The 1153433-nt window shown below is 38.6% G+C and overlaps 6 protein-coding genes and 2 long non-coding RNA genes across 23 annotated transcripts; 2 read left to right on the forward strand and 6 right to left on the reverse strand.

Annotated features, from left to right (window-relative positions):
- Positions 1 to 90030: 90030 nt before the first annotated feature.
- On the reverse strand, positions 90031 to 194797 carry MTCL1 (microtubule crosslinking factor 1). Of its 10 annotated transcripts, XM_058830495.1 has the most exons (17): positions 193699 to 194797; positions 182188 to 182412; positions 180450 to 180608; positions 138892 to 138951; positions 136781 to 136858; positions 131651 to 132976; positions 130539 to 130694; positions 122907 to 122999; positions 119860 to 120090; positions 118102 to 118290; positions 111851 to 112018; positions 107799 to 108053; positions 103385 to 103690; positions 101101 to 101132; positions 97922 to 99476; positions 94266 to 94323; positions 91158 to 91286 (listed from the first exon to the last, which is right to left on the reverse strand). In XM_058830495.1, exons 1-16 carry the CDS (start codon positions 194593 to 194595, stop codon positions 94285 to 94287), a joined length of 5769 nt encoding a protein of 1922 aa, XP_058686478.1. In that variant the 5' UTR covers positions 194596 to 194797; the 3' UTR covers positions 91158 to 91286; positions 94266 to 94284. The 10 variants fall into 10 exon arrangements, with proteins under 10 accessions (XP_058686474.1, XP_058686473.1, XP_058686475.1 ...); XM_058830491.1 differs by lacking the exon at positions 94266 to 94323 and having other exon boundaries at positions 90031 to 91286; positions 136781 to 136855; positions 193699 to 194796; XM_058830490.1 differs by lacking the exon at positions 94266 to 94323 and having other exon boundaries at positions 90031 to 91286; positions 193699 to 194796.
- A 15117-nt stretch (positions 194798 to 209914) lies between these two features.
- LOC131576226 (uncharacterized) lies at positions 209915 to 212060 on the reverse strand. The gene is made up of 3 exons (XR_009276944.1): positions 211561 to 212060; positions 210374 to 210475; positions 209915 to 210129 (listed from the first exon to the last, which is right to left on the reverse strand). It is a non-coding gene; the product is annotated as an uncharacterized LOC131576226 (long non-coding RNA).
- An 11018-nt stretch (positions 212061 to 223078) lies between these two features.
- RAB12 (RAB12, member RAS oncogene family) lies at positions 223079 to 246958 on the reverse strand. Its single transcript, XM_058831986.1, has 6 exons — positions 246508 to 246958; positions 234984 to 235044; positions 227130 to 227268; positions 226520 to 226609; positions 225485 to 225589; positions 223079 to 225204 (listed from the first exon to the last, which is right to left on the reverse strand). Exons 1-6 carry the CDS (start codon positions 246749 to 246751, stop codon positions 225091 to 225093), a joined length of 753 nt encoding a protein of 250 aa, XP_058687969.1. The 5' UTR covers positions 246752 to 246958; the 3' UTR covers positions 223079 to 225090.
- A 36512-nt stretch (positions 246959 to 283470) lies between these two features.
- Positions 283471 to 732686, reverse strand: PTPRM (protein tyrosine phosphatase receptor type M). 7 transcript variants are annotated; one of them, XM_058830649.1, is made up of 34 exons: positions 732258 to 732686; positions 632167 to 632289; positions 597897 to 598162; positions 584689 to 584767; positions 581684 to 581799; positions 565591 to 565765; positions 557313 to 557606; positions 496192 to 496500; positions 492978 to 493087; positions 490492 to 490693; positions 486689 to 486791; positions 460321 to 460594; positions 459128 to 459164; positions 453872 to 453946; positions 436307 to 436439; positions 429373 to 429402; positions 378111 to 378262; positions 375541 to 375615; positions 375287 to 375313; positions 370642 to 370829; positions 345680 to 345767; positions 339670 to 339746; positions 336832 to 336868; positions 317440 to 317537; positions 305140 to 305256; positions 300652 to 300806; positions 300185 to 300320; positions 299465 to 299614; positions 298830 to 299003; positions 295936 to 296067; positions 292764 to 292889; positions 290839 to 291002; positions 288631 to 288766; positions 283471 to 284368 (listed from the first exon to the last, which is right to left on the reverse strand). In XM_058830649.1, exons 1-34 carry the CDS (start codon positions 732328 to 732330, stop codon positions 284315 to 284317), a joined length of 4485 nt encoding a protein of 1494 aa, XP_058686632.1. In that variant the 5' UTR covers positions 732331 to 732686; the 3' UTR covers positions 283471 to 284314. The 7 variants fall into 7 exon arrangements, with proteins under 7 accessions (XP_058686632.1, XP_058686625.1, XP_058686626.1 ...); XM_058830642.1 differs by lacking the exon at positions 453872 to 453946 and having other exon boundaries at positions 732258 to 732685; XM_058830643.1 differs by lacking the exons at positions 375287 to 375313; positions 453872 to 453946 and having other exon boundaries at positions 732258 to 732685.
- A 3768-nt stretch (positions 732687 to 736454) lies between these two features.
- On the forward strand, positions 736455 to 764510 carry LOC131576518 (uncharacterized). Its single transcript, XR_009277000.1, has 3 exons — positions 736455 to 736664; positions 760542 to 760771; positions 764439 to 764510. It is a non-coding gene; the product is annotated as an uncharacterized LOC131576518 (long non-coding RNA).
- A 66335-nt stretch (positions 764511 to 830845) lies between these two features.
- LRRC30 (leucine rich repeat containing 30) lies at positions 830846 to 834382 on the reverse strand. The gene has a single exon (XM_058833642.1). The coding sequence runs from the start codon at positions 834295 to 834297 to the stop codon at positions 833269 to 833271; it is 1029 nt and encodes a 342-aa protein (XP_058689625.1). The 5' UTR covers positions 834298 to 834382; the 3' UTR covers positions 830846 to 833268.
- Positions 834383 to 857275: 22893 nt separating this feature from the next.
- Positions 857276 to 955686, forward strand: LAMA1 (laminin subunit alpha 1). Its single transcript, XM_058831910.1, has 63 exons — positions 857276 to 857372; positions 877537 to 877707; positions 878057 to 878169; positions 885023 to 885265; positions 890170 to 890349; positions 893117 to 893206; positions 893659 to 893776; positions 894836 to 895014; positions 896500 to 896605; positions 897100 to 897260; positions 900140 to 900280; positions 901211 to 901384; positions 902939 to 903040; positions 903781 to 903992; positions 905165 to 905276; positions 906163 to 906273; positions 907027 to 907154; positions 907755 to 907841; positions 908094 to 908305; positions 908809 to 908915; positions 909878 to 910058; positions 911372 to 911508; positions 914092 to 914328; positions 915396 to 915539; positions 915885 to 916064; positions 916695 to 916880; positions 917021 to 917148; positions 918148 to 918268; positions 918430 to 918567; positions 920280 to 920401; positions 921355 to 921441; positions 921687 to 921880; positions 923180 to 923322; positions 926142 to 926240; positions 927203 to 927314; positions 927482 to 927644; positions 929948 to 930158; positions 930390 to 930506; positions 930606 to 930769; positions 931392 to 931534; positions 932723 to 932812; positions 933966 to 934082; positions 935458 to 935640; positions 935933 to 936087; positions 937866 to 938009; positions 938649 to 938782; positions 938948 to 939098; positions 939625 to 939749; positions 941039 to 941189; positions 942423 to 942567; positions 943177 to 943318; positions 944452 to 944566; positions 944755 to 944925; positions 945344 to 945495; positions 945978 to 946163; positions 946610 to 946772; positions 947923 to 948035; positions 949105 to 949294; positions 951244 to 951402; positions 952488 to 952641; positions 953255 to 953388; positions 954456 to 954678; positions 955136 to 955686. Exons 1-63 carry the CDS (start codon positions 857285 to 857287, stop codon positions 955294 to 955296), a joined length of 9300 nt encoding a protein of 3099 aa, XP_058687893.1. The 5' UTR covers positions 857276 to 857284; the 3' UTR covers positions 955297 to 955686.
- A 1189-nt stretch (positions 955687 to 956875) lies between these two features.
- On the reverse strand, positions 956876 to 1033511 carry ARHGAP28 (Rho GTPase activating protein 28). Its single transcript, XM_058833459.1, has 15 exons — positions 1033380 to 1033511; positions 991966 to 992165; positions 987265 to 987482; positions 981649 to 981736; positions 979591 to 979748; positions 975885 to 976050; positions 975683 to 975774; positions 974259 to 974336; positions 970846 to 971008; positions 969627 to 969709; positions 966518 to 966715; positions 965671 to 965814; positions 963398 to 963552; positions 962588 to 962652; positions 956876 to 960773 (listed from the first exon to the last, which is right to left on the reverse strand). Exons 1-15 carry the CDS (start codon positions 1033508 to 1033510, stop codon positions 960682 to 960684), a joined length of 2031 nt encoding a protein of 676 aa, XP_058689442.1. The 5' UTR covers position 1033511; the 3' UTR covers positions 956876 to 960681.
- Between the last annotated feature and the right edge of the window lie 119922 nt (positions 1033512 to 1153433).

Here is a 1153433-nt window from a genome sequence, read left to right on the forward strand (position 1 = left end):
CCCACCCTGTAATCTACCATGGCTTTCAGTGGGGCAGCCTTAGTAATTTAATGAATTTCACAGTGAAAATTTATCCATGCATATTTTATTTTTACAAAAACTCTGATGATTTGCTGGTTGACACTGTGATTAACAATTACTTCTAGTAAATACACAGAACAAAAATTCTGCTTTCCTTATGGTGTTTTCCTTCATCCAAAGCATTAACTTACTTTTTTGTCTGCTTACTTACATTGAGAGACCCTCTTTTATTTTGTATAAACTTTCAAAAAGTCAGGATTAACTGCACTACACCAAACTGAATTTTATTAAAAAGATTTCATTATTATGGTACGAATTTGTACTGATGAAATGATCCATCAGGACACTTGTTGGGACAAAAGGCCAGGTTAGGGAGAACCACCATGGCCATTCTTATGTAGGTGCACCTGGAAAAGAAAGGTTTCCTGTAAAGAAACCCATGTGTACCAGGAGACAAGTGCCACGGTACATCTCAACAGATAGCTCTAGAGAAAACCCAGAACACAAAACATTGCACACATTAGGACATTTTAGGGTACTTATTACTCTTTCAGGTTTTTTATAATTGTATATATACTTTCAGGGATATGTGTATATGTGCACAGATATACTTGGGAGCTGTTATTGTAATTAATGTCCTTTTAACAGAATACTTTTAATTTGCAATGAGGATCAGGCAGGATGTGCTACTAGCTGTGATTAGATTACTGCCCTTTACATTTGGGTTCAGTGTAGTCAGTGGTGGTGTTCCTGCTGCTCATCATTTCCTCAATGCTGACAGATACTATCAGCATTTGTAATTTAAGTACTGCTACCAGTATTTGATATTTTAATTGGTTTGTTTTCACTGTTTACTTTCTCATAAACCTCATTTTTCTACTTGCAATCAAATAATTATTTTCTGTGTCATTGGATTTTTTTTATTAGTATGCATTATGCCAAATAATTGCTGTCAAGCTTTTGACTTAAATGGAAATAATAGTGGGGATGTTTAATGGGTGTTACATTACTCTCCATTTTGAAATACAAAAATAAACAAATCAACTTTCATTAATCTTTAATCCATTATTCATGTACACATGTACAGGCATTCATTGTATATTTTCTGACATTTAAAAGTAGTACTTTCAGCCATAGCAGCACAAGTAATATTGATCAATCATACATGAAAATGTTCAATTTTTATTATTTTAGAATTATAGCATCATAGCACGGTTAGAAGGGACCTTAAAGACCAGTTCTAACCCCTCTTCAATGAGCAGAAACACCTTTCACTAGGCCAGGTTGCTCAGAGCCCCATCCAACCTGGAACACCTCCATGGATGGGCCATACACAAATACGTGCTCTAACATTAAGTAATATAAATAGTGTGTAATTTTCAGTGTGGGCACTGTGAATGTTGGCAAGCCATTTGAAGAGATCCTTTTGAAAGCAAGTCATCTGGAGAGAACCTAAAATCTATCAAATGGTATCAAAAGCTTTTTATCCCATTAAAACACCTTCATCAGCTCTGTTGTCAAGTATGTAAAAGAGAAAAAATAAAGGCTATTAAGATCTCTCTGGTCTTTAAAAAAATATATATATTATGCATTAGCATGTTCATATATAACCAGTACAGAGACCTATTTTAGGAAGTGTGAAAGCACAGGGCATAAATACAAGAGATCATATTAAATAATTAAGACCATAAAACATTGAAAAACAAAATATTCTCAGTTGCAATCTTCATGTTGCAGCACTGTACAGAAAACTAATCTCTATCTGTATACCCAGGACTGTTTCAGATGAAAAGGTGTTGTTATCCATTTGATATATTAGCTTTAATTAATCAAAAAATTATACGTACTAAGAGCAAAATTAGCATAAAATATTACCTGAGACCCATTTCTGTAAGCAAAGTAAAGACAAAGCAGGCAATGAAGTAACTGCTTGTCTAACATACTCACTCAGGTACTGTAAAAATTAGAATGGGTATTTATCAGCATCACAGAAGAACTCCTCCAACAAAAGATGACTGTATGGGTAGTGTAGAGTTTGTACATGGAACCACTCCCACAGAACATTTTTCTTTAGAGAAATAACTACAAGAGACAGAGACTGAAAAGAAAATGAGAAGGCACATGGAACATGGAATTAAAATACCCCACAATTACTTTTGTTAACTATTTGCCCAAAGGTATTGTACACTTTTATAAGTCCTTTGATTTTATTTGGACTTTCTACAAATGCAGTTATTTCAATATGCTGTAGCAGTTTTTAACTTTTATGTGAAAGTACATTTCGTATTATATATGAAAGTGCAAATGCACTTAAAGTTTAAAAAGAATCCTAATTTAAGCTACTACTCAGTTTATTTAAAAATTTGTAATGATAACTTAAATGGTACGCATAAAGACAGTACTTATGCTGGGAATAAAATAATCATAGTATGTAATTAAAACTTTGTTACCCAAAGATGAAGATTTCTTTTAGAATGTGACTAGGAATTATTGAATTTATTTTATAGATAGAAGAATGTGAGGAAAATGTGTACTGACCCCCAGTAAGCCACTATAAGTCACCAAGAGCTGGAAAAGATCAAAAGCCCACCAATTCTGTGGGCATACGATTTTGTGGGTTGTGTTTTTTGCCTAATCTGAGAGAAATTCAGTTCATGGTGAGCAGGCATTCATAATCCCTGATTTGCAGCATAGGAAGGGCACTAGGAGCAAATTCTTAATGAATAGAGAGGGATGAGGAGGTAAATACATTCACACATTTAGCATTAGACACTTAAATGCCCTGGCTAGGGACCTGCACTCTTTCTGGAGTTAACTGACCCTTGTGCTCCCTATGTACAGAGCCTGCAGAGCTACTTTCCTAAATTAGTCTCCCAAGTCAGGTAGCAAAAGATGTAAGGAAGAACATCTTCCAAATAATGTACACAATTTAATTTTAATTCTTACATTGCTTCTGTATTCAGGCTAAATATTAATTTAAGTTGAAGAATGTTTTGATGTGTAAATAAACTGGTGTTACAGACACTCCTTCTCTCTTCAGCAAGGCTATGACAGGCTGGTGTGGCTTCCATTGGCATCTCCTCACTTTTTCATGTTAATAATCTGTGAAGTTCAAACACTATACAGAAAAGGGATCAGCCTCTTTTTTTCAGTAGCTTTGAACTTTCTTTATTCAAAAGGGCAACTAGAACTATAATTAGGTACAGCTAGCTGTCATTATTTAGCTCATTCATTATTTATATCTTCCTCCCACAGTGCCTGTGAACCTCATATCTTGTGTTGGCAGAGATAGAAGTCTGAATGTTGCTTTCAAAAGCTCCAAGTAACACAGTACTCCCTGTGGTATGGCCCTGGATTTGTAATCTGGGCTTCAGGGTGCTGGCCTAATGCAACCAATGATGTTACAGCCTGTAGCATCCCATGCTCAGAATTTGCTGAGGCAATCTCTCTCCACCTTTCAGGCAAGCAATCAGAGATGAACCCTCCTGCAGACAGCTACTCCCTGCATGTACTCTAATTCTTGTCAATCCCTCACTGAGATCTCTCTCCACCTCATGCAGGGTAAATTATTGTTTTGATGTTTCGTGAGTTATTGTATTACCAAGTTCTGAAAGTTTCTGGGAGATGGGAGAAGAGTTAACTATAATTTTCAGTGGAGACAAATGCAGGAAGACCATAATTGGATGGAAGTTTAGCAGTTTTCTTTTAAGCTCCTGATGGTCAGTAACACACTGTCTTATTACAAAAGCCCTGCCTGACCAGAATGGTCACAGCTCTGGTAACAAGTTGTATTGCTTTGTCATGGTCTTTAAGAACAAGTTTCCTCTTTTCTACAGTATGCAGATTAATCTTTCTGGGATGCCTTCTTCTCCAAATCCTTCTCTGTGAAGGACTAGCAGATGGAAAAGCAAGAACTTGAGAACAGCCTGGTGGGTATTGAGTGGGTGAGGTTAAAGTAAAATACAGTAGAATTGCCAAAATAGATTTGAAATTTCTGTGGAGCTTTTTCCCTGCCGACCCCCCCATATCCCCACCATTTAAAAAAGAATAAATAAATTGTTTTAGAAAGAGGGCAGTGCAGAAAAGGAAAACCAATGACCTACTTAAAGAGAAATTAAAATGCATTACACCTCTTGGGGTTGAGGTTACAAAAAATAGTAACAAAAAAATGCAACACAATGAATGTGTTTATGAAAGGAGACAACATCTTCATTTTGCCCCTAAAGGCAGCAAAATTCTACCAGGAATTAATTTGACTTCTGGTCAAATTGTTATTATGCAGTTTTTATTATTATGCAGTCTAAAAGGCTGGTTTTACTTTGCCTAGTAAGACTTTTAGGGCACTGACTTTCTAATGCATTAGTATCTTGTCGAAAAGCAAATGCTGCTCATTCTGTCAGGTATCCTAAGGCACAGAAAATTTCTGCCCTCCTTGTCTACTATCCTGTCTATTATAATAATTATACTGTATTTCAGTAACTTTTTCTCCTGAGTGATTACATAGACACCCTCCTAAATGACCAAAAGCTGTTTTTCATTTGTTCTTTAATCTTTGATCTGTTCACCTTGGATGGTCCTGGCAGGACTTTATGCTTCTGTTGGCATAGCTCTTGCTATCACCAGGTCAGATCTGCCTTTCCCTTGCATCAAAGTGGATCCTCAGGGAAGGAACCTATTTTATCTAATGTAAACCAAAACATGCATTCCTACTCAGAGCTACCTTCACAGCTCTACAGATAATAATTACAAATGCAGGAATTAAGTTTGTCTTATATCCAAAGCCTGGAGAGTAATTCAGTGTGTTTGGAACAGATGTGCTGATTTGATACCTTAGTGATTTGTTAGAATCCAGCTGTTCCACACTTCTGATACCTGTGGTGAAACAAATCTCTGCCAAGCTGACAGGAGCATCCTGGTGCACAGATCCTGCTTGCAACACGAGAGCCTCCCACAGCTGTGTTCCCTGCACACTCACACCTTTCTGGGAGCCAGCACCCAGCGCGGGTGCCAACAGCGTGACTGCCGGAGCCTGGGTCCCGCTTCCTCATGAAAGCTGACACAGTGATACATGCTCACACTGCAGAGCATGAGAAGAGACAGAGGAGAGCTCCAGACCCGAAAACACATATGCCCTTACTCATCTGCACCTTGCTATTCCTGCCACGATAGACACTGGAATTTTAAATTTGCCATTTGTCTTCCTCTTCTGACCGGGTTCCTAAGAACTTAATTTCATTCTCTTAATTTCTGTTGCACATTCATCACACTGTCTTTAATCATCATCAGCCCTTCTAAGTCACTCGTCTTTGGGTTGTCTTCTTCACAGATCCAGGCATGATTTAACCCCTCCCATCTTAAAATAGTGCCCTTGAACTCACCTGCCTTTCCTGTTTAGTGCTTTGTCATCCTTTCTCTTTATATCTCTCAGCATAAAGTTCCTATCTGAGGTTTCATCAAAAAGATTCCCACTTCAATGCAGCTTCTGCCCTTGTACTTTGCTGACTTCTAAGTCTATTATGTATTTCTGCCACTCTCAAACTCTTTTCTCTCTTCTGAACAAATGTCTAGTGATTTCAATCTTTCCCCATTCACAGCCATTCAGAATATTGCTGCAAACACTCCCTAAATTTGGCCACAAAATATGGGAAAGTTCTGACTTTCCTTTAGTCTCCAAAGGATTGTTTTTGCTTTCAAGACAAGCTGCATTTGGAACAGTTTCTTCTATTTAACCCCTATAATTATTTTGATTTAATTATACAACAGTTATTTTGAGTCAGAAACTGAGTGACATCATAAAATATGGGACCAGAAAAGATACCAGGTATCATTTTGCACCCTGGACCCTTCCTGAATGAATCCATGGTTCAATCTGCACTACACTTGCTAACTGTCAATCACTCCTCAAAGGTAAGCAAGGACTGACCTTGGCACTAACTCAACAGAAATTCCGTCTCCACTGCAGGTGCTGTCATACAGAGAATGCTCTTTCCATCTTGGACGCTGTCCTTGTGCAGTGACAAGAGATTGACTGGCTTCAAACTGCCAGCTCATGTTTGGCATCAGTTCAACCACCTGGGCTACAGAAGGGTGAGTCATGAAAAAAAACCAAGTGCATGGGATTTCCTGGGCAGGCCCTTGTGCAGGTCTGGTTGAGGTGGGTTCTGTGGAAAATCTATTACAATATGCATCGTCCAACTGTTTCATCTTTACCCTGTGCTGCCCACTAGGAAGAAATTTCCTGTGTGTATGAATATTTAATACAACTTTCAAATTCCTTGTTAAAGTTCCTCTTTGCTCTGATGACAACACTTAAGACTGCTGGAACTGATAGCAGAAACACTGGTGGGTACTGATGTGTCATTTTCTTGCATTTGCCCATCTGTCCTCTCCTGTTTCATGCCTTGATTGAACCTCCTGGAGGCAACATAGAACTTAAGAGAGGCTTTACTCAGAGGAACTGTTCCAATGACCAAACTAGTTCTAACGTAAAAAAGCTATATTGGAAATTACTGTAATGACTTGAGTGGAAGAGTGATGTAAAGGAAAGGAGAACCAAATCCCAGTTTTGGCAGATGCATTCTTCTCTCTCACAGTTTCTCCTCCATTTGTGGTGTGGATGATTCTAAACTGCCAAATGTAATATTTATTATCTCAAAATCTGCTCAAATTAGTAGATGTTCACTGCTTGGAATGCTGTCTTTCCCATTTTGCACAATCTAACTGTAATTGGTGTTAAGTTATTCTTATTTATTATGGAAATACAAAATGTGTTACTGTGCTCTTAATCTGCATAGACTGAAACCATCTGCTGTGGTTCACAGTTGAAGAACAGGAGATTATAAATTCCCTCTAGTATTTGTATCCAGCCCTCATTAAACAAGTAATCATTACTGCTACCAAGTTGTAAGTCAGAGAAGTGCACAATCATCATCTCAACATTTAAGCATATGAATGACCTATTCTTTTTTTGTAGAAAACCAAATATTTACATACACATTTACCTTTTTACTGATAGGAGAAGGCAGCTTACAGTGGCCCAGGTAGAGGAGGAGTAGAGCGTGTTCTCAGATGAGTCAGTGATTAGCTCCATGCTGAGTGAAAGGTGATTTGACAAAAAAAAAAGAAAAAGGAAAGTCATGATGTGCTCAGTTGCAGGATGACCTAGTTTACCTATAGAATGTCAGGAAGCAAGACTCAGTAGGGATAACTTTGCAGTGGGAAGACCTTTTTGAGAAATATATTTTGGGTTGTACCCAAATATGCTACAGGTCTGCTTGAGTTAAAGCAGAAACATCTCCTGCTTGCCTTGTACCCAGACATATCACAAGACTGTTTGACTTAGGAACTGCAATATCGTGTAACACCTGTTTGCTCAGCATAGTTATACAAAAATAGTAGAGCTGAGATAATTGTACCCAGACTGCAAAGACCTGAATCAGATGGTCAGCATGCAGTCTGCAAAACACCCACCTGGAGAGGCTGGGCTGGGCCTGCACACAGAAGGGTGTAAAATCTGTATGGCAGACAGAACAGACTGACTCTGACCTAGAAAAAGAGGAAGCAAACCTTTGGACCAGACTGGTCTTGATCTACAGGAAAGCTGTGTGTAAATGGAAGTGATACACAGTGGAGATTGGGGAAGGGAGAGTATGCCCCCTTTAGTTCTGGCTTCCCATGGAGAAGTTGGAGAGCTGTCAAACTCAGCCACCACTGCCTTGGAGGCTAAGAATTGTCAAATGATGTAACCATCAGAAACCACAATGCAGCAGCAGTGTCACAGTATTGTAGATCTAAGGCTTCATGTTTAGGTCTGTATGTTTAAACATTCCTTGATTTTTATTTGTTGACAGGAGGTTTGCCTAAAAGCTGAGCATAAACAGATGCCTTCTTGAAGTATTGACTGACTCAGCCTCTCAGATCTCTTCCATTACGGTGGTCCTTGGAGCTCAGTTGCAAAGTCAGAAAAAAGCAGATTCTGGTACCAACACCAGTTTACCAGGCCTTGCAGGATCTGAGAAGAAACTCCTGCCAGGGGATGTAGTACCACACAGAAGCTGAGGACAGGAACAGGATATCTGTGAGTCCAGTGACCAGGTCTCTTGTGCAAGTAAATACTGGAGTGTTTTTGTCCATGTATTGAACACTAAGAATTCTCACTAGTTTTGGATATTCAATATATGTAGATAGAATCATATCCTGCACTTTACCCATACCCACTCTGTGTCATCCTCTGGCAATCAACATACTGATTCAGCCTTGGTCTTAAATCCAGCTGAGTTAAACCAGAGGTGAATTTGGTTCTGTCTGATTGATAATTAGATTTTTCTTATGTTCTAAATTAAATAGAAAAAGAAATAAGAGCAGCAAGGTTAAATTTGTTAGAACAGATTTGAATCCTTATTTAGCTTTTTTCCGTGATGCAAGTCTTCCACTCACTATCTACCCTTATGTTTCCTAGAATATATTTTTGATGATGCTGCTGCACTCTTTCTGGAACTGTTTACTCAATGTATTTGTTGTATTTGCAGAACATTTTACAAACAAGGTAGGTCAAATTTTTTCCTTGTTGACATAATTCAACAGACTTTACATAGGTTAGCTGGAAGTAATGTGGTCCAGTTAGTTTTGTTTACAGATTTATTCAATATTAATTTTAAACGCTAGGTTTACACCTGGCTTTCTGTCTGACCTTAGGATGGGACAATGCCAAGGCCCATTTTTCACTTGTTAAAAATTACATCTGTGAATAAATGTAAGAAACTTCCAGGCCTTTATCATTAGATTTTAATTGTATTTTCTATAAAAAAAAACAACTTTCAACCACTGGTCTTTAAAGTGTTTTCCAAAGAAAAGTTCTTTTTCTTATCCGTTTAAGGGAGCAGGTTCACTCATAATTACCCTGGCCTGACTTCTAGAGGAAGCAATATACTAAGATCTAAGCTGTCAAAAGGAGGAACCACAGAGCTTCTTGATAGTCTAGAGTCAGTTCAAAGAGGCTGAACCTTTTGCTGACTTTAAATATACAACATTTATTTTGTATGATAGAAAAAATTTTAGAAAAAGGAGATGATACAAGGCAGTGCTGTGACCCTGTGAATGCCTCAGAGAGTTTTCAACAGCTTAAGTTAACAGGCAGAGCTCCTCAGGCACAGACACCCTCAGAACTGGGTAGGTGTAAAACTATCTTCACATCTAAAGATCTAGTAAGATGACTCAAGCATGGCACAGAATCTCACCTCAGTGCTTTATATCACCATACTTCTCATATGTCATTATGAATATAACACTTCTCCCTCAGTCTGGAAAGGCCTGAAATAATGAGCTTTATCCTCACAGCATCTTTATGCCTGGATAAACATTGTGCTAGTTTGTTTCTGAAGATCATAGCCTTTGTAGCCAAGCCTTATAGATGCTGTAGAGACCTGACTTCAGAGAAGATATAAAAATAATTGTGACTCCTTTTATCAAGTATGATGCAAATAGCGTACCTAAGTCGGTTTGGTTAGGCAGCCCTCTCATCTGATTTAAAACTGTCAAACTGCTCTCCTTGTGTCTAACACATACGTACATCCAGCAATATTCTTTTTGTTCAAAGTATACGGAAACAGACCCCTTCTCAAACAATGTGTACTTCAATGTGGAACATATTGCCATGCAGAGTATCCAAAGGCAGATTTTATGCATATTGAGAAGATGGAAACGGAACAAATCCATTATTTGTACCCCTACCAAATAAATAAAAAAGCCACCAAAACTATGAAGCACAAACATCACCTCTGTGTGAGTGCCTGAGCTCCAAGCTGCTAGGAATGGCAAGGATTTGTCATCAGTATTTGGTTGCTCCATTAAAATGTGACATACTGCTGGCCACTGCTGGACTGGATGGGTCGTCAATGTGACCTCCTGTGGCCAATTCCATGTTCACACACTATGTTTTTAACATACAAGTGGACAACAAAGGCCTATGCTGATACCATGTTTTAGAAGGCAAAATCATAAACAGTAAGTCCCTGTGAGGGTTCTTTCAGATATTCAGTTCACTTCAAGTAAGTTCACTTCACAGAAAAACCGAGAGCTTTTTAAAGGAAGGCTTTTTTTTTAAGATTAGCATTTGTTAAAAGATTAGGTTTGAGTCGTGAAGAATGCACCTAGTCTTAAAAGGTTGGCATTTGTGAGGCTGCACTGCTACACACTAACATGCTAAGTTTGCTTTTCTCTGTTTCATTATGGTGAGCACTGAATTCAACTAGGTTTGGTCAACAATTGCATTAGAGCTTCCTCGTGAAGGTTTGAGTGGTTGCTTTATTCTGACTTGTTATCATGAAACAAAAGGATGAATTAAAGGCCAGGATTTGTTATGAGAGATGGACAGTCGTGAGCAAAGCGCTGACTGCTCTTGGGGCAGTGCCTTGTTCTGCCGCAGCTGCTGGCTCCATCCTGTGATCCAATTGCACCAAGAGGAGTACAGGGCTGCACTTGCCAGTTGTAAAGGCCAAGCTGATGGAAAACATCCAGCTGTGGTTCAGAATACCGCGAGGAGTGCGGCAGCTCCGCCGGCAGCACCTGGTAGGCTTAGGGAGGATGCGGAGCCGGGCGCGCACACGGAGCTCGCTTCACGCCTGGTTATTGAGTGCCACCCAGTGGGGGCTGCCTTATCTGGGAATGGAGCTGGGAATACACAGATGCCTACAGGGTCAAAGCACACTGGGCTGGTAGAGCTTTTTTTCGTTGTTGTTTCAGTTTGGTTTTTTTGTTGTTGTTTTTGGAGGGGGGTTGCTAGTTAAAAAAAAACCTGAGGACTACCTATTTTCATATTAAATATATCAAATAAAGTGTCTGCTAGCTGTTACTGTGCAAAGATTCTGTTTGCATTCATTTGTGATTTTGTGCAGCTATTTCTATTTTTGGGTTCATTATGGCCTTGTAAACAGCCTTTTTAGTCTATGGGTAATAAAGTATTTCCATTTTAACTATGGTGGCATAAAGCGGCCACCCATGTGTAAGAGATATTGTTTGTATATTTTTAACAAATAAAGTGTATTGGAGCAGACAGTTCTGTTGTGTATTTTGCAATTTATTATATTACCCCTACATTTTTGTTAGGTAGCTACTAAATTAAATACTAGAGACAACCAAAGTCATTGCCTAACCTTTGAAAGAAAGTCTTGTAGAGGTTTCCTAGATCACAGTGCTTAATAGCTGAAAGAGTCACACTTGGAAGCTATGCGGGTTAGGTGTTTTCCTTCTCAAGATTGTGTCTGTGAAGTATGGCACTTGCCAAAATAAAAACTTGTGAACAATGCTGGTGTTCAGAAGGTGGCGCATAAACTCGCAAAGCATTGTGAATGTCAGAAGGGAGACATTACTGTACCCCCCAATCAATAGATGGCTCTATTCTCTGCCACTTGGAGCAGTGTTTTGAGAAGGACCTCCATTCAGGCTGTCCATTCCTCTGTACTTAGGAAAGATTGGTAAAAGGTGATAATTGTCACAATGCAAAAATCCACTTACATAAATTTTAGATCATGTCCTGACATGCAAAACACATGCCTGCAGTAGATAATGTGCAGTACTCCCAAGCTAGAGAACATAGGACACAGAGGAAAGATGGAGACTGAGGAAATGTTGTTCTTCACAAATCTGGAATACATCCTGGAAAATCCTTGTCTATAAATTTATGCTCTGATTACAACATGCAAGATAAAATGAAACAGATACCAGACACTCTATGCTTGATCTTGTGGCTCCCTTTGTCAGAATAATTTTCATTATTTAGAATGGTTCTTTTAATGGAAATGTTATTAAAAAAAAACTTACTGAAAAGTTAAGTGCTATTCACACAAGTTAAGTGTAGCCATGGAAATTAGCCTCCTTTTGATTAACCTATATCAAATGGAATGAGATAACTTTTTCTACAATCTGTAATAGCTGAAATATTGTGTAAATGGAGTATAAAAGCAGCCCTTGGAAATTAGAGCCCTGAAAAAGAGCTAAGACTATCACCAACAATTACAACCAAATTCATAACTTTAAAGAAAAATGTGTGCATGCTGCTCTGACCCTGCAAAGTTCTGGCACAAGATTTTTATGCTCAAGAAGAGCTTAGAGCAAAGTGTATGCTCTTATGCAAACTGGTCTGCTTAAGGAAATGTCGTGCCTCAAATACATGGCTGTTTGCAAAGCATGTTCTTTCCCTGCTGTTGTCTTGTGACCAGGAAGATAATTTATAGCAGTTCTTTTGAAAGAGCATGCCCTTCTTCACACTGTTTAGCCAACAAAAGGACAATCTGTGATTTTATGGGACAATTCCACTTTAGATACCTGAACAATCCAATGTGACTTTGGTGCCTCAGGGACTGCAATGATGCAGCAATATTTTCAGCCAGCATATGATGTTTGGCTGTCTTAGTTTCCCAAATATCCAGTAAATTTTTACCATTTTTATGAGCCTAAAGGAGATAACAGATCAGACAATATATTATTTATATTATATTAATTCATGTGAACTAATCTTTCTAGGAAACTGAGGCCTATAATTTGATACAAAGCATACTTACATTTTTAACCTTAGTAACAACAATTTTTGTGCAAATAACAGATACTAAAACATTCAGCTTCAAGGACAGCTTTGGGTTTTGCACACATAAGCACAGATGTACAGATACAGAGCTCCCCTTATTGAAAATGTGCTCCAGCTAATGCTCTGGTTTATATAGGAGCAAGAATTAAGAGGCACTAATTTGTATGTAAAATTCTAGGGATGTGCAGCTTCACGTAATAAAATTTTGAATCACACTAAATAATAGGAATATACTGTCTTCATGTGTAAGTCCTATATCACCATATTAATTCCTCATTAATTAATTAATTAATTAATTCCTAATTAATTAATTAATTAATTAATTAATTCCTCATTAATTAATTCTTCAGCATTGTAGCCTTCAGCATTGTTAATGTCTTCCATAATATCGGAATACACCCATACAACTTCAGACAACTTAATGATTTATAAATTTACAAAGATTCTTTTCTACTTGATTTTTATCTTTTGAAAAACAAAGTGTTGTCAGAAAACTGTAAAACCTGGCCAAGTAAGGAACTCAATGTTACCTGCAGCCACAATCTTTTATTAAGGATTATTATTGTTATTGTTATTATTATTGATAATCCTGTGTAGTCCATGGAAGAGCAGTCACTGGTGGGACAAGATCTCTGCATAGATGTTGAGTATCTGATTTTTCCAAATTACCTTGTCAACCAAGAACTGGAACTTGACTCGTTTCTTCAGTGCTGCATCCTGACTACTCTTGGAAGATGCCTCAGAGGAAGTACTGAAAGCAGACATTTTGTAAAACAAATGGAAGTATTTTAAGCAATTTTTCTATCTTCACAGCCCTTAGAGTTTCTGAAAAATCTGCAAGCAAAGCTAAGTAATTTTTTTCAGAGCTCAGCAATTCCTCTTATTTACATATGTGTGAGGACACCCTCTTAATCTTAAGAAATGTGAATGTAACCGAATCTTCATCCCCAACTGGCAAGGAAGAACAGTGCCTAAGTCAGCACACATTTTTATAAGCTAACCTTTGCAAGGCATTGATTTGTGAATAGCAATTTCTCATTTCCCCTGCTATGCTGCAATTTAGTCCTCTGGAAAGACATTTTAGGTAAATTTACCAAAGACAAATGTAATGATGATGATGATATATTAGGAGCTCCCAAGCTGGTTAATTTTCAGAGGCAATGGAAATTTATCGAGAGCAGTAGAACAGCCTGTGCTAGCCTCTGGTCACAAGATAGAAAGGGTCTATTTTCAAAAACACGAGTGAGGATTGAGCATCATAATCTATTTTCCACACTATTGCACCCAGGTCAAGGAACCTTTGGTGTTGCACAGGGAAAATGCAGCAGCCTGGATGCCAGTGCTCCCCAAACACCAACAGAGTTTCAGAGCCAGAACTGAAATAAAAATCCCCAGTAAGGTGAGCCAATGGGTTACTCTGAGATGCCTGTATTCAGAATTGTCATGTGGATACCATACCCACTGTTTACCAATCTCATTCCCTGGGGTATAACAGCTTAAGTGATAGAGAGTTTGTGTTTCACACACTTTTTTTATTAATAAATTTGTTTAAGGATTGTTTCCTCTGGGGAAGTTTTTAATCTATGTTAGTTTAATTACATCACTTACAGTGAGTTAATATTAGTCTTCTTGTGAACCTTTATGTGCTTTTAAGCTTGTTTTCATTTTGGCTTGGAGTGCTTTTGAAGAGACATATATAGAGCTGGAAAGATATATTCCAAATCATGAGACAAACTACCTACAGAAGCTGTCACAGTGTCAAAAGTATCAGCATAACTGTAACTGTGTTCCTATACCTATATAGATAATTTCATTTCACAGGCAAGTTTCTGCTCTGTAGCAGTGACTCTATATCCAAAAATACTCCCATTTTATTTTCCTGGGGTAGCAGTGGTCGGAAGCTCTGCTATGACTTGTGAGCCAGTTACAAGGTAGGGAGGGAGAAGAGTATTCATCCAGCACATAGTAGAAAGCTATGTTGGCTATATAACTAATTTCACTAATGGAACATAAATCTTCACTAATGGATTCCCACCAGAAATATTTTAATAGGTAACAGCTCTTTCATAATACACAATTTCTGGCTGTGAACAGTTGCAAATTACAGCGGGGCTGGATAATACGTCAGAGCAACTGATTCTCTTTCAGCTCAAAGATACCAAATGCAATTACTATACATAAAAAGACATGAAAATAGGTAGATTAAAATATAATCTACCTTTAGACAGAGCCTTTACTCCACCAGAGTGACATAAGCAGCCTGAGAGCAGGGAGGACGAAGTTCAGAGTAGCAATGGCTGCAGACAGAGAAAATTTGGAATTACTTGGGAAAGTACTAACAGTTGAGAAATAAAAAGATGTAACCCAGGAGTTGAACTCAAAACATTAAAAGAAGTAAAAATGGATGTATATTCTCATATTGTTGTAATGCTATTTGCCCATGAGGTAGATAACTCTAATAGATGTCACAACTGAGTGGATGAAAAAAGATCAGTATTTGATAAATGTAAATACTTCAGGAATTGTGAAAAAAACCTGAAAATTTGAAGCATTATGTTGTAAACATTAGTTTAATGCCAGAAATTACAGAAATTAAAAATATTTCATCAGAAAACTTGCAAGCATCACAATTTTTAAGCAGAGAGACAATCTCCTACACCAGACCTCTGCTAAGTTCAGAAAGAAAAGAAGTATCAGAAGAATGTGTCTGGAAAAAGGCTTATTTTACTTCCTCTGGTTTTTGATTGAGGATGCAATATATGCATATAAATACATGAAATAAGATGCAAATATACAAATATGCTTATTTATAAGTCCAGGATTATACTTTACAATCAAATAATAGCAACATCTAGACATGTTATTATTGAAACATCCAGCTTCAGTCACGGCTTTGGTATCTACAGATATAAATACATGTACATGGAGCTCTGTCTTCTGGAAATCTGGTGTTGACAAAATTCTTGGTCAGGTGGGAGTAAAAACAAGAGAGGCACTACTCTGCCTGTAAAATCCTAGAGAAGCGCAGCCTGTAATAACATTAATATGGACCGTATTGCAAACAACTGTAGTTGCAAAAATTAGGGTGACCACAGGCTACCAATACAGCTGTTTTCTATCACAACAAGGAGGTGGTTTCAAATTTAAACAATCCAGAGACTCTGTTGCTATGGCAGCATCAGCTCTCCAGAAGTCCAAATCAATGTGATGCCATCCAAGTCCTTCCTCATGTACCAATTTTATTTCATAATATGATGTTGGAGGGCCAGCATTTAACCAACTAACACAATCACTGTGGGTATTGCTCTTAGGAAATACATTTCAATGGCATTTAGCTTGATGACAAGAACCATGACTCATAAAACTGAGGAATGTTTTCATGGTTAATAATAGGCTGGAATTAATATTTTTCCTGAAAAACAGTTTCTGCTGTTACATAAGTCTCCAGATGATGATCTCAGGGACTACAATGATATTTTTATTCCAATCAGTCAGATGGTAGCATATTCTATAAAATGGAAGTGGGTGTTATTTATACTTACATGAGTCTTATTACTGGAGGTGCACCTTTCATCTTCAGGGTATTCATCCCCTCTCTGTTTCTGAGAGTCAGGACAATGTTAACTAAAAGCTCTTGTAAAATTGTGGATATTTCTAACCAACCTCGGACATATTTCTGCAAAACATTGATACATGTGACATGGCATTGATACATGTGACATACATGTATATATATTGGCTCAGCCAATATACAAAGACAAAAATTGTCTTTCTTTTTTCAGATTTTCACACTATTCACCTGTTTTCCTCTGTCAGGGAACTCACAGATATAGCTTGTAAGATATTTTTATGGAGGCCTGCAAGCTCCCTGGTTTACCAGTTTTCCATTTAGTGCTTTCAATCTTAGAGACTCCTGTGTTGTTTTCCTCTGAATGAGGACTACTCTCTACATGAGAGTACCCATACATAATTTGTACATCCTTACAAGCATCCTGGAAACATGTCTTAATTTCTCAATCAGTAACTCACCAGATCCTTTGCTTTTAGATCAGATTTTAGTATATATTTGGGTTTTTAACTTTATATAACAACATTTGCTGCCAGGACTTGGCAGGTCTTTGTAAATGAAGCAATGAAGACATGGGCTTCTCAGTATGTTGATGTTAAGACTGTACTGCACTTTATTCCTGTCAATTTCCATGAGAGAAAAATGGCATTTGGCTTCAGGTTCTAGGCTTGCAACCCTCTACCCAAGGAGGGTTTGGAATTGCTAAAGAGAAAAGAAATCTCCATATGCAGACTTTATTGAGAAAGTATTTATCTACCACATACAAGATTTGAGATGTAAGAGAAACTGGAGGCAAAGTAGAAGAGTCATGGAACCATAGAATGGTTCAGATTGGAAGGGACTTTCAAGATCATCTAGTTACACTCTCCCTGCCATAGACAAGGACACCTCCTGTCGCTCTATTAGGAACGGCTGGGAAGAGACGACACAGACTCTCTAGGAGTTAATCAGGAGAATTCCTCCTAGTTTATTGCTTCAGGTCTTTTTATAGACTGATACGTGGAAAGTACAGAAAGGAAACTCTTATTGGTTAGCAAACTACTACATTACCATCATTGGTCAGTGGGGCACACACCCCTTGACTTTCTCCTGCAAAGAAAACAAGGGACAGGAAAACAACACCTGCAAGGCTGTTTTCTGTCTCTGAGGATTGTTTTGAATCCTCCCCATGAATTCTCAGGCCACGTTCTCAGGCAAAACTGAGAAGCTATGCGGCCTGCAACTTTTACAGCTCTCTGTTTTAGAGTTAGCATCCACAACCTCCCATCAGACCAGGTCGCTCAAAGCTCCATTCGGCCTGGCCTCAAACACTTCCAGGGATGGGAAGCATTTTCTCTGCCTCATGACTCTAATATTAAAGAATTCTTCCTAATATTTCATCTAAACCTTTCCTGTTTCAGTTTAAAGCCACTTTCCCTTGTCCTATCCCTCTGTACTCTTGTAAAAAGTCCTTCTCCATCTTTCTTGTAGGCTCCCTTCATGTATTGGAAGGTTGCTATACGGTTTCCCTGGACTGACAGATTACTGAAATTACTGGTTTTAAAGTGTCCACTTGAACTGCTTTCCAGTCATGAGGTATATATTACTGATTAATTAATCATTTATATCTTTAATCCTAAACATTTATTTAAATTAATAAAAAGGGTAAGAAAGTTGCAGCAAGGATACTTGCAAGAATACAAGCAAGGACTTTCTTTATTCCATTAAAAATAAAAGCAAGTGCTTCAGCAGTCTTTAAAAAAGCTACAGAATTTGTTCCGAAGGCAGTAAATCTGACTTTGGTATCAAGCAAATTTGTAGGAACTATAAGAGAGAATAAAATCAGACAGTGGGCAAAGTGTAAATATGAGATACAGGGGAAACATCATCTCATATTTCTTTTTAGTTGCAATTTTATTAAAGTCTTTTGAAGGTGTCAATGAGAAGATGATTACAGTTGTTCATACATAAAGATTTTCAAAAATTTTTCAAAAATATTTCTTACCAAAGGCATGTAAAGCTATCATGAGATAAACCAGAAGACCTTTTTGGGATGAATAGCATATTGAAAAATAGGAAACAAATGTAGGACATTAACATTCTGTTTTCACAAATATATTTCATAGGTAATTAAATTCTTACCATTGATCTTGAAAGGGTCTTACTTGAGCTGGGAATGGTGCTGGTAAGAATAGCAACACTGATCTGCAAAATGGAGCTACTCCCACAGAAACAGAGTTAGTTATCTCAAGACCATCTACTTGGAAAACACACTGTGGGAGGGAAGGGGGAGAGATGTGTTAAAATTTATAATACCATAAATAATACAAAGAAGGGAGTTGAGGAATACGTGTTCACTATTTCCCACAGTATAAAAGCTACAGAATACTCAGTGAAATCATTTGATATCAGGTTTAAAAGCAAACAAAGAGAGAAGTCTGTGGTGAGACCTCATTGTGTTCTTCCAAAATTAATGGGGATTTAGATTATAAGAAAAATGGGGTCAGACTTTTCATCAGGGCCTGCAGTGATAAGGAGTAATGGTTTTAGGCTGAAAGAGGGTAGATGCAAACTAGATACAAGGATTATTTTATCTTTTTTTTTTTTAACCTTTGGGGTGGTAAAACCCTGGAACAGGTTGCTCAGAGAAGCGGTAGGTGCCTCATCCCTAAAAATGTTCAAGATAAGGTTGGATGGGATCAGCAACTTGATCTGGTTGAAGATGTCACTGCTCACTGCAGGGGAATTGGACTGGCTGACCTTTAAAGGTCCCTTGTGACATTTCTGTGATTCTAAGACACTGTCACTTTAGTGAACACCTGTAAGTAAGCAGACTCCAGCGATTTGCATTGCATGACAAATGTGAAGGCCCTTACAGACATTTTGAGTCATTATTTGTGTTTTATTGCTGTGAATAAGTAAATACATGCCTCTTGCTCAGCTTAATTCCACAGACATCTTTCCACACAGCTACATATGATACGTAGGATGGATTCCAGGTTTTGTTTTGTTGTGTGCATGCAACATTACAGATTAGCAAGTTCCTTTTGAGAGACTGAGAGCAGATGTCTTTATATGGCTGGAGACCCAAACGGAGTACAAGAATCACTCTGAAAGTTTGAAGCTAGGAATGTGGGTGAAAAGAAAGACAGGCTCTTTCATCTGCTCTGGCTCTGTTTTTCTTTCGTCCCTAAGCCAGTCCAAGGAGGTACTTTTACAGTTTATTCATTTGTAAGAACTATTAGCTCCTGAGGTGGAAAAAAGCTGTCCCTTGGAAGGCATTAAATTCCTGATTCATCCAGCTGAGCTGCTAATGCGATCAATCTCCCACAGTAAACAGTGCTGAGCTCAGAATCATTCTGCATTCAGTTTTATCAGACCGTTGAAGTTCAGTCCCTCTTGCAAATCCCCAGGGTAAAGGTATCATCTTATATTGGCAACATTCTCTCCTGTGTAGTGGGTCATATCTAAATGCATCCAAATGCACCATCTGGCTTTTGAGTTTAGCAGCAGGTATTGGCTTCCTCTGAAGAGAAAGAATTCAGTTAAAAAAACAGCCAGCCCTTTGCTTATTTTGGGTTAAAACTGAGTTAAGTCCGCAGATTTGTTAACCTAATGACCAAACTAGCTTTGGCAAATGAAAACAAGACAACAATGCTTTGAGTAAGATTAATCTATTTTGTGAAGTGTGTACATTAGGTCTCCAGAATGATACTTTAATAGGGTACTTTTCTTATATGCTTGTGAAGAGCAGATTGGTCACTTTAACTGATTTCCACCTGAACTCAGACTTTCTTACTCTTCTCCCTGCCAATTTTCAGTCTGGCTTTTCTCTCTTCCCGCAGAATCATGGTTTACTTTTTCTCATCTAAGCATCTATTCTTGACCTTATTTTTAATTCATACTCTTACCCATCTTATTTCATCTCACTAAAAGCAATTTCACATTCTAGATCTTATTAATTATTTTCTTTTGCAACTTCTTTCCTTTGCAACTCCTGGCTTGTGGAGCATTTGTCCGGCCCACTGCCTTCATTATTCCAAGTCTCACCTCAGAACTAGTGCTCCTTCATTATTCTCAGCCTGGTCTAGGGACATAGACTGAATTTTGTAATAGTTGGGATGTATACCCAAGTACAGGGGAAAGAGGAATAGAGAAGCATCCACACTTAGACTGCGAAGGCTGCTCCCAGAGCCAGGCATCACACTTATGGGCACAGCCACAACCTCCTAAAGTGCTAGCATCTGATGTATACCCCATGGTCCCAGGGTTTGTGGAAGGTCTTAGAGTGAGTTTGTGCTAAGGAACTACAGGGTGGTCAAATAAGATTTTTAACCACTGGGACAATTTCATTCAACTGGCACACGCTAAAATTGCTTAGAAGATGTCAAAAACACACATTGGGAAGCTCGTGGGATGTAGAGGTGGATCAGTATCCCTTTTAATGTTTGTTCATATAATTGTGAGTGGTATCAGTGAATGAGGAGTACTTTGTAAAGGCTGAAAACCTACCTGCTTTAATAACCTCTGAAATACTGAGCTTAACAACTAACACTTGGGGAAAGGGAGGGAAAGGAATCTTATTTTGCTTTGTAAATCAGAGTAAATGTAGAATCTACTGAAGAGTAGGTACTATAGAACATCAGTCTCTTTTTAGTTTTTGAATAAAGAGTCAAAAGTGACTCTTTTTATTCACTGCTTAGGGTGTCATTGACATTTTGAAGCCACTACATAACACTGTTGATTATAACAACTGTTAATTAAATCTGGTTTGTTTGATTTGGTTTTTTTTTTTGTTTGTTTGTTTTTCTTTTTCTTTTTCAGAAAATCACTTGTGTTTTTTTAAATGCATTCAAGTATTCATGACTCCACAGATGTTTTATTCCTTCTGCAGAGTGAGAGCATATGCAGACACAAGCAGAAATATCCTGAGTTCCCTGGAGAAGAGGTGGCCATACTTGTTTATCACCTGTGACCCAGAAAGAGAGAAGCCTGACTTCTGCACAGCTTGGAGCAGGGACAGACCTGGTCCCTGAGTGAACGTAGCAAATGTAGCTGTAAACACTGCTGCAGTGCAGAGATTACAGTCCTGCAGCCTGAATAACCATCATCACAACACGACATCAAATTGGGAATGAGAGACCTGACAGAGGAGGAAGAGGGAAGATGTCATTATTTGGGGATCAAAATTAGGATCCTAATCCTCCCCCTCAACTGTATCACTGCTTTTCTTCTCAAGGGGCTTTTAATGGTGAACATGTATTTGATGTAGTTGCTAGTGCTGAGAAATTAGCACAGGTGTTTGAACAGTCATGCTGTCCTTCAGGTATTATCTTACCTCGAAGATTTTAAAACAAAATTCCTTAGGTTTTTGTCTTGAACAAAGGTGACTCAGATGAGATCTTTACCCTTGGGCTGCAGATTACATTTCAGGCTGCCTGCCTGCAGGGAACATAAGAACTGATTATTCCTTTTACCAAAACAATTAAGACTAATGTGCAAGGTAAGAGCTGAAATGTCATCCTAAAGACAGGCTGTAAGTACAGCTATAATAGCTCCTTCCCCTTGAGCTATTAATCCATAGGGTAGATACCCAGCTAATCCCTTGGTCAATTATGCTAATCTCAGGATAGAGACTACACATATATTTCATAAAATCATAGAATCATAGTAAGACTTAAGCTGGAGGGGATCTCTAAGGGTCATCTAGTTCCAACGACCTGCCTTGGGCAAAGATGCCATTCTCTAGATCAGGTTGCTCCAAACCCTATCCATCCTGGCCTTGAACACTTACAGGGATGGGGTGGCCACAGTTTCTCTGGGCAACCTCTTCCAGTGTCTTACCACCCATAAAGTAAAGAATTTCTTCCTTATGACCAATCTAAGTCTATCCTCTTTCTGTTTAAAACCATTTCCCCTTGTTCTATCATGTAGGCCTCGGTAAAAAGTTGCCCCACTCCTCAAGTCTGTCAAGTTCCCTCTGGATGGCATCCCTTTCCTAAAGTGCATCAGTTTTAGCACTCAGCCTGGTGCTGTCTGCAAATTAGCTCAGAGTGCACTTAGTGTCACTGTCCATGTCATTGGTGAAGAGATTAAATAGCATTGGTCCCAGTATGGACCCCAGAGGAACACCACTTATCACAGGTTTTCACCCGGACATTCAGGCATTGCCTGGAACTCTGGACACAGCCATCCAGCCAAATCCTAACAGTCCATGCATCAAACCTGTACCTCTTCAATTCAGAGATAATAATGTTTGGGGGGACCATATCAAAGGCCTTACAGATGTCCAGGTAGGTGACATCTATAGCCCTTCCCTTGTCCCACTGATGCAGTCAGTCCACCAGAGAAGGCCATGAAGTTAGTCAGGCATGATTTGCCCTTGGAGAAATCATGTTGGCTGTCTTTAATTGACTCCCTGTCTTCCATATGTTTCAGCAAATCATCCACGAGGATTTGGTCCATGATCTTACCACACATGGGGGTGAGTCTGAATAGTCAGTAGTTTCCAGGGTCCTCCTTTCACCCATTGTTCCTGGGGACTTTTCTTGACTACCATGATTTCTGAAATGTGACAGAGAGTGGCTCAGCAGCTACATCAGTCAATTCCCTCAGTACCCTGGGATGCATCTCATCAGGTCCCATAGATTTAGGTACATTCAGGTTCTGCAAGTGCTGTTGAACCTGATTGTCACATAACCATAGGTTCCTAATCAGCATCAGGCCAAAACCCTAATTCTTTCTTACTCAGAAAATAGTTTTCTGAGTTTGATTTCCTATTTTCTGAGTATGCTTAAATCAGGTATTCTACAAAAATCTATGATCTGTTGAAATCTGAGAAGATAACTTCTTTCAATTTTCATATTTTTTAACTGCACTATATGTCTAAAAAAGTTAAATGACAGAAAACAGATAACAAATTCTTAAAAAGTCAATGTAAAAATACTTTTTCTCATAATTTTTTCATTGTCTTATTCCTGTATTTTTCAAAAAATAACTCCAGCTGAAATCTGGTTAAAATCAAGTATGTCAAATCAAGAAATACCAAGGAAATTGTAACATGCTTGCCCAATTTAGAATAAAGTCAGGTGCTTACTATAAAAATATGGCTATCAAAATGTATCATGCCTTTAAAAACAACAGAGGCTTGTTAGTCTCATAATTTAGCCATAGGGAAAAATATAAAGAGAGAATTATAAAGAGATTAGGTCACTTGATAGGGGGCAATCTTGTCTTTTTCTGGCCTCAATTCACTGAAAGGTTATGGCTGCAGTCTAAACCAATGAAAGCTAAAAAAACCCCCTGTAACTAACAAGCATAATTTTTCAATGGTAAACCTCAGTTTTCTCTCAGAGGGAAAATCTAAAAATCAAAATATAGTTTTCAGGGTGAAAAACCCCAGATGCAAACATGTCATCTTAAGCACCTCATGCAATGTGATTTCACCATACTCAGAACACTTTCACAGAACATACTGTTTATTTGTAATTCTCGTGTGATAAGAATGCATATTTTTTCCTCCTGCAGTTTTATTCTTTGTTCCACAGTGTCTTTTTAAGTACTTTCTGAACAGCTCTTCTTTCACTGGTATTTTTATCCTTTCTAGATGAGACTGTCAAAAACTCTCAAACTTGGCTTATTGCTGCTCTTACCAGAGTCAATACCCAAAGCACTCGGTGTTACAGTTTTTTGTCTCTTGAATCAAGTCAGTGGATGTGGCTGCCTGCCTGACAGGTGCAGTGGAAAATCTGCACTGTCCTTTTCAAATTCAACTTTGTGTGGAAATTTACAACTGCTCGCATTTCTGGCAAACTGAAGCATCAGAAAAAAAAGAAGCTCACACTTGGATGCAGAAAATTTACTGTGACCTTATTTTGGAATTTCAAATGAAATGACACAATCTTGGCCAAAAAAATTGCAACAGCCTGCATCTGCATTCCTTCCATACAGTTTCACAAGCAGCACATACATTCTTTCCCGCTGTGAGAGCAAGGCCAACATATAAACTCAGTAGAGTAATTATTACTCTCCTCCAGAATGCCACTGTTGATTTTCAGTCAGAACAATCCATCCCAATGCCATGCATAATTTAGCCATTTTAAAGGTTTTGAGAGAGCTCTAATAGATTCACTTCCATGTAAGTAGTTAGATTACTTCTATGCATTCTGAGTTCACCCCTCTCTGAACTCTGCCTGAGAGTTAAGCTATTAAGAATTAAGCCATTACCACAAAAATAATGATCTAGACTTCCAAGGAACCCACTCTCTGAGATGGGGACAGCTTGCTTTTTCACACTGGCTTCAAAAGTCTTATTTGTCTTGTTAAAAAGGAATTGTGTCTAAAATAGAGAGAATGTAGCAAATTTATACAAAACGTGTAATCCAAGCATCTGGTGCAATGAATATAAAGTACTTCATTCCCAGTGAACTGCTTAGTTCAATCAATGGTTTACTCCTATGACTAATACTCTGCACCTTTTTCTGTGTGCAAACTCAAAGCCTTCTCTTTAGAAAATCATACTAATTGAATGGATCCTTGCTAACAAAGCATGAAAATTCTTTGCTTCTTGTATTTCGAGTTTAAGTTCTTGACAAATGGAAAAAATACAGAATTTTACTTCTATGGCCATGAAGATGTATGTCTACCTTAGATTATCTCCAAAAATTCCCAGTTTCTGATCATTCAAAGAGGAACACAGATTTTTCCATCACTTCTGATACTGACCAAAATATTGGCCAGATACCAACAATCCCTTTTTATACTGTCTTCAGGAGGGAATGAGAAATCCATTACAATTGTCTGAACCAATAAATGATGTACAGTAGCTCTGAGGACACATAGACAATTCAAGGACTATGCTCTCCCAGAAATTTGGTGGCACTTGTTCCAGTGCTCACTTGATGACCCTCCTAAGCGCTTCCACTGTCCATTAGCAGTTTTGTATTCAAGTGCCACTTTTGGAGCACAGGTGCCTCTTTTGGAAGAGCCTCTTTTGGAAGTAAAGGAACAAGATATAAATCTCATGGTCCTGACTGAGTTTAGATCCCCTGCAGACTCTTCCCTCACCATCTCAGGGATTTAGTGATCTATGTGTTGAAGGCCAGCCCTGATGTGGTGTAACTGTGTATCCCAGGACCAGGATGCTGTGAAAATACTTCTGTGGGAAAGCCATGAGAAGCCTTGTCAAGAGCCTTCCTTTCCATGGCTCAAGAGTTGCATTAAAGCTCAGGCACTCACCCCTGGTCGTTGCCTGAGCTACGTTGTACGTCAGTGCCTGGTCATCTGCTAAAAGCAGGAACAAAAAAAGGCCCTGCTCGTGATGGCAGTCTGCACAAGGATCTCACTCCAGTCCTTTAAACTATTGCCAGGAGCACAGGGCAGAAGTCTGGCAATGAAATTTGTGGCAGCTGAAGCCTTTGTTTTGCTGGAAAGAAGCCTGTATTTTAAATATCCATGCTAGGAAGTTGTGTCAAAGCCAACGTTATTATACCCAGTTGTGTCTGGAAAAGGAGAGAAAGACAGATATGTACATAAGAAGCAGGAGCCATGAGCTAAGAAAGAAGACCCATAATGAGTTCAAATTATATTAAATTAAGGAAAGCAAAGTAATGCTTTGGAGAAAAAGAATCCTACCTATGCTTGTACAATGATAGGTTTTTAATTACCTATTACCACAACAGGAAAACACATCCTGCAGTCTCTGCATTTACCGCTTTTAAAACATTAGTGGAAAGCAAAAGGCAAATCTAATGACAGGATTTATTATGGAAGGAAGAACTAGTGAAACAGGAAGCATCATTATGCTCCACCATAAATCCATTAATAGTCTCTCTAAGAAGAGAGACTGTAACTAAAAAAAAAAAAAGAAAAAGAGAAAAAGGATTATTTTTTTCTTGAATTAGCCTTGGTATGGTAGCAAACAACTTACATTCTTTTTGTCAATGGCCTGGATATGCATTTTAGCTGTTTCAATCCCTTTGAAGCTGGCTTTCATAGCTGTGAGTTGCACTTCATGTTGAGTTTTCAGCATTTGGGCTCTTTGTCTCCAGGCCTTAGATAGTAATTTTTACAGTATTCTTAAGGCAATTCTTCCTAGACTGAGTTATGATTAGTACTAATTTTGGAAAAAGTAAATAAAACATGCAGCTGGAAAATGATTGAAACTGTCTGTGGCATGTCAGCTACATAAATAAATCTCCATTTTTCTTTTCTTTTACTAGCAAAACACTACCAGGATACAAACTCATCCTATTTAATGGGAAAATTTCCAAGCCCTTCTAGATAGCAAATATTTCTCAGAAACTCTCCTGAAGCAAGTAGGAAGCGTGCTTGCAAAACCAGCAAATATTGGAGTTGCAGCATCTGCAAAGTTTCTGCACCAGTACCATCTAATACTTAAAATAAGAAGCAGCAAGGCTAGTCATTTACCTGTCTGCAAGCTACTGTCTGGCCTGTTCCCACTTGTTAGAAAACTCAGCAGAAATACAATGCCTCTCTTGCCCGAGATGTATTTATGAGAAACAGCATCACACATGGCTGGAAAGCAAGATTAGCAGATAAAGCCAAATCTAGAATGGGGTTTTCCTCTCATATTTTCCCCCAAATACATTGACAGCACTTGGGCTCTCCAAATGCTGAGCGTTACCTACACAGACTTTTATGCCCTGTATGGGCACTCCCATGCAGAACAGACAAGGAGGCTGATTGAGTTACCAGGGATATGGAGCACAATTGCAACATAAACCTTTCTGGTTTATGGAATTTCTGATTTTATTGCAAGGCAAGTGTACTCAAACTAATGTACTTACGCACTTCATTAATATTTTAAGTAAATACAGACTAATAATAGTTGTTCCTTTTTTGACTAGATCTTTCTCATTCACCCAAATCAGGAATCTGATCTCATGTTTTTAAAACAGGGTAGGTTCTTTCTTTTAAAATTTAAGTTCATCCTGATTTATACAAGAGCAGCAGAAGCAAGAACTAAGCCTCACATTTCCAGCTGGAGACCTGTGTAATGAAGTTGTCATTCTATCTTTCTCTTTCCCTGTCTGTAAATTTACTCACAGCAGTTGCAATATTAGTCCTTATAAATGTTTTCACAGCACTGGGGAAGCTTCCAATAGTGAGCTACCAAGAAAAAGAAAAGCATATTCCATTTTTTTAATGTGCTACTTGTAACCTCTCCATTAAGCAGGTCAGATTTTTTCATCATCTGCTGTGCTCCAATGCATAGCAACTTGACAGAGAATTCTAGCAGCCAAGAATGGGTATCTCTGACTGTTAAAGCCAGGTAGATTTAAAAATAATCCAGGGAAAATATTCTGTGAAGACATTACTCTGGTATGTGTGATACCTGGCAGGTCGCAGATGGATCCTTTTTTATTTATCAGCCAGTGAGGTGCCTGTCTACATGTCCCCAGCGTTATAATCAGCATGCAGTAGTAATCAAAAAGCAGAGATACCTGTGAAATGGAAAGCAAACTAGATCTTTGTTTTTGGCTTTGCCAAGGCAAATGTTCATGGTATGTTAATATAATTCATACTTTGCTGGGACACTTAATCTATATTCAAGAGTACATCCCCTTCCTTTGGGGATGTCATCACTTAGCAAGATGCTAAAAATGTCTTGAGAGAGGATCTAGCATCACTACTGCACTATTTTTTCCTCTCTGTGTATGCATGTGTGAAAACTTTGGCAGCTGCCTTGGAAAATCCACTGTACATTTTTCCTCCAAATTATCTTCCCCCCCACACCCCTTTCCCCTAATTTATTGTACCAAGAGTTTCAGACAAAATTAGCTCCGCATAGGGCAATTGCTTTTGTGGGTTCAGGTGAAATAATACTGAGAAAACAGGGTTTTTCTGCTTATTTCTACTGGTACTAAAGGTGCCAAATTCTACTTCCTCTGCTACTCTTAGCTCAGCAAATGGCCCCAGGCATTTTCAGACATTGCAGGGGGTCACTAAATTTGACTTTGTGAATTAGAACAGTGCAAATCGGAAAGCATGCAAATCAATAGCAAAGACTGAGGGGCAGGACCCTCAAAAAGATTTAAACCTCATATTCAGATGTCAAAACAAGGTATTACTGGATATATATTAAAAAATATCCCCTGTGAATAAATGGTTTAGATGGGAATTCAGTTTTTATTCTTAGAGATGCTCTTACACAATGGAAGAGATACAGATTTAGGCCCAAAATAATTATACCATAGTTTTAGAAAAATCAAAGTACAATCAATCTAATGGAAAACCTTTTTTAAAACAGTAAATATATATTCCAAAAATTCAGTGAAAACTACTGTTCTAAAATCTCTGGCTTTTTGGAAAAAAAATTAAAAGGAGGTGGGGGTAAATAGGACAGATCTGAACTGTGAGAAGAACAGAAAAAGTATCTAAAAATAGCCAGCTGCTATTAGCAGTTGCCAAACATGCCTTGGAACTGTAATATAATTCTGCCTGGCCTGGAAAAGAACCCTTCCTGCAAATCACAGTCCCTGGGTGGCAAGGTAATAATGAGAAATGTTAGAAATTGTACAAAAATAAAAAAATCAGATGATACCATGGACACACTGAGCAGGTGCAGAATTAATGGCACTCGGAGGGCTCCATCTCAGGATACTCACTCCAGACCAGAGAACACTCTGAAACCTGTACCCAGTGAACCAGGTATTCACCACCTTTTATCCATTTTCAGGTAGATTTGATTGAATCAGTAAGGCAGGGAAAACTTGAGAATTCAGTAGCTGGAGAAGCTTACATGGGTTCTGGAAGAGATTTAGAAGTCATTAAAGAGATGGGAGTGGGGGAAAAAATTGAGGTCTCTGTTCTTTGTGTCACTGTGATCCTGGGTGTTGCAGGGAACTTGACATAGCAAATAGGAATCAAATCAGGGGCAGTTTCTCTAATGGTAGATTTGCTCAGCCACAAACAAACAAACAAACAAACAAACAAACAAACTTGTTATTCTCTCAATAATGAGATGTGTTTTAGTTACTGCCTGTAATTAAAGTAATTGTAACTTGTGGGTCTGGGTGGGATTCACCCAAGGGTACTGAGGGAGTTGGTGGAAGTGCTCACTGATTCACTTTCCCTCATTTGTAAGCAGTCCTGGCTTAACAGGGAGGTCCCAGCTAACTGGAGGTGAGCAAATGTGATGCCCATCTACCAGAAGGGTGGAAGGAGGATCCAGGAAACTGCAGTTCTGTCAGTCTGACCTTGGTGCCAGACAAGGTCCTGGAGCAGATCATCCTGAGTGCCATCATGTAACACATGCAGGACAGCCAGGGCATCAGGCCCAGCCAGCACAGGTTGCTGTTCTTTTAGAATGAGAGGGAGGTGCTGATCTCTGGTCTCTGCTGATAGGATGCATGGAAATGACTTGAATCATTAGGGGAAGTTAAGATTGACTATTAGGAATAGTTCCTCTGTGAGAGGGTGGTCAGTCACAGGAACAAGTGCCCCAGGGAAGAGGTCATGGCCCCAAACTTGGTGTTTGTAAAATGTTTGGACAACATTTTTAGATATATGGTTAACTTCTAGGCTGCCCTGTGTGGAGTCAGTAGTCAGAGTCAACGATCTCTGTGTATCTCTTCTTACTCTGTATATTCTGTGACTTGATTCTATGGTTAAATGCTTCTATTTCAGCATAGCTGGGGGAAGGAGCTGAGATTAGAGTGACACTGGTAGACATAAAGTAAGAGTACAGCCTGTAATCTGAAATGTTACAGCATGGCAGGCTCTGGGCAGAGCTGGAGGTGAAGATCCAAGATCAGGCTTGAATGATGAGCTGTCTACAGGGTGAGTATCAGTAGGTGAGTTTGGTGGTGAGGGTGCTATTATAACCAATGTGGGCTACTGCAGGATTCAGTTGCCTAAAAATGGGCTCCTGTAAGATGTCTCATCTCTGGAACATCCATGCAGTGTTTATATGACATGGGACCCTCAGGAGGCATTTAATCTTCTGGAACAGCAGCAGGACACCAGGCAAGATAAGATACTTCTAGTGTAAATGCATGACCAGTGTCTATGAATCCTCTCCATGTCTCCTGGGGAACCTGCCCCTGCAGTGGATAGATCTAGAGGATTACTGAATGGATGCCAGTGTGTGCATTCCCAGCTGAATTGACTAGAGCTGTGATCCATTTGCCTGGACAAGGACATACACATCATCATTTTATCACCCTCAAATATGTATCTTGTGCCAGTTGAGGTGGCCAGCATGCCTTGCCTACACAAGCATATTCATCTGTCATTTCAGATGGGCACATGTCCCCCAGATGTCCTCTGCCCTATCTCCTAGCCTTGTGCACACCTTGGACTTCCTAGAGCATCTCAAATGGCTGGATGCCCGTATGTGAGTGAGTAAACAGAGCCCCTAGCCCAAGGTCATCCTGCCTGGTCTCTAGCAGGATCTTTGCCCTGCAGCAGGACAAAAATTCCCTGTGAGCTTTCTGCAATAGCTACCCTTGAGAGTCTCAAATAGCACAGGACACCTATGATTTAGGAAGCTGAGCTGACCCTTCAACCTTCTCTATGTATAAAGATGCCACAGACAGCTGCCTCATCATAGACAGCTACACTGTTCGCACCTAAATTTAGGTGCCTGAATCACATTTTATAAATGGATTCTAATCCCATCACTAATGAATGTTACCTTCTTTAGTTAGAACACCTCACTGTTCCATCTCAGCTTCGGTAGCTGCGTAGCACCAGTGTTACATAAACCATGTTGAGCTCCACTTTGTCTCATTAGTCCAGCAGTCCTCATGGGACCTGTAAGAAGGCACACAGGGAGTACAAGAAGGAGTTTGGAAGAGAGTCTTAGAGCCAGTCTGTGAGTGTATGATTGGAAAGCTATCTGCAATCAAAGAAATTGAGGAAATATTTCTCCTTGCTAAAAAAAGGCAGCCTTTTCCTTGTATTGTCCCACACAGTTCATGAAACAAATGAATGGGAAGAGCTCTGTATGACTAACTTTCAGTGCAGTAACATGTTGAGATGTGAGTTGTTACATAAGATTCTTTGAATTTTTAGAAAGTGTTTTGAAGGTGCTTATTATGATTCAGGTGTGACAGAAGGATTTATCTAACCTGGCATGCTATGCTTCCTTCCTAAGGATGCCTAAGGATCTGTTGGACAGTCACATATTGAATCTCCCAGCTGCTCTCATTAGTGGGCAGCCTGTCACTGTGATGGCATATTTCAGTTTAAAGCTGTAGGTGGTGCTTTTGGGAAGCCCTGTTTCTGCTGCTGGAGGGACTCATTTCTCCCATGGGTGGGAAGGGCTCTTGTTGAGACACCAAGAACTTGCCTGCCATGGATTGAGGAGAAATTTGCCATACCACTTTCTGCACTTCAGGAAGTGTTAGCTTGCATAGCAACTCACTCCAACTGTCAGGAACATGAATTGGCAGAGAAATGATTAAATATTTATCATCATCACTACATGGTCAGATGTAGCTGCACATGGGACTGCTCAAGTATACCAGAACACTCCAACTTGGGCCCTGTGCTATGGGAGGTATCTTAGCCCTCCTAATACAGCAAGAGATTTCTTAGTACCCCAGCTCCCTTTCAAAGCAGAAGAATGAAGTTAGTCAATCTAATTAGCTTTAGAAGTGGCCAGGAGGACTTGGTCCAATAAAATACCTGCTTGGAATGACTCTCTTACCTTGGTGCCACCCTCCAGAGCTGGATGACTGACACAGGTGCAGTTCCTGGCAGCAGGTCTGACACTCCCAAAAGCTGGTGTGACTACAAGGAATGGCTGTGATGATGGGTATCTGGTACCATTCCCCTCACCTCCAGTGTGGAGCAGGAACTGTCCACTATCCAAAGCTGTGATTTCTGCAGTGCTGAGATAAAGGCACCTGTGAAGTTTTTATGGCAGTCTTGTGTTGATGAAGGGAGCAGAGGAAAGCTTTGTTGGGTGACAGAATCTGGCCCTTTCTGTTGACTTGTCCAGGTATAGTATGTAATGCTTCCCTAGTGAATGGATAGCATATTTATTTTCTCCTTAACCTGTCCCTTTTAGTGTTCTAAAGTATTCCTTAAAGGTAGGAGATCACAAATGTACACTGCCAAGATTTGTGAACATCTTCATAGAAATCCAGAATTTGTCTTACACTGAAATATCTGTGGTGAGTTCTGGAAAAAGCAGAATGATTTTGTCCCTATTGCTGCAGCTGTCTGTTACAGTAGTCTAAAGTAAAGTAAATTTATTGAAATTCTGTGCTTAAACATGAAAGACTTTTGGCTCAGCGGGTCTCAGAACTTTCCGACATTTTTTCATTAATTATATCTATTTATTGCTTTAAGACTCTAACTGCCAGTAGGACCTTTTTTATTATAAAATCATGGAGAAAATGTCTCTTCTCTGAAAAACTTACTGTTCAAATAAGTGAAGAAGACAAGTGTTGTATATTTTTTTCTGTATTTTCTCTAAATATATGATCTGTTGCAAATTTAGAACGACTCAGTAGATGGGGCTGGAATGATTTGCAGTTAAACTAAAAGCCCAGTCAGTCTCCATAAACCCAGTCAGCAATATCTTTGTGGGAAACTATTTTTAGAGGGATCTCACAAGAGATATTTGGAACTACTTGCTCTGTTGTGGAGATGATTCTGTCACAGAATACTGCTGGACTTTGGATTTTGGAAGATTTTTATCAGTGCTTGGACTCTGAGTGATTTCTGGATGATAAATGAGCAGAATAATATGATATATCATATGATATAACATGATATGAGTAATATTATCTGAATAATATGATGAAAGGACAACCTGCAGCTGTCCTGTTAGTACTTACATAACAGCTCATTCAGTCACTGTGCTGAATTGCACACAAAGTTAAATGATTCATGCGAAAGTGTGATTCTGAAAGTTTCATGTTCAATTAACATATTCATAACTTTAAAAAATTTCTCATAGAATAATTACTTTTGTAAAAATATTTATATTTATAAATTTTATTTATAAATTATATAATATTATTTATAAAAATATTTAAACAGAGCTACTCAGGAGCTGGATCATCCAGTTTGCAAATTTTTGGAATTTGCAGTTTAGTATAAAACATGGTACGTGTGCTGAATAAATGGAGCAGTTTCTTGCTTTTGAACAGAGAAAAAAAAAAGATCTGTAAATTCCATTATATCTAAGCTGGGATCATTTAACCATTTCTCAAAATTTTCATAATGCTTGCAATTTCTGCCTACCTCCTGTGTTTCTCAGCTGTTTCTGCGGCAGAGCCTTACAGGAGAAGAACTATTGTCTTCAGACTGTAGCCACCAGACTTACAGTTATTCTTATCCTTTTCCAGCTTTTTACACAGATTTATTATTGCCTTGCTGTTTTAAAAATATTTTAATTTTTTTTTTAGCAAACTGCTCTTTGTCATGCAAATGTAGAAGTAATGAGGTTAATATGTGGGTCAGATTCAACGCCGAAGAGGAAAGCTGTATACATTTCCTGACAGTATAAATTCCCAGGACCTCTGAACAGCTGGATGGAGCATGGCAGCAGCTCACCACAAAGAGAAATGGACAGGAATAAAGAGAGCAGGGACAAGGTCTGGTCACTGCTGTATCCCCTGGGAACAGTTTTGTACTCCCTGTGCACAAGTGCTGCCATTTTTGCCTAATGGCAGGGAGTTGGGGTACAGCTTGAAGGCACAGGCTTTAGGCTGAGTTTCCCAGGCTGAGGAGACCAAAAAATTGAGGCAAAATGAGGACATGACTCCTGTCTGCAGGAGGGTTTTGTTATGCATGAAGCCTGATGTGTGAGAAGACAGGACTACATTTTCTCTTTGCCATTTTTTATACGACTAAGAAACTCACCATAAGTAACTGGATTGTTAAAAAGAATCACACATCAAATAGAAAAGACACAACTGGATTTGTCTCATCATGACTAAAGACAGACTGAAGCAAGTGAACAAATGTTTTCCCAGACCTAGGCCTGTTCTCCCCTAATAAAATCCCTTTTAGGGCTCATTCTATGACTGCATCCCACAACCCCCCAAACAAACCCCAGAGCATGTTGCAATATAAGTTACAACGTGACTAATTATGAGCAACTTGCCTTTAAATTTTATATTTGCTTTTAAATGGATGTTTGCCAAAATTGGTAATGGGTATATGAAAGCCAGGAATCTTCCAAATAGGAGTGCTCATATGTACATTGAGATAAACACAGAGCAGTTATTAAAATGTGGTTTTGTCAGTTAGGGTTCTAAACCACGTTTCAATTACTACTGAAATAAAACCCAATGAAACAATGATGGGCCATAAATAGGACTTTTGGATAAACTTTTGGCATCAAGGATTACTTGATTTAGCCTCTAATTTCCAACATCTGCTTTAGATTATCAGCAAAGATATTCAATACTAATTATTTTGAGGTTTAGCAGCCATGCAAAACATATCTGTGAATCTTGATAATTTCATGACTCCTAGCCTTCAACTTCTGATCTGTTCATAACCACAAGGCATTTGGTTGACACTTGGTGCTTTATTAAGTTTAAAGCATATGCAGATTTGGGACAATCTTTTGATTTTCCTCCTGATTTCTTTCAACTGTATTGTTGTACAGTTTACATTATTTGACCCAGCAATGGGTAAATTTTTTTTGTGCTGGTGACCTGGATGAAAACGAACCTCAGAGAACTCTCTATGAAGCTGACATTGAATCCTCCTGGCAAAAATGACAATTGTACCTACAAGGGCACAGTGACCTTGGTGTCAATGACAGCATTCACCAAAGATTGGAGGCAAGGTAAAATGATAAGTTCTATGGCTTTTTGCCAGCTGCAAATGTAAGTTTTTGTAGGACTTAACTCCATGTGTATGAATGTGGAACTAAACACAGCAAAACAATTCCCCTCCTGGGTCTCAGCTAGAGGAGAGACAATATGTGATCAGTGTGATCAGTGCAAAAAGTGGCACTAGGAGATAAGAGTAGCAAAGTTCCTGGGCATGTCAGAACCCCCTGTTATAGCAAGTACTTCTCAAAGTAAAGAGAAGTATTGCCCTGTGTGGGTCACTTCCTGGTGAAGTATTGAGGACCAGACCCTCCCGTTCGCGCTCACGTGCAGCGACATATCTTGTTTCTAGTGATCATCTCCATATAGAAACTGCAGATACAAACTTGTAAATCCTATTTCTCAAAGACAGTCCTTGAACATGGAAGGGTTGTCACAACAGAAGCATTCTTGCGAACAAGAAGTCACATCCTTGTCCTCAGTATGGCTGGTGATGAAAGAAGCTATTTAGGACTTCCCCTGCAGTTGGAAGTGTTGTGGAATATGGATTAAAATTCTGCTTTCCATCTGACCTTGGGAGCTGTGCTTAAGAAACTCTTTAGCATCACTGCCTTTAAAATCATCAGAGATGGGTATGACAGAGATTGACTCCAGGTCAAGAGTCCTGAGAGCTGAGGGGGCTCAAAGTTCCTCTGTGAAAAACAATGTAAATTGCACTCTGAAGGGAAAGTGGTTGTACAGAAAAAACCTTTTTCTGGGTGAAGTAGTCGATGGTCCTCAAATACAAGCCCCATCACACATGAAGAAACTGCAGCTAGAGAGAAAAATAACCAGAAATAAGAAATTTAATGATTATACTATAATATAACAGTGACATTCAATAGAATATCACAAGTCCCCGCAGAAAATCATGTGTCTTCAGCCTGATTACAAAATTAAAAGAGAAAATGTTTTAACTCAACTGAAAGCCCTTTTATTTAGATATGTGTGTGTATATATATATATATTATTATTATTTTAAAATGCATCCTTGCTGATTAAGACTTTACTTTTCTCTTAAACATAGCAAAACCAGAGGGGAAGTATAAATAGATGTCATGGAGCTGTGATTGTTTCTAATTCATTGGACTGGGTAGCTGTCAGCAAAATAAATGACTCATCCATAGATAACTCATATTGTCATATTTATGTGAGTGGGATTGAAAAAAGAAAAGAAGTCAATAAAAATTAAATTGAAAAGGAAAATATTGCTGCAGTACAGTTGTCCAAATGTATGTGACAAGTGAAAATGAGATGTGATAAAAAGTGAAATATGAAATGTTTTAGGTTTCTTTACTATTGTTTATATGTTCTAATTCTTTATTGTTTATATGCCAAGCATTGGCTCAGCATACGGGCTCATGTATTTTATCTGTTTTTTACTAAAACATGAGATGAGATGAGTGACATGGGTACAAAATTGGTAGATTTTCCAAATAACTTTTACTAGCACTAGTAGCAATGGAAAAACAAGTTCAAATTGAAGCAAGGCACAGTCAGGAATTAATTTAGGCGTTTATACCAGGCATTCTGGGAAAAAAGAATCCCATCCCCTCAAGAGACTACATTATATTTAGCAAGTGGGAAGGTGACCCAGAGATGATTAAAGTATCAGACTGAGGGTTGTTGGGGAGAGAAGTTATGAACCAATCTGATCAGAAGGGAATAAATGTCCCATGCTTGAGCAACAGAAAATATCCCAACTTGCCTTTCCCTCCAGTGACTTGAAAGAAACACAGACAGGCCTTGTGCACTGCCACACTGGATACATTGTGTGTCAAATCTCTTTGATCAGTTTTCCTCTTTTTATTCTTGGCAATTTTGTTCTAACACCAAAGTAGAATCCTAATTTGAAAGGCTTGAGATGTTACAGCCACAAAAGAAACATCAATCAGATATTGGAAAATAACATCTCCTCTATTGTACGTTGCAGAGTGGATATTTGCGTTGAAGACTCAGGAACTCAGATGTCTGAAGTGTGGGATGTGATGTTCACAGACATGAAAAACACTGAACAAGCTCCAGATGTCCATCTCTCCATGCAAGTACTTCTGTAGCCCAGTAGCCACCTCATCAATGGTGCTGAGGCCAGAGGAAGCAGCAGGAGGGTGTTACGTTATGTTATAGTCCATCACACGTGAGCTCTGGAGGAGAGGGTGTAGAAAGTCTGAACACAAAACCCACCAGTCAGTGAAAGAACTTTAAACCATCCTGAGACCAACTTCCCTCTGTCTGGATAAAATCAGACAATTTTGTGAGGGGGAGGGGAACATCTAGTGGGTGGCCTTCCAAACCCCCAATATAATGCAGAATTAACTTGTTTAAAAATCATATATCTTTACATAAAGAGTACTGCCCGTTCTAAAAATAAGAGGCCTGACTTTGATCCCATTCATAGCTCAATGAATCAAGGACATTCCCAGCAAGATCCACAGAATTTCTTTAGTGCAGAACAAGTCAGTGACAGACTGCATTCTGGATGCATCCTGGGGGCTGAGCATGTGACCTATAGCTGAGTCTTTTTCTGTAATTGTAAATGGCTTTTTGAAATCCATTTAAGTCTATTAGTGCTCCCAGAAAATTGCGCACTTATTCATTTTTGTCAAAACAAATATCCTGGACTTAATGGAGTGTAGTGTCCTTTCACTACCAGTACTGAAGAACTCAAATTATGCATTATTAAGCTATTAAACTGAACTGAACAAGAAGATCTGGCACTTACTGGCAAGACCACTGTTCTAAAATGCTTGGTGATAAGCTATGGAAACATTAGCAAGTGGTTATAAAAGTGCCATCTCCTACCAGCTACTATAATTTTGTTTCCTCTAACAGTTAGAACATATTTATGAGCACATCTTATGCCCACACGTATCTGCACAGAGGAAGGCACATGCAGGGGTCTACCTGTGCTGTCACACACTGGGCTGGCAGGGGATTTCAACAAGCCAGCTCATGCTTGAACATGTTGCAAGCTGGTTCCTGCAGCATTTCTTTTATAAAGACAGTGCACCCCCTAAGCAGTCTCTAAAATGCCCTCTGAAATCAGAGAGCTTCACAGACATCAGGATGTAAAGTGAAAAACCTTTCCTGAACCCCCAGATAGCTAGTGACATATTTTGATGACAAATCAATAATTCCCTGAGCTTCTTTGTATTATTGTTCCATTTGCTATGCAGGGAATATGGAAAGGGGAAAAATCAGACATTGTAACAGATATTGTTACACTTTTGCTAGGTGATATGATCCATAAACTTGAGATTTTCAAATAAAAAGCAGATGGCAAAACTACAAGAGGCTTCAGGGGTGTGCAAATATCACAAATGATCATTTAATGCTTCATCTGTTTGAAAAATCTAGCAAAACCAAGTTATTTTTGACTTCAATGCTAACCTATTCAGTCACTTGTTCTATGCCTCTTACTTAGGGTGCTGTTCAAGACCCACAGACAACCTCCAGGACCTTTGCTTCACACTAGACTTATGGCAAAGCACTGCCTTCATTGCTTTGTCTGCAATGCTGACACCCATTATCACATATTTCATTTGTTTTATCACTCTCTCTATTTTTATTCTCTGACATCAATTTTATAGGTGACAAACATTCCCTTGAGTTATGACTGAGTTGCCTCCTTACTCTTTCCCTAGTGCTTGCATTAAAACCACATGTTTAGATCTGCTTGCTCAAAGAGTAAAAAGAGCAAATAAAAATGTTAATTAATTTTACAGAGCTGATGGTGCAGCTAAGCCAGAGCTGCTACCCCTCTCTACTTTTAGCAGGAGTTTTATCATCAATGAGCCCAAGAAGAAAATACATTCTCTTGAAAGGGTATAATAAAATACAAGTTTATACCATATAAAGTTGTAAGGAGTTCACAACAACTGTGCTGATTCCATCAATAAGTAGTAAGAGATTTATGACTGCAAATAAAGTTTTTCCACTCAGGGATGAGCTCAGCACCCATTTTATGAAACACTGGTATGGGCCATTATAGCTGAGTACAATGAACTAAAGCAGAATCCATTCACCTGGAGGATTGATGGAAAAGCACTGAACCCCTTCATGCACCATCATGCAAGGAATCTGGCTAGGGCTACAATTTCCAAAGCATCATCCCTAAGATTTGATATCTGAATTTCTGCTACATGCTTTAAATGCAAGTAGTCTGCTCACATATTTGCTGAGCGCTTATGGTCTCTTTGCCACCATTGAAATGACACATTGAAAAGCTGCCTTTGCTCATATTTGTTCAGGTATGTGGTCAGCATGTCTGAGTATATGTCTGAGGCTTCAGGCATTTGTTTGGTTGGTGCCACTCTGGAATAGGGTGGGAATACTGGTTTGTGAGGGGAGCATCAAGAAGACCCATCTGGGCTTCTTAACTTGTTCCAGCAGCCTTTTTTTTTTTTTTCTTTCCAAGCACAGAGTCATGAAATAAATTTGATACATTTCAATGCAGAAACTCATGATAATCACAACCAGAGTATCATGTAATAATGGAAATTATGTATTGGAGCAAGGCTAAATGCACGTTCACTGATTGAGGAATGTGGATTTATTGTTCCATTTTATCAGCCATTAACATTAGGAAAAGAGAAACCCTCTCCAAAGAGTCAAAAAATACAGATGTTCAAGTGAACTTTATATTTAATAGTTAGTTCAGCTGGAGGCAACCAGACATTTACTTTTAGATTGCAAATAATTCTGGGACATTATAAAATGATGTACATTTTTATTGTATACCTTGTACAAATAAGTACACTGCATTATTTATTGAGGTAATAAACTCCCCAAATCTGCTCATCAAGTTCTGATTAATTGATGTTTGACAAAGTGTTTAGTGTCATAGATGTTTGAAAATAAAGAACAGGAGAAGAAAGCTGAATGTCATGAACTGTCCTGAGGAGCATTTAAATGCATAGGAATTAAATGCTCAGGATTAGTTTATTATAAATATACTCTTCCACCTTCTGTGTATTTTTGTTCATCTTTTCCCAAACCTGCTTTGGCCTTCCCTTGGAGGGATGTAGGAGACAAATATATCCAAAGGTTAGTGGCATTAAAGAAATTCTTTTTTTGATATAACTTGTAAAAATGAGATAATGATGCTATAACTGAAGCGCATTTTCAGTCACATTAAAATAAGCCTCCACCTTTTCCGCGGGGTAATCATTTAGCCTTTCATCTTTAACGCTTTCCTCTTATAGATACTTCTGTACTTCTAAGTTTCTTATTTGCTCCATTTCATTTTAGTCCTTACAACATTTTTCCATTTAATAGGCATTTAATTCTGTACTCCAAGGGGTATTTTTCTCTGTTCTTTAGGACCAGAAGTCTACTTGGACTGGTTAACAACGTACCTTTTGATTCTCTGAGCTGCTTTTTTGCCCCCCAAGCACTTTTCAGAGTTCTGAGGAGAAATGCCCACTGGAGGATGATTAGTCTCCTGTGTAGCTTTTAACTCTGCTATCCCACTTCTTCAACTCTTCCTTTGTTTTTTGTACCTCCACTGAAGACCCCAGTACATTTCTACCTAGACTCTTGTGCAGATGCTTATGGTCTGAAAAAAAATGTTTTGCTTACAACAAACAAAAATTGCTGAGCAAAAAGTTTTTAGAAAAACATAACAAAACAGAACCGAACAGGTGCAAGAGGTGGAAAGAAACGCTCTCCTGTGAAAATGTTGCTCCTTATTATTATTTTAATGTTGCTGCTGGTGTTGTTGCACTTAAGAACTTGTTGGATATTGGACAATGCAGATCCTGCAGAGGTACCACAGAGCTCTCCTGACGGAGCTTCCATACTCTTGCTAGAGATTACAGGGAGTATGGAGCACAGTAGCCTGTCAGCTCCATGGGGTACCTGCATTTGTGTTCATCTCTTGGGCCATATTTTTGGGTTGAGTGAAAAGATGGAACTGTTTTCAGGAAAGTAGCCCTCCTCACAGCATAATCTCCATCCCTACACTTCTCCTGGTTCCATCTTCTGTCAAGCACTTTAGTCACACTCCTCTCTTTGGCCAGGTCTTTGGGAAATGGGAAAAGTGTATCATCAGAGGGTATCTAAAAAAAGCAGAGCTTGCCACTCAGACGGGGCAGCCTGCCTGCAGCCAGAGACCCCTCTGTGGGATCTGTCCCTGCTGCTGCTGCTGCTGCGGGATGCGGCTCTGCCCTTCCCTCCTGTGGAGCACCTCATTCCCTCTCAGCGCTCAGACCCGGCCCGACGCTCGCCCCACTGCCTTGCACTGCCTCATCCCTGTGTCCCTGTGTCCCTGTGTCCCTGTGTCCATGTGTCCCTGTGTCCCTGTGTCCTTGTGCCCCCGTGCCCCTATGTCCCTATGCCCCTGTGTCCCTATGTCCCCATGTCCTAGTGTCCCAGTGTCAGCGTTCAGGAATACACATAATCACAGAATGATTATATGAAACTTCTAACATAGTTTCTCATGATTTTTTAACAATAATTATATCTAATCACATCTAACAATTGTATCATTTATCATATACTGACTACACAGATGCAGTTTCACATGATCTTTAGCAAGCACAAGGCCTAACATTTCCTAGGGCCTACTTTTCCCAGGGCTTGCCAAGCCTAACTTTCTTTATAACTCCCCGAATTGTCTGTGATTTTAAAGCTTTTTACTATCACCAGTGTTCCTGTGTCCGATGTCCCCATGTCCCCGTGTCCCCGTGTCCCCGTGTCCCGGTCCCCATGCCGACACGCGATGGCGCCGCAGCCCCCGCGGTGTCTCCGGGCCGTGTGTGGCGGCTGTGGCCCGCGGAGGCTTTCCCGCTGGGAGAGATGCCAAAGCCAGGCGACACAAACATCCCCAGCTCTGAGTGACCGTCGGGCTGCTGGCAAAGGCGGGCACGAGCTCCTGGATGTCCTCCCCAGTGCTTCGTGCCCCTCAGCTGCTGCCGGAGCTCTCACACAGCAGCGGAGCCCACCAGCTCAGAGGGCTGTGCCGGCTGGGGAGGCAGGCTTGCAAAAAGAAGAGGGAAGGATGAGGTTTTTTTCCCCTTCCAGAGGCAAATTTCCATGTGTCTGGGCCTGCAGAAGGTGTTGGAGGAGTTTTGTGGTGGAAATATCTGTGGGTTACCTGCCTGTCTTGTCCTCTAGGGGCTCACCTGTAGAACAAGAGAGACCCTGGTGGAGAGATGGCACAAAGCTGTGTTAGCTGAAACGCGCTTGCTGGGCTGAAGCAGAATAAGAAGCAAGTCAGCATCTTGTGTGTATAGTACACACACATACACACACACATATATATATGTAATGTAGTCTAGGGACAAAATTGAGATTTAAATGCAGGGGGAAAAAAAGACTCAGCTTTTTTTTTTTTTTTTTTTTTTTTTTTTTTTTTTTTTTAACAAGCCTTCAACTTCATAAGCTTCCGTGCCTTCAAACACATGCAAAGTAAGGCCTAGCAAAATCTTTTGCTGCAAGCAAAAATCCAAGGAGCACTCTGAATGAACCTCTGCACTTCCCGGCTGTGTTCGCTTTTCTTAGCTGGGTTAGGTAAAATCTCAGCAGAATTTGCTGTTGTGTCTCTGTTTCTCCAAAATCTATTACCACTGTGGAAAGAGGGAAGGAGTGAAGGGGAGAAGGGGCTGTGTAATGCTTCATATGGCAAGAAATTCAGCAGGGGCAGTCTGGGGTGCAGGATGAAGGCAGCTGTGTCTTTATCTGAAGGATTTTGTAGTGCCCCTCAGACTGTTAGGAAGCAGGAGGCAGCAGTGCCCTGGATGTGAGCTGAGGAGGATCCACAGCAGGTTTCCTGCTGCTGAGTCTCTGCCCAGCCATGTCTGGCACTGGGAGCCGGGCACTAGGGCAGGAAGTGTATAAAAAACTCCAGTGACTCCATGGATGTGCACTGCTCTGATAACAGCATGGCTGAAGCTGTTGTCCTAAAGGCCTTATGCGAGCAGTGCCAGAGAATGGGGATTTGGGCATAGTCTGGAGATAAGAAATGCAGTATTTTGGTGGGGAAAGGTCACCATTAGCTGAAATTTGCCACAAGCAATTGCCATTTTCAGAAAGAGCCTGTTTGATGATATGGTACTTTTCCTCCCCACCCTTCCCTAAGTAAAAAAATATCCCATTCAGCTGTGCCAGTCTCCAAACTGAAGTCAAGCCTGGAGGAGCTGTGGGAGTTGCTGATATGTTCTCATTTGGCAAGGGTGGAGCAACATCTAGAGCTGGATTATTGTCAGTCAGGCTGACAAAGCAGAACAGAGCATCACCACAACAAAACCCTCTGACCCATGTTATGTAAAGCATTGTTTATTTGTGACTGCTGTGCTTCTGGTGAAGGGAAAATCCTAAGAGAAACTCAACGGTCCTTTAAGGGAGCTCTTAAGAGGTTTTTTTCAGCCCTGCAAATTATTTACATTAACAGGCTACTTGCTCATGTTGAAACTTGCTTAACAGTAAGTTATTACTTGTTATTGTTATATGTTGCTGAAAAAGGAGTATGTAAAGACCTACATTTTTAAAGGGATTGTGAGAGGCAGCTGGATATAGTTATGTGGGGCAGAATTATGCTAAATGACAAGACCAATTAGAATCTAAACAGTGAATGAAGCTAGATTTCATACGGAGCCTTGTGTCTGGGGTACTGCCAAGCAGCCCTCTTTTCAGCTCTCTCTTCCCCATGAGCTTCTGTTCCAGTCACAGGCAAAAACAGGGAAGAAAACCTTGGTCTTTTCTTTCAAGACTTCATCAAAGACTTTCACTACATTGCCAAAGGGGGGCAGTCTCAAGCAAAGCAAAAGGCTTAGAAAAGCAAACCCCTGTGAACCTCAGTGTTTATGGAAAATTCTGAGAAAGGTGCTTCATTTGATGCTGAGAAGTCCCTCTTGGTACAAGCCACAGTTACATTTTTCATAGCCACAGGATCGAAAGGGCTCTCCCCTCTGAGTGCTTTTATAGGAGATGGTGAAACAGCGATGCAAAATCATAATGATTGAAGTGCGATACATAGCAGACAGCAGGAATTAGCTGATAGTCTGGTGAAAAGGACAGTAAATAATAAACAAGAATATTGAGAAATATGAAAAACTTTGGCTATTCTGTAGCTAATAGATAACAATGACAGTACCCCGAGGATAAGGGTAGGAGAAAGCAATGAGTCTTTTCATAGCAGTATATCTTTTGTAGAATAAGAGGCAACAAAATTCAGTGAAAAGCCCTTAGAAGACAAGTTGTCTGTATGTGTTATTAATGCAGGAGGAAGAATTGAAAGTGTTTTTGGCCCCAGAGAGAGATGTGTGTGCATCACCCGTCTGCTTAGAATAAGGGCAAAAAGGCAAAGCACTGAATAGTGAAAGAAATTATGGATGATCACAAACCCCAGACATAAATCTGGTAGTAGGATGAGGTATGAGGCAGTAGTGGCAACTGGATAAAATTGAACCAGTGAATCTGAACATTAAATGCTTCTCTGGCACACCTTATTTGTTTCACTGGAAATACACAGGAGATGGAGCTGACAAGTGGTGTTTATTAATAAGCTAATACACTGGATTTGAAGACTGAGAGGGAAATAAAGAAAATGATTGACAGGACTGAACATTTTATCTTAATAGTTTCTGTAGGACACAGAGACATGGTATGTGCATCCCTCTCAGGCAGGTTGTTTAGGTCACCAAATGTTTCATGCAAAGAGGCAGAAAACCCATCCACTCCTCCAGCCTCAGCACAAATGTGTCTGACCTAGGGAGCAGTTGCTACAGCTGTGCCATATTTTTGGTGCCTGCTGCATTGTGCCACCCAATGACTACCTCAGTTTACAGTACAGTACCGCTAGGACCAGAAAATGTCAAACAATTTGAACATCACCAAATAAATGTTATATTGTGGGCAAGCTTTATTTATTCAGTTAGTGCTTCTATTGATACCAATGAATTTATGTTAAAATAAATGTTTTATTTAGGCTAGAGGAGAACCCTAATTAAAAAGAACAAAGTGCATGTATAGAAAGCAAAAAAGCCTGAGAAAACCCCCAAATGCAAGATGTTAAACTCTGTGACAGGAATTCAGATCTTTGTTTAAGAAAAATATGTGAATAGTCAAAGTCTGCAGTAGGTGTATACAGATGTCATATTGCCCAGTGAGGTGTCTCTCTTCTTGTATTGTTTCTGACAAAGATGACTTTCTGAGACATGACACCAAACAAAACCCTTTGTCACTGAGGGTGACTGATGTTCTTACAGCCACACCTGCTTGCAGAAGCCGTCAAAGCGGAATCTGTATTTTTTCTTTTGCAGGAACATAGAGCTGGCTGAGTACAGGTTGGTTTCCATTTTAAAAACTCCTCCAGACCTGAGTGATGCTTTTGTGTAGGGTGGTGATTCTGAGCTGTCTGAATGCAGAAGAGCTTTCATGACATTTTTCCCTCTCCCTCTGTGTCTCCTACCTGGTGAGTCAAAGTTTTCCGTCCTGGCTTCCACAGCACAAGAGGCCTAGAAAGCAGGGGCTGTAGGCAAGTCTCCAGCTATCTAGAGATACTGTCCCTCTGGAGTCCCTTTTTTTGTGTGTGTGTGAATAGCCCACTTTTTAGGTTTTAATTCTACCAGAAGCCTCAGGCTTTCATAAATATTTTGTCAGAGATCCAGCCAGAGCATGAGAACAGTTCCATAGCTGGATGTGCTTTCTGGATTCCTGACTTCCTCACACCACCCCAAGTGCCTGTCTATGCTCACTACTCATGTTCTGGCACTTCCAAAACATTTTCACAGTTTTCATACCTCTTGTCCAAACATTTAAGGTTTTTCCTCTGTCTTCTGGGCAGCTGCAACTGTTTGGATGGACATAACATTAAGTGTTAGTTCAGCTGGAGCTAAGCAGGCATTTACTTTCAGATTGCAAAAAATTTTGGGACATGATAAAATAATTTACATTTTTGTTATATTTTCTCAAACATGAGAGGCTGTTTTATCTGCAGCCGTTTTATCTCCCTGTATATGTGTGATCTGCGATATTTACAAGTATCTGAAACATGAAGGGGCCTAGAGGGTGCCTTAGGTTTGTTGTAACACCTTGAAATCAGTGGAGAGCTGAGAATCTTGACCATGATTCTATGCAACTATGCAACTATGATGCATTTTTGTACATTCATTCAGATGCTTATTATATCTGTGATGAAACAGAAGCACTTAATTAAATGGGTGAAAATGTGAATCTGCAGAACATAGGTACCACTCATAAATTCTGCTTAACCCTTGCTTTCTCCTTAAGAATACATCTTCTGAGCTCACTCTGAGTCCTTGTGTGCTTGTCCTCACAAAATGCCTCTGAGGGCACTGTGATTGTCCACATTCTACAGGATGTTCAGGAACAAGCAGATCAGGTGATGTACTTCATGACAACCAAGTCTTGTAAGTTCCAGTCCAGTGTGTGGACTTGGGGATCATTTTCTACACCAGATATTAATTGTTTTAATAAAGGGCCCATGGGATACAATTTCAGACTTCTTGAAGCTCAGTTATGAAGGAGGAGATCAAATAAATTTCTCCTGTCTCATTCCCCACTGATGGTGTGCCATGGGCCTTCTCTGTCTCTCAGGCTAGTTGTTATTTCACCTTAAATTCATTCTCCCACATCAGGCATCCGAGACAGTGATCTAATATGCTGACAAAGGAGAGTCCTGAGAGAAGCAGAGATCATAACTACTCATCATAACTACACATCATAACTACTCATGAAATTGGTTATCATCTCTATAATTACATTTTGTCCAAGCTGAACTCACTGAGGAACAGACTATCAAAAATTGATAAACTTATCTTAGGGACAAAATTTAAGGTATTGTTTTGAGAGAACAAAAATACAATCAAATATTATTTTAAATTTTTAAATTTTTTTTACAATGATAAGCAAGATGGCTCATTTCAGAATGATGCTGTGATTCTCCCATTTCCACTTTGCAGTGGAGTGTGAGTGAACATAGCCTGTACTATGTCTCATATTAGTAAAAGACTCGGTGAACCTTCCTTGAATCTTTTTCTATAAGTAGCCCATGTCAATATGAAAATTTTCTCAGAGAAGACCATTCATGCTTTTTCAGGTGTGTATGAATCCTTTTTTTTTTTTTTTTTATTTTTTGGTTGCTTTCTACATTGCCAAGGGTCCATTGCTGATTTCCTTCACAACTTGGGAAGAAATCGTGATAATTTATGGGAATTCTCTGTAAAATGCCCTTTTCCTGGAAAGTTTCAATTAAAAGAGAGTAGTCCCATCTCTTCAGAAGTGGGCTAGCTAGAACTCACGAGTGAAATTTTCAGTGGGAGAAGTAGGAATTTGCCCTGGTGGATTTTGTCTCTGAGTGAGGCCACCAGAGCAATCTGCAGTGCCGAGCTAGTCCCCTACTGTGGCAGGTTCTGCTTTTCCTGTGCAAGCACAGGGCAGGGCCTGGGCTGCCCCAGGGGGGGCTCCCTGGCTGGAATTCAGGTAGGTAATGGAGCCTTTTGAGTTTAGCACATCCTGCACAGAAAGGAAGCTTGATCTCAAGAGATACGGGGAACACAGGCACTTCAGAAGAGACTGAAATAAGTGAAAACTGATCTCTGGAAGTTCAGAAGGATGTGCATGTACCGTGAGAGGTCTTCTGAATAAATCTATAGAGTTGCATCTGAAAAATCTGGTGGGGAAATCGTGATGTTACCTTGTGAAAATTAGCTATTAATTAAACAGCACCGTGTCTCCTTACCTGTTCCCCATATAAGAATTACTGATTTCTAAACAGAGTAATTTATGATACTGGAAGGAAGAATTAGCAAGTGCCAGTCAGACAATTTATATTGGCGGGTTTCAACAGGCGAGCAGACAGTAAATTGTTGTGACTCGCTTCAGTGCTGTGAGTAGATATAAATTGTCAACCCACCAATACTTCAGAGCCATTAAGTGCCAACACTTATTGATTAGTATGTGCTTTTTCCTGCTAATGGCACCAATTTCTGAACAGCCAGGGTATGATTCTGACATTCATTGTACTTTCAGTGTCTTGAAGGGGACTCAGCTGCTTTTGCCCTTTACTTATGTAAAAATCCTGCCTGGTATCACTCACGTTCTGTAGACCTGAGTTACAAATACAGTGATGAGAAGCTAATATCAAGGCTGCTGCCAGCCATCAGACTGAAAACACCAGCAGCAGCAGTGTGTAATAAGCTGTGCATGTTTGTGTGTAGTTAGAGAGCTGGGTCAATAGCAAGGAAGAAAGAGGAACAAATGCTGATGAAAATTCTTTCTGCCCTGTCCTCTCCCAAACCCACACAAGTTTCATTTTATATACTCTCTTTTGTACTTAGCTGTCAGCCAGCATCTTACCCTGCAAAATCCTCAAAAAAGACATATTTCATCATTCTGTTCCTTGGGAAAGGACGCAATTGATTCTCTAGCACTAATGATTAACAGATTGAATATGCTAAAATACAGTCATACCTCCCTTCAAATCTGTTAGCTGAGATCAGAAAGAATCTCTCTGGGTCCTGCCAGCAACCAATCTTGTCCTGGGGTCAGCAACATCTCTTTTCCTGGCAGAGGATGGGCTTGCAGAAGCATATGCTGAGAGCAAAAAGGCCCAAAGGAAGTTTTGTCTCAGCTCCCAGGTGTTTTTATGCCAAGAGCTTAATCTGGAGGGCAGTGTCAGAGAAACCAACTAGGCAGAGCTATCTCTACAGAATGGGAGAACTATTTGGATGGGCAGGAAGCTGGTGAAATGAAGAGAAGCTAAGAAGTTCCTCCTGACTGCTCTAATGGGAATCCTAGGGGCTGCTGCATACAGAAGACAGGGGTTTCTTCAGGCCATGCCCTGGCCATGTGAGGCAGATTGTGAAGCGGTATAAGCCCATAGGTTTGGTCAGTGGAGAAAGGGGGAAACCTGTGCTAAGAAGGTTTTAAAGCACAATTGTTAAAAACAACAAATAACAGCCACCAGGTGCTAGACTATTTGAGCAGCTGATATAACACCTACATACATGGGAAACAGATAAGCAGTTCATCTTCTGGCACTTTAAAAATTATTCTATAAATATCAGGTAAATTTGTCACACACAGAGGTCAAACAGACCTCATTCTGTCATTTACTGCAGGCATCTTGTCAAACAGACAGGGTTTCTTTCAGAGTAAAGGGCTTCGTTCTCTCTTTACAAAAGTTCGAGTAAAACCAGAAGAAAAGAAAACATTTGTTCTCACTTGTCATCACTCAAGACTTGCATGAGCCTGAATATCCACTAACTTCCTCACCCCAACAAATATAAACAGAGAACTTTTTGTTTTGAAAGGAAGCAGAGTTTCTGGAGAGAACAGAGAAGAAAAGATTGGTTTTACTTTTGTGATTAACACTGTCACTCCTTTCCCAAAAGATTGTTCCTTTAAAATATGAGGGAATGGTGAGGCTACACAGTTCAGAGACAGATGAACAGCACAAGTGTGCTGTGAGACAAAGATCCAGAAATCTCATTTTGTCACAATCTGCAGTTTCACAAGGATATCTCACCATGATCCTAGTGGAGAGAAATGTTTTTTTTTTTTTTTTTTTTTAAATAATTATGCAACCCTGCCACAAACTTTGTAGAATGAGAACAGGAAGAAAGGAATAAGAATGCAGTTATGAGAGCAGACCTTAGAGCTTGCCGGCTAATGGCTGATACCAGCTCACAGAGAAGCTGAGTCTCCACAGGTGTTCAGAACTCAACTACATCTGCCACAAAGTACATGGGAAGAATGTAGTTCAGTTTTTGAATACACAAGGACATCTCCTTGGGGAAACAATGGCCTTAATGATGAAGGTTTGAAGGAGTGAAAAAAATTCATTAGTCATAAAGAAATCTTGGTGAGCCACCCAGTCACTCAGGAATTTAAGATGATTCTTGTTCCCAGTAAGAATGCATATGGCTTTCAAAAACATGTAAGAATGAAGTGTTGCAAGAATTGGATCTGAAGGAGTGAGTAAACAAAGGGAATTAATCTTTGGATTTTTAAAGTAAATCCAGTCCCCCATTTAACTAGAAATCTGACACCTGAATAGTATGACTAATCAATGTGTCTGCCTTTCAAAGGCTGTTCTCCATCTTCTTTTGGTTAGTCCCAAAGAAAGATGCAAACCAGACTATGCAAAACACTTCCCAAACTAAAGTGCAGTCTGGCCACAGGACCCGCTTGTCACACTGTGATTGCAGGATAATGTAGCTCACAAGTCACAATGCTGTGCCTGCTCCCATGTACACATTTTGTTCAGCTTTTGATTCATCTCTTTGTTCAGGCAACTTGAATTGCTCAGCACGTCTGTTTGGGCTTTTCACAACAGGCTGATTCCTTGCTGGAAGATAAATGGTGGATGTACAGTTTGAGGACATTCATTCTTAGTTTACCTTAATCAGAGCCAGCCAAACCCAGGAAAGTGTTCTTCAGAGAGACATGTAATTATTTTGACATTTGGATTTTTTCCAGTTTGAAATAAATTTTGTCAAAATTTCTAGAAGAAATTCTCTATGAAGAAATAAATCACACAACAATACCAACAACATGGTATTTTTGCAGTGCAATATGCCCTCTTAAGAGGTAGGCATGCAAAGCAATTTGTTAAACAAATGTGCAGATGGTGGTGATCCATACTTGACATAGTCTGGAATGATACCTTCCATGGATCCAAAAGACCATCTCATCTTGAACTGGGGCTCTGAAGGGTTTTGGGCCTCTCAGTTTATTGCTTCCAGGATGGAAAATGTGGAAGTGGTGATGGAGCAGTCCTGCTCCACTGTGGCACAGTGCTGCTGAGAGCTGTTTTGCCACACTGTTCACGAGACAGCTTCCTGATAGAAATTTGAATTTGATTTAGCTAAAGTCCTAGTGACAAAAAAAACACCACATCATGTCAAGAGTTTTATGAATCAAGATCATCTTACTAAATTTGGTCTAATAATTATTAGCCAGTAGCTGTGGTAATTGCTTTCTGTCTGTTTGCACAGAGACTCCTTTCACTTTGAACAGAGGCAGCAAATGGAAGTGTTCATTCTCCCTTCAGAGCAAAGCCAAAATTTGCATCACTTAGCAGCTCCCTACAGCCATGACATTAAGTTAGTTTCCTCATCCCATGCTGATCCCATCTGCTCTGTGTAAGAGGCCTCCAGATCTGAAACACACCTCTCCACGTAGGCCCACGGCTTCCTTTTGCTGAGTCTGGCTGTCGATAGGCAGCCTGGAGCACTGGGATGTGGGGCCTTTGAGTTTGGATGTGCAGCAGAGAGCAGCTCTCACACACTTCCCAAGGCAAATAAAACACAAATAAAAGGAAAGGGACTGATGTAAGGTTGTTTCAGGGCCAATTCTCTGCACAAGTTTTGATGATGGTCTTTTTGTTATTGTTGTTGATGTTGTTTTGTTTTTTTGGCAATTTTTCAAACCATATTCTGCAGTCAGAAGACTGTGGAAGTCAGAAGGAAGTTAGGAGAACTCAAAAACACTCTTTGCCTTTTTGGGATCATTTGTCAAACTGGCTTGGTAGTACAGAGTGAGATGAGTGTAATGTACCTTTGAAAATGCCTGCATTGCTTTTTCTAGAATATCCATGTCTAGACATTTATGGAATGTTCAGATTTCTCTTGGTTAGTATATTCTGCCAAATGCTGTTGTGTTATTTCAGAAATGGCCAGAATTTTTGCTGAAGTGATTTTCCTCCTCACTTGGGAAAAAAAATGTAACTTAGGAGGTAATAATTGTGTATGTGCTGTAATACTTGAATCCATATATAACTTACATCAAAACTTATGTAAGTTAGCCTTATGTTCTGGGTTATTATATTATTTTTTAGAGTGGGGAAGTTTTCTGGGGTGGAAGATTATATTGGTGTCTGTAGTCAAGAAGATATCAGTGTGAATTCAGACTTTATTTGGGAAGAGAGAAAAGGAAGGGTGAGGAGGAAGGTGATTTTCAGCACTGTGGTTTGCATAAAGCTACAACTTATGCTTCATTAGACACTAATGAATTTAAACCCTGCTCATAATTAAAGTGGCTTTGGATTTTTGAGAAGACACAAGGGAAAAGTTGCTATGAGTATGTTTTATATTACTTTAGGTAATGGATAAAGTGAAGTAAAGTGAAGTATATATATATATATAAAATATGTGAATTATACATATATAATGTAAATTATATATAATGTAAATTATATATATAATGTAAATTATATATATATATATAATGTAAATTATATATATATATTTAATGTAAATTATATATATAAATACAGGCACAGGCACAGGCACACATATATAGATGTATAACATGTAAACATTAATTTCCTGTATTATAGAAAAGAATATTAAGGGGAATGAATATCTGGCAGATTATTCACCCCATTTAGCAACACAGTGCATGGTGATGTTGGTCAGTAATACACAATGCACAGCAAACATAATGCTTTCACTGTTACTCTGTCCATTAGATACTTGAGTAATGAGATTTCAAAAGCTTTTTGAGGGCTTGGCGTTAACCTGGAAGATCTCCTATCCACTCTTTGTCTGCTGGAGATAGCACACTTCTTTTAATTTACAAAATGATTTAATGCACTGGGGCTTTGAAAGAGATGGACTAGCCATCAGTAATGCCAGGAAGAGCTGCAAACTGCAGATAGCAAGAAGCATTGAAAGCATTTCTGTTTCACAAATTTCCAGGCTTATTTTTTAAAACATTATTAATCAAACATACCACATTAGAAAAAATGTTTTGTAAATTTTCAATTTTAGGCAGCCACATGTCAAAAAACATTCAAAGTTTTCCAAATGCAAAAAGAAGAAGAAAAAGAGTATATTGCTATAATTTCATTTAACTTGCCAGTGTGGAAGAACCAAATAATGAGGAAGACACAGCACCCTTACATCCATTTCCAGTAGATCACCAGAAGCTACAGAAGGCACTTAACTCTCTCTGCTGTGACAGATAATGTCTGTGACCTTTCTGCAGTGTCTTGGGAGATTAGGGCTCACAGGTCTGCCCTGCCTGCCCTTCCATGGCAGATAGATGAATGTAAATAAAATACTGCTGATCCCTTCCTGCTGAGCCCAAATGGGATCCCCAAAATCTCACTTTGCAATGGAGGTGTGTAAATGGTCCAGTGGTTCTTTTGCTCTGAGGTGTTGTGAAGAAGCAAGAGGGTGATAAGATGAAAAGATCTCAAATAGTCTCAGTTCTTGATTGTTCCCATGATAAATGTCAGTCACTTGGAACCTTATGTTAGGCTCTGAATTTGGGTACAGGGCTGTTGTCATTTCCAGGGGAGCTAGTATAATATTCTAGGGTGAAACAGGACCATATGTCTACTCCAAGTTACACTTCTGTCTCCTTTCTCTCAGAGTGGTTGTTCTGATGTTTCCAGTCCTCATTTCCATCCTTTTCACGGTTACCTACCTGTTTAATCTCTTTGTTTCTCCAATATTATCACAACGCATATGGCTGACCCAGTAAGGTACAAATGAGATATTTAATATAGACTAAATTTGGACCTTTCCTCCCTCATCAGTATTTAACATTCAGGCCAGAATATTATTATTATTATTATTATTATTATTATTATTATTATTATTATTATTATTATTATTATTATTATTATTATTATCATTATTATTATTATTATTATTATTATTATTATTATTATTTTATTTTATTTTTTAGTTTTTATTTTTTCTAGGGTCTGTTTATCTTGGGGTATGGCCAAATGATTATGGGGTATTTAAAAACGCACTTCAGTTGCTGGGAGTTAATCTGTGCATTATTAGAACCAGGCAGACAGAAGAATGGGTTAAATTAGTCCTTGACTATTAGTTCAGTTTAAATTTGGTAAATATTCTGCTTCATTACAGTAATCATCTCAGAGAGGGATATTCAGAACTGGGTCTTTGTACAACAGGTAACAGCCTTGACTGAAGTCCAGGGGCAGGAACAATCTTACAGGGGCTTCTTCAGCAGCCATGCCTTGGGTCTGCCTTAAGAGAAACATTACTGGTGAACTATAAAGAAAGATGGTTAACAAAGTCTGAAAATAAATCAGGGTCTTTTGGGTTATTTGTGTCTGGAGAGATTAATGAGCAGCCATATAAGCAATTTATTATACAGTAAACATGGGAAATGGTGGACGTAAGGAAGTCTGGTTTTCTTTAAGTCCATGTTTAATTTCCAGCCTTGACCTCACTGCAATAATCACAGCTTTTTATGAGCATCCTGTCATTTCTGCAGCTCCTTCTCCACTTAATCTTAAGCCTCTTCACAGTATCTCCAGGCCCTTCCCCACCCACACCTAGCAGTGTGAAGGAGCCAGTAGCCAGCTGTGGCCAGCCCTGAACTGACACTTAAAATATGACAGATAAATGTTCAGTTTTACTCTGTGGCCATTAACTCAGCAGACAATGGATTTTCAAAAAACTTGTTGGGATTTAGGACAAGATTTTGGTGCCTAGACATTTATGTCACTGTCTGATGCTGGCTTCCTGCTCTAGAGACTTGCATATGGAACTGGAGCTAACATACAAAATCTATTCAAGACCTGCACGTCTCTGAAGCAGCAGATGGAGGATTCATGTAGACATCTAAAATAGCTCTAGATGTTTGTCTGAGCAATTGAATTGTCTCCCATTATCTATTAAAGCCTCTAAGTGTCAGATTTGATGTAAGTCAGACAAATATCGCTGGGTTGGACAAAGAGATAGACCTCCCAATGATACAGAATAGGCTTCATTTCCTCAGTAAATGGAGCTAAAAATGGTACTGAGTAGGCACTGAAAGTGAACATTTGTGCTACTGAAGTATATCATTGCTTTGTAATTAGTTAGTGAAGAATAGTAGCTGGCTCTGGAAGTCACTGTGAGCTTCTTCAAAAGCATAGTCGATTTGCAGTGAGGTACTTGAAAAGGATCCCTCTACCATTCTACATTTTTTCCACACTCCAACATAATATCTTTTCTCCCTGAGACTCATGACAAAATAAAGGTATGTTAAATAGTGTCTCCAAAAGGGACATGTCTCCAGACAGCTAGATGGGGAATGTAAGTATTCAGGGTGAAATAAAATCAAGATAACAACTTTTAGTCTTAAACTAAACAGAATCATAGAATCACAAAATGTTTTAGTTCGGAAGAGACCTTAAAGATCATTTAATTTTAGCCCTCCTACCATTGTGTGAGTTTGCTCAAACCTCTATCCAACTGGGCTTTCTCTTGAGCACTTCCAGGGATGAAGTAGCCATGACTTCTGAGGGCTACCTGTGCCAACGTCTCACCACCTTCACAGTAAAGAATTTCTTCCTAACATCCAATCTAAACCTGCCCTCTTTCAGTTTAAAGTCATTGCCCCATGTCCTATCACCTCCTGCCCTTGTAAAAAGCCCCTCTCCTGGTCTGTTGTAGGACCCCTTCAGGTACTGGAAGGCGGCTGTAAGATCTTCCCTGAGCCTTCTCTCCTCCAGGATGAGCAACCCAGCTCTCTTAGAAAGTGTCCATAGGAGAAGTGCTCCAGCCCTCTGAGCCTTTTCATGTCCTTTTCCTGGACGTACCCCAAGAGATCTATGTATGCACATACACATGCACATATATATATAAATGCATTAATACTTATTTGTGTGAGTATTTTCCACCTATTGCACTCCATTTGTTGGTATTGTGATGCTTCTCTCTTTTATAATCAGAAACAGCATCTGTCTTAATGCAACTGGAGTTCCAGAAGGCCTCTTAAGTTGTATGTCATCACAGACAATTTAAAAAAAACTGTCTGTAGTAGTGATTTGCCATAAGATAACATGGAGAAACGGAACATGTCCAAGCAATGAGGCTTTTCCCTTACTTCAGCAAGAGACTTGAAAGTATCTTTCTCTATTGGATAAGACATCACTACCATGACAAAGCATTTAGGGAATATTAGTATTCATAATAACTCATCTAAACGTAAAAAAAACCCCAAAAAACCAACCCCAAAAAAGCACCTTAAAATTCCCCCATTTTATTTGTTACAGGGCTCTCAAAAGAAAATATTTTGAGACAGAACATTCTGAAAAGCAGAGTGAATACTGCCCACTGAAATTTAGCAAATAAAAATACTGACAGCTGCTCGAAGATAAGCAATTTTCTAGGTTTCCATAAAGAATTCACTCGCCTAGGAGACTATGCTTCAGATATGACACTAGTTTAGAAGCACTGAACTGGAATGTCTGTACCATACAACTCTTTTGTGGTGGTAGGAAAAAAGTAATCTTTAAACCAAAACTGAATGGAGTTACTAGTGGGGCATTGATGTTCCAGCCATTACACTACATGTGTAAGACAGAAAAGAAGTCCAATTTAGGCTCTTAACCATGAACTATGACTCGAACTGGCTTTCAGTTTCTGGGATTCTTCACATGCATGGGGATTCAACCCTGCGTGGACACAGCGAAAGGTTTGACATTAAAACCAGCAAAGAACACCAAAAGAGATCAAGAGAAACACTCATGCCAGACCAAGATTCAATTTTACCTAAAATACCATTGTATCTGCCCACAACAGCTACAGCAGCAGCACCTCTCTACTTCCTACTGAGCAGATGCTGCCCAGTAGTATTTTTGACACAATTTTGCAATGGGTGAGAAGACAGTTAAAGATCTGATAAACTATCCCCATGCCATAATCACCTTCATATCATACCACAGAAACACAAGCCTGCTTCTGTGCCTTGTAGTGCATTCAGAAAATGCTACAGAATGCATAGTTTAGGCAGTGATCTGCTGCTTTTCAGCACCTTTCCTGGACAAGTGTGTCAGCAGTCTCTGTTCCTTCAGATGTCAGTGTGTTGCAAACACCCCAATGACTCCCACAGCAGACATGGAAAGGATCATAGATCCTGTAGCCTTCCTGTTCATATATGAAGTGATACAACAGTGAGAGCAACATAGTTGGGGATGCAGTAAGTCAAAGGAGGAGAGGACACATGCAATTATATTTTTTCCAGGGACCCCTGTTGTTAGCATTTAGCAATGGTCTGGTGTGAAAAATATTAGCTTTATTTAGAGAAGCCTGACTGGGTGTAACAGAATCTAGTAAATAAGATATTTCCTCTGCTCAAGTTTCCATCTGCATATCTACTTGGGATTTTACAATGTTGCTTACTCCAGTGTTGCTCACATTCTTGGAAAGAGTGAGGAAACCAACAGGATTTCAAGTCTGAATGAATGCAATAATGGTCAGCAGAGTCTTCTACCACCCCTAATGGCTGAGGGGGAAGCACTTTTTTCACTCAGATGTGGATCTCTTTACAGCTGCTTGTACCACTAAGAGACCCATGAAGCTTAAAGGGTTACTCTTGAATACGTGAGCCTTTCTGAGTGCTCACTAAGGCATGAGTTTGGTTTTAGCTCTAACGTGTATGTTTTGTGTGTTGCATTAGCTTAATGACTGAGATCATGAGGTGATTTCATCATGGTAGTGGCAGTCCTTGAAATGCTGCCTCATCTGGAAACCAGTTAATTGGAATAAATAGCCTTTTTCTGCTGCCACAGTAGAAAGCAGCAGAAACATTTGGGATTCAGAGTTCAGAATACAATTTTCTCATGGCTGTTCTAGCAAGAACATTTTAAATTGAAGACTACTGAATGGAACTTCTAGCAGAGAGCATAAGAAATTTTGTCTTATCTCAAGAGTAATAAATAAGTTCAGCTGAGCACAAATGGGATTTTATTTGCAAACCAAACAAATCCAGCCTAACTGGAAACATTAAAAAACCCCCAAACTTTAAAACATTTATATTTTTTATAGAAAGATGAAACTTCTTATAGGAAATGGATACAACATCTTTTTAATACATTGTACATGCTCAGCCACACTGTTATAGATGGTATATAATGTACTATTTGCTGCATGCTCCAGAAACTGCCAAATGTTTTCCATAACTCTTCTTTTTTATTAAAATATTTCATATACATCTGTACTGCACTAAATCCTATGCTGCTATTTGGCATGAACTGTATCTTCAGACTGTTCTGCAGAGTTAAACTGTGCCAAGACTGAAGTATTGATTGCTACTCATTGTACACAGCATACTAATAAATCCCAGCTTGGTGTCCTGGCCAGCCATCTAATATATACACAGCCCTGGAGGAATCACTTGAGCATTTTAATAGTGCTGTCCTAATGGAACAAGGCACTAACAAGTACCTTTCAGGATTCTGTGAAATGAAAGAATTGATCCAGATGAGCCATTAGCATACACAGAGTGAGCAAAAGCAACCGGCTGCCACGTCTTCAGTTTAGCTCATGCTGCTGGAACAGAGATGTCTCCACCTGGGCTGGAAGATACAACCAAGAGAAAGAGAGAAGCTTAAGCACACAGAGGTTAAATTTCTCCGTGGTCCTATACGAAGGACAGACTTTATGTTGCAGGGTTCACACTATCTTCTCATATAATTTTTTTATCCTATACTTTAGCATGCTCTGACTCCTTTTAACTCTCAGAGCATTATCGTTTTAAATGATCCTAAGCTTTCAGGGGTGATTCAAAAGAAGGGTTATTGCACACTAAATTCTAAATTTTACATATGTGCTTATTTGCAAATACAGAGACCATGGTGTTAGATCACCCTGTCTCTACGCAAATATTTGCAAATTTTGCAAATGCAAATGTCTCCATTCAAAAATTAATGCTAATTTTTAAAAATAAATAATATATTTGCTATTGGTTTTATTTTATATCTATATCTATGAATTAAAAAAATTCCTAAAAAATAAGACATGAAGATCTGGCACTTAGGAACATGGTTTAGTGGTGACCAGAGCAGTACCATGCTGATGATGTACCATTGATGATGTTGGAGGTCTTTTCTAGCCTAAATGATTCTGTGATTCTATGGTTTTATATGCATCCTGTACTTGAGCATGTACCAGCAAGAATTTGATAACATCTTCACATTTTCATATAGAAAGCCTTCCCAGCCATGGAGCAGCCTCTCTCAGTCTTTATCCTGGTATTAACTGACATATTTTCTGGTGGAAGTACCTGGAGTGGGTCTGCACAGTAGCTGTGGAAGAAAATGACCACATATTAGTGGGAAATTCATGTCAATTTTTCCCATTAAAAATCAGTGGTAAGGCTGATGTAAGTGATGAGGTGAAGGAAGCCCAGAGGATGATTCAGTAGATATAAAGGACTGTCTCTCAGAAAGCAGAGCAGAAGAGGAGTGAGTAGGAGTTATGAGGAAGAGAGACTTGTATTTGATGGAGGAAGACAAGGGAGAGATGAAATGGCAGAACCCAGACACATGGCTTTCAAGGGGGGAATGAATGGAAAGAGGAACATGAAATAATCAAGAATTGAGCTAAAACTCCCAGCTGGGGCCTTTCTACCTGTGCAAACATAGACAGAAGATGGGGCTCCTCTGGAAGTAGAAGTTCACAGTCTTGGTAGCTTAGGGTAATAAGGGAAATCAGGAGTACCATGCTGGTAAGAATAGAGTATTAACTGAATGTCACAAAATCTGCTTTGAAAAAAGCTTATACTGGGAGCTGTGTTCTTTCAGGCCTTGGAAAAAAGCCCTGAGAGAAATGTCACCTAAATACTAGAGCAACATACATGAAAACAAGATTGAGGAAGCCCATTTACATGCTGAATGTGAGGTAATTTTTCATGATCCTGTTGTATCTGTGCTTCTGTTGATTATTCCCCTGCATTATTTTTTCTGAAATGTCACCATAAACACAACCATAACAGCTCTTCTGGCTGTGGGAGGCTGTTTGGGATGCTCGACTCAGTAATATCTATAGTTACTCAGAGTATAAGCTACTTAATACTCAAATCTTTCTGGGAGAATGAGGATTGCATAAGGATGCATAAAATTGCATAAGGATTCTATTAATGGTATGGAAAACACAAAGTGGTGTTTTTGTGTAATGGGCTCTGAACTGAAGTGTCTTGCATCTCTTTGTGCACTGTAGCACTTCTATTCTGGGCTCACTAGTAATTAAGTCACAGTAAACAGAACAATGCCAGAGAACATTTCTTGTCAGTGAGATTTTGTCTTTTATGCTATTATAGATTTAAAATACTCCATATCATGGTGGTGATCCAGGTGAAATAGCATTTCCCACCCACCCCATTCCTAAGTATCTTTGGCAGGAACATTCCCAACAGGACTACCCTGCTTCAAGGGCACTCATCCTTCAAGTGTGTGGGTGCAGTCACTCCAGTTGCATTGCCAGAGGATGGTCCCAGGGACATGTCACTGCTCCTGCAGATGCATCCTGGCTGGAATAATCTTACCAGTTCATTTATTTCGGTGCACTGGCACTCCTTTAAAATTAAGACCATCTTAAATGTATGGATGATATTAGCAGTGATAATTCTAGTCCATTTGTTCATCTGAGCAGGTGTCAGACTCATTAAGGCCTCAGTGCACGTACTCACCACAATGCACACAGATGGATGTGGAAGGTACTCAGCAATTAGGCTAGTGCAGAATTAAATGCTTGACCGTTGTGTACATGAGGAGATAAAAGACAGTCCAAAATAGCTCTTGAATGTCCTATTCTTAATATTTTATTTCCATAAAGTGCCTAAAATTATTTTATTTAGGAGACCTGGTACCTTTGCGTAGGAAAAGTGAGCATTCAGAGCTATTAATAATAAAGCTCTGTATAGTGTGCATCTTAAAATGCTCTGCATGTGTCAGGTTGCTAAGCCCTGCCAAGCTGCTGAGAGGAAGGACTATTTCTGAGGAGTATTTCTAGATGCAGGCATCAAAGCTGAGAAGTCCCAAACAATTTAAAATTAGTAGTGAAGTTAAAGCCATTAGTCCTGACACTGAACCCACCAGAAAAGTAACCTTCTTTCACTTGGGAATCCTAATCCAGAATTTCTGCCTCTGATATGCAGTTTTGCAGGCAGGAGGATGGTAAAGTTTGTGCAAAGAGCTCTAATAAAAGTGGTTTGAGATAGTACAGGAGCAGATGTGGTTTTTTGGGTCAGAGCTTTACTGCAGATTTTTTTTGTTTTTATTTTTTTTCCTTCCTTTATCATGGGTATAATCTATTTTCAGGACCTGATAAATGCAGCAGCAGATTTTCTACATCACTACAATCAACAACAGAGCTGATTATTGATTATTAAGACTGTACTTTGGTTTGGGAGCGGTACATTTGGAAGTATTATGTGTTCATGCAAATCTTAGTCAAATAAGCATTCTGAAAAGATTAAACAGAAGCTATTTCATTTGAATTTTTATGTTGGAAATTGATTTTCTTAAAGGGTTTTCACAGGTTCTTGTCCTGGTATAAATTTCCAGCTTTGATCTTGACGAAAACATCATGCTTATTTTCAGGTACAGTGGGAGTGAGATCCTCAACAAAGTGCAGTCAGTGTAAGGAAAGACTAACAAAGGGATAGATAGATGAAGAGGCATTTTAAAAAAAAGTTATATAAGGCTTGTTCTGTGGATTTATCTTTTTTAATATTATACAATCCTGATAGCCCTGGGAAATGGTAATTCTCTCCAGAGCACCTGCACATTATGCAGTTGCTTCACTGATTTCAGGGTGCTGCTTACTCATCCAAAGGCCTTGTGTATTCAGAATGTGGATTATGGTCATTTTATCCAGGCTATGCAAAAATAATTGCAAGCAATGCTGGTGGGCAAATGTCCATTGCTAAGTGAATCCATTGGCTTTTTCCACCTTGGCAATGAACAGAAGGTCACCAGTTGCAGATCCATCCATCTATCCATCCTCAGATGGACGAGTGTTTGAAACAGAAATAACGAAGCTTAAAAAAGGCAGAAGAAAAGGTCAAAGGGTTATAAAGATACTGAGGGCTGCCCAGGCCAGGCCTGATCCTCAGAAGCACCTGGATGTTTGTGCTGTGGGCAGGGGAAAGGAGGGGTTGCTACTGAAAATAGAGCGAGTCTCCTGCATTTGAGATGACCAAATATTTTCTTCTGGCACTGTTGTCCTTGCAGACTACAGGAGGCCTGTCAGGGAGACCCTGGATGAAGTTACCTTCCAGAGTTCTTGATGTTTGTTCAGGAAAAGTTCTGAGATACTTCAAGGTCTTCTGTTCTGTTGACTTTGTGGCTGCTGAGGAGGAGAAAAGTTTTTAATAATTTGTGTGTAGGCAGGTGTGCCTGTTCTCTTGAAACTGCCTTGCTATGGAGATTATTACACATCTTACAAAAGTGGAACCTGAACTACCTTCTTACAATACCAGTTCACCAGCAGACACTCATGTGAGAGCTATATTTATGGCAAGTTTTATTCCTTTTTTGTTTCATGTGCAAACTGCATACATTTCTTTTACTTGCTTATAGAGATATGTAACATTCTCCATCCTAAAATCTCATCTTTTTGAGGTTTTGGGTGTGTCCTCCAGGCATATAATAAGACTTGTTTATTTACAAGTAGAAGAACACACAGTGTGATTTACCACGGCATTGTCTCCCAAGGAGTACAACATTACTTAGAGAAAAACCTTAGATAAGATTTTAAGAATCAAATTTAATCTTTAACAGGCTTTTTACGAAGGACCTTTTTCCACATGAGTGGTCCTTCCCTTAGCATCTTAGGCTATAGAAGAGGAAGGACCCTTCTGTTATTAAGCCTAGGCCCCCACTTCATTGTGCAAACTTGCCACATAATACCATGCCCAAAATTTAATCAAATAGTGCTTCTCATGCAAATAGCATCGAGTGCAGTTGGAACACACAGGAATATAGGACGGATCTGAGCCTTAATCTTTCCATGAGTGTTTAACATAACAAAAGCAAACTGGTTGAGTAAGCTGATGGAGAACCATGTGTTTAGTGAGAAGGGAGACAAAGAACAAAGTCTTTCAGCACACGGTGTGATTCTGCACCATTCAGCAGAATAGCTCCTGCTCATGAAGACCTCCTACTTGACAGAGTCTAAAACTGATTTTAAAAGACAATGCTTATAGTACATGCTTGTATTACATACAGAATGACTCTTATAGCAAAGGTCTAAAGCAGATTGATTGAAAAAGTAGCTTCAAGTTAAAGTTTATATTTGATTGGGGGAGGGAACAATTTTTTTTCTGAGAGATATTTCACTGAAAAGCATGAAATAGGGGTTTCTGATGCAGATAGATTAGTGTTTGAAGAAATTGCTCAGTGTACACAGGATTGAAATTGAGCTCTGGGAAGCTCAGGTAGAGGAGTATTTTAATTAGATCATGGTTTCATTTTTTTTTTTTTTAAATATTACATGTTGAGCTATAGGACCCAATTCACACTGAATGATACTGATATTGTACAAAAAACAGAGACATTTTTTGAGTGCCTTGTCTGTTCATTTTAGCAAAATAAAGTGCTTGCTGAGCCTGTATTGTTAAATTTGTTAAGCTATTACTGAATGCAATGACAGTGAACTTGAGAGGTTCCTGAACATGCTGGTTTAGCTCTGCATTTGTGTGTCACTAGAAATTATAAACCAGATTGTCCTTTGCAGTAAGGTCACTGACTTTTCCCACTGACTTGTGGGAATGCCCAGCTAGCACAAATATCTCTGCAAGACACTGTGCTGTGCCTTTTTAAAACAAGTTTATTAGCCTGGCCAAAGAGTTTTGCTTTCAGCTCTAAGCCAGTTCCCCATGCAGCAACTAACACGTACCTGCACTGTGCTGCTTTGTGCTGCATAAATATGCATCAAGCACAATTTGAACTGAAAACCAGACTAAAATCATGTTTTAAAAATCCATATAATCTTAAGGCCTATATAAACATATTTAGCTCAATTTTAAGTTTTCTTCTGCCGCTTTTGGATGTGTCTCTTGCTGAAGCAGTCTAAAGCAATGTAAAACAGTTTTAAAGCTAAACATGAGCATGCATACACACATACACACACACACTTTAAGATTTGCATTTTTTTTTCCTTAAAGTGTGTTTTTAAACCAGTTTAGTTAAATGGCTACAATCTTTGTGTTTTGACAGGCAGAGAGATCTTGGTGCTTTGAAGTTAGCTGGGCCTTTGCCAATGTAGTCAGGATTATTTAACATCTTTATGCTGTGCCAGGGCTTGGAAGTGCGATATAGAGAAAAGTTACAGTCTCAAAAGATTATCTGTAGACTGAAAGCAGGGTCTGAATGAACATTATCAACAAGCAACTTGTGTCTTTACCGTAATTAAAATCTGTAATAAAAGTGTGCTCTCATTTTGGAATTCACAAAGTAGTCAAACGCCTTCAAGTGCTGTTTCCCTGTGAGCATCTGATAAAAACAGTCCAAAATCCTAAAAGAGAACTAAAAAAATCTAAACCCCAAACCTCATGAAAATCAAAACAGTCAACCTTAATGGGAAAAAATCGGTCCAGAACAAAATAAGCCATCTGCCAGTAAATCATTGATCTGGACATGGATAAACCACAGGGCAAGAATAAAATATTCATAGTAATTAGTGGGATAGACAGAATAGAAACCTCTTCTTTGCACTTGCCGTTGTTATGGTGATTCTTCCTCCAAACACTCTCTCCTCCCCCCAAAATGACATTGGCTCTCTCCATGGCTTTCCATCTGGCTCTTGCTTTCTTGTTTATCCCAATGAAATTAGCTCGACTGCTCATTTGTCACCTCGGAGGTGTATTCGCTGTGAACATGTGCGGTGCGAGAACAGGACAAGCAGATGGTACTTGAGAAGAGATAAACAGACAGATGCATTAAAGAGACAGCAAAATTGTTGGTATGAAATAGTGTCTGTAAGATGATGAATTTGGTTTGTGTTTGGTAAGGCACGGCCAAGTCTCGCATGCAAAAAAGCATCGTTCCCTCATCCTTGTTTTCTTTTTTGGCTGCTGGCACATGCTGTGGGCTCTCCAAACTGCTGAAGCTCCTGGGTAAGAAGAATCAGGGATACCATGTTTCAGAGAGTACAATGAGGTTTCATGTGAATTGCTGGAAAATGTGACACATTTTCTTGTCTGCTTCTCCCTAACAAAATGAAAAACACAGCTCCATAAATCTGCACAAATAATTTAATGTCTGCTCTTTTCCTATAAACAGCTCAAATCAGAGTGCCATTTATATCTATGGTATCTTATGTCTAATAAGTGTGTGTGCAGGAAAAATGGTAATTTCATAATATATTCATGTAAGTGCATTAAATGCAGAGTTGGTCTGGATTTATGCCAGGGATCAAAATCTCTTGTCCAGAAAGGTACAATGAGAATTACCCTAGAAAATCAGTATCGAAATAAGGACAGCAGCAGAGGGACAGCCTAGGTGCAGATATAACAGGAAAATAAGAAGCATCATCTATAAAAATGTGACCTATTTGGACCTTTCTGGTAGGCCCAAACCAATCTTTTAGCCAAATGAGATTTTTAAAGATAATGAGTATGATAGGCTTATGTGTGTGACATGGGAAAAATGGAGACAAAAGCAGGATAATGTTTACTTTCAGAAATTAGCACTACATTTGTCTAGTTACTGAGGTCAAATTTCTGTTTCCTGTTGGGTACTAAGGCCCAACAGCTAACAAACTTTACCTCATGGAGATCTTCCAGCAAGGTTGCCAAGCTGCAGATGTCTAGACTTATTCACAAAGAATTACACTTTGTGATTGACGGCTTGTAGGACTTCCTAAACTACTGGAGAAAAGATGGGACTGGGGACCAGCTGGTAAAAGTCAGTCTTTTTACGACTAGCTCACAGAATGGGTAATGATAATCCCAGACTGCAAAGGAAGCAAGTGTTTTTGTTATTCCTCATACATGTATGCCCAGCCCCTCTGCATAAACAAAAAAATGCAGTCTAGAATCAGTAGCTGACAATACAAATAAAATATATCAGCAATATTTTTTCATTTTCAAGTAATTTCTTGCCTGTGAACATTGGCATAATTCATATGCTCTGAAAGCTCCAGGAAGTTCAGGAGTCTCAGAAGATGATGGGAGACTGTAGCTCACTCACTTCCCATGCTAAAACCAGAGTTTGTGTGTGCCATTCTCCAAGGGCTGGCACAGCAGTCAGCAAAGGGACAAGACCACAGCCAGGATAGAAGCACATTTTTGAAAAAAAAAATCTTGGTCTTGGTTTTTTTGCTCTTTGACACTGCCATGGCATGTCTGCCCAGAGCCAGGTTGCAGCAGCATCTGCATGTTCTCCAGACCCCAGAAGTTTTAGATGGGGGTTTTGTTTTCCTTGGGCTAGGAATGCTAATCCTGCACGCATTTTAAAACAACATGTGCTCAGGATACAAGTGAAATTCCACATGAATAGTCTCATTTAATCTTCATTTGTCATCTCAGGGATAAGTATATGCTGCTTCTCCGACCTCTAGTGTGACACAAAAAGTGCAGACTAAAGATAATTGAACTGCAGCTTTTATCTCCGTGACTGGTTTCTTTCCTGTCTTTGTTTCAGATTTCCAGGAACTAAGGTGAATTTGTCCATATTTGAGCCATACTAGTTTCTGTTTCCCCGTCACAAAATAGATTCCCTGTTGATTTTGAAGTGGAGATAAAAGATTTTGCTGCAGGAGGCATGCTTGCATTCATCTCACTTGCACAATGTATCTCCGTTTCATAGAACAAAAATAACTGATGGAGGCAGGAATTGGATAGATTTGATTTAGGTTTTAATCTATTGGTTCAGAGACAGCAGCTTAGTACCCTGGACACCTTGAGCATCAGGTGGGTTACTTTTGGTCTCATATCAGTGTTGTGTAATTCCATCAAGTCCTACTCACATCTTGAGGTATGAGCATACTCAAACTGATGTACCTCAGTCATTCATGCTATAAGGTGTGGGTTACCTCCCATGTTAGAACAGAATCTGCAAATGAAGGGCAGAGTCCAGCTTCCCACCATACCCCCTTGAGAGCTGGGTTAGGTACTGTCCTCCTCACCCTCTCTCTGTGCTTTGAAAAAGGAGCACAGCAAGTTCTGTCTCCTTGAGAGGCTCTGCTTTAGATCAAGGCTGGTGTTCTCACTAGCTCCTGACACCACCCTTGCCGAGGGGAGGAACTGAAGGGAATCTCCCACTCCTCTTCAGTTTTGCAGAGAAACTTTGTTCAGGCAAACATTTGAAGACCAAGTTAAGAGTTGCTGAGCTGAGAGTTTTGGTTTGCAGATGCATGAGAGCAAAGCTACCTCTGGGTAATCAGAAAAGGTATGTTTAAAACTCATAGGCCATAGCTGAATTGTTTGGGATTGTTTGAGATTGTAACTGAATGATGGGAGGCCAGTATGCTTCAGAAATCTGGCATGCAAAAGTAAAAAAAGAAGCTCAGTAAGTTAAATCCAAAGTTTGTTTTAAAACGCAAATGTAGTCAAGCTCTCTTGAAATTCCAGTTTGTCCTTTTCTTTTAAGGGAGTGGCATGCAGAGATGTTTTTCATACATTGCACACACTGATTTCCTTTGTAAAACAGAGATTAAAACAGAAAAAAGAACGCTGTATACTAAAGGGAATTGCGTATAACACAGCTGCCTAAGTGTGAGAGCAAAGTAAGCAAAGAGCAAGTAAGGTCACCTAGCACTCCTCAGGCAATCCAAAGCACTGGACAGCGGGTGCATCATGTTGATGCATTCCATTTCAGAAGTGAAATGATGGACTTGCATTTGTCATTTTTTTCTTAAGGAATCACAAGGACATAGTAAATGGGATGAAAAGGAGCAAGGAAATATTCAGGAAGAGCACTCCTTTGATCACAGTTTGCTGCAGGGTTTAAAATGATATCCAGGATTTCCAATATTCTGTCAGATCTTCCAGGAGAAAGAGACCTCATATTTTAGAATGAATTTCCATATTTGTATATAAATATATATTTCATACAAATACTCCTGGCTATGTCCAATACGTAAAGTGCACAAAATCCATTTCAGTATGAATTTAGAATCTTAGTCTCCAATAAACCAAAATTTACTATAGCTTCAATTAAAGAGATATTAACTGATGTTAGTAGCACATACCAAACTTTTAGGTCAGACCCATAACAGAAGTGTTAGTTACTTCATAAAAACAGGTAAAGCTTCATCAGGAGAAGGCAGATGAGGGGTTTCCCTTTACTCTGCTGAGGATCCTCAAGGACAGTGTAGCATCCTTACCATGGTGTGGTGGTCCTACTTCTTTATGCCAAACAGAACAAGAAACACTTTCAGTACAACTGAGGTGAGTCTTATTTTCTATATTTTACCTTAGGTAGTAGGATGTAGAGGACCAACATAATTATAAGCATGAGAAATGAAGCAATTTTTTATCCATCCCATTTTAGGAGGAAACAAACTCTTGCAAAACAAAATTCCTAGAGGAATATTGCCTACCCTGAGGAGTACTAGCATTCAAATAGCTAATGATTCAACTTTCAAATCAACAATTTTCATTGTAACAGGAAGTGCTCCAGGAAACTCATGCCTTATTCTCGTATCATGCTTGATCCCATACCAGGACGTAAATAAATTTACACAGTTAGTTGTCCACACACAGTTAGTGTGAGGTCAAAGAAAAGTCCATCAGTCAAGATTTAATCCAAGGTTTTGGACGTTCTGTTTCTCCCATAAAGGGAATGGTTTGCTGCAGTGTCTTTAACCTGGCTGAGCATGCGATGAAACCTACGATGGGAGGCCGTGTCCTGTGATGATTCTACTCCTCTTGATGTTAAACAGATTGTTTCATTCTCCTAATTGATGCAAAACTCAACGGCATTTGGAAAAAAAAAAGATATTTGGTTTAAAATCCTGACATTTAAGATCCTGACATTCCTCAGGTACAAGCTCATTCTTCTACTGGTATGTTACTTTTCCATAAATTGCATGCCAAGTTGAATTTGCTATGTGAGTGTGAAAGCCAAGAGGATGTGGAGAGCCATGTACTGGGGATAGCAGAGCCATGGGAACAGTCTAATGTCAACTGTCAGGCCCAGGGGTCAGAGTCACATCCTCTTATCATCCACAATTTGCATGTCTTCCTAGCCTTTTCATCTTCTGAAGAGAGAACTGACAACATCTGGCAATTGCTGGGGAACACAAATTTTGTCACACCAGATAAGAGAATTTATCTGTTTGCAACCAGCCAGTCTCTCTGCAGCACATATGTCAGCTCTTGAACAGTATCCCAGACCTCATGCATCAGGGGTTGGGAGTCTTCTGTAAGGGCCCTGTGGAATCTGATGAAATGGTGAGATCTTTATGGCATTGCTGGGAGGTGACAGACTCTCACAAACCAGCCCAATAATTTCAGCTGTTGAATAGCTGCTCACTGTTGTCAGAAAAACTTCCAGTTTCACATTTTTTGCTGGTTGCTGCTTGTTAAATCTTCCAGGTGAGTTTGTATAGTGGGGTTCTGACAGCTCTCTGTGGAAAAAGCAGAAAGAACAAAATGGACAATCCTGAAGCATATGAGTATTTTTAGATTGTTTGATCGAGGGCTTGCAGCAGCAGTTCCTTACAGCACTGCCAAGTCACCTAAAAGATGGGAATGGTATATTAAATGAGAAGTAACTTAGTCACAGTCTTTACATCTGTAGAAGATGATTTTAAGATGACTGCTCTTCTTAATGAATAGGTGTGATGCTAGAGCCTGAAGGTACTGTAAGAATTTAAAACCACAACAGTGAGTCCAAGACGAGAGAAAAATCTAATTGGCAGAATGAGGAAAGAGATTTAATTTCTGTCATGCCAAGGGCTTTCTTCTATGCAGAGTGGGAAGCTAGAATGAGGCCAAAGACTGTCTAGTCTTAGAACCTCTGTGTGAAGTGCCCTCACCTCTGGTCTTTGCACTATTACTGTTCAGTAAAACCACAATTTTATGAGTTACTGAGGCAGCATTTTCTTCTTGGATTTCTTTTCATCCAGTCAGCAGAGTAGGAATGAACGTGGGGCGAATTGAGATGAAGGCTAACATTAAACTGTCAGCCAAGTAGACTTGGCTAGGGGTAAGGTGCAGCAAAGTAAGGGAATTTTCTAAGCCCATTTTCACTAAATATATTTGCTCACTGTTTTGCAGTTTAAATGTTTTGCTGAACTGTCTGTTCTTGGTGAACACTTAGACATAAGGTGGGAACTAAATTGTTGATAGTGATTTCTATGCTTGACTAAATTGGACCCTTACAACTGTTGTTTTAGCCATCTTCAGGGTAGATTGCTGAAACACAGCCCTAGATGGAACTACTCCTGAAGGCTGTGAATGTCACCTGTTACCAGAGAAAACTAACCAAGGAGGAGCTATATACATTTACATGGATTTGGAGAGGAGTAGTTATTTTTAACCCTGGAGAACAATAGAATAAGAGATCTTTGCTGGTCACCATCTGATTTCCAGTTGATGGTTTTTAGGTATAATGATCTATAAATTTTTTTTTTACTTCTAGCTGTCCCAGAGAATATTCTTTCCTAGTGTAGTTTCACCAAAGTACTTGGAGGACTTCATCATTCTAATGCAAGGTGCATACTTCTTTTCAATGTTTCCTATGCTCTCATCTTCCACTGAATTTGACACTTGCCAGTCATGCCAATTACTTCTGTCATTTCCAGAGAAATTGGTTTGAAGGGCAGAGTAGGTAAATTTGAGAGTAGTTTGCAAAGCAGTTTATAACAATAGTGTGAGAATATGATAGTCTCTTAAATTGCATGTGTGCCCTTCAGCAAGAAATGAGATTTTTAAAGCACTCGAAATAGACAAATATGAAACCTTGGAAGCACTGGAGATGTGTACAGCTGCAGTCTGATGACTCACTATTAACAAGTAATTAATCATAGACTCAAGTCAAATAACCTTTTTGCTAAAGAAATTTTTTCTTTTTGGTGTATTTATTTTGAAGATTTCTTGGAGTATCTATAAGTTCTATCTACCTGAAGCATAAATGGGATTTTTCAAATTATTAACTTTTAAACTGGATGTATGTAGTATATTTATTCAGTTCAATTGGCACCTATATTATTGTGGTTATCTCTTCACTAGGTGAATCACCAACTTCTATGAATTTTAGATTAAATATAATTTAGAACCCATAACTATAAATCTGTTCTACTAATGGCTACCATTTTAATTCCAGGGAGTAATCAGACAGTGTTCAAATATTTGTGTCAAGACTTACAAAATATCTGTTTCGTAAAAGAGAAGACACTCAAAAAGTTAAGTAAAAAAGAATAAAAAAAAAATGTATAAATTTTCCTCTCCCACTTCTTTACCAAGATGTTTTAAATAAAAAGAAAAGGAACTCTGAAAAATATGAACCATAGAATAATTTAACTGGGAAAAGAACTTTAAGATCATTGTGTTGAACTATTAAGCCATCACTGCCAAGTCCACCACTAAACCATGTCCCTAAGTGCCACAACTGCATGTATTTTAAATGCTTCCAGGATGGTGATTTAACCACTTTCCTGGACAAGCTGTTCCAAATTTTTCATAATATCTGGTCAAAATCTCCACTGAAAGCGTGAAATAGGATTGGAACAACCCCTGAGATTTTCTCCTGGAAATAAATCTTCACAGGACAGTTATGTCCTTCCCTCTGAAAAAGTGTATTAACTACTTCACTGCATTTTTCAACTGCCTTTGTCCAAGAGATCACGAGAGTGGAGGAAGGGAATCTTAGGCAAAAGTACACATTAGTTTAGTCTAAAGTTCTTTCTCTTAGTTATTTCTGAACAGTTAATGGGGAAGGTCAGGTTGTTCTGCAGCCCAGACCAGTGTGGTAAACACATCACCTGAAATGAAAGGAGAAGAACTAGCCCGGCTTAGCCTGAGTCATCCAGGCTGAAAACCACACAGAGTGAAATGGAAAGAGAAAAATCCTCCCTTGTTTCTCACAGGGGAGAAGTGCACTGAGAAATCAGTGATGATTAATAAACATTATTCAGTCATGAGGTAGGAAAGCAACTAACTTTCCAAGTAACTCCCTTTAGTGCAGAAGCCAAGTGGAAAGCAAGCCAGGTCCTTTAATTAGGACATGATATCTTGCTCGCTTGTTACCTCATCATCCAGCTGCAACTTCTCACATCCTAGTTTATGAGCTCCTGAGGATAGAGAGCTTATTTCACAGGAGGCTGATGAAGTACATACTGCTACAGAACCTGCTCTATAACTGGAATTGGTAACACTCATACTACCACTGAACCCAGCAGGATAATATGATTCAGAGACAAATTTACCCCCAAGAAAATGTCTGTGTGTATGAAGCTAACAAATTAGCCTGATTATACATGAACTTTATAAAAAAGTAAATTCTAATAAAGACAGGATCAGGAGAAAATTTCTTTTTGTTTTAGTCTGTGTATGAGATGTGAGAATTGTCACATGAAAAATGTGTGAAAAAACCACCAGGCTCATGCGGGGTCATGCTTACCCACAGAGCTAATGAGAAAAAACTACCCAAACAAAAATAAAAATGATTTCTGGAATAGAAATGTTGTGTACATTGCACAGTGCACTTCCCTAATCTTTGAGACACATTATACATTATTTATTGTCCATGAATTATTTGCTAGAGCAGTCCCTATGCACCTTCTGTTATATAGGCAGCACTGCTGCTGCAAACATTTCACCACATAATGCTCATCCCCCCTGGGACATTTCCAGAAATGAGCAGGTCCTTGGTCTGTTAGAGAGTTGGGTGATCTTTTTCTTCCTCTTTCAACTCAGTAGAATGGATGGAATCCAAAATTATGTTCAACTGAAAATAAATATAGCTGTGCACAATTTTGCTAGTCTTTTGAAGTGATCTCTTTGCTCTGTGTGCCAGTCTGCAATTCTTGCCCCCTCCCTTATCCTTGTTCCAGAGATTTTGCTTTCAAAGTTGCATGAGAGAACCTTGACATGTTAAATCATTCTGGCATTCCTGATCAAATCACAAAGACCACCTGTCTTCATTCTGCAGGAAATAAATACATCAAGGAAACATTCTTGTAGCTCTTCACTTCTCATCAGGGCACCTCCTTCTAAGGTTGTAGTCATTCTTCCTCCATTTCCTTCCTTCAGTTTCTCTAGTCAGGGACTTGAAATTCTCATGGCTTCTGCATCATTCAGTTACCAACACTTTCCTTGGGACATGAGCTTTATTTGGTTCATCTGATGTGAGGGCTATAAGCTCTCCTAACCCCATTTTGAACAATTAATAATTTCTTATCCCTCTTGCAGATCCAAGATAACAAAACTTCCTAACCTGTATCCAAAATAGAAATAGTTTCACCTCTATTTCCATGGCTAGCAAATGGATGACTTATCCATCTGCACTTTATAATTTCAATTATTTCAGAGCTATTCTTACCACACAGTCTTTGAGACAGCTTGCAAGATACGTTTGTTTTCCAATAATGTCAGATACCCAGCTCTGTTTCAATCAACAACTAATGATGATGTTAAGCTGAGATGATTTTCATAAGACCAATTTGTAATTTGTGTCTGTCAACAGATCTCAGCACCTCTGCAAGTACCATTAATCTGACTGATTTAACATTATTTTAGGGCTGGACAGTGCCCCAGAACATCTGGGAAACAAGTGACCCAGTTGTCCACCTTTTGGGGACAAACTTATGCTCAACACACAGGCCCAGGCTTGAAAAAAGCATCCTGGAAGTGCATGGTGTTCTCAGCAACACAACAGAAAGGATCTGAGGTGACTTGCTATATCAGAGCCTTTGATAATTGCACCACAGAGAATGCAGCATCTTTCTCTTTGTGGTGAATCTGAAAACAGAATCAGAAGAGAGGGACTTGAAGTGAAAATCATGCAGTGGCAGGTTTCCTTGTGCAGAGTCCTGGACCTGAAGAGAATATGGCAGAGGGAGCATGATGACCTTCTTTAGAAGTTGGACTTAAAAACATACTGTGTATTATCTTCTACACTATTCCACATGCTCCTCTCTTCTGGGAGTACAGCAGAATTTTATGCAGTTATATTTGCCTGTCTGGTGGAAAGAGGACCTTAGAAGGTCCTACTAAAGTCCATTAAAAGCACCATCTTCTGTTCTAGCTGTAAAGGGGAAGCTATTAAAAAAAACATTCTGGGGAAGACCCTGCAGGAAACTCATGGTGTAAAGTAACAGGTAATTAAAAAAATGCTCCTAAATAATTCTGAAATCTTGAACTGCAAGGCAAGGGTCCAGACATCATTAATTAATGATGTAAGGTGTTGATATCTCTCTGGTGAGCAGATCCCTCTTTTCCTCTTATTTGTAAAAAGCCTTGAATTGTGTAATTTGAAATTAGTGTAGGCCATATGAATATAGTTATTTTCATTCCAGGTCTTTGCTTTCCGATCTTTGGTAAATGATGAATTTCCTATATGATGTGGACACCGATGAAGATAACTCTTGTCAGCACCATTAAGAAACACTTTCCATAGAAAGTGTAGGAACAGTGCTAAATATTAATTGTCCCAAAGTAAACCATCCCATCTCTACTGAAAGTGTTACCCCTCAATCTGAGTTGTGTTTTTTTGTTGTTGTTGGTTTTGGTTTTGTTTTTAAACTGCTATAAAATGTAAGCTCCAGGGGTTACTTTCTTAGGAGCTTACCAAATAAAACATATTATTGAAACAATATGCCAAAAGCTATTACCTGTATCTGATCCATGTAAAGTGAGATCAACGATAAACATATTGTTGCATCAGAGAAAGAACAAAATTGTATTTAAGGTGGGTATGATAACCACATTCATGCTTCAATCAAACACAAAAAAAGATTGTGATTCTTTGTAAGAGTTGGGAGAAGGAACTTCACCTTCATTGCTTGTAATCCATGTGGCCTCAGGCCAGTCAGAGTTTTTACAAGAAACATATTATGAGAAGGAGGAAGAGTGTGTGTCCTCATGGAGTTGTGTGAGTTCATCATGATAATCTAAAAATACAGGAAAGAACAAACAGGAATTTGTGATGCCCTGGAACTCACAAGTTCTGCTACAGAAAGCAGCAGAAATAAAGGCAAGCATTTGCTTCTTTAGATAAAATTCCCAAGAAGCCATAATTTTTAGTGAGCCTCATGTTATTTTTCTGGGAACTTCCTCAATGATATTGTAAACAAGGGACAAAAATCAGCAATCAGATTGCAGAATGTCTCTCTAGGGAATAAAAAAACCTCCTTTGTTTAAAAAAGCCCTTTTCATTTGCTCCTGAGCCTCTATTTGGGCTTGGAGGAGAAACACATCCCATGAACAGTGCCTGAAGTCATGGAATATACAAAGTCCAGCATCACAACGGCAAAAATTGCCAAGGTCAAGGTACAACATATCAATACCAGGTGTTTGGTCTGAGAAGAAAACTTGGCTGAGAGATTGGTTACAAGTACTGTAAACAAAAGTATGGAAGCATCCCTGCACTGAGCTCATGTGGAGAGATTTATGAGATCTTAGACTTTGTTTCTCATGCTTGAAGCAGGAGGGGTAGGGAAGGAACAGTGTTTCTTGCTCCCAGCCATGGCTCTTTTCCATGCTTTACCTATGGCATGTCTTAAACCTTTTGAGAAGCCAATCCCAGGGTCTGGTGAGGGCTCTTCAGAGAGTACCAGCCCTCTTTGCTCAGACATTGCACAGGTCATATGCAGTAGTTTGACATCTAACAGACAAATTTGTCTTAGACTTCCACCAGAGCCAATATTTTGGATTTAGTGTCTTTGAATTCAGTCTTCAGATACCTTTGAGCAGTGCTTCGGAAGGGGAAGTTTGGGCATTCTGGGGGTTTGTGCAGACCTATAAGGTGTCTCCACCAGCTGTTGCAAGTGTGGTTGGGGTGCTTGCTTGTTGACATGACTGCCTCTTACCTGGTAGTCCAAATCCCCATACCCCTCTTCTCTCCAGCATTTGTCATCCTTGTTTATGTCCTGGGATGCTGATTCCTCATTTCTGCCTGGACATACTGCAGCATTCAGGTGGCTGCTTCAGGATGGCACTGAGTTTCTTTCTCATTCATCTTTCCCTTCGCACCAGGCTTCCTGTGAAAATCCAAACTTCATTTAACAGCACCTGGAAAACAGGTTACAAGTGAAATTGGTGTTAGACATAATCCAAGCCTACTTGCAGAAGAAATTCTTCCTGGCTTCTTTGATGTGTCTCACCCAGGGGCCCTAAGGCATCTTTTAGCTTTGTATAGTCAAAGTGTCAAGGTCATTAAAGTTGTTTTCTTCTGTTGCTACACAGACCAGCTGGAGCTACTAAAACATTCCTGTTATTTTACTAGATAACTGTTGAACATATATTCTGTACAACTTTAATTCTCAGTTGGTTTTGCCAGCTCTTTACAGACCACACAAGATGTTATTAACTAGAAAATGGGTTGTGTTACTTTTCTGTGTTACAAGTTTATTAATGATGACTGAGATGAGGTCCCTTCTGGGAAGATACCTTTTCCACAATAGTTGACACAGCACAAATTGTTTTAAGATTGAAAGAGATAAGTTGAAGCTGCTGAGGGACTGACTGTAATTACATAAAGCAGAGCAATCCACATGTAAACAAACATTCAGGCTGTCAAGCCTCCCTTTCTAAAAATTTGGAATAAACTCATTTTGCATCTTGTATATGACTCAAATATTTACAGTTCTCATGTTGTATACTAAGGATTTGAAGCAAAGCCTACAGAAAACAGCTACACAATACACAATTCATTTTTTAGATGGGTCTGGCACTTACTTTTATGAGAACATATGGTGAATATTTAGAGAACAAATCTATGCAATTCAATTTCACCTCCAATATGCATATTTTCTGTGAGTGGCTTAAGGCCAAACAGGATAATACCCCTTGTGGGATCCCCTACACCACTCCCAATTGATTCAAGACAACAAATTTAATGGGGGCTGCCAGTCATTTGTGGATTCTGTACTTTGAATGCTTTCCCAGACATTAACCCCCATGGGTCTAAATGCTCTCCTCTTTCTGCTATGCAGGAGAAAGCTCCTATGATAGCTAGATGCATTTTTTTTTATATGATGATAATGTATAGGTTTGATATTCTCAGGTCATGGAGCCTCTGTGACATCTTAATATTTAAAAAATCCCTTTTTTTACAGCAGGAAACTGATAATATATTAACTCTTATCTAGTAGTAACAAAAATTGAAGAATTTTTGTTTTTAACTGTATTGTCCCCTGTAATTCTGTCTAGTTCTCTTAACTTGAAACCCCAGTGCTGTAATTGGATCAGGGTGAGTGAATGCCCATGAAAACTCTTACTTGGAAAAGCTGGTTGCAAAACCAGGATTGCTATTTACCACTGTTTAAGAGGTTTAGAACTGATACTGCACTTCAAAGCATTTTCTCAATTTTCCTTGATGGTAAGAATAGTTTGAACTATTTTGTTTTCCAGTGGAAGTTAAAATTCATTACCCTACTTAGTATAAAAGGGGGGAAATTGTGTCCTAGACAGAAAACCTTCCTTCCCCAAGGCAGCAAGTATTTATTGTTCTAATGGCCCAACCATAGAAGAAATGTTGCTGTTGCAGTACAGTGTATTATCATGTATCCTTACCATTATCTTAATTTTTATTGCTATCTGTAGTATAATGACTGGCACACTGCAAGGCTGTTACAACAGGAACAAGCTTTAAAAGTCAGAAAAGTTGATTCTAACTCTGGAATACCTCTCAGCAAAATCCAAGATTTTAAGTTTGATGAAAATCAGGGGAAGAATTGCACCTAGGGGTACATTTTGAAATGGAGTGGAAGAAAAGAGACCCTTGGACAATCTCTGCTCTCTGTCTATAAGGGGGCTGCTGCAGACATGGCTGGCAGGGCTCTGGTCTCTGTGCCTTCATTTTCCTTTTCACAGGGAGTGCAGAAATGGTACCAAGTCAAAGTATCTGGGTTGGGCTTTCTGCCTGAGTCATTTTGGTGACTCTCAGTGCAACTAGCAGAGTAATTTCTTCAAAGAGTCTCTCTCATCCATGGGCTATTTTACAGAGATGTAAATGTCTTCAGAAGTTGCCAGGAGGATCAAGCCTTGCAATATAGTTTTTGGCCAAAGTCTTAAAATCAGTAAAAATGTCTGGTGTGAGCGAGGGTCTTGGTCTGAATCTAAAACATTTGTGTTTTGGTAAAAAATGGGATAGAGCAACAACTGAAACTTTGGCTGGAAATAAGTAACTGCTTAGAGTGAAAGTCATTGATATTCTGTCAGAATGTGAGAGATGGATGCACATGTGGATGGACAGAGGGAGGTCTCTGGGACAAACTGATGCCTTGAGAGGCTACCTAGAACAGAGGCTAGACAGAGCTGAAGGAATAAAGTAGGTATTTATTAGAAAGGCCTTCAAAGGATACACCTTGGGCAGCACAAGAGCCCTGCCATGGCTACACCCAAGATGGACTCCAGATGGATGATGGGTCATGAGTTTTCACACTTTCATAAGTTTTGGTCCATTCACATAATTGGGGTTAATTGCAGCTTCAGGTTGTGAAGTCCCACCCTCCCAGTTTGCTCTCCTCAATTTGCTGCTGTTTATACCTTTTGGGGCCTGAAGCTGCAACAGTGTCCTTGGTTCTTGGGATGGAAAAGGATTGTTTTGTCTAACTACATTGTGAAGAGAACTTGCTAGCACTTTTCATGAAGTTCAGAGTCACACGCTAAGGCAGTACAGAATGTGGAAAATACGAAAGCTAAAACTTAAAGCATCAGAAGAGCAGGTGCCAATTAAGGTATCTGCTAAGTTCTTAGCTTCCTCAGCTGTTTGCACAGCCTGTGAAGGCAGAAGTACTCCTCCATCACCATAATCATTATGCTATTCATCTTTATCAAGTAATGCCAGTTAAGCTACAGGCTTCAGATGCACCCACACATAGGATGGTTCAGTTTTTATTTTTACCTGGACACTTAGCACAGCTTAAGAAGTCTTTCTTCTTTTCAAATGTAATGGAAAATGGAGTATGACACCTTTGATGAGTAGTTTGGATGCCAATCCCAAAGGCACCGTGAAATGCCATCCTTCAGGCCCAAGCAGCTTTGTGTCCTGCCCTTACACTGCTGCTCAGCAGGAGAGGGGAGTGGGTTCTGTTTCTGGGCTCTGGCACAGGGATTGATTTGCTGCGAAAGCCACAGAGCTGTAAATGCTGCCAGCTGGGGGCCCAGTGGGAGCCAATTTCTTTATACTCTGCATGCTGCCAGGGCTTGATCCCATATCCTCTTCCTTGCTAAATCCCTTCTGTACTTTATGTACATGGGGAATGGAGAACTGGGGCCCAAGACCATGGAAGAAAGGGAAGCCGACTTCTGTGAACAAATTACAGAATTACCGATAGTTCTAGAGCCCCAGCAGAGTAACTGGCCAGAATCACTGCACTGAATCACATGAGGAGAGGAAGATGCAATCTATAATATTCCATGCCTGCCCTGGTTTATATCTACAGTTTGAATGCTTAAGACTGGGATGAAGAATTATAAAGAAATATGAGGGTGATATTTGAGAGGAGTGGAGAAAATTCAACTATTAATAAACAGAGCAAAATTAATGATGAAAAAGTTCTAAACCCATGATCTTTCTACCCTTCTCAAATTTAAGGCAGAAAATAGGCTCCTCTTCTTCATGCTAAAGAAGAAAATGTTGGCCAAGCTGCTTGGCCATAAACATACCAAGATTACTTAGAATTCTTTGTATTTTAAAATTGTGCCCTGATCTTATTGAGAATGTGTGAAGGAATCATTTAATGCTTTGATACTGCTAAGAACAAACCTTACTTGTTTCCGAGAACAGCACTGGATTTCTCAGAACAGTTTTGCCACATTTGCCTCTAGAGGAATCCAGAGCCCAGAGAATCGATGCTGGAGTGGTTTCACAATGCTCAGCAGACAACAGGCACTACATGAATCCTCCTTTTACATGCCAGGCCCTTATGTAAGGACGGAGCTGGGAAGGAGGGCTCTGCAGGTACTAAGGGCTCTTTTAGAAGCTCAATAAAAGCCTATCCCAGCTTCTTTGCTATGCTAGTTCCCACCACAAAAGAGTATAAGCAAAGCTTCTGGGCACAGACAAACAGGCACAGATGAATACCTAGTGCTATCCACTGAGCTAAAAGTGACATTAAACAAAGCTGACCTTTTTGTTTTGTTCCTTCTTTTTGCTTTAAACTCAGGTCTAGTCCCACTCTTAATGCAGGAAGCATAAAGAAATGGTCCAAGGTGATACTGGATTTCATTTTCCCAATCTGCAGCACCGTACTTGCTGTAGGAACAGCTCCATACTATGTCCTGCTCCTTGACAAACTGGGCTTTAGTGGTGCTGAGTGGTGGCAGGAGGCCAGCACCACCTTTGAGACTGATGTCACTGCCAGTCTGACATGCCTGCAAGCAACATATTTTGTAAGGATCCATGCTCCTCACTCACCACTGAGACCAGTTCTTATTTGTGTTTCATTCCCTCTATACGGCAGAGTGACACCCACAACTCCCAGGAAATGCTGAAAAATGTCAGCTGAAATGAAAAGTATTTTTCATGATTGTTAGTTAAGTTAACATGCATATTTTACACTCTGAGTGCTAGAAAAATAGTCAAAATGTGATATTTATGATGCTGCTGTTTCGTGCTGTCCTTTTTGGCAAAAGCAGGAAACATAAATGGGGGGAGATCTGTGGATACAGCCACTTCAGCTGCCCTGCTTATCCTGCTTCACTCTGCCTTGTGTACCAAGCATGCAGCAGAGCAGCCTGGTGGGAGGCAGGCTCTCTCCTCTGCCTCTGTGGAGCTCGAGCAAGGCACCAGTGGAAAGCCCCTGGCCAGGATCCTTGCAGCCAGAGCTGCTCTCCTCATGGAGAGAGCCCAGCAGCACCCAGGGCTGGTCTCTGGACAGTTTAGCCATGAACAGGATGGTTCAGCCCAGAGGAATCCAGTCCAGGTCCACAGCAGCTAGAGGTCATGTCTGTGGCTGTAATATTCTGTCTGCTCTCACTGGTGAAGCTTTAGGCAGTATGAAATGAGGCTCAGTAACCTCCTTAAGGAACTTATCCACTAAGTTATTTGGAAATGCTAAGGCACCAGGTGCATAACACCAGAGTATGCTCTCCTCCTGCAGGCTCACCTTCTCTAGCCTGATGGACTCTTCTTGCTTCATGGAAAAACTCACAGGATCTGGAAACTTTTATTAAACTTTGTCATTAATCCACAAGAAAGGTAGCCTGGTGTACTCAATGCAGCCTAGTAAGGAAGAGGAACTGGGTCTTTTCCAAACCCTACTGCACCTCCTTAAATAAATTATTTAGCATCTAAATGCCTCAGTTTCACAGCTGGAAGAACAGCAACCATCACAGGAGGGCAAACAAACTTCCATGTGTTCCCAAGAGGCAAATGGCTGTGTAAGCACTACCAGACCTCATATAGAATCTGAGCAGGGGAGCCAGTATCAAAATTCAGATAGGTACATACAAAACAGGCTGATAGTCAGACACAGTCCTGCTGAGTTCTTCACCTTGGCCCCTGGAATTTGGATGAGCAGTTGTAGTTTCTTATGTCTGCTGTCACTTATTTTCTCTGTTTTACTGCCTGACCCCTCCTGCTCAGACTTGCTGAGCTCTCTGGGTTAGTACCATTTCCACTGCTGGATTTTCCATCCAAGTTAAAAAAATACAAATTCATCTTCACAGAGATCACACACATCTAGAAAAATGGGCAAGAGCATTCCTGTCTTCAGTCATGGGACAGCCAGCTAAAGGGCACCCAGCATGCATTATGACAATAACTAGAAGCTGATAATTTCTTGCATAGCATGGCTACTGCACTAATGTATTTTCTGAATGGCTATGGATATTCCCTATTCAAAGAGGCCAGGTTCCAAAAAGTTCCCTGTAAATATGTTTCTCTCACTGCCAAAAATAGAGAGACAAAGAAATTCTTCTCTCCTGCCTCTACTTGCTTAAATTTAATTACTACGACAATTTCTTCCTGTGCTAAGGAAATGGTTTCTTCTTCTCCAGGTCACTCCAGCACAACAGACACTACTATAAAAACAATTTCCCAGTAAAATTCTGTAATATAGAGAGAACGCCTCAAAACTAGTAAGAAATCCTGGTATATGATAATTGGTCAAGCTCTTTGGTTCCACGTTACCAGGTACTGTTTGTAGTAGCTACAGCTAAAACTCATGTAAGACTCCAAATTTTCTGTAAGCACTCAGTCATGCTGGTCACCAGGAGTGTCTGGTTGTTTATGCTGCTAAAGACAACGAACACCTTCCCAACACAGCTGTGGTATATTCAGGAGAAGGGTGATATGTGTCTGGGCAGTCCCTTCTGGGGGGTCCTCCTAAGCCGCGACCTCCCCGTACCTGCAGAGAGAGCCCCAGCACTCCCTGCCCGAGGTATGAGCCATGCTTGCTTTCATCTTGCCCTCTCTGACAAACTCACATGGACATGTGTGTGCTTGTGTAATTACGTATTTTTTGGTGTGTATGCATAAGGAAAGCAGTCTCCAGATGGGTCTTTCCTGAGGGAGAGGATGGGCAAATACCTTATGAGACAGATGTTACTCACTCTGCTTATTAAACCACGGCATAGTAGTGTTCAAGCATTGGAGTGGTAAGAATGGCAGGACTGAGAAGAAGAGGGAAAATTATTTTCAGGTGTCTGTTTCTAATAACAACATTTTCAGAGGAGGTGAGCATACAAATCCTCTTCGATTTCATTTGGGACATAATGTTCCATTCCCGTTTCTCCTTTGGAAAACACTGGGACAATTGAGGGCGGCTCTGCCTCAAGTGATACCTGCCTATGCAATGCAGTTCTTCCAATCAGGTGTCCCTTGAACTTTTCAAAACCTCCCAGTGAACACTAGTGCCTTCTTAATATAATTTTTATCTTGCTGCTAAAACTAGTTGCCAGAAAATCAGTCAATAATCTAAACTCCAGTTAACTTGGTTTAATCTGAGATTTATGCCCATTCCCTCTGCTTTCTAATCCATAAAGCACTGGGATGATTAATTGCTGTTTCTTATGGCTTTTGAATATACAGCTGAGGGCATAGGTGTTCCAGGGAAGGATTTGCAAAACATGTGCTCTGTGAAAGCAATGCCTGCCTGTTCTAAAGAGCCATCGTGCCATAGCCCTACAGAATTTGTCAGATGTTTTACATTTTTACAATCTGATGGCATGCTATAAACCATGTCTTTGGTGGGGAAGGATTTGCATGCTGTTTGATGTATGTGCCAGCTCGTGGCCTGCTGCTCCCTAAAGCAAAGGCTTGTTTGCATAAAACATGCATCCAGAGGAGGTTTGCTTGCATGGTAGTGCACTCAGATGCCTGCTGGAAAAAGGGAACTCACCATGATGGAGGTTGAAAGCTTAAGTATGCATCTTTTGATTGTGTTTGTATGCTCCATCTGATCAAACTGATACAGAAAAAAACCCCAACATTTATCAAAGTAAATTATTTGGAAAAAAAAGAGGAAAAAACAACACCAGCCATGGCTTACATGTTATTCCCCAGACAGCTCTTCAGTGACCATCTTGCCTAGTCCCTTATTAGCACAGAAAGAAATGCTAGACTTTAATCACAAAGACTTCCTAAGTAGATTAAAGGCCAATTTTCACTGTCCATTTAACTTATCTTTAAAGCTCTGTATTGTATTTCTCGTCTTAATCTATGCTGAGCTTTTGCACACAAATACTGTTCAAAAACAGCAGAACAAATACTATGTGGTGACTCTATTTCCAAAGACCAGGTTTGCAGCAGTCTGTGGTTAAAAGTTTTGTGATACTGATATGGGATAAAAGACTGGATAAAAGATGGGATAAGAGGGCTGGGAAAGTCTATTTGGTCTAAAGAACATTTCCTCCACCCTGTTGTGGAAAAGGCCACTTTGCAAAGGGTCTGTTGTTAGGGGTCTGGTGTTACCCCTGTATATATACATGCATTGCTAGATATAAAAAGATAAAAGAGGCTTTCTGTTTTAACAATAGAGACAGACAGAAAATCAATGCTTCTTTACCATCTTCCTTTAGGAGACTGTTTTCAATATATATATATATATATATATATATTTGTCTTATCTTCCGTGACTACATCAGCTGTTGGTCTTCAGCTGATGTACATTTAGAAAGATTTAATGCCCAGTGTGCTGCCTGATGTGTTTTACTTCTGCATAGTAGCTGTGGAGGTGCTGCCTCTAGGCAGCTGGCAATGAACCTTCTGCATGAAATACATTATTTTCTGTTTAAATGACTGCTTCTAGGCTGTAATTACTGTGTCTGCACTGCAATATGCACCAAGCCTAATCAGTTAATCTGTCAGTGTTGTCTGCTACCCTGACAAGAGACTAAAACCATTGAGGCCTCACCTAATACATGTCAAGGTTTAAAAATGTCCTACTGCCTCTTCAGATTGGCTGTTTCTGCTTCAGGTTTGATGGAGGCTTCAGAAAAGTGTGTGTGGATTTTTAAACTAGGTTTTACTGAGTGACCTGACTCCCACAGAAAAGAAGCATTTCCACATATCCAGAGCTGTCAGGTATGTAGGTCACAGTCAATTTAGTTAACTTGCTAAGTAGTTCAAATGATAATTTAATTTTGGTGTAGGGTGGTGTGTTTTCTTTTTTCCATTCAGGTCACAAGTGGCCTCAGGTAACAGTGGTCTAGTTCCTCACTCCATTCCCCATCCTGGCTCCATCTGAGTTTCAGAGTTGCCTCTGCCTAACCTGAAGAACCAGCACCAGAAGAATATTCTGTGCTTGCCTTGGGATGATTTCAGGGTAGCTAGCTCCTGTCAGAGAAACCAGAAACCCTGGCAGTGGGACTAGCTAAATAAAGCAGTTCTGGTTCTGGGAGCTGGCAGGGGCTAAGCGGTGCTTGTGAGACAGGGTCTATAGCGAGTGGAGGTTCTCCCAGTTCTTCATGGAGGATTGATGTTGGTCAGGGGGGCTGCTGGTCACCTGAACCAAACCTGTTGATTTCCATGACAAACCGAGAGCTCAGGCAGACTCTTCTAAGTGGGGGTATTCTAAGTGGTAAATTATGTAGCTCTGTGCTAGAAGATGCACTAATTATTTGCTGAGTAAAAGTAACCCATATACCTGAGGAGGTGTTATCCCATAGTGCTGCAGTTTCTGAATAATTTTGCTTCTGTTCTTGATGTGAAAAATATTGCATAATTCAGGGAATAGTGTTCCACCATGTCTCTTCCACTGTGTGTCACTGTGTTCTTCAGGACCCACAGCTTGGCAAGTCAGTCTGTCCTGCTGAAGACTGTGGGGCTTTTTGGGAAAAGCACAGCACAATGCAGCTCATCAGCTGGAGTCACTCAAATGTGGACTGCTGCTGAGAGATGCTGTCAGTGTTACAGACAGGCAAGGTTTGTCCCTTTGTGTGTCCTCCCATGAAAGTGACACCACTCAAGGTTTGCTAAAGGCAAGGCACAGGTCTGGGGCTGTTCCCCAGGAAAATGAGACTCATTGTTTACCAAACAAAGTTCAGGGTATTGGTTTCCAGGGGCTCTGTCTTTCCCAAGTTCTTATTGCTGTTTTCCTTCCAGCTATTTAATGGTCCTATTACTTAAAAAAAACCCCAAAATTATTTTGTTTAATATGAGTACACATCAGAACCTACTTGTATTACATCTAAGATGCCTGTGCAACATATTTAACTTAGATTTTTATCTGTACATAGTGAAGCAGAGGTGTTGTCAGAAGCATAGCAGACTAAGAGGAACACAGACAATTTGTGAAGCCAGGGCTTTGTTTTTTGTTTGAAATGTGATTTCCATGACAAACCACATTGACATTGTAGTAAGAAAACTCCCTCTCAAAAGTCTTTGGTTTTGTCATGGAAATAGCTGTGACAAAATCATGGCCTTTATTGTTCTTCCTCTCATTCATATATGCAAAGTGGATTTTTTTTTTCAGTCCTGCCAATGCAGAGTGCAGAAAATGCAATGAGCAACAACACAATACATGTCTTCTCCCAGACACCATCACCGATTGAGACTGTATTTTAAAGAGAAACACGCTGACGCTTTAGTCAGAGATTTGTGATAAAAGTTCCCCAAATGTCTTTAGTTGCGTAAGTCTCCTCCCAGTAAATCAATGAGATTTATGTTCTAAATTGCTAAGCACTGAACATTGCAATTCTTAATAGCTAAAATGTACGGACTGCTCATCTCCTATGTAAAAGCAGGAATTTTTTCAACCCCAGAATGATGCCCTATTCCATTATGGCAGGGATTGATATTTTTGAGTCAGGTTGGTTCCAGCCATCTCAGTGAGAAAGAGATGCCCGCTGAGCAAAGCCTGTGGGATGAGCCTATCCATTTGCACTCAGCTCTCTCCCCTGCAGACTAATCCAGAGGGATCACAGGGGGAGAGAGAAGCAGGAGGAGGATTAGGATAGTACCTGAGTCCATGACATTTTTGTGTGTAAAAGTATTCTAAAGTCTTACTGCTGAAATTAAAAAATTCAATTAAGGTACATAAAAAAACCCAAACCCCAAACAACCAACCTAGGGATTTAGAAGGACAAAACTAAATTTGCTATTTGCTATTGTTGAGATTTAATAAGATTCATATTTCATAGCCTAACAGCACTCTTCCCTTTTAGTGCAGTATCTGCTTACATTGCTCAGCCAGGCTTGTTGCCATCTAGAGACATATAAAACTCAATATCCAAACCACCTTCTTTCTTCTCCTCATTCAGATATCCATCTACTTACAGCTGCCAAGTACACTGATTTTTTCTTTCTTTATGACCTTCTCTCCTCTGATCTCAGTCTACCACTCTGGGCTCCCCTTCCCTGCTCCCAGAAAGGGAATATTCTGCCTCCCACCTCTTGACCTCCTGCAGCTCTAACCTGCAAGTGATGGCTGTCAAATCAGGGAACTTGGCTGCCAAGCCAGGGACTTCTGAGGAGCTACTTTGGGCTTGTGCTGTGGCCCCAGCCCCAGCTTTATCTTCAAACAGATACTCAATATGGAGCATCACTTTTCTTCAGGCCAGTTCAGGATGAGAGTCTGCACTGACTTTACTGAGCAGCCCGTTGATCCCTCCCTCATTGGTGAAATCCTGCCCAAATCACTAAGTGCTCTCAGGATTTCTCACGTATTTTTTTCAGAGGATGACAAGACTGGCCTCCAGAAAGTGTTTGTACACCAAAAAAAGAAGATTGAATAATGAGAGGAATCCTTGACCTGCTCCGATAGGGAATAAAAAGTGGTTTTCAGCAACATTTGCTAGACTTTTATTCTAGAGACATCTATAGCAAGGCAGTAACATCTTTCACCCAAACCTGAAGGCACAATGTCTCATACTCCCACATGAAGGATAAGAGGATGATAACAGGGAAGAGAAGCAGACTGCTCAAAGCTATTAAGCCTCTCTGCAAAGCAGGCTGGGCTGTGTGAATACTGAAGACATTAGCTGTCATTTTGTATGAAAATTATATGTACTCAGCAGCTTAATAATACTCCAGCAGGTTGCAATGATTTACATAAAACGAAGTCAAAACTGGGGAACAGAGAGTGAGCGAGAAATGGGAAACCTCCAAAGAGACCATGGAGAAGCTTGGTGGTTCAGATATTCAGGAGAGGAAGGGATCAAGGGAAAATGCATGCCTTGGGGTACTGAATGGTCATGGAGACTTCCTCTGTGCAGAGGAGGATGTGAAGGGAAAAGGGTAATGGGGAAGGATGGTGCAAGCCTGGTCATTTCCCAGGCACTGAGGCACAACACAGGTAGTCCTATTTTGGGTATTTCCTTGTGAGCTTGGGTCAGTGAGGTAAGAGGCCGTAGACCATTGCCACAAGTATATATCCATATCTCCCTGGCGTGGAAAGAGGAGGGCAGCATACTGTGGGCGGATGGCTGTGAAGAGGCAGGAAGTGGGAGAAAGGGGTGACTTCTTCTCCTCATGGTGCCCACATGGACACATCAGAGCTGTGACATGAGGGATAACCCATCACCCTGGGATGCTACAACTACCTCAAAAGTTGTCTGGACTGGGTGGTCTCAGTCCTGGTCCTGATCCCCTCTTGTATTGCAGGAGCAGGCGATACCCCAAGGCCATCGTCTCTGGCACCATAAACCCCTGGGTGAAATCCAACTATTTCAGCCTTAGCAAACAAAGCTGTGACAGATGTATTCACATCCCCCTACACCAACTTGTGTGCTAATCTGTGAGGCTTCTCCTGACCTGATTATTCATGAGGCAATAATTCAGATACCCCACAGACACTGAGATGCAGACTTTCTAAAAAGGCCTTTCATTTTCTCTCAGAAGATTTTGAAAGGACGTCAGATGGACTAGAGACTTGTCATTTGTTTTATGATTTATGTAAGTAATTATGGAGTATGATGGAATAATGTGAAGGTGGGTAGGAATGTCCCAAACCCACCAGCAGCTATACTGGAAGAGAAAAGCCCTGTGGTTTCCAAAGGGCCAGTAGAAACACAGGATATTTCTCGATGTCACTATATTCACTAATTGGACTAGAAAGAAGATTATGTTTAATTAATGTCATTCTTTTTAAGATTGCCCACAAAATCTCTCTTTGTGCTTAATCTTCTCCTTCTTGCTATTGCTTGCTCTCTCACTTTTGTTTCAGTGATTCCTGCTGTTTCAGAAGCACTTTACCTGTCAAGCCACATGCAGCTGCTTATCCTCAGGATCCTCAGATCTTCAGAATGGCCAGCAGCTGTTTCTGGAAACTGGTGTGTCCTTGACTTGAAAGGCAAATACCATCTCACAGCAACAAAGTAACAGATTAGTGCCCTAAATCTTCTGGTGCATCATTAAAAAAAAAAAAAAAAAAAAAAAAAATTACAGCTGTCACAAGAAACAGAACATAATTTTTACTTGCCGGTTATCAACATTACTTGCTCATTTGGAACTTCCAATTACTTCATTAAGGAGAAACTGCTTTTTAGGAAGCAGCAACCTCCCCCTTATCCCTGCAAAGCTACTACTGGCAATTTTTGAAATCAAATAAGGATTTTTCAGTTGTGGCTTAGTCTTCTCCAATAATCATTGTGGCTCTTCTGATCCACCTTCAAAACACTTCCTGCACATGCTCCTCCTTCCACTCCCAAACCAAAATTAGTGCAACAATTCAGAAACGTGTTGCAGGAGGAAGATTTTCAAGCAAACAGGGTGGCCACCACGGACAATTTTATGCATTCAGTCTTGGGGATTATACTTCATTCATGAAAATGGCTATCAGTGAGACTTTGAGACAGCTGGGAAGGCAGCTATCACTAACATGACTATTGCTGCTCCACACTGGCACTGGACACCCCTTGCTCTGACTGTGGCACCAGAGAGCCATCAGAGAACAGCGCTGTTCAGTCACTGCCCATTTGGTAAGTGGCCATTTTTGTAATGATGACCCACAGGTGGACATTTTGACTCCGGGTCAATAGCCATAGCACTACGTGATACAGGAGAAATCAGACCTAAATTGGCTGTGATTTGGGAGATAGGGAGTTTGTTCTTACCCAACCGCTGAATTAAACTTCCTAGAAAGTCAGCTGTGACACAGCAGGACAGGATGTGAAGGGCTTATTTCTTGACAGAGCAAACCAGGAAGGCTTCTAGGGAGCCCAGATGGTGCTCTTCAACAAATGAGCCTCAGAAAAACTCAGCTAAGGAAACAGAATGAGAAGGAGCCAGTTCAGCAATGGCATAACTAGTCAGAGCAGTTCTGGGGCTCCAGAGAAAGCATGTGGCCAAACAGATGGTCCTAGGTGAAATAGCTTGAGAGATTTCTTCCTCTCAGAACTGTGAATCCTTGCCTGCATTTACATCTCATTGTTAGCCTTCAGTTTTACAAAAGCCCTGTTTATTGGTCTCTGTGTGTAATGCAGATGGTACATAAGCTTAGATTAACACTGGACATGTCATACTTCTGGTGTTCCATTTAGCTGGCTGGTTTTCACTCTCATGGGTGAGAAAACAACAAGCCAAAGGGTCTCAGAGGAACTGAGAAGATGGGTCCCACAATCTGTGTGAGTAGAGGTTTTGTGGAGTTCAGGGACAGAATTTAGAAACCTTCCCACGGTCTGATCCAGCGTTCACAGGAGTCTGTGGAGCACAGCATAGTATTTGGTTTTGCTGTGATTTATTTCATATAAGGAAGCTTTTTTCCTTCCCTTATGAATAAAGGAGAAGTTTGGAGGCTTTTATTTCCCCCAGTTAAATGAACCACCATAAAAAACCAAAACATTATGAAGCACTCAAGCAGCTTGTAAATACTGAGGGTTTTATTTCCACTTCACATGGTCTCCAACAGACTCTTAAACAAGACCAGTTACAATTTAGTATGCCCAGAGATTTCCATGGTTTTTCCAAAACGGAGGAAGTTCTCAGTAAACGCTGTACATAGCCAGTTGAACTGCTAACAATAATTTAAAAACTCTTTTTTTTGTATAGTCAATGCAAGAATACCAACAATAAAAGTACAGTACAGGTAAATTCACAACAATATTACAGTGAAACAGATTGACTCACATTTATGTGATGGTACAGTAGCAGTATGTACATGCACTAAAGTGCGAGGACCCAGAGGCATGCAAGTCAAGTATTGTAGGTGTATTTTACAGCTAACTCTGTAAGACTTTCTGAGGCATTCTTTTCTTTTTTTTTTGTTACACATTTACTTGTGTTTACCTGTATTCCCCTCCATCTCAATTAATTACAAGTCTAGTGAACGAGCTTAATGGCTTTCTTCATTACTTAAAAGGTATCGCTTCAGACAGTTGAAGCATCTTTAAGAACCTTACCTTTAAAAACTGATAACACTGACATTAAAATAGAATAAAATTAACTTAAGACCCTAGTTTTACATGAAATTTAAAAAATAAAACCAACCCAAAAATACCCAAAACCAAAACTGAAAACGTAACAGTGCAAATATAACCAAAAGGCAGTCAGTATTTGGAGAGAGCGCGAGCATGTATTCAAATTCCCTTAGAACTTAATTTACATTTTATTTTAAATCTTACTTTATATCATTTTAACCCTTTTTTTTTTGTTTTTGTTAATATACTGTATGTAGAAAAGATGGAGACAAAAATAGTTTTCTCAGCTATGAAAAAAATTAAGTTATTACAGGCACATTAACTGTTTCATTCTAGAAACACCTCTGTTTCCCAGGTTGGACATTCAGCAGCTGTGTCTGAGAACATTCTTTGACCTCTCCAAGCGGACCTCCCTCCTTCGTGGCAGAGACGGCTGGCGGGCGACCTGGCGGAGGCGAGTGGTGGCCCGCCCTGTTCCCGTGCGGAGTCAGGCCGGCTCGCCTCCCTGGCTGGGGGTCTCTGCCAGCAGCTCCTTGCTTCCGCACTCCTCTGAGGAAGTCAGGTCTCCGGTGGACTGTGACTGTGAGGCAGTAGGGGAATGTGAGGCCCATCGTGACGGTGGGCGCCGGTTCGCTGGTCTCTCTGGCCGGGAGAAGCAGGGTTGGAGGGACGGGGCTAGTGCAGAACAAGGCAGTTCCTTGGCAGCCAAGAGAGCAAAACAGTGGTTAGTGACTGGCATTAGAGACCGTCGGGATGCGCGAAGAATTAAGAAGCAAAACCTTCAAACTGAAGCTAAGCACGTGTCATGGCGCGGGACAAAAGCAAGCAGTGAGCACCTGGCTGCATGTGGGCTCCAGGCATCTGCATGTGTGTCCATGATTTATGGAACAGGTAAGGAGACAATGAAAGAAAGAGAGTGAGTTGAAGTAGCTGACAAACTTTCAATTGCTATTTCTCCCCCTGCTAGAAAGAGAAGAGCTGAAAAGCACATTTGCATAATAATTCAGGAAAATCTACTATTCAACGCTTTAAATGCTGACCTGGCATAAAAAGGCCAGTATTGGAATTTGCAAGAGAGGTAAAAAATCAACCACTATCTCCCTTTTTTTCTCCTTTAGAATCCAGACTGACATGCAGGAGACTCCTTAGCACAGAATAATGACTACAGGGGTAGTTATGATCTCCAGCTGGGTTAAAGATGAGGCTTACCTACAGATTTCATTTTCTGGAACACCACTTCTAAATGCCAGCTGCTGAAGCCTGAATTACAGGATTCAGAGGTACTGTATGTTAAAGGCAACATTCACAGAAACAGAAGAAATTGGAAATTTTATTCCTTCAGCAAATTTCCACTGTTCTGGCTTGGTTAGCTTGTCTTTGCAATTAGCAACAATCTGCAGTTGTGATTTTTCACCCTGGCACTAAGTTGGTAACGCCTCTAATATTCATGGACTTTGGTGAAAGTACAGCTGTGCTTCCTGCCTTGCTCTGAATGCTCCCTACATCCAGATGAGTGACTGTGGAAGCAAGGCTGCCTCATAGGGCCAAAGCCAAACTTCTGAATTTCACTGCATACTTTGCAACTTATAAAAGCAAATCAGAGCAGTTTGCCAACCTCTAGCAATGTGTACACCAAGCAGCAGTCGCTGGAATGTACAGGAGAGTTTAATAAAAACCAAAGTCAGAATGCAAACAGGTGATAAATGAAGAGGGAGACCAAAAACGATACAATGCAAAGGAAAAGCTCTGGCATGGTAAGGTGCTGGGACACCAAGGCAGCAGGGAGGCCAGGATTCCACACTGTTTCACATGGAGAAGGAAATTAGTGACTAAGGGTGAAGGATATTGGAGCAGGTAACATGATGTGATTGACAGTGAACAAACAAGGTGATACGACATCGAACTTCTCAGTTGCAGTGGAAGACCAAACATGAACGTCATAGGACAGAAAGACCAATTTTGAAGACATAGAGCTGAGGTATGAGAAATGGAGCTGGTGACACCTGTTTTGGAGAGAGTGCATTGTCTGACATGGGAAAGCCTCAGTGAAGGGTCAACCCAGGTGCTTTTGGCAAGCATGCAACCAATGGGGTGATCTACAGCTGCACACCAGTGCTTGAGAAAGAGCCATGACCAGCTGCCCTCGGCACTCACAGAGCACCTCAGCCTGCACCCCTCCTCTCTGCGTCCTCACCTCCCATCCAATCTCTTATGTGCCATAAACTTCACAACCCTTGCTGAAACAGCAGTAAGGCTGAAATATCAATGGGTGCTAACAAAAAGATTGTGTGTCCTTATTTCACCTTATCCCATTGTGCCTGGGGCAGCATATGGTCTGTGAAAGCTGCCACTAGACTCCGATTTGTTAAGAGAAATCCATCTGCGCAGCAACGGTCACGGGCAGCACAACACGCTGCATTGAGGCTATGAGATTTGTGGGTTTTGTCTTAGCCTCTTTCAAAAAGGAGGCTTAAAATGATATCTTTATAGTGCTGCTTGCTTCTGGCTTCTTTATACTAGTTTCAGAGCAGTAAATCAGAGTTAGCACAGCGATAACAAAATTCATTTCCACTCCTGCCTCCCAGTTCAAAAGCCTCTCTCCAGCACGCCTGCAGATGTTGGTCAGCTTTTACCAAATAGCAAGGTTAAGCTCATCTCATCTGTGATGTACATATGCCCAGCACCACACAAGGCTGAGCTGGTGATGGATGTTGCTCCAGGGCCAAAAGTGACTGGCAGCATAATCTTATAAAGTGCTGGCTGCTGAGTCAGTCATCCCCATCTGCAGCATGGAAATCCAGCCATTACAAGGAAACTCTGCAAAATGGTTTGTGAAAACCTCTCCTCCCTTACGACATGTAGCTGTCATAGCTAGAAATGTTTTTTAAAAAAATAAATAACCTGTGGTAATTTAGTTTGGTAGTTGCTCAGGGGTGTGGGTGGACAGGCAGCACTTCTTAGCCTGAACACTGAAAATGGAAAAGATTATTTCAGCTTCAGTTTCTAGCTATTTCCTAAAACAGATTGTCAGCCACCATGGCTATGCCTATATTAATAAATAAAGAAAACAGTTTTGTCTTTTCTTGAGGCAGAATGGATGGTCAGAGCTTATGTCTGCACAGTGTCTTCCCTCTACTGTGGCAACCGCAGCCACTGGACAGAACTGGGCCCAGGACTGCTTAATAAGCAAAGGTGACTTTAGCCTTTAGCCACAGGCTGGTGCTGAAGCCCCTTCCCAGCCCCCTCCACCTGCTGCTGTAGCCAAAGCTGGAGGGAAGGCATTCCGTGGCAGCCAGAAGCCCTGCGCAGTGCTGTGCATTTGTAAAAAAAATATTAAAAAAAAAATCACCATAAACATGAATCTCTCCCCAACATTTTTGCATGCCTTTGTGCTGGTCTTAAATCTTATCAATTTTTTTAAAAGCTTAGCAAAAAACCCCAACAGCACAACTTTTGACTTAAGTGTGACCTCTTCACAGCCTGTGCTGCTGCAGGACACAGCAGATGAGCTCCTGTCCTGAGCTCTTCCTGACTGTCACATACAGAGGTCTCCTCAGGGATGTCAGGTATGTGCCGATACCTCTGGAGTTGTGGTCATTTATTTCCCTTTGTTAACCCACATGTCCAAGAATGACCGCTTTTGGAAAGCTCTGGAAACAAGGTAGAAAGGACTTACAGCAGTGAGGCAGGCAGGGTTAGAGTCCCCAGGGGGCAGTTAATAAGACAGTTTGGTTCTGGACAGAACAGACAGAAAAGAAAAAGAAAGCAAGTAGGTTGGAAAGAACTGTTTTAATTGATTATGTTTTTTTTAAGTGAAGTTTTCTTGTCAGCAAGGAAGAAGTCTCCCGATGTTACTACTCATTCAGATCATGTTACCGGTGTTATCACAGGGAAACTAATAACCAAAAATAAAAGATAAGCCACCAGCAGAAAAAGACTTAGAAAGGAAGCAAACAAACCAACCTTTTACAATCCTAGCACAGTTTCAGAAGTGGACATAGCAATAAACAAATCAAACATTGCTACTCAGCAAAGTAAGATATCTGTTATCCTTTTCCAACCTTGATTTGGGCTAGGGGAAAACCACATTACTATGAGAGGAATAAAGCTGTATTTTTTTTTTTTTCTCTTTGTTTGATTTCAAGGAAGAGTTCCTGCTTAGGAAATCTTTAATAAGCAAGAAAATGACTGTTATTTTGTGTTGCTCACACTTATGTTGCTCAGGTTGCACGACAACCCTTTGCCTCACCTTTCTTCCTCATTTCTCTTCTACAGTAATGCTGGATGGAAAACTCAAGCTTAACCAAAAGCCCTTTAGTTCTGACAACACCTTCCCTGATTGTCAGCATTCCCCCTCCCATGCTGAATGGTTCAGTGACAAGCCTGTGGCAATTGCTGTGCCCTGGTGAGCAGAGGATGCAGCACCTGCTCTCTCATCTGTGGGTCTTTGTGGATGGTCCTTTCACAGTGTTGTCTCCAGAAATGAGTCTGACTCCCAGTCCAGGACTGTTGTGTAACCTCCATGATTTACACCCTTGCTAGTCATAAAAGCAAAATGTTCATAAAACTCTTACATTGTTAGTTAGGTAATGCTAATCTGCATTTTTAATAGTAAAATATATAAATTCTATGATATGCAACTAAGATAGGGGTTTAGTGAATTAGCAGGATAAGACACTAGTAGGCCACACTATGTGGATCTGAATTTGCTTGTAAGCAGCTCTGGGCAAGTTAGAAAACACAAAAAGGTTTTGCAACTCTATATGTATATACTCTCACATGCAGATGAACGTGTACATAAATAGATAAATATATGAACTAGATTTCATATTTGCAGCAGGAATATAGAAGGAAATTATGTAACCAAACAACTTAGAAGCTCAAATTAAGGAAAAGTCACCAACAGGTGCTGTATGCAAGTTTAAAAGTCATTAATATGCCATGGCTGCAGAAACCAGAAGGTGTTTGGTAGTAGGAAGGGCACTTGACTTGGCCAGAAACCAACAGGTGAGAGGGAAGCAGAGCAGGAATCTACAGGAGGGTGGAAGTGTTGTGTCAGCACTGCCCCAAGCACAAATCTGCCTCCTTCAAGATCATAATTCCCTGAACAGCTGTGTCTGGCTTTGTACAAAATGTGCTAAGTGCAATTGGTACAAAGTGTAATTTGTGTGGTCAGGGTAATCCACAAATAACCCAAGGCACCTGCAGAGTCTAAACTTATTTGTGGATGGTTTTTTCAGCAGTGAACCCACACTTCCCTTGAGTACCTCTTCCAGAGCACCACCTCACTGAGGAAAAGCTAAGCTCATTGTGTGAGTGCCCACCAGTTTCCTTTTCAATACACATTCCCAAGAAATGCCAGGACCAGCCAAAGAACAAAACCTGTGCATCTAGACTACAGTCATAACAAGCATGTAGGAGCTGCAAGGAGAAACAAATCTTAGTTCTAGGGCTCATAACTCAAAAAATTAGGCAAAAGATGCAGAGAATTCACAAAAAGGAGCAATTTTCTCCTAGTTTGATGGTCAATGAGTTTTTCCTAAATAGCATTGACCCAAATCTCTCTGTGCATCAAACTCAGGTACTACCACTAGTTTGTGTTTTGCTAACAGTTTGTGATGATGTGGGATGACATCCATATTCAAAATCTTCTGAGACAATTAAAAGATACAGGAGGAAATCAAAAGTTTCCAGGGATACCTTGAAGGCAAAGCTGAACTGACCCTGTAAAAGTACCTTACACACACTTCCTAATAAGGACCAGTAGTATATTCCCAGTATTTCAAACTAAGGACAAAATACAGAGATGGGTGGAAAAAGTCAAATAAATGAGGCTGCTTCCCACCTTTATTCACTCTGTGGTTTGTGCACAAAGACCACTTTCACTCACTAGTATTTATAATGTGCATGTGGTTTCTTTTTTTTTTTATTTATTTAATGTAAAACTTCCCTGCTTATATCTGTTTAAACTGCACATAGGGAATATATTCTTAGCTTTGGATTGTCTCTTAGGCAAAAAATATCACATCCTCTGAGCAGTACCTATAAAAAAGGAACTGACTGTACATTGAGAAACACCTGCAAGGTGAACTGCAGACCAAAGGTTTCAGTGCTCAGGTCCCCAGAAATCCTGTTGATTTAGAAAATGATTTAGCAAATTTAAAAAAAAAAAAAGAAAGAAAAAATTTAAAGAAGATTTAGCAAATGTTGAGTTAGAAAATGGGGTTTGAACCTACCCTTTTGAGGTATCTGAGGCAGGGGTAGTAGGAGTCTTCCCAGTGAAGGCAAGGTGCATGTGTGGGGTGTGCAGGGGTCAAGGAGCTGCTTCCCTGGAGCCAGGGTTCACCACAAGACTAGGATACTAAAGGGACAGCTCAGGGCAGAGAGGATGAGGAGCACTTGCCTCTGCCCTGGGGACTGTTACCAACCAGAAGTACACACCCCTTTTCATAGCTGTACCAGAAAAGCAACATATGCATGTAAGAGCTGGGCACAATTCAGCTTTTCTAGGCTTCTTAAGACTCTCAAGTGCTCTCAAAGGTTCACCAGAAAGAGGAAGTTTAAATACTGGTAACTGAAAGCTTTCATCCATCATTACACCTTCTTTTTTTGTTGATTGCTGTTGTGCCTGAGACTGACCCCCAACATCTGGGCACACTTGCTGAGACAGACGGTGGCTGTTACACTGTTGATGACAAAATGCCAGGAAGGAGTTCTTAAACACTAAAGAGTTATGTGCCTAGATGTTGATTATATGTGTATTTTTTGCTTTTTGTTATTTTTGCGAGGCAGCAGCAGTCAGCACCAAACATCATGCCATTCAATCACATTCACAGACCTGAGCCAAACTTAATCAGATACATTCAGAAAAGATATGCTGACAGCCCTGAAGTTTTTCTCTAGGGTACTGTAGAGACTATTTTTCACACAAACTTGTTAGGATCCATTCTTGTGTAGGAGAAAGAATCTACCTTTCCATCCAGCATAAAATGTACTCAAACCTAGTGTCCCTAGAGCATCTGTAACATGTGGTGTATTTTGTGACAGAAAGCCTGTATCCCAGCCATTCTGGGAAGAACCATTTTATCCTTTATGGGATAAAACTCTTCTGATGCTTTCATGCCATATAAGCTGCCAGGATAGAAATTCAATTCTTTCATGCATTCTTCAGTGACTAATCCAAAGTTTCATGACAGGAAATTGCTGGTGGTACCAGGACAGGACTAGGATATTCACTGTAAATACTCACTAGGACTGCAAGAGATCTCATAATACATTTGCTCAAAGAAGAGTGCACTTAGCTATAGGAGGAAAAACAAGCAAACTCATTACCTCTATGGACCCTGGATCTACTTTGACAATTTCTCCTGTGCTGTTGTCATTGCTAAGGTTTGGTGGGCTGTGTGAAGATAGCCTTCTCTCTTCCTTTAAGGCATGCTCCAAAAGTTTCTTATTCAAGATCCTGGCAGCATGTTCTGCAAGTGTGTACCCTGGAGGAGCAGATAAGTCCTGCCTAATACTTGTCACCTCAGTTCCTTCTTCCTTTTGTGTCTCTGTCCCCAGACGGAGAGGACTGGGTGATCTGCCACGGGCATTTGTACATGGTTCCTGCAACGTACCCAGTTCTGGTCTGGGTTCTGCTGACCTGGACCGGCTGCCAGATCTGGGGCATTTTTGGAAGGTCTCATGAAAGATGGGGCTATGGTCAATGATGTTGAACAAACTGGACAGGCCGTCATTGATAGTGGTGTGGACAGGACTCTCCCGTGTGGTAGTTGATCGAGCCCAGGCGGACTCACTGAATCCTTTCTGAGGTGTGCCAGGCAAAGTCCGGTTATTTGGCTGGTCTGATTTGGGAAGGGCTTTTCTTTGCAGCTTTGGAGAGCCGTATTTGGGGGAGCAGCATGTGCGTTCAAACTTAGCCTGGACCTTTTCAATGACAGGGGTCACCTGCCTGCTTCTTAGGCTTCTGGATGGTGAAGAGACAGGCGTGGACCCCCCCTTTGGTGTCAGACACTTGTGTGGACTGCTGGTGATACTGCGCAGGGTTTCGGTCTGCAAGCCGACGCTGATGGTCTGGGTGGTCTGTGTCCCTGTTGTTCTCATGCCGTTGGTTTGGCACGCCGTGTCCTTGAACTGGGGCTCTGTGGAGTTGGAGCGTATTGCGTTCCGGACAGAGAAAGCAACCTCCTTCATGTCATCACTCATGTTCTTGGACATCTCCAAGCTGTGCAAGGGTGAGGCAAAGCCCACGGTAGTGCAAATAGGACGTTCAATGGGATGAAGACCGTTCTCCAGAAAATCTTTATGATGTTTGGCCAGGTCACAAGACCACCTTCCAAACATATCTGAGGAAGCACCTTTAGTCTCAGTGACATTCCCCATAGCTTTGGTCACAGAAAACAGGAAGTCTGGCTCAGCCTGACTTTTCCCTTCACTGCCAGCTATCACTGAGTTATCAAACCTACGAACGACTGGTGGGCTGTGAAATACCCGAACTCCCATTTTGTCAGTTACACTGTGACTCCTCGTTGGCTGCTTCTGGCAGTGCTCTGGGCTGGTCATGGTGTTGGTGGTCATAGTGACACTGGTGGTGAGGTACCATGAGGATGCCTGGAATGGATCTGTAGCAGGATCATTCCCGGTTTTTCCAATTTCTGTCCTTTCTGCCCAGCCCTCTGCAGGCTTCTCAGTTGCCCCACCATGGTTCCTAGTGTTACTGTAATCCCAGTTTTTGTTGAACTCCTCAATGTATTTCAGATCATCAGGAGACAAGGGAGGGGTTATATCATCTTTGCTGCCAGATGAAGGCAAATTCTTTTCTGGTAGAAATGGAGAAATATCCATCAGGCGCTGAAATTCAGACATGGAAGAAACGGACATTGCCCTGGAGAGAGGAACACAAGAGAGTCACTCATGGGCCTGGAAATTGTCAGAGTAGCTTATTTTCAGCAGCAAGCTGGAAACCCAACTTTCACTACCCGCTTACATATAGAACCACTTCAATCACTGAATCATAGACTGTCCAGGGTTGGAAGGGACCCACAAGGATCATCCAAGTCTGACATTTGGCCTTGCACAGGATACCCCAAAAATGACACCATGTGCCTGAGAGAATTCTTCAAACACCTCCTGAGTTCTGGCAGGCTTGATGCCATGACCACTTCCTTGGGGAGACTGTTCCAGTGCCCAAGTACCCGCTGCATGAAAAACCTTTTCCTAGTATTCCTTCCCTAAGCCCTTTCTTTCATTAAGTCCCCTCTTATTATATTTGAAATAGCTGTGAACACAAATATCTGTGATGTGCCATTAAAAGTACCAAATGGTTTACTAAAGGTTCTTAATTTACTGCTTTCTCATGGATTACTGCTTGGCAAATATCTGTAATGTGGAGCAGTAGGATGCATCTCAGAATTATACTATTCACAGGAAATGAGTGTTTGTGACAATACAAGGCACATTTTTCAAAGCAAGTGTAGAGTATTTCTGACCTGCTGGGAAATCATCAAGTCCACCCCCACTCCTGAGACTGCCCAGGCTGCACAGCTGGTGTGCAGTGATGTGGAACATCGAGCAGAAATGCTGCTACATTGAACTGGCTTGGTGAGTTGAGCTCATGCTCAAATTTGACCAAAGGGAATCTCTAAGTGATAATGCTGAATTCTTGGTTCTCATGCATTTCACTAATTCGTACAAATTACAGGCATTCAGATGAGTTATCCTACTGCTTTGTTTTAAGAAAAAAAGAAAATCAAAAATTTTGAATGGGACTAAATAAAAATACAGATGAGTGTAGTTATCAGAATTGGTTCAATGAGGTAACTCAAGCTGGAGGAGAAGTCAGCAAGCAGTGGTTTTCATGGATCAGTGATCCAGAGGACACAGCCAAGTCACATTGAGCTTTTGATCAAGAGCTCCCACTGCAGTTTGGGTGTGCCTCTGTTAGGGATTCAGGTGAGTATGGTTTCTAACTGGATCTCCTAGTCAGATTCTCTGGTTTGCATCAGAAGGGCAGTCTCAGAGAACATAGGCTTTATTCCTTTGGGATGAAAATTAGCTGGAAGATGCTCTCTGGAAGCATAACTAATGCATTCTAAGGTTAGGTGGTTATTCAACCAATGGGATAAGACCAGAACCAGTCCAAAGCAAAATATCCCTGACATACAGCAGCATATCAGGTCCTCAGCACCAAGTGTTTTCCTTTATATATTGATGTCTGCAGTGTGTACTGCAGTGCTTGCTAAGGCAGGCATAGATTTCACTGTAAGCTGCAGCTTCGTGCACTTTCATAGAGTTTGATCTTAGTGCATGACAGCTGAATGTGGCTCAAGTTAATCAGAGTAGAGCAGAAGCATATTGAGACAAATTAATCCCTGGGTAAATCAATTAATCTGGCTTGCAGGCTGTCTGGGAGGTGGCATGGCTATGTCCTGGGCCTGTGGCTTGGGTGCAGGAGTTACAGCTCCAGCAGATGAGTGTTTGCTGGGCTTTCCCCGGTAAGTTTTACTCACCTTTGAAGATTTCCTTTGTGCATTTCTTCCTCCTGAATGAAAAGAGAAGGAAGCAGGATAAGTTATTTCTATAAGCTGTTGGTGGCATCAGCTTATGGGTATTTTTGTCATTCACTTCCCATTAGTTGCACCAGGTATGTTTGTCTTTAAAAAGCGTCTGATTTTTCTCTCTGATACAGATTCTTAAAGTGCCAGTGGGAATATTCTTCACTTTGTACATAGGCAGGAGAGTGGGCAACCCCATCAGGATAACACACTGCACAGGTAAAGCCTGTATGCCAAATCTACAACAGCCTTGAACTTTTATATTCCCATGCAATCACAAATAGATGCAGGCCAAAAAAGGCTTGTTTTCCACAATATACTGTTCTGGATTATATATTTTTGAGTGACTTTTTTCTGTGGAGGTAATCTACTTTATGCTAAAGGCCTAACTGTGCTGAAACAAAAGATAGACTGAGTTTCTTTGACATAATATTTCATTATAAGTTTTCTAGGAACCAACAAGTGGCACCAGTTGAAATTCCTTAAGCCTGATATATTAAATGTGTGGGAAGAAGTCCTTGTTTCATAGACGGAATACCTACAGCTTGCTAACAGCATTAAGATGTTTTTATGGCACTTATTTCCCTGTGACAATTCCTATAATGAGTTTGGGTTTTAAATAGCTTCTTCTGAAGCTTTTGCTCTACAGCTATTCTAGCTGTTTATTTATATTTCTAGGAAACTACAGGGAGTGCAAAATAGGATCGGGGGAAAAAAAGAGCATTGGTACCATACATATTTTATTTGACCCCATGGAATCAAGAACATTACCAAAAGTGCATTTCAAATTGGGACTGTTTAAAAACAGCACTGCTTAACTCAGCAAATACCTTTCTGGTATTTGTCCTGGGTCAGGGGAAAAAAATAGTAGTAAACTGATCCTCCTTGCATTCGCTGTGGTATAATTCTGGAATAATGTCAGTGGCTTCAATGGAGTTACTGCAGAGTAAATCTGACCTAACTGAATGCATAATCAGGGTGAAGGCTGGATTGACTTCTACTGCAGTTAGTACCAATGAGAAAACACAGTGGAAGGTAGAGTCAGCAAGCTGCAGTTGCCACTGTGCATCCTCAGTTAAGTTACTCATTAAACTCCAATCAGTCTCGCTTCAGCAAACCCTCTGAGGGAAAATTACTTTGTCCAGGTTTCCCTAAAACATGCTTTGAAGGAAAGAAGCTATGCAAATATCACCAAGGACAAATTTTGCTGCCCACCCTTTTGTTAATGGTGGTAATATCTGAAGAACAGAAAAGGGAAGAGGAATTTTCTCTGAAAATCAGACTGAATTTGAAAGAATGGGAACAGCAATCAAAATTAAGCAGAAAACTTAGTCCCCTGATGGTGTTACAAACATTCTTCACTGAGCGCTTGGACATGTATGAAAAAAAGCTAAGAAATAATAAATATGGGATCCCACACTGCCAGCAATACACTTATGGCACCGAGGGAAGAAAATCTAACTGGAACACATAGCCATCTCCAGATATGTAAAAAGGACTGTCACATTTCTTGCCTCTCTTAATCTTTTTTTTTCATCCTCTCAGCTTGATTTCTCAACCCTTTAGTTTTGTACCAGCATCTGGGGACAGGGGCGCTTGGTTTTATTCAGAAACAATGTAAACAAACTGTGAAGACCTGGAACTGATGAAAATAAGCCTGCCATGGTGGAGGACACAGTCTTCATTCACCACTTCTCCCTGTCATCTTTTACCACTTTGTTTCATATCTTAAAAATTTTATGGTGTGACTTCAGGGTAGGTACTTTGCTGATGAATAACTTTATTTTTTTAACAGCTCATCTCACACATGCTGATCTGCTTAGAAGGCAACCACGGCAGAACAATCAGAAGTGTCTCTCTCTACAGCAACTTACTGCTTTACTAACAAAGTAAAGCCCATGTTTCTTCATAAATATGTATCTACTTACAACTGGAAAAGATTTAAGAGCTTCTAAGCCAATATGTTGTGTCAAATATAGTTCTCATACATAATATGAATGGCCACAAGATGAAGTAATCTTTGGGGACCGTCAGGCTGGCTCCCAGTTTCTCAGGTGACTGACACTTGTCTAATCAGCTCATAACAAGGAATGAAAACTTGTCCATACCAAATTTACTACTGGGTAACTGTGAAGCAGTGCCTGTGACACAATATCTCACTCCCTACAGCAGGGAAGCCGTACTGATTCTGACAGAAGAGATAACATGACAGCATGATAAAATGTAGGAGAGCTCATACTTCTGTTAGTCCAGTCAAGAATTTCTCCCGCTCCAGCTGCCGAGAGCGGTGCTCATCAGGCTCGTCGGGGGAGTCGAGAGACAGTGATTCCAGAAAGAGGTTTTCCGTGGCGCTGCACCGGTCGCTCTCCTTCAGCTTGGACAGCGACCGCTCGTCAAACTGAACGGTGTCGGAATCAGAGTAGGACCTGGACCCCATGGAGCGGGGCACACGGAGGTTCCCCTGGGGCGTAAACGGCCGACGGCTGCTCTCGTTCTGGTCACACACCAAACCACCTCCTCTCCGTGGGCTTGCTTCTTTCTGAAGCTGGAGACAAGGCAGATTAAAAGGAGCAGCAATTACTTCTGCCATGTGTGGCATTTGGCAGAACTCATTCTTCCCCAGGAGCGAGGCACTCATGCCCTCGGGATTACAGCCTTGCCCCAGGGGGGCACCTCCAAGGGACATTGGCCTTGCTCTACTGGTTGTTCCACAAAGGGAGACTTCTCTAGCACTTTGATGCTATTACTCATGGGATTTTGAGTGACTAAATGTGTGTATGTACAGTTTTGCTTATTTACATGTATATGTATACATATACACACGCTGAATATATATGTATATACAAAATAATGCATCTGTCTGTAATCTGTTTTTTAAAGAAACTAATCAACACAGATTGTTATTTAAAAGCAATCTTGATAGCAGTGCAAGTAGAAGCTGATGAAAGGGTGAGTGAATTAACTTCTCATCGAAACAAGCACATTTTTCTTCTGGTCAGCAACACAAAGATTGCACTTTTATGTATATCACTTGTTTCCAGAGGTGGAAAATTATGCTCAACAAAAAACAAAAGCTTTGTTTTATAAATGGCCTAGCCTGAATGCATGGCTAGAAAGTTTTTGGAGTATTTGTACAAAAGAGCATTGTCAAAGGGATGAAATAGGCATGCAGAACATATTCAAAGAAAATGTGTATTTATAGAAGGGGAATCAAAGACATTAACTCTACACTTTTCAAAAACTGGTGAAGACAGGGTGAACCATTAGAGAAATTGGCAATATTAAAATTAGATTATGTGATCAACTTCTCTTTCAATTGTAAATACAACAGGATGGATGAAGTAAGTGACAAGTTCAAACATGATAAACAACTGCAGTGATCTGGTAAGAACTCTGATGTTTTGCTAGAGCAGCATATTAAGATTAGTGACAATAAACTGAAAATGCAAGTCCTTCACTAGGGCTCTGGAAGCTAAAAACCTACAAAACATATTCATCTTGCTGCTTGTGTTTGGAAAAATAAGTATTTATTATAAGACATTGTATTGCTTAATTTAGATCAAACTATTTTAGGTCCCAAATGATTACATTTACACTTGAGCTGAAAACAGTGAGATTTTTTTCTTGATGCAGGACTACAAAAAGGGAAATGCACCTTCAGTGTTTTCCTCATGTTATACAAAATCTGAAACAGTTATATTAAAAGGAGGTATCCTTTAAAGGCAGGGGCTGGAAGATATCTATCCTGGAGGCCCCTTGAGATCATGGAGGCCATTCATGAGCATATGGGCAAGATTCAAAGGAATTAAAAATGGTAATTACATGCTTTCTTTATAGCTAATTCCAATTGCAAGCCCTTCACAGTTTCAGGGATCCTATAAGGAGAATGTTCTGGAAACCTTTATGAGAGAGCAGTACTGATACTGCCTTACTCTCTGAACCTCAGAGAGCTGACAGGAGAACTAAAGTGACAAATACTGCCCTAACTTTTCAAGAATGACTAATAATTTTGAGTCCCCATGTTTTTATACCTTTAAATACACAACTTTTCATTCAGGTGATCTTGTGGATTTAAATATTTGTCAGTGTGCTCTGTGCATAATTAGCTTTAGGAGCACAGGGGAGGGAGCTTCTCTAAGGGAAAACTAAGTGACAGAGTACTTGAAAAAACAACAACTTTGAGCTCTGAAGAAAGTAGGTCATCATGTTTTTTTTTCTATGCTAGCAGTATTCCCATCACCATCCAGAGTAAAGTATTTTATATATTTTATACATTGGTGTAACTTCCCCCTTATCATGCATGTATTATTCAGGAGCTGTGTGAAAGCAGACTGGCATAAAGCATTAGAATGAAATGTGGCACACACGCTTCTGCTATCTCTTAGACTTTGTTTCAAACATACACACTGTGTAGTCTCTTCATCCTCTGTGTATTGCCATACATGGAATACACACACCAAAACTCTGGGGAGTAGGACTTCAGAGATACACTAATTGTTTCCATATAAAGCAGGGCATGACTGCAATCTGAGAGGATATTCAGCTAAAAGCTTGCAAATATTTGGAAGCTTCCTGTCACACAGGGAAATGTTTGATTATAAGAAAAGATGGAGTTATGAAGTTTTGTAGGCAGGTAGCCAAGATTTCAAATGCTATTTCTGGTCATCTAGTCCTCTGAAATTAGCTTGATGCAATAGTTTTTATTTTCCCTATTCATTGTCAATTCTGTGTACAACTTTGTTGGCACAGTAAATATATAGTTAAAGCCCAGAGGTTTCAGAAATACAACAAAAGGAATCAGTTCCAGCACTAGCTAAGTGCTGTTTTGTAGGCTCTCCCAAGATGGCACTGAGATGTTATGTCAGGTTTTAAGACTATTAAAAGCTAGGTAACATTAATAGGGAATTCTCTGTGGCTTCCTTCAATGTGCCCCATTCCCAGGCAATGGAAAAAGCAGACTTTAAGCAGATTAAGTCCCTCAAGCTATTGAGTATATACCTAAAACCCCACAATTTATAAGGACAGGAAAACAAACATCCAAAGAGGCACCAGTGACTTCTCAAAGAAAAGTTTCTGTCTATGTGCATAGTATATTGGAAAATTTTCTGCGGGTTTTTTAATTCCCATTGTGCATGAAGAATCCATAGGAGGTAGTTTGGCCACTACAACCCAACAGTTAGAAACCAGCCCAGTCAAGCCATGGAGAGCTAACTAAGCACCTTCTGCCACTGAACCTTGCAAGCCAAAGGAACTTTGCATGATGAGCTTTGCTGTAAGGCTCACAGGCTCTGATGGACTTATCTTAGGAGATGCACTATTGTGTTGTATTATAAGGGCTAGCTCAAAAAGCTGCGTGAAGTACACACAAAACCCCTCAGATATACAGGAGATTAAAAAAATCCAGAATCTAGTTTGCTAAAAATTTGAGATTTAGAAGCTCAAAAATCACCTTTCTTGGTCTATAAAGCCTTCATGTTTGGCACTGCCCACTCAGACCTACACTTTTAGCATTGATTTTAGAAATACTCACATAAGCATTGGATTTTCCTAAGTCCTTCTCTGTGGGTTTAACAGCCACAGCTCAAACCAAGGTTTAGTCTTGTACTCATAATATTTACAGCCTGGTGTCTTTTCTTTAACTTCTTGTTGCAGCCCTGACATGGGAACATGCGACACAGGCAATGAATCCTTTTCAAAAATTGGTCATGAAGTTACACTGGGTTTTCATTGATTTAAACCTGTGAGGCCACTCTGTGCTTTGTTGAAGTATAATGCTCTTTAGAAAGTATGCACAAGTCTGACGTGGTTCCATTTCTGATGTTCTAAGGACAGAAAGCATTCACGTAGCTGAGGACCAGCTATATTATACCTACAATTTCAGTAGTTTCTCTTGCTTTTCCTGGAATGCATGACTCAGAGCTGAACAATATTCAGTCAAAAACAGTATTTTAAGTCTCCCTCATAAAACTTCATTTTTCGTGCAGCTTCCAGCCTGATAATCAGGTATTATTTGTCTCTAATACTAAGCAGATGAAAATACAGATAGGTGTGAAAACAAGAAGGTAGGTATGCATTTCTCAGATTTGCAAATGATAAAGAGGTTTGCACAAAATTCATGTGACCAATATTCTTCTGAATATTTAGTACTGATAACTGTGTTTGTTATCAGTCAGGGCTCTTCATGTTAACCCCTGTGTTCCTTTGCCAGAGAAAAAGAATTCAGTTGAGACTGAATAGTTGCAGCAGCTGCATCTTTGGTGGCTAATTCACAGATGAACAGTCTCTTTCAGCAGGAAGCTGTGTACCAAACCTTGAATAACTTTGTGAGTTGAGTGTTTTAGCACAGAGATGCGCTAAAGCTTCCAAACAGAATGTGACCATGCTTGTCCAGGATAACTGAAATGAGGAAATGACCTCTAACCTAGAGCTGATTTCTCATAAGTGGTCTTTTACAGGGATTATGAGCATTTTCCTTTTACACCCTTGTGTATATAAATTGTTGCATAACATGAGAAACATTGATGTAGCCAAGGAAGCAAAATCATTCCTGTGCTGCTTCTTAATGCTGTCCCTTGAGGTTGGCCTGAGTGTAGTAATGGTACAATGGCCTCATTCTTTCAGACAGGCACTGCTCACCCAAGATGACTCCTTACCTGCTCTATCCGCCTGAGCAGCTCCTTCTTTTGACGGTCCCATTCTCGCCGGTCTCTATCAAGCCTGTCCAAGAGCTCCACCTTTTCCCGGTTCCAGTTCTTCTCACTGTGCTGGATTTGCCAGCGGAGGTCCATCACCACACTGTGACTGTCAGCCAGAAGCTTCTTGTGCTCCTCTCTTTCCCTTTTAAAAGCACCCTTTGCGTCTGAACCGAGACCTGTTTCTCCAGAGGTGCTCTCACTCTTCCCTTCCAGCTGGCAATAAAGTCAAATGTTACTAGAAGGTTAAACTTTCTGCAATAAAAACTTGTGTCTGACAATGGATTAGAGTTGAAGACCCCACTTCACAAAGGTAATGGCAGAATAATAGCAATTCTTACATCTTAGGATCTCAATAAATTATCAAATACTTTCAGCGTGGAAAGAAGTTTTAAAACCAAGACAGTAAAAACTACAGGGAATAACTTCTCAAGCTCTACCACTTCATGCTCTTAAGGCACCAGTTATGATCCTTTTGATGGCAATATAGGTACCAGTAATGAAGGAACCATGGAGATAAACTTAACCTCATCATTACCTCTGAGACAATTTCCAGGACACTATCCTCAGCTACTGCTCTGCTTTTGTGCTCTTGCTAAGTTCACCTGAAACCTAAGGAGAGTGAATTCATCTTCTGAAAAGACTTATCCCACAACAATCCCTAGCAGTGGTGTTATCGTATGACCCTCCTGCCTTCCAACAAGAGAAGGTGTTAGCAGCAGCAGCAGAGGCACCAAGATCATTCAAGATTCCCCTCATCTCTGAGGTTCTCAAGTCAGAACTGATTTCAAGGGCAGTTATCTGATGCTCCCTTCCCTCCCTTCTTCAATTTCATGATCAGGGGTCAGCTTAAACAGATCAGAAGAGCTGGCCCAAGGTAATAGATTCAAAGGAAAATATAGGCTCAATGGGGTGTCAGGAAGTCTCTAGGTGAACCTTCTGCTTCCAGCATGGTATGCCCTGAGGTTAGAATGGGTTGTACAGGACTCTGTTCAGATGGATCCTGGAAAACCTCTAAGTGCAGAGATTGCACAACCTCTCTGGTCAAGCTGGGCCAGTGCTGGACTGTTGTCAGAGGGAAAAAGTGATCAAATGTTTTGTGTAAGTTCAAGTGAGTGAAAAATTTATCCTTGGAATCTGACCTTCTGTTGACAGCTCAGTAGATATGTGTGTATGACTCAGAATGGGATACATCTCCATCCCCTAGCTCTGCAGGTGAAATGGAGTGAAAAGCAGCAAAAACTCATTTCCACCTCTGGAGTTAACATTGTCCTCAAAAATAAGAGGCAGCTGGTCTGCTGGGATATTCCTGTAGCAATAGAGAAGGACAACACCTTCACCTTGTTCTTTATGGAAAATAAGCCCAAACTTTCTGAGTTTTCTGAAAGAAATTTCAGACTGGATTCAGGAGTGAGGCTTAGTAGTCTCTGGAACAGCCTCCCCAAACAATTGACTGAGAGATTATTGCTTGAGTTACTTAAATTGTACTGAGCTGCAGAGACTATCCTGTTACAGCCACTTGCAGTGACAGGGAAATCTTAAAAACACCAGCATCTTCTACTACTTATTTTCAGAGTCCAGCTGTTTTCTTTCAAATGACCAAACAACCAACCAAAAAAATCAATTCTCAAAGAGCAGCATCCTATTTTAACAAAGTCAACATGACATCATCTTTCTCACACCTGTGCACTGCATATTATGTTATGTTATGATGTCATGTTATGTTATATTTATTATGTTGTATTCTCCCCAGGCATCCTGAAGCTGGACTATTGATCAGAGTCCTAGTGAGGGACTCCCATATCCTTAATGGGTCCCATGTCCCTAATGCAAGTTCTCAAAGCATACTCAAGGTTTGGCCCCTAACACTAACACCCTGTTTCTTCCAAACTTTCCTCACTTTACAGGTTCCACAATACTGGGATTTTTTACTTGCTGAGCTGGAGACTGAAAATTACGGTGACTCTTTATTGCCTCAGCATTATCACAATTCCATATTTGGGAGAAATCTCATTATTTCCTATTTTAAAAACAATCCCCATGGATTCTTCTGCCAAATAAGATGCATACGCATTTCTGACAGACAAGATTTTATTTTTAATGATCTCTGCAGTGCTAAAACTCTAAAGCAGAAGATGACAGTATGTTGTCACCTCTGATATGCAGTGGTTTTATATCAGAAGAGTTTTCTTTCCTTTTTTATTTCTGTCCTATACAGAGATAGTTGAAACATCAAAAAGCAAAACTGTTGCCAGTGACTATTAATTAGGAGTTGACTCTCTCTCAGAAAATGCTTTAGTCAATTGACCTACTGCTTCATAAAAAAGGAGGAAAACAGCAGCAGTGAAGATAGTAGTGGAGACTAGGAAGACCTTGATCCTCTGTGGGCCTGTCAAGATGTAGGCAGCTCTATATGAAATCTGTGGTGGGAGGTAAGTTCATCAACACCTATCAACACAAACGAAAAGGCCTCATGAGAGATCCTTCTACACACATGAACCTGACAGACTTGGCTATTACTTGGTTAAAGCTGTGCTATATTTTTTCTTAGTTTCCTAGTTTTTACTGTAATAGAAATGTTGTGGGGAATTGGCTAAGAGAGAGTTTCATGTCTTAAATATTGGCCAGGTTCATTCTCTTCATTTGCTTGAAAAAACATAAAAAGTAACACCCATTGCCCAATAATTACCAAATGTTGTATATTATTTCCATTGGGGCAGTGAAGGTAGCAAAGAGCCTGGTAAAAGCCTCAGAAGGAAGGGTGGAAACCCCTGAGCAGGAATGGCAGCACCGTCTTGGTACCAAACACCAGCCAAAGTGGCAGCCTGGAAGTTTATTGCCCATGCAAAGGCAAAGCAGGAAAGCTCGGCAGTTCTGTGATCAGACTTTCTCTAAGTTTTGTTCTTTGTTGCTGCCTCGAGCTTAATGTAAATCTGTCACCAAGATATTTCAGAAGGAGCCAAAACAGGAACTGATTTTGTTTCCTTTTTCAAGTGATACATTGTTCAGAAATGCTTGTGCACTAAGAAGCAGCTGAACTAAGAATTTGAATATTTTGGGAGAGGATTGCTAAAAATGAAAGCTGCCTCCTTCTTTCTGGGAAAGCAGCCCACAGCACCTGGGCAGGAAAGGCAGTGCTCACATCTCAGCTCTGTGTGTCACAGTGAGCCTCTAAAATTTAGTAAATCCTTCTAAATGTACCACCCTCCCAACAGTGAATATTTTTATTATATTTTCCTTGTGAAGAGAAGCTCTATGATTTTTCTCAAGATCTGAATGTACTAATTCTCCCACCACTCCCCTCTTCAATGTGTAAAGTAAGAGCATTTATGCCATCAGCTTTGGAAATAAATTCTTGTGGGGTTTTTTTCTGATTTGTTTTCATGCTGCTTCAGAAACAGTATCTCTTCTGTGAACTGCCATACACGACACTGAAGCACATGGCACCAGGTTTTATACAAATACTTCTAACAGCATCCCATGGCAGGCAGCGAGAGCTCTCTCTTCATTGGGGTGCCATCCATCACTAGCCAGTAGCTTTGAATGGCTGGTTTAATACTAATATATTGATCTATCACTTCAGTGTTGTTGAATCACTCTTTTCTCTCCTATAAATCAAATACTGCAGTTATTACATAACAAGGCACAGTGATGAACTAATTGTGAGCATGCCAACCTCAAGTCATTTTTCTCTCCAGTAAATACAGACATCCACATCTTGTTACCACAGCTGATACATTACTGCCCAACTCCACTGAGAAAATACAGCAAGAGGTTCAGTTCCTTTGTTCTCACCTATGTAATGCAGTACCCACTGCAAGGGCCCTTGTACTGAGACAACTGGAAATCCAAAATGCAACTCAAGTGGCAAAGCTTTGATCAGGCTTCAGGTGAGGGCTTTCACACACCAGGATAAAATGCATGAATGAAGTCCCTTTTCAGTTTGTCATAAAATCCCTGTTTCACTAAGCACCTCAGCTGTTTTTAGAGTTGTTGGACTCGGGGCACGTTACCTGTTCGAGGCGACACTTCAGTTCAGTCATTTCCACCTCCCAGGCTGCCTTGTGCAGGGCATACTGCTGCTGGAGCCCCTGGCGCTCCCGCTCCTCATCCCGCAGCTCCGAGCGGAAGTCATCCAGCAAACCCTTCAGAGCGTTCAGCAGCTTCCGGTTTTCACTTGCCTGACACAACAAAGCAGACAAAATGCTGTCATTGGATGCTGGCTTTAATCCCCAGTTTCACTTTTTAGGAGGAAAAACGTCCACTGCATGGAAGTGAAAGAGCCTGGGCTAACTTTTGCATGAGAAAACTAAGAATAGCAATGTCTTCTCTGTCTACAGGCTGCTCAGGAAGTGGTTGAGTCACCATCCCTGGAGGTATTTAAAAGATGTGTGGATGTGACACTTTGGGATGAGATTTAGTGGTAGAATTGGCAGTTTTAGGTTTTTGCATGGTTGGACTCGATGATCTTAAAGGTCTTTTCCAACCTAAATGATTCTCTGATTCTGCTTCTCATTTAGCCCTAGTGCTGATGCTTCCTGAAAGCCAAGATACTGAACAAGGCACTAAGCATCTTTCTGGACTGAGGACATCATTCATAACTTTTATTTTTTTAATACTGCAAACCAAAGCTAGAGTATAATTCTTCAGGTTTGTTGGGTAGTTGCATGTCTGTCTCACACATACAGTCATTGCTCAGTATCAAGTCCCAAATATTTGTAAACTACATAAAAAGAAAGGGGATAACTTCTCAATGCTTTTGTATTATCAGATAAAATTGTTTTGGGAAATACTGTGAGGCTTTGAACTGAGTATCTCTGCTAAGGTGGTTCAGTAGTATTCCTGCTCCATGCCAGGTTAGTTTTGCAGCAGCACCCTTCTTGGTACCAAAGGCATGAAGGCCAGGGAGACCACTTTCCCTCCTGCAGGGGGGACCAAAGAGGAAACCCCCATTCATGTCTTGTTGAGAGTGTCATGGCCTTACTGAAAATGTTGTCAGAGATCTTGTGCTAGCCAGAAGCCAAGAATGGAGCTAAGCTAAAAGTCTAGCCCAGAGCTGACATCACATATTCTTACTCAAATCTTATTTCTTTTTTCCTTAGTTTTGGCATTTACCTTCTGCACACTCTCTGGGCACTTGCAAAACCTGCCATTTTTATGTTAAATATCAAAAAATGTTTTCTAAATATTCGTTCTGGATGAGTAAAGGAAAAGGTTTCCCTTTTTTTTTTTTTGGCAGTCATTGAATCAGAAAACAGAAGTATATGATTTATTTGTCCAGATTTTAAATCAAATATTCCCAATGAGCTTCTCAAACACCAGGGAGTAACCAGAGGTTACTGAGTATCTGACAAGTTATCCTGACTAGAAAATACTTTTATGAAAATCATACTTGACTAGCAGACACAGAAAGGTGCAGAAAAATGGGAAAGCTTACTCAAAAAATTCAGCATTTAATTACGTGGTTCTTAGGAATGCATTAACTCCTTTGGGAAGGCCAAACTCAAATTAGTTGTCTCCATCCCTTGCATGATAGTCTAATTGAATTTATTTTTTATTTGTTTTCCCAAGTGAAGGCTTCCTGCATTCCCTCTTATTCCCTCTTATCCCTGGTATTTCATGAAGAAATTACATGGGGGCTCCTTTGAAGACAAGTGAAGCAAACAGATGTATGCAAAAATCTAAGTAATTGTTGTGTGCTTTTTTCAATGGCAATACTTATAAAATTTTACACAGACAACTAAGCTGACTTCATATGCTTTTCAGATTTTTGGCATCACTGAACCCACCTCACCCATTTTTGTAATCACTAATCATACATACCAAGGTGCCTTTTTTCTTGTGGTCTACTTTTTCCAAGCCATTTGATGCATCAGCAAAAATATGCTAGATGTAGGGAAATGACTGCAGGTGCTCATTGACTGACCTATCTGTTTGGGCTAATGAAAAGTGACGGTGTACAAGATGGGGTTTTGCAAGAAACGCACCCACAGAAGCAGAATTAATTCCATTAACATTTAATGCCAATTAGCAGTTTCCTGCTATCCAGCAGCAGTCTCCATCATGCATATAAGATCACCTACTATTCAATATGCAATGAGATTTTATGTTTCCACCATGCATTTTCGTTCTACTACCTAATTAAGGCTAAATTCTCCAAACATTTCAAGCCCCTTGTGTAATAATCAGAATAGGAACTCCTTTGAAGTTTTGCCCTTAATGTCACAACAGAAGCTGCTGGGTATTGAAGGTATCAAAATCTGGTCTCATCCTCTTTGAAAACACTGACTCCAAATGTCTGTGAAGTGCTTTCATTCAAGAACCACATTCTGTGTTTTCTGGTGTGCTGTACAAACCTTTCTCTGGCAAAGCAGTCAAAATGCTACACAAGAGAAATGAGGCAGAAGAAAAATAAAACCAAATGACACTAAAGCAAGTTACATCTCTCCTTCCTGTGCATATATTTGATAATTTTGGAGTCCTATAAAATTTGGTTTGCAAAGAAAGAAGATATGGACTAGTACATAAAGGAGACAAAAGAGCCTCATTACAGGTTTATAGCCTACTGGGATGAGGGCATTTCTTATTTCTAGAGGCATTACATCAATGTCACTGTTATGAGACAAGTACCCCAGGTGCCCCCTGGCTTGCTGGGATTTTAATTACCTTGCCAATATAAATCCAATTTTGGTTACACACTTTGTACTCCTGTGGAGAAATCTCTTCTTCATGACTTTGTACTTACAGTCTGAAGTTGGAGAAGCCTGTGAAATTATTTTGCCAAACTGGAGTGGTTTTGGAGAACAGAGAAAGTATTTATGAGAGAATGTGCTCTGAAATACGTTTACAATTTTGCAAGTGCATTTTAGATTTTGTTGGCAAAACTGCCAAACAGCTTATTTATAAGACTAAGACCTGTAAATACACAAGTATTGTTGTAGCCTTCCCCTTCCTTTCAGGCATGTTGCACAGCAGAAATCGGGCACGGCTGTGATTCTCTGGACATGTCTTCCATGAAAGGAGATGGCTCTTTAGCACCTTAGCCGTTTCTAAAACTTAAAACTTAGAGGAATCTCACAGATTCACAACTGATCTAAGACAAGATAATTACAAAGGCTTTATAAAAGTTTCAAGACTTGTATCCACAGCTCTGGATTTCTAGAAAAAACAGCTGACAACAAACTAAACCTTTATGTAGCAAACTCCAATTAAATTCCAGGACATTGGAGCATTTACTAAGTTAACCACAGAAACAGAAGCATCCAGCTCTACAAAAGGTTTGGACAAGAGTATTTGTTTGCAGTTTGGTTTTGCTTTCAATCACAATTCATTTTTCTCTGAGAATTTCATTTGAGAATTTCACTGAAGACTTTAGCCACAACCTGGTATTCCAAGCAGTTTAGCAGAGCAGTCAATTAAAAATCACAGGGTCAGGAGTCTAAACAGCAAACTAGAATCTTCTATTTTTTCTGTCTAATCACAAATGTAGGCAAAACATAAACTGGATTTTGGTGCAACTCAGTATATTCAGGAATTAATGACTATTCCATTGGGCTTTTCTCCTAGCTAAGCTTTGAAAACAAACACGGTATGAGTGAAAAGAGATCTAACTGGGGATTTTCTTGACACCCCTCCCAGCAACAACACTACTGTATTGTTTTTCAATGCTTCTTCCACTGGACCACAGATGCTTAAAGTCTTTTCTCCTTATTCCCTTGTCTTACACCATCTAACAGGCATCTCACCCCTTATAGTCAACTGAAACAAAGCTCTTCCTTTATCCACAGGCTGTTCTCCCTGACCTCTTACCATACCCATAGAAATGCTGATTTACAGCAAGCCCTCCTCTGCTGTGCCACCAGTCCAACTTGCTTGATTTTCTCCTAAACATGATCAAACTTACAGCTCTTAACCTTGCCCAACACTTTATGCTGTGTCCCCAAGCTGCCAGACAAGGGACAATGCCATGCAGGGAAAGATGAACTGACCCCTCTCAGACCACTTATCTACCCTGCCTCTTATCAGCTTGCCTTTTTTCTCCCCTTTCCACTCTGTCTTGTCTATAATCCTCCTCACACTGTCACAATAAAAATCACAGACAAGCCAGACTGGTGTACTTTCCAGCCAGCAGGGTATCTCAAATCATAGTAATATAAAATTAAAAGCTGCATGTTGAAATTAAGGCCTCTGGGTTTATAACTGTTCTCAAAACAATTCCACTTCCCAGGCAGGGTAAGAAAGTCAGCAGCAAGAGTGCAGTCTGAAAATACAAGCCATTAAATATTAACATTAAATGTTAAAAATAAATATGGGTAACCTCAGGTTACCATAAGCCCTTTCTTTTGTCTGACCTAGTTATCTCAGCTACTCCTTGACTAACTAAAAGTTTCATTCCTGATGTGAAGTAAGTGCTGATGCACTTCATCTTGGAACTTGTCGGGCAGATCCAGCAACTTGGGGCTCTCCTGGGCAGGTGCAAACCTTGGAGACTTCCAGCTGCACCACTCATTCCAAAGTCCCTGTATAAACAGTGTTTTTTCCAGTTGTGGGCTTAAGGAACCTGAAGAAAACCCCTCAAAACTCAATGTGTTTTTCAGCACAGCAGTGCTTGCAAGAAAATGCCCTAGCATGGGCAAGCAAAACAAATAATAGTGCTTAAAGTGAGAAATATCTGGTAAACTCATTCATTCTTGCAGTGTTAAAATAACACTTTTTCCTGGTTGGGAAGCAAGGAATCTGTTTCATCTTGACAAATTAATTTGGATATCACTCACTATTTATCATCATGGAGCTGCGGTCAGTTCCTACAGATCAATTCTTTAAGCAAGATTAGCTAGAACTGCTGTGATGTATATAAAAATGAATTATAATCAATTTATTGCCCATTTCTGCCACCTTAATTGAGATTAATGTCTAAGCAATGATTATTTCAAAGAGCACATAATTCATTTGAATGTTCTTGGTTATTTTAAGAGTTCTATATGGAAAGTTAGTACATGATGGAGTTTGTACAGAAATAGCATCCTGGTATACATTTATTTAACTAGTTCCAGAATAAATCAGTCTACAGATGAAATGCAGTCAAATGATGTGCTCAAGAGCATCTCTTGCATGGCCTTCTACAGCCTTTTACCAGAGAAAATCTTGCTGAGAGGAAGACAGTGATGGGTCTGGGTGACCAGAAAAGTAAAACATTTCCAAATGCCAAACTGATCAAATGAATACTAACTTGGTAGCACACCTCACAGAAAAGAACAGCTAGAGAATATCCTTTTAATTGGACAGAGACTTCCTGTTGCCTGCTGCAATGCATAGGCAGTTAGCAAACAGATTGTCCATAATCATGGAAGTCTGAGGATTTCAAGGTGAAGAACTCAGATGCAAAGAGACACAATCCCCAGGCCCTGCAGTGACTCCAGCAGAGTATTGTGATCATAGGGAGTACATCTTTGTTTGAGAGCTGTCACTGTGGAGCAGGCTCCCAAGTCAAAAGCCTGGATAGAGAAGGAACATCAGGCATAAAGACTGAACATTTTTTTTCCCCCTGTATTTGTTTTTCACATACAATTCTTGCTCCATTCTATTGATGATTGTTAATAAACCCATATAACAGGATGGTCTCATATGAACGGTTTTCATTTAAAAAATATAGGAAATCTGTCTTCTTTGAATGTTTTCTATTTGTATTGTAAGGATAGTTAGTATATTAAATGTACAAAGGAAAAAGGATATATGGCAGTGCTCTGACACACAGTCAGGGTACAGGAGATTCCAGGGAAAAGTTAGCATGATTTGATTTGGGCTTTTAAAAACAAGCCCAGTGACAGGAAGAAACTTTTACATTGTTTTTCCATCATCTCTAAGGGAAACATTAAATACTTGTGCTAGTCTCTTAAATTATTTAAAGGAAATAAAATCACATGTTCTTGCTAAAAGCTTGACAGTAGAGCACAATAGATGTGCTCAGACAAGAGGAGCATGTAAATTCTGAAAACCATCACATACTGATAGATGTTTCTGGGCAAACCGCCACAAGAGGAAATAGGATTTTTCACCAATAGCATCTGTCAACAGAAGAACAGTAATCACGTGGCTCGTGATTAAATTTAAATATAAATATAATGGATGAAATCCACTGTAATTGCTGTGTAGCTAGAAGTGTTTACACAATAAGATTCTAGGTGATTTAACAGAGCAGCACAGAACTCTCTCGGAAGATCTACAGTTTCCATTCCCAGGGCAAGATATATAAATGGTGTAGTACCTGCTTCTGCTGCTGCAGTAATTCTGCAGTCTGCAGCTGTGGTCCATGATCAGTGCTCTCTGTGGTGGGACGCTGGGAGAAATCTGTCAATGCAAACACAACATCCTCTTCCTCCTCCTCTCGCTCTGCATCATTTACCTTCTGCTCAGACTGAATGCCGAAGTCTGGGAGGGCCTCAGGGTGCTCAGTCTAGAATGCAAGAGGGAACACAGGAACACACTTTTGCCATTTACCTCTGGGGCCAGAAATCTACTGAAGGACTAAGGGAAGGGACAGCATGTCTATGGTGGCATGTATTGACTTCAGCTCAGTCTACAGAAATGACCTTTGGGTCATATATCACATATGCATATGTGAACACAACACTGTGCAGGCCTGCAACACGGGATTTATGCAGCTGAGATGGGTGTAATGTCACATGATGGATATAATCCATCACACATTAATCAAGAACTATACAAGAGAGGGGTGTATTTTGTGATGAAATAATGGAGATTAGGAATTATCCAAATCTATCACTCTATTTTCTGTAAAGCGTGAGCAAAACATGACTCCAATAATGACTAGAGCTGGGCTGGTAATAGATTAACAAGTCAAAAAAATCCAAACAGTCAAGAAATGAAAGCTTTTTGGTATTAAAAGATGGGTTAGTTTACACAAAAGCAAATTAACTCTGCTGAAGTAAAGTAGAAGCAAATTATTCCTAAATAGCTACTCATCTCTTGTTTCTGACTCACATTACCACAGCAGATGAATCTAAAGATGTTCATCCACCCTCTATCTAAGAATACAAAACATTGGAGTATTCAACTTAAGCATACTCCAAACAGACCTGAAAGGTTACTTGTACTGCCAAATGCAGCAAACCTTGAAAAACACTAAGTACAAAAGGATCAGAAATACTGAGAAAAAATACTTTATTGCTTACCAAATGGCTTCAGAATTGTACGAACCTGCAAAAAAAACCCTATTGTTCTCAAGAATTTAGTACAGAATGCCAGAATGGGAAAACACTTCATTTTTATTTTTTTTTCTTTAGCTAAGAAGCAAATGGTAATTCTGGGTGTGCAACTCAACACTTCCTTCACAGTGCACATTGGCTGGCAACCACACCCCTGCTGAGATGTGTCAGCTTGGGGATTCCAGGTTGTTATGTACTTCTGAAATTCCTGATCTTGATTTAGCCTCTACTTAGAAAAGCACCATGATGACGACTGGTGTACTGCTGCTGACGGTGACAGACGTGAGTATGGAGAAGGGGAACAAATAAAGATGATTCACTGTAAGTTCCCACATGAAGCTGTATAATCCTCCTGCCAACACAGAAACAGAGCTTCCCTCCATCTGTATTGCTGAAGGCTTTGTAAGGAACACACTGTGCACAGGATGAGAAAAACACCACTCACTCCATCTAAACAGATTTGACTCCCTCACCTTGCTTATGTGCTTCTTTTCTTTCAAAAAGTTACTCAGGAGTCATATCTTTGCGACCTAATTAATTTTTCATTTACTATAAGAGAGTTTTTCGGGCCCAGCTGTTTGTACTAGTTAAGGGTTTCAGTTTAAAGATGGGTAATCTGTAGCATATTGTGCAGAATATACTTCAGCAAAAGCCAACTTCAGCTTTCATGCTTAATTTGAATCCCCTTTCAACACATGTGCAATTTGAAAGCTCCTGGTGCCACATCATGTTTCAAGTCTACACTAATAGAAGGGACATCCCAGTACTCATCTGGGTTATTAAGGTGGGACAGTTACCTCTAATGTGTCCTCCCCTTCCTCCTCCATTCGCTTGCCTTGCCGCCAGTGTTTCAGCAGCCACTTCAGTTTGACATACAGGAGAAAGGTGTCCTGCTTGAAATGCCTGAGTTCCTGCTGCAGCAGATTTTTCTCCTGACTCCAGGTCTTCTCCTCCAGTTTGTTCTGCAGAGTCAAGCTCTGCACTTCCAAGTCTTTTCTCCGCAGGGTCTGCATATGCTCCTCCTCCAGCTTTAATGGAATAAGAGGCAACATGTCAACAGGGTGGTTTCCTGGGGCAGTCTCCAGGACTTCATTGGGTGAGACAAACTGAAAGCTCTATTTTTCATCAGTAGTGAGTAGCTGTTGAGTTTGGCTCAGTAAGTTCCTCAGCAGTTATGACTGCTGAGGAAATTACAGGATAGCAGATGATAAGCTTTGCTTAGATAACCATATGAAAGTAACCTGCTGTGGAAGTGGATATTTACCTTAAAGATGCACAAGAGCTCTGGAGCTGGTTAAACATTTTACACCACTCATATTTTCCTCCCTATCTTGATTGTGTTTCTGCAGTAGGGTCCCAGCACAGCCACCAGCCCACACTGCTGTACATATCACACCTACTAAATGCATCTGCAGCCATTTGTACAAGGGGGGACCACAGCTGCCCTTCAGACAACCTGGAATATTTGCCTTGCAACTTCCCTCCACAGCCACAGATTCAATCTGTCCGCAGTTGTTATGTCTCCCTCTGCCTCTAGAAGGGCAACACGTCTGAAGAAAACCTCCAGTACCTCAGATACAACTACTGGTCCCTCACTTCTTGCAGTTCATACTTGAAGGCATCTGGATGATACCACAGTAAACAATCTCTCATTCTGGCATGACTATATCTGGGACACAAGCAGGAACTGAGGAGACAGGAACAGATTGCAACTCAGCATTCCACATGTCTCAGCCTTAGTACTAAAATCACTAACAAAAGATCATTCTTTAGAGGACATGTATAATTACACCTGTTTCAATGCAAGGCCACCTGAAACATCATTCTTTAAATGTGACTTCTCCCCCAATATATACAAATCAAACCATGGCATGACCTGCACCCAGCAGAACTTGCAGTTAGTTGTACAGTATATCATATTGCATTGATGAGAAAGTGTTTCCACTTCAACCAAGCTGTGGCTTCTTCACAGATGAAGAAAATGCAGATGGAAAATGAGTACAGAGTCATTGTTTACAGGTGCCAGTTTCTATTTTCCATTCTGCAGAACAACAGCCTCTCCTTTTCCTGACCAGCTCCATAGATGAAAACTATGAAAGCCACAGTACACTTATGACCACAACAATCCAAACCATTGGAACACACCCTGCAACAAACAATGTTCACATAAGAATAAAGAATATTTCAGGGACTAGGACTCCCTAGCAATAAATACTGCTAAGAAATATATGCTTTATTTTCATGGCAACATTCAGATGCTTCTGAAGCAGGCTACCAGACCATACAGGGTAGATACCTAAGGACTTGCCTGCCACCTGAATGATGTGCTCCAGCATAATGCAAATTTTTAACATCTATGCTACTATGCCATAAAAAGTTCCTGATTAAATTGAAATTATTTTCAGTAGTGGCTAGCTTAAACGTGTTTAAAATGAAGCCTAAAAGTAGTCTGGAACAAAATCAGCCATATTGGCCCAAAAAACATACGCACAACTCCTGATAACACTCATCAAGATTGTACACTACTAGCATACAACAATTTGATGTCATTAAACATTCCTAAAAATTACATAGTAAAAGAAGGGATGATTTTACATTTAATTTTTACAGGAAGAAAGAAGCATGTTTGATATTGATGATGATTCTTCTACCAAATGAAGTTGTGGCTAAATACAGCAAATATCTGAGTAATTTCCACCAGAAATCCTGGAAGGTGATAAAAACAGAACATTACCAACAGGATGGGCATCATCTGGGAAAAAAATGAAGAGCCCAGAAGATGCTTTTATTCTTCTATTTCTGCTGGCTATCAACATGAACAGCTAGCTTTGATTTTGGTGAATTTTTCGTAGTTTTGACAAGCTGTTATATTTCAAATCCCAGTGGTCATGAATTCTTGCAGAAGACCCTAGTGAAGGTAGATTCATGGAGTATTATGTTTTCAGTGGATAACAATTGCAAAAGAAAAGAACTTTAAGAGGCAGGCATAGCTTCCAAAAAGCTTTCACAGCTGAGGCAACTAGGAAGGAAATCAATTTACTGGTTGCCTTCAAAAGCTCCAGTGGAAAGCTCCTGTGGAGATCAACTGAAAATTAAAGCTAGTTATGAAAAAAATACAGAGATATCACTTTGGCATAAAGAGATTAGTTGGCACACGGAAAAATTCTTTACAGTATGCAACAATTATGGTGAATTTAGTCTATGGAGTAAATTTAAAAAGAAAACTTCAGTTAAGAGCCAAACAGCGTGCAGAAATTAGCAACAGATTTTTTTCCCTTTAGGAGCTAGAGATCACAAAATGACTGACTAATCTGTTCCAGCCTTCAAAAGAGCAAGGGGAGCTCGTGTAAAAAAATATGATTTATTCGCTAGTTATTAATATGAAGATTGGAAGCACTGAGTACTGAGAAATACAAGAATGAATGTCCTGATTTGTTTCTCAGCTATGTGTGTGTAACAACTTCTCTGACTTCAGAGAGGTGCTGGATTTTCTTTTGGCTAGGAGGAGTCAGAGAAAGGTATGGAGTTGAACTGAGCTTCCAGGGATCAAACACACCATTCCCCAGCTCATGGAGAGCTGAAGGGTGACAGAATTCTTCATGTCCCTACCACGACTTTCCCTGCACAGAGGACAAAATTTCTCTCCACCAAGCAGAGAAGCCAGATTCACAATGGCAAAATAGGCTTGAGTTTAGATTTCCCCAGATTCCAGATTCTTCATTTACTCAGATGAGGTCACACAGGCACAGCCATCAGGACACAAGTTCCCACAGTCCTGACAAACAAGGCTCATGTCACACATCAGGGTCACGCGTCTCTCCCAGCAGGTTGGTTTTGTATTTACCTGGATGATCCTTTCTGTAAACTTGTCTTGCTCCTCTCGGTGAAGTCTTGTCTCCTGCTCAAGCTGAGCCTGAAGCTCCTGTATCGATACATTCTGTACAGGTAAAACATGGGAACCCCTGAGCTGATCAGCAGGACAAAGGGATAGGTTTAGCAGAAAATGTGTCTCCGAGGTATAGTAAAAAGGAAAAAAGAAAAGAGCCGTAGGACAAACATCTGCACAACTCATGGTTATCAATAGTTAAAACCAAAGCACAGTGTGCAAATAAATAACAATGTCCTAAATCTGTGTGGGAATTTCCTGTGTGGCTTCTTCTGAAAACTAAAGCTGGGATGCTGATGTAACATACTGCATATTCCCTTCAGGCCTCTGCTCTGGGTTTGCACTGGAATAGCTGAGACTCCAGTTTGCAGGATTACATATTTGGTGGTGCATTTCTTCATCATAATCAAAGCTGTAAAATTTTCACATCTCTGCATAAGATTAATGCATGCATATTGAACTTAATTATTTATTCATTTGCAACAGTTTTGATAGGGCAGTTAATAGGATAGCATTTATTAAACCAAGTAAGTGTACATAGGATCCCTTTCTTCAGAAACAAGACAGCTCTTTGCACAAGTCAACTTCATTCTGTGATTTCTACTCAGAATAATGACTATAAAAATGTCACGGTGATAAACTGTGTGAGCCCGAGATCTGACCAAAATAATTTAGTATCCCCCCCTTTCAGGTCCAACAATGTTTTAATCCTAATACCTTCAATTTTATGTTCTCATTATGTTTGGCATCCCATCAACTTTACTCCTGAAAGTTACTTAACTCAAAAATAAAGACCCAAGAAGGCAGTCAGACCTCATTATTTATACTATGGTAATTAATCTTGTGGCACTTATATTCCTGATCAGAACTTTCCGTGCCCTTCACTTTGCATCTCTCACGTTGGTGCTAAAACTGATTTATCTGCACAAAAGTGATGCTTGGCTGGAAGCCATCCTCTTCATGTGTGCGACCACAGAAAACACTACAGCACCAAACTCCTACTTCCCAGAGCAAAAATGTACTTAAAGACAGGATTGCTTCAAGCTTCAAAGTGTAATCCCAAATTCTCAGCTGACCCATGTTCTGCATGCTCCAACCACAGCAGCTGCAAGGACATAACAAAGGTCGTGGGACCGCTCTCATGGGCTGTGTTGCCATTTCCCTGCCAGCATCAGCCCCGGCACACACCTCCATCCCAGGCACTCCTCCCACCTCCCAGAGCAAAGCCAGCAGCTGCTGTTGCTCAGGCCACACAGCCCTTGTTGGAACACTTTGGCTATTCAAAATGTATGTCTCCCTGGAACAGACACTCACCCCTCCTCTAGGGAAAAATGAAATAAGGCAAATGTAAGTATCCCAAAAACTACCTGCAGGACCACACTCCATGAAAACCACGAGTGGACCTACAAAGGCTTTCTGGGCCCTATCAGTTCCTTCTTTACTTGAGTCATTTATTGACTTGTGCATATCTGTTTTGTACCTGAAGAAATGACACTTCCATCCCTCTGAAAGGTACACATAAAGTGGCTAAGAGAACATTATCTGCCTTATCAATTTCATCTGTCTCTAATGTGTCTGCAGACATTTTGTAGTGCACAAGGTCAAAATTTGGTGTCACAAGTAATTTGAAAAGAACTACATGTGATGGGATTTGTCAGTTTTGCACAAACATTTGCAATTTGTTAATTTAATTCTTTCATGAAATAAAGGAAAAATTACTTTCATCAGGAATTTCTGCATCGTTTTATTCTGATCAGGCTTCTTTAGGAATATGGCAAACAAAAACCAATGTATCAGTTCACTAATGTATAATTTTAAAAAAAATAAATCTGTTCTTTCCCTTTATGAATTCAAAATTATTAGCACATCCAATTTTTTAATAAATATGTAGCCCATGCAAAGCCAAATTTCAGGAAACTTGGGTGCTAGTATTGATTGTGTGGTAACTGTTGGAATTACTGAAAAGAAATTAAATGTATCATAAAGGCAGTTGCAGACGTACACTAAGTCAAAATCACATCACAACTGCTTTGCCTCTTTAAGGACAACACATTTTTTTAAGCCCTCAAGTAGATTTAAGTTGAAAAGCTAGTGCATGAATGCAGAGCTGCACACCTTCTCTCTTCCAATGCAACCTGAGGACTCTTCATTGTCTATAATAATATATAATGGCATTTCTACCAGAAGCTTTGGGATATCTCCACTGCTCAAATCACGGAAGGCAAGGCTGCTTAAGTGCCTAATAGATTGCTGCTGAACAATCTATTAGGATTGTGAATGAATAATACTTATTAATGTATCATGTAATGTTTGTGCATGCTGTTCAGGTACCTGATACTGCACTGATGGATGTCTGGATGTTCGTATGTGGAAATCGGTCCCCTATCATACGACCGGCAGGGTGTAGTCTGTGGCACAACTGTGGTTTTGTTTTGTTTGGTAAAGCAACACTACTACAAAATGGACACAACAGTTGATAATCTGCTATATTCCATTCTTTGTTTCCTTTGTTCTCATTAAGGAATGGTGTTACACGAGGAACGAAAGACACTCCGAATACGACGGCCACTGCACAATGTACTGACATCACAGAACAGACACAAACTCACTACAGCCAGACATACAAACACAATACCATGGGAACTACGAGCTAGTGCTACTCTACCACAGCACCACAGAAACAGCTGCACTTCATCCGCAGCTCAACACCGACTAACAGTCTCCCATGGATCCCAGCTATTGCATTACCAGATACGCTTCCACTCCTGTCCCCTCGCACAGGCACTGCCAAATCCTTCTGCTCAGTCCTTTTATCTCACCTGTTGTCACTCCTGAACAAGCTAATCCATGCTGATGTCTTTACCTCAAGAGGATGCACAGAGAAAAGTCATCCACACCTGGGGACTTCACCACCGCTCCCTCACTGTACTGACCCCTTTCCCCCTCTCAGGGTGTTGACAGCTTTTCAGGTTTCTTTGCAGCTCACACAATCCCACATTTCTGCCATGACTTGTTTTTACAAGATTGCCATCCAAGACAAGGTATGGCTGGGTTTTACTTTTCTGTTTTCTCCATTTTACCATTGCTAATTGCAATCTCAATTCTCCTGCAAACTTAATCAATTTATATGCAACAACTGTGAACATGAAATTTCATGGAATCTTTCTCTTAAGCTTTTTTTGTGTTTTTTTTCCCCCTCAGAAATGATCAAACAAAATAAGGCCTGAGGAGGCAGGGTAGAATGATGCTCTCCAGCATTTGATTGCAATTCCAAGGAAGTCAAAAGATGAATATTTTATGCTGCTCTTCTAAAGCTACATTATAATACTTTGATATTTGGACCTTACATTTGAACACATAGTTTAAAAATTGCTTCTTTTTCACAGACTGACAGCTGGCCATTGCATGCAACAGGCTGAAAGAAAGTTCCAGTGCTTTTTGTTATAATTCTTACATGCAATTCACATCTAACTGAATTTGCAGAGCTTCTGAAATGTCCGCTTCTTCTCACCCCTTAAAAATAGATGACATATATTCCATTTGCTAGTGGCAAATAGGCAGCTGTGTGGTTATTTGTCTGTGCTTATATGAAAAGTCTCGGAGTTTGGGAAAACACAGAACACTCCAAGTCTTTAAAAATCCATCTCATTGTATGGATAGTACATAAAGTCCCACCAAGTTCAGTTAGGACTCAAATATCCAGATTTACATCATAAAGGGTCTTTTTAAGCCATTGTCAACCTCTACAGAATCTCACATAGCAAGAAAGAATACAATACATCAAAGTAAATTATTCTTGCTTCCCCTAATCTTGGTGGGAAGGAATAATCACAGCATCAGTTTATCTTTCTTCTTCCCACAGCTTTGCATTGGAGGAATAGTGGACATAAGACATACAATTTTCTATGTGGTCCTCGGTTCCTGTTGTTTCGTTTGCTTTTTTTACCAGGAGAAAAAAAGTCACAATGTGTAAAACCATTCACTGTTTCCTTTTTGGAAAAACAAAACCTTCAACCAGAGAAATGGACGTGTGAATTTTCAGCACATGGCTGGGAGCTGATGAAAAAACCATCCAGCTGAAAAACTTTCACATGGGATTAGGAAAATTGCACAGAAACAGCACCAGTTTAAACATAGAACGGTCAAAATGTAGATCAAAATTCTCATTATACATCCAAAATGGATCCATACAGAGGTTTTGATTCAAAGCAGGTGGTAAATTTACTTACCTAACTTGCACATCACTGTATCTGGTTGGTCCATGCTTAACCCAGTAACTAACTTAGAGTTATACATTCCTTATTGGCATGTTAAGTAAGGAAAATGGATAAACATATTAAAAATGTCTTAAAAGAAATTATTCTACAGTGCATGGTGTTCCTATTTAGTTACTAGACCTTGTGGAAAACTTGCTGTTTAAGACATGCTCTCACCTTCTCCAGCCTATCTGCTTTTATTTTAAATCTTGGTGGCAATTCACTCCTTTGACATGAATTCCATTCAGTGGTTTTTTTTTTTCTATAACCTGTGAGTGTCAGAGATTTTATGATATTTTTCTACTAAACCAAACTAACATGTATGAAAATAATCAAAATCTGAAATACAAAGTGCATTTTCCTTTGATATACACCTGCTCAGGAAAACTGAGATCCTCTGAAGGAAGAGAACTAGGAGATACAGCTCCAATGTACAGCATTAGGTATCAAACATAACAAACCATATCTGGTCATTTGAAAGAGTGAATTTTTTCTTCTTCAGAATGTCTTCTTGCTTCTGAATAAACAGGAGGAGATTGCTTGAGGAAACTGCCTTTTATTTATGGATATTCCGTTGGCACGAATCACCAGGTGAAAAATTATTTACTGTTTTTCCCACTGGTTTCCAATTGTTGCCATAAGATGTTTGCTCTATGTTACCTTGTTTTAGGTCTCCTGTTTGTTTTAGTCAGGGCAATTCTTACTAGTTCACCTGATTTTTCCTTGGATAGTAAAGAACGATTTCCCTGTTCCACAATAACAGAGCTCTGCTAAAATCATGAATAATGGATCGAACATCCACCCCAATGGGCTCCAGTCTCCCACAACAGCAGCTGAAAGGCTTGTTTCAGCAAGAAAACAAAGCCCTGTTCTTAAGGCAATTTCAAGATATAATTTCCCTTGTCTGGGACTCTAACCTACCTCTTTAACACGCAAATACATTCTAATAATCCTGTTGCACAAACAACTGCAGTGCAAAGCCCAAACAACAGATGTTTACAGTTAGGCCACAGGGTAGTTTTGAGCACATGTCTGTCTGCATTTATTGTATTTAATCAAACAATTATGCTCCCACGGTGCTCATTTTTAAAAATAGAAGAAATTGCTAAATGGAATCTGTTCGGCATTGCTTGTGAAAATTTTACTGTAAAATTCAGCTTGGAAAAAAATTAATTTAGATAAGTGGGCTTGCTTGAATAAAAAGAAAACATTTTCCTCAGTGAAATGAAGGGCCAGTGCAAATATTTTCACTTCTTAAGTCAAAGCAGATAAAGACTCATGTGTAGCCATACCCACTGTGGGCATTAAAAGGTTTGAATCTCCATTTGAAATTTCTGTGGTAATAAAAATACACCTTCAGTATTTGAATAGTATTCTTTCCTCCTCACTCATCTGGAACAAAAAAAAAATTAGCAGTTTTTTGCTAGTGCAGTGCATGTAATTTTAAAAAATGAAATTAAAATAAATTAAAATAATTAAATTGAATAATAAATTCAAATGGAACAATCAAATTAAAAATTATACATTCCTAAATTATTTTGAGAAATCTTCTCCTTCATTTGGGTTTGACTATTACAGATTTTAAGATTTTCACAGGCTGCCTACTCACTGAAAAGTTTTAGCATAAAGCACTGTAATATTCTGTGTTGCTTAAGTGATTGTGACTGTAAAAACACCTTAGTCCTCCACATTTTCTCAAGTTAGACTACTTGAGCCCCAGCCTTGTTCATACTTTGAGCACATCTGGTCCTAAACTGGTTATTCTCTACTCTTAATTATAATTACTGGTTTGTTCCTTGCCAGGAAAACTGTCCATCCTCTGTTCGAGCACAGTTTTCTGCACATATTTTATACCTCATCCCATCCTGGGAGAGGAAAAAAAAAGGTATTGTGCCAAAATACCTAGTCAAATCCTTAATCCTAACAGAGGGCATACACATATAGGCCTTAATATAATAACAACACGGATCTAAGATAATGGGGAGCCAATAAATATGACAGAATTTAAACATAAATATTGTAATATTGAAATATTGCTGGAGTAATTTTCTGACCCTATCTACCCTAACTGTCAAGCAATATCAATTTCTGATTGCAAAGGGATCCATGCTGAACAACAGGAGTTCTCTACCTCACTGGCTCCTTTCACAGCTGAGGAAGAATTACTTTACCCTTCAGTGAGAGGCTGATGGTGTCCTGGATTTATCAGATATCCTTCCTCAGGTCTATTATCACTGTTACAAGTGAAAAGTTGGAAGAGACACTGCTGAACAAATTTATTGTTCTAATCCTACCAAAGATCTGTGCTGTCAGGATATTTTAAACCAAACCAAACAAAACCAACAAAGAATTACCTGTGTTAAGATGAAGGGCCACCTTCCCCCTTTCATATTCACATCATCATGTTGTTTGGCTACCAGCTGCCCTGAAATTTTTCTTTTCCTACCCCTGCTTTCTAAGTTTTGCAGTTGCTTCCTCGTTAACCCAGCTGTCCTAGCCAGCAGTCCCCTTTTCCCAGACTGAGTTAGGGGTTTCAGATCTATTAAGTCTTCTTCGTGTGTCTATAGAATTAAAAGCATGTTAAAACTCATCCCTCACTAGAAGCTACTCTAACCATCACATTTTCGAGAATTGGCTTCCAAGTGGCCAGCAGAAAAGTTGTTCACTACTCCAATCCCACCTTTATGGAGACAGATTCGAAATTGTTTTCTTCATGACCAGTTGCATTGTCTGGACAATCTGTGTTCATGAGAAAGTAGCTAAGGAGATGTTTACTGAGGCAGATACGGCCTCTGCATGAATGAAGATTCAAATAAAAACTGATTGATGTTTTTGACAAATGGAAAAGCACTCAACAACCCAAACAATGGAGAACTATGTTTTAAATAAGTTTTTCTGGAAGCTGCAGGGTGCTGTAGTCCTGCATGGTGTTGAGAATCACCATGCACACCAACATCTACTGACAGGCAAAATGCAAAGCAATCTCTATCTGTAGACTTTCCAGATTCAAAATATCCAACAAGGTAAAATCTGGAAGCATGATCAAATATACATTACAGGCTCTTCTGGAGATCTTTCATTTCTCTACTCAGTTGTAATGGGTCCCTGAGCTGTACTTTCCCCTTTGGCAAAGCTACTGGGAGCAGGGTGATGGCTCCAAAGTTAGGACAAATCTGCTTTTCTGAAACTGCACGGGGCAAATGAGATCAACCACAAATTTCATGGCAGGGGTGCTGTGTCTGGTCTAATTTACTCCCCCAACCCCTGGCTTCTGTTACTCATCTCCTGGCTAAGGCAGCAGGAGGCAGTGAGTAAGACGGGCTGCTTTGCTGACCTCTAGACTGAAACAGCCCTTGTCTCCTGGCCTGTAGAGTTTAATGTCTCCATCAGCTCTGCGGTGTGGGTCGGTGGTGGCTCGCTGGTGGCGAATCTCTTGCTCCTCTCCACGATCTTGTTTGAGCTGCCACTCCATCTGATCCCTCAGTTTGGACTGTTAGATGCATGGGCGGTTTGTAACAAAAAAACAAAAGGACAGGAGGGAATAAAGAAAACAAAAATGGGTAAGGTAGACGACTGAAAAACTACAAGACAAAGAAAAGCGTGAACAGAAAAAACAACTTAAATACAGTGGCATAAGAAAGTGAAGAGAACAAAACCAAAATGAGGATGAGCAAAATGATGGGCTGAAACATCTGAAAAGCAAAAAAGAGAAAGAGAGGAAAAAAGAATGCAAACACTGGTTATGAGGCGCATGCAATGAGGATGCATGAGTCAAACCAACAGCAAGCATACAAGTCATGAAGGATATGGGACACAAGGCTCTTCCTTCCTTACTTGTGCGGTGCAGAAAAGCCATATCCAGTGTGGCAGTTGTGGCAGTTTAGACATGCGCCCATGGGCAACGCTTTAGGCAAGGCAGTCCTTCGCTGGCTACAGAGCTTCTCACTCGCTGCTCGGTTAGGGGAGTGAGCTGTAAGCAGGCTTTTCAAAACACATCACTTAGAAAACTGCATTTGGTTGGGTTCTTTTGGCAAGGCTTTTGAGAACATGCCTGACCCTTTTACAAGAGAGCATAATAAAAGACCTCCTCACATTTCTTAGCAAGGCTTCTAATTTACATTCATCAGATTTATTTTTTTTTTTTAATTAATCTCCTCTTTCACAGGGAAACACTGCTGTTACAGACAAAAAGAAGACAGATCTCTTTAACACCAATGGATTAGCCTTTTTGCCACGAGGAACCGCCTCTGAATCAAAGGAGTTGTGCAAATAAATAAATAAAAGGAAAAAAAGCTATAAAGTGTTTTTTTAACATTACACACTTAATACACTGCGGGTCTGAAATCATAACAAAGCAGCTGTGAGGAAAATTAGCTCTAGGGTAGCAATTGCCAGAAAGAAAGAGAAACGATAAAGAGAAAGAACGCAAATAAAAGGCTGACCTACCTGGAAGTCAGTGATTAATTCCTTCCCCAGGTTACCAATGGGAGAGTCTCGGGACATGGATGTCATTGTGGATAGGAAACTGGAAGATTCTGTGAGATGGGGAAGAGGGGAGAGGTCCTCCATCTGCTCCTTAAGGCCCTCTCCAAGGTGATCAACCTTTTCCAGGAAGGTCTGAAGCTCCTTCCGGAAAGCTTTCATCCTGGAGTTGACAGTGTCCAGAAGCTCTGGTTCATGCTTATCTTCTCCCCTTTCCTCACCACTTCTGAAATCCTGCTCGGTGGATGGGCTGCTGGTTACATGCACTTTTGCATCATAAATCAAGCTGTCAGTATCAGTGATAAGGCGCTCCACAGTCCTTTCAAGTCGCTCAGCCTCACGTTTGATGTTAATTAATGACTCGGTGTCCTCTTTCACTCTCATGAGCTCAGTGGAGCACAGGTCACTGACTTCTGATGGCTTCCCACTCCCAAAACCCGACGTCTTCTCATATACTTCTTCTGAGTCACTCTCGCCCCCAATGGGCCCCTCTCTCTTTGGCTGTGGTGGACGACCATCTTCGCTATCACTCTCTTTCTTCCCAGCATCGCTGTCGGCATCACTGTCCCTGGGGCTGGAAGTGCGCAGGCCCAGGTGAGAGGCAAGATCATAACGCTGGACATTGGACATCAGGACCCTGTTCTCATACTGGAGCTTCATCACCTTCCCACTCAGCTCATTGATTTGTGACCTGGCCGACTTCAGCTCCTCTTGCAAGGTCCCACCACCCTTGGATGCTGCGTCATCCAACCAGCCTGGCTCCTGGCCCGGCTCAAACTTGAATTTGTTCAGCTCATTCGTTAGCTGCTTGTTGTGATCCTCAATTTCAGAGATGGACCTCCTCAGCAGCTCTGCTTCCTCTTCCACAAACTGCAGGTGCCTGCGTAGCTCCGTGGCTGACTCCACAGAGTCTCCGTAGGGTGAGGTAGGAATGCTTGAAATGTGGTCCCTGCTGAGACACTCTTTTTCATACTGGCACCTCATATCCTCCATCTCAGCTTTAATCCCCCTGTTCTCCACCTCCAGTTCCACTATTTTTCTGCCCAGTATGTTGGCTTCCTCCTCCACCAACTTCAAACGAAGCTTCAGCTCAGCCTCCCTGGTGCTGGGTGGGCCCCCTGCCTCCCCAGTAGGCAGGGGACTGTCCACATCTCCGTAGATGGACTTGTACTTCTGGAGCTCCTGCTCCAGTTCATCCTTCTCCCTCCCCAGTTTGGCCATCTTCTTACGCATCAGCGCTGCCTCCTCTTTGGCAAACTGGAGCTGGCACTTCAAATCAGCACTGTCCTCCTGCCAAGAAAAATCACCCCCCCAAACCAAGATCATATTACAATAGAAGCACAACCAGCAGCTTATTTTCCAAAATATCCACCTCCCCATCCTCTGAGCAGTATCTGTTAAGTAAGCAAACAATTCACAGACAGAGCTGCACAAACCACACAGTTGACAAATTTCATGACTTGGTCTTTGGTTAAATTGGCAAAGCAGTTTGACCAGAGTTAAAGAGGGAGAAAAAAAATGTGTGCCTGTGCAAGTGTTCAGTGATGCAAGAGTGCCAGCACAATGTTTTTTTCTCAAATGCTGAGCAAACTTTGTGGAAAACAATGACTCAAATGAAAAGGTTCCATGATTTGCTGGCACTTTTTGTTCCATTTATTTTTTTGTTCCATTTACCTTTAATGACATGCTTGTTCCCCCTAAGCACCACAAAACAAAGAGTATTCAGATGAATTTGCTCATCATAATCTCAAATTCTGGGCTCCTTCAGCTAGAAAGCACAACAAAGGTGTGCTAAACTGCACGGTTGCCTTGAAAAGTGAAGACTTTAATTACTGTGATCTCACAATGCTGTGAAATAGATCAAGTTCCAGATTTGCTTTCCAAATAGGAAACACACTGTTGTCTCTACTGCTGTTATAATTAGGATAGAGCAGATTGTGATCTCTGTTTCTGAGATGAACAACTGTTCACAAGGGAGATCGGTGAAAACATGTGAAAAAGGGAAGAAAAATTCATTAGACCGTGTTTACATCCAAATCCATCCCATGTGAAAACCTGCATTTTTCAGGAAGTACCAGGGTATTGAATGACTGTTTGGGGTTTTTTGTGTGTGTTGGGCATTAAAAAGTACTGCATCTCATCTCAAATAAAAACTCCAGTGTGTATTGTGCTGAAATAAGAGACGAGGTTAAGTAAATTCTAAGCCGATGAACAATTTCTTTGCATGAATCACTTTCATGAATTGTCATGGAGATACAGGCACTTGGCCTCAAAAGAGACACATTTATCAGCATTAGCGGTATAATGGAAGGCAGGCTTTGAAAGATGATCTCCTGAGACAGCAGATTTTATCGTTGTTGGTAGGCCATGTGAACATATGTGCAATTATATATGGAAACTTCATTTCGGTCTCTGGAGCACTGTTATCTTTCACAAGCACCATTTTGTTATAATTCCTAATAATGGAAACCAAATTCAGAGGAAAATATGACTGACTTTAATTGTTCACCCAGATCAGACTATGAAAAAAAAAGAAAAATTACAAAACTAATTATGGCTCAGCAATCTGAGGAAATGATTTAATTTCTGCAGCACACATCCTAGCACATTAGTCTTCTGTGTTACCTAGATTAGTTTTGCCACATTCTATTTACATAAGTGCTAATTATGACTTAATTTCAGCTGTTAATAACTGAACAAACACAAAAGAGATCAATTGTATCTGAACCCAGTCAGGTTTCTGATTGATGCCGCCTGCTACAGGTTGTGACTTTAAGATGCTAAATAGAAAAGAAAGTTAACTTACATGTTAATAACATGATAGAGGTAAAAAAATAGTCAAACTTTATGTTAATATGTGGTTTTTATTGATAACCAAGAGCCAAACACAACTTCAATCAGCTCATTTGGTGATCATGTTTCTAGCATCAGAAATATAAGTTTTACATTAATTCAAGCAAGGTACTTAGGATTGATTAGAAGCAGAGCCTCTAGAAGATGGACTTTCTAGCCTCTCTGTTGTCTCCTTGCATTTCTTTTATACACATTTTTCTTTTTCACACATATATTTATAAATTGCTTTTCTCTTTATAACTCAAAAGTGCAAATTAAGAATCAAATAAAAACTTGGCAAAATCCTATGCAGCCTCTGCTGGAGTCACTCTGAATGTTGGTAGCTTTGGATGGATGAGGCTGTGTGATTAAAACATCATCTTTGTCCAGGGCTGTGCAACACATTACCTCTGGTTTTCCTCTCATGGTGAATCAGTTTATCCACAGAGCTCTAGGCTTTGCTTTTAGGGAAATACCAAGTTCAGAAGGAAAGTTACAGCCAGACCAGTGCTGCACATCAGAACCACAGGTGGGGTGATTACTCCTGGTTGTTTATTTATTTATCTGTTAATAGCTGGTCTGACATTTTCTTTATTCTGTCCTTGTAATCCTGCATTCTTTACCCGACTTCTTGTCTGCCTTTGGCCTCAAGAGCCCAGCTGTCAGTGGCAGTAGCTGGTGCCTTGCACCTCCCCGGCTGCAGGCAGCTGGAGCGATGCCCGAGGGAAGGGGCAGCCTGCCCCATCCCTCTGCTCTGCCTGGGAGCACCAGGGGCCCGCTCCCACCCTGGGGTCAGAGGCACCTCCAGCCAGGCACCCACTGCCTTTCAGACAGCACAAATAACAGCACTCAGGACAGCACACTCAGAGTTTTGAAGCTTTTGAAGAAAAAGGAAAGGCTTCAGTGGGTTTAGGGTTGGGGCCCCAATGCTTTTGCTCAGCATCACTGCACGTCTCAATGCATCTGTGGAGTTAATGTGTTATTATTGCAGGACAAAACCACTTTTAACCCCTTTAATGGCATTACTTTATTGCCAGGTTTTGTCTTAGCAATTATTATTCTTTTAAAAAGGATCAAATTTTCAAGTTTTGGTTTTTTTGCAAGAGCTGAAACAAGCAAGATTTTCTTTCATTAAACAAACACAAGCCTCATACAAAACAACAGAGCTGATGGATGTTAATATTGCCTACTAAATACAGATCCCATCTGGAAAGGTGAGAAAGCTCCAGATCTTCCTCGCTTCCCTGACAGGGAACATCCCAACCCCTGACAGCATTTTTTCCAAAGGAAAAGAATGGTCAGGAGAGATTTATCAGCCAGATCTAAGCATGCCAGAAGGGTAGGACTCCAACCTTCATGCATCTGTCCCTCTAAAACTTTGTGTACAGAAATATCACTGATTTCTTGATCAGTTGAAACCAAGCAGAAACAGTGAGATGGTGAGACACCCACACAGGCGAGCGGAGTTTTGACATATAAGGCAAACTAAAGAGAGGCCAAATCACTGAAATTAAGAATAGCTCATTATTAGTTAAATTGTGAATGAAAGGACAGGAAAAAAAAAAAAAAAAAAAAAAAAAAAAGAGGGAGAACATCCTTTCCATGGTTTTGGAGGAATGAGAGGCTCAAATCCCAGGGGTTGAATATGGGCAATGGCCTCCTGACTGTATTAAACATCCAGCATGTGGATGCTTTCCTAAAATGTGTACATAGGGAAAATCATCTAGAAAGAAAAGAGGGAACAGCAGTTCAAAGATGTGACAGTCACGGTGCTCGGTCATGGACTTTGAGAGATCATTAAGAATAAATGGGAGTTAATGATTAGCGATGGTGATAATTTGCATGCAATTGCACTGTGGCTCTGCATGGCACTTCAGAGGGATGTTAATGGGTAAAAAAAGCAGAAGGAAAAAACCCAGATCCATCTCTACAGAGTCTGCTGCCTAACTTAGACAAATGTAGAATGCGCAGATAAAGAAATTAAGTGTATAGGAAAGAAATTAACCTAATTACGCAATGTAAATGCATAATGTATGAGAGATGTGATCAGAATGAAGAGCTGATCAAAAATTCCCCAATACAATATTTCTTTTCTGGCAAGAAGACACAAAGCGAGATATAGGCCAACACCATCTCTACCACCACCACCAGCTCAAGGGAATTGCCAGGCAGAAGACTGGTAAGCAATTTTGGGGTTGCAAGTCTGACGACAAGGCAGTACAACCAGCACCCAAGCATCTGGCTGAGTGCCAGCACTCCTACCTTGCGCTGGAGAACCACTTTTCTTTGTGTTTTGCCTGGTGCCTGGTATTTTCCAAGAAGCTCCGTTTTGCAATTCTGCTGAATAAAAACTTTTTTTCTTCAATACTGCTAGAGGTGGGAGAGTGCTACTACGAGTTCTGCTTTTACACAACTTCAAGACAATCAACTTCATGGGTATTACCTATTCGGTGTGCCCTGTGGTGGGTGTGAAGTTTCAGCTAACTTTCATGACAAGCTCTCAGTGAAAACATCAGTCTTGCCATATGTTATACATATCTCTAAGCATCTGGATGCACAGAATCTAAGTTTGAGGCCTTCTCAGTCACAGAACATATAATGGGTGTTCAGTCTAGATATTTAGGGTATCTGTCCCAGAAGAGCAACATTTTGAACCTCCTGGGCTGTGTCTGTACCACCCCTTTTAGGCCATGCCCAAGACCTGGCAGCTGTTTGACCAGGTCAAGCATTTGCTGTGATGTGCCCTGATCTCAACCAGCAAATACATCTGAATGGACGCCTGGGTTTGGAGACACTATGGGTAATATCCTAGAGTTGGGAGGAAGCCGGGACATGTACATATAGGCTGGGTTATGTTAGTATATAAGGTTATTCCTCAGTCTTTTTACCCTAAAGAATTGGTGAAGAAAACTGAATGGCTACCTTGCAGAGTGCTGATGCAATGGTTTTCATTTCCAACCCCATCTCCTCTGCTTGCAAGACTCATGATGTGTGTGTAGAGGGTAAAAGTTTTTCTCTCCATATGGCTTCTGGGATCACTTCCCTTTGTATGAAGTGGTGCTGAGCTCCCACGTGGTTACTCAGTTAATTTTGTGAAGTCCTTTTTAAGGCTTTCTAAAGGAAACTATAGCTGCTCTTAATGCCTGGATTTGGGTGGAGGAAACAAGCACGAGAATCCATTCTCTTTGCACAGCTCTGTATCTCCAGGAATGAGGAAGGGAAGGACAGTGCTGCCCACAAACCCCAATGGACACAGCTGTGCCTTCATGTAGCTTCATCTGTAAATTGCCCAGTGTGTGGGCATGTGTATATATTTCATCCATACATTTTACATACTCACAGAAAAACAAACTCTGGCCTGACTGACAACTTAAATAATTCTCCATAGCAAGTGCCCCATTTTAAGGTATGATTAAGCCATGCTTGTGTCATCTTGGCGAGGACTCTCAGTCTGCTGTGTCCTGGGAAAGCAGGCTGAAGTGCCCTGGCCATGGGCCAGTCCTCCAGTATACCCACTCAGCTGCCTGCCTTACCCCCTCAAGTTCAACATATTGTAGTGATTTTTTATGGTTTCTCTTACAAATCAATGGATTTTAAGACTAGACAACCCATAAGTCTCAGCAGTGTACACTGAGCCTGCCAAGGGGGCAGCAGGGGAAGCATATCCCTTCTCTAATGAAGGCACAATGTCTCTCCTGGCTCCTTTCCCGGTGAGGTGAAATACTATCCCCATCTCTCTGGCTATAAACAGTAACTGTGCGGGTGCTGGGAAAAGCTTTAACTCCTATAGTCAGCACAGAAAGCAGAGGAAACCAGGCAGACTGCTTTCCTGGGAAGGACTGACCAACGAGATCCCAGTAAAACCTGTGTCCAAAGAGAGACTGAGCGGGCAGCTTAGGCCCTCTGTGGTACCTCAGCTTTGTGGTACCTCAGCTTTGGGGAGGACGAGTTCCTGCAACATCAGGGAGATGAAGCCCTGAGACACGAGAGCTCGCGAGGTGTCGTTGCAGTGTGTGAGCTGCATTGCTGCCAAGACACTCATTAGCACAAAATCTTTGGCACGGTGTATAAATTTAGTTAGTCCCTAAGCTGCAGTCCAATTATTTTGTGAGGCAAGGTGATTTGCTCTTCTTATAGAGAACCTGCAGCCTGAATCAATGGATACAAGCACAATGAACCCGAGAAGCTGCACAGTTTAGAGACTGCACTTTTGTCCTAAATTGCTTCTACATTATCTCTGGGAGGTCTCAGTAGATTAAGGCCTAATTGCACTCAAGTTAATATACCTGATGGTCCTGTCAAAACTCATAAAAATAAATTTTGAGTTGCATCATGTGATTTTGCTCAAAGTTGCATGTTCATGGAAACCATACCTGGGTAAATGTCTTTTTTTCTTTGTGGATTTCTCTGCTGCCTCTCCTCTTCAGGGAACTCTGCAACAGAAGCAACACTGTGTTATTGATAAGACAAATACAAAGCCTGCAAGTTTGGCAGGTTTCACCATTATACAATTAATTTAAGAGATAGAAAGAATATTCTCCTAAATATTCTGGGAATTTTTCATAATAATCCTTAAAGAACAAGATGATCAGGTCCTTGTCAGGGAATCTTTTAATGCCCAAAATTTCCCACCAAAACAAGGAATAAAATTAGTTAAAACTTCACAGAGGGGGGGAACATTCCCCCCTTTTCTTCTATGAGCCACCACAATTTTTGGCTAAACTTTCTTTTTGCATGGGTCAGTGATTCATGTTTGATTAAGCCAAGGCAGAAGTCCAAGAATCTTACTCACAGTTGATGTGAAACACATTGTGGAAACCTCAGAGGAAAGCAACCCCACAAAAGTAGGCAAGCACATGCATGTATGTGGCATAGCATTATTTGTTAATCCGTGCTAACAAACATACTGAGGAGCCCAGATAAAGACCAGATAATTCTCCAGGTATTTTTGAATTTACTTTATAAACCAGACTTGATTGGTTTTGCAAATCTTTATATCCCTTTTTAAGCAAATATTTTTAAGACGTGGATATGATGTCATCATCACTGCTTCACTGAGAAACCTCTCATTTCCCAAATGGAAAAGCATAGTTTTCCTGAGAAGTGAGAGCTAGAGCACCGTCAGGATGTTACCGAAGTTTATGTTTGTGTCAGGACTGGTTTCCAAAACAGTGTGAGCTGGGCCTATTTAGAAAAGGCATAAACTTGACACTTTTCAGATTGAGGTATCAGAGGGGATCAAAAGGTATCAAAGGAAAAAAAGCAGAAAGCTGGAAATTGTAGAATTTTAATTCAAAGCAGTCTGAGTTGCTCTGTCTGTGACCAGAGCCTGAAGGCCGATACCCCCCACATCACCCTGATCTTCTGACCTCTTTTATTTATTGCTCCTGTTTATACTTGCTCTGTGGGGGACAATTTCCAGCTGAGGTAAAGCCTGGGCTGTCATGGGTTGCCCGCAGTTGGCAACAGTGGTTGCCCTCCTCCTCTGGTCCATGTGATTGAGCAGTGTCCCTGGACCAGCTCCCATGTCAGGTGGGCTAAATCCCAGTCTCTGTAACCCACTCTAACCCAGCACTGCAAAACATGAGCCCAGCAAAGAGGAAGGGAAAGGAGGGAGAGGCATACTGTTAATCAGCCAAGTCCAGTCTTGTGGCCAACCATGAGCTGGCAGAAAATATGATGTGAGCTCGGGGACCAGCACACACACCACATACCAATCTGAACCAAAAGCTTTCCCTGGCTTTGTGGTTTCTGCCTGTTCAGCTATGCCGCTACTGCACATTATAATTATTGCACACTAAGACAAATCTCTCCTTCTACTCTTTGTTATACACAGATAAGTAGTTAAAACCCATTCATACGCAGCACCATATGCCCAAGACATACTACAGTTTATTTTTGCTAATCTGCTCTCAACTTTAATCCAGTGATTTCCTACAACTAATGAAGCTGAGTAAGAGAAATGTCTTTTTCTGGATACTGAAACAGTTCAATAAAAAAAGACCTTAAACACTAAAATCATTATATGAAAACCTGTTACACAAGCTTAGGCAGGATAAAGAGTTACCGTTCTCGCTCTCTTTTTGTTTCTTCTTTTTTTAAATGTGGTGTTATTCTGGAAGCAGATATGAAACTGAAAGTAATCACCAGTCAGCAGCATCACCCCCTGGCACGCAAGAGGGGTCATTCTGGTTGAAGAGAGATGGAGCATAGCCCTGGTCCTCACACTCACTTCTTTTTCATGTGACTTCAAGCAAGAACAACTTGAGTAAAATGAGGTTGCCTGGATACTGCATTTAATTTGTAAGCCCTTAGAGTCAGGGATGAGGCTATCAATTTCTGTAGAGGCCTCAATGCCCAGTTGTAGCAAATAGCTACTTATCATGCTAGAAATGAAAAGCCTTGATTTAGCCAAATGCTAAAAACCTCTTGCTCTTACCTGTAGGCAAAAGATTACACAGCTTGAGGAGCTAGGGGATACAAACACACAGACTGTGGTGTGCAAGATAAAGCAATAAAGACTCTGCTGTGTAGTACGGGATAATACTTGGAAAACAAGGGGAAGGGAATTAAAATGTAGGTAGCTGACATGGATCACCGGCTGAGATACACGTAGGTAGCAATCCAGCTTTGGAAACTGTAAGCTCCACTCCTCGCTGAAACAATGAATTTCACAGATCCAGACTAACAGGTTTGCAACATACTGCCCTAGATGAGGCCTCATTTTAAGCCTTTTCACACTGTCCCGTTTGGATTTGCATAAGAACAACTCTGTAATCAGTGCTCAAGTGGGAGACTGCTTTGTATTTCCATAAGGCAGAGACTCAACCTTAGGCTGAATCTGTCCTCAGTGTAAAAAAAGGGAATATTTGTTTTTGGGGACTGCCAGTGGATTACAGGGAGAAATTTCCTTCACATGTATCAGTGGAGGACTTGAACACAAACATGGCAACAAGGGACTGCCTGGCCATAACCCCTTAAGCCCGGTATAAAAACAAGGCAGGATCTCCATTTCAGCACTATGGGACCAGGCTGCACGTGTGTATAAAACACCAACCAATACAGCTGCTGTTTTAGCTGGACTAAGGGCAGAGACTGCTGCTACTAAAAGTAAGGAGATGTGCTACAGGCTTAAATTATTTAAAATGAAAAATGGTCCAACAAATGAGCATTTCTCTTTGATGTATAGGAGATTGGCATCAGAAGCTGATACGAATTAATGCTAGAATACTTCTATACTACTTTCTATACGCAAGAGACCAGACAGGGTTGGCTGTCTACCAAAAAGTCTTTCAATGATGGTTAAACAAGATTTTATTAGTCCTTTGGTTAACAGAGTCTCTTAAGAAAGTGATTACTTGTACAGACATTCCTACTTCCACAGCTGCACTGCAATTTGTTGATGGACCACTTGGCTACCAAGGAGAGCTAAAGTATGGAGGCCCCGTGTATTAAAAGTTAAACTTCCCAAAAGATTATTAGATGTAGGGATTACAGTATTAACAGTGGGAAGAGAAACAATTATTTTTACTTTCCCTAGGAGCCTAGCAGGGCTGGGAAGAGGCAATTTGCATCTTCTGATAAATTCAATTTTTAACAGGTCAAAGAAGAGTCCTGCAAACTGAGCATTGAAAGTGAAACCCACGTGGGGGACTGCAAGCAGAAGTCAATGCACAGGAATTGGAAGCTGAGCAAAATATGGACATAAACTTTGAGTTAAGAACAACTGTACATGTAAACACATGATAGACTGCAAGTTTTCATACTGAAGCAAGTGCAGAGTAGGATAAGAACAGAGCTGTGAACAGGCATAGGTAGAGAAGGATTTGAAAAATGAGAGAACCAAGAGTCCCTGAGAGCTGCCATCCTGTCACTTTATTCACTGCTGCTGAGAGGAGCAAGTAATTTGGGTGGCAGTCTGGCATCTGCAGGCAAGCGTGGGCTTGCTATCATATGTGCATCAAACTGAACCTGCAAAATCCAATAGTCACTCACTGAAGCGACAATGTCTGCAACTCAAAAATGGAGAGGCTGAATTGGAAAGTCCAGCCCTGAAGGCAGTTTCTATTACTGTGATGTGTGAGGAATTATGCACCAGCATCACTGACACTTATGAGCTGTATAAATAATGTTCTGTGCCAATGATGGGTTGCTACCGATTGCTTTGAAATGGATAATCACAATTTTCATTTGCATTCGTTAGAAGATACTGCCTGCGAGGGACCTGAAAGTATTTTGGAAAATTATGCACAAGTGACCGAATCCACTTGCTCCAAATCCAGCAGCAGGTGAAGCAGACCACTTGCAGATTACCGGTAACTGCAAGGCTAACAGCTTCAGAGCTGCACACTGGCATTTCATACCAACAGCTAAATTCTTGCTAGCTGTTGGGGCCTCTCATGTTCAAGAATGAACAAACCATCCAGAGACACATAATCGGTGCCCCACAGAATGTGACTCATCAAGAGATCCTGCCAATGGAGCAACTTTTTCATAGCACTTACTCTCCAAGAAACACCAGTGGTTTAAATGAAAGTAATTCTGCTTGGCATCTATGTGAATCAGAAGAAAACCAGATCCTCTTGTTAACAGATGGTCAGAGGGTGGATTTATCCTCAAGAGATGTAAACCAGTGTTCATTAACTGCACCACTAATCAGGAACGCTTCACTATGAGCGTTTTCTAGGCATTGTGCAGGACTGCATAAGAAGATTCTATCAGGAGATGAAAAGTGGGGATCTCCATGTTCTTTCTCCAGCAAACCCCATCCACACAAATTAAGCTCTGCTGGCCACTGCAGGCTGTTTCCTTCTTAAGTTTTTGCAGCTTTGGCCTTGCCAGACTCTGACACCGAGGATGTGCATGATTCTCCTTCATCTCACTGTTTTAGAGTTATCCCTGTTTGTCCAGTCTTCCAGATAAAGGCAAAAACGCTTTGTGCAGAGGTCTGCCACTCTTAAATCAGTGATTAATAAACTCTTCTAAGAAGAAAAGAATATGACCTGGATAATGACCAGGACCGGTTTCTTTAGAAGGGGCAGATTTCAGATGTCACACTGCACTGTCCTTTACTGTTACCTGGCTACTTGGGAAAAGGAAGTATTTCCCATTTCTGTAGCAATATCCCTTATTTAAGGCAGAACAGGGTGGCTTTCCATTCTTTCTTGAGGCCTGAAGTGTCTCTAAGTCCCAAGTATTTGACTGAAGTTTTGCTTTGCTGCCATCCTATTCTCCTGTATTTCAATGGCTGAGCAGTGAAAGTACAGCTTTTTCATTGTGAACTCTTGTACATATCTACAGGATGGTTAATAGAACTGGAAAGTACAATGAAACTCTAATTGCTTTTCAATTGCTGTAGGCCCTTGAAAAAGATATCTCACCAAGCCCTGATAAAACTGGGCTTGACGCAAGTGATCTGTATCTCCATTCATTCCCATGTGCGTTTCATTTACTAGAAACCTCTAAATACTGTGATATTCATCATTCACATGACCTAGCAAAGCAAGCTATGTCTGAAATATCATAAGCATTACAGTTCAGGATAAAAGGCATCCCTTGAGTAAAAGAGCAGCAAAGCACACTAGCTTTCAGCACCAGCTTAAATTTCCCTAACGCTGCATTACTCTATTGTGCTAAGCTTATGAACAGGAGCCTCTTTCTTCTGCCTCCCGCTATGAACACATCGCACTGTCTGTCTCATGTGGCTTCCTGGTGCCCTTCACATGCAGGCTGTGATATTAGCTGCCCTGGTGTTTACAAATAATGTGGTGTGACAGGTCTGGGAGTGTGCTGGGGAGGGGAGCAGCAGGGTTGCACCTGCTGTCTGCAGCCCTGGAAGGTTAGACAGCAGCTCTTGGGAGGATGGGAGACAGCTGGGTTGGCTCTGTGTTCAGCTCACAACACACCATTTCACTTATACAATATTTGGTCAGTGGAGGCTGATAAGGGGACCAGAAGCCGACATAGTAATTCTTATTAATAAAATAATTACTAAATAATTACGGAAATAATTGGTAAAGGATATAGCCCAGAGATACAATAATTGTTATCATATAATAAAATAAATCCTGCAACAGACAGCTGAGATCCTAACCACTAATGTGTATCACTGTCTTACACAGTTCTTTTGCCCAAACATTTCATAATACCTTGTTAAATTCATTAAAATATATTTTAAAGCCCCTGTTTGTCCCATTTTGTTAAGGTATAAAAGATCCAAATCACATTACATTTGTCACAATACATAAAGAAAATTGTAACACAACGAGACCAGACTTTTCTTTTTTCTGGGGGTCCTATTTCAGGTGAAGGAAATCAGAAAGAAGCCAGGCAGATGATTGCAGACAGTGCTGCTTTTTCCCCCTCCTGCTACACTAGGAGAGTGACACTGATGTGCCAGGAGCAAACACATCCCTCCAAGCCTTGTCACCCTTCTGCTTGCGCAGCCATTAAACGTGAGTTGTGCACACTGTGCCCGTTCCTTAACCTCACATCACAGGCACTTGTGCTAACCCTCTGCCCGGCCACCACCTGAGCCTGAGGAGGAAACCACTGCTGCTACATCCCTCACAATCCTGCCAGGCAGGAGCAGCATCCACGCCAACCACAGCACTGGGCTGCTGCCAGGCCTCTGCTGCTCCATCTCCCACCACATTATGCCTGCAATGCCCATGGTAACCATCGCTAGGACCACCCTCCCCACTGGCACAGGAGGCAGGAGCAGCACCCCAAATTCCTCCACATCAGCTTAGCTGCAGTGACCAAGCACCAGCCCGCACAAGGGAGCCATGTCAACCTGCACCCTCCCTCTGGGAAAGAACTTGTGGAAGAGTCAGGCTTAATCTGAGTGGTATGTGCTGTGCTGACACTGCCTGAGCCCTCTAATTACCTCGTTAGTGTAATCCCCTAGCAGACAGCCCGTGAAAAATGTGCTGGGCACTATGCACACACAGAAACAGACCTGTCCTGAAACAACTTGGCAACAGGAATGCTGCTCATCGTCAGCCACAAAACCCCACTGAAAGACACACGCGTGGTGTTCATAGCGCAGGAACACTTCAGCATGCCCAGAGGGAAACAGCATCTCTCACTGTGAGGGCAGGCACCCAGCCAGCCCCTTGGCCAGCAGCGGTGGTTTGGGCTCCCTTCTCCACCTCTCTGGACCAAACAAGAGTTGCAAAACTCGCTGAGAAGATGAAACAACTTGTAACACCTTTTTGAGGCCTTCTTCTTCTCTCTTGTGATGGCTCTTACTGCAGTAGCCTGAGCAAAATAGACAACTGCTGGAAAAAGCCACCCCTGATGTACCTGCCCTGCCATCCAGCATCCACCTGGCGCTGCTTGGCATCACCTGCATCACCCAGTGCTAAATGTAAACTGCCTGAAAACAGAGGCTGATTGTCCCTCCCTCCTGCTCTCAATGCAAAAATGCTTCCCCAGAATGCTTTACTGAATGGGACTGCAGGCCAGGTAGTGCTCAGAGATGGGATTGGGAGTTTGCATTCCCAAAGGAAAACAGAATAAGAGCCTTTATTGCTGGTCACTGCACATCCAGCATGGCATTTTCTGTAGCAGAGCCAACCTATTACAAGTATAAATATTGTTCGGGTTTTTTTTTTTTTGTTGTTTTGTTGGTTTTTTTTTTTTTTTTTCTAGAAGAAGAGTAAGTAAGCAGTATATACACAGGGAATAGACACCTGCTGTCCAGTCACAGAGGTCGAGTCTGCTAATTCTCTGCACCAAGACTTTTTAGAAAGTAATACTACGTAGCTGGCAGTCCCATTATCAGGACAGGCTTCAGAGGACTGGAGGAACAAACAGTTTGACAGTGATGGGACAAAATAGAGTTAGACATGATTTAGACAGTGCTGATAAAAGAGAGGAGAAAAGCCAAGTAAAACTGCAAGCCCATGCTAGGTTAGGAGGTTACTGCAACCGTAAGGAGAAAACACACAGCTCTGCAATCTCTGTACTGCTCAAGGTTTTGGGACTAAAGAGCAAATTTCCTAGAATCTAGAAAAAAGAAGAATTTTTGAAGTTTTTTTGCAGAGGAAGATATTCACAACTGCACAACATCTGTGCTGTCCACACTAATAGATCAACAGCCATAGAATTGTCTTTACACTGGGGATGGAAAAGAAAATTTTCCTTGAGTAGACAGCTATGGATGCAAGCATCTTCAATCTCCCCTGGATTTGAGCAACTTGCTGCTTCTATGAAGTATTAACTGAAATTCAAAAGAAGCAGAGAGATTAAAGGCCAACTTCAATGATCCCAAACAAACATGCCCCAGACAGTCTTTGTAATCCTCAGTTGACCATCTATTATTTCACAATTTTAAGGACATTGCACTCTGAAAAATGGGGATTATAAAAATAGAGCAAAAAGATAGCAAATTCACACTTGGATAGCTGGTGGCATTTTTGAACTTTGGATAGCTGCTACCTGTGATGCACTTTCCTATACATCATTCAATGCATACAACAATTTACTGCCAGGTAATGGGTCACCCCCAAGACATTTGTATTCAGCAAGCCATAGGAGTCACAGTTCAAGGCCAAATAAAGTTAGTTCTGCTACAATGAACAAGGCCGTCAATTATAGGAATGAAATTCAAGCCAGAGTGTAGCACTTGTAATCAAGAAACAGTGAAACCAGGGCAGGCACAAGTGACAAGAAGGGGACAGAGCTCCTCCAAGCATGTCAGTGCAGTGCCCACCCACTCTCCCAGTATATTCTGTGAAGGAAGAGTTGCCCTCATGGGAGATAAGTGCTAGGCTAGCTATGTGCCAAACTGCAGCTGGAAATAGACAGGAGGAAAAGAAATTCTAGGGGGGATATAATTGCAAAATTCGCATTTCCTTAGTAAAACCAGTCTACAAAGATGTGTCAGCAGCAACCCTGTAAATATCAAATTGAAAACTCTACATAATTGATATAGCTTCACAAAAATGTGCTTAGAAAGGAGTATGACAAGCCCAAGTGGGAACACAGTGCTTCAAACATTAAATTAAAAATGCACAGAACAATTATAAATATTCCACAAATGCTAACAGCAAAATAATCTGCTGTGAAGCATGAGTCTGAGGAGACCTCAACCTGTGCAGGTATTTGGGTTACCCTTAACTATTTTGCCTGCTCCTGGGGCTGGACTGTGATTGCCTGGGAATCTCTTCTGATTGCCTATGGGGAGCTGGGGTGGCTCTGTAAGTGTGCAGGGGCTGCACTCTCTCATGCTACTGCTGCTTTGAAGCCTAAAACGAGCTGCCTCAAGCTCCTTGCTGGGATTCTGAGTCTCTGCCTCTGGATACAGAAGGCTCCTCTGACTCTGTGGACAAAAGGACAAAATTAAAGACAAATTGTGCATTTCTGGGTATTATGTGGGGAAGCGAGACACAGGAGCAGGTCTCAAAGGTCTCAGCCCTCTGGGAGTGGCTCCTTGAGAGATGGGTGAAAGCAGCGTTTGGGATAATGCTTCTTGGTCTGCTCTGTTGCTCCTGGGAAGGACAGACAGCTTTTCCATGTTTTGACAGGGGAGCTGACTGCCCTGAGCCTCCCCATTGCACTGCCTCAGTGCTTCAAAGAGCTGGTTTCTGATGAGGCAGTGGTGCTCAGCACCTGCCCAAAGGAGAAATTCACAGCTTCTACTTTGCTGTATTCATCCCTCTCTAAATGCATCCTATTTGAGGCCTAAGTCCTGTACTTTGTTTTGATACAGATTTGTTACAAATTACAATGTTTTCTGTGTTTTCTTTTTCAGTGAAGAATAGAAGGAAAAAGAGGATGACCCATTTTTATTCCCTTAAATCAGGAAAATTATTAGTTTCCAGACTAACCTGAGAACTTACCCCACTGTTTTCTTCTCTGCTGTTCTTGCTAATATCAAAACAAGAACACGAAATCAAAAATAGTAACATGGACGCACTTTAAAAAAAACCCAACCAACCAACCAAAACAATAATCATTCCACACTTGCATGCTCTTGTGTGGGGTGAGCTCCAGTCACACAGCCAACAAACAGGGCTGGTTTCAGGAGCTGCTTCTGGATAAGAAGCCTTCTACCCTCCAGAAACTGTAGGATTCACCAGAGCAGTGCAAGGTCACCACAGCCATGACCAGTCCCAAGACAAGGGACTGACAAGTGAGCATGAAGGGACAATGTCTGCACTGTTAGGCAGCTTGGGAAGCTTGTACCATTCCTCTTCTTTTGGGGGAATGAATCTGTGGTACTTTTATTATGAAATAATTATGATAAGAAATGAAGAATGACAGCTAATGGGCCCAACCCCAAGTATAGAATAAAATACGAAAAAGGTGAGCAGCACTGTTGACTTCACCAGTCCCTGAAAAATTATGCCAGCCAATGTATCCTTGGTTGTAACTATACACCAAAACATGGGGGAAGAGCTTATGTATCCCTTTGCAGAGCTTGCTCTTGTTGCTGCCTAGGAAAGGAGGTTTCTGAAGATGATTTGCAAATCAGCTTCTGAAAAGGCATTTTTAGACAGTAACTCCAAAGACCTTCTAATCTCTGTGCACTTCTCATGCACTTCTCTACATCAGAGCAGGAACATCCTGATGTGCTTTGTATTTAATTTGCCTATTCCTAAGAACCGCTTCATATGTGGAAAGCTTTGCAGCTTTGCAAAGCATTCAGGTATAGCAAAGCAGCTCTTGCTGGGGACTGCAGGCTGGGAAAATAATCAGGGGAAATACCCTTTTTCATCCTTCTTGACCAAAACTTAAAGTAGCACTTTGATTTTCTTACTATAAATCAGCATATGAGGTACAGGGATTTTACCACATACAAATGGCTAAATATCGGGTACCAGAGTGGAATTTGATTCTGTGCCGAAATCATACCCATCTCCACCTTTTTAAACCCTTAAAAAAAAAGTCTCACATTTTCATTAACTTCAGTGAAGCTTGGACTAAGGCCTCAGGCAGTGTAAGGCTCTCATTGTCTCCACTGAAACAGGGGTTTATAGGAGACTGGGCATCATTCAGGGGTTGCTGCAGAGAGGTATCTAATTAAGAACAACTAATCCACGATTACTGTTGTTCTGCTGTGATTAAAAGAAAGGCAGCAGGGATGCCTGATGAAAGGAGGCGATCAGGTCACATCCTGAAACCCTACCAAGGTCTGGCAGGCAAGGATACAAATCTAGGATTATTATACAAAGCTTGAAGAAAAAGCAAGTGTAGATTTGGTAAGGGACTTGATAAATCTTCCCCTCTTTTCTCTGACTGGCAAAGCAAAGCAAAAAAGGAAAAGAAAAAGGGAAACTTCAAACTATGAGCTAAATATTCTTTCTCTGCCACTGGTCAATGCAAGAATTCACAAAAAGCTTTTACTCTCCCAGGAATAGCGAAATGGAAATGCCTGGGCTAGATCAGTGGAAGAGCTTTTGAACTGAAACATGGCAGCTAATAGCAGAATAGGCTTTATACAGCCTGGGTGCAGAAGATTAATGACTATGAATAATATGTATGCATTAGAGTGAATAATGACAGCCCTGAAGAAGGACTGGCAGAGACTGACAATTTTTTTTAGGTCATTATTTCTCAAATGACAGAAACTATTACAATGAGGAAATTCATGCACTTTTCATTTTTCTAATTAAAACATGAAAACTGTTTCTCTCTACCACTTAATTCATTGTTGGCTCTTTCTTTCTGTCTTCTTGGCCACCTGGAAAAAGCATCACCTCACAGGTAAGCTTTCTTTTAGCTTTTTTTCTTTTAGCTGAGGGCCCAACCTACCTCAAAGGTTGCTGCCATGTCAGTGCTTAATGCAAGGCCAAAAATAGTTATTTTAAGGATTTCCACAGCAAAAGAACTACATAATTTGAATTCTTGGTGGTCCTAAAGCAGGCATGTTAAGGTCACCACCTGGGTACATGCTCTGCTAATGACCAAGTAAGGGGAATAAAACTGCTTGTGGGACTTCTCATGTGCCTGCTCATTAACAGCACAAATGATTGTAGGTTTTATGGAGGATTTTGATAAAATGTTCAACTCTAGTCTGTTCTTATAAGTCTAAGTGTGGTGATTTTTTTGCTTGTTTGATAAACCTGAAGTCCCTGGATTTTATTGTAAGCTCTTTCCTAAGATTCTGCCAGTCTTGACACCTGAAATATTGGGAGGGACAGAGAAAATAAAACCACAGGCAATTAGCAGCTGGTCTCAACCAACACTTACTTTTCCTTCCCTGGCTGCCCAACCTTTCTAGGCTCCTGAAGGCAGCTCTGAGATAAACAGAAATGGAGAAGCACCCCTTTTTTCTGCCTGTAAATCCTCAAAGTGTGGCAAAGTCCAGGTCTCCCTCTCCAGACACTGACTCTCCCCTATCTTTGACAGTGTTTTGCCTCTAAATGCAAAGCAGGGGGTAGAGTATTCTTGTCCTGAGGGGGACATTGGACTTCACTTATTTGGATCAGCAAGTGAGGAGTGAAAGATCTCAGAGACCCACAGCAGCTCTTCAAAAAAGAGCCCAAAACCAGAAAAAAAAAAAAAAAAAAAAAAAAGAGAAAAAAAATATTTAAAAAACCCCAGAAAAAGGTAGGAGATAAATGAGGGAAAAGTTTGCAGCATACACAAAAAACAGCATGAAAAAATCTTGACTGTTCAATACTTGCACATCTTCAAATTCACTAAAGGGAACATGGAGTTAAATAAAAAAAACCCAAAAGGATCTCAGACAGGCACACAGCACTTTCCCTCTCCCATACACAAACATGTTCCTGCTACCTGGGTCACCTGTCAGTGCAGGAAAAGCTCTTTCTAGCCACGCCAAATGCCCTGAATGACACCCAATTTCCTAATCTGGCTTTGTTATTTTCTCCTTATTTTGCATATAACTAGAATATGAATTTATAACATTTCCATTTACATAGAAAAACTGGAGAAGGCAGTTTGTGCACCAGAAGGAGACAAAGAAACTTGAAGTAAACGTAGATCTAGAATTACGCAAAATAAAACTCTAATTGAGATAATTATTGTTAATGACTTGGAACTGCAACTCATTTGGATGAATCCTCCTCAGATTTTGCCTATTAATTTCCCTAACTGTCAACATCAAAATGGCAGGTTTTAGCCAAATAGTCTAGCCTTATAAGAAAACAGATTGGAAATTAAAGAAATAGAGTGAAAGTTTGTTGCAGCCTTAAATTCCAGGAGGAATGAAATATCACTTTTATTAGAAGGTATATACTTATCTGAAATCTCCTCCCCTCTTTTCAGATAATAATAAAACTACTTACACTTTAGGAATAGCAAATGATTGATTCTGACTGGTGCTTAAAGAAAATACTTCTGGTTTTTAACCTCACTTTTTGCCACTGGGCTCTCTACAGCATTATGTGCACTCTATCACTTGTTGCTATGATTGCAGCAGTGCCTCACAGACACTGCAAGATGAAAAAAGTAGTCTCTACATTCCTTCCAAATGGCTTAGCAGGGATTCTCAAAAATGAAACTTTTTGAACACCATTGGACAACACTGAGACATAAAAAGGGTTCTATCAACAAATGACAGAAAGATAGTATCAAAATAAAACTAAAACACCTGGTCCATCCACAACCAAAATTCAGTACCCATTTTAATTTCTGCAGAGTGAAGTGAACCTATAGAATTCCCTATAGCTCTTCACGCTCCAGAGTTGTGCTGCACGTATTGATGTGAGTGGTCCATTATTCCTCGTGCAAGGCATCCCACTGACCTCACTTCAGTAGGAACTGCACAATCACAGCCCTATTATGGGCAGGCCCAATATTTATGCACACTTGTCAGATTTCACACAGCTCCTCTGAATGGCATGCTCTCCTCTGGTCCTGCCTTTCTCCTCTTTCGGCGCTTCTTTCTCTCCTCTGCCCTCTAACTTCTGTGTGGCTTTTCATAGTAAGTGTGAATTTAGCAAGCTCACACATAGGACTGTTCAGTTCTCACAAGCAACTCTGGACATGTTCATTACCACCCCAGGCTGAAATATTCAGTCACACAATAAACCTGGGAGGGAGGGATGCTCGCCAGCCAACGCTAAGGAGCTGAGCCCAGGGTAAGGGCTGAGGGAGTGGAAGACTTTTAAAACTTCGCAATTACTGTCTGCAAATAGTCTGCAGAAAATACTCCAGGCCACCAACTGATTGTAGTTCCACTAAATATTTTAAAGAGCACCTTTGACAAGATTTCTTCTGAACTAACTGCTCTTCTTCCTAATTATTTTTTTCTGGAGACAGTATTCTCCATAGATGCCAGGGGGCTCTGATTTCCTTAAGAATAACAAGGCTTTAATAGCATAGGATTGGAGATTAGAAGGAGTGCCAGGTGTCCCTGCATGCTGCATGGAGGGAGCAATGTCCCCAGCGCTGCTGTTGCATTAACACATTCACAGCACAGAACAGCACTTCTGGATATATTTCACAGCAAGAAACTACATGGGGCCTAATGTGGGAATGATCTCCAAAAGCAGTATTTTCCTTTTGGCTGGATTTTAACAAAGAATGCAAATGCATATAGGCTTTTATAGTCTGAATGTTTCTGTTCAAATCTTTTGACTCAAAAACCTTTTTTTCTCAAACACTGGTCATGAAAGCAGAACCTAAAATCCAACCAGTCCTTTTCTGAATCAGTACTCTGGGTACAACAGTGCAATAATGTCACCTAAGGGGTTACAGTTTTTAAGAGCATTGCTAGCTCTTACATTGTTACTTGGTTATTTCAGTCCTTTAAAAATGAAAACAAAATAACCTCAACATCTGAAAATGCAGTTTTTAGGTGTTTCTTGGCAGTACTACTGACTTGGTAGCATACAGTCAGATGGCCGCTCCCACATTAAGGACAGAGTGGTATTTTCAGCTTTTCTGGAATTTTTTTATTGTTTTGTTTCCTTATGCTCTTTCTGTTGATTTACTGTCTGTCGGTGTTTCACCTCAGAGAGATTAATTTTGAATAATTGAAATTTCAGACTCCATTGAAGCCTCTTTGTCCTCTCCCACATGACACACTAGCTGAACATTGACGCACCCCAAGCAAAAAAGGGTAACTAGCAACAAAGTGGCCCTAGAGCCCACACTGCTGATGCAAATTTCTTTAAGTCATGAGCTTTAAACCTCATTATGCTTGGATGTTTGTGCAAATGTGCCTGGGTCTTTGTGCACAGTTGTAAAAAGCTGCTAAATGAAGAGAAGTGATATTGATTCTTCTCTCTTTTCCCACAATTGGATATTTATGATGCAAACAACCCCTAAAATATATAGACTTTCTTGAAGAGACTTGAAGAGGCTGCACAGTCAGCAGAATCCCAAAGTTCAGCTGCAAAGGTCAGCCAGACACATAGAAAAAGTAAGAAAAATGTCCTGGCACTACACCCACTTTGGAGGACAACAAGCAGTTTATTCTGCAAGAGAGGTCACAATTTTGATTTCTTTGCAGCCCCCCAAAGCAGCAGATGCAAACACGGATGTCGTAAACAAGAATGCTGAGATTTTGTTTAACACCAATTTCTTTACAGCCTAACTTCTAGAGTGCAGTTTGCTCATGTATGTACCTCACAGATTTTTTTTTGCAAGGATTAAATCTTTTCAAGGATTAATCTTTAAATCTGTGTTTTGAAAAGATCTGCATATCATATGTAGAATAACAGCTAGAGTTAAGGTCACTTGATAACTCGCCAGGCAATAGGAATTAAAAGATAAACTGTTGCGTAATTATCTTATGCTGCATTTAGAAAAATTGTCTCTTATCCTGGGATAAAATCTGAGTATAATTTGTCATGAATTATAAAGCACGCAAGTATTGAAAATAAATATACCTCAGTCAGTTCCACAGTTCTGCAAACAACAGTCACCACTTACTCTTCTATTCCATTTGATGTTCTACCACACTGCAAACACGTATGTCATTTCATGTTGTGCCAGTGTGACACAGGGGATCCTGGAAATGAGCCAAACTCAGCATCGGTGTTAAGGCACAACCTGGCACAAGCCAGGCCTGATCTCTGCAGCTGCTGCCACAGGGGTAGAGTTCATCCTGTTAAAGTGGGAATGTGCCAGGTTTACACCTTTCTGGTCAGTGTGTGCAGTTCTGCTCCTCTATCTAATTCATTACTGCTGTCTTCTTGAATGTAAAGCAGTAAATCAAAGAGAAAAGTAAAAAAGTGGCAGTACAGATAAGACATTTGTCACAAAACACAACTTTTTTATAGCTCTGAGAGGCTACTTCTCAGCTGTGGCTCTGAGGTCGGAACAGCTCAGCTCTCCCTGTTTTAAGCTCTGAAAAAAGACAAGAACCTTCAAAAAGAGCAGTGTGTTGAGGCCAGTAAAGAGGCAGGCACTGGTATGAGACTTAAGCAGAGAAAACAGGGATGCCACAGTGGAAAAGGAGCCTGTTCTCACTGGGAACTCTGTGCATCCTTGGTGACCTCCACTTTTCAATGTGAGACCATACAGGCTGCTTTGGGTGGAGGATTTTTCTTCAAGCCACTTCTTTTAGTTATTACCAATTGCTTCCCAACAGCTTGTAAGGTCCAAAAGGAAAATGTTCTTCACAGAGATAGTGGTTGACCCCTGGAACAAACTCCCCAGGGAAGTGGTCATGGCACCAAGCCTGTCAGAGATCAAGGAGCATCTGGATGATACTTCTAGTAATAAAATTTAGATTTAGGTGGTCCCGTGAGGAACTGGGAGTAGGACCTGGTGATCCTTATGGATCCCTTACAACTCAAGATATTCTATGATTCTAACAATTATTGCTAAAGGCTAAAGTCTGTCCCAGCTGCTGCTGATCTAGTCCATAACTAAATTCACTCTTCCATGTCCTACCAGTTCTTCCAAGCCACTTCTGGAAAAGTCAGAGAGTGTGTTAGTCAATCACATCATTTGGTAGGGAAATGCACAGTCCTGTCTGCCTGTAATCTCCACATCACAAGAATAGCAAAACACTCTTCCATCTTATCTGCAGGTCTGACATTAGTCCCATGCTGGCCTGGGTCCTCAAAGCTCTTGCTGGATTCCCAGGGGTTTTCTGCCAGAGAGATGATTGATTAATCCCCATCCATCTAACAGAAGGTCACCAGCTCACTCCATGCTCTCCTGAACACTGTGCAATCACAGGATTCAATTTAAAGTTTCTAAGGACAAGCAATAGGCTCCTCAGACACTGATCTTAGAAACAGTGGGGTGCTCAGCTACAGAATAAAGGAGAAGCAGGAGAGGGCATTTCAGGAGCCTATTGCTAATGAGTGAACCATCTGTCTGTCTTCTTTGTGAAAATTGGCTATTTATTCTGACATTTTCTTTTCCCCAAAGTTTTTCTGCTGATGACCTTATTATTTTAAAGTAATGTAATGTAATTTTAATGCTAGTACTTGTCAGAATTATTTTAAAATGCAGTAATGATAACTCTAACTACCTTAGTGAACAGAAAAATAAAAATGTATGATGCCTGTGAGAGAAAAGGTGCAAGTCTCACCACAAACAAGCCTGGCTGGTGATAATTATACTCATTATTCAAAAAAAAACCATGGCCAGCTGTGAAATGAGTGACCAACATTGAATTCTTCGTATGGGATCATTCTTCCATCACAAATGAAAAAATATGTTGAATAAAACAAAACAAAAACCACACAAAAAACCACACAAAAAAACAACCAACCAACCAACCAAAAAACCGGAACAAAAAAACCCCTCACTGTTGGCAAAAGCTTACCATAAATACATAAAGTGAGATGGACTCTCCCTGGTCTGCCTTATCCAATTTATGTCTCTCAAAGGAATGTGTCCATTTCAGGACCACAGACTGTCCTTGAATGCCTCTAAATGTGAACACTATTTTAGCAGAAATGTAAGAAGAGGATACAGAGACTAATCAAGTTGTCCATCCATTTTCCGGTATCACATCTCTGCTGCAGACACCACCAGCTGTTTCACAGAAATGGGCAAAAAGCCTGATGGTAAGTTAATAGGGATAGTCTTCCAGGATAGGAAGTCTCCTCCTTATTCTTACCAGCTATAGATTAGCTTCAGACCTCAGTTATGAAATTTTGTGTCCCTTTCAGGACTTTCCTTCATGGTTGTTTTTTGGGGCTTTTTGGCCTGTTTTCAACCAGTGCCATTACAATCCTAAATCTGAGCAGCTAAGCATTGCCTAGGCACTTCAAGTAAACAAGAGTATTCTAAAATGTAAAAAACCCTGAGTATACCAAATTTTAAAACAACATCTGAGCACGTGTGAGTGGTTATTTTCGGATCCACGCTCCCTTTGATGTCTTGTCTCAAATCAGCAAACGTGGGCCAATTGAGACCTCAAAAATGAAGTCACAGGGAAGGTAGTTTCTTTGGATGGGCAGGTAGAACTTGGTAGTATCTCTCCAATCACTTTTTGATATTAATTTTAATCACAGCTGACCCTGTATTTCTTTGTGCATGGTTTTATGCCAGGTAGTAAATGAAGAACACTGCATTTGGACTCATATTTGTACTTTTGGTGAGGCAAGCATTTACCCCAAATGGACACTTTGCCAAGGAGCTTTGTCAGCAGCAGCATTTTCTGATATTTAAACTGAAGTTTGCCAGACTTAGGGAGAGAAAGGAGAGATTTATTGAGCAAGGACTGGTACATCCTGCTTCCATGAAGGTCTTGCAAGAACACACAACTCATAATTACCTGTGACCCCTCTTTCTTCAGCCTGATGCCATTCCCATCAGCCTTTGATATGCCTCTGGCATACAACAAAAAGAGGGATAATGAGCCCTGAGCTAGTACTAACAAAACATCTTTGGGGTGCACACCAGCTGCCAGAGACAGCAACAACACAACAGAATGTCCAAATCAAGGTGGTACAACAGCTACATATCTTTTAACAATTTCTGCTTAATGAGTGCACTCCTAAGAGGAAGAAGCTGGTCATGGCTGGCTTGTACAATGTGCTGAAGAACTGCATAAAGTTAACAGCAAGCAAATCTTTTCTTTAATCAATCAACAGAAGACATACATAAAAGGAACTCTTAAGGGCAAACAAAGTGGAACAAACTTCTCTTCTGATGGTAATTGAGTGATTCCTGCTTATCTGGTGGTTTGTCTAAAGCACCTTGAGTATGTCCACTGGTCTCTAAAGGCACTGTGGACAAAGGGCTCCAAGCAAAGCTGCTTCACTGAAAGGGGACTTCAAAAATCATATTGTTAGCATTCATCTGTTCCTCATTATTCCAAGACAATATTAAATATGAACAGATCTGGAAAATTGTACCTCCTACACAGACATTTTTTCCTTCTTATTGACTCTCCAAGTCCTGAAAATGCAGCTGAAGGCGTGAACAGCTGCAATACTGGCAGCTACAGAAATGCTGCTTATGCAGTAGCAATGCTGGAATAACCAGAGCATGGTGCTACACTTTTTTTCAAGAGGAAGAGTTTCAAAAGTGAACTGGTAAAGCAGATCTTCCTGCTCTTCTAAGAAAAGTGACTGCTCCAGGGCCATGTGTTCATCAAACAACAGGACACATCTTTCTGGTTTTACAATCTACTAGAAGATGCTAAAGGCCTCAAACCTCCACAGTAACTCAGAGTATGTCTCAATGCCTCTATTGTGAGTTTTTTCCTTCCGGGAACATTAAAAACATGATCATTTGGTTTATTTTTATTTGCATTAAATGAAGAACCCAAGTATAATTGATGGCATTGTGACATGGGGAGGAAGATTTAAGACAGCCTAATGGCATTCACTGCCAGATTGCTCATTTTATTTGGCCTGAGAGTGACAGACCTGGGAATATAAATGCTATTGTAATAAAAAAAGTTACCCCTCAAAAGTAAACAATTAAGGAACAAAAAATAAGGGTACAAGGTTGTCTGACTAATTATCACAATTAGCAGAGACTTGGAGAGGATCAGAGGAATGACAGCGGGTGGAGGAACCCAAGTGACCAAATCAGTGAAATTAGAGCATGACAAAGGATATTATTAAACTGTTGTCCCTGGAGTGAAACCCAGACGAGCTGGGGGGAAGAAACTTTCTTCTTGGACTTCCATGCAAAATATGAGGGTTACTGCCTAAAGGGGCATAGGGCTACCTATGGAATGTAGGAGGAAGCAAATTTGGGAATGGTGTAAAGCTTATCCAATTGGCGGTTTGTCACTCTAGGAAATGCTGTATTTTGCAGATCTGCTTAAAGTAAACAGAGAAATAAAATTAGTGAGGGAAATGCAACTGGACAGTCCTTACATTTATTTTCTTTTTCTAGTTGGCATTGCTTATATATCTCCATGCATGTGCCCACAAAGTCATAAAGTACATAATGGCTGTATGTCCTATATACCATAAATGTGCATATTTTATTTATAAGGCTGAATAAAGCAGCACAGATGCTTTCACTTATTGATTACAGTCTTTACTAGCTGTGTTCAATTTCACTTCAGCATCTCCTTTTGACATTAATGGGCTGTAGTCAGGCTCACCTACTGCATGCTCATATTGAGCAAAAGACCTCACCATGTAAGTTTCCAGGAATAAGAATTAATTCAGAGAAAAAGGAGGAATGGGAATCACATGCCTGTTTCCAGAACTGGAAATCCCATTCTGAAGTTTCTGACGTTCTGGACAGGAACCCAACACCATCTTAGATTACTTCAAGCCACGAATGTCAGCTTACAGAGGGACTGTGAATCAAGAATTGCTCCAATGGGTTAAGAAAGTACACAGCTTCAAAGGACTAGTTGAATCCCTCTTTATATAATTCACCAGTATAGTCAGAACATGAAGAATCACAGGAACTTTACCCATTCCGGATTGAAATTACTCTTTCCATGCAGAGCACCAAGTGCAAATGGAAAATGTCTGGAACAACCTCTACCAGAATGTAAAAAGCAACTGAATAAAAGACAAAAAAAAAGGGGGGTTTTCTTTTTAGATCTCATCACCATTCTGCAGGAGATCAGCATGAAACTCCTTGGTTTGCACAGGTACATAATCATAACTAAATCAAGAGAGTCTTAAGAAGACCAATGCTGCAGCCATGTTACAGGAGAAAACTGGAAGTGAAGAGACTGCAAACGTTGCTTGTCTTTCCTCAGGTGGCAATATGTTCTCCTGACTCATGCATATGTAGGAGACCTGCCCACAGTCTAAGTCTATGCAGGAGATTTTCAGTAAGACTTTATTACAATCTCTTTCAGTGCATGCCCACAAACAAGTTTGTCTTCCCAGCATAAATCTTCTACATTATATTTATGCTCCACTGCATGTCTCAGGAAAACACTAGAGGGTTTATGAGTGCTAAAATTTCATATATACTACAGCCAATGATTCAGAAAATTACTCATTATCTTTTAAAACAGTTAACGCAAGCCTCATTTTTAAACTGTACATTCTTCATGACAGAGAACTTCTACCTTTTCTGTGAAGTATTTGGGATATTTTTGGGCCTCATAAAATTATAATAAAGCCCTCACAATCAAGGTAATGAAACTTAGCATTTTATAATGGTGTCTGTCATAGAAAGAATGTTTCAGAAAAATGTGGACATACCTGCCTCTAATAGGAGGTTTTAACTATAATCAAAAAATGTGTCTAGTTTGACGCATGTTGATTTCACCTCTTACTACTTTTAAACAGGTTTTTACTTTAAATCAGACTTTCAGAGGAAAAAGTTGCTTAGAGTTTAAATCTTCTAAGTCTTTGCTTTCAACTCTCCCTTATGACTAAAATACCATGGAAATAATGCAAATGTCAGCCTCCTTACCATAGGTCAGAACCAGAAAAATGTGAAAGTCTTCAGTTTTTATATAATACTCCTTCTGTCTGCTACATACATTAACATTTACGATGGAAAATGTTGAAGACCTCCCACCTCCAGTTGTTCAAGAATTTCTTGTCTAGTATCCACTGCAGATTATAACAGATTTGCTGGAATACACATCTCTGCATCCTCAGATGAATGCTCTGTGTGTTTGCAAAGGTCTATGAGATGGGCATGCCAGAAAGCCAAGCTTGTTAACAGCTCCAGACAGTTCTCACTGGAGGTTCTGTGTTCCTCTAATACTCACCTCAGTATTCACCCAGAGAAGACCACATGTAATTTCTCTGCACAGAGACAGAATCTGTGCAGTGGATCAGTGGTTGATATCAGTAATTTCCTGCTATTCAATACCCTTGAATACTGGCTCAAAGGAATAGCCTCCAAGGAAGTTCAAACCTTTAGACACACTGCCTTTCTCAACATTTTGGTAAAGAACTCCCCATATCACGTTTTGCATCTACCAGCTCAATCCCCACAGAACACAATGAACATGAGTCAGAAGTACACACACAAAGCATACCAAATTCCCGAGGAATAACAAAATTGCATCTCACCACTAACCTGATGAAACTTAGCAAATTAGTGATTAAACCTCCTTTGTCTGACTAGATTCAAATGGATTTGTGTGACAGGAGGGACATACTTTCTTCTCAGGTAGATTTCAACTTCCAGATCATTCATGGCATCACCTATCCTATGACATGTGCAAGGACTTCTAAATAAATCCTACCCCCAAAGATGGCCACAAGGCTAATTTCAAGACTGCCATTGTTCCCAAGTCCCCATCTACTACTGAGAAAAGTGATTCCTGCCTGGGCCTGGGGATGTTTTGGGTGCAAACAGCAATGCTGCTCCAAGTCTGGTGCTGCTAGGCTAACAGAGCAATCCTTCAGTAAGGGCAGCTTTAGAAGATGGATACAATGGATGCCACCTTTGCAGGGATGGGTGGATAGCTGCTTGCCAGGGGTGCCACAGTTTGGGCTCAGTGGTGGCTTTGGGTGAGCCACACGGTGACTCCCCGTTCCCAACCCACCAGGTGTGCAGTCCCACACAGGAACCATCTCAGTGAATGCAGGTGGGTGTCTCTGGCTCCCAGCAGGAGCAGGAACATGTGTGCAAGCACTGAGAGGTGAGAAAGTAGGTCAGTTGCATCTCCTGAATGCTACAAAACAAATTTTAAAAAATCTCCTGGGTTGAAGTTTCCCAGCAGTGCTGAGGTGGCATGGGATTAGTTCTTGTCCTCATCTCAGTTCCTCTGCAGTGGCACCAACCTGCACACACAGCACTTGGTCTGTCAAATTCCTTCCTTCCAATCCCCACCTGCATGAGAACAACTCCTGTGCCCTGGTCATACTTCCTGCTCCTGTTTTTTCTACAATGTATTGAAAAATGTAAAAGGGGGACCAATAGATTTTATGTAACTCCTGTCCAAAGGATGTGAAATCTTGGAGGACATTTTTTAACATGTTTCAGTGAACAAAGAAAAGGACTACACAAATTCCTGCATGGAGCTTGACCCCTTGCTAGATTCACCTTGTCCAATCCCAGCACAAAAAGCGATGCCCAATGGGCTGTGCTGAGCTCTGCCCCACTGTGTCTCTCCCTTCATGCCCTGGAGAAGGAAGCTGCCTGAGTCTGGCATGGAGTGGCAGCTCTTCCCCTGCACAAACCCAGAGCCCAACAATGCTGCAGCCCACAAGTGGCTACAGATCTGTTATGCAGCTGTTCCTCTCACATACCTGCCCACACAAATCCTGTTGCTCCAACTTTGCTGGGAAGGCACAGAGTACCACTAAATCCTATTTTATTACAGTCAGGATTTAGCTTACTCATCCATGATGGTAGTGTAAACCTTGCTAAAAAGACTTCTTAAAACAATGCACCAAACTGGACTCTCAGTTTTCTTAGAAAATCTGTAATATTTTCTTTCCTTCGCTTGCCTTTGGGAGAAAACATTAAAAGTAAAGGCCTTTCAGTTAAATTACTGACGAGATGTTGATCTGGCAATTCCCATTAAAAAAAAAATCCCATAAGTAAGCAGCAAGATGATATAGCCTACTGTAATTAATTTTGTCAGAGAAAAATTGCACAAGCAACTGCATTATTAGGATGGACTATTTTTAATTAAAGTTCCTGCGAAGAAGATAGACATCAGCTAAGAAAAGCCAGCCATGTCTGGAAGATGTATTGAGAATAAAAAAATGAAAAGCCAAAACACATACAGAAATGGACATTTGACATTTGAATGATGATTTCTAATAGCTTAGATGAAGGAAGAATATAAATCTGGAGTTTCAACTTAGGGTTGATTCAGATATAATCCTTTCAAACAGAGATTTGGTGCTGAGAAGCTTCTCAACTTCAACAAGTATGCTCTTAACAAAGTTATGTGTGTCAGACCAAAAGATACCTGCACGCTCCCTTTGGGAAGCAAGCTGGGGATGATCATTGACAGTGCCTGAAAGAAGAAGGTTCTGCAGGAAATCCCTTCAAGCTAATGGGACCCCAGGTAAATCTCAAATTCAATGTGTACTTAAATTCTAAATCAAGAGTTGCCTTCATTCCTAAAACTGGTTGTAATATTTGCACTTGTATGACAGGTCTGGTTGCTCACTTTACACAGATGCATGCCTAGTCTGCTTTGCGTCTTCCTAAATCCTTGCCCTTCAGTGATAATCATGTAGCAGTGAGATTCACAGGCTGGTGACTTGTTTATGCTGTCTACCCAACAAGTTATTCTGTAATAGCTTCTGCCTCCGGCAACTCTCTGTGCCAGTATAAAAGTCACTTTGTCTTAGACTGGGGGAGCAAAGTCAGCAGGAGAAGCACTTTTCCTACAGTAAACACCACGGAGAAGTGATGGGAGTTTAAAGATTGCTGTTCAGAGCTGTGATTTGGAGGGCAGCCAGTGAAAGGAACCCAACACAGACAGTAACTCTGTAAACACACACACACACACACACACACACACTTATCACAATTCTAATCAGAAAAACAAAATAAAATACAAAGCTATTTTCAAATATATCCCTGAACATACTACTGTAGTAGCAGTTAAAGAATAATAATTCGCTGCATAGTAGTTAGGCCTTGAAGCCCAATGGCTATCCTTACTCAAGAGATCAGGAATAAACAAACAGACAAAAAGTAGTATATGTTCCAAATAATCCTGTGCCTTGCTTTCTCCCACCAGTAGACCTGAGGTAAATCACGCAGATAAAATAACTCCATGATGTAATTTCCTGAAATTACAGTGAGGATCTCTGACTAAAAAAGCATTTAGATAGCCCCAAACACATTACTAAATGTCAGTAAACACTCTGAAATTTCTTCTTTTCATTTTTGTGATTATGAAAGAGCTAATAGTACTTGAAGCAGTTATACTGGCTAAAAATTTGTTTAAGATTACTCAAAATCCTTGCATATACAACAGCACATTCATGAATTTTTTTCTCAGGGAGTATTTTCTTTCTTGTATCTGTAATAGTAACCAGTGATACTTTTAATTAATTTTTAGCATAGTCTTTATTTATCTTTTCTCACTACTGTTTAAATCCCTCTAGAACTCAGTGGGGATTTAATGCCACCAGGCTTGGTGTCATTAGCAGTGAATCTGCCTTGCTTGAAACAAGTCTCAAGCTGACATTAGACAGGGCTCCCTGGATGTGGCTCACCAGCAGTTTGCATGTGGCTACTCCCTGCCACACCCAAATATGAAAACAAGGCATCAGTCACTGTTTACAGCACTGCTATAAATGCTGTAAACATAATGAGATCATCACAGGAAATTCACATAGTAAAAAACAGGGAATTAATGATACAAACAGAGGAATGCTTCCAAGCAAAAAGACTTCATGCAAAATAAAAAAGAAGAGGGACAATGTTTTCCAACCTCTGCCCCACCAAAGAAGATACCCCACTTGCAAATTAAAATCAGCTTGTATTTCATTAAGGTTAGAAAGGAAATTCTGTCTGCCCTCTCATAGCTGTTTGTGCCAGGAAAAGTGAATTTATGGCATAATTGAAATTACATTCTTTTTCTGATACTCACTTGCTTCTGATGAGCACCATTATGCTGAAGCAATTTATCGGGCTTTATATCTGAAAGAGCTGTTCTGTTTCCACAATCCTACCCTTTGTACCATCCCTCTCTAAAAATCTGGGCATTATAATTTTCTCCCTCCTTCTGTTTCCCTTTCATGAAAACTCTGCTGACAATTGTGAGACAAAATACAGAGCATGCAAGCAATCTCAGATAACTATTAAATCTTCTGAGAATTAAGACATACTGTCACAGGTGAATTTTCACTTTGAGTCTTTGGCTCCAATGTCCCTCATCCAGCAAATGCTCCAAAGAAGAGCAGAAGAGAGACAGCCACCTGCAGCAGGCAAGCAGCTGCCCCAGCTGCACAGCAGATCAGGTGACTGCTCTGTAAGAGGAATATTTGTACATGTAGCTTGGAAAAGAAAAGAAAGGTGACATGTTCTTTTCCATTCCTCCTGGCATATGAACGAATTATCCCCTCCAAAGGGCAGAAGCTGGTGGGTTGGCTGGAACCCTCAGATGTGCAGTTGCAAGAGGCTACCCCTGCTTGTCATAGCAGAGGACAGCCAACCCATGCCAAGGAATACAGTCTGTCAGCAGAACCTTTTTGTTACTGCTGTTTACAAGCAGACCTCATTCCATGCTGAGATTTCAGCGCTGGCAATCAAAAAATGCACTAAACAGATTTACTTTGAAGGTCTGCTTGAACAAACAGCAAGCCCCAGATGCTGCTTTAAACACCATTTGCAAGAACAGAAATAACTTTTAAACTTTTTAACTGCTCACCTAGGCCAGACTTTAGTTCATTACCTGTTGCCACAGTGCTGAACTGACACTCTGGAGTTGACAAAATGGTACTACATAAGGGAAACAGGGACTGTGTGGTTGCTGGATCCCACACCGTATGGGCAGGAGTAGGCACTCCACCACAAGACTCTAATCCAAGGATTTTTTAGCTAACTTTTGAGAAAGTATCTACAGTTGCAAAATACTTCATATTTTATTTGACTGCAGCCAAAATATTTCATTAAACCTCAGGCACTTGTTTGCTGTCGGACATCAAACCAAAATATTGGGTGCTTTGATCATATATATTAGTCTAAAGGATTAATTAGGTCTGCAATAATCAACAATTTGGGACAGGAAAAAGTCTCATTGCCTGGAAGTCTGCCTCTGGAGATAGCCACTGTTACCTGTGAAGGCTTGACTTGACCTCACCACACAGACAGCTTCTCTTTAAAAACCGCACACAGAAATCAAACCTTTGACTGCTTTCAAGGTTTAATTTCCCTACCTCCAATCCCTTGTAAATATATAAGTATTGTCATCAGTTTCTCCCATATTTCAAAATTCCTATGAACTGAATGCTAAACTCCTAGAAGGCTTAACATGGACATTTTTCCCTACCCAGGCAGTAATGGGATATTTTACTTTTCATTTCATCATCTCACTCCCCAAGACTGTGTTTGTAACACCCACTCAGTCATAATAATAATAAAAAAAAGTCTACAATTAAAGAATGAAAGCAAAGAGACAAAGTTATTACCCCATGAGGTATAAATAAAATAAATAAATAAAAAAGAACCACAGGTAGCCATGATCATTATGACATTCTGATATCTGCTCACTTCTGGTCAAATTCTCCATCTCCTATCAAAGAGGAAAAGATAAGTTGTCACTGCCATGCATGTCATACTGGCAGAGACTGACTACCTGGCTATAATAGTTAGGAGTGCTGTCAAAAAAATCCCAAATGCACAGTCACTAATGATTTCATTGTGGTACATCTTTCATTTGAAAATAATAGTCAGTACTTTAACAGAGAAAACAGAAGCTCAATAAATCCTTAATGATGCTGAGTCTCTTTTATGCTAGCAGTTCTACATGGCAAAAACAATTCTTGGAAATGTCAACCTGCCAATCTGGTTTAAGGGTTTAAACCTTTATGATGAATTTCAGAGGTAGACTATAAATATTTCTGTTAATGGCTTTGTTTGATATGTCTTGATTATGGATAATCAGGTATGAGCAGTAGATCCTTGCAACACAAGAAGCCCCTGAATATAAAATTAAAGCTAAATCAACATTTTCCCAAAGCTTTCTATTCCTCATTCCCCATCACAAGGTTCCAAGTGGTTACTGCCACATCCTCCTCACCCAGCAGGTCCTCATATGAAACAGGAGTAAAATGAGCCCTCAGTGGTGGGCGATTTATCTGAACTATTTCCTCTCCTGATTGCCCAAGAGGAAATCTCATATTCTTCCCCTTCTCGTCTCTGAGCTGCCAAGTAAAACCCAACTCCAGGACCTCAGAATAGAGCTAGAGGGTACAAGTGAGAAAACAAATCAGTTGCACACCAGGAAAGGGAAGAAAAAATGGCTTAGATTTTAAAGCCCAGATTATAATATGACATTCTGTGCATTCTAATTAGTGCTCCTGTCCCCTTCAATTATGTCGGCTGATGACCTGGAGTAAAGGTGCCAGGATGCAATCAACACCCACATTTAAAACCAGTTAACAGACTGTCAGGTTTAGTTGTGAAAATGCCTTTATTAGTAACTGGTTTTAGCAAATCCTGGAAAGCACTGTCAGTCTTTATACACAGAATTATATGCTGGTTGGTTGAGGAAACTGAAGCCTTCAAAACGGTTTTCTTTCTTCCCTCTCTTTTGGTTTGTATTCACAGTGAAAAATCATGTAGCAGCATGACAAAGATCTTTCAATACCAGAATCTTTGAAGAAGTATGGTACTTGTCGTGGATACCTGTGGTATACTGTATCTAAAGCCTTCCTCTGGCTCTTACTTTAAAGGAAAGTATCCGTGAAAACACAAAGCACGCGTGAAACGTCCATATCCAAATTGCTCAACCCCCAAAGGCTCCCTCTTCCTTCCCTTTGACTAAGAAAATTACTGTCAAATTTTCTCCTGACCATCTTGTAGCACAGAAACAACAGTGCTGAAGTTCTGCACAGTGTTTATTCATGCCAGCTCAGAAGAACAGCAATTCATGCAATGTTTCTGTTTTTTTCCAACAACCTGATAGCACAAAATCATTCTCAATGAAAGGCAGCTGCAAGAGTGCCAACAGTTCATCTTCCTGTGCAGAACCATAGGAACTCTTCCTAATTTTTACATTTTCCCCCCAAAGAATGCACCATTTCTTACATATGGTTATTTTTGCAGATGTGTCCAAGAGAAGCAAGACACATCTGTGAATTTATACTATTTAAACTACAGTCTCCTCTATGGCTGTGTGAACTGGTGGACTATTTACTCAAACAAAACTGAACAGATGCAAAACTTTACCCAAGAGTGAAATCAACACCATAGGATAAAAACCATCCTGACTTCAATATACACTGACATATTTTTTTCCATTTTGTTTGGTTTTTTGCACTTACTACAGTCAGGCCCAGAATGGAAGTGACAAATTATCCCACCATGGGAATGTTCTCACAGTATTTTCAGGGAGATTGAGAGCAGGTGGAACCATAAAGAGCAGAAAAAGCTTCCTGTTTAAAGATTTTTTTGTTGCTTGAAGTCCTGACCTAGGGGAGCAACTTCTGGCAGCAGCTGTAAAATAACTTTCCAAATAGTGTAGCTCAGCCCCCAGCACCAGAAAGTGCTGTCCCAAGGTGTTTCTGAAGTCCTGCACATCTCAGCTGCCTCTAACCTCAAGGGCTGGTTTGCATATACTGGAGAATTTCACATTCAACTTAGCATCCGTATCTGAAAAATGATGAGGAAAAACCTAAGGTGAAGAAGAAAAGGAAGGAACAGAAGATGAGAGAATCCCACCAAGGAGGGATCTGTAGAAGGGGAGAGAGGAAAGCTGACCTGTTTGTCCTCGGAGGAGATCAAGGACACCAAAAGGGAGGAGTGGTGTGCCAGCCATTTTAAAGATATAGTCTCACTAATTTTTCACCCTTTTTTCTAAAAAAAAAATAATTAAGTAAACAAACCCTAATTTCTTTTTCCTTTCTCTTGTGAAGATAATTCAGAAACTGTAGCCACATTCCCTGAGAGCTCACCACAACAGTGGAGAACATAATAGCTATCACTCTACAGTTTTGATACATAATGGTCAGTGTACAACAATCAGTGGTTTTAATACAACGGTCAAGTAAAGCTCCTTCCCACAAGTGATTCCCACCATTTCACATCCTTGTAAGTATTGTAGGACCTATGTTTCAGTTCCTCCCCAAACTATGATGGGAACCTTCCCCTATAATTGCCCATAGTTTATGATACCTGTCGCAGTGTGCACTACATCTTCTGGTTTGGGAATAATCAACAAATTAGTAAATTCATCCTAAAAGACACATGAGCATGGTAAGGGAAAAGCAGAAGGATTCCCTTAGAAAGGAGGACTTTGGGAATGACCAACCTTTCAGCCTCAGCTCTGTGCCTGGGAAGATCATGGAACAGATTCTCCTAGAAGCTGTGCTAAGGCATATGGTGGACAGGGAAGTGATTTGAGACATCCAGCACGGCTTCACCAAGGGCAAGTCCTGTCTGAGCAACCTGATGGTCTTCTGTGATGGAGTGATTCCATCAGTGGGCAAGGGAAGAGCTAACAGATGCCATCTGTACCTCTGTAAGGCCTTTGACATGGACCCCCACAACATCCTTGTCTCTGAAATGGAGAGATAGAGATTTGATGGGTGGACTGTTTCGTGGATGAGACACTGGCTGGATGGTCACAATCAGATGGTAGTGGTGAATGGCTCAATTCAGATGGAAGTGCACTGGACAGATCTTATGGCAGCCTTTTAAAAATAAACGGGTCTCATTAGAACAATGAGGATAGGCTTTTTAGTAAGGCCTGTTACAATAGGACAAGGTATAAAGGTTTTAAACTAGTAGAAGACAGATTCAGATTGTACATAAGGAAGAAATTTTTTATGATGAGGGTGGTGAAACACTGAAACAGATTGCCCAGTGTCCCAGGGTGATTTTATGATGCTTGTATCCACAATAATCTGTTCTGTTTATGCTGAATATTAACTTCGGCACCTTTTAGACTAGTTCTGAGAGTGAAGGAGAGGAAAGGAAGCACGCAGTTTGTTTTCAGAAACTGCACTTGCTCCCTCGCATTCCTTGTGTGTTGTCTGCAGCAAGGACAGCAGGAGAGAGCTCTCCTTTGCTTTCAGTTAGTTTTTTAGTTAGCTGAAGCCAGAAGTTTTTTTGGAACTGTTCAGCTATTGTTTGGTCCAGGAACAGCAGGATTATCGTCCAGGGCCCCCCCAAGCTGCATTGTGGCCGGGCCTGTGGACCCGAGACCTGGGGAGAGTGAGAGAAAGTCAGGGACACACCACAAAAGGGACTCCCTCTCTCTCTCTCTCTCTCCCCCATCCACAGAAGGACTCTTCTGAATTTGCCATCTTTTCAGAACAACAAGAGGTTCCATAGTTATAATAACATTGTAACAATATGAATATTGTTTGTTTTTTTCATGTTTGTGAGTACTTTGCTCGTTAAATAAACAGTTTTTTCCACTTTTCTCCAAGGATATCTTTCCCAAGCCGGTGAGGGAAGGAGCCACTTGAATTTGCTTTCTAGAGGGACTGGAGGTTTCCTCCCAAATTTGCCCTAAACCAGGACACCCAGAGAGGTGGTAGATGCCCCATTTCTAGAAACATTCAAGGTCAGACTGGGGTTCTGAACAACCTGATCTAGTTGAAGATGTCCCTGCTCATTCAACTAGATGACATTAAAGATCCCTCTATTCTATGAAGGATCAGACCTTTGAAAACTGAAAGAAGAGATGAACAAAACAAATGCTCAATTATTTTTCATAGAAAAGCATATATGATGAAAAATATCAATGAGAAAAACAATTTAGAGGTTTTCAGATTTGCATTTGCCTTAGAACTATTTTATCATATCATTTAATAACTTTATTCCTTCCTCCATCCCTTCTAAGTCTTTTGTTTTGACACCACTGAACTCAGGGATGGGAATTTATCCTGAACTCTGCACGCAGCGGAAATGAGGTGAGCTGCCTTCTCCAATCTCTGCACAAGACCCACTTTCTCTTGGCACAGCTGACTGAGGCAAGAGCACTCTGAAGAGATTGGACTGTAACTATTTTGGAGTGATCCCTGAGAAAGAGGCCTTAAATAGACCAATACGTACATCTGTCAGTCTCAGATGGATCGTTGTGCTCCTTCTGCCCACATAGGCATTATGCTGATGTCCCTAAATATCAGCACAGCTTACCCTCCCCAGCTCTGGCTACTATTGTTGGAGCAAGACCTAAAATTTGGGTTAGAATATCTTCATTTCAGCTAGAGCTTCCATCTTGTGACAAAATATACAGTAAAGAGAAAAGGAAACAGAGAAATCACAAGTAGTGTACCCATTAGGAGCAGACTGTGTCATTTTTCTAGAATGAAAGAACCACCATTATGGGTAATTAAAGGAACTTCAGGCTTTCTCACACCAAGGCACATCAAACCCAAAGCCAAATCAAGTGAAGGCTTTGCCATGCCTCCTCCCACAGAACAGATACTGTCTTCTCACTAGGCATTTTTTAGCAGGCTGAGTGTAGAAACAGGGTGAAAAAATATCTTAACCTTGTAGAGAGCTCCCAGCTGATATAACTTCTGGCAAAACCAATGGAGGTGTGGGGATCACTCTTGTGGGGATGAGAAAGAGGCTGAAATACTGCACACACCACTGCTTTGGCATGGATTGGGTTTGCAAAAAGTGCAAGATAGGTGAAAGTATCCTCATCTGTGGCCTGAAGAAACAGATTATTTACTGAGCAGAAAAATGTGCTGGTTAGAAGTTCTTTGAGGAGTCACAACTGCATAATTCCAACTCTTTACCACTTAAACCCCTTTCCTGACCTACTTGCACCAGCTGACTCCATTTTTCCCTTTCAGAGGAACGGGGAACTTCTTGACAGATCCAGGCAATGCGTGGCACTCTGCCAAGCTGAGCTGCCTTTCAGCCAGCAAGGCTTTGGGTAGTGGAGCCAGGCTTACCTGCACAGTGCCAGGCATAGAGAAGGGGGAAAGTCCAGTGCTGTAGCATGTGGCAGTGGAAAACTTGCCAAGACAGTCAGATCTTTGCCCCTCATTCATCCTCTGACAGCTTGAGTAGTACAATGTTAATTATTCATAAGTTATCTGTGCAATAAGTTACGTTATCCTTTTAAAAATAGAGCTAGAGTAGCAAGTCTAAATAATTTATTTCAGAAGAAAAATAATCAAGTAAGCCTTTCAAAGAAGGACAAAAATCAATAGCTCTGACTTTTTTTCACCTTGCTAAACATTTCCGGACAATACCTTCCCCAGGGACAACAAAGCTCCGGTGTGACACATATTCCTAAGTGCAGCATCATCACAACAAAAAACACAGGAAATCTGGAAAATTTGTTAAGAATCTATGCATCTTGCAAAGCTCTTCTTCTCACCCTGACAGACTGTCTCTCCCTCTTCTCCATCCCGCTACCCAGAGCTGCAGATGCCGGGATGAAATTACTGGTGATGTGAGATGAAAACAGTTGGCACCCGCTCACCGGGAGCCAGCCAAAGGGCGGCAGGGAAGATGTGCCTCCCAGGAGTGGTGCCACTGAGCTGGCCACTGATATCAGCTCTGCACAGAGAACCAGATGAAGGGAGCTTCTTTTACAGGTTTGCACACCGATTCTCCTTCAGCTGGAACTCCCAGAGATGCACAAGGCTGCGTTCACCTAGGATCTGTGCTGGTTCCTCTGAGCCCTGGGAGGAAAGCAGGGAAGGCAGGGCAGGAGCTGTCTCTGAAACTACAATGCCCTGGTATCCACCTCCACCCCAAACACCGCATGACACTTCCCACAGGAACAGTGGCCAGATGGTTGCTGATCTGAATTAGTTTCACCAGAGAGTGGAATGACAAGGGATGTACCTAATCAACTTCAGCATGCATTTAGCTGTGGACATTCCAGCTTTAAATCACAGCTTCTGTTCACAGAAACAGCAGCATGCTGTGACAGTTTACTTCTCCTGAAACAGTCTTGTCCACACCTTGGCAAGGAAAACAAAGTGTGCTATTACTGTCTTCACCTAGGACTTATGCCCCAATTGAAACACGATTTAGAATATGGAGAGCATACACTTATTTCCCTACCCACCCCCCACCCCCCAAGAACAGCACCTGAAGGATTTGCTACCAATACTTTGCGAGGGTTTGCGGAAGAAAACCTTTAATTATATTCAGACATATTAAGGGGAGGAATGAAAATACAAGAAGGTATTTTTCAAATGAAAATGTCACAGTGACTACAGTTTGTTTGCACCGTCACTGCTGAAGCCCATGTGACAGACAGCAGGATTATTTTTGGTAACTGGGTGGAGGATGGGGAGACTGATACACTATTTGAACTTCTCCATGCTGGTCTCTGCTATTGAAAAAGTTACCAAAAGACTTCTGCTATGTTGTAAGAAAATGCATGATCAATGGAGCACAGAGAAATTTAATTTATCATACAAAGAAGGTTTCCTTATAACTAAACAGTACCTAGACAGTCATGCAGCTATGGTAGGTCATTTTTCCTGCTGTAAATGCCATAACTTAAACAAAATTTCTCCTTGTGCGAAGGCCAGTTGTGGTCCTTCCAAGTATTTGGAAGTAATGAAGGGGATGAGTCAGCAGAAGCCCATGCCTGGGATGAGAAACTCAGGCTGAGAAACAGAAGAGCAGGGATTTTGCCTGAGACAGATCTCTGGATCTGATCAGCAGAGCCACTGTTACTTTATCTCAAAATCACTCACTTCAAAAATTATAATAGGACTTGGAAGTAGTGTCAGATGATTGCTGGCCAGTCTGGAAAAATGGCAAATAACTAGAAAATACAGACTAATTGGAGCTTGGCAGCAACTTATTTGGTAAATCATAAATCTTAATATCAGATGCAGACAGTGCTCAGGGAGTGGCATTTCTAACATAAGAGACCGGCACAAAATACTTTGAAAATTTGAAGGGTCCTTTGGTTTAAAGATATTTTTAAATTTCTAAAAAGAAATGTGGACAGTGCATTAGAAGATGTATATTATAATTACTTAAAAAAAAAAATCATGGTACTAAGTTTGCTTCCTAACTACTATGCTTTTGAGTCCAGAGAGATCCATTCCCACGGATTGCCTCCTACCAAGAAGGGGCAGACTATTCCACTCTCTGTACAGTTCCTGAAATGCCATAACAAGTATGAATCATTCACTGTGGGTAGGTACCAATTTATTATTTATCACAGTGAAAAAAAGATATTGGAGACAAAGTGGTGCTGCAGTAAAACTTTCATTCAGTTAATGGGTTTAGTTATGATTATTGCATAGGACTTCATTACTTAAAACTGTCACAAGCACTAAATTCTAAACAGGGTTATTGAGTCAATATAGTGTTCTTGTGTAGTCCTTTCAGTGTTACTTGGATCCTGTCCTGTTTCTCATAAATTTCCCTTCAGGTAAACTCACTGATAGCTAAAAAAAAAGGTAATGTATTACAAAAATCAAAGAATTTTCACTGCATATCCCTACTTCTGTGAGTAAATTTCATTTGAAAAATGTCTGAAAAACATTATGTGCCACTTTAATAAATATGTATAAATTCCTAGCTAATGAAAACATAGGGTAATGTTTTATACAAGCATGTTTTCACCAAAAATAATTTCTTTACCACTTGTCTACCACTTCATACCAGATCTGTGTATTTATATCAGAGCAAAAAGAGGGAAGTGTGATTTCAGATTGGAAAAATCACACTTTACACACATGCAGCATTGTGTTTTGCCCTACTTACAAGGTTCATGGCAATGAAAATCACTGTCACACTCAGCTCCAGATTTCACACACAGCAGCCTCCAGATTTCCTTTTGCTATATTGTGCTTATAGAGATGAATTATTCTATGAGCAAAATGCTCTCTCCTCTTTTGATGTTAAACGGAGCACTGCACTTGCACTTTGGAGCAAAACTTGCCTCAAAATAATACATCTGAAAGACTTTTCAACTTATTTTGTATATTTCTATAATTTTAATAAGCTTCTGAATGTAGTTTTTCACTCTGTTAAACAAACGTTTTTAACAGAAAATTTTCTTTGACCCTTAAAAGCAGCAGTTCTTGAACAGTGCCTCAAAAATCAGGTGCTGCAGGGGAGGAGCAGAGAATAAGCTTGGGCATTACACCATCCGAAATAAGTAAAGCTCTTGGATGAAAGAGCATTTATAGAAGTCATTGCCCTAAAAAGCTCACAGGTAACTTGTGAAAGCCCATTTACCGTAGGTACTGGTCCTCATATCAGTCTGTGTCCTAAAGAGACATGTTGGAGACATTACTAAGGGCCAGAGGAATTGTACTTCTCTCCTCTTAAGCAGAAATTAAATTAATTAATTAATTGATCCTGGAAACAGGATTTCTTGCCTGCTGCCTCTAGCCTTATTTGTGAAAACATCAGTGAACACGAGCTGCAGCCACAGCCCTCCATCAGCTGGAAGTGGTTTCCTGTGTGAAGATGCCCAGAGAACAGCACTTGGGTCTCTAAGGGTCCCAACTACCTGAAGAGCTTGAAGCATTTCAGCTGGAGTCAGGAGCTGACCAAGAAAACTTCAGTGACACACAGGAGGCTGCAGCTCTAGCAGAGCAAGACAGAAAGCAACACCTCTGGTTGCTCCCCCTCTGGTCCTTCTGCTTTCAGTGGCCGTAAGAAAGACTGTCACCTGCTCGGTATGGCCAACACACAACCAATAAATGCCCCTTTCTTCCCAGTTACACAATTCTCATTCATTTCTTGCTAACCCATTTCATAGTACTCACATCAAATCTTTCAGCAGCTGCTACCCCTGACCTTATTCCTCCCCTCTCTTTGTCTGGTCTGGAGGGGCTGTACTTCCCCAGCAGTGTCAGTGCTGACACAGCTCTGCCTCATCCTCTACCCTGGCTCACCATGCCAAACCCAGACAAAGGACATGGAAAAATACACGTTTAGCAGCTGCAAACAAGCAACCAATTCATTCTCCTCATGGGGAACAGGAGCTGGTCCTGTGCCATCTCAGTGCTTTTCTTCAATAAGTAGCAAAAATGTATTTTTTCTTCCCCAGGTATGGAGCTTTCAGAGACAGGATTTCTCTGAAAGGCATTACTTGCAGGGGAATTAATGATTGCTGTACATAAAGGCACCCAGCACTTGCCAAGCATGATTTCCTAGTTGTTTACACTTAGACTAAAAATAGATCATCCTTTTGTGAAGTATTTTTCCTGAGAAAATATAAAGAAGAAGTTCCTTAAAGATACCCTGGTGGCTTCAGGGAAATGATGTTTGGGGTGAGTTAGATGTTGAGTGGAGATGTTGAGTTCTCAGAGAAAATCCACTTGCTATTGTCAAGCCTTTGAGAGAAGTTCTGATGTGTAGATGCTCAGAAGAGAATTAGTAAGGGTTTTGCATTGGTACAAAGGAAAGGAAATTTTTGAAAAATGTGTTCTGAATGCTTTCTGGTTGATTGATTGAGAAAAATTGTTAATGCACATCAATCTTTCTCATGAGGTGCATTAGGATATTAGGAAGGGGGAAATGACAGTTGCAGGGATGTTGCTGAGGTAATTTGTTAGTGATGGAGTAATTTTTTTTCTCTCCTGGCAGCCTACTGACTCAAATGGCAATGTTAATAACCCAGACAACACAGGGAAAAAGCAAGCAAGCCTTGGCAGGGATATGTGTTCTTATCAAATCTGTGAGGGCACGCTGCCTTTCTTTACAAAGCTGTATGGAGGAAGCTTTGTTAAGTCTCAGAAAATCCTAGCAAATTCCTAGAAGGGGTGGTTCTCAGAAACATCCCAGGATATGCTGCAAAGAAGTGTTCACAGCAGTAGGAAAACTCTGCAGGTCTCATGGAGGATGCCACAGAAAAAGGTATCAGAGGGTGGTCCAAAACCAGTTGAAACGTTTGCAGTAAAAAAGACAGAAAGGGAAGATTTGAAAAATGAAAACTGAAAAAGTAGGTGAATGTAATAATGGAAAAAATCAATGAACCACAGCGCTTCAGCAGATAGAGAAGACTGACACAAAAAAAATACTTGCTACAGTCAGTAAAGTTAAAAAACATTCCGTGAGAAAACATTATTAGCCAGTGAAAGAAGTATCTTCAAAAGAATCAGTGAAAATATTTCAGGCAAGAGTAGCAGATGACGAACAGTGATGAAGGAGTAAAATCTGAAAAAAAATAGGAAGTATTATGGGAAAGAAAATAACTATATTATCTTTTGGCTAAGAGAACTGAAAGAAAAAAAGGAAGTGCAGTGGCATGAGTAAGCAAAGCGAATGCCAGGATACTGATGAAGACATTCAGAGAAGAATGATGCCTAACTGGAAGACATCAGAATTGGACAAAATTCACAAGAATTAGTTAAATATCCTTATCAACTCGTATCTTAGCTCAAAACACAGGAAATGCAGCAAGAAGCTGGAGGGATGGAGCACATTTATTAAAAAAAAAAAGAAAAAGACAAAGGGAAAAAAGGAAGTAATATTATCCTAAAAACCTGCAAGTGAGTCACCAGTTATCTGAGAGCTCCTTAATGAAACAATCAGTGAAAATCAGAATATTGTGTTGATGGGGAGCATTTGGCAGATACCAGAACAGAACAGGGGCCTAGATGCTGTTTTGATAGATTATGCAAAGGCTTCTGGAAGTGTTTAATGGAATGGGAATCCAGAAGCACCTGGGACTGGGGAGAGGAGAGGTTCGGAGAGGTTCGGAGAGGTTCGGAGAGGTTCGGAGAGGAGAGGTTCGGAGAGGTTCGGAGAAGTTCAGAGAGGAGAGGAGAAGTTCGGAGAGGTTCGGAGAGGAGAGGAGAGGTTCGGAGAGGAGAGGAGAGGTTCGGAGACTCGAGGAGAGGTTCGGAGACTCGAGGAGAGGTTTGGAGACTCGAGGAGAGGAGACTCGAGGAGAGGAGACTCGAGGAGAGGAGACTCGAGGAGACTCGAGGAGAGGAGACTCGAGGAGAGGAGACTCGAGGAGAGGAGAGGAGACTCGAGGAGAGGAGAGGAGAGGAGACTCGAGGAGAGGAGAGGAGAGGAGACTCGAGGAGAGGAGACTCGAGGAGAGGAGACTCGAGGAGAGGAGAGGAGACTCGAGGAGAGGAGAGGAGACTCGAGGAGAGGAGAGGAGAGGAGAGGAGAGGAGAGGAGAGGAGAGGAGAGGAGAGGAGAGGAGAGGAGAGGAGAGGAGAGGAGAGGAGAGGAGAGGAGAGGAGAGGAGAGGAGAGGAGAGGAGAGGAGAGGAGAGGAGAGGAGAGGAGAGGAGAGGAGAGGAGAGGAGAGGAGAGGAGAGGAGAGGAGAGGAGAGGAGAGGAGAGGAGAGGAGAGGAGAGGAGAGGAGAGGAGAGGAGAGGAGAGGAGAGGAGAGGAGAGGAGAGGAGAGGAGAGGAGAGGAGAGGAGAGGAGAGGAGAGGATTATTTTCACAGTAAGACACATAGAAATATTATTTAGTGACAAGAGAGGAAAATCTCTCTCATATGTGCTTAATACAACAAGTGGAAATTACATGGTCAGCAGGAGACAAAATATAATTTCCCAGTTAAAACTGTAAGGCTTGTTTCTTAAGGAAATAAAATTTTTATTTAGATAGAACAAGCCTATATACCCAAGAAGTCCTGTTGAAAATATCACAGGAGATCAAAACAGGTACTGGTGTAAAAAAATATATAACAGCACTAAACATGATAAATGTTAGAAATTCTTTAAGAGATTATGATAAACGCCAAAGGTGGCTTTAAAGAAAAAGTGTTTTCAGAGATATGTACAATTCCTAAAGGTATTTCAGCATGCAAAATACATTAAAGATAATCAACATATATGCCATCTACTGCAGTGGGAAACGGGACCCAAGGGAATTGTATGGCACACCAAAGCAGAAGCTAGCACTGAATTAAGCGATAAATATGAACACAGATATGAGGAAACCTTTCTGTTGATCCAATGACAGAGAATAGTCAAGGATAATACAGAGAATGAGCATATGGTTGCAGTAAGCTATATCAGAGAATGAATACTGTCTAACTGGATCTCAGGCAACGCTCCAGGACTGGATAGGAAAAGGCTCCTTCTAAGTGTCAGCCCCTAGATAGACAAGATGCAGAGTCAGGGTGGACTGGGAAGAAGCTACATGGCTTTGGGGTCACTTTTGTCCTGATATATAAAGCACCAGCTTTCCCACTGGCACGTCTATATTACATTCCTTGCAGTCATTAAATGTTCCTAAGGAGGCACTGCTTCTGGTAGTTATTTGAACACACCTTGAGTGAAGAATAATTTTTTTTTAGCAATGTCAACAACATTGCAAACATACAGTTATCTGACACATGCGTAGCTGTGTTTCTCTAGCCTTTGGTTCATCTCTCCTTGTGTGACCTGCCAAAGACTCCAACCTCATCTTCTCACCTCCTGTGACCTTGTGAAATTGTGACTGCCAGAGAAACCACAATTCATGGCGTGTGAAACCAGACTATCTCTACTACTACTACTACTACTACTACTACTGCATCTCATGATCCCTCTTACGCCCTGCTTTATCTCCAGATCAGCATGAATACATCCCATCATCCTACCTGCTATCTCTCCCTTTCCCTAGCTCCCCTCCAGCTTTTGCCTCTTACGGGGCAAGGAATGCTTACAAAGGGTGCATTCACTTCATCTTGCAGTCCAGCAGAGAGACAGCTGACTTAGCAGTGCTTCCCAGCACAGCTAGGCTGCAGCAACCTAAGCAGCAAAGTAATAAATGCAGCCTGGTTAGAGCTAGCTTCTATCTTCAGCACTGCTAGACCATTTTTTCCCTCACCTCTCCCCCATGGTTTAGTTTCTGCTTGAACCCCAAAACCATCAAGCAGTACCTGGTGGACCTGCATGTTAAACAACAGCAAGCATTAATTCGGTAGTGCGGATGAGATGGCATTTTTGTACAGAGCAGAGACTGCAGACCCTGTAACATGGTATCATGTCCACTTAACACAGCATTCACAACATTGAGAAAGGAGAAGAGTAGCTAAAACATCATGCATACTTTATCTTTTGTGTCAGGTTCACAGGTAATCTAAACACCACTGATATGTACACCAGCTGATGATCTGTTCTGTGAGGTACAAACACTCCAAAACTCCTGCACTGGACTAGTCGTCATTCTAACGCACAGAGAAATTAAATAGGGACTGTCCTTATAAAACTGAGCCAGGCTTTGTGCCAGTTGACTCACAAGTAATGTTGGAAAGATTAAAATAACACATAATTGCACCAGCTCTCTAAATCTGACCAGGGCTCAGAGGATAAATGCCTTACCTCATTATGTTTAAATGCTCTATCTCAATCTGGTTTAAAACAGAGCAGGGGCTGTGAGCTGCCAATCTGCTGTACTGTTAAGAGAACAGAAATACCGCTACAGATTGGGATGTAGGCTCCAGCAAAGAGCTGTGCTTAGTATTTGGCTTTCCTTTATGGTCCCCTACTCCTCAGCTCACTTGCTTCCAAGGATCATCACTTCAACCAGTATGACTGTGTGTCAGCACCAGTTGAAATGATTCCTTTTCTCAAGAGACAGCGATTCTGTGCCTGAAGTGTAATGTTATTTATACATTACAGACCACATTCTGGCTGCCCAGCTCATGCTGATGGCTCCACTGCCACCACTGAGCAGCACCAGCCAAAACAGCGGCTTGCCTATCTGAACCCTGCTCTCAGAGACAAGTCATGCACACCTCATTTGACTTTCAAGCAGGTGGAAGTCCCAGTCTGTGTAAAGAACAGCCAGAGTTAGCTGGAGTCAAATCAGAAAGAGTTTTGCTCCAGCAGGAAGAGAGTTTTTAAGCAGTTTAAAATGGGACAGAAGCCCTGTGAGAAGCCCCAGACAAAAAGTGGAGCATCACTCATCTACATCTCTATTGATTCTAAATTGCCGATGATGTATCTGGGACACATAACAAAGGAGACCTTTGGGGCAATTCTACAAGCAATATCAGCAAGCATTTAATATAAGAATTAGTCTAAAACACCTGTGTGCCAAATTTCCGTTCTAACCCAGCAGTGGTGCTCTTCGTGGCTTTTCTGACAATTGCTTACCTCTTTTAACTTGTCCAGCTCATTTTGCAGCGTCTGCTTGGATACTTCCACCTCAATGATTTGCTGCCGAAGGACTTCATTTTCATCTTCTGCTTTAACTCGCTTCTCCTCCACACTCTCCAGCTCATGGTGCAGTCTGACAGAAACATCTTTGGCTACCTGGTCAAAAGAGCACAAATGCATGAAGATCATCCATAAGGAGTAAAAATTACAGTATGTCTCCTACAGTAAAAAGCATATTACAGCCCTAGACAGCCAAGAGATTTTTAATTCAATTATGACACTGTTGATGGAACACTCCAAGCCTTCCAAGTACCAAAATGAATATTCATTTCTAATAAAGAAATCCAGAATGAAAATATATTTGATTACCCATCTCCAGCTCCCTCTCCACATTATGCTAAGGCAATGTCATGAGCAGCAGGAGGAAAAAAGCAGACACCAAAGCTGCCCATCAAAGTCCCAGCACATCACAAAGATAAAGCCAAAGACAAGGAATTGTGCTGTAAAGCTGATGGGCCATCGATCAAAGCAACGTGTGCAGCAGTCACAGCCACACAAACTTGCTGCTCTAGCAGCAATCACAACTAGGCAAGACTGATATGAAAGCACAGAAATATATGCTAGCTTAGGCTTTCTGAGTACAGCCTAACAAGAATAGATATTTACTACAAAAAACATTTGTAAAGGTGATACATCATACAACATGAGGAACTATGGAATTACAAGAAGTCAGTAAAACCAAAGCCAACTAGCTAAAACCACTCAATATCTCTTTCACTGAAATCTAGGTACAAGATTTTTACTGAGTAATGTACTATTGCTATTGTTATAAGGTTATTATTTGGTTTCCATCATAAAAGGAAAATTAGATCTGACATTTTAAAAGGTTTGATGACTTGATATGTTACTCTCATTTCCACTGCTGACAACAAATCATTCTGGTTTTAGAAGGTTTTATGTTTTGCATTTTTAAGTACAATATATTTAATAATTCTAGTTTCAAGCAGTCCCTCTCTACAGAAGATATTTTAAAAGCAGCTACAAGATAGCAATATCAAGAACGATGAGTAAAGCTAGATAAACATCATGTCTATATAATGTCTATATATAAATCTATATGTCTATGTGTCTATATCTATCTATATGTCTATATACCTATATAAATCTATATGTCTTGATGGAAGCATTTCTGAAAGATACAAAAACTGTTTCAGTATGAATATAATTTTTACAGGTATTTGTGTTTGTAGGGAAAGAGCATTTTTATTCTCTATCTGCCCTGCAAAAATATTATAACGGTCCGTTCCTGTTACAAGTAACTCACTAGACACTAAGAAATGCAACTTAGACTATTTTTTTTCCAGTTACTTGGCATAAGCAAGAAAGGAAAGAAACAGCATGAACTGGAAAAATCATATTAGGTTTTGTTTATACAGTATTGCAAAGTTAAGGTTTTCAGTAAAACCAGCAAAACAAGACACTTTAAATCTTTCAAATGCAGAAATGTAACTTGACTGTATTTCTTTCATTTTGAATCTGAACACATGTTTTTTTACTCTCTGACACATCTTTTTATGGTGATGAGCTGAATATTTGTTCTCCACCACAGCAGAAGGAAATTGGTCATGACGTTTGGAGAACTAATGCTTGTTTCATGTGTCACCCTCACTTCCATTGCAGAGAGCCACATCACAGTCTGCTCTCTTTTGCTGTGAATATGAATCTCTCAACCCACCTTTAAATCTTGTTCCAGGCTCCTAATGAGCTCTCCATCCACATGGCCTGTTTGTGCAACTTTCAAGCTTTTCTGTTCTGCTTTCCTGAGACGATATTGCAGAATGCGGCAATTCTTGTTTGCCCGGTCCAGCTCTCGCCGGAGCTCCTGCAGCTGGTAAACATCTTCCTCTAAATAGCTGTCACGCATTTCTTCCATTTCAGCCCGAAGTTCATCCAGCTCATCCTGTGAGAAGGCAAAACAGTGCTCCATCATACCTCTAAATCTCACCCATGGGAGCAAAATAGGAAACATGCTTGCTAGGATACCACATCAATGAAATTATACAGATTGCAGCACGCAGCTCCAGAAGTCACAGGAACAGAATTTTTAACCCAACATTGAGTAATTATGCTGAACTAAATTAATGAATACTTGTCATATTTTTTTCAACTGCTTTGATAATTAAAAACAAACCAGATGCTTCTGTCTCCTGAAACTGGTAACTTTCATTTTAGCATCTCAGATTAAAATTAAAACTGCACAATACCACTATTTGAACTGATTCCTTCCTTCACTTAGAGTACAGCAAACCTACTTAACCAAGTGCCTCAACATCTCTGTGTGGTGTGCCTTTTTAACAACCAACACTTCCTTTCAGGAAAAAAAAAAAGTGCTTTGCACAGAATACTGAACTGCTCCATACAGAAATGCTGTACCATCCAATCCTAACATTGTGCACAGGCTTAATGACACGTGGATTGTGTGCAGGAGAAAGTGGGGCTTTGTTGTGTGTATACACATCTCAATAACGGGACCACAGGAACAAAACAAAACCTGTGCCCATGGGAACAACCTGCTTGTTCTTTTCTGGGCATCATGAACTGTCCCAGTTCCACGTTGTATCATGAGTAGCACTTGCTCTCTAAAGTCAGATTACAGATTTACAGCTGAACAGGATAAGCTCTATCACTGCCATTTGTTTAATACGTGGATGACTAAAGCTCCAAGTTAGAAAGGTCTTCCAGGCAGAGGGGTACAAGGTATTAAACTACTGCATGAGAGAAAAACGTATGATTCTACAAACTGAACAAAGTTGAGGGGGAAAGAATCAAGAAAAAGAGGCAAGAGGAGAATATTTGAAACGGACTATTGATTTTTTAATTGGTTTCTTTAAAATTGCATTTGATATTATAAAGATCAGATTTTCTGTGGAAAACTTTGCTTGAATAAGAATCCAGGAGAATTTGTACTGGGGCTAGCTGCACTGTGACCTCACTTCAGGTCTGTAAATAACACTTGGAATACCAAGGATGGCTGGAAATTATTTCACACTTGAAATATCAAGGGCATTTCAAAATACCCAAAATACCAGAGAATATTTCACACTTATCTCAGGTGGAGAAGGCACTGCTATGAAGTCAGTACCCTTGACAAAGATGCCCCTGCCCCTGGCTGAACCATCCCTGTCCAGTCGCTGCATGAACACATCTGCCCACAGTCTCCTGGGAGTCCTCTCAACCATTTCCGTTCCCATGGCATAACCAGACTGACATATTCATCTGCTTCATTGGAACTTTGGAAACAAATGCAGGGCAGATCTTGTCCCTGAGCACAGTCCTGACCAAAGGAAGATGGGTAGATGGGTTCTTTAGCCTTGTCAGTTATGTCAGAATTACAGCGTTGTTCTTATCAAAATCCCATCCACGTATAAAAATTCCAGGATTTATACAGCTATGGTTTAATTTCAATTAGTTGAGTCAGCATAAATTTTGGGTACGCACAAGGCCTGTTATTTCCAAAATTACAGCTCTGGGCTCACCAGTGAGGCTTTGCTCCAGCAGTACCGCCCACCCAGGGCCCTACACTGTTCTCCCCAGATGCTCTGAAAAGGCAGAGAAGTTTTCTCATGAGCCCACTGTGTCACTGTACATTCTCAATATATTCAGATTTCTGCTGCAGGAGCATCCTGTCCCACAGTCTCTCTGGGACAGGTGCAGGAACAGGATATTTGTGTGGACGGATAAACTCGAGGGTTACTCCCCAGTGAGCTGGATTGTGCTCACACCATACGCTGAAAAGGAATAGTGTAAGCACAGTCATCGAGGTTACCCTTGCAGCAATAGCATCCTCAGAAGTTCCAAATACATTAATTAAGCACAAACATCTGACTTCAAGGAAGCAAATGAGCTCTGCAGACCAAACCCATCAGGATTATTTCAAAACAATTGAGGGTCCAGGCTCTATCTACTCCTCCTCAGGACACAGCCAAGTACTCTGGCCAGTTTACTCTGGCCGACGCACTGGTGAAGTTTTGATAGATGATGTGTATTTTTAAAAAAAGAAAAACACAGCAATGCATGCTTGACTGGATTGGGAATGAGACTGCTTTTCTTTTCTGTGTACACACTTACCACTACTTCACATTTATAGACACTTTCAAGTGGTAAAGTAAAAGTTTACACAGCAAAGATAAGAGATGCAGAAGAAAATGTCAAGGTTTTATAAACTGATTAGAGAGTAGTAGTGGCTTTTGAACCTAAGAAAAGGAGTACACTTGTGCATTATCAGTTTATTAATGAGGTATTTTGGTTAAGGCACTCATACCAAAAGTAGAGTCTTTACCAGTCAGAGCTAACACAGCCCCATGGAATGAAAAGGACCAGAGTTATTTCTCAAGGTTTGTCTGCAGACTTAGGTATTTAATTTACCACAACTAGATTTAAGTTCAATTAACTTTTTAATGTCATCTTCAGAATGCTAATGTTAGATTAGTAATTTGGTTGTAAATTAAAATTTTGAAACACAAATCCATAATAAAGAAAAACAACTACCATCAACAAATTAATGGGATCTGGTTTATAATCTGATATTTAGATTTAAGAACTAAGCAACAGCTTCCATGTATAATGTAGGCTGCAATTATAAGGTCATTGCTCATCTCTTAAACTTCCTTCTTATCTTCGTCAAGTTTTGTTGATAGTAAATTTGGTTGGTTTCTAAAGACAAATAATAAACAATATTTGATTTCAAAGCATTTATTGCAACCAAATTCGGAAAGTGAAACTCACAAAATTTTTAAACAAACCAATCCCTGAAACACTCATCCCATTGAAACTGAATCTTTTCACATCCCATCTGTGGGCAAGGGAGTTCTCCCAGATGGAAGAGTCACTCTGTCTCTATTGGAGACTTGAATCCAATGTCTTTCTTCACACCAAAAATGTTCCTCAGAGAGCTGCATGCACTGGCATGAGCCATGTTTCAGGAGACAGGACTGTTTTAAACCTCCAGGTAAACCAAAGTTTTCTCAATCTCCCTTATCAGCACAACTACAACTTTGTGGGGGTTTATTTTGTTTGATTGTTTTTGGTTGGCTGGTTTTTGTTTGTTTGTTTTTGGTGTTTCTTTGGTGGTGTTGGTTTTTTGTTTGGTTTTTTTTGTTGGGTTTTTTTGTTGGGGTTTTTTTTTTTGGTGCTATGCTTGCCTCTAGTTTTGGTTATAAATACAAAGTTTGTTTTTCTCTAGTGTAATTTTGCAGATAAATTAAAATTTAGAATACCATGAAGGAAGCTGTACTTTAAAATCTCACACAATTCTCCTCTCAGATATTTTTTTGACTGAACTTTCTTTTCCACAATTAATTTCTTTTCTACTCCCAAAATTTTCACACAGAAATCAAACTGTGTCCTGACTTCTTGTATTTAGAGATACAGCACCCTTTGGATGAGCATTTAAACAAGGCAACATGAGGCCACAAACAGTTTTGACTGTACAAGGAGCAGAAACCTCACTGTACAGGCTGCATGTAGCCTGAGCCCATTTTCTGCTGTATTGCCGCAGTGCTTGGGGCTTGAGCCTATGTAGTCTGTCCAGCCCAGAGAGGAAAAGAAACAGATTAAATCAGACACATTAAATCCTTTTGAACAGCAATATGAAGTCCTAGTTTTATATAATAAATATATAGAGAGGAACATATCACCTCTGGAAAATCTGGCCCAGATTTTATATGTCAGTCAGCACAGAATTATAGATACTGGGATAACCTTTAACTAAACCATAACAGTTTAGTTACAATAAAGACACAATCTTGCTTTCGATACAGCCCACAAGGCCAGTGACAAGGGTATTCTTAACAGCTTATTCTCCTCTGCAAGTACTTGTGATTCTGCTGCGGACACTGAAATTGTATGGTAACAGATCCTAAGTCAGAACTGTTGCAACTGCACCTGGAAAATCAGACCAGCTTAAAATCCTCTCCTAAAGTGATCTGTGCACAGAAATATAAGGAAACTAAGTTGAAGACCCGCAGAAGGGGACATTACAGCTGAAACCATGATGGTCCTACTTACTAAACTGGCAAACTACTGCTTTGAAGGAAAACATGTCAATTGTTTGTGAAATCACAGGTAAATGTAGCAAAGCCAAAATTCCCAGCGTGGTGGTTTGCAAAAAAGGGATGCTCTGACTGCAAGGCAGATGGAAATAACAGATAAGTCAAACCCTTGACTTAATTAAAATATATTGTTCTTACTACTCTTATTATTGTGAGTTAGAATTAAAGCTCTTTCTCTCAGGAGGTATTGAGCTTCATATTGTAGACTTTAATATTGTAAAACTGAAGAAAGAGAACAGAATAGGCACTTAAAAGTAATTAAAACAAACAGGCAAGAAAGCAGCCATCCCTCTTTGTTCATCTAAAAATGGAGAGCTGCTCCCTTCCTTAAACAGGGAGGACCTGCTCCAGCACCCCAAAGTGGCAATTGAAATTGGGAGGTTAAGTGCTGGCATCAGAAGCTTCACTTTGCTGTGCATTCCTGAAGGGGATGAAAGCCTCCTCTTGATCCCTTTTAATTTAATGGTAATGATGCTATTACTTTCAGTAAGAACAGCACGAGGCAGAGAGTCCTGCAAGAAGGAATATTGTTTAGGAAAAGCTAAACACTTTTCTTTCCCTATGTGTCACTCTGGTCATCAGGAAAAAAAAGAAAGAATGGAATTGTATTTTCTAACTGGCAGCTCTTTCCAAATTTGCAGTAGAAATCCAAGTTGCACCAGCTCCTGAGTCCTTCAGCTTATGGTTTCTCTTGGCCCAAATGACTTCCTAAAGCCCAGCTATGTGGGGTCTAATAGGAGCTACCCATCTGAGAGTCACAGGGTGGCTTTAAGGACACAGGGCCACACGCAAACAGCCGCTCTGTTTGCAGGAGTCCCCGAGACTGCAGCGCAAAAGCAACAGAATTAGGATTCCCTGTTTGCCTATCAGTGTGCCAAGCCAAGGTGAACCGGCTGAGAAGGGGAAAGCCTTGTGTGCAATTTCCATCACTGAGTAGCCCAAATACATACTGATAGGTCATTTTCTATCTGTACTGTGCAAATTGAACACTTGCCTGTCAGAAGAGAAGCCATTATCTTATTAATACCTTTACTGATGTCATGCTTGTTTATTACTGATTTAATTATAATGAAGTATAATTAAGAACAAATTACAGGAATATGCCTTGTTTATGATTCTTAAAAAAAAAAAAAAAAAAAAAAGAGAGAGAGAGAGCAAGAAAGAAAAGTTCAGGCCAGGCAGCTATTACACTGAGTAACCCATACTCATCTGAGTCACTCCCACTGAAATGACCAGGAATACTTGCATAACTTATGGGCTCTGTCTACCCAGCCAGTCTGGTTATGATCTGTAACAACATTTGAAAATAAATTTTCCAATCATCTCCACCAACTGCACACTCATTCTGTCCACAGAGCATGCAAGAAACGGATTCCTTCCAAAATAAAACAAGAGACCTACACTCCAAGTGTGCATCAAATGTGCTCCATTACTCAGGTCCTCTGGACAGCTTTAAGACCTATGCATGATGAGGATGTTTTGTTCAAGGGGTCAGAGTAAATGCAGTCCAAAGCAAGATGACTAAACCACGTGTAAATACAGAGAAAGGGTCATCTGCACCACTTGCATTTAGGTCAGCCTACTGATCTACCTTCACTGAGATGAATTACTGCCTAAAATAAAAAAGCTCCTATCTCAGAGCCTGAATAGAGACTAAATAGTGGAATGAGACCATGAGTCACAGAAAACTTGAAAATTATTATTAGGGAGAAATTACATGCAAAAAACCAGTATAAAAGATACATGGATACTGAACTCATTACTCTGTGAATACAGTTAAACACACTGGCAAAGTCTTCAGGCTCCAGCGAATTAGAACCCATCAGTGTCCAGAAGTGATATATTAAGTTGAAAATACTTACAAACTAGGAAGACAAAAACACACAAAATCAATATTTTGTATAGTATTTAAGAAAATGCAAATGAAGGAGGAAATTCAAACATCTATGTAAAGGATATGTTTATTAATCTACACAAAAGTCATATTTATAGATTTTGTCAGTACTATCTTCTAAAGAAAGTTATTTAATATACATTTAATCAAATGAGGGGAGAGTGGGGAAGGGAAGAAGAGTGGAAGTTAGAGTGGGTAGCTACTATTGCGCTGGCAAATCCAGAGCTTCTAGAAAGTCCTTGATAAATCTAAGATTCATGAACTGTGATTTTACATAAGCTCTGTTTTCATGTTTTAAATATCTCAAAATGTCTATATGTAGGAGATGCTGCTGCTGCTGCTAAGGAATAAACACATCCCCCATAGCACTTCACAGCAGAACTGCAGCAGGGATAAATATGCTCTGAAAGGCTTTGATTGGGAAGAAAGCAACAACCATTATTTTTGCCTCTTGCGAAATATGTTAATGAACCCGAAGCCCCTGGGCCCCTGATGTTATTACTTAGCTCTCAAATCAGATATTTTACAAGTCATGCACCAATCCAGCGTGATCTGAAGCTTGTGCACAAACCAAGATGGGAACTGAAAAGTCATAGGACCGTGAGCACCTGTTGACTTGAGGGCTGGTTTAACTTTGCAGGATCTGAGGGCAAGAGCAGCACCTGGCAGCTTTCCTGCCTCACTCGAGCATTAGCTACAGTATTGTTTCGGCACATAATCCTCGGCTGGGGCTCGTGAAGCTGTTCGAGCACTCATCAATGCCAACATCCATAGTGTTTCTTGAGGGCCACCCCAGCAAACTATTGCCGGGTGTGTCACACAGCTTGTCCCCTCCAGGCCGGGTAGGGGCTGACAGGGACTCATCTGGAGCTAACAGGGCACATGGGCTCGCTATTCTTCCCCCAAAGTGACATCTCCCTCTGCAGCTGGCAGTCCCTCCGGCTGAGCCCAGCCAGGCGGGGTCTGTGACCTTCCCTTCTCTCCGGGGCCACCGCTCTCCAGGTGGGAAAAGCAGCATCTCAAGCAGAGACGTGCGATGAGCTCTATTTTTACTCTGGTAACCCTCACTAAACGGAAAAAATCGGTGCCATCGCTTTTCATCATTTTTGCTCTGCAAAACCCTTCGACATCCACAAATCCCTGCAGGTTAATAAAAGAAGCGGTGGAATTACTCCTCCTGAGCACAGCCTACAACTCAAAGAGCTACAGTTTCAAGTGAGTAAAGAAATACAATGTAGCCTCATATGACACACATCGTGATTTTAAACAAAAATGAACATAGTTTAGATGCATCACAGCGGAATAAGGGGCCTGGAGCGGTTCTTACAGAAAGAAAAAAAGACAAAGCAAGACAAAAAAAGACAGTTCTAGTTATCTAGTAAATCCAAGACAGTATATTTCTGTGCTCATCCACACCATAGCAGCATTTCCAGCATACTGAACTTGTACCAATACAGGCACAAAGACAAGGCCAGGTAAAGAAAAGCACAGCAAGCACCAGTTTTATTTTAGGGGCTGTAGGAAGCATCATGCCTCATGTAGGAGGCTGCTTTCACATTATGGCCATGAAGGGTGCAAAGAGAAAAGGGGCGTGTGTTGTGACTAAAACACTGCTGCTGTTTCTGCTAGCACATTTATTTAATTAACACAGTCTAAATTAAAGTTTGCCTGAGACAAAGAAGAATTCCTCACCCTTCAGAGGGCTCTACACCACAAATGGCTTCTTTCCAAGTTTTCCAAGGACTCACATAGTGAATGACATTTCTCCAGGTGCTGGACACATTAAAGTAAACTTGAAAATCAACCACTTGTGTGGGCAGTATTTTGCTACTACTGACAGGACTAACTAGCAATAACTAAAACTTTATCTACTACCAGCAGTTACCAAGGATCTCCTGGTCCTGAAGAGTCAGGCACCATGACAAAATTTCTCTTTTTAGACATCAACAACGAAGTGATATCTTTTAAATGCTGCTGTAGTATTACAGTCTACCCCCACAGGTAGCTGAAATCAGGTCATGCAAGGAATACATGAAACTGAAATCAATGATGAAATTTCACAATGGTAGTAGAAGAGAGGCTTCTCAGTGTAAACATTTCTCCTCATGCACTTCACCTACAGGCTTAGCCTTGCAGCTAGTTAGCTACGGCTAGAGCCAAATTCTTATCTAGAGTAAAGTCCTGGAAATACGTAAGGTGGAAACTTGATACCAAGTTAAAATCCGGCTCATGGTATAAGACGTCTGAGATGTTGGCAGAAGTAGCAGCTTGCTCTGCATTCTGGGAGACTTTCTAGTACTTAGTATGTAGAAACAAAAACAAATTATTGTGTTTGTTTTGTTTTGTTTTTTCCTTTCTGGCAACACTTTAATCTCCAGTAATCTTTAGCACTAAGTCTGTGTGTGTGCGTGTCTGTGTGTGTGTGTGTGTGTATCTTCTATAACCTGTGTTACAGACACAAGAAAGATACATGAAAGACCTTCCTACCTGAAAGTTAAAATTCCCTGAAAAAGACTTTATTATGTACATTTAGGGCTGCACTCCAGCTGCAGGGAGGGATAAGGAGGAGTGAAAACCACAAAATTTGGCTTGTGGCCATGCTCAGGAAATTAGCAGTTTCTTCTGGGATTTATCTAATCATTTGTCTATTTACAGTTGACAGCATCCCTGTTATCCCTTAGCCCCCTCTGGAGAAACACAGCTCACTCCAATGCCAACCAAGAGAACTGCATTGTAAAAAACACACGGAACAAACCCACAAGTAAACAACTCAGACAGTGATGTGGTTTTAATTTGCAGACTTTCTGATAGGTTTTCCTAGGAAAGGCAAGTGAAGTTTGGGAATTCTCCTGATAATTTTTGCACCACTGGGCTGTTTCCAACCATTTTGAGAGAGGAGCAGAACTAAGACCTCACACACCCAGGTGGCCAAGCAAAGCAGACAGCATACTCATTTCCCTCAGAAGAGGCAATAGTGTTAGCTCATGGCTTTCCAGGCACCAGGACAATCCTACCGAGGAAACCAGTCTGTATTATCCTACCAGATAGACACAGAAATACTTTCAGCATGACAAAGTCACAATCTGAATTAAAAAAGTATCAGGACACAATTGCTGTAGATGATGAAGACATCAAGGTAAAAGACCTGAAGACATTGCACAGGGTGAAAAATTTGGAATGAAGCAGAATTAAGTTATTCGCCTAAGACTTCCATTGTCAGCTAGGTCCCATGATCACAGGGTTCCTCAGGTGGGACACAGTAACGGGGGTCTGTCCTAGACAATTCAGACACACTCTTTCTTTTTCAGTTTCCCAAAGTAAAAATCATTTTCAGTATAAAGAGAGCTTGACACACTTTGTAATGTGTTTAAGTATAAAGTACTCATATAGTTGTGCAAATCCTGTAATGCAAGGAGATGCTCCTGGACTTCATGACTTCTAGTGGCAGTGCCAGTTAGCTACTCCTTAAGCAATTCCCATTATCAATTCTGATTTCATCACATCTCCTCTTGCTTCTAGGTAGTCAAATAAAACATAAGCTTGTGATAAAGGTTCTCTGTGCTGCTTGTCTTTTTATAGACTATTACATTTCCCTACCACACTCGAGTTTCCCATCCAATGAATGCTATAAAAGCTTTTCTATGAGCCAATAATTTTTATTGGTCTGGTTTTGTATTATCCTTTTCTAGATGACCAGCAGTGCCCACAGTATTTTAGATACACTCACTGACCTGTGTAATAGCTACGGTTCTATAAAATATTGAAAATATTGCCAGATTTTCTTTGTCCCTGTTCAGTTCCCACTGTAATCTAACAATTTTTGCAGATTTTAATTTCTCCTTCTCTCATGATGCTCCTGAGTTAACACACCACACTTAAACAGAAGAGTGCATACTTTTTCCCTCCAAGTACTTAAGATTTTGAATGTAAAGACTTATTTACCGTCCTCTGACTTCCTTTTTCACACATTCCTCAGGGGTTAACTTTGTGATTAAGTTCTGTCTGATCTTTGCTAGACTTGACTTATGCTAGAAAAACTTAATGTCATCTGAGAATTTTGCTGTATCATTGCTCGCTCCTTTTTCCAGTTCACTAAGCAGCACCAGACCCAGCAAAGAACCTTGCAGCACCCCTGCTGTTACCCTTTTGCTATGCTGAATATTGTTTCTTGTACCTTAGCCAAAACCCTTTAACGAGCCTAGCCTGTATCTTTATCACCCTTATTTCCCAAGGTTATACACAAAACTCCAGTTCCTATTCGAGTAAGAATCCTAGATTTACATGGATTTTCATGGTTATTCTGCTTGACAACAGAGTGTTCCCAATAACAGGGAACAAAGATTGTGTTCACCAGAGGCAGAGTCAAACAGTGGCTGTGGTTACAGGATTATCTGTTTATCTTATTTATAGATCTTTATGGATGTAGCTCCTTTGCTCTGCCAAAAGATCAGATTGTAAGTACAAGTCCAACTAAAGGTTCCCACAGGTCAACTCAGCTCAGAGCTTGCCTGAATTTAACTTTCCTGTTTCTCCGAGGATGGATTCATACTGATGAACTTTTCTACCTGTACAAGGATGCAATGACTTTTTTTTTTCTTGCTGCTCTTGTTGTCCTATTAGTACTTTACTGTGAATGGCTCCACTTTCCAGTGATAAAGTAGCACAATAAGCAGAGCACTTAATGCTGCCATCCTTTCCACATCAAATGGGGGAACCTGTTCCTTGGCTTTTCCTAAAAGGGTGATACTGAGGAAAACAGTTCCTGGAAAGCAAAGTCCTGCTAACCATTGGAGCGTTTGCGGTGCTTTAGAAAGAGTCGGGCTTTGCTGAGCTACCACCACGTTAACCAAACGCAACATTGCCACGGTACATGTTGCATCGGACTGACGTTCATCCAGCGCCCACAGACCGGGCTTTGCAGGGAGCCGTGATCATACGCTTAAGTCCCTTAACTGTCCTTAAGCCGTGCCGCGGTCTCGCTTCGTGGGGGCTGGGGAGAAGGGGGCCGAGGCGCACGGCTGGTTCTCCCTGCCCCTATTTCTCTCCTGCGGGTAAAATTTGGCATTTGGTCCAGCGGGGGCGGGGGGGTCTCGCGGGAGGTAACTCCAGGCAGCGCGAATCTACTTCCCCCCTTCCAAGCGCTGTCCCCACATTCCCGGGCAGGAGGGGGCCGCGCTTCTCCCGCTGCCGCCTCCTGCCCTTCCCTTCCCCGCCGAGGCCGGGCTCCGCGGGCGATGCTCACCTTGAGGTACTCGTTCTCCGAGCGCAGCTCCTCCACCTCCCGCTGCAGCTCCTCCGGGGCCGCCGGCGGCGGCTCCCCGCGGCTCGGGGCTCGCCCCCCGCCCGTGGCCGCAGGTAGCGCATCCCCGCGGGAGCCGAGGGCCAGCGGAGCTCCGCGCCCGGGGCCAGGGCCGGGCCCATGGCCGGAGCGGGGCGGCTCGGCGGCGGGATGAGTGGCGGGATGAGCTGCGGGATGAGCGGCGGGAGGCTCCCGCTCGCGGTCGCTGGAGCCGGTGCCGGACTCGGCGTCGCTGCTGGCGGCCGGGGCCAGGCGCTGCTCGTCGGAGAGCGGCTCGGAGGGGCAGTCGGAGAGGTCGGAGCTGCTGTCCGTGTGGCCGACGCGAGCCAGCGCCGCCGCCGCATGGCCGCTGCCCGTCGCGGCTCCCCGCTTCGCCTTCCTGCCCTTGCCGGGCGGCGGGGCCGCCTCCCCGCCGGGCTGCCGCCCCGCGCCCCGGCCGCCGGGCCCCGGCTCCGGACCGCGGGCTGCCCGCTTGGCGCAGGGGGCGGCCTTGGCGCCCGCCCTGCCGACGGCGGTGACGGCGGCGGCGGCCGCCTTGCCCCCCGGGGCGGCGGGGCGGCGGGAGAGGCGGCCCGGCGCCGGCAAGAGCCCCGCGGAGGGCTGGTGGACGCCCGGGTGCGGCGACGAGGGCGCCCGAGCGGGGAGGCCGGGGGACTTGGGGGGCGCGGGCGGAGGCTTGGCGGCGGCGCGGGAGTGCAGGTCCTTGAGGAAGGGTCTGGCGGGCGACGGGGCGCGGTGCAGCCGCTTCTTCTCGGCGTGAGGGTGGTGGTGGCCGGGTGAAGGCGGCGGCGGCCGCAGCGCGTCCCCGGGCCCCGGGCCGGGGCCGTTCAGCGCCTCCATGGGCCGGGCCGGGGGCGGCGGGGCGGCAGCGGCGGCCGCGGGGGCGCCCGGCGGCGGCAGGAGCGGCGGTCCCCGCGGGGCGCGGCGACAGGACGGGCAGCCTCCTCCAGCCTCCCTGCTCGCTCTCTCATCACTTCTATTTCTCCCAGCCACAGCCCTCACACTTTTCTTTCTAGATCCCCCTCTTCCTGCCCCCCCACCCCCACCTTCTCCTCCTCCTCCTCCTCGCCGCTCTCTCCTGAGCACTGATTTGTTTGAATAAATCGAGCCCAAATCCTCCGGTGGCAGCCGTCTCCTCCTCCTTCTCCTCCTCCTCCTCCTCCTCCTTCTTCTTCCCCTCCCGCTCCTCTCTACGCCTGGCTCAGCTTGATGCTGCTCAAGTTGTGATGCAGCCCAAAAATCCTATCCTTTTCCCCTCGATCCGAGGCAAAGGCTTGTTTTCCCGACTGCCTTCGCCTCCGCTTGCAAGCCCCCCGCTCAGCCCACCGGCGCCGCTAACCCCATCACTGCCCCGGCCCCGGCTCCAGCTCCAGCTCCGGCTCCAGCCGCCGCCTCCGCCCGGCTCCTGAAATAGCCCCGCGGCTGCCGGGGCCGCTCCGACTCGGCGCTGCCCGCCCGTGCGCAGGATCCGCCCCCTCTGTCAACCAGCCAGGCTGCTCTCCTCCCGCCCGGCAAACTACTTTCCTCGCACGCTTTATTATAGGGACGCCTCTGCCAGCCTCTTCCTATCAGAAAGCCTCATTTAGGGAGAAATTTTGATTTCCCAGTCATGAGCTATATAGCGTTGACAGTTTTGGTTGTTTTGGTTTTTTTTCCCCCGGAGCTAAGACTTCATGGAAACGCTCTCTCCAGGGACTGGCAGCAGCAAAACAACAGCCACCGCATTATCTCCCTGCTCAAGGCAGATGCAGGTTCACCTAGAGGCAGAGCCGAGTATCCGAGATATCAGCAAGTTCCTGGCTCTGGCTGAGCTACAAAAGACATGGATCCGTCCTTTTTGGAGCACGGGGATATGAAATTGCAGCCCTTACATTTGCAAAGCACCGGAGAGCAAACGAAAGGAAGGAGAGGCTCAGGCGTGGGAAAGAGGCACAGCCTCAATGGGGAGAGCCGAGCAGCACCAGCCGGGATGTTTCCGATTCCTCCGCTGGGGCACAGCGGACCTTGGAGTAGCCGCGGTGGCTGCCTTATCTGTCAGACGAAAGTGGTAAATGCGTGCTTAGCTTCTGAAGTCCTTGGGAGGCTCGGATCATCCACGCCCGGACGTCAAGGACTGCAGCGTGCTCGGGGGAAGACAGCCCCGGCCGTTTTGGGGAGGATGGGAGGGTGGGCAGCATCCTGCGGCTCTCCAAGTCCCCCGCTCCGCTCATCTGGGCTCAAGGCATTACCCCGAAAGGCAAAAGCCCCAAGGTCTGCTGGAGCCTGAAGGCACCGGGCACCACGGGGCGTGTGGGCAAGGCGAGACCAGGCAGCTGTTTCTGGCAGTGCCAAACCGGGGCCGGGGCCAGGCCACGTTGCCCGGGAAAGAGCCAGGACGGCTCGGGCATCCCCGGGTCCTTTTCTCCTGGTAAAAGAGGGGAACACTGATTTATCCTGCTGAATAGCGCTGCCGCATGAGTATGCAACAGGTAGTCCTTACTTCGTAAAGGCTGCAAAGGTGAAAAAAACATTACATTCAAATCAGAGCTTATTTACAGGTCTCCAGGAATTGTGAGCAGCTCCCCGGGCAGCCGGCGTGGGCAGCGCCAGCCGGGAGAGCGGTGATGGGCGGGATGTCGGCGGGCCCGGGGGCCAGGGCGGTCCAGCCCCGGGGGAAAGCCAGGGCTTGGAGCGGCAGCGGAGGGGGAGGACGTGGCCAGGTCCGTCCCCTAGACCTCCTTGACAGGTCAGCGTGGTCCTTCCGTGAGCGGGCAGGCGATGAAAGAAAGCTCTGCTCCGGGCACCCAGCGGTGATGCCATGCTGTCTTGGGTGGTTTTTTTTAATCTCTTGAAAATTCCAGTTCCGTTAGTGCTCTTTATTTTCCACCCGTTGGCCTCGCTGCCAAGACGGCTGTGTTCCCGCATCCAAATGTGCCTTCCAGGTCACACGGCAAAGTACCTCTTGTGGCACAGATCGCACTGGCTGCAGCCGGTATGTACATCTCTGCTAGAGCTACCGGCAGGACTTCGTTGGGCCAAGCCCTTTAAAAATTATAGAAAACACTTTGAGAAGAGCCAAACACAACAAACCCACTCGCAGGTGTAAGTCCCCTTATTCTCCCTCCGTGTAAAACATTAGTAATTTACTTGTGTATAGAAGCAATATGAAGTGACTCAGTTGATCTAGAAAAATGGCTTATAAAATATAAACTACTGTTACATTTCAACAACATAGCATTGCTATCAGGCCATCACATATTATCAGTGTTCCATCAGGGCTGCTGTGCTGCTAGTTGTTATTTTAAATTATTATTTTAAATTTTTTTTTTTTTGGCAGTACACTGCTTGTCAGTTCAAGGAATTCTTCTTAATGGGAATGTGAAAGAGAGTGAAAGAGATGGCAACTGCTGTATTTTATAATGAGAAAGAGTAATTATTGGAAACAATATTATAGATCTTGCCCTACATGGGAGATATCAGAAAGGTTGTTTTGCACTACTGTGTCACCACTCTCACTTGGTTTTGGCTGTAAATTCCAAGAATAATGGGAATTCCAGCTTCACCTACTAGATTTGTGAAGTGTTTATGCCTGTGATGAAAGGAGAACTGCTCTGTGATAATTTATGAGTGCCATGTTTTGACTTTGCCCCGTGAACAGAATGGTTCAATTCAAAAGGAAAATGAAAGGAAAAGTATGGCTCAAGATAAGCCACTTTTCTACAAACAATAGCTGAGGGACACTGCCAGGCTTCTTTGCACTGGAGGGGAAAAGAATTAGGGATGTGAAGAAAGGAGCACATTCACAAAAGGCTGGGAATTGTCTGGGAGAATTAATCTGAGACACTTAAGTGCCTGACAGAGCCCAGTTTCTTGTGGTTACCTTGTAAATTTTATACTGCAAATACATGAATAAATATATATATTTTTTAATCTTACTTATCTTTTTTTCCCCCACTAAATACTTTGTTTCAACTGCTAAACACTTTATATTTAAGATGTCTTTTGTATTGCTGTGCATCACCAACCACAAACTCCTGCAGGCAAAGAGGACTAAAACTCATCCTGACTTCTGAGGAGGTGCCCTTGACAAATTGAGTCTCAGAATAATGAAAAAGCCCATGACAAGGCAGGGTGACCTCAGATTAGGAAGGAGACTGGAGAGTAGATACCTCTGTAAACTCTGTATCTTTGTGTTCTGTGCACCTTCTTCTCATTGAAACTTACAGTAATTTTCGCTGTCCTGGGCAGCACCAGTTCAACCAGGCACCTTAATAAAGTGATTTATTCACATTAATGCTCAAACAAAGTCGGGCTGAGGCACTGAGAACATGCTGCAGCAGAACAGGTTAGAGGGAGACGAATGATCAGCCACATCAGGATCCCTTTATGCTGTGCTGGCAGTATAAGGCATATAATGACAAAGAAACGCAGCCCCTGTAGCCCTCCCTGGGCATGTGCCTGGCTGGGTGCAGATGGCAGATTTGTGTGGTATGAGGTCAGCTGTAGGGTTTTGGCTGTGTTCCTCTGTCCTCTGCTGTGGTGCAATGCCTATTGGAGACCCCTAGGAGAATGGTGTAAACAGGCATGACGTGAATGAGGATAAGACCCTAATATGAAAGCTAAGTACATACCACAGAAATCTCCATTGGGCTAGGCAAATGCCTGGTAAGAATTACTGGTATCATATTACTTACTTATTTATATCAAAACTTTTTTTTTTTTCCTTTACTTAAAACTAATTATTGGTTCTTATAGGAATACACAGTCATAGACTACCACAAGCCCCCTAATTCTCCTCTCTCTTTTTATTTGCTTGTAATGTCCAATTGTTTTCTCTTATCATAAATTAGTCATGCACTCCCTCCTGGTGGAATGGTTTCTTATATGCTTGTGTAGCTCTTAACATAATAGGACATCTGGGTGTTGGTTGAATAATACAAATAATCAGACACAACACTTTTAAAACATGTTTATTTTGGCAATGCTGATATCCTTTGTCTGATTAATGCTGACATTTGATAACTGAGCTGTATTTGCACAAATAATTATGAAAAGTAGATGCTGAGCCTGACTATTTAGATTAGCTATCACACATCTTACCAAGCATAAGACAGTTTTTGGCAGTGCAGGAGTGCCTAAATTCTTTTCTTGGGTTGAGGCACGAGAGAGAGTTTACAATTACTTAGCGAAGATGTGAAGAGGCTCAATCTAAATGTAAATTTTCCCCCTCAGCCAGCCCATCTTACAGTAGTCTTAGTCTAAGCTGTTATTTTCTCCTATTTCAAATCCCTGTTTGGGATCTTCTTCAATGACACCATAAGAGCAGCCAACTTATAATGGCCAGGCTCAGAGTTATGAGGGAGCACTGATGTTTACAGAGCTGAATCAAAATAGTAAATGAAGACACAAATGCATCCATACAGGCCATATGTATGGATAACCCAGCATAAGTCTGGTTGAGTCTATCATTATTCCCCCTTTTTTATGTTGCAGATCATGAGCTGTAATTTCTTTGTGGCCACATTGTGCTCTGTGATTATACCATCCCAGAGGAATCCTAATCAGGGCCAGCAGGTGTTACAGTGACATGTTAACAACAGAAATGAGGCGTAGCTTCAACAGAAAAATGTGTGACATTTTCAAGTTCACAAATCCACAAATCTTTTTTTTTTCCCAAGCTCTCCCTCTACTGCTCTCTCTCCCTGAGGGATTCAAAGCCCTAAAGACCTTTCTTAAAGCTTTACTCCTGGTCCCAGGAGTTATATCTAGATTGTCACTTCTTGCTCTTTATTTGTACAAAACCCGATTATTAAAGGTCTCAGTTCTTCACCAGAGCTTCTGTCCCACAGTAATGATATTACTAATTGCCATAACTCAATCAGGGAATGGAAATAATTGCATGACTAGCTCCTGTAAGGGACTTTTGCAGTAGAAGAGAAGAGCACGAGGAGATGTCAGGCACATTCATCCAAAACTGTGACCCCCCCAAAACCCATTCAGCCAGCTGCACAGTCTCCAAACTCCATTAGTAAACAATTTTGGCCATAAAACTCCATGGACAACCAGAGCTTTTTCCTTGTCCATGCCTGCTCGTTCGGAGCCAGCAATGGAGCCCCCAGGCATTGTGCACTTATCACCAATGTTTTCTAAAGGGATTTTTGGCGTCCACACAAAACACAGAGGCAATCAGTTTTGATAAGAGAACAGTGGCCCCTCACCTTTTGCAGAGGTGGCCATGTGTCAGGGCAGCAAGTCAGAAGTCTGGCTTTGAAGCTTCCTCAGACTGCAGAGATTAAAGACCAAACCCTTAAATACCAAGGGGCTGATGGGGCTCACTGACTGCTGTCAGTAATTCCTGCTGATGCTGAGCCTTGTGTGTGTGTGTGTGTGTGTGTGTGAGAGAGAGAGAGAGAGAGAGAGAGAGAGAAACCTCATGGGATCAGGCTCAGGTTGGGAAGCAAACTTGGCTGTTGTATCCTTGCTGGGGAGGAGCTTGTGCCTCCCTCTGCAAGCAGCAGGTGGTTCCCATAGGTGAAACCATCCTTACTCTTCCCAAACCTGCAGCCACCTCCTCTCCCAGTTCTCCAGCTTTGGGTTAGTCACTGCTACCCAGGCTGAAATCTACAACCCTGTTAGAGGCGGGTGTTCCCAAGTGTGCACTGCTCCTCTTTCAATATCCAAGGAAATGTCAAAGAACCAGAATGTAAAGTCCTTTATGTCCAGCACCACAAAGGCAGAGTTTTTCCAGTCTGGTGCCTGCTTGAGAGTCACAAAAGCTCATGCTGAGGACTGACTTGGTCTTTTACCACAGTCCCATCTCTGCAGAGTACAGCCAGCTGTCATTTCCAGTGGGAAAATAACCTCCAAAAGGATATATCATGCTATTGTACCAAGGAGCACATACCCTGCTTTTAGAATTATTGCCTCTTTTAGAACTGAACAAAGAAAGTGTGGTTTCCATATTAATAAATTTGTACTTTTTCTCCTCACAAACTACCTGTGATGTCAGTAAACACCCACATGCACACTTAAAAATGTATCATCTGCTTTCCATTGTAGGCACAAGTTGTTGGGATCTGCTATTGTCTACACCACACCACTGTGTGCCACTCATTTTCCAGCTGCCTAACTTCCAAAGGATCACTTATGTTTGATGAGATGCAACAGGGAGAGACAAAAAAAGTCAAGAATCATTGAGAATCAAAGGCTGTCTCTAAGTATAGGCACCAGAAGAGGAACAGCCCATTTCGGGTCTTCCTCCATAGACAGCATGGAGCTGGCACAGAAAGGTAGCATTACTTTATCAGGTGTTCAATGAGAAAAAGAAAGAAGGGTCATATACTTGTTACTTACTAAAGATGGATGACATTCACAGTTCCTGGTTGTTGAAATTGATATGCATTACTGGATACACTGTTTGTAAGATACAGTTTGATAGAATCTCAACACCAGAAATATTTCACAGAATTATGAGACATTTTAAAAGCTGAGGAACCAGACTAATAAGATACCTGTTGGTTGGCAGTGTGATTAGTTTGGATATCCTGCAAGGAAAGTGTCACCTTACACTGAGCAAAATATCAGTCTTAGAATATTACAAATTATCCATTTCTGATGGTACAATCGGCTGAAGAAAGCTACAGAAAATATAATTCTGAGCACACACATACCTTTGATAAGTAACCAATATCCCAATATAGCAAACATTCAGTAGGATTAACATCCGAGATATATCTGTGCCAAATTTAGCAATTAGAGTCGGTATTTTTCCACAGTGCTTCATTCCCACTGTATTATTTCCTCCTACCCTTAGCACCTCTTCAATAATTTTTTTCTGACCATGACTAAGGAGGCTGTTCTCAGAAGAAACTAACCCCCAAATTTTCATTTATTCACATTTATTCCTCCTAAGATATATGGGCAGACATACTGTATTTTTTGTTTTACCCCTTTTCAGCAATTTCTAGAAATCTGCCTCCATTTTATCCCAAACATTTATGACCTCTGGCTTTAGTGCCAGTTCCCTTCAAAGCTGCAGCCATTTTTGATTTAAGACTGTTTTTTGAGACAGCTGCTCCTTAGTTTTTTTCCCGCCTCTGAAAATCCCAAACAATTGCTTCTTACAAATACTCTGACTGTGATGGTTTAGGAGTTCCTTTGTCCTCAGTGCATCTGCTGTTCTGTTAGGGCTCAGAAAAGCTGATTGCCAAAGTCTGCTTCACAATTCCTGCGTTTCCACATGTAGCTTCCTCTCCAACGCTCCCATCCAAATCTGGGGCATGTCATTGCTTTCCCATGAGACACACAAACTCCCAGTTACGAAGCACCTTTGAAGCAAGCACAGTTAGCTCCTGCAGTTTAGACTCAGCTGAGAAGGCTCTGCAACGAGTTGAGGAATCAGTGATTTTTAAGGAACATGCAAACAGTGTTTAAGGAACAAAATTAAAGGCTCAGAAGAAGCAGAGCCAATGAGCAGGAATGCATTATCCTGACATAAAGAGAAGTATTAGCAGGTAAGAATGATTTCCATTCACTGGAGGAATGTTTGGAAGACAGACCATTGATTGTGGGAGACGTGGAAGAACACAACACCTACGATCTCAGCACAATATAACACACCAGGAATGGTATTAGGGGTATGTTCAGGGTTCTATGTTTTTTCAATATATATGTCATTGACTATAGTTTTTGAATTTGGCTAGCAAGTCCCATTCAGAAGTCAAAGAAGCAGCTTTGCTTACTTTCTTGTTTTTTAGGGTATTACAGTTTGTTTCTTATCAGTAGCAGAATGGAGAATGGTGTTTCTCTTCACCTGTAACAGAAGGTTCAATAATAAAGATGTTCACTAGATCAGGGAGTTAATATTCACTGAAAAATATTTTCAGAACAGCAGACACTTGTAGCACATCCAAGAGGTGTCCTCAGCACTGAATTATTAGAATTTCAAAAAAGGCATAAAACTTTGTCATGATGTATCTTTAAAACACTTTAGGGGTTTTCTTTTTTGAGGTTAGATGAAAGCAATTCTTTATATCATTTAGTATCAGAAATACTGGTGTTTTATAAAGATAAGATACAATCTGACAACTAATTGATTTACTTCAATTCAGGTTGTAGAGTCAAGCCCTTTAGTGGTGTTGAAGTGTCTTGACAGGGCAGGAAAAACAAGGAAGAAGAAAAGTTTTCTATTTATCATACCTTGTAAGAAACTTAGAGTCTGTACTCCAGTTTCTGAGGGAAGAAATACCTTTTTGTCAACTTCTTGCCTGGCAATGAAATTACAGCTCTGCTAATCTTTATGTAAAATTGTGAAGTGACAGCATGGTGCTCTGACCGGCCTTGTGATGTTAAATGTATCTAAATGCCTCACCTGTGCAATAATTAGTCCAATAGTCATATGAAGATCTCTTCACATTAAAGAGAAGATAACCCAAAACCTCAGTTTATTGGATATGTGTCTTGGTCTGGGAGTGATTACAAGTTCACACTCCTGCTGCTTACATTGATGTTGCAACTTCCTAAATTATTTTTATCCTGACCTTTGTTAAGAACAGGCACCTGTTGGAGGGATGCCACAGCAGTGGGTGTCCCAGGAGTGTTGCTCACATCTGACCCCAGCCCTTCAGCCCTGTGCTGAGAGGAGACAGGCCCTGGGTTTGGTTTTCCACCCTTTCTCCCATCTGTGCAGCTGTGGGCTTGGCTCTCTGTCCCAAGGGCTCGTGTTCTCCATCCCCAGGGAGGGGCTGCTGAGCTGCCTGGTTTGCTCATCTCCAGGTAGCTGGGCCATAGGAATGGTCCAGGAGTGCAGGCTAGAGTGTGGGCTGGAGCCCTGCTCGTGCTACCTCTGCTGCTCGTTTCCCTGGAGAAAGCTAAATCCACTGACTGTGGCAGCACAGCTTGTGACTGCTTGGGTAAGACTAGATTAAACTCAGAGGAAAAAAAGAGTAGGAAGATATGCCTTCCAAAAGGAATGTCAGCACAGAAGTGGAATCACAAACCAGCTGCCGCTCTGTGTGAGTGCAGAAGATGATTCAGCACTGGATGCAACACAGACATTAATTAAAAATAATAAGATTATGCCATTGAGGCTTCCATAGAAATCTAACAGTCTTCTAAACACCTAGACCTTATGAAATGCATAATAAACCATTTATTTCCAAATTTTCTGAAGAGTTTTGATAAAATCTGATTTTGGAGGTTCTTGACAATTCATCTTGTAACAAGCTAACAATTTGCTGCAATGTGGAAAGTATGTAGGGATAACTGGAAAAAATGGAAAGCTGTTAATTGTTGAACTTATCAAGGAATATCACAATACAACTGGCATTTTCAACTTGTTCATTAGCAGTTTAGAAAATAAAGGGAATATCTTCATTCACCAAATTTGCTCATAGCAAAAGGCTATTCTCGTGGCTCAAGACTGTGACAGATTCTAGGAAAACCTTAATGAAATTACATAATAGACTATTTTGTGGTAAACTAAATTTAGATCCATGAAAGACTGGGAACTAGAGATGAGCAAGTAATTCTTTCTAAAATGCATTCAGCATACATAGCTTTTGCATGTGTTTGAGAAATGCTGAAGACATTTATGTGAATATGATGAAGAGAGGTCTCTGAAAGTTTAGAATTAGCTGAATTGAGTGATGCGAAAAAGAAATTTACAATAGAGTGGAAAATGTAACAGTAGGACACAGAACACGGATGAGCCTTTCTTCACCAGTTTTGTAAGAGAGGGAACTCCACAGGATTTTTAAATATAAGCAAAAACATTTACTCGGCATCATAGCAATAAGGAAAGCTAAGCTATCAAATATAAAATGAAGTTTAGAATAACAACAGGTGTAAATATAGAATGGAGGAGAAAAATTGTATTTTGAAGGAAAGTTGATAGAAGGTCAATAGAGAAGCTCAGAGAGTTTGTAGAACCAAAATGATCAGTTTGTTATCACAGGAACATCTTTAATGTTTTCTATTTATTAGGACAGTCAAGAAATACTTCTGTAAAACATAACTTTAGTTTGCTTTGAAAAGGATTTACTCCATGGGTTAAAAGTAAGAAATGTGTTAGTCAACATTATCTGAAGCCCCAGCATTGTAGCTGTGTGTGCTGAGAACAACTCAAGAGATGAGACTGGATTAACCTTCCATCATTTATGAAGATCTGTGCTGAGCTTCTCTTGGCACACCTTACAGATAACTAGCATCGGACTGTAAGTTACATTCCACACCCAGAATTCTGTAGATCTATCATCACACAGCAAAGTGGAAAATTTGGGGGGGAAGGAGACAAAAGATTGATGAGGAGAAAAGGGAAAGTTACAGATAAAATTACCTTCCAACAATTAATAAAATACTTCTAGGTCTAGGACATACTTCCCATTACAGTATATTTGGAAAACTATCCCAGTGCAGCCTGACAATGACTTGTACCTCTCACTCTTCCACTTGTCACACACCCTTTCCAAGTGGGTGAAGAATATGGAGGGTAGGGAAGAGGAAGGGACTGGTGGAGACTGGTGGCTGTGTACAACACCTGCTGGCTGTGCCTCCCTCTAACAAATCCACCCCACAGACCTTTTTTGAATGAGGATGTCCCTCTGTTTTCTGTGTTCAGTGGTGCAGAAGCCTCTCACCCCTCTGAGGGTGAGCAGCTTTGCTCTGAGGGGTCTCAGCATAACGTGGCAATTCATGAGGAATATGGCAGTGCAATTCCATTTCAACAACAAGTTCATGTTTGTGACGCCTCTCATTTTTAATTAATGAATGCATTAATTTTGTATCATTTGCATCATAAGTAGAGCCTTTCCTGCAAAGGAACACTAAGGATTCATTATTTTTATCTTTTTTCCCTGCTATTCTGCTTTGCTCTTAGTCACCTTCTCTACATGAATCAATATTATTTTTCCCAAATAACAAGCATGTAGGATTTATTCAGTCAAAGTGCTGATATTAAAACTGGGACAATTCCCTTAAGCAATAAACAGTGAACAATAATGTAAAACATTATGGTATGACAGCCATCACCTGAATGAAGAATACACACCTGACTCATCCTTTTTGCTGTCTGTCAACAGCAATACATTTGGATGAGTGCCTCTATATGCCACACAACAGGCTGTCTTCTTACATCTTTTGGACTAAAAATCTGTTTTCTCCACATTCCAGAGATGTTTATCTGTTTTCATAAAGCCCCTATTCTTCACTGAAGGCCAAGAAAGATTTGTAATATCTATTAAATTGGCATTGTTGCCGATTATTTTTAAGTTTATCACATTTTGCAACTTTAATACCCCCTTTAGTTGCTTTAATTTTGGGCTCTGTACGCCATCCTTTTTCCATTCAAGACAAGAGTTCACTATCTCAAAGCCATGTACTATTTTAACAGACTCCTGAAGAGATGAAAAAGTTATGAATGGATCCTGTGGTTGAGATGAATACCCATTGTGCTGATGCGACTGTATGAAACACAAAAAGAGGATAAAAAGGGAGGTTCACTTTTGGCATTTAGATTCTCTTCCTTTACTACACTTTCCCTGAAGCATGTCCCTGCCTTTGTTTATCTCCATCTCCTGCTTTGTCTTCTCTTCTAACTCCTGCTCATTCAGACTATTAAAATTCCTTTGTCCTTTGGGCCACATTACTCCTCTCTTGTTCTCCTTGTTGCCTGCAGCATAATTTTTAAGGTCTTATCCTCCCATCTTCATGGGGCTACCCGTGCTTCATGCTTTTTTCCAAGCATAAAATATAATCAGGGTAAGAAAGATGCCAGAGGCTTGCAGAGTTTGAAACCATTATGTTTAAGTCTGGTAGTAGGTCAAGGCAGAGATGCAGCTGCAGAGCTGCATTTTGGTTTTTTTTGCCTGATCTGTAGTAGAGGTGAGCTGTGTAAACTACCTGTTGAGACTTTTGTGTGATGGAAAATCACAGTGACAGTAAATATACCATCCAAAAGAGAACAGGGAAGGAGAGGGAAAAATATAACAGCTGCTCAGTGAACTCATTACTTCACTATGAGATTAAAGAAGGTGACCAGGAAGACCTAGTCATGGGTACTTGGCAGTGTTTCCCTGCCTCACCTCCTCAAGAGCAAGTAACACCCATCCACTGCAGGAACAGCAGTCACAGCCTTTCATGATAGATACAAAATATGGCTTCAATCTCTCTCTCTCTCTCTCTTTTTTTTATCCCCCCAAATGACACATTTATGGTGTTTACCCCTGCAGAACTTTCAAGTATATGTTCCAATTAATATGCATATTTGAAATTTTACATTGTATTAAATGAAGAATACAACCCAAGCAAAACTATCAAATATAAGGTTAAGAATTGAAATCTCTGTTGTTAACTCAAGGCTACCACACAGTAAAGAGAAAAGCCCTTTAAAGAATACCATACAATACATTACAGATTTAAGCTTTTCAAAGCAGGATATGCAGGATTAGGGCTACATTAAAATCCAAACATGATAAAAGGGAAAAACCAAATAGGCAAAACAGGACTACTTCACAGTGTTACATAAGAATCCACACAGGAAAGTAATTCAACCCCTGATTCTGTTTTGTAATGGTACCAGAAAGAAAAACATTATTTAAAAACTTTTTATTTTTTTAATTTGTCCTTATCTGATCTGATACCATAAATATCAAAATACTTTAATCCAAACTGTATGGCTGCTGCCATCACAGTGCAGAGCTCATTCTGTTTGTGAGCCTCAGCCCTGTATTTTCTGTTTCAGCACATATCAGTTTCTCTTCAGTACCCGCTCAGCTCTGACATTTTGGGAGTTTGGGGCCACTGACACACTCGGCTTTGTGACGCTTTTTCAAATAACCACAGCATTATCTACACTACGTTCTATTTTCAAGCTTGTGACAGATATTCTCAGCACTGACTCAATCTCGAAGTCCCTCGCATTTTCAGGAAAAACCGCTAAGATTACACTATCCTTTGGGACTATGCATACTGCCTACATAATACACGTCTATTTTGTAAGCAGCTTAGGGTAGGAACCGTGTATTATATAAAGTTGAGTGTATAGCTGATGCCCTTATTTAGTAATAACCCATGCTTCCACTCCTCCTGACTGCAGTGCCTGGTGGCAGACTGGGATTTGTTTGTGAGGAGATGAGTGGTAGCACAGTAACATCTACTAAAATGCACTTGTTATTCCTGCCTTTCACATTCAAAGATGAAGACGGCAAGCAGCCAGCGGCATAACCTCCTTGGTAATTGATATGCGTAGAGGCTCCTAGATCCTACCCATGCCATTCCAACTTCTACCTCCCCAGGAAGAAACACGGTGATGGAGATGGCAGTGTTATCCTCAGGAGGGTACCACTGCTCCCTTCCTTCCCTGTCTCCCTCACACTCTCCCCCGGGCTCTCAGAGAAATATGTTGCCTTTGAAACTCATGTGCCAGGATATTATTCAAAGATTTATGGTTCCTGATTCTCGCTACAGTCCCCTTGTGCGACTTTGTTTACTTGGCAGGGTGAGGGAGGGAGGAGGGAACTGGATTAGCCTCAAAACCCCGCAACAAAAGGCGGAAAAGCGCTGCTTTAGGCATTTAATAATCTGCATTTCTAGAGAATTACTGAATATGCCGGAATTATCTCTTGAAATCTACTGTATTTTAAGAGAGTTATTCACAGCACTTAACACTTCACATCAAAATACATTTGAAATCAACAGGAGTTTTGGTTCTGATCTGGTCACCACTGTCACATACCATAAGAAAAGAACAAAACAAACTGTTCTGGTTTACTTTACCTTTAGAAGCATAAACATTACATTGATAAAAAAAAAGAAAATCATAACCACTGGGATCCGAGCACTGGGAAAAAGGAAAGCAAACAATTCAGGTTTTTGGTCAAGTGAACAATTTTCTTCCCATTTGTAAAGACCTTTACAGCTGAGAGGGGACTACAGTATTTACCTGAACATTGTGTGGGGAGAGGACTGGAGTATTGGTTTTGGTGACTTTTTGTTTTTTAGGAGAGGAAGAATACTACCTGGTCTTTGTTCATGGTATTGGACAGATATCATGCAGTGGTTCAAAACGCTAATTTGCTTAATTGCATTAGCCCACTCTCCTCCTGTTATGGGAATTCAAGCTTCAATGGCAAATTCAACCTCCTAATGAGATTATGGTGCCGTTCCCAATATGAGGCTGTGGGGTGGCAAAGGAGCCACGCGTTTCCGTGGTGACTGGCTGAATGGTTAACCCTGGTAAGATGTGGTGGAGGGGAGAATCAGCCTGAGTGACAGTACTTCATCCTTTAAACTTCAGTTCATGGCTGAGCAAAGCAGAAATAGTGCCAAGCAATGACCGTGGGGAAATTACCCTTGTTTTAATCTTTGTCTCCTCCAGCTGATGTCAGTAGAAGGGGACAAGACAAAGGACCTCAAGCTGTGGAAAAGATCATTAAAATAGAAAAATATAAAGCCATGGACATGTCTGTGCCACCTATTAAATATTAATATCAGTTGAATGCAGATATTTTTCTTTGTTATGCAGTTTGATACTATCATTATTGTTATACCTTTAATCCATTTCATGTAGTTTTATTCCTTTTTTAAGCTCCTTTGTAATGAAGGTGCCTTTTAGTCAGCTCCACCAGCTAATCAGATTGCTTTCCCTTCATTACTCACATTGAGCTTTTAAAGCCTGAAGCCTAAGCTAACTGGAATATATGGTCACGATTTAGGTAATGTGAAAGAGCTGAAACTGTGCCAGAAACAGTGCACATAGCTACATTTTTATTGCCTTCATATTAAGAGCAGGTGAGATGCTCTTGAATCAGGGACTGTTCAATGAAAAACATGTCCAATTATTGTACAGGAGCATAACAGATGTGTTTATCACTCATATATTTCAGTGGAAAAAACTAATAGCCTTTTTTGCCATTTATCCAATAAATTTTGTGAAGACAAATACAGGGCAATGTTAAAGAGATCACATCTATGAATGGAGAACAACAATAATTTTTGGGAGTATATTATTTTTTTTCCCAAGGCAAACATATTTCTGAGTCAGAGGACAATGCTGCCCACATGCAATTAAGGAGTCTATAACCCACACACACAGATCCCCCGAGCCCAGTTTAGTTCACAGCAGTGCAAATCTAGAGAATTTCCACAGTGGTCAGTAAAGTTAAGTTGTTGTTGAAAACATGCATAAAGGCAAAATTGTTACCTCTTTCCACAAGCCAGTGTATGTGAGAAAAGACTGGAGGTGCAGGCCCATGGGCAAGCCTGAATGAAGGGATTCAAGGGCTAAATGAATTAAAAAGTGATAAAAAACTTACTTTGACCACCAAGCACCACTGGCGTGTGATTTTCCTCTCTGGTATGTGGCTGCTGCCTGGGAGCGTGGTGGTGGAGAACAGCAACCTGGAGCAAGGGCAAGAGGAAAAGGAGATACCATTACTACGTGACACCATCAGCAGCAACTCCTAATTCCTCTACGCTCTAATTTAGTACAGTTGAGAGTGTCATCAATTGCTGAAATCTTTTCACTATTTTTAAACCTCAGGGACCAAATGGAAATCACATTTTAAAGACGGAAATTTAATTAGGGTTTTTGAGTAGTCATTTACCAAAGGAGAAGCGACAAGGGCAGCTCTACATTCCTTACCTCTCCTCTGGGAAGGTTTCTGATGTCTGCTGCTGATCCACGCGGTGTTTCTTTTATTGTGGATTTGTCTGTGATGGCTCCCAGCAGATCAGTTTGATGTAGCTGGTCATCAGGGTTAAAATGGAAGAATCAATAAGTTTTTCAGTTTGCGTTTTTGTTTTCGTCAGCACTTTTAGGAAAGCCTGTAATTCTTATAATCACATCCTGACCTTGATTCCCAAGATCATCTATTTTTGAAGATACCTACACTGTAATCAAAGTGGCCATTACGGCACTGCTAGTTACATGTGTAGCTGCTTTCATCTAGCTAGACTCCGATTAAAGGTTCCTGCAACATTTAGGCTGCTGAAGCCAATGGCAGGAGGGCTGTTGCAGCAGTAGAGCCCTTACAGCCCCACAGGGGATGCTAGGCATCCACTTGAGAGGACCAAGAGCTTGGTGGCCCTTCCCATGACAGCTCCTGCCTCTAAGGCTCTGCTGGAGTCACACTTTTACCTCCTAGAAAAACCTTGTTAGCCTCATTACGATCAATTGTCTGCAGGTAGGTTTTTAAAACATGACCTTCTTCAGTCCTTCAGCCCAAGTATTTATTAAGTGCATGGACAATTTTTCTCATTAAATTCTCACAGCCCATGTGGGGTGAGAGCAGCAGCTAATATTGTGGCTGTGACACATATTTGCAGCTCCTCCTCTTCATCTCTGGATTTTTTCTTTTAACATTTTTTTTTGTCTTGGCTTTCTTCAAGTTTCTTTGTTGTTTTCTGTTGCTCTAGAGTTCAGAAGAACTGGCTCTGGTGTACTTCTGAAAGTTCAGCAGGATCAGTAATTTAAAATTTTAAGAGGCTGAGAGGCTGGGAAGAAGGCATGATAATCACAGCACCTTTACAAGATATTTTACACATAGTAAAATACAATCAAATGTTTTGATAAATAAATTAGGAGCCTAATCTCTCTTGGCTTTCCTAACAGTGACAGAGATGACTCGTCCTGATTCCACTTGTTGGAGGAACCTAATTTAAGCATCCAGATTTAGATGAGTTAGTATATGATGTGATGACTCCTTCCCACTCCTGTTCATTTTTCCACTGCTCACATGGGTAGGAAATTCAGATGTATGCTACAATTTTTTTTTTTTTTTTTTTTAGCTGTGTGATGTGACCCCTTATTGTTAATGAGAAGATACTAACCTTTTGAAATGCGAGGATGAAATTACACTCTTTTCAGGACTAGAGCCACAAGCTAATATAATAATGTAGAGCCTAGGAAAGAGCTATGGAGGCACCCAAATCTCAGATCTGAAATTTGTTCCTATAATGAGAAAACCAGAACACTTATTAAATGGTTATTTAAACAGGCTCAGGATCACAATCCCAACAAATTCTGCTCTGGCCAAGAGTAAAGAATAGTTAAGAGAGTAAGGATGCAAACCCAGACCTCCACCCACAGTTTCAGTGGGAGAAAGAAATCATCTTCCAGATGGGTTTTGCCATTGACTAATCCTGCAACAGCAGGAATTTTTATTAGCATTAAGAGACCTAGGAACTAAAAGGATCTCTTAAAATGCAGCCCCAACACTGTCTGGAACAGAATTTTGGGTGTGTAATATGCACTCACAACAGACTTTGGCTGTACTATGTTTTGTACACAGCTGCGAGCACTCATGTACTTATTCCCCCAGAAATATCCATCTTGGTTATGGAAATATTAGGAAATATGCTTCTGGAAATCCCTAGAAAATAACTACTAGTCATTATGAGAGATCACTCTCATCTGACCAGAAGAACTGTGGAATATAGGCAATATTATGTGGAAATTAGAAAAAAAAAAAAAGGGTATGAAGGCAAAGAAATACCTAGATATACCTTTGTTAAGCTGCATTACCATAAAATATAAACAAAAATGGGAGAAAATGCCCTCATGATTCCAATTAAGAATTTGAGGGATTTCTAAATTACAGCTCTGCCAGAGGTGAGGGGTCAAGGACACTGCCCTTCTCAATGCTAGCAACGTTTTCAGACTACCTGACATATGCTTAGGTGCTTGTGTATCCACAGGGGAGGAAGAAAAGGGTATAATGCAATGGGCATTAAGTAGGTTCATCCAATTGTTGTGGTTTACCCCCAGCTGATAACTAAGCGCCACACAGCTCCTCAGTCACTGCCCCAGCCCCCCTACCAGTGGGGTGGGGGAGAGAGTGGGAAGACTCAGACTCATGCGTTGTGATAAAGACAGTTTGATGGGACAGAAAAGGAAGAAAATAATAATAATAATGTTAAAAGAATTTGAATATGCAAATCAAGTGTTGCACAGTGGGATAGCTCACCACCAAATGGTACCAGTCAGTTCCTGAGCAGTGGTCCCCAGCCAGCTCCTCCCCCCAGGTCATATACAGAGCACGATGCCATATGGTATGGGATATCTCTTGGGTCAGTTGGGGTCAGCTGTCCGAGCCTTGTCCCCTCCCAGCTTGTGCCTCTCCAGCCTTCTCACTGTCAGGCCACAAGAAGCTGAAAAGTGCTGTAAATTGCTCAGCAACAGTTGGAAACATCAGTCTGTTTTCAATGTTACACTCATACTAAATCCAAAACAGAACACTGTACCAGTTAGTAGCAAGAAAATTAACTTTGTCCCAGCTGAAACCAGGACAGAAAATATTTACCTATATGCATCTCCTTTTTGGTTCTACTATCTTGCACATCACTTGGAATGTCATGTCAAATAATGCAATGCTAGAAAAAGAGGTTTTGATGACATAGTTTCAACAAAAGCTGAGGGCTGAAGTTTTCTATTGACCACTGAAGTAGCTTGATGTGTTGTACATTCCAGGAACAAAGTACATCCAGACCATTTCTAGTTGAAAGATGCTTCCACTCATATGCTAATGATTTTGTTGGCAAGATCTAGACTATGCTTTTTAATATTATCAACATTTGTTTCAGTTTCTCTCTTCCATTTCAGCCTGCCTGCTTCTTTCTTTCTTCCTTCTTTCCATTCCAATTCTTCTGCTCCCACTGCAGCAGCGCTCTGGAGGCTCCTGGCAGTCCTGTCCCATAGGTCCATGCGTGCATGAGATTTTCATGTGACAGCTCCTTGGATCCTGATCCAAGGGTCTGAGCCCTGCTTGCTGAGGCTGCCAGAGGGGTGCTGCTGTGCTGCTTGCACAGTGCTCAGCCAGCTCCCTTCTGACTGGCAAGAGGCTGCTTTGATGGCTCATCTGGGCACACCAGGAGCTCAGCTAGCGCTGACAAGGCAGGCACTTCCCCACTAAATCTGACAGCCTGACAATACAGGTTTCTTAATACTAAGGAGGACAATTTCCTCATTAATATTTGCTTGACTAGTCTCATGTCTTCTTTTTCTCTTCCACTTTCACTCTCCCATGTAAATCCAATCTACTTGTGACATACTCCCATCCATTTTCCATTTTCTCTGATTTCTCCACAAACAGTCCTGCAATTCTCTTCCCTAAAGTAGCAGTGGCCAGGCACACAGAGTGGTTGAAGCCCTAAGTGGTTACTGAGCCCCTGAGCCCCCACTAACACAGCTTTGTCTGGGGTAAAATGAGACAGAAGGGGACGATGGGTCATGCACTGAGGAGAGAGGTCAAGGCGCCAGCCATGGCTGAGACACTTTCTAGTGAGGAGCTTTTAAGGGAGATCAAAGATGAGGCTGTCCAGATGTGATATGGTTGCAGTGTGCCAGAAGAGGAAGGACACAGGCCCATTTTTGCTGAAGCTCCTCACAGGAGAGTGAGGGTATCGAAGGAAAGCATAAAGCACTGAATGGGCTCAAGCAAGGCAGGACAGATCTGACTCCCAGCCCAGTTACTACCTGATGTGCAGCATTTGAGACACGAGGTTTGGCTGTCCCACACACGTACCCACATTTGCATTCTACCTCTTATTAATGTTAATTACTCTTATGTTTTGCTATAAGAGGGAGATATGGACCTTAAAAGGCACACAGCTTTCAGAAAGCAGCATAACCTCCTCCTCTTCTCATGGCAGAGCTTGGACAAGTTAGACTTTCTCTGAAACCACTGACTAAAGTTTTTTTAAAATCTGAAGCCTACAAAACAGCTCCACATTAATTCAATAGGAATTCTGTTTCTAGATGGCAGCTGGTTAGAACTGGATGACTGATTCAATTGAAGAACCCTGATGCATCAATTGATCAAACTGATAATTGATGTACTGCAAAAACTGCTTTTTGACATATCCAGAGATGGGCAGGCACCTGAAGGCAAATGTCTAATTTTAGTTTAGACCCCTTCATCAGAAAAACCCTCTTTTTTGTTGTTTTTGTCTTTCAAACACTGATACTTACTTATGATGCCTACTTAGAGCTGTGCAGTGCATAGCAAAAGTTGGTCTTATTGCAGAAAAACTGAAGTTCATTTTTTATCACTGGCCAAATTGCATACTGTGTCCATAAGGGGGAAAAGAGAAGCTGAACTATTCAGAATACCTCTCTTCCAACCTCCTTTGAGTTTCATTATCAATGACATTTTTTATTTCAGCAGACACCTAAACTTTCCTTATGAGCTTCCAGCACAGCCTGGCACAACTGCTACTATTTAATTCCCTTCTATACATTTTATCCATAATTTTTATCTTACGACCCAGGAAGACACAAGACTCAATTTATTCATTAACCTTAGCTTTCTGAAACTGCAATTACTGCCCTGTGCACAGTCAGTAATTGAATTGAAAAGGGGTAGCACGCAAATGTCAGCCAGCACTAGCTACTGCTAAACAGATAATCCTGCATGCTCACTAAAATTGCATGTGGCACACGGACAGCAGGTAGAAAACCAGAGCATTGGGAAGGAAAATGCACGAAGTAGCATGTGCAGGGATTAAGGAGATGCAAAAGACCAGACTCACAGGAAACCACTCAGTGGGAAAAAACACATCATTGTATTAGTTTAGGTTTACGATTACAGCTAATAGCATGCAGTCATTACTTTTCCATTGAAAAGCATTTTCTGAGTGGATGGTTTCTCCACAGAATCAGATCTTTTCTCCCTGCCTTTTGTAATTCAAGATGTTGGCTAGGATTTCATATAGCCTAGTATCTCCTGCCCCAGCTATCATGAAAGAGATCAAGACATTACAAATAAGGACCGGCCTAAGAGAATGAGATTCAACTTGAAATGTGCTTGTCTTTCAACACTGCTACTTTCAATTTTTTTTCCTACCACTGAAGCATGAGTGTATGCTTACCCAGGCTTGCAGACAGTGTTTTTCCATTTTTCAGCTTGATCTATGTGTAGATGACCCTGGTCTCTTGCAGCTACATTTCATATCTTGTCATGCCACTTGCAGAAGTATCTCGCCGGTTGCCTGAGTGCATTTATCATGAAACCTCAGATCCCTCTCATATTTCACATGTTTTGCTTGGCTTCCTGGCTCCAGTCCTAATTTCTTAATTTCTTCCTTCACTACTGGGAAATGTTTCAGTAAGTCAAAAATGTCACTTAAAAGCTTGAATGGTTAATGGTTCTGAACTCATACACAGCATACTTACATTAGTATTTTCATTCAGATCAGGACCATTCTCTTTTGCTGCACTTTGGTTCATGTCACAAAACCGTGCTGGAGAACATGAAGAGGCTGTCTACTCAAGGAGTCCAAAGCAGAAGCCGTTCTTTAGGAGCACAGGTAGCAAATTCCAACTGCTATTGGCAGCCACTGCCCAAGGCCAGATTACAACAAGCCCAGAGCAATCCTCTCCCTAGCAGGGTCCAACACCAACTCATTTCAGCAGAACTGCTCATTTTGGATCACATCACTTGTTAAGATTGACATACCACCCATACCATAAGCAAACACAACCTTCTCCTGTTTTAAGTTGGTGGTGCTTTGCAAGAAGGCATCTATAGAGGATCTACAGCTATGTATAGAAAACAGTAAGTTATTTTGCTAATCTTTTTGTTTTAAGTGATGCCTCTTTAATCTGATGTTTATTACAGTAGTTACCTGGTTCTCTCCTTTGGCTGAACTTGTCTCAGCCTGACTGGTAACCTTGGTTTAGCTTGCTTAGTTGTAACATTTTTTTTTTTCCTAGTGATCAGATAGCTACTCCCCATTCCATGTACTTCTGCATATTTTAGTCACATGATGTAAGAGTTTTTATAGAGACAATGGTGGCAGCCGGTTATTCTACATAGAAAGATGTATTTAGGACTCACACATACAACAGCTAGTGCAGTTATATAGGAATGACAGCAAGGCCTTCAAAGTGGGAATAGTGGATGTGGTCTAGACAAATACAGGCCTGGGTTGATAAGAGGGGGCTTGGAATCACACTAAATACTCATAAATGGTAAATTCAAGATACAACTTGGAGCTGGGCAAAACTAGTGTTAGGAGCAAAAGAGAGCAGAAAGCATTATCCAACACATGTAAAATGCACTGTATATTGTAAATGAAGATGAGATATACTTGCAGACCAGTGAAAAGAAGAAAGGTCCACAGAAGTATCAGCAAACATGAAAATAGCCCCAAGTGGAACCTGAAGCGAGGAAGAAGTTGCCAACATCGCATTCCTTTTGGCAAGGAAGAAGAGGACACCCAGTTATCACCGCACCCCTCACAGTGTGAGGGCATGTGCTCATGTGCATTTCTCTGCAACAGTTTAAATTGATTATTTTTCATACAGTCAGAAGTGTAAATTTAGTTGGATAATAGGGAATGTGAAATTTAGTAACTAACTGCAGTAAAATCTTAGAAACTGTTTATTGCATTTTAAGTCTACTAAAATGTCAGTTACATGAACATTAAACTCTTGACTTCTCAAATAAGGCATGTCCCCATTTTTACTTATAATAAGATTTTGAGAATAACAAACTGATTTCAATTAAGATGTATTTTGTTGCCAATTTAAGTAACTCTTGCCTGGATGCACAGAGTTAAAAAAAAAAAACAACAAACCTGCAAAAGGAAGTTATTTTGATATAGATGTTAAATGTAACCAAGCTTAAACTTTTAAGTGTGTCAACGTGGAGATTTTCAAAGCTTTTGAACGGCTTTTAATCTGCACATAAGGTGACAGAAATAGTGTAACTTGTCTGTGCTTTCTTTGGAGTGGTGACTATACATGTCTTGTACAAAAACTAGCCGTTTTTTCTTCCCTCCCACATACGTTCCACTGAGGAGAATTCTCTAAGGGACATTGGAGTGACATTGACTTGGGATAGTTGATAGATACTGTAATCAAAGAATATAAGTCATGTAGAAAAATAATATTGGGCATCTAAGAATATCTGTTATATCCAGCATTCATAGACTGCATGAAAAGCGATTTAATTTACCTGGATTTATAAAAGCCATTCGACACATCTCTCACTAAAGGCTCTTAGAGATACTAAGATGCCATGGAACAAAAGTCCTCTTCTGGATAAATTGCAGATTAAATGATAAAAAGTTATTGTGTAAACTGATGCTGAAACCACATTTTTGAACGCAGTTCTGGCCCTCTTGGAAAGAGATGATAAAAGAAAAGATGTACAAAGGAGGGGTGTAAGGATGTTTAAAGGTATGACATGCCTTCAATAACAGGAACAACTGAAGATAACAGGACCTGCCAAGACTGCAAAGGATATGACTGATGGAAACACTTGATATAAGACCTTAAAATTATGGGAAGTTATTTTACCATAGAAATGGTAGAAAGGAAACAATTGTTCAACTGTTTCTTCCTGTAAAATAATGCTGGGGGATGAAACAAATTAGCAGATAATAAATTCAAAATTAAAAAAGCTCTTTTTTTCCCAAAGTCTATTTTTATGATGTAGCACTTACCACCACAGTATATTGAAGATGCCAATAACTCACATGGGTCTAAAAAAATGCAAACAATTGAACAAATCCTTGAGAAAAAAAAAATCCATTTTGCTATTATGATTCATCAGCTCAGGGACAGCAGAAGTTTACCATCAAGATTTCCTGCCCAGCAGGGGAAAAACTTAATTTTCTGTAAATCCTTGTCTATTTTAGGATTGCAGAGGGGAAAAAGCCTTCATTTTATGTCTGTCTATAACACAGGGGATTAAGTTAATGAGGCTTGAGCCCCTTCCATTTATCTGTTCTTAAAAATCAAAACTGCACTGGAGCAAAGAAAGCAATGCCCTTATCCAGAGGTTATCTCTGACTGCAAATGGATGTTCTGGTCTCCTCTTCCTTCCAGTGGTTATTGGAGCTCTTTGGATTTTGTCCTTCCCCTCCAACATGCCACTAAAACCCCATTAGGAGCAAGAAGGACTACAGTCAGAAGCCTAGAGCATAAAGTAATTTTATAATTTGGCAGTTAACACATTTTGGCTTCCTTCCCTCTACCGCCTTCCCTCTTTCCAGGCAAGCTTGGACAATTCCATAAAGCCTGTGTTTACATGGCTACTGTGAATCTGCATCACAATCCCTGAGGGAAAAACCTGACTTCTTTCTTCAGGGCTGGCCAGCTTCTAGGGACCCAAACTGTTACACCACCTAGGGAAGGTGTCTGTGGGATTGTTTGTATTAACACACTGAGATACACATGGCAGATTTTATAATCCCTAAATACAACATAAGGCAGCTTTAGAGAACATGATAAGCAACTCTGGGTTAGAAGAAAGCGTAACTTTAATCTAAACAAGCATCTTAATTCCTTCATCACAACAAAAATCATAGCCAGTGCTGACCAGGACTCCTCTTTTCTAAGAACTAAAATAATCTTCAGGAAATAAAAATGAAAACTTTCAACTAAAATAAAACTAAATATTTCAGAACTATCTGTTAGGATCTACAGGAAGCTGGATTCTTTTCTAAGGGCTGGCACATGGCCAGACTGACATAAAATTTTGTTTTAATAATATTGACCCTGTAATCCTCTGTGACACAACAGTATACTCCAGGAATAACTAACTGAAGCAGAACTCTGAAATACCTAGCATTAAAATAAAAAGTTTACCTTTACAATTTAAATGGAAAACACCCTTTACAAGAGACGGTTTACCTCTATTTTGGCCAGAGTTGGAAGGAAAAATAGTTTCACTCCAGACCATCTAATCAAGTACAGAGAACAGATTCCACAGGAAATTTAAAGAATAATAAAAATTATGAGTCCTGAGAAAAGCAAGGTAATAAATCACACTGAGGATGGGTTTGGCTTTTTGTTTTTTTTACATTTTGATTCATTTTTATTAGGAAATTAAGAAATCCCATCTGGATATTTACTGAATTTTGAATAAGTCACTGAAGGAGGTCACCAAGAAGTACAACTAAACAGCTTGTATCTATCATGCACATGCTTTTCTGTCAGAAAAGATACTTAGGAAAACAGTTTTGCAAACAGAAAATAAAGTGTCTTTCTAATACTTCAGTACTTCCTTCCTTGTACCAAAACAACACACCCGTGCATTTCTTTGGCTGTATTTTCAGTGCCCACAGCTAAGCCCCACTTCAAGCTGTTGCTTTGGAAAAAGCAGGAGTTTTGACGGAAGAGGCGTTCACCCGGGAGGAAGCAGCGAGAAGGAATTGCTCATCCAGCAGGGCAGGGAACAGACTCCTCCACTGGCGGAGCTCCACTGACCCCTAATGGACAATCCCCAGCAGTGCGCTGCCCTGGCAGGAATTTCCAACCCGGCCCGAAAACCCCACATTGACCAGCACTCCTCCTTTCAGCCCATTACCAACTCTGACGCCTCAGCTTTTCATTATTTACTGTGAACGCAGTTATTCCACCTTCGTATCTGACCGTCTGAGGGGTTCTAAGAAGCCAGAAAGGAGGGTGAACAGTGTTTAACGCGGCCATTTTGACACCTAGCTAGGACAGAGCAAATTCACATCTTTAAAAACTAAAGCAAACCGGTTTTACATCTTTCAACAAGAAATATAAAACGTTAAGGACTAGCATCTCTAACTGACCCATGTAAACTACTTTAAAAAGGAAGACGTGCCATCAGCACAGTCAAGAATCTGTATAAACGATGGTAATAATTCTAAAGGCACAGCCCAAGTATTTGTGCCTTTTCTCCCCAAGGAGTGCCTATACCTGCCATCAGGAGATAAATGAGATGTTTCCATTAGAGGAAAAGGACTCTGCTTGAGCAAAACCCCTGCTGCTTCCACTGAGTGAGAACCCACCAGCACCATGGCTCTGGAAGGAAGAATGAATCCATGCTGGTCGGGGCAGTTTCTTTTTGTTTTTCATAGACTGCAGAGATGAACTCATGGGAATGAACTCCTAGTACAGAAAAGTGACCAAGCTGGAAAGAGGCTGCATTTCCCATTCCCTGTCTAGAAAAGGGTTTTTGTTATTTTTTTACTAGTTTGGGTGCTCTGCTCCACTTTTCCTATGCACCTTTCCTACCCCAGAAATGTAGCTGCTATATGTCTTCCAAACTAGAGAGATTTTGACGTGCGGAAGTAATGGCATGGAACGAAAAGGATCCCAGAGCTAATGCCCATACTGACAGCCAGGAGAACAGCCCCATTTAGACAAACAGCACTAGTCTGTAAGAAAACTGCTGGCTTACAAAGTTAATTGGATTAACTAAAAATCCTTGCCCAAGTCAAAAAGATCCACCAGATTTCAAATCCTGCTTAAATCTAGCACTCAAAATAATGATCATTTTATGGTATCACTTTCACAAACAATGATAAAAGGCAAACCAGTTCAGGCAAACTCTTTGCTGCCAGAAACTCCTACCCTTTCAGTGTGGTGACGTAAATAACAGATTAAATTAAATTACATTAATTTCTGGTTAACAGAGTCCCTTGGGAGACAGTCTTGAAGGGTAAAGGACTCCAAGAAGGCTAGACATTCTTCCAGAACGAAATCCTGAAGCTGCAGTGGCACGCCATCGTCCCCTTATGCTGAAAGATGAGCTAGCAGGAAGAAAATTGGCCTGGCTGAACAGTTTTGGCTGAAACTCAGGAAAAAAAAGTTTATGATCTTTGGAAGAATGGGCAGGCAACTAAGGAGGACTACATGGATGTGTTGAGGTTATATAGAGATAAAATTAGAAGCAACAGGGCCCAGCTAGAACTTAATCTACCTATTGCCATACAAGACAATAAAAAAATGTTTCTGTAAGTACATCAGCAACAAAAGGAGGGCTAAGGAGAATTACCATGCTTTATAAGAGGCAGGGGTAAACATAGTGACAAAGGATGAGGAAAAGGCTGAGGGACTTAATGCCCTCATTGCCTTGGTCTTTAATAGTAAAGCCAGATGTCCTTTGGGTACCCAGCCCCTAAGATGGAAGACAGGGATGGGGAGCAGAATGAAGCCCTCACAATCCAAAGGGAAATAGTGTCCTGCTACACCAGTTAAGACACATGCAAGTCTATGGGGCTGGATGGGATCCAAGGGTCCTGAGGCAGCTGCTGATAGTGTTCAATAGGCCACTTTGTGTCATTTTGAATCCTGTGTTTGATTTCACAACAAAATAGACATTGAGGTGCTGAAGTGTCCAGGAACGGGCAATGTAGCTGGTGAAGGGTCTGGAGCACAAGGCTTATGAGGAGTGGCTGAGGGACCACTCACCTTCTCATCTTTCTTCAAAGAATCTTGACATTAGTTGTGTATCTCAAAATCTACTGAAAGGAAGATTTGACTGTCACTATTTCTCTAGCACACAGCACAACAGTGCATAATTCAAGATGTCCTGGTAAGCCAGTGGTTTCAGTTTTTTCTGTGCCGTGACTAATAGAAACAAGGCGAATTTCCTATTTTCTATTCACTTGTGAAGAAATGATCTGTTAACACACTGGTTGAATATCCATTGCGGTCAGGTTAAAAAGTTTAGGGACACCATCAAATATTGTTTTAGTCTCCTGACAGATATGAATTTTAGCTTTGGTAAAAGACACAGTGCTAACTGGATGCAATACAGTATCAGGAATTTACTGTATTAAATCTTCACTACATTGAAATCAGTGGCAAACCACCCTTCAATGACCACAATCTATCTAATAATTTCAGTATTTCATTATTTCTCTGATTCAAGAAAGTAAAAAAAACCCCATATTTCAGAGCAGATGATACTAACCAATTTCTGACACTCCTGAGATTTCTGCTTGCCATGCTTGCTCAAAGTGCTCTCACGTTTATTTTGTCCATCATGAAGAACCTGCCAGGGACTAAAAGCATTTTGGGCTCAGTGTTAGAAGGAAACAATCCCCACACACTCCCTGAAGAGTGGGGATGCCCCCTCCTCTAACCAGAGCTTCTAAAGAACAGGGATCTGCTAACACAGATGCCTCTGTGCCCATCTTCCCTTTTTTCTCCCATCCTATGATCCTCAATGATTGTGCAGACCATTCAAATAGTTCATCATTAGATGCTAACATAGGTTGGGCTGAGTGCTGAACTTCCATATGAGACAAAGGAGCAGCATGACTAACTTTTTTCCCCCTCCCCTCTTCCCACATCACACCACTAATGCCTGCTCTGGGTGGAGCAAGGGCATAAATAAACTGGTTTTGATTCATAGAACAGTTGTAGAGATAAAATCAGGAGACAAAACCCTCTTCATAGTATAATGGATGTAAAACAAACAGGTTTCCTGAAAATTTTATGATTTATAATGAATAATAAAACATTCAAGCACTCAAATAAATATGTCCTTCTTAAATGCAATAGTTTTTAATTTTTGGTACAAGAGACTGAGATCCCAATCTGCCTATATACAAACAGCACAGAATTACAAAAAGAAAGTTTATCTAAGTCAAATTTCTTGATTTTTATTAAATTCATAAACTGCAGGAAAAAATCACAAGTTTCTAAGTACAAATAAAAACAAATCAGCTAAAATAAAATGGTTGTCAAGTTAAAACCCACTTTCCATAATTTTCCCTTCCTTGCTATTGCCCACAGTATCTGAATTCCTAGAAGTGCTTTAGAAATTCACTTAATCTTACCAATAGGATAGTAAACTGTAAGTTTACTACTTAAAAAAGCAAACTGCTTAGGCACAAGGTGGCAGAAGACATAAGCACAAATATCAACCATGCTTTCCTTAATTTTTCAGTAGAAAGCCAGGTGTGCTACAGGCCTGCATGGCATTGAATTCAGAATGTCAGAGCTTATTCAGTGAAATAAGGGCTTTTTTTTTTTTTAGCCCCTGTGTGTGTTAACAGTTTGTTGTGTCTTTTTTTTCTCCCATAAAACAGAGAGAATCTGTTTAAGTCAGTGGTATACTTTACTGTTCAGTGCCAGTGCTCTGGCTAGAAGAGTGGCAAAAGTGACAAAATAGGTTCCAGCACCAGAGAATGCAAAGTAGAGAAGCTGTAGTGTGAAAAAGACTGGTTCATACTTGTGTTGTCAGTGTAATTAATAGTCTGGCGACCACCTGCTAAGACAGCATGACAAGCAGTCACATGCTATTTGAAGATATCAGCTGGGCCAGGTCATCAGCTGCTCTCCCAACAGAGCAGTGACCAAGGTGAACAGCTAACGTCTGCTGCTCTTCCAACTACACCTAAAGGAACTGTCAAACAGAAAATGAAATCATAACAAAATTAACACAAGTGTTGTTCCATATTCCAGATTCTACCTTTTACCCATCACTTGATACTTGTCATTCTAATAACAGGTGCAGTTCCACTGTCATTCATAAATACAAAATTTTATTTGCACTTCATTAGTTTAGAAAGACCACAATGTTTTTCAATACCACAACATTCAGGACACACCAAGTTATTCAAATATGCATCTACTGATTTACCACAGCTAAACTAAACAGTGCATTTAATAAAAGATATACCAAAGATATAATTCACAAGTTCATTATCAGACAAAATCCTAACACAGTATTTGCTTGATGGGAATAATTTCCACCATTAGGAAAGAAAATAATTTTACCTTAGGTTCCCTTCCCCCATCCCTACAGATGTCCAGACAAAAATACACATATATATTCCTTAACACAGGAAAATGTATCATCTTATTTTTTTTTTTTTTAATCAAGAATTTGTCTAGGACAGCAGCATTGCTTTTTTATACCTTCTTTTAGAACTTGATATATCTCCATTCCTTTATTGAAACTTAATGATTCTTGTAACCAAATTTACGTTTATGCAAAAAATTATATATGCTTTTTCAAAGTGCAATCTTAGATCTGCACCAGGTGTGATGTCTTAGTACACAAAGAAAGGGTGCAGCATTAAACAAAATAAATAAAAGACTGCCAAAAATTAAACTTAGCTTTTCAATAAATCCAGTCAGCAGAGGATGCTACAGCCAAAAATGTTTTCACTACATTAAAAGGAAACATAATGCTGATTATGGAAGCTTTGTACATAAAGTCCTCTGTTTTTAAAAAATTTGTCTTTAAAATAGTTAGCAAAGCACCATATACTTATCTTCATACCAGAAGAGCTTCTGCCTGCCTGTTTATAATAACAAAGAACTATTACAACATTTATGTCAAGAATAGGTATAGATTTAACTTCTCCTCCTCAACTGGATGTGTGGCAAACCCCCACCAACTGTACAGTATTTATAACACTGGGGCAATGAATGAAACATCATTGTGAGGGAGAAGGGTAATAATTAAATGTTATAGTTGAATCCTACATAGGATCGCATATTTGCATATTTACAAGTTAGTGTGTAGCTCTGACTCGAATAACAAAGTGCAACAAGAAACTGCCAAATGATTGTAGTGCAGAGTAGTACAGATTCTTTACCCTCCTGCTCATATTTTTCATTCTGGAGGAAGTAACAAGTCAACAGCAACGGACATGTGGCCTTGGAGGAGGCAGTTCTGGTGGGATTTCTGGCTCTGGTTGCAGGGACAGGATACTGTTGGACAACTCATTTCTTATAACATCCAGTGGCATCTTAAAGAAAAGAAAAATCACTTGTAACAGTCATCTGCATAGAAAGAACTCATTTCAAGAGTTCACTGACAGCTAAAGCTTCAATTTTGGGGTCTTTTGGGTCTTATTAATGAAATGCTGTAGTCAGCAGCCTGTGAACTGCATCATGCCCACTATGCATTATTCAAAAGTTTCACCTGACAATCTGTACTTGCTCTCTGTCCTCCCAAGCATGTGCAGTCATTATTTAAACATTGACCATTTGTGTGACCAGAGGAATACTACCACCTGAGTATTTTACCTTTTTCAGAATGTCATCAACAAGTTTTAGAAATATTTCATCCACATTAAAATTATCCTTGGCACTTGCTTCACAGAACCGCATCCCAGTTATTTGCTGTGCAAACTGATGGGAGAGAAAATAAAATAACTCCATGAAGATATGTGCAAACAGCCACAGACAGTGAGTATATTCGCCTCATAAAACCTTCAAAAAACCCCAAACACACAACTTTCCCCAAATCTGTGACTGAGGTCTAATTCAATAAATAATCCAGAATCTGCATGGTACAGCAAATATTGCAACATATACCTAATTTTTGCTTAAAACACATTTATTGGAAAAGTGCTTTACATTTTTTCCAGACTTAATTCATGTATTCAGTTGACACGTATTGCTGCAGACTGCCAAAAAGGAAGAACTTCTCAGAACAGCTAATTTCAGCTTTATTATTCAAAATGTAGAAAAGGGAAGTACAGATGCAAGAATCAGCTCCAAAATGACTCGAAAAGTTTGTAATAAGCCTTCACTTCCAAATGTTTGTGTATGCCCATACTGACATCATTCTGGTCAAGATGGTGCTGAGTATCACACTACAACAAACATACTCTCTTGGCAGTTTCCTTAACACTTTTGGGGTTGCAAGAGAAAAAAGGAACATGAAAACAGAGGTGAGCCAAGTAATCAACCAGGGCTGTTGCCTGTCCAAAAACAGTACTGAGAAGCAAACATCTGAAAGAAGGCCCACAAAGATTTCATGAGCAGAGATCTCAATTTGTTCTTCAAGTCTTCACTATGTCCCCCAAAGAGGAGTATCCCCTACACTACTGGTAGAGTGTAAGCCAACTTGTAGCTTACTCTTTCTTTAGACCTAAGATGCACTACTCCAACAGGAACACTTATAACTGCATAATATATACAAATAAACACCACATGGATTTTGAGACACCACCACCACTCTCAATATGCTCCCTTACGTCCAACAGTCCGAACAAGAGTAGCCACGGACCACCAGCAGCGATGTCACAACAGCTTTGGCTCTAAACCTGTCCTTACCTTCTCTCCCTGCTGCCGAGTAATCTCTCGATCAACTTCACAGTCCAGTTTATTTCCAACTAATAGAAGCTCTGCATCTTCTGAAGCATACTGCAATTAGAACATTTCTAATTAACTATGATTTTGTCATGCAAACACAACACAAAAAAGGGCAATTCCACTACTAAATGGAACCATACTGACACAGTTTATAGGTAAATGTTCTTCCCAAACATTATTTCAAAAAATCCCAATTTTTAAATTCCATTTTTAAAACATGACTTGAGAACTAGCTGCTCTAGTTTATCTAAGAATGAACACAATGACCTTATTTCACAGACAGGAAACAAACACCACCCCCACACCACCCACCACCCACAAAGGTAAGTGAGCAACATTAGAGATTTTCACTGACACTTCTAACTGGGGCAATTCTAGTTCAAGAAAGCAGAAATGGACAACCATTTTGCAACAAAAATACATCAATATTAAATTCTGGCTAAAAGTAATCAGTGAAAATTAGCTGACAGTAGTTTATTAATCCTAAACTGATGCCATAAATTTCTTTGAGGGGAAAAAAAATCCTTGTTAAAAAAAAAAAGCACATGAAAAGAAAATACTTAAGGCATACCTTATCAATCATTTTCATCCATTTTGGTAAATCATCAAATGTTTCCTTCTTGGTGATATCATACACCAAAATAATTCCCTTGGCACTTCTGTAATAAGCTGAGGTAATGCTGTTGAATCTCTCCTGACCTGCTGTGTCCCTAAGAAGCAGCAGCAAACAGTGGCACAAGTATTTCACCAATTTGCAAAGTACAGAATAACTTTGTTTACATTTTAATAATAACACTCCCACATTCATTAGAGACACTACATTTCCTTCCATATGTGTGAATTTAAGGAAAAAAAAAGGAGGAACAGTATATTCAATCATAAAAAGTTTTCATATTAAAACTATTTATCCCATACTAACTTCACCAAGAAAGGCCACCAAACATTTCTACATGTGTCTGAGTGAAGCTATCCAATGAAAATGTACCAGGAGATAAAGCCGGTTTTATGTTATTGGGGTTTGTTGTTTGTTTTGTGGACTTTTGGTTGGGTTCTTTAACAGCCCTGAAAAATTGAAAAAATAAATGGATACATGCTTATTAAACACATCCAACTATAAAATAAGCAATGTACTCATCATTATAATTTGAGCTTTCTGACTCTTTTTTGATCAACCATAGCACTTCAGCCATGGTTCTAGAACTACTACAAAACCTACTGGCACAGAAGTGAATGAAAAGAGTGAGAAGACACTAAGTGATACAACTTTTGCACTAGATATGTGGCTTTCCAGCTTGCATCTACTTATCTGAGGTGTGCAAGTAACATTTTTGTGCTCACTGTCAGCACTGTAGGCATTTCAGACAGGTTGCATTGACACTGGAGACAAATTTCCAGCAATGACACTAAGTTACCCATACTAGCTATGGCTTCTGTTCCAAAGCAGATGAGACAGAAGAGTTATTTTTTACTGAACCATGAAAACTTTTGAACTGCTTCTAATCACATCATCAAGCCTGCCTAGGGAAGATTTTTTGGCAGTTATACTAAAAAAATAGCTGGTGCATATCCTAAGTCTTAAAATGTGACTGGCATCTCAACTGGAAAGTAAGTTATATGGTGTTCCAAAGTAATCAAGCATTTGCTGCTTGAGTTCAGCCCCCAAAGTCAATTGATAATTTTGAAATTTCACTGTTAGAACAAATCAAAAGATGGATCAAAATTAAGAGTGGAGGGAGGAAAATTGTGTGCATGTACACTGGGACTCAACACTTCAAAATTAATCCTCTTCAACAGTCACATTTTAGACAAAAGGAGGAGGAGAATGAACTTGGGAATGAGACTAACAATGGAGACCTGAAACACTTGTTACCAAAAAAAAAAAAAAGAAAGTCATGTCCACAAAATGCCACATTGATTGTCCTAAAGTTTTAATCCTTTTAAGGTTCTATCCGCAACAAGCAGTAGAATAGACTCCCACAAGCCTATCTTACTCTGCATAAAATCTTTAGGAATTTCAAGCAAGTTTCAAAGTGAAGTATTTAACTTGCCCCTGAAATTACCACAAGTATACTTGATAGCAACAAATATTTGCTAGTGATCTTAAAAAGTAAAGCAGTGTCTACTAGAAAAATATCTGGAACCTCTGCTTCATAGCTTGCGGGAAAATAATGACTTATACTTTACTGCAAGCCAATGACACAGCAACAAGGGCCAGAAAAGAGCAAATTCCTACTACATCCATTTTTGTTTTATTTTTATTCAAACCCCACTCTCAGAACTTCAGAATTATATTCATATAAACCTCTGGCAACCTACAGAAAATGAAAATAGGTAGCCTGTTTCAATGAAGTCAAGCACCAGTAGTATTGCAGACCAGTTTTAGATAGTTAATTGGCTGTTTTCTTAACACTAATGAGGCATTTTTTGTAAGGCAATACAAGTTCTGGCAGCTGATATTGTATGTATATATATATATATATACATGTATATATATATATAATATTATTCAGAGCAAGTAACTCTACATTCTTTTTCATTACTTCTTAAGGTCAGATTCATACTTTGGAAGGTCCTTTGGATGTACAGTCTGTTAAAAATTTAATAATTTTAGTATGAACCGTTAATTTTCCACATATGGATAACATTGCTCTAGTGCTTATGAACAGAACTCTCAGAATTATGACCTTGCAGACCAGCCCCTGTCATGTGTTGCTAATCCAGCCTACTGATGAGGTCTACTAGGGATGGGAGTTCCATCATTCTGAGCACAAATAACTACATGGCAGGTGGAAGGGCATATCTCATGTGGGAGAATATACCAATTCTATCTTTGTTCAGAGTAATAGGAAATGTTGCTTTTTGGTTTTGTTTGTCTGTCAGTTTGTTTTGCTGGCCAGTCTTTTTCCTCTTTTCTGTGCCCTTAGTGTTACACAGAAATAAAGAGGGTATTTCAGAGTCACCTGTCTGTGCCTTCAGATGAGTGCTAAGGACCTTTAGTAACTCCATCACAGGGTACCAGATCACTGAGTACATAAATTATAAAAACAGAGGAGAAACAAATGTTCACTAATGTTCAGCCACCCTCCCTGAAGGCAGTCATCAGTGGATAAGTAGGCCATGAAGAGAACTATGCAACAGCACACAACACTCCCACTCCAGCTATCTCCAGCCCCCCATTTCCCCGGCTCTGCTGAGTACTCTGTCTCCAAGTCCACCTGGTACTATCAACTTCTCCTCTCTCCACAACACCCTCAGGCTCTTTAAAAGTTTATAGCATTCCTAGGAAGCTGCACCCTGCGCTCCTGTTCATGTAGGTCCTTCACCCAAATGTCACACAACCTGTAGTCTGGCTTGCTGACTGTTTGGGAAACACCACATGCTGTGGCCAGTTTAGAACACCCATGGACAGTCTGGCTGCTGACTACTTATAATAAATGGCCAGATGACCACTGACTGGCACCTGAGTCATGCCAATTACAGTGGATCATGGCTGACTTTCTTTGCCTTGACTCTCCCACACTTCATCTCTCCTGCAGCAGGTGGAAATGACAGCAGTCAGAAGGTTTCTGATTGTGAGCATGATATTCTAACCCTTATTTCATTTGAGAAGTTGAAGAAAAAAAGCTCAATTTTTTGTCTCAAACATTACCCTTACGTTGCACTAGTCTTCAAACTGTAAGGTGAAAGCTGGAAAACTATTTCTGCAATAAGTAAGTTTAAAATGCAACCCCAGGCTACCTAAGTAAACTGCAGTTTGAGTATCAAGTTGATCTTCAGCATGGAAAATCTTGTCTTCTACTAGGTGCCATCATATTTTTCATGAAAATGTGCAGCAAATTTATCCAGTGTTGAGGAAAAAAAAGACAACCCCTAATGCAGAGCTAACATTAAAAGCACATCCTACTTCAAATGCTTTCTTCTAATGTGCAGGGCTGGAGCAATTATTCTTGCTATACTATTTTCTTGTTGCACTCCTTGCAGCTGGAGTATTTTAGTAAGGATAGCTATTGAAGCACTAGTGGAAAGCTGGAAGAAGAGATGACCACTGTTTAACTGGGCTAGTAGTACATAGCTTCATGACTTTCAGAAGTGATACTAAGTGCTACTAGTTCTTTATTTGCTCTGGTCAGAATCAACACAATAGCAGAAGTCAGTTCAATTTAATTCCAATTAAATTAAACTCAAGAAGTTCAAATAAGAAGTTACTACAACTTAAATAATGACATGGCATAACTGAAAAACCCCATCAGATTACTTTTTTTTAATGCTAAAAGCAGTTTTCTAAATGAAAAGCATTGGTCTTTCTAATTTGTTATCAGAAACATACAGTGTATGACTCCTCAACCAGCTATAATCTACAATTAGAGAATCCAACTGCTTGATTGTTTTTACTTCCCAAACAGAAACTAGACATTGCTCCAAAAATACAAACACACATTACAACAAACAAAAGCAAATTAAAAAAATCACACAAAGGCCACTTTCAAGTGTTGACTTGTCATGTTCTATGGCAGACTGCATAAAACAGAATACAAATACAGTGAATTAAAATATCTTTGGATAATTTCTCTTTTATATAAATGTTCTCTGTGTCTACCTAAACCAGCTGAAACAAACACATGGACAGACTCAAAACTGTCTCTGGCTCTCTAGTTAAATTAACTTTTTATGAGTGGTGGTGCAAAGTGGTAATAGGAGTGAAAATATTTTGAAATTACATAAAAACTTAATACTAATTTAACACTTTCACATGCTCTATATACTTCTATGGAACCTACATGCAATATTGTTAAAAATGCTTTAAAGTATTTTTAGAGGCTAGTTCTACCTGTCAGATTTTTTTCCTCCCATAAACCACAAATATATTTAAGATTTTTTATTATATAAATAATTTATTTCAGAGGTACTGAACCAAAGAAACTACATTCTTATATATTCTAGAACTGGGACTTTCCAAGACAACTGTCTCTCAGAAAACAGAGCAGGCAGAATGTGAATTTTTTATGAGAATGCACCGGTTTAAAACACCTTCAGAAAAAGAACAAGCTTGTTTTGTTCCAAGTTGCTGGCTACCTTGAGCATTAAACCTGCTGAGGTATCAGAGAGCTCCCTTGGAGATCCAGTGAGGAACTGGGCACAGTGGCAGGGCAGCACTGCTTCCCACAGCCAGGTCCTTCCCTTCAGAGGGGAAGTTGCTGACTGCTGTGTCAGTGACTGCCCAGATTACTCAGGTGAGAGGGCACAGTTCCTGTCCTGCTTCAAAGCATCAGAGAGGGCTTCCTATTATTTGATCCAGTTTTCCAGCTTTGAAGAAGCACTGATTCACAGATGCTTTGATTTACCTGGACACTCACAATATCCAGCAGTTCTGGTTACTCTACCTCATGACTTGAGCTGCATGCAGGGATTACTTCTTACAGGACACAGGAGCTTGTGTCAGCCCAGGACCGCATGGCAGAAGCTGATTTACCGCATCCTACAACTTTTGGCAACCCAAGGGGCACTACTAAGTGTTCCTGGTGGCACAGAAAGGTGGATACTACTCTGTGTCTTCAGTGAAGCTCTATCATTGCATAATCTAAGGAGCAGCAGGTTGTTTACTGACTGGAAGTCAGGGAAATAGGGAAAGCAGGGACTAGATAGGAAGCTAGAGGCAAGAGCAGACACCTCTGTGATCCTCAGGGCACAGATCCCCATTATTGAAGGAACACAGGAGATAAATCCTTTTGTATTCTACTCTCCTAACAGCAGCAGGTGTGAAAGCTGCTTTCAAAAGGATGTCTTGCACACCTGATTGCTTGAAATATTCAACACTGTACTCTGTTCTAATGTATCTTTTGATAAACTCAAGTGGTAGAGTTTTGTGGAAAACACTCTGCTGATAGTGGTCAGGGGAGAGACAGGTCAAGTGACCATAAAAATACCAAAGTAAACTTTTTAAAAACCATTCTTGTTTGACTCTAGAAGTAGAATCTTCATATTACTAAAAAAAATAGGCAAAATTTCATGCTTTGAAATGTAACTTTAGTAATTTTAAGAAAACAGGTAAGTGTAAACTTCAGAAATTGTCTGTTCACTGAACAAAACAGGTCTTTTTGTAGTAAAGTTACCACAATCAATGTATATAAGACTACCAAGGAAGTATGAGGCAGCCTAAATTCTGTCACTGTGTAGGTATGAAAGGAGGCTGACTTACGATCAGCCATGCAATTGAAGTCTGCATTTCTAAACTTCCAAGTGTTTGACTTGGTAAATTGCTTTCCTCTTGAATCCAACAACTGGAGGTACAATAAGGAGTTGAGGCAGCTGGGGTTGTTTAGCCTGGAGAAGAGGAGGCCCAAGGGGAGACCTTGTCACTCTCTACAACTCCCTGAAAGGTGGCTGTAGCCAGGTGGGGGTCGGCCTCTTCTCCCAAGTAACAGGGGACAGAACAAGAGAAAACAGCCTCAAGTTCCACTAGGGGAGATTTAGATTGGCTCATAGGAAAAAAAAAATCTCTTTACCAAAAGGATTGTCAAGCACTGGAACAGGCTGCCCAAGGCAACCTTAACAGATATGCAGACATGACCCTTGGAGCCAGGGTTTAGTGGTGGACTTAGCAGCACTGGGTTAATGGTTGGACTCACTGATCTTAAGGGTCTTTTTAAACCTAAATTATTCTGTGGTAGTAAGAGTTTATATATTTAGGCCAAATAACAAGCACAACAGAATTCAGAATTAATTAGCAAAAGTTGTGCTTATCTAACTGCTTTTCTAAAAAACTGGAAGCATGCCAAGGCAATTTTAAAGATTAAGTATAAGAACAACATTTTAACAGCCACTGTTGGAGAGAAAGTGATACTTAGGAGCAGGATGCCATCTTTATGGATTTTATCATATTTTGAAGTATTATCTCTTAATATTGTGTTTTCCTTGCCATTTTAGTAAGGCTTCCCATAGGGGTAATTATCACATCTTAGCAGCCTATCAGCTTTGAATTCAATTTTTAACATTTCCTACATCCTACTAGCATATTCTCAATATGTGGAAAATAATGGTTTAAACATCTCTTTTCCAAAAAACTTCACTCCTGTAAAATATTTATTGAACATGAGAATTTTTTGTTATAGGCTTAGCACATTTCACAGTAAGAATGCATATTAGGCATACATTAGCATCTCCACATCAGAATTTTTTGTTACCTCTGTCAGCTCCAGCAGACCCTGGCTAACAATTGCTGGCTCAACTGCCAGTCTTGTGGTCATAGGTTTCCAAACATGGACAGATGAATGAAGACATGCCACTAACATTCAAGTATTAGGTGATGGATGAGACCAAAGATGAAGCAGCAGTTAACTCAGAGGGAAGCAAGACAGACACATGGTGTGACAGACAGAATTGATGGTGACCTGCCAAGAGGAGTTAGTAAACTGAATTCACTGCATCCATGTAGTTAATAATGAAAAACTACCAGAATATCCCAAAAGTGTAATAAAAAGAATATTTAGAGCTTCTCCCCCCTCTATGGATTGTTAAGAAGCTTTAACAGTTTAACTACAATGCCAATTATGCACCACACACTGTTAATAAACCAAAGCTAAGCTTCTACATAGTAGTATGTAAGATTAATGTATAGAACATAGCTGGTTTATTCTCTCATAATTATGTTTATGTATTGTACTACTCTGCAAAAGAAAGGAGTGTTTAGCTCAATAATTTCTAAACAATAAAAATTGTATCAATCACCAACATGGAGAACCATTACCAGAAATCATGTAGCCTGCTCCAGAAAGGAAGAGTTTAGCTCTTAGACACTGAGCTTTCTGTAGTAGGACATCAGTACCAGTTAAGGTACAGTCTTATTTGCATGGGATTGCTTTATTTTTCCATGCTGTTTAGAGTGGATATGATTTACTTAAGTCTTGAATGCCCTCCACTTTGAAGTTATTTAAAAACAGTGTTAAAGAAACAGCATTGCCTATACCAAGTTTTAGAAAAACAGTTTAGAAAATACTTCAGTTGCTTTATAATTGCTGCTACAATGAAGGTCAGTTTTAATCAGTCCAGAAAAATAAAGAAAACAAAATATACTTTCCCTAGTCTCTATTTAACACAGTCAACTTTTGTTGTTTGTAGAACTATTTCTTGTGTAGGTGATGTCATTCTTCCAGGAAAAGGGGCTCAAGGCCTCTGTGATGCATTAATATTTCAGTAATTACATTCATGCCCTACTTCTAACTTTATCTCTCCTTCTCCTCCTTTACCCTCACAAAAATTGAAGAGCTATTTGGTTTTGTTTAAGTCTTGTGGGAATGGAGGAGAGAAGTAATAGGGTAAGAGCTAAACCAGCTTATAACAGTTAATAGTAGTATTAGACAAGCATATTAATTCATGCTAGAACATAAAAATTAAAACATACTGCTGGTTGCATGTTTGTTTTACTTACCAGATTTGTAATCTAATTTTCTTTCCTCTTAGCTCTACTGTTTTGATTTTAAAATCAACACCTATAAATAAAATACAGTAAACAGAAAAGGAGGAATAAGAAGCAAAAGTAATGAGGGTGTAATTATTAATTTTTGATACTTTTTTTTTAGATCAACTTGTAACAGTCTGAACAAGCAGAAGGGTTTGCACCACTATGGTTAACTCAGAAACATCATGGGGACTTGACAACCACTATACAGCCTGTGAGCCAGGCAGCATCAAATCTGGCAGCATCACAACATAAACCTTCCACTTTGTGCAAAATTTCCAGCAGCAGGTAAACCCAACACAACAGTTAAACAACAGGCACAGTATGATTCTCTCCTATTCACCTCGACTGTCAAGGACAAGCCTGCTCTACTTCCATCTGGCACAGATGCCCCAGAGGCATGGAGCAGAACCAATCCCTCCGCATCAATTTTGCTGTTTGTGAAGCAGGAACTATACAGGTCTGGCTCCCAGGATGGATGCTTAGCATCTGTAAAGTGCTGTAGTAAAGTGCTGGAATTGAGGTTGGTTTATGAAGAAGTTTGTCAAGACTGTCATTGTTAAGTTCTGCAAATATTTATTAGCAAACTTCTTATATTCAAAGAGGTTATTTGATTTTTAAAATTTTGTTTTATACCTGTATGGTACTTTTATTCATTGTCTCAAAACCCCAGTCAAATTTTGAATGCATGCTAAATATCAAAGACAGAAACATGAAGACTTTGTTATACAGAAAGATTTAACTTCTATTAAAAAAATAATGCTGGCCAGCAACACATAAGACATATTGTGGTCAATAATAAGGTCGACAATACCTAGACACAACAGATTACCACCTTAACTATAAAAATGTGTCAGGAATAAATATCTTAGAATATCATAGATTTGCAGATTGTGAACCTGTTCATTTTAGGATACATTTGTATGAAGATTTTGCTTCAGTTCTTCCTTCTACACATCATCTCTCCTAACAGAGCTAAATTAAAAAGGGAGAAATAGAAAGACATGAGAACATGCTTCAGACCTGTACACTTAAAACTCACACAGAAGTGTAGAAGCATAATGTGTTGGAAACACTTCTGCTATTTCACATGCAATTGTAAACTAAGAACAAGGATGAAACTAAAGAGGAAAAATGGTTTTTATTTTCTCTAACAAAAATGACACATTTTCCCAAAGACTATCCATGGTAAAAGCTGAGTGTCCCTGCTGATATCAAGAACTGAGACTGAATTTAAACTTTGACAGAAGGGACTGAACTTGACCATTGTGTCCATATTTTTAGTTTGCAAAGCAGGTGGGCATTGTTCAGCCAAAATAAATAAATGGAACTATCACTGACCTTCATTCTCCTGAACAAATATCCCCGCTAACAGCTTGCATATTGCATATGATAAAAGTAATGGTCATCACACCATGACATTTTTCCTTGTTCTCCATGTCCTTAATAGTGTCTAGCACACTTAATCACCAATTCTTGGAGAGATATTCAGGACATATGATGCCTGTACTTACAAACACGTATCTCTTTCAAACCTCAGGAAGTAATGTGTTAAACTGATTTGTACTAAACAGTCTAAAACTTTCTTGGCAATTTTCAAGTATTCATATGCATATTGACAAAGATATTCGAATGATTAAAATTTCAAAGAACTTATTAATCCTAACTTCAAGAAATCTTTTTGCACACTTCTGAAAAGCAACTGTCTTAGTGCAATAGCAGAAGAGAAATGATCCAGCTATGTTCTAGTATCCAAAGTGTGTGAAATGAGAATTTTGTAATTGTGTTCTAATAGTATTTTTTAAAGAAACACATATCCATTTCGACTGTTATAAGACTTTTCTCTATATAAATGCATTTAAACTATAAAATGCAATTGTCTTAATAGTCACAACTTTGTCTACGAGACAGAACTTTACTTAATTAACCATAATTGCTTGACTCAAAGCTCTCCTGTCCTCAAAGAAGTTAGAATATAACTGCCCAGACACCTCAATCCCAATTCCCAACCCTGCCGTTCTGTCACACAACATACTCTATGATCTGCCATTCATCTGATGTTAAAAAAGTCTAAATCATCTCTGATCCCAAGCTGAGTGTTAAAACCAACACAGGGATTTCATGTAGGTTTCAGTAACTGCAAAAAGAAAATACTTTTATTTTTATGGAAGTGGTTTATACAAACCACTGCTGTCTTATAAAAACCAAAAAAATGAAAAGCTTTTGCTATATTTTTAAAAATTAAAATAATTAACTATGGAGAGATAATCCACCTGTTGTGATAAACCACATTTTCAACATGGGACTTCCTGGGACTAGAAGGCACAATATATGAATAAAATGAAGTAGAAAAAAGGCTACACATTGAAGAGATGGTTTCAAAATAAATAATATATCAACAGCATTCTTACTTTAAAGGCAGATCTTTCTACTGATCATCTGAAAGTCATACCATGAAATATTTCCCTACTGTGAAATTTTGGAAGGAATAATACAAGCAAGTAACAGTTTTGGAGAAGCAGACACAATCTTCTACGGAATTGTTTGAATCATTTAACACTTAAGTCAGACAGAGTGCCAGAACTCTGCAAAGGTTGCTCAACTACTTTTTATAATTAGTAATGCTCTGCAAGCATCAACACAATACCAGAAGCTGCATGTCTGCCAATACTGAAGGAAAAAAATCTGGCAGCTTTCCCTTTGCACACAAAGAAACAAATTCCTAAGCCTGTCAGGTTTCATTAGCATGTCTCACCATAGACTGCCAAAGCCAGTGCTTTGAGTTTACATACAAATTAGTAATTCAATTAAAACAACAACACAATAATTTGTTTTCCACTTCAATTTCAAATATTGCATTGAGTTAAGAAAAAGGTTAATGAGAGAAATTATTTAGCTTGACATACGTTAATGGAAATACCTAAATGGAAAGTTTTGCTATCCATACGATTACTCTGGCATGGTTTTATATATAGTTCAATATAACAGAAGAATCAACAATTACTGTTGACAACTACATTAAATCTGAATAACATGTCTTATACAAAGAAAGGATTTAAAAAAGCTCCCTTTAGCTGCTACAATACCAGCAAACTATCAGTGCTACCTAGCTTGCTACCTAGCATGCTACCTAGCTTGGATTTAAAGGTCTGCTGGCCAATTTATTGTCAGTGAATAACAGAATATACACATGCCAGGAAATCTGACAAGTACATGTGCTTATGACCATACTGAAGCATGCCATTTGACAGGTCACACTGATGTAAGAGGAACCAAAAGGCTTGTTACAATCTCCCATTAAAAAGTCAGCCTTGTCTCTATGTATCAGGCTTGCATGGACAACAGGCAATCAATAATTTTCCAAAATTATTACACTCAGACAACAAGTAAATCCAAATCACCATCTCTCTTTTTTTTATTTTTAATTTTATGGATTAAAATGTTATGTGTCTTGGATGTCACATTTTGACCTTCATTTTTTGCTGGAAAGGCCTTTTTCAGGAGTCCAAACAAACATCCTCCAAAAACTAATGAAAAAGGCACAAAAACACAGATCTCAGCCTCTTGCTTGGGTCTCTGATTTTGCATTTATTGAAGCATTTGAAAGTATACTGACTGAGTTTGCACTATGACTTAAATCTGCAAAGAAGCATCACCTCTCCCCACAGGGTAGATATATGTCAAATAAGGCATTAAGGACAGCAACACTAACCTGGTGTGTTTAAAGTAAGGATTTGGAACATTTTATTTAATGTGCACAGTTGTTGTTAGTAGCACATGAACTTTGGATGAAAAATATACTTCATGCAAAGAACATCTATCACAACATGGGCTCAACTGAACTGAACCTATGCCTCCTCCAGGAAAAACTAAGGGCTACCAGGATACAAGGGTTTAAAGTATATTAAACACACAGCCAAACAACCTGTCTGCACTCTGTTTAAAACTAAACAGCCTTAAAAGAAAGAGAACAGAGACTCAAAACAGAAGTGCATTAATGAAGTTCTAGATAAGGGCAAGTCACTGAGGATGACATCTCTTGTCAATGAACCAAACTTGAGATTGTTTCAAAGTTGAGACTGAAATCCTACAAAAATGAAGCCTAGCCCAGAACTGACTACAGTACATTAATTTCTCACCCCAAACAGGAACTAGAGGTTATTTGCTAAAGCACAAAATGGGATACACACAACTGGGTGCAGCCTTTCTTTTTAAAGCTTAAAGTATTTGTTTAGAAATAAAATAGTAAAGGAACTTCTTACAATGCATTTTATGCTTAAATTTGCAAGCTTTAATTTCCTCTCATAAGGGACAGAAAAAGAAAGTGGAAACAGTTTTGCTTAATGCAAACATAGTGACCTTTCAGTGGACAAGATTTCCTGGTAACAAAGTTAATGGAAGAGCTGGGAAAACAGACGCAAATAGAGCACAAAAAAACCCCTCTAACTAAAATCAATTCCAATGGATTCAATTTTCAGAGGCCTGTTAGTGATTTGCATCAAAGTAATTCAATCAGTGAAAGATAATAAGACCGTGCTTAAAGAAACACAATCAGTTTAAAAATTCAGAAGTTATATACCAATTAACCCTTAAAACAGATAATTTGAAGGCTATGACAGGTTATTGAATTTGGACATCTGACAGCATTATGCAGAAAAATTTTCTTACTTATCCTGCATTTGATAACTGATGTCACATGAACTTTTGAACTAACAACCATCTTTATTAGTCCTGGTTTGTAACTCAAACAATACTTACACCTATCCCCAAACTGACAAAGACAATGAAAAGAGCATGCCTTCTGATTTCTATGTCTTGCTTGAGGGGAGAAAGCAATCAACAACAAAAGGTACATACGGAGGACAGGAAAAGGTTATAGAAACTGTTACCAGGAAAAAATACCCTAAACCATTTTGTCTTCTTTTAATCTAATTTTGGTTGTTTTTAAAACACACCAAAGTAAAAATGCCTCTTTCAAACTGCACATTACAAATTAAAAAAAATTTGAAGAAGAGATTTGGAATCATTTAGTCCTAAATCAGATTTAAGTATGTCTGGGGATTATTTTAGAGGCAGGTAAAATACGTTGTCCATAGAGCTCCAAGTTTGTAATTCTAGAACGATTAACATGCAGACATTTGAGACTGCTTGCCTAAAATAAAAGTGTACCCATACCTCAACTGGCAACTGGGCTACAGACTAGAATGAAACAGATACCAATTTTCTTTTTTTTCTGTGTGATATACACAAGTGAGTATATGTTGAAGGTGTAGCCAAATTATTTTATGTTTTTTTTGAGCGTCCAATATACAGCTTCTAAACATTTCAGACACTTGGTGCTTCCCGATTCAGTGAGAAAGGAGGAAATTAACATTTCTTTACATTCTTGTGGACAGTAAAATCCTAAGACCCTCCAGAAAACCTAGGTTTTTGACGCTATTTAAGACACTAAGTTCAAAGCTTGTACCAAAATGCTGTCAAACAGAATGAGGTGGAAGAGGAAATTGGAAGGAAAAAGTCTCTCTGTAGCTTCATGAACAAGACCTCTTTTCAAATTTCTGATTATAAACCAGAAAAACACACTAAGCTACTGGTCAACAACTACTTGACCTGAAGGGAAAACTGAATGGAGAAAGAAAGGCTATTTCATGAGCAACAACATCGATTTTTAGAAGGCAGTACCTATAAGCATTTTGTTTTGGGTATCAAGTTTCCCTCTCCTTAGGATATCAGCAGAAATTAGTAGTAAAAGTGTTGCTAACCAACTCACAGAAGTCCTTGAGAATCATATGGCCCTATTTTCTTTTTTTTTCTTTGCTATGACACGCTCAGCTGTTCACAGCAGAGACTGAGTCTGACAGCTGCATTCCACTCTCCTGCAAACCTAACTTCCCATTTGACACTATTCAAGTGGCCTCTTCACTCTGCCTGTTGTTTTATTTGCGTATTCTCATATATGTCCTGACTAGGGACTACAAGGCTCTCTGACAGTCCTGTAGTGTTGATACAACCCAGTGCCTGAATATTTCTATCAGCTGAAGTTAACAAATGAAAAAAAAAACAAAGTTGAAATTTACTCTTCCTTGTAACTTCTTGTTAATTAAAATCTCAATACCTCCACAAAACCCTATTCCTAAACTCTAATAATTTATATTACCTACCTTTTCCCATTTGAAATTACAATTTTTCTCACTTATGAGGATTCAAATGATTATGCATAGCAAACCATTGCTGGCTATACCAAACACTGTAAAATACACTTAGTTGACACATCTGGGGCAAACAATGACTGGGCAGGTGTTTTCACTTGCTGGAGTTTCTATGTTGTCCATTACAAGTGACTACACTGTTCCGAAAGGTAAGAGGCAGCTCCCAGGGCACAGGCTTCTGTCATAATTTGCATCTCCAAAGACAAACAAGGTTCATACATGCTCCCTAATTATCTTAAGGTTTTGTGTAAGACAAAACTGTTTTTCTCTGCAAGTTTCCAGCCTCCTGCTCCTCTCTGTTTATAGTTTGGCAGGAAACTGCAGCACACCATTAATAATGTACTAGTATGGCTTATTTACACTATTCTGCACTAGTTAAAAAGCCAACACATAAAACCAGATGTATTAACACCCTGGATATGCAAAAGTAAGAACAGTCAGTTCTCTCAGAATTACTTATCCCTCATCAAAACTTCCTTCCTTTTAACAGCAGAAGAAATTTCTCACATTAAAAGCTATTTCTTGATTAAAGCAAGAACATCTTACTGTTACTTTGTCATGATATGGTAAACTAACAAAGATCTATTTCTACTCTTCCTCCCCTTCCCCACACCAAGTAAGCTTTCAGTGCAATCTTACTGAAGGTGGGGAAAAGCTTTAAAGAAAAATTAAAATGAATTATACTTGTCAGAGAGCCCATAGGCACACACAAGTGTATCAAAGAAAGGAATGCTTAGTTGACTCACAAATTTCTGAAAATTTTATACAGATTGTTCTTCATGTCAGATTGCATCAAATTACGAAATTTATTTTTAAGCCATAGTTTTGATTTACTGAAAACAAAAATCAAATTATTAGTAAGCCATGTACTATATTTACAATGCCTGTGAGAATTAGATAACTAAAAAGATTGAAGAGTAGTAACTTAAAGAGCAGTTCTGAAAAATTATACTTCAAAAGTGAGTACTCTGATACTTGTAAGTGAAAATCATTATGTTATATGACACGCTTACGGGAATGAAACCAAACATTCATGTTGCTAGCCCACGTTTTTTAAGGATAAAGAGAATGAAGACAGGTTTGAATTCTGACAGAAACCCCAAACATATGTATAGGTACATATAAAAAGGTATATATGTATATACTTGTATACCATACACAAATGTCTATATATTAAAGACAGAAGTTGCTTTATCTAAGAGCATTCTGATAGAAGATAAAGCTATTGTTTATTTGATGGACTCTAGGAATTTTGCACGGACATGGGTATTTTAAAAATAAATAATAAGAAAAATAACACTTGTAGTGAAAACCAATGGACCTCCATAAATCTCAGGAGTTTCTGACTTCCACACCATTTCACATGAAGGTGTAAGAAGGTCAAAGAGCATTTCTTTGAAGTCAAAGGAATCTTGCATTTACATGCCACTGATCTGGATCCCTCAGGCTACAATTAGCCCAGAACAGATCACAGGTCACTAAATTCCCATCCTGATCCACAACAAACCTTCCCCATTACAAACTCCACTATCATTTTGCTTGTAAACGAGGATGGAAGGAAGCTTTACTGTTTACTACAAGTGACACTTTGTTTTCCTATGAACAGCTGCTAAAACAGCCAGCAATGCAAAAGGCACATAAACTGCACTGGCATTATCAAGGCCAAGGCCTCTTTCCTGGGATGATTTTAGACCTGGTAGAAAAGAGCTGAAAGATAAGATGAGGTCTCAAGAGACTTTACATACTGAGCCAGCATGTAAAAAAAAAGCTGAGGAGCTCAACTTGATCTGAGGAACCAGGACAATCAGCATCCTAAGAGGTGAGTCAGTGCAGGGCGTCATGTTTGGGAGAGCAGGCACCTCAGGTTCAGAGAATAAAACCCAGAGAGAAGTGTAATGTCTGCAGAAAAATTAGATCAACAGGAAGTACTGCTGAGTACAGGAATTCTGTAGGTCTGTCATGGAAGAAAAACAGCAGGGAGATGGAGTGAACTAAGAATTGGTGGACTATGTAGGACATATAACTTTGAGACTAAGCAGTAGCTAGACCGACACTGGGAAGAGAACAGAGGCCATTGAATATTTAATAAAGGGACTCTGGTGAAAAAGATGCTGAGATAATACCATTTAAAAAAAAAAATAACATCACAACTATGGAGATCTGAATTAGGATGTATTTCTTTCAGGATAAGAACTAGTTGAGGTGTGATAAGGGGGTGGATGAATCAGAGGGAAACACTGTTTCTTCATCCCCACGCTTGAATCTTTTTACAAACGTGGCAATGAGTATTTAACCACTACCGTTGGAAAGATCACTCTTCTTCACACCATATTTGGTGCACATTTTTTTTAATTGTCAAGTCTGGAAAACCTACAAGTGATGGCTTTGGAATCTGCTTCTAAGTGAATAATGCAGACAACAAATAATAAATGGAGACCAAATTTTACTTTAAAAGAAAAAGTGTACATTTGTGCTTGTTGACAAAGCTAGTATGATCCCAGTATCAGCCCTGAGCAAGTTATTATTCCATTATGGAAAGACAGTGGATTTACTGGAATGGAGAAATTTTACATTTTTCAAAAATCAGTAAATATTTGAGCATATTGGGTAGTCTCAGTGCTATGTAAATAGCAGATTTAAAGAGACACAATATTCCATGCAACTAATTTTATGCCCAAAATAAATACATCAAAAGAATTTTAGATCAACAGCACACTGTGTGCTGTTATGAATAATGTGCTGAATTCTGCCAAGCTATTTTTGAACACTTTCAAAGAAGTTCCGTATCTGAGCTGAGACTGAAGACATGTTGATGTGTTTTCATTACAGAACTTTTTTTAACCTATCTGGCAATGTCTTCTTAAATTAGCATTTAAATACTGTATCTTTCTTAATTGAATCCACACCTTCCCTTTTCTGCAGAAATGCTCCACTTTTCAATAACATGGCACTATTATCAGCACTTGGGGACCAGAGACAGAAAACGTCTTTGGACATTTGCAATTCTGCCACTGCTGAAGGAAGTCCTCTGAGTAGCCTCTGCTTTCATACAAAAGCTTAAGGTAGTAAATATCCTTTTTGTCTTATACAGCCACAGGTTTTAGTATAAAAACATGAAAGTAAGGTTGAGACTATTAATGTCAAGGTAAGGAAGTAAATACATATTCTAGCATTTCATTTTAAATACAGCTTTGCTAATATAAGGTACATACAACAACATGCAGTTTTTTGGTTGGTTACACGGCCTTTTCAAATTTAATCTCAAGGTATATTTAGTTTACATAACTGGATCAGTTACAGCATTTTCACTGATGTTTCAAAACATCATTCTCCACTTGCAAATTCTTGAAAACCACTGCAGCTAAGTGATGGCAAAGGAAGAGCTTTGTGATTTCATCTGTGTATGAGAGGCTGAACTCAGGTTGTTTTGGAGTGTCAGTTGTTTTCTATCTATACGAAATGTAAATAGCAGAGGTTACTTTATAGCGCAAAAAAAAATCTAGAGAACAAGCTGACTGTGAAAAGCTCTTTCATACAGCAGTCAAAAGATCTGGGGGAATCTCAACAGCTCTCAAGTTTAGTCTGAGGACCTTGAAAGAATGGCATTACTATCAAGTCCTTCTACATGTATTTTGGCACAAGTTGATTTCCCTATGCTGCTTTATGTTGGCACATTTTGTACAACAAACATTACGTAACCTTCTGTCTAGCAGCATATCACTACTTATTTCCTGTTTCTTCCCTAAAATAAGGAAGCTTCTCTGCTTAAATCACTGTCTCAGTTATTTAGGAAATCAGTTTTGTTCAAAAGGCACCAGCCTGGAAGTCTGGACCGGTGTCTAGACCAACTCCCCTCACTTCCCAAGATTCACAGCAGGCAACTAACCCCAGTTACAGAGAGCAGACCAGGCTTCACAGCACCCTTAATGTGGGTCAGCCTGAGGAAGATGCAGGAGAATTAAAATCAATGTCCAGACTTGGAGAATTTATGAAGAATACATTCCTCTATTAACTGTACTTCAGTTGTACCATAAATTCAATGAATCTGTTTATCTAGGCAAGCCATCTACATTTCTTCATTACAACACATCCCTTGAGGATTAATGCCTCTGAAACTGTCTAACTTCTACAAGGTTAAGTTGCCAACTTAAAAAAATTTATCAACATAACAGTGCTAATCTGTACTACCAGATCTGGATTCTTAGCCTAGGAAAGAATTAAGTAACTGGCAAAACACACATTAAAACAAAAGTATGAGTAACTGCGCATCATTTTGTTATAGGAAGATAATTTTGGATAGTAATAACTCAGCTTCTAAAAGGCAATACAACCACTTTTCTTCAGATGCTATAAATTCCCCCACATTCCAAACTACAATTAAGCTAAGCATACATATTTTCCGGTGACACAGACTTTAACAATCACCTTGCTGCAATACTCAAGAGTTCAGCTCAAGGATAGGACTCTAATAACAACACAGACCAACTAGCTTGTTTTCCTCCCTTTACACACTTGTGTATTAAAAGACAGCAGGCGTTAAATTACCTCTGAGACTCGCACAGATGACTAAACCATGAATAAGACAGCACACTACAGAACTAGGAGCTTGCTCGCTAGTTAGTTGTATAAAGAGCCAAACACACAGCGTTCTCAAGAAACAAAACATTAACCTCGGATCTAACATCACCGGGGTGTTCTTCACGAAGCCATAGCAGCCATCTGGAGTTAATCTGACTACGGTCTGGAAGAGTAGTTGAATAATACATTGGAAGAGTACACAAAATGCACACTGCAACTTTTCAACTACTGAAATATTTCTGTCTCCTTACACGCAACATCTAAGACTTATGCACAAAAAACCTGCTTCACCAACCATGCCTAATTTTTTCTTTTAACTGTTTGCTAAACCTTAGCAAGGCTGGAACAGGACAACCAGCAGCTTCACAGTACTCGCAAAGGTAACTAGGACATCCACGATCTTTCCAAGAAGCGCTGCTGAAGTCCGGCACCAACCAATCCCCCTGAGCTTCCCACGGCCGAGGAACCCACCCGGGGAGACCCAACCCCGCAGTCCTGGGCGGGAAGGGGACGGGGACCACCGCGCGCCCCGGAGCGGGAAAGGTCTGGGAGGGAATGCCTGGCAAGGGGGGAGCGGGCCCGCACTCGGGGAGAGGCGGGACAGGGGCCGGGGAAGGGCGGCCGCCGCACCGAGCCCCGCGTTCCCACGGCCGGGCCCTGCGAGAAGCGCCCCCTCCCCCGGGACGGGACGGGACGCGCTCCCTTACCCACGGTGGACTTGCAGGCCTCGCAGAAGGTGTCGTCGGTGAATCGCTCCATGAGGCTGGTCTTGCCCACCCCCCTCGACCCGATGATGATCACCTGCAGCTTGAAGTCGGCCGGGCGCGGCGGCTGCTTCCTGCGGCGGGACTGTCCCCCCGAGAGCGCCGGGGACCCCGCCGCCGAGCCCGCCCCGAGGTCCAGCCCGCCGCCCCCCGCCCTGCGCTGCGGCAGCCCCGAGCCCGGCTCCATCAGCGATGCATGCGGCGGCGCCGCGCTCCCTCCCCGCCCTCCCCGCCACCGGCGCCGACCACTGCGAGGCACGGGGAGGAGGGGGCAGCGAGGACGAGACGCGGCCGCCGCCCGGCCCTGCCCGAGGGGAACGGGAACAGCCACAGGAACGGGAACTGCGCCGCCGCCGCCGGGAGCGGCGCGCCCAGGCCCGCGCCCGCCCGCGCAGCGCCCTCTGCTGCGCCGGAGCCGCGGCCGGGCCGCGCCGCAGTGCCGGGGGCGGGAGCGCCCGCCTGGCCCGCCCGGCCTGCCTGCCCTGCCCCGCCCCGGCCCTCCTCGGCCCGCCGCGGCCTTGCCGCTGGGCGCCCCGACAGCGGTGCGGGCAGTGTGGCCCGGGGGGCTCAGCCTTGCCCCGGCCGCCTGCCGAAGTGACCCGTGGTGCGCTCCGGCGCTGCACAGTCACATCTTGCTTCGAGCTCCCAGTGAGAGCTGCCTCTACCTCTGGCCGGGTCTCCATCCTCGTTTGAGGGATTGGAGCGTTACTCCTACGGGGAAAGGTTGAGAGAGTTGCGCTTGTTTAGCCTCAAGAAGAGACAACTAAGAGTGTATATAAATAGCTAGGAAGGGGTCCCAAGGAGATCAGGCTTTTCTCCGTGGTGCCGAGAAATAGGACAAGAGGCAGTGGGGGAAGAGAGTGCCCAGAAAATTCCATCGGAACATGAGGAAGAACTTTTTCACTGTGCAGTCCCGTGCACTGGAACAGGTGTCCCAGAGGGATGTGGAGCCTCCCTCACCGGAGATAATCAAGAGCCCTCTGGACACAATTCTGTGCACTGTGCTTTGGGATGACCCTGCTTGAACAGGGAGGTTGGGCCAGATGACCCACTGTGGACCTTCCCTACAAGACCTGTTCTGTAATTCTTGATTTAGTGATTGTCTAATTTTGTCTGATTTAAATTTACCTTCAGGTAGTCAAGCAGACCTCAGCCCTGGGTGGACTCCATATGTGTGGTAGCACTCACAAGGGTTGGGGTCATCCAGGGATGGACTTCACTGTCAGATTTCTGAACCTGGTACCCACTTGCTCCTGGGCACTGACCTTTTCATAACAACCACCTGTACCAGCTCAGTTGGTCAAATTCCAAGTGAAGGAAAATACGGGTATAGAGGAAGTAGTGTAATAAGTCATATGAGGGAAAAATGATTGGGATGGCTGTTGCTCATTGTAGTTTTTGAGGAAATTTCTATCTCTCCAACTCTGAGGACCTAGAGTTCATAGTATATGGATTTTTCAGACACAGCTAGCAGCAAAGGGTGCAGAATCATAGAATGGCCTGGGTTGGAAGGGACCTTCAAGATCCATCTAATTCCAGTCACACTGCTATGGGCAGGGACACCTTCTAGACCAAGTTGCTCAGAGCTCCATCTAACTTGGCTTCAAGCACTTTCTGGGCTGAGGCAACCACAGCTTCTCTTCCATACATAGGAGGGATTCATGGTATTAAGAGAATCTGAAATCTACATGTAGGATAAAGTAATATGAACATGAGAAGCATGGACAGCCAAAGCTGGTGGAGATGTGAGAACATTTGGTCCCGTTTTCTAGATTCTCACTACCATTTGTAAACTAAGAAAATTTGTCAAGGGAAATTGGGGGTACATTTAGGAAACCACTGCTATACAGGAACTGCTTTCTCAACAGCTCATTTTCTTGACCAAGTGAGGCTATTTGATAGTGAGGCCAAGTTTCCAAGAACAACAAACAAACAAACAAAAATAGGAAAAAAAAAACCAAACCAAAAACCCACAAATAAGCAAATAAAAAAAATCCTACAAACAAAATGAGAACTAGAACCAATTTAACATTTTTCTTAATTGTCACTTATTTTCATTACAAGAAAAACTGGCAGTTCTTCAGACAAATAAAATGGTCTAAACTTTAAAACAAACAAACAGAAAACATGTCAATCCCAACACTTCTGCATTGCATTCACCCCACTGTCTCCTTACTGATTATATATGTAATGCTGTAATTAGGTATTTGAAGGGGCAATTCATCACTGAGAGTGAATTAATCTAGCAAGTACAGCATCACGACAAGATAACCTTTTTGGTTTGAGTTGGGGTTTTTTTATCCATTAGGTCCATCCTCTAGAATTACAATGTTCTTCCAAATCTCTAACTCTGATAGATCCTCAAGACTGCTCTGCTCTTCCTAAAGGGTGCAGGCCACTAGGTATGTTGTAGACTGTTCCTGCACATTCATTATTGGTCATTAGAATAGCCACAGTTCCACTCGTTATTTTGTGTGCTACCAATTCACTTTCAAACGAGGTAAATGCCAACAAGCAAATCTATACGGACCACACTATTCCTGTACCTGCACACAAACATTCAGCAATAGTAATATTTTTAGTCCTTCATTACATGAACTGAACTGTGAATACCAGGCTTCAATTGCATAGCCTTGAGTGGTTTGCACCATTTGTTCAGCAGAAGAGCTTTTTCCTGATTAGTCCACAGCTGTGGAACCCACAAACATGAAATTAATTCCTTTGTGCCTCCAGTCTGTCACCAGCCATTGCCACTCTTCCTTTTTATCTCTTTGGCTATTTGGTGGGGTCATTTTGGTAAGCATGCATGTATTTTTCATGTTAACTAGTTCCCAGCATCCAAACCTTTCCTTCAGCATATGTTACCATTCACTGTGTAACTGCTCTTAGTTCTATAAAGAGATTTATATTGGTATGGTTCATACACTTTGCCTAAATGGGAGCCTGTATATATGAGGTACTAAGTGTATGTGCATCTTGCCAACATACATACATACATAAGAATATACTGATATTACTATATAAAAGGTTTTGGTAAAGCTGTACAACTTTTATGGATATCCTGGCCTGCACTTCAATACATTTATAAACAAATAAAAGATGAACAGGGGTATAAAAAGACAATCAAAAACTATCTCAAAAAACAGAGAAAGAGATGGGATTTTGATTTCCTTGTAATTGTTTGGTGAAAAAATAATTGATGTGCTAGTAGGTAGTGTATTCCGAGTTGCAATGTTTTCATTACAAATTAAATTGGTATTGGCCAGCAGAAGAAAGGTTGGAGCAGAACTCCAACAGGGTTGCTACAGCAGCAGGGATGAAATAGAAAAACAGCTTCTATCCTCTTGAAAAGCAAAGAAACAAAAGGGAAAAAAGGCTCCCAAACCCCAAACCTCTCATTTTATTAATAAGCATATGTATGGAAAAAAGGGCTATTTTAATACATGATTCAGCTGTGCTCTTAGGGCAAATTGTAGCTGAAATTTCCATTCATCCTCTGCATCCTAGACACTCTTGGGGCAGCCAACACATGTGTTTATGTTTAGAAATGTGAAGGGAGGCTTGCTTCAATGTGGGGAGCTGCTTGGAAATGTCACTTTGTGTCTGTACATTGAATTTCCACTGTACAGCCTTTAGCATATGTCCCCTATACGTCATCTGTCATGCCCCCAGCCTAAACTCTTTCTTTTCATGCAGGTTTTTTTTGCCTTCTGCTATGTCTTGTGCTCTTCTAGGTTTGATCCAGGTGGAATTTATTTCAAGAGAATTATTTAAAAGAAAATACATGAAGTATTCCTTTGGAGGGAGGGGGCACAGAGCAGGGCTGCTTGGATAGATCAGCTTCCCTGGCTGTCAAACCCAGTCTCCCTAAGCTTAAAAGATATTGATGGAATATTGACTGGCTGGTTACTGTTCCAGTGGAAGGAACTCTTGCTACTCAATTGACTACAAGAGTACAGTTAATTTGAATGTCTCTTTAATCAATCTTTCTCACAGGCTGTTCTGTGATACTTGTGCCATGACATCTGAGCTATGTTACTATTATATTTATCTTTTCAGTACACATCTAAAGGGATAATGTTATGCCCACATTACAGGTGGGAAACTAAGGCCTTGGAATTTTTGGCTGTGTCGTCTTTGAGACTGGTTGGAAAAATTTTAGATTATTATTTCATGCGTTAAGTCTTGAGGATTTCCTTCATAAACTGCTTGAAATATACTGTTTTGGAAAGGGTGGCAAGAAGATTTTTAAGACAATGGCAGTCAAAACGAACCCTAGACAGGGACTGGAAGTTTACAATGCCAGGGTAGTATAAAAATGGGATTCCAAAGGCTTCTGCTATAGTACATTGGAAAATTTATAGCACTTCAGAAGAGTGATCCAAGAAATAGAGTCTTGACCTACATTGGAAGAAATGCTAAGCACAGGGGTATAGCTAACATCTTTCTTTCCCTGAGAGCTCAAAGTTTTATAGAGCTTCTTCAAGGTGCATAGCAGAATGCAGATTCTCCCTCCCAGATTAATATCCTAAGACAATCTCTTATCAAATAAAAATTAAGTCAGTGGCTTTTGTTAGCTTCGTTGCTCCTCTTTTTACCACATGAGCTTGTGAAAAGATATCTATCTTCTTTTTTTACTCTTCTATATTTTTTCCAGAACGAACAATTACCTTTTCTATCCTGTTTTCAGAAACTTCATTAACTCTGAATATTTTTCCCTTGCAGTTCAGTGGTTAACTGTGATTGCCATGTGAATTTTATATGTAGTCTCTGAACAGGTTTTATTCTGAGCAAGAAATGTCTTTTTTAATGTTTGTTCTGTTCTAGACTTGAATATTTTATTTTCTGTGTGAATGAACTGAAGGAAACTTTTTCCAAGGCAAAGAACCCATTTTGATATTTGAAAAATAGCAATTTTGAGTGAAATCACACCCTGCTTTAGTTCCTTAGTATATTTCCTCCCTTATAATTCAATATTAGCCTTATTTCATCCATATTAGTCTCATTTTGGGGAAATTCCTTACATGTGTGGGATATTTATCATCCAGTGTCAACATGTCAAATTGAGTATGACTAAATCCAAGAAGAAATCAAAAATTAGAAAAAGTCCTACTGTAAACAACTTTGAAAATTCTTTATTGTACTATCAATTTTAAGCAGGTCTTATTGATTTCAGCATGGAGTTTGGCCTCCTGATTGTACATTTAAATTTGAACAAAGACAATGAAAGGATTTTATGTGAGGGAGGGACCTTATTACTAGCACTATTAGTGTGAGGGTTAATAGGCTGCCTTCTGATCACTGTCACTTCTGAGTAGGTTTTCCTTTGACACATCTTGCACACAGAGAACAGTTTCACACATGTAATCCATGCTTCAGGCAGGAGTGAACAGCTTCATCTTCTTGGAAACTGGATTAACTTCTACATATGCAGGGACTCTTGGGAGAACTGGAAGTAAGCAGGAGAAGCAGGCACTCACTTAGCCTTCATTTTTTAACGAATTTGGGGATGTAGACACCTAATACCCTTTAGCTCTTGCCATGGGTATGTGTGGTCTGTCTTGTGAAGGTAAGGAGCTCCCTATCCCCAGTGGAAGGCTGTCTTAGGACTATATTTTGCTGAATTCCTTAGTTCACAGAAAAATATTCATTGACATCTATGGAATCAAACTGGTGCATACTTTTTTTTTTTTTTTTTTTTTTTTTTTGTGGTTGAAATTTCCAATGAAGTTCTGAAGTACACTAAAAAATTTACAGAGCAATTTTCCTGATGCAAGCATATCTACCTCAGTCCTGTTTCTAGTAATGCTTCAAGTAAAATATATTTGCTATTGAAATGAGAAACTTGGTAGAGTGCAAAAAATAAATCCTGAAGATAAATGGACCTACAAACAAATTCTTAGATTAAAATTAAAGCTAATGATCCAATAATCTCTGACTACTGTAATATGATAAAATGTAAAACAAACCTTCAAAGTATGCAATCTTATGGAGCTCAGGTTGTTACAATAAGCTTGATTGATGGGGTTTTCTCCTTACTTTTAATTCTGCACTTTTCTTAGCGATTTCAGAGAGCTATTGTTGGATAGTTTTCAAATTTTGGATTCATTTAAAGAGAAATAAACTCTGAGGTTTGATATCAATATTGCTAACTATTGTGATTAACTTGAAGGCCTTGATTTAAATATGGAAGGATTATGATTAGATGAAGACATTAAAATACTTTGCTCACTGTAAGGAGTACTAGATTTTTTTATAAAACATGCAGTCTGTATATGGGTTGCCTTTATTGTAAGCAATGACTTTTAAAAAAACACAGGAGTTTTTTTCTTTCTTGTATTCGTCTGTGAAATACTAAAGGAAAAATTCACTAGATAAAGATCTAGATCCCAGCGAAAGCCAGAAATTACTGTTAAGAATGTGATCTGTTTATGCATTTCAAGACCACTAGGTGCTGCCTGTTCACTGCAGCAAATGTTACAGTTTCTTCTATAGTGAGTTAGAGGAATTATGTGAATTATTCATAGTATCAAACTGAATTTGAGGCCTTTTGCCCCCAATCCAAATAACTGAATAAAGCTAAAAATATGGTAGAGGGCTTATGTTGTGTAGTTAAGAGGAGCATTTCCTTGGCCACTTAGTTTTGAGCCCTCAATTACTGACATGGTGAATAATAGGTATCACGAAAATCCTGCAAAAAGCCTTTCCAGTGTTTTAAGAAAGGAGAACACAAAAAGGCCTCTTGTATTCTAGTCTGACTGGCATAGGAGGGATTTACTGTCAGGCAATTACTGAAAATTGAAAAATGTAATTAAGGTTCACTTAAAAGTTTATAATCTTACTTAGCTCTGATGCTCATTATCATCTTAAATGTGACAACTATTGTTGTATAAACAACATGGGAAGAGCTGGTTTCTTACAGTTAACAGTCAATCCTTCCTAATATATTTCATTACCTGCTAATTCTGTACATGCTACTGCAGATTAAGGACAGACAGGAGTAGAAGAATAGTTTGTTCTGCATGGTTATAATAAAAAAAAATACCAGTAGATCTCTGGCATTAAACAAGCCTGTCCAGGACAGTTGTAAATAATGTTTAAGAATGAAATGCCAATAGCAATCGTAGCATGTGAGTCACCTATCCACACACAAATGGAAGCTCATGGCTGGATCAAATTTCATGGAATCAGTTGTGGTTTTGTTGTGTTTTACAAGCCTGTATTTCTGTGTTCTACAAAATGGACTGCTGTATGAAGTTTAACACCAACCTTATGAAGTTAAACAAGGACAAGTGCTGGATTCTGCAGCTGGAGCAGGGCAACCCTGAATGAATGTACATGCCTGGGGAATGAGAGGCTGAAGAGCAGTGCCATGGAAAGGAACTTTGAATTCTTGGTCTTTGGCAAGCTGAACTCGAGTCTGCAGTGCTCTGGCAGCAAGGAGGGCCAGCCGTGTCCTTGGGTGGCACCACCAGCTGATCAAGGGAGGGGATTGTCCTGCTCTGCTCTGCTCTGCTCTGCTCTGCTCTGCTCTGCTCTGCTCTGCTCTGCTCTGCTCTGGGGTGGCTTCACCTCAAGTGCTTTATGCAGTGTTGGAAGCTACAATATAGGAAATACATTAAGCTCTTAGAGAGCATGCAAAGGAGGGTCAAAAGAATAGTGAAGGGCCTGGAGGGAAATCCATATGAGGAGCGGCTGAGGTCACTTGGTCTGTTCAGCCTGGAGAAAAAGAGGCTGAGGGGAGATCTCATAGCAGGTACAACTTCCTTGTTGTAGGAAGGGGAAGAGCAGGAGCAGGCACTGATCTCTGCTCTGTGCTGACCAGTGACAGGACCAAGGGAATGGCCTGAAGTTGTGTCAGAGGAGGTTTAGGTTGGATATCAGGAAAAATTCTTCACCCAGAGGGTGGCCGGGCACTGGAACAGGGAAGTGGTCACAGCACCAGCCTGACAGAGCTCAAGAGGCGTTTAGACAATGCTCTCAGGCACAAGAATGTGACTCTTGGGTTGTCTTATGCAGGGCCAGGAGCTGGACTTTGATGATCTCTGTGGGCCACTTCCAACTCAGAACATTCTGTGGTTCTATGACTTGTTTGGAAATAAATATGGGACAAGAAATAAAATTAAAGAGCATTGATACTTTTTCTATATTAGCATATTATGATAAATGAAAAATTGAAATTTGCAGTATGCAGAAAGCCGGGTTATTGTTACTATGCGTGTGTTTGATACCACTTTCTCTTTTCTAATGAAGAAGAGATGAAGTTTCATTTTTCTTTTGACTCGAGTAGACCATTTTTTTCAGTAGGGAGAATCATAAAGATGTGAAACTAATGTTGAAAAGCAGAACTAAGCATTATCAAAAGTTTTGGAGAGATTTAGATAAAAAATTGCTAAAGTCCAGTTATTCTCTTCATCTCAGTGAAATGACTAAGAATGAAGCTGTACCCACATTATTTTCGAGGTCTGGAAAAAGAAGTAATGCTTGAATAAACAATGCAATAAAGAAAATTAGTAGTCTAAGTGAAAAGAGTCATCACTTCTATAAAATATCTCTCTATTAATACTTCATTAAAGATTGTCTTAAGACAACATATATTTATGTGACAGAAAGCCCAAGAGACCAATGTCATGGTAAGAGCATGGGTAAGAGTCTGAAGCAAAGTTTAGAAACCATGAACCCCCTGCATGTTCAGCTTTTGCTTTCCCCTCTCTTTATTTGAAAGGTGCAAGTTACATATCCTAGGATGATGTTATGATCCAGAAAATGTAACAGGAATCAAAACACTCTCAGTGTTCTATTTTCCAGTGGTAAATCCCAAATCCATTTAAGCTAGTGGGAGGTTAGTTTTTTCCACCTGTAATTTCAGTACAGTGAAAATCCATTGGTGTTTCATTTTAACCACTGGCTGGGAAGTGCAGGTTGCTACCAGCTGTATGGAACAGGCATGATATTCCCATCCATGTTTCTGAAACCCTTGTTCTTTACAGCCCCTGCCAGGTTTGAGGCTGTCCAGTCAGTCTTCTCTGCTGATTTCCTCTCCTTTTTTAGAGCAAGAGACTTGGCATCCACTATTCATACTGACAGGACTGTGTAACATTCATTAAATAGAATAAATGTTACGTCCTGGAGGTGGGAAGCGTCAAGCTCATCTTGTCCATGTCACTACTTTGTAGTGCATGTTTTGTTTCTCAGCAGTAAAAATGATAATTATTTTGGGAACACTAATGGCTTGCATCATTCCCTTCTCTAATGATCTGCCAGAAAAACAGCTTTCAGTCATGTCTGGGGTATGAAAGAGACTGTTGCAGAGCCCACCCCCGTGAATATTGACTAGCTGTGTGGGGTCTAAGCTTTAAATTCTAAATTCTTGAAAACCATCAGTTATTTAATGGTGTTATTTTCACCTGTGTATGGCAAACCTGACCAAAGGACCTGCTCAGTGAGTGTCAGTGTTCAGAAATTTTTGTGTAAATAGCAGACTTGTGTCTGATCACACAGTACCCAAGTTACAAGGTAGAGACCTGCATTTGTAGGGAAGGTGTCTTCTTTATAACAATAATGACAAGATCACCACAGCAAACATCTCATTTTCAGGATGGGACAGAATATTTACTCTACCTAAGGAAGGTAGAAAGGAGAATATATGGTAGCATCTTTTAAAATGAAATATGTCAATAATTTATGTGCTGTTAAAGTTCTTCTTGAAATAATATTAAATAACACTGATTTTCAAATTAACTTGGAAACCAGAGGACATGTCAGTGGCAGTGAGGATGTCCAGCATTGTTTTATAGAAAGGGAAGGAAACCTGAGGATCTACTTGTTTGCTTAAATCTCACACAAAGTGAAAAAGAAGAAAAAAGAAAAAAGAAAAAAAGAAAAAAAAAGAAAAAAGAAAAAAGAAAAAAAGAAAAAATAATGATTAATTAAGTAATTGACAGTAAATAAACTGTCAATAAGTGTTATTTCATGGAAAGTAGAACTTTCCAAACAGCCGTGTTTTTTTCATAGTGATTTTCTGATCCATTTCTGATGGAACAAGACAGTTGTATTGATATGGCAGTGTTGGAATTCTCCAGTGGGTTTGATATAAAAAAGCACATTCGGGAAAAAAAAAAAAAGGTTATGATTCTCATTCTCATGGGGCAGGCAGTGTGCACACCATATAGAATTAAAGTTGGATGGAAGAGATCTTGAAATACTGCAGCTGATACCAGGCTGTCAGAGCTGGGTACCTTGTGCAGGTTCCAAAGGGGTCATTAAAGTACTTCAGTGCTCTTTTTAAAATCAGTGGTGTGTGATGATACAGAATCTTTGTCTGGATGGTTTAAAGATGATATAAAGATCGACCAGGGAGCATAATGAATACAAGTTGCTTTACAGAGAGGACCTCATTACCTAATTAAATGCAATTACAGAGTCCAAAGAACTGTGATTCAGAAGAGACACATCTATAACTAGGAGTCATTACAGTTCACAGCAAAGTCTGTCAGCACTGAGTAATCTTCAGCAGGGCTACATGGTCTTGGCATGTGGTTTTGGCTGTGCTGTCCACTGTGTTCTGATTAACTCTTTAGGGGCCATCTCAGTCATGTCTGAATTGGATTGGATCCAGCTGGTTCCAATTGGATTGGATCTTGCTCACTCTGTCCTGGTAGATGAGTGATGCAAAGGAAAGCTGAAAGTTCAGTGTAGGTGATCATCTCAAAATCAAACATTAAGTCTATGTTTTAGGAGGAAGGAGCAAAGGGAAACAAGGAAGCGACTTTATCAATAGGAGTACCATTACTAGAGTACTAGTCTTAATTTTTCATAGCTGTGCTATGAGAAGTATGTGGAGATATGATTGAAAGATGCAGAAAGGTACAATCATGCTGCAATGTCAGCATGAGGGCTGTAGATATCCCTGCTCAGTTTATTGACTCCTAACTCTTAGGAAATTTAAAAGAAAGGAGAATACCTTTCCAGCAGTAGCACCTGTGTTCATAGCTTCACCTCCAAGTTGATTACTGGCTTAGAGAAAGTCTAGGCTAAAAACATGCAGCATTGTGCTGAGACTCACACCTGCCCATTCTCCAGTCTGTGCACTGAAGCATTTTCTCTCATTAGATAGATAGACTAGGGGATCATTATAGGTCCCTTCCAAAGAAATATTCTAATCTAGTACAGACTATTCTGTTCTTCAAGATTAACCCTGTCATTGACCCTTTTTCCTTTGGCTTTCCCCCTTCCCCTCCCCCAGCTGATTTTTAAGTGGTCCATATCCTGTGACTTTTTTAAGTGAAAGCCTATTGGCCACCTGGAACAAATATCAGACAAGATGAGCAAAGGAGATTAACTAAATAAATCCTGCAGAGGCAATTGCATAATGCTGTGGGTTTTTTTTTTTTTTAAAGGTAAACCTGAATTATTTTAGAGAAGATGTTAATCATTATATGCTACTCTAAAGACCCTCTATAATTACCTTTTCATTTTCACTGACTTCACTGATAGCAGAGGGTGGACCACTAATGATCTTTGGCTACATGGTGCTTTTTTCCTTTCAATGAAAGGACAATAGATAATTACAGCTTATTAATGGACAAGAGAACAGTTATATATATATACAGGGAAAAAATGTTAGGGTCTCATTCTAAGCTGCAGGGGGAAATTTTCGATGCATAGAGGCATTCTGTTTTATCAAAGGACTTGTTTTTTTTCTTCCCTCCAAACACTGATTCTTTGGAAGCTCAGTGGTATTTTGCACACTGCATTATTTAGTTATGTAGCAGTGGGCAAGGATTTCCATCTTATGGAAGGAGGAATCTGCCAAAATTCCAAGATGTTTCATAATTTGGTTTATTGACTATAGTTCATTTCTGTTGATCCTTTTCAGTTAACTGCAGATTTGAAAATGGGAATTTGAAGTGTGATGTCAAAAGTCCCAGCCACTGGAAGATTGTAATCTGTCAGCATCCTGAATGACATTTCAACATGTACTTTTGCTATTATTAAAAATCAAAATTTTTTTATAACTTCAGTAACAACAAATGTTATTTGAATTTAAATTGTTTCCAGGATGCTTTATAAGTCTCATGGCTGAAAAAAAAAAAAAAAATCATGTATCTCATTAATAGAGCTAGACTACCTGCCTCCTGCTTTGATCAGTACATTGGGTGTTAGGAAGGGATAAAACTGTGCTGTAAATTGTAGCTATTTGCTTACACTCCAAACCCTTTTAATTCTTCTTCTTATTATTTTTTCTTTCTTTCTTTTTTTTTTTTTTTTTTATTTGAAGGAAGATAAATATGTCCTTTTCCCCAGTCCCTAACAAATACTGCTATGACTCAGAAGTGCAATTTGAGATTAGGTAATTCCCATTTCAAAAGGAGCTTTGGGGAGAGTGGATACATGGAAGATGCAAAACCACCGGAGTCTTTATAGACAACAATTTCTGAACTGTGATACACTGGGGTTTGTTTTTTTTACTTATTACTAATAAGATGCACCACAAGATGGCTCTCTAATAACAAAAATAGTCACGACATCCGGCGCTTGTTCTAAAAATAGTTGCTGAGCTCTGAGTGGGAGCAAATTCACCATCACAAACCTGTGTGTGGTGCTGTTGGAGCTGAGGAGAAACACTGACCACACGGACAATGCCACATGGATCCTTGTTTTTTTCCTGCAGGTTGTTATTTGCTTACAGGAAGCAAGTAGAATATAATAGCACTCTTAAAAGTTCAACAGCAAATAGCCATGGCTACCTGTGACAAATCAACAGTGTATTTGTTACATGGCTGCTGAGTGCAACAGCAGAACTCAATGGCATATTTAGATAAAGAACAATTTCAAAATAATTTAAACCAAATTTTGTGTGAAAAAGTGAAGTATTTGTTCTTAATTTGCAGAGTACTATTTTCCTACTCTACTATCCTATTAAAAGGTAGAAAAGCATGTTCCAAACTTCCATTTATTGAAAAAAGAATTATGTACAGAGCTATTATTTGGCTGACTTGCTTGCTGGAAACAAAAATTTGTATGTACGCATAAGTGAAGGGAGAAGATGTGCATGTGGCGAATGAATAGCAAATAAATGTATATCAATGGCAACTTGTGTGCAGTAATAGGCTTGAGCAGGTGCAGTCAGAAGTAACTACTGGGAAAGGCCATCTCCCAGTAAATATACATTGACTTTGTTGAAGACAAAGCACCAAAATTTTGTATTCTTGTCCTTCATCTCATAGGTTACCATCAAAAAGCTGAGTTTTCCTGCCTGTAGCAAAGGCTAAAACAAACTTTAGATTTTTTAAAGGCAGCATCTGTTTTTGGAGAGCCACTGAGTAGATGTAGACAGTCCCAGCACAGGACATTTCATGCCTCAGGCAATTAAAAGACAAAGACACTAGTCTAACAAGACTAGTTTAGTCCAGTCAAACTCTCCTTGGATCCTAAGTGCAAATTTCACAACCCAGTGGAAGAAACAGGGTTAGCGTCTTGCTGAGCAGATCAGAACACATGGAATCAAGATGAGAAAGTCAGAAGCTGTCCTTAGCTGCTCCTCATCTGTTAGTCATGGCCAACAGCTGCAACTCAGTAACTGCCCATGTGAGCACTTAGGAATTGTGCTAGGACAAAAATCAGCTTGAAGTCACCTGTTTGAATTTTCCCATAGATGGAGCAGAAGAGCCCCTGTAGTCAGTTACCAGCTCTCAGACAAGAGTTATACATTATCCAATTCATAGAAGGCAAAATAACAGATAAGTTTGAACTATCTTCAGCAGCTTGTTAAGATAACAGGTCCTGAAATGAAGTGCTTCCATAGTCAGGCACAGCAGAGATGTGATGCTAGAATATCTTTTACCTTCCTTTGCAGCTGCTAGCTGCTGTCTCAGACCCATACCTGGCTGTGGAAAGGCTTAGGGAGTACTAATAAATCAAAGGCAGGCACAGATTTAATGTGTTAGTGGGTTTGCTGTGACTGAACTTGGGATAGAGAGCTTAGCCACAACTCAGTGTTATTATGGTTCTGATAGAGACCACTTCACAGAGGCTTGTGGTGCTAGTAATGAAATATAAGAGGATTACTGTTTTGGACAGAGATTTATATCTAGTCTTTCTAGCTCTAATAAGAAATGGTCCTAAGCCACATAAAATGGGATTTAAGACTTTCTTAAAGTTTAGTTGTGCTCTGAATGGGGACTTTGGTTCAGGGGAAGTATTTATAAATGTATGGATCCTGGAATGTCTACTGTCTGAGACTCCCTTGCTCTCTCTATGGCTCCCTGTGGAGCAGTCCAGCAAAATTACTGTGATGAAAGTTCTGCCTTGCAATTCCTCAGTCCTAACCCTGTCCACATTTCTTATAAAGGGCTCTTGTTGCTGAGCTGGGCTCTTTGGTTACTGTCCTTCGGGTAACTTATCTTTCACAGGGGTGAGCTAAGGTCACAGACAATGCCAACAGAGTTCTCCTAATTTGTTATGATGTGACCATTGTTTGATTGCCCTTATGAAATCATGGGATATACTGTGTCTGTTGACTGGCACCAAGGGAGGTGATGTATTAGACACTGAAATGGCTGGATCAAACTGGAAGTCATGGCTGATTCTTTCCCTTATCCTGATCAATCTCTTCATTGGATGCATACCCTGCAGTTGCGATACAGTTGCAAAATTTTATCTGATGAAAACAACCCATTGTAGGTGGTAATGAAATAAAAAAGGATCCCTAAATATGCAGAATTGACCAGACAGATTATATCCATTGTTACAGAATCACAGAATGAATGAGGTTAGAAGGTACCATCCCAGGAAGTGTTCAAGGGGTCTGAGAAATCTGATCTCTTGAGTGACACCCCTACCATTGGTAGAGGGTTGGAACTAGATGATACTGAAAATCCCTTCAAACCCGAGCCACGCAATGATTCTATGACCTTCAACCCCACTGCTCACATATGTCTAGTGAGACCTTCAATTTCTCCACAGATGGAGTATCCACAGCCCTTTGTGGCAACCTGATCCAGTGTTAGGCCACCTTTACGGTAGAAATGTGTTTTACCATGTTCAGATGGAATTTCATGTAGTTTACTCTCCTTTGACTCTTCTCTATTCATTGGACACCACTGACATGAACCAGGCCCTGTCTTTTTCACTCGTTCTCATAAGATATTTATATAAATTGATAAGTTACCCCTGAAACTTATCCAGGCTGAGCAGTCCCATCCCTCTCAGCCTTTCCTCGTATGAGAGATGCCGCCATCCCTTCATCATCTTAGTGGCGCTTAGCTGAACTTGATCATCAAAATCTGTCTTCTACTGGTGAGCCTAGAACTGAACCCAGCATGCCAGGTGTGGTCCCCCCAGTGCTGAATACACAGGAGGAATCACTTAACTGCTGGCAAAATCCCTCCTGCTGCAGCCCAGGGCACCGTTGGCCTTTTTATTGCCACAGGGTTGCACTGCTGGCTCAGGGACAGCTTGTTATCCACCAGGAATCCAAGGTCTTCCTTGGCAAAGCCGCTTTCCAGACTCTTGCCCCCAGTGTGTGCTGCTGCCTGGAATTATTCCTCTCCGTGTGTGGGACTCTGTACTCTCCCTTCATGAGATTCATCTCTTCCCCGAAGTCCCTCAACAGTGGCACAACCATCTGGTCTATCAACCACTCCTCTCTTTTATATCATCTGTGAACTTGCAGAGATGGGGATTCTGCCCCAACACTGATATCATTAATGAAGGTGTTGAACAGTATTGGCCCCAGCATTAAGCCCCATGATGTGTATCCCTAGGGATTTGCCTCCAGCTGGACTTATGGCCACACATCACAAATCCTGGTCATTCAGCTACCTTCTAGTCCACATCACTGTCCACTTTTCTGATCTATATTTTGTCAGCTAGTCTATGATGATATTACAGGACTTGATCTCAAATTCTTTATTTAGGATAAACAGTGTCCACTGCTCTCCCCTTGTCCACTAGAGCAGTCATGAGTGTAGAAGGCTATCAGGTTGTCAAACATGTTCCTCCCTTTGTAAATTCTTGCTGACTACTCCCCATAACCTTCTTGTCCTTCTTATATTTGGAAATGCTTTCCAGGAAGGTTTTCTCCTAAACCTTCATAGAGACTAAGATAAGACTGAATGTTCTGTATTTCTCTAGATAGTTATTCTGGGCTTCTTGAAGATAGGAGTGATATTTTCTCTCTTTCAGTCTTCAATAATCTCTCCCAGTTGCCATGACCATTCAAAGGTAATCAAGATTGCCCTTGCAATATTAGCCAGCTCCCTCATCGTGAGTGCAGGCCGCAGCAGCTATGTACATCCACTTGGTTCTAGTGCTCCCTAAACTGCCCCTCTTCCACTAGGGTAAGTCTTCCTGGCCCCAGACCTTCCCTCCGGTCTTAAGTGCCTGGGATTCCTGAAGGGTGGTTTTCCTTGTAGAGACTAAAGCAAAAAAGGCACTGAGTACCTCAGCCTCTCCACATCATATGTCACCAGGTCCCTTGATCCATTCAGCAGCGGGGCCATGTTTTCCATGATGTTTATGAACTTGTAGAGCCCCTTCTGGTAGTCCTTCACATCCCTTGCCAGACCCAGCTCCAAGTTAGCCTGTATATATCAGACTATGCTCCTCCTGGGATGTCTTCCACCCTTCATACACTTACTTTCATGGCCATATACCTGCTGAAAATGCTTCAGCAGACATGGAGAAGAGCAACAAGATTCTTCATTCTCCACCAGCCCTTTGCAAGACAGGTTGTGCTGGGTTTGTCAGTTTCTCCTTTCATTTGCTTGCACCTCTGGGCTTAGCATGGCTTTCACACCTAAGTGCTGTCAGCAGATTCTGCCCCAGAGGGTGTAGCATCACTGGACTTTTTTGCCTTTCACAGTATATTTACAAGAGCAATGTAGTTTTAATACATAAAGGATAAGGGTAAAGAACATAGAAATACATTGTCTATGTTGTTTCATTTATTTCTGTTTAAAAATTTGTTATTGAAACTCAAAATGACAAAAGTGACTTGGCCAGTCAGAGTATGCAATCCATTGTACTGCTCTTTGGCAAGTGATGTTTTGGGATGCACAGGACACATTATCATTGCAGTTAGTGTACCATGGAGTCAGTTGGGAAAAGATACCAGACAGAAGAAATCTCTTGATCTTGTTCTAGGTTAGAATTCACAAATCTTTGTGGATTTAAATGTAGGAAAACCATATTTTTAATTAATTTTGGGTGGTTTTTTTTGTTTGTTTGTTTGTTTGTTTTAAGATTAAACTATTGAACATTAATAATGAAAACAATAACAATGCTTTGGAAATAGGTGTAACAGTATACTCTTCAATATATTCTCAGTCATTAGCAATTTAAATGAATTCAATACAAATGAAAATAAAACAAAATAAATTTCATCTGTGGTGTTCAAATGTTTCACTGGTGTCTTGTAAAATTTACATCTGTGACTCAAGTAATAATACTTGAAAGTCTTAAGTGATAAAACACGAAACAGTGGCTCATTTGGACACAGAAATCGTATCAACAGGCACTTAACAGGTACAGTTACAATGGGGAACAACAGAAAGGAAAATTATGGATATGCCATCATTGCTTTCAATGTGGGTATGGGAAGGCAAGGTCTGTTTGCAAAAATACTTAATTAAAAAAAATCTATTGACTTAGTCAGCAGCAAATAATCTTGGTGTACTAAAGCATCAACCACCATATTTCATCTTGTGAGAACTGTATCATTAATCCATATGTGCCCCCAGTGCAATGCTAAGTTATGTAGGTGCATGAGGTTTATCAAAATGTACAATATTTTATTAGATTTGGCAGGCTTTGAGATGTCACACTACTAATTGGCATTAGAAGAGGGAAAATTGTTTCCCTCTCCATGTGGGGCGTGTTTATGTTCCTGAGCAACTGACAGGACACCAGAGACTTTAATTATCTCATTATTAAAGCTGAGTGTGCCACCATCACATGCCCAGTTTCAACTGAAAGATGTGTTTCAAAGCTCTTGTTGATAAAGACGTTGGTCAAGAGATGCACTGAATGGATAATTTAACTCCCAAATGTTTGTGCAGCCAGACCTGCATTGGAATCAAGGGTGCCTGTATGTCCTCACTAACATCAGAACTATTGACTTACAGTAAGAATTTGAAACACTGAAGGTCAGGCTGCCAACACACCGTTGAACCATCAAAGCACACATTCCAAGAGGATGCAGATCAGCAGCAAGCTGCCCCTGAGTGAGTAGCACTGGAGTGGGCAATGCCTTCCAAATTTTCTCTTGCACTCATCCAGCTAGGAGAGATAAAGGTCAGGTTGATCTGAGGTTGTAGCCCCGAATCCTAAAGTTCATCTCGCAAGGGAGAACAAATGTTTTCCACTGTGCACCATAAATTCCTCATGGGTGAAAATTTGCTGATGCAAGAGTTGAGGTTCAAAATTCCCAGGCTTTAGCCTTCTTGCTACACAATATCTTTTTGTGTTGAATACAATTGTTTTCTGACTGGTAAATATAAGGGCAGGCATTTGCAGTGTCTGAATGGCCTAAAGTAGATTCTTGCACCTGGTACTGAGTATGGCAGGAAGGGCATGTTGTCTGGTTCTCTGTTGTTGTGCCAAGCTTTTCAGATGTTCTTTTAAAATCAGTGGTCCTTCAAGGTGTGTTCAGTACAAGGAATGTATTTTGTTATTTTCTAGTGAGAATGTAGCTATCAGTGCAGGTGGCAATAAATATATTTAAAAATGATGAAAAATCTGTTCATCTAGCAGTGACATCTTTCAGGTTTGTATTCTACCACATACACTCATAGCAGGTCTTCCAGGGCTAGTCCTCTGAGCTGGGTGCATGAACTCCTTAATACAGATACGTAATCTGCAGCAGAGCTGGTCTCCTGGAAGGAATTACTCCCATGCCTTACTGTGGACAGGGCTCGGCAGATCTGCCTTTGCATTGTGCAGTTGCAAATGCCAAGGGGAAAGGCACTGAAGTGGTTAAATTTTTGCATGAAGGGGATACTACAGCACAGTCATAGATATCTGTGCATTGGACCAAGGCAGTGTTTTCTACAAAATTCTGAACTGAATTACAATAATAATACCTTATTTGCTTAATGTCAAGCTATCATCAATCCCATACAAATTGTTAGCTTTGCAACAAAACACCATGTAATTGTCACTACAATCTTAAGCCTCAGCAGTCTTGATTTTCAAAATACTAGTTCATCAATAAACAATTGTAAAGGCTTTAAGCTCCAACAGGAATGCAGTAAAGAAGCTCTTTTCATCTGTGATGTCAATAAACTGAGATGAGAAAAGAAACTAGATTCATCCAAGTGACAAGTGGAGATATATATTTTAACCATAATGAATAAATGACATCCCTATTAATGATTTATCTGCTTTCAACTTTAACAAACAGTTCTAGTGATAACAACTAAATTTTTTTTTGTATTAGAAAACTAAACTGACACATAGCTAACATTGTCAATTAGAGCCTAGTTCTATATTCATAAATGCTAGCTTAGTGTATGGAAACTGAGTTGGTAATTACAACTAGAACTATTCATTTGCTTTTTTAAGAGTAGATATCTAGGAATGCCATTTAGTCATTACTCAGAATTACTTGTTATCTTTGATGAACTTAGTCTGTGCTTTCATCTGGTACCAGACTGCATGCTAATGCCAATCAACAGTGTAAATATGCAAAGAAAAAATATTTGGGATGCAAATTTTAAATAAGCCTGGTGTCATTTTCATTCTGATCCCATTGAATCAGAAACTGCAGTGGCAGCGCCCTCTTCAAAAATGCTACCACTGGGGCAAGAGGGGATATCATTGTGCTTAGAAAAATCCATCTCTATTCTTGTGACAAGAAATGCACTGCAAATGGGCATTTTTCCTATCCCTCAGTCCATTCCATTTGTTCCTATTCTTATACCAATTTTGAGCCACTCACCCGTATCCTGCCCATTAGAGCTGGTTAGTACGTGCTGTTCATTTATCATACAGGAAACAGGCTGCTTCGCCATTCAGATTTTTTCACAGGAAGGTGGCCGTGTCATCAAGGTTTTTCTGAAGGCTTGAAAAGCAAGAGTAGAGCCCTGTGTCCCATGGCAGCCTTACCATCGCCAGGGACCACAGGTGCAGGCATTGGAGACTGCAACCCAGTGCTTCTGTTTTGTGCAAACAACGGAAACAGGTTGTTTTTGTCCCTGTACAGAGAAAAAAGCACAGCAGCAACAATAAATGTCACAACCTGAAGAGCTGCCACAAAACAGAAATGTCATCCTCCGGTCAAGTTTTGGAGACATTTAGTTTGGGGATCCAACTCAGCATCTGAGACACACACACACACACACAGAGAAAAAGATGATGCAGCTGTTTTTCTGCAACTGGATTCTATTTTTTTTCCCATCCTTATGTTTAAAATACCTATTTTAAGCTTTCCTGTAGTGTCTGTCATAAACCCCTTTAGGTACTGCAGAGGAAATTTTGAAACACAAATACTCGATAATAACAACAACAGTAACAATAAATATGAATGTCAGAAAGACAATTACTCCTATTTTTGGCTTTGAAAAGTTCTACCACTGTGTCTATAAACATCCCCAGTGTTCTCTAACCTCAGTACCATTTATCTGTAGGGAGATGAATGCTCTTTTGAAGTTGTGGGTAATTTTTCAAAATGTTGGTTTGCTCCTGTTCTCTCTTCATTTTTCTCACGATGCCTCTGCTCCATGGAGATGCTAGTTAGTACATTAGCTCTTTGCTTCTGAAGAGCTAGATGAAAGATTTTAACCTTTCACACTTGTCCCTTGTATTTACTCAGTCACAAACCACAGCACACCTACCAGAAAAGCAGGAGGAAACATAGAGCAGAGCTGGAGCACATGGCTGGATAATGTGAGTACAGCTGCAAGGGAAACACTCACTAAAGCCAGCAGATCTGGTTAAACCTGAGTTAGGCTGTCAGCACTGAGGTCAATGCATTGTCACAGCTGGACCAAGGTGAAATTGGGACTTAAGCTCTTTTCTTTCCTGCTGGTTGCAGATTCAGTGCCTCATTCTAGTAAGACTGTAAGAACTCTGTCCCCACCTTTGGAGAACAGACATTAACCTTGAAGGACAGCTATTTGCATAAAATATGTTGCAAATACTGGATTTCTGAACACAGTCTTCTGTTAACATATTTCAGTGGAAGCACATTTTAAAAAAAGATGGTTATTTGGAATTGTCACGCATTACAGTGAATACAAATACACTCTTATAAATGAATAAAATGCTAAAGCTTCTTATGTTAGGATCTGTCACTCAGTCTCAGTGGAACTTTATCCTCTTCCTAAAGGCTTAAACTTTCTACTGAAATAAATATAAATCAGCACCTCATTCTAAGTCATTGAAATGGTGGTATGCTTTGTTTTTCTTGACAAAAATCAGATGGGATCCAGTTAGCAAGCTGGCAGTAAATGTCTTAGTGGTCAGACTAATCACCTTTAATCATTTCAAGCCCTCAGCCACTCTGACATAAAAAGGGGAAATCCAGGCATTGCTGTCTGCATCTTCCTGAGAAAGTGTCTTTGGGAGCAAAGCCCAGCAGAGACCACAACCTCAGAAAGAGGGTCCAGAATAAATAATAAAGTAAGTTCAGCTTAGCCTGAAAATGTTCTTTGTCCTGGTGGGGGCCCTCCCAAGGCTCAGAAGGATGCTCCTGTGACCCTTCAGGCATGCTTTAACCTAACTGGAGAGGTTCACAGGAAGCAGGGGGAAAAATGACAGATAGTCCCTCCTGTCATGGTGTGTGATAGGCTGTGCAATTAAGCAGGGTGGTGCTTTTCAGGAGCTTCAGAAAGCAGGATTTGAGAAGCTGTCTGGCAGGAAGAAGTGGGTGTGTTGTGTATGATGGCTTGCTCCCAGGAAGAGGGCCCTCAATCTCTTTTCCAATGAGGATCTTTTATAGAAAGTCATAGCAAATATCAGACCAGGCATCAGATAGTTCTGTGGTTTCACTGTCCTCAGATTTCAGAAACAGTATGTATAGGCCATTTTGTTATTTACACTGGAAATCACAGCTTCCTAGCAGAGAGTGAGGAGGTTAAATGAGATTTTTTAACTTCTGTACGAGTCCTGCTGGGCTTAGGTCCATGGTCTGCATGCAGGTGTTGATAATGTCTCTGTATGACAAGGAAATAGCAAATTGAAATCAAAATGGTTTTTCATTGTGAATGTGCTTTGTGACCACAGCCTCTGCAATACCCATGAGCCATCTCTGATCTTGTAATAATAAGATGTAGATGAAAATTTCCTTTGAAAAAAACAAAGTTAACAGAGTTAAAGTCAAGTCTCTACCCTTTGCCCTGCTTCTTTCACTTATTACAAGAGTTGATAAGGATGTATTTGCTTCTCCCCTTCCCTCCCTCTTTCAGCTCTCTTTTCTCCCTGCTCCTCTAGCTCTGCTAGGGCCTGTCTGCTGTGCCTGAAGTACTCTTGCAGCCAACTGCTTCCAAACAACATTTTGGAAAAAGTTTCTGGCTTGGGACCAGAAAAAAGTGAATGAAAAGGAGGGGAACAAGGTATGTCTTACAGACCATTTGTTTCCAAACTTTTCTGTCCCCCACAGTATCATGCAATCAGATCTTGATTATCCACATTAAAAGAGACTTAACACAGCTTGTATAAAGCAAAAATATAGCTAATGCAAACCATATGGCAATTAGGCTACCAGGACATTGAAGTGAGGGAAGGGAAGTAAGGCCAGTAAAACTCTGATGCTCTTTAAAACTGGGCTTTAAAATTATTGATTCCACTCTGTCTTCTCTGTGGGCTCCCAGAAGGAAACTTGGTCCATGTTCAGCAAACAGCCTCTGCAGGTTAAGTTACCCAGTGGTCAAGCCCTGAGGGAGAGTACCTGAAATCACAACAAATGAACACCTGCTTAATGCCCTGGCTGAGAAATGAAAAACTTGGAATCAGAAAAAGTTCCTACTGATGAACTGAAAATGACAGCCTTTGAGCAGTTCATTGTTTAATTGCCCCATCAGATTTCAAAGTGCTTTTCTCACCTGGAAGATAAACCTGAAGAAGTTAATTGACTAAGATGCATCAGAATATCTCATTTGTTTGCATTTTATCGTATCCTAGGACACTCCATTTCTCAGTGGAAGGAAACAAGAAATAATTCCTCTAAAAAATGTTTCAAAACCCACTGTCTGCTGATAATTTAATCAAGATACAAAAATCCCTTTTCTGTTTGGGAACATTAAGTGCTACCCTATGGACTTAAAAGCAAAGACTCTGTAGTGCATTGTGAAATGGATCCTGGGATTTCAGGACATGGCAAAAACATTTGGAGGACTTAGATGCAAAGCTATTGGGAGGGAAAGCAGTAATAAGGAATCTTAAAATGGTAGGACTGAAACCACCAGATTCCTCATGTGCTATGTGGGTCACTTGGGATGTCACTTGTCTTAAAATCTAGCTTACTGATTCTCACTATATTGCAGTGGAATGACTGCATCTTCTTCTTACCTGCCACAGCTGTCAGAGTGTGTCTTCTGGTGAGTCTTATATCAGACTGTTGTTCAGTAATGAAATACTAAGTGGAAAAGAACTCCACACATCTCTGGGAGATAGAAAACCCCAAGGAAAAAAATCTGTGCACGTTCACAAAGAACAAATCGTACCACCCAAGCTAGATTATTTTTTGATAGAATTACTAAATTAATGGATGATGGGAATGAAATCGATTAAGCGGTTCTGAGCTTTCAGTAAGGCTTTTGATATGGTGTGTCACAAAATCTGGTGTGAAAAATGAGTAGCCATCTGAGCTGCAAAGAAACTGTCATGGATTGAATCAAGGACTTAAGGGGAGGGAAAGAAAGTTCAAAAAATAAATGGCAATGACAAACCAGAAGGACGTATTTGCTCTAGGCTCTCCAAAATCTGGTGTTCATTTCACTTGTGTTTCATGCCCTATTAGGGAGCTGTTACAAAAGGTGGAGGTGACAATAAATTAGGAGGTTCAACTGAGTTAGAAATATGAGCAGGAATTAGTAGAAAGATGAATTTCCCCTCAGCCTCAGATTCAGTCGACATCACCTCTCCACACACACTCCAGACCCCCTGTAAAATATTGAATCACACCCATTAGGCTGGGAGAAGGGGAGGGAAACACAGCAGGACTGAAACGTGTGCCCAGAGGAGCAGCATGGGGAGGTCAGCACAGACCTTGGTGGAGAGACCTCTTGAGCACCTGGTTGCATCCAGCTGGTGACCCTCTGGGCCGTGGGTTTTGGTTCTCTCACAGCTTGCTTTGCCTGGCAGCTGTGCTCTGCTTGGAAGGCTGAAAAGCCAGCAGAGACCTATAGAGATGGGAATTGAAAAAAAAAAAAGAAAATTCAGCAATCTGACTCACGTAGCACAGAAAAAGGGCATTTTAAGGAATGTGTGGGAATGTTTCCCATCATGTCACAGGAAGATCCTGTCTGCACGCTGATGAAACTAGGCTTCAAATACATCTTTGCTGTACTGATTTTCACTCCCATTTCTGTGTCTTTTCAATAATAACTTGGAGAATTAAAGGTGACACAGTCAAGCCAAAGGACCAGTAAGGGTCTGTGACATAGCCCAGGACAGATCCCTGAGCACTTGATGCCTTAAAACTGAGTGCCAACAGTTTTAAACACTTTATAAGGATTTAACTCCCTCCCTCTTAGCATTAGCATTTACTTCCATATGTTGTTGGATAAAACCACTTGAAGACCTGGAAAGCCCCTTTTATTCCTGTATGTGTGTTGTAGCAATTTCTATTCTGAAGGTCTCAGACCTTCTGTGACTCATTTTCTCAGGTGATTTCAGATTTTTGAGCAAGTGAAGTAGCGAGCATGAGTGACAGTAACACTTTGCCAAACAGAGAGACTAATTTTCTTCTGTTACAGAGATTAATGTCATTCTTTTTGGATACAAAAGAAATCTCATGCCTGATGAACTTTGCTCTGACACTGGGTGGGAATGGTTCCAGACTGTTGTTATTCTCTCTCTTTCCCCAGAATCGCTTTGCTCAGCAGCTATTTATTTGTAGGATACTGAATAAGCCAAGGAGCTGAGCCAGTTCCTGCTGAGAATCAGTGATCAGCTCTTGTGCTAGTGGAAAAGGCAATAGGAGCTGAGCCCTTCTGAGGGAAAGCTGCCTAGTTAAAGACCTCTCAGCTGCTGCCAAAACCAACAAGGCAAACAGCCCTCATGGGCAGCCGTGAACCCATGGGGTTGAGAGGTCTTTGCTGGTGGCGCAGTCCACTGGCTGAGAACACCTGCGGTTTGAAGGAGCCAGCAGTCCTTTCTGATTAACAACCTCCTACAAAGCACATTTTCATCTAATTTACCTCTTTTGGCTTTCAAATAAGCAAGTGTAATGTCACACCTGCTAAGCAGCTAGAATTATGCAGCATCATAAATTAAACTTTTTAATTTGCCAAGATTCCTGGCTTATGCCGTTTATCATTCAGAGTCATCCTTCAGAGAGGCAGGAGTGTTTCCTGCATGGCTGCATGTGAGAGGGGAATCTTTTCCCTAGTCCTGCAGCACAGGAGGAGGCACGGATGGCAGTGGGCAGGGAGTGCCAGCACCGGGAGCTCTCCAGAAGGATGCATCATTAGCAAAGTCATTAACCCAGGACACCTGTGTGGCACCCGTGTGTTTTCCACCACGTAGCCCCACAGCTGCTGGAGGCTGAGTGGCTGGCGAGGTCCTGCTCCTCGTGGTGCAGATCAGAGCCCTCTGTGGCTCAGGCACTTTCTGTCAGCAGGGCAGCACTGAGGAGCCAACAGCTTTGCAGCTGTCAGGTACGCTGAGAAGTCCTTACAAACAGGAGCATGATGCTCACAGTAGTGTCGCTGTTCCAGCTGAGTAGGCTGGCATCAGCTTCAAACATTCTGCTGTGCAAGAAGGGAAAGTGTTTTTATGAAGTTGGGTATTTTCGGCCTCCTTCCTCCTGTCCCTCGACTCAATGCCCAAAGCTGTTTAATGCATGAGAGAGGGAATTTGTGAAGAGCATCCTTCTGTAAATGCATTTCACTGATGGAAGCTGGCTTTGGAGATTGTTATCTCTTGAAAAGTATTTAATGTAGCGGGTATCTGTTGGAAAAGTATTGATGAGACTAGATTTTACATTAAAAGAGCAAAATGGTCCTGCTGCTTAGCAAAAGTTCCCTGAAGTAGAAATCAGAAGTGTGAGTTAGTCACAGGTCTGTTAATTGCAGAAAAAATGGGGTGACTGTACTGTCTTTTCCTGTGAAATTTTTCAATGGCCCTTTCCCTAAAGCTGAATCCTTCTCATTGTTTGGAGAATTGCGATAGATTCTCCTTCTCAACAAGAAATAGACTTATTCATGGACTACAACAGTTTGAGGTCAGGGAATGTGGAGTGAAAACACTAAAGTGAAAAAATAATTTCCTTTTGAAGAAATATTTGAAGTAACAACAAATTGCTTTTTGAACAAATCTATGAAGAGTTATCTAGGCAGAAAGTAATACAAATGAGTTAAACTGCTCATAAGCATTTGACCTTTTCCATAAATGAAAAATCTGTATTAAAATAGATATAGTTATATGTGGATGTGCTTAGGGTAAAATAACTGCATTTAAAGAATTTGACCCAAAAATAATAGCACACATAGTCTAGATATTCTAGCATCACAAACAGATGCTAGAAGATGAGGGTGATTAGTGGTACCTTGCAGGGAAAGAGAGCTTAATTTGGATGCTATCCCTTCTTTCTGTACAACATACACATAGCTGCTCAGAAAACAAGTTGAGAAGAAGCCCAGAAGGACAGCATGAACCACCCAGAAGGGAAAACAAAGTTCACCAACTGTGTAGAGCACAGCTCAGCTTTCCCTATCTACCATTGGCTTTGCTGGGGCCAGAGGGCAGAAGGTGGATTCCTTCTTTACAGCCTTCTCCCAGTGAGATCCTGGGCTTGTCAAGGGAAGAGCAAAGGAGCTGTGAAGGCTCAGAGATGTACCTGCTTATGAGACACCAAAACTGCTCTTTGATATCGTGCAATCAGGACAGTCCATGGAGGTTTTATTTCATTGTGGTCTCCTCTGAAGGAAGATAAACTCAAGTTAAATATGCACATTGCCTATGCAATACTGATGAAGAATCTTCTACACTCTGTCCCTTAAGGATATGTCCCATTAAGGGATATAAAAATCCTTTGTTTAAATGAAGACTACATTATTGCTGCTCACATCTAAATTAAAGTGTGGAGACCAAGTATGGAGTTGTTACACAGATCTCTTCCCAGAGGACTTAGCCATATTTATTCAGTGTAGGGACAGATGTGGGAGGCTCAGGGTCTGTAATAAGCATATCCATGGCTTGGATGTGCTGGCACTGCTGGGCCCTTCTCAGTCAGCAATGGGAATGCAGCCTATGGGTAGCAGTCTGTGTCTTGCTTCAGCTGGGCCTGGAGTAGCAACAGTAAATAACAAATAATTCCAAGTCCAGTAGGAAAAACCCATCTCCACAGGTCAGTAGTGTTAAATGTCTTCTGGAAGCCAAATCAGTTGGATACCTCATCACCATATGAAGTATATTTAGAACTTCACACCTGTGAATCATAATAAAAAAATATGCTAACATATACATCAACAAGGTGTGATTTGTGATGTTAATGACTTTCCCATCTATACATTTACTGACAAAATATATTGCATAATTTGTGGAATTGCTTTAGCACTCAGAGCACTAACAGCACCTCTGATTGGTTCAGGTCAGTGCCATATGTTGTAGAGAAAATATGTTTATACTCCATGAAGATATGAATTTTAAGGAAACCTTGAGCAAAATGATAAAATTATTAATGCATTTTCTGCCTGTTGAACACAGAATTTATATTTGTAATCTTATCTGAGTTGTGTTTCAACAGTCAGCTTGGCTTTTGTTTTCACCCCTTAAGGCTTTCTTCAAATATTCCTGTACTAGAAATGTTTTCTGAAGCTCTACAACCAGACAATTAAGTGAGTACAAAGAGCACAATAATTACTCCACACAGCAAGTATCGTGTTGTGTATGGTAATGCCTTTCTTCCTTTCAGTTTTTCTTAACTAGAGATAAGTTACACTGACAGTCTGGCTTCTGAGTCCATATCCAGCTCAGTTAGGATGAGTTTTAAGAGAATATTGTGTTTCAGAAAGTACATAAATGCAAATGCTTGAAGACTGGAAAGAGTTAAAGTGATCTAGGGATTTTTCATTCTCACTAATTGATGAAAGCATTTAAATTTTAAACTCTACTGCTATAATTTTTATTATATATGTATATAATAAATACGTATATGTATATATATACATATATACATATGTATATATGTATATACATATATATATGTATGTACATATGTATTTAAACTCCATTTCCTCAATTGTTTATGTTATATTAACATATAGCATGTTACTTTAAACAGGTTTGTCCTTTCTGAAAGGATTTAGGTGTAAAATATGCAAGAGGAGGTGATGGTAGCCCATCTTACAGGGACACCATCATTGTCAGTTTGTGGAGGCAGACTGGTCTCTTCAAGATGACTCACCCCATGGCCATGGAAAAACAGTTTTGGGGAAGGCAGGCTCCTAGCAGGGTCCTCAGATGGCCATGGTGAGTCAGAGCCTTGGCACATGTGTTTTATTTGAAATACAGATTTCTGACAATCCTGGTAGACATTGGCCAAGTTGGCCAAGCTTTTTTTCTTTCCTGCCTCCTTTCCAGAGAGAACTGAAGATGTGTTTAACTGCTGCCAACTTTGTTAGCTGATTGATGGTCTTGCTGGCCTGGCCGAGCACTGCTCTGAAGGTTAGGTTTCCTGAAAGCAGAAGGAAAATTCCCCCATGACCATTCTGGCACTTGTAGAACAAGCAATTTGTCTGACTGGCTGCTGAATGTATTAATATTTGAAGTTAATTTGTCTGCTTGAATAATCTGGTGCCAAATCATGTAACCATTTATCAGTTGTAAAGGGAAGACACTGCTCTTGCCCAACCACCTCTAGAAAGTAAAACCACCATAAGCTTGGTACATTTGACACAGCTGATCGTGGAAAATTACAATGCAATGTTATTCTGACTGCTTGCTAACAAGAAGTATTTAGTAGTCTTATGCTCAAGGTTGAACTAAATTATATCTTCATTGTCCAGAAGAAATGTAACAAATGAATTTGTAGTTGTATTAGCAGTGCCAGTTATGGAAGGGTATCCAAGTCTTCCTAAGAGTCTCGGCTAAATGGAAATCTCATGCAACAAGTACATGTGTTGCAAGAGAGCATTCTCAGCAGAGGTCTTGGGAAGGGAGAGGATGCTCTGTTTAAAGAAATGGAAGGTAAACACCACCCAGAGCAGTAAAACTTTGCCCACCTTCCTCAGATGATGCCCTTCCCCCCAGCTGCACTGCTGACAGATGGTGGGATGGCAAACAAGAGAGCAATGCTGCCAGCAGGAATGAGAGCCTTCACTGGAGGACTTGGGTTTGGCAAAGCTGCCTGTCAAACTGGCCACAGGATGACCACAGACTGATTCTAAAGTGTTGTCACATACCCAAAATGTGGGTCAGAGTTATTTGGCAAGAGGGAAGGCTGGCATTGGGAAGGGAGGAAGGAGGAGAGGAGTGCCAACAGAAGGAGAGAGAAGCTCTATTTGACCAGCAGGTTTTTTCATCTGCTAGAAAGACCGTACAGTTTAATATATCAAAAGCTTTCATTTAATAAATCAAAGGCTTTTATTCAAATCAGTTACAGCAGCACTCATTGCTGGGCCCTTTTGGTTGTCAGGCTGAACCATAGCTCCACACAAGGCGTCTAAAGAGGCCAGAAGACAGACTGATGCTCCATTTCATTCATTGACTGTCATTGAAAGAGATACAGATTTGTGCATGTGCTATTGTCTTGCTATGTCTTGACACAGATTGGTACAGCCAGGCTTGAAGAACCAGGATGTGAAAAGTATCTAGCTTGGATGATGGCTCGTATTTTGCTCATACCCTACTGAGAAAAAAATACAACCTGAATAAAATGAAGCAAAAGCATTGCACGCCATTGGCAGATGTTTTTTAAGTGCTGTCTCTGGATTTGCTCAAAATCTGGTTTTCAGATGTAGGCTGTAATCATTCCAAAACACAGGACTGCAATCCATGGCTGCAATTCAGTGTGGCTGAGTCTGTCTGATCCCTGTAGCAGCAAAGCTACATTTTGGTTTATGTGGTGTTTACTACTGATTAAATTCCTGTCCATGTCCAACAAAGGTCACTCCCCTTATGCCTGGGTGTGCAAGTTTGCCAGGTGTTCCCACCTAACTGTGCAGACTGGAGAACACTGAGATAATGAAATCTTCAAGGACCAACATAAAATGTCATCCCACTTCTCACAAAGCAAGGCAGTAACTATATTTCACTCCCGAGACTTTTCATCTCCCAAAAGGTTTATATGATAGGCTGATAGTTATATACTGTATAAATCAGAATTTCAAGGGGACACAGCAGCAGGTTAGTTCCCTATGCATTCAGCTCAGCTTTTAAGGGTTACAAATACAGAGAGTAATGAGATTGCATACATATCAGTGTCTCTTCAGAGGCTGTCATTGTTAACCTCATGTGTGGAAGGTGTGTGAAGTGTGTGATCCAGCACAGTGCTCTCCCTTCTGAGTTATCTGAAGGTAATAGTTTCTGGAGGAGCAACTCCTCAGGGTTGCCACCTCCTTGTACAGTCTTGACAGTTGTGCAGGCCTGGAAGCTCTCAGGAAGGGCTCTGCTGCACTTGTAACATTTATTCATGGCACAGCAAAAACACTAGCTGGAGGGGGTTTGTCACAATAAGTGCTGGTTATAGAAATTGCTTAAAATGGACTGAATACCATAAAAATAGAGAGGACCAAACATCTGCCCCAAATTTTCTGCCACACACAATTACTTCCATGTTTTTATCACTTTGAATGAGTGGGCCAATACGCTCCATCTATTTAGGTTCATTTTTAAAATGTACTCTTAATGACATACATCATGTGCTTGAGCACCTGAGCAACCCTATTCATTTTCTGACAAGCAAACTCCTTTTAAAGCTTTTTCGTTGAAGCATATTGCTGGCTGATGTCTGTAGACCTTAGTCCTACAAACATTTATGCACTGTGGTGAACTGACACCAGCCAGCAAAGACACTTGTACAGTTCTTTCAGAGAACAGCAAGAGCAACAGCATGGTAGACATGTGGATTGAGATAAAAAGAGTTTAAGAAGTGAACAAAAGTGGAAGAAAGAAGGGGAAAAAAGGCCTCAAATAATTAATGCAAGAGCATTCACTCACCAGCTCCCACAGACAGACCAGTGTCCAGCCAGTCTCCCAGAAATTGCTTCCCCCTCCTCCATCCCCCTTTTGCTGCTGAGTGTGATGATGTGTCGTATGGGACATCCTGTCTTTGGTCAGTGGAGCAGAGGAAGAGTGAAAACCAGAGAAGGTCTTGGTGTTGTGCAAACACTGATCAGCAGTAACTAAAATATTGCTGTGCTATCAACACTGCTTTATCACAAGTACATAACACAGCACCATATGGGCTGCTATGAAGAAAATGAACTTGCTCCCAATTAGACTCAATATAGCATCATGACAGGACATGCACAAGGACTGATGAACTCATATATGCAAAATGTGTGTATCAGATTGATTTTTTTGTGTATGTTGGACTAGACAAGAGGATATTAATGTGTTTGTAGGACTGGGAGCTCCGATTGCATTTACTCAGGGCTGGCAGCAGTATTAATGTATGTCTAGCATGAAAGATACTTAGGCTTTAATTGTGACCCCCAAGCACATAATCACAAACCCCCTCAATTGATAGAAATATCACAACTGTAGAGATACAATTAAAAATCTTGTAGCTGCTACTAAAAACACATCAATTCAAGAGTTTCAGAAGTAAAAATATCATTGCTTGGAAGGACTGTGAGATATTAATCTCCACCAACATATTCCCTCAGACAAGCTACAGCAAGTATCATTCTCACTCTTCATATCCAAGGCCCCCCTTTGCCTTTGTACATTGAATCCTACCAGCAGTATTAAAAAAAAAAATAAAAATCATGGCAGTGTTTGTAGACCCCAGCCCTCTTCAACCTCAAATCTTCCTTCCACCTCTCTGAAGTCATATTACTGAGAAAGAACAGCACATGCTGTGGTGACAGGACTGGAAGGGCAGTGGGAGCACCAGAGGGCACTGCATCTTCCAGGAGAGCCCCTGGAGGTGATGACTTGCCCCAAGAGTAGGTGAAGACCTGGAGAGACAGACTGGAGAAAGTGTGGGCAGCAGGAAGTGGCTTTCATGCTTGAAGCAGATCAGGCGAGTCTGGAGAAATAACCAGGGCAGGAGCTGCCTGTTCAGTCTTCCACAGAGAGGTCTGCTTGGAAATAGCAGCAGGAGTGAAGAAGGCATTTTGCTGCTGCTGTTTATTGCAGTTTGCAAAGGGATGTCAGGGCTTTAGAAAGGTTTTTCCATTAAAGTGGGCTAGGATGCTGAAGGGAAATGCTGGCTGCTGAGCAGGGATATGCAGAACAAACAAACTCCCTCATGGCAGTGGTGTATGGAAAGCTCCCACAGGCAGAGCATGTGAATGGCTGAGGCAATGCAAATACACCCATTAGTTTGTAATTTCACCATATAGGCAAGGTCTAAGCTACAAAAATCAACCAAACAAATGAGCTCCACTAGAAACAGCATTATTTTTCACACGGTCTCTTGGGTTTTACTGGTTGTGTGCCCCAAAATTGTTAGTGGTCACTGTCTTCCCTAAAAAGCATCACAAAAACAGACGTGAGCTGTAGAATTTTTTTTTTCTATTCTTAATTTATTTTTTCTTTTAATAAAGCCTTTTGTCTGGCATGAGATATGGGATGCATGAGATTTTGTAGTGCAAGGCTCCAAGTTGGTAAAGGAAGTGTAAAGCCAACAATAAATCCAAAATGATACAACGAATCATTCTGTTACAGTGATCTGCCTATATAACTTGCTGCCTGTGAAGGCTAATGCACAAATGCTTTAAGAATTTACTTTGGGAGGCAGAGCAATCCAGTCATTTTTGAATCAGAAAACTAATGAGGCTGTAAAACCTCAAGTAAACTTCATATTTACTTACTTAAGTAATTTTTCATATGGGAGAGGGGGCAGGGGTAGAAGGGACAAGACTCAAAACAACCATGAAAGGAGATTCAGCAGACGATCCTGCTCAGTTTTGGAGTGAGTAATGCCAAAAGCTTTAGGTTTGCTACTGCCATTACAGATTCCCCAGGCTTTCCCAAAGGAAGACGCTTGGAATAGCTGTTGCTGGAAGTGTCAATTTATCTCCATTGCTACACCTCAAAGAACAAAAGCCTGTTTGTGTCTTTTATTACATGTTATTAAAGAACTGCGAAGGGACACATACAGTAAGCAGTTGGATCTGGGGGCAGACCCACGTACAATGAAATAGAAGGAAAACATTTCAGAGATATTAAAGGTGAGCCAGAACCAGATAAAGGAGATACCCAAAATGAAGATGGTCTTGATGATGCATTACACCTTCAGATCACGTCTTTGTGGCACAGACACTTTTTTGAAACACACTATGTAGAGCTGGGTAAGAAGTTTTTTCTATTTTTTTAATTTTTCATCTTACTGGATATAGACCTTAAGCTGTTAGTACTCCATGAAGGTATACTGCTGATAAAGAAGCCCAGGAAGCTGTCAGGAGCACTGCTGTTATAAAGATGCAGATTACCTGCCTGCCATCACCTCTCTCACCATCCCCACTGCTGCTCTTTCAGAATAGCTTAGCAAAAATTACCTACCTCAAGTCCTGAAGAGATGATGAGTTGTGTGATACAACAAATGGCAAACCATTTAAAGCATCTCTTTATTCATTTATATACCTCTCATATACTGGGTACATGGGCATTGAAGAAAACATCTCTCCATCCATTCCGGACTGGGACTTATGTCTCCCAAAGTTCTGCAGCTCTACTCGGCCTGCATTTATGTAACTTTCTTCTGAAAAGGGAGGTTTGATTATGAACATTTACAAAGGCCGTCACTGCTGTTCTCTTTGTCTCCTCCAAAATGCTACCCTCCAGATAATTTTAGGAGTTCTGGAATATCAGCCCCACATGTTCATATCTTCTTTCTCTTCCTTTCTGTTTCCTTGTATTTTCTCTGTTCCTAACTCCTGAATGAATGGTGTGGGTTGGAACGCACTTGTCCAGCCCTGCTGTCATGGGCAGGAACACCTTGCACTAAGATACAAATTGCTCAGAACTTCATCCAACATGTCCTTGAATGTTTCCAGGAATGGGCATCTACCACCTCTCTGGGCAGCCTGTTCCTGTGTTTTTCCATCATAACTGGGAAAAAATCATTCCATCTAATCTGAATTGTTCATCTTTTAACTTAAAACCATTACCCTCCATCCTATTGCAACAGGTCCTGTTACAAAGTCCGTCACCATCTTTCCTGTAGACTGCCCTGAAGTACTGAAAGGCTGCAATGAGGTCTCCATGGAGCCTTCCCTTCTCCAGAGAACAACCCCAGCTCTCTCAGCCTTTTCTTATTGGAGAGGTCCTCCAACCATGTGATCACCTTCATCTGAAGTCCTCATCTGTTTTTCCTTCTTGGCAAAATACTGTTTTGCCTAAGCCTAGATTTCTCTGTAAGTTTTAAGGATTGATAGCTGTAGCATGAGAGTGAGGACACAAAGCTGCTTGCTGTGCTTTCTTTGGCTGGCTCCAGTTTTAGGACATTGAAGTTTGCAGAATGCCTTTTGGAACAACATCATACAGACTGCAACATAAACTCTGTGTAAGAAGAACTAGGGAAAAAGAGTAATGTCTTTTTAAAACACTGCAGAACTCTTTCCTTCTCATCTCCTTTGACCCTCTTGCCCCACCCCAAGGCCTACTTGTGCAAAGTATGTCTGCAGAAGTGCAGCAGCTGAAATAATGTCTGGTTGACACTGGCAATCTCTGTCCTCGGGAGAGAAATCAATGATTCTTACTGCATTTCACGTTTGGGATCACATTGCCAGCATCACCTTCTGTCCAAGGGCTCCTTTGGCACACGTATCTTACTTATGCTTTTTGAAACACTGAATGTGTCCATGCATATTTCAATGGATAGATCACAGAACACAACTTTTCATGGTCCCATAATTATTACAAAAAGGTGTGCTTGGCTGGCATGCCTGGCCTGTCGAGCTGGTTGTGAGGAATATTATGTTAGAGGTTTGGATTTTGTTTCCTAACGCTAGGGTTTTAAAATGAGTAAGAGCACATTCTGCAACAGGCTGAAGTGCTACAAGGTTTATCCAAGGACCATCATTCTTCTCAGGACTGGGGTTTTATTTCCCAAGTTTTTCAGTACCACTCTTCAATTTATAGCAATGGCCCATACCTGCCAGCTACACTTTAAAAGAGATGCTTTCCAGATGCAGAGCAAACCTATCTTAGTGTCTTCAGATCTGAATTTCAGAGTGGTTTTGAACTGGGAGTTGACAAGCTGTGAGTCATTCTGTCCAAGCTGGATTGTTGGATTTAAAGCTTCTCAAAATGTATCAGGTTGACTGATACATTTATATAGATACTGCCCCCATTCCAGACGGCTTAGCAGGATCTTCTAAGAGCTGAAATACTGCACAGTCAGCCACATCCTTGAATGGGCTTTCCGATAAAGCTTTGGAAGTACTGAGCAGTTGCTATGCTTGCAACGTCTCCTTGAAACTTCTGAGTGAGAAAATGTTCTGCAGTTCTAGCAGATGGCTCAGCAAGCCATTGCTGACTCATTCACCCTTTTTGCTGCTTTGTTGCTGCAACAAAGGCAATTCTCAGCATATCCAGACATTGCTCAGTGCTTTGTAGAAAGGGGAACCATCCAAACACCATGGAAGATCAGCACAGCCATTCTCAGGAGCATTAATGGTGTAAACCTGTCCACTGGCAATACTGACAACAGCTCTAGTAATGGAGCAGTTTCATGATTTTTTGAGTTAACTTCCTCACCAGCCATTCTAGTATTGGTGTCCTTAACGTCTTTAAGAGAAGGAATTACATTCCCCTCATAGCAGTCATACATCTCAAGAACAAGAGCACCCTCTTGGTGCTCCCACAGCAGCAGCAGGCACAGAGGGAGTGGCAGGGAATACCCAGGGCTGCAGAGGGTTGCTGTGACAAGACCAAGTGCTGCTAGCACAACACCATGTCTTCTTCAGAGCAGGCCATCTTTCAGGCTCTGCATTTGTGCAAGTGTACTTTTAAGCATTCAATTCACCTCTTTCATACACTGGCACAGCATATCTTACTCCACCCTGGTGAGCTGCATCCAGCTCCAGGGATCCCAGCAAAAGGCTGAGACAATTGCAATTGTTCAGCCTGGAGAAGAGAAGGCTTCAAGGTGACCTAATTGCAACCCTCCAGTACCTGAAGGGAGCCTACAAGAAAGATGCAGATGCACTTTTTACAAGGGGTTGTAGTGACAGGACAAGAGGGAATGGATTAAAACTGAGCAACAGCCAATTTAGATCAAATATTAGGAATAATTTTTCACTTTGATAGTGGTGCCCAGAAAAGCTGTGGATGCCCCATTCCTGAAGTGTTCAAGGCCAGGCTGGATGGGGTTTTGAACAACCTGGTCTAGTGTAAGGTGTCCCAACCCATGGCAGGGGCGTTGGAATGAGAGGATCTTTAAGGTCCCTTCCAACCCAAACCATTCTATGATTCTGTGATTCTATGACCTCACTATTGGCTGGATCAACACTGGATCACACAATAAACACTCACTGGAGGTAGCTCAGTATTTACTAGATTTAATCTAGAAAAGAGGCTTAGTTAGAGGCACTCAGATGCCAAGAGATATTAAATTAAACAAAATTTTATCATGTATGTAATTATTTATTGAGCTGAGAATCCATACAAGGTAAACAAATGTTTACACTATCATACAGTAAGCATTTCCAGGGCTTAATAAAAATGATTGTCACTCACTGTGCTTCACCAAAAAAAATCATTTTAATGAATAAATAATTTGATGAAATCAAAAAATATTTACAATATAAACAAATGAAAAAGCTTTGGATATATTAATCTGAGCATCCTGTCTTTTGCATTTTCTAACTGCATTTCCATCAAGATTCTCTCTCTGAAATGGTACAAAGTGGATAGAAATTACAACTCAACAAAGTTATCATGATTTGGTACGTCTTTCTGTTAGTTCAGATAAGCTACATATGATTTGTTTGTTATGCACGTGTTAGAATACAAATATAACTAAAATCATATATTATCAAAATGCCAGACAGCATTCTCCACAGAACAGAAATGTACACTAGGCTGTGACAATAACTGAGAATCACAGGCAACAAAATGTAACAGAAAAAGTACAAATTCCTTCATAAGAATATAATTGTGCTCTCTTATTTACCAGAGGACTATGCTGCTTCACCACATCAATGGCTGAGTATGAGTACGGTGTTCAAGGACTGCCACGTGGTTCAGTGTAGGCTCACAGGGGTGCCAAGCAGCGGCTTCAGAGTGGGAATCGGGCAGTGCAAGCGGTTTTATAAACATCTTTTGGGGCTCTTAAAAAGAGCCAATTATACAAAGCAGTAGAAGCATAACACTGAGAAGTCTTCATCTCATTTACACAGACATCATGAAGTGACTTGCTTTGTTTGTGGTAGTGAAAGGAGGAGCTTTGTCTGTGCTGTTTAGACAATCAGCCAGAATTCAAGTATTCTAAAGCCACTTCGTAGCAGAATTTGTATTGATCCTGAAAAATCAAAAGAAAACCACAAAGTCAGTTATTGAAGAAACTTAATTAAAGGGGTCAATATCTCTCTCCTGTTAAAATTATTTACTATCAGCTATTGCCAGTGGGAACCAGTTTGCAAATCCAATTTATGTTCAGATAAGAAAATCATTATATTAACCAGACAATAGACACTAGACATAGTAACTTATGGTACTGCTCAGGTTAGATGAGTATTTAGCTGCTTTAACACACTTGTATGAGAAAAACTGACTGCACGTAAGCAAATTGACTTGCAACCCTTCTGTCATCTGTCAAAATGCTCATGTAGCACTTTATGAGAATTGGAGTTACTGAAATTCCTCCCTGAAAATGTTTATCTTAAAATAGACCCAGTGTTTCGTACTTCCCTGACTGCAACTTTTATTTTAATGTTATTCAGGCACTTGCTACATTTCAGGGCATTAGTTGCGTAGTTACTGTTGGTCCTCTATCTCCAACCCAAACTTTGCAATAGCCTTGTGAGATGGGGCCTGAGCTAAATTAATTGGATTAATTCCAATTAATTTTTAGCAACTGACAGTGATGCTTAAGTTAGATTCTCCTGGCTCTCTCCCAGGCTAAGTTTTCAGGTGCCAGCCCTATGCTTCAAACAGAGACCTGATGGTTTTATTTTTAAGTTCTTGGAAACAGAGCAAGTCCCAGGGAAATCCCCTTCCTGAGGGATGCAAACCCACTCTGCATTTTTGTTGACAAAGGGTTATGACTTGGCCCCTTTCACGTCTTCAGTGGAATAGAGAGGACAGATGTTTGTCCACTGTGAAACTTTTAAATGATGCACTCACTGATGACTTCCCAGTTTTATGTGCATACATACCCCTCTCTTATTTCCATTCTTGCTACTTGCAATACTTAAAAATATTACAAGTATTTAAATGAAAAAAAAGATGAAACAAATAGTAAGTGCAGGTTTCCTGAATTTAAGGGCTCTGGCTTCTGAAAATTCAATTTGGAAACATCTGCTAGTTTTAAGACTATTTCTGTTACTGAAATGCCTCTTTTTCTTATGCAATTTATTCAATTAATAAAGGGTAACTAAGCATATATTGCCATTTAGGAACAACAACAGATTTAACAAGCTGCCAGCACTCAGCCTTGCCCAACATCATGAGTAGTAAGATCTTCAGATATATTCTCTTTTCACTGAAGCAAAGACTTCAAAGGATTAAATCTTTTGCCCCTTACTTGTGATTTTGGGTCACATTTTAGCTGAGAAGAAGAGTCCACTTAACATGCAAAAGACCATATACTATTAATAAAATGAAAAAGCTATGAACAAGCATGGACCATTTCGAAGTTCTTTTGTTGAGAGATGTCATGTCGTAAGAAAACAAGTCTTAGGTGCACATATAACCTAAGTGATGAGTGAGTGAATTGTATGTGAGGGTTTAAAGTCCTGCAGGGTTCCATAAACTGCTTGTGTCTTCTTCAGAATAAGAAAAGAATATAAAAAGAGAAGAAAGGAAAGAAGAGAGCATTATGTAAATTCATTTTCTGCTTTTATTGCATATATGTTTCCAAATAAATGGAAATTGTTCTATAACTACATAACAGATCAAAACAAGAGATCAGCCACTCATCCATTTCTACTCTTTCACGCTCATTTTATGCTGATTTTCTGATCCAGCAGAATAACTGTCATTTTCAGTAAACTGAACACCTGTCTCAAAGAGCAGACATATCTTATTTCCCACTGTGTTCACTTCACTAGTGTCCTTTGTACATTTTTATTATTCACTTGATGGTGGCTATTAAAAATCTGTTTAGACTATCTAGATTCAGAGAGGTTAAATTTAAATTTATTTTCTAGGACACCTGTGGGTAGGCCCAATAACATTAATCACCAAATGCTTTGGGCATTCCATAAGAGATATTTTGCAATATCATGTGTTGCCTTTGTATGACAGCTGAAAAAAATCAGATTTCCATACTGTAGGGATGTGGCATTCAGATTTTTACACTTGGAGGAAAACCAAAGGTTTCACTGAAATTAAGAGATTAATCTCTAAGTATGGATGGTAAAGACTTTTATCTAGTCAGAAAGTGCATGACATGTATTGATAAAGCAGTCTTAAAACTATTTTTGTGAAATAATGTAATGATTTTGAGCATTTAATCTTTTACCATAAAATTTTACAAGGTAGATGAATATTACTGTTCCTTTTTCCAACAGAGAAACTGAGGCAAAGACATTAATAGAAGAAAGGTCATACAGGAAAAAGTCAGTAACAAAATTAGGAAAAGAATTCAAGTGTCCCAATTCCCTTTACCATGAAGTAATCTACATTGGAATTGAATCCTGGCTAATTCAAATATTTGTTCCTATGAGATGACTGACCACAACTGAAGAGATGTCATTCTAATTCTGTTCAGTCAGTGCATTATGTGAGAATGGGAAAGATCCTGGTTGTCCCTGGCCTTTATTCCTCTGTCTGTTAAAAAAAGGAAAACAGTACTGATCTCCTTCATGAGTGCTTTGAAATTTCCTAATAAAAAAAAGGCCCTACAAGGCCTTTCTGTGCCTTCCACACATTCCCAATACCACTCTCAATTTACTAAAAGGAACTTTTATATCTAAAATAATACATTTAGCTTTTTTGATTAAAAAAACTCTCTGCTGAAAAATGGAGACAACTGCCTGACAAATCTATATCTGGAGAACTGTCACAAATGGGAATTTATAGAGAGCATTTTCTTTAACTGTACATCTACACTGGTAATTTTCTTTTTATTTCTATAAAATAAATGAATAAGAGATCAGTGAGTTCTGTGGACTTAAGCTCTAGGAGAATGGAGAACATCAGACCTGCCAAATCCCTGTCTAAACTCTGCTACATGAATGAAGAAGTAGGACATTTTTCTTCATATCTAGGAAATAAAAATGTATGGTTCTCAGCGAGATGATTCTCCTCCTGAGAATATAAACTAGAGGAAAAGAAGCCAAACAAGCTGCTCCCTCCCACCACTGTGGAAGTTTGATAGTTTCTCACTGATACAAGACTCACAGTTCTACACTGCTGGCTCATGGCCCTGTGGTGCTGCTTATGAACTCCCTCCTTGCTTTGCACAGCTGACAACATCTGGCCTTTTTCCATGTGCTTGACCAGAGCTGGGCCTAGGGAGAGTTTGGGACTTCAGAGGCAGGCTAGGAGAGAGCACTGTGATGGGGGATGTGGTGGGAGCAATTCTCCCACAGGAGAGAGGAGGCACGGCCATCCATGTTTTGGGGAGGTGGAGATCCCTCCCTACCTGCCTTCACCTGTCTATGAAAGCCTTGCTCTTTCTGCCTATTCTCCAGCGTGTGCCACACTCAGCTCATCTGAGGGGGTCCTCTCCTAAAATGACAAGAGGTTGGACCTGCTCAGTGAGAAGTATCCTGCCTCATCCTGAGCATGCTATAGAAAAGTTGCTGAAATTACCCCAACTTGTTTAACCAGAGCTTGCAAAATTGGCTCAGATTGGGTTAACATCCCTGAAAGTGCCCAGATGCTGCTTCCTCCTGCCTGTGATATTAAATCAAATGCAGCTGCCTCTTAAGCAGCCACCTCTGCAGCACGATGTTGTGAAAGTGTCTTTTATAGCCCAGGCTTCAGAACAGGGCATCATGCTACACCCATCTCCAAGTACAAAACTACACACTGGAGTGTAAGAACCTGCTGGTTTAAGCTGTTCTGCAGCTCTTCTGGCATAGCAGCTGGCACTTCAGCAGTTCTCCATTTAGGAAAAAAGCTCATAAAACACTCTCTAGGAAAATAATTGCACATGGCCCCTTGTTTCTGAACTTCTTTAATCTTTCTATGAGATAGAGCAACCATAATTAAATGCAATATTCTGGATGTCAAACTGAAATTCATGGCTTTGATAAATATTAGGCAATTAAGCTATTTATAAAATATATAATTTGAAAATCTGGCATTTAATTTTATATAACTATTATTTCTACCATGCAAGACCACTTGGTTCAGCTTGCTAGAAAAGAAAATTAATAAGGATGTTCATCTGAAAGTTTAAAACTCTTAAAAAATTCAAATGAACAGAGACAAAGTCTCCTTGGGAAGAAAGCAGAGTAAAAATACTCTTACAAGTGAAGTGACTTCATTATCCCCTTTGAAAATGACTTGCTTGCTTTGTGAACAACTCCCACTGCAAATCCTGGAAATCTTACTGACTCTTCTGAGAAAAAGAACATTTTCTATTTAATGGTGCAGTTAAAAAGCTCATACCAGAAGGTCCACCATGTTAGGCTTATTATTCCTCAGTGTCTTCACAGCATGGAATACATCAACAGCCCTCTGATGTCGAAGCATTTCACAAACAATACTGATTGCACAAAACGTCCCACTGCGGCCGCCTCCATTCCTGCAGTGAAAGTGATAAAATGGCTCAGTTACAATGGACTCTGTGTCACAAGTGTACAGCAACAGGGATGGCTCCAGAAGGCATTGAGTTCCAGCAGGGAGAAACCACAGAACATTCCTGGCCCCAGAGGCTGCTGAACTCCAGGCAAAACCTGATTTTTAATTGGAATTAGCATGCTGAAAGATTTTAAAGCTATGATTCAGAAGTCAGCAGGCTGACAGCCTGGAGGGAATTGAATGGCTGAGGTTTGCATCACCCTTCAGTGAACACTGGAGACAGCACAAAGAGGATGCTAAAATAAGGATAAAGTACTTTTAGTTTCAGTTCAACTCTGCATTGTAAACACACATGGCTGCGATGAGCATCAGGCCTGGAAATGCCACAGAGAATGCAAATCTTTGAGTCCTTTTGTTCCAGATTCTGGTTCTTTCCTCCTGGACACAAAGGCATTTCAGAGGAACTGCAAAAGCACCAGAAGTCTCATTTGTGGGAGTCCTGGCGGCTTTGCTTGGTATGGCACTGGGTGGTGCTGCCATGTCCCCCTGGCTGATCTCAGCTCCTGGTAGCAGGAAGAGTGGGGCTTGCTGCCTGGCAAGGACTGCTTCTAAAGGCTGATGTATTCCCCCTCCACCCACAGTTATCAGAGGATGAGAACCCAAAGCAAATAGCTAACAAAGAAGCCAGGCACAAGTGTTCATATATGTGATCAAATACAGTATTTAATAATACTTTATCCCTGGTTATTTTTAATCTCCAAGAGAATCTCTTTCTTTCTGGAAACCCCATTATTTCTACACTTATTCTAATCAGATTCTTTAGGCTGTGCTTCACTGAAAATAATAAACCTTAATAATTACCAGAATGCAGACTAGTTAGGTAGCAGGTCTTTCAAACAAGCTTTGCAAATGGTTGATTTTCAAAGGAAGATACAACGTTGCACATCTGTCACATCCAGGCATCATGAAAAGAATGCTCTCTGCTGCCAAAACAGTGCCTGATATTGTGGGACTGTTCGAGAATTTTAATTAAAATAAAGTCATTTAAAAGGATTATATTAGAGCTTTTTCTTTCTTTACTGCCTGGAAGTGACGCATGTGTGATGTTGTACAACTATTTAATATCATCAGCCACCTCAGAGATAACAGTAATTTGCACTTCAAAAGGGTCTTTTCAGCTAAAGATCTCAAAACATTAATTAATCACACTGCACAATGCTCCTTTGATGAAAGTATTATTATCCCCATACTACAGATGGAGAAACTGAAGAGCAATGACTTTTTCAAGGTCAGTGATATTGGGAATTATTAATATACTCTTAGATTTTCCTCCATCATTCTGACATGGGGTCCCAACTTCTGAACATGGCTTTCCTGTTAGCAGGTCCCTTCTCCATCATGGCAACACCTTTACACAGACGTTTAAACGAAGTCAAATACAGCTTCAACTGCTGAAGACTCAGCCTCAGAAGATCAGCTACTTCTAAGGGCAAAAGCACGTATGACTATTAAACCATATCAAAAGAAGGACAGTGGCAGAGTGGATGAGAGTCTGCATCAGTGGAGCACAAAGTCACAAGAGGACAAAAATATATACCATTATTAGTGAAAGGTAAGGCAATTACAGGATCATCCTAACTGGTCTGTCACACCACTTTTACTCCTGTGCTTTATGCCTGGATAATTAATCACCCCTCCAAAACTACTTATTTCTATGGTCCTTATCTGCAGAAATAAAAAGTACATTGTTCTGAAGGCACATTTTTGATTTACTGTGAATAAATATGAAACTTTCCCATTTGCAAGAGTCACTGGGCATTTTTATATAAAATAGAGTTAACTCAAACCCATCATCTTTTCATAGGGCTCTAACAAAGGACAGATGGGGAAACTCATGAATCTGCATTAAAATTACACAATTCCTCTTGCATTCAAAGCTTTTAAATGAGCAGTTGTATTATTTATTCAGTTCCAGATTAGAGAGATGCCTCTTCACCTCATCACCAATCTTCCAAAGCCTAGCACAAGTTCTGTGACAGTATTCCCTTACTTCTCTCTTCTGCTCCCAGTACTTACAAGCAATGTACAACTGTGCGTCCCTCTCCCCCGTTGTATTCCTCCTGCCACTTATCCACCTGACGGATGAGCTTCAAGAAGGAGCGTTTAGAAACCGGAGTGTCCCTGTACATGGGCCATCCCAGGAACTGGAACTGCTGCACCATCCGATAGCCGTCCTGGGGCTGTAGAGATCCGGACAAAAGCAGGAAAAGTAACAGTTGTTTTTTGGCACATAATTTAGATATTTGCATCAGTGAGGGGAGCGGATGATTGCTGACAAACTGCTAATGTAATTTCAACTGCCCTTGAGGATTTATGGCTTTTAATTTCCAATGGAGTTGTTAGAACGAGAGTTTTTAAAAAGACTGCTATACAATAGGCTACATTATAGCAATAGTACATCTGCATGATCAAGCAATTAACTAATTAATATGATAGGAGGAACTTGGTAGGAAAGACAGAGCTGCAACGTAACTTCAATTATATACTGTTTTCATATATAAGCTTCAGTATTTTTAAGAACGTTTACGTGTTTCTGTCCTTTTTTACAAGAAAGGTCAAAACCTCTCTAGATATTTTGAAGCAGGAAACATTAAAAAAACAAAACTGAACCCTCAGATGTTTCTGGCTTATAAAAAATATCTAACTACATTTTATTTTATTGTGTTCTACTGCAGCAGTCAGAACCCCTCTGGTGAAACGTTACTGAACAGTTGCTTTATGGTGATTTAAAATAAAAAAGGAGCACAGAACAAGGGATAGTGGCAGAAAATTATAGTCCTTTGAAAAGGGCATAATAAACATGCACATGAAAACTGGTTTTGTAGTCTAGAGTTTGCCACGTCAGTGCAAAGTGAGGGCATTTTAGTGCCACTCTTAAAGTGAACAACACACAGAAACGTTGGCATTATATTTTATTCTCTAGAGTAAGAGTTAATAGAGAGGATGTAAGATTAACACAATACGGGAATAAACCAAACTGGATGCAGCATTAGATATGCTCTCCAATCAGTTTTGTGTGTTTTATGTCAAAGTCTGGAATCTACTGATTTCCTGTCCGGTTTCTTTCAGATGATGGCCCTTCTTACCAAAGCCTATCAGCCAGACCCAGTGCCTGCTGGAGGTTGTGTTTTTTATATTGCTGCATTTACTGCAAATTCCAGGCCTTCATAGTATTAAAGAAGTATTTGAAGCTTTAAAATCTGTTTCCTTGTTTGGATATTAACACATTTTTGGTGTCTTTCCCTGCCCAGTGAGCTACCAGGTCCCAGGGAAGTTCTTGATTTTTTTTTCAGAAGGGAGTGCTGCTTATTCCTAACTACAGCTTTTTGGTGGTTGATATGAGTCCATTGCAAAGACCCCCTGGATGGCAAGAGATACCTGGTCTGCGGTAGACTCTTTTTTCCAGTCAGCTTGAAAGACATGCCTCGTTTAGTCTTCTGTCAATTTTATGGGAGCATAAAAGCTGGATACAAGAACAACCTGCTTGCCCTTCTGAAGTGGTTACATATGTAATGAAGTGTGGCTAGTGAGGCAGAATCTTTGCTAAGAGGCTGGTTTGCTATTGGAAAACATGATTAGTATCAGTGCACAGCTTTCTTCACATAACACAGGATACAAATATACGGGATGGCTAATTTCAAACTGTTAAAAACAGCACTGATTTCAGCATTTTTTGGCTATCATACAATCTGAATACTGCATTTATTTCATTTGCATTTAACATACTTGAGATACGTATTAAAATATTTTTTACTTAATATTGTACACAGAAGGCTTTTTTCCTCTGTGATTGTGATGTGACACAGTATTGCGCCATTACTTACAAATAAATAAGCTGAAAAATGGAAATGGTTCTATATGAGTTCAGCTTTCATTTTTATGATTTGAGTAAACTCAACTCATCTACTGAGACAAAACTGTTTTGCAAACAAGATCCTTACTCTGGCTGCATTATAAATTCGGAATATCCGGCTGATGATGTCTTCTTCTAAGTCAGCTGATACAAACTCCACCTGAATAGGACCATGCCGGTGGACTCCATTTTCTGGCCAGTACTGAGGACACAGCTGTGGGAGACCATGGAAAAAGAACACTGTTAATCACCTTGGATTTCATGCTGGCTCAACATAATCTTCTGTATTTTAATTTTTTGTACATGTACTACTGGAATTCTTGCACAGTATCTTTATAAAATACATGATGCAGCAAGTTCAGTTTTGAGCACTCTGCTGTCATAATTCCTTTTCATGTACCTAACATGCTGTTTCTGGCTGCTGTACTTTCAGTGTCTGGTGTTTGGGGTAAAGCACTTCTGACACTCAACATTAGTTCTACAATATAATACAACTAAACAGGGAGAGGTTGACAAATATTGCCGTATCTTGGAGACAGCGGAAGCTGAAGACCAAAGGCCTGGTATCTTCAACTGCCCTGAATAGTTGCTAATGATTCAAACTGCATTAGAATGTGTGATTTATACTAGGAAGGGTACATCAATTCTCAAAACTTGGGACTTAACTTTCACATGTGTTTCACCCATGACTGATGATATTGGCTAATACCAGCATTGCTTTAAACTTTCAGTAATTGCTTAATTTCATCTTGTTAGTGACACCTGAAAATATTAATTATGCTTTCTTCAGTTCTCAGAAAAAATTGCTTCAAGGTATCTAAACATTGCAAAGTAAAATTCCTATTATCTTGCACAGTTTCAGTGTCTAATAATGTGACAATGCCTTAATCCAGGAACCAATTACCATCTGTGTTAATACTTTAAAGATTGAATCAATAATTTGCAAGAAGGTTTTTTGGAGCTAGAAACTGCCTGTCCATTTTTTTTCATGAAAATCCTAATGATTTTTTTTTTTCCAGGGATATTTAGAGCAGTTCGAGCATGTAGCTTTTGTAAGCATTCACCGAAATTAAATATGAACTCATGAAATTCTGTTTGCTTGCAGAAGCATTGATGTCATATTTGGAACTTTTTATTTCATTCAGTAAAACAGCTGTGGTCTTCATTCTGCTGCATTGCTGTTGGTCCAGATCTGAGCTGACAAATCACATTTACTCCAGATGTTGTTTTGCATTTCTTATAATACTTAGTCCTCAACAAAGCTGTTTAGAGATGACTACATTTTAGGAAAACATAATCATTTACTACACCAATTAAAAAAGAAAACACAGTCTGATTTGCAGGAGATCACTTTAACAAGTTAAACCCAGAAATTTTAAGTAGGAAAATATATTTTCATTTTTTTTAACTCCCCCTATGATTTGGTCTGCTGAGACAACTGCTTTCCAAATATTGTCTAAATCTTACACAAATTTTTATTATGAAATATGTTGGTGTACAGAATAGCAAAACAGTGCATACGACTGTTGCAAATGCCAGTGCTCAGATCATTTAACATGTGCACAGTTTAGTACACATCTTTCAAATACATAGGAATACAGTTCTAACAGATCTCTGAAAAATGCTTAAATGATAATAAGCAGAGCTGTTTGGTGGGGCTGTTTTAGAAAGCTAAGATTTTTCAAGTTCTAAAGAAACCAAAAGCATTTAAGTCTGCACATTTTACATGCAAGTGATGCTAGCGACTCTCTTCAAGTCAGAGTCACTCTGAAGGGTTGAATTTCATTTCCCAATGGAGCATAACGATCCACATAAATGGTAATATCTAAACAGAACTGTAAACACTTCATATATACATAAATAATAATCATAACAGTAATTATTAATAAATCTGAATGTAATGTGTGTTTTTAATAAGCTTTGCCCTCTCTCCACTTCTGTTTGCTCTGAGGGTTTTCAGATTTATTCCTAATGAAAAGATTTTTATTCGCATTAAGAGGTAAAAGGTTTAACATACTGCAGAGGCAGGTGCATTAACTGCATATCCCAATAGCTTTTAAATCCTGTGAGGCTAATAAATGCTTGGAATAGCCATGCCCTATTGTAAATTCAAAACACAGCCAACAAATTAAAAAACACTCTGTTCAGCAGTCCCTAACAGTCTGTCTCCCTTGAGTCTTTCCTTATTCACTCAGAAAATAATCTTAGATTCATGAATAAAAGTTTTGTCTTTCATTTCTATCTTTCCTCCCTACAGAGAGCACAGGGCTTAGAATCAGAAATTCAGTCTTTAAAACAGTGTGTGGAATTCCTACATGTTCCTTTGAAAAACCAAAAGGAAGATTAGTATCTTTTAAAAACAAATTCTACATGTTAAAAAGAACAGGAGAGATTTTTTAAAGTATATGCAATACCAAACAAAGCTAAAAAGATTCTTGATCATTAATTGACCTGCAGTCTGCTCTAAAAAATTACAGTTGCTCTCAGCGAATAGTTAACAAATATTTACATATTAAGAATCCAGATTACCACCACATTATTCCAGCAGAGGGCTGGTGCAGTTTGTTTGTATCTTTGTAAGAATTTGGGATTGTGCAGTTGTGAGTCAGGCTCTGGGACACTTAGTGATTAATCCTAGTGATTAAATTTCCAACCAGTAGGTTCAGTTTTCCAATTTTCTGAACATGTATAGCACGTGCAACTCTTTTGTAAGGTAATTACATTCCCCTACATGTTTCGTTGCCCTGTTTTCTATTCCAAAAGATGCTTAGTCTCCAATGTTTAATTTCTTTCTCCTAGCTTTGTTCCTATCTCCTTGCTAATGATAACATCATTTTGTGCAACACCCAACACAGATTTTCACACTGGGAACACCTATTCCCCGGTAAGGAGACCAAGGTCATTTACCTGTTTCAGGCAGGTAAACGAACAGCTGCTGGCTTCTGTTTATGATTTTGGCCACTATAGCATGTTTCAAACTTGAGTCAGAATTCTACAACTGAAATTTCTGGGTTTTAGCAGCCCTTCCTAAAACATGTTCTCCTAGAATTAATTACAGGTGCATGCACTTATGTGTGTGTGCATTAACATTTGGTGGAGAAGCTGCTGCTGCTGGTCTATGAGTATCAATCTGCAAACTACAAATCAATGTTTTAGTGTGTAAGTATTTAATGTTGTTTTTACAAAACTAATTACATCCTAAGGCTGTTCTGAAACACTGAGGCACTCCTCTTTTGAATGAAATATTTTTCTGGACTTACTTGTGCAGGATCCACATCATTCAACATAACTACTGAAGTGCAGTGATAATCTAGGACGAGCCTCCAGAAATCTTTGACAGTATTTGGTAAGGGATGCTGCGTAACTATAAAAGCTGATGGTTGCTTGTAGCTCTGCAAAGAAGTAACAAAATGATGAGAAGAATGGTAAGAGAGAAAAAATCCATTTAGCAGAATGTCAGTCATAGCCCCAAAACTTCAGGACTGAAAGCATATTTCTATTTTCTGTATAATTAATATATTGTTTTCAGCTCTTTCCTGAGATCTTATACACTTCAAAGTTAATAAACTGTATTTAGGCAGGATATAATTTCTGCAGATGTTATATTTCTAAAATGTATTTCATGCCACAGGCATTGAGTAAAATCATCAGAGGTTTTTGCTTCCAATGCAACTCCTACAAGATTTTGAGCAACAGATTTGTTTTGAGCTGTTAATGGACAGATTAATCTTGGTTGTTTGCATTTAGCTCTAAATTTGAATGATGCCTGTGAAAGGAAATATCTAGTTATTCTTCAGAAATATTGTTGAAATTCTGGTCTATCTGACAGCAGCGATGATACCCAGGGGATAAATTTCAGTGCTCTTTGTTTCTTTTAGTACCAGAGAATGTCATTGACTGAGCTGTTTGCTGGAACTTTTCCATCATGGCTCTCAAACCAGCATTTGCACTTACATGCTTCTGAGTGTTGAAAGCTACTGTGGCCATAATGGGGCAAAGGTTGGGAGGGGGTGCCAGTGCCTTCATTAAGGAGGGTAGGGAAGTCTCCGCATTCTTTGAACTGAAGCATTTGCACCACCACAGAGATCCAATCAGATCAGCTACTGCAGGCAAATGGTGTCATTCCTGGGGCTGTCCTGTGTAGGGCCAAGATTTGGACTTTGACTCAGCAGGTGCCAAGAGGATGGTGTCAGACTCTTTTTGGTGATGCCCAGTGTAAGGACAAGGAGCAATGGCCATAAGCTAAAATAAAAAAGTTCCAGCCTCAAGGTGAGGAAGACTTTCTTCACACTGAGCGTGGCAGAGCACTGGAACATGCTGCCTAGGGAGGTTGTGGAGTCTCCCTCTCTGGAGACATTCAAAATGCACCTGGACATGTTCCCATGTCACCTGCTGAGGGTGACCCTGCTTGGCAGGAGGGTCAGACCACATGATCTCCAGAGGTCTCTTCCAACCCTAGTAATTATGGGATTTGGTGACCCTTGTGGGTCCCTTCCAACTCAGGATATTCTATGATTCTATGATCATTGTTTCACAGTCACTGAGGAGACCACAGAAAATAATTTCACTGTGTTTTGGGTACAGATGCAGACATGCAAAACTTTGGTCCTTTGTTTCAGCACATGGCAACCAGCAGGTAATGATGCTGCTCCTACATTAGGCAGCTGCTTTCTATCCTACTAGTCCTGCCTTGCTGGAAGTTTCATGCAGATGAGAGATGTCCAAAGGGGTCTCCATTAATCACTCAATTAGAAGCATCAGAAGATTTTTTTGGGAAAACTGTTCTGATACTGAATAACAAAAACTGTGCTTGCTACCCCTTTTTCTTGAAGTGAGCTCTGAAGGCTTACATGAGGTGATTCAACACCTCAATGGATTCAAGTGGAGAGGGGGAAACAATCTTGCTTGCTGGAGATTGAGTGTTTAGAGAGATGGACAAAAGTCTGCTCTTGTCCATCAGTTCAGGGATGTTGGAGATGCCTGGCTAAAGTGCTTCAGGTAGAAAGCAACTTAAATCACCTCCTCCCTTGGAGTCTTTTGCCCAGATACAGGTCTGTATGTAGCCCATTGTTTCAATAGCGAAGAAGGGAAGCATCTTCAAAGCAAGTATTAAGGCCCTCCTCTTTCTGAGCTTTTTTAATTCACAGAACAAAACAGTACTGAAGCCTCCAGGAAAGAAGGCAATGTAATGGCAATTGCAATGCAGTTGCAAACTGCAGATTAAGGCAGCTCCCTTCTAATATGAAATGTCATTGACCTACTGTAGAAGCTAGACAAGTCACTTAGACTTCTGTTCTCAGTTTCTCTACAGAGATAAACATAAAGATACATTTTCTTACATTTTCACAGGAGAGTTTTGAACTTGAGCTTATTTTAGGAAAAGGTTTTGAGAACTTGGAAGGAAAGAAATGAAAAAACTGCAATAAACGCTTATTACTCCAGCTTCACTTTTTAAAAGGCCATTTACAATGTGTTCCTTCCTTACTAACCTCTGTTTTCTTGTTGTTTATGTGTTTGACAACTGTAATGACTATAGCTGTAAATTGTCAAAAATAGGCTATAAATATCTACAGACTCTAAAGGCAGTTTAAGTGCCTTTTTACTGTTTCTCTATTACAAGGATTAGAATTGCCATAGATGCATTTGGAAAAAAACTCTACACACACATGAAGAGGAACCATTCATTCAAACAGAAATAAATGGGAAGGCTGAAGTAATGGCTTGTGTACTATCTTGTGTTGACAGACAATTATTTTTTTTGTTAATTACTGTTTAAATTATAAACAAAGGGAACTGAAATATTGCTGCAAACCTTATTATTCTATTTAACTGCCTCAGTCTCTTAATAGGTAACTCTTGTTTTCCTAGGCCAGATGGTTAAAAATTCAAGCACTAGGGAGAAATCCAGACAGATTTAATTTATCAGAACTCCCTGAATTGCTCTCTGAGCATGGCTTTGGAACCTTGGCTGTGACATAACATATGTGTGATCCTAAATGTACTTGGGAGTTTAAAGATTTTGTGCCATGCTTCTGGGAAACAAAACAAGCGAGAAGGTTTTCAGTCTTCTCATGCTGACTCCATTTTCTAGCACGGCTCAGTTTGGAGGGCTGCTTATTGCCTTTTTATTATTAATGATGTGGCAGAGACTTACATCCATCAGTGCAGCATTGATGTAGTTACTGCTTTCCCCATCTATCGTGATGAGGAAAGGCAGGCATCTGTCTGGAGGCAGCACATCCATACAGCGATTCTTTTCGTGGTTTCGCGGCAAAAGCGCGATGCTGCAGTCTTCAACGCGCAGCGTCGGAGTCACCATATTTAAAGTCTTTCAAAGAGAGTAAACAATGCAACGGAAAAATTAACACAGCAGTGAAAGCAACCCAAAATATTTAAGAATAGATCAGCTCAGCATTCAGTTTCTGCGGGAATCAATATGCAGAGAAATGAAAACACATCACAGTCAGCAGGGTTTGGAAGCAGAGAAATCCTGGAAGCATACGATTATGAAAAATAACCTCAAAGACAGCTGCCTGCCTTCTGAAGAAAGGACAGTGGAAGGATCAACATACTTCCCTCGAGTAAAAAGAATATTTTACTACTACCCCACTGCATTGTTTTATGATTCAGCATAATTCAGCAGAGATGAGTGACATGTACTTTTTTCTTTTTTTTGCACTCTTTCCCTCCTAGACCTGTTACAAAATTCATATGACTATAAAAACTTAAGCAGAAGTCTTTAGTATAGCTAAACTCTAAAGCTTCTAGGCAATGTAAGCCACTACTTACCCTGAATTCTTCTTTGATCTGGCTTGAGTTTGTCTGAGGATCTAGTTTATTCATTTCATAGTAAGCAGACCTAACTTGAGAAGCTGGAATAGATGTGTCCCCGCAAAGACAGGCTTCCAGGATAGCATCATGGATGAATACATACTGTTCCTGGTAAAGCAATTAAAATAGATAGTTACTGACATGGAGCGCACAGACCATTAGTATTTTGGTAAATAAAACATAACAACTAATATGGTTGATACTTCTCTCTTCAGTTTACCAGCACTGAAGCAAGACCAGAAGCAACAGTCACAGTTTAAAAAACTTTATCCCACTCATGCACATATAAAGATTGACTTGAACTAACTACAAGTAGTTAGAGAAGTGCAGTAACACTCCATAACAAAAATTGGAATGTTTCTGGTTTCCTCATTCCTCTGGGCTGTTCTGTAGGTGCTATCATGAAAGTAAGCCCCAACAAGATGTACTCCAGAATGAATCCTTCCCAGAAAGGAAACATTCCTGATTTTCCTTATTTTTTAAGAAACATTGTGAATCTTCAGTGAAGCATAACTATGCACTTGTTTGGGCAGGGATTCTTCAGGTTTGTGTGGAGATTACTTTCTGCATGTGACTGAGTAAACTACTTTCTGGAGGGTGCCAACTACAAAGCTCCATCTTTATGGGCTAGAAGAGTATTTTTTCCTGCAAAGCAGTATTCCAGTAGATGAGCAATACCTCGGTCTGCACCATGTTAACTCTCCGGGATCGAAGCTCTCTCACGCAGTTGTAAATGTCTACAACGCCTTCTCGTTCTGCCATATCTAGCATGATGTCAATGACAATGAAGCATCCAGTTCTGCCAGCACCAGCACTGAAGTAGAAGAAGAGAATAGTTAATGTGCAGCAGGGTAGTGGAACTGTAAAAGCTGTAAGGGTTCATCTCACAGGTACTTGATCAATTGGATGATTACTGAAATTGAGCCAGGCATTTGCAGGACTTCAGGCTCAATTATTTTACTCTCATTTATATATTCTATGAATGTTAGTATATATGTAATATATGTATTCTTGTTTACAGTTATTTTTTGTGTAGAGCTCCAGTGACTTCAGCAAGCTATGTGGGGAATACACAGTAAAGGAGAAGCCAAAGTAGGTCTCGAGTTTAATGCAAACCACAAAAGAGAGATTTCTGTTTTACCTACCTGCAGTGAACAACCAGAGGCCCAGCATTTGGTGGACTCTTGGATTTGACCTGCCGTACAAACCCCAGCAGGCCCGTGGCATGGTATGGGACACCATGGTCTGGCCAGCCTGTGAAGTGGAACTGACGTATTTCCCGAATCTCATGAGCACCTCTCTGTTGAAAAGACAAGGGTTGAAATCTTCAAAAGCCTGAGCCTTGCTGAAGAGCATCCACCTCCTACCAACAATCTGTACAGACTGCTGAAAGCAGGAGAGCAAGTTCAAAGGTTAGGTATCACTGTTTTCAAGGCCCTCCAACAAAATTAAGTAATAAGTACTAGATTGGTCAGAAACTTTTAGCATAAAAAGAAATGCTCATCTCTATATTTAAGTACTAGGCTGCTCTGCAAACTGTGGCCTTAAGATGCATGCCATGATCACAGAATGGGTCAGCAGCAAGGCTGAACACAGAGCACAGATTATTTTCTTTTCCCCACTGCCCTCCACAGGGGTTTTGCTGCTGACTTCAGGGAGCTACAGCTTCAGCATAATTTTCCTTATCATTTGTTTCCTTCATTAGTCTGAAAGAAAAAGCTGAATAATAGGAAGCTTTTTTGCACCTTCAATCATAGGGGCTGTGTCTGTAGCCCTCCACATGCTCACCCTTCAGGTGATTTGCCAGTCTACAAGGACATGGGTATAGTGAGACAGGTATGAATGAGAAGCCAATTGTGTAAGTGATTTCCCATGTGACTTTGGGGGAGCAGTCTGGATATTAGAAGTGTGTATGCTGTTTGATTTTCTTAATGCTTGTATATTCCCTTCCCCCTCTAAAAATGTAGCTGCCTGTATTTTATTCTCATTAGAAACCCACAGCCATCACATATAGCTCATAAGCAAACAGCAAAACTGCTGCATATCATGTCTAGTCGGGACTAAATGTCAACAATATTAGTAACTGATAGTCTACAGCTTTTCTTCTTAAAGATGTATTTATTGTTTTGAGCTGGTTTGCATATAAAAGGTTTTATTCTCTTTGAATGGTAAGTAATATAAGCTTCCTAATTTACTGCTATTAAGCATCAGTCTGGGATTTTCAGTGGTGGAGAAATTTTGGACATGGCAGTGCTACAGGACTAGAGAGGACTTAGTGTATGTTGGAATCTGATGCTTGGACAGCTCAGGCTGAGGGGTCTGTGGAGACAGGGAATCTGCTCAGAGGAATATCTCATCTCCCCTGTAAACTGACACAAAAAGGCAGGTGAGGGAGAGGGTTAAGAGCATATGAGGCAGAGGTGTGGACTGAGGAGATCACACCCTTAGAACAGAAATGACCATATATGCTAAAAAACAATTTTAAAACATACTGAAATTGAGGAATAGATAAAACAATTTGCATTTTAAGTCAAGTCTAGCAAACACATTTGAATACAATTTGCTCCCTGCTCTCTGGGGATTTTAGTGTGCATTAGTTAGTGCATCTCTGCTACTGTAAGCAAGGCCTTCAACTCTGTAAATAGCTCTGCTTAGGTGAAGATAGTTTCTCAAACACTTTTATATTGCTTGTAACAACTGCCCATGACCCTCTAAGAAACAAAGATCTCACAGAAAATAGCAATGCCATGACTATACAAGCTGAGGACTGAAGTGAATATCCCATACAAATTCTTCATGCTGTATACAGCCGAGATTTACAGACAATATACAAAAAAGAAACTGCCCCTCCAAAGCAATGTGCCTGGCTCCTACACAGATCAGGTTATGTCCTGTACATCCTCTGCCTTAGTTGTGAAAAGGCTGTCTGTCAGGCTGACTGCATTTTGTCTGTCATTGTTAACAGCTACTTAGGAAAGGTTTTGCATATAGGATAGTTTTATAATGAGTTTTCTTATTATATCGACAAAAGAATGATTTTTATATCTAGCTTTCCTGCTGGTTTATAAACCCAAAATAGCACACAACTGCATGAATCATAAAAGCATATGCTCAGCTGGGAAAGACTATACAGCTGAAACAAACAGAAAATGGTGTACACTGCTAAACCCTAGGATGTTAAAAAATTCTACAAAAACTTATGCTGCTGCTCTATGTTACTATTCATGTATGACTTATTCATCTGAGTTAACTGTTGTGCTGTAAAGAAACTGCTCCAAAGAAACTGCTTATTCACACAATGCAAAACATATCTAGGAAACAGTCTTCAAAATCAGACTGCACTTTTGGGTTCAATTTTCTCAGCATTATCCCCCGACTACTCAATATCCATTAAAAAAACCAACAAACCGAAGTAAGCGATCAATTTATCTTCAAGCAAATCAACTTCTAAATCTTATTTTATGAGCAGGTATGAGATGTTCATCAACAAAAAGGACCGTCAGAAGGGACTAGAGGTCTTAGAGAATTTGAATCTTCTGATTTTCTGAACATCTATGAGGTAGCTGCAGGCTGCAATTAGATCTTCCTTACGCATCCTCCTCATCTCTACCACAACGGACAAGGCTGGTTCTCTTAACTCCACCCTTGCAGTTCACGTGTGCTAAATCTTTCATCATTCTGGATTTCAGGTACTTTCCCCAGAAGTCACCCTGTACTGACACAGGGGGTTAGGCCACCTAAGGCACAGAACTCTGAAATTTTTCCTGTTGAATTACTGAAGGTCTTGTTAGTGAAATCTGCAAGTCCTTTGGAATGGAGGCTCCAGTGTTGTTTCAATACCACTTTTCAATTAGTATTATCTGCATGTTTGGTTAGGGTGCTCTCTGACTCATCATGCACCTTGACTTAGGGAAGGTGAAAAGTATCAATCTCAGTATATCAAAAACATGAACTTGAGAGAAATATGATGAAAGAGATGTTCCAATGCCACTGGAGGAGTTAAAAAATATAGAAAATAGAGTAAAAACAAGTGTACTTTACTCAAACTAGAGTGACACTGCTTTTAGAGGCTTACTGAAAAGCTACCAACTATTAAAAAGCAGTGTCTAAATGAAATCTTTTCAGATGGAGATTTTTAAAAAGAAATAAAATGTTTAGTGCCTTTTATCTCTATCTGTTCTAATGCACTTATTCAAGACAGTTTGGTTATGTTGAACTGTAAAATCCTCTAGGTCTTTTCTTCAGTCCCAGTTAAGAAGCGAAAAGCTAACATCAAAGCATGAGCTTAAAATTTGCAGAATAGAAATCAACCAGTGCTTCATCTACTTCAAAGTGTAGCCAGCATTTCTCCTCTGTTTATTAAAAATACCTAAATGCAAGGAAACAACAGGCTTGAGTGAATTCAGTACACAATGTGTATAGTGGTAAACATGATACAATATTTCAATTCATTCAAACCACGTAATTCTATTATCATTACCCTCAGGTTGCTACATTGATGCATATTTAAGTAGTAGATTGAAGAATAAAACAGGAAGAAACCCCAATTCCTTTGTTACTCCGGACATGTGTACAGAGACCCTTGTGGGGTAGTCTTTCTGGCAATTTCAGGTACCTGGGTGCAGGATTCTTTGCTGCTAAATATTCTGTTCTTCAAACCCATAAATGAATATTATTTCATCATTAGAGAGAACCAATAAATAATGGGTACTGAAACTAAATCAAAAGAAGCTTTCTAAGCTAGTTGGTTGAAAATCTACTCATGGTGATGTAGCATTACTTCAGTGCGCCATTAGGAATATCTAGCCTTAACAAAAGGAGGTACTTTTCTTGGTGTTCTGCAACTCAGATGGGTCCTGACCCATACAATTAAAACATTTCTGTCCTTAAATGAATTCTGAATGGAATTGCTGAGTTGGCACAAAATGCATGGTACACCTCACCATTGACCAACCCTGCCTGTTCTCACTTGCAGTAAGTACCTTTTGTGTTATTTTACTGAATTTGTACCAAATTTATTATTTGTATGTTTTCTATTTGTTGTAGCTGGGGAGCTGCAAGTTCTACAAGCTACAAAGCATCAAACAAATGCATGGCATTATTCTAACAAACGGTAATAGGACACAGGGATTGGAATTCTCCATGTAAGGACGGATTCCATGTGAAAAGGGAAATTGCCTTGAGAAGAACAGTAATTTGTTATAACTCTGTCTCTGCAGACCAGACACACTCCAGCCCAACAGACAACTGTATTCTCCACCACAGACTTCTGAATAATGTTGCATGCAGCCTCTGGTACAGACAGAAAATTATTGTGGGGAACGTAAGATGGGAAAGCGGCACAAATGTGTTTTTCAATTGATTGCTGGAAGGGAGGCTTCGATTTCTCCTAGGCAAGGAACGTCACTTTTTCTAACTCAGGCAGGGGCTAACAGTGATGAAAAGCACAGAACAGTTGCTGCATTTGAAGAAGAAAAACACAGATTACCATAAGAGGGCGGTAGTCGTTTACCCAAAAGTACCTACAAAGGCAGGATGTCAGTCAAAACGTTTAAGTTTCCCTTGTTGAATCTGTATGTAAGTTACTTTGGCAGATTTCACTGTATTTAAGAAAACTGAATTTGGAAACTTACCTTTTCTACAGCAAATGTTCGAATCACATATTCAGCCAGCAGCTCTGTTTCTATTAGGGTAACTTTAATGTCTTTATATATCTCTGTGTCATCTGGCCAGTATTTGCAGCATTTGACCTTTAAAAGATACAAAAGGAATTAAGGTTCATTTATTTTAGAAGGTTCATACAGAATCCATTTTGCATGCTGTGCAATGATTTCTGATTTGAAGTGCAATCATGCACAAAACAGTCACATTTTCTCCATGTGGAAATGCTTAATATTTGAGGGACATTGCCTCTTCTCTTTTTAAGACAGATTTCAGAGTTGCACATGAGCTTTGTGTTGTGCTGAGTGAAGTAAGGCAAATTTGGTTGGAGCACAAAGGATATTTATACCCTGTACAGTTCAGTTAACTGTTCATTTCCTCTGCTTTCCAAAGAAGAGTGCACCTAGAGGGACAAATACCACCAGAAGTTTTTTCCTCCCAACCTCTACTTGTTGATTTGTCTCAAAATTATCTTTCTACCTTCTAAAATAGAAGTGTTTTGCAGACAGGAAGGAGACCTCATTGCAGTCCACAGCTTCCTCACAAGGGGAAGAAGAGGGGCAGCCACTGATCTCTTCTCCATGGTGACCAGTGACAGGACCAAGGGAATGACCTGTATCTGTGTCAGGGGATGTTTGGGTTGGGTATCAGGAAAAGGTTCTTCACCCAGAGAGTGGCTGGGCACTGGAACAGGCTCCCCAGGGAAGTGGTCACAGCACCAGCCTGACAGAGTTCAAGAAGCATTTGGAAAATGCTCTCAGGCACACAGTGTGGTTCTTCAGGATGGTGCTGTGCAGGGCCAGGAGCTGGACTTCACTGATCCTTGTGTATACCTTCTAGTTCAACATATTTATTGTATGATTCTCAGAAAAGCACCTGTTTTCACAGATTAGCTTTCCAAAGGAATAGATGAGAGGCCAAATAGCAAAACTCAATGCTTGAAGTCAAGAGCTGAGGTTTATGCACAGGCTTTAACTCTACATAACTCTACATAGCTTAACTACTAATTCACTAGATAACTCCAAACATTATGGATAGGATTCACCTCAATATATATTTTTATATCATTATATATATATAGATGATATAGATATAGAATATATATTAATGGCATTTTTTAAAAAAAGTATGGTTTGAGGACTGTATATGACGATGTAGATAGCTAACAGATTTAGGAATTTTCTCCTCCTTCCCATTTGTGGGGACAAAGAGGTAGGCTGGGAAGCTAACACATTACTTACACCTCTCTCTTACTCTGCTTTATCACAGTAATAGCTATGCTATCACCACTGCATCTGGCCATCATCCAGTAGTGCAGTATGTGCTATGAGTAGCATCTGCTCTACATCTGCTGCATGGAACAGTTTCTCTCTTTTTCCCACCAAAGGGAAGATTTAAAATTGATCTTTTAATACATGTAAATCTAGTGTACCTAAAGATGCACTTAAATGAGTTGGGTAAAAAACTTGAGCACTTTAAATATTCAATGGAAAACTGATAGAATAAAATTAAACTTCACAACTGATAAGAATATTTCTCAAACCTATTTTCATGCAAATAATATTTAGACTACTACCATGTTTAATCCTGAGCAAAAGGTAGAACAGATGAATGTGTGTATAAGCATACAGTGAAAACTGTAATGCAAGATTCAAATGGTTTATTTATACAAACTCCAGGTTCTGTATAGAAAGGATTATGCAGAAAGTCAAACCCTGTCTTGTCAAGAAGAAGAAAATACATTTTCTTAAGCATTTGTTTCCAGAATGTAGCTGATAATTGTGTACAATCCTTCTTTACTCTCTGGATAGATGGGAGGTCTTGCCACATCACAGTAGTGACATTGGCTGATGAAATTGCAAGTTTGTCCAGGCAGGGTCAGTAGTTCTGTCCCTTTTTCTGACTCATTAGCAGGATGAAATATAAATCTGAATAGAACTGAGTTGAAGGGCTGGCAAAACACAGCCCCACATCAGGATCCTCTTCAGTGAAAAACAGTAGCCTGGTCAGAAGCCCTGGCTCCCAGCCACAAAATTATACAAGCATCCTAACAGCTTGTTCCTGCTTACACAGCTGATGGAAAGCTCCTAGAGCAAAGCTGAAGTTCAGGTAGCTTTATAAGCAGGTTTTTATTTATTTTTCTGTACTTGTCTTCAGACTTAGTAACCACATTAGTACTGGCTAAAAAAAATTCTTTATAGTCTTCACATTCCATCTGGTATTAAGGGTGGTTTCAGGATGAATGGCAACACCAGAGTTCCCTTCCATGACAAGAGGCTTGAGAGCAGGGACCCTGGACAGTGCCCAGCACTCCTGTAACAGGGCAAGGGTAGCAAGACTGCTCCCCGCAACATGCTCAAGAGCCAGAAAGCTGACAGGGTGCCAGAGAAGAGAAGAAGGATTCTACCAACAAGTTGAGGGCCATTCCCAGGATCCCTAACAACAGGATCTCTGAAAAATGTGTATTCCTCTCTAAAACCTATCTGTCCACTGTAAGCAATGAGCAAACATTTCAAAAGCATTAAACATTGCTGCAAGCAGTTTAGTAGTTCCTGCTGCTATCTATTGTTGCATCTACTTGATATTTATTCAGACCTTATCTTGCTCAGACGTATTTTCGAAAACCCTCTCAGAAGCTAAGTGAAAAACATCAATGCTCATTGTTTTGTCTGTGCTGTTGAAATAATCCAAAAAATTCACATTGTTAAAATCCCTTCGGCCAGCAAACTGACCCTTTTATAGTCATTGCCAGAAACTCTTTGAAATAGCGCTTTCCCACCTGTGGCTAAGATGTCTTTTTGACTTCATGAAGAGTAAGACAATTCACACTGCCTCTGGGCTGGAGCAACACGCTGACAGCCCCTTCTCTGGAGCTGATTCCCTTTTCCTGCCTGTTCACATATCTGTTCCATAGGTGGAACCTGAACCACACGGAGAGGGCCGATGCACGTAGGAAGGGAGCAGCTGCAGCCGTGATCCCTGGCACAGCACTGCTCATCAGCACGTCTCTTTGTTGCTAACTTTAGCCTTGTTTCTTTCTGATGGGCACCTGCCATCCTAGCTCTAGTCTAGCAAAATAAACAATCGGGTGGTGGGGTTGGGGGGGGATAAGCAACCTTGGCTGAATTAAATTGCTCTCTTCTTGAAGGAAAACATGCCTGTTTCTAACTTGGTAAATCCAGACCGTCTGGATTATGGCTAAGAACTAGGGACAATTCAGAAAGACCAATTTAGAAGAGCACAGTCCTCATGTTCTTATGCTTCAACTGCTGGATTTGATTCCACTCTTTTTTAAACGTTATTTAAGATGATACAGTGGAATAATTAGGGAAGCACCGGGAGATGTTGCACAGAAGTTATAGCCTTTTGTGCCTCATGCAGCTTGGGCCCGCTGGGGATTTCTTACTCTGCTGCACAGGGTATTTTGGGCACGGAGCAGACTGGAGCTGAGCAGAAGGATCCATGACAACACAATTTCCTGAAAACTCTCCCAAGTGGAATAGGGGCTGTAAAAGCCACGGGAACAGTGCCAGAATTCAGTCAGAGCCACAGACCAACTGATGATTCACTCTCTAGCAGAGGAAAAAAGACCCAAACCCAACTTTATTTTAATTCAGGCTTTTCTCCTACTTTTGGCTCTTGTTCTGCAATGCTCTGCACGTGCTAAGCTCTGGAACTGAGAACTCCATGGACTCCTGGTGAACCAAAAGTCAAGTAAATGCTTAAAGATCCATCTCCCATCTCCTCTAGGACCACCCAAATAAATGCAAAGGTGTCTTAAAGACAGAAGTAGATTAACTAGTGTAAATCAAAATCACATTTATAAATGCTTATTGGATCAGGGCCTTTATTTGTACAAGAAAAGACAATTGCAACAAAATAGAATATGGTTTTACTCATTAAATATGAGAAACACTGCTGGTAGCATATGTTCATTTTTTTTTTTAGCACAGCTTTAGCTACCATAACTTGATGAATCTCTTTTCCATTTTATAAACATTTGGTACGTGTTTTACAAAAAAATTCTTACTAACAGAAGGTTTAACTAAATAATTGATACATGATTTCAGAACTGAATATTAAATGCAGTAGATCTTTTTTTTCCACACAGTTGCTACCATAACAGTAAATATCATCCTCAAAGCAGAAAACATAATTTTGAAATCTCATCTGAGCAGAATTATAATTGAGAGTTTGTTCACATACACCCCACATTTATATCCTACCAACATGCCAAAAAATACAGATGTTCATCACAAGATGAGATAAAAGGATGACTGCCAGAGACATAATGAAAATGCTCTGGTTTAATCTATTCATCCCAAGGTACACTGTCCAATTGTTTCAAACATGTTTATTTTACTAATAATTTTAGAAATTTGGAGAAGAGAATTATCTGCTTCCACTCTCTAGTTCCATCCCCCAGTAAAACAGTCTAATGTGTGAAACTTAGAATTAAAAATGAAGGGGGAAAGTTGTTGTTGCTAGTTCTAAATACAACAAATAATGTAGGCTGTGGATGGCTAATGAACACAAATTGTGACTTCTGAAGGTGTATATTTAACCATTTGGCAAAGTGACACAACATGTAGCTAAAGGCAGTAGGAAAGTCAGGACAGTAATTTATCTACCTAGAATTTTGGAATAGGAGTAGTATTACAGACTTAATATGTGAGCTGGCTGTGAAATACACTTTGCAGCCCATACAGAACAGTTTAAATAACACTTGATTATTCAAAGTTTCCAATTTCCTTTGATTCTGAAATATTCTTAGCAAAAGTGTGATATAACTGACTATGTCCTGTATGGATTGTCATTAGTGAAGAGCAGTATTATACATTCTAATTTTAAATTAATCTTGAACTAAGTAATAACGATAAGTCAGACATAAATTTTGTAGTGAAACCTCTTGGCTATAAAATGAAACAGCCAACCATGCTAACTGGTAATTTTTTAAACAGATTTTACAGATGTAGCTTGCATAACAGATACTTTTATTTGGCTGACTTCAACTAAAAGAAGTATTTTTATTTAAATACTTTTCTAACAAAAAATGTATTACGATATAAGAACATTTTATATGTTATAAAACAACCTTTGACAGGAGATAAAACCCAGTCTTCCTTTTTTTAATTTTCTTTTGTTTGCTTTTGAGCAAGTCTGTTATTAGTTTTATACCTCATTCTACAGTTTTCTAAAAGAGGTGTGGAAGACTATTGAGAAATACAATATTTGAGATACTGTTTGGCACCATCAGATGAATGGGTCTCTGTGAAGTCAGCCGGAAGTCTATATGTTGTTCACAGCTGCCAGGGTGGGGAGAGATGTCTCCATGAATTTTAGCTAGCTCAGTCTAATTTCCACCTTCTTCTGCCCTAAGCTGCCCCAGTAGTGCAGCCCTAAGTTGCCTGGTGGGTGCATTCTCATCCAGCTTCTGCCCAGAAGTGCTGGCTTTCTGGACATGTCCAGCAACAGCCATAAACAAATGCTTTCCACCTGACAAAATGAGTGTGATCCCTTTGTTCTTAAGATTCAGGCATTCTGTTAGCATGCCATCAACCTGGCACAGTGGGTTAGAAGAAATTAAGATGACAGGCCAAACCCATGGTGTGGCCTTCCTTTGACCATAAAGATTTGGTCTATAAGAGTTGCTTTAGGGTAAAGCAGCCTGAGGTAAAGCTGTTCCAGTATTCCTGCCTCCACTGTTAATACCAGCAGAGGAATATGGATTGCCTTTGTTTCATTGATTATGTTTAGGCAATTTTGTGCACCTCAGTATAGCCCTGGAAGAAGAATGGCTGAGCACAGAACACACGAGAAGGCTGGTCCCATGCCAAGATGAGGGATGGTTAGCTGGAGGTCCTCAAAGCCTGTCTTAATTCCTGACACAACTGTGAAATCATGGCCCTGCTTCTCAGATCCTGTGCTCTGAGAACCTGATGTGCCTGCATTGAGCAGCAAAGCTTGTGCTCTGAACCATGCTTCCATTCCAAGAGAAAAATCATGCCATTAGTTGGGTACAGAGCACCACCTACTTAGTGGATTGCCTTCTGGCTCTAAAACCTGGTCATCTGATGTTAGCTTAGACATGTTACTCTACCAGGTAAAGTAAAACTGTCAGTGCCTCCAGGATACTTCTCCTTTCACAGAGACACTAAGAGATAATTTCAAGAGTCTGCTGGGGTAAGGAGACTTGCAGTTACGAAGCCATTTTTCTAGCCGTGACATTTCAAGTAAGAACCTGAAGCCATCTCTCTTGGCAAATTGCACCTAAAGTTGCATCCTACACCTTGATGGCACTTCAGTTAGTCCAACAAAGGGGTTAGTGTATTTGTGTATCCTAAAATCTCTTTTGTTCATTTCTCAAAGTGAATTATCTCAATTAGATTAGCAGGCATTAAGATATTAATCTGTGTTGATTAACATTCTTTGAAACATAGCTTTTACTGGAGATGAGAATACAACAAAATACTAAGAGCTGAACCCATGTCTGCTCTGAGTGACTGAATGCCTCTAGCTTGATGCTCTGTTTCATGATTCTAACATTGTTAACCTGGGCACATCTTCTTTAAAAAATTGCAAAGAGTTGTTCCTTCTCCTTCCTGAAGAACAACAAGGGCTCCTCCCCTACTATGTATAATGCAGTACTGTAAACTTGTTACTTCTGGTTAAAAATCTAGAAATATGAAATCTGTTTTGATGACTAGAAGGGTTCATTGACTTGAAAGATTAACAATAGTTTTAAATTTTGATTACTTTTCTGTTTTTCTCATTGATATTGTATGAATAAGTATAAATTGTCCTCTATCCAACAGGAGATACTGGAATTACAGTGAAACCAAATGTATGACAACAGAATATAATACCTTGTGCTTATGCATCATAAGCACAAGTACCCTTTTTGGGGGGTAAACAAGATTAGGAAAAAAAAATTCAGTGGCTGAGGAAGAACACTATTTATATATTTAAGAAGCTGGGACTAGAACTGTCTTGAGGAAGTAAATGGATTCATGTAACAACCTTTCCCCTCTTGTGGTTTCTTTCAGTAGAAAAGTTAAAATGAAACCTTAGTCACCAGTATGCACACAAACTCTTTGGCACACCTCCTAAGGAGCATTAACACCAGTATCCTGAATTAATTCCAGTGTAGGTAATTTGGCTTATTACATTTAGAGGCAGTTTCAATTAGACAGAGTGTTCTTCCATTTATACTAAATACAAACGTGCTGTTTGTGAGACATGCTGGAGAGTCACTGTGTTTCACCTCTGCAAGATCACAGTATTGGGTGATCTGAATCTTAAATACAATTTACCTTTGTTTATTAGAAGGATCTTCTGCCTGGAAGATTCTAAAAACTTGTAAAATATGTAAGTACAAACTTTGTAATAGCTTTGTGAAAAATTCCATTTTCATTCTAAGTGTAGGTGGTAAGTCTATTGGAAGTTTCACACAATTTTGTGTTGCTTTTTTCCCATGAAGATTTTGTTTTCTTCTTTTAATCTGTTTCCAGTAAGAAGTCTTTGGACAGGTTTTTTTTTTAGCAGTTTTTCTTGGATGCCTAATCTCTGTCAATAACACAAATTATCAAGTAGATCTGAAGAAGATCTGGTTCATCATAAAGACTTTTAGGTTTTATTTGTTAAGGAAACGTATTTGAATCTGTTTAAGAAATGTCTGTTGAATGCTGACCACTGAATCCTGCAAACCCAAAGACATGAACATATGACTGCTTAGGGCTGTGCTTCCTAGGAAGAACAACTCTTTTCTGATGCCATTTATCTTACCACAGTAATGCTTGTTATAGCAAGCCAGTATCAAGGAGATATTCTCTGTCAGAAGACTATGGTATGGATGTCCTTGCTGTCATGCGGAGTGCAATACTCTTTTAAGCATAAAAAGTCAGAATTGTCCCCATTTTTGCAGAGAAGTGCCACATACATAACATGTCAAACACAGGTCCAGGAAAACAAGCCAAGGAAAACTTAAACCCCCACTGTATTCCTCCTTTTCCCCTATGCAAATACAGCCCTTCTGGGTCCTGGGAGGGAAATGACACCTAGGAAGAGTGTGAAATGACTATCAGGAAAGTACACCACTCCTGAGGGATAAGATGGCAGGGAGAAGCAGTTTGGGTAGCACAAAAATGTGGGTGCAGGCATACGGGCTATTTACCAGTTTGTGGCTGCCCTTCATTCCCCTCTGTGTCACATCCATTCTGTTGTAGTCAACCTTGCTTCCCTTCACAAAAAGGGTCTTTTGTGTGCTTATTAACACTATTAGCACTGGCTGTTTTCTAATTCCGAATAATAATTGAGAAACTCAAATTACTGTAATTACTATGCTCCTGGGGTGAGGTTTTATTTTTTATAATTATTTATAGTGATTTTGTTTATGAATACTTTGTTACATTAAAAGCATAATAGACAATCATAAGTCCTTGCAGTGCATTTATTTATAACCACCTCCACCGAATTTTGCCAGTGCATTTCAGCACTTATTAATCAGTTATTACTAAATTTCTTCTGCCTAAAGCAAGTGGGAGAGAAAGCGACTACTGAAAAATGGCAAATAATGTGACATGCTAAGTTTGATTCTGCCAACTAAGTATTAGTACCAACCCAACAAGAGCAAAGATGGAGGTGACAGCTAGATGGCACAATTGAATATATTCTAAATCTTCCCATCATGCCTCTTCAAGGAAAACAGAAATGCTTCAATGTGTGCAAACACTGAAACAAATCAAGAGCAACCTTAGACTTTGGCTGGTACATAAACACCTTGATCCCATTCCCATTGCTTTCCTGGGTCTTTTGGAGTTTGCCCTCCAGAGTGATCTCTCGGAGTAAGCAAGATGTTCTTCTGTGTCCATTTTATGATCACACCATGTGATCGTAACATCACCACACTTCTGGATAAAAATGTTTGTTTCTTACAGAATAATCCACCAGATTATGCTAAATCTCTCAGATAAAGATGCTCCCTGAAATGACACTACTATCTTCAGTTGCTCTACCACTTACAGACATGGACATGGAGGCCTCTTGCATTAATCCAGAATACTTTACTTTGAAACAGGTTGTTGTCACACTGATGTAATTATATGACTCTTGATTCTCGTTTATACTCTTTATCCATTAGTGTGTAGCTTGGAAAATTCTGATTCTGGGTCATTACCATTAATTACTTGCCATTTTCTTTTTGTGAACTTCATTGTGAGGGAAAAGCTGTTGATCCCAGCATGAAGAAGACAGAGACCTTTTTTCAAGGTTGCTTCAAGGGCTGCTTATTTGTTCAGGGTTTTTTTTTGTAGAACTTGTTATGTCAACCTAGGCCAAACTTAACTAAGTGCCACTTCATCATCCTTTATCAAAGAACTATTCATTCAACTCAGCAATGCTTTTTCTAAAAGACTGTGAGACCTCATTTAGATTTTTAATAAACAGTCACATTCTAATGAGGTCTTCATAAAACTGACTAAATATGTTTAGAAATCATTAGCTTAAATTATCAGTACAAAAGTCTCCTTAGGGAGCCCTGCAGATTTTGTGATAAGATTTCTGGCAGATGGATTAGTGCAACAGCACAAGCTAGTTCTGAATTTCCACACAAGCAGTGTAAATGTGAGTGACTGGGTAACAGGCTACTAGATAAAGAGCTAAATGTCCCTCAGGTGGGTTCATTAAAGAGAGAAAACAATCAAAACACATTTCGGTGCCATTTAAATACCAGGTGCACAGCAGTCTGCAGGTGCCAGAAACACTGACAAGGGTCCCTCGCTGGAACACACAAGAGCTTAAAGGGATGTGTGGTTCTGACAAGTGTGCCTCAGATAATGACAGATATTGGCAGATGTACCCGGACCCTGCTGGAGGGTAATGCAGGGACTGAGTCATTTGCAGCAGGTGCCTGCATTAGGGACAGCCTCATGGTGATTCCTCCAGCAGCAATTAAAACAGTCCTGATGCAAAATGCTCCAGGGCAAGAAGCAAGTTCCTAGCACTGATTTAATGACTATCCAGCCTGTCCCAGTAAACAAATACACATACACTCCCTCAATGATTAATTCATGAAGGCCATACACCGTGTGGCAAACATGATAAATTTTGAAAATTCGTTTACTGAAAATGCAAAAGAATTTTCCTCCTTGGCTTACAATGGGTCAACACCGTTAAAACACGTTTAAAAAAGAAAAATAAGAAACTCCTATAGATCTTATACCAGTGGTAGCAATAGAAATAGAAAACTTCAAGTTTGGAAAGGTTATAAAGTTTGCCCTACAGGAATGCTACCACAAGTCCATTAAAATCATTACTACTCAAGGTGGCACAGAGCTTGTGTTAGGGGTTGCGGGACAGATGGTGTATTTGTAATTTGCCTTCTTGTTGCTGATGATTCCAGCTCTGGGAGTGGCAGAAAAACACCAATGGAGGAGTGAGTGCATTGTTCTGTGGCTCATACAATTTTATTTCCATTAAAAGCTCATTTCAATTTCTGCTCTCTGATCTCACCTATGCTGGCCTCCAGAGAAAGTGAGAACAAAGTCATTTCTACCGCTGACAGAAACAACAAAGCTGCAGATCTGTATCCCACTAGGATTCTTGCACCCTGAAGAAATCTCCAAAGTGGCACAAACCATTCCTTATTGCTGTGGGAATGTGCTGTGCACCTAAATGCTGTGAGCAGAGGCTGCCAGCACTGGCATCAAGACTGGTGTCTCCCTTGCTGACATCCGACAGTTACTCTAATTGGTGCCTCCAAATACTGACTTTGGGAAATCAGTATGTGGTTCCATGCAGAATGCTGCTTTTGCTCTCAGGCTTGTTTATTCACACCCTGAAAACATCCCTTTTAAGTTGTTCGCTTGGGCACTTATGAATGTGTATAAAGCTTTAACAAAGAGGTTTGCTGGAGAGCTTTCTATTCTTACAAATCCGTCCTTTTTGAATCAATACATAACCATCCAGGTATTTCTACCTTCTTCCTTACTCAAGGGACTGCATTTTTAAAGCGGCCTCCATGATCCCTCTTTGTCTCTGCAATTAGTCGTACATGTGTTCCTGCAGCAGGTGTTAATTGCAGTCACAATCCCCATCTTTTTCACATCTAAAAATAATACTGGCATCTGATCTGTTAGCAGGCTTGAGCACACAGATACCTAAATGTTAGGATGTATATTATCAGTTCACAAAGGACATATGGAAAAATCAACTGAGATTGTAAAACTGGACTTGCTCAAAAGGACTTGAACTCACACCACATAAACAGTGCTCTCTCCTAATGCAAATGCCACAGGGCACAGGGAGTATCAGACACTGCACCAGAGTGAAATTAAAAACATCTCTTAAAACCATGCTGCTCAAACCAAGATGTGTGCACTTGGGTTCTTATTTCAACACTTCGATTTACAATAATTGCAGTAGCTCCCATAAAAGCAGTGGGATTTTTTTTCATATCAAATGAAGCTATATGCCACATTCCCATGCAAATTTTCTTGAAAAAAACATCCCAGATGAGAACTAAGACAGCAGTGCACAGACAAAGCAGTAAATGAAAAGACTCACTCACTGACAGTTGTGTGAAACAAAGAAAAAGATTCCATTCAATACTTGTTGAAAACAAAGTTAGACATAAAGACTAAGGTGGGAGGCCTGTTTTAGAAGTTCCTAAGCAAAGAAGGGAAGTACACTGTATCAACCAGGTAACTCAAGATTTCCTTTACTATCCAGCTTCTGAACATGATCAACGAACAGTGCCCAAATGCATAAAACTAATTTTTTCTGTTTTAATCCAGAAGGCTTTCAGGAAGGAAACCCCAAACAAGCTGGACCAATTTAGATGAAAATATCAAGAAGCAATTTCACAGTTTAACTACTTTTCTCAGACATTTGCTTCAGAATGACTCCCCCTTAGCTGTCCTTAAAAAAATAAGAGATTATTCCATACCTTGTCCCGCAACAAATTTAGTGATTTTTCTTAAGAGAAATGGTATATCTGAGATATGTACAAACATATGACATCTCCCCCCCTTTGTCAGTATTTGCAAACTCAGCTGTACAGAACGCAGCTTTATCAGTTACTTTTTCATTGTGCTAATGTTATCAAAGCCAAGCATCCAAGGCATGTTTAAAAATAATTGATAATGAACCTCTCAGCACAGGCAGTCATACATATTTTATGTGCTATATTCGGTATGGAAAAACCTTGTTGGTCTGTTATTTAATTTCAAAAAGCAAACACCTTGGACGTCTTTTTAAGTACAAAAACCACTTACCCTTCCCACTTCTACGAGATTAGTAACCATGATTATGCTGGCTGTGTTTTCATGCCATACCATTCTCCAGAAGTCATATATTGTCTCCTGCATTGGTCCTGAAACAATAAATCAAATAAAAGGTTACTATCTGAAAGTCTCATGATTGGAAGCTTGTCTCTGGGGAACTTTTGACTGTACACATATATTCATATCACTATCATCATATTTTTAATTTAGGATTGGTCAATTTATTTTCTGTCATCCTACTTATCTGCATTTAAGTATTTTTCTCCTGAAATAGTGTTCTGAAAGAAAGTTTGATCTCCAGCACTTAGGTATTTATCTCCATAATACCAAGAAGTGGAATTATAAAAAATGGATAACATCACTCTGTCTTTTAGCAATTGGATGATAACCTAGGGAAGGTGTATTTGGAATGAAATGAGCCTCACTGGACTATGTGGCCTTTCCTGGTTTCTAGTATTTTGCTTAGTATACACTATCCATCAAATTATCCCAGCTCCTAAATTGTAGTTCCTGAAGTGAGACAGAAGTTAGTTTTTTTGCTGCAGTGTATCACTTTGCAAAACAGTAATTTGCAAAAATTTCTGCGAAGAAATGTGATGCGCCATGGCAGCAGGTCTTCTGCAGTGCCTTCCCCAACCTGAGTGCTTCTGTTCATGAACATACAGGGCTTCCTCCAGCATCGTGCTGAAGCTAGGTACCAGCTCACAAGAAATGCTACAGAAATGTAAAATGTTGAGAAGAAACACATCCCTGCATGTACCTGGCCCTGTCTGTCACCTACACACCTTAGCCATGATGCTTGATGTGCCACCCCAATTTTAAACCAGTGCTTCAAAATCACTGAGCCAATAAGAGCAAACAATATAAACTATAAGCTTAACATCCATACTGAATCCATTACTGAACTGTCACATTGCAGTAAACAATTAGGGGCTTATTTAGAGCAATGACTTAAATCAGCTAAATGGAGAACAAATGGATAATGTATCGGCCTAATGTTCCTTTAGTAAAGAAGCCAACACTCTTCAAGCATTACCAAACCATACATTCATTGACAGTTTGGCACCCATGTTGTGTACTTTGAGCTCCCTTTGAAAATAAAATCTTCACACTGAAATCAAGTATTTAGTGGAAAATGTAGTAATATATTATTACTGTATTTTCCTGGCAGAGGGCTTGGACCAGATGGTATTTAAAAATCCCTTCCATCCCAAACCAATCTGTGACTTCATGACTCTATAATATTATAGGCAAGCCAAAACCAACTCACTAGGTAAATAACATCACAGTTATGATGTAACTTAGATCTGAAATAGAAGAAAAAGGTAATAGACTAAAACTCTTGAATTTTTAAGACTGTATTTATTTACAGCAATTCCAAATTATAATTTTTCCACCCATAATTTGCACAGATCATTTAAAGAAGCTATGTATTCTCCCCCTTATTTTATCTGTCTTTAAAAATAATTATTTTATTTTATGAGGTTTTTATATATATATATAATATTATATTATGAGTTTCACAGGTCTCCTTATAGTTTTCATTTCCTTACAGGTTTCCTTGAATTGCTTTCATTGTTCATGTAACAGGAGAAAAAGCCACTTAAAACAACAGGAAGCTATGACTGTTAGAACACGAAAAATGTCAGAAGGTCTTAAGGGTAGAATTAACAGCAGAATCTAAAACAACAGCTTCTGAAATTACTAAATTCAAGCTGATGTTATGGCTGTGAAACTGAACACCTTCCCTTTCTTTTAATTAACAGCACAGCACAGGTGATACTTTTGTGAGATTTCATTTTGAGTTACAACAAGAGTTTAATCTCTCTCCATAACATGGAAATTTACAGCAAGTATTCTACTTCTACCTAAGTGTCCTGGATATGTAATACAGTCATGGTCCAAGTGCAATTTTGAATGTCACAGGAATACAATTAGTATATATTATAGTGAAAGTTTAGCTTGTTTGTGTTTTAATATTCTAGGATTCAGTGTAGCTTTCTTTGGCAATTAAAGTCACAACAGCACTTGAAAGGTTTTGTGTCAGCCTCCCCTACCAATATAAGGAATCAGAGTATTCCACTCACTGTAGGAAAATACTATCTCTGTATAGCTTCTTCCTTCCTCTCAAACCTGAAACAAATATTTATCTCAATTACTACTGCTATTATCTTTCAAGAAGCATAGCTAAAAGTAAGATTAAGGACAGGTGGTTTTTCCACAGAGTAGTGTCCTGGAAAAAGTCTGCAAGTTCATACACATTATTAACATTACTTCTGATCAAGGACAAAAAATAAAAACACTATTGCTTCAAGAATCCTGGTTTAATGGAAGAATATCTAGATGGATCCCCTGCATTCTGTCTTCATAGGTCTTTGTGGTGTTTCAATAAATTTAATCTGAGTATATTTTTGGTAATGCTGCATGAAAGGTAAGAAAAGATCTTCTGTCTACACATGGTTCATACCCTTGCAAGAAGCCAGAATATTTGAGAAATTGTGGGGGTATGTAGCAAGTTTCTTTATGTATTAATTCAGTTTCCTTTGCCACAGATTCACTTGAGATACAAGACAGTTGGGCCCTACATTGTAACAGTCATTTCTTTTTGACAGCTCTGGGATAACCTGCAACAATTTAATCCTGATTTCTTTTTTCCCCACAGACTGCATAATTTCTGTTGTAATTTAAAGATTTCTACATTTTAAATCCAGAAATCACAAACTGCAACTGAGAAAAGATTCTAAACTCTTATTTATTTCTGTAGATTTTGAATTTGTCATTCTCCATAAAGAAAATAAAGACAATAAATTACAATAAAATAAATCTTCAGGGAAAGTATTGGTTTTTTGCAGGCCAGAGAAAGAGTTGAGCTATGACAAGTCTTTCAAGCTTGATTCCAAGTGTACTTCTATAAGAAATGTCCTATTCTGCAGTGCAGAGTATGCTCTTGTCAATCTCACTATACAAATAAGACAATCATAATTAAAAGTGCAAGCACACAGGATTTCCTTCTGTCCTTTTATCTTCTGACATGTTTTCTTGCTTTTCAGGTCCAATTCTTACATGTAGCCTCCAAACTTTTTAGACAATCAGGATGCTGGAAAAAAAAACAAACCCACCCCTGAGGTAGGTTTGGACCTACCTTAAAGTCTCAGAAAGTAGCTCTTCTATATCCCATTTTTCTTTTCTTTTTGACATTTAAAAAAATATTTTCTGACATATAAATAAATTATTACTTGTCTCCAGTGAGAATTGAAACACTTTAGAGGCTAAGCAGGGTTGTGGGATTGATTGTCCTAAAGAACTGAACAATTTGATTCCAGTGACTCGTGGTAGGGGGAGAAAAGCCTGTAATTGTTCTAAGCACCAGCTTAACAGATGTGTGCACAATAGGCAGAAAGGTTATTCTCAGCAGTTGCCCCCTTGCAGGAGGATAAGGTTTGAAGAGAAGGTACTGTGCTACCCAACAGAAAGCCTGTGGCACACCCCATTAGCTCCACAATACGGTACTTGGTATCAAAGACCTATGCTGTGAAAAAAAAAAAGAGATCAGCAACATACTGCAACCAGAAGATGAAAATCAAAGGAAAATAAGAAAAAGAAATCAACCCTCCAAACCCCTAGCTAATTAAATGCATTATTGAAAAATCTCAACAGAAACGATTGGTTGTATATATTACAACCATTGGTTCTATTACCAGAAGTAGTTAGTTGCTGCTCTGGGAACAAAAACATATTAGGAAATGGAATATCACACAGCTTTTATGAATGGTTTAGACTCTTTAAAGCCGCTTTTGTAACCAGAATTTTCTAGCACCTCTATTTCTGCTTCCTATTGAGAGACCCAGTTCTAACAACTGGTATTGCTGTTGGGGTATGTGATCAATTTGAATGTGATGAACTAGCTCAGAATATAATATAGGAAAAAGTGTTCAGATGTAGGGAATAAAGCAAGCACATGAAGAAACAAGTGCAGCCTGAATCCTGAAGCATACATAGCACCTACTCACACAGGACTTTTAAATCTATGGGTAATTTTTCAATTTCTAGAAAAGCAAGCTGCTTAGACAAGGAACAAATAGCTTCTAAAATATTTTTCTAGCATAGAATGTCAAATCCACAAACTAACATTTGGTCCACCTGAGACCAAGTTCAGTGATAGATATTAAAGCTAGAAATGTGCAGAAAATGAACAGAAACCCTTAAGCTCCAAAGGCTCCCCAGGGACAGCGCACGGGCAGTGGGAGTCATAAATATGTGCTGATAGAGGCAGGGGACTGACATGATGCAAGACCTACACCTGCAGCAGTTAAATTCCATCTTGAAAAGAGAGCAGAAATACCCCTTACAGCGAGTAGACTCAACCACACTGCATGAGGAGGTGATTATAAAATGGTCCCTTCACCTACTGGTTACTGCAGTTTCTGGTAGCAATGATAACTGCCTTCACTTTTTACTGAAGCAAAACCTGCTGCTTACTGCTGTGACTGCCTACAGCTTGACTACTGAAAGACACTTAGCTAAATATGCCTACCTAGAGGGAGCTGCATTTTAGCACTCATTCTTTTACTATGTATCTTCTCTTCAAAATGAACTTGAGATACAGTGAGTGTTGTCTCATTAAGAGACATGTCTGCACGGCAACAACAATAACAACAAAAGTCCAAAAACAATGATTCCTTTTGCAACTACAGTGTCAAAACTCCCAAACCCATTATGTAGCAGAAATTGTCTAAAATACAGTCAAAAGCATAAAACCAGAGGGGAATAAAATACTGGGAGAGGAGACTACGAAGTAGTAGATTAAAAAGTTCTTGAAAAGAGAAAAATAGTTAAATAAGTCTTGTTGTCCTAATAAACCTTCCAGGATGGATGTAGCCATTAGCAGGATAATTTTTGTCACAGGAGGAAGCAAAATTTCAAATTTGCGCTGCCAGTCCAGAGATCTGATAATCTGTAAGAATATGTTATTTTCTCTTTTAACCATGCTAGAATTTGGAGGTAAATTCCCCTGCAGAAAAAGGTATGCAACAAACTGCAGCTAGTTGTAATTTTACACTATAAATGTCTCTGATTGAACGCAAGGGAAAATCTCCCGTAACCAGAATACATTTTTCCCTACTCAATAAGGCAATGTGCCCAAGATTTTCCGAACAGGAATTTGCAGGTGCATCATTATGTGACCAAGTTTTCATGACTGTTCAGTTCTGTTAGTCTCCCAATTACCTTATGGGAAGATCATCACTGGTCAGCAGCTCTGCAAATCTGGACCCCCTTAGGTGACCATGTGTAGGCTAAGGAGTCTTAAGATTGAATTCTCCTTCTTCAGAAAGTAACTTGTCTTCATCTTTCTATCTAAAATAGTCAGCTTACTATAAAGAAAAGGTACAGATCCCAGTTGCGCTGACTTAGCCAACTTGCAAGATAAACTGCTGGTTCAGTGGTTTTTATAATTCCATGGCCACACAGCAGTACAGCTGTTGCTGAATCACCTTCACCTTCCCAAATGAGCTGGTTTCGGAATGGAAGACACTCTGAAGATCTGCTCAGCTGCTGATAATCTAATTTGTCAGGAGCAGTCTTCACCATAGTTGAATAGTTATGGTAGCATGTGTTGAACTTTCACTCATGTTTCCAGGAGCTCTTAGGGATTTAATGCCTCCATGAAGTCCAGAACAAAACTCTGCTATAAAAACTTAAAAAACCCAGGCAAAGATTATATAGTTGTGGTGGTCTCACACTGATTGACATTTGGGAAAGGAGTAAAAAAAAATCCCAAGGAAGTGATTTCTTTGAGAGAAGCAGCTGTGAGCTTCCTCTGTGCCTGAGACAGGCCAATAGCTGGCCAGTTCTGAGAACTGACAACATTTTGCACCACTAAGAAATCAGGTCCGTGTCTGTGAATTCCACATTTTAAAAACCACAAGCCCGGGAGCTCTTTCTCTTTGCTTCTGGCCTCGAAAGGTAGCAGAGCTCTCATGAGGCCGGCCCTGTTTCCCCATGGCCTGTGCGGCCTGGGGGAGGCTGGGCCGAACCCCAGCGGCTCCTGGGCAGGGGATGGAGGCTGTGGGACCCCAGTCCCAGGCTGGGCTGGGCCATGGCTGCTGACACCTCACCGACACTAAACCAGCCCTGCCCCGGCCTGCACACACAGCTCCAGGCCGAGGCAGCACTGCCCACCCCTCCCAGCGGCTGCCGGCAGAGGGAGGGGCCCAGCGCGGCCTGAAATCCAACACCGGGACTGCCGTGGCACTGGGTGAGATATTGACCCTCTCACTACACAGCTGAGACCTGCAGACCTTGTTCCTCTGCCCAGGGAGAGAAAAGGACACAGTGACGACACGTAGAAAGACACATGAAAACGCCAAGGTCAGTAAAGAAAAGAGTCAAGCCCCAGATGGAAGGAGGATGAGGAGATGCAGAATGGGCTGAAATATTCTTTTGGTAGGGCCATGGAGATGGACAGTGATATACTGAAATATCTTATTTAATTCATGAAAAAGAGTATGGGGGGATGAAGTATTCAAACTGTAGATCTGAGCAGAGGCATCCAATGATGAAGCCAAGCAGATGCTGGAGTAGCTGTGATCCCATGAGACGCTTGAACAGAGAGAGAGAGATGAGAGCTGATGAAGATCCTCTGTCCCCAGGGAGAGAAGAAGACAACCTCTGTTCCCAGAGATGATCACAGAGACAGATGAAGAAAACCTTTGCCTCTGAACAACTCATCCTTAAAATAATACCCCATGAGTTCATGGCCCATGGACACACCTCTAGGAGGGCTGTGAAAATGAGAGGAATGTCACAATGCAGCATTTTTGCCCGGGCAGTTGCTATTTGTGGAAATGAAAAGCCATGAGAAAACTGTTTCTTGTGGAGAAGTCTCCATGGCATTACAAGAGAAAACTCCTCTCCCTATAAGAACTGAAAGACTATTGTATAGCTGGTAGTCCTTTAGCATCCCATGTTTTGTCACTACATGGTCAATTGGGAAAGGAAAAAGTTGGGTAGGGGGAGGAAAGGTGTTCTGGAGGTTTTATTCTGATGTTTCTTATTCTTGTAGTCCTGTTAATAAAGTTGCCTTATACCTTTTAAGTTTTAAGCCCTTCTCCTAATCCATATCTCACAGTAAGAAATGAGTAAGCGCCCTGGTGATTTTAGCCAGTGGTAAAACCCACATTATTTGGTGCATTGGCTGGGAAACTCAAATTGGCAAATATAAACCACTACAATAGTCTTTTCTCTCTCAAAATAGGTTTAGACATTTGTTTTCTACTGTAACATATACACTTAAAGGTTTATGCAAAAGCATTTTCAGAGGCACAGTTTGTTTGTTCCTATTGTATGAACAATTTTGATATCTGAGATAAAGCTGAAGTCAAGGTAACACTATACCATATGGGCCACTGCTTGCCACTAGCTATCAAAATGCTTACAAATCAGTCTTTTGTGTTTTTAGGTCTGAAGAAAATATTGATGAAAGCGAATCAGGTCACATAACCTGGCCATCTTCTAAATGCTTTAATAAAGTCCTCCCAAATCTGTTCCAGAAAATAAAACAGCATTAAGGGTAAAAGGTAGACAAGTGCCATCCACCTGTTCACTTTTACTGAAGTCTCCTCCAGGTTTATCACTGTAACAATTAGCACACTAAAAAGCAATAGACATTTGTACTGGCAAAACCTGGCCACTAATGCTTTGGTGTTATTTATTAATTGCTAGTTTCTAGCTGTCATACACATTTTATGCACTAAAGAATCTCAATGAAAGAAACAAAACCCATGTAATGAGCTGAAAAAACCATGTTTTTGCTTTTATCCCTTTATTTAATTTGAATTCATATTTAATTCCAATGTTGAGTGTGATGACATTTGAAAAGCACTTTCTAACTTTAGCCTTACAAGTATTAATTATTACATAATCCTCAACAGGGCTACTTTGAAATTATACAGCTATGCTGGATTTCCTGATAAAATTTTCCTTACAAATGTCTCTTGCCTTGGAAAAAATATAAATAAATAAAGTTGTGGATGGCTTACCAACGACGCTGGTTGCCTATAGGTATGTTAGACCACTAAGGATGCCTGAGGCTATGGCTACTCTCATGGGAGGTATGGAAAAATTCTCTCCCCCAGTCTTAAACCTTATTTTAACAATTCTGCCATTGTAGTAGATTGAGTGATTGCACAGAGAGAAGCCAACTGCTTGCAGAGGCAGTAATGACCTCAGAGCTGAGAAAAGATACAATTTTGTAAGCAAAAATTCTGCTAGAACTTAGTTCACAAGCAAATAAAATTGTTTGTTTTCTCCTAACACTAGTTTTAACCCAGAACATACCATGCATATCAGATGTATCTGAGTTGCAGCCAGTTTGCCATTCCTTTTTTTGGCCTTTTGCAACAATACCACCTTATAATGCTTACCTCCAAAAAACCAGTATGCAGCAACACTGTTCCACAGTAAGTAACCTAAGCTATACTCAAATGGGTTAATAACTGAGATATGAATTTTAAATGTGCTTTTTATTATTTACTTACTTAGATGGATTGTCAATAAGAAACAGATCTGACTGAATCCTGTTAACTTGACATTTCCAGTAAACGCTGCTTATGTGGCAAGCTAAAATGCTTTACTGGGACAAATCCTGCCCAGAGCAGCTACTGGCAATGTAGAGGCTTTCTACTCCATTCTTTGCTCTGGAAAAACACAGCTTTTCTCATTACCAGCCAAGGGACAGCATAGTGAATAGTAATTGGCTGATTTTTAAGCACAAACTGAATACTACCTGCTTTGAGCTAGCCAGTCAGCCAGCCCTGCTGCCTGCACACTGCTATATGTGAAAATTGGCTTTCACAAAATGAAATGTTCAAAGTGCTTTCAAGTCTCATTAGCTTTCAACAAGGCTTAGATTACTAAGTGACTGTGGAGCATGTGGAAATTTTATGTGTAGCTCCCACAAGACTGACCAGTGCTTTGGCTGGCTTTCTATACCACCTACTCCTATATTTAAGGAGTCAGCACTAGACCTCTTACAGGAAGAAGAATAGGAGAAGATTGACTTCTAAATTCTCCATCTCTTTCCAAAAATAAAAAGAAAACAAAAACATTGCTATTTACAATGTACAGTAGTGGGGAGCCAGAGTCCCACTGTTTCATGAACTAATGCAAGTGTTTCACAGATATTTAAAACAAAAAAAACCTCCATTCTGAATTCCCAGTTTAATATAGAGATACTTAAAAATATTATCCTTTGAGCAATGATAAAACTGATTACTCCAGGGATTTTTTCCTTTAAAATTGCTCATTTCATAAAACTAGATAATCAGTTTGAAAATGCCTATTTTCTAAGTGTATGTATATTCACATACACATCAACTGTTGGCTAGAGCAGGATCATTTCTCTTGCTGGCATTTCCTCTCATCCTTTTCTGAAACGATTCTGTGGCTAGTCAGATGGAGGAATGTGGTATTTATTCTCTGGAATATCATATGGCATTTTCTTTTCTTTATTGATACAGATCTAACTGGGCTGGAACAGTGCCCATCTCAATTATTTTGTCTGCATTATGGTACTGTCTAGAAATCCCAGTCTGGGACTGGAGCTCCACTGCAGCAGAAGTGCATTACATATGAAATGCCCATGAATACACAAAAGATGTTCATGCCTCTCACAGTCATAAGCCAAACACAGCTTGAAAGACAACAGAAGCAAGGTAGGATTTGAATGAACTGAACAGTCTTGGTAAAATGCACAGCAACCACAACATGACAGCTTCTACCATTCCTGAATACCTGCTCCTGCTCCATGTTAGTATTTCCACCATTTTCAGAAACAAGTCATTGCTGAATGTTTTTCAAAGGCTGTGACCACACTTTATTTCTGCACTCTTGACAGGTGCTATTTAAGACATTTTTATACCACTACAGCTAATGCTGCCAGCTAAGTTTCAATATAATAAAGTGTTACACACTTATTGATTGACATTTCTCCATGGCTTGATTTCCAATACGAGCTCAGTTTGTTCTATTTGAACAAAATAAAATGAAAATGTCATATAGTTTCCCAAAGAATAAATAGCACATTTCCCCAACACCTTTTGACTACCCACAGAAGTACTGCAGACTGGTAACAGAGGAATTGGCAGCAACAGAAATTGTCCAGATTTAAACAGTTAGCCTGAGATGAGACAAAGCTGAATGCAATAAAAGCGGTGCACATAGTACTACTGTCCACGTATGCACCCTTATGCCACTCAAGAAAGATGCTTTTTCTGATCTTAACTGCAGGAAACTAAAAAAAAAAATAAAACAACATCAAAACAGTGTAGTTTGTAGTTTAATGTTGTTTGTCCAGTCTAACCAAGGAACCTTGATTTCATATAATTTGCTTGCCCCACAGCAATGATGTTAAATGGTCTGTTCCTCTCATTAACATTTTCTCAGACTGCGTAAATCCAGTATCTTCCAAATTCTGAATCACGTGTAGCACTCTTGGGGGTTAGGAATTCCCTAGTGAGGGCTATGTGGGATACCTGAATAATGCCAGAACCTTGAATCTTTACCTTGCAGCTTTTAAGACAGCACTGCTAGACAGTGGCTTGCAGAGAGTATGCTTCAGTTTCTTCTTCTATGAAATAGGAAAAACTTTGAATAATGTAATTGTAACTAGAGGCCTTGATGTATTTTCCCAGAGTGTACTGGCTACAGAGAAGTAGGAATCACTCATGGACCCTCTTTCTCTCTATGTACTACAGGTACTTTAATTGCTTTATCACAGTCAAGCATGTTAGAAGAATGATAGGTGACTCATCTGGGAACCTGAGATACAAGTATGAGCACATTCAGATGGAACAGCAACAAGAGGTATTGGCTCTCTGCCTGAGGTCACAGCTCTGACTGAAGGGTTATTCCAGGAGGCTTGAGACCATGGTTCAAACCTGAGCTGTCTTTGTGAAAGTAGTCCAACCAAAGTTTCAGTTGCTGAATCAGTGTTTTCCACTAAGAAAGCGGTTTTTGTTTCTAATTTGTGCATTCTTCTCAATAAGCGTGATTTGCATCATGGAAATATGAATACCTATTAATCACTCATTCTAAACAGCTCATCTGAGCTTGGAAAGACAAACACATACAGATTTTTTTTTTTTTTTTTGTAAAGAAACATGCTGCATCTAACATTTCCAAAACAAAAATCTTAAGTAATTGACTTCTTGGACTGGGTTCTTCATATCAACTTGTAATGCAGAATCAATTTTGATGATGGATGAGAAATTTAAGATCATTTTATCCCCTTCAGTAGAAGGTTCCTTAGGGAATGGACAAAAGAACCTAATTAGTCTTTTGAGTTTCTACTTTCTATTTCCATGTTGAGTCAATCATAAGCATCAGATTGTAATAAAATCATCACTATTCTCTAGCTCAAAAATATGAGTTCATTTTGGCTACTTGTTTCTTTTCTTTTTCCCCAAGGACCTTATTGTGAAGGAATGTTGCTCATGCATGTGAGTAGGATATTCAGATGCTGTATTTTTTAAACTTGTACTGGGAGTTTAAGTGCATTAACATGAACACTTTACCCAGATGAACAAACCAGATAATTTAGTCTACATTAAAACATAAGTAAAAATGCTAGAAAAAACTTCTGTCATAGTTTATCGTCCTGATAAGTATCTCATGAGATGTATCACTCACAGTATAGTTTTATATTTAAGGGTAGAGAACATTTGTACTTTTATTTCTTCCTCACAGAGATAGTCAGTATCAAACAATTATTAGTCAGATCAAGCTATGTACAAAAGTCATAAAAAATAAATGTCTATTGGATATTTTTCTTTTCAATGCCAAGATAATTATGATTAAAAATCAAATCTGCATAACCAAAAACTCAGCACTATTATTTGTTGTTATTTTTTGGGGCCACCTGGTTATTTTCAAGTAGGAAAGGGGAATTTTAATGATTTAATTCTGGTTTTTTGTTATATTTTATGGGAGACTTCTGTATTTGATACACACTGTAAACAAGGAATGCTATTCTAACATGTCAAGTCTATTTGTGCTTGGTATAGACACAATAAATGAACATTCTTACAACAGAATGAGATTTAGAAGCAGCAGCGGGAATCTCTACAGTCTTCATCTGAATATGCAACTGCATTCAAGAACACAGATGGATAGGGAAAGAAATTAATCCAATGAGCCTGTATCTCTCCTTGTTTTCAAAGGCAGTGCTCCAAAATCAGCTAGACTGCCATGTGCATTTGGTGACCATATCAGTGTAGCGTTTTCAGTTGCCACCAAAATCATCTGGTGATATCAAAAAATCATATCTCAATATAAGATAAGATAACAGATTTCCAAGATTTGGATATGGTCATAAGACAGAAACAAAAAACAAACCAAAACAACCAACCAAAAATACACAAACAAAACAACCCAACCCCCCAAAAAACCCAAACAACCCAAAACTGGCAAAAAACCCCAAAAAACCCAGTATTGTTTCTTGATAAATTTGTTTCTAAAATACATTCTGCTTTGTAAATTTGCTACACTCCATTTTTTTTTTTTTTAATCTAGCAGATGAGAAGACCAAAAGCCTTCTTTCTCCAGACTGCTGAAGAAGACCATCTGGTAAATAAACTTCACAGAAAAAGAAGATGCTTTCAATATGTGATTTTTCTGACAAACTGCATTTCTCTACCTTTTCTGCTTTGGCACTAGGCTTCACTGATTAACAGGTGTGTTAATAGGTCTCTGTCAAGGGTGCTAGGTACCCTCCCCATCAAGCCAAATTTATGAATGATTTTTTGTCAAAGATGGAAGACTCCTCATCCATCACACATCAGCTTTTCATAATTTGCCTTCCTCTAAATTACAGACGTGCAGGTGAAATTGTACAGCTGATGCTGCATACATCTTCCTTGAACAAAAAATAGATTCTACAGCATAATAAAGGCAATTAGTAGTCTGAGCAACACTAATACATGGTCACCTTTATAATCTTTTCTGAAAGTGTTTGGTTCACAAGGATGGTGTGCCCAGCTCTTGAGTTTCAGAAAGATGACAATTTCCCTATTTGTAGAATATATTTTAAGTTACATATTTTTAAAGAGGACAAGTATATTACTTTTCACACAATCTTCTATGTTCTACATTACAACCAAGAAACATTTCCTTTTCCCTTATTTACCTCTAATTATTTACTGCAGACTCTCATTTCTCTTACTTCTTTATTCTGATATGCAAAGATCTGTTGTAACTTTTCTAGTCTGATTTTCGTAACACAGAAATCAAACCAATATCTTGTCTTTGAGACAGAGATCTATATATACTCTGAAGTCTTTTATGTCTGATTTACTGCACCTCAGTCTGTATGGGGAAAAGGATAGGAAGAATTTTTTTTCTTCCTCTGTGGCTTTGACAATGAACTACAGAAAAATCATGATTTTCTCAAACTTGGTTCACAAGCCACATTGACAGGCAAGGGAAAGAACAGCCTGCATGGGATTTTGGAATTTATATTGGCAAATAAATACTAAATAAATACTTATTTATATAATATCTAGAACTTGTTTGTACTTTCAGAGAATTTCCAAAGGTATATGAAAGGTGGGCATGTATTACATACAAAATGTAGCCATATATGTGAAAAATGCAAGTGCCTTCACCTAGCAATGAACCTATCAGCAGTTTTCTAAGATTGCTCCTGTTTCACTTGCACATCTGTACACAAAGATCCAGGGAAATTAAACACTGCAAGGAAGCCTAAGTCAACTTTGTATCAGAAAACCATGTTAGCTCTGCATTTACAGCCTTCCACCTGAATGGGGTGTCTCAGTCCCTGCACAAACCAAACTACCACACAGCTGATTACGACAAAGACAGAAAAATACAGAAATCATGAAAATGCTGAAAGACAGATGTTCTGAGACTTATCATTAAACCCTTCTATTAAAATGAAGAGGCAGAGAGAAACCCTGGTATTCTCATTTACCATAAAGTGGTAACTTGTAAAAAGCATTGACTTTGATGACTACTAGTTTTTAGTACACACTGGTTTTTTTTTGTCCTCAACACCAGTAAAATACCGATTTTTAACAGATACTCAAACATAAATGTTATCACAAGTCTTTGGTGGGTAATGGTAGCACGTGAGCTAAGGTGAATTTACCATATAGCTTCACAATATAACCTGTAGATGTCACTTTCACATGTAAAGGGTCTATTACTTCTGTACATGTTTAGGCAGGGGCAAAAAGTAACTTCATTGTCGTCTGTCACTGCTATCGCAAAATAGGTGAACTTGGTTCTATAAAGCCTCACCTTTTCAAAGGAGGGCTTAGAACGGGCTCATCTCTCTGACTGAAGACAGATGGCTTCAACCACCTTTTTAATATTTTGAATATTAAAAAGTAAAGAACAGCATCAAACACAGTTGAATCTTCAAGATTAACACCGGTACATAGAATTTGATCACTTTGCACATATATTAGGAAAACAGCCTGGCTGTTTTCAGTCCCACATCCTGCGAAAAATAACAGCATCTATGAAACTGAGAAACTGTGGGCAACTATTTTGCCTTGCTGTTATTCAATTCTCCCTGAAGTAATTCCACATGATAATATTCATCTGGAGGCTAAAACCATAGAAGCAAAAGTTTCTTTGAAAAGAGAAGTATGGAGCTTCCACACTGCTGTAGTTGTGACATAAAAACAAAAAAACATGCCAAGGAAGTTAAGAGTATTGTTATTCAATGCACTATTTCTGCTTCAGATGCCTAAAAGGGAAGTTTCAGTTTGAAAGAAAACATGTTTTTGTTTCTGAAAACCCTTATTAAAATGTTCACACAGCACAGAGTTGTGCGTGGAAGAAAGACAAGTATTTTGCAGAAAAGAGAAGGAATATGAAAGGGGTTATTAGAGAGGCAAGTTTATGCTGTTGGTAGTGAAGACTGTAAACATTTTCCTTTTAAATATTTACTTTCAAAAGTTTCTAACTTATACCTAAAAAAAACTTCTCCTGATTGAAACTTGACTTGATGTCTGTCTCCATAATAAGCATATCAGAAAGCAATTTTGCATCTGCTTTACAACTGGACACGGAGTAAAAAAAGACGTTGAAAGGCACCATTGTATCTAAAATAATTTTATTTTCAAGAGTAACTTTTTACAGTCATTAAGATATGCTCTGAAGTATTTCCACAAAATATCTCAGATCCGGCTGTTCTGCATGCTGCAGCAAGCAGAGACAATCTGAACTGTGGGGAGTATTCAAAAGTCTGAGATGCACAAAAGAACATACTTTATATATAAAGACATGCAGCCTGCCTGTGAGTTATCTGCTGTTTCACATGACTGACCTGCCTGAAAACCAGCCCTGGTGGAAATGGCCATGAGTGATGCTATAGAACTGTGTTAACATTCATTTGTCACTCATCATTTACAGCTGCTGGTGCTGTGGAAGAGGAAACATCCAAAATCCATGATAGAGACTCATTAAAAGAAGCTACAACATAGCTCAGTGAACTACCTGAGCTTCAGGAGACACAGAACAAATAAATACAAACCAAATTATTTTTTTCCTGCTCAGTAATCAAGATGAGACATGCCAGATCAGAAATCATACAGCAGTCATAACATCCAGCACTGTGTGTGAGGATAAGCACTCTACAGATATTCAACCTAATGCTCTTACAGAAGGACCAGGTTAAAATTCATTGATTACTTAACTCCTGAAAAAAAATAACCCTTAGCTGCCAGTAAATTGAACAGATCATACAGCTCAATATTCTCCTATAAAAAGAATTATATCCATGGGAACAAGGGATATATAAAGCAAAATAACAAGTTTTAAATTGCACCAGCCAGTTGGTTCTGCATGACCCAATATGCTGGCTTTTGACAAGGGATTCTTTTTAATCATGGTGACTCAGGTGCAGATCCCATCTGTTGATGTCAATTACAGCAGATCACCAAAAGTCTTTATTAGCTGTAAATTCAGTCTACCACTCACATTATCCTTATCACATAAAGGAAAATTGATATTAATTTAGTAATTGAAATTGCACACTCTGAATGTATTACTCTTAAAAGCCGAAGTAAAATATTTTTTGTTTTTTAGGTGAGAAAGCCTCCATTAAGAAAGTATTTTAAAAAATGTTTCCACCCATAACTGAAGGTAGCAGCAGGATACTATGAATGCCAAGGTGGAAAGCTACCAGTCTGCATGTCAGACTCTGGTTAGTATGGAAGACAGTAACACTTCAATAAGCAGGTGATTAGGCAACTCCCAGCTCTGTTAAAAGCAGATTGGTACTCTATTACAAACTGATTAAATTTGCCACTTCTTCACTTCAAACAATTATATTTGCTCATTAACACTTGATATGTTGAATGCAGCTTAAGAACACAGGAAAATTAAATATCAATCATTCTAACTCCTCGGAGATTTAAAACTGACTCACATAATGATATTTTCCTTCAAAGAACAATAGGCATGTGCACCTGTAAAAGCTGCTGTGGAGGAGAAAAGGGAGAATGGAAAAAGTTATTTAAAGACTGATGAAAAGTAGGAATCAAGGGAATTAAACATGCAGCTTAACCGTTGTGCTGCCCTGATGTGTTGGTACATATCTGATCAAAGTGTGTTCTAAAATGGAGCACGAACATCGCTGGCCACAGGGCAAGCTGGGGCACATGACATGATTCTTAGTAAGGCTGACATAGAATAGAATCATAGAATATCCTGGGACCCACAAGGATCATCAAGTCCAACTCCTGGCCCTGCATACACCAGTCCAAGAATCCCACCATGCACCTGAAAGGACTGTCCAAATGCTCCTTGAATTCTGGCAAGCTTGGTGCTGTGACTACTGGAACATATGGAGGCACAGTCTGATGTGAAACAAATGTGTTTCTTTCACAGTTAATATAATATAGAGTCCTAAAGAACTTCTGGAGATTATTCCCAGTTACTTTACCACCTTTGCAAAAGATAGAGACTACATCTTACTGGAAGTGTGCTTTGTCAGGAAGCTGGGATACTGGAGAGTAACGCTAACTAGTCTTTAAGAAACTGCATCTATCAGGATGTTGTAGAGAACCATAAAAAACAGAAGTGTATTTTTACCCCTATTCTGATGATAGAAAAGCTGAGATAGAGGAAGAAAACGAAATTTGCTCGTGATTCTTCATCAGGCCACAGACAGAACCAGATAGAATTCACAAACTTTGGAGATCAGTGTTCTTCATTCCTACAAACTGGAGGTATGAACCTGCTTTCCAACTAGCCTTAAAAAGTAAAATGTTAAAGATTTAAACCACAAAACACATCACAGCCAGCTAATTCTGAGCTTGTTGTAAATTGTATGCTTATTTTTAAATTAATTTCATATTCTTCAGAGAATCTGTTTCCTACTCACTGCACCATTGGAGGGAGGGGTTAGGCATCCCCATGTGCACTTAGCTGCAGTTACACAGAAGACATTGATGTGACCCACCCCCAAAACTGATAGCTGCAACAGTCATGCATCTTCTACATCTTGGAAGAACATTAGTTTCTACTCTTATTCTCTTGACTAAGTACTTCTTGACACCATACAAGGAAAAAAACATGGCAAAGAAACTGTTGGGACTTGCTGGTGGATCTGGAAAACAGACCTTCAGCACATTATTCATATGTAATTATGTACTTGGTTTTAGGACCTGAAAGTATAAAACTTCAAGCTTGGTATTTCCTATTCAAGTATTATGATGATTGTGATAAAAATTACGATAAATTAAAATAAACATTGTGATAAAACAGTACTTAAACTTGCTTTAGATGGGGGCCTATGAGAAATATATCTGGCAGATCTGGTGTACTTCCTGATGAAAACTTATTGAAAATTACAAGTTAAAGTCCAACTATTTATCTTTTTATTTTAGTGTCTGAAAGTGAAAAACAACACCACTAGGTAAATGTTAAATGGAACAAACAATTTCTTTTTTGAAGAGGAGGGTGGAAAAGTCCAAAAGGAATAAATCAAATGCTGCATTTTTGTTCCTGTCTTCCTATCTGGCTGAAACCATGACACCAGGTTGTCTGTAGAGACTGTGGACTAAGGAACATGGTGGATGGGTAGCAGAAGTGGAAGAGGAAGCACATTTACATGGCTCATATTCTAAGATCACAAATTCTGAAAGTATGAAACTCTGGTTTAAAAATGTAATGTTGACGCTAGTGAAGTGGTTCTGGAAATAACATCTGTGTCCTGCCCCACTGTCATCTGACATGAAGCAGCACCACATTTGAGACTGTGGAGAGCTGAGGTACAGGAAGGTAGAGATATGAAACCTCCCACTGATTTAAGTGGGGATTGGAGACAGAAGACTCTGGGGCATTTAAGAAACAACTTAAATCACAGCAAAATGCCTTATTTGACATGGTCAGCATTTTATTTGCTTTGATAAAAAAACATTAAAAGGTATGTGACCTCTAAATCCAACACATGTTAAGGCTATTCTAAGCATATTATACTCAGTACTCCAGCTGAGTCCCTTAAAAGGTTGAAATAACATCTGTGGGTGGAGCTCAGCTTTTTCAGCTTTCAAATGCAGGAAGCTCTGTCACAGTCTACCTATTACAAAAAAGATTCCCTCCAAGCAGTGGAGGAGAAATCAAATTTTTACACATGCTATCCAAGCATAGGCAGAAGATTGGCATATTGTTCAATATTGTGACTTAAGTAGTCACAGAAGACTCATTCTTTCCATTTGTTCCAGCTCTGAACTTGACCAAAATAATAAATAAGGACTGCATCAGAACGCACAAATTATGTCTTTGAAGACAAGTACAAATTGAAAACTAATTTGCGTGTTGATAAAAGAATAGGCTCTTTTTCTCGAGCAAGCTTCTAAATGATGGCCTGTAAAACTGTCTCTTTAGAACCCTGTGATGAATCCTCCTGCCTGTGCTTAAATGTCTTTTGGTCCTCTACCAAAACTTGCTAGCTGAAGAGTTTTGTATTTTAAGGACCTGGAACCCAGTCATCACTGAACAGTTAAGAGAACATGCATTTTCATGACACTGTTGTGAACAGGTACAAAACATTTCTACCATGACTAATTTCTTTTTTTATGTGTAACATAATGCTGAGTAACTTCTTTGAAGAAGGATGCATTTTTCCTTTTTATTCAAAACCTATTTTAATACAAAGGTAAAGGACTGCTTACTTGAAATACCTGAAAATTCGGTAATAATTCAGTTTCCTCTCTTCTACCTAAGTGATTGAGTGGACTCTACCCTGGATATTGACTGTGGCAAGAATGCATGTTAGAGAGAATAAACTGCAATCCAAGTACCAAAACCTTTTAGCCTCACATAACTGGAAGGAAAGGGTGATAAACTTACCTTGTGTAGCAATGTAGTGATTTGGTCTATGATAACCCTAGAGTAAATTGAAAGGAAAAAAAAAAATCAGCAATTTGCACCTTGGCTATGTTCCTATGAGTGAAACTTCATTTAGGATAGTATTCAGTAAATGTCACAACAGTACAAATAATGCATTAGATGCCAAAGTTCTTTTCAGCTGGGGAGGGGTAAGTGAGAAAGGAAACAAAAGCAAGTGTGTTTTCTGTAAAATACTTAAGTTGCAGCCTTTACATTAGGGGCCAGAAATAATATGTTCTTTCAGTCCCTTGTTGGCTCTGCTGAAAATGAACAGCATGAAATCCCCTCTAGCTCTTGCAGTAAATGGCATCAGGTACTCATGGAGTCTGAGATATACCTTCACCTATTGCTGTTGACTGCAAAATCTATCCCTTTTTTAACAGCTAAAAAAAGTCAGATTTGCATTCAGCCTGCGGAAGTCAGGAGGCCCATGGTGATTTGTTTATGTTTTATTTCTCAACAGTAAAAAGGAGGGTAAGTTCTTTGATTAAATCATTTGGTTTGATCATACTTTTTCAAGAACATAATACAACTCTGATGACAAGAGCGACTTAATCACAAGTTGGCCAAGCAATAAAAACCAATACTCTATGCATTCTTTGCAACATGGAACAGGTTGCCAAAATGTAATCATAGAATTTTTATAGTATTTGAATTTCTGATGTGATGGGAGTGTCACCAAATGTTCAGATCATGCACCAGTATGCTGATCAATCCAGTTGTAGGAGTCTTAATATTTGAATAATGGTTATGATGCATTGTCAGTGATCGGCAGGAAGAACTTAAGGCTGTAGCATGCATGTCATTGCAATTTCTTCGTGAAAGAGCAAGGGGAAATGCAGTGATACGAGGTGGGAAAAAATCAAAACAACTGAAGATACTTTGAATATTACAGAAAGAATAACGTGAATTACAGAATTGATTTCTTTATATAACATTGAAGCAAACTTTGGAAGTCTCTGAACTGAGAAGTGTTCAGGGAGCTCCAGAGTGGGCTTTTTTTTCCTGCTATGTGTTACCTAATCCTTAGTGCCTTAGTGGAATCAAGCGCTTCCATTTCCCAGTGAAAAAAAGCATGGGAAGAAATACATCATAACCATTGTGTCTATGATTATGTCATTCCCTTATTAACATGTTATACTGACAGCATGACAACTCTAGTAATAACTGCATGCAAGAACAAAATTAAAGCTGTTTCTGTAGTAGAAAAAACAGTTTTTCCAACGGAAACCTGACTAGCAAAATTATAAACAAACATACTGTGTTTTGTGGCAGAGCTGTCTTTGGAGGATGCCTGCAATCCTCCAACCTTTGCAATGAAGCCATCTGCTGAGGATGAGGAAAAGTCTTTTTTTGTTCTCAGGCATTGTTTCTTCTAGGGCCACATTCTCTCCATCCTTTTGTACTCCATAAAGTACATAAAGTCCATAAAGTACTACATAAAGTAACTTTTTTTGCAAAAGCAGAAAAAGGTTTCTGTGCAGATATCTATCAGCATTTTATATGAGACTGTATGATCCAAACCTTTATTTCTCATATCTCATAATATTTTCGAATAAGATCCAAATGTGACACAAGAACATACTACTAGCCTAAAAAGAGAACAATCCTGAACTTTGGAGAAAATGTGGAAGTGAATTCAAATCTAAGTCTCAGTGTGAACTCACCTTTCATAACAGATTGAGAGATTAGTGTGGTGTCTAACTAAACATATTTGTGTATGTGCCTTCACTGCTTGGTGACTGTGCTATTCTTTCAAACAGCAAGGGACTAAGCAGAAATCTGAGGTTAGTTTAATGATTCTTGAATATTCTTATAAACATCAGTAAGAAGAGATATCTTCAGAAAGTTCCCTCAGACTCCATATTATTGCAACTGAAGTACTTGTACAGCTCTAGTTCCTCCACATTCTGAGAAAAAACATCTCTTATATTCCTGTTTCATACTAGTAATTAAATTTGAACTGCAAAATCTGACACCATTTTTCAAAGATGTAACGACTGAACAAGGAATCTTTAGCAGGCACAGTTTCCTATGAAGTAATACTTGTTTTACTTAGCCTAACATCCAGCACTCCATGTGAACAGCAAAACTACTAACTTTGCTATCCATAGACTCCTGGCTTTAGATAAGTAATATTGGCTTTTTAATGATTTTCAATTCTACTTTTGAGCTCATTCTTTCAACCAAAAACACCTTGTCTCTTAAAGAATTTATTCTAATGTAAAACATTAAGTTAACATGATGCAGAATGAACAAAGAAGCCACTTTCAATAATTAAACAGCCTACATATTTAATGAAATGTCTTGCTTGCATTAGAAATACTGGTTAACAGCTGCAGAATATACTTTGAAGGCGACTTAAAAGTGCAGAGATGACAAGAGACTGCAAATCTCTGCATTAGGCATTACGGAGTTTTGTCACATTAATATGCAAACAGCTTTCTTTTAAATGTGGAATGATGCCAAGCTGTTGACAGAAAGTGAAAATAACATTTTGCTAGCCCATATAAGCACCAGCAGGAAAAGTAGCCATACAGTGTTCCTGGCAAGGTTTCAGTCTAGTGGCAGTTGGAGGAAATGACTCATTTAATTTACTGATTGACAAACCTTTGAGGCTTTTTTCTTCCTTTAGTGAACACCTAGCTTCCAAAGATAGCACTCTCCAGTGCTAAACAATGTTAGCAGCTGTTATTAGCTGCGGTATCTACTACAAATCGTGAATAATGTGAGAATAATAAGAGTTCCCTCTTTGACTGAGAATAGCATTAAGCTCGTTGACTACATCAGGATACGCACATCGATATAATTCCCATTGATGTAATCGGAACTTGTTTCTCCTTCAATAGGCTGCAATCTCACTCGAGAATGATCATCTGAAAAGGGAACAATGGAGAGGAAAAAAAAGTAATTAAAAACATATTCAGTAACATAGGCTTAATCAAAATATTCCTTTATAGCCAAACAAAAACCTTAGCAATTACAAGTTCATGCTTATTTTGTTGGACATGAAAACTGTATCTATATTTAATTCTCATTTCAGTCATTCACAGGCTTTCCAAATCCACTCTGTTTTTCAGTATAAATTTCTTAAATCTTATAATGTGAAACCCATTACCTTTATGATTTTTGCCTTGACTGCCACTGCTTTTGTCAATAAAATAACATTAAGTTGTCAAAAAGGCTTATTCATTTGGAAATGCTTCTGCCAGTATTCAGAAGGAGCTGAAGCTATTCAAGACATACTGCCACCTCAGAGTTTTTGGAGGAAGCTCATTATCCTTTTTGTAAGAGAGAAAGCAAAACAAAGTAATGGCAAAACCCAAGCAGTAAGACAATGGCTTTGCCACTGAATTTTGCTCCACTGTGGTCATCTGTATCTGTTCAGGACTGTGAAAGCACTTCCAACTTCATTTTCTAAACTCCAATCCAAAACACTATGGCATGAATTCATCTCATGACAGCTGCCTCTTCCTCTCTATGATACAGCAACACTGCTAGAGGCTAGTTCCCACCCTGCACAAGAATATCTGTAGGCTGACAGGGCTTCCTTCTCCTCGGAGACTTTGTAAGCTCTTCTTGACTCTCTTAGTTCAAAAGCAACTACAAACAATGTTCTTTTCAGAATGCTGCACAAGTTGTAGACAAAACAATTTGAGGGTAGGATCTCAAGGATGGAGAGATGGTAAGCAGACACTTTACTGCTGCTTTGTTTATGAGGTACTCTTGCTAATTAGGTACCTGTGTATTATTGTTTTGCTGCCTGCCTGCTGAGCTAATATTACTTGCAGCTGATGATAGACCTTCATGATGGTCATTATTTGGTTGTAAATGTAAATAATCATTAAAACACCCCAAACTTGCCACCCATGCTCTGAACCAAAGAGCATTTTTTTTTCCAAAAAGATTAATAAATGAAAGAACAGGAAGCAGCTTAAAAACCTAACTTCATTATAAGTAGCATAATTTTGGCCTACATTATGGTGGACGAGGAACAGGGCAAGGGATTCTTAAAATAACGTTGTTTTAGAATGACAAGTCAAGAGAGAAATTGGTCAAGGTAAATTCTTTATCTCTTCCTTTTATGCTCCAAATCTTAGGAAACAGAGATTTTAGAGCCTCGTTTATTTCCTCGGGATTCCCCTGGGAGAGAGAAAGGGCATGCTACAACCCCAAACATAGTAAATCAGAATGAATTTAAATTCCATCTTCAGGTTCCACAGGCCTTACATTGCTGTTTTCTTGGAATAATTTCACTCAACAGTCATCAAGAATGAGGTTTTCAAACATGCTTGAATATTTGAATCAGTTATGTAAATCAGGTCAGCCTTTTCAACCTCTTTACTCACATTTCCAAGGATAAAAATTTATAGAGCTGTGACTTTCCATATGTAACCCCTGCTTGTCTGACTCTACCAAGCTATGCTTATCCAAGTGCTTTGCTATTCTATGCTTAATTAAGCTATTTATCAGTTTCTTCAGAAGAGACGTTCGGCTCACAGGACCTTAATATTAAAAATCCATCTTACTTAAGAAAGATGCTAAGGAACTTTCTAAGCTCCAGCCATGGCTGCTGCTTTTACTGTTTTGGGACCTGATTTAACTTCTGCTAAAGTCAGCAGACTCAGAAGTCAAGCTTGCTTGGACTCATGGTATATTTTCATCCATATTTTCATGATTTCCCACATGCCTTATAGGCATTCTCACCAGGAAAACTCAGGCTAGTAAAGATCTACACTTTTGCATTCCTTGAATTACAGAGGGCAGGGTTCAGTTGTCTTAGCACAAAACATCTCATGGCACTTTATGTAGCAACCAGGATATACTGCCTAGCTTTCAGCTGGCACTCTGGAATAACACATCTCTCTTACATACTGTGCCACATTCACTGGTCTTGCACAGATGTCCCAGGTCACCTGAAATGGCACCATGTGTCTATATTTAGGTAACTGAGACCATGTTTGATTACTGGACTAGAAATGAGTTCCATATTGGACAAAATAAGCTTAGATTTCCCTCTAAGAAACATCTTTAAAATGTAACTTCCTGTTATTTGACTGATCTATACAATTGAATAATATGCAGTATCTTTACATTTCCATTATTTTGTTATTTCTCTTGCAATAACTCTTGCTTTGGATTAAGCAAAATAAATAAGTTACTTCATACCTATATCTTCATCTCATCTCTTTCCCTTTTTTCTTCTCCTGTGAATCTTTTTTAGCACTGCATTCTCAGCTAAGTTTCTGGGAATTCTGGGGGTAATGAACTGTCCAATACCCATTTATTTGCAGTGGAACTGGAGTGACTCCCTTTTTTATTGCTTGGAGAACTCAAGTTAACTCCTTACTGCATGGCAACACTTGTTAAATTGAAAAAAAATACTTATGTCAACACAAAGAAATGTTACTGTGTCTGGGCTGTGCTTATATCAAGCAGATTTAAAACTAAGAGGTACACAAGCCATATTCTTCAACACGTGTTGATTCTTAAATAGTCTCTAGGTTAACTGTCTATATTTTTAAGGTATTTTTTTCCTTTATACTTCAGTTTCTCTTGACAATTTCTGTAGCTTTAAAATACTCTTTTTTCCATCTCATTGTTATTTTGATACCCTTCCATTAAGAGATCTAATTTAACTTTCCACTGATCACTTAAGCTTTTAAAATCATTTATCTTAGAATGAATTTGCCTTTGTAGAATATGGTAGTAGATAAGGAATGTAAGCATTTTATTCTCTCTCACCTCGTGTTACCTAGAACATGTACATGCCAGCCTGCAGACTGTGATCTTTAACAAGCCCCTTGAGCACCTGGTTGATTAGCATGCCTGGCCAATGACCCTTTCTTGGGACGTGCATTCCCAATTCTCTGCAAATCAAACCTTTTATAAATGTCTCACCTAAAATCTTTAGCTGCTTCTAAAAGCTGTGATCAATACTCTCTTCTCGTTTAGTCAATATTGAGTTAGGTAAAAATAAATACAGAACCCCTCCCATTCCCTCAAGATCTTTCATGAGGAAAAATGAATAAATTTTACCAAAATCCATGCCTAACCCCACACAGTTATGTCAGAAACATAAATTTTCTTAGGTGATGAAAGATTCATTTAGCAGGTTCATGCTGGGTTTAGTTTGTAATGAGAAACCATGAAGGTTTTTTTGTTCAGTGAAGAAAGAACATGTTTTCTGTTGGTACTGGACTGTGATCATGATTCAACTTTTTGTAGCCAATGTCATACACTGGGTAGGGCACGCTTGTAGCCAATTAAATGCACATCACTTGAATAACATAAAGCATATTACAATTTTGACAAGCTCCTGCAATGCTGGATGCTTGGTGCTATTGTTTTAGTTCCCTCCAAGAACAATAATGACTACGAGCAATATTATAACAGTAGTATCCTGGGAAAAATTAAAACATAGAGGGTAAATGGATAGAAAACAATATGCTTTGCAGAAAAAATATACATTTCATTATAATCATGTACCCATAGTCAGTGGCATCTAAGCCACTGTATTTTAAAGTGTTTGAACATAGCATAAAAGGGCAATTTATTAAAGTGCTTTTAAGCTAAGGCATATACTTTATACAATTATCTGGACAAATTTTCAAAAGTAGACCATTCAAATTGTACCCTCAGACTCTGAGAAATGCAATCATTTATCCAGGAGAAAAACACATAAAATAATTAAAAAGTTAACTAGCCTATCTGCATACATGTACTTAACCACAACAAACAACAAACAGAATGACAGTTCCTGTGGGCAGTTTCAGCTTTTCTTTTAAGATACTGTCTTTAATTCTAGTAGATCTTAATTTTAACTTGAGTTGTCTTCATTTTCACAGCCACATAAACAGGAAGTGTTATTGATAAAAACTCCATCCAACTCTCTCCCTCTGCTAAATACTGAGGACATTTCAAGTAAATTGAGCTCTAAATGTCCTGAGTTATATTTGGCCTCTTAGAAAGTCTTCAGTATCACTTGTAATTGTCATTGATTTGTGTATCTAATATCTTTTATGTGTTCTCCCTTGGCTATTCATCACTTGATTACCTCAAACATAAAGCACTAGCAGTTTTCTGGTTTTCTTCAACCAAAGGGTATCAAAGTGTAAGACAATGTCTAACATGACATGAAAAGAGGGGAGTGACACACTAAACCTGACTACAAGAGAAGGCCTACTGTAATAGGTTTGGACTGGAAAAAAAATTCACAAAGCAAGGATAAGCACAAAACTGCTTTGTATTTCTTATTTTTGATTTTGATATTTTTACTCAAATTATTAGCTGTTACTCATATAATGTATTGCTACATCCTCACAAAATAACAAGTTTGTTCCACATTAAATATTGCTTGGAGGGAAACAAGCAAAACCGTATCTAGCTAACTTATCTGCTTTTGCATATGTGCCAGCCCATCACAATAATCACATTTCTCTAGAAGATTTAATTTCCTTTTTCAGTATATAGCACTGTGTACATCAAAATACATAGCAATACTATTGTGTCCACTCAAAACCATGTGGCAGATCATTTCTCTTACTTAATTTGCCTCTGCCTCAATGTGTATTTCCTGTGGGCTCTCATTCTGCAGCAAACTACAGAGCTGTTTTCTCTTTGCAGACAGTCTCAGCCCAGCTGGGCCCTATTCTCATTGCCTACTGTAGGTCACTAAGTTGGGAGCTGTTCTCTCCAGACTCGTTACACAGGCTCTGCAGAGAGGACCTCCTGAGGTGGTGATTCAGAAGCATTCAAATGGGTTCTATTTTAGAACCACTTCTCAAGAAGACCTGTCCTTCTCTCTCTCAAGTCCAAGTGGTCCACTGATGAAACCGAGGCAGGTATGTGCCTGGACATGCACTTAGAATAGGTGCTTAAGTCAGTGCAAATATGCACTACACACTCCTTCCACAGGTCCTCCAAATGTTCAATCAGCATGGCTTATTTTTCTCTGCCGCCCCATGTACCTTCATTTTCATGCTTACAAAACAAGGTGACGGCTGCTTATTTCTCTGCCTATACCTGCTCATGGTTATCTGGCTGGCTGTTAAAAACACATGCACTCCACATCTAAAATTTAGATTTTAAAGTGAAAAAACAGGGAAGGGATCATCTCCTACATACACACTGAGAATTCACCTTTAAGTGCAACAAGAGCAGTGTGTAAATAATACAATTTTACTGAACTTGATACATTTCCTGCCTCCACGTTCATGTGCAACATCTCTAGTCACAATGCTTTGGAGCTCATAATGCAAGATTTAGGGGTCACTCACCAAAGCATGTTATCATCTCCTCAAGTTATTTGATTATTAGTATGTCTAATCCTTACTAAGCCTGGAATTTTTAAGTAAAACATTAAGGGTTACCTTTTTTCCTTAGAGTCTGTCTAGCATAAGGCAGAATAGTTGACTCTGTTATTGTGGTACACTTAAGCACCAGTATTGTCTGCTCCTAAAATATCCAGAATCTAATACCAAGGTGTTGATGTGGTCATGGGTAGTCTTGTGCTAAGCTGACAGGAGCAGTTTGGGACCTGTTAGAGCTGAGTACTGGTTAAAGGTGTCATTCTCTATTAGCCAAATGCTGATCACAGGATGGAATGTATACAGAAGGGCAGTTGAGAAAATGCATGAAACCTGACAGTTTTCGCAAGGAAAAAAAAAAAGTAACGCTTTCCCTCATTTTTATCTTCTTAATTAGGGAAAAGGAATATAAGTCTGATGTGAGCACAAGGCTGATGGTCATTCTTATCCAGATCTGCAGGGAAGTTAACAAAGTGCACAATTATGTTGTCAACACTCACATGCAATGATATTCCCATATCTATTTTTCATTCTGTTCTCATCTTTCTTAGCTGAATCCCATGGTGCAGACTGTCCTTCAAAGAAACTCTAAAAAAAGGAGAGAAAGTGACATTAAGAAAAGCATGCAGCAACAGTTACCTTATGGATAAATGAAAGAGAAAGGCAAACAGTACTTGTGGGCTTTGTTGTTAAAGTGGCATTTAACCGATTCATTTATTGGGCAAAAATATGAGTCTCCTGTTTAAATGTTATTTATGCATAGCTCCAGATGTTACTTAAAATTTGACATGAGATTATCTGTGTAATAGCAAGAAGAATTATTTGCAAGTGAAGTGCTATTAAACCTTTCCAAATCTGCGTTCTTGCAACACTGAGAGTCCTTCACTTGTGCTATCCAGATTCCCTGTATAGTTCTGATATACACACGTGAAGCTGAAGGAGCTTCATCATCAGTGTTGGAGGTACTCCAGTATTTGAGTGCAGAAATTACAGACTGTACTGATGTGTTTTATTTTTGACATACCCCAAGTTTCATTTACTTGTTGTCAGATGACCTCATGGATCAAAACATATACAGGCATTTAAAAAAACATGGATTCAACTAGCACAACTGTGCCTTTTTTTTCTCTTAAGTGTAATTTATGACACCACCATGATGATTCTTTTCTCAGAGAATAAAATCAATGTGATTTTGTTAAAGATATAATCTCATCTTTACCGAACAGCTGTCCTTTAGCTAATAAATCTCATGTAAATAAGAAAGTTGAAGGTGCTAAAAGTTTATTTTTACATTAATAAAACACAGAAGCTGTCAAAAGGGCAGCAAGCAAGTTGTTATGCCCTATTAGATCTGAGCTTTCTGTGGTGCAAAAGAGCATTTGCACAGCCTCTTTATTTATGCATTTTATCCATAACATGCAGATGCATTTTAAAATTCTGTATTGAGATATTAATCTTGTGTTAAAAAATAGTTAGTTGCCAAGTAAACTACCGGAATTCTATCATGATTATGGCCAGTCTTAACTCATGTTTTCATCTTTTTACTAGAATGATCAGTAGATTAAATCTTCTGTATCACACTAAATAGAGAAAACACTGGGAAGTTTGTATCTTTTGCAAGATCTCAACACAGTGAGTTGTTTAAAACAGATAATATCCATAAAATTGTCTAGTGTTACCGACTTTTACCCTCAAATTTTAGAAAAGTTGTTTTTCAAATCCCAATGATTTCCAGTAGCAAAGAGCATAAAAGTCAAACCAAATCCTTGATCTCTTGCTGAAGTCAAAGGAAGACAAGGACATGCAGTGTCTAAATTGGGTATTCTTTCCATAAGTTTACTAGTGCTGGTTTTCAACTTATGATCTAGAAGTTCCTGAAAATATATGGACCACTTCAAAAATGTTTATAAGTAGTAACTCAAGAAAAACAGAAGCCTGTCAGTGGCTTCAATTTGTTTTTCCTTCATCTCTCCATACTTCCTTAGAAAATTTTTAATGGTTTGGAAAGTGAAATTATTAAAACCCACTAATAGAAATATATTTCTCCTTAATCATAACATACCATCATTGGGTACAGCTCTGAGAAGCACTCATTGCTACCAGGATAGAGAAGTGCAACTCTGTGAATCCTAAAATGATTTACAGCTTTGGGGCTCTTTGCCAAAACAGCATCAATCGTTACATGATTATACACTTGCCAATGGCATCTAAAGCAAGCAGGCCCTCCCACTCTAGAGAACTCTCAGCTCAGGCTGGATGGAAATTACTTTTCTAGTAAGTCTGACCAAACTGCAAACTTCATAAGGAATGACTCTCTAGGGGCGCAAAGATCTATGTCTCAATTTCTTGCAAATTTCACACTCTCGGACAACACTGAACAATTAAACATAGTTAAAGGCAAAGTAGAGATGGAAATGGTCACAGCAAAGCTCCAAAGACGAAACAAACTAACAATTCATCTGATCTAAAATTTGATGTGGATTTTGCATTTCGTACAGCTAAGCAGACTACTGAAAATTTTAGTTTTCTTCTCCTAGAGACTAATGCACAGAATTGATCCATAAGACACCAGCCAGCAAGTGGTTTTGGTGTTCAATTCAGTAAGCATTACATGTGCTGTTACAGAAAAAGAGTCCTGCTGACACAGCTTCTGAGCCTACACCTTGAAATACGGAAGAACCAAACATTCTCCAAGGGGCATCTTGCTTCTCTCTGTCCCACTAATGAACTTTCACAGAATTGCTTTAAAACAATCAAATAAAGTAAAGCTCTGGAGGAAACTGGGAAAGATTTAGATGGTGCTGAATTCTGGGAAGAAATACAATAGGCAATGTACTGCTTTCAGAAACTCGTCTGGGTCTCATCTGCAATGTACAAGTTCTATTCTTCCCAAGTGTTTGGAACTTCTGAAAACAATGATAAGTTTAATGAGTCTTACAGATAAACCATCTCCTAACAATTTATCTCCAACATAGATAATTCTGTTCTTTAGAACAGATATGTATCAAACCTCACACAATAGCAAAGACCAGGAAACAGATTTACATTTCCAGCTACTGCTTACTGACTTCACTTTCTTTATTAAAAATGTATTACAGAAAAAGAACTTCAGATATTTATTTTTCTTTGAGTTTTTATCAATAAATTAGTGAACGAAATAAAGCATATCACACAGGGAAAATAAGACATAATTTATGTATATCCATTTTTCTTTTTAATTCATTTTGGGATACACACTGGTATTACAGTGAGAAGAGTACGGAAAGATAATTTCAAGGAAGAGCTATTACAGTGCAAAAGCATAAAAAACCCCAGTTATTGTAAAAGACAGCTGGAGTGTCATTTCCTAAATTCCCCGTGTGCTACCATTACACAAACTCCAACAGAATGATAATCCACACTGTATTATAAGGAGAAATCTCATTTGTCCCACAAGTAAAGAATAGAGAAGATATTTCATAACAGATGATCTGTCAAGATCTTTCCTTACTTGTGAGAAATACATGTTTCATTACAGAAATTTTTTAAATCTCTTCCCTGACATATCACTCTCCAGGGATGCTGCTCCACAGCAGCCCACACATTATCTTTGTGGCTATTCATTCTAATTCATCCTTAGAAGTTTCTTAAAACTGTGGACCATTAGGAAGAAATATGGCCCACAAACAGCTTCACTCTGCCAAATGCTTGGCAAGGGCAATGGAGAACCAAAAATGAGTATAGGACATTTCTCAAATAATTTAAAATAAGTATTTCTTCAGCTCAAAATCACACAGAACTCTGGCTACCCAGCCTCTGTGATGTTCTTGAAAAATGAAATGTTCTTCAAGCCAGCTGTTGTTACAGCAGACATTTCAGTATGCATGTCAACTGCCATTCTATTAGTAGAAAATATTACAATAATTATGATGAAACACTTTCTGAAGAAAAATTAATTACAGAGAACTGCTTTATATGCAACATGAAAACTGGCCAGTGATGCAGCAGGAGGATCATCTTAGGATGAATGTGATACTTTTGTGTGCTTTAACTCAATACTGAAGTGGTTCCCATTAAAAATTAAATATTTGCCAAGGGCTAATTCACTGTGACCCTCAGACTAGAAAATAACTGCAGTATCTCAAATGAGAGGAGGAGCTAATCATTGCAAACAGAAAAATCTATTTGCAGTGATGAGCTCCCCCTCTCATTTTGTGAAAGAAAGAATTTTTTAGATTATTCCCTTTCCTAATTTAAAATTCGTAAGGCAAAAAATATTGGAAAGGACCTATATAAAAGTGCAGTTTGAAGAGGTTGGAATGTGAAGAACAGGGTGAGATCTTTAGAATAAAATTTGTATATCTGTTGATTGTCATCTTTCCCAACACACTTTCTATCTTAGATTTCATGCTTCTAGATAAGAATACTACAAAAAAATACATCTTTGTAAGTGCTTTAAGGTCTACAAATGTAAAGTGTGGAATTACTGTTTTTATTATTAGTCAAAAACCAAGCAGCAACTTTTCCAAAACATACTTTGTAGTTGCTAGGTAACAACTGTGTAGTCTCTTACAATGTCATTTACAAAATGCAAGCTCTTACAAGCAAAGAAACAAGAAGTTAAGGCCATAATAAATCTCTCTGCCTACTTAATAAACTACTGCCTACTGTAGGTTCAAAGAAATGCTATTGCACTGTGTAACAGTCTTAAGTTTGACCTGTGGATTTGTTTTTAAATGTACTGGTCTTTATGTTATCTGATTTTCTCTACTGACTCTGAGTTTCTTCACTGGTAACATTCACTTTCCATTGCTATTTCTAAATGTCCAGGTTACAATGTATTTTAACAACACTGGTAATTTGACCTATCCAGTTATAGATACCTCTTGATTTGTTTTTAAGTTACATGCAGAGAATTATGCACACTGTCTACTTTAAGCTGGCCCAGACAACTAACAGTGATCCTAATGGAGGTCCTTGTCTAAACTCAATTTGCTGGAGAAAAAACTTAAATTTCTACTATAGAGCCCTTTGAGCTGCAGCTAAATTAGATACCTAAAATGCCCTGAATTTGATAGTGAAGATTCATTACTAGTTTAACACTAATGCTGTGTCTATTTCATACATGAAGATTACAGATGGGAAAAATGCATCCATTAAAGTCTGAGTTAAGATCCTAGGGTCACATTAGACTCTTCTTTGTATTTACAAACCCTAGTAAATACAGTTAAGCAAGTCCATAAATGTTTGGAGGACAAGGATCTTCAGGCTCATTTAATGAACTGTGCAAGATTTGTGAGTGCAGTAAATCTGTCAGTTCATTGGATTTTCAGTATTCAGAATCTGCTAAATATCTGTGGTATGTGAGGATGTTCTTGTGACTTAACAATGTTGTTTGTTTTTATTTTTTTTAAACAGAAAATTGAAATATTCACATTCTGTTTGTTGATAACTCAGTATTTAGACTATTAAGGAATGAAAAAGGGTCACTAAAAGTTACGTTTAATGAAATCTGTAGGAAGGCCCAAGCTATTAAATAACATTTTTAATCTTCTAGTCACTTTGAGGGAAGCTTTCATCATTGAAAATGCATCACCTGTAGGTAATAGATCTCCCCAAGTGTTTGTGAGCAGTGGTAAATTATTTCACTGATGGCAACCCACTGTGTGCAAGCAGCTCTTCATACTTCAGTCATTGCTTTGGTCACTGAGAGCATCTGTGGATGACAGCCTGCCTCTAGAGAATATATTCACCATCAGCTTTTCCTTCCCTGTCAGCTTCAATCACTGAGAATTATGTCCAGTTTTCAAATAATGGAATTTAAAAAAAACATTTTACTGTGCCTGCCCTTGAAAAGTGTCTGTTGCAAGAGCCAATGTGAAAATCTATCTAATCAATGTAAACTGCCTTCAGCAGCTATAAAGCACTTACTGGTGTATTACAGTAGCCTAAGTCTGAACACAGCAGGAAAAAAAAAACAAACCAAAACCCAATAAAGACTGTTGCAAATAGAATATATTGATGTTATTGCTAAAACTCCCTTGTGTTCAGATTGTTCTGGTAAAATTAGGCTGATAGTTTACATAAGGTTTTCTATGTGTAAGATATAAGATGCAGATCAGTTTTAAAGCAGATACAGACTTACAGCACCTCTCTGATATTGTTCCCAATGCTCCTTTATGTGCTTGTTCCTCCCTGAACTGATGTCAAAAAACCTCAGAAACATCCACTCAAGGGTTTGCATAGCCAGAGGTAGGAAACAGTCTTTTCTTTCTCAGGTGAATTTAGGCTAGTCTGCATTACACATGAGAACAAGAGTAGGAAAGCATAAGTCCTTCCAGTCTTTTAAGACACTAAACATCATGCTCACTGCCTACATTAAGTGTTGAAATGCAAGGGGAACTATTACCTCCTGCACTGACTAACTGCAGCATGCCTTAACAACACTCAGACTGCAAAACAAGGACTAAAACCACAGAGGTAAGACAAAATCTGGTACTTATTCTGTGATTGCATTGGTGTGCTCATTTTTCAGTGCTTTTCAATTAGTGAAAATGAGGCAGTGCTTTCAGTTAGTGTATTTCTCAATATGTTTAAAAATACAAAAAAGTCACAGGCTTTGCTACTCCCTGGACAACTGGGAAGTCTAGTCAACCTACAGCAGCACAAGGAAAACATACTAAAATTATCATAATGCTTCAGTATAATATTATGAATGATGTAGGTACTTGCACCACTTACCATGAGCTAGCTCTAGATGACAACAGCATTGGGAAATATACATGAAATTTAGTTAACACTACAGGACAAGAGAGTAGCTCATTAGCTCACTAGAACAGAGAAATAATTTAAGTGAAAGTGAAGATTTTGAAGGTGTAGCACACCTTCAGGAACAGCAGGTTGTGAGTACCAGCCATGCTGAAGGCATGAAGCATGAAGGTGCTAAGAGCATTTGAACAAGATAATCAAGAATAAATTTTTTTTTCTACCCAGTCCTATATTTGACAGTGTCTGGAGTTGTTTGGGGAAAGGACCCAGAGGATGAGGTGACCAGAGAGTCTGTAGGAGAATATGGCTGGAAGCACAACACAGACCCACACAAATTCCTTCCTGGAATATGTTGTCTCCTGTGGAGTGGAAGTTGTGGAATTTGTAAAACTGCACATATTAGTGATCGTAATATTCTGGTAGCTTAGTACGTTTAGTCTCCAATAACCAATTGTCATTTGGTCTTAAATCATGACAAGGCTGCAAAAAAGAGTGTCATAGAGTACTCCTGTAATAACTAACAAAGAATTACTTTCCATATATTTTTAACCCAACCTATTTATGAGATCTGTTAGTGTAACTTCTTTTCTTGCTATCTAACACTGAAGATAATACCTGAAACTCACCTGTAATATTTGACAGGACTAGAAATCTTTACAGATTCTGCAGAGCCGTCTAAAGATTTGACAGATAACCTAGTTTTGATAGGCTTTCAGAGCCGTTTCCATTTTACCTATAAAAGTTTTAAGAATTCCATTACTTTAATTCCTTTAAATTTTTTTAAGATTAATGTATAAGGAAAGATTTTAGCAATATGGTGACTTAGTAAGAGGACTGCAATAGAACATACAATTAAAATTCTAATTTAGAAAGTTATTCCCCGGCATACTAGACAGCAATAACTTAACCTCATTAATCTTCCTGATTTATCTCCAGCAGAAAAATATAGTATGTTGATAGGATTTCATGATCCTTTTTTATAGAAAGGACCCTCTGGGTACAATATGCACACTTGTATTGTAACTAATGTGCAAGATATATTGTTTTTAACTTGTGTGCAAAAGAAAATAAAGTTGGTCTCAGGCACTGCTTATTCTCTCTTATGTAAATTAATTTCCTGGTTTTGGAGGATTTTATGAATACTTTTCATGTACAGCATGTGGGGTTTTCTTATCTCCCCATTCCTCCCCACCTTTTATTTCTTCACACAGTATGTAAGTAAGAGTGCAAACTTGAGCAAGACTCATGACTGTAATGTCTTAAAACATAAAGTGAATGAACACAGGACACTCTGAATACCAACTAATTCTGTGCTTTGATAGAAAGCCAAAGGACGACACTGATCACCACACAGGCACTATCCATCCTTTTGTGAACAAAACTATCTGCATCATTATTCATTAACTGAGCCATCTCCTTGCTTCCCCCCTCATGTTGTTCCGAAGGAGGTAATTACAGGTTAGTTGTACGCACGAGTGAAAAATGATGCAAAGTCATTTATTTCTTCATGAGAAATCCTAACCAACAGGACACAGGTATTTCTTCTCTACAAGGATGGTGAAGCATCGGAATGAGACGTTGTGGATCCCCCATCCCTCAAAGGGTTCAAGGCCAGGCTGGATAGGGCTCTGAGCAACTAGGGAGACATGTCACCTGTCCATGGCAGGAGGGGGGGAATGAGATGATCTTTTATGTTCCTTCCAACCTAAACCATCCTGGGACTCTGTGATTTACCCAAAAGCAGCAGGACTCCAGGTCACATACAGTCCACTGAATGTGTAGGTAAGGTGAATTCTGAATTGCGTTCTTTATACTGTCTTCAGAAGGGTAACATGTAAATACCTCAAAGGACTTGGACAGAAGGAAAATACTCACTCTGATCACTATGACATGGTTTGAACGGTTTGAGGCTGGAAAGGAGAGCTGTCTTAAAATGTTGTATGAATTTGAGCTAATGCAGGTTTCCAAGGTACCCTTATAACCAGATTTTTCACCTCTTGTTTTTAATTTCCAATTTATTCAGGAAAATCTTTTTCAAGTTCCTTTCTGCCAAGCAAGACATTCCTTCCACAATACTACTTAGAGGTACATCACTCCTAGATTTTCTTTAATGTACTCAGAATGTTATCAGGCAGATGGTTTCTAAAAACTAGTTTTAGATACCTTAGAGTTTTGAGAACATTATTTGGAATATTTTTGTGCACTTCAAATTTTAATTCAAAAAGCTAATAAAAGATTTAAATATTTTTTCTGAGTCTAGCCCATTTTTCCTCCTAAAGATTAGCACTCTGATATTTGATTTACTTTACAAATAATAAAAGCTTGCCCCAGGGAATGGTTTCAAAGAGCTAATGAAATATTATTGAAGTACAGCATAAAGATGTGCTGTGAAAAAAGAAGACAAGGACTGCAGATTTGTTCTTCCTATATTAAAGAGTTTGCAATTGGTTTAAAATATAACAAAAAAGATAAAACAAAAGGAAGAAAAGAAAAAAGAAATTAAAAAGAAAAAATCAGAGTGAGACAGCGAGAGGAAGAGAGGAAGAAAATACAAAAAAAAAACAAACAAAAAAATTAGTCACCAGCAGAAAAGGTCTACATTTGACTGAAGTGGTAAGCTTTGTGTTGCAGTTATTAAAATTTTCTGTTCGCCCGTGTTTTACATAGTGATTGATGAGAGCTTCACTTCACTTATTGCCTAAATATGCTATGTAATGAACAAAACAAGGTTTAAGGATTCCAAGAAACCTTTTTGAAGGGGGAAATACTTTCCATGGGAAAATGCTTCTTTTCCATGACTTGACTGATGCTGTAAGCCTGTGACATTATTCTTTGAGCAACTATATTATTTGAAAAGAGACTATTTAATATCTGGGCAATTCTGGTTACTGAAGTTTATTTCTTTTGAAAGGTGATCAACATTAAACTGATGGACACATACACTGATAAGAAAGGTGACTTCTGACACTTTTCTAGGTAATCCAGTAATATTTTTGCCTGATTTTATCTGAATACATCATTGTAATTGAGACAATGCTCTGAGCTCAGAATTCACAAGAACTGCCTGACTTTAAATTATCAGCTAAAACAGGCACAGAAAACCTGATAAGATCTTCAAATCCTCTGTAAAGACAAGCTGTTTGTGATTTAGAACCACACAATTTGGAAAAACCTTCAAAGTTATAAAATTCCCTGAAGCACCAGAAAACGGCAAGTGGAAAAATGAAACAAAAGCAAACAAATGCTGAATTTGAAAAGTGAATAACACCCCCCCCCCCCCCCCATCTTCATCCAAGTTGTAATGTACACACAGCTGATCTAACCTTTCAGAAGTGATAAAGCACCCCTCAGATTTGGCTCACTAAGTGGGCCTCAAGGGTTTCCATGAGTGTATCTCGGCTGCTCTAGTTAATATAGTTTGAATAGAAGATAAGAAAGAAACAAAGCTCACATAATAAGATTTTAATTCTGCTACAAGGCAACACTGACATCACATTTAACTACAAGATAAAAGCCAGAGTACACAGGCGTGCACAGATGGAACACAAATATTTTGCACACTGCTATTTTTCCTGTGGATAAGATAGAACTTTTCAAGGGAAGTGAGAGCAGTAGGCTATGCTAAAAGGGATAAAGGTCTACTTGCAGTGCCCTTTCAAAAAAAGAACAGTACTTCATTGTGCTGGCTCATTAAATTTTTTGATCTTCACAGGAAGCTTTGGTGCCTCAATGTCTGCTTTGCTTGTTTGCAAATCCACTATCTGCTCGCATATATAAAGTCAATCAGACATTCCTCTGGGCTTGACTTTTAGGCCAGCATTTTCCTTGTGTAAAGAAAAAGATCTCCTATTTAAAAGCTACATGTCTATTTACCACTTTTCCTGGCTGGCATCCAGTCCCTGAGCTTATAATTTTGTACACTCTCTTGCTTTGGGGAGAGCAGTAATGGGTCACAGTAGAGCCACTGAGAACTTCCACAGCAACAGGAGCCCCCATTACTTTGCTTTCCAAAAATACTGGCTCTGGGTTTTAAAGTTATGCTGCCTTTTCCCAGACATCCCTCTGCAGGCTCTCATTCTGTAATTGCCTCCTGTCAATCATCTTCCCTTTGGACAACTGCACACTTACTGAAAAGGTGGATGAAAACTTCGAAAAAATGGTGTTGGTCCTAGACAATTTCCCGTCTGTCTGAGAAACTACTCAAAGAATAACACAGAGTGTTTAAGAGCTTATAAAGATAACCAGCATAAAAACAGTAGAGGTAGTAATGGGATTGACAACGACAACAAGCATTGCTGTCAATTGTTAACCTGATTATTTTTAGCTTGCTCACTGTACACTGACAGACAGCAGACCTTCAATACAGCCTCAAGACTGCTCGTTAGTACAACCAGTGTGTGCCAGCTCAGGCACACTAATGAAGAGCAGTGGCTCACCAACCTGAATTGCCTTATTTTGATGTTTGAAACATATATATATAGCACTTTCTCATTTCAAGAGAGGTAATCCTGCAGAAATTAATCAACCAGGCTTAAAACCAGACAGGTCATTCAAACATATAATACACTGAACTGAGGCTATTCCAAGGCCGAGCTAATGGTTAATGTGTAGTGGAAGTACTCTGTGGAAGTTAACAATGAAGGAGGGACAAAAGGGGTTGCTGTCCCTAAATGCTCTTATTTGAAGAGCAGTTCTGCATCATCCATCTAACATCAGGTATGTGGTACTAATATCTTCGCAGTAGAAAAACACAGTGCATATATGACAGTTCCCCTACAGCACGTATCCACAGGAGCTTATTGATAGACATTTGGATTGTCCACTTCTTTCTCCATGTAATCAGCTATTATACTCCTGATCCCCAAGACAGAAACTTCCAAAGAGCTTTGAAAAGCCTTCTGAACTTGTACTGATCTTGTGCAATACAATGGTGATCTCTGAATATCCTCCTTCTTACTTATCACTCACAAAGCTATATTCAGAGAATACACTCTGCAATTGAAATAAGTACTGAACTAACAAACAGAAAAAATCTACCTCCAGCAATAAGGATGGAGATGGGAATTTGTGTGTCATAGAGTTACTTACTGGGCAAATGTAGAACAAGAATGTTTCTTCTCCTCTAGTTTGGTGGTGTTTTATGACAATATGGTGAGGAGATGAAGGTGACTTGTTTATGAAGTAAAGAGAGCTAACTGAAAAGTTACCAAGTCTCTGTTAACACAAATGGATTCAGAGACATGAAACCTAACGAAGAAATAAAGGGTTAGTCACAAAGAGAAATTCAGTGCAAAATATTGTTTATATTCAGAGCCTTAAGAACAGAAAAGAAGCAATCATAGTTCTGCACTTAGATCACACCTATGACATTATTCTGTGGATTTTTTCCCTTCTGAACATATCACCTAGCTACTCTTTTGTTCAGATTATGATCTTGCTGAGTATCAAAACAATCCTTCAGTAATGAAGATTGAGGTTTAATGACTTGATGTGTAATTTTGGATTCTGCAATCTGCTTCTTGATTTTATCTTTTGCATAAACGGAACAAAACACAGCAATTTATCAGCTATCCATGGACAATTCAAGATTTATATACGTTGCAGCTCTAAATTTTTATTCTACATTTCCTTTCATTATAACACTGAACTCAAGATAGATTAATTGAGGCAAGCCAACATTATAACAGCTCTGTTGAATAGCAGCAGATGCCTTTATTCTCTGCATCCCTCTATAAAACAAAACTTTAAAAAATTGGAATCTCTATATAAATATTTCCCTTAGAAGACAATACAAAGATTCCAGGCATCTGTTTCTCATTAAGCCAATTACTAGTTGTTTAAAATAACAACTCAGTAAAGTCCGTATTTATTTGATTTCTTAATAAATTCTATGAGCCAAATTCTGCAGATGGAACAAGAAAAAATGATGAAGAGTGAGCTAGATGGACAAGAGTGACCCAGCACTGAAATGCTCCAATCCTGACAATAGGTGGAATAATAAATATCCAATCTAAACATCCCCTGGCACCAACTTGAGGTTGTTTACTTTTGTCCTGTTGCTTGCTGCCTGGGAGAAGAGACCCATCCCCACCTGGTTACAACCTCATTTCAGATAGCTGAAGAGATACGTAAAGTCTTACATGTCCCACTTTGGCTCCCTATCTTGCCCTAAGTCAACCTGAATCTTAGTTCCATAAGATCATATTTCAAAGCATATAAATTGAATACCACAAAAAAGTATGGTTTGGTGGGTTTTTTTGTATTACCTGAATTTGGAAGCTATCATTCTCTATAACTTCACTGTAGTCACAATAGCTGGCAACTAAACTTGTCATGCCACTTAAAATACAAACACTTGATATGCTACCAGATCAATTGAATTCTGGCACAAATCAAGACAATTTTTCTGTTTTTCATTAGAAGATGCTGAAACTTTTCCAAGCGTGGGCAGAAACTGTATGGTGAATGGAGTACTTCAGTGCATCATGCATATGAATTTCAGCTTTTAAAAATGTGGTGTACATTAGTGACAATCAAAATAATACTTTCTATAGAGTATTTTTTTATTTTTTTCTTCATAAAAACAGAGAGGAAACTAATATTTTTAGGTTTTGGTTTGGCCTGGTTTTTTTAGAATTATTGCACTATTAAGCTTGAGCACTCCAAAACACTATTGCTCCACACTGAAACAGTCATGTGGGTAGCAATATCCAAATATTTCATGACACTGAAAAGTCACGTTACTATTACAGTTCCAGATTTGTCAGTCGGGTTTCCAGGGACTCCAGCAGGGAGTGAGCGTAAATACTCACTGAAGGGCAAGCAGACCCCTCTGTCAGTGTGCAGTCAGACAAAAACTTAGTAACTCTGTTAGTTTCTTGGCCCTTGGAAAAGGACTATTTTAAAAAGATAAAACCTGATCCCCTACAAGGTATTTAAAGCAATTCCACTGTAGCATACTTCTTCTGCTAAAAGAAAACATCCTCCTAGTTATGTCAAAATTAAAGACATATGCTTCCCAGCTAGACTGTCCTTCTACCTCAGCAATGCTCAAATATCAATTAATGGCAGGAATAAAGTGTTTTTAAAAAATGTCACCAAAAAATAAGAAACACACAGTCCCAATAACAAGAAATAAAAAGCAATCCACAAAACAGTTAAACTTTAAAGAAACCCTAAATCTTGCACATAGTGTAGCTTTTCTAGCTTTCTTTGTATGCCAGAGATACATGTGCTTAGTAAATACCAGTGAAATAAACACAAATGCTGTGCAAAAAACTGACAAATGGAGGGAAAATATGTCAATCTCAAACCAGATCTACAATTAAACATATAAAAAGCATGAGCAATTTATGTGATTTTCCTTGTATTCAAACACTTTTGTATGTTCTAGCTACTGTCGCTTCTATAGACTTGATTCACAATGTAACCATCAAAACTTAAAATTCAAGCTGCTGATGTTGTAAAAGAAGAGACAATTAAAAAGTCAGTGGAAAAACTGAAATGTGTAGAAAACTACTAGAAAAGCAGCAAGACACCAAATTTTCTTAGATTTTAAATGTGTTTCCCAGTGCAAAACCAAAGGAAATGCTTTGGTATGGTTGGAAGCTCGACCTATTTAACTTCAAAATTCAGATAACAGTGCCCATTTTGCTCTCCAAAACATGGGAAGAAGTGGTTTACTGCCCACACTAGGAGTTTAATTCCACTACCTCAATGTACTGTAAATAATATAACTCTCTTGAAAGGGTCTAATTAATGGAAACAAGATTCTTTGCAGAATAAAGCACTGCTCAGAATAAAGGCTCAAGGACTAGGCTTTAGCATAGCAACTACATGCATTTTTATATAAAAGCATTTTACAACTGAATTTCTTTCTCTTTTTCTCTTTCCCTTTACAGCACCATCAAGGTGCAGCCCAGTACACAGCAGTCCTGAGGCCCACCAGTAAGACAGTGGACCAGGAGAACAGCTAGTAAAAGAGCTAGAAAACACTGAGGATTTTATCTGATTTAAGGAGCAGTTTGTGTTCTTTATAAACTGAGGTGATGTTAGTTCTATAAAACTGACTACCAGTATGGGAAAAAAAGAGAAAGAATTACCTTTTCACATCACATTGTTTGCTGTATATATAGAGGGACACTGATTTATTTTTTTATCTTTTTATGTGAGTTAACAGCCCTACTGGGTCAAACCAGAGGTCCATACAACCGATTAGTTTTTCTACAACAGAACTAGTAGCAGATGTTTACAAAGAAGTACGAAGAATAGAGCAAATAGAGAGTGAATCTTTCCCCAGCATACCCTTTTAGCTTCTAGCAATCAATGGCTTTCCTGAGCAATCTCTTCCTCAGCCAGAGACTGCACACAGCCATTGTGTTTAATAATGAATTTGTCTAGCCCATTTTTTAACCCATTTATAATTTTGGCTTCACAGCATCTTGAGGCAATGAGCTCCACAATGTAATTATGTGCCGGGTGAAAAATATTTCCTTTTGTTCATTCTAAACCTGCTGCTTAATAGCTTTGTTGGGTGCTCCTGATTCCTTGTATTCTAAGAAATAATGAATAATTGCTGTTAGCGTTGTAGAAGTAACACTGATCTCTGGAACAGCTCAGAATATCCTAAGGGGGTGCTACAGCAGTCAGGAATGAGTGATATTTCACTGTCCTAGAAAGAAAGTAGAGACTTGGTACTGGAGCTGATAAAATGGCTCTGTGTCACTTCTAAGGATTTCCTTACTCATATAATCTTTACATAGTTTATTATGCCAAATTTAGGGAAACTGCGCACGAGAGTGCTACACAGAGCATAAAAGCTGGAGTTCAAGTATGAGCGGCTGAATGAGCAAAACTACAAACCCAAAATGCAGACTTCTACTTTAGTTTTCTTTGTCCAGCTTGACAGGAGATACCAGTGAAAAACAGAAACAACTGCAGATAAAAAAAATCCAGGCTAAGTGAAGCAGATATCACAGCCTAATGCAGCAGACAATGTTCTGAAATACTTTTCAAGCAAACAATACACTAAAGTGTTCTGGCAATGACTAATGGTTGACAGCACATGGAAGAGCAATACTGGGATCACAAAAGACTGAAGAACTGTTGCATGCAGACTTTCTCAAGATTAAAAAGCATGTGTCTCAACTTGACAGTCACGCTTCAGATTCAGAGGGCTTTGGAAGGACATGAAAAATCTAAAACGAACTTTGTGCTACAAGCTTTTTCCCACCTATTTAAGTCCCCTCTGTTCTTTTCTAACTGTTCATATGGGGTTGGAGGTAGGAGCTTTTACTGCTATTTCCTGAGTAGAGGATGCAGGATCTGACCTACCTTTCTAAAATTTGTTATGTCATACTGGAAGTCTGTTCCTGGCCATCATTTTTGGCAAGGGAAAGCACAGAGAGGACTCATGTAGATATTTAGTGTAAACAATCTGAATGGCAATATTATCTCATATCACAGGCTCTGTGACACAGCTGAGTATTTAAGCATCAAAGGCAAAGTATTCCTGTTGTCATCTCCCAGACTAATCAGAAACTATGCTTAGTTCAGGAACCAGTACTGCACTGTGTGGAAGCTTCCACCATCGCAAAGCAAGCAGTAGGAGACATTCTATTCAGAAAGGAACCCTTTAAGCATAGAACAGAGACCAAAATCAAAAATTTCAAAAAAAGATCTTATGCCTCCTTTACTGCAGGCTCCCTTTGTTAGCTGAAGGCTAACAAATAGCAATGTCGGCCTCTGAACAGCCCCAGCCTGTGCATCAAGGAAGGTCCTCATTTCTTTTTATTCCCTTTGGTGTGTGGAGTAAGAGCAGAGATCGCCTGTCTCTTGGAAACCCAGACCTCTTTCTTGTAGATACAAGAACTTCTTTTCTGTAAATATATTAAGAACAGTTATTATAGCATAGGGAAACACCTTAAAGCTAGATGAGTAATAACTGAGCTCAGCATGATTTTAAAAGAAACATATGCCACTTATTTTTAACACAGACCAAAGCAGAGCACTGTCAGTCATGAATCTTTTAGAGATATTAAGAGGAAGAAACCGCACCGTTTTTGTGGACAGATATACAAGCTTCTTCACTATTATATGAGCATGCCTATGATGTCCCTTGTGTGGCTTCCATTTATGTAAACAGTAAAATGTAAAACAGGAAAGAAGGTAGATTCAAAGCAACTTCAAAACAGTCCCTTAAATCCCTTTAAAACCAACTGAATTTAAACATGTACTTCAGGTCTTCCCTGTCTTGGCTTCCAAATCATGTTACAGACGTAAACCTTTCAGCTTTTGTGTGTGGATTTATGTCAAGTGACTCCGACCTGATGTTTCTGTCTTGTGAAGAAGTGTCAATATTATTTCATCAGTCTTGAACTGAGCTGCAAACCCAATACCTCCAATAATTTTACATGGCTGATGCTGCCATCATACCATTTCTGAAATTCTGACTCTCACTGACCGTATTTCACAAGTCCCCAAAGCCAGCCTGCTTTTCCTTCTGCTCACCTCCTGGGCTGTTTTGTTTCCAGGGGTGCTCTGGACTTCCCATCAGCTTTGCTCTGGAGGCCGATTTTCTGCCCATCATTACTCTCATCTTTGCCTGACTAAGGTGCCTGCACCTTCTCACAGCTGTTCAGCAGGCCGTGTCCCCTACACCTCTGAAATGACTTGCTGTGGACCCTGGGTGACCTCCCTGTTAATTAATGAGATGCAGATCCAAGCAGCTCAGAAATCAGCACAGCCCCACAACCGAGCAGGCAGGGGCATCACAGATTCCCAGTGTGATGGGTAACCAGGGGAGCAGCTATCACACAGACAGAGGCAATGGCAGGGAACCAGCAGGAGAGAACAGAAGCTTGCCAGCCCCCTTGTCTGCCCAATTATGATCTGGCAGATTTTCAGTGGACTTAACACCTCCTGCAGACTCTTTTGGGCCAATCAAATCATTATGGCTTTAACAACAAAAAAAATCACTCCTGTTAGAAGATGATGAGCATGTGTTCCATTGACAGGACAATCACTAAAACACTACAGGAAACATGGAAGAAGTCTTGTATTCCAGGTAGAAAACTTCTTAAAAGACACTCTGAGCCACAGGCTATAGAAAAATATAAATTTTCATTTCCTGAAGAATTTGTAATAACTACTTTAACTTATTTAAAACTAATGCCTTATAAAAATATTTCATGTTTTACATATGCTGTGGATAAACTGATGCTGAATGAAAATCCCAATAGCTAAATTATGCTTAATTTGATTTGAAAAGTGTTTCTCTCACTTTACAAACAGCCAGTAATAATGCTCTGGTCATGAGACCAGAAATGCACTAAAATGCCTAATTATTTGTAGTGAATAAATGCAATCTATAGAAAACACGGAGTGTATATATAATTAATAGATTATAATTGCACTTAACATCATCTGCATAATTTAAAATGGAATAACTTCATGACTGATTTTTTATGTCTTTTTAAAGGGCACTAATAAAATATGAAGAAGGTAAGAAGGTTTATATGAGTAGGAAGTAATGAATAATATCTTGAACATTAAAGCACAATATATTATTCTGTGCACATAAATTGGACCAATTCATTTTGCAGGTGCAACGGGAAAAGTATGGTACATCAGCACTTTTCAAAAGTAAATAATATGTTAACTGAAGAAGGGATTACAGATTCTGATCAAATATTCAATGTCTTATTTGAATAATTAATAAGTCAGCCTGGTGCAAATATGGAGCAAATAGCCTGCAATGTTTCAAAAACTTTTCTTTCAAATCATACTTGTCACTAGCATTTAGCATGTTTAACCTATCACCTTACTGCTGTAAGCATTAAAGCCATTCTTTCAGATTTCCCTCTGGAAACTCACATTATGGCTGAAATGACGTTCAGTGCCCTCATTTAGTTTCCCACTGTCGTGTTCAACAGCCTGTAACAATACATAGATTGGCTAAATCTGAAATTAAACCCTGATTTCAATAGGTACAGAGAGAGCATAGATTTGATACTAGCAAAAGCATAGTAGCAGAATCAGTCAGCAAAAATGACTGACAGACCACCAGAGTAAAATATACTGTGAAGTCTGCTTAGTGCAGTTTGACTGTTTCTCAGCCTGTGGCTGCCAAAGGGGACAAAGACAAGACAGGCAGGAGAATAATGTTGAACAGATTTCACATGCTAAAACAGTGGAATGATGTGTGTTTGTTATTAATAATAATAGACCTCTGTGTACATCCAAACATGCAGGAAGGAAGCAGTAGGATGGAAAAGGTTAATTCTTTCCATTAATATTATATAACCCCTGTGTTAATTACTTGGACTTACCACACATGGATACAGTATTTTCAGAGATCTGCTCAGTACTAAGTTGACAATAATCACTGAAACTTGGAAACTATTTCTTTTATTGCTCCAATTTTACATTTCACATTCCCACAAATCTTTCCAGAATAAACTGAGAAAGATTTTGCAATGGCTTCAGAGAATAAAAGATCCTAATGATGGAGTCGTAGGTCAGGAAAAAGGGGAGGAAGATTAAAACGAGTTCTGAAAGACTGCTGTGATGGCTGGACTCAGGATGGAAAAAACCCCACAACCTCCTAAAGCAAATTGAAACTTTATTACCACAGGATAATGAAGTGCCAGAGGCACATCCACAAAACTGCATGCAACAGTTAAAATTATCCATTTTAAATGCTTATGTAGGCTCACTCATTATGGATCAGGAATAACATCAGAGGTGCTTATCATGCTTTAAATTAGATTTAGATTTTCAGTCCAGCTATGCTGAGATATAAAACAAATGTCTGCTAAATATCTGATCATGGAAAAGACTCCCAGGGCATCTTCAGGACCAAGAAAAAATGGCATGTTACAGCACATTTTTTCTTGCTGACATATTTTGTACTCATTCATATGTTTGCCTCAGCATGAGCCAGGACTACCAGACCCAGTGGAAGCAGCAAATGATTGAAACAGCTGCCAGAGTTCCTACGTAAGAACAACCTGCACTTGTTTATCCATCCAATTGATCAGCTTAACAATCTATATCTCACGACTTTTGAGTGGACCAACATTTTTCTGGGTGGATCAATACCACCAGTCCCTGTTTTAACTGCTTAAAGAGATACAATGGTCATCAAAGATGCAGTTTAAAGCTACCAGGATTTCCTTAAAGCATGGTCTAAACTTTACATACAGGACTAAGTCTGGCAGACTTTCACAAAGAATGAAATCTGGCTGAATTAGCTATCCTCGTTCTTGTTAGGTGTCCTGCCTGAGATCACACACAATTCAGACTGTTTAGGCTGCTAAGAAGAAAACAAGAGGTCCACACCCAAGTAAATCACAGACTGATCACTACCAAAAATAGCTGAATCACAGCATGAGCAAACAGCTGCCTTCACCCCACTGAGAGTAATCCTAAGGATACTGGAAGTGTTCTAGTCTATACACCTCTGCAATTTTATTATTCAAACAGATAAAAGCACAAAGCCTTTCTAATGAAGCCATGACCTGCCTAAATTTATTTTCGTTGATAAGAATAAATTCTAATTAAACCTGCTTAAACAAAACAAATCGGAGAGCTGTTTCTGCATATACAAGCATTTTATTTAAATTAGAGGAGAATGCATTTAGGAAGAGTGGGAGAGGGAAAACAGTGTGATTTAGAAAGCTGTGGAACATCTTGATCCCTGGGCAGTTAACCACACTGTGACATAAGGCAGTGTCACATGAATGATATTAAGCACTGTGACAGCACTTCTCATCCGTGTGAAATCTGTTAAGAAGAGAAATTCAGGGTGATAAAGGATAGGTTTAGAATTGCATAAAACTCGCTGACAACAACACACATTCAGCAAAATAACTGCCCTTCCTCTGAATGGAAAAAAATCCCAAACTGCCACACAGTTAAAATTGTTGACAACTGATTCTTGCTGATTAACAAGTGGAAGTCACCCATTCCTCTACAAGACTTAAAAGGACATTGCATGCACTGGGAAGCTGTCACTAACAACATAGGTTATTCACCAGTGAATGCTGTTTCAGGTTTGGGATTCCTTTATTTCAGCAATTTGGCATTGAGCTGGAGTACCTTAGGACTTACAAACCAAAACATACTTTGTGGATAAGGCAGTTGCCAGTTTTTACTACTTCTTTCAACCTTCCTACATATGGTCTCCACAGTGCCAAGTCTTCCTGTGCTCAAGTGTCTGGGATAATCCCAACCAGGAACAAGTTACCTGGTGTTGTTGGAAGGCTTTTGCAGATCCCACAGCAGTGTGAAGCAAGTGGTTATGCCTGAAGAAAATTCTTTGATAAAGGAGGAGTACCTGCCTCATATAAAGGACCTTCATATCCTGATTTGTTGGGGTTATCCCTCATTATGTATGAAATAATAGCAGTGATCTCTATGGATGAGTACTTCTAACAATTTTCCATGCCATTTTTCACTGGACAAGTTCCAACTCTTTCACTTTCATCTCTATCTATGTTACATTTAAAATCTCAAATGAGTTTTCCTCTGTATTACAAAAACAGAGAGAAACAGTTACCTGCTCCTGGTTCTTGAAGACACAGATGCTGTCCTTCCTGTATTTACACCCCCATCCTCACCCACTGTTCCAGTATCTGTTTTCTGTGTAACTTCTGTCTTGTGAGATAGAAAATAACCTGCACTGATTGTGGTACTGTCTGTCTCAGTCAGGTGTTTCTCAGGTGTTGCAGAATATCAAATATAATCAGAGAAAAAGGTGTGATAAAAATGTACAGGTTGGTGGTGAGAAAGATTAGTTGGAGTCACAAGGAACAGGCAGGAAAAAATAGGGCCAGCTGTGTCCTACCAGTAGCTATAATAACATAACATTAAAGAAATACTCAAATTTCCTGCTGTTTTCAAGATTTCAGAACAGGGTCCCAGAAGCACAAGTCTTAAAGTGTTGTGTGGCAGCAAATTTGTCTTCCAGCAGGAACCAAAGAGAAAGAAAAGATGCAACTGGAGACTGGGTTTGAGTGACAGGATTCTAGTCTGTTATGGCTTTGCCTGACAGCAGAAAATGGAAATTATACCAGACTTCTTTCAAAGTCAGACATTATTCTAAGAATGGTTTGGAGAAAAAATAAATCCAAAGTAGGCACCTATGGGGCAAAAAACCTCCATGAAAAAAATTCCTGCTTGTCTGCAATACCTTCTACCTCCACAAACAAGGATCTGTATTTCTACTGGTTTTAGAGAGTTTTCCCCCCCATTTTTGTTTCTTAAAACTGTTTTTTATTTTTCCCAGATATTCCATTGGCCAATGGAATTCTTTCAGCGAGTTGGGTTTTACTGACGATTACCACATCCACTTTAGCATAGCTACATTAGCATATCTTCTGAAGTTCCATTTAAATGAATATACTGCTATTAAAACAGAATTTCTGTCATACCCCCAATTATTTTCAACACTCATCTCCAAATTCTCTTTAAATTATCCACTTTTTAATGATCACCTTTGACCATAACCACCTAAGGTATAGCTGAACAATGACCACGGCCAGATAACCTATTTTTAAATACTTTTGCCAATCTATAACGGGTGCTCAGAAGTGCTAAGCTGAAATGAATTGTTTAACACACATTAGATGATATATTTCATGGTCCTGACCTTGACAGGCACCCTGAGCCCATATTCATCTATTTAACTATGATAATTCAGACATTAGTACAGTTATATTGGTGCAACACATCAGAATGAAGACCATGCAACACAGAAGGAACATATTCAGTGCAGTTTATCCTGACAGTATATAATATTACTATGTCTGAAATAGTATTGGTTTAATGATACAAAATATTTTCCGGACTGAAACGGTTAACTGCCAGAAAACCTTGAGAAAGGCTGTGTTTGACAGAGGGGAGGAGAGGGAAGATGAGACAGAGGATAGGGAGGAAAGCCTTAAAGATAAAGCTATACAGATGAATCTTTTTTAAAATTCTGTTATTGACACAGTCCTGTTAGTGACAGTAAGTGAGGCTGATCTGAGCAGGACACCCTTTGCAAATCTTGGCTTTTCAAAGGAACCTCTGGTTTTGAGATAATGGAAGCTCAGAACTCCCTGTCATGGAACATAATGTGAAATTGATTTTTCAAGGCTTTATCTACACAAAGTTGCACTGGTTTAATTAAAGGTGTGTTTTTAAATCAATTCTGTTAAAGCAGTCCAAGCTCCTGTGTGGACACTCTGAAATCGATTTGGAACTGTCTTATGTCAACTAACCTCAATTTGGCAAAGAACCACTTTACACTGAGTAGTCACCAATTTAAGTTGATCCAAAAGCAGGGTTAAAAATAAAACTTATCTGAAATTGTAAGACTTAAATGAATTTATCTGTTTCTGCCCTAGCTATGCCAAACCATGCTGGCCTCCAGTAGCCTAATTAATTGATCTATTTAGGGAGCAGATGAACTCGTTACTTGGATTTATGGCCCTTTGACAGATGGACATTTTTGCGAAAGGATATAGTGAAATCCCTGTGAAACCACTGAGTCTGAAACCAAAAGGTGACAGGCATAAGGAGGAAGAAGTGATGAATTGTGGAAGTCACTTTTCCCTTTTCTAGTTTCTTTGTTTCTTTAATGCAGAAAGAAGATGAGCAATGAGGCTCCCTCATGTCCAGTGAAAGCTCTCCCATGCTGTAGTACTGGGGAACAGATTAAATAACCCACAATCAGTGTAGGGGTGCTTGGGAAATCAGGCCAACATTACCCTGTCAGTGTGACATCTAACACCACTGGAGCCAAGATAAAATCTCTCCTTCCTTATGGGTCTGGAAGGGGATAGAAAGGATTTTAAAGATCCACTGCAGACAAGCTATGTGGAAATTTCCCAGAGTTCAAGGATTTCTGTGTAATCCTGGTCATTTGCACTTCACTAGGCCACAAATGAAGGTCTGCATTCAAGCCCACAGGTTACAGAAATGCATCTGTGTTCTTTCCATGCCCAAGAAACAGATGGGAAAGCAGGCAGTGAAATTGCTACCGGTGTGGCCCTAAGGACATGTCCGCATGTTTGCTGGTTCTAGACAGGCACAATATCAGTCTCTCCCGCCCAGAGCAAGGGCCTGATCCCGCTTGCAGGAACAGGAGCCTTCTCCCAGGAGAACAAAGGGGTAAAATCCTGCAAAAATGGGTGTTCCCCCAAGCCCCTGAGTATTTGGAGCTATACATACTCAGTATCCCAAGTGAGTAAATCCTAATGCAAAGCTGAGTAGTGATCAAGTAAGTACCAGCCTGCTCAAAGACAGTTTTTCAACATTTATCCTTCGTGTCAGTTGTGCTACACCAAAAACTTGTGCATGACACTAACAGGACTTAAAATTACATATATATGCTTATATGGTGAACTATAGCCCGAATTATTGAGAATAGTGGCCCTAATTATTAAGTTTTATTTTAAAGCACTTAAAACTATCCATGACAGCAAGTGCTCTGTATTCTTGCACTCCTCTGAAGTGCTCCTAATGGGCAATGTGCTACTTTACTTTCTCTCCTGTTTCAAAGATTTATTTTCAGAGTGAATCCTGTGTGAATTTCTCCTGAATCAAACTCTTTCCCTGGTGAGACTATATAATCCTAATGTCTTGTTAGAGCAAAAACCATCTATGAGACTTCATTCAAAACAAATCCCCTGTCAAAGTTTCTTCCTTTTCATTTGGACATTTATCCTTCTGATAATATATAAGGAAGAAATTCTTTTGTTGTCCAGTTAAAATTTGTAAAGAGGACAGGATCAGTCTGCCAGAAATGTAAACAAAGAGATTTGCAACCTTTGCAGTGCTAGAATACATTGGGCAGACATTCACTGCATATGGAGGAAAAAGAGCATTACTGCAGTAGTTCAATGGAAAAAACCCTCAAATATATGGCTAGTTATAGTTCACTCTGATTATAAAAATTTCCATAGATAAAGAGGAGCTTTCGGGTTCCAGCTTCATCATTTTAAATCCTCCTTCCCTGCCACTATTAACAAACTGCACCCTGATATGTATTGCATCTACTGGCATTAGTCATGACTACACCTACTGTCTGTAATGGGATGCCATTCATCAGCTTGGTAGGCTGAAAATTAAGTGATTTTCCTGGAAATTGTTTCTCAGCAGAATCATTTGATCCACTGTAGTTAAAAAGCCATGTCATTGGTTGCACTATAAATTCCATTTTACAGTCCTGATTTTATTTTCTTTTTAATAAATTAATTGTAGTATTCCTCTAGGCTTAATGCGGGCATAAAAGGTTTTGGCTGATGAGCAAATCTTTTTCAAACACAAGAATTTTCAGTTCTACCACTTCTAAATAACAGTGGCATAAAAAACCTCACAGGAACAAACTTGTTTAAGTCAGTCACACAAATGAAAGTTGACAAGTGATTAGGTCCTCCTAGGAATGAATTGTTTTCTATGTTCCAGGGGAAAAAAATGTCATCAGTGACTTTGGAAGTGGCCTGAAGCATGGGTTTTGGAAATCTAATACTACAAATACCAGTTTAAACAATTACATATTTAAGCAACTTTTATAACACAAAGCTGGCACGACAAAGTATGAAGTTCAAAAAACCACCACCTCTTGTAAAATGCAAGCAGTATACACACTCGCAAAAACTCAGCATCAGACACATACAACCAGTGGTGCGGAAGACATAATAATCAGATCCTTAGACCTGACACTTACTTCATACTCCTCTTTAAATCCATAGCCTTCTGCACACTTCATCTGTGTGATGTGCTGTAGCAAGTCAGCTACACGGATGGCTGGATGGAGCTGTCCGGTCTGGTAGGGCACATCCACCGGATCTCTCTTCTTATACGTATGGGATTGCACCAGGCTGCTTGTGTCACTGGCCATCGTGTGGGTTTCATCTAGAAAAAGAGTATCTCATCATGTACTGGCTCATTTTCAGTTACTCAGTGAAATAGAAACTACAAAGATTTCTAGAAGAATGGCAGAAATCTGACACCATCAGCATTGGTTCTGTCTGTGAAGGCTACACCAGAAGAACAGTAAATCCATGAGCAGTTTACACACGGAAATTGCAAGACTGATTGGAATGAGGCAAAGTCCATAGTTCTACAATGGAAGCATTGCAGAGCAGTCCAAACTCTAAGATTGTTTTAAATATTGCTAGTTGATTGCAAACAAATTTAAAAACAGGAGTTTTGTCTTAAACTGCATAGAAGTTTCATTCTGAAACTTCAACAAGTCCCATGGAATGAAACTGGACTTGCATCTTTTATAGACTACTAAAGTGCTGCATTTTACACTGCAAATTTAGAGCAAATGTTTGGAGTGAGCAAAATAAAAAGATGCACAAAATGGCTTATGGTTTCATCAAGCTAGGACTGCAATGGAAATGTAGATCTGAAAACGACACTTGGAGACAAACTACAAGAGGACAAATGCAAAGGATCATCTGATAAGGAAATATGTCTTGACTGACTGCTGAACATGCTTTAGGACCACGGTGTATCATGAGCCACCACATCAGGCATGGAATGTTATATGTCAACTGACATGCAAGCCAACAAACAGGAGACCCCCGTGGGCTGGTTAAAGTTTTTATGAGACACATACTTCTCCCAACCCTCCACATCTTTTCCATGGGGCAAATGGGCAACTTACCATTGATTGGCACTTTTAAGAAGATACATATCAGGAGAAAAAAAGAGGAGGAGAAAAAGGAAACAGGGCATAAGCAACAGTACTACATTAATAATTACAGGTAATTTTATGTTTTTAATTAATTTAGTCTTTACAGAATGATTCCCTAAATGAGTCAGATTCTGATCTCAGTTTCACAGGTGAAATTAGATTTACTAAAACCAAGGTGTCATACTGTGAGTCAATTCACACAGGTGGAACTGAGATCAAAACCCATACTTAGAAGTAAATAGATGTGAAAGTGCACTCTACCTAAGGAAGCAATATGACTTACTTCCTGTATAGATGGAATTCTAAAAAATTTATTCAGACTTGACAAGAGAAAAAACCCACCCCAAATTCTAAGGTCCTAGAATCATCATAAATATTTTATCTGTTTACTCAAATAGTAATTTTACATAACTTAGAGTTTTTAAATTTTAACCAAAATTGTTAAATGGTGCTTTGACTTATTCAAGCTATTCCTCTCTGACTGAACATTGAAAGAAAACCCCGAAATCTGTATAATGTTTATAAAATAAGGTATTTTAAAAAAAAATACTACTTTGTAAAATAAGCCATATGAAAGGGAAGCATTAAAACAATATTTTCACTTTTATAAGTTACATATTATAGCAGAAAGTTCCACAAATACGCTGTATGTAAAGGTCCCAGATTCTCATGTACACACCAAAAATACTAACACACCTTGTTAAAGGTGAGATTCTGGGCTTAGTTGTACTACTGAAATCATATTTCAAAGATGGTTTGAGGTCTCCTCAATTCCCACTAAGACAAATGAAATCTGGTCTGGACTAATCATACAGTCAATATGAACTATGCATTGACACCTAAACCAAAAACAGCAGAAAAAATTGTATGGGTATGAGTATGGCCACTTCACTCCTTTTCCTGTCAGTCTGCTAATCTGGTCTAATGCAGAGGAAAGGGATTCATTTTTTAGTCATACATTTTTACAACTTTTGTCTGATGTGGTATAAAATTGTTCTGCAAAGCACCTTGGGATGCATGGCATGAAGCGTGGTATACAAGTGTAGGTACAGTATGTTGCTGCTGAAATGGCACCTGAAAACTACAAGGTGGCTAAGACACAAAAGACAAAAAAAAGTGTAGAAAGTTGATAATGATTTTTTTGGGTTGCTTATTTCCATTTTAGAAACAGGTTAGAAAACTTGAAGATTTTTTTTTCTTTTTTGCAAACTGCAAAATTCTTTGCAACACAGACTGTTAGTAACTAAGATGAAGGCAAAGTTATCAAAGTCTTGTACTATGCAAGCATCAGTTTAATACTTAAGAACTCTTTCCTGCAAGCTCCCTAGTTTTAGACTAATTTCCCTCTTTCTGTTTCTTTATCTCTTATAGCTGCACTAATACAGAAGGAGTTATCATTGAAGCTTTTTTAAATAAAGTGTTTTTAATCCTTGGTTTATATAGTACATTAGGAGCCGTGTGTATTACAGTTTTTTACTTTGCCCCTGAGCACTATGGCATGAGCTTTTCAGGCTGTGAGTTTTCCAAAGGGTGAGCACCTCCAGATGCAGTGTCCATGTGCAAATGGGAAGTTTGCCTGGTTTAAATACTCCTAGTGCTGCAGTTGCCCTACTGTAAACTTACCATTCCCATAGAGCTACACAACATTTATTAAATAATATACTTTGGAAACCGTAAGTGTGATGTGGCTTTTCTATCAGATTTTGAAAGCTGAACTCAACCATTCACCAGACTTGTACGTTTCCCAGGAGGTCACACTGAGATAATTTAGTTCTAACTATGGGCTTGATCCTGCAGTTTAACACAACTTCTTTGGACAGTGGAAGACAGCAAGAGAAGGTACTACTTGTAATTAAAACACTGCATGCTTTGTTAACAGCTGTATTCCTCTACCAGCTGAAGCATAGTTAATTTGATTTACCTCAGATACAATACTATTTCTGTACAGACAGTCAAAAGCACATATTGGGAGAGAGATCTAATCTGAATGGAACACCGTTCATAAAACAGTACTAAATTTTTAACATGAAAAGTTACAAAAATATTTATTTTATTCAGTGAAATAACAAAAATATTTTCTGAGATGAGTAAGCACAGGTTTTCAGTCGTAGGCCATAAAATACACACCTAACTAATTAAAGGATTTTACAGTCTTAGTAAAATCAGAGAATTTATTTTTCCCAGTGTGTGTTTACCTGATAGCTGAATTACTTGCTTAGAGATTATTTCTTGGGGAAACAAAAAGCTAACAAATAATTTTACCATTGTTACTATACAGAAAAGGATCACAAAAATAACCAAAAAAAAGGCTTTAACTAAATAATACAAATATGAAATCTCTAAGTTTTTCTCCTGATAATAGTACTTTTCTCCTTGCCCACCCACAAGGTCAGAAAGAACATCTACTGCATGAAGCGTTGAATGAATGCTAAAGCACACAAAAAAAAATCTAACATCTCAGGCAGTTAAAAGGCACTGCAAATTTCATTTGCATGCAGATTATTACATTGTTACAGTCACTACCATTACCTTCTTCCAGATTTACATAATGTATAAAACCAGCAAAGTTCCTTCTCAAAGTTATCACACTGAAGTGCACTGCACTAAATATTCTTTCACAATAACAAATTTTCAAGATCACCTTCCTAAACTTTTACTTCTTATATGCTTTATATCTATGTAAGCCTGTTTAACTTACTGTTTAAGGGCAGGAATCAGTTAAGGGGTCTTAATTTTTTACAGTGATTGCAAGAAAAAAGAGATGAAAATATTTACTGTGAAAATATACATTGAAAAATGAATAAATAAATAGGCTTAATACTTTAGGAGTTTGACTTCCTGCTACAGTGCACTGTTATGTTTTGAACTACTATTTAGAAACTGCCCCTGTTTAGTTTAAAGTTAGCACGGGAAGGAGGTGTAAATGAATACAAGCAAGGGGTTAGAGTTAAGCACTGAAAATGCAATAGCACCTCACGCTTACTATTTATCACTGTGCAGAAACCTCTCTCTTTTTGGCATTGGATAATAGTAGATTTTCCTAAATTCCACGTGGAAATGCTTTACATTTTAACTGCATGTTTTTAACCTAAAGTTTTACTGTTTTATTTCATCCCTGTGATACCTGATGCATAATAAACTATACACTCTACGTGTCATGTTATCATTTTGCTGTTCAAAATACCATCTCTCTGAAACTTCACTTTTTGACAAGCACGTCAGAAACTCTGCAGAATTGTCAGAAGACATGATAGCTGGTAGATGGCCAGAACTGTATTTTGTCTAATATTCTGTATCCTGAGTAGTTTAACTAGGAAAAAAAAAGTTACTTTAAAGAAGTGACATCTTCAGTTCTGAGATGACAGAAAAAAAATGAGGAAATTATTTCAATTGCTGCTATAATCAAATTCTTTTGTGTCACTCCAAATACATGCATAAACATTTCCTTGCAAATCCACTTGTTAAAATTATTTCTGTCTTTTCTCCCCTGACTTGCACTATGGCAGTAGTAATCAAACCTGATAACTGCACTTCAGTGTAGCCAAGTCTACCACCCCTCTCTTTAGCATAAAGCTCCAGCCTTTTGCATACTATTGTCTGTTCCCCAAGAACTGCAACTTCCAAAATTACTTCAGCAATAAACTTTGATAAAGGGAAATGTTCTCACCTAAAATTGCAGTTGGCACAAATGGATCTGTCATACATCATAAGCAGGTCAATGCAGGAAAGGTAAAAAGAGAGAGAACAGTAAATGATTGATACATGTTCCTGAGTTTTCTTTCAGAAAGCTACTGTTAGCAACTGGTAAGTTTCTTACATATACATTAAATGTTGATGGCAAGAAGTATAATAACATAAATATGTATGCTTTTATTATGGAAAGGTCTACAGAAGGTGGAAACCAAGAAAAAAACTGGTTACCTGGGTAATAAGAATTAGGCACTGTTGTGCTCAGTGTGTTAGTTTTCATTGTAAATGAAGATGGTGAAGATACAGCTGCAAAGAGAAAGAAAGCTGGTTAGAGACAGAGATATGATACGCCACTACTTAAGCTGAGTGACACAGCAGATGGGATTGACTTAAGAGTTCATCCTGCTGTGCTTCTTGCACTGGAATCAGGACGCAGTGAAAACCAGGCAAGTCTAGTGAATGAAATAACTTTCTGAATTTGATCAATTCTCTAAAAAGAAGTGTTGGAGAAAGCATTTTGATTGCTGATGGGAAATATACTTCTTAAATCACAAGACTAGACTGGATACCGATGTTTGAAACAACACATCACAATGAGAAGAGGTGTTTTTGACATAGTTTTTGATCATTAATAAGTTTTCCTTATAATACTGTAAATACCTTATACAAATATTCTACTGTAGTTTAATTTTTTCTCTCATTTTTTAATTTGATTTGTTTAGGCAGGTAGATAGTGTCCATAAAGATTCTAATAGACCCTAAATATTACTCCTTGTTTAGAGGTGGTTTTCAGGGAGTGACATACAGACCAGTGCTCACATTGGTATTTAATTATTGAACCATTTTAAAAACCAATGGGAAAACCGATGGGAACAAATTAAGTTCAGTTTGCCCCTAGTATACAAATATCATGTAAATTACCATTGTAAACACAGATACATTCAACAAGTAGGAGTTAATCGCAACATTTTACAGGATGTTCAGCCAAAGAGCCATTAGAGGTTTTTAAGCAAAGCTCTTTGCAAATTCCACCTTAGTTGCTTGTCTACACAGCTCAAATTCAGTCTGATCAGTGAAGGTAAGCATATTCTGGATACCTGTAAACACACTAACAGGAATGTGCGAAACAAAACAGAGCTGAGGAAGACAGGATCTGCTGGCTGAGGAGTGAGATTACTCCTGCTGGCTTTCATCCATCTTTTTTCCAGTTGACCTTCTAGGGCAAACAGTTACTAGCCCTTGTTAGTATAGGGATATCTCAAAACAGGCTTAATATATCTGAGACCATGTTCCTTTGATTACGTCTCCAGAATGAGGAGATTACATTTCCTTGATTACCAGAACAGAGTGAGACTTCTTTTGGGTATGGATACAAGGATTAGTTGAGGTCAGGGCTGCTGCAGGCAATAAAACTTGCTAGGTAGAGAGTGCAAACAGGGTAATGAACTTTCATAGGAAGTAGGAAATGTAAATCTCTTGAGTACAAGGCCTTACACAAAGATTATTCCTGAAGATTGTTAGTGTGCACCTTGTGGTGACCATGTTTCTTATGGAAAGGCTAATTAGAGGTTCTAGCCCTTGAGCGGTATAAAAGACTTGTTATGGCAATAATTTCAAAGAGGTTTGAGGTGGTTTACATAAAGAGGATTTAGTCCCAAGAACTCACTGCAGCTTAATTTGCAGTTATGACCATTCAGTAGCACCACTGGCAAACTGTACTAGGATGATGGAAGATGAAGTAAAACCTCTTGATCTCTTCACAGAAATAAGCAATCTCATTAACTGCAAGGGTATATTCTCACCAGAAAGCCAGGTCTGATTTGAAAGATCTATTTCAAATCAATTTCAAAAGTAACTCAAATGCAAATTAACATTGCAAATTCTGAGCCTAATGCTGCTGAGAAAAATCTCACTGTATAAACCTCACAGAGTGTTTGTACAATTGAGCTCATCAAAGATAAATTCTTAAGCATATTATTAAAGAGTGGGAGTTGGGCCTTGCACACGCTTAGTACTTAAAAAAAAATAAGTCTTTGACAAATTCTGAAGACATTAAAAAAAACACTGGCATACAAAAAACCTGTAAGGTTCCTTAAGAACCAAAAAGTTCTAAAAACTTTTTGAAGCTAGTCATTCTTTTAAACAATTATAAAAATCTATTTTTTTTCATGGTGTTTGCTTAATGCGAACCCTCTGACAGAAGTGAAACCTTGACTAAAATTCTAATACAGGAAATTTGATAACCCAAATCTTATTTATTTTCAGGACAGATCCAAGAAGACCCAGGATATTAGAGAATCTCTTATGAAATTGCAGAACAGATAAGTCCACTGAGTTCTTCCTTTGCACAAGCAACAGAAAGAGCATCATCTAGAACTGGAAATAATAAGACAATCATATTATCATTATTACGTTATTACACTCCAAAATAAATTTATACTGCCAAAAAAAAGTGAGCAAGGGAAGCATTTGAAGGACTTGGGACAGCATCAGGGATATAAAATTTTCAACATAATGGAGATTGGAAAAAGGTAAAACTACTGTTTCAGTAATGTCACTGCTCTTCTGCAGAAGAAAAGGATGGACAGAAAAAAGCTCAATTATCCTTATTATTTTTAAAGAAGTCTATTCTTGATGTCTGACTGTCTTACTCATTTGAATAGACACTGTAATGTGCTGCACAGTGGGAAACTCTCGGTCCCATGGATTTTCCATGACTGAGTAATGAGGAATATTTTAAAAACCATTTGCACCTTTCTTTCACCTTCAAAAAAGAAAAGAAAAGAAAAGAAAAAACTTACATCTCCCATTTAGATTGTGCGTGTCCATGAAAGAGAAAGCTTCATCACAGTTGGTGCCTTGCTCAGTGTAGCTTTTATCCATTGAATTCACCATCACTGTCATTTCCTGCCGAGTACTACTCAGTGTCTCTTTCCGCTTTTTAGCCAATTTTCTTAAGGAATGAATGATGAAGGAAAAAAAAGGAGAAAAACAACTGTCAGTAAGCAGACAGTCTTCATGTTGTTTACATCAGTACTGTAGTTTGTGACCATATTATTAAGTAACATTTACATTTGTTTCTGCATTTCTGGAACCTTAAATTAATTTTACTCTCATCCCTTTCAGTCTGATAAGGGATAGTTTCCAGTGCAACTGGCATGGGGTCAACAGCACGTTAATCCTTGGGCACCACCACTGAATTAAAGGGGGCTACTTGGCTACGAAGGTGATGTGAGCTAGAGAATCGGAGGCTAAATCTGATTAAACATATAAATAAAAATGAAAAGATGGATTTCGCAGGAACTGACGAATCAGTACTGATGTTCATGCGCACAGAAGAGTCTGGAGCGATTTCACTGAGACCCTGTGTAACACAGCAATCTGGTTATATCATACTGTATAGTCTATGTTTGAGTTCTGAACACACTGCACACCCAAGAGACATTTCAAACTGACTAGCATTCCTAAAGACTATTTTCTGTCACTCCTGACTTCAGGAGAATTAGTCACACAAGTTAGTTGCTTCTCAGCAGAAGTGGTCTGTCAGAGACAAGATCTTAAATCTGATACCACAATAGTGATTCATTAAACTATAGAATTGCCTTGGATGCATATACCTTTTTCTCCCAGATTTGTCTGTTTCAGTCTATAGTCTCACTCTCTTCCCCTAAGTTATGCTTAGCTGTATCACAAAACAACATGTCTAAAACACCTGATTTTTTCCTTCAACTTCTGTGAGGCAACTGTGATCCTGATAATAGTGGATGACATGAATATTTAGCTTATTTCCCTGGCCCGTGACTCTGTCTGAGACCAAGCCTTTCTCCAAGCTCATGCTTACAACCTTAAATTTTCCAGATTCCTTCTGTAGAGTACCTTCAAGGTATGGGTTTAAAAAAAAACAAACAACTGCTCCACAGGCTTTACTTGTCCTGTCAATTCAATGACTTCTCCTCTGTGGAAAACACAATAAGCCAGCTTGTATTTGTCTGTCCAGAAGGATCTTTTACATATCTCCAACTAGAAGTTACAGGACCTTATAATGTCACCTAGGTTCCTTATGCTTGTAGAGGCCAAATACATCAAGCATAACCAACTTGTGCTCATTTTCAAAGCCTTTCTGTTTGTTAACTCTTATTCAGTATGAAAAGACAGTTTCCACCACGGACAAAATTTTATACCAGCCTCCCCTAGATTTTCAAACATTTGTTTCCTCTCACGCTACACAGGAGCCTTTCTGTAACTCTCCTGACTGATAGCTCACTTTTCTACTTCAAATCACTGCCTACAGACAAAACTGCAAAGTACCAATGTTACTGCTTCCTATGCTGATCACTACTGTCTCAGTCTCTTCATGCTCCCCATCTATCCACCTTTTTATCCCCTACCTTTCACCTGGATAAGAAGTCATTTGGGCAGGAGCTGTGGTTGTGTTCTGTACCAATGTAGCCTCAAGCTCAGCAGTATCTTAATCCATGAATAAAGCCCAAAATGTCTTTGAAATTAAAGGCTTGCTAACAATACAAGTAGGAATAGTGAGTGTAGGCATGGTATTGGGTCACTGGATAGAAAAGTATCAAGGGTCACATTTGGCAAATCAGTAAGCTGACAGATTGCCACCCCATTCCTGAGGGCATGTCCCCATGACTGAAACTACACTGACTTCAACACCTGCTACATCATTTGCAGCAATGAGAAATGTTATGCCTTTGTCCATCCCAGCTCAGGAGTCACCTGTGTTTGCTTGAGCCTTTTCTTACTCTGTGGACTTCATAATAAAACTGGTCCTTTATTACTCCACAGTGCATAAATGCATAAGGGAGCATGGTCTTCTTGTATCAGAGACAGTTAAATTTCATTCAAGTACCATAAGTAAAATAAAACTCTTAGATCTTTCTCCCTTCAATCTCCCCACCCTCATTTCATATCTAATTGTAAGTAATATACTTATTATTATTATATAATAATATAATTATTATATATTATTCAAAGTAGGATCTGACACTTATCACCTAATACATGAATAACTTAATGGAAGTGCTTTGTAAGGACAGGCTTATCAAAGTGGTAACATGAAATGGATATTTTTTATCCTCTTTCACCCTCAGATGGCAGTACATTTAGGTGGCAGTCATGCATGTCTCCCCTTCCAATCCTTGGGTCCCATGCTCAAGCTAAAGCAGATTTATTTTTTAAGACAGTAACAACTATACAGTACTTCTCAATCTGAATCTAATTCTGGAAATAGGTCTTGTGGGAAAAGTTCAAATCTGAAACAACTTGCAGGAAGAGAGTAATACCAGCCAGACTTCTGTGCTGTGAACAAAAACACCCACTGGACTCAGTCAAGTAAACTTTAGCTGAATATAACATTCCTAGCATCTGCAGTTTTTGGATTTTGCTGAAAGTGTTGCAGTGCTGCTGCCTCTGCATCTCATCCATTCCTTGGATCTCTCAATCCCCAAGAGGGTCTAGCTATACAAGATTTAAGAAACTTGTAAAACCATGGTACCTTACATCTCCACCACCTCTCACATGCTTATATTTGAAGTAAATTTTTGGGGAAAAAAAGGTTTAAATATTTGATCATCTTCACTCATGGAAAGATACTTCATAGCTACTATCTGATGTTTCATCCTTCTTAAAGGAAAAGAGATCTACAACCAAAGGGAAAACTTAAAACAGATGTAAGCTCCCAGGACAATTACCTAGGATGAAATTGTTTTTGTAGGGAAAGCAAAAAGATCAGCTTATCACACAAATAGTGTTACCATGACTATACGAGGAAAGAGAAATGTACTGTATCAGTCCCAGGAAAGGGAAGCCTGATATTCAGAAAAATCTCAAGACTAGCTAGGAAATGTTGGAATTTTAAGACACAAGAAATAGCAAGAAGTGAACTGGTGCAATGGTTAAAATAGAGTAAAATGAAGAGCAGACAAAATACAGACTTCCCCTGCAAAACTGTGTGGGATTTTGTGTATCGTTTACTCTGTTCTGTTACAAATATTAATAAAAACAGTCCAGGAAAGTAATAAGCTAAACAGTTCATCACAATCTGTCCCCATTTTATCTACCATGATGAAACTCTCCAATGATGCATCTTCTCCTGTACAGTCCCTCCTTGCTGAAAGGCTCACTCTGTAAAACTTGTGCAAGGTTAACTCATCATCTTTCTCAAAATCCTCCTTCTCACAGTGACTTCTCCCTCAAACCCTCCAAGAAACCAACTCCAGTAACTGTTAAGTGGCTACTACATTGTCAGCCTATGTCTGGTTTTCTATTTTCCATCTATTTTCCTGCATCCCTTTTCTCTGTCCTGTCTTAAATAACAAACTCTTTTGGACCTAGCTTGCTTTTTCATATTTAAAAAGCACTGGACACAAAGAATGAGGCACAATGGGACAGTGCCATAGTCCATAGAAAAATGTAACAAGAGTAAAAATAAAATTTAAAAAAAAGAGGTGACTGGGGTTGTAATGAACTTAGGCCCTGCTAAAAACGTGCCTTCCATTTTAACTCAGGAACAATGAGAAAAGCATTATTGATTTGAATCTAACAAAAACTTCTTGCTTCCCCATTCCATGCCAAGTATACTCTCCTTTCTGTATCAGTATGCCTCCTTTCTCACCAAGCAAAGAAAGGAGAAACAAGATGCTACCACTTTCCACAGCTCCAGCAACACACTACCATCACCAAGATATTCATAAACTGAGATGAAATTTATCATTGTGCTGCTAAAGGAACTAGGCTGAATTTTTTCTTTTAATTAATGCACTGATCTATTGCACTTCCTGTAACTCACTTCTTCTTATATAATTATTGCTTCAAATTTTATTTCTCTGCTTGTGGACAAAAGACATAAATGGTTCAGATGAAGAAAGGATTAGGGGCTTTGATGTAACGCAGTAGTGCAGCGCACTTACGGTTGCAAAAGCCTTTAACACCTTGCTTACCAAACCTCTAAAGGAATCTAAACTAGAATAAGAATAATCTTTTAATAAAATGCTTTAGCAGCTGGTTAGAAAGATGTGATACCAAGGGTAGGGTTAAATGGTCATTTTTTTCATAACAGAGGTACATTACTAATGGCTGTCCTACATAAATGCATGTCGGTATTTGCACTATTTACCATATACACACTCATGTAGAAAATGTCCAGAATCTTTTTCAACAAAACACAATTTCTAAATTGTAGTAAAAATTATAAATAGGGTTAAAAAGTTATACATTTACCTCATGATGTAGAGTGATTGGATATTCACTTAAGGTGAAATTCAGTGTTGAGAGATATAAAGTAATGAATATGGGAAAAATAATCCTAATTATACACACACAATATTGCATCTAAATGACTTCATAAAATATAGAAGAAAGAAATCTGATAGTCACTGATTCTTTGAAGACAAGAAGTTTAACACTATATATAGTCAGAAAGGCAAAAAGAAGTCAGAAATGACTATGTAAGGGATAGAGAACAAAATGGAAAATGCAATTAAGCAATTGTATAGATCTATGGAGCTTCCACATTTTGAACGCTGCATGCAGTTCTGACACATGCCTATCCCAAAAAGATTTTCACAAAGTAGAGAACATACATCGAGAGGTGATAGAAAGATCAAAGGACCAGATCCTACCAGAAGAGCAGTAATCCTTCCATAGATAAGGAGTCCCTAGTTTAAAAAGAAGGCAGTTGAACTGAGAATATGATAGAAGTAGATAAAAAGCCGTGAAGAAAACAAAGAAATTAATAAAGATTTACTATTTCTCAACAATAAAAGAACCAGAAGCAGGGAGCATATATTTTTTTTTTAAATATAAAAGTAAGTATTTTCACAAAACTCAGAAAATGCTCTGCTCTGCCTTGGCTCGAGTCCTGTGTAGATTTTTGGGTGCCACAATATAAAAAAGACATTAAGCAATTAGAAAGTATCCAGAGGAGGACAACAAAGATGGTGAAGCACCTTGAGGGGAAGCTGTATGAGAAGTGGCTGAAGTCACTTGGTCTGTTCAGCCAAAAAAAGAGAGAAAAGGAGAAAAAGAGGCTGAGGGGAGATCTCATAGCAGGTACAACTTCCTTGTTGTAGGAAGGGGAAGAGCAGGAGCAGGCACTGATCTCTGCTCTGTGATGACCAGTGACAGGACCAAGGGAATGGCCTGAAGCTGTGTCAGGGGAGGTTTAGGTTGGATATCAGGAAAAATTCTTCACCCAGAGGGTGGCTGGGCACTGGAACAGGGAAGTGGTCACAGCACCAGCCTGACAGAGTTCAAGAAGGGTTTGGACAGTGCTCCCAGGTACATGGTGTGACTCTGCTGATGTCCTGTGCAGGGCCAGGAGTTGTAGTCAATAATCTCTGTGGGTCCCTTCCAATTCAGGATATTCTGTGCACATTTTGTAATACATCTCATGAGATATCAAAAATATTGGTAAAAGAAAATTTGACTAAGGGCTGAGCAGAGTTCAGTGAATGCATCACCTTTCCTTCACTCTGTTTCTGTATTCATCTAAAGGTCTGTCAATGGCCACTATCACAGACATGGTGTGGACTTTTATTCCAAAATTCGATTCCAAAATTTTTTTATTGTATTAACAATCCCTTCAACAGATAATGCAGCAAACAGGATTTGAATATATTATTTGCTTTTCAAACACTCAGCATGACTCACTTTTTAAAATTTTTTTTCTCTACTTATGATACCAGCTGTATTAATCAACTTTATTACTAGTATTAGTATTTGTAGTAGTTTATAAATTAAATTAATTACTTTGCCCATCTATTTTGGCTGCCTAGGATATGGTAAAGAAAACCTCATAGCTAATTTTGGGGTATCTGGTTCAACCTGAAATAATTTAATAAGCATAACTGATTCAACAATACTCAGCATGAAGATGTAATGTGATAAAAGTTCTCCACAGGAAGTGGGTAAGAAAGTGCAAAAGTGCAAAGATAACAGACTTGTGCCTTGTTTATTGGGTTTTTATACATTTTTCCAACTTATATTGAAATTATTTTCTCTAGAACAATAAAACAATTCTTCTCAATAACTGTGATTGCTTTCCTGTCTTCAACAACGGGCTCTCTAAGGCAGAGACAAACCCATACATCACATATCATTGTGGGAATTACATGTGTGTGAGCTGGTACACATTTGGTAACACTAGGTATTATTATAATCTGCATTAGAAAGTTACAAAATGCTACTTTCTATTTTTAGAATTTATTTTTTTCTTTATTTGGGAGTACCTTGAATCTTCAATGCTGCATTTGTACTCTTTATGTTGCTTTTTATTGTTAAAAATCCTTATAGGAAACAAGTTTTCAGAACCTGAATATCAAATCCAATTCAATCAAAATGGTGAATTTTTTTAGATATTATTAAATAACTATAATTACTATTTTTAGTCTACCTTACATTTCTTATCAAAATGGCAACACTCTGCACAGAATCCTTTCTATCTTCCCCAAATGGACCGAGCCACAAATATGAAGCAATTGAAATCAAATAAGGAAATGAAATATAAACAGTTTGGCATTAGTGATAGTAAAGTTCTGCTCACCTGAACTTCTGTCATCCAATTTAACATTTATATGTCTTATATTGAAATGCAATATGCTCAAGACTGCAATTTCCCAGTGACATTAAACTGTGTTCTGTCAATATTCTATCAGACAGAAAATAAGGTTAGGAGAAATATTTTTAAAGGCACTACATTTTGCAGCAGGAACTAGAGAACACTTAATAAAATACTTCACAACCTGTCCCCTGTCCAACTTCAAGGACTAGCATTTCTAGAGAACTACAAGGAAAATAATTGTTAGCAGAATTACAAAAAAAAGTAAAAGGTGGCAGGATAACACTGAATTGTATTGCTCCTTGCTTATGATCTCTTAGTATGCAATCCTGTATTAGATTATAAAATTATTCTTTGTCCTAAGAAGTTCAACATTTATTCTGCATTGACATCAGAATGAATTATAGGTACAACAGTATGGAAGACTGATCTAGAGATTACGACTATTTTAGTATAGCCAAGAGTGCATAAGCCTTTTTACCTGATGTACAAAGTGGTTTATTATAATTTTTCTAGGTGCCTTCTCTTTGTTCTAATTATCAGCTTCCTGCTTCAAAGCAAATGCTAACATTATTAATTTCATTTTTATCATGCTCTTGCATTCTCTGATAAAGAAGAAATAACAAGTTTAAAAAAAATGCTGTGATAATGCTCAAATTTTGGAAAAAATGTTCTTGATACCACAGAATTTAATTTTCATTCACTGTGGCATTTATTTTTTTGCCACAGAGACATTGGATGAATTTTCAGACCAAGAAGACATTCTAATACTAGCAGGACTGACTGTAAAGAAAGAAGGAAAGAATAGAAGCAAAGGGGTGGGGGGAAGGATTCCTGTAACTTACAGAGTTAAGAGAATCGAGTGCAAGAAGAATGCAAATTTTTTATATGAAGGTGGAGGTTACCAAAATTGTTTTGTTTTTTATTAGGATAAACAAAACCAGTTTTGATTTCTGTGCTTCTTTCTTAACTTGGCTGTTTACTCACTGAAAGTAAGGACTTCAGTGGTCTTTTTGCACCTTTTTCTTACTAGTAGATTGGTTCATTAGCATCACAAGAGATCAGAGCTAAAAAATTAAAATTATTTGGAAAGATGCCAGCATCACTTGTAGTTTACAGGGTAGGGCATGACTTGAGAAAGAGTGGCTGAGAAAAGGGAATGAGAATATGGAGGTGAATGTTAAATGATAAGGAAAAGATAATGGAAAAGAAAGGTACAGCTGCAGCAGAGACACACATGTGATCTACTTTAGCTGCTGTTTTTTCTTGAACTCAAGCATACAGCACATGCTTTGAGATTTGCTTACAGTGACATCATTAAATAGTCTGCTTACTTGTTTCTCAGTTTCTGCTTTGTATGAACTCCCCATCAGGTTATCTGAGTTTCTACAAGATGAGGGTTATAGCATCAAACCCAAGAATACCTCAGGTCAAAGGATGCATTGCACTCAGAATTTGCTGATGCAGAGGGGAAACACTGGTGGCTGACTGCAAAAAATGGAGCTATGCATTGGTACATCAGATTAATGTAACAACATTTATTTGAAATGGGCTGACTCTTGCTTTAGCTCTTAGAGAAAGTTTAATTTATGGTTACAGTTTAGTTCTTGCATGTCCACCCAAGAGGACCACGATGCATTTTAGTGTGATTGATAGGTTCTTTAGGGAAGGCTCTAGGCTATGGCAGTAAAAAGGAATTTGAGAAGCCCTGGCAGAACTCTTTTGTCTGCAAAGCTGCTGGCTGCACTATTTTTGGCTCAAGTTAGTCACTGGCCTTGGTCTTCAGAAAAATGCATCCACACAATTAAAAAAAAAAAAAAATCTGACAACCTTCTGCCTCCCCAGCTGAATAAAACAGTAAAGAGATGTGAGCAGCAATATTTCCCATAATTTACTGTTATCTAATCTTGACCACGATCTTGAATACTGTAAGTAATGAATTAGGCAATAAAATGTCCCATTCTTCTCCGCTGAACTAAGGAAGAAAAAATGAAAAGCCATACATTTTCTCAATTTGTTACAAGATTTAAGAATTTTGTAATATGAATTTTAAATTTGTGGTTTGCTTCTTATGATCCTCAAATTAACAAAGAAAATAGTGAACACAATATTTAATTGACCTACAGGTCATAATGAATTATAGGGGTGTACAAGAAAAACCTACAGAATATTAAAACTTGTTCTTTTTTCCACAAATTAATTACAAGGCAAATGCTTATAAATCTGTTCGTTTCACTACAGACTTATTTATTTAAGTGATTAGGGCAGCCTGTAGAACTATTTGCAGGATGAGGATCAGGATGCCACTAAGAATACGGAGGAGGCCAAATTACGGCAAATCCTTTATGAGCAGAAGGAGGAACCCAGTAGTCCAGCTGCAAGACTTGAAGGGCTTTCTGATAGAAAAAGAAATGGACTTTTAAATATTACATGGCTGAGCAGGGAATTCAGCCTGGATTTCTCTCAATAGATAAACCCTGGACAAGGAGAGACTGAGAGCTGTGCTTGCTCAGTCTGGAGAAGAGAAAGCTCACAGGGGATTCTAGTGTTATTTTAACAATCTACTGGGAGCATATGGAGGAGACAGAACTAGACTCTAGGAACAAGGTGAAAGGACAAGACACACTAGACATGAATGGCAATTGAGGAAATTCCTGTGAGAGCTTAGTAAAGTTTTTATCACCATTGGGGTAGTCAAACAGTGGAGCAGGTGCTCAGAAAGGTGGGATCTCAAGCTTCGGAAATACTCAAAACCCTGCTGGACAACGTCCTGAGCAACTTGATTTATTCTAAGTCAGCCTTGAGCAGGAGGTCAGAAAAGATGATCTCTAAAGTTCCCTTCTGATCCGAATTATTTGAGAATTCCCATTAAGTGTTCTGGGCTTTTTTTCCATAAAAAGGGAGCCATGGGGATTTAAAGCATTACAGATTTGAATACAATCCTCAATTGTGCCTTTTCTTTGAATAGTCCTACATGTAGAGATGCAGTCAGAACCAATAGAGAATAATGCTAACAAAATTACAGACAGTCATATAATTAAATATGGTGATAGATACAGATTCCTTTTAGTTAACAATTTCATTCTTTAAGCATTATTTTCTGCTGCTTGTACTGAGCCACCTTTCTAACATAAGGACAGAAGCTTGTGTAAATATTTTTATCAATAAAGCTTTTTCATTAGTGAGCTAGTTATATTCACATTGAACTGCATAATGAGAATGTAAAAATTTTCCATGAAGAAAGACAAATTATGTTTTGATTTTCTAAAATGGTATTAATAATGTGCTCTTATTTTAATGAAAATGAAATGTTCCATTTTCCATTATGTTTTACTTGTATTAATTTCTGCTACATTAATTGTACATAAATGTAAAATGACATTACACTACTTTGCAGGCTTCTATGACAGTACTTCAAGTTTTCTGAAATCACGTATTTGAAGTCTTTGAAGAAATCCTTTTCTGAAATGTATGGTCACAGGAAAATTACACATCTGACCTTACCTTTTGCCTGAGAATACTTTCTCCCCATAAAAAGAAATTTCATTCTCTTAGCTAACTCTGTTTGAAGAACATTAAACGAAAATTTACATAGAACCCACACTTTCTCTTTTGTTACCATATATGCCATTTTACTTAGACTCACAGAATCATGAAGGTTGGAAAAAACCTCCAAGATCATAAAGTCTAAGCTTTGACTGAACACCACCCTGTCAAGTAAAATACAGCACTAAATACCGTGTTGTGCTGTTTCTTGAACACTTCCCGGGATGGTGACTCCATCCCTTTCCTGAGCAGCCCATTCCAATGCTCCACCACCCTTTCAGTGAAGAAATTCTTCCTGATGTCCAACCTGAGCCTTCCCTGACACAGCTTGAGGTTGTGCCCTCTTGTCCTGTTGTGGGTTACCTGGGAGAAGAGGCTGAACCCCACCTAACCCCACTGCAGGGAGTTGTGGAGAATGAAGATGTCTCCCCTGAGCCTCCATTTCTCCAGGCTAAACAATGCCAGGTCTTCATTTAAACAGGAGTACCTGTGTTCTTTCGTATGCAGAATGATCTTGTTTCCAAAGATAAAATTTTAAAGGAACCTATGTAGATGAATGAAAAATGTGTATATCAGATTGGGCTCAGAGAGAGTATGTTCTCCATAGTACCCATAGTAGATGGGTATTAAAGATACTGCACAAGGTAGAAGAATACCCTATTTATAACATACTGTAATTTCCCTTTGTTTCAACAGCTTTTCTTCTCCCTCTTTGCCACCATCATATTATCCTATGATCTGAATAAAAAAACTAAACAGACAACAGCAGGACCTACTCAGGAGGAGGTAGTTGTGTGATGTGTAGTGCCAGACAACATGAACATGAAAGCTTTTCACAGGAACACATCCATGACAGATTTTGAAACTCTCCTCCTGAAGCTAATTACCATTTTAGAAAAGGTTGGCTAATGATGAAAGAAAACACCTTCTTATCCCATAGCTGTCAGGTTTAACTAGAGCCTTAAACTCCCAGGCATAGTGTGCACTGTAGGTGTCCAGAAACCCTCTGCTTTCACAAACCAAAACAAGTGGCAGTGTTAAACTAATGCAAATTTATTTTAGAACGGTTTTGCCCACACCAAATTTTCACCGTATTTTCTGTGGTGTTCTAAGCATGAGGAATATGAGGAATTACATAGAGATGTATGGCAGATGTGTCTGTAAAGATACATTAGCCTCTGTCTTTAAGGTTTGCTATGATACTCTCAAAGTCCTTAAGCATGGTCAGGTAAAATGTCTTTCTTTAAAAGTCTATCTGCCACATAAGCATTTCCCTACACAAAGAGAAAATCCCTAGCCCCACAGTGCATCACTCACTACCTGAGGCTGATCTGGGTGTGGAACAGGTGTCTTCTAGGTGAACTACCTTGTTACTTGCACTACAGGGTTAGAAAATTTGCAAGTCTCAGTGGAGGAAGCAGATCCTTGGATCTCTACAGCACCTAAAAGTTAGCTCTATGTATGCATAGGCTCAAGTTAATAGAAAGCAATAGCAACTGTGACAGTTTTCAATAGAGGAGATGTTTCTCCCTTAAGGTATTTAGGTCTCTGTACAGATCCCTCTCTCACTGGCCAGAAGCTAAGGCATTTGAGGGCAAATTGTCTGCTGGATATCCATCAAAACAAGCAAGTTTGTGACATGCTTGTGACAGGCACAGTCCTGTGAAGCCAGGCTGAACGGGGCTTAGAGCAACCTGATCTAGTAGAAAGTATCCCTGGCCATGGCAGGGGGTTTTGAACTAGAGGTATTTAAGGTCCCTTCCAACACAAACCATTCTATGATTTGGCTTTATCAGTATAAGGACATAAAATGCCTTCAAAATAAATAAACTTTTCAGAAACATCCCTTAAAAGAGTTACCTTTAGCCTATTTTCTATTTAGGTGTATGTAAATGTATTGTATATATTGTATCTAATACATAAATGCATGTAGATATGTAAACATATAATTAAATATATGTAGTGGTGTACTACAGAACCAAAAGGAAAGGTTTTGACAGGCTTAACACAACTCATTCATTGCTTTGCTGATTCCCAGTAGTGGAATACAAAAGAGTAAAAGGCTTTCTGCTAATGAAAAAGTCTGTCGTGTTAAGTCCAGATGTTCTGGTAAGCAGATAAGCATCCTGACCTAGCTCCTGTGTAAGTCCTGCAGAGGGAGGCACTTCAGTTCCTGAATATACTGCCCTCTATGAAAGACAGAGCTCCTTGTTCACACCGACTTTTGATCCACAGCTCTCACCTGAATGGATAATTTTTCCCTCTTTGTATCCTAATACAAGCAGCAGCCTGTAGAACATACTTGCTAGTGCTGGTACTGAGCATTCACAAACTTGCATATAATTTTTTCTGCACAACCTACACTCTATCATGTGCCTTTCACTTTTTCAAGCAGTTTCCTCCTACAGGACTTCTATAATATTCAGTATATCTCAGCAGTTCAAAGTATCCAATGCACAGAGTTTTAATCAGTCTTTTAGGAGTCTATCTTCCTTTGCTTCCACAAGAAGTAATCTACCTCAAGATTACTGACTAAAAGCTCAGATTAGGCAATATTCAGTCATGTAAGAAAGAAAGAAAGTAATTTCCCTTATGGGGCTGCTGAAATTGGGCCATCCTCTTAGGGCAGGTAGAATAACTACTGGGATGCATGAGGATACACCTGGAGCATTTTTTGGAAGTGCACTAATGCACCAGTGGTCTGTGCTCACTGTGGGAAGGAAGGCACTAAAGAGCAGATCTTTAGCAGCATGTAGCTTGTAAACCATTCAAGTGCTCTCCCAAGCCATGGGTATATCATTTAATTGGCAGAGGGAGAGTGGTGGCAGATGGACCACTGCTAATCCAAAAACATGACCAGAGGAGGGAGTGCTCCAGCTGAGACCTTGTGTGGCTGATACTGTTTGGTCAGCCTAAGATGCAGCTGCATGCTCAATCCAATTTTATCCCACACAGCAGAATGTGACTTTTGGGAGAAACTGTCATCTGTCCCCTGTATAAAATGCTAATGAAGTTGTCCAGCCCCTACTTCTCTTTTAGCAGGTATGTGTGTTGGGGCCTTTTGTGCTATATGCAATGGCTCATAAGGAAGACTTTAATGTGAGGCCTGTATGGCATGGAAGGCTGATTAATCCACTCTAGGGGCTCTTTATAGCATGCTGGAAAAGACAGCTGATACAGCTGCATACCATGGTGGCTTTAGGTAAGAACATTTCAAATATTTAGATACCTTCATTTTTAATTCTGGCAAACTTGAACCTATTAACACCAAAGGCTTTCTTAATTAAAAGATGTAAGAAAGGTGTCAAGGAAAGCTTCTCTAAACCTTTCTAATACAATTTCATCTGAAAAATACAATCAGTTTTACAGCCACAATAACTTTAACATTTGAAAAGAATTTTAATTAATGATTGCATATAATACAGGATTTTCACTCAGAGCTTTGCCACCCACAAGCAGAATGATAATCCAAAGACTGAAGAATCAAATTTTGCATGGAACCATACCTCCTTTAAGTATATACCTCTGTCACAGAAACACAATGAAAAAATGAATGCCTTGTATTCAAATCTAATTCTAAATTCTGTGAAAATACACTTTCAAAGACAGAATGACATCTTTTATCCTTGAAAAAACCCGAAACTTCTAAACAGAGTTTGCTTGGTAAAGTTACTTTGAGCAGAGTCAAAGCAGCAAATAGTCACAGCCCTTCCCCTGATGAAATCATCTGTCACAAAAATAAGTAATGTAAAAGTAAGTAATGTAAGTGATGTAAAAAAGGGAGCTGCTAGGCACTGTTCTGTTCTTCAAGAGGCAACAACCTGAAACAATTAAAATACTACTATATCATTAAAAACATCAGCCAGTTAGAATTTGCAGTTTTAAGAGCAGTGATAGCTGCTGTTTTTACAAACACAGTCCAGTACTTCAACTATACTGAAGTATTAGAGTTTACAGTAGTGATGTAATACAGTAAGTACACTGAGATTTATAGATAAAGAACTGTCTGAAGGGAGGTGGCCATGAGGGCAGAAACAGAACTAACAGGCTTTTGTGCAGAAAATAACAAACTGCTCCTTTGCAATAACAGACAGTGGTGAAGTTTCTAAGCTATAATGTGTTACTGCTAAAATTAACTCTCCAACTCATCATTTACAGAGAAAGGATACAAACTGTGACAGCTGCAAAGCAAACTGCTCACTCTTTATTAAAAAAAATAAAAAAAAGCATCATGATTTGTTAACAAACAAAGCATACATCCTCGGCAAAACTCAAAATGAGTTCCATCAAAATGATTTTGCACCCCTGAATAATGTGATGGTTAAAAATATCCTTTCTGAGATTTTATTGAATAATACAGCACAGAAATCTCTGTTAAAGCTCTTCATGGTTTGGGAGTGGGTACTTGAGAGGGAGTAACCTAGTGCCTGTAATAAACTGTAGGTTGGGTCAAGAGACAGGTCTGGGTAGGAGTCCCATTAGCAGAAATTAGATGGAGAGAGAGGTTAGCAGGAGATTAAATTGCAAGGCAAAACTACAAGTCAATAACATTTGGGAATATGTGGGTATTTTATCCTCCTGGAGAACTGACCAAATCTTTCTCTGCATTAAAAACAAAAAGCAGTGAGCAGGAATGCTTCTAAAATAGTATAGCATTTACTGTGAAACAGGTTCTTTTCATGTTCTGGCACAAGTGTTGGTATACTTTCAAATGAAACAGGGTAAATAAGCCATAATAGAATATATGGCTATGTAACAATACAAAAGTACCTGAAAATAACTATAGTATTGTGACTGTTTTCCAGACCTAAAGAAATAGGAATACACAATGGAAAGTTTACCACATTCATAAACTAGATCACAACAATTTCTCTTTAACATACTGTGTGATTCAAATTGTAAGTACCTTAGGATCAGATGTCAAACAAACATTTTTAATAGATTGGCATTTCCTAGCTTATCTATATAACTCGTTAAAAAGGAGTGTATTTCAAGGGAAATTATGAGACTCCGTAAGGCCGACTTCAGTAGACGGTTACGTGAACAAGGAATTCAGAACAGCACATTCCACTCCCGCCCTTGGAGGAAGGAGTGCTCTTTCAAGAGGCTACCAGGCTTCCACTTGCTAACTTTTACTTGTGTGAGACCAAATGTAAAAGCAGGATCTCTTGTACATCCATTAAACTCAGTCACTTAGTAAACTAAGTAATGGAATCCTCTCAGTGGAAAGATGACCTCAGTGCTTCACCGTGGGTGCTTGTAAGAGCATTATAGTAATTAAAAATTACCCCCTGACCGAGGGTAATGTGGTTTCATGCAAGTCACTGCATGGAATGACATTACCCTCCATCAGGGGGTAATTTTTAACAGTCATTAGTAATCTTAAAGATTACAAACACTGGATAAAAAATAGTAGTGTGATAGTTGCTTCAACAGCAAGGAAATTAGCAACTTGAAAACAGATGAGTGGACATCTGTGCGATTCATTAGGGACACACTATTTAAACAGTGCCTTCCTTTAAAACACTGCAACACTATAAATAACAGTAAGAGTGGGCGGTGGCATTGCAGCTCTGTTTTGGCACAGGTGAATTACAGGTGAGGAGACTCTAGCTGAATTTAGATGAGAAGTTATGGTAGGAAGAAGCTAGATAAACAAGAGCGTTCCCAAAAATCCAGACTAAGAAATGCAGGCTGAAGAAGATACACAGACACCTAGATCAGACACTTGGACAAAAGTCTGGGTAGAATTTAAAACAGCAGTAAACCAGTATTTCCTTTACTGTGACGGCTGATTTCAGAAATTAGATAAAGTTTATGTATTATTGCCATGTGCAGGTAAAACTGAAAAAAACCGGAACTTACTCCGTCAGAAGCAGAAAGAAATGTTTGCATAACTTGGAAAATTATGTTTTGCATGTCAAAAAACCCTACAGATATGAATGTATTAATATTGTGGCTTGAATCTGACAAGAACCATTTAACATCCCTCTGCAGTCCCAGCCTGAGCTTGTCTCTGCCAATTCTTTACTTTTTCCCACTAGAATTTATGAAGCTCATGTTCCTACACAATATAAGACTCATGCTATTTTTCCGCTTTACTAATATCACTCCTTTTACCTGAGGAGTTTTAAATATTTCATGTAGTTTTGCTAATTAAAACTTTCATCACCCCATGTGAAATACGTATGGTAAGGGGACAGACAAAACCCACTTCTCTCATCAGTAATATGGATCTTGGAAGGAAGTTGGCAGTAGGCTGACAGCAGTGTTAGTCTTTCCACAGAAGATGGAGAAGACTGTTGCATTCAGCCGACAGTTGAAAGGATTTCAGCAGGATGAATGTTATCACCTAAATGGAGGGTTGGTCCAGGAAATGGAAGCTTTGCATTTTCAAACAACTCTATTGATGTGCAGTACATCTAATGGATTCAAGCTTTCTATGAATTAATGTCCTGTGCTCCCCAAGTACTATACGCCCAGATCTCCTCTGAGTCCACAGCACCTGCTCCCCAACACGCCCCAGCTACCTCTCCTACTGCTATAATGAACTAAGCAGCACTAATTGCTAAACAGCAGGAAGGCAAAAAATTGGATTAAATTTAAAGTGTCTCCAAGTATCTGTAAATTCCTCCTTTAAGATGATCCAACAGATGGACAGAGTGTCCCTCAGCGCTGCACTGGGACAATGATTCAAAACAAACTTACGGATTTTCAACTCAGCTAAGAATTTAAAGAGAAGTTTTCAACTCCATTCAGAATTATGTCTAAAGTGCTGAGCTCTAAGCAAGCACATGATGACAACGCTTTTGGCAGTTATTGATCACTCTCACTGACAGAGTGGAAGCTAATCATGTCTTGCTGTATTTATTACTTTAACCCCTCCATCTAGTGCCCTTTTTTTAACTTATCCTGCCCACCTATTCTGCCTGCTATTTTGGATTTCAGGTTCAGCAGTGGTAAGATCTTCATTAACTAGGTGTTTGAATGCTTAATTTGAAAGTGTCACGTGGAATTGCTTGAATGGTCTTTAGGTATTTTTTGCTAACAATCTTAAATTAAATAACAGGAAAAAATATCACATTATATATGAGGTAAGCTCAGTACCCTCTGGAGGTTCCCATGTCTCTTCAATAACTTAAAATGGAAGCCATGGATAGTAAAATATTATATTATGTTTATTTAAGATTTAAACTAGAAGGAAATAATCCGACTCCACTGACTCTAGCAGTCAGGGGCACCACTTACCTGCTCCAATTAGTTCAAGTCTAAAAGTAGTTTGGGGCACAGACAGATGCCAGTCATGCCAAGCCACATTCATAATATTTTATTTCTGCACTGATCACAACATTTTAACTACCAAATAAATCTCAGTGAATGGCTTAAGTTCACATGCCATGCTAGTTCTTCCCTGCTAATAAACCAGGTTCTAAAAAAAGAAAACAAACAGGCAAAGTAACTCCTGGTAATTTGGAGAACTATTTTGCATGCATAACCTCATCTGAAATATTCTGATTTGCTTCTTGGATCTAATGCGTTTGTTACTTGCAGGTACTGCCAATACCACACAAGTTGAGTTATTAAAGAAGTGGGAGGTAAAAATAAGAAGAAAGAAACTGCTCAGTTTCTTCTCCGTGTGCCCTCATCGCACTTTCTCCTGGTTTCATAAAGAAAGAGATGGGCTGTAATGGTTAATCTATTGTTTATTCAAAACCACCAACAGAAGTTAATAGACAGTTATAAACTAATTGAGTGCGTCTGTAGTGCTATGTCCTCATTCATCTCGCTTATTCGATTTAGCTCTGTTAGTGTTCCATATGGTACAGTGCCCCTGCTGCTAGGAACAGTCATTCATTGCAAAAAAACCCCCCTGTAACAACAGGAAGCTAATAGTTTAACTGTTCCTCTAAATTTGTTTGACAAAACTGACATTTAGTACGCCACGTCACGTTGTCAGTAATCTGCAATTTACCCTTAGGCAGGCAGTGGATGCTCATTTTATTTACCTCTCGTAGTTAAAAGCATAATTAATATTCCACTCTGAAACAAAGATTAGAGATTTGACAAACATTGCAATTTAAATTCTCCATTATAGCAAACATTAAAATCAAACATCTTTCACACACACCATTGCATAAAGGACATGTGTAGCTGTAATTTAACTTTTTAGTCTTTAATACCACAAACTAATTTCTGCTGTCAGTTTAATGAGGTGGAAAACACAAATCTTGTTGCACTCTGTGCACACAGGCTGGGACAGTTCAACTGCAGAGAGCTTGGATCAGTTTGCCTCACAATGTTTCAGTCAAAATCCCCAAAGCATTGTGAGCCTAAAAAAGAAAAAACCTAAGAAAAGAGAAGTCTTACAGACTTTGCTTAACAAAAGGCTTCAACAAGTATTTCAGGAACAAAAACAGTATAACACCACTATCAGCAGCTTTCTGAATTGCTGCAGCATTGCTGAAAAATTTCCAGGAACTGTGGTGAGGGCTGTAACTTTGCATCAGCGCTACCCGTAGCACAAATCTCAGCTAAATTCTCCAAAGATTGCAGAAGGAGGGAGGCTTCCCTCCCTGCTGCCTGCCCTCCTTCACCCTGCTTTGCACACAGCTCAGGTTAGGCAGTCATTTAAGTCATTTAATCACGGGCTTAAGGCACAAGCAGTTTGCAGTGATTCCTGACCTGGGTCAGCTGCCAGGCTGGAGGCAGGGACTTGCCTGGCATTGTCTCTGCCCCTTTCCCAGTACCTTCGAGGCCAGGCTGGCATGCTCCTCCTCCTTATGCTCCTCCAGCATTTTCTCTGTGCCCACGGATTTTACACCTACAATAAATGCAAACCCAACTGCAGCGCTCCCTGCTCCCAGTAGTTACGCTCTGTGCGCAAGTCCCACACCAGGCTGCTCGGTGGCGCCTGTGGAACAACTGATTTATTGTGCCACACTCTGTGACAACAGGGCACATTATCAGACTGGCAAAGTAGGGGGAGCTCTCAGAAAAATAAATGGCTGAGGTTTTTAACTCGTGCTAATTTCTATTGAAATTCGATATCCGTAAATTCTGTGTGACTGATTAAAATTATTAACATGTAGAACACCTTTAGGCAACCATACTGGCTCATTAAACATGGAAGCCTAGAATTATCTCCACTGTAACAAATGTGCGTGTGGATGTCTGTGTTTCAGAGACATACATCAGGAATTCAAAATTTTTTTCACATTTCTTCACAGAAGCACTGATTATGCAAAAAAAAAAAAAAAAGAAAAAGACAGTATAAACTCAACAAAGAGGCTGCTGTTACTGTCTTCTCAATCCATCCTATGTAGTAACCCACTGACTCCTGACTCCTTCACAAGACTTCATTAGTCACTGCCAACTTCAATCTGCTTCAGTTATTTTGCATTCAGCTCCCAAAGGAAAAGCACTCTCCCCACTGATCACAGACTAAACTGAAGATAAACTGGCACATTTTATAACACACCAAGCTAACCTGTCCTGAATCTCACTAACATTATAAACTAGGAAAGAAATCCCTGAATATATCTGACCACATCCCAATACTAAATAAGAGAGATGCACATTTCTAACACTGTGTCTCCAAAGCAAGTTTTAGATGCAGAGAGGTCAGTATCAGCATATTATTTCTCTCCTGCATGCCATAATGAATGCCTACATGTAAAAAACCAATTTTAATAGTAGTATTATACTTCAGAAGAGTGCTGCTGATATACTATCTGAGATTCTGTGAATAAATTATTTGAATGTGCAAATATTTGAAAAGGCTATAGTAATTGCATGGAAGTTATCTAGATTTTTTATTTAATTCTAAATGAGATTCAGGTTATGAAGATGTATAAATCAGGAGATAAGCAGCAGAGCCACAAAGGTCAGAATCACAGCTGTTGATAAAAGGAACCTCATTAATCATAATGTAAGAAATGCCATGTTGGATTAGACCCGAGCCCAACTGGTCTTACATCCTGTTTCCATAAACTTCTGGATGTTTTAGGGAAAGTGTAAGAGATAACATGAAATGAAAATGTGGAAAAAACTGTTGCAAATCCCCTATCAGCAAGAGACTGTTCTAGATTTTGAAACATTGAGTTTTACATGCCTTCCAAAATGCTTCTTTTAACATTGTTTACACCTGAATTTTAACAGTTCTCCCTCTGCATGTTTTACAAGTCCACAAAGATGTCCAGCTCACCTTTGAATCTTACTATAATCTTAGCTCAAGCAGCACCTGGTGGCAATCAGTTTCATAGTATAATTATGCATTATATTAAGGCTTTCATTTATTTTTAAAATGCAACTTAATTAAAAAACCATTCCCTTTATGCCTGTATTAGCTGACTTACGGCGAATAGAAATTACTGGTACACTTTACAATTAATTGATTTACTTTTAATGTACCTATTTTTAAGTTTTTCCTTTAATGGCCAATGCTTAGTGTTTCAGTCCCTGCTCATGTAGCTTATTCTGTGCCTGACTCCAAAACTTCTCTCCCCCTTCATTATTCTCTTTTGGATGAAGACTGATCAAATTACGAGCAGTTTAGAGGTTTACAACTCAGATGCTCATTTGGCCCTTCTAGGTTGAATTCTTTCAGTATTTTATTCCAAATCGAATTCTTCCACTTTGTTATGAGATTGATTGCAACACAAACTCTTGAGAAGCCACTTGAAAGCCTTTTGTGTTTCCAAACTGGTCTAACAACAACGGATGGATTTTACAAGAGCAAATTAAGACAGAAACTTGCATGACAGGAGAATTTATTTCTTTCCAGATTCTAAGTAGCAACACTTGACTCAACACTGTTAACTTTTCCTCTTCCAGGTAAATGGAAAGACAAGACTGCCTTTAAGGAAAATCAAAGAGGCACAAGCACACGCTGGTAGCCCTCACATGTAATTAGTGCGTTCCATTGGCTCAGCATTACTGTAGCAAGAAGAGGGAGGGGCTTCTTCCCTTGGGAGTGTCTAGAATGATGGAAAATCCATTCCATCCTCAGGACATCAAATTTTCCATAGACAGGGGAAAATGGGAAAGCCAGACCTTCATTTGAAAAGCTAATAAACATATAGGGAATGCTCTCAGCTTTCTTACTTGTGTCAAAAGTGAAGTCCCTAAGTGTCAGGGTCTTGTCAAATCTGGTTTGTATCTGTGGTGGAGATAGAGATAACAAGGTTTTCTGTAAACTATTCAGAACTGCTTTTGTTTGCCTTTTGAATTGGCCCCTAGGGTCAGCCTAGCAGACTTCAAATACAAAAATGACCAATGTTCTCACCAGAATCCTTGGGATTGTCTGGCAAGGTTTGCTCTGTGAATCACAAAAATCACTGCAATTATTTTACCTGGGCTTTGTATGGCCCTTCCTCTCCATAAACTTCCTCGCTCTGATCATGCCATAACAAGCTGGAGAAACCAACACAGGTTTTCTTAGTCAGGACTTTTCTGTAGTTTCATAAGAAGAAGAGAAAAACCCACACTGCCTGCACTTACTTGCTTTTTCTCCTCGTCCTACTTTTAAAAGAGAAATAAAAAAACAACAATTGCTGTGGCAACAGAACAGCAACAATTAAATCCCTGGCATTTTCATGCTCTTCTAAGTGATACGCTCCAATCAAGAGACCTTTAACTTCTGTGAGAATGGTCGTCAGAACAGACAAAGACAACTGTGAATAAAACATCCAGTTTGAAGGTTCTGCTTGAAATGCCCCTATCTCTGAATGATGCCTAAAATTTTTTTCAACATTTGCACTCTAAATGCTGAGATGAAATTTATAAAGAACAGTCTAGTGGATTCTAATTAACACGAATTTCTGGGATTTGTTTTTTGACTAAACAGCACAACAAAAGCATGTCTTATTTCCTGCGTCTTTCAATAAGCTCTTGACTCTACCTGTGCCAGTCTTCTGAGGTGTAATTGACAGAATTCACGGGAGTTCAAGAAATTATAGAATTCTTACTGATAACATCTTTTCAGCCTAGTCTGGGGGAATCTACCATGGAAGCATTCAGCTTCCTTTCTAACTGTGAGCCATTGCAAATGTTTTGCCAAAACTGACAGAACTAACTTAGATTTCTAATCTTTTGCCTTAAAGCTTCTTCTCAAAGAAATGCAATTTTCTCTACATGGAAAATGTCACCTAATATATGCTCCACTTAGGAAATTGAAGTTCATTATACACCTAAAATGAGACTCTATCATATTATACAGAGAATGCCAACATTATGTCCATAGATGACTAGGTAGGCAATTACATATGAAAGCTAACTGAATAAACAGAGGTATTTTTGGCAGTCTAGATCACAGCTAAAAATGTCTTTTTTTCTGATCTGTCAAATTATTTTCATACGTATGTATAATACAGATCAGTGTACATGTATCTTTCTGCATTACCAGACTAAGAGTACTGAGCAATAAATGATAACAAGACTTACTATATTTATGTTATATAACCTCTTAAACAACCTTTTCCAACTACAAACTCGCATTATATGCAAAGAAACAGTTAACTGACTTTACGATTATATGTTTAATTTGATTATGCTTGTGGCTTCTTTTTAAAACCTTTCCCACTGAACTAATTTATTCCATGAACTTAAATGTGCTCTATCTAGGACATTGCTGAATTTTTTTTTCCTTCACAAAAGTTTATTAAAATTTTTGAATCTGCCCTGCCATTGACATTTGGGGCTAATGAGTGAAAATCTTGAATTGGTGAGTGGGACCTATGTGTATAAATGCTTGACATGTCTTAGGAATCAAATCCTTTATGAGAAAATTTGATGTTGTAATAGCTATAGGTTCTTGAACTTCTCTTACAATACTAAATTATTAATTCATCCCACTTATCAATTCTTTTACAAGCATTTAGGAATCAAACAAAATTTTCCATGCTCTCTCAGATTCCTTTTAGAACATGTGATTTACAAACCCAAAGTCTTGCTGAGAAATGCACAGAAAGCTCTGAAGGAAATGTTTTACATTCCATTAAGGCCAATTTAGGCAGCTATCACTGCAATAGGTAAGTCAAAACCACTGATTCATTGTTCAGAAATTTTGGAAACTATGATTTAACTGGTTGCATCCTCAAAGAATGGCACAATCACAGCCATGGTATTATTTTACCTTACTTTCAGAGGTGATTAGTATCAGTACAAATATAAATAAAATAAAAGCTTCCTGATTTGCTGTGAAGGTGGAATTGTACTGCCTTTCAGTTCACTGCTTTAGCCTAAGAAGGGTGTGAATTGAAGCTGTGCTGATTGGATTGGCCACAAATTTGTGGTAGAGTGACACATGAAGTTTCTCAGAGGCCTCTTGTAGTGTAAACACATTTCTCTTTTATCTCTAGGTGTTTCTAAAGTTCCTGGGATTCTGTAGTTTTCGAAAATACTTGGCAGCTAGTTGAAAGCTGGAAAATTTGCAAAAAGCTCTTGCCAGTAAAGTCCTACTCATGCATGCTGTGTTTGGGCTGTGTATACACTGTGGGAATGTTTGTGTGTCTGTGATGGATGAATCATTAGGATGATAAAGCTAATTGAACAGTATAGAACTGTTGTGCTGAAAAAATTAATTTTGACTGTTTCAGATAGCACCAAAATGTATTTCCTTGACAAATGAATACAACTGTGATGGTTTGGTGTACGAGGTTCCTGCCAGATTTCAGTCTTTAATGGATGCTGTATCTCAGTTCTGTGAATGCAGCAACACTCAGCATTTGAAAATAATCACTACATTCCACAGGGCAAGTCCTGAGACTTGAAGTCCCATAACCCAGCAACAGAGCGCCATTTGGGGTCCCCAGCATAAGAAGGAGCTGTAAAGTAAATCCAGAGGAGGGCCACAAAGATGATGAGAGGGCTGGAGCAGCTGTCCTATGAAGACAGGCTGAGGAAGCTGAGGCTGATCGAACTGGAGAAAAGGCTCCAGGGAGACCTCATTGCAGCCTTCCAGTAGATAAGGGGGGTACAGAGAGTTGTAGTGATAGGAGAAGGGGTAATGGCTTCAAAAGGAAAGACTATAGATACAGATTAGATGTTTGGAAGAAATTCATCACCTAAGGGTGGTGAAGCACTGAAATATGTTGCCTGGAGAAATTGTGGATGGCCCATCCCTGGCAGTGTTTAAGGTCAGGCTGAATGGGGCTCTGGTCTACTGGAGGGTGTCCCTGCCCATGTCAGGAGGGATAGAGTAAGATGATTTTTACAATTCTATGATTTTGCTTTTTTGGCTAGAATACTTTTCTAATTGACACGTAAATTCAATAAACTCTGAAGTATTTAACTTGGCAGTATTTGGGTCAATAACAGCAGAGAAACTACTCCATAAAAGCAGCAGTAAAGTTACAAGCAGTACAGGTACAAGCAACCTCAGAAATTAGATATCTTTTGAAGTTTTCATATAATCTTTTTGAATACTGTAGCTATCTCCATTACTAGACCTGAGCATCACAGATCACAAAGAACTAAGGGAATTCAAAGGAATAAAAGTAACTTAGGATGAAAGAAAGTTGAAAAGAATAAATCAGCATACATGGAATAATAGGCTGAAGATGATGTATAGATATGGAACTTCCAATCACTCTTCTGAATCAGATGCAAATACAATTCAGGTAAGTTTTAAATGAACTGCAAAGACTGACCTTTCTTACCACACCTTCCATTCATCACACTTCACTGATGCAGGTACCAGGCTGAGAGCCATCTCCTTTTATCTCTGAATCTTTCCCACCTCCTCTACACAACCCCCACCCCAGAAAACTGTTACTGAATCAAGGTATGCTCGTCCCTTTTTTCCACAGTTTTGTAGTCTGTAAGCAGCCATTGTGCTTTCAAAACTAATCTTCTTTCTATTTATATATCAATAAAAGAAAGCCTAGACTGCAGCATTTCACTAAACAGCTTCAGGGATTTGAAAAGAAAACAAGCCTATTTCACTTCAAAATGTCAAGATTCAATTCACCCTACCATGCTATTCAGCATACAGAAAGAAGGGATAAAACATATCCTAAAGTGTAGTAAGTGACTACCAATCAAAAAATGTCACATTTAGGTAGAGAGCTATTGATAAATCTAGGGGAAGAACAGGAAGAAGCGGGTACTAATGACAACAATTATTCACATACACACCCCTGAGGGGCAGGAAAAAAAGCGATAATTAAGACTGTAATCTGTGTATCTACAATAAATATGAACTGACACTAAAGCAAAGGAAATGACTTCACTGTTGTCTCTGTTAGCATCCACAATACAGTGATAGCATTTGTCTGTGTTCTGTTCCTACAAAAATAGCAATGGCAGTGTAAGTAAGTAGAGAGACTGAAGATGTTTCAAATTCCTCCCCCCTTTTCTTCTGTCTTGGAAGAGTGCCTCTATTCTAAGGAGATGATTGCAAAATAATCTAAGGAGGACACTTTCAACTTCAATACCAGCCACTAGAATTCCTCCATGTCTTTTTTCTGCCATTTTCATGACAGTATGTTTACTAAGAATGAATTCATAGACATAAGCCAAGAAACAATAAATCACTCCTATGTATATAAAGAAGATTGGTCTTGAAAGCATAATTTTGAACAGTCTGCAAGGAGCTAAACATTGGAGAACACTGGAGAATAGCCTTGCAGCTATTAAAGGTATGCTCTATATAATTTGCAATATTTAATTAGTTGCTTATTTATCACATCAAAAATGCTAGTGAAAACCTCTGCTGTTTTAATGCAAAGATATTTTGATCACACAACATGTTTTCAGAACACACCTACTGTACACTCAGCGATTTATTCTATTCTATTCTTGTTTGAATTGTGTTGTAATGATTCCAAGGAGTTCAAAGGAGTGATCTAAGTACTGCAAAGCACACAGAGACCCACGATTATTTTCTGCTGTCAAAATAGTTACCTTTAACTTAGGTTTCGATTAGCACAAGGCTGTATGTACAGCCAGGAGAAACAGGAGACTATTTGGAGGAAGACTGCATGTCAGCTGTACTAACAAAGATGGAATCAGTGCAACTTTCTTCAATGAACCAGCTATGCCTTCTCCTCATCACTTCATGAAAACCTTCATGTCTGAGTAAAGACGCAGGACTGCATGAACAGTCCATTATAAGCTCCAAGAACCTCATTATAACCTCAAAGAAGAACACTGCCACCAGCATGCCATGCCACCTCTTGGTCTCCTGGACAGCAATTACTATGCACACTGTGGATGCTAAAAGGCATTCTCTATGAGATTGCCTCTTCCTACTGTTAAACTCCAACATCTTCTCCCCTGTACTTTTGTGCCCAGCTCATCTTCATTTCCCTGTCCTCCAGGATATTTATAAAGCTTGCTTACCCATCAGTAAACTTCATTAGTACACTTCTGGGTTTTCCTATGACACGATGAATAATGGCAGATCAGTCTTTAGAGTGATACTTAAGAAGCCTCTATGTCAAAAAAAGGGTTTTGCCACTAATATAACTAAGCATTGCCATCTCTCCTTTGATCACTTTTGGTGCTTCCATCTGTAATAATTGCCATTCTGCCCAGTTTAAGAAATACACATCCAAATGGTACTGCACCTCTTGCCTTACTGAATTCCAGACAGATCGACCAATTACATTCCTGCTGCAGAAGATCATTTATAGTACTACACAAAAATATCCTATTGATTTAGCATGACTTACCTCAGAAAATCTACTTTCATATGATTTATCTTTAATCTTGTTTCCAAATAATTTTATTAAAAAAGCATTCTAAAGTCTTGAATAAAAGTAGGATGATCTAAGACAGCAGTTAGATCAAGTAAAAGCCCATGGGTTTTTTTTTTCTTGAAGACAGGGGCTGCATTCAATATCTTCCAGTCACACAAAACCTGACTCAATAACTCTATTAAAGGCTGTTGCTAGTGGACCTGTCATTTCATCTGACACTTCTTTTGGAATTTGAGAAGGTGCATCATTTGCTTCCTCCTGCTTGGGGCTTTGAGTTTTGCTTCCACCATGCAGGGGTAATTTCCATTTTAAAATTTATTTTCTTTTTTTTACTTTATTTTATTTATATGGTAATTTCCATACCTTTATTCACGGCAGTCATTCTTCCTACAGGCATTTATCCCCATGTTAACCATGATCATAAGATATAAACATAACCTTTGTTCAAGAAACTCTTTTCAGCATGGAGACCAGGAAGAAACAGCATAAGAAAGATAAATCATGCATTCAGAACAGGTATTATGTTGTACGGCTCAAATGATTATACTTACATCTTTGAAGATTTGCTTGGTGAGTTATGTAATAATGGAACCTTATGGTAATAACCTTAATTCACAGCTAAAAGAAATTATTTTTGGAGAACACTAATTGTGCTGATTTTGTTTCAATCATCCATATGCCTGAGTTTTTACTGATTTTACATCAGTGCTAGTGCTCTGATGTAAAATATCATACTGCTGTGTTCCAGAGAGACACAGAAAGCCTGAATTGTCCCAGGACATGCAGGAAAGATTTTAACTAAGGCAGGAATTTTAACGCAGCCTTGGGATACAATTTGAAAGTAATCCTTCCTATTCCAAGTCATATAATTTAATACAAAGTTACACACTTCTAGTATCAAGAATTTCTGGTAATAGCTGAGAGCGCATTTAACAAAGAAGTGAAAGACCTTGGTTATTATTTATCATCAGATTATTATAATCCATCAATATGATGCTTTAAAGAAGGAAATTCAATTCCTGGCTGTAACAGGACAGACATTTCCAGAGACAGAGAAGTATTAATGGCAGAATTGTCAGGGTACAAGGCACTGGCAATAGCTTATCTGGACTTTTTCAGATGGGAAAAAAAATCCCCAAACTCCCTCAAACTGGATTAGATACAAAGAAGGGGTTCTGGTTTATGTAGAGCAGAGACCTTATTTAACAGAGGAGAATTTTCAGAAAGCTCATGTGAGGAAATGAGTTCTACCTGGAACACATACAGATATGGCAGCACAGACACATGAAGACCACCTATAGCTAGGAAGAACTTTATGTCTTTGTCAACTAATAACTTGGAGATAAAGAGAACCACATAAATTAGAGGTCCATGCTGCCATGAAGAAAACAATTTCCTGTAAAGTGTATGAGCTGGAAGTAGTCAAATATGGACCCAAAGTGGTCAATGTATGGACCAAACTTCAGAGCAGAGGAAGCTTCCCAGTACATATAAATTTATGAAAGCAATTTTATGACATTATTATGGAGAAAACGATTAGATTTGATGAGACTTCAAGTCTGAAGATCCTACATTCTTAGAAATTTATGTGCTGTGATAATCAGAGTAGCAGGAGCAAAATTTTCATGCATTACATTGTGCACATGGTTTTTTACTGATTTATACAACTTGGCTAAGTAGAGATATCCCATATCAAAATGGAATGTGCAATTTTTCTGTACACAAAATTTTTGTGGCAGGATAGATTGTATATTTATCTGTTGGAATTCAGAGGTAACCAGTATTTGGCTATTAAATAACCATGCAAATTTGGTACATTTCAACAGTTTCTACCCTAGTACAAGTTATTTTCTTGATAAATCAAGAAAAATCCACCCAAGATGGGCCAAAACTTGACATTACCTAACTAATAAAGAAGCAGTCAGTAACAGTAGAAAGCAGCTAGATCATAGATAACATACTAAACCTTCAGCTTGTGACTTAGCTTTCACACATTGTCAACAATTTTTTCAACCGGATTAAATTAAAAGAACCTAAATGAAGAGTATTTGAGTTAAATGGAGCTGCCCATCCTGGTTAGGTGGAGTAGCTTTACAAAGCAAGGGCAGATGCTACCTGTTTCACCCTGTACTTGCCTTGTCTGATTTATTCCAAACAGAAGACTTGCAGTAAGAAGTTAAGGAGTACGACCCTCCATGACAGATTTCAGCAGAAACATGTCTGATCTTTAGACAGATGTGAGTGCCAAAGACAGTAGCAAACATAAACAAGGTCTGAGTTAAGCAATGCTGATCACACCTAAGGGTCAAATTCAGTTCAGTTTGCTGCATAAGGATGTAATTTAATGTGGTACATCAAGGGACATGTTATGAACCCCTGAATCTCAAGGCAAATACCTTGCCCGAAAGGTAAGGGAAAGACTCTCTATTCTGAGAATGGATCATACTGTATCATACATGAATATGATCAGTGTATCATTAATTTAAAAAAAACCAACAAACCTCCCTCCTCATTAAGGGCATAATAGGCTAAGAATTGCATATTTACAATCACCACTGGCTTTTTACTGAGCGTTACCCACCCTCTGCTGCCTGAGATAGAGTGTGAAGGGAGTTTGGTGATTTAGTGATACTGTAAAAAGAAACCCAAAATGGAATCCAGCTGTAAGTGAACAGAATGAAGCACAGGAATGCACTTCCTAAGCTGAAGCTTTGGTGTTTGGTCCTACTTTCCAGAGTTTTGTTCCTGTATTAAAGGGCTAAAGCAGATTTGGGCAAAGATAATCTCAGCTAAGGCTGGTCGTAAAGGCTTTACTTCTAAGATACCTCATTTAGAACAGTTGGATCAATACATTTGGATGTATTTTTCTGCTTTCACAGTGGAAAACTAACATAAAATTGACTTAACTGGGTAGTTAAGTCCAGTTAATGGCTAGTTTGAATCTCCAAAGCATCACAAAGCAGTTGGAGTGTACTAGTGACTCTGGCATTTGCAGTTTTATTTTGTCTTTAATAGAAGCATTCTAATGAGGCTCTCGTATGTCTGTCTTGAAGTATTTTCGGGATAAATTTATGATGTTGAATTGGATTTTGTGATTAAAAAAAAAATCCAATGAACAAATAAAATGCATTTTCTCCTGTGAAGCCTTTTTTCCCCAATAAAATTACACAGTTCATATTTAACATAGTTAATATGTACACAACGTATCTTAGTTTTTCAATTTATAATTTTCTCTTCCCCCCCCCCAACCTCTTCACACCAACTGCAGGAGCTATTTTTTTCAGATCCTGCAATTCAATGTTGAAGAAAATATCAGGTGCTGGATTACGAAGTCTGGGGATTCAGATATAAAATGGAAAATGGTTTCTCATATGTATAATTAAGAGACGGTCAAAAATATCCCTTAAAAGAGGATTTATTTTAAAAGTTGCTTGAGTTATGTATTTTATTTTAAATAGGGCAGTTTTTAAAGGTCAGTGAATGTTGGTCTTTAATAGGTTTATAGCAACTGGGGGCAAACTGCAGAGGCAGGTCAAGATGCAGGAAATCTGCATCACAGTCGGGATGATGGGCCCTGAAAACATCTTGTGACATGTCTGCTTACATAATGCACTGCCATGCAAGGGTCATTTGCAAATTAAAAGCATGAAAATGCTGATGCTACTCAAAACCATATTAGCAGAACCACAAGACAGCATGTGGCTCAATTAATCTTGTGAATTCGGCATTAACATATTACTAGATCACAATGTAGATTACACATTTATGAGCATATCAACAACCAATGCTGAGTAAAGTATGCCCTGGAGGACCTCTGAGTGTAATTTTCTTCTTCAAATAAAAACAAGGATTTCAGAGCAATGGCCAGTAGCACCTCCAGGCTCAACAAGGAATAATGTGATCATATTATTTCAAATTGCCACAAATGGCTGCTTCAGAATTCTATCTCCAGTTTCAAATTAAGCCTATGATTACAACGATTAAAAAAGAGAATCTATCTACAAGGAATTATTCAAGACATTTGGGATTTAACATTTACCATGAACACATGATGATATGTTGTTGATCACTGAAGGAAAGCTTACCAATATATAAATATGCTATTTAAATGGTTGTTACATTCTAAATTAAACAAACACTGATGACATCCTGAATTCCATGGTTGAGTCCTGTGATTTCTAACATTGCCTGTAAGATTGGTACTGCCTAATAATACTTTCCAACTTTACTGTGGATTAGTGAGATATTGAACAGATGGGTAACTATCAAATCAGAGGCTGAGAAAGAACAGAATGCACGAGTCTCGGATCTTAGATCATGCTCGATGCAATCTTGGTATAATATTCTCAATACACTTCAATGCAAAGATACAGTAACTCTTTCTTGCTCTAAAGTGATTATCACTCATTTTTCTTCACTATTTTTTGGATTAAAGAGCCTCTGTGCACAACATACTTGCTTTGGGAGTGGGTCACTGAAAAGCTGACATTCAGCCTGCCTTGGAACACAGACCCACCTGACCAGTTTCCAGGTCCACAGCCACAAAAAGCCCCAAGATCGGCCCAACAATATTCATCTGACAATGAACATGACAAACACACCACATCCTGTGCTGTATGCACATCCCAGCAGTGATGCAATGGATTTACTGCACAGGGAACAATCATGCTCAGTGTTTAGAGAAACCTTCAGGCAGTCAAACCAGCCATGAGACAGATTTGCTAGTGTGAGAGAGTCTGACACAATTTCGAGCACGGAAATTTTGTCTTGTCCTTACTCCAGTTTAGCACTAGATGACCACAGAGTACCTATGATTCTCTTCCATCCAGAACTGATAACAACTACAGGTAAAGGAGAAGGCTTGGAAACAATTTTAGGATCCTGTCTTCTTGTGCATATCTTGAAAAACTATACTGAATTGAAGCAGTAGAATTCCTTTCACTCTTCATGAAACCAGGTTTCATGGAAAGGGAACACGGAAAGATCTGGGTCTGGAGCCCCATAGTACATGCTCCTTCAAATCCTTCAAATGTTGCCAGCATGGTTCACTCTGGAGGAGACCTCAGGATACATCCAGTCCAGAACCGTGGGGATCAAAAGATGTTCTTTACAGCACACTTTTACAAAATTTCATTGAACACATACAGAGGACTTGCTGAGTAACTGCAACACAAATGATAAGATTTTTCACATTTCATTCAGTGAAAAAGCTCCACGTAACTCAGCTGTAAACTGATGACACAGCCTCATCATCCAATAAAAAAAAGAGAGGCAGTAAAGGTTAAAGGTACTGTTTGTGAGGGACAAGCTTCAAAAAAATTTTTTTAAAAAGCCTTTTAATTCTGAAGGACAAAAAGTTGCTGAGGTTATTTTCTACTTTATTTCTAAATATCTTAAGATGTTCTGCTTACAAAATACATATCACAGCTGCTCCTACTTTTTGTCAGGATGATTTACTGTGCCAGATTCCAAACACCTGTGATTGCTCTATCAAATGCATTTCTGAATATAACAGGACATTCTGCTAGAATGGACCAAATGATTTCCATATGATGATGTGATGTGGGGCTAAGTGTCATCAGACCAGCTGTCCTCGCAAGGTTCCTTCCAACTTAAATTATTCTGTAAGCCTGTATCTGCTTACCTACTGATACTTCTAATGTCCAGAATAGCCCAAACTTATCAAAGAAATGGCTACAAGTAAACAAGGAATTATAAAAAGGCCAATCATGAGTTTCACTGCTTCTCTCTAGAGGTCTGAATAGATGGTAGAAATTTGTACATAGCTGGTACCTCAGACACAGGGGATCAAAAAACTCAGAAAAAAAATTCCACATCATCTGTTAACTACAAACAAATGGCTGTGCCATTTTCAGGCTGAGTAGACAAGAAACAGTTCCTCTGTTGCAATCACAGCAAAGAAGCAAGGCCTACTAAATAACCATTGCTACTTCAGAGAAGTCAAGGTATTCCTGTTCACAAAGCAGTTGGTGTATATTGTTTCCATCATATTGTGTCCTTGTAGCTCACAATAGAACAGACAGAAAGCATTCTGCTTTTTGCCTGCTTACTTGCTAATAGGACAGGTGTTAACTGTGGCATTATCTAAGTTTATGAAACATCATAAATTGATTTGTTTTTGATTTCTCTTTTTTTTGATGTACATCTGCTAACATTCAACTCCATTATTAAAAATTCAGTTTCTACTTGGCTGGCATAAAAAATATGAACATATTTGATGTGAAAATACCATTTACACAACTGATCTTCAAATAATTAGCTGTTTTCCAAGCAACAGAAAAATAATCTCTGTGAAAACACACTGCAGCTTTGCCGTATCACCAAGTGTTGTGAATGTCTCCAAAGTGAGGGGTTTAGCAAACAGAAAGGACAAAAATTGAGGGCTAAGTCCAGCTGAAAGATAAGATACAGCCACCTGACTTTAGAAATTGCCTGTTAACTGCCAACTGTATAATGCGTAAATATCAGGTGAACATGAACTTGCTGACAGTTATAGAGAGAAAAACAGTTGTGTCAAAACAAACAGGTACTACAGAACTGACATTCTGTTTATGGATTTAGCTTTTCTGCAATTTACCAGGTCTCTTCAGAAAGATGGTATATTTCTTTGCTAGAAGTAACCTACCAAATACCTGCCTACATACCTGCCTGAATGCGAGGTTTGCCTGCAGTTCTGATTTATCTTAGATCTGTTTGGTATAATTGCATATGTGAGAGCAATCATTAGGTGCCTGAAACAGCTCTGCATCTATCTGAATGGAGCAAAAGGGAAGAACCTTCACAAGTAAGCGAGGTACAGCACTGATAGTCAAGAATTTTCTGTCCTAGATGCTCTTATATTTGGATGAAGGTTGAGCATTGTAACTACACTATGTGCAAGCCACACGTACATGAAAAAGATTATCTGATGGCTGAGGGACACATTCAGCTCAAGGTTTTTTTGGGTTTTTTTTTTTGTGTGTGAAAAACAGACCAAGATACAGAATTCTGCTTCTAGATTAGCTTATAATGTTCTTTGTGAGACATCACTCTTTTTAAAACCTTCCATGGAATTTCTTCCTGAAATGCAGCCTTCTATACTGCTGCATCAACTCTACTTCTGGAAGCCCATTCATCTATCACACTTTTAACCTTGTTATCACATGTAACCAAGTAAAGGTAAGAAAAACTAATTTTCTGAATATTAATGTTATCTTCAACACAAGGGCCACTGAAAGGCCCAAAATACAGTGTTCTTTCCTTTTCTTATGGCTACAGTGTCATTTTATTGGGAACTACTCTTCCTTCTTGCTTCTTGTAAACTCATTTAACACCAGAAAATGCCACAAGATTATCGTTTTTTACCACTGTTTTTCCATGTTGATGTGAAAATGCCATTTCCTTTAACATTCTACATGTTGCCAAGAATGAAAAAAGATTTTGAGGCCTGGTTCAGTATAGAGTATCAGTATTCACATGCACATTTCTGGCAGAATTTGCTGCAAAATTATGGGTTGGTTTAATGCTATGGAATAGAAAAATGGCAGCTGCTTCTGCTACAATAAAGGGTAGCAAAAATTCCAGCTGTGGATATGCAATCCCTTTTTCAGTGTAATACAAGAAGTGATATTTCCTATGACTAAATGCAATGTGCAACTTTGGCTTGTTTCACTCTAATCTCGTGTTTTCAGCTACTTAACTTTCTTCAGGATTGAAAAAAACAGATGCTCAATGCACCACTCCCACAAACAAAAGTATCCATGGAATAATTAATGAAAGCTGTATAATTTCTTTTTTTCTGTTTGTGAATCAACCCGTAATTTCAATCTCTTCTGATTTCTGTATAAACATTTATTTTTAGCTTCAGAGATGAAAAGCTGACTGGCTTGGTAAAGAGACATTCAAAAGAAATAAGGCATAGGAAAATTTAATAGCTATTAGATATAAGCATAAAAATGCCATCTGTATATAAACTCCAACCAGCATATAAGAAAAAAAAAAAATGCAGCTGACATGTTTAAATGTCTATATTTCACTGGTAAATTAGCTACTGTAGGAATTTTCCAGTACTAGTAATAAAAGATATGACACTGTCTTGTAGTGGAGCTGATAGATGATGAAGGAAACATAACACAGTCCTGTTGCCTTAGATTTGCAAAGACAGAATTTAATAACAGAATGTCTTGTTGCATTATGTTACAGACTTAACCACCAAGAGCTGCAACTTCAAATCTGGGCCATCCTGAAGCTTCTGTGGACCCCTGCCACCTCCTTCAAAGCTTTTTTATGCTGTATATGGAAAAAGGGTGAGTTACATTATCACAGCAAGCCACAACAGGTGACAGGTCTCAAGTTCCTGCCATACCCATCTCCACTCCAGCAATACTAGAAGGATGACTGTCTGGTACAAGATTGTGACAAGGTGTGTGGGTATTGACTCCAAAGAAGAGAAGGATCACAGTTATTTCTCCTGCTACAGAGTACCTCTGCTTCTGTATCACCAAAAATTACAGTCCATGTGGTACCAGCTAATTATTTTTCTGGTTGAATGGGTATGTGTGGATGTTAGGCTGTAAGAGAAATTTGTCAGCAGCTGAGGCACTGTCAGATGAGGATTTTCAATGCTTTTCTTTCTACTGAAAGTGCTACCTCTGTCTCACGGATATTTTCTTTCACTGGTTTGCCTCCGGGGACATTTCCTTAGCTATTCCTTTTGGGGGCACATTTGTTCCTTGATGAAGCATACAGCTGTGTCCCAGCTTAAGGCTAAACTGAGGAAACCAGGATTCCTCATTAGTCCCACTAGCCTGGGTGCGTACCCTGACTTCATCCTGGCTCTCAGGTGAAACTGACAAAGATCATCCCAAAGTCCAGAGGGTTTGGGATTCAAATTAACCAGCATACTCCAAAAACTAGAGCATATGGTGTCCATCTGTCTTGCAGAGGAACTCCTGCAAGAAGGACTTAGTGGCCAAGGATGCACTGGTCCTGCAGGAAAGCATCAGAATGTGAGTGGGATGACACGGCCCATTGGCTGTTACCAGTTCACAGTCATTTGTTTCATGTCTTACTTTCTGGTGTCCTCGTGCTGCTTCAGTTGTCTCCCGTAGTAAAGATGTGGAGCTGTAATTGCCTCACATCTTGAGACTTGTTACAAGCTGAGTGAAACACCCTGAGACACCCTAGCATCAGCTTCCAAATTTTCTTCTCAAAAAGTTTACTTGAGCTACAAGACAGCCAGGTGGAGAGCTGAACTGCTCACTTTTTAAAGATCATCCATGTAGAGATACTGACTAATGCAAGAAGAGGGCAAAAGCCTGTTTGAAGATGAGGTCATAGCAAGCCATGAGCTCTTCTGCAGTCAAGTTTTATATAGCTTGTTACATCATCTTAAACCTATGAAAAGCCCACTTCAGGATGAGAGAGTGAACATCACTCATACTGCATTACTTTTACAATAGTCTATAATAATGATCTTATTAGAGAAAAACACAGGACTATATCAACCCCCTTAATTTTGAAAGCTGGTATACGTGGATTATCATCAAAATGTTGGCAATCAGATGTTAGTAAGACTTCATCCAAAAAATGTCTCCAGGTCCCTTCTTCAAAGCTTGATAAAAATCCACAGCTCAAAATCAACAACCTCCAAGAAAAGAAAGACTCCAAGGAGGCACTTATTTACTATTGGGACAAAAACCTGAGGAAGTTTATTATGCAGAGCACATGTACACACACACTTACAGAGCTTCACATTACAGCTTGAATAGAGGGACAGAGGTATGAAATACCTGATGTCAGTACTCTGGCACTTCACTTCCTTTGCTTCTGATACACCCTCAAATGATATAAAAATAGACTTGCATTACTTTCTGACATGACCAAGGTTCTTCAGTTTTGATCTACATACAACTACATTAATAATAGATTAAGGGCTGCTATCAAAGCATGATCACATGCTCCAAAAGGAAGAAACTACAAAGTACAGCTGTCGAATCACTCTCACTAGCTAAAGCAAGGGCAAACTAACTGCATTGGAACTTCTAGGACATTTGCTGGTCTATTCAACCTCTCTTTAACATTTCATTCCTGACTTGCATGCACATGACACAAACTAGCACTCTCCTTCTTACTGACCTTGGACAGATAAGGAAAGCAAAGACTCTTTTTTTTTTCTGTGAAGATGACAGTATCATTGCAGGACATAATTCAATAAAGCAAGTGCCTGCAGAGAGCAGGAGAAACTGTGACATTAATATTTCGTTAGTTGATACTGAAGAACTAGCATGTGACTGGTTTAGTTAGTATCTCAATTCAATTTCTCAAGGATTACTCAAAATTGAGGGGATGATATTACTCCATAATGCAAAAACTCTAAGTAACCCTTCAACTATTTATTGGTTCCTTGCTAACTACACCACTGTCTTAAATATGCAAACTAGTCTGTTTAGCCTGATCTTTAAAACAGCTGTTTTGATTTATTTCTGATAAGCATCCAACAGCAAAACAAGCAACAAATAAAGACAGTCCTTCGCTGTCTTTCCTTCTGCCAGAGTTCATTGTAAAGTCTGCAATGTGGACATTTGTTGCTAAAGGACACAAAATGATTCACACAAACACCTCTCAGTGTCAGAACAGAAAAAACAGTGCCTTTATTCTGTGGCTCCAGTATTTATAGATTCTCAAAAATGATCAGGGATTGAATAATTAAGTTACCACCTTCCCAAGCACACTGGTCATGAGAAACGTCCATCAAAAGACGTTTCTTAGAAGGAATGTGATAAACAACTTATGTTTACAGGACTTTCATGGGAAAGTAACTAAAACTATGAAAACATTAGCAGAAGGCTTTAATTTTTCAGGGCGACAGACATTACTCAACACCAATGAGAAAACAAGTGCATAGAACTTAGTAAATTTATAACAAATGGCTAAAATATGCATGGAGAGCCACTTTGTCACAAGAATATTTACAGAAAAGCACAAAATTGTGAGGGCTGGGAAAGACCTCTAAGATCAAGTCCAATGGTAAAATCCTTAATCACAGGTACTCTGGAGGGCAGTGAGATATGGAGAAGATGAAGACAGACCAACTTAGCTCTAAACTTTTGGTGACTCATCAGCAGTCATGAGCCAGGACAGTGACCTTTCCTGCTGAGTTTTGTTCCTGGTTAGCTACTCCAATATATACACTTTTCTTTGCTCTCAGATGATGCAAGACAGAAAAGCATTTCCTTCAAAGGAAATTCACAAGTACCAAAATAACATCAAGTGACTCTTCATAGTGTATTACAGCTTCTTGGACTACTGCAATTTCTCACTCATATTAAAAAAAAACTTTGAAAAAGAGAACTGATGTGAGTATAAAGTCTAGATTCTCCATGAGTAACCAAGTACAAGAGATATATTGTGAAAATCATATCCTATAAATTAAGCCTAGATTTCAGTAGACTCTGGAAGGACACAGCAGAAGAAAAACCCATTCTCCCAAAAAGGTCTACAAAATGAAAATAAACCCAACTTTAAAAAGGGAGAAACATATGACCAAAATTTTAACCTGTTGTCAATATTTTTAACCCACTAGGCAATAATGTAGTCATAGGAAACACATGAGATTAAATTACATGGAAAATAACGCTTCTCAGATGAACCTGTTTACCACAGAAGAAGAAAACACTGACAAACCTTATAGAATATTAAATGGAATGAGCACTAGAACCAGAGTAGGCATTTATTGTGTTACTGAAAAACAATGTGGGTCAAAAATAAAAGGAAAATAAGTTTTAATACTTGCATCCTGTATTAAGGATGTGCATTGCTTTGTAGATAATCAGAATGGCAGTTAAATGCAGAGTTCATGGCTGAAAGTGAAAAGATGTGATTAACCAAGAGTAGTGTGTCTTGGAGTGCTCGTAGCGGACAGTAATCTTTCATTTATCATTGAGGTTAATTTCCATTTCTGAGGGTCACTAACTTAATCATATTTGCTTGAGTTAATGCTGATCTTCTATAACCATAGCAAAAAAAAAAAAAAAAAAAAAAAGTAATGCCTGTCTGAATGGAGCTAATTTAATCATATGACCTTTTCCATCTTATTTTCACCCTATGGCTATATGATGTCTTCTAACCAGACAGCAAATTACTGAACTGTAAGTGGCATAGTATGCTTAGCTAATTTGTTCATACATTTCTAAAAATTATGAGATGTTAATTAGTGCATTATGCTGTTTTACTGTTTCCATACATTTATCAAAAGGAATCTACTATTGCAGTACCTGGGCTTTACATATTAGTAATTTCCTTTGTCAGAAGAGTAATCCAAGTGCTGAAGAGTTCAAGCAGTAAATCTTAGATGCTGATTATTCCTGCTGTGGGAAAGGCAGCTCTGCAGCCACTGAACTGTCAAAGCACCTAGGGTCGGGAAAAACACTTTACACCTCCCCTGATGCTTTAGCACAGGTTACTCCTAAGAGTAGAACAGAACATGTGTTTCTGCAAGCATGTGTTGGTAACCCTGACTGAGCTGGTGATGTCTCCATCACTGATTTTCAGGTACTAACTCTAAATTGTCAGTTTAGAAACACAAAGATCAGATCTTCTAAAATCCAAGTGATGGTAAAGGAAGCATGAAGCACTTTGCCTCTCTGACTATCAGACCTCTGATAACTCTGATACCACTGCTTTGCCAAAGTTAATAGCAATCAAAATGTAATTAATGTAGAGAATACGACACCCAAAGAACTTTCATCAGCACTGGTAGCAGAAACTAGACCTCTTGACTCCTCTGCTCCTTCCATGACCTATTTGGAAACTTTTTATAAAATCAATTGCTGTTAGATTTTTATGTCAGGAAGTAGCCTATTGGAAAGAAGTGAACAACAGAATTTCTGGAAGGGTAACTTCAAACAATTGCAAAACTACAGACTGAATACTGGTCTGAAAGGTTCTGCAGAAGTATTAAAATTACAAAACCTCTGGAAATTGGGGGGAAATTGCAGGGCAAAGACAGACTTTCACTGAACAGCCAAGTTTTTTATCTGCCACCACAGCTCCATCACTCTTCAGTTCATTTCTCTTATAATGAATGCCAGCAGTAATGGCAATATTTACAAATCATCAAAACTTGCTTTAATCAGCTATTATTTAGATATGAGAGACAGCAACAATATTCATGGTGACTTTATTGCCTTCCCAAAACTGTATGTCTCTTTGTATTTAATAGAAAAAATTTACAACTGTGCCATGGATATTTTTCAGAAGTTAGTATGTAGGACAAAATAAATGTCCCCTATTAAATCAAATCTACATTCTACTCATGTATGCCTTGCAGCATCACATATTTATATGAAACACAGTAAACCAGCTAATTTATTACAAAACACAAGACAGTGATTTATTGGTCTTTTGTCATGCTGCAAGAAAATCTGGAGTCTCTTGAATTTTAGTCTCATATAGTTATGTTTTGCTACACCCTAGCAATTCTGTCCAGTTGAATGTTGCACCTGATTCCATGCAGAACACAACCCTCTAATAATCAGGCACAGAGAAGATGGATCCCTTTTCTTTAACCTTTAATTAGTACTTAGCTACATTACACATGCTGAGGGCAAGATTAGCCATAAATGCTTCAAGGGGCACTGTACACTTACTAGTAACCTCTGCACGTAGAAAATATGCATTTCACTCAGAAGCAGCAAGTGGAAAAATATGTAGCAGAGAGGGTTGGACAGCATATAATTAAACTTGCTTTGCATATTAGGTGAGCAGCTAAAGTAGAAGCCATCACTCTCTGTCTGCAAAGCACCTCCCAAGGTTGCTGCAGCAGAATCACAGAGCTTTGCAACACCAGGTAGGTAAAGGCTGCACTTGTCCAGTGAAAAATAGGCTTTGTCTTCTGGCAGGACTGAGACATCCAAATACATCCAAACACAGGATCAATTTCTGAGTGGTGCTGGAGTCAACAGGAACTGAGGCTATTCAGTACTTAAAGGAATTCACACAGCAGGCTATCAGAACAGGCCTTGTTTTAGCTGTTTTATGCAATCAAATTTAAGTGGTTATGCTGAGGTTTGATGTTGGCTTTATCATTCCAGGATTTTAATGCAGTGAAGCTTTCCACTGACTAGTCAAATTACTAGATATAATATATGATATTTTCTTTAAGGATATGATTTTAGGGAGCACGCTGGTTTCATTACACTATATAGTGGGGGAAAATATATACTTATAATCTAAAAAATCTCATCTAATACAAAGCAATCACACCCCAAACAACTAAAGCAGTGTGTTCTACTGAACCTTTCAGAGTTTTTTTCATGCTTATATCAGCATGTAAAACTGAATACATCATCATGGACTCATGCTAACTCAAGCTCTGAGTGTTTCCTGTGAACAACACTTTCTACTTCTCGACTCCCTGTCACTGAATAGTCATGTTTAGAAATTAATTTACTTCAGGTATGCTGTAAGAACCATAATATGCCATAAATCCTTTTGCCCTGTCTGCATTTACTGAATTTGCCTTAATTATACTGTTACCTAATTATGAAGCTCGGTCTAGAGGGGAACTTGCAAGAAGCAATGGTGCAGAAAGCAGAGGACAGTTTATTCCACTTCATGGATTTACAACTTTCTGCTACTGCAAACCATTTGGAACAGACTCTATTTGTGAGGTCATTAACATGTAAACAGTGTCACACTGAAGATGCATGGCAATGACCTACCATGCTAATGAAAAGTGATATTGAGTTTGCTAATTCAGATAAGGGTACACAGATTGCCTTTTCTCTAATGTGCAAGGGCCTGTCACAGAAATAAATGCATGGTCCTTGTTGCAATTAATTTGATTCTTGTTCTTTTAAAGCTTTACTTGTAGATTTAATTAAAGCTTTCATGCAGCACACACTTTCAGGAAGTATCTATGTTTAATGGCTTTTTCTCCTAAATTAAAGAAACGAGTGAATGTTAAGATTCAAAGAAGAACAAGAGAGCATAAAATGAAGAGCGGTGCTTAATACAGTAAGCATTACCTTGTTAGGACATAAGCAAATATGCAGTATTTATATACATTTCTTAAAATTAGTGTCACATTGCAGCTTTCATGGTGAAATAATTTTCAATTGCTTAAGATATTTTTTTTCATTTTTGAATATAAAATATTGTGTGCTATGTTTCACCCTGGAGGTGAATTTTATTTTAAAAGCTGAAATCGGTTTTTAGATAAGAAAAAAATAAACAAATAAAAACAGTGTATGGTTTTTACAAAAAAAAAAAGTAAAAATCCCCAATTATACAAAACAATCCCCAATGCAATGCAATGTAAAAAACAATTTTACAGAAACAATCCCCAGTGCAAAAATCCCCTGTGCAAATGCAGAGCACAGAGAATGAAAACAAGGCAATTCTTAAGAAGTATTTTTCAGGGTGTGACAGACGTTATAGTATCTGGGGCAGGGGTAAAGAAAAATGAGATAAAGAACAGGAGTAAGTAAAAGAAGGAGCAGAGTAAGAAGAGAAACAGATGAAAAAGTAAATGGCCAGGAGAACAAGGAGGCATGCTTAAGAGCTGGGCACATTAGTGTTGAAAAAGAAGTTGGAAGGAAGACAAAAATGGTTGGATCTAAGGAGCAAGTTAGGTATAATTATTTTCGGACAGAGGAATGGACAAGACAGTTCCATGAATGCTCAGCGCTACTGCCTCAGAATAGGTTAATGATGCTTTGGATCATAAGGCAGTTGAAACTGTATTTACCTATTAATAAAAAATATGGTCTCTGTTCTTGCTGGGAGCATGTATTAGGACTCAGTATGCAACCCATGAATTCTGCTCTCTATTTTATTATTTTTAAGAGCATGGAGTAGGTAATCCCATTGGTTTACTAACACTCTTATAAGTTTCTCTTCTTTTGTTAGTTTAAATTGTCTTATATAATCTTAGTCATATTAAAGTGCAGACATGGCTCCTCCCTATGTATGTAAGCAGAAAGGAAAGTCCTTCTGCCAGTAACACCTGGATGTTATAACATCCAGGAAGAGATGGACAGGATCCAAGGAACAGAGCTGTAATCCACCATGTATCATAAACATGACGACCTGACCTGAAAAAGTCACTAAATACAAAGAATTCAGTATTTCATCTGCTTTTGAAAATACACCGTAAGCCATGAACTTAGTTGATCTGAAGTGACCTTTCCACTGACAATTTCCAAATAGGACCATAAATGGCAAAATACTAGCCTTTATACCAAAAATGTACGCAAAATCTATGTTGCTGCAGCAAATAATGTAAATTGCATCACTACACTCAATAAGAACATGATGATAAAATCCATATCTGAAGATTTTATTTTGGGCTACTGATGTCAACACAGGAGAAAAGAACGCTATAACTTTGAAACAGGAGGTGTAGAGCAGCATAACTGCCCTGAAACAGCTGATTCTCTCATTCCTGTTCAACTGTGAAATGCACAGGCTGGCAAATGTTTTCCTTTGCCTTTTCTTCAGACAAGACACATGCCTCTGGTAGTTCCAAATTTTGCTCTTATGATCAGAGGAATCAGGGAATGGGAATGAAGGGGAGAAGCTACCTCCCTCTGCAGGTGAACTGAGTATAATGAAGACACCCCCAGACATTTGCTTCGATACCTCGCTGAGGGATCTCAGTTCAAATGCAGAAACAGCCCTGAACTTCAGCAACTAAAAAGAAAAATAAATGTGCATCTTTATGTTCACCAGATCAGTGCTCACAGGAGCAGATATTTCACAGCACAAGCCCTACAACACTCTGCTCTGCTCAAACTACTGCTTCTTTTTATTTGGATCACTGTGTCAGATTGGCACAGGAACTGACAGAATTGTGCATTTCTTGACCTATAGTCTCACAGAGTTCTCTCTGTAGCATACACTAAATGTTACAGACAAATAATAATAATGATGATAATAATGATAATGATAATGATAATAATAATAATAATAACAACAACAACAAATCCTTTCTTGCACATTTATAAATGAAATAGAGTCATGATTCTAACATACTATGATAAGTCTCATAAAAGATATATTCTTTTGCAGCAGGGTGTCTGGCTGAAGAAATACGAGGCAGGCTTTGCTAGATATGCTAGCACACAGCACAGTCCATTCCTCTGGTTCCTTACTTGATTAGCTTTTGTGATATTCAGCTTCAAAGCTGATGCAGTCTTCCCAGCTACACTTTGCAAATGCAATATTGCACTGAAATTAGGAAGGACCCTGGTCAGAGAGAATCCTTGCACAGACTCTCAAGTGGAAACAGAAGGTAAGAGTCATCAGGAATAGAAGAAAAAAGCACCTGAGATATGGTTCCTTCTCCTCTCATGCCAGAAATAGGTAATTAGTGCAGGAAATGACAGATAAGTGACAGAAATTTGGAAATGAATGGTGATTTTGGTAATCTAGACATCACAGAAAGCAAATGACCATTGTTCTCCCCTTTGGGGATCTGTACTCTTCAAGGGAACTCAAGGTGTACTTTAGGTAAGAAAGGAAATGTAAAGGAGAGGTAGGAAAAGAAACCAAGATTAGAACATTTTCTTTGTGAAATTAACACTCAACAGTGATAGATGCTACCTTGAGGTGGATCATCATTAACCTGACCATAACCACTGCAGATGGGCTCAAGAAATTTCTTTCAGGTGAAGCACCTCCCAGGGGATTCAGCGATAGAGATTTCAGATAACAAGCTCAAGAAAAAAAATATCACTCAGTAGAAGCTGTCACAATACTAATGACTACAACACCTCAGTGCCCTGTGCTGGCATCTCTCAACAGACATGAACATCTTGTTACGGTTGTTCTCATCTGTGCCACAGAAGTGACGAAGCCTGTGGCTTACTGGAGCTACGAAGTCTTAGGGTTAGATCCTTTGTATGACTTCTACTCATTTTTCTTTATTTTCTGCTTGTTCTCCTTGAGACCGAGAGAAATACACTGCATCCTTCATCTTATTCCCTGTAGTCCCATCTTTTGCAGACATATTCTGTCAATCAGTTCAATATTTCATAATGCCATTTTGAAAACTAACACTTCAATCTTTCAGAAAAATACAGGCCAACATAAATTATGAAGTGAGTTTTGGTCTTAATATGCAGCATAAGTTCTCTACTTTCTGTTAACACATTTGCAATCACATAAAGTGTAATGGCAGGTTTGGCTTTTAGAGAAACTGAGTTTCCAACACCATTATTACACTGTAAAATAAATACTAATACTAATAATAAATGAAATATGAAACTCATCTTCCTATTTGTGTATTTTAAATGGAAGTATTTAAAGTAATTTTTGAGCTATCTGTGTATACAGAAATGCAATTTCAGAGTAAAACCCACATAAATAAAGCACCATCTTTTCCTGAGGGAAAAGTTTGAAACAAAATGAATGAAAATGATTCACCTTATACTATCTTTGAAAGTACAATACAACAACGATGGTTGATAATGGCAAGATCTCAGTGCCTAGAATGACTGCTGTTGACAGCAAGCATGATTGATTTGGGAATAAAATTTTTAAGAAAGCTAAAACCCAATGTCAACAGGCTAATTGAAAATTTATTCAATACATGGTTTTATAGAGGAGACAGGCCACTCTGGTAACAGTACCTCAACAAAAGTCACATGGGATGGCAACACAAATACTCAAATACAATGGTAACTTCTTAAATACACATAGCTGTCACTATAATTTCTTTCTCTCCCAAGTATATGGATCGTGTCTCAGTGTTATATATAATAAAGACAGGCTTTTAGGCTTATTCTACAAGAGTATATGGATTCCACAGTTTCTAAAAGCAATCCTAGTATTCAATTCAAATCCCATATATTAGTTTAGAAAACAACACAAAGCTTTTAATAGCATGGAAAGAACAAAGACATCTCTAGGCTGCATAAGCATTTACTTTTCTACAGTTACATTGTTTCCCTCACTAGATGTCTGGTACCTTCACCAAACAACTACTGTTCCCTCTAAGGACGGAAAAATCTCCAAACCTCAGCTCATCTGCAAATTTATTGGTTGACACTAATGGAGCACAGACAGTAATTTTTGTTGTGATTTAGGAATGGCATTCTCCAATTTAGTGTTCCCACTGAAAGCACTCCAAATCCAAGAGACACTCCTTCACTCCCGGCTCCCCTCTCTCTCACCCTGTGGCGGGCAGGAGAGCAGGACTGGAGGCACAGAAGGCAAAGGTTGAGACAAGAGCAATTTACTGGAAACAGCAATGGAAAAAACAAACAGTAACAGCAACAATGCTAATGATAGGGGGTACAAGAAAGAGGCAACACAAACATGCCCCTGGAAACACCAGCCCCTCCCTCAAACGCTTCAGAAAGAGCTAATAAAATTTTAAAAAATAATTACTTACTGCTGGTCAGTGTGTTAAGGATTATTTACAATTTTTGTACAGTGAAATGGGAACATAAGCCTTGGCTATAAAGCAATATAATCAGATCCAAAAGAATCAGAAGATACAAGGAATCAGTATAAGAAATAATGACTTTAGATAAATTAAAAAAAAATATGCCATGTATTTTAATTAAAAATAAAATCCAAGTTCTGATCCTTTTTGCTATCTGTGCATAAAAGCTAGATACTGCACATCTGTACACAAAGCATACAGAATGTAGCACAAAAATGTAGTTTATAGTGATTTAGTAGAACACCCTTCTTGCCTTATTTTGGACACTAAATATTATCTGAAGATCTCAGTATATCAGCATTGTAGACTTTGCAACACGAAACAAACTCCCAGGACATCCCCTTATCATGTGAGTCTAGTTTACAACACAGTTACAGAAATCCATGGTTACTTTTGGTTACAGGATTCTATGATACAGGCCTATGTAACTCTGCATATTTAAAGAAGCAGAAGAGATCACAGGTGTAGTCTAACAGATCATACAGTTCAAACACATTCGTGTTTTTCTGTTCACTACCCTCCTCCACCGAGAAGATGCAAATGTGATCTTGCTCTGGTTCCCAGGGCAGCTGTAGTTAAGAAAACAGGATTGTTTCTTATCTCCTTCTCTATTTTTTAATTACTACATTGGTTTTAAATGTGAAGCCTGCATATTCTCTGGAATTACCCAGAAATCACTGTTAGGAGTTTTGACACTACTGATTTTTTTGAAACATTATTACTTTAATTATTAAGGTCATTTTTCAAATTTACTAACATTGAGCTTTCTGCCCTATGTACTATGTCAATGGCAGTGGGACGGTGCAAATGAGCTAGAAATTAAGTCTCTATAGAGAGATACAGAAGCCAACACTGAGTATCCGCTAGTGAAGCAAGGGAACTAAACTGAGAACAGACTGCCAGGCTTCTGAGCTCAAGTTAGAGGCACAAGAAAAGCATACTTAACTGCATCCCAAATGATCAAATTCTCATGTAAAGTAGGGTATGTTTTCATGCACATTTATATGAAAAAGCTTGGTGTTTGTGGAATTAGTTTTCTTGCAGGAGGAATTTTGTCCCCTGTGTCATACACCAAGTACCAGGCAATAGAGCCTCTAGTCCTATAAAGTCTATTATTTTAGTATTTTAATATAGTATTAGGCTTTGGGATTGAGATTTCCATACAGATGATGCACTTCTGTTTTGGGGCACCTAACTAGATGACTAGTGCTGGGACACACAAGAGCAGATTCCTGCTATTAAGATCTTAACATGATTAGCATTGTATAAGAATATTACGTAATAATTGTCTCCTATTTCCCTACTTCACCTTTCACAAGCTGAAATTACTTGTGAAAAGGCACAAAAATATAATAACATTATGCACCTAACTGCTGTGCAGCTCTGTTGTTGCATAAGTACTTAATTTCAGTAATAATCATAACATATCATTTTGATATCAAGCTCAAACTGAGGAACAGCATCAAAAGCTGCCTTCACAACTTTGCATTTTAATTTGGTATACATCCCACTCATAGCAATATTCTGAAAGCTTTTATAGAAAGGAACTTATGAAAGCTACAATCTGTAACTATCTGCCCAAGAATCTGGGGTAAATTGAATCGGCCAAACTATCAGCCAGCAGTGTCTGGAGTAAATTCTGATGGTCCAAGCACTCAATTTGTTTTTCTGATGCTTTAATTTCCATGAAACATAGTTGTTAGCTCCTGAAAAATGGATAATGAGCTACAAGGGCAGAATCTTTACAAAAATTAAAATCTCACATACAAAAGGCCAATGGTCAGCACAGTGGTGCTTGTGGTTGCCTCAGCATCAGGCTTGCCTAGCCCATTTAACCATAATTACACAACAAAATACAAACACACTTTTCCTTCTTCAGCCCATGGCATGGAGGTTTTGCCCATCAGAAGATGTGTCAGGAGCAAGCAGTCGTGCCAGTGCCACCTGCCATGCTGAGAACATCACTCATTGCCAGTGTAACTAATGACACCATCTCCATTCTTCCTTTTTCCCACCCGGAATCAACTGCCAAGTCAAAAGACCTGCTGCAGAGTTAATGAGCACTACAAAATTTACTCTAATCTTAGGAACAAAAGAACATACAGAGGACTAACTATGTCCAGAAAAAAAAAAAAATAAAAAAAAAAAATTAAAAAAAATCTGCAGCCTGACTGAGGCGAAAGGTAAAAAATGCACCAGATGTCAGGAATGCAAGAGGAGGAGGCAAGACTGGCAGAGGTACTTAGGCCCATTAAAAAGAATTCTCAATAGCAGTACTCAACTCTTTTTTCTGTAATATCTATTGACTGGCTAACTAGTAAACACAAGATAAAATAGAAATAATTCGCTGCCAAATATGCACAGCTGTAGGTCCACCTCTGACGATTCATCAGCAGCTCTCGGCATCTGCCAATTTTTTCTTTTTAAATTTTAATTTAGGATGGATCTAGAAGTGGCAGAGATTGCAGTCTGCTAGGGAAAAGGAGCCCACAGCACACAAGGAAAGCAGCACACAAGACAACAGTAACTATTTCAGTGCATAGATCCTCACTTGGATGTTATAGCTTGCATTTACAATGACTAATCAGTAAATTTGAATATGATACTCAGTATAGAAGTGGTAAATTAGCAATGGCAGAGTACTTGAAATTATGTTTCTCAAAATATAGAACATTTTATAATCCATACCAACTTCCTCAGCTAAAAATAAAACTGTAATGAATCCTGCATTCATCTAAGATTTCCACCAATTTCAGTGAAATTGTGTGATGCGTAAACAGGTGGAGAATTTGGTCCAAAATATTTCCTTCTACTGACAGCCAATCTTGACTGCACTTTTCTGGACTCTTACTTCCCTTCTTTTGTCAGATGGGGAACAAAATACTATGAGGTCAAAATCCCACAATTTCTTTTGGAAAAGTTAATCAACCCAAGCTACAAAGTTACTGAAATTGTATCACACTAACAAAAAGATCTTTTCTTGATGTCATTAGGAGAGCACTTAAAATAATCCTCAGATGCTCTATTCCATCCGCTATTAACAGTGTCTGTGACTGCAAAACTAGGGACAAAACCTGTTTGTAACACCTAAAGAAACCATTTCAATTCAGGCATTTTCCTTTGTCTGTGGAAAAGGAGAGAAAAAAAAAAAAGAAAGATAGAATCCAATTTCTCTAAATAATGAAACAGTGTTTCATTTAATGTTCCATTTGTTTCAATTTTTTTTTACTTAGCCTTGAGACATGAATCATATTAAAATATAAATTTAAATATATTTACTTATTAAGGCAACACATGTCTTACTGTATTATATTCTTTCAACATTTTGAAGAATTACATTTAAATGCTCCCAAACTAAATTTATTTTTTTAAGTTGTATTTCATGGAAAATATGTCTTTTCATCTTCAGAACAGAAAACAATTTTGGAATACTATATATGTGGAAGAGCTATTTTTTTCTGACCTCCACATTAATATACTGCTTTAAACTACAACTTCAAAAAATGGCACTATACATAAAGTGTCAAATAATGAATATGAAATCTGAATTACCAAGCACATGAGCTGTTTCCATATATTGTGAAGTCTTAGAGAATTTCAGTTTTGAGGTTTGAATTTTAGTTGTTTGAATTCATTTAAAGAATGGTTCTGCTTGGTTTCTTGAAGAATAGATTTTCAAGATAGAAAACTTTTAATAATTTTTCCATAAATTCTATAAATGAATGTTTGATACTTTTTCAAAATATAAACTGAAAAAAAATGTATTTAAGATGTTTGAAGAGCAACTGAAAGGAACACGATAAGCTACATGATAAGCTACATATTGCATTTAAATAAAAACATTACTGAAATGTGTTCAAGAGCATGCTACCACCATATATACTTAAAAACTGATACTAAAATTTGTTTTTTGCAAGGAACACCCCAACTTCTGTAACTATGTAAAAATATCTCACAGGTTCTCAGGACTTTTAAATCTGAGGTTTAAAGAAAACAGGTAACAACTGGACAGCTGATTTTGCTGCTGGCCAACAGGATTATACAAGATTAAAGGCATCTCATTTTGCAACTAAGCAAGACTCCTAGTATTTTGCTAATCTATTATGTACCCCTTGTACCTGGAAAGCAAGTAGAAGTGAATAGCCTCAGAAAGGGATTTTCTAAATTCACAGAAGAACCCTTCTCATTCATCACCTGCTGACAACAGGGAATGAAGTGAGGCTTTGAGTAAATAAAGAAGCACATAATGGTATTACTAAGGACTGAATCAAACCAAAAAGTTGTTACTTACTGAAAGTTATGCTTCATCCTCGTTTTTTAGTGCTCTCTCCTTTGAAATTCACTCCAGAAACGGTAACTTATGATGTTTATGCATGATCATTATTCATAAAAAAGTAGTAATATGTACACAGCAACAAATGGAAGTGCTTGTACATGTCTAACCAATGCTGTAATTTCAACAGTACAAATGAGAAACAAACTACTAAATAAATTCTAAAATAGTTATTTAGGCATGAAAATTTCTCATTGACATGGATATTTATACCTACTACTTCTCAATTAAGAAAATTCTTTACATAATGTTATTCAAAGGACTCTAATGCACAGTATGAGACATAAGAAACTCTTATAAAGCTAAATATTTCATTACATTATTGACCATCTTTTTATCTTGGAGAAATTTTTACAAAGAATTTTTTTATAAAGGAACTTTCAGTATTAGCATTAGCTACTTAGGCATGGAACAACATGGCAGAAAGTGTGTCTCTGATGACAAAGAAGTTACTTACAGGTAATAAGTGTAGGAGTGATAGCTTCTTCTGCCATGATGGTGGAAGGATTAGGCAGTGGTGGAAAAGATGAAATGGAAGGAAAGAAAAGTCAAATATTAATGTATGAAAAATCAAGATGAAACTGAGACCTGAACTGGTGACACAAATGAAAGGTAGCAAGAATGTATATCAGGGCATATCATGCAATGTTTCTGGAATAGACAGGTGACATATCCAAGCTCCGTAACACTTTGAGCAGTACAATATATAATGCATCTCCAGCTGTTAAATCAAACCACCTTAAGGTACTCCTACTAACCAATGTTAAGTATTTAATGTCTTTTCATATTTGCATACACTATACACACAAATATTCCAAATTAAAGTGCTAAACCACTTCTGATTACACCTCAGTTGCATTAGGAATAAGGGTATGGAACTTCTAGTTCTAGGATGGTGTTAGAAGCTCACCAATACAGAATTTCAGAATATGTTTGAAGTAGCTCCTCTTCCTATCATAGCCCTGTACAATCTTAGCTTATCCCTTTTTTTACTTAAAGCAGTCAGTTCTGCCTTTGAAAGGACTTGTTTCCAGAGGGAAAAAATCAATGGCCACAGCTCTTTTAATAGTTCAGCTTTTAAATAACCTTTTAAATTCAGAAGGAAGAGATACTTACTGTCATGCAAATAAAGTCTATTATTGTGGGCTAAAATTAAATTTCTGGTATTTCCCCATGTGGCAGAGATAAAAATAAGAACTGATCCTGTCACCATGTTATTCCTGCCCAAGTGAATGCCACAAAGAACAACTTGGGAGACCTAGCACCAGCACCCTGACAAATATGGGCTCAGTCAGCCTTGTATAACCTCTTGCACAGCCAGATACTCACTTAGACATGCTCTGTGTGAGCACCAAGTATAGAAGCCCTCCAGCTATGCTCTTCTGCTTTACATCCTTCCCTTCCTCAGTTATGAGCCCACTACAAGCAGGGCTGCAACCCTCCAGAAAGGGCAAACTTCAACCCAAATGAATTCCATATATTGACTGCAATTAAAAGAAGGCTGGAGATCTTAAAACGTCTCTGAGCATAATGTCGACTAGCATTCACATGTCGGTAAGATGAAAGACTGAAAGGAACCATGTAGGCATTTGTAATTTTTACAGCACATGCATACAGCCCTTTGACTACAGAGGAAACATGTAAACAGGCCTTGCAAAGGACTATAACTAATGTTAACTTGCCTCTGGCTACATGCTTCAGGCATCCCTTTGAAAACTAGGCTTTCATCAAATTTTCTCTCTCATCTTCTTTGTGTGAAGATGCCGCTAGAAATATTTTCCAGTTTTTATTCCCATTTTTCTGATGCAAACAGTATTGTTCAAACACAGGAGGCTACACACTGCATATTTAATCACATGGCACATCTGGAAAATGTATACCTGCTGAAGCTGAGTTTTAAAAGATATCTAAGAATAGAGTAAGGGGCAACTGCAAAACAGTTGTAAGCCTCTGCAATCCATAGGGAGCATGGGATCAGGTCCTATCAAAGCACTTACCTGCACTATAAGCAAGCAGTTGTTTTCTAGTTCAGCCATAATTACATTTCCCCCTACCTTTCTTTTCAGAATTACTCATTCTCTCACTTTGATTTAGAATCTCATGACACTGCCAACCCTGTTTCTTGCCATATGTTGCCACAAGAGAGATTTAATGTAATTAGTACAAATGTTCTCATACTTCTAAAAGATGTATAATAATTTGAGAAACAGCAATAAATATAATTAATCAGTGAAGCACTGATGGTACTTATATGCAGAATTCTGCCAAATATGTTATAGAGATAAATTATTCGTTATGAAAAAAACGCTGAAAATCCAGGAACCTTATTGTGTGTAAATGTCCCATTAAGAATTTGCATAACATGAGAAAAATTGTTAGTCTCAAGCTCCAGCTATTTTTATATTGCTACAGTTGTGAGATTTTCCATATAAAAGTCCTTAAAAAACAGCACTAAGTGTTGACTCTCAAGAACACCATACACTGAAAGGAACAGGTAAGAAAAATACATTAAAATCCTGCAGAAACCGAAAGTTTTATACTTCAAGATTTATACAAGCTTTTCAGGCCACATGCAAAAGCACCATCCATAACTGAATGGATTTAGCTTTTTTAAGAAATATGGACAAGCTCCATTTTTCCTCCAACATAATGAATACAAACTAAAACTTCTGTCTATGTATGAAAAGTCTTTTTCTATTAAAAAGACCAATGCAAAGATTTTGGCCAACCTAGGCCAAATTTTCTTATGAGCATGCCTCTTCAGTCACTTCCAGGTAGTGAGGTTATTTTATGTCAATAAACTGTCTCTGCATATAGTGACAATATTAAGCACTTTTAACTCCTTTAGGACTGAAGATACACATTAATTTCATTAATACCACTTGTAGAATAAGGCCCCACTATACAATTTAACAAAACCAGCACTGGAGGGTGGCTGCAGAAGGATTGACCCATCAGAATAGAAACTTTTGGAACTGTATCATTTCCTCAGTGATTTCTTTCATCTTTTGTTGTTAGCCTATGGGGAAAAAGCAAGGTTCAAGGCGAGAAGGCTGGAATTTTCCTTCAGCCTTATTCAGTTTCTATCCTAAGTGCTTGAAATTGTTGGCAAAGGTGTGTGTATAACTGAACAGCCTGATTTGCTATCAGGGAATGGGAACAATGCATTCCCAGCCCAGCTCCACTGAGTGCAAAACCCTTCCTTCTCCACTGCCAAGAACCAAGGTCTCTGACTTAAACAGATGCCACAATTACATACAGTAGAAACTCATGGAATGTTCAGGCACAGAGACAGATGAAAACAGAAACTAAAACCAGACAAAACAAAATAGCCTTTTTATGATCAGAAAAACACCATTCTACAACTGAATCAGAAGCCAGTGGAATAAAATTTTAATAACTGCTTCCTTACTGCACTCTCCCTGCAGCAAGAAAATGGCAGCCCCAATGGAAACAGCTGCCCCAAAAACATCTAAAGGGCTTTTAAGGAAATGTTGAACCATTAACTTACCAACTGATGCAAAATTTTTAAATTTAACTTAAATAAAATATAAAGAAAAAGATAAAAAGGAAAGGAGAAAATAAAGCAGTAAGTGTCTAATTTATGCAAGTCTTGATTTTATTGCTATTGCTTTTCCAAAGGTTGTAGCAACAGTACTCTCATTTTCACTGCTCCACTTTAAGTTGACGAAAAGATGAAATTACTTGGTGCATTCTTTATTTTTAATGTTTTTATAAAATCGTATACAAGTACATCAAAGAGTGGGCCTTGCCCAAGATTTAACATTCAGGATGAGATTCAAAGTCCACTTTATTGTGGATCAATTCTGTGGAAACACATGTATTGTTTTCATCTAACTTTGTGTTAATTCTTATGTGAGAGATACAGAGCATAACTGGGGAGTGGAAAACCTGTTGGCACTACTCTGACTTCACAGAGAAGAATCATCTCATTGATATGACAATACTGGTGTTGGGAATAGCATGCAGGTTCCTAGACTACATTACACAACACCTTTATGCAGGAATGCTAATGGATAAAAAAAGGATAGAACAGAATGGGTAAAGAACTATGAATGACCAAGTTCAGGAGACATAAAGAGGAAAGCACTAACAGCCTCCCCTGCCCCATGTGCCAAATTTACAAATTTGGTTTACTTCAGCTAAAAGCTGAGTGTTGATACAGAAAATGCTTCAGCATCTATGATGTTTCTACCCTCACTAGTGACTCCAAACCATGCACTAAATTGCTAGGCCACCTAATCTCTCTGGTTTATGATATAACTACTTCAGAAGACCTCACTATTATATAGTGAAATTAATAATGCTGCTTAATGACTATTAATATTTGTAGAACTTCTTAACATACTGCTTTGATAATGGGCATAGCCAAAGCACGTCTGTGGCACACTGAAAACCTCCTTTATGTTGGTCTTCTCTACTTGGCTACTGAATTAAAAGTTCTAGAGACTGATCTGTGAAAATCTGTGGTGCCTAGCACCAACCAACCAAAGAATGGTTGCTGAGTGAAATGAGGTGGCTATTTAAAGGAGTGGGCTGGACAAAGTCATGGTTATCACACAAGTGAAACTGCTTTCCAGCTACTTGACAATGGAAATAAATGGTTTGATATTAAGTTAATTAAGCACTGTGAAGCCCCAGAGACAGAGACGGTTTCATCTACTGCTGCGATCTGGAGATCAAGTACGCAAGACTCTTTTCTGTGGAAGAATGAGTAACACATGGTATTTGCTTTGGGACATGCCTTGGGATAGCAGGATGTGAATGGGATTTTGCTGTAGCCAACTCCAAACAAGACGAGTTTCAAAGCACGTAGACTCAGTGCAGTGAAACCCACCATTGTAGCCCAGAGAGTCTGCACATAATAGTGCAGAGAACAAAGTGGTTCTCGGGGGAAAGGTGCCACTGAATTACAAGGTGCTATTTTATTTTTCACTCAGACCTTTACACTAGTAAAGCTCCTGATAAAGTAAATGAAATAAAATGATCAAGTGCAGAAGTCAAACAGCACACTAGCTTGATAAGATTGTTTCCCAAAGTAGCACCTAAAATACCGCAGAACCGCGAAACCTCTAGGGTCACACTAAGCTTGTGGCATGATTTATACGTTTTCTTCGAATGCATAATGTATACACAGTAACTGAACCAAGGTGAAACCATAGGGGCCCTCAGCAGCCTAGTGAATTAATGCACCAATAACAATCTATTGAATAATCGGTTCATCTTCTGCTTAAGTCATGAGTGTAATTGTATTCAGGATCTTCTATGCTACAGCAGATGCTTAAGAGGTTTGGGACACAATATACCCACCTCCTGAAACTCTCATTAAAGCCTAGTCACATCCTGTTACTCAAATGAAACATTCTTACTTTTTAATATTCGCTTCAACTCATTTCAGTTTGTTTTGTTCAAGGCTGCAGCATCATTCTGGGACATGTTTAAGTTATTGGTATCATTCTTTCTGTACTACACAATGGAACTATGTGTATTTGGCAAGTTCCTGGACTTGTATTTTCAGTAGTTCCATTCCTGTCACAAGCAGATTTATTCAAAAAACTAAGGAAGCTCACAGAATGCACTTTTTCTCTAACAACAGAATTACTATGAATAATAATTACTTCGCTGTGGTAGACAGAAGGAATCAAGTATCCTTCTGCATTAATGCAAACACTTAGGATCTGAGCCCTCCCGCCTCTAATAATTAGATTATCAAAGAGTTTTTCTCTAGAGAATTAAGCAGGAGCTGGCATAGCATCCATTTAGCCAGAGACCCAGACACCTCATTCTCTTTGAAACTATTTGGATCATTTTGCAATGCTCTCCCTTCAAGATTAACAATAACTTGTCTCCCTTGGGTGAATACATTCTACCTTTGTCAGAAACACTTAAGGAGAGGCTCAGAACTCAACAGAGAGAATGATGAATGCTGGTCAGGAATTGTGTGAAGAAGGATTGGCCAGAAAATCCAAGGAGCCTTCCTCCCTGCATGCCAAGTGCTGTGTCTGGCTCTAGGGAGGAGTTTGGGAGTTCAGCTGTTAAAATTGAAGGTATGAATGATGCAAGAAATTGGAAGTGGGAAGAAAAAAGTACTGCAAAGTCAGAACAGATTTCAACCCTGCCACACTGTACTTTATTGAGCAGACTTGGTTACTGGGTCAACTCCATTGCCCCAGTCAGACTCACCCTGGGGCTTGAGTCTCAGTCTCTTCTGTACCGCAGCTTTTGAGTGCTTTACATACCTCTTGTCATGACCTAGCCCCCAGCCCTGGCCACAGCTTGCCTTTCTCTCCATAGAGCCCTTCTAACTCATGGCCCTGCTTCTGCCTTCAAGGAGAGTGAAAAGCAGCTACTTCTGTTGCCTGCCCTGAGGCACTGTCAGGCAGCTGCCTCCTTTGCTGTGCACCTCCACTGCTCAAATTCTGGAAGAAATGCGGGCAGCTCAGGGGTTTGGACTATCTCAGACCTGCCAAACTAGTTAACATACAATTAAACTACACAGGGTCGGGATGAGCCAAATCAGGCCAGGATTCCTCTCAAAGGAAAAAAGGGGATAATTCAAGGGCAGTAGCAAGGAGGTGAGGGGTTATGGGACAGGGTAGGGAGACTGTGGCAGACATGGAAGGAGAATTTGTCACTCAGCCCCTTTATGCAGCACTCACAGATTCCCAACCTCACCTCTAAGAGCTGCAAATCTCACATTGCTCATTATAGAAGCTAAAACCTTAATTCTATTTGCTAATTAATTTCTCTCAATCTAGACTAAGCTTCTAAGATCATATGGGTTTTTTTCCTTATCTGTGCCACTTCCCTAGCTATATTTTTCTTGTTACTATTTTACCTCTTACAGTGTTGAGAAAGGCAGTTTTAAAAGCCTTACACTTCTAATACTGTAGTAGTTTTCAAATCATATTCAAAGCAAAACAATCTCAATGCATGAATGTGTTGAACCAGCATTTGGAAACATTCAGCACCATTGTAACATTTTCCTTTGTTTTCAGGGAATGAAGTTTATGCAGAACAATACAGACCTCATTCTTAGCAGAAATTACCTTACCTCTAGCTCTTGTTTGACTAAAGATTTCTTCTACATGCAAGAATGAAACTACACCTAGCTTCCAGCCGATCTGTTGAATAGGGTGGAGACTCACACAGGACAAGATACTCTCCTGTTATTAGAGTCCATCATGCAGTACTGGTGTAAGAAGTGCTAGAATCATTAACCTCGAGTTGTTATATATGAAACAAAGACACAAACATTGATTCTCAGAGGGTACGAAGGTGGCTGGACACTTTTACCAACAGCAAACTGAGTACTGCTGTAGGAGATGCAATATGAATATGGACATAGAAAACATCCACTAATTGCTCACCTTTTCTTCATTACCAGCACGACCCCCAAAAATATAATGACGAACAGCAAGATGCCTGCAATGACTCCAGCAATTTTAACGGTATGGTCTGTCTGCTTCTCAGGCTCCGGGTCTGGTTTTCGAGTGGCAGCCCCTATGGAATCGATAAAAGAAAAAGAGGAATGAGAAAAAGAATAAAGAATTTTAATGTTTATACCCTTACTCTACTAATGTCATTAATCTTAGCCAGGGCCAACAGATATCAATGCTTGGTCTTTTAAGAAAAAACCCTGCTTTCATATGAATTGTCAGGAATAGAATTCTTTATATTGTTCCAAGACATTTTGCAGGACCACAATACAGGTAGGATACCCCTTCCAGCCCTGACCCTTTGCAGAAGCCTCTTCACAGATTCACAAATTTCTATATTTTTATTATCTGCGCTGGCTCCCTTTTCTTCCATTTAGAAACTTGCTAACAACACAATAACTATACTAAGCCTTTATCCAAATTTGATTTGCTGGAACATTTTCCTCAATTATTTTTCATAAATGAAGCTGTAATTCCATAACATATTAGCTTAAACACCTGGAAAAGTGAGATAAGCTCATTTACCATGCATTTTACCCACAATTGTTTTTTTACACAATAGACTTTTTTTGCCTTTGGAAATCTAAATCTAGGTCACATCTGGTAGGAAAAAAGACTCCTTCTAAGCAATTTATTCACAAAGTGGGAAGCAGCTGATGATCACACCACTGGCACCTACATTTAATATCTGTTTAAATGAGATAACCAGTGCCTTACAGCAGCTACTGTCTTAGCTCTTCCAGCTTCTCCATTTAAAAAAAATAACATCATTTGTACTGTTTACTGTATAATGTGATGGAACGTCAAATCCATGTCTGATGAAATATCCATTTCCCCTACTAAATGAGTTCAGGATGAAAAATGTTAAGGAAGCAACATTCAATTCACTAAGCTGATTTTATTTTTTTATGGATTTCCATTTTTTTTTTTTAATCAAAATGTGTCAGCATTCATCATTTGAGGCACCATGCCATAAAGTGGACACAGGGATTCGCTTTCCTGCTATAGCTTTTTTGGGAAGGGAGAAGGAAGAGTAAATCCTAAGTGAATTGTAATCTTTTAAGACCACATTCTTGTGTCACACTAACTGGGTTTCAGAGAGGATTCTGACAGTACCAACTATATTTTACTTGTTTCTTCACTTTCTCTTTCTGGAAAAGATGCAAATTAATGGCCAATTTACACAAAGTGCTATTTTCTGAAAAACTGAATGAAAACATTATCAATGTTTCTTCTCAATTTTAACCAGGATATTCTAAGATGAAGAGTATTTCTGAGTGCTCGCACTTTTTTACACTTTTGGCCTACATCTTCAAAACTCCTTGCCAAGAGGAATGCCAGAAAAACCTGCCAGAAAAGGTGATAACCATTACTCAAAACATATCTAGAGCTAACTGAAGGAACCAGGCTCTTTGGAAGATCCTGGCCAGGGTACTTGACAGGAGTGCTAAATCAGAGATGATGTGCTTGCTGTCCCTGTGCCCAGTCCCATAAGAATAATAGTTTGAAAGAAACACACACACACATTTTTCTGAATTGTTAAAATCCTTACTTTGTATGAATAAAGGATGATTCATACTTTGTATGAGTAAACAGTTCTATTTTTATTTTCCTGTATTATATACAAATACTTTTTTAAAACTCTATATTGCTGTACTCTTCACAGAACTCAAAATTGCAGTAGATATTTAGAAGATATCTAGAGCATGTTCATGCAAAAAGCAGCTGTTGAGCTGAACGTGGCCAACAGGAAGCAGTGAATCAAGTATGATGCAAATGGTAAGACATAAGAAGGACTCCAAAGCTCTCTTTTAAATCTAAAACCCAAGAAAGAAAGGATGTTAAGTCAATAGCAAGTAGTATCTTTTCAGTAGCTTCTAAGACTGGTTCCTTCCAGAGCCTGTTCTTCATTATCTCCTTCAGGCTACCCCAGCCAACTGGAATACTCATCAGTAATGACTTGCTAAAAACAATTTCTGCCTTATGGTGTCATTCCTTTCGTTAAGGCTTCCAGCATTAGTTTTGAGAATATGAGTGCCAGACAGTGAAATTAAGTAAAGGCAACCATTTCCGGTGCTATCCAACGTGCCCATCAGTGTCATGTCTCTCCTTAGCAGCTCATGGTCCTCAGCTCAGTGGAACCAGCTACACTTATACTATGCAGAGGAGATAGTACCAAAATCATATTCAAAGCACACACGTTGTCTGCATTCGATGGAGCACAACTTTGATGAAATGCCTTCCATCACACAAAGCATTATCATGTTGGGACTACTGAACAAGCTGGCGAATCTGCCACTAATGCAGAATCTCCAGAGCTTAGACAGGAAGTGGCACAGAGCCCAACATCAGGACATTTGAACTCCCATATTGCATCATTTATTGATTATCCAACTGAGGAATCGTCTCAAATTGCCTATGAAAAGAACTGTAATGCCAAGTTAAAAATAGAGTACAGTTTCTCACAGAGATGGACTCAGTATTGCTTACAGGTTATCTTAAACTAGAAGCATGATGCTTAACAAGCCTTTTAAATTTTAATTAATGACGTTCATTATTTAAGTATCCTATCATTAATTATTATAAAATAATATTGGCATTATCTCAATTCTCCTTTATTTCCATTCAGCAGCTTATTTATTTGCTGACAAAATGTTGTTCTTAGTGGTTTCCAAAATCCATTTGGGTAAATGAAAAGAACTTTCATCTTTCTTGAACATTCCTTGAGTCTTTTACTATTAGAAATTTGGGATTACCATTCTGCATTTTATTTAATGCTGTTTATTCATTTAACATACCTCAGTTTTTCTACAAATGGATTTCAGAAAATTGCTGTGCTCTAATCAGCTCTTCATATCCCTTAGCATTCTGTTTGATTTTATTTCAACATCAGATGGACACTGAAAGTTTTTTACAGTGTATTATTTACAGTGAATCATGCATCCCTTTCTTCAATGCAGTCTTCAGCTTTGAACCCTTTACAAGTTAAAAGCCATTAAAACTTATATTTTAGCATTTATCAAGACTGAAATTTGAGTTGGTACTACCTCTTCATTTGGTTTGCATTTGTCCCACTGAAATTCTTCATAGTCCTATGTGAATTCTGCTAAATTATACCATCTAGCACTGTATTCAACAGCTGCTTCCCCAACACTGACTCCATGCATTTAATAAACATACCAAACAGCATTTAATATTAAATACTAAAGTGCATTAGCTATGACAAGCAGTGTAACTGTACTTCTCCCATGTTTCTGACTGTTAATTGAGTGATTATTTGCCTCTCACCTCATAATTACTTCTTAACTGACTTTGAACCCATATCCACCCAGGCAATTGCACAGGCACCACGGAGAGAAGCATGAGCTGTGCCTAAGGGGAGGGAGGCAATTCAGGCAGTAGTTCTGAAATTCATTTTGCCTCCTGATAAACTGCAATGTCCATTTGTGCATTTGGTTTTGTTTGTATGTTTTCAAGAGAGATGTGGAAAAGTACCATTGGAATCTTAAAAAAAAAGAGGTTCTTTAATTTCTCTTTTACTCCGCTGTACTGACAGATGCTAAAAATATTGAGTGAAATGTAATCTATCATTACAGAAACAGTGTTACTGATACACTATTTTATCATGATGATCTAGTCTTAGTGGTTTATCTCTTTATTTTATTACTGTTGTTTCAACTTCTTTGTCTGACACAGTAATTTTTAATTTCCTTGATTGCCCTGGAGCCTTTAAGAATATATAGCTACAAGACTAATTCTGTGCCTATAGTAAAATATATGTATTTAATGAAAACAGGTCATTAAGTTGACACAAACAACTGTGCTGTGCCCACTGAATTTTCCTCACAACACTGGACCTAATGATTTACTTGGATTTTTTGCTTGTTTTACTTTTAAGATTTTAATTCCACCCTTGCATACAGATGACTGACTTCAAGCCTTGCATACAAAACCTCACTTCTCTTTTTTGAGATTGTCTGGGCTAGTGGAGCTGCAAGAATCAAGGCTAAACTGACATATAAACTGTGGTGAAACTCTAGAAAGACAATAGGTCACTAAAGAGCAGCGAGTGCAGGATAGCTCAAGGGAGCTGCTTAGAAAATGAAAGGACAAGGAGATGCTTCCTGCCAGTTTAAAAAAGATTAAGGTGCTGACTTTGGAAAGTCTTTACTTGATGAAAACAAACTAGAGTGCTTCCTGTCAGAAGTGAAAAACAGAGAGATACACTTGAAGATAAACCCTAAGGTGCTACAAAACCCAGCAAAGTATTTTCCCAAGCTTCCTGTGCTGAATACAGTGGAAGACAGTAACATTGCTTGGTTCCATACCCTTCGATATTTATTTTTCTAGTTAATCTCAGCTACTACAATTTCCCTTTTACTGACTTATTTCCCATTCCTAGTGTCTCTCCCAGTAGCATTTAAAATGTGAAATATGTTTCTTTTCCTTCACTTACAACAAATGGCATTCAGCTGGCCTGACTTAGGACTTTTCCTCATGGATCCCATTTTCTTCCATACTTTGCAAGCCACAGTAATAGTATTTTTAAGTGGTACCCATGAAACATCTAAAGATACTACTTCATTTAGTTTTTACTCTCAGACCTATTCCATTAACTTTTTCTTAATATTGGAATCTCCTCTGAAGTTGAGTCATTACTCCGCCAGTTCACGGCGTGTTACTTCCTCTTCAGAATGAGAACTGAATTATATTCTAGTTGCTGTATTAGCGTCTGCCAAGTTTGAATTCTTAGATGAGTCTGTGTAGCTCAATTTCTATTTCCACACAATGGGTTAGAAGACTGGGTAAAAAAAATTCCTCCTCTATCCTTGAAGAATTTCTAGTTCTGCCACTTCCTTTGCTGGAAAATTTTCCTTTCTCTCTCAGAAGGCGCAAGTATCATGCAATCATCAACCTCAAAACTTCATAGAGAATGGTAGCTTGTGGATAGAAAAGGTTGCAGCAGAACTACTTATCACTGAAATGAAAGTTAAGGTGAATGAATTATATGAGCAAGATAATAATTCCTTTAATTTAGAGGCAATCACTATCTTGTTTTCAAGAAAAATGAAAATGTTTTCCAGTAAAAAAAATGGACCTCTACCAAACTGAATAAACTCTCTTTCTCCTCCATTTGTAAATGAACAAAGTTTGGACTTGCTATTCAATATTTCTTTCCCCCAAAAAATGTACTTAGAAATGACTGACCATTTTGCAGAATGGAATAACCAATAAAATAATCCCGTCTCAAAAGTCTAGGCACTGCTGGTCATATTTATGAAGAGAGGGACAAGATATAAACATATATATAACATATAAGATATGTTACTAGTAAAAAATAGCTAAAGCTTGTTTTGTCTAAAGCATTCTTTAAAAAATTCAGATGTTTCTTCTACATGAAAAAATAATCCCTTCCATTAATTAACTAGACCAGTTTCATTTTATTTCCCCCACTCAAGGCTGACCATAGTTCCTGCCTTTTTTACTTCCTTTCTGCAGCTGTGCACCCTCAAAAGGTAATTGATTGGTAAGACACTTGCAAGCCTTTCCAACTACATTTCATCCACAGGTGTTTCAGTGACTGATGTAATGGCTAACCTTACAAGGCTTTAAGGCAGTAATACAGTTAGTTCACCCTATTTTCCAGTCAAATTTGAAACCAACTTTTGAGTTAGTAACTACCCTGTGATTTTTTTATGCAGGCAGTGAGATTCAACTATCGCATCTCAGCACCTACTTTTGAGTTATTTCACAGAGCGAGTCAGGAAAATGAAACATTATACCCCTGTGTGACAGTTGCACCGTGATTAGGTGGCAGAAATCATGCAAAATGGTACAAGGCAGAAGAGAGGCAGAGAAGTATGATGCTTCCTTGGAACACCCATCACTAGGATCCTATTGTCCCTGCCACAAAGTGAGAAGACTGAAAAGATCAGAGAACTTGGCTTTAAAGACTCTGCCCACGCTTTCCAAGGACAACATGAATTACAGAGGCTACTATCATTATTACTCTCTATTATTTGTATGATAGTAGGAGCTAGAAGCTGTAAATCAGACTGGGAGCCCCACTGTGCTAAGAACAGGGCAGGCACACAGCTAAGTAATCTCTGCCACTAAAAGCACACAACCTAGCTGAGCTAGGCTGTAATAGGCAGGTGTAGCAATCACGGGGGGAAGGGGGAGGCAAAAACCCCTAGAAAGATGCATTTGCAATAGCCAAATAGTTCTATCCTTCCTGCTCTTTTAACTAGCTGGTATCACTCAGCATTTCTAGTTAGTTCCACAATAGAAACAGATCTTCAGGAGTGATTTGGGGGACTTACAAATGTTTTAATTGGTAATGTTGGTCGGGGTGTTTCAAGGAAGGAAGCAACAGAAAGGCTCATTAACATAGAAGTAGGAAAAGCAGAGTGGCCAAAAGAAAAGGGCTGGGACAAAATGCAGTATGACAAAATAAGAAAGAATGCTGATATGTCTCTCCTGGTATGAAAGCAGGTGCTTCACAGAGGTAGGTCCTTATATATGTCAAATGACCAACAGAAAATGCAATCCTGTATCACAAACTGCAATATACACTGCAACAGGGCAGCAGTGTAAAATGTCCAGAAACAGCCTTTCTCCCTTCATCTCACCCATGGCTGCAAAAAATGGTATCCTTATTTATTAATCTGTAGTAGCAGCATTACTGATGCTGTGAGAGATGAGCCAGTTCGACACACTTTTATTTGAGTTTCAAGTTCATTCCAGATGCCAGGATTTGAGCCTGTCTTGGAGAAGACCCAAAACACTTACAGATCTGTAGATGAAATGAATTACCACCCTGGCTCTTTTGTTTACACTGTATGTGACTGGCATTCAGTCCTCATCTGCTAGCCAACATGTATTCTGCTAACAAAGTCTTTGTTTTATTACTCCTGGTAGAACTCCAGCTAGGAGAGAGAGGTCTCCCTTGCCATCCTCATTGCTGGCTTTCCAGTCAGCACTCCTCATTCTCCTTCAAAACTGCAGTTTTTTGTCCATATGGTAGAAGTTATGAGGTGTTGTTGGGCAGGGTACACTTTGTGCCAGAAGGTGGTTTTGATCAGTTTTTTTCAGTTTTCTGTCTCTAGCCCATGTCTTGAATATATTAGTTTTGGAATTGTCACAAGAGTAAGGTCTGTTTACTTCTCTTTTTACAATATTTTTCCTTTCTGTTCCTGGTTTCTCTTGGAAGTGCTCATGTACAAACTGCTTTTTCTACATGGCAGAGAGTATGTTTTCCCTCTGTTTTGCTACACATAGGAGTCATTTAAGTGTTGAAATCAACAAAGTCTGATTTTCCCTCCTGTGATGTGCTCACCACTCTTTTTATTTGAAGTCTGGGAAAGAGGGCAAGCAGCACTTACATTTTAGCAGAAGAGTATTTTCTTTGCAAGTTATGATCATGGAAAATCATGGTGATATGGTATATTTTTTATTTGGTGGTTTTTTAAATACAGGAAAACGCAGACTTGTTAGAAGGTCTATGGTAAGAAGCAAGTATCAAAATAAGGTTCTTCTGTGTAACAATAGTTATGAATTATTAATTTTGTTTGTGATAGTCTTTATGAAAATGTAAATATAAGTGACAAAGAACTGCATGAAAAGACATGCAAAGAACTATTTCACTGATGAATACGACTCATTTGACTATCACATGACATGTGTCTCTCACTGGTGGATGATTCATGGTGGTACATGTGAGTAGAAAGATGACTTTGGTTAAACATCTGCATTTCTGGTTGTCAGGAATAACAAAGTTCTTTACAAAACATGCCTAAAACAAATGAAGTTCCCAGTCTGACTTTTGATCTCATCACAATCTAATTCAAACAGGATTTTAATCCAGACTATTTACATTGGATTTTTTCTGGAGACTGTGGGTTTTTTAAAAAAAAAAGACTTAAAACAAGCAATCAAGAGTTGATACACAGCTCATTTATCCTTTGAAACAAAGCCACCATCCTTTCTGCTGGCTTTTCTTTGCCTTTTTCTTTTAAGCAAAGAAATTTAAATAATTAAAATTCATAAAAATTTCCCTCTCTAGTGGGCACCCAAGGAATTGGAAGCCCTCATTCGTTCTAGAAAAAAATGTAAGCCCTCACTCTTTAATAGCACTGAGATCATTAAAGGATGTTTAAAGCACACTCAATAGCTGTACCATAACCAGAAATTATTAACAAGTCTCAAATATACAGACACAGCGTATCTCCTTCTTGGAAAGAAATAATTTAGTAAGGAAAAAAAATATAAGCTGCTTGGAACTTTAAGCTTTCAAATAGCCCTAAAGGGTACTCCCACACACTTTAGTATATTTAATGAAGAAAAAAGGATGGTTACATATTTATAAGTACTTACTATGTATGGCCAAAGAAGCAGCCACAGTGGTGCACATCACAGACCTCTATGCCAACAAATGGAAAAACAATGGCAGCATATTTTAAAACACATCCTGCCACTGAAATAAAAGTTGAAATCCTCCTGACTTCTGTGGAAAGATGAAATTTGGCTTTCTTACCAACTACTCTCTAACTACACAAACACAACAATGGCCAGGATGAGACACACGTTTCTAATCAAGGTTGACTGAGGAGTAATGAGAATATACTTGCATCAAATTAGCTGTATGCATGTAGAGCTCATACTGAATAAGGATGAGGAGGTCTGAGAAAAGAAGCACCAACAAGGGCTGAAACTGCAGATATCCCAGTACTTTGAACTTAAGGCTTGTTCCCAGATGATGCTCTGTGGAAGAGTTCCCACTTGCAGCCACTGGAAATGCAATTGCATCTTATAGCCCTGATTTTAGTGAACAAGAAGTCACAGAGGTACGTAATGTACAAGGGTAGTCTTTAGACCTAAACCATTTCATTTTATGGCTCTCTACACAGCCTCAAACCAACAGTACTCAGGGTAGAAGAGTAACTCTCAAATTAGCACTAAGAAAATGAAAGCAGACAATCGGGATTGATCCTGTCCATACCTAATGTATTTTCTAAGCAAGTCAGCACCACTTTCAGGACATCCCTATAGAAGAAGTGGAAGATTCATCATCAGCCCCACCAAGGGTAATTTGACTTTCACTTATTGCTGAAGGAGACCTCTTGTTGAGTCCCATGCTTTCAACACTAGATCTCCTCCTGAAAATATAGTGAGACATGACAAGAAATACCAGGCACCACTGAGAATTTATTTCAGCTGTTTTCTAGAAACAGGAAAGGTGTGGATTTGAGGACTGAAGAGGACTACCCTCTTCAGGGGAGATAAAATGTGTTTTTCTAGTATTCAACTGCCTTCTACCAAGCCTGGAAGATGTGAAATCAGATCAAACAGTAATGTTTCTGGAGCTGACCTACTCAGGGTGAAACTCAGCTACAGAACTAGATGTTTTTGGCCTGGAGAAACACAGCTGTTTTATTTTCCATCCCTCAATGAAAGGGATTGCATCCAGCATGGGAACAAAGCAACCTGAAGCTATGGGTAAGAAGCAGCAGAGTGACCTATTATCTTCTGATCTCGCTGTCAGCCAAGGACTTAAGCAGAGGAATGGCTCCAAATGGAAAGTCAGTGAAGGCTTGGTTACTTTGCCATTAGGAGGAGAGAGGCAGAGGGTAATGCAGTATATGGGAATCCTTGCCTGTGGGAAGTCTGAACACCCATGGATGTTTTGGCCTGTGCTACCACTGGCTCACAGATGAGGCTGACTTTCCTGGTGATTTCCACTACCCACCTCCCTTCACACTGCAATCCTTATGAAGGATTCTTCAGAAATCCTTCAAAAACAATCATTTGGAATTTACTTCTCATTATTCATTACCCACATATTTTCTTGGAAGAAAGCATAACACAGTTAATTCTACTAACAAATAAATGGAATTATACATGTAATGATACATGAAGAAATAGAAAAACATGTTTGTGATAAATTTATAAAAAGTAAGAAAAAACACTCAAAACTTTTTTCTTTTAAATTATTTCAGAATCAACTGTTTTGGGGCTAGGAAGGTCAGCTAGAGGAACTGGAAAGGAGAATCAGCACAACGAAGGAAATATAATTCCACAGAATTCTAAATATGTCTTTGTGCCATACAGTGTAGCAGTTCTTTTGTTCATATTTCAGAAATGTTTACAGTATTGCCAATAAAAAACCCTATTCAGACCAAAATAATGTTGAATGCACCAATATTCTAGTACAGGGACAAGAATAGACTAGGCCTCCTCTGAATCATTATCACTGATTTACATTTTGTTTTTTATTTATTTCCTGGAGGTTTGAGGGGTTAAAAGAAAATCTCCACTTTTTCTCTTTGATTAAGAATGCCTTGAAGAGTCATTTTTATCATCAGCTCTTTTCACTTTTAATTATTGACACATTTACTCATAACCAGAAGCAGTCTAATTCAATGACAGCATACTGAAGAGTGCAACTATTTTGCTTCAAAAGAGGTTTATAGAATACTTCGTTTGCTTCTGACCAATTAGAATTTACTGTTTTTCCTCTGTTTCTCTTTGTGCTTCTGACATGAACTCAAAAGTTTAAACAGAACCTGATAGTACTTATTTCCCCTCTTGACTGCTTAAAGCCATGCAATACAATTTCTGTTCACTTTAATGAAAAACTGTGACTCAGCTTCCATTTGCATGGGAATTTTCTACGTACACAAAAACTTCTTTGTGCTCAGCAATGATAGAAAATCAGATGAAGGGAAGGAAATGAAAATTCAAAATTTTTGAAAAATGAAGACTTGAAAATGCACAGATAAACCTGAGTGTCTTTCCCAGAACTCTAAAATCATTGGTTCTTGCAGTCAAACTCCCATTGTTCATTTCCTATTGAAAAGAACATTTTCAATATATCATCTGAAGAAGGTGTTAAAAACTCATCAATAACTCCAGTTATGGCTTGCATAGTATTGAATTGTTACCCAAGCAAACAAATGTAGCTCAGATACTTAGTAAGATTTGAGGTATTTCAAGGAAACTAAACTAGAGTTAAATTGCCAAAACATTATTTCGCCCAAGATGATATGTTCCTTAACTTTTGCTTAAAGCCGACAGTATTACTCTCCTCTTTGCTGCACTACTCTTTGTTGTGTTCAAATGTGTAACACATTTGAACACTCACTACACATTACAACAGAAACAATCCACGTAATATTGCCTCAAACGTTTGTCAAACTCTCCAGTGGTACAAACACCAAATTTGCAGATTTGAAGAACTACAGATTATTTTTACCCACAACTGGTCCCACATTTTATTTAAACTTAAAATTCAAATTGCTTAGCATTTTATGAATACAATCAAAAACTACAGGTGGGAAACACTGAAATTCACAGGTTTTTTTAGTTACTACTTATATCTCTGAGTTTCTTTGTCTTCCCTTGTCTCTCCGTAATTTTTTATTGTGATACATACAAAACATGTTCTCTTTCAAATGTTAAAATCAGAAGCATATTTTTTTAATACAGAAATGAAATAACACACTGTATGACAGCTATGCTCTAAAAATTACCTACTGGAATTTTTGCATTGTTTTAAGTTTTCTGCTTCTCTGTACATTGCTGATGTTGAAACATTTTGGAGAAGGTGTGATACTGACCAGTACCAGTACTAAACAGATGGCAGAGATTCCTGCACTTTGTTAAAGAATTTATCCTGGTCATTTCATTCCTATCATTACTTTCATGACTGGGTTTTATGCTTCCATTCTCTATAATGTGATTAAGAAAAGCTCCCTCTCATCCCAGCCCTACCTCAAACAGCCTCACAGATATCCTGACATGAAAATTACACATTACTAAGAGAACAGATTATTTTTCAAGCTAGAATGAACCAAACAGACCCATCTTTAGTGGCTTACATTGAATTTGTATGACTCTCTTTATGAAAGACATATTAGACACGTGGAATCATAATTTTCTCTCAGGTATGTACCGCAAGGCTCAAACTTCCAGACTGGTTTTGTTCTTGGGGGATGTAACAAAGCTCCTGCAACGACTGACTATTACTTCTGTGGCAACCAACTTTTTAACTCCTCTGAATAAAAGACAAACACTTTCTACAGTGGAAAACATACCTAACTAGGCTACTTGTCCTTCCTAAAGGGTAGGGAAAGGTTGATACTTTCCTCTAGCTCATGGGATCTTCTCCAGCTGCTCCTGTCCCAGGTCCCTAGCACACTGGCTCTGAAGATGCAGCGCCAGCACAGCTGAAGAACCCACATCCCCTTGGCCAACCAGAAGCATCAATGGCCAGAGTAAAACTGCTGACAAGACCCTCAGCAGTTTATCCTCCCTATTCTCCTACTTATACAGGAGAGCTGGGAGGGTGCCACTTCCAGAGAATGTTACAGGAACCATTATTTTAAATCTTTAAGCGGAGTACTTATTATGACTAATATAATCACACTGATAACTGACTTCTAATGAGGTTGGGCTCTTTATTGTGTACAGATGGCAAAGGCTTGTATTTGTATTATGGATTATTTCACCATTTGTGAAATGTTAGTTACTAATATTATTTTTGGGCCTTCTTTGTCTTATTGTTTAACTTTAGCTCTTCCTCAGTTGCTCTGTGGAAAATGTACTTATGCTTAAAAGCATAGATGCTTTGGCTGCACTGTCTTACAGAAAACCTGACATTTGACTCTGTAATGTACTAGAGGAAATAAAAGGGAGAAAAGGAAACAGCAGCTCCCATGGCACTCCTGTATCCTCTTAACATTTTCTTGTAACTATGCTGTTTTATAGATGAAACTGTCACTGCAAAAATGACAAATATAACACATAAAAGAACAAAAATGGGCAATAAATCACAAGTGACACCCCAGCCCATTGAAATGCATTCAGCCAGTGCTGCAGAAAGTAGGAACGTTTCCTTGTTTTGCATTCTGCCCAGCTGAGCAAGAAGACCAGAATCCTTGAACGATTTGTACAACAATTGCTGGGGCCATCACATAAAAATGGGCTTAGAATTTCACTTTGGAGTGTCAGATCCATTCTCATTCTGCTCTCCTTATCACTTGACCTTGCAACAGTACTGCAGTATGGCTTTGACATTACAGCACACAGGTGCTTATTCTCCCCTGGATAACTATCCACAATTCCAACTAATGCAAATGTTGTCCGGAAGTATCAAGACAAGAATAAACTTCTAAAACAGTGTATTGAACCTGCAGACAGATGTGTCTGCACGTAGGTTTGTTATTACAGACTGAAGCAGGAAATTGTCTCAACTAGGAAATAGTGGGTTCTACATTGCCCAAAATAGCACTTCACATTTTAGCATTCAGAATATACCTAAATCAATGTTACATGGTTCAGGATGGAGAAAAAGTGAATGTGAATGTCTGTCCAGCGTATGTTGTTATACCTCAAATGCATTGTAAAGCAAAACAAAGTAAATAGCAAAAACACTCCTTTCCAAATTTATGCTGTTGGTTTATCTTTTAATAAACAAACTGTATTTTCAGTAATGCAGTACAAATCTGGAGTAAATCCCTTGACATGAAAAAATTCCATGAATTTGCGATTTAATCAAAGATTTCAGTTAATTTTTTTCACTTTTACAGTGGAATGGCTGAGAACAGAATGTGACCCAGAACACAGAAATAAATCTTGCTATGTACTGAATTCACATCTGAAGAAAGGGGTATATTTTATTATGGTGGTAACTTCATAAGGGAGAAGAAACCAACTGGGATTATTTTATGACTGCTTTTAACTAGTTTATAAAATATGGTGATCGTCTAGACCTTCACGTGTGCAGGAAAAAAATAATTTAAGTTTTAAGCTTTTGCCCCTTTCTTTTTAATAAAAAAACCCCCACCAAAACTTCCCAATTGTTAAGTATCTGTTACTTTACAAAACTTCTGACAGATCTTGCTGCATTTGATTTGCACCAAGAATTTCATGTATGAGGAATGTACAATACAGAATTCTCTCTTGCAGCTGGATGTGTAATTAACAATGGGTCATAAAAAGGGTGTTCTATGGAAATCAGTCTTAATAATATCCAGCGAAGTAGTGGCTGCTCCACTAAATCACAAATGGAAATAATTTAATTTAAATACAAGTATCTCAGACATATTTCAACAATTAAGAAAATGCCTGACAGAATGAACACCCTAATTATGATTCCAAGCATGCTATTTTATCAGAATGCAGAGAGAACAGAATATATGAGGGCCAAGTGAATACCAAATATGGCCAATTTAAACCTATTAGATGAAGTGTCTCTTACAAAATACTGAAACAAACTGCAAATGATTTCAGTCTTTCTCAAAAAAGATGTATTTGTTATTCAACTTTGAAGTTAAGATCATACAGTCACATTTGTGTGTGGTAAGTTTTTTGATAACATCCTACATGATTCCAACTGTATGTTAAACTGTGTTTGTTATGCAAACATGCACCCTTTTTCCTCACAGACAGATGTAAGTCAGTTAGATATTCTCCTTGTCTGTTGGAGGACAGGGTCAATTGAGTAAATTTCAAGTTAGCTACTTTTTGTAAGGTAACATTGAAAACTAAACACTATCCACTAAATTTAAATTCTTAGCTACTAAGTTATTGGATCACTGGTAATAATACATTGACTAATAAATTAATTTCCCTGTTTTGGCTTCTAAGACTCAAAATCACACAGTTGCTTTTACACTAGGTTATCTTATGCTATAACTCAAGGACAACTACACTGTGGGTATTTCAAGTGCAACTGCAATAAAAAGTTCTCTTTGCTACAGGCTGCAAAGGCAACCTGGAGTGGCTCTCAAGATATTTAGGGCAACTAACTCGTAATCCTATAAACGGAAGACCTGTTATTTTTATATGAAAAAGGAAGGAGAAAGGAAGGACAAAGAGAAATTAATAATGCATTGTTTATAAACTGCACCAGTAAGAGGCAAGATGAGCTGATGACGAGGATGGAGGAAATGAGTGCAAGTAGAATTGGCTTGAAAGCAGAGCTGTATTATCATGATATTCGTGAAGAGGAAGACCTTTCAAATTTGGTAACGATATTCAGGAATACAGCCAAGATTTTAAATTTTTATTATGCAAAAAGCATCAACTTCCAATGTAAAGAAACAGAAAATGCCATCCTTGACCTTCCCACTGCCGCTTATGTATCTCCTCAAATGCTAAAAGATGAAAGTAATTTCTTGATCTCAAATGTAATTACTTTGGTTCTGAGCAAAGAAGTGAGGAAAAAGCACTGAACAGAAAATGCTAAGTGACATTTAACAGTTACAGCTGTAGGGCTTGTGGTAACTACAGTTAGAAACAGCTCTATACCTTCATATAAACAAATCCTTTTATATGTAAATCCTTTCTACGGTCTTGAAATTTATAGGAGAAAAATGTGGGGACAATATGTATCACTCCCAGGTCCTGCATGTGTGGTCCAGTTTCTGTAAACCTCCTTTAAGAAAATCTTTTTGCTTCTCATTACTGCAGGTCTCATTATTGCTATACTGCCCTGAAGCTGAAAATCCTGCCCTAAGGACCCCTAGGCAGGATGTCTCCCTAGAAAAAACAGAAATTCTTGTTGCTGTCATGGGACAACCATGTGGGCTGGGTGAGGCTTCTTTGCTTGTTATTGTAGTTGTGGCAAATGAGGAGGAAGATGTTTCTTTCCTTTTGAGCAGAGTCTTTCAAACATGAGATGGGATTGGGAAGATGATGAGGACATTTCAAAGGCTTTCCAATACATTTCACAGATAGCTATAAATGCTGTTGGTGAGTATAATCTGATACTTTCTTTTTCACTACAAAATTAGATTCTGGTAGAACATCTTTATTTTCTTTTCAAGAAAAAGGAAACGAAATTCACAGATATGACAGACAACCACAGACTGTCAATGCCACTAGTGACAAAGCAATGAAATAAATACTTTGCCAGCTATCCTATGCTAGCTATATCTCTTTTCTCTCACTGTTAAGAACTGTAGCCATCTCCTTCCCATGAAACGGGCATGTCTCCAGTGTTACCTATAGCTACCCAGTTTTGCATTGAAAGAAACAATAAAAACAAAACATGAGAAGAGAAACATTTCAATCTCCACATGGAAAAATATAGAAGCTTATTTGAATCCTGTGATGAAGATATAAAAACTTGTTGTAATTCAAGGATATGAAAGAGATCCTGTATCTTCAATGCTTTATTTGAATTGTCAAACAAAAAAATAACTGAGGTGTAAAAATGTATGCAGACACAGCTTCTGCCAAGCAGCAGTAACAAGAACAAGCTACTTAATGGCATCATCTAAGTATGTTATTCTGATTAGTTCATACAATATTACAAAATGAAAGTATACATGCAGCAATTTTGTCTTGATTGACAAGGTAACTTGGGCACTGTGGATCACTCAGCTTTGCTATTATTACACATACTGCAGAATTAAAAGCTATAGCAGACATGTCACTAATCCTCTTATCTTAAGCTGAATCATTGAAATGCCTCTCATTGACTGTAGCAGTACCCAGATACCAGACATCTGAACTCCTCTTAGACACCCTGGTAGCAACATGGGAACAATGTGCTTTCCCAAGGAACTATGTCAGCATTCTTCAAAAAAGCAATGATCTTATCATACACTGAAAGCTGACAGACTAGGTTTACTTCCCCCATTACATATTTTATCACTTCAGGTTCTAGAGTACTTAATGCTCTTTAGCTCTGTTCGAAAATAACAATGTTTGCAAATCCCTGAAAGGTTTTAGGCATGGGTTTATTTTCTGACAAAATCAATCACATCTCCAGGTTCATAGAGGTTTTCTAGCATATTCTGAGCCATCCTTCAAGCCACATATGGCCTAATAATGGTTCCGCTTGAATACTGAGTTTACTTTGACTATTAGATTTTAAATCCTTAAGTCTTGCTCATTCTCTTATGTCACATGCTAGGTTGTTTTATTTTAATCCTAGAAGTCATGTATGACATAATAAAAAGGAATCTATTTCTTTATTTTCTTTCATATTGAAATTTTGCCAGAAAACATGATCTTCCTACCACTACACAGAAAAAAATCTGAACCTACTAATACTAGATCTTTCTCCTAACTTGCACATACAACTCCTGAGCCTAAATTATTTAGAAATTCTATTGCCTTGATCCAATAACAGAGAAAAAAATAAACAGGTACACAGATATATATCTATATTCAAACTTTCATTTAATTTATGGATGGAGCAAGATGAGATCTTTTTACAACATCAGGCTTGAAGGAACATTCCACAGTTCACAATCACAATGAGCACATGCAGCGGAGTTGTACATACAGGGACGTGTGTGTAAGTTTTTGTGCCAAGCACACCACTGAATTTAATGGAGCTGAGGAAGAAATTATGAACAGAAAGGAACTTTTAACACAGGAAAACTGTTTATGAGCAGAAAAAGAAGAACCTGTCGGGGAAAAGGAGCCAAAGAAAAAGAGACAGAATGGGCGTGATGACTTGTCTGTACTTGAACATCTGACCTGTTAGCTGGTCGTCGCCTGCAGCAGGGGCGATGCGAATGTATGGTGTTGTAAGCTGAGTCACGATTATCGCAGCTAAGGCAAAGGAAGAGTTCCAGGTCAGCATGCATGAGGGAAAAAAAAGCCAGACTGAAGCTACGCCAGCAAGAAGAATCTTGGTCAGTCGTTTATTGTCTGAACTTCACAAATAAAAACCAAAAAACTCCCACAAGTTCCTTTTTATCTTCAGTTGTTAGTGTGGTTATTCTGAAAATTAATAAGCTGTCGCGTGGGACTTTCATTCAGGAAAAGGACTCAAAGCACATTATTTACCGCATTTGAGGAAACTGGAGGCTCTTCAGCTCTGCTAGTCACAGCACTAAGCTTTCTAAGTGAACACAAGCTGATTATTCAGATTACTCAAATATGAACTTCTCCAAGTAATTTGAGCTAGTTTCATTTTTATTTTCCTATTTCATAATACTACATTTCTCCTACAATTTTTTAAAGATAACTTTTATGTAAAGCGTTTTTGAGCTAGTTAAGATTAATTTTTCTTGTAACCACTTGGGTCACTGTTCTAAAAATGTGCACACTACACATATACTTAATGCTCAGCACACAGAGAGTGACCACTGAGAGGTGGCACACTTTTAATTAGGTACGTGTGTAACTGTCCGAGGTCTGAGTTTCAAGTTCACAAGAAAAAGCTGAAAACCCTGAACTGACCTGCCCTGAAATATCCAGACTTTTCTGACAGTTATAACAACCACTGTCTGCTACAGACAACTATTACCATGGCTCACATTAATAAAATCTGTTATTTCTTTGTTTTCTGGCAGTTCTATCATTGCCTCTAAATGGTTAAGCACGCTGTGATACATATATATTAAGGAATATAAAAAAAATTAAAAGGTCAGATCCAACATGATGCAGCTGGAGAATGATGCAAAGAAAAAATATTGGAAAATTAAGGACAAAATTATATGAAAGATCACTCATTTACATAGAACAGCCTGGGTGCTATTAGAAATGTGGCAGCGAGAGAGGAAAATAGATCATCTACCATCTGCAGACAATTAAACTCAAAACTGCTGCTGCATAATATTTTGAAATATCCCTCTGCAACACTGAAATGCAGTGTTGATAGTAGCTTCTAGAGTACTGTTGCTATTGGATTTAAAATATTATAATATCCTTTTCTCTCTCATAATTAATGAAAGCCTTCCAATATTGCAAAATTAGAACAATGATGCCTCCCTCTTGAGAACTGCATTCCTAGGAGATAATCAAGATGTTTCTATCCAGACAGTGTTGTAAGTCATATCAGGAAATATAGTCTTAATATAAATCACAAACCACCACAAAGTTGATAGTAATAAACTTGGAGGAGTTTTGGAATGTTTTCAACTTAGTCTGTTGAGATTTTCTAGTCATTTAGCTTGAAGAAAGAGTAGGAATATGAAAGCTGTATTTCAAGCAATATATGACAACCTTTATTACCACTGGTACAAAAAGCTATTCCTGATTTTTGTTTGTTTGTTTGTTTAATTATCTTGTCAAAAATAATGGGAGTGGAAACCCTGCAGTCTCCCCATTTGTATATACACCAAACAGTCACAGAGGTCCCAGAAGCCTTTCTGAAGAAAACTGAGATCAGGAGACTCCACATCAAACTGATGTGCTGTATGATCCTTCTGCTAACAAAGTCAAAGTGGCAAAGGCTTCCTTTGACTTCATCAGAAGCAGGAGGTTCTCCTTCAGCTCTACAAAATCAAACATTCTCATCCTACTTTTTTACTTGTAATCACTGCAATCAGGATTTTTATATGATCTCTAAAAGAACACATTTAGCAGAGGTTTTGTTTGAAAAAATGTAATGGTCATAAAACAAGATCATATTTTAAAAGGGTACAAATTGCGGTTGTTTAAAATATACTTGATGGAATGAGAAAGTACTATCAAGCTACTGACCTGAGACATGCATTTGACCCAGAATTAGAATTAGGCTGCACTTTTCTGGAGGTAGGCTGTACCCTTCTAACAGGAAACCTATCAATATGATAATAAACTATCTGGTGCACTTGGTCTCTGATACAACATGCAACAAGGTTTAGTGTCTGCCAGTTGAGCACATGCTTGACAGTACAGACATTATTCCCGCTGACATCAATGGGAGGGAAACGTGTTTTCAAGGTCCAGAACAGCTCTGCTGGATCTGGGACACAAACATCATGTTTATATTACAGTTATGTATTTTTATTTTAACAAAAAATTAAAAAGTGTATGGTGGGCCATGGAATGAACACTGCATGACAGTGATAAAATCAACTCTCAGTGATCTTAAGGGCACCAACAACTTCACTATCTGGAGGTGAGATAGTTAAAGGGAATATAACTAGCAAGTGACATAGCTCTGCTCGTGACATGCTCTGAATCCCCATATCAGTCCTCAGGGTGGACTCCCAACAGGCTAACCGTAATGAGGTGGCTTGGCCAATCTCAGCTAGCTCAGTGGAGCAGCATCTTGAAAGTTGCCTTGAGTGACCTTGATCCTAGGAAGGGCACAGGCCTTTATCTAGTAAAATACTTACATGTCTACTTCAAGACAGAATTGTTGTGAAGTCGTCAATGAGACTACTCTGTGTGCAAATTTAGGTACATCATTAACTTGATTAGGGCCTAGGTGGTCAGAGCATGGTGCTAAGAACACCAAGGTTGTGGGTTCAACCCCCATATGGGCCATTCACTTAAGAGCTGGATTCGATGATCCCTTGCAATTCAGAATATTCTGTGATTTTGTGAAAGCATATGGTTTCTCAAACAGTAGAATCTACAATGGCCTACACAAGGCTGTGGGTATTTTTAGGATCAGACCTTAATTCAAAAGAAGATTGGACCAGTTTTATACATGAATGGTCTGAAGCACTTCCTCTAGCTTTAAAAAACACCAAACTTGGACTTCTCAAGATAAGAGAAGCCCAGATTATGAATATTCCGGGAATGCTACTAGTATGTGAAAACTAGATGTAGTTCTGGAGAGTGTTCCCAATCTTATTTGTCAGAAGCACTATGGCACATAAATAGATGGACATAACAAGCACATAGAGCTTAAGTAGCTTACTGTCTAGTAGCTACACTGCAGTCTCAAAGCTCAGTGGAAAACTGTGCAAGTCTAAGAAATCTGACAGAGTGGTCAGAGCAGGCGTTGCTTACTGGGGTACAAACAACATGAATGTACTGAGCTACTGTACTGAGCTGTTTGTGGGCGTTGAACAGGAGAGGAGAATGAGAGAGGATGATTTTAAGTCTTGTCCCAATGCAGGTATAGTGATTCCTGACCTACAGACATAGAGCATTTTTTCTGTTTTTTTTTCTAACCCAAATGTGGAAGGTCCAGAGAGGGCACAGAATTCTGCTTTTCCCTTAAGTATCTCTGTTAGAACCAAAGGGAAAACATCTGTGCAGACAGCTACTTTTAATACCATATTAAAATATCCCATGGTGTTAATTTAATTTTTTTTTTAATTAATACAGATTAAAATATAATACAAGCATTCAGTTTAAAATCATGGAAATCAGTACTTTACAGTAGCCCCCCAAGAAAAGTTTTATTTCAGGGGCTATAAATACCTTCAAGGATACCTCTGTTTAAAAAAAAAAAGTCCTAACAACAACTTCTAACATTATTTTATTATGAAAAAATATGAAACATGCTTTCAAACCAGGAATGTAGGAAGATTTGTTTAAAATAAAAGCTGCATTTCTCACATCTCCATTGCAAAATGGGTTAGCTCAAAGTAGCTTGTTGCTATGGGAGCTATTCCAATCCACAAAGTTACCCTCGCTCCTCAAATGAGAGAGTAAAAATTTTCAGTCAGTCAAGTAATTTAAATAGTTGAACATCCTTTAGTGATCAGGAATACAAATCTTCAAAAAATTTAAAATCCATTCCTCTAATAATCTATTATGATTTCTGGTGTAATGCAGTTCATTCCTGATATCTCTGAAGCTATTTGAAAACAATACAAGATTTCACCTGCATCTGGAATTAATCTCTCATCTGTGTTATATTTGGATTGAGTTCATATATTTGAAAGATTTCTATGGTTTAGTAAGCAGTCAGTTAGTAAATGAAAATTTAAACTACTTCCTTTGGTTTGGAAAAGAAAAGAAGCCAAGAATGAGTTCAAAGAGACACAAAAATGTATTTGTCACAGTAGGGAGTATCCAAACTTTCAACGGGGACAACTTTATGCTAACATTTCTGTTACTTTTAAGTAATGACCTTTTCATCCACCCCATTTAGACTTAGAGGTGGTGATGGAATTGCGAAGTCTACATGTGAAGGAAATCATGGTGGGATCAATTCCATTAGGGGTAGTCACTGAGACAATCATGATCTCCTGCAAGGTGCAGAAGGACATGGATAAAGCAGTTTTTGTTTCATGCTCCTGCCAGGTGCCCTAACTATCAGGTGGTATTACCTGTTCCTACTCACAGCACCACATTCCTTCCAGTTCCTCTACTACAGTCTCCAAGTAAACTGTACTATTCCATCACTTCTTTTTAGTTAGTCACTTCTTTTTAGGCTTTTAAGTTGCCACCAACTAAAGGTACTAAAAAAGTGAGACTACAAAGATAATCACAGATAGATCTAGCCCCCAAAGATAAACAGATCAGCAGCATGTTTATCTTTCCCTGTTTGGAGACAAAACCTATAGCCAGTACTGTCTCAAGAGTACATATCCATCTCACAAATGGTAGTGTCATGTGCTGACAGTTGAGTAAATATAGCTGATCTGTCTCATTAAAATGAAGAACGTGATTTCTCCACTTCTTTTTTATACAGCAATTAAGTTAAGGTAATTGCTTACAAGTAAGGGGCAATTTTTCACTACGAATGTATATAGCTAGTATGTACTCTGCAATTGGCAATTTTACAACTCTACTATATATATATATATGTATGTATGTATGTATGAATGTAAGCACAAAATATTTATTGTGAGATCATATAAAAACCCACAGAATATATTTTAAGAGCCCTGTGTTGAAGCAGATAACCAAAAGTAATTAATACATTTATGACTAAAAACAAACAAACAAACAAATTTCCTAGATCTCAGCTAAGGATGCAAATGATTCTATGAAAATTCTGTAATATGTTTAGTGATCTGTTTTAGCAATATAAACACTTCTGGAAGTTTCCAAACACCATGTGAGGGGAAGGTCAACAAGCTGAAGTACAGAATACATGACATAATAAAAACATACCTTTTGTAGCTACCCTGACGCAGTCAATTTTAGTTTCCTGTGTCAAATAAAGAGGAAAAAGGTCACATCATGTGTTTCTAAACAGAGAAAGTCATCCATGATTCTATTCTTAAAAGTACTGATAAAATGGCAGAGCAGAACATGCCCCATTCCATATTTAACTGCTTATTAGCTAACTCAAAAATGCATTCATAATATGGACCAACGCTACTTGGGTATGGTACATAAACATTTCACTTGATTCCTCTAAAAGTAGGAAATGTGAAAGATATTCACAGAGCACAGGCAAGGAAGGGTTCACCTTTTAACTCTGGCAACATAATGACCTTGGGAGATTTTTTTTTTTTCTTACAGAAAGTATAGTTTGAAGCATCATGTTAAGACAATTTTAGAAAGAAAAAATAATCAATGGTGTTTCACATTTCTGCACTGTCGGTGCACTGTGAATGAGGGACCATTATGGTTTCTGGCAGAAAACATTTCCAGCCTGTCAGCACAGACAGCCAAAGCTTATCAAGAATTGAAGGGCTCTGGGTAGGTCTGTCCAGGAAATGAAAAACAATTCCAGGAAGAACTAGTCTGATGAAACATGATCTGTGAGGATCTTTTTAAACACTTTTCATTTCAGTTCCATCTATTTCCTTTTCTTTTTAATTTGTTTGCAGAAAGGGACAAAAAAAAAAAAAAAAAAGAAAAAGAAACAGAAAAAAAAAAGGGATTTCTAATTCAATCAGGGCAACCGAATAAGAAAAAGGGAGATCAAGATGTTACAAACTAAGGCAACAGGACTGGACATGCCAAGAGAGATGTGCTAAAATCTGCAATCATGTTTGGCTTAAACGTAATGAAAGAAATCACAATATTTTCTTGTTCTAAAAAAGAAAAAAACAAGAAGGAAGGAAAAAAGCCCATCAAACACAGCCACTGGACTTTTAGCTATTAAGACAGAATGGCAACATACTTCTTTGCCTGCTCACTACTGACAAAACGTGTTTTTTTCCTTCCTCTTTCCTGTAACCTTTAATCACTAAGCAATATTGTGTTAGGAAAACTGCTATTTTTTAAACAGTGTGTTAAATTTCACGGTTACTTCATTTTCTCATTAGCAAATAAATTGGGCATCCTGCTAGTTGATGCCAATCATTTATTTACACACAAACACTGTACAAAACCATGCCTGTTGCAAGACCTACCCCATTGGCTCTGCTAGCAGCTTGAAAATAGATGCTGTAGCTCTTATGAGGAAGAAGAGGAGTATTCCAAAAACCACTGTAGGTTTTGTTATCACCAATAGTAAAAGGCTGAGCAGCTAGTAAACCATTGGCTGGAATCTCTGCAGCAAAGTAGTACTGGGAATTCAAGAGTGAGGCATTCTGGAAATGAATGGGCACTGGGTAGCACTTCAGGATTTCAGTTGTCTTTTTGGTCCTCCGTGGGCGCTCTTCCTCAACAACGATTTGATAGACACTAAGAGGGTGAAAGACAATGAAAGAAACAGTGGTTATTTTAAAACTTGGGCAATATTTACTGGAACAAAAGAACTGTTAAAAGCAAAGAACACAGGAAGAAAATGACATTTTAATATTCAGGTGTATAAATTTGTGGAATAGATTCATGCTTTCATATTCATTTTTTTCTGGAAAAACAAAATTAACCATTTGCACCACAGCTTTTCACAAAAGCAAATGCAAAAGGACATTTTCTTGTTCAAACTCTTGTACAGAAAAGGTGTACTTAATCAGTGCTAAAAGGTAGAATTAAGTATTTTTTTGTTCACTAAAGCAAGTATAAAGCTATAGAGTCCTTTCTCTAACCTGTTTATCTTACCAAAATGAAATTAAATTAGTACTAAGATAAAAATGAAGACAAATTACAGAGACAGGGACCAGTGTTTGCTTAACTGTTGACTTCAGAAGTATTTATAAAAGCACAAAGTAAAATTTCAGTGGCATATTGACTATTGCTGAGCAAGTATAAGACACTTTTTGATGGAAGTTATTATCACTCAGCAAAGCACTTTTACACATCTTATAGGTAACTGTATTTTTCAGTTTCTGCATTCTGCAAGGCAAGTCAGTTTACACTTGCAGTCTCTGGTGTACTGCGACCTACAGAGAACAGTCCATCCCTCTCCACTGTAAAGGTGCTATGGACATTCAGACAGGAACAAAGAAATTGCAATTTCTGCTGTATATGCAAACAGTGTAATCATTATACCCTTGCAGTTGCTCTAAAAGACTGAGTCAGTGCTTTTAAATTCGTGATGTGGGAAGTCCGTGTCTCTAAAGAGGACTGGCTTACAAATTTATTGCTTCACTGGGGACCAGTGGTTCTTAATCAGTATTTGTCTCCTGGAATCTTGAATCCCAGCAAAGAAGTCAATCTGGATAATTGATGTCAAAGTGGCAACGTGTCCACATTTTTGTGTATCATCTACATCCATTAACAATTTATAATCTTTCCAGTTGACAGTTCATAAAAACCAGCAATCTCTGCATAGGAGCTTTCTTAAAGAAGAAATATCCCCAGAGTCTCCTGACATGTTACTCTTCCGTCATCTGTAGGTAGAGAATTATGTGTACAGAAGATTCTGTCCAAAGTACAGGGACACATGGGCTGAACTTCTGCAGGACCACCTCGGTCTGGACCCAACAGGGTTTATTGGCTCAGTCATATGCCTACATAGCTACATGGCTACTTCCCTTCTGAAGGCAAAACTGGTTTAGAAATAAAGGGATGAACTGTCCAGTGACAGGAGGGATGGTGCTTTAAGCAACCTGGTCTAGGGGAAGGTGTCCCTTGACCACATCAGGGGGTTGGACTAGACGATCTTTAAAGGTCTCTTCCAGCCCAAACCCCACCATAATTTTATGACACCAGCATTTAAGGTCTTCTGATTCTTCAAAGTCTAGTATCACCAAGGGTCAGAAAAAGCCAATTTTATTGATCATCTTAGTGTTTTTTTTACCAGACTTACTGATTTTGTGCCACAGACCCTGATGATTTGTAAGATCTAGCATCTTCAGTAGGAGATGCTGAACTTCTCTGCTCACAAAAAATGCCCAGAAAGTTAACTCTGAGAATGGAATCAATACCTCTTCTTCTGTCTTAAGACTTTCAACATTGTGGAGCTTTAGTTTAATGTGAACACACTCAAACCTATTCGCTTTCATGAAGATGTCTGCACACCTACAAGTCTCAGAGAACTGAGCAAAAAGAAGGTGTCTACTTTTGGGTCAAACTAATTGCTTCTCAGACTCCACTGATAACAGTAACGAAATACAAAGCTCACATGTAGACAACTAGAAGTGGATACCCAATTTTAGATGTTTTAGTTTAATGCTGAACTTGATACAGAAGTCTAACCATGAATAAATTTAGTACGGCCAGGGACACAGAAATGTCTTGAGGGTTCACTTGAAGGTCTCTGCCTGTACATTTTGCAGCTCTGTGCAACAAAGTCTTCATAACAAACAGAAAGATTTTCATTAGTTGATTAATTCCATGCTGAGTAGTAAACGAAGGTCAATCCACAGCAATCATTCTTTGATCCTGTGGGAATTGATTTGTAAAAAAACTAGCCATGGAATATCTACATTAAAATCTTGGGTTTTTTCTTACAAATCAAATTTTGACATGATTTTCACAATTAATTTTCTAGAACAAAATAAGAGTTCCTTAGAACTGGGATTCCAAGCTACTTTGAAAACAGCATGTTGCCTCCTCTAACTATTAATTTGCAGTGAATTTACAATAAATACCATTTGTAAACTTAAATGGAGTATAGGAAACAAATGCAGAAGGTGATGTAAACATTGATCCTTGCAAGGTAGTGAAGCTGGATATGCTTGCCTAATACTGCAGCAAATGTAAGAATCCCACAGTTTCACTAAAGAATGATGGATAGTAAACTAAGTTACTTCTTGTAACAGGCTGAATATATATTGAATATATTGAATATAAGAGGGACTTCAGACCAGATAAGGTAATATGACCTGTTTCAGTACTGGCTGAAATGAGGATTCTCTTAATTTCGTCACTCAGTGATTAAAGCTACAGACAGTAGCTGTTTTATAAACAAATCTGTCATTAAAATGCTCGTTTCCCTGTGGTAAGGGATGTAGTATTCTACATGCACTACTCCTTGTATACCTCTCAGATGCCTGCTGTCTACTCATTTTCAGATACTTTAACTAAAGAAGTAAGTCGACTGGAGCAATTTCAAACTCAAAATGTCTTTTAATCCTTACTCCACAAGACAAATTAGATTTGCAAGCATCTAGACCTCAAATCTATTTGCTCTTTAATAATTTAAGCACTGAAAGGTCAAACAACTCTTTTCTGTTCCCCTTCATCAAAGTCCAAATGCTAATGAAAAATAACTAAATCCTATCTGCTGGCCAATTTCCACACACTGCTGTTTCTCTGATGTAAATTAACACATTATGAGTACCTGGGTCAATGGAAACCTGACAGAATTTTACCTGAATTTACTTTTGACATTTTTTCAAATGAGATCATGCTAATGAATTTTACAAAATTACCCCAATTACAATCATAATCCAAAAGCTTTCTCTAGTTCTTACAATTAATATTGCTTTCTTTAATATCCAACAGCTGGACTGCCTAGAGCTTGAACCTCTGAAAAAGGGTTCAAGCTCAGTGAATTGAGCTAACACTGTACCATGACTATATTATTCCTCTTAGGTATCCATCAGATTTCCTGTTTGAAGTTGAATTACTCCTTTTCCACACCTCTACATTTCAGAGAATAAAGTCTTCCTATCTGTAATCCAGAAAATAAGTTCTACACTACAGTGAAATGTGCCAAAAGCATATCAGTTATCAGCAGCATTTAGACTGATTTTTCTGAAGGAAAGAAATGTGATTTAAGTGCAATTCACATTACACAGTTCTCCTACAGAATTTCAGTGCCTTGGAAATTAAATACAAGATTTGTTTGAATCTGAAGTTTGCTGTTGCATTGAGAAAGGAACACATGGCAGTTATGCTTAACTTAAGATTTAAATGTTTCAAATTTGGTGATTAAAAAAGGTATATGGAAAAATTTAAAAAGAAAATTATATTATTTTTACACCACTTTTTATTCTAACAATTCCAAACAAGTTCTAAATTTATATGATTATGCAAAGACACAGATCTGAACACAACAGTTTAATTTTTGTTAGAATTTGGACATAGCAGGTCTCTCAGATATTTATTGAATTTGGATTGCTTAAATTGGAATGGTGTATCAATGTCTGATAAATATGCAAATCTTTTTCAGAGTTGAAAAAGAGACATGAAAGCCGAAGGAAAACATATTAGCACAGTAATAAAAGATGCTCAGAATCCTTAGACAAATGACAATTTCAAAAAAGACTTCAGTATATATCTAGTCTTAACTACATGAAATGATGGGTTTTGGTAACCTCCTGAATAGGGACATTATTCCACATTACTGGAATGCTGTAAATCAAATTTATTTAATCAAAGTCTCATTCAAAGTCACAAAATAACTTTCCAAGAAGAACCTATTGGATGCAAACATGGACTTCAGAATTCTTCATACAGGAGTCCTTAACATGTACAATCTAGGCATTTATTGAAACTTATTAATCTATAATTACACGTAATTCCAAATTACAAACAAAGGGAAAACAAGCTTGATTACTTCATTATCGAACTGTCAGCTCTGTTTTCTTTCTCTAAAACAGTCTTGATGCTTTACATAACTGAAGCATTAAAGAATTTTTCAGAATTCATTTTACGGAAGGGAGATGGCCTAAGAACTGTATCTAGACAAAGACTATCTGAATTTATTTACTAGTCTTAATACAACTGCTGTGTGTGATCCCAGGCAAGTCAATCAACTGTTATGGGCCTCAGAAATCCAGTTGTAAAATGAGAACAAGAAACTTTCTTATTCCATCTGGCCTGCTTCAACTGTTTAAAACCTCTTCAAATTCTTCTTATTATCCTTCTTTTTTTTTTCTTTTTTCCCCTAGGAAATGTACAAAGCCTGCAAAACTCTTAAGGTCCACTAAAAGTGCCCTGACTATCTGTGTTAACTGTTGGGCTACCTTTGCAGACTGTTACGGTGACATTCTTGAGTCTAATTTGAAGTTTTCTGCTCACTGTTTTAAGTTCATGCTCTATTAGAAATATACAAAACTGGTACATTTTTATAGATCTATTTCTGTATTTTGACTTGCATGCTTGCTTTGTTTTAATGCTTACAGAGTCAAACAATAGAATAACCCTTAATCTACATACTGACCATTACTTCAGTTACTCATTCCCACAGCCCTATTTATCTGCATGCTAGAATCACTTTACTATGTTCTTCTACTAAAATTCCACTTCCAACAGAGGGCAAAATTAAGAAACCCAAACCCTACCCAGTTATCTCAGTTCTAAGTTCATGAAGAACCTGACTGCTCAAACCATAAGAGTCTCCACAGTTTACAGGTCCCCACAGTTTCAGCAAAACATCTGTAGACCTTGAAAATTCTTCTACTGTACTGCCATTAAGATTTTTAAAATATAACAGTTGTTTTGTTTATGTTATGCCTCTAGAACTTCATATATATTTGTTTATCATGTGTTATGCAAGTTTATTGCCTAACATTGCTTCTTCAAAAGACTACAGCCTTTGGACAGTTTTTTCTATATAATATGCAACATAACTTCACCTCTGTGATCAGATGTCTCTGACATGATCACGTAATATTTATATGGATTAATGTTGGAGATACATATCTATTTCTCCATGTCCTTATATTGCACTAGATTCTTGCAATTCATCCTTTAACTCCAAATTTGACAGTTCTAGAAACGATATGTAATTATACATATGTAATGTATCTTGAAATGGAAGAGGGAAATTACCTTTTAAAGGACAGGAATTAATAATTTATGGCTAGCAGGCAAATAGAAATAGGCTACAAGAAATTGCCACTAACTCTCCTACTGTGCATGAGCATTTATATTTATTATAGGTGGGTTAAACAGAGGTGATGAACAACTCCTAATTTATCAGGTGTCTCACCATCACAGCTACACAGGTTTTGCCAGTGGGTCAGAAGTTCTAGCAACACCTAATATACAGTGAATAAAATCTATTCTGTGTGCAGTCATTTCCAGAACAGATTCAGCGCCAGAGAACCAGATGAATAGCAGTCCTGTCCTGCTGGCCACTGTCCCTGTGACCACTTTGCATATTTTATCAAAGGGGAAGCACACATGGTTCAACTGTGGACTAGAGGTCAGAGCAGAGAGTTTTTGATTATCAGCAGGACAAATGAGTATACCTACTAATAATGGAGAAGACTGTTTAAGGTAGCTGCCTCTATTTCAGGGATGTTTTATTCGGGAGATCAGAGTTTATGGGCTTTATACAAATAAGCATTTAATACAACATTGCCCACTTCCAAAAAAAAAAGGTGAAGAAGCTAAAAAAACAATCCCTTGTAGGAATGTAATGTTCAGATATGAAAATACAGAACTTAGAGTGAAGAAAAACAAGCAGACTAAACAAAACCTCTAAACTGATGTTGGTGTACCAATGGCAACAACAATGCCAACAAGTATTTTTAAAACCATACACTAATATGTAATTTATACATGGGGGAAAAAGTGATTTATGCAATGCTGCAAGAAATATTCGCACAACACATAATCATCAAAATTCTTGCCATGGTTCCCATTTAATCACTTGATGTGCCAGTGCTAGAGGTGTATTGACTGTTTCTTTGGGTGAGCAGAGGGAATCTTAAATCCTTACAGCTTTTTGGAGTAAAGTGAGTCTTAAATCCTTGCAACTTTTTGTTTGCATCTTTACTTGAAGCTAGAAAGTTCCATGTAAACAAAAGCTTCACAGTTTTTGGCAGGTTTCTAACTCTGTGGAACACTTGTAACCTCACAAACGTAGGAAAGGTGCTAAGCAAATAAATACTTTGTGGTGGCAGCTTGTTCAAACTTGAATGGAATAATTCTACTTTCACACCTGGCTTTATTTACTACCTTTGCAGGTCAAGAGATAAGTCTGGTTAGATTTTTCCAAGGCAAGGCCTGTCTTCATTCTCAGGAAATACTATTACTGGCACCTGAAATTTTCAGCCCATGGGGAAAAATCAAATTCAAGAAATCTTTTTGCATCAGACCTGTCATAAACACAAGAGAGACTAATATTATACAACACCTCCATTGTCATGCAAGGAGCCCTATTTCTCAGATCAATCACAGCAGAAATACCTAAACGGCTGTAAAGGAGGAGATAAGACAGCTTAGGTTCAGTCCCCAGAGATAGTGCCAAATGTAAACTCTCAGGTGTCGTAATAAGCTTTATCTTCACAGACCCAAGTCCACTGGGGAACAGTATCTGGTTTTTAATGTAAAACTCCTAAGCTGCTTTGTGACTGCCCAACTCTTTTGTATGGATGGTCTCAAAGACTTAAAAGTCAGCATTTACAAAGGAGATTTTCTGGGAAAAATACATCCAAGCAAATCTCTCCTTAGCATTCCTATGGTTTTATACAGGAAATCCTGACAATTCTTCCAATGGAAAGCATTATGTCACTGGAAGTTAAAGATATTTTGCTTGTTCTTTCCTCCAAGGACAGTCACCAGGGGAGGATATGACAAGGGGTTCAATTCCCTTTAGAAGGAAAACATTTGCTACATAATATCTTAATTGCAGAAGAGACAGGCTCTGAAAATGCTAATTTAACGGCCACCATAAGTACATAATACATTCAAATTATTTTTTCCAGAAGCAGAAGAAATAATACATTTCTCTTTTGAAAATCTGGACTCCCTAGGATTCAAGGGACACATCAGAGCTTTAGCTCAAAAAATTGCATGAAGAAAATCTGCAAGGAAAAGGAGACAATGATGCATGCTCCTTCCACTTTCCAGTAGCCAGATGGGTGCCACCTAGTCCTGATGACAATGGGTGTTCAACTTTCTGTCTTATTTCCTAGTAGAGAGATTCATTGTTTTAGAGAATCTAAGCACACTTGTCAGGGGCAGAGTGTCCAGCAGATCTTCAGCCTTGTAATTGCAGGCAACCATAACACCATACATAAAACCTTTCTGGAATGTTTCTGCCTTCAGATTCAGTTATCACAAATGACAACCCAAAATGCAGTTTCGTTTTGTTAGCAGAGGAGAGAGAGAGAGAGAGAGTGAAAAATCTTACAAGGATTTCAGTTTGTAATACTTTGCTATTTAGCAGGACAATAAAGATTGCGGCAGTAGATAATCTGTAGTTGGTTTTACAACATACAGTCTGCTGATGGACTGCAGTTTTAACTTTGTCCCATTCATCCTTTGCAAAAAATCAATAAATTCAATACTTATGCCAACCTACATCTATTCAAAAGAAGTATTAATTTACTATTGAAACAGCATGTTAAAATTTATAAGAATAATTTTCCCAACACGTATGTAAGTGGTAGTTAGACATAACGAACAATTATTGTGGCACAAGAGACCGCTCTGTTGTTAACTGAGATTTGTGAACTGATAAGGGGATCAAAACTGTCCTCTCAACGCACCCAACCTCCCTAATCCGTGATAAATATTGATTAAATTATATTTTTTTTCCCATGGTTATACCACCCCATGGTTAATTACTTGTAATTATTTAAATACTGGTGCCCAACTAGGACTTAGGAATGTTATTACTGCACTGGCCTACAAGAGTGACTGTCATAATTGCCACAAACAGGGTAACAAAGATGACAGGCTGTAACTGTTTTCACAACTGTTATGGACATGAACATATTCACAACTGTTATGTATATTGCTACACCTGAAATTCCTTAATTGTCTAATAGAGTTTCCCCACCCCTATTCTCCCAGGGGCTGAGTACTGCTCTGCACTGATGTGATCCATCTGATGTATTAGCAATTCTGCATACTTAGAAATAACCATGTAATTCCACCTTTCCTTTTCTTCAACAAGGTAATCATATACATCAGTTTTTTATTTTGTAGGGGAAGTTTTTAATTATTAGGGGTTAATAATCTGCCCCATACAGCATCAATGAGATCAATCTGCAAAATACAGGCTGCAAGTGACAAACTAAGAGGGGCACCAGAGACCTGGCAATGTGTTTTGGTGGTGGTGGTTTTTCTTTTCCCTTTTGGGTGTTTTTAGGTTTTTTTTGTTTGGTTGGGCGGTTGTTTTTTTGTGTGTTGTTTTATTTTGGTTCAATTTAGTTTGGTTTTTTTCCCACAGAAAAAAAAGGAATGCTACACACAAGAAATTGTGCATATGAAAAGAGAAAAAAAAAAAAAAAGACGAAACGAAACTAGGAGAAGATTGAAATATTCAAGAATACTAAAGTTTACACAAGGTAGGAATGTAGAGAATAAAAGAAGAAAATAACAGATAATGTATTGAAAACAACTTGACGTGTATCATCCTATCTGATAAATAAGAAGTGAAAATAAAAAGTAGCAGTAGGAAAGATGAAATAGAAATGAAGTCTATCTAATACAGGTACACTTTAAACAAAGCATTTTTAACAACTTGCACGCAGCTACTTTTTTATAAATTACATGCAGTATGTTTGGAAAAGGTGCTTGATTTCATAGCTATATGAAATCAAATACCTTTTACAAACAAATTGTGCATAATTTATAAAATTATTTTATTTTGTAAGAGTTGAGACATCATATTATGTACTTTTATAAAACTGGGGGGGGGGGGGATTGTTATCCAAGAATGACTGCCTACAGGATGTCTTTACACTCACTATGATCTACTGAATATTTTTTTTTAGATTTCTCTACCAACTGATACTTGGCTTCTTCCTTAAATAACTCTGGTAGATGCAAGCTTATAATCTTTTTGATAGGTATGTCACCATTAACTTTTTGGCAACAATAAAACATCTCTGCTGACAGCTCTTTCATGTTAAACATCCCATTTACATTGACCAGGTACTATTTAAAAAGGCCATTTGAAATAGAAGATGCTTCGAAGCCTTATAAATAGACTAAGACACTACAAGTTTTACTGCAAGAAATCCAGACTGCTGTAATCCCATCTCTACTCCACATGTCACCCGTGATACCCAGCTCCCACCCTCAGTATGTTCAGCTCCTTTTAGTATCTCCCAAACACTGGCTGGAAAGGAGGTGACACATGCTACGGCTGCTTCTGGGCTAGGTACTGGCCTGCTGGTATGTGAATTGTAGATCTCTGCTGATGGACCACATGAAATGAACTAATTCATACTCCAACCCTTCAGATGCTAATCTGGGTCTTTCACAGAGATTCCAGAGTATGTGAGAAACTTACTATTTCTGCAACATTCAAATTATTCCTTGAAAATTTCCAAGAGGTCCTATATTAATGAGGGAAGGAACATATAGGCAAGATGAACAGGATGATACTTAAGACTTGTTTTCTTAGGAAACCAGGAAAAAAAATCAGGTGTAAACTTTAACTTATTTATGAGTAAGAAAGTTTAATTCAGGTCTTGGACATGTAATATAGCACACAGAAGACAAGGAGTACTCCCTTTCTTCATTTTACCCCTGAAGTTTTATCCCTACTGAGTAATGACTCAGTCCCTCTAGAAACCAGATACTATTGATCTCACTCCACAAGGCTTTATGCTCTTAATTTAAACCCAAGCAGCAATGTCACTAACTTAAATGATGCTGGTCTAAACTGAACTAACCTAAAGCTTCAGATCCTCCAGGGCTTTCAGATCGACTTCATTACCAAGCAATACAAAACAGAGATGCCTCCTACTTTCTTTATGGTCTTCTCACAGCTTGCCTTTAAAATGAATGACAACTACAAAGAGATTGTGAGATTACTAATTCCACAAAATAGTCCACAAAGCCACTATTCCGAGATCTTCTGGTGGTCAACTTGGAAAAGCTGAACAGAAAATAAATAAATAATTTTCAGAGAGTGAGTTATACATCCAGCTGCTTATTATGCCACTCCTCACCATTTCCAAGTTGTTTACAATCATATATAGGTATCTTTTCCTCTTTTTCTTTTGAGTACTTCCATTTATTTTAACCTAAGATATAGGAATGAAGAAAGCATCATATATTGACTTGTAGAAAGCTGAATGGATTGTCCCTAACCCCACCAGAAATAAAACTGTGCTCTCATGTGCACTGATCCCCAGGGCTTGATCTCCTAGGCCATCCTTCCAACCACAGCAAGGTTGCACTTTTCTGTAGCCAGAAACACACTGCAGCTCCTCTCCTGACCATGTAAGGAGGCTTAGCTCCTCTTCATCTTTGCAACAGAGCCCTCCCTTGGGGAAGAAGGGCCTACTCCTTCTCTAAGCAACTTCGTTGTGTACAAACAACTAAAACTAATTTTAAAAGAAAGTTGCAGGTATAGATTTCAAGAGGCTATTTCTGCTGTTAGCAAACAATGAACCAATCATTTCAAGTGCAGAGCTTGTTCTATACTATCCTGCTAGAGATCTATTCTTAATTTGAGTACTTTCTTCCTGTAATCACCTATTCAAAGCAGTGAGGGAAGAAGGAAGAGGGTGAGAGAGAGGTGGAGAGAAAGAGGGATGCAGTGGAAAAAAGGGAGAGATGGAGAGGGAGAGGTAGAGGGGGAGGGAGATTTCTGTGTAAAATCCTGCTGAGAGCAGGGATGCCAGTTAGTCATGAGTTATGTGGGAAGTTTTTATAATGAAAACCACCGATCATCAAAGTTATCTAGGTTTATGAAACATTTCTCTCCAATATTTACAGATATTTATGTGGTAAGAGTTTTTCCATATTTAAAAATCTGTATTAAAAACATCTTATTTCCATCAGAATAGCTTAGAGTAACATCCACCACCCCCTTGGTACAGAGTGCAGTGCAAAGAAATAATTTTGGTTTATTCCAGTTTAAAGGACAAATAGCAAAACAATAGTCAGATAGTCAGATTTCTACATTTGTCATGCTGTGGAGGTGTTTGTGCTTAGCAGAGCTCAGAGGACAGTGTGTAACTCTTAGTACAAAGAGTGTATGACATAAACTGGTCTTGCTCATAAAATACAATAATGAAAACAGTTAATAGCTGGTCTTGCACAGACCATTTTTGTTAGATGCCACTTGTCTGATTTAATAACACAACACAGAATATTTCAGTCTTGTAACTTTAATTTCTCTTTGTCCTGGCTTGATCAAGATAAGATCAGTTCTAAATTGCTTTGGAATATTAGCTGGGTACCATGAATTTATTTTGTATTCTCTCAGCCATAACTCATTACATGGAACTTGCTTGGCATCAATAAGTCACTATGGCTTTTGTGTGTGCATGCGTGTGTGGGAGTGTGTGTGTGGCTCAATACCCTGCTGCTAGGCTATTTAGTGATAAAATCTGATATAATAAAATATTAATTACAGCTGAAAGGTTGGGCGAGAAATATGAACTCAATTACAGTCCCATATTGTGAACAAAGGGCACGGTGAAAAAATCCTTTGGTTATAGATGTTTGGGATAATAAAAGAACAACTAGAACATTAGACTCAAGCTGAGTGCTCCCTAAAAGGCCACCTGTTATTAATCTTCACATCAGGCATAGAATTTCAAGTAAATTAGGTCAAGATGAAAGACTTTTGCTGCTGATTTTTTTTTTACTTAACTAATTTAAAGATTTCTTTATCTGAGTAGTTTTACTTTGATGTCACTGCAATAATTTAGTAATTAGAAATTTGTAAGAAGCACAAGGACACGGCAATTGTAATGAAAGGTTGGATATCATATATAGTATGCAAAATGATCACCTTATATGGCGGCAAGAATTAGCAATTTATTCTAGAATTCTTCAGTCAAATTACCAGTTTCTCAGAACCAAACTGTAAGCAGATGTAGTTATGCCATCTTAGAAAGCCTCTTCTCTGGTTTGGTTTGGATTTTTTTCAAAAAATACCAGCAGCAGAATGTAAGTTATTCTAAGACTTCTTAACACACACATTTTTTTTCATCTGTTTGATTTACCTGAGTGTGAAGTCAGATGCATTACAGAAGACTTAACAGAATGTGACCAGATTGCGAACAAGCACAACTGTGATTCAAAGTTAGTCCAAATCAAATAATATGACCTTGAAATCCCATGCTTAGTAGCAAATTAAAAGAACTAAGAAATCTTATCTATTACTGCAGGCTAAAATGTGCCATTAGATCATAAAATAAGATTCTCATTGTCTGATGAACTGTGTTCTCTATTAACATTGTTTTCAATTTCAACACATTTTGCTGAAACTATGGCAATATATTTTGGTATTAATCCAGAAAAGAGATTTTCAATGAATTTACATTTATGATACTTGAAACAATCCGATGACCATTTCAAAGCTTCTTAATCAGCTTTATGTTCTTTGCTTAATTTCTTTTTAAAAAGAACACAGAAAAATGATAAGTTCATAAATACAAGATAAAAGTATCTTGGTACAACAAGCAAAGTGCTTTTATAAGGCAATATTACACCATTTAACTCACCAGTTTTCAGGTTGCCAAGTCCAATTTACAGAACAACAGGAAAGCATGGAAAAAGGAGTAAAGTCTTGCCACAGTTTTAAATAAATTAAAGAAAGCAAAACTGTCTAAAATAATTTAGTCTAAAAAAGAACAAAGTTAGAGGGGATCTGAGGGAAATATTCCAAATGGAAAGCCATGTCAGGGCTGGTTGTTCCTTTCTTTTCAATCTGCCACAGAGAAAGAAAATGCTGATGCACAATGGTACTGAAGTACAGATCAATGAGGAAGATACAGAAGAAAATTCGAGGAGTCTGAACACATGCAAACCAATATGCAACAATCTGCAAGATAACATAGCCCATCTTATCAGAATCAGAAGTATCACTTCTGCAAGTGTATGTCTAACTTTCTCATACTCAAAGACAGCTCACAGCTGCTTGAAAATTGCTTATGACTAGAATGCAAAGATTCATTACAACACATTACAACAGCTCCAGCAAAGTTGTTGATGGCACCCAAACCATGAGATTCCACCTGGGTTTCATCCTGCTATGTGAGGCTAAGAGGAGGCAAAGAAGAAACAGACTCGGTATTTCCATGCTGTTACCCTGTCTTCACAAATTATGTAGAAAATAGATCTACCAAGGTCTGAATGAGTTTACTTGGGCTTCTCAAGAAAACAGGAAGGCCAATTCCCACCTATCGGAGGCAATTGTAGTTCTTTGAGTCTAAATGGGATGAATATGTCATTTCCACTAAATAATTCTGAGATTCAAGCATCTGTTTTAAAAAAAATACTCTGTTGTTTTCATTCTACAGTCTTCAAGGTAGCTGGATTTGATACAATAAAATACTCTACAGGAATGAAAAGAAATGGAGTTACACAAAAAAGCAGCAGTCTTCATGTAAGAACCTGACCCGGTAATATCTACTTTCAAAGAAATCCAGCCACTTTCAAACAAGAGATTTCTTCCTCAATAGCCATGAAGAAAATCAATAGCTACACAAAGTTAAATTAGAAGAGCAGTGAAAAAAATACCTTGAGAAATTATGTGATCTCCTTAAGGAATGGGAACATTCCCTCAGATCTAAATCCATACATAAATAATAGAGATACACTATTGCTCAGTCTCTTGTATTCAACTCCCAATTTATGCATATTATATGTGATGCTGCCTCCTAGAGCTGTGGTTTTCATTCTGTTCTCCACAAATTTGTAGAAAATGCAGTTTGCAGAAGGTAAGAAAAACATACATCTCCTGGATTTCAAATCACAGCAATAAGATCTGCATGTGTGCTGAAATATCTTCAGGGGTTTATAAATTAAAAAAAATAATTCTATTAAGATAAAGTGACTATAAAGATTACAAGTAAGTGATATTCTAGTTCAATGTTTTCTAGTAAACAATAGACTACTGCAATGATGTAACTATGCCCTGGAGAGTGCCCATGAGGTGTGAACAGTCTGCAAATACACTGATGTTCATGGGCATGACTATGGCCAGTTGCACAGGTTTTATTTATGAATTTGAATTAATATGTACATGCAAACTGATCAAGGAGCCTGGATAGTACACAGAAATTAAGAAGTAGGATTTAGAGCAGGAGATCAGCTAATGGATTAATAACACTGTTAACACTAAATATATCCTATATCTACAAATCTGTGGGCTGGAAATTCACAACTGAATTGAGCTGGGGAATTAAGAAAATAGATGTATTAAAATTAGCAGTTTATAAGTAGAGGGAGAATGCTTATTTTCTCCCTTTACCCAAGGATGCTCTGCAATCTGCTGGTTTGTGTACAGCACAGGAAGAAAAATATTTGCTGAGGCAGCTGACTGAATACACAAGCCAATTTCAACAGGTTTTTTGATTCAAAGCTTGGGAAGTGTTTACTGCTCATTAAAGCACTCACAGTGGATATGAAGTTTTTAATAGTGAGGGGATTCAATCTGGAACGTGGAGAGACTAGCTCAAACAGATCCACTACAATCATTTAAGATGTGGTCTCATTTGCCCATTTTCTTGTGCTAGATGCTTTGTTTTCATGGGAAAATTGGTGGGAAGCAGCACATGCCTTTGCTTCAGCTGCAACTGCAGAATCAAGTGCTATCACTTAAGCACCCAAGGCACAGGCACATTTTCTCCTGCTGGCTCTGCTGTAGGAGAGCAAGACCACAGCAAAAATAACCACAACAGAATTCTCGCCTCTCAATGTTATCGTCTTTTTTCACAACTTAAATGCAGTGGGTTCCAGTCCAGCAATTTGGAAACGGAGATTACTGTGCTCATTTTCATTCTTTCTTCCCTACAAAAAAGCTCTGCAGGGCACTTTAATCAGCAGTGCAAAATGATGCAGGCAGACAGAAAACAAGTCAGTTTTTGTGGCATCGTCCCCAGTTTTCAGGACTTCTGTGGATAAATACAAGGCTGACCTTCTGTTTTGTCAGTGAAGGTATAACTCTTCCTCCTCCCTGCACTGGGAATGACTCTGGTAGGATTAGGTGGCACAGAAACCTTGGCAGCATGACATTGTGCAGCTCTTCCCACAGGAAATCTGGCTGTAGATAAAAGATTCTGCACAGTTCAGGATTAGCACAACTGTTAAATACAGATGAGATTTTGGCCTTGTGCTTCTACTACCCTACGAGGCTAATCTTGAAAACAGCTTCAACTCTGGATGTGAGAATGCCGTTAATTCATCTGTCCTCATCTGATTTCCCCATGGTACTTTCTCCCTAAATTCAACATTTTTATAATGCCTTACACATCTATCCTACCACTTTCTGAGGCTGTTTTCGGCTGAAGCTTTTACACTTCTCCTGACTAAAGAGCTGCCGCTTTCAGTTGTAGAGCCCAGTAAGTGACTCTAATGTTTCTTTGTGTCATTTAATGTAATCCAGTTGAGCAGATTAGCTTTTACTTAGCAATGCTTTAGAGTCATGATGCTTGTTGTAAATGCCACTGATTTCCTTTCCTACTTAAATGAACAGAATAACAGAAAGTTTACATGTTAATATTCAGCAAAATGAATACTCCTTCAGCATCAAGTGTGGGGAATGACAGTGTTTCACTTGGAGTGCATCTATAGCTTTTCTTCCTCTTTCCATGCAGCACTCCTCTTTATCCTTTTCTTTTCCTTTAACATTACTTAGTATCAAATAAAAGCATTTATTTGATTGCTTGAAATATGAGATCAAAATGCTTTAGAAAAATGGTTCAATGGTTTAAAACAGTTAAATCAAAAATTTATACTGAGAGTTAGGAATTGGCCCAAATTACTTTGTTCTGGAAACCACAGTCCTCCTGCTGTACATTTAAGTATTAGCAACAGAATTTTTTTTAATGCAGCTACTTAGTGTTTGTTAGTGAATAAAGGGCTCATACAAACTTGCTCAAAATGCACAATATGGAAGAAAAATTCCTAAGGTCAATGGCAGTACGGAAATGCAATTAAAGTGGTACTGATTACAACTGTGTTGCAACCTAAATTATTAGGAAAATCCCACTGACTTTTTGCTCCTTGTCACTCAGACAACTCTGATCCACGTGAGAATCTTGACAAAAGCTCTCCTGGGGGTTGTCATGTACAGAACACTGAAACACGTACTTTTGGTGCCATAGTGCTGTGTGACTTTAACTAGCACCACCTTCCTGACAGATATATACACTTGTTTCAATTCACCACTGCCTAGAGAATTTATATTTGAGCTGTTTATATATATGCTCCCTGAACTAAAATTGCTCTCCTTCTTCTCTGAAGTTTATCCGTCCGATGCATTTTTAGAAAACAACCATTTCTTCTCTTAGCCTTAATTGGTTGCTAAAAAACAAGTCGAATTCTCTTGGTTCCTCCATATGTAACACAGGTTTTCCATGATCATTTATGGCAAAACACTCACTGCTCTAGCACCAGTACACTGGTATTTCTTGGTAAATCAGAACAAGGCATAGGAGCTCACATGAGCTCCTGCCAGCATCTTGTACAATGGTGCTCAGAGCTTGTCACCTTTTCTGGAAACCCCACATGCTGAGTACAGTCTATTTGCCTATTTCACAGACATGCTGTGTTCTGATGATTCACAGTCATACTGTAAGCCATCCACACACACTTTCTTCTCCTCTGTTACTTCCAAAAATGAGCCTTTATCTTAAAATGTGCATCCTTCTTATTAGCTCATAAAACGCAACTTTGCATCTCATCCTGAAGGCTATTCAGTATTTTCTGTGCAATGTTCCAATCCAATGCTGCAGGCAGGATTAATGTCAAATGGATTAAAATGTGTTATATTTATATTTTAGATCTATAAATGAAACAGGCATTGAGTCACTTCTCAGTTGATAATTCAGTACAGCACTATACAGCCCAGTGACCATGTACTTCTATCACAGTCTGTTTCAGAGCTCTTAAGAACCACTTAAAATTACATATTTAATTTAAATACTTATGAAAGAAAAGGAACTGAATCTTGAGAATCACAAAAAATAGAAAGTATATGGCATAGCTAGAGAACAGAAATATTGATGTGCAACATTGCCAAGGCCTCAGCACTACCAGGGGCCAAGCAGACAGGGCTTGCAGTACAACTTGCAAGCCTGACTTGAGTGCTCGTTTAGTCAAATGAGTGAATGAAGACCAAAGGTGACACCATACTTTTCACTTGGGACACTCACTTTGGGATCTAGAATTTGAGAGGAAAAATAGTGACAAGATTCAAACCTTCGCAAAAACAAAATAACTGAAGTAAGATGGTAAGCTACGGTAATTTCACACTGACAAGGATATGGGAAGTGAACATACATAATGCACATTAAGGTCAACAGTGAAAGCTCCCGGAGAGAGCAATGGGTTATGCATGCTTGACAACTCTTAACCACAGTTTTACAGGAATTTAGAATGGGTCACTCAGCACTGTGGCTACAAACTAACATACATGTGACGCACATTGTCAGAAAATTACTTTAAAACATCTCCACAAAGTACATCCCCACATAATCCTGCCCAACAACCACCTGGGGAAACATAGCTGGCCCACACACTCCCCCTTCAATCTTTCCACAACACACAGTAAAATGAAAACAAATCCCTGGCACACTTCAGTAAGCACAGAGCAACAGCACCTCTTTCTTACATTTCCAAGGAGTGCTCTGGTTGTTCTGCATTTGAACTTGAGTTTGGTTAAACTGAGTACTCCTTCAAAAATCATGCAGTGCAGTAATTCCCAGTGATGTTCATAACTCCTTCACTGTGGTCCCTACATGAAACACCTCCTTCTCTCAAGGCAAGCACCCAGAAGGACATTTGAGCACCCGACACAAAGTGGGAGAAACATGTCTCTACAGCTCCAGAGGGTGACTCTGACATGAAGGAATGATTGTACCTCTCATACTGTCTCTATGGAATGATCAATGTCCCTAATCGAGGAACTTCCTAAACTCAGACAGAAGTAGGTGCTTACATTTAAAGAGCTAAAATACACCTTATTGGGGCTTTCACTGTATAGGTCTACATCTGCTTAAGATACAAGTGTCTGAGCTCTCTCAAGAGAGATGGGACATTCATACCAGCTTTTTCTACAATAACCTAACAACTCTAGCAGGTTTGCAGAAACCAGAGGCTGGGGTTAACTACTGCTTTCAACCTGAGAGGCTTTGACCATACTGCTCCCACACCCCAACCATCTGTACAGCATTACTGTGGTCTGCTGAGACTGGTGCTGCATGAAAACACAAATACAAGAAAAATTGGAGAGCTAGGAGAGTGTACATGATGAAACCTGTCTAATCAAATGGAGATTCTCCTTATGCTGTCCATTATTTGTTTTTATTTAAATACCATCTAAACCGTAACACACCAAAAGTCCCATGAGAAAAGAACATGGACTTTGGGTCTCTTGTTTGCCTGAGAGGAGCTTCAGGAACTTTGTACTTCCAGTTAGAGGTTTCTGTGGCTTTATTGGAAACATATGATACTTGAGAATAGGTTGATGGCTCAGACTTGCTAACACTGAGCAGCTTAAAATCCATCTAAGCTATTTATTAAATCTTATGCTATCTAAGCTGTTAAATTGCTGGAAAGGTCCCCAGCAGGTCTGTGGCACCAGCCAGCTACCACTCTCCCCAAAATTCCCAGACATGAACCAGGGCCTGTTCCCAAATGGCAGTTTGGGGATCCTAGTGCCTGGGAGCTCTGCAGTATGAATATGGACTGGATTTAGCCAGTTGGCCTCAGCAAAAGAGAATGGTACTGGACATACAAATTTCACTGGTAAATACGCACACCTGAAGTCTGAGCTCAAGTACATTAATCTGAGCACTGAGTAGCCATCCCTCCCAAAGGGGTCATGAAAAATTATGACCCCGTTCTATTCCTTGAATACTTAGAGACTGAGCTGTTCATTTTAGTAAGTAGATTTAAGAAAAACATGTTTTATCAATTCTGACTGAAGTTGGCAATACAGAGCCAGCAAAACAGGTGTGAGTTCCAAGAGTTAATGATTCACTGGTTGAATTGCTGCTGGACTTCAGCTTTCATGAGGGAGATTGAAAAAATCGAGTGCTTCAAAGGACCTTAACAAAGAACTGATGTAGATGAACTGGACTATCATGCTGTCAGAATGAGAGGTAAGCGATATAGAGAAGACTATCATAAGGAATTTTGCAAAGAAATGATCTCCACTGCAACCTACTTAAGGCCAGCATGTAGAAGGAAGGTTTAAAAAAAAAAAAAAAAGCAGAGCCTCCTAACAGTGCAGCAAATTTTTAAGTTGTTAATTATAACCAAAATCTGTGAGAAAGTGAGTTATAAAACTGAAATTAATCTCTTCAGAGATATGGAATAATCTGTTTTTCTCGTTTATTCTTGAATTGCTCTAGCTTGCTTTACTTATTATGGATTAATTTTTATTAATTGCTAAATGACAGGTGTCATTACATGCTGAGTTCTCAGTGAGACAAATTAGTACTTGAAGAAATCAAGAATCAATACTCATTTTGCCCAGGGACTATGTAAGAAGTCACAGCAAAAGGACCATGGAAATTTCTGAACCAGCTAACAGGACATGTGAAGCTGTACCATGCATGTCCAGGCAATAGGTACCATAAATTCTAATTCAAGTCACAGTAAAAAATCCAAGGACAAGTTCTACTGCATAACAAAAAAGAATTACAGCATTTTTATTGCATAAGCAATTACTACACCGTTCCCTCAATGAAACAGAAATTGACCCTTCTGCTGTAAATAATTTTACTTGTTGCTATAAAGAAGTGACAATTATGGGCATTAATAAAACCCAATCCCTTCTCTACCACAGACATCCTCAAACAACTTTACGGGCTGCCTTACAGGTTGTAAAACTATGATTTGCAAAGAGCTGACCCTACAGCACACAATTCAGGCCTCCATGTTTACAGACCCTTAAGCAATAGAAAGGATGCTGGTAGCAAGCAAATTAAAGAGTTCCCTTCACGCTCTTTAGATCCTGTAGTCTCACAGTAATTTGAAAGTCTTTATTTTGAACATGGCATTTGAGAATATTAGAGAGTTAGTAATGCTACTTAAACATGTATAGCTACATTATTTCAACAGGCCCATTTCTTTATCATAAATACACCTAATATCCATGTTTTATCTGTGAGCTTTAGAAAGGCCAGAGTTCACATTTCATTTTATTGGGAAGCTTTCCAAATTCTGCTGATAAATGTACAGTTCTGACACTTCTCTCCTCAGCTGTGTCTACATAGGATTTTCTTTTTTCTCATTACAGTATTACCATGTTATGCCAGTGGGAATAGAAGGAAATTACAAAAACATGCTAGCATTACATAATGTGCAAGGCAAGAGCTGTGAGAGGACATAGCTAAAAATGCAGATATTGCAATGTCTTTTTTGGCATATGCTGTTGCCATGGTTTTGCCCACACAGAACACTAACATCTCTTATTGTACCAATCAGCATTCTCCCATTTCAAAACTCATTTGCTCACATATCCTGAATTTATAATTATACCCATGATGTCTGCCTTCATAATTCACTCACAGTAACTAATGCTGCGCTCTCACTATGCAACAGAGAAACTCAGACAGAGATATCAGGAACTTCAGGAAGGGGATTGTAACTTTGAGGCCCAGATCTGTGGCTACAGTATACTCACAAGAGCAATGCAAGTGTCTCATGTCCTTTTCACAATAATGGAAAGTATCCTGAAACTTTCGCATTTAGAGTGTTTGAAACCCTGCTGCTTTCTGAGTTCCAGTGATATCTCCATGTGTTTCCAAACAGCCTGCCTGGCTTGCTAGGTTAGTTTTTTTTTTTGATTTCTTGACTGCCAGTGAAACAATTAAAATCTGCTGAACTCCAGACCAAGTAAGTGATTTTTTTAAATTTCGTACATTTCAAGAATAAAGATAGGCAGTGCCTTTTCTGGAAGGCTGTCAGATTGGAGAATCCTGAAAAAGCTCTCTCAGGCTTCAGATGACCCCATTTCTTCATATGGAAGTGGATGGGCAGTGCTGCATGACCTAACTTATGTGGCACACTGCCTGCTGCCAGCCTACGAGGAAGGGAGCAGACACAGTGACAGAGCAGAGACGACGGCCAGACATGCAGAAGGCTGATCCTCACAGCACCAGTCATGCTGAAGGAAAGGATGAGGCCCTAAGACAAGTCCTCCTGCCCTGTAATGTGTGTGGCAGGCATGGGAAGCCAACTGTGACCTCTGCTTCACACATAGCACAGGGTTGTTCCATGAGAAACTGCTGCATTACATACCAGTCTTTGCGTTTCAAGGTGACCCCTTCAGATTAACTCACTCCATCCTTCTACTGCCAGTGGGTAGGAATTAGGTGTCCTCTGTTATTCATTTAAAAATTATTACACTCAGTGCTGTTGAAATGGCTAAGCCACATACAGAATTAAGTACTGCTTAAACTTGGGTTGACAAAAGTTTATTTACACCATTTCGATCTCCTGTGAATCACGCTGTTCCTATGCTAGGGACCGTGTGCAGATAACCTTCATTCCAGCTGTGACAATGAACCGAGTATTTACATGGTGCCTTTAAAAGTCTGGATAAGCCAAAAAGAAATGTACATTTCTGTGAAATTTAGGCAATCTCATGTGTCCCTCTGATGAGGTAGTAGAAAGGAGTGCTTATCACTTCAGATAACATGTCATTTGAAATTTCTACAGTAATTTCCAGTTGTAGTGCAAAATACTTATTATCTTATTATGGCCTTTTGAAGTATAATAAATGCTACTTCTTCAAGGTATTAAGAGAGATTAAAAAGTATGTTTCAAAATTAAGCACTTCAAGTAGAGATGTTTATTTTCCTAGTAGAGTTCTTATTTATGCAAGTTCTTATTTATAGAAGAAGTTGGGCACACAGGTGATACAGGGCACGCATGGAGAGTACACAGATTGCCTTCACTCTAGAACACTTGGCTTTCAACTCACATAATTCAAAGTTTATCGCTTCCTTCTGCATGTTTTCTTTATGATCCTTTTAAATTATACTGCTTGGCAATTGCTGTAATTCTCTCCCTCTCATCCTGTCTGGGCTTTGCAGCCCCAAATGCTGCTGGACTGATCCCACGTACTCAGAGCAGGAAGTACTTTGGCTTCCCAAATGCCAAGTATTGCATCCACAGGGATTTGCTAGCTGACACATTTGGTCAGCCTGTTCTTTCATTTCTGACTGGAAAAGGAAAGTACCAAATGCCTGTGGTGTCTGTAAGAGTAGAAAGGTTGGCTGAATGGGCAATTAACTGTCCCGAAGAGTTTAATGGGGCAAATCCAGCTGAGCCAAACTTTGTAAAAATGTAGTATGAATAACAGATCATGACACAGAGTAGAACCAGGATGGTCTCTTCTTTCTTATCCATTTTGCTCCTTTCCCAAGTCTGCTCCTCACAGAGACTTGCAGTTCCAGTGTTATCTGAGCCAAAACCTTTGGGATGTTTACTACTAAAGTTTTTTGAGGATGTGGCACAGAATAGCAGGAAGAGGGTGTTACGGGGACAACATTTTGCTGCTTACGTAAACAGATAAAAGAAGTGGAAACACTTGACCTTTATCATGGCAAGACTGAATAGAAATAGGTGCAACAAAGAAAACTTCGTTCTCCTGCTGAAGTTAAAACCTTCCAGGACAACTTTTTTCAGAGAAGGTCACAAGAACCTTTTACAATGCAATGTGACAAACAATCTAAAGTTCTTTCTAACATAGATGAATATATAAATAGCACTAAATGCAAGCAGTAACCAAGCACTACAGTCCTCATTCCTGTGTGTGATCCAGATCTTTGCAATGAATTAGCATTCCTTGGCTGAGTATATGGCACTGACCAACTTACATATTTGCAGAAAATTTGGCCCCAGAGTCTTCTAAACTTTAGGTTAACTTGCCCTGGAGAAGTAAAATGTACAAATGGTATTGCCTTGGAAGAGTGAGTCCCCCCCAAACAGATGTTGAAGAGCCCTCACAGAAAAAACATTTGCATTTGTATGCTTTTTATGCAAATTCTTCAAAACTTTACTGACTCTTAAATTCAAATATCTGAAAAAAAGAGAATATCTGCAGTAAGACATATATTACACAATTTCCACAAAGGGATCATCTTAAATTAAACATTTTTTGTTTCATTTAAGCCTTACAAATTACAATCACTCTAAAAGTCAAAATAGCTTAGCCAGCTGTTAAAGAAGTGCATACATTCATCATTACTGAATGCATTACTACTTAAAACATACATAATTCCAAAATAATCTCCTTGAAACAAAGACAGCAACAGCCATAAAACATGCTGGACCTGAAACTGGAGACAACGCAAGCAGTATTTGTTGTATTAAAAATCCAAAAAAATACATTTCAATCATGTCCAGTCTTATGAATTCTAAAACAACCTGGAATGCCATTTGGCCTTTATGATTATTGTGTACTTTAACATTGTAAACAGAGCTTTCGGAACATTTCTGTAAAGTCTGTTTTTTGAATCAACATTTAAGCAATCAGCATTACACCTTTCCTTTGATGTTGTGCTCGTTGTGTGCAGACTCTAAGTGGCATAAAATATCAGGATTTTTTTATTTAAGAAGAGAAAAATAATTTAATCACAGGAAAAAAAGCTGGACTTCAGAATGACCTCAGGTATCAGTTTTGTTGACGTGAATGGCAGAATTTGTGGTCTCCTTTTCCATCTCAGGAATTGAAGAATTTTATGTGTCATGGCTGATGCATTGATCAATAAAACAACAGTCATTTACACTGCAAGTTTAGTGCAGTTTCAAATATCTGCATTAACCAAGTCGGTAGCTGTAGCAGAATCAATAGACAAGGCATTTTGCCTATTGTAGTGTGGATAAACGAAGTATGACTAAACTTTTAACACCCAATGAATACAGATTAAGATGATAAATATAGATTTTATATGCAGGATGTGTTTTTCAAGCAGTGTGCTTGGGAGTGGAATGTACTATAAAATGTTAGAAGTATTAAGAAATTCTTACTTTCATTTTCACTCTGCTTCACTCAGCATTTACACTCTAAGTTTGCAGTCAGCCTTCATTTTATTTTAAGACCTGTTGCAAAGGACCTTGGTAAATTTGCTGCTGTGTGTTCAACTGTCAGTTCTACAGCTTCATGTCACTTTAAATCTCTCCTCCTATTAACCACTCATCCACTTATTTGGCACACTTTCATCTCCTAACGAGCTCCCTTCTATTGTCAGTGAAGTTTCTGATATGTCACTACTGCCATGAGAGCCAATCATCTTTAGTTCACAATGTAGATAAAAAGAATGAAACCATTTTTTTATTAATAGCCTAATATGTTAATGTTTAAACAATGACTTCAACTTGTACCATTTTCATCCAGATGCATGAATTCAGAAGGACTGCACTAGAGCTTTGTGAGATAGTCAGACAAACATCAAATAATTCTGTTTCTAATCTAACCTTCTAAATCAGTTTCATTAAATGTGCTCTAATATTTGCTGCTTTTTCCTTGGGTGGTTCAAACTCCTGTGATGTGCTACATTTTCTTTTTAAACAGGTGCCTGAATGAACGACTGAACAGCATTTTCAAAACACAGACCTATGTACATATAATATATCTAAGTAACAGTAAAAGCTCTTAATCATATGAATTGTATGAATATTCTGAAGAAACCCAAAGAGCATTTATTTTCATTCATGCATATACAAGCATGACAGATCTGTATTTCCCAGATGAACAGAAATTATCAAAAACTTCAGCATCAGAATGAAAATATATGATAGCCACTCAGTATAGATGGAAACTCTTCCTACAGTAATGAAAGAATTAAGGAGGATACACAATTACCCAAAAGGAAAAACATCATAATAGCCGTGAAAAATGTTTCTCTCATCTTTCTTTTTGTTTATTTAGAGTATTGAGCTCATTATTGGTTCTCATGTAGAATAATCTAACAACTTCTCTGTCTTCCTCACTGAAAATCAGGCATCCTTTATTCTAATAATGAAGAACTTACACAGTACCATGTATTTGGCAGGAAGATAAACCTCTGAAAACTGGAAATTCATTAATGGATACTATATAACACTAAAGAATCCAAGACACTGGTTTTAAAGGTTGCTTTTTAAAATTATAATTTCTGCTACTGTGGTCAAATAATGTAAATACTTTATGAATGCTGCAGTACACACTGTTTAAATTGGCTAACTTACTAAGAGTTGACTACCTTAAATCTGTGAAGTAAACAAGAAAACTGAATATTAAAGACAGTAGCTCAGCATAAAAAATGTGATATGCCCTTGAACTTATAACACTGCAGTAAGCAATTACCTTAAAGAAGCCACCCACACAACAGAACTATGGCTTTGTTCCTTATCTTCAAAGAACAAGCCACTTGCATCTGGATCAAATCCTTTAAACAATACATGAACACTCAACATCAAAGCACTTTCATTTTCTTCAGTTATTTAATTTAATTAGAGCTAATACGGACATGAATTTAGACACTGATTGCTGTATAGAAAATCCCCAGAAAATATGTTCAAGAAATCAATCAATTTGGTTTTTAATTTCATAAAGAATTTTTCCCCCAGTACCTGACAGGAGCGCCTCTGCTCTGTGCAGGTTTCAGCAAGACTGTCACAGTGCTGTCAGTTTGATTCAAAGGTGTTTCAAGTTCATATGGTGGCATAGAGGGTGCTAGAATAAGAAAAGAAAAGAGGAAAATAAAATCATTATTCTTGTATTTCTTCTTTCAAGAGCTGTATCTTTATTTTAATATGCAATTTTAAAGACTTCTTCAAATACAAGGAACGTACTACAAGTCTAAGGTGTTTTCTGTTACAATGCAAGTGTGAGACGAGTGTTGAATAACTTCAGGGAAAAAAAACCAAAACAACAAATACCAAATAAAGAAATACCATCTCACTGCCAATTTCGAGACAGGAAACAGATATTAGTGGGAGTAGGTTTGCAGAAACTATTGAGAATCCATGACTTGGAAATGAAAAGTTATCTTAAGAACAGCATCTGCAAATGTGCATGCTGAAGTGACTTGTTTTTGAAACTAAGCCCAGCTTTCTCAGTATGACAGCTGTATCAGGATGCACTCTCATAGTTTGTTTTTCCTGGAATTTTAACTATAAGTGTCCTGGGTCTATTGTCCACCAAGACAAGAATTTATCTTAGTCTGAAGCCCCACTCAGCACTTTTGCAAACTGTATCTTCATTAAAGATTTACAATTGTGATTAAAACAAATGATGCCTCAGTTATTGCCTTTTACTCTTGTTACTTTCTTCACTGCTGTCATCTACTCACATTTGTATCATTACATTGGAGGGAAGGCTACTCAGTTAATTGGTTATTTGACAGGCTGCCGTATCCTTATTGTTCACTTGTTAATGGTGCTGCACAATTAACAGATTTAAAGGCTAGAGAAGCAAAAAGTGGTCATTGCAATAGTCTCTTCTGACTGCAAAAATAATGCAGGGCAATTAACTTCCCTCAATTAATTCCCACTTGAAAGGGAAAACACATTTGGTGGGAAGGAGACCTTTTCCTTAGGAGATTCTTCCAAAGATTCATTTAGTTCTTCTCAATTCATTTAGTTTCATCTTACTGGATACTTTGTGTGTACCATACCAACAGAATGTAATATGCTCCACATACAGATAAGTATCAACCTCTAGCAAATTATTTTCAAGTGTATTTTCCAACTATTTACATTTTTCCAGTAGTATCTGCATCAACTTAAGAGGTAAATGAATTTCTCTCTCTTTATCCATAGCACCCTACCTATCCAAGTAAGGATTGAATTAAGAATTGCGCTACACTCCACAATTCCACAGTCCGCTGTGAAAACATTAAAATCTTCATTGCTTTGCATTGCTATTAACCAGTTTTGAAATGTTTCACAAATAAAAAAAATCTTCAAAAACCTCCATCTTTTGTATGTTGAGAGGGTGTTACTCTGTTTACAATCCTCAATAAAGGACCCAAACATTTAGACTAATAATTTTAAATAATTTGAATACCACTTAAGTCATACTGCCACACACTACTTTAAAGGTTCAGGCACACTTTGCAGTTTTGAAGATTCAGAATTTGTTTACATAATGCCCCATTTTGAACCTGACCATCCTGAAAAGAAGCATGGACAGGAACTGTATCTTCAAAAAGCTGTATGAACTATGAACGTTTTCTGAGTACTCCCTCATTTCTTGTCCTTTCCTCCTGCCCACATCTTAGCAAGTCTTTTGATTTTCTTAATTTATGACTCCTAAGTCCTTACATGGTCTCTTTACTAATTTAAGTGTCCCTACAAAGCCCAAAACTGGTTTCCTGCCCCAGATATGAGTTGTGGCTCTTCCAATCATAACCTTTGTCCTGGCTACTTTTTCTTTTCTCCAGTTTTCCTTGTCTACATTAGGACTCTTCCTCCTCCACACTACCTACATCTAAAGAAGGAACTTATTAATAAACAGAGAAAACAGGAAATAGTCATGTAATTGTAAAATAAAACACAACAACTATTTCCAATACATAAGAGCACTATTCAAAACACTTGACAGGAAATTTAGAGATTTTTATTCAGAAAAAAATGCAGTCCAGAATTAGAGTAGAATGCAAAAACTGGTCAAATTTCACCTAATCTATTCTAAAAACACTGAAATCTTTCATCCAGAAATGTTCAGGAGTTCTGTCTCACATCTGTCCAAAATGGAGAGCACTGGCCACATGAAAGAGCCTCAAAGCTTTCCAGTGAGACAATGAGATCACAGCCAATAGCACTGCAAAGAGGGTTCCATATTCAACAACTAAAATACCAGTCAGGACTTTTTAATTATATTAAAAAATACACACATTTTGTTTCCATTTTAAATTCATTAGCAATTGGTTACAACTACCCATGGACAAGGCATAAACACTTCTTGTTAGTACAGTAACTAAGAGGAAGCAATGAGAGAGTGGGGTGCAGACAAGACAGTCTGCAGAACCTTGCCACATGAAGACTTGGAGGTTGGCCTCACTCTCAAGCACTCCTGCAATGCCTGTTCCCACTAGGGAATTTTTGTTGGTGGCATATCATTTTTGAAAACAATTTAAAGATCCAGTACTATTCCCAAATGTCCAGATTCTCATCCATACACAGTAGTCCCCATTCCTCATTCTAATAAGGGGTGGTCTCATCATCCTAACTCATAAAAAGTTTTGCTCTGTCAAAAATTGATTTTTGACAGAGAAAATTTCTGTTCAGTATTTGAAAGGAGATGGAAAACAAACTCCATCTTTGCTGATCAGTGTTAATTATGTTTCACGTTCCACACAGAGTTAATTCTCTAACTTGAAAATTAGCAACATTTTTGTTTCTCTACAAACAGCTGTGTTGGCAATAACTTCCACCTTGCATTAACAGTCCTTTCCTATAATAAGATAGGAGAGATTATTTTATTTCTGATAAACACTTGTCAGTTTTATTGATTCCAGTGAGGACAGAAAATGACGAATGGAGAAGTATACAGATTGAGAGTTAAAGAAAAAGAAGATTTTGTACCCAAATGCTTTCTGGAAAGCCCAGTTGACCACAAATATGTAAGGTAATTTTCTATAAATATTATCAAGAGGCCAGTTTATTACTGAACTCCCAGTTTAATTCTGAAGCAGACTGTAGAAAAGCGAAGAATAAAGGGATTTCAACCGTAACTTTGAAAAACATTTTGTCATGAATTACATAAGAATTTTGGAGGATGCAATAATATTCCATCCCCTCAATGAAGTGTTCCCCTGCCTCAAGGGAGGGCTTGAAATATTGGTCAAGGATCTGCAGAAGTGACAGAGTCATGCTGCTGTTATTTGAAAACCACTAGTCCTGATGTTCTTGTCTGATACAGTTTCGTACCCATTTCAGTCCCCAAGCCTGTTAGGAACACAGGCAGCCTGGCAGCTAACTACAGTTTCTAAGTGAGCTCTAGACATACAGCATCTCTGCTGTACTCTCAATTGTTCATGGCTCATTAAAGAGATTTTCCAGCACTGTTACTGTTCTAATTTAGAATCATGTCAAGGCTGACTAAGCTCTGAATGAACCCCTCATCTTCAGGTCCAAAAAAACCCTATGCTAAATGTTGCAACTGCAGCTGGCACTGGCTGCAAACACATAATTCACAGGGGATTCTTGAGTGATATGTTAGAGCTGTGAACAGGAATTTCAAAATACTAGCTAATATTTAAGCACTTCGAAGTTCCTCAGATATGGTAATATATGTCACTTTGACATCTTCGAGGATGAAGGTGTTCTTCCCTTTTTCAATTTGCTGCTTGATAAATTCTAAAGAAGTAAACAACAAAAGAATTACCTAACTCATTATCATAAGAAAATAAGATTATTTGATCAAGTACCTGATATTTTAGTTGTGAACTGATTTGTTATTGGAGGTCCGAAGCCTTTAGCTGTGCTGGCTCTGATGGTAAAAGAGTAGGTGGTGCCAGGATAGAGTCCAAAAAAGAGATAGTGCGTTTCATTTCCTAGCTTTGAGACTCGTCCACTTTGATTGGATAAATCTATTTCTGGGTCAAAAGAACTGACTGCTTTGTAGGTGATCTGCAAAAGAATAAGAAAGTTATAAACTGCCTTGAGCAGATGGACAGAGATTGCATCTTTATCCAGTAAACCCTCCTGATGTATGCGCTGTCAGACATTTTATGATAAGTTATCTTACTCTCTTATACTCTTCAAATCCCAAATCCCGCAAAGGGGCACAGGAACTGAGTCGTAACTCATATGAGTTATTACTTTTATAGATACAGAGACTTAGAGGCAGCTAGATTACAACTCTAAAGGATGGGTTCAGGCTTACATTAATTCCTTCAAGATGCTGGCTTTAACAGTGTCACATTTTGAATTCATCTTAACGTTGGTTTTGATCAGCACAAGTAACAAAACCAAAGCAAACAGGTAAAACCAGAGAAATGACCAAGAGGGGGTATACCCCCCCCCCAGTTCCAGCTGACTTTACTGTAATTACACTTTACCCTGAATAAGGTTATCTGTAAAAGATGATAAGGGCAGCTTAAGGCAAACTTTTCAGAAATTGGGTAACGCTTCTATTTTAGTCTGAAGCTTAGCTATTACAATTGCTAATTTGGATTTTTTCAGGTTATTATATTGTACCTAGGTCAGATTCTCATTTGGAGGGAAGAAGAGATAAATGTTAAGTAATATATGCAGAGTGTATATTGTATCCTCAGTTCCTTCCTTGATTCAAACAGTATTTTTAGTTTTCATTAGAAATGTTAATGTAAGTTCACAGTAAAACTTGATCCAGACTTCTTCTATTAATTACTGATTTCTGTGCACTGTAATGAGAATTTAAAAATATGGACACGATTTAAAAATATGAAAGCCATTAAAAAATTAGAAAAGTAAAAATTATTCACCCCTCCTTTTTGCTTTTAAGGTTTCATTTTTATGTGAATAATTCCAAACCCCTTATTATATAAAGTGATAATAGACATTCTTTTTGCTATACTTATTCAATGTAATTTTAATTAAGAAGACCCATAATACAGCAAATAGACACATCCAAGTGTCGGTGTTACACACCTTAAACACTTTCAATTTCCTAAAACCTCTGACCTAATGAAAATTGATTTTTATACGAGCCATCTAATGTAACATCAATGAAGTGCTGAAAATTAGTAATAAAAACCTTCATACTATTCAGATAAAGCCCGACCTTATTACAGCAGATATAGGCATATCCTCTACAAATCCTCATCCATAAACTGAACTCAAGGTGCCTTGGAAAGCACCCAACTAACCCTTCTAATTCTAACAGATGACAGAAGATTAAACCACCAACTGTCTGAACATTTATCAATAAGGAAATTAAGGTAACATACTGCTCACATCAATCTCCCTATCTCAATACAGCTGATGGAGTTATGTGTGTGTACATTTAAGGATGAACTGCCCGGATACAGTGAGTGTACTCAGCAATGGAATTAGATATGCAGGCATGTTCCTAAGTAGAAATGGGATCCACTGCCGTGTGTTTCTATGTACATAAATCTAGCAACAGCAACAACATTAACATTTAACTAAAACATTCTGATCTCTGAACACAGGCAACTGTCGTGGTAGCTAAAAAGTTGTTAGCTTTACAAAAATCAATTCATACTTTTTCATAACATTTTATCCTCTTACAATAAAGTAGTTTTCAAAACAGTATCAATAGGTTACCATTCAATTTAACTTTTCTTTTACACTGTATCTCATTTAGGTGGGTTTTTTTAAACAAAGCATTTCAATACCAATTTTGTAGTAAGGTCAGGTAAGAAGCTTAACAGTGATTACTGTCTGACAGCTTAATCTGTGCAGTCTTTTGTCAATTTTTCTAAGAGGTATTCAGGCAGAGCTTCCACATGAGAAAAAGCAGTGATTTTTAGACATCTAACAACATACAATTTCGTTGAATTTGCATTTTAAAAAAGCTAGATTTTTTTAAATTATGCCTGCTTGTTTCTGTTACAATAGGCTTCCTATAATGAAGCCTATCTAAATGTGACGTTGACTGTAACCAGTCTTATGTCTCTTATTTTTTAAGAAATTTGCTAAGATCTGTCTTTTAATCTTTAAAATAGTTGATCTAGAGTACTAGATGGAATGCTATTGGTTCTAGATATAGCAGGTTTCTTAAAATTGGCACCTTAAGGACATGCTGGGTCCTGGATAATCCACTCCTAAATTACATTTACTTTTAAATGGCTACTGTTTTTAAAATGAAGTTAATTTCACATAAACTGTGAGAACATATTATTTTTTGTATGATTATGCACTTTGGAAAATCAAAAGTAGACATAAAACGTGGGAAATTTCTAGATACCTCATACAAAGTAATCACACCATATGTTTGCGCTGGCTCTCTCCACTGAAGAAAAATCTTCTCTTCAAAGGTACTCCCTTGAATGGATTCAAGCGGCACAGCACTTGGGACTAACAGATTTAAAAAAAAAAAAAAAAAAAAAAAAAAAAGTGGTTTTAAGAAAAATCTCAGAAGGACACACTCTATTTAAATTCTTGTACTGCTGAGGCATGAAAAGCATCCCACCATAATTTCCCCAAAGACTGAAGCAAAGGCCAGGGTAGCTCAGGAGGAGAACGGTTTATTTAACAAGACAGTGCCATTATGCGTCACCTTCAGTGCGAGAACAAATTAGTGAGCATCACACATTTCCTGTAAACCTCTACTGATAATTAAAAAAAAGGACAAATCAGCTTTTTTTTAAGGAACTAGGTGGTATCTCAAATAGGAATTTTTGCAAGTAAAATCTACTTGTGATATCTACTTACCAACAGTGTTACTTCCCAAAGGGGAAAACATATTAAACATTCATATACAAAAACGGACAAGCATTGAAATAACAAGGTATACTTCCAGAAGACAGAAGTAGAAAAGTTATCTTGGAAAGATGAGCTACATATTGCATTGAACAACAACATTCACTGACAGTACGCCTGAAAACCTACAACACAATGGACATAAAAAATGTGAAACAGTCAAAGTAAAAATCTGACATTACTAATTTTTCTTGAAGTCTCAATGTGGGAGAAAGACCTGTGAAGAGTCAGGGACATCAGAAGGTTCTGATTAAAGGTATGCAAGTTGCTCTCAGGTATCTACTTGTGTTTGCCATTTGTTCTGCAACCACTGCCTTATCCCCAAGACAATTCAATTTTCAGAGGAGACATGGACACGTATCTGTGATTCTTTTGTAACAACACTGGCAATGTAATGTCAAAAAAAAAAATCCAGAAAAATGCACACAGGACTGTTGTGAAGCAAAAGGCATTATGGCATCAGCACTTTTACAGAAACTCCATGTGAAAATCCAATAGAAAGATACACATAACATATTCTATTTGCCACAGAAAGAAGGTGGAAGTGACTTGCTGGAGTGGTTGAAATAATTTCTCAAACCCCTTCCTGAGATTTGCTCAAATGGTTAAGGAATAGAAAAATCTGCAAGCAAGACATTTACTGACTCCTTCCTGTTGGCACTTCTGGTACTGAACTTCCTTCTCTTACTGTTCCATGCTGTTGCTGTGGGAGTTTACAAGGTTTAAGGCTTTTTAATCATCTCTCCACAGCTCTCCAGAGAGCTCCTTCCTCTACCAAGTGGAAGCTCCAAGGATACAGGTTCTGAACTCGCTTACTAGTCCTGTGTGCACCAGTAAAATGACAACTTTAGGGAAACCTTCATTCTGGGCACTAAACCTTGTTTCCAAGTAGGAGAGAACTGGCAAAACTCATTTGGAATTTTGTAAAGGAAGAGGAATAAAATATAGTGTAAATAAGCTGGAAGTAGAGCAAAGCACTGTGGTAACCTCTCAAGTTATCTGACGGTCATAAACTCTGAGCAGTTGTCACCTACAGGGGTGGTTCAAACACTGGCAGAGGTCACCTAGATATGTACTCAGCTGTACAAGGCCTTGAGCAATCTGCTATCACTTGATCTTCTGTGAGCAGAAGGTTGGACTAAATAAACTCTGGAAGTCCCTTGCAACCAACAAAATCCTGTGATTTGAAAAATTATGAGGATTATTTGGGTCAGTATACTCTTCTGTTTTATACTCAGATTATATACTTCACTGAATGCATACTCTACACTAAAAAGATACAATTTTTTCAAGGTATTCTCTCAGACACTGACACTGGTTTTTAATAGGTCCTGAAATAACATGAAATTCAAGAGGGTCAGGAACTAGACATTTTAGATAAAGCACAAAAACATCACAGACAACAATAAGCTCTTCAGTGTTGTCATCCTACAATTGGACTGAATTAAATTTAGAGCATGACAGCACAATTAATTCTAATTAAACATTTTTTTGTTAGCTATGCTTTGCTGAATAAGCTGCATTAGTAACTGCATATTCCTAAATTGTTTAATTTATTCCCTCATATATTTTGATTAGAAATTAGTACTACATAAAACCAATACAGCATGCATTAAATAATTTAATAGGCTTAAATGACAGACTTCAAGTATTTATTACAAAAGAAGATCATCATTGCTGAAGTTTTTACTAGAAATATTTCCATCATGTTTTAAGGAAATCTATCATTGATCTGGAAGAAAATATAAATCCATTTGTGTTTAGATTTCAGACGATTAAAATGGAAGGAGGAGAGATTTGTTACATAAAGCAATGCCAAGTTATTTGACGAGTTTCCTTTGGACTGTATGCACTTGAAAGAACCAAAACCAAGGTCAAAAAACTAAGGTACACTTGTAAGGGACTATATATCAGCATAGAGTATTCTGGAAAGGTGAAACTGATTCCTGGTACATGACCAATTCAACAAGGAAGTCACATTTTGGTATCGTAGCTAATAGAGCTTCAGTAAACTCTCTGCATGTGTAATCAAACCAATACCAGAGAAGACTTGAGAGGATGATATAACAATTTTCGTAAAATATTACTAGAGCATTGCAGAGACACATTGCCCAATTCTGCTGTCTCTGCCTCAAAAAAGACATCAGCTAATTACACGATTTATTATTTATTATTTATTATTTATTATTCATAAAAATAGAATGAGTTTTAAAAAAAGATCCCAAAACCCCATGAGTGGAAAATTAATAAAAGGAAGAGAATAACTATGTATTTCAATGTCTGTATAAGGAATATAGTGTCTGAATTAGCAATGGTGTCCAGTGGTTACAAAGCCAAAGACAGAGAAACTGAAACTGCAAATCAGGAGGAAATATTTAGTGCAGAGCACATCACCCAGTAGAGGAGCTTCCATGAGGATACTGCTGACAATCACCTGAAGACTCTTCAAACTTACACTGGAACTTTAGAGAGGGAGAACATAGTTCAAGCAGAAGTTACAAGTTTAATGATGAAATGATTAAACTATCGTGGGATATTATAGGTTATGTGAAAGATCACTCTAATAATGAAGTTTTATAAAAATTGTTGAGGCTGGTATAAAATCTGTTACAAATTTAAATCAAAGTAGAACATGCACGTATAGAGAAAATGTATGCTCCCAGGTCATGCACCATGTATATGTAAACACAAAAACTCACCATCTTCATCCGTTTGCACAACAAGTTCTTGGCTTTCTTTCCGTCCTTCGGGATTCATCAATACTAATTTGATGCTGACATTTGTGTATGGTGATAGGTTGGTAATTGTGTGCTGGGGATGTGAACTCTCTGTATCCCAGCTGACTTCCTCTCTCACTTGCTCCTGTCCTCCAGCCTGGTAGCGGTAATGGACTGTGAGGTTGTAGCGATGGCAACGTGTGACATTATACCCAAACGGCTCCCAGCAAATAGTGATCTGCCTAGATTTGATCTCCACAACCTCCAGTCTTCGTGGCCCACGCATCGGATCTGCAAAATTACCAGCACAATTCTGGTGTGACTACTTCTTTGTATTATAATAGTCACATGAGAAGGAAGTTGTACAATTCTACAAGTATGACAGATAAGCAGAAACAGAAATCCATTGCTTCATAGAATGGTTTTATAAATATATATATAATAATATATAGTATTATATATATATTATATGATATTATATAGAATAATAGAATATTATGTATAGAATAATAGAATATTATGTATAGTATACTAGAAGCATAGTCTCTGAAAAAACAGGAAAAAGTGGAGAAAAGAGTGTGCAGTGTCTTCCGAAAAACAAAGAGGAAACAAAACACTGAAAAGTTCTTATGATTCAACTCTAATTGCATGATACATGCGAGATGACACTTTTTTACCTCTCTGTTGCTTGCAAAAAGTAAGCATGTCCGATTTCTTTTGCACAAGTTATTTGTATTAACACTTTCAGAGCAAAAACCTGCACAAAACAATTATCTAAAAAGAAAATGTTGTTTCAGAGTAAACTTGCAAATATATGTTGATTTTCTTGCAGGATTGTTCATACAAAGGCTAGATAGCTCTTCAGCTACTTATTTATTTGTTTTTAACTTAGACTGAATGCAATTTCTCAGTCAGTTTGTCCAGGACATTATGTTATTATTCCAATTTCTTTAGAACATCATAGGGTTTTTTCCCACAAAAACATTAGCTGCTAGTAGTGCAAATACCTCAGAGTGTTATAGTGGTTTAGCAAAGACACAAAACAAACAAGATATTCTCCTGCATTTGTGCTTTTCTAGAGATCTCCCAGTTGAAAATGAGCCATCAGTAAAAAGTACCAACATCTATACACAAGCACCAAAGATTGTGTTAGATAAACTTAATTTTTTCTCAGTCCTACTGGTCACAGCAACTGAGACAGAAAAGTGAATTAAAATTTCCACCATATTACAGCAGAACCACTGAGCTGACACCCCCCACGTTTTCAAAACACTGCCATTAACAGAGCTATTATACATATTTAGCAATAATCTGGGTTTTTTTCATATTTCAGTCCTCAAAAAGATTAAAGACAATGTCAGGTTTTATCCACTGCTTCACTAGTTAAACACTTAGAAGACTTTTAATGAGTTAGAACACTCTTATACGTAAACAAATTAATATGCATCTTCCTCCTTTTATGTTTATTAATCAACATGTCTTCACTAGGAATGTTCTAAACAATTTACACAGGATTTCATCTTTTTACTTTCTAACATAATCCCTGCATGCTTAAAATATTTGTTCAAAGATGTTATTCATCTTAACTCCTTGAAGAAAAGGTGTTAAGAAATTGCTTGTTCTAACATCTACAAAGAAGGATATTTTTTTCCCCCTTTTAAACCATCCAGCCGCTTTTTAAATTTCTTTAAATTAATTTTCACTGTCTAACAACGTTGATAACCAGTATAGAATATTTGGCAATTGGTGAAAAAATGGAAAAACAAACCAAATTCTAATCCTGGTCACCTTTCTAGTGACTTGACTGAGAGACAAAAATGTCCCCACTAAGGATAAATTGCTGTTGAGCCATTTATCTGCTTCCACATTCAGGCATCCCACCCAGCTAAGAATTCTGGCATCTGGGAGCTTTACCACATTTCTCTTGCTACCACAATTAAAATTTATATGAAGCAAACCTCAAGGACTGGCATATGGACTCAATAATTTCCTAAACATTTACTTCTGTGTAGTTCAGACATAAACTTAATGGAAAATGAGTTTTCCTGTTTTGTTTTTTTTAATTTAATTTCAGCTTCTAAGAATTTTTTGTTTTAGGTGAGATGATGAATAGCTAAAGACACTTGAGAGGTACTGTGTAACTGTAATTGTATCTGAATGGGCTAAACAGAAATAGAAAACCAACAAAATTGAGATGACCCTGACATACAACATTAAACAATTGAACAAAGCTCCTGGCTGCAAGAATATGGAACAGCCTGCTTAGCTCCACAGTGGGCATATCAGAAAATTCACAGGGGAGCTGAGAAATCATTTTGTTAGAGATGTAAACCTAATTCATAGCATTTTAAAAGAGAAATTGAGTGGCTGTACAAAATATATGGATCAAAACCTATCCAAGATTTCTGCCCAGGACAAAGGTATTCTTATGTCATGTTACCTTAATAAAACGTACAAGTTAGCCCTCTAGTTAAATCTAAGAGAATGACAGCTACATTTTCACCTCCAACAAAAGAGACAAGGGAAAAAAGAGTTTAGATTGTAAAAGATAGAGACTATACAGCTTCCCTTGATATTCACAGGACAAAGCTCATCAGACAAGGCCAATACCCTGGCTGCTTTGGCTCCTGACTTGATTCTGTAACCCATAGCATCAGATAGATAGACAGCTTGTATCCGTTTTTCCTACCATTCATCCAGAGATTATGCAACTAACAGGGCCCAATGAACCCTGTCATTAATGACTGTTTTAATGGTGCTATTTTTAACCAGAAAAATAGTAGTTAGTGCAACAAAAGATAGAAAATGAAGCTTCAATTTGATCAATTTAGCAACTAAACTGAACTTCTCTGGGGTATCACTGTGTACAACAGAGGAAATATTTCACAGAATGGAATCACAGAATCATCAAAATTGGAAGAGATCTTTAACATCATCAAGTCCACCTGTCAACACAGCACTGTCACTGTAACCCCATAACCACTAAACCATATCACCCAGTGCCAGATCCTGATGCCCCTAAGCACTTCTAGGGACTGTCACTCCCAACACCTCCCTAGGCAACCTATTCTAATGACTGACCACCCTAACTGTGAAAAAAAATATCTTATTATCTGTCTATCTATCTATCTATCTATCTATCTATCTATCTATCTATCTATCTATCTATCTCTAATGTAACATGGTTCTGAGAGCACAGCACATTGCTTCCAATACACTGGAAGGTATATGCCCTTCATCAGGCAGGATGCAGGATACCTGAGGAAAGGTAACTGTTAAGCAGCACTAAAAGAATGACAGCTAATGACCGTGACTTAAAATAGAAACCTGAATTAATTGCTACAGCATGACGACTTCAGTTGGCTGATTTTATTTTCTGCAGAATTTATCCTTTCCCATGGAGAGTTCCCAACTTTAAGTGAAGTAGGCATCCTTCAGAGACCCCGCTATTGTACTCACGAGACTTGCACTAACTATCCCTGTGAAGTGGAAGGCTGTCATCCCAGCAATGGTCTGTTGTTGTTATCTTGCACCAGGTAAGGTAAGTGATAGCTACACAGAGAAGTGTCACTTCACAGTGCTGATCACAGCTGAAATCACACCTCCTAGAGCAGAAGAACAAGGAGTTCAACACACCACACCGACTGTATTATATACAACATACGTAGTTCATAGCATGAGCACCATTTGCTGAGCATTTGCCTCCTCCTTGCTCAGTAAATGCCACCTGCAGGAGTTACACAGCCAGATCTCTCCACCCACTGCAGATTTCTAAGTGAACCGAGCCTCTGTTGCTCCTCAGTACTCCAGCTATTTTCTTACACCTTACTGGTACAAATCATGAGGCAAATGGGGAAAATGAGGCTGCCCAACTCATAAGAGAAAAGGTTTTCCTCCCAAAGGAACACACTGTCTGTCAAGCCCTGAAGCTTAGCCAGGTAGTTCTTTACCCATTCCCCTGCTGGTGCCTGCAGCATTTTTCATACTGCTCTTCTGCCAGGTTCAGCAGGGAATCAGGCAGTGAATTCTGACAGTTGCAGCTCTGACCTGAGGGACCAACAAGCCTGGTTCTAGCCCTTGGCAATTTAGCATCCCATTTAATCGGTGGTCTTGGCTCCTTCTCTGCTTCACTCTGTTTTCCTGAGAATATGGAGCACAGGCTGACAGACAGGATCAATTTCCATTGCAGCTGCAATTCACAGCTCATTTCTCTGGAACTTCACTCTTTACCTTTTACCACAAGTACAATGCTTTTTCAGAAACTCAATTTCAGAATCACAGAGACATTTAGGTGTATTTTTAGCATCCCATCATTGATCATCAAAACTTGGGCTTAGGATGAAAACTCAAGACTGGAAGTTTTGTCTTTTCATCACAGCCTGCACAGACCTGCTGAGATAAGAAGAAGAAAGGAATGGCATGGTGATTTTTTGCCACTCCATGGTACTCTGGTAGCTACAGACATCTGGTATGTGTTAGATACAATTTGAAAGGCACCTAACAATAGGAATTAAGAATTTATTTATTGTATAGGCAAACTATTAGTGGAGTTTAGCTATGCAACAACTCTCAGGACTGAAGTTTTAGACCAGACTATTGTCCTTCCACAGAAAGTCAGGGATGGGTATAACAGGATAATATACAAATTTAAGATAAAAAGTGAATAATTTGAGATTTAAGTTATCCACTATATAGCTTTTTATAACACAATAGTTAATTAATAATTAAATGTAAAGACTGCTTTACAGATTGCCTAAGCAGTCATGTTCAAATCACTTAACATCTTTTCACATCAATTCCCTCTGAGTAAACTGAGAGCCACAGTATTCTAGCACCGGCATCTGAGGGTATCACATAGAATTTCATGAACACCTGCAAGGAGCTTGCACATTACAGTGATGGAGACCACCTACAGGGGAACACAAAACATGGCTTGTGAGCCAGCTGCTATCAAAGTAACAACATTTGGTTTGTTTCTAGAAAACAAATCTCTACATTTGTATACATCTACAGCCAACACCGAACAAGAATACAGGTAAAATAATTTACTTGTTTGGCTTGTCCTCAATTGATTTGAAATCTAATCTACACATGACTGCTAACAATTCAAGGTTGTTTGCAAACTTGGTAAGACAGTTTTGTAAACGATCACATTCAACTGTGATGGTGTGATTTTTACACTGCAATTATTCTTCATCTGAGTTCTTCAACAACAGATTGAAGTTCAAAAAGAGCTCTTCTTTGCTCCAAATGCCACATGCTTTATCTGGTCTGATAACAGATCAGGGTTTTTTGAATTCCAGTTTGCCAAAAACTGGGGAATGCAGTAGAGCAAAGAAACAATGAGCAAGATTTTGGGTGGTGCAATTTCAGAGTTTTTTAACACATTTTTATTTAAGTCAGATTTGTTAATACAAAGAACTGCTTTGTAGTTAGGATTAGAGGAAGAAAAGGAACACTTTACCACATGATTTTTCATACTGTCCATTATTTGGGTTATAAAAAAAAGTATTCAAACAAGGGGAGGGCAAACAAAGAAACAAAGGGACAAGTGACTCATGAACAGAATCAAAATCCTAATATGATGATGGTGGTGTGATTGTACTGCTTAGTCCCACTATTTTAAAATGAAAACAAAGACTAAGCTGCCAGTGTGCACAAAACTGTTGAAGATCCAGAAACAACCTTTGAGTTAAGAGCGGCACATTAGAGGTTGGTCATTTTATTCATCTCAGTGCACAGCATGTTCAGGAAACAACCAAAAATGTTAAAAACCAGCAAAGAATAATTGCAAATTTGTGAAACAGTGGTGTCATATGAAATATCTCAATTCCTCTCGTGGAGCAGCCATGGAAATTGATAGCAACAGTTACTGAGGTTATTCAGGTAAACGCAAAAGACCACAGAAGATAGCATCTCCTGGAAAGATTACAAATGATTATATATAAAATTCTTACCAATATTTCATATTACTAACTAATAATATTTCAAAAAGAATATGTTTCTACTTCTGAAAAACCAGATGCCTCCCACAGAAAAGCAGCACTTCTATCAGACTTCTAAATGTACTCCCTGACACTTTAAAAAATGTTGTGATGCAAGACCTGCAGAGTTTCAGTGCTAATGAAAGAAATAACAATGAGACAGTAAAACTGAAATGGTAGTCACCTGCAAGGCCACAGAGGAAGGAATAATCAGGTTTTCATATATATAAAATATAGGCTGAAAACTAGACAATAAATGCTTGTGCCAATTCTGGGCAAAATGGCTTCTTTTTAATAGTATTTTTTTTAAAAAAATATTTTCTTCTTTTTGATTGTATTCTTTCAATTATATTAATTTGTCTTCCACAGTCACAATGCCAGTGAAAGAAGAACAGAAGGATGTACATACTCTAAAATCAGCATACTAGCTTTGAGCAATAGCCTGTGGGGATCTTTCTGCACCCTCGTTACTGCAGACTTAAGGGCATAGAGAAGCAAGAATAAGCACACAATTCCCTCAGAACCTTTACTATCATAATCAGAATCCACAGCGTCACAATGGACAGAGAAGTGTCAACAGGACTAAACTGAAGTAAAAAAAAAAAAAATTAAAAAAAATCTCAGTGCACCCACTACCACAGATAGTTTTCCTTCTCTGGACTAAACCACTTCCCATCATCTGAGAACTGGAAGATTCATATTTAGAGCATGTACTTCTACTCAGCCTCTATTTACTGGTCAATATGCCAACAGTCTACCATGTGAAAGAAGAAAGCCAGCATCTCCCAAAGCATCTCCCAAACTGCCATGAAGATTACACTTAATCTTATATTAATCTTTCGCCAGAAGATTACAGCTAATGCCATTTTTCTTCAGTGTGGAACCAGATGCAAGACCATGCTTCCACTGATTACTTTCTAGTAATTGAATACTTTAAGTATTGTGTACGTAAACCTTATGTATCTCTATCAGGTATGACAAAAGCATGTTCTCCTACTACATATCCAAAGAAACTGAAACTCAGAAGAAACTGAACTACCTGGCCAATGCTGAAGTTCATCATAAAAGCCACAGAACCGCAGTACTCAGCCTCATTTCTAACCCATTATAAAACAGCATTGAAATTTACTTTTTTCCTCTGTACTTTGAGGCCAAAGGAGGTTAGTTCCAAAATGTGGGAGCTCAGAAAATAATAAAATACTCACAGCTCACAGCAACAAAATGAATAGGCCAAATTCTTGTAATAAGCCTGCTTGAATCCTCACTCACTTCACAAATTCAAATGTGAGATACAGTAGATGTCTACTTTTTCCAGGAAGGATCCTAAATACTAGTATCACATCATCACTAGGATCATTTTTTCTGTGGTATTTCTAGATGAGACACAAGCTAAGATATAGGAATTATTGAGAGAGAACCATAATACTTAGCCAACTATAGAAGATTCATGGAGAGCAAATTCTAGTAAGCATCTAAGGCATCAGCTCACTGCTTATAAAAAGTAAGTGTAGCTGTTGCTTGAAACCAGATCAGGCATTTGATCTAATCTTTTAGTAATATATTACTACAAGCACTTGACACAGAAACATGAATGAGTAATAAAATCATGCCTGAGAAGTTTCCGTAACTTTTTACCTCTTCTCCAATTCATGGCTACCCATATTCCATGAGGCTTATGTCTTCAGGCTGACATTCACATTTGCAAAATATATTGGTCTAATCATCAATAATACCCTTTTAATCATCCACTACATCCTTTTAAAGGTAATAACATTTTTAGGTGTTGGTTTCTGTACAGTATTTTCTTTCATGAGAGGGTTGATATGAAGGTTTCACTTCATAGTAAAATTTAAATCTGAACCCATGTAAATTGAATCCCATATTTCTTTATGTTGTCATTTTACAGGTATACTCTGAATGGTAAATAATTTAAATTCTAATACATTTAAATAAGGTATGAAAGAAAAACATAATTTGATATATTTTTGTCAAATTACCTACATTACATGATTACTCCTCCACAATCAAAATCAGATTTTAAGTATGAATGATACAAACAAGATTACATTCCAAATCTGCAACACAGATTTTTGTTGCTTGTTTAAAATGACATACCTAGCTATTCAGTAATCACTTTATAATAACCCCTTTCATTTCTAAATCTTCTTAGCCATCAGCCACTAGTGAGGAAAATGCTGGCAGTGGTTTCTACAACTACACATTAGTTCTACATTTCATGACAAGCTAATTCTACAGAGTTTGAAAGACAGGCAAGCACGTGTTCTTAAGGTATTCCTTCTTTTGCATGAAGAAAGCACAAATCTAACAGAAAGGAAAAATAAAGAGTGCAGACATATACTTTCCACTTCACACATATGGCAGTAATAATTTATCCCAACTTCACCCAGGAACTGCCATGAACATGTAAATCAAGAAGAATTAAAAGGTGATGACAAAAAACTCTCAGAAGAATTACCATGGCAAGATGGCAAATAGAGTGCCTATTTCTGGTAGAAGCTACATTTCTTGGCTCTACCTTTGATAGATGCTGGATCAGAATGATCTTTGACGAAAACTGAAATCAAATAAGCCATGGTGCATATACTGTCCCTCTCTATCATAGATCTATCATAGGCCTTTAAATTTAACCCTTGGATAGAGTTACCACATGACTGCTTTACAGTGTCATTATTGTCCTTTTCTATCACTTCTCCATGGCTTCTTAACACAACACATCATCATCTGATGAGCTGACACAGACATGTGTCAGATGTAGGCAGACATGCACCTCCACACCTTCAGAAGGTGGCACAGACTTTCAGGCCAATTTATACAGAATGCAGATCAGATGCTGCTCATATGTGAGAAGATGCAGGCAACACAAAAGAAGCTGAAGGTCTGAGGAATTGCTTTTGTGGCCATCTGATATACCTCCTCCACACATTTATCAGAACACAGAACTGTGTTCAGTTAATGTAAAACAATCTGGTTTCATGGGTCAATACATATACTTTCAGATATACTAAGGAATGGTGCAGGTGGATGGCTCATAATTAAACATATTCATGAGAACAACAAGACACAATTTGACCACACACTAAAAAGACGGATAATTACATTAATGTAACACACACTCTTCTACTCACTGCTCAAAAAATGGGGATGCAGGAGAACATTAAAAACATTTAGAAGTTCTAGTGTGAGGGAATAATCCATTTTTCTAGTCCATTTTCCTAGAAATGGCTGGAATACATTTAGGGCATTGTAAGATGGTAAACCATTCTCTTCATATGCCAATAAAGTATATGTATTTTTTACAGTGCCTCAATCACCTTCTAATTGTGACTAGTACTAATGGCAAAACATACACTGTTGCTCTAATGTGTGACAGATTAGCATGCTCAAACTCCTCACATTTTATGGTACAGCTGCCTGAGTTACCCCTGAAGCCAACCAGAGAAAAGATAAACCATTGTGTAAATTAGTGAAGGTTTCAGCTGTTCAATACCTGCCCTGAAAGTAGAAGCCCAGAGACTGTTTATTATGTTGCACGAAAGAATAAATGGGCAATGCTGTTTCACAAATCAGTCAGAATAAGATGTAGCAGTGTGTTCTGGTTATCACTGTGGGCTATCACCACTGACAAATCACATCATTTCAGAGCTGTTGCATACAGAGGTGGTAGCTAAATTGGGGATTGAAAACAGAACCTAGATTGAACCTAGATGACAGGACAACATGGTCATATAAATCTACGTAGAAGAAAAAATGCCACCAATCAATGTTACTCATCTAAAATGTGTATTTACCATTCTTTCTAATCTGACATGTGCAATCAACCTTAACCAAATGATGTACAGTGAGATCAGTTCTGACAAATAACTCTCAAATGCATAAACTTGATAAATGAATCAGATTCTCTGCAACAACTGGTAAAAGAAACTTTGAGCTTACATGCATGTCAAAGGGGAACAGAATATTCTGTCTTCCTACTACAGTATTATGTGCTAACTACCATAAACATGTAAGTACTGTATAGTTGATAAGATCATCTGTTTAATTTGTGACAAAACTCACTTTCCGAAAGAATCTCCTATGTATTTGCCACCCAGTCTGGATACATGTCCTCATATTAGATCTGTCCTCAGGACTTTTACAGGAGCTTCATCCAAACCTGAGTAGTTACTAGCTACTAAGTAATTTAAGATGTTTTTTCATCCACAATCTCAAATGTCATCTTTGTCTCTGATACTAAACTTTGTCACTAACTGAAACACTTGACTTCAGTATCAGTTGCAGCATTCAACTATAAACAACATTTTGTAAATTAAAGTTTTTGGAAAGTACCTACATTAAGAGGACACATTCTTGATTTATTGGTTGAATATACTCAACCTTTTTTTCCTGCTAGATCTAGAAAATACTTCTAGAAATCCCACACATTGCTCTTTCTCTGGCAGATGTTTCTGAATTTTCCTGGAACAGACCAGGAAGCTATTTACAACCAGTCTTTGCTATACCACGCCCCATAAAAAGCAAACGTGTTTGCTGATGAAGGGAATTTATATTGTTATACTGAAGCATGAAACACAGAAGAAACCAGCCCATCATTGTTTCTGATACATTTTAGTAAGGAAATAAACTGCCAGCAGAGGAGAAAGGAGAACATCTGGGAAAAGGGGGTGTACTGGATGGTAAACTGGTTCATATTAATTCTTGTTAAGATTTAACAGTCCTAAGATTCCCATAAAAATGTATATGCCTGGGAATTTGGTATCTGCCTCAATACAGAAATATACGGTCTACTGACAAAAAGAATACGGATAAACAAACACAAGCATGGGATAAAGAAGAAAATAGGAACAAAAAAATGCTTTTGTGTAACGTGTATCACACATTAGTCAATCCTGTGTTGTTTATTTCCTTTAAACCATGCTTTATTTCCACACATGAGATCTTGAGCCTGTTTTGTTTATTTCCTTTCTCTAGTCCTACTAAAGATTAAACATTTATCAGGACTACATTTCCCTCTGTTGCCTCCAGCATCCCTTGCTTTAAACACTACACGTCACTTTGCATTGACTATGTCCTTTTGCTTCTTTCCCTTCCTCTAAACTTGGTCCTGTCAAATGGATTAAAGAACCTGTGCATTTATGCCAGAACCATAACTGACAGGGAAGAGCACAAAGCAGCCATCAAATATTCAGGAAGCAGAGGTTATGGGAGGTTGCTAAAGTACCTGTGAACGTGAGCAAAGGAGACGGCCCAGGACTACATTACAGTTTCACTGGTCCAAGACAGGTAGTTGCTCTTCTCTTGAGACAGAACCAAATGGCTCTGCAAATCACTCAGGAGCACTGGATCACAGTTTTACCACACAACTCAAGAAAAACACAGTAAAAGTGCACCAGATACAAGATGGTGTGACAGATTATGGAACTGCATATGACAGCAATTATATAAATCTGAAAACTATCTAATTCTATCATCAATGACTTGGGATTCAAAGTCCATTAAGCATTGTTTTTTTCCAATTGAACTGAACTAATGGAAAATAATTCTTATGCTGAAAAAGGTCATACACCAAGTAATAAAAAACAAGTACTGTACAGTCACTATTTGCAAGTTACTCTAATTTGAATTTATAAATTGATGACATCTGTTATAAATCATGCAGTGTTCTTCTAAACACAGAAGTTTCTCATTGCCAGCATTTCCCAGTCTTTATCACAATTATCAAACCGAAAAATTCAGGATAATATGTTACATAGAGATTGTGAACTGCTCAGTGTTTGCAAAGTTTTAATCTTTCAGTGTGTTTTTCCTATCATAACTGGGAAAAGAGTAAAGAAGAAGCAAAAAATCATGAAATCCAAACATATAAAAAGCAACAAACACCTACAACAGCTTAAAATCAGCAGCTCCTGGAGTTCTAGGTCAGTGAATAGCCACAGACATGTCCTCATTTAAAAATGAAAATGAAGTTTTAAAGCAGTTTAATTTTAGAAAATAGGAAATATTCAGAAAGATATAAACCATACATTTTAAGTATCAAAATTTGCATTTGCATGATAGAAAATATAAGCTCTTATTGTAACTCATAATTGAACCAAATGAGAAGGCAACAATAGAAGAGCTGCTGCTTTTGAATTTGCAGAATGGTGTAGGGTTCGTCTACTGTAATCTTGAATTATGATGATGCTTATTTTTTGGTCAGGAATCTATATGCAAATAGAAATGGTTTGCTGGATTTAGTATATATATCCACAGAAAATCTAGAAATATTCGTATAATGTATAACCAACTTAACTTATTCAACCAACTTATTCACAACTGAGCATCTGGTTTATGTTTATTTAAGCCTGCCAGTACAATAGCACAACTGCATTTTAAACTGTTTCTGTAGGAATAAATAATTTCATTGACTTTCAATATGGATTGTAAATTTCAGAATCCATTTCCAATAGGTAGTCTACAAAAACAGAAAGCAGCCATTAATAAGGTATTATAAATATTAACTGATCTTGCTGTACCAGATCATAGAAACATAGAGTTGGAAGGGACCCACAAAGATCATCTAGTCCAATTCCTGGCCCAGCAGGCAACACGCCAAGAGTCACAGTGTGTGCCTGTGAGTGTTGTCCAAATGCTTCTTGAACTCTGTCAGGCTGGTGCAGTGACCACTTCCCTGGGGAGCCTGTTCCAGTGCCCAACCACCTTTCAGTGAAGAACTTTTTCCTGATATCCAACCTAAACCTCCCCTGACACAACTTCAGGCCATTCCCTTGGTCCTGTCACTGGTCAGCACAGAGCAGAGATCAGTGCCTGCCCCTGCTCTTCCCCTCACAAGGAAGTTGTACCTGCAATGAGATCTCCCCTCAGTCTCCCCTTCTCCAGGCTGAACAGACCAAGTGACTCCAGGTGCTCCCCTTATGGCTTCCCCTTCATTCCCTTCCCCATCCCTGTGACACTCCTTTGGACACTCCATAACAGCTCAGTATCTTTCTTACATTGCGGTGCCCAAAATGGCACACAGTGCTCAAGGTCACGCACCACCAGTGCAGAGTAGATGGAAACACTCCTGTGAAGTTTTCCTGACTGTATCTCCAACATAACCCACACAGACAACATGGAAAAAAATACCCACAGAAAGACAAAACAACAGAGACTTCAAGTCCACCAAAGCTTGTTCACCATATCCAATCCGTCAGCTGAAGTCTGTGCGGATCAGTATTATCCACAGCGATACCTTTCAGTAGAAAGATACCTGTACTGGAGAACTTGAAACCTCAGCTCAATTTCTGACTTAGGTACTTGCCACTGTAAGATCATAGAAATCCCATTCAATACCACCGATCTGAATAACTAAATCCTCTGTTTGCAAAGTACTTTGATATTTATAGAATCATAAAACAGAATCATAGAAATGTTAAATTTGGAAAAGATCTTTAAGTCTGAGTCCAACATTAACCAGAGCACTGCCAAGCCCACCACTAAACATCATCCCCAAATGCCACATCAACGTGTCTTCTAAACACCTCTGGGGATGGTAACTACAGCTGGCCCCAGCCAATACACTGCAGGACACAGCTCTGAGGATGGGTAATCTCACTGTTTCCACTTGTCTGTTTCTCATGACTCAAGTCTATTTCAAATCACAAAAAAAATATTCATTCTTCCCAAACTGAGTCTTTTTTGTGTCTGATGGTGATTGGCAAGAGATCTGCTTCTCTTTACCTTGATCCATGACCTTTCCCACCCTATTTTTTCCCTTGTCCTGTTGAAGAGGGGCATTGAGAGAGCAACGTGTCAGGCCGCCAGAGCCAGCCAAGGTCAGCCCACCACAGATTAGTTTGGCAGAATTCATTGTGTATTTTTAGTTGCATTCAGGTACAGTGAGTGTTCCCTGGATGAAGAACACAGTATCAAGGCCTCCACAGATAGCAGCCTAAAATAAACAAGAAATTTCGCACTATAGAATTTTTTTTGTGTTTAATTTTTGATGAATTCATACTGCATTAAGTATTGGAGCAGAAAGCAATCGTTTCAAAGTATATCAGCACTAGCAGCATGTAACCATGGTAATTAAAACAATATTATTTTTTAAAATTACAAAAGACTACTCAAGACATATGAAAAGGAACGACCGAAGAAAGAATATCTTTCTTCCGATAACTACAGCTCGTTAAGTCTGGAAAATTATTAAGACACAGACATTTTTTACTCTTGCTAAACAATTAGTTAGATATGCCACAGCGTAATGATTTTAATTAAGAATTAAATTAAACAGGAGTTTCCATGGACAGAACTTACAAGAAGCCTTAAAGCAAATTACTGTTAGATGTCTGAGAATATTTTGACTAGCACTTCTCCTTCCCTTTGTTTAACTGAAGATTTCACTACCTTAACTCATATTTACAAGTATTCTAATACAAGAGTGGTTCCTAACTGGGAAAATACCACACCATCAAAACAATAAAAAAATTCATTGTTTTACTAGTTAAAGCAGAGGGTGCTCACATGACAGCTCAGAAGTATGTAAATTCACTTCAGCCCTTTCACTGAACCGAACATCTAATACTATCATAAAGAATACAGGTGAACAGGGGTTGGAGGGACTGGTCCCTCATACTGCAGGTCTTTGCTTATGACAGAAGAAAAAACTCAGCAGGCAACAGCAAGGAACCACTTCAGTGCTAATTTTTATAATAATGTTTAGCATGGTACAAAAGCATTCTTGATTTGACTCACTGATCTGAAACTTCCAACACTGGCTTCTGCCAATAACAAAAAAGATAAATTTTTGGAAGTGTTACAGTTGTTCAATATGGCAAGACTATCCCTGGAGAAAATCTGGTTTCAATTACGAGCTAAAATAAGAAAAATGTTTCTGTAAGCCCAAGTGTAGTTTTCTCTATGAATTCATGAGTGAATTCAGCCACTGCACAGCCATGATATGTGGCTGTCATAGCAAAACTTCTGAAGCCCAATGCACTGAAGAAAGATCTGCGAGTTCAGAAGAAACGTATCCTCTGCCCTTTCCAGCATGCTCCAGAACAGCAATTCCCCACAGGATCATATGGGGCACAGGATCCCTGTGTGCGGGCTCCCACCTACAGCAAGGAGACCCAAAAAGCTCCCAGGCATACCAGAGGCCCATTAGTGAAAACAAGTTAGCAAAGGCCTTAAGTTTTGCCTTAGTTGAACAGGAGCATGGGTGACATACTCCTGGTAGGTGAAAACAGTTAACACAGACAAGTCTCACACGTTCTCAAGTTTCCCATCAAATACTCAATTGTCACCAAGTCAATATACAACACAAGTCAAAATACAACACTTCCACTAACACCAAGAGATTGTAATATTTAAGTTTAACCTCTTATCAATATTCAGGATGATATCCTATCATCCTTCTCACTTAGGGTTCTGTTTGAGCATGCAAATGCCCTGGGAGAAATGTTCACCATATAGCACTATCATGTATCCCTGTGCATACACCCTATATTATGACATGTCCTATTCTTTAGATGCATCCCAAGAGCTTCCATCCTGTCTCATTTTCTGAGTGACAGGTGTAGTAAAAGCTGCTGTCTGACACAAACAGGGAAACACACTTTTGATTTTCTTCATTTCTCTCCACTGCCCTTGGCAAAATGCAGCAGGAAATGGAGATTGGAAGAGAGGCTTCAGCTATTTTCAGCTGCCTACAGGAAGTGTGGGGGGCCCACTGCAGACAGACATATAATTGGATAATGAAGGACCTCAAAGATGATGGAAACCTTTGGTTATTCCTAGAGCATGCAGAGGCATTTAGCGAACTCTTCAAGTTAACCAGACTCCCTGTTAAGAAGCAGAAGTGCCAAATGTCTCATCAGAAAGTCTCTTCTTGGTACTAGTTGACTGTTTAGCTTAGCAGATTCAGAGCTTATGAAAAAGCAGCTGAATAAAGACAAAAGTTGATTATCTGAATCAGGCTTTGGCTGAGAATGTCACCTGTCACTGGAGGGAAGCACTGTACGTCAATGCTGTAGGTGAAAGACAAAACCAGGTAGTGTTTATACATGCTGTGCAATGCCACCTTACATATTTGTAAGAGGGCTTTAAAATCACAAACATAAAGCTTAAAATTTGAACCTATTATTATGGTGATTTTGCTTTCTAGCAGAGGGAAGTCTAAAGCATACATTTTTACAAGTTTATGCTAAATCACTTATTCAAATTTTCTTTAGATAAATTTGCAGTAACAAGATTAAAAACACATAGAAGAAGTTAGGTACAACTGGCAGTACAAACCCTAGGAGGCTTCTGGCAGCTTCATAAGCATTAATCATGGTCCATACAAAAGTAATCCCCATGAATTCACATAAAATAAGGCAATAATTCCATCTACAGTTTTCAAAGGCATGAACAAATGACTCAAGATTCAGTCCTGTTGTTTATGATGTTGCTAGAATCTCCTGATAAAGGTGAAGCCTAATGTTTGTAACTATAGCCACATTATTTTTTTACAGTATGTTCAGCAGGTCATATGATTACCTACATGACTGCATGTTGTTGAAACAATTTTGCTCTAAGTGCAGCTGAAAAGCTACCTAAAATTAAAACAAACAAACCCATTGGATTCAAAAGAATCTGCAACTCATTTCAATTTTTAAATTTAAATAAAAACAGAAATAGTTCTACATAATGATCAGGAAAACTACCTCAAGTCAAAAAAGAAACATATGGACAACAAAATGACTATAGCAATACTATGGAGACAAAAGAAATATGTGCAGGACGGCTGTTCTATATATATACACATTTATTTTTTTTTTTTTTGCCTAAGGCACTGTCTAGAATATCCTAAAAGAAAATTCCTAATAGCTGGTTTAAACTTTCTCCATTTATTTTAAGGAAGAATGAAGAAGAGCATCTGAAACATTCTGAAGGCAATCTACCAAAACCACTGACAAATAGAGAGCTCCCCCTGTAACACGCAGAAATCATAATAAAGAGAACTGTACATACAAATGCCACTATGAAAATGTAACAGGCAGGAAAATGCCTGACAGTACCACAAACATCACTAAAAATGCTGAATTCCTTTATTTAATTGCAAGAATTAAATAATCTTATTGTTTCTTGATAAAGCTGCAGAATTGCACAAACAATGTCGGTATCCATTTCAGCTCTCTTATGGTTATCTTGTATATGCCTTAAATATTACATTTTGGCTTGGATGTAGCTGTTTGTCTCACCAGGAGAGAAATTTAGCAGTTATCTGCAGATATCTCACTTCTGTGTAAATATATTTTTATATGCATTTAAGTCTGGCAGTCCATATGGCAACATGATTGCTGTTTCACTTCAAAATACATTCACATATCCAAAATTTATGTAAAGCCATGTCAGTACATTATTTTTTATCTTGAACCAAATTATTAAGTAATATAAGAAAAACATGTATTTAAAAATTTAGTATCATTTGCTTTCTTGAAAATAAACAAAATAGTTCATAAATAGCTGGATTTTTAGTTTAAAGAGCAGTGAATCATTACAGAAGTTATGGAAAGAAAGTAGAGAAAATCACACACTGCACGAAGATGCAAACTGGAGAAGAGCAAAGAGGGAGTAGTATCAGGACTTAGGTCAGAACAGCAAAATACTCCTTTTTAGCAAAAGCACGATTTCACAAAATACAGGATTCCTGTTCTTGACTCCCATCAAGTTTATGTCTGTGCTCTCATATAAGATGTTTATTAATAAGCATGTCTGGTGAAAAAAAGCGAGCTCTTTGTGTGACAGCTGGTCTACAGAACTGTCCTAAGTCACTGCAGACTGCAGATCACAGCCAGTCCTTGGCAGACCAGGCATAACTGGCTGGAAAAGCTGCAATGGCAGGAGGAGACATCCCCAAGTGCTGGGGAGAGAGGGGCACCTTACACTGCTTTCAGCACTTACAGGAGAGCATTCTTGCTGTGTGTGGAGCAGAACAGCAGCAAAAACAAGGCTGAATTTTTAGGAATGGAAGCTGCTGGCAACATTCCGGAGGACACAAAGGTTTTCTATACAGAAGAACCATGAAAAATTAGAAGAGAAAAGAAAGAAAAAAAAGAACTTTAATTACCACCTTTACTTAGCAATTATTCCAACTAGAAGTATGCGGACAGCACAATCTATATACTCATTATGATGTGAATGGTCATTGCATTTCACTTTGAGACTGTTTTTCTAGATAAAGTACTTTTTCAAAAATGTTGTGGAAATAGAAAATGTTACTTGCATAATGCGATATCTGAGGTGGAAGAAGAGCTGAAGCCCTTTGTATAAATCAAGCATTCATGGTTTGAGGCATAGGGCAAAGTGGAGCAAGTAATTTTTAAGGTTTCCTTTCCTTTTGTAGCTGACTCTACTTTCTAAAAAAGTAACTGCTTCACTTGCATCCAAAACAAAAACAACTTCATTACATGGCAAATGGCTCACCTTGTGACCACAGGCTAACATTCCAATCTTGCATTATAGTAAAACACTGCCCACAGTAAAACACACTCTGTCATTTTTGGTCAGGCAGCCTGATACCTAAGGTATCCAGGGGCAGAATCAGCCATGTGAGGGCAAATGAAATAAATCTCTCCTTTCAACAAAAGACAAATTACAATGTTACAAAGCTAAGCCAAGCATATTGCCCAGGGTATCTGCAAGGTGCTTGCAGACTGTTCACCAGCTAGTTGTAAAATGAGAAGATGGAGGACTAGAGACTCTTGTGCTACACTGATACAGCAGACCTGAGGCAATCAAACCTCAAAAAAAAACCCAGTACATTTCAAACATTTTTCAATTCATTTAATTTTTTTGTTAAGCACATATTTTCACTTAATGTTTTCTCTTCATTCCACACGAGGGTTCTTTAATCTTTCATACTAATATCTTGTGTGATTAAGCATAGTCAGCATCCACTGTCATTAATTATTTGATGACTACACAGATCTCACACAATGAAAAGCTTCTGTGTTTTTTGTGTTACATTTTGGATGTTTTTTAAAATCCCAAAAGTACACGAAGAAGGGTTTATGCCTTAAAATGTAGGCAGGTATAGCTTGTGATACAGAACAGCGTTATATCTGGACAACACTTTCATTCAAAATAATGCACAAGCATTTAATATGTGGCAACCAAAGGCTTGAGTATACAGTTTCTGGTTTATCCATGAATTTCTATGTTTTCAGAAGTAATACAATTTGGCCATGATACAATGCATCATTGGTTTAGTATTCAATAAAACTGTGAAGGAATTTTCTGTCTAATGAAAGCATTTACTAAAGTTCCCATCTCTAGGAATAATGAGAAGCCTGCACAGATCTACCTTCCCCTTGTTGAAGAAATAATGTTGGCAGGTGATTTAGTCTGTAAACACAATTGGGAGACATCTCCGCCTGAGAAAACATTTTCTCCAGCTTTGCTGACTTGCCTTCTTTGACAAGTTTGTGACTCCTAGCAAATGGATTCACAGTAGATTTGTTGCTAATGGTATTTCTTGTAAATGCTCCAATGTCACGTTTTGGTAACTCTGTCAGGAAACCAACCGTAACCCAAGGATTTGGAATGCATGCAGCACAGGCCTCAAAAATCCATATGGCAACTGGGCTGTTGTGATTGTCAAGCAATGAGCCTGTCCTACCAGACTGATGACAAATTTAGTCTTACAATCTGTCATGACATTTTCCTGGAGTAATTCAATTTCTGTGAACAAGACAGTTTTCCTTGGTCATTTCCCTGCAAGGTAGAAGGTTGGCAAAGAGAAGCACATTTGTTCAGCTCTTAATATCCACTCTGAGATGAAATATCAGATCCACATTTATCCACTGGGCAAAAGATTTAATCTACGTGAATCATATGGCTTCCACATGTGATAAAAGACGGGACATTAACTTTACAGATCACCCTGCTGGAAAATGAAACAGCAATGAACAAAGAATGCTGAAGCCTAAGATTTCATGATGGAAGGTTCTCCAGGGAGTCCAAGATCCTAAGTGGAGTATCAAAAGAACATTATCACCACTTGCAGCTAATGCCATAAAGATACAATAATTGAATGCAGTATTCATTACCTATGCACACTCTTTGCTTTGAACGCATTTATCAGGAAAAGATGATTTCTGGAATACACTGATTTCTTTCTAGAAGGCATGGAAATATGAGCATATTCTCTCTTTTCAGTCCATTGTAGAGCTTACCCCAGCAGTCCACTGCCTAGGTAATGGTTACTAGAAATACAAGGTGAGAATTGCTAAAAAGCAATTTCATGGCTTTATTTTCAGCTAAGGTACTATTATGAAATAGTATCATTATGAAGTAAGGTGAATCAGGGGCCTAACTGAAGGTCTGTACGAAGACACAGCATCTTCAACAAAAGCTTCTCATTTATTTGCAGTTTAGGTGAGGAAAGCAGGCAATAGTTAAAGGTTCATTTAAAATACAGGGATACTGTAACTCCTGGTCCCAGACCAGATCTTCTTCTCAGGTGACATGAGTAGTCTCAGGCAGAGAGCAGCTCTGCACATGTACTACATCTTGCTTTGCTTTTGCAAGAAGAATTCTGCTAAAATATCCTGACTCAGTTGTTTAGTCACTAAAAGGGTATTATTAGAATTAAAGGTCAAGTGTGCCTGTTTCAAGGCACTGCAAGTGCACAGACATGCTGGGTGTAAGCTGGGAGCATGACTGACATCTTCTAACTGTTCATAGAGAAACAGCATGGTGCTGCTATACCCCACAATTTGCAGATGAGAGTTGTAGCAGCTGCTGATGCATCTGGCAATACTGGGAGCTAGTAGTGATGGAGTGGCTCCTGCTGGAACAAGAGGAGAGAGGAAGTGAGACTTTGCAAGCGGCGGAAAGACAGATCCAAAGGTGAGCATCTCCCACTGCAATGTGAGCAGCTGACCTACAGTGACCACTGTTACTTGGTGCCAGACCTGAACTCTCCACATTACTAGAGCTGCAAAGAATTTGGAGACCCTTTTCCAAAGTGATGCCATTATTTCTATATTAGCATAATTATAAATAAATAGTATTTTTTTATCAGCCAGTGTGCTTTCAGCATGTTATCTGAACTTTTTCCAAAGCTTAGGAGGTATAACTAATAGCAAAGATGTTTTACTCAGCCTCTTCCTGTCTGTTAAAATGCTCCCTGGTAGACAGGTAAAATTGAAGTAGTACAGGAAAACAGATGCAGAATCAGAGCTTTCTTATACACTAGAGGAAAGCTTCCTACTTAATTTAATACAACACTTGTTCTTATCTTTGATTGCAAATTACATGTTTGGAACTTTTTTTTCCTGTTAGTGCTTGTGGATTTGATGAAGAAATGTGTTTAGATTTATTCTATCTGTGTTCTCCTTTTCTGTCTCTCAACATTTTTTTTTTAATCTTGGAGTATTTGTTTGCATGACCACATAACTCTGGTTCTCTTTCAAGCAGTAACTGTTAGGAACATTGAAACACAATGCAGTGCTTTCCTTATGCCATAATTAAACAAATTCAGCTCTCAGAACACAATACAAAAGAGACTGACTGAAGTAGAGAGAACGCATTTTGTATTCTTAATTGCAACTTGAAAGAAAAGAGAGGGAGGAGGGATGTAAGATAAAACCAAAAATAGATGAACATATTATTGAAGTAATAAAGCTCATAGGCAAGAACTACTGTTTCAAAATTTTCATCAGTTTCTCACATACTGTATTTGACAGAATTACTGCTCTGCTTGCTGACTTGATCCGCTCTCCTCCAGATACTGACAGGAATGTCACTGTCAAACTTGACACCTCTTTTTCATGCCCAAACATTGATTCTCCATCATAAAGCCAAGGTTGTTGTAGTCTAGGGCATTGCGCTGCGGAAGAATTCGGGATTGTAACGGGAAGCTGCTAGACCCCCTCTCTGTTAGGATAGCAAAACCTGTAATTAGCCAATAGCACTTAGGTGTGACGTATGTAGATGGGAGTAACACAATGACCCTAGGTTATAAATTGTCAAATTCCCCTGCAATAAACGCCATTGCTTCGCCATCCATCATATTGATGTCTTGTGGGTAGACTGGCCAGGGTGGCCCTGGAGAGAGGCCACGGGCTGGCTCCTGGAATAAGGGTGTTAGCCTTGCTTGGAAAACCCACAATTGGTGCCGAAACCCGGGAAGAAAAGTGGGAAAAATCCGGAAAGTGAGGAATCCCTGGAAAAACAGGAGCAGCGGTCAGGACAGGCTGGACCTTTCCTAGACGAGGGAGACGTCCCTGTATCGTGAACGACGATGGACCCAAGGATAAAGGTCGTATCTGAACTATATAAACAGTGGGGTGTAGACTGTAAATCTAAGGATTTTATGCTTGCTGTTACACAGCTTTTACAAATCGGTATTATAGAACAGCCAGTGGACATTCTTCACCCTGAGGTGTGGGAGAAATGTACCAGAGCTCTGGCTAATGAAACTGTAGATTCTGGTAATATGAAACATTTTAAGTCGTGGGGGAAGGTCGTTAAGGCCTTGAAAAAAGCTAGACTGAAACAGGAAACCTGGACAGCACCAAAAAGCTGTCTGTTGGTCACCCCAAAACTAGGGGTGAGTGCTACAACACAAACTTTAGAATCCCCAGATGAGAGTAGCTCAGCTGAGCAGAAGGGGACACAGGAGGACGATATGCCTCCTAAAACCCCAAACCCTGAGCTTCTCTCAGAAGGGCAACAGAAAGCAAGAGATTTTTGGGAAAATTTAACAGAAGAAGCCAGAAATGTAGCAAAGAAAGTAAGGGGAGACACATCCCCCCTTGGACTTAAAGATGGCGCTGAGAAAAATGTTATAGAGCGAGAAAAGTATGTCTTTAACAAAGAACAAAAGCTGGCCTTGGAAGATGGGCACAGTTGGGGAGTTGAGAGAGATAAGAAATGTAGAGAAGAAAGTGGAGGATGCGTGCGGAATGCTTGGAATGCGAAGGCGGTGGAAAGGAGGAGGAGCAAAGGGCGGGTTAGAGCCTGGAGTGAGGGGCGAAGGGAAAGGTGGGATGGAGGCGGAGTGGAGCCAGGGGGGAGGGAACGGCCTGCCCACAGGGGTGGTAGTCGGGGCCCAAGGAAAAGGCACAGCAAGCAGGAAGTAGCTGACCAGTTGAGTTTTAACTGTAACCCAGACACGAGCGGGTCAGCACCTCCCCCCCCCCCCCGGGAAGAAGCGCTGGGATAATAGCGAGTTTGCTACAAAGTCATGATTTTGTGAGTTTTTAAAAGGTGTTTATGCACCCTTTTGGAGTTAATTTTGTGTTTTAAATAATTATGAGTTTATGCAGTTGGAGTTTTCAGAGTTTTTCTCAGATTTGAAAAGTAGCCCGGCACGGCCCAGTTCAGGAAAACACACGGCAGAACGCTGTTGCCATGGCAACCACCAGTGAAACAACTAACAGCGACTTCAATGGAACCGCGGAAAGTAAAGCAATAAAACAACAAAAAACAACAGAAACCTGGACATTTTTGAGAGGGATAAAAAAGAGAGAGTTTTAATTAGACAATTTAAAAAAATTATAAGTTTTGTAAATTGTATTGTTTATAAATTAGCAAATTGTTGTAATTAAAATTGAGATTTAAAAATAAGTTTTTATTGAATTAAGTGCCTTTAAAAATAGATTAAAAAGTTTAAATGTTGTATTTTTGCATCCCAAGAAACTTAAAAGATTCTTGTTTTGTTTCAGTAATTTTAAAGTTATGTTAATCATATATTACCCATTTGTTGAGTTTTTGACAATTTTAATACGGAAATTTTAATGTGAATATTTTTGTTATATAAAATACATATAACTGCATATATATCAATTTGGATTTTAGATTTTAATTTAAAAATTAGACTTGATGCTCCTGAAAAGTACTATAAAAGCTAAATGACAACTTGCCCAATCCTGTGTTGTGGCTTTTTTTTGGAGAGGCTGCACTTTGGAATTTTAGCTAATTTGAGCATATACTAGGCAAATTTTTGTTGTGAATGAGTGTTTTTAGTAATATTTGTAGTTATTGTGGGTTATTTTTAAAGCTAGATAACATAGAATTGTGATGTATTTGTTAAATTTTTATAATTTTATAGTGAATCCATGTTACTGTTGACTTAAATGTTTTTAAGTTAAGCTGTATAACTTAGATATTTTTTAAAGTTAGGTTTTGTTATTTCCTTTTGTTATAAATAATTATTGTTAAGTTTAAATTTTGTTTAATTTGAATTGTTTTATGTTTTATTGGAAACACTTGTTTAAATTGCAAAGTATAGTTATTTTCCTAGAAATATGAAGACAGCTACAACTGAAGCAACTGTGATAAACCACTGATGAACACCTGCTTGTGGACAGAAATGAATGCAGACTGTGACACCCTAAACTTCACTGAGAGTTCTATTCAGTTGTTGCAATTTTTGCAGTTTTGTTTGCTATAACTTTTTATTTTTCAGTGTTTTCAGAATTTTAAAAAGATGTACCATTGCTAAGGATTAGCTGCCATTAAAGAAGCCTCAAATTAAACCAACTGCTGAATGATTTAATTAGTCTGGTACCTAAAGTTTTTAATTATTTGCTTTGTACAAATGCATTTTAACAGTTTGCTGTGCTGTAAGCATCTCATAGCCGCTACTATTGAGAACCTTGTTTTAGAAATGAGTTAAGAGGCATCTTTCCAGTTTAAAGCCAGGCCCTGGCCAAGCCTTGACTTTACCTGGACAGAATGTTTGCCAGCAGATCCAGATGTTTTCTGTCCCAAATCAGTATTTGAGTCACTTTTTGACTTTGTAATTTGACCCTATTAATATGACAGCTGGATCAATTTTGAAGTGGGCTTGGAGAATCATTTCCGGAGATGATGATCCAATCCTTCACTGATGATTTTTGGTTTTGTTTGTTTATTAACTATGGGATGCTGGTGCAGTGTTTTAATAATTAACAGTACCTTCATATTAATTGATTTTTAACTGTTATAGGTTCTTACTAATTGTATATAAGGTTTTGTGTTAATGTTGAACAAAAATACATCTCATTTTTATTTTTTAGAAAACGGGGGAAATTGATACCCTAAAAGCAATTTAATTAGTGTAATTCATTAACTTTAAGGAGAGAAGTGCCCGTGTTTTGTTAGCAGGTTCAGAAAAGTCACCTGTCCATCTGACCAGACTGTCTGCCTCTGAACACATGAGATCCAGTGAACAGAGAAGTCATCACACAGCCTTGGTACTCCAGACTTGGATCAGAAGTGGACCTGTCAGGACACAGTTGTGTCTGAACACTATACAGACAGCTGCCAACAGAAATTTTATACTGTTATTATGATGTGGTGTTTCTATTAATTTTTTTATTAGTCCTTTGTTTTAAGATTTAGAAGGGTTTGAGGAACAACTTGAACATCAAAGCCCTCAGTCACCGATCAGCTGCCAGCTGACATCACGGGAGCAGTAAACATTCCAAGACGGAATCGTGTTGGAGAAATTCTGTAGAAGATTTGGGAGGTGTGGAGACTCCATCTAACTATATATAAAGCAAATTGTAATTGTGTGTTTATCCTTTTAGCAAATTGCTTTCACGCTTAGACTACATATATATAGAGCACGTGTGTTAAAGTAGTTATATAATAGTTTAAGATAAAGTGTTTAGCCTGTGTAATAATTGTTATGTTAGTATAAAATATAAGTATTTTCCTTTAAGAGGTAGTGTAAGCATCTTTAAAGGTTCATTTAATGTTAAAGTTTTAGCTATAAGTTTGTAAGTATGGTGTCATTTACATGGTAAACTGTTTATAGTAATTGTGTTGTTTATAGTTATAACACCTGAAGCAGTGAACCCCAACCTTGTGGTACAAGCTGAAAACCCACGATCTAATAGTTTAGCCCCTGCATTTACACTCAAAGCTTTAACTCCTCTGCTGACTTTTGTGTATTAGCTGTTATCATCCCCAGGGTCCTATACCACTCCAAAGAAGAAGTGAACCAGTACCTTGAGCGAGCAGGCCGCCTTCAGAAAAGAGAGCTGTTGACAGGACTGTCAATAGCAATGCTGCTCGGCTTGGGAGCAACTGGAGCAGCCACGGGTGTCTCTGCTCTGATAACCCAGAGTCAGAGTCTCTCTCAGCTACAGATGACTGTAGATGAAGATCTACAGAGAATTGAGAAATCCATATCCTTTCTAGAAAAATCAGTCTCCTCACTCTCTGAAGTTGTTTTGCAGAACAGGCGAGGTCTCGACCTTCTATTCATGCAGCAAGGAGGCCTCTGCATCGCCCTGAACGAAGAATGCTGCTTCTATGCTGACCACACTGGAGTAGTGAGAGACACCATGGCAGAGCTACGAGACAGGCTGTCTCAACGGAAAGCAGAGAGAGAAGCTCAGCAAAACTGGTTCCAGTCCTGGTTCAACCAATCTCCGTGGCTAACCACCCTGGTGTCCACCCTGATTGGACCAGTTGTGATGATTTTATTTGTGTTAATCTTTGGACCGTGTGTTTTAAACAAGCTTGTATCCTTTGTTAAAAGCCGACTAGAAAAAGTTAACATTTTGCTTATAGAAAGGCAACAGATGCTTTAAAAATATACTTAGTCACCGCTTGTGCCTCATATTTACTAATGAAAACTGTAGTATCCATTTTATAAGCTTTTAGCCTTTTAGTTAAATATTTTATATTTTATTCAATTTTATATTATCCATTTTTAAAACTTTATAATATAGATAAGTTAGACAAAGTGTTTAGAAATATATATAGAAAATAACATTAGAATTTTGAAGACTAATATACCTTATATTTTAGCAAATTAATTATTCATAGAGAGGGGGGAATATGTTGTAGTCTAGGGCATTGCGCTGCGGAAGAATTCGGGATTGTAACGGGAAGCTGCTAGACCCCCTCTCTGTTAGGATAGCAAAACCTGTAATTAGCCAATAGCACTTAGGTGTGACGTATGTAGATGGGAGTAACACAATGACCCTAGGTTATAAATTGTCAAATTCCCCTGCAATAAACGCCATTGCTTCGCCATCCATCATATTGATGTCTTGTGGGTAGACTGGCCAGGGTGGCCCTGGAGAGAGGCCACGGGCTGGCTCCTGGAATAAGGGTGTTAGCCTTGCTTGGAAAACCCACACAAGGTATATCGTAAGATTAAATTGTTATCATTATCAGCAAAATATTGATTAGACTGAAATCCCTACCTGTAAATTTATAGCCTTAATTTCAAGTAGTAGCCTTCATTTCATCCATTATCTTCAAGAAGATGAAGATGTAAAGGAGTTACATGTCTCAAGCAAAATGTGAGCTACTCTCTCATGTATTTATTAAAGTTTAATGAAAACAATGAATAAATAATTACTTCTATATAATTGGAAGGAAAAGAAAAAAAGAAGCAAGCCAAAAATGAACAAGCACCTGCTTAGGGCCAGATGACAGAAACTCAGAATTATAAACCACAGACCTTACAGTTAAGTAATAACATAGGCAAAAGTCCACAAGGAAAAAGAACAATTCTTCTAGTTGCAGAGCAAGAAAGAGGTTAAAGCACCCCAACATCAACCCCCCTCTAAACTCCCCTGTACATTCAGCCTATTACCAAAGCCAGTTCTTTCTGTCTCTGCTGTACTATCAAAACACTACTCGAGTTCCTGGGATTCTGAAATCACTTATCCTGGATAAATGACTCCCTCTCTGGCATCCACACTTCTCATATTGCATCTGAAATAGCAGGATCACCTGCTGCCATTTGTGTTTTAACCTGTTATATACTTTTTTTCAGTTTGTCATGCATTGTTTTATTATATTTACCCTCCTCATTTCTGGGAGATGATCATTTTCCCCACATACTTCCAGAGTCGAGATCCTTCCAATTCCCTCCTCATTCACTAACCTTGCACTAATTATCTTCTTTGTCTCCATTCCTCACCCATGGCCTTTGACTGTTCTTTCTGTGAATCCATGTCTTCTCTCCACTGCCTTTTTTGTGACCATTTTCATATTCTAACCCTCAGCACTTTCCTGTTGTTCTTCAGGGTCATGATGATGTTAGTCAGGTACTGTGGAAACAACTCACAGCACTCTCCAGTACAAGGGTCTGTAACAAGCATTGTGCTTTATCATTTCAGCAGGTGCCTTATTTCACACAGGCAAGTTGAAACTTGGACCTATAACCTTATGACCATTGAAGAAGAGGGTCAGAAGCAGCTTTTTAAAATGCAGAGCAATTTGTCAAAGCAGCCTACAAATAAGAGCACTTCTGAGCATTACCAACACATAAGGACACTTTCCAACAGACAGTGCACCTCTGAGAGGAACAAGAGTGCTGGGAGATCAAGGGTACCTTTTCTTCTTACTAGCCTTAAAAAAATATTTTTTTCCTCCTTTAATTATAAATAATTACCATCTATACACTGAAAAAAAAAATGAGGCATTTTCATAGGGAACAAAAAGTAATTTGTGTTTCTAGAAATTATACTGTTCTGATTTAATTGATTCAAAATACATTTAAGACACCAAATTAAGGATCAGAAGTTTGACTTCTTTTTCACCCAAACCTCTGGTTTTGGTAATTACAGTTAAACAAGGAAATGCATGTGAATGTACATTGTGTGAACCTTGCAAGTAGCAAACACGGACTTATATGGTGATATTTATAATGACTTGTGAGGTTATTTTCATGAAACTTATATTCCAGAGGAATATGAAGTCTCAATACCTCAATGCCAAGAGTACAGGAATACATTTCTGACAATGTATGACATAGGACCTGCTGAGTGGATGAGGAAAGGCTGGGGATGCTGTCTGTCTTTTCTGAAATCCACATTGGATGAAATTTTTTTCCACACCATTCTCCTGGAGAAACTGGCTACTCATGGCTTGAATGGGTGCACTGTTTGCTGGCTGGATAGCCAGACCCAGAGAGTGGTGGTGAAGAGAGCTACATCCAGGCAGGAAGGCTCTACAGAAGGATCCGAAGATGATGGATTTGTGGGCTAAGGCCAACTGGATGGTGCTCAACAAGCCAAAGTCCCTGGTCCTGCACTTGGGTCACAATATCCCAGAGAGTGCTACAGGCTGAGGGAAGAGTGGTTGGAAAGTGTTCTTGTGGAAAAGGACCTGTGTTACCGCTGAAGATGAATAGATCACACGGACACAGGTCGAGGTGTGGTGGAAGAAGAGCAGAGTTTATTTTTCCTCCCACGATTTATAGGCTTCTTATCACGGCCAGGGATTGGATGGTCAGGATAACACTTTCTCACTGCACTGGCCATGAGAGATGCCCATCACATGATGTGTAACAGAAAGAATGTACACATATCTATGTTTACAGTTACTGTCCTGGGAAAGTCTTTAGAAAACTATGTTAGTAAGCTCAGAAGCTGAGTTTTCAGAGCGACAGACCTGGTTGACAGCAGCTGAACATGGGCCAGCATATGCCCAGGTGGCCGAGAAGGCCAGTGCCATCCTGGCCTGGATCAGCAGTAGTGTGGCCAGCAGGAGCAGGGCAGGGATTGTCCCGCTGTACTGGGCACTGGTGAGGCTTGGAGCAAAAGGCTTGTAAGGAGTAGCTGAGGGAGCTGGGCTTCTTCAGCCTGGACAAAAGAAGGCTTGGGGGAACCTTATCACTCTCTACAACTTCTTGAAAGGAGGTTGAAGCCAGATGGGTGTTTGTCCTCTTCTCCCAGGTAACAGTGATGGGACAGGAGGAAATGGCTTCAAGTTGCTCTAAGAGAGGTTTAGATTGGATATTAGGAAAAAATTCTTCATGGTAAATGATGTCAAGCACTGAAAAAGGCTTCCCAGGAAAGGGATGGAGTTACCATTCCTGGAGGATGTGAAGATATGCAGATGTGACACCTGGGGACAAGGTTTTAGTGGTGGACTTGGCAGTGCTGACTCAATGATCTTAAACGTCTTTTCCAACTTAAGTGATTCAAAGATTCTGTATGTTCCCAGAAGCCTCATTCTCTGTCTCTTCCCTTCCTTCTTCTCACTTACTCAAAAGAACTACTTATACAATGAAAATCCCAATCTAAAGTAAACCCATGGGATTTATTGAAGAAACTTGTGTTGTTTTCAGCTGTATTTATAATGGCACAGCTAGGAATGGACATCCTATATAGTGACACAACACTGTTCATGTTGTAAATAAAATAACTCCTCTTCATTCATTAACCACATACTGTGACAAATGTGAGAGAGAAAAAATGACTATAAGAAAAAATGCTAAATCTTGGCTATTAATTTATGTCTAGCTCTACAATATCCAGAAGCACCATTATACAGACAGACTGAAAAATTCGTGGAAATCAAGAGGTAATAGATGAGATTTGCATGCTGAAACAGCAAACAACAACAACAAAAAAATCATGAACTACATAGATTTCTAGAGAAACAAATATATATACATTTTTCAAATAATATGCAAGCCATTTACACTGCTGATGTTGATACCCATTTCAGGGAAAGAAAAATGTACAATGCTCATTGTGACTGACAGAGTTGTGCCTAAAACCAGAGATGTAGGTCATTACTCCTTCAATTTACAGTGCACAATACAAATTTTGCAACCTGTAAAAACATTATGCTCTGGTTTATTCTGCTGTTCTGGTAACATACTCTGGTTGGTCAGAGTGACATTGTACTTTTGAATAATGCAGAGAATCAATAGCTTAACACAGAAGGGATGTGTGGGAAAAGATGCTGAGGGGAACTCAGAAAAACTTTCACTTGGATTGTGCATATGATGTCCCAAGAGACCACAGATTAATACGATACATAACATACATATGCAACAAGGTCAAATCTGCTGTAAGTTTCTCTATACAGAGACTGGAAGGATTTTACGAAACTCTCATAGGCTGCTAAATCTTGAAAAGAGATGTTATCTCCTATGGAGCAAAGATGATGATGGTTAAAGAGTTATTCGGAGAACCATCCTCTGTACTTTCCACCCCCAAAGATGAGAAGGAAATATATGACAAAGTTAGTCAAATCACTAAATACAGATGCCTCCTAAGACAGAAATCAGTAGGGTGCAGCAGAACTGTGCAACTGCCATACAAATGATGGTAAAAAGAATACCAAAGAGAAAAGAGGTTTGGTATTGAACAAAAAGGAAAATCATCCAGTATGGACATCTAGACAACTAAGTATACAACGCTCCTTTTGTGTGAGTATCCACTAAAAAAATCAACTTTGACCTACTGTTTATCAAAAATGCCCATGTGAGGAGTAAACATCTTAGTCTGTTGTAGGGAAGCAACAGGCACGCTGAAGGGCAGTTGAATCTAAGCTGGATATTTTCACACCCAGGCCTGTTGGTCACCCTGTTTACTTGAAAACTGACCATCTGGAAAACTTGCATGCAAGATCTCAAAAAAAAGCAAAAAAATCCTGTACACTTTTTTCCCAAGGATATTCCTAAAACCCTAAATTAAGACACATGAATTAAAGGCCCCTAGAATAAATAACTAGACTACATGCAACAAATAGAACTCCTCCTCACCCCTGCCAAATTAGCAGAAGACAAAAAAAAAGACTTGCTAAAAACACATCACATGGAAAATAAAATACATTTCATTTCTTTGACAAGGCAACAGGCCTCAAGTTTGGAAGCAGAGTAGTGGATGCATATGTTTTGACTATATAAAGGTCTCTAACACTACTTTAAGTAAGTTTTCTGTAGCTCAATAAAGTTAAGGAGGATTAGCCTAAATCAAGATGTTACATTGTGAACTCAAAAGAAAAATCCCATTGGAAAACTGCACTTGAAATGTAGTGATCTGGTACTCTGCCAAAGTGTAGCTGAGAGGCATCTGTCTAGAATCTGCAGCTATTAAAAATTATCACCAGTGCAACAGTAAAGTTGAGAAGATCTTGGCCAAAATTTCTGGAAAAAAGAGAGGAATAATCCCGTCCTACCACCAATCATCATGACACTATTCCTCAACTAGAATTGTGAGATGCTGCCATGAGGCAAGAATAATGAATTGTGTAAACTTTTTTTGTCATTTCTATTTAGCAGTATCATATGTGAAAAAGGCAACATTGTTGGGACCACATAGGACTCAACTAGAATGCCATGTTCAGGTAGTGGATGACCTTTTCTCTGTGGCTACAGCTGAAAAATTAAAGATTTGCACTGCAGCACAGAAGACTGAGTTTAGGGATTAGAAAAATTTCTACTGCAAGAACTGCTGGAATGGGTGGGATGAAGAAATGATAAAATCTAATTTCTTTGAAAATTTTCACAAAGGTAGTAAAATAGATACCACAAAGAACAGAAATATAGTTGACATGCTTTATAACATATTTTCAGACAGAGAAGGAAGAGAAGGCCTCTTGAAAGTCTTTCCATTCTACAACCCTAAGAAAAGCAAACCATGAGGACACACAGAAATGGAAAAACATACTAAATTATGTATTTAGGGTACATTTTTTTTGGTCATAGATTTTACTAAGAAATATTCAAACAGTACTATTGCACCATTATTCTGAAATATAGCTCTCAATTACTAATGTTGTTTGCTTTGGGCAAGCCTCTAGGAAACTCAATTTGACATTGTTTCCTTGAATAAAGTTTCTTAGTAAAGAACATGAGAAATTAAAAAAGAGAACAGAGAGAGCTGCTTTCTTTCCAAGCAGAAGTTTGCCACTAATTGTTCCTTCCCATGCTTGTCTTTTGAAATCCAGTCCTATGTATGGACTAAATATCTAAAGCTTCCAGAAACCTAGACAAAGGAAAGTGTAGCTTCCCCACTGGCAATACCTGACATCAGCATTAGAAAGAAAATGTTACTGACTCCTTTGAGACAGCAGTATGTGATGAATAGAGAAAACTGAGAGCTCCAGGCTAACAGGTGGAATGCAGTAAGCTCTTCTATATTTTGTGACTGTAGCTTCAGAATTCCACCGACAGTATTGTGCTCCAGAAATCAAGTTTTAATTTTGGCATTAAGAAGACCTCACAAAAAAACCCCTAAACCATCTTGCATTTGATTGCAATCACAGTGATGACAATAGCCTGTATACTACACACTCTTTTTTAATCTGCCAGTAATTTAAAACAATAGCTTCAGGAAACTTAAAATCCAACTCTGATGTCAAGAAATCCTTAATTCTAAAACCTGTGTACACATCAACATTCTTAACTTCTTGCTCTTGTTGACTGGCTATTCTCTCTTCTTCCCAAGGCAGCAGCTGGTGGCCACTTGTTGTAGTTAAGGTCTAGCAGTTCGGAAGATACTGGGATGTAACAGAAAGTTAGGAGACCCCCCCCCTCTCTCTAGGATAGTAAAGCCCCCTGCAATTAGCCAATAGCACCTAACTGTGACGAAAGCAAATGGGAGTAACAGAATGACCCTAGGTTATAAAATGTTAAATTCCCCTGCAATAAACACCATTTTCGCCATCCATCAAATTGATGTATTGTGGGTAAATGGTCTGTGTGGCCAAGGAGGGCCACCATTGCTGGCTTCTAATTCAGGGTGCTTGCCTTGCTTGAAAACCAACAGCCACTCTGATGTTAAAGTTAGGGATATAATCTCTCTGGAGGCTTGTCTTTGAGTGCAGGAGAATGCACACTGAAGTGCTTGAACTTGAGTGATCGTTTACAAACTAACACTTCTCTGCCAATAGGAGTTGGTAGTTCACCTAGATATTAAATGGCATCTCAGCTTCTTCCAGTTGATATTTTCTTCCTCTCCTGAAAAATCTTAAATGTAATGATGTCATGCCAATAAAAGTTTCATTTCTTTTGGTAAGTAGGCCAAAGTAGCAGATGTCTGGTTTAGCCTGGAGGAAAGGACATTTAATGGTGTGTGACAAATAAAAAGAAATAAAACACCAAGCAACATTTTTTCAATACTGCCTACTTTAAAAATGTTGTTTTACTGAATTAAGTTGTACGTCCCTACTTATATTTCATTAGAATAACAGTAATATTTTCTCATTCAAGACTGGCTATTAAAAATCACCACAGTAACCTGCAATATACTTAATAGTTAGCTCTTGATTTTATTAAAGTCTTGACCCACTACTTATCTCCTGAATAGCCATCCACCAAAAGTGGACGATAATGGAGTTAAACACAAGGAATCAATTGTGTCATTCCTTTCAAGCTCTCCACACGTGTGCGCTGCCAAATCCAGGCGCCTCACTTGACTGGTTTAAAATGCAACACTGCTTTCCCAGAGAGGATAATGGACTAGTGTATAAACAGAATTTTTTCAGAAAACCAACAAGGCAGGCCGAATGATAGAAGCCTTTAAGGGGGGGGAAATAATTTTTTGAAAGGGAACAGATGCTTTAGAGATTAATGTAGTTTCCAGGCGCAGTCTATTAAAAAACCCGCTTAACACTTTTAATAGATTAAAAATAATAATGTTAGAACCCTAAATGATCAACAAAGCAGACAATATTGTACCAGTAGTTCCTAATCTAATACAAAATTACCACATATTACCAAAGGGTCCAAATTATATAATTAATCAAATCTCTACGTATCTCTGGTAAATCTCTGGCCTTTCATTATGGATAGACCATTAAAATATTTATTTTATACAGAATACAGTTAAAAATATTTCTTCCATATTAATGTTTTTGGAATAGAAAGTCCTTAGTGTGGTGTATGGGATTCTTTAATGCATTTTGATTAAAAAGAAAAATTCTCTTTGGTATTTATGCCAGGGTCTTGCACAAACCAAATCCTGTCCTCCACAAGACTGTGTAGGCAACATTCCTCTACTTCCCTTTTCATATAGCATAAACTTTTTAAAAATCTAAGGGCATTTCTCCTACTTTTCACCAAAAGTCAAGGACACAGAAACAAAATTTGTCTTTTCACTGCATGTTTTTACATTTCACAGAAATTCATACTCAGAAGTTTCTTTGGAGAGCAGGGTGGAAAAGGTGAGGTTTTATTTTAGGATGCTTCAGAAGAAGCTTTAAGAAATCAGTTGACTTTCTCTTTACTGCTAAGAACAAAGTAAGGAAAATAGTAGCTGGATTTGTGAATAACCCCATGTTATTTTGCCCATTATGTGTAGTGAATGTTGTGTAGGGCATTCTTGCAAAGCAGTGATTAGGGTCAGTGTAGAAAGAACTGTACACATTGTACTCGTGATTACACACAGAGTTTATGCCCTTTCCTACTGTGATTTAGTCCGCAGTGGATGCTCTAAATAACATGGTAATTGCAGATTTATTGAAAGGAGACAATTTCACCAGTTCAGTGAGCTTATCAGAATGAGTTCTGCAGATGAAACTGCACAACATTTTTAGAAATGAAATGTGAAGGACAGAGAGGAGCAAAGTCTTTTTCTTCAAGGCTCTCACTGGCTAGCAGAGCATGCAAGTGGATATTGGTAATTGACAATTTTTCTCTGGATTTATAGCAATATATTACTAGGATGCAACATAAATGCAGAGCCGTCACAGAGAATGGTGCATATTTTCCACAGTAGAAGGTTTTTTTGACAAGATCTACTGACTTAGCAGAGTCACACTCCTCATACATAGAGTTCCTCACTCAGAACTCAAAAGCAAAGAACAGGTTCCCTTCTGTCAAGCTCTTGCCTTCATTATTGCCTAATTTGATATCAACTTTCCACATTTCACTTAGCAGTAAACAACTGAGGCATAATGTACCCATAAGAGGCAATTATCCTCACAGTGCTAATTGCTGTGTAATATTTCTGCACTTTAAGAGTAACAGAATACAAATGTTTGCCTTCTGCAGAAGCAATATGAGGATGAAAAAGCTACTGCATTAAGCTATCAAGATTTCATCCACACAAGTAAATAGCCAAATCTGAAAATAAAAACGCAAGAACAACAAATTCATCCATACGATTTACTTGAGTATGACTCAATAAAGTGCTTTTGGGCACAGTTTAGTTGCTGCTACCTGAAATATTCTAGCGTATCTGATCTGTAGACAGATTTCAGACAAGATGAGCTCTTAAGATATTCTCTGTCCTTCTGGACTGGCAGAGAGACCAGGAGGGACACTATGAACAATCTCCAAAGATACTCACTAGTTGCTTGTGCTTTGGGACCTGAACTTACAACTTCAAGGAAAACAAATTAAACATGGTAAGTTAGTACCTTTTAAATAAGGTTTTGTCATGGAGAGCGCCCAGACTATCACAATCAAGAATAAAAAGAAGCAAGGAAAAAATAAAAAGCAAATTATTTTATGTTTGACTGCAATTTCTCTTAGAAAACAATATATTGTCTTTTCTTCTTTAATATTAAATGTATAAAGGGGAAAAAATAAGAAACAGGAAATTATTATACCAAGTGCGTGCCCAGTCTAACACACGATCATTTGGGTAACATTAGCTTTATTTATGCTAAAAAATTTGTGGTCTATCATGACTAAGCGGAACTGAAAGGAGTAGAAAAAAATAAAGGAAGAGAATCAGGGAAGCAACTCATGATGAAGCAACAGGAGAAGCCATGTTTATTCCTTGCTTTATGACTTCTTTCCATATTCACTACCACTGTATTTCTTTTTTCCATTCTTTACGAAGAATGTAAACTAACAAAACTAACAACTAACTACACAATGATGGAAAAGAAATCCTTTAAGTGCTAGTTTTATTTCAGCGAAGTGTAATATTATATGTTTGTAGCTAGAAAATAAATTCAAGGTATGAAGTGAATTCACATGAACAGACAGAATATAAAAGTTACCTTTATGTTTCAAAAATGGGGAATTAAGACAAGTGAAAGTCCTAGAAGTATGTGATTATGCAGCTCTTCCTCTTTCTTCTGTGCAATAGAAGATACCCTGATATGATCAATATTAAGCTTCATAAACAAAGAAATTTTTTTGCTATCATAATATGACTTCCACACTGCTGGAAGAAATGCATTAGGGAACACACACGTTACCCTCTGCAAGTTATTAATGTGCTTAGCTGCTTGGAAAGTAGTGCTAAAATGATTAACAAAACATGCCTTGCTACTGTAGCTCTGGGATTTTTTCATCACCACCTCTTCAGGCATTTCCAACAACACTTAAACAGAACCAGTCACCTCTTAATTATGCTTTTTGGATGCTGATGTTGGCATGACACAAGGCCATAGGACAAAAGTCTATTCTCAGCTTCCCCTGCTGGGACTTAGAAATGCTTCTTCAGTTGAACTTGCTGGACTCAGAGCTGCTCCTCCTTTGGCCCCACATGCCTGGGTAATACCAGTAGGTTCACACTCTGTAAACTGCATCTGAAAGCACCATCTGCTTTCAGAGCCATGGACCTCCATGGAGGTAAAAGAACATGTCTAAGTTCAAGCTTTTCAAGGTGTTGTGCAACAAAAACCCATGGATATGTGCATCAGCAGTCTTGCAGAGTGGAACAATCAAAGAAGGTTTCCCTTCCCTGTCTCATGGGTAACACCCATTTCCAAAGACAGGAATAAAGCTATGAAAAGAACCAGAAACTATTTCTGTTACTATTACTCCATGGAAAAAACAGTCTTCCAGGTTGAAAAAAAAATAATGTGTTTTGTTAAACACTTTGAAAAAGGATAGTTAAAAAATATTTGTTTCTTTCTTCTTCATAGGTCTGTGTGAAGAAGATTTTTTTTTCTGTAAGAGCTGTTCTAAAAACTAAATATATAGATGAAAAGAAGAGGTGAGTTTTTTCCTCAAAAATTTTATTTTAAGCTTAATAAGGGAACCTTCCACCACCTTTCCTCCTCAGCCATTAATTTTCCCATAGTGTGTCATCAGCTGTTTAATGACTTCTTTAACATCTATTTTGCTTTGTACAGGACTTCACTGTTGACCTCCTACTGCACACATCTGATAGGCTGCAACTTTCATGCTATGTAGGAGGATGATCTGATATTGGTAGTTAACATGGCAGCAATATTAGCACCTTGCTAAGTTGGCAAAGGCTTCTTTATGTAGTGTTCCTGTGCTAATTCACCACATATTCCAATCAGGAAAGAACAGTCTGAAAACTATTCACCTACATTTTAGAGTTCATCTCCATACTAAAATACTAGATGAGCTTCTAAGGGGGCCTGTCAGGGTATATGCCATCTAAAAATTTTGCAATCTGCATAACCAGGCATGGATGGTAGGTAATTTTGCAAAAATATTCCAGAACAGAGCTGAAATTCTGTCTTTTCCAAACATTACCAAGATATTTGACAGCATTAAAAATTAAAATGCTTTATTTTCTTATAAAATTTGCATCATACTTGAGTTAGTATTAAAGAGGTTCATCCAGATAAGGATTTTAGTTTGTTAATATGCCCCAGAGTCACAGCATGTTCCTATTACTTCAGAAGCCATAAAAATTAAAATGTTTTTGGGCATTATCTGACTTTGCTCCTCAAAGCAGCTACTGTACTTTGTGTGCAAGACATAATGACTAGAGAACTGAGTTTTATTTTGTACCTTTCTTGATTTCTTAACCAAATACCTCCAGACAGGAGCCAAATCTGATTACACAATGAAAGATGTACTGAACAGACACACAGTTAAATTGTAAACATCTGGTTTTATGTTTCAGCACCAAGTCTGGCAATCCTAAAGCTGCTCCTCCAGAGCAGAAGCTGTAATCCCAAAATACCGTATTTCCTGCCACCGTTTAGAGCCTACTTCTCAGGAGGGACAACATTTGCCAAAGCTCTTTTTTAACCAAAGCCATTTCTGAGAAGAGAAAATTTGTGAACATAGCTCTTCCTTAGGACAATAAGCTTTTAAAGCTTTAAATATCCCTAGAGACTTGTTCCTTCTTTGCAGGCCTCATGAAGAGGATTTCACAGCTCACATGAAACCACATAAAACCCTAGATTTTATTCCACTACTTTCTACCAGGTTTAACAGAACTATAATTTGGGTTAGATGGGCCATATTCAAGTGTCCACACACATAACATTCCGCCAAACCACCTCACACTAAGGTTGTGGAAACTACCCTGGTTAGATATCTTCTCACCATGGCTGCCTGAAAAAGCAAGAAGCAGACCCAGCAGCAACTGAAAAAGATTGGAACGGTTATTCTTGGGACTATCAAGAACAAAAAATCCTCATAATAAATAGAGAACTGGCAAGACTCAAATCTTAATTAGTTCAGATAAAACACTCTAGCCCTTTCCTGAAATTTGCTTAACATTATCTGAATATTTAGGGAGTGAACACAGATTTTACTCAGGCCGTATCTGCCTCATATACAAGACCGGACCAAGAGGATCACTTAAGACACTTAGGTTAAATATTGTGCCAGGTCAAGAAAACTGCACAGGATCTAGAATTTGTCTGAATAGCAATTGGCCAGCTTGTACCTCATTCCTCAAAAAACAAGTCTAAAGCCAGAACTCTAATTAAACCAGTACAGCCTTATGGGTATATTGTAAGCTATAGGGCCAATCAAGTTTGCATGGCTGTGAGCAACTAAAATGAAGATACAATGAATCATCTATTGCAGTGTTGTGATGAGATAACTGACAGAAAAAAGCTTTCTAAGTGATAGAAAGTATTTGTACAAATTAGGCCACCGCAAAGTTGAAATGGAAGGTGCAATATGGATGTAACAGAGGAAAGACAGCCTGTGGAGAAGGCTCAGGAGAAAATGCCAACTCATCCTGAGGGGTCCAATGCACAGTCTCACGCAAACACAGCCGTGCAGGTTCCAGACCCAAGCGAGCTCACCGGCAGCCAGCTCAGGTCTCCTCACTGGTGGCACAACTTGAAGTCAGAGAATCCATTTTTGGGTAACTGTGGGGTTCAGCTTCCCAGCAATGCACTTTGTGATGGCATGTCATTGTAATTAGAATTGCTGCTGCTGCTGGAAAAACAGTAGCTAAGAAATAACCAACCCATGCCAGTATGTGCATGGGTCTTTGCATTTAAAATAAGTTATTTAATGTTGCAGGTTTCACCTGGAATTTCTTCCTAGTCTACAGGTCACAGAAAATTGTCTATTTCCTTCAATGTATATAATATAGCCACTAATTTAATGTCATATAGCTGTAATATATAGCTACAACTATAATATTAGGTAATAATACAGCTTAGACATAGTATTATAGAAAACATATTTTCCACAATTTAGCTTCTACTTTTCTAACCTATGTAATTACTGCTTAGGGATTTTTAGAAACTTGTTTTCTTCCTTAGCCTTTGCACTGAGTTCTTAGTAACTGGGATATGTATGGGATTTGTTTTCAAAGGGCAGAGAGGGGAAAAATCCCAAACAAATAAAGATAAAGAAATAATAATATATAATTTTTCTACCTGAATTTCTGAAGTTGTGTACAGACTCAAGAGGGTTCTGCTTATAAAACAATCTAAACCCTTTCAGCAAGGCTTGATGTTTGGTGAAAAACTGGAATGGAATGGAATGGAATACTGTGTCCCTAATTAGAAATATTTTTTAAACTATAAATTATCTGTCTAGAAAAAACAACATGGTAAGACACTGGTGCATGCAAGCATGAAAAAAGTTTTACTTGTGTTCATTACTCAAGAAAAAACAGCTGGATACAGAATTTGTAGGATGATGTATTCCAAGAACTTGAATCTTCAAAAGTTATTGTTATTGTTTAATGCCTAAGGGCATTGTGCAAGCACTGAGCATTTTCAGGATCCATTCTTTCTCATACAAAAACTTAACTCACCCAGTAAACTCTACAAAGCAAAAACAACATAGAAATACATTTTCCAAATTCTCACCTGTTTTTCACAGGTAGACCATCTTTTTCCCTGAGTGAACTTTTAATGGATTAATTCTTCTTTTCTTAAAATCATTCACAGTAACCTGAAATTCTTAACTGACACCTAGGAACAAGATATATGTTTTATCTGAGCTTTGAAAACTCTTCCTCTACTGTTAGTCTTTTTACTGTCACTAAAACAAAACTTGTTTAAAACTGTAAATAAATAAAGCACAGCAGCAATAATGACATTGCCTTATTCTATACCCAATATAATCTCTGTTATGGTATGAACTGAAAATTGCATGAAGAACCAGAAAACTTCACAATGTGAGTATATCTGGATGTTTCTTTCTTATCAAGCTTTACCATATGGCACATTTTTTGTTTGTGTGATAAACAATCAGTATGGATTATGAGCAGCAGTTATGGCATGTACTGTTTATGTGAAATTTAGGAAACACAACATTCATCAGAAGAAATTTTTTATGTCTAGCTATTTTATGTACAATATATTTACTATTACAAGTGTTTTAGAGTAAACAGGGTAAATATGGCTCAACATTTTTATCACCTTTACTGCAACTGTCTGATGTTATCACAGTGTCTCGAAACTGAGGCCATCCGATGAAAAACCCTGGTCTACTGTTTCATGTTCCTGTGGGCACTTCTGGGTTTCCCATGGCTGGGTAAGAGCTGTCAGGAGACCCACCTGAGCTCTGAGACATCCTACACTTCACCTGAGGTGTTACAGTGAGAGTGCAGTACATGACTGTGATGTGGCTCTTCCAAAACCCACATCATTTTCCACCTGCAGACACAGTAACAAGGCAAAGGAGTTTTAGCCCTGCTCACACGCAGAGGCATTCTTCTCTTAGCAACACTTATACAGACCTAATTCAGGTTAACAGAAATCTCATCTATCCCCTCTACTCCTAGAAAATTACATTTTCTCTCTCTCCCATTAGTCTTGAGTCAGCAAATGCCCTCAACCTCCATTGTTCTGAAGTGAGATTTCACAGATGGTCAAATGAAACACTCTGAGGAGTCTTGCACTGTACTAAAAAGCTACAAGTGTGGAGATGCATGAGGATTGCTTCCCTTTTATGCAGAATTTAGCACAGGTCTGACCATCTGCTAGAAAATGTATCCTGTAACTGAGTAAAAACCATGTGGATTTACAACATTTCTAAGTCCCAAAACATCACTATCCAATTCACTCTAGATGACACAGTTTACCATAAACCCTTCTAAAAATTACCAGGATCAGCCTTTCTCAGTGGAAATTTCTGGGGTTCCATCAATTATTTCTCCATGATCCTCAGCAGGTAACTAAACAGACCTCTAGTCAATAGCCTTATATGCATTATCCAGTGTGCTGTATGCAGCAATGGCACAGCTGTTAAAATTTTTATGGAGGTCTACAAATGAAGTACAGGGGGAAAAAAAAAAAAAATAGCACTCACTTAACAGCGCTTTACCCAAATTTAAAGCTATCTTATTTATCAATGCAATGAAAGTACAAATAAGGAGCTCTAACCTCCACTCTGTCTCGGAGAGTGATTTTGAAATTAAAGACTGCATGAAGTTGCAAGCCATTTCTGGGGGAAATATCCATTAAAAGGAAAGTGCTAGTGAAATGACCTCTCTGCCAGCAATTTTACTCAAGAGATGTTTGTTACCGCTGCATCCAAGACCAGGCAGTTTTGAAACTCTCGAAAGATCTGGGCCTGAAACTTCTCACTGTAACAGAGATGGTAATTCCTCTGGCAACAGCAAAGCTGCTGAGAGAAGACAAGGCCCCAAGATCTGGAATTTTGTCTTCAGTCTAACAGTCAGCTCAGCACTAACCCAAAAACCATGAAAAAGCCAGGAGAGGACCACACAGCATGGATTTTTCTGCTTCTGGGTCGTTGTTTTTTTTCCCTTAACCTCATGGTTAAAGTGAAAACACTATACTGATAAATGCATCAAGCACAATAATGCAAAATTAAAATAAATCAGAATAAAAGCATGAAAAATACATGAGGACTAAGACCCACAACCACATCACAGATTGATTTTACATGAGTTATTACGGTGAAAGTCAGGGGGTGTAATTAGTTTCTACATCATTACTGCTATGTGTTTTGGAACCACACTTAACTACAGGTATCATTAAAGTTAAGGAATTGCTTCTTTTATGAGGAGAGAAACATTTGCAGCTCTACAAACCACAGACTAGCCATCAGGGAAAACATACTAACATCTGAATTTAATAATTTGTTCCTTCCATCTCAACGAACGCAGTTCACAAAAGTTTAGTACCAATACAGTAGTATCAGTCCAAGATGTGGAAAATACTCTTGTGGTTAAAATAGATGAAATATTTCAGGGAGTTTTGCAGTTGAAACTGCCATTTTCATATGCCAAGCTTCCCTGAGATTAAAGTCAGTTCATAAAGGAAATGAAAACACTTTTTCCATCTGCTTTGCTCTGCCCATTTTTTTACTTGCCACTTGCATGCAAGGAAAAGAAAGTTGATTTTGCAACATGAAATACTATGTCTTGCAGATTGTTGAAAGGATCATTACATATTTCCTTCTTTTTCTTTCCTTTTGCTAATAACACTTTTCCAAGCAATAGCTATATTGTGTAACTGTATCTTGACAGCGGATCTCTGCACAAGTCAACATTTAAGGTATAATCAATGACATTTAAGATCTGCAAGTGCTGTTCCTACCTGATGATGATCCTGCTACTTATTATAGCACCCCCTGGTTCTATAGAAACTGGCTGAATAAATTGGCTTTTTCCAAGAAAGGATAAGGTATCACTTCTGTACTTCCAAAAGATCTTTCAATCCATGACATAAAAAAAAAAAACCCACTATATATCTGCATGGTAATAGGATTTATATAGACTGTAAATCTCTTTTCATCCCCTTTTAAAATACTGATTTCATGATTCTTTCTTAGAAGGCTAGGCACCAAAAATAGCTTTCTCTGAATATCTCTGAGTTCTCTCAAAATTTGACTTTCAAAAGCAAAGCAGTGAGACTGAATGAAACTGGTCTGTGAAAAAGCAGGCAGCCTCCAAGCAAATATCTTGGTTTGTGTCTATCTAATGAGGAAAAAAAACTATGGCTAAATCTACTTGGACTTTTGGTTATTCGCCTGATAATTTTCAGCTATACATTTCTAGAGAAGCCATGAAACTGGAGAAAAAATTATGGGAAAGCGTATGTGCTAGGGCTGGAATCCAACTCTTTGGGAAGCCAGTACTCCTCCTTATGTTTTTCTGCAAAAATACTAGCTGAAACAAGTCCAAGAACTATTTCCTAAATATTCTCATTTCTAGGGACTTTCCTCAACAATTTCACACTCTCCTACTCCAAGACACTAAAGCTGTGCTGCCTTCTGACAGATGTCCAAATTCCTAAGCTTACACCTTTTATGAATGTGCTCTGAATTCCAAAATGATGCTGTCTGCCAGTGGACCTCCCTGTACACAGGATCACAAAGGTTTGTGTCAGCTAGAATATTACTAACTGGATCCCAGCTACTCCTTTGCATCCAGGAATGTTTCATGCTGAAGTTGGCACTTTTTCAGCAGGTTCACTATCTCTGTGGGAAAAAAATCATTAACTCTAAATAATCCAAAACATGATGTATACCTAGAAATCTGTGCAGAAGTGTGGCTTTCATTTTTCTAAATCTTATTTCTGATAGTGCAGCTCTGTCTCTTTTGGTGTTTATCTGAATCCCTGGAGGAGCCAGTGCTCCACTGAAGATGACATTGCTTTAGTCTAGATTTACTGCAAATCAATGCTGAGTTCATAATTCACTCTGGTTATATTCTAAATGGCTTTCCTCTTGGATGATGGCTTGATAAAAGTGTAATCAAGGTAAAGAAAAAATTAATCACCACAAGTTTCCAAAATGCTTCACTAATTCCTAGGATCATAAAAAAACCAAATGGCACATATGTATCAACAATAGATGTCCTTTCCATGCTCAAACTTTAAGTTAAAAAAATATTCTGGTTTGAAAAAGCATCAAAGAAACTGTCAAGAGTTTCTTGGATCAAATTCAGTTCTGAAGTAGCTCTTTATTTTACAAGGAAGATTAACCAGATGATGCAGGACATTCACATTTCTTTGATTCTTTTGACATTATTCCCTTTGGGATTTCTCTGATCTGTTTCACAGGGCAGTTCTGCTTGAAGCACCTGAAGAGTGTCTATGCCAAATATAATTCCTCCACAGGACAGAAAAGAGCTTCTTCTCCCTTATTGACAATCCCTTTGGAGACTGCAGCAGACCCTGGCTGGCCAAAGACAATAGGTCACAACAGAAAGAGACACTTAGCCAAAGTTTCAGAGAAGTTTCTAGCCCCAAAAACAGAACTAAGAAGAAATGGAAAGGATCAGAGCACAGTCTGTAAAATCCTAGCTCAGCTGTCAGGTGTTCAAGGCTGGGAGCATTTTTGTGGTCATTGCTACAGCCAAACCTCTTCTATCCTGTGACAATTCACATCTCTTTCTGAAAGCATTGCAAAAGAAACAAAAAGTTTAATCATGTTACAAACAAAGCATTAAAATGTCTTATCTGAAATAATGCAACAATAGCCTGTATTTTTAAAGAATTCTTTTGATCATTTCTAGTATTTTGAAAAATTTTAAATCCCATATGTATCGGCAATTTATTTTTTTTTTTGTTAAAATCTATAAAGAGTTAGGGAAAATTAAAAAAAAAGATACTGTCTGTTAGATCATAATCTCTTAGTTGCTTTCTTTCTAGCATTTCTATTTCGAGTAGACAGGATACTAACAGGAAAGCAAACCTACTGCCTTTATCTTAAAACAAGATATATTTTCAGATTTTCACTCCATTCAGTCTTACCACACCAAACAGAGTAAAATGGAATAGCATAAAATTTGCCACATTTTTTCAGGTGTGCATATTTCTTTCAGTGGGACTTATATGTAATGTGATTCTAAATGCTACGCATTTAATGAAGGGGTTGTGTAAACCAGCAAAATATGCAGCAGAGGAAGAAAAGTAAAAAATAAAGGTTCTAGACAAAAGAAGCTGTCACAAGAAAAAACTAAATGAAATGAAGTGAAAAAGCAGATAGCACAGATAAGAATAATCTGTACTTTGAACATCCTATATGCAAAACCTATGCTGGTCCATGGGAAAAAAAAACCAAAAAAGAAAAAAAAAGGAAGTGGATATACAGGTAATCTCTATGTCCTATACTGATATACTTACAGCAACATACTACAGATATCTTTGGGATTACAATTTATTCTTTTTCAAACAGCTAAGCAGAAACTAGAAAATGCCCATCTACAAGGGTCAGACTGCAGGCCTCGCAGCCTGACCTTGGTAGATCATCATCCAGAGTGCCATCACACACCACAGGACAAGTAGAGAACTGGGCCCAGCCAGCATGGCTTTAGAAAAGGCAGGTCCTGCTTCACCAACCTGTTTGCTTTTATGACAAAAGTGACATGCTTCTGAGTGTTGTTTACCTAGATTTCTGTAAAGCATTTGACACCATCTCAGGATTAGTGTGGCCAGCAAGACCAGGGCACTGATTTCCTCCCTGTACTCAGCACTGGTGAGGCCACACCTGGAATCCGGTGTTCAGTTTTGAACCTGTCCCTGCAAGAAAGGCATTGAGGTGCTGGAGCATGTCCAGAGAAGGGCAACAGAGCTGCTAAAAAGTTCTGTAGCACAATACTTACGAGGAACAGCTGAAGGAGCAGGAGGTGTTTAGGCGAAAAAGGAGGCTCAGGGGTGACCTTACTCCTCTGTACAACTACCTGCATGGAGGCTGTAGTGAGGTGGAGACTGCTCTCCTCTGGCATGTCTCAAGTGAAAAGATGAGAGAAAATGGCCCTAAATTGTTCAGATTAGATATTAGAAAACAAATTTTCACTGAAAGAGTGATTAGGCATTGGAATATGCTGCTCAGGGAGGTGCTGGCATCACCATCTCTGGAAGCATTCAAGAAGCATGTGGCTGTGGCACTGAGGTTATGGTTTAGGGGCGATTATGTGGTGCTAGGCTGATGGTTGGACAAGACATCCTTTTCCAGCCTCTATGATTCTGTTAGTATGTGAAATTTGACAGAGAAAAAAAGGCCCTCCAGAAAACCTCTCCTCTTCCATTAAGAATTACTAAAACCAGGAAACAAATAAATCCAATCCTTCTGACAAAATTAGAGAATTATTTTTATTTTCCTCCAGAACATGAAACTTTGCCGTTAACACTATACTGTTGTCAGCTTATTCTTAAGCAGCACAATTCCTTGGCACCTCACAGTATCTCAAATCAGTTGCATAAAATCTGTGGCAGTTGACCTCAGAATTTAGTCTTTTTATCTGGTATGGAAATTCTCTTGTTTATATTACATGTTTGGGCAACTTCTAACTCCACTGACAGAAGAAATAGTATCATCCTTGGAAAAGCTATTGAGAGCAAGCCGAGTCAATGTTTTATACTTTAACCTTGGCAGTGGCCCATCTAAAATTAATGGATACAGTCTGGAAGATTAAGGAGACATTTGTCTTCTCTGTTTAGAATAAGAACATATTCTTCTCAGATTCAGAAAATCGAAGCACCATCATGCATTATATCACAGAACTTAATCAACAATGTCCTAAAAGAGAGGCTTTAAACTAGATTTTATTTTAGGAAAGTAACTGGTTTAAGTCCTTCATCAATAGATATTAGGACTATCACTGTACAACAGCCTAGGCAGGTCTTTACATATTTTATAGGAGCAACTGATCTTACCTTCATCCTAAAATGCTTTATCTTTTTCCCTACAGAGACATGTGGGTATTAACAAAAATGCAGTAGTCAGTCTCCCTAGAAGCATTTTATCTTTGGTGGAAACAGAATAAAATTTAAAAGACGAATTTAAAATAAGAAATAAATAAAGGAGTCCTTTAGAAGATAAGCAAAACCACTTTGTTTGGATCCTGGTTTCAATCAACATTTTACAACGTCTGTCCTTCCCAGCTGACTACAGAAGTCACCAAAACTACACACTCAGTAGCACAACCATCACTCCTGATAGCCTGTGTAAAAGCTGGAGGAAACTTTTAGTTGGGAACTCACTTTCTAAGATTCAGCAGAAATATGAGTTTATGGGAGTATTATTTATTGATTCCATAAGCACTAAACTGTCTAAGGAATCATGGCATTTCCTTAGATTACTCATAGCAAATGAGTAAAAATGGGGCAAAAACAACAGAAATTTTATTATGAAAATATTGAAAAAACCTTTTCAAGTTTGATCACAGGAAGCAAAATTAGTCTAGTCTTACTGGCTGATATTTACTTTTGCCAAAATAAAATTACCTGAAGTAACAGCATGATGGCAATACAATTATACAGCATAATCAGATTGCTTATTAGTACCTTAAAAACAAACATTTCTTTGTTTCCATGATTACTCCTGATAAATACCATAGATTTGCCTCAGAATTCTTTTATTTTCAGCAATAGGTTGTTATTAGTTAGAAGCAAAATCTAGTGTTATTTCAATAATTGCTTTCTCAACTGTGCTTTTCAGGATTATGCTTGCATAACCTATTTTGTTATGTGGCTTACACATGAAATGCTACCCAAAAACTGGAGTTAAATATAATGAATAAAACAGGAATGTAATGAGAATAAGGAATGATATAAGCAAAATAAAATGCTGGAAATCAGAAAAAAATGCAGCCCAGGTTGGAATGGATTAATGAGCTTCAGCCAAACAAAAACTTTTCCATAAGGAAAGGACTCAAGGTCTCCTGAACCTCATCTAGAATGCTTCTATCTGAAAAAAGCTTACTCCTTTCACCTCTTCCCTCCTCAAAAAGAGACATTCCACATTCACTTCTGCTCCCCCATCCAGATCAGAAAGCTGCTCTTTTTGCCCTTTTTGTTTCTCTGTACAGAGTTAGGATGCATTTGTAACTTATGCCAGTTTTTTACAAGTTTTGAGCAGGTAAAGGCTTATTGACCCATGATACCTTCTCTATATCCCTGCAGGTTGTCTCATTCCAGATCATTCTTATGTTGCTACACATTTCAGCTTCCCTTTTTTACTGGCGAAAGTGATTCCATTTGTAATATCAACATCTAATATCACTGCAAGACTGCTGAAGCCTTTTCTTCCCCCCATCCCAAACACAAAACCAGTAATTTTTGTAATCATGGAAACTTAAAATTGAAAACAGGCAATTTTCTTTTTTTCTACATCATGCTCCTCTATTGTAGCAATGCAAAATGGTGTTCTGAATTCCTGGACAATTTTGTACCAGACAAGACAAATGAAATCACTGTCAGTTTCTTTTAAAACAGTATCTGAATAGAATATATTATTTAATATTTCATAGTGAAAAAAGTAAGATAGTCACTACTACTACTTTAAATTATACTCAGTGCATTTTCTTTTAGCCAGGGCATGTTAATGCACCTAAGCAACTTCTGAATTCATTTGCTAGCCTTATATTTAATGTTTTGCATGAGAAATAGCACAAGCAAGTATATGCCTAGAGACACCAGTGCACACAGCTGTCACAAACATTTTATCATCAGTCCCTTACCAACTGTTTGTGCAACACTGCCAATTATTAGCAACTTACTCTGAAATGGCTACCCGTCCTCTTTCATCGTGATAGAAACTTTTAGCAAACATAGTTCAGCTTTTGCTGAGAATGACTTTAAAATTAGCTTATCCATTGTTATGTGTCTTTCCATCATCATTTAACAGCTCCACCAACCCCTCAGGGCAAGAAATAATCTTGTAGGGAGGAAAAAATAAAAAGAAAAAAACCCAAACTGGTTACTTGTGCTTACAAAAATAAACCTAGATGCATGTGTTGTAAATCTGAGAAATAAGTCATCATTTATATGTCATCTAAGAACTCCATAAAGATTTGCTCCCATCAGTTGGTCAGATACACTAGATACAATCATTTTTAATCAAAGTAATAAGTTACCTTCTATGAAGAAATAGTTAAATGTTTAGGTGGATCTGGGATTTACTTATGTTCACAGAATTCTCTGAAGGTTACCTTTTTCTTCTTCATTCATCCTTAAGACATTGAAAAGGCAGAACACTCTTGCCCAGCCATTTCAGCATTTCAACTTGTCAAATCAACTGCTATTAGATTACAATTGTTACAGAAGACACCTAGGGCCATGCCACTTAAAACTTCTCAAACAGAAGACCGCTCAAAACATTTTAAAAGAAAAACCTCCTATCTGATCCACTGCAGAACTGTGCATCTGTAAAGCTCCAAATGCAGAACAAACCTCTAGGATGTTATCTAATTGCAAATCAATGCATAAATCAGTTTGTGAAGATTAAAACCCATTGTTTGGATGAAAAGAAAGAAGACATACAAACTGGTCTCAGCAGCTTGTGGTAACATCCAGGAAGCAGCTACTGCAGAGCATAAAAATGAATGCAGAAAAGTACTCTCCTGGCAGATTTTTAAGATTTTAACACTGACTGCTTTCATAAGCAATGATCTGTAAGTGGAGAGATGAACAGTGAAGTGCTAGTACACACAATAGTAAACAACAACTTTGAATTTTAGCTGACAGTCTCTGAAATTTATCATTATGAAAATAAACTATTTTCAAGTCACTTGTTTTAGGAACTCAATACCATATTGTACACTAACTGCTTAGAAGAGGTTGTGTCACTGTAATACAGAATGAAATAATTTAGTTTTGGAAGATTCACCCCAAACTGTTCTGTGATGTTATCAGAGCAGTAATAGTTCATTGTTTTAACAGACTCATAGGTAAGATAAAAGTAATTTTTACTCAGTCGAGTCCAACCATATTTTCAGATGAACAGCATATACACTTCATTTAAAGAATGAACAGATAGTATATTAAGAGGAATCAGCGTGCAATTAGACCTAATTAACAGTGATAACTGAAGCACATAAAATACTACTGCAAATGCAGAGCTCGAGTGTATGGAAGAAGAATGACTTCTCTAACTGTTAAATGAGAAAGATTCTGAGCTTTGCTGTGGCCCATGAAAATCTGCTACCCAAACTTCTTAAATACTAGTCTTTGCTGGCACTCCCTTTGAAAGATTATGTAGAAATTAACAAAGTAGCTTCATAATGTTTTTGTTCATTTTCTTTGAGACTCCAGTACTGGAAAGCAAAGGGTCCATCTCAATCAATAACTGGAGAGTTTGAAAATGAGAATATGCTGTCAATTCTCCTATCAGAAACAGCTGTTCAAGACTAAACAGAATCTTGCTAAGATGGCCTTAAAAAGATTATATGTCTTCATAAACAGTCTTAGATATAGACTTACACAAAGTAAAGGTTAATTAAGAGAAACAGTCTGAGAAACCCTATCTGTATAATATTACTGTGAATTACAGCATGATTCAACCACCAGAATTTTTCACCTCCTTTTACAGTAAGTGAAAAAAATAACAAAAGGATTTTTAGTTTCTTTTTAAAACAACTAACAATGCAATGCTGTTTGTCAGTGAAAGGTTTTTTGACAAAAGAAATGCTTTCATTGATTACCCTGAATTATAAATTATAGCTCTCTAATTTTTCCTCTTATAAATGAATACTCTTCACAATCTAGCCTCACATGTCAGACAAAAAACCTGAAACTTTTATAATGGAAATTTAATTATAGTACAACTTTTGCCAGTTGTCATTCTGAAGTCAACCATAATTATGCTCAGGTCATTGAAAGTTATTTTTTTTCATTTACTTGGCCAAACATGCCAGTTACCCATTGGTCTGTCCTTTCAAATTCAACACGATAAAACAGTAATTAAGAAAATTATTGATTTTTTTTTATTTTTACGCTAATTGCAAACAAAACATCTGCAGAAATAGTCAAAACAAATAGCAACTGACAGACAACTTGATTTTTGCTTCCAAAGAACATAAATTTTTAGAATAGAAAAGGCACTTCTGTATATCAAGAGTAAACACTTATTACCTTTTTGCTTTACATGCATTTTTCCATATGATAATTCTAAAAGATAACAGTCCACTATACACGATTTTCTACTGCAAAATTTCAGCACCAAAATACCTTCAGAGAGCTTTTTGAAAGTTGTGAATCATGAATCAATAAATGAAACTGAACTCTCCCGAAAAAAAGCCCTTTTCTCTCCTTCCAGGAAGTGGTTCACATTTAATGGAATGAGTAAGCATGAACTAAATGCAGAGATAGTTGGTAATATATTTTAAATAATAACAAGAATGGTCAAATGATAGTATAAATTAAAAGACAGCTAAATGCAGATATCAAAAGTATAAATTTGGAAACACAGTTGTTGAAACTATTTGAGATGGCTGGGCATACTGAAATGCAAAAGCCGTAAATCATTAACTTCACTGGCAATTTGATTTTAATCTCCACTATTTGTCTTTTAACACAGTACCTCAAGATAATGCTAGGCAAAGACTTTCACAATTTTATTTCTTATTTCTTCTTAAGAGATTTAAGTTAGTATTTCCTTGCTGAATGCCTTCCAGTCAAATGTTTTATTTCCTGGGCCAGAATTCACTTAGTCATGTAGAAACTGAGTAGAGAAAAAAAAAATACAGAGCAGCTGTCCTCACTCGCATGTTTCTGTCTTCTTAAGAGTCTGGAAAATTCTAGCTCCATGGGGATGCCCCTCTACCTAAACAACAGAGCATCAATTGGATTAACAAAAAAAAAAAAAAAGAAATTAAACCTATTACCAAAAAAACCTATTGTTTTGCAGCTATAGAAGCCAAGATCCAATGCCCTGTGAACTGTTTCAACTTCATTTTTGTTGTAAACAGAAATGTGATGCATACTTGCTCACCATGAGAGATCCTTGGATTATAGGACAGCATTACCTACTCACAGCACTGCAACAACCTAGTACTCTCAAGAGGGAGAACTTTTCATCTCCAAAGTCAGCATACCTCTTCATCAGGATCTGCCCTGATTTCAGGTCTCAAACTTGACACATAGGCTACAGACTAGGCTATAAAGTTGTAATTGAACTTTATAGAAAAATGTAATACCAGAAAAGCCAGAACTCAACTTTTCTTCTTGGGAACCTTTAGGAGATTGGACTGAATTCTACATATGACTCTACATTTACAAAACAGGTTTGTAAAGCCAAAATGCCTCCCAAGCACTGAAAAAAACTGGAAGTACCTGAGTGGTGTAGCTGTTTGCTTTCTTTTGAAGTGAGGTAAAATTAATAAACTGTTCTTTCTAAAAACCTTTGATAACTACTTTTTTTGTCATTTGAAAAGAAACCCGATCTACTAAAAGGTTTTAAAAACTAAAGCATCTCTGTGTTTCTACATCATTCCTGGATGTTTCATGCTTCATAGGCACTTTAATAGAATTGTGCAACTTTGTGTTTTAAAGCAGGCCAAAGCTGCTGGGCAAGACAGCACACAGGTCTAACAGTCTCAAACAAAAGAGTGAGCCTTAAATTACCAAAACCAAGGGGCATGCCTGTCTGTTCATCCATTTCCATCTTTCAACACCCTTTAAAACCACTGACAAATTTCATCCAAATAACCTGCTTAAAATTTAAACTGATTTGACACGGTATTGCCAGAATTCCAGAAGATGAAAGAGCCAAACTAGTGCCCCTATTCAGGAGGCTTAGGGCAGAAGTTAGCAGAAATCTAATACCAAATATTCCATTTGACAACAGATTTGTGGTTAATTGGGAACTCACTCCAGCCATGCAGGTCTGTGATAAGGGAAAATGGGATTATCTTCCCCCAGTGGTCATATTTAGTATCATAGATGTCTATGTGACATGTTATTTTCTGAGTCCTAAAACAAATGTGTGTTTAGACTCGGCTCAAAAGTTCACGCAACTATATCTTTTTTAAGCAAGGAACCTGCCCTTTAGAGCCTGAATTCCCTTTGGCCATAGGGTTGACACAATCATACCTATATATGAAGGAAAAAGAGATGGAGATATATGTGCATGTCTGTATATACACATACGCTCTCTTTGGCACACACAATCAGTTATTCTTTTAGACACAAACTCGAGTAAATATACTTTGGTCACTTCAAATGCATACAAGATTTTGCTTTGGTTTTGGGTAAGACCAAGTCAGAGGAAAAAGCCACACCTTCATGTTTCATTTGCTAAAGTTTTTGCTAAAGAATTAACAGAATTAAAAATGAAGTGAAGTCTGCCTGTGAGTGGAAGACAGTATGGTATAACTGTATGTGAGAACTGGAACAGCTGATGTAAAAATAGGCCTCAAAAGAGGGGAGAAAGCTCCCAGCACGAAGTTGGTGTGGATAAATTTCAAGGCACCATGAAACTTCACTGGGAAGACACAGAATGCTCTTTCCTGTTATTATTAATTGCTTTTAATAACAGAGCACCAATACATTCATTTAAATCTGCAGTAATAATATACATCTGAGAAGACAGATCCAAAGCATCTATGAAACAGCTTGTATTTCATTTGTTCAGAACAGAGTAATACTAAGGAACACCCTGTAAAAACGGTATTTTTTACAAGTATTTACAAGTATTTACAATTTACCACTTCTAATAAAGATGCCCACATAGCAGTCTTTTATTTATAACCAGTACACTCCCAGATTGCTGGGTTTTTCTCACTCCCTAACAACCAATTCCTGAATTGAAGTTAGGTACAGTAATTGCTTGAGCGTGTGTTTTTGAGCTTATCCTTGTAACTAGTAAGAGACTGCAACAAAGACTGGAGATGAAGATATGTCACAGAGGAAATCATATTATCTACTTTTCCTTAAGGGTCATTATGTTTTCTTCACATTCCCTCCACCTGGCAGATGGGAAATTAATAATCTTGCCCCTCAGGTTTGCTCTAAGTTAGTGAAGGTTCATTTGTCTCAAAGAGCAGGTTAATTTCTTCCTCTGCAAATGTTTTGAAATGGGAATCTATTAAAGTGAAAAAATAAGTCTCCATTTATATGACTGCTTTTCACACAACCAAAGACGTGGCAGTTATTCTTACATACATTCTGTTTCCATCTGTATATTAACACAGCTGTAACTGTCAGGAAACGTTTCTCCTTATTCTAATGTGGAGCTTCTCAAAACAAACTGATCTGACAGTCAGGTTTCATGCTCTATGTCCTTACCAGCACTAGATTGTGTCTATATTCCTTTTATACTTCAGCATGTGTCAGAAAGAGAGCCAACAGACCTACATATTTGCAGCAGTTTTCCTGCCCTTTTTTCCCCTCCCATTCATGTGGAGGGGTGTGCAAATGTTCTGTTTCTCAAGTGAGATCTCTGGATGCTCTACCTAACCAAAAATTATTTCTTTAGGGACTAATGGAAACACAAAAGTACAGGTATTAGTAATTTCTATAAAAGGCCTGTTCTCCTGATTGCCAATATTAAGATAAGCTTTTGTGTTCACAGGCTGAAAATTCACTGAATGGAGAACCGACCTGCCATTTCCCTTGCAAAGGAAAGACGCATTTGGGATGAAAGGGCGGATACTCTCATGGTGTTTATTTCCTAAAAGAAAATGTTCTGTTCTCACTATCACTGGCAACCACAAATCTAGAGAAACATCCAGAATGTATGATGTAGTGGAACTCCAACTTTTGTCTTGATGAAGTCTTTCCATCACACTGTACCTCACTGTCTATACAGCTTCAGACAAGAATACAGTGAAGAAAGATCATGACACATTCCTGTGTATTAAAGCAGAATCTAGGAGAATTTAACAAACACCATGGTGACAGCTTCTCTTCTCAGATTTTGACAGAAACTTGGAATCACAGAACAGCTAAAGTAGGAAGGGTCTGGTTCATCTGGTCCAACCCACACTGTACACCATCCTTGCTCTACCAATGCCAGCTACAACATCTTGTGTGATGTCCAGATAACTTTTGAGTATCTCCAGTGCTCTTTATGTTTCACCAGAGAAGGAGTTTGGGTTCATCAAGCATGACTTCCCCTCTGTGAATCCATGCTGACTACTCCCTATCATGTTTTTGTCCCTTGTGCTCCCGGAAATAGTTTTCAAGATTGGTTGTTTTATTATCTTCCCAGGGTTTATGGTGAGACTGACCAGACTGTAGCTTTTTGTTAGGTTTTTTGGGGGGTTTTTTGGTTTTTTTTTTTTTGGAACTTAAAGGAGTCCAAGGGGAAATTATAAACTGTGAGACAAGGAGGAAGAGAACTGGATTTAAAAAGATTTTTATATGGGAGGAATTTGGATTATCTGGATTTTTCCCAACCCAAGATCCCTGATAACACAAGGGGAGGCTGTTCTGTACAAGGCATCAGAGAAGTCATCTCAGCAAGGAACACCTTGGGCACTTGTCCCTGGACAAGTGGCTGCCAATGAAGAACACCACTTCTTACACACTAGTTCATACACTAGTCAATGCTGAACACCATTTGTGTTTCCTGTAGGGTCACTTCCAAGATGTTTTATTTCCCCATCAGAAGTAAGTGACCAGTGATATAGACACATGGACATATATCTCACTATGCAGTATTTTCTTGGAATTCTATTAAAATCTTTCAGTTTACCTCCTGCACATCTAAAAACCACAAGTCACCTGCTACAGTGTAGGAAATCCAAAACTAGCTCTTACCCTTAGGAGAAAGTGACCTTATATGAAATGGTTTGTGTATCAGAAAGGCATTAGAAAAAAGGACAATACAGTAGGATCTTACTTTCATAATAAAACCATAAATAAAATATAAGTTCACTGTAGACTTCTAGTTCTGATAAATCAATGCAACCTTCTACTAAAGTTTATTACAGTTTCAGGTTAGGAATGGAGACTTTAGAAATACCATGGAACTTTTCCATGGAAAATAAAATGGTGCAATATCTGCACCCTATTCCTCAGGGTTCAGGTGTCTCTGACCGGAGGTCTAGCTCTAATACAACACAGCTGGTTAAAACTTCTGAAGAAAATTGCTAAGGAAAAGAGTTATGGAAAAAAACTGCAGTATGGCTTCAGGTTGACATTTTCCTATGATCACAAAACTAAGCAATGTTAAGACTTTGTTATATGCTTGAAAATACCCTGAACTTCTTCACAGGCAGCTCCCCACAGTATAGCAACAAGAAGGAATAACTTAATTCCCAGTTACACTAAGATCCTTCCTCCTTTCTTGAGACAAAACAGTCAAAAGTTTCAAGTCTTGAAGGACAGTGAAAGGCAGCTGCCATTTCAACCTAGAGAAGTTCTTAGGAACTCATCTTTCCTAATAATGATATAGAATGGGAAAGGGCATGGAAATCAGCAGTAAGCACCACTGAACTTCATGAAAGGCTAGGGCATGGACACTGACAAAGGGAGAGACTAACTAGGGAATTAATGAGGGTGGGAGGGTGGAGAACAGGGAAAACCATCTGCAAAACTGACTTATTATTCAGACTGCTGTACACAAGAAGATACAGACTGTCCATCCTGTAGGACCTGGACAGTGCTCCCTGTCATGGGGCAGGAGGAAAGTGGTGGCACTGAGTACTGTCCAGCATACCTGAGCACACCGAAGTTAAATGCAGGGTTCAATACAGTTCCTGGTCTGTGCCATTTGCCCAGAGATACCTCTGCCTGGTGCAACCTCATGCAGGTCTGAATTGATCAAAGCAAGAGGATACTCATTCCATCAGTGTATTCTAACACATGCAAATTTTTTTCTCACAATGCCAGTGGATGCATTGAACACAGAACTAGTGAAATAATTCTGACACCTTCGAAGATTTGCCAGCTGAAGCCAAAGCAATGAGTGAACTGAGAAAAACAGAGATTATTCTTTTTCCAGAGAGGGGATTTAAAGAGTTCTTCTGCCCTGTTCTTCCAGATTGTAACAAGCCTTCTAGGAGTACCAGACATTTTACAACAAACCTGCAGCAGTGTTTCAAGAGCTCAGTTGTACTGGGAGTAACAGCTTTCCTCCTGACAAGCTCCGGTGACGGGATAGAAGAGACAGCAAAATCAACTATGTTAATTAAAACATTCCTGTTATTTCATTGTATGAAAATTATTGGTTAAATTGACAGCGATTGTTTTGGCAAATACTCCAGGGCAGTAATTGTGTCTTAGTGCAAAGAAGTAGAGATCTGAATGTTAAAAAAACCCCACAGTTTGGAGATAATTCATCAGAAGATTCTTTCATGGTAGTCTTTTAATTTATTTTTTTTTATTTTCTTAAATTCCAGTAGAGTTTTCTGGTTTAGTAAAGGAAAATATGCTAATTTTCAGAAATTATGCCAAATGTCATAGTGAAAAAAAAAATTATGAGAAAAAGAAAACAACTTTCCCTAGGGGGCCTTAACAATCTACTCCCTTAGCAGGAGGGAGGATTTTATTTTAACTTTTCTTCCTAAGGTAGCTGTCTTTAAGACGTATCTGTTCACCAGCAGATTCAAGGAACAATATAAATTGGAAATAAAGTCTCCTAACAGAGGGGCCATAGCAAAAAAAATAATAATAAAAAAAAAAAATTGCAGGAGCTCATTTAGCAGTTCTGCATTATTCAGGTGTGTTTTAACTGGGGCACTGCTTCATCACCAGAATGCAGGGACACAGACCAAATCAAGATTTGTATCATGCAATGAATGCCAAAGACAAAGCATGCTGGAAAGCCCTGAAATAAATAAATCTACCCACTGGAATACTGGTATGGATAAGAAGAAACTACAAAACACAATCTATCTTATTGATCTTTCAACATATCTACTTCAGTTTTACTATGGACAATTCCACTGGTTTTGGGCCAGACTGTGTCTCACCAGGAACAATAGTGATAGGACAAAGGGAAGAGCTTCAAACTGGAAGTAGGTTTAGATCAGATATTAGAAAGAAATTCTTTACTGTGGGGGTGGTGAGGCAGTTGGAACAGGATGCCCAGAAAAGTTGTGGATGCCCCATCCATGGCATTCAGCACTCTTGGTTCACAACACCATATGAGATGGCTGTGGGGAGAGGGTGTTTTGAGCATAGGAACAGGTGATTTAAATTCCAGACAACCAGGGAAGGCCTTCTTTTCACACCTTTAAATGAAAAAATCCCTTTTTTCTAAGTCTGACTCAAATGTGGTTCACCATGGCCAAAATCCATTAAACTACTTCAAACCTGAACTCCACATTCTAGGTTAAATCTAATCCAGACCTGAATGTGATTCTCTAGCTTCCTGAGAATTACACTGTAAAAGCACTAACATTATATTTCATCAAAAGGAAACAAAGCACTTTCTAAAGCGGCAACTGCTCCAGTGAGTGTGATGCAACCAAGTCTGGAAAGTCTTTTTTTCTTTCCATTCTAATTACAGACACTTTTATTTAGTGAAGTTACAGATAAGACTTGTCTATTACAAGCCTCTGAAATCTCATTTTGCTAAAATGAAAACATATTTCAAATGCTTTGGAGAACTATTAAGATTATTGAATGCCTTGCATACTGCTTCAAGTCTCCAAGTGGTTCACTATCTTCCCCTAGGGAACAGGCAAGCAGCATGCAATTATCACAGTAATTAAAAAGGTGCAATGATTCTTCTCTTAAAGACTCCTGTTTTATTAATTCTATGGTATGCTTTGGAGACTGGCATTATTTTACTCCTACCCAGCTTAATTATACCGTCATTAGTTTATCAGCATCTCTTTTTAAACCCTTGGGCCACTTATTAGCATGTCACTTGCTAACAGTTAACCAATAACCACTACACCTTCAAAGCAGGGTCTTCTGCTATAAAATAGCCAAATTGTAGAGACAGATTTAATGTCATCATTCAATTTACATTTTTCAGTCATTTAACTTTCTGCTTTTAATTTAAGAAGGTTACTGTTTAGCTTAATAAAAACACAAATAATTCTGATGTATTACAAGCCATTACCAGGTAATAAAACACTTCCAGTACACAGTGGTTTGTTTATGAAACCAAATGCCTGTTTTATTACTCAACATTATGTACCACAGAGCAGAACAGAAAGCATGTGATATTCTTAAATATAACTAAAGTTCTGGATATCACTCTCTACTAAGTCTGGCTGAGGTGGAGTTAAATTTCCTTCATAGCAGCCTGTTTGGGGCTGCATTTTGGATTTGTGACTAATCCAAGGTTGGTAACACAACACAAGCCTACAGGAGAGACAGGCTCACTCACACAGCACCCAGTACTGCATTACCTGATCCTACAAGCAGATGAAAAAACTATTAGAAAAACTGTTTAATTTTAAAATAACTGAAATACTTGTGTATTAAATATGTACTTACATTGTCTAGACAGACATTTACAATATTATGAAGGGCACAGTGACCCAGAAACCCTCCTGAAGGGAAGTATATTTCATTTTTATGCTCCACTTTTGGCTGAGCTACTATCTTAACCTAATAGAGAAAATCTTATAAATACAAAATACTTATCTATTATTATAATGTAGCTGTACTGTTTTCTGGTACTTTTTATTAAATACTTCTTTCCAGTAATGAGAGGAAGAAAAATACCAAAAATAACATCAAAGAATTAGTACTTGTGTAAGTTTGCATCTTCAGAACATAATAGTGGGATTCTGACAGCACAACTCTATTTCATTTTGTTTGACATCACACCAATTCAATTCAACTGAAATGACATTTACTCACTGACAAATGGCCAGGTGACTTTACAAAAAAATATATGCAATGGAAATATATTATTTCTGTTGAGGTATGTAGTTTTTCTGTTAAAAAGGCAAGTAAGGCCAAGTCATTCTTTAAAAGACTAGGAACAATAAGCTAATACCACTTGTTACTGTCATATTCTCTAGCTACACTCCTGCCTACCTTCCACCAGCTTTACAGCAGCAGAGAGATGATTCAAAATTGTGGGGGAAAATACTAATGACCAAAGAAAATCCAGGTCACAATATCCTCTATTATTTTCTGAGCGGCTAAATCCCAAACTAAATATCACTGCCAGTCTCACTGAAAATTATTCTACAATTGCTTCTGTATAATAGGTGAACTTTGTATGCTATTACAATCAGAGGTCATCTCTATTAATTATATCATCCAAAACAGGAGCCAAGATTGCTACAACGCACCAGAAATTGCACTATCTCATTTAGTAAAGAGACATGCTGTCAGTCACTCAAGAAAGCAGTCCTTTGCTAAACCTCATCTGCTAATTGAGACTCAACAGTGAAAGCTTTTGCTGTTACACAGGATCTCTTTCCACTTTATCTACAAGTTTGATATAACTGACACTGAAAAAAAAAAGCACACACAGTCATGATTTCATCTACAGTCGCATGGAAGGTTGCTTTCAAGGTCACTGTAGCTGGAAAATGCTAATAGGTTATACTTAAAACCATTCAGTCTTAATTCCTGTAACCTGCTGGTTTAAGACAGACAGTAAAAACTGCTAGTGAAATAACTTACGTCTTCAGCCCTAGAAAGATGCTTACAACTTTCCTATCACCTTGGAGTACTCACCAGCACATTTTGTCCTTGTTTTGAGCGCTGGGCCAGGAGACCCTGTTCCTCCTTCACCTGGTCTTGTAAGTAATACACTGATTTCATATTCTGTATCAGGATCCAGGTGCCCAATCTTATAGCTTGTGGAGTCCACGGGTTGTATGTCGTACCAGCTTCCACTGGAAGTTCGATACTCAACTTCTCTTTGGATAATGGGTCCATCCCCATTGATGGAATTGGCATTCAGCTGTATCCAGAGGTAAGTTGCACCAACTGAGGACAGCTGAGGTGGAGCAATGGGAACTGGTGGCTCTGAAAAACAGTAAGGCATGATAACAAGCTATGATTACACTTCTTCTGCTTCAAAACATTCAAATAAGCAACGGGGTTTGTATTACATTAGAGCTGATGACTGCATAAAAATATGGATATGAAGGAATCACCACTACAGACCGACTTATTTTGATTAAACTGCAATATTCAGATTCTTTTGCTTATGCACTTGGAGATTTTAACCTGAAGCCTTTGGTTTATACCACATAACTTCAAACCAGGTGCAAATGGAATTCTATTCACTACACATTCCATGGCAACCCCCAACTTAAAAAGAAAGATAATTTCAGGTTTTCTCATACAAATACAGTTTGTTCCAGATATTAATATTAATCCTACTCAAAAAAAAAAAAAAGTTTTTAAGCTGAAATTTATATTGTAGCCTATCCTTACACATAACAAGAACAGGAATTTCTGCACAGAAATTAAATTATTTTTTATTAATTATTTTTTATGTACTTAACTACTCATCCTTTGTATTTTCAGACTTCTGTGTAAGCAGAGTAAATACAGTAATTTTTCAAGTTCTATAATTCAGTTAAAATTAAAGAGCTTCTGAAAGCTGGGGGATTTCTTGAGTTTTTACTACAAGTCTGTTTCTGCCTCATGTAATGGCTATTTTCACTAACTACCACACAGAAATGTACTCTGTATCACAGAGAAAGCATGCATGTGATATCCTGATAAACTGGATTCTAAAGATTTCAAAAGCAACCAAAGTTTTAAACCCACTTTAATTTACTATGTGATGGGCATCTAATTTTAAATTAGACTGCAGAAATAATTTGCAGACATCATCTTTTTTGAAAGGTAAATAATAAATCCTTTTTTCCCTTACTGGTTAAATTACTCTGCTGTTTCATGCATTATATCTGTAAAAAATTCGCCTTCCTGTTGGTTAAATATATTCATGTAGAATGAAATAGAGCCACCATAATAAGGCACTGTTTGATCCAATATTCTTAACATATCTATCAGCAAACACTGCCACCTTCTCAAGGCTACACAGAATACGGAATGAATGCAGGACAGCTGTCTTCCCTAAGCTTTAGATTCAGATTTATCCTCTTCTGCTAACCATTTCCCTCTGTGTTGAGATACAGGTAGTCAAACAGACAAGAAGTTGAATTTATGTATTTCATCATTTTGTCATGGTCTTCAAAGTCACAGTTAAAACAAAGAAACATTCAGTATTTCCTGAGGAATAGGAGAATTGCTATTTTAACAAATATGTAATTATCATACAGTAAGCTACCTTTCTTCATTTATAGACAGAGTAATTCAGAGCACTGAGTACACTGAAGATTAGCTGAGCCTCAGATAGATGGTGTTTCTAATTAGCAGGGTACACTTGTATGCAAACTTTGATCTGTGCAATCTGTTAGCAATTGCTGAAATACAGCACTACAGACCAGCAAACACAGACGTCAGCACTGTGTGTTTTCATCTTAACAAAACTAAATGATTACTGTCATGAAAAACACAATACGGAGGGCAAAACACCAGAACATCTCCAAAGATATATATTAAGCATTACTAATTGGAACAGACATAAAAATAGCTTAATATATTGTGGCAGATTGCAGGATATAAAGAATATTGTTTAGATTTTTCAAATCAGCAGTGAAAGCATTGTTTTATGTCAATAGCAATATATGGCAAACCGATGTCATTGTTGAGTTAGAAACATACTGCACTTTTATTGGAACTATTCTTCCTAAGTATATAAACTATGGCTTCATACAGTGATAGTATGTCTGGAAACAGTTCTGACTTGACTCAAAATGATTTAGCATCAATTTAAATCATTAGGCTGTTTTGTGAACCAAGACATGAAATGGAACTTTTATAAGCATCCTAAGGCATTTACTTAGCCATGCTGAAAGAACAGTTAATTACTTTCAAGTTTCAAATGCTACTGAAGGCTGTTGAAGTGCCATTCAAAATGCAAACTCAGGAGTTAGGTCACTAAGGTTAGTGGTTACACCAATTCATTCCAAATATTACAAGTACTTGAAACAGACAGTATTTTATTGTCTTTTTACACCTCAGGGCATGTTTTTCATTTCTCTGGGACCACAATGAAAAAGGTTAATTCAAGTTACATTATTTTAGCAAAACCTGCATATACTGCAATTTCATACTATTAACATGGTTTAACACCAGAAGTTACCTTCTTACCAGAGATCGAGACTACCTAAAAAACAACCTTTTGTTACAAATACAATGCTCATATTAAGTGACTGGTTAAAAACATGAGATCAGTTAAGCAGATCCTCTAATAAAAACACTGCATACCCAAATATAATTAAACTGATTTCACAACTGAAGTCTGAAATATATTATTTTGTCTTTTTAATTTATTTTTTCTTTCGACAGAAGGATTCAAAATTTTTAGGATGCTGAGGAGTTTGAATCACTTAGGTAAATACCACACTGCAGCACTACTGTCCCTCACTAAAAGCATTTTTACTGGCAGCCACTGAGATAGTCTCAATTAAATAACATGCAAATTAATACCTTTATGAAACAGTAAAATACACTTGATATTTCAGGGCTGTGTATGTTCAAGGAAGGTTTTCCAGCTGACAGCAGAAACAAATTTGTAGCAGTGGATATTTAATACAATGACTTATCTTAAAGAGGTGTTCTTCCTTGCAGATCTCCTCCTGAAGCAAGCAGACAAAGCTTTCAGTACTGTGAAGCCCTTTTAAATGTAGGTTTTTAAAACAGAATATTAACTGAGAAAAAGAAGGTATGTGGATCCATGTTTCAAATTTTATGCCTTTTAGACTTTGAACAGACATGTGACCTCCTCTTGAATTCTCTGACAAATGACAATGGGCACAATCCCTTAGGGAAAGGAAATAGTGGCTATCTTACAAAGCCAGAGGTCTGCAGGTGACAGAAAGCTTTAAGCAGGTGCTCTCAGGTTACTCTACATAAATGGATAATTTGTATTAAATATAAGAAAAAGACAGTCCTCATGACAAGGAGCATCCCTTCTCTTGCACAGAGGATAAAAACAAATGTAGCCATACCTGAATGTAAACTATTTATTCTTTTGCACCTTCTATTAATTGAAAACACACTTGAAACTGAGACTCCTTCATTTAAACTGCTTTGTACTTAAATGATACTGATTTTCCAAACATTTTCTACAACATCTTAACATCTTTTACTTTGCAGTTCTTCTAAAAATTTAATTGGGAGGGTAAAGGAATCACATTGACTTGCCACTGGAGATCATGTGTAAACCTGTAAGATTTAAGGCAGTTAAAGAAGACAAAAACAGACATTTCTTCTCTGCGGGTCAGAAGCACTATCTTGAAAAATGGCAAAATCTACTTCCTCACTTTTGGCAAATACATGAATGCGTACATGTTTACCTTCCCCTCTTTGTCACAAAATCATAGAATCATGTTTGAAAAAACCTCCAGGATAACTGAATTCAACCTTTGACCAAACACCAAGATGCCAACTAAACCATGGCATAAAGTGAACGTCTTCAGGGAAGGGACCCCACCACTCCCCTGAGCACCCCGTTCCAATGCTTAACCATCCTTTCAATGAAAACATTCTTCCTGATGTCCAACCCAAATCTCCCTGGTAAAGCTGGAGCCTATAAGCTCTTGTCCTGTCCCTTGATGCCTGGGAGAAGAGGCTGACCCCCTCCTGGCTATGACCTCCTGTCAGGCAGCTGTAGAGACCAATGAGGTCTCCTCTGAGCCTCCATTTCTTTAAGCTAAACACCCTCAGCACCCCCAGCTGCTCCTGACCCACTCTCCAGACTCTCCACCAGCTCCTTGCCCTTCTTTGGAGTCACTCCAGCACCTCAATGTCTTTCCTGTAGTGTGAGGAGACCAGAACTAGACAAAGCACTCAAGGTTGGCCTCACCAGTGCCCAGTACAGGGGAACAATCCCTGCCCTGGTCCTGCTGGCCACATATGGGCGAGGGAGCCATTGGCCTTCCTGGTCACCCAAACACATGCTGGCTCAGGTTCAGCGGCTGAGGACCAGCACCCCCCTCTCTTTCTCCCCAGCTTTCAGTACTTGTGTAGTCCCAATTTTCAAATACCTTCCCTCTCATTTCAAAACATCTCCCAGTTTGTCTTTCTGTTCAGTTCCAGCACAACCTCATCTGGGTATGTAGCTTCTTGTCCCTGCACTCCTCACTATCCACACTGTTAATCCATCACCATTTTACTCTCAAAGTACAAGGATTCAGTTAGATGGAGGACTGTATACTAAAAGCACACAAATGGTAATCTCATAGGTCTTGATCCCTGTGCCTGGATCCAGCCTGCTCCCAGAGCAGCTCAGATCCCTGCTTGCAATTAAATTCCATACACTGTATCTAGAATTTCAGGGGAATTTGAAAGATGAACCCAAAGAAGCCTCAAGGTCTTTTGGGGTTTTATTTAATAGTTTGTTAACTAACTACATTTGAGAACAGATTTTCACAGGAAGAGAAAAACAGCATTCTTGACATAACTAGTACCCTCCTGAAAAAATATTACTGTTTCAAAGTCCAGAGCCTTCAGCACTTTCCTATTGCAAGTTTGCTAAGATGGATGATGTATATCAGCTCTTCTAGATGGAGGTTTTCTCAACACCTCCAGGCTGAGGCACACACTCACACTGAAAAATACAAGCCTCCAGTCAGTTTGCCAAAAAATGAGCATATGCAACTGGACTTCATTATAGGAATTGTTAGGCAACAATAAAAGTCCTAATGCCAGCACCGATGGTAAAAAAAGGGGTACAGACAGTGATGGATCCACCATGAAAGGTTAATTGGAGAGAGCAAAAACAGATGCCAAGTATCTGTGTATATTTAATGTATGAGAACAACTGATACCACAGATAAGTAATTGCTGATATTTTCTTACTATGTCTTGATGTCAAAATGACTTTGCCCTCCAGAAGGAATTCTTTGCTCTGGAGGTCCTGAAGAAGTTTGGTTCTGTTCCCAGTGTTAAATTTTCCACTTGGAAAATGCAGACATTTAAGCTGCCAGCATTACAGATGGCTACCTTTCTATGCCCTTGCTTAAAAACCTAACCAAACTCCTTTTAACCAATTTGACACTTAGGTTTACCTTGTTCGAACTCAATAAGCAGTCTGAACTCTGTAATAATCTGATGTCTGCTAGACAGGCTCATTCTGTTCTCCTAAATCTAATCTGTATTGGATCTGCCCACTATTAGAAAACTTCAACCTAGGGACTGCATGTAGATCTCTAATTTACTTCACCAAACGTATTTAATCAATTCTACCCGACTATTTTCCTTTTGCTCAATGTTTGATTACTTTTATGTCATCTATTAGATACGAGCCGATGTCTTTTACAATAAGTGGGTTATCTGACAAGGCCAATTTCATGCCTCCCATTAGATAAACTGACATTTCAATCCAATTCTCTGACAAACTTAGATGAGGATACTGTGCAGTTTGAGCACATACAATGACAAGGCACTTGTCTTTTCATCCTTTCTTATCAGAACAAACACTCAGGTAAATGGAAAACCTCCCCTTCAGGATTTATTTAAATAGAACAATCAATACTTTATTTCACCACCCTCTAAAAGGAATATAAGCTACCAAAAACAAGTTTTCAAAAAATCGCCTTTCCTCCCCCTGCTTTTTAATGCCAGACTAATTGTTCACTGACAAGCTTTTCCTCATTAACTAGACAACATTCATTTTTACAATTACTTAATAGCAGAACTGACAGCACTTAAATTGTGACCTTTTCCCCCTCCATACTGCTGAAACCTTGCTATAACATGCTCATTCAGGTAAAAAAGAAAAAAAAAAAAAAAAAGAGAATAAGAATACCTGGCAGTTTCTTACATGTCTTTCTTTTTCAAGATTTCATTCCTATTCCTTCATGATTGTAGATTTGATTTTCATCACCTGAAAGTAGCAGCCCTTCTCTTCTTTTCAAGAGTTCTGGTACCTGGTCTCCAGTGCCACGCATCATGCCACAACAGCACTACAAAGCTAAAAATTCCTTACACACATAATTGGAATCTACTTAGAGTAAGTTCCTATTTAGTGAAACTTTGTCTACAGTAGAAGTAGAATGAATGTTTAACAGAGTTCTAACCCACTCTACTGTGCACATCTCTATTTAAAAGCAAACATATTTTGAAAAAAGCCCTATTCCAGTGCAGAACTTTTTGCAACCTGAGTTACAGGTTCAGCAACCAGTATGAAACAGAGCATGATAATTCTGAAGAACTGATTCTCTTTAACTTATAAATGCTCTGTTTGACTCTCCTGTCATTCTAGCAATGTAATTCCAAGGAAATTCTTCATAAGTCAGTTTAGTTACATCAGCGTAAATAAGAAGAGAATTAAATTCATTGTTCGTAAAAAAGAGGGGGGAGTAATTACACCACTGTTTTTACAAATACTATTATTAAGCCATCAGCAGTTCCCAAGTATACTAAACATTACATGCAGTGTGGGCATATGTACATTCTTCATGATTTATGGATGGTAATGGAATAAAAAAATAAATAGCTGCACTGAAATCAACCCATTATCTTTGAAGTCTGGTAACTGATATAGCAGAAAACCTGCTAAAAATGAGAAAATACAACTTCTTAACTATATGTCATCAATAAGAAAGCATATTTATTAATTAGCCCCTAATGCTGCTGTTCAGTACAGTCATCTACGGTTTTACAGCATAATGTTTAAAATGGGTCTTTTTAGGTCAGAAGGAGTGACCTGCAGGTGGTCTCATAAAAGCTCCAATACAGGCAATGGGGATTACCATAATTACTTTGCTACTCTACAAGTAGTTAATGGGATTACACCCTAAGGCTATCCACTTACTCACAGTGCCCAGTGCAAATTTTCTGAAAGAATCTGGGTAAGCACAAATGCTTTAATGATACGCTTCATAATTTCATCTATTGTGCCTCAAAAGGAGCACTAACAAATTAAAACACCCTCAATCAAAGAGACTGAGAAGAAATTAACTCCTTTGGCTTCCTGTACCTCTCATCACTGACGCAGTACTCCAGAACTCCTCCCTCTCCCTCCTTCAGGCAGTGTTCATTCCTCCTTGTTTTCACTGGTGTTAGCTCTGAAAGATGCTTCATCATTCCTACTGTGGTTATAGTCCATGCTTGCTTTCTTTGCTGACTTTCATATGTACCTATTTTTGGCCACCTACTTTATTTTCTTTTCATGCTTGGACTGAAACAACCTCATTTTTTCCACCATGCCTTATAATTATATTCTCATCTCACCCACTCTATTTGTTTCTTTTTTCATCTGTCCATTCAAATAGCTCTTCTATGTTTTCATGCTACAATTTGTTTTGTCTTGTTATCTTTGTACCCTGGCTATTTCCAACATCCTTCTCTTCCTCTGTTTCTCTTCATTTTCTCTACAACACATTCACTAAAATCCTATTCTTGCTTTTGGAAAATGGTTTATTCTTCATTATGGATTTCTTGCATCTTCTTCTGCTAGTGACAGATGATTCCCAATTCTACTTACATCTAAGTGTTCCCAAAAGTTATTAAAAACACCCCTCCATATACTGAAATACGTGTATTTTATGTGTTCACTTTAATGTAAATCTTGCATATTTTGTAGTAAATACAGTTTTAGAATACAATCTCCACAAAGGAGGCAAGTAGCCATTATTATGTTCATACTTTAAATAACAGCTTTAAAGATATACAGGTCTAAAGGGTGGGTTTTTTTGGAAAATATCTAAAACAGCAATCAACGAGTACCTAGTTAATTAGCCCTGGTTTCTTTCATCACTCTCTTGTTACAGCTGGATAGACTCTCAAGATTTACATAAGCAAAATCTATTTACTGAACCTCTTATCAAGTTTAACAGGCTATGGGTGACATTCTTACTGAATTAGCAACTGCAAGCCCTGATTCCATACACAGAGCATGCAAATACTGATTTGTATGGTGAAGTACCTTTGACTATCAGCTCTGCATAGTTGGACACACCAACTCCTCCTTCCGTCCGGATCATGCAGCGATAGTTGCCAGCGTCCCGCTTCGTGGCATTTACCACACTGAAAAGAGCTACAAATCGTCGGGCGTTGAACACTTTTATGTCCTTCAAAGGTGCATCCCGTACATAAATACCCTAGGCAAAGAAATAAAGAATATTATTAGTCATATTAAAAAAAAATGAAAAATGCTGGCAACCCATTTTACTTCTCTCAAGTTCCCCAGGAGGAGAGGAAAGATAAAAGCAGAAGTCTGTATGTTACATTTATAGGTGTGACAGTGAGACTTTTCTGCCTTCCCACATGAGTTAAACCATTCATCATGAGTGGGCAACCATTAATCTGTAACAGCTGCTTTCAACTCCTTATAGATTATAGATTGAAAGATTTGAGAGCAATGCAACATTTATTTGCTTAGCTTGTTTTACACAAATACTTTATTTATTTATTTAAAAAAACCATGAAGAGCAGCATAGTCAGTCTGCTTTTTCTTCCCTCCCTGCATCTGCTGCTTGGCATATGCATTTTGCAGGGAGACATCAGTGGATGGTTCTCATAGCAGCACCCACCCAAGGGGTTACCAGTAACTCTGGTAAAAGAGACCTGGCACAGATTTACCAGGTAAATGACCTGAAGCTGTCTCCACCTCTCACTTTCTCAGCATGACTCTGGAAACTGGGAAGTTTCTATTTCAACACAGAGTGTTGCTGTCAATTCAACACATTACATGTATGGCACAAGAAAATGAGTCCTGTAACAGCTGAGGAGCACAAGGAGTGAAAAAACAGAGGGGTAAAGACAAAAGAAGGCTGAGATGACAACCTGTCATGTCCTTTGACACAAAGATAATGGCAGAGAGACTTGGCCCTCAAATCCTCATCAGAACTCATGCTCCACCTGACCATGAAATACGATCTGTGCACTATGAACAGTCAAAAACCCACAGAAAATGTGAACTGAATTATGAAAGCAGGATGGGAAAAAAAAATCTAACCAACCACCAAAATCTACTGACATTAACCCAAACAAGCAAACAAGAAAGAGGCACTTTTCATACAATGAATGATATATATTCCAACAAACTGAAGGCTGCAACCACTATCGAAACATGAAGAGAAACTGGAAAACCCCAACTATCACTTCACAAAAATCATTCTCTCCAGGAAGGAACACACACTTCTGATGCTATGTAAAATGACACCAGGTATGTTCAGTGGATTTCTCTGACTTGAGGAGCTTCAAGCAAGGTCAAGCGTCCTGCATTACCTAGCTTCTATGAAACAACAACATATCTGGTCACAGCTGTTTTTCTGCCCTGGAGTTTCTAGTTTTTCCTGCAGAGTTCAAGACATATATAAAATATTGATCTCATTTTACTATGATCTTATTTGCCACTAAATCGGACATATCCTTAAAATACGAGTTACAAGAAAATAGTTTTACACAGCAGTCACACAAAATTAAACTCATCCATAAATCACAAAACAAAGTCGAAGTTAATCATGCTGTTATACCAAAGAAGCAACATAATTAACAATAAATACTAATTCTAATGCACAGTCATGTAGATTTATTTCCCTTTCAAAAGAAAATATGGGTGAGGTGAAGCTTATGTGAAAGAAAAAGAAGTTTGTACAATGTCCAAAGAAGAACATGCTATCATGCCTTAAAAATTACTCAGCCATAAACAATTACTTGAGAATTACTTCAGATAATTGACAGCTCCTTAAGATTCCTCGAAGTTTGAGCTGCTGATAAAACAGCTTCTGTGACATGGCATGGCAGTTACCAAAACCTAAACTTGGAATGAAACATTTCAAACTACTATTTCAAAACTACTATTTTTACTAGTAATATCTATATAATATATATAATAATATACTAGTAATATCCTTCTAGCAAAAATGGCTGCAGGTAATAGGAGATAAGCAGTGGGTTAATTAGGATTTTGGAAAATTAATATTTTTTAAAAGCCATATTATTTCTTACCTAATACAATAACTTATTTAGCCCTGATAATCAGAACCACTGATCAATCACAAGCCATAAGCCGGTTTTAAAGTATGTTACTGCAGGTTTCAGACTATTGAAGGATCCCATACCAAATCTCGAGGTTATATTACACCCACCAATATTACTATTCCCATTTTTCTAGTTGCAACATCAGGAAGCCTTATATATAATAACTTACCCAGAAACAGGATAAGTTATTCCCTAGGGAAAAACATACTGCCACACACTGATTAATTCTAGCACCCAAACTAGCTCAGCTCATTTGGAGTGTGAACAAACTCCTCTGCTCCACAGCCTGCACAGTACACCCTCCCTTCCACATGGGGACCCTGCATCCACAGTTCACCAGGACTCTTATGAGTTACCCATACAACTGAAGAACTGTGTAAGTATTTTTAAATAAAATTTTCTTGCTGTTCTCATGGAGAAAGAGATGAAGGGAAAGGATTAGGCAACACCACTGTAATTTCTGCCTTAATCTGCAGCTCATGAAGAGGGCAATCATGGCAAAATATGATGCATATACAGCCCCCTACACAGTGGCCCTACACAGAGAACTGTCTCCTACCACACTGTCCCCTCAGACCTCCAAGTGGCTGGTAGAAATCCTGAACTTCACAGTCTGGGTGTTCACAGAAACTGCCAGCAGTCCTTGAAGGCAACTTCTCTAATACCTAGCCCCACAGGACATATTTCCCGTCTTCTTCATGCATATTTAGAATGGAAATTGGAACTAATCAATGCACTGTAGCAGTTACAATAAATTACTATTTCACTTGGGTCCCATAATCTTTTTCACCTTCTGCTGATTCTCAAATATACTAATCTCACCTGATTTTGAATGCTTTAACTGCTGTTCTACAATAGGAAGTCTTAGTTTGATCAAATGATTGACTTACATGGCTTTGTGACACATGCCATCCATTCACATACCAATAATTGTAACTGAAAAAAGAGAAGCCAAATCAGGCTTCAGGAGGTGCACATCATTTTGCTCAAATGATAAAGCTGGGGGAGTCTTAAATGTAACTCAACTTGGCTCCACAGAGGATTTGAGCATATTTAACCTCTACCAAAATACAGGTGAGAAAGTGTTATTAATGGTGGGTTCAGAATTCATGAAAGAGCTCTGGAATAAAAAGCTGTTATCATCATTACTGTAACAAAGCTGTAAAATATCTGGGAGATTATTATCAATAAGGATTATCTTGACTGACTTCTCTTGAACATTACAAACTCATGGAGGCAAAGTGTAGAGTGTCTAATTATATGTTAGAACTCAAATAGTCCCACAGAATCACTAGCATGACATTTTATACTAGAACTCAAAGGAGAAAAAAGAAGCCAAATTTTTTCTTTAGTCTCTTTAGGGAGAAATATTTTCAAGGAAAATACAGTGTCTGGAACAGACAAAGACTAAGAAACATAATTGCTTTACGTTCCACAAGAAAAAATACAGCCCAGGAGAGCAAGCTTTCCCTCCCTTCTGGGATGATAGCAAATGAGTAGGAGAGCTTCCTAATTGATTTAAGCCTAAGCATAAAGGAACAGTAATGAAGGTAATGAATTCAAGTATAAGAAAAGTTCCATCTATAGGCATTGCAGAAGGCAGTTACAAAGGCTGCACAGAAAAAAATTTAAAAAAAAATAATCCCACACCTACAACTTCTCCCAAATTCTTATTTCACCAGTGGACACATGGCAGAAGACTATTTTTAGTCTGAAAAATGCTATTTACAATTTGATATATGAATACAGAATCATTCCTGTTATAACAATACCCACACATCCAGCTTCAATCTCTTTATTTGTGATTCACGTTTTGTTCTCCCTGACTCACTGCAATGACTTCAATAAGTTACCCAGGTATGCTGTCTTTTTCCCAGTATGTAACAGACCCATTTCAGGTCACTGTATGATGAATTACAAGCTCTCAGTGCTGACTGCCAACAGCTATTTCATTTAGAATGCCTAAAAATAACATATCAAATGAAAATTTGTTTATTAAACATACTAGCACATCCCACTACAATTTCTTTATGAAGAACTATTTTCATTAGCATTCAGAAAAGTTTTCATCACTCATGAATGCAACAATCTGAGCTCCCACAAGTAAGAGTGTGTTTATGTTACAGTGTTTTACTAGCTTTAGCCATTAAAACTTTAATCTGTTTTTTTTGAGATTCTTAAATTTTCCAGTAGGTTTTACAAACTCTCACTTTTTACATGAAAGCCTGAATATTTCCAAATACATTATATTTTATTGAAAAATAAACAAAAAAATGACATGTCCATAATTTACTAATCCCATTCCAGAAAGGAGGATGAAATTCATTATTTACAATATATCATTATGGTACTGGTATTAAGACCTACTAGAATAGGTTGTTGGAGCAAATTTGTAGTATCCTGTTTTCTGGGTGGGGCTTATTGGCTTTGGTTTTTTTGTTTGTTTTGGGTTTTTTCTTTTTCTTTTTTTTTCTGTTTTGTTTAAATACAATTAAAATATATATATATATATATATATATATATATATGGTTCTTTTAACTTTCTTTACTTTAGCTCTGATTTGCCACACAAAAGTCTGAGGCTTTATTTCTGATTAGGGCTGTTAGCTTTTCCTGCCCCTGGGACTTGAAGAACTGTGTGAACAGGATCCTTCATTCTTTGGAAAGAGGAAGCTGCCATAATCATTTAATGTTAGACCTGCTTGGACCACAAAGGCCACGTCCCCAGGGCAGAGCTATCTCACCTCCTTAGAACACAAGAACTATGGCCACAGAATAAATTCTGAGATCCAAAAGTGAAAATAACAGATTCCATTGGCTGCTGAGGAACCTGTGCATTTTCAAATGCTCAGAGAAAGCTTTTAAAAAATACATTAAAAACTGCTGCTTAAGCCAACTAATGAAAATATGTAACTAGTAAGTCACTTGTAAAAATAAATTTTCTATTAAACAGCAAGTTATTTAATACACAGGGATATAAAAAAAATAAGCTTAATGTAACTTCAGGATATACGCAGCTTGAAAAACCCATATTCCTAGTACCAACATATTAAATGCATATACAGACAGCTTAAAGCACTTTAAAATGCACATTATTTTTCCATTTTAGGCAAGTTAGAATGAAAAGAAATAGGTTGATAGTTATTTAAATTACACTTAGTGGCTCTTACAAGCAATGAACTAACTCTAAGTCTTTTAAATGAACAGCAATTTAGCAGCAACAATCTATATATTAAACCTTTCAGAAATACTTTTAATAAAAATGCAGCAGCAATTCAAAGGCATTGAAGTTCTGGGATGTTACATCCAGCACCACCAGCAATAACTGCTCTCAAGGCATATATCAACAATTTTGTGAGAAGTGAGTTAGAAGGAAACATCAGTCACCCTCTGTCCATATAGGCAGATTAGGCAGTTTTTCATACATTTAATAGAAGAAAGGGTTTGCATTATCCCACTTCCAAATATGCACATTTACGAAACTGTGATTAGAGTTATACCAGCAGGATCTCAAATAAAACCAGCAAGACCAGAAGCAGTTTTTGTTTAAAATATGTGTAATATCTAAATAAAATAGTAATTAATACCTCAGGAAAATTGCTTTGCAGAGTTCATATAATTCCAGTAACTAAGACTACCTCTGAATTTCTAGATTTGTGTTCATAACCAAGACAACTGTTTGTCAGTCTAGATTAGAGGCATCACATATCTCGTGATTATCTTATATTTATTCCATCTGTGTAAGTTAATATTCCATTCAAGTAATAAGGCCATGCTGGAAAAAATATTATTATTGTCCTATTTGGAATTATTCTGCTATGAGACAGAATTGCACTCTGCAGGTGTAACTATTATTATTATTTTACTTTTCAAAAAAGGTTTTTCCTTTCAGTATTTTAATGTTTGATAACTGAGCCTTTTCTTCAAACCACGTAACTCTCCAGAAATCCCTGTTTATTATGACTAAACCTAAATATTGGCTGGAGCTCTCAGGTAGTACTGTAAAATATTATTTAAGTTACACATCGAGTAGTCACATTATCAAATATTAAGCACTGACATCTATTTGAAGACACAATTACAAACACAGAAAGTAAACAAACACAGTGCATTTTCTGCAGTCATTAAACTCCATGTAATTTAACCAAAGCAGTCACTCTCTACTCATATACTGAAATTATTCTGTATCATTCTGACAGGAGAAAATCTGTTATCATTACATAGACATTTTAAAAGTAAGAAAAATCAACCCAAAAACTAAACCCCTGTTCAATCTATTTCTTATTTTTACTTTAAATTCTAGAGCAGCTAAGAAGAGTTTATATCCTCTAACAATTTGCCAGTGCTTGCAAAATATGTAAAATTCCAAATCTTCTTTCCATTCATTTTTAATAGCACACAATGGAATATAAAATGAGTTGTAGGAAACTACAGCCTCAGAAACATCTGGAGAAAACAAAGTACCAGGAAATATCTATCTAACAGGGAGTTTAATACTCTGGATAAAAATTATGGCAAAGATCCATGTATCCACTAAGCATTTTGCTGAACTTGCAGCCCTACTTATAAAGTCACTTACTCTAATACTGTATTTTAATTCTTTGAAGCATGCAAAACTTATTACTTCCCATCATCCTTTTACTTGTTTAACATTCCAAGAGCTAGAATGAGCACCTTGCTAGACACTGAAGAGGACATATATAGGAATTTAAATGCTCTGGGGCTCGGCAATCTGCAGATGCCAGGCTCATGGAGGGGCTAGAAAGGAGCAAAGTGATGAGATGAAAATGAGGAAGTACAGTCCATTAGCTTAATTTTCATCGGTAAACACCATACAAAGCATAGTAATGCAGGTCTTCACTTTTTGTATGCAACTACAACAGGAGACTTAAAAACCAGTGCACTCATGTCCTACATTCCCTTCACTGCAAAAGTGTTAATCTTGGGAAGAAAGGCAGCATGGGAAGAAGAAACTCCAACATGCAAGTTTGGGATCAGCCTGAAGTTTATTCCAAAGTTTAAAACAAGCAGAATAGCAGACAGAGCCAAAACGAAACTGAGTCCTACAAAGCAGGTAAGGAAAAAGCAGCCAAGAAAGAAACACAGATAGATTTGAGGATGACAAATCATTATGGGCTAAGCTACTGCCTCCTGGATAAATTCTTCCAAATGGGAGGAATGAATGGTGAGAAGAGAGGCAGAAAAGAAAGCTGTAATAAACCCCTCAATACTGATAGTGCAATTCATGAATAAAGACAACCATAGGAGTAATAATCAGTAGTAAAGGAATGCCCAAGTTGCTTCATATAACAGGGAAGCTGATACAGAGGGGTTTGGCTGGAGGTGTTTCAGTCTTAATTACTGAGACAGTCACAGTAATCAAGTCACAGTTTAACAACTCACCCTCCTCAGTGGTCTGCTTCCTTCCCATCATTTCTCCTTGGATTTAATTTAAACTTTACTTTGGTTCTCCTTGCCTCAAAACAGCTTCAACAGCCCCTACTTTTTTTTTTCCCCCCTTCTTTTCTAAAAAAAGCCTCTCCTAAACTCCAATTTGAACAAGATACCTTCCAGCAGTAACTTTGTACATTTTACCTACGGTATTCATGGTAAAGGTCACTGTTTCTTCCTCCCAAAGGTCCGGCATAGCACAGAAAACTTACTGAATTTATTTCATCAGTTCCCTAATTCTTACATATCTTTAAGCAATTCTATTGCTGCTGAACAGTGCTTCATATCAAGGCAGTCTTCAGGATCCAGAAAACAGGCCAACATTCTGCACTCTTGAAAGGAAAGCTGAATTTAATCAGCCCTCTCTGGCACAGGTCAACTGTTTCATTAACTTAGGTCTGCTAATCGCCATTTTATTATTTAATACTCCAGAATAACTGGAAGACTAACACATCACAATGAATTTTTTGAAAAGTGTACACTTGGGTTGCCTCATTTTTAAAATCAGACAAGAATTTCAAAAATGTTTAACTGATAGAAGTAATCCCAGAACAACTTTTCTTATGAGTGACTTCATTAAATGAGAATATATATATGTGGGGGTGGGGAGGGAAAGGTTTATGTGCATCCCCTCTGAGTTATGTCCATAATTGTCTGCAGATAAGCTAATTTTCTGCAAATCAATGTATGTAGTCAATTCATTAATATTTGGTAACTTCTGAATACCTGATATACATATCAAAAACAGGGAGAAAGGGAAGAGGAAACAAGAACTATTATTACCTGTTACCACAAGAATTTTGTCCAGAGTTCAAGTTTTGTATCAACTTGCAATACAAAAATAATAACAGCTCTCTTGCATGGTACTTCTGACACTATAGATATAACCTGCAATTTCAGCAGATGTGGAAGATGAAAACCCACTAATTGTTCAGGTTACTTGCAAACAAACTTTGCCAAGCTTTCCCTAGGTCTCTTAAGGTTTTGCACTGTTTTCCATAATGAAGTTCCCAGTGGATTAATAGTATACAGTGTTAAAAAAAAGCAAACTTTCAAACTTTAATGCATCCATTAAAAGTTTTCAGAGCCCAGATTGCCTTCATAAGCAGGAACAGTTGGTTGGAAACCAAATGCATACTTCAGTGTCACAAGGACACTCTTGGCTGAGCAGACTCCACCTCTGCTAGACAGGTGATGAAGGAAGGCCTTTGGAGGACACCACCCATTATCACTCCTTGCAACCTGATGGATGAGCAGCACCACTACACAGGAAAGCATGTCTTCCCTCTAGCTACACTACTTTTTTCCTAGTGCATCAAGGGCTGTTTAGGGTTTTAGGGTTTTTAATAAAATAATCAGATTTGCTTACATCACCTTAAGTTTCTTTTCTGGCATCACTACCAACATGGTCTGTTGTGCTGATTGGCCTGAAGGGTTTCTGATTCAAGGGTTTTGAGTAATGTCGTAACATAAAACTTCACAACTGCTCAGTTAAGTATTTTCACCAGAATTCAACAGAATTCAAGTGCTTTGAGTAACACTTCCACACCATTTAGGAATGATGTAGCTCATACACAATTATAGAAGTGACATTTATTCTTCCACCTACCCCCACCTGAATTAATTTAGTATTAATAACAAAATTCCCTGACATTTCTTCATGGTTGCCAACATTTGGCTTTTTTATGCCAGACATTCCAGTCTGGGTGGATTGGGAGGTGCAGCCTGCAGAGCAGCTTTGCTGGCCAGGCTTCTTCAGTGTTTCTCCAGGAGAGAATAAAAGGCTTATTTCTGGCTCCATTTTTACAGTGGCACCATCTCATACAAGTCATGGAAGGCTACAGATTCAGAGGAGCTGCTGCACCACCAGGCATTTGACTTTCTCCAGCTGTGCCTTTCACTGCTCACAGTACAAGAGAAGAGTACACAGAGCCTGCTGTACCACTTAGTGCTGCTGAAGCTAACCTGTAACAGAAAACTTGGTACCCTAGGGGGGAAACCACCTTTAATGTACAACACCACACTCCAAACACATTCAGCTGCACACAGCTTCCTAATGAAATCACTAGACTCAAAGGTTTCAGCCACCTCCAAAACTTCCCCGAAGTCAAAACACTTCACAGATAGATCAATTTCAAGATGACATTATGCCTCTTGCATATGTTCACTGGGATTTATCATTAACAGTCCACAATTAATTAATTTCTCCTAGTCTCTGGTATCGCTAGTAACTGAAGATACCGTAAGAGAAATCGTAGGATCAGAGAAGCATTAGTCAAACCTATATTCAGACAAGAATAAAACCAGTAAGTCCATGTAAAAAAGTGTATTATATGTATCAGATGATTCATGTGTAAGGCAGATAAGGAGAGAAAAGGTTGCACCAAATATCACAGGTCCTTAGACACTGGCTAACACAAACACAATACACATCACAAACCTCCTACAGATGTTTTCCTGCTATATGGTAAGATTACTGTGCATTTACTGAAAAACACCTAAAATTGATTAATGACAATTAATAGAAAATACTTAATATATGCTGCAAAAATAGCACTAAATATTAACAATATTAATATTATTAGTATTATTAATTATTTATATTAACAATATAAATAAATATAAACAAGTTGTGAGGGGGACACAAAGAAATTAACATTCCAAAAACTGGAAATAATATTAAATAATCACCGGAATTTAAAGAAAAACCCAAACTTTCACCTATGCAGTAATGTATAGTGTCCCTTTCTATAGGACTTTAATTGTTCTTCTAACAGTAGAATCATCTCAGGTTATCTACAAAAAATCAGATCAGGATGCACATGCTTCAGGATGCATGCAATCTTGGCAAAATCTTTAGCTAACTGATAGGACTTTATGGTTCTTCTATACATTATGATTCATCTCTGTTATCTACATAATATGCAGATCAGATCTTATCTATTCTTCTGGATGCATTTATCTTTTATGTTTTCCCCTTACATTTTTTTTTTTTTCTTTTTTTGTTTATTTTTTTTTTTTTACTTTTTCTTTTCTGGTTATTTAATGATTTTTTTTTTCTTTTCTCTATTGTTTTGCAATGCAATCTTGCAAAATCTTTAGCTAACTGATGTCATTAAAGCTTCTCTCAAGGCAATGGACTCAAGACAATTTGCAGTGAACAAGATGGTTTGACCAGTCTTGGAAGACTGAGTTATTGATAAACAGGAGGAAAAATGGTCTTGTGCACTCTTGTAGTACACAAATGCACCTACTTATCAAACACCAAGTACTTCAATGTTAAAAAGAACATCTTTAGGCCTATCTCATTGTACAGTTTACATTAATAGTTCCATCTGTTTGTGTTACCAAGTTGTTACATGTGTATGATTTAACAGTTAAATTACTGCTTCATTATCTTAGTACTCAAAAATGGCCTAAATATTTTTTCCTCAAGTGCTTCAAAACTTGGCAATAAAAATGATAATTATGGGAAAGTCTCAGAGAGTTTACAGCACAACAAAAAAATTCTTATGGAAGTCTAGAACTTTGTTCACCCTCTGGGTCACTGTATGCAATTTACATAACAAGCACATGCACACACATACACACACACAGTTTTGTATATCCTATAAATCTATTCGATTTTCATCATCTGCCAAGAGTAATTTCACTGGTTCTACATTCTTCCAAGGATGTTTCTGATATCTCTCATTTGGGTATGTGTGTACTCCTGAGGAAAACAATTTGCTTTCCAGAACTCCCTCTGACACAGGACTATATCTCTTCCTTTGAAAAAGTAATAAATAATGCATACAGGTAGTTTTGTATATAGATGAATAAAATCTTTCATAGTCTCCACACTTTCAGCAAAAGATTTCTGAGGATGCAAAAAAAAAAAAAAAAAAAAAAAAAAAATACACTGAATAAGGTGAAAGACAGCTTTCAGGAGAGACAAAAGGAAAAGCCAAATCCAGGAAATAAACTATTTACATAAGGTAGGAGAGAGATTGGCCATTAGAGTGATACTGTTCTTAACTTCTTGGCTGCAAATGAAGTAGTACACATCCTGCATGCATAAACCACAGTATGAAAGATTTCACCCTCTCCCTTTTTATCAAAAAATATCCATTAGTCCGTTGCTACTGATAAATCTGATGGTTCTGCTTACTAAAGCTGTCAGACATATCCTGAGATCCTATTGTTATCTGCCCGCCATCAACAAATTTCTACTTTCAGTTCTCTATTCTGCAATAAAATTTATGTGTTTGAGAATTACATTTTAAAGTAACTATTTACATTTCAACCATGCTTTAGAATAAAGCCAGGAAAAATAAATTACTGCTGTGAAGTGATGACCTCTCCTTTCATCAGCTATAGCTGAGGAACCTCTCTCAAGAAAGGCTACTCACGTTGGGTCAAAGCACATCTGAAAAATGCAATTGCAATATCAAAAGATTGTGTTTGATATCAAAATGGAATTTCATTATATCTGGGTATGATTTGACAGCAATTTCCTGTAAATCATACTGTAGATCATTCTAAGGATAAGCAGGACACAGAGACAACTAAATGAGCCCACTGCAAATAATAAGAAGCAGCAGATGAGGATGGGAAAATGAAGAAATGGAAACAGGCCTCATAAGCTACAGAAAACCAAGGCAATTCTTTGCAGCCAATATGCTGCACCAAAAGCATGTTACTTCCAGAAATGAAGTAACCCCTCTCTCCTATAATACAGATTTGTGTTTCCTATGCCAATTTACTGGACACTAACAGGCTTTTCAGAAGACGGTCTCAGCTGCCTTCATTTGACCATTTAATGGTTCAGTATTCCACCTATTCATTTCTTTCCAACAGTGGGAGCACAGGAATTTTTTCTCAACCATTCAATAGGAGAGAAAGAGTCATCCCATACTGGCAATAACCTGCACTGTTCACAGATGTGAAAAAGAAAATGTAAGCAGATTAGACACATCTGTTAATTGTAGACATTCAGATTTATTTTGTTATGTTTATGTTTAGAACATAAGCTAGTGGAGATGTGAATTCATAAACATACAATCTAACCAATGACCTTATTAACCAGACACTCATTACAATGACAAAACAAACTTGTTTGATGTATGATACTATGTGGTATTCTTGAGCCCTTTCATTTGAATTTAACCTGAAATGGTATCACTGAAAATACCCACAATTTGCTGTCAGATTACCTTACAAACTTGTGATCACAGCTCATGAACTAGGGAGTATGGCTGCCTAGTGGAATGAGGAAAAATGTTTTTCTGCACTATGCAGTAGGTAAACAGCTTTCTGTCTTCCCTTTCCCGAAAGAGTAAATACTGATCACAGCATCATGAAACAAATTTCATGCCTCAGTGGTCTAATTTGGGTAGCTAACATATGAATTGTGATTCCCTCAAGGCCCTTTCAATTGCAGAAAGTTCTACAATACTCCATAAATTAGCAGACTCCACGTTCCATGGGGAATAAGAGTGGGAAAGACTTGAAAAGAGGAAAAAAAAAGAAAAAGTGATGGAAGTAAAGTATAATTTATGGAATTCACTTAGGACTGCTTCAAGGCCTGGGCATTATTAGACCAAGAACATCTATGCTGTTTCCAACAACTACTTTCTTAGGAAATATATAGAGACTAAAACAACGAATCAACTCACAATTATTCATTTGTTTTAAAGAAAATATAGCACTCACAGTCTAGCAGACTGTAAAAAGTAAAGAATTTGCTCATCAGATAAATGTGTACATCTAAACTTGAACTCTGCTGCATAGAAGGAGAGAGGTACTAAATAAGAGACAGAAGTACAGTAGTGAAATCCTGCCACTACTGGAAACTGCAGAAATCTCACTGAATTCAGTGGGCTTGTGATTTCAACCTGGCAATTTACCTGTACTTCAGACTAACAATGTGAATCTGAAAAAATTGACAGGTACTGGAAATCATTTGGGAGCAAATTATCCCACAGTATTCTGAAATTCTCAAATCCAAACAGATTAGGCCTCCCAATACAACTCACATGGCAGAAATGCTGAAAAGCCCCTGATAATATCACTCAACTGCGTTTATTTATTTATTTACTCTGATTTATCCTTAAGATTTTATAGGTGTAATGAAACAAACCACTGAAAGCATAGTGGAAAATGCTTACTCTTTCTGGTGAACTAAGCATATCATAGAGATTGCATGATTTGTTTGCAGTAGCACTAAAGCCCAAATCCCTCTTACCTAAGTGCTAGCATAAACATTCCCAGGGAATGATGTTCATTTTATTCTGGCTCTAGTGTATATAAGAATGTCTTTTATTAAGATGTTTTGTAGTTGAATACTGGGTTTAGTGCTTAACCAGTCATATGATGTACTGGATACCATGCTTTCTGACAGCTGGTACTGACAGCTGCATTGCACTCACAGTCCTGCAGCAGTGTCATGAGATGTCACACACAGGCATATACAAAATTCCTCAGCATCACACCACAAGACCAGAGAGCCAGGTGATGAATGGACAGGTGCAAGGGCTGGAGATATGTTACCCAACAACACCCTAGTGTGCTAAAATGCAGCTGATCCTGTAGGGAACTGTTATCTCATAGCCTCGATTAGCAGCATCCCACACATGGAGCTGTTTGATCAGTCTTACTGGAAGTTGAGCAGACATCTGTGGAAACTGGCAAACAAGTGCAAAAATAAATCCAAGCTATCCAGGAGATCCTGTCAACTTCTAAAACATTCTTATGCAAAGGCACACCTGGAATTTGCACAACCTTAAGCTGATTACCAGGGGGACCTATAGTTCTACAGGAAGAATAAATAAACAGTGGCCCTGTAGGAAGATAAAATTCCTCTAAAGTCTGTCTGTCTCTACCTTCTTATCCTTCATATAGAAAAAAACCCCTCATAATCATGTACAAACAAGGAATCAACTAAGATCAGATATTTTGGAATTTCTATGCTGTTAATAAAATAGTTTTGTATTACATAAAGTCTAGAAGGATATTTAATTTCTACAATAAAGAAATTAAATTCCAGCCTGGCAAAGAATTTATGCATGTCCTAAACTCTGTGAAAAAAATTAAAGGTGTAATGGTACTGTCCTGAAACATTCAGAAAAACTGAATGGAATGAGGATTTCCTTACACTGAATTCTACCTTCAGTTTTACAATAGAGCATTTTGTCAAAGTTCAAAGGCCCTAGAAAGGATATAATTGATGAAACAGCAACCCATTATTTTCCCATACATGCTAAACCCTTTCATGACTAGAAAAATATTTTTTTCAGAAAATCTTGGTGGCTTAGGAAAGACAAGAGTCTAATTCTAGCAATTCAGCAGTGAATACTGTCTTTAAGGGGCTGGAACACTAGAAAAATATCAGCCTTGTATCAGCAAGACGTTGGAAATACCCATGCAAACCCAAATAAAACCAAAGGAGATTTTCATTGCCTTCAATGCATTTGATCAGGCTCTTTCTGAACAGACATAACAGTTCATCATTCATATAGCGATAAATATGAGGGTTTGCTTTTCAACTGATTTTAATTATATTTTTGTGTGTTAGATTTCTTGTAACTACTTGGTTGTTTAACCTGACACACTTAAATGAATAATTTACAAAATGCAAATACAATGAGAAAGGATAACTATAGTAAAAGCCTGAAATTGTTTGAAAGAACAAATAGAGAATTTAATTTCTAAGTCCCACCTGCTACCATTGCCAATTTCACCTATCCCTCTTTCTCCACCTATTGCAGCTTTACCTGACTGATCTTCTCAGACATTGTTTTGCTCATTTTGATTGTCCTTACTTCCTTCTCACATACAATGTCTCAGTTCTGGCATGTTGGTTTCCATGTGTGTAAATCACTGGGATCTGGAGGCCGCTGTACTCCTAATGCTAAGTCCAAACACTCACTATTGCTTGCTGTAGGGAACAACTCTGCTGGCAGCAAGACAGCTGTTAAACCTGCACCCCCATTATTAAATGAGATCAAGCAGAAAGGCATGTTTTTGATACCTACACATATGAGTAGAGGAACACAATCTTTACTGGAAGAAAATGAGTTGGAGACAGACTTTAAATCAAGATCTGATACCCATCTAGAAGCTACATTACTGATTAAGTGAAAAACAACTGACTAAAGGAATAGAAGTAAGATTATTTGGCTCTGTAATACAGAAGGTCAGATTTGACTTTCATACACGGTCTTCTCCCCAGCTAAACTGTGAGAATGGAATTTTAGCTGAAAATACTGAACAGAGATAGAGGTAAGCCAAGAGATATTGTAATATTCCAGTTAGCCAGCACAGACTTCTGTTCTTCCTTGGGGATTTAGCCTTTACTCATAATTGCCACACATAAGGAAAACAGTACCTTTATTTTCAGTAAGGCATTCCAGCTAAACAAGGCAGGAAAATCTTCCAGTAGCATTTTCTACAACCGAATACCTACCATACAGCAGCAGCTCAAAGGCACTAAAAAATCTAATATTGATGAAGTGGACAGCCCATAATTGTTCATGTTTTACATTCCTTTCAGAGTCTCTCCTCTCTCCAGATATCAGTGCATTAGGAAAAAAAGAAATTACCTGTAACCAGAGTTTGTCACCTGAGTCTGTTCCACCATTTGCAGTGCATTGAAAAGTAGCAAACTGTCCTGCATTGACTTCCACACTCTGAAGACGCAAGAAATGGGGAGTTTTTGCTGTTGGAAAAGATACAAGTGTTAAAGTTATGCAAGACCAAAGTACTGGCTATAAAAGATACACCAAGTAAATGAAATAGTTCTGCTTTAAAAGGTTCAAGTCACTGACTATGCATCAGATTCTAGGCTGGTTTACTTCCATGCCTTGGAAAGAGCAGAATAGAAGGGTGGAGTGTAATTGTTCCTGATGCGTAAACTACCTCAGCTCAACATCCCTCTTGTAATAACTACCTATTAAAACAGATCATTTTGGAAATTAAGCATGTTTTGAAGACAAACCTATTAAATGCTTACACTACCAACTAGACAAGCCAGTAAGAAATTACGTTATCAGGGGAACAGGTTTTTTTTCTTAACCAAGTACCCTGCCTATAGAGGAGATCCTTTAGAAATGCAGCCCATCAAACAGGTACAATACTAACATAACAGTCCTCACCAACTACAGCTGTACTGTTTAAACACAATTTTTTTCAACAACACTGCAGAAAAAACCCAAAACACAACACATATTCTCCATACCAATACTTATTTTTCTTCTAGAAAGAGAAAACAATCTCAGTAAAAATTAAAGCAATATACCTACTAAACTAATGGATGAAACCGATATTCAAACAAGAATTATATCCACTGAAGTAAAAAAGACAGTGTATTTTTGTTTTAGTAGAGAGAGTCAAGCATGTAGTATAGAAAAATATAGATATATGATACAGAAACCCATCCTTTAAAGCACAATCTTCCCCAACCTACTCAAATCCTACTGCAGCCACGCAGACTTCTTGCACTGTCTATACTAATGGATAAACCAGGGTTTGAACATCGCTTTTCATCATGAAAATCTTAGTACTAGCAGTAGAATAGCAAACTAAACATCTATTTTCTAGCAGAGCATTACAACCATTTAAAGTGTTGATGATATTTTCTTAAAAGCTCTTATTACTGGAAGAAATCGCATTTTTAAGGAATTTATAAATAGCTAGCTTCACAAAAAAGTTGCTAAATATCCAGTGCAAGACAGCATAAGAAGGAGGAGGCAGAATAAAATTTATTATACATACAGACATTTTGTTTTTTAAACATTTTCCAATTAGGACAGACAGAGTTTAGGTCAAAATTATCCACTTATTTGCCTTTGAAACTATTTGTGTCAGAATACCCAGTAAAATTCTTCAGTATGTTCCCCATTTCTCAGCTGTCACTTCCCCGCCCCCCCCAAATCTGCTTTACCCCACTTGATTTTACTGGTTCCTTGGTCTTCTTAAATTCTAGAAAACTAGCTTTTCTGAATTACCAAGTATGGCCTAAGTGGAGAATAGCATTGGGTTTTAAAAACAAACACACACACAAAAAACCTGGCCATCTACCATAACTCATTGCTTTCGTTTCTACACACCTACAATCTGTCTTCTCCTTGGTCTTTGTACTACCCAGGCAGCTGCCTATCAAATATTTTTCCCATTTCAATTTCTGTTTAAAGAGTTAATAATTCCAGAAATATACAGAAAGAATATCATTATGAGCTTCACAAAGTTTCAGACACAGAGTAGTTTTACTTTAATTTTCACACTTTTTCAATTTTCTTTAGACAATTTAACTGGTTTGAAGTCTTAATTTCTAACATTTTGATTACTTCATCAAAGAACTTTTCATTAAAGCTTTTGCATTGCAATACTGTTATGTTAGAACTCTACATGCTACAGGCTATAAACAAGAACGATTTGCAGGTTTTGAGAATTGATTGGTACAAACACACAGATGAGACCCCTCAAGATCTGTATAAAAAAATCAGTAAGCCACTAAAATGCTGCCTCAGACTTCTCCTACCTGAACCAAGGATATAAATTCAAAATGCAGAAGGCACCTATACTTTCTAACAACATGAGAGCCTGCTGTGTTTATTAGAAATAAGTGACTCAGAAATAACAGCTGCTGATTCTGCATAACTGCCTCTGTATTTGAAGAAATGTGTGTGTCTTCTTGCCATTAACACTAAAACCGTTTTTATGAGGTGCTTCAGTACTAACCGATAGAGCACTTTCTATTTGGAATTACAGCTCTTACTTAAAAGCCACAACAAATGCATGCAAGCACGGTATGGTGTAAGAGGAACGACACAGAAGTTGGTGTCTTCTTCCCCACTCGGTCATTTGGTCAGTAAGATCACAGCCTACTATTCCATGTATGATCTTAATACATCTTATTTAACAAACAGCAGACATGTGAAGTAATGTTTTATTTAAGTTGTATATTTAATTATGTCTGGATTACCACATTAAAGCTTTATTTACAAGGTCTGACTTGACAATTCAGGATAATTAAGTACTACATATCCTTAATAATGAGATAATGAAATATATCTGAAGCATAAAGAAGTAAAACAGTGCAGAAATTGAGCCATGAACCTTGGGAAGTACCCTAAGTGACCTTGCTTAGCAAAGCCTCAGTCTTCAGCCAGCTGAGTTTTCTTCTTTCTAAGCCTTGGAAAAAATAATTATAATACTCAGCTGTTGTGCTGTTCATCTCCTCTCATTAATATCTCAGCTTGTGGCTGCACTGAATTTTTGATGCAGATGGAAAACTCATCAACAAATCTTAGGATCACAGAATCATGACTTGGTGATTTTGTTCTAAAGAAGTTGCCATATGGCCCAGTTTGGGTTTGGAACTCATGCTAAGTGCTGTACACAAGGTGCTCATAAGACAGATGTCTTTCAGTGTAATAAAGTGCAATGATGCCATTTTTAGCAACACTTCATACATATAGTCAGCCTGTACTTACGGCAGCAACATTGTTTTCTGACATCTTCCTTATCTTTTACTCCACATTTATCAAAGCATGGTGGAACATTTATTTTAGGGGGTTTGGCTTTACAACACAAGATAGGTACTTACTACATGGATGTCCTAGAACTTTCACTTCATCAATAGCCACATATCCAGAGTGACCTGATGTAACCACTTCAAAAACAACCTGAGAAGCAGAAATAGAATTTTGGTTAGCATATTTGGAACACAGGGAATATAAAAATAGTTTGCCATGGAAAAAAAAATCAACTCTTTCAATATGTTAAGGACACCTGGAAAGCAAAACACAGTCATAAAACCCTCAAAATGTGTTGCTCTTATCATTAAAATTAACCAGAACTTAAATTACATTTTTTCATGTTTACATCATTTTTGGAGATTTACAAGCAGGATTATATATAGCTCGCAGTAGAAATAACTAATCTCCCCAATATTTGCTCTGCCAAAATAGTTATCTAATAAATACCTTAAGTATTAAGATCAGTATTTTATTTCCAACTCTTTGTCTTGCAGAATGAACTGATTTTATTTTAAAAATTACAGTTCTGTAGTATACAGAGATTTTCAGGGTATCAGACAGAAACATACCTATTTTCAGGAATGCATTTTGCATGCTTTTAATCTTCCACCAAATGCAGTGAATTAAGCTAAGCAGATCCATTTGCCATGGTTTGTTTAATGGCTATAAATAGGTCACAAAATAAATGGACTGTTCTTGTCATTTGAATTGAGTACACTCTAAAGTAAACCTCTCCAAAGTTTGGCAGCCTTAGCTTTGGACATCCCAAGAGTGTTTACATGGAATAGAAGAAAATATGCCAGTAATGCTAGCAGGTACATTTCCACACCAATGCTCAAGAAATTCATGCTAAAATCCAGGTTGTTATTTTTTTGGGTTTTTTTTAATACTTCATTTTTGCTCAGAAAGTTAACTCTAATTGCCTTTTGTAACTGGTGTCAGGAAGCACCCTGAGGAAGACAAAGCTTAGAAACCGTTTTTTGCACATATGCTGTACCTGACCTTGGAAGAGATGCACACCCTATATACCATATCCCTTACTGAATGATACAGAATACAAGTATGTTACGAGGATAACATACAGCTCCATAATATATCACAATTTTCTGATGTTGAATAAACACTCTCAGAACACTGATTCTGATTTTAAAACAAACCTTGTTGTAAGAAAAACTTTCATACCCTTCTGCCTTTGCCTTCTCCTGTTGCAGCGGCCTCAGGGAGACAAAGAGTTACATTGTCCCACCCCAAACCCCTTGTGAAGGGCGGCCCAGGAGTTCTGATTGGGTTTGAGTCCCTGGGGGGTTCTCCCTTGGTGTGTTTCTAATGGTCCCTGATCCTGAACTCCACCCTCAAGGGTGTAAACCCTCGGTTCTGTCCCTCAAAAACCCCTGCTGTGTCTCTGTTCGGGGCTCTCTGTTCTGGACCTGAGTTTGTTCTCATGCTGAATAAATGGTTTCATGAACGGGAGCCCGTCTCGTTGGTGTTTCATGCTGGTCCCCAGAACCCTGCTGCTTCCCTGGACAAGATCCTGAGGTTGCAGGCTGCAACAAATGGTGAGAGAATGCGGGCATCCAGTGAAGCACCAGGAGAACAGCAGGACCCGGCTCCATGGACACCTCGTAAGTCCCCGGCTGATGGCTTGAGAGCCGGCGAGACCCCCGCCTTGGAAAGGAGGACTCGAGAGTACCTGGCAGGGAGACTGGGTTGAGAGTGCCTCGGGCATGGGGGAAGAAAAGGGATTACGGAGGTGTGGGAGCTGAGACCAGACGCTGGGACAAGCACCTAACATCACCCAACGAGACGTATTATGGACGATATCAACACTATGGACGATTCTATTAACACTATGGACGATTATGGACGATATCAACATTATGGACGATTATATCAACATTATGGACGATTATGTACGGTATGGCTCTTCCAGTGGACTGTTTTTGTCTTCTGTGGAGTTCCTTTTTTGGTGTATACCTCCCTGTACCTTCCCCTTTCCTCTGTTCCTAAGGGCAGGACAAAGGGTGAAAAAAGCTAAGATGGCTCGGGGTTGCTGCCGTCTGCCCGCCGTTCCGTGTCCTCCTTCACCCCCTGTCTTTCCATATTCCCCGTTCCCTGTCCGGGAAAGCCTGTCCCGGCCTCCCCCCCCATCCCAAGATGGCGCCGGCCACGCGGTCTGGGATCCCTTGTTTCCCGCCTTGCTCCTTCTTTTCCGGTCCCAAACCTTCCCGAACCTCCCAGTAACTCCTGCTTGGCCCCATCCCTTTGTTCGGTGCTCCACCCCTGGGGGCTGTGCCTTCTCCATCGTGGGCAACACCTCCTCTGGGGAAATCGAAACTGTAACCGAGCTCCGAAAGCCAGTGTTACACCGAGATCATCTAAAGAGGCGACGCCCACATGGGAGCGGGAGCCGAAGCTGGAGATCGAAGAATTCTGCCCCTCGTAGGAGGAGATCTAAGAGCTGCACCCTTCCTAACAGAAAATCCTAGAGTGGAAGAGACTGAACAAAAAAAAAAAAAAAAAAAAAAAAAAAAAAAAAAAAAAAAAAAAAAAAAAAAAAAAAAAATTATGTTTGCATTAAGTACCATCACCGTTTAATTTGCCCGGCGTAGTCCGAGATTTAAGTGTTTGTTTTCAATTTTGTTTTTTCTGTTTGCTTAATGTGTTTTGTTATTGAGCTATTGGTGTCCCACAAAGCAAAGTGGGTGCTCTGTGGAAGAGGTGAGATTTTAAGGTGTATGTTTGGAAACATTTTAAGCTCCTAATTAAAATTTGAAAAAAAAAAAAAAAAAAAAAAAAAAAGGAGCAGATGTTGCAGCGGCCTCAGGGAGACAAAGAGTTACATTGTCCCACCCCAAACCCCTTGTGAAGGGCGGCCCAGGAGTTCTGATTGGGTTTGAGTCCCTGGGGGGTTCTCCCTTGGTGTGTTTCTAATGGTCCCTGATCCTGAACTCCACCCTCAAGGGTGTAAACCCTCAGTTCTGTCCCTCAAAAACCCCTGCTGTGTCTCTGTTCGGGGCTCTCTGTTCTGGACCTGAGTTTGTTCTCATGCTGAATAAATGGTTTCATGAACGGGAGCCCGTCTCGTTGGTGTTTCATGCTGGTCCCCAGAACCCTGCTGCTTCCCTGGACAAGATCCTGAGGTTGCAGGCTGCAACATTCTCCCTTCTTCTTCATTGTTCTACCTGTGGACACCCATCTGTTGTTCTCTTCAAGATTTCTTCTTCCTAACATCTGTCCATCTCTCCCTCCCAGTCCCACTGGAATAAAGTTGCTGTAACTATTGCATTAACTCTACATGGCTGAAAAGGAAAAAAATACTTTTCATTCTAGTTCTGCCTCCTGTCTCCACAAAATTTCAACCTAAAGCGACAGTGTTGCCACTACATGAATCGTGCTGCAAGAAAAAAACCACAAAATATCACTGACCAAAGTGCAAATGCTGCCAAAGAAATTTTTCAGAAACAAGTTTAGCAAGAAAAGGGTTTCTCAGCTGGCTTTCTAAATGCCAGATGCCACTCTATTGGCTCTTAAAGTTGGTATTACTGATCCACAGCACCAGGCTGAACAGGATTTGGCTTCCAGAGTTTAGCACAACATCCAGAGCAACATCATTCAAAATTTCAAAGGCTCTCCTTCCCTACGAAGAAGAAAATCTCCTGATAAAATTTGTCTTAACTATCTTTGGAAGCAGAAGTTCTTAAAGAAGACAAAAAGGAAAGCCTCAGTGAATAACCTGCATTCAGAGACCTGAGAGGTGATGTGCACTAAGTAATCCTAAGTTTTAACAGCAGAGCAAGACCCAAGAATGCAGCTCCCGTTGTCAGTCACTGAACTTTGAAAAAAGAACAAGCATTTCTCTCTATTAAGAAATACAACAAAGTTGCAAGTTCTTAATTTGTATTACAATCTCTGAAAAAAAAGTGACTATGCTGATGCCCCTGAAAAAAGGCAGAGAGTGCTCCATTTCCTGAAGAGATACCAAGCCTATTCCAAACTGAGAACACTCAAAAGTCCATAGGGTATGAGAACCATGGCATAGCCCCAGGAACCTGCAGTTAAGGGTTAAGACATTGCAACACAGTAGTGGAGAACAGGGAGCAGACAACCCGGTCTCAGAAACGATGGAAAAGTTACCCAGGGAAATATGCTGCCACAAAGTAATTCACTGAGATAACTGAATCTAAGTGCGGATGCAAAGACCTGCCTCTAAAAACAACAGAGGGCTGGGGACAGTTACTGATTTGTTTTCCTGTATTCTCTAGTGGCTTAGAGTTTTCTCTGTTAAGAAGAAAAATGCATTAACAACTAACCTTCTGGGTTTTATTGAAGCATAACCTAAAAAAATTAAAATAAATATAAAAATATAAAATGAAAATAAATCCTCTATCTCCTATGGAGCATTCAGCATAAGAGCAGCTGCACAAAGCCATCTGAAAGGCCTACCTGATCCATGATCCCATCATTGCAAAGTATTTTTTTTTCCAGGTTCTCAACTGTCACATGCTGAATTCTAAAAGATACCCTGAGGAACTGGCCCATGCACACCTGTGGAGCAGCCAGCCAAAGCAGTCAGATGTTTTCTGCTAAAAATGTTACTTCCAAGTAATAGGGACTTTAACTGTTTTTTTAAAATGCTGCATAAGAGTGTCTTTTCTAAAGAACTACTTGACTTCCAGCAAGACCAATAACCTGAGCTTTAGAAAAGAAAACATGCAATATCTGAGTCAATCACAAAATAATTTCCGCAATTCATAATAGGGGAGCTTAGCTACAAGCTCTCTGAGAGGCTTTAAGTATCTCAGTATTGCAATCTATTCACAGCCAAAAAAGCTCATAGATTCCTATTCCTTCAGTTCATAGGCTGAAACTACAACCTTGAAACATTAGCATCAGAACTACTAATAACAACAGCAGAGAAAAACTCAACAACTCATACAATTGATCTAAAATACCCTGTTGTACCTCTAGACAAAATAGCCAAAGTGTTATTCCACAAAAAAGCCAGGCAGCATACCAAGAAAATGCCAATTGGGCATACAACTGAATTACAATTATTGACATTAACGAGATATGTTCCAAAGAAAAGTTATTACAAATTGAAATGCTGTCAGTTTAATTGTGCTTCCACTAAAAGCAATAGCCAAACTTTAATAATATAAACTTTAATGACTGTAACTTTTAGTCTCTTCTGACACGGAATATGCCATTTTTAGTAAATGGAAAGAGACACTAAAGTCAATAGTGACATACCATTCTCAGAGGCACTGATTCATATACAGAAATAAAAATATGCACAAATACAGACTGGTCGGAATGGATTAACAGCAGACCTGAGGAGAAGAACTTCAGGGTGTTGCTGGATGAGAAGGTCAAAGCAACCCAGCCATGTGCACTTGAAGCCCAGAAAGCCAACTTTACCCTGGGTGCACATAGTGATATGACAAGGAACGATGGCTTTGAACTGAAAGAGGATGGATTTTGATTAGATACTTGTACAAAAAGCTTTACTGAGAGGGTGGTGAAACACTGGCATAGGTTTCTCAGAGAAATTGAGCTCCATCTCTGGAAATGTTCAAAGATACAGTTCACAGGATGGGGCTTTAAGAAACCTGGTTTTATGGAAGGTGTCCCAGTCACAGCAGGAGCTTGGAGTTTGGAGCCAGATGATCTTTAAGGTCCCTTCCAACTCAACTCATTCTATGATTATACAAACATGACAGCTTATTCCAAGTGTAGGAATATAATCCCTCTTCTGTTCACAGGCTGTGAAATACTATCAATTGCTGTATACAAAATCAGTATCTTGTTTTATTTGAATAGATGAATGAAGATTATGGACCAAATATCTGCTAACTAAACATTTTCCCTTTTTAAATTAAAAAAGGAATTTGATCCTATGCATTACAGGTTTCTGAAAGTCCTGATAAGAGTGCTACACATGGTGAGAGAGAGAAACCTGAGAAACACTACTGGTAGCCCATTTACACACTGAAAACCTTACAATAGGGATGTCAAGACTCTTCACAAATCTGGATCAGTATTCCTAGTAAATTCACTAGAAATGAAACCTAGAAACTTATTTTGCATCCAATATTCTCCATAATTTCCCATTTGAAAAGTAGCTTGCCATCTAAACATTAACTTTTTCACTGCCACCTCCAAACTTTGCCTTTTCTCATGGCTGATGCAACACCTGCAGGCAATACAAAAGACTCCAGTCAAACCAGAGAAAACACTCCAGCAACGTCAGACTGGGCGGCCCTTGGATTTTTTGCCTATTATTCCACCACCTTATCAGTCCGGAAACAACTGGTTAAAACACGGAATTCATTTGCTCAGGAAAAGCTGCTGAGCACTGCCCTGAGAGCTGTTTTACACCGTTCTCCCCGCAGCAGGCCTGCCAAACAGGAACCAGGGAAGCGGCTTAGCACTGCACTGTCCCTGATCCTCCCTGCTTCACTGAAGAGCAAAATTAGCTTTTCATTCCTGCCACTTCCCCTTGCTACATATGAACAAAGAAAGGGGGTCTGCTCACCAACAAAAATGCTTACTGCTGAAAATGTGCAACTCAAGATAACTCGTTTGTTCCAAAGAACAATAGAAATAAACAGGTTTTGTTGCCACACAACCTCACTCTGTAAATTCCTGCCTTTGTTGCTGCAAAATTACAACACTTTCAGTCAAAAGGTGGATTGTACCTAATATAAACACTGTCCTTCACACAACTTAAAAATAGCACTTTGCAAAAACAAGAAAGAGAAAGGAGTATTAAGAAAGCTGCTTAAGCTCAGGTTGCAATCCTGCCCCCCTGCATCCCCAGTGCAGGCAGTGCTGCATCGCAGGCTGCACTCTCCTCTCTCCCTGATGTGCTTTACTGCACAGGGCACTGTTCTTTGACTGCACTGTACAAGGCACTGGGAACAGTTTCTCTCCAGAAAATTGGCATTGACTTGTACCCTGTGGGCTGAATTCTCCTCCCCTTTCTGACTCACCCTAGGACTACCTGCCTTATCACAACAGCAGCAACTGCTTTCTCATCAAAGCCATATGAAAGCAGGTTCCTGACCTGGACCTTCCCGGGCCCGCAGAGGTCCATCACAGCTTATTGACGTGGGCTGCCTAAATTGTGCTCAGGCCTCCCTGGCTGGGAATTCACTTCATGCCAACTTCCCTCCCCAACTCTCCTACACAACTATCACCTGGCCCTCACACCTGCACTCAAGAACATGAAACAACATTTTGGCGGCTGCTGCCAACCCAAGACCACAAAGAAACAAACAAGCCAGACAGAAAACTGAACTCCTGACATTAAGGCTTGTTAAATCTTATTCTTCTCTCTCTGTTTTTTAAACCAGTTGCTGTCTTGTGTTTCTCTACTGAAGGCCTGAATGCTTTTCTGGTTTAGGAGCAAGGGACACAAGTAGATAACAGAGCCTTGTGTATATGACAAAAATTGCATGCCTCCTTACTTGTGACCATTTTTAGACTGCTGGGGGCTTTTAATTTAGGTATGTGGTTTGCCCTGGTGCATCTTTCTCAAAACAGCTATTCCCAAAGCATGTGAGTCAATGAAGAAGAACTATTTAAGATGCCTGACACAGGTTTGTTTTTCAAAATGCAATATGCATTTCAAAGTTTCTTTGGAGTTCAAAGCACAGTTCAGGAACTGTACGTGTGCAGTTGAATGCAACACACGCAACACATGAGAATGTGAGCCTAACTTTTACTGAATAAGAAGCTTAATGCTCTGTCCTAGATGAGGATTTAAGCACATTGCATGAGCCAAACTCCAAGAAAAACATGTACAAAGCAGGTTATGAAACAAATGTATGTTTAAGTTCAGATTTAAAAGGTTAGGTTGGATCTACTGCTTCCTATTCCCTAAACTCCTAATTTACAAGGGGAAGTGTCAGAATGGTGAAGGGTAAATCTCATCTCTGTGAAGTGATACCATGTAACTCCTTTGTGTCCTCACTAAAAAGGATCAGGAGTTACTGACAGGCTCTTCCCCATTTTTTCAGTCCAGCTTCATAGGATTTTACATTTAAAGATGGTGCAGTGGCACAGACAGTTGTGTTACTCCACTGGAAGCTGTTTTTAATATTTTCAGTTCAATTTCTGGATTTTAAATCTGCAGTGTTTGTTGTTTTATTTAAACAAGATTTGTTTCAGTTCAGTGCTGCCATGACTGACTTCCAGCAAAGTACAAAGCAAATAATACAAAATATAAAAACTGATAAGGGGATGGTGTGTGACTTGCAGTGGTGCGGTGTTAAATTGCTTGCTTGAAGGGTTAGAAGCAGGGAACACAATCCCCTCTCCACACTCAACTCAGTAGTAGCTTTTGCATATTGTTATGTTCCAAAATGATAACACTTCTAAATATATTTATATATAATATATATTTGATTTTAATATATAATACATTTTAAATACTACTTATTGGTCTGAGAATCGTTAATAACCTAGGGAAAAAAACCCTAGCATCACCAGATTCTACTCCTGATAAAAAATCCAAATGAGAAAAAACCTCGAAACATTAAAGAAAATAAAAACATACCCCCACCCTCCCAAAAAAACCCCAAAACTCTGTCACCCTCTCCTCACTAGATGAGGAGTGTTTTCATGACTTTTATCTCAAAGCATCAATTTTAGAGCCTCTCAACCTACTGAGACTGCTCCCCAAGAATCTGAAAACAATCTTGTCACTAACCAGCAAAATCTATGTAATGTTCACTTTTCTTTTTCTATGTACATTCTAATTCTACCCAAGTTAGGAAGGGGGTGAAGGTCTTAGGAATTGTGTGAAGCTTTGTTTTGTTTGCAGGCTGTCTCCAAAGGTACAATAAATTCCTTGATGCTCTTGCTTAAGATGCACCAAACAGACAACAGCTCAGCAAAGCAAACAAATTTCTCCTGGGCACAATGTTAAAAAGAGGAAGGCAATGCTCCCTCAGGGGAGCACTCCTAAAGCGATTTTATAAAACAGAAATGAGACTAGTACCTGCAGAAATACACCAGCTACTTCAAAACAAATAGCTCAGAGACCAGGAGGCACAGCAGAAAAGAACAAGCTGTGCTGATTATCTTGGACTCTCAGAAGGTGCTTGGCAGCTTGAACCCATGTTACTGCAAGCACACTGTTATCACTAACTGGACAGCAGTGCAGACATACCCTAAAATCAATGGCAAATGTTAGGCAGTAGTACTTGGAAGATCATGAAAAATTACAAAATTAAATATATCCTTCATCGACAGAATGCTTGACAATTTAATCAGCAAGTAATCAACAATTAAGGTGGTTACATGCAGGTTATAATTGTGATTTGTGATATATACGTAGTACAGGTTACCTATGGTGTGCAACATACACAAATAGCTAACTGGCAAAAAGAAATGGCTACGTTAAAGGAAATATATTATTTAGTTCAAATACTGTACTTCTAACGAGTCAATTCTAAATAGAAACCCAACCTGAACAGTATTTACAAGCTTGGGCAACTGGTACTACAATAATAAACTACTGTTAATTATTAAATCTTTTGAACACTTTGCTTATATGCGTCCGCAATACATGATTTAAACCAATAAATCTTTAGAAGCTGGATTAAAATTCAGTCAACACTACATAATCTGATTTGTAGTCAGCTACCATTTAGTGGGAGTTATTTTGCCTACGTTTTTCAACAGCAAAACAGACACAACACACTGTTTGAAAAAATACTGAATTGTATAAATATTGTAACCCTGAAATATTATCATATATAATTTGTTCTCAGAGTTCTGTAGTACATTTTGGTTTCATTTGCATCTAGACAACTTGTAGGTGTTCTGCTAAGTGAATGGAATTACAAAACATTCATAGATGTGGATGGCTACACAGGTGATGTGATGTAAAACACAACAAAGACAATCACAGAATTACACTGCTTTGTCCCTTCACCTATCAATGTCACGTCTTCTCTTGGAGATTACTCATTGGGAAACTACAACCTTCATATAAGAAAAGTTAATAAGGGCTCCATCATTCCTTAAAAATCTTAAGGAGCTTTTCTTAATTATATTCAGTAAGGTCAGACAAACTCAGAAAATCACTGGGAGGAAGTCTTGCATATTTTGGAGGTCTTGTGTGGAACATATGGATTTGTGCCAAAGGAGGTTGTAGTTTTGGACTCAAATGAATAGCAGTTTAGGAAACAGACTTGGAACTATATTATATACCCATTAGGTGAGTCCTGTGCCTTCCCCACTACTCCTACCATCACCAGAGCTGTCACCTAACTTGGGCCATATTCTCACAAGATCCACATATACCCTCTCTCCTCTTTCTGCCCTTCTCCCAGCTGCTTGCAGCTAACATCCTGTCTTCCCCCACAACAAACTCTGTGAAGAAGAAAAAGCATGAAAACTGATGAAAGGAGTTCAGAAACGATGAAAAATTGCAAATGTCAGCACTCAAGTGAGGAAATTGAATCACAAATCTCTGAGAGGATGGAGGCAACCAAAAACGAAGACAATTAACTGTAAGCTCTTAAACTGGTGACAGCACTTCCTCGAAAATAAATGAGCTTATTTACAATGAAACCAGTGAAGCTACAGTATTTAACAGTGATTCCCTGCACTGCCATGGATATTACCATAGCATGAGATCTTCTGGCACATCAGCTAAATTGCAGTACCTAACCAGGTATTATTTCAGACTATACGCAGCAAATGCAAAGAAAATTACTTACTATACTCCACAATGAAAGAAAGATTATGCAAAAATGTCAACATTTCCAGCAGCAAGGAAAGCACACAGAATCCATTACAGACAGGCTCAGGCATCTATTACCCATTAGCTGATGAGTGGCAATCTGCTAAACTGCAGTACCACATCCAAGCATGTAAGGGTTCACCTACAAATAATGAACAGTCCAGATGGCCAGGTCTTGAGGAAAAAGAGGATGGGAAAGGTTATCCTTCTGTTTCTATGGCCAAATACCCATATTACTCAGACATCAGTCAGATGTATCATACAGTCAGAAATCTGGCACAAATTATTATTAATAACATTAGTAATGAACATTTGAAACTGTTGGAGGTCCTGTGTATTTTTAAGAACATGTTAATTTACCTCAAAATTAATAGTCAGTCAAGTCTTCTTCTACTAAAATCCCCCTGTCCACATCAGCCTTTTGATTCAAAGCTAGAGTGAGACTTTTGAAGCATAGCCCTCTTCTTTACTGACTGCTGATTCCTCAGCAGTTCTGCTGCATAAAAACCAGACTCCTTTCAGAAGACAGAAAACTGGATGCTCCTCTACTAATTTACTAGACAGATGGGAACGTTTCAGACTTGAGCATAAATGACACAGTCACACATTTACCCAGTATTCAGTACTCCTGAACCACTCGCCATGTTCACAAAACCTTCCAGTACATTCCACATTATAAACCACTGAGCTACATCCAATGTCAGCCACAAAATTGTCTGCGGGATGCTCTATCCTCTTCTCCCACCATCCATTGAGGCTAACAACACAGACTGGTCTTCACTATTTCAGTCAAGACAGAAAGGCTTTTTGGCAGCACTGGAAGGCATTCTCAACACTGGCATCAAATTGTTAACATGAGATCTTGATGTAAGGGCAGAGAATCATAGGTGTGTCCTGAGCTGGGAAAAAGACACTTAAAGATTATGGATACCAACTCCCTGTTCCCCACAGGACTACCTAAAACCAAACCAAATGACAGAGAGCATCATCTAAACACTTCCTGAACTCTGACAGGCAACAAAATACATACTGCCCTTTCATGCTGAGAGATGTATGACTAAACCAAGCTTGGACTCTGTGATCAGGATACAGCCTTGTGCTCCAGAGAGTCAGGTAGCACACAGCTTCTCCCACACAGCTGAGGTGAACCTCAGCTCTGCTAATATGCCTGCCCTTCCTCAAAAAGCACAAGAGTATTACCTCATCGAGCCTGCAGACAATTATAAAATATCCTCATCATGAAGTTTGCTGAGATGTCCTTAAGCTTACCCTGAATCCTCTCCAGGAAGTCCTGACAACGCAGTTGCAGCAATTCCTAAGATTCTTGGGTAGAACACTGGATGCAAATGCAGACCCTGTGAATACCAGCTATCCAACCTAGGAACACACTATCAGAGGCAAGAGGAAATGAATAATATGGGTGCTCTTTTGGGTCTGCAAGTATTGCATCAACTGCCAGGCATCTCACATTCCAAGAATAAAATGTGCCTAGCCCTCCAAACTCATCTCTTGGAGTAGGACTTTCTGTTTCATTTTGGGTACAATCATAGGGGAAAGACTCCAGAAAGTTCTTCAGCATTTTTTTTTACTTAGAAGAAAAGAGTTCAAAAAGGACATATTGAGTTCACTTGAGACATCCTCACAGATCAGATGCTGCAGCCACAGAAAGGAGTCCACTGAAGTCTCCCAGAGTACCTTACTTACCATAAGTAAGGTGACAATATTCAACACAGGCAAACAAATAAAATACAATTCAAATTTTCGAAACTTCAAGTGAAGATGGAGGAGCCTCAGTAACACCTGTATGCTATTGGCCTGCTTTTATTAAAGTAAGTTACTTGTTTGTGGAGACACAGACTTTTTCACAGGAAGAAGGAGAAAAAACATTGAACTACTACAGAACAGTAAGTAACTGTATAATCTAAACCTTCCTACAGAAAAGCAGTACCCTAAGGGACTGTCAAGTGAAATTCCCCCTGAATTTTTAGGATGCACTCAAAATATCATTCCTGTGACAGCTATGACTGTATTTATGTTTACTACTGGACAAATGGATATAGCATTCAGAGTTAAGACTTGAACTGAGGATTCAAAGGATTCTGCTGGTTCGAAAGCAACAAGTATTGCTGATCTAAATCAAACTTGAAGACTGTACTGTAACAAAATCTATTTGCATCCAATTGCTGCATCCCTAATGAACTGAAAGAACGAGTGAATTTATTACAGAGAAACAGAGTTAATTGACTGAAATCAATGGCAAAATTTCTAGAATTTTTTCAACATAATTAGTTCATCCACATTTAGAGCATGTGTGCACTTCATACACTTCTATAAATATGTGTAAACATACAAACACAGCCATATGTATGTAAAAACAAACATTTAGCATCATGTACAAAAATGTGATTAAGATGATGATCAACTAGAAATACTGAAAGGTACTTTGATATAAAGTTAAAATGATGATTAAGAACCTGCAGATATTATGAGAAATGAAATTTCATGAAAAGCAAGACATACCTGATAAAAATTGGGCCAGAAAGTACTAATTGCCAGTTCTGCTCTGTTCCAAGTGGCAGTGATAGATGTGTTCCACACTGGGTTACCAATAGGACCATCATTAACCTTCACATATACATTCAAAGTGCCAGGGCTAGCTCCACTCTTGCTTGAAACATAATAGTGAAAATCAATACAATGTGTATCATTTTCTTTCAGATGGGGCATCAGGAGGTGAGCTTTCTGTCCCGCAAATCTTCCAGATGTGTTCACCAGCATGAAAGAACCTGCAAAAACAAAGTGACTGATTCAATTTCTTCCTTATTTTTCTCTTCTTAATATGGTACTGTTTGTAACTAAAGCATAAATAATGATAATAATAATTCAACCATTTTACTTCTACTAACATAATAGTAATTTTTATTTGGTAGGTATTTAATCTCAAATATCTTTTGCAGAATCTCAACATTATTTTGTAAAGCTACTAAATACTACAGTCTTTATTCTACAGGTGGGGAAGGAAAGAGACAAAAAACCCCAAATGCTGAAGCAATCTGCACTGCAATAAACCTAGAGATGGTAGCACAGAATCAACTGTAGGTCTCAGCTATCTGAGTGCTTCTACCTGCACGGTCTCTGCTGGCTTTGCCTGGCAAGGTTGTGGTAGTGGGGGAGCTACAGGAGTGGCTTCTTGTGAGGAGCTTCCCCACATGTCCTAGGGAGCCAGCAGCAGTCAGCCCCACGGCAGCCCCACTGCTGGCCAAAGCCAAGCCCAGTGGTGATGGTGCCAGAGCCTTTGGGAGAAGATAATTAGAAAGGTGGGAAAAAAGAAAAACTTTAAACCGTAGATGAGGAGAGGAGTGAGAATACGTGAGTGACACAGCTCTGCAGACACCAAGGTCAGTGCAGAAGGAGGGGAGGAGGTGCTCCAGGCCCTGAAGCTGAGATTCCCCAGCAGCCCAGGTGAGGACCAGGATGAGTCAGGCTGGCCCCTGCAGCCCATGGACGGAGCAGAAATCCACCTGCAGCCTGTGGAGGGCCCCACACCAGATCAACCAGATGGCCAGAGGAGGCTGTGACTTTGTGGGAAGTCCACACTGAAGCAGGTTTACTGTCAGGACTTGTGACCTGGGGTGGGACCCACACTGGAGCAATCTGTGCCTGCATCCTGTGGGAAGGGACCCCATTCCAGAGCAGAAGGAGACTGTGAGGGTCCTGCTCTTGATGAGGAAGGAGTGGCAGAGACAGTGTGTGATGAACTGACCTACTTCCTGCCCCTCTGCACTGCTGGGAGGGAAAAGAGAGAAAACTCAGGAGTGAAGCTGAGACCAGGATGAAGGGGAGCGCACTTGGTGTCCAGCCAGGGTCAATCCCAAGGATTGCAATGAAATTTAAGAGAATTTTATGTGTTCAGATGGTTGGATGCAGTATGTGATGCAGACAGAGTCTAAAATGTTCTCAGCCCCTTAGCCTTCTTCTAGCTAATCACAAGTTACCTACTTGACTAAGTGTGACAATTGTCTCCTGTCCTCAAAAGCTCACAAAAGAATGAACAAATGTAAATACAAGTAAACCAGTAAGCTTTACAGGTAAAATAAAATACAGGTGGGGTTGAATTTTATATTATGGTCACAAAGCGGCAAATGACAAGAAATGTAAAAGTATTCAAACAAAGTTACATTCAAACAACTCTCACATGAGCACTAGTCATTTTTTACACTATTTTTCAGTGCCCATTTATGTGTTTCATTGAAGTACACCTTCAAAATAATCATGCTGCAGAACTAAGGAATTTGAAAGACTGTAGAGATGTTAGCAAAATACAACATGATTTCTGAGACATTCATATTTCTGGGTTGAACAAATGAAAAGGAAAGAATTTTATTAACAGATAACCTATCATATCACAGAAGGAAATAAAATTCAATTCCTACTATGGAAAGAAAACATATCAATAAAATGCATGAGATAATTTAAACCCTGCATTTTTCGTAAGTTCAGAAATGGATATGTTATAGCTCCCTGCTACAAATGCATAGCTAAGTGTTCTTAGAAAAATAAGAGTACACACACATTTGTCACATAATTAATAGAAACTAAATTTTCTTCTTTTTTTCTTTCTTTTTCTTACTTTGATGAGTGACAATACCTCTTAATGAGATGCAAATCATTTCTTAAAATGGAATGTTGGAGAACCTTTGTCCAGACTGCAACTTTATGCTAAATAAGTTAAACTATTCAATAATCTTAGTTTTGCAGTTGAATTTAAATTATTTATCAAGTATAATTTCCTTTCTAGACAAGTTCATAAAATTGACAAAAATGGCACTTACTTGTAATACAAAGGAATAGAAATATTTTACTTCCTAAAAGGTGTTACTCTATATTTAATTCACAGTCTGTTTGTTACTATAATATATTGGGAAAAATCCTTATTCATTAGTAACATAAAGTCACTGAATACACTTTTTTTCTTTAAACAGGCAGAAAAGAAACTAATATTCCTTCCATCAATTAGTACATGCTCTGCCATTCAATTAATTTATTTACATTTAAAATATAAACCCCTTGAAATAGGTATAATTTGCTAAGTTATAAGAGCAATACTTAAAGCATTCACGAATTCACTAAAAATTAACTGTCAAGATTTTTCATATGGAAACTATCAATCCAACAAACAAAAATCGCCAAAGTCTACTTTCTCACAGTGGATCAGTTCTCCGGAACAGCTTATCATATACTGGGGCACATAAGAAATACACATAAAAAATAACTGAAACTATACACTGGTATATCTAGAAGGAAACAGTTATCTGCCAGAATTGAAGGATTCCACAAGAAAACACATACAATTATCATCAACTGAGCAGTCATTCCTAAGAAAAAACAGCAAGTGCATGTCTTGCTACAAATACACTTATTTTATCACACTTACTTAATTTCTCTAAATGCACTTCCATGTTTTAACACATGGATGATGGTCATTTCCTCAGCCAAAAAAGTTTTAATGGGATTTACTTGGGTTTAGTCGTCAGGGCTATGTTTAAGCACTAGATGCAGTGTAGTAAAACCTAATGGTGCTCGTAATTCATTAAATTCAGGCTTCTTGAGTCCATAACCTTGCTAAATCACCTGTATTTCATCATTTTAGCTAAGGAGTTGAAATCAACAAAGCAGTGACTTTCCTAAAGTCACTGCTGCTGTTTACAATTCCTCACTGAAAAATGATTCAGTAGTAATTCAGCAAATATTTGGTTCATGTAAATATCAATTCTAACAAGATGCAATACTTAAATAAAAAAAAAATGGATTTGCTTTAGAATAAATGGGCAATTAATATCCTGGTAATTCTCACTAGCATAAATGGACGTTTTCTGTGAAATACTGGACACACAAAGATGGTCAAAAGATAGAGTGGCAGAAGAACTGAAAAAAAGAAAAAGATGTTTAAAAAGGGAAATCTGACAAATGGAAAAGCAATATACTACCCTACAAAAATGATGGGAATGGCATAAGAGAGATTTTCCAGTCACTTCTGCAAGTTTTCACCATGTCACTTCACCTTGTTAAGAGATTCTTTTTATACTTGGAACGTCAAACACAATGAAATTGAATGCAGCATCATTTTTCATGCATGAAGAAAATGTGACTAGTAAGCACAGAAAGTTACTTTGCTGATTTTTCACCAGTTATATATGGTTGAGGACAAATTATTAGTTTTCCTAATAAATATTATAAAAAGAAGTACTAGCATTTAACTTGTTTAGGCATCACTATTGGTTGATTTTGACTCTCAATATTTGAAAAATGTGATAAATGATGTAAAGTCTGATTTTAAGAACAGATATTCTGTATATTACTTTATTAATAAAATATCCTTCAGGTGCTGAAGGGCATCATAAATGCTGTGATGGGGCAGTTCATAGAATCACAGAAAGGCTTGGATTGGAAGGTACATACAAAAGATTACTTTTTTTATCAAAACAGGATTCCTTAAATGCCAGCCAACCCTACAGCCATCACTCACAAGAGATTTTGACTGATTGCCCAAGACCAAGTGTGGAGGAACTGTTCAACACGCTGAAACTGCTGTGCATGAGCAGATGAATTGTGAGGCTCAAGAAGAATGAGTACCACTTTCAGACAAGGCAAACTCAATAAAGGTATTATTTATTTACTGTATTTCATAAACAAACATGTACACAGTCCACCTTGAAGTACTGCAGAAAGCAAAGGACCTGAATTTAGTAACAGTCCAACTTGCACTTTAACTCCCAAAGCTTGCAAACAAAACAGGTTTTGTCTTCAGGACTTTTTCTTACTATTTACTAATACTATAGAAAAAGGAAAATACATTTTCAGGTAACATTTGAAAATTACAGGGCTGCTGTAATTTGAGAAAACTCTCAAAGCACAACTAGCAAGCACTACCTAAAGAAGCTGGAGCTTTTACTCAAATACACCACTTCCAGACATCACCCAGTAGGTATGTGCACACAAACATCAGAGACACTTGAACCCCTGAAATGACATAATCAGGTGTCCCAAAATACACCAGCTGAAAGTCTTCCCTTCAGTGCCTCAGTTAACACCCATCAGTTCTGCTCATTAACTAACAAACCATTACTGTCTCCAGGTGAATTTTAAGTCTTCTTTTGAGCAATATTTACTCAAATTAAATTTAACATGGTAATTTCAATCATTATTTATTACCTCTCCTAAAAACATCATTAGTCTCAACTTTCAAGCTGTTTATCTTCCAAATTTGCAACTATTCAAACTCTTGGAAAAAATCCATTAAAAATCCACCATAAGTCCTGTGTATTTTTTTAAAAGATCAATTAATTTCTACCCATAATGCCAGCTTCGTTTTAGCAGAACAATTAATAAGACTAATAAGCCTTATAATTCTTTCACTAAATTCAATTCTTAAAATTCTCCCTCATCTCATATGCATAGACACATCTTCCATTACTTTGTTAGAAATTGCTTTGATCAAGCTCGAACATGAAATAATTTATTTCTGAATCCTGGAATTTTTGCAGCCCCTTTTCCAATAGCCATTATAAACAAAAAAACAAACCCTACCCTCTGATGAATGCTGTTTGTTTTTTCAAGCCTTTTCAATATTTATTGATTTTGAAAACTCATCCTGTAATCTGTTTTTCTGTTTTCTTCATGACTATTCTATGTTTTCAAAAACCATACTGACATTTTGAAGGCTGCTTCTTATATAACTAATATTACCTCTTCACAGAAAGCTAAGTAATGTATATCAGAGACATACAAAGTTCACAAGCTATTAGAGAAATCAACTGCATGTGCATAAATTCTGAGAGAGTTGTCTCAAGTTTCAAATTCAACTTCTGAAGCAATCACTTTATCAATAATTTTAGGAAAAACAGAAATCACAGTAAGGTAAGACTTGAAGACAGGCAGACCCAGACCCAAGGAGAGTTTTAAACACTAAGCTTTCCAGCAGCATCTCCCTTGGTCTGGAACAGGCAAATTATGTTTGAGCATTCTAAAGCAGGGAGTAGGTATATATTCAAAACACTTAACACTTGAAAATTAATTGAAAGTAATTAAAATTAGAGGACAGTCTGGATCTTTCCAAAGTCCTAGTATCATGGAATCATTTAGGTTGGAAAAAAACTAGACTACTGTTGATACAGAACAAAGTTAATGCTATGTTTGTATAAAACCTTCTGAAGGTCAGGGAAAAGAGATCACATATGAACTGCAATTCCACTCATGAGCACAACTGGAAGTTTTCTGTTTGGTTAGTTTATTTGTTTATTTGTTTGTAACAGGAAACCTGACTTGCCTGAATAAAAGGAAATGCATGTACAAGGAAATTCTCTTCTTGATAAGAAAGGTCAGGTGTGGTGTGGACAACAAAATCTCCAAAGAATTGTGCTACTCCTCTTGTTCCTGGAGAGTCACCATAGATGCAGCCCAGGCCTGAGGCAGTAAAGCAGCAACACCACAGGGGCAAAGTTTCCTTACCAGCCCCAGTCACTCAGAAAACCCACATCTGTACTACTCCTCTACTGGGAGAGATTCTCACTTTCAAAGGAACTGTGCTCCTTCTGGGTTTCAAAGAAGTAAGTCTGGTGCAGGGCAATGGGTTTTTTTCATTTCTGTCATTCCACATTTGGTGTACCCTAACATGCTCTGCAGCTTCACCAATATCTTCTACAGCCAGCAGGAATTGTGCTACAAACTGCTAAGACTGAGAACTGATTTCTAAAACACACTCACGATAAAGTTTCCCCAACAAGGTATGCAAAGTTTTCTTCAAATTCTCTCTAGAGTCCTCATAATGCAGTCAGCTGGATTTCTTTAAAGGTGACCTAATCTATTTCACCAGCTAGAATATTTTTTTAACTTTTATGCTGTGACTGGATTTCAAACATGCCAGAGCTTTGAGACAGATCTGTCTGCACCTTTTCCTTAAAATGAACACACCAAAAAATACCGAAAGTGCTTGAAAGAAATGGTGTTTTATTGGAACAAACTTGAAAAACTGTCTTCTGTCTGAAAACCCACATTCTTTTGAGAGACAGAGGTAAAATACAGCCATTTAAAAACAAATACCTTTTCTGCCCAACTATGTCTTTGCAACAAGGGCTCTTTTCCTCCAGACCTGCCTGGCACACTAGCAATCTTCAATAGCCCTTACAGATTCAACAACTTTACTCGTTCTCCTCTGGGTTAACAGAAAAATCTTCCCTCTTCTCATCATGTCTGGCCTAGTTTTGTGTTTCTTCCCCATGACTCTAAGAAAACTTCCAATGTGTGAGCTCTCCAGTTTGCCCATCTATTACTGCCTATCCTATTGTTCCCTGGAAAAGCTTCTCCCATGGCCAGATGCTCTCAAAGAAATCCTTTTCTTCACTTCTGAGAACTTTCCCTAACCAAAAGCACACAGTTACCCACCATGGACTTTACCACAGCATATAACACACATACAAAAAATTATTTTAAAAGACACCTTGAACCACTCATTGTCAACACACAGAACAACAGTATGCGTGTGAAGAGTTTCTTGCATGTCCCTTCTGTTTTCAAGGAAATGAGGCAAAGTTTCGAACGTCACTAACAGAATAGAACTTTTTCAGCACAAAAGCTCTCTCCCTGCCTCAGAGGCTACATTCACAGATGTTTCCTTGCCTTGTTTGTTCCTAATAGGGCACAGCTCCACTGGTTGATTGTTTAGCCTGTGTACCTGCACTGAGACTAGAAGAGGTCTGCCAGACACATCTGCTGATCTACCCTGAACAAAAGTAAGGGAAGTCAAAATACAGGATGTGGAACATAAAGGATTAAAGGGTAAGGACAGAAATAGTAACAATCAGCATTGTAACAGACAAACAGACCTTTCTAAAAAAAAATTTAAAAAAAGCCAACCCTTGGATGTACAGTTGAAGGAGACTGCAAGAATTGTTGTAACTACAGCAGCTAAAGATCTAAGACTTCTATGTAGTGCTTACCATAATAAGTGAATTGATCAGAGCAGCATAAGAGAACACATCTAATGTATTAAAAGCTGAATTACTGAAGCAACTGTTAATGAAGAAATCCTAGTAAACATGGATGAGGTTCTGCTAGTGGGATTTTTTTACATCACTGTTAAATTAGGTGCTGTTTAACTTCCTTAACAGGGATATAAGAACAGATGTAAACCTGTTCCTGGGAAAAAATGAAATTACACAAACACTGGCAAAAATCACACAAAGCATCTGAGTAGCCAAATCTATGCTACTCTCAGGAACCAGGGTGAATCTTCATCTCCCTGCCTGACAGACACAGGGCTGCTACAGTTCCACATCCCCAGATCCAGGTGGTTCCCAACACTGGCAGACAGACATACAGCAAGAGAGGAGAGAGAGGCAGCCTGACAGATCAAATACAGACAGAAAAACACTGCTTTTATCAGCGTCCCTGTGAACACACCAAGCACTCACAGGAAGCATTGGCAGCCCTGTCCTGTTCCTCCTCTCCAGCCCAGGGGAATCTCACTGCTAGAGGAACCTACACCCTGCTCCTCTCCAGGCTCTAGCCCCCACATACAAAAGCCCCCGACTTTCATGGTCCCACAGCAGCTCCTGACACTCAAATCTCTTCTCCCAGTCTCTGGTTAGCTTGGTTTGAAGTTTATGAGCATTCACACACACACACACACACTGAAAATCTGAGTGCATCCACAGACAAGATTGTTGAAACTGGGTTTAGTAAGAACACAGGATCGATTGCTATAATCAAGCATCAGGCAGAGTCTCACCAGCATACTGAGCAGTCAGATACGTACACAGGATGAGACTCTTTTATCCCTTTATCCCTCTATTTCTGCCATGAGTGCTCCTTCCCAATCCAACTTGACTCCTGCCTTTGGTCCCCATATTCACAGCTGCACCTGAAGTGAAAGCAGCACACAAAATGGCAAGCTGTGTTTTCCAATGAGTCGCTTACCCTATCAACTTGCATTTTATTATAACAAAGCATTCAAAGCATGGGACAGTTGTTCTGTCACAAAAGATAAGTATCTGTAAAACTAACCAGCACATGCTAACAATAGCTGCTGCAGCCCAGCAACTCTCTCTTCTTTTTCCTTGCTGCACCACCAGTAACATTAGTCATTATTTTTGTAAACCATTCAACCATGCAATTCAGCATTTAAGAAACAATACTCAGGAGATAAGCAGGAATCGGTTTTAACATGTTTCAGGGGAGCTCTTGGGGTAAACCAGTTACTTTTCAGATAAAAGCTTTGCAGAAGTAAATGCAGAAAGGCTGGGGGAGAGGGGATCATAGTTTGATCCATGTTACTCTTATCTGAAAAGTACCATCTCCAAGAACAGGGTTAAGTGCTACTGGTACTCTTCTCCCTTCCCAGTGACAGGCTGAAAGGTCTGTTAAACACAGAGGTTAATATAAAAAGCTTCTGAAGGCCCGAAGACAGTGAGCTTTACAACTTTTACAGAGATACAATTTTCTTTCAGCTTTAGGTCGCTAGGTTAATGTCTGGCTAACAATCATACCTGTGTATACTCTTCCGGTTCTAGATCATCCAAGCAATAAGTTACTTCTCATTTAAAAGCTGTCATTTGTACTTTCTTCACCAAGTATTTTCTGGCTGATTACTAATTTCCCAGCTACTGATAAAAACAAATTGTCATCATAATACTATCAGGTGTGTAAACAGCACACTACATGCAAATGGCATGCATCTTTGAATTTCACTCAAATGTCTGACAGTTTTTCACACATCTGTAAAGCAGAAAACAAAAACTATTGTATTGCCTATGGCACTAAATCCCACAATAACAGAGAACCTTCTGAAATCCTGATGGATTTATCAGCAATTTTAGAAGCATATTAGCCTCAAGGGATTTTTTGTTACTGGAGTAATTTACTCATGGTTTCATGAGCGTGAATAAAGATAACTCACAAGAAATCTTCCTTATCTATTCAAAAGAGTATGTTAAACATTGCACTGCCGTCTACTGTGGATCTGTGGAGTTGTTTTGTTTTTACTCTACCCTCTTCTTTTGAATCAAAGCAGCCATCTTTGTCTCATCTGTTCAATACACTCATCTTACAACTCCCTTAGCATGGGCCATGTGTCACTTCAATTCTTTTACTTCCACATAAAAAATCTTGCTCAGAAATTAGAAGCTCACCAGTATAATTACAATCAGAGTGGCTTCCCTAAAACATACTTTTATGCTCTGTTTTTCTAAATTGAATCACTCATTGAGACTCCAAACCACAAGTAGTGGGCTTTCTTCCCCAGTTAAACTACAAATTACTTCCGATTAGTATTCACAGCATTTTTCTTCCACAGAAACACTTCAGAGACCTTAGACAAGACTTGCTGAGCAAAATTTTAAGCACATCAGGGCCTGTGTTTCACTGATGAGCAACAGGATGGCTCAGGACCTTTACTCCTGAGCTCGTGTCCCACAGGAAATCATTGTTATACCCGCACAAAGGCACACACGCACCCCATGGCAACTACAGGATAGTCTAAACCGTAATGGATCAGACCCTGCACTTTCTGCAGGCAAAGTTACACACTTTAGTCAACCTATACTGTAACAATATGAAAGCTTTAAAACTGATGGAATAGCATATCCAGTTGGGGCTATTACTTCCATCTTAAATAAATCACAAAACAAACAACCCCCCTGCCCCCATGAATTCAATCTGCTTTTAAAATGAAATTTAACACTAGTTTACACCAAGATTTATACCTGCCTGTGTGTGCATTTATCAGCTTGGAATACTGCCTTAGCTGGGCTTTGTACAGGAATTACAGACCCATTACACCTCCATTTTTCCATTTATTTTTTTTTATTTTTAAATGCACTTATACCTTTGCCACAAAAGCAGCTGACAGCATTTTCTACAAATTGGTATATAAAGCCATATTTCACTTAGGTATTCTCCTCCTATGGATCCTGGTACACTTACCAATGACAAAGAGAAGAATGACATATCTTAAGAATTCACTTTTTTTTTCCTACCTGATTTTCAAATTCTAAAGCAAATGAAAAATACGGAGGTATTTGTTATCCAAGTGTAAGTTATGTGAAAGAATTTCACTACATGACAAATTAAAAAAAAATATATTTAAAGCATAAAGATTGTCTTTCCTTAAAGAATATATTAAACTATTCATTCAACATAACATCAGCTCTAAAATAAAATTCTTTTTGCAAAAAAACACCTTCTTGGCAGGAAGAAAATAAAGCCTATGGTCGGCTATTTTATTCTTGACATGGTAACCATTACAGTACAGTCTTATCTTTAAAGGCTCTTATCTAGAAGAGATTACGTCACAAACTACATCAGAAAAAATGAATACTGTGCAGGTTGCCAATTTATCTGTGTTTATTCACACAATAATTTCCTTCACTGTGGCAACCGGCAGACTTCCCAAAGCCATTTGCACACTGATAAAATGGGAATTTAGCTTCTCATTCTTTTAAAAAGACTTTTTCCAAGCCCCAGATGGAACTGGTTTTAAGTCTTATACTACCATGGCTATTTTCCATGTCCTAATTAGTCTCCACTTGTATCCACCTTAAATACAGAAGAAAAAAAAATCTCTAATTCATTTAACTGGTGTACATAACAGTTTTTACCAAATGAACTTCATGTTGGGCTTTCTGCCTGTGCAGCCCCATGGAGGATACTGTTTAATGTACTTATTTTCAAGTTCTAGTCTAGAGACACATTAAAGATATTAATTTGGGCCTGATTCATCACTGAAATAAGCCTTCCAGTTTCCATGACTCAGATCCCAGGAACTGAGATTGTCATTCAAGAGAACAACAGAATCAGGGTGGGTTTTTTTCAAAAAGGGAAAGCATAAGACTCTAATTAACACAAGGGCTTAACGATGTGCTTAAGTACCATTCAGGAAAGCACTTAGATACTTAATTTGTCTTCAATAGGATTAAAAATTCAGAAGGTGCATGCTAATATTTCTGCAGGATGCTTTCTGGACTTCTGAGATCCTGCCATTGCAGGAATCTGACATTTCACAGCTTTATTAAAAATTGCTAATTGAAATGTCATTGTGTCAAAGCACACAATTTTCAAAAATTACATTTTATACTAAAGGTGGCTGGCGGTCTGAAAGAAAAATTAAGGATTTGTAGAAGTGCTCAAGCAAAAAATGTTTGGACAACTGACTTAAACTCTTCACGTTTTTTTTTTTCCCCCAGAAATTAATCTGGAAGTTAATATTCAGGCATGTGAGTGATTTTAAAGGGGAAAGAAAGATAAATAAGTGTTTTCACTACTGAAAAAGGGGACTGTGTCTTTACATGTATTTAAAATAGGCTGCAGAATAAATAACAACCAAATAGAAACCAACCTAAAGGAAAATAAATGCTCTGCACTTTTCCTCTTTGTTGACATTTAAAAGCTTCTAGATCAACATTTGGACAAGAAAGTAAGAATCCCCTTGATTTAACTGCAAATCAGTCAAACAAAAACTAGGAAACTAAAATTAATATTTTTCCATCATCCTACTCTTTTCTGCAGTCCTTTTGGCCTGGCATCCTCATGACCCATTCTGCTTCTCTGTGCTGCCCATGGAGCTGTGCCACTCCCCACTGCAGCTTTTAGGGTGACTCAGGCTGCGGTTTGCAGCCACTGCTCCATCCCTTCCCTGCCAAGCTGTGCCTGGCTGGTGGGAGGACACAGGAGGCTCCCAACAGGGCCATGTTCCCCAGGAGAGCAGGGTGAGCAGCCAGGAGCCCAAGGCAAGAGCAAACAACACCTGCCAAAGGGAGACAGGGAGCAGAGGGGACAGATCCTCACCCTCAAGATGGCAGGGAAGGAAATCGGACATGAGCCATGTCACAGGGCCCTCAGCCAACTAAGACTGGGAAAGACATTACACATGGTGCATTCACTGCTATCCTTCCCCACTCCCAGGATGTTATACATATCCTGCTAATTCTTTTTTTTTCCCTTTTTTTAAATCCCCTTTTCAACTGTTTTGGGTTTTTTTTCCCAGTACGAGGGGCACAGAGCATTCCTTACCAGCCCAGTGCCACAAAAACCCATCCCAGCTGCGACGCTCCTGCAGCAGGGAGAAGAAGGTTGGCCATGGCACAGCCAAGGAGGTTTTACCACATGTACACACTTAATGGTCCTGCCTGTCATTATTAACTTGCTCTACATCAACAGCTCCTTATTTCTGGCCCCAGACATTAAGAGCAAGTTGCTGCATACAAGCAGGCATCCTGAAGCTGAGCCTTGTACCAAGATAACCATGAAAACAAGCAGTCACAAAGTGATGTTTCTCTATTTCAAACACTTAATGGAAAAAAATCAGCTTCCAAACTACATATTCATTGTGTCTGACTGTAGTTAAAGTCTCGATTCCATTAAACTTCCTTTCCTTGTCTGCAAACATGAACCCTTATAAATGTATTTTCCAAAGTACTATGGACCTTTTATTGTCGTTATGTTCAAAGCCTGTTTCATATAACCAAATAAGCTACACTTCAACAGCATTTTATGGGACAAAAATTCCATTATAAAACATTATCATAATGGAACAGATTACATTAAAATATTAAAGGAAAATTAAAATTTTACAGTGAATAACTGCTAGACTCAATTATCTTTTCCAGTAAAACCAATACTTTCTGTTGCATTCGGACTAAAACTCTGTGTCAAAAATAGAAATGCAAAACCGTAGTGACATAATTTCATATTTAGGCAAGCAACTTGGTTTTACCTGACATACTGTAGCATTTTTTTCTCTCACTTTATGTGTTGCCTTTTTATTTTGCCTATAACTGTTTGATTTTATTTTGATTTGATTTACTGAAATAAATTTGCAGTTCATTCTCCTGGAGTTTTTGCTGTGATCCTTTGAAGCCTGGCTACCTTAATTCTGTGAAAATTTTCAAGTGTTTTATCGGTGACATTTCAACCAAATCTACCAAATGTTAAAGACTTACCTGCAATGAGCCTAGTAATAACTTGCTGAGGAAATCATATCATTGTCAGAAATTAACATACTCAAACTAAAAACTTCACTTCTAAAGGGGTATTTTTTAATCAGCTATGATTACAAGCAATATCTCAAACTCTAATATTTAGTAAAAAAAAATAATATATCCCCCATTGTTTCAGGGTCTCGTGTGTGTTAGACAGTACTTTGTATACAGAAGCATAGAGACTCCAAGCTATACATTCAAACTAAAATAGAGATCAAACTGAAAAAACAGAATAAAATAAGAATTAAAAAAATAATAATTTTAAAAATTGATGGCAGATACGGTATGGTAAATACATTTGAAGTGACTTTCCTTTGTAAGTTGACTTGTTTTGAAATTAAAGCCCACTCTTCCAGCTTCCTTAAGAGTCCTAAGTCTCTCCTTCAGAAAAGGTAGAAAATAAACTATAAACAAAACCACCCCTTAGAAAACACCCACTCTGAAGCACACTGAAAAGCCCAGATCCTGAGGCAAAATTGATTGTTTGCTAAGTCTGCTGTGTTAATCTGAACACTGAGACCGCTCACTTGCTCGCTCTGTCTTTATTTTGCTTGTCATATTCTTCTATTCCTTCTTATCATCTGCTGTACACAGGAGGAAAGTGGAGAATAGTCTACTGGAAAGTGAATGCACACTTAGCTAGCAGATGTCAGCATCTATTTCACATGTTGCACAATTAGGAATCTGTAAGTTCAGAGACTGAGGCTTAAAAACACATTGAAAACATTTCAATAAAAATTCTTGTAAAGATATTCCTGTAAGGTGGGGATATTTTAAATGCATACTCTGAAATGCCTGCTCAGACACAAAAGTTGCTGTGGGGAGCACAACAAACAGAGAAGTACTGAAAGTTGTTTATGCACACAATGAACTACCTGTAATGCCCAGGAAGCTGAGCATCACTCTGTGAATTCTGCTTCAAGTTGACACTAACTTTTTAAACTAAAGAAGTCTGTTGAAAATGAATCCTACTTTTACTCGCTCACATAAGCCTCTTGAGATACAGAGATTTTTTTCATCATTTGAAATGTACTTATTTTAAAAAGAAAAAAAAAAACATTACAGAGAGGCAATGACATTACCCATTTCATAAGACTCAAACTTGATTTTTTGTGGAGACTGTAACTCAGCAGACATTGCAATATCATGAGCGATTACTAGATAAATGCATCTAGGCTATTCCTACTCTTTGCTCATCATTTTTGATAAGGCCTGTCATGAGACAGCAGGCAAGCTTTAACAGAATGTAAGTTAATTTCCTGAAAGAATAATTTAAGGGAGATTTTTTATTAAACCCTAATTACTTCTACTTCATTATCACTTCAGTCGGTGGATTGGTTGATATCATTATTGTAATGGAGGTCAGTGAGAATTAATCAGTCCAGTCCTACAAATATACTGCTTCCTCTCATCTTTTTATAAGTCTGTCACCTTTTCATGTATTTCAGTAATAAAAGTCAGAGAGGTCATAGCAGGGAAGTGAAAAAGCAGTGACTGAAAAGGGTCAATGGCAGATGAGCTCTTACTGTCTTTTTAAAGAAAGAACTTCATCCAGAACTTCCCAGAGTTGTACAGTCTGGCAGTACTGCTTACGTACAATAATTTAATATTTAACCTGCTTTAGCAGATGAGAAGAATGTGTTATGAGTGCCTTGATCTTGTCAGAAGTCAGGGGCAAAATTTCTGTGGTATATTCTGACAATGGATACTTCAGGAGTGACCTACAGCTTACCAAGTCTAGCTCAAGCAAGTAGACAGGAATAATCTTGAACTTTTGTTTTTTTTCTAGAATGCTCTTTTTTCCCCACCTGAATATTTTCAAACAATTAATTTAAATGGTTATAATTTATAAGCCTGTTTCACTGATTTAGAAATCCTTCCACTTGGTTAAAAAATTGCTGTCTTGATATCCTCTGAGTAAACTTTTCATTAACAGTAGTCCATAATAACTATTGTTATTCAATCCTTAAGAATAAAGAGAAGAGGAGGAAACAAAGGACTAGGAAAAGAATGAAATTCTACAAAACCTAATTCCTTTGAAAGTTTGAGTTGCTGAAAAAATATTTTTATGAACAGCTAGGATTCCTTTGAGAGGATAAGTTGGTTTGGGTTTGGTTTTTGTTATATTTATTGCAGCTAATTACCTGTGTTATTATTTTTAAGAACTGGCCTTTATTTCACACCTACAAAAACTAATCTAAGATTCTTACAGTTTATCTGTCTAATTATTTTTTAAAATTTCTGAAGTTACTTGTCCTGTCACATTCTCCTTAGCTTCTTTGTTCCTTCAGGGATGCCAGCTTCATCAATCCCTTTGGTTTCTTCCTGATCATCTTCCTGCATACCTTCCTTCTGACCGAATGTTCAACAACCCAACCTCCTTCCATTATTCAAAAATATCAGTTTGAAGGGGCATTCAATATATTAATAGACTAAAGAAGTTAGCTCTTGAACCTTGCTGTTTCCTCTGCCTTGAATCCTGATTCTTCAATTTCTATTAATGGGGGATATACAGCTATCATCATTTCTGAAAGTACAGGTGCATCAAGTACATAAGCATTTGTACTGGCTGGTTTGTCCCAGGTGCCAGAACATTGCTACATGGTAAACTTTGAACTTCATTAGAAGTAAGTAAAATTCTACACATAGCAGCATATATCTGATCTAATCACACAATCAGGGTCTTAAAATGACAGGAGGCATTCACATCCTTACAACCCTCAGTTACCTATCTACCCATTAGGTGTCCTAAATTATTGTGTGAAAAGAATTCTTTAGATGTACTGGCTTTAATTCTAAATTAAACAACAAAAATAGTATTTCATACCTTCAAAAACTCAAATTCTTTTCTAGCAGATGAAAAAACAGTGATTGAGCCAAAATACAAGCACTTCAGTTATTCTCTATAGTGTTCTTTTCATTTCATGGCATCTAAAAAAGGTATTTTTTTTTAAGAGTGGAAAAATTGTTCAGTCCATTAAAAAAAAAAATCCAGACTGATAACACTTAAGATTTTCTGAGAAAAAATGTTGCTTAAGGGTTTTCAAATGCCCAGGAAAATCATTAATAAGAAATTACTTTTTAATCAAGCATGAGGAGGAAAGCAGAAAGTATTTTATTCCCTATAACAATGTAACTCATGACTAAATACTTTGAAACATTGTTTATACTTCAAGAGGGAAGTTATCTTCAGAAATAAGTGGAAGTTGCAGAAGAAGTTATCTCCAGAACATTCTCTAATACTAAGCTTATATCCATGGGGAGATTTAAACTCTTATTTCCCTGTAGCTTGCCTTTCCTTAAAAATTTGCAGCATAAAACATAAAGTCATCTTAATTTTTATGATTTTTCATCTAAGCTAGGACAGTAACTATAGACTTCTATTTTAGTTTTTTGAGGATAAGAAAAAATGGATACTTAGTACTGTAATTACTTAACAATGACTCAGATATTTCGGTAGCACAGATAAATAGTGTTTTCAGCTAACTATTTTTAAAATAGTTGGCATTTTAAGAGAAAATCCAGTGGGAATAATTTTGAGCAGTTTACTTAATATTCTATACTTATATAATTTTCCTTATCCTTCTGCTTTGTTTTTCACAGATTTTCATATTAACATGCTACAAATTTTATTCTCAAAATGGTTAAATTGATCCTAGGTAAGAAGGGATTCCCAAATCATCCCCAAAGCTGCTGAAAAGCATGACTAATGTCCATGTACATCTTAATAATGTTACTAAAATGAAAACCTTGGAAATGGGAGACTTTGAAATTTCAATTGCCAAAGAAAAACCCTATCTCTTCAAAAGCAATCTTCAAAACAAATACTTAGAAATTTTAAAAAATATAGTTAGTACTGTTGGCAAGTAATATCAGAATATTATTGTTTATAAATTACTGCAGAGTAAAATTAATCAGGAGAGAAACTTTCATGCTTGGCCACTCATACAATGTCTGTCTCTGAGCAGAGGCTGAAGAGGAGTAGCTCAGGCTTCCTGAAACAAAATTCCCTAAAGAATAAAAAAAGACTTTTACCAGTCTTGCACTAATATAAAGAGAAACTCCACCTGGAAGTTTACTGGAGTGAGAAAGATAACAACACATTCTAGGCAACATCAACATCTGTCATCTCATGCAGGAAAACATTCACTGCGACTGGTGCATTTTCTTGTAATCTCTCAGTGCTGAGTGCAAACATCCATTATTAAAAGTTTGTATTTTACCAATGCCTACTTCAGTAACTTTTTTTTTTTTTTTTATATTTTAATGAAAGTTTGAGATTGCAGACTTAAGTCAGCATTGGTGTTCTGGAGTGGAAAGCAATATAGGCATCCTATTAGGAATCATAAACTAGCTTAAGTACTTCCCATCTTTATTTCACATTCTGCCACTCTTTCATTATCTCAAGTGAGTCACTTAACCTGCACAGGTCAATTAGATTGTCTGTAAATTATGCAGGACACCACACAGCCTCCTGGTTGTTATGAGGTGTTACTTGTTTCTGGAAAAAAAACATTTGACATTCTTGGATAAATATGAGTGTAACTTTTATTACTGCCAGCTAATGAGAAATCAGCTTATGAGGGCCATGCTATGTGCTGTTTGCAGTTATCTTCCATGATAAATGATTCTCCCAAATAGTCATCAGTGATCAACGTCACTTTTCTCAGTCCTTATCCTGTTTTTCATATTTACAAGCTTACATTACTATGCCAGGAGACAGGCACGAAACAAGGACAGTAACTGTCAGTTCACACAGAACTGAAACAGAAATGTACACACAGCATCCACAAATGTGCCATACAGAGTTCATTTTGTTCTGAAAAGTAAAATAAATAGCATTTTTTTCAGTCGTGATTACTATGTCAATTAATTTTTTTGCTTCTTGAAAAGCAGAAACAAACTCTGTAAGGAGCACTGAGTCCAAATACTTAGCTTACAATGCACTATTATTTATCTGACAGATATGTTGAAACCAAGCCCATTTAAGCTGTTCATACGTGTTTTACTATTTCATTATTACTACCAGAAGCGGCACAGAAAGACTGTTTACTACAAAGTAATAAGCAATATTTGCCAGTAGCAGGCATAAAAGATAGCGAGGTCATCAGCTTTTAGTAAGGGAATACACTTTGATTGGTTGATTCACAGGAAACAGCTTGTTACTAACACCTTCTTCTGGGCTTTTCCCCCCCTTGCTTTAATTAAAACAGGAATAAACTCTTTTTCAGTTTTGCTAAACAAACAGAAGAAAAGATCACACTGGTAGAAGAAAGAAAAGGTCCTTTCTCAGGAGCCATTTCTTAAATGTATAACCTTCAATAACCTTTAGCTTCTCTGGGTACAAAATTTTATTCAATTCAAATGCAATTGTTTTTTCAAATGGGCAAAAACTGTTTGAATTATTATGGTTACCCAATTCCTTCTGCATCAGCCAGACATGCAGAAGCATTTCAAGGCCTACCTGTGCAGCCAAAATTTCTCTTCAAGCCCTACAGATCCATACCACTACTGAAAGCAATTCACACATTTATATTGTGCCTTCTGTTTCTGTCCTACGAGGCTGCACAATAAACAACGATAAGGACACACGGATGCTTTCTCTGTTGTTGGGGTGTGTTTTTTTACAGCAGATGTTTGGTGTCAGACCATCAGTCCCTGCCCCAGCAATGCTGGAGATGTGCTTGTCTGAAGCTCTGTCTCTGGATCCTCCACCTCTGGCTCCTGGACCTGGCAATTCCACTAGCATGGAATCATTACTCCTGTTACTGCTGCCTGCACTTACATGCCGTGGAACCATGCCCCATATGTGAGGGCACTGCCAGTGCCAGCCCTTGCTGCTCCCCAACAGAGGAAGGAAGGTGCTGTTCAAGGTAATACAACCATGTGTGAAACTAACCCCTAAAAACTAGGCTTCATATAAGCCATAGGAAATAATTATAATGTCTGTATTTCCTCTCCATTTGTACAGACCTTAGGAAAAAAGTGAAATCCTAAGCAACACCGATATTTAACAAATCCTGTCTGCTATGTGAGATAGTACTTGCTGAAACAAAGAGCTGTTGCTTCAGGTCTTCTGCAAAAGCACTTACAGCAAAGCTAAACATTTCCATCACATTTTAATGTTTGCAGCATAACAGGCATTTCATTAATTTCAGTGAGAAAACTTATGCAAGAAATCTATCCCTATCCTGATAATGCTGATCCTTCAACTATCTTAGGAAAAATAAAAAATAAAAATTATGGCACTCACAGATCTCATGCTAATGATAGACCAGGAAAACTGACAGGGATGAACCAATAGGGTCTACCTCCAACACAGAAAGTAACAGCAGTATGACCTACCTATCACATTTCTTTCCAAGGATGATCTTAAAGTACAGGAAAATAGGAGGTGAGTGCTTAGCATGATCATAAAAGGCTTCTAAAAGCAGGAGCTATTCCACTCCATTTCAAAATGAAGAAATCTAGATTCATTTGACATAACCCAGAAAGGCCTCATTTCAACTTTATATTCCTTTAGTATAAAAAGAAACTACTGGAAAATACCCAAAATAACTGCTCTGAGAGTTTTAGTATGCATTAGACTTGAATGAATGTTAACATACAGTCTTCTAACATCTTATTGGGTATTTCATTTTTGAAACATCCCCTGCCTTCCACAATCTGTTCCAGCAGCTACCAATTTTACTGACCACAGAGCACAATCTACAGACTTGCCCGCTTAGACCACAACATGATCTTTGCTTACAGCACAGATTCTTCTGACTCCCACTGCAAGACAACATTTATTAATTGGATGGTGTCTTGAACCAGACTTCAAGGATGACTGCTAACAGACAGTACCTACCACAATAATAAGTATGTACTTTTCCTATTTTCTTACTTTCTAACCACCTTTTTCCAGATGTAGGTTGTATTTGCTCTTTCCCCCCAAATGATCTTACTCAATATGCATTCTCCCTTGTCTTCCTCCTGACCTAATTTCCTACAAAAAACAGTTTTCAGTTTCCTGCATACTTAAACAAAGTGTTGCTTTACAGTATGATGTAGCTAATGAAAAAAGGCTACAACTCCAAGAAGAACCTACCTTCGAGCACTAAGTTTGAGCAACATTTCGTCTCTTGACTCTGTTGAGAAATACGGCAAAATACAGAGAGGAACTGCAGGAACCTCAACTGTGGCAATACCAGGCTGGATCTGATGTCAGCCTATTCCAGCACCTGGCATCTTGCCTGTGCCCAAAACAAAAGAAGCTTTGGGGAGATGTTGGCTACTAACCCTAAAGCAGGGTGGTCTGAGACAATCTAGAAGCCATGTTAGTCTTTTCCTGACCTCCAGAAGTAAAAAAAAAAAATAAAATATATTAAGAGTTTTATAGAGGCAGAAAAGCTAACACTCCAGCCATATGGACCACACAACTTTAATGCCTTGAGTTCTTCCCTTTAGCTATATGTGTGGTACCCTTTAACAACTTTTCTATATTTAACACACCAGTATTTAAATAATATGCTATTTCATGATACAATTGTTAGTAAGAAAGTAGTTAATTTATTGTTTTAAAGGCTGGATTTGTTTTACTGGGGAGGGAGGTAGTTCATGGCTTTTTGGTTGTTTGTTTTTTTTTTTAAAAGAAACCTAGTATTCCACTCTCACTGACCAGAAGTAATACATATGTTTGAAAAGTGCTGTTTGAAATATGTATGTTTGAAAAGTGCAGAATATTAAGACATGTAGCATCTTTCATTGTAAAGAAACAAAAAACCAACCAACCAAAAAATCATTCTCCCAAAGGAACTTAAATAAAATTAGAAGTGTATTCTCATTTGAGACTCAAAAATACAAACTATGTGGAATTGTACAGTAAAAATACATTTCTGTAATGTAACAGAGTTATAAATACAGTTCCCCAAGTTAACACAACTATACAGAACAAGCTACTCTGTCTTTGTTATTCCTGAAAAAGGATGTGAAGGAAGAGGGATGTGCAGTAAGAGAAAAAGAGAGGAAAGAATGACAAAGAAAAATAATTTTCTCATATACTCTACATAAAAGTTTATCATTATTTGGAATAACAAACAACTTATGCTCCCAAAGTACAGTGAAGCAAAATTTAGTTGTGAGCATTTGGATATATCTAGCCTAGCATAAGAAAATAAGGTTCAGAAGAAGTCCATGGCAGTAATGGACAAGATAACTGGAATTCTGCTTAAGCCCTCACTGGACATAATGTTGGTTTCAATTAACATCCTGTCTAAATTTTAAGCATGCTGTCCTCATAACTCCTACAGGGAAGTGTTGTCTTATTATAATAAACATCTATATTTTAAAAAAATTGAAATTTACTTAGAAATTCAATTTCTAATGATGAGGTATGTCTCTTGTAAAAGACCACATGAATATTCAAGGCAAAATACTTTTTGATACCGTAACAAAGAATGCACTGAACAAGGAAAAACAGTAACTAAAGTTTTAATTACCGTGCTATAATTAACATGTCATGTATAGCAAACTATAGAATTGTAGACAACAAATATCAGATGAGGGCAAAACTTGGTGCTATCTGCTATTTGCACTTAATCAGCAACCAAAAAAAAACCTGCAGGTTTATCAGTTTCTAAAGACATGCTTTTTCACAATTTAATCTTGACATGGAAAGAGGCATGAAGCTTTGCATTAGGTATTGAAGTATTGAGGAGTTCCTTGGAAAAAAGCAGCCTAATATTTTTTATCTTGAATATAAGTAATGCACCTGTGCATGCAGAAGCCAAGCAAAACCTTCATGTGTTCATTTCAAAGTAAAGACAACTACCTTGCTCAGAATATCCTGTGGCTCAGCAGATGTATTGAAAATCAACATGGTTATACTCAGTTGCTAGTCAGCCCTTCTGGAGTCAAAACACACGCAGCCATAAATATTAATGTGTGTGCTTTTCTAGACCTATCTTCAAGTGTTCCATCAAATTTTCTTCAAATGAGGAAGAACATAAAGGAGCACATTTTAATAGGCAGAGCAAAGCAAAGCCCAGGGAACTATTAGGTAAAAAAGGATATCCCAGAATTCTTTAGGGAATTTAGCAGTCTGTGCTTCCCTGGACTCTGCATCATTGGTATGTTTAAATGCAGTAAACCAACAAAGCTTTTGCTAGGAAATGAATCTGTGAAAAATAACAATGCTTAGAAAAAACACCAAGAGTTAGAGGTGGCAAAGAGAGAAATTTGGCACAGGATAAACAAACATGACAGCTGATATAAAATGTAAAGTCTGTATGTGGCTAGAGAATTCAGTGCAATTTAGAGAGGCAGTATGAAGATTTTCTGAACACAGAAGTCTCATACACATACTGAGATTAAAACAGAAGGATGATAAAATAACATTCTTGTAAATAAATATATTCTTCCAGAAAGGGAGAATGGCACATGAACTGTACAGAATAGAACAAGAAAAAGAATCTTGAATTAAGAAAATTCCAGAATCTCAAAGTAAAAAACGTGATGTGTTTTGGCTATTAAAGTTTGCTTCTGTTACAAAGATCTCTCACTTAAAAACCATAGTACAAAAACCAGAGCTTCTGTTGGGCTTCAGCCTTACCACAGTATTGAAAGATTCTTAAAAGGCAAAATAAAAGAAATTCACACCATCATAAAATAGCTTACCTATTAACACACAACATAGTGGCCTCAGGTTGCATGATTTCAGATGCTTTTCTTTTCAATAAGAAGACTCACCAGTGAAAGAAATTAGGCAAACTGAGATTATACTAAAGGATTTTCTATATTCTTTATGCTATATTACATAGCATAGGCTTTATTTGACAAATACAAAGGATAAATAGCAGCATCACTGCATTACACATTTTTATTTCCATATTACAGGTGACAAACTAGCATTAGTAGCTCTTCCAAAGGAGTACTTTCATTTGAATGACAGCAATATGGGTTAATAAAAGATCTCAGAGGAGCTCTTTTCAGGAACTTTAAAGGCAAATTCATTGGAAACAAACCCATAAAACTTTTTTATTTCTGTTAAGATAGTTTCACATGTGCTTTGCTAAATATCTTTCACTATCTCACAGAAATTGTGGATTTCGGATTCCAGGAATAAAACATTTTGATGATGATTTCTTTATGACCCACTTGCTGTTGAGTCAGAACATCACTGCAGTTTAGCAAAACTGACCTCCACCATTTCTCTCTAAAGGAGACTAACTTCTTAGAAAAGGATGCATTTAGTCTGAACCCTGGTACTACAAAAAATGTCAGCTCAGAGCTGGAGACATTTCCAATACATGTAGGCTTGAAGAGACAGTAAGAATGATGAAACTGAAGGGGAAGCCGGACAAAGTTAATTAACATACATGTGTACCTTTAGAGAAATACTGAAATTCTGCTGGTGCTGTGTAGTGGTGAAGACTGCACGTAATATAAATCTATTTTGTACATGTAGAAATAACAATTGATTTTATTTATGAAAGGTGTAGATTCCAATGGATTTTTTTTTTTCAATTTAACTTTGCTTTTTCATAGACTAGCACAGAAATGAAAATTACCTGTTTTAATGCTTTATTTTAACTTAAATATACAACTGGATGTAGACACACTAAAACATGGGTAATTTAAATTCAAGAGGCACTATAATATATCCTGGCAAAATATAGCTTTTAGTTGCTGTACCTAAAATAATAATTAAATTCTTACTAATTATACAATTGTTATTACTGCTATACTAAAAAGCAGGGAAAAAATCTGCCATGCACTCATAAAGCTGCATCCATTTTGCAAGCCAAGTAAGTAAAGTGCCTGAATTGAAATTCCTCCAAACAACTTTCTGCCATCACAAATGTGCCTCACACTAAAATTAAACATGGCAAGAACACCCTAGCACACGTAACACCTAAATGTGATTGCTGAAAGATGTAACACATCTTTTTATACATGGTGTATCAATTTATTCCACTGTAAAATTTCAAGCTACAGGCTGCCTTAAATTTCACACAGCAAACTGTACACTCATGAAGGGAAGTTGATGCTGTTGCTGATCAAGTCTGCTCCAGAACACGATGACTTCTTTGTTTCTGACACATAATCATTTCTATTGCTGCTACACAGTGAGCTTCTAAAACACGGGTAACATCTTCACCTTGTACTGTCTGATGCTTTTTAGATTAATCAGTTCCCAGAGAAACTAGCTCAAGAGCAGGTGCACGCTATCCAACTGATCTCCCCAGAACAGGACCCTCATTAATTATCATCCTGGATGTTCCAAAGGTGTTTCATTTAATGTGTGGCCACTTAATAAGGAAACCTCATAAGGAAATGCCAAGAAAAGCAGCAAGTTTTACATCCCTTTCCTCAAGTCCCCTGCTAGCTTCTACAGAAGCACCCTTCCTTATTTCGGAAACAGACAAGCCCAGAGGAGGATTCCTCTGAAAGCCTGTCCTCTCTTTCAGTATTTTCTTGGGATGCAAGTTGTAAGAAATCATGACATCACCCTTTTACACAGCCCTTTCTTCAGGTGTGAGAACTACTGCGTGTGTGCTGTCTGCCACTAAACAGCAACTGCCGTTGATTCCTACTAACTGAAAACTGCTAACATTTTAGACATTAAAGACTGGACCAGGGACCTGCTTCTCTTCACCTTCTGTTTTCCTCCCAGAGCCCTCTCAAATGCCTGACAAATGTAACTTTCTCTTCTACGGATTCATTTCTACAACATCCCATGTGCAGAAAGAGGGCTACTGACCAACTCAGGTTCTCATAATTTCCTCGCACCTTTATGATATGTATGAAGGTAAAAAAGCTGCAGAAAGAAGCATCTCTAAACTCCTTTGAGCAGTGGTCTTATCACACAGGCCTGGCATAAAAGAAATTTGCCTCCAGCAAATTTCCATTCCCTTCCTTTCTTTTGTAGCTCTCAACATATAAGTAAGGGAATACATTAAGGATCATCCCATTGTCACGATGTCTTTGATCTGTTTCTCGTGTAACTGCAGGAGAGAGACATGCTGGGAAGAACAAGACCTGACTCCGGAGTTCAGGATGGTGCCACAGTGCCCAGCTGCACAAGCATCAGGCACTGGGAGAACTCTCCTGCACTACACTGGGACTCACGTGGTGCTCCAGCAGAAACCAGAATGACTCAAGAGTTGACTGTGACATCTAGAACAGGTAAAGACTGTAAGAGAATGGGGGAATAAGGAACTCAAATTTGGCAGAAGGATGTTCCTCTCCTATAAGTCATGTGGAAAAATGAAACAGTAAAAATTTAAATATGAACACAGACATATTTGAACTTAATGCAAAATCACAGTATATAGAGCTACTGGTAAGAAAAGTACATCTGTGGCTTCCATGTTCTAACATGAATACATGTGTATTGAAAAGTGTTTTTCAAATTTGTTACACGTGAGAAACCCAGAACTGTGATCAATTGCTTGCAATTATCACAAATATTTGATGTTATTAGCTGCTGCAACATTATGACTTGGATAATTACCTGCACCTGCTTTCTCATTAAATGACTGTGAACATCATTACATTTTCAATGAGGTCCAGACAGCTTCTATTTTTTCCTTTGTGCTACTGAAAAGCAGTTGATTGGAAATGTGACTTCTAGATAGAGAAAGCATTATGTCAGCTGATGAGGGAAATAAGTACAATGCTTTAACACTGAGAAAAAAAAAACTGAGCACTTTAATTCCATTCATGAAGTTCATGTAATTGCTTCTTCCCTGACTCTGAGTTCTGCAAATGATTATAAAGGATTAAGACTTTGTCTGAAATTCTGGGAAACCAAATTGTTTCAGATACCAGAAGACTTACATACAGAATAAAAACCAATCCATCCATTCTGCTTCTGCACTAACCTACCTCTGCTGCCACATTTCCCACAAGACAAACTCCCACAGGACTTTCCTCAACTTGGGAGCAGAAGCCCAAAGAGTGTAGGCATTTGGGAGCACTTGAAGCCACATCCAGCATTTAATGACCTCTGCCTCAAATCAGTGACCTTTTGGTCCCTCCTATTATAGTCACAAATTAGACCTGCTAACAACATACTATCAGTCTCAATGCCTGCCACCAAATTAAGTCCTGTCAAAGGCTATGAAAAATCTCACATAAATCTAACTGAAACAATAAATTCCTCTAAAATTCCTGGAAAAAAAAAATCCTTAAAATTTGTAACATTTACTGTCCTAAAGAGTAGTCATGGAGTCCATCTTCAGCTCCTCACTGTCATTTTCAGATTTATGCCTATGACTATGATCTTGTTCATAGAAGAACTGTCTTAAAAGACAAACTACTAACTTGGGTAGGAACTGACTTAGGCCCTGAAATGGAGGCAGTCACGTCCCACACATTAAAGCCTGCAGATGCAAGGAAAGGTTTGATCCACTCTTTATTAGTTTCTAAAGGGCAGGATGGATGAGAAGAAATCTAGTGGGATAAGCATGAGACTGAAAGAAAAGCCCTGAAGACTGCAAGAAATTAAGAGGCTTTTTTTTTTTTCCAGTAGATTAATTGCTAAATAAGAAAAAGCTTATTTAGGAATACTCTGATTATTCTCCTTTCTCTTGATCTTGCAATGCAGTGAGTGCAGCTCCTAGAGGAGCACCTTCAGACTTGCTGTTTATTCTTGGGCTTTTTACTGGCCACAGCTTTGCTTGAACTGGTATTTTCATTCTTCAACAGAAGAAAACAGCCAGGCAAACAAGCATGGAAATTGTATTGGTACTTAATACAAGTCTGCTAAAACTGGAGCAGAAACTGCAGTGGTTTCAGTAAGACACCCATGGCAGGGAGCAATAACATGCCTTCAGCACGGAGTGAGTCCCTAGGGAACCCTACACTAAAGCATGTACTGCTTGGTTTATATTACCAGAGTCTCAAACACCTAGATTAAAGCATCCTGAGGTTCACTGGGCATATCCCAGGAAAGAGAATTTATATTCTTATGTGGTCTTTTTCGAACCAAGAGCCCTTACCAGAAGTAACTTCATTCCTCTTTTCCAGACAATATTCCACTTGAAAAACGCTAGTTCACTACAAGGTATTGTAAAAAGGTGGGTTTTTTACCAGCTTTACAACATGAAGCACTTTGTCTCTCTCCTACTTTGAGTCTCTTACTTTAACTTCCTCTCTCCTGTTGGAATACTCCTACTTTATCTGAATGAACTCATCATGAGTACAGGAAGGGAAAACAAATACACAAACAAACCCCGTTGTTCTGAGTACTTCTATTTTAAATTTAGCAGGGAAATCTGAAACTAGATTCTGATGCACTTAACCAGCAGGATAGTGTCTGGCACTATGGGTGGAAGACGGGGAGGGAGACTGAATTTCTGATGTGTAACAAAAAAGAACTTTCTTATCTCAAACATTTTTTTTGTAAAGATATCCATTTCAAACCCAGTTCCAGTGTCTAGCTTATGATGTCAGCTGCTTCTCAGCATATATGGTGGCAGATGTCAGATATAAGCTCAGCAGGAAACATGTAATCACAGCAAGGTAAATGAATTAGGTTAGAGGACTTGCTTAGCACTCTGTGGTACTACATGGTGATACACAGAATTATCCTCAGCAGTCAACTTTATCTTCCAGGTGGCTTTGAGAATTCTCTGGTTTAATCAGAAGTGACTTCCCAGATCTTTCATGTAGTTTCTGTCTGTCTTCAACAGAAGAGGAAAGTTCCTCAAACATTAGAAAAGTGCTATAATTTACTATATCATTATACTTCAGTCAAACATCTTGAACAAATCTTTATCAGCTACTGCTGCTTCTAATACAGTGTCTCCCACTTCCATGACTTGGAGAATGTTCTGCAATTTTGCACTCAAGTATGTGATGGCTAATGGAATGCATAAGAAAACAAAAAAAATGATGCCCTGATGTTACAGTTACGAACACTACAGAAAGCATGTTACTTCAAATGAAAATCTGCAAATTAGTCATCTACGTTAGGTACTATTACCTCATAAACCACACTGTTCATATTCAAAATCATTTGTTCTCAAATGTGCAAACCGAAAGTCACATATGAGAACATCTACAACAAAGAGTTAACTAAATCATTAGCACTAAACTTCTGAAAGCTCTTAGGCATGAAGAAAAAATACACTATAATAATTTGTCTAATTCACCCACTAAGCAACCCAGGAACACTGTCCATCAGTGATTCAGAAAGAGGGATTCTGATGCTGATTAATCTTCTACTACCCTTTGCAAGAATGATAGATGCTCAATATTTGTAACAAATTTGTGAATTTGTGCCAGTTGCTCAAATCTCTAAGTCAGGTCAGAAGTTACAAAAACAGCCATAAGATCCATACAGCAAACAATACCTCAGACATAGCTGGTGGCATCACTCTTGCTGTTGAACAGACCTGTTAAGAATACCACTCAGGAAGTTTTTAGGTGTGTTTTTATAACAGGCAACCCCTCCAGTGCTGGCACTGTAGCCATGGCAGCACAGAGCTGTTGTGGCTCCCTGCTCAGGTGGCTTGCTCTGTCTGACCTCCATGTTGCTCTGTATTAGCAGCAACTGGTGTTAACTTACTGGAGTTAATTGGAAGCTGGAGCTGCTTGCCAAAAGGCATGTCCTTAACGGCTGCAGCTATTACCTGGGTGTGCAATAAAATGCTAAACATGCTACTGTTCCAAGTCTAGAAAATTCTATGAAAAAATTTAACACAGTGAGCAAGCTGCGACTCCCACACCTTGATAGTGTATACACATATTATATATATATATACATATATATATATATATATTATCCCTAGGTAGAATTCAAATGAATTAAAAATGCAGCTATTGAAAGTAATATGGGGGAAACAGGATTGAGTAAGAAATTTATTTAATTCTTTTCAATATGAATGCAAACAGAAGAAAAGTATCTCTGCTAACATACAACAAAAATGCAATGCAGTGCTAAAATGTGCTTAATGATAAAGTACAAAATCAAAGAACGATAATTTTACATGGTAAAATATTGCAGTTGGCTTGAACTCCCACTTGCCGACTGATCACTTTATCTGTCTTTTAAAATGGATCACAACTCTTCTATGCACAATTAAACAACAATGTACATTTTTCACACAACTACTTCACATTCTATAATATTAAATACTCCTCTGAATCACTGCCTTGTTTACAGAATATATAGAACATAGAATATCTGCTAGCTCTGCATGTCTGGTTCAAAAGGCCATTTTAAACAATAATATAAACATTATAAGCATTTTCTGCAGACACTGCATAGGCATTAAGCAACACTACGTATTCAGAATACAAATAAGCATACTAGGCCATTCAAAATATCACATATAGCCATGAAGATCATGTGTTATCACCTCAAATAGCACAAACACAATTCTCATACTGGCTTTGACCAGCACTGCAGAAACACAGAAAGTTTCATTGCAGGAAACATCCATTCAACACAGTGAATGGCAGCCTGTGAAGATTCAATTTATATTTGGGGTTGAACTGTTTTTAAAAGAATGAAAGGCTGATGATGCCAGTGACTTGGTGCAAATGCAGTGACATCCCCTCAGAGGTATCAAACCAACCACTGCATCGAATAAAAATTATACTACTGTCCTTCAAAAATCAACTGGAACTGTGAAACACCATAGAAAGATTTTACACAACTCTACACAATGTTACATAAAAGAAATACACAGACACAAACAAAAATTATATCCAGTAAATGACAAATATAGAAGACTCCTGACAATATTTCTATTTCTTAGAGTAATCCATAAAATTCTAATTGCATCGCTGTCAGTGATGACTTACTGTAGCATTAGCTCAACTAACACAGCGCACTCAAGTGTCTCAAAAACACTCAGAACAACCTCTTTCCACGGGACACAGTCCTTCAGGAATGTACTGCTCCAGTGATCCCACAAGCCACAGGTCCTGGGATAAAGTTTTCCCCTGTGTGGACTCCTCTCCATGAGCTGCAGCTTTCCTCAGGAAATCACCTTTTCTTGGTGCGGGGTCACGCACAGGCAGCAGGAGGATCTCCACCATGGACCCCATGGGCTGCAGGGGCACAGCTGCCTCACCACGGGCTGTGCCACAGGCTGCAAGGGAATCTCAGCTCCACTGCCTGGGGCACCTCCTGCTCCTCCTTCTGCACTGACCCTGGTGTCTGCTGGGCTTTCTCTCACATTTTCTCATTTCTCTCTCTTGACAGCTGCTGCCCAGTGGCTTTTACCCTTTCCTAAACATTCCATCCCAGAGGTGCAGTGGGAGCTCAGCTGTGCCCAGTGGTGTGTCCAACACAGGGCATCCCCAACCTCTTCTCCCAGAGGCCACTCCTACAGCCCACACCTTGCCAACAGAGTAATCTACTGTTTGGGCACATTCTTCTGAAGACATTTTTATTGGACTACAACTAGAGCGCTTACAGTTAGCTGTAATTGTAAATCTGTATTATATAAACACATTAATATCAAACTGCTGTAACTGTTCCATAGGATAATACAAGATGGCAATGATAATGACTAAGTGTTTCTTAGTCATGCTTCTTAAATGTTTCTGTAATTAAAGCTGTGAACACTATTTTAAACACGTTATTGGAACAGAAAGACAAGGAGAAGACAGCCTGAGAAATGGGAAGATCTGTTCTTCTAAACAGCATTTACTCCATCTGACTCACAAGGCACTTGAAAAAGAAGAGCAACGGCTTAACAGCATTCATTTAATTCATATGAATACATACAGAAATTCATTCATGTCCTTACTTTTTGGGTCTATTTAACACCATTTCAGATTAATACTGACTCATTATGGGCCATGCTTATCTTTATCAAGGAAATTAGATCACTAAAACCCTACTACCTCTAGTGGTATCTTCCTATTTCTGTGCTATAGTAACAGTCCTATAGAGATTGAAGTCCACTGTAATAAACACTTCTGGATTTTTTTTTTTTTCTATTATTAGCTTTAATACAGTTTAGTGATTTTCATCTAAAACAAGATCTCAACTATTCACAAACATGTAAACTCTGTGTACATTAGAGCATGCACACCACATATGCATGAATCTTAGATGACATTTCTTTTGTCCCACTGAAATAACATATCAAGCCAAAGCATTACTTATCTATTTGAAGTGCAGCTATGCTCTCGGCACTCTCATGTGGATTAAAAGAATTCAAATGGCATAACTTGTGTGCTTCCCCCTGACTGCCACCAAATTATACAAAATATTATATATCGACATCAACTCACTCACTGGAGCATGTTGCCTGAAATTAGGAATGTTATGTGCATTAATTTTTTCTTCTGTCAAGGGAGTGCAGAACTGAGAGTACTTGTTTCAGCCTAGTATTACAACATTGTTGCATAAAGCATTTTGCTTTCAAGCCAAGAATTCCCCACAAACCATTAATTTAAGATGTTCTATTCATTATCATCTGACATTATTTCTTCTTAAATATGTAGCTCAGAAACTGCTGACAAACTACTTGAAATAATTTTTTAAGTGTATCACATAACCCTCTGGCTAAGGCTAACTGAAAACTAATTAAAATCATTAAGATGATGATTTGAACAAGAACAGGAAAAAGTGTCTAGATGAAATTATGAGGAAAAACTAGGTATCACTTGACTAAATCGTGCCGTTAGACACAGTGCTTCTCATTTGCAAAAAATGAGCATTTCTTTCCCTCTCAAAGGGGTTTTTGACCTTTTAAGGCACCAATGTCCTCAACCCTCCTCAGACTAACTCATTCGTCTTCTGACCCAGTGCTGCAAAAGATATTTTTCTTCCTTTATGGGCAGAAATAAAACTCCCTAAACTGTAAATATAACTTGCTACCAAATTAAATAGATTTTTACTAGATCATCAGAACATTATTTCAGACTTCTGATAAAAAGGCAAGAAGGCAAATAAGAAACAAGTTGTATGACACCTGATAAATAGAATTATACATATAATTTTCCTTCTATAAACATGCCAGTTCCTAGTCTAGACTCCTCCCACTGAGAAAAAAAACCCAAAAAATCTTCAAGCCCATGGTCATCAGAGAAGAGAACATAGATTTAAATCTCTTCTATCTGCCAAGAAGACTGAGCATCACATACCAACAATTGCTTTCACAAATCCAAGGGGGAAGAGTAATGAAGGAAATTTGGAACAGAAAGAAAATTCCAGCGGCATGACTGAAAAAAAGAATGTAGCTCTCGTACCACTAGCCAAGATGGCTGATAAACTATGTCTGTTATCTCCGGCTTGAGCAACAGTATCAAGCACTAATGAAATAGTTCAGAAAATGGGTAGCAGTATATGCCAAGACTGGATGAAAGCCAGTTTAATAAGGAATTTGAAAGAACCTTCTTTATCTGGGTTGATGAACTCAATCTAGCATGATAATCCAAATGTCTGGACTCAGATAAACTGAACATCCATCTTGGAGCTGGGAGTCCTGCCTTTGCCAGAGGAAACAAAGCACAGAAGGTACTTCAGCCATGCACCTTAGATAAGATGTCATCCACAACTCGGGGCAACACTGGTAAATCTACAGTGAACACTGAAAGCCTTTTTTTTTTACAAGTGAACGATATCTAAGATGGATTGTGCATCAGTACATTTATTGCAATAATGATGAGTGCACATGTTCAGGTTTTGTTTATACTGCTGCTTCTAAAGATTCACGTTGTCTATATTTCCCAATTTCCTTATTCAAAAAATAGGGAGGAACATTTTCTCGAGAACAACAAATTTTGAAGAGATTTTATATAAACACCTAAGTACACTATGGGTCCTTTAAAGACCTCATTGAAAGAGACGTAAAATACTGGGACATTCATCTTCAATGCTTTTAAGTGTTATGGATATATGTATACTAAGTTATAAGACTAATTCAGAAGAAGTCCCACAATGCTACAACCAGTGATTTTATCTCATGGTCTTTTTGTTTTGCCTACTTTTAGGTGATAATAGCTGAAGCTCAGTTTATAAGCACCAAAGCAGATGCTGAGCTGAGCTCCAGGCAATCATAGGCCAGGAAACAGGTATCAGTACATGGTGGAAATTCTTAACATGCCTAGCTAAAAACTAGAAAAAAAAACAGCTGGTATTTTTTGGGCTAGTGAATAGCTTAAAAACAGTGGCTAGACTTTACATATTTCTGTAGGTAAAGTACTAAGGTAATGACTATATTACTAGGGTGAGTTTGTAGTTCAGTATAATGCACAGTTTGCTGCTGTGGAACAAGGTCCAACTCTGTGCAGTGCAAAAAATCCATTAAGTAATAGTATCAAAACTATCTTCTAAAATCAACGAGCATAATATCATTGAGACACTTTGTTTTCGGATACTTTTGCTTTTTCACTCACCTCTTCTTCCCTCTCAATCTTTTTATAACAGATTTTGATTATTATCTCTTTCAATGAAAATACCTAAGTCTATCTTTCCTTTCTCTCTTACTAAGTCCTGTCTGCCTGTTCCTGTTTCTAAGACTACTTCAGATTCATTTTCATGTCACCCTTCTGTTTTCTTTTGGCCTTCCCCAATAACACCAAGTTTCTATTCCTTCTTTTTAACCTTTACACTCTCCACATAAAAAAACCAAACCTTTGATTTGCAAAATCAGAAATCAAAGGAATTTCCAAATCGCTTGGAAAATCTGAGCATTCCACATAAACAGACTCAGACGAAGCAGCATTTTAAAAACAGTACTGCCAATAAATGCTGGACAAACACATAATCTAACATTGAAGAGAAACAAAGCAAAATAAAGACGAACCCGATGGCATCCCTTGACCCGAGGATGGCTTCATGGGCGCATTCACCTGATCCCAGTTGAGATCATCATCATCTGACTGACTGTAGCCACAGGAACTGAGAGGCTCATCAAAAGTGCAGCACCCTGTTAAAGAAGCACATGAGTAAAAATTAAGGCATGTACACGATGGATTATGAATCTCCAATCCTAACAACTGCAACATCACTCAATGCAGGTTGTGTCTAAACATCTTTTAATACAAATTATTATCTATTTACTAATCTTCACTTTCTGAGAGGGCATAAAAGTTTCTTGTCATGAAAACAAAATCCTAAGGGAAAAAGAGCAAATTTAGAATTGCGGATAAATTTTCTCTTATCACCAGGTATAAAAAACAAAATAGCAAAATAAATAGCAGTAAAAATCAGAATATTAAAAGATTGCATTATTAACATTCTTCAGGGAAAAAAATTATTCCATGCCTAAGTACCTACATTTTAGAAGAAAACTGAAAGGGTGGGAACATCAGCTTTCACTCCTGTATCTTGCTTTCCAAGCAAGGAAAAACCTACATGCTCCCAGGTATGCTGCACGGGGAACAGGTACCAGCATGGCCACTTGTGGCACAACACAACACATCTACCTCAAAATGTCAATCTATGCTCAGTCTCAGAAGCTCTGAAAGAAAAACAATATTATTTCCTCTTTTTTTTTTTTTTTCTCCTCACTCTCTTCTGAGTAAATTAGAAGAGAATAACATCTTATAAAAGCTCACACTCCCTCAAGCTGGGGTAGGGAAAAAATTAATGTCCCAAATTCAGAAGAATGCAGTTTAACATTATCCAAAAGAAAACAGAAAAGCTTTGCTTTTTTCCTGTGGAACAGAGGAAACTTCAGCTTTTTTACATTGTTATCATCTAACAGGAGGGTTACAAAATTCTGTTTTATTTGATGTTTCACTCCAGTGAAGAATGACATCTTTCCTGTTTCTGAAAATAAATAGAACTCTAGTCAGAGATATTTCTGTCCATATTAAAGGAAATTCTGCAGCTGTTCAAACAAAACTAAACTTTAGGGATATTCATCACATTTGCTTTCTGTCCAAAGGCACAGTAGGTTTAGCCCTGCCAAGCTGTATTAAAATAGGAAACAGACAAAATCTAGCTTAAAAAATTACTTTTAAAATCTGAATTTTCCTAGAGCACTATAAATGACATTACAGAATACCATATTGTCCCATTTTCACTAGGATAGAATTAATTTCTTCCAAGGGCTTAAAACCACAACACTTAACAAAAAGTAGAAGACAAAATTCCATTACACCTGACAAATACCACCTAACTGGAGTCCAGCCTTCCTAATAACTAGTCCAAGTGTATATTTGAGATTCATAGCAAGAACTCTGCAAGCATATAATCTTCAATAGAAATTATTTTTACATGCAATCACTAAGAATTTAGTTTTTTCTTCTCTTAACAGTGAGAATATTACACTGGCCTTTACAGACATACTGTGTTTGCCCTACCCTCCAACACAGGTCATCCTGTACTAGTCTCTGTTCTAAAATATCTCTCTATAGGAAGTGTCCAATACATCCAAGTATATGAGGGAAATGAGCACCTCTGGAAACTGCTTTTTTCTGTACAAATTTAAGTGCAAAGGATTCAATTAGATAATCCAACGGGAACAGAAAACCCATTAAAAAACTCACAACTCCGAACTCCAACATTCTGCCTCAATGTTAACAAGAGATATAAACTCTCTCTCTCTCCTGAAGTCAAAAAAATCCAGAAATACATGAGATTTTTATAGAGTATATTAAATAACATCTGCAACATTTCCAGAGGGAAAGCTTAGAAATTTAGGCATTTACACATTTTTTTCTAGTACTGGAATTACTTGCATAAATATTAAACTTCATAAAATACATCACAAGCTAAGTTTCAGAAATACAAGCTGAACATCAACTTTAACAGATACATTTGTGCTTTTTTATATAAAATAAAAATAAAAAGGAAAGGCAGTTTCCTTGCCAAAGTACTGCTAATGATAATAGGACATAAATTTAAACACCAAGCTATGCAGTCTGCAGTGTAGTCAAGCTTGGCAAAAAATACCAAATAGAAGTTGGCATAAATCAGCATTTACAATTCAAACCAAGACCAACGAATATATGGAATAGCTCCCACACTTTATTACATCAAACGTATCTCTAGTGACAAGACAAAATAGTATAGCTTTCTTCCTCAAATCCATAGGCCCAGCCAAGCACTGCAAAATATCCAATACTGGAAAAAAAGCAAGATTTGTGATTACAGATGGTTAATAAAGGCTTCTGCCATTCTCATGAATAAGGAAGATGTCAAAAATGTGGATAAATAGAGTAACAGTTCTGTTTGTCTAGACCCTTTTTCTCTCAACACAGGATCCTTCCTCACTGCTTGTATTTCTTCATTTCTCTTGCAAGTCTACAGCTAAATCACACTCCTAGGATTTCTTTTTTTTTTCCATCTTTGCCATTTACATCCTTTGTTGTATTGCTGTTACTGTAACTTCATCAAAATAGGTATCAAATATTCATGTCTGCTACAGGAAGAGCTTTAAAGGAACTCCTGAACTCCTTCAATTCCCATAAGGCTTCCACCCACAAGTAATAAAGTTAGTTCAGCAAGTATCACTGCAAGTAATCAAGCTGTACAGTCACCTATCCAGAGCACTGACTGCCACACATTAGATCTTTAATAGCACAGGTATCTAGCCATGTTTCTTTTGATGGCGAGACACTGAGGTTAAGATGAATACTAATAAAGGCTTTGCACAGCCACGACTTCTTGTAAAGTCTTGTGCAGATTAAAACAGCATACATGGCATATATAGGTGTTAGAAGGAAAGGCCAGCTTGTAACACAGAACATCTTAGTGGAACAAAACAAACACCGAAAAACCCACTTAGCCAAACCAGTCAAGAAACAATCAATGTAAATTAAGAGTCATCAACGATCCTAGTGGCTTATGACCAACTCCTGGAAGTTCTGCCTCTTATATTTGACCATACTACAAGATGAAGTTCCTTAGAAATGGGTCATCAACCTTTGAGAAACCCCTACATTTGCCTCTCCTGAAGCTCTCCTGGCTGCCACTGCAGTGCTTCCTCTATTTTGTAGTCATGGTTCTCTTACTGTGCGAGGTTTTTAGCTCATGAAATGGACCCATGGTATCAACAAGGACTGGTAAAATCTGAGCAATTATCAGGTCTTTAATGTCTCTCATCATCACACTGTTTTGAAACACTAGCCACTGCCAAGACAGGCTGCTGTTTATAATCAACCCGCTCACTTGAGAAATCTGCTCATTTTTTGCTACTAGAATTTATAATAATAATCAAAATACATATTGGCTGTTACACAGTTTAATCAAGCAAAGCAATTTCCTGCCTGTTATACTGATATCACAGTTTGGATGGCCAAACCATATTTTAAAGGATGAACTCCTTGCTGACTGAAATATTTATAAGTAAAACAGAAGATATATATCCCACTAAGATTCTTTGGCTTGTGCTGCATTTTATAGATATTTTTGGATTTCTAAGGGGAACTGAATTTACAAATGCACAAAATGCAACACAGTCTATTACAGCCTATGGTTCTTTCAACTGCAATTATCCATTTAACCATCATGAACTCAGTTCAATGTAACTATGACATTGTCTGAGTGTAGTCCTTTTCGGATGCTTCAATTTTAGCTGTCTAAACTACTTTAGATCTTGAAAAATTTATGAGCTTAAACAAGGAATATAATTTAAGATGAAAGCAACCAATTAAAGTAACAGGGATAAAGAATACACTGTATTTTTCCTAATTTATTCCAACTATTTTGTGTTTCACAGACCCTTGACATCTGTTATGAAGCATTCTCCAAGAATACCTTGGCAAACAGTAGGATACTACAAATCCTTTAAGTGACAAAAAGTAATGTAGAAAAAAGTTCCAATTACGCTGGACACTACTTTATTTCTGTTGATTTTGTATACTTCAGAGATCTCAGATCATTATCTACTTTCCATCAAAAATTTGCTGCCAAGTGTACAAGTGCTAAATCTAGGAATTGTTATGTCAGTGCTAGCACTGGCAGGGAACATAAGTGCATACCAGAACTAATGCAATGTCCCTGCTTTGGGATAAAATAATTTTTTTCTTTGCAGCAAAGCCCCATGGTTTCTGATCTGCCACAGTACCATGAATTCTGCTGCAGAAAATGTGAACCCAGAAGATAAGTTTACTGAATCCCCTGTTTTCCTAGTATTCTTCTTTTTCTCATTTAAAAAGTATGCTGAATTCTGCTGTCTCTGTTATTTTTGGTTTCATACTGGAAATGGGGTTATGTCAATTAACTCTAAGTGAAATGCAGCTATACTTTGAAATAGAAATTAAAATGTTGATATCTGACCTGAAAGCTGGGATGCCTAGACCCCATTTTATATCAGGAGTCTTGGATATTTCAGGGGAAGATACATCTCCTATTAGGCAATTTATCTTTCCTTTCTGTCTGTAACAAAAAAAGAAGCCTCTGCCCAAACCAACAACATAGCATTCTTCAGGCAACTGCATTCCCTCCTGAATGAACATGCCTGCATCCAAGAGCAATGGACCAAGTGCATCACCCAGACAACATACCAAGGCAAAAGAAAACTGAAATAACTGAAAATCCATGACAAACGGCAATTGCTAAGATTGTGAATGAGTCAGCTTATCCTCAAGGGTTACTCCTCAGGACAATCATCCTATCTAGACACTCTCACAACAATATAAAGTGATCTGAGAAACAGCATTAGGAAAATGGGATCCTGTGCCTCTAAGCTGACAAGCCATCCCATCAGAGAATAAACAATTTCTCCTTTGGGGGAAGATAAGGAGTCATAAAGAGGAGAATAAGCCATTCTCAATTATAAACTCACTATTAGAGAAAGCAACAGTGAGAATAAAATTATAATTTTTAACATTAAAAAAATTGAACTGCTGCCTGCAAACCTGTACCACAGGTCTGGTCTGCTGTGTAATTTCTACTATAGATGGGGTGATGACAGAAATTGCCTAGTTCAAAACCATTTGCTTCTCTGAAATCAATAAATGGTTGAGCCAATAAAGGTTCATGCAAACTAACTTCAGCTAGGTAAATAGATTATTTAAAGAACTTAGTAGAAACTGAACATAGTGGTCTGCTGGATTCTACTTAGTGTGTGGTTTCTTAGCAGAAAAAAAGGCTCTACCTGCCCTTTCAAAAGAGTTGAAAGGACTTATCAGACATGCTAGCTCAGAGATAGCCAGTAAAATAAACTCTTCTCTGTGTGCCTCCAAAGCACACACAGAAGTATCTGCAGAGACATACATGCACCAAAAATTCTCATGCAGGCTTTACAAGTGAGCTTTCAACAGTGGGTAGTCTCTTTTAAAATGGAACACTTATTTTCTCTCAAAATAGACCAAGGTTTGTCTTGTTTTTCCTACCAAAGGAAAGTGTTCAGAGCTCTAAAATAATTCTGTCATCTGTATTACTGGTCAGGGAGCCTGAAAATCCATGTGCTGCATAAAGTTGATCTAATTTAAAACAGTATCTACATTTTGTAGATCTGTCTACATATGCATGGGGATGAGAAAGAAGAGCAAAAGGAAACAGACTTGACAATTAGAGACCTTTTTTTGATTGTGGCTGTGCTCAGAATGGGTTTTGAAAAAGGCAGAGGATAGAAGAATTGTCTGGAGAAATCTCATGAGCCAGAGCAAAGATCATGAGGTAAAAATATGTATTTAGGAACTAAGAAAGTCTGATATTAATTCTGTCCCTAAGGGAGAAAATAAGACAAAAATTATATAAACTGTGCTGAGACTTATGAAGAAGGTAGAATAAGAATGCTAGAGAATTCCAAATTTATGGACAAAATTCCAGCAGTATCACAGGTGATACTGTCACATGACAACATACAAAAAAACCTCCATTTAGACAAACACTTAAAGCTCTTATTTAAGAGTCTTCAAAACCTCACCACATGTTCATAAAACATTTATAGTTGTTCTCTCTTTTCTCCCTCCACTTACCTGACAGAAACTGAATCAACATAAATGCTGCCAAAAATGTTTCAGTTTTGGTGACACAAGGATAACGTAGCAAAGTTGAATTTTATGGAAAGTATATTTGTCAGTTCTAGCTTTCCCCAGAAAGTTACCCACACTTAGGCAACTAAAATGTTTTTTAACAATTGCATTTGCCTAATAGATACTGAGAATTCTTCAAAATTTGGGTTCCTAGACTGAAAAGCCCTGAAGAAAGTTTCATGTCCATATGTGCATTTAAACTCCTGTGAAAAAAACAGAAAAAGAAACCACTCTCCAAAGCAAGACAATGAATAAAGGCTCTTAAAATAAAAATCATCTATCTTGTGTAAGCAAATACAATCCATGTATTTGTGTCATTTTTGTATCAGTGAATATTTATGAGGCCCATGGGAAAAAGAGTGCACATTCATATTCTATGAGCAAACTTATTTCTGGCATTATTTAATGGCAGGGTGTTCGATTTCATAATATTAGTGATAGCATCTCTTAACATATGGCATCAATTATATGGGCAAGTGCACATACATGCTTACACACACAAATTATAACCCTGCTACAGTTGTCACTAGTTAGGACATCTACCAAGAGAAATATCTGAATTTTCAATCCTATAAGGAGTGTACAGGATTATGTAGAAATGTATTATGGAGATCCTATTTTGAGAAGTACTATTAAAACAAGCATATTTGCAGAAGTCATCAAATTTTATGCTTTAGTTAAAGGGAGGATATCATGCTGGGTGTTAAAACTAACAGCTATTCTTCCAGTTTGACATGAGTTAATAGTAAGAGACATTTCTTGTATGCATAACAGCTACGGATAAATTTTAGTGGCTGTTGGAGGGAGGGGGTTGGTGGGATTTTTTTGTTTGTTTTCTTTTTTTTTCGTGTGTATTGCTGTCCTTTTAAATTACTAATTTATGCTTAAATTGAATTCTAGATTAAGGAATTTACTTTACAAATGTATGTTAGGATAACTTTTGTACCAAAAAAAGCTCCATATGAGAAGTACTTTGCAAAGATTTTCCAGGAACAACAAGAAGTCCAATTTGTAACATCTTTTTAACCTACAGATGTACACACCACATTAAAAAAGATCATGCTGGGCATACCAGTTGCAAAAGGGAGACAGGTGATTTACATTTTTATTGGAGCTGAATGAACATGATTAAATTCTGGACTTTGGTCAAAACCACTACAGAAATGAATTAACAAAAGGCAGATTTCCCATATGTTTTGCATCTTGTTTATCACAAATACATGACAAAAATGTGCTTCAAAATACAAAAAAATCTTATATAAACAGCCTGAAACATTTCAGTATAAAGCTTTGACCTACAAATAACAAAAGGAACCTTCTTCATATACTTAAAACAGAATTAAAAATTCAAATTATATTCTGGCAGTGGAAAAAGCCTACTGAGAAAAACAAAAATGCAACTGCACACCTATTTCATATCGTTTATACCACAGGATTTCTTTAATTTTTTTTTATAGCTACCACCCAGAAGTGCACAGAACCCCTTTATTAAACATGTAAAAGCAGTCAGCCAGCCTGGATGGCAAAGAAAGCAGATACTATGGAACAGAGATATGGGAGACATTATTTTTACCCCCATTTACCTGAAATGGAGACTAGTAAGGACATGATCAGGAGGGTGGAATGCACACAGTGCAGTCACAAGGTAACAATTAGGCATACTTTCATTTGACACCATGCAGCACCCCTTAAAGGATCTGAAACGACACCTCTGTTTTGGAAATCTCTAGTAAAACCCACAACACTGTCTCTGTACTCTTTTCTAGGGAAGAAAAGGAAGAGGTGTGATTTTCAGTGCAGCTCCTGGACCACACTCCCCCTCCCAGCTGCAATTTTGAAGCAGCAGTCTGCAGCACTTCACCCTTCTGTCAGCCAAGGGACAAAGCACATTCCACAGGGGTCTCTCTTCCACTCAGCATCTATTTGTGATTTCTTAGACTGGCAACAGATGCTGCCCCTATTAATTTAATTATTATGTAGAATGCCTCTAACCTTTTCTCGTTTAGATTTTATTGCAATTTTATCTTCGCTTCTCTTTTCAGTATACTGAGGAAAGATCTATCACAAAAATATGCTCAAGCATGTACAGATGCTTGAAAGAAAATATCTAAACACAGTAAGAAATTACGAATTTGATTTCACTCTTTCCTGGTTTCATTTGCTCGTACAGAGCTACCAATGTCTAAAGGCAAAATCCTAACTTGTTTCCTTAGGTGAAGTGCTACCCTGATAAAGGGTAAACTCAAATATCCCTCACCATTAACCTCCCAATATGGTATTTATGAGGGATGTAACCACTTGTGCTGATGTGTCAAAAATAAGCAAATTCCAACCAAATAGGACAGCTGTCTACTCTCAGTAGTTTCATATTAATTCCACTTTTTTAACTGATTGTCCTAAAAACTGCTTAGTCCTTTTCATTTCACCTCACCCAAGCATCCCAGAATCTTTCACCAAAACAGCACAGTAGAGCTATCCCAGAAAGATTCATCCAGGGAAGGGGAGAGAAGAGCAGGGAAAGACATTTGGAAAGCACCACAAAACTGTAGAAGTGGAAAACAATATAGAACTACACAGAGGATATTCAAGAAAAAAATCATATATAATGGAAAGTCTGAAGCAAAATAAAATGAAATTCAGAAGGAAGGAAAAAAAGGGTGGGAAAACCTACTCTTTTTTTCCATCCCAGCTGGGAGGAAGAGATTGAAACATATGCCTTACAGCCAAAATTTATCATAATACTGGGTCTGCTCATCCCAATACTCTATTTAAAACACAGTATAACCTCGGAAGCATACAATCATCAAGACTGTGATTATGAGACCACACCAGACCATTTCTCTAACATCTGTTCAGGAAACACCATATTAGATTTTCAGTTTGTCATGAAGACAAACCTTTTCATGCTACATCCATCCTAGGGCTCTGGGGAAATACAGCCTAATAAAAGACAGTCAGAACACCTTTTTCACAACCAGCACTGCTAGCCATTCAATTCACAAAGCCATTAAATTCCTGATCCCAGCGGAATCTGTTTTTCGCTAAGGCACTTTTTAATAACTTCAAAAAACAGCTCCTCTTTCTTAAAATTACTAAAATCCAACACTTTCATTCTTAGTTAGAAATTGTGCCATTCAATTCCTCCCCACAAAGTTTTTCCCCATGTTATAATGGATAGGCAGGAATGAATGGATGTGAATGAAGGCAAACTTAAGTAGCACACTGAGCAGCCACTGTTCTTTTGTCTATGGTTGTGCCAAGAGCCACACAAGTTTTCACCAAACAGTAATCAGCTGCACTTCATGCTATGAGACTATGAAAAAAGAAGGACCACGTTGCTTTAACACATTTATTACATAAATTTGCAATTCAGATTGAGCCAAAGGACACTTGCTCTGACTGAACAAATCAAGCCAAAGTGTTATTTCCCAGGTCAATGTGGCTTTGTTCACGCCCCGTCTTCCAGCATTAGGTAAATGGACACACATTGACAAACAATCCTTTCTTCTTACAGACTAATCAAAACCTGTGATATTTTATATTACTTTAACTACTGTGTAACAACTGTATCTGTTAACAGCACAGATTATATCTGAAAAAAGCAAGTAAGAATCTAAATTCTGATTTTAAAGCTCAATATCATGTTTTTCTAAAGTAAATCAGTATAACAATGTAAAACAGTTCAAAGTCTTGATTAGGTAAAACCCATCTCTAAGGCAGTGGACCGACAGCAAACTTTAAGATACCATAGCTGAACTGCTGTTACAGATAGAATATCCTCAAGGGGAGCCCCAAGACTAACTTCTTCCCCAGATTTCACAGCTTTTACAAGCAGTAAATACTGCCTCTGAAGTTATCAGATAGCAGGACTGCAAACAACCTGTTTTATCAAAATCCAATTTTGATAGCTGAGAGATTAACTATTATTTCATCCTACTATCAGGACATTCTGAGCTGAGTAATTTTTTGGGTTTGCTTTTTTTTTTTTTTTCTCCTTTGATCTTGTCAAAAAACTACTATAACATGCTATTTTTCTCTATATAAAGGGATTTCTTTGAGAAACCTGACAGCATTCTCTCATCTGCCAGTTGAGCTTTTAAAATGTATCTTCACCTTTAAACTCTTCAAGCTAAAAAACACAAGTGTACTTGAAGCTCAATCATTCTCCCTGGTGCTACTCATTTTTAATGAGCCTCTTTTCTTTACATCTCCCAGCAGACTCCACAAAACAATCTCAGGTGCTGTGAAACCAATGCTTGATGCTTCTCCAAACCTCTGTCTTTTTGAGCCTGAAATCTTCCTGCTAAACCCATATGGGACTGATGGGCTGTTTGAGTCAAACCCAATTTCACTTATTTATCACAAGCCTCTACTTAGAAACTCTGCTGTGGATTGCTTGTAGACACAATCTGTTTCCAGCTTTGAACTTTAAAAAGGATTTAAGCAGTCAATCTCATATCATTATAAATCCAACGTGCATTACTTGTCTATTGATTGTGAGAAAATAAAAGTTTGAAGCTTGATTTCAGGGCTAATCTTTCCATTTGCTTGATGAGTTCTGCAGTTGTTAGAGAACACTTAATGCATCCTGTTATACTACAGCATATTAAGCTTGGATGAAAAATACAGACTATTTACAACACAGCTCTAGCTTTAAGTAAAGAACAAAGGCAGTGTTAGCTTTTCTAGTCTCAAGAGGTTTTTTAGCTATGCCACAATTAAAAACAGAAAAAAAAAACCTAAATATGTCTTTATACTAATAACATTCAGATGAATTTTATAATTCTTCTGCCCCATATATCAGAAGTTTATATTCTACTTCATCAATGGATAGAGCAAAAGAAAAAATAGAAAGAACACATTGGTACTCATTATTTTCCTTTTTAATCTGCTTTACTAATGGTATTTCTCCCTATAAATTTCAAGTGAAATTGTTTATCATCTAATTAAACAAGTTGTTTTTGTTCTGACTTCTAATGTGTGCACTGAGATACCTGAAAACACATGCCACAAAATAATTTTATATATAGATCAAATTTTAAATCAAACATTGAAGCCCCTGCAGCTCCTGTCCTGCCCACTAACCCAAGAATCCTACCACTCTTTTTTTTCTTTTTTTTTTCTTTTAATATCCGTGGGTTTTCCTTCGGGTGAGAAAGGCTGTTCTGGTTTTCTTTTTAAAGTCCCCACATATGCATTTTCCCATGCACTGACTGTGCAGCACTACAGACTTTAGTTCTGTGATAAAACCATTGATAAAGCTCTACTAAATCAATAATTCAGGAAAATATTCATCTCTAGATTACTTACTGCTGTCATTAGGACTCTGTGACTGGATGAAGGAGAGCATGACCTCCACCTGGAGATTTTTACCTGTGCTGCTCTGTGAATTAACTTATAGGAGGTGCCACAGTGATGAAGCAGTCAAAAACCTCCAACAGGCAACTTCATCACATGGGTAATTAGTTCACTACATCAATAATGCCTCCAGTCATTAGCAGCACTAAGGCTGAATCCCAGGTCTGCTTGCTAAATTCAGACAGCAAAACAGGCTTTAACTGTGCTACAGGTATAAATAACTTTCTATTTTTAAATGTAGTTAGCTACTGCTTTTTTTCCCCCCTTGGTTTTAGTCATTATCTCTTGCAGTAAATTATACTTTATTTCATTCATCACATCCATAACCTTCTTTCAGAAGTAAAAGAATTAATTAATTTTAGATACCTCTGGTATTTTCACAAGGTCTCATCAGCTACAAGAGAGACCCACATTTGACACTGCTGAAAACATTACAGCTGCAGTGCTGACATGCCCAAACTTAGATGACCCAAAGAGCGAACTCTTGAACCTCCCACACAGCAGAATAGGGCACTATCACTACACTACCCAGATAAAAGAATTACTTTCAAATCTTGCTTATAAGAGGATTAAGTCAGTAGTAAACTCACTTAAATGTTATACTGTAACAAAAAGAAAAATTGAGGCCACACAAATCTTCAATCTACTTTCCAACCTTGCTGAAGCCATTTCAGGTCTGCGTGTGAGTGACTGTAATCATCTGAGTATGAGCAAGTTCAAAAAACTGTCAAGTTGATTCGAATTCTTTTTTGCTTTCCACAAAGCAAATTCTTTTTTGCTTTCCACGCCTGATGAAAGGGATGTTTTTTCCAGGTTGTAATGCTGGAACAAGCATGTCTGATCCTTTGTGAAAAACATCTGATATTCCTGGGACACCAGTATGTTACACTGGGAAGGTCATACCCTCTCAGTTGCCAAAGTTTGCTTCAGGATAGGAATAAAAATAATAATAGCTAAATGTATGCTCATGTCTCCAAACAGTATAGATCAGGACAGTATCATTGATTTATGACAGATTAGGCTAGCTCAGAGGTTTTAGGCTCAATTATTTGAAAGTACTGATATAATATTACAAAATAATATCACTTGTTATATATGGTATATATACACACATTTTCATGCAGATTTTCAAGTATCTCTCTTGATTTACCTTTAATTATTTATTAGCCATTAAAACACTTGAGCTTTTAGGGGAATTTTCACATTTTTTCAAATGCATCTTACTTAAACATTTAAAAATCTTTATAAAAAGTTGTACTTGGTCTCTATATCTGAAGTACCAAATAGGTCTAAAGATTTAAAAAGAAGGTAAGAACTGTGCATCAAGTGACAACAGCCAGTTACTGAGTATTTGTGGGGCTGGAGACTCCACAACCATCACAGGCAATCTGTGGCAGACTTCTGTCACATCTTTCAGTTTCCTAACGATCAGAGGGAACCTCTTGTGTTTCAGGTTGTGCCGTGCCCATCGCCTCTACTCCCATCACTGGGCACCACTGAATAGAGCCTGGCTCTGTCCTCTGCACCATCCCCTCAGGTATTTAAGGACATTGATAAGATCCCCCTAAGCCTTCTCTTCTCCAGGCTGTGCAGCTCCTGTACTCTTATCCTTTTATTAGAGAGACATACTCCAGTCCACCATCTCTGTGGCCCTTCACTGGGTGTTCTTCAGTATATTCATGTCTCTCCTGTACTGGGGAGCCTAGAACTGAGCCCAGCACTCCAGCTTTGGCCTCACCAGTGCTGAGCAGAGGGGAAGGATCACCTCCCTGGACTTGCTGGGAATACTCCTAATGCAACCCAGGAGACCACTGGCCTTTACTGTGAGGGCCTGTTGCTGGCTCATGGTCAGCCTGGTGTTCACCTTGATCCATAAGACCTATTTTGCAAAGCTGCTCTCCAGCTGGTCAGACACCAGCCTGTACTGATGTCAGGGAGAATTCCTCCCCAGGTGCAGGACTTTAAATTTTGCTGAACAGTTCTTTAGTGTATCAGCCACCCCTTCCAGTTCTGTGTCAACTGCAAACTTGCTTTTGTGTGTGCTCTGCCCGCTCATCCAGATCATTAATGAAGATGCTGAACAGGACTGGACCCCCAAGTCTGTCACCAGTCACCAGTTTTCAACTAACATTACGTGCCACAGAACATCACCCTTTGGGCCTGGATGCTCACAGAGTTTTCTGCCTGTCCACTGTCTGCTCATTCAACCTATACTCCATCAGCATCTCTGTGAGGTACTACAGTCAAGCTGGACAAAATCTGGTGCTCTCTTCTCATTTACCAGGACAGACATTTCATCATAGCTGGTTATCAAGCTGGTCAAGAAGGTCATCACATTGCTCACTTCCCCTTGGTGAGTTCATGCTACTCCTCCTGATCTTGTCCCTCATACACCTGAAAATGGTTTTCAGAATTAGCTGCTCCATCACCTTCTGAGGTGAGGTTGACCTGCCTGTTGTTTCCTGAATCCTTTTACTTGCTCTTTTTGATATTTGTTTTCCTCTAGCTCTCAGGCACCTCTTCCAGTTGCCATGATCATCCAAAGGTTATGAAGAATGGCCTTATAATATCAACCAGCTCTCTCTCTCACGCATCCTATTAGGACCACAGGTACCAAAGGAACATCCACTTCAACTCTCTGGTTTTTCCAAACATTAATTCACCTTATTCTCAGCCTGAATTTGTTTAGTCATTCAGGCTTCTTTTTTACTAGCGGTCTGCCTCAATTATTAAACAGCAGTTCTCTACAGCATGTTTCCAAACATAGATCAAATCTTGTAAGTATGACTTGCTCAATAGATTCTATATTTAAGGAATTTCAAAGGTGTGCTCCCAAAGACTTAATGGTTCAGAACAGTTGTTCTTCTGAGCTTCCCTGATTTCATGAGTTGAGATGTTGCATGAGCTAGATCAAGTATTCTAATGACATAATAATAATGCCAAGTGTCCCTCCTGTTTCAGATACTTCTGATCACACATCACAGAGCATGGCTTCCATGTCTTTTTCAATCACTGTCTCCTTAATAATGTTTCTTGAGGCTGGAGGCATGTCTTCATTTCTGTGTCGGAACATACAGCTCCACCTTACTAGATGACTTAGCTCTCCTCTGATCACTGCTTACCATGGCACTAACCGTGCTGTCATCTGCACACTTTTATCAGTAATGACTATGTAGCTCTTCCTCATCACTAATAAAAAGGTTAAACACCATGAGATACAAAATTAATCCTCAGAGGACCTCCACATACTCCACACTGATTACCTATTAACCATTTTTCTAGAAGACATTTGATGTATGCTGATGATTCTGTACCGCTCCAATTTCTAAATCAACATGTCACATGGCGCCAAATCAAACATTTTACAAATACTAAATGTCACATATCTCTGAAAAGTCAAACTTGTTCTCTGAAAACATCACGTTCTCCTGAGAAAAGATCCATCCCTCAGAACTTTATGTTGAGTGAAATTACCTTATGAAGAATTACAGATATGTAACACAGTTTATTCCCAGGCAGCCATGCTACTTTGCACCAAATTAATGTCTGTTTGACAGACTCGGTCATCCTATTCATTCTTTTAATGCTTTGTCTTACCAATTTTAAACAATTACTAACTTACTTTTTAATACACATCCCTCTCTCTTTCCTACACTTCCTCTCCATTTTTGTAACTTATTTTACTTTTCCTTCTGTCTTAAAAAGCACACATCAAACAATTCTATTTTTGCAATAAGCAATATTCTGCATATATTTTCTTCTACTTCTTCCATATTAGTCCTGCTTCCATAACTAACTGCCAGTGAATTCTGACAAAGAAATGTCTTATTCTCGTGATAAACAAGCACACCAACGTTCATGGTTTTATGATGCTGGTACGTAAATTGCCAACAACAGAAGTAGGGACAATACCAGGCAATTCCTAATCTATAAAGGAGTTCTAAATAGTGAAGCAGGGAAATTCTTTCACAGATATATCCTTTCTTAAACAAACAAACAAACCAACCAAAAAACCCCAACCAAGACTTAAACATAAAAACAGAAAGCCAGACTTTTTTTATATAGAACCTAGCACTCCAAAACATATAATGAAACTATTATATAAAGCCATACACTCAGAGTAGTGATGCAGAACAACCACCTATTGCAGAAAATATTCTCACAATCAGTGAAGTCATTGCTCTTTTTAAATAGCTCCACTAAGATGGATTGAGACTTACAGGAACACACACTTGCGCCTTTTCACACAATTTGTTTTATTCACAATGGTAAAAAAATTGTGACATAACTCACCTGTGGCATGAATTGATTAGCAGTGTTCTGAGAAATCTGGTATTTTATTTAGAAAGGCATTGATTTGCAAACAATAGGGCTAAAGAAACATAGCTAAACCAAACTAAATAAAGGACTAAACAAGTGTTCATGGAGACAGGGAATTCTGTGCATGAGAACTTTCTGGAGAAAAAATTATATTAAGTTTTTGTTCTTTAAAATTTAGATGAGTAGTTGCAAGATGAATGGCCAGTTTCACCGTTTTTAATAGTTTCTATACCTTAGAAGGTTATTTTATTTATGTAAAATTTAAACCATGGTTGACAAAATGCACCTCTGCGTCTCTAGAGCTCTGAAAGTACTAAAAAATAATGGATCTCCTTCCTGTAGAAAATTGCCTCATTTACAAGATAAGTGTCCCACATTTTATGCATACATTATATTCAGACGTATTTTCCCATGTTCTTTGGCTGTTTGTTTTTTTGTTTTTTTTTTTCTTTTCTCCCTGTTGCCTCAGGTAAGCCTGAAAGCAACTAAGAATTAATTCAAGCAACCAGAATAAGACAAAATTTGTATTTCTTATTTTTCTTACTCCTTCTAGCACATTTACCTTCCAATTTTTTAGGGAAGTATTTTAGTCTAGCTTCAAATTCATGAATACCATAGTCTTATTTAAGGTAAATGCTACACTAATACTACAGTAATTTTCCTCCTTCATTGATTTGCAGCAGTAGATCTGTTCCTTGGTGCCAATGGACTAGTAGCATTCATCCATACTCCACCCTCTGCATCTTTTTTTTGTGTTTGTTGTTGGGGGGGAAGTTGTTTTGGTTTGTAATGATTTGTTTTCCCAAAATAAGCATACTGAAGAAATGGCCTCCTCACAGTCCATCCTTTTAACTAACCATTCTTCAGAGCTGGGTAGAGACAGGACATGGGGGAAGGTAATGGGGATGCTGCACAATGACTCAGCTGCCCTCTGAGCACATCCCCCATTGCTAAGAGAAGGTACTAGACTCTCATTCTGTGCTTGTTTGCAGTTGATCTTATGACATGTATATGTATGCAATGCCCAAACTCTGGCATTTTCTTTGCAGGGAACTAATCCCTGTCTTACAATATCCTCAGCATCATGTGGTGCAACTGTCACTTACCAAACCTGACAGGAAATAATCCTGAGATCTTTCTTGGTAAAGCAAAGAGTAGTCACTGTGAAGGTCCACACCCAACAGACAAACAAAAAATAAAGCCAAAAAGATGGCTTCGCTATTTTAAAAAGGACCGCTATCATGCCAACTGATGCATGAAGAGAGTTTCAAAATTACACCTTAAATTAACAAGGCTGAAGCAGTTCCCACAGATGGTACATCAACAACAGCTTCTGTACTGTAAATCCTTTACTAAAAACTGTAAATCCGCGCCTTTAAGGCCCAACTCTTTGTAATCATCTTTGTTCATCTTTAACTACATTGCCAAAAGCCCCTAATTAGTACCATCTTAGGCTGCCTTTCACTGCTCCTCAGCCTAATCATTTGACTAATTACTGGCACATAATCTCAGTGTCAGGTTAGAAGATGTTTTTTGAATGAAGATAAGCATATGGAAGAAGTGCCTTAACTAGGGGGCATGGAAGATAGCCTGTGCTCAGCTTCAAGACAACCCCGAGTAGCAGGTAGGCAAAGCTATTGAGCCTGGCTTAAGGCTAGGAAAGGGTGAAGAAAGATGCAGTCACAGCCAACAGCAAATTCACAAACATGATAATCCACAAAGGCCAACAGCAAGAAGCTTTTAGTGGAGAAAGACTGCAGTCTGAACATTCATTCTAGCAAGATAGCAGGGAATGTGACTTTGGATTTTCAATGAGTTATACAAAGGAACACCAGCAAATTCTGCAGTAACTAATGGAGGAGGGAAGGAAAGCATACAGAATTGTTTTTTGCAAAGGCAAGAAAAGAACACATCTGATTTAAGGAATATATGAAAGGATCAGGAGATGGTAGGCATGGATAGCAAAAAAGAAAGCACCAGAGATGTACCCTAAAAAAAGCAAGCAGAATAATTAACCAAGGAGCACGGGAAGAGCAGAAACAACAGTGCAGAGAACAACACCTAAGGGTTCCCTGTTCCCCAACTCAGTGAGCACTGATGCAACACCTCAGCATAGTGATATGCACTAAAGAGTAAAGGAGATAATACCGGGAAGAGGAAAAGGACAGGATTAGGAAAGGAATCCTTTCAAGACTCTTCTGCAAAGCACAGACCTCACACTCACGCTGTTACACTGACCAGCAACCACAGACGTGGATTTACAGTACAGCCAAACAATCCAAGTTGATGCTATAGGTCCAATGGAAGCCACATTCCAATAGTTTAAAGAAAGTCTGATAGCCCTGAAATTATCACATTTCAGAGCTTGCTATGGTAAACAGAGGATGAAGAGTTAACTGGGCAGTTGGTAACAGTGTTGCAACACATCAATCCCCACAGTTCCAGACTTGGGCTGTGTCCAACAGCAAGCACATCCCGCTGTGGACTCACTACCAGGCACTGCTGCTCCTGCGTCCTCTCAGCACTTTCTACCCATCTCTGGTAGGCTCCCTCACAAACAATGATGCGGTCCAGAACCAAATGCTCACCCTAAATCATCACAAGGCCTAGAAATAAGTGTTAGCGCACCATAATTTGCTTCCCATGGAAGTATTTTGTGGAATACTGTAACATACGCCAAAAAAAACCCCACAAAAACCACCACACCAGCAATCGAACAAACAAACAAACCAAAAAAATCTCAACCAACCCCAATGACTTTCCTCTTTATTTAGCTAGTTTCTTCTTAATAAGGAGAAAGTTTACTTTGGCTAAACTATCTATCATACAGGTAACATACAGTAGCTTATTCATCGTAACAATGGAAGAAAAAACTGAGGGACCTGCTGAACCTAATGGCTAAAGAGCCTCAGACTGCACTAGGATTCACCTCTCCTTTACTTTGGACACCACTGCCTGATAAGAAAATCAGCTCCCTGACAGCCCTGGCCCCCTACCATATAATCCAGTGAGCAAGCAGTACTTGTACTTCTAAAGGACAATCATAGTATGGCTTCCTATTTAGGATTGGTTGCTACTATTTATGTCTCTATGCAATATTGCTTTCAAAACAGCTTTGAAAACTCTCTAGTCTAAATTAAATGTTTTGTAACACATGTCAAAACTGCAAGTCACTGAACAGTCACAGAAAGCTGACAGAAAAGATGCAACTCGCTCAGTACAATTCTCTGAATCTGCTAAGCCAAAAGTTGTTTAATACGATTTATCACACCCTGGAGTGTAGTTAAATAATTGTGATGGATGGCAGCATGTCTTAGTCTTTTCCATTTGTTAAATTATGATAGATGAATTATGCACACTAGTGAATTTCAATGAATTCTTTCTGTTCACCACGCCTGTTTCAAGAAAAACATCCAGTCAATAAACAGTCTAAATCCATCTCCATCAGAACCATACAATGTTCTAGTATTATGATAAAGAAGCTGAAGGCCAAAAATGCTTCAGGACAAGCCCCTTGACATTAAGAGCAACAACAAAGGTATGCATGTAAGGTAACTAACCCTTTCTACTATCTTTTAAATAAAGTAAGACAACCTGTATCTGGTAAAAATGTTTGTTACTATCACTTTATGAGAACTCTGGGGGAGAGAACACTATAATGAATCAAGCCTCACAGAAGACACAGACACGTTTTTTTTACTTCTAGCAATTAGCTAGATATTAGATATTAGCATGATATTGAAGTCACATATTGAAAATTATGTAAAAACTATTCTGTCAAATAAAAAGGAAAAGTAAAAAAATATATTGCTAAATATAATAGGATACTTTCTCAGAATAACTTCAGTTGAGCAGCTATTAGCTAATTAAGCATCTGTTAGGTAATTATCTGGTTTTTGACAACAATCTCACAGACAGTGCTAGGATGTACAGCTTGTCATTTTAATGACATGCCAGAGCACTAAGCTTCAAAAAAGAAAATCCATACCATCTACTTTTTCAAAGGGTTTTTATCCTGCCATATTTTTTGCAAGTGACTGCATCTGACTTACAGCTATTTTGATTTCTATGCCTAACCAGTAGGGCACTCCAGTAGAACATTTATTCGGAATTACTCCTTCAACTGGATTAGTCTTCATCTACTTCTGTAGTGTCTGAAGTTCCTCAGAGGAGATTATAAAGTGAAAATGACTGATACAGATTCTCTGTATACATGTCTCCATATATAACTGTATATATTCATAAACTACCGTAACCAAAAATGTCTGATAGATGCACTACAAAATTAATCAAAACCACCTCTGTACATCAGCACATTTTGGATGTGCTGATGTGCACCAGGAGAAAATCTAAGAAACCTATGGAGGTACATCAGGGAAAGACAAGTCTGCAAGAGAATCTAGTCAAGGTTTAAATGCATCCCTTACGATTTATAAAAAAGGAAACAAAACCAAGAAAACAAAAAGGATTTGATTTCACTACACGTGCCACACATTTCAAAGATTACAGGGTATTTACTTCAACTGCTGGTGAGGTATAATTTAAGACAACTGAAGAACAGCATTTTGTGTATGATTCACACTACAAGAACGAGGTAACTTCCACAGCTGGTTTTTGTCAAAAATAAATGAAAGGACTCAACTTAGAACATCTTTAAAGACTAAGGGGTCAGGAAATAAAAAAAAAAAACAAAAACAAAATACCCAGAACCCAAACAACTAGACTAACAACTTCACTATCAAGTTTCTCCATCTTTGATGAAAGGACTTATGAAAAGTTTATGAAAGTACAGACATGAGGCAGTAGCTCTGTAAAATCTCAGCGATCTGGTCTGACTGACAGGTATGCAGCTTCACAAATACATCCTGACAGTTACACACACTGCAGCACAAGGTATCTTATTTTAAATAAAGTTTGCAAAAACTAAAATGTGACATTTACAAGATTTCTGAGCAAAAAGACCTCAGGGACAAATTCAATCTCTATTACCTTCATTTCATCCTAACTTTCCTTAAATATATTGTCCCAGGGTTGTACTTCTGATGTCTTCCATCCAGATACAGACCTAATGCCTAGGAACTACCTTGTCACTTTGTGTCTGCCAGGAGCTTTCAAAAGGCATTTTTATCTTAAATGTGAAGTGTTTTCCTGCTGGCAAAATGGCATTATATCTTGCAGAATTCTTCATTCATCTCCAGCGATACCACCTACCGTGGAAGGTTAGATCTGAATCATCTCCCTTAAAGGAAGCTTGACAGTTCATTTCAGAGGTTCCTTTTTGTCTCCAATTTCAAGCAGAAAGTAGTGTACATTCAGTACATTCAGAAATTTCAAGCAGCTGTGCACCACTGCAAGTGCAACAGAACTAAAATGTTTCTCAGAATTAGCCTGTCATAGTTTAAAGTATCAAAAGTGTTAAGCAATTCTCAATTGACAATGTAATTACAGAGTGCAGTCTCAGTGATGTTATATACTTAAGGTTGGAAACGCAATCTAAAACGCTATTTTCAGTTTCTTGCAACTTTCTCAGTACCCTTCCTTTAAGACATACCTGATGGGCAGGCAGAAGCACTCTTTTTTTGACATGGGCCCCCTTCATGATTACAACTTTTATTGACTAAGCAAGCCCATGTTCCTTAGAGATATGAATGCTCAAACAGGAAATAGTAGAGATTTCTAGACATAAATATTGCAGAAAAACAGTTAAGTCAAATCATTCATTCTTGCCCCACCGGGTCCTATTGTGACAACAAAAGCTGTGAATGCAGCTGAAAGCAGGTCACAATAGCAGTGCAGACACCATGAAATGGTGAAAAAGCTCCTGAATTAGGTATAGTACAATTTGGAGAAGAATATTCAACAATTTCTCACGTTTCTGTAACTTCTTCTGGGCTTTCTCAGGTGTTTATTCATTTACAAAGTCCCACAGTGCAAGAAGTTGTCAGTTTATATAAGGGATGGCTTTTTTCCCCTCCACTAGAAGTCATCTCCAAAAATTACCCATCAATAAGCAAAGGATGTTGATTTAGTCGTATTAAAATTCTTCCCAGAAAATGCTGCAACTGTTTCCTCACCAAGACTGCCTTTTCTCAATTGTCAAGGTTGATTGAAGAACACAGGGAAAGAAAAATCATCCACCATTCTTTCCTTCCCACCATATCTCCACTGTATTTAACCCAACAGACAACAGCAATTTATCATACAACATGTGCAAGATCATGAAAACATGACCTTGTTATTCAACTTTGTTATTCAACTTCCATGTTTTACCAGATGAAGATACTGAAAAAGGTCCCCTGGACTGCACACAGCAAGTGAATGTGCTGAATTTTTATTGATATAAAAATAGTAAATCCTCTTGGATGTATTTATTGATCTATCTTGGGAGGATACACTGTTTTTTTTTTATTTTCCTTAACTAACACAGACAGCAAATATCCTTAATTTCTGTACCTGAGTTCCCTAAATGACAATGAACTAAGTATTTATTCTGGAGAACAGGAGAGAGTGAACAGAAAGATGTACAAAAATAAAGAAAGAAATAAATGGGAGGTCTTTTTGGCATACTGAAAGTGAGAGCCAGTGATCTGAATAAGCAAGTTTATTTCAAGACTGCTTAAAAACCACCACTGGCTTTAAAAATAGAAGTGAACATCTTCACATCCTTTCTTTATAAAAGGAAAATTAAGAATGCAAAAAGACATCAAAAGAGACATGATCAAAAATAATTATTCAGTAAATCTTAAAACAGTAGATGAAAGAAATTAAAGGAAACAGAAATTTGTGAAACCTATAGAATAGAAACAGAGAAAATCAGAATTATTATTAGAGTAACTGAAAATATTTTATTAAATTTTATTCCTTTCCACCTTCCATTTATATAGCTCTAGATAAGTTTTTTTTTTTTATGCAGCTTTGAAATAAAGCTCTTGAGAGAAGAGGATATAGGTGGAATAAAACCAGCAAGTAACTTTTCCATCTGCAGTGACCAATCACTGAAACATGCCAACATCAACTAACCAGTTCGTTATTTTAACCTTGAATTAAAAACAAAATTAACATTCCATCAACAAAGTGTGTTATGTGAATTCTATAATGACTAAATAAAAAATTCTCCCTTCTTTTTATGGACAGTCAATGCGACATTTTTCCTTCCTCACAAAATCTGGAGATTTAAGAATTATTTTCATCCCACTGTGAATAATCCAGGCCTCTTTCAATACTTGTTACATTTCTCTGCAACAATTTATAAGTTGAACACTTGCAGCAACAAACACTAGGCCCAAACTTTTCCGTAAAACAATGAAAGAACACGGTAAGTAAATAACATAAAATGTTTTCAGCAAATGTATCGCTCCCTTAAAAATGTAATCCTCAACAGATTCTTCAAAAGAGACCTGATTATAATTTTCAGTCCTTCTAAGCAGGTTGATTTAATATAACAAAACTGGACATCAGCTTGTTCCCCAAATACTGATAGTTACTGTTCACATAAATCATGCTCATAAAATATGCCTCAAATTTAACCTAGAAAGCTGTATCTCCTCTTAGTTTAGCTACTTTTTTCCCTACAAAATCATGTAGAAACACTTCATATGTAGACAGATGTCAAACTTTTACACACGTTCCTGAGAGAGGCTGTGAAAAAAAGTCAGAACAGTTTTTCCAAAGATGACATCCACAAAGTGAGAAGCAGCCATGCTCCTGCTGTCAATGGATGGCAGCAAAAACTATCCAAGAAGAGGCATTTCCAGTCTTTCAACGTAAAGATACCTCTCCAGTAATTTTTGTTACCAGAGAGAACTATGAAATGTATAGGTTTCCATATAATTCCTGTTTTTAGTGAAATGCTGGATTTTACCCATACCAAGACTCTTCTGAGAAAACTTACACAAAGCCTATCCCATTTTTAAAGCATAAAACAAATACAGGACTTTGCAGCCTATTTAGTGGCAACAACTGGACATTACCACTGATTTCAATCCAATCAATAAAAATTAAATGCATACATTATATTTAAATTAACTACAGCTGATTGAAGACCTTACAGATCTATCCTGAATAAAGATCAGAGTAGTGACATAAATGTTAATTTAAATTGAACCTTCTTCATAGCAATCAAGCTTTTAAGAAAATTAGTTAAATGTTAATTTTGCATCAACCACTAATAAAATTTGAACATGATCAGACCTTCAGCCTTCAAAAGTAAAAATGCAACACTCACTTTATACATCTGTTTCAATGCAGCAATGTCATTTATTCCTCCTGTCTTGGCAATTTGAAAAAGGTCAGCTTGTTATGGAAAAAACTCTTAGACCATAAATTATTAAAGTGAGTTACATGACATTCCTCATGAACCTGAAGTTATTCCCCACTAAGAAGTTTTGTGGAAATGTATTAAATTGCAAGATTTTCAAATGTATTATGAGAAACAGGTGGGAAATACATCCAAAAGGAAAAGCACTAACAGAAAGGAATTGGTTTTTAAAAATTCTTAATTCTCCCTGTGCACTACAGAACATCAGAAATCCATTCTTTGATGATGCTGTAATGAAAGTAAGTTGCTCTGGTAATATATACAAAGCCCCAGATAAAAGCTTACAGGATTAAAGGATTACATGAAGGTTATTAAAGGGGTTTGGAAGGGAGGGAGCAGGATGCACGCTCTTTTAAATAATGATCATCATTCTGTTTGGAAACATGATAAGTTTGTTTTTAGGTTGTGTTTTAGCTCTGGTAATAAATGTTCTACTTACTGTCTTTTGAGCAAAACCAAACCAGTAATATGTACAGAAACAAGTGCTGAACTTGGTCTTCGGATGCAGAAGATTTGTTTGCAACATAAATCTGTTGCATTGGCATAGCTTCATTAAATAGAGGTTTCAGTTCTGAACTGGCACATTATATATTGCATTTTTATCCATAAGACTGTCAAGCACCATATTTTCAGTATTTCTTCCTATGCAAAAAAGAGATCTAAATGAAAAATTGACATATCAGTGTAATGAATTACAGTGTTTATGACTTCTAAAATAAATACTAGACTACTGTTAATTTACTCACATTATCCATATACATTATGCATGAGTTTCACAAAGTTTATAGTTGACCAAGATTAAATCCACTGTGACCTCTTATTTCACTTAATATTGAAAGTAAATGCAATTCATCGTATGAGCAAACATCTTTTGTAAAGAACCTGCAGATCTCTCATACATCTCCAATCACTGAGTTTCAGCTCATCCCCCCAAAAAAAATTCCATCATTAAGAATATATAACTGCATCCTGAGGAGAAAATCTTCAATATGATTTGGACTTACTAAAATTATTTAAAAGACACTGGGTGTACCACAGTCACTATAGTTTTATTGACTTTTGTCAGTAAAAAAAAGTGCAGTTGAACTGACTGCTAAATATAAAATACTAATCTCAGACATGTAAGACCTTAGACTAATGGGCTATTACTTTATTCTAATGCAGCTGTACATTTTGCAATTAAAGGTTCCTTGAGAATTGTCTAATTTCTTAAAACTATAAAAAAACAGGGAAAAAAATGAAAAAATTAAAATCAAACATTGTTTGATTCTAAACAATACTGCTGTTCCCAGTGTACTGGGTATAGCTGGTATAGAAAAAAAATTACTACAGTAATTGAAACAGCACTCTAGCTCTTTGCAGATATAATGAAATACTTGACACCTCCTTGGGGACTCATTTGTTCTTAGTAATTAAGCATAAATTGAAACTCTTGCTGAGGGCAAATCTGTAAACAAGTATTTACCATAGCTAAGAAAACAGGGCAGTCCATCTGCTCTGCAACCAGCAATTAATAGCCACTTAGAACTGTGGAACAGTTTGGGTGGGAAGGGATTCTCAAAGGCCATGTAGTCCAAGCTTCCCACAATGAGCAGGGACATCTTGAACCAGATCAGGTTGCTCAGAGCCTCACCCAACCTGATATTCAATTTTTCCAGGGATGGGACATGTACCACACCTTTATGGACAAGGTAACTTTTAGGGTAACACATGGATTTAAGTTCAAATATTTGGTCTGCAATCAGTAAATGCATTCCATTTTACATGTAACAAATCCTGTTCATATATTATGCAGGTCAATGAAAAACAATCAATTGGGATCATCACTTTCCAAAAGCAGGTTATTTTGCAAGTTCACACAAGAAAACATTTTACAGTAACGTATTTCTTCTACATTTCCTAGTATATATCATAGTACCTACCAAAAGTGATACAGGAATTAGCTGAAGACTTTGTGACCAGGTTTTTTCGCAAATTTATTTTAAAGTAATTCATATAAAATATATTTTAAAAATGTAACAATTTGAAAGATCCAGAAATCAAAAACACAGGTAGCCTTTGATGTCCCACTTAAACAGCATTTGAAAGCAACATTCTAATTCTTTTTGACAATCACTAAGCTATCTTACAGACAACAAGGGGGGGGAAAAAGACCAGAAAGTGAATATGCATGAGAATAATGAGATGCATGAGTAACCTGGACAAAATAGAAGTTTTACAATTAATACTAAGCGTATTCATGGGAGCACAATTTAAATTAGCAATTTTGTTCCTCCAATAGTATCAACTTTTAATCTGTTATTCTAATACACCTATTGGAGAGATAAGTAACAGATGGTGGGGTACAGAGGATTTACAAGAATAACCTTATTCACATTACTGGGTGCTACTACTGTAAAACACAATCAGAAAAAGGCCCACAGTAATAAAAAACTCAAAATATGGATGCAATATGCATATAGTTTCGTCTGCATTTATAATACACTAATCCACTACTAAATCCTTGCGCTGAACAGCAGTTGCACAAAATCCTATCTGTGACAGGAACCCCCATGGAGAAAATGTTAAAAAGTTGATAAGAAAATTTCAAGCAACTGAGCGCAAGATTTCTTGATTTCCACCTCAGCAATTTCTATATCTCTTACATTCATCAAAGTAAGTGATAGGCTTTATGTCAAATAAAATTATCAGATATTCAAAGGTCACCCATTCTGCTGGTAGGGAGAGACTATGGATAGACAGGCTGGAGAGTATAGGCAAGTCAAAAGGATGTTTTTTCCAAACCATCCTTTCAAAGTCCTGGCACAAGAAGAACCAGTAGCAACAACTTCCACACTCCAAAACCATCTCCAACAGTAACCATTAAGAGAGCTAAACAGTGACCTGATAAAAGGGCACAAAACTGAGACAGTCATTCTATAGCCACATGCTGCATTGGAGCTTTTCTCTGCAAGTCCCACATTTCATTTAACCTCATTCTTCAGTACAAACTGAAATCCCAAGGATTTTGCTATAATTTTCTACAGATGGGCAATACTCGCTACCTTGATGCAGCTTCTTTTGAGTAGTTTACGGAAACACATCACTGTAGCAGGCACATTTCATAAATTATCTTTGTTGTGCTTTATACCTTTCACTTGCATTATTTGCCCAACTTGCTCCAGTTATAAAACTTCATACATATGGATAATGCTCCTTTGTATGTGCTAACAATACTGGCAGGTTTTCCTTCAATAAACCACTCCAGATGTTAGTCTCAGTAATTATGTCTGACATCTCTCAGCTTTGGTAATGAAATACTGCTGATACAATTCCTTGTTTGTATTTCTATGGACCATCTTCAGACATAAAATCTACGGAGTTAAAACAGCCACATCGACAAGCACAGAATGAAAATCTGCTAAAATGAATACACAGCCATCGCTTGATTAGCATAAACAGGAAAAATATGGAAATACAGTATTCTATGAAAAAACTATCAGTTATACAGTGTATTTCACTTTTCTGCCTAATAAAGTGCACTTTAAAGTATTATATATACATATGTATGACTGCATGAAAGACAAAATTACCACTGTTATCAATATCATGTAACATCATATAAAATATAACCTCTTTCTTGCTTCAAAGAATCAAAACCCAACACTACACAATAGATCTGTAGCCAACAAGATAGGAGAAAGATGCACAGTGAAATTTCTAACCTGAGAAGTACTTGTTTCAGTACTTATTTTACCTAGCATATTATCACATCAACTAAACTGAACATTTAAAGTCCTTAGGGAAAAATGTAGTTGAACAATTTGCATCCAAAAAGCTTGAATTTTGCAGATGTGGTCTTAGAGAATGAAGATTTTAGAAGGATGAGCTGTTTAGAACTGTATGAGCCTGTGATGACTTCTTGAGCATATTATAAATGCTAAGGAAGTCATCATAGGCTCATACAGTTCTAATAAGCTTTTTAAATTATCACATTAAATGTCATCACTAACAATAAAGTAATCAGTCAGTACACAACTACTGCCGGTGGCCAGTCTCTAGTACTGTCACTGTTGTGTGGGAGACAGAGAAAGGAATTTAAGCAGGACCTGATTTTTATAAATACAAAATCAACACTTCTCACTGTCCTAAGCTTTTACAGTTGCCATGCCAAATATTTCTGCCAACATTATTTTACTTCAGATAAATCATCAAATAGTGTTGACACCTTATATGTGATAATAGCTTTCCAATTCTTACACACAATAAAACCTGACACATTACACATATTAATTACTATGACTGCCCAGCAACATTAAAACCCATCACAAAGAAGCGACTTTTAGAATCTATCCATTAGCACAAACTAGCTTTAATTTTTTTTAAAATATGAATAATGTAAAAATCACTTCAACTACTGACTTCAGCAAAACTGAAATTAAGCCAAAGTCACTTAAATCAGTAAAAACCTAAGTGAATTATAATTTGAAGCCTACTTAATGAAAGCCAGGAAGCCACTCATATTTGCTGTAATATGCAATTCCACCATTTTCGTCACATAAACAAAAAACTTCAGCACATGAAGCAATTAAAGAACTTCCCCATAGGCTACATGAAGAATGAGAAGTGGGCTGTTTCCAAAATAGTATTATGACTGCTCATATTGTTATCCTGATACTTCATATCATAAGTGAAAATCATTCATAAAAACACACGATTACAATAATGATGTCCCATCACTGAACATTTTGTTTACATAAGCATGAGCAAATGTTTTGAATAGAAATATGTGGATGCACGTATAGCTGCCCATCCCTACAGCAAAAAACCCAGAAATGCTTAGAAAAGCACATGCACTACACTGGATGTTCTTCTGTAAACTCAAGGTCATCCAAAACAGTTCATGGGTTTGGACTTCTCCAAGTATTTTGAGTCATTTAAGTCAGCAAATTGTTTGTTTAACTACAACATTCAGTTAATGATCAAACAAAAAACCAGTTTTAGCTGGTCACCCATGACAAAATCTCATTCCTATAGCTTACTAGCAAAGCAATAATTATGTTTTGTAAGAAATAAGGAAGTGTATTTTTCAAAGGAATTAATGTAGTAAGAAAAAAAAAAATTAACATCTCAGAAGAATGAATCAGGGCTTGTCCCATCCAGTGAGAGAAGAAAGGTCGAAAGGAGTCAAAGGACCATTATCTGCAATTCTGAACATCTCAATGTGACCATCGCATGAACCCCGTTAACCAGAACTACAGCATTTAAGTGGAAGAAGTGAATTGATGCCAGTGCTGTCATTCATAACAGGGTATATGAAATGTCCTGAAGATAAGGTGATTTTATTTAACCTAGACTTTGCTAATTACTTGGCAGGTCTTTTTTTTTTTTTTTTTTTTCCCCTGGTAGGGTGAAAGAAAAGGACTAAGAAAAGCCCAGCAGACTTGGAAGGGAGTGATTTCAGCAAAATATGAACAGTGTATTTGGGGAAGACATTAGGAGAAATATATCAAATGCTTCAGATGATTCAGAAAGTTCTAGTAGAAGGTACTACAGACACTTCAGATTTTAAGACACTGCTGCTTTTTTTGACTATGAACAGAAAACCATCAAGCTCACAAATAAGGAAAAAAAAAAAAGCTGCATGTATTAATTGTGCAGATGCAATAAACTCCCTGTGTTTTCTTCTAGAAAACTCTGTCTGAAGGCTAGAACCAGTCAATAAGAAAGAGCTGACTCTGGGGATTACCCTCTGCATGAGTACATTTGAACTTACAAAGAGTCAGCTCCTTGATGACAGGACAGCAAGCCTAACAGGGCACTGGTACAGGCTTTTCTAAGACTCAGATGAATGATTTCATGACCTAGGACAAGGCTGACATGTTGGTAAATGAAATTCAAAGGCAAACTTTCCCTCTGTCCATGCTCATGACCCATCTTCACGGTACACAATGGAAAGGGATAAACTGGATCTCTTAGAAGCAGCAGCGCAAAGTGGTACATCAGAGGCACAGAACTTTGTCTTCCTATAGCTTAGGCCACTGACCTGTGTTTTGAAATATTCACACTATGCAAAATAAAAATGTCAAATATTGTATGCTGACTGCATCATAATGAAAGATGAACCACAGGAAGATAAAACTGTAATAACTACTCTTAGTGGAAAAAAATAAACTATGTGTTAGGAATATTTTACTATGCAGAGTGGAAAAAACAATTTTAAATAGTGCTATTTTCTGTGACATCTCTGAGAGGAGAACCACCTCCAGCTGAAGTACTACCTCCTCATCTCTGTTCTTCAAATAAAGCCTTCCACAATACTAACACGGTACATGAAAGTGTGCTTACTTAGGAGCTAAAGAGCATCATTATTTTGACAGGACTGCCTACATAACAATACGCTTGTGCTAGACTACTTTGCTTAATTGAGATCTACAGGCTGAAGTAATGAGAGAAAAAACATTAACTCCATTGTATCTATTAAAGGTGAAGTGACTGAGTGCTATGATAGACACCAATTTCTACAGCGAGAAGTTTCTCTTAAAAAACTTGATCTGCGATTCCTTTCAAATAGGCTTAAGAGTAGAGCTTAAACATTTCAGTTCAAGACAGGCCTCTAGGGAGAAGCCAACACTCACCACTCTGAAATTCCTCAGGAAGAGGTAGCTTATGCCATGGCTGGATATATTTCACAAACAAGGGGTTTTTTTTACAGTATCAAAACATTATTAATTCAGAGACAGAGAGACTAGTTTTATTTGATCTTATGCAATACACAACAAACCTTTATAAAAAGATCCTAATTTTTCTAAAAAACATCTTCCAATCTTCCATTACAGGCTATAACCTTTGCAACTGGTTCAAGCACAAACTAGTGTGAGAAATTTACAGAAGTATTAATTCTTCAAAAGCATCATTACTGCCTTTTACCTTTTGAACCATGTAGGAGAGCATGCACAAAACAAAGCCACAGCCTTCTCCCTCCTGGCCCATGTGGCCCTTCTTTACCACCAGTCCTTTCTTTTAAAAGGCAGGTGGTACTTAATGCCAAGGCTAAGCTAGCTGCATCCAGACAATAATAACTATTTTTATTACTTGGTATCTGAGATAAGAGGATTCTGTCATTAAAGTGTTCTCTTATGCAGTACTTATCCCCACACTACTATACAGGCTGAGACTGCAAAAGCTTGGAACTGATCACTTCTATTTGTTTTAATAAACTGCCCTACTTAACTCCCAAGACTGTATTGGCTTCATTCTCCAAGAGGCTTCAATTATGGTGATTAAAATATGTCATTTTTATATTACTTCTAATTGTTGTTTTTAAAGGAAGCCTCAATTTATGATGTATTTTCTAGCAAACTATACAGACACCCTATGCAAAATATAAAGATGTAAATCCCCTGTTTCTGTTCTCAATGGAATAAATAGTACTTTGAACCAAGTTTCTGTACTCTCAATGCAATGTGATGCAAAGAATTACTAGCAGTGTCTTTCTGCACGTGAAAATATCTTGACAGCTGCACTGCTTGAATGTTGTTATGTATTTACATTATTATATGTTTCCAGCAGGTTTTAAGTACATTCTCCAAATAGAATTCTTCATTTATTTGAACCCTGGCATGTGCCAGCTGAACACTGTTACGATGTACTTGTAGTATGCTTTAAGGAACAACTCTTGTTTACTGCAGCGAGCTTCGCAATGTTTTCCCCCACAGTAACTGTGCAGAACATGATCCAACCCAGAGGAATGGTAACGTGGCAGCAGCACACCAGGAGAACTACACCTTCAAGAAAGGACAAAGGTGCAGATCTTCTGTAACAAAGCAGTCTCCTGCAGCTGTATGACAGCACAAGTGAAAGGTGAATACAAAGATCCAAACAAGTAAACTGAAAAAGCTCCTGAATCGTCTCAGGCTGGAAGCAAGTCTGTGACAGAAGAAAAGAGGTGAGCTGGGGCAGAGGAGAGGTCTCATAACCTCAGATTTTGAACACCAGGAAACACTTCTCTCCTGTGAGGGTGACCAAGCACTGGCACAGCTTGCCCCAGGGAGGATGTGGAGTGTCCCTCTTAGAGATATTTAAAAGCCATTTGGACATGACCCTGGACATCCTGCTGTAGGTGTCCCTGACTGACCAGAGGGGCTGGATGAAATCATGTCCAGAGGCCCCTTCCAACTTCAGACACCTACAATTTTGTGAATTGAGGCAGAATATGGGCCAGAAGTAATGTCTGACCCAGGATTTACCTTTTACACCCGCACGACAATAAAACCTATTTTTAAATGTCCATTATAAACCTGAAAGTGTCTTTTACATTTTGATTACTACGAGATGTATACAGTATTTTACATTACCCCAAGAAGATGACATTAAATGATCATATGAAGAAATTCTTGTTTTCAAGATAGTTGTAAATCCCTGTGTGACTTAGCTTCTCTAACTCCTGCCACATTTAGAGGCATCACATCAATTCTTAGAAACTCACTTCGTACAGAACTGAAGCACCTAACAGAATATGAATGAAAGTAATTGGTAAATGCCTGTACCTTTCAGAATATTTACTATGTGTTTATGTGGGAGCACCTTAAGAGTAATGAAAATCTTAATTTTGTTGACTTTTAATATGGTATATTTTATTCTAAGTTTTAACTGCAAGTAAGATTTATTACTTCTCCCTTTGAACAGATTTCCTTTCTATTTCAATATTTCATAACATGATACAGAAAGTCTGATTTTAAGTCTGACCACTGTAATTAATTTAATATTACACAGCATTACCATTTATTTTCTATTTGAGTCAAATAGCTAGCCAGTACCATGCCAAACATAACCCATCTAACTTACTGCATATTCACAGGAATATTAAGTTTAAGAATCTATTTATCAGGAAATGTGGTTTTCTGTAGACACAGGAAACACACTTTCTTTTGCAGTAGTTATTCATCATAAAGCAAATATCGCAACCTGTTTTGCAAGCTGTTACTCTCCTACTTGAATTACATCTTTCAGCTTTCTGTAGCTGTCATTAACTTTGGCCTCTTCTTTATCTTCAATCTGAAGTTAATTCTTTGGCCAGCATGTTGCTTGCCGCTTTGAGGGATTAAATATAAGGGTTTATGAAGAAAAGGAGCTTTTCATACAATGCTATTACACCATGATAGCTTTCACATAAATTATATACTCTTGGAAAATGCACGTTAAACATACATGCTGTTCATTTAAAAAGAAATATTATCATATTGTAAAATAATAAAAAAGGATTATTTTAAAGCACTCACTAAACATATACACAATCCTATTAAAAGAAGCAGGCAATAACATACCCACACTGTCAGCACAGCACACACTGGAAATGCTGTTTGCTGTTCATATCCAGTGTACCATTATTCTTTTGAGACATATTCAAAACTGTACCTAAATTTTTACTTCTAAAGGCAATTCTCTTAAGAAAACAATAAATCTAGAAAAGAATTCTACTGTTGAAGGGTTACAAATCTGTGTTGCTGTTGTACCAGTCCTTACATTTCTTCTCACTTCAGCTGCTGGAGTGAAACATTTATCCACAGACCTATTTGGAAAATCAGGACAGTAATTAAATGGTTTATGCTAACCATAATAGAGTATGTCTGTGCTAATTTCTAGGATCTGTCTAACCAATGAATGCAGTAACAGATGAGAAATTTTGTGCACTTGTGGACATTTCCTTTCATACTTCAAAACAGAAACTCACAGATAATTCTAATGTGATAAAAAAACAGACATACTTCAGTTTTTTTTTGAAAGTGAAGCCATTTCATCTGAACCTGCTAATCCAGCTGAGTGCAGAGTACCTCAGGCTTTCCAGTTACAAACACTTGCGAAAATCTCAGAAAACTAAAGTACCTGTGAGGTGCTAATCAGATATTATTATATTATATTATATTATATTATATTATATTATATTATATTATATTATATTATATTATATTATATTATATTATATTATATTATATTATATTATATTATATTATATTATATTATATTATATTATATTATATTATATTATATTATATTATATTATATTATATTATATTCACCTGATGACCAGGTCATCAGTTAGGAATAATGATAATATCACTCTCATTTCCCTTCCCAGTACGTCTTCTAGTCCATAAAATTGAGAATTATGTAGGAGGCTTTAAGAGACAACACTGCTAGCAGTTTAACTACTGAAATATCTCCACAGTTCAGGGAATTTTCCACAGCATTCCTCAGCATATATCACTACCTAATACTATACACTTAAAGCCCCAAATTCTGTGTAAAAAAAATAATAAAAGATGCCACCAAAACTACATATCAGTCAATGTAACAGCAAGCCTGTATCTGTGGAAAGCACACGTTGCACCGTGATTTTGTTTCACTGAAAGTCATGTTATATGCAAAAAAGCAAGCACCCATCCCAGCACTTCCACAAGCAGTAATCACTCAGACATGTTTCCCTTTCCTGAAGTGCTCTGAAATACTAAAATAAAGACTGTTTCTAACTTCAGTTAATTTGCACTGGATTACAGCTGAGAGACTTAAGTAAAAATATATATATTATTAATATTACATCTGTTACAGATGGAATAAACACGGATAAGCATAATCTTTTCATTGTTTTATGGAACCACAATCCACCAGCAAGTGTACAAATCCGAGCGATATCCCTAAGTGCTGGATTTAAATTGGGGTCTTGGGGAGAGGTGAAAGATGTGCAAGAACTTAAGCACACAAAGAATCCTTAGCTGACTAAACATATAAGCTAGCTTCTGCAACTCATTTTCAGGGATAAAGGACATCTTATTTCAGTATAATCAACATAATTTCTCACTTGTTCCTGAGTTTCCAAAGAGTACAGAGAAAAAAAAACACACAAATGGGCGCAACTGGGCCCTTGGGAACCTGCAGCTCTGCACAGCACACTGCAGTATTCTTCCCACAAGCTCTCCATGAAAACCAGAGATGAAAGCTTTGCTGGACTAGCTGTGAATGCAAAAGCCCTGACATATACTTATATATGCACTCAGCAAGAGAAATTAACTGTCAGCAGAAGCATTTTTGTTCCAATGTAACTGCAAATACACGGGATTCAGCACTGCAGAATTAGCAGCCTACATAACGCATACAGTACTTCATAATTTGAAATATCCAAATACCCATAACTTACTTTTCCAGATGATACTATTACCCTTGAAAACGTTTTAAGTTTATTCCTTTAGACATTGGCTTCAGATTAAAGAAACAAAACCGAGCAGTAGAAGCACTTCCCTTGGAAGAGTTCTAGTAGACTGACACATTAAAAATTATGAAAGATGCCAAATCGTCAGACAGAATGATGAGTAGATGCTCTAATAGGCAGAGGTATTTTGTACTAGTCCTGTTAATACAGAATCTCTCTCCTTTCCCTACTGACTATACAGCAATCTTCCAAACAGCTCTTCAGCTCACCTTCCATTTTAAAACATGCTGAATATGGAATCACAAAACTGCTGTTCTGCCCATCCACAAGAGATTTTATTTAGCAGAATACTTTTCACCTACTTCACACGCACAGGCCAAAGGGGAAGATGTCATTTCTGCATTCCTTGTTTTCCTTTAATACTTCAGGTAATTAATTCTGAGCATTTATTAAACATACAAGCTACAAAAAACTCACCTGTCTCCCTGATGACTTGTATATTAGAACAGTTTTTATTTTGTGTAGTTAAGAGGTGGTAGACCACATACAATCAGTGTGGCTCACAAGGAATGGCAGAAATAACCAAGACATGGAACTGAATTAACAGTTCTATAACCTAAAAAAGTTAGCAAAGCAACACATCCCAGGAATACCCACCAATTACTAGAGAATCACATAATCAATGATGTTGGAAAAGATCTCTGAAATTGTTGAGTTCAACCTGTGACCAGACACCACCCTCCAAGGTAGATAATGGCACTCAGTGCCATATCCCATTCCTCTCCGAACACCTCCAGGGACGGTATGTCCACCACCTCCCTGGGCAGCCCATTTCAACATCTGATCAGCCCTTCTGTGAAAAAATCCCTCTTCATGTTCATCTTGAACCTCCCTGGCACAGTTTGAGGCCATGTCCTCTTGCCCTCTCACTGGTTGCCTGGAATAAGAGGCCAATCTCCACCTGGCTAAAACCTCCTTCCAAGTAGTTGCAGGGAGTAGTAAGGTCATTCCTGAGTCGCCTCCAGGCTAAACAACTCCAGCTCCCTCAGCCATTCCTCAAAAGACTTACCCATCAGACCCTCCACCGGTTCTGTTGCCCTTCTCTGGACTTGCCCCAGCTCCTCAATGTAATTCCTGAACTGAGGAGCCCAAGACTGGACACAGGACTCAAGGTGTGACCTCACCAGAGCTGAGTACAGGGGAAGTAGACCCTGAAAGATGGGGCAAAGATGAAGATGAAAAGGATTCTACCACTAAATGTCACAACTAGTATGAACACATGGATAAAGCCCTCCAGCATCTAGGAGAGAGGGCTTTGATACTTCAGCATCTGCTCTTCAACAGGCAGCCTGCTGAAAGCTAAGGGCAGGCCTTCAACTAATGGGAAATAAATGGAATAGGAAATAAATGGATCTTTCTTTTTTAACGAAATTGTTTAGTCAAGGCCTCACATATACTGTTATTTATCACGGGGGTGTGTGGGGTGTTAATTGAAAAGGGCAAATTAGGTATGAGGTTCAAAGTGAAAGCTAACAACAAGGTACTCAGTCACTTTGATTAACCAAGCAGCATTCACACAGCACTTGTCTCTGAACAATACAGTACGAATACTGGCTCAGCCTGTATGTGAAATACAGAACTGTTTATCTAGCCATGAATTTAAAACAGGGATGAAGCACTTGAAACTTACAGTGTAGCCATGAATAGTAAACAAACTCTTTATAGAAAATAGCAGCATGGGGCCTAGAGGACAGTCTATGTGTTACACAAAGAGCAGATGAATTATTATTTAATTAAGCTTGCCTTGAAAGCATATCCAAAGAAGCCCTGAGCACCAGCTTCTCACACCAAAATTCTCCCTTTATAATGCTGGTTATCCACCAAAAACAGAACACTTCAAAATTTTTGGCTGACTACTAACTTCATCTGAACAACTGAAATGGGGTGATCATAGTTAATAATACTACATATATAAACCCTTTAATAACTTGACATATTAATTTTAAAATAATTTCATAGTCTCAGATCATAAGAAAACTGTATGTATTCTTAAGAGCTTCAAACTTGAAACACTTCCCTAAGTTTTTAGACATTAGCAAATCTATATTGCAATCTTCAAAACTGAAATTCTTGTCCTTATAAATAACTAATTTAGACAAGAGTATTTTCTTTCATCTTTCTACCCCACACCTGGATCACAAACTGTGGTTGAAGCTAAGCCTGACACTTGGCTCTCAAAGGTGGTTTTGAGAGAATAAAAAAATCACAGCCAAAAAAACCCACCAAAAACAAAAAAAAAAAAAAAAACAACAAAAAAAACTCCATAAACAAACAGACAGCACTGACTCACATAACAATGCAAACTGGATTTCTTTAAAAAGGAAGAAAATAACAGAACCCAGTTAAGAATTTCCAGCCTGGCAACATGAATACAGAACACCACATGAAGTATTCTACACCCTGGAGAAGCTATCCCGTGGTTGGAACCCTGTTCCTCAACAGAAAACCTGAGCTCAGCCAAGAGAATAAAATGAATTAACTTTAAAGCACAAATTTACATTCCCAAAATTAAAAGTCTACTAAAATATTCAATAGATTAAAATAACCTTGTGAGCAATGAAGTTTCAATTAAAATCTTAGTGTAGAAAATAAGACAGCAGTAAAATGTAAACATGACACAGCACATTAGCTAAGCCTGCTCTTGATGCTGGTACGAAATACCCAAGAGAAGTGTATTTCATACAGCAGAAAACCTAAGGGACCTTTAACCCCAGGACAATGAACAACTTCACACAGCACAGAAGCAATGAAGACTGGGAAGAGACTAAATCCCATGCCTTATTCTCAGAGCCAAAACCATGGGTTTGATTCAGTACCTATGTAAAAGAGTAGCTGTGGGCTGAAGGAAGGAGGTAAAAGTATGGTGGCAATTCCCTTAATGGTCACCACCGAGAACATGCTGGCACTAAACAGCCACTTACCCATTTCCAGGAGTACATTAGCACTTTCTAGGCTTTTTCTGGGCACCCCAACCAAGCAACTGCTCCAGCCCAGAGTGGGCTCAAGTTCTCTGAGGCAGCCATGGAAGTGGACCTTGCATAGGACACTGCAGTTACTTAAACAACCAGAGCTTCAGACTAAAGACTTCAGACCGCCAGGTAGCCACTGCCTTTCCAGGTGAGATTATTAGTGTTTTATAGAAATACTCAAGTAGTCCAATTACCTTATAGATAACTCATTCTCACCCAGTTCCTCTGAGATAACAGGTATGTTCTAGTAAAAATTGCCTTCTCCTCAATGAACTGAGAATTAGTATGACAAAATTTACTGTACTGTACTGTTAATACTGTTAAATTTCTCTTCCATTTCCATTCCTCATTGAAGTTTTCTGCTTGTAGCTTTACAGACTGTGAGCAACATGTGATTCCCTCTCCTCCACCTCACCTCACCTTACTCTTGTGGGCTAAAATCCTTTAATTTATCATATTTTCTGAAGACATTCATTCAGTAAAACCAAGGGAAAAAGTATTTTACTATGTATTTTTTTGTGCATTCTTTCTTTTATTGATAGGAGAAAAGTCTAGAGCATCAAGTAAATACCTTGAGGAAAAAATACAAAAAACGTATTTCAATCAAAATAATTTGCCTCCAGAACAAACTCACCTAGTTTCTCCTGGAAACTGAATTTTCAGTTAGTTCTGTTTGAACAGAAGCAAACCTGGAATTTGTTAGATAAAGGAAAAGTGGGTCAATCTAAATCTCAATTCTTCATGAAGCAGAGGATGGTTTAGTGCTGTGTGTCAGGATCATAACCAGTTTAAAGTTTGCCAACTGCAGTTTCTCTGACAAGGGCTGGTAACAAGTCAACTTCTATACTTTTACTCCAACACTCAGAAGAAAATTCTTGAAGGAACATTTAACTGACCTCACAGTGCTAACTCAGTCCACTCTAAAGTGATGAATGACCAGCTCTACAGGGCTCCACTTAGAAGAACTTTAAATAGCACAGCTGACCAGTAACACTAAAAGGTTCTTTAGTTTTGACCTACACTTTTCCTGTACAGATGCAGGGAAAGGGAGGGAGAAGGATTTTATCCTGAGGGCAGAAGAGAGATGCTGACTGAAATCTTAAATTATACTTCCACTTAAGACATTAGAGAATATACTTTTTTTATGTTACTAAGAGCAATAAATATACTTACTGCATGTTTAACCTTGACTACTGAAGTTTTTCTCAAACCACCTGAGACACAAATATGGTAATACATAGGCTATATTTTTTTTTCTGGTCAGACTGCTCAAAGGTTTCCAATTTAATTAAAATTGTTGATTTATTAGCAGTTCCAATTGACTCTACTCTGTATGTTGGCAGCATTGAATTTTTTTTTAAAAGGTTTGGCGAGGTTTGTTTTGTGGTAGAGTTTCGTTGGGGCTTTTTTGGTGTGGGCTTTTTAAACAACGATTTATTCATAGTGTTACAATCAGTAGCAGATATGTAACTAAGCCATCTTTGCTTATAACACTGAAAGAATGTCCTTCACTCATTTAAGTAAAATTATTTTTTCCTGCTGATATCAGAGTACTCTAAATCATAGGTATTTTCAGAGGGGCAAAAAGTATCTTTAAGAATATCTAATTTATAAATTACAGAAACATGTCATGCCAGCTATAATTTAATACAAACTCTGAATTTCTTGTTGGAATTGCTGAAAATAAAGAACACGTTATCCCTATGACAATCATTTCGTAAGATTGATTTATTTATTAATGATCTTCCAAAGCAATCTCTTATCATTCCTCTTCCCACATCAACCATATACAGCTATCCACCTCTGCACACAAAAACTTGGGCTATGACTACATAAAATACAAAAGTAGAAAAAGGTATCTATTAGGGAAAACTGTTGATACCAAACACACTTATTACACAGGTATGCACTATGTGAACCTTCAGAAGACACTGAAACATTTTCTCCCTGAATGAATAAAATGCAGCATCCACTCATTCACTTAAAAAATGCCAACAAACAAGCAAACAAAAAGCTCCACCAATCAAAAAGCATTTTCACTTGAAAACACCAACACACTCCCACAAACGAGAGAAAAGTAACCGAGAAGTTTTGGTGATGTTACTCTACCAACGTCCTGCTGGACTCCAAAGTGTCAAAGTGAATAATTGATCGACTGTGACACCACAATAGCTGCAACTACACAGCAAAAGAGAGGGAAAGATCCCTAAGGACCCAAGTGCACATCTCTGCAGTGGGAGCAGCTGTAATAAATCTAAGCTGACAAGTATTCAGAGACTGAAGCAATGTTCCATCAAATATTTTTAAAGTCAGTTCCACACAAGTCAACCCAGCTTTGCCTGGAGATTTATCAGACATTTAGCTGGTGCACGTGATCACTTGTTAAAGTGAAGAGGAAAGCAAAAGAAGTGGACAAATGAGAGATACTGGACCACAGCACAGGAAGATTTTAATGCCCAAGGATGAACTTTCACATTTCATTAAAGTTTAGAAAAATCTAAAAAACTCTTCTCATGCCTTATATTTTTGAAGTACCTTTTGCTTTCCCTGAAAGGTTTTCATTTAAGGAAAATAATTGTGTAATTATTTTCTTTATTTTCCTAAAATTAAAAATGTGTTTCAATCAAGGTTCTTGATTTCTTTTTTTTTTTTTTTAATTACACATATAAGTTGTTCTTTATGTCCTAACAATTGCACATTTTACATTTCCAAGGTTTTACAGAGGAGTTTGTAAAATGCTGCTGAGAAACACAGGGAAAATCAAACAGAAGTTCAATATTTGATTTTAATGGACTTCTGGAAACAGTACAAAAAAAGTAAGACATCATTCATTCATTCATTCTCAATTTACTAATATCCTTCACAGCTTAAACAAAAGAGGAAGAGCAGTCACGGAGTCCCTGTTCTAGAACCACCATCCCCAGTAGCAGACTTAGTCTTTTAAATACTGGGAATTCTTCAAAACCCCTATCAAAAGGGACAATTTGCCAAATCCTGATTTCAGCAAAAAACTCCAACATTTGGCAACAAAAATAGATACATCACATATCCAGCTATGACAGGTTGACTCTATCCTTCTTCCATCTATACCTCCAGGAGAAAAGTGAGCAGCCCTCAAATGCTGAAACTCAACACAGTTCAAATGTAGACACTGTTAACCAAACTCTGCTAAGATCAAACCTTCCCAAAATATAGAAATAAAGAAAATTATAAAGCAGGGAGCAGAAGAAAAAGATGGTGCAGGGGATAGAGTGATATCCAAAGCAATAGGAAAAAACAATCAGCTAAAGGTCATGAAATAAGATGAAAAGGCAGAATGCTGTACCATTTGACAAAGACCCTTCAGGGATAGAGGAGCTGACAATCAGACATTCCCCAGCATGAGCCCTGGCTCCATCCTTCTTCTGTGTGCTGGTCTGGTTAACAACACACAGTGCAGGCATGACCCTTTTCATAGTGTCAATGGTAATTTTGGGGGGTTTGGTTTCATACAAGTGAAATGTAAAAATGTTGTGGAAAGTCTTCAGTGGTATTCCAGACTGGAACAGACTGTCTGCTCCCCAGAGGTTCGTGTCTGCAAAATTTAGTGGATCTGAGTCAACTGGCTCAGGGATCCAGGAGTCTGAAGGTATTTCTACAAAGTTTCTGAATCTCATTGCCAGCAGGAAATTCTTTGACTGTTTGATTTATTTACACCCACATTTTCATATCCAAGTTTGATGACAGCCATCTTCTGACAATGAGGTTTATGGAGCGAACATAGATGGATAAACTGTCACACAAACTGACATCCACAGTTTTACTCATCTGATGACGGAAGCTGGCACCAGCTCATCTGTGTGAATGAGAGAAGACAGCACAGGGTGGAGATGTATCGTGAGGGGCTGTTAAAGTCCCTGAACACAAACACAAGGAGTTCATAATTGATGAGGTAAAGATGTAAGAGCCAGATGGATTTCTATCACCAGGTCTTTTTTCATCCTCATTTATGTTCTCTTCTGTTGAAGTCTGCGGGAGTTGCTGGTGTTAGTGATGCAGTGCTACCCTACCTAATGCCCATCATGGCCAAAATGCACCACTGCCCCTCCTATTGCAAACCCTACGTCCCAAGAAAGGACATGCAATTCTAACTCTGCTAAACCAACATTACTGCAGTTCACAAAGAAACAAACACTACAGCAAGATGACAAATTCTGAGTACCAATCTTTTTTTTTTTTTTCATTTAAAGCTTTTGATTAACTTTAAAATTACTAAAGTGAATAGTTTTAGAATTTTGAAATTCACGGGTAAGCATTTTTACAGACCAACATGTATCAACTGCAACTGATCAAACCTAATTATCATAGAATGGTTTGAATTATGAGGGACCTAAAAGATGATCTCATTCCAACCCCCCGTGCCATGGGCAGGGACACCTTCCATTAGACCAGATTGCTCAGGGATCCAATAAACCTCACCCTGAACACTTCCAGGAATGGGGCATCCACAATTTTTCTTGGCAGCATGTTCCAGTGCCTCACCACCTTTGTAGTAAAGAATTTTTCTAATTTCTTTTGTATATCCAGTCTAATACTACACTCTTTCAATTCAAAACCATTATCACTTGTCCTATTTTCCAAGACAATTATATATCATTACTAATTTGATATCTTTGTTAGTCCAAACCCTCCAGAGCTACTGTATTATTTACTAGTCTGTGTAGATATTAACGTGCAAAGAAAAGTTTTTTCATCAAGATACATGAATTACATGCATTTCAATTTAAGTTATGGAGATATCAGGAACAGATCAAGAAAAAGCAAAGACCACCCCTTCATTTCTGCTTTATAGGAGCCCAGTATTGAAAGTGGTGCTGCCACCGTGCAGCTGCAGCACTGTATCTGAAGAGGATTCCCAACAGACTGAACTGCAAAAATACCAATGAAACCATTCACTGTCTCTCAGCTCTCTAAAAGACATTATTTAAGTTAGTAATTTACAACCTCTCTATAATGAGGAGTCGACAGTAACTGTATAAGCTAATTCATTCCATACTAAGGAAGGCAGCCAAGAAAAATCAGATGTGTGACCCTACAAGAAGTCTCTTGCCACTATCAACTGGAAAAGCTAAAACAACTAAAATTACACAATTTGTCTGATCTCAACACATAAAGTCAAAAGAAATGATTCAATCCCCTTGCTCTTTTGACTGAGTTGGGGTGCTTGATTTTATGTTAACTGAAGAACCTACATTCCATGATCTGCTCTAACTAAAAATAGAAGACAGTGCTTCAAAAGAAGCAAAGAGCAGACAATGAAATTAATTTAAGAATTAGTTTTAGCTCTTTGTCATGCTTGAAAAAACTATGACAAAGCAAGGTTGCTGTCATTCACGGAAACACTATAAAAATAACAGAATAGAGTGGCCAAAATTAATTTTAAAATAAGAAATACATATAGATGATTCTTCTCTTTTTCTTTAGTCCCTTTTACAAAGGCTGAGAAGCAACATGGACATTGCCTACTCCAGCTATTGCAAAGCAGAGAAAGCTGTAATAAATTTTGCACTTGTTCTAGAGAGGTTAGAGGATTGAGTCCTTATCTTAAACACCAAATATGATTAATTTGATTCAATGGGACTACTCGCATTAGCAAAAACATTTGTATATATGCCTGCTTGCAGAGTAAGACCTAAAGCAATTTTGTTCTCCTTGACGTTCGTTCATGCAGAGGCCTTTTGTTTTCCATATACGACACTCATATTTTATACATGGCAGCTTGGAGAGCGCCACTTTCATCAACCTCAGCACCCTTCTTAAATCCTGTTAATGCACTGAAGCTCGTCTAGGAATATGGCAAGTCTGTATTCTTGAAATAAAGGAGGAAGTTGTTTGAAAACACAGCTGAGAGGACTGAAGTAAAATGTATCATTTGGTGAAAAAGCAGAAACACGTAAGATTCATGCAGCTTTTATGGTTTTATATCACAAGACAATGCTTGCAAAGTACACATATATTGTGTGAGCTGGACTCAGATAATTTAGGATTAAAATCTGAATAAAAATAAGTAAAATAATTATCTGAATAAGCAAACATTAATAGGAAGTAATTTCCTTCATTTTCACTTCTCTGGATAATTATACCTGTGGGCTATTATGAATAATTTATGAGATGGCATTCGGTTTACATGTAGCCCTGAAAGTCTATGCATTTATAATATGATCATTCCAAATCATTCTGGGGCAAGCCATGCCTGGTAAGTGACTTCTGCACAAACAGTCTTTCAGCCTTAGGATACTTCAGGCTTCCCTTAACTGAGCAATGCACTCCACTAAGAAAAAGAAGAAGGAAAAGGAAAAAAAAAAAAGAAAAAAAAAGAAAAAAAAAAAAAAGTATTCTTAGTTTATTTAAATCTCTCTCCCGCAAGTGGCATTCAATAATTCATTAAAATCTTGTAACTCCAAACTTCCCTTAAGCTTTGCGAAATATTGACTAACTACTTTATATATTGATCTTCACAGTGATTAAATTTTTAAGGCACTTGAGACTAAATTCTGGTAAGGGCAAGATCCTCTTTTTCCCAGCAGCATACAAATTACGTTGTGCAGCCCAAGCCCAAACCATTCTGAGCACCCTGCTCTAGTTATAGAAGTACATCATTGTTTCAAGAACAAAAATCACAACTCATAATTCCAGCATAATATTTTCTCACACAGTGAAATATGTATGGGGACCATTTAAAACAATTATATACCATTCTATTGAAAATCCTATTGGCCAAGAAATAGTTCATTGTACACATACTAAAAAAAGCCCAAGAATATGCAAAAAGCCTTCCTATTTTTTTGGCTACACTGAATTTTAGTCTTCACCAAAAATTAAAAAGGCACTTGCACGAATACAATAGGACTACACATTCTTTCCTCTCAAGATCACTGTGCAGATTTGTAAACACACAGTACTTTGTCTTCCAGCATAAGTAAACTATATTTAATGATTAGAGGACTACTGTATGAAGAGATAAACTAGAACAAAAGACACTCTGCAAAACACAATTCAGTCTTTATGCATAAATTAGCCATTCACAATGCTGGCGCCTTGTAACAAATTTTGGCCTTTAAAGTAAAATTTTTATAGCTTTCTTTGTTTCCAACACATTTATTGTTTTTTATAGCACATTTTACTCTTTCCTTTTCAAGATGCAATGGAAATAACAACCCAACAACAGAAACTGAGTATTTCAAATCCTGCAAGTTTATTTATGAATTCTTCTCTGCCTAAACTGTGTATCTCCAAAATACATCTATTGTGTTCCTGTACCATTTAAATTCAGAGATTGGAGTTTGTTGTTTTATCCATGTTTTACTTGTACCTCTGAACCTATCTTCAAAGTACACTATAATGCTCCTTAAAAATTAAAAAAAAAAAAAAAAAAAGAAAAGAAAAAAAGAAACATGTTCCTGACAATCATCCAGAGCACTGACATAGCTCCCTCTTCCACCCACTACATTTTGCTAATTATATCTCAACAGCTCAGCTCACTCAAGACAGCAAGGGAAGCAGATGACACTGTCAGTATGCCAGGCAAAAGAGTTAGGGGAAAGAGAAGATAAGCAACCAAGGGAACCCCATGAGGGAGGAAAACTGAGAGATGCTAGATTTTGTAGCAACTACCAAAACCCAGTTCAATTGTATGTAAAGATGACATGTGCTTCAATCCTGCTCTGCAGTCGTTGTATGCCAAGAACTACCATGTGTATTCCTTCTGTGAAGAAAGAGGGTGGTTTGGACACAAATTTGGCATCAAAGATGTGAGAAGAAAAAATGCCAGTTCAAAATAACACAGAAAAAAAGACTCAGAAGTCTCCTCTTAAAATAACTTCCCTTGTATTTAACATCCTCCATCTCCTGCTACCACATACTTCTGCTTCTTTCCAACAAAAACATGACCTTTTGAGCTTGGACTTTTGTATCTCTCATACCTTCTCTTTTCAAGATCTTCCAGTAGCACTAAGTATCTTGTCTACCTCCATCCAGGACCCACATTCAATCTCATAGCAGTTTAAATTTCTGAGCACATACCAAAAATCGTGATTTTTATAAGCAGTTGGCACTACATCAGTAATAAAACTTAGTAACCCTTAGCCCTGCCTGCAAAGGGCATTGAGCAATATCTACCCTACTTGGAAGCTGTTGATATATTTGAGAAGTACATCAACTTCCTTTTTGAAAAAGTAAAGGTCACCAGCCAGAGAACATGATTCCAGATGTCCTTTCTTGACTTTATTGTTTTCCATTTTGCTGCAAGAGTGATTACACATAAAATTTTCCTTCCATAATATACATTGTATCATATCCAAGCATGTGCTTAAGTTACTTGTAATGCTGAAGCACGCTATCTAGTTTCATAATCAAAGCTGTGGTATCCCCTTCATCGTAAGTGAAACAAACACTCAAGATTCTTAATATAGAGACTCATTCAAGGAAGTCAAGGGGGAATAGCAGCAGAGCTACACAGCAGTTACCTGTGATAGAAATGAGGAAAAACAAGTTAATTTTGAATGGGGGGAAAAGCCGCAAAGCCTAACTTTCCACTTTGGTTCTGAATCAGCTATGCAAGCAACCATATGCACCCACATAAGCTATGCACCCATCCTTCCCTGGTATCTATTGCCAATGCCACACCGGAAGAAGAACGTCCTCACTATCAGTTCACACCTGTAGTAGCTAGAACAAATTTCGGTGGGGCAGACATCCCTTACTTTGGGGCAGCATCTTACTTTAAATGCATGAGACAGAGAGAGAGCAGTGCTGTTCCACGCAGTGATTCTCATGGCAGTAGACCTTAGCTGATTTCATACCCTTCTAGCAGAAAGGGCATGTCAAAAGGAGAAATGGTTAGACCAAAAAAACACCATGTTCAACCATATCTTAGTAAATGTTAGGATAAAAAGAACATTAAAAGCAAAGATGATTCAGGGAAATTTGGCTTAACTTGAAATGAATGCCTCTAGAATTGTATAGTTATAAAAAAAACCCAAATGCAATTCAGCATCTTCCTCTATCGTCTTGTACTTGCAGCTGAAATGAAAAAAGTAATACTTGATGTCAAGCATTTTCTATTTTATAGGACACAGATGGCCCCAAACAGTGTGCAAGTTCTTACAGAAATACTGATTTTTCATTCTTACTGAATAAGTGGACCTTCAAGAAATTTGTCAATCTTAAAACCTACGTGGCTACTTCACATGAAAAACTCCAGTAAACTGGGTCATCATTTGATATTATATTTTCCCCCTGAAAAAAGTATTGTGCAGTCTCCAGCTACCTATGCTAGAAATCATAAGGAAGCAGGGCAATATCAGAAAGCACAGAGGTCCTCTGAGTCCTGAAGATCCAGTTAAGTGCCAGTCACTGGTTGAGCATACTAAGGAAAGACAAGTCAGCTCCTGAAATGAGCCACAAACGGGCAGCAAAAGCCAGCAGGTTTTTGGATTTGAAGCATGGTAACACTCAGCAAAAATAAGATGAAGGCTACTTGAATGTTCGCATGTAACCTTTGTCTTCCAAAAAGGGAACTGTTTAAGAAGGCAGTTACAGGGTAAATCAATTTAGCAAGCTTTTGGTAACTGAAGACTTCACAGAAGTTTTATTTACATGGGGAACTGAGATTCATGTGCATACAGAAAAATACTGTACTTCAAACTTTCTTGGGAGTATAAACCAACACAAATTTTTGCCGCCTCCTTAAGAATTCAGAATTATGATTTTGACAGGGACTGGTTTTGCTTTCTTGTTCAGGTATTTTTCATTAAAGAGGGCAGTTTTGTAAATCTCTGTATTCTCAAAGTTAAACACAAATGCCCAAGTGCAAGAGAATCATGCTTGTCTGACTGAAGCATCTATGATTAAGCAAATATAATATCCTGCCCTCGTTTCTACATCTAGGGATAAGCATTATCCTCTGCCTTGAAGCAGAGGAAAAAAAAGCTAGTAGACAACAAAACATTTTTAATTCATGCTTTTAAGGAAGTAAAGAATAAATGCTTAAGGAAGGATATATTTTAAACCAAAAGACAGTCAACAAAAAAAAGGTTTGACACATTTATGGCATGCAGTATTTTACTACATAAATACTCAGAACTAAAGCAAGTAATTTACCAAAAGAAATCCAGATTTTCCACATAGGAACCTGGTGCTGTAACATCACATTTGAAGTCTAAATCCTATCATGCACTCCTCCTCAGAGTACAAATGTCTGGAATAATACAATCTGAAATAAGTAATTATTTTAATGCAATAAGAAATATTATCTGCAAAACTCTTGCTAGGCACCCTGTACTTTAAATGGTCTATTAAAAAGGAAAGCTGGCTTATCTAGAAATCAGTCTTTCAAATTAATACCTTTTATGTTCTAAATAATGTATTGTAGCTAAGTAGCAGAGAAATTGGAAAATTTATGAGTAACATTATAGATGATTATAAAAAATTACCCTTTCCTTTTTTTCTTGAAGGAATCTGGCATACTTTTTTTTTAACTCTCAGTAAAGCATTTGCAATGCTCACGGTATTCCTTTTTATACTTTACAATTAACAGCTTTTCTGCATTAATACTAAACATGCAGTAGCATAATCCTTTTGGGAACATATATGATTTTACATGTAGTCTCCATCTGTAAAAAAAAAGTTGGAGAACCAAATCTGTCATAGTGGTCAGGAGAGCTTCATAACTCAGTGTAATGAGTTTCTCAATGTAGTAACAGATTTTATGAGAATTTTCATATTTTATAGAACAGCAGATTATAGATAAATGAAATATATACAAACCTGCAATATCTATACAAAGCCCAAACCTTTCTGTGTCTTCACAATTTGTCCCATGGCAGTTCAATGTGCAAAAGGATTAAACAGCATAAAGACATCTGAGAATGAAGATCTAGCCAGACTGATATATTTTAGCACATAACTTTCCCACAAAAAAACAAACTTTTAACTTTGTGTTCTGTACATAGGAAGAAGAACTGTACCTTGCAGGAAGAAAAAAAAAAAAAAAAAAAGAAAAAACCCCAACCAAGCAATAAACCAAGGCCAAAAAAACTAAAAACCCAAAATCAAGGAGCTTAAGTTTTTCTCACACTCTTTCTTAAGATGCACCCCTGTTAGAGTCAGGAGGGCTACAATGAAAGAAGACAAGAAGGTACACATTTTTGTCCTGTAAAGCCAATATAGTTCTTCATGACCCTTGAGTAAATGAGCCTGCATTGCCAAGTTCTTCAGCAATCCAAGTCCACAGTGGATGAGCTTCTTTTACTTCCTATTATTTTCAACAATAGAAAACAATACAAAAGCTTATTTTATGACTCAGCAGGCTACAGTTTGTCTGGTTTTCAGCTTGTAGATGGACCCCCTCCGCTTAAATAAACCTCTAAAACTTGATTTAAATTTCTCTGAACTGCATCAAAAAAAGTGCATTACCACAGCTCCATAAATTGTTCTACACCACACACTGAAGCATCTGCAGGGAGAAGAACAACACTGGAAGTCTCATTTTCTTTTAATTCACCCTTATCACTGCCATTTGTACCTTCAGTGGGTGTGAGTATATAAAAATTATTTCCTATTCCAAGGAACTACTTTCCCTTTTCCAATTATGACTTACAACAATACACCCAGACTCAAAGCATGAGATAGACTACTTGACTGTAGATTTCTAATGGGTTTAGGATTCTTGATAGCAGTACTGTGATCGTAATAAACTCAGAAAATAATTACAGAGCAATAAACACCTCCACAATTTTGGGTATTGATGCTTCATTAAAAAACAGGGAAAAAACTCCAGCCACCCATATAAACAAACCAAACAAAACCCCCAACACTTTATCCTGAATGATAGTTGCATAAGGTCAACATCAATTAAATCTTAAGCGCTCCTTTCATGATCCAGCTGTTGAGCCTCCCATATAATTGTGGTAGAATATACAGAATATAAAATGAGTAGTGGAGCTTGTATTTGTATTCTGTCATTCTCTATTAGTGTTGTGTACAGAAAACAAGACCCAAACAGTTAGTGATGAGTGAGGTGAAGAAGGGAAATGAAAATGTCAAATGCAGGAAAAAACTGTTAAATGGCACCAAGTGCCTGGGTGAGGTGTTTGTCTATCCATGTGCTGCTTGTCTTTCTCAATCTATCATCAGAAAGGACAAGGAACCTCAGGAGGAATGAATGTCCTAAGTCAGAAGGATGGAGTGGGCTACATCCCTGACTGCCTCAGGCAATAGCATGCTTGCCCTAAACTGTCAGTTTATGGTCTTCACTGCAATCTGCCTCCTGTCAATGTAAAATTTAGAAACTGAAATCCAACGTGGTTTGTAGCCTTCAAAAATAGACTATACTCTCCCTCCCACCCCCCCAAAAAAAAAAAAAAAATTATTACAGGCATTTTCAGGTGGCATCACAGTATGAGAGGGTACACATACTCAAGTACACCAAGTTACCCCATTTTTTCACACAGATTGATGCTGCGAGACAAGAGACTGACTGGAAACAGCTGGCCCAAATGACCATCTGACCATGAAAGAGAAATATATAGGCTAAAATTTCTAAGGAAATTTCTATTGGAAATGTAAAAGACAGAAGTAGCACTGCTGTTACTGACATTAAGAAAGGACTGGAATAACAGAAGTTAATCAAAATAGTTAAAAATGAGAAAACACACAGAAACATGTTTAAGTTTCTACATGTCATTTCATCTCTCCTGCTTCACAATAAGCAATGAGAAGACAAATAGGAGGCAAGCTAACAGGCTTGCTCACTTGTTCTTGATGAGCAGTAAGTCTCACTGAAAGACAACAGGCCACCTACTTCTAAATACAGCAGCATCATGAGCACACAATGATAAGTGTAAGCAGTTTATCCTAGTTCTTGTCTGCTTTTCTGGCTTTTTAAAGTATTCTTCTTCTTACATGTGAGCATATTACAAACAGAAGAGGTCTATGTGAGTGTAAAATTCAGAATGGCTGTTTCTCTTTTACATCATGAACACATAATAAGAGGATTATATCCTACTTCATCAAAGAATAGTGATTTAGGGTTTATTTTGTTAAATCTTTCTTATAAGTGAGGATTTTAAAGAGTATTTTTACATTTTCTAAGAATAATTTAAAAATGAAGGCACATTATTAATATTAAATATTGCAGAATGTTTACAATAGTAACACAAACCATGGATGTCATCCCTTGGTCATCCACAGACACAAAGCCAAAGCCCAGATCTGACAGTATTTTATTAAGAGACCTTAAAATGCACAGCCATTTATTGTAATCTAAGCTACACTGGGGTCTTGTATTGAAAGTATTTATTATAGAGAGCCCTTACTAAGTCCACAGTTAATTATTAAGCAACTACATTTTATTTAAGATGTCCAGTAAAGACTTTCACTCACAGCCAGTTTACAATTTGAAAAATAATGCTGTATAACTTGTACAGTCAGAAAGAAATCAGTAACGCAAACATTTGTAAACGTTACATTCAGAAGCAACCCAAATCTACTACACATTTTACAGAACCCCACATCCAGGCTATCATCCAATTAAATGTCACCACAGTAAGATCATAGTTTCAAGCATCTGAGACCTGAAGTCTACATCCACATTACAAGGAAGAATGCTGTAATCTTTTGGGTTTTACATGCAACATATTTAGAACTAGATACTGTGCTACAACAGAGCCTACTGCTACTCCAGCAGAACTAGCGTCCTTTTCTCATAACAAATCACCAGAGACCAAGCAAGCATATGCTGGAAATTTATGAACAGACAGTGTAGGTGAGAGGGATGCTGAAAACACACCAGTTCTAGCAATTCATGCCCAATTTGCCAGATGCTTTAAGCAGGAATCAAAACAACCTGTACCCAGAACGATCTTTGCTGTCTTAAGGGCAACTGCATCAGAATCAACAAGATTTTTTTTTATAGCCTCCAGAACCTTAAGTAGTTGCTGGCATAGGTTACACACCTTGGCAAAGGGGCATGCTTTAAAGCTGATACAGACCTTAAAAGCTGGCTGTGTAATTCTGACAGGGTTCTGTGCCAAGCCAGGCCATGTTTTCACCTTCTCCTCGACATGATGAGCACAGCTTCCAACCTAATATCCATATATAAACAGGAAATAAAACAGTTGGTGGAAGACTGTCACACAGCATGAATATCTGTTCTGGATTCCTCTAACAGTGTTGTTTAGCACAAGCCTGGAAAAAACCATACAGCTTAGTTTGTCAACATATGTATTACTGCAAGAATTTTCAACCTTTTTATAGGTATTGAAAGATGTAGAAACTGCTTAAATGGAAAGTAATTCAAAGAAAGGGCTATTTACACATTGGTTTTGATTTTTTGCGCTGTTATTCCTAGTATTTGATTCCATCAGGAAATAGCAGAGGAAGATAAAGACTGCAAATTCTCTTCTTTTTTTTCTTAGTTGGATTTTGTTTGTTTTTAAATGCAAATTGTCTCAATACCTTGAATTGTAGCTTTTTCTACTTACAGCCTGTAAGATAAATACAGTCTGTGTATCTCTCTCCATCTTCATCCTCACCATTCAGTAATTTGGTGTGATACCAAGTAACACCATCATATATCACAGAATATTCTGAGTTGGAAGGAACCCACAGACTCATGAAGTCAAACTCCTAAGTGAAAGTCCCATACACAAGTCCCACTGAACACTTTCTCCCCCCTCCCCCGCCAAAAAAAAAGGTCAAAAAGAATTAAGTATAATCATCCACCTTCTTAACTCCACAGCCTCTGACAGCTCACAGGCTGGAGTGTTTGGCCTTTCAGCAGCCCCTCTACTTCTCACTTGTCTCAGGACTCTGCTTTTGAATGAGCACACATGGCAAAGTACGGAGTATAAGGATCACTGATAGAAGTCTCTTCCCCTAAATGCTAAGGAAAAAATAATTTTTAAGGAATCCCCCAAAAGTGACTCAATACTCAGTTTCACAAAACAAGAGCAAACGTAGTAACAAAGTGAGGTCCGCCATTCTATCTCCATCAGCACGATACTCTCTGTGGGAAAGAAGGGAGAGAAACAGGACAGGGGCCCTAGAGGGAGAAGAAGGAGCCTCAGTGACTTATGACACAAGATTTCTCTCCTAGCAGGACTAATCTCCATTTACTCTACTAGGATGGAGCTTCTTTATGGAACACTTCATCTACAGCAGGGGATTATTGATTCACCATCCATCAGAGACAAATTTCATTTTTTATTTTTTTTTAAGCCAAATAGCTTTGAAGATGAGAGTTCTGCTGGATACATACAATACAATACAATTGCTTCTTATTTAGTGGCTTATTCCTGGGTGCAGAAATAACATCCCAAATTTCAAAGTAATTCACCCTCATCCCACCATAACTATATATCTGTCTTAACAGTATGATCATCATTGACCACAGGTCAGATTGCCTCAGGTCAGGTGAATTTGCAATGATCCTATGATATAAAAATAATTTAATTTGAAGGGAAGAGAAAGCCCCATAAGATACATGTGAAAGACAAACTCCTCAGTCTTTCCTTTTAACTCAAATAGTCATAGAAAGAACAACTCACTCTCAAAACAGCCCTGGTTTTCTAAATGAAAAAGGGACTTTCACCCCTGGCCCCAGAATGCCAATCAACAAAGCCAAGAAAGGCTTTCAAATAGGCAAATGCAGCTTTTTCATTCATCCCAGTGAAAAGCAATCCCAATTAACAATTTCCAGTATGTGCAGATATATAATATTATAATTTATTATAAAATGTTCTACTGGGATGTTTACCTGTTGTTTTTTTTTAAATAAATTATTATTGATCAACTAGTCTCCAAGCCTTGATCATCTCTCCAAAGCTGTAGCTAAGGGTTCTTAGGAAAACTACAGACAGCCAATGCATAAGGGCACACATTAACAAAACTGAAAATGCACCCACACCAATTTTAAATTTGAATTCACCGTGGTGTTGCTTTTACCCCAGCAGCTCTGATAAGTTGCTCAAGGTTCTAGTTAATAAAAGGTCACTCTGTAGTATTTTTTCCCCTTATTTTTTAATGTCAGAGAAATCCTCAGGGCACTTGCGAGTTGCTCTGCAAATGCCATAACACAGAATGGAAGAGAACAGCTTTTGGGTTGGGGTAGGCATCTGTGAGAAACCAAACCCTCATGGTCCCCAAGGTGACAGTGAAGATGAATTCACTGTACAGACCCATGCAGACAGACAGAGCTACTAAGGACTGTGACAGTCTGCCCTCAGTGCCCTCACACAAAATCTGCAGAAGGAACACCGCTTTTCCTTCTACACCTCTTTGTAGTGTGCACTAACCATCTAGTGTTTCACCAAGTCAAAAGAGATGGGTGGGAGAGCTGGAGAGGACAAGGGCTGAAAGAACACAATTAGACCAGAATCATTCAAAGAGATTAACTTGGAAGACAAGCAGTTCAGAACAATAAACTAATCACTTCCAGACTGAAAAGTCTCACAGAATAAAACAACTAGAGTGCTATATAGAAACACTGCACATCAGGAAGACTGTAATTACCCTCTGAACAAATTACAGAAGGAGATTACAACAAGATAAAACAAATTAGAAGGTAAAATCAGCAAGTTTAAAGATTAAAATCACTACTTTTTGCAGAATGAAGAAAACGTAACTACTGTACTTTCATCTTTATATATAATAACGGGTAACAGGAGGTGGTTATTCAAAAACATGGAATCCATGAAACTGGACATAATAGCTGGCATGTCGAATCCACTCCAGTTTACATTCATTATTTCTTCCTGTGTGCTCCCACTACAGCCAAGAAAAAAATCCACCCACAAAAAAAAATAAAGTGTTAAACATTTCAGACCAAAATTAGAAAGGCAACATAGGAACTACTTCCAAGTCTGCTTTGTGCTTCAAATCATCATGGCCAAATAACAATATATTTTTCCTTATACTACAAACACAGAAATAACCATCCATATCTATGTCTCCTCCATGTTAGACAGCTGATCCTGAAAGCACAATAAGAAATCACCTTAAACTCTATGCAGAACTCCACAGCCCATATACCAGAAAATGCAGCTACACTGGCTACCTATGGCACTAACGCAATCCCAGAGAAGACTGACCTTTATTTATCTGAAAGTTCCCCTTTCTTCCAAACAGACTTAAGTCACGCTACTGCAGCTACAATACACGTGATGCTACAGCTGGAGCTCCAGGTATATAAGAGATGAACAATTAACATGGTATTTCTAATTTCCTAGGCATATCGCAAAGTTGCCATTAGTGATAGAAAGTTGCCATAGCACAGAAGAAAAATACTTTCACAATGAAATTATTTTTTGGGCATTTGTTTCCACTGGCAAGAAATTCACATGAGTAGTCAATTTTTACACCATGACCTTATAATTAAAAATTAATAAATATATCTTTGCTGAACAGAGCTCCCTCATCTCAGACAGCCAACTGCCTTTATCCATTTACCTTAAGGTGTTTTGGGTTTTTTTTATGTTGTTCAAGCTTTTAATAGCCATGTTTATTCTAGTAGGGTTCTGATTTGAAATATCTTTAGTCTGCCCATAGAAAGTAACACATCTGTTAATAACAACTTCTGCAGAAGTAGTGCCATTATACTCAGTCTAGCTATTCAGAAGTGCAGAGGACCACCACGAGAGTCAATGAACATAACAGGTAATGCAGTCTAACAGTAAGATGTTCAAGAAGTTGCTTCTATATTCCCGTTAAGAATAACAACTGAAATAGACACAAACAAAATTCCACTTGGCTTTGGCTTTGCAGCATAGTTTTGCCTCCACATCAGCTGATACATTTCAAGATAAGAAAAGAAAGCAAGTACGTTTGTTTATCTCCCACCCACCTCTGTACTGCATCCAAGAAGGGATCGCTTTGGCCCTAGCAAGGACTAGGATAGGACTGACTTCAGTTAAATCACCACAACCCTCACAGTATTGGAAGATAAGGCAAGACTACATTTTGACAAGTGGTTCTATATAAATATAGGTCATGATTGACCTGGAGGCTATGTTGTTTTGGCAGTAGAATAAGGAGGAAGCCCTCAGCTCCTCATTTTCTGTGAGGTTTGAATACAAATCAACTGACCTAAAAAGCAAAATATACTGAAGACGTCAGTGAACCAGGAAGCAAAAGCAGTGGGCAACACCGCATCAACATCTGCAACAAGTAGTCAGATATAATTTGAGCATTCAAAAAAGCAGGCAGAAACTATCTGATCACAGTGGATAACGTCTTAACTCTGTGCAGCACGATATTTCTTGAAAATGGAACTAATATTGTCAATAGAGGGGAACTGGAACTCAGTCATTCCTGATTGTGATTATACTGTAGACAATTTGCTATCTGCCATTCAGTCCTATATGATGTCTCTACCCTGCCTGTCTCCACATGGGAGCCAAACAGGATTGCAAAGTTTATCATTTCAGCCACTACTGCATTTACAGTGTTCTTCTGAAAGTACTACTCAATCAAAAGGAGAAAGTACCTATAAATCCTCTTTTATCTCTATAATATAAGAGCACAATAATCTGCAAGTTCAATATACTGTGTAAGTTACAAATTAAATCAACTGCTAGCATTTTGAAGAGTTCTCATTTTTAAAGGCTCGTGCTTCAGCACAGAAATGAAACACCTCATTCTAAAAGCTAACAACGAATATAAAAACTCCTCTGGTTTAACAGAACTACTGTGCTTTATAGGGATCAGACATTTTGAATGGACTTCTGCATTAATAATAATACTAAAATGCATCTAGATTAATATTATGAAAAACAAAACCAAGTTTCTTTCAGTAAGAATTTGGTATCAGATGTGTCATGGTTACATATCAAGTGTTTCATACAACAGGAAACTATAAACATTATCAAAAATAACACAGTTATACCTTGAATTTATGTGAGTTATATGACGTTAATCAGCTTAAAAGTACAAGACAACAGAGCATTTGTCTGATTTTAAGAGCATCAACCACAGACCGTGTAACTGCTTTGGTTTACAGTTCTACCACCATTGCTGTTAATGACACTGCAGCCTGATCCATCAGAAGCTAATCCTCAGGTTTAAACAAATGATTCCCTATTATCTCTTGGCCTTAAAATGTGCCACATCAGAGATCTGATGGATTAATGAAACACTGCTCCTGCTAATTGCTGACACAGGAGTATTTAGGGCACTGAGGCAACCACATGAGTAAAAAAATAATAACTAAAAAAAAAAAAAAAAAAAGAAGAAAGAAAAAGGCATCCTAGCTTTCCTCTGAAATACATTATTGACCAGTCACAGAATGCCCTGTTGTGAAAAATCACTAGACCTATGCTTTATCACTTGGTCCCAAAGTCTTTTCCCTATTAAGTGTTCTTTGGTTTAGCAACTGTACAACCAACAATCACAGATACTAAACACAGTCATGAAAGTAAGATAAAGAGATGTTTTTACACTGACTTCCTGTAAAACTGTGCATAATGCAGGAAGAGGCTAAGGAAAATGAGAAAACTCTTAACCTTCATAAAACTTTATGCCTGATCCCTAGGAAAAAGTGGACCATTTTCAAAAGTGCACTGATCAGCCTTACTTTTACAGACATAAAAACCTAAGATGGTTATTAAAGAACCATTTCACCCAGCAGAAATCACAGCTTTTCTCCTGAACAGCGTGGTTTCATTGCGAATACCTATGAAGGAAGTGGAGGTGTTTTGTTAAGTCCCTAAATACACAGGCACCTCAACTGCTAATGATCAGCATCAATACTGAGCTCTCAGCAAGATATCAAAATAAATAAAATGTGATGGAAATATGGAAAACATGCTGATTACAAGGCAGTATACAATGTATTTTCTTTCTGCTTAATGAAAAAACACCAGTCATTTTCTGTGATCCACCAAACACTGATATGCATGCTCACCTGCTATATCACGAATGACAGAAACAGAAACACAGAAACAAGTGAAAAAGCCCTTACAACATGGTGAACGTGAAAGATGGCCTCCCTCACTTGGACAAAGGCAAAGAATTAAACTACATTACTATAAAAACAGTGAGAAAACAGGCTTTTAAAACTTCCCTTCTTTTGCCCTGCACAACAAGAAGGCAGAATCTTGGGAGGACAAGGCCACACAGATGAAATGTAAAGAGAGTTGACCAGAAAAAACCAGAAAATGTAACATTTATGTGTCCTGCTTCTAAGTTAAGACAAATAACCGGCAGTTAATGAAATAAACATAACAACTAATTCCTCACGATTTTATGCAATAACCTCAGCATACAGAGATCCACTCCTAGATTTCAACTAACATAACACTAAATTTCCAGCACCTTGTGCAGTTTAGGATTTCAAAAAGTCAGAAACCTCTTGAACTGCCAACATCTGCAGGTCCAATGATGCAGCATCAGCGAGAGGCAGCATTTCCAAGGAAAGCAAAGGTATGTGCAGCCTTTGCTACACCACCCCAGCCTCCCACAGCCTGGGCACAGAGCTGAGCTGTTTGTTAACTTCACTGCAATGAATGGGCTTTCACACATTCAAAGTGAAATAACCACAAATACCGCAGCATTTAATGCCTGGGTATCCCACAACCATTATCAGTGTCTTTAGTGTGGTCTGCTACACTGATCAGAAGTGGTGGAAATTATTCCCCACCACTAGTAGATTACTGGCAATAAAACTCTTTCCTATGAACCTAGGAACTTGAATTCAGGAATAGAAACCCTGAGAGAGCATTTCTATCTTATCTCAAAAAGCATCTGAGCATTAAAACTAAAAAACAAGTGATATTACAGAGATCTGCCCCCTTTTACTTGTATTATATAGTTAATGGAGCTTCTTGTCAGTGTTTTGAATAATGCAGTTCTAAGTGAAACAGGCGTAAAAAGTATCTTTTAAGTCCTTCACAGTTTAAAAACAGGAAGGTGAATAATGCAACATACAAAGAACTGCACTGATTCTGATTTCTCTTACCATACACATCTCTACTAAAATATCATTCACATGCTCTTACACATTATTTTCCCATATTTTTTTACTGTTTGCCAAATATGAAACTCCATCTTAGAAATCAGAATGAAATATCATTAAAATTATTTACTGCACTATCTGATGTTCTCTGAAGATTAAAACACATATTAAGATGCTTTCCTCTAAGAAAAGTGCCCAAGTAGAAAGACCTGATGCTCTGTTTTTGAATACACACAACAATAGAATGAAAAATAACTCTGAAAGCCTGAAGTTACTAGTACACTTATAATGATATTCATGAAAAATTTAATACTTACAGGTGGCTAATGCAGTATTCCATTCCCAGCAATATTACAGTATATAGTCTTTAGCCAGAGCTGAAAAACATCTGAGTCCTCCAACTTCTGGCTGTCACTTTCAAACACAAGCAATTTAGGAAGTGAAAAAGAACTATCGGAAAATGGAAGACTATTGAAGGGAAGACTCAACAACAATGAACTAGTACATTGAATTTACACAGAAAAATTAGTTTGTATTAAAAGGGATCTTTTTCCTTTATTTTAATCACCAGAAATGATTCCCCTGGTGCTCTGCTATTGAAAGAGTATCTAGAGAACAGACAGTAGACTTCAGCATATCCTGCAGTTCAAGCCAATATTATGCCATAGGAATTGCTGCACTCCAGCAGCTTTTCTATCCCAGCAGCAGAAATCAGGATGAACACATACATTTTGGTAAATGCAAGCAAAATGCCTTTTCCTTCATAGAGTAAGATAATTCAGTACTCCTTCTAAATACACATTACAGTTTTTGGTTTCCAGTTCCCTTTTGGCTGTAGCTATGTTAACCATGGTAGAGACAGCTCACCCCAAGTCTTTACTTTAATGACTATCTGCAGTGTTCCTGCAGTGGAAGTACGAGAGGCAGCAGGTGCTGGAACATCCAAGTGAGGCTGGAATTACACACATATGCAGCGTGGAACTGGAGAAAGACAACCCACGTAGACAAGTTACTAAGCAACTCAAAGACACCAACCACTGCTCTCAGCATGTCATTCCAGCAGATCACCTGCAAGCCAGCAACCAGAACCATTCCCAGGTTTAACCATGCCTTATGTGCCTGGCCAGACTCTAGAATACAAAACTGAGAGATTGAAAATGCCACTGTACAAACTATGGAAGAGATTTCTTTGTACTATGATGTTCTTTACTGCATCTATGACATTTAGAATCGTGAAGTAATGGGATTTTCATCTCTGTACCATATTGAACTTTCAACAATGCCTATCTTCAATACGAAAAGCCAGGAACAGAAACTTTTTGAAGATATCAACAGATAACTTCATCCCATAAAAGTTTCTGCAATTTAAAAAGCTTCAGAAACTTCAGCAATATTCTAATTCACTTTCTAGCCTATGTTCAATTCTTACCAATTACTTCAATAAATACTTACAATGAACTGGGACTTGTTCCCAGACTATATTTCAACTGATTTTAGCAGCAATTATTTTATATGCCTCTTGCTGTGGGAATAGCAGCATAAACAATTACAACAGTGAATGACTAAGTAGGCAGAAGCTGATAGATGGCAGTAAAACTTACAGTCCTGTAAAAATCTTCAGGGAAAAAAACCCAAAATATAAAACCTAGAAAAGGGATGCTTGTTGTGCACTGTCATTAAAACCATAAAAAGGCCTTAAATCAGAAATCTTGTAATATTTAAATAAGGTGGGATATTTTACGGCTTTAAAAACTCATCCCAACACTTTTTTTTCCATTCAACAGATAAATTAGTAGAACATTCCTAATGTCTCACTGCATTTTGGCTTATCTTTCCATCTAATAAAGCAGTAACAGCAATTTTAACTGAAATTATCAACTAAAAAATAGCAAATTTGTCATTTTGCGAAGATCAGATATTCAAGGGGTTTTTTCCAAGACAAAAAATACCCCTTGTTTGCTACAATTCCCATCCAGATCACACCATGATAGACATACTTTTTCTACTGGGAAACATTTAATGTTAACATGAAATCCATCTGTGAACTACCAAAAATACATTATTTCTTCTTATTTTACTACAGCTCTGTCAGAGCAAACACATCACCTACTAATATTCAGACTAATTACTTGTGGTGTGATATCTACTCCTGACTAGAATGGTTACATTTTGATTTTAAAAGTTTGTGGCTGGAATACAACCAACCCAGTATTATTCTGGAAAAGTCAACCACAAGATACGTAGATGAAACTGGTTTTTGGGGGTTTTTTTAATCCCTCTAGGCCAGTAAAAGCTATGTAATTATTTAAAAATTCAATTTAATTTCTGAGGACATATACATAGACTGAATCTTCAGAGACAACAGTAGTGTCTCCTCTGCTTAATTTAGTTCTTTATATTAGTATTGCAGTCCTCGTGTTTTCATTATTTGGACTTTAATCTGCTGATTAATTTGTTGACGTAGGTTTATTAGTCAGTGGGCTTACTGCCCCCAGTTAGTGACTTTAATTATTGGTTCCTTACTGGATTTTTCTTTCCTTTGGTAGGCAGCCTTCAATTACTTTTTTAGCTTCTTTTTGTGCTTTTCTTAAGGATAAGGCATTTGTTTCTGTAACAACAACAGAAGTATATTTATGGCAGCAGAAAATGTTAAACAACATTTTCACAATTGGCGTTCTTACCAAGGTTATTACATGCAATATTGTTCCTCATTCCCTTGCTCTTTGTCACCTTTGAGAGTGATGCTCTCACAGCCAGACCTTCATTCACATGTTTTATTTTCACTTGCCTCCTCTCCATGTTAAACTGCAGCTCTTGTAAAAATCATGGTGTTATACAGATCATGGAGTGACACATCCTTTTACTCGTATCACCTCTGATTTTTCCTATGTGGATTGCCAAGGGTTCAATGAGTTATTTGTTAGGGGAAGAGGGATGGAGGTGTGGGGATTGGCAGCACCGAAATTAATTTTGAGTCAGCTACTTAGGAAAACACTTTTCTTTTTGTAAGTATGATCTGGCAGGGCTTTTCAACAGGGGATGCCTAACTCTGAAATTGGTTGATTCTGCAAAACTACACAACACTGACCTTCACAAAAGGACGAAAAATGTTACAGTTCCCTAACAATTTTTCAAGGCAAGGACAGCAAGTAAGGAACAAGCAGACCAGGAAGGCCTACAGCTTTCCTGAAAACCGCTGCTAATATAATATTTTTGTTTTGTACACTATATTGATGGTATACTTCAGCTGCTAGTCAGGTAGATATTCTGAAATAGTATTTTATTTCAACAGTCTTATCTTGCCTGTCTTAACTTCCGCACAACAAACATTCTGGAAATAAGTCTAGCTGACCTTTGTCACTCTTGTCTAATAACAAAATAACTCTGTTCATAACAAAAAAGTACGGACCTCAGAGTTTTCAGCTTTCTCATCATTTCAGGTGAAGAGAGATGCAACCTCCCAAAAAGCCAAATATTCTCTTATACCAAAATATTTTCTTACAAAAAAATGCTCTTTGACAGGAATGCAATCAGCCTTCATAATTATTCTTCTTTTATCCTCTACCAGTCTATTTGGGTAGGTTTTTTAACTACCATGGAAATACATAATCCATGCTTTGTTATGCAGATTCCCATGTGTTTTTAGGCCAAGACCACAAAAGCAGCGGCAGACCAACCAGCTAATAATATTCTTCAACTTACAACCTCAGGCAAATGACATTAAATGCTGCAAAACATAATCTTCATCAAATCCAAATAAAAGTAATAATTAATTAATGTTAAAAATGTTAACATTCAGAAGCTCAAGAACTGTCCTGAGGACACAGCAGAATGTTAAATACACTAAAAACAGTCTTGAAAGAAAATACAGCAATGAAGAGACAATAAATCTTTCTCAAAGGCCCTCTCCACTGCACACCACTTAAACACACAAGTTAAAATTCACTTTTAAGTTTCATCAAAGTTAAAGGAAAAAAAAAATCATCACTTCTTTCACAATGGAACAAATACGAGCTCTAGGAAATAGCTCAGGATTTCCTGCTACAAATTGTCATATCTCATCACAAATTCCACAGAGCAGGGTCCTTGTGTTTCCCCCATTACCGCTGCTGTTCCCCTCTGCCCCCCACTAGGCGTGCCAGAACCCCACCGAGATGGTTCTGGGCCAGGACACAGCTGCCCACAGCAGCAACTGGCACACACCAACTCAAACCTTGCTCACACTCAGTCACCAATGTTCACACAACTAGCAGGAACTGGTTACCTCTTCCTCTGAGATTTTTTACAGCTGTTAAACATGGAGAAGGAGGTTCCAATGTCATAACGAGGGGCTGACAGAGTAAGAAGCAGAGAGCAGTCACAAACTGCAGCACTTGGGACAATATGCTGCAGATCTGGCAAAGCTAAAGCTTTTGTTTCTGACTCAAGGCTTAGATAAAAAGTGTGTACAGCCAAAATAATCCATTCTTGATTATGCTTGGGATTTCCTGACCTTTGTGTTCAGACAGCACACTTTCTGACAGTAGGGTGGAAGATTACCAGCCAGTTTTCACTGCAGTTATATCAGAATTAATCATACATTGTATGATCCCATGCCTCTTCATTTTCCAATGCATTTCCCTGGTAAAATTCCAGAGGAAGTTGGCTAAAAGTGCCCAGCTGTAACACTATGGAACAAGCATGGCCTGATGAATCTTAAGCTAACCTGAAGTTACTGCCTGCTTTTGATCATTTACTAGGGCTGAGAAACTCAAACCCAGAAAATTCTGTCAAGTTACAGAATTCTTTAAACAAAGATGTAGCTTTACTTTCTTTAGCTTCCATATACTCAAAATGCTAGGAAAAACATCCAAGGCTGCAGGTAAGTTACCTGTGTCATAAGACAGAGGTATTCCTCTCATACAGTGAAAAAAATAATTATTTTTTTTTAGCAAATGAGGATGTTAAAAAACTATTAACATGCTGCAGGCAGCTCTACTAAGATCACACAGTTTAGATTTTCCAAGACAGATGACTTCAGCAATTTCTGAAGCATGCATAGTATTCAGGAAATAACTATGCAAGAACTAAAGTCCTGAAATACCAGCAAACTTCAGGAAATAAAGCTATAATCAGTAGATAAAGTTGAAATTACACAAAAAAAAAAAAAATAATGACAAGAACAAGAAACTTATTGAACTCTCCCTGGATCCTGAAACAAACCCCAGTGAGAGAACAGCTGCTACCAAGTTCAATTATAGCAAACTACCATAAATTAACACCAGTTTAGGGATATTACCTTAAAAAAACTGAAGCATGTGCTTAAAAGCAAACTCATCAAAATGTAAGTTTTGATACATTTTTTTCATGAGGACTTTACAATAATTGACCAGAAAAATCAGAATAATTAATTTAAAAAATTACACTTGTTAATGTAGCTAAAATCTATTCAAAGACATACAGTAACTATCTGGAAAAAAACACAAAACACTGGGTGTGCAGGGGGAGGTCATAACAAAAATATTCAATAGGACACTGTTAGCAACCTTTCAGAAAGCTGCACCATCACCAAACTGAGTTTGAAGATGATGGAAGGACTGAGGAAGACACATTAATTAATGAAGAGCATTACACAGCACCCTCAGCAACATTCACTAAGTCAGACATTAGTATATAATCACTTTGACAAACATGTAGAAAAACTTGCACTTAGAAGGAAAGAATGAGTATGGAGCACAAGGACCCTATGCCAAGAAGGAAGTACAGAAGACATCAACAATAAAAGTGTTTAAAACCAAACACACCAACCCAAACAAAAGACAATTAAACACCTGTGCAAACGTGCACTGCCTGGAAATTAAATGCTGGGGTTCAAGGAGGACTTCACTGTGGAAGTTGCTACAGTCTGGACTATGAAGGCAGACAGACCAAGCAATCTACAAACTCCCACCCCCATCCCCTTATGGTATTATAATCTACACATCACGTAAAAATTTCCATAACCCCCAAACCAGATCAGCTTCCTTTAAAAGGAAAGAGAAACAAAAGAAGGAAACTGGCTTTTTAACAGGCAATTAATAATTTTTACCCTTTCTTTTTTTGTTCAACAATACACTTCAGTATCAAATTATTCTTAGGCTTGAAACACAGGGAAACACTTGCCTAGTAAAATCAACTTTTCACAACAGCAAGCTATGCTGATTTTCTTAATACAAATAAAATTTCCACAAGATCTCCATGACAAAGGATAAAGACAACTAAAATTTCAGTGAAGCCCTAAATCATGATGCAGAAATGACATGTGTGGATGCTATTACGCAACAAAATACAGAAAAAGTAAAAGCTTTAAGAAGGGGCAACCCTTGGGGTGAGAAATATTTGGCTGCCAGAACTATAACTAGTAACCTCTGGAATTTTTTATGAACTTCAGCAGCTTCCAATAAGCCAGTGTGCTGTACAGATGTGTTATGATATGGACACAAATTTCCGCTTTGCCAAAACATTTTTACCAAATTATATACAAGTTATATACATCTTTACCAAATAAAATTTCAAAGGCAAAGAGGTACAGAAATTCACTGGTTTTGTAGCAAAGGAGAAATGGCTATTTGATTATGGGTGTAAGAAAGCAGCACTCACTTCCAAGTTTGTAAGCACGGTTATTATCCATTACACAAGTTCAGTAGTACCACAGAGGACCATTTATTTTATAGCATTACTTGGGGGTTGTGGTGTGGGAATATGATCCCCATTTTAAGAGAAGAATTTATTCAAGTAATTGTTAAAACGCTGGGCACAGATAGCCAGAAAACCAACTAACACCAATGTGCAGAAATCACAAATGAAAGACATCACTGAAACAAAGTAACTGATAAATGCATGCAAAATATGAGCAGAAACAACAAAGCAACAGGAGGAAGTATGGGTTCTATCAAAGGTGAACATTTATTCCTCAAATTCAGCACTATTACGTCTATAAACTGACAACAGCAACAAAAGGAGAGCTAAGAATTCATCAGGCTGGGTTCTGTCTTAGCATGGGTTGACCCTGAGCTCAAAATTTCCTATTACACAATCATAATGCAGAAGGCCTGGAAGACTTCTGTGTGAAAAAAAAACTTAGGTGTAGATTTTTTATGAAAAAAGCTCCACCACACTGACTCAGTCTGCCTTAAAACCACCTCAACAAAGTTTTCATATAAATTGGTTAACACTGGTAGATATGGGAATTCTATTATTGTATTTTAGAGAAACAGAGAGTCTCATGGAGCCAAATATTTGCAAGAGCATGCACATTAGCCTGCACATATTAGCATTTTACATTTCCACAATAAAGAGCAATTAAGTTGTTTTAATTAATACTCTTTTGCAAATTATTTAACACTGTATAATATACACAACTAATTTATCAAAATAGCTATTATATTTGAATTAACTGAGTTCCTTTCAGCACTGTCATTTGATATGATTTGTGTTTGTGTACAACCAGCCCACACCACGATGACATCTGTACGTACAGCTGGAATTTCACCACAGGATTTCAGATTTCCCCTTTCTTCTTTTACAGCTACTCTGTGGAGAGGGAGATACTGAACATCAGGGGCTTGCAATGATTAGATCACTAAATTGTTCAATCTAATATGCGAACAGAGTGCTGTTCTTGTAAGATTTCGATTTCAGAAGTTTGCATTTCTTTAAGAAAATAAATCCTCTGCCATGCATGCACTCTCACGGCAGCTAAAACGTTATCCTTCTGTCAACATCTTCTCAGTGTTAATCCAGTGATTTCATCAGTGCCAATAATATTTGATTGTTCACCCCTCTGCAGGTTTATGCATCTTGAATTGCTGGAATCGTATCTTGCCTGTAAGCTCACAGGTCACGATCAGCCACCTGAGCAACTACTCTACTTTCTGGCTGACTCTGCGATTCACCCAACCTCTAATCCACAAGGAATTTATCCCAAACACTTGGCAGAGATACTAGCAAATAGCTACCAAATGCCTTACTGCATGGGTTCCCAAAAGATTCAAGGCAAACAAACCTGTCTGATTTCGTATTCCTGATTTCAGAAGTCTTGTGCCTCACTTCACAGCTGAGGAAAGAGCGCCTGACCTGGAAAATAGCACTGACTTTCCTTTAAATAGGAAGAGAAGCTTGTAAAAGCTGGCTATGTCCTGAACATGTGAGCAGAATTCTAAGTACACTATTTCTTGGATAACAGGAGGTGACCAGTCTTTAGGTTCCCAAGAACATTTCAGAGTTTAGCTAACAAAGTCCCTGAAGAGATGCTCATTTTTAAAAGGCAACTAAATGTAACAATATCTCAGGCAGAGGTCTGCTGACTTGAAAAAACCTGCCCTTACTTCCACAGCAAGAGGTCACTAAATGCATTGTCTACCAAAGGAAGCCTTGACAAAAAAAAAAAAAGTGGAAAAAATAAGAATCAGGTGTGTGACTAGAAGACACCAGTAGCTTTCAAAGGCTGTTGGAGATGGACATCACTTTCCCAATCTCCCATGGGAACTGTGCATTCACCTACCATTTTAACAAAATGCTTATAGCAGAGAGCAGATGTCCAAATGGACATTTCAGACATTACCTGAAAGCCTTTTGAGGAGGATTTACACTTTTCTTCAGGGTGCCCCTTGTTAATATGGCTTATTCTTAGAAATAAGCTAAATGTTTTCAACTGTTCCATTCTGCTTTGGTTTCAGCCTGCTTGGAAGCAAGTTCTGCTCAGCACAGCAGTATCTTCTTATCCTGGCAGTAGATTTCATGATACTTTCCATTTGTTATGAAATTGCGTAGATGAATTTTCACAGAGAACAGCAAAGCAAGACCAGATGAGAATGGCTGTTCCTTTTACTGCAAGGGAATCTAATCAGAGGGGTTCTGGCTCCACTGGAGACTAAAAGCAATACATTGGGTGAGAGAGTTTTTATCAATTATCTGAGGGGACCACTGGTAAATACAGGTACAAATACAGGCCTACATGATGTTATCACCCACACTCACAATAGCTGAGCACCTTTTTGTCAGACATGAACTTCAGCTTCTAAAGTCAAGGGATGCTAACTTTTAAGTTATGAATGAACTTTTAAGTTAGTAATGAAGCCAAGGACAAAAACCTTCTAATGCTGATAATACAAAGTACTCAACAACAAAATACACTATCACTTTTTGATTTTGCTAGGTAACTTAGCAGACTTCAGTGTACAATAGACAATTTTGGCAGAATAAACCAAAGAATTGTTAGAAGGAACACAAGCACTAAAGAAGCTCTGGAAAATGTGTCATTTTATACGAGACCTACGAAGTCCAAATAACTATTTATTTCACAAGGTTTCAGAGGCAATTTACTCATTTTCTAAGGAATTCAAACAACAATAAGACTTCTGATAATAGGTAATTTCTTCATCTAGCAAAAAAATGCATCATGAAATAGAGCAGAACTTCAAAGTGTAAACTAAATCAAATTAAATCTAAGTGACAGTAATTGACCACTAAAACCCCTACCCCAGGATTTGTATTCTTTAGCCATCAGACCCCCTGCATAAATAGTTTTCCACAAACAGATCCAAAAGATAGTGTGAAATGTAATGGGAAAGCCTGTGTAGGCAACAGAGAAAATTAAAATCCACAAATCTATAAATTAATTGAATTGTTATTGGACCTTCTTACAGATGAGTCACAGCACAGACTTTATAGCTTTCAGAGGGAAAATTAGAGAAGCCGAAATGTAAGAGTTCTGTACCAACACAGCAATTAGCATGTGAAGAAATTAGATGAACTGAATAGGCAAGAATGTTTTTAAAGCACAGAAAATTATCCCAAGTTTGTGCGAATTCAACCAGAAGAGTTTCTCACATTACATTTTGATCCCTATAGTAAAGCTTCTAAATACTAGATATCTCATTAGCAGGTTTAATAAGAAATTTAAAGAGGAGAAGGGAGTATTGGAGGGAAAGCTTTTGTACTTTTTAAAATTGGAATCCCAAATAATATTGTTTCACTTGGCAGAAAGGAAAAGAAATCCTAGGATACTTTAATATTCCTCACATGCTAATAGCCCTTCTGCTGCCTTCTCCTTTCAAAGAAAGGATCTACTCCATACAGTTACTTTAAACAAACAAACAAACAAGACCAAAACAAAAAAAACCTACCCTGAGGTCAAAACAAAACTGAAAATCTGATTTATAGGTGGGATGGGGGTGTATTCAGAATCCATCATACAGCAAAGGAATTTTAACAGTGAACATCTCAACTGATAAGAAATGTCAACAAAATTGTTCAAATAATTGGAAGCCATCCTCTCAAATACAACATATCCTTTTTTATGAAGAATATTTTAAAATCTTAAACACTTCTCTACAAACCTCAAACAATCCCAGTAGATTTTGGGGGTTTTTTAGGATTTGTTTGTTTTTGTTTGGGGGGGGGGGGGGGGGGTTGTTTGTTTTGTTTATTTGGGGGGGTTTGGGGTTTGGTTTTTTTTTGGAAACTTCAATAAATGTTCCCTGGGGCAAAGCTCACACAAAAACTACAGAACGTCTCCTGATACTAAACCTTCTGTGAATCAAGCTTTTAGATACTTGAAACGCTCTAGCATCAAGACGTTCATACGACTCTGAATTATTTATTCATCAATCTTTGTGCAACTTCCCAAACACCAATGGAGACCAAGACGATTTCAGCTATTTGATGTTACATCTTCTCAAGTGGCTGAAGAGGCTATAAAGCACCCCATTGCTTAAGCCTGCCATCTCAGTTCCATTAGCAGTAAAGACCTCTCTATTCAAGCTGCTAAGTAAATCCTCCGAGAGCGAAGGACTGTTTCATGCTTGAAAGCAACTGTTAAGAATTTGACAACAACCAAACTGTTCCTATTTAATCCTTCTCCCAAGGTAAAAAGAATTATAGGTAAACATATGCCTTCATTATTTGCTTTGCTGCATTTCAATACTCAATCCCACACAAAATTGCCAGCCAAGGATTTAATGCAATCTCTTCTGTATTTCAGAGCTATTGCCTTTACAGAATGGAAAAAGCTTAATAAGGGCTGTAAAGTTGGTTAGCAAACAACTCTATTTTCTATAACATACACTAGAGATTTTGCAGAGGTAACTTTAATAATGCAAGGAATTTGAGAAATCTTTTTCAAGTTAGGATTTTCAGGTAAACCAGAATAGCTGTGAGTCCATTCAGTCTGCCAGTCAATGCTTTTCTCTTCAATTAAAGGAAACAAAATTGATCTGTTACAGAGTACAACTACTCTTGTTTTAGAACATACACAGATTTACATAAGCTTTCTTTTGGGTTAGCAATATGCATGTTAATCAAACACTACACTATCGAAGAAAGCTTCTTAGATACACTCTGGAATGCATTAAAATGAAAATTTCAAGCCTTTGGTTAGGTTTAATTCAGGAATCAAAATTTTTCAGCGAGACCAACACTGTTACTTACTGATGTACAGTGTTCTCACCAACGCAGCCATTGTCTAATCCTTATTCTTAATGAACAAAATCGAACCATTACATATAGAGAATAATGACTGAATGAAAATAAACACACATGTTCTGTGAGGAGAAAGTGTATTAATCCAATTAATATTTCCTTCTAAACTGGAAGAAGTTTTAAAAAATTATCCTCAAAAAGCAGACAACCTTTCACAGGAGTTTATTTGGACTGCATTATTGTTTGGAGACAAAACAAGGGCTAATATTAAGTTTAGGTGTATATTTAAACAAAAGAAAATCACATTTTAAAAGGAAGGCTCTGGACAATTCATCAGGCAGTAGAGACCAAAGGCTAAATCCAGATCTCTCATTAAATTTCATGGATTCAGACTTAATATACAGTACAGCAGATGTATTATTTATATATAGTACAACAGATAGGTCCAAAATAATCTATACAGTTACTAACAATTACACCCTGTCAGAGGAGTTTTATGACAAAGCAAAAGAAACGTTAATCTTACATCTAGTTAACATGGGACAACTAATCACTGGAAAACCTAAACCAAAAAATCAGAAACTTAAGCTCCAATGCTTATCCTTAAAGTCAAAAACAAAATTCCCAAATCATTTCTCACACCATGCATCACTTATACCTCATTTTCTAGTGCGTTTCCCACACACATCTTAGTGAGCAAAGCCCCTAAATAACTTTAATAATACTTCCTGCAAGTAAACAAGGAGGTCATGAAAACAAACAGGAGACTTGAAGACACTCAGACAGTTACTGTAAGGCTAATTATGCTATTTAATGGAAAAGAAAGCCTTCTTCCTAGCCTAATTTAAGCAGCAAGAAAAAGCCACCACTAGATTTGAAAGCTGCAGCTTTCTGCACCATTCAATTAAGCTTTCTTCTTTCTTCTGCACATTCACACATTAAAACTTCTTGTTCTTTTCATAAACATTTAAATAATAAATTCCCTTTTCTGCTCTGTACTGCTTAAGGAAATGGGCACAGTACAGCCTTTATATTACTTGTATGCTTTTCTGCCATGTCAAGTCTCTACAGATGTCTTGGTTGTGCTTAACACAGTCCTAAAGCACTGCTGAACGTATTATGGCTGGAGCAGTAGATTAAGAGGAGTACCTTAATAGTTGCTGCTTTTCTCTTACATCAACTCTTTAGAAACATCTAGAATCAGTTTTGCATTAAAAACACCATTCTTTTTCCTTTCTAGCTCATGGCTGCCCTCTAACCCATGCTTCCCTATAAATGACATTGTAGTACAATAGTGCACTATTAGTGCAGATAAATTACTATCTTTCGAAGGGAAAATAATATAACTAATAATACGTCATTTTACCCCCATAAAGAAGCTCAAGTGAGGTCTTAGGTGAATTGACACTTATTTTGAGACTTCTTCAATACATTCAGTATGTTTCAGGTTTCTTGTTACTCCTCCCCAGAAGTACTGCTCTGCTGAGGAGCTTGCTTGTTAGCAAAATTATATTCTTTTGGAAAAAAATGGTAAAGTGAGTGCACAATAAGAACAATAAATGTTAACAGCAAACTCCTTCATTCAAATGGAGATGGAAAAGAAAGGTAGTGTCAGAGTGTGAATAGTCTTCAATGATCTTCCTCGGTTGGCTTTGAAAAGTTTTGTACATTTGTTCCATACTGTATCCTATGTATTTAGCATCATTAAAAACACTGCACAGTACAATAGAAGATTTCACATACAGTAATCAAGCACAAAGTGCGAAAGCAAAATGTGTCTCTGTACACGAATATAAAGAGTCAGTCACTTAATATCATCCTTCTTCACATACTTGAAATTTTAATGTTACTGCCAGACAGAGGTGTCCACTACATCATAAACAGGAGATAAAGTTAATCAGAATCTGATATAGATGCACTTTTTTAGAAATTGTTGTAGTAGTGCTGCTCTGATCAATGATTTGTTCTCTGCATTGTCGACCTTATCCCTTACATGCTTGTAGGCTTCTCCTGGGACAAATGTATCTACTGCCCTGCTTACACAGGACTGACCATGATGCCCCTTTGATTCTGAAATACCGTCCTGCTTCTCACAATTAATGGTAACAGCTCTCTTGCTTTCTGTCTGCTCCCGTGCTCCTTTCTTCTGTGTTGTAGATCAGCATCCCTAAACAATCATCAACTGCTTCTTTACCCTACAGACAGCACAGGGGGACAAAAAATGTGGGAGCCAGATGCACATATATCTATCACATGTATCCCTCCTAAAAAAATCAAGACATAACTCATCTATAGTCAACATCTGTATGTTTCTTTCTACAATTATAATATTGTAGAGTCCACAAACAGCCTAAGCACTAAATGATACACTGCGGCTGTTGCTAAGGCAGCAGCAGATTTACATGGGTGAAATCTAGCCAGTGTACCACCCCAGTAAATTATCAATAATTAAGCTGCTTCTCCTTTAAGACTGCTGCAGATTAAAAAAAAAAAAAAAACCAACTTCATTTGTTATGAAAACTTCACATAAAATGAAGTCTGTACAGTAAAAATGTATCTTTTCTAGCTTTCAGAACTATTTTAGAACAATTCTGACAACTGTGTTTAGAAAATGAAGCAACTATTCATGGGCTACGTGCCCATTGTTCAGGAAAGAAAAAACAAACCCCAAACCAGTTGCATAAAAACTGTTTCATAACCAGTTTCACTGCACACCATCATGCTTTATCTAGGTTAACTGCATTGCAGGTATTCCCAACTTTGGGTAGTTTCAGGAAACTCCTATCTCTGTCTGTCTTCAACTCAATGGAAGTACTCCTAACAGCAAGAATTTACAAGACTTTCTCACAGATAAAGAAAGCAACAGAGAAAGTAGAGGTTTGTTACTGCTTTTTCCTGGCTGAAATTGACAAAGAGTAAAAACAACAGAGATTTTATTCTGGATCAGATCAGAAATAAAACTTAGCAAAAGCACTTTACAAGCCTAGCACAGAAGTCTCCACATATTACCCAATTACAATTAATACCAGCTGTGAGAAGTTTCAAAAACTTTTCCAGAACTTATTTCCAAAGAAGTGGCTGGGTTTGTCTGCACGCAATTTTTGAAAGACAGAAAACAAACTCTCAGCAAATTCTGTATCAGAAAGAGAGCACAACATTCCATACTCCAACACAGAATACCAAAGCCATAGCAAATTAATTCCAGCTTTACTTATTTTATTCAAATTTCCTATCATTATGTTAATAAAAAAATTAGTGGGAAATTAGTACATCACAGTAGTTGCATTACAAAACAGTGATATTGAAACATGATAGTTTAAATGAGACTGGTAAAAATATACTTTAACAGAAGATTATTTGCACAAGAAGCTTCATAATAGGTATCAGTCTTGTTTAATTAAAACAAAAAATTAAGCTTATTTTTTCTGCTGTCTCTCCAGATCAGTTCAATCTACACATACCAGATAAGCATTCTAATCAATACAGTGTAGTATTTGAGTGGATTTTTAAAACTTCTACAAATTTCAAATGAAATTTGCTTTCAGGAAGTTTACACTGCATAAGCTTCCCCTCAATAGAATATGCTTGATGAATGGACACAAGTGTAAAAGATAAAACTACTGTAAACGCCTGCATTTATTTCTGAGAGAGCTAGAAGTATGTGCATATTAAAATTTATGTTGCCTTAAATTCATTTATGTAAAATGCTACATTAGAAACCAAGCTGTAAATCCATGGAGATTTATCCAGCTGAAATACCTGAACTTCTCTTTCCTTTAGTCCATTTAATCTCTGCATTGGTTAAGGGGAACAAAAAATTCTATAAAGGGCCCATATCCAATCACATGAAGAGGCATTTTACCAGAATGCTTGCAGAAGACAATAAAATTGTGTTTCACCATGACTGACAGCCTTCAAGAGCTTTTGAGACATTCATAGTTGTTATGACATAACAAAAAAAGAAAAACCAAAAAACCCAAGAAGTTCTGCATTAATCAATAAGGCAGATTATCCACATTTCCTCCATAAAATGAGAAAACTTATCTTCCTTTGTAATGTGCTCTGGGATCTGCTGAAAGATAGCTATAGATGATGTAAGGAGAGAATAAGCACATATCTTTTCAGCTTGGCACACATGCTAAGTATTTTTTCACCTTAAATCATGTGACATATTTATACTTTTTACCTAGTATGTATTTTTATATATGTACCCTTGCAACAATATTTTAAAAATAAATATAACATCTCTGGCTTTAAACAAGAACATTTATTAATATATTTATTTAAAAGTGGAAGTATTTACAAATTAACCTTGATAATTTTATTATTCGAATGAATTAAGAGCTTACAAAGAACACAATAACAAGTAGCAATGGAGTTTTTCTTATTCCAAGGTTTTACTATTAAATCATAAACATTTTGCTCATACACATATGATTTTGACTAAAGTATAACAATATGACCAAAACATCTGGAAATTGGAAAAGCATCAAGACACCACCCTTCTCTTCTTAGATTATTGTCAAGATTTAATAAATGCTCAGGAAGCAGCAGTTTAGTTGCAAGTATTAGCTAAATCAATATAATTAAAAGCTGTTACATTAGAATCCAGCATTTACAGTAATCTCTAAAGGGATTCTATTTCACCCACATCACCCTGAGAGAGCATCAGGTTTTCCTACTGCATCCAGCATAACTTTAAAAGAAAACAATGAGAAATATTCCAGTTGCAGAAGCTTTCTTTACCAGCAGTGACGCACACAACAAGTACTGTGCCCATGTAGCAGCAACTGCACAAGAGGAAATGATGGAAGATCTAATTAATAGAAATTTTCAGAGTCTGAAAACTCAAAATAAAAAGGGGGCTGAGTGTTACTGAGTCTATTAAAAATACACACACACTCATAACAATATGAATTGGACCTGATGATATCTGTGGACCCCTTCCAACTCAGCATATTCTGTGATTCTGTATTATGCTACAAACAGCATAGGGCACAAAGTCTGGGGTCTATTAACAACAGAGTCACAAGCTTCAAAGGGAGGTAGGTAGTGTAGTATGGTTAATATGCTTGCTTTGAGATCTTCTGACAACGTAAATAAAGAACACTGCCTTGCTTCTGTTTTATTCACTAATTCATTCTTCTGAAACGCCTTGGTGCAAAGTGAGAATACATCAGGGCAGGAGTGCCTACTGCAGCCCTAAGCAGCAGCACTTGAATTTGGAAAGACGAGAACTGGACTGTGTAATACCACAAAGAGTGGAAAAGAATCACTGAAGGTTAAACATTAAAAAAAGTAGAAAAAAATTAAACAGTCACAATAGCTGTCACATTTATGCATGCTCATCTAACTTCGAACAGCTGTAGCTATGTAATTCGCACCAACAGCAACAAATTTTTGTCTCTGTGTGTACGTCTTCTACACTGTCTCTTGGGTTTTTATTGTTGTTTCTTCACATTTGTAAGATGCCAGCATCAGGAACAGCTACTGCAAGCCACCCAGTAGCAGATGCTAAGGAGGAAGGAGCAATCTTTTAAAATAATCATCATCTTTTGACCAACTCGAAAGATTTTCTTGAATCTCCTGCAGTAGACAATAAAAGTGAAATGGAGTGTAACAAACACGCAGCATAATGAAATCAGAACTTGAATTCCATTTAAAATATGACATAAGATATGCACACACAGAAAAAAAAATCCCAGGAGAAGGAATTTACAGCATAAGGCTCCATAAAGATGGCGTAGGTACTTTTCCTAGCACAGTTGGAATACCTCCCAGCTGGGCTGCCTGCTCTGCTTTGCCAGCACTGGTGGTTTATGCTGCTGTTTCACAGCCTTTCAAGACCCTCCTCTGCACAGCTGGTACACAACTGCCAGTACAATGTACAGTCACACCTTAACCCAGATCACATCAATTTCTCCATACACAAACCCTAAAAGCGAAATAGTTTTTCAAATAGCCACATTGCCAGTGTCTATTCAAAAGAGAATTAGTGCCATCTGATTTCACACACTGTAGCACCTGAGCACTCCTCTCCTCATGCTTACAGGTGCAGTGCTACTTGTTCTTCATTCAGCAATAATTCTTTATCTGTGCCCCAGAGATCAAAGGAGATCACAATCGAATAGGTCCACCTAGCCTTACACTACATTATGTTACACGTTTGCAGCAAAATCAATTAACCACTGGAATTCCACTACATACTTAATAAACATTTAAAGTCAAAAGACAATTTAGTCATAATATATAGGGCATTTTCTGCAAAAGACAGAATTTTAAATAATTAATTCCATATAAATGTACTCGTAAAAGGCTATATGCAGCACCAATGTAAGAGCACCTGTCCAATCACACATTTGCCCAATGCAAAAAACCCAAGAAACACTAAGTAAATGAATTATATTGTAGTACTGTTTGGATAAGATCCAAAATCATGTTTCAGTCAATAAATTGATATTCATCATAGACATATTTTTCACTGATGAAGTGACTGTATGCAAGACAGAAGCATTTTCCCACATCTGCCTGAAGAACTCAAACATGTAATATATATAGAGACCGTTTCTCAGCTGCAGAAAACTCATTCTATTTTAGCAATGTACATACATGTTGGAATTTGTTAAAATAGGATTAAGAATATATTACCTTAAGTTCAATACTATATAATTCATATATATATATGAGACTTCTGTCATGACAATGACAATCCAAATAATCTCATACACAGATCTACCAGACAATTTTGAAAGATCAGTTATTTGCTTTGTGAAATCAGCCAGCTTGAGAAAAGGATAAAGCATCATGGTTGTATTTTTTTTTAAACTCACCATATGGGGTCTGTTTGCTTTAGTTTTTAAGTTATAAAACGTATGGCTTCTGAAGGATGGCAAAAAGAAGAGCAACACATTAGCCTCAAACTTGCCCCAATGCAGTTTTGCCAGTATTGACAGGTCAGATAACATCAACTAAGTGAGTAAACAAATCTATTTTCATTTCATGTTTAATTAAAAACACAGTGGGTTGCCCAGACTGAGAAAAGTGGGGAGGAAAAAAAAAGAAATAGAATTTTCCTAATTTTAAAGAATTTTTTAAGTGCAGACTGTCATTGCAAAGAAAGATACAAGACAGTACCAACTTATGGTCAATATGCATACAAGACATACAAGAACTGGAAAAACTGACCCGACATATGTTACAGAACCAAATCCACCTAAATCAATGTGTAATCAGGTGCACAAAAAAAACCCCAACTCTTCAGACAGCATGTAATCTGCTTAGTTGCAACATACTGTAACTAGTTTTCGTGAATGAACTGAAAACTTTGAGTTTGTTGCTGCCTGTTAATTTCATTTTTCCCTTTCTTATACCGAATAACATATACACTCATAACAAATGAGATACATACATTTTTATGTTCCACATTCTTCATGCATTTGTTTTTATTTTCTCTTCTGCTTTGCAGAGTTTTCCACCCTGTGTTTTCTATTCCCTTTCATTTCCCGGTTCTGTTTATATATCCCTTCTTTCTTCTCCACATTTTAAACACCTCTGACAACAGCATTATATCAGACAAATTTAAATATTCTAAACAATATGATTACAGCAAAAAATACATGGAACTGTTGTTGACACTGCTTGAAGACTCATCCATCTCTCTTGGTAACAGATTTCAGCAGTGGCCAAGCTTCCCACAGCCTAAAGCTCTCTTCTCCTCCAAAAACAAGCACCAAAAACTCAGGGCCATCATCCCATGCACCAACATTTCTGTGAAGGCATTCTGGTCATCAGCTACATCCTGGTTCCTACTGACAAGGAACAAAAGTAATACTAAAACGGAAATGCAGTCCACCATTCATCCACCATTCACGCAGGGATAAATTTTAGTCCTACAAGTATCAACAGTCTGTGGTGTAAAATCAGCCAGAAATTGAAGCTTCAAACTCCTGCTCAAAATGCCCTCCCCTCCCACCAGCATGCAGTACTCCACCCAACAGCCACAATTACTACTAGAACAAGAAGGATGGGACACTAATGCAGAAAAAAAAAGGCTAAATAAAAGTAGTGTGTTGAGTCCTGAGAGTGTCAGATAATGAGACTGTGAACGGAAAAAAAATACCCTAAATTTAGGAAGTTTGTTTTGGTTTTTGTTTTTTTTTTAAATTTTCCTGCTGGCCTGAGTCACATGTTAGGCCTGGGGAAATGTTTACAGATACCTTTTATGTACACCAACTCCAATACTCATAATTCTGTTGATGTGCAAGTGTAAAGTGGTGGTGTTTTTTAACTCATTAGTTTTCTCTTGCTTTGAGCTGACAGTTCTTAAAACTGGGCATTTATGTGCCCATACGCGTGGACACAGAGACACAAATAACAGCAGCTACATGACTACTTGCAAAGCATGCTACTTAGTCTTCTGCATTTTATCTCCCCAGAAGATAAAAATCAGCAAGCTGCTACCTAAACCAGCAGTAACTGAACAAAAGGAATCCCTTTGCAATATTTTAAAGAATTTTTTAAAAAATCCCAAAACATTTTAAACAGTGAAAGAATTGCATCTGGAATCTTTACTTTATGGTGTGGATTCTACAGAGCCTGTGGAGATTCCCAAAGCACAGAAAGAAGAAAAGAAAGAAGATAGACATTTATTTTAGTAATTTGTGAAACCTCAGCTATTATACACCAACTCCTAATTAGAAGTCTGACATAGTAATTAATTTAAACACAGAATAGCCTATAACCTTATCACTGTTCAGTGATTAGTAGCAAGATGTTTTTACTGCGATTATAAACTCTAGAATTCTCTGAAAACATGAACTTTAATCCCCTGGAAATGACCATCATGTGTCATCTCATTACTTAGCACATTTCTGGCAAGAACAAGATTTATTGCCAAAAGGATAAATAAGGAAAGATAACAGCAATGGAGACTTAAATTAGATATGCCTCAAATGAACCAATAACCTTGTGAATAGCAGCATGCCTGGGATCTAAGGGGATCTAAGCATGTCTAGCCAGGCCCGTTTCTCTCAGTCTTTTTTTATTTGTTCTCCAAACAAAGAGAAAGGTTCAGGTTTCCACAGCACTTGGAATTCATGGCACCCTACTGAAATGGCAGCCAAAAATAGTTAAATGAATTAGGAAACAAAAAAGTATAGGAAAGAATCTTCAGACGTGGTGTAATAAACTCTAGTTATTCTGCATCAGGAAAGCATGTTAGTGCTTGTTCCTCTCCACAAACTCCTCTAGAGGCATCACTCACTATTCCTTCCACTGCTTTAAAACTCCCCACAGTAACACAGTTAGACAGTAAGGACCTTTCTTTCCCTGCCAATGTTATCTGGGACAAAACTCAGTTACAACTCCGTAATTCTTATCTTCAACTATGCATTTCCGTCCACTGGGATTTCTTTTAATACATTTTACTCATTTTTTTGTTTCTGCAATTTGTTTTTTGTTTAGTATTGTCCTGTCTTTTCTTTTAGCTGAACTTTTTAACTGAAAAAAGCACCTGTCAGGGAGAGCTGCAGTATTCTCTGTTATTAAACAAGAACACTGGTACCATAGAATGAAAACTTCTGCTGTTAAAATAGTTAAGTCTATGCCTTTAAGCTACATTAATCCAAAAATCAAATTAAAATGTTTTCTGGAGCAACATTCTCCCTTGATACAGGTCATCATTTTATTATTTGAAAAAATAAGACAATCAGAAACAATCACTGGTAAAACCATACTGACACTGAACAAAACTAGGACAGACAGCAACAGGAGTTTATATTACTGAGATCCTTAAAAAGTATTTGTCAACACTATGGAAATGTATTAAGAGAGGCTTCCTAACAGATGCATTTCAAGCACAGTACATTCAGAAACCTAAAAGAAAAATCCTTTAACTTCTACCTTTTATATTTTAATATCCACCGGAATTCTTCTTCTTTTACAAAAATACTACTCTAACTTATCGAAAAAATTTCAGAGACCATATTTTACAAGTTCATTTAATGCAAAGGGGCTGCAGAACCTTCCTCTATCCTTAAAGAACTCAAAACTCAACTGGATAACCTGAGTAACGTCACCTAGCTTTGAAATTAACTAAGTGCTGAGCTGAAAGGATGGGCTGGAAAACTCTCAGAGGACTCTTCTTACTTTAATTGTTCCATGACTCCACTGAAAAGACACCGCAGCACATAAATGCAAAGCATTACTAATGATGTCTTAAAAAAATCTGCTGCCTCTACCAACACGGGATACCGAGTGGGACGGCATTTCTCCAGCTCCACATCTACATTTCACAGTCTCTGAAAAGCTGCTAGACCAGCAATACTCATTCTTCGAGGTGGAGAAAACTAGTAAGTGTGAACCAGAGCTGTGTTACTGTTCATCCTCTTGGTTTCTAGATCTGCTTCTTGGAGGCAAAGTCTGTCAAGAAATATCCAGGAAAACTTGACAGCAAGAATCTCATAGTCGAGCCTCATTTGGCAGAGACTGGCATCTTCTGGCTCCATTTCTACTTCCATCTGGTGAGGCTGCTTTTCAAGATTACAAAAGACAGTCAAAACACAACAAAGACTGAAAGCCACTGTTGCCAAAAGTCAATCATGGGTAAATTTCTCTCTTTTTAGGTCTAAATGCTAATTGCTCTAGCGTCAGATTCTACCTGTCACTGCGCAGAAGCAGGTGATGTATGAAGTAGCTATCTACTCATTGCAGTGCTCATCATAATGAGAATATGGCTCATTTACAATTTTTGCCTATTAACTTCTGGTAGCACACTATTCATATAAACCAATTTGGCATAAACATCAAAGTTGTAATGTATGCATTTTTGTTTCATCTCATACACTGTCTTTTTTTTTTTCTTTCTTTTTTTTTTATTTCTTTTGGTAAGGATTTTTCAGCATCTTTAACAAGTAATTTACAGAATGGGCTGCTATACAGCCACGGCTTGGAGCTGCACTACGCCCATCCTTCCAAACAGCACCAGCTCTGCAGATACAGACAGAAACCTTTATACATTTACTGTGTAGGGGACAGGCACCAGAAACAAAAGCTTAAAATTCAACTTTTTAAAAATATAAAAAAAACAGAAGCAGATATTTTTCATCAGTGATGTTTGTACTTTTTGCATTTAGTCAGCAAAACAAAACTGATTCTTCCTAATACTTTCTGACTTCATAAGCAAATATTTATTTCCCAGTAGCATGGGTTTTGCATGCAAACGCTATAGGAAAATATTTTAATACATAAACTATGTAAATGAAGGTATCTCTCGGTTTCCTAATGTTATTTTCATTATGAAATGGCTTAATATTAACACTTCTATTTCTAAGAACAGATTTTCCTGCTCAAACCTAAGCTCTTAACTGTCCTTTTAAATGTTTATACTACCTAAGTATGTAAAAATGCAATGGAGTTAACCCAGGTTTTAGCGTACAAGGTCAAACCCACCACATTATCAAGAGCAGCACCCTGCCTCTGGCAGAAACCATTAACTGGAACTTCAGAAAATAAAATACCCATAATGCATCTAACTAGTTTTGTTGAGCTTTTCGGTGCGCTTTAGAGAAACAATCCTGTCATCAACAAGTCTAAACTACTGCAGGTAATACATTTAGGCATTATTAAGAGTTCTGAGTCTTTAACAAGAGCACTCTTAATCAATAAAAATGTCAAAGCCCAATCAGTTTTGCTTCTTTCTTCTCCTTGATCATACCATCTCAGAAACCCCCAGTGCTACAAATTACCACTTCTAATTCTTCTCCTATACAGTAGAATCCCTACTCCTTTACAGGAAGGGTCAAGGTGAAATGCTTGTGATATAGAGCTGAAGCCTTGCAGTTCCCTATTTACCAAGCCCTCTAGACAAGAAAACTGGTGTATGTGAGCCAAATCCAAGCGATGCTAATGCATTAATGACTGACATGTGGCAGAGGTACGGACACACAGATGCAGCTTGACATTAATGGAGAGATTTGCCTGTGGTCATGCACAGAGAAGGGGGGCAAAAACAGACCCACCTGCCTCATGTTTTAACCTGAGTATGAAATCAAATGTCAGAGAAGATTAATTAGATGCCAGGAGTTTTATTCTTTTCTGTTGATAGAAAAAGCACATTTCCATAATGTGAGGAAGCATTTATGTGGATAGCAAATCAGGTTGACATTGAGAGAAGGTTTACTTTATTGTGAATGCTAGCTGTGTGGTGCTTGTCAGTGCAATTACTTTCTACTCAAGTACTTTGCTTTTTAACATTTTATTATCTTAACAATAAAAACCCTGGAAGCAATAATTATTTATTATGCTAATTCTTTAGCTTTTTTCTTATTAAGTTCTTCCAGACCATTAAAACTTGCTGTTTTCCAGAAATAAACCTAATTTATTAATATTCAGCCAATTATGGAAAAAAAAAGAAGGCAAAAACAGTCTCTTTACTGGTAATTAGTTACTAACCAGTCAATTTGTACGCCTATCAGCTTCCCCATAAATTCTGTTTTCATTTATTCAATACCCAACATTTCTAACATAATTCTGATCGAAAACAACTTCAAAACACTAAGTCCACTGTAGAATTTTTTATAAATAGTGATTTAGCAGTCTGAGAGGCAGCAGGGTTTTAGACCACTTTGAAAATGCACTATGCTCAAGGACTGCATTTTAATTATGGAAACCTTTTAGAACATCCCTGTTTTATTAACAGTAAGTGAAAGACTATAAACAAGGCTACAGTATGCACCACTTCTTCTCAATCCTGCCTAAAGCCCTCAAGGGGAAAGAACTTCAATGTGCTTTCATTTCTCCCCCCTAGCATTCTCATCTCTGAATGCCTCTTCTCACCAGCTTTAAAATTCATTTAACATAACAACCACACAGTTATGCTTTTTTCTTCCCTTTTTTTTTTAATATACAAGTGTTCCCTCCTTTAGGAATAAACACCAAGGCCGCAGCTCTCAAACTCCCATGGCATAAATGCAATATAGGAGACCATAAGCAATCTAAGCAGAAAAGCACTGCAACTAAATGTACCTTGAAAAGCTCTTAGTTTGCAATGCTTTTATAAAGCTTCATGTCCATGCACAAACTGTCCCTACATTTCACGCAGTGACAGCGCTAGTAATCCCTGGAAAACTTCTGGAACAAATTCCATCGCTCAGAGCTCAGTTCAGCTCAGTTCTCTCTGAGCCAGTACAGCACTAGCTTCTTCCATGGCAAGGATGCAATGTTCCCAGGTTTGTTAGAGCAGCCCCCCCAGCTTCAGAAAACACAAACTCCTGTGCTGCCACCACACATGAGAGCAGAGCCAGGCTTCTCCATCGCTCCCTGCTTCTGAGACAGCTTTCTCCTGTACCTCCCACCGGGAGATTCCGCCTGTGGCAACAGAAAATTCCCTATTAATATGTAATATATACCACAATTAGCACTGTAAAGCAGGTAGTTATCTCACAACCATCCTCCCATCCCCTCTCTCATAATCACAAAAGTTTACAGGGGAAAAAAAAAAGAAAGAAAATAGAAAGAAAAAAGAACCCCACAAAACTGGTGACGAATGTCTGATTCTATGTGTTTTTTTAAAGTTAAATTCTAACATTAAGGTTTTGCTTCTAGCATTTGTGTCCTGCACAGGAAGTGTGAAAGTCTGAGTGAAATGCTGCCTCTGCAGGGCTGGATGCTGTTTGGAAGGATGGGTGTAGTGCAACTCCCAGCCATGGCTGTATTAGCAGCCCACTCTCAAAAAAATCACTAATTAAAGGTGCTGAAGAATCTTTACCAAAAGAAAGAAAAAAAAAAAAAAAAAAAGCATGCTAGATCAAACAAAAATGCATATATATACAACTTTGATGTTTTTACCAACAAGCTCCTGGCCCTTTATATAAAAAGAGCATGAAGAAAATCACCACAAGAATGCTACTGATGTTCAGTACCACTTGTTATCCTAAGAGAGAAAACCAAACACGCTCCACAAATAAATCAATCAGGGCCAGACTACAAAAGTCACCAGGACTATTTAACAAAATCAGAGTGGAAAGGAAATCTTTATAAGGTACTTTTTAAGCACAGAGTCTAGAGATGGAGGAATTTATTTGCTTTTCTGAATACATGCACAGCATTATCACTTTAGTCCCTCCCAGGACATCAGGTTAGGCCTTTAGGGTTTATAATATTAGTTCAGCCTTTCTAATGAAGTGTGTGCTTCAATGATCTGCACTATTCTCTTCTACAGTAGCAGCAGCCTGATTTGGAACAGTCACTGCATTCCTAGCCATGCCTCTGACTAAGCATGCAAAAACCTCTGAAGTTCTCTTATTCCTGGATCCCAAAACTATTTCATCAGCAAATCTAAGCCAGTGTGAGTTGCATTTGCTACCAAAAGGTAGACAAGGTCAATTTTGAGTTTCAGCATGATTACTCCTCTTCAGAAGAAACTTAGTATGTGGAGCCCGTGAGTTTTCATTTCCAGACATATTGTATTTGATTAAGTGAATACTAGATATTTTTTTTTTTAACATATAAAAATTCTCTCAAACACTATTCACCTACCAAAATACTTCAAAAAACAAATTAACTTGGGAGCTACATAGAAACTCCTAACAAATTCAGACTTCCACAGAACACACCTGAAGACAATTAACTTTTGGCAATGACTTTTGGCTGCTCTACTCACCATACCTTAATAAATACACAGTATATAATTCCAGAGAACCAATGTGCATGGAACAGTCCAACTCTGAAGCCTCTGATTTTCTCTCTTTTAGGACAGACACCAATTTTTTATTACTATAGTCTAAAAAGTATATTACTAAATGTAAAGCAGAAACACTAAATGTAATGCAAGAACAGAAACAGAAAAAGCTTTTAAAAAACATAAGATGATGTGACACGAGCTACACAGCCTATTATTTTCATTTATTACACGTGCATGTCAAATGGCAGTAATTTACAACAGTAAAAAGCAAGGCCATTAAGTACATACAGAGCTTGGAGAATTTCACGTGTGAAACAGAGCAGCTTCTCACAACAGCTCAGAGTTCTGTTAAGCATAAAGTGCAGAGAGTAAAACTCCACACCATTGCAACTCTATCTTGAGTATGCAGAGGAAAATGTATGGAGTAGCTGTAAATATTTTCTCTTAAAGAAAATTAATTGCCCTGAGTGCAGTATTCCTACATCAATGGCGCAATAGTTCAGTCACCTTCCACGTCAACATAAAAATTTATCGCAAGTGATGTCAAAATCCACTGAGTCCCACTTTGTTTATTACTGATTCATTGCTGGAGGCAATTAGTTCCATACCCAACTGGGCTGCATTAGCAGGCTGACTCCAGAGCAAAGTCAGAGTGGGGAGCATGAACCAGCTCTGAAAACAGATAGATTTGACCAGAAACAGATAGGGAGTGCTCATGAAATCTACAGCACAGCTGCGTGATAAGGAATGTATTTTCTATCTCTAGGTGGGCAGTATCTTCAGAAACAAATGTAACTCGAGTGACTTAAGAGTTAATCTACCTGAACTATTACAGGAACATACCTCTACTAAATCCATTATCCTGTTATACAACTGCAGCCATTTTACAGTTTTTGAATGATTTAAACTATTCCCACAGAGGTGGACCTGCGCCCGGTGTGTGTACACAAGATCGGAGCAATCCCTTTCTAGTCCAAATCACGGCTTCACCTCAGCTAATCTTACTGCTTTCAGATACCTAAGACCCTGTTTGGAAACCTTCAGTTATTCTTAAAAGTCACCTCACTCTTCAGGCTTATGATTCTGTTGATACTGCAGAAGCCAGCAAAAGAAATCAGCCGCAGTCTCAGAGCTATGTAGCACTGAAGACTCCAGTAAAACTTGCTCCTGTCATTAAAGAGAGGAAACAGAAACCAACCAGCATTCAGCTTCCCAAAGCTCTGTGATCTAATTCTACACAAAAGGCTTAATAAGGTTTAGGCTCATAATACAATTAGTAATTTAGCTCACAAATTAGACTATCTATTAACACTCCAGCAGAGACATCAGCTATATGAGGATTAAGAAGGAATCTGCTGTTCTCAATATGGGAGTGAGAACTTGAATGCTTTAATAGACCACTTCAGCTTCTGCTAATGCGAACATATATTGTGTTGTAAAGGATGATGTGAGCATGGCCAGCAGCCTGCTCATATATTGAAATTTCATCAGTAGGAGCCACAATAATAATTTGCACAGTAAGTACAGACTGGCAACTATTTAAGAGCTCATCTTAAAGCATAATTTTAACTAGTAAAAATATGTACCAGTAGTGTGAAATACACTGCATATGCATTAGAAGTGCACATAGAAACAAGGGCCAAAATTAACAGGTCAGCATGGACAAACACAGGTCAACCCAAATATGGATATTATATTATACAATATTTAACTGCAATATTTGAATAAAGAAGTGATCCTCTTCCAAATCTTTGCAACCACATATATTTTGTATCTGTTAAGAATGGAAGCAGGCATTTGTAATAAAAGATTATTTGTCATCTTCTCCCACAAACTGTGCCCTTAGGATTTTAAAGAAGAGCTGGTATCTCTTGCATGCGTAATGGCACATTGCCCACACAAAAAAATACTCCAGATGAGTTTTCAAAGGTAGCCAAAAAAACCACTCTACTTATCATAAGAAACTAAAATTAAAATTTCAACCGCTGTGTTTGAAAAGTGCTGTTCCAATTTCCAGAAAACTATACATGTAACTACATTTCTACAAAATGCTGATATTGGTGTGCTCATGCTGACCTGTGTTAACATCTGATTTACTTGCAGTAACGAGAGTTTTTCTAATTACTTTGACAGTATGCACAAAACTGACTGCATTCATCTTGAGGTTTTAAGCTTGTGTTTGTGTAATTAGGGCCAGTATTACCAATTCTTTTTAGCTTGAAAACAAACAAACAAAAAATCTTCATCAGTTTACTTCACACTCTAGTAAAAACCATTCACACCCAAATAATATTATGAACAACATCCATCTGGTCTGAAATCTAGATCTGGCCACTATATCTCATTCCCCAGCAGCACTGCCTGCTGCTGCTATCAAGTGTACAGTGTGAACGTGCTCCCTGCAAATCAAGACTTAAACTCCACTCATTCACAGTACTTACTCATAAGCACACGCTTTGTTGTCACGTGTGTTAGCACATGCACGGGGCCATTTTGGTCTTATCTGTCTCAAGGAGAAATAAAAAAGGCAAACCCCTTAACTTGTTATGAATGATATTCATGCAGTCAGGAATTGTATCCCCAAGCTTCCACCACAGCCACCCAGAGGCTCTACAGCTTTCTGAAAACATGCACGTACTTCTCCAAACTGTAAGGGCAAAAGTGCCCCATAGCAACACAGGAAATCCACATCAGAGCTGCCATCCTGCAGGCTCAGCTCTCTCCCCAGCTCAGTCACTGCTGCCCAGAGGATGGCACAAAATTATTTGAGGAGAAGTTGCATGCAGACCTCATAGCAGCTTTTCAGTGTCTGAATGGGACCTACAAGGATGCCAGAGAGGAATACTTCATTAGGAAGCATTCCTAGTATTAGGAAGACAGGACAAAGGGAAATGGCTTCCAACTGAGAGTAGATTAGATTATATATTTGGAAAAGATTCTTTACTGTGTGGCTGGTGAAGCACTGGAACAGGTTGCTCAGAGAAGTTGCAGATGCCCCAACCCAGCAGTGTTGAAGGCCAGGCTGGACAGGGTTTGAGCAACCCTGTCTACTGGGAGGTAGAAAAGAATGAAAAATTCATGAAAAGAATTTTGGAACTAGATGATCTTCATGGCCCTATCTAACCCAAGCCATTCTATGATTATATTTGTGGAACATAGTGATGAGGAACTGACATGAACAAAGAAAAGGCAGCGGAGAGCGCTCAGGAGGTGGAACATAAGCAATGTATTCTTAAAGGTGGCCTGGTGGTTAACAGCTTTGTTAAATATGTATTATATTTGCTGTAGAATACATTGTACTAAAGTACAATTTTAGAACTGAGTGCAGGTAAGAACCCTCCTTCTTCCTCTGCACAAAATTCCACAGTACACAGCTCAGGAAGATTACTATAATTGGCCAATTCCTTCTTTTATTGCTAGACCACTGGGCAGAGTGAAAGCACTGAAATCAGGGAAATGGGGCTGCTTATGAATGTTACATATTTGCTCAAAGCCAGTTTCAAGCACACAGATCCCTTTTTTTGAAGTTCTCCTCCCAAAGGTCTAGAAATACACATTTTTTAATCCCGGCATACAAGCAAGAATTAATTTTTCACTGCTAATAATCTAGCGTGACACTGCAGTTTGTGAAGACTTCAACAGACTGAGCTCTGGAAACGTGAGATTTCTCACTCAGAGACAGTGAGTGGTTCCCAAACTGTTGTTTGAAAAGCTGTGATCCACCCACTATGAGCACTGATTTGAAGCAAACAAGCATGTCAGATACTGCTTGACTGAAGGAGATTTACTGTGGACCAATTCATAAAACCAGAAGTTTATGTCCATTTTGAAATTAAATGTAACTCAAAAATATGGACAGTACTCATTGCAGTCTTGGGGTTTGGGCTACACATCAGAAACTGGTTCTATTTTTTGCAAAGGGCTCAACAGATATGACAAGCAAGCAGTAACTTTAAAAATGCAAGTTTCCATGTTGCAGCCTAAACTGCAACCCAATCCATATAACCAAAACCTCTGAAGTAGTTTCTGACTGATGCCAGAATGACTCAACAGCTGCTCTTTTCCATTTCCATTCATCAACAAGTCATTACAGATACCTTCCAAAATAAAAATTTAGACCTCCAAAGGTTGCATCTGTTTCTCTGTAGAAATCAGAGAAAAAATTTCAAATGCACAGACAATGTGTGCACTGCTTATATTCCCTAATTCCCCTTGAGTTGACCTTGGCCATTCAGCAAGATAAAGCCCAGACAGTCTTTATCTGAAATTCTCAGTCTGAACATATGCTTCACCCCTACTCCAAGTCAGAATTAATATCTGCTCTTCAACACTCCAATTCCACTACATGACAGAGGAAAGTACAGCTGAATAAGGCTGAAGTTCACAGTCAGCAATGATCTGCCAGTGAATAAACCCACAGGCACGACAGTATGTTTGTCTGTGATTGAAAACAGAAGTAGCTGAGGAAAATTATTTTTAAGGGGTTATTTCCCCATCATTTACCTGCATGGATAACCTTATGCTACACACTGGGCTACAACTTCAAGAACACTTTAAGGCTTTTTGTTTACACCTTTCTGTGGCCATAGAAAGTGTTTAACAAGGGTTAACATATAAGTGCCAAAAATTCAGAATGCAAAGAAGTACCAGATTCTCATGGACAAACTTTCCAAAGAGCAATTGTACATGTAAGGATCCAGCTCTGAACCTTCTGCAAGACTCATTTAAAAACCTCCATCCATATCAGCTGGTGGTGCATGGCTACTGCAGACGTCAGGGGTTTTACTTGTCAAGAGTCTATTTCAACTTGTGTTGGGCTCCTGGGCCCTATGCAATTTCAATGCATATTTGCTCTAAAGGGTGTGTGCTTGTTTCAAACACTCTTAAATAAATAAAACAAACCCCAGTGTTTTTCCAAATCCACAAATGAAAGTGCTACGCCAATTCACATAAATCCCTTACTAGCCTAGATTTATGGAGGCAATTCTAACAACAATTCTTGAAGTAAAAAAAAGTAAAACACACCTCATGAACTTTATATGTGGTCTCCAATCCATGTGCTTTGCTGTTGCCATAAACAGCAGGTACTAATGTCAGGCAATATGCCGGCTTCCATTTCACATTTTCACCTGCTAAAGTCTTAAATAGATATTAACTTTAGTTGTCTTCTAGTTTTGCCTGTTTCCCAGCGCAAAGTCTGTGATGCTCACAGACATAATCCCAAAAGGTTTCTTTCCCATTTAGAAAGCTGCTTGCAAAGGTTTTCCCCTGAGCTAGGACAGAGTCAAGATGACATCTCTCTGACACCATAAAAAGGGCATCAGCTGCACAGTGCCTCAAAATTATTACTGGGACAACAGTTTATCTTACATAACTGAGAAATTACTTCAGTATCAAGCTGTGTCTGCAGAAGTTAAAAAGAAAAAGCTTAAGTGATGTGTTATGTAAAGTGCTTATATTAAAGTGTTGAATGCAGTGCTTTGTAAAATAATCTTCATCTACTCTACTGAAGTCAGAAAAGGTAACATTAAAGGAAAAAGGCAATAGCTTTTTCAGTCATTAACATAAGAACTACCCCACAGAGAACTATGGTTCCTGGAAGTGTCCATAACTGCCTCTATTTCCTGAACATGTGGCAGTATTTAACCTTTTTTTTTGAGTTTTCAGGGAAAACTGAAGCTAGAGGTGGTGACAAGTGCTGCTGCAGGTTTTCTCTAAATACGTGTTGGGGTTCCAAGCCATCACCTTCCTTTTTTTTAGTGTTTTGTAAATGGCAATTTAGCAGATTTTTCAACCATGGGGAAAAAAAAAAAAAAAAGAAAAAGAAATTCCAACTAGTCTGGCTATGAAGATCCTTATCCATGTCACAAACACCAGAGCACAGAGTTAAATCTGGATTCTAAGTTCTGATCACTAAGCAACTATTAAAACAGAAATTGAAAAAAATGTATATAAATATATATAAACATATACATATATGCACACACATGTATGTCTTCTTCATGCTGTCCTCCAGACGTGTGGTTCATGTTAGGCAATGTCATCCCAATGCGAAACCAGAAAAGTCTCCCAGCTCAGAAAGTTCCACAAACTGAAAACAGTTCCTTGGTTAAGATTTTATTATGTATCTTAAAACAGTTAAGTAAGAAGAGGTATTACACTATAGAAACACTATTAACTTCCAAATTAATCATCAGAACACTGTTGTTCCTGAATTGCACTGATTGACAGAAACATTACAGCAATTACAATATGCTACATATAGTCCCAACAGGTGTGCAAACAGTGTCAAACACCTTGAAACAAAAATATTTTCTTTCAAGTTTCTGCCACACCTTTGAGCACACTCTGAGCAGGCTGCACAGTTGTTAGAGAACACTGGACTTCTCACAGTGGATAGGAAGGATGAAAGATGGAAGAAGCAACAATGACATTTTTCAAACAAAACAAATATATAAATGACATAAGAAGAAAGAGCAGCTGTACTAAACTAAGCAGCTACAGAGGAAACAGTTATGTCTGCTATAGTGCCTCACAGTTCATTGAGAAGGCAATTGACTTTCATGTTGGTTTTCAACTGTTCTCTGAACTGTCAGAACAGTAAAATACCATGAAAGTAAAAAATAGCAGAAGTGAGACAAACAGAAATTTCTATGGAGGTAGGGGACAATGTGAACCCCTTTTGGAAACCTTCACCTCTCTTTGAGATATAACCTTTTTCTCAGGAACTGTGAGAAACTCTACCCTCAGAAACTACGTAGACTTGGTAAGCAAAACTTTACGATGTGCACATAGATGACCGTTTCATTGGTCACAAACTACTGCATCAGCTATAGCAGAATGACTAAGCATCAGCTGCCAAAATAAGGAATTATTTGGCCATAGAGGGGAAAAAAAAATACAATCGCCCTGCCACTACCTCAGTGTCAAGTACACCACGGAAAACGCACACATCTGCTAATGGGTAGTAATTCATCAACTTTATGACAGAGACATACAAACTAGTACACAGATTATAGGAACATGTATGTAAGTGAGCATAGCAGGGTGGAAATTATTTACTCAGTCTAATGTATATTCACCAGGAAAAAAAAAAAAAATTAACAGCCACTCAATTTATCTCCAACAACAACTCCGTCAAGGAAACCTGAAGTATTAGATTACTGATCCACTGTTTATAGACCTGAAGGTACACAGAAACTCCTGTAATATCCTCCTCTATCTTATGTTAAAATCTTATCAGCACAAATAAACAGTTCTTTCACCTAATGAGACTACATTTATGTATTACAGAATTAAAACAAAGGTCCACTGACAAAAATAATCTATCCACTACATTATTTATAAATAGTCTAAACCATATTTGATTTTACACTTCAGAACAAAAGATGTGACAGGATTTAAGACAATAAAGCATGATCTTTCTGAAAACTTCCCCAAAATAACTGTGTCTTAAAAATTAAAAAAAGCCAAACAATAAAACATCAAACAAGCAAAAATCCCCCAAAAATATGTGGTGGAAAAAAAAATCTGCTCTAAAACAGGCATGTGATGCTCTATTTCATTCTCCTAGAAGATGAAGAGCTGAAGTGATAAAAGAGGTAATTAGCTGTTAGTTATTCCAGAGCAAAAACACATTTCTAGTGATTAACAAAAAATGCTGTAAGAGATATTTATAATAGCTTAACAGTGAAGAAGATTAAAAGGCCAAAAAAACAGGGGGGAGCAATAAAAAAGCTAATTTACCCCTCAAAAAATCCCACTCTAACCAAAAATTATTGTTCTAAATCAGGGTAGATTACACATGGGGGTGGGGATGGGAAAAACAAGCAGTCATAAGAAAAATGTTGGGTTTACACCATTTCGCAGAAAAAAATTAAAGATTCATTAACATCATTACATTTAATCATATGTGTAAAGATAATCAACTATTGCTATGTAAAGCTGTCAGAAGACATATCTGAGCCTTGAATACATTATTAAAAACAAATGTGTTGAAAACTAAGATAATAGAAAATAAGAAAATGTGAATAATTATAAATTTACTTCGGTTTTCCTCAAGTAATTCAGCTGTCTTTTAGACTTCAGTGTATTTTTTTACATCCTCTTTTCCAGTAACTTCACATCTTCCATTCTTCCATCAAATGCTATACCTTCTTTCCCACCTTTCCCCCCCTCCAAAACACAGTAAGTCTAACCTGCTTTCAGAACTCCTTTCTGCTAATATTGCCATGGTTTTGTCTGAACAACTGTGGTCATTACGTTGTTTTTTTTCTCCTACCGTTGCTCCTTATGTGGCAAAGGGTCACAGTTGAGTCAGACACTTCTGGCTGAGACGCTTCTTTCCTATTCTCTGCAGATACTGAGCATGGGTATGTCTTAGAGGCATAAATACACGTTAATTTTTACTGTTATTACTCTCAGAAGTCTGGGCACAAAATGTCTTTCCTTCATTTTCAAGCCCTACCCTCTGTACCTCCTCATAGCACTAATGGAAGCCACATGGCTTGAAAACCAACACACCAACTCCTTATGCCAAAAGGACAACGGAATTCCACTGACAGCAACATCATCTCCATAGATAATTATTCTGAATGGATCAGAAAGGTCCTTAATCAGAAAGGTTGTGAGGAGAAATGTACTCACACAAAACTTAAGGTTGTATCTTAACCATCTTGATTGATCCTTAAAGAAAAGCTTATCAGATCTCTGCAGCAATAATTCTTACATTTAAAACACCAGGAAAACACTGACAATATCTCTATAGTTTCATGCATTTTATTATGTATTTTTGTCATATTTGAGCATTTGTTTGTCTTCATGTTGAATACTAACACTGATACTGAAATCAGCCTTTTCACATGTAATTAAAAGTTCATTTGTATTGTAATCAAACTGATGCAAACAAGCCACCAATGGATTAAAATTCTCTGGGTCACAAAAATCCATCATCTGTTTTCACACCTCCCCACCTCCAAATACACCTACATTCTCACAAAGCCCAGCTTACAGCCCTTTTCTTTCTACGCTTAGAAAAATGGATTTAGAGATGCAGCTACACCTAGTGATCAGCAGCAGATCACAGCAGGCAAAACTCTGGAAGACATGACAAAATTCAGAAAGAAGTACCTGAATACATTTGGGTGAATAGGCTGACAAAGGAAAATTTATTACTACTTTTTTTTTTTTTCCTAAATATATGGTCATATGATCCAAATTGGTTTCTGTGTCTCGAAATCCTGTTTTAACATATAACATTGCACATCAGAAATAAGAGAACTGGAAGTTATCAACAAAATCAAATGAAATTAAATGAAATAAGGAGAAAATTCTCGATTTTTCCTAAAGAAAATGAACAGATAATTCAGCTGCATTCACACATTAACAGTTTGTTCCTGGGAAAATTCTCAAAACTACTACTTCTTTACACAAGAGTCATAATTGTGAGCTGAAAGGTTCATAATTGCATGTCATTTCCTAGGGAAACATCTTCAGAATTTAGTGACATAGCATAGAAGAAGTAAGTGCTTGACAGTGATACTACCAAGCTTTAAACAGTAGAGATACCCCTCTCAAAAAGCCTTTCCTTTAGCATAAAGTTGCAACACGTGAAATACGGGATCAGTTCACAGATCCTGACCTCGCAACATCATTGGACTTTGTTCCATCAAGTCTACACTTATTATCTTCCCCCCAGCTGAAGGCAACGATGCACACTCAAGGGGTTGTCTCAGCAGGAATGTGTAATACTGACCTGGCCACCAGCAACTCGCCTGTTGACATTTCTGCTGACCGTCGCAGGGTGTGGGTGAGCGCACATCAGAAATAAACCATCCCCACACGTCTTCAGGTCAGATTCAAATGACATTAGCGAGGTGTAGTTCAGAAGCTTGCTCACTCTACCCTAACATGTTTTGTGATTTGCCTGGGGATTTCGTCTCCCTAGCTGTCAATCTAGCAATTTCTGTGAGCACTGAAGATATTATTTCATATATTACATGCGCTTATGTTGTTTCAGGACACCATGATTTGTTTTCCTCATGAATTCTGACAACTGCTAAATCATGAGACTAAGTGAACACTACAACATTTTTTTCACCCAGAGCTATTACATCCTTCAAGTATTTTGTAAGATTTATTTTTAATTTCTGATGATGTTTCATTACTGTCTTTTGAAACCAGAACAGCTAAATAAAATAAATTTTTAAAAAAACCCCAAAACATACCCACCACACAGTTTCCTTTTTGATTAACTGTGCCACTTCCAGAGCCCTGACTCATTTTCACCTGAAGCTTTCTAAAGCAAATCCCAGTTTACACAGGAACACAATCTTCACTTCACTTGTTATAACTGCAAAGAGTTGTTTTTTTTTTTTAAAAAAAAAAGGTCTAAAAAATAACATCACATTTAGAAGCAGGTTTTTCAAAACACTTCCATTAATTTGCTGGAGTATTTTAAATATGAATAGTCTTAGATGCAAAACAGAAATCGAGTCATTCACCTATTCACCTAACAGCTGTAATAGCAGCAGCAAATGTCTCTTAACAGCAGGAAGTTTGATTTGAGAATCTTCCCCCACAGTTCTCACTGTTTAGTGAGGCCAAATCCATGCTATGACCTGTAGCTGGAATAGTTTAGTAGATGAGCTGACAAACTGCATCAGCCACTAATAAAGCTGCATCTTCGCTGGCATATGTTACATCCCTTAGAAGATGCACACATACAGACTTGATGGATGTGTGGAGAGAAAGAAAAGTAGGTGGAATAAACAATGCAAACAAAACCAGAATTTGCTAAAGTCAGATGTAACTACACTCGGAGTTCTTTCTTGCTAAAGTGATCAGAATAACTATTACAGCCTTCCCACCAGAGATCCTGAATACTCTGAGAAATCTCTTTAAACACAGTTAATTATACCAGAAACTTCTTATTTTCTAGACATTGCCAGGAGTTTCATTTCAGCTAGGATAGGACCTATGAAGACTTAACCTATATTCTTTCTTTTCTCTGCAGTCACCAAACATCAACATGATCACAGTAAATTTCAACTTCAGCATGTCAAACTTCTTCCTTACATCTCTTCTCTGGAAAATGTGATCCCTTTTTTTAAGGTGCCTACACCCAAATATGAACAGATGAATCTAAGGCACAACAATTCTATTCAGAATGCAAGGTTTTGTAATTTTAATCCATTAAATAGCTTGAGAGTGACTTTTATGTAAAACCTTTACCACTCACTTGGAAAAGTCATTTTCAAGTTTTGTACAGCACTCTTCCTCCTTTTCTTCTCTTCATAATTGCCACTAGTCCTGGTTCATTATAAATGGCCTCCCACAAGCATTTTTAATCAGTCTGTCCATCCCTCTCACTGCAATCGGACTCATTCGTTCTCAGAGAAATACAAAAACTTTTTAAACCATAAAAAAGTTTTATGCCAGTGCCATAAAGAGAGCCTTGATATACAACCTCAGTGCTTTTCACAGCAAAAGAGAATATAACAGATTAATAATAGCCCTCCCTCTGTAAGAGTCAGATTGTAACCAAGAAACACCAATTTCAGAATTCAGGCTGTGTGCACATTTACATCTACCTGAATATGAATGCCTTCACAAAACCAGTTTCCAAGTTCTGTTACACATTTCCTTGCTTTCAATTTCAGCTCCCCGTTTCTGTATTTGACAGAACTCATCCCATCCAGACCCTTAATTTTATGTGAGATCAAATATTTAAGTTTACAATGTCCCTTCTAACTTCCTGTATCTCTGTGTTTGACCTAAATCCCTTACAGGAGTGAATTGCTTTCCCTAGCCTGAATAATCTACCAAAGAGGCGGATGAAGGAACATGGTGGAGTCAAGTGACATTTTCTATGACTGAACACCACTCTTCAAGGACTTTTTTAATATTAGCTTTCAGTCTTCACATGGGACCAACTTAATAACATTTTGCTGAATTATAAACAAAACCAGCTAAATTAGTTGTGATATAGTTTCTCAGAAAGAAACTCAAAAATAGTAAAAAACTCAAACCAAAAACTAGTCTTGCAGAAAGAGTCCACCTACTTTTAAAAACTTAGGATAAACAGTACTGTCCATTTAAGTCAATTTTTTCAGTAATATATTTCCTGAATTCAAATTCTTGAGATCATTTACTTCTTGAACTGATGAATCCAGAATTTTAAAATCTTTAGTTAAGGACTCAGAGAAAATCTCATTGTTATTAACTGTTAAGCTGCTTTCAAAAGATTACTTGAGAGCTCCCAGGCCTTAAAAAGCCAAGATCTGATCTTTCAGTAAGATTATTTTCTAAATAAGAAACTCAAGACAATAGCTGAACGTAGCATTAGAACCAATCTTTGTGAAACAAATCAGTCAGTTTAGAAAAGGGTAAAAATAAAAATGGAACTATAAATGCCACAGGCAATTCATACAGTGCTATTCTTTACTTAGAACATGTCTGGAGTTGGCTTTGTTTCTTTTTTCTTTGTTTGTTTTTAAACTTTTCATAGGTTAGTCATATAACTCCCTTCTGCAATAAGGGACAGCTATTACAAAAGATAACTCCCCAACTCAAGGATGGATTTCATTTAATTTCTATGGTGCTAATGCATCAAGGTTTTAACAAAGGAAACAGGATTTTTCCCCCCCAAGCAGAAATGATACCCAGACACAAGTTTCATATGGTAAAGTACAAAAATGGAAATTTCATCAATCTTGTTCCAAGTGCTGAGAATCAATACCAAAAATAAAAAATTCTGTACATGCACCTTCACAAATAATCTTTTCCTTCAATATTTAACATACATATACATATGCACACATGTGCAGACTCTGCATCCCATGCCATTCTTTGCAATCTCACTGAAATGTGTGAATAGCAGCCTTCATTACTGAGTACTTCAGCTGGTGTGGAATTGCACCCTTGGAATAACTGTAAGCACAACTCATTGGTGAATTGTTTGCGGTTTTCAGCACTGTTCTCTCCACATCGTGTGTCAGGTAAGTGAATACAACAGATACAAATCAAACAGTAATGTGGGATTGTTCTTCAGCAACACAAACAGCACTTCAGTGCCAATCGCACTACAGTATCAGCACATCGCATGCACAAGCATTTGAATATCCAGAAGAAGAGCTGCCCCAGCTTAAATTTAAACTGAAAGTGAGACAGTCCACACAGGTCAGCAATGAGTTACAGATTTATCTTAATAAACCATGTGCTCCCATTGAAGTCTGGACACTAGACTTCCAACATTAATGCACTGTAGAGCTAATACAACCGAGTACAGTTTCATAATTCGCTGCAGAGCATACCTTCCTTCTAACAGGACTTTGGAAAATTGTTACATATCACCTTGGAACAAAACGTTTTTCTACTAGGAGAGCTTCTGTGTCATCTACAGTAAAAATGCTCTCAAGAAGCTGGGGGGAATGCAGCTACGTATACAAGAGGTCCCTGGAACTAAACATAAAACCTGAATTTCAATTTTTTTAGTAAGTTTTGAACCAGACCACCAATTCCCAGCCATAAAACTTGGTTTAGCTACAGTGCTCCGTAGAAGCAACATGTAATGTGCAAAATACAAACTATTCTGCAGCCTGAGCAACAAGGAGTCAAAAGGACTGCTTCCCACCAGATCAAAGCACACTTCGCACGAGCTGAGGACCAGATGTCTCCAATTTAACGTGCTTTCAGTTGCACTAACTTCATGTTAAGAACAAAACAAACCAAAAAAATTTCTGAAGTTACTCTTTGCAGTGGAACACGCAGAACTATTTCACAATCCAAATTTCTATCTAAAATTACGGGTTTCTCCAACATATAAATAGGACGGAGTGCAGGCAGGGGACTCGAGACCAAAAGAACTATCTGTAGGTCTGGGGACTCGGGAACCAGAGGAACGCTGCCGCTGATGGGGCAGTTCGCCGGGCCCCTCTCGGCTCTGAACGCGGGCACCCATCGGCGGCGGGCAGCCTCTGCCCTGCCCTGCCCTCTCAGGTGACGCTCTGGGGGCTGCGGAGAGCGCGGGGCCGGGGCTTTCCCTCCGGCTCTGCCGGCGTCTCGCAGCCGCACCTCCGGGCAGCGCCGAGGGCCAGTGCCCAGGCACCGGCGGGAGGGCAGAGCCGCGGGGGCCCGCCAGTCCCTCCGGGGAGCACCGCAAGCCCTCCTTCTCCCGTCGCCAGCCGCCGTGGCGGGCGGAGCGCCGGGTACCAGCTCACCTCGCCCCTCCGCCTCCCGAGCCGGGCAGCGGGAAACTTTCGGGAAGTCAGCGGCGGAAAAACGCCGAAGCGAGCCCGAGTCCCGCCCGTCCCTCCAGCCCTGCCCTAGGGCTGCCCGAGCCCCGCCAGCCTCTCGACCTTCCATCGGGGCTCAGGGGCGCCAGCGCAGCGGCATCCCGCCACCGCTGCCTCCTCTGGACACTTTTTCCACCCCATCGACGCAGCGGTTCTGAAGTGTCAGACCCGTCAGGGGGATGTGCATGGGAAAAAAAAAAAAAATAAGGAGAAAAAGAAAAAAGATGCAGAAGAAAACAAAAACCCAACCCAAACCCCCACCGCCTCCCAAGTGCCCGCGCTCCCCCCTGCCCCTTCGCCGCTTGGCCCCCGGGAAGGCTGCCCGGCCCCGGGCTGGCGAGCCCACTCCTTACCTGTGAACGTCTGCGCTCCCGCTGCCAGCAAAAGTCCGGCCAAAGTAACCAGGCAAGTTCCAACTTTCCCCATATTTCCAGCCCTTCCTGCTCCGAATCCAGCAAAGTGTCAAAGTGTTTGCCAAAGTAGGAGGCGCTCCTCTCGCCCCCCTCCAGTCCAGTGGGGCAGGCGAGGAGGGGGCAGCTGGACTCCCGCACTTGGTGCCCCGCGGGCTGCTCTCCCTTCCTCGTCCTGTCTCCGCTCTTAAGGGCAGGGAAGAGGGTGCGAAGTGACCGGCGGCCGCCCACCCGTCTGCCTTCCTCCGGCCGCGCCGCTGCCCCGGGGGCTGTTCGGGCGCCGCTCGCCTCCCCCGGTGCCCGGGGGGGGCACCCTTAATCGCGGAGCCTCCTCGGCCGGCGCCGCCGCTAGTCCCGGCTCAGCTCGGCTCCCTGACTGACTCGCGGTCCCCCCCGGCGGGCGGGCGGGCTGAAGGGAGCGCGGAAAGTCACGCCCAGCCGCCGGCGCCGCCGCTGTCCCCCGCTAGAGGGCGAGGCGGCCGGGCCCCGCCGCCGACAGCAGCTCGGGGGCGGCCGCCGCCTGCGGGGGCGAAGCGCTCGCGTCTCCTTCCCGCCCCGCTGCCCCGAGAGCGACTCTCTCTGCTGAGGAGGTGGTGGCTCCGTGCCGAGCAGGACGATGTCGAAAGTTCGCGGACAGCGCGGGGGGAAAGAGAAGAAGGAACAAAAAAAAAAAAAAAAAATCTGAGCCTGGCGTCTCGGTAACTTTGCGGCGGGCCGGCCCCAGCCAGAGCCGCAGGCGCTGAAGTTGTGGCCGCCTCGGGTCCTGGCCCCGCCGTGACGGGGCCCCGCGGGAGCGAGCAGTCCGGCCCCGGGGGAGCGGTCTCGTCCCCGCCCCGCCGATCAGGCGCTGCTCCGAGCACCGGGACAGGGAAGCGCAGGAGAGGAGGAGAGCGCCGGGTTTCCATAAGCGCTTGGGTTTGTTTGTACAGGAGGTCTGGAGTCTGTCGGAAGAACTAGTTGGAGGCCACTGCTCAGCCTTCCGCGGGAACCGCAAGCGTGAGAGCCTTGGCCGCACGGCGAGCGGCTGATACCGAGAGGAAATTAAGATATAAGGGGTTCTCTGGGCTGGCGAGGAGCCACACTTCTTTGTACATTAATTGCTTCGCATTCGCGTGCTGATCATAAAATTTGATCTCCTTGCCTAGACCTCGGTAAGAGCCGCCCTTCGCCGCTCCAGGGCGTTTCGGGAAAGGATCTCCGGAGAGCTCCCAGCCCGGCCCCCGGTTCAAGACACGGGCGCAGCTCTGAGTCCTGCGAGTAAAGAATAATGTCAGGAATTAGCAGGATTAGAGAGGGACTGATGGAAATAAAATCATATTAAAATGGCAGTTTATCTCCGCGTGTTTGAAATACAGCTGCATGACAGCCGTCTTCCCACTGGGGCTTTGGCTCCTGGTGTCCATGGCACTGCAAGGATGTGTTCGCTGGTTTTAAAACAGTTTTAAAACGGAAGTGGAGTTCTAGAGGTGCAAATATTTTTGTTGGCCCTCGCTTTCAATGAAAGCTTTTCCTTTCAAGTGCAACTGTGACCAAATTTGATGTCTTATTTATTCCGTGTGAGTTACTAAAACGATAAGAACAAGAATTTAGATAATGCTGGTTTTAAGAGCTTGAGCTCAGGTTCTGGTTTCTGGTTTTTCTCCAGCACATGTTCTCCGTGCTGCTTTTCCATGTAGTTGGCCGGCTTCGCTGCGGCTTTCAATTGAACTCTAAACTCTACCCATCCCCCACATAGCCGTGCGAGCTCCAACATATTTAGTTATTTGTGCGTATTCTGAATTATTTTTCCATACAGCACATTAAGTGCGAGCTTAGACAGGCAGCTGTGTAATTTCCAGGGATGGCCCAACCATGCTGTTTTCGGGACGCTGCTCTGTTATGTTTTGGGTAATGCATCTGCGACTTGACACAGTCTTCGCGAAGGGATGTGAACTTCGGGATGTGTGGGGCTACGGCAGCTACCTCAAAAATTAACGCAAGGGGGCAGAATAGCATTAATTGTTGTGCTTCCTGACGTCAGACTTTTTCTTTTCAATAGCAAGTATTCTTTTAGTTTATTGTTTGCATAGAACTTCAATCTTCTCCCGCCCCCCCAAAAAAGACATTGCCTTAATTCTCCGAAGCCTTGGTAACTTAGGGGTGTTTTGCAATAAAAAACTCAATTTTTTTAAAAAAATTGATTTTTTCTTCTTGGTTACATAACTGAGGCAATTTCTGTTTTCTTTAAAAACTGCAGTTATAGCTTCCAAAAATTAGGAACTATACCTGGTCTGGAAATAGTTACCTTTGTAGCACAAAACTTAAAAAAACTCAAATGTCATAAGTAATTTAACTTGCAACGAAATAAACTTTAAAATTTGTCTTCTGCCACTAAAAACCCAGAAATGAGCAGTTACACCAGTGTTTATGCTAATGATGACCTCTCTCGGTTCAGAATGTCCAGGTACACGTGAAATCGTATCCCTGATCAGCCGTGCAGTGTGGTGAAGTATGGTGTTCAGACATATAACAGTAGCTCTCCACCCTGCCTTTGTTACAGGGAATTGGAAAAATCCATGCCTATATCCATCGCTATCTGACGTTAGTTTAGAGAAGATGAGATAGAAAGTTGCCGAGTTCCGAGTATTACAGAAGAGCATTATAAGAGTGTTTGGTCACAGTCACAGTGTGAGTGAGGCTAGAGTGCTTGACCTTCAAAGACACAACCGGTCTCCTTTAATTACAGCAAATCTAAGACACGGTTGAGCTCCAGGGAATTGCTAAACCAACAAGAACAATAGAAAATACAGGTCATGCGTGGCTGATCGGGAATTGTGAGCTGTGTTTCACTGTGTCCAGTGCTGGAGCATACATGAAAACCATCCAGAAAATATACAAAAAAAACTAGAGCATCAAGAAAAGACTAGACAAAACCCGCAGGTTCACTGGTGGTTTGGTTCCAAGAATGCATTCAAGAGAGTTCATTAAAGGCTAAGCTGTGACTACAGAGGGGATTGGAAGCATCTGCATGGGGGAAAAAAAAAAGTACCTTGCTGATTGTTTTTCACTGAGAAGCAGATACATTAGATACCTTGCGTCTGTTCTTGAACTGGATCACCTCAAAGAAAAACATGTTTACACTTCCCTACATATACATACTTCAACTGAGGAGCATAGGAGTTCCCAGTTATCACAAATAAATTTATTCCTGCTGACAGGAGTATGAATGAGACAGTACAACATGTAGAATAAGGAGAAAATCTGGAAATGGTTGTAACTCATTTCTAGATTTTAATGTGCATCAATGTACATAACCAGCCTTCATTGAAAAGATTTTGTTTTATTTTTAAATATGGAATTTGTATACATCCCACTGAGGGAAAATTAACCTGATGATAAATTATGAATAATTACACTGTTTATTACAGAAACTTCACTGGCAGAGCTAATCATTCTCTTACAGAATCGCTTCCCATATTCCAGATCTTGGAGCTACTTCTGGCAACTGATTTTTGAAAATTTCAAACTGAACAAGAAATTTTTTACTGGTTAGAGAGGTCTGACGTCCAAATACTTACCATAATGTGGAAACAGGTCTGCTTGACCTATGTCAGGAAGAATCCTTTGGATAGGCACAAATCTCCACTTAACAGTTAGATATGTAGATTGTGTTTATCTATTTAGCTGTTACCTTTAAGATGCTAATGATATTTGCAGTGCTCTTCATTCTGTATTACTGGCACAAGAACAAGTAAACATACCTCGAATTCTGTAAGACATCAAGGCCACCCTGCATAATCCATAGCATGAAGTCACCCTTCCTATCATGATACAAAGCAGGAACACTCTCTTGCTCATGTTACAGCAGAAATAGAAAAGCAAAGACTCATATTCAAATATTGGAGGAAGGCCCAAACACCCTGCCTTTTTTTGACCCGTGACAATGCTGATTAAGTGGCCAAGAATGTGGGTTACACAGCTGTCACCTGATCTTTTGGTTCAGTAGCAGATAACATCACTCTCACAGCTCAAAGCTATTTTTTGCACTATAAAGTAGTTAGACAAGAGTGATTTTCACTAGCTCACTCCATCTTGTTTTAAAGCTCAGACAGACAAGCTTCATGAATCTTTCAATGACATTGCTGTTTAAATATGATGAAAAAGTAATTTTCTTCCTGGGACAGGGGCACATTTTCTTAGTTAAGTATGGCTAGTGAGTGAAAGTACTATTTGCTTTGAAAAAGACAGAAATAAAGACGGGCAACAATTCCAATTCTCTGGCTTTATCAAAGCTACTTTTCTGCTCAGTGAAATTCCAGAGGCAATCCTTCGTCTGAAGAACCACTCAAAAATATAACATCATCTCTGTAGGTAAGGAAATATGTGCCAAAAAATAAAAGAATTTTTTTTTTTTTTTTCCATTTGGGGCTTTTCTTAAACACAGAGCATCTAATATTCACTTATCTTTAGGTAGCTTTATCTTCTCACCCAGATTTTTACTGATGCTCTTTGCCTTTTTACTGATGATTTTTGTCAAAACCTACAAAAAGAAAAGTATGTGTGCTTATCTGTCTGCCAGGATTTGTTGATTGCATTATACTCAATTATATTCTGTTTCATAATACTTAATGTATCTGTATCCATAGATGCTATAATGGTTTCATTTGTTACTGAAGACCTATTTCAGTGATAATTGTAGCTCCTCCAGGGTTTATTTGAAAAAGCCTACCTGCACCTTCTTTTGAGTCATAGGATGAGTTTCCAATAGTGTCCTTAAAAGATCACATCCACCCCATACCTTGTCTTTCCTGTCCTCCAAGGAACCACAAAGAACTGCTTGGAATCTAAGGTCAATCTAAACCAATCTAAGCAGCTGCAAAAGTTGCTGCATACTAAATGTTCCATTGCCAGTAGAGGCTCATCTTTCCTGCTTATTGCTGCTGGGGTGTGCTGGCACTAGAACTGATCCCTGATTATTGATTTGGCACTGAAATGTGCTTATCACAACTGTGACTGCTCCCTATCAGATATTGCCATGTGTAATATGACTGCCTCCTTTTTTATTTTTTTTTTTTTAATTACTAATTACTTATGCAAGCAACAATAATTATCCATTTTGTCACAAGGACATCTTGCCTTATTCACTTGATCACTCTGAAATTTGCTGGTAACAAAAACCAAAGTCCTCTTTGTTTCCAGCTGCTAAAACCCAACATTTTTTATAATAGCTGAGGAAATTCTACATGGCCACTACTGGCTTTGATATTAAACCATAGTTGGAAGTTGAGAGAGAAAACACATCCAGATCTTTGAGAAGTATTTAAAAGATTAGAGAGAAGCAATCTTTAATCAGAAATTGTTGAAATAGAAGTGAGAAAAAGGTCTCAAGTGTCCAAGTAAAACAGTGGGGGAACTTTAGGATCTGAATGTCAGGAAGGAAGCAAAGAGCAACAGAACACACTGTACAGAGACGGTTACTGCTAGTTCAAGCCCCAAAAAAATTAACTGAATTGTGGAAGAATATTTATTTCATAATTATTATAATAAGATAGATAATAGAGAGTGTAGCCTAGGCAGGTCGAAGTTTGTAAACTTGTAACAATTTAATGCCATGATCCGCATAGTCTCTTTCTACCACTTGTGTGTTTTGTACAGACAAGGAAGAACATGCACCTCATACCGCATTGTGTTTTGATGTATTTGTATGTCTGCAAGCCAAATTATGTCTCACCTGATTGTCAGCATTTCATTAGAAAACTATTGTGTTTAACCATCTACAAAAACTTAAAACACTTGTGGCTTTTTACTCTCCACTTAGAAATGCATCCGTCTGTATGTATATGTGAGAGGCAGGCCTCCTAAAATTTGAGCTTTCTGTCAGGGAACAGGAAGGGTCGGCTGCTCCGTAAGGGATGGGGAGCCAGGTCTACTGCAATAAGACAGGTCCAAGATCAAGCCCAGCATAAACCCACTGGGACCTGGGTCGTCAGGGTCTGTGACCAGCACTATTGAGACCAGTCCTACACTGCAGCTCCAGCAGAAACTGAAGGCCCCAGGGTGAGCTGAAATTGTGCTTCTGGGACTAATGGGCAGAGGCTATGGGAGGGTGTTCCAGGTGAGGTTGATCAGAGTCATTACTGCACTCAAAATCATCTCACTTCTCACCTTTGCGTCTTTGAATATGTAACATGGCTTGTAATAATTGTTCTAGCTCCTGATACCTTGTAAAGAAAAGGACTGGTTTTTTTTTTTACTACTTGTTCTTAGCTTCTCCCAAAATGTGCCTGTCCTTAGCTGTGCCTCTGTCCTCATTATCAGAAGATACATACAGGAGGTGAGGGCAAAGTAGTCCAAGTACAAAACAGTGTTAAAAAAACACCTACCAAGAGTGTACAACCTTCAAGTTTGTGTGAGGTTGTCTAGGATTGGTCAGGAGCAGAAAGAAGCAGAAACACAATTGATTAAATGCAAATACTTGCAAATATTCATATATTCAGTCTTCAAAGTCTGTACAAATACCGACTGTAATATCATCTTTGTCACTCGTTGCTTTGATCTTGTCATTCATCTGGGTTAACATCCTTTTCTATTACAAATTTAGGCTTAATTTCATTGTCTTCAAAGTTCCGTACTGTTCCACCTCTCCCTACTCATTTGAACTTCAAGTTGCTATTCTTTCTGTTCAGTGCTTCTATAATCAACCATGTCAAGGAGTGAAACCAGAAGAATCGGAATTTAGATGAGCGCTGTGAAGTAAGCTAACTTCTCAGTCTTCCAAGACAGAGTAATTGTTCCAAAATAAATTGGTGATTATTACATAATAGAAGGAACACACACAGAGTTTTACCAGCAAAGCTATAGCATTTTACTTTTTCTGCTAAAAATAATCTAGTCCATCCCTCTCCATAGATAAACCATTTTCTAGAGGGGGCTTCTCTGAAGGTTTCTGTCAGATGGAACATTCCCTTTAGGAGTAATCCCTAGAAATGCTTGACAAAAGTTTGCATTTCAGACGTCTTCATAAAAGGGAAAGAACTGAAGCAGACAACTGAAATAGTAATGTCTGATGCCATCAGTGCTAATATTGACTGATCATATCTGCAAATGCCCTTCAGATGGTTTTTCCAGTTGGGAAAACATATTTCTGACATCTTGGGTTCATTCCACCAAAAATGCACAGAAGCAAAAGCCAACTGAAAAGCCACATTCAATACAAGGTTAGTGTCCTTTCTGCCTGTGAACTTCTCTTGAGTTTGTTCACTCATATGTTTTTCTCATTTTTCTTGCACAGCTCTAAATTAGCATCAGATAATAGGATCTGTGCCTTGGCATAAGATTAAGTTTTCCTGAAAGTTCATTTACAGCTAATTAGGAGTTTGTGAAACAGAAGAAGTGAAATATGCAACCTCTTTGGTTCTCTTTGTGGGTTTTAAAAACAGTCATTGATGGATGGAATTATCATTCCTCCATCCTCTTTATTACTAGTTTATTACCTCTGATTTAGCAATGTAGCATTCATGTTGTCAGCAGCATCTCCAGACCACTTGCTGCTATTACTTTGATGCAATTGTTGTATGAGATGTATGAGACATTATTCATATGGATCCCATTGGAATAAGAAGATTTTTTTTTCATACAGTCATAGTTGAGTGGAAGAATGTGAACTTTATATCTTGTCTTTCAAATAAAAAAAAAATTCCCATGAAGTCTTCTTTAACAACAATTTATACTGCTGCAAAATACTGGAACACCATCTCATCAGAGGCAGTTCTAAGCAGGCAGGCCCAGTTGTCAGTGGTGCAGAATCCATCAAAGAGGCAATATATGAGCATAGATGTAAGTACAAACTCTCACACCATCACCTGTGATGAATGCAGGTTTTTACCCTAATAAGTTAAAAACTTGTTTATTAGTAAATTATATGTTATAATGATGACATCTCTAAAGTACGCAGTTTGTCTTAGTCATTCGTGGAATTTAGTTAATATTTTAAGTATTTCAAAGTATTTGAATGATTTATTTTTTAATGGTGGTACCGTGTCAGGAGAGGTACTAAACAGTTGAAAGGTTCACATGTAAAATCTATTGTTATTTAGCAATTTTTTCTTATTCTTTATTTTCCTTTTTTAATATCTGCTTTTTTAGAAAGGGGAGGAATATATTTTGATGTACTTATGATTGAATTCTTGTTGGTGTTCACTTGTGCAGAATGATGAAGAGGCGTGAAAGTTAAATGTGCTTCATACCATCATTTTTTCCTCTTGATTGCTTTCATACCAACAGCAGATGTCCAGTGAAGGGGACACAAATATTTCCCTTTAGCAAGTCATTCCACTGAAAATAATGGGAGCTTATTTAAATAGTGTAGCTCTGAGGAAACAAAGGGGGCAGCAAACACAGGAGAGAATAAGAGCAGAAATGTACTCAGCCAGAGAATGACTTTATTTAAATGCAGTGAATTTTTTTTAGCATTTTACACATAATAAAATTAGTAGCAAATCAACTACCCATTGATTTTTCAAAAGCATTGGGAATGATAATTTGAAATTTGTTGTGGCCATGGATGCTATTGATTCTCCTGCTTCGTGCACTATTGTGCTAAAAATCAATTACTTAATATTTTACATTATACTGTTAAATTATTTTATTAAGTCTAGATTAAGAATTATGATGGATACAAATGTATGTGCTAAAACATAATGCTGAAATGGATTCCTTTCACAAGTTTAAATACCCATTCTGATGAGAAGAGTGATTGTCAAAGTAAAAGCATGATAAATAAAACTCAGGAAGGCTTTGCAGATGTGGTGAATCATTACTTATTACTTTGTTTTTCAAAATGAGTGCTGATCCTGCTGTTGCTTATTGTGCAGAACTTAGATTAAAGGTAATGGGATTTATATGCACAGGAAAGCTGAATTGTGGAAGATTCAGGGGTTTTTACCATCACACCATTACTAGTGGAAATTACACCTGTGGTTTGGGGCAAAACCATTACCCATATAAAAACAATCGAGCCACATTTGAAGGACTTACAGCTCTCAAAAAGGTGAATCTCTGTCAAATAAGAAAACGTTGTTCTCTCTCTTCTTTCAGATAGATTCTAAGCCAAGGGCAACTTCTCATCAAAAATCCTTATTTTGTTTACCGTACAAACAAAAAAATAGTAAAAGAATACTACTAAAAATCAGGCACCAAAAAGTTGTAAGACACCTAGATTAAAACACTTCTGAAACACCAGGGCTATACCGCTGCCAAATTCAAAGGTTCAGGGGCAAACAATGAATTTATAGAGCTCTTCAGAGTATAAATTAATGAATGAAGTACAATAATCTTTGTGGTCAGAAGCATTGCAGATACAACCTAAAAGTTTCCTAGATTAGAGTTCCTTCCTTCTGAGTACCAAATGCTTTGGAATAATCCATATTATAATGGGAAGTAACTGCTTCTGTTATGGGAAATAACAGCTTAACATCTCTGAAATGCCTCAAAACCAGGGATGCACAGCTTCTGGAGCAGAGTAACTGGGAAAAAACCCAAAAGGAGAAATCAAAATATTTTTTATTTTCCTGATCACACTAGTAGAAGGACAAGCCTATGCCTGATTTGTCTGCTGTAATGTTTTCACCAGTAGTGCTGTTCCTGTTTCAACAGCAGTCCTGCTCCCAATGAAGCCAGTAGCAGCACTTAGGCTGCACTTCAGGATGCTAACCACCATCCTGTGCTTGTGACAGCTCCCCATTGTCCATATTGATTTTGATATGCAGCTGTGCAGAATGAGGCAAAGGTGATGGTGAAATGCCAGAGTGAGGCCTGTTTGCTCTCTTTGAATGGAGAACACATAAAGCTCCTGAGCCCTGTGAGTTCACCATCGTGACTCACGGGAGCTACAACATTTTGGTGGCTAAGAGGCTGCCTGAAGTAGATTACCAGTGTGCAGTCCTTATTCAATGTCAAGATGTGCATATGGAGCAATAGGCTGTCCAGCTATGCACACTGTAAGGCATGGCTCTGTCCTAAGGCCATTCCTCAAACCATGGACACCTAGTTTGACAAAGAGCAGGTCGTCTTCCTGGTAGGACTGACACAACTGGTGGCTTTGCATAATGATACAAAGACAGCTTTTGTAAGCCTGGACCAAAGGAGTATGTCTGGGGAGACTTGAATCCATCTGCAGAGTGGGCAGTATTCCTGCTATGGGTTATGTTCTCTGTTGGGATGGTCTGGAAACTTCTTGCATTATTCTGCCACCAGTTTGGGGAATAACAGTCTGAAAATTTTTGTGAAGTTATTTGGCATGGGAGGTCTTTACAGTGCATTTGGCCTTAAGGCTGTGTCTGAAGATGCTCTTACAAGATAGCACAGAGGTAGATGTTAAAGACACCAAAAGGAAATAGCCTCTTTTGTTCATGCCTTTTTCTAGCTTTGAACTTTGTGTGTTTGGCTCTGCTAACAGTCATTAAGTGCACTGCTAAAATCATAAATTTAAATTAGAAATGAAATCTGACAGGAGTTGGGAGGCAATGAAATCATAAAGATGAAAGAATGACTTATTAAATTAGTCGAACTTGCATGGCATGTCAATATTTCTGCTAATATTAAAAATAGTGATCGTACAAGAAGATAATGTAAACAATGTCACATATTTGTAAGGCTCATAGTGCCTGGCATAATTTAGTGAGAAAGCTGTCACTCTGTACATCACAAAAAAGAAAGAACCAAGAATTACATAGAATTCCTCTTCCCATAACTTAGCAGTATTTTTGCCCACTTATGGTTACTTTCTCCAAAACCAATTCTTAGATCTTCAGTCATCATAAGTTATATTTTGACCTTTATAAATACCATTTTGACATAAATGTGCTGCAGCTTCTTTAATCTGTTGCAGCTCACTTGGCCGCAAGACTTTCTTCACTAACAGCGGAACACCAGCTGTATTAGTTGTGTCTGTCTTAGATAAATGTAAGTGAAAATGTCTCTCCTAGTCACTGAACATTTTAGGTTTTACTGAGGAGCAAACATTTCTCAGCTGCTCATGATGCCTTTGAGAACAGTTTTTCTCATTTTTTCTTAATTCTTCTCTGTGATTCGGTTTCAAAGCAGAGACTCTAAGAGAAACACCAAAGTCAGGGGAAGGAAAAGAATGGAAGAGTAGCAAAGAAAGAAAGGAAAGGTGCAGTTAAGAAAAACCCAACATGTAACAGAAGCACTAATGAAATGGGATGCTGTGAAGGGGTAGAGGAATTGGAGACCCAGAATAAATGGATTCAGAAAATGGTAAAACAATTGTGACTGACACAGAAAGCTGGAACTTACCAGTAGCTAACACAAAAAAGACTTTTGCAGTCTGCTTATACCTCATGGTCCTTTCTACCCAGCCCATTTGAGAAATATTAGTGGAGGAGAGCAGTCTACAAGACACAATGGAAGATGCAAAAAGCTCTCATTATGTATGTGTATGTTATGTGATTGCTGATCTCCATTGATGACATATTTTTCAATTCACTGAGTTCTTTAGGTGGGAGAAATCAGAAAATATATCAGTAGCATTATTTTCGTTCTTTTCAGAGTGAAAAGGAATGTCAGTGCTTTCATGTGTAATATACGTGTAGTATTTGTTTTATAATGAATTACAGTCTATAAAATGCAAACTATTTTAAAAACTTTAAGTAATTAATGCTATGGATATTACTCATACATAAATAAAAGAGTTTGCAGAGGACTGATCCAATATTAAAAGAGAAGTTTTAATGTGTGGAGTGCTAGAATGTTTTCAGATGCTTCAAAATGTGGGTAAATGATTTTTTTCAGATGTTACAATGGAGTGAGTAGTAACTTTATCAATTTAAGAGGTCTACTTTGTAGTTTATACTGAGAGTATTCTTTGAGTTTGTGTTATGTCATCCTCAGCAGCTGGTTTATTTGAAAAAGACATTTAATGCTTCTCTGGGAAAAAATAAAAGTATTAAGAACCACTAGTTCTGACTAATAATTTTACTTGACACAAGATTTCTGGTTCATCCTCAAGGACCAGTTCTGCACAAATTTAAGTGGAAGAATGATAGATTAGTGTGAATGGTGATGTTTTCATCATCATTGAACAGAGAGAGGTGAATGTGGTACTGTGCAGAAGAGAGTAGGACATTGTTGCAAAAGGAGAGCTCAGGAGGGAAAGAGGGGATTTACCAATCTCAGTGGCAAAAAAAAAAAAATAAAATCCCCCAAAACCCCAAATAACATGTCCCCAGATTTAGAGTAGAGATCAGTTTAGATCAGGAGGAAATGTGCCAAAGCACCTGTAGGTTTCAGAGAATCTCATAAGGTAAACTCAAAGACATTTATTTTCTGAACTTCAGTTCCAGATTTTTCTGGCACATCCAATTTGAAGGGTATAAATTTGATCTGCAAATCACTCTCACAGTGCATGACTGGAGGGCGTGGGAATGTGCAGATGCTGCAGTAGACTGGAAGACTATAACTTTTCTAATTGGAAAAAAAAGGATACTAGACTGCTAGTCAAAAAAAAAAAATCTTTGGTTCAAGAGTGTTAGTTGCAAACTAGGAGCTTGAGAAACTATAGGAGGTCTCAAAGCAGAGGCACTTTGCATGAAAGCACATGAAAGTGAACAGATTACTTACTCTATTTGCATCAGTTTAATGGATAATGAGGTTAATTTGTAACTGGATAACTTACCCCATATTCCTGTCTACCTTGCTGGGTGTATGTGTTTATTTACAGCTACAGAAAGGAAGCATATTTGTATGGGAATAATTAAAACAGATATTTGTATACATGACCTGCACAGACACTCTTGGCAAGATCACCTGCTCTGAAGATTATATTCCTGCTGTTAAAATGAAAATCTGATTTCATTTAGACAAACCTTTCACTGCTTTTTAATAACAAATGAGAGACAATGCTACACATTAACTATATGGCTAAAATATCACACATGCTGAACAGATATCATTGTCAAAGCAAATGAGCATTTGGATGATACAATGATAAGAATAATGTAATTAAATTCATTTTCATACCACTGATTTTATCACCCCATTTTCACACTGTTCCTTCCAGCCATATGCTTTGTTTCCATCCAAATCTGCTCATTAGGGAAGAGTGACTAACATTTGTTCCAGACAATGCTGAAATCAGGTCCTGGGCTTCCTGGAATAAGGTTTAATTCATTTGAAGAAGTAAGAATGTAGTAAGAAAGAAGAGAGGGAGAAGCTGATATAAAATGGAAAAGCCCATGAACACAGCTGGGTAAAGAGCTGGGAAGCTGAGGAGGCAGATGATCAAAAGGATTTGGAAAAAAAAATTAAAGTAGGGGAAAATGAAAAAGACATAAACAAGGATGAAAGGGAAAGAAGGAAAAAGGATAAGAAGGGGAGAATGAAAAGGAGCCTATTAATGGTAGCTGGAGATAAAAGGGGAGAGGGAGGATAAGGCATAAAATGAGACAGAATTTAATTATGCATACTTTTCTTTAAATGGCCATCTAGCCTCTAGCTCTGTGGGCCAAGTGTCTGTTTCAGTTTGATAGGTGGAACAAGCTCGTTGTGTATCACAGCTTAAATATTTAGCTACAGTGGTACACTGAAAGGAGCTCCCTGTTCTTACGGAGGCACTAGGCAGGATGCGATGCTGGGGATCAGAGCGCTAAAGGAGCAGGAACTCAAGTAGCAATGCTCACCCCCAGGGCCAGGCTGGCAGGATCTCACATGCGTTCCTCTGCCAGTGGGAAAGTGGCACTTGTGAAACTGAGGGCTGCTTTACTCTTTCCTGAGGGTGGAGATGTTCTTTGACTGTTTTGTTTGTCAAGGCCCACAGGACCAAAGTACTTGGACTATTTGAGCATTTCTTAGAGTTTTGTGTACCTGTCTGACTGTACTGCAGCCTTTGCACCCGTGTCTCTGCCTTCAAGTGCCCCCTTGGCTTTCTGGTGTGGTTTTGGCAACATGCCTCCTTCCCCTCACTTGAAACTGGGCATTAAGAGGGGAACCAAGGAGTCATTCTCTGATCAGAACTGGCTGGTTTTTGTTAGGAGCAGGGCAAGAGTTAGGATTCGGCCTTTCTGAATTTAACATTTTTAGAATTGGAATCTTGGTGTTTTACTTAAGCTATTAGTATACAAAAGTTCTTCTAATGGCTAAGTTTATAAAATGTGAAGTTTTGGGAAGTCCTGAAGATCACAGATGAAACTTTCAGCTCCATCCTTAGATAAAGAGATCTGTCTTTATGCTCTTGAAGTGGCTTGCTAGCGCTTAAAAGGAGCTTCATACATTCCTGTAGGAATCCCTAGGTCAGGGAGGGAACCACTGACACACTAAGAGAAAACTGACCCCTCCAACTGAAGCTTTTCTGGGAACAAACCACAGAAGAGCCTCTATGAGATGGACCTTCTCTTTTTCCTGAATATTCTCAGGTCAGAAACTAAAAATAGTTTATTTTCTCCTGTTCTGCTCTTTCAGAAAGAAAACACCATTGTCAGAAATGTTAAAAGAATTGCTCTAGAGTCCTGATGACTCACAGCATTGAACCGGTCTTCATGATAAGGATAATAAGATTTTACATTTTGAGGCCTGTTTTCCAGTTCAATCAACATCAACAGTCTTTGGATCTATTTTTCTTTTAATATCTTCAGTACTGTTGCAATATATTATTTTTTGATAGTGGGGATGGGGGGATATCTTGCTGTCTATTGCCACCATGTAAATAATGTGTAGGAATGTGCAATATATTTCATCTCTCCAAGTGTGTATAATTTATAAGAGGACTAAACTTGCTAAATAGTGAGGTCATGACATGCTCTGGCCTCTTGGTCCCTCAGCAGCAAACCATGGTGCAATATAATACCTTTTCTGTCTATACAAACTTCCTTTATTTTGATTAGAAAAGTGAACAGAACCCAGTGGATATTTATGACTGGGACTCACATGACAGTATAGGAGGATGCATGTCCTCATGAGACCAGCAGTTTATACATAACCAGAAACACCAATTTCTTTCTCTTTGTCCAAAAGGCTGCTTTATGTAAGGCTATAACTTTCTTTAACTTTCTTTAAGGCTGTATGATTTAAGGTTATTTCAGCTTTGCCTTTTCATTAGCTTTCTTTCCCCCTTAATGTGTCATCTCATTTTTCTCTCTCTTCTTCTTGTAGCTCTGATTCTGTGTCCTTTAAGAAAAGGTTTCTAATAGCATCCCACTATTTCTTAAATGAGTTCAAGTCCGTTTGGCTTAGAACCCAAGTGCCAGAAGGCCACTGCTGACATTTTTAACACTCTTTGAGATTCATCTCCTCTGAACCCCTTCTGAACACACGTGCAAGGTGGGAGTTTAAAAGGTCACCTAAGGCTAGTGAGATAGTCACATTCTGTTAGTATACAGTGCGTATGTTACTACCCATTTCACAGCACGTTGGTTGTGCTTAGGAACTAAGGGAAATCCACAGGAAAAAGACAGAAGCCACCTATTGTCCTGAACATTGAGAGGTCTAAAATGCAGGTGGTTTTCTACACTTTTGTTGAGGTGCCATCCTTTATGTAAGTCTGTATACTTGGTGTACATACATGTAATACATGTATTGTCATAACATCTGACTTGACATGCACCACTTTTTATGTATATTTGGGAAAAATAAAGGTATCGGTGCAGGTGGGGGTTTAACAAACTAAGAGGCAGGTTATTTCAGCTGTTGGGAAAATAATTAGCAGCTGTCCTTCTTCTGCTACTGAGAGGAAGACCAATAAAAGAATGCTCATATGACATATAATGTGGTGTTTAGATATTGGCATTTAAGAAACTTGCATCCGAAGCATTTTTATGGACATTATGGCTATTAAGTCTATTGGTTTGCTCTTTCACTTTTTAAAAAAATAACATGAAAAAAACACAAGAAATGGGGACACAGAATGTTAACTTGCCCTCAGATCCAAGTCTAACTTTCGGATTTAAATACAACCTCTCAAGGGATTGCGAAGAAAGCTTCACACAGTCATCTAGGGAAAAAACTAAATTGAGCCAGTAAAAAAGGAATCCTCACATCTGCAGTTCCTGTTTTTATCAGTATTTCATCTCTAGACATTTTGTGGAGAAAGAACTGGTGCCCAAATTCTCTGCAGGTTAAAAAGGTACCCTAACCACTTGCCTACCAAATGATTGTTTTATTTTTTTCTTTCTCTTTTTTACAAAAAATTTTACCACAGGAATTTAGAGATTTTTCTTTCATTCTATAAAACCTGGAAGTAGACATTACAGCAATTCATTAGTTTTCATCAAAAAATCATACCTCTTCCATAAATTGAGCATTTTAAGTAAAAGCTGTTTTGGTGTTTGATTTTTCCCACTAGCTTCCTTATTTGTAAAACCACCAAGGCTACATTTTTGTATTTTCAAGATCATAAACACTTACTGTTCTTCTTCAAGAAGGAGAATAGAAAATTATTCTTTTTACTTCAGTCAATAAGATAATGTTCAAAATGACTCACACAATTCAAAATCAGATTTCTAGGGGTTTATGTTTGTTCTGTAACAAGTAGAAAACAAGCCTTAATAGACATAGAAAATGTGAGTTCAGATGTATTACTAAATCATATTTTAAGGTGAGAGAATATGGTAAAAATGTTATTCAGTAAAGAACTAAATGCCTTTTGTGGAAACAAGATGTAGGCTGTCTTGTCCTCCAAAATCTACAGCGAGCACTTAATCAAATTTCAGACATACAGAAGCAAGCATATTCAGTGATCTGTGTTACCACCATTCTGTGGTAAGCAAACATGAAGAAGGAAATCATTGGCTGTTAAGAGCCTGTGAGAGCTTGCTTGGAAATTGGTGTCACTAATGTGTTTCAGGGGAGAGCTATGGCAGCATCTGTATTCCCAGATATGGTAAAATAATTTTAAAGCCATTTGGGTTTTATTCTTCTATTAAAACCATACTATGTCTTGAATGGAGTACAACACTGGAGAAATTTTTTTGGCTTCTTATCTAACTATTTTTAGTACAGAGGATGGAGTTACATCCTTCTTTGTTCTCCGTATAAAATCTTAGGATAACTGTGGCTGCTTCAGCCAGCTACTGACTTAGCTGGCTTCTGCTCCAGTCATCACGGAAGGAGTACAAGAAAGGCTGCTGTTGGTCAAGAAGGCAGTCAAATGGTTAGTTTGACCCTCTCTGTGTATTAAGAAATAACAAGTAAATAATTTCCCTTTGAATGATTAAGACTGATTTAGCACTCATGATGTATTTTCTCAAAAATTATGGGATTGTTAAAAGGAAGGAGAAAAATGTAGGGCTATGTCTGCTAAGAAGTTACTCAGAGCTTTAGATGTTTTGCATTTCCAAGTTCTGCAAATGTTCTTTGTAATATCAATAAAAAAGGCAAGCTTTGATATGCTTTTTCAGTAGAATACCATTCATAGTTACATAAACATAAATGCTTCTGGTAGGTTATGAATGCCAGCTATCTGCTCAATAGGTGGGCCTTTTTGGCAGCTGAATGTGAGTTAACTGTACTGCTTCATGTGTCTTTGCTGACTTAGTTCTGAAGCATGCCAAATTTCATTAACAGGTACCCAAAAAAATTAATTTGATTTTTTCAATCTTTTCATAATTACGAAAAGTTCATCCTCTCTATGTAGTATCAGTCTGCTTTAAAAAATGGAAATGGTGAAGTTAAAAGTTATTTAGTCATGACTTAAAAATAAAAGTAAAATAAAAAAATTGTTTTGCAAAATTAATGTAACTGTACATATTTAAAATTGTACACAAATTTTACATAATAAATCATTTAGCACATTGTTTTGCTTGCTGCATCCAGCATCTTACTCAAGTTTCCCCTTGTTCCCAGATAAGCTTTCAGGAATAATAAATACCCCCTTAAGGGAATATGTGTTTAAGCAAATAACAACTGCCAAATAATTTATCACATGTAACCACTGGTCTCCATTCTTATTTAGTGGCATTTCATTCTAGTGCTTGTTTAGGAGAAGTTAAGCTTAATGTCTGTTCTCTGTATATTTTTTTTTTTTTTTGGAGAGCTTCTTTTCATCATGTATTCAGAGTTTGCACTAGACTGTCCCTTTTTTTGTGAACAAAAGCATTTCAGTGGGACTTTGCCTATGGGACCCTGTGGCAGAGAGAATCCTATTTTATTCTTGGCATGAGATGTACAAAAGAAGTCCTTATTTGATTCAGGTTCAATAAACAATAGTTGGTACTTATTTGCATGGGGTAAGCTCTATGCTTAACTTTTGGCTAGTTCAAGTTTTTCCTTCTGTTCAATATTTATTTCTTTCATTTATTTAGTGCAGCAATATTTGGATGGTGTTTTTCTGAGAACAGAAACAGAATGAATAGTCTGACTCCTTGTGGTTTCACTGAACTTTTTTCAAGGTCATAACAGTTTACTAAGACATGACTGCCTCTAAGGTCCAAGTTACCAAGAATTTATTCCAATTTTAAAATGGCTTGGCTTTAAAGGAAAAAGAGGGAGGAAAAAACCCATGCATTTTCATCTAGCTTATTTCACTAAGATATTGAATAACAAAAGATAAAATTCTGCACCCATCAAACAGATACAATTCCTCTGACATAATGATTTGTGTAAGCAAATGTCTTGTAGCTTTTGGTGTGTATGAGGAAGGAAGTTTTAAATAGATCATTTCAAACAGTGTTATAAATCAGTCTTGATTACACAAAAATAAAAGATGTGCTCCTTTACTTGCAGTTTATTCTCTTAAAGTCACATTGTCCTCTGGAGTCATGGAGCAGAAAATGAACAGGAGTGATCCTGACTATTTGTATTGCTGATGAGTTTAGCTCACTTTGTCAGCTCTTTAACCAATGGATGATACAGAAAGCTGGACTCTGCAGTGGTCTGAGCACTTAAGTTGGATATGGTTCCCAGGACAGATTTAGACAGGATCTGTATAATCTAGGGAACATGCTGACTGTCTCCTTGTCTAGGTGAGAAGTGTAAAGGACAACATCTCTGTTTCTGCCTAGGCTACTTGACTCCTGAGTGATGCAAGTGTGACAAGTACCAGTATTCAGAAAGACAGTGATGGACCTCAGCTACTACACACCAGCACATGGCCACACAAGAACTGCATCACCAAGAGACATCTGTAAATGCTTGAGGCCTCTTGCCCTGCTCCTACTGATCCCTTGTTCAGTGATCTAAATGTCTGATCTGACTTGTGGAATTAAACTTGTGTTCTCTTTGGAGTAGCAAAAGGGCTCCTGGTTCCCTGTGAGCTGTTAGACACAGACCTGGGCTCACCAGCTGCCTGTAGATGTAGGTATGCACCCAGGCAGGTGTTTTGTACCTACTTAGCAGTCTAAATGTGAGTACAAATTTTCACAAGGGCAGGGACTAAACTGACAAGATCACATTATTCCCATCATTTAAGAAGACTAGACAGAAAACTTGTTTTTAATGTAGAGGTGGCAACGTAGCCCTCATTTGAGTGGCTTGCACATGGAATACTAAGACACAAAATGTTGCCTAGTCTCTATGGTCGGGCTGTAGAGGGGAAGTATGTCTCTTAATTTGTCCCCTGAAGCAACAAGATCTATAATCAGATAGTGAAATATTTTTCTGAATAAAAACTAGTGCATTTCATTCAAAGTATAAGATAAAGCTATTTGAAAACTGGTTACACCATAATGAGCATGCTTTATGTTCAAAGCAGAGGGAACAGGGCTGCATTTCAATCAGCAGTGAAGGTAGATTAGTGTACTTTTTCTCTGAATGTAGATATTTCTAAAAATAAAGGAGTAGTTTTGTTATTTTTTTAAGGCAAACCATCTTAGCAACATTTTTTATATATAAATATGGGAAATGGCAGTGGATGTGCCAAGGAATGTATTAGCATTGAAGCAGTAATATGTTTTAGTATCTACAGATATTTGAATTAATTTTTTTTCATTTGTTTGTATCTCATACTATACCTTTCCTTAAATATCTTGAGGATTTATCTGAAAGTAAATCACCGTTCCAAATTTCCTCATCTATTTTCACTAACAAATTCTATAGGAAATATAGGATTATGCAGCTATAAAGAGTTAAAAAAAAAAATAAAATCACTGGCTGGGCTCAAATATAACTGAAATAAGTCCAGTATCTGTCTTTTCTTTATCACCATTTACACACTGCAGATACTAATTTCAGAAAAGAAATCATTCAAATACAAGTAAAAGATTAAAAATGTGTAAGAAATTAGATTAAAGTAGCTAAAATATTTCACAGAATTGCAAGTAAAAGATGAATTGTGTTTTGCTTTGTTTTCCTAGACTGTAGGGGAGACATTATCCACAAAATCATAAGAAATAGAGCCAATATAACTTAGATTTATTCCTAAGAGAAGACTATGTTAGGAAATTACAAGATAATCAAATCTCCACTATAAACAAATAGGAACATTCTAGGCACAGTTTTGTAAAGAACCAAGGGGCAATATTGACAGCACAAGGTTTTACTGGGGAAATGAGTGCAAATCTCCAGAGGACTAGAAGAATTCAGTGCTAACTGCTGCAAACAGTGAAGGTTTTCCTTAGAGAAAAAATACCAGCGAGAAATTACGATTAGCTCTTTCCTACTGTAAGTTTGAAAAAATTAATGCAGGAAGCAAAAGGATGTACTGTGGTAGCAGAAGGTTTCTTGAATGACTTACTGTCCAATTTTAAAACACTGACAGAAATTAGTAGAAAATTCATGTTCAGTATTGCTTACCTCTGTTGTTTATTGCTTACTTTTATAGCTGCTTCCTCTACTTACATAAGTAGAGCAATTTATACCCTTCTGGCATTTATAGATTTAAGTTCTCTCATTTCCAAATATTCATTCTTTAGAGACTGAAAATCAGCAGGCATTGTGGGCAGTCTCAGAATAGTATCAGGCACAATTGCATAGAGTGTGATTTGAAGTAGGACCCGGGCCTTGGGTGTGAACAGAGCTTGTCTGCAAAAAAATATATATATATTTAAACCATACAGATAGCTAACAAGCCCTACAGATAGCTAATAAACCCTACAGATAACTACTAAATCCTACAGATAGCTAACAGGCATCACAACTGTTGCCCATTGATCACAGAAGGAGTTAGCATCTGACAATCCTGACTGTTGGCTATGCAGCTTGAAGTGCACGTTGCTCTCGGGAACTTCAGTGCTCACAGCAAAGCTGAAGGAAAAATTCTGCCTCTCCCAGAGGCCTGGACTGCAGCTCAGATTCCTGCTTCTGGTGGTGGAGTCGAGAGAGTTTGTAGTCAATGGCCCTGCTATTAATTGATCCAAGTGCTAGTTTGCTGACCTTCAGGCATACAGTCAGCTTGTCCACGAAGCCTGGATTGTACTCTGCACTAACTGTGGGGTTCCTGGAGGCAAGATTTTGAGGAAAATTCCCGTGAGTTGATGTTTATTGACGTTTGCTGTGAAATATCACACAAACTGTGTTTGATAGACACATTTTTATAGATCTTGAATTAAAATTAAGTACCACACTTAAAAATGCAGTGCTTTGCTTGTTGCTTTATCCTGGTAAGCAGAGTTGTATATATTAAATATATTTTTGGGGTTGGAGGCCCAATTTGCCATCTAGAATCCTGCTGTAATAACTGGTATTCAATTTTGTGTGCATACAGTTCATGAGAGATGTGTGGAATAAGTCTGTATGGAACTCCGCAGAACAGTATTCAATTTTAAAAAAATACATGCAAAACATTTGCCAATGTAATTCCAGTGGTACCTAAACTAATGTAAATGTTTGCAATTCAAGGTGATACTATAAACTTTATGTGTATGATACACCATTACCACCATCAAGATGAGTGACTTTTCAAGAGAAGGCAAATTTCTACCAATCAAAAAAAATTATAGAATCGCTGAATAGAGTTGGAAGGAACCTTTAAAGGTCATCTAGTCCAGCTCCCCTGCCATGGAGAGGGGCATCTTCATCTAGATCAAGTTGCTCAGACCCCCTCATCCAGCCTGACCTTGAATGTTTCCAGGGATAGGACATCTACTGTCTCTCTGTGCAACCTGTTCCAGTGTTTTACCACCCTCATTGTTAAAAACAGGTTGAGTCGTGGCTATCCCAAGGAAAAAAATCCAAGTACTTGATTTTATTTTACTTCCCCACTCAAAACAATCACAGCAAAATAAGTCAATGATTAAATTTGCAAGATGGTAAATTCATTAATACACTTTTAATATACTACATTTAATAACCACATCTCTCAAAACATTCTAGAATTTCCTGATTTCAATACATCAGCACTTGTAAAACACTATAATATTATAAAAGTCTTTTCTACATTTCTTTCTTCTGAATTTATAGAAATTGTCTCAAGTCTTTATCTGTCCAAAAATCTCTACAATCAAGTTTAATTTTACTTGTTGGATATATGCTACGCTTTTCATAGCAGTTGAAGAATCTTAATTTTCCTACTAATCAGCACTGAATGGTCCAAAGAGGCATTCCTACCTTCTACTTCATGCAGTACAGAGCACGTTGAGTAGAGCAGTCAAGCCTTTCTATATTAGATATCACCAGACAGTGATTCAGGTCACCTGCAGCTAAAAATATACAGTGTGAATCTCTTGCTGGAGGTCTTAGAAATATTCAGGCTTAAGTTGTAAATTAGTTTTCTTCCAAAGGGCCTTTTCTATCACCAGCAATCGGTTCACAGTTCAGAAAGGAATTGCCTTTACACCCTCAAGCACAGGTAACAGCACTGAAAAAGGACAGAACACATATGGATCACTAAAGCAAATCCTCTTGGCTGTTGCAGCTGCTCTTGTGTATATGTATGCCTGGAAATTCTTGCTGTTCTATCAAACATGAATCCTTTGTCTCAATCATATTAGCAAATCAAATGTCATTTGAATGATGTGAATATTACTTCAAATGCCTCGCTTCTTTTTAAAGGCATAAGTTTGAATATTAAATTTCTTTTCATCTCATAATGTTGTGTGTCTGGTTTGGCCATGCCTGCAAGATCCTCCTGAAACAGATAAGATGTAATTTCATATGCTTTATAAATTGATTATGAGATCAGAACACAACCTAAAGCCATTGGCAAAAATCTAATGAACCTCCATGAGAGGCCATCAGTTTTTAAATATTATGTAAGCTGGTATTAAAAGGCATTGATCTCAGTAGAGATGCCTCTGGGTCCCTGCTTTTGTGAAAATGCTAAGGCCTTTGTAATCTCAGCCATTTGCTTTCCACCTCCCTGATGTTTCTTAGCTATTTTATTTTGTTTTACTTTATTACCTGTCCTGTATTTGAGAAGATCATGACACAATAATCCATCATGTCTAAAGTTAACTACAGGTTTGTGAAAATCCAAATAAGCTAAATCTGCTGGCTCTGTCTATACCAACAGTTATTTCATTAAATACTACGATTTGTCTGAGATGATTTACCTTTCACAAATCCACGATGACTCATGCTTATTAAATTGTTCTCTTCCAAACTGAGTGAATATTTAAGATAGCCAAAAATAGCATCTCAAAAGTTCTGCTACCATTGGATCAGGCTTTGACATGCTTAAAATGACTGCTAAGTATCTTCCTTCACTAAATTCCAGTGGGGATTTTTTTTTTCAAAGTAAGTTATTATTAAGCCTGCATAAAGGTGGCAGAATCTTTCTCATGGATGCTTTTCTTAAGATTTACTATAGTGTTAATCACTACAATTTCTGAAACTGATCCATTTATGATCTAAGTTACTTTTCTTTCTTCTCAGCTGGTGAGACATTTTTAAGTGCTTATTCATGATATTTGAAAGGTCTAGCTTTTTAAGACGTATTATTTTCTGTTCACAAAGACAAGGCATTAGAGATACTTTTCTACTTATCTGTGGAGGAGAGAGAAAAACTTTAAAGCACTGGGAAGACTAACTGTAAGAAACTGATTAAACACTTTGAAGAGTATTTATTTTACTCATCTCCCTTGATAAGTACAAAATGTACCTGTTTTTAAAACTACATTTATTTTAGCATTACCATCCTAAGGTTTCTTTGTTAAAAAAACCTGCTGATTCTTAGTTGATTTTTTTTTTTAATTTATTTTACTTGCCACAAACTTTTTACATGTGCTTCATATTCTGTCCAAGTTAGGGAAAGGTTAGCAATGCATGTGAAATCAGTGCAAGACTTTTATCACTGTAGTTGCTGAGGTCTTTTCATACAGTGTTTGCTTCTTCCTCTGGTCTGCTGGGTAAGTTAAGGACTCTTATTTAGTGCAGCCAGTTTTGTTGCCTTCTGCCCAACCTGGAATTGAAACTCAAGATAATTTTAGTAAGAAGGTAATATAAAAGGGGTCTTTATTTGAAGGCCTTCAGAGGCAATTAGATGGAAAGATGTCCACAAAAGCCCAGCTCCCCCAAGGGTGAATACATTCTTTATAGGTTTTAGGAAATTAGCATAATTGATAAAAGCACCAGTTAGGAGGACAAGTGGCGATGCAATTACCCCCCAGGTCAAGTGCCTTCTCTGGAGCCTCCCCTTCAGCACTGATTCACTCTCTCCATGAAAATGTATCTGGAAGAGTTGTTCTCAGCCTTGGTTCCCAGGAAGAACCAAGATAGGATAGGGGCCTTGGACTTCCCGGGGCTTGGAGCTCTGGAATTTGTTTTGTCTTTCTGCTTAGGGAAAGGCCATGGAAAAGCACTGGGAAAACTAGCCACTAATGCAATAGGTGACAGAGTTACAGATATTTGTGTGAAGAGTACAAAGAACATATAAAAGAAAAAAAGGCAAAACCCAAATGGCATCAGTTTTATGTAAGCTGTATGAAAACAAGAAGGCAGAGCTGGAGTGAAAAGTGAGACAGCATCTGCTTAGTCTCCAAGACAATGAAAATTAATATCTTACGAATGAAAGAAGTAATGTTGGAAGAATGAATCCGAGAATGAAGAGAACAAAAATAAAGAGCAGGAAGGTGAGGTGACCACAGTACAAATGAAATCTTAATGATTTGAATTAACTTTTGTTTGTTCCAACATGCTGCACTGCTCTAATGATGAAGTTGCCAAAAATCTGGAATTGTTTCCAAAAGCCTGGGAAGCATCTCTAATTTGTGCACTGAAGCATAAAAGAGCCAGTCCCTGGCACATGTAGAGACCAGAGACTTCCACTTGCAGTGAGTTTCTCATATTTATGAATATATCTTCTAAAGAAAAATATTCGCTCCATTAGTTTCCGTGTCAACACCACTCAGTAGTTCATTGAATTTGACTAGGAAAGCCAACAGCAACTCCTGCCTCCTGCTTCCTCCTCCCCCAACATTCTCAGGTCATTTTTTCTTGTGCAACTCATTACTATAGAAACAATCTTTCCTAAGGTATTTCAGTTTCAAGGAGCAATGCTATATTAAAGCCATTCTGCTTACAGAACATTTTGTTTCTTATTGAAAATGTCTTAGGTGAAATACACCATGACAATAAATGTTTTCAAGAAACAAATTCCCCCAATACAAACTAAATGAGCATTTACTGCTATGGTGGTACTATCACAGTTTCCACAATAACACCATTGAAGGTCATGTAAACTTTCATATTGCTCATTTCATGTTTCATCTAGTTCTACACCTATGTGTGTGTAAATTTGATATATTGTAGAAATAGAGGCCGAGAAGATTCATGCCATATGATTGCTTTCATGGAGTTTCCCAGTAACAGCTTCAACAAAGGTAATGGCTTTAGCTAAGAGACCCCACAGAGCCTAGTTTTTAGGAAAGCTCGTTTTTTTAGAAATAGAAATCCAGTTTGCACCCTAAATTTATCCATGATTAAGTTTCTTTCTTTTAGGCAAGTTCAGTCCTTTAGTTTAAGAACATCTCTTTTCTCTTTGGTATCTATCCTTACAATAAAAGCCCAGACAGCAACAAGGTCCACAACTTGGCTAAACTGTGCAAGCCACACCTTCTATGCTTTCTTCATAAGACATCTCCTTTCACAGTGCGATTTCAACTTTTTTCTGTGCTCCTTGTTCCTCTTAATCCTTTGGTCTCTTGTATTTCACACTGGTACCTCTATATTCCTCCCTGCTTCAACTCATCTCCACATCCCCCACCTCTTCACCTTTCTCTCTCACCACCACTTTCAAAAGCTACCTGCACATCCACTTTCTTCTTCACCTGCCATTGCAATATTAGGCTTCGAGCAGCAGCTGGCAGGCATTTCCTCAGCTTAATTAAAGGTCACCCTTAATCTTCACAGGAAATACCTGTATTTGGGACCTCAGTGCTCTAGCTGCACTTGGAACACTGAGAGAATTTTTTTATATGATTCAGTGCATTAATACTGCTGATGTTAAGACTTCCAAAGCTGCCAGAACCCATACAAAACAAGACCCCACAAAAATAATGTTTTTTCATGGATTATAATTAGCTAATGATAATATGCATGGAACAAGAAAAAAAAAAAAAACCAGACCTACTGCATATGCTTTGCTATGTGAAACTAGGTCTTAAAGAGTAACAAGTAATTGCTGTGATTTTGTTTTCATGAGCTAAACTTAGATTTGCACCAGTGGCTCACAAAAGCCTATGACAAGCAAGATGTTCTCAGAATTAAGGAGGAAGGAAAGAAGTCTCTGGTTGGGGAGGAGAACATCTATTCTCTCTCAAAAACATCTGAGAAATAAAAGACTCACCCTCTTGCTTAAAATTACTTTCCAGCTGGATCGGTTCTAAGTGTCACACATTCCAGATGTGTTTCATATATTTGGACAGTGATGCTTTAGTGTCATGAATCCTTCTGAATCATCTCTTCCAGTAGAACATCCAGAGCTATCTTCCCCAGAAGGCTGAGAGCAGCCCAGTCTGGGTTTGGGTTGCCCCAGCATACATGTGCAAATGCTGCACTGGTGAGAACTGTACAGCAAGAGGAAATTCTGCAGGGAACGTGAATGGCATAGGAAAATCCTGTCCAGCACTGAGTATCACAAACAGCAAATTAAGAGATGCTTACAGATATAATATCTGTGAACCAAAGAGGGGAAATTGTAGTAATCACACATTGTGTTTGAATAGTACTTTGTATTGTGAGAAAGCTTAGCATAATATGGTATATAACTACATTGCAGCAGGCCTGTCATTTGGAAAGTGGGAGGGAAAGAGTTTATCCTCTCCTCCAATCCATCCCTCATTTGAGTTTCTCTTTGAAAAGTCATTTCTATAGCAAGCAAAAGCTCACAGTGCAGTAAGCATGAGTCTAATCAGCTTTCAATGCCCCCACTTCCACTGGATTTTAAGTAGCAGATTCCCCTGAACACAGCAGAGTTTGATCAGAGTGCTTTGCTGAAATGGGGTCTCTGCTGTTGGTATTCCAAGAAAAACACAGTTTTTCAGGTACATACATCACCTACAAGACTGAGACATTCCACTGGACTTGACAGTCCTTGCAAGGAGGGGGTCTTCCACAGGGATGGGAAAGCTCAGGACAGTGCTGTGTACCCTTGAGTTATGCAAGCGGGAGCTGCACAGAGCGATGTTCACCAAAGTACAAGCAGTTCTTGCCATCCAGCACTCCTGGCACAGAACTGGAGATGACAACCCAGGAAGTCTGCCTCCACAAATGCAGTTTCACATACTTTCATCTTTTCATGTAGATTTTATAAAATAAGAGGTATTAAAAGAAAAAGGCAACAATTGGAAGCTCCAGAAATAGTTTGTATTTTAAAAAAAAATCCTATTTTGTGTTACGTGAGCAAAGCTTGTGCTAGATTTCAGTTGCCAAAGAGCATATGAGCTGCCTGTGAAATGTCCAACATTCTCATCTGGAAAAACTTTTAGATTTTATTCCTTTATTTGGCTTGAAACAGAGCTTTTTTGCTTTTGTTAAATCTTTAACTGAGGTCTGGACCACAGGAAAAGTAAAAGAAAACATGCTGGCTAGAGGCCATCATTTTACATTTTAGAAGAAGGATTTGGAGTGAAAACAGATGAAAGCTATGGGGGCCCTGGTCAGATGGCAGTCAAAAAATCTCCAGGAGCCAGAAGGAACAGAGTCCAATATATTTGAATACTGGCTCAGAAGAAATCAATGATCAGCTAAAACTGGGGATGATGCAAGGAAAAGTAAAGAAACCAACATTCCTTGAGGTATTGCTTCAGCACTTTGTATAGTGAATAATGGAAAAATACCATTGAGAGGAGATTTTCATGATTCTGGCATCAAGAATTTATGTGTTTTAGCATTAACCACTGTCACTCTGGTGATATTTCTAAACAGAACAGAAGCTGCAGAGGCACAAAAAGCAAAAGATGACCCAGAACAAACAGGAAGACATGGAAAACCTGGAGAGAGCAGACTAAAGAGTTTTATAGAAGTCTAGTCCATGCTCAGAACCAAATGGGAATTGGAGAAGTAATTAGGGAGGAAGGGGACTGATGTACACTGGATGAAGTAACCAGTCAGAGCAGAGGAGGAATTCAATACGAAGAAGGGTATGTAGAGGAGATGTGAGTAGAGGTCATTGTTTTTGTGAAAGCTAATGAGTCAATTAACACACAGCACCTCCAAACTTGCTGCCTCTGAAGCATCCCATACCCTTGTTTAGAAAAGTCACAGAGGTCACAAACTGCAAATGAACCTTTTTAGCTTGACTGCACAATCTTAAAGATTGTCATCGCGGTCATTGCAGGAAACCAGTCCCTTGACTTATAATGGTATCAAAATATGGCTTTACCATGTTGGTTATACTGTTATTTCAGGTGTTTGTATTGCTGTTGTCGCTAGCTGTGCCATTTCAGTCAAATCCTGTTTTCTTTGTCATCCAGGAATGGTCATTGGAAGTAGGATATCCTCCTCATGCCCTGGGGCACAATCTTGCTTTCCTCACTAAATATCGTTTTCAGAAGCAGTTTGTATAACCATGAGAAACAGAACTGAACCCTTACATGGCTTTTGTGGTCCTAAAAACACCATGCAATGGATGTGACCCAAGGAAATGATCAGTAATTTTAGCTTTTACTGCAGTATTGCAGACTCATGTTAAGCTAGTGGGAAAAATCAACCCAGCCAACAAGAATATAGGTGAACTTTCTGTCACTATGCTGTAACCACATTCAAAATTAACTTTGTGTTATAAGCAAGCCAGCTGAGCTTATATAGTGACTGAGGTGCTGGTGATAGAGAGAAGACTGTTCTTCAGCTGTTTCTGTCCTCTTTGATCTGCAAAACTTGATTGCCAGGAAAGGGCACACACTAGAGGTTTAATTTCATCAGCTTTGTACCATTACACAAAATTATTTAAAATTAAACAAAATGTCTAACCTTCCCTCCAATTCTTCAGGTTCCTATTGACAATATATCATATTACTGATTTATTTTATAAATGGTGAATCTTCAGGATCTTACATAAATGTACCAGGTTGAAGAGGAGCAGGGAGTAAGCAGGCTGAAGGAAGTTAGGTTTGAACATTCATTGTTCCAGAAATTCATCACTATTTTAAAATTTTTTAAACTGTTTTCCATATGTGCTATTGTTAAAGCCTCTGTGTGTCACACCGGATGATGTCTTGTGCTGCTGCACCGGGCCCTTGAAAGGAAATGGAGTCATTCAGCCAGTCACTTCTTTCTCTATTGTTCTGTCAAGGTTAAAGTTTTCTTTCCTTAAGCATCCCAGCTGTAAACAAGCAGCCCCTAACACAAATAGTCTCAAAAAAACCCCTTGTAGTTTATCATTCAACAGAAATTAAACACCTGTTAGTCTTTTAGATTGGTGCTATAATGCACTCTTCAGTTTAACATCACTTAGCATTGAATTTAAAGGACATTTCCTTCATTAAAAAGCTTTCTCCCTACAGGAGAAAAAACACAAATGAAGTCTCCCTAGAGACATTCTGCTTTTAATTGGTACTCAGAACTGCCTTACACTCCCACTCCTCCTCCCATACAAACTCCTCTCAACAAATGCTCCCAAACCTTCTTTACATGGCTCTGCTTATCTGGATTTTCTCCCTAAAGAGGAAGTAAATAATTTTTATTTGTAGAAACAGTGTTTGCTAGCAAAAGTAAATTTTAAAATGCATATTCACAAATATGTAAACATTGGCTAAAAATTTTGGAAGTACAAAAATCAATATTGACTACAGCTTGTTTGGCAATATGCTTTTTTAGTCTGTGCTGATCCATAACAACAAAGGAGCTTAACATATTTATAACACTCATACATTTTTTAATTAGAAATAAAAGAATTTGTATTATGGTGCATCTGTATTTAATAGTTACAAAATGGTGAGTAAAAGTTGTTTTTTTTTTCCTCCAGTAGCATTTTCCTTGGAAAATGGAAACTACTTTGCAAACCTAAAATTAATACAGAGAATTTCTCTCCCTTCTTCTCTGCCATCAAAAATAGAATCCTCTCAGGAAAAACTCATTCAGTAGTACTACATTCTAAAGATCATTGATTGTTCAACTGTGTAACATTATTTTTCTATCATCTTTTTGCACTGAATACTGCAAAGACACAAATTGTTATTACTAGCATTATTGCAACATCTCACATTGTTTCCTGTTGCTCATAAATTCTGTATAGCATCATATCCTTTTCCTATGGCTTTCCATTAGCACTGTAAAAGCCCAGACTATTTTGGACTTAAATTTATTCTTTTTCCTGGATATTTCCTAAATATTATTTTTCCTGAATAGCTTCTTCCATTACCTAAAGTGCATCTCAGATGAACAGTAGCCCAAACCATCCTGAGCTGCCCTGGTACAAAGTGATGCATTCCCTTTTTTCCACATTTATGCCTCGCTCTTGTCATAAACAGGAATTTGATGTTGACCTGGGTCCTCAGTGAACACTGAAGAAAAGATCAGAAGCCAAAGACAGTGTTTTAGGTAATTCTCACTGTTAATTATTCCAGTGCTGATGAAACAATAGGCAGCAGCCATGACTATAATGTGAACATCTGCCTGATGGCTGAGAGCTTTATCTTGAAGCTTGGGAGCTCAGATGGATGGTGCTTGGTGTGCCACCTTCTTTTCCCTCACAGCCCAGGTTAAATATTGACTGGCCTGAGCTTAAGGCTGTTTGTTATGTGCAGGCCAAGGTCATTATTAATGCAACAGCTCACAGGGCCCAAAATGTGCTAAGCACTTTACAGAGATGTAGGGCAATCCAGGCCTCAATCACAAAAAGCTGATATGTCAGTGTCAGTTTTGGACATAGCAGCGGTTCCTCCCTGTCCCTCTTTCCCTCTCATTCCTGTTTCCCTGGACTGTGTTACCTATCTAGTCACTTGGAAAATCAGAACAATTATTTATTTTAGGAAGCAAAAATTTGTCTCAGCATCTGAGTTCTGAAAACAACCAAAACCTTTGCAAAAGAAATGGGGATTAATAGCAGACTGTGGGTCTAGTTCCCTCTGGTTGCACAGTGAGTAGAAAATCCATTCAGCCATTTCAAGTAGTAAATAGATATCTGGAATCATCTCTACCTGGATATAGCAATGTGTAAATGTTCCTACACATTGAAAAGGGGTTGAGGGAAAGGCTGCCTCCATCACTTACAAAGACATCATTAAAATTACCTATTTTCAAAGAAGAAATATTGCAATAATGCAAATATTCTTTTTTAAAGAAGCTTGATATAGACTAGTTGCAGCTTGTCTGTGAGCCTCTGCAGAGCCATAGCATTTTCAGAAAACAGGTTTTTGCTTCTCAGATGTTCTGCCTCTTAGTCCATTCAACGGAAATGACAGTTCAGGGTAAACCGGCAAAAAGTTATTTAGTCAAGATCAAAGGTTAAATTTTCAGCTCCCTTCTCTAATAATAAATAAAGTTTTGAAAACATGTTTTGGGAATGATATTTTGTGAAATTAATTTCAAGGTGGCCTTTTATGGTAGTCAGAATTACAAGAGCCAATGTGACACACATTGTGTAGGAGAGGAAAAGAAAGAGCTCGTGTATAAGGGATTTAAGTAAGCTTATAAAAACTGCTCATGTTGAGTTGCATTTTTTTTCCAGCTGAATTCCTGCTCAGTTGCAGTTCACCAGTTAGGTTCTCCTCAAATTAAATCTACAGATTTCTTTGCAAGGGAAGGGAAAATAAAAAATCAAAACTAATGAGATATTCTTTATACTACTGACGTCTTTATTTTTTCTTCCTGCGTCACTGCTAGATTTGAAAGGCAAAAACAAGGAGTGAAACTGAATGTGAAAAATGAAAACTACCCACCTGGTGAAAAGAAGGGAAGAAGGAAATCAGAAGGGTGAGTTAGCAATTCCTTAAGCACATGCAATGTCTGTACTTGACAATTGCACTGAGGCACAGAGAGGAAGGAAATTGGTAGGAAGAGTATTTGCTCTTTCACAGAGAGACTTGTGAGAGAAGTATATCAGCATTTTGCCCAGGCTGTGTGTAGCACATGCACAGCTCAACACAGCCACAGAATGGCAGCCACAGGAGGGAGGAGGATTCTCACCTGCTTTCCTCCCCTGCTCTGTCTGCCTTCTCTGCAGGGAGAATATTGACACAGCCCTTCCTTTCTCCAAGCTCAAAATCTAGTCAGTTAAAACACTTTTCCTATCCTTCTCTAGATGCATCCACAACAGCCTGTGTTAATACCCTTTTCCAGATTTTAAAATAATATTATCCTACTCCTTTTTTTGCTGTGTAATTCTTTTGTCTCTCTCCTTCCCTAGCCCCTCCCTTAGCCCCAAGAATAACAGAGTGACTAGACTGAGCAAACATTGAAACAGACAATGTACAGTTTGCTTTCAGATGCACAACAAACCAAACCAGGAGAGAAGAGATAAAAAACTCATGGGTTTCTTTTTCCCCCTCTCTAATCGTAGGTGTTATTATGACAATGTAAGTAAAATATTTTCTGATGGAGGTGTTATTTTTTAAATTGATAATATCTGTAAGTTCAGACAGTGGTTGAGAAGTTGGCACTCATCCGCTTCTGTGTGTTGGAGAACAGGCACATTAGGCAGAATGAAGAGTGCAAGGGTGCTGGTCTGAGCTGTGCTCATCCATATCATTACACATGATTAAGCTCACACGTAGCCTTCTTGCCGTTCTGCAGGAAGCTGTATCTAGAATTTGACTGTCACCAAGCTGTACTGAATTTAGTGGGCCTTTTTGTAGCACTCACCTTACTGCTTATTTTTTCTTGTCTGGCAACTTCTGATTGTTCTCCAGAGAGCTATTCTAATGTCTAAGAAATTAATTGATGCTATAATCTTCCTTGCATTTGTTTTCAGCTGCTATACTTAAATGACTATTTTTCTGAAGGCTGTTCTTCACATACAGAAATTTGAATAAAATTAACAGTGAAACCAGAACATTTTTTCACAAGTAAACCTTTGTAATGAACAGTGAGACACTGAATATGATGTATAGCATTCTACATGGTTACCAAATTTGTCTTTAATGCAGGCATATGTATCTAAAAGTCTTGGCATTATTTCAGAGATGCTGCATTCTCAGTTCTTCATTTAGTGGGGGCTGCAGAACACCAGGTCTCTACAAACCACCAACTCACAGGAAAATAACTTACACTCAATCCATCTTTACTGTAAGACCTGGTATGCAAATATATTTGCTCATGACCAGAAAGCTTCTGTTATCCTGTTTTAGGATATTTGATTGCTGTTTCTGTCCACCTGTCTCAACATTTAGCTCTCACGCTATAAGGATAATCATTTGTTTTGCCTGAGATACATGCCTGTGGGTGCAGTAGAGGATTGGTATACACAAGACATAAGAAGTGAAACATCAACCTGTATTTTTGATGAGGTAGTGCAGAAGGTGTGGATTTGGGTCTGAGTCCGAGAACAAAGAGATTTTGTAAGTAGCTTGGGTGAAAGAAAACTCTTTTCCTTGCACTTTCAGTTATTTTCTTTCAAGACTCAAAGGATCACTGTCTGGAGCCATCAAAAATTCCTCTCTTATATGACAGATGAGAACTAGAACTTCCATTGCCAGACTGACTCATCTGGCTTCCCCAAACTAGAATATATCTTTGTAGCCAATCTTACTTTATATTTGGTGCCTATAACCAGTAACTGTGTTGCTAAGACCACGTGTCTTGCTTTGGTATGTTGCAGACTTTCCAGGTGACTCAGACAATCAGTGAAAAAATACACTCTGACCTAGGACCCTCCCTGGCTTTCACTTTCAGGAGAACACCTGGCCAAAGTTTAAAATGTGACCATTCCTCATAACAATGCATTATAAGTTGTGGGCAACAGAAAATATTCTTCTGGTAACCATTACTAGTATAAAATACTGCACTTTGCAGCATAGAAAGAAAGGACACTGTAGCAAACAATGACGAGTACTGACCCTTTCATCAAAGAAAAACTGATTATCAGTGAATTTTTCATTTGTCTGTGTAACACTCAAGACACCAATTAACTACCTGTCTTTCTCCTATTAGCAATATCTACACTGTGCTATGTAGGAAAAGAGTCTTAGTCAAAATTAACAAGGCACAAAACACTAGTTGGATAGCAATTAGCAGGCAGTGTCATTGCCATATCTTCCTAATAAGATGAAACAATAGAGAGGGAAATTTATTCTGTGCATCTAATGGATGCTGTAGATCAAATAACATCTCAGAGATTTCTGAAGCGGCATAAACAGAATGACTCCCCGTTGTGAAAAGTCATCTTGGATCAATGGTAGAACTGGAATAATCACTGGCATGAAACTGATGTGGGGAGGGAAAAATACAGCATACTGAATTTTGTGTTATCTGATGAATGGCTTCATTTGAGCCTGCAAGAGTGTTTGACCAACTCTGTACTGGACAGGAGACAGACACTAATGGGGCTGGTTTGTTTTTGCAGACAGATGTCTAAAGTTCCACCCTTTCTCCCTCTTGTTGCCCAACCTCAGCCCAAGATCAACATGATTCAAAAGCAGGTTTCATTTATCTGACATCCACATGCGCTCCTTTAGGGGATAGAGGCTTAAATAAATGGTCTGGGTTTTGAGGTCATCTCTGTAACAGGATTAAAAATATTAACTGGCTCATAAATTCGTTTTACCAGGGTAGCGTTGCCTGACTGAGCCTGTATCATTTTTATTGCTAGCTACAGTTATGTTTATTGACAGACAAGGATTATAAAATGATGACACAAAGCAGTAGTTATTCTGGGATCCAGCAGGAACAATAAATTCTCTGCCTCCAGTTCTGGAAATGTTTCAAGGCTTTTTCTTCATGAATAGTTACTCTATATAGCCCTAGTATTTTCTTGACTAACATTACTCATTTTCTTCACCTGTGTTGCTCCAATCAGTACAACAGAAATGCAAAAGAAAGTGGTATAATGCTACAAAATTTACAAAGCCCTAAGTACCCAGAGCTAAAATGATTTTTCTTCTGTAAATCTTAGTTGCCAACATCAACAGCAGAGTTTTTTCTGTCTAGGGATATTTCAGTACACAAAAAAAAAAGCAGCAAAAAGGCAAACAAGAAAACTTGGTAAACACAGTGAACTTCAATTGAAGAGAAAGAAATAAAGAACATCTGAGCTTTTAAATACACAACAAAATGACACAAAATCAAACATACATCAGAAGTCTGTTGAAGCACAAGTTTTCAAATGTTAGTTATGTCTTTAATGATACTAAGAAATTGGAGGACATTTGCTGCCCAGTGCAACAAATGATACAGAGGTGGCCTATTTCATTTTCAGCCTATTTCAGATGTCAAATTTTTCAAGCCTCTATCATTTATCTTAGCTTCCTTTTGCCCTTTGAATGTTTGTTTACATCTTTCCCATAGTCTGAAGCCTGGAACTTCACTCTGAATGAGGTATCACTGGTCTCAATAGAAAGAATGATACTGAAACACACAAAGGTTGAGGCTGCAAGGAACCTGTGGAGGTCATCTTGACAACCTCTCTGCTCAAGCAATGTCATCTAGAGCCAACTAGAGCCTCTTACCCTTCAGAAATGAAAATTAATTTGTCCAAGAAAAAGAAGAATCTTTTTTTTAACATAGTACTGTCACACTGTTGTCACTGTCTTTGTCCCTCTAACTCCTTCTCTGCCTTATGCTGCTTCCTAAGTACTTTCTCCCCAGTTTCATATATGCAAAGCACTTCTATTGCAATTGCATGTGCCTCTATCAAATTTCCATCAGCTGATTATGGAACAATTTCCTATTTTCTGGAACTCCTTCCAAATTTGAAAGCATCCTCATGATTTCATCATCCAGCTCATTGATCAGCAAAGGATTGACTATAAATAGACTCAAAAACACACAATTTTAAATGTCCTCCCAGTTTGACAAAGAAACAGTGATAGTTTCTCTTCGATTTTGTTTTCTCAACCAGCTGTGAGGCTTCTTTGCAGTGATTTAATCATATACCATAATTTGCTTATGAGAATGCTCTGTAGGAGACTCAAGAGCCTTACTGAAGCCAAGATAGATCACATCTACTGCTTCCCCCTTATTCACTTATCCTGTCAAAGAAAGAAATTAGATTGGTTTGATACAATTTGTCCTTGACAAATTCACATTCACTAGACTATTATTACCCTCGAGGTGTTCATAAATTGATTGATTGATCCTCCACCACATGACTGCAGTTCAAGGAAAATCACTTCACCACCATCTACTCTGATGTGTAGCTAATTGGGCTCAGTTCTGTGATTTCAAATCTACTTCTGCAGGTTTGGTGCTGTGCTTCCAAAAAGGCATCCTAACTCTCTTGACCATGTGTTCTCTTCAGTCCCAAAGCTAACAAGGTTAAATGAGCTTTACCTGCTGTACTCAAGGGCATCAGAACTACGAGCACTACCTGTGCTCATAAGAATATCATGCACCCTCTAAATGAGCTCTCTTTACTGCACTATCCAATATAAAATCAGTGCCTGTTGATGAGAGTGACCTACCAGTTCTGGGGTTCATGCTACTGTGGTGCATGAGCAAGAATATTTTGTCATTTATGAGGAGCTGAACACAGTAAATGGTATTATTTGTAAACAATATTTGCAATTTATGTAAATGAAGCTGCACAGAATGGCTTCATCTCCCTTTTTTCCCCAGGAAGGGAGTAGAGTTTTAGTTTTCTAAGCCATTTGACCCTGAGGCTTACATTTGGAATTCCATCCTGATAGACACTACATAATTATTATTTTAATTAGAAGAGCTACAAAATATTCTACTGTGTCTCTTAATTCAAATGTTATAGCTGCCACATAGGGCTTAGTCCTACAATGGTTTCAGCACAGATTTACATTGAGCACAGTTGGCTTTTTGCTCAGATCAGTATTTTGGTATGGCATCCTCACAATGCAGAATTAGTTACTGAAAGACTGTTTTAACCCAAATTGACCACAAGTACACTCCACTACTAAACACTGGAAATTTAACTTTTACACTTACAACTAAAAAAGATTTTTATTAAAATTCTTAATGTGTGCAGAGACCTAATTTTCTAGTTCTGGCTTCAGCAAAACTCCTGCAACTAAGGAAGGGTAGCTTGAATTCAGTGTGAGATGATCTCAGTGAGCTCAGTGTGAGGTGAGCTTCAGTCACAGTCTTGTCCTCATTCTTGTTTGATCTCAGTCCCCTGTGAGGTTCTGCCATTGCAAATTTAGGCACATAAATGCAGCAGGACCACACTCATTAGGAACTAAGATTTTTAGAATTCCAGTCCCTGTTTCCTATTTGTGAAAATATTAGTTTCCTACACCACTTTTTAAAGAACTGAGACACATTTTTAAGGGACAGAGAAGCATCAAAACAGTAGACTATTTGTTTCAAAGATAATGCAAAGCACTGAATAGGTCATTATGGAATAATTTAATTTGAAGAAACATTACCACAGAGCAGAATGAATAGATTAATTTTGCTATTTGTTTTCTTTCTCTCTTTGGAAACATATAAAAAATACCATTTGTAGAATGATAACATTTTTTATTCCATCATCGACTAGTGCAAATATATCCATTTTCTTCATTTTATAAGCAGTTAAATTGCTCTGACTGTTTTTACACCTCTGTGAAAAAAGGACATTTACCTTAAGATTTGCCTGCCCCCTTCCATCCATCACTAAGGGCGTGTTTGTGTTTGGCATTGGGATACAGCAGGATGCCTGAGGTAGGTTTCATCCCAGCTTATATGTCCACATATTTTTATACAAGGGCCTCCTGCTAGCATGAGGTGGAACAAAACAAGCTCTGAAACACAGCACTATAAATGCACCAGTAAATCTTCCCCTCTCATCAGCTGGTCTGGAGCCCAGGCTGCGATGGGGCTGGACGGCTTCCTGTTCTTCTTTTCCATGCAAACCTACCCCAAGAACAGTTGCATCACTGTTTTCATGTTCCTGAAATTTAAAAATGCATTTCAGCTTCATTACCTATTAATTTGAATATGGGACTTGGATTGCATCTTAGTTCTCTGCCATAGTTTTATCTTAGAAACAACAACAAAATTACTTTTCTTTGTGGCTCTGTAAGTACAGCTAGCTAAGAAAATTGTTCCCAGGGCTTTGTATGCCCCTTCTGACACTGCCAAGGTTACTTGTGAATAAGAATCATGTTTGTTTCTGCTACATCAGAAAACAATTAATCTTCATTGTTTGCCAACCAGGAGTAATCAAAAGCAGTAGGGAAATTAAATGTATTTTCTAGTACATATTAAAATACACAGAAACAAAAGCAAAAATGCAAACTTTAACAGAGGAAAACTCCTAGACTTCCTCTTGCAGGAAAATAAAGATCTAGGCATTTAACAAACAGATTTGGATTTTTTTTTTTCATCTTTTCAGTGAAGATATATTTGATGGGGAAAACTCCAGATGTATGGTAGAGTGAGGCAGAATAGTTTATCTGCTGTGGAAACAGCTAAGGTCAGAGTGCATATACAAGAGCTGCTTTATTTGCTTAGGTTTGATTTGAAAAGGTGGTTTTAGCAATACCAGAGGGGAGATTTGTCTCCTTTTTACTAGTATAGGGGCGAAGAGTATGGCCATGAGCAACCAGGAATGCACATCTAAGGTACTGACATGCTGCTCAGCGCTGTAATTACAGGGATAGATAATTATCTAGGTTTGAACAGAGTGTGGGTATTGAAAGAGTTGAACTGCTGGCTATATTAGACTGAGATCTAGAAGAGTAAAAGATTTATAAGTCATAAGGCACATATCTGCCCAAAACAGAAAGCACCTAGTTCACTGAACAGAAACTAAAATCCAGCCAATCCAGAGAATCCTGAGCAGATACCTGATTTTCAGCTAGCCAGCAAGAACGAATCATCCTCAGGCTATGTGCCAAACCATCCAAGGGAACAGAGGCCCTTCCATGTAGCTGGGACCCAGAGCCTCATAGCTCAGGTGAGGAGCTGAGTTTTCTTCCTGAGAAATCACAAGGAGATGTTCCTACCATGCACCTTTTCTGCAATAGAAGAATCAGGCTCAGAGACCTGCCAAGCCTGGGGGAAGAAGGAAGGAGGGAAGAGGGGGAGCAGGGAAAGTAGAGAGCAGCTTTTAAAAGAAAGCAAGAACATGATGTATTTCTGTGGGGCACAGTCCAGTCCCAGAGAAGTACTTGTCTTTTAGGGGAATTAGACTGTCCTCTGATTAGCATTTGGATCTCAGTGTAAAATGAGTAAGAACTGAGCCAAACTTCCTGGCCAAAAAAGCCCAGCAAGTTTAGATAATGCTGGCCAGCTGCCAAGCAGGTTTAAAAAAATAAAAAGTTATAGTTCTACATTTATTTACATGAACACTGTAAATGTAGTTCTGGAGAAATCTTTTGGGTTTAGCATCCCATGCTTTGCACTGTATTGCCAAGTTACAAGGCCCTGCACTGCACCAGCCCACTCCAGTTTCCTGTGCTGCAACCCAGGTGAAGTTTCCTCTCCTGCACGTGGCACGTGTTTGCCACAGGGACCGTGTATCCCTATAACCCTGTCATAACTTCCTTTAACATAAACACTCAGCTGTAGAGTCTGGGCTTTCAAAAACTAAAGTAAAATTTTAAAAAAATTAAATATCACAGATTTGGAAAGGTAAATCTATCAATTTTAATATGTAAACTCACCATAGCAGAATATAATTTGGAAAAAAACCCAAACATGCTGACAGTCAAATCAAATAATTCAGTTTGTAGTAAATAGAAGCAGGACAACAGACTGCCTTTCTTAGACTCAAATTCTAGGCTAGCATTATGCACATTGTTAAAACTTCTTTCTATGTGTAAGCTTTTCCACAGAATTTACCCTGGAGTATCTAAACCTTGTGCAGCTGCTCCCTTGCTGCTCTGTGATTATCTAAGAAGCCAGCTGAAAGCTCATTTTTAAGCTTCTCAGTTTTTGTGGGGTATTGCTTTACTGTAGTTATTTAATGAAATGCTGTGTGTGGCAAAAATAGTTGTTTCAAAACCTAAACAGAAATACCCTTCTAAAAGCATTTAAAGCCACAAGCCTGCCATTCAACTGCTCACCAGTGGTTGTGATCTCCATCCATGATGCTCCCATGGGTGCCAGGATGGTGCAGAGTCCCATGGGCACAACGAGGGGTTGAAATGGGAGACAAAGGCATAGGAAATAGGAGAGAACACTCTGGTAGTTAGAGTGGGTCTTTCATGTGAGTGAAGAGAGGGGCTAGGTGGAGAGAAGGGCAGCACACAGCTGTGCAGAAGCAGCCCTTTGCAATAGGGTAGGGACACAGTGGTCCCCAGCTGAGGCACCCTGGGCTGTGACACGGTGACAGTGTGTTATCCTACACCAACAAATACCCAACAGGCCAACCAGAGCTCTGGTAGGTCTGTCCAGCAGGCTCAGGCAGCAGCCAGAGTCTCCCTGCATCCAAGGGAGTTAACACAGTCAAAAGCTAGGAAAAAGGGGGAAATAGAAAAAGCTTTAGAAGCAAGTAGATCTGCAGATTAAACCAGTACAAGGTCTTTGTTCTTCTGCCAAAGCACAACTCTATCAGGAAGCCTTGTGCTGTTTACCTTAAATTCTGCATGGCAAAATTTCCTCTAGGTGACTGACCACTTAAGGAGGTGAAAAAATATTTTTTAAGGAAAAATTGCCTTCAAAGAAAGCAAAGCATAACAACTCAGGCTGGGAATGCTTAGGGACAGTCTGTTAGGACAGATGGCTGCTTAACAAGAATGGTCTCTTGACCAGGTTTCTCCGTCTGCATTCCAGGTCCACACACGTAAGGAAGCAGATTACATGCGCTGCCTCAAATGTGTATCGATTTGCCAGTGGGGAGAGAGAAAACTCCATCTTTGACAAAGAATTTGATTTGATGATCATTTACAGACCACACCACATGAAGTCTTGACACTGTTTCTTCACCCTAATTACTTTGTGAGCCATCTGGTGCACCTGCTGTTACAGGGAGGCAGGAATAACAGTTTTACATCCTCCCTCCCTTTTCTTTCCTTTTTATCACACTGAGATAGATCTTTTAGGTGAACATCCACCTGACATGGCCAGACAGTGCAGATGTAGACGCAGGTGCAAACTCGGTCAACCATGTCTCCAGATGGCTCTTACTTATTAAGGCAGCCAAAGTAATAACCACAGACAGAGGGCCTCCAAGAAAAAAAAAAACAAAAAACCAGCAAAACAACAAGACCATCCTGCAGGAGAACACTAGGTTCAGAGATGGAGTTTGTGAGGATCCCAAAGATGCAATCATCTTTGAATCTATGGTGGAAACAGAACTGGTCAAGTCCCCTTGAAATTTGAATGAAATGACAGACTGATAATTGGGCAATTATGAAAATGGTTAAAATGCAATAGGGTCTCCTGAAGGCTGATTACAAAAGCGTAAGTGCCAGCAGCTAGATGCCAAGATAAAATCCATGGCTTTCTTTTCTCCTCCTGAGTTATCTAGTCAGCAACCAAGAAAGCCAAGAGACAAAAGCAACAGGATATATTATATTCTGATCTCTTTTAAATGCTAGAGGTATTCCACTTCCAGTGGCTGAACTCCAAGCAAACAATCAAGAGAACAAAATGAAGAAATTGTGCCTTACTTCAACCTGTCCTTTTAATATCTTTAAATACTGTCCCGCAAAATGTGGAAGTTCAAAGCAATTAGTCTCAGGCTTGGGAAGCTGCCCCACTAAACAAGTTCATTTGGGCAGAATAAGCTCACAGGAGTCCAGAGGCTGCCTCTGCTCAATTGAATGAGCTCCCACCTGTTAACCTGAGTGCTCAGTAGGGAAAAGGCATCAGGAAAAAAAAATCTTTTTCAACCAGTTATTCCAACATACCTCCTTAAGGACTGTGAATTGAGGCTTTTCCTGCCTTGAGGGACAGCACAAAAAGGTCCCCTCTTCTTCAGTGATCATTCCAAAAGCCATGCTGCCTAAATGAGTGTTCCACTGAGCAGAATTAATTTCTGCTTTCCACCTGTGTTTTCTTGAGAGCGGATTTGTGGCAGAGTGCCCAGCAGACACTGTGCTTCTGAGGACACTGGGGCCAAAAAAACCAGCATGCAAAAGTGACGGGAGGTGCAAACCCACAGGCAAGACTCCCTTGGCCCTGCCATACTGTTAGCAACACAGAAAAACCTTCAGGCTTGGCTGAGGAGCAGACTCAGCCCTGCTTCAGTCCCTCTGCAAAGTTAGAAGGAAATCTTGGGGGTAGAGAATTTCACAGTAGTAAATCTTAGTGCGAGGCAAGATTGCAATGAACACAAGTCATGCTAAGCTCCCCAGTTCCAGTTCACAATAACTATGAAAATGGCTTAGGTGCATGTCTCCTCTGACAGGTGTTCTCTGAATTCTCCTGCCTGGAGGGCTCTTTAAAGCCTGAGGCCTCCCTGCCATCAGCCCATAGACTTTCATCACCATGAAGGCAATGAGATCTCAAATCTATTTTATAATTCCTGACATACACTAGAGAATCAAATCACTTGCATCACTCTCATTTATCTGCACAACGTCCTTTGTCCAGCTTCTTTCTTTCTCAGTGGCTTACTCCATGCTTCTGAGGCAGATAAAGGTATAGTTTGACTTTCCAGAGAGGATTCCTCTCCTCTCCTCTCTCTCCTCTCCTCTCCTCTCCTCTCCTCTCCTCTCCTCTCCTCTCCTCTCCTCTCCTCTCCTCTCCTCTCCTCTCCTCTCCTCTCCTCTCCTCTCCTCTCCTCTCCTCTCCTCTCCTCTCCTCTCCTCTCCTCTCCTCTCCTCTCCTCTCCTCTCCTCTCCTCTCCTCTCCTCTCCTCTCCTCTCCTCTCCTCTCCTCTCCTCTCCTCTCCTCTCCTCTCCTCTCCTCTCCTCTCCTCTCCTCTCCTCTCCTCTCCTCTCCTCTCCTCTCCATTGGGTCAGGCCCATGCACAAAACAATCACAGGAGAAGAGAAAGGCAAGAGTGGACTGGGGAATTTGTGCCTTGACCCTTTTTATGAAGGTGTCTGTCACTGATATAAATACCCCTTTGCCAACACAGTTCAGAAACCTTGAAAATTAATATTATTTCTGTAATTTGAAACTAAGAGTTTTGTCCTTCGACAAGTACCTCCTTGACAAACCCACAACTGCGAGACAGCTCCCTACCACAGGAGCTATAAATGCTGCATATTAAGCAGCAGATGGAGAAGGGGAGTGTAAGGAAGCAATAAGAACTTCCCCACCAGCATGATAGACACTGTTCTTAGCAGAGCAAAACCTGACTGTTGCCAAGTTTTTTCCCAAGGTATGTTGGCAAAGACATAAGAAAAAGGAGAGTTTTACTGAGATTTTGAAAGAAGGTAATACAAATAAGAGATGAAATATATTCTGGATGATCATGCTTTTTAAAAAATTCTTTTCAAAACAAAACACAGGGACAGAAAAGCTACTTAAGTCCTGTACTCTGTTGCGTGGAGAGAACAAAACTTTCCCTAAACCCCCTGTTTTATTTATTTCTCATTCAGTTTGCTAGCCACATATAAAGCTAAACCTCTGCCAGTCTTCCTGGAAACTAAGCCAGTTAAACCACTGAAGAGATATATTTAGGATGGAGGAGTTGTAGGGGACAGCTGGAGCATATCTTATACTCCTTTGCTGTGGCACTGTTTAGCCTTGTCACTGGGCCCAGAGTGAAATATCTGGTACTCATATTTTAATGAATGACAGGCAGGCAAATTCAAGTCATGAAGTTGTGATCAGGTCTTCTTCAGCAAAACAAGAATTTGGCTAAACCTGTATTTGGTTTGGTCTATAAATATAATAATCTAATATAATAGTATAATAATAATGTTAAAAATCTCACCCAAAAGCAGCCTTAAAACTGGAACAATTTGTTTTTCTGAAGTCAAGGCTTGCAGTGAGTGCTGGGATTTGGATGTAAAATCCAAGGACAATGTCTATGTCTTTTTGATGGTAAAGATTCACAGGGTAATTTCTGAATTCACTGATGGGTAGTTATCACTAATGCTGGGCTTTGCATGGCAGGACTGCTCTGTAGGATGTTTTACAGTGTTGTCTCTTTTCTGGGCTCACTATGATCTATGGTACATGTTTATCAGTTCACATCCTGCATTCTGAATAGCATGCATTGGCAGCAAAACAAATTTTATATCATTTATTAGTGATATAAATCAAGCATTCCAGCATTTCATTAATGGCAAACCTGAGGCTCATAGCCAGAAAAGGAACATCAGGATCCTCCTTCTGGGACAAAAAGATAATTCTTGCAGCATCTTGTCCCCAATTCTGAATTTTTTCTTCTAAGTTTTAAAGCCGAATTTCAATTTGGAAATGCAGAATGACAGGGCTAAGTGAGAGCCTTTGTGATACACTGCCATATGCAAGAAGCAAAAGGAAGACCTTACTTGCCTGACTAAAGCAATCCAACTCTATAAGAGGACAGCATAGGAAATGAGCATTAAAAATTACTCAGAAATTGTTTTCAGTAACATTTATGTAAAACTTTGCACAGAGGCAAGGTCCCCACTGATTTCAGGTAGCTGGGGGACAAGCTCTTCTTCATGGAGCAAGGTTTCAAGGATTGTACTGAAGCCTGAAGGATTACTGAATACAGGAATTTTCCCTTTGACACTCCACTCACACTGGATTTTGTGTCTAAACCCATGATTTCATCTGGGTAGATCCTGATTTATACCTCTATGATTAAAAGGGATCTGAAGCCATCAGTGGAATGAACAAAGTCTTAGGTCAGTGGTGGCCTTGCCTGTGTGAGAGCTGCAGGATCAGTGTGTATAACACTGGCATTTGATGAGCAAGTTACCTTTATTTATAACATGGTACCGCAGGACGTGTTGCTGTGACTGGCTTACAACAGCTGCAAGGTCAGAAGTTTGATATGCTGAGGGAAAAGTGTCCTGGCAATGTATATCTGAATATTGTGTTGAATCAGGGATATGTAAAAGGTCAGACGGGGCAAGTCCAGATTTTTGGGCTTTTTTATATCTCCGACTAGCCTTTAGAAACGCCCTTGGAGGATCCTAAAGAGCACTATCTATAGCAGAATGCTGAATTCACCCTTTTTGCCACCTTCTGTGACCTTTTTGCCATCTCCTTGCCTCTGCTTTGTAAAATAAGGACCACTAAAACAACCCTATCATTAAATCCACAGCATCTATTCCTTCACTGATTCTTGAGAGGCGATAACAAGCTCAGCTAGGAACACATCTTAATAATTATACAGCTAAAATTATCATTTTGGCTTTGCTAGAATTTTTGAAAGATAAATTGTGCAATCTATTTATAAGCTTGATAAGCAAGAGGAGCTAGTGTCCTTTCCCTTTAGTAAATCTGTGGCAAGTCTCATATGCAGAGTGAAATAAACTAAAAGAACATCAAACAAAACAATGGAGCTTCTAATTAAGCTTAATCTTGCAGTAGGTGGAAATACTCAGCAGTGAAGGGAAAGAAAACTCTGTATTTCTTCCATGACTAGTCCCATCCACACTAACACTTATCCCAGGACAAATGGTGAGGGCAAAAAGCAACTCCAGGAATATTTTTGGATACAACTTGAAGGTGAACTCTGTTTTACCCAGCTGGTTTGTTACATGATATTTGTCTGCTCATTTGCAAATCTGTATTTTGTAAGCAAAACCAAAAGCAAAAAGTAGCATGATAGAAAATGAAAAATGAAAACACAATTTCAAGGATGCCAGAGCTTTAAGTATGAAAGCAGTCCCAAAGACCAGGCTTATGGATGGGGTCCAGATAACCGTTTCCTAGCAACAGGAATACTATTAAGGGGGATGATGAGGTCCAGTTTAATGCGTTTATCCAGTGCTTTGAAGGACAAGTAACATCAAATTCCTCATTTTATACAGGGCTACTCAACCAGGTTCTGTAACTGTCTTTACAAGGAGAGTGACTACAGAAATCAGTCCTGCATATATACCTGTATATATCAGTATACATTATTAGTCCTTTTCTAGCAGAACATGGAAATAATCTTATTTATTGGGATACCCACTTTATGTTATTGAATTAGATGCAAGACTACAAATTAGTGAAACACAATTAATTACATGAAAATAAACTGCAATACCTTTTGGTTTTATTTCTGGGATATTTAGACAGGCTCACCAAAAAAAAATTGTCACAGTACTTACAAGTGTCTACTGTAAAAGTTAATTTATGGCACAGCTTTAATAAAAAATAACCATCAAAAGGAAAGGTTAACACCACACAATCTTTTGTGAAGAAATTTGATAACTTGGTTAAAAAAATTGCATAATTCAGTAAAATTCTTTAAAGTCATTGTTCAACAGCAGTGTATACATTATGTATACATTGAATTATGCATTATGTATACATTGAAGTGCTTAGCACCAAAACCAGAACTAAACCGAAATGTTGAGAAGGATGGAGAAAATTGTACATTCAAGAGTCAAACATGGAAAAAGTTAGTTGCTGCGTGTCACTGTGCTTATGTCAATGCAGTCTTACTCTAATGAGCTTCAAATACAGAAAATTAATGATCACCAAATTACAGGTAGCCTCTCAAACCAACTGTATTGGGTTTCATCCTGTTTTGGGACATGGATGAGCTTTGGTATGGGGGAGATACAGGGGGTGGCTTTTCTGAGAAACTTCTAGAAGCTTCCTCCATGTCTGGCAGGGTCAATCCCTGTCAGCTCCAAAGCTGGATGTGCCACTGGCTGAGTATAATTAGAAAAGGGCATATTGCCTCTGCAATAGTGCATTTAAGAGGAAGAAAAAAAGAAGGTAAGAAGGGAGGGGTAGGGGCAAGGTGTTTTTAAGGTTTTACTTTTCTTCTCATTATCCTGGTCTGATTTTGTTAGCAATAAATTCAATTGGTATCTCTAATTCAAGCTGCTTTGCCTGGGATGGTATTTAGTGAGTGATCTCTCCCACAGGTTATCTCAGCTCACTAACCCTTCATTCTATTTTCTCTCCCCTTTCCAGCTGCAGAGGAGAGTGAATGAGCAGCTTTGGTGAGTGCCTGGCACCCAGCCAGCATCAACCCACTACATCAACCCTCAGAGGATTGCCTTCTGATTTCTATGTCATACCTTTGAAAATTATTCTTCAAATTATTTGAGGAAAAAGGACAAAACAAAACAGGATTTGGTAACTTTTATTACTCTATTCTTTTGCAGCTCAGGTTCTAGTTAGTAGCTGGTATATGTGGATTTTGCAGCACTGTATCAGAGGTCTGATTCTCCTTTTTGAGCACTTGGCAGATCCTTAGATCCAAACAACAAATTCTAAGTACATTTCTTTCCACTGCCCAAAATAAATATGATGCAATGCTCTAAGATGATAACATGATGCTACGTGTTTTAAGACCCACAACCATCCTTGGTAGAGAACTGGTTAGTATCTCTTGTTTCATTAGCCAACAGATGCAGTGGACTCAACAGCAGCACTTTTAGGCTAGAACTAGCAAAATTTCAAGGTTCTCTTATTATAGCAAGACAAGTACCTTTTTGCTTTCCCTCCATTTCCTTCAATGTGAATTTTTATCTAAGTTCACCCCCTGCTCCCCCCACTTAAAAGGCAGTGGTCTCCACAGGGGCTGATACTGATGCATCAGTCTCCCATCCCCTTTGACAGGAGACCTCTGGAGCAGCCTGAAGAAGTGCCTATGGGCGGGCTCTCCAGGTGGGCCTGCTGGGGTAATCAGCTGCCTAATGGCATACTAAGCAGCTGAGCAGCTGGGAGTGCTTGAGCCATCAATTCAGGTGACTCATAAGAAAGTATCTGCATTTTCACAAGCTCTGGGGATTAGTCATGCCACTTTTTGGGTTTCCTGTCAGGAATGGCATGAGACAAAACTGGTAGCCATAGTGGAAATATCGTTTCCCACCTAATTTGCTAGGCTTGAAAATCACAGAACCATAGCTTATTCTGAGTTGGAAGAGACCCACAGTGATCATTGAAGTCCAACTCCTGGCCCTGTACAGAACAGCCCAAGAATCACACCATGTGCTGAGAATATTTTTCCAAACCCTTCTTGAGCTTTATCAGGCTTGGTGCCATGACCACTTCCCTGGAGAGTCTGTTCCAGTGCTCAACCACCCTCTAGGTAAAGAACCTTTTTCTAATATCCAGTCTAAACCTCCCCTGACATCACTTAGGCCATTCCCTTAGGTCCTGTCACCACAGAGAAGAGATCAGTGTCTGCCCCTGCTCTAGCCTTCATGAGGAAGTTGTACCTGCAATGAGTCTCAGTCTCCCCTTCTCCAGGCTGCACAGACCAAGTGATGTCAGCAGCTCCTCATACAGCTTCCACTCAAGGCTCTTCACGATCTTCATAACTCTCCTTTGGACTCTTTGTAATAGTTTTATATCTTTTTCATATTGTGGAACCCAAACCTGCACACAGCACTGGAGGTGAGGCTGCCCCAGCTCAGAGCAGAGTGGGACAATCCCCTCCCTTGCCCAGCTGGCCACGCTGTCTGTGCCTGATGCCCCCCAGGCCAGGGTTGGCCCTCCCTGGCTGCCAGGGCACTGCTGGCTCATGTTCAAATTGCCATCAGCTAAGATACCCGGGTCCCTTTCCATGGCACTGCTCTCCAGCCTCTCATTCCCAGTCTGTGTGTACCTGCAGGGTTTCCCCTTCCCAGGTGCAGAATCCAGCGCTTGTCTTTGTTAAACTTCATAGGCCTGGTAATTGCCCAGCCCTCTGTTTTGCTGAGGTCTCTCTGCAGGGCCTCTCTACCTTCAAAGGTGTCAACAGCTCCTCTCATTTTGTACAATATGAAAACTTCTTTACCTTAGAGTCCTGTGTCAAGTTGAGGATGCTGAGAACTGGGCCAAGCACGAAGCCCTGCAGAACCCCACTAGTGACCAGTTGCCAGCCTGATATCACCACATTCACTATAACCCCTTGTCCTGTGGCCACCTTTGCTTCTGAAAATGTCTCTGTGTTCTCTGTACACCTCTCTGTGGAAGTGTGGCTAAAAGCCAGTTTACATCAGTAAAGGATGGGACAGCACCTTTACATAAAGCAAAGCAACAGACAGCTGCTTTCAGACTATATAATTTATAGAAGTAAAAGCATAGTTGTAATAAATTAATGCTTTTATTTTATCTTTTATCCTGCTTGAAGAAGTTCTGGCTTTTGCCTGAAATAAACAAATTATTTCTCATAAAGGAAAGCTGAGGCACAATTAAGGAACATACACAGAAAGAAACATTCCAGCAGTGAAATCACTTTGCTACTTTGACCCCACCTGCAAAATACCTTGTGTACTATTTCTGTAACGTTCCCACAATAAAGAAAATCCCTATCCAACACACTTCTATGGAGAACTTTAGGCACCTTAAGTTTTTAGTGAAATTTTTGGTACATCAACATGTAGGTTCTGTCATCACCAACAACTAAAGGAAAGCCAGTATCTTTTTGTAGAGAAATAGATTTGATCCTTGTTAGGAAATCTGCTGGTCTTATTACTGTTTTTCACTGCTTTCAGCATCAAAAACAAGGACTCTGCTACCATTTTATTTTACACCTGATCAGTTCTTCGCAAAATTGTGGTGTTAATTTAAAATAAACCAAAGGAAGGAAGCAGATGTCGTAGCCCTGGAGAAATAAACTGTACAAAACACACAAAGAGGTTTGCCTCTTTTGCTGTTCTAGTTAGGAACTGGGAGAGGTTGTTATGATCTGCTCTTCCTTAAGGCCTGATGTTTGAAAAAGTGACAATGCTTTCTTCCACTATTAGCTGGTTGTGCTCCTTTTTTTTCTTTTTTTTTTTTTTTTTTTTTTTTTTTTTTTTTTTTGTAGTAGTAGTATAGGGAACTAAAACTTGGGAGATCTGAAAGTGTTAGGTATAAGTTCCTGCTGAGTTGGATTCTTCACAAGAACACAGCAAGGAAATGCCAAATGAAGGGCTTTCTATGTTTGACATTTTTACAGGTTGTTATAGAATAGTTTATAAAACATCAAATGGTAAATAATCTTTCATTTCCTCTGTTAGCTGCCTAACCCATGTCTACCTCCTTATAACACAAGCTACAACAACTCAGCAGACAGAGCTTGCCTTTTACACATTCTTGTGGAAAATCAGATAGGGATCCTTACACATTTGGTGTGGATGTACAGTTTAGGTATCTGCATATCATCACATTCAGCCTCATCTGTCTGGATCTGAGGCTGAATGCCACAATTTGATTGTGATGCCATTAGTGTTTAAAGATTTCAAGAGACTAAACAGTTGCATATACATTTTGGTATTCTGTCTAACTGCTCCTGCTCGGCAGAAGCAAATTCTGAAGAAGGCTCCAAATGGATTAGAGACTGTTAGAGCCCATTCTTTAGTTTGGAATTCTTATTACAAGGTTATTTAGGGGCTCTCTTTTGGGGGTATCTCTGGATTAAGGATTTATGGTGCTAGACCAAGGATTTCTTGGTAGATACTTAGTAGTTACATATGTGCCATATGTTGCTGTTTTTGAAGTTTCCCTGCATTTAATAGCATTACTTTTTTGGCTTTTCTTTGCAGTTAGGTCAGAGGTCCACAATCCTAAGGCCTGACCTGAAGGCACTACAAATACAATAGTGTCTGAATCCAGCCCTTCTCAGTAAGCCTGTGAGAAATAATAACCAATTACCAGGTGAACTTATTCCATAAGCAGATGTGGATTGCAGGAGACAGATCTGATAACATTGAAAGAAACAATCACAAATTATGTCTTGTCAGAAGGCATATCTGGAAAGATATCAGGGAGTTCATGAAACTCATGGTGAAATTCCATTTACTGAAATCAGCATGTGGTCAAATGTGATCAAATCAGATCATGTGAAAGAGGTGAGACTAGAAAAAAACCTCGCCACTCCTTAGGCTGGAATGAAATCAGTATTCAAGTAAACAATAAGCATTTCTACCCTAATACCTACTGAAAATGAGTTGGTTAGTAATGGTCAGATAAAAACACCTCATATTTGCCTGTCCACCTACAGTGGAACAGACAAATGCACGTGTGCATACCCAAAAACTCAGATTCATAGTTCATGTGCATTTGACTACATCCCTCTTTGATTATTGGTTTTCTTTTATCAAGCAGATCCTGAGCTGTATATATAATACATTATAGTTATGACCCTTAGGAATTTGACACCATTATAGTAGCAAAGGCTTGATTTTCCCATGTTAAGAAACATACATGTTAGTCAAGGTGGTGGGGGATTTTTACCAGCAGCAGTGTTTTGGAATAATAAAAAAAATGCTTGTTCTGCCAAAAAAATGTCTTGATTAGAATAGGCAGAAGCTTGATTTTCACCTGCTTGCCTCTTCTGTCTGGGTAGAGCAGGTGTGAAACACTCCATAATTGAGCAAGTGGTTACATCTGCTCTCAGAGTCCCAAATGAAATTATTATAAAGAATTAAAGAATTAATTAACCAATAAGACTGAAAATAGGGCAGAGTATTTTGTTTCCAAGGAGGCATGATTTTTTTGATGTTGCTGCTTAGATCAGTTAAAGATCTTCTGTTAATTGTTATGATCCCTGTCCATAAGTGCTTCTTAGACACAAACATTTAATTATTTTGTTTTGGAAGTTCTACTGATTTTTGATAGGAAAATACCATTACAGATGCTGCTAATGGCGAATTGTGGCAGATCTTGCCATGGAGTCCTTTCAGAAGGTATCACTCCATCACCAGTATTAGGCTATGTCAGCTGTGCTGCTGCTGTGACAAATTTTAAATTGAATTTTAAAAAGCAGAGGAAGATAATGGTTTTCAATAAATACTGTGAAATTCACTTCCTATGGTAGTAAAATGCACGCAAGTTACTGCACACTAAAATTTATACATTTGCTGCAATTCACCTTTAAGGAATGCAAGAGGAAAGTTAGTGATTTTGAATAGTTGATGTGTTTTGTTTTATCTTTTGGAAGCATGCCTGTTATTCAGGATCACAGAACTCATGAATTGATGATCCAGAGGGAGGCTCTTTTACTATTGCGTATTCTGAGTTGCCTCTATAAATATCTTTTTTTATTATTATTCTGCAGTTTTTAGATTTGTTTTATGGTTTGGTTATTAATGTTCTACCTCTGACTGTTACCAGAATTCATAGGTCTGTTAGAAGTCTGACATGTCTGGGATATTTGCTTGTGCAGGTAGTTTTCTTGCAGTAAACCAATCTGCTGGACAGAGAAGGGAATATTCTGCCTTTGATAGTGGGTATATTTGTGATTACAGTTAGTGGGAATATGTGGCTTCAAACAAAAACAGCAGCCCCAGAAGTTTAAATTACTGCAAGTGTAGAACATGTGAGCTTTTTGTGTGTGATTGAATAGCCTAGACAAAGAACAAGTAAATATGTACTGTTGTTTATTCCTACAGAGAGTGAAGATTGAGCATGAAAATCTCATGCTCTCTATTAACTTCTCTGGGAATGTAGATGATTCTCCAGCCATAGAACAGTGTATTCAGCTCCCCCAAAATGGCAGCTAAAGGAGATCAATGTTACCAACAGCATCGAACTTCTTTATTGTTTTTACAACCTCCATTGTTTCTATCCTGAAAGTGCTGTTGTGGTTATATTGAGGTTCCCCTTTCCCAGCCCTCAGGAGATTTTAGAGCCAAGAAGACACTAAAATCTTAGAAGATGTTATTTTGTATTTTACTTTCATCTTTGGGGTGTAGTGAAATGACATAGAGTCAGCAAAACTATGGCAGCGAGGACTTTTATTTCTCCAGCAAGACATAGTAACTCGGAGTCTGCAACCTCCTGCAAATCACCTCTAACAGAGCAAATGATTCACAGAAATTTAGTGAGTAACTGATAGCTGCTAGTGCAGCAGCTTGACAAGTGAGACCAGTAAGGAACTTGTTTATTGTTATGTGATTATATTGAGGTTCTTCTATGGTAAAAGATAAATAAATAAATAAAAGCACGACCCTTTCTTTTTTTAAAGGATAATCACCCAGGAGGTTAGATAGATCCTCTTCTGTAGGTGTGACTTTCGGAACAGACAGAGGTTCTGAGTTTGTTTAAGGTTATTTCCTCTCCAGGAAATACTCACTGGAGAAAAGGCAGAGGGAGAAAATGCATGAATTGCTTCTCACAACTTCTTATGCCATTCTGTAGGTGATGAGGATACCTGGGGGAGCTTTGCACCTGTAAGCTATGTTTACAACACACCTTTCAAAGAGAAAGAAAGACCATCTTTAAAAGCTTTAACATCATATTTAAGATCCTCTCCACACTGGCCTTTTTTTACTTGCCTTCCAGCTCTTTCTCCTCCATGAGGAAGGAATATCTCTTTCAACAGACATCTCCATGGACAAGCAGGCATGAGAAGCTGGTTCTTGTGCAAAAAGCTGACAGTATGATCCGGGCTCTCACTCCCATGGGAGTGTTGCTATTGACTTTAGCTGGACCAGGATTTCACCCTTGCTTGTGTCAAGTTTGGCAAGGATTACTGGCATGAAACTGGTCCTGAGGGAAGAAATCAGACTGCTTTTCTACACAAATGCCCAAATGTCCAATGTGTATGAAGACAACTGGAAGGATCATAAAAAAGATTAATGTTTTAGACATTCTTAGCAGGCCTGGCAATACCCCCACTGAGGCGATGGAAACTGACTTGAGGAGAAAGCACGGTGTGCCAACACAAGCACTTCACCTCTGTCCCTTGTCAGGTTTCTTTTACAGCCATCACAAGGTAGCTATTTCTTCACTCTAAAAATCCATAGGAAAGAAGCTTGAGTGGCCCAGGAGACATTTAAGCTGGTCACTGCAAATTGATTCACACAAGTGTCTCTGGTGTGAGGATGTGCTACTTCTTAAGCAGCAAGAGGGGGAAATGAAATGAAGAGGTTGTATGGCTGCTCTCAGGAGAACATCAAGCTAACAAGAGCAGATTGGTGTTAATTTAGCTGAGAAAAAAACCCTCTCCTCTTTTAATGCTTGAGGATTTGAGATTCCAGCAACAGTTTGGGGAGGTAGGCAGTGGGAAGGAGTTTGGGGGGAGATCACTCTTTCTTAAGCAATACAGAAGTATGGAAATAGGTTATGGCAGGTTAGGGAACAAAAATACATAACTGAAAGAGAAACAAAAAAAAAAGAGGAGAACACAAATCTGGGAGAACTGCCGGCTCTTTGCTGATTCAAAAGCATTTCTTTTGGGAGAGTAGGGCAGGAAATTGTTGTTTTGTTCCACAAAGTTTAAAAAAAAAAAAAAAATTAGAACCCAAAGAAAAGCAAAAAAATGAAACCCAGAAGAACTGCTCCCACTCTGCTGCAGGACAGATCCCATATCCTCTCTTTCAGCAGAGTAACATTAATGTAGAAACACAGTATGGCTTTGGAGTCTTGCTTATTCATGTCAGATAAGAGTAGAGCATAGCAAGAGCAAGCTGAATGTTTGTCTTTATGTCAGCTCAAGAAAACATCCTGTAGCCATAATCCCACGTACAATTTGAATGGCTAGCACGGCCAGTGAAAAAGGCAGTTTCCTGTCATGTGCTCCCTAGTTCCCCTATCTAGTTCAGTGCAAAGCCCCTACATAGCCCTGCCAACACAGGCTTGAGAGTGCAAGGTGTAAATGAGAGACTGTGGGAAGGGACAGAAGGTTAAACCACTCTTTCAGTCTTAGAGTGTATGTGAAACTATGGTTCAAGAAAGATATCTATTTCATAAAGATAAGAGAATATCCACCAAAGAGATACTTTTTTTCTGGACAGCCAGAAATTTCTGATTAAAAGCTACAACTGAGAAATGCTAAACATAACCTTGAAGAAGAGTACTGCTTCATTCTGATAACATGATGGCTTGTGCAGATTTTTAATACAATATATCATGTATATGAAATAATAATAATAATAATAAAAGCATGGATGATTTTGAATCCTTCTGCATCCAGGGTTATTGTTGTTCTGGTTTGTACTGTCAAGATAAAGCAGAAACAAATGGTTACCCAAGTGCTGAGTATACTTTGGAGAGCTAAAGAACAATTTTCTGAAGATGGAGAGTAGGATAGATTGGCATGAGGTAAAAACACACCTGCTTCCGTTCTTTTTGTTGATTCAAAGCTTCTGTTGATTCAAGGGATAAAAGGAGTCCCCCGATGAGATGTGCCAAGAGACACTTTTAATCTCTTTTGCTGTGGAGCGAGAGATTCTACTGCCAATGCTTGAAGCATGAACTTCATTCAGTGTTTATTGTGTGAAGAGAGAAGGTGAAGGGGTAGCTCTTCCTGCATCCCTCAGACTTAAATAAAGGGGTGAGAAATAGGAACCTTAGGAAAAGGACATAGATACAAGTACAAATTCATAGGATCAAAATAATGCCGATATCTTTGGATCTCAGAAGATCCTTTTTTTAATTTTTAATGTGTTTGATCTCTTGAAGAATGTCTGGTTTATTGCAAATTTCACTCAGTGTCATGAAAAAGCAGCTTTCAAAATGCCAGCTGATGAGCACTAGTGAAGCAGGCACCTGGGGCAGTTTCATCCTAAATTCAGGGCAGAATGAGGTTCAAACAGACCAGCTAGAAATTTTCATATCACCTGCCTGGTTACATAAAGGAAGTTAATGGCTTCTTGTGACTCTCTTCTGTGGAGGACAGTTTCTGCATTTCCTTTAGTTTCCAGGGAGGTTAACTTGCATCTCATCCAAACACTCACCTGAAGTGCTGTGTGGTAGAAAAGAAAATTCATGCTGAATCTAGATATCTGTTATGCATTCTAATCTACTCTCCCTAACCACCGCAGGAATCAAACAACAACAACAACAAAAGCACTGAGCAGTGAGCAAAGAATCTCTTTGAACTAGCACTCAACCCAAAAACTCTCCAGGCTTTTTCTCTGAAGTCGTTCTAGTTGTCCTTCTATACCTATCATATATATTCTTTGTTAGCCTGTTTTTTGCTGCTTTCCTTTTTTCAGCATCTCTTTTCTTGCAGCGGTTTCTCCTGCAGATACATAATCTTTCCAGCAGAACAAGAAGAGGTGAGGCAGTTCTGCTCCTCCTGAGTGCCTGTGCTCCATCTTTGGGGTGTAGAGGTGAAACTGCTAGGGTAGCAACTCCCCCACACGTGAGAGAATCAGACCCATTTGTTTTCTTGCAACTGCATTGAAACTGATAACTATGATTAAACATTCCCCCAGCTGCTGGTGTCTAAGGGTTTTAAGCAGGTGTTTAACTATATAATTATTTAACTTTTACCACTTGGGGCTCAAAATGTTGACAATTCCAGAGTGCAACCCTGGTAAAATCTTAATGAATTTGACTTTGTCAAACCTCTTGATGCAAACCTCTCCATGATGCACATAGCTCCTTTGAATTTGAGAGACTGCCCCAAACACTTTATCCTAGGCAGAAGAAAACAAAGAACAAAATAAAAATCAAAGACCAGAAAAACACCAAATTTTTCAAAACATTATAGTCAATACATTCTTGAGTGGCTTTGCTATTAGAGCTGTGCTCCTGGTTGGTCAACTAAGTGACCTCTTGTGAAAGCCACCTCCTGAGAGATTTGGACAATTTCCTCCCTATTTTTTTTTTTTTTTTTTTTCTATAAAGTATTTCTCCCACCCATTGTTTTATCAGGCTCCAATGTAAACTTTTGCTCTCACAGCTGATAAAAAATCAAACTTACTGACATTTCTGTTATCTCAGAATGCTCCATATACTCCTGTTTGTAAGGTACACTTGGACCAGGGCTCTTGAAGTAATTTGCATCTGAACGTCCTGTTTTCTGAGCTAGTTTTGTACATTACACCCAGTGGTATTTTCTCTCATCTTTCAAAAAGGCTTTGCAGCCCCAAAATGTCCAGGAGTTTTACAATCATCCTATAACTTAATCTCCCCAGTTCCTCATTTAACTGGTCTCTTAAAGTATCATGTCTCAGCTTATATCCTTCCAACTTGGGATGAATGAACAACACTAAACATCAGAGGGAGGAAAATACTGTAATGCTTTTATGAATATTCATCTGTATTTTGAAAGGAACTCTGCATTTTCTTGGTTTAATTTTCACTCTGTAAATTTTCTCACAAGTAATATCTGCACGGAAATATTTGCCGAAACAGCATATACCATTATAATAGCATCAAATACTACTAGAATGTTATAATTCAAATGAATAATTGATATTCACATCAAAAAACTAAATCAAAGAATTATCCAATTGAGGCAAGAAGGCACGCCTTGTGATCTCTGTGTTAAATTGGATCAGACTGAATTTCTTCTTTGAAAAGCTGCAATAAGCTTCCTGTGAATGGCCCTAAACTTGCGTTTCACCCAATATAAATCATTCTGAATGACAAACAGTCTTGCAAAAACATGTTTATATACAATTTCCAAATGGGAAAGAGGCAAATGCATTGAAAAAGTGTTCACCCTGAAATATTCTCCCAGCTGAGCTCTTAGATAAGTTACTGTCAGGCAATCCAGCATGGTGTTTTCCCTTTGCATTCCCTTGCTCTTAAATTATGCCAGTTTGAGGAGCAAAAGACTGTGCTTTGACCCTGGCATGTCAATCTTCTGCTTATATGTGCAGAAAACTACCTCAGAGTCAATGGACTATCCTTATTTAAAATACTCTTTCACTCCCTAGCCAAAGTGTGCCCGTGTAGGGAGTTAAATTATCTACAAGCATTCTTGCTTCACCCACTGACCTACATTGCTATGACCATTAGCTAAGGTGATGCCTTATTGGTATTTATGCTCCAGTAAATGAGCATTCCCAGGGCTAAAATACCCTTTATCAAGACATTACAAGAAAGCAGCTATATGCATTAGAGTGGTCACCAGCAAGTAAAAAACAGTCCTTTCCTTTAGAAGATTTTATAAAATGCTGCCAGTGAGTAGGGAAAAAAGGACAATCCCCAGATGAGCCAGCGCTACTCTATTCCTCTCCAGAGAGAGGTGAGAAAAGTCCAGCATAAGGGGGAGCACAAGAAAGGTCCAACACAACATGGCACTCCTGGGGTTTGTCTGGCTGGTTTCTTCAGTCAGAAGAGAGACAAAGCCTTGCAGGTTGTTCATCAGCTTGCTCATGTAGTTTGGACCATTAATATACTCTTACAGGCACTGTTTAATGAGGTAGGCTCATGAGAAGATGCAGAAACTGAAAGGGGTTGTACTGCTAGAGGTCCTGGGGAGCACCCCTCCATCTGTCAGCTGCAGTGGGAGGGTTGGATTGCAGCCAGGTCATGCTTGGTCAGCTCAAGGCAGACACAATCTAGAAAAGTCCTCCTGGAGAAAAGAAAGCTAAGGGAGCAGCCCTGCAGGCCTGTCAGTGAGACAAGGGAAGCGATGCCAGGCTGCTCTGAGCAATCAGGCAAGTCAATTGCTTCCCCTGCTTGGCAGTGCTAACTGAGAGAGCAGGTGTAAAGGATGGGAATCCTAGTGACGAGATCAAGAAAGCTGCATCTGGAAGAGGTCAGAATGCCAGCAGGCATGGCAATAGGACAGATGACTCCTGGAGGGTGATAATATATGTACAGGGAAGTGCTCAGAGCGAGGGGAAAAACATCCATCAAGCAGCAAGGGGTTTAAAGACCTATTCAGATCATGTTGGTTTGTTTTTTTTAAAAAAGATAACCAAGTAAAAATTCCCTGCTGTACAACAGGAATAATAATTCCAAAGATTATGGAACACTTCACCCTAATCCTAGTGGCAGCTCAGGGCTGATATCAAAGTCCCCAACCCCACGCGTGGCGCAGATGAGAAAGTTGGAGAAAAAATGTTGGTGCAGTGCTGTGCTCCCCTGGTTATGATTTCTACAGTGCCAGTGTTCCTGGAGCTGTAGCCTCTATGCCTCCTTGAGTCCTCACCTTAATTCTGAAGGCAGCTTTTGGGTGGAGGTTGAGGTCCCCAGCACTACAGGTGGCCCAGATGATAAGCCACCCTGCAGTGTGAGATGGGCTCACTTTATATGCCTTGAGGTCCGAGAGCAGCAGATAAAATAATGGACGGTTTGATCATGTTTTTTACACCATGAGCTGTAAGTTGATTAAGGAATCCTGTTATTTATGTTATTCCATACCCTCTTTGGTGCATAAGTACAGGAATCCTATCATATTCCTTGTAATTTTTTACTTTTTTAGGTTAACCATACCTTACACGTAATAGTAACCCTATGTTGAAATTCAGATTCAGGGCTCATGTCTCTCTTGCCTTTTTGTCTCCCCATGAGTTGTGTGAGATCAGGCTTGTTCATGAATCAGTGCCATAACACTTAGAAAAATCTGTCTTTGCTGTCACTTCTCTTGCTTTTTTAATCTTGTAATATTTGAGCTAAGAGGAGAGCAGACAAATAGCAATTCAAAAAAATCCTGCAACAAAATCCTGCCCTGAAATCTCATAGCACCCTATTACTTGGAGAGAGACCTTTCAAACATCAGTCTTTGCTCGCTGCATCTTTACATGTGTAGAACTGTGAACACCCTCAGCATTCCCAAATGAGGTAATCACTAGTGGCACTTTGCTGCAGCTTTATAACACGATCACCTTGGAAGTATTCAATGCATGGAGGTGTTATTGGGCAGCATATTCTGGGAATTATTTAATCTTCCTACACAAAGGCAAAGCCTTTTATCAGCTCAGATCCATCCATTATCCCTTTCTATAAGACAATACCTTTCTACCTAGGTATTTCTTTCCAAAAGCCTGGCCATATTGCACTAAACAATAAATGCTGGAGCTATCACTGAAAAGCATCTTTCCTGGCTTTTGCCAGCAAAGCTTCTCCTCTGGGGAAGTGTGTGCAGACAGGATGCTCCTCCTTTTCCTTCCCACTGACCTCCAAGCCAGCAGCTGTCTAGGGACAAGGAACCACCCTGACTACTGTGGTCGCTGTTCAGATGGCCTTTAAAGGCCATGATTAGTCCATTTAAGGGCAAGCAGGATATTTCATAGGTTGATTATTTCCTTCTCTGCGCAAATATTACTGCAGTTTAAAGCAACAACAACAATAAACCACACACAAAACCCCAAAACCCCTTCCTAATTTGTTTACTCATCGACTGTCATGTATACAGGAACAGGCAATGTGGTCCCTGAGCTGGTTCTTCCAGTATCAGCACATCAGTATTCAGGAGTCCAACTGCTGCTGTTTGCCAATCTGTGTACACGAATGCAGTCCAAAATGTACTATTTAGACTTAAACGTTAAATTCTATTTACTGTGTAATTAAAAGTAAGTCCTCAACAAACAAAAGCTGAAAAAGATGGATCTGCAAATATGAGCAGATGTAAACTTCTGGGTTTAATATGCTGGAAAAAGGGATTTTCATGCAGTCTGTACCTCTGACATTCCCCTATTTTGCATGTATTTTCTCTCCACACATGTATCTGGACTTTAAAAAGTAGATTTTTGAGGCTGGATCTTAAGTTGCAGCATAAACTGACACTCACCTGAGTCATTATCTATAAAAATTTTGTCCAAAATTCAACAAAGCTGATGCCAAATAATGACTAACTAAAGCCAAGGCTCTTCCTCCCTGACAGGCAAGGCACCTTAGCTCGACTTCATACATATGGGTACACACACCTGTGCCCAAAAGGACACTTGTGATCCTGCTGTGAAGACTGGTCTGCAGCAGCTTGTGAGATGAAGGTCTTCAATAAAGTTCTAACTTTTTGAACTTGCTGAGTGTACCGCTGCCATATTTATATTATTTTTTTTTACACATGATCAGCAGTCTTTCGTTTGGGTGTATTTGGCTAATTAGGTTAATTTAAAATGCTCTGCTAAATGAACATGGTATAATATGTTGGCTGCACAAATGACAGAGGAAGATCAGCAGTGATATTTGCTGTGCTGCTAAAGCACTCCCTTGGTCTGGAGAGAGGAATTGAGAGAAGATATGTTGTGCACTAGCATTAAAAACATTTCAGCACCTGGAGGACTTGGAGGCCAGCCCAGGGTAAGACTGGGACCTCTAGGAACTTGAACTTCACGGTGATGGAACTTGAGGAGCATCTTGACAGTGATGGAAATGAACCCTAGACTGAAAGCTGAAGTGGAGAGGAGCAGTTAAATTAATGCAGCAGCTATGCAAAGTACAGAGCTGGAGCCAACTGCGTCACAACTCAGATTGCTTGTGAAGACAAGCCACCGGCAGTGCCACTTCCATTCTGGCAGATAGATGCTTGGGCAAGAAACCTGCATTCATTGAAATGTTCTCTGTACTTGAAAGCTGACCTGTCTCCTCAAAGTGCACTTCATAGGACATGGTGCTATCTGAAGCATTTGTTCTATCTGAAGCAAGTTCATGTGCAAGGAACAAACAAAAACCGCAGATAAACTGGAAAATGAAGTCCCAGGAGGAGCTGTATGCCCGCATACTTTCATATGAAGCAGGAGAAAAGAAAAAGTATATATTGATTTTCGATGTAGGATTTTGATGATAAGAGCCTTCCTGTAGGTAGCCACTACATTGCCTGAGCACAGGAAATTAAATCAGTTTGATCTGACTGATAGGAAGCCTGACCAGCCTGCAATTTTCTCTAGGCATCAACCTACCAAGCTGGTTCTGCCCCTGATACCACACTGCAGCTGCTAGCACCCCACTGCTCTGGACGTGGGGTGCACCTGGATCATTGCCTTCCGGCTCTTCGTTAATTAATTCCTTCTTGTCCTGGATAAAGGCTAACTGCTCATTTGCTCGAGAGCAATTCACAAGCATAATGATGCCTGTTACTATGTGTTAGTCATTAACTGCTGCCCACAGCCAAAGCACACACTTGCACACACTCAAATGGACAAGGACCTGTTTGAGTTGTCATCTTCCAGTGGCTAAAGACAGCAAAGGAAGTGATTTCTCCTCACATCACCTCACATATGCAATGGACATATGCAACCTTTTGAGGGTTCCAGATCAATCAGCAGGCAGATAGGGGTCCCTCTTTCTTACAGCCTCTCAGAGGAGTGACTAATTTAATTGGGTTCCTGCAAAGATGATGAATCTCATCGGCCTTTGTTTCTTTGTGGTAAAAACACACAGAAAAAAACAGAGGAACTTGGTCAGGCATGTATCAGAAGTATTTGTGAAAAAACTGAGAAGGAGTCAGAGTATCCACCAAACTAGTAATTAAGTATGACCACAAACAACCCTATATGACCTATAGGCTCATCTTAGGTCATCATGAAATTTTAGCATCCAGTCAGGAAGAGTGAATGGATGCCTAGCTTTCTATAGATAGCAACTACTACTTTGGGTGCCTTTGGCTACCGTCTGGCCTGACGTTATGAAATCTAACTTTACAGATTCAGATGTATTTTGCATTTCCTTGGGTCAAGTCTGAATTTAATCTGCAGAGGAGAAAAAGAAAAAATAAGTAGAAGCAGGACGATTATTTAGGAAACTGAAAATGCCAAGGGAGCTCTTGGACGCTATGTTTCTCTTCCCCATCTTACTGCATGCAAATAACAGCTTTCCTTACAAATTTTGACAGAAAGTATTTGGAGCACTCATTTTGACTTCCTGATTTGAGTGTGTGCTTGACTCTGTGCAAGTGGCTACAGTTACCAAAAGCGCTGAAACAGAATGCTGTGCCTCAACATGAATATTCAAGTTCTTTCAGGAGGACACTGCTAAGATCATTACAATTGCTAATTATAAAAGTGGTAGCCAAAACTCCCGCTTCCTTCTATTATTCTTACATCCTGCAGATGTCCTGATTTAGCCAGTTAATCATCAGATTCTCTTGGGAATCATCTGGTCGTTCAGTCTTGTGTTTCTTATTTTTAAAAAAAGAAGTGCTTTGAATTTCTACTGTGATGTATCTTATTTTCTCAAGTATTATGATTAATTACTTACATATTGTATGTGATGTTGCATTTCTTAGATACTGTTCTTGGCATGTCTGCGTGCACTTAAAGGGTCTCTGAGCCACATTTTACTTCCTGGGAAAACAGCACATGTCCCTTCAGTCAAAGCAGACATTTCATTTTGCCTTCAACCGTTATACCACCTGCTCACCCTCAGTCACAGCATCCCTTTCAACAGCTCTGTCATGCGGCTTCTGTAAGTTTTGTTTACATCTGAAAATATTGCTCCTGCGTGGTGGCACTTGTGAGACCTGTACTAAACACTGTGTTGTGCTTGTGGGCTGCTGTGATGCCCTTTGCAACAGCACCTTATGAAATGATGTTTGGGGGAGTAGTCAGCAGAAGGAATGGTTGGCCAGAGTCCTCTGGCTCTTCCAGCACTTTTGTGCTACCTGTCAGCTCTAGATATCTGAATGCCTCCTCATCTTTTCACATGCTCTGATTTTCCCACAGCTAATGAGACGGCATGGGGCTGCCACACCATAATTGGCAGGGAAAAGAACATGAAGGGAGGAAAGGTCACCCATTAGGAAACCAGAACCCCGAGGCCTAGGGACACAGAACCACTGTGTTCCACCTACTGTCGCAAGAGGCTATATTTGTAAATCATTTATGCTGTATTATGTTTGCAACGCACTGATGGCGTGGTATTCACTGCATGGCATAATCCGACACTGTGGAAACTCATATCCTTTGAAAAGGCCACTAATGCAGAATGGGAATAGAGATAATTACAAGAGTTGGCAGAGCTAAACCATCAGATCACAATAGCAAATTTGGCCACTGAATTGATTAGCAGCATGAGAGACTCTTCTCTACCAGAACAAGTTCTATTTTTTCCTCCTTCTCTCTTTCCAATAAGGCAACTGAGCCCAGCTCCATGGTTGCAACAGAGACCACAGATTGTTCTCTATGCCTAACTCATCTCTTTTGTGTTGATTTTCTTCTCAGTCAATTTTCTTTTCAGCAAACAGTGCAAAAGTTGTGTTTATTTCTTCTGTGTGGGTTAATGCATCTGAAGACAAATTCTCTCTTTGCTTCTGCACATGCACCACCTCTGTGCTGCATTACTACTGAGGATTCAAGTCCCAAAGTGTGTGTGTAAGGGTGCAAAGCAAAAACCTCATCATGTTCATGTTATTTGCTGATTTTTCAGTCAAGCCTAAAACTACTGACAGGTCACCTTCCTGAAGCACTGGAGCTCACTACTCAGAATCGGCCCCAGGGACATACTCCAAGCTCTTCAGAAGTGATAGCCAAAGCCATGGGAAGAGAGGATGCATGAAAATGGAAGAGGAATGTGAGAAGCAAGATAGGTGGGTTAAGTGGGTGATAAAAGGGATTGTACCGGGGAGGGAAAGACGAGAAGTAGCTCTAATGAACCTTGTAAAAAAGATTTAGTACAAATAGAGTATTAGGGAATGAAGAGATGCCAGCCAGACTTTTTTCTCTTTCTTTCTTTTCTGTGGACGAGTCCAGAAGAAAAATACAAAAGCATCTATTTTGAATAGCTGATATTATTCTGGAATCCACTTTATCCAGCTGCTGGGATGTTGTTTCCTGTCTGTGTGAATTCATGATGCCACTATAGAGAGCAGATACTGAAACCTCAAAGCAGTTGGGGTTTCCCCTTGCTGCCATCTAGCACTGCACCTGCTCGTCTGCATCAGTGTGAAACTCTGCCTATGGTGTTCAGCAGCACGCAATGTCTGCCTTGTGATGGAGCAGATAACTGCACAAATACTCCATATCCTGCCCAAGGCCATCCAGCACATCCATGGTGCAGCCCTCACCCAATCTGAACCTCAGGAACAGCTTTCCTCTCCCAGACCCATGTGGAAACCCCAAGTTGTCATGTCTTCATGGGTACAGATTGTCTGAAGCACCAGAGTGAGCTGCTGGGCAATGCCCCACATGGAAAGTCAGTCTTTCCATGCCCTGTTGCTTTTATTCAGGACTACTGAGGGCTGGCAACATACAAATTGGCAGGCAATGGGCATTTACCATGTCATGCGAGCTCCAGTCTGCGGGCCAGTACAGCAACAGGTGTTTGAGCTGCTCCTAGTTTTCCTGCCAGGCAGAAGAGGTTTGGCAGCCACCCAGCATACACCCTCTCCTGCTGGACTGCTTTCTCCCACTTTGGCCATTCCATGCCTTTCCTTTATCCTTGCCTTTGTGCAGCAGTTCACATCTGTGCTCTGCAAAATCAAAACCTTAGATGGCTTTCTTAATCTTGATTGAATTCATTAGCCCAGATTCTTCTCCTGGTTATTTGAGGCAAATCCAGATGTTCTCCCAGGTATACATGAGAGGAAAACTTTGTTGATGATGTTTTTGAACCTCTTTCTTTTGCTATAAGCAATACCCTTGGAACAGTTCTAAGCTGCTTTGTGAACTGATTTTTCCCCATTTGAAAGGACTGAATAAACGGAACAACTTGGCGGTGCATTAAAGCTTGTTTGAAACCACACACAAAAGAATTTGTGCAGCTCAAATGCCAGAGAAATGTGTTCACATGTGATTGAACATAATAGTCCAAGATTAGAAAATCTAGCAAGAAACTAGGGGGGATTAAGAGCATGTTCTTGTGAAAACCTTTATAACTTCAGATGAAAGTCAAAGCAATGAGGTAACCAGATGAGACTAGTTTGTTGAATTCTATCAACTCTACCACAAAATAAGCAATGTAAAAAGAAGATTTTACTCATTTCACTTCCACTCTTTTCCTGCATCTAGGCATGAATATAAATTTTTAAAGCCTCACAGTATTAAAGCTATATATTTGTGTCAGCAAATTGAATACAATCTGTTTTGTAAATATTAGGAGCACTAAACCCTTCGGCTAATTCTGCAATGAGATGCACAAATACAACTTTGATAGTCTTCAGCTGAACATATGCATGCAACAACAGAAAGCATAACTTGACTGAGCCAAATCCATTCTTTTTAGCAATATAAAACATTGGAAAAATGCATTGGGCTAAATTCTGATCTTGGATGCACTTTTATAATTGAGATAATACTACAGCCAGCTATATTACTGTCACTTGAAAGTATGCTAGCAAAAAAGAGCAGAATTAGAGATGTTTATTGTAGTCTAATAGAAGCATTCTCCTTCATGATGAGATGCTGAGTCTTTAAAGAAAAGTTAAATACATATGCTCAAAAAATGAAGCTCCTACCTATACCAAGAGTTCCATGCATTTTGACAGAGCAGAACTGCAAAGGAGTAAGGCATCAAATAGATCTCAAAAACTACTTTTTCTTGTTCACCCCACCAGAAGGTTGAATCTGTGAGATCAAGTGGATTCTTATGTGACTGTAGTTACTCCTAACTACTGGTGGGATTAATAATGAGTTTACAATTTTCACCTACTATGTCCTGAATAAACAAAAATGACATATTCCTTCTCTGAAAATTTCTTACAATTAAGTGCCTCCATCCCTCTGTAATGGAGCTGGAGCTTGTTGTTCTAGACACATATCTCTATTGTAATGATATTTAAGAAAATTTGTGTCTCTATGACAATTCCATACTTTTCTAGTTCTCTAAGTGTCTAGAAAAATATCAGTTCCAAAGAAAGAACTGAATAATTCAAGATGAAATTCAGAAAGCAAGCCATCTTCCATACTTTTCCTTTGCTCTACACTCTGACAGAACATTCTGGTTCACACTTCTTAGACAATAAAATAAAGCATAAAGTTCTGTTTTACAATAATCCTGAACTGGATGATTTGGCATAGGTTTGAAGGCAGGATTACTTAGAAGTTCTAGAATTTTCTTATTCAAGGAGAAAGATTCTCTTCTTTATATTGACTCATTTTGCTGTTTGCAAAACTAACATGCGGATCTAGAACCTGATTTTAAAAACTGTGGTCAGGAATTGTCTGATCCAGGGCTGGGGAATGGGTTCATCTCCTTTTATCTCTGTGATTTATACCGCTTTGTTGCAAGGAAAATAAAGTGTTATTATAATTCAGTGTGTGTTACTACTCTCTGAGGAAAGGGCAACCTATTAGGAAAAAAGCACAAAACTCAATGTAATTTGAAAATAACACAGCATATCTGATATTTCTTTAGAACAGGCTTATATGGAAGGGAACCAGAGGTTAATTGTGCAAAATAGTATTACTGCACATCCAAATGCCATTTCTAAATGTTATAGTACATTAAAGTATACTGCAGTGAATTAATAGTCCTAGCAGTGATGATAAGCATGAGTGGACTTGAGGAGGTATCCTGCAGCTGCTTCTGTCAAATAAAAGTAATATTAAGGAAACAAGGAACTCGGCTTTTGACCAGTTAATGAGATATTAGCAGTGAATAAAATGACTTTAACCCAAAACTTCTATATTATATTTTAGCAAAATATTGCCAAAATTTTTTTTCAATAGTGACCGAGACAGAATGACCTTGCAGAGAAATTTGTCAAGCCTGTATAGTGTTTGGGTTTCTTTCTCATTTAATGTGTCATTGACAGGGTTACCTTATGCCACGTAAATGTTCATCCAGCCTAGCTTGGTGCAGCCTAATGATCTTTCCACACTTTGACATCACTGTCAAGGGTGCAGATTGGTGTAGTATTCCCAAGATGTCTGGATGGTTATTCAGCCAAAGTCATGCCAGTGCCACGGAGGCTGAACAAATAATTCTTGCCAATGGAGCTTTCAGGTCCTGAGGTGCAACAAATGGTGACCAATGTCTGTCCTGAGAGCCCTGTAGCTTTCAGTGTCACCTATCTCGTAATGGTGGAGGTCACCTTTAAGGGAAGTAACTGAATGCTGTGAAAGGGTAAGTGGACTTTTCTGATAATTTTTCTATGGCAGACAAAGGACTCAGATGCCACTTACCTATTACTTTCCAGAAAGCACATGCTCTACTTTTAAAAAGTCTCCCCTGGAAAGACTCCAGAAATGTATTGGAAATTCTATTATTCCACAGCCCCTCCATAGCACCAATGCTCTTTGCTGCTGGAGATCTGAGAGAAGGACAGAGGCAAAGTGCTCTTAATGGAATGTGTAGTGTTTCAGGATACGTGAGATTGTATTTATAAACCAGATCTACAGGAAAACAGATTAAGGAGAGCTGAAAAAAGAAGCAGTGTTCCAGGTGGTACACTGCCTGTTCTCTCTAAGAGACACGCAATTTGCTCTGCTGCTCAGTGCAGTTCAGAGCTATGTGCATCTAAACGTGGTTAAGGTTTCCAGAGATACTGAATAGAAGCATCACAAAACTATCTAGTGTGGGAATAACACAAAGAAAAACTTCTCTGAAGATTGTTGTACAAATTACCACTGAATGATTGCAGGGAGAAACTTAAATTTCTCTGAGTTTCTCTTGGATCTCTTAAGGAAATTGTCTCAAGTAATGAGACACAGCAATTTCCTTGGACTTTCATGTATGTACTGATGTATTATTGCCTTAAGCAAAAAGGCACGGCATAAATAACTGCATTACAATGCAATGCACACTCTAGAGCTTTGTAATCACAGATACAATTGTAACAGCAGGTCTATGTTGTCCCGCTAAATAGACATCTGTAATTCAGACCATGCAGAATTGAGTGTGGTTTGTATCTCTCTGGATCATAAATCTATGGTGGGAGTTTTACATTGCAACTTCCTTCACTACGGTGATTGCCTGCAACAGCAAGGATAAGCTCCTACATCAATTCAGTGCTAATAGGACTCCCTGGGTATCATCACCCAAGTGTCTCTGACCAATTAAAGTTTTTCACTTAGTCAACCCAGCATAAATATTCTTTAATACCAATTAACCCAATCTGTTCATCATGATGGTAGTTTTACAATTGTGCCAGCATTTGCACAATTGGAATACATATGCTACAGAGAAAACCCCACAGCCTGAATGAAACATCATCTTGTTCTTGAAATAGCATCCCACTATTTTTACATGTAATGTTCTATCAAAGAATGAAAGAAAGCTCCAGGATAGATGTTCAATTAAATTTCTTGTTTTCATTTCAGAAAGACTGCAGCCGTATATTTTAGATAGTTCTGCTGCGCTATATTATTAAGAGCAAAATATGTTATTAAGGTTATTTAAAGAAAGTATCTCTTCCCTTTAAGCTGGTGGTACTGGGAGGGTTTGAGGGTATTTTTTCAGCCCCTACAATATGACTTCCCCTAAACAAGATTGTAATTACCATGTAAAGGAGAAAAAACAGATTTATGGTTTGACGACAGTGAAAGCAATAATCCTAACAAATAGAGGACAGAGCCTAATAAAAAACAGTTATGATTTTTGCCTTGTCCCTGACTATGTAATTTCCTTGTTCTATCTGTGGGAGGACACACACTGCCTGAGCTGCTCCTGAGGCTCTCCAAAGTCATCTTTCACTCTTACATTTCAGCAGCAAGCACTTACAGCAAACTTTCATTCCATATAACAGCTATGTATTACCTAAGAAACATCAGCTGCAAGATTGTTCAGTGTGATTCTTGGAACATAAAAATGATTGTTTTTCATTGAAATGTTCTGGTCCAATTTAACCCACTGAGACCAGCAAATAGCAAGTGTCTGAAATAAATCATTTTCAGATGACAGGAGAAAAGTACCGGGACTTAGGAATCAGAGGATATTAGTTCTTGCTCTGCCACTGGCTGCCTACAGGACTTTGGTCAAACTGCTTTCCTTTTCATGTTTTCCTTCCCTGTTCCCGCTACTTCAATTACAAGCTTTCTGTTTGAGTTTGCACAGACGGTAGCACAGTGCAATTCTCTCATTAACTTCACCAGTCCCCAGGTTTGCTGGGGTTTTTTAAGGACGAACATCAGCTGCTGAAACCATATATTTCTGTTTTGGGTAAAAGCAATTTTCTGGGTTTTGAGCCTGCTGTGGGTACAGCAAGATGCATGTGGACAGGGACGCTCACAGCCCCTGTGGAAGCAGCTGGGAATAGCTGCTGGAAGCAGCTGGCACTTTTTTCCTCATCAGGATATTTCCTTGCCCTGGACACTCTTCACCAGAACCAAGGGGGGGGTTCCTTCACCTGAGTTCAGGAGAACACTGCTTACTTGGCTTAGACATAATTCAGACATGAATTTGGTAGAAGAATTACAAGGAGGGTAGAAAACAGCAATGACGCGAAGTGTCCCTCATGCTCAGATTGCACTGGGATTTGTAGCCAGATAGGTTTTTAGCCGGCTGCAGTCATTACCACATTTTGAGACTTCAGGTAATTTTCATCCATCACTGGATTGATTGAGACAGGGTGAATTTTTCTGCCTTTTCAAGGAACCTGTCTGGGTCACTAGAAATGGTAAGTTCAGACTGGCCCATTTCAGCAGGCGACAGAAAGCCACTTTAGACACTTACCTGATGATGATATCATACCTTACTTGATAAAGTCAAATCAGATCAGAGCACAGCAGAAAGGAAAGTTCCTACTATATCAGTAGAAGGGAAAAATCTACTTTTTCTAGGCCTTTAGTCTCCACGTAATCAGAGAGCCCCAGCATTAGGCTGGAGAATAGTGATGGAAAGGATTGAGGGAGGAGAACTCCGCAGGGCAGGGAGCTGGCACAGAGTGGGGTGGCAGGGAAGGAGGAAAGAGCCTTCCAGCAGGTAAAAACAATTAGGGAAGAGACTGTGACCTATCCTGCACAAGTTATTAACAGTTGTTCCCAGATGGCTTTTATTAATAAAATTGTGACCTAATTATGCCACCACACTTAAATTTTGGTTTACTTTCTGTACTTCTGGGACAGGAAGCAAAATATATTCAGGAGAAATGAGAAGATGGACCTGGAGACAAAAATCCCTGGCACTTTTAAAGATATATACAGTAGCAAATTTGCTCATGGGAAAGCAGACAAAACTGCAAAAACATGGAGACAGAGACTAGAAAAAGAGAAAAAACAGAATTAAAGAAAGAACAGAAATTAAGGACATAGTGCAACTTTTTAAATTGTAAGGGAAAAATGTTATTGTCAAATACCATGCATGATGCATAAACAATTAATACTTTCTAAATCGTGTACAGAAGCATGAAGGGTATAGAAATGCCTGCCAATATAGACTTTCCTAAAAGATTCATCCATCCAGGGCAAAATTATGCAAGCAGCCTCACAAAAGCCTGCTCTACAGAGGCCAGTTTTCTCCCCTCCTGTCCTCTGGTGTTACCAGAATAAGAAGAAAACCTGGGGAAAAAGTGGCTTTTTTTGTTCTCAGCAGTGCAGTACACAGGCCTTAATTTATGAAGACCCATTCTGAATAGTCCTACTGTAACTTCAATGTACCCACCAAAGTTGAGAAAGTTTGAAAACACTGCAGGCTGAAGACATCCTCTTGTTTTTTCATTTTATTTATTTTTAGTTTTCAGGTTGCTTTTAAAAAGCCTTGTGTTACTATGGTTATAACTGTGATGGTCAGAGGACATGGGTGAGCTAAAATTTTCAGGTCTTTACTGGTAGAACTAACACAGTGGGAAAAAGGAGAAAGTCTTCCTGGTGTGCAACCCCTTCCTATCTACTTTTTCTGACCATAGGGGTTGGTCTAATGACTCCTACTCACAAACCTTATCTCCCTGGCAAAAGGATTGTAATTCATTTACAGCTCTAAAGGCCTTATATTACTATTTATTTTAATGCTGGAACAATCCTGAACAATGTGCCTCTGTATTTGATAGTCTGAATTTGAAGCACTAAAGGCAATTTGTGACATAACTCACGCAGGGCTTTTTTTTTTTTTTTTCCTTTCTTGGTCCCAAATGCATAGCTTAACTCTCATAATCAGAAAGTGGATTTATAGAACCCATTTCAGCTTTAATACTTGAAGAAGCATTAGCAATTTAGGAAAAGGTAGTAGATAAAAACACTGGAAATTTTAGAAAACGTTAATCTCTTCCTTGCTGAAATATACTTGCCTTGCCTGAGGCATCTTTCCTAGAGAAAAAAAAAAAAAAAGAAGGAAAAAAACCAAGTTGCGTTAAGATTTAACTGCAGGATTGAATTTAATTTTGTTTTATCACATTTGTACACAGGAAATGTATAAGAATAACTAGTTCTTCCTGCAAAAGGTATCATCAGAGAATTTTCTGACAGGTTTGTAATTGTTTATGCAAAGAATATGATGGAGAATGCTGTGTCCCAGCAGTTGTAGGCAGAGCTAAAATCCAGTATAAAATAAACTATTGCTAGTTAAAGTATTTGAGAAAACTAGCTTAAAGCACAGTCATTGCTCCTTGTGCAAGAACAGCCCTTCTGTGAACATGAAAGAAGAATTTTGCTCATCTGTAGTACGTAGTTATAAATTATTTACATTTGGGCTGGAATCATGTCCCGATTTGGTTTTTATGAGAGTATTAAGCATGTTTTTGATACTGGATAAATAATGAAAACCAACAAGCAAGGAAAACCAACAATATTAACAACATAGCAATACATCCTAAGTACCTACTGCTACACTAGATGGGTACCTTGGCAGACATGGATAATGGGGAGAGAGACTTTACAGATTCAGCTGTCATTTCCTTGTATCAGCTTACCTTCTAAACCTGTCTGGAAAAGAAAGGGAATAAACTACTGCTTAACATGCATGCAAGAAAATTTGTTCTGCTCCTTATGGCCATGTAAGATTGAAGGATTTCTTTTGGGTTTATTATTAGCATAATCAGAAACATTGCACTCCATCATTTTGTGATAATAATCCTTGTTGTTACAGGGGGGAAATAGACAGCAGGATAAATCCTTTGTTCACTTCTACTGGGACAAAACCAAAATAATCATGTTCATAACAGATTTACTCTGGAGTTTACATCAGGGTAAATGAAATCAGAAAACATTGCAAACATATGTATTATGGACAGTAATGGGTGCCAAGTGTAGAAAATGCAGAATTACCACTTGAACTCAGTTTTACCTTTCACAGTCCTATTGGGCTGGTTTTTTGCTCATGTCAGCTGATCAGAAGGCTAACATCCTGCAGAAAAAAAAAAAGTGAATTTTATATAACCAATTTCTTTAAATCCTTGGATTTCCAGATTTCATGCTCCACCCAGAGTGATTTCTTATGAGATCCAAAATTCTGTACCTCTTAAATTGACAATATTATAGCTGAAGCAAAAGTTAAATAGAGATCCTAGGACTGGATTAGCATTTTTTCTGGCAAAGAGGTAAAATTATATTAACAGATTTTTTCCAAGGACTCTGATACTTGTGCTTAGGGAGCAGGCAGTCTGAGAATCAGTTAGAACCTCCAGAGAAGTGGTTCGTCATCGCCTGGGTGGTGCTAAATGTACCAGCTTGTTTAAATAGCAAATGATTTTAAATATGAAAGGAGGCTTCCTCCAAGAATTGTTATACTGAGCGTCACAAAATTGCCGTGGTTTTTTTCTTTTTTTTTTCCTGCCAGAGAGCTAACCTCCATCTGTTTCTGAAAGAGCTTAGCATTCATGAAGTAAGAAATTATATTTCAGAGCATAGCTCTTTATCACTCACCAGTTAATGGGGCTAAGAAAAGATTTGAGTAGATTCTTCTGACTGCAGTGCAAGCTCTGAGGAAACAAAAGGGACTGCTTGGAGATGTTGTGAAGGCATAGTTATTTGATTACAACTTAACCTCTTGCATTCAGAAAGTTACAAAAGGACACACAACATTTAGGTCATTAGAGAAAGTGCTGGCATTTGGCGGGTCATATTTCAACTGAGTTCTGAAATCTGAAATGCTATTAGGCAAGCAACACACTGGGAGGAATATAAAGAAAGAAAGCACTGAAAAATGCAAGAGACCAATAACAAAGGAGAGCACATTTTAGAGAGCATACAGTTTTCAGTTGCCTCCTCTGGAAGTTGAAGAGTAAAAGGAAGCAGCAATTGTTTGGTATGTTCTCGACCAAGATATTTCAAGGACTTGCAGTTCTTCTCTTCAGTGTGTCTGAAAGCACTGGAGAATTTAACTTGGTGTTAAACACCCAACTCCTTTTTATGCCTCTTATTGGTTGCTATTGCAGTGTTGACAGTTGGCTACTGAATATTCGTGGTTTATGGGGGGCAATGTGCCACCTTCTCTGTTACCTGACAGTCTCTGAGCAAACGGCTGCTTAGCAAAACTCTCCTCTGTCCTGCTAGAGGTTGTTAGCAAACACATTGCCTCACTTGCCTTCGTAATGTGTCTCAGTGAACGACATTGAAGGAAGGCAACATTGTGGAAAAATATTCAGTGCATCTTGCTTATCCAGCCCTCTATTTGATAGCTTCATATGGTTGGTCTGAACCTTGAATACACCACAGAATTATTTTCTGAATAGGTTAACTTGTTCAAAAATATATTTTGATTAGGGCAAGAAAATGTCTCTTTTCAATAGCTGAGTTCAGTAACAGAAATATTTGCTCCATCCCACTCCCAAAATCAAGCTTCAGGCATACAAAAACCCATGAAAAGATCAAAAAGTTAAAAGTAAATGAAAACCTGTATCTGATAATAAACAATTTTCAGTATGGCTGTCACTGCTGGTAATGCATGAATCCTTTTGTAAACGCTCCCACATCTCTCCAGAATGTACATAAATGAATACCACATATAGCAAAGAATCACGTATGTTGCAACCATGACAGTCTTATTAGTGCTAATAATGCTATTTTATACACTCACAGAACATATGACAAGCTTATACTTTTAAATTGGCTAAATCTCTCTTGTTTGACAGTGCTGTACTTGCCCTGAATTTCTGTAAGAATTTATTGAAGTTTGGGTCTCCCACCTTTGGGACAATCACTTAGAAGTGCCCTGGAGGGGCTGGGTATTTAGCAACAGCATTTCTAGGGGCAGCTCCTCCGAGGTAACTCACTTCTGAGAAGTCAAAGCCTACCACATGCATAGCACTGCCAGCAGCATAAGCACAGCTGTGGTGCTATTCAGCTGAAACTGGGAGAAAGGATGCATTTAAGGAGACACAATACATTTCTCTGGTTGACTTGGCATAACCTGATGCGATTTTCCTTTCAATTTGCTGCAGTCCCACGTGTAAGTCAAATGGAGCAGTAACACATGTATCTTCAGCATCTGTAACAGTAAACCTGCTTGGATACCGATGGTTTGTTGGAGGGAGGAGGGAGGTTATTTGGTAGTTTGGGGTGTGTTTTTTAATGTGCAGCCTTTGCTGAGACTTCAGGATAAGTCTCATTTAACTTTTAATTGGGAGTATTTTGGCCTGATGATGTCCTCATGGTTTGGCTGAAATGCGTTTACTGGAACAGTAGGAATGTTTTCCCATTCTTAGTAAACTGAGAGCAAATAGAAGAGAAGGTAGGATTCTAGAGATTATAAAAACTTGTTGCTGCATGCCATCTTTTTACTGCTAGCATTCCTGATGCCCCTAAACCCTCTCTCTGCACTGTCCACACCCAGTTTGAAGGTACACTGGAAAGTCTCATCTTTCAGTCTAAAATAGCATCAGTCTTTTCCATTGCAAAAGCAATCAGGAAGATAAAACCATTACAAAAATCAGTTCACTGGGGTTAAGAGAGTGTCACTCAGCTTTCAAATACCACATTGTGAGGTTCTCATAAATGAAGGGAGAGGAGGAGGGGGAAGTTTGTTCTCTCAGTGTTGCAAAACCCACATTCCTGCACTAGGAATGAGAAGGAATCTATGTCCACTGGGGAGCGGCAGCTGCTGAGGAGCTTCAAGATTGTTATAGTCAGCAGCCAACACTCCATAGCAGTTATTAGAAATGTTTGCCTAGAAATCTTGGTGACTAAACCAGTTTAGCAAAGATCTTGAACCTGATTCTGGACACAAGCAAACAAAAGGCCCTTAACACATTTATGTGCATAGAGTGAAAAAAAAGGGGGAAATAAAGCCTTGCATACTGACCTGGTACACTCAGTATGATTAGTGCAGAAATCACACAGCCTACACTGAGCAATTCTGTTCTTTTTGGTATATGCAGAAATGGCTGAGAGCAGAATCATCCTCCTCCTCAGCCATCCAGAGTGTTCAGCAAAGGAGCATTGTTGCTAATGGTATTTGATTTCTAATACCTTTTAACTTAGTAAGAATGGGGACAACCTCTAGAGACAGCAGTAAAAGTTTCTGAAATGTGGATGATAAAGATGCTGAAGTCTGTAGATATAAATGGTGTTGAGTGAGGGAGACTGAAAACAGGAACAATATCAGCTGAGCTTACTTTTGGAGTTCTTCAGCTATACTTTGTGAGGGAGGAGAAAGGAGAAAGCTTATTTTATGCAAAATCAGAAGAAAGCTTTAGGCATTTGATTTCTAAAAAGTATATATTATTATTATTATTATTATTATTATTATTATTATTATTATTATTATTATTATTATTATTATTTATCTAAAGCTGAAAACAATAGCTTCCAAGAAATGTTTTTCCCTCCTAACCAAAAAAAATCTGAAAAAAACGGACTAAATTTAAAACTCCTCTGTATCCAAACCTGAAAGGTTTTAATAGACTAATAAAAGTAAATAAAAAGTAGTTTTGCACTAAAGAATAAAAGAATAACTTTTGCAATTCAGCATATTTAAGGACAGTTACAAGAAACAGAAAATATAGGGGGAGAGAATGACAGAAGTGTGAGCACACATGCACATGCATGTATGGGTGCATTCATGTGTGTGTGCTTGCAGAATGAATTAGGAATACATAAAAAATGCTATATAGAACTGACCTTACTGCTATAATCTCAATGGATGAGGCAGTTGGACAGGAGTTGTTAGATTTTAACTGCCTCTACTGTATTAGTTTTTTTCCCCAAATACCTCATCTTCCATTTTAGTCAGGATGGAACTTTTATCCTTATTTTCTTGGAAAGTACCAAAAGGCATATGGCATTATGCAATAGGCATATGTTGGTTTAAGGCATATTCATAATTCAGTAGCATTAGCACTGTTACTGTGACCACTATGTATCTGATAAACAGGTATTCTGGTCGAATGCAATGCAGGAATAAGTTTGCTTATAAATCATAAAGATTTAATAAATCACAAAGATGGTAGAAACACTTCCATGGATTTCCTGCTAGAAGTATAGTGATAAAACGACAACCACCACGGCTAAATCAAAGGAAAAAGAGCCCAAAAATTAATATTTCACTGCATTTTGTTGACATGTAAGGAAGTCTAACTGAAATGAACTGGTGGTACTGGGGCTGACAACATTTAACATGCTCTGAATGATATTCATCACCATCCTGACTGATCAACTGTTGGAGTCAGAGGCACAGCGTGTGTGCCCTTATCTCTGATACCTGTCTCTGACATCCAAGAAAACACTGAATTTCATATAACACCCTGAAAACAACTGTTAAAGTTAAATAGAAAAGCTAGGGGTTTAAGTGTGTAAACTAGAAATTTTTCTTAAGTCACTGGGTGAAAAAGATAAAATTTGGAGTTCAAACTAGTTCAGAAAACACAAGACAAGATGGAGGATTCAGGGTGTTGTCTCTTGTCCTTCTTTCTTCTTCTTCTTCTCCTAGGGGTTTTTGGGTAGTAGTAAGTGATTGGATAGAAAATGCCGCAGCGCAGCACACAGGTGTTGGGTCATTGGGTCACTAAGAAAAATAATTTATTTGGCATTTGTTAATTGGGTAAATGGACATATAAAAGACCTTGAAGAAGATCTTTGTTAGCCGTTTTGCACCTTTCTATCTTAGTGCACATAGCTCCTGGTACTCTGTAAATATGTAATATAGATAAAAGAAGAATAAACAACCGAGTCCGAACAAGAGAAAACTGCCTCTCTCTCATCAATCTCAGTCCAAGGGGGAAAAGAACCCAACCATGAATGTCCTATCAAGACAATCAACACCATGGGGAAGCTCATACCTAAAGCTAAATTAAGGTGAAGCATCAGTGAACTGAAGGTCATGGCTGACACTCACATGCAAGTCTCCACAAGAAGGAGAAATGGTTTGCCAGGTGAATTCTAAAGTTTAACAGCAGATGCAAAGTCCTTCCCTGAGATGGAGTAATCACATGCTGTAACACAGGCTTGGGACTGGCTAAAAGGCAGTTCTGCAGGAAATGACTTGAGGCCTTTGGTGATGGCAAATTGCACAGGAGTCAGCAATGATTGCAGCAGTGCAGGTGAACCTCTTGTTGGGCTGCTTTAGCCTGGGCGTGGCCAGTGAGCTGGGAAAAATAATTATTCCCACGGTACTGGAAGGGCTTCACAGGAAATACTGCACTCAGTTCAGGGACACCCAGTTCAGGAGAGACATGGACAAGCTGGACCAGGCTGAGTAGAGGACCATCAAGCTGCTTGGCAGCTGGGGGACATGACATGTATGGAAAGGGAGCTGGGGTTGAAGGAGCCTTCCACTGCCTAAGGTGGAGTTACAGAGAAGGGAGACCAAACCCTTCTCAGAGGCACGAATTGAAATAGGATAACAAGTTTGCACCCAGGGAAATTTGGACTGGATATTAAAAACGGTTTTCTGTGCAGAAAAAGTGCTTAAGTCTTGAAGCTGAGAAAGTTTGTGAAAACTCCATCACTGGGGATTTTAAAGTTTGACAGGTAAAGGCCCCGAGCAACCCTAATTGGACTTTGAAATCACTTCTGCTTTGTAGCAAGAAGTTGGACTGGTTGACCTCCAAAAATCCCTTCTGATAGAACCTTTCTATGATACTCCTCTTGTTTGAAATGATTTATTCACTTGAGGAATTTAACTGACCAGGAAGAAAGGAAAGCAAAAGTTTACAAAATCCTATAAAACTGAGCAGAACTAATTAGAATTAGAAAACAGTTTCTATAAGCCTGTTTAAAACTCCTGATTCATATCCATATAGCTAGTTAAGCCATTTCAAGAACTCCAAGAACAACATACAGGAGGGAAATTTAATGCAATGGTATGGTGTGGGTTAGGCCAAGCACTGGGAGGCAGGAAACATTTACGTTTTCTGCCCTGTCACTTTCTGGAGGTTGATTAAATGCAGTGTCTCAGCACAGGTTTTCATCCTGACAGTTTGGCTTGGGGCATGAAAAATTTGAGCCCAAATTCCACCTTTGAAATACAGTGAGCCTGTAGGCTCTCAGTAGAATAAGCATGTGTATCTGGGATATGAGAAGAGACTTGCCTATGCCAAGAGTGAGAGCAGACTTTTCCCAGCAGAGCTCTGCCTCAGGTCTGCTGTTCTTGAGACAGGAGAAGTGGATGAAGAGCACTTATATTCCTCTCCTCACAGGATTTACAGTCTAACACCAGCTGAAAGTGGGTACGGACAGACTTTCTTTCAGAAAGAGCTGGACAAGGCAGAGGACACTTATTGTCTCTTTATAAATTAGTAGCAGTTATTGAGCTCTCTGTGGAAGCAAATATTTGCTCAAAAGCTGTTCACCCTATCCCACCTCTATGCCTGAAGAGTGTCCAATGTCTTTGGACATTTGCTGATTGTCAGTCTGCAGCTTTGTGAGGGCAGGAGAAAGTGAAAGGGAGGCATTCCCAGATCTGTTGTGAGAGTTCTTCAACCGATGAGAATACAATTCTTTATTTTTATTTTAAACAGCTGGTCACTTCTCAGAGGCTTATGTTTTGCTATTACACATACAGAGTTCTAATAAAGGCTGGCTCTGTGGCCCTACGTTACAGTTTTTGACTGGGTAACTATTTACTCAAAGACATACGCAAGCCAGAGAGCATTAGAGATGTGTTTCACTTGTAAGAGGGATGTTCACAGAAACCAGCACCCCCAAGCTCAAGTATACAGGGAGCATTATGCAGATCCAGCAGCCACATCCTTGCATGATCCCATGGACACTATGGGCCACGAGGGGCAGAAGGAGGAGGTCATTCACTTCAAAAGTACAGCCAAACTTTTTCGTCATGGTTGCTTCTTCAGTGCAGGGCACAAGGGAATGTGCAGCACTGATTGAATATGTAAGTAGTGACTATGCTACAGAAGAGGGGTGGGTGTAATTGTTCCTGAATAGTTCCCTAGTAAAGATGTGCTAGAGTGTTTTTGCCTGTGGTAATAGCATTAATGAGTAGTTTAGTGTTCTGTGGATGTCTTCTATTTTGGCAGTGGCAGCATAAGCCAGAACTAGTTCCTTCTAATGAAATGTTAGTTTTATCTGTGGAAGTCTCTACATACCTATCTTCAGAATGTTTTAGGTTTTTTATGTTGACTGAATTATAATCTCTTTCCACTTTTTCTACTAGGCAACATATTTACTTATGTAGCAATCTAATCAGAGAAATGTTGTGCCTATTACCAGACAATTGATCTATTTATGCCCTATGACCTCAATAATAAATTACTTTGTGTTTTTTATAGTAAATATCTGCTTGGGCTGACTATACAAATAATACTGATTTGCAAAGGCCTTGTGCAACATTGCCAAATATATAGCATGCTTGTTACAAATTCAGAAGAATTTACTGACTGAGGAAGTCAGAATCCAAAGTGTTAAAAATGAACTTACCTGAAATGGGTATCTTTGTTCCCAAGAAACATGGTCCGAGATGGTTGCTTGAGAGACAGAAGTGAAATTCATGCAGCCTTAAATTTCCATTTTCATGAAAGTAGGTCCTTACTTCCAGACTTCTATCAAATCTGCTTATGTTCTTCAAAACATGATGTACCACATCTTTTCTTCCACAGAGGTGAAGCCCTGAGCCTATCAAATGAGGCAGAATGTGAGTTAAGATAAGCGAGGATATATTTTTAAAACTCGCTTTGCCAATGGGCTTCAAGCTGTAACTTGCCCCAGTTACTCTGACAACTTCAATCAACCTGGAAGTTCATTATTTCTTTTCAATTTATAAAGCCTGCATTCATATTATAAAGCAGAAGATAATCCTTATGAGTTAAGATAAATCCATAGGCAGTGCTCACTTTAGTTCTAATTAGAATCTGCACATTTATTATGGAAAAAGCAAGCTGTATGATTTAATCTTTCATATTGACAACTCTGACCATATTATTTCTCTATTATAAGTTTGCCTTTCACATATATAGCAATATAAAAAGGATTATTAACTTAAATCCTGTATTACAAACACTGATCCATACAGTGAAGCAATTACATTACAGCAGTTTAATATATAGAGGCATAGAGCTCTTTCTACCACGGTCAATAGCAATTTAGCCATTAACTTAAATGAAAGCAAGATTAGGTCTAAAAGAGGTAAAATGCATTTTTTATAGCTGCAGTTAATGACAATGTCAAAGTAAAAATAATGAGTCAAATAATTCATTGTGTACAACTGCCACTGCTATCTAAAGAAAAAACCAAACACTCAAACCAAACCTCTTATTGTTAATGGCATTTATATCATCAATCAGAACATTTATAACATCTGGACAAGGTAATAATTACTTCAGGTTGGTTCTAAACTTCATCTTGGATTTAAGTCCAAGTAGTAATTATCAGGGGCTCACGTTCATCAGATCCTCAGAGACATCAAAACTCCGCAAGCTGCTGGGACTTGCGCCTACTACCTCTCCACGTGTGTGAGAGCTTGATGCAGTAGACAGTCTCTGAAAGCACCAGTTGCCATTAATTGGAGCTGACTGTCTACATGACCTGGAGTATTCATTAGTTCTCCTTAAAAGTGGTTATTCTCATTTTTACACACACACACACACACACATATACTAATATGTATATATATATTTTTACAGAGTCTATGGGGATCCTGGTCAATGGTGAGTTGAATCTGAGTCAGCAGTGCCCTGGCAGCCAGGAGGGCCAACCCTGTCCTGGGGGCATCAGGCCCAGCAATCAAGCACAGCATCACAGCCAAGCAAGGGAGGGGATTGTCCCACTCTGCTCTGCACTGGGGCGGCCTCACCTCGAGTGCTGGGGCACAATATAAGATATAGAACTATTAGAAAGCACCCAAAGGAGGGCAATGAAGATGGTGAAAGCCTTGAAGGGAAGCTGTATGAGGAGTGGCTGAGGTTACCTGGTCTGTGCAGCCTGGAGAAGAGGAGGCTGAGGGCAGAAGGGCTCATTGTGATCTGCAACTTCCTAGTGAGGGTAAGAGGAGGGCAGGCATTGATCTCTTCTCTGTGGTCACCAGTGACAGGACCAGAAAGAATGGCACAAAGCCACAAGAGTCAGGGGAGGTTTACACTGGATATTTGGAAAAAGTTCTTCACCCAGAGGGTGGATGAGTGTTGGAACAGGCTCCCCAAGGAAGCAGCTGCACCACCAAGCCTGACAGTGTTCAGGAGGGGTTTAGATAATGCACTTGGGCACATGGTGTGATTCTTGGGCCTGTCCTGTGCAGAGCAGAGAGGTGGACTTCAGTGATCCCTGTGGGAGTCTTCCAAGTCAGAATATTTATGATTCTATGATATACGTCAGGCTGAAAGCTCTCACCTTGAAGGCTGGAAACTGAGGTACAGTTCTCTCCTCCATTGTGACCCTGATAAAGGAATGACTGGCCAAGCTAATAAACTAGCTAATAAATTAATCAGGGGTGGCAGGTCCCTATCCACTTGCTGTTGAAGCAATTCTATCACACACACAAAACTCAAAGAGGTGAAAAGCGAGCACAAAAGATCCTACTTGTACATGCAGATGACCTACATGGTCATGTATAAGTCAGGTGAAGGAACTTTTTTCTAATGACTTTCACAGATGTGTGAAACTCTTGTTCAAGAGGAAATGTCTTTACCAACAAGTGTTAAGGCTTTCCATCTTTGCTTCTTCTTAGCTATTCCAGGCAATCAGCTTAAATTGAGCATGTAGCAGGATTCTCTGTGATATGAAAAATTAGAATTTGATTTTCACTGGCAATGGCAGAGAAGTGAAATTTTTTTTTTCATAGCCAGTACTCTGACTTCTGCACACTGTTAGAGTTTCTAATCAGGGCTCTTGACAATTTGAATAAGGATTCAATTCAAAGAGGCTCCACCTCTATGTGAGGTAATACTTCTCACTTAAACTATTTGTAAAATCTGTTAACTTCCTAGAATGGCAGCTGTAAGTCTAAAATAAAAGCTGGGAACTACTAGGAAACATACACAAGACTTGGCAGAACTGGGAGTTAAATGCTGGCTTCCAACTCTGAGCAGAATCCCAGAGGCTATTAGGCATTTTGTATTTTTGCAGAACACTGCTTGCCTTTGCAGGAGACGAGGCAGCCAATATGAAGAAAATATGGCAAAATCCATTATACCTAAGAGGAATGAAAATGTCAGTGTTTTCTGCCCCAAGGAAAAGTTTGAGATTAAATAAGAGCCAAACCTCCTTCTTCCTATATTTGAAACCAAATATTAGCAAGAGTTTTTTGATGCTTGAAAATATCTCTTTTATTCCTTTCTTATGGACATTGCTTAAGAAATGAGTGGGTGGTGATGTATTCAAAGCAGTCTTGTCATGTGTAATTAACTACATAAAGAAATCAAATAGCCTTCTTCTTCAAATATATATAGGACATCAATAAGAAATTATTATTTTATTGATAGAGCTGACTATTGTCTAGAAGAAAAAAAAATATTCTTGCAGCTTGTCAGGACCCAGATTTTCCAAAATGTTACAGAGGACCATTATCACTTAGCTGTCTAAAGCAATCTTCAATCAAGTGATTTAATAGAAACAATATCAATATAATAAAATATTGTAAAAGAATATGTCTTAGACTTTGAAAAACTGTTAATGGGATTTTATTTTATAACTGTCCATGATTTGTCTTGGGCTTTTTTAATCTTACAAATGGAGACCATTCTCTTATGATAAAGTTCTAACCAATTGACATTATCTGTTAATTATTTTTGTAACATATTCATTGCAGAATTTGTTCAAGTAAGAAGTTATTGTTTAATTTTCATGATGGATGTGCTCATTTCATAAGTATTAGATTAGTGGAGAGTATACAATTTATATTAACATGCATATATCACTAAAGAATACATTGTTTTCCAGCTGTCTTCAAACAAAAAGCAAACCTATAAGACACTGATTTGCTTTTTCAACAGCTTTTTTAACATCTACTCACGTGGATAGCTCCACATTCATGTGAGTAAGGATTACATAATCCAAGCTAAAGATTTTGCATTTATTTTCCTTTGTTTTTCCTGATTTTTCTTCCGTGTTCATTCTCTTAGAAAATACACACAGTTTTTTCTTGAGATTGCTTTCATAGTAAGATTAATTTTTATGCTAAATGCAGGCAGACACAAACTGAAAGGGCAACCCTTCTTGTCTGAAAGGATGAATATTTCTGTTCTGTGTGGGAAATTCCTGGATTTTGAAGGGAGGAACTTCACTCTCTAAATCCCTTAACGTCAATTAGCTCCTATAAAAAAAAAAAAGGGCCAAACATTTACAGGGTGCCAAAAGAGCAGCACAGGCTTCTAGAATTTCATGCCAAATTAGCAGTCCCTATACTTTGCATGGTCCTAGCAGCCAGGAGGCTCCCACATCTGTAGTCATGGGTGTTCCCATTTCAGCCAATCCACTGCTCCCATGTGCATCCTCAAGTTTTATCATGCCTTGCAGCTCATTGAGATTTAGAATTCTGGAAGACATGTGGGTTTCAGACAGACACAAAATCTGTCTGGAATTGCTGGGGCTCACTTAATGCTTCTAGCTCAAAGCTACAAGCAAAGGTGATGAGGAATGTAGTACTTGCAGTAATCCTTATACCCACCAGGTCTAGGATGGGATATGCTGAATTTCACTGCATCACCCTGCAAGAAACTCAGGGCACAAAGGAACCCCTCAACAAGACCATAGACAGCACAGTTTGTCTCACAATGACAGCAGAGAAGGATTATGGTTTACCTCAACAACAGAACTCCTGCCTTCCACAGCATAGATATAACTTTGGTTGTCAAAACAGGATTTAGTGTTAAACTTCAAAACTATGATGTGCCCTTTGCACTCAGCAGTCACTTAATCCTGGTGGCATTTTGCCACCTTCTTTTTGACATAAAGCACTGGGAAGCTGAGGTGCAAAGAAGAGCAGTGCCTCAACCACCTGAGGGGATGTTGATATCTGGGATCTCAAGCCGGGCTTGCTTTGACATTGTATCTTCCATGAAGGTCACATTTACTTCTTTATTCTTCCCACACTTCCACAGCAAGAGATAAAAATATGGTATGGGAAATCTCAGCTTGGTGGGAAGGTTTCCTAGTACTCAGACAAATATAAGCTATGTGCCAGTACCCACACCTCCCTTGTTCCTCCCGTGCTCCAGGGTAAAACAGTGCTCTATGCCCAGCTCGAGCACAGAAGCTATGTGGGTCACTACCCTCAGACGAGAGTCGGGTTCAGCGGCACAGCAGCTCTTGCTAGCAACTTTATTCAGGACACAGGATCTGAGCTGTGAGGAATGATTCAGACATCCCTCTGTGCCCAGGACTTCCTAATACCTGCACTAGGCAAATCCCATTCCCCTTATGGGACTCTCACCTTCCTCATCTGAAACACCAAACTTTATTTTACAAGTGCTACCAAATAGTGGGTTTCAGTTTCCATGCAGGTGACCAGGCACCTCAGATTACACATTTTGGCACCAAGCCTATGGTTTTTAACAGGGCAGACTTAGGCATTTGCCAGGATAGATGTAAAGGAGTTGCAATTCCTCTTTTTCTTTTAAGACTTTCTCTTCAGTAACATTCCAATTGCTGGTTGATTTTAGTGGATGCTTTCAGCAGCATTCAGGGTAGGACTGCATTAAAAAGCCAGCTCATGCATATGCAGTTAGTGGTAAATAAACAAGTATCTCTCTAATTAAAACATATCTAGGAAAGTCTAAACTAATTTAACATCTAAATGACAGGTTGTAAAGAGGTAAGGAAAACACAGAAATATTAGTCTTTTAAAAAATTGCTTGGTATAAAATTTTAGAATGAATGGAGATAAATATCAAAGCATGTTGCATGAAAAACCAAACGAAAAAAAAATCACTGAGACAAAGTTACGGGAAGAGATAAAAGTCCATGTGTGCTCCAAGTGAAAAGACATGGCAGAAACGTGCTCAGCTTCCCCAAGATGCTATTAATGTCTGAGAAAAACCACTACCGAAATGTAACAAACTAATTAAATTTGGCATACATGAGAACAAGTGGGAATAAATTATTATGCGAAAGCAAGGTTTTCCCTACATAAAGCAAATGCTAGGAGTTGGTGTGGTGGCAAGCAAGGAGCGGGGTGAAAGCAGGGCTGCCCAGGTGATGCTCACACTGAGGGACCCTGGCACTGAAGCATCACACTTGAGTGTGGATGGAACCAATCACAAAAAATGGGGTAAATCCCACAGAAAGAGAGAGGATCGGAAGGAAAATTGTACCTGCGACTTCCTACAAAGGGAAAAAGAAACCGATGCAGGACTGCTAAAGCAACAGTGCCATCTGCTGTGTACTCCCCTCTGAAAGACAAATTATTTTAACTCTTTCCAGCTCTGCTGCAGAGATGGCAGCAAATCTGAGAGCCCCCACATAGCACTGAGCTGAAGGGGGCAGGATGAAATCCAGCCTTCCCTCCAGCCCAGCCTGTGTACCTAACTGTGTCTACAGGCCTCCAGAAATAACATTTCTGGACTATTGTTGCTAGAGACATTCCCCGTTAAAAAAAAAAAAAAAAATAAAAGGTTTTTTCTCTCTCAGTGTAGCAGGACCCTGTGCTCAGACACTTTTGAAAGGCCAGTCCACTATAAAGCTGTCCGTCAGTGAGACAGGCGCTGTGCATGTGTGAGCAACCAAACAGCTGCAGTCCAATCCCTTTCCTGCGATGTATTTCTGTCACCTTGTAAAAGGGCTTTCTGCTACTCGTGCAAATCTGGTGTCAGTTTCAATCCATGTTTTTATACACAGTCCTTTTCACAGCGTTCATTACATCTCTGAATGCCTTTATACATTATATCATCTGAAGCAATTATAACAAAAAAGTCTAATCAATATTATGAATTTTTATAATGCTTTCCATCATAGCTCTCAAAAACTCATTTCTAAATATTGAACCTGACAGAACTCATAAAATACAGATGTAGCCACCCCATGCACAATTGTGGTGGATTTAATTCTATAGTCCACATATTCATGTTTATGCATCTAATAATTTAAGTTTTTATTCAACACTCCTACCTTTTTAAAGACTCCCCCAAAAACATATCCAGGACAGATCAGGAATGGAGTTTTGATGAAACTATTCCCTTACATATGATCTCCTTCTGGATGTTTAACCTATTTCTTAAGGATGTTTTGCAGGAGGGATAGTCTAACATCATTAGCCTAGAAGGTGCTGATTTAATAGGCCCCATTTAAAAAATCCCCCATACTAGGATATTCAGCTTCAAAAGTGTTTGTAGGCAAAAGGCTGTTCTTGGCATACTCCAGCATCTACTAATTTTCTTCATTAAACCACTCCTCAGGCACCTACTCCTTTTGTACAAGTGCTACCAGATCTGGGGAATTTGTCTGCTGGGGGTGTTCAACTTCAGTTCTCTGTTGATTTGCAGACTTTCAAGCTGTCCTCCATGTCCTCTGCTACTGTTCCTAGACTCATTAATGCTGCAGGCAGGAAAGACTCCCGGAATTAGCCTGTGTGGGTCTCTGGGGCAACAGATGCTCTCTGGTAACTCAGAGATGCTTCATATTGCACACCTGATCTTCACAATTAAGGGTCCAAATTTGAATTTCAGAAAGAGAAAAGCTTGTGATGGAGTGTTTGCTATGATGAGAGATAAATTCCAAGGACCAAAGTCAGCTCCTGCATGGGTTCAAAATATGAATCCCAGTCTCTACTGATAATGAATGAACACATGCTCCATCACCAAAGTACCCGAATCTCTGCCTTAGCACACATGGGCTGCACCAAGGATGCATTTCTTCTGGCTTGGGCTCTTTTTTGGCTTCTTGGAAGTTTATATGATTACTTTAGATTGGAATAGCTGTAAGATCTGGAGGCTTCACATTAATTATTAATGTCAGAATCGGACTCCTATATTTTAAGATCTACAGCTCTAAAAAAGGAGACACTGCTGGCAGTAGCTGCCTTGGGAGGGTTTAAATTTATTAGAAATCAAACTAATCTATACTGTCTCCTGCTCAGGAAATTGAATTCTAGGAGTTTGTGAGAGTCAACTCAGAGTTTACTGAGACTCCTAATTCACATGGATGGGGAACATTTGCATTGAGATAAGAAAAATCTGTTGATCTGTTTCTTGTTGCAAATCAAATTTAGTCATACTGGAATCCAATATACCATATTTAAACTAGTTAGTGGGACCTTCAAAAATGGAGAGCAGAGACTTTGTTCTTTAAAAATAGATGCAAGATTATCTATTAAAAATAAGAGACACTCATTTTGTGCATAATTAGCTGACAGACAGTTATAATCAAAGAGTAATAACAAGTTCCCATTATTTGGTTATGGGCCTCTGCTGGCTGAGGTCCAACAGTGGCAATTTTTGTGAGAGTTTTTTGTACTCATGAGCTTAATCAAAAACAAGACTCAGCTCTGTATTTGCCTCCACAAAGTCAATGGAGTAAACTCATCAAAGTCATAGGGTTGAAATTAGCTCAATGTGTCTTTGTTAAATTGTTTATAATGCAAATGGTGGCTATTCACAAAAGAAGTAACGGGAGTCTGTAGATGGATTTGTTTCTTTGTTACCTCACTGAGCAGCTGGAAGGTATCTCCATAAAGAAATATAATATATGACTTCTTGTGGGCCTGAAAGAAAATCTACCCTCCTGTTGTGTAAACTCTTGGCTGCCCTTTTCCAAGAAGGTGTTGGATATCTTTGTGCCAATGCTTATTTAACTTCAGTAAAAACATTATTAAAAGCTCATAGATGCAATTTATTCCAGCTAGCAAAATAAACCCTTAATACATAAAATTGTGCTTATTCCATCTGAAGTCAGAAATTTCAGCATTTGTTCTGCCTAACACCTGCTGGAGGAAAGCAGAACTGAACTTCAGTGAGGGATGGCTGTGGCAGCTGTCTCTGGGAAGTGAGGGACGGCTGTAACCCCTGCCAGCCATGGATGACCAGGCCCAGTCCCAGGTGCCTTTGTCACAGCAACTGCCTGCAGGGATCCAGTTTGCCTAGGAGCAGCTTTCCACTGCCAGCAGCCCTCTGTGTGGGATGAAGACATCTGACACTGACATTAAATGAACAAAGCCATTTGAAGCAACTGAATCCCAGTGCCACAGGCACGTTCTGGGGTAAAAGCAGATGGAGGGGGAACTCAGACAAGGTTTGGGGTGGCGTATTAAGCTGTCAGCAATATCTACATGCTCTGGCTAAACCTGTGTGAGTGCTGCTCTAGCTGTGGCTGTGTTCTGTCAGCAATGAGTTAAATTCTTAGCGCAGACAAGGCTGAAGAGGTGAACATTTCTTGATTTTCAGCTTTGCAAACACCTTTGACCAACATCTCGAAGTGTGACAGCCTGAGAGCATATTAATGAGCAGCTACTTCCCAATGGGAACTGGAATATCAGCATTTCTTCTCCCCGTGTTGTTTCCTGCTGCTATCATGAACAGTAACACAGAGGTGCATGAACAACTCAAAGGTGACTTCAGTGATGTAGGTACCTAAAACAGCCAGGAGGGCTCAGGGTATGGAAGCAGATATCCTAACCTTGGAATGACATCTCTCTTTCATCTGAGGATGGGGTTATGAATATAGCATTTATTTTTGTACCATCAAATAGAAAGGGTAACATAATGGACCAGCACTTCTGCTGTTATTCTGCAAGTACAAAAGTACATAAATTGAAAGGTCAGAGGAATTATTATTTTGCAGTTATCCTTAATTCCTCTGTAGATGCAGAAGTATAATGAGAAGCCAGAAATGGACCTCTACAATGCCCTATTTAACCTATGGGAATCTTCCACTAGAAGAAGTGGTGGGCACACTGTGTCAGAAATTATATACAGTGATAATAACATATTAGACAGGAGATAATGAGCCTTTCAGGGATTCCTAAATGTATTACTTGTTAATTTAGGAGGTACCCTGAGTGCAACTTATGAGGTGGTACTAATTTAGAAGGTATCATGAGTAACTCTGCTTGCTGGAGGGCTGAAATGTAAATCCCATTGTGCAACAAGGAAAATGAAAATGCTCCTTCCATTAAGTCTGTGATCTGTCCTGCACTTGCCACAGGGAATAGCATAATTTAGAAAGCTGCCTTCTAGGATGTTAAACAATCATGCCTCATCAGTGAGATCTCTAGATTAAAAAATGTGAACATTTTTACATTACTAGAGGGATTATTATATTTTGCTTAATATTTAATATATTTGACATCAAACTACCATGTAACGAGTATAATGTATTAAAATGTCCTTCTAGTCATATTATTTCCCTGCTTTTATGTAACAGAACTCTAACTGCATTTGTTCAATGATACTGTACAGTGGATTGATTTATATTTTGTAGTGTCAGGCTGAGAAGAGACTTCAAAACTGATTGTCATAGTCAGTTCAGATCTATGCCCAAGTTTCTATGAGTCCTGAAACAGGAGGTTCTCCTTAGAGGCAGAAGAGTTTTTGTGTCCTTCCTTTAAACGTAAAACTGATGCTACACCACTTTCCATGGAGCCAGGCGCACCTTCAGGCACACAGCAGTAAGCAACAGCACTGTTTTCCACCCTGATTGATTCCTTCCAGAACAAGGGAATAGATTTGACTATTATGCTGTTACTACACCTTATGCCATAACACACTGTGTAGCCTGGCTCCATCCCTCTTCACTGCTGCACACCTACAGCCACCACTGTTCTCAGCAGTGCTGTGAAGCTGAGAGGAGCTGTTCCCTTGGTCCTGCTTTGCTGGGGTGAGTACCTCATGGAAGCAGACAGCCTCCCCCCCACCCCCTCAAAAAAAATTAAAAATAAAAAATCACCTGACAGTTATGGCAGGACAGCTCTGAGCTTCTTCCCTCCTGTCCTGAATTTTAGGTGAGTACCTCTCTGTGAACAGGATAATTGTTACTGCTCTCTGTAATCGTGGCCATGCATTGCTGCTCCAGTTTTAGGCTGCAGCTTCACTTTTATAGGACTGACACCAAAGAGTAGGAGTACATTCCAACACAGGTGAAAGGGAGGGAGGCAGGCATATTTTTACAGCAGAGAGGGAGAACTAGACATAAATCTCACTGTCTACAGCACATGGTAAAATCTGGAGCTAGACAACAGAATCTGTTCTTGTTTTATGTGTTTCTAAATCATTCTGTAGCAGTATGACAACAAGGGTCCAAAATTCCCCACTTCCAAAGTAACAAGGACAGTGAATTTATGTGGGTCATCACAGGAAGCAGGAGGGGATCTCTGGAGAATGTCAAGAGAGGACAGGACTTCATGGCAGTGCATGGACTCTTTCCTATGCCTTTAACATTGCAATAGCTCTTCAGGAGCTGGTTAAGATAAATGTCCATCTAGAATCATACTGGAAACTGAGGATTTAGGATGTACAAGGACACAGAAAAATGACACTATGTGCAAAGTATATTCTGCTCTTCAGACTGGTTGCTGCTCCCTGAGGTTTGTTCTCCATTTTTCACTTAATATTTTTGTTTGTCTTTTTCCTTTATTCCCCCCTTTTTTTTGTTTGCGTTTTGGTTGGGTTTTGTTTTGTTTTGTTTTGTTTGTTATCCCTCTGTGTAGTTAGTAAAGAGAGCCCTCTACTAATGATTAACTTGATTTGGATACCAAATCCAGAAAGAAGGGTTGAACTGTCATCAGTAAAACAGTCAACTTTAATAAAAAATGTTAAAACTCATTAATAAGAAACAGAGAAAAAAAAAAAGGAAGGAGAGCGGGGAGCAATAGGAAAGAGAAAGCATAATCAAAAAAGAATGGACAAATGAAAGGAAAAGGCAACAGAATTAATGGGAAAATGCAGATAGCTAGCACAGAAGAAACTGTACATCAGTTCTCCTGGCTTCTTACTACAGTGATGTCTGTATTTAGATGTATTTAGAGGATGTCTGGCAACATCTTGTAAAGTCGTAATCCTTCCCCCTTTATCCTCCTTGTATCTATTAACTATCTGATATTTTAAAATATTCAGTTGCTTATATCCACTGTGGCAAGGCAACTCTGGGATTTTTCTGCTGTGCATTTGTTGTTGAATATGCACACAAACCTAAGTCCTCCTCAGAATAGCCAGCTGCTGGTTTGGGGAGTAAAAGAGAGGAAGGACTGTTGGGACAGTTTGGTGATCATCACCCTGGCAACACTGGCAAGAGAAAAGCAATGCTTGTCTTTATCCATATCTAGACTGTGCTAAATTAATGTAAATGTGAAAATGACTTACTGAAAAAAGCTATTAGCTTCATGAAAAAGACTTGAAATGTCACTGCTTTGCAATGTATTAGCCTTGCTAACGAACATTAAATAGCCTCTCTAATGGATGGCTGAGACATCAGGAAGAATTCTGAGTGAATTTCCACATTCTCTCTTAACGTTGGTCCCTATGAGGATTTGGACATGCTGGATGAATTTTCTCACCCATACACTCTAATATCTGCATGCCAGTCCAAGAAAGATGAAACAACTGCTGTAAATTCATAACTTTGAGCCAAATGATAAATAAATTAAGTCTGTGTCTGACATGAGCTTTGTAAACCCCAAAATTCACCAGTTCTAAGAGCATTATTTCCTTTGTGTTTTCCAGTCTCTTAGGCATCATTTAGACCATGGCAATCTCTGTTCCTCCAAGTGGGACTAGGAAATTTAGTACCTGACATCTGTCAGGTATTTGCTTTATGTTTTTACACAGTATAAGAAGAAACTATGAAGATTCCTAGTGAAGTCTGTTACATTTGCTTATCCAAATAAAATATGGATATTGAAGGGCAGGTTTAAAAGACATACATCAGCTTTTTACAAACAATCACCTGCTAAAATTGTTCTGAAGTTAAATAAGATTTTGAACCAACTGTCTCTAGGAGCATCCCAGACAACTGAGTGTGTAAATTCCACCCGAGCCTCCTACAAACACACAAGCCAAAATGGACTCAAGAAGCATTCAGATCTATACAGTTTTCTTAGACAAGCAGGCTGTTTAGAATTTCACTTCTTCTTTTCTGGGATACAGAATGCATTTCAAATTGTTTACTGTGAGAGCTACCAAACTTTTAGTGACAGAAAATAAATTTGTCTCCTTATATGATTATTGATCAATTTAAAAAAGAGACCAAAAGTAAATTCTTCAGTATTTTAAATGCCTACATAGATTGATAAAAATGCCACAGAATTTTGTGATGTCTAATGATAGAAAACACAGAGGAATACTAATGTGTAAGTAATTCAAAAGCAACAAAATTAGCCGTCATATGTTTTAAATCCTGTTTAGATGCTAAATTACCAGCATTTCATTTGCTGCAGAATATGCTCCTTCTCAGTTGGCTCATACATATTCTTCATATACTACATTGCAAAGCATGTTAACGACCTCCCAAACATACACACACACAATGGCACACACACCCATGCTCAGAGAGATTTCATTTAATGAATTGAACTCAAAGTTAGTATCTTTATGGCTTCATTTGTAGATGCAACACACAAATACCACTCTTCACAGTGTTACTTTCAAACTGGAAAGAGCACATAAGTGTGCTGAAAGATGTAGAGGACCCTTGTGCATAACAATAGCTGTGGAAAGGCATTATCTTAACCAAGTCCCACTTGGTTGAATTAATTTCCCAAAGTGGAGGTTTTATTCTTCTGTATTCTTCAGTTCTCCTATCAGTGCCATTCACAGGGCACTAGATTACTCTACACCAGAGAGACTTCTCTGTTTACACAAACCATTTGGGAACCACTAATAGCCTGTGTTGTTCCCTGCAGTGAAGGTATGTATACATGCATGGGCCAGTACAGAAACCTATATATACATACAGAGACTTCCATTATGTTAAAAGAAATAAAAATTAAAGAAAAAAAAAAAAGAGAAAGAACAAGAAAGGAAAGTATAAAATGATAATAACCATGTTTTCTAGGTGGAAGTAATTTTTTACTGTAACAGTTTTGCTATTACTCACTTGGTAGTTTCTTTTAGCTGATTTTGGAAAGCTGTTTCTAAAAATTACAAGAATTCTTTTAAATGCGTCTGCTTACACCTGCTTTGAGGTGGAGCATTTTAATAGCTAGGGAGAAAGGATTTTCTGACATCAAAAACATTTGTCACAGGGCACTGTAGGTATGTTGCTGTTTCTCTGATACATCTCAGCAAATCTGAATTTTGCACTATACTGAGAGATGGTGCTTTGTGCCCTCTGCACACATGCTGCAGAGGCAAGGAAGGCCAGGTAGAGGAAGGCATTTGGTACCCTACAGCTTCACTGACCTTACTTCACATGCTTAAATTAGTCTGCAGATGACCTGGAGCTATCTGTATCCATCTCTGTCTATCAACCACAAAACAGTGTCCGGAGAATAACCACTGCGTGATACCTTGAAGGCAAGTGCATAAAGCGAGTGTTGAGCACGACACCAGCTTTGGGTATGTTACTCATCCTGTCACCAGTGTTTGTGGAGCCTGTCAGGCTCCTCTGTCCTGACCCCCTTGCATGGAGGGTGAGAGATAAGACCCTCCATTTTGATGCCTACCCACACCCAGCAATGCTGCCTTTGCAGAAGAAAAGCAATTCATTGCTTCTGTGAACTCGCCAATCATGCAAAGGCTGGAGAGCAGAAAGAAAATGAAGCAGCACATATTTTCCTCAGAGAGCTGTATCAAAAGAGTAATTTTTGGTTTTTAATGTCTGGGAAGTGGAAATTAAAAGCAATCTAGCTATCCATCAATAAATTTATGGTATCTGAAACTCCTCGGAGCCCTAGGAAAACATAATGCTCTGCCCTTTGGTCTTCTTTTCACTCTGCCTGGGTAAGCTCACTTTATGAGGCAGCATAATTTGCAGTGACCTTTTCTGAAGCTGTTGATACACTTCCTGCTTTGCTGGAAACCACCGTTTTAGCCATGCATGATGTGACTCCACATACATTGGAGTAAAAATTTCAGTCTTTGTAATTAAATCCTGCAAAATAATCCTGTGCTGTAGGCTGCTGGACTGGTGCAGGATGCTATTGGTTCTGCTGGGCAGTGCTGAGGGGTGGTTTTTGAAGGCTCTTGTTGCACCACGGATAAATGCATGGAATCAGTGAGGGAGGGTCATCTTCCATAATTATATTCTGCCTCTTACTTTTCCAGAGGAATGATCATGCAATTCTGTAAAAAGATTTTCAGACTTACTCCTTATCTGAGTATTAAAGTCTGCTTCTGTACCAATATATCCAAAGCCTTATTCCCACTTAATCATTTACTGAGTTCTTAAATCTGGGTTTTCCACATATAAAATGGGAAAAGCATACATTGTCATATAAATACAACTCCTTCTAGAGTCAGAATTTTCCTTCATCTATAACTATTTCAAGATTTCAACTCCCACATGTGAGAAGGGCAGAAGAACATGTGACATAATAATATAAGTTTTCTTAATATTTTGTGAATTATTATATATTTTTATTTTCACATAATTATTTTAATTCATACTAATTAGAACTGTGCCAAGCAGTTGGAAACATTCAAACAATTCAAATCCTTGAGTTACTCAAGAGCTGCTGTCTGAAGGCTGTGCAGCAAATTTACCCTTGAAATTTGGTGAAATCACAATGACCAGATGATCAGTTAATTCTCCTTCCTTCCTTCCTTCCTTCCTTCCTTCCTTCCTTCCTTCCTTCCTTCCTTCCTTCCTTCCTTCCTTCCTTCCTTCCTTCCTCCCTTCCTCCCTTCCTCCCTTCCTCCCTCCCTCCCTCCCTCCCTCCCTCCCTCCCTCCCTCCCTCCCTCCCTCCCTCCCTCCCTCCCTCCCTCCCTCCCTCCCTCCCTTCCTTCCTTCCTTCCTTCCTTCCTTCCTTCCTTCCTTCCTTCCTTCCTTCCTTCCTTCCTTCCTTCCTTCCTTCCTTCCTTCCTTCCTTCCTTCCTTCCTTCCTTCCTTCCTTCCTTCCTTCCTTCCTTCCTTCCTTCCTTCCTTCCTTCCTTCCTTCCTCCCTTCCTCCCTTCCTCCCTCCCTCCCTCCCTCCCTCCCTCCCTCCCTCCCTCCCTCCCTCCCTCCCTCCCTCCCTCCCTCCCTCCCTCCCTCCCTCCCTCCCTCCCTTCCTCCCTGCCTCCCTGCCTCCCTGCCTGCCTTCCTGCCTGCCTGCCTTCCTGCCTGCCTGCCTTCCTGCCTTCCTGCCTTCCTGCCTGCCTTCCTGCCTTCCTGCCTTCCTGCCTTCCTTCCTGCCTTCCTGCCTTCCTGCCTGCCTTCCTGCCTTCCTGCCTTCCTGCCTGCCTTCCTGCCTGCCTTCCTGCCTGCCTTCCTGCCTGCCTTCCTGCCTTCCTTCCTGCCTGCCTTCCTGCCTTCCTTCCTGCCTGCCTTCCTGCCTGCCTTCCTGCCTGCCTTCCTGCCTGCCTTCCTGCCTTCCTGCCTGCCTTCCTGCCTTCCTGCCTTCCTGCCTTCCTGCCTTCCTGCCTTCCTGCCTCCCTCCCTGGGATGTTTATGCTGCTTTCAGTGCATTGGCTTTTTTTTGGTCTTTTTTTTTCCACATTGTTTTAAGAAATAAGGTGAAGAATCAATGATTTTTCTACTTGCAGAACTTATATGCTGTGGTATATTTTTTTCAAGTAATATGCTGGCCTAGTGAAGTAAATAACAAGTCCAAATCTCTCCAGAGTCAATGTAGTATTTTTTCAGTTTCTCCTCCTTCACTGATTTAAAGTTATTAACTGAAAGATCTGGTTTCTTGAAGCTACCTGAAGCACAATAAGAGATTATTTCATTTAAATGCCAAAAAGTTTTAACTGCAAAACGCGTATTTTTATATTAAAATAACTAGAAACTGTTCTGTATGTTGACAAAAAAAGAGGATTTTGATGGAAATGAAAAACAAAAAAAAAAAAGTATGGAGAAAATACTGGCAAGTTGGCCAAAATGAAAAGTTATCATATTTTTCATCCAGATTAATAATCAGAAACTTTTAAATCTTAATTTCAATTGGGTGTTTCAATTGGACTCTGAAAAACTCTGTTTTTAAATGCCACTTCAGTCCACATTTTGGAAACTTTCCATATCTTGGAAATTGGTCTTTTTAGGTTCTTGCTCCTTTGCTCATGTAACAGATTGGTGTTCCTGGCCAGGTGACATGACCTTGCGTGCCCCAAGTGGCTGCTGGGACAAGGCAATGTATTTAGGAATTTACCAGTCACAAGTGGCGTCAAAAATTTGGCCCATATGCCAGAGCTGGCAAGTAGCCTCAGAGGAGTAGGTACAAGACATTTCTGCATTAACTTCCAGTCAGATATTACAGCAATACTTCAGAAGAAAAGTTTTTTCTTTCAGTCAAATGCTGAATCACTAACCTTGGTTCAGCCCAAAGCCTGAAACCTTCCAGTTTTCAAAGGCTTTGCTTGTTGACTAGACTTTAACCTTTACAGAGTGCAGCTTTCTTTCCAATTTAAAATAAAAATAGGTGGAGCCTTTTCACCAGAACTGACCAAATGTACTACCAGTGTGACTGATGACAGCAAAGAAGCAAATTCTATAGCCCTATTGTATATTACATTTATCCCAACCAACTTGACCCCTGACTATATTCTTTCTACTTTGTTCTTGATTTTTGCCCTTTCTTTTGTCCACCTCAAGAGTTTTTCTAAGCACCTTGAGAGCTTCTCTGAGTGACAGCCATAGAAAAGCCACTGTGCCAGAACAGGATCCTTTCCTCGGGAGGATCCCACATTTTCCATTCCTTTGAAGAACACTATCACACCAGAAATAATAGATGCATCAGAAGTTACGCTGCTGTGAGGCTTAGGATGAGAAAACTTCAGTGGTTACCAGAAACAAGAGTAACAGTCCACATACAGTTCCTGAAAGGTTATAAAATTAAACTTGTACCATTTGATATACACAAAAGTGGTACTGTTATCATATATGATGAGATATGACTATAGGCCCTTCAGCCTTTCAGTTCCTTTTTTCCCTGTCATCTGCACAGCTAATATCAGATGACAACACTGAGATCCACCAATTCTTTTCTAATGCCCTGCTCAGAACTAGAGCCAACATGTGACATCACACATTCTATCTCCCTCCCATGCCCTTGCTTGCTTCTTCTATCTTGCTCCCACTCAAATGCAAATACATATGTCATTATTTGCCTTTCATCCATATTTCTATACAATAACAGTGGTATACAGTCTTTCCTTTTTACAGGAAAAATTCGGAACACTGCCCTCAGTCATGAGAGATAATTTTCTGTATCTCTGAGAAAGGTATTTATAAGGGCCTTGACTGAGGAATGAAAAAAAAATACTTAAGCAGATCAGTAGAAATTATTTTCTTAATGGTACAATCTGAATTGTACATTAAAGCACCATTTATTCAATCAATTTTATTATTCTGTTTAAAAAGGCAGTCACTTTTATGTGTTTCATATGCTTGCAAAGGTTTATTAACTTGAGTAAAAGGTCATTATTATTCAATTGAATAATTTAATTTTAAATTATTGGTATTGCAGTTCATATTATAGCTGCTTTTGCAGATGCATTTGATTATGTCAAATTTGCCTTTTAATCCCCTGTCTGGAGATCATTTTCTTGAATCGTTCACTGTTTCTCACCCTTGTAGTTGTATCCTAATGAGCATATGCAGTCCAGCCTCATATCTTCCATGTAAATTACTGCACATACCTCTTCTAGTCAGATCATATCAGAGGCTATCCAGTGTCATATAATCCTGGATACTGACATGTGGAAAATCTTTTCAGGTGATTAATGCCATCGGCATCTAATTTTCCTGCAAAGCAATATTGCAGTGTTTACGTGAATGCCAGACTTAGGGATATGAAATGGGCATTTAGAAAAGTTAATAATCTAGTCCTAATCCCCTCCAACAATTATCTGTTGGTATTTCTAAAAATAATTGCAGCTTTATTCCTTGTCGCTAATGGAATCACATATTAATTTATTATATGCACTGTTCATTAAAAACATGGAATTTTGCATGGGTGAAATAAATACATGTAAAGCTACACATAAAATACCTTTGCATTTGAAACATACTAAGTAACAAAAATTCACAAAATATTTGTTTTATTGTTTTGCTTTCTTAATGCTTGAGCAAAAATGCCCTTCAAAATTGTTTCATGTTTGCTAGAAACTTAAGATTTGTCCTTGACTGCACATTTGGAGACTGTGATTTCTGGGCCTAACACTGAAAATCTAAAGTAAGATAACAAACCTTACACAAAACAATCCAACACAGTAAAATATCTGGGCAGGCAGACCCAGGGTAGAATATTCTGTGAGCACCAACTCCTCATAGCTAGCATTCAATACCACACCGATAACGTCAGTGTGGCCAAAGGTGCTGTATTTATTCACATGTACCTATGAATTACATAATTGTGTGCTGTTACCAGGCTGCTCCTACCTCTGCTGAGGAGGTTTTCCCTCAGCCAGGCATTGTCCATTAACTTCACTAGAAGCAGGATCAGTCTCTCACAGCCTTTCATAATTTTGAACAAATTATGTTTTAGAAAGTAATCGATTCCTGAGATTTGACATAGAAAGCACTTTGAAAATGGCTTTGAATACTCATAATTAGCTCAAGAATTACAGTCTCATTCCTCTTTTACACTGCCATTGCAAGCATTTACCTTAACTGATTTCAACAGGGCTGCTTCTGTTTTACACTGGTGTGAGGGAACAAAAAAACCCGAGTTGCATAAATTGTTAACAGCTCTTTCATACTGCCTCTTTATTACCAGATAAAAGTTTGATGAAGGACATTCACAGAAGATCAATATAAGAAACCACATAAGACCTGACTTTTATGCTACTGGCTGATACTGACGATCCCAGAAATAACTATTTGTTTTTGAAGCTCTTACTTAAGGTGATGACTGGGTTGATGCTGTTTTTCCTGAAAGAAATATTTCACCTTTAGGAGATGTACTGCCTCCTGAGTAAAGTCACCCCATAGCTCGGATTGCAGGGATGTGGGAAAGGGAATGGAGAGCAGTTGTACACCTAGGAATGAGCAACTCCATCTTTTGTGTGAGGGAAGAAGCCACAGTCCTTTCTCTGCTTTGTGCAGATGCTCCTCCCAGCTGATGTGAAGCACTGCTGTCGGCATCCTAGGAGGCTCCGAGTGAAGGGCTGCTAGTCTCACCAGGGGAAGTAGGCGCTCTGGAGAAGTTTGGGATCTACTTCCAAAGAACTGGCAAATTGCCTCGTCACTGGCAATCTCTACCTGTAATTTATACAGGCCAGAGCACAGCTGTAGGGTAAACAACAAGTGGTATTGAACTGACCAGTAATATATTGTCGGTGAGCTAATATAGCTCAGGATATATTCAGTGCCAAAAGCAAACATTTTCCTTGAGATTCACTTAGATAGCAGTGTTTGTTTATGTCGTGGTTTACCTGCGTATGAAAAAGTGATCAGGAGCAGAAATGCAATAGCAATCGTAGAGAGAAAGTCTAATTTATATTAATATTTCTCCAGCCTAATAGCTGTCAGATGCACATTTCTGGATGTCTGTCAGTATGCTTTAATTTGTTTCTGTCAAATGAAGAGCAAATATTTTATCACAAGTTTGTTGGTTGTATTTTTTTTTCTAAAAAACCCCCAAGTACCACAACAGTGAAGGTTACAGAGGTGCCTACTCTTAGAAAGTTTGCTCTTCACACACTTAATCAAGACCATCATACTTTACTTGCTTTCCTCCAACTGTTACTAAAGCCATCCACAGCCTTCAAAATCCAAGCATTATGAAGTGGAAATGCCTGTGCAGGAAAGCTCTCCGATGTGATTGAGTCTTGATGACAGGCTTAATCCCGAGCTCAGCGGAAGCTCAGTTGTGCTCCTTTTTGTCCCTGAGGTAGTTGAAGAGGACATCCAGCCCCCCCTCGACGACCTCGGGCAGGGGCCGGGACAAGGGGTTGTGGGCGATGTGGAGGCCTTTGTCCATGGGGTTCCAGGCAATGCGGCGCAGCCGGCGCAGCAGGTACAGGTCGTCTGGGAGGGTCTGGATGGCGTTGTAGTCAGCGTTCAGTAACTCCAGAGTGCTGATGTAGCACAGAGACCGTGGCAGACTGCGAATGTTGTTATTTTCCACGATAAAGATTTGCAGATTGACCAGGTACTGGATACTTTCTGCGATGTTTTCCAGCTTGTTGGACCCTAGGTGCAAGAAGTCTAAGTTTCTCAGGGCGAAAATGCAGAGGGGAATTTGCACAAAGCGGTTGTTACTGAGGTTCAGTTTCCTCAAACTTGTCAGGTCGGTGAAGCTCAAAGGCAATTGTGAGATGCAGTTGTGTGAGAGGCTCAGAACCTCCAGCTTCCTGCACAAGCTGAGCTCTGCTGGCACTTCTTTCAGGCAGTTCATATTGACAAACAAGACCTTCAGGTTCCTCAGCAGCCCGATCTCCTTAGGTAGACACTTGAGGCAGTTGCCACCCAAGTTCAGCACTACAAGCCTGTCCAGCTTCCCCAGCGAAGGGGGAATCACCACCAGCTGGTTGCGTGAAAGGTTCAGCTTCTGCACCTCATGCAGCCCCCACAAGAAGTCAGGTGTGCTGGTCATCCCTTTCATTATGAGGCTCAAGCTGACATAACGCAATCCCCGTTTCAGCAGTGACTTGGGCTCTCTCCCTGCAAGAAGGGCGTCTTCCCATGCAGGCAGCTTCGGGCCTTTCCTAAGGAAAACCATGGTCCTTCGCTCCTCGTTCTTTGAGTGCTCAGTTCCCATAACACTCTGGTTCACTCCTGAGAGAACTGAGGTTTTATTCCCTTGCAATATGCAAATGCTAACAGAGGATGACAGCCTGCAGGAGGTGGGAAAGTCAAAGCAAGGAGACAAGGAGGAGCCTGCGAAGTGCATCTCAGTCCACCGGAACAGTTTCCATAGCTGCTGAGGGAAAGTTTCACTTTGGGGGGCTTATGTTGATCTTGGTGCACAGTCGGTAATGAAACACTTGCTCCTGACTTGTGAGCAAACCTGTTCAATTCAAACTGAATACCACAAGACAGCTGTCACTGTCACTTGGCCTGAGCTTTATTGGACAGATATGTATCTTCACTGCAAAAAGGTCACAAGGATGCTGTATATAACTTCACCATGTCAGCTTTCTTGGCTATCTGGTACATACCATGGCTGCAGGACAATTAGCAAGAGCAATTTCAAAAAAGACAAACAAGCCAGCTAAAGAAGGAAACAAGCAAAGAAGCCATCATTTCAGTTCAGATTTAAAGGATGTTTTCATAATCGCTTTTATTTTGGTTCCTGATTTCTCTGAAGTAGTTACCAATCTACCAAAAAATTTTGCATGCTGCAAAAAACACTGATAAAGACTTTTTATGTCAGTCCCTGTTTTCTGCTAAGTTAAAAAAAAAATGTTCACAAAAAGTTCTAGCTTTTGTATGTCATTTATGGTGAGGATTGACCTCTTTCTATTCAGAAAGGGTGCCAAATTCACTGCAGCAGTGACATTTTGCAGTAGTATTTGTGCCCAGTTGGATAATATCTAGCTACCCACAGCACCAAGTATGAGCAGTCATACCACACAGTTCTAACCAAATTACTCTGTCCTAAATGTCCTGTGCTACTACTTTCACATCTATCAACTAAATTTTTGGGGTCTGATTCTTTTGTCCTCTAGAAAATGGAGCCTCTTGATGTGCCCTTCCTTGTGAACTTTCATGTCTTCCTGGGCTATTCTGGGGTACAGGGGGACTAGCAGACAAATAGCTTGAACTATAAATGACATTTAGATCCAATATAGAAAGGCTGGTGGAAGAGGAAAGAAGCAGTAATCAGTATAATAATACCCAACAACAGCTGAAGTGAGCTCTGCTGGTGAAAGAGAATTGTATTGCTACAGGAATATGTATGCAATGAGTTTAAACTCAAAGGGACCAAAAAAATGATCTGCAAAAACTTCAGGTATCATTTAAACTAGGTGAAAATTGCAACAAATAGTACAAGACTTTCAAGGCTTTTCCTCTCCATTGAATCCATGGTGACGAAGATGTGTTGCTGCCTTCTGAGAGATTTGGTAATGAGTGTACCCTCCCTTACCATCTCATTTCAGAGATCCTCACCTTAAAACCTTGTGTTAGCTCAGGTGCTAAAGGATTATGCAGAAACTGCAGCTGGAAGCCAAAGCACTTCAGCAACCACATTGGAGTCAATCCCCACAGTCCCTTCCTACTGCCAAGCACCACTCAGTCTCCTTTGAGCTTTGGGTCCCTCATAGAGCTGCATCTGCTTGGGAAGAGAGGGTAGAGAGTGGACATTCCTGTAGTTGTGTCTGACCAGTGGGGTCCTGCACCAGTCAGGACCACAGTGTGAGATGGTGGTGAGCCGAGTGAGCCACGCAATTAAAATGTGTGTTTGAACAAGGCTGAGTGGCATAAAACCAGCTGGTGCTGAGGCTGAAATATTGCATTCTCTGGAGTGCCTGGGTGAGCCTGAAAAAGGCTGAGGCCAGTTGTATCTGGTTAGAGTGAGCTGGCAGCCTGTGAGTCACAGAGCCCTCCCTCACAAGCACTTTTTGCCAGTATTTGTCAGTTTACAAACAAATGTTATACTAATTGCCATCGCAGCCGTGCTGATTCAGTGTTCTTGTTAACCATCATCCCCACATGCTGCCCAGAGTGGCAGAGATAACCCTGGTGCTGCAGGCAGAGGAGGTGCTCAGGGGAAAGAGGAAACCCAGTGGCTTTGGCAAGACTGGGCTGTGTATGATGGGGCCCTAAAATGTGGCCCTTCATCCCAAATGGGTGGAGAAGTGAAAGCATGAGCTCCTCATGAGCTCTGCCTTTGGGATGTCTGCCCAGCTGCTGTTAAAATGCAGTTATTATCAGAGACCATCTACGGGTTTGAACATGGCATTTCGCTTCTGCAGTGGCAAATGCAAAGGGAAGAAAAAGGCTTTTTAGAGAGCATTTGTAAAATTAGGCATTTCCCTTATTTTAGCCTCCCTTCTGAAATGAGGAGCCTGCTGCAGAGAATCTGCCAGAATCTGCCAGAGACCAGCTTTGCACCCTGTGGCTGGGCTGCCACCTGTGACCATGGCCCCATGGTCACCTGTGAGCTCTTTCTCCTGCAGGTCACTTTTAGTAACAAAGCATAACAAAACAAAAGGAAGCACAGTCTCCCTCTAGCTACTGCCTCCTGCCATGGCTGGCCAGATATTTTTGGATGAGAACATTGTCCCCATCTCCAAAACACACTGGAGTTCACTGCCTGGGGACTTGGCAGTGCCTGCTGTGGCTTCTCACCACAGAAACCCTCGTCTCCTAACAGTGTGACTCAGCCAAAGTGCTCTGTATCCTTTCCTGGCTTAGCACCACACTGTCCATTTGGAACTAGGCCTGTGATACAGCCCAGCAGAGTCTGGCCTGGGCTGCTGCTGGAAAGCTTCACCAGGGGATCTCTATCAAAGAGAAATGCTTGCTCTGCTCCAGCCACACAGCATCTCCTGCTCTATCTCCACTGCCTGCCAGACATCAAGCAGCAGCAAAGGGGATTTAAAAAAGAAATTCCACATCTGTAGCTCCCATTGTCCAGTTCCCTTCCTGCCTCTGTGAGTATCATAACCACTGTGTGAAACAAAACAAAACAAAACAAAACAATAATAAAAAACAAAAAAACCCACAAAAAATGAAAAGAAACAATTTCCTATTCTTTGTTCTCCAACAGAAAAACAGGCTATTGAGTACGCTTGCAGTTGTGGATATGGGAAACTCTGAGGTAACCAAATTCAATTTTTCTTGAAGTTGAGATAATAAAACCACAGTGGCCTCATCTGGACATCTCAGGAACTAAAATTCTGAACAGAAATATTTCCTTTTCTGTTGGAGTCCTGGACTGGCTTTGTTCAAACACTTTTCAGTTCCCTTTTTACTGGGTTGCCTGCTGCCCTGCCCTGGCCCTTGCTGTGCTGGGCTGTGAGAATGGATCTACTCCTTTGGAATGCTCTTAGACAGCATTCACCTATGTCCACACAGCCTGGCAGAAAGCAGAAATTAATTTCATGAATGCAGGTTTGGAAGCCCAAATTGGTGGGCTTTACATGACACAGCGTACGTGATAATCACTTTGTTAATTAAACAAAAATGTCAGTGTGCAAGGGAAAAAAATAACCCAAAGCCTTCTGAAGAATTTTGTACTCTAACTAATATAATAAAAGAAACTGCATTATTAGCAATGATAAAAAACTGGTAAGCTGACAAAAATGACAAGCTATATTTTCTGACATTCTTTGACAATGCAAATTATTAGATTTTTTTTTCTTAAGGAATCAGGATTGTCAGTCCTAAAAAAATCTGTAGATGAGTTCACAAAAGATCTGGAATTTTAAAGTCTATTATCTATGGGATCTTTTATTTGTCTTCAGGTTTTGAGTCTGTTGAATGCACTTGGGATACATTTTCTAGCTTTTTTTTTTCTGCATCCATGAAGGACTTGCCATAGAACTAATTGTATTGGTTTTAAGTAAAAGTTGGGACCATCACATAATTATTTTTCCATAGGATTTGAGCTTTTAATGAAATATCTGATAGCATCAGGCTTTTAATTAAACCATAGCTATTTTGACACAATGAGTTTAAATTTTGTTTTGCTGCAAAATTGATCCTGTCATTGTCTTTTAAATTGCTGAGCTTACAATAGATACCTATAATTTCATTATCATATATGTATAGGTTCATAATTTATTTTGAAACAAGTTTTATGTTTTCTATGGAGTCAAAACCTTATATAGTTCCTCTGTCTCAGTGTTTTTCAAATGTATTAATATAAGAAGAAATCCTTTAAATCTTTAAGCATAACCATTTCTAAAATGCTGGGAAATTCAATCCACACTCTGTTGGAAGAAATTTTCATTTCATTCATTATCTAGATCTTATAATAAACACCTGTTTAAATGAGGATGCAGAAACTACCTAATACTTCCTGTGACAGGAAGGAAGATTTGGCTAAAAAGGGTTAACTTATTTCAAGTTCAGCAGAAAACAAGCCATGCTAGAGAAATATTCATTACAAATACAGCTGCAGCTACTGAACCATCTTCTCTTTTGCTATTTCTTTCCTCTGAAGTAAATAAAGGATTTTAAAAGCACCAGTGCCATTCAGACAGTCGGGGAAATCCTCTGGTCTTAGTGCTAAGGAAGCAAATTCTGTAGGTTTTTAACTACTTTGTAGTGGCTTGTTGATCTTGCAGCTATTCTGAAATCTAAGTAAAATTTTAATGGTAATTTGAGATTTATGAGATGTGACACAAGACAGAAACAATTCTTAAGGCAATTTCAGATTTCCTGTTAATTTGTTTTTAATTATGGTGCTGTTAACAGCTTTTAATGACTGTCTGTCCCTGGAGCTTTCTTGGAATGTTTCATTAAGGTCCCATGTGGAGCTGCAGGATTGCCTGACCCATGAAGAATTGGACCTGGAGGTGAATAACTGCTTATGCAGGGGCTCATTTTTCTGCAGACCTCTTGACACAAGCCAAGCTTGAACTAAACCTAGTAAAAAGAGTAAAAGAGAGAGATTCGGGGCTGTGTATGTACATAGTCTATAAATGACAGGCTCCTCCTCTTGGTAGTCAGGGACAGCAGCATTTCTTATATGACATGGATTTACAGGAAGTATTATTCCCTTTTCAACAACTTGCCATAGTATTTTGAAATTCCAGCAAATACATGAATGACTGTTTTGGCACCTCCTACTTCTGCCACAATTTCCCTATGTGTACACAAGCCAAAAAACTGGTCTGTCTTCTATTTTAAACAGAGGCAACCCATGATCCTGCACTGCACCATCATCCATGTACTCTGGGGCACTGTTTCATCTGCTGCCCATAGCAGGTCTCCCTGGCACCACCAAAACTTGCTTCCTTTAGGTCCTTACACACTCCTCTGCAGGAAAAGGGGTGTGTAGCACATAGGCATGCCCTAGGGAACACCAGCACCCTGCAGAAGTGCACAGAGGCCTCTGTCCTGCTTTATTTAGCCGTCTGCACACAGCCTCCATGACTCAGCCTTTTCCTCCTCTTACTGCTCGAGTGGTGACAGATTTGACACCAGTTACAAATGAATCTGAAGCCATTACATGGAGAATACCACTGCAATATAGAAAGCATATGCTGCTCCATTTTTCATCCCTACATTTATGAGCAGTCACATCTACATTCATAAATTTCTGTAAAATAGCCTGTACCTGTCTGGTAGCAATATGGATGTTTGCTAAATGCTACTCAAAGCCCACAGCTTTCTGAATAAATTTGGAAAAAATATAGGAACAGATTATCCAAACTGGACCAAGTACTTTTACTGTAACTGCTGTCACATGATCTCTGCCACAGGTCCTCTTTTTCACTGAGCTCTTGAAGGTCATTTTCCTACATTTTGGATGCATGATAAGAAAACAACAGTTCTTGGAAAGCAGAAGAGAGACTTTCATGGCCTCCTTGCCTAAATCTAATCTGATATAGTAAGAGATGTTTCTTGGCCTGTCTCACAGAAATAGATCATCTAACTCTCCATCACATGCCTACATGGTTGGCCTTCAGGCAGAACACCTTCCTTCCTTCCTTCCTTCCTGCCTGCCTGCCTGCCTTCCTGCCTGCCTCCCTGCCTTCCTTCCTGCCTTCCTGCCTGCCTTCCTTCCTTCCTGCCTGCCTTCCTGCCTGCCTTCCTGCCTGCCTTCCTGCCTTCCTCCCTGCCTTCCTCCCTCTCCCTGCCTCTCCCCTCAAGTCCTTCCAGATTTATTTCAGTGGCTGAAGCAGATTAATTCCAGCTGCCTGTGGTGCACAAGACCCAAATTTCTGAAGCACCTTGTGCCCGGGGGTTATGTGTCACTGTGGAATAAGGGAAATGCCCCCACCACTTGTGAAGATGTTGCTCAAGATTAGCAGGGTTTTCTTAAACATCCATATGTATTGAGAGTCCAAAAATAAGCTCTATGGGCTGCTGGCAAAACTCCCAGTCCCTCCTCCAAAAACTGTTTTAGTATTCTACATTTAATGGGTCATTGCAGTTGCCTAGTTTTCAGGAATATGAAAATCCGACTTGTGTTCTGAAAATAGAAGGCAGAGATAATTCTGAGGGTCCCATGAGAAGAGAGGCATTTCCATGGGGTCCTACTTGTGGTACCTGCAGTTCAGAGACAGATGGGACTTAAGCAAGACCATTAGTTCAGCATTATCTAGTAAGAGTCTTTAAGATTCTACCTGCTCAATCTGCCAACATGCTGATTTTAACAGAATGTTTAAAATCAGCAATTCTGTCCAGGCATTGTTAATGTCAGTGTGCCTCTGTTCTGGCTCCATGAGATTTTGCATGCCACAGTAAAGACCAGGTGACTCAACGTTAGCTATTGCAAAGTTCATTGCTGCTGTACCAATACCCTCATTTTTATTTTAATCGTTTAGGTGTATTTGAAAATGCTGGAAAAACCCAGGGGAGAGTTGAAAACTTATTTTAGAAATACAATAAAACACGAAGTGATCCAGGTCTCTGTGCCTGGTTTAGTGTATAAAATAAATGCATACTTCTCCAGTTGAAAGCACAGCCCCTTTTTATCTTGGTCCTCATGAAATTTGGTAAATCCGTACTGTAAATCAATGGAACCCAGTGTGAAGGGATTTAGGTATTTCCATCCAGAGTCTATTACAATAATGATTGCAAAAAAGAACTTAGGAAATAATTCAATCAAAGCTGTTGTGGAGCCTTAATCCCAGATCCATGACTCTTACACAAATTTTACTGATATAAGAAGAAACTCTGCATTTACCTTGATATGCCTGATAAATGATAAAACAGAATCTAATTAGAACTACCTAAAACACATACCAGTGTCTCAGTTTGGGATTTTTCAGAGACATTATCAAATGAAAGGGCAGACATCCCTCTAGACATTTGAAGACTCAATGTTGACGATTAATAGCTTGACTTTTAAATTTCCAAGCTCTGACTTAAGGAAACATATTGAATGCCTAGCTCAAAGGGCTGCAGTGAACAAATAAAATTTCTCAAGCAATCAGTAAAGCAATGCATCTAGGTATTATTAATATGACAGCGACACTTGAAATTCTATGAAATAATACAGGTCACTGTATGGTCAAACAAAAGCTGGTGAGATCTGAGCCCAGTTGCAGGTAAGGGGAGCTGAGGACATCACACAGAGCACAGCCTGGAGGCAGAAGATATAGCTTGGTAGGTGAAAAAAGCACATGAAAAGCAACTTGCATAAAAAAAATACCTTAAAAGTAATAAAACAGAGCAAATCAAAGGGAAAAGTATAATCTTCAAGCCCAACTACAGGCAAAAGGAAAAAGGAAAAGAAAAGCCCACCCATAATTGCTATCTCTGTTATTTTACAACCTCTAATGAGCAACTTCCCAATACAGAGAATCAAACATGAATTTCCTCTGTACCTGAACATCAGAAGAGATTAATTGTGGTGTACGACCACAGGGTTTCAGCACTTATTGGACTGTGAGAAGACAGGGTATTGTAGTTAATGATTCCACCTGAGGTGGAACGACAGCACATTTGGCAGCTGTGGAGGTAAGTGGAAGGGGAGCACTGATGCTCTGATGTGAGGCCAGGTCAGCTAACAACAAGGCAAACTTCTTCAAAAAGGTGGAAAATGATGTGTGGTTTGAAAGGAATGCAAATGTCATTTAAAAATGAAATTAAAATAGGAGGTTGGATTGCAGTAAGCACGGCAAGAAGTTGGAGTATTTTCTTTTTAATCATAGTTTCCTGGACCTTCCCTGGAGGGAAGATGACAAGAAATATTTGCAGAGGATTTGAAACAACAGTGTCAGCCTGTGCACTGGTCATTAAAATTTTCTACACGCAGAACTCAATAAACTGATGAAAGTAATTCTACATATGGTTGCCTGTGAAATTGGAGATTAGATGTGGTGACCCATATTGTCTCTTCCCATATTGTGGTCTTAAATCTGATCTCTTCTTCTGCTGTCTTCAACTCCCCTACTTGTGCAAAATTCAGAGCCTTGGTTCACAGGCCACTGCATTCATATTATCTTTGGTGCTGATCTCCACATTTTCTGCCTCACAGCATTTCACTTTTAGTTTATCGGATTTGAACAAATGTAGGCAATTAGAGGAAAATGCAATTATAACAGAGTTGCAGACAGCTGTTTTCCAAGCGACAAGAAATCTTATCTGTAGCCAGGGCTGAGTGCAGATATGACCTGGGCTGGTGGCCTCAGAACAATGTGCTGGCAGATGCTGGCAGAAGGTTACCGTCTATTTCCTTCCCTCTTCCATGGAAATGCATTCTAGTTTTCCAAGGCTAATGATCTTTGCTAAGCCGTTTCATGAGTCCAGGCTGAATATACAATGTTTTACAAATGTCTTAATTGAGTCAGTTTGGCAATCCAAAAATTATTGTTGTGAGATGTATTTAACTAGCAATCTGGAAACCACTAGCGTTCTATGGGTTTAGACAAGTACCATTTCAGGAATATAGATTTTGGCAGCTTCACTTTAAAAGCCACTAGTGGAATTCAGCAGCAAGGAAAGTGATTCTAATATGATGTTTTTACCGCCCCCTCAAATGATGGTATCATGATACAGAAGTAATAAATGGTGATATATGGTGGCAAAGGGATGGTGCTAGTCCCCCATTGATAAGGCAGAGTGAACATTTGTCTGAAGCCACCTGTTCTTGAACTTCTCTAACTGCACTTTTTCACTCTCTCACTCCGGAGCAAACTATGTGCAATACAAGTGGGAAAGAGCTAAGTGCATTTCCTTGGGTGGAAAGCGATATGGAAATACCAAACACTGTCTGCTACCTGACATAAATACTGATCTAAAAATACACCACCTTCCCTCCAAACCCTCATTTTACATCATAAATGAAGCATAAGCAGACCCCAGAAAGATTGAAGCAGAATGTCTGCTGAATTTATGATTAATAAGCATGTCAAGTTTTATAACAGCATCCTTATGTGGACACAGCTAATGGCCTTAACATTGCTTCCAGAATCAAAATTGAATGGTTGAGCAGATTTAGCCTCAGGAAGGCCCACGGTGATAAGGGAACCATCAGAGAAAATAGGTGTACGCATTTTTCAACCTGTCAAGTGAAAAGAATCACAGATGATGATAAGTCAAGGATATGCCCTCTCCTATATGAGTTGTATGAATGTTTGTGCTGAACAAGGCTGCTTCCTAAACAAGAAGAAGGTGAATGTAAGCAGCAGCAAGCTGCATGATTACCCCTTAAATTACACTCACACAAGAGCAATAATTGCTCTGAATCAGCATTTAAACAGAGAGAGTTGGGGTTTGCTGCTCAAATCTGTTGTAAATTGCTAACCCTGAGAGAAGCTCAGGAAGAAAGAAGCACGCAGGTAGGCGTGGCACAAAAAAGATGGCACAGATTTGGATAGAGCAATATACAGACTTGAGAATTAAGTAGGTCTTTTGTGGGGAGGATTTCACCTGTTGGTTCTTATCAAAGCCACTAGAATACATCTCAGGCCCCAGGAACTGAGCCAGCTGTGGGTACTGAGGATTAGGAACCTGTAAACTGGAGGACAACCTAAGGAATTGCCAATTTGATGCACATTTACCTTCCTCTGAGGCATTTGGTTCTGAAGACAGATCTGAGAGGAGTGTGCACCAGCAAGGCGTCATACAAAAAGACTCAAATGCCAGAAGAACTTCCTTCTAATTAGCAAAACAATGTGTACAAATGCAAACATGGGTAAAGGAAAGCACTGCACATGGTGTATTGTGTTGATATTGATAATTGCTGCTGGATCAATCTCCTGGGAAACACATTAATTGACTAGTTAGAGATGTTATTAATGCCAGTTCAAACTGTGCCCTGTAAATCTCATGAACAAATCCTGGCTATTACTATAATGCTTACATGCTTGTTTTTTTTAGTTTTCAAATAAGTGCTTTGAAAGAAAAAATATGCTGTAAAGGTAGAAGTCATAAATTATGGCGATTTCCCCATTAGCAGCAGTATACAGCCACGACATCCTTGCAGAAATGGTATCCGGATAATTTATTGAACTATCCAGGCAATTGCTGGAAAGCATTTAAGGAGACTGTCATCTTCAGTTGACATGCACAGCATATAACATCTGCTGCAAAAATGTTAGCTGATTTTGTAAGAGATTCTGTTTCTATGTAGCAAGCACAGCTCTGCACCACCGATTTGTGAGAACATCAACTGTGATAGTCCAACAGTCTCTCTCCTATTTCATAGCCCGGTATACTTGTTTCCTGCTTTGCTCTTATTAGGACAGCCTACCCAGCACCTTCCATGTTTTTACCAGAGAATGGACCAGCAGTGACCAACAGTGCTACAGAAGCAGTTTTTCCTAACCAGCTCCTGGAACTGCTGTTGTATTCCCTGGTGTAAAAAGGTCTACATTTCTTACAACACTATATGTACTGCTTGGAGGAAGTATTAAGTTTTTCTATTGCAACTTTAAAAAAAAAAAAAAAAAAATATTTAGGCAACATACTTCAGCACTAACCCCTAGCCTCCTCCTTATGTGCTCTATAGTGAATCCTTCTCAAAACACCAGTGAGCACAGTTTCCATTACAGAGCTCAGCTCAGATGTAAGCTTTGGCATCACCACATTTGAAATGGCAGGGCTCCAGTTCCTGCCCTGTTCCTGTTCCTGTTCCTGTTCCTGTTCCTGATCTGAAAGCAAGGGTGTTCCCTGATGAAAACTTTCTTCCTGAAACATTTAGGCAATTTGGGGTCTTCTAACACAAGTGCTGACAGATGAGCTTTGCTTCAGACATTAAGAACACATGTGATATAAATCCCTCTATTCTTGGGAGATCCACATTGACAAGGGGTAACCCCATCTACAAGACAGGCTGAAGGAGGATCTGGAAAAGTACGAGCCTGTCAGTCTGACCTCAGTGCCAGGGAAAAATACAGAACAATACATTTGAGTGGCATCATGTGGCATACACAGGCCAACCAGGGATCAAGCCCAGCCAGCATGAGTTTATGAAAGGCAGGACCTACTTAACTAAATCTTTATCTCTTTATAGGTGGCCACTATTTTCATATGCTATAGAGATGTATTTCCAATATAATTATATATATATATATATATATATCTCCAATATAATTATTAAAACTGTATTAATATTATACTGTGTTCTATGTATATTTTATATATGTAAAATTAAATTTTATATGCAATCCATTGCATTTAGATAATTGTGGATGTGTAAAGCTATTTTGTATTTTGGGGCATTAACCAGACAAAATATTTTCTAAACAACAGGTCAAACTCAGAATGAATGTCAGTCAATGCTGTTTATTTTGGAAGTCACACCTATTAGTTTTTATCTGGAATATCACCCTCTGGCTTTGCATCTTAAACATTCATACTTATCTCAAAGTCAAAAATGGGGGGAGGCTCGCTTATAGACTCTTGGAATCACATCCCTGCATCACTTCTTTTTTAGGAAGCTAGAAAGAGTTCTGTCTACTGATTAATGGAAAACTATGCCTGAATAGATAATTTCATTTAATATAAAACTTTATTGGCATTTTAGCAGCAAGTAACTGTACAAAATCCATTAGATTTGTTCAGTTGTTGTGGCAGGTAAGACACATGACATAGGACACATCTGTGCAAGTCTCTACGTCTTCATTGAACAGAGATTTGCAAGCACTACTGAAGTTATTAAATGTACATCATATCATTTATTAATGGAAAGTCCATTAGTTCCTGACAGAAGCTAGGAAAACAAATAGCTGTATAAATATTAAAGTTATTAATTTAAAGACTTTTAAGGAATATGCAGGGGACACTGGAGTATAGGAGTCAGGCTTTGTGTAAGGCTTGTGATTGCAAGATTCCTTTGTGAGATTTCTTCTCTCTAAACCACTGAGCATCCTAGTAGAGTGTAGAGGAGCATAGAAATACTTCATCAATTATATAAGAATAGGTGCTTAAATATACCAAAATATATGTTTAAATCGGGATTGATTGTCTCAACTGATGATGTGATTAAATGATGATGATATCATGCCAATATTGTTTGTTTTCACTAAATACTTGAACTGTGCTTGTATTCAAATCACAAAAAAATAAGACTTGAAGCCTCTTTTAATTTTGTCTTGTTCAGAGAGATTTTGAAACTGAGATCTTTAATATTGCTAGGTGGATTACAGCATTGCCCCCCACTGGCTCTGGCTGTGTTACTTGATCTTCTAGGTGGACTGGGACTGCCTAGAAAGCACGGCCTCACAGCTTTTCTAGAAAAGCTAAAAAGCCATGGCACGTACATAGTTTGGTGTTTGCAAACAGGAGTTGCCACAGAAATAAGATGTTCATCGCTCTGTGGATGAAAAGTGTTCAGCTCTGGCCAGAGAGAGGCACACTGCTCCACAGGCAGCATCGGGCCTGCCTTTAAATCACGGCCTGATTACAGATGCCTCTTTCTCCTCTGCCTCTGGGGGTGAAGATGGCAAAGCCTGGCCAGAGGGAGAGAGAAGGCAGCACAGACGCTCTGCCTGGTGGCACAGACATGGTCGGGAAGCTGGAAGCTGGGGCAGAGCCATCGGGTACTTGTGACCTGGACCTTTTCTTTTGGAGGTATTAGTCTTGTTTTAGCCATGTAACTCGCAGCTTATGTGCCCTGTATGCAGATCACACTGCCTTTGGTATCCAACTGGGTGCATTCCTGCATCTCCAGCGTTTCTGCAAGAGGAGTTCAGTGGTGTATCGCTACCACTATCCTGTACCTCAATATCTTCATTGAGTCACTGGCCATTTTATAACTCTGTGCTGTGAAATCTCATCTGTAAAGTAGAAATTTGGTACACTGGCTCTTCAGAGAACAGGGGGAATCATGATAGCAGAAATATTAGTGCTCCAAACCCATTTCCTCACAGTGCCTCAGTCCTGATTCAGAAAGATCGCTTTTAGAGATAGAAGGATAATTCAATCATCATTTAGTTTCTCTTCCTCTGAGACTCCCAGCCAGGAATGATTTATTGAAAATTGTCATGATGGCTGCTATGTTTCAGATATTCTTGGAAAGGCTCTGTCACAATGTGTAGCAAATTCACATGGGCACAAAAATTAACTTTATTTTAAAGACAAGTGTTTAAAAATACGTATTAGAGGGGAGAAAAAGAATTTAAACTGAACAGCTATTAGCTTCCCTAGATAATATTTTTCTTAGTAACAATTGCCTATTAATTATTTACTGCTAGCAAAAGATTTGATCTCCATCAGATTCTGTGGATTTTGTTAGCTTTGCTGCAGTTGCTGCTGCAAAGTCTGGCATGTGGTAATTCTGAATTCCAGGCTCAGTTATTCAATTTTTTTTTTTTTTTTTTTTTTTTTTTTTTTTGTGGTAAAGTTCAAACTGACTTTAATGAGAGATTTGCTTCAGGATGGGATGTGGAATTTATTATTTTGTCAGTATTACACCATATTACACAAAATATATAAAAGTTAAACCCATTACCTTGGCAAAGCAATTAAACCCATGAACTTTGAAGGTGTCCTACTTTTCAAATGCAAATAAGCTAGTTCAGTATGGTACCAGGAGGAGCCCAATATCAGAAAATTCTAAGGAATAAAAGCCTCCATGAAAGTTTCAAAGGGATGAGGGTAATTTGGAATTTAGATGAAGCAAAAGATAGATATTATGTAGTTAAATGTAGTAAAATGCTACAGCCAAGAAGCAGCCATTGTACTCACAATAATTTCCAACGTTGCACATCAACTCCAGCACCCACACCCCTACCCAACCCACACTTTTGCAACCTTCTCTGGACTCTGCTTCTTTCAGAAATATTATCAGGGGAACAGTGTGTGAAATAAGCCCGATAATGTCAATCCTTGGGCCCTATATGCATGATGAGGACAATCACACAGCTAATAAATTACATCAGGCTGTTGAAAAATTAATGCATAAAACTTACGCTTTATGAAATAAGCCAATTTTAAACCGTTTAGGAATAGAAAAGCTCCTCTACAGACAGCCTGCCTCATAATTTTTTCCATCTGAGTGGCTGTTTTGCCTGCCTGAAGCATCCAGAGCTGTACAGCACCTTGCCAGGTACCACCAGCACCAGGATTCACCTGCAGTGGCAGCAGCAGGGTCTGTGAGACCCTGAAACTGGGGGTATTGATTTGCCTCGGAAAGGTGTTGAAATTTTTTTTTTTTTAAAATTGCCATTTAATAGTAAGCTGGTGGTATCTGCAAACTGGTTGCATTGATTTCAATTAGCACATTGAAGTGGGTGTTATCCGGAAAGGAATTCGAGGTTTTGACTTGCAGCTTTACAGTGCCATCCTGTGGCTGCCTTAAATGCTGCAGAATAAAATCAGAAACTTGGAGCTTACTGAAGCTTTGTCTATGTAGCAAGATTTTCGCAGGTCTTAAAAGTGAAACTACATTAAACTAATTAATAGTAGTTTATATTTCTTCGTTTAAATAATTATGTTTTATTACAATCTTTTACCCTTTAATATGCTTTAAATGCTTCTCCACTTTTAAAATTATATGTATCTTTGTATTAGTGTACTAAAAATTTGATTAAGAACCCAATTTAATATCCTGTAAGAACATAATGCACTGAGCACAGCCTCGTCACAAATAAATTGTCAGCATCTGAAAATTGATCCAGTGAAAAATCTTCAATACTTTAAATAAGATTTCCCCATAAACTTGATTATTTTTGCCCATAATTTATTTATTAATTAATAGGGCATCTGATTTTCCCATAAAGAAAAATACAGAAATGTTTACTTCTGGACCCCCCACTACAAGAAAAACATCGAGGCACTGGAGCAAGTCCAGAGAATGAAGGGCAACAGAGCTTGTAAAGAGCATGGAGCACAAGTTCTGTGAGGAGCAGCTGAGGGAGCTGGAGTGCTTTAGTCTGGAAGAGAAGGGGACTCAGGGGGAACCTTATCACTCTCTGATAAATACTCAGAGTGTAGAAAGGAGGCTGTAGTGAGGCGGAGGTCAGTCTCATTTCTCAGGTAACAAGTGACAGGACAAGAGGAAATAGGCTCAAGTTTTGCCAAGGGAGGTGAACTTTTCAGGAACTTTTTTTTTTCCATGGGATGGGTTGTAAAGCATCAGAACAGAAACATGTGGATATGGCACTTGAGACATAGTTCAGTTGTGAACAATGGTGGTTCTAGGTTGATGATTTGACTTGATGATCCTAAAGGTCTTTTCCAACTTTTACAATTACAGGACTCTATGATTTTACAAAAAAAAAAAAACAACAACCCAACCTCATTGGGAAGTTCATAGCCTACATGTTAGTCAGCTGGTTTGGGATTTAAAGTTTGAGGTTTTTTTCCTGTAGGCTCTTGCATTTGTGGCTTCATTGTCATAGCAATTAATTCAATCTTACCTGTTTGTGTCATCAGCTTACAGAGATCATAGAGTACTTTGGGAATGTTATAATGTAAAGTATTCCCCCAAAATCACAGTATAAACTCCACATGCTGACCTATATAACCTATATGTATTTTATAGTTGGCTTGTATTCAGTCACTCTTTGTCAGAACTACACCCAACCTGCTGTAGCTCTTGATATTTTATAAAAAATCCTACAGCAGTAATAGCTATTTTTTTCATGTTCCTTTATAGCAGTTACAAAAGACTCTAAAGGGGAAAAAAAAGGGGGGGGGAAAAAAAAGAAAATGCTTTTTTGGTTTCATTGTGCTTGAGATACCAATCAGGGTTTTTTTCTTGCTTTTACACATGAGGAAAGCTGAGAAAAAAAAAGAGAAAATGATGGCTTTGTGGGCAGCTCAAGATGAGATATACAAACATTATCTTCAGGCTGATGGAGCCTCATACCAGAGATTTGCACGTTCCTGGGAGTACCTGTGGTGAGGTCACCTTGGACTGCAGAGCAGTGCAGGGGAAAGGGGAAAAAGAAGAAAGTTTTTGCAGATGGGGGAGAATTTTAATTACCTCTCACAGGACAGTACCTTTGCCTGCTCCCTGCAGGCCACCAGAAATGTACAGGGAGGAATCCAAGAATAGTAAATCCAGCACTGCAGTGTCACTGAAAATCATCATTGACTAAAGTTTGATAATGTTTTCATTTGTTTAAACACAAGCATTTCTTGATTGAAGTCAAAGACAGCTAGTGAGCTCAGCTTCTAATCTCTCAGCTCATCAGACTGATTGGCTTTGTGTCTTGTTCTCCAAAACAAACTTCTAATTAGCACTGGAATTTACACAGAAACAGTTACCTTAGTAAATACAGCCTGACGATCCATCCATCATGTGCATAACATTTACGAAGAAATGGAGACACCCTCTTTTCGCTATGCAATTCAGATTCTAAACATTTCCAGTACCTCATAAATTTTTAATTATCAGTCTTTTTAAAGTGGAGCTGATACCTCACTAGATATTAAAAACTGTTAGACTGCTTCTTCACTGATGAGCCTTTGTTTACACAGCACAAAAGAGACAGCAAACACTACTGCCAGCTTCAGCAGCATTAGCACAGACTTTGCACTGTGGATAGCTCTGTAGGTAGAAAGGGAATCTGAAAATAAGTTCTACTCAGTGCAATTTCACTTGACAGGAATTAACCTAAAATTGCCCTTTCAACTTTTTGAGTTTTTTTTTGTCTTTTTGCTATATTTATTTATTTATGAATAATAAGGCATCTGATTTCTCCTGTTTTCCAAGTCAGGTTATTCTTTCAATACAACTTAAAAATGGATCCCATAACTACCTGTAGTTAGTTAAATGTAAGAGTATGTAATTCAAAACTCATACACTTCAAATAATGCAGAGTTCATTTTAAAGACAAAATGTAAGTGTAACTCTGTTTCCATTCAATATATTAATGGCAATGTTGAATAGTAGAGGATGTCTCTGAACAGCCTTAAAAAGTTGAAGCACAGAGATTTCCATATCACAATTTCCTGCTTTTATCCACTTGAGAAAATTCAGTTGAAGCATATGTAAGGGTGCCCATAAGGTAGCAGCAAAGCACAGACACCTGCTTTTATAGACAGGAAAAGTTGGTTCTGGTTTAAAATAATGCTCTCTGAACCACACATTAGGACACTCCTACTGTTCCTCAAATTAGGAACCTAAGTTTTTGAATTATTATTTTTTTTAATGGCTTCTGGCTTTAGTCTAAGGCAGGGCTAATTTCTTGTAAATTGGAAATGATAAATTATTCAGTTTGCTAATAATGGCTTTTCAGATAGGTGTAAGGCACTTTCTTGCAATAGCAGGAATGGCAGTTAAGGTTAAAAAATAGCTCACATTATGCTCACATTTCCTCCCACATTAATAAAGTTAAATTGCCTCTTGAATTGGATTCTATGGCAAATTTCTATAACAGAAACTTAAAGCTGACATCAAATTCATGTTTAAGTGTATAAATAAATTACTTAATTTTAAAAACTGCAGAAGACAACTGGAGATGTTCATTGTTCCACAAGTTGTACAAAGGTCACATACTTAAACTCTTGGCTTTCATCTTATGCCTTCTTGAAGTCTTGTTTCTTGCATTACCTCTATATAATCTACCAAAGAAGGTAATGAATCCTTGCTAATCTCACACCAAGATCTTTTGACACAGATTTTTTGCATGGGCAGGTGTATTCTCTGAGCAGGAAAATCTCACTGCTTGCTGGTAAAAGATCAACCACCAGAACAACACTGGTGTCCTACAGATCTTTTCCCAACTGCATACCTGACTACACTTGAAAAGAAATGCAAATTCACTGAAGGAAAGATCAGAGAGTATGATTAACTCCTATTTAATAATTTTTGCAAAATAATAAGGAAGCAGAAATTATCCACAAACTCCAACCTACTAGTCATCTCTTGCTGCCTGCATCTCCTGGTTTGATATCCCTGAAGAGCCCAGAGTAACAAGCAGTGTCTCTATAGTCAGGCATGTATGTCTAGGCACAATACAGGCATGTGATGTACCTCAATATAATAAAATAGTTCTGTATTTAACTTCAAAACAGAGTCTGAGAACTGCACTGCTTTCATTGGGTCTATCCAATGTTCCATTGAAGCAGGGTTCCCAGGATGAAGAGGTCTAGGAATTACAGTCTATATTCCTCTTCTTATTAGTATCTTACTATTAAAGCACTTTTATTACACTATTAGCTGTTGTGCCATTTTTATTTAAATTGGGGAATGATGCTGCACAACCAGTCTGTAATGATGTTTCTTTGCTCTTCTAATTCCTACCCACATCACCTTCTTGGCAGGGCTTTGGACCTCTTTGCTGTAGACCTTGGTACCTTTTGAGCAGCCTGACAAGAGGTGGCTGGACCCTCTGCCTTAGCTCCTGGGACAGATTATGGCTGGTAATGGGAGGGTGTGACTGAGTGCTCACAGCCCCTGGACAGCTGGACAGAAGGGTACCAGCAACCCTAGGTGGTTTCAGGACATGGAGGTGCATGAACGTTGGGCCATGTACCAGGCATGGGTGATAGCCCAAGCTTTAAAAAACCTCTGTGTTATGGCAATTTTGGTTGAAGTATGAATTTATGCATTTTCCTGTTCTGTTCTGCTCCCCCTTTGCAGCACCCACACTGTCCTGGAGCTTCTGCTTTTCTCCAAAGCCAGCCCTGTTCTCTGGTGAGCTCTTCAGTCCAGGCAACTCCTGAGGTCAGTGAAGCTTGTACCATGAAGCAGGCAAGTCTTGCTCTTGTGGAGAGCCGGGGCCTTTTCTGGCTAAGTAGGAGGCACTCAATTTGCTTGTACCTCTTTTGTTGGCCTGTGACAGCTCTGTGCAGGCTCCTGGAGAAGCTGTTTCCTACATTCCTCTGAAACAGCAGTTTTTCTTGAATCCTCATGGAAGCCTTTGTCATCTCAGAGCCAAGTAACATGGATTTCAAATTACAGCTTGAAATCACTTTCAGGAATAGAAAGGGCAAAGACTTCTGCTGCTGAAGCAGTGTCAGGCTACCAGCTGAGGAATACCGGGAGGAACCTGAGAGATGTCTTGGCCTACATCTCTTTACTGGGTTGCACTTCCAGCCTGTCAAGTTGCTGAGGTAGTGTCTCTGTTGAGAGGAAGTTGTGGGCAGGGTGTGCTGTGAAGAGCTTTTTGCTTTGAATTTACTCGTCTCTTTAGTCCGTCACAGCTCAGATTTATTAACCTCTGGACATCCTTCTCTGAGGGAGGGAGAAAAATACTTGAAGAGTTCTGCAGAACAGCTGAAGAGTTATCTAAACCAGCTTTTAGTAGTGACTGAATGTTTATATTAGCAGCAGACAGGCAGTTTATTGTATTGTTTTTACCTCTGATTACAAGTGAAAATAATTTCCGAAATGCTTTTTCAGAACACTCAGGAGGTGCTTATGAGATAATGAGGCAGAGAGGCAGAATGGATTACAAGTATGTGCAAAAAGCCCAACAAAAATTAGAAATGCTTTGTTGTACAGTACAGCTGCAGATAAAAATCTTAGTTGGCCGTTAGATGTAGCTCCATGTGTGTTTATCAACTGGTTTTAACAGTATACCTCCTTCTGGAAATGATTCCAAATTCCCATACCACAGTTCCAGCAGCTGCTGCATCAGTGGTGTTCACAGTGTAGAAATGTCCCTAAATGTGTTAGGAGTGATAAGGTGTGATGGTGGGATATGCAAGTTATTAAATGCTATGGATGAGGAAAAGCACATCACCACTGACAGCTATGAGTGCCCCTGCTGCCCTCTGGGGTCAGGAGGTGACCTCATGCTCCTGAGGGGCCTGAAGGGAACCTGCCATTCACACAATAGCTCTGCCTTTAGCACAGCCACACAGACAAAAGCTGAAAAAACATAGTTGGTGTTCTCTTGGAGTTTACTTAGGTGCAGGATAGCAGAATGGTTCTATTCAGACTCTGTATTTGGGGTTTCTGCATTTTGAACTCTCACAAACCTCTGCTTTTGCCGACGGCAATGTTTATGCCCATAGATTGTTATTTGTGGATGGTTGGATTAACATATCCACTTTATGCTACATCATCCTAACTATTAGGATTTTCTATTCCTTTGTAATTGAAACACTCAGTCCTTAACACAAATGTAATTAATGAAAATAGGTGAGATAAAAACCAAGATTTTAAGTAATTCCCTGTAACCACATCTCTGAGTATTTTTCTGGGTATATACAGATTTTGTCTTACCTTTCAAATCTGTTTGCTTGTTTTATTTTGTTGTACATTTTAATTAGCAGGACCAGTACGTTCAGATATTACCATTCCTAAAGTTTGTGCAATCTCTGTCTTTCTTTCAAGTGAAGCTGGAACAGCTGCAATATGGTTTTTTTATAATATAGATGTCTCCTGTACTATTTGAAAGTATAGTTCTACTAGCTGTGTTATGCATATATGATATAGTAGCATTCAGAGTTTCAGTTTGTGCAGATGGTTTTTGGGGAATGTATAAACATGCACAAAAGTGCTCTAAAATGCTTTCATTCTTGTGCATATTTCTTCACTCATTCACAGTCTTACCTGTACCACGGCATTCCATTTTGTCATTGGGTCAGTTTGTCAAAGACTAAGAAATTTCTAATCTTCTCTTTGGTACACCTGATGCCCTTAGTTTGGGTAAACGTGAAGTTAGACTTGCTTAAGAAGCTGAGATTCTCATCTGTCTTCAAAATCATTGAAAGCTCATTAGAAACCTATGTTAGGAAAAAATTATATTAGTGGTGTCATGCCTTGAAACGAGGATCATTCTGATTGCCTGGTACTTTGTAATACCAGTAATGAACTGGGGGAAAGGAACAATAAAAAACCACAGAAATCCTCTTCTCCAAGAATGTACATACTGAAAAGTAATTTGAGAAGAATCTGTTTTCTTAGGAAATTATTATAATGAGTACTGAACAAGTGATGTCCTCCCACAAACTAATTCAATGGCAATTTTTTTAGTTGTATACAGATGTTTAGTTAAATTATAATAACCAAGTCAGATGTTAAAGTCCAGAGAGGGATCTCAATTTACATTTCCTAGCTCTTGTGTAATATTCCGATGAAGATAAATACATGTAATCATAAACTGGCATTTATCATTTCATGGTTGCAAGATAGTACTCTTCAGCTTCTTCTTCTGTTACTTGAAGAAATGGTTAAACTGATCAGAAGGCTGCAAACAGGCAGATTTTATGTTGTGCAGATGCTCCCTCTTTGCCTTTCCTTTGTACTTGGCTCCCAACTGGTACTTATGATCCTGCAGAGAGGATTCCTTAACCTGACCTCTATGATTTTAGAACAAACGACACTTTGGCTCTTGAAATTTGTTGACTTTTCTCTCCACAGATGTTTTGCTTTGCTCCTCCTTGCCTGTCCTGAAATTTAAGAAGTTCCTGGTGTAAGCAAAGAATGGATCTTTTGGAAGGGACAGATGTGAAGTGTTATTTATTTGCAGGCTTGAAGGCCTTTGATAAAGTTTTATGGCAGAAATTTTTCATTTTATATCTCCTTGACCCATAGATGTTTCTCTTTGTCTATGTTTTGAATATAAACATTGTTATACTTTCTCAAGTATAACTCATGAGTTATATAAGAAATCGCTTTTATGTAAAATATGTAACTCACTATTATTTTCCTGAGTTTCCCACTTTCCCTGACTTCCTTGATCAATAAAAAAATCTCCAGCCAACGAAACTGAAGTCCAAACTCTACAAAGAGCTGCCCACAAACTGAAGAATTGCAGCCTAACTGTGCTCATGCAACTCACACATAATTTTGTATTTTGAAATACAGTTTTTGATGCAATACTATAGAAAGGAGCACTAAGTTTTCCTAAAAAATAAACAGAATTTTTAAAACAAGATTATTTTTTTTCCTTAAAAAAGAGGGAATTCATGTTTGAGAGACAACTTAAATTCCCCTACCTTAACCAATTTTTGGCATAGAGTTCTTTTCCCAGGAAAGTGTTCCCTGCTGCACCTCCCTTGAAATACTCACTAAGGAGTATTGTAGATGTGAGCTCTGTGACCTGCCAAACCTTCAAGCAGTAAAGCCTAATAGAGATGAACTTTCCTGAAGCACTGAATAAATGTGTCTGTCTTGAGAAATCCCTATAACCTTTCTGCTATGTTTTATGCTAGTTTCATAAGGTAGCTGATTATTAGAAAGCTGCAAAGATTTCCTACAGGACAAAAAGTAATCAACCTCAATTTAGCAGCTGAGGAGAGGACTTATTTAATTTACAAACATGGCTGATTTGTTGTGGTTGTGCTGAACAGGGGCTGAAAAACTTATCAGCACGGGAACGAAATTTCAAAGGTGGGGGTGACAAATTTATAAGGAAAGCCTTAACAAATTTTTATTTAATTAATTAATTAATTAATTAATTATTTTTAACACGTGAGGATGTCAGCCGTATGGAAAAGCTGTATGTTGAATTAGCTTAGCGGTGCTTTCTCCCTTCCCACACTTTTTCACCTTGTTATTTCGCACACACACCTTTCCCTTCCTGCTCTTCCTCAGTTCAATAACTGCGGCTTTCCAGAACTTTTCAGGCACGGGGCTCGGGCTCGCCGCCCCCCGCGCATCACCCGCAAGATGCGGCCGGGACCGCAAGTGCTTCGGGGCCGCTTCTGCGGGGCCGGACCCGCGCGGTGCGGGGTCCCTGAGCGTGTGAGGAGGGGAGAGTGTGTGTGCGTGAGGAGGGGGGACTGTGTGTGTGGAAACCGTGTGTGTGTGTGTGTGTGTGTGAGGAGGGGTGTGTGCGAAGGGGGGCTGTGCCAGCGAGCCCCCGGTGGTGCGGGGCGGGGCGGGCCGGGGGCGGCGGGGGAGCAGATATAAGGCGGGCGGGCTCTGCGGGGCGGGCAGCGTCCCTGCAGCGGCGGCATCAGCGATGATGGGCAGCGGCGGGCGGCGGCTGCTGCTGGCACTGCTGGCGGCCACTTGGCTGCTGTGGGTGCCGGGGCAGGGCCAGCCCCGAGGTGAGCGCAGGACGGGGGTGCGGGGTGAGCGGCGCAATGCAAAGTGCCTGAGGGGTTGGTGTGCCGCCCGTGGCAGCCTCTCGCCCCCGCGGGGCTGCGGCAGCGTCGGCAGAGCGGCCCCGTCCCCGCCGGGCACAGCCGGGGCGGGGGCTGTGCCGGGCTGCGAAGGCAGGAGGGCTGGGGTCCGGCAGTGCCGACCACACGCTTCCCGACGGCCTCCCCCATCTCCTTTCTCCCTGTTCTCTTCCCCGTCTCCACGTTTTGCAGCCGCCCTCCCCCACTTGCCTCAAGTTCTTCCTCCTCCCTCGGCAGCGGGGGCCGCTCCGCCCGGGCGCCTCCGGGGCCGCCCACTCCCTTTGTGGGAGACGCTGTGGAGCGGCAGAGAGCCGCGGGAGGGCCGGCCCCAAGCCGGGCCACGGGGGGCTGCGGCCGCCAGGGAGCCCCCGGCGGGAGATGGGCTCAGAGCCGGGCCCCGGCCACAGTCCTGGGCATCCCGCTCTAGGGAAGGGAGAGGAGCCGGAGCCCCGAGGGATGCCGCACGCTGTCGCTAATATAAACCACATTAAGCTGTGTTATAAGGAGCGAGAAGAGTCCTAAACCGCTTTCCGGGCACGGGACAGAGGTAGCATGAAGAAGTAATGGAGATAATTTACGAAAGTTTTCTCTTCTTTGGCACGTGGGCTGGCCGGTGCGCTGTGGCGGGGACAGCGGAACGGCCCGCACCGAGCACTTACTCTGCCAGTGACCTCGTCACACGCATCCTCTTTGTTCCAAGTGCCGTAGCTTGGGTTGTCCTGGTGGGACCCGAGCTGCCCAGAGCATGGGCTCACTCAGTTGTTGGAGTTAACACTAATTGGCTCCGCCGTGTGCTGGGTCGTGAAGGGAAGCGCTGGCAGACACCACATGCTCTCACCTTTGGCTTGGCTCAGCTCCTGCTGCGGTCCACAGCAGAATTTCTGCCCATCCCTGCTCCCTGCACGTGAATCCCCCCGTCCCATCAGGTCTCTATTAAAAATCGAAAAAAAACCTTGAATAGAAAAGGGTTGCAAGGCATATGTTGTGCAGATGCGTGATTTGTTTTCTTTATGGTGAAGTATAGAGTGTGGGGCATTAGCATCTGGATGTTTACAGGCTGCAGTAAAAGCGAGTGTTTATTAAGATGATTATGTGTACAAAATATCCTCTAGGTAAAAAGGACAAAATCAAGCCCAAGTAAATTTCAGAGGCCGTATGTCTCAACTTGAAAATAAATACGCTTTACTTTGGTTATGAAAATTCGGTAGTAGAAAGAAATTAAATGCCAGATAAAGTGATATAAATTTTTGGTTTTTAATGTTTTTTAAGGTATCGTCTCACATCGAATAACCTTAATTCAATTCAAATTCCTATTTGGATACGTATGATAACATGCTGTTTAAAAGATAGGAATTTTCCTAAAGGTTGTCATGTATGGGTGACAAGACCAAATACCTTTTTTGTTTTTTTCATTGACATTTGCAGTTATTTCGCTGCAGTAATGTGCAGCTTTTATATAGCAGCCCACGGGTGCTAGAGGAATCTGGATAAAATACTTGTTTTTTATGTCAGTGTTTGAAATTACCAATATATTTCATTGCTTCTAAGCCATCCCTCCTGGGGATATTTAAGTTCATAATTATATTTTTCTAGTTGAAAGATCAGGTCGAGAGATCATTCGTCCTATTAGACTAAGTTGATAGAATTTTTTTTTCTCAGCGTGAGAGCACAGATCATCCGAGGAAACTGTGAGTTTCAACCCCCCTGGTGGTGAACTGCTTTACAAAAGCCACAATTCAAGATAACTGATCCTAAAACAATGTGAAGAATGCGATGCAGATTAGAATAGCAGTGTTGCTTTTACTGAAAGTAAATAACTTAAGCTCAGAATTGTAAGCATCGTGATGAGGTAAAAATGCATTTTGTAGTGAGAGTGGAAAGATTTCTCAGAGCAGTTGTCAAGAGAAGTTTGAGGAAAAGGCATCTTGCCATGGTCATGGAGAGTGCTGCGGTAGAACTCAAAGCATTTCTTGTTTTTCTGTTCAGTTTTGCTTTTGTCCTGTCAGCAAATGAAGAAACTGGGGGGTGCCACAGCTGCAAGGGTTTGTTAGAAAGTGCTGAAGTCCAGTCTAAGAAAGAGAAACACACTATACTGAAGTCACTGCACTGAAAGTTAATGATTGGTTCTTTCAGCCTAAAGATTAATATCTACATAGCTATAAAATTTAGCTGGTATTTTAATTACAGGTGTTTTGGTAAAGTGTCCCTATCATAGTGTAAAGTTTGCTTGGGTTTTTCTGTTGAGTCTTTTGTATCCACCAATGGAGTAACTATTCATGAAATGTGTAACTCAGTGTCTAGCTAGAGAAGAATTACTTTACAACTTCAGAAGCAAAAAGCAATTTAGGAGGCTTGTTGTAGCAGCTTTGCTCTGTTGGAATGCATTCTTTGTTATACTGGAGTTAAGTGATACATGTCTTCAAAGTAGAAAGGAAAATCAGCTAATAATTTTGAACACTATTGCCTATAGTTCATAAATTTGATTCTGTGACTCTGTCAGGTGATTTTTCTGTAATTAAAAATAAAATTCTGCTACTAAAATCTGTGGTAGTGTTAACTTGGAAGGCAATAGTTGTAGACTAAATATTTCCTCAGCTGCATCTCAGTTTGTTTGTGTAAGCTGCTGTGCTGAAGTAGTCTGCTCTGCTGTTCCTGCCTGGGGTTTTGGATAAGTGCTGATGTTCAGGGAACTGAGTGGCCCTGGGAAGGTGCTCCATCTGGGCAGAGATGAACATAGGTGTTTCACATGCCTGTCACCCATTGTGTTTCAGACCTGCTTTGCTTCAAGGATCTGGTTTAGTAACTATTCCTAGGCTATGACTTATATACAAATTATGACATTATGGTCAGCGACCACATTTTTTTACTGAAACATAAGTGATATAAATTAGTTAGAGCACATTCCCAGGCAGAGGGAGATTTATGTTAATCTCCTTACTTTGAGGTGGTTTGAACCCACATCTCCAATCTCTGAATAAAGTGCTATAGTACCAAGTTGCTGTGACAGGTGTGATGTGGAGGAGGAGGAGGAGTGTGTGAAATCTCTCCAGACCTCTCTTTGAAACTGAGCTACTGTACAGCCAAGATGGCAAATTTCCTTCCAGAAGGGGAAAAAAAAAGCTGATGCTTTAGCTGGATCATTAGAGTGATCAAAATGTAAGGAGAATACAAGTGCAGGCCTTCCTCCCTTTTATTTATTTGCCACAAGCAGCAACAAGGTGTTTGTCTTAAGGAAAAACTTCGTTATACCAGTGTCTGCTGGAATTAGTTTGTTGTTTTAGTTTTCAGTTGTCTTTTACTGCGTTATTCAAGCCTGGCACCACTCATGAGGTGGTTGTGAATCTCACTTAGTGAAGAAGGGCTCCTTGGTGCCTAATTCAGGGTAGTGAGTTCCACCTCAAGAAGTAATGCACTTGTACAAGTTACAGCATTTGACAGAAGTTTGGGGTGTTGTAGATTTGGCTGTTAGTCTGTGAGCCTGGGTAGGTGGATCTTACACTCTCAGCTGCCTCGCTACAACCTCATACATTCAAAGGTGTTTTGTGCAGTGAAATAGCTTCCTCTGACACTTAAAACAGAGAGACAGATTTCCAGAATGTACTTGGAGGAAGTTTTTCTGGAGTTCCAAGATGATGAGTTGGATGACATATTCACACTTGCTTTCTGTACGAGATGAAGAAAGTATTTTACATGCTTCACCATACTGCATCTTGGGTTCACTTATGCTAGTGGCTTGAATAGACCTTGTTGCCTTCGGTCTTAAATATCAGTTTTTTCCCAACACATTTTCCCAACAGAGTTAAGTGTTATAGAAAATGAGAAGGTTTCTATCCCCTGCAAAGTTTGTTTTCACTTCTAAATATTTTCCTTTAACATTTCTGCTATGTTTCCACCAATGTGAATATTGTTTCCTGATAAGAGAATTTCTAAAAGTTTCTAAAAGAAACTTCAAGTTCCTTGAGGCTTGTGGAACACTTAAAAGCCGTGCTGTTTGTAGCTTGCAGTATAAGGCAGGACACCAGTGAGCTAAAAATATGACAGGATCCTGAGGCAGAATCACTTAATCTTGTGGTAAGGTAAAAACTTCTTAATTTTTGGCAAAATTTGCTACAGTGGTATACTTGGCTTAAGTTTCCACTTTTCCCTCAGGGCTGGAAGTCTCAGTTACAGTGAACCTGTATGAAGACACATCCCTTGTGTCTTCAGGTGGGCTAAGTAGCAGGGCCCCAAGATATTTATGAGCTGTCTATACTCTGATTTTTGTTCTTAGATTGTGTGAGAAGCCTCATGTCCACCCACAACGGAATACAAGATCAAGGTGGAGCAAGACCAATAATGAATCCAGAGAACTGAGCTCCTGCCAGGGCTGTCCTATGACAGCCACCACTGTGTTATGGGAGCAGCTCTTCAGAGCTTACAGGATGGGGGTGGTGGTAGTCTACAGGGGTATGGGACTCATCATGGGATACAGGGGAAGAACATTTTGGGATTGCACAGGATTTATTTTGGGATGAATGGAGGATGGGCCAAAGATGGGAGAGATCAAAGTGGTTTAGTAAAGAGTGTTTTTTTTTAGGGATGCATAGTGTGTGATGGGGCTGGTACGTGTGCAAGGCAGTTTGTGGGCCAGTGACTGGGGCTCACATGCCAGATACCAGCAATGGGGAGCTCTTGGGTGTGGGGGAGCACAGTTACTGGATCCAAGAAATCCACATTGGGGATGGGCATTGAAGAAATCCTTCTCTGTGTATGAATCCATATTTTTCCCTGGAGCAGGGAACAGGATGAAACCATCGGTGGTGGTTGCATTTGTGTGTTTCTGTCTTTGTGAATCTGTGTGGCTGGACACATGTATTTGCATATATCCATTGCATTCTGTGTGTGGTTCTATATGTACCTGTTGGGAATACCTGTTCAGCCTTGGTAGTGGTCTTATTAAAAGGAATATGTTGTATAAAACAGTAATTGATTTCAACTAGAGACAAATTTTGCTGATTGAAACCTGACTTGTGGTTGGGGGAGAAGAAGAAAGTGAGAAATGTAATTTTTTCTGGTAGTATGCAAGGAACATCATGGATATTCTGTGGGGAAAATGTGCTTGGCATTGATTAAAGCCCTAAATTTAAAATCTGCTTTGTGCTTTTTTCCCCTGATTTATTTTTCAAGAAATCACCAACAAGCCACAGACCATTTTCTTTTTTCTGGGAGCACAAAGGTATGTGACAGAGAAAAAATCCCATGAAAGCATTCTAATTTAGACTGAAGATCAAGATAAAAAAAATATTTGTCTGTTGTAAATATCTTCTCCATTCCCTGAGGGCTTAGAAAATGCATCTCTAGAAATTTAGGGCTATCAGTGTGTGTTGATCAGTTGTTGGTATTTGCATCAGTCTCACAAAAGATCTTCAGGTGGGGTTTGCTGCCTTCCCCTACCTTTTTTTTTTTTTTTCTGTCCTGCAGACATCCCTTCCTGACCAGAGGAACAGTGTGTTGCAAAAGTTCTGCAAGACAAGATTGGTTAGGTCAGCTTGCGGAAATTGTGATTTGTTATTTGGTGTAAACCTTAGGAGCACATCCATCAAACTGTTTTTTTAATTTATGCTCTTAGGTACTTAAGTGGAATCTCAGAGGCTCTGTACTGTGCCTCTGAGCTCACAGATATGGGTACAGCTCTCTGTTTTTGAGATTTAAGGCCAGTGCTTCATTTGCTCAGAGCAAAAAATAAAGCTAGGTATATCTGTGTTTATTCTTTCTTAGTTACTTCTGCTATTTAAAGACTTCAATGATTTCTCAATCTTTCTCAATTAAACTCTTTTTTAGAGGCTGGAAAAAACTGCTTTTTCCCTGAAAATGAAATATTTGATACACATTTTTGAGTATTAAAATGTATATATGTAACAAATTTACAGGAAAACTGGAAGATTTTTTTTGTAATTATGGTTGAGATAAATAACAGTTTGAAAAGAGGAAAGCATAAAATTGTAAGACTAGAAACTAACTTTCAGTATTCTAATAGCAAATCTTTTAGATGCTGCACGTAATTTAAGCTTTCTGGTGTGAAACAGCAGTTTCAATTCCTGAGAAATGCAGGGCAAAACATAGAGATAGAATGCTTTGGTTTTACCTGAAAACCTGATTTTTAAAAAAATTTTAAGTACCTCTGGAAAATCGCACCTGTTCTATTGGCCATGTGAGCTCAGAGAGCCAATGGAAGGGAGGTGGATTCATGGCAGACATTTTCACCCACTGCCCTTTCCATGAGGTCAACTTGGCAGGCTTTGTAAAGCAGCAGCTAATGTGGGTCGAAGGGCTGATGGGTTTTTTTTTGTGTCATTTCTGGGCTTTTCCTATCAGGCAAAAGTCAAGAAGATCCCACTGCTGCATTGTGTAGGCAGAGCAGATGTCAGCCTTCAGCAATAAATTCCTTCTGTTTTGTCATCTTAAACTTGTTAGCTTTTGCTGATTTTTTTTTTTTTAAACTGTCATTCGATACAGTAACAGCTCTGTCAGAGATATTCCCTTACCAATTCCTTTTGATTAAAGACTCAGATTTGAAAGTTGTTTTGCAAGCATAATGTAATTCCTTTCTGTGAGCTCATTTGTTGCGCTGTGGGACTCAGCCCCCATCTTGATTCCCGCATGAGAATAAAGCTTAAAAAGCTGTTTAAGGAATGGTCTTTCAAAAGTGGAAACTTTTTTCTTTTTTTCTCCTTGGCTCTGCTTATATTTTTATTGCTGCTTGCTCAAAAATGACCTTGAAAATAGGCTGATGTCTACTACCTTCTTAATTGTATTTCTGTAACTTTCATTTGCTGAAAGTCTAAGAGGACAGAAGTGCAGAACCTATATAGGTAATTCAAAACAACTTGTCTAGTCTTGATTTGATTCTTTGATTATTTTTTTCTCTCTTGTGGACCCAATGAAACAAGAAGGTTTTAACAGCAAAATCCTAACTCTGCAAATCAGTGGGGTGGGTCTTGCTGACTGTAAAAAAATGTTGGAATTCAGTCATTGAGCATATATGTGAATTGGAGCTGTCGTTGATGGTAACTTAGATTAGTATTGATTGTTTTTATTAGGTTTTTTGAAAGCATGGCTGGAATTTTGCCTTCTGTCAGAAAACACAAAAATGTGTGTAAGGAAATGTTTGTGTGGGAAGAAGAGGAAAAAAGTCCAGTAGCAACTTGAGACATCCAGTGCATTTTGATTGTGGCTGAATGTAGCCTTGCCAGTGAGCACTGGAGTTGGGATCCAAATTATCCCTCATTTTTTTGTGGATGCTGGCAGAGTGAGCTTTGTAGCAAGTGCCCAAGGTGTTGGGCAGCTGGAGAACCTGACTGCACCTCTGATGCTCCTTACCCAGGCAGAGCTGCTGCCAGGCTGGATAGAGCCCAGCCAGGCTTCACTGACTCTCTGGGGGACACCTGATCCATCTAGGGGTATCTAGACAGTGAATAAATTGGGGAGAGTCTAGCACCAGCAGTAGGCCTGTACTTCAAACACCAGCTAACTGAATTCCACCTTCCCTGTTTCTGGCTGTTTCTTTATAGAAGTGAGAAATCCAGCTCCTGAAAGTGCTTCACTACTGATAAAACTGTGGAAGAGAGTCCACTGGTTTTTCTTGTCTGTTTTTAATTCAAATGCGTGAATAGCTAATGTGTGTTTTGCTATTCTGCATGCCAAACCATTCATATATTTTACTTTCCTTTGCTGTGCTGTCTTTTGTGCATATCTTGCACTGCTTTAGGAGGGGAGGGCAGAAGAGGCTTGTAACTGTGTGCCAATGCCTCTGATGATTAGGCTGTTTCTACTTTATTGGCTGAAAAGGGCTAGATAACAGAAGTTTGACGTGAAGGTCCTTTGAATTGTCAAGATCTGTGGAAACCCTGCGGTTTAAATTAGGGTTGTGAAATATATGCTGTTGAAATTTCTAAGATTCCTTTTATTTACTTTAGCTTGCAATTTCTGAAATGTGTGCTCAATGCCTTCTTCCAGAAAACACCCTTTAAAATATGCTGAAGAGATAAAAATTTTGATGGCAAAATGAAGTATTAAGTATTCTTCAGTGACTTGGGGAGAGTTGCTGTGGATTTACATTACATCTACTAACAGTTCTTCATTCCTTCAGTAGATGCTAACTAGTTCATTTTGTGTGTCTCTCAATTGCCAAAGTAGCTAAATTCACTCTTATGTGATAATATATCTCTTATAGCGTAAAGAAATAAGTTTGTATATATAGAAAGAAAATCTGCTATGTGTCTCTGAGTTGTTGTTTTTTTTTACTATAACTAGGTTATTCAGGTATTATAAATAAATCTCACTAAGACTTGATTAGAATTTTAGGAAGCTAAATGCAAAAATATGAGTTTGATACTTAAATTCTTTAAATGTAAACATAAATTTTAAAACAGAAGTTACTGGATGTAAGTAATTTCCAGACCTATCCCAATTTACCTTCCTTGAAGTTTGTTTACAGCATGTCTGCCAGTGTTCTCAAGAGCATCAGAGTTCATCAATGCTAAAGGCATGGAGCAAGTGCAGAGTCTGGCCTTGGATGACCACTCTTTACTTGGGAGTTATCCCACTGGGGACAGCTTAGTTTTGTGCATATTTAATAATATTGTAATGGGAATATTTCTAATTGAAGAAATGATTCTGCAAATCAGGGTAGGTTTTCTGTGACTTGGAGGAGGGAACCCTTGCAGGCAATGAAAAAGAAACGTGTGTGATGGGGTGGGGAACTTCGAGGTGAATTGAGTATCTTTCCATGGTGATGAGCAGTAGGATGTGATCTAAAGGCAGCAATGAAGCAAGAGGTACAAAACACAGCTGCTGGTGAACAGCTGTGTTCAGTGGGTATCTTGGCATGGTTCAGAGGTTGCTATGCTGATGTTTAGCTCCAGTGATGGGTCAGGTTGATCAGAAACTTTGCTGTGGGTACTTGATGGAAAGATCGGCTTGTTGCTGTGCTGCCATGGCTTACAGTGGTAATACATTCAGGTTTGGTGTTTCTGGTAGGCTGAAAATCCTGTGAGAGTGATAGGGAAAGAGGGTCAGAAGGGGAGTCTTGGTGGTAAAGTGACAAGGAAGAGGTCAGGATATTTGCCCCAAGGAGGAAAACCCATTTTGTATACCGCAGAGTATGGACAGATTATACAATCTCTCTAAAATTTGAGCAGCCCCCCTTATCTTTTCTGTTCTTAAGGACAATGGGAAATAAGCTGCCCACTCTGCAGCTCTACCGATGTTGTTGCTGCATTTCCCACGGTCATCAGCAAAAAGTGTTTGGGGTTTTTCAGGCAGGATCCAACTGTGCCTCACTATTATTTTAGTGTCACTGTAGCATTGCTGAATTTTAAATTAAACTACTTGAACTCTCAGTCTGTTAGAATTTTCCTTAAAAATTGTGCTTTAGGCTGAAATGCATCATTCTTGTTTTCAGGCCAAAGGCAAAATACTTTCAGAACACTTGATTAAAATTCCATGTGACTGGTGGAGTTCTTGAGCATTAATGGCAGTACAGAAGAGAACTTTTTATAATATTGCTTTCTTTTCCTCCCCTGTTTTTTTGAGTACTTAAAATTACACTTTTTCAGGAATTTAACCTGTGTGACACAAATGCCTTTGAATTTCATGGAGGCATTTACTGTAAAATAATGAAATAAGAATTTGCACGTGGTGAGAGTTTGAAACATAAAAAATGCATAAGACTCCCTGTTAATTTTAAGTGGTTGCAGTTTGTGCCCTGTACATTTGTTAATCTGTGTGCCTAGAGACCACTACATAGAAGACCAAAGCGTGGTGATTTGCAGCTTTACTTTGTTGCCTAGAGTAAAATGCCTAGGGAAAAAAAGTAGCACGATACATGTTACTTTTTACAAAGAGCAGAAAGCCACCTCTGTAGCATGTTGAACAGTCGGTTACTACTGAAATAAAAAACAAAACAAACAAAAAACCTCAAACAAAAAAAAAAAACCTCGACAGGTTTTTCCCTATTAACCTTGAAAAACAGAGATTGCTAAATCTTGTCTGTAGAGATAAGGGAATGAGTTTTGCATGTCTTTGGGGTTACACAGTTGCAAATCCTTTCAGGTCCATTCAGGCTGGAGGAAATGTGCTCCTTCTGCCCAGGAAGATGTGGCAGTGATACAGGGCTGTATGTGCCCTGATAATGCCTTTGTGCCTGTTGGAATGAAAACATTTTTCTTCCCTGTCTGAAAACAGGAGAGCTGCTAGTTCTGAGATTCCAGAACCTCTTCAACTTTACATAGCTTTGGTTAATAAATGGGAAAATTCAACTTAATTTAATTAAAATTTAGCTTTGAATAACGTAGCTGCAATTTCTAATATTAAGGAAGTGAGAAGTCTTAAGTTACGGAAATGAAATAAATTTTTGGTTTATGTACAGCTAGTTAATAACAAGTTTTCACTAAGTGAAAGATACATTTCAGAGTTCCTTTGTAGTGTATCTACTTCCTTTATGATCACGAGGTGATGCCAACTGACTCAAGGGCATTTCCAATTTAACCTTCTCAATGTTTACACGGGGCAAAAAATAGTAACATTTTGTTTGGTTGTGATAATGAGTCACAGCCCTGAAGTGAGTGGGACCTCTAAACCTTTAACATTCTTCTCAAGCTCAGGTCTCCCAGAATTTGCAAGTGATAAATGGAAATTTAGAAGAGGGCTAATAGATACTTGGGTCATAACTTCCTTTTTATTATAATGAATGATTTGATGTGCAGCCTAAAGCTGCACACTTATGCATGCACATTTAATTAGGATTAAACCCAAGAGGATTTTCATTTCCAAGACAGTTTCTTCAGGTTGAAAACTGGTGGTAGAAAAGAAGTTCAGGAGGAGATATTATTATTTAAGGAGTCATTAAGCGGGAGTGGGGAAGTCTGCTTGGGGTATCTACATCAGTAAGAACAAAAATGTTTAGTTTTGTTGATATTGGGGCACACTGTAAGTGACAAGTGACTGAGATCCCTAGTCTTTGACATGCCAGTCACACTTCCAGTACTTCTGTTATGTTGCTCTAAGTTAATTTTATGTCTTAGGCAGCATATAAACAAAACTGACAAGACACTGAAGTCTTCAATAGCTGTGGCTTGTATTTACTTCAGGTTGGAGCAAAGATTGTTCCCAACTGATGACTTCAGAAAGAAAACTAGTGTGCTGGCAAAAGAAAGAACAACCCCCAAACCAACAGGCACAATGATGCAGACTCCTCAAAGTGTGGAAAAGGCTTTGGGTGAACAAGAAAGAACTAATTTCATGGTCTGGCAGGTTTGTTGTTCCTTGGCAGCCTGCCCATCTGTCAACTTTTGGCTCTTTTGCTTTGGTGTAAATGCTGTGACAATTTCTGGGCAGATTCTTGAACTGGCCAACAGCATACAAAAAATCAATACTTGCAAGACATGACTTGACAGAAGAAATATTGATTATACTTTGCAGATGCATGATAGAATACTTACAAATGGCTTAACTTCCATATCAAGTTATATTGTCTGATTCTGAAAACTAGCATGAAATCTAGCTTTCTTTTATTCTACTACCCCTTAGTTCGTTCTGATTGAAATAAGCAGTAAGTTATTGTCAATATTGGAGGCATTAGAAATACCTGATATAGAATTTTTTATTTATCTGCAGGAACTTAATTTTTTTTTTTTTTTCAAATCCCTGAAATCTATGAAAGGACCAAGCTATAAGACTAGAAACCACATTCATGTCTGGGATGTAAGCTCTAAAACCTATTGAATTCACCAGTGTTTTCTATGCTCAGGTTGTAAGAGGTGATGTGCACTCCTTTGGGAAATAAGGTAGCACTTTTGTAGGAATGTCGGGTTGAAAATCTCTAACTTCTTCACTTTTAAACATCTGTGCCCTGACCATGTCTTTGCAGCCTTTTTCTCTCTACTTCCAATGTAAGTACATGTGTTGAGAATCTCTGTGATCTGGATCTGTGTTTGCAAGCTGAGCATGGACTGACTCAGAAGGTGGGACATGGTGAAGTTGATACCAGCTGACTTGTTAATCAAACTTATAATACTAGTTTAGACTGAGTATTATACATCTGCTGTATTAAAAATGCAATACTTTGTGTAAGCAAACAGTAGTGACTGTGTAACTGAGAGGACAAGCTTCAGTTTCTCCTGCAGGTGTATTAGTATTACTCGGCTTTCCTTTTTCTAAACATTTAATCTGGAAATTTGTGACTTCCTTGTTGTGGACATTTTTTAGTGAGTTTGATAATTCGCTAATTTCATTTCCTTTCCCTGATACTCCTATTCCCAATACTGCATATTACAGTGAAGACTTAACTGGGACATGTCACTTTCCTTGCTCTTTCTTTACCTTAGTTTTCATTTTGTATTCATACTTTGAAATAGCATTCTTTCATAACTTTGAAATAGTAATTTTTTTTAGATCTCGGGTTTTCTGCCCTCCTTTAGAAAAAAAACGAACACATTCTTTTACCTTGTTCAAATTCTGTTACATTGGGCCCATCAACCTGGCTATATGCTGGTGTTTGGGAATTTTAAGGAAGACATGCAAGTTATGCCAGACACTTGCTACTTAACCTTCACAAACTATGTTGAGGAAACTAGTTGTGGGAGAATAGTGCAGCTGGTGTTCATTCTTGAATGAACAAACTTTTGCTAACTTTGTTTGCAGCCTGACAGAATTTTATTCATTTGTAGTGTTATAACTTTATTAACTTGATTAATTTGCAGCATTGTAATTATTTTCAATACATTTCTGAGCACCGAATGTTAATTAGCACATCATCTAGCCTAAGGCAGACCACAGTAGGTAAAATGTCTTTGCTGTAGTACCCTGTCTACATTATGGCCCTCATTAATAATGTTGAGTGCACAAAAGCAACTGCAGAAAAAAACATTTGGCAGAGAAAAATTTGCCATTCAGAAGAAGGGGCAAGGTTTCATCCTCTGTAGCTTGTTTGTGCTCTAACAGCTTTCAGAGTTCAAACTGAATGTTTTTTGTTACATTAACTGGTATAATGAATTTGTTTAGTTGTCCTTTTTTTCTGGTGCTCCAATTAGATTGCTTAAGTGTGATTTGCAAAAGCTTGACTGGATCAGAGCTGTAAAATAATCAGCAGACTGTTCTGAAAGCAAATGGTAGAGTGTTTAGTAAATGGCTACAAAGTAATCTGTTTTACAGATAACCTGAGCTCATCCCAGGGTCTGATGTGGAGTATATTGCTTTTTTTTTTTTTTTTCTTTTTTCTGTGACCAGGCTCCGCAGTACAACAGAGTGGGTTCTTTTACTTACCTTGGTGTGCAATGTGAACAGAACAACAGTATCTGGAAAAAAAAAAAATAAAACTTATTCTCATGTCTGTAAACAAAACTGTCAAGAATTTAAGGAGTTACTCTACTCCAGTTGGCACTGATGAGGTCTGAGGACCCACACTGTTGGAGAAGTGCAAGCTGCCAAGAGCTCAGAAGGATAAGAAGTTTAGAAAATGGACTGTAGAAAGATTGAGAGGGTTGTTAACATAGTCTGGAAAAGGGTGTGTGATAACAGCTCAGGTAAACAAAAGTTATAATCAAGATCATGGCTATCATGAATGCAACAAAGAGGACTGAAAATCTGTGACTTTTAAAGTGATAAAGTGCCAGATGAGATGTGTCAAGAATGTTGAGGAATATCCCTCATTGGAAGCTCTTGAGAACAGACAAATTTAGTATGTTCTTACACTAAAAGCTGATTAAATAAATGTAATCTTCACTAGCTAGTATTTCTGTGATTGACACATTAGTTAGCTTTGCTCTACAGTGTGAAAAGAAATAGAGAATGGGTTTTAAGAAAAGATAATGTTCTGACATGGTAGAGGTTTCTTTTAAATCAGAAATAGTTTTATCTAAATATTGCAAATTAAAGTTTTCAGATGTTCTGCTAAACCCCAAACATACTCCATAGTTAAATCCTGTAAACTTGAAGTTTTGCTAGCAGAAATTCTTCTCTCTGTAGAGCTACAGAAAAAGGTGTGATCAATTTTCAAAACAATTTCTAACTAGTGGCTTTCAGCCTAAGCTTATTGTGTAAGTTGTGGTGAAGCTTTCAGCTTTTCAAGTGGGTTAATGCTGCAGCTAACACATTTTTAGGCAACATCTCCACAAAGTGGATTATAAGGCAGGTTGAGTGTTATACCCCACATTTCTTGCTGACTGTTAGAACAGAGAATTAGTACCTTAATTCCTACAGTTAGAAGTTAGCAATTTCAGCCCATTTATTTTAGGGAAACCAGCCTAGATATTTGATGTGATTACAGGGTAGGATTCTGATGAAAGTGTGTAAAGAAGGTTAAACTAGGGATGCTTGTTGGTAAAACATAATGAGAGTAAATCTATTGTGCAGGCTAGGAATCTGAACCCAAGCCTGCTAGTTCCAGGGCTTTTATTTAGTAAACTCATTTAATCCAAAACTTGAATAAGACAGAACCACTAAATCAAATCAAATCTGTGCTGTTGAAAACAGTCTGAGAATGTTATGAAGAATGTGACTTCAACTTGTGTGTAATGCTATCACATATTTTATATATTCTAATACTGTGACATTTTATTATATTTTGTCCTTAGTCCATTCTGTTCTCCTGAAGTGCATCAAACTATTCTGAACAACTGTCACTGTGTCCTCTGTAAATGTTTTCAGTAAACGGAGAATCCATTGCTTGTGAGCAAACTTCAGTATTGCCGGCTTGTTATGAGCTGCTGATTGACTTAACATTTTTAAAAACGCTAACTTGCAAATGAGATTAGACCCCTTCAAGTATTTCTGTGTTCTGAAAAATGACACAATAAAAGCTCATTGTTACTGAAAACATCAGCTCTTTATGTTTTTTAAGTCAGATCTACTTCGTTCACTTGCAAATTACTGCTTTATTACACTCAGAACAAAGAAAAGCCAAAATACTTAGAGAGAAATCAGGCTTTTGGCGTCGCTGAATGTCTCAATGTTGCTCACTGAAGTATGGTTTAGAGTCTTCATTGTATACACTAATGAACTCTCCAGAATACTTTCTGGACTCAGTTCTTGGCTTGCTCCATAAAATCTTTTGTGTTCATTTCCCATCAGTCTTCTTTGAAAAAAAAAAAAAAACCAACAAACACCTCCCTGATTTAGTTAGCTTTCTAGAAATACCAGACAGATCAGTGAACCTGAATTCAGGAAGAAGCTGTCTTAAACGTGGAAGAAATATTTTGTAAGAGTTTTGCCATCCTTACTGTGTTGATCTGGATACCAAAATGTATTATCTTTATTGTGCTTGTAGAACATACTTGGTGATGTAGTAAAGCCCATGTAAAGTAGATCTCATGTGCATCCTTCTGTTTGTATAACTGTTTGTAGAAGAAATTATTTTAATCATCTATGCCTCTGCAAGGAATTTTTTATTCTGGGGACTGTCTCCCTTCACATACACCCATCTGTAAAAAGTAGTTTTATCCTGTCACATTGTGGGGATTAAACATGGTCAAAAACACAGATCATGCATGCATTTTTTCGAAATGCACAAATCCACTTACGTTCTACCCCAAACAGAACAGTGATTAAATACTATCAATTTTCTGACTGAAAGAATCATTTATCAGAAAATGGAATTGGGGTTTTGTTCAGATCTGTACAAAATGCAGCCAAGGGTCCTTACTTCTTAGATGGAAAGAAGGAACAAAAGTATTTGATAGATGGTGCACAAATGCACGTTTTCCATATTTGCATTTAGTGATGGATATGTGCTGTGGGCTGAGCATGGGGAGCAAGTCTAATGTTGTTGGACTGTACTGATGTTGCTTGATGTGGACAGGATATCTGAGCAAGACAAAATGCTCAGTAAGGCCAGATATGTCAGACTCATAGCATAGTACTATAGAATGATAATAACTGCTCTGGTCTGCTAGTGTGCAGTAAATCAGGTGTATCCAGAATGAAGAAACAGATATGCATTGACCACAGTTGGAGTTACCAGAATCCTGGAAATATCCCAAATCCTTGAAATGCTTCTTGGTGAGAACTTCAGGGCGCTTGATAATCTATATATGCAACAAAGTTAAAGCTTATGAACCCACAAAGAATTGGCTTGAATCTCCAGGAAGGATGATGGTATCTACATCTGTAACAAGGAGATTGTGAGGACTTTTGTATAACCTGGTTTAAAGTACCATAATTCCCAAAGAGATGTAGGCTGTATGCTCAACCATTAACTTTACAATAGAGGGATAGCTGTCCTGGCTAGAGATGCCTTTTATTTAGGCAATCCATGATGACCTGTGTGGATTATCAGTACTGGGAATCTGCCCCAATAAGCTGCATGCTCCAACTGTCCCTGTTAATTTTAAGAATCATTGTCTGCCTTAATGATCTTCACTTCTTTTTCCCTGCCATATTGCATGCTGACCAATTGTTCATAGTTTGAAAATGTTACAACTGGCTTTGCTATGAGCAAGCCTTTTTCCTGAGTTTTGTTGAAACGCTAATGCTATGTCCTTCACCATAAGGTCTGCTTGCTGAGCTGTACGTACAACAAATCCATCTAACCTCAGAATTACTACTTGTCATTTCCTGAAGGATTGAACAGTGTAGAGTGTGGATTCTGCCCTATCCACATTGCAGGTCGCCTTACTAGGGATGTAATTCCCTGCACTTCCTCTGATCTTGGAGTGCTTTGTCTCTAAGAAATCTCTGAATGACAGAATTCTGACAGTACCCACTCAGATTTTCAGTTCTCCCTTACTGAGTTTTAGTCATGCATGTGACTAAAATGAGAGCAACTTGCTTGAACATCTGATGAAAACATTGTGCTTTGCTTTTGTGCTGAGCTGTAGTGAATCAATCGTTATTCTTTCTCAAGGTCAAATTAACATCTATACACTTCATTTTCTGGCATTGTGGTGTGTGGGGATCTCTGGTTTGAGGCAAATGAGCATCAGAGTAGCTGGAAAATAATGAAAGAGTTCACCTTACCATGAAAAGAGCTGGCCAGCAGTTAGAAGTAAATGAGTGTAGTTTAAAAATTATTTCAGCTTTTCTCAGGACCACTGTAGTAGTCTCTTGCAAAATACTGAGCAGTAATTCCCATGTTTTTGCATGGAGCACGTGCTGCCCTTTCTAGTGGGAATAATACAATAAATCAAATTCAAGCTATCATTTGTGCAGTACTTTAGATAGGAAACTGTGCAAGTTAAATGGATGAAGGGTCTAGAGAGTAAGCCTATGAGGAGCTACTGAGAGGGCTGAGGTCGTTTAGCCAGGAGGAAAGAAGGTTCAGGAGAGGCTTTATCATTCTTTGTAACTACCTGAAAAGGAGGGTGTAGCCAGGTGTTGGTTAGCCTATTCTCCCGGACAACAAGGAATAGCATGAAAGCACATAGCCTTAAGCTGTGCCCGGGGATATAGGTTTGACCTCAGGAGGAGTTTCTTCACGGGAATAGTAGAAATGGACTGCCCAGGGAAATGGTGGAATCGCTGTCCCTGAGGTTATTCAAGAAATGACTGTATGTGGCACTTGGTGCCATGGTCTAGTTGACAATGTGATAATCAGTTAGAGGTTGGACTTGATGATCTCAGAGGTCCTTTCCTAAAGACTAAATGGTGTTGTGATGTCTGTAAAAATGCAAATATCATTTGCTAAAGTTTCTTTTTAGTGAAATATGGTATATTCTGATGTTTATGTCAGTTATGGCCACTAGTATTTCACACCAGGATATGATGACAGTCACCTGTTTAATTTCATTTGTTGCAGATGCTTATTGTTTCCTAACAAATCATCTCCTACACTATTCTTGAGCTTCCCTGAAATCCATGGCTGCACCTCTGCAGTTTGCCTTAAAATTTAATTGTGGCAAAGAGATTCAGTGGTGAACCTGGTCAACTAGGATTTGAAGAGATGCAGTACCTTGCAGGACAAAGCTAACAACCTCTTGCTTTTTATTTGTATCATGGGACAAAACTCCGGTGCAACTCACTTGGATTGAAAGGTTTTGTTTTTTTTTATCTCTGTGGGACCCAGAAAACTTATCATGAGATAGCATTGCAATTCCTTTGGTACAAGTCTGTTGACTGAAGGTTATTGGAGGCAAATTATTTCACTGTAGCGAATGACATTGGAAAGAAATGGCAGGGCTACTGTGTGAGTGAGGGTAATGGGTGAGCCAGGAAGTAATGGATAGCTCGTGAAGACAGGCTAGCAGACCCCTGCATGCACAGAAATTAATAGTGAATAAGAAAGATTTTATATCTTTGGGAAGCAGTGTTAAAAAAGATATCCTCTTCCACCACTGGTCTTTCTTGTCAAGTAGGAAAACAGAGTAGCATTTCTTCTTTGGCTCCAGCTTTACATCTGGAGATATACTGCACACATACTGCACAAGGTGAGAGAAGCCTGTGCAGAAAACTGGCAGAAGAGCCTCACTAGAGTAGTCATTAGGATGTCTTCAGCATCCTCATCTGCAACAGATTTAGGTGTAATGAGAACAAGGCATCTGACCTAGCCTGGGTTTTAACACAAGTGAAGTCAGGATTAAAAAAAAATAATCTCCATCTCCCTCCTATTAAATTTCAAGTATAGCACAATTGAAAACATACAGTTGTTCATATGGTGGTGCAGAGGATTAAGATTTAGCCAAATTTCCAATAGGCAAGTGTTAAATAACAATGAAACTTTTCTCCAGGCTTTCTAGGGTAATAAAATTACTGGGCAAAGACACTTCAAAGGAATATTGAATGTAGCCTTGTTAAATCACAGAATTGTTAAGCTTGGAAGGGACTTCTGGAGAACATTTGTTCCAATGATGCTGCCAAGGCAGGGTCACCCTGAGCAGGTTACACAGGAACTTGTTCAGGTGGGTTTTGAATGTCTCCCTCTGGAGACTCCATAACCCCCTGGGCAGTTGCCACCCTTGCTGTGAAGAAGTTCTTCCTCATATTGAGGTGAAACTTCTGTTTTAGTTTATGGCCATTTCTCCTTGTCCTGTTGCTGAAGTGTGATGAAAAGAGCCTGGAACCCCTCCTCTTGGCACCCACCTTTGAGATATTTATATGTATAAACTGCTAAGGAAAGCAAAATTTTAATATTGTGGTCTCTTTTGATGTATATTGTGGATAATGAAGTAAAAGAATTCATACAGTTTTACTAGTGGAATAAGCATATAATTTTGCAAACATGGTTTTATTTTTATTTTTTTTCAGATTTCCTTTTAACAGAAGAAAAATGAGGTTTTAATATCTTACTATTGTGACACTAGCAATTCTTGTGGCATTATTAATGTGCCATATAAGGCTCTAGCTTTGATTTTATTCCATTGGGTTTAATCTCTAAACACAGGATTTCTCTTTCCAAAATTCCTTTTTTCAGAGTTACTTCTGAGTGGAAATGGAGTATCTCTGTTACACCATAACCATGCAAGAAATAAAAGCTTTTTAGCAAATGAGGGACAGCTGGAAGCTGATTGAGAAACTGTGCTTAACTTCTGTCACATACAGTATTCTAGAAATTTTATCAGTAGCCTTCAAACCAAAGTAAAACTTTACTCCTTTTAGAAAAAGCAAAGGATTCCTGGTCTGGTAGCTGTAATCTTGAAACTTAGTCTGTTGTTACATTATTCCAGTATACAAGAGCAAAACTATTTGAAAGTACAGTGAAGTGTTTGTGTAAAGATTAATAAGTGGCAAGCAAAATATCCCTTAGACTTTACAGAGACTGCAAAAGAAGCCTATAGCAAAGGTCTAAAGTTCAGTCCTTAAATCTTCCAAGTCTGGAGTGCCCTGTTCAGGCCAGTGGTGTTGCTGCTGCAAAGAGCTTGTGTTAAACGCAGTTTTCCACACCAGCTGAGTGTGTGCTCTACAACCCCTCTTTGATTCTGGCAGTGGGCTAGCTGTCCCCCAGGTTTTGATCAATTAACTACGTAAGGGAAGGTTTAGTAACTGGGAGAGTTGGTTGGCAAACTCTTGTGCTCCTCAGCATGAAGCATCCAAATGTGGAGTGAAATAACAGGGATTCTGCTGTCAGGATGCCAGCTTTGCATGCCTAACAATGTGGCTGATAAACATTATTTCTTTCAAGGCCTGTTTCCTGCCATTTTGAACCTGGCCAGCAATGCTCACATCTCCACCAATGCCACCTGTGGGGAGAAGGGACCAGAGATGTTCTGCAAACTGGTGGAGCACGTCCCCGGACGGCCCCTGCGCAACGCCCAGTGCCGCGTCTGTGACCGTCACAGTGCCAATCTCAAAGGCAAGCTTCATGTGTTTTGGGTTTTGCTTGTTTCATGAGTTTGTGTCTTCTTTTTTAACACTTCTTCTTCAATACAGAGTGTATTGGAGTCAAATATATTTTAGTTTTAGTGTCTCTGCTATGTGAGTGCAATTACCTTGGAGCAAAGGGCTGACAAAGTGTGAGCGCCGTGTATCACCACCGAGCACTGCAAGATCCAGTGACAACCTTTTTGTCTGAGGGCAGATTTCAGCTTTTACTTCTTCGTAACAGGAGGAGATTGTGCTTCGTGTGAAACAAATGTGCTAGGTCAGAAAAATGCAGTGAGATTTATTTTCAAGAGATGTTTAATTATTTTGCTTCGAAACAGAGCAGCACCCAATTTCCAGTGCAATTGATGGTACCAATAACTGGTGGCAGAGTCCCAGCATTCAGAATGGAAGGCAATACCACTGGGTCACTATCACCTTGGATTTAAGGCAGGTGAGTACCATTTATGTGAGTGTCATTAAATGGATGTAGGATACAAGCCAATAGAAATTAATTGCAGCTCTTCTGTGTTTAGATAAAACAGTTTTTAGTAAAAACTCTAATCCATGTTCTTTCAGTCTTGGTAACCAATTCCATTTGTACTAATTCCTTTGTCTTGGTAATTTTCCTCTGCCTCACCCTTTTGTCTTTTCCCCAGCAGTCCTATGGTACTGTTTTCCTCCACCTTTTATTTCTTAAAAGTTACTTGAAGTCTGTGTTTTCAAGAACTTATTTTTAAACAGCAGTGTTTTCAGGGTATTGGCCAAAGCACATATTTTATGTGTGAGGGTACATCTGACTGATTCTGATCATCATTCTGCTGGCAGGAGCACTGGAAAAAAAATAATGTTCTAAACTATATCTTCTAGGAACTTTTGCTATCTGCTGTTCTGCAGAGCTAGGGTTTAAATTTCTGAAACAGGGATTCGTGACCCTGGGGAGTCTGAAACTGCCTGGGCAAAAATTGGTTCCTCTGTTTTGGCCACTCTGTATGGCCAAACTTGGAGGGATTTATCATTCTTATACAGGAGCATGGTAAACTGTACAAGGCATTTGCTAGTTCATTAGTTTGCTAGAAATATGAGAATCAGAAGCCTCCTACCTGGCTCCAAGAAAAGACAAAATAATTGGTAAAGAAATTATTTTTTCTTGGCATTTTCTTGTTGTTTTGCTGTGAATCGATCTATGTGCTGGACTACCTAAATTGTTCGAAAATCGTAGCTCAACCATTCCCTACTAATATGGGGATGCCTCCAAACTCTGGAAGAAGCAGTTTTGTTACTTACTGAGAAGTGCACACTTGAGGTGTAGAATTCACAAGAAGGTTTTGCAGAATCTCTAGACCCTGATTAAAAGTTATTTTAAAGATTAAAACAGAGCATTTATCTTTGATGTTTTCAAATAAAGCATAGGTTAAGTAAGTGCCTAGTTTGCTCTTTAATTAGATAGCAGAACTGTTAGAAAAATAATCACAGGGTGTCTTTTGTCAGTGACAGAAGGTTTGGATAGGATTTTTGTGTTGTTTGAAGAGTTAGCTTTTTGTTTGGTTTGTAAATGGACAAACAGGAAGGAAAAATGAAGGAGGAGGGGATGCCTTAGTTTTTATCCTCCTAGAACAATTTCACTTTGGAAACAGACCAGCTGAGCTGCTCTCTGAATCATTTATTCTTCAGTCTTAGTGCTGTTGATGTTTCAACAAATACATATCTTTGCTCTCCTGACCCATGCTCAGTTTCACTAATTCAATTTGAAAAGTTGCCCCTAAGGGGCCTTTCTTCTGTGTTTTCCCTAGAGAGTTTTAGAGAGAGAAGGCATCTAGGGCTATGCAAACTGAATATAAATTACTGCTCTGTGAGAAAGGATTTGGTTAATAGAGATAGCTTGAAGTCAGTGAGTTATTAGAGCTGAGCTGGACTTTAAACGAGTCAGCACAAGTAAAGAAAACACAAAAGAAAAGCATATGGAGAACCTTAGAGATTTTAGTAATTGTTTACTTCATACATTTGTTTCAGAATTACTTAAAATAGGACCTGTAAAAGTATTCCTGAAAGTTAGTACCTGTGTTCAGTATAACTTCATCATCCATACTTTTTTTTTATATTCCAAGCATTGTGCATTGAATCTGTCAAGTACCATATGAAAGTAAATAAGTCCTTCAACTTTCCTTGCTGGAGTATATTCACACCTTATTGTGGTATTAAAAATCTGGTCATTATTGATGAGTTTTTTTGTGCAATTATCAGAAGCTCTAGGGCTAAGAGGAATCAATTGTTTCTTAAGATGATTACCAATGTACAGTTTAGAGGTATAGTCCAAGCAGTTGGGTTGGTGAGTGCTGAAACATACTCTTGGCTGGAAAATATGGGAAAGATACACAGAACACTGACTCCACTCCAATTTCCCTAGGTGAACTTCTATGACCGTGTTCATCTCTTGGCTTCAAGTTGAAGGGAATAGAGGATATTCTTTTAGCTAATATTCTACCTTGTTCTTAATCTATTTAGTCAGCTGTACTACAGAGTAGTTTGATGGGATCTCAGTGAGAAAAGAGGGCTGGCTAATAAAATCAGCATTGAAAGCGCTGTTTTTATCTTTTTCCTCTTCAGAATCTGTGCTATTTATAGCTAATACAGCATTTTATAAGGATAGTGAGTGCTTATGTCATGATTTTCTAGCTCATATATATCACGACAACTAGGTACATTTATTCTAGTGTGCCTTCAGTCTCTCCAGGACCCACATGTATGATAGTCTTTCCTTCCCACACCCGACACCACTGCCTCCTCCTCCTCTTTGCCATTAAATGTATGGCAATGATCCAGAACTGCGGAAAGAGTAGTGTAGCAATGAGGTGTAGGATTGATGTACAAGACATTAAGACTTGATTTATGACCTTGTGCTTCCTACACTGGTAGTTCTACAGAAACAAAATACACAGCATAGGTTTTCTATAAAAACAGCGGGTTCTTTGCCCAAGTTTGACTCCTCTGGGCAATTGTGCTGTGGAATTACAATTCTAATAAATCCTGGCTGTGATAGGTTTTAGTGGTGTGATTGAGCCAGCTGTAAAATGTTGCTCTGTGACACCATTAAACAAAGACTACTTACCTCACTTCTATTACCATGCTCCGGACTTTTAAAGGTATTTAAATGTACTCTGTATCCTTGGTTGAGCAGAAAGGCAGATGTGTGTATATCAAAAAGTTCTTGAATTGTAAAGCAAGACTAGTTCTTCTTGGAAAAGCCATAGTATTAAATTAAGTTGAGAAAACAGTTCTTATTAAGTCATAGCTCATGAATTCTATGATTACCACTGGATTACCACTTGGAAGTTGAAGTAAGAGTAATTTGTAGTTTCTGCTATCACAAAGTAAAAAAATGTAAATATTATAATAAGGTTTTTCCAGAGCTTTCTTCTTGAAATCAACTGGCAAGAACAGGTTTCTGTAAAGATACATGGATTGCTGATGTAAAAAAATGCTATTCTCTTGACTTCACTAATACTAATTAGGACTAATGCTAATTTATTGCATGTGGCAAACTTCCTTAAAAGCCTTTTGTGACTTTGTAATACTGATGATGCAAGATTCAGGGTGTTCATCTGTACATTCTTCCAATAAAATTCAGTAAAATGAATTTTCCTTCAATTCCAAATTAATGTTTGCACATAATGAATCAAAATCTTAAAGATAATTGATGAGACTAGAAGTTCTGCTGGATTTTGTACCTTTAACATCCCAGAATCGTCAGAACAAAATGTTGCAAACGATTGCTAGGGTTCACAGTATCTAACAGCATGAAGCTCTCTTTATCTCTTAAAAAATATTTCTGTAAACAGTATAAGCTGATATACATTCCTTCGTCTAGTCTTCTACTCTTTGAGAGTATTTAAGAATGATGCACTTGATGTTGCTGGATCTGCATTCAAGGAAACAAGGTTTTTAGAAAGTCTAACTAAAGCAGAAATTTCTTGTTTTGTTGGCATTCCAGCTATAAAAAAGTTTTTTTAGTACAAGTTTATTTGGCTGATCTTAACAATCAGGATTGAAATGCGTGTAAAATGACACTTTTAATATATGGCTTGGGAATTGCTAACTTGCTTTGACTTGCCCTTTTTATCCTTGTAGTTCAATAAGGAAATTAGTTCTGAGAAAGTGATATAGTCAAATTAAAATATACAAATCATTAGCTCTTGCTCAGGTTTATCATGTGTCTGGATGCTGGGCACTGAATGAATGTGGAAAGTGATAAGAAACTGCCTTTGGTGATGTTCAAACTTAAGCACTTAAAGTCAAATTCATTTAAAAAAAAGTGCTCAAAGGAAAATCAGTTTGTATTACATGGATTTCTGGACCTATTATGGGTTGCAGAGGCTGTGGGATAGATCTGCAAAACCCCTACCTACAGACACTCTTTAAAACATCTTAATCTGTGAACACTATGGACACCTTGGTTCCTTCCTCCAGCTTCATTTCCTTACTTGGAAATATAATCCCTGAGAACAAAGCTCCTCCTGGTAGGTTGTCTTGTGATTTCTTGAGTCTGAGAACATTTATACAAAATCCTTTATTTACTTATTTATTTAACCTATATTATTTTAGGGGCTGACAAATTTTCCTGAAGTTGTTGATATTCATTATCCTGTGAATTTATCTGTGAAGTAAAGGGGGATACCTGTGAGCTACATGTGTGAATGGAAGAGTTGAGAAACTTAATTTTTTGATTTGTGCATTGAATTTTTGCACAGTTGCTGTGAAAATGTTAATATTTAACTAGCTTTTCCCCTCACTCCTCCCTCACCAAGGAACTTGATAATTAAGATAGGTTTAACCTGCATACTCTTGTGAATACCTTTTACTGCAGCAGTTAGTTTGTGATGAAGGATAGCTTGTTGTTACTAGTTGGAACTGGATTTAAAACTAGCCACATCAGCTGCAGACTATAATGGGTCTTGAAAAATCTCAATGTAATCAAAAGTAGATCATTTGTTGTTCAGCCAACTGTGTAATAAGTAGGGAAGCAGTTTAGTTGATGAGAGCAGGCAGAGAGAAAAAAAATAAATAAAGGACATAGGAGAGTTTTTGAGGGAGATTTTTTACCATGGTATTTAAAAAAGGTTTGGGTTCCAGTCTTGCATCTTTTATGCATTTGAGAAAGATTACTGACTTCAAAGGAACTTGGAAGCGCATAGTTGTTTCTAAGCCAGACAATAAAATTTCTCTAGTTTTAATAGTTCTGTGAAGTTCTCATCTATGATGGAAAAAATACCCATACAAGCAACTTCTGTAATATACAAGTTTTGGGTACTGAAATGATGATACATCAGATTCGGCTTGGCCGTAACTGAATGCAGAACTCAATACCACTAACTGAATCAGTGAAGTCCAGGTTGTGTGCAGGGAATATATAGTTGTTTGGCTTGAAGTCTGCCCAAATGATGTACTTTATTTCTTTAAAACCCTGTATTTTGGCTTTTATTTTTCAATTGGAGATTGTTGGCATGATGTAGGTTTTATTTAAAAGGCACTCTTCTCTTCATGGAAGCTGGATTATAACTCTTGATATTCATTTAGCACTGATCAAATTTTAAGATTATGTAAAATAACAGAGGATTCATGGACCCCAGAGAAATTTTATTTCTAAGGCTGACTGAAGTGTGAGCTGGCTTTTCCTTTTGCCTGCATCTGCTTGCATTGCTGAAAGGTCACAGTAAAATCCTCATTTTCTGTAAATTTTCATGTTTATTGCAATAACTAGAAATGTTCTGTTTGTATCTGACTGATGTTTTATGGGATAAGACTGGAATGCCTGTAAAGAAAGTCAAACCAAGTGAATATTTTAGTCTATGTCTTTTTTTAATAAAAAAGTAAGATTGTTTTACTTTTTAAAAGGTATTATATGCAGTAAATAATTTAAAGATAAGTATCACCAATATTTTTTTCCTTCTCATGTGTGCAAGATCTCCTAATCAAAGCTTTGTTCACTTAAATAATGTTTGTTTCAAAAGTAGTTGCCTGGATTGCATACACAATGCAGCTACTATTTATCTTTGTGAGTTTATTTCCCCATTTGGCAAAATCAAAACCCGCTTTCATGCGGCAAGTATTGTTCTTGCTCTGACTTTAATCTGTATTGCGAAAAAGGAAAAAAGCATAAAAATTAAAATTTAGAATGTATGGCAGAACTGATTGCAGCCAGATTGGAGCTCAGCACAGTATTAATGCTGCACATGCAGACAGGAATTATGATGATAATAGCAGCTGACCAGGCAGTCTGCTCAAGTGGAAATACATTTCTCTGAGATGGTTGAATAATACAGAGTTTTTCTTTCATCTAAACGTGGCTTGTTACTCCAGTGTATACAAAACATTAAACTCCTTTATAGAAGTCTTACAAATTTGCAAATGCAGCCTTTTGAAGTGAAGTGATGTAGCAGGTACTGGGTCAGGGAGAACATGGTGCCTTTGCAATAGGTGCACTTCAGGGATCATGTCTGATGCTGTAGCGAGCTGGGGGCCAGTGCAGGTTATCTGGCTGCCATGACAAGGTAATTTAAAAGGTGATATCAACTTACTTACTGCCCTGCCTACTCACAGAAGTGCTGAACAATCCTGTTGTGTGCAAGGGGATTTCACTTTGAGTTGTATAGCTGATATACCCCTTAACCTTACTTAAGAATATTAGCTGTTTTATCATGCTTATTTTTGTCATGTTCAGCTTATTTGTCTCTGTATTTTTAGCAGTGTCTATAAGTAGTCTTCTGCTGAAATGACTAACACAGGATGAAATTGTAGTGCAGAGGGGTTTTTAGCATAGGGAGTAAAAACTTTATCAGAAATGCTATTACAGAGATGATTGCATTCCCTGCTAAACTGTAAACCAAAGTTCTTTGGGCTATGTGTACTGGAAAAACCCACAAAAACAAATAACCAAGCACAAAAAAAAAAAAAAAAAAAAACCCAAACAAGAAAACCCAACCAAACCCCAGGTTTTATTAAGCCCTCAGTGGTTCGGAAAAGCTAAACATTTCCCACAGATTGTTATACCCATCTAATCCTGAAATGTGAAGAACAGATACAGATTTCAGCTATTACATCAGCACAGACTGATGCCCTGGACACAGTTAGATGGACCTCTTGTCAAACGTTTGTGCAAAACATTTATCCAGAGTTACTGTACCAAACTTTACCTCTCCTCAGGCAAAACATATATTGGTTTTAAAATTTAAATATACTACCCCATTGGCTTCCAGTATTTTTTTACAGTACAGTGAAGTGTTAAAATTTTCTTCTTGCATTTTTTTCAGGTCTTTCAAGTTGCATATGTCATCATCAAAGCTGCTAATGCTCCACGACCTGGAAACTGGATTTTGGAACGCTCCATAGATGGCACAGAGTTCAGACCATGGCAGTACTATGCAATTAGTGATACCGAATGTTTAACTCGTTACAATATTACACCAAGAATTGGGCCCCCAACTTACAAGAGAGATGATGAAGTGATCTGCACCTCCTATTATTCCAGGCTAGTTCCCCTGGAACACGGAGAGGTATTTTTGTTTTTGTAGTTGCAGTTTGTGATTAAGAATATGGAATGATAGCAATGTGAAAACATTTGAACTGCAGTTACAGAGTCCATCACCCTCAGCACTACCAAATCATCTGTTTTTCTTCTTTAATAACATTATCTTTACATCATGTACTAAAACTTCTAAATGTTGGGATAAAATGTGTCTTTGGCTCTATGTGTTCCCATTACTAAACTCTTTCTTCTCTCTTTCCATATAATTTGATGGTAGCAATTAGCTGTGAATTATTAGTTCCTTTATCCTGAAAAACTGTAACAGAGGCTCTGTGTTCTGCCAGTTTTTTCATTTAGTAGAGAAAACTCCTGTGTTAGGAACACCTGGTTGTGTGAGATAAAGCTGCAAACTGTTGAAGTGCTCGGCACAGCTGGAACTCCTAAACAAGCCTTGGCATTGTTTCAAGGATGTAGCATAATTAAAAGGGCTACGAGTTGTGTAGTCTTGCTGTTGATTGTTCTTTCTTTTAACAAACTCTATTCATGGTACTTGTGTAATTTATTATGAAGAGGCAGAGACATAATGAAATGATACATTAAAGCAGTGGCTATTCCGTCGTGAATGCTATAATGTATGACTGTGATAATAAGTGTGGCGTTATCCCGTGGAGAATGCTAGTAACTCCTAGCTTCATAGAAATCAATATGTTTTTATTTCTTGGTTAAAAAAAGGACTTGGGCTTGTATGTAGCCATTCATCTTAAATTAAAACTAACAGTAAGAAAAAAAACCACAGTGAAATTCAGTAATGTAGAGTCATGTTTACTTTAATAAAATGTTTATTGCAGTGTTGTCAGTATATGATCAACATTTAATCAACATAGAACCAACAGATCAGATGGAACAAAGAAATCTAAACCCGTCTCTCCACACAATTAACCAGAAAACCCTTAGGCTGACTGTATAGGAACAGTGCTGCTTGTAATGTACATTTGGTAGGCCATACACCTCCAGTTCCAGGGATGTCAGAAATTCAATTTAGTGACATTTTTTTCATAATTAATTGGGTTACGCTATCGAAAACACTACTTTTTTTTTCTGAGTGCAGTGATACAAAAACATAACACCTAAATGGCAGAATGAAATTTCTGTCTACTATGGAGACTCACAGAATCTTTTAGGTTGGAAAAGACTTTTATGGTTGTTGAGTCCAGCTATTAGTCCTACTAGTAAGGGCTAAGGTCATTGAGTCCTACAATTAGAATTTGGCACTGCCAACTTCACCCTAAACCATGTTCTTAGAGTGACACATCTACATGTCCCTCCAGGGATGGCGATTCCATCACTTCCCTGGGCAGCCTTCTCCAATGCTTGACAATCCTTTCTTTGCAAAAAACTTTTCTAGTTTCCCACCTAAAACTCCCTTGGCACAATCTGAGGCTATTTCCTCTTGTTCTATCACTTGATGCCTGAGAGAAGAGGCCAAGCCCAATCTGGCTACAACCTTCTGTCAGGATATGGAGCGATAAAGTCACCCCTGAGCTTCCTTTTCTCCAGGCTGAACGCCCCCAGCTCCCTCAGCTGCTCCTCATAGGATGTGTGCTCCAGACCCTTCACCAGCCTTGCTGCCCCTTCCTGAACACGCTCCAGCCCCTCAGTGTCCTTCCTGAACTGAGGGGCCCAGAACTGGACACAGGATTTGAAGTACAACCCCAGTATAGGGCGTTTGAAGTATACCCCAGTATAGTCACTGCCCTACTCCTGCTGGCCACACTATTTCTGATCCAGGCCAGGATGCCATTGGCCTTCATGGCCACCTGGGCACAGCTGTCTCATGTTCAGCACCCCGAGGATCATTTCTGCTGGGCAGATTTCCAGCTGCTCCAGCTGCTCCACCCCAGCCTGTAGCACTGCCTGGGGTTGTTGTGACCCAAGGGCAGGACTCAGCACTTGACCTTGCTGAACTTCATCCAACTGGCCTCAGCCCAGCAATCCAGCTAGTCCAGACCCTCTGGGGATCCTTCTTGCTCTCCAGCAGATAAACACACATGCATAAAAGCTGTCATTCACAAAGGACAGGCCCCTCATTTGTAACTGGATTGTTACACAGGAATATTGCCTGCATGGAATGTCTCACAGTGTGCATTAGTGAATCTTGGAACTCTGTGGAAAATACATGTATTTAGGGCTTTGTCATGTGTTCTGGCCAATCTGTTGAACTTAAGAATAGTCTTGCAAACCAGCTGATATCTGTAAATGCCTGCCTTGTATCCAGGATTTTCTAGCATCCCAGTTCTCTGCCATCAGCTTGGAGTGTCTTGATGTGAAATTTTACTACTAGGGTAAAAAGACACATATCTAAATATGGGTGTCATTAATAACTTTTTTTTTTTGCCAAATCTGACATTTTGCCAGTTTGGCTGCTAGATTTTTCTCAGGTTTGAAGACATGTAGCTGTTCAGCTATAAGTTCTGTTGTTTGCCTGATCTATACAGCATGAAGATCTGCTTCCTGCAACTTACATGATCAGTTTAGGACTCGTGATGAGTTGCAGGGCTTAAGCTGCAGTTATTTGAAAATGGTCTTGAATTATGAATGACAAGTAAGACAAAAAATACATAATGCAGAAATATCAAGGTGTAAGCTTAAATAAGCAATATATTAACCAAATTTAGCAGTGTGCAAGGAGAATAATATTTCTTCTGTAGTATCTTAGTCAGTATCTCTTCTGTTTCTCCCTTTTTCTGCTTATTAAGATTCTTCTATAATGTCCATAAAGATTTAAGTGTATTGTTATAGAGTTTCTACTAGAAGACTTTCTAGACAACAGAATTTCTACTATTTAAGCTTTTAAACTTAGAGTAAAGTCATAATTTGCATATCATCACTTGAACGTGCTACTTACAAGTAATGAGATTATATTTTAGGCAGGAAAGATAGTGCAAAATGAAGTGGCATGTGACACATGGGAGGTAAGGGAAATTGGTTGTGACAGGCTTTTCTGGATCTTTAAATCTGTGGTGTCTAAGTGATAAAAAGCAAACACAGTGTGTTAGAAATTCCAGTGTCATGGTTGGGTCCTGTTCTCTTTGCTGAGGACATCAAAGGATTGCAGTGAGCCCAGCAAGTTCTATGTCTGTACTGAAGGGTAGATGAGAGTAGGATGTGGTGCCCCATGCTGAAATTGTGTTCATCTATAGTTGAGTCTATATGTGTTGATTCTTTTCAGTAAAAGGAGTGCAGTGATATTTGAATATTTGACCAACAACTCTGCCTTGTAATTCCCAGCAGAAAACGTAATTTCTGAGTGAGTATATCACAACCAATTTACCTGAAGAGACCAGACTGAGATGTGCTGGGAATCAGTCTTCAGTTGCATAAAACATGGGTACAAAGAGGAAAAATCTCTTCTGCATATCTGTGACAGGATCTAAGAAGAGTTCTGAAATTGCAACGAGGAAAAACGTGGCTTTGCAATTAGGAGCATTTCTAGCAATAAAGCTGGAAAGGCCTGGCATACATTGCCTTGGAGGGTTGTAAAGTCAGCACCAGCACTGGTCTTCGAAAATAGATTGTTCAAGCATCTAAAAAACTCAAGTAAATCCTGCTTTAGCGTAGAAGGTGGATTAGAAGAATTCTCTGTATTTCTATGAGAGCTGAATATTTTATCAGGTAGTGCTAATTTGCAGGATGAGACCTGGGAAGCATTTTGGTTTTCATAACTGTTACTTTGCGATTGAAAAATGGATGGGCTATCAGAAAACTGGAAATCTTTGAACACGCTATGTTAGAATATTAAGAAGGAATGGTGTTAATCAATAAATGTCAAAATTATAATTTTGGGAATGTGACCTCCTTTACAAGTCTCTGTTTGTATGTCTTTTAAATAACACAGTTACTCTCTAGGGAGCCCCTAGCCCCATTACAGAATTAAGATTTTTAAAAATAATAATAATAATAATAATAAAAAATCTATAACATGTAGGAATATGTTCAGGGGAACAATTTGACACTGCTAGACTAAGTTGAAACTATAAATTCAAGAACAGCGTATGTGACAAAATTGCTCTTAATAGATGAGAATATATCATGGGCTCATGCAGCTGACAAGCCCAAAACATGACCCTTTGTTTGTTATGGAGACCAGGTGAACTGTTGAACACTTGTTTGTTGTCTGTAGGGTAGAGTCTAGTTTTTCTGTTTCTTACATAAAATGGAGCAGGGACTGTATGGTCATAAGGGACTATATCCTTGTGTGTTCCTAAGTAGCTTTGGAAAGAGGGAAGGGGCTGCTGCCATAAAAAGCTTTTGATGCCAAAAGTCATCTTAATTGGGCCAACTGGAATTCTGCATGGAAGATGTAGGTGAAAATGAGTGGGTTTGTGATGGCAGCCCCTTGCTTTCAGTTGTCATTTGTGTTGTGGCTTCCCACTGCATTCTCTTACCACTGCTTGCTGATTGTGCAGCCCTGTCATTGCTAGGTGGAGTATTAATGACACCAGACTGAGAATGTGGACCAGATTATGCTTTGTAATAAGATCTTTGTATTTGCAGGGAAGAAATTTGTAAGGACAAAACTGAGCTTATGGCCAGAGTTACATATTCCATCTCAGTGACAGAGAGGATGGAAGACTGCAAGACCTAGGGACTCACCTTGATGCTATACCTTGGTTTTTCTCCTTATTTTATCTCCATAAAAGCCAAAGAGACTTGGGACTGTGATGAGCTGATAATGGCAGTTTCAGAACAGTGTGAGTCAGGCAGCAGGAATTTTATCTGCAGACAGACAATGGGGAAATAGAAAGAGCTCCAGGTAGTTTAACATGTCACCATCCTGAGTTGTTGGGAAAGAAGATAAGTTCTGTGGTTTTGGTTCTCAGACTAATGTGTTTGTTGTGGTAAATGAATCACAATTATGTTCCTTTCTTTCAGATTCACACGTCACTGATCAATGGTAGGCCTAGTGCTGATGATCCTTCACAGAAGCTGTTGGAATTTACTTCTGCAAGATACATTCGCCTTCGACTGCAGCGCATTAGAACTCTGAATGCTGACCTCATGACTCTCAGCCATAATGACCCTAAGGAGCTAGACCCCATTGTTACCAGAAGGGTAAGCTGATTGTTCATAGATAGTGTTCAGTACAGCTTGATGGGAGAGTCTATTCTGACCTGTTTGAGAAAGAGAAATACTTATCCTTGTCAGAGTGGCTTTGATAGGTTGTTAAATAATTCATTATTTATCTTTGACACCATTAACAACACTATCTTGTCATACACAGCTTTTAGAAAAAGCTTTTCAAGATGGTTTTTATTTGTTTCATTTTTATTTGTTTGTGTAAATGATTTGTGCTAGGAGCAGTGTTTATAATGCTTTATCATCAAAATACAAAATATGGTTTGGCTGATGGAGATGCCACTCGAAGTTGCTCTTGACACCACTGCAGTACTTTCTTTCTGTGGTGTATCATGGATTTCAGGACCCAGTGCTGTGGTTCATAAACATATCTGTTTGAAAACACTGCTATTGGGAATTTTCATGTCTTACAAGAATTTTCTTCATTTTTTAAAGGTTCTTATAATAAATTGGTTTAGAGCCCATTAATTAATGTAAAATGTTTGTACAGGATTCCAAGAGTATGAACCGATTTCTAGATTTGATACTGAAACTGTGGAAACTGAGCCTCAGGCACTTAGGCTGACTTCTTCAGGTTCTCACATAAATTCTCACATAAATGGAAGTCTAAACAGTTCTGCAGGATTTCTGTTTTGTATCTTGCCATTTTGACCATCTTAATTTACCCCTGACTCATAGGTTAACACATTCAGAAGCTTCAAATTTTTCTATGAAAATATGCTTTCTTATGAGGATAGGAGAACATGAGAAGTTTTTCCTCCTTCCCTCCCTTTGTAGTAGCTCTTTTTCCTGAGAAACATCTGCAGGCAACTCTCCCTTGTGTGGCAAACAGGATTCCTGCAGTTTGTGGCTTCTCTGATACAGGCAATCCTTGTGCTGTCTGGATAGCTGAGTACAGAAGGCAGGGAGGAACTTGGATTCGGTCAGGGATTGGTGGGTACTTTCAAGGTGTCTACTCAGCTGCAGCACTTTAAAGTGTAAAATCGGGGTGGTTTGCATTTTCTGTCGATGGGAATTGCTAGCATGGAGACTGCAAGAGTGCAGGGTATTGGACAAGCTGTGCCTTGCTGGCAATAGGGAAATAGCCTGGGAGGTGAGATGTTCCCACAGAGCAGGCTGGTTGGTATTTAGATCTATCAATAATATTGGCATATTAGAACATACACCTCAAAGAGAAAAGTTTGACATGGAAGCATACAAACATACAGCTGGGAAACAAGAATTTGGAGGACAATCATTGCCACTGGCTTTGTAACATACACTGTTCTGCAATCCAGGGCTTAGTACTTCTCCTAGCACTGCTTAGTGCAGTTTTGCATGAAAACTACATATACTGGCCAGATCCTGATCTCTCACCTCGAGTCTTGCTTTGTTGAGCAACCAGCTACAACAAAGATAACCACTTCCAGCTTTCTGAATGCTGTTTTTATTGGCTTTGAAGACTTTGCTATGGTTGTTGACACCAATTATGTTTAGTTTCCTGTACATAGTCTTGAAAAATGGCCAATTCAGATTCTGAGTGTTCAACAGCACCTTTATTTCTGTGTTCTTTTTATTTATTTCTGTCTGTAGCATTTGATTATCACTGGTCTCTTACTCAACTCCAAGCTGCACACAGCTGCTGTGAGCCATGCACTGTCAGAAAATAAGACAAAGGAGATGAAACAGGGAATGTAGTGAGAAATTAAATTCTACTTTTATCCCCTTCCTTTCTCAGCCTGAGCCTCCTTCTTTGTAGTTTAGGACTTACTGTTCATGAGAAGTCCCTGAATGATTTTTGTAGTCTAAGCCCATAACATTAAAAATCCTCCCAAAATAGTGAACATAAGAAATTTAAGACCATAAAAAAAATAGGTATGAAATCAAAGAAGATAGTTTGCTCCAACTCCAAGAGCCTTCAAAGAAATAATAGTCCAGGAGTCAGCATGTCTGACCACCCAGGGCTACCTCTCTTCCTGAACCAGCTGACATTAGGGTTGCTAGGTCTGAGATCATTGAACTCTTCCCTTAGAAGTATGCTCAAAAAGAGTTTCTTTTTCTTTCCCCTGTAGTACATACTTCCCAGGATACAAACCGTGTTGATACTGCAGCTGTAACTGAACCCAGATGGTCATTTCCTGCCTCTTCTTTGCCTTGAAAATTAAATCCTTTCCTTATGTATGTTGTTTTTGCTCACCACCTGGCAATATTAATGGATAGTATTCTGCTGTATCCGCAACTTTTAAACTAAGAGTTTGGACAGAATATTTCACTGGCTACACAGTAGTAGCAAAAAGCTGGCCTGGAAATGAGTGTGCAAAGTGGTTTTAAGGGAGGGAGAGTTCCCATTTTAAGGAAGCATACTCTTAGTCCCCAGACTGACTCTAAAATATGTCTATTTTTTATGCTTTATGGCTTGTAAAGTGAAAAAAAGGTGTTTTTTAATTTTTAAAATTTTTTTTTGGTATGTACATTTTGGCTGAGGTTGAATTTGGTGGTCTTTCTCAAAGCTGAGGAATTTTACATATATACTTAAAAGTTAAGTCTGTTACTGTTTTATAACAGTAGGGGAAAAGATGGGAAAAATAAGAAATGCAAAAATGGAAGGTTTACTCAAATGGCAAATATTTTCAAGTATTTCTTTTATTTTTCAAGACACAGAATAGTTGAATGCTGGCATTTTATTTTGCAGAGTAGGGCAGGGAAATGTAAATGCATGTAAACGTCTTTCATATATACCTTTCTCACCTTTGTTTTTTTGTAGTACTACTATTCAATAAAGGACATCTCTGTTGGTGGCATGTGTATTTGTTATGGCCATGCTCGAAGCTGCCCTTTGGATGAAATCACAAAGGTATTCTTAAATCTCATTATTTTTGCAAAACAACTTTTCAAATTAAAATTTAAAAAAGAATCCTAAGGAGAATGAGAAAGTGAAAATAGATCTCATGATGCATACAACTTATTTGCTATATTTTTCTTTCCTTTTCTTTTTTTCAGAGCAATATCTGGGTTTTGTAGTGTAACTTTCTTGAAGTAAACTCTTGTTCTTTGACATTGAATTTAAACAATTCAAAGGGCACAAGACAGTCTGTCTTGCAGCACAGGAGATTTGCTCCTCCTGTTCTGGAAAGACTATTTGCCTAGTAGTTGTTGTACCATGGTAGAACAGTTTAGTGCTACTTGTGGGGTATTTGTAGGTCATACCATTTTTTGGAGTAAGACTGATACTGGGCAGACTTTTGGCAAAATTGATTAAATTATCCATTAAAAAATATTTCAAAAAAGTGGACTTTTCATTCTTAGAAATTACAGTGCCAGTGTGAACACAACACATGTGGAGAGAGCTGTAACAAGTGCTGTCCAGGCTACCACCAGAAACCCTGGAGACCAGGAACCCTTTCTGCTGGGAACAAATGTGAGAGTAAGTATGCACATGCAGCTAGAAAGTTTCATGAAGTCTTACTATTCTATTGTTTGAGGTTGCTTTCATGCAGATCTGTACTAATTCCCCAGAAAAACCCAGAACTATTAACTGTCTTCATGGGATTGTTCAAAGGTAGAGAACCTACTTCTAATCATAAATGTTCAGATGCTTTTCAATAATCTGCTCAGTGTGACTCCTTGACTAGTGGTGTTGTCATGCAGTATAGCTTCCAGAGTCTCTTTTTCAAAGGAACTTCTGGATTTATTGTACTCCTGTAGAAACCAGCAGATTTGCATCAATCATTTTGTTAGCTACTTGAAATGCAGATTTCATCAATTGATCATAAATTTTGTCAGATGAAGAACTTTGTTCTGATAACAAATGTTTTGAAAGAAACTTCTTATTGGCCAAGTAAACTTCAGACTGTCTGATAGATTGACTTAGGCTGTGCCAGTATGGCTGCATTTGTTGCTAGGGCTAGTTGGTGCATTTTCTCACTTCACATTACTAATGCATAGCACAAGCTGCAGACAATTAAGAACCTATTGGATAAAATTTAAAGTTCCAGATGGAAAAAAAGTATTTTCAGTTGAAGTCTTTGCACAAGTCATAATGTCACTCTTCAAACTAAATAAAATTTATACTTATGTACTTCTTTGTTGACTTCTCAGACTTTGTCTATAATACAAATAAGAGGAGAATTTGGCAGGTTTTTGTCTGCAATGCAGAGGACAGAAGGAACAGTTATTAACAGTTATGCTAATTGTATGCATCACTGCAGTCCTGAAAAGATTGTCTTGGTAGGGTATATAGAATGCTGCTAAAAACAGTGGTGTTAAAATGATAACAGTGCTTTTGAAATTTGCTTACTTGCTAAGAAATATAGTGTATTAAATCTGATGAAGCATGTGGCATGGTTAAAAGGAAAAACACACTTTTGAGGTGAATTGATAGGTTATTCTACTTACATTTCCAACTTTGAAAAATGCCAGTATTATAGGAAATTATACACATTGTGAATAAGAAAAAAATTATTTCTTTTCCATTCCTTCTCAGAATGTAACTGTCATAACAAAGCAGAAGATTGTTATTACAACCAGAGTATTGCAGATCAGAAAAGGAGCATGGATATTCATGGCCAGTATATAGGAGGTGGTGTGTGTTTAAACTGTACTCAACATACTACTGGGATCAACTGTGAAACGTGTGCTGATGGATATTTTAGACCACACAAAGTAAGATTTAGAAAATACTATTCTAATGTTTCGGTGAATTACAACATAGTATCATGCCTATTTCAGCTGATTGTGATTAATATATTGGTTTTTTATCAGTTGCAGAATAGCTAAGAACTATAGAGGGGTTTTTTTGTAAATGACATAACACCAAAACTTTGAGAAGAAACCAAAATGCTTGTCCAATTGTGTGGGAGGACATGTCAAGTTGCTGGAGAAGAAAATTATGACACTTGATATCCTAGTGTGGAAATGTACGTGTTCTTATAGGAAACCCATTTCTCCTGTGGATAAGCTCTAAAAAGGTCCAAAGTATTAAAGTTTCACTGTCTTCAAAAGTGCCAAAATTGTGAACCATCCTATACCAGCCCACTTTAACCAATGTTAAAAAGGACCTGGCTTGAAGATCAGAATCTTTGGCTCATGGAATGTTGCTCTTATTTTAAAGCTCTTCTTTTTATGATTGTTGCAGAACTTGTGCTCTCTGAGTGTACTTTCCAGTGTCACTCTTTGGAAAAAGGGCATAAACTCTACAAGACATTTCTTAAGATGAGGCTCACAGAGTTAAACCTATGAACTTATATAACTTAATATTGCATATAACTGCAGTCTTAGAGGTCTTAGAGGTAAAATGAGGCATTGTGAACTGAATTTCAGCTCCATATGGTCTTGCTTTGGAAGGTTCATGCATATTTTGTAAAACCCATACTTTAAAAATCTGGCATGAATTGGTGCAAAGAGCAAGGGTGAGTCCATAGGAATATGGCTGGGCAGCAGGTACAGCTCATCCAAAGAAGTAAGTTTGAGTCAGAGATTGTTCTAGAGTTGCTGTAAGAAGCATTGAAGAAAGGTCTTCAATCAGCTCATAGCCATTAAATGTGTATTTAGAGGTCATTACTGATATGCTTTACAGCCGAAGCACCTGAAAAGACAATTTTCCCTGCAAAAAAATAAAATTCTGCCATATGATTTGCCCTGCTTTATATTTCAAAGATTTATAGATAATAAAGTCAGAATGAGTCTTTATTAATAGATAAGCTGTCTTTCCATTGAACACAGAGCCAAGGAGTTCTTTAATTTCCTTCCTCTTTGAACCAGAATATCTTTGCAAAAAGCATCTGCTCTTGTCTTAAACACTTCCATATCTTTTGGCAAACTTTCACAGGGGTTAATTGCTGTTACTTTAAAAAAAATTGTCTATTTATGCTCAATGTGTCAGACTTCAGCTTCCAGCCATTAGCAGTTACTGTATCTTTGTACTATTGAAGATCAACTTTTGTTCCCACATTTAAGCTTTTTCTAGACTGCAATCCCCTGATCCTTCTGCTGGCTGAAGTCAGACTAGTCCCTTTATCTATTGCCCCATACAATCTTTTTCCAGTCTTTATTCTTTTTAGTTTTGGTGGTTGGATACAGGAAACAGATGTAACTTTACTTTTCCCAGTAAATAATTTAGGAATTTACCAGAGAACTTTTATTTTGTAGGTTTCTCCCTATGAGGATCACCCCTGCTATCCCTGTGACTGTGACCCGTTTGGATCTCTCAGTTCTGTCTGTGTTAAAGATGATCACCATTCTGACTCTCAGCGTGGTAAGGAGTGCCTTTTCTCTAAGCCTCAAGTCTGGCTGTAGGTCACTGAAGTTTGAGGAAACACTATCTACCTTTGAATGGTTGCCTTTTAGGTACCATTTCAAAACACTGGTAAATCTTTGGGAAGGTGAGGCTGAAGCATAACATAGTTTTATGATTTTAAGGTATGCCAGGTCTCTAAAGTGTTCTCCTGTGGGGATTGTGGGCTCCTACTGTGTAAAACAATATGAGGTGTTGAGATCTAACACTGTTGTTTGTGAATGCTGTTACAGCTGTCACAAAATTCATTCTGCTGCAGTTTCTGAGCATTTGATTCTTTAAATATGAAAAATAGATGGTGAGACTGACCCTGTACCAAGTATCTGCGGAATATGACATGGAGTGTAATAAAAAAGGAATACAAAGGAATACTAAAGTATTTATACCCTCTGAGACAGCTTGAATCCAGCCTGTTGCCTGCTCTTACTTTTTTTTTTAAACTTTTGCTATTCAAGGGACTTGGCCAGGCCAGTGCCAGTGCAGGGAAGGTTATGCAGGAGAAAAATGTGATCGTTGTGCATTTGGGTATCGGGGCTACCCAAACTGCCTGCGTTGTAACTGCAGCCTGGTTGGTAGCATTAATGAAGATCCATGCACGGAGCCTTGCCTTTGCAAAGTGAGTACTAAACTGCCATTTTTGTTCAACACGGAATCTGTGGTTTATTAGCTCCTTTTTAATAGTGAAATTACATCATTAACTGGGGAAATCACTTCCTTTATAAGAAGTAACCTGGTGTACACCTGACAGCCTAGAACTTAAAACTACTAATTATTCTCTGTACTGAAAAATATGGTAATCTATGTTGAGTAGTTCCACATAATACAACATTTTCTGTAATAATGGGCCAGACTGACACTGAAACGAAATAAAACCTGTACATGTGTGAGGCAGTCACAGAGAGTGAGTATGCCTAGGTGGGTTTGGTTTCAGGAACCAGCTGATATTTCTCTTCAAAGCCACTGATTGCTTGTCAACAAATGTTGTGTTTTAAACATCTGCTTTGTGTGTGGAAACAGCAGGCATTTGGAAAGAACTATTGGAACACTTGCACTAGACATATGTATGAAATATGGTTTAATTATTCAGTTACAAAATATAAACCATAAAAATGTTTTAAAAAAGAGCAGTTTTGCAGCATTTTATTTTTTGGTAAATATCCAAATCTCTTAAAATTTCTTGTGGCTGTAGATTCCACTGATTTTTATTACAAAACTGTTTTAATATTTAAAGAAGTTACTTAGTTTTCTGAACCAAATGTTAGAGTAGTTTATGTATTTGTTGCCAAATATGATAGTGAACAGGAGCCAAGATAACATGGTCTGTTTGACAATTCTTCTGAGAATTTAGTCCTTTTGCATAATTTATCTGATCCAAAAAATCAAACCTATATGAGTAGCAAGACTCTGGGAAAAAAAAAAAAATTGCTCCAATCGCCAATTTAAATATTTAAATTTAAAAAGGAGATATGTGCCTGATTTTGAGCTAGGGTATCAACTGTATCAACCAATGCAGCTAACTAGTGAAAATCTTGGCATAAACTGGACTAGAAACTGCCCCTTTTCAGTGCTGCTGTGGGCACGATTCTGTATTCTGGCACACAGAATTTTTAGGCCACAAAGAGTGTCTCTAGTCAGTGGACCACCTATGGAGATGAAAGAAGAAAAGCTGGGCACTCCAAATGTCAAATGAAGGAGACAGGATTTCTAAGACTTTGCAGACTCTGTAGAAACACAGTAGAAAAAGATATTTTTTTTTTTTTATATAGTGCATTTTGTGATATTTAATCTTTCCTGAAACACATCTCTTGAGGTCTAGTCATTGGGTAAGATTTTTATTTTGCATTAAAAAATAAATGATTTCTGTCTAGTAATGTTAAACAATGAAATGTGTGATCCATCCTGAAGACTGATAAATAAAAAAAAACTGAGAAGAGCCTACAAATACTATTTCTGTAAAAATCCAAGATTTAAAGATCTCATTATCTCAGGGGTCACTTTGCCTGAGATTTTTCCCAAGTTTACATGTGAGCGAATAGAAGCAGCCATTCTCAACCTTTGGATCAGAACTGGAGATCATAAATTTTTAATATGCTTTGCAAACACAGGTTGTATTTTGCTTACAAAAACACATAACCTGGCTGTCTAGTGCGGTTTTATGTAAACTTGAAATGCCCGGACACTGCTCCAGAAGGAAAGACAGCTGAAAGTCTCAGATTTCTCTCTGGTAAGCCTGGAATTTGCTCCATAAGACCAGATTTGATCTAAGACTGCAATCTGGAGTGATTCTTGTGACTGAAATTAAGGTATTCTGGTAACTGCTTCTGAAAGGAGAATTTGGTCTACAGGCTTTGCATTTCACATGGCAATGCAGAGCTTGTAGAGGCCTCCTCAAAACAGTAAGACACTTGTGCTTCTCATGGATGCCTTGCAGTCTTAGTGTCCTAACCATATGTATCAGGGAACTTTGGCAAGTGCACTGTAAAGTCCTTTTTGCCTTTGTAGTGGAGTTTTCCCATAATTGAAACCAAAGGCTGAGACTGGAGAGTGGTGTTTGTCCAGGTCTTGTCCTGATACAGAGCTAGGACATTATCAGAATCTTGCCCCTGGCAGTTAGATGTCCTGTATCTTAGTGTGTGGAAATGCCCCTGGACATCTGCTATTTACACAGCTTTGCAGGTATTTATCAAATATTTTTTCTGCTGTTTTTTTTGTCAGCAGCAATTGTCTACAATAGCCACATATTTGCTGCACAAATTTTATGAGAAAAAAATATTGGGTGCACAATTTTGGATATTTTTCCCCTGTAAATTCTACACTGAAAGAAGATTTTAGCTGTGTGCTCTGAACAGCCCAATTTGCATGGCACAGAAGACCAGTGAAAGGAGCTAAAGGAGTGGAACATCTCTACTTCTGGAGAAAGAGTTTCTGGACCTTGGCCAGAGCATATTGAAGAGTTGCCAGCTAGCATAGTGTGGTGTTCCTCCAGGAAGTGGTGGCAGCAGTAGTGGGCGTCACAGCAATAAATATTAAGAGCTGGCTGAGAAACTGTTGTCTTGAAGCTGGCTGTGGTGGCTCCAAGAGCCTGGCCTTAGAAGTGAACTTCCTGGATTTTATCTGCTGAGGTATCTGAAAGGTAATCCATCTGGATTCAGAAAATGTGAGATCTTTTCTCCAGAGCAATCTACAAAGTCAAGCTACAAGACAAGTAGACTGGCAAGCTGGCAGAAGCTTTTCAAACGTTGTCTGTGTGTTGAAATTTTACTACAATAGAACCCTTGCTGGGGCTTGTTTAGATTTTGATGAACTGGCAAATTCTGATGATTTTCCAATCAGTTTCAGTTTTAAGCTCTGAGTCTTATTCAATAATCCTGCTGCGCTGAAATGTGTTTTCTTTTATAACCTTCTGAATGCTGTAATGCCTAAATCCCACCTAATCCATGGTATTTGTTACCATAATAATGCTGATGTGAACCAAATGTTATATGCCTTTGACAGGAAAACGTAGAAGGTGAAAACTGTGATCTCTGTAAACCAGGATTCTACAATTTGCAAGAAAGAAATCCTCAGGGCTGCACGGAGTGTTTTTGCTTTGGTGTTTCTGATGTCTGTGACAGTCTTACATGGCCCATCAGTCAGGTATTTATATGTTATGTTCATGACCTAATATTCTTTCCTCAGGCAGCTGCAAAATGTACTGCATTTCTCTTTGACAAGAGAAGTGCCCAAGTCAACTGCAAATTCTGGTATGTGTCTCCTTACAGAGGAATGGATTTTCAGTGTCATTGGGCAGCTCTGAGGGAGTCATCCCAGTGGCTCAGAAGCATTGGGTAGTGAAGGCTGCAATAATGCACTGGAAAAATGAAATTTTTTCTGACTGTTATAGTTTTTTCACGCTGAAGAGATAAACTGAAACCTGTTTCCTTGCTCTTATACCTATTGGACAAGGCTATTGGAGCACTGACAATATGGCAAATACTCTCTTAGCAAACAGTGTTTATAAATATCAGTCTTCTGATTATACAGTTCTTGAGTTATGGGGCTTTGGAACCACCCTTTTCCCACCAAATCTCTTATGCTCCTTATCTTTGCAGGGCTAGTCACACTTTGGTCTCCTGTTCTCTGTGCAACAAAAAGGGAGGAAAACATATAAAATTGACTGAAATTCTAAGATGATAGAACAAAACTCTGTGAGAGCAACAAAGTTCTCTCATCTTAGTCCCTTTTCAGGGACTAGTTTTTGCTTTCCTCCTGCTCAGCCCTATCTATAAATGCGAACAATTTGCCTTGAAGCCTTTGAAATTCTGCATTTCTGTCTCAGGGAGCTGCATAGGTGTAATGTTAATTTTGTTTGAAGGAAGAAAATCACACTCATTGTATTTTTGTTCCTGTCGAATAGAGAGGTGGAGACCATCCTAGTCTGAAGTGGCATATTTGCATATATTGGGTGTCAGACTTGGCGGATTAAAGTGTTCTAGATCCATCAGTTTGAATGAATATCTAGGAAGAGGTAGACGCTCTCTCAGCGACACAACTGCCCGACTTCCATTAATATTACTATTCTTGTAGATTTCAGACATGACTGGATGGCTCGTTACTGATCTATACAAAGCAAGGAGTGTGCAGCCTCAGCAAAGCCAATTTGATGGACCCCATCAAATAAGTATTAACAACACTGAGGCTGTGAAAGTACTGAAAAACACTTATTACTGGTCAGCACCTGAGGCATATCTAGGAAATAAAGTAAGTACTCAGCTAAGAAGTCAAAACTCCTTCACAGGTTCTCTGTCTTAACCATAACCTATTGCTCCAAAAATATAGTTTCTGTAATTAAAGGTTACACGTAAAGCTCAGTATTACCAAATTCCTCACTGCATCTCTGCTTTTTAAATCAGAATGTTCCCATGCAGACATTCCCAATACCCCTTTTTGCTCTTTGAGTTCGTCAATCTCCCCACTTCTGTCCCTGCCTGTCCTTGACATGATATAATCTCTCTTGACTTACTGATTTATATGCTCACATTTCCCATGCACTTGGTTCCTATCCCAAAACTTACACCCTTTATGTCCAGTAACAGTAGATGGGACAATTAAAATCTCTTGCCTGCTTCTTGGCCATCTTCTGTTTTCAAACAACTAGTCTTTATATTTTTTTCTCTATTTACTAGCTGAAGCTCTGTGAGTCCTAGTTTTTGCAGCAGAATCACAGAATTGCTGAGGTTGGAAGGGGCGTCTTGGGGTCATCTTACCCAGTCCTCAAGCAGGGACACCTAGAGCAGGTTAACCAGTACCATGATCAGAGAGCTGCTTCTGAGTTTCTGCAAGGATGGAGAGTCCACAACTTCTGAGCAGCCTGTGCCACTGCTTGGGCACCTCACAATAAGTGTTTCCTGATGTTCAGCAGGAGCCTCCTGTGCTTCAGGTTGTGGTTGTTGCCTCTTTTCCTAGCACTGGGCACCCTAAAAAGCGCCCAGCTCCATCTTCTTTGCACCCTCTCTTAAAGTGTTTGTATATATTGATATGATCTCTCTGAGCCTTTTGTAGGTTGGACAGTCCTGCTACTCTTGGTCTTCCCTCATATGAAAGATGCTTCAGGCTCGTAATCATTTTAGTGGCCCTTTGCTGGACTCTTTCCAGTATGTGCACCTCTCTCTTGTACTGGGAGACCCAGAACCTGAGTCAGAATTCCAGCTGTGGCCTCATCAGTGGTGAGCAGAGGAGAACCTTACCTGTAATTATTTTCAGTGCACTCTCTCTGCCCATGCAGCTGTGTTTATTATTAGTATAATGATACAGTAAACAAAAACAAGTGTAAGAAGTGCAACATTAAGGAGCAGATTTTGCACAGGGCAACACTCACTTAATTCTGATTTCTTATTCATTTAATATAGGTCTAACTGTTGGTTAGCTTACTTTGTAGTAGTCAGCAGCAGTTGTGGGGCTAAGGACCCTTAATGTGTGTGTATGGAATGTGAAAAACTCCAACATGCTGTGCCCCTTGGCTAGGAGGATGGTGTGCACCTCAGCTGTCTGTTCAGAGTCCTGTTAGTGTTTCACTGAATGAAGGCACTTATCTGAATCACCTGTAGAGCCTTGAGCTAGCACTCACCACCTGCACAGCGGCAAGCCAGCTCTTGTCCCTGTACTGACACTCATGGCATGTTAAATGTTTCCTGTAAAGTGGTATTTGTAAGCCTACAGCTGCCTTATAATTTGGACATTGTACTGACCCATGTAATTTCTTTGTGTTGGCTGGAGGTTATCATGTTGTTAAGACTTTGCTTTTTGTTATTTCAGCTCACAGCTTTTAGTGGAGACTTGAAGTATACGGTATCTTATGACATTCCAATGGAGAGTGTGGACAGTGATATAGTGTCTAGTGTGGATGTCATCATTCAGGTGATCTTTTTGCAGCTTGTTACTATTCAGACATTATTAAGAATCTATAAAGGAGTTAAAAAAATAAAATAATATTACTATAGTAGTAGTTTTTTAATTTTAAAGTCCCTTAAAAGTCACTATCAAGATTTTATTACTGTTAATTTCTCTGATTTTCTAATCCATTTGTCTAAAATTGTAAGTACACAATACTAGTTTTAAATGCTAAATACCTAGAATTTAATCTGTCTGTATATGAGTGAGTTGCTTATTAGCAAATGTACAAAGCTGTGTTTACAAAACAAACTGCAATGAACTGGAAAGACATTTATGAAACAGTGTTTCATAATTATGAACAGAGTGTTCTTGCTGATTGCTTACTTTTCTAGATGGATGTTGCGATTAAAAAGTAAGGCTCTATACTGAATCCAGGCATGTCCAAAGCCATTATTTTTTAATATGTGCTTAGCAATAGAACAAAGGAGAAAGGGGATTCTGTTTTCTAGAGCCATTCAATTTTTGCAATTCAATTTATTCTTTTACAAAAGATTCTGAAGTCTCTGAACCAAGAGAGAATGGGATTGTGGTCTTGAAGCCACAGAAAATGTTGACCTTTTACTTACCTGTTCTTAATGCAAGGAATTTAATTTGATTGCCTCTTCTCTGTGTTACATGGATGTGTATTTGACACTAAATGTTATTGCTTGATAAAATTTACATGCAAATATAGATTTTTTTTTTCTCATGTCCTTCAATTTCAGGGTAATGGGCACATTCTGAGTACAAGAGCAGCGGGCTTGTCATTACAGCCATATGAGGAGTATTCTAATTCAGTGAGATTTGTATCAGAGAATTTCATAGAGTTCAATACAAAAAAGGCAATAGACCGAGAAATGTTGATGACTGTTCTGGCAAATGTGACCCATCTTCTCATCAGGGCCAACTACAACATTGCCAAAAAGGCTGTGTACAGGTATGTGAGATAAAATATTCAAGTTAAACTATGTACACTTCTATTATTTTTCTCCATATGAATAATGATTCTTAGTGGCAATATTCCTGAAGTTTTATGTTGATAGTTTCTAGAAAAAATGTTGTTTATTGAATTTTCTTAAGATCAGTCTTTGTCCCCAAAACACAGTGATGTGGAGTGTGTGGTAAGGGACATTTGATTTTAAAGATACCTGGTAGCACAGATATTGTCTTCTGCTTTAAAGTAATAGTGCATAAAAGCCTTATTACAATGGCTGCTTTTTTTAGAGGTTAATGCCTCCAGAGCTCTCTACAATATGCTTATTTGGGTATGAGGCAAGTTAATCCATCACTGACTATTGAAAACCGATCAACAAAGACATTGATTGTAATTTCTTTTGATGTTTGTTTGTGGATGTTGTTGAAACTCCTCTCTAAGGAAATCCTTAATAGGAAAATTAGGCTGTAATGGATTAGCTGATTCTCCCACAGTCTCAAACCAGAATTGGCAGTATCTGATATCAGACCTTATAGATCTTTGTTTTACCTCTTCTCCAAGATACAGGAATAAAGTTGTATTGGTCTCAAGGGAATCAGCTTCATCCTTTACTTACTCAATTTCCTTTCACTCACTGACAACCTTCCTTCCTCATTCCCTAATTAGAGCATGGTGCTAATAATACCAAAGTTATGGATTCAAATCCCCATTTGGGCCATTTATTTAAGAGTTAGACTTCATGATCCATTTCAACTCAAAATATTCTGTGAATATTCTGTCATTTGGTAGCATTTCGTGTCAATAAAATAGGAACTGATACTAAAATTGCTTTGCACACCCACACCACTCTGGTGAAATTTATGTTCATTTAGGGGATAGTGTGTTCATCTTTATGGAATGTTTGTAAGGATTCCTTACAAAAATGTTACCTGTGGCTGAGAAGGTTGTGTCTTCCAGTAACAATAATGGTAACAGGAGACATCTACTCCCAGGACTGCAAATGCTGTGATAAGAGTATGATCACAGACTTCTTACAGAAGACATTTGTGCCTATTGCTCAGTTGTCCCTGCCAGGGAGCAGTGCTCCATGGTGTTAGCTCCCCAGAAACAAACTGTCTTGTTGAAGGTCAAGTCTTGGGAAACAAATGATGGGATGTTTTCCTGCTTAACCCTAGGCTAGACTCTGTGACTCTGGATACTGCAAGTGCGAATGTTATAGATCTTTCCTCAGCACCAGATGTGGAATTCTGTGAATGTCCTCAGGGTTACACAGGAATATCCTGTGAGGTAATCTCTTACAATGTTTTCTGTATGCAAAATTATCTCCTATTGTAAAGGATCTAGGTTTAAAGGCAGGCTGCCTTAAACTGCCCTTAAAGTATATGTTCTGTGGTGAATTTCTGCCTACTATACTGTATACAATCCTGAAGATATTTTCTTTCAGATACTGTTAAATGGGATTTTAAACTTATTTCTTGGATTCTTTTTCATGGCACTAAAAAATGATGAATATCAGTGTGGCAGAGGGAACAGATAGTAAAGCTCTGTGAAGCTATTTTGAGCTTACCTTACTCATTAATAGCATTTTTTCTGGATCTGGATCATGTTCAGTTTATTCCTGTTATGTGCCATTAAGTTTATGGAGGCAGTAAGAAACCTTGGCAGGGAGGAATGCTAGCTTTTGGAAGAACCCACAAGGGTGAAATGCATCGTGCAAGGTGGTGTCTTGTGTACCTGTGAGTAGAAGATTTAGAGAGGCGCAGTCCTACTGCAGACTAGCAGGAATTATTTTGACAAATAATTTCAGTATGAAGCCTTGTGCTATAGCATTGTTAATGATTCTGCAGTGGTGGTAGAATATCCTTTCTGTTGTCCCATAATAAAGAATTTCACATATTAAACCACGCAAAAGTTAACTTTCATGCCTCCAGGGAACAAAGGGATGAATCAAAGTTTTTCGGAGTTAATTCTTATCCCCTTTATCCTTTATAAGCAAAAAACAACCACCAGAAAAGAGCTACAGTGACATCAGTAGGGTTGAAAGAGCATTCAATTACCACAGTGTGAATGGGTTGGGTGGTGGGTGGTTGGAAGTGAGCTCTTTGAAAAAGTTTTGATGTGTATTTTCAAGACACATAATGCTACTGCTTTTTCTCCCTTCATTTCTTTTCAGTCCTGTCTCCCTGGGTACTACCGTGTGGATGGAATACTCTTTGGAGGTATTTGTCAACCCTGCAAGTGCAATGGGCATGCAACTGAGTGTGACATTCATGGTGTTTGCTTTGTAAGTCATCCTTCAAAGTGTTTCACGTTTCAAGCATCTATTTAGGAATTAGGAGAGCATTTTGACTGTGGGAGACAGGTTTACATGGTGCACAATTTCAAGCTATGGGTACCAAGTGGTTATTTTTGTTGGTTTCATTGTTTAGTTCAGAGTATGTTTCAAGACTCCATTAATGTGTTTTCCAATAAAGAATTTGTTTCAGTTTATCATTTCACGTGGGGAATAGTCAGAACTAATATAAAAATGCCATCATATACTGGCTGATAAAAATCTTGACTTTCCTTGCTGCACCTTCCTGAAAAGAACAAACTTAAGCAGTGAATATCTGTTTTCAGATATGTGTGTCTTCCATGACTAACACCAGTGGAAATTGCACATTACATTGTGAAGAGAAAATTTAGCTCTCTGATCTCTTCTGAAAATTAAAGGTTACTGGAATAAAATGGCTAAACACCAGTAAAAACTATATAAGCTTGTTACTGTAAATGTGTGCAATATATGAAATATATTTAAGTATAAGTAATGTAGCTGATTTCATGAAGTATATTCTAAAATATAAGAAAAAAACAACAGGATTTTTACAACTCAGAAAAAAAAATCATACACTTATTTTCAGAGTTCTAGGCAGTTCTTCATGGCTTGAAGAATGGCTTCCTTGGATGTCATACTGCATGCAGACTGCTGTAGCAATCCCTCAGGGACCAAAAAACCATCAAGAGAAAATACAAAAAGATTTTTTTCCATGTCTCACAGGCTTGTCAGCACAACACGACAGGATCTTTCTGTGATCAGTGCTTGCCTGGCTTCTATGGAAATCCATCCCAAGGAACATCTGAGGACTGCCAGCCCTGTTCATGTCCTCTGAGTTCTGCTGCAAACAAGTAAGCTTCTTATGCAGGACTATTTTTTGCATCTTCAGCAAAAAGCGAAAGTGAGATAGAGAAAAATGTCATGACATCTGAAGGAGAGAGAAAAGGGATTTTTTTTCTTCATCTTTATTTGTGTGTGTATCTCATAGAAGCATTGTTTTTCGAGGTAGACAAATATATAGGCTAAGCTAAGGGAGACTGGGTAAACTTGTATGATTTTGCATAGGGGATGAAAGTAATAATTCAACCTGTTCTTGAACTTTGCACCAAAACCATGGTTATGTTCCTTGTTTTTCAGAATACAGTAGGACAGTAGTGTATCTGAAAAAGAGGAACTCAGTAGAGAAATTGTACTGCTTTGTTAGAATGAAAGCCAAGTTTTTAGGAAGTTTTAAAATCTTTCTTTTAAAAAAAACAAATCCAAAAACTCAAGAGATTTTGAAAATTAGACGTTTATTTTGGCACACTGTTATGTTAAAAGCATTAATAAACTAGAAAAAACGGAAGCTGTGTGTTTATATAGCTAGGTGCAAGGAAGGGTGGATATTAAATGTTTGCAGAAATTTTGGGATTCTGTGCATTGATACCATCTGCCATAAATATTGTTAATAGTTTCAGTCCCACTTGCCAGCTGAGTGAAGAAGGTGGAATTGTCTGTGACAAATGTCTTCCAGGCTATACTGGTTCTCAATGTGAAAGGTATGTACACTAATTGTGGGTGAAATGTCTATATCATTGCCATCACTAGGTGTTCATAATCCTGTCTTCCTTCTGTTGTTCATACCTCATATACAGAACATTCCTAATAAAATTTTCCTTCTTATTTTGTCTTTCATTATAATAAAGAGACACTTAAGATGAAAATTTGATAGGGAAAAAACCTCCCTTCAGTGAGTAGAATGTATGACTTGACCACACTCCAGCTGATAAAGCTTTTAAACTCTGATGCAGGTGTGCTAATGGTTACTATGGGAATCCTCTTATGCCTGGACAGTCGTGTGCCCCTTGTGAATGCAATGGCAATGTAAACCCTCAAGAAGAGGGCCACTGTGATCCCTTCACAGGAGAGTGCCTGAAATGTCTGGGGAACACAGCAGGTCACCACTGTGAAAAGTGTGCTGATGGGTATTATGGGGATGCAGTGATGGACAAAAACTGTCGTGGTAAGCTCTTATTTTTATTACTCTCAGCACTTAGAGAATGCAAAAATATAGTGTTCATGTGCAAAATGGATGGGGACATGTGCACCTTTGCTGAAAGAATTAATCTTCAAGTTGTGAGTTGGCAAGTGCAGGTTGAAAACTCTGGGGTAGGGTTAGGCTGAGGGAGGGGAATGTATTATGTTAGGGTATCCCTGGAACTTACTGTCTTGTTTAACACTGTCCCTCTAGTGACATGCTGTACATATTTCCTGCTTCTGAATGTCACATATAGGGCTGGAAGAAAAAAACCAACTTCTCAAATACAGTTATTTGGAGGTGTTTTGTTTTGGTTTTTTTAAAATTTTAATTCAAATGCACAGGCATTTTTGTGGTAGATGAGCATCTGTGGGATATGAAGAGCTGAAACACATCATATACCAGATTTTGAATTCTATATAATAATGACTGCCTATAGATACACATGAATACTTTTTTAATTTGGTTTCTTTTTGTCTGAACACAAGCCTGTGCCTGCCACGTGAATGGTTCCCTTTCAAGTACTTGTCAACATGAGACAGGCATCTGCTCCTGCAAATCAAATGTAATTGGAGAAAGATGTGATAAATGCTTGGTAAGCAGATATATTACCTGTTGCTAATGTATACATTTTCTTGTCTTCCTCTTTATCTGTAAATATTGATTTGAGCAGATATGGAGAACAGCAGCTAAAAGGTTCAGGGGAGAGGGGCCTGTTGCTGGAGAGGAGACCAAAATTTGTCTGCAGAGGTTTTTGTGGCTGAAAATTGCTCTGCATGTGCTCCTTGCAGTTCTGAAGCTATGTGGTTGATTCAGCACCCTCCTGCATAGGGCTGTTCAGGCTTGTGCTGACAGTGTGCAGCCAAAAACCAAACACTGTTAACAAACCTGAAGAGATCTTAACGCTGTGCTTCTGTGAAATGAAGGGTAATATCTGAAGAAACATGGTTGGTGATAATAAATACATCATGGCTGAATGCCAACAAGGGATTCAGCTGAAAGGCAGGCCTGTTATAAGAACAAGCAGATATTCACTGGTGATACATACCAGGAGTTTCCAGTCTATGCTAAGTGTAGAACTACATCAGAGACCAGGGCAGGAAACCTGTGCACAGTTACTGCCTTTTGTGCCAGCCCAGCTGAATGACTTTGAACAGACATGTGCACTAAGTCACTGACCTGCTCCATTCTAGGCTTTAATTCACAGTCACAGGTATCTGTGCTTGATCAGCACAGCTCACCCTCACATCATGCAAGTCTTTAAATCAGAATAACATCAGATTTCAAAACAAAGTGTCTTGCTTGTGAGATTAGAGTACCATGAGAGCATTTCAGGGCTGAGTATTTCACCCGAGTGCATGTTGCTTTACAGCTGGCAACAGTGAGGAGATAATGCCAGGGAGTCTTTCCACAGCACTCATGCAGTGCTGTGGGAAGTGCAAGATTCATGCAGGTCAGACATCATGGGGAGTAAACAAGAGAAAACAAGAGCGTATATTGTAGTGTTTCAAAAATTTATGAAACATAGCTCAAATCTATTTATTTCTTCTCCAACAGAATGGGTATTATGGGCTGCTTACTGGGCTTGGCTGCATTCCCTGCAACTGCAGTGAGTTTGGCTCGGTGTCTGAGGACTGCAATCATCAGGGGCAGTGTCACTGTGTGCCAGGGGTGGCTGGAGAGAAGTGTGATCGTTGTGCTCACGGCTTTTACGCATTCCAGGATGGTGGCTGCACACGTAAGCTCTAATCCACCATCCTTCCAGATACAGTATGGAATTTCTTCCAGCAGTATGTTGTGTGTTGAACTCTGGCAAAGGTCAGTTGTTTTGATGATGATATGGAAGAGTCTGTAGGAAGGTCTACTAACACTTTGATTAAGCCAGAGAACAAAACATTTCTTTGCTTACTGTGTGGCTCCTTGTAAAAGGTGGTGACTATGAAATAACTCATAAAGGGTGCATGAGAGAAATATTGCATCCTCAATAACTCCTTTGTCTCTTTATTACAAAACCCTTCAGTCCCTCAAAGAGAAAGAAACCTTTTTTCTGCCGTTGGGAAAGTGAAAAACTTCTAAAGATTTTTACTTTTTTTTTTTTTTTTTTTCATTTAACTCTTTAAATATGTGTTTCATACTTTGATGAGAAGTCATTGACTCTATTTTCCCATCATCACCTGGCTGTGTACAATTTTTAGTCATGATAAGGAAGAAATTGTTCATCTAAAAGGAGAACATGCCATCAAAACCTAATTTTTCACATTAATAAGATGCCTTTTTCAATAAAGTGTAGCTAAAGGAATGCCTGCCTTTTCTTCAGCCAGATGAAACTACTTTTTTCATGCCTGAAACAGTACATTAAAATAAAATATGCAGTGAGATTGTTATAAGTTTGTTTTGAAATGAATATACTTTGTCTTTACTAAGAGTCAAAGATCCCTTGGGTACCTTTAACCATTTCATTATTGGAAATTACTTAAATGTTACTAAAAAAAGATTAATAAAATTGCTACCCTGAAATTCTGCTTTTTAACTGGAATAGTATTTTGTTTCTTAAATAGCCAAGTGCATCCTGCAGTAGTTAGTTGTTATAAAAGTAGTTATCCATCCCTATTGTTCAATAAGCAATTCTTGAGATTAATCCTTTCACTTGCTTGAGAACATTAGCATATCTCCTGAGGAGTTTTGTGTCCTTTATAATAGAAATGTTTTCCTACAAATGTATTCTACTCCAAAAGTAATTTTGTTTGGTTTTGTTGATCCCCCTGTGGAAATGCAGCACTGCTGTTTCAATTGCATGACTATTTCCCCTGTGGAAATGCAGCACTGCTGTTTGAAACACCAAACAGGCTAAGTCAATAAGCAGTAATGGGCTTCCAGTAAAAACAAAAAGTCACTGTGATCATGATTTGTTTCTCAGTGATTAGGGGTGGCAAGGAGTTCCTAGAGGAATAGACAAATGTACTGCATAAGAAAAGAAAGACTATTGGTGGACTTGGAGTTTCTTCTCTGTAGGAAAGCATGGATAAAGTTACCCATTTGTTTCTCTTGCAGCCTGTGACTGTGCCCATACTCAGAACAACTGTAATGCTGATTCTGGCCAATGCATTTGTCCCCCTCACACTCAGGGACACAAATGTGAACTCTGCGAAGAAAATTATTGGGGACTCTCTCCTAAGCTTGGTTGCAAGGTATGGTAGGCTGGGTGAAAAGCTATGGCTGTTAAAAGCAATTTGCCTTATACAAATGTTAGAATTGGACTCTTGTTTTGAGAACCATGATCTTTATTCTATCTCCAAGTGTTAATGCAACATGTTCACATTAAAACAAACAACAGATGGCACAATGTTTATTGAGGAACCTTCTAAGAGGGCTGCCTTTGAAAATACTATCAGAGTGCTTACTCTGGGTAGGTGCACAGTTCACATCAAAATTGTGAGGTGTGTATTCTAATGTTTAGGTGTTTAAATAGTGGTATTAAACCAGATTTATAGCAGCAATGAGCAACTGGGAATGTAGTTTCTGTGTAAATTAATAAGTGATAAAATTATGAATTTAAGAACATTGGAAATGTCTTTAAAGTTACTGCAGGCAATTTTTCTAAAAATTTATAAATAAAATGTTATAATGTAGTTAATATTTCATGGATGGAACAATGGTAGCTCCCATTATCTCAGCTTAATGCTTATGATTAAGCAATAAAATGCTATGTCAGGGCAGATCCAAGGAACAGCAACCATTTATGCCTTTAGGTTCATGCAGTAAATTCCTGTCAGATATGGCATTGGTTCAAACTATTTCATAAATGTTGAGATTTTAAAAGGCCTCAATTACATGAATGTAGTGGGTAACTTTAGTAGTGAAACCATAAATACAGTCAACTTCACAAGGTCTGTCATTATATGCAGTAAGTATTTAAGTGTCAGCCAAATTGGTATCCTTTTTCTCTCTTAAATGTTTTAGAGTAAGGATGATAAAATAGTCCTAGCAAATCTTCAGAGTTAACCATCTTAGTGATTTATAGTAACATAGTTGGCAACTGGTCTTTAAACCACGGCTTTGTTAGCTTACCATCATTCTTACCTAATATATAGTACATAATGTAAAATATAAATACAATGTGCTGGTCCTTGTGCATTTCCTTTGAGGTTTTCCTTTCATAGGGTCTTTCCACAGCACTTGCCAATGATCAGGTGTAATTAAATATGCAGTTGTTCACTTTTGCCAAGTTATTTATTATTCCTTTTGGTTACAGCATCACAGTAATGAATGTGAAATACTCTAAGGTATTTAGATCCTTTCTTGATGCACCAAAGAGTAATGTGTTCTCCAGATAAGAGTGCCAACAGTGGGCTATTCCCTATGCTGAATAATCAGATCTGGTAGTTTAAGACCAGGAGCAGCGTCTTCTGTCAAACCCAGGAAAGACTCTGTGTGCTCTACGTGGATGAAATGGGGGAGATACTCAGAAGCCCAGAGTGTCTGGTTTTGCAACACAGAATGCATAAGTGATTACTTTATCTGGCTATGTGTCTAGAGGTTTTCTTGATATTTAACATCCATTTCTGGGTGCAGTAGTGTAGCAGATCTGTAGTCTTGTTTAGATTACAATCCTTTTCATGTGTGCTGCTACACAGTGTGTTGTAGCTTAGAGTCTTTATTTATCTTTATCACAAGTAGCTAGAGATTGAATACATGCAATTTATTACTGCCTTAGAGTTTGATGTTCAGAGCTGTGGATCTTAACTGATAACTAAGGGCCAAAGTTGTCAACCTGTGTGGCCATAAAGTGTATTAAATCAGTCATTATTACTGCCCAGTGCAAGAGTAAAAACTGCTTAATACAAAGAGTTTTATGGGTAACCAGCAAAATTGCGAAGAGTCTTAAAAGATAGACAATAATTCTACTAGAACCTGTGTGTCTTGGCATGCAGAACTTAGTCAGGTAAGGGCTTTTCATCTCAAAGAGAGCTGATAAGGAAAATAACTCGGGGAAAATGCTCACAGTAGATGATGATAGATGGAATGTACTTTGTGCCTGTTCCTTTAGAAGTAACCACAGACCAAAACTGGACTTGCTAAGTAAGCACAGATAAGAAATTAAGAGTGAAGGCTAATCCAGACTGATTTAAAAAAGAGTGACAAATACAGTGCACCCACTCTGGTTGTTTATAATGATAGGTTCGTATAACTGATTGCATAATGAAGGATGCACTCTACCAAGAAACAGATTTCCTTTGGTACTGAGCTTCCCATTTTTGGGATACAATGAGATCCTTGGTTCCTCATCAAATAGTAAAAGTAGCTTGAGCAAGATGCAAAAGCTATTAATGCTTCTTGAAATCTTAAAAGAATGCTAGTTTTAAGATTTTCCTTTCTGTCATATTTATAAAATGATGATACAGATTTTTTTCATTCAGCATTTATACAACATTATTTAATTTACTTGCTGTACTCAATTGCCAGTACTATAAATTAAGAATTTTGGATATATTATTATTTTCTGGAACAGATTCCTTCAACTCCTTTGGTTCCCAACCCATACTGGGGAACCAACAAAGCTTCCAACTTTTTGCCATCCACTCCTTACTATTCTTTGCTAAAATACAAACCAAACAGATAATTTCTGTGTGGAATTTCTTCCCTTTTATTATTATGCAGTATTTGCTGGCAAACACTGAGTTTTAAGACTAACTTTTGAATTTAACGTGGTAAAATTTAATTTTTTATAAAAAAGATCTGCTATTTATGAACATTTATTCTTTTCCGCTAAGGCTTGCAACTGTAGCGGCACTGGTTCAGCCAACCTCCAGTGCGACGTACTGACAGGTCAATGCCAGTGCAAACCTGAATTTGGAGGACGAGACTGTTCCAGGTGTGCCTTAGGCTACAGGGACTTCCCCGACTGTGTTGCCTGTGACTGTGATTTGAGTGGAACCAAAGCGGAGACGTGTAATGACACTGAAGGAGTTTGTGGTTGTGAAGAGGAGACTGGCGTCTGCACCTGCAAGGTACCGAGTTATTCAGCCCCTTCTGGGACAGCATTAGTGTTTTCTAGATATTGATTGCAAGGAAGATGGCAAACTGCATCATTTATGAGTGCACCTGTATCCCTGCTAGGGGATTATCTGCGACAGATCTTACTATTAGTCAGGAAAAATTGAAAAACATTGTTGTTTTTCTGTTTGTACACATTTGGTTTTGTTAGGTTTGGGAACAACACACTAGTTCAGATGATATAGCCTGCTTTTTTGAAAATTCAAATTATAATGATAGGAAGAAACCAATAAATACTAAGTGGGGAATCTCAGTGTTTCTTGAAATGCATTTGTGTTGTAAGTTCAAACTAATTTCCTATGCTGGAGCTAAAGGCAGTGCTTAAGAATAACTCTAATGCTAATGGTGAAGTCTGATACTCTTCTATATAGGAAAGGAAACATAAAAAACACAGATAATACAGATTTTTCTGAAAAGATGGGAATCAGTTCTTGAAAGACTGAGTGATAATAAACTTACTTCTAGACAACAAATTTATGCCTTCCCAGGTATCTGTTCAATCTCTGGTTAAAGGTATCAGTGGGCACTGACTGTAGTTTTGAGTGTTTTGTGAGTGTCAGTTTACCATTTGGGAATTTAGTGCAAAAATAAGCATTTGGGAATAGGTCCCTTGGTTCCTGTTAGTACTGAGCAGTTCATTTGGCCTTTGGAGCTCATTTTTCAGATGCAGGTTTGGGAGGGAATTCTGTCTTGAATTGAAATACATAGCAGCTAATTTTTGATAGGCAGTCAAATATATGAGTTTAACTTAAATGTTCTGTGTTTATTTTGTCTGTGGTTTTTTTTTTTTTGTGGTTTATTTTGGTTTTTTTTAAGAAAGAAAGCAAAACAATATTGGAAAATAATGGAAAAAGTAATGTACTGCACAGTAAAACAGATTGCATACAATAATTAATATTATGCTATGTAGTTTATGTAACAACTGGTTTTCTTCCAAAAATAATCATGTTTCATTTAGATAGTGAAGTATTATAAGTGTGCTGTTACTTTTTTTTTTTTTTTTTTTTTAAATATCCTCCAGGAAAATGTTTTTGGTCTACAATGCAGTGAGTGTAAACCTGGAACTTTTGGTCTGTCTGCTAACAATGCACTAGGATGTACTCCATGCTTCTGTTTTGGGATGTCCACATCTTGTTCAGAACTAGAAGACCATGTGAGAATTCCCGTAAGTAAAGGGTTCTAACTACACAGACAGGTTGCTGTTATCCTCATGTTAGGTACCACACTGATGGGCACATTTAATGGATCAGGCTGAGTGTCCTGATTGGCTTACAGGACCAGTGGCATTGGTCAGAATAGAAAAGAAAGCAAATGGTAAATGGTCATACTCTTATTTCTGAAACCTTGCATTTCACTCTTCACTTCTTGGAAAGGAAATATCAAACATGTTTCCCAGGTTTTTTTGGGTTGGGCATTTAATAATCTAAGATGGGCTATTAACTGTTTCAAAGCAGCTAAAATTGTAAACAGGAAATTTTGTTGAATGAATCTTTTGTTCTTTGTGTTGCAGATAACATTAACTCCAGATCAGGCTATTCTGCATGTAGTAGCTCAAAGTAACCTGACTGGAACAGTGGAAGGAGTATTTTCACAATTTCCTGATGTTTTATTGGATGCTGCCATAGTCAGAAAATACTTAAATACAGAAACATTTTACTGGAAGTTGCCAGAGCAGTTTCAGGGAGATCAGGTAAGAACATTAAATAATTGGAATGCTTTGTAGATAACTTTGTTGTCTAATAGACACTCCTTTACTCTAGAATAGTACCTTTATCTTCATAACATATTTCTATGCTAGTTCTATTTTTGTAGGTCATAATATTGTAACTATTCAGTGATAGAACTTACTTAGAGCAAGCACAAACAATCATTACATTACCCTTATAAATAAATTTTTATTTATATTATACTTTTCTAACAAGACTTTTTGTGACCCTGTAAATTGGTAACACCCATATTTAATTACTTCACAGATTCTGGTGGGGGGAAACAGTGATATGTTTGGTTTCATAGTAGAAACCTTAAAGAATTTTCAACCTTAATGCTAGAATAAGTATATAGATCATGGAATCTCTATTGCTTAGGAAATTAATAAAATTTGAGTGCACACATTGAGAGGGTCTAGGTAAAGAAACTAAGACTGCTTTTTAGAAATATGTATTTAACCTTGGTGGAAAAGCCACTGAGTTCAATTTTCATGTTTTATTGCGAATTCTTCAAAGGACTGGCGGTTTTCCAGTCTACAGATGATGTTAAGATATTTTCAGCTAGTAGCTCAAACCTTTGAATAAATAATAGTAGTCATTTTTGATCCAAACAGCTCATGGCCTATGGAGGGAAGCTGAGATATACTGTTGCCTTTTATGCTTTGGATGGCTTTGGAGCCTCAAACTTTGAGCCACAGATTCTAATGAAAGGAGGTCACACCAGCAAGTTGGTCATCTATGTAGACATCCCTTCTCCAGAAAATGGAGTAAGAACTGAAAAGGAAGTAGAAATGAAGGAGGTAAGCCAGGAGGATCACAGGAGGAACACAGCATCACCTTGAAATAAATTTGAATGTTCATGGTTTTAATAATAAAGAAAATAAATAATAGCAATAATGTTAGTAATAATAATAATAATAATTGTGTTATGTTTCCCTAGGATTCTTGGAAGTATTTTAACTCTGTGTCTGATGAGCCTGTCTTACGTTCTGACTTCATGTCTGTGCTCAGCAATGTTGAATACATCCTTATCAAGGCAGCTTATGGCCAAGGATTACAGCAAAGCAGGTAAAGCAACCTCTGATTGCATTTATTTATTGTATTGCATTTACTGTAACTTAACTTAAAAATAGCCCCAGCTGAGCTATACAGTAAAGACTTACCTCAGTGAAATTTGCAATTTCCTATTTATGACTTTTGTTCTTTCTCTGGCAAGAAACCATTTATCACTTTTAATTGCAGCAGAGTCCCTCTTGAATTCTTTTTTGTGAAACACTAAATTACTCTGCTGCTTACTTTGATAGCAAAACACAGAAAGAAACACAAGTCCTGATGCAGTGTTCTGCAGGACTGATGATACAGTTTTTATATTTTCCATAAAATATTTGTAAGGATATCGAATTTTTTGTTTCTTTTTTCAGTAGAAGCATATAGTCCCCTGAGTTCTTGGGTTTGTATCAATCTAGGTGTATTGTGTAGCTTGAAACACTCTGGGCAGTGGTAATTAGATAGTCCCACCTCAGAACAGTAGAATTTTATTACCATTTTGTCCAGAACTAAGTTACTAATGAGAGGGAAGAGATGGGACATCATCATTTCGTCTGTCAGTCTGGAAACTAGCAAGACCAGCAAAGATGCATCCAATGAAAACCCAGTGTCTCTACGTCTTCACAGCTCTGAAGAGGTCTGATTCCACTTCCAGATTTTGTATTATTTTTGATTCACATGCCCTCAATTATCTTTTTGTTAGCTCTGTCCAAAACTGTGGCAGGAGACAAAGGTAATTGCCTAATATTTCTGAGGAATAATTACATACTCTTGCATGGTGGGTTTGGGAAATTTTTCAGACTGAGAGGGACCAACCTTTATTACTTTTAATAATTTCTGGTGTGTTTAGCTGTAGATTCTTAATCCATAAATAAGTTAAAAAATCTCCAGTTTTTTGAGATATTTACATGGGAAATTATGGAAGATTACTTATTGTAGCCCTGACCTTGGAGCATGAAGGTGTTTTTGGTGTTTGTACTTCTTTAGATGTTTACACTATCTTCTGCATATATCTTGTAGAATTGCAAATATCTCAATGGAAATTGCAGTCAAGTTTGAAGAAATGCATCTAGGCAGACCTCTAGCTCATCTTGTAGAGCAATGTAGGTGTCCCGCTGGTTACACTGGATTGTCCTGCCAGGTACTGAGCCCTTGAATCCTTTTTGTGTGTCAAATAGTGTGAAAGTAAAAAACAAGCAAAAAAAAAAAAAAAAAATACTTAAATGGCTTTAAAAATTGCTTGTAGCTGTTGATAGCTGTGATAATTTTTTAAAAATTTTATTTTACTCCCCTTGCAACCAGAGCTGTGCTCCAGGATACTACAGAGGAAAGCATACAGTACTCAGTGTAAGAGAGCCTCATGCTCTGATAGCACCTTGTGTGCCATGTCAGTGCAACAACCACAGCGAAACCTGTGATCCTGACACTGGAAAGTGCTTGGTATGTACATCTTATACATTCTTCTATTGATTTCACCTGAGCATACAGTGTCAGTAACCTATCCAAGGAGCTTTTAGGAGGAGTATTTGGCTGCATTTCTTGGACAAAATGTGATTTTTTTTTTTTCCCTACACAACTCTAAAAGTTATCTGAATAGTTTCCCTTAAGGTCCATTCAGTAAATTAGCAGTTTTGGGGCATTAAAATACTCAAAATCATTAATTATTTTCATTTTAATTTTACTTTTAACATTACTTGTATAGTTGCTGAGTTTTTCTGTTTTTCTGTGAGACTTTTTGGGTGTCTGGACAAGGTCTGCTTAGGCACACAAAAAAAGAAATAAAGGATGCAGTAAGCCATTTTGCACCACAGACTTAAATCAGACGTAAATTCTTAGGAAGAGAATGCTCTGGGCAGCTTTAAATGAGGCTTTTTCTTAATGCCCAGAGACTACAGTGTTGTAGGGATATGATTTAGCTAAGTTGATTTGTTCACTTTTCTCATTTTATCCCAGAGGTTGCAAAGAGGAGTCACATATGACTAACACATTTCTTCTCTCTTGTGGTCTGACAGGTTATGGACAGCAAATTCTCAGCTAACCAAATAAGGCATATTAAGTCCATTCCTTGCATTGCTCAGTATTTTTTCCTAATTTTTTTCCCCCATTGCTTTATTTTTCCAGTGGTGAGTGGGTTAGTTCAAAGTCAACCTCTGCTGAACTCATTCTTGAAGCTAGTGTTTAAGGGAGTTTCCTTAGTCCTCTAGGCTTTCCTAAGCCATTCTTTTGCTTTCAGGTTTGTACAAAAGTATGTATCTCACGAGTAAGAACTAAGGTTCTCAATTTTACAAGGCTAAAATGCATAGGTCTTTCACAGAGGGGAATATTCATCATTCTTCCTCTTAGTTTCTTTTTGAGTGTTAGAAAGTCATCTGGGTCTTGAGATTACTACTCAGACATTTACAGCTGAGTGGTGTAGGCAAGAGAGTTTGTTTTCACCTGACTTCTGCTCCAGTAAAATAGGAGGTTGCATTGCTACTGTTCACCTCATCAACCAACCTAAAATACACACTAGCAGGTATTTGAAATACAGAGTAAGAAAAAAGATAGTTTAAAGGAAGAAAAGCGGGGGAAAGCAGAAAAGTATTTTTGTATTGTAAAAGTATTTTGACCTGGGGGACTAGTCAATTAAATAATGTTTATAATACCAATATAGTGTTTTAATATTAATAACACTGGTTATTGATCAGTACTCTTGACAAATTAAATATAGTGTCTGAATCCTAACTGTGGATAGCCCTCAGCATTTGCTGAAATGCTGAAACAGAAAAGCCAGATATTCTGTTTAATTTTTCTACTTTTTTTTTTCTTTTGTTTGGATTTTTTGTTTGTTTTGGGTTTTTTTTGTTAGGATCTTTTGTTTTGTACTGTGATGTCTGGACCTGAATCTGAATTGAGTAATGTTATCAAAAATACATAGAAATGTTTTTTTATATGGAAATTCAGAAAAGAAATTAGGTCAGCCTGCCTGAAGGGGCATTCATGTAAGAGAAAATATGCTAGCATTCTGTCTGCATAAAAGGTTTTTTCACTCAGAGAATGCTGACCAGTGGGTAGTGACATGTAGAAATCATTGTTGGAAACTGTACACATGTATTGATAAAGTGGATGAAGTTATTCCTGTTGTTTTAAACCATGTGAATTTTGTGTCTCAGAACTGCAGAGATAACACAGTTGGTGATCACTGCAGTGCTTGTGCCCCAGGCTACTACGGGAAAGTAACTGGGTCTGCCAATGACTGCTCTCTTTGTGCCTGTCCCAGAGCCAACCCTGTCAGGTAACAAAAACTCACTAAATCCAGGGTGCATCTTACTGTTCCCATTTCTTGGGTTGTATGTCTAACCTCCTACTCTTTCTGCTCCTCATACACTAAGACAGTAGGGTCTGGTTGTTGTTATGTGTCCTTAATTTTTAGACATTTGACTGCTGCATATTTTTATTCAGTAAATGGAGGTTGCATTCTAAGCTGTACTGGTAACTCTATGAAATTTTAAAATAAAAAGATTAGGTGATAGATGAGTCATTTTTTTCTCTAAGACTTGAACAGACACATTGACTGTTTTATAGATAATTGACTAAGTTCCTGTGACATTGTTTAGTATCAAATGTGAGTCTCTTTCTTCATTCAGAGAACAGTAATTTCATACTTAGAATAATTCAGGCCATCCCCACTCAGTGCAGGAACTTTTCATGAGATCAATCCAAGGGGAAGAACAAATACTCTTTTGTCTGAGATTTATACATCTGCTCGTTTGGTAGAGGAACAGTTAACTCTGTATTTTGAAAAACAAAATGCTGCATAGACTGGGTTATTTCAGAAGCTTAAAAAGCATGTTTGTTGTTTGCTTTTGTATAATTGAGTCAGAATGAGAGTCTAGCAATTCTGGTGTCCTCATGCCAGTCTCAGTTAAATACATACGATAGCCATATTATCTATCATACATATATATCCATATCTATCCATGTATAGACATATATATCATACAGTATCCATTTTAGACTGTTTTACCTTGTAAGAAGAAGGCCATAATGTGCTCTGGCATGTTATGCAGTAATGGAGGCACACTGGGAAAGGCAACTTAACTAATTTGAAGTACAAATTCTAGAGCAATCAGATTAAATGAGAAGATGCTGTTGCTTACAATACTTTACCTGTGGCTGAAGGTGTTATCTGTCTTTGTATGGTCTTTTATTTCTATGATAGCAGGTATTTGTTTCTCCTTCCTCCAGTTTTAGTCCCACTTGTGTCCTGAAAGGTGCTCAGGATTACCACTGTGATGCTTGTCTCCCAGGATATGAAGGACAATACTGTGAAAGGTGAGTTACACATGATGTTCCCATTTATTCCCAGCTCCCAAGGACAGTTTGGTTAATATGAGCTGTATGTGTACTCAGATTATTCAGTCTTCATAAATAAGTGTATAAATGAGTGCTCGAGGACTTGGAGTGATTTGCTAGTTACTGTTGACCTATTAATAAAAAAGCCCAAGCTATCAGTAAATGTAACATCTGATGTCATGATGAATATCCCGTGACGCTCAGTGTGCCATTCCTCCCTGCAGGTGCTCCCCTGGCTATTACGGTGACCCTCAGCTCCCTGGTGGCAGCTGCCACGTGTGCCGGTGCAATCCGGGCGGTTCTGTTCACGGGAACTGCGATGGTGCCACCGGGCAGTGCCTCTGTAAGCCGGGGGTAACGGGACAGCTCTGTGAGGAGTGTGAGCCCAGGCATCTTCTGGTGGAAGACGACTGTGTGTGTAGGTGGTTTTTAAATTGTTTACTTTCCCCGGGGGCTGTGGTCCACTCCAGTGATATTTATGTGCACCTGGTTATTCCTTGGATGGGTTTATGATGTCAGGCCCCGTTCTTTCTGTGAAGGAAAGAAACCCTAAAAACTTAATATTTCTGTAAAACAGAGAGGTTTGGAGAAGGGATTCTCTGGAGGTCTCATCCAACCTCAACCATTTTGTGAGCACCGAAGAAACTATAGTAGAGATCATAACATCATCCAAGCAGTTTAAGGAAAGATAATATTAAGACTCAAATCTATCTATCTATCTATCTATCTATCTATCTATCTATCTATCTATCTATCTATCTATCTATCTATATCTATATATATATATCTTATAATATATAATATATTATATATAATATACAATACACAATACTTAATATATTATAATAATATATACTATATTATTTTTATTTATATTATATTCTATATTTTATATACTCTATTATATTGTATTAATATACTATGTATAATATATAATTGTGTATTATATTATACATAATATATATTTCATTATATAATGTATTTCATATTTTATAAATTTATAATAATATAATTATAATAATGAATAGATAATATATAAAATATACCATATTTATATTTATATAATCTAATGATAATATATAATATCTTATTTGTTGCAAAATCTTGAATTCGTATGTCATTGACCCTTTGGATGTGAGGTTGCTGTAATAATACTTTTGGAATTATCCCAGGTTTATAGGCATTCTCCACCAATCAGAAGTCATACTCCCCCAATAATTACTCTTGTAATTCTTGATGAGAGTTTAAGTAGCAGAAAAACACAATCTAGCACAGCAATCTGCTTCTATAATGAATTGGGATTTAGAATTCTGGTTTTATTTTGGAAAATAACTGGGAAATAAATGGAATTAATAATAGAATTACAGGACTGTAGGCTTGAATCTCCTGTCTGCCGAGCCTATTTGACAGAGTGGCTTCAACATGGATTTATTGCAAAATAGCTAGATAGGCTCAATAAGCTTATAATAGAGCAAGCTAGTCAATAATTGGCAAGACCAGTAGGGCTCTAATGTGTGCTAACTTACAGTGAATGTGTTTGGAATAAGTTTACTCTTGAGCAAGTAGGGAAACACAAGACTACAAATCTGTATATTTGGAGTTATACTTTATCACTCTTAACTGAATTTATGAAGGCACATACTGTCTAAATCAAAAGTGGAGTATTTTTTGTCTTCATTTTAATACTAACACTTCTTCCTTAAAATTGTCTATTTAGCTTGTGATGACAACTGCACAGGAGTTTTGCTAAACAGTTTGGATAATCTCAACGAGGCTGTGCTTTCAGTCAACCTCACTGGTATTGACCCTGTGCCCTATGGGATATTGTCAGAGCTGGAGAATGCAACACAACATCTGAAGGTAAAATGAACACATAGACAGCAGAAATATTCAGGCACCCTTTTAAAGCAAAACTTGCAGCCACCCAGAGGTGCTAGTAATTTGACAGAAGGCCTCCTGAAGTTCATGGCTTGAATATATGTAAGGGATACTAGATTAAGACCATTTTGTTTGCTGTGGAAATATACCTTAAGTTACTTGGCTGCCTGTATTAGTTTCTTTTCATTTGTTGCACAGGCATTTAAGTAAATGGTTTAATATATTTTTCAATCAGCAATCAGATTTCTGAACGTGCTGTATGCATGTGATTCACCTAGATCATGTTAACTCTTAAGTCTGGTCAGCAAGGGGATTAACTTTCAGTGGTGAAATAAAAACAGCAGGCCAGGTCTTCTCTCTTTTTAGTCCCTTTGCTAAGGAGCTGCCAAGGCATAGATCTAGAGGCTGTTTCCCTAGAGTTCCCTCCATCCTTCCCTGGAGTGGTAGGCTGCTTTTCCATTAGCAAGGGTGCCTGGGGTGCAGCAGTTTGCTTTCTTTTTTGCTATGTGGCAGTCCAAGTGCTTTACTCCATCCTCCATCTTCAGGACACTAAAGGGGGAATGTTTCAGTGTTGAGCACTTTCAGACTGCTTGGGGCAAACTTCTCTTCAGCTCCTCCTCCCCTTAAACAAAGCATGGAATACCACCTTTTGTGATTCTAGAAGGTCATTTATTGTTGCTGAGGAATAGGTTCATGTGGCCTCTGCACAAAAACAGAGATAAACAGGATCCTTTCTGCTTCATGACTACTAAAAATAAGCACATTTATTGGTAAGAGTCTTCTCAGCAGTAGTGAAGCAGGCAAGCTCTGAGTGAGAAACAAAGCTATTTTCTTTGTATTTCACCATATAATGAGAAAATCAAAATAATGTGAGTCTTTTTGTGCTGCCAAATTCAGCAAATTAAAATTTTGACTTATGTTTTTTTCTGTTTAAGATACAAGGCAGAATGAATTCCAATCAGTGTATTTCAAAATGTCAACAATTATAATAACTGATGGCAAACTTCATTAAATTACATGTTTATGCTTCAGCAGAGGTACTCTTATCCTTTAATTTTAGTTGCTAACCTTTTAGTTTGAGACCTTCAGTTATGCTTCTCTTCCTTTATGTCCTAAGGCATAAGTGTACTGAAGTATTGTATCCTTGAATACAATTCACTTGCTTTCTATAATTAGTTTGTGTTTGTATTGGAGCACCATCACCTTATACTTGGAAATGTTATTCATATGTAGTTTATATTGAGCACTTTATTGCAAAGAAAATTCAAATATTAAGTATAAATAGGGGCAGTTTAAGTTTCTATTTACTTCTTAAGTAAGTTTAACTTTCTTTACTACAGTAAGTTTGTAGTAAGTTCACCTTAACTACTTAAGTAAGCTTCTACTTATTTCCTACTTTTTAAATTTTAGTATATACATTTTTTCAATATTAAAATTAAATCAAAGCCAGATGTCACTTTCTTGGAAGTGGGGTGCTTAAAGTGATATAAAAATTCTTGTGACTCATTAGTTTGTGCCAGGCCATGGTGTTTTTTAAGCAACTTAATTGTGGGCTAAGTTGATAGTCTTATAATTTTTCTCTGGAAGCAGGTATTCCCCTTTTTCTGGATATTTAAAGATTACCTTGCTTTTTGCCTTTTAATAAAGAAACTGTGGCTGGAGGCCAAAAAATCACCAAGGTTATCACTGTATTGTGTCTGCCTTACGCTGGTAGCTCAGGAACTCGGGTATTTCCTTTTCTCTGTACCTTTCTGTGGGTCCTTTGGTAATGACAGCATTATTAAATCAGATTGTCCACTCCTCATTGCTTCTGCACCTTCAGTCCATTGAATGACTTCAGTAGTTCTGTTTTTCTAGTTAAAGCCTCCTGCTTTACTCCTCCTGATGCACCTAAACTTGATTGTTGTCCTGTCCTGCTTCTTTGAACTAGGCTTTTAAAGAAACCTGCTGGGCCTTAAGGCTCAAGAGCTTTAGCTTTCTTTCACTTGTTTTTCCTGCTGAGGAAATGATTTTGAAACTTCCATTTGACGCAAGGCTGTTCTACACTCTTATACACTTTTTTAAAAATTTGGATTTTACGTATATGTGCGTATATATATCTATATATCTATATCTTATGGTGTTTACGATTATTGGCTCTGATACATCTGGAATTTAAAAATAACCTTTCCTAGACTTGCTCTCTCTGTAAGAGATACCCTAAGTTTCCCTGCATCTTTAGAGAAGTGGTATTCTCTATATGTTGCAGGCCTTGACTGTATCAAATATTATAGACTTGGGTACAATGACCAATTTATTCCCATATGGAGCAGGTTTGAGGTGACCTTGAAGGCAAATACTGACTATTATTCCTTCTCATGGACAAAGGGACCCACAGGACTGCGGATCTCCAGGGTCATCCTCAGAGATACACCCTAGTACAGCTGTTTCTGCTGAAATGGTAGCAGCTATGGGACTGGATTAAATATTTAATTTGAAGGGCCTTGGAACTCCTCAAAGTAGTTTAGTTGGGCAACTCAGATCATGGTGAAATTGAGAATCAGGAATGCAGAACTGCTTTATCCTTCCTTTTTACTCAGTTAAAAAAAACAACATTCTTGCTTATTTAAAGGAATGGTACACTGTGTTACGTGAATTGTATGTGTGTAATTACTTTATGCCATCTTGTTTGCTTTGAAAATCAGCCCTTTCAATCACATAAATAATCTAAATTGTGTGCATAGTCACTTTCTTTCCAGCTTTTCTGGACCCACAACAAAGTCTTCAAATTACAGTGAGCTGTTACTTCTTATTTGTTATAGAGGTCTATAGTTCCTAGAGAAGATCCAGCTTACTCATTAGATACAGCAAAAGAAAATCTTCTGAATTTATCAGGAGGAATTGATCACTTGCATGAAGAGGTGGGTGTTGGCTTCTTTATTTTTAGCCTATCTAGAGAAATAATTTGAGATTTCATAGCATAATAGCTTAATGCCAGAGACTTGTTCAGAAATTATTTAAAATCTATAGAGTTCAGTGAAAGAATTTAGTCCATGCTGTATTTCTGAAAAGGGGAGATAAGTGCTTTGTGGAAATCTTCTGCAAGCTATAGTAGTTTATGATATTGTTCAGGAGATTTATATGGTTCCTCTTAAAGTTAAGTTTTTTTGTACTGTGATCATATAATGTCCTAAAACTGCAGTGAGTTACTTTCTTCTCATTGGGTTTAATGTGGAGATTATTAAATGTTATGTCATTGCTGAATATTCACCAAAGAGCCCTTGATACCCATAGGATTGTGTTTAAAATGATCGCAGGAGAAATAAATCTGTTGAAGTCTCACAGGAAAAGTAGACAACATTTTTATTCTTTATCCATTCTTAACAGAAGAATAATTGTAGATAGGAAATAGATCATAGTACTTCAGCTATTAGATCTCATTTGCTGACCATATGTTCTTAGAATTTTACTATGTTTAGAGAGTCTAATCAGGTACTTCCACTGAGCGTTGTTATTGTATTGCTTTAATATTGACGTGTCCAAAAGAGTGATTTTCTTAACAAACATTAGTTGTACTTAAAAAAATTATAATATTTACTTAAGAAGAAGAAATAGCTTTGCTAATTATGAGCTTGCTGATTATGGAAATAATTGATATCTCTGATCTGAGAGTCTGGACCTTTAAACACAATTAAAGCATCTGCAAGTGTGGAAGCATCAGAGATTTGTAAGCCAGTTCAATCTACCTTATCAAAAAGCATTGTTTCCTTAAAGTAAAATATTCTCAATATTAAGAAAATAAACATAAAAACCACAGATAAGTGTCAGGGATTAATCAGTGTTTTAGGACAACTGTCAAATATCATCTCTGCTTTTATTCTAGACAACTAGATTTTTGAAAAAAGCTCAGCAACTTGACACAATGACTCAGAAAACCAGGAATAAAAGTCAAGAACTGACTGGCTTTATTGACACAGTACATACAACCATCAAAGGTATCCTGTTTTTAAGATATTTCCATTTCTTTACAAAATTCAGTAAGAGTATGTCCTTTGCGACTGTTAAATTCCTATTAACATGGAAAATGCTACAGTTTGCACAAAGGATTCAAATATGTGGGGTTTTTTAATGGTATGACTAAATTGTTTGCTCTCCTCCTCAGTACTTGCTGAAGTTGCTTTGTCACTGAATGAAACATTGGGCCTGGATCTGCCACTGTCAGACGCTACATTTCAGAGGCTGCAGGATGATATTTCTGCCCTTTTGGATGCATTGCGCAAGAAGGATTTTGTCCAACAGCACCATAATGCTACCACAGTCCTAAAGTAAGCCTGTTCTCCCAAAAACTTTATTTCACGTATGTCTCTGCTACACAACACTGCTTTTTAAAAGAGATATCTGTAGAAACATATTGCCAGAATAAGTGGCAGTGTGATAGTTATCCCAGGTGGAGCTATGTGAACTTTGTTTAGGAGTTACATGATTTGGTGATAATTTGTCATCCCACGTGACACAAAATAATAAAGTCTTTTAAAAGTCTGTAAAATCAATAGTAAAGCCTGTTAACTTGGATGTGATACAAAATTCCCTTGCAATAAGTCAAAAGACTCAGTGATTTCAGATTCTTTCAGTTCTGACCCTAATGCACATCTGTGTTGACTTTGGCTGAAAACTGTCAGTCAATTGCCAGCCCAGGACATATCAGGCCTGCTGAAGGACATGACAATTGATTGTCCCTGGAACATGTAACACAAAGATCTGCAACTAATACCAAGGTATTTTTTAAAGCATTCTGAGCCATTGCTTTGGATTGTACTCTGTTGTCTTGATTTGTCCCTATTTGAAGGCTATTTTGAAATGGCTTTTATAGTCATTATTAGTGCCTACTGACAGACTTGGCAAGCTAAAAAAATCACCAAAATTTTTTGTTCCACTTTCAGAAATACTAATGCCATAGCACACGAAAACCTGTAGGAATGTTAACATTGGCTTCAAGGGACAAGGATTTAGCTCAGAGTAGAATATTTCTGAACATGTGGCTGTTTTCTTTATTAAGTGCTTTGGATTAAGCAGGATAGAGTGCTTGTGTTGGTTGCATGTCTCATTTTGTTCAGCAGGTTCTTCTGCTGAATATAGAACTGTATAGAAACATATATGAAAATGTACCAGAAATGTACCATTTATTCCTATTAGTAACTTTGAATATATCTCCAAATGTGTTGTTCCATAGCAAAAGACTGTTCTGACTTTCAACATCAACAGCTTTTGAACCTTTATAGGAGGTGTTTGCAAATTAACTTTCTCAATTATAGTCTGTTGGAATTTTTGAAAGCTCTCTCTTAAGGGTCCTTTACAGATCAAAGAAGAGAGTTAATAAGTTCTTTAAGGTTGTTTGCTCTGCAGAATTTCTTAAGCAGTACAGCTGTAAATTCAAAAATTATACAAATAAGCAGCTTGCTAGTCTGTGTTTTAGAGAGTAGATGTTGCCACATGACTCACAGTGGACTGAGGCTGTGATAATATACTTTAGGCAACATTTGTAACTGAGGTCTCCACACACTGACCATGAAAGGCAAAGTCCCCAGACAGTGTGGAATATAACCTTTTTACTCTATGCTGAAACAGAAGCCATTATTGACTTGTAAAATACTTTAGATCTTGTAACTTCTTAAAGGCTGTGGCTTCTGATTGAAAGGACTGATTGAAATTTTAGTTTTAAGAAATACATGCAAATGCACATCTGCTGTTCAGTAAGAAAGATGGAATGCATTTCCTGTATATAACTGTGAAATAAACTAGGTTTCTTTCGCTTTGGCTAAAGATCTGTGTGATATGCACTCAGATTAACAAGGACAAACATTTATGTAAAAATACCATTTCAGGAGTTGCAATGTTCAGCATATGTGCTGAAATGAAGAGAAACAAAGGAATAGACTTTCAGGATAATTTTCATTTCTGTTCCTTCAGTTCTGGAAAGTGTTCAAATGGAGATGCAAATATTCCAAAATAGAACAGCTGAAGCAATTAACAGCTGACAAATTTAATATTTTCTAGATAATCTCTGTTGCTGATAAAAAAAATAAAAGTGTAGAGATTGTTCATTTCAGTGTTCATTTTAATGAGACTATTTCTTTTTATTTGATATTTAAACTTTTCAAGACTCTTGGGCATATGTCTTTCAGTTCTGGTTACTTGTTTCTTTCCAGTGCCAATCCTTGTAAATGATGTTTTGATCCCAGATTCATAATATGAATCACTACAATTAGGATATAGAGTACTCCCAGAGGAAAGTTTCACAGAGATTTTGATGTGGGGGGATGGGGGGTATGATATGGGTCCCAAATTAAGTCCAAAACATGTGATTCATACTCACCCGTTTCCCCTCTAGTCATTATATGCAAAGTTTATGAACTGTTTTACTGTCCTTTGCCCAGGCAGTTATCATTTTCTGTGGTAAGATAAATAACTAAACTACCGTGCGTGTATGCTATTCTAGGAAAGAATGGCAGACTTTAGGAGGAAGATGCATATAAATTAATTGCACATGACACCATTTTCTCCTCAAGAAATCCATACCTAAGTTTCTCCTTTGCTGTTTCTTTAATTTCGGATTCCTCTCCTTTTTCAGAGCTGCAGAAAAGTTGTTGACCCAGGTTCAGAAAGAGTATCTCAAACCCCAGCAGGAGCTTGCTGAACTACAAATGGATGCAAGCCAATTCTTGTCAAAGCAGAGCAGCAGACTGCAGGATGCCCAGGACCTGGTGAACGAGGCACTCGCTAACATCCATGAGACCCATCGCTTGTTTCCTCTCATCTCCAGCAACCTGGCAGAGTTAAATGTAAGACTGGACAGTCAGTGTTGCTGCATAAGAAATATCAAAATATGGGATTGTGTTTAAAAGCTGATATTTTACATTTTTAAACTACTTAAATATTTTAATATATATGATACCTTAAAAATTTAAAGGAAATGAGACTCCTGTTTGAAAACCACAATATTATGTGTTATGTGAACTTATCAGTATAGCTGGCTTAACAGCCCATTATAAAACACTTAATTTATGCTATAGGACAAGAAGCTAAAATTAAAGGAAGGTGAAGAAGTCTCAACCATGCTCATTAAAGAGGGAAAGGTCCTACTGAATGATGCTGCTGCTCTTGCCCAAGATGTGAAGAACTCTACATTTGTAAGTCCTCAAATTTTAACATCCTCTTAAGAGACTCTCAAGTTCATATTGCTATTGAAACAAAAAAAAAAAGAAAAAAGGGAAACTTTTTTTTTGCAGAACGCGGAAGTCCAGCAGGACGGGTTGGTCCTCTGGAGCACCAAACTGCGACATCACGTGGATGAGCTGGTGATGCAGATGTCTGTGAGAGGAGTGCTTGACTTGGTGTACAGAGCTGAGGAACGTGCCACCCAGTTCCAAAGACTTGCAGATGCACTAGAGAGGTGATAAACTTAAGAATTATGAAATGATGAGATTTACATTAGTGTCAGATTTAATATAAATACGTTGAGGCCTAACTCACTAAACAAATTCCCTACCCGTGTTTAGAAAACAGAAAATTTTGCTTGGAGTAACATTAGGCAATTCTTGACTTTACCACAGCCAGATAAATTCAATAAAGCAAAATTTAATATAAATTAGATTTCAGATGCTTATAATTTCCTCCTAGATCCTCTGTCTCTGCTTAGTTTTGGAGTTGCAGATAGAGGCTTGTTTCTGTTCTGTTTAGGTGATACAATTTGTTTGTTCTAAGGGTCTTTATAAATTGAAAAAATTAACATAAAAAAAGGGAACAAAATGGGAGGAAAGAAAAAAAAGATATGCAATTGAACAAAACAGAACAACAACTAACAAAATAGAAAAGAAAAACATAATTGAAAACTTTTTAACTGGTTCTTTCAGTTCAAAATAATGAATTGAAAGCCCCTTATGCAACATTGGGCAAGTTGTGCTTGTTTTTTTCAGAGTGCATCGTGTATTCTGGAAAGATGTGTGTGTTGCAATTGAAGACATGGAACTCAGTGCTTGATTGAAATTAGAATTGCTTGTTAATTGTCTATTTAGTGACCTTTCCAGAGTAAGAAATGTGACTCTGAATGCAACGGCTGCTATCTACACTCACTCCAGCGTTAAGAGTGTGATTGAAAGAACAGAGAGTTTGGCAGATGATGCATCTAGAGTTGTGAGTGGCCCCTTGGATTTAGTAAGTATCAAAATTAGTATTTTAATTTAGGTCTTCCCCTCTCTCATTTAGGAATATTTGTTATAATTTTTTCTGCGCTTGCTGAAAACTTGAGTCCTCTTGATGGAGGCATGTCCTTGATGGCAGCGTGTCCTACAGCTAGCATGTACTGTTTCCTGAATCCTACTGTTTCCTACTCCAGTGCTGCAATGGCACTGCATCTCAAGTTCTGTTTACCTTGCTTTTCTCTCTGCCACAGTATCATTTTCCCTTTGTTTTGTTTAATTTTTAATGTCTAATGCATGTTTAGCTGGACTGGACTTGATACTATGAGGGTTTATATCAGGCGTCCGACATGTATTCCCATAGAACTTAAATTCCTAGACCTCTAGGTCCCTTCCACCTTTGGAATTATTCAACGATCTCCTTATTTGACCTATCCCTCCTCCATTTCTATCTAGGTATTCCCAACCATAGCTACTTTGCTTAGTAGAGGACATTTCATGACAAATGTATGTTTGTGTCTCATCTACTGTCCCTCTGCCTACAAAGATTATCAGATTGTTACTGAAACAGTAGATTAGAAAGATCAGACCAGTTCCCAATCTGATCTTAACAGTTTCCTCTAATTTTATTTCCCCCCTCACATCTCTGTGTCACTCACATTATAGCTGCAGAAGCAAATGTGTGATAATGCATTTGCATGACATTGACCAAAGTAGTTGATAATGTTTTGTGAGCTTGTAGGTTATTGTATAGCACTCTGTCTTATTAAAGCTTTCTACGACATGAATCCTTCAAGGTATTTTCCAGGTTTTTTCAGTTGAAGAAAGGTAAAATAATGCTTCTAAGTCTGTGACTTTGAAATATCTGACTTTAAATTACTCAGTGCTGAAAATTTTGAATTAGGCCTGGAATTAGAATTTCCAAAAGACAACAGTGAATCACTAGCAGTGTAGAAACTAAAATTTTGTAAGTTTTGTTTCATAGATGTCTTTTTTTATTATTGAATCACAAAGACGTTCAATGTCACATTATTGAATAAAGGATAACAACTTGTATTATTTTAATGGATGCTTAATAAGGTAATTAATAGAATATCTCATCAATAACAAGAATGTTCAATAACTTTATGTAGATGTCTGCAGATAATTAAATATTTCAATTTCTGTTTTTCATATACGGCAACTTGATGTCTGTGTCTTTTAGCCAGATGAGTCTTTCAGTCTTCTGGGAAAAGAAACCCTACTGCTTAGCTCCAAATTTCAGAATGAAGCTAAAAATCTGAAGAAAAATAGTGATGGTCAGTTCTATAGAATTCACATTTCTGCCTCTATTTCTTTTCCTATTTTCTGTTTTGTGCTGCTTTTTTGTGGAGTTTATTTTTTTTAATGAGCATAATGTAAGGTAAATACATGACTATGTACATATTTTCATGCAATTAAGATTGTTTTATGGATTCTCATATTATTTTAATTTTTTGGGTAAGAATAAAATTTTTCTCCATAAACATTTAGAAATTTGGCCTTACTGTACCCCATTTACCCATAAGCAGTGCTTGCACTGGCTGTTTCTCTAAACTTTATGAATTAAATCATTAGAGATTGTGTACTAGACAAAGAAAAAGCATAATTCTTGAAAATTCCATTCATTTGTTTTTATTTAATAAATCATGGATGACACAGGTATGTAAGATGGCACACTTAAGTCCTAATCCTTTTTACTTGTTTCTGATGGACAGCTGAAATACAAGAAAAAGCTGAAGTTCTTTGTCTCCATAACTTCAAAAATGCTTTTGGGTTTTTATTACTCCAAAGATACCAGCACAGCTTTGAAGTCTACACCATGAAAATTCAAAAGCATCTTGAGCAAAGGCTTTGTGTAGGAGCCAAAGCAAACTCTTTAAGTTAAATTTTTGACAAAATTGGACAGAAAGGGAATGTTTCACAGAGATAAAATGAAACTGTAAAATGATGTTGTCTTGCAATACCCGTGGTTTACAAATATTTATAAATTTTATGTAATTTAGATGGACAGAATTACTTTTTTTGTTCCTTCTATTCTACATATTTTAATTTCTAGTGAAAGAATTCTGGAAACAGATCACAAATATATAGAAAAAGGCCACCTTTTTGGCTCCTGTTAGATAACATAAAATGTGAAGCACACTGTAAAAATCATTAGACTTCACAGTCACGGAATAATTTTAATTTATAGCCTTTTCCTCACTATGTTTCTAGCCATTCAGTCCCATGGAATTGGCAAAAAAGGGTAGCTTTGAACAGAACAGTGCCCACAGGAGCTTATCTATTTATACTGCATTCATTTTGCATTCCTGTTTGTAAAATGCTCTTTCTGTTGGGGAAAAAAAAGCTCCATTTATGATATAAATGAATACTTTGGTTTTGTGTGGGTTGTATGGTATTTGTTTATGCATATGCTATTTCATTCAACAGGACTTCTATTTGGATTGAATGGGTTTAACAAAAAGGTAGAAAAGATTCAGCAAAGTACTAATAAAATTGGCACCCAACTTAATGATTCTCTGTTGACACTCAGAGCATTGCCTAACAGTAAGTGAAATATATATTGACTTTCTCCTTATTACTGAACTCTCTAGTACAATTGTAATAAAAACCCTGTTCATTATCTGATTGCAGAGACCTAGCAATAAACTATATTGGAGACTTCATTTAGCCTCCTAAATATTTTACATTCTTTTCAGTAAACTCATTAAACATAATTGGGTTATGATATAAGGTCTGTAGTCTGATTCACATTTCACATTGCTGTAAATCAGGAGGGGCTCTGTTAGAAATATAATTGCACTGATATGAAAGGAGAGTGAAGTTATAGAATATTTAATCCCACATGCAGAGAAATTTATGTATGGAACTCTGAGATTTCACTTCCTTTTCTGGCTTGTTTCAAAATTGTTTATAGTAATCTGTGAACTTCACAGTCTGCATGTGAATGTTTTCTTTTTGTAAATGCTGACTTCATTTAAATGGTTAAAATCTATTTTCTGTGCTTTTCTAAAATTAAGGAACTCCTCTTTTTTCAGTCATCATTTTGAATAAAGGCAAGACCTAGAATCCATGGAAATTAATAGAGAAAATTACTTTGAAGTTGTGAATAAGAGGCTCCAAAATACTTTGCCAATCTTAATAATGTGTTTTAAGTTAGAAAAACACTGATAAAGACCTCTTGCTGGGGTTGTTTGATTCTACTGTGAATCTGGGTTAGAATGCTAAATTCAAAGCCTTAAAATACCCATTTTGCAACTCAGAGACATAATTCATGCTAAAGGATAGTAGTAGTGATGATGTTACACTGGATATGAATTGCAGGATGCTATCTAACATTGAAAATTAAGTTGTCAAAATCACAGGAGTGTTCTCCTTAGCTCACAGCTTAACATTGTTTGATTTCAGCCTTGTTGTTACATTTCTTGAAGTTGTTGGGTTTTTTTTCCCTCTGGTCAGAGATTCATGGTGGCATTGCTCCCTGTGTCGAGGGTGGTGAAGATGACCCTTGGAGCATCTTCCCACTATTTTGGGCAGACAGTGTAAGGGGCAGGCTGGGACTGGGAGTGGTGCACTCAGTATACAGGTGATTGTAGCCAAAAACAGAGGGTCTAATAGACCTTCTGTCTCACCTGCTTTGCATAGAATTCAAAACTTTAGTCTCAGACGAGTGACTCTGGGTGCCAACACTCATTTAAGGAGCTCAAACACTGTGAGCCTGGTGCATTCATACAAACTTCCTGATGAGATGGGCAGAATCAAATTTCCCAAAGGAACAAAAATACAATTCTTATTATGACAGAAAAGTAACTGACAGCATTCCTAGTATTTTGACTGTAGCTGCTGTTTCAAAGCCAAGCATGTTAGTTGCAAGTATGTATGAAAGTTTTGAATATTTTTTAACCTTGGAACTGTGTTTCAGATACCAGGAAATACATGTTTGAGGTGAAGGAGCTGGCTGTGTCTGCAAACACCAGTGCTGTGGTGGATTTAAGTCACTTTGGGGAGTTCAGTCAAAAGCTAATGAATACATCTTCTACATTGTCCCAAGTTAATGACACTTTGAGGAAAACAAGTGAACTCATAACTGATTCATCAAAAGCTGGTAAGTTTGCTCTGTAAAAATGTCACTGCTTGCAGAAGCAGCATTAATATTCAGTTTTAACAGGCATTAAATATGAGTCTGATGGACTGAGAGTTTATTCCTAATTCAGTAAAAACATGCTAACTTTTTAAAAAGTCCCCCAGAGTATTCACATGGGATATATATCACTTACTGATGTTTAAAGTTGCTGAAACCAAAATGATCACAAACTGGCTACCTTGGATAAGTATGTTAGCAATGAACAGTGTATTTGCTTTCACCCTGCCTCGATATTTCTTTTATGTTTTCACAGCATTCACAGCTGAAAAACAAATTAAAGAAGTTGAAGCACAAGCAAGTCTTTTATTGGATAGACTCAAACCTTTGAAAATTCTGGAGGAGAATCTGAACAGAAACCTGTCTGAAATTAAAGAACTTATCAGCCAAGCCCGCAAGCAGGCAGCATCTGTAAGTTCCATAATCCCAGACTTAAATGACTTTTCACTTTTAGCAGGGAGGTTCTTTGAGATAAGTAGCCTAAAATTTACTTTCAAGGTGCCTGGTTTGTTGTTGTGGAGTCTCAGTGAAGTCCAAAGAGCCCTGACTGATGCTATAATCATACTGGCAGGGCTGTTGGTACTTTTTAAGGCTTTAGCATCGAGTTCGTTATTGCATTTGGGAGTTTGTCAGAACAGCTAGCTAGTAATTTATCCGCTATTTCCTCCTGTTTCCTATAAAAATCGTGAAACACAGTATTTCAGAAAGCAGTCATGAGAGGTTTTGATGAGAAAGAGACAAGAAAGGGCATGGTACTGCTATTCTCTTTAGTACAAGATGTTAATTTTTGAGATTATTTAAAGATTAGTGTGAGGTGGCCCCATATAACATCAAGTACCATCATAAACTTTCTTGTCAAGAGTGCTGATTCTATCAATACATTTTCCTGTCATTCCCTGTGTTCTTTGCAAGAGGCAGCTGAGCATCCAGAGTATTTTAAGACAGTATACTTATTTATAAATCTCTGCTTCTTCCTTAAAGATGCACAAGTGAATCAACTGTACTATGGATCTCATTAGACTGTGAGGGAAATATGAAAATGACTTTGTAATGTAATTTTTGTTATTCCTTTGACATAAGTATGGATATGTTATTGTAAGATTTAGGGAGGTTTTTTGGAAAAAAACCAGAAGGCACTCAGTTCTTCCTGCAAATCTTAATTATATGGTTATTGCTTCTCTGTCACAGTCTACTGAAGCTTAATGAATCCACTGCAGAAAAAAAGGGAATGGTATTTTCTGAGGTGTCATAAGCCACAGAGTTTCTTGGCAAGGTGAATAGCGGTGTTAGCGAAGTCCCTTTTTCCACTTTGGGGGAGTTTGTTCTGTTTGGGGGGTGGGAGTTAGGCTTTTTTTTTCTGGTTTGGTTGGGTTTTTTGTTTGGTTGGTTTTGTTGGTTTGTTTGTAATTTTTTACTACACAAGAGAAACTTTATGTATCTGTGTCCATACACATTCATACACACGGGTGCTATGTGCATTTAGCAGGTACAGGTGTATTCCATGAAGGTAATGGAATTAAGGCTTTTCTCTTGCTAAAATGGATTTTCTGCCATTATACTACCAAGCTGCTGGAAGTTTGGCTGCATTTAGCTTGGATCAATGTTTTATCAGTTTACTAAACAGTGGTCAAGGGGTATGACAACAGGAATAATATTTATTTAATCTTTCAAGGTTGAACTTGCCATATATTCATGAATGTGTTTTTTAATATTGTTACAAATTTGAAATAACCAGAATTATTGCAGAAGGTCTGCCTTATTAATTTATCTAAAAAAAAAAAAAATCTCTCTACATAGACTAGAAATGGTTTCCTTTATTTAAAAACATTTTGAATTTCTGTATCTTTATTTTCTGATATTATGTCATGGCTTTTTGCTGATATATGATCTTTCGACCCCAGACTTATTGCTATTTTCTGAGGTGTTTGAATAATTTATTTACTGGTTCAATCCTCCCAGTTGAGTGTGTGTATTAAAACCGATCTCATTCTTTTCTATTGTGAATCTCTTTATCAAGTGATACCTAGGAGATTGCAAAAATCTAACCCAGGTAGCAATACTTAGATTAAATGAAAGGATCTCAGCAAAAGGACTGCATATGTTGGTCAGAAGCTAAGTACATACTCCACAAATGAGTGCTGCGTACACTGAGAATTGTTTAGATTCCATTTTCTTTTTTTCCCCCCCAGATTAAAGTTACAGTATCAGCAGACAGAGATTGCATTCGTGCCTATCAGCCCCAGATTTCATCTACAAATTACAACACCTTAACCCTCAATGTGAAAACTGCTGAACCAGATAACCTCCTTTTCTACTTGGGTAGCAACGGAAAGGTAAGTTTCTGGTGTACATTTACTGAAGGTAATGGTAGTCAAAAGTTTTAAATTACTTTTAAAAATTTTAAAAGTTTTAAAAATATTTTTTCTTAATTATTTCAAGCTAAGTAACCAAGTGGGGTCCCTTGCAGACAGATGTGCTCACTAGGGGTGGAAATATTTTTGTGCCACACAGAGCTAGACTTCTTGAAGCTGTCCCTCATGAGCATGGTGCATCCACGCACTCGAAAGGGAGAGAGATGGCTCACTGTCACATTGCTCTCCTCTTCATTCCCTCTGTAATCCAAATAAATGCACAGCTCTTAGTTCCTCGTGGCACACTATCATGGGATAGTATTTTTACATACACTCAGGATTGTATATTTCTACACATCTATGTATCTGTATATCTCCTGCTTTTTTTTTTTATTTTTATAATATATATATATATATATATATAAAGAAAACATTCAGCTGCTTGCATATAATCTGAGGGAGTTTTGTTTCATTAGAAGTGAGTGAAAAGCCTGATTTTGCTAAACATCAGCTCCTGTAATATGGGATGTAAGGACATGAATCTGGAAAGACTTTCTCCATGTTACTGGTGAAAATACACATTTGATGCCATGAATTAGAATAGACTCTTCTGTTTTTCAGACAGACTTCCTGGCACTGGAGATGCGACGTGGTAAGGTAGCTCTTCTTTGGGATTTGGGCTCTGGATCAACAAGAGTGGAATACCCTGATTTTCAAATCGACAACAACAAATGGCACAGAATACATGCCACCAGGTAATAATTAAAATGGGAATGTCATAAATGTTGCACACAAAGCATCCACTGAGTTTTTAGTGATGAGTTTTTCTTGTTCTTAGAAATAGTAGAAGCTAATAGTATTTATGTATTGATTAGGCCTGGTGATTGCCAAGACTATTTATCAGTATTTGTATTTGACAGGTTTGGAAAAACAGGTACACTCAGCGTAGAGGAAATGAACTCCAATCAGAAGCCTTCACCTAAGTCTGGAACCTCTCTGGGGACAGCCAGCATATTGGATATTAACAAGTCAACCCTAATGTTTATTGGAGGGCTTGGAGGGCAAATCAAGGTTAAATTACGAGATCAGCCTTCTGTTAATTGTTTTGAACATGTTTGAGAACTACTTTTGCATTATAAGTAAATGCATGATTTGGTTACTTTATCAAGAAATGCCAGGTACTCTGAGCATAAAGGAGACATTCTGTAAGGGTTTTCTAGTATCCTGAAGTTAATTTTCCTTGGAAATTTTTGCATAAAATTTTTACCAGGACAGTTTTTGTGTGCATGCACCATGTATAGACATAAAATGAATTTGGGTTTTGTTTGCTTCTTCTATGGCTTCTTTTAGTTTGCAATTGTTATTCATGCCATGAGGTGTGTAAGTAGGTCAAGGACATAGTTATTTTACTTTTTTGATGTACTAATCTATTATTATTTAAATTATAATTGTCAATAGTTATGCTAAAACATGTTGCTCTCTTATTATGATTTATATCTAACAAAGTTAAAGGAAAATGACCAAGTAAAAATTTTGCTGCATAATTTTCAGAGTACCTAACATTAACTGTATTCATTAAGTATTTCTTGTTTCATAGAAATCACCTGCTGTTAAGGTGACCCATTTTAAAGGGTGCCTGGGAGAGGCATCCCTGAATGGCAAATCTGTTGGTCTTTGGAACTACATAGAAAGAGAGGGCAAGTGCAATGGCTGTTTTGGAAGGTATTTTGTCTCACTCTTTAATTTCCTATTTTATTTTTAACAGGTTTAGAATAATTTACATTTGTAATATATTTTTGTGTTAACTAAAAATAAGGAGCTCAGACAAATTGCAGTCTTTTGCTGATCATTAACTTACAGTTCTGAGCAGATTAATCTGAATGTGTCAGTGGTGTCAAATAACTTCTCTGTGTGGAATTTCAATTTTTGAATCACTTTCTCAGAGGAGTTTTATTGCTGCTCTCTATTTTGTGCATGGGAAGTAGGGACAACCAATGAACCAAAATAGTTCGGAATCTTTGTTTTCCAGAAGTTTTCCATAGGACAAATTTATTCTTTCCTAGGGTAAGAAACAGCATAAAGCAGTCTCATTAAAAAAAAATCAATAGCAAAACTGTAGCCACTGTGCTTGGTACCTTTTGCAGACTGCACTATTTTTATGTTTAAGGAATAGAAAGAAATATGCTTGTCCATATCCCCTTTGCAGACTATTTAATGCAGAAACAGCAGAGGGTGCTGCTTGATTGTATAAGATATTTTTTACAAGTCTTGTACTGCAGGGAAAGGGGCTAACAGATCAGGTATTGTAAGTGCAATTATGCAAAGCATTTTGATAAATGGATGACATGTTTTAATTTAGAGGGTGTATGCTGTAACAATTATTTTTTTCCCTTAGGAAATCACTGGGTTTGGCTTTTATTTTCATACATAAGGGAAGAACACTTATCTTGTGTGCATCCTTCCCCATGGCTAAATCATATGTTATGAGGTTGTATAATGAAAGTGGCCGTTGGCTGGAACCCTTCAGTTATTCATTACATCAAGATTCAATTGTTTTCCCACACTTTATAAATTACTGCCTGGAGGTTGCACTGACTGAGCAGTACCTGAAGGGAGCCAGACAGAAAGATGGAGAGAGACTGTTTATAGGGGTATGGAGTGACAGGACATGGGGGAATGGATTCCAGCTGAAAAAGAGTCGGTTTAGATTAGATGTTAGGAGGAAACTCTTTACTGTGAGGGTGGTGAGATGCTGGAAGAGGTTGGAAGGATGAAGCTGTGGATGCCCTGTTCCTGGAAGTGTTCAAGGCCAGGTTGGATGGGGCTCTGAGCAACCTGCTCTAGTGGAAGGTGTCCCTGCACATGACAGGGGGTGGAATGGGATGGGCTTTAAGGTTCCTCCCAGCCCAAACTATCCTGTGATCTAACTTTTCTTATATTTTATATAAAAACTACCAGGAAAAAAAAAAATGTTCAGCTAACATTTTTATACTGGTTTTCTACTTCTGTAGCCCACAGGATGAGGATACTTCATTCCATTTTGATGGGAGTGGATACTCGGTTGTGGAGAAGGCACTCCGCTCTACAGTGACTCAGATAATAATATTTTTCAGTACCTTTTCACCAAACGGGCTTCTTCTGTATCTTGCTTCAAATGGCACTGTAAGAAAATGGATCATATTCCTAAACTGTCATCCAGCTTACATATACCATTAATAATGTGTAATAATATAAAATATAATAATATAATGATTTTATACTGTTTATATGATACATATAATATAATATATATATTATATGTGTATATATATATAATGTACTAATATTCAGCATATTACTACTTTTCTGTAGTTCATCACCTGTGATTGGCATCATTAGCCAAAGGAATAAAGACAAGAACCCTAGAGGACAGCTCACTAGAGCAAATATTTATCTAAACTAAAGGCAAAATTAGCAATGAAAAGAAATCTTCACAATTTATTTAAATTTTGGAATAAAAATAATTTACTTTACACCAAAAGTAATGATTACTTAACCAAAGGATAGAAAAGGAAACAGTAAGGACAACAAACTAGATTTTTCAGTTGGAGGAACCTTTTCAGAATGTAAAAGTGTTTCAGAATTGAGCTTGCAGAAGGACAATATAATAATGAAAAACCATATTGAATTAAATCACTAAGATAGGAATTCAGTAAACTGAAACAAATTAAATAAAACTCCTGCAAAAGCAATATAACCCAGACCCATCACCAGACCTTCATTGTCATGTCATGCATTTTACTGCATACTTAGATGGTGGTTTTTCTGTTCCTGAAGGAAGGAAAAGCTTTGTTTGGATACAGACTATTTCAGCGTTGCTGCATTATTCATTTGCTTTATGTACTCACTGCCTGAATACATTGCACGATGATATCTGCTTTAAGCTTTACAGTTCAGAGGGGGCACCTTCAGTGCAATTCAGAAAGTCTGTTTTACTGGGTGAGGAAGGTCTTCATTTCTTGCTGGAAGAACACTATAGTGTTTGATCGTTATGCTGTCAAATCAAATGACTTTTGACTTCATCCAAAAACAGGAAAATGTGACTCTGTTATTTAACCCTTCTGCTGAGTAATCAAACCTCATAATACATTTAAGTACAATACATTAAAATCAAACATCACAATACATTAAGTAAGGGTAATAACAAAACAACAATACATCCTTATGAGGTACTTGTAACTCAATTTTCTTAAATAAAGTGAAGATGAGCGTCTTGGGACTAACACATAGTCCAGGTACAAGAGTTAGTACATGTTTTCCACACAGTAGGCCAAATTTTCCAGGCATGCATTCTTTAGGAAGATTTTATTTCCAGGAATGTAATCTGTTTGTTTGTAATCTGCTTATTCTTCTCAGAAAGACTTCTTGTCCCTTGAACTTGTTGATGGCAAAGTAAGGGTGACTGTTGATCTTGGTTCAGGACCTCTTGCTCTTACGACAGAAAATCGTTACAACAATGGCACGTGGTATAAAATCTCATTCAATCGGAATAAGAAGCAAGGTAGGCTACAGACTGAAAAATCCGTGTGTCTGTGCATTTACAAATATAAATATCTAAGATAGCTGCAGGTCACTGCAACCAAATTTGATCACTTCCAATGCAATATCTTTAGCAGCCACACCTAAGGTCCTTCGCTTTTAGGACTACCGTGTAAATCTTTTGCTTGGTTTAGCACATCTCACAGAGAGCAGGTAGTGTAGGAACTGCTGGGCAAAAACATACCTACAGTCTTTAAAGACTGAAAGATTTTTGTCTGATTCTGTAGATGAGGGATTGCATTTTCTCTCCTGCATTTTAATATTAATTAATATAACTGTTTTGTGGGGGCCTGTGTTTCAACAGTAATGCATATGCGCTAATAACTATAACATATTCTCAGATGTATCTGTTTTCCTGTAGACTTCTCCAGATTTGGTTTTGGCAGAGAAGAATGAGTGAGATTAACAGAATAGCTGGAAGTACAATAAATTGCTCATTCTAAAAATAAGAAGATTGTCCATTCATGTCCGAGTCAATGAATACATTTTCCTTTATTGCGGACAAGATTGCCAGAAGGGAAGAGTGTGTATTCATGTCCTTCTCCAGATCTTTACTCTCTTTTATTTGCAGGAGTTTTAGCAGTCATGGATGCATATAACCTTAATTATAAAGAAACCAAGCAAGGAGAATCTCCTGGGGTTGCCTCGGACCTGAACCGTTCTGATAAGGACCCAGTCTTCATTGGTGGGCTGCCAAGATCAAGGGCTCTGAGGTAAAATCTCTCACTTTCGCACCTTTGCTAAGGCTCTTGTAAGGTGAGGGAAAAACTTTTACACACTCTTATCTCCCTGAAATTAGAGAAAGACAGTGAATTCTGAAGTTTAGTTTATGGCCATGTGTACCACATCTGTCCTATGACTTCAAACTCTGATACGGTGCTTTCCACTTGTAGGTCTGATGCTGCAGTTCAGATCAGAAATAATCTTGTTTTCTTTCTCCAAGGGTGATTTCCACCACAGCAGCTGCCACAGCAGCCCCTGTGCTCTTTGGGGCAAGCATTCAGCAGTGCTGTCTGCAATGATGCTCCTTTGATCTCTACCTGTCTGAGCCTTGCATTTTCCAGATGGCATTTATGGGCAAAACTGTGCTTAAAGATAGAAGTTGTACTTCAGAATTCCTGTAATTCAGTAACTTGGAACAGAGGAAAAACTCTGAACAGATCAACAGGAGACATTGCAAATACATATTTTACAGCATGTCTCTAGTTTATGGGGATTTTTTTGTATTGCATGCCTGTACTGAACTTGCAAAGTCACATTTCTTCCACTGGCTTCACTGTGAAAGGATAAATATGGCAAGAGAAAATCTAATTAAACTTTCTGCATGCTCTTGACAATAAGGTAAATTCTAGTACATTATTGGTCTCTGCACAGTTATTACAGAGTGCAGACTTGTTAATCTTAGCTGGCATACCAGTCTGTAAGGGATTATGGCAGGATAGCCTTAGATTTCTCAGCCTTAGACTGGGAACCAAATTAGGCATCCTCCAGACTTGAAAACTGAAAAATAAATATTGCATAGTAGACAGCTACAGTTACCCTTTTACTCAATCCATTTTCTTTCAGCTGAAGATTCACCTTAAAGTTTTGGGAAATGATCTAACTTGAGAACACAGCATTACACACTTAAGTTTTAATTTGGTCATATAATTATCTTGACTTTTTTAAGACCAGATTTTATATCTGAAAGTAAAACTTAAACTATGTCTCTCTTCATCTGCACCAGACCAACTGCATTCTTTAAAACAGATACCTCTTACTTTTCTTACTGAAGAGAAATTAATATTTTCTCTCTAGAGATTCCAAGTACTACTCCTTGGAAAGAAAGCCTTGTTTTGTGTTTCAGGAAAGGTCTTAATAGTAGAATGTATGTGGGATGCATCAAGAATCTGGAAATATCTCGTTCCACCTTTGACTTGCTCAGAAATTCATATGGAGTAAGAAAAGGATGTGTATTGGAGGTATGAGACTTTAAAGTTTTGTGACCTGATCTTTATTTTAATGGAATAGTGAATAGTGGTGTTTGCAGTGAATTGAAACAGAATTATCTTTAAAAGTTCTAAGATAATCTAATCTATATTTGATTTTTTTGCTTATCTGACACTATGTAGGGATAAACTCATTATTATTTCTGTTCTTCTTAAAATAGCCTATTCACAGTGTGAGCATCATGAACAATGGATATATTGAGTTGGTACCTAAGTCCTTAAGCCCAGAATCAGAATTGATGGCAACTTTTGCTACAAGGAACAGCAGTGGCATAATCCTTGTTGGCCTCAGCAGGGGACTGGAAAAGCGACGACGAAGACAAGCACACTTGGCAAGTACTGAAAACAAAGAAGTTCTGGGGATTATTTTTGCCATTTTTATTTTGTAAAATCAAGTCAGGTTGCTATATATATTGTGTATCTGATGGAGAGTTGGAGCTTCTAGAATCCAAAGAGAAAATCTTACTATTTCCTGCTCTAAGAGAAGGAGTGTGTGGGTGTGTAAAAAAACCTCATGCACTTTACCTAGAGTTGTTTTGACCAGAGAAATGTCCAGCTTTTGTGTTTGGTGTTAGAAGGCTTTGCACTCTGAGAGGTACCAATACAATTCCTACTAGTCTTTGATTTTCATTAAAAAGTTTGCAAGAAGGTTGGAGGTAAATTTTTCCCATGTACTTTCTGTTTAAACACTAAATGAGTGTTTGAAAATTGAGCTACAATTAAGAATGAATCCTCTGATTAAATCTACAGCCCTTCTTTTCCATCATGCTGGTTGATGGTCATCTTGCACTGCACATTAATGCTGGAGATAGAGCAAGCACTAGGAAAGTAGTTCTTCAGTCTGCTAATGGAACTTACAGTGATGGAAAAGAGCACTCTGTCATCCTAATTCGGAATAAGAGGTACATGTGACTGCGAAGAGTACTACCTGTTTAGTTATTTTATGTTTTGTCAGTTCACTGCACTCTCTGGGGAATTGCCTTTGCTAGCTTATTATGTGGGACAATCAGGGCTGTGTTTTTCTGCTGTCAATGCAGATGTTCTGATTTACATGGTAATTGTATACAGCATACAGCCACTGATAGAGGTGTAGCTAAAATCTCTGAGAACAGCTTGGGGCACTTGAGTACAAGCATACTAAATAGTATTAGAAAAAAGATACACAGCTATCGAAATAATTTAGAAAGGTATTTGACAAAACTTTACATTTTAAAAAATCATCAAAAGAAGGGCTTAAAGTTTTAAGACATTGAAAGGATTATCAAAGTGATGGAATCTTTATTTATTAGAAGAGGATGTTTTTGAGGCTGATAGGAATGCTTTTCATCTGAAAATGACTCTCTAAGACCTTGTTGAATGTTTTCCCTACTTTATCTTTTTTCAGGATCATAACTGTACAGGTGGATGAAGGTAAACCTGCAGAATTGAGGCTTGGTTCAGCAGCAGAAAATAGCCCCATTAATGTTTCCAACTTCTATGCTGGTGGCATTCCAGCAGAAGAGAGCATCTTAGGGCTAAAATTGTCTGGCTCCTTTTATGGCTGTATCAGCAACCTTATTTTTAACAAGGAGTAAGTCAGAAGGGTAACTGCCTTGTTTTGGAAAACCTTGTATAGTAATTGTTAAGTGGAGTTTGTAATCTCTTCCATGATACTTCTGTTTGCCTGGTTTTAACGTAAGATATGCATGATATGGGTCATGATCTGGGTATTATAATAGCCAGAAAATGGATATTACCCGTTATATTTCTAAATAGTATTAAAAATGTCTTTAATGTTTATGGAGATGCTGCACAAAGCACAGCTTTCTCTACTATAATTTCATCCACAGTGACAGATAGAACAGCTTTCCAAAAATATTGTGGTTTCATATTGTTCTTCTCAATCTGTCACAGATGCCACCTCTTTCCTTTTCCCCTGATACTACTGAAACACCTTGTAAAATACTCTCCTTCTGCTTTGGAAATAAGCAGAAATGCACCTCTTAAAATGTATTTTTTTTTTTTTTTTAAATACAGGCTTTTATATTTCACCACTTCCATGAAGTATGAACATGTGGATATGGACAGATGCTTTCTGTCAGAGAAGCCTAAACCGGCTGTACAGCCATCAGACATTGCGATTCAACCTGAACTTCAGGCTTTGCCAGCTCCCCTGAGACCTCTCACAGACACAAAAAAAGTACGTATTGCAGCAAAGCTCTGTTGCCACCTCTTTTGTTCTTTCTTTGTGGAGAATTATCAAATTATGGACTGTGGATATTTGCTTCCTCTGCAGTATGGAGTGGTTCAATGGATGTTGATTTGAAATTATTGTTTTCTGTAGAAAAACTGGGAGTAACCTTTGTAGCAGCCTGTTGGCTATTTGGAATGGAAATGTAGTTAGGTTTATCACTCTTCAGGCAGCAGCAACAACAGCAAAAGGAAAAAAAAAGAAAAAGAAAAGTGGAATGATGATCTCCCAACAGAAGGACTTGACAGGAACTATTATCTTTAGTGTATTCCTGCCAAAGGGATCTGTGCTCAGATTTGCATTAGCCGTGCAGTTCTGCATTCACATTTTCCTGGTCACACACATGCAGACTCTGCTCTGAGTCAGAGAGGAGGCACAAACCACTTGAGAGACACAGTGTCTGAATGCAGCTTGCATGGCACCTGTTTCCTCTCACACAGTCCCTGTTCCCAAGAGAGAAGGCAGCATTACTTCTCTCCTCTAGCAGCTGCACATCTTTATAATGAAGGGTTTCCAAAGCATCCTGAAACCGTTTTCCTGTGGCAACAGAAAGCAAGATTTTATACATTTGAAAAATCAAATAAAAGAGCAAGATTTCATACATACAACTGGGACTATAAAAATCAATAAGTTGTCCTTTTTAAAGCTAAACTATAGCTTTTTGGCTCATATTCTGTTACTCAGCTCTTCTCCATACCCCAAATCATAACAAAAATGTTTCCTCATAAAATGGGAAAATATTTCTACCAAACCTATAAGATTTTCACACTGGAATAGTACTTCCAGCATTAGTTATCAAAAGGGCTATCAATTAAGACAAAAAGCAAATTGAATATGTCTCAAGCTACAAACATTTCTCAGCAGGGAAGGCCAGTGCTGCCTACAAGACATAGTTCAATCATTAGAAATAGTTCTTTTTGAGCCTGAGGATAGGTTGGAATGATTGTGAGTTTAGTTAATTGATGTTGTGCTGTATACTTTGTGGTTATCTTGTGGCTCAGTTTTGCTTCCTACAAAGCTCTATGCGGGCACATTTTCATTCAACAGTTGCTGGGCAGCATCTGACACTGTCCTACTTAATAAATCCTTTCATTAACAGGTAGTTTGTGCAAAAGATGAGCTGCCTGATCATGTTCAAGGTGCCCATCAGTTTGGACTTGCCAAAGGCAGCCACTTGACCTTGCTCTTCAATCAGTCTGCTGTCAGGAAGAAGTGAGTATTTCCTGAATTCCACATGCACAGAGTGTGACTTTGCATTGAGTTGCAAGAAGTGCAGTGATGGTTTTCATGACTGATCACTGCATTGCCAGCTTTGAGCATGGCCCTCACTTCAGGTTTCTCTGGGCTCCTCATGGAAGAAAGTATCATATCCCAGGTTAATGATTGTGAGTTTAGTAACTCATGATCAGAATTCTGCATTTTTTTTCCCTCTCAGACATGAGTCTCACTGTACCTTCTGTAAGTACTTTGACTTCTTTTTTCCACATAGAGAACTCACATGTGGTCCCTATTCCTTTGTCTGATACAGATGACATCTCACCCTCTCCTCTCTATTTTCTGCAAGTGCACCTTCCATATTTGAGGGTGCACTTGAAGGAGACTGCTGAGAAGTATAATTTTTTGAGACCTAATGTGTGGCAGAGAGGCCTCTCTGCCTCTTTTACTTGTTTGAGAGGTTCCCAACAAGGTCCCTATCACATAGCCTGCAAGTCACTTGTATTTGCTTCTTTCAACTCAGGAAGTCTCTGCAGGCATTGAGAAAAGAGTGGTTTTTCCTTCTAGCCCTTCTGTTACAGCTACTGAGCAAAGGGCATTGCAGAGGATTGAGCCCATGTAGTCTGAAACTGGTGTCTCCATAATAAATGGCTCATTCATCTCCTCTACCTTTTAAGCCTCCCTCTGTTCTCAGTCTGCCCATAATATCCCAGCAAGCCTGGCTAATAGTAATGGATGCCATAAAGTTATCCTGGAATGGGTTCATTTCTTGGGGCAATAAGCAAGCCTGCAGTCACAAACAGCTGAGCCTGTCCCCCTTAAAGTTCATCTCACTCTTTGACAAGTACTTTTTCTTCTTCTGACAGGTACATCACTGATTTCCATTATGAAATACATTATAAGTCATACTTTCTTAGAATCAACATAAATTCTACTTTTCTGGCTTTTGAACTAATACATATCCTTTCATAACAATAAATTGGTCCAGGCTGTTCTCTGTGTCCAGAAAACTCTTCATCACTGCAGAAGAAATACTTTCCAGTAACACTGAATTTTTATTGTCTAGACTTTCCGTCCAGCTGAATCTCAGAACCTTTGCCTCCAGTGGCCTGATTTACTACATGGCTCACCAAAACCAGGTTGATTATGCAGCCCTACAGCTTTATGGGGGACAGCTCCATTTCTCATTTGATTTAGGCAAAGGAAAAGCAGTAGCTCTTCACCCTGCTGTTGTCAGTGATGGAAAATGGCATACGGTAGGTGGTCGCCAATCTTGTGCTCTATTTTCTCTTCCCTGGAGGTACTGCTATGGATTTTTCTTGCGTTTTCTCTATACTTCCTGTGTTGCAAAAGCAAACTAGTTCTGATCCAATCATGAAGTCATTCAGAAAATTTAAATTTGATAATTATTTCATTTTAAAATTGTCATTAATTGTACATCAAATCCTTCCAACTACCGTCAAGTATCTCAAACTATTTAGGAATTAAATAGTTCACCAACTGTGTAGTGATTGTCATCTTCAACAGAGAAGTACCTAACAGAGAGGTGTAAAAGTCTGACCTTTTCCACAGAAAGCTTTCAATGCATTGTCACTAAAGACCTGCACTTCAGTGTGTGACAGAGTGACAGAGATTTGTGGGTGCACAATTTCTCTTTTCTCCCACTTACCGCTTATTACCTGAGCATGTCAGAGCAGCTAGTGACAACAGGGAAGCACTGTCTTTCCTTCCCTTGGTTGAGGCGACATGAGAAAGGGGGACATTTGAAATGAAGGGAGGGCTTGTCTTAAGTAGAGTTGAGAAATTATGTCTACAGCTTGGAGGTGTCACATAGCACTCAGGGCCTTCTGCACAAAGATTGCGTCAGTCTCTATTGGCCCAGTTCCTCCGAGCAACCCACCTGCTACTGGCTCTGGCTTTCTGTGTGAGAAGTGACTGTGATGTTTGCAGGAGTTCTAGAAGTAACTCTGAGGATATCACTTTTCCTAAAGGCAGGTGAGGATGACAATATTCATCCTGCTAAGCTTCCCCTCCTTTATCTATATGTGAAGTCTTCACTCTAGGAAGTGACTTCTGTGGGACAAAGTGATTGATGACACAAAGCTGCCAGCTTTTCTAGGTGCCTGGGGAACCAGCAGAGTTTTTTGCTTTTCATAAATAATCAGCAGAAGAAAAAACAGCAAAAATTAACATGAAGAAAGGAAATGTTAACTTCCGCCAGAAATATCACAGTTAAGCTCTGCTGCCTACCCTGAAAGGAAGAATGCTCCAGGACTTACAGCTGCATATTTAAAATTTCACATACTCACATAAAACTCATGCTGACACTATCCACATTTTAAGAGCTGAACAGATTACATACTAGAGCTGACCTATCTTTACTACCCAGGACATAAAGCAGGAGCTTCAGCCTTCTTCAGAGATCAAGGCTGAGTCACACCACTTCCCACCTGGGGGTGATCATTGCAGTCCCTCTGCAATCTATGCAAACTAATATGCATTGCTACTGAAAGAAGTACCTCTTCTTTTCATTCTCTGCTCTCTGCTCATATCACCCTGCTTTGCCCCTTTATTCCCTTACCAGCCCAAATGTTCATGAAACTTCATGTTGAACCTAGTCATGACTCATGACTGGGACTAAAAGTAAGTAGAGAAGAATAAATGGCTTGCTGACTTCCCTCAGCCACATGTGAGTAATTGTTTTAGGGCAAGGCAGGCATAAGGACATGAGTGAACAAGATGGACTTGAAGAAGAACTGGAGAGCTTTTTGGTCATAGTGAACTTAGCACTGCCTATCATAAAATGACAGCATAGGAATGTGCACTTCTGAGAGCAGCAAGGCCTCAGCTGTTGGGCAGCACAGTAATTGCAGGAGGCCAGCACAAAATGCCTTTCTCCAAACTCAGTGATGTACCCATATGCTAAGGCAATAAACAGGTGATTTAAAGAAATAATAAAACAGTGGAAACCTTAGGCAGAACAGTATGAAATCATTGTGAGCCCTTGGGAAGGCAAGAAAGCTGTTTAACTGCTCAGTTGTATTCAGAAATGGTCTCAGCCTCAGGAAGAATTTCAAGAGAGTGCCTCAGAACAGAATGTCAAAGCAATTGAACCACTAAACAATTGTTTATTTCTATAGCAAATAATGACTAGGTAACAAGTTTACCTTATTCATTTACGTTTGCATGCTTCCCTTTTTTCCAGGTAAAGACGGAATATGTTAAAAGAAAAGGCACAATCATTGTGGATGGACAGGAACTGGTAGCAGTCAATGCTCTGGGAGATGGTAGCACCTTGGACGTGGAAGGAAAGCTCTATGTGGGAGGACTCCCCTTAGACTATGTGCCGAAGAATCTTGGGAATGTAAGGTTTGGGGTGGGAGGGTGTCTCTGGCATTTTGCAAGACTAGAATGAGCATATAGTGCAGCAAACCCATTTAATTCAGCATCTTGTCTCTGACAGGCTAAAAAGAAGTACTTAGGGAAAGAAGCAACAAGGAAAGTAATGACCCTTTACCAGATAAATCCTTCTAGCTTTCGATGGCTTAATGACTCCAGCTACAGCTTATATCTTTGTGTGTTAGTAATAGCCCTTAACAGAACTTTTTTCATTCTGTTTCAATGTTAAAGTGGATAAAGAATATAAATTCCTGTCTTTCATAGTATAAGGTAAAAACAAGACCTGCAATCTCAGAAATTTTAGTACCTCAGTCCTATAGCATTCAAACAGAAATTAGCTGCCTTAAATATCTCTGAAAGACCGTGTTTTAGCTGTCTTTAGACTAAAGCATATTTTTAATACATGCTTTTAGAGGGTAGTTTTTTGTCCCCTTCCTCCTTGTGCAGCCCATGGTATCAACAAGGATTCTAGTGATGATGATAATGTTTCTCATAGAGTTGTAGAATGTCCTGGTTTGGAAGGGATCATCGAAGTCCAACTCCTGGCCCTGCCCAGGACACTCCAAGAATCACACTGTGTGCCTGAGAGCATTTTCCAAATGCTTCTTGAACTCTGCCAGGCTGGTGCTGTGAACACTTCCCTGGGGAGCCTGTTCCAGTGCCAGCCACCCTCTGGAGCGATTCAGATTAATCTTTTTTCATTAAGAGAACTTGCAAAATGTCCTACAAAAATCTTGATTACTCATTAATGAAGCATGTTTGGAATGTTTTTACAGTGGGGTGTATCCCTACACACAGTCAAGCAAATACAATTTTTTCTGTATATTATAGACAGTGTATACTCTGCTTCTAACTATTTAATTTTGGCTCTAAGACATTATGAACCGCACATAATTATATGTAATAACAGAAATTTAATTACATAAATATTTTAGATTCTGCTGTGTTCTTCAGGTAATATTTTATCTACAGTGAGATCAGGTGAATCCCTAAGAGATCATTGCAGCAGTTTATACTAAATATTGTCTCTTATGTTTCCATATGCCTTAGGTTACTCACAGTATTCCTGCCTGCATTGGTAGCATGACAATTAATGGCAAACAACTGGACAATGAGAGTCCTGTCTCTGTCTTTGCTGTGAATAAATGCTATAAAACAGTGCAGGATGGTACTTTCTTTGATGGAAGTGGCTTTGCTGCTCTTGGTAAGTGTCCTTAAATGAAAACAGTGCCTTACTGAATTAATGTTAATGAAAAAATACTCCTTTTAGATCTTACTGGAACTGTGTATAATTAACTGACTCCTCACACAGTGAGTGCACACCCTGCCTATGGATTTCTGCGTCCCTTTACTCCATCCAAAAGTGGCCATTTCTGCAAAAGGCTATCTTGCTGAAATAAAAGAACTAACGATTTTAGCACTGGAAAAGAAATGGACTACATCTTTCTTTAGATAAGAATCATGTTCATGATATTAAGGTCTGTTAAAGAATATGAAGACAAAAGACTTGGGAAGTAACATGAAGGATTACATTTGTGCTCCTTACTATTTCTTACAAATGAGATAGAACGGGTTAAATCCGAATAAATGAAAAAAACCCAATTTATTTGCTTATTATTATTTGGAATTTATATTTTCCTGTAAAAAAATGGGAGTTATGACTTTGGAAAACTTATTTTCCAGAGGTTCTACAAGGTCATATTCCAGCACCATAATTAACAAGTGTTTTAGACCTTTTAATGGTAATTATATATATTTAACTTTGTACACTGTGGATTACAACAGTCTTCTGCTAGAAGTTTCTAACTTCTTTTCAGTCAGAGAAGGCTACAAAGTGCGCTCTGATGTGAACATCACCCTGGAGTTCCGTACAACAGCGGTGCATGGGGTTCTTCTCGGGGTCAGCAGTGCCAAGGTTGATGCCATTGGACTGGAAATTGTACATGGCAAGGTAGGCTGCCCTGTGCAGGCACACTGATTTCACAAGGCTTGTTTGAAACCGGGAGGCTAAAACTCTTGGAATGCATGAAATACACACCAGTGAAGTGTGATGGAGGCTGCTTTCCACAGAAGGAATTTTGAGAACAGACTTTGTCTCAAGGTTTCTCATTGCCATCATGTGATAAAATGTGCGATTAGTAGAAGCCACTGGAACTTTCTGGATTTTTAATTAGTGTAATTTATGTTAGTGTGCAGCCACTCTGACCTTCTGTACTATATATTTTGTGTGTTAGACCAAATATATATCTTTTTTATTGCTTAATACTTTTTCTGCCATTAAGCTATCCTTGTCCTTGAGAAAAATATTGCATATACAATGTACACTGTTTTGTAACCTCTTCTTCAGTATTCATGAGCAATTAACTCATTCTCTACTTCCACTTGCCATTATGCTCCATAAACCTTTTAACAATCAATATACATAGTTCTCCAGTCATCTCTTGCATAAAAAATATACACTTGATTGCTCTTAAGTATTTGTTTTTGCAGAAATAGCTCATTTTTTATTCAAAGCTTCCTAGCTGGAGACAGCATTAAATGTCACTGTTTCTGTGGGACATACTTTCCCAGTTAATACTTACATATTAATTCTCACCACAAAGGTGAGGAAATGTCTACTGCTTTGAAAAATAAATACATGAAAAAAATCAATACAGTTATTGGCAATGACAGGTGCTTTCAGGCCATTCTTTTTTCTCTTCAGTTACATAGCGTGAATCTTCTTTCAGATCTGAAAGGTTCTGTGAAAAACATCTTGATTTGTATTTGTAAGGAACATTGAAATTCCTAGTGAAGTATATCAATGGACCATTGCATAGGTAGATCTAAGTGTTTTAAATTAAAAAAAACCCACTTTAATAAGGATCTACTCTATCCATTAAAGTAAACATTAACCGTGCACATTGCCAAACATTTAAAACGGAAATCTCTGCACTAGTGTGATTGTGCTTTTATCTAGGCAGATTAGTTAATGTATTCTTACTTTATATCTTCATTGGCATCTGGCTGTTTGTACAGGTTTTATTCCACGTCAACAATGGAGCTGGCAGAATAACGGCTACGTACGAACCAAGAGGCACAAATAGCTTGTGCGATGGGAAATGGCACAAGCTTCAAGCAAACAAAAGCAAACATCGCATTTCGCTGATAATTGATGGGAATTTGGTTCACACTGATAATCCCTACATCCAGTCAACATCTGCAGATACAAATAATCCCATTTATGTTGGAGGTTATCCTGGTAGGTACAATAATATTTCCCTTCCCTTCTGTCCCTTCTGCATTCACTCCCACAAAAGTGACTCTTAACACGTGCTCCCTTTTGGTTTGCCATGGGAATTGTGACTGTGTACAGCTCAGCTGTTGCTTCATATTCTGCTAGTTTCTATTTTAACTTCAAAAACACCATGCAGAGTGGCTTTCTCCTCTGTTTTTCCCTCTCATCTTCCACTGTCCCCTGGCAAGAACTATTTCTGCAAACTCTGCCAAGTTATTGCCGTGCATGGCTTACGCTTGAAAAGAGCAGTGACCATCCATGTTGTGATGTCACAGTTCATCCAAACATGAATGGAACTTGATGCTCCTCAGGTGATGGTTTTATCTGTCACTTCAGAGGGGCAGAATTTTAATAACCTGGACCTTTGTATTTTTTCAGTTTGGTGGAAATAGATTTTACATATTTCATGCTTGTTTTTCAGCTGATGTCAAGCAAAACTGCCTCACAAGCAAGAGCTCATTCCATGGCTGTTTGAGGAACCTTGTTTTGACCAAGGGCCAGCATACAGAATTGTTTGACTTTAGCAGAGCTTTTGACCTGCGTGGAGTGTTTCCTCATTCCTGCCCTGGGGCTGAGCACTGAACTGCAGCAAAGCCCAACTGGATTGAGAGAGGGTTTGTTGGGTTTTGTTTTGGTTTTTTGGTTTTTTCTATCTGTTATTTTGCATTCTCATTTTGTAATGAAAAGAAGAACTGATAAGAAACTGCCATCTATTTGATTTTTCTGGTAGTTTTCCAGCTCAGGTCATTTATTTTTTTTAATCAGAAGCGCAATGTCTGCATTTTAACTAAATGGTTTTAAACAACAAATACCTCTACAACGATTTAAATGGCATTAATTGGATATTTTTATTTTGGGAATTTTTATTAATCAGTGTTTACAGTATGTTTTCTTTTGATTACTTGACAGTATTTCATTTTATTGTGCGTTGGTGGTTTTGTAAGAAGGTAATAATTTTGGACCACATAATAAAACTACAATAAACTGCATTATTTCATGTAGTTCAGTTGTCCATGCATTTTAGTTAGAAGAAAAAGAGCTGGAAGGCTGAGAAGTTACAAGTATGCCCACTACAGGGAGGTTGGAACTAGATAATCTTTAAGGCTTCTTCCAATCTGGGCCACTATATGACTCTGATTCTATGAAATGTAAGTGGACATAGTCCAGCAGAGGGAGCAGGAGACTGACTAAATGCAAAATTTTGAAGGTCTCAGATTCAGAGTTTAATGAACAGAATTTTCTTAGTTACACTTCACAGGGTAGCTCCAATTCCTTCTGCCTTACTATCCAGTGCTTCTGACGCTCATTATAGATACATTGGCTAGATGGGTTATGTTCCTGTTTATGCTTTCATGGAATCAGCTTCAGGACGAGCAGCATCTCTATGGCACAGAGATGCCTGTGAAGTGATGTGTTGCTAAAGAAACAATTTGGGTCTTATTTGGGAAAAAATTGTATTTTGGCAATGCAAACTTATGCATCATTCTTTGGAAATCAGTGTTTCTTACGGACACTGGGAGGCAGTTTGGAGGCCAGCCTGCAGTTGTATCTTTGTCTTTTCTTACTGTGCCTGCCTCTGTTTCTCAAATGAGTCTTCCAGTAGCTGTTCTCGAGCCAGCCCAAATCTGGGGAATTGTGATCAATCTCAATCAAGTAAGGATATCCATTCATCAAGTGGCCAGATCATTGAGCAGTGACAAATGTGTCTCATACTTCAACATGCATCTGTAAAAAACATAGTTCTTTCCAAGTTACTTCCATTCCCCTCCCCCCCTTTTTTTTTTCTCTTTGAACTAGCAGTATTTTTGTTTGCTCCTTCCAATTTTATTTGGCTTTTACTATGCATTTGTTAGTTTCTCTCTATGTATTTTGTACTAGTTTAAAAAATACTGGCTGAAATGAAATTCCAAAGCAGTTTGCCATTACTTTCAATGAGGCAGGATTCCAAGCAGTGTGTTTTGTGCATTGCATAGAGGTAGTCCAAGTGAAGAGCTTCTGGAGCAAAGAGCTCCTCCACTTCAGCAAGGGTGGCAGACCATGGTCCTCTGTACAGCTGTTCAGGTGCTGTAACAACACAGTTGCTTTTAAAACAGATACACCACTGCTTTTCTGCCCCCTGCTTCTATCCAAAATACACGTTTAGATTTGAAGAGCTGGCTTTGTTGTATTGTTTTTATTTTTAACATGGATACAATACAGTGGACGCACTCTGCTGTACAAATACACTTACATATTGGCATACCTCAACAAAACACATAACATAATGAGGATTGTAAGGGAAACGTACATACAGACACTTTGATTAGTGGCATTGTATTATTTTCCAGAGAAGACACACATGAGTAGAAACCCACTGAAAAATGAAAATGTAACACCGTGTGTTTGTATTCATTGTCTATTAACCCCAACATCTGATCTCACAAGGTTCACATTACAAGCATAATTTAGGCAACGTGATTTGGATAAAATTTCAACCATATCCCAAAACATGTATTTTACTAGATCTTTTTTTGTAATTTCAAATCTTGCCTCATACAAAAAGAAATACTTTGTTAGTATTAATGTGAAATTGATAATAGATTAAGTAGTAAACGTCTAAGCCAAAAATATTTTTCCTGGAAAATGCAGAGTGAGGTAGTTAATATTATACATGGACACAGACACATTTGCACACATGCACACTTTCTAATGACATTCGCCGCACATACAAGTTAAAGCATTCCAGTCTGTTTTGCAACACCTGCTTTTTACAATACTCTCTCTCTCAATGTGTTGATATGCAAAATGCTGTCCTTGTAGAACCGTGGAGTATATAAATGCTTGAGGCATCTTTGGAATTTCAGTAAGTTTCTCCCTGCTTGTTACCATTTTCTTACTAATAGCTTTCCACATATGTTGTTAGGTGACAATCCTCTTGCAACTTAGTTTTGACTTCAGCTTCTATTAAAAGGAACAAAATTCCTTGTGCCTCCACCAGCATCTTGAATTATAAGACCTAAAGTTAAGACCTCATATTTCAAAATGCCATTGAGCTTGTTCCATTTGTCTGCTGCATATTAAATCAAGTTAGTGTACCAAAACAATACAAAACAACTTAATGTGGAACAGTATTAAACACTACAAATGGGTCATTAGGGCCATTTGTATCAAGAGAATTCTGACATTCTGTTTGAGAGACAGGAGGTATTTTGCCACTCTATATAGAATCTAATTCATCTGCTAATATGCATGTCTTACGAAGTTATAGGCAGTTTTAGCATAAAACAAGAGCTCACAGGATGGATTTTATTACATCATATTTCACTTCCTTAAGTTCTGAAGTGGTAAAAGTCTTCCAAAACCCCCTTGTATTCTATACAGAATGCAGGGAGATCTATTTCAGAAATAACATTGATGAGGTCCAGAACATGCTGAGCGAGTTGCAGCATGAACACAGGGCTGTTCTGTCCTTTCCCTTGCACAGCCATTGAGAACACTGAGTGAAGTGAGTGGGCAAGATAGAGGAGGTCAATGTATTTGTCTGAAAGTATTGTATGAAGTCAGCTCATTTGCTATGATATTTCGAATTATTTTCTTAATGTTTAGCCTTTCTGTATAGTCACAGAATGCCTTTTAGTTGGCCATAGATACAGTGATGCTTAGCATTTATATGATTCTCTTTGTATTCAAAGCACTTTCCACATAAAAATCTTTGCTGAGTTTGTCCTTCCCAGATGGATGTTTATAACTCCTGATCTGCTCAGGGAATTGTTTGGCTACATCTGAGAGTAGAATTTAACTCAACTAATTCTCATGTTGCCTTTATATGGAAAGTACTAGTCCTGCTTTGCAGCTGACAGACAAGGGCAGCATAAGCAGAAAGAGCTGTCCATGGCCACAGAGGGAACTAAAGGGTATTGGGAGCAAAGCACACGACAAAACGTTTATGCTTAGTCCTATAAACAAGCCACAGATCTACTGTCTCTTGTATATCTAAAATAAATAGCTGTCAAAATAAGGAGTGTATTTTATAATACAACTGTCCTGTTTTTTTCCTAGCTGCAACTATGTCTCCCTTAGTGTTAAGAAGAAAAAGGAAAAACAAAACCAAAATTAAAAAAAAAAAAAAACAACAAAAACAACCAACCAAACAAGAACCAAACCAAAAAGCAAACAAAAAGCCAAAACAACCAGAAAGTTAAAAATGTCACTGTTTGCTAATGTTGTTAATTTTTTATCAAGAAGATAAGAAAGAAGACAGGGTCTGCCTTCTGTAGGTGTTATTGCTGCTGGTAAAATTACTGATTCAATGTTGATTTCTTTCACTGACCACTAACAATGAAAGTTAACTACTGGAGAACACAATTAAGTTGACACATTTTAGAGGCTCTCCTTGTGGTTCAGATCCTCATTGCACAGCTTCAGCAGAGCATCACGAGTTACAAACTTTCTCTAGAGGATAGCGGACATGTTCACCTGGAGGACTTGGTTCAGAGTGCTTTTAAATTGCTATGTAATAAACAGAGCTTTTGCCTCATCCCTGTGTCCAGATCAGGAACAAAAACCATTCCTCAGGCTAGGGGTGGTTTCACTGCCCAACATCATCATCTAATGATGGGCACATGGCAGTGCAGTTGAAGGCATTGGTTCCCACTTACTGCATATGAGAGATGAAAAAAATACTTGCTCTTTTCCAGCGATTTGTGATTTCCCTACTTAACAAACCTCTTTTAGCTCATTATAGGCCAAAGTGAGATGATTGAGTGAAGAACATTGCTTGCTCTTGTGACTAGCTCTAAATCAGAAATCCTATCTGACATTCCCAATGCAGCTGCAGCCCACTATTCTCGTCAGTCTGTGTGTTTGCTCAGACTGCATGCCAGCGGCAATTTGCTATGTATTTGTAAAACCCCCAGCACAACTGGGCCTAGATTGGCTATGGTTTTAAAGACCTAATGTGTAAATTATTAAATCCCTTTTCTCATTGGAAGCCCTGTTTCTTCTCCATGCTGTATTATACAAGTCCTGAACAAAGATCTCTCTTGTTGATGCTGCTGAAGAGTATAAAAATTGCTTACATATTAAAGCTAAAATAAACAAAATAAAAAGAATTAGGTTACAAATTAGAAACGATAATGTTTAACAAAAAAGGTGATGACTGTAAGTGGCACCATTAACACATCTCACAGTCTGTCATTCCACAGATTTAATTCTGAGAGTATCAAGTAAAAGGCAGAGTGAGGGGCATATGCCCCTTCTCACCTAGCCTTTGTCTCCTGAAACTAGTGTGAGAGGGGAAGGGAAGGAAGTGTGGTTTGTGGCATTACAATTGCACACAGCTGAGGGATCCAGAGGGATGATTTTGGAAGACTGGTAGTGAGCTATACAGTGGTACATAAATTGAGCAGTACAGCTCTCTATAGTTCCTCCTCCTGCCTCCCACCCCCAGTATCAGGTACTCATGGGGAGTGACTGAGAGACACCAGTATTGCAGTAACGCACACTGTAAGGATTTACTTTCAGGAGAAACGTTTGGGTTTCACACAGCTGTCTTGGCACTACTGCATGTTGAGCTTCCACCTTCCATGCCTGACAGACACCTTCCCTTCTCCATTGTCTCTGTCATGCTTCTGTGTTATGCTGTGGTCGGTAGTGGTTCATTCATCTGATGCCACTGCATTATTTCCAAAAATTGTTCTAACACCAGGTCAGGAAACAAACACCGTACCTTGGTCTGCCCTCCTCACCTCCTGGGCCAGCTGGCACAAGTGTTATCCATAAGAAAGCATAACTAATGTGATATTTTTCCGATGGTTTGGAAACTGGAATACCAAAAGTACTATGTGCTGACCATCAGTTGGACAGTACAGTAGAAAGGAATGATGTCCTGTAGCTACCATTTTGTTTTGTCTCTGCAAGAGCTTCTTAAAATTACAGGCATCACTCTTGTCCATTTGGCTTTTGTCCAGTATACTGCTGCCTTCTGCTTCAGCTGGCTTTTGGTTTTATCACCCATTCTGCCTGAGGATTTGCACGGTAGACATCTAGCATGAACGCATCTGGATCCAAACAGTGCTGACCTGAAAAGGAGATTGTCAGCCATGAGTCAGAGGATGTTCTGAGCACACAGGGACAGAGCTGTGTTAAAATGTCCTTGGAATGTTTCTCTGACTTGCACACAGCAAGCCTAGTTTGGTGTGTCCATCCAGCTAACACCTTGCCTGGATACAGAGAGGGCCTTTGGTAAATTTGCCAGTGATTTTACTCTGTGACAGTCATGAATTCACTGCCACTTCCAGGCAGGATGTCTGAGTAATGGACAAGACATTTAGTCAAACGGTGAATATGGTCTCTTTAGAAGCATCAACAACACTCTTAGAGTAAGTGCTACAGTATAGGGGGCTTTATTTCTTTGGATTTACTGAACTGGAATTACAATTCTCTGACTCCTATACTATTTTTAAATGCTGAAAAAGTAGCTCTGTAAACAATGTGTTCCCATACAGTACGATCTTGTAAAGAAATGCTGGGACTTTAACAAGGTTTTTGGGAGTTGCCAATTTGCTGGTTAAAAAAAAAAAAAATCCTCTGCACTCTGGCTGTTTCATTAGCTGGTGATTGGGAAGTTGTGTCTGCCTTTGCCAGAATGAGGATTTTGTGCCTCTTAGTTGAGTAATAAGGCAATAAATTCTAGAGTTAAATTGATTTGTTGGACTATATTGCATTTACATGGGGTAATGAAGTAATTTCACTGGTGAGGTTACTTTGCTGTGACACAAGATGATGGTAAAATTTTTGTACAGTTACTTATAAGGTCACTGGGGTCCTAATGATTTTATTCAAGTGAAAGCAATATAAATGAATTAAAGCATAATCAGTGGACTAAGGTACCCTGAAGGATCTAGGACTATAAAAATTATTTTAAATGAAGATGCAAATTAAATGTCCTGATTTTTTGGAAGACCATGGTAGAAATATTTTGGATTGTTTCACAAGGCTTTTAGGATCTTTATTCTGTTTTAGCATCAACTGGTCATCTTGTTTGGACAGGCAAAGCAAATCACTAATCCAATTTAATTTTATTTTATCATCAATAATAAAGACTGATTCTGGATTGCTGCTGAAGTAAGTCTGTGATGTTTTGTAATAACTTTACAGAACTCTGTAGAACTGAATCTAGAAGAAACAAGGAATAATTTAATCAGATAATTCACAACTGACTCCAACAGACCATCTGGAATTTTGGTATGAACATGGAAAGGAGAGAGCCAGGATTGTGTAATATCAAATTAAAATATATTTTTTGACCTTTAGGACAGAAACTTGTGGGGCAAGCCATTGTTTTTGTTATAGGAAGTGTCACTGTATGAAACAGAAGACAAAAGCCCTGTTGCAAGGAATCTGCAATCTAAATAAAGCACACAGATTAGTGTCAGTGTAGAACACCCATACGTGCAGGGGCTGAATTCACAATTCCGCAGGGTTTTATTTCGGGAGGTCAATGCTTACATACATACAGAAAGAAAGAGGTCTTGGGAAAAGGCTTGACAGCGAGGTGGAATGTGCTTGCAAGAGGAAGACTGAGGATCTCTTACTCATGGAATGCTCGGTTATGGGATGTGAGAGAGGTAAGCAAAAGGTCAGATGAATTTGGCAAGACTTTAAAAAGTGCTGCTGAGATCCAGCCACTGGGTTCATTCTCTCCTGTGGGGTCCCCCTCCTGTCACATTATTGGAATAAATAATGACATTGATTCTAACAGCTTTTGTGTCTGGCTCCTTTCCTCAAATGGACTGGAGAATAGGAGAGACACAGCTGTGTCAAAACAGTGCTGCCCTGAGGTGTTTTAAGAGGTTAAGGACATTTAGAATTAATTTTCAAAATTGAGACCTACCTATATTTCCTCCAATTTCATGTAAACTTTGTATCTGGCCTCTCACATTCTGTGATGATCCACGGCTAGGATGGAAAAAAAACCTTTCAGTTTGTCTTTCTGTTATAACCACTGCTTTATCACCCATCATCTATAGTAAGCTAAAGTTTGACATTTTTCCCCCTTTGATCTGTCTTATCGAAACCAACAACTTCTGCTGAATGGGCCACTGCAGAATAAAGAATCTTTGGTAGGTATCTGCCAAATCAGAGGTAGGTTACTGCATCACAGTCAACTAAACCTTCCATATTATTTATTTTATATTATTTATTCAAATAACAGATTTATGTGGTAACATGGGAAGACTTTGCAGACAAGACTTTCAGACACAATTTACCATTTCCCATAACTGTTAATAATTATTACCTTACAGAAATAAAAACATTCTAGACTTATGGATAGATGTAGAACAATCCCTTTGGGCAAAATATAAAATAATATAAAATATATATATAAAATATAAAACAAAATATATAATTATATATTATTATATAGAATATATATAAATATATATTTAATGCACATTTTTAATAGTGATGTAAGGGACAGCAGATTGATAGATTGATTCTGTATAGGAGCCAATTACTAAGTAAAATAGAAAGACTAAGATAAGTGGTTAAAATTTCTTTGCCCAACATAACCATAAATTTTAACTTTTAGATTAGAAAAAGAGTTCTTGTAAGCCTATGAATCTCTGAAGAGGGAACAACCTAGTCATTTACAGTTCTGACATTGTTGTTCAGGAAAAACAAAATGTTCTACTTTACCCACCTGTTTTCACAGTGGAATCGAGCCAGGATGTCTTTGGCTTTTGTTTGGCTGTTGAGTTGAATTGCCATAGAGACTTTTGAATGCAGTGGAGCATAAACTCTTATCACCCCCTCAGGTATGTCAGACTGCAAGTATGGAGGAAAAGTGACAGCTCCCTAAAATCAATATTCAATAGAGTAAGTCTAAGACAAATAACTGCTCTAGCTCAATTCAGAAGCAGACCTGCAACCTCATTTGAGGTTGCTTGCAAAACTCACTGTCCTGCATTCACCTGGCTCTTCAAAAGACATTTACAGTCATACAAATGCAAATCTGTAGACACATATCAAATACAACACAAAGGCAAAAAGTCTTTGGTAAGTAGCACATAAATGCACACAGGGTAAAGCCCTTGAATTGTAACTTCAATTTCTTTCTGTTAACAGTCAGTGGACCAACTGCTTATTTGAAAACATAAAAATTATTAAAATTATTAAGAATATCTGTTCTTTCTTCTAAAGATGAAATTCTCCTGAGGCATAAAGATCCAGTTCTCTGTTTCTGCTTCCTGTATCTTCAACTAGATTCAAGTGTGTGTACAGTAAAACATCAAGTACCATATGGTTTCTGTTAATTTGAAATTTGACCTTGTGTAGGGTTCAAATGATCATCTATGAAGTTTATGCACTCTTCCATGATTAATGGTGGATAAATCAATTAGCAAGGTTTGCATTCCAGCTCAAATCCAGTTAATACCATGCTGACCAGAACACAATAGTCTCTCCACTCTCTGTCTCTGTTTAATTTAGAACATCTGAGACCTGGGGATTGCTTTAAGTGCTCTCAACATTAAACTCAGTTATCCAAACAGAATTTGCCTCCAATTTATCCCTCATATTTCAGCTCCTTGCCATGGCTACCCTCATTTTTATTAGATGTAAAGCAAATTACTCCGATCAATGGACTTGTCTTCCCAAAGGTGCAACGACTTCAGTAATTGACTCTCCTCAGAGAAAGAGTCTATTTGTGTTCATCCCAGGCTGAATTTAACTTTGCATCACAGTAGTCTACACTGCCATTTTAAACCAACATCTATGTCTCTATCTGCAGCACCAATGTATGTCCAACCTAAAACACTACCTAAAACACTTCAGTCAGTGCTGGCAAATTCTTGAGAAAGGTGAATTAGAATGGATTCACCACTCATAAATAACATTTATCTTTCTACTTTTTCCCCCATACATTACCTTCTGCATATTCTCTCTTGTCTGTACTAGGTTGCTCATTCTCTATTTCTCATAACCTTGTGTACCATTGCTTCCTAATTTGGCTTTATTTTTGTTATTCAACACTATTCTTCAACAACTACAGAGTCATTTACCGTTTCCTTGATTACTTTTACAATTCACCAGTTTTAATTCTTTTAAACATTCATGGAGGACTCTAAATACTTCTTCAGGCTATTAAAGGTAGTTACTACATGGAAATGCTTGTAAGTTGCCTTAGGGACTGTGGATGTTGTGCATAGAGACACAACACGTCTTGTTGCTCAAATGTATGTTGCACCTAATATGTAAAATAATTATAGTTGTCTATCAAAGCAGCGTGCTCCAAGTAAATCTAATCATAATCTCTGTTTATAGGTATTAGATAAAATTTTTTGGCTTTAAGACCTTCAAATAAAGGTTTTTCTGTCAGATTTTCTTAAATCAAAACTGCTTCTGGAGCCCCGGAAATCCTCCAAAATATCTATCTGACTATACAGGGAATAACAGCACAATCTACTTCACTATGCGCTTAACATTTAGACACAATTTAGGTGTTTATGGTAGGCAAACTGAATTTTCTCTGCTTACAAGGCTAGTGCAAAGCTGTAAGACTAAAGCTTGCAAAGAGAATAGAATATCAAGTGGCCTGTACCAGGACATGGATAAATGCAATTAATCCTAATATAGATTATCCTACTACTCAGCTACAGATCCATGCATTTGTTGAGTATCTACAAATCATTGCTGTCAGGGACAGTCCACACATAACCATTTCTTATGAAACAGGTTAAAAACCAGCTTGGCAGCTTTGGCTGCTGGAAATCATTCTGCCTTCCTTACATTTTTTCAATCTATTCCCAAAACTTTGTCTTATCAGAGTGTTGGACTGGCAAGCACACCTTTCAAGATAACTCTCAAATCATCTCATTTTGTATGGCAAAATTTCCTCCCCACACCCAGAATCTTTAATGAGATAAAGGAGGGAGTCTGTTTAAAGTTGCCCTTAAAACCTGCTTTTTATCACACCTCTGGTCTTTCAGGTCTCTCCCGTTCCATGGTCTTTCTCCTCAGAAGTTTTCTCACTCCTTTGTCAAACATCAACTGTCTCTTGCTGTTGTTCATTGCTGCCTCATTCATTTTTCTCACTTGGGAAATAAGGAAGGATGGGACCTAGAGGGAGGAAACCAGATCTTAGAATACACAGCAATTTCCCCCCAGTGTGTTGGGTCTTCAGAAGGGCACCAAATTTTAGGCAGCAGAAACTCTGTTTATTCCTAGAAGATACATGCATTCAGTAGCTTCCTCTAACAACCTACAGTTTTCCTTTGATGAAACTGAAGATAATCTTTCATGCCACATGAAACTTTAAAGTGATGTTTGCAGCTGCAGGAACTTTATTAGGAGATAGTCTTTGCAATCCCCATTATACTCTCCCTCTGCTATGATAAAACGAGCTGAGACTGTCAATATCTTCAGGCTAACCTTAGAAGCCCAAAAAGCTGTACACACTTTTGTCCTGTTTTATTGTGGGCTAGACTTTAAGCAGACATCTAATCACATTCAAGTTTAGACATATCACCTATACATCCAGATTAAATCATTCTTCTGTGCATCACTGTATAAACAATGGTGTGGGAGAGGTGCTTTCAGAAGGCAATTGATGCTAAAATAGATGTCTTAGATAAGCAAGGTAACTCTCAATCCAGTGTATCTGTCAGGTTACCTCATTCTAGATATGGAAGACTCCAGATGGTTTCCAAAGAAACTGTTTCTCTGTGGAAGGTCAGTTTATTCTTACTTCTGCACATGTCCTGCATATAGCAAAATTACTGCAGTGTAATGGAGCCACAAAGGCGGAACCAGCACTACTCACTGTCCACAAGATGTCCTGGTACCGGATTAAAAGCCTCACAATGTGTGCGGTGGTGGCAGCTGCTTGCATTTCTTGTTGGTTTGCACGTTTCCCTTTGTAGATGAAGAGGTTTGGTGCAACAATCATAGACACATTCCACAAATTCATCTTGTTTTTCCCTTCATTAGCAACCACCTTCTTCAGGAACTGAAGAAAGGCCTGGAAAAGAACAGTACTTGTTTAATTTCAGGAAATATTCTATTTTTAAAATGCAGCATTTTCAAATGCACATGTCTGGCTGTTATATTTGCACTTGGAGGTGAAATTTAGTGGTTTTTTCATTGTATTTGGATTACTTTGATACTTGTTATTGCAACAACCTATGTCAACCACAGAAGAATAGTTAATATTATCAAAATACACATTAATAAGTTATCTATCACTTAGAGCATAATCCCAAATTTATAAGGCAAACACAGTGTCTACACTATGGCTCTGAATCCTACAGTAGAGGTAAAATGTACGTATTGCAAGGGAATAGTTAACTTTCTTCAAGATTACCAAATGTCCATTTTAATGTATGTGGCCAATGCTTTTTTATATCACAGTCACTCAGGGAAATTAGTCTCTCTTCAAATCTGCACCAGTCCTACGTGTAATACAACCTGAAATTTCTGCCAGCAACCCACAAACTTTTATTCTGGGATAACAAAAGCAAGAAGAGCTAAGTGGTTGTTCATTGATGTTACTTCTGCACATGCTTGTCAGAGTCAACGGAAATCAATTTCCCCTTTTGGGTAGTTCATTCAGAATTTTGCTTGAATGTTTAAATAGCACAGTCTGTAGCTATGGTTAGAGTTGGGGTCTACCAATGAGTCCTGCAATATTGCTCTGGTTTCAGCTAGGATAGAGTTACTTTTCTTCCTTGTATCTGGTACAGGGCTGTGTTTTGCATTGAGGATAAGAATAATGTTGATAGCACACTGGTGTTCTGGTTGTTGTTGCTAAGCAGTGTTTACAGTTAGTCAAGTGTAATCTTTAGCTTCTCATGCTGCCCTGCCAGCAAGGGGGCTGGGGCTGCACAAAGGCTTGGGAGGGAACACAACCTGGAGAGCTGACTCCCAAGGGTTATTCCATACTATATGGCATTGTGCTCAGTATCTAAACTGTGGGGAAAACTCATCTTGGCCCACTGCTCAAGAACTGCCTGGGCACCAGTCACTGAGTGGTGGAAAATTGCATTGTGCATCACTTGTTTTGTGTGTTCTAATTAATTAATCATTATTGTTTTCCCATTCATTTCTGTCCTATTAAACTGTTATTGTTTCAACCCACAAATTTTACTTTTTTTTCAAATTTTCTCACCCATCCCATTGGGGGGTGGGGAGGAGTGAAGGAATGGCTGTGTAGTGGTGTGATGGCTTTTGATGGGGCAGAGTTAGTTTTCTTCTCGCTGACTGATATGGGATTATCTTTGGGACTTGTGCTGAACAGTGTTTGTAATACAGATTTTTTTTTTTTCTTATTTCTGAGCAGGACTTGCTGCCTTTTCTGCTTTTCATGCTGCCACACTGCTCAGGTGCATGAGAAATCAGGAGGAAACACAGCCAGGACAGGTGACCAAAGGGATATTCCAGACCATGTCACATCAGGCTCAGTATAAAAAGGTGGGAAGAAGGAAGGGGGGACTTTTGGAGTGATGGCATTTGTCTTCCCAAGTAGCTTGTTACATGTGATGAAGGCCTGCTCCCCTGGTGATGGCTGAACACCTGCCTGCCCATGGGAAGTGTTGAGGTCCCTTTTTTGCTCTGCTTTCATGAACAACTTTTGTTTTTCTATTAAATTGCATTTATCTCAACTCACAAATTTTCCAGCTTTTACCCTTCTTATTCTCTCCCTGATCTCACTGATAGGGGAATGAGCAAGAAGCTGCATGAGCTTGGTTGCTGGCTAGAGTTAAACCATGATAGGTATTAGCTGCCTCTTGGTTAAACCACAAAAACCATACCACTAAAAACCACTGTCTTTGTATCCTGACATAGCAATTAAGACATTTTTACATACCCAAGAGTTACAAAACAGAAACTGTGTTGGAGAAGTTAGAGAGTGGAGCTGTGTAGGGAGTTTTGTCATCACTCCTATTTCTGTACAGAAGCCTAATTAATAATAAAGTAGTATTTAGCATGTGTTTTACATATGCAGCTCTATACCCAAATGAACTTCGGTAGCAGAAACAACCCCATTCTTTACAGAGCACTAGTAGACCTCCAGGTGCTTTGAAGACAGTTGCTGTTCTTATCCCTTGTACATACAATTTTATACATAAATACAGGTAAAGAAGGCACCTGAACTCATAAAGTTGTATCTAACCTGACTAGTGAAAGGGTTTCAGAAGCAGGAGACCTGCATGGTCCTGATAGCAGGGGACCTGATTAAATGTCTAGAGGTTCCCAGAAAGCTTGTTCACTCAGGTTTCCTTGATGTAGAAACAGGCCCAAATTCGCAACCACTGTCTTCTACAGTCAGGATATAGCTGCAGTCAGATCTGGGAGCTTCCATGCATCCAAAATGCTTGTAGCCACTGTGTTTGTATCAGGAAGTAGTACATGGGGGTGGGCATGGGTTTGTAAGGCAAGCTAGCTGATGGTAAGGTCCTGAAATCTGTACTGAAGGTGCACGTTTTTACTTTGGACTACATCCTGCACTCTGGCCCAATGCCCTGGGAACACTTCCAGTACCACAAGCACACTGGACAAGCTCCTAGAGGGCAGCTTCTCTTTTAAATTAATCCTGGAGAATTTCAGTTATACAGAAAATCCAGAAACTAGACCTGTTTTGTCCAAACTAAGTGAGGAATATGCCTCTTTGAAATGAAATGAAATGAGTATTAGAAATGAAATTAGAAATTAATAGTAATGATGCCTGAGATCCAGCAGTTGGATACCCCCAACAACTATTTCTTAATTGCTTGTAGAAGAAATGACAGCCAGGAAATTTGAACACCTTTTCAAGGAAATAATGAAAAAACACAGATTAATACTTTCCTGGTGTAGCATCTGAAAAAAATGAGTCTCTCATTTAAAAGTCAAAAGCACCACAGATGGTGGGTGATAGCAAATGAAGAACTTACCTTGGCTGTGTCTCTGTTGGCTTCAGGCATCAGCATGATCAACAGATGCAAAGCTTGTAGTTGTAACTTGATCTTGGAGATTTCTGAGGACATGAATAATTAATGCTTTTGAAATCCCCACTGCAATTGGTTTGTTTTAAAAACCTTGTGTCAGCAGTGTAGAAATACCAGCTAGTGCCTGGTTGAGACTAGCATGCTTAGGTGTTGACTAACCATACACTTTTCCCCAAATATAAAATCACCTCAATGAGTGGGTTTTTCCTCATCATCTTGGATCTTTGTCACATGGGCACACAAGGCACTACAAAATTCTATCTACATAGTAACAATTCAGTATTTTTTAGCAATAGCTAGTCACTCTTAGATATCTGTGTATTTGTTGTAGGGAATAAAGTCAGTTTATTCTGCACAGACAGTCTTCTCCAAACTGCTGAGCCATTGTAACTGCATGCAGACTGGGAGTCATGAGGAGCAGACTCAGGTATGTAAAGTTTATGGGAAGAGGTCACCTCCTTCTGCCCTTTAAGCTACTCATGGAGACACTGAAAGCGTGACTGCAACTTTATGTAAAGATCCCCAGTTTTCTGCACCAATTTGCTAATAAATTCACCATCCTGAGACTTTCAGTCTGTCCTAGCTTGAGTGTTTTACAGTGAAGTCATAAGGCATAGCAAGGTACAATTGCATTCTTCCTGGAAGAGAAATGAACAAAATGTACTGAGATTGAGAGGGTGTATGTACACTGAAAACAAAGCCCAACTGCCTGAACCTTTCTGTGCTCATACATATCCCTGTACCAATGGTCTGACCTCAACATAAACTTCACCAGAAATAAAATAGGTCCAGTAGGTCCAGTAGATAAAGAGCAGTCATTTGAGTTTACCTTGCAGAAATTTTCATTTGTGAAACCTACAATTAAGGTGAATCAGAGTCTATATATGAAAGCCATTACTCAATCACTGTTTCAATTTTTACACTAAACAGTTGTTTTGTTCACACAACAAGCTTGTGCTAATAGCTGAAAGCAGACACCTTTCTCATTTGAAAACAAAATCTTGCAGAAAATCAAAATGTTTAGGCAAAACACTGGGTCTGTTTTTCTCTCTGCTACAGAGGAAAAAATAAAATTACATGACTTTTCTCTATATACTTCAGAGAGAGAAAAAAATGTAATGTCTACTCTTGCATTTTATCATATTATCAGTCCATATCCACATACTTTCTACAAGTGTGATGAATGCAGGCAGATATTCTACTGTGAAGAGTGGGCTTGGGAGTTCTCTTATAAACATTTTCAGCAGTCCCGCTGCATCATTATTTCGTACTTGGTCCCAGTCAAAAGTATCTTCATAAAATTTTGCCTCAAGTTCTTGATGGAGATTCTAAAAGATAAAAGAAACATTTGGCCTTGAATCACTGCTGCTGATCCAGCAGTTTGTGATCACTTCAGAAATCCCACTACAAGCAGCAGGCAGGTTTGTACAGTGATTGAATTAAAGCAGCCCTAAACCAGTGACAGCCTAGGTACAGCCATGTGGAGTTCAGAGCAGGTTAACAAGTCAAGTTCCTGCAGATATTTGGCAACCCCGGCTAAGTTTGGTTTGCTACAGCTGAATTTCTGCCAGTGAACAATTTGAACTATCTTAAAGCAAGGCAATTTTCTGCAATGTCTTAGGACTAGGAGCAGAAAACTCAGTTAGCACAGCTGTTCTTTTGTTTCAAACACTCTCCAGAGGTTTTGACCCTTAAGTCACAAAGGAGTAGTGTTTCTTCTTCACTGCCAGTGAACTTGTTAGATGATCTGAATCCATGGGCCTTGAGCAAATGGCTTACAATTCAGGTCTTCCCATCTTTGAAAGGAAGTTTTATGTTAGAATAATTATAGCTAGATTTGGTCAAATTGTAGAAAAATAAAGATACAAAACCATTACTGTCAGAAAAACCTTAATGCATAAAAAGACCCCCAAACCTCTGAAAGCACAGGAGAGATTTAAGATAGAAATGATGATGATACCATTTTGGGTTTTCTTTTAATCCCCTTGTTCTCCAGTGGCAGCACCCTGCTCCATAACAGAGGTCATTTTAGTTCTGGAGGGTCACTAGCCAGTGTTCAAAACAGGCATGTGAAAGGGAAATACTCAGCAAGGTTCCTAGTAGGAACAGGATTTGGCTTCAAACACAGATCACTGATCGAGAAATGCAAGCTCCTCAAAAAATTGAGTTAAAAGGATTGAAGGACAATATTTTAATATAAAGATATCTATAAATAATGCAGCTTTTACAATTACTGGCCAAACACTGACCTATCCATAGGAAGTTCATTGCTGCTTTTTATGAGACCATTTATGACAAAATATATACACAGCAGATATTTGGTTTCAGATCATGATTTTGTCAGATGTACTTTAATATTATGCAAAAAGTTCAGTCCATTCAGGCAGAAAAACTTAAAAAAATTAATTCTGTTTGCCACACCTCACATGAATGGAAGGAAATTACATATCAAGTACAGTCACACATAAAGAAGTACAATGGTTGCACAAACGGAAGTAGTAAGTTGTTCAGGATTTGGCATGAAATGTTAAAGTCTCATTTTTACTAGCACATTTTACTGGTTTTAATCTGGGCTATCTCAGCTTCCTCTGTATTCACATTCTTTGCACATAATTGATAAAAACACCTAGATTGAATTCTCTCTGGTAACTGGCTGGAAATGTGGAACAGAAATCCTCACCTCATCCAAAGCACAAGAGGACAGAATTCTACTCCACATTTTTCTGATGAGAACTGGGAAAAAGCCACAAAAATAGAAAGCAAGATTTTGGAAACACAAACACTTTTCTGACATACATACATATATATATATATATATATATATATATATATATATATATACATACACACATAGATATATATTTATCACTCCTTACAGGTAAGCATATATTTTATACACTCAGTTCCCTCCCTCCCCTTCCTCATATACATGTATCTATGTATGCATCTAATACTTTTAAAATACGTGTTTCAATTTTTTTTAACATGACTGATCCTTTACTAGACCATCATACATTTTTGGTTCGCTGGAGCTTTTGTTACAGAGGAAAACTTGTATTAATTTCTTCTATTCATTGTTTTATAGAAGAGTAACCTTTAATCATTTCCATATGCCTTTTCTTTCTCCAAACAAGACTGAAATAAAGTTGGAATGCCCTCGAGTCCTAATGTCATAATAATGTATGAAAGCTTTTGAAGGATGAAATCTGGATCTGCTTTGAAAAAAATCTCTCTCTTGCCTGTCGGTTTGTTGGGCAGACTCAAATGAAATCAAAACTCAAATAATTTAAAACTTTCATATGGGCAGTTTAACTTACCACCTAGTATAGAGGAATTGAATATGAAGTCATACCTCACAGCAGCTCCCAGGATACAGATTGTGAAAAAGACATGAGCAAGACACACTACAGTGTATGCAAAGAACATGAAAATAATTTAATTAGAGCAGAACCCTGCTATGTAATCTCCATGGAAAGGCTGGAAAAATTTGAGATTGTGTGAAATAACATTCAAGCATTTGTATGAAAAAATGAGGAAGATGAAAAGTACAGGGCAAGTTAGGACTTGCCTTCTGCTAGATGTGGCACTTTTCAAGGCTCTAGGTTCTTTTATCAATGCAGAGTCAAAGGAATTGGGATGCAGCTGCCTATCTGGTGTGTTTAATGTAATGCTACTTTTTCTTATTCAGCCATTTCTTATGATCCTCAGCCCACCCAATTGTTTAGCAATCCCCAACATTTGTGTGGCTGCAACAGGGCTGAGACTTCCTGCCTCAGAACACAAAACTAGCTTCTTTCAGGAAGAAAACGTGAGAGTAGGATGCACTATAAGCTGTTGCTTAAACCAGATCAAAAAAAGCCTAAGAAAAAAAAAAAAAGCAAAAATCTGGGAAAGAGATAGACCTTACTAAGCCCAGAAAAAAAATCAACTAAACAAAAAACTGTCTTGTTTTTCTAATTTGCCTCCTCCAGCTCCTGGAATGAAGTTGGTCTGGAGAAACAATTGCAAATATTACTGGCCCACAGTGTCAGGTTATTGGGTGCCAATTATACTGTGTTCATAGCCCACAAATAGCCTGTGAAAATGCAGTACTTCAGGCTGCCAACAGTGAACAGAGGCCAAATTTCTCTCACTTGGAACATGAAATTGCAAGATCACAGACGATAAATGAAAAATAAAATGACACAGAGGTTAAAATGACATAGAATAAGATCTTTATCTGATGTTCACTCAGTTTAGGAACTCTGCATTTCTGAAATAAATTAAAACAGAGATAAGATCACAGCAATTTTGGATGACAAGAGATAAACAGAAAGGATGTCTCAAAGTTTCTTGGAGAAAAATCACATTCAACATCAAGTTTGTGCTTTATATAGAACATTAACTAAAGCAAAGTAATAGACCAAATGGTCTGTGATTTATTGGTTCCCAGGAACTAATTTGACCTTTCACTGGCAGGAGTAGGAATGCTGAGCTACACAGATCAGTATTTATGTGCAGTCTGAATTTGTGTGTATGCTATATTATTTTACATAGAGTCTGTGGTCCACAAGATGGAAAACTGGCTTGGGTGTATACCTTGACTCTGGAGGCAGATCCAGGAACCCGTAGAATTCCTTCAGTTTCCAAACCTGTTTCCTCAAGCTTGAGCAGCAGCTAAAAGAAGAGACAAAAAAACCCAGGAAAATATTCAGAAGCTCTTAAGCATTCTCCTGACTTCCTTTCCTGTCTAGGTATCCTTGAAACCAATGTGAAAAAGATACGTTTCTATGGAACTAGCTAATGAAATCCAGCCAGCTCATGAAAACAAATCTGCCTAATTTGTCTCCATAGTCCTGATTCTGAAGTAAGGAGTATGCAGAGTACAGAAAACTGCCAATGCAATAGGCACCTCTGTCCTTGACTTGAGAGTTGGCGCTGCTATAGAACAATTAACACGTACATGTATTAATGAAACAGCAGATATACTTAAACACAATGGTGTTTTGAAGGAAAAATAACCTCTGAGAAATGTTTAACTGTGCCCCAAGGAGCACAATGGAAAGGTCTATAGATAACATAGGTTTTTTGGAACTGAGAGCTCAGATTAGAAAATGATCCCCGGATATTTTATTTTGAAAATTCTGTGAATAAAAGACTAAACATTCCACCCCAATTGGTTATAAAAAAAAAAATAAAATAAAAAGTAGTTTTGATTTTACATCATTTTGAACATTGAGGAAATTAAAAAAATTCCCAGCATTTAATCATACAGCTCTGGATTTTCATCACCAGATCTGCTTCCTGCCCTAACCTTGATTCTTCTAATTTCCAATGTTATCTTGATAAGGCAGCAGTGGAGCTAACTGAAAAGTCATGTAAATGCTCAAGTTGTGTCAGTTTTTCCCCTGTATTTCCCCAACACTTCTCCTTTTGTCAGTATTTGCAGGGAAATCTGTTGCCATTTTGAGTCTGTGTAAATCTGTGCAATTGCACACATACTTGTGTCTGTGGACCCGACTCCAAGACATCCACAGGGTGTCCCTGTATGGCCAAATGTCTCATTTAAATACCCTTGTCTTGTACAAACCTCAATGAGAAGATATCACTTCCATTCTGGAAACAGTAGCTAAGTAATACCAATGGTTTGAATTAATGTGAAATTAAAACTCCTGAGATAACTCATCTCTGCCACTTCTGCACATATGTATGTAATTTTACTTGGCTCTCTGTTTTATTGGAAAAGGGAAACATTTTTTTCCTGAAGTTTCCTGCGTGGTATCACATAATTACAAAAATCAAAAAAGGGTCCTCACCACAGATAAAAACCAAAGAAAGGAGTAGGTTTTCTCTCTTTGTCACAAAGTTTTCAAATCACAACATTCAATCAGACAGTCTGTAGACACCTGCCAGTCTGTAATGCCCGTCAGAAACTTCTCCTATCTGATGACTCTCTGAGTGTCAATGCAAATGATGGAAAAGCAAGCAAAAGCTATTGACCAAGCCAGCCAAGTGATACTCACTTTTTGGAAGATAAGGGGTACTTTTATTCCAGGAACTTTCTTTTGATCATTCTCCAACAGTACAGTGAGAGGGACACCGAAAAGACCATTCTCTTAAAAAAAATAACAACAAATGTGAAAATGAGGAAACACAGGCCACATCTTTGTTCAAAGCTGATGGGCATGATGGGCATGACTGCAAAGGGGATGCCACACACGGTACCTCGTCCCCGCACCCTCTCCACGCGGTTCCTCTTCAGTTCCACGCCCAGCGCGTCGTAGAAAGCCGTGAGCTCGATCAGGGAGAGGTAGCGGATCTTCTTCATGTCTTCAGGAGAGAGGTCCCCAACCTCTGTCAGTCCAAAACGGCTTTTCCGAACAATGAATTTCTACAGTAGAGATGGGTCGCATCTTTATTTGCACAAAAGTAACAGGAGGTGAACTTTTGTTTTAAAAGAGATGTGTGTATGTGATCGGAGGTCATGTTCAGGTAGATGAACATAAAGAGACGAACCAAAGCCCTGTAGATTGGCCTGGTATAGTGACATAGCTTCCATCCACCTCAACATAAAATTGAGCTTCCTCTTCACCATGGACCCTTGCAGTTTGACTGGGAAGTGGTGCTGGAGCACCTCAGTGCCTCTACTTCAGCTGGGACAAATGAGTTACGTGCTTCTTTAAAACTTCTGCCCAGTTTCAGCAGGATGTAGTATTTTGCTCTGCTTCTGCCTTCCCCAGAACATCTTTGAATGCTGTTGAATGCATGCCTGCTTTGCACAATGCTATTAATTTATGAGGTCTTACAGGGGAGTTCAAAGTAAAGATCTGAGGAAAAGCCCAGAAGCAAAATTGCTTAGACCAGAAGCCAATCTGCCAACTTAGTGGTATTTTTTATTACTCAGGAAAGCATAGAAACAGGACTCCGAGGAGCTAACAAATAATTTGCTCAAGCAGACTTGAACTAAATGATACTGAGTAATTTAGGGGCATGTGAAGATGTCTACATATTTTAGAAACTGCAGTGTCATAGGCCAGAGCCAGGAATGTTGTGTCATGACAGATGCCTTTGCACAAATGTCAGAAAGAACAAACATCCATCAGTTTCTGACATAATTGTTAGACATAATAACAAAGTCATAGTAAAAAACCTGCTTTTCAAAGGACTGTGGATCTTTGGTATTGTGTGTTTTTTAAATTTATTGTAATTTAAACCAGGAATTGTTAGTCAGAGGCATAAATAAATAGCATTACAAATCATCTCCTTCCTGTATGGAAGTGAGTGAAAACCCAGCCTCTACTGTTTGGCTTCTGGAGATTTCAGTTCAGTCCTTCAATTTTTTTAACAAATCTGGACTCAAGATATTTAACCCATCTTTAACGAAGTCAAACTGATTAAGAAAAAGGCAAACAAAAAAAAACAAACCCTAAACCAAATCAAAACAAAAATTAAACTTACACCAGATTTCAAAATGAAGAGAGTACAAAGGACACCTAGATCCTGTAGTTTAGGACTTCATAAACTTCATTGCATATGGCTTTCAAGAGGGGTTAACAATAATTGGAGGAGAAAGAGTGTAGGGAATGGAATAATTTATTTACATGCTGCCTGGGGCATTTTTAGCACAGAATATTCCCTCCTTGGAATGAAGCAATTCCACTGTTACCCTTATTCTGATACTTAATATAACCAAAGCTGCATGGGGTATAGCCTTCTGAAGACACATAAAATACTAAAGAGTACCTACACATTTTGATTCCAGTGATGCAAAAGGTGCAAAAGTAGTCAAAATGCACTAAATCACCTTGAAAAAAAGGAAAAAACCCAGACTGTATACATATGTTTTCTGGGGGTAAGGAGAAAAATTTCTATGCACTGTAAAACTGATTAAGCAAAGATTTTCCACAGTGGCTGTTTGACTCCTAGGGTCATTATCATGTGATGCTGTGGTTAATACAAAATTTGGGGCTGGCTGTCTTTCTCGTGTTACAATTTTCCAGTGGTTTTTCTTACAGTGGTGTCATACACAGTTTTGAAGGAGGCTGTGCTATCCTGAAATTAGATTACTAGCGTTTTGGCTAAGGATCGTGTCTGATATTTTGTGATGTTGTTTCTATGTGGAACTGTGCAGTGTACTCAGGCTTGTAGTTCTGTAATATCTTCAAGTAAGTCACATGGATCATGGTCCCACATTGGAGAAATCACATGTACTTTGGGGAAATCCCTATGCTCCTGGGGATGGCGAGTTGAGCCTTGTAGGAGTCAGGGGACTCCCTGCTGCAGGGGATATGCTGTTTTATGATATATAATGTCTCTCTGTGCAGCTCTGTACACAGCATCAGTGAAGTTGGCTATGTTGTCAGACCCACCCCGGAGAAAGTGTGATGTTGCACATCATCCAGTGCAGCCTCATTGTCCCACCATGGGGAAGGAGGGACAGTCCTGAATGTAGGGGACTTGTTGCTCAGTGTAACAGAGCGAGAGGTGATTTTTCTCCTGCGGCCCATTATGGTCTGAGTCATCACGGGAAAAAACCAAGTACCACGAGTGGCAGCAGATGAAGTAAGGGAAAGGCCAACATCAACAGACTGTTGACTTTATTCAGAGACATTCTGCAACAACTTGGAATATTTCTTGTGTGGTCTTCTAAGCTCACAAAATTATGTCCTGCATGCAGAGCAGCTCAACTCCAGCACAATAGTGGCATTTTCTATAGCTTATCAATTATGAATCCACAGATCCATCATATTCAATATGGCATCTTCTCTTCCCTCTTTGCCATCAGTTTCCCTGCTCTGTCAACTGAGAACTGTCTGTGCTGTTGCACAGAAAAAATTGTGAGCATGCATGTGTTGTACTAAAGGCCAAAATCATGATGAGTGCAGAGATACCCTTACTCTACACAGGACAAGAAGTTATCCCCACAAAAAAAATCCAAAACAAACAAACAAACAAAAACCAAAAAACCCCAACAAAACAAAACAACAAAACACCAAAAAAAAAACCAAAGGCACAAAAAAAAAGCACAGGGATTTCACATAAGTTATGTAATCTACTTAGTATCTTATCATTCAACATAGAATATAATTTCTCCATTTCAGCTTCTTCTTCCTTGATGGAATCTGAGATGGACAACTGACTAATTCTCAGAGAATTCAATGTCTGTGTGGATTCTAACAACTTCAGATTAGTCTGGGACCTCAGGACATCCTAACATTCATGAATTTTTTTCCAAATACTTTAGAGCTATTTCATACATGTCACTAAACAGGAAGTTGGAAACACTAAATTAATGCTCCAGTTTTCAGTGATGGAAGTTGTGAGGGCTGATGTAAGTAGAAAACTGACTTCCATGACTTCATTCCAGATAATGACACAACTGCTCAGTGCATGTCTGGTTGGATGATAAGGCAAACTCCTCTTGAACAATTCATGTACTATCTCCTATAGTGTGATTGCACTCAATACTGACTGGAAACAGCCAGTACTGCTGCAGGACTAAGGTTTGCTTTCCTTTCCTCCCTTCATCTGCAAAGCAATTTTCAATCCATATGTTAACAAAGGCAGATAATCTGTGGGGGAAAAAAGTAGGAAAGCAGACCAGTAATGAAAATGATTGTTAGCTTTAATGCCAATAAGCAGTTTTTATTTCTGAGTGAAAAAACTGTGCAATATTTGTAGACTGAGTTACACACACTCATCTGGGTGCACGTATTCATGATGGGTACAAGTGAAAACCTGGCTTGGATATCCACATTAACTTTGGGAATCAATCACAAGTAGTAGGCAGGCATACTGAGAAGCCTCTACAAACACACACTGCAAAGGCCAGATCATGTATCTTAGCACACTCCAGCATGCTAGGGATATAAAGCAGGAAATTGCCGTGTTAAAGAAAACAATAGAGGAAATAAATGGAGAAGAAACTTACTGGCAAAGCCGAGTCTTCCTTTTTGAACCTCTGGTTTTTGGGCCACTCTTGGGTTTTTGGAAGGACTGTAATAGATTCTGAGAAAGAGACATCATAGGAGAGCTCTTCTGTTATGGATGGGCTGCCTTTATCTATTCCACAGTCTAGACAGCTCTTAGCTGAAAATAAGGGAAATTATATATGAATGGTGAATTGCACTTAAGACAAAGACACTAAAAAATTGAACCAAGATGACAAAATTCTTGAGAAAGCAATAAAGGAAGTGCTTCAAAGAGGAATTTCAGTGCAAACCACAGCATGTTCCTGTTTTGTCTCAAGGAAATAACCCCTTAGAAATAAAATCCCTTTTTTTGTTTTAGATTATTTAACTTGTTGCTTTCTGTGAGAAAAAAGAGTCAAGCTGGAACTTCCTGTTTGTCAGGAATTACCAAATTTTTTACTCCATCCTTGTCTTCCCAGGCCAGCAAACTGTGGTGGCACTTGTCAAATGAACAATTAAAAATAAAAGGTCTTGACAGAAAAATGCTGTTGGCACAGTTTCTCAGGTTACTCATGACTTATTTACAATCACAAGACATTGTGCATATATTTTATGTGGTCACATACACATATTTCTCATTGCTGATAGTTTAGGTGGATAGCACCGTAACAGGACAAAATGTACAATATTTCAGTTTGAAAAACATTCTATCTACTGACATTTCTAGCAGATATTGTGAAATGACTTATTGCTCTTCTCTAAAATTTATTCACCTCCTTAAATTACTGGATGTCAGGGGAAAATTTTTGAAATCAGTACAGTTAAATCCAGAAATACGCTATTGTCATGGAGGCCAAAGTGTTATAACATAAATGAGTTCCAGGGCTGCAAACTTTCCTGGTGGATCTCTAGTATCTCAGGTCAAGTTTTAGTTTTCATGTAAGGTTCAGCTCCTACACCCAGCTGGGATGGAATCATAAATTTAATTAAAAGTGAAACAAAATTTCAGCCCCCAGGACTGCAGAGGAGAATTGACTAACTTGACACAAGTGTATTCAAAAGCCATGGCAATCAAAAAGTGAATTAAAAAACATTACATGACTTATAAACTTGTGCATGACCCATGTTCTCTGCATCATTGCATTTACAGTTGCAGGGAGTTTTTTGCAACACCACTTATTTTACAAGTCTGATATGAAAAAAGTTAAGTGTGTTATTAAGTGGCTTCTGTTTTCTGAACTGTGGCTTTAGTTGTTGTCTAATGTCACAGACATTTAAGATGTTTTCCATCTCTCTTTCCACCCTTGGACCTGGGACCACAGACTGCTCATGGCACCCCTGGGCATTTGGTTCCCTATCAGTAAAACTGCTTGCAGAGCAGAAGTATCAGCAGAGAAGCTTTTGCCACCAAGGAAATGTCTGGGGCACTGAAACAAACATCCAAGGGACTAGTTTAGAAATTTGGGTACTATATCCCTTTAGTTAAGCCCTGAACAATGGTGATGGGAAGAGCTTTCAAACTAAGAGATGGACATTGTCGTGGAAGGTGGCCGACAATTATCCAGACACTGAGTAGAGAAGAGCTATTACTCTCAATAGCACTGCCAATCACTGTCAGGGAAAAGCATTTAAGGGATAACACCATTCATAGATCAGAATAACAGGGCAGAACTAGGAAAATTATAAATTTCTAATACTACAATTTATGCAGTTCTGGAGAAGGAATGTGGAGGAAATATGCCTCTTTGATTTGCAACAAAAAAATACACCAATGACATATTTTGGACAAATTCTGCATGATAATGCTTACAGATTATTTTTACATTCCCAGCCTTGCAATGATCAGCATTTTTTAGATGCTGATGCCTCAAGGGCAGCAGTCTGTGTCTGTGCAACGTTGGTCTTTAATGGGAAACTTTGGTTCCTGCATGACAATAAGCTGACAATGATTTTAGAGAAATATATGCAGCACTACCCCAATGTGAAAGAGGGGACTGACCTCTGAACCACAAAAGGGTCTTTCTGTCTGTCATTTTACTAAGAGGAAGTGAACACTGTTTACATGTTGTCATACTCACAGCTAACTGATTTCCAAACTGGCTTCTGCCCAGGAAGCTGGATACCATTAGAAGATACTGGTGACACTGGAACTGTCTCAAATGTGGGCTGATAGGCAAGGAAAAATGATCAGACTGCAGTGAAGGCAAACGTCTACGGACAGAAACTGCTACAGTTCAAGCAATGGTGTATCATTCTCGGCTTACACTCTCATGACAAGATTAAACAACCTGTTGTGATTCTTCAGAGTATAGTTTTCATAGCCAAGCTTGAGAATCAATCTTCCCCAGACTGCACAGATTTAGACCATGTGGAGGTCAGTAACATTGCAGCTTGCTGTACCTAATGAGTCCGTCCTATAAAATGACTGAAATTAGCTAAGTAAATTGCTGTACAGAAATAGACTAACCAAAAGATCCTCCTCAAATTGTAATTCATCCTGGCTTTAATAATTTTGGCCACAAATCTTTCTGAAGACTCTCTGGCACATGTTGAGTACCTGCTATTCCCAGTGACCTGTCAGAAATCAGTCTGTCTGCTACCTCTTGTGATTTGGGCACCAGGGTTATTTAAGGATGGACGTCCTCCCAAAGGTTATACACTATCACTTTTATCAGTGAACTGCAAAAAAAAATTGAGGGAAGAAAGAAGCATTTTCCATAGTCAAATTAATTTATTTCCACTCCAGAAGTCATTCTGCGCTGCACAGAAGTGGCTTGGCAGCCCAGGGGGTGACTTTCAAGCAGTGTCACCTCTTAGCAGTGGAGTTTTGGCCTTGTCCTCAGCAGTTTTGTGACTCATAAAGACAAATCTGAGTGTGTTCCATGGGTACTAGCAGCTCACTATTTTTTCTTGAGTAAAAAAAACCAAAAACAAGGTCAGGAATTTAAAAAGTGCTCTGAAGGTTACTCAGTGAAAATAACTACAACATTCCAAACCTGTCTTATATTTTTTTCTGCTGTTATCTGCATGCTTGTGGGAACTCCTGAAGACCCCAGCTATTCTCAAACTTGCTGTCTCACACACCCTGATCCTGATGGAACAGACCCAGTTTTCCAACTGAACCTGCAGCTGTAGGGCCCCATGAGCTCTTAATACCAGCTCTTTTAATTGCTCTTTAAATGGCTAAGTCATCTGTTTATCAACAAGTAGCAATGCCTCAGGGCAGAAATTCTGTTTCCCCCAGTTGTAGTAAATGTGTGGGAGAAGCATTCTCCCACATGTTAAAGATTTCAGATATTTAAAAGACAGGCAGCTCTTCTAATTGGAAGCCTGAAATAAAGTTTTAGTTGTTTTACTCAATCTTATCCTCTGAGCTATTCGGGTAAAAAAGTCAAATGTAACATGAATAAAATCTCTCCTGAGAGAGTCCATTCAATGGCTTGTGAATTTGATAGCAAACAGGATCTGAGTCACATGGACTTCCTTTGCCAAAAGACTGTAAGGACCATAGATTTTTTAAAAAAGAAAACTGAATACTTTTATGATAAAATCCCACAACATTTACACAGAAAGCTTCAGGATATAAAAAACCACTATAAATTTCAGGTGGGACTATAGAAGTGGAGAGGATGGCTAAACTCGCCTAAGCAATTTGGAAAAATCAACCATAAAAGTAGTTATGCTTCTGCTTAAGATCCAGACGGAGAAATTAATGACAGATATTAGCAACTGGCTCATCTACTTTCAGTGCTCAAAATGTCTGACCCTGTGAACAATATTCAGAATAGATTTACAGTCAGTCAAGTTTATTAGGAAAAAAAAATCAACAACACTTCCAGCCTTGTTACATGGGTGAAATGAGTCGTGAAGCACCTGCAGTAATCTGGTTCTGATAAGCAGGGCAAAGCTGGCAGACACAGGTACAGAAGATGGAGTGGACTGCACACCTCAGCCTGGCACCCAGCAGGGCTGGCAGCAGGCTGCCCTAGCCTGGGGAATTGAATAATGTGAATCATGCACAATAACTGGGGTACCTGGAAATGTCATATTCTCAGTCCCATTTCCCAGCCTTCACAGTGAGAGTGTATAATGAAACCAAATCTATGAACGTCTTCCTTCCCTCCCCCAATTTTTACTTATTTTAATGTTAGGAAGACCTGGAATAAAACCTTGTTAATGCATGAATTTAAAGATCCAGATTATTTCTGTAGAGTAAAAGAAAATTAAAGAAGTTTTGAAGACTTCTCTCAATGAATGTGAAAGACCAAGAATCAAATTGTGTCCTTAAATAAACTGGGACAGCTTTATTCATTTGCCTGGGGATCCAGCAAAGGTGAGACTTCCTATATCCTGATTTCTGACTGAAAATGATTCATTAGACACACTAAAAATGAACCCACTGCTTACTGCCACAAATACACAGGAATTTCCTATGGGAAGAAAAAATCAGAAGAGCAAGGAGAGGATGGAAATGAGGTAGATAGACAGTTCTTTAGTAGCTACCCTCATTGTAGAAGATGTAAAACCAAATCATTGGAGCACCAAAGAGACCAAATTTTACTTTCAGCCCTGCAGCTAAAGGAAATAAAGGCAAATGAGGATAACCCTACAGCTCTGGCCAGGATACAATTGCCCATGCTTTGAATATATTCATATTTCCAAGCACTGCCATCACAAACACCTTTTCATGCAAATAGCTCTGGGTTAGTAAGTGATTCTTCTTTAACTAGGACACAATTTTGTCATGCATTGCTGAAGTAAAATGCTTGTAAAAACTCTTCAGGAGTTTTAGTTAATTGCAATGTACAGGGTTGGGCTGTTAATGAATACAGAGCTTCATTTCCTCTCTCCAATAACAGAATCAATGTATGTGTGTCTCCCATTTGTATTCTGCTGTTGATTTTTCTAAGCTCTGAGCACTAGCAAAGCCAAGAGCTTCTGATGGAAGCAGCAGGGTAGGTATGAGCAGCAAGGAAAATCAGGCCACTGTGATTAATAAACCATCCAATTTAAAACTCAGTAGTGTGGCTGTCAGTTGAGTCTGCTGGCTGTAGACCTGTCTGAAGCAGAGCAGAAGCACTTCAGCTGGGACAGGCTGCTCTACTTGCCAAGGCATGGCTCTTTGTAAGGGTGATGTACCACAGGGATAGATAGCATTTTTCCCCTAGAGATCGCAGCACCTTTCCAGGACAGGCAATAGTAAAAAACCACAGAACCCAAAGCTACCAAACAAGAAGAGTAATAGCTGAATTCCCTTTTATTTCAGTTAATTTTGTCTGTTGAGGGGACAGTCCTGCCATGAGGGCATGGACCTCAAGGCAGGATGGCTGGAAAAGCACCCTTTGTTCTGTGTTGACCCATGCAGAGCCTGGCCACTAGGCAGTAGTAGCAAAACATCTAGCAGGCAGGTTTTTTTCAGAACATAGAGGAAAAAACAAGGGCAAATCTATCCTTTTCTTCCCCCAGTCCAGATGACAAGTAATTTATGCCTCTTTAGTGGTCCCCTAAATCTCATCTCAGGTGACCCTAGTGAGCTAATCATCTTTTCTCTCATCATTAGCCAAGGAAGGGAGTAATCCATCCCGTGACCTATCCCTCTAGGCTCTTGTGAGTCTTAGGTTGTTGGGAAGAGGGTGTAAATCCATTCTCCTAATGGAGAGGATTATAGAGTTATGTGAAACAATTAGAGCTGGTTTGCTATTTGCAGCATGTTTTGTTTACTTCTATCCCTTCCCAACTAAAAGGCAGGATGGGTAAGCAAACCTGAATGTAATTTCAAGCAGTCTCCTCACAGCCTCTCTTGCCCAACTGTGCTGAAAAGATTTGTCCGTCCTCATCTCCTGCCACTCTTGTTTTGGCTGGGTTGTTTTATTGTGCTTCTCTTCCCTAAACTGATTAATCACAAAGATTCACAGGTAGCTGTTAGGGCCATGCCCAAAGAGGCAGAAAAGCTCCCAGGGACTGCTGACACCCCCTTAAAAAGACCACTTGGGAAATCCTTAAGTCTGGGACACAAGCCCTCCTGAAGTGTGTTTATCCCTGAAGGGCTCATAATTAGGACAAAGTTTCTAAATCCTGTAACAAGCAGCAGAGATACCAGCAGCTGTGAAAAGGAAAATTAGAGTGTTGGAACTTCCAGGCTTTTAGAAATACAATTTTTCACAGTCTGTTGGAGGGAGGTGATGGTGTGCTCTGCAGTTGGGTTTGGGCATCTGGGTTTAACATCTAGGTCAGCACCTGCAGAACTGCATATTTTTGTGGGAAGAAGAGCGAGAAGACTTAATTACTTATTTGATCTTATCTTTTAGACTTTCACAATACAGAACTAGTAAGCAAACTGAATTTTGGAGGAGATAAGACACTGATTTGAAGGGCAATTGCTCTGAAGATCCAAATTCCTTTTACAAATGAGAAACATCAAGTAAGAAGGGGAAAATAAGCAGGTCAAAAATAAATCAATAATGTGCCCATCTGAGAGGAAAAGTACAATGCTCATTTGGCTGACTGAAATTTATTAGGAAACTTAAGCTTTTGTAAAAAAATTTAAACACCTTATGGTTTACAAATACTTGAATCAGGAGAAGTAAGCTAACATAATTAGAAGTACCACCAGCTTTTTAATGGTCATGCAAACATGCCTGATATCTCTCAGGAAAGTTAGTCTGCCCACAGGAAACTACTGGATGCTTCTGGATATATTTGTGGGATGTACACAAGAGGTACAAAATAATCCAGGTGTTTAATTTGGAAACAAATAGGTTAACTATCTGGACATTTTATCTTTGCTATTTTAATATAACTATGCAGCTACAATTTCGCTCCAAATTTTTTTTTTAATAATCCAGGATATCAAGCCCTGAGGAGATGGTAGAACAAACAGAAAAGGACAAAGCAATGCCATAATGAAAAATAGTTTCTTGGAGTCCTATAGTGGCAACAATTTTAATATTAATTTCAAAGGGGAGCTTGTGATCTTACTGGTGACTCCCACTTAAGATATCATGAGTGATAAATGCAAAATCACATGTGCTGCTTTGAGCAATGGACTAAATTCACGCAGTTGACTGCGTTCACCAGAATCAAAACATGTACTGACAGGAACTAGTACGTTCAGAGATATCCTCAGGGAAAAAGGGATGAGACCTCCAGAGGTACTGCTGATTTCCGAAGCCATGAATCAAATGAACAGTTAATAGGTGTTCATTTGCTATGTAAGTGAAATGTAACTGCCAGTGTACAAGTTACAATCATGCTGGCAGGTGTTTAATTGCTTATGCATATTCGAACCCCAGTTGCTTCATTAGACAAGTTTTACTTCACCACTGAGACTCCCAAGTAAATAGCAAGTGTCCCCAGAAGCCATCAAAATTGTAAATAGCTGCCAAGAGTAACTCACCAATTTCCAAAAAATAAAGGAATAAACATTAGTCTTGACATGAGGTTGCAGGAGGAAGGCTGGCAACAGATACAACTTTGTTACAAATTAGTTACAAAACTGTGTACCATTGTATTTGGTTTCTTCCTTCCCTCTCAAATGTACTGTATACAGTAAAAGACTGGTCTTAGGGTCAGAAACTGCTACAGGCTGTCTGTACATTGTCACCAGGAAAGGGTTCCTGTCTGGCAGAAACTTTGATGAACTACTTGCAAATTGCATAAAAATTAAGATCAAAGGCATGCACAAGGATACTTACAGAAGAGTCACCGGTGCCAAAGATGTCTCGCACATCCCGGACTGTGTGCTTGTTCTTCTTCCTCAGGGTCTGAGTGTAGGTGTTGTACCTCTTCTGTACAGCAGCAGCTTGAGTTCTGGTCAGAGTGGACAGCAGGGCTTGGCCATCCTCCTCCTCAGCTCCTGAGATCAACGTGGATAAACCTACATCTTGCAGCCATTCTGCCTCCAGTTCCCCTTCTGTGGAGGAAGAGAGCATGTTAAGAAGACTGATAAGGAAGGGAGAGGGGGCTGAAGGAAAAGACTTGGCATGATGGATTGCTACCACAGCCTTTACCTTGAGGATAGTCTAATTCCAACCCTTCTTAGGCCACAAGTGCAAGTTAAGTTAGTTTTGTAAACATATTGTCAATTTTCAGTTTGTCAGAGTCTGCACAAGAGAGGCTTATGAGGAGAATAGAAGAGGCATTTCATCAGCATATGTGTGTGAAGAAGGCAGCAGCGTAACCAGCCAGACAAAGCAAGGTCCCTAAAATTAACTCCTAATTCCAAAGCATAAATCCCCTCAATAACCATTTATACCACGCTCACCATTTGTGGCATGGTGTACTGGAGAAAGCCATTTAGCTGATGGAAATAAAATCAGTACTCCAATTCAAATCAACAGAAATTCTGGAGGTGTGTATGCAATAGAATAATGTATTTGCAAACTAATGATGCAATTTCAGATTCCAGAGGGTTGGCTGGTAGTCAGCTAGTGAAGAAGCCACACTGAGAGAAGGGTGATGTCCACCAAGTCCAATTGCTTGTTTTGAACAAGACGATTAAGAAGCAGAGCTGCTCACTAAAGAACAAGGGTCAGGAAGAAGGGGTAGGTGTCTAAGAGGTCATGCAGGGAAGGAAGATGCAGAAATAGCCATCTTTGCATGCTAGGTATTACCCTAACTTCTAATTATTAAAGACTCGCTAGCACTGTACACTCCAGTGTTTCTTGGTATCTCAATTAGTGACTGATACCTTCTTTGATCTGTTGAATACCTGCTTCCCAACTGGTTCAATAATGCAATTGTTTCCATAGTGAGGTTATGCATTGTGGTAAGAATTTTCTATCCTGGCTCTATTGCACATGGCAGATGCACCTGGCATCTTTTCATACCTGCAGTCCTCTCACTACCAAAACCTGTCCATGTGAAGACAATACAGATTTCCAGCTTACTTCCTGTAACCTGAAATGAATATGCCCTGTCATTATCTGGCTGTGAGAAGGTCCCAATCTACATTCTTTGAATCATTCAGTAATTTCAAATTTTTCTGTCATTGCTTTTTGATTTGTCTTCTTAAAATAAACAGTCATAGTCTTTTAAAATCTCTCTTCACGTAGGAAGATTTTGAGGTCCTTCATTCAATTTTGTGAGCAAACCTAGCTCAGCAGTAAGCTGCTTGACACAAGACAGTAATTTCATTCCAGCTCTGACTGAAGAAGAGGTACTACAAATAAACATGTCAAACAGGAAATGGATTCATTTGCAGCATGTTCTATAAAACAACTCGTCAATGCACTTATTGTTCTTGCCAGTCTTAATGGCAGGTTGGTATTTCCACTCTCCCTTTATTGCCTCTTCTTGACATCAGAATGCAGGCTGATTGATGGACACCAGTCTGCTGCACTTTGGCAGTTAGATACACAAAAGAGAAAATTATAGGACTGGGCTGTAGGGACAAGGAAAAGCATCTTATGCATGTGCTATCACTGACTTCATTGTTAACTGCCCTGCCTCTCTACAAAACACTACAAAAATAGCTGCTTCTAAACCCCTGCTCTGTGTTAGACAGTGATGTGACCAGCCCTGTATCCCATGAAATAGCTTGTCTCTGCTCTTATCCTTTCCATATCCAGACAGGATGACAGACTGCTCCTTTTCCTTCTCTGTATGCTTTGAACCAGCAGTACTCCTGCCATTTTCACTCTTCTTTCTAAGAAGGTCTCTTCTGTTTCTCATGTGATGCTGTTGGAGACACGTGTCTGTGTTTCAGCTCCTAAATTATATTAATTTTGGCTTTTGTCCTGACATGTTCTTCCCAAGGATAGAGCTTGTAATCAAACTTGTTATGAAAAATATCAGGGCAGACATGAAATTCTGCTTGCTTACTAGTCATCCTGTGACTTGTTTTCTCTGGCTTTTCCCTTTTCCTGTTTTCCCTTTTCCACACAAACCACAGACTAAGACATAACAGCAATCAGAGGAGTAAAACTATTAAAGAAAAGAAATTTACACATTAAAAAATGGTCAAAATTTTATGACACATTAGTATTAAATTAAGGTTAAACCCCCCCACCCCCACGTTGTTTTAGAAAGCACTATTTTTATAGTGATAGCTAAGTAGCTATAGTAGCTAATACAGCAGGGTCTTGATACTTCTGCTCCACCAGAAGATAGGTGATTGAGAGAGTAATTCTCTTTTTCTCACAGAGCTTGCTAGGAAAGAGGCATGTCTTGCTTTGAATCACAGATATAACCTTAAATAACTCACAGCATTCAAGCCCTGTAACAAAAGCTGTAAAGCAATTTTGCACAGCATGGACATCTTAAATACACCATGACTTCTCCTCCCCTACATTTTCATCCCTTGTGTCACTTGTCATGATCTTCTGTTCTTTTTATGACTATATTTGCTAACATCAACAGAATAAGTGTGCTGTTGTCTGCCCTTTGCACATGATGTCTGGCAAATCACAATGAGGTTTTGACAGTCATGCCTGCCTGGCTTCTATCACCCTTTGGCCTTTTTCTTAAGGATATTCATCTTCTCCTCTCAAATACGTCTCAAAAGGGTGATGAATATTTGCTTTTATTTTGTCCTGAGGGTTTCCACATTGATTTTTAGTGTTTTGATTGTTGGCAAGGAGCATTATCCTATTAGGACCTTAATAGAACTCACTATTATTTCCAAGATTTATAATCCCAGACTGAATATATTCCTGATGCTAATAACGAGAACAAACACTGCCTGATTGTGTGTGGGTGTGTGAAATACATATATATGTGTTTAAGACAACAGTATTATGGTAAATGAAGTGTGGAGATGTATTGCATTTAGACTTGCATTCTCATTTTTAATTCAGGGCAGAGGGGAAAAAATCAATGTGATGTAATGAGGGGTACTCAAAGGGTAACATGGGACTGCAGCAGAATTCAGGCTATTGAGAAGATTTAGTTCAGCAGTGATGAAACCGATGGAAAAGTCTCTGGAAAATAAGCTCCTGCATTGTCTTGTCCTCCTAAGTTATCCAGCTTGGCAGCTCACAGATTTGTGTCATTCCCCTAACTGCAGACAAGTCAGGGACACCTGTGAGCTCATGCTGACAAGCATTGCATGGAGGAGGCACCAAGGGGCTCATAATCTCTTTATGGAGTCTCCAAGACAAAGAGTATGATCAGACAGAAATTTTACTAATAAGGAACAGAGGAGTGCATTTTGGACTTAAGCTGACTGACCATAACCCTCACAGCAGACCAAGATTTCTGGTGAACTGGTCTTTTCCCTTTGCTTCCAGGAGAGTCCAGCTGGAAAGTAGTGAATGGGAGGTGTTTCCCATGGAAACAGTACATGGTTGGAGCTAGATACCTCTGCGTGGGTTACTCACCATGACTGGTCACGTATTTCATTGCTTAATAAAGTAGTACTTTCCACCATTCTTCCTGGTAGCAGAATTAATGACATCCCAGTGCACGTCAAGGTAGGAAAAACACATCATCACTCGTGTTAATAATTGTATGGAAAGAACACAGCATCGTTTCAAAATCTATCCCTATATCAGTAGTTACTGACAAGTGGCCAGGAGCCACAGAAGGGTTGCAGCAGTTATCAGCAGGTCACAATCTCAGAAGAAATTTCGTTTCATTGTATAGTAACAGCTGATATTTTGTTGTTACACAATATAATGCACTTGTGACTGGGGTCCTAACTGGAAAAAAAACCCAAAAAAACACTGTTCTAGGAGTTATCAAATAATCTAATACAAAGCTGCACTGCAACAAGTTAGCACACATTGCATGTTTTTCCAAATACAGTACTTAACAAGAGAGGGGAAAACATTAAGGTAACAGAATGAAGCAGTAATACCTTCAGGATATGTTGTGATGAATTAATGTGGTCAAAGTGTGGAGTCTGAATGATGGAGGCATCCCTACATTCAGACTTATCTCTAAACTCTCCTTGAATGATATCTTAATTGGGCAGTCTCAGAGAAACAGGCAGGTATCAAATTCCTGATAGCAAAAAACGACATTGAACCGAAAGCTGCTTCAAGACTTTAATCTCAATCATATCCTACCAAAAGCCAGAAAGTTTAAAGTTCCAGCATGCTAAATCAACATTTGCTACTTTAAATATTCTGGTTTAGTCCATTTAAAGCTGGAAATTTAGTTTTCATTGAGTGCCTTTCTTTTCTGAATTACACTGTATCTGTCCTCCTGAAGCACAAATAAAATCAATGCAACGAACCTTACTTCAGAAGTTAATTACTGGCTCCAGTGCATAAACCAGACAATTACTGTTTTTTGCCAGTGATTGACTGTGATGTTCAGAAGTGGAGCAACAATGATCACAGAACCAGACTAGTACTTCTGCTCAGACAGAGTGGCACAAGGAAGGAGATCATGACTCTTCAGAGAGGAGGCAAAGCCAGTATATGAGGAATAAATGGTGTTCATGTGCTCACCATCAGCAGGTTTGAACTCCAAGAGCATTGCTTCTTCTGATCCATCTTGTCTGCTCTCCTTGATGCTCTCTACTTCACACCAGAAGTCCTCCATGGAAGTGCTGTCCATGGAGGCCTGCGAATTGGAGCGACTGAAGGCAGGAGGTACTGACTCATTGGAAAGCATCCTGTTAATTCTTCGACAGCGAGAGAGAGACTTTCTGAAAAGAGAAAGTGATACAAATAAAATCATCTTTCTATCATGCTAACTTGTGCCATGCAAATGGAGCAGGCAACCAGTGACTATTGTACCAGGAAGTAGGGAACAAGATTTCAGAGGCCAAGTACACAGTTCTGATAATTATCATGATGTCTGTCGCTCACAACAATTATGGCTGGACATGTATTTAGCATTTAATGATTTAACTCTTTAATGTTCATCTAAAGGGAACTCAGCAAATGCAATTTCTATTTCTAATACTGGTATCCATCTAAAGAGATGCTGGAAAACTATTTTCACTTCTTTTTGTCTCAGTCTCTCTTTCTATCCCCTCCTGTTTTGCTTACTGGCTGAAATGCTTCAGTAAAAACTCTAGGGAAAAATAATGAGACCTAGGAACCCTGAAATATTTTACAAACTCATCTTCACTCCAAAAAAAAAATTAAAAGCTTGAAAGATTTTAATTTGGAAAAATAATTATTTTTTATTTGAAAATAATTTTAAAAATATTTGGTTTTTTTTTCGTATGTTAAAATAATTCAAAACAAAATTTGACTGAATTAAAATAGTATATTCTAGGTCAAACAGAAGTTTTGATCACAGGTTCAAAAAAAAAAACCGATTCACCAAAAATCAAGTTTCAAGTTAAGATTCAACACAGGGATTGAATTAAACCGAAGTCTGTTCTTTACTCTTTTGCTCGTCTTTTCCCCACTGTAAGTACTTGCAGCTGATACAAACACTGCAGCTTATACAAATTCATTCAAAATCTTATATAACACGCACCATGAATATTGTCTGACTTTGCTCTTTTGCATTATTATGGCTGCAATACTGTAAACAGATTGTGTTACAGTATGTGTAATTGCAGTAGGTACAGTAATCAGTAGTAATAACCACAACAATATTTGTACAAAGGAGTTAGGAGGTAACACAATTTTGGCAGAGAGCTAGGCCATGGGAATTAATGGAAAATTCTGACATAAGGTCTTCTGACCTTCACTTATCTGATTAATTCAAATGCAGTTTCCCTTTCTCTTCCTTTTCTGTATGGCATGATCCTGCCAACATGCTTTTGTTTAAAACCACAGGCATCACTTTTACTCCACTAAAATCAAGGTACTTCCTTTCCAGTGTTTCCCTCCTTATCAAAGTTTTCCTATTGGATGTATAAACAATGTATTATTTCAGAAAGCTGACTGAGCATGCTTCTCTCTCATTGTGCTGCTGCCTCTGCTTCATCCTTCCCTGCCACCAGTGAAAGGCTGGATGCTTCCCTGGGGCTTGCAGAGGCTCCTCACTTTAAGTGGGCAGGTCCTTCTGGCCTAGGCCTGTGCCCCAAGCTGGGGAGCTGTGGTGGAAAGAACAGAGCACAAGAAACCCAGCTTTGGACATGATCAGGCTTTACAAAAAGCAAAGCTCAGGCCTTTGCCTCTTTTTGAACACTCATGGGTGCAGTATGGACAATACATCTGCCAAATCAGCCCCTGTGCTCTTGGAAGCAAAGCTTTCTGATGGGTGACAACATTGCAGCAGGAGAGAACACACTATGGGGTGGTGGAGACATGTTCTCTGGGAAGAGAAGTGCTGTCTTCAGAGTTTCTTTCCATTTCTCCCCTCATAAACAGTTTGTTTGCATTAAAACACAGCGCTGAAACTGCTATGTTAATTAGAACAAGCCACAGTCACCAAATGCAAGAGGAATTTGTGACACAAGTGTGGTTAAAATGCTTTCGCTGTAGCTCTCCCTCTGGGGAGATGTGAGTTTCAGTCGGCTTTTGTTCCCAAAGCCTCACATGGCTGGGGTACCTGATAAATTACAACCACTGGAATTATGCATCAGGACATGTCAGCCTCTGGGGTTTTTGTATGGATTTCTCTTTCTTTTATGGATTCACTATGTCTCTTCCTGACATTAGCAAGTAAGAAAAATTCAAGGATCACTGGACTTAAGTATGATAAGTTGATACTGTACCAAGCATCCCCGAGCAGAGGTTTTAACCAGCAGAAGCAGAACCCCTGAGAAGCAGACAGCTGTGAGCAAGGTGGGATGGGGCAAACAGCACCCACCAACCAATTGCTTGTTGCTGTGGAAACCTGAGTTCTTCCATTTAAAAGGTGATAGTGAACACAAATAAGGAAGAAGGAAAAACTGGCTGGTATTTTAATGGTGTCTGGGGGACCCTGTTCACTGTGCAAGCAGAGGAGATGCCGAGGCCTGGTGTCTGTTCTGCTTTGCCCTCAACAGCCTCCTCTTCAGCTCAGGGCCTAAGGCTCCGACACTGCTGCTCACTGAGAAATTCATGTCCCTGCTTAATATAAACCTTTGTGGAAAGTAAGTCCCTACACATGCTATACAGCACAGCCCAGAGTTCCTGAGCCAGCAACTGCAGGAAGGAGTGCTCTCACCATTCTGGAATCAAACATGAGTTGGATGAGAAAGCCCTGATAGCATCACTGGCTCCCATCCTTTAGTCATGGTCAGGGCATTTAAACATTTCCTGCCCTCCCAGTGTGAATCTTGACCACGACCTTTGTGCTCTTCAGGCACCACACCACACTGATCCTCGGGCTTTGACTCCATCAGCACTTCAGCTGGCTCAGACCAAGGCTTTTTATTTCACCATATTAGGAAGAAAGAGGCTTGGTGGGTTGCTGCATTTCTTCCCACAGTGCACACGCTTATTCTGTAATATTGCCATACCAAAAAGCTAAATGCAAAATAGACCATGTAGAACAGCAACAACTGCTGTGGCAACCAGCTTTTCCAAATAATATCTAAGGTTCCTGTGTAATTAATGTGCATTTACAACAATATTATATGTATGGAGCTTATTTGGAAAATCAGGTGAACAAAGTCTCCTGAAAACTTCATATTTGAGGCTTGTTATCTCAACCCAAATTGTGTAAAATTCCTGTAACAAGAAAGGTTAGGGAGAGGTGCCTTATTCTTATTGGTAAACATCTGAAGCTTGTTTCCAGGTGGTCTGGTACAAACCTTCTCCAATTATTCTGAGTCTGCCTATTAAAAGCTCATGTGTTTGAAAGATGTCCAGCTGCTGTTTTGACCCATATACCTGTGACTTTTGTCCTGGAGGAAGTGGTCTTGCCTTTATGTGATAATGGCAGTTGTCTCCCATTTCCTCCAGACAAAGCTGTTCAAAACAGTTTCAGGAAAAAAAAAATCCTACTGAGGAAGCAAAGCATATTCTGCACTGCTTTTAATTAATTCTTGAAGGACTCTGTAAGAGCACTGACTCAGCAATCTGCCTGCCTTTCTCGGAAATAGCTAAAGAAGCCCAGGTTGCCTGTTACCTGGGAACTCTTGCAGCAGAACACCTCTGTTCCTGACACCTTTTTCACCCTCAAGGAGTCCTTTGTGTTGGTCTTTTTTTCTCAGTGTCTGAAGAGAAGTTTAGAACAATAAAAAAGGTTTTACTAAGCTGATTCTGTTTTTCCTACAGAAAAGTTGTAAACCAGTCCTGTTAAGTAAGCAGCAATCACAAGTTCATGCTAAGTTTCTTTTGTTCCCTCACACACAGGGGTAGTAGTGAGCTAATCTGAAATGCTGATTAAATTAAACACAGGAGGGATTTCAGATCCTCGCTTCCTCAATGGAAAAAAAAAATGGGAGAGGAGTATGAACCTAAAATTACTGAGTAAAAATTATAGCAATTCCAGTGGATGAGCTGAAATGTTTTTCAGGATGGAATAAAATAGAAAAGAAAATCCACATAAAACACTGAGAAAGGAAAGTAAAAAAGGGGAGAAGCATACAAGAACTAATGCTATCAAAGAACTTGTCTATTACTGGATATTCGCAGGAGAAAGAGTTAAAGAGAACTTCCACAGTCAGGAAGGAGAAATATTATATAATTTAAAAAGTTTTCTATAGAAAGATCATTGCAGGGAAAGAGGGTATTTCCATGGAGCATTAGAAAACGGATTCAACTGTGTGTGACTGGTTTTGGCCTTGTGTATGTTTATAATGCTGATGAAATGCAATGGCTAAACAGGCCTCCTGACCCTATATTTTATCTTCTCTATGTACTGCAGTAGTGTGCTGTTCAGGATCCACCTATCGATTTCAGGATAGCCAAGACAGATCCAATAAGCTATTCTTACCCTATCCTCAAAGTAAAGGTTTGTAAAATCACCCAAAGAGCTGTCTCTGTGACACTTAATGATTGCTCACAGGCTCAGTAATGATAAAGCCAGGCTTGTATTTTGAATTTAATTAAGTAATGGATGGTAAAGAATCCATAAAACAAACGGGAGCAATAAAGCCATCTTGCAGTTAAAAAAAACACTTGATCATTGTTTACAGAGGGAAAGAACATCTTATTCTTGTGGGCTGTTATCCTTCATTTCATTCAATGGATTCTGAACCTGCTTCACCACAATTAGTTACATTTTTAAGAATGGGAAATGTGCAGGAAGCAAATTGTCCTGGTCATTGTAGGATGGAGATCTTTTCACACTACAATCATTCTATCAGTGTAACCACTTGTTCAGCTTTTCTCAAATGTAAAAAAGGGAATGGTAGCTTGCATTGACAGGGAAACAACATTTATTTCTCTTTATTAAGAACTGTTCTGAATTGTTAGCAGTCATGTATTATTATATCTTTTTCTTCTAAATAAAATGTATACAAATTCCAGGCAAAGAAAGAGACCAGCAATGGGAAATAGTATTTTTGTGCACAGTTCACTCTTGACCCAAATCTCTCATCTTCTGGTTCCTTCCTGGTGACCTTGTTCCTGCACTGTTTGTGGTCGGCTTATTTCCTTCTCCCCATGCTTCATGGCTTCTGATCACAGAGAAGGGTATATATCAGACAATATCCCCCCAACTGCATCTACACACTTCTGTTTCTGATTATCTTGCAGATGTTAGGCAAGTTGTAGACAGTGGATGCTAAAGCTTTCTTATCCTCTCTCCAGCATCTGGTATAGCAAATATTAAACTATCATGCTCACTCCTGCTGTCACACTGCCCCACTTTGTAAAAGAATATTTGAGTGAGAAGCAGAGGAAGGGTTTATTTCATTGTTAATTTTCTCATCCTGTGGCCCAGCAGAATTCCAAAAATATGTGAATTTTATTGATTTTTGTTTACAAAGATGGGTTTGAAAATAAGCTATCACCTTACTGTATTGGCTAGGTTTCAAAACACAGGAATTATCTGTTTTGCCTGTCATTGTATTTTACAAAAGATTCTTCAAAATATGTTCCCCTCAACTTTAACTTTACTCCAGATTCTGCACCTGGGGTGGGTCAACCCTGGATACATGCACAGATTGAGGAACAAAATACTGGTGAGCAACACCACAAAAGAGGCTCCTGGGGGTCCAGTTGATGGCAAGTTGAACCTGAGTCAGCAGTGCCCTGGCAGCCCGGAGGGGCAGCCCTGTCCTGGGGAGCATCAGGCACAGCGTGGCCAGCTGGGCAAGGAACGGGATTGTCCCACTCTGCTCTGAGCTGGGGCAGCCTCACCTCCAGTGCTGTGTGCAGGTTTGGGCGCCACAATATAAGAAAGATATAAAGCTATTAGAGATCGTACAAAGGAGATGGTGAATGGTCTACAGGGAAAGCTGTATGAGAAGTGACTGAGATCGCTTGGCTTTTTCAGCCTGGAAAAGAGGAGACTGAAGGGAAACTTCAGAGCAGTCCACAGCTTCCTCATGAGGGGAAGAGGAGGGGCAGGAACTGATTTTTTCCCTCTGGTGACCAGCAATGGGACATGAGGGAATAGCATGAAGCTGCATTATTTGAGGTTTGAGTTGGGTATTAGGTAAAGATTTTTTCACCCAGCTCATGTTGGTCACTGGAAGAGGCTCCCCAGGGAAGTAGTCACAGCACCAGCCTGACAGAGTTCAAGAAGAGTTTGGACGATGCTCTCAGGCATGTGGTGTGACTCTTGGGGCTGTCATGCATAGGGCCAAGAGCTGGACTTTTACAATCCATAGAACATCCTTCCAACTCAGGATGTTCTATGCTTCTATGATGTTTTGGACCAAAACGGGTTGTCTAGTGGATCTTAAGACTTAAAGACTTAAAAGAGAAAAGATCTGTAATATTTACAGTAATTAAAAGTTTTGTTTATTTAATTGTATTTTCTCTGCAATTCATCAAGGTAGTAACAGAAGTTAGGAGACTGAGTTGCAGAATTTGCATGCCAGTGTTACCTGACAACATTCAACAATGCGTTTCACCTTGGGTTCTTCAGCTGTCCCTTACGCAACATCTTTGTAAGTGGCAGGGAAGTTGCCTGCTGTAACAAAGGCTGCATTGTGGCCACTGTTCAGCCCAGCATGGAGATTGCAGAAGAATCTCTCTCTGTTTGTGGGTTTCAATGTGAGGACTCTCACAATCAGACCCTTTGAGCTAGGGGAGTTCAGGGAATATACTCCCTAGGTATTGCCTGCTGGCAACAGTGACCTTTGGGGACATAACCCAGACCTCTCCTCTGCACTGGCAATCACATCACTTCAGCGTTGGCCCAATGCAACAGAGACAGTGCACTACGTGGCTGCAATGTGTCTGTCAACATCTGAAAGGGACTTTATTTCATCTTTCTCCTAACAGAGCTATTGCTGAAGGGCAGAAGAGGTTCCCAAATGATTAACACTAACAAGAGTATCTTCTGTTAACCATTTTTTTCAAGTCAATTGGAAAGAATTCTTTTCATATGCATTAAGAGGAAGCAGTATAAGCCAGTTTACAATGCTGATGACTTAAGAACATGAACACATCATGGCAGAATATGATACATGTTATTTTCATTGGGTATGGGCAAGATAAGAAACATCTGGACAAAACCTACAGGAGGCAAAAGATGGACATGTGCAGCTGGTTCAAACATCTTAAACATTTCCAATACATATTTATTGCTGGAAGTGACAAATTCTTTTGTCGTGCTGATGCTTGCCTAAGACCCATTTCTTTTATATGGAAAACAAATCTATGTATCCAGGGTATGACAACATTTTTCAGGAAGAAACATAAGCATGTGGGCCATGTACTTTTCTACGCCATGGCCTTAGAAAATCCTGCGCTTCCATGCAAACGTTTGCTCTGTTGTGCCTTTACAGTACAAATGACTTGTATCTGAGCACTGAACCCACTGGATGTCACACTTTATGCGTTAGAGCTGATGAAAGGCTCCAGGAGCACCAGGCTCACTGCACACGCACTGTCCAATTTATCCACTTTTTTTGAGTAGATGCCTCTATAAATTCCATCTGGCACTCACCCACAGAGATCCTATTTAACTGAGCACACTGAAATACAAGGCAAGCCCTTCAGATTTGAACCTGAAAATATGTTGTGTGGCAGCTGTGGGCTTACTATTATTACATTACCAGTCCTTGGCATGAATTACTCAGTGAAGGCACACAAACAGCATGAGGTGAAGTGTTTTGTTCTGCAGTTTAGGGCAAGCAGTGTCTTAAGTAAAATAGCAAGCAAAGATGGTTAAGAGTCACATGAAGGAAAAGGAGAGCAGGAAGTAGAAATAGGTAAGATTCTGTCTAAACACTGGTACTGCACGAAGTGTGATGCTGTTCACTGCATGCACTCAGTCCCTCCTCAGAGATCTATCTGTAGCAGTGAGAAAGACCTCACAAAAGGCAAAGCTGTCATTCTCTTTTGCTTCCCACTGCTCCGGTAGTGTCACTTCTAAGGTAACCAACAGCTCTGTAAACACTCCCTGGGTACAGCCTGGTCTCATGTCAGCTTGAGTACATCATGCCACTGTGCATCCTTGTGTGTGCAACTACAAATACCAATCTTAACCACGGAGTTAAGAGGACAGTAATGTGCAGACTGATCCAGAATATTTTTCACAATAAAATTGATGAACTTTGGCCAGCAACTCACATTTAGCCAGATTCATTATTTATAACACAATAGGACACAGTTAAAACTGTAGGAAATGCACAGGTTCAAGACCTCCAATGGGGCTCAAATCATTCACCAAGCAAAGAAGCAAACCAAATAAAATCCATGTGAGATGTAAACTTAATAACATTAGAAGAGTTTTGGCTCTAGAACCACAAATTAGAGTTTCTAAATAAAAATAAATATTAAAGTACTCAGCAGCCACAATGAAGCACTGAAACACTAATTTCCTATAGCTTTCAATACATCTTCTAACGTTGTCTACATTTACAATGAAAATGTGAAAGAATACACATTTTTACTTTTATATCATTCTAGAGGAGCTATCCTTTCAACCAGCATGATTATTTTCATTAAGAAACTCACAGTATTTGTACAACTTTCTGAAACACTTCAAAAGACAAGGTCAGTCACTTTGACTGACTTAAAGTAATAGCATACATATACTGTCTTTATTGGAAGGTATCTAATGAAACTGCATACATTGCAAGTGTAAGCACTTTAAGGTCCTCATGTAAGCAATGAAGGGAGGCAGATACATCTAGAGAGCAGACATGTAAACTAAACAGGACCTTAAAGTCATGCAATATGTGCCTGAAGTTTTCTTTGTGCTTAGTTTTAAGTGAAGTCCAGCTGTTACTTTCTTCCTTCCTATAATTAATGAATGCTTTTAAGTAAATGTCACCACCCCACCCATTACACTTTATTCAAAGGCTTCAGGACCTAAGCAAACAAGCATTACTTGAGTTATTGGTTTTTCCTTTAGACATTTTTAACGTATATTGAAGGCCATGGCTGAGCTACAAAGTATGAATAAGTAAACTCCAATGTATGCATTTACAATTTCATCATGAATGCCATTCATGACAAAATGTTTTGAATATTGGGCTTAATAGTATTCACAGGACTGGACTGAAGTAATGTAAAGCAACACAATGAACTTTTAAAGCTAAGCAAAACAATACCTTTAAAGTTATTTTATTGAAAAAAATGCATATTCACTGAAGATACTCTTGAGTCTTTTGACAGAGTGATGAACAACTTCATATCATCATGAAAATCCTGGATCAGATTCTCAGATTGCAATAAACTATTACAACCCCACTGTCTTAATTTATCCCTCGTGTTTAAATTCAGAACATCCTCCTTTGTGGTACTATTAATGTTGAAGTTATTACAAATCACAAAAACTTCATGAGCAAATGTACATAATTTACATTTTTCTGAGCAATTCTAGGCTGGCTGTCTGTCAATTCTGGACTCTCAGCTTGTACTTTCTGTGCTGTATTGTACTCTGTGCTATACTGAATCAGTCAGAAGGAACGAAAAAATTGCTGAAAGTTTCTGTAGCCAAACAAAAATCAAGATGTGAGCTTAATTCTATTTTTTGCCACTCAAATAACGATTGTATGAGATAGTTTGGAAAGTGTTCCACACTTGCTGAATAGTCTGTTTTTTGTTAATGAGACTGCTTAAAAAGCAGTATAGATAAAGAATGTGCAATGAATAAAGAAATGTAGATGGATCTTGGAGAGTATCTCAGAGCACTGCATTTCTATTTTTACCTGAAGAAAAATGGTTATACATCAGCTGGAAACTGATGGAAAGTACGTCAACATGGAAACTCTTGTCAATGTCCTGAACAGCCCGTGACTTTATTGTTAATGACTTGAGGCAATGCAAGGCCTCATCTCTAATTCTGTCCCCCTTCCCGTCCCTCTGCAGATGTCCCTGAACCCTGCTTCTTTCTGTTCCCTTTCCATTTTCCAGAAATCCAGTGTTGCTGGGCTGGGTGAGAGGCTCTGTAGGAGTGTAGCAGGCAGAGAAGTTGAGAAGGGCTCTCTCTGCAGGGGGGAGGTGACACCAATGCCAAAACACACAGGCCATGGGATGGGCATCCCAGCTGGTGGATGTATTCTCCAACAGCATTTCATTGCCATATTACCTTATCAACAGAAGTCACACACCAGCCCCTCTTTCTAGTCAGTTCCAAATATTTGTGAAAAGCTCAGTCAAAGCAATGAGGGCACTTTACATTTTACAAAAATTAATGACTAAAGAATCCCAAACAGCCAGGCAATATTAACAGAAGTAAATCCTCTTGGCTCTGCTGAACCAATAGATGTTTTGCTAATGTGGTGCATATTTCACCTTCAAGCTCTAAGAAGAAATCTGTTTCAGAATAGGCTTTTGACCTACATTTTTGTGGGGAACACTGAAGGCTGTATTTCTTGCTAGATCACTCATCTTCTTTTGGTTAACATTTTAGGCTGATTTACTCACTTTAAAATTACATTTCAGTATATTATTTTATAATCTCTCCTAGTCAGGTCATCAGTAATTATATAAATGTAACTATGTAAACATAAAGCTGATTTTAAATCAAAAGCTGGTAGAAGACTCCTACTGGAGATTGGTCTAGAGAGTTTTCATTTAAAATGTAGGTACAAATCGTGCTGGCAAAAACCTCTTGAGGTGCCAGATGATTCTAGTAGCATTAACAGTACTATGAAAGGTCATGGTTAGGTGATGGCAAATGACATCATGAGAAATGACAGAAAAGAGCTGAAAATGAGCAGAGGCTAAAATTTCATGAACACGAACAGACAACAGACAGAGAACACCAAATAGGTACTCACAGGCCTCTAAAGAGCAGAAATTCCCAGTTTAAGAGGAAACAATGGACCACAAAATTAAATTTAGTTTGCTATATTCTCAGGTCTTCAACAGAGGAATGAAGAAGTCAAGAAAAAAAACAGCGTATTTTCTTATATTTTGGCTATACAGTTCCAATCAGTGGAGCATAAAAGCTTTTCTGTGATCTTAAAGTGACTTCTAGGCTTATGGCAAAGAGGTGGAAAGAACATCTTCATGAGAACTGTCAAGGCAACAGGCAACACCCTAGATCTTAAGTGGTAGTTTTCTAATTGTGTCCAAATGTTTGTACTACATGCCTGTGAAAAACATGACCTTTCTATGTAAGCAGTCAAATGAATCAGTGATACTTCCAAACCACTAGGACTCCAGTGAGAGCTGGAAATGTTAGGCTAATATTCTTCACAATACGCATAAAAAAGGCAAATACCAGAACAAGAAAAATCACCTTTTAAATGGGAAAACTAACATATGATTCACAGCAGCTTTCCAGTTTCCTTCAACTACCATTTTGTTCTCCTGCTTATATGATTTTTGAGGTTTGTCTCAAATATTTCATCCATGAGGACTCTGAGGAAATCTACAGCATACCATTTCAAAGCTAGGTTTTCAAATATACTGCAGCTTCTGAAGCTCTTAGAGCTACAGAGGCTATTAATATTTACAAAATATAGTGCCTCTGTCTTTAGTACCTCAGTGATGCAAGTAATTCTGAATCCAACAAGCAGCCCTGTTGAAGTCAGCCAAATGACTCCTGTGCATAGGGTTTGACTTCTTTTTTCAGTATTCATGCTATGGGCAGTAAGTTGTAGCTCTCCGAAATCTCTCAGAGAAAAGAGCTCTTGTTGAGAGGAAAACTTCAAGACTCAGAAGACATAGAGGCAGGGTAGTACCTTAGTTTGAAACATCTTAATATAGGCATAAAATTCCCATTCACGTTCTCCTGGGAAGTAGAGACCTTAGTGGCCCAGAACTGCACTAGAAATTTCCTCAGCACCTTTTGCAGACATCATGTATTACAAGAAGGGATTACTCTTGGTTATTTTGACATTTACTGTTTTGTACTGGCTTTTGTAAGCTCTTTGGGGTTTGCACCGGGTTGTGCTGGGAAAGAGGACTTTGGAGAATTGCCTCTTTAAGCTGTGTTGAGTATTTCCCTGCCAGTCACAGCCCAGAGTCTTAACCCAGATATCAAATCATCATGCAATAGATAACAGCAGTATCTGGTAATTATCAAAACACTCCCTGTAGCACTTCATTAATTATACAGGCAAGAGCTAATTCATCGTATCACAACTCTAAAGACATAAAATAAAAAAAAACGAGGCAGGTGAAATGAGATCTCTGAAAATAACACAGATGTTTTGTTACAGAAGTGGGTTAAAAATACAAGTGCTGGTTCGTGACTTAAAGCTATGGTATACTGTGAGTAAAAGAACCACTTCTGTAAATCCTACAGAGCTTGGCTGAGGTTTCTATCTGAGCTTTGCAATCCTGTACATATTCTTGGCCAGATAATCACTAAAAAGTAATTAGTATTGCTATGCAAACATAGTAAATCATGTCTGGAAGCTCACATGCTCATGTCAAAGGAGCACGACTAAGCTGTTGTTGTGCCCTCTGTCATTGTGGGTTCATGCTCCTCTTCCCACACCTGCCTAGATAAGAGAGCCATGATCCACGACAGAAGGTGAAGTTTCATAGGGCATTCATCTGTCTTTTAATGACTGTGTTAGATCTTCCACTGTGCAGGCACTTTATGAATGTTGTGAAACTGTAATGCTATCCTTCCCATAAGGACACCAAATTACTTATCCATGCTTTTGATATAATGCATCTTGGCTGAACCACTGCAGCTCTCTCTCTCTCTCTCTGGATGATTTCCAGTCACGGGCTATATTTACGTCAGTTACAATTGATTCAAAATGCTTCCACAGGATCTTGAACAGGCTAACACATCTCTGTGAGTTTAATCCAAACCAGATGACATACGGCTTTCCAGTAAAACAGGGAATAATTGTGCTTGTTCTTTGGTTTGAACCAGTAGCCTGGGTTGATATTCAGCCTCCCCTTGGACCAGAATAGTTTTTGGACTTTGAGGTGACTACAGATTATGCTTCCAAAAAGGGACTAAGGCAGGTAGTCACCTAACTCCTATTTTCAGGAAAGACTGAATGATTCCAGAGCACAAACACTATGGACTTACAGGAAAATAAACGCTCCTGCTCTTGAAGTCAGATTTGACTTAGGCCTTTAAGACACAGAAGAACTTTTGAAAATTTGCCTTCAACTTAAGTGTATATTATTACACTCTTTGTCCTTGGAGTTCTTTTTTTCTGTGGGATTAATCTTGCCCAGTTTTCTGGGACTTTGACCACCTAAATTCAAGCCTTATCTTTTAAATTTGGCTTTGATTAACACAGCTGTTATTTATTCTTTTGCTTGGCAGGAGTTTTTGCAAGACTGCCATAAAGTCAGCCTGTTTGTGTTGTATTCTACCGTTAATCTCCTTTTCCTTTATAACATACATTACCAGTATCCTAAGGGGAAGATTACTATACATTTATATTGATTCGTACTCACATATAAATAAATGTATGAATACACAACAAAGATGGCAACAAAGGGAAGGAACGTTTTAGTAATCTCCTAAAAGCCATTGTGAAAAAGTGTAGATAACACATAAAATGGAATGTTTTATATAACATGAAGCAGGGGATCAACATTAATCAGTCGCTTAATGAAAGCCTAATTCAAGATAAGAAATGGAACAGATTTTCTTCAAAGAAGTTGGAATCATTTGGGTGGGAGAAAGATCTGTCAAATTAGGAGACTGCTGTATCATTATGATAACTTCCACACTGCTCACCACCTAAGGTTTTCCAAAATAATGCATTTGAAGAGACTTTCCAGTAAGAAACAATTAAAAGAGTTAAAGAAAAGACAATATTCCTTAGAGCTTCTAGGTTAATTTTCATCAGAATTTGATCATCATCTTAAAACCTCAGCAGTGGAGAATGTGTAGCAATCTAGAAACATCTACATTTCTGTGCTTCAGAGAATACTTTCTGAATTAGGAATCACTTTTCAATTTTCTTGTAAAGCTCTGCCTTAAAAAGCCCTAACATCTAAGAGTGAGCTGCCTTTTCATGGGATATACATGATCACCTTCACTGTGAACACACAGGAGACAACCCAGTGATGGTAGATCCTTCAGATTTCTTCCACTCATATGAAAAATGGGTCATAAAATTAGAAAAAGGAACTTGGACAATCATTTATGCCAGTAAATTCTAACTCCCATCCTGACAGAACACTGCTGGGACTTGTAATTACACTGCATTTACTGAAGAAACTATATTGGTGCTAGGAGTATAATTCTCCAGTACAAATTTCTCAATAATCCCACTGATTTGACTAATTTTTCCAAACAAATCAATCAAGACTCTAGGGAGCAGAACTCAAATCTCCAGAAGCACTAGCTGCCTGGATTTCCTTTCAGTGAGACTTCACATTTGACAAGGGAAGAAGAAAATAGTTGCTCTTTCATCCTGATCAAAGTCAATTAAAATCAATTATGTACTCATCATCTTGACCATGGTCACAATTTTGCGCTGCTCTACAGCATCTGATGCCATTTCAGACTTCCCTTTGACCGCCCCCCCCCAGTATAGGTCCCATGCTGCCCCTACAGAGGGAATAACAGGGTAAGAAATCCTTCAAACATTTTCCTCAAGGAAAGGAGTATTATTTCTGGTGATGGTCATGACCCCGGCTCATGGTATTTTGCTGCAGGGGGACTTTGGAACCAGAAAGGTTGTGCTGGCCATTTCTGTATGTGAGAAAACTGTCACAGAGCAAGAACAGCTAAAATAAACTCCTCAAGCATTCCTGATGTTTACTCTGGAGGTGCAGAGTTGTAAGAGTCATGCCAGCCAGTCAGCAGGACAGAAATCCCCTGGAATCCTTGTGCAACAGAGGAGAGAGCCTGCTTGTGAGTGCTGGGTTGCTGGTCTGTTGTTTCCACTTATTTAGACTACATAAACAAGCATCCAGCTTCCTTAAAACTATGTGGACAAGTCCTAGTTTCCAAGACCCTTGAGTTTCTCCAGTTTTCATTAGCAGGTAAACAGTTCTAGCTGTTCTTCCCCACGAGTCTCCTGCCACGCTGGATTTTTACCTGGTTATCAGTTGGAAGCTCTTTCAAACTGAAAGTAGTCATTAGAAAAAGTCTCTACTATTTGCAAATCCTTGTCTGCCAAGTGTACAGGACCAAGCCAGATTTTTTGAGCAAAATTTGAAAAATGAGTATTAAGATAATGTATTTGTGAATGTAGAAGCCCTTTAGCTCATTTACCTGTGTAATCTCTATGAATGCATCACTTAAATTGTCAGACCTGGCTTTCCTCTCATGGAACAAGTAGTAACTTTCTTCTTTCCTTATAGCTAGGTTTGTATAAAGCTCTTCTTGTAAAAGTTAGAGTCTGGCCATGACACTGAGCTGAAATCCACATAATTGCCATACACATCTATATGACATCAGAAGGCAAAAGTTGAAAAATTTCTGACCTCAAATCAAATGAGAGCAAAACCAGGAAAAATTGTGAACAATCCAATTTTAAGTGAAGGTTCTTCTCTCTCAGAATATTATTCCAGCGGAATGTGTTTAATTACAAAGAAAAATAAAATATTGTAACAGAGTATAACTTTCTAGATGCACACTTTATTAATAAAACCTTGAAAGGGTTTATATTAATAGATCTTTGAGGCATATTTTCATACAGCTTGAGTCAATCAAACCATGCATATGCCCTTTGTGAAGTTACTTATACTTGCACTGTGTCCAGTTGTTTTTCTACAGTGGAGCTTTTTTTTTGTCCCCCCTTTCCTTCCTGGTAAAGCTGGAAAATTCCACTAGTGATAATTCTGACAGTTCACTCCCCCTCCTGTTGCTCCTTGTTTAAGAAAGCAACCAGGAGGGAACATGGTCTGAAAGGCTAAGAAATTACTGATTTAGTAAATTCTACAAAGTCTTACCTCAGAGCAGAATTGAGCCTTGGTGTTATCGTTAAAGGAGCAGAGCAGAGTCTTTCTTAAACCCAACTTCTTCATACTCCTAGTGGCAGTGAGTCCCTTCTCAGCCTATAATATAACAAGTTGCATATTCTGGGAGCTATCTGACAGCCTGTGACAGGATATTCTGCCTCTAGTCACACAAGGGCTGCGGGAACAAAGAGTAGTGGAGCTTCTGGCCCTTCTGGGAAATGGACTGACACTGCTCCATCACTATTTAAAGAGCAGATGCCTTCAGGATTAATCCTCTTAGTATGTTTTCCTGTTTGTGTCAGAACTTAAACCTTTTATCCGTTTCCTAAGAGGAGAAATAAGAAAGCACTAAGCTGCTCTGTAATTCAGGGGAGTCCCTGTGGGGTGGCTCAGAAAAAGACAGAGCCAGCCTATGTGTTTTCTTCTAAAGGGATATGAGACACTGTCATTAGTACAACGCAGAAGCTTGTAAATGGCCAGATGCAAATTAATGAGGAGTTCTTTCTGCATGGAGATGTCTGCTCCACCCAGAGGAGAAGTGTAGTGTGCAAAGCCAGAGAGGAAGAGAAGGGAGCCAGAGTACTGCTGTTAAGAAATCAAATATTTATGGGGAAGCCTTTCTTGCTTTTCTTACAGTGGGATGATCAGTGGGGGGGGCTAGATGAATACTTTAAAAAGTATTCACCAGGTTTATATGAACAGTGGCCCAGACTTGGGCTGTGGACTCAAGATCAAAAGTTTTGAGATTCAGGGATGGTTTTGAGCTGCAGCTCAAATGAGGGAACACACTGTGCAAAATGTTCCCTGCCACAGGCAGTTAATGCTGTCAAAGGAGTCCTAAGAAATAACTCTTGAGCACAGAAAACATATGGGCTGGTCAAACTTTACTCCCTCTACCAAACCTTTGTTTATGCATTGAAACACTTAAATGGATCTGTCAAATTTACAGCATTCCTGTCATCATTCCTCCAGCCTAAAATACAGGAGGAAAAGCTAACTTTCTGGTTATAAGCTTTTTGATATCCTATACTTCCTCCAAAAACATGGCTAAAACCCTACAGCAGAATAATGGAAAAAGAAAGCCTGTTATTTAATCAGAGAAAGAAAAAAAAAAAAAAAAGACTGAAACAAAGGAGACAGAAAGGAAAGGACTTCCTGAATCAGACACAGATTTCCTAAGGGGCAGAAAAGAGCTAAACCAGAAGGGATTTGGTTTTACAGTTCATCTTGAAGTTAAATCCACTCTGTGTTTTAAACTGGACTCAATGTCACTTTTCTTTTTTCTAAGAAACTTTTATGATTGCATAAATCCTTGAAAATTTTGAAAACTTATTTACATTGTCTGGAGGTCTGTTTAGAGTCTATTAGATTATGCTTTAGAGGAAAACTCCAAGGAAGAGGGAACATGGCTGAGGAAATTGGTAGTGGACTGTGGGGCTCCTCATGCTACAAATCCAGCCGATGGTGGTGGTGACCAGAAACTGCTTGGAAGCTCCTACTGCTTTGCCTGGAATTATAAAATGATGCTAGTCTGTATCATCCCAGCTAAATATCTCTTGAGTGTTACTTTCTATAGGCATTCAAAGAGAACCTCTAGGCTGAATAGTCATGAGACTGCCCTCTCTGCTTCCTTCTAGGATGTCGTCTCCCTCTTCTCAGTGAAGTGATATACTGTCCCCACTATTACTCTCCTTGTGTCATATAAATAAAGTTTTAGGATTGCCTTTTCCCAAGGTCACTCTCTGCTGAAATTTATACAATCTTCAGTAACAGTGACATAGGTTTTCCTAGAAACTAAGGTGATGTTTGGTTGCATTTTGCAAATATGAAAATTTCAAGCCCTGCTCCTTGTAGCTAGCTGCCTCTGGGGTAGGGAAAAATGTTTTTGGGAAGGGAGATGAGGAAAGGGAGGTCGTCTTACATGCAATAGACAATGAACGCATCTTCCCTCTGGCTGCTGTTGGCAATTAAAACACTCCCCATGCTTCAAGAAGTGCTGCATCCTCTCATTTCACGTTATGTACTGAACCAGGATGTGTGAGTTAGAATGCTGCTTGCCACAGCCAGGAGGAAACCACCTCCAAAGAGCAATTCAGTTCAGCCACGGCTGAGATGTCTCTCTTGCTGTCCATAAAGTGAGAGAACAGTGAGGGACTCACCAGAGAGCTAATAAATGCTGCAAATGGGTAACTGCTCACTGGGCATTAGGTACATTTAAAATTAAGGGAAGTGTGACCCTCTAACTAGAGTGTCCTACTTAATACATTTTATCTCCAAAAATACACTATTTTCTTCAGATAAATTTTAAACAAACATTTAGGTTTAAAGTCTGCTATAGAAGTGTGTAAATATGTCTAAACATAATTTTTTGGCCACACTCTTTCAGGACAAGCATCATGGTGAGCCCTAATCATATCTGTCCTATGAAAAATGAAGAGTGGTGAAATCATATACACAGGTGTGCCTCCAAGGATATGCCTGCCCTGGCATCTTTATTCATATTTGAGTTTTCTGTCTTATGGCATGTAGAAAAGTAATTCTGAACCAATTCCATATATGGGACATAATGATGGAACATTTCAGCAGATATACTGAATGCCATACATCTGAAAAATACTGACACATGGTTTCATGCTATTCTTTTTCTAAATTTAAATGTTATACCAGTTATAAACAATTAGCTGTGTAAATAACTGATTTTTTTTTTCAGGGCTTTGGCCAAACAAGTAATTTAACAAAGTCTTCATTTAAAGTTAATCTGAAACAAAGCCATTTTCTTTTCCTGTAGAACTTCAGAAGAACAATAAACAGTTTGATCTCAGAGATTTGTTTTACTTTTCTGTTGAAAGTTATATCCACATAAATTAGGAAGAAAGCAGTTCATTTAAAAGATGTTGCAATGAAATGTTTCAGCTTTTTCTGATTTTTGCCAGTTTTTTTCCTTGGCTCAAAACATGCTCTTGTAGATTATTCTGATCTACCCAAACTTTTTTTTTTCCCTTGAAAAAGAAATGTTCTTTTTATTTTGGTTTCACTTCTGAATACAGTCTCCTGTTTTAACAGGTCACGGCTGCTGGGGAATAGCTTTAAGGACTTGTCTAACTGATGTCATATGGCAGGCATGAACATAAAACTAGAAGGAAGGAACTGGAATAATTATCATTGGATTAATTATTCCACAGAAATTCAACTGGCATGATTGTAACTGTGTGGTGGTTTCTTCTTAAACATGACTGCTCTTTCCCGAGTCTCTATAAATTGATCTAATCCAGCTGTAGTGAGTAAAAACCAGAGGCTGTTCTCCAAGCTAGATTTTACATTAATACTAGGATACATTAAGTACACATGCTCCAAATCTGGCTTGCTTTTTGTGGTATAAAAATGGCAATATGCTAAAATTTAACAAGTGATGTATTTCAAAGCAACTATATAGATAGAAAGAAAATAGTATTTCATGGCCAAGCAGTCCAGACTTGATATCAACTCCTCAGATGCCACGGAAGATTAAACCTTCTCTTAGGAGATCTCTGAAAATCTGCTTCTTCTGTCTGGGCTTTGGCAGAGGATCTGTGAAATGTCCTACCTGCATTTGTGATCGATTAAGATTTAATTGGGGTCTTACCTCTGCCTATTAAGAGACCATTAATTTACAGAATAGGGATTTTTCAAAAGAGAATACTTAACCTCAAGAACATATCAACAATAAAACCAGTTGGGCAAGAGAAAAGGGTTTACAGAGCATGATAAACGGATTGCAAAATGTACAGCGTTGCTTGACAAAAACTGTGGAACAGAGGAATCCTTGGAGTGCCGGTAGGAAGGGTTTAGTTTGGCAATGCCCTTGTTGTGCCTCCTCCTCCTCAGAGCCGAGCTGGGTTTCACAAACGCGCTGAGGCGGCTTTCTTTATCTGCAGGAGTGCTCGGTGCAGGCTGTGAAGGTCACCTTGACAAATGAACTTGCCTGGCGGAAAAAACCTCCTCCACTAGTAAATTAGCAGGAAGGGACTGAGCTTGTTTTGCAGGGCCCATTGCAATAGTCATAAGCCAGGGCCATATATACACTGGAAACAGTGTCTGGAGCTGTGCAAGGGGGGAGCTGGGTTTTGTGCTGAATTCACAAACACAGTTTTTCCCAGGCAGCTCTTTGATCTTTGGACAAACAAGATCTCCCCTCTTAGTTTTCAGATAAATTGTCAAAGGTGATTTCTGACACATAATATTCTCCTATTAGGTCCTCCAAGAAAAGCCTGTATTACTTTTTGCATTAAACAGTACCGTAGACAAGCTGTTATTTATCCTAATTTCAAAGATGTAAAGAACAGTTCCCTAAGGAAGTCACTTAGTGTTCCTTAGAGCCGTATTTCAAAATATGACAGTCTGGACAAAGAATTACTGACTGAGGACGACATGAATAACAAACACTACAAGTCACATGGCAAGGAGAAGAAGGAGAAGGAGAAGGAGAAGGAGAAGGAGAAGGAGAAGGAGAAGGAGAAGGAGAAGGAGAAGGAGAAGGAGAAGGAGAAGGAGAAGGAGAAGGAGAAGGAGAAGGAGAAGGAGAAGGAGAAGGAGAAGGAGAAGGAGAAGGAGAAGGAGAAGGAGAAGGAGAAGGAGAAGGAGAAGGAGAAGGAGAAGGAGAAGGAGAAGAAGGAGAACAACAAAATAATCACTTGTATTGCTTATGTTGCTGATGCATTGTTAGAAGCTATAGTATTGATGATATTGCTGAAACCATTTCCACCTGGAAAGAAGATGAGCTGATTGTCTGTAACGCTACCATTTTCTATATTCTCCAGAACCAATTTCTGGCAACAACCTGACAATGGAGTCATAGAACAACAGAATGGTATAATACTTTGTGCTGGAAGAGAATTTTAAGATAATTTCATTCCAACCCCTAATCGTGCTCCAACCCTTCACCATGAGTCCAACCATGCTTACACCCTGAACAAACTGTTGCCTCAAAGAAGATTTTCTAGGTATAGTTTGGATTACTCCTCAAAAGAAGTCAAATTCTGACCCTTAAATGCTGATCCTTCCCCATTTTGCTTTTTCTTATCCCAAACCATTTTTCAAACTTGCTTTTCTTTTACTTCTGCTTGATGTTGCTCCGTGTCTTTGACGCACAGGGAAATGTTAGGGGTAGGGTTCCTGCTGTCTAAAATGATTGCCTGCCTCTCTACTCCAAAACAAGAATATTCATAACATATGATGTGGGCTGAGGGTTCAAAGATTAGTTATTCAAGAGTATAGAAAACCCAGGATGCATGACATCAAGGGCTAAAGGATTACTGCAGCTTGAGCAAAAACAGAGGAACATTGTTTAAACTCAAACAAAGCCAAGCAATGGCTAAAAGCCCTGGCTTACTGATTGCCAAATGTAAGATATTTATTCTCCTTCATCCCTTAGATGTTAACCAAGTACTTCTGAACTAACTACAGCTAAACCACTGTAATGTATCAAGATATTTTTATATTAACAGATGTTCTTCATGAATGTAACTTCAAAAGTAACTTCCAGATTCATATTTGGCCGCTAACTTTTATTTTAAGAACTGGGGTGAGTTTCTGATGACCAATTTGCTTCTCCTTAAAGGTGTGGATTTAATTTGGATGAAATACCTTACTAGTTTCACTTATTAATTTAATCAGCAGTATTACTTGAGCAGGACTGTAAATCATGAAATATGTTCCAGTAAAAGGACTTCAAAAAACCCCTAACCAAACAGGCATTACATCTGAAAATTCTGTTGGACACAAATAGACAAAGGAAAAAAGAAGCTTTTACTTTCTGCACACAATTATGACTCTGAATATGCTCAATCCATTACAAATTGCCCATTCCTGAAGTCTATTCCTTTAAACAGAAACATACATAAGTCAGAGACGTATCTAATTACAATGTATAAATATTAGGTTAGTCTAAGATTTTGCTAATTATTTGACATGAAAGCAGAACTGGGTTTGGCAGGCAGAATTTGGGATGCCTGTCTTGTACAATGTAATGAAATAGAGGATAGGACAAAAAAAAAAAACACCAAAAAACCAACCAAACTTCTATTACCAAGTTTAAAAGAAAGAATCTATGTTACCCATTCTATCACAGACCTTTCAACATAAAACCCAAAAATATATGACATTTGAAAATATTAGCATGAGATTTAAAAAAAAAAATAAAAAATAAATAGATACAGCATTATTTACCACTGCCATAGGGCATGAGCTGTAGGTGAGGCCACATATCTCTTTTCCTGGCTTCAACCCAGAGACCCAGAGCCCTCCATGATCAGCACTTGGGACACCCAGTGCCCACCCAGTTCAGCCAAACTCATGTCAGTGCCACCTAAGGAACCAAGTCCATCACTAGTACTGCTGAAAGTGGTGTTTTTCCTTTAATTGTGCAGGTCTTAATGGCTGAAGGTACTGGAGACTCAAACAGGCAAAGGGACTGGGAAATGGACATGATCCTCATCAAATGCAAATGCCTTCAAAAGCCTCAATGGGGTTCCTTCATGGTTTCATGACTAAGGCTTTTCTCAGAATTGAGAACTCTCTCACTTCAACAGCACTACCCTGCAAACAAGATATACCTGGACCCATGGCTTTCATGAACAGAGACAGAAGAGCACTTCAGGGCCAGCCTGAACTTGCCGTTCACAGCTTTTGTTTCCCAGTCCCTCTCACACTTGTACAAACCCAGGTGGGAAGGCTGAGGAGGACACCAGCCACATGACAATGTCACAGGTTTCACAGAGTCCTGCAAGACGGTTATCTGACAGTTATTTCCTTTGTTGCAGCAAAGCTCTTCAGCTCCCTGTTGTTCGTTTAACAGCTGGTACTGCTCCCGGTACCAATGGTTTCACTGGCAGAGCTTTCTTGGTATTGGAAAGACAGAAGAAAATTGTTGATTAAAACTAGTAGAAAGTTCTGGATCAGAGAGACAGAAAATTCAGGATATTTACTAAAAGATGGTGCTTCAAAAATGCTTTTGTGGCAACACTGCCAAGACTGCAGTAACAGATTCCTTTGCCAGCTGATGCAATTGCAGGCAGTGCCCTTCAGATGGGCCAATGGACAAGTGTTTCACAAGGCCTCATAAAAGTTGGGAAGGCAATTTATGTTTTATAAGACATGAGTTGGTAATGCAGGGGTGGGTTATAGCCAATAGGGAAAAGCATGTGTTGTAAAGGGGAGGCAGTGAAATCTGACAATGTCACCACACAGGATACATACAAGCACTAACTGATGAAGATGGCCCTTACTCTCTGCCCTACCAACATCTGTTTGGGAGTTTGGATAAAAAAACCTACCAGGTTTACCATGAGAATACATTTTTTTGATAGGGCTGCAGTGCTGTGTCCAGTATTCTGGACAAATTGTAGCATATACTCAACTCTGTTTACAGTGATCATGAAATTTCAGTCTGCTGCTTATGCCACCAGTGTTTATGCCACCTGTGTCTGTTTCCACGTGCTGTGAAAATGCTGCTATATATTACTACTATTATTATTATTATTACTATTATTATTTTTATTCACTGGAGATGTGAGTCAGACACAAGCAGTCACACCTGCTTGCTGTCCTTTGTACCAGCTACCCTGAAAATTACTGTTTACCATCAACAGCCTGCAGCCCACCTGTGCCCATGCAGAGTGCTGTGCTCCCTAGCCATATTTCTGATTGCAGTTCAGGCAGAAAGAGTCATTTTACAACCAAGATAGCTACATTTCAGTGATGGAATTGCTTCTTTCTCACTTGATACACTCAGAAAGTTAGGGGTATAAGAGAAGCATAGCAATAAAAACAAAAAGCCAGAGATTTTCCCATACTCAATTATATGGCAATTTTAAAGCTGCTGTGTTGGGCTCTATGACGTACAGTGCCCTGGTCCAGTGAATAATGATTTCTAGTCTCAGACGGTATGGACATATGTGGACCTAATCCAATCAATGATCCAGGACTATACTTTTGTCTTTTTCACACCCTAGGCTAATCTTATAACTGAGGAAAAGAGGCACATATTTCCTTTATTTTTGTTTCTTTTTCTGTCTGGCCATTTAGAGAATGTATCAGCTATTTCAAGACAGAAGGATGTTTGCAATGCTGGTAAAACTTTGTTGTAGTGGAAGTGGAGAGTGAGCAGGAGGCAGATGAGCAGAAGTGGCATTCCTAGACAGTGTGCTTTTCCACATGGCTAAAATGCTGGGTGTCTGCACTTCAGCACCACAGCTGATACACTGCAGGTGACAAAATCACTCCCCACAAATACACACACCCATACACACATGCATGAATGCACAAATGGCTGCAGAGCACAGGCAAGACCACACCACAGTGAGTGTGTACACCTCAAGGATTTCTAAAGCATTAAGGATCAGCAGATAGAGGAATTACACAGCCTGACCCTGAAACTAAAACCTTGAGCAGATTTGCCATGACAGCAAAAAGTGTCTCTGCTTGCTTCATCATTCCTTTCTCACCATGGGCTTCAGACTAGTTACAAATCTGGCTATAAGATTTGAAAATTTACTTTGTAATTGTAATTTACAGCAGCTCTTCACAAAGATTCACTATTACTGGAAAGAGATGGAAGTTGAGTGCACGGAGGTTGCACATCATGTTGACAGCCACGTTTGGCGTTATCGACTTAAAATATTTAATGTAGTGTGTGCTGTCAGACACACCACGAATTCTGGTTTGCTAGGGATTTCTTTGATTTGATTTAACAGCTTATTGCCCCTTTGGAGTATATGCCGAGTATGCCTGAGAATTTATTACATGCTCTCCTTTCTGCTCCTTTTCACAGACTAAGGAGCTAAAGGAGTTTTGAATAACTCTAGGTCGGACCTCAGCTCAAGTGAAAATATTGTCCCCTGGAGTTTCCTCAGAGGCCAGCAGTCTATTCTGGAGTTTCCACTGTGAGCAACCAGTGGTCTAATCCTGCTTGGAACTTACTGTTCAGAATAAAAAATATGGGTAGTGGAGTGGAGTAGAGAAGGGAAAATCTCACTTAGAAGTGCCAGAACTCAGAGCTGGAAAGTGGTTTTTTTTACAAACCAGAAAAATTATGCAAGGTCTGATTCCCTTGAGGTGCTCAGCACACTGGCCATGATCCAGTAAAACACTTAAACATTAAGTGTGCTCTGGAGGCAGTGCCTTAGAAAAAAGCCTGAGCACTAAGTACCCAGCAGGATCAAGCTCCAAATAGGGACCAGCCATAAACCAGATGGCACTATGTCACCTTTGCCATATCAGTAAGTTATTTAGTTTGCATTTTAATGAAAATTCTCTCTCCCCATTTCTCCTTTTTTGCTTTGCCTTTTCTATAAAACAAGTCATGTGTACTAGCAGAGGAGGGCAATGCACTGAAATTGCCCCTTATCACCTTTTCACAAGTATAGAGTTAAAGCAAGAGCTGGGAAAGCGGCTGCTTGTTTTTGACTTAAATCAGCAGTGCTTGGAAAAGGACCATCAGGAGTTTGGAGCTGCTGAAAGAAGGAAAATGCTGACTGTCCTCTAATGAGCTCTCCAAATGTGTGGAGTGTGCTATTGCACTCGAGAGAATCAGTGCCTGCATCAGAGGTTATTTTAATGCCTTGGGGTTTTCTGGGGATGGAGGCAGGTAGGATGGCTGAGCAGGAACATGGAAGGCAGTTTTCTGCCTTTCTGTTTATAAACTGGGTTCAAACTGAACTGAAGCGAGAATGCTGCCAAGCAGTGCTCAGCAATATGCATCCCCATGATTGAGGTCACCTGCCAGGAGGCAGCAGGAAAAAGTCAAATTCTAGTTGCTGCTTTGTTTTTTTAAACAAGCTCATGGCTTTCCCCTTTTTCCTTTCCAGCATGGTTACAGCTATCTCCAGAACTTCCTCAGACTTGTGATTTGTGCAGAGGCCAGTTTTTACATGGATGTTTTTGAAACTGAGCACTGCCTGACTGGAAGCTGTCCTAGCTGGAGCCACTTCGCTGCAGGGAGGACAGGGGCTCCAGCTGAGGTGGGACACGTGCCTCTTTCTCTGCACTGCTGGCACGGCTGACTCTCAAGACAGAGCAGTCTGGGCTCAAGTCCGAGCCTCAGAGCTTGGATTAGGGCATGCCAGCTGGCTGCCAGGCAGGTTAGGGGTATTTTTGCACAGGCTGCAAAAATCATCACTTTGTTGGAGCTGTGCATGTGTGTGGGTTGTGCAGTTAGACTTAAAAGAAATTCTTGTGATCATTTTAGCATTCAGGCAGCTGGAAATGGAGCTGATGGAGGCACCAGACCTTTGCTTTCATGGCTGCATTAATCTTCTTCTGGCCTTGGAGAGAAATTTTAGATGAACTTAACATGTGTTCTCAGAGCTTTCACTCTCAAAGTTATTTGCGCTGTGGATCCTGAACTGATGAATGATAATGCCAGTGAATTGGCCAATATAAATTAAACTTCCCTGGATAATTTTAGTGACGATTCCTGCTGCTGTGCTGTTATGTAAGAAGCTGACAGTTGACTACCGTGACTTGGACCTTTTGAGAAACATAGATTTTCCTATCTCAAAAGGTGTTGGTGGAGAGTGGAGGAAGCAGTAATGCCCCTTTATTTTACATCTACGTATCATCCAAAGAAATTATTTTCTTAGGTGCAATTATGGAGTTATTTTGGTCCAGGGAAAGGGGTTTCAGATGAATATAAGAGTTAAGACAAATGTTATTGCTACTGCTGGAAAAGTTCCTAATTAGCAACCAAGCTATATTAACTGTCATGTGAAAGTTTAGTCCATGGCAAATGTGGCATAAAATTCAAAGTAATTCTGTCATGAAAGAAGTAAAAGCCTAGTTAAGTTACTTTTTATTAGCCATGCACTAAGAGCAAGTCCCTAAATGGTTATAAAAGCTCACAGTGTAAGTGGCAGCTTGTTTTGTCATCACAACTTGGTTGTGATTATGAGCCCTAATAGATGAGGAAAGAGTGAAAGTACTTCGGGGATAGCTGACTACCAGACAGCACCTATGAGTTTGGTGGGAATTTGACAATAACTTTTGATCAAACGAGGAACAAACTGAAACTTAAACCATTTTGCTTTTGTGAACTTCCTGGTCCTCTAGAGTGTCCTCCAGAAAAGGCTCCCATAGATGAAGTTGTCACAGCTGCAGGAGGTACACAAGTCTGTGGGCGGGTTTTCCTTTGGTTCTCCTACACTTTCTGTCCATAGATTCACCGTAGAGCTGGAGTTCTGAAAACTGACAGGAAAGTTTTCTGGCTCCACTGTAACATTTTGAGGCAATGATATGAGCTGGGAAAATGGTCAGGAGAACCTCAAAGCACCTCCTGGCACATCTCACAGTCAAGCTTAGAGGACACTTGAGTTTGTCCTTCATGAGTAACTGGACAATGCAATTAATTTCCCCAGGTGTCCATCTGTGAAAAACGTAAAACCTAACTATTCTGTATAGAACATTTCTAAATGAAACAGAATATGACTAATAATGTGCAAATCAAGTGCAACAAACCTTGCAGGAAACACAGGGCAAGTGCTACTCAGAGTAAGTTTATGATGAAGTTTGTGTCCAATGAAAATTAGACAACCACAGCAATTCAGAGGAGCCACAGAGCTGCTCTCATTATTTTTCTTGTCAATAGGATTAAACCAGCCCATCCATCAAAAAATGTTCAAAGTGCATAGAAGTAGAATAAATCAGAAAATACAGTAAATCAGAAAATTTTCCATGGTACAGACAGTACATGTGTCTAAGTCAAGGCTTTCTACTAGAGATATTATCTGATTTCTTTTTTTCATGCAAAACAAATTAATTTCATTTTTGTTAGGCAAACACTGGATAGTAGCATAAGGTCAATCACAGCTCACCAAGAAGCTACTCTCTTATCATATTTCCAGGGAAGCAGGACTTTCCTATTTACATGTTGTATAGGATAGCAGTCAAAACTCAAATACAGTGTAGTAAATCATTTGACCGTTGGCATTTCAAGGGTTGCATCAAAGAAATGTACAGACCACTCCTTTCAAAAAACTTCTGCCATCTACATCTGCTATGAATGTGTATTTTTATATGCTTTCTTTGTGAAAACACCCAGTGTGTTTCAATTACTTGTTCAGACTTCTGAGTAACAATTACTGCAATCCCTATTAAATATTCTAGTCACAAACATTCTTTGCCACATAATCCAGTCACAGAACTTTTCAAAAGCTTTAATTTCAACAAGTGCATGATTAAATCAGAAATTTAAGTAAAGCACCAAAACACTGAATTCAAGAATAAGCCTCAGCTAAAGAATTTTGATGATCTTTCATCTACTTTCATCATAGTTTTAGTCTATTCTTCACTTCACTTTACTACTTAGTAATGGAAAAGTGTATGTACTCAGCAAGATCTTTTCCAATGCTGTCAAATATTATCCATTTTCAAAGAATGACTAGCCAAGACTTTGTCAACAACAAGGCAAATGCAAAAAAATCCCTCAACTACCTAGCAAGAGGCACTTGTGGGACAGCCATTAAAGTAGATCTTAGGTATGTTTTCTTCTTTACTTATGCACTTCTTATTTTGTTAAGTAATTGGTACTTCACCCTTAATTTTTTATTTTTCTTCTAAGTTCTTTTAGATTCTATTAATGATTGGAAGTTTTCTTGCTTAAGGTTCAGATGCGTGCTGTATTATCTTCTTTTATCTTCACATAGGTAATATATTCTGAATACACAGATAAGATGACATAAACCTCCAACAATCTTCTTATCTTAGGCACCTAAAAATATATATATATATACATATATACATTTCTATTAATTTCAATTGATGTATATAATCAGAATCAATTCAATGATTCATTTCTAGAAGATACAGCATCACCTGCAAAAACCAAAATACATTCCCCATTCTTAAAAGCTACAGGACTCATTCCAAAACCATCAAAAGACTAACTCAGCAAAAGTCAAAAGTAATACCAAAAGCACACAGAATATCACAGGTAGAGGAAAAAATTCCCCCAATTAATACTTACAGAATTTCTTAAAAATGTAGCTGTGTCTTTCAAGCTGCTGGCCAGAGGACAGCTGTGCATGAGGCAGAGACACAAACAGAACATCCTTTGTTACCTGTTCACAGGACTATTTGAAGTCCACTAAAAAGCAAACTTCTCTTACAAAATGACAAAATAAGACGAAGGAAAAACACATACGTGATTTTGCATTAGCTCTTTTGCTTTCTGCACAGCAATTCCCATGAAGATTGCAACGCAGAAACTTTTTTTTCTGGTAGTACTGCTCACTTTGAGTTTTTATAGCTGCTTGGAGATCTGCATCATTGTATTTGATTTCAGCTAATCAAGCATACAAATGAACAGGAATGCAGAGACACAGCACTGTAAAAAAACACAGAAGGAAGTTTTTTCAAACGAAATCCCTTTGTTAGGAAGTGGTTCCAGTGATGCAATCAGAATAGGAAGGAAAGTCTGTGTTGCTTCATTGTTTTGTTTGGATTTTGGGGTGCAGTGCTAACTTGTGATAATATTTCCATTTGTAAGTATATTTCTCTGAGAGCAATCCAAAAAAGTGACTGTGATGAATCTAAAAGGAAAACTATCCCATTCAACTTGCTAAGTTTTTCCATCATGAGTGACCATTACAGAATTGCCCCACTCAATTATCTTTCCTGTGTAGCTCAGTAGTTTTTGGCTAAGTTTATTGTTTTTCATTAAAGTCCAACAAATACACAAAGTGGATGCAACAGAAATGTAATTACAGAGAAATTCAATAACTGATTCATCCCTCTGTGGAATTCAGGAGTTTCTAAATAAGAGATGGAGTGAATAGGCTAAATGACAAAAAAGAACTGCAACATGTATCAAAGATACAGAGTCAGTTGCAGAATGCTGACACAGGACACCTAAATCTTCAGAGGCAAGCCCAAGGCCTACTGTCACCAGGAGGAGTTCTAGGTCTGACTTTCAGTGTGGTGATATGTCAATTACATTTGCAATCTGAAGATTCAACTCTGTCTAGCCTCCACAGTTCAACAGTTTAAACAAACATGCATTCTTCTCCAGAGTGACCTATCTGATGAGCCCAACACAGCACCTAACTCTAAACAGGATTTTCCAGGTGTCACGAACAGAGCACTGTGTTGTCTCTCTGGCTTAATATATCATGGTTTAAGTGTGAGAAAGGGCAGAAATGTCAGCTCAAGCCAACAGGAATTTTCCTTATGTCTCCCAGACTTAAAATGCACAACAGCAGTCTTACAAAGTGCGGCAGACTCTTTTCATCAAATATGAAATTGATACTGAAGATTAAGAGGTTTCCTCCCCTTCTGTAAGAGTATGTTGTCACTCCTCTCACTGTACATAAGGATGTGTTGTTCGCTGTCTATCCCTGAGATCTACTCATCACTTTCAAGTGATCTTCAGGACATGATAAGTTTTAATGTGCTATAACCACATTACAGGTCATTACTCATTTTATACAAAGTTAAAAATGATGGAAAAGTGGTATTAAGTTTTTAACTAAATATAGATCACAGAAAATTACAGAAAAATAAACACTGAGCTTATTATCTTCAGCTACACCAGTTGCTTAAGTATACTGACGTCAGTGAATGTTTTAAGACCCTGTGAAGATGGCCAAAGCCATAAATATGTGTTTTCTCTAAAGATACCAGAAAAACTCTTCCCACTGTCTATGATTCTCCTGTTTTTTTCTGGTACCTGGTGCAAACTCATGCACTTAATTTCAAAGATTAATCCCATACTAAATTTAAATTTATTCAAAGTCTTCAAAGATTGCCTATCAAATGTTATCATAATGTCCAGTGAATTAATGGCATATGGCTTCAGGGTAGCTCCACAGGTGTGTATCATGTCAGAATTTGGGTCATCCCTATTGTTGCACAACCTGAGGTCCCCTTGGTTTGTATGAAATATAAAATCTATCCCAGTGATGGAAATTCATCACCAATAGTCTCAAAGGAGGTAACTTAATCTAGCCATCCACCCCACTGATATAATTAGGAATGCACTTTGTCAGCCTTTGAGGGTTTAACTACAGCTGGCTGAGTTCAAGGCAGTCTCAGAAACCAATCTGTTCTTAGTAACACCATCTCCTTCACAAAATTACAGACATACTTTCAGCAGATATACCCAGATGACTGCTGAATGATGTTTTTCCACCCACTTTTGCAGTGGTCAATGCCTTTTTCAGCATAACTGAAGCACTGGCTCAATGCCATGAAATGATTCAGAAACCAAAGGCTGAACTGACAGCTCAAGAATAAAGGTTATAAACCTTATTTACAGTGTTTGAATGTGGCTCAATGCCGTTTCTGAACATCATCATATTTCTGCTCCAGTTGATGAAATTTAATTAGAAAGGAGATTCTAATGGATATTCAGTTGATGACTGGCCTCAGTCTTGTTTAAGAAATAAAAGATTTTTAAACTATATTCTCCCAGAAAATCAGAATTCTACTCTTCAGACGGATTACTTAAGTTAGATGGAAAAAAACATCTAACCTAATACAAACGTAAAATCTTTAAATTTATTCATCAGAACTAGTGCTGGATCCCAGTTGTACCCTTGATTGTTCTGCTGGAGTCTATAGGGACTCAGATGATGAATACTTTCATATTGTTGTCAATAAACTTTTCTAAGTGAGTATCAAAAGCAGCACTCCTTTTCATGTACTTTTCCCTTGTAAGAATCTGATTTGCACAAAAGAACAAGATATTCTGCTATGGTTCAAGTAAGTTAGGTAAAGCTTCCCTTCCAGGCTGCAAAACAGTTAAGAAAAATGCAGTGTAACTTTATACTTGTTTATGTACCTAAACCTGAAAATACCCAGCCTAACCTATTAATCAGCAGTGTGGCCTGCTCAGAAAAAAAACACATACCCTTTTTTTTTTTCTTATCAGTCCTGAAGCATTAGTTTAAACACTTTGAATTCCAGCCTTCAAGTTTCCTACAGTCGTGTCAGTGGGCTGGACACAGGCTCCCCAGGACCAGACGCCTGCAGCTGAGGTACTGAGTCACCAGGGCTGTTTTTTGGCTTGGGCAAAACTCTGCTAACGTGGCCCTACAGCTCCTGGACACAGGCAGAGGGACGTCAGATTTGCCTGCAGCCACCCCATGAAAAGTATGTTCTGAATTCCTGTGTGCAGTCATTACGTGGTAATCTTGATATCCACTAAAGCCACAGATTTATTACCTTGCTGTTAAACCTATGATGTCAGACTGAATCTCTATGGTTTTACCTTTTTTTCTTTTCAATGCTTTGTTTGGTTCTTTTTTGCCTGTAATGCAGATTTTCAGCAGAATACAGACAACACAGCTGGGCCTAAATACTGATAGTGCACAAATTTCAGTGTCCTGTGTTTGAGAGAAAAAAAAAATACCATGAAATAAAAAAGCAATTCACATCTTTGTTACTTCAGAAGTAACTTCATGTAAGGAGGAGAAGGTTACCTCTGAAAATTACAACTTAACTGTATCTTTTAGAATTCTTGATAGCACTAAGTGTTAATTATAGACATCCTTGTTACCCACATGAATATTATACCCCATGTTTGAATCTGGAAAGAGAAAATGAGCCTCCGAGGACATCCTATGACAATAAACTCCATGTACAAATGGGTGATTACTTAAAACTAGTGATTCATTGTTGCATGACATGTAAGGCAATTAACTGCAGATTTACTTGTGTTCAGTGTAGACTGAAGCAAGCTGTTTTGGCTTGCATGATCTTACTGCATTGCTGAGTGGGGCACAGTCAACTTCAGGCCAGGGTTAGCTAAACCTTGTAAAACAAATTTAGTAGGTAAAAAAAGGCATAAGAGATGGAGTCCATTAAGGACGAAATGCATTTTGAACACACAAAATAGCTGCAGAATCAATGTCTCTCCCAAAAATATGTGGTGTGCTTCCCAAATACAGAACATGGAGGTCTGATGAAGAAGGCTCTTCAAAAATTAACATAGGTTCTCTTGTTTGTTTATTTTTAACTGCTACTCTTTGTCAGAGGCAACAGATGGTTTGAACAAATATGCTTGAAGAAAATTCCAGTTAATATTTGACTTGTGGGACAAGTAATTCCAATGTTTGCCATATACTCTGTGAATTGCCAATGACATGTGGGTAACCATAAACTTCATGCTCCATCTAAGGGCTTGCACTTACTTACACAGGTAAATTAGAATAAATGAATACTTCCAGAAAATTCACATTACCAGTAATGCTAAATTCTCATGGGTTAATTGCTTTTGCTAATTGAAAGAAGGAGAAAAGAAAGCAAGCAAACAAGACAGCACCAAAGGATTGCAGCAGATGACAGGATCTTACAGTGAAATGCATCCTCTGAGTGGAAAATGTAAGAAGGACCTTATATGAGGCAGACACTATTGTTTCAGCAGGTGACAAAAGATTCCCATGCACTTAAAATACCTCTTTCCTTTGCTTGGAAGGCTGTCCTGGCTTCCTTTTTCCCACCCTCTCTCCAAAATGAGCACTTGCAATTTAAAATCATGCTGCAGCTTGATTACAAAGGCATCCCTTGTCTGTGTTCAACAGGATAAGCTCACTGTTTCTGTTCACTTCCTTCTACATGCGTGACATGGGCACCATCTGGCCCAGAAATGGCCAAGGACAGCCAAGCCTCAAAAACATCTTCGGAGGCCTTAGGACCCCATGCTCCATGTTTCACCTGTATTTACAGCAAAGATTTTATAATCATCTCTGATACGTCCAGACAAAAATTTTGAGCTCAAGTTTTCAAAATATTTGAGTAATGGAGGGAAGAACTGTAAAAAGAAGACAGGCCTAGTCACTGTTATGTTTTAATTATCTAAGACTTTGTATTGATGCCCTATTCTGCAAGAACACTATTAAAGAAGTCAGCCTGACTTGACAGAGGAGATAGCATAATCAGATCATGCCCTGTAAACAGAATTATTGACAAAAAGATGAGAGCTCTGATGACTTGATTCCTTTTCCATTAAATTCAGAGGTAAAACCTCTATTACTACACCAAAGTGTCCATTAACTCAGTCCATATATATAAACAAGATTCATATTACACTTGATTTATCACTGCATGATTTATTATTGCTGTTTTATTAAATTAGAATGAAAAAAAAGACTAATTCATGTTAGCTTGAATTCTACAACTATCCAGTTCTTGTTCTTATACTAAGGTTAACCTTAGAAAGGATCTGTCATTCTCACTTCTAAATTTCATCTTTACTATTAGGTATGATAGTCACTGGGCCAGAAAAGAAGGTTGGATGATATTTTGTTCTGAATTTTCATTAGTCAGAGAAAGAAACTGATGGTGAGGAGGCTCTCCACTGCCATACCTATATTTTGACTTGATTAACTCAGAGTCTGGCTACCTGCAGACTCTGCAGGTGTGTAGTTAGCAAAGAACCTACTATTCCATGAGTCAAATTCAGGCCTTTATACATTCATTATGCCCTTCCCAAGTCTGACCATTTGAAAGCTAGGGGGTTTTTTTTATTAGCTCTATTAAAATATGAAGACTTACAGCTCTAAAGCTTCTTACATCTCTGGTAGCAAGTTGTGAGAGTGACCTGATAGCTGATGTCCTGAGGTTTCATGGAAAGGTGCTTAAAACACAGCTCCCTGGCCTGTCTCTTGCTCTACTTGTCTTTCATCTGGTTAATGATGTCAACACAGCTGGACTTCTACATCTGATACTTGTTCTCCACATATACTTGCTCTCCTCTGTCTCTCTCTGCTAGGGCTCTTCTACCCTCCACAAAAAACCTTATGGTCATTATCTTGCTCATTATCTGCTCAGAGGAAACTTCTGCACCAAAAGATTTTAAAAAGGGCTTGTGTAGTCCTCAGGTGGAAATCCATTAACAGTAACATTTAGAGTAGGAGAGATTTATGTCTTTCCTTCGTTCAGCTGCCTTCTGCCTAAGTATCCAACATATGTCCATCCTGAATGATTTTACACATCTGAAAATCCCACAGAGTTACAGTAGCTGAGTGTTGCACACAGCATCCTAAATAAGACAACATAACTGCCTTTATATGAACAAGCTGATAAAAAGGCTCCCTGCTCCAGTGTTTATTCCTCAGTCTCTCCTCAGAGACTTTAACAGTGTCTGGAAAGTTAAGATATGGCAGGGGAAAAAATGAATTACAAAAATGAGGGATCCCTCACAGATCATCAATCTTTTCCTTGCATTAATTACAAGGAATGCAAACTCAAGCACTTCTGCTGATCTCTGCTGAAATAGTCCTTCAGGGTAATAGCACACTTTTTCAAACAACCTGTCTTTTAAACCATTTCATGTTTTGAGTTTAAAATCACTAATTAAATGCCATCCCAAACCCCGTGTGTTTGGTGGGACTTGAGGCCCAGCTGTAAATTTCCCCACCACAAAACAGCATTTATTTATTTTCTGACTCCAGATCGTTTTATTTGCAAACAAGGATGTGAATCAGGTAATACACCTAGAAATGCAGTCATTCTCCTGTCTTCCTTCGCTACCCTCTTCTTCCCACCCCCTTGTATTCTTTTTTTGTCTCCCTGTTCTGAGTCCCTAGCACTCAGACAGGACTTGGAAGGCAAGGATGGTATGAGTTGATTTCCACTGAGAGAGAAAGTAGGAGGCAGGAAAAGGGGGGGCCAAAATGCTAGGTGACTTCACTTCAGTCACCACTTTGGGATGGGACTCTGGGCACTATTCTCTGGGTAGCTCTCCTGTGTTCTTTGAATGCACCCAGCATGCTGGTACCTGAAGGCTGTGAAGAGCATGGTGCTGCCCCTCTGGCAGATGTGCTGCCAGCTGGGCTGGCTCTGCTGTGCTGCCTGGCCAGCTGGAGATAGGCATCCAGTGGGCCAAATGGCCGCTCTGCTGTGGTTAGATGAAATCCAGGATGTTAGCTTGAGTGTTTGCTGTGGATACCCCACACTATTTCAGGATGTGATTCTATATTTGTACAGCACTAACCAGATGCTTTTCCGATCCTGTTCTAGCTAAGTACTTTAACTAGTACTCCATAGTCATGTCTTGCCAACTCTGCACATTTTCCAGACATTTGCACTGAATTATTATGATCTCCTGTGCAAAAGTAACACGAAGGTTGTGGATTCCTGGCAGTTTGTTATGCCAGTGATGTCAGGCTGCCAGATGCAATGTGAACGTGTCTGTGTAGGGCATGCAGGGCTCTCAGGTCCTACTCGTTTTTTTTGCAGGCAGCTCCAACTCTCACGTAATCAGAGATAAGTGACTTAGTTAAAAATGAATGGGGCAGCTGGCTAAATGTTCAACCAAACAAAATGATCAAAGGGACAGTGCCAGATGTTTTTCATTAGCTCTACATATGGCAGTACCAGGGAGAGCAGCAGGAGCACCAAACTAAAAAGAAACCAGAGAAGCCAACTCTAGTTTCAACCATAACATGAGGAGCTGGCTATAAATACTACATTCCTCAGTGTGGCTCCCAAAGGACGTACTGTAAGTATTTCTAAAACCTACAGGAAAAGCGTGTCTACTATTGTCTGACTTATTTATATGCACCCCCCCCTGGTAAATACTTTATTAAGAATTATCATTCTTAGGATCTATAAAAATATACTCTAAAAGTCATATTTTAGAAAGCTTCTGTAAGTTGTAACAAGGGTTATTTTTTCCACAAAATTTATTTTTTGCCCAGCTGGTGCCAATGCTGTTTTTTCCTGGGCTACTAATTTGTGAGATTTTCCTTACCACATTTAGTACATTTTAAAATTTTAAATTCATAGCTTTGGAGTCCAAGTTACTGCAAAAGGCCCAAGTCATGTCAAGATTTACTGTGGAAAAGGAGCCAGATTTTTATTTTTGTCTTCTGGGGAAGTTTATGATAGAGAGAGATAAACATCCAAAATAGTTAAGGTTGTTTATCCTGCATCACCAAGAAGACATTCTTGACATCACTTGTATACAACTGAGCAGGGGAGCTGCTCAATCAGCACTGACAGAAATCCAACCCAGATCACCTGGCCTCTGGGAATACAGGTCTTACTTCAGTGTGATAAAATCTGCTTCTGTTGGGATAAAACCTGAACTCTTCATATAGCTCCTCCTGCCACAAGACAAATTTTGGTGCATAAAGATTCCTCCTGCAGTTGTACTCATTCCAGGGAATTATTTCAGGACACTTTACCTCACCTTGACATATATCTGTAGTTTCTTGGAGCTTGCAAGGAGGAATGAATTCTACAAAACAATCTGGTGTCATGCTTGTCCAGTGTAATGAATCAACTATCAGCTCCAAATCTGCAAGTCTTAGACTTGGAGAGGGGGGATCCTGGAATTTGCCAGCAGGTCACTCAATCCACACAATATTTTTCAACCAATACAGAAAATATTCCTATTCTTTTTTGAGTCTTTGGTTTAGTGCTGTCTGCCTGAAAGTCACCCCCCTGACAGTAGGAGGAGGGCGACATGCTGAATGCAAAGAGATTGGGAGGGCATTTCTCTGAAACAACTGGAAGTACCAGACTTGAAGTTGACTAGGGAAGAAGAGCTCTTGGCTGTGCTGATCAATAGTGCTGACATCTACTTTGTCCTTTACTTATGCAGCAAGCTCCTAAGTTTGGTAGTATATATGCTGCTCTTTGTATGATTATTGATTGAAAAGGTTACTCCATGTATAAAAAGCTTGATGTGCACTTTAAAAGCTGCTCTCACCCCATTCTGCAGGAACAAACCTTATGAACATGCATTTACTTTCCTCTAATTCTTATTTTATGCACATATAAGTGACAGACACTCGTTGCAGTGAAAATGTTGGGATTTGTACTGCAGGATGAGTTTTTTGCTGGTAGATGTGCTGGTAGCAAACAGAGGAACTTTAATTATCACACTGGAGTCAAGGAAAGCTGGAGCATGACTCACTTAGGAATGCTTTGTCTTCCCCTAATTGCATAATTACCTTAGAGAGCTCACTGGCCGTTTGGCATAGAGGTCATGCCTGTTTCCTTTGAGCACAGGAATAACTCCTCCTAGATGCTCCTAACAGGATAAAAAGGGGATGTGAGAAAGACATATGGCCATGGCCCCACTTTTCCTCTATGTAATCCAGGAGCAGTATTTGTGCACAACTACAAAGTCCTTGATTCTCTGAAATGAGGAAGCCAAAGTTGACCATTCTGTAACACAAATCAGCACTTTCACCTTTGCACTGAGACAGGATCTGTATTGACAGGGATAGTGTGATATTCTGGGTTCTTTGGTGCCAGTACTTGTGACATCTGTTTTCTAATAAACAGGATTAAAAAAGAGTGATGGGGTTGCCACAAGAACAGGAATCTTTCCCACTATACTCATGTGCTGTGGAGCTAGCCTGACTGCTAAGCAAACAAAACAGAGATCTCTTCAACACCTCATTCTCACAAGCAATAATAAAAAAAAAAATATACTAGTACTATAAGCGCTTATAAAGCACACATAAAAGCAGATGGCAAGCTAAGGAAAGAGACCTTAATAACCCATGAGAAAAATGGAAAATGAGCATGCTAGTTACATTAGCAGAATTAGAAGAAGGTTTGTCTGGAGAATTCTCCTGGAGCTCTATGGAACTCAACAGTGCAGTTTTCAGGGCTCACCCCAGCCCATGTATAGAACTGGTTAAATAAGTCTGCAAGATGCAACAAACAGAGAAAGACAGAACTGTACTATATAGGTAACTGAAGCAAAGATATGTAAGTATCACTGTCTTTAGTTCCCCGATGAACTCTTGTTCTGGAGGACGGGTGGAATCTGTGGTCCCTTTTGTTAACAATTTCATTGATGTTATCCAACACTACATTTGGAAGCTGGAATTCTCCTTTGCAAACTGGCGATGGCATCACTATGCAGTCAAACTTCCATCCCACTCTCCTCTTCATTACTTGTAAGAATTCTCAATCCTTCACTGCACACTAATGCATCCTCCACTCAAAGCAATTAAAGCAAATTTTTTCCTGTTCTCCTTAGAGCCCACCAGCTACTATCCCCTAACTTATGATGAGGTATAGACCCACTGGGCTTAGGAATGGAAATACTTGCAGCTGCTACACCCCATGCTGACCCTAATGCTGGCAGTGTGTTTTAGAAATGCCAGCCTGGTCAGCCCTGTGAGAGTTGTGCGTGAGTATGAATCCAAGTAGTCTGATGCATCTCTTAGTGTAACCTTTCATGTACACAGGCTCCTCAGCTGTGTGTCTGGATTGTCAAGAGTGTTTAGGATTACTCATTTATTTAGGGGGCTCATGATGGTTACTTAAACCTTTCCTTCTTTTTTTATCAGTGTCATTTTAAATGGTGGGGAGTGGTGCAGTTAAATGCTAGCTGAGGTTGCATTAGGTTCCACTTTTTGTGAGAAAACTCTGATTAGAAGATTTCCAAAATGAAAGTTTTTGCAAGAGAAAACAGCTCTAAGACGCCTCCAAGCCTCTTCCAGTAGTGCAGCCATTCTAATATAAAGAGTGCATCACTCTGAAGCAAGCAAAATGTTATGAGGAGAAGAAGGAAAATTAATTATCTTGATTCCTAAGCTGAGAGAGAACTGGCCAGCAGTTTATCAAATCAAAGCCTAATATCCAAGACAGATTCTGTTCTCATGGATAAACATCTCAAGTACAGAGTGTATTAGAGCTGTATGTAACTTAAGCAGCTGACTTCAGAGGAAAATCAGGTTCTAGGTCCCAACTGTTTTTGTTATCAAACAAGAAACGGGTGACACCTCTGCTCTTTTCACAGTTTTTTGAATCATTTTCCTGAAGAGTCAAGGAGTTAACATGCCATAGTGTGGGTAGCTGCCCTGGGGATCAAGGAACACCAGACAGAGTCTATAATAAAACCTCTTGCATTAGGATGGCGGCAGAGGAAACTATACAGAAAATGCAGTCCAGGAAAGAGTTCTTAGAAGATGAAGTAGGGATTAAGCCAGAGCCTATTTTACCATTTGCTGAAACACTCAGTGCATTTGCCTTCATGGGTTTTGCATTCCACAGGACTTCATGCTGGGTTAATAAAATCCCCCTCTTGAACAGGCTTTGGAACCTCAGACAGCCACTGACTGCCCATATGGCAGAATTTGGCTACTGCTATTAGACAGCTGTGGGAAGTTGAGGACAAGAAAGGGGAGACAGCACCAAAATCTTATGAATATGTAGACACAGAGAGAGACACATAGCCATGTGCCATGCCTCATGGCAGGAGCTTCCAAAATACGTTCCTCATCAAAATGTCAGGAACTGCTTTAGTTTTTTTCTTTCAGGAACTGTAATTGGCACTTCTGCTTTTTGTAGGTGATATGCATGTGATTTCTGCGTGTGATTTAAATTCTCATACACTCTGAGTTTAAGTTTCAAGTTCATTTTAAAACAATTAGCACACCCATAAGAAAAACAGCAACACACCACATTTCTGTTCCTCACAAACTTAAGGCAGATTGAGTTCAGTGCTCTTCCTAAGGGAAGAGCACAGGGAAAAAACTACATGCTTCCCTGTAACCCAATGCCAAACCACCGCTCTCTGTTTTGAGTAGCAAATGCCATTCCTACTGCGTCTTAAAGCCCAGACTCCGTTTCTTCTCTCAACATGTAATTGTGTATTTTGGTACTGCTCTCAGGCTGCAATTTACCAGAACAAAGGAGTTATCTTTATGACACAGCCAGGGAAACACACAAAGAACAGGAAGATGCAGCTAATCTAAATAATGACATTTAAAGCAAAATAGCTATTGGGCTATAAATAAACAATATAAAGTAAATATCATTATTTTTATTAAGACACAGACTTAATTCGTGGGGATAATGTCATCTGCTGTTTCCTTACACTTAAGTTCTTATTTTTTCAGTCAAGCCATAATGCAAGATTTCCTACTCTCTTCAACTTTTTACAGTATGAACTTTTATATCACTTGTTTTGGAGGAAATTGCAAAACTCAGATAAGTATGTTTAGGAGAAAGATCAGATTTTCTAAAATGGTAAAACTGCTCAAACCGCTTGTTTTTGAACTGTGCAAATACATGCAATTCCTACAAGGCAGGAAGGTAAACATACACACGACTGCATTAATTAAGACAATACTTAGCTTCCTGCAACAGAAAGGAATTTTCTTATTTAGACTAAGTCTTTAAGGATGCGGTCTCCCATTGTGTGTTTGTGGGTGTGCAAAGCAAAACAGCAACCTCAATTTCACAGAGAAAAGCACAAGGATTGGTTCTGACCCGGTGAACGGAGTGAACGGAGAAGGAATTAAATAATCCTCTAAACCAAAGCCAGAATCAACTTTCTGAGCGCCAAGCTCAGCCAGTCCCGCCACCTCACTTTTTGGCAGTACAGTCCTAAAGGAGCTGAGCAGAAGCCCGATCCACGTGCCTTTTTCCGTAGGGATTGTCTTGTTGAGTATCCTGGGCAGGAAACCGCTCAGCCGATTTACAAGACTTAAAACACGCACTCGTGTTTCCCCCCGTCCCAAGCCCAGCCCGCAGCCCTGGCCTGAATCACTTCCCCGGCGGAGACAGCAAAGTGCGGGAGCCAAGCGCTCCGCAGCGCCTCAGCACAACACCCGTCCCACAGCGCCACAGCACCGGGCCCTGGCACCGGCCCCCCACCCCTCAGCCTTTACCTGCTGCTGGGCGAATGGCTGGGGGGGATATCCTGCACAAAGCTCTGCTCCATGCCCGGGATCCTGGCCGGGCTGTGTGGGTGGTAGGCTGTCAGCACCACGCTGCCCGAGTCCTTCATCTCCATGGTCATAGGCACATGTCGGCCCCGCTGCTGGTGACAGAGGGAGCCCAGGGCAGGGCGAGTGACCCTGTCACAAGCAGCAGCGCATGGCCCGGCTCGGCGGGGCTGTCAGCGGAGCTGTGGCACCGACACACGGCTCCTCTCCCTGTCAGCGGAGCTCGATTAGCATATATTCAAAAACACCGCCCACAAAACAACCCACGGGGAAGTTACTACGTTCCTAGGAAACGAGAAACCAGAGGTAATCCTGCAGTCCTTCCTCCCCGAACACTTCTTCCCCGAATAGTTGTCTACTTCCTTTTTCTTGTTTTTGTTTTTTTTTTGTTTATTATTTTATTTTATTTTATTTTATTTTATTTTATTTTATTTTATTTTATTTTATTTTATTTTATTTTATTTTTCTTTTGTTTTTGTTTGGTTGGGGTTTTTTTGTTGTTTTGTTTCCTTTTAACAGCAAATTCGTACTCCTCCTCCTACTCCTGAGTTAGTCCTGTCTAAGTGAAACGACCTGCTGGCTGTGCCGAGCGGAGAGCGCTACTCAAACACAACTCATGGTTTGGTGGAGCAGAGAGTCTTACAAGGGATGCAGAAACCGAGCGGGCTCTGCTCCGTTTAAATCACCAAGCGGCGGGAGCTGTGATTTCCTTACATGCCGGATCATATCTATGGCAGGGAACTGCACTTTCTATCTCCTGAAAACAGATTAAGCTTTCATTTTGCCTGATGCCTGATGTGGCTGTGTACATTATTAGAAAGGCACTGGAAAATGGGTGAATTATTTTTACAACAGTGTGTGTTCATTTGGAGCAATCCTGTAAATAAATACACACCAAGATGCTTGATATTTTTTCATGATTTAACTTGATCTCTGTACATTAACGAAGTGCTTTTCACTCAAAAGGAGACAATCAAGAAAAAAATTAGAGTCCGATTCTGGAATAATACTCAGATAAAACTCTGTAGGACAAAGTAAGAAAATTTGCACATCCCTTTATTTTCCTCTCCCACTTCTTCAGTGTTTGGGTTTTGTTTGTTTGTTTTTTTTTTAAGAAAAGTTTCTGATAAGTCCCAATTCCGAAAACTACTATCCTGCCTAAGAAATCAAGTGAAGGATGTCCCTAATTTTACTCATTGGGCCACAGGTTTCTGAGCACCTTGTGAGCACAGGTGTGAAAGACTAGCCTCCCTGCACCCTTGTCACAGCTGCCAGCTGTATCCTGAGCGCAGGTTCTCTACAAAATGCTTGTTGGTCTTTTCTTTTGCGTCTCCCCGGAGTGAGGGTGCTCTCTCCAGCACTGCTATACAGTGCTATATTACACTGTCAGTCTCTCCAGCTGGTGAAGCAGCTCAGGTTTTGAATCATAAAATGATCTTCTCACCTCCGTCTTCCCCCTGAACTGGGTATCCTACCTGGAGGGACACAGTGGTTTCGGTCAAACACCTTGCTGCGACTCATGTAGGCAGTGCCCAAGTTAATTTTAAATTAGCCAGCATAGGACACTGATAAAGGTGCACTTGGCAGCACTTCTTGCCAGACTCACCCAGGAAGCATAAATATTTGAACGTACAGAGCCTCTAAGCCTGCTCTTGCCATGCTGTTAAGATATCCTGGATTAAGTGTTTTAAGGCCAGGTTGCCCAGGATAAAATCACAGCTGCCTTCATGGCAGCATGGAGGCATTCTGGGAGACTGTGCAGCCACGCAGAGATGATAGAAATGGAGGAGAAGGCTCTAAGCTATCTCTGGAAGCACCACTTTCTGTCCATGGCACTGGGCCATATGCCATGGTGCCACCAGTGATGGCTGGGGTGAATGCAATGACCAGTGTTCTGTGATTACTGGGGTATTCAGTCCTATCCTGGTTTTACATTTTCCCTCCTGGACCAGAAGGTGAGAAATCCCCTTCTCTGATGAGGGGACTAAATGGTAAATAGAAATTTATATTTGGCACAAATGCAAATAGATATTTTGAATATCAAAATCATATCAAATAGGATCAGAGAGCAAAGAGTTGATAAATATATGTTATAAAATATTTGCTGGACCCTTTAAGGACGTTCTTCACAATTTACTTCAAAAATTAAACACCTGAAAAAGCACACATAGTGGAAGGAACCAAACACTGTCAAAAAGGGAGGGGGTGTCCTTTAGGAGATCAGGGTGCTGACAAAATATTTGCTTTACTCCAGGAAACCCTTTTTTCTCTCATTTCTATCACAACGCTAGTCTTCTTGCAGTACCATCAGCCAAAAAGTGATGATTATGTGCTTTAAGCTATGTGTAGATAAGCCCATAGTAGAAATCCAATATAGTTTTAATATTATTTTTATTTTCTCTTTCCATAATAGAAACCCTCAAACACTGAAATGGCTTAGAAAGCATACAGATACCATCTCAATAAAAAAATACATATAAATAAAGGAGGCCTGCACTTATTAAATGGGATTTTCTCTCGAAGAAAAATAAACATGGAAGATTTTATTTGGAGATTTATAAAGTGCTGGTGCACAAATGGGAGGCTTATATGGAAATGGCAGACTATTTGGCACTAGTACAAATAGAAATTTTGAAAATTGATCAGCCAAAAGACATATATCAAAAGGAGAGCTAAAAATGTTTATATGCCTAATGGCTCCTGGCGTTAGATATCTGCATATTATTGAAACCCCAAAAATATGCTAAATCAACTAGACACACACATCAGGCTTTAAAAGGACTTTTAATTAGGCTAGTGATACAAGCATAAGAAAAGTGTATGAGACAACGTGAGCTAGACTCTTCTTCAATTCTATCTGTGCAATTCTGTTCCCAATGGAGAAGTTATTTTCCTGGTTTATAAAGAAGCAAGTAGGGAAGTATTTTAATCCAACATGTTTGTGTTTATGCAAGATTCCCTTGAATACTAGATTGTGGAGTACTCAGGACTCTGACAGTTGTAATTGTTTTTTCTGATAGTTAATAGCTTCCCAGACCTTTAAAATAATATGGAAATGCCATTTTAGTGAGAAAAAAATATTGTGAGGATACTTTTGGTGGCAAGCAGTAAAGTGAAGGTGCGGCAAGAGAAGAGTCTGTGGGGAGTCTGTGGCCCATGATCCCATGAACAACTGTCTTGGGGTTCGTAGGAAGGGTCTTGTGCCTTCAGATTTTACGTTGTGCTTGTGTCAAGGGGAATGCTTTGCACTTTCACACATTTGGCAAAATAATTAATAAAAAATAATTTTATAAGGATTAGTGAGCTTGAATTTGGAGAACTAGAAGTGAGAAATCTTTACTGACCTGTTACTTCAGAAATGTAAGTTAGTGGCTGTATATTGTACGGTCAAATCTTCAGCTCGTCTGTTGAAGAATATGCGTGAGAGCCATATACAAGAAATATAAACACACAGAAAGTCACTAGTTCAAGTTTACTGAAATGAAAAAGAAACTGTCATTTTTTATTAATACCAATTTTGTATTTACGTTGAATTAATTAATCACCATTTTGGCGACAAGATGATGGGCAACATTTGCATAGCCCATTTAATGTTTATTGCTTGGAAAGGAACTATAATGTTTTCAACAGATTTTAAGCAGCCTTTTCTGGTCAAGTTCAAGGGGGTGTTGTTACTTAAAGGAATGGGATTTGTAAACTAGGGGTTCTTGTCCTGACATGGTGGGAGCTTTCACCATTATATAATAAGAGTAGATCCACAGAGCCCTGGAAAGTGGAAGATTCCCTCTTTGAAAATAAAAATCTGTGAGTATTGAATTTCATTACCCGTTTCCAGCTTAAATTACCCAGGACAAAGTTAGACAAAATTAGCAAAACTCTGAAGTTAATTTTGGACCAGTTTAATTTCAGCTTGGGTTAGATTAAGTTTTATAAGGAAGCTGTGTAAAGTACAGCATTTTTCACTGATTAAATCAATGGAAAATGAGTGTAGTAATACATAGAAAAATATCATCCTAGCGCTGTGTCTAAATTTCTGCATCCTTCTTGTGATAAATTTTGTATCTCTCTGCATGAAAGTAACCAGAACCGGAACCACCGTATTTCTTCTTTTTTTTGGTTGTTTTTTTTTTTTTTTTTGAGGGTGGTGGGGCAAGAGGAAGGCACAGGGTATCTCTTCTCTCTAGTTTTTCATTTGGATGGAAAGAGTTTTCAGCGGTGAGGAGCAGAAAGCCTCACCACACCAAAGAGTTGGTGTCAGCAAAAAGCTCCTGGGCAATCTGAGAACAAGCAGTGACACAACGCTGCATAAAAGCCAGGAACAGTGGTGTGTGCATCTTCTGCTGCTCAGTACCAACTCACACAAAAACGCGTCTGAGAAGGGGCTAACTTTGTGTGAGGAGAATTTTCACTGTGTCTTGAGGTCTGTTTCCTTTCAGATAATTTTATGTGTCATGGAAGATGGTTTAAAATCTTGGTTTAGCCTCTGAACCTTATATTCCGGTGATGCTAGAAGGATTAGAGTTTTTTTTTTCTACCATAAAGGAGAGATGTTTGTGTGCCTTGCTGTGGGCATCTGGGAATGTGAGGGCATGGGTGAGACCCACTGCTTTTATAACACTGAAAAAGTCGTAATCAAAAAGTAAAACAATTAGAGAAAAATCTTCGTTATTCTGCTTTGTCTTTTCAAACTGAGAACAGAAACGATAGAGAAAACTGTTGCTTGTCCTTTAAAAGCAGGTTAGTTAACAAGGCTATTTAAGCAAAGAGAATAGAAATCAGGTATGGTGGCAACTGGTGGTTTTGCAAAGGTTTGTAATTAAAGGATGAAACAAAACATTCATCTTTGTTAAATATAGCCTCACATTTTTCAATTCCAGACTCAATTTAAATATATATCACATTTTGGTGAATTTTAACATGGTCTTCTTTTTTTTTATTGATTTACTATGGATTCTTTTTTCCTTAAAAATGTACTAAAGCATAGGAAAAAAATTCTTTAGGCAACTTTGTGTACTTTCTTAATTTCTTAACAATGACCCTCATTTATTTTATAGGAGCTCAAAAGTTGTTTCTCCTTAGCCCAGATGAAACTACCCATATATTATTCCCATGTTAATTATGTTCAGAAAAGGAAACTTCCTTAATCTCTCTGCCACAATAGGGCTTTCTGGAGGTTTACTTTGAGAAAAAGCTCATATCCTTTCATTCATCCATGAGGTTTATGCTCTTTCATGACATGTTGATCTAACCACTTCAGCTGGGACAGCTGACATCCACAGCTGAATGCTGTGGTCTGTTGGTTTGGGTTTTTTTTTTGTTCTGAGGCAGTAAGTTAAAATTACATGAAGGAGTGGTAATGTGGTTAAGCTAAGAAAAGTAGCACTGGGAGAGGCTGGTTGCTTCTTTGAAATGTTCCTCTAAGCACAAGCTGAAAATGGGAATTGATTTCTGCAGCATAGAAGGGGAAAAATGATCATGGAGAGACAGGAATGAGCATTTTCAGTGTATGTGTCTATGTCCTGATACCTCTGAAAGAGCAGAATTGGATTAAGTAACTGAATTTGGTAAAGCAAAATTGAGTCCTCATAATCAGATTATACTTATTTTTAAATCTTTATAGATTACACATAATACAAATAGGTTAGTAATGAAAAATGAAATAGGAAGATAGGTTTTTGTATAAAAAGCCAGCCAGCCAGAGATTTATAACTTTATTCTTTTAAAAAGTACCATTTTCCAGAGGCCAGTCAAACTCCTGAGAAGCTGTGTGCATATGTGTGTATATGTATTTGTTTAGGATATGTGTATATATTCACATTACTCCTCCCCTACCCTCTGCCTTTAACCATCATTTTAACATTTAGGAAAGGAATAAGGAATACCTTTTTTTTTAAAAAAAAAACCCCAAAACTAAAAACGACAAATGCAATTTCTGAAGTTACTGCTTTGTGAATCTACATTTGCCCTTACAGCAGCACATTGGTAGTGCAACTGAACACAAGAAAAAGACTGTTTCCCCTTTCTTTTTGCAGTCATAAATGACTTCACATTTAACATTTTTGTGAAATTTTTAACCCTGAAAATACAACATTTTCTAGGCATGGCTTTACGTAAAATACAGTGGGTATTTCTCCATAACCCTGCCAATGGATTTTCCATTTTGCCATTTCATAACTAAGCCTGTTTCCCAGGCAGTAGCAGTAGACCTCAGCTCTGCTGGTGTATTTAAAAGCTGTACTGAGCTTTATATTGACCAGAGGACTGCTCTGTTAATTAAGCTGTTCTTTGAGCTGTGTTCTGAAGGATATGTGTGAAACTTGACGAGGCAAGGTAGAAAGGTGTTAACAGGAACCACTAATGTCCATCAGGCACATAGCCAGGCATGTCAATATCAGCTATCTTGTTCTGATTGCTTTCCTTTTTAAAATTAAGAGCTGCATTTTTTAAAATTAGGAAGTCTAATAGCACCTTTAACTGGATTTTCCACACCTGCATCCAGGGGGTGAAACCTCAAATTCTCCTTCCCATCTAGAGAAGAGGAGTGTATTTCAAAAAGGCATAACTTGCATCTTCATCCTGCTTTCACATTCTTTGGCTTAATGACTTGAATTCCTGAAGTTACTAAATTTACTATTGGCTTTGCTAGGCAAAAGTGAAGAAAGTACTCTTCTTATCTGCTAATTTCTTCACAGTATTGCCATATCACAACAGAAATAGTTATTAAGGTTGTCAGAGGAAATCTTATTCTTGTATTGGTCATGCCGGTGTGATGTCTCAGAACTTCCCTGCAATACCTGTGTTAGGCAACTTACTGCAGAATGAAGTGAGTTAGATTCAAAAAGGATTTTGCTTTTTTGCTAGAGACATTTTTATAAGTTACTGACTTTAAGTTTAGATCTGCTGCAAAAGTAAATTGATGTATGTTGATTTACAACTGTTCTTTCAGTAAGAGGAAGCACAAATAAACCAAATTAAAATCTCTATAAGTAAATTTAATGTTATAATTCACTTGAAAGTTACAAATTTAAACCATAATTGTATAATTTATGAACAGTAGGAAGAGGATGTTTTCAAATTTAAAATAAAACAGACTAAATATATCTAAATAAATTTAATATGCAGCAGAAAAGCACTGATGGCACCATTATTAATCTAAATATATTTTAATTTTGAAATCATATTATCAAATGTATGCATTCACTTTATAGCATTACTAACTTAAAGATACCTGTAGGAAATTTATGTTTCATAAATCCCTGTATGAACACTCTGTGTTTTAGGAATAAAGACATTGAAATATCAACTGGCAGGAAAGAAGACCAACCTAGTGGAGCAGGGAGCTTTTCATAAGAGCTCAGAGAAAAAAAAAGAGGGTGTATGTTTGGAAAAGGGGGCAGACGACTCAGGAAATATTTAAGGATATCATTAGGTCACGCAGAAAGAAAATTAGAGGCAAAATCTCTGTTAGAACTGAATCTGACCACTTATGTAAAGTGTTTAAAAAACACTTTATAAAAAAAGTGTATAACACTTTATAAAAAGTGTTTTAATAAATAAATAAATAAATAAATAAATAGTTCCCAAAGATGAGGGAAAAACTGAGGTACTTAATGCTTTCTTTGTCTCACTGTTCTACAATAAGACTGGTTATTCTCAGGGCCTCCTGAGCTGGTAGACAGGGATGGGGAGCTGAATGGACCCCCTGAAATCCAGGTTAGTGATCTGCTGTGCCACTTGGATGCTCACAGATCTATGGGAGCAGGTGGGATTCATCCTAGGGTTGTGGAAAAGCTTGCTAAACTGCTTTCCATCATTTATCATCAGTCCTGGCTAAATCCAGAGGTCCCGGATGACTGAAAGTTGGCCAGTATGACATCCATACACAAGAAGGGCTGGAAGGAGTTTTCAAACTTCCAAAGAAACTTTCCAACCCCAAGTGTGGCCAGTATGAAACATATTATGGCTAAAGTCCACTCTCTTGTAGCCCTATAAACAGAGTAGTAGAATAAGTAGTAGAGTGAACCTCACCAACAAACTTTGTTATGTTGTTGCTTTTATATTGAACCTGTTTTTATTGATAACTTTTCCAATGATTCTTTAAGTGCTCTTAAAACACTCATTCACGACACAACTATTTGAAAGTTGTTTGTAGCCAAGTGAGGATCAGCTTCTTGTCCCAGGCAGCTAGGGAAAGGACAAGGGGGCATAGCCTTTAGTTCTGCCAGGGGAGGTTTAGGCTGGACATTAGGAAGAAATTCTTCACAGAAAGGGTGATTAGACTTTGGAATGGACTGCCCAGGGAGGTGGTGGGGCACTGTCCACAGGACTGCACTCAAAGCATTGGCCCAGTTGACACGGTGGTGTTTGGTGATAGGTTGGACTCGATGATCTCAGAGGTCTTTTCCAGCCTTATTGAGTCTGTGATCCTGTGATGCTGTAACTGTGTTTTGCAGGAAAATGCTGGGTGCCAGACATAACTATAGAGGGAACTGCCTGACTCACAGTCCTGTGCCCTAATCACATGTGAGGTTGCAGCCTAATTAATCAACAGTTTGGGAAGTACTTTTTTAAAGGAATGGGTAAAAAGATAATACATTTAATCAGCCACAGAAACAGAGCCACAACAGGAGATAGGGAGAGTGTACCATGTGAGCTACAGAAATGCACATCTCCCCTGGAAGTGGCTAGTTAGAAATTTATTCTCTGCAGGGGATGTGTGCCAATCTTGGTGGGGTATCTAGGGAGACTAGAGGGCTTTCTACCTGATGGTTATTAAGTCATACGGATTAGCCCTTAGCGGAAATGCATACATGAAGATGACTTTGCTAAATATATCAACAGTCATGTTTCTAGGCTACTTTTGTGTCCTGGTATTGAACACTGTGAACTTAAATATGTTTTAAAAGCAATAGAAATAATTTTTGTCACTGCTGCAAGGAGTTGGTTGCATCACCATAGTGAGCTAAATGAGTTATCATAATCGGGCGGTAACAAAAATTTTGCAATACCAAGGATGTGGGAATTACTGGCTCAGGAGATTGCAAACAACATTTTAGATTTTTTTTGCTTAACAAGGTCAGGCATGAGGTTTTCCCTGAGTGATACTGGCACAAGGAATTTTGTTTCATAGTTGTAAGTTTTATCAGAGTTTAAGGACATGGAAATTTCCCATTAAATTTTGTCGTTGTACATTGTTCATGGAAAAATAAGTATTCCCAGGGTTATTGTGTCAATTTTGTTAGTGTAAATTGCTAGCTTTCTCAACACAACAGAAAAAAAATGCAGTTATTCCAAAGGCATTTCTGCTAGAGGAAAAAAATAGCATGTAGCCATTATTTATTTGTTTCATTTGTTATTTTTTTTATTCACATGTTTTTTATCTGTGGCCTCAGTGGGCTACAATCCATGGTATGCAACCCTATCAAAACAAAACAAAGTCCCACCAGGGATGAAATAGATACATTTTCTCCTGATTAATTTAATAGATGAATGTTTCACACAATAAGGGAGCCAAGACTGCAGATGACTTGTTGTTGGTTTGGAACTTTAGGGAACAGATGGGAAAGTGGCAGTATTAATGTACCTTAATGGATCCACAGGACCGCGTTTATTATTTGGCTGCAGTTCAGAATTTATTTATCTCTTTTTTTTTTTTTTCTTTTTCCAGTGGCTGTGCTCTGCTGAATCACTTCAGAATCTTTTCAGAATCTTTTCCCCTTCATTCTTCTACTGTACTTCCCTCCTCTTTAGATCCTACCTATTTTTTTCATGGTTACAGGTTTCAGACTCAAAAAGCATGGACAGTCTCTATCTCTTTTTCCAAACTGAGTACCACATGGGGACATGCTGAAGGGAATAGACAGAAAAGTGCCCTCTTGGCCTCTGCTTCAGGAGCTGGGGGTACTCAGGAATATGAGGAGAAGAGCCTGCAGGGCTCAGTTCATGTGCTCTTCCTAACCAGCATCTCCTATTGCTGCTGTTGGAGACAGAGGATTGAGCCAGATGGACCACAGAATTGACCTTCTGACCTTACAGGGAGTTTCTTGTGGTCCTCAGTTCATAGAATGAGTTTTTATTAACTCTTATTTACTTGTTATTTAAAGTACTCGTACTATTTACTCTTGTCTGCTGGCAGTCCACATGGTGCACAGTAAGGCTTGGCTTACTTTTAAACAACATCAAAAGTCTCTGGGCTGCTACTGAGAATGCTCTCTTTTTGTGTAGGTCTTCTGCATGTTATTTTCAGCATAGCTTTCTTCTACTTCTTGTAAGCAGCAGTTTTGTTACTTCTCTCCCGCTGTTTTGCTCTCTGACATTTCATTACTTCCTACCTTCTACCGAACTGGAAAACAAGACAAAATAATTAGGTAAAAATTTGAAAGAAAAAGAGAAACTCATAATTTATTAAATATAGTTCAGCGTGAATCCAATAAGGACGAAGAAGCATATAAAAAAATACAGGTACTGGTAAATTGGGAGTGTTTTGTCTTCCTCAAAGCCTCATCATTTGATGAATAAGATAGTACAAGTATTTTAATACATGAAAACACATTTCTTGTAAAATCATACTAAGCATGGATGTCTCAGCAAAGATTTAATGATGAAGGTATGTGGATAAATCTGAATTACAGCAAACACAGAGTTTTATTTAGTCATCCGAGTCTTTACTCAGCAACCTAACTGGCATGTCAAATCTGGCACTTGCTTGCATAAAAGAGATAAACAAAATGCTGAATAAACCTCATTTTCCTGGGAAATTACTGGTATTGCAACAAACAAAAAGTCTTTCACATGCAGAATGCAAGGCCATGAGTTTTCCTGGGTGATCCATTGTGCCCAAAGTGTGTCTCACTCTTTCTCAAAACAAGAGCTATAAATAGGCAGGCACTTTGTGCCATTTAATGCTGAGTATTACACATTCCAGCAACTTCAGTTTTTGGGCTGGTTATTTTTATTTTCCTTTGTTGTGACTGAGCAAGTGAGCCCAGCCTACTGAAATGCCACCCAATCCTTGAAAGAAGAATCTGGGAATAACATGAAAGGTCAGGAAAGGGCTCTACTTAGAAATATGCTTGAAACAAAGAGGAGAGAGTAAAAGTTTAGTTTAGGAAAACTAAATTAGAAGGCTGATCTGAATACAGAGAGTATTTTGTTTGAAACAGCAATCAACTTTTATCTGAAAACCTCAACTTTACATGTACAAAATAAATCCCAGTCCCTAGCAAGGAACATCAGGAGGGTTGAAGGGGTTTTTGTAGCAAGTCAGAAGGCTGCCTGAAAAGTGTTATTTCTTTTTTTTTTTTTAATTTTTATTTTAATATGGCCCCCCATTGTTTCTATGCCCTGGGATCTGGCACTCAAAAAGCAAGTTGTTTCCTCTGAACACTGTTAGAAAACACCAGGAATGATACGGAACAATAATGTTCCTTAAAAAGGGTTTCAGTTCATGGGAGAATTACTGCAATATGAAGACCTGCCTATAGCACATTACAGTAACTTCCTCACCCTATTATCATTAGCAATACAGCCCTAAAACTTGCAATCACTACCCTGCTAATGAAAAATTCCCAAATCTGCATTCATGTCAGTTTTCCTGGATCCCTCTGTGTTAGCAGATCTTGGTGCATTTCAAAGCCTTTAGAGTTCACCTGACTGCTGAAACCTGTGCTGGACCTGAGCTCTGCTGTCCACCTGGGCCTTGTGTTGCCCATTTAGGCAGCCTGGAATCTGTCTGCTTGGGAATCCCACATCCCTTGATGTCAGTCCATGACGAAAGGTTGTTCCTGTTTTAGAGAAAACCACTGGCAGAGCCATCAGCTTAATCTTAGGCACTTCATTAATGGTAGATGTATAGAAGCAGAAAGCCAGAAAAGCTGCATCATGCTGGGGCAGTTGTGAATGCAACCATGAAACTGTGTTTTTGGAGAGTGCACATGATGCACTGAGGGTGCACATGATGTTTTTACAGTTTATTTACCAGCTGTTTTGTCCAGCTTGGTCTGTGAGAGTATTCTAGTGGATAAACACTCATCAAAGCTGACCTTGAGCTAACAATAAATAGAATGGATTTACTGTCACACTTCTGAGGATTTAAAAGTTTAGTAATGAATTATAGAAAACTCCTGTTCCCGGGAAACAGTGTCTATGTGGGATCATAACTATTCCATAAACTGGCAGACTGTGATCCTTGTGGTCTCATATTGATGTCACTGCAGTTTTATTCTGGGCCAAACTTCTCTGACCAAAATAGAATTACTCCTTATTTATGCCACTGCAAACAATGTTAGCACAAATGGTTGATCAAAGCAACTGCTCCAGCTTGTAATGGCTGGGTTAGGACAAGCACTAACTTGTGGCTCTGAGGTTCTACACTGCTCAGGAAAAGGCTCATTTGCACAAAACTTTGTTACCCTAAACTTTTGCTGCAGTTTTAGTCCTCTGTTAGACCACCCTCCTAGCCCCTTGGGCCTCTGTTATCTCTCCAGTGATTCTTCGAGCCCGATAGACAAGGTAGCAGTTTGATTCTGTTATTTCGGCTCTTAATTTTCTCTGTCTGTTGTTTTTGTTCTTAATTGTCTCTCTGTGGTGAATTTTGTTCAGGACAGTTGTCTTCAGGCAAATAGGAAAAGGTCAGTTTGGGGATCCCCAAAGAACATCAAAGTGGTAGTGAGTATACAGCAAACAATACAGGACACTGAACATGTGGACTTAAAGAGAGGAAAAGGCTTGAACATGACTGCATTTCCTGAGCTGCAGCCTGCACTCTTAGTAACGGGTGTCTATGGGAGCCAATTTTTCCTTCATAACCTGGTGAAAATGGGTATTTGTGCTTGCAGCAGCTAGGAGGGCAACCATCCAAATGTGGTCTGCTCTGTAACACACACAGGGCTCTCTCTGCAGTGGCAGCAACCCTTGGTGCTGCAGATCCTTTGATATATTGCCCTTTACTAATAAACCTAACTCTTATTCCCAGTGTTTGTCTGAGAACTGTATCCTCATTTAGACTGCAAAATTATTGCACTCTATGTGCTGAAAATAAGTTGAAAATTATATTCTTTATCTTAAATAGTATAATTTAAAAAATATTTTCATGATCCTGAATAGCTACCAAGATCTTCCTTTGTAAGTCCTGCACCAGCCAAGAGAGATTGTCTCCATCAAATCACTCAATAAAATGACTTTCTGTCAGAGAAACCTACTCACCTCACTTTGTGGGGAGGATCAAAGGGATTTCTTACTACAAATGGTGTGCTGATTCTATTGGAATACAGTGTAGTTATGATACATATGTGCCATTTTAAGCTGGAAGTAATCCCCTAAGGGGCTTTATAGTGTTCTGCTTCACTGTGCAACAAAGGTGCCAAAAGGGAGGCACAGCCCTCAAAATTGGTGTATAGTCCCCAGCTTTGGCTCTCTGACTGCTGCAAATGATGGATTTTGTGTTACTATTTTCTAGACCAGTACTACTAACATAAATTTTAAGAAAGGGTTAGAATAGTAACCTAGTTATCATATTTATGAAAAAATCTCCACAAGAGCAAAGCATGCCCTTTCACCTGGACTGTATAACTAGAAAACAGAGGAGGCAGCATAAGAAATGTTCAGCACAAGGACAGGAAAAGCCTGTCCGACTCAATATGCCCGGTATTTTCTTTCTGCCCTTGTTTATCTGAAATTCACTTTCCTTCCTTTTTCTCTCTGCTCCTCTAACTCGTTCTGGACTTGGCTTTAATCTCTAGCACTTTTTCCATTAGCACTACATAAAGTCTTGGCATAAAGTAGTTGCGATGGCAACATTTCCCACTTTCTTCTAAGTTTTGAACTTGGGGAAGCTCTAATCTCCTTGCCTGTAGTTTTAACGGCCAGTGCAGACAGTGAGCACACAGCTTTTGTCTGATAGCTGTGTATGCTTTACAACTTTGCTGAGTTTTAAAATTCTTGTGCCAATTTAGATTAGCCTGAAAACTGCTCTCATAAACTTTTAGGTAACTACAGTTGCTGTGGCCATGCTTTTTTATTAGTTTGGCGTGGAGATGTCACATCAGTCTTCCTTTTCCCATTTAATCATTGTCAGGAAAGGGGAATATTGGAAGAAATCTGTAATTTCCCCTAGTCCATTAGTTTTTAATCAACTTGGATACATCTCTCATATTGCATGAGGCAGATAATCTTGTGGTAGTTGTGAGGGACGAAGTGGATATACTGCTTCAGAAACTGTGCCTACTGGCTTATAAAAGTCCCATTCAAACTACACATGCCTCAAAAATTTCAGAATGTTTAAAGCTGATACTTCAACTAGCCCCACCATATGTAATAATTTCTTTTCTTCCTTAAAAATAGCTATACGTCATTCTCTTTTGTTCTTTGAGAGACAATTTTTATTCCACTCTAGCTCTTAGTCTTTGTTCTATACCTTTTATCCAGTGATCTTTGATGTAGAGCAATGCTAAGTATCCTCTGAAAACTTAGTTCAATTAGAATTCCCTTTATCGATCATGACAATAATATCTTCAAAGAATTCAAGTGAGTTAAGGTTGAATTCTTTTGCTTCAGTATAGTCCAAGAATTTTGAGATATTATCCCCCTAACAGTGAGGTCTTTTAAATAGCTTTCGATAAGTTCTTAAAACAGTCTTCAAAAGTTACTGGATCCCCATTTCATCCTACCTCTCCCATGTAACGTTTTTGATGATTGACCTTAAATTATGTATCTTTGTTGTTTTATACAAGGATCCCAATGTAAAATAGTGAACCTTGTATAAAATATGAAGTCAAATATATGTTCAAAAGTTCTCATTCTCTTTCTCCTCTTATCTAGTAATGCTCTTGGACATTGCTTTGATTAAATGAAATTATACCAGCCAATTACATTATATACCTAACAGAATATATTATTTCCTCTTTGACTTTGAAGAATGATTTTTGGTGAGGGCAGTTTGTTTTGTATTTCCTCTCCAGAGAACGGAAACATAATAAAGATTTAATAATTCTATTGTGTTTAGCCCCCATATAAACTTTTCATTTTTCAAAATTCCAATAAATATGTTAATTTATGTATATATATATATATATATGGAACAAGAGCATTTAGATTCCTATAAGGTCTTATTATCAAAAGATATTCTATCAGTTATGATGGATTAGCTTTAATGTAATTTAAAAAATATTTCCAGGGTTTGGGTTTTGGGGTTTTTTTCCCCTTAATGTTCTGGAAGTCCCGGCTTGCCAACTCCTGTTCCACTTGTATAACCATAAGCACACCTTAAGCTTACACTAGAATAATTCAATTTTTCTTAGTAATTTCACTGGTGCTTGCAAAGTACCTACTCAACACTTGTCTTTCCTGAGCTGAAGGGCTGCCTGGGCTGATTCCATTCCTGTTGCTGCCAGGTCCCTCCCACCGTGTGAGTGACCTTTCAGTTCCTTTCCCATTGCTTCCACACAAACACAAAGGTTCTGGGCCTCCACTAGCACTGAGTTAACCAGATGCTTTTGCAGCCCTGCAAATCATGGCTAACGAGCCCAACTTAAACAGCAGTGCCAAAGGAGAGGGAACCTCTCATCAGGATCCCCATTTAATGGTTTGAAGCAGCCCTGTTCCCTTCTCTGCTGTGCCAAGCTACAGACTGAATGGGTTTGCAGTGGCCTCTGTGACCAATGGTGTCAGTGATATAAACCACGTAAAAAAATCTTTCTGTTTAAACAGAGGGACTTTCTTGGTGCTCTTGTTTACTTTAATGGCACTTTCTAGGTATTTGCATGAACTAAACAAAAGTTATGAAAAATCAGGGGTATATCGAACTATATCCCTGCTTTTTTCTGTTTTGTTTAGGTGGGATATCCTTTTTGGCAGGTTCACAAGCATGTGTCAGACAACTGTTTTACAACAAAAACATTTTGCTGCACTCAAGGGTTGAGAGAATGACTGATTGTCATTTAAGAGGCCCTTTGTTCCAATTCCTCATGTTTCCTCATGTGCTTACAATCTGAGATTCATTTCTCTCCGAAATTGAATTCATATGTTCTGGAGAAAAAAAACCATCCCCTCATTCTTGAACTATGAGGTCTTTTTCTTTCCCCCCATGATGGATTTTCATAGTCCTGTAACTGATTCTCATGTTCTGAAATGATAATTTTATAACTGCAGTGAGCACAGAAGAAGTGAAGCTCAGCCCCAGGAAGCAGGTTGGGACTACCTGTGGAGAGCTGTGCTGAGACACCCGTGTCAACTTTGAAAGAGGTGCCCTGGGCACAGAAAGCATCCCTGTTGCTGCTTCACACAGGGGACTCCCTGCTCTCATCCCTCTTAACACAGACCTCAGACACAGACATTAATTAATAGCAGCCTGCTGAGGCAGTGAAATGCTATACCTATAAGAATTGCCTGCAGTCACAGGCTGAAACTGAGCCAGGAGCTCAACCCAGCCTGGAGTTCCAGTCTAGTGCCTTTTACCACTTCCTTCTCTCACATGATTATTTACATTACTGACCTTTGGAAGAAAACAACAACCCCCAACTAGATATTTATATATGCTCATATTTAAACACAGGATTCCTGCTTTTGAAACATCTTTAAAACCTCTGCAGTCCAAAGGTCTCAGCAAAGCCCCGTCTATGTGAGGGAAAGCACATAGTGAAGTTGAAATTTGAATTCTCCTAACATTCATATAGAGATATTACCAGCCTGGAAAATCCTGTTTCACCACATTATTTCCCTTTGGCACAGAATAAAGGAATCTAGGGACAGTGGCTGGGTGGCTTCTAGGAAAAGTGAAGTAGCAAATTGTTGAGGTAACAACAACGGTTTAGCTCTGACAGGGATTTCAGGGGCATGATTTAGATTGCTCTCTAGTGCAGACTTCAAGCTAATCATCCTTGGGAGGAGAACATTTCCAATGCTGAACAGTGGTCTCAGCTGCCTCAGTTTCAAATAAGCATATGGTGGAAAAAGTATCTATTTAATTAGTGGAAGTAAAAGCTCTACCACTTGGTTGTGCTCTTCCCACAAGTCTATAAAATGTTGCATTTGTTGACTTTTTTTGCTAAAGATTGAATTTTTAACTCACTTCTACTGATTGCAGAGCCCATCTGGATATCAAAGTGTGTGAAGTGGTTCAACCAGACTCTGCCATCAGGGCAGGTGCCCAGCTCTCTGTGGAGAGCATGCTGTCCCCCTTTGCTGGGCAAATGCTACCTGAGCCCAGTCCTAGACCACCAGCCTCCACCACCAAATACACCATTTTGGCTTGGAGAGGGCACCACAGATACAATGAACAAATACAGCATAGCAGTCCCTCAGTTTCTAGATACCCTTGGGGTCATTAGGAGTTGCTGTAATTCAAAGCAATCCTTACGTCCTCCTAGAAAGTGAAACTGCTGTAAAAGCAGAAGTGTGACATATAAGTACTCTAATTAAAAATAGGCAAGGATAAGAATGACTCGTCTCTTTAGGTTTTCAGAGCTAATTTATCTAGAAGTATCATTTCATCACATCAGTAGGATGTGTTGCCCTTTTACAGTGGAATCTAACATAAATTAATCTGGGAAAAAGTCAACTAAATCTGAAATTAGGGGACTGCTTGAGTTACCTGCCTCCAAAAAGCTTTCTAAAGGAATTCCTTACATGTCTGTGTTATCAGTTAGCATGCAACATGAACTGATAGAGGAACATATGTAAGATACTAATATTGTACCTTGAGGTTCCTGCATTCTAATGAATGGTACAGTTATTTGGAAAGAAAAAGAGGTTCTTCTTATATTTTAAAGAAGTCTAAATGCACTGATGATCTTTGTGTTCATACACAGACAGCAAAGTCAAAACACAGCTGTGAGGTCTAATTTTAGGGCCCCCTAACCTTGATCATGTTCTTTTAATAATCCTCCTATTTGTGAATTCAAAGATTCGAGGAGGGTGTAACCTTGAGGGTTTTAACCAGTCCTTGAAACCAGTATTCACAATGTATCATCTGATTTTGGGAACAATATTATCAGAATGCACTGGTAGATAGTGGCTTGACCATAGGATGACCTGGAAGCTGAAATGCCATTTTAAATATAAACAACAGAGAGGGTTCCACAAGAATGTTTCAGTTGAAAGAGATGTGTGAGGAGTCTGATATCATATTCCTGTGTCAATCATAATATAGACAATGAACAGAAATAAAAGTCCTTCACTCTTTAAATCTTCCACCAAACTACCGTAACAACTCTGAAGAGGAACTTTGTTAGGGTTTTCTGGTAAATAAATGGGGAATTATTGGAAAGTCCTGAAATGAACCTTATTCTTGAATATTCTTTCATTTTTTTTTCAGCATTCCGGGCTGAATCTTAGCAAACTAAAACTTTTATACACTTCGGAGCCCTGCTGAATTTGCAAAGCTGAAGAATTTACTACTTCCAAATGTATTGTTAATTTGAAAACTTCTAACATGATAGTTGACTTTCAGTAAGCAGAAAAAGTATGTAAACAGTGACTATTAATGTAATTTTATTCAGTTAGTGAAAGCTGTGATTTGTAAAAGGACCAAAATAAAACAAGACTATGCATTTATTAAAACATAAAGACTAAGGGAGATTTTACTCCTGTCCTGAAGTGAGAGAGAAGCTCAATGGCAGCATTGAATGATGCCTTGCACAACTGATCTCACAGTGCCAGAAGGACAATCCCAGTGTGGAGCATTTCTGCAGAAGGGAATAGAACTAAGCTGAGCCTGGATTAGTTAAAACTGTGCCCATCATATACAGTATTCTCTGTTGCTGTTAAGAATCCATTGCCTGTGCATTACTGGCAGATTTTAGGTTTGCTTGTGGTGGTGCAGATGAATGATATTCCCAGATGGCATTAAAGGAAAGTTCCAGAGTAAAATCTACTCCCTATCATTTTTCTACCTTATGACCACAGCTCTGTACAGTCCCTCCCACATAACTACTCAGTAGTATTTCAAAATCAGAATGATTCCCTACATTCCTGGTTAGCATATTCAGAGGTTAAACATAAACCAGAAACCAACACTGATTATCATTAAACATTCCTGTGCCAAATACCTTGCTGAAGTAAAATGATAAAAGTTCAGCACGTAATTCTTGTCAGGTATGGCTGATAATTTTTTTTATGGTCCTATTAATATTCTTGGTCTACTACAGTCTCACAATTACTTTTATTTGACTATATAATTCCACTTTGTTTAGTCTTGCAAGTTATTATTTCTGCTTCGGTACAATATCACACACCAAATACAGGCTGCAGGAGCTCATAACTCATTATTATATATTGTAATGAACTGTGTGGAGCTAAGATGGATTTGTGTGAATTGGCAAAGTGCTATGATAAATCTAACTCTAAAAGGCAACTGTGGGAAATGGGCACCTTTTTATCACAGTTTTTTCACACTTGACCTGAATGTGCACAGGGTCCATGGGATGAACTGTAACTTGGTTTCTACATCCTACCTAGTCTTTATTAGCACAGACTGTTCCCCTCCAATTGTCAAAGATTTTTTCACTGATCATGTTCTTCAGTATGTAGGAATGCTTTTTCCTTGCTGGTCTCTTACAGGGGTTCCAGACAATCTAGAAAAAGGTTGAAAGAAATGAGCAGTTCAAAGGCCCCAGTCTGTGCATCTACAGGCCATGGAATGAACAAGCTTTCAATTGGTGCATTACTGATACAGTATTTTAAACTCTGTCATTATCAAAAAGCACTTGTTCCTGATAGTGCAAATTCATGAGGTTTTCTGAACTTAGCTGAAAACAGAGTCAGAAATAAAGTTACAAACCTAAAAACTATTAACTAAAGCCTGTGGGATACGTATGGAGATATTGAGATACGTATGGAATGATATACAATTGGTCTTATGTGTTATATCTTGCTGTTTCTGGTCTTCTCCATACTACATTCATAGAGATTACAGGCTTGATGATGGGAAGGTGTATCTGTCTCTAGAACACTTACAGATTCGATAATACTCCTCCAGAACTCAGAAGTGACATACATTATGAGGATCCATCCAAATCTCATTCCTTCTTGCACAAAACTTGATTAAAACGAAAATAGCGTCAGCACATAAAGTGCTTGGCAGTACAATTGAACTCATTTTTTTATTGTTTGATAAGTACAGTGTTACCATAGATTCATAACACAATGGGTTCTGCATGTGCAATAAAACCCACCACCTTATCCTAGCACTTTAAGTCCAGCAAGGATTGGCAGATATAACTTCCAAGAAAGGCTGCCAAACACAGGTAGAACAAGTCATGGGAAAAAAGTAATTTCTCTTTTTTTTTCCTTCAAAGGGGAGAATTCAGATAATTGGGATTGCCTTTGTTTACTGACACAGGAATAGATTTTTATACAGGCCACTTGAAATAGTAGGGGAGTAAACACTAAAAAAATGCAAGCAATTGTGAAGTAAATAAAGTTAAGGAATCCACTTGACTATTTGGAATAACTTTAAAAATTTCACTAGAGTCCCTCAAATCTGATTGTCTCCAAGAGGGGATCATTCATATCTTGTTTAAAGATAAAAATAGCCTGATAAAACTTGACTTGCTTAGCCTTTTCTGGATTAGGTCAAAAAGACTGCAAAGGTGTGAAAGACTGGAAAATAAAAATGTTTTCATAGATAAATTTTCTTTAAAATGCCCTCAAAACCTCTGATTTCCAAGGTTCTTATAAAAATAGCCAGCCAAAAAAAATAAAAAAAAAATTAATCTGTGCCTACATAGTTCTTTTACAAGCAAGAGGAAATGAATCATGGCATAACAGGAATTTTTCATCTCACCTTTCTGACCAAAATAATTCTGGTTCAAGAACTGAGCTGAAGCATTAAAAAGCAAAGATGATCTCTTCTTCCTAAGAGCTTTCTTTTTTTTCCCTACTCTTCCAACTTCCAAGAGAGATTCCCTTTATCTCCCCATAAGATCAAAAAAATATCAAAATTAGAAATACTTCTTCTCCAAGGATTTTGTGTTCTTCTTCTTGATGAAGTTTTCAAGCACCAAAATGGAAGCAGAATTTCCTTGCTACAGAGAAATTCCCCAAAACACCACTGGAAAAATCTATAACTGAGCTAAAAACTTCCTTTTAAGGATTTTGGGATTCTTGCTAAACTTTCCTCTAAGTCAACCAAAACAGTCCACTCTGCTCCTAGGAGGTATTTCAGCACTGTTTCTTTTGTTAACTATTTTTCCCTTAGAAGAGGGAACATTCTTGTCTACTTTGCTCTTTCCTGCATGTGTTTTGCTGCATCTTAAGTTCCCATCAATCTCATCAGATTTCATCATAGAGTGTGAGTAGGTTAGAATTTCTTTCTCGGAGAAATAATTTAAAAAACCCAACTTTGCAATCTGAAGTTCTTAGTTTATGCACCACTGGTACATATTTAAAGAAATTTTGAGAATAGTAGCTCTAATTTTGGAAGATTTTCTGACTACATTTAAAGAATGAAATGATAGGAAATACATTTGTCCATGGGCCAAACCATCTTGCTTTGTTCAGGAACGTACTCTTCCCTTGTTTACTTGTTCATTGCTTGCTGCAGTGTGAAAAATTAATCTTTAAGCTTTTGGACTATACAAATCACTGTTTATGGACTGCCAATGTTTATTATTCTTCCCACCAAAATCCCTATTCAGAACAAGAATGAAGAAATATGTTCTGACCTCTATTGAATGAAATATAAATTTACCTAACTATTTAAATCCTGTTCTCTTTTAGCCATCAGTTTAGCCAGAATAACTTAGTTCACTTATCATGCAGTGTGACATATCAGCTGCATGATGCATGAAAAAAATGCTGAAGAATTCCATCAAGAAAAGGTGCTTTAGCTTAAAAAGTTGTTGAATTTCTAACACAGCTACTGGGACACAAGAGAAGTAGCAGATGTGTCTCCAACACTGATTTTGTCTGAGAGGAGCAGCTATTAGGCAGTCGTTAAACAGCAGCCTCTTCCTGCGATGCAGACTTGGCTTTTCCACAAAACACCTGTCTGGCTACTGCTGGCTGTGGGCCGAAATACCTGTGACTAATACAAGCATCTGTTTATGAGCAGTTGCTAATCCTCTGTCACATAGAGATAATATGAGATGTGAATGGAAGAAATTGATCTTGTAACAGAAAATTCCAACATTAGAAGATAGCCATCGATCATGGAATATGTTCTTAAACTTTTCTTATTAATATTTAGAGAAATAAATTTAATTTATTGCTAAAAAGTTCTAATTACTTTTCTTCAAATAAAACTTGATTATATACTTTTTGATAGAATTCATGACTCCTTTATTTAATGTTTTTCCTTGTTCTAAATGACCTTATTAAGACCATGTGATTTAACCTAGTTAAATCTAGTTCTAATTTAATCTAGTTCAGATCACAAGAGCAGAAATCCATCTGTTCACCTACTTTACATGTGAAACCATTATATAACCTAGTTTTGCATGAAATATTAAGCTTAATACACTTCTCAATGTCCCTGGGCTAAAAAGAAAGTGTATCTTCTAATAAAACCAGAAAATAGTTGGTCTGAACATAATGAATACTGAAGTTTGATATGCTACATTTTATAGAGGACAGAAGTAGACATGCATGGTTTAAGGACATCATGAAAGCATAATGTTTTCCATTTGTAATAGTAACAAATGGTCAATTTCTGCTGTCCTGCTGCTTATAACAATGCAGGCAGATGGCTCTCAGTGTAGGAGAGATCAATCAAACAATGTCAAACTCAACAAAAGTTGTGATATGAATAACCTATAAAATGAGGCCAGTTAAATATCGTGCCTATAATGAAAATGTAAATTGATGTAACAATATTACTGTTCTGTAATGAGAGATCTGGCATTTAAAAAGATCCATATTTTGAACTTAGCTTACCCATCTTATAAAAATATAGAAATTACAAGCCTTTGCAGCTTTTACTCTCTCCTACTGTAATTAATCTTATTTTATAATTGTCAGATCATTCTGAAATAACTGAGTCAGGTTGCTCTGGGACCAGAAGTGATTTACATTGCTAACTTGCATGAAATGATCTTTGTCGGTTTTAAGAGTAGTTTTCTGAATGGATCTTCATCAAATATATTTTTTTACCAAATTTTGTTGAATGAGGAAATAGAATGACAACCTATTCCAAATGTGATGAAAGGACAAAGGTCATAGCATTGCCAAATTTGCTAGGTGAGAATCCCTTGTTCCTCAGAAGGAAAAATTCACATGTAAACCATTTCAGTTCTTTAACCCATATTACTATTTTAAGTATTGGTATCTGTGGAGTGGACAAGGTCATTTTAAAAAGGGAATAGCAGCTGCTAATTTGAGAGTTAGAAAGACAACCAAAGGTATTTATGGTAGTTGTAATAGTATGAAGAATGACCTCCACAAAATCTCAAGAATCTGCAGGGAAACACTCCAGTAAAACTACTCTAATTATTAACAAAGCTTCAATTACACCCCACACCACATGCCAACAGTTGTCTGTAGTTACCGTATTAAAGATCCTTGGTGATCCTACATGGATGTAGCATAATTCTCTCTACCCCAGTTGTCTGAATTTATTCATTGTTAATATTCTTATGATACCACTATAAGTATTTTGAATATAAAAGCTTTTTTATCAACCATGAATGAGGCTATGTCTATTTGATCAGATCAGAAATGTAGTGAGCTGTCCAGGAAAACAGAGGCAAGTATAGCATTTTGGTGAACTTAATGTGAGAACTTTCAACTGCAGGTTGAATTTGTTATTTTAACCTGCACTTGCTTCTCTGACATCTATTGTCACCTAAATGCCTCTATATCCATACATAGAACTTGCTCCTGAAAAAGTATCTTGCCTTGTTCTCATGATATTATAAATATTATAATAATATATCACATTTTAGTTTGTGGTTACAGTATCCTGAAAATCAAATAGACCTAGCCTACAGAAACCGGAGTGTCCAGTGAGTCTATTGTGCCTACTGAGGGTAGCACTGAGGGTGCTAACATTGTGCACAGAAGCCAAAAGGTAGCACACTGATTTAAATAAGGTCCCACAAGAATTAAGCCTCATGCAGACATGGAAAACATTGGACAGGAGGGGAGTGAAAGCAAACAGATGAGCTTTCACAAAAAGAGAGGTCCACATGACAGCATGCATCTTCTTGAATATAGTTGCTATACTCCCAAAGGTTCCCTTAAGGAAGAGGAAGATACCTTTTACTTTCAGGATGGTGGTTGGTTTTAGATGGAAAAAAACCAAACAGTGCTAGAGATTTGTGAATGCCATGTGTGTGAAGGAGAAATACTCAAAACTGCATGAGAGTCCTGAGAAGGATGGGTGAAGGGTTTTTCTGGGAAAGGTCTGTGCTGGACTCTGTCAGGTGGTCGTCTCAAGGGCCTATTTGTCAGAGGAGGTGGTTGGCTAGGTTCCACAACTGAAGAATAAGAAGGCACACAAAAAAAGGAAAAGCCTGATGCTCAATGGTTTAATATGGAGATTTTCACTGAATGAATTTTGATAAGAAATGAACCTGAGCCAACTCCAGTGTCAATTCATTACATTAAATGGATGACGTGATGTCTGCCTATGTTCACTTCTATGTTCCATTTATGTACACTTTGCACTTCTATAGATTTTTCAAATGCTGCAAAGCCTTTTAATAGCAAAAGCAACTGACCTCTCTATAACCTGTAAAGTAAGCATTTTATCCCTATTTTATGGGAATCTGGTGCACTGACTGATTAGTTGACTGACCTGGTAAGACACTCAACAGAGCTGTGACAGAACTGGAAGCAGAACATTGTTCTTTTCCTATGGCTTTTTACCCTGTGCTTTCTTATCACAGAAAGTCAAACTATTTAGCTTGCTTTCTCTTCAGTCCATGTCTTTTGTACATATACCTTAGCCTCAGAAATCTGCCTCAATACCTTCAGATCCATCCTTCTGCATCTTTTCTGAGAATTCTCAGTATTTCTCAGCAATTCTCCATTGTGGTCTGTGAGGTATGTGCCATAGGTTGTCCAGCAGCTTATGCTCCATCTGGCACATCATCAGGCAAAACATGAAGGATAAGTTAACCTTTGCAAGAAAGATCGCTTTGGGTTTCCCTTCTCTAGTTGTGTAACAGTTTTTGTGAAACTTGTATGAATCTAACTGTCTTTAAAATTTTCATTCTGCCATCACACCTCTTTACATTGGCTAATTAGGTCAAATTGATGGAGGGGAGCAGGCTTGACATAAAAGATGTGATTACAATATAAATTGCCTCTAGAGAAATAAGTTAAAATCTAAATCAATATAAAATTAATATTGAAGAGTAAATTGCATTGAAAAAGTAGAAATAAACTTCTGTGAGATTATTCCTAGAACAACTTATTACTGAACTTCTTTCACATCCCTTTGAAACTTCTTGTAAGTGTGAGGTGAGGAATGAGACTTGAAAGCTAAGGAATAAATCCTTGGGTCTTGTTTTTCCAGTCAGAGGAGAAACTGCAGGGAGGAAATATTCTGTATGGCAACTGATCTATGAAGCTGAGCTAGATCATTCAGTCTTTCACCCCTAATTGTTTTATGGATCCATTACATATAAGGACTTGTCCTAGCCAATATTTGGCGAAGGAAAAGGCCTCTGCTTGACAAATGGCGTTTTGGTTCCTGTTCTGTCTGGGCCTCCTGATCTCCTTTTGTTTCCCTGTCTGGCATTAGCCTTCTGTTTGGCTGAGTTACACGTGGGTAGTGTTATTACACCAGGAGTGCTTGGCTTGTATAACTACATTTCTGTCAGTATTTATCATAACAAACACTTTTTCCCTTTCAGTGGATTCCTAATTAGAGTCTGAAAGCTGTTTCAAGGCTGTCTTAATATATCAAGGCCCCAGTTCTCCTTTCAAATACATAAAAGTAAGACCAGGGCAGCTAATAGAATAAGTATAGATTTAGGCCAATGAGATAAAAGTCTAACCTAAGTTTCTGCTGATGAATATGTTTTCAACTATTTGGGATGAAAACATAACTTGATATATTCATTGTGTTAATAGCTTGTCGAGAAAACAGCAGTTTCCTTGATGAAGGTGAGTTTCATTATGCTTTTTTCCCATGGATAATGTGTGGTGAACACTTGCTGATGAGAAGGCTGCAGGCAGTGTTACTGAATGCAGGGTCCAGATTAGCTGTCTGTGGCCAGCATGGGTTAAATAACATTTGAAGAGCTACAGCAAGGAAAAACAGTGAGGACAGGCTCACTCTACAGCTGGTGACAGGATTGTCCAGAGGCACAAGGTATTTTAGGGCCTCTATTGCCCCTTGTGCAGATAATGTCAAGTACAGAAGATTGATAAGGACATTTCTCACAGGAATGTGATGTCTCCTACCTCAGGAACAGTGAGCCAAACTGAAGATCTATTCACACTTGAGTAAGCAAGCTGGAGTGAGCACACTAGCACTCAGAGAACTGCTTTAGCAGAACATAATGCCAAAAAATCACCAACAGGACTTCTAGCAGCCTATTCCAAAGGGAATCTGGCATAAAGATAATGTAGGTGAGGGAGTATTTTTTTGCACTAGGAGACACTTCATATTTACAAATTCATCCTGAATGAATCTGCTGAGAGTTGGAGATGTTCATATAATGTACTATAAACAGCATAAATGAGGACCTTAGTCCTTTCAGTCTGACTAGGAGATATAGACTTGTCTAGTACTATCATGATCATTCTTGAAGTAGTTTCAGCTGGTTTTCTTTGACAAAATTGATTCAGAACAATCATATTGGGGATTTTGATTATTTTTGGTTAAAAATGAAGGATTCGTACTCTCTCTATCATGCAAACAATCACAAGAACTTTGCCTGGCAAAGTCTTATATGGAAATAAATTCTGAACATGACATTTCCTTTTCCTTAGATCAGTGTGAATGGAGCTCTGAATTTCCAACACTTTTCTATTTTTCTGTTGCTTAACTTAATCCTTTAGTTATAATTCCCAATTTGGTTTGAATGTGAGAGTATATTTTCATTGCAGGACATCTGAAGTTCATAGTAGTTTTGTCACTGAATTCTCCATGCAAATGTAGAATTAGGGCAGTAGAGCAGGGAGGAGATGTCCTAGAGTTTACTGCCAAACCAAGGCATAACTCTGTTAAGTCCAATATAAATGCTTAGCTCTTTTTTATTTTATTGTTCCTGGATCTGTTGTCTGTCCAAAAGGATCAGATTTAGCATTTTAATTTCCAGAACCCCAGAACTAATTAGTGTGTGTGTGCCACTCTGGTTTGTACCTCTCTTTACCACCTTAGAGCTATTACTTAAGCTGCTGTAAAAAAGCATACTGTCGTGTGGAATCTTAACAGATGTATCTTAATATCTGTCTGTATCAATTAAATTTGAATATGGCATTAGGAAACCCTGGCACATGAAAAACACAGAATGTCCAGATTTCCAAACCACTGGAGTGTTTTCCAGGACTGTATCCTGATTAAGTGATTCATGACCTCATTTACAGGAACCAATTGATCCCAGAGTGCAATATGCTGAACAGCACATTCCTGAAAGGAATTTGCTGATGTAATAACAAATGGTGATCCTAAGCTGTCCTGCTTTAAATTTGATCATGCACTTGATATCCTAGCAACATTTAAAAGGGAGGCTGAGTCCTGAGAAGAAAATGAGTGTAATCATTTGTGGAGCAGCAGTCGCATTTTTACGAAGAAAGCCATCTGATGTGGCAGGGTATTTTCAAAACTTTTCTTGCAGACAGATGTTCAACTGAAAAAGCTCTGATTTTTCTGCAAACATGCAGGAGGAGGCATAGGCACTTTGGGAAGTAGATTTGTTCACAAAATCACTTCTGTTTGATGTATCCTTCACGCATGGATAACAAATAAGATAATCAAGCCAATGATCACAGCTGTTAAAAAACAACTGTGTCAGGAAGAAAAGCATGTGTTAGGAATTTCCCTCAGAGATGCTTTGAATAACAGAGTTACATTGCTGTCCATCATGTAGATGCCTTTTCATTCTCTTCAAAATTCTACACACAATATAAAGCTATTCCCTGTAAAATCTGCATGTAAAAAACAGTTTAGATTTGTAGACTATTTAGGGATATTGTATAAAATTCAGCACCTTTCCATCACAGAAGTGGTAACAGAGATATAGCTTTAATAAGATTTTACAAGCTACAAGCTTTCTATAAAAAACTAAGTGCTATTCTGATATCTGAGACTAAAATATATAGATATGCATTAATTTTAAACTGTCAGGATGAAAAATTTCTAGAGATCACAACTTGAGGATTACTTCCAAGAGCTTTTTGCCTATTTGACTCAGTTGAATACTCACCTTCATTGATAAACTGGTGTTGATCGCAGAAAATTTCAGCTAAGGTTCATTCTTCATTAGATTACAAACCAGAGTTTCTATTTCCTTTTCCTGTTTTTCTGTGTTTGCAGTTTCAGTCATTTTATAAATTGGTTGCCGATGTTCCTCTCCACAGGATTATAAAATGGATTTCAGCATGTAGTTTTTGAAATCCTTTGAAAAACAGGTGGAGTATCAAATAATTTCCTCCCAACATGAGTGCAAACAGAAAGCTTTGTAAGTTTCAGAACGTGATGGCTATATGAAATATATTACTATTATTATTATAATATAATATTATAATATACTGATATTCTAATGGTAATAAAATTTTACAAGAAATATCTTATTTCTGGGAATAAATGGATTGTTGTCCATAACAAATTCTAACTAATCTGGTTCCTCAGTGTTTCTAATAAGTTTCTGTCCTGGATTTAGATTTTCTTACTGTTCAGAATTTGTCAGACATGTTAAACTTGAAATTTTTTCTTATTTGAACTTTCAAGCAATTACCTTTCTTAGTACTCTACCTAAAGGTACAAGGAAAAGTACCCTCCTGATTTTCATAGGCCAAATCTTATATTCTTTTATTTAGTTTAGTCAAGGTGATTTGATACTTTTAAAGTCATTGCACTTATTTATGTAATTACAGTGCACATAATAGTTTAATCAAGTAAATATTTTGTCCCTTCAGTGAGGAAATGACTGATCCTCTTTCAATAAAACAATATTGGATATATATCAAAATACTTTTTCATGATCTGTGATGGAGCTAGATCCAGCCAAAGGGAGTTAAATTGAGTTAAAGGAAGAAGAAAAATTCTAAAGTTTCAAGGTGCTTAGTGTTCTGCTCCAGAGCTAAAAAGAATGTAGCTCTTGACACTAAACTTTCTGTAGATTGCAGCTGTTTCTGTCCACCCAACACATTTAATTCATGTTTCCTTGCAGCCATTTGGTGGGATTTGGTTTAAATTTTATCTTTAACATAAACATATCTGAGAGTGTGTGTCTGGGGTTTTATGATACCCTGCATGAATGTTTGGATGGCAGATTTTGGGCAGGGTGAGAGCCTACTCCTTTCAAGCCTAGGGAGGATGGACACACATAGAAGATCCATGTGGTCGTGGAAGAAGGATTGCATATTTTCTGTGGAGCATGCCTACTTGTGCAGTATAAACACAATTTCTGAGACTTTAGTCCTTGAAAGAAGTACACCTTCTGTTATAAGACCACTTATATTTAGAAGAGGGCTCTTACAAATGGTTTAAAAATACAGATAAAAATAAAACAGAAACATAAATAAATAGTCTGTGTGGTATTTATAGCATTAAACAATAAATCACATTGAACAGATACCTTATTTGATGCAAAGGCATATTCTGTGAGGAAAACCATGCTAACAGAAATGCACTTTCCTAAATATTGGAGCTGAAGCTGCACAGACACTTAGACCGGTGCTGAATATGGGTGTATATTAAAAATATGATCTGTTTCAGATAAGAGTAGAGGTAATGAAATTCTGAAACATATTCTATATAATGTTTGTAATGAAACACATTATTAATGATGTATTAGGTAATTGTGCAACTCTTCCTATAGAGAGCATATTTACAATGATTTGAAAAATGGCAATCTTTTTGCCGAAGTTGTTTCCCGTTTTCTCCTTTGCAAAAGGAGAAAAGATTAAGCCGTGTTTGTTTACAAAGTGTGATTACACTCAGTGGAGTGCTGTTAAAAGGAAGCTTGTTTAACTTTAACTGAAGCCTGTGGAATCAGCAGAAATAGGAAACCACCATTTGAAAACAAAATGTATGCAATGCTACCTGTGTTCTCCAGGTAGGACATATTAGGATTTAGGCTATCTTATTTTGGCACTTTAAACCAAGATAGCTGTCCATGTTGTCCATTTCTCCAAGTCAGTGATGAGAACAGTACACCCAAAAGGGCAATTTTTCCCACCTGAAACAAAAATTTGTAAGCTGACAAGATTTCCTTTGGATGGATCAGGAAATGAGCCACAGTATCATCCTGCCTTTTTTCAGATGGGCAAAAGATAAAATTTTCCAGACATTCATTCTTAGAATTAATGCTGAAGAAACAGAGCAGCGGTGATTCAGAATGTAATACAAAATATTAATTGCAGAATTATGTGATTTGAAATGAATACAAAAGCACATTGCAATGAGATTCTGAGAAAATTATCTTTTTACTATGGAGAAAATTGTAAAAAAAGGAAATTGATAACACGTTCCAGGTGTAAAAGCATTAAGATTACATGTAACTACTCAAATATACATTTAGTAGTATCACTTTCTAAATGGGAGATGCACTTTCATTCCTACTTTTAAGCTGTTAACCTTCTATTCTGGTAAGACAGTTAAAACTGAATTTACTGTAAGTGCCAAAAAACCATATTCATCATGCAGAGATTTTATTTTACATATTTTGTTATTTTCTAAATTCTAAAATGTAATTTATTCCAGTGATCTTTTTCCAGCAAAAAATAATAATTTTCTCCAGTCATCAGAATAAAGGCAAATTGTGATAAAAGGTCAAAGCAAAGAACTTTAGGAATGAGAAGACAGAAGAACCTGTATCTTGAGTTAGTTGCTGATTGCATTTGTAAAGAAAAACCGAGTCTAGGTGATGCACACAGATTATAATAATACTTAGTTTAAAAATTATCTCAGATTTCCTGTGGCAGTATGTAACTTCCAGAGAGAATTTCCTCCAGTGAATCTAAGTACAGTGGGAGATATGCATTGAAAAAGACAGAAATGAAAAAATCATTGTTTCATGTATTATTCAAGTATTTTGCATTTTAAAAAAAATCACTTGTAATTATTATTATTATTATTATTATACCTAAAATACACTAAAAAGCAATCATGCAGAACTTGAAGTTTACACACAATGAAGTTAGCAGACAATGAAGTTGTAACAAAGAAGGTACAATGAAGTTATAACAAGAAGGTACAGCAAGCATTAGGAACCATAAAGACAGACAGAAGCATTGAGACAGATTTTCAATGAGAAAGAGAAAAGCAAGAAGTTAAAAATCAGTCTAACAAATCAGTGTACCACAGTCTTATCTTTTAGAGACATATTTTGAGCAATGAGAGCTTAAGTGGAGATAAAAGTACAAGCAATAGGTGATATATCTGAGAATTCTTAGCTGCTGATGGAAGCAGAAAAGGTAAAACTGCAGTTCTGCAGGGCACAGATAAGGCAATAGGAGAGCACAGTCCCTGCCAGGAAAATCACTGTAGGCACCAGCACTGCCATGATCCTTAGGTACAGAATTATTCAGGAGACCAAAATCACCAGTATTGCCAAGTCTGTGTAAGCATGGTGGGAATTAAATTCTCATCAACTCAATTAGTATGATAAGAAATGTGTTGGCACATCTTTAATGAGGTAAGGTAATGAGTGAGGTAAACATCTATAAAATTAACTGTCTTTGATACAAATAAACTATGTGTTTCCAGAAATCTGAGTTTAGACTCTACTGGCTGATCCAATTTTAGTTTTTGAACAGTTCATAAAAGTGACAGGGCACCACCACTGACAAATCTGATTACTAAATGCCTGCCTCCTGATTCCCAAGGGATTTTTGAATGTGACATGTGCTACATGTAAAAATAGTTTGCCACATTTATTATAGCACAGACAGACTTCAGAAAGCATGGCATGATTTGTTAGTTGTCTGACATTGGCCAGACAGATTTTCCAGGAGGTCACAAAATAGTTCCTAAGTTCAAAAAAATACCAATAGCAGTAGTAACAGAACTAAACCAAATTTTGATCACTTAGTTCACCCCTTTGCTGTGGTATTTAACTTAAGACTTCTCTCTTATAGAAGAAAGAGAGAGCATAGATTCCTAAGTCTTGTGGAGAATAATATGTTTTCTAGAACCTGGTTTGGTCTTTCCCACTCCTGTTTTTCTTTTAATAATATAATACAGTTATCTCTGTTTGGTTTGTGTTCCATGTGAGCCACAGGGACTTTTCTACCTTGAATTCCTTTCTGTGTCTTTATTTGTGTAACTAAGAAGACCTCTTGCAATGTGATTTCCTTATTGAAAAATGTAATAATAACATTTTCAACCCATATTTTGTCTTCTAACTTGCTTGGATCCCACACAGGCTTAATTTTAAAAACAGCTTTCTCTACTGTCCAGATTATTAATTTAAATGTCTAATATTGCCAAATTCATGTCAAATTACTGTATCTTTTTGATTACTATGTTATTTATCTTAATTTGTACATGATTATCTTTTTTCGTATATTAATCATAAGAGCTCAATAAAGTCGTTCACAGAAAGGGCTGTTACAGTTTGAGAACCTTAAGAATAAACCCCTTTCACTATAAAAATAAAGCCTCATCCATCTGTGACTAAAACTGGACTGTGTAAGGGGTCATTAAAATTAAAAGAGGGACACCCAGAGGTCGAAAATAAGGACTGGACCTTGCTGAACTGTCAAACAAAACCAAGTGTGGTCCAAGTACTGGTAAAATTCTAGGTGGTTTTTGGTGTTTTTTGTTGGGTTTTTTTTTTTTTTTCTTGTTGGGGATTTTTTTTCCAATGTACACTAATTTTGTCCCATTTCACAATTCAACAGTTTTTGTATAATTCCCTTCTATTTTTTTATTAAAGCCTCAATGTGAACATTTGTGTTGATGAGCTTTGCTGGTGTGAGAAAACTTAGAAGTATAAAGACAACACCATCTCTAGAGTGCAGCAATAGCATGCTAAGTTGTATGAATAAGGATTAAAAAATGAATTTGGAATAATTCCTAGTAAATGAATATGCCAGCTTCTTCATCAAGGTGTCACTTGCTCTTTCAACAGGCTCCTCCATAAATTTCCCACTCTGTAACTCAGAAAGGTAGAGTAAGAAACTTCTAATCCAAACTAGACAAGAATGCATGACAACGGGGTCCTGGGGTTGCCAGCACTGCCCTCGGGATAACTAAAAAGACCTTCCTAAAAATCAACAAACCTCGTTCTTTGTGCTTGTTAACCTGATCCGGCCAAGCTGAATGGGGCTCTGAGCAATCTGGTCTAGTGGAAGGTGTTAGTGCCCATGGCAGAAGGCTGGAACTAGATGATATTTAAGATCCTTTTCAACCAAACCATTCTGTGACTCTCTGATTCTATGATTAGACAGAATGCTAGTAGTGCGTGGAAAAACAAATGCCATGTATTTGTGTATTATCCAAATAAAAATCTAACAGAAAGCTGATCTGTAAAGCTGATGTAGCTTATGTTCCTTCTGGCTTTGCAAGGAAATGTGTCTTTAAAGCTTCTGTTTAAAGCATCTCTTCTAGTAATTGCTCCTGATACACATCTGCAACACAAATCAAAATATTTAATCTCATGAAATGATATTGCCATATAGATAGATGAGAACCCTGATACAGTCCTATCTCTGCAAGTAAGTAATGACAGTATAAAGCTTTATTTGTAATAAGTGCAAGTTTCCAGAATAAGCTTTTCCATGTACCCACACAGAGTGTGTAGTGTTTTATGTAATTACAGACTTAAGAAATAAGAGAAGTTATGTTCAGTGTTCACACATAGAGGAATCCAACCTGGTGTTTAGTTATCCTAGGAGAAATTCTGTCACATACTATGCAATATAAGAAAAATATTCAGGATTTATTTATGACAACAACATTATTCTCAGTATGACACTAATAATTCAGATAATACCAAAAATTTGAGAAAATATCATCTCTTCAGACAGATTTTCTGAATGATTTCAGAGAGCAATGGCATCAAGTCTTCTGCTCTGTCCACTATTAGAAACCAAAAAAATATATTTTGAAAAAAAAATAAGTGTTTTCTTAAACTGGGTCTACTCATTAATTGGAATTAAATAGCTTTGAAAATTTTCTTTCTACCATTTTTCATAGATTACAAGCATAGCTATGTCTATTATTGACATTTTCTAGTTATTCTCAAGGAATGTATCAATAATCATATACACAATTTATTTTTTTCCTGACTCATACCTCTCAGACTGGGTTTTATTTTCAACACAACAATGTACTTCAAGTCTCCAAATCTCTCTTAAACTTGGGTGTAACCACTCAGAAGATACACTACATGTGGACCATGGATGCATTTTTCCACTTAAACCTAAGGGAAGGAAAAGAGGCACTGTTTATTTATGTCCTGAAATTTGGCAAGGCTGTTCTGGATGTTGTGATGTGATGATGTCCTGTGCACCCTAATTTGATATGCCATGCAGACAAGATAGTAAGTGTGGGCCAAAACCATGGGGCCAACAAAATTTCAAGATTCTCTTAAAAAGTGCTATTGTGCTGAAAGAGGTTAAGGACATGGTTATGCCTGTATGAAGTCAGAGTGGCTGTTGATCAGCTGAATTATCTCCTGGTCTCATGTGGGAGTGGTGGGAAAGTCAAGTCCTGTTGCTCCCTGTTGGGGAAACAACCAGAAAACTGTGCTTTCTTAGGCAAGGTTGTACAGTTGACAAAACTGAAAGACAACCACAAAATTCTCAAAGACAGTAGGGAGTGAGTAATTATTTATATTCTCAATATTTGTCTCAACGGGCTGATCCTACTTAATCCCTTCCAGTGTTATTCTTGGTTTAGAATAGAAGATAGAGTAATTTAAGAAGAATAAGAATGCCATCAGTAGAATAAGTAGCAGCAATCCAAGGACAGACATTTTTTTTCCCCTAGGTCATCTGTTACTCTTAAATTCTTCCTCAAAGAAAAAAGATATAAACAATATTAAAATGAACAATTACTTACAGGGTGTTGTCAGTTTGACAATTCAATAATATTCTTAAATATAGGAAGGAAAAACTACTGAAAAAGAAAAAAAAACCTGGAAATTCTCCACTGTCTAAACTTTTGGTGCTAGAAACGGTATTTATTGCTATGGTGCTTAACATAATATTTATTTGATGTAAAATTTCTAGAATCAATGATTTTTCATGCATTCTAAGGGTTTTGCAGAAGGCTGACTTTGGAATCTATAAATTATTTCTATTTTTAGTAGTCAAATTTATCTTGGTTGATATAAGTGAAGCTAGATTTCAAAGGTCTGCAGAAGAGATTAACCATAACGAGCACATTAAGGGGTCTACTGAAGGTTTTTTGCATGTCTGCAAATGTAAGTTCTCTCAGATGACTAATAATAAAATGCATAAATCTGTCTGTCTAGCTGTCTTCAACAAACATATCTGAAGACAAATCACCATTACTACCACAACAGAGTTTATTTCTTTATACCTGCTCACGTCCTTTGGCACTGAACCTGTCTCTTTTCTTCACATTAGTGTCCTGTTCAGATCATATCAAATGCAGATATGATAATACTCTAAAAATCAGTGTTGCAAGTTTTTGCTATGGCTGCTATTTAACAGTTTATACTTAATGAGGCAAATAAGCCAACTTCCCTGTTTTCCTTAGACAAAGTCACTGAAGTTGCCTGCAGCAGAAGTCCTTTGTGTAAATCCACTGGGAACTGCTTTGGAGCAGAAAAATAATGGGATAAAACTAAGCCTCTTTACATCTTTATGCAAACACCATGCATTGTACAGTAGTGGATCCTACAAATGCAACTTTGGAGAATCATTTATAAGTGTCTTTTCTTTGCTTTCAGCAAAACCATTATGCAATCCCATTACTGTAAACTGTCTTCTAGTGATCAAAAATAATGATCCAGTCCACTTTACTGTCTAACCAAAGAGTCCCTTTAATTAGAAAATCATTAGCATTCCTAATTCTAATATAGTTGGTAGTTTTAATCTGCAAGTTTCTGGTAGTTCCCCACACTTACTGATTTTGCATTTTATGGTTCTACTCTTCAGGCTGGAGTTTTCACTCTCAAATAATTGCATATCATTCCTTGGATACAGAGTGAAGAAGTTTTTAACTTTTATTATATTGAGATGGCTTTGGATTCCCTTTGGAATCTGCATGGATGTTTTATGAAGATCCTTAATGCTTAACAAGCACTACAGGAAATTTCAGTTAAATGAAGTTATGCTGGTGAAGGATAACAGAAGGACAAAACAAAGCTGTTTTAGCAGCTTGTGTTTTATGAGAAACAGAGGTAAAGGAGAAACCACCCACGCGTTCCAGGGTGACAGAAGCAGTAAGAGAGTGTGTTCCCTTTGAGCTTTCCAGTGCTATGATAATCAACAGAGCTAATAAAATGCAGCACTTTATGGCCTTTTGGCAGTGTGAGCCTTCAGAAGGACATAAAATTATTGCCAAAAAAGAATCTTAAAACCTTGGTTTTAAAACAAATATCCTGCCTGCTTTCTCTAGCAGCACTAAATTGTTCCTGAAGTTCTTTGTGTAATCTGCCTATCTCCCTTTATCTGGATTAGATAAAGGAAATGAGGTTGATTGTATCATTGATCAAAACAGTGTATTAGTGGCCTCCTTCTGGACTGGGCCAAAGATACTGTCTACATTTGATTTACTAAAGTTGAGAGAAAGCCTGCAGTGTTTGTGAATCCTGGGCAAGTATGCTGGGTACGTTTGTGTCATACAAAGTCAGCAGCATCATGCAGACTGCTGCAAATAACAGATGGTAATATTCAGTGTGAGTTGGTAAGGTTAGTCAGTCCAGAACAGCAGCCAAAATCTTTGCCAAGATTCTCTCTCTCTCTGAATATACTCCTACCCATTGAGAAAAATGCTCTCATACTCACTATTGCTATAAATTTATGAGAACCCCCAATGCAACCCCCTAGTCTTTACTCTTTCTTGCTTTCCCTCCCAGGGATCTGCTCTATTCATTACCTGGGCTTAATCTACTCCCTGCAGACTGAGCACGCAACTAACTTTGCCAAAACAAATGTTTACACAGGGTTTCTCTAAACTGTGGCATTCAGCTATTGTTAGGCATACACTGAGTTTATTTGGGTTGAAAATCCCACATTTTGGAGAGTAGAAGGATATAAAAAATTGAATTCCTTGCACTTACAGTACTTTAAAGAAAATGCTTGTGTTTACAAATTCACAAGATCAGGAGATATAAAAAAGGCATCTTAACAGTAAGTGTCAATGTATTATTAAGCTTTCAGAACTGGGATCAATAATTCTTCACAGGTCTCTGTACAACTCAATATCCAACTGTTTGTAAGGAGCAAATCTTGCAGGATGGCTACAGAAACCCTATGAGAAATTCCCCTCTTTTTTTGCTTCTCCACGATCTGAAAACCCTCTGCCTGGCTCCCCTCCTGATGTATCTGTCAGGTCCTGGGGTCTGATCAAGGAATCACAGAATGTGCTGAGTAGGAAGGGACCTTAGAGCAGCTCTGTTTTTCTGCAGGTCTTTGCTGCTCCCTTTTATTGCTGGAGCTTGATCCAGGTAACACCTATGAAGAAAAAAGGGATTTGGGCCACAAAGTACAGCCAGCTCTATCCCTGGCCCATGCACAGAGTGGCACAGGGGTGTTAAGAATAACACAATAGGATTCAAGCCTGAAATGTTTAAAATCATATTCAGAGAATTGCAAGAAGGCTGCTTCTGAAAAGAGAGCTTAAAAGAAACTGCAAACAAAACATTTTATTTATCTGCCAAACAGATCCTAGTTATGAATTCTTTTGAGCTATTTCCTCTTGGCCAGCCTAGTTCAGCTGGAGGGCTGCTACAGACGGGAGGCACCACAACTACAACAGCTCAATCCAGCTGAATGCTTCAGGAAAGCAGAAAGACAGGATAGTTATTCTGTATTCTCAAAGCCAAGGTAATTAAACTGTGAGGTAATTAAGCTATGAGGTGGAATTGTAACAGCTCAAGTCAGATTTCCTGGATAAAAATGAAAAATACCCCACCAAAAGCTGTGACCTAGAGTTGTATTTCCTCTGTAAACTTGTTTAAAAATGTAAGATAAGCATAAAATTTGGCTGTGTAAAAGAAGGAACAATAAATACAAGTAAGTATGTAAGTAAAAGGTGTATAATGGCAAATTTATCAGAGAGGAGTTAGATTGGTATAAATATTGGGTAATGTCATGAACTTGCCATGTTTTAAAGTAATGCACTGCAAATTTTCCAATGCAAGTTCTTTCTGGCAAGAAACCACTAGAGTATAGAGAGGTAATGAAACAAATGTGTGTGACCTGTGCAACATATATAGATTCAGGTGACCTCAATGAAGACTCTTTAGTTTTAATGGGAAAGATAAAGTGTGGAGAAAAGGGTGAGGAATTTCTTAACCCAAAACTTGGAAAGGCTCTTACAGCAGGCCCATCTTGAAACTGAGGTTTCTCAGCACAAGTGAAACCGGGATAGTTCTGCTTGTGATGGCCAGGACAGGAAGAGAATGATCAAAAGAGAAAAAAATGGGAGAGAGAAAGCAATGCCAAAGTCAAAAGCTGGCCTGGCAGCCTTCAGAGTGGAATTATTTCTTATAACTATTAAAAAGTAGACTGGCCATGAATGTATACCAATTTATCCAGGGCTGAAGAAATTTGTGGATTGGGAAGGCAATCATCCCTCTGCATCTTTTCCATTCTCCTTTTCTTCTGCCATTAAAGATATCAGAGAATCACAGAGTGTCTGAGGTAGGAATGGACCTCTGAAGGCCATTTGGTGCAACCTCTCCTGCTCAAGCACAGCCACCCAGAGCCAGTTGCCCAGAGGGGTTTTGAATATATGCAGGGATGGAGACTCCACAACATCTCTGAGAAACCTGTGCCAGTGCTCAGTCATTCTCACAGTAATGAAGCATTTCCTGATTTTCAGAAGGACACTCCTGTGTTTCAGGTTGTGCCCATTGCCTCTGGCTCTGTCACTGAAGAGTTTGGTTCTGTCCTCTTTGCACCCTCTCCTAAGGTGTTTGTACACAACAATAAGATCCCCTTGAGCCTTCTTCTAGCCAAGCTGAAGGGTCTCTTCTCTCTCAGCCTTTCCTCACACATGAGGAAAGGAAACAATTACCTTTGTGACCCTTTGCTGGACTATGTCCATGTGTGTCCCTCACTGAGGAGCCCATACCTGGACACAGCAGTCTAGGGAGGGACCTCACCTGTGCTGAACAGATGGAAAGGATCACTTCCCCCAAACCGCTGGCAACACTTTGTCTAATGCAGCCCAGGATGTCCTTCTTTCCAGCAAGGACACATTGCTGGCTCATGGTCAGCTGGGTGTCCAACTCCAGGGCCTTTTCTGCAAAGCTGCTTCTAAGAAGGATGGCCCCCAGCATCTCTTGCTCCCTCAGACTGTTCTATCCCAGGTGAAGGACTTGGCACTTACCCTTGTTGAACTTCATGAGGTTATATCAGAAAATAATCTGATTATTATGGCTACAATTGGTAATATGATTAATGATTATATATTATATAATTGTTATAATATTATATTTATACATATATAAAATAGTTACTATAATATACATATTATATATATGTGATATAATATATATTTTAATATAAATTATATATTATATGTTATCATAATATTATATTGTTATATATTATATTATTATTATTATTTTGCCTAAAATTGGAAACTTTACTTTTCTAAAAGCTTTGAAAAATGTTATTCCATTAAAATATAAAAAATAATAAAAAAATTAAATACATAAAAAGTATACTATATTTTATGGGGAGGTTTTTTTTTTCTAACTCTCAGATAAAAGAATGTTCAAATTTATTTTGTTTTTATCTATTTTCTTCTACTGTGGTTATATTATTTTAGGATAAACAGGAACAAGAGGTATAGTATGGTAGGGAATGATATGGTATGGTATGTATGAATATTGATCAATGACTTGGTAAATATACTCTTTTACTAAAACCACACTAGCTTTTCCCAGGCAGGCTGTATTTCTCAAGGTATCTACTAATTCTACACTTGCTTTGTACTTGTAGTAATCTCCTCAGCGAAGAAGGCAGACTTAGAGGTTTCTTGATCCCAAAGGAGCTTTTAAAAATATATCACATCTGTGATACCACAGATGCTACACTCCAGTCCTCAGGTGCCATGGGAACCTTAAAACAGAAGTTAGATGGTGCTGTTAGTAATTTAGCTGTTTCATCCTTGAGATCTCTTAGAGCTCTTGGGGGCACATAATCTAGGTCTGGTGATGTTTTAATGTTTGTTTTGTTACCTTGTTCCATGTACCTCCTGCAACCACTTCAGTTTCAGACAGGCCCTTTGCTAGGCCCACTACAAAAAGGTTAAAGAAGGGGAATTTCTTATTTCCACAGTGAAGTCAAGGCAAATAATTTGTGTAGTATTATATCCTAATGATCAGCTGTCCCTACTTAAAGTCTGTGGGTTTCTTCCCGTGTGTATGAAGGAATTAGTACTAGTTTTCATTTATCTTCTCAACATCAGCTTCAAATTCTGGTTTAATCTGCACTGATTTTCTTTTCATTTGATGTGCCTGAATTTTTATTAATTTTGTTAATAAATGTGTTATATTAATTAGAACGTGCATGATTTCAGCAATTTGAAAGATGTTTTCCTGTTTCTAGCAAATACTTTTCTTTTTCATTCTGTCTTGTTTTCATCCTTATTTAACCTTTCCTACTGCAATACAATATGCAAATCACTTGTAAGAATTTAACTTTCTTAGTGCCTTCTTTCAACCTCCCTTTTCACAGGCTTCTTACTTTTACATTGCTCTATTTCTTCATGACTCATGAAAAAGTGCATGAACTGGAAGATTTGTTTTGCTTGTGGAGCCATTCTCTTTGGTAGTAGGGTGTATGAGGCCACGTTCCTTTAGCAGCAATTCCCATATGTTAAAACCACCACGATTCAACAGAAATGGACTGAATGACTTCTTGAATGGTATTTGTATCAGCTTAATATATAGATTAAGAGAATGATGGTCTAGATATGATCTCCAGATCAGGAAGTCACTACCTAATTGTTGAAAACCAAGATGGAGCACCAGGGGAAATATTATCCTTTATGCATGTTCTAACTCATGTATACCTCCCTAAGCATACCAATCACTGCCTAAGACAGGATATTGAGGAAAATGGCTTTTTTTGTCTAACTCCATATGCTTGTTTTTATAAAAGGTAAATCTGTTAAGAAGCAAATGCTTCATGGAGTGAGGTAGATATCCGCAGAACTTGATTTCGGAGGAAAACAGAAGGAAAAGTTCTGATGTTATTCCATTCCCTTCTAGGGAACCTGGTAGCTTGATTACCTTTCTGAAGTGCGTGTACGCAAATGCACACAGCATGGGGAATAAGCCAGAAGAACAGAAAATCTATGTGCTGTCCCAGGGCCATGATCTCATTGCAATTACACAGACAGGGTGGGACAGCTCACATGACTGGAATATTGTCATGGATGTACTTTTAGGAAGGTCAGAGAGGTGAGGTGGTGTTTATGTGAAAGGGCAACTGGAAGATATTGAGATCTACCAGGGGACAGACACATGATTTGAGAGTTTATGGGTGAGAATTAAGGGACAGGATAATATGGGTGACACTTCTGGGTGATTATTACAGGCCACCTGTAGTGACCATGGGATCCTGCACAAGGGAAGCAAATCAGTAAGGAGGACTAGAATCCTAAACTTCCAGAGAACTAACTTTGGCATCTTCAAGGACTCGCTAAGAACCCCATGGGTTATGGCTCTAGAAGAGAAGGGTGTCCAAGAGACATGACCAATATTTAAGAACTACTTTTTCTAAGGTCAAAACCAGTGTATCTTCATGATAAAGTAATCAGGCAAAAGGACCTGCATGGATGAGCAGAGACCTCCTAGTATATCTGTAAGGCAAGAAAGAAATCTATGGGATGCGGAAAAAGGGACAGGCCATGTAGGAGTACTATGGGAACATTGTCAAAATGTGCAGGGATGCAATGAGGAAGGCTAAGACCACCTGGAACTGAGACTGGGAAACTACCTCAAGGACAACAAGAAGGGCTTCTAAAAGTACATCAACAGCGAAAGGAGGATTAGGGAAAATGTTGAGGTGCTGCTGAATCAGATGGATGTCTTGGTAATGGAAGACACAGAGATGGTAGAATTACTGAACACCTTCTTTGCTTCAGTTTTTACTTCTGAGGATGGCTCTCAGCAGTTCTAGACCTCAGAGGTAAGAGAAGAAGGCTGGAGAAAGGAAGATATCCCCTTGGTCCTGGAGGGTTGGGTTAGAGGTCAATGTCAATAAATCTGTGGACTTAGATGGAATGCACCTGTGGATGCTGATGGAGCCGGCAGATATTGTTGTTCTGCTGCTCTCCATCATTTTTGAAAAATCACAGAGAACAGGGGAGGTGTCTGAGGACTAGAGGAAGGCCAGTGTTTCTCCCATCTTCAAGAAGGGCTAGAAGGAGGACAAGGGAAACTACTGGCCAGTCAGCCTCAACTCCAGTACTGGAAAAGTGATGTAGCAGGTCATTCTGGAGATCATTACCAAGCATTTAGAAGAAGGCAATTAGGTGTAGTCAGGATGGATTCAGCAAGGAGAAGTGATGCTTGGCCAATCTGATAGCCTTCTGTGATGACATGGCAGGATGGGACAATGGAGGAAGGGCAGTGGATGTTGTCTGCCTTGACTTCACCAGGGTTTTTGAAACTGTATCCCAGAACATTCTCACAGGTAAGCTCAGGAAACAAATGGACAAGGTGTGATGGATTAAGACCTAATGGCAGAGCTCAGAGTCAAGATCAGAGCTCAGAGGGTTGTGATCAGCAGAGCAGAATCCAGCTGGAGGTCTGTAGTCAGTGCATTTCCCAAGGGATCAATACTGGGCTGTCTTACTCAACTTGTTTATCAATGACCTGGACAAAGGGATGGCATGCACCCTCAGCAAGGTTTCTGATGATACAAAGCTGGGGGCAGTGGCTGATACACTTGAAGGCTGTTTTGCCATTCAGTGTGACCTTGATAGGCTGGAGAGTTGGGCAGAGAGAAACATAGTAAGGCTCAACAATGGCAAGTGCAGGGTCCTGCATCCGGGGTGGAATAACCCCAAATACCAGCACAGGCTGGGGGCTGATCCACCTGAAGCTTCTCATGCTCCACAAGTATTTTTTAACCAGTCTCTTCCTTTCAGAAATGTGTCACTATGGTCAGCATCAATCCTTTCAGAGCATCAGAGATCTTGCAATCTTGAAAAAATTTCACAAATCCTAACATTCAAAGCCTTGAAAATACAAACAGTCTCAAGAATACACAAAATATAAAGTCCTTCCTGGCATGTAAGAAGAAAATTGGTTATATTGAAACAAAAGGCTACTGTCTTTTATTTTCTTGCAGTTTCCACTATAAAAAGCATCAGGGCAAAACCAGATGAAAAAATGCCAATTTAAAAACCAGGATGAAACTTGAAATTCTTTTATCCTCTATTTCAGACTGCCCAGTCACACTTCACTAAGCTTGATCCCCACTTGATTTCATCTTTTTGTCTAAATTATGGTTCTTCCCTTGAAGGAGCCTGGTTGGCTTACCCAGCTTTCATCCTGCTAGTAATGGATTTAGAGGTTTTGTTCTTTGTTTGGAATGGTATTTGATTATAAATCTCAGCTGACTTTGAGGCCATTTGATGGTCATTAATTTGAAGGAAGACACACGGTTTGTTGTGATTGTGAGATGTTTCTGAAAGTCTGCCCATACAACCTGCTAGGCCACTAGGCATTCCTGTGAATTTGGGATGTCTTGTTTATTTGACCTGTTGGAGAATGTAAAAATTCTTAATTACGTAGTAAATTTTAACGATTAGCTATGACATGTTTACCAACGTTTATTCCTAACTGATTCAGAAGGTTTCATGTTCTACTTGCTGTTTTATTAGCCACAATTGTACTGACTTTAATAAATGTAAGTAAATAGCATAATTTCATTAGTGTTTTTATATTTTCCAACATACATATGTATAGCCTCATGAAGAGGAGCAGAAATTTGATTATTCTTAAATAGCGTTATCTGACTTGGAACAGGTTAGCATAACTGAGATGGAAATTGTGTTTAAATCAAAATGCAACACCTCATAATTCAGCTTTGAAAGTAAGTGGACTTTATTATGTCCTGTGAACACTTACATTGCAGGAAAGGCTTGTTACTTTTACTGAAAGAGCTCTCATCTTAAACTCCCAAGAAACATATAATTACTCATGCTATTGCTTGGCCTGTATTGGGCGACTTGAGCATATCCCTGGTAGGAAACTCACTGTGTAGACTTAGTTTGTATGGGGCTTTCCCCACAAGATGCAGGACAACGCAACATATTTTAAAACCAGCCCTGTAGTAATGACTTGGGTACAGGTATCCAAAGCCACATGCATGTTTCAGAATCCACAGTGCTGAATTAGTTTCCCACCTGCTGTCCAGCCTTACTTAAAAGGAAAGCTTTTTTCAAAGAAATCATTTTACTTTGGTAAAAATTTTCAGAAATACTGGGTCTTCCCATGCTTTTTGTCAAGATGTGAATTTTGCCTTCATAGCTTTCCCCATTTTCTGTGAAGCCCCAAGCCAGCTCTGCCAGTCTGGCTATAAAGCTGTTACCCAGCTGTCAGCTTGTACAGTGGTACTTTTAACAGCTCCAGTATCTCAGGCTAAGTCTGTTTAGGCTTCCAGGAAAGATGTGTTCTGCCTTGGATGTGCTCAGGTGCACATCAGTTACTTCTTGCTAGCTATCAACATGTCTATTCACTTGATGGTTTCCCGTTCTAGTCACAAAAGAACAAAGTGCAACACTTTGAGCATCGCCTCCATTTATTGATTCCTGAGTCTTGCATCTTGTCTAATTCTTAATCCTTATACCTTTTCTCTTTTTCTGCACTGTTTCCTCTTAGTCTGTCTCCTTGCTCAAACATACACATTGCAGCACAGGAGGCCACGTTGCTACCTCCATAGCATGGTCCCAAAGAAACAAAGATTTTTCTTCTTGTCTCCCTTGGTTTTGGAATTGAAATTAGTTCTTCCAAGACTTTCCCTCTCATAGTAAGGAATGAATCATAGCTTTAAAAAGAACCCTAAACCCCTAAAAAGACTCTTCCTCACATAACTGCAGTAACAAAGGATTTAAAAAAAGATTAAAAAAAACCCAAAAAGACATAGCAGAATGCTCATGTAAAAGTGGAAACACAGCTGCAATATATCAATAGTGGTTTTCATGCTGGAAGGAAAGAAAATGTCTTTTTGGAAAAAAAATATAGAATAGTATTGTTAAATTTGGACCATTTTTAAAAATAAGAATCTGTTGCAATATAATGGCCATTTACAATTGAGGGACTCCAAATATTCTTTGCCTCTAGTTTTTATTCCTTCCTCTACATTAAGGCAAGTTGTTTTATGTCCTCAAAATACAATAATTTCTAATTGTAATAATTTTAACATGTACATAAACCCTTGAGAGACGCTGACAAAACGTGTATATGAGTCCAATTTAATATCAAATTTCAGATGTAGAGTATGAGTCAGCCATTTCATTAAGTACATAGTTTGCTTGAAGTCACGGATAACTTCATTGACCTTAACAATCCTTAGCAGGTTTACCTTGATTTTAAACTCACCAATGTCTCATTAAAATAAATGACACTGACTATAAAGACTTTTAACTCACAGCCCAGGCAGATATTACGTGATTAATCTTTAGTAGGTCAAGACTACAGTATTCACTATCTGAAAACTTTATCACTAATATGCAATAAGATATACAATTAAGTATAATTATAGGTTCTCATGTCTGGACCTACTTAAAAAAAATACATATTCCTGCTTTGGAAGAGTATTGAAATAATTTGTTTAGCTAGTACAAAGAATATATTTTCTTTTCTCATGCTGCTTCCCTTATTCAGACACTGACCAGGATTCCCCTCTCCTACATCCTTTCTTGGAGATTAATAGATCTTTTATTGTTGCAACAGCTATGAAAGAAAAATACTATAATGATTTTAGAGGAAATGTGCATTTGTTTCAAAACTTCCAGAACATATATTTCATACTTTGCAGGGTGAGTGCATTCACAGCTTCGAAATCTACAGCCTTTTAATGACTCTTTCTAGTCACTTATTGCACCCATAAATTTTGTAACATTGGATGGAACATTTCTAGTTGGGTTGTCGAATAGGAACTCAATAGTTTAATGTGCTGTGCTCTTTACATAATGCACTGTGCTAACAATCAGATAGAATTTCCTAATTAAATGTGGGACAAGTTGTATAATGCAGGCGTTAGTGAATCTGTGTTACTGAAGCAGGAGCAAGGCACGCTAAATTATAAATGGTAATCACCAGAAATTGAAACATAACACAGGAAAGTTTAACAATCAAGAAACAGTCAATTAAATGTAGCCTTAATTTCCCTTTTAAACTCACAGAATGTATGCAGATAAGAAGGGTCGTATGTTTTCAGCATAATAAGTGCTTTTTAATCTGATACTTCCCAACTGAGCTTAGTCATTGTTAAGGTTTTTAACCACAGACAGGGTTAATTTTTTACAGTACCTACGAGGGGGAAGAGCCTGGAACAGTGTGGGTGTGGCCAAGACCCATATATTATTCAATGCCATTTCATGTCATTGCAAGGGCATTCCTTTCTGGCAGAGCAAGCCTGGCAGATGGAGCAGTGGGGTAATGCTGGTCCCAGCCAGAGAGAGCAGTTTGGGTGGCATGGCTGTGAGTGGGTTGAGCTCCACACTCTGTCTTTTGTATGCTTTTGCAATTCGTATTGTTGCTGTTACTGTTCCATTTCTTCTCTTGTTGCTGTTTACAGTAAATTGTTCTTATCTCCACAACGGTCATTCCTGCCTTTTGTGCCTCCAGTTCTCTTTGGCCACTCATGGGCAGAAGAGAGGGGAAGGGGAAGCTGGCGAGAGGCACTGTGGTTTTGGAGTCCTGGTGGAGGGGGCACTAAGTACCATTCCTAACCCACAATAGTCAGGAAAAACCCCAATAAAGCTCCTATTACAGGAGCTGTGAAGGAAATGTAGTCCACAGCTCAGGAAGGTACAGTCAAGAGGGAACCATTAGCTGCTCTGTGTGACAGAGAGGTGCCTCTGATTGCTCCCCAGCTATTGAATATTACCTTCCTAAGGAGCTCCTAAAAGCAACCAGGTAGAAAATTCTGAGTATTCGAGCTATAAGAGAGACGATTTTCTGGCTTGGAAGTGGTCAAGTAAGTAACAGGAGAGGTGGAAATTCTTACTACTTATTGATACCTTGCGGACAATCGTCCACAATTGGACAATTAATTATAATAATTAATGTGGACCATTAATAACAGGTAAAAATTCAATGATAATTATATAATAACTTATAAATGATATTCAAACCAAATAATATTAGAATGATTGAATAACAAAGCACAGGGCCACTGTGTTTTAGCAATGAAACATAGAATTTAACCTGATGTAACTGGATGTTAAGGTTTCCTGTTGGATGGGACAAATATGCTCTGCAGGTGAGGCGAATAGAAAAGTTTATATTAATTTTTTAATCAATGTGCATTGATATGATGAATTAGAGTGTGAATTTTAGAGTGAACATATATGAAGCAATATGAATATACATAATACAAATCTATTCACAAGAGCTTAGATTTAGATTTAACAACAAAACTCTTATAAGAACCATTTTTTTCTGTAGAAATTAGAGGTGGTTAGAGTGACATGGAAAGAAGCAAGGATTGTACTTCTGATGCATTAAGTACTCATTTTCTCATCCTTATTACAAGGATGTTCAATAGCTAATCAAGAAATTAAATGATTAACTTAGGCTGTCTTTAATCATTCTGTCATTATGTTTCACTCAGGCTTGCATGACAACAATCCTGTGGTATGTCAAAGCACTGAAGGTGCAGTAATGATTTGTGTATGTACGTGAGTTTATATATGCGTATCTGTGTGCTCAGGTGTGTTGGCTGATTTTTAAGTCCCTTGCACTGAAAAGAAATCTGAAAAGAAATATTTGAAAAGGGTTTACTGATGAAACTTGAATGCAGAATAACTTTTACTCACAGATGGATAAACAGTATATTTATATAACATAATTGCTACAATGGCAAGTATTAACTGAATTTTTTAACTAGATCTATTAGCCAAAATAATTGCTAATATGACTAAGTATTTGGAATGTTCTAAGATGACTTCCAAAGACTCTGTTGAGCTTTAGATCAGGTCTTGAAGGAAGTGAAATGACATTGACCCTTCCATTCATGGCATTTTTATGCTACCCTATTGGAAAAGGTAGGGACAGGTTGCGTGCTAGGCTCTTTCAGTAATCTTTGTGTTATTTATGTATGCATGTATGTATGTATGTATCTTTAAAAATTCAAGATGCAGATAATAAATTATTAAAGATTAAGGTGCATTATTTTAGACTATAATGATATGGTGAAGATACATTAGTAGCAGAGATATCATCTGGTAAATTACTAATTGTCCATTCCTGTCTAACAAGTTATGTGTGCAGTTGACATTATTTTATTTTCCCTACTGAAACACCTTAATTTCTTAAGGCACACTTCTGGACTATTGTGCTGTTGCTTTTTAAATGTCTACATAAGGCTAAAATTGCTGTTATTCAACATCTAAGTAGACAGATAGGATAAGCTTTAAAGAATAGCTACTGTTCTTAGCATGCTGAGGGTGTTGTACTATTTATTGTATGGACTAATCTGCAATTTTTAAACATCATCACAGAGAAGGTGAAAATACAAGGCAGCTGTCCTTCACAAAGGGAAAGACTTATTTTCCAGCATTAATGTGTATAATTATATTTAATGAAGGAATGTAAAATAAGGAGTAATTAAGAGTTAATATTATTAAATAAAATACTGCATAATAATTAATGGCATATTAAACATATCCATAATTAAATACTTCAGTTTAATGTGATAAGTCATAGGAAAGAACATTAATTATAACACAGTCATTGGCCATATACCATCAAAAACTAACATTCTGAAAGACCATGAAAATGATTATTGCTAATTTATTTGCAGAAGAAAACATGAAGTGTTCCTAGACTTCTTTTCACACAAGGATCCTCTATATTCTGTTGAAAAAAGGGTGTGAAGGCTAAATGCTAAATGAGTGTTTTGCCTGTGTGATGCCAGTCGTAGGTGATAATCCCTACCTTTGTTAGCTGAAGGTACAGATAAAGATAGACGAATATACTGTCTTTATTCTGTACCAGCCATAATGTCACAAATCTTGTGCTTCCATCAATCTCACTGGTTTTTTTGGTCAAAAAATTGTTATTAAGTAACATTACTTAACTGCTCATCTCCTGTTCAGTGACACAATCTCACGAGTCTCAAGAGTTTATTATGCAGTCAGTTAATGAACAAGGAGAGGAGCTATTTGAATCAGGACTTCTGCTGGATCCCAGGTGTTTCAAAAGAGGTTAAATGCACCTTCTCAATGCAGACTCTGCCTTTGAAATCTTGAGAGTGCTGCTAGTCAGAAGCTGCAAGTGCTCAGGCCTTGCTGTGTGTGCCTTGCCTTTCTACTTTTTCCCAACTGTGTACTCTAGATGGCTCTTTGCTCTCATTCAGCTCAGTATTCCTTCAGATTTGATGTGTTTCCATGGTCATGTGAAAGCAGGTTAGCCCTATAACAAGGGGACAAGATTTCTGAAACCAAGAGCATTGCTACACAACAGGAATTGTCGTCAAATATGTTTTCCCTGGGCAGCTGTGTTAGGGCTTTCTATGCTTAGACGCTTTGTGACAGTCATAGAAGCATGCACAATTCTCTTCAGACAGCTAAAGATAGATTCCCTTCATCTGAGAAAATGGAAAGACAAAAATATTGGAGGGTATCAGAGAGTTTCTTTATCACATTATCGTCAGAAAGCCTTCTAGGGTTGTGGTTTTTATTTTGGGTTTTTTTTTGTTAATTTTTTTGGGGGGTTTTTTTGTTTGGTTTTTTTTCTGAAAAGACCCATGAGACAAATGACCGACTTGAGTCTGTTATGGAAGGAAATCCTGGATAAGGCGGAGCTGGAACAACACAAAAGACCCAGCTGTTTTTGCAGTCTAGTGTTTCCAAGGAGGTGACAACTGCTGAAGCCACTTGTTAATGTAGTAACACAAAATAGTCTCCACAGTCACAGTAAGCTCCAGAAGCCTTTGGCACAATCTTTTAACTGGAAATTGTTGGCAAATATTGTTGAGCAATGGTAAGATGATGTAGGGGCAATATTAAGGCAGTCTTGATAAATCATGTAACGTGATTGTTTCAGTCCTTCACTCACCAAAGTAAAGAAACAGCCTTTGCTTGTAGAAAATTTTTTTTGAAATGAAAAACTTGAGAAATAACTGCAGAGTAGTCCTACAAAGAATTTAATAGCCTTTGTTAATAGTGGAAATTTTACCCTAGGTTCAGGGCAAAACACTGCTACACTGCAAAGACCTCTGCAGAACAGATTGTGAAATGAAAGTTAAAACAAGCATTTATAGCCTATAAAACCTACAGCATTGGTATTGTTGCCTCATAATTGCATGAAAGTCATGTATATTGGTTTGCTAGGAAATACTGGGACAATAGTCTACATATCCTTTTACATAATAATATTTCTATCAAGCTTATTTATTCATTACCAAAATATGACTAGTCTTGCGATTCACGATTTAAATTATATGCAGGTACACTGTCATTTAATGTAAAATAGTTTCAACAGCAAGCAGCTCTGTAGCTCAGAAGTGTTTCAATCTCTGCATTGAACAGCAAGCTCTTCGAAGACACGTAAAGTTGCTTTCTTAAGGAGAATGATCTATATGTATGGTTTAATTTCTCTTCAGCACAGTTCTGTTACATCCCAACTCTTATTTCCAAGGCCCAGACACAACATGAGACAGTCCTGCTCTCTCTTAGGGTGAAACTGCAGATTTCCTTCCTGGTTTAATTTCGGAAGTTACACGCAGCAACCTTGGCCTCCTGAGTGCTGCTGAACCTACTGTACCTAATTTGTAACTTGAGCAATGTTTTTTATGTTTTAATCTTACATTGAAAAACAAAGATCATTATTCTTAATAAAATAGACATGGTTCAAGGAAAAGAATATTTAAGAAATGGCATTCAAATACTTGCATCACAGCCTATTTATTCTACCAAGTATAATCTTTAGCAGAAGTTAGTGGTTTTGGTTTTGATTCAACAAAGATTTTGCAGAGAGGGTTACTCAGATTTCAGACTGAGGAAAGCAACACAGTTCTGGGACAGCTTCCACAAGAGACCTAACGAGACATTCATCCTGACACTTTTAAGAAAGAATTTGCTTTTGTTTTTCTTGCTCCCCTGAACTTCAGAAAGTAGAATGTAGAGGTGCTTCATTCTGCTGGTGAGTTCTTGGATCTGTTTAATAAAATTAGTATATTCTCATGCTCTGCACAGGCTGCAGGAATAATTCTGGGTGCCTCACTACCTTCCAGGAGAATGTCCTAATAGGAGCTATATGATCTATTATCAGAGCTCAAATGAAATCTATGTCTGTCAAAAATCATTGCTTGCTTGTGGCTGTGCTCCTCGTTCTTCCATCACCTACAAATTGTGGGTACACAGGCCCTATAAATATGAGCTGTGAGAAACAACAGCAACAAAAGTGTTGCAGAGGTACTTTGGGTTCCAGAGAGACAGAGGGTCAGGTTTTTTCTCATCTGTGAGCAGCTGGCTAACTCAGCTCTCTTTTTAGTGAATCAGTACACATTGGCCAAATAAAGTCTGACCTCTCACCTTCCTTCTCCTCTTGGCCTTGGCTGAAGTGACATGTGCTCCCTCCTCAATGAATTATCCATGGCTGCAGGACCAGCAGGGCCAGCCTTCCTTCAGACCTTGTAACAAGCTCTTCTAATTTTGGCACGGTTTGCATGGGAAACAACATGGATTTTGCCAGGAGAATTTTAGGGACTTCCTTGAATGCACTAAGCTGAGTGAGAATTTAAGATTTTGATGGTCTAATTGGTGGACACAAACCAGTGAGCCACAAAACCAATGTGAGCCTTGTAGAAGTAAGCAGAAGAGCACCAAAAAAAAAGTGTCTGTGTTTGTGTTTTGTCATTAATGTTGTAAAATTAAAACCCAGCCAGGTCTAAACTCTCCTTCCTACAATCTTTTCTTGCTGCCAGCACAGTTAATGGCCCACAGGTTTCAAGCCTTGGACAAAACCATAATGCCTTCCTCAGCTGCCTTCCTGCCAACCTGCACTGCCCTCAGCCCCTCAGTACTGCAGCTGCTGTGATAGTTCTCTGTGTCCAATGATTCCAGCACTCACTGGAGTCAAGGAGGGAAACAGAAAAGGGTGAGAAACTCTCTGAACCTTGTTAAAGAAATGTTAGGGTGTAATTTGTCTTAGGCAACATGAGCATTATAAAATAGTTTTTTATCTCAGGCTAATATGAATTAGCAAAATATCCTTTTGCTGCTCTTCACAGAAGAGCATGCGTGCATGGGTTTGTGGTCTCAGAGGAGCATGTTAACAGACACTTAATGCTCACATGTAAGTACCTATATTTGGAAAACTCATGACCTTTAATGTGGTACTTCTTTTTCTTCTTGCTTTTATCAAGGATCTTTCATGATGCTACAGTTAATTGAACACAAGATTGATTCAATCATGGCTTTACTAACAAGAAAAATCATGAAAAGTAGGCCAGAGTTTTCAGCGAGCAGCAAAGACTTTCCTGATTTAGCTTGCCATGCACTATTTTATGGTAAAACTGATTGACATCCTTCTGGTTACTATTTACTTAAATACTAGTTTTTTATCAGAGACTAAACAAAGTATAATCCCTACAGAAACCTGAGCTGCTTATATTAAAGTCAGATGGGATGTAAAATGGAGCGTTTCTGTTATTTTTGGCTCAGTAATATGCAGTTATGTTAATTTCCACCAGCATACTCAATGCCTTGTGCTTTTGTGACAAAACAGAAGAGGCCTTTGCTTGGCTGTTTCTTTTCCATAGTGACAGGATGATTTAAACATGTTAATGCAGCCTAGAGACTTTCTGTCTCAGAGATAGCTTTGCTTACACTTGAGAGATAGAGGAAACGTGTGGAGGGTTTTTTTATGCCAAGTTCTTTATTATGCACAGGGGCACATAGGTACGTGTACGCAGAGGTTGTTATTTCTCCTCAGTGGCCAACCTCTTCCTCAGCTTAATGGCTAAATCCAACAAAGAGGTTGCTGAAACCTTGCAGGTTTAGCCAAGTTCAGCTGTTTCTTAATAGACGCTCAGAAAGCACTGACAAGAGCTACACAGAGAGCAGAAGGGAGCCAAGGTACTCCTTTGTCCCCTCCTCCATAAAACATTCCTATGAATGTCAGGTATGGGTGAAAGAGAGATAAAATCTTTTACCAGAATCCCCAAAACTCTACTAAGAACAACAATGGTTTCAAAAATAAATAAAAAAAAAATAATTAATTATAAAAATAATTTAAGTAACTTCTTTGTTACATGTATGTGATGAGATCTGCTGAGAAAATGTTATAGGATGAAAGATAAGGGATTTTAAAAATATGTATTTCTACCCTTTACTATTAGCTTTGCAGGGACAGTGAATGAGAAGGAAATAAACTTACTTTTCATGCTGGTAGAGAGGATGTTGGATTTCTACTAACACTACCAATATGTAAAGTAAGAAATGGTATACCATGTTTGCAGGAAGAAAACAGGTCTTGTAATTTCTATTTCCACTTAGCATAGAAAGCAAGACAAAAAAAATCAGAATAGAATTAAACTTTTTTCCTTCACCTAAAGGAAACAATATGAAAAGGAGTTGTGTAATTTCTTTTCCAGACATGAGATTCTTACCAGATTTGCCAGAGCTAAGTAACAATATTGTTTCTATCGTCATATGCATCATTAGAGAGAAAACTTAAAATTTGCCTGTAATTCATATTTCCTGAGCCATAATTGTCATTGGCTTGAATCTTATCTATTCATATCTCAGAACCTTCATTCATTTGAACTGTTGGTACTTGCCAACTAATGGTTACCAACATAAACATTGTAGAAAGATATTGTTCTTTCCTTTAAATGATTGATAATCAAAATTGAATATTTAATATTCAATCATAATCAAAGATTAAATTGAATAGAATTCACATTTATTAAGCAACTGACATCTATTTCAGTAGACTATAATTAGCTCATGACAAATAATCAAGTAGTTTACAACATTAATATGCCATTCAGATGAGGGAGCAGTAAGTTCTGTGCTTCCCAAAGCAGCTGGTCACCCATGCCGAGATAGAAAATACAAGGTTCAAGACAGACTGCTTGATGTGTCTTAATATTGACCTTCCTTAGGGACTTGAAATATTTTCAAGTTTATGAAAATTATGTGATGGGTAATGCATTGACAAAGTGGCAACCAGCCTTTGAAAAGTACCAAACCCTTGCTCTTGAGTAGGGTAATTACATGGACAGGGTGAACCTTTGACTGCATTCCCACTGAACAGTTTGCAGATAATACAAGTACTGCATAATTGCTTTGTGAATTTTAAAGTGCAGTGTCATTGCAGCATACTGTATCTTGCCTTTGTCACTGTGTGGAGTTGAATGTAAACACACAGCAACTTAAAATAAAAAATAGCTAAGTTAGTTCCATTTCCCATCACCAAGCACTGCTCTCTCAGAAAGCCTCCTTTTCACAGGGGATGTTTCTGATCGTGACTCATCAGCTGGCTGAATAAAATCTAAACAGATAAGAGAAAAAAAATCTTTTATACAGCTTAATGGCTATGAGAATCCGCTAATTCTGCTGCATATTATTGCAAAGTTTGTGTAAGACCTCTGTTATTAGGTTGATTCAGCTCAGAGGGATGTGATATTTTACTTTAATGACTCTGTATAATCCTTTGCCCTGAAGTTGAAATTGCATTGTCCCCTGACTCACAATAAGTGATGAATTACAAGGTAGTGCTGCCAATTTTCCAATACACACAAGATGAGAGATATAAACAATCATTTCCTCATAACAGCAACATGAACTAAACTGGGTTCAACAAAACTGAACGAAAACCTGCAAAACAGCAAAACTGATTTTTCCCACAGATTCAAAACCTTCTTTGCGCCCCACATTTGAAATTTTGATTATAAAAAATTCAGTGTTTATTTCAATAAGCCATCAACTAACCAATGAAGGCTAAGTCTGAATATCATTAATCTGTGAACATGAACTTATGTATCTATATGGAGGAACATACATGCATTAGTTGTCGGTATTATTAATATTCCACATAGTATGACAATTCAGAGCCATAATTTCTTAAGTCCTCATGTACCTTCTCACTGTGATTTCTTTTCTTAATTGTAAGTTGAACATTCAACATCTTATGTTAAACCAGAAAGATCTATTTTTTTTGCCCCAAATTCAGTTTCTGCTGAAAATGCCAAGAAACCCTAGAAATATTTCCCTTTTCCTCATAACCTTAATCCTGCATTGCATTTCAAATACTGCTACAACAGAGCCACCACATGTTTATTGCATGTCTTAGAGCTTTGTTTTAATTAGATTGGCAGTTAGTGGCTTCAGGGCTGAACAACCTTATGTCTTCACCACTCTTGCCTTTGCGGTTTGTAAAAGTAAAAATTCAAATTGCCCTGTGAACTGAGACACATGGAGAAAAAGGCTACCTTGTATGTTAGTAGGGGAAGAGCTAGAGGCATGTACAGATACAGGCATATGCAAAAATACATACATGGTAATTCCTGCATGTTTAAACCTTGGGAGAATTCCACCCCACCTTTTTCTCTGCCTTCACTGTGTTTTTTTCTGAAGTAGCAAATGTCGTAATTTTCCATTGTGTTTGACTCTGTAGTTTCTCTGTATATGTGAAAGGGGATAACCTTCCTTCATTATTACTCATAGGGACCACCATATTATCCACAGCTTCTTTTCCTTGCTTAACAGGAATTGAATTCTCCATGAAGAACAGGGTTTCTCATGAGGAGAAGAGGAGGAGAAAAGTGATTCACAAATCAGAGTGAAGGTGAGCTTTGAAAGAGAGCTAAAAACCAAGCCCAAAAGTACTAATGGAAGTGGAAGAACAAGCCATACCACTGCAGGCAAATAGAAAGTGGAGATTTTTGACTAAGATGCTATAGTTGGTCTGAAAAGAAGACTGCAAAATAACAAACTGAAAGAAGATATTAGAGCAGGGGTGTGAAGTAACTAACCAGGAGAAAGTGGTGACAAAAGCAGTGAGAATTATAGGATTTAGTGAAAAGGGTCTTCTCCTCCTTTTAGAGGAGGTGAAGTGGGAAGGGTTAGAAAAAAAATCCATAGAAACAGGCAATCCAGTAACAAAAACCTCAAAACAGAAAAGCAGATAAAGAAAAGAAGGGAAAGGAGATAATTATTTAAGCCACCTTTCTTTTTAGCAGGCCAAGATGATAAAATCTGCCAAAATCCTTGCAAAATGCAACATTGATTCAAATCTGGGAATTTGGGAGTAATGAATTCCCTTCACACATATAAGAAGTAAGAAACATTGTGCAGAGAAAAGATAAGTAGGCAATTTTGGAAAATACTACCCAGGCAAAAAGCAACATGAGTGCCATATGTCTTCTGATATGCAGCAGAGATGTGGATGAGCAGCAGGAAATTCATACTCCAGTGTGGAGGCTAGCTTTAGAGCAAGCTGCAGGCCCCATGGCCTGCCAGCCCTGCCTGAGAAGCTAGCCTGGGAATTTCACGGGAGGATTCAAAACAATCCTCAAAGACAGAAAACAGCCTGCAGGTGCTGTTTGTCTGTCCCCGTGTTTTCCTTGCAGGAGAAAGTCAGGGGGTGGTGAACCCCACTGACCAATGATGGTAATGTAGCACTTTACTAACCAATAAGAGTTTCCTTTCTGTACTTTCCACGAACCAGTCTATATAACATGACTGAAGCAATAAACTAGAGATTCTCTCCTGATCTGACTCCCTTGAGAGTCCGTGTCGTTCTTCCCGCCGTTCCCAATTAGAACGACACTCCAGTGCATGGAGGAGGGTCCTATGGTAAATATTTTCTACTAGGTCACTGTGCATGTGATTGTGAAATGTTGCATGCAAAAATAAGGAGGAGATAAATACTGCAGATGCCAGTGACTTATTGAGGAAATGCTGAAAGGAAGTTGGGATTTGAATGTTTGCCTTCTGCACACACAAATTGTCATAGCACCAAGAGCTGTCTGGATCACTTCTTGTAGTGATTCTCATTATCGGGCTAATTTTTGTGAAACAACAATTTTTGGCTAGGATTTTCACGTTAGGGTGAAAAGGACATAATAAGGAGCTGAAAGAAGTGAGCTGAGAGATGAAAGGAATACTGACAGGATATTTGTGCTTCAGAGGCATCCCCTTCAAGCAAAGTTGTTGTACCTAATCTTGTTTGCAAGCTCTCTGTGGCCTCACTGAGACTTAAGTGCTGTTATTCATGGCAGAGAGGCAATGTACAAAAAATTTTCTACCGTTCTGGAATTCTGGATGCGCAAGACATGTGATGACAACAAAGCACTGAGAGTAGATGCTACCACTATACCTTACAAGATCTAGTACTGGTAAGGTAAGCAGGAACAAGCAGGGGCACAAGCATCAGTACATGCAAATAGCAGCATCATTGAAGCTGAAATAGGAGGCAGTATCCTACATAGTTTTGTAGATGTTCTCAAATTTTACCCAGAAAAAGTTTATAATTTTTGCATTTAATTCCAACACTCATTAAAAAGAAATAAAAATATAAAATACATATAAAATATATAAAATCTGTAAAATCTTTCAGATAAAAATGATCAAGCTAGCAATACTCTTTTCATTCACATACAGTCACTTTTCTCATGTCAGGTAAAAAGCCAGAGAAAAGAGTCTTTCTTTGTAGTCAGCACTGATATTTGAACTAATTATAACTACCTGTACATACTTTGTTTTTTCATCCAAACTTCCACAGATACAAGGAAATTTTGCCTAAGAAGGAAAAGAGCATATTTCTCAGAAGCTGTGGTCCTTAATTGCTTCCATCCATGACTTCAACAGAGCACTACCAACAAACAATGTCGTAATCAGCCAGAATCCTTCCTCAATTCCCTGCAAAAACACTACTATGTTTGTTTACATGTTCAGATGGTTTCTGTGTATGTATTATTTTATTGGCAGTTCTGGAAAGGGCACATTCTCTAGTGATGACACTCTTGGATTCTGCCCCAAAAATGCATCAGACTGCACAGGATGTGTTGTTATCTGCTCTGTAACACACAGACAGTAAATTAACTGCTATCAGACAGATGACAGACAGCTAAATTGAATGTTTGCATATACTTTTCTTTAATTTGCTGTGTTTCTTGATACCTATCTTTTCTGATATTGCTCCCAGATCAGATGTGAGTAGATTAAGTCTGTCAGAACAATGGGGAAAATTATTATAGATAGCAAAGTTACAGCCCTCCATCAGTGGCAGACACTTTTCAAACTTTTTACACTTGTAGTGTGTATTACACATATTCAAGAGCTCTCCTTTCATCGTTCTACAAGTGTTTTATCCTATTAAAAAAAGAGAGATTCACAGCTTTCTCAAATATGACAGCAATTTTTCTGAGTCCTCAAGGAGTTGAAAAAAAATTGTATTTAAATGTGTGATACTTTTATAAATGCAAAGAATTTTTTAGATTTTTATGACTTTTCAATTCAGTACAATTTGATTCCTTATATAAAATGAATTTCAGTATGAACCTGAAGCTGAAAAATGTAAAAGCAGAGAGTATAATTTGAGAAAATTATCCTTTCAATCAAAACTAGTAAGTAAGGAAATCTAATAGAAAAATGCCAAATTCAGTCTGTGAATACTAGATGACACTTTCAATACATATCTCCCAGCTATTAGCTTACAGAAAAAAATCATATGCTTCTGTAATATGCACCAGTCTTTTATATTGAGCTCTGTCTAAGAATTTACAAATTTCACTGAAGTTTCTTATTACTATGTCACCTGTCATGGAAAGTACAATGCTAGTGCAGAATCCCATGACACGAATGCATGTTAATATAGAAAAGTCTCTGTCCTCCTTTTTCAGGAGACGGCCATGGTAGGTTTCACAGCATCCTACTGTCTGTCTACATAGAAAAAAATAAAATAAAACTCCTGTGAATTGTTACTTCATCATAAATTTGATCTGTTGCAAAGTGCAAATAAACAGAGATGTTATGGAAAATAATTACACTAAGGAGGCCTGTTAGTAGCAATCAGTTCTGGCTGTAAAGGACTTTCTTGAATTACCATTTATGATGGTGGTTTGTACTTTGTTTACAAAGATGATTTATTTGAAGGATAGCCAACAATAATTTGTTGAAGAACATAACAGTATGGTGAACACGTTTGTACCTTATGCAATGTTTTTATGTTGCCTGAAATATTCTCAAGAATCCCACAGAGTTCTGGAGGAGCCAGTCCTTGTAACAATGAGAGTGGACAGGAAAGCATTGCATTTGGACCTCCAATCTGCATTTCTATTGACTTTTATGGGGACAAAAAAAGTTATCTTTCCTTGCATGTCCACTTAATTATGAATTATTCAACCACTCTACTTAAATATATTGTCCATGTTTTTAATTCACAGTACATTAAATGCTTCAGTGACATCAATCTACTTTATTATACTCTCCTCAGATCCACCAGTGAGCCAGATTTCAGCTACACAGACCTGCAACAACCTTGAGTATGCTGTTTCTGTACAGTAACACAAAAGGAGATGATTACAACGTAAATTTTTATAGAAGATGATCAACAATCATACAGAGTAACAATTTAATAAAAAATTATAAGAGAGATTTGTGGTTTGATGTAAAAATCCCTTGAGCCTATCTACTGATCATCATTAGCCTTGACAAATTCATTGGGCTATGTTAGATAACCTCATTAACCAAGCACAGTTTACCTCAAGTCACAGATGCTTTTTCAAGGTTAAAACTGATAATCACTTTTGGTTGTAAGACTGAGGTTGAGAAAAAAGGTTTTAAATTTCCCTTAGATCAAAAGTGGAAGATTTCTTGTGTTTTATAATGTTTTGCTTTGTTCTTCTGGAAGTAAAAAGCTGAAGTTTGGCAAGAAACGTGGGAATTTAGAATTAATAATGTCTCTTCTTCTCAAAACATTTCTCTTGATTTTGTAGCCATGCACTTGATAACTCATAAAAACAATAATAATTTCAGTGCCAAAGTACAAATAAGAGAAAACAGCCTGAGGCAGAGGTTTTACAAAGGTAGAGATAATACAGAACTGAAATACGTGAGGGGGGAAAAGAGGATTGTTTTTGTCATGTGAGGGCACATGGAGGGCAATGATTAAATGCTGGAAGAGAGGGGCAGATGTCAGGCATTCACCAGTATGCAATATAAGTGAACTTGTAAAAACCTGAGATGCTTATGTTACCCTAGGATAGCTCATCTCTCAAGCAAATATGATAAGTATGAGCAAATCAGCTGCTATCTTCAAAATGTCTTCAGTGGTGGATGGAAGAGTTTATCTCACTCTTCTGTTGATTTTTTGAAATGAAAGAAAAATCATCTGAATGCAATCTCTCATATTTGAATGGAACAATGGGATGGGAAAAGAATCTTACTCATGCAACTATCTTTGTGATTTCTTTTCATACTCCTTGGTACATATTGATTACATAGTAATCAATACTATGATTCAATACAATTTATACTCCTTGGTACAATTGATTAATTGGCTGAGTTGTGAAAGTATTCTCATGGATGCACTGCAAGTGTCTCCATGTAAAATTGCTTTTTGCATTTGTGCATTAATTCTCAAGTGTCTTGGGGTAGAAGCTGAAGTCACATCCATGCCACAATAAATGCCCCCGAGTTTATGGGTGCTTTATACACCAATCTGCAAGGGAACTTCACTTTCATACTGAGATAAAGAGGATTTTTGTGCAATGAGGTTTGTTTCTAGTGTGCTGAAGGCTGTTAACAAACATTTGTGTGCAAGAGACATAGGAGTGGCTGCTGCCTTTTTATTCCTGTGTAATGAGTGTTTCATCACTCTGTGTTACAAAAGGTGAAATGTTCATAGTCCTGTCTGGTTTTGGTAAGATAAACAGTTTTCTAAGATATGGGAGGATTTAACCCAAGATTTAATTCTAGTGCTTTGTATGTTTATTTACCTGGAGAAAACTGAGTTCAGGACAAATATGGGACAAATTGAGTCAAAAATATCCATGCTAATGGCTAGGTGATGTTAGGGAACACCACTGGTAATCTGTGCTTGTAAATATTTAGAGTGGTCCTTGGCATGGGACCAGCACCAGCTATTCACAGCACAATTAAGGGTTTTGTGTGGACCAGGGTATCAACACCAAAACACAGTTTGGGTGATACAAGCCACTTCTGAAGTGTTAAAACATTTAAAATGCATACAGGCTGCTGATCTGATTAAACCTATAAATAGATTGGTACATGCTGCAGGACACCAGAGGAATGACTTGGCTAAAATATTGCTAAATGCTTTCTGAAAGGCCTACAATTGAGTTAATCTCTCTGGCTGTGAACAAAAAATTCACAGTAAATAAAATCACTCTCTAAAAAGAGTTGTAATCCATTTCTAAGAGGCAAACTATGAAATTTGCCTCTTTTTGAGCACCCACCCCAGGACTTAATACTTCTGCATTTAAAGAAAAGAACATTCAGAGCACTGCTTTCTTTTGCCACATATTCCATGGGTTTTTGTGTCAGGCAAGGATCAAGCTTCACACATGATCCCACAAGTAATATAGACCTGGAAATCCAGAAATAAAAGCACATGTAACACTCATTACTGACAGGCTTCACAGTAGAGCTGTAAGGATTCTCATTTAGACCTCACAAAATCTGACTTCTCTTCCTCTCATGTCTCTCCCACCTCATTTGCACACTTAGGCAAGTTTTGCCACCAGGAGTCATACGCCCTCAGTGTTATATCCACCCAATTTATCCATTCATCCCATGTGCTTGTAATCTGTAGTAAATTTAGCTTTTGTTATTGGCAGAATTTATGAGCTGGGGTAAGTCTACCTTTGTAATAGAGACTAGGTGGATATTTCTGTGGCAACACACCATGAACAGTTTTCTGAGGGAATAAAACCCTAAAAGTCAGCCCAGCCATTTTGGAAAAGGAGATTAAGATTTCTTGGATAAAATCCCATAAAACTATTGAAACTAATACTAGATTTTGGGTTTGATTTTGTAAAGACATTTGAGTAATGCATTACCAACCTCTGCTTAGACTATGTCCAGTTATGGACTTGGATTTGGCAGTAAAGGTGAAGGCTTGGGTTGGGTTTACCTGGTAAGGTTTTGGTAGGAGAGAGGGAGCTATAGGAATGGCTTCTGTTAGAAGCTTCCAGAAGCACCCACAATGTTCAGCAGAGTAAAAACCAGACAACTCCAAGATGGGCCCACAGCTGGCCAAGCCAAGCCCATGGCCAACAGTGGTACCATCTCTGGGATAACATACATAAGAGGGAGGAGAGGAGGACAAAAAAACCAAAATGGCAATTGGAGCTGGGAAGAGGAGTGAGAATACGTAAGACAAACAGCCGTGCATGCACTGAGGTTGAAGAAGGAGAGGGAGGAGGTGCTCCAGGCACCAGAGCTGATTCCCCTGCAGACCATGGTGCAGCCCATGGAGGTCCACAGGGGAGCAAAGATCCACCCACAGCCAGAGAACCCCACGCTGGAGGTGAGACCTGAAGGAGGCTGTCACTACATGGGAAGCCTGCACTGGAGCTGGGTCCTTATAGGATGGACCTGTGGGCCCGTGAAGGAGGGGCCCACACTGGAGCAGGTTTGCTGACAGGACTTGTGACTCTGGGTTGGACCCACACCAGAGCCTTCAGTGCCTGAAGGACTGCTACCCATGGGAAGGGCCCACACTGTTGAAGCTGGTAGAGGACTGTCTCCCATGGGAGGGACCCACACTGAAGCAGGGGAAGACTGAGGAGTCCTCATCCTAAGGCTGAAGGAGGAGCAGAGACAACATGTGATGCACGTCTGCAGGGGAGGAGGGGGAGAAAACTGCAAACAAAGTTGAGCCTGGGGAGGAGGAGGAGGAGGAGGAAAGAGTTAGGGTTTTTTTCTCATTACCCTACATGATTTGATTAGTAATAAAATAAATTAATTTCCCCAAGTAGAGTCTCCTTTGCCTGTATGGTAATCGGTAAAAGATTCCCTATCCTTTTCTTGACCCACTATCAAAAGGATATTTTTGTATATAGGATGTAATTGTATTTTCTCTCCTTTGTCCAGCTGAGGAGGGAAATGATAGAGTGGCATTGGTCGGCACTGGGCATCCAGCCAGGGTCAACCTGCCACAAAAACCACAAAAGAAACCTGATGGTGCCAGAAACTTGGGGCCTTGAGCAGGGAAATGGGGGATGAAGTTCTTGCAAACAGAAAGGTGACCTGAAACTGAATCTCTCCTATTACAGGAAGGTGCTCTGATTTCCTTACAGTTTACAGGATACAGGTGTTTATCTGCTCTGCCTTCAGCCTCCTACATCCAGAGTTTTCTTTAGAACCAAACTGGTAAGTGTGGTCTGAGAAAGATAAGTCAGTTTGGATCCTTGAGGTTTATTACTGTTTTTTTTTAAGTACCTTCCCCCTTGACATTACAAAAATTTCAGTACACTCTTAGTTGTTCAGAAACAACCTGGGAAGTGTGCAGGGAAGAACACGGAAGGTGATTTAAGAGCACAGTATCATAGAACCATAAAATGGTTAGCGTTGGAAGGGACCTAAAATATCATCTAGATATGTTGCCCCTGCCATGGGCAGGGAATTTTCTACTGGGTCAGCTAACTCAGAGCCCCATCCAGCCTGTCTTGAACAATTCCCAGGATGGGGAGTCCACAGCCTCTCTGAGCAATCTGTCCCAGTGCATCTTCACCTTTACAGTAAAGAGTTTGTTCTGTATATTCAATATTAACTCGCCTTCCTTCAGCTTAAGGCCATTCCCCTTTGTCCTACCACTACATGCCCATGTGAAAAGCCCCTCTCCAGCTCTCCTGTCCTGGAGGGGAGGTCTCCTTGAAGCCTTCTCTTCTGTGGGCTGAACAGCCCCACCTCTCTCACTCCATCTTCATAGGATGTTCTTGCCCTGTGATCAACTCAGTGGCCCTCCTCTGAACTTGTTCTAGCAGGTTCTTGTCTTTCTACTGTAGGGAGCCCCACAGCTTGATGCAGCACTCCAGGTGGGGTCTCATGAGGGCAGAGTAGAGAGAAAGAATCACCTCTCTTGACTTACTCGTCACAACCCGTCTGATGCAGCTCAGGATACAGTTGGCCTTCCAGGCTGGGAGTGCACATTGTTAAATAGTGTTAAGCTTTTTGTCCACAAATATCCCCAAGTCCTGTTCCCCAGGGCAAATCTCAATCCATTCCTGAAGGCTGGGCCTCCCAGCTCTCAGTCTCATTTTCCAAGACTGCAGCAGTCAACACAGACCTTATCGCATTTCCTTTCCCCACAGCTTCCCTCTCTCCTGACAGCTCTGAGTGGAGCAGAACACAAGCAAATTCCTCTACTCTGATCACAGCTCCCCTTCTTTCTCCTGTGCTGTGCACTGTTGCTCCTTGTCATCAACATTTTCCATGGCTGACCATTCAGACCCAGTCCTGTCTGGTGCCCCAGGGCTGGTGACAAGGCACATCCCGGCACACAGATGACAAGAGAAGGCGTAGAGGTTTGACAGGACAGCATCCTCGTAACCACGGGTGGTAGATTGAGTTGTGCCATGTACACCTGTGTGTGGACATTTTGCATGCTTATAACTTCAGAAGTGAAGGTCCAAACACCATTCTGAACCTGAGTGCCATCTTGATGTGCTGCCCCACTGGTCTATGCTGTCCCAGTTCCAAGAGAGGAGGGAAACCTCTGCAGGGTAGAGCAGGGATCTGAAATTCGTATGATATGGGGAGTATATGTGTCCAGTTAGTCATATATGCACCATCACCCCATAAGAAGGCCTGTCTTCACAAATGGATGTCCTCTCAGGGTAGGAAGAAAAGTCAGCAGGAAGAAAAAAGTCACCAATCACTTTCCCATTACCCTACTCGATTTGGTGGATCAAGTACCAAAAATGACACCAGGAATGGTGCAGGCTGCAGACACTGTGCTTCCACTTCTTAAATAACAGACCCAGAATGAGCAAGAACAGAATAAAGTTCCTGCTTCACATCAGAGCTCATACAAGAGGCAGCGGTAAGGCCTGATACATGCCTCCAGAATGACAGTGGGAAAGATGGGAAAGACTAGGACTAAATCACCAGTATGGCTTCTTGTCTAGAGAGAGAGGAGTCTCCTCATGCCCAGGAAAAGTGATTTTTTAGTGATTGAAGCAGTTGGTTGTAAAAATCTGAGGTTGAGTAAGACAAGCCAGAACAGGAACTCTTGAAGTTACTGATACCAAAACAACACAACTCTAACATCCCGCACTTGCTGACAAAGTTCATTGCACACTGTGCTGGATTTTGGTGTAAACTGACAATCTTAAGAGGTTTCAGCCAAACTCTGAAGGTGGTAGCAGTGGTTAAATAGCATCAAATGAAAATTTTCTCTGACATCCGTCTTTAAAATGTATCCATCTCAGCAATGATGCAATTTGACAATGCATGCCAATGTTAATATCTGAGATAGATGGATAGATAGATAGATAGATAGATAGATAGATAGATAGATAGATAGATGGAAGGAAGGAATTATGGGATGGATATATATACATTAAGGAAACTGAAGAACAATGACTATGAGAACTTTTAATATTAAAGCTAGGATGAATTTTAGTTGTGGTAAAGCTGAAGTAAGTTTCTAAGTTTGGATGCTGAATCCATGCCATCTAGTGGTGGTAGGGTCGGGTTTTTAGTGGGTTTTTTTGTTTGTTTGGCTTAGTTTGATTTGTTTGGGTTTTAGTTATTATTTATTTTTGGTTTTGTGTTATGGTCATGAAGATCACAGCCAGTTTAACATTATCACAAAGTTCCACATAATATTTATCTTTTATACCTTTGTGAATATTGTCTAAATATTTCTCCAAGTTGAGCAGCTAACAGCCACTGATGTGTAAAAACCAAGATATGTACAAATTCAGAAATATTTGAATTTCCATTTGTTCAAATAACTTTATCCATCACAAACAAAGATCCTTTTCTACTGAAGCCTGCATTGCATTTTAACTTATCCAATACTCCAGATTTAAAATAAGATCTTTGCTTCACTATAACCTAAGGAGATGGGAACATCACACTTACCAGCACTCTCAAACTTACGTCAGTTTGTCTAACAGAAGGTATTTCCTCTGATGATAGGCCTTACAATGAGCAGCATTTCCTTAGCTTTTCATTATAAAGATCATGATGTTCCCAGGTGTTTGTCATCTCACCTGGCTTCTTAGCAGTAAATTCTTTTGTGTCAACAAACACTGACAAGAACTTAACAAGCAGGATTCATTTCAAAGCTTCATAGATAAACAGAGAAGTTCTGAGGCTTTCTGCAGTCATATATTGTAAAAAGAGCTACTTTGGTGGTCTGTTGTTTACTTGCAGAATGCTGGCAAAGATAAAATGTTAGAAACAAATGTGTTTTGTCATTACTCCTTAGAGGTTGACTGTGGTAGTGAGTGTAAATTAGAGTATACATACAGTTGTGAGCATGGTACTTTATAATCATAAGACTGGTGTGCTAAAAGTGTATCTACTGATCATTTCCTAAAGTACATTCCTCATGTCAGGATTTATAGTAGACACATTCATAAACGTTTGGTATTCTCTTCAGCAGTATGCAGCTCTCAGGTAATAAATTGCTTCAATTTGTTCCTAATGTCAGTGCTGATCTACAGTTCATCTGACAACAGGAACCTTTAAAGGAGATGAGGGTTGTACTAAAATGTGAAAAGGTGGTGTACTGGGTACCAAAATTCTGCAAAGACTCAGACACAGATAAAGGAAGCAAAAGTGAAGACTCTCTGGGCATGACCCTAAAACAGCCCTGGGAAAATGGCAGTGAGAGGACTCTTTACTCTGTGTTTATTACATTGTTTGTCCTAACTCTTCTTCTTTTTCCCTTCTTTTTCCCTTATTGCCCTTTTACAAAGAGGCAAATCTAGCCTTGTCTTGTAAATGGTACTGATAAATGAGATTGAGTTTTGAGATTTGATTGCTGCTTTAAATTTTTTCACCCTGTGAAAAAATCCTCTGGGACTATGAAAGGAATCTAACAACACTGGAACTACAGGTCCTAAAAACTGCATAACTCTAATGCATTTCTACAAACACAAGTCAATGAATCAGAAGTCTAAGAAATTTTATTTAAGCAAAGAATCTTTATGTATGTAGTAAATGGAAAAACTGCACATATATATGATTATCTGAAATTGATGCAGATACAGATGTAAATAAAGAATTAAGAACTTTGGTGTTCTGTCCTTGTAAACAGGACAAAATAAGCAACAAATGAAGGAACACACTAGCAGTGATACATTGCTTGAATTTTATTTCCATCAGAGGCAACTGAAACTGCTGTTACCTTTCAAGAAAGTCCATTTTTTGATGGGATTTGATACCTGAATTCTATGAAGTGTACAAACCCTTAGAAATTATCAAAAATATCTACATCAGTGGGCCTGTAACATCATCTTTGCATATCTTCTCAGTTGCATCAGCTGAGGCTTCAAATATTTATAAGCTACTATTATTGTCTAGCATTTTACTTTTCTTAGGCATAAACTCATGGATATTCTGGCTGAACTGGATGCTTGGAAATTCTTTCAGAGTAATCTCTGAGCTTTGGGAGTGAGCCCTTTGAGGTGTGTTTGTGAGAATGTGGTATTACCACAGTAGCTGGTGGCAGCGTGAATGTACAGCAGTAGCTGGTACTCATCTTCTCCTGGATAGTCATACCAGCATTTATTGCTTTACAATGACAGCTTCTGCATTTAAAATCTAGAGAGCTCAATAAATTGAAAATACTTTTTTACCAACCTCTTTAAAGCTACATAGGGATTATGCTTGGAATTTAGATTGACCTCAGTGTTGAAGCTGCCTGTTTAAACCCAAGAGTTCCTTTGATGAAAAGCTATGGGTAAGACAGCTAGAATGGTCCTAGCCATCCTCTGCTGTCCCTTCTAACTTGCAGTGACCTCCAGTGCCCAACCCTGGACAGACAGTATGGTCCCTTGCTCTACCTGCAGCAAGTATCATGTGTCACAGATGGTCCACTAATGATCAAGAGAATGAAAAGCAGTCACTTGTGGAAATTTTTATCCTGTTAATACAATTCACTAGTCTTGTCACTATCATATTTGCATCACCACTAAGTTACAAGAGTTGAAACTGTGTCCTGGCTTGTGCTCACATCTGACCACATTAAATTCTGAAATTATGCTGAAAAGGTAGAATCAGACTAGGCAGATGTAAATTGGACAATGCTGTTTGTTCTCATCAGCTGTAACACACTATTGTAAAGCCAAGCTCAGTCAATTGTAGGAAGCAGCTCTGGCATTAATGGTCACAAAACAGCCAGGGCTGTGTGGGGCTATTCTGTATGATTTCATTTTTGTAGGTGGCAGCTATATAAGAGTTAGGTAGTTCAAAAGTGAAAAACAAAACAAAACAAAACAAAAAAGCTTGCCCTAACCAAGGTCACATGTAATAACAGGAAACTGAAAGTTTTTGGGCCTTGAAGAAAGTTCCAAAACCTCATGCTGAAGCTGTTTGCCATTTTAGCAGAGAAGAGGGGGATGGTGTAAGGCACACTCCTGTCATTGGTGATGGTTATTATGATCTACTTGGTTAAATATCACTGGCGTCTTTTGAATATGTTTGAAGATACATTTAGTTATAAAATCCAATGAAATATCCTTCATGCTTTATTAAGAAGCAAGAACTTGTAGTCACCATTATGAAGAATTTTTTTACTTATGGAAGAAAATGAATGTCAAATAAAAGGATAATGAAATAGCACTCTTTCCTCCTGTGAGTGAATATGGTATTAGAATTTTACTTCTGCAGAGCTTCTGAACACTCCTGGTATATCTTTGTACTGTAGAGAGCTCATGGCATTTCCTCAAAGAGTTACATCATAAGGATATTGTAGGGCTGCAGCTGTGCCCTACTTATACAGAGGGTACCCAGAGGCATTTTCTTGCTCCTGTTCTAATGTCCTTGTGGTTAATATTTGGTGGTTTCTGAAAAGTCTTAAGAAAAATGCCTACTTTCTGCATATTTGGGTGATTCAGCACCTTTGAGAATATGAATGGAAGATGGTTTTGGTCAAATACATTCTTGTATAGGTTAGTATCAATCGCATTAATGATTGTGATTAATCAGTGATTAATGCTCTGATTTCATCTTTCTACTAAAGAATCCAGTTTTCCTGATATAAAAACCTCAATCACTTGAACACAGTATTGGCTTTATGTTTTCAGTTACTCTTCCAATATTTTTCTCACCAGGGTTTTTGAAAGGAATGTCTGTTTTCCTAAAAAAACCCCCAAACCCATATAAGTTTAAGGAAGTGATGGCAAATCAGCCATTACCAAGACAGAATATTTTTAAACCACATGTTCATGTCTAGTGGTGTTCCTTTCTTTTCTCTCAAGTGCCAATTTTCATGTGTGCGACAACTTATCAAGTACAATGTAACAAAAAATCAATGAAAAAAGGATATCATTAAAAATGAGTTCCCAAAATGTCCCACTGTTCAGGGAACAACTTCCTCGGCAGTGGAATCTCCTTTCCTTTAAAATTCATTCTCGTTACACTGAGCATCCCTCCAACACCATGATTCAAAATCTGACTAGAGACCATGAGGTGGCTTTAGGACAGAAGCATTGAACTGATGTAATAATTTTCTGACAGCTGGTAAAGTAAGTCAAATCTCTCTTGCTGCCTGATAAATGACTTTTCTTTTGGCAGAAGTGAAGCAGATAGTGCATATCTAATTAGACGACACAGAGACACTGCAGTACATACTCACCAGAAAAATATCCTCAGAAGATATTTTCAAAAGCTGCTCTTCAGCTAACTCTCAGTTTTCTGGAAAAGAAATCATGCATTCTTTGATGAGGAATAACATCTTTGTCCCCTCAATGACATTCTAAAATTTAGTGCCATGGGATCAGAATAGTCACGTGTTGTGGACAGGACTTATGTTAACATTCATGGGTGTATTCCTGCAATGAAATTACACTTCATGAACTGCACTGGTACAGCAGTCTGCCCCTCAAAACAGATGCTCTCTCTTCCCTCTGCACAACCACAGACAAAGGGGAGGATAAAATAGATTTTAGACAGCCACAGCTGTCCATCTCTGGGCCTAATCATCAGCAATTGTGTCAAAAAGCTCAGTAGCTCTGGGATTATGCATTTGAAATTAGCTTTAAAATGGAGATGGTGGAGTGTATCAGAGCTCACCCAATGCCTCTCTTTTTTGACAGATTTCCAGATTTCCTCTGTGTTCAAAGACTTCAGATAAGGAACTACTTAATCCTTGCTTTACCTCTAGTTTCTTGCTTCCTGAAGAAAGCTGCAACAATTTGCCATGAGGACTATAAATATACTTTTTTTCCTACAATCAAGCAATATTTAATTTCTATTTCTGTAACTATGACACCATACAAGCAGACAAGTTTTTTATTTCATCATTTTCTTTGAGTTATAAATATTCAAATATCATTGAATAGTGAGTCAGAAAAGAAATTCCAACTACTTAAAAAAGTTATACTGATTTCTGTCTCAAGTGATAAGAAGAAATAGGGAAAATAGGGTCTAGATTATAAAGGTGAGCAAAAAATCTAAGAAAACATTGATATAACAAGCACATCTGGCAATTTAACCACTTCACTGAATCCTACAGTTAGAAAAGGCATGATTTTCACAAAAATACGTATGCTTGCATTGCCTATACATATCTTTAAATTGAATATATATTGAATATTTTTCAGTGAAGATAAATAAAATCACTATGGCACACTACTTGGCACACCTTAGCCACTCACATGGTAACTATGATCCGGAATTACTTTAACAAATAGAATCCACACGGTCCCGTGCTCATGGGGAAAGAAAATGAGTTAGAGCCCAGAGTCAATGAACAATCGGTGCAATCACTGCAGTAAATCGGTACAAGAAATTAAGAAATCTGGAAAATGCTGCTTGATAGGAGCAGAGTTTAAGAGTAGCCTCAAAGCCTTTCTGCATTGTACAGAATCAAAAGCAGCAGGAGGAAGAAACAGCAGCCAAAACACAGGAAGTACTGAACAAGATGTTTTGAGCTACTGCAGCAAAAATAGGTATTGCCTACTAACAGTATACAGTAACATAGCTATTCACACATTAAATATTCAGTTAAAGTAATAAGATCAAAGCAGAAGTCAAGTAGTGTAGGAAATGACAAATGTTGTATGAATTCTCTGCGCTACCTCAGGCCAGTGACCATCCACCTTAACCTGTCTTTAGCAGTGGCCAGTTTATCTGATGCTTCAAGAAAAAGCTAATAAAAAACACAAGCAAAACAGAAGTGATGCAGTGGGACAAAATTCCACTTTAGTTTTGTCAAGATGCTGAATGAAATTTTGGAACCTGAGGTTTTTTGATAATATTTGTTTTAACATAAACCTACCAGTGTCAGGGGAGGTTAGGAGCTCTAAAGGAGTTGGGTGGACCTATGAACTCAGAGCCCCACAATTTAAGCCCCAGTAGACCAGGATAACTGTTTGTTTCAGCTCTTGCCTGGCACATTTCTTACACAGAAGTTGGAAAATGTATGCTCATTCAGGCTTCTATGCCTAAATAAAGAGCACCTTGGAAATATTTCTAAAACCTATTCTCTTTCATGCTAAGAATTTTTGGTGACAGCCTATTCACCACTTTCCATGGTTACAGTGGATGATTATTACACCAGATGAGTTTCTGTAGCTTCTAGTAGAAGCAGCTGAGCCTTCTCATCAGCTCATCAGGCCTTTAAAAAGACCTTGTATCTGCTCCTGTACTTAAACACCGTGGTTAAGTTCTTTGTGGTCTTGCATCTGAATGAACTGAAGTCCTTACATACTTTTTAGAAATGTTTTCCAATTCCTACACCTTTAAGCATATTTTGAAACTTCTCCAGTTTTGATGGTCATCTTGAAACACAATCAGCTGCTGCAAACTGAACAGTTTGTAAGTAAATTCCTTACTTTCATGTCTCCATCCCTGTTTACGCAGCCAAAACATCCTTTAATTATAGAGACAGGATCAAGTAACTAGAGAAATTCTGAGGTTATTACCCAGAACTTCTCACAATCACTGTTTTCTATAATTCCATTTCTCATTCAAGCATCCAGGGTTCAATTTTTTAAAATATCAATTCTAAAATATTTTCAAAAGGTGAAACTCTATTAAAAATCTTAATTTTAATGGAAATAGCTGAGTTTATTTTGGAGTTCATACTAAGAGAAACAGATTTCCAGATTTTTTCCATTCAACAAAAAAAATGTTATTATAAGTGGACACCCATAAACAACCAAATTATTTGATTTTATACTGTCATCAGTGCACAGTCCCTTTTCCTGAGGGACTATTCATTAAGGGGATTACATGACTTGAGAAGAAATTAATCTCTTTGATTATCTAATCTTATTCTAAAGTCTGCACTATTTTAGACTATTAAAACTATTTTTAGAATTGTAAAGAGCTTGATGAAATCACTGTCCTAATTTCTAAAGCTGTGTTAGTAAAATGTGAGAATTTAAAAAATATAATTAATTTACATTTGCTTCTAAGTAATGATGATTGAGGAAGGTGATCCTGGCCCCCTTCTCAACCCTAGTGAGGCTCTATCCAGACTACTGTCTCTAATCCTGGACTGCTAAGTATGAGACATACATGGAGCTCCTTGGGACACTGATAAGATTTTATCACAAGGTGTGTGATGGAAAATTCATCATCTTTTTCAGATTTTCCATATTTGACAGGTAATATAAAGCATTTCCATTTTATATAGCACCCACAGAGTCATTTATTAGTCAACAACAATAATTCTTTGTAAATAGACACCAAATCTAAGGCTGATTTGAGGTAATTTATTCAAACACACTTGGGCTGAAGATAATATGCTAGTTAAATGTTTCTAAGTAGATATGATGTATTTTATTGAGGTGCCTGTAATAAAATCAGATTTGTGACTCGTTATTTACGCAAGATAAATATTATGTAGACTGCAAATATTTAATAATTCTAATTTTATTTGGTCTCTCTGATTTAATAGATCACTTTCTTTTTATCATTCCAGCTAAACTTTGAATGCTAAATAGCCAACCAGATCAGCAGCTGCTACAACCACAAGCAGAGCTGAATTTTGATTATTCAGAATGTTATGAAGCTATGGATGAGTCTACTCTAAGATGATGAGAACCTTGACTTACTGAGAAATATGCACTAATCATCACAATTGATGCACTTGACCGTGAATACTACCTGATTAGACTCAGAGCAAGGTATCCACCTGTTGTTTAGGTCGGTCATTTGGGAAAGGAAAACTTGAATTCTAGTCAGTTCTGAAATTACTTCTTAATTTATATACTTCAATGCAGCATTAGATCATTCCTGCTGCTGGAAACCTCTTACAAGTTATTTTAAAGCCTATTTTTTTTTCCATAAATCCTTGGGGATATTTTTTATTCCAAATTTAATGGATTTTTTTTTCCCTATCAAAGTACTTATTTTTCTCCTATAAATTATGTGATACTTTGCAATCAACTTTGGTTTACTGACTGTTTGCCATTCTGGATGCAGATAAGCTGGATTCCATGCTCATGGCCTCAGTGATGACTAGAAGTCAGGACATGTATAGCAACTGGGAAGCAAAAGAGCATACACTAGAAAATAATTTTAAAAATTCTCAAAACTTAAAAAATTTAGCCTTGTGACTGGACTGCATAAGGGGCGACTATGATGTATGGTGAAAATGCAGAAGAGGAAGGAAGAACATAGCCAGGAGAAGCAGGAAGAATTATGAAGGCATGAATCAGTTAACTAACTGATTATCTATTTGAATATTTTACTGTTGTAAACACCGCTTTTCCAGGAAAATGCAATTTTGTAAATGACATTAAAGGGTTTTCTATACTTACAGCTTTCTGATCAAATTACTGTGGGCAAAAAATGTATCCAATTACTAAACTACATTTAGATGCTCACAACATGGCACATAACATCAAGAACAGCTGAGGTCAGAAATGTAAGACAGTGTAATATATGTGGAAACTCTTAGTGTCACTAATCATCACGTCTTGCATTGCTTTTTTATAACTATTATTAGGAAATACCATTATAAAATAGGTTTATTTAGCTCAATCCTTTTGTATAAATTATTTTTCATAAATGATTAAAACTCTATGATCCATTTGAGCAGTATCTATATCAACAATCTACAGAATTAAGACTATATTTCATCTTCAACAACTATTTCTGAAGCATAATACCAATAAGCATAATAAATAAACTTTTAATATTAAATAGGGAGTGGACTTGCAGACCAGGAAAGAACTAGTAAAGTAAGGTAGGGTTCATACATTTTTCCTTTTAGATGAAAACTTCCTCTAGAGGAGGAAGAATTATACTCTCTTTAGAGAATTTTTGGTTTTAGATGTTTCATTTAATGAAAAATATTTAAATAGGTCTGCATACAGAGTGCACTATAATTAATTAATTTTCCTAGCAATAACGTTGAAAAAATTTTTTAACTTCCTAACTTTTTAGTTTTCATAAAAGTTATCAGAAACACTAATTGTGAATGAGATCTGGACATCTGAAGGAGAAGAAGATGATGAGAAGGAGAATTCATGGCTGTACTGAGGGTGGGTGCCAGGTGAGCAGCCTAACTGCCCTTGATGATAGAATGACAGTCTGGATGGATGAGGGGTGAGCAGTAGATGTAATTTAATGTTACTTTAGCAGAGCTTTCGACACCTGCTTCTCCTGTGTCCTCATATGCAAGCTGAGCTATCACAGTCTGGATGGAGGACCATTTGGATGGTTGGAACTGGAGCACTTGTCCTGTAGCATGAGGTTGAGGGGCTGGAGCTGGTTCAGCCAGGAGATAAGATTTTGGGGGCACCCAAAGTTGGAGCAGCTCCTGGTATACACCAGGTGACCCGGAAAACAAAAAGAAACTCGTCAAAGAGGCACATGGTGGGCAGATGAGAGACAACAGACATAAATGGGAACTACAGGGGTTCACACTGGATTTAAGTAAGGAAAGTTTTCAGCTTGAGGAAGTCAGGCAGGGGTACAGGCTGCCTAGGGAGGCTGTGCAGTCTTTGTCCTTGGAGGCATTTATGACTCAAATGGACAAAACCCTCACATGGGACCTCACAGCTAATCCTGCTTTGAATAGGAGAACTCCCAAGGCCTCTTACTACCATTATTATTGTTAGATTGAGACCAATATATTCCAGTCTAAAATACCCACTAAAACTGCATAAATTTCAGCAATTTTGGGAGATCTTTTTCCAGTTCTCAGGTCTGTAAAGGAAAGATTATGCTTGCCAAGGATCCCAATGGTTATTAAAAGTGTTATAATATCTGCAGTTTAATCTCTGAAGAAGCAATCGTGGACAGCTTTGATATAAATACAGTAATCAGAATTCATTCATCTGACAGTGTAACATGGCATTTCATTTTACAGACCCAAAAAAAGAGAAAGAAAATACTTTCAAAGGAAGCAGAAATCTTTTACTTCTCCAGAAAATGAGCACAGCCTGGCACTCACAATCACAGCTTTAAGATTAAACGGAGCAGTTTTACAGATAAAGGGGTTCTTACTCTCACAGTGAAATTTCTAAAGGTTTTTTATTTGAAAGTCAGGAAAAAGGGACCTGGAGAAACCTGGAGAAAAGCAGACTGATTTTCAAGCACATACTTAAGTGTTTAGCTGACTCTTCCCATTACCTCTCCTCTCCGAACCTCTCCTCTCCGAACCTCTCCTCTCCTCATTATTAATTACATTTTGGCCAAGGAAGCATTATTAGGAACTTTAAGCTCAGTGAACCTGTCTTGTCTGTAATATTTTTGCCAGTTGCTGACCTGCTAAGTAGAAAAATAGGGAAGCAGGTATCATGGGGTGATAATCACAAAGCTACCAAGCCAGCCATATGGTATTACTGGTACTTTGCTGCCAAAAACCCCAGTAATCCCAAGTATCCATGTTTTGTTCCAGATGTATTAACAAGCTGTAGCTGTGCTAATTTTTTTTATAAAACTTATAGGAAACATGTCATGAATAATAGCTAAGTCATCTTCAAAGAGTAACATTAATATTTTAAGCTTCTGTTAACATAGAGACATTGAATGAACTGGAAAGTTAAATGTTCTATGAAAGATGGCTGCTTCACAAAAATCTGTTTACAGTCAAAGTGTTTTCTGATGACACAAAACTAAAGTGTGAGGGTATGTGTAGAACTGTGGCCATTTGAACATTGTTCATCACTGTTCCAGGATTTTTAAAGGGTATCTAGGGTGGGCTTATGGAGATGGCTGATGAGCCCTACAGCAAGGCTACCTTTGATTTGAGTGAGGTTCTGAAATACAAATTCATTTAGTTGAGAGCAATTATTTTACCTTTTTAACTGTTCTTTAACCAATTTAGCCCTGCTATATAATTTTGGGAATATGGATCTGTGACTATGTATTCTTTTTTAATAAGCTAACAGAAGAAATATGGTATTGTGAGCAACTGGTGGATTCTATCCATTGTAAAAATTAGCCAAACCTATAACAATAAACATAAAGCAAATATATTGGGAGATTTGACGTTTCCTTGTTTTCACAGAGTGAATCTCCCTGAGGAAGCTACATTCTGTTTTTTAAATGGCAGTCACATAAGAAATGAATCCTGAATTAATTTAAGTCCATGATAAAACTTCAAAAAGATCAGCATTTCTTCCTTGCTTATATTGTGAGTTTTATGAAGAAATTTCCAAAAGGCCTAATCAGCATTATTAAATGTGACTGTAGACATTCTTCTGCAACAAAAGCTGAAGAAGTAGATAGCATAACTGTTCTCCAAGAGCCTCACTTTTATTCGTGAATCTAAACAGTCAATAAAATTATATAAATGCAACTAATTGTTAAAAATGCGTATTGTTTCCTATCTAGAAAAAAAAAAGAATTTTAATATACACTTTGATAATTGACAGCATTTTAAGGCATATACTTGTTAGGACATTTGCCTGTTGAATATCAGAGTCTTTCCCTAGTTTATCAATCCTGTTATTCTCTGCAGTTAAGGAAAGAACCTCTAACAGTGAACGGCTTTATAGGAGAGCATGCCAAATTATTCAGGGTTTAAGTATTTTAGCTGTCAGACTGTAACCTCAGACTCCCAGCTCCCTCCTGTAGACACAAGAGAAATAACTGACCAGCGAGGAGAGCTGTGGTCTTTGCCATTTGGTTCTACCAAATTAATAAATGAACCCTGACAAAATGGCCAGGGAAGCTCTATTTGAACATGGGTAATTCAGCAGATGCTGAGCAGCGATTTTGAACTTGATTAATTTAAATCTAAAAGCGTTTTCAAAAATTGCTGAAAATCTCTAACAGCATGTCTTTGTATCTTCAGAGATTTGCTGGAGAGAATACCAGGCTGTGTTATTAAGCTATTAGTGAGCTGCATAAAGAGAAGCACAGAAAGCAGTAAAGGCAGTGCCATTACAGAAATCATTGGCATATTTTTGAAATGAATAGTCTATACAGAATTTTAGTTTCTGCATCAAAAACAAACCCAAAAGAAACAGAAGCAGCCCAGCAGTTCTGACAGTAAAATTACAGCACTAGAGATCTCATCTTTACATAAAAAGATGAGATAAATATCAGCACCATCTCATACTGAAATCCTGTCCATGTGAGGTTATGTGACAGAGACCTGGGAAAATGCATATTACTTCAACTGTCATTCAGATGTCCCGGAAATAAGAAAAAAGCCTTGATGAAATAGAAGGGAAGGCAGAAAGGCAAGCTTTCATTAATGAAATGTATAAAAACACAAGGAAAGAGTGGACAGAGAGATTAGGAAAGAGACTAATTCTAAACATTCCTAATGATAACCATATGATATCCTATGATAACCATAGCAAGGACAAGAGGTACTCTTCTCCTGAATGCTTTTTTGAATGACATGACCTCTCCACAGCCCTGGAGTAATGCTTAGATAGCTCTGGGCAACTCTTTACCCACCCTTATAGCTCCTGCCCAGTTCTGTGTCCCACGTTCAGACTCTTGATCTCAGTGGTGGCTTGTTTGACAAGGGACACAATTTCAGCCTGCAGCTCCTCTTGAGGCCAGGCTGTATCACTAGAGGATTCAATGTCAGTCACCACTCTTGGGACAAACAAAGCTGAAATCATAGCAGGTGTTTGGAGGGTGAGAAGAGATAATGCAGCTGAACTCCCAGCTTCACAGTTCTTCGGCTCTAAATAATGAGTGAGAATAGTTTTGGACTGCTGTAACTCAGCTCCAGCTGCCTACCACCCACAGGACAATTTTGGAAGCAAGAACAGATAGAGCATAAGGGCCTTTGAGTTTCCCCCCTTGGCCTGGCTATCTGAAATATCACCCACTGGTTTCATTTCTGTATAGAAAGTCCTTTAACAAAGTTCAATTGCCTTTCTGATCATTTCACTGGACCCATAGCAGGCTCCAATCCTAGACACTGACACAGATTCTCCCATATCTATTTTACTACCTCCAGGGAAATATTTTGTTCTGCTTTTCATCTTTCTTTTTGCCAGCATTAGTCAGCATTTCTTGTTGTATCTTGTCTTCAATTTTTTACACAGCCTGAGTGATAATAAGCGTTTGCAGGACACCTGCATCCCACTGACTCCCATTAATATATAGCGAGTTCTATGAATCTCTTGGGATCTGATCAGTAGACTGTTCCTCTTTCCAACAGCAACATTTGTAATGCATCAGGAATTTTATAGAGCTATCAGCAGAAAATATATAGTGTAAACAACTTCACTGTGCAATCCCAACATCCAAGCTTTAGCCTAGCAGCTACTAGGTGCCTAAATCTTGTGCACAGGGGATTCTGAGTCTGTGCATTATTTATAATATAAAGCAAATAAAAACATTTTTTTATTTTAAATAACAACAAAACCAACAAATTATCAGGGTCATTGCACTGAAATCAATTACATTAAAGTAAAATTCTTCTTGTTTCATGCTGTGAGTATCTATCATTAAAGAACACACCTGTTCTCCATTGCATGAGAAATCTGTTCTGCTAGTCAAGGTAAAAGTCATAAGTATACATGTCCAGTGATTTTCAACTTGTTTTTTTGACAGATTTTAGGATATGCCAAGGACTCTACAGATACAAAACATGATTTTTGCTTCCTGCTAAATCAGTTCAAATGATTGCAGTGATGACAGGCACTGTCTCTTGTGTGGAAATTTTTTAAATCTTCCTTTCTTTACTGCTTTATTCAAACTCAGATCTGCTGCAGACTGAAAATATGTGAGTGCTTTTGGAAGTACAAGAGCCTAAAGCAACCTTTCCTTAACCAATTAACTTTGACTAATTGTGTTCAAATTTTAATTTTACAGGATGCAAATTTATTTGTTATTATTTAGCTGCAGATATATCATGTGCAGATAGTTAGGCTTAGTTAGCCTGTTTTAAGAAAAAATGAGAGATGACTGATTTGTATCTCAATGCAAACACTAGATATCAAAGGCTCTGATTTTTGCTGCACTTGCTACTTGCTGCACAGGCATGAACTGTTTTTTGCTACATTTTTCCAACTTCCAAAGAAGAGAAGCAATAAAATAAATATTAGCCCAAAGGAAGACTTTTCTGTCTGGCCCTTAATAGTGTAGCTAATACCTAATACAGAAATTGAATAAAATAGTAATGTTTGCTTTCTGTTTTATCTTAATGAGGAAATTACCATTAGAATTAGACAAATGGAATACTTATTTATTTTATTTCACTTTTGAAATAGCGAAAACTCTGAATGAGATGCTGAATTAGAAAAATGAACAATAATTTATGTTGACTCACAGATGGTGACAAATGGCCTGTGAGGATGGCTACAGAAATGGAATCAGGATAACAGTGTGGATGTAAACCCATTGTGGCTGGGGTGGAAATCCTGATTTTGAAGGTGTGTCACATTAGATGCTCCTTCAGCAAAGAGTCAAGACATGGAAGCACAGCTTCTCCTGGCACTGCAGCACCTGGTGCTAGACTGGATGTTAAAAGGGCATCCTCCACAGATTGTACAGAGAGCAAGTGGGTCACAGTGATCACACAAGCTTGGATAGGAATTCCTGGTCACCCAGGAATCTTGGAAGTGATAATAGACTGGCCAGAAGGCAAGACTGTAGAACGTTGCCTGAGCAGGAGGTGATGTGTGCCGAAGCATCCTCATGTCAGGTGCTCAAAAGGACAATCATGATTTTACCCCAGCCAGCAACTGAGCACCATGCAGCCACTCACTCCCACTCCCCACCCAGGTGGGATGAGGAGGAGAACTGAGGAAAAAAATTAAAACTCGAGAATGAACAGTTTCATAATGGAAACAAAGTAAAATATAATACTAATGATTTTAATTATACTAATGACAATAGTGCTATTTAAAATAATAGTAATAGCAATGAAAAGAGGAGAGAGAGGAAAGGAATAAAATGCAAGAAAAAGAAGTAATATCCAACAAAATTACTAACCACCCACTGAGCGATGCCCAGTGTCACATGAGTATAGACTGGGGTTGGCTGCATTTTTCCAACTTATTAACTGAAGACAGAAAGCAATAAACTAAATTCCAATCCAAGGGAAGACTTTTCTGTGTGTACATAAATAGTATAGCTAACACCCAACAGTTAATGAAAGAAACTTAATGAAAAAGCAACATTTGCAGTTGCATATGTTATGGATTCTGTTTCCACAGCCACAATTTGCCCTTTTCTTTGATATGGCTATTTCAAAGTACACAGCCCTGAAACAGACAGGTTTCTATTACTGGCATTCATATTGCAGAAATGAATTGAAGGTTCTCCTAGGTGTTCAGATACATATAATCCTTTAAGGATCAAGCCCCAGAACTGTGTGTTTGCATTATTCCCAGCACATTTCTGAAGTAAAAATGTGAGAAAATTTCAACAAGGATCACACAAATATATTAGCATGTATTGAAATATTTTACTGATGTTTTTCTAAAAATATATTAAAAAATCTAAAAAGTTCAAAGGGAAATAATTGCATATTTCTGCACTGATTAAGAACCTATATCAAATATCAAATGTGGGAATGATATCTCATGTTTAGTATCAGACTCAAGTGTGATTCTTTTTACTATGCTGGAATATGCAACACTGCTTTTCTGAATACTTCAGTGTTATTTGAAAATGTCAGATGGATTCTAGTCTTTGAAGTAAAGAGATTCTCATCTATAACACTGTTAGTCAGCAAAGCTCATTGTTAGGCAAAATCATGCAAAATAACTCTGAGATTTTAAAAATGGAAACATCAAAGGAAGTAGCTGAAAATCCCATGCCTGAAAGCACACTATTTTCTGTGTTCTTAAAAAAATTAAATTTCCTTTTTGGCTGATGGACATTTTGCTTCACATTTTTACCCTTTGCTTTATGAGAGATTTGTAATGTGAAGTAATGTAAAAAGATAAGCAATAGATTCAAAGAAGGTACAAAAATAAGATGCCAAGAAAGAGATGATGGTGTTTTTGTCTTCAGAACAAACACATGTGTAAAACTCCAGGGCCCATCATGTCAAATCTTTTTTTTGTTGCAACTAGAAAACAACTTACTCAAACAGTGTACATTTGAATTTATAATAGATCTGTAAAAACAAGCATAAAAATTCATTGCAAATGCAAAAAAAACTAAACAACCAGGTTTATATAACAGTTTAACATCTGTGATGTTCACTGAACTTTATGGTTCATGTCCTGACTAATTTTTTAAAGTATTTCCTCTTCCTTTTTTTTTATTCGGGCACTTGGACAGTTGTAGTAGCTTCAGAAGTTCTGTGTGTATTTTTTGCACAGGTACTTGTAGTAAGAATGATTTTGGAAACTGAGTTGTGAGCCTACACGTGTATAATTCAGATCTGGATGGAAATTTACACTGCCAATACTTGCTTAAAGATCTATTCATCTGACATTGCAAACTACGTTCAGTCATAAAGGTGAAAAGTTTCATAAAACTCCCATTCTGTTCGTAGTTGAGGGACTGCTATGGTAATTAGTCACACAGGGCTTTACTTTTTCTAATACAGAATAAAAAGTGATAATTTTGGGAAAAAATTCTGATGGAAAGAAATACAGAAAAAGCATATATGAATATGAATATGTGTATTCATATTCATACATATATTATGTTTGAAACAGAGTAATTATTGTACTTAAGGTGAAACTCCAGCACACATGGTCCAATCCTATATGGTCTCCTCAATTAAGTATGAATCCTGTTCAAATTAGGTGTCTTCAAATGAAAAAACACAGGTTTTTAGCCTATGCAGTGCAGTCAAGATGACTTTTCTTCCTGAAAACTAGATTTTCCCAGTAATGATTTTAAAAAGGCAGGCACTGGTAATATTTAAATTGCAGACAGGATTTCTCCATGAAGAACTACCTTCCTCCAGGCTTTAAAATACAAAATAACTGATCATTCAGCCTTAATGAGTTAAAAAAACGTACAGTTTCCACAGTTAGGTGGCACTGTTTCCTTTTTCTTATTGAAGCCTTAAAGCCTTTGCAGTCACCGTGCTTCACAAGCTCCAAAAACAGCGCTTTTCGCAATTAAGGCTTCACTCTAAAAAGAAACTGGACAAACATCAGACTGTCTCACGGGTCTGTAATTATTCTCTTCCCTTCCCTTTGGAGCTGACGTGTGTTTCCTACAGTCTTTTTCTATCACCTTTTGTAACGTGCCACAATTACTCTGGGTATTTTGTGGCTTGGAGAAATGACTGAGGGTGAAATTCCCTTCCTCTGCAGGCAGGTACCCTACACTTACTGCTGTGACCTGCTTTCACTTCCCCTACAATGCCATTAGAGCCCTATATTCAACTCCTCTGTATTCAAGTTGGGGATCCTCCATAGCAAAAATGCCATTTCCAGGAGACCCTGCCTTTAGGAAAATTATGGTGGTAAAAGGAAGATGTGGCTCCATTTTAGCCATGGTTTAGCCATGGTTTTATGATTCATCCTTCTACAGCTGTACCTTGAAAACTGAACTATCTTGAAGAGCAAGGAATTTAACATGGTTAAACATGATTTATTGTTATTTCATATGATTAGGAACTAGGCTCTCACCTATGTCAGGATGCTAAATTAGACCCATTGAGTATGACAACCTTTGTTTATATGATAGGTCACAAAGAAGTGTTGATGAAAATAGCAGAACCCATAGTAATGAATATAGCTAAAGCTACAATATCAGATGCTGCCTCATATTATTTCACCAGTATTTCAAAATTCCTATCATACTCATTCATCTTCTTCTTCTTCTTTCATAATAATAATAATAATAATAACTGATTTTAATAATAACTGACCTGACTTCATCAAATTCCTCATCTTGCCATTTTTTTTTTAAACTATCAATAAACTTCTGGTGATGTACAAAGGAAAAATAATAAGGCAGTCCATCTTAATTTCTGTCCAGACAAAAATATAGTTGAAACACTTTGTGAAGTAGACGGAGATGTGTTGGAAGGTATTATCTCCACTGAAGCACAGTGGTCTTATCCCAACAATTGTAAATCAAGCTTAAGCAAGTGTTAAAGTTTGCACCTTTGGAGCTCTGTCCCACATTTTCTAAATCACAGCCTGGTGCAACATTTTATGTCAAGAAAAACTAAAAGTCAGCAGTATTCTTATTTTTATTTTCTAGGCAGTCATGACAGTGATGTACTTAAGGAGTGGTTCCTGGACTTCTCTAATGAAGCTTGAACCTCAGTTCGTGTGTGGCCAAGGAATCTCAGAAATGTGCTGGACTGAGCCCATGGAACAAAACATTGTTTTGTAATTTTTTTAATTGTTTTTTTGTAACAGGATTTCAGTACAGTTACTTGATATAAATCATCTTTCCAAATATTTGCTTAGTCTTTGTAGTGGTGTTTCCCACTTGATAGAGTTTTGCACTATCTTGTTTCAATAAAGCTGCACTATTGAGTCATTGTTTGTGTCTCTGAAAAGCCACCTTTTTGTATGTAGTTTATTCTGCTCTATAATTTAGTGCTATTTTTTGAGTGTGAGCTAAATAAACCATGAAACTCGGCTTCTTTGTGGTGTCTGTGTTCTTTTCACCTTTTTCTAGCCAATCTTTTCCACAAAGCTTTTCTCTTCTTTGATGACCAGGTGTCTATAGTGTTACTAGAAACTTTATGAACTTGAGAAGTTATCAGCTATCAATATACTACAAGCTACTATTGAGCACCCATCAATAATGTTTTGCTATTCTAATAATCCACCTGTGAAGGAAGACACCAGGGATTGAAAAAGACCTAATGATGTAAACAGCTGTTACTATTTTTTTATTTAAATGCTCTCTTCTTCTCTAAAGACATTTGTGGTGGCTTGGTCTTGGCTGGGCACCAGGTGCTCACCAAGCCGCTCTATCACTCCCCTTCCCTGTGCGACAGGGGAGAGAACGTGAGATGGAAAGCAACTTGTAGGTTGAGATAACACAGTTTACTAAAGCAAAAGCGAAAGTTTTCATGCACATAAGCAAAGAGAAAAAGAAATTTATTCTTTACTTCCCAGCAGCAAGTGATGGTCAGCAGCTTCCTGGGAACCAGGGTTTCAGGCTCCAATGGTTGCTCCAGAAGGCAAGTGCTGTAGATAATGGATTTCTCCCACCTTCCTCCTTTCCTTGGCTTTTGTATCAGAGTGACGTCATATGGCATGGAATATCCCTTTGGCTAATTTGGGTCAGCTGGAGCAGTTGTGTCTTCTCCCAGGATCTTCCCCCTCCCAAACCCTTGATAGAGGGGGAATGTTAAGAGACAGCAGTGATGCCAGCACTGCTCAGAGGTAGCCAGAGCACTGGTGAGTTGTCAAGGCTCTTCTGGCTACCAACACAAAGCACAACACTGTGTGGGCTGCTGTGCGAAAATTAACTCCAGAAAATTAACCAGACCCAACACAACATTTAATTTAAAGAGAGAACTTTCCACAGAATCTAACCAAATCTTTATAAGTGTTGAAGTTGCCAGCTAAATTTTCAGTAAAAAGTAGAGATTTACTGCGGGTTATTTAAGAAAAAAATAAAAATTTGAAAAATGCCAGTCTGCTCAGAGATCTGTAAGACATCTTTTGATGACATCCTGCGGACATTTCTGTTGAAAACCTGGAAGAATGCAGAGATTTACAGTAGAAGTTGGCTATTTCTTGTTCCTTACAGGTAACGCCTGTTCAGGGTTAGCAGGCAGTAGTCCCAAAATCTGCTTCCAAGTAATTTTTTGAACTCTGAGGAGGTAACAGCATCTCTGGGGAAGGGAGTTGTTGTATCTCAAGTTTTTTTTCTAAGATCAACTGATAAAGCTTCCTCCTCTCCTCTATGCAACGGATTAGCTTTTCTTGACAAAACAAAGAAAAGAAAGGAAGACTCACTCTGTAAGTGAAATCTGTCAGGTTTTCTGTCCTGTCTGCAGGAAAATGTGGGGAATTTTTCTCCCTTGGGAAGTTCAAAAAGGAAGCTTTCAGCTACAATAATATTATTTTTTGGAAATCCCTCAGTAATAATTGAAACAATAAATCACTTTTCTCCAGAGAGGACCTAAGATTTTATTTGTGATTAAACAAACATAATAAAACCCAATTATTTCACTGAAATGTTCAGATGAATACTTAGCTGCAAAATGTCAGGTACCTAATACTACAGCATTTGAAATGGGTCTCCAGTATCTTAACAACTAAAACTGACACCTGCATTGGATATGCTATTTATTAGTCAGCCTATTCAAAGCTGATGCCCTTCACAACAACTGCTGGATAACAAAGCAAAAAGAAGCTAAAACGTGTTTTATGGAACATGTACTATAATATCACAGTTGCATTTTTATCTGTCCATGAATTTTATTACATCTGAAATACAGCTGAGTTCTGTGCAATGAGTACAGCAGGTATACAGGTGTCTTCCTTTATTCACAGAGTTTCACTGGCTCATTGTACCTTATGAAACTATTCCTGTATGAAGTATCTGTCACAGAGGAGCTGAAATATTAAGAAAAATGCAACAATTTCTTTAATAAATATACCCAGCATCTATGGTAGATAGTTCTCAGCATACTCTGAGGTCCTACATAATCACTGTTCTATTTTGTACTTGTCTGATTTTGCTGCTGTTTCTTGAGATATGTATGCACATAAATTAATGTAATTTATCAATACGACAGCTGAATTTTAAATTTAGGGTTGTTATTTCTTCAACACTTCAGCTGCTTACTTTAATGTCAACAGTGATGCAGGCCTTACATTATGTACTTTTCGTCACTTTTAATTCCAGATTTATGTGGCATAGATGAAGAGGAATGCACATATTCCTCAGTGGAGCAGACATTTTTCTTTTCCATAGATCTGTCTCAAACAGCAACGTAAGCTCTAAATTTTGAAATCAAGCTCTAAATTCTAAATCATGACTCTGGAGTCATGAGACCATCCATGTTTAACTTAATCTTCTATTGGGTCATCAAAGTGACAAGGGAGTTACTCAAAGAGCTGGAAAGGCATGTTTCTGCTTCTGTTCCCTGCCAGCAGCCCTGACTTAAGGCAGAAGTTCAAGACTGTTTTTATGACCTCAATCTCTCTGCTGCCGTATATTTGTCTTCTAAGGGAGCATGCAAAAAGCATGCTCACTCATTCCCTTTCACAGGCTAATGATAGAGTTTTCTTTTTTTATATGCTGTTGTATTTGTTGTTTTTTTGAGCTATTAGACTTCTGTTATTCTGCCTCCTCTCCTCCATCCAGCCCCTCCTGCTTCGCCACAAAACCTCCAAACCACTAACAACCCCCGCAACAAAAACAGGCAGGGATAAAAAAAAGCTTATGAAAAAGTGTGAGGAGAAAAGTCTTATCTAAACCTGGTTATTAGCATTTATGAGTGTGACTGTAAACTTTCACAACAGGTGATCTTCCTCTTTAACATGTTAACCTTAGAATAAGAGCTACCAATCCCAAACCACTGGTTGCACCAAAGAGACTGCACTGGCCAGCTCTTTGCCTCCCTGAGAGGAAGACCTGGCCAGGTGTCCTGAGGCTCTGAATTTGCTGCAGGTCATAGACCACAACCACACTGCTGGATTACAAACACCTTTTTCATTTTCCAGTGGAAGCTGCTGCGCAAGCAATGATATCAGCTTTCTGTTTGTTTTGAGAAGCATTTTGCCTTTGTTTCCATTCCACTGAGTCTGCAGCAGAGCCACAGCACAGTACTAGTGGTAATTTTAAATGAGTAAACTTTCCACAAAACAGCAGCTGTCAGGCTTGCCATATGGGAAAAAGCCTCACCCACAACAGAAAGCGTATCCAAACTTGGGACAAACAACCTGATAATAGGGTGGCAGCAAATAAGAAAGCAGTTTGATAGTAGGCTAGAAAAATAAGCACAAAACTAATTATCAATGTAAAGAATATTTTTATTTGAAAGTTCTGGATACTTTTACTTGTTTTGAAAGGAGCCTTTGTTTCAGCCAGCAAATTGATTCCTGATTTTAGAGTCCTGTACAAAAAAAGGACCTACAATGTTCAGATGAAAGTTAAAGACAATGGCCATGCTCTGCATACCCTTACAAACTTCTCCATGAAATATGCACTGGAACTAGCTATAATTAAATATATGCAGATATCACAATAATAAGAGCTTGATTAACTCAATTCTATAGGAAGCTGCATATTAATTTCCATAATGCTTAAAATTAGATGAGTTCCATCTGAATTTTAACATTTTCCCTTGCCAAATGAAGATGCTAATCGCACTATTCAAATGTTTGAAGAGAGGATTGAGAAGCTTAGTGCAGGCAAAAAAATCTATAGTGTTACCATTTTAGCAATACTCATGTGCCCGACATAACCAATCATGAATGAAGCCTTTTTACTTAAATATTTGGAAAATGTCTAGCACATCTCAATAAACCAGAATATTTTATATTCATCTGCAGAGAATTAAAAAGGAATGGATGTTTTCTAAATAGATTACCATGTTATTTATTCTTCTTGAGGGAGAAAGTCATCATAATTTGTTTGAATATAATATTAGCAGAATTTTAGAAGATGTTTATCCAAATTCTTCTTTAGAGAAATCATACATATTTTGATGTCATTATTGACTAGTGGTTATTTTTTGGCACAAAAGATTTGTTCTACATCTGGATGTTGAATCATCTACATACCAATAACTATTTGATCAAGCCACCATGATACATGATTACAATAATCAAAACAACACTAGAATCAAGATATCTTTTGGAAGAAAAAGATGCTACTTTCCTATGATTTTTCTTTGGTTTTGCTCAGCTCCTGTAGCTGAAATGTAATTTTTTATTTTCCATACATCTTGTTTCTAATCCAGCTTTTGGGGATGTGTTTAGCTTAGGGTTTGTCCTGCTTGAAATTGAGTCTGCTAGCTGTAAATAACTACTGCTACTTTCAAGATCTTTTCAATTCTGGTACTGAGGGAAATAGCCCAGCCAATTTAATTCCCAGCATGTGTCATGGGGGTTAAGCATTTCAGGACAGTAAAGTGTTTTATTTCAGCTGGAGTTACTAGTTCAATGTATTGTGTTTTAAGTAACATCCAATGAGAAATCTGAGATGACTCCTAACTATAACAACAAATAAACCACCAAATTTTGGAAAAAAGAGTCCATGACAGCATTAGAATCAATGGTTTTCTCTTAGGCTTCTCCTACAAGTACAGCTGGTTTTAATCTTGCTATTTTAGACTTCAAAGCCTTTTAGGGTGCCAGTTTTCATTTACACCTTATTCTCCTTCTAAGAGAGATGGTGTGATGCATAAAGCATTTTTTGAGAGGATGTAGCAGTGATTGCAACCCACTACAGAATAAACCTATTCTTTTTATACCTCCTGGCTTATGTCTCAGCTTATTGATTTCAGGATATCATCAAGTGTCAGACACTTATTTAAAAATCATCATGTCAGAACAAGAACATTGCCACGCAAGTGCTATAAAAATTACACAATCTTTGGCTAAATCTTAATCACTGTATTTCTGAACAGGCTGATGATGACAGCTATCTTGGTGAAAAATGTCATAATTTCTGACACACGGTATGTGTTCACAGAAAGACTGTAAACCACTACTCCTGCTGTTCCTAGATATTTAGGATGCAGATTGCTATTTTGCATAATTATGGCTGCCACAAAAGATTAAACTTGTACTAAAAATATATATCACTATCTAAATACAAAATGTGGGCTTTTTTTTCATTGCTCTTGCTCCCTTCTATCTCTATTCAATCCATATCTCATTTTCTTTCCATTGTGCTGCCTCTGTTCTCTTTCCCAATCATTATTTTCTTTGTTCAGTTTTCCTTTATGTCATTATCCTTTCTCTGTGCCTCTGTATTTATAAATGATTGTTTGTTTGGGAGAAGAAAAGTTCTCTTCAACCTTTTTTATTTTCTGGTTTTGCATCATTCTCGACTTCCTTTGCTTGTCTCCTTTTTTCCCCCACTATTACTTGATTCTCCCCATTTCACATCTTTGCAAATTGAAGTTCTTCCCTTTTCCAGATTTCCTGCTTTTCAGTGCTTCCTCCAATGAGTAATGTTTCTTCTTCTTCTAATTATTGATTGGATGTTCTTCTGCCTCCTTCCAATGGAATGTATGTAGGGGTTTTTTTCAAAGTTGTGAAATTGTGAAATTTCATTTTAAGCAAGGCTCAAATAACTAGAATACTTACGTAGAAGTGAGTGCACCAGCAAAAACCCTTAAGCCATCAACAGATATGTATCCAGTACTCTACTTGTCTGATCAGTGAATAGCAAAAGTGGTCTGGAGATTTGGACAAAGAAAAGCTAAAGAAAAGACCATTGAGAATGTTCAAGTTCAATGATGCTTCAGCAGAAGTGGAAAAGCAAAACTCTGTGAAAAGGGGCTGTTAAATTTTTCTGTTCTTACATGAGTAGGTGGACTTTGGATCCATAACATAAACTTCCCTAAATGTCAATTATTTAATATGTTTCCTTCCACTTCTTATCTGATGAATCCTTCACCTACTGTTTCAACTTTTGCCCTTGAGCATAAACAGCAAATTAGGCTAACCTTCCTTGGCCTTTAATTTAGATGTTTTTTAAATGGATCTAATTATCATTTAACTATTCTGAGAAGGTATTTACAGTTTTCTTACTAATTGTAAAGAACATAAAGATTATCTGCTTAAAGATAATTTAAATGCAAACTATTGTAATTTCCAACAGAACCTGTGCCCTCAGTATTAAGTAGTTCATTACTCACTTAAGCATGTAGTCCTCAAAATTACTTGGTTTAGAAAAATCTATTTCCACTTTAGGTATTGCATTTACATGACAGAAAATTACTTTTTTACTTGCTAACTTGTTATCAGTATGTCATATACTCTTTTTGAAATATCAACTTCTTATGCAATTCTTAAACCCTTAAAAAATCTTAAATTCTTTGAGAAAGATTGCAAAATTATACAGATTTCAAGGCTTGCCTTGTGATTCTCTTACTTTCTGCTGTATGTGCCTCCTGAAGCACAGAAAGTACACAGGTTTTTTTTGCTGTCTAGAAGAAATCTATAAATCAAATAGAACTTTCAATATCTGGTTGGCACTGGCAATCTGCTCTGACAGACTGCAGTATGAACAATCTGGTAGCTGAGTAAGAGAGTGTTTATCAAGGTCTTGCATCCTGCACTGACTTCTTAGCTGTTAAAAAAATTCTGTTAGCACAGTCACTGTTTTAAGACTACGATATTAAAAATCCTGGTTATGAATGTTTAATGCTGCTTAATTAATTTAAATTGTACTAACCATTAACTTTCTAAGGCAACTGAGATACCCAGGGCCTCATAAGTAGCAATTAAGACTGTGAAATGGGACTTGTGATCAAGAAAGTAGTGCGCTGGTGCCTCCATCTCCATGTTCATTGCTGCTCTAGTTTAACATGGCAAGGCAAGAGGAGTTGCTCTTTTTGAGATTTTTAAAACTTACCTGTAAAAATTCCAGAGAAACCTGGTGTTAGCCCTACCTTCAATACCAGTTTAGCACAGATAACCTTCTTAGGTGCCTTCCAACTCAAATCTTTCTGAGGTTCTGATTGAGCTCCTTATTATGCGCTGTGGTTACTCTTAGACCTTCAGGAAATAAATGTCTTACAGAATCATAAAACAGCCCAGGCTGGAATTGACCTCAGAAGATCATCTGGTCCACAAATCTTTCATGGGAATGAGAGCCTAGATGAGTTTATCTATCACTCAGTTCTGCTGCATACAGTGGTGGGGTTCTACCACATCCCTGGGAAGGGTGTTTCAGAAACTGATTGTGTCACTGCAGAAAAATTTTCTTACATCAAAAGCAAACCTCTCTGAGAACAATTTATGCCTGTTGCCCTTTGTCTTCTCCATGCAGCTCCTTGTGGAGGGAAAACCTCTTTCCTTTTCGTAGTCATCCTTTAAGTGCTGGAATACTTTATTTTGAGGTCCCCGCTCCCTTCTTCAGGGATGAAAGACATCACTCCTACAAGTCTTTCCTTATGGGGCAGGTACTCCAGCCCTTTGATCATCTTCACAGCCTTTCTCTGTACCTTCTCCAGTTTGTCTGTGTCCTTCTTGAAATGTGGGGGACCTGGACTGAGCAGGTCCAGGACTGACAGACTAGGTGTGGCCTGACCAGCACTGAGTAGAGAGGATCTCTGCCAGTAACACTGCTGTGGATGCAGCCCAGGATCCAGTTTGCCTTTGTTGCTGCAGCCATGCTCTGCTGCCTCCAGTTCTGCTTGTTGTCCCCCAGGTCAGCAAGGCTGTTCCCAGACACACAGATCCCATCTTGGACTGGGCTCTTTGGTTGTATCCATCCCAGGAGCAGGGCTTTGTGCTTGGTAAATGACCTGAGTAAAATAAAATCCTTTGTATCTTTTGTATATGAGAGCAATTTTAGCTGAAAATGTGTGGGAGGAGAAAACATGAGATGAGTATGACTCCATATTAGAGTGTAAAATAGGATTCAGTGATTCCTAGGACTCCTGGAGTGTATTGCAGGATATGCTTATTAGTAATAATAACAATAATAACAGCTCCTGCAACTTTCTTTTAGTATCACATCTGTCCTCCATTGAATAATAATAGCATTGTTAGGCTAATTTTGAAAGGATTTTATGTAATCTGAGCTAAGAAACTATGGTTATGCCAATGGAAGCGAGAAATCAGAGTATTTTTAAAAAATACTGCACTAAGGAAATGATCCAGTGTTCAAATTACTCTTCACCTTATTTTCCAGAATTCAGTCTTTTCCCTGTGCCTTGTTTTATTAGGAAAAGGCAAATATCTTTTTCTTCACTGAGCAACTGTGAATGTGTGTTATATATAATTGAAAGGAAATTATAAAATGTGTGTTTATCATCAATCAGAAGCACTCTTCACTCTTGTCATCACCATCATGTGAAGTCCAAGGACCTGTAATTGACCAACAGAAAAAATCAACTTATGTTTTAATGTGGAAAGTTATATCAATGACACTACTTTTAGTAGCTATTCTTCTCCTGATCCAGAATATACACTTAAGTCTCAAAGATGATTTAAGCTTTTGTGCTAGAGAGATTTCTCTGGTTCTAAGAATGGAAAATTACTAATTTTTTTAGAGGTCAATCTATACTACTACAGTGCAGTTGAAATTACTACTGTGGCTAATAACATAGCAAAATTAAACGCATAAATCAAATTTTTATACACATACAAACACTAATAATATCTCTTACATTTAAATTAATTAGTAAACCATTATTCTCACTGGAATCAAAATAGAATTTTTAACTAAAAATAAAAAATAACTATATCAAGGTTAAATTGATGGTTTTAAAATTAAAAAAAAAAAACATAATAAAAAGCAGCATGTAGTCTTGCAGTTTTCAAGTGGGATAGGGACTTCTGTCCTTCCTCCTTACAAATTATAAGGCACTATAATGTACAAATTGCATGTTTTTTTGGTTCTAATGTGCTGGATGCACTGTGCATCAATCTTCCTTCCTGTGAGTCGTCTGTCCTTACTTGCTGAAAAGCTTCAGGTGAAAAGCCCATTTGGGACAAGATGCTTTCCACTGTCTTCCTTCCCTCTGCTGATGGTGTGTAAGTGAAGGGACAGTTTTTCTATATGACTACTGTATCTTTTATATACCTTTGACACTCAGGAAGTGTTTCTAAAAACTGTCACATTATTATTTTTATCAGCCCGGTAAAAAACATATCTCTCACAATCTTTTCTCATAAATATATAAAATGTTTTCCATTTTTATCTGTGAAAAGGTGTTTAAATTGATAATTTTTGTGGTAGAATAAACAGCTTTTTTTTTTTTTTTTACACTAGTCTCCAGCAAATGTTGCTCATTTTATCTGAGAAGCTTTGGCATTCCTGCAGTGAAAATCATTTATCTCTGAAAATTGCTTTTGGTTTGTAGAAGAAGTTAAATGAAGCTGAAAAGGTTCTGTTACACTGTGAATTGGCAGAAATATTTTTCATTTGCTCAGATTAGTTTGAATTTTCTGCACATTTTTGACAGAACAGTAAAAAGTCTGCACATAAGTAGGAAGATATACTATATTTGTAAGCTTAGCTTAACATCTGAGAGAGTATACACCATATCTAATACATTCATCATTTTATTTTCTTTCAATTTGGTATAAATGTCTTGCACAACATTACTTAATGCTGAAGCCTACAGGGAGAGCTGGAAACTGAAAGCCCAAGAGGCAGTATTTAAACCAATATGATGCAGTGCCAGTTCACAGGTCTCAGATCTGAGCTGACTTTTGGATTCTGCTGATGTTGCACTACCAGAAAATTTAATAATATCACACTGGAGAAAATTATGTACAATATTTCCAAAGCCAATTATTTGAACAGGTACTTGGGTTACTCAGTAGTCTGGGGTTTGTGTGGGCTTCATTGAAAAGTTGAAGCACAAGTACATGCATATTTTGGCCTACACAGATTGCAGAAGGATTTTTGCTAGTTTCTCCCAGCAGCGTTTGCAACTCTGGTTGGGGTCTGAATAATGGAATGGTTCACTTCCATGCTCTCTAAAATAATAAATATAGTAATTTATAGTTGTTTGGCCTGGGGTGGGAGAAAAAAAAAAATGCATTGGCAAGAGGCAAAAAATATTTTTTCCCCATTCTGCAGATGCTGCAGCTTATAAATTCAGATATATTATCTACGGATATGTATGCATATGGAAGCCCATATGGAAAATTTCTTCTTAATGAGTGTGTGCACTTCCACACATTTTATTGTGATCATTTCCAGAAAATTATCTAAGAAACATGTATCTCTAAGCCTGTGTACAGTCCATCTTATTTCAGCAGCAGTGTTTAAAGAGGATAATCAGGTTCATGGCCACATCCTTCACAGTGTTGGGCTTTTAGGATGTAACCCATTACTGCCTGAAGCACTTGAAGCAATGTGCCAGCGGCTTTAACTTGGACTAAAAATTTCAGATTTTTGTCCTGGCTGCCTCATGGCAGGCTGAACAATCAGTAGCAATTTGGAGGCACAGCAAGCACCCTTGGTAACCTGCATCCTGATGAGCTGCAGAAGCATTTCACCTGTACATCCTGCAAGACAGCCTAATTTTATCTCAGTGGGGTCAGCAGCAGTGCAGCCATAGAAACAAAGTAGTCTCATGGGTGAGATGGAAGCCTGTGAGCTCACCTTACCCATTATCCAGAGGTGACTCTTGAGATCACCAGATCCAGACTCAGATTAAATTGGAGATGGGAAAGTATGGGAGTGCAGAGCAAAACCTGAACTGCTAAATGTAAACTTGCCTCATATTCCTGTCACCCACCACCTTGTCAAGATGCTAACTTCATGAGCCAGTTTGAAAAGCAATACCATCTCTCTCTGTCCAGATAAAAATATTCTTTGAAGATTATTTGAAGGAAGTTGAAGGGAGTTCCAAGCTTCGTTAAACTGGAGTAGAATGATGATAATGGATAGTCCAGGGAAAAGACTAAAAAGTTACTTGAATATGACATAATGTGATAATAGCAACAGCTATTGATTTCTCATGTGCAAAATTAGTGCAGTCATAAAAAATATCAATATCTCATGTAACAGTAAGATCTAAGAAGTTTTTTAGTGCAATGCACCAATATTTTTGATTGAATACTTCACTCTGATACATTTTGTCTTGTGTTTAATGAATAAATAACTCTTCGTCCATGCATTAGTGGAGAATGTGAATTATGTTCTTATTTCCATTTAGAAGAATTAGATGAAATTTGATTTCAACTACATTTTCTTCTCTTATTTTGACAGGAAATACCAAAACTTTCTCAATCAAACTAACTCTATTTTCTTCCAACTTAGTACTGAGCAGCCCAGATGACTTCATTCTAAACCTCCCAGCTATCACACAAGAAACTGTGTATACGTGTTCCACACCACAGAAATGAGTCTTTAATCTGCATGGTGAAGAGATTTACCTAAGCTTGTTAAAAAACAAATGTGCACATCTGCCTCTGGAATGCCCATCCCTATGCATACAGTGGAAGACTAAATTCTCATTAACACCTCTGAGTTACTTGTGCTAGAATTGTTCAGAGATGCTTCAAGAGGCTGTTTGTTTTCCAGCTATATTGAAATGCTTTTCCTACTAATAAATACAACAATGACATTTAGTTTGTTGAAAAGGCATAATGAAATTGATCAAAGTGTAGGCAATGTTCCATTTTCTCCCTAGAGCCCACCACTTTTTTTTTTCCAAATCTATATCTATTTTTCATTATTTTACATTGAGATTCAGATTTTAAAGTGAATTCTGATAGAAACAGAAACATTGCCAAATCCACTACTTGCTACACAGACTATTTCCAAAGTAATTTTTTTTTTTTAAAAGGCAAAATCACTGCTCAGTTGTTAGATATGGAAGCTATAGCCAAGTTGCAAGGATTCCTCAGATTTCATGTTGCATACACCAGTGTTGGGTGAAACCAGGAGGAAAATGAAGCCCTGATGCATTATTATATTCCCTGGGTAGATTAAATAAGTATGCCCTAAAAGCTGCAAAAAAAGGTAACAATAGTCTTTATATTTACCTGATTGTGTCAGCATCAGTGACTGAATATAGGAATGAAAACGCTACATTTTTTTTACAAGCAAGTAAACAGTCATAGTTAATTTATTCCCTAATTTTTAACCTAAGAGATAATACATGATATCTTCATGGATATTCAGAAATCAAGTTGGGTTAGAAATATACAATCTCTACCATAAATTAAATTGTTTCCTCCTAAAATCCTTTTACTCTACCCATCATTAATTTCATTGCCTTACAGTAGCTTGTAATTTAATTACTTCATCACATCATTTCATCACATTGTGCTCACTCAAAAAAATCTACAGGCCTCTCTATTTTACCTGAGTTTACCTAAAGCATTTTGAACTGCTCCTTTGCTTTGTTGACCTCTGACTCCGTGTTTGCAACTGACTCCCTAAGATTAGCTGATTGAAGATTTTTTAATAGAGATGGAGAGGGATGGGCAGGTTGCAGACAGGCTTTCCATGCTGGGTGCTCTCCTCTGCTCTAGGACAGCCTTCAGTGGAGATGAAGATGAAAACAGAGTTTTGTAATGGCTGAGGAGAATCTCAAACACTCCTTGCCACCATATTAAAGACACACATCTCCATCTTGGATGTCTTCCTCTGCTAGCAGCATTCTCCAGTTGCACTTGCCTCTGAAACAGGACACAGCATAGGCATCTTTGCTTTTAAACTTCTTTTCTGTGGTCATCAACAAATAACAGACCCGCTTTTGGTTTCGGTCTTCTTTGTAAAGGGCAACGCACTGAGTATGTAAAAGCCCATACAAGTTATTAGCACCAAGATTTAAAACTCAGGAGTTTTACTGAGGGAATTCCATCTCCACAGAGTAGTCTGTGTGCCACCTTCAAAACTCATTTATTCTTCCCAAAGTCTAGAATTTCCATCCATTCCCTGTATTTATTTTTTGTTGTGAGGAACTGGGGGCAAAAGCTCAGCCTCTATTTCACAGTACTCTATTCCATTTTCCTTGTTTGAAACTCCAGCTTTCAACTTAGGTACTTGGGTGACTGTTTTAGACAGACTGCTCCAATATTTTTGTCTTCATAGGATTTTGAATTTAATGACCATGTTACAGTCACACAGTCTGTAGGGATTTTCCTTCAGATACCAAACTAAAAAGAGCTATGCTTAGAAGTAGGGCAGGCATTGCTTTCTGCACCTCTATTGAGGTCTGCATTGAATGGAAAAACTTGATTTAAAGTATGGAATTACTCTACTCAATCAAATAAGCATTGTCCTTGTTTCTAGTGTTCAGCACTCATTATTTTTTCCTCTTTCTTTCTGTTTGGCTGAAAGGGTTTCCTAGTACCTTGGGGAGAAAAAAAAGGATGGTAATCATTATGCAGCTACAATAAAATATTTCCTCACCCAGTAACGTAACTGAGGCATTTCCATTTCAATCACAGAATAAAGAAGAAAGTGAATATGGAACTGAAAACATATTTCCCTGCAATGATCACTAAAGACTGGTAATCCCTCTCGTTGCTCTTGCTTCCTTACTTGTTTCTCCTAGGGCCCACAACACATTATTTCACCAAGGAACAACAGATATTTCTATGTCTCCTGGCTATGAGTTGGAAAGCTGAGTTTCCTGATGGTGATTATTTGTGTGAAGACAGTGAGGGTTCAGAGAAATTGGTCCTGTATTGTGAGAAGGAAAACCCTGCAGTGAGAGTGCAGGCATATGTTTATAGCATTATTGCTCTGCCTCCCACTCAGCCACTTGATGCAAGCTACTTTTGCATATTGCTGTCTGTGAATGTCATGGAAAATACTGTCTGCCTTGCAGGATACCAGCTAATATGTTTATGATATTTAAACACTCTTTCTGTTATTTCTGTTGGGGTTGTTTGTATTTTTTTTATTTTTAACAAAAAGGGACTAGAAAGAAAATGAGTCATTATTCTCTCCAGCAATAATATATTCTGCTTTATATAAGTAACAGATATTACAGACTATCCATGTAAGAATATTTGTTTAGGTTTGTGCAACTAACTGTCTTAACAGCTAATAGTGATTTTTCCTGCAAAGGAATGTAAAACGGGGAGGATATAAAGACACTTTTCTCCCCGTGTCCCACACATTGTATGTGACTTCTAGTTACAATCATAATATCCACACAGAAAGACAGACAAGGGACAGCTTGTCTCACATCCTCAGAAACACACCATCTGAAGGAAACAGGATCCATCCTCAAAGGGTGCATATTTCAGTTTAGTTAAGGAAGGTGGGTTTTGGGTGAGTCTCTCTGTCGTCTTCACTCAGAACACTTTAGGTTATGTTGTGCAGCAATTTTAGAAGTCTAGGATCCCCCAGTGTGAAAAAAGGCATAGCCTAAGAGCATGCATAATGCATGTCAGTGACCAGGGTCTGGTCTGAGGTCTAAACCCCTGAGGTGTGAATAACATGGATGACAATGCCACAGCAACAGTAGTTTTGTCATTAGACCAGCTCTTATCAGGAGATGCTGCTGTTGTGTTTATAGGGAGCTGATGTAGACATGGACTGAGTTGTACAAGTCATAGGAAACAATGGAAAGAACAGGATGCATTGGGGAGCTGCTGAACATGTATTTCTGTGTCACAAACCCCAATCAAAAGTGTAGAAAAAGCTGCATCCCAGCATGCTGTGCATGGAACAGTTTCTCCTTCACCTATTCAGTTTCGACAAATTGCAACTATGCTTTATCTTGCTTTTCATAGTGTCTCTTCACTTTCTGCTGGCTGATAATTGCTTCTTCCTTCATTCTTTAAAGAGGCTTCCAGCAAAAATGACTTGGCTCTGTTATGGTAATCAGGTTGTCACTTTATAAAGTTTTCATTTCATGGGCTCATTTTTTGGTGCTCACCATGGCCAGGTCATGGCAGGGTTTGCTGTTACTTGTTCAGGACAGCCCAGTGTTGCTTTACCAGAGGGGTGGTAGCCAGGATGGTTGGAAAAGATCTAGAAAGTCAAACTTATGATTTGTATTGAACACATTGATGTCCAAGGGCAGAGGAAAGCGTGCGTGCCAGACTGCTTTGCAAAAGTCTGCAGGATAATTTTCTTTCTTCTTTCCTATTAGATAATCTTATCCTTTTACATGTGAGGAGGGATATTATCCTAAAGGTGAGTTGAGCTAGTTATCTTCTAATTTCTGGTTTTACATTTAAAAGCCCGAAGATATGACCATGAAGTAGCTATTATATATTGTTTTATAACGTTATCAGTGAAACTGCTGTATTTTTTGCAGTACTGAGAGTCTTGTAAATTTGTTTCCTGATAAACCCCTTTGGGAATCCTAAATATTTCTAGCATGTTCTGAATAAGATGGAAAAAGGAAGAGGGAGATAAGCTATAAACAAAGACACTCATTTTAGTGTGGCAAGTTGTGAGTCATCATTAATTACTGAAAGCAAGGCAAGCATCAAGAGACGTATTTGTGAAACATGGCTAAGAGTTGGTAATTGTGGGCCACAGGCATAGATTTTAAATTGTTCACTTACAGAGAAGGGCAGAATTTATAAATTTTAGTTAGACAGCATGAAATTAGTCTTTTGTTATTATAGAATTTATTCAGCCTTTGTCTCCCATCTCAACAGGTAGGGAGGTATTGAATATAAATAATTTTAAAAGATAAATAAGTACACATGTACAAAAAATCAAAAGTAGCATCTTTGGACCAGGATATTTTTCCTATTGTCTTTCTGAACTATCAACAATGGTTTATTGGATCTGTAACCACCATTCCCAGGGAATTCTGAACATGGACACCAAAAGGGCGTATGTTTAAATATAAATAATTTTTTTCTGATTCTGAAAAATAACTCAGGATATTAAGGGAAAGAATGAGAGGTTACTATACAATTTAATTCCTTGCTGTGAGTTATTTTGGGTTATTTTGTTTTTTGGGTTTGCTTTTTTTTAATAATTAAATGTTATTTCTCATTGTTGTCAGAAGCTGTGTGTCTCTGCAGTATGAACACCAAGTAGAATTATTAATGTGGGTTTTTTTCTCTCCTGAACTTTAAAAGAGAATTGTAGGATTTTCTTCTGTATTGTTTTATTCTATATTCTTCACGAGGAATTTGCTAAGAGATTTTTTTTCAGTAACAAGAGATAAACGACACTGAAAGGGTTTATGAAGAGATCTGTGATTAAGCTGAAAGATGGTCATCCAAACTCTTTGGTCTTAACTGGAAGTGTTCTAAAACACTATGCTTAAAAGCGATGCACTACATGACAAGGAAATGAAAACTGGTAAACTAAATAGCTTCTGAATGAAACCACGAGTCTCTTATGTTAGATTTGAACTTAACTAGTAATTTTCTTCTGCCAAAATTCTGATCATTCAGATGGGATATGTGCACTGAGCAATAAAAGACCAAAGCTAACAGCACGAACAAAAAACCAAAGAATGTCCTATTGATTGCTAGTTGGAATTGCTATCATTTCCTTCAATAAGAAAAAATGACTTTAAAAAAAAGAAAAAACATGTTTTATAGGTAAAGAATCTCAGAGTGGTTATGGGAAAGAGGCATAAATTCTAACTATGCAGTCCCTTTTAATTTAGCATTTTCAAAGAGTGGAGTATAAACATAAAGTGTTTAAACACAATGTGTTGAAAGAATCACATCTTAGTGGAACCACAGGAAAGAAATAATTTTGTGTGTAAACCATCATAAAATAGTTTGACTTGGAAGGGATCTTAAAGATCATGTAGTTCCAAATCCCTGCCAGAGCAGGTTGCTCAGATTCCCATCCAATCTGGCCTTGAACACTTCCAGGGATGGGGCATCCACAGCTTCAATAGGGAATGTTCCAGAACCTCACCACTCCCACAGCAAAGAACTTCCTCCTAATATCTAATCCAGAACTACTCTCTTTTAGTTTTAATCTATCCTTTACTGTTCTGTCACTACATGTTCTTGTGAAAAGTTTGTCTTTCTTGTAGGTTGTCTCCTCTGCTGGAAGGCTATAATTAGGTAACTCCAAAACCTTTTTTCCAGCTGAGAAAAAACATTTCTGTCAGTCTTTCCGTGTAAGAGAGGTGTTCATGCCCCCAATCATCTAAATCAAGCAAATACAGAAGTAATGAAACAAATCATATAAATGTATGTTGTGCATTCTTTCAAAATTTACAAAACTAACAAAAAAATTACACTGATAATGTGCAATGTTATTCAAGTTAATTCTGTTTTCCCACTATGTGGTGCATTAATACACATACATAAACTTTTTCTTATTGGGAACAAATTTTAAATATGACAGTAGTTAAACTGTTTCAGGTTTCCAAAGGATACAATTATGTTGTCTACCTGCAGACAGGTGCTATGATCATTAAGTCTTTCTCCTGCTGTAAATTGTCCTTTAACATTTGTCTTGATTTATTAGTTCCTCTTTAATACATTAAAGAAGAATAATGAAATATTGTTTGGAGGGTGTCCCCAGCACTATTGCCTGGTTTGAATTTCTCCTCTCTCTAATAGATGAGAACAATTTTTCCATGAGATATCCTGAGAGAATCTTTCTATTTTAATGAAAGTCATCAAAATGAGATTAGTCTAAGCTATCAAAAGACAAAATGTAATCCTTTACCTTTCACCTCGGGACTTTTATTATCTAACTTTGCACTTTAAATATGAGACATTTTCACTTATCCCTGTGTGTATCTAAACCCAACTGAGAGCAAAAGGCACTTCCCAAAGTAGTTTCTTGAAACTTTGACCCAATTTCTGTACTAAATTTTCACGTTTTTAAGTTAGTCATACTATACTCCAATTCACCTCACTTTTTGGGGCGTGCAGAGTGAGGTGAAAAGAATGTCACACCACCTTCTGAAAGAGAATCTGATAATGATGATAAAAAAATATTTTTATGAAATTAATATAATTAAGGCAAAAATATATAATGCTATGTGTTTCACAATTTCTTGCTCATATTATTTCATGTGAAAATGCGAGTTTGTTAACTATTTTACCTGGATGCATAGTAATCACGTGTCATTTAGAAAGTGCTGCCTGAAAAGTAAAGAGCTGTGTTTAGCAGGCATGCTCAAAAGAGCAAATGGCTTTTAGGAAATTAATGTACATCCAGTGACAATCACAAAATTTTGGGGGGAAAAATGTTATCATTTATAACATTTTCTTCTTTTTAATTTTCTTCTAGTTTTCTCTTTGATGACAATATAACTTGGTGACTAATATCCATACAAAATTACTTCATATATTTGTCTGGTTCATGTGTAATTTCTAATACATATTTATTGGTTTACATGAACAGATATGCCAGAACAAATCCAAATTTCCTATCTGGTGCAGTATCTGTACCATGCTTGTAAATGGACAAACACTGGTAAACTAAACCTTGCAGTTCTTACATCCATAAAGTTTTAAGGTGCTATAACTGCTCTAGGAAAAAATGAGGTCAGTTTTTAAACAAGACAAGGTTTATAAGTAGCTATGGTTGGAAATGTTGGGCAAGCCTCTGGGTGCATGAAATCATCATCAGTTTGAAACATATATGCGTCTGTAAGTTATTAAAATTTCCAGCTATACTAATTTGCCTAACAGAAGATGTTAGCTCTGCCTATAAATATTCTCCTGTGCTCTTAAGCATGGGTAGCTCTAGTTTTGAATTCCTTTTACAGGGTTCATAGTTGATTCCTTTTAAACACTTTCATAAAACTTACTACAATGTATTTTGTTAGCACAGCAGAGTATTCTTTTCCTTAGTGGGAATTGCATTATTTTCATTACTAGAAATCAGAGCTGGAGATAACAGAACTTATTCATTGGTCCTTTCATGTTCAAAATCTTGGCATGATAAAAGCAACTTGAAGGTAGATATTTGAGTGAAAGAATGACTTCTAAATATTTCTCTATAGCACCCCTTATATTTTCAATAATATATTATATTTCAATGCTCATTAGCAAACAATATATTACAGATGTGATCTACACAATGAGCCAGGGTTTCCTGTTTTATTGGTCCATTATAGCTGCATATAAGGAAAAGTACCATTTACAGGTACCTGAAGATAAAAACAGTACTAGCTTAATTCAAATACATACATTTTAACACATATATTTGTATTAGGCAATAAAGTGTAAGTTGTACATGCTAAAGCAAGTCCGTTGTTTAGGCTTAACATAAGCAAACTTTGCATCTTAATAGCAAAATCAGTCAGCTTTCCTGTCAAGGACAATCATCCCTGTGCCATACTTACCTATTTAGTTATTAACACTTCTACATTACTAAAATTTATTTTGTAATTTAAGAGTTAATTTTTCTTCATAAATTTAATAATACTTCTTAAATATTAGTATTTAGATAACTAAAATTCAAGTTTTCTTAATCTTCTACATCAGTACAAAACTTGAGGCAAGGGAGTTAAATCAGTTACGCTACACTGAAACCTGTCCTCACTTATTCCGGTGTTTCTGATGTAGCCTTTGTGCACTTTGATTCTTTCTTTTCGGGGGAGAAAAAAAGTCTTACATAAAAATTATTATTTTATCTTCCACAACAAGTGTTGCTACAGGATATATTTATTAATTGAAAAGTTCTGAGATTTCAATGGGATAATTTTTAAAAAGTGAAAGTTGTGAGACATAAGAGATACTACATAGAAATGTGTAGTACGATGACGTAACTCTGCTCTTTTGCTTTCATTGTTTGAATAGATAAACATGCAAGGCTATAGAGCAGTTTGCATTGTGTTCCTAGGTTTTTGTTATTTGTTTGGGTTTTTAAATGGAGATTTCTGCAGAACTACCTATACCAGCAGAAATAGCACTTGATTAAAATTGCTATCATCAATAAAATCACATGTTCCCTCCTTGGAATGTGAAGCTGGATTCTAGCTAAAAAGGTGAGAAATATGTACTGAAAGCTTTAGCAAAAATTTGATAATTAGCACCAAAGAAAATTAGAGTCTACTTTTTTTGATTCACCCAGAAATATACAGGGTTTTGCAAGATTAAACCAAGGATAAGGCTACCAATCATGAAGATTTACTCAGGCTGTTCATCAAGGTTTTAAAATCATCTGTTAAAGAACAAAATTTTATCACAAGAAAAAACAGTATTTCTAGGAAATGAGGGAGCTGGTTCACCAGAAAAAAGCATCAACCCTCCTAGTCCTTGAAAACCTTCACCAGGGTGAGGATCCCATGGTCTGTCAAGCTGAATTTTTCAAGTTTAGTCTAGAGACGTAGGACCCTTCAGTCTTTTTACTAAGCGCAGGAAATGTCCGTGAAGGGCCCTCTGGCTGTGCTGTATGGCACACCACGCCAAAGTTGCAAGGCCACTTTGCCAGCAAGGAGGAAGTCAACTTTGCCAGCCTGCCACATCTAAGCACACTTAAATATTTAGAAAAATCCCTGATAATTCCCTTCCTTTATTATGGAGAATTGCAGCCTGATAGTCATAGTAACAGGAATGATGCACTTGCACTTCAGTGGTATCCACCATAAGGTGAAAATATTTGCTACCCCATTACAGATACCCCCCTTGACTGCTCTTGTATCAAGAGGGGTTGAGAAAACCAGTGGAGCATCAAGATGGAAAGGTATGGTGATAGAAAGTATTCCTGAAAGTACAATATTGCTATGAACTAAAATATTCATTTGCAACCTGAACTACTTTTTTTCCTCTGTGGTTGACACAGAACAGCCTGAGAGAAGACAGTTTATGTGAACTATAAAATTACCGCCTTGCTTTGGGAAGAGATTATGATTATTTCCAAAAAGCATTTGAGATATATATAAAAATTAAAATACAAGTTAAATATTTGCCAGAAACTATTGGCCCATTTCTAATAGAGTAATAGGGATATCCAGTACTGTGTCGGAACCATGCTCAAAATCTATTTTATGGGCAAAGAGGAAGAGCACCTTGCATAATCTTGGAACTGATGAAGGAAACATTTTGTAAATGCCTTTGTAAAACCTTTTTCATGCCTTAGGCTCCTTGCAACTTTATTTGAGTAAGCTACAAAAATCAAATGAAAATTCTATATAAAAGTCTATATAGAAATTCCAAACTTTTTATAGAATGGAATCATGGAATCATAGAATCTTTGGGTTTGGAAGATGAAAAGGTCAAAATCTGTTCCATAACTTTATTGGGCACAGTTGGTCAGGCTTTCAAGCCTGTAGTTCCCCAGATCCTCCATCCAGCCCTTCTCATGGATGGGTGCCACACTGGCCAATTTTCAGTCATCTGGGACCTCTCCATTTAGCCAGGATTAATTATAATTTTCATCTTAATGAGCTCTTCCATTGGCTCCCCGTCACCCTAGGATGAATTCCACCTGCTTGCCTGGTCCCATAGATCTTTGAGCATCCAAGTGGCACTGCAGACCACTAACTGCCTCCTCCTGGATTTCTGGGGGTCCATTCTGCTCCCCATCCCTGTCTACCAGCTCAGGAGGCCAGTTGCCCTGAGAATAACCACTTACTGTTAAAGAATGAGGCAAAAAAGGCACTACCACAGCCTTTTCCTTGACTTTGGTGGCTATATTCTGCCTCCAATCCAATAAAGAGTGGACGTTTTCCTTGCCCCTTCTTTTTGCTGTTAATGTATTTATAAAAACACTTTTGTATATGAGAAAGTGAGAACTCTAGGTTAAGAATTTTTTTGAATTTAAAATTATACTATGTTGGAAAATATGTAGCTTTTTCTGAGTCAACAGTAACTGTAAAATTACAAAGACTGCTGAATTCAGAAATTATGTGGAGATCTTGATTCAAAACCTTTTTGAACCAATGGAAAAACCTTTTTCTACTACAGAAAAGTAACAAAAAATTTTGTTTAATTTTTCAAGATGTTACCATTAAATATTTATTTAAATTATTTGCATCCTAAAAGTGGCACTTGAGGATATTTTATTAAATTATTTGCATTTGATAATTAAGGTAAATGCCTCTTTTGAAGTAATAAATTAGGTGCTAAACTGTCATACACCTAAAATCTAGCAGTAGTTTAATTGAAAGCTAATACAATAGTCAACCTACAGCAAACATGACAAAATCCAGATATTCCTGCCAAATTATCTCTTCTGTAACAAGGTCAGCTGGACAGCCCCACAAGGAGGCTGAGCAAAAATAAAAATATGCTTCAGCTTTCAGAGTAACTACAGAAATATTACCCCCTATGAAAACTGTGTAGAAAGATTTACAAATAGATTTTTTTTTGTCCTCTGAGTAATTTATGTATATGCAAATGTAGACTGAATTACAAAAAAAAAAACTTACCATCACTTACCCATTCATTTAGCTGATTTGAATACTGATAAATGAATAGCAGAAACATTTGCATTATTATTTAATCTGATACTAAGGCACAAAAATGGAACAAGTTCCATTTTGTATCTCTGCTGAAAAGTCAGTGGAAGGAGGTACTACAGAAAGTCAGAGACATTAAATGTGTTTGTAAGCTTCTTCTTTTCATACAGAAGGAAAACAATACAAGAAAAATAAAATTGAATAAGTTATTCAGTAATTATTATCTTATTCCAAATAAATGAACAAACTTATTACTGTTAACTGTCTGTGAATACCTTCTTGATCGTCCTGTCTGGAATGCATCTACATTCCCCAATGTAATAAACTGTGTGTGGCTTTAAAAGACTGTATTAGCACCCATCACTAATGTTTATTGGATAGGTCCCCCTCCTCCATTTTATTTCTTTCCAATACATTTAATTTCTTACACCCAGATCTAATGTAGGTTTTGAGCTTCCCAAGACTTTTAACAAAAATTCCAGCTCTAACAGAAAAAGAAACTTTTTTTTAAGCTATACAATCCTGACAGCAAAATGTTGTTCAGCATTTTTTATAGGTCAAGCCAGAGTTCTATGTAAAGGGATTATTTTTCTATTGTACATAAAACAAGACCTCCTTCAGAGTGATTTTCTTAAGATGTAAATATTTCAAGAATTTAAAGAGAGTTTTCATTTTCCTCACCCCCAGGTAAAACATAAAACAAATACATGGCCCTACCTGACACATTTCTGCTTGCCTCTTGGCACTCAGTGTGAGGGAACACAGTGTAAAAGAGCATCTCATAAAGCACATACCTCTTTGTGTAATGTTGATTATGAGTTCATAAACTTCCATGGCATTTTAAATATAAAATATAACACCATTCATTTTCCATTACTGAAAAGTTTCTTTCCCTTTAGTTTAGAGTGGCCTGTGCTTTATGTCACAAAAATGTCATATCGTGTCATTTATGTCTCTCTTTCTTTTTCCTCACAGTCTTCTGCCACAGGTCTCACTGAGCAGGGGAATTCAGGTAATTCTCAGGAGTGCAACACACATCCATGTCTTCAGATATGCCTTTAGACTGTAGGCAGCTCTACCTCTTACACTTCCAGTCACTGCTGTATTGTAAGTAGAAGTAGATGTTGCCAAGGTTGAAACTCATTTTTCATGTGTTTTTTTTTTCCTACATAAATGGGAGTAATGTCATTGATGAGGCAAATTATTTTCCACTGATTATAGAGCAGACATTTTGTAATCTGTGTGAATCATTATGGCTTGTGTTTTCTTTCATCTTCTTTGCTGGATGTTTGAATAAAGCATGCAGCTGATGAGGAGTGCACATTAAAGTGGACTGCAAGGGTTGCTGCTGGGCAGCCTTCTGTCTGCATCACTAGCCAGACACTGAAAAGAAGTGGTGCTTGAGTCAACTATAAGTTAAGGAAGGAAAAAAATATTGGAGAATCCACAATGCACATGTCTAGAGCATGTCTAGAGCAAAACTGAGCACACAGAATCACAGAAATGCAGAAAGGTCAGGTTGGAAGGGACCACTGGAGGTCATCCAGTCCAACTGATCTCCTGTTCAAGCAGGATCCCCTAGAGCACATTACTCAGGGTTGTGTCCAGACCATTCCTTGGTATCTCTAGAGAAGGAAACTCCACGACCTCTCTGGCAAACCTGTACCAGTCCTCAGTCAGCTTCAAAGTAAAGAAACTCTTCCTGATGTTGAGGTGGAAATTCCTGTGTTCCAGTCCATGCCCATTGCCTCTCGTCCTATTGCACAGCACTGAGGAGATCCGTGCTCCATCCTCTTGGGACCCACTCTGCAGACACTTATACACACAGTTGTGTGGTTGATCAGGTTTGTATTTGGATAAGGACCTGGATGACTTGGTGAGACATCCTTGAAACTTATTTTCCTTGATACAAGGGCAGACAGAGTTGTGTGCTGTGTCGAATTGTCCCATGCCATGAGGTTGGCTCTAGAGCAAGTAGGTCCCACATAATCCTTTCTTGGCATGTGTATCACACCCAACTTTTCTGTCCTGGGCTATTTTTGCATATATACAATAGGGTGAATGAAATAATTTATTCTGAGCTATCACTTTACATAGGCAACAGCTCTCCTGGCAGTTTCCTGGCCACCTAGGGACATTAAAGCTGGCACCTGGGAATATACTGTGCCCCATAAGCATGGGGCCCTGTGGAGCAAGGCTTGGTCTGGGAGAAAAGCACCTTGCTGATAGCTGGTACTGGAGGAGAAGCCCTTCAGTTCTGAGCCTCTCTCTGAGAGACACAGAGGAACCTGAATCTGCAGTCCCCTTCACACAAGGAGCACACTTATTTCTAGCTCTGGACAAATGTGAGGGGTCAGAAAGACTTTTGCACTGGGAAGAGCTTTTCTCTGCTTCACCTCTAGGGCTGCATGTGAAGGAGCACACATCTCAGCATACACTGTAGATTATATATGCAGGAGGCAGTGATCAAAAACAGTATTTCTCCAGATTTTTTTTTTTTACCCTGAAAACCCACAAATGATTGAAAGAATTTCAGGACATACTATAAATTGAGAGCATCTATGCTCTGCAATATGTAGCTTAGTGAATTCCCTAAGAATGCTGAGGTAAAATTACTTCTAGCATCCCCTGTTCAGGTATTATTTGTAAAAGCTTTCTCAAGATCTCAGAACCTTATGGGTGTAAAGTCTATGTAATATTAACATATTACAGCTCTGAAGGAAAAGAGGGGATGGTATCCCATAATGAATTTGACTGGCTAAAAAATTAAAAGGAGTTGAGTTTTTCAAAGTCTACAATATATATAAAAGACTTTGAAGTACAACTCTATTTCTAGCCCCTGGATGCATTCTCAGTTCTGCACTTAAATTTTACACGCTGTTCAGAAAAAAAAAATTAGAATCAGTGTTGTATTTTACAGCATGAATGAAATAAAAAAGGAATCATGGAATCAAGAATTAACTTGAAAAATGGTGTGGTCTTTTGTGGATGGCATTTAAGCTCAAGACATACATTTAATGTGTTTTTGTATCTCTACAAATCCTGAGAGACAGAAATTGGTCTAAATGCATATTTTTTTGTTTAATGTCTCTATGTAGAATTGTCTACAGAATGTTGATATGTTATTATTAGACAGAACAATACATCATGAGGCTTGGGAAATATTCTGACTTCAAACATTTCACCATGTTTATTTTCTCTATTATGCAAATCTGTAGAAAATAAAAAGAAACACAGCATAGCAGTTTGTGATAAGTCAGCAGTATGTTTTGTCCACTGTTCTTCAGTTTTTCTTGCAAAAACCTCTTGACTTTGTTACATTCATATATTCTTAAAATCACTAAGTGATGAGGAGGAGCAGTTATCTGTCATGAAGAAGCATCAGTTATCTTGTTATCCTATTACAGTGTTTTCATGCCTGTTAGGAACTGATTTTTAACATTACTCCTACACATTTGATGACTGATATACTGATGAAAATACTGAATACACGTTGTATTTCCCATGACAGCATGGATAATAGGTAGCATATTTTTAAGATGTAGCAAGCGATCCTACAGGGCCTTTTCTTTTTACCTATACATGCAATCCAAACTCTTTTGAAATCAAAGTGCACCTTTCCATTGCTTTTAATGAAGAGAGAATTTTATCCTTTACAGAATATGGCAAATTTCTTGCTTTAGTACCAGCTGTATTAGTAAAACTTTCTTGCACCCCAGAAGTCTGCTTCATTGAGTAAAGCATTTTCTGCTAAAAGATGGAGGAATTACTTTATAAGTTTCTTTTAACAGCTTTAAATATTTCAGGATAGAGGAGAACTAGCATATCTGCCAAAGGCTGAACTGCAGAAAACTGATTCACATGACACCGGTTTTGTGCCTCTCCTGTCCCTGACACGGGTGCACAGCACAGGAGTTGTGTGAACACTCATCCCTACCAAATGAGGGGAAAACGCACGCTTTCTCTTACAGATAAAAGGTTAAAGCCATCTGTAAATTTCTTGTACCAAAACCTGACAAGCATATTGCTGAAAAACCAAGGCCAAATGCATTTAAATTCCATTATTATATAACTTAAAATTCAGTTATTCTGAAAAATGTTTAGTTAATTTAACAGTGGCCTTTCAAAAATGCATTTGTTACATTTTACTCTAATAACTAAAAAGTTCCTCTCTTAAATGAAAAATGTAATTCTACGCTTCATTTCTCCTTTTTTCTTACTGTGCTATGCCCAAACTGAAATAATACATAAATTTTAAAAAATGCATTGTTATTGCTGTTGTTGTGTTCATCATACTAAGTAATTTTTCTTCCTGTTACCAAATTATTGCACAGCTTTTTCTAAAACAACAACCACAAGAAAAATGAAACTAAAAAAAAAAAAAAAAAAAAAAGAAAAGAAAAAGAAGATGAGTAAGTCTGACATGGCTGAATTCAAACACCTGCAGTGGGTTTTCAATCCATACTTCATCTAGTTTTGTGATTAGCACCTGTATATGTGTTTTCCTGTTTAAAAACATTTCCCTTCCTTCTGCATTCATGCTACCAGCCATCCTGTGGCCATGAACCAAGAAGGGAAGCCACAACAGAGCCTGAAAACAGAACTTCTCAGGGTTTACGGAACATGGGCTTCTCCAGTGAATAGTGAGAGAGAATCATTCCAGGCCCATCACAAAGCAGTGTGGAGGCAGTTGTGAGTCTCACAAATACTTTGACCCAGATTACAGAACAGAAGATGCTATTTTTTATCCTGTAAGGCTGTTCAAAGGAAAGGCATTTCTCTTGCTGAATAAATAGTAATTGCAGACGTGTGCAGTAATATTCATTAGTCAGTGGGAAAGAAGAATGTTAAATTTGTCTGTGCCTGATAGATTGAGTAAAAACCCAGCTAACCCAGTTGAAAAACTGATGCAATTGTGTAGGAGAGATGATACTTCTTCTTGGAATATCCAACAATAATCAGAAAAAGAAAAAAAAAAAATCTCATTTTGAAAGAACAGCTCCAAATTGGATATTTTTCTTTGTGAAAGGTTTATGAATGTAGTTTTTTTAGAGCATTTTTTTCCCAGGGAATGGTGAATGCAAATTTTATAAATTCAGTTTTTTAAAAATTCCATGTATCAGCTACTCTACTCTGTAAGTCTTAAAAAATATAGCACATGCTATTATCAATGCTCGTGTAACTGTTTGTCTTTATTTCTAAAGCATGTGATTTCCTATATTAGTGTGAGGAGCAATCCTAACATACAATTTATTTTTCCCATACCTCAGGTGGGGCTGGTCCTCCAGGAGGCAATACAAGGTCTGGGAAAGGCAAAGAAAGGCATAAGGGAGACCGAGAAGAGAATGAGCTATTTAGTTGAATAAATAATTACATAAAGTAGGACACAAGATAAAAGATATGAATATGTTTAAGTATAGTTTGTAAAGCAGAGCTAGTTTATATTCCTAGCTGATTTAATGATGTCCAGTGAATACCAAGGGAACTAGACTGAGGCTATTGCTGTGGATGAAATAAAGGTCTGATTGAAAATCTGTTTTAAGGAACAGGACAAAAGAAATAATGCTGTTCACTTTGGCAGGTCCTAGCTAAATTGTCTCCATGTCCAAGCTATATATAGAATTCCCATATGTTTTCAGGTAGGCACACAAAAAAGAGTGGAATTTTTTCTGATTGTGAAACATGGAAAAACCTTTCCCATATTTACAGAATAACCCTTTTAAGCATGCAAATTGTACAGTTATGCAATGTTTCACCATAACTATATGTTCTAAACAAGCCTTAATATAGATTCAAACATTTGAGAAGGGTTTAACACAAGGTGGTTACATAATGCAACAATGGACAGTATTTCAGCACTCAGTGAAACTCAAAGAATTCTGCTGGACATTGCTTCAGTGGAAAGTATCCAAGAAAGGGTAAGATAGATCCCCTTAAAAATATGCCTATAAGATACAAAACTGGCTGTGGGATGTGAAACATTCCTCCACCCACAATTCAGGAATCAGATAGTGAATATTGGCCTAGTTCTGCTTATAAATACTAAATGCATTCTTTGGGACAGCAAGTTTTTGAAGTCTGTCCTTACCAAAAAATGAGGATATCCCAGCATCCGGAATTTTCATTGACAGAGTTTGATTGTACAGTGATGTAAGGAGCTTGGAGAAGAGTTGAGAATTGCCATATGGCTATAGCAAGTCCAGAAGAAGCAGACTGCAGTTCAGAAGAGGGGAGCTGGCAGAAAGCTGAAGGAAAGATGAATTCTAGTAGATTGGAAAGAGACCTAAATCAAGGTCAGAAGGGTTCTCATGAATAATTGAATGCTTTGGTTAGTTTTATTTCTGTTGCCCTCCAGAATTATGCATTGTTCTCCAAAAGGAATGAGATATTTTATTCAAGATGTTCAGGGACTCAGTTTTGCTATGCTTTGGCAAATGTGTTAGTTTCTTTTTTTGTTTTCTCCACCAAGTAACTCTGCTATCTTTCAGCCCAAATCCACATTTGTACAAAAGCATTGCTTTCTTAAACTGTAGTATGAAATGTATGCGATGAAGTGTTACTCATATTTTGAATTGCCAACTAAAATGGTTATATTCCCCTCAGTATTTGTTTTTCTTGCCCAGACCAAGTAACCAAGTTGATTTTGCATGTATGAAGGTAACTGTTTCAACTCAGAGTCTTGCCAAGAGAACCACAGAAAGAATCCTCCCAGTTAATTGCAGCACATTCTTACCTTCGCAAAAAGAGAGGTTTAGTCAGTGTGCTTATTTGCCCTTTAGATCTCAGTTTGATAGCCTGCCAAAACATTCTGTCTACTTTTAATTCTCTGTCTCTGCACAGACCCTCAGTGACACTTTCCACAGGAGTTCTGTTTGTCACTGAGTGAAGATGATAACTTAATTCTCAAAAGAGAAATCAGTGTGTTAGATCTGGGTAATTTAGGTATGGCCAGAAAGTCTCAGGCTTATAAACTTCAATAAACTCTAGCTTTTCAACAGGTATGCCAGAGCCATCATTTGTTTTGACTTTGTCATCTCACCACAGAAGTATACTGTCATTTGTCTACAATGACTGTAATTAATGCCTCAGCTCCCAGTTCAGCCTTTGGAGGGCTGCAACTGGACAATACATTCTCTGCAGTGCACTAAGAAAATAATGTATCTGCTTGTCCAAAATGACAGTACAGATCCTGTATGCTGTCTGACATTTTTGTTTTTATTCACTCAAGTGAGTTTTCAGGTTGATCTTTGTCTAAGCAACTTGTTAAGTGATTCATCTTTATTTTCCTGCCGATTTTTTTCTTAAAACTTTCCATCATCTTATAAATGACTTGATTGCTTTCTGGCTTCTGGGGGAAAGAAGCACAAAATCATATTTTAGGCATTTTCTACTATCAAAACAGTGTGTATAATATTCCCTGAAATGTATAATGAAAATGCATGAAACAAAATGAGTTAATAAATGGGAGAGACAGCCCCTGCAGAAATTACCACCATTAAGATGTCATTCTTACTTATCAGATATTTGAATAACAATAGTGATTATATAAACATATATATGTGTTTCTTCTTCACATCCACGATTAACAATGCAGAAAATAACTGTTGTAGTCTTATTACTATGTACAATAACAATGGTAGGCAATTAACAGTACTTGCCTAAAAGATTCTATGATTCTATGATAATTGTTTGAACAGGGATTCAAGACTTAATGACTGTTTCAGCACTTCTCTATCAGCAATCACTGCAGTAAGGGCTTTATGTGAGAAATTAGCAGATGGCATCATGACATGCATTTCTTCTGCCCTTGGGTTTGTATAATGTCCTGTTAATCTGTTTCCATCGGGTGCTTAACGTGCTCCTCGTGTATTTCATATCTGACTTTTCATTTGATCCTTTCTAATCTCTCAGCAATACAGCAAAGCATAATTGATACCTTGGGAGTGGAGGAAAAAAAACCTGAAAAATTAGAACTTCTGGAGGGCAAAGGGATCCTGAGAGAGCTGCTCTGAGAGGAGCAGTGCTATAAGAGCAGACCCTGTCAAACCATGCAGCACCATCTGCAAGACTTTTCAAAAGAGGGTTAAGGAGTGAGCAGGATGCTGCAGTGCTTTTATAACCAAATTGAACCTGTTCCCAAAACATCCCATTAAGCCCAGCAACATTGTTACTGAATCTTTAGTTCCACAGTAGTACCAAATTTCAAAGCAAAACAACTGCCCCAAAGGAACCTAAATGAGACAAGAGTATTAGTCAAGAAGCAGGGAAAAAAAAAAAAAAAAAAGCAATGGATATTTGAGAACAAGACTTCCTTATTATAAACCCATGAAATTAACATTTTGGGGGACTAGGAAAAGAATGGAAGAATTAGAACAGATGAGTGTGTTGTGGTTAGTACTCCCTTCAAATATTTACTTGGCTAAAATAATTGGCAACTAAGTACCAGACAACAATATATGTAAAATGTAAAACACAAAAATACTACAACAATATTGAATAAAAGAGAGTGTGGTCTATGAATGTAGACACATCTAATACCTGATCTGAAATTATGCAACCAGTATGATTCATTATTATGCATTATCATATGTAACCTGTTGGAGGCATTAGTTAGGTCTCCAGACCATGTCCTGTTGGTTTTTTCTACCGTGTGAAATGCAGGGATGTAAGTTTGAGCTAGAAAAGGGAAAATAAAATATGATGAATTCTAAGGTCCCTGGTCTCTCATTCTTTAAAAAAAGACTCAGTGAAGCAACAATGGAGATGAAGAAAAATGGAAGAACAAGTGGTGGGTGTCACTATACCTTACATCAAGTGTTTAATGAAGGTACCTACCTATGAGAAAGTCAGCTAAACACATATTAAGGTATAAAAGAGGAATAATCACTTCCAAAGCCACTTTCCTCTCATCCTAATTTAGATATATGAATTCTAGTTGCTTACAGAGGTGGGAGATGAATTCTACAGCTGATAGCTATCTTTTGTGTGTTCACAGCTTCTTATCTATTGTGTTTTTGATTCAACAAGATTTATGTAGCCACAATAATAAGTCAGAAATCATTCTTCTGACTTCCGTTTAAATAACCATAAAAGCTTAGCTTAGTGTATGTGCTGGACAAAGAGAGGAGAAAATATATGAGGAGAAATTTATTTACAACAGAACAGCTCTAATGGTTGGTGTGCATGAAATGAAAAGAAAGAAGTCTTCAAGGACAGATGGTTATCCTTAAAAGAAGTAAACCCATGAAGACTAAGACGGAAAAAAATACAAAAAGCCATGGAGAGCACAGTTTAAAGATGATCTCCCAAATTTAAATCTTGAGTTTAGTGGCTCAAAAATATCACTATTTTAATAGTATTGAACAGGGAACTGTATAGGAATATGAAGTAGTTTCCAATCATTTGAGTAAAAAAAAATAGTATGAATAAATTAATTGATATTTATTTGTTAAAATGATCTATTGTCATGTCATCAAGATTTATTAGTCCCTATTGTCTAAATTATGTCTCCTATCAGTGTTATTGGTGAAGTTTAACATTAGTCTGAAATTTTCTTCTTTCATTACCCAAAGAGCACATTCAAGAGTTATCATTAATATGCACATTATGCCTCTTGCATAATAACAGTACAAATAACAGCAAATGTCACTTAATTTAGAACAGTTCTGCTGTAAAAGCAGTGTGAAAGTATTCTGAAAAACAATTATGTAAAATTAGAATTAGTTTATTCCACCGAGCAGACGACATGCTTATTCATACTTGTAACTTCATTAGTGCCTGAATTAAGTGTAGCATTTCTTCCTTGGGTCTTGTGTGCATTCCTGAATCAATACAGCTCTGGGAATGTAAGCTAGATGCTATCCCAACTTTTATGTCATTAATAGAGTAAGTGCCTTAATTGAACTTCAGTTAGACATCTAGATTGTTCAATTCAAGACAATATTAAACATCTAGGTTTTGTCAATAAACATTGAACATCTCAGCTTTCTTATCCCTGCTGCTTCAAGTCCTGTCCTCTGGAGGTTTTCACTGCTATTAAAGCTATATTGGACAGCAAGCATTGACTAACCTTTAAAGGGTTGAATTTAAATGAGAGAAGCCTCTCTTAGATTGTCATTCTATAAGCTATTGGTTTACTACTGCGCCTATTTCAAGCCACTGAAGAGATGGGCTGTAGATTGTGTCAGTTAAGATTTAGAGTTAAAATTCATCACAAGACCAATATATATCAATGAGGTGATAAAAAAAAAGTCAGTTTGACATGCTGGTATTGGAACTGAAAGAGTAAATTTGTTGTTAAAAAATAAGCTCCAAATTTTTGTTTAGAAGTTACAAATGTACAACATGTTTTTGTATAAACAATGGTTTGAGTAAAAGCTCACAAGACACAATCTGTGGACTAAAATCTAAAGAAAAAATAAGTACAATGAAGTCTTAGCAAAACTCCTTGAACAGGTAAAAAAAAAATCTTACCTTTGCAGCAAAGATGGAGGAGGAGTCCTATAAGAAGACAGACATGTTTCTGTGCGTATCAACACCTGGTCATCCTCACTGAAGTATCCATCACTGTAATTCCATTTTGCAGTTAATGATCCTGGTCTAGAAACACATCCTTCTGGAAACATTTGGAAGCTGGGTCCAAAGGCAGGTCAGAAACCTGGCACCTTAAAAACGAGAGATCATCACATTGTACCTGAATGCCTCTTATAGGGGAGCAGCAGCCATACAGGCAACAAGCAGAAGAACATGGTGCTAATTACAGTAATTTTAAGGGAAAAATTTCTTAACTCAGGCCGAGTTAAGAATTGTACTGCAAAAGGAATGATTTTATGCACTGCAATTTCCTCAAGATCAGGCTTTTTAATGTTTAGTAACTAAAAACACTGGATTAAAGTAACCCCTGCTGCTGAAGAGTAAAAACTGTGCTAGGGTAATATGTTTCTTCTAAGACAATAAAGCTTATGTTGTTTTTATGGTAGCTTAAACTGCACATATCACACTATTTCTTTATTTCAGTTTTAAAGAAGCTCAGTAAAAGTTTTCTACACATTTAGTTGCAGCCTAATTTATGTTTCAGAATGAAAGTGTGATTTAATGAGATACTTAAAACATCAGAAGATGAACGAAAGTTTTGCTGTTTCTGATAGATGCCTTTGGAGAGAACTACTGGCACTCAAATAGCACAATTATTCTCAGGGAGATTTCTTTGTTTGGTCAAATTGCTCCTGCCATGGTACCTGAACATTTCCACAACTCCTCTTCTCCTTCCAGTTTCCCAAACACACCTTCTGTCCATATTATCATTAACAACTTTATCATTCTCTCTAAGTGAATTACTATTTCAAGTAGGCTCTTGGCCTGCCATTTGCATGTGATTGGCTGGATGGGCAGCAAGGTCACTAAATGTATGTGTTTCATGCATGCTTTTGAGGACTGAGTGTTCAGGACAAAAGATTTGAGGCTTACCATACACATTCAGCAATTTGCCCCTGGTAAGAAGTTGGTTCTGCCTACCCAGCCTACCATCCCCTGTGGCACTTCGATGTCTGTTTCCAAAAGTAGCAACATACAGACAGAACCTCCCACCGGCCACTGCTTAGTATAAACTAGGAAACGGAACCTTGGAAAAATTATATTTTTAACATTTCAATTTTTTGTTCCCCAGCTTGATGTCATGCTGTGCTTCAATGAGAGTTTTGTTAGGATAACAAAATGGCAATCATCAGCCTTTTTGAAAAAAGAAGTCCTGACTGCCAGAGGCATTGCAGTAATTACACTTTCTGATGTACATTTAAAAGTTGAACCCAGCACTTGGGATCAAGGTCCTTGCAGAAGTGGGTTTCACCAAGTGGCAGGGATCTGCTGATCCCAGGGAACCTGAAGGGATTGTTTTTCTCCACTGTTATCTGAAACATTTATTGGTATGATTTTTGTGTTTCTAATTAATTTCTTCACAGGATAGCTTTCCAGGGAGGAAATGGTGTTTAGAAAAATACCACTACCTTGAAGTCATTGAATTGAATTTACTCCACTGGGAGAAGTGATAGTTTGCTATTGTTGGCATATATACCTTAATTCTCCTGCACAGTCCTCTTTCTTTCTAAGGAATGCTGTTATTACCCATCATAACTGCTAATATTTTTTTTAAAATTTTTGTTTGTCTTTTTAGTCATCTCACTACTCTATTTATATTTTTGACAGCAAACACTTCAGAGACTGAGTTATTTTAAAAAGCCTGTTTTCTCTGTAGTTGCTAGACTTCACTGTAACATGCCCCTGGCTCCTTTGGTTTTTTTAAATTTAAAATTATTTTTTATCACATTGTGTGAAACACGAGTTATTTCTAGTTCTTCCTGCCACATGGATGAAAGTTTGGGAAATGTGATTTTTTTCAGGCAAGTTGTTGTTGTTGTTACAATAAAGCCTAGCATCAACAAGTTAAATTTTCTGGTTTAGCTACAAAGTCACATCGATTTTTCTTTCCTACCACTGCTGAGGGCAACGTATCTAATGTAGAAGTTGTCTGGGCTTAACATCAGGCTAAGTCTCAGCTGGCAGAGCAAGCAGTAAAAGTGTGAGGGAGGCATCTCTGCTGCCAAAGAACAATTCTCCAAGAAATGAGGAGCCAGCAAAATTATCTCAAATCTGTTCCTCTTGAAGGGTAATGCAGCATAATGTTGCAACCCTTTGTATAAACTGTATTTGTTTTTTAAGACCAGTTAATAAGTGACATTAGTGGATGCCTGGCTATCATTCTTCCTTCATGGATTACCATATTTGCAGTCATATACACACACATGCTTTGTAGAGAGCCCAGGTGAGACCTAAAGCTACCCAGCCTGTCTTTGCACCATGCATGACCTTTATATACATGCACAAACTCTTCCATATTTAATGTTGACATTAGCTCTGGCCTTCACTGATAACCTCCTAAGTAAACTAAATCTCAAACAAACTGCTTTCTGAGACTAAGGGAGCACTTCAGTCCTGCCCCTCAGCACCTTCAGGTTGAGCAATCCTTTGTATTGTTAAAAAACACAACATCTCTCTGTCTTACAGACCTCACCTCTCAAAGCTCACAAACTCTTTGGTTTTTTGCCTCCAGTATTTGAGTCACAGTTTCTTGGCCCTCCCTTGCTGTCTAGTGGGGTAACCT

The sequence above is a fragment of the Poecile atricapillus genome, chromosome 2, assembly GCF_030490865.1.
Source record: "Poecile atricapillus isolate bPoeAtr1 chromosome 2, bPoeAtr1.hap1, whole genome shotgun sequence".
Lineage (NCBI taxonomy): Eukaryota > Metazoa > Chordata > Aves > Passeriformes > Paridae > Poecile > Poecile atricapillus.

Coding starts and splice junctions, on each gene's coding strand:
- MTCL1 (XM_058830490.1), bottom strand. CDS start 194,595: ATGGAGGCGCTGAACGGCCCCGGCCCGGGGCCCGGGGACGCGCTGCGG. Junction 138,952..180,449: donor AGCTGGACAAGTTAAAAGAG/GTAAGCAATTGT, acceptor CTTCTGTTGCAG/AGTTCCCTGAAGAGGAGAGG. Junction 101,133..103,384: donor TCTTGACTGGACTAACAGAA/GTATGAGCTCTC, acceptor CTTTTCATTCAG/GAGGAAGAAATGCACAAAGG.
- RAB12 (XM_058831986.1), bottom strand. CDS start 246,751: ATGGAGCCGGGCTCGGGGCTGCCGCAGCGCAGGGCGGGGGGCGGCGGG. Junction 227,269..234,983: donor AAAATTAGATTACAAATCTG/GTAAGTAAAACA, acceptor GCTGCTTCTTAG/GGACACAGCAGGTCAGGAGA. Junction 225,590..226,519: donor CTCGGCAGCAGGGAGAGAAG/GTAAGGACAGGT, acceptor CTCTCCCATCAG/TTTGCACAGCAAATAACTGG.
- PTPRM (XM_058830649.1), bottom strand. CDS start 732,330: ATGGGGAAAGTTGGAACTTGCCTGGTTACTTTGGCCGGACTTTTGCTG. Junction 378,263..429,372: donor CACTCCTACACTTATTACCT/GTAAGTAACTTC, acceptor TCATTCCTTAAG/AAAATTGGCTAAAAAGCGGA. Junction 375,616..378,110: donor GCACAATCTAAATGGGAGAT/GTAAGTTTTTTC, acceptor TTCTCTTTGCAG/CTGTATCTTCACCATCTTCA.
- LRRC30 (XM_058833642.1), bottom strand. CDS start 834,297: ATGCACTTCGCAGGCTCCTCCTTGTCTCCTTGCTTTGACTTTCCCACC.
- LAMA1 (XM_058831910.1), top strand. CDS start 857,285: ATGATGGGCAGCGGCGGGCGGCGGCTGCTGCTGGCACTGCTGGCGGCC. Junction 939,099..939,624: donor GGCTTGGAGGGCAAATCAAG/GTTAAATTACGA, acceptor CTTGTTTCATAG/AAATCACCTGCTGTTAAGGT. Junction 944,926..945,343: donor GACGAAGACAAGCACACTTG/GCAAGTACTGAA, acceptor TTAAATCTACAG/CCCTTCTTTTCCATCATGCT.
- ARHGAP28 (XM_058833459.1), bottom strand. CDS start 1,033,510: ATGACCATGGAGATGAAGGACTCGGGCAGCGTGGTGCTGACAGCCTAC. Junction 981,737..987,264: donor TTGGCACCGGTGACTCTTCT/GTAAGTATCCTT, acceptor CTTGCCTATCAG/CCCACATTTGAGACAGTTCC. Junction 965,815..966,517: donor ACCAGGACATCTTGTGGACA/GTGAGTAGTGCT, acceptor TCCTCCCTCTAG/GTCCCATCCTTCCTTATTTC.